General features: G+C 37.8%; 2 protein-coding genes, 1 long non-coding RNA gene and 2 pseudogenes across 6 annotated transcripts; 4 read left to right on the top strand and 1 right to left on the bottom strand.

Moving 5' to 3' along the window:
* Positions 1-110,956: 110,956 nt before the first annotated feature.
* Positions 110,957-218,093, top strand: Xirp2 (xin actin binding repeat containing 2). The gene is given in 12 exon segments (XM_037204845.1): positions 110,957-111,054; positions 169,978-170,135; positions 176,097-176,234; positions 199,529-199,615; positions 199,996-200,068; positions 201,307-201,440; positions 202,169-202,409; positions 202,412-205,446; positions 205,448-206,588; positions 206,591-211,429; positions 213,498-213,631; positions 218,007-218,093. Coding segments are annotated over 11 exon segments (9,978 nt in total). The 5' UTR covers positions 110,957-111,017; the 3' UTR covers positions 213,593-213,631; positions 218,007-218,093.
* Positions 218,094-255,163: 37,070 nt separating this feature from the next.
* On the top strand, positions 255,164-832,992 carry B3galt1 (beta-1,3-galactosyltransferase 1). Of its 4 annotated transcripts, none has more exons than XM_037204848.1 (6): positions 255,164-255,889; positions 451,854-451,957; positions 593,266-593,330; positions 694,841-694,888; positions 783,781-783,912; positions 828,033-832,992. In XM_037204848.1, the coding sequence occupies exon 6, from the start codon at positions 828,262-828,264 to the stop codon at positions 829,240-829,242; it is 981 nt and encodes a 326-aa protein (XP_037060743.1). In that variant the 5' UTR covers positions 255,164-255,889; positions 451,854-451,957; positions 593,266-593,330; positions 694,841-694,888; positions 783,781-783,912; positions 828,033-828,261; the 3' UTR covers positions 829,243-832,992. The 4 variants fall into 4 exon arrangements, with proteins under 4 accessions (XP_037060743.1, XP_037060742.1, XP_028737852.1 ...); XM_037204847.1 differs by having other exon boundaries at positions 255,164-255,884; XM_028882019.2 differs by lacking the exon at positions 694,841-694,888 and having other exon boundaries at positions 255,164-255,884.
* LOC114701816 lies at positions 466,925-470,039 on the top strand (annotated as a pseudogene).
* On the top strand, positions 489,782-495,148 carry LOC114701814 (annotated as a pseudogene).
* On the bottom strand, positions 750,242-751,535 carry LOC119087843. The gene is made up of 2 exons (XR_005091334.1): positions 751,372-751,535; positions 750,242-750,538 (listed from the first exon to the last, which is right to left on the bottom strand). It is a non-coding gene; the product is annotated as an uncharacterized LOC119087843 (long non-coding RNA).
* Positions 832,993-900,060: the final 67,068 nt, after the last annotated feature.

A 900,060-nucleotide genomic window follows, 5' to 3' on the forward strand; every position in this document is an offset into this window, starting at 1 on the left:
TTCCTTGTTTTCCATCTCTGTTCTTGATCCAGCTGGGATCTCACGCTCCCACAGGTTCTCTTTCCCTCGACCCTCACCCTTCATTGCTCCCACTCATGTCCAGGTTGTTCATGTAGATCTCAGCCATTTCTCCATCATTGGGTGATCCCCGTGTCTTTCTTGGGGTCCTGTTTTCCAGGTAGCCTCCTGGTGATGTGAGTAGCAGTCCAGTCATCCTTGTTCCACATCTAGTATCCTCCTATGAGTGAGTACATATCATATTTGTCTTTCTGAGTCTGGGTTACCTCACTGAGGATGATTTTTTCTAGATCCATCCATTTGCCTGCAAACCTCATGATGTCATTGTTTTTCTCTCCTGAGTAGTATTCCATTGTGTATATGTGCCACAATTTATTTATCCATTCTTCAGTTGAAGGGCATCTAGTTTGTTTCCAGGTTTTGGCTATTACAAACAATGCTGATATGAACATAGCTGAGCAAGTGCTCTTTTGGTATGATTGAGCAGGAGACCATGGTAAATGAAGACCACATGAGAAAAGGAAGAAACAAAGTGCTAGAGAGGCCCACAGAAATCCACAAGATACCCCACAATAGACTGCTGGCAATGGACGAGAGACAGCCGGAACTGATCTACTCTGGTGATGGGATGGCCAAACACCCTAATAGTCGTTCCAGAAACCCCATCCAAGGACTGAGGAATCTGAATGCAGAGATCCACGGCTAGGCCCTGGGTGGAGCTCTGGGAGTCTAATTAGCGAGAAAGAGGAGGGTTTATATGAGCAAGAATTGTTGAAACCAAGGTTGGATAAAGCACAGGGACAAATAGCCAAACAAATGGAAACACACGAACTATGAACCAAAGGCTGAGGGGCCCCCAGCTGGATCAGGCCCTCTGAATAGGTGAGACAGTTGATTGGCTTGATCAATTTGGGAGGCATCTAGGCAGTGAGTGGTACTGGGTCCTTTGCTCAGTGCATGAGTTGGCTATTTGAAACCTGGGGCTTGTGCAGGGATGCTTGGCTCAATCTAGGAGGAGGAGACTGGACCTACCTGGACTGAGTCTACCAGGTCGATCTCAGTCCTCGGGGGAGGCTTTGCCCTGGAGGAGGTGGGAATGGGGGGTGAGCTGGGGGAAAGTGGAGGGGGCAGGAGGGGGGAGAACAAGGGAATCCATGGCTGATATGTAGAATTAAATTATATTGTAAAATAAAATAAAAGAAAAAAAAAAGAAGAAAGACAAACCAGATCAGTCACAGCCAAATGCTCTCTCTACGTGTTCAATGCCACTCCCATTTTGCCATTCTCTTATCAGCTTAAGTATCTTCTATGTGTCTTGCGTCACCTGTGTCATAATTATTTGGCTGATGTTTTCCTGCCATTTTAGAGGAGTGAAATGGTGACGTTATTGTCTTTTGTGAGTTTTATTTTTTGTAGTTGTTATTTTTCTGAAGCAATTTCAAAATGCAACTTCAAATTATCAGTGTACACAGGATAAATATTGTACTACTTCCCACTTAACCTGTGGTATTCCAACTTCCTAGTTCATGGGCCTCATTTCACAAATGGCTTATGATGGTAAAATCCCATACATAGTCTCCTTTACTTGTGCCTTGTTATCTTACTTTTTCCTTCGACATAAACCAAGCTCCACTTTGCAAGGCTGTTGTTAGCCTTGCAAGACATTCAGGAAATGAATGATGCAGGATAATGACACCCTTAATTTCTTTCTCAAGATTTGAATTGCCATCTGAGCTCATCTTCATCACCTCAACTTTTTTTTTTTTTTTTTTTGCCTTTCTACTGGTGGAAAGGAATTCTCAGTGTTCACTAATACCAAACTAATTTTTCTTAACTTTTGAGAGTATTATAGAATGCTATAGTTTGTTTAGAAGAGTATATTTTTAGCATCTTAAACACATCTTTTTTTTTTTTTTTTTTTTTTTGGTTTTTCGAGACAGGGTTTCTCTGTGTAGCTTTGCACCTTTCCTGGAGCTCACTTGGTAGCCCAGGCTGGCCTCGAACTCACAGAGATCCACCTGGCTCTGCCTCCCGAGTGCTGGGATTAAAGGCGTGCGCCACCACCGCCCGGCTCTTAAACACATCTTAAATACTCAATAATTCCAATGAGAAATAAAACTGCTGTCCATGCTACTACTCCTGTGAGTGTTATGTGCATTTTATTAACTGACTTTTGTCTTCTTGCTAGTTCGATAGTTTTGAAACCATTTATTTTCAAAGAGTTGGCAACAATGTATTCAATCCTAAGTATATATACGTATTTTTCCTAATTGCCGTTTTCTGTGCTTAAAATAAAGATTTTTTGTGACAGTTTTGCAAATTTTGGAAATTTCCATAATCACCACTATAAAATTTTAGCTTTTTCCATTTTCAAAATTATCTCTTTGCAGAAAATTCCAGTTATAAATAATTTAGATTGATATTTTAGAGATAGTTTCTAGTGACTAATTTCCTTTAGCATAGTTTTAGAACATTTTATGATCAAACATTGAGAAGGGAGTTGGATAGTAGCTCATCAAGTGAAGAATTTTGTTCTGCAAGTGTCTGGACCACATAAATGATAGGGGGAATGGAGGCACATCTGTAATTCCAGAAGGGGAAAATGGGATCCAGGAGCAATCTGGCTAGCTAATCTTGACAAATTAGTGAGGTCTGGGTTCATGTGAGAGAAATAATTTCTTCACTATAAAAGATGTAGATCAAGAAAAGTGTTAATATTAATAATCTCTGGCTCCTGTGTATATGCACACATATGTACATTCATACCTGCATATACACACTCATGTGACCAAACAAATTTACACACATACCACATACACACACACACACACACACACACACACACACACACACACACACACACATACACCAAAAGAAATTTTAATCTGCAGTACATCATTATATATTCAACACATGAATTCTGCAATTAATATTTTACTGTATTTGTGTTATGTCTCTCCAACCTTTACTCATTTATCAGTTCATTAGCTCATTTTATAGTATATTTGACAAATTGTAACTCAAAATGAATAACAATAAGCAAATCTTAACCTCGTATTGCAAAAAACAAACATGTGAAAAATAAAGATGAAAACAGGATGGTGAGGGTATTAGATTTATATAGGGAGCAAGAGAGTGCTGACTGAAAGATGGATGCTGCAACAAAAGCAGGAAACCCTGGGATCTCTACACACCCATAGAGAGATTCTGGGCCACTTTACAGAGATAACCAGCCTCAGATCACATGCATGGAGTAATAAACAGAGAGTATCTTACCTTAAGATCAGGGCAAATTCATCGACAGAGAAGTATTTACCTGCAGTAGATGGGAACAAATAAAGAGACCCAAAAATGGACAATATACATAAAGTGAGGACCATGGAATTCAGTGCTAAATAGGATGTCTCCATCAAATTCCTCCCCTCAGGAGGTAGAAAGATTGTAAGAGCTAGGTGGGGGATGGAAGACACCAAGTAATAAACAAGACCTTCTGAACACAATAAGACTAATGTGCATATGAACTCACAGAGACTGTGGCAGCATGCACAGGGCCTGCACAGGTCTAAGCCAGATGGTGTCCCAGCCCTGAGAAGGAGAGTGGGCACAAGTCCTCCCTAAGCCAGAAGCTATCTCCAATCAATAATCACACCCACATGAAAAATTAGTTTGCTCTAAAGAAGTCTCACTGGGTATACAAACCACACTTAAGGTCAGGCCTCGTGCATATCAGTAGATGGCCAACACAAAAGGCACTCAATGGCATTTCTGGAGGACTTTTGTCTCATAATGCTTTGTCTGGGCATTTTTGTTTTGTTTTTAACTATATAGATCTTTTGCTTATATGTATTTCTTATTTTGTGTTTTCCTGAGATTTCTGTGTGTACAAGTGTGTGTCTCTGTGTCTGTATGTGTTTCTTGTGCTTTTCTTTTGGCTCTTTGTTTGGTTGTTTGTCTTTTCTACTTGTATGAAGTGAAGAGGTGACTGATGCAAGATATGGTTGAGGGGAAGTTTTTTAATTATTATTATTATAGATATGAGGCAGAGTATAGCTAGAGGCTATACTGGAAGAGTCCAGAGCAGGGAGAGAATGTAGTAGATGAAACATGGTCAATAGACTGAACCAAGCTATGAGTGGAGAGGGGTGGGGAGCAAGAGAGCAAGAGAAGAGAGTTTGGACAATGGAGACCAAGAGAGAGCCAAGAAGGTGAATGGCTGAAATGGCAGGTTTATATAGGAATGGGAAGCTAGAGGAAGGGGAGCCCATGAGCTGGAGAAGATGAGGGTGGGAGGAGGGTGAGAAGAGCAGAGGACCCAGAATGCCAGCACGGACTCTGTAACAAGCGCTTGCAATGCTGAGAGAGCTTGGACACCGGCATGTGCTTTAGTATGTACATGAAAAGGCACCACACTCAGTCCTTTGCCTTGAGTTTCTTTTGGACTTGACACTATTTATTTCCTGTTTATTTGCTTGATTGTTTGTTCTTTTTAGGTGTTTGTTTGTTTTCTAATGAGAGAAAGCAAGAAAGTGGATTTGGGTCAGTGGGGAGGTGAGAAGGATCTGCAAGGAGTTGGGGGAGGGTAACCATGATCAGAATATATTGTATGGAAGAAATCTATTTTCAGTTTTTAAAAAAGAAAGGAGCAAAGCAGCCTCAAAGATTTTATACTCTGTATCCTATTTAGCAAAGCTTACCAAAATCTAAGCTATAATATTTTTATTGTTAATATACTTTATAGATAAAGGGCTTATATTTATGATACAGCTCTAAGTAATGTTTTTAATGTGTGTAGCAAAATCATTTATTTTTTTCTTATATAGATTCTTTTTTGTTCCAGAATTGTTGAAAGTGTTCCTTAACCCATAGGGAATTTAAATGACCACATAGGTGTGAATTTGTTTCTTTGTGCTCAATTGTGTTTCCTCAATATGCTTCAAGGTTTACAATGAACTTTACCATGGTTTCTCTTTGTTTGTGGCACTATACACTGTAATCAGCAGATACCTTTTGTCCTCCAACTTGATTTCTTCTCTTCAAGATTGCTTTGGATATCATTGTTCCTTGCAATCTACAGTTCTTTCAGGACTATCTCACCAATTAGTACAGTAAAGACTAGTCAAATGAGAATAGGTTTGTGCTAAATGAACAGATTGAGTTTATTTATTTATATATTTATGTATGTATATTTATTTATTTATTTATTATTAAGAAATTTTTCTGTTCATTTTACATACCAACCACACGTGCCCCTCTTCTCCCCCGCCCCCCGTATTCCCTCCCCAATCCACACCCCATTCCCACCTCCTCCAAGGCAAGGACTCCCATGAGGAGTCAGTAGAGCCTGGTACATTCAGCTGAGGCAGGTCCAAGCCCCTCCCCGAACCAAGGCTGTGTAACATGTCCCATCATAGGTAGTGGGCTCCAAAAGCCCGCTAATGCAGCAGGGGCTCCTTATGCAGGTCAAGCTAAACAACTGTCTCACCTATGCAGAGGGCTAGTCCAGTCCCATGCAGACTCCACAGCTGTTGGTCTAAAGCTCATGAGTTCCCACTAGTTTGGTTTGGTTGTCTCTATATGTTTCCCTGTCATGCTCTTGATGACCCTTGCTCAGGGAATCTCTCTTCTCTTTCTTCAACTGGACTCCTAGAGCTCAGCCTAGAGCTTGGCTGTGGATCTCTGCATCTGCTTCCATCAGTTACTGGATGGAAGCTCTATGATGACAGTTAAGGTGTTCACCAATCTGATTATTAGAGTAGGCCAATTCAGGCACCTTCTTCATGACTGCTAGTAGTCTAAGCTGGGATCGTCCCTGTGGATTCCTAGGAACTTCCCTAGCACCCTATTTCTCAAGGGAATCCCTGTTCCCTTGATGTCTCCCTCTATCATGGTATCTCTTTCCTTACTCTCCCACTGAGTCCCTATTCCAGCTCGACCATCCTGTTCCCTTATGTTCTCATTCCCTATCCCATACCCTGTATTGCCTGCCTCACCCCCAGTTTGCTCATGGAGACCTAATCTATTTCCCCTTCCCAGGGCAATCAATGTATCCTTCTTAGCGTTATCCTTGTTAACTAGCTTCTCTGGAGCTGTGGGTTGTAGTCTGCTTATCCTTTGCTTTACAACTAGTATCCACTTATGAATAAGTATGGTGGTTTCTCAGAAAATTGGAAATCAATCTACCTCAAGACCCAGCTATTTCATTCTTGGGCATATACTCAAGGAATGCTCAATCATGCCACAAGGACGCATGATCACCTATGTTCATAGCAGCATTATTCTTAATAGCCAGAACCTGGAAATAACCTAGATGCCACTCAACCGAATAAAGAAAATGTAGTGCATATACACAAAGGAGTATTACTCAGCAGTAAAAAACAATGAAATCCTGAAATTTGCAGGCAAATTGATGGAACTAGAAAATATCATCCTGAGTGAGGTAACCCAGACTCAGAAGGACAAACAAGGTATGAATAGATTGTTTACCTGAGAAGCGACAATACTGATTCTTCCACACAAGATGGTGCTGTCAAAATTTATTTCAACTTTTCTTGTCTTCAGCAGAAAGAGCTGACTTATATTTGAGTCTTTCCAACACTTTTCAAAATATGAGGAATTCTGTGATTTACTAAATAAAATGATTCATTTAATGAAATATCATAGGCTTGACATAATCCCACTTAGCTTTGAAGGCTCAGAGAGCTCAAATGAAATCCTAACTTTAAAAATGAATAAATTTTCTAATTTTATATAGTAATACTTTCTAAAGGCTTGGTCTCAACTTTAGCCTTTATATAAAGAAAAATGAATATTTGCATGCACTCTAAGATAAAATAAAGAGTTCATAAACACATGTTCTGAAAACATATATTTTATTTTGGATATTATGCTAAAGTTTTTTTAATGCATTCTTCAGCATCAGTTATAAAAAGCTGCATTTGAAAAGTTCACATTATAGTAAGGAAGATATATTAGTGAAAATCTGTGTTAAATGAAGCAAAATGTGCTTCTAACGATGATAAAGCTGCTGGCACCAAAGATGCTTGTAAAATCTTTGAAAAAATGTTGTTGTATGAGTTGGGTTTTTGTCACACAAACAGGAATCCTGACATCTAGGTTAGTGAATTAGACAAAGGCCATGCCATCCATATGCTTACAAACTGGTAAGAGAATTCTGACTTTGTAAGAATGACTCAAAGTTCACTTTTTAAAATTACTTTCAACTACTGTGTTGCATGCCTTGGGCCATAAACCAAGTGCTCTCATGTAATCTTAGTTATTCGAATTTATTGACGGCTTCATGTGTGATAATTGCCTATGTATTCCATACTCTCCAGAGTTTCTACTGCCAGATGTGCTAAATAATTATTTCTTCTTTTTTTTCATCCACTAGAAAAATTGCTCACTAATCAATATCGATTGGGGTAATACTAAACACACGATACAACTCTTTTCTACTTTTGTCATAATAAAAATGGAAAGCAGTTAGCATAGTTAGGAATTAAAGCATTTACAACACAGCTAAGTAACATGTCCCTCCCTTGATAACAGACAGTTCAGAAAAAGAGATAAGAAGATGGTCTGGTTACAAGAACTTGTGAGCATGTGCATGACTCAAATGTGTCACTTATCTTACCACACTAGCTAGCATTGCCAACATGTGGCATTTACAGTGTTACTTTTTAAAAATTCCCATCAGTGTTACAATGTCTTCAGCTAAATGTCTTTTGTAGCATTTACTTGGTTGATCTAGGTGCATTGTGATGTTGAAATTGCTGATGACTTATCTCTAAAAGCAAAACATCTAATGCTTTTAAAATTCAGAGCCCAACAGAAGGAATGTTTATATTTCTAAATCAAGTATTCTAGTCATTTGTAAAGAGAAGACTGGCAGAGCAGGGGACAAACTTAAGAACAAGTTTAAAGAAGTAGAAAGCCGCCCTTCTTTCCATGTCAGTGAGAAGAAAGGGCTGGCAAAAGACTGCCTTGGGGGAAGGACTCACACTCTGCAAGAACCTCAGCTGTGGAGTAGTTAACCTCAATTGCCAACTTGATGGGAACCTGAATCACCTAGGAGACAAGCCACAGGGCAATTCTGTAAAATCTTATCTAGATTAGGTTAGCCTCTGGGTATCCTTCTGAGAAAATATCTAGATTAGGTTAATAAAAGTGGGAAGAACTGCACACTATGGGCAGCACCATTACATAGAATGGTGTCCTACACTGATAAAATGAAGAGAAAGCTAAGCAGCACCATTTCATTGCTTTCTGCTTCCTGACAGGAGATAGATACATTGTGACTAGCCAGCCTCCTGCTCCTGCGTCATGCCTTCTCTGCCATGATACAATGTCTTCTCTCAGATTGTAAACCAGAACCTTTTTTCCCTTTGTCACAGCAACAAGAAGAGTAACTTGTACAAGCTGTGGGGCCAATGTCAAAGTATTGTAGAATATTTCTAAGAATAAAGGTACATTTTCCTGTTTTTCAGTAGATTTTTATGATATGGTGTGGAATCCCCACCTTCTCACCCACCCAAATCCTCACCTTTTCTTTCCCTCTCTCATTAGAAGACAGACAACTAAAAACAAACCAGAACAGGACAAGACAAACAAACAGAAAAAAAAATTAAAAGAACCAAAGAAAAATCACAAAAAAACCCATGCAGATGAAGACACACACACACACACACACACACACACACACTGTTCAACATCAGGGAAATGCAAATCAAAACTACTTTGAGATTTCATCTTATACCAGTAAGAATGGCCAAGATCAACAAAATAAATGACAGCCTCTACTGCTGAGAAAATGGGGTAAGGGAAGCTTTCATCCAATGCTGGTGGAGTTAGCCTCTATGGAAAACAGTGTGGCAGTTCCTCAGGAAGCTTGGAATTGACCTACTTCAAGCAAGATCCTTCTGTGCCACTCTTGGATTATATATTCAAAGATCACTTCTTCCTATTGCAGAGATACTTGCTCAACCATGTTCATTGTTCAAATAGCCAGATATTACAAACAACCTATATGTATGTCAACAGATGAACTGATCAGAAAATTTGATACATTTGCAGATGTGAAAAAAAGTCATAAAATTCACAGTAAATAGATGGAACTAGAAAGAAAAATTATTCAGAGTGGGGTAACCTCACTCCTCAAAAAAGAAATAGGGTATGCATTCACTTACATATGGATGTTAGCTTTTAACTCTTCAATAAGCCAGCTACAATTAGTATAACCACAGAGGGTAGGCAGAGAGTAAGGGAAGGAGGAGGAAGGAAAGGATTTCTTTAGGAATATGGAAGAGAATATATAGTTAGGAATGGCTTGTGTATTTGGAGGGTGGCTGGAATAGAAGGCTTAAATGGAGAAGGGTAGTGAGGAAGAGGGAGGTAAAGAAAGAAATATGGGGAGAGATAGCTAAAACTAAGGGTTATTTAAGGGTTCATTTGGAAACCTACTACAACAGAAGCTTCTTAAAATACACACATATATGAAAGAAATCTAAATGGAATCATCAAATAATGGGGAGACAAAGCCCCACCTAGATATCTCTCTGCACCAAATGAAAACTCCAGTGCCAGGAATGGGTTATACCTAATTGAGTTGTTGGCAAAGGGGTCCCATGGAGACTCCATTGTATCTTATGGTTTCTACAGTTTCCTTAATCCTTCCTTGTCCTTTGACCCACAACATATTTTTAGAACCTACTCTAAGTTGCTGGAGGTCAACTAGAAAAATAGTGGCCAAGATTTGGCCAAAATGGTTTGATGATCAGTAGTAATACATATTTAAAGAAGTGTAGTGAGTAAAACCTTCTCTGTGAAATTTGTCATATCACCTATGGAATTCATGATGGCATTAGCTCTTCTATTGCTATTAACTTTAAAGAAACTGAGAAAAAGTCCTTCTGGGTCTTCTATAAAATTAAAAATAGATTTCAATTTCTTCATCTCTTATAATATGGAGATAAAAGGCTCCATAAAAACAATTACCATAGAGCAATTTTGTTATAAAACTGATTTTCAAATATAATTTTCATAGTAGGCACTGAATACTGCTGACCTTTTACGCTGTTAATGAAATTTGAAGGAGACTGGGAATGCAGGGAAATTTCCTGTACTCAGCTATCTCCTTAGGGAATCATGTGACCTCTCCTTCCAAATTGTCTGGTATCATTTTGGTCTCAAACCTGTGCTTACACAGTTCCCAGGTCCCTCTTCTTCTGTTTTCACCTCACTTGAACCACCTTTTACCTTTTTAGATTCATGCTTTCATTAACAATGTTTGATAGCTCTCTCCCTCTCTTTTCTCTCTCATCTGCCACTTGTATGCCTGTTGGATAATATGACTGAAGCCAATCACAGCACTTTGTAATTGCTCCTTGATGTATGAAGTTTCCAGCTAAATACTAAGCTCCTTGAAGTAAATGGTTTTATTCTTTCAATTTCCCTAGTCTTTTTGAGACTTCCTGATACACACAGAAACATAGTAATTATTTGTGAAAAAAAAAATTGAATGAATTGACCAGAAAAAAGAAAATAGCTGCAAATTCTAAAAATTACCAACCAGACTGGTTCATAACATTTGCAAATGTAAGGAAACTTGCACAATACCTAATTAAGTATATTTTACACTTCAGAAGTCCATATGTACAGTATCGTGCAAAACGTTATAATTATCCTACACTAAAATGGTAAATTAATGCTTTCAATTTGGCACTCTTCTTCATCATCACCCCAACTCATAGGAAGGCTTAGTTGTGTGTTTGTAAAACTGGTCACACATACATGCAGATTCACCTTTCAAACTTGGAAAATTATTGCATCTGATCTGCTGGATTCTATCTCCCTTTCAAAATTAATTTTTCTTCTTCCATTTCCAGAATGACTAAACTACTTTAAAATGTGAGCATTATTTGTCCACACTCCATTATGCTTGAACAAAAGGATTTGAATTTAAAAATGTAACTGAAATGGATATTGCAGAATTTGGCAAAGAATGAAGTTGTTTTGTTTTGTAAGACAGATACCTACTCTTGTCATAACTCATGGCCAGCTCTACATCCTTGATGATAATCTAAATGTAGTTATCATTAATGTTTTTCAAAATGTAAAAGGTAGGCTCATGAGGTTTCAGCAGATCACTGTTTCTCCAAAATATAATTTCCATCTTTAACACATTTCTGAAATTGTTTTAGCTAATTATTTGTCAGCTAAATTAAAATATAGACAAATAAAGCAATACTATTAGCAAATACACTGTAAATAAAGAAAATTAATGGAATAAAAGTAATTTTATCATTGAAATTTATCACCAGATGACAAATTACCACCAAAATTCACAACACACCTTAATTATGAGGAAAATGGCAAATGTATTTCATCAATGCAATCATTCTATGGGAAATCAAAGTGCTCAAACAAAACATAAAAGGTTAAAAATGCAAAAAGATTTATCAATCCCAGTGTTAGACTTGTGTAAACTATGCCCTAAAGCAGACACACCTTTTTTTTTTTTTTTTTTTTTTTAACAATTTAAGAAACTACTTTCCCTGATTGAATCTTGTATTCACTCTTAGATAATGGGCAAATAATCCTTCACAAACCATACAGGCAATAGCTGGACATAGTATGCTATGAGTGTTTGGAATCCCAGAACATGGAGCACAATGGTAGAGTGAACTTGAGCACAACCTGGTTCACAAAGCAAGTTCCAAGTTAGCATGTGTTCAATAGAGAGACCTATGTATTGCATAGAGAGACAGAGACAGAGAGACCAGGAGATAGAGGGATGGAGAAACACATGCCCAAACACACACAAAGAGAAACAGAACAAAAACATGTAAATAATGATATCTCAAGTAATAAAACTAAAATGTATTTTTTAAGGTTGACTAGTTTCTCTGTTTATAGATAATCATGGTTCAAAGCTAAGTAATTATATGTAATACATATTTTATTATAATGATGGCACTAATCTCAAACAGTAATAAGAAACTCACAGGACAATTATGTCAATAACTAGAGTTATTACTGAACTATTATGATTCTACACATGTAATCCTAAGAGAATCAAGTGAAAACATGAAAACATGAGACATCAGCGAAGGAACATGATCCCACATTATCTTTTATGCCTACAGCACTCCAAACCAATATAGACAGAGCTGTTTTATGCTCAGTTCCTAGCTCTAGCATTTGGATTTATTGTTGTTTTGATGGCTCCAACTTATAGTAGTCTGTTTCCTTGTGCAGTTAGTCATTTTTACAGAGAGCTCCTATTACTTGAGGCATTTTGATTAGAAATATTTTCCTTCAAAACTTGCCTTGTTTTCTTTTCATTTTTATATGCACACAAGAATGGAGTCTTTGTATTTATTACTGTTATTCCATGCTTAAATGACTGAAAAGCACTCAGTAGCATAAGTCTGTGCCTGTGACTATGAGGAAAGACTTTCATTAGAAATTCTCAGGTGTATAAATGGAATTCACTGTAAATACCATTTTTTCACACAATGGAATAGTAAATAAATGCATATATACGTATATACGTATATATGTATATATATATATATACATATATATGTCTGTGTATGTGTGTGTGTGTGTGATATATCTTAAAAACTGATATGGTAATTGACTATGTCCATATTCCAACAAAAGGCAATATAAGAAATTAGACTTCATTGTTGTCATTATTGATATTATTCACTGTATGAACATACATTGAGAAGAGAAAAATACATTCAAACTGGATCCCTGAGTGAAAACATAACTGACTCTCTCTTTTGGGGAGTTAGGAGCACTGCAGGAGGAAGGGTAAGATTTTAGCTCTGAGCTCTGACCTCTTGGCTTTCTCTTTTACATTGGTTCTGTGTTTCTTATTTAATAAGACAGTTGGTTACATCTACATCTGGCGCCCAACGTTCGTGTTACAAATTCATGAAAGAGCTGTTTGTCTGTGGCCTTGTGAGCCCCAGCTCAGGCCCAAGCTACACTCAGCTGGTTGTGGTGTCGCACACCGGTAGGATTTTCTGAAGAAGACAGAGGCAGGAAGATCCCGAGTTTGAGGCCAGTCTAGGAAGCTTGGGAAGAAGCTTTGGCCTGGACTGAGCCACAAACAGTGGTGGAACCATGGAAGCAGTGGCTACTGCTCCACGTTGCCAGCTCCTTCTCATCATGTTGGTGACTGTGGTGATGCTGCTACCTGGGATGAAGGGTTTACTGCTGCTGGTTCAGAGAATTGCCAGGACCATTGTGTTACAAGAAAGCATCGGCAAAGGTCAGTTTGGAAAAGTTTGGCAAGACAAATGGTGGGGAGAAATTGTTGTGAAGATTTTCTGTTCTAGGGAAGAATGTTCATGGTTCTGAGAGACAGACATTTATCAGACTAAGATTGCTCCAAACCACAGAGGAGGAAAAAAAAAAAAAAAAGTCTGCATGGAACCATGACCACACCTAACAGCAACTTTGAAATCTTCAAAAGGACTATGGTAAAGCCATTAAGTTGATTAACACCACGGAAAGATCTGCTTTGGACTACAAACTGCTTAGGACAACTTTGAGATGGCTAGGCTAGCTGAGATGATCCATCCTGACAGACTACTTGAACAAGGACTTGAAACAAGCACTGAACTTTCCTTTTCTGCAGAGACTAAACAAATGATACAGGACTTGACAATTTACCCAAAAATTTTCTTTTCAAGATTCCCTAAAGATATCTTCACCTCTAGAAAGCAAAAAGTAAAAGAGAATAAGATATGAGATAGATCATTGAATCTACTCTGAGAAAACAGATAAAGAAATAATAGGATAAATAGGTAGATCATTGAATCTACACTGAAGAAAAAGGGGAAGATATAAAAATGACAAAAGGTAAAGAGAGAATATGGATATAATAAGATAAAAAGGGAGATTATGAAATCTACTTTTAAAAAGGAACTACTTGTTTTAAATAAGATAAGTAATGATAATTTTTTGGTCTGAGTTTATCAGATGTTACTGGACTGGACATTGTTAATATATATAATGGAGTTTTTATCTGAATCTGTCAAATGTTAATGTACTAGACATCATTAATGTAATTTTTGGCTGTATATATTGTATATACTTATTGGATAGTTTTTCTTGTATTAGTTATAAGCTTTCTTTAATTTTAGACAAAAAGAGAGGAAATGTGGTAGTATTGTGTTTCCCAAAATATTGTGTACCTTAATAAACCTATCTGGGGTCAGAGAACAGAAAAGCCATTAGTTAGGCAGTGATAGCACATGCCTTTAATCCTAGCATTCCAGAGGCAGAAATCCATCTGGAATCTCTGTGAGTTCAAGGCCACATTGGAAACAGCCAGGCGTGGTGACTCACGCCTTGAATCCCAGGAAGCAAGCCTTTAATCCTAGGGAGTGATGATAGAAAGCAGAAAGGTATATAAGGCATGAGGACCAGAAACTAGAAGAATTTGGCTGCTTAAGCATTCAGCTGGTTAAGCTTTCAGGCTTTGAAGCAGTACAGTTCAGCTGGGATTCATTCTGGATGAGGACTCAGAGGCTTCCAGTCTGAGGAAACAGGACCAGCTGAGGAACTGGTGAGGTGAGATAGCTGTGGCTTGTTCTGTCTCTCTGACCTTCCAGTATTCACCCCAATAACTGGCCTTGGGTTTGATTTTATTAATAAGAACTTTTAAGAATCCTTCTACAGATCCCTGAGTGAAAACATAACTGACTCATTAAAATGGGTCATTTCTGTTCTCTTCTAATACTTTACCCCATTTCTTATTGTTTAATTTTAATATAATTAGTATTTTTAAATTTATAAGCAATGTAAATATTCCTGAAATGGAAGAATTGCTAGTCAAATTATGGCTGATTTTAATTCCTGAATTTTCTGTTTCTTTTTTAAAAACGTAATTGAAATACAATAACACTATTTCTCCTCCATCTCTTACCTCCTATTCTTTCTATATTAACCATTGTTATATATATATACAAATGTACCAACATATATATAATCCTGTGGAGTTCACTCTGTTGCATGTGTGTCTGTTCCTAATGCTGGCCACGTGGTGTTGTGTAACCAATCGGGGAAGACTAATTCTATCTTTCCCAACAGTGTCATTCATTTCCTGTAGCTCTTCATCTGATGGGAGAGGCTTTACAATGCCCCATCTACATGGTAAAGTTCAGTGCAATGGGAATTGTTCAGGATTCCTTTAGGCAGCAATGTCGTGAAGGTTTCATGGGAGTATCTGCCCTGTCACTGCCAGAAGGCACAGTCCCACACAGATTTCCTGGTCTGAGAGCTTTTACAACCTTTCCTTGTCCCCTTTTGTGACGTTTCCAAAGTCTTAGGTGCAGGAGTTGAGTTACAGATGTATCATTTGTGGTGTTGCACCCCAAGGTCAGTTGTGAGTAGTTCTCTGTCTTGTGACTAATTGGCCCTTTCTGATGGTCTCCTTCTACCACGAAGGATCTTCTTAGATAAGCGGTGAGATTTCCACTTACTCATGGGAATAAAAATAAGTATTTAAAATGCAGTTAAGAGTGATACTGGCTTAAGAAAGTGGTGATGCAATGATAGTAGGTTCTGCTATAAGATGCATGACCTTGCTAGCCATATAAGTTGGCTAGGTTTAGACTACCAGGCATGATTTCGATCATATTAGTTGAATTTTTAATACAATAATTAACAGCAAAGAAGCCATTTCCAAAGAATAAGTAGGCTCTACTCAAGTTCTTCTACAGAGTGTATATGTTAATTTAGTCTTGAATGATCTACTAAATATACAGTTTTAGAATTTATAATTCACTTAAGGAGCAGCTCTGCCTCTATCTAACATACTACTTTAAACTGCCAATCACTATAAAAGCTTTGGCTTAAAATAATTTTAATTCTAAAATCATCCATGAAATCACAGAGCAGCCAACAAACTACTGTAAGAGATAATTGTCCTGTCCCGCCCTGTAGCACTGATAACCAAAATTTGGAAGCATTTCAAATATTTCTCATGTGATTTCTGTATGGGAGGGTGACCATTTTCTGCAAATTTTATACAGTTCATATTTTCTTACTGGCCTCTGGAAGGAAGCTAGTTTAGGAAAAAATATTGTACAGGGATCTCAAAAGAAAGTTTATATTAACTTGAATCACTCTATAGTAGCATATATTCACTTTATATTAACTTAAAGTAGAATATTTAATAGTATAAAGAAGGCAAATGTAACAGATAATTAATTCCCATTTGAGTGTGTAATTACAAAAAAAAAAAAAAACAAAAAACCCAACACTGATATTAATGTAGAACTTAGTTTGTCCAAGGGTTTCCTTTCATAAAGATAAAAAAAAATCCAAATTATAGAAAAGTAAAGAATTTCCTAGGGACTATTAGCAAACATATTAGAGAAACACAACTGATGAAATTTGCATCTCTAAATTCCTTCATTTTCTAAGTATCCTTCAAGTAAGCAATTAGATAAGGGTTTATTTGTTGTCTTGATAATATGAATTATGGCCAATGATATTTCAGGGATACAGGTTCTACTGAGATAAAAATCTCATGTCACTTTTTGTATAGTCCTGTCTGTGGATGTTCAGATATATAGATAAATTCAGCAGTAATAAAAACCCTGGTTATGATAAGGACTTTTCCTCCATTTACCTCTTCTTCTTTCAGTGTTACTACTTGTCTAAGCAAGCGAATGACAGCTTGATCTTTCTCTTTACCACTTTTTCCCATGATAGATAGTCTCCCTGGCATTGTTAAATTTCCACTAAGAACTGATACAATTTGTGGCCTCATTTTTTCTGCCTTCTATTGTGACTTTAACAATTCTCTTATTAAAGCCACCATGTATACTCAGCTCTTGATTTTGAGTGTAACTGTGCATCACCCTTCAGTAGTCAGTCAAAGAGAAAGGAAGGAAGGAAGGGAGGGAGGGAGGAAGGGAGGGAAGAAGGGAGGGAGGGAGGAAGGGAGGGAGGAAGGAAGGAAGGAAGAGAGAAACTAAGAAAGAAAAAAAAAGAAAAGCAGAGGTATGAAGCATTGGCTTGTTTTGTTTCACTTTGGCTACCAATATGAGGAAAATCTGTCCTAACACAGTTACTAATCTAGCAAGTCCAAGAAATACGGAAGACCTTACCCAGCTTGCAATTTAGAACCTGCCCAACCAAGTGCAGCCAAGATCCACCATACATATAAACAAGGGAAACAAAATGTTTATTGTTTAATCCACCAATTTTCACTGTAAGTTTCATATAATGATTTTCTCACACTAACACATCCATAGTGTTGTTTTAGTATGTTTGAGGATTTGTAAGTTTAAATGTAATTTATATAGAATCACATTCCCATTTTTTCAAAGTTAAATATAAAAAATTTTTTTATGCAGAATTCTTTTATTTAGGGGTAATCCTCATAGTACTAGGTATTAGTGGCACCTCATTGTACCACTCCAAATATTAAAATTCTCAAGTCTTATTCAAAAGCATAAATAGTGAAAAATAAATAATCCATCAAGATGATTCCTTGAGAAAAGGAGGCTGCTGCCAAACCAGGACCTGAGTCAGTCCCTCAGACTCACATGGTGGAAGAAGGGAACCAACTCTGGAAAGTAACTTCTAGCACGTGTGTGCGCATACACACACACACACACACACACACACACACATACACACATACACACACACACACACACACACACACACACACACACACACTAAATAACAAGCAACAGATTTAAGGAATGACATGAATAAAATAGCTGTCAAAATTCCTCAGAAATTCTTATTATTTTTACTAATGTTTAGTTTGATATTTTATTTTCAATTGTACAATGAGTTCTTTAAAAGAAAAATCATTTAAAGAAGGTAGATGTCATGGTTTTGCAAGTTAAACAAGGCTCTTCTGTGAGGACTGACAGATAACTCCAACACAAATGCCAAAAACTCACCACCAGGAGCTTTTCCGTCACAAATAATAGCCCCCTTGTCTATAAACACATATCAGGGGAGTTTCTATAAGACCATATCACTGATTCTTAAAATATGCAACTAGTGCTAAAAGTAGTGATAACCATTAATAAGCTTCAATTTAATTATTTAGTAGCTTCAATTTAATTATGTTGCCAATATGCAGTATTTTAATGTTTTTTTACTATTTTACACATATAATTAATATAGAACTGTGAACCTAAAAGTATTGCTTACAAACATCAAATCAAAAAATTATCTATTAGCAATAACACCATTACCCAGTGATTGCTTATTAATTACATTATGAAATACAGAAATTTTCATCCCACAAATATCTTGTTTTGCCAATTTTAAAAATAAAAATAAACAGCCTCTAAAACTAAAAAATATTTAAGCTTACATAGCACAGATTTTTCAGATATCCCTGTGCGTCATGGCTTTATTATACTTACAGTATTATCTTTTCCCTAAGATGCTACAGTTTGCCAAAAATGACCATAGCTAAAATAATATTATAGGGATGAGAGACAGGCTATTCTTCTCAGTGCTCTTTAGTAATGTTACATCAGCTGATCTTATTTCTTTGCTACATTATGTCAATCAACCACATGCTAAAAATGTACTTTAATTCCAATGACATAACATGAAATATTTAGCATGTACCTTAAATAAATGTGATTTGGAAAATTGCCGCCATATTTATTCACTAAAGAAAATACTCTTTTTTGAAAAATTGCACGATTTTATGAGAGGAAAACAAATGATTCTAAAATAATTTTGTAAATTTTTATGGCTTGTACCAGAATGAATTTGGCAAAAACTGGGATTTGTGTGTGTGTGTGTGTGTGTGTGTGTGTGTGTGTGTGTGTTATCAGTTATGTCTTATTCTGACATATTCTTAGGATATGGCTGTTCAACAATTAGAATAACTAGGGCCCAGAAAACTTCAATCAACTATGAAGTCCCCCAAGAGTCTCTCTTTTGCTTATGCAAATAGGATGAGCAGGTTTCCTCTGGTAACGTTGGCTTCTACCTGTGTCAAGGTAGCCAAGAGGTCCTGTTGGGTTTGGGTACAAGCCCTGTCTCTCTCTCTAAGCCCCATAAATAAATAAACTTATTTTTTTCCTTTTATTTTATTTTACAATACCATTCAGTTCTACATATCAGCCATGGATTTCCTTTTTCTCCCACTCTTGCCTCCCTCCTCTTACCCCCAGCCCACACCCCATTCCCACCTCCTCCAGAGCAAAGCCTCCCCTGAGGACTGAGATCAACCTGGGATTTTTGTATGGCAATGTCATTAGGTTTTAGTTATATAAAACATCCAGATTGTCTTAGTTAAGGTTTCCATTGCTGTGAAGAGACACCATGACCTTGGCAATTCTTATAAGGAAAACATTTAATAGAGGGGGATCACTTACAGTTTCAGAGGTTTAGTTCATTATCGTCATGGCAAGGAGCATGGTGGTGTGCAGGCAGACATGGTGCTGGAGTAGCTGAGAGTTCTACATCTTGCAGGCAACAAGAAGTCAACTGTGTCACTTAGCAGTATTCTGAGCATAGGAACTCTCAAGTCAAAGCCTGCCCCAACAGTGACACACTTCCTCTAACAAGGTCACACCCACACCAACAAAGTCACACCTCCTAATAGTGCCACTTCCTATGAGATTATGGGGGCCAATTACATTCAAACTACCACACAGATGTAAAAGTAAGTGAAGAGTACCAATCAGACAACTGCTCAGTCCTAATCTAGATAAACTGGGTAATAATTTACTTTGAACAGTTCATCATTTGATCAAATCAGTTGAGTTGGGCATGATATCTGGTCCTGACTGTCAACAATCCAGCAGTTATCATAGAGTTTTCACTTTAATTAGAGTATGTTGTAAGTAATAGAGCCGGGTCACCAAGGATTAAAGATGACAATTATACAAATGTTTAATAATTAGTAATTTTACAACAGTACATATCTGTCTCATGGTGAAACTGAGTTTTTTCTCCATTTCCAAAAGGAAATTATCTTTCCTTAAACTAGATTTCTATTGTTTTTTGTTATTACACATGCTATTTGTCAATTCCTGGCTTTGTTATATATAGTCCTTATCTCACAGTTTAAAATTCTTGGGAATAAAGATAATTATCGGGATGTTAGGTCTAAATCTTGAACATAGTATTTTTAAATAAATGTTTATTAAACTGATAAAATATTAATTAATGGATAAAATATTAGTTAATTGATGTAACTATCAGTTAAAAGAAAGATTTTAATATTTTCTTTATCTAATAAATGGCCCTTTAAATATTCAAATATAGTTAGTGTGATATCCATGCATCTTGGGACATATCCCACATCCATTGATTCATTGATGGCCAGATGCTCACGTTTTATTAAATCTGTAGTTTATGGAATTTGAAAAGACAAGTTGCTAATGAATTTGAATATGTCTCCCATCATTGTTTCTCATATTCCTCCTACTGAATAATTCATAAAACAAACAAATAGCTTTGAAGCAGAAGTACCAAGAGAGAAGAAAGTATGTCTATATCATAAAGACAACAAAGCTGTAACTTGATTAAAATGTGATATTTATTCATTATAAATGCATATTATGTACAAATGAACCCCATGTATTTTTATCACAACCATTTGTGTATAATTGGCATAAAGAAAGAAGTGATGAAAAAAGAGAATGTGTCTCGTGTAGAATTTTCACAGTTAATGTAGAAGATAGGAATATTGGGACAGAACAGCAAGATGGAAGGCATGCAAAGGAACAGTGAGACAAAAGAAAAAGAATTAAAAACAAGGATGGCAATCAGGAAGATTCAATGAAGAAGTGACATGGGACCTTACTGTATATATTACAGTTTACCAGAAAATTCACTGTATGTGGAAGGAAGCAGTTAGTGGTGTCCCAGACACAGCAGAAATGAAAATTTCTAAGAAGATGGAGTTTTAAAGAAATAGAGATTAAGATCTCCTCAGCACAATTGAATACAGATTATCAATGTGTTTGAGAGCAATTGGACTGTCTGCACCTACACAAAATGACATAGAAATAACATTGGAGTTAATAGGCTTTAAAGGAGTCTCCAAACATTCCTTTTCACCCTCAAAGCAATGGAAAGCTGTTTAGAGGATTTTAGGTGGTAAAAAATGAAATGAAATTCATGATGTATACCAATGATTCCTCTTGAAGCTACAAATAATAGTAAATACAGAAACATATTTAAACATACATTTTGTCTTTATGCAAATGAAGTGTGTCTGAAAAGAACTTTCATCTGTAATAAAACAAATCAAATAATTCACAATAGAATTATAAAACACACGGTCTCTGGGTGAGCACAGCTAGGCTGAAAGCTGATTTTAAATTATGATGTTTAAAGATTTCTAATTAATGCCAGGAAAGGCATTACATATCATTTAAATCTCCCCATATGAAAAGTTATCCAATGACAAGAAAAAGTCTGTGAGACAGTTTAACAATGTACACGAACTGTGCAAAGTGTGTCTTTTGTTATGATGCTTAGAAACATGTATATAATGTAATCTGAGCATATTTACACCCACTTCTTTCTCTGAACCCTCTCCTCCTCCTAGTGACCTAGTTCACTCCCCAACAGTATCCCTTTCACATCTGTGCCTTCTAGACTGTAAAAATCTATAAATAAATATCTAGACTGTAAAAACAAAAGAAAATATGGTGCTTCTGACTCTGGCTTATGTCATTGAGCATGGTGATCTCTGTCCCACTGACTTTCCTACAGAAGATATAACAGTGCCCTTTAGGGGAAAAGATATGTCTTGGTGAATAAACCACGCTATATCCTTTCACCTGTTGATGGACACCTAGGCAAATTCTACAACCGAGCCACTGTGAGTAGTTCCACAACTAACAAGTTTGTCTTGGTTAGGGTTTCTGTTGCTATGAAGAGACACCATGACCACAGCAACTCTTCTAAAGGAAAACATTTAGTGGATATCTTATATTTTCAGAGATTCAATCAATTATCATCATGGTGGGACATGGCAGCATACAGGCAAATGTGGTGCTAGAGAGGTAGCTGAGGGTTCTACATCTTACGCAGGCAACAGGAAGTAAACTGAGACCCTGGGTGTGGCTCAGAGTCTTCTTCCACAGTGATACACTTCCTCCAACAAGATCATACCTACTCCAACGAAACCACATCTCCTAATAGTGTCACTCCCTATGAACTTTTGGGAGCCAATTACATTCAAACTGCCACAAAGGGGGTTCAATTATTTCCATAAATAGATAGCATGTTCTTATACAATAAAAGAATATGATTTTTGTCTAAAAGGCAATTTTTATTTAAGTGCTTGTAACATACCAGCTATATATTTTAGCTATACTTATTCTTATGATTCTGTTAATCATCTTTCACACTTGAGATGCATAGATGCATAATCTAAGGCCAGGAGGAATTTAACATTTTCCCAAAATTCATCACAATAGTAAGGGGCAAAACTACTTGGCTTCTAAAACAAATCATGGTAATCACACCCATATTTTAACTACATTGTGATATGGAATTTCCTGTGTGGGGGGAACAAGAAAATTTAGTATTGCAAAACACTTTAGGCCACAGACTTCATTTGAACACTTTGTTAAAAGAACATATCAGTGTCTGTGCTACTGGTATTATATTTAGGAAGTAGTCTCCTGAACCAATGCATTCAAGACTACTTTCTACTTTCTTTTCTATTGGGTTCACTGTATATTTTATATTGAGGTCTTTGATCCACTTGGACTTGAGTTTTGTGCATGGCAATAGATATGGGTCTATTTGTAATCTTCTACTTGTTGACATATAGTTATGCCAGCACCATTTGTTGAAGATGCTTTCTTTTTACCATTGTACAGTTTTGGCTTTTTGTCAAAAATCAGATGTTCATAGGTGTGCGGGTTAATGTCAGGGTCTTCAATTCGATTCCATTGGTCCTGATGTTGGTTTTTATGCCAATACCAAGCTGTTTTTATTACTATAACTCTATAGTAGAGCTTGAGGTCAGGGATGGTGATGCCTTCAGAAGTGGCTTTATTGTACAGGATTGTTTTAGCTATCCTGGGTTTTTTGTTTTTCCATATGAAGTTGAGTAATGGAGTACTACTCAACAGTGAAAAACAATGACATCATGAAATTTGCAGGCAAATGGATGAAACTAGAAAACATCATCCTGAGTGAGGTAACCCAGACTCAGAAGGACAAACATGGTATGTACTCACTCATAAGTGGATATTAGATGTAAAGGAAGGATAGCTCTAAAGAAGCTAGCTAACAAGGAGGACCCAAAGAGGGATGAATGGATTGCCCTAGGAAGGGGAAATAGATGAGATCTCCATGAATAAACTGGGGATGAGGGGCAGGCAATGGAGTGTAGGGGATGGAATATGAGAACATAAGAGAATGGGATGTTTGAGCAGGAACAGGGATGGAGTGGAAGAGCAATGAAAGAGATACCATGCTAGAGGGAGACATTATGAGGATAGGGAGAAACAGGGTGCTAGGGAAGTTCCCAGTAATCCACAAGGATGACCCCAGCTTAGACTACTAGCAATTGTGGAGAGGGTGCCTGAACTGGCTTACCCCAATAATCAAACCAGTGAATACCCTAACTGTCATCATAGAGCTTTTCTCCAGTAACTGATGGAAGCAGATGCAGAGAACCACAGCCAAACATCAGGCCAAGCTCTGGGAGTCCAGTGGAAGAGAGGGAAGAGAGATTCTATGAGCAAGGGGCATCAAGATCATGGTGGGGAAACATACAGAAACAACCAAACCGAACTAGGGAGAACTCATGAAATTTAGATCAACAGCTATGGAGCCTTTATGGGACTGGACTAGGCCCTCTGCATAGGGAGACAGTTGTGTAGCATGATCTGCTTAAGGTGCCTCCTGGCAGTAGGATCAGAATCCATCTCTGGTTTATGAGCAGGCCTTTTGGAGCCCACTTCTATAATGGGACACCTCACACAGCCTTGAGGCAGGAGGAGGGGCATGGACTTGCCTTTACTAAATGTACCTCCCCATGGAAGGCCTTACCTTCTTATAGAAGGGTATGGGAGGTGGATTGGGAGGAGGAGGCTGGAGGGGAAGGAGGAGGGAAGAGGGGGATCTTTGGTATGTAAAAAGAATAAACGATTTTTGTTAATGAAAGAATTTAAAAAGAACATATAATTTTCCACCTCTAAGAGCAGGTGAAGTTTCTAAACTGTGTGCTGTCAAAACCAGGTTTGGGGGGCGGCAGAATGTCACCAAAGGGCCAGAAGCAAGCAGAAATACCTATGAGTGTCAGCAACACTGTTCAGCTCATGGACATAGTGAAGTACTCTGTCCTTATTGGAGAGAGCTGTGCAAGACAAGGCAGACAACAAAAGGGGTGCATGTAGGATGTCAGGTAGGTCTGCTGCTCACCCAGAGCAAGGTGTGAAGTCTGTCCTCCTAGAAGTAGAGTCCTCTACTGGAAGCTTTGATGATGGACCCATGAAAAATCTCCATTTCTCTCTGTCCTCTATGCAACTGATCAACATACTTCCTAAGTGATAAGATAACATCTTTACCCAACATTGATGGGATTGATTGCAATAAACCAGACAGATTGTGTGTGTGTGTGTGTGTGTGTGTGTGTGTGTGTGTGTGTGTGTGTGTGTGTGTGTGTGTGTGTGTGTGTGTGTGTAAAGCCAATGAGTATTTCTAGTCTACAGTGTTGCAGAGAAAATCTTGTTTTCAAAACTGTTGTTATGGTACATTTGAAAATGTGAGTTTAAAACAAATTTCAGAGGTTTTGTAGTTTTTCTAATTATGTACACATAGTAAGGAAGAAACTATTTAAACAACTCTTTGCACTAACTCCTTGAAAAAAAAAAGATGCATTCTATAACTTTCTTCAGAAGCTACTTTAGCCAAGAGCACAGGTGCTGTCTTTGATTTGTTTGCAGTAATGATCGGTACAGATGGGAAGAGATATCATTATCTCTGGTTGAAGCTACTAGACAATGTCATAGCATACTCCCATCATGTGAAAATGAAGGACATGAGAAATAAGAGATTAAAGTCTTCAGGGGACCAATGGATTTGGAAATTTTGAGAATTATTTAGAGCCTCTAAAAATTATTTAGAATACGTCAAGAACTTTGAAATGATTAATAGTTTAAGCTTATCCAGCACACACTACCAAAGGCTGAAGAATGATTGACACTGTAAATAACTGAGGAGCCAATGCGACCATTATCAATTGCCAAGAGATTAGAATAGAGAAAAACAGTTTCTCTGATATAAAAGAAAAATGGTCAAATATCAGGAAAATACTAGGCAACTTTTCTTACCTAAGAAACATCCTTCCAGGTGTGGTCCATGCACCTGCAGTTGAGGAAAGAACACTGTAAGTTTAAAGTCAGCTTAATTTACCTAGTGAGGTCCAGTCTCACAGGACAACAGCGAAAAACGTATTTTGGTGAAACATCTAGCCATTTACTCAAACGTCTGTTTCCTGAGCCAAATCTGGAATTGGATTAGTTTTTAAATACACATCTGGTTCAGATTGGAGGAGTGTTGGATGCTGTTAATACTGCTTAGGCCTGCCTGATCTAATCTCACCGCCATTGACATTTTAGAAGTATTTATGTAATGTTATATAATGCCTCCTTCTTTAAGAATGTAAAATTCCGTGCAGGAAGTACTGTGTTGATTTTTTTTTTTTATCACTGTCTTCGAGAATTTACATTGTACATGTCATGTTTTACATTCTCAATATTATTCTTATGTCAATAAAGGAAAAAAAGAGATCTGTTGTTGAAACAGGAGTCATAAAATATTTTGGGTAGCTGTGTGTAAGGTAGAAAGCCGTAAAAATAATGTTGGAAACCTTTCCACTTCTGCTTTACATACATGGTAAGTCATGTTTGAAGATGTTAAGGAATTTTTCAGTTCTGTAAATTAATAAGTGGAGGACAAAGAAACCCATATGTTATGGAAGAAAGAATGCAGTTTGTAGAGGCGCTAGAGTTTTTAGAAAATGCAGAGAAAAGAGTCTAATATTAGCAAGACGAGAAAGAAACAATATATGAAGAAATGTGGTAAAACCATTACAAAAAGGGCAGACCGTTGCACCTGGTTGCTGATGAGAGCTGTCCTTTTGTGGAAATAGAATGTGCTTGTGTCATTTACGTTTTTAAGCTGCAAAACATATTGCCATGAGAACGCTCAGCTGGATGATGGGCAGGGTAGTCCCTACAGAGGCAGAAAGTGACTGCATGGTGTGCTATTCACAGCCAAAACAGACTACATAAAAGCCATTGGCTGCAAAGGAGACCAAACATTACAGCTAAAGGCCCCTGGATTTCCTGTCAGTGGCAGAAGAAAAACTCCTTAGGGTGAACTGAAAACACCATTAAAGTTCCAGCACAGCTGTATCTACCTTTTTACTTGTGCTATTTGTTTTCCTTCTTTGAAGAATAACATTTCATGAAATTTAAAGTGAAATGCAGTTGCTCCCCAACCATCCTCATAGTCGTATCCATCCACTCCTACTCACGCTTACAGCTCTAAAGTTGTTCACTTTTCACTTCTATAACTGAAAAAAGGGTAAGAAAGTCTATAAGAGAACTATGAAGAAGACTCACTGGACTGAGAATTAATTTATTTAAAAGACATGTGACAGAGGAAAAGGAGCCAAAATAATTATGTAATGAACAGCAATGGCTTCATATAAAAAAAAAACATCATCTTATTTATCTAATTCCTTAATCATTGCTTTTTGAAAAATACAGAGAATAGTTGCATGTAACATGCAACTAGTAAAATAAAATAAATAATATAAATAAATAATAAAATAAAGCTAGTAACTAATAACATATGAAAAGACTGATTTTAATGCAAATTAATCATATGCCTGAGAATCACAACATTATTGTGTGGAAAATATAACTATTTTCCCTAAAAAATTATATTGGTTTTAATTATTAGCTTTAAAAAATAAATTATAGAAATTAACCACAAAATATGTTGAGAGTTAAAGTATCATAGCAAAAATTTCAAATCATTGAAAATATAACCCACATGATGAACTTTAGAACTGGAGTGAGATTAGGCAGCATATATATAAACACAGACTTAGAATATTTCAAAAGACTAAATAACCACTGAGTTGTCATGCCGAAAACAGTGTTTCCAACTTAAAATTTTTAATATAGAATTAACTTTAGGTAACATTGTAACAATGTAGGATTATGAATCATAACATGTAAGATTTAGGTTGGTTTATTAACAGTGAAGGGGATATATATATTTGATGGGGACAAGCTTGTGAATATACAGTACACTTCTAAGATAAAATCTACTAAAATTTCTTAAAATGTAAATAGCACATATATTCATAACCTTTAGAAAAAGTGCAAGAGAAGCAATTAGATTATTTTTTCAAAACATATTTTCAATAAAATACTTTATATGAATTTTTCAAACAAAAATATCTAGTCCTCTCAAATATTCATAGTAGGTGTGTCCGAATGTCTTCTAGAAAATGATATTTTCAATTAGTTGCTAGCTATTTTTAATATTTAGTAAAAGACCAGGAGTAGTGGCAAACATCTTTAATCCCAGCATTTGGGAGGCAGTGTAGGTAGATCTTTGTGAGATCAAGGACAGCCTGGTATACACAGTGAGTTCCAAGACACCCAGGACTACATAGTGAGAAATTGTCTCGAAAAATACATACATACATACATAAATAAATACATATATATATATATATATCACATATATACACATACATAAAGTATATATACACATACATACATATATATACACATACAGACATATCACAGAAGAAAATATTATAAGATTCTTCTCTTAAAATTATGTAATAGCCGGGCGGTGGTGACACACGCCTTTAATCCCAGCACTCGGGAGGCGGAGCCAGGCGCATCTCTGTGAGTTCGAGGCCAGCCTGGGCTACCAAGTGAGTCCCAGGAAAGGCACAAAGCTACACAGAGAAACCCTGTCTCGAAAAAACCATAAAAAAAAAAATTATGTAATAATGTGAGCAAAGTGAATATAATGAAAACTATAAAGATACAAAGTATTGGAGAGCTTTATGATGTATTACACTAATTAAAATGTTTAGTTGCATGAGAATTTTATGGTATTAGATATCTTTCATTTGATTATTCTTGAGATACAACAGGCTCTGCCATATAAAGCTAGATATCTCTTTATTTTAATTTTATAGATGAGTACTGCATTTACATCATTTCCCTCTCTTTCTCACCCTTCTCCTCCTCCCATGTCTTCTCACTACCTTTCAAATTCATGACCTCTTCTTTAATTGTTATGGTTTTGTGTGTGTGTGTGTGTGTGTGTGTGTGTGTGTGTGTGTGTGTGTGTATGTGTGATACAGCCTGCTGATTGTATTCACTGTTGCAGACAGGTATAAGCATATGTATTTAGGACTGACCACTTAGGATTAGATTACCTATTAGGGGGCTTGTCCTTGGAGAAGACTGACCCCCTTTCTAAGCAGCCACTAATTGCCTATAGTTCTTTCTCTAGGTGTGGAGCTTGAGATTTCCCCATTCACAATAGCATGTCAACTGGTGTCATTGTGCTGATCCTATTCAGGCAACCACATTGCTGAGATTTCACAGTTCCCATGTCATATATATACTACATATACTACACTGATGAACAGCACACATCCTGGTCCTCTGCCTCTCACAATCTTTCTCCCCTGAGCCTTAGGTTTGGGGTGCTATTACAGAGGTATCACTTGTGGTTGGGCACCCCACTGTCATTTGTTGTCTGGTTTCGGGTATCTACAGTTATCTCCTGCCACTGCAAAAAGCAACTTCTTTGATGAGAGGTGAGAGCTACCCTTATCTGGGCATAATGATAAGAATGTGCAATGTAGTTAGCACTCTATCATTCTGTCTTATTTTTTGAGAAGGTAATACATGTATATAATGAAATATCATCTCATCCAACCCCCAGTTGCACATCCAACTCTTCACATACCTTTCTCACATGTCCCCACTTCTAACTTCAGGTCTTTTTTCTACAACATACTGAGTCTAATCATTGCTGCTTATTGCAGAGAATCATGGAATTGTCCTGGTTTAATTGCCTTGAGAGCCATGTGTCTTTTTGTTTGTTTGTTTTTTGTTTTGTTTTGTTTGTTAGAGTCCATGGCTCCTAGGGCACTATGTGCCTTTCAGTTCCTGATAACCTGAGGCACTCCCTCAGATAGTAAAGCATTCTGGCCGCCTGTGTTTCTCTTTGCTCCTTAGAAGTCAAGGAAGCATAGAGAAATTTGACAGGACAATTAGTCTTAGACATTCATCTTGTATACCCTATATAGCAAGCAAACATGATAGTATCCTGGCAACTGCCATCATATTCTGTTTCTGATTAGGGTATAAAGTGTCTAATTGCTGGCAGTAAGCTTGTCTCAGGCTCAGTCTTACTAGACCCTCCATCTTGGCCTAGTTAATACTCATTTTTCATCAGCCATATCAGGTAAACTTGGCCCAATAAGGAAGCACTGGAATTTACATCTTATATGGACACGGGTCCCTATAAGAACCCACAATGGAGTTAAAACCTTTCTTTTTCTTTTTATTAAAATGGAAATGGAGAAATACGGTGATATTTTATTTGTGCTGAAATGAAAATGAAATTTTATTTGTATGTTAATAAATAAAGTTGCTTGGGGGGTCAGAGCTAATAACAAGCCATAGCAGAAATCTGGCGGTGGTGGCACATGCCTTTAATCTGATCACATGGCAGGCAGAGTCTGTGTGTTCAAGGACATAGGCAGCATGACGACACATGCCTTTAATCTCAATACCAACCATAGAGACCTGGAGGTCTGTATAGACAGGCAGTGACGAGGAGGTCATGTGGTTGGTTTTACAACCAATGAGAAAGCAGAACAGAAAGTCAATAAAAAGACAGACACACAGGAAGTGGGTCTCTTTGTCAGGGAAAGGACAGCAGCAGCAGTGAGGGATAAGAAGGCAGTTTTAAAAAAAAAAAGAAGGCAGTTTTAGTCTCAGCTCTTAGCTGCTGCTGTGACCTCTTGGGCTTTTAACTCTGCATTTGGCTCTGTGTTTCTTATTTAATAAGACGGTTACATCTACAATGAGAAACATAGCAGTGGTGGTCACACCTTCAAAAAAGAAAAGCTCTACCTCACCGAAGAAGCTATCAACTGCTAGTAATCCCTTAGCAATGGACCTGGAGAACACACCCCCATCTATACTTGAATTTGTCTGGGTTGATCTCCTGATGGTCTTATGCTGGTAACCACAGCTTCTGTGAATTCATGAGTGGATAAAGTCAAATTATGCCCAGAAGATAGCAATACACAGCACTTATCCCCGTCTTCCAACTCTTACATTCTTTCTGTATCCTTAGCTGTAACATTTCCTGATCCATGGTGAGGCAGGAGAAGGTCAACAAAGTTATCTCATTTATGACTGAACACTTAAGTCTTTTATTCTCAGGACTAAATAGTTTTGAATCTCTCCATTGACTGATGCTGTAAAAGCAAGTTTCTCTAACCACCACTGGGAGTGCCCAGATCTATAAGGTATAAACATAAACATTTAGATGGCATTTTGACATGATTATTTAGCAAAATGACAATAGTGGCAGGTCATAAAGTCCTTCTTGTGAAACAGGTTTCAACCTAATCTGAAAGTAAGTTATCCCACAGCTGCCATGCTGCTGTCACGCCAGCTGACCTGTCAGGCCTGTCAGGTCAGTATTTCAGCATCATTGTGTAAGACTATTGGTATCTTTTCTCCCCCTGTGTCTTACGTTATCGTACCTTGCAGTGCTATGAAGTCGTGCCAGTAGGGAGGAAGTTTCCTGTTTGGTTTCAGATTGATTTCACTATTTTCTGCAACCTACCTGTGTGGTATCTTCAGAAATGGGGTCTTAGCATCTAGTTATCCTGGGTAACAGGAACAATACCCCTTTCTTATACTGCCCAGGCATAGCACCACCCACAACAGCCTAAATCTTCCTACATCTATCAGCAATCAATAAAATATCCTACAGATATGTCAACTGACCAATCTGATACAGGGGCTTTCTCATTGGCATGCCAGGTATTTCTAGGTTTATGTCAACTTGACAAAAAAATAACCATGACACATCCCAAAAGCCCCATTCTAGTTTCATAGCATACATTTGCATTCCATGCTAAATATAGAATACAAAATATCTGAAGTTAAGATCCCTATAAGAGAGAATATGTGGTGTTTGTCTTTTGGGTCTGTGTAATGCCATTTGGTATACTATCAATAGTTACATCTATTTACCTGAAATTTTCATGGTTTTTCATTTTTCTTTATGATTGAGTAATATTCTATTATGCCACAATTTTTATCCATCCATCTGCTGGTGGACATCTGGGTTGATTCCATTTCCTAGTTATTGTGAATAAAACAGCAATGAACCTATATGTGCAATGTCTCTGTATTAAGACATAAAGTACTTTGGGTATATGCACAGGAGTAGTATAGATAAGTCACATGATACTTCTACTCTTCAGTACCTAGGTTTTGTTTTATTTTGTTTGTGAAACCCCAGACTGATTTTCAAAGTGACTATACCAGTTTGCATAGAAGGAAAATTTTCTATTAAGAGAAAGAAGTTACATGGCGATTGATTGAATAAATCATATGATATTGTAGTATGCTGTTGTTTAAAAAAACAATAATGAGGATAAAAATAGAAAGAAAGGGAAAGAAAGATGTTTTGGCTAAGTCAATGATTGTCCCTGTTCAAAGGGTGATTCAAAGTGGCTAGTTACAGAAATTAATTTTGAGCAAAAACAAGAAGGGTGTTGAGCAGGTCTTCAGTTTTAAAGTGTTTGAAATTATATATATGAATATATGTATATAATGGTTATCATCATATAATAAAATGTGATATATATAAACACACACACACACACACACACACATCAGCAATATTTACCGAAACATTCACTGGTGAAATAAAGTGAATGATTCATTGTAAAACACTACAAAACGTAATAAAATTGGGGGCTAGCGAGAGTAACTGGACGTGGGTCATGGCTGGAGTTTTGACCTTGATCATACTCTTCCTTGTCCCTTCATTGTTTTGAAATTTTCATAACAAAGTGGAAAAAGAAACATGAATAATTTCATTATATGTACATGGTAAACTTACTAAGCCAGTGAGATGAGTATAAAATAATATGGACAATACAGTTTTATAAAACTTGAAAGGAAGAAAGCTATGTTCACAAAGAGATACGATTCAGGAGAACATTGTGGAGGCCTGAAGTTAGGACACAGATAAGAAACAAACTGCCCTTTACAGATATTTTTACATTTTGTTTTTTTCTGTTGTTGTCATTTCACCTTTCAGGATATATGGGTTTTGTTTTTTTATATTTAAGATTTTTCCAGGCAATATATTTTGATCATGTGACCTCCCTCCCTTGCCTCCTTATCCCAGATCCTCCCAACATCCCTACTGACCCACTTTCATATTCTCTCTCTCTCTCTCTCTCTCTCTTCTCTCTCTCTCTCTCTCTCTCTCTCTCTCTCTCTCTCTCTCTCTCAAAGCCAAATTAAAGCCTATAAGAAAAAAATAACAAAATCAAACAAAATGAAACACACACACACACACACACACACACACACACACACACAGCATGAAGTTTATTCTGTGTTGCCTACTAACTACTCCTTGGCATAGGACCTGCTCTGGAGTGTGGTTTCTCTGACTCTTAAAATTTTTCTTCCTCTTTTTCAGCCTTGGGGTGGGGATTGGGTTTGATGATGACATCCCATTTAGGAATGAGGGTTCAAAATTATCTCACTCTCTGTATGTTGTCCAGCCTCTATATTAATTCTCATCTTTTGCAAGAAGAAGCTTCTCTGATGAGTACTGAGCAATTCTCAGCTTTACAGTATAGCATTTAGGAGTCATGTTGTTGCTCTGTTGCTTTAAGAGAATAATGGTAGTAGGTTTTCCCCTGGGCCCATGACCTAGTCTCAGGTTATTGGCCACTTTGTCAGTGTCAGATATGGTGGTATAAAATGTCAAGGTGTGACCTTTTTCCTCCTACTGGGTGGGCTCATCCAGCCTTGGTATGAGGGCTTATGCCTGGTCTTATTACATCTTTTAATGCTGTGTCCAGTTGATATCACTGGGAGGCCCGCTCTTTTCTTAAAAGAAATGAGGAGGAATGGATCTCAGGAAGAAGGGATCTGGGGGAACTGGGAGGCGGGGAGGGAAGGCAAGCTGTAGTCAGGATTTACTATATGAGAGAAGAATTAACTAAAAAGAAAAAAAAACTGTCTAGGTGTAACATTCTCTCCCCCATTATATGGTGACTCCATTTAAATTCCTTTCATATGTGTATATATTTTATGAATCTTCTAAATGATACTTTTCCATATATTTTTCAAAAGGCCTTTAGTATTAATTGTTTCTCCTCATATTCCCTCCTTTATCCTGCTCTCCCATCCCCTTCCCCATTTAATCCTCCGACTCTAGCTTCCTATATACTCTCTGTCCTTGAAGCCTCTTGTCAGCACTGATGATTCTCACAGACACAGCATCTGTTTCTTCACTGCAATCATATGTGACTTCATTTTTCCCTGTTTGTCCTTTAACTGTTTTTCTTTTGAAAATTTAGGACAAGAAATCACATTCAACAACATCTTGTGTCTTAGAGTGCAATTACATGTAATCTAGCCTGTCAGTCTGGCCATGCCTAGGTTGTCCTCATTAGCAACCCCTCTAAAACAGGAAACTGCAAATCTCCAGTGTCCTATTATTTCCAATTCATCAATTGGTTCTTCAATGAAGATTAAAAATTAGAGCACTAATAGTTAAACTTCTTGTCAGTTGTTCTTCATTCTTGGTGGTGAAATTGACATGAAGACATCAATTAAAGTGTAACATTTGTTAGCCAACTTGCTTCTCAGCGAATTCTCTGGAAACCAACTCTCCAGTCAAAATATCCCATAGGACTGCATTTTATTTTTAATCCAGAATTTTTTCTTTGTCTCTGTTTTTGTGAGAGTTTATCAATATATTTCTATTCTTAAACACACACACACACACACACACACACACACACACACACGTTTATATTCATGCAAATACACGACATGAAAAATGTTAATGATCTTCATAAGCATTTTTATTTTCTTGGGTGTATTATACTAATGCATCTAAAATCTTGAAGTATAGTTTTTCAACATAAAACAAATAATGAAAGACAACAATTTTATTTTGAAAATGTCCTGTTTGTTGCAGTCTCATTTAGTTGTAATTCTTAGGTGGAGGAGGAGAAAATATTTAAATGTCATTCTTATTTTGCAGATCATATAAAGTGCTAAACAAGATACTCAATAAAAACATCTATGAGTCCAGTGTTTTAAACTGAATCCCTTTTTTTTTTTTTTTTTTTTTTTTTTTTTTTTTTTTTTTGGTTTTTCAAGACAGGGTTTCTCTGCGTAGTTTTGCGCCTTTCCTGGAGCTCACTTGGTAGCCCAGGCTGGCCTCGAACTCACAGAGATCCGCCTGCCTCTGCCTCCCGAGTGCTGGGATTAAAGGCGTGCGCCACCACCGCCCGGCTAAACTGAATCCCTTGTAGTTACATTTTGGACACCTTTGTGTGGTGGAAGCAAATGTTTGTATCACTTTGTGTGTAGTGATTTTAAGTTTAGTTTTTTTAAATTGCCAATTTCTTTTCTTTTCTTTTTTTTTTTTTTTTTTTTTTAAATTTTCCAGAGCTGAGGACCAAACCCAGGGCCTTTTCCTTGCTAGGCAAGCGCTTTACCACTGAGCTAAATCCTCAACCCCACCAATTTCTTAATTTCAAGTTAAATTTATTTTCTAAAATGTTATCTAATTTTTTTCACATGTTGGTGGGTTGCCATGATATCTCACTATAAATGTGCATTGTACAATGTGTAAACATATCTACTAGAACATTTAGATTTCTTTTACGATGGAAACACTACATATTCTCTTCCAGTGTTTTCAGATGAGCACTGTATTATTATTCTCTAATTTCACCTTACTGAAAAGGGAAATGGTGACTTTTGATTTGAACACCTTACGTGTGGATTGGTACAGACTTTAAGAAGTGTAAGAATTAGCTAATGATCTGCAATGAAGAAGGGACTGTCTTAATCTTAGCCTGGGACATAGTTCAGTTATAGTTCAACCAAGCTGAGAGGAAGCCTTCAGACAACATCTACCATTTAAAGAGTCCAATAACCCTTAAATGTGAAAATATTCTTTTACCCAAGTTAAGATCATTCATTGGCTGAAAGTAAGACAAAGAAAGTATGGCTTTGATCTGAATATGTGGTTGATTACATTAGGGTCCAGGGTGGGCTGTCAGTTAACTGCACTCTTGGCAGTGGGAGATCTAAAAGGACTCTAATGACTGCCACAGTACACGCCTTATAAGACACAACAGACTTCGCCATATGCTTCTGAATTAGCTCATAAATTCCTTCTCCATTGTTCCCATGGAACCTCATGAAGATGGGATACAAGCTGAACAAACTGTAGCCCCATTCCTGATGTGACTCTCATATCTACAACCAGTGCCACTCTGTCTTGCTTCAGAATCTGTTGAAAGACCTTCAACCTGCACAGCTGTTGCTGGATTCTATGGCTGTGTGTCCCAAAATTTGCTTCTGAGGGTGTGAACCAAGAGAGTCTAAGTAGGTCACATGAGCTCTCCCTCCATTCCTGCTTGTCTACGTCATGTTTAAGAGCTTTACTACCTCCTTTGTACTCATTAGTTAATCCTCTTGGCAGAGCAGCTATTCTTTATTACATCTAGATTTAAAAAGCTCACTGTTATCTAGGAGCATTGCTATTGTGCAATATAATGCATCACTTTCTGGAAACCAAGCTCTTAACCCTGAAGATCTGAAATGTATAAAGAAGAAAAGAAATAAGTGCTTTCATCATTAGGAACTACAGTGCTGTCCTTGCTTTAACTTCGATTCCTGCACCCAAGTAGACTCTTATGAGATATTTGCATGCAGAAGCTTTTGGCTAAAGTTATATGCCACATTGTGAATAATGGTATCCTTTTTTCCCAAGATATAACCACCCATTTAAAAGACCATTTTACTTACATCTTTAGTAGACATTTTTGTGCTCTAACATTTCAACTAATCATAAATAAAACACCATACATTAGTATATCACTATTTCACAACTGTATTAGTTGCGATTGTTTTAATAAGATGTCTGAAAGAAACAATTTAAGGAAAAAAGAAAAATTTTGGTATACTATTGTGACAGAAAAGGTATGGTGGTTGGTGGTTTATGTAACACACAGCAGTGATGGCAAGAACAGGAAGCTGTTTGCTCACACTTCAGTGGACTAGAAAGCATATCAAAAGATCAACCATTAATAATATCAAAGCATAGTCCCTAAGATCTACCTCCCAGTGACTGAATTCCACCATCATGGCTTGACCTTCTAAAGAATAACAAATTGCCAGCATCACCATCTGAAAACAAAATGTTCAAACACATCAGCTTGTGGGGTATACTTCAAATATGCTCAAATCACAGTGTTCTCTTTGTTCTCAAATGAATCCCTTGGTTGTATGGCATTTTATACCAACAAACCATTGGCCTTGAACTCACAGAGATTCGGATCAATCTTTGCCTCCTGAATGCTACGATTAAAGACATGTGTTACCACTGCCTGACCTCTATGTTTAATATAGTGGCTGGCTTTGTCCTCTGATCCCCAGGCAAGCTTTATTGGGGTACACAATACATTACTGCAAACCATTAGTCCCAGAAATTTGATACACTTGACAAAGAACCTACTGTGTGACTGATTTTAATTAGGTGCCATATAAATCTAAATTACAATATCCTGGTCACTAAAGGAAACACATAGAGGATCCACAGGAAGTAGGCTGTCTGAAGCTAACACCTTACGATCCACCCTTGTAATAGCACATTCTTTTTTTTATTTATTTATTTTATAATTTAATTTAATTTTACATATCAGCCACACATTCAACTGTTCTCCCTCCTCCAGTCCCCGCCCTGCCCTCCCCCCAGCCCATCCCCCATTCTCATCTCCTCCAGTGCAAGGACTCCCCTGGGGATTCAGCTCAGCCTGGTAGATTTAATCCAGGCAGGTCCACTCTCCTCCTCCATTCGCCCAGGCTGAGCAAAGTGTCCCTGCATAGGCCCCAGGTTCCAAACAGCCAGCTCATGTACTAAGGACAGGTCCCAGTCCCATTGCCTGCGGGCCTCCCAAACTGTTCAAGTTAATCAACTGTCTCACTTATCCAGAGGGCCTGATCCAGTTGGGCAGGGTAGCTATATTTGAGTCTCCAATCAATGTAAATCTATGGTTTCTATTTAGCAGTCCATGAAATGCCTAAAGTATTGTCCTGTCTCTAGTGTAAAAAGATCTTTCCCAATAATCATAGTTCCTTTTGGAGAAAGGATTGGTGGTATCAAATATATACTCAACACATTATAACAAAATAATTCCACCTGTGGATACAGCTATTCTTTTTTTTTTTAATTTTATTTATTTTTTTTTTTACAATACCATTCAGTTCTACATATCAGCCATGGGTTCCCCTATTCTTCCCCCTCCCACCCCCTCCCCTTACCCCCAGCCCACCCCCCATTCCCATCTCCTCCTCCAGGGCAAATCCTCCCCCCGAGGACTGCGATCAACCTGGTAGACTCAGTCCAGGCAGGTCCAGTCCCTTCCTCCCAGACTGAGCCAAGTGTCCCTGCATAAGCTCCAGGTTTCAAACAGCCAACTCATGCAATGAGCACAGGACTTGGTCCCACTGTCTAGTTGCCTCCCAAACTGATCAAGCCAATCAACTGTCACACCTATTCAGAGGGCCTGATCCAGCTGGGGGACCCTCAGCCTTTGTCTCATAGTTCATGTGTTTCCATTCATTTGGCTACCTTTTTTCAATAATTGAGTAAAACCGAAATTTATTATAAGCCACAGTCGTCCTAGGGACCTCCATGCTATATATATAGCCTCCATGGTTCTACGGGTTGTGGTCTGATTGTCCTTTATTTTATATACTTTATTTTATATCTAGAATCCACTTATGAGTGAGTACATACCATGACTGTCTTTCTGGGTTTGGGTTACCTCACTCAGGATGATTTTTTCTAGTTCCATCCATTTGCCTGCAAATTTCATGCTTTCATTGTTTTTTCTCTGCTGAGTAGTACTCCATTGTGTATATGTACCACATTTTTTCCATCCATTCTTCTGTTGACGGGCATCTAGGTTGTTTCCAGGTTCTGACTATTACAAATAGTGCTGCTATGAACATAGCTGAGCATGTATCTTTATGGTATGAATCAGCATTCCTTGGGTATATGCCCAAGAGTGGGATGGCTGGGTCTTGAGGTAGTTTGATTCCTAATTTTCTGAGAAACCGCCATACTGATTTCCACAGTGGTTGTACAAGTTTACATTCCCACCAACAGTGGAGGAGTGTTCCCTTTGCTCCACATCCTCTCCAACATTGGCTGTCATTGGTGTTTTTGATCGTAGCCATTCTGACAGGTGTAAGGTGGTATCTCAGAATCGTTTTGATTTGCATTTCTCTGATGACTAAAGATGTTGAGCATTTCTTTAAATGTCTTTCAGCCATTTGTAGTTCTTGTTTTGTGAATTCTCTGTTTAGCTCTTTAGCCCATTTTTTAATTGGACTGTTCAGTATTTTGATGTCTAGTTTCTTGAGTTCTTTATATACTGTGGAGATCAATCCTCTGTCAGATGTGGGGTTGGTGAAGATCTTTTCCCATTCAATACAGCTATTCTTTAATAAGTTGGTTTTCTATCTAAAAAAAAACTATTTGATCAAAAAATTGAGCAACGTCCAAATACATTTCTTGGAGCGATTAACCTCAACTGTTGTTCTCCATGCTTACCTTTTTTGTTATTGTTGTAGTCAGCAACTTCCATTTTAGCTGCCTTTCTGGTTTGTTATAAATATTCACTTCTCTCTTGAGCTTCTGCAACTCTATTGAACAACCTATGGACCAAAATATCCCCTTGCCTTCCTAATTCATCACAGTAATCCCAGTCTGGTACAGTAAGAATGCTACCGGTAGCACCTAGTTTCGGGTTCCGAGAAAGGGGGTTTATTGTCATAGCAAGTAAAAAGGATAAAAGATGGTTTGTTGTCCATCAGGTCACACCTCAGCTCTGTGATCACCTCTCCAGGAGTCATTCTGACCTTCAGAGTAAAGTCATTACTAAACTCCATGATGGTGCTAGCAGATCTCCAGAGGGCCTTCTGACGGCTGTCCTGAGTCCTGTGCTCTGTGCAAATTACTGTGGAATAAAAACCTCTGTTGGTGACTTCAGTCTAGCATTACATATCTAACCCAACTACCTTGAGCTGTTTATTAATTCCTGTAGTATATTGCAGGGAAACTGAGATGTTTCAACTATGCAGAGCATGAGACACTGACTCAATGAGAGCCATGGAAGGAACACACTTATCTAAGCCTCTAAAATTATACCAGAACCCATTAAAAAAACCCAGAGCCCTAAAAAAAAGTACCTTAATCTAAATGAATTCTTAATTACTAATCATACATTTTTCCCTATTTTCAAAGTTCAACTGTAGAATTACTTTATTTTCTCCTTTCAGTAATGAAATCACTCAAATCACTTGGGTATACAATATATTTCTTCCCTCAGTCATATCCTTGACTGGATGATGTTAAGTTTATTTCTGTCTATGGAAATGGAGATGGGAACAAGCTTTGAGAACTGCGCCTGCTCCTTTGTGTGAAAAGTCCCTATAGATCTTTTAGCACATCAAAGTTTCCAACTCTAACTACAAAGAGAAGAATCTGCTCAGCAAGCTCTGATGGTTCAGGATCTTGTCCCTAGTCAGCATCTTCCAAGACACCAAGGATGCATTCTTCCGTAACAGGAATTAACAAACAAACAAATTAGCTGTGAAAACTATCCCATGGGAAAATCATGGTTCTCACAACATAGCCTGTTGCTTTTTTATAAATTATTTTACTTTCTTGTCCATCTGTAAGCATCTTATTCAATTTCTTATATCCTTTTTACTTGCTAGACAATAAATCGACCAACACTTAAATACTCTTATTTCTTGTCTCACTCTCAGTTTCATTTGTATTAGTTCAGTGTCTTAGTTAGGGTTTTCTATTGCTGTGAAAAGACACCATGGCCACAGCAACTCTGATAAAGAAAACACTTAATTGGGGTGGCTCATTTACAGTGAGGTTCAGTCCATTATCATCATGACAGGAAACATGGTGGTGTGCAGGTAGAGAGAGTTGCATCTTGCAGGCAACAGAAAGTTGACTGGCTGTTACAATGAGTGAAGCTTGAGGGAAAGACCTCAAAGCCCGCCCCCACAGTGACACACTTCCTCCAACAAGACCACATCTACTCCAACAAGGCCACACTTCCTAATAGTGTCACTCCCTTTGGGGGCCATTTTCTTTCCAACTAATAACATTCCAGTCCCTGACCCACAAAGGCTTATAGCCATATCATAATACAAAAAATGCATTCAGTCTCACTTCAGAATTCCCCATAGTCTATAACAGTCCCAACTTGTTTCAAAGTACAAAGTCTCTTCTGAGACACATGACAATCTCTTAACTGTAATCACCCTGTAAAAATCAAAATTAAAAAAAGTAGATCATATAATGGCACAAAATAAACATTACCATCCCAAAACAAAGGGAAGGGAGCATACAAAGGAAATACTGGAACAAAGCAAAACCAAACACCAGGTGGGCAAACTTCAAACTCTGCATCTCCACATCTGACGTCAAAATACTCTTCAGATCTCCACCTCTATTCAGATTTGACTGCAACATACTTCTTTCTTTTTGGCTTATTCCACTCCCTGTTAACAGCTTTCCTCAGCAGGTATCCCACAACTCTGGCATTTCTAACATCTTGCATTGTCCAAGCCAATCCAGGCTTCAACTTCACAGCTTCATACAGTGGCCTATTAGACCTCTATTCAGAGACACCCCTGATACATGCCTGGCCTCAGCAGCTTTCTTTAGGTTCTGAGACAAATTCCATAACTGTCTTCTAGCCTTAACTCTGAAGACAGAACCATGTGGCCAAAGCTGCCAAGTTCCAATGCTTACTGGGGCTGGAAAATTATATCTTCACCAGCTCTCAGTCTTTTACTGCCTAAGCTTGGCTGTCCTGAAACTTATTCTATAGACCAGGTTTGTTTTTTTTTTTTTTCCATAAGTTGGAAACTTAGCTGGGTGGGATCTTGTCCTGTGGTCACCATTCCCTTTGTTCCATTTCTTAATCCACTTATCTCCTTGAACACAGGACTTAGTTCTATTCCACTTCCTGGTGCTCTTTTTCTCCTCAAAATGTACTTTTTGTAATTTATCATGCTGAGCTTGCTACTTTTCATTATAAATCTTCATCAGAGATACCACTAATATCCACATGACAGAGTCTATACTAGTCTATTTTAAGATTTCTTCTGCCAAGGAAATTAATGTAAAATTCTTCACATTAGCCTCAGGCAGACTCTTCAGACAAGGGCAAAAGGCAGCCACTTTCATCACCCAAATATACAAGAATGATCTCTAGGCAACATACTAAATTCTTCTCTGAAACCTCTTGAGTGAGTCTCCGACAGTTCAAATAACTCTTAACACCTGTCTTTCAGGCTCCTAGTAGCATGGCTCATTAACCAGTGCTTAAAGCTTTCCACAGCTTTCATAACCCAAAGTACTGAAGTCCAAATTCTTCCAAACAAACACATGGTCTGACCTATCACAGCAATACCCAGTCCCTCATACCAACTTCAAGTTGTCTGAGAAAAGCCAACAAACTAGTCATGAATGAGACATATGTATAAAATAATTCAAAGTACATAAGAAGAAAAAAAATAAAAGACACCATTTGCTTTATAATAAGAGGTTTGAACTATGAAAAGGAAAGGGGACGGGAAAGATCTGAAGAAAGATGCACAGACATCAGGACATCTGTACAGGGGTCTGGCAGGCCAACTATGTGTAAAGAAAATATGAACTAGGAGAGTCCTGCATCTTACAGTAACAAATTATTGTAAGTATTCCAAGAGTATCCAAGTGGGGCTTGGAACAAGTTGAGAAAAGTGTGGCCTTCTTGTGCGCACAGAGGTAAATCCTCAGGGGCAACTGTTGAGGATGTCAGTCAACATCTCATACAAGAATATCTGAGAAGTACATTTTTTTTTTTGCCAGCAGAGATTTGAAGAACCATTCCCATCATTTTCTGACATTTACCGATAATTTAAAATTTACCTTAGTGTTTATTTCCACTGAGAAACCATCTCTTCCTGCTTCCCTTTCTCTTTCCTGTATCCTTACCACACACAAAACTTTAATCCATCCCCCAGGACCACAATGTACACAATTGCCTGCTTGCTTTGATCTTTTCTGTGAGCATCTGGAGGACAGGATTTTTTTTATTCATTTTTTAAGTTCAAGTTCTTGCTGTATAGTTCTAAAGGCACAATGAATGATGAATAAGTGTTTGCTAAATGAATAAAAACATGTCCAGAGGATTAAAGGAGGTGTGCTTAGAATAAGCACTGAAAGAATTATGCCATAATGTTAAAAATAAAGAACCCAGAAAACTTTAAAATCTTTCTGTATGAACTAAATTCAATGTATTAAGAATGTCTAAGAGTCAACTTATTGAAAGAATCATATTTTAATAACAAAATGTACAGTCTAATTACATGGAAGTGACCCTGGTGATATCATGAATGAAAAAGGTCAACAGAGGAAAAACATGACAATAGGGAGTGCAAATTTTGATAATGTCATCCCAAAGGGAAAGAACTTAGAAGTATAAATACATCAGACCTCTTTGTTACAAATCTGATCTCTGGGACAGAGAGGTTGGTTGTAAGGAAGTTTTTAATCATTAAAGTAGAAAATGAAATGGGAAAAGAAAAAGGCGATGAAATAAGTGTCATGTGCACTCAATTGGCTAGGTAGGGTGATGACCTTCAGTCTGGAAATTTAACTTGGCTTTGTGGTGTTTGCATTCACTGTTAAGTGGTCAGAATTTTTTTCCTACTAATTAAAGCAATATTAATTTTAAGAAGAATTCCATATACTTGCATTTTTATTAACAAGATATTTGGTAAAAAAAAAAAATATCATGAAATGAGTTACGTATACCCAAGGCTATGAATTCCTAAAGTTATTACTTTGCACATTTGAAAAACATCACTTTTATGAATGCATTAAAATGTAGATACATTTACAGCAGTAATTTGTACTCCCACCCAAGTGCTTCATTTGAAGGAAGAGGATGCTTTAAAAGCTTATGTTTTTGTTTTCTAGCTCTCCATAAATTTGTTTTATGGCTCACAAATGTAATATTATCTTTAAGGAAATGAATGTTATTTTCCATCTTTCTTTCAGTCATAATCAAGACCATAATCAAAAACTGTGCACTGATCAGCTTCTTCCCATCTAAATTAGAGCATTCATCCCATCCAAAGAGCTCCATGAAGTTTTTGTGAAGGCAAAACTAAAAGTGTAAAGAGAAACCTGGAATGAAAAAAATTTATCCCAGCTATTTGCATTTTTTGGACCAGAGTTCACAAATGAATTTTGTAGTTACTTATATAATACAAAGTAATATGCTTACATAGTATTTGAATTTTCAAATAATAATTGAACAGAAGCCTTCAGATCATTATTTAAACATTTAAGATGAACTTGAGTAGGTATATGTATATGCTTTATGAAATATAAAACATCATATTATACATGAAAGAATGTTTTATTATAGTTTCATAAATACAAGAATCAGTTTGTTGAAAAAAGTACTTCTCCCCTATCTTAACAGTAGATGATCCAAGTTTTTAATCTCAGTTCAGGATTTACTTTAAACATCCTTCTAAATATCTTAATAAGGGAATTTTTCTGTGTTCCAGATGGATTCCTATCTTGTTTCTTAATTGTTTCATCCACATGTGATAGATTAAATTGTGGTAACAACCTTCTCTGCTCAAACAAATAGTATTTATTACAAATTCCTACACTCTAATTTTCTCAATAAAGTTTTATTTTAAAATGCCATTGTACTAATTGTTCATGAGAAGCAATCATTTCTTGTGATGGTCTTCAGAATATGACTTTTGAATCCATCTGGGTAATGTGGTCCACGAAGCTGGGTCTCCTTCCTTCTGACTTTTGTCCCAGGTTGCTTCTCTGTTACTGTGATAAACACTGGTCCAAAAAAAAAAAAAAAAAAATGGGAAGAAAGGATTTATTTCAGCTTACAGCTTACAGTCTATCATTAGGAAAAGCCAAGACAAGAATTCAAGTAGAGGCCGGGCGGTGGTGGCGCACGCCTTTAATCCCAGGACTCGGGAGGCAGAGCCAGGCGGATCTCTGTGAGTTCGAGGCCAGCCTGGGCTGCCAAGTGAGTTCCAGGAAAGGCGCAAAGATACACAAAGAAACCCTGTCTCGAAAAACCAAAAAAAAAAAAAAAAAAAAAAAAAAAAAGAATTCAAGTAGAAACCTGGTACAAGGAACTGAAGCATCGATTGTATAGATTGTGGAGGGCAGCTCCTTAAATGTTGCTTCCTCTGACTTACTCATCATTTTTCTTATACAGCCCAGGTCCACTTGCATAGGGATAGTTCTGCCTATAGTGGACTGGGTGCTCCCACTTTAGCGATTAAGAAAATGCCCCTGCAGATGTGTCCACAAGCCAATCTGATGGATGCAATTTCTCAGTTGAGGTTCTCTCTTCCCAGATGATTCCAGTTTCTGTGAAGTTGACAAGCACTAAACACATGACACTTTACTTAAATACTTTCCCATGGATTCTTTATTTCTTTTTTGATCCCTTCAATACCTACAAGGATTATAATTTCTTAGTAAATATTAATTATTTTATAATTTATTGATGCAAACATTACCCTACATAGGAGTATTGAGCTTTTTACTCTGAAGATATGTTCAGAGAGAATTAAGTTTGGGGATTTTTTTCCATTCTTGAATCAGAACATAATAATTAGTCAAAAAAATCCCTTATTGCTTTTCTGTATTTTACATTACATAAACAGTAGGTTTAGAATAGTAAATACTGTTTATTATCATTTAAAATATAAAGGCTTCATATTTGTTCTGATATTAAGAAGTGATATTAATATTTTCTTGGTGATTTTTAGGTCATTGTTAGTGGTACCATCCTCATTAATCTTACTGTATTAACCTTCACTACTCTGCTTGAGAAATCCCCGAGATTAAAGCAATAATGAAAATTTAAGAATTGCATATTCAGTTATAACTAGACATAAAACTAACGTGGGACCATTTCACAAATTCTAGACAAATTGCTAAAACTAAAACATACGGACCCTACAGATCTGAAAATCAAGTTTGTAACTAGACAATAAATTAATTTAAAACAAAATTGTTTTCCTAACAAAATTTGCTTTCTACATAAAAATATTAGTTCTTTCTACCAGTTTCTGTAATACTTTTCCAAAAACTACTTGATGTAATATTTGATTGATCATGACAAAAATTTAATTTAGAAGACATACACAAGTGTAAAGCTGCCAAAACTAGAGAAACTCTGTGCATCAAAGACAATTTTTTTAGATTATTTATAATTTAAGCATACATGTGAGCAAATGTATAAGCAATGTGTGAACAAACATGCTCCCCTTGAATGCAAGATCCTGCAGGGGTTAATTCACAACAGGTTAATTAAAACCACTAATTAGTTCAATCAAGTTCCTAACTATAATCAGTCTACAAGAACCAGTAATATTTTCCTACATCAGCAATAAATAATGTGAACACACATAGATATAAATATTCACACTATAAAAGAAATCCATCAATTATTCAGTGACTAGTTGTGTTGAGATTATATTAAATAAGGCTATTATGGAAAAAAAACTTTAAAATTCTAAATGTAAAGAATAAACAATGTGAACAAATGTACAGGTATGCTGAACTCTGAAATGTTGTAAATTCCTTACCAATGAAAGTATAAGTACATTATTATCTAAATAAAAATTTTATATATGGTTATGAGGGACAATAAAATTACTCATAAATATAGAAGATTAAAAGTCTACACATTTTCTAACTATTCTCTTTTAACGAATGAGCTTTTACTGCCAGACACTAACATTAGCATAAAATGCTAGCCAGAGCCATCACCGAATACATCACTCTTTTACTGCATGTGTTATTTACCATAGTCAAGTGTTTATCAAGATGCGACAAAAGAGTTCTGAACTATTCTGAATAGTCTCAGTACCTCAGAGCACAACAGGGCAGAGACCATAAATAAAAGTTTGAAATACATCACGATAGCAGTTGCGTTTGGCTTTTTGGTTTTTGTTTGTTTGGTTGGTTGGTTAGTTGTTTGTTTTTTGTTTTGTGTTGTTTTTTTTTAATTTAATAGTTTTTAAGTTTAGCCTTACTTTTCTAATCCTAGGTAATTAAACAAAACCATTTCCTACAATATATCACAAAAAGATGGCATACAGCCCCAATACGATATAATGACTTTAATTGCTAAAGTCAGTAAGCCATTAAATTATCTTTCATAAATTACAAACTTAGCAGTGATATGGTGATGATTAAATGTTAGTTCTAAAAATTAAATTGATTCCTTATAGTTATAAGTACAAAATATTTTTGAAATCTCTCTTTACAGACAAAACTCCATCTACTTACTGATGCTTTTATTTTTTCATGGCACAAATGCAACTTAAATTATGAGGCCATATGGAAAATAATAGTAAATATCAAAAAAATTGCTATTTTTAAAAGAAAATATAATTTAGCAACAATTGTTTTTATTAAGCAACTTTTACATCAGGAGCACTTTTGCAGGTATTAAATATATAAATTTCATGTTCTAATGTTGATCATTTATGATTACATAGCATATTGACATGTGTGTTTTATGTATCAAGAAAATGATACTTTCTAAACCTTCATTCATATTTATTTTACATTTTTAAAGTACAATTTGATTATTATGAAAAACTTATTCGCTTTATTTTCGGTATTCATCCATGTTTTCCAACCTTAGTGTGACGGCTAGAATCAACAGCAGAATAGATCACACATGTACTGATAAACACATCCTTAGCTCATTTCTAGTTTGTGAAAATGATTTCACAATTTTACCATTAACTATGATGTCTGCTGTAGACATTTTTAATGCACTTTTTTTAAACCGATATTTGTTTTCCACTGAGTTTTACTTGTTAAAATTCTTGTAATGTATGGATATTGAATTCTTAAGTTATACAATAGTGCTTTTTATTTTAAACTTATTATCAAAGGTAAATGGATTCTACCATAAAATTTTGGTAAATTTTAAGGACTTCAAGAACATCATATTTTAGTATGAATATATTCCTCCAGCCGCTACATGGATAAAATACTCAACATATTATTGTTTTCACAAAACAATTATCATTTTGCATTTCTACATTCATGAGTCCCCTGTCTCTGGCAGCATTTATTTCTCTGCTTTGATGTCAACTTACTTACAAACACAGAGAATCTGGAGGAGAACTGGAGCGATATGTTTCATTCACTTTCATCAGTATAGAATCCTCTCCCTTTCTATTGAGTTCTTGGTTGGTGAGTATGTTCTTTCTGTACATTAAAGAATCTACTCTTTTGATTCCTTTTATTGTGTTGTAGGTCAACTTAAAGCTTTCTGGCTATCTTTTACAAGTAATTTGCCTTCATATCTCTAAACTAGTTTAAAATTTACCGTAGTTTTTCAGTCTTGTTTCTGCGATGATTTTGTCCTCTTTCACACAGAAAGGGAGAGAGAACTACTAAACAGGACTCTCCATGTATGGTACTACTATCATTCATGAGAGCTCCACTCTGCTCCAGGTCTTAAATTCTAGAATTTCTGCTTAATTCATTTTTTTTAATCCCAGTTTCTCGAATGTTTAGTTAAAAGAGTTACTTTCAATTCTGATATCATGATTACATCATTCCAGTGACTAGGTCTCTTCTTTGTCTATTTTATTTATGCTTTCTTTTCCTGGTACTTTGTATTACTGTAACATTTTATACAATATTGTCCAGTGTATTGGAAAATGCACAGTTTTTTTTGGGGGGGACACTGTTTTCCTTCTAAGAAGACTCACTATTTTCTTCTATAGGCAAAGTTAAAAAGCAGCTTACCCTATGCAGCTCATGGGGGAGACTGTGCTAAGAACTTCAATATTCTCCTTGATGAGTCTTGAACTTTGATTACCCTTTTGCCCCGTGACACTACAGCACTTCAGCAAAAGATTTTTTTTTTTGTCATTTTCTGTTTGCCTTCTTAAAGTTCTCATTTACCAAAAAACTTGAAAAAAAAATCAATGCAAAAACTGGTATGCTTTTTTTGGTAGTGTTTACCACCCTCACCCCACCCCTGTAATCTTGGCTTGAAATTCTGGCCTGTGGTGCTTCTGGATCCCATCTTCTTTTCTCTAGAGCACTATAATATGGATGCAAGCCCCAGGGGTCTTCCAGCATGTTGGCTGCTGTCCAAATTCCTGGCTTATTATCAAAAACTAAGACTAAGCAAACACCAGTGAGAAGTAAGTATATGAAGTTTTAAACTTCAATGAGATTTCTCTCTCCTCCCCTCTGTCTACACACACACACACACACACACACACACACACACACACACACACACACACTGTGTTTGGAATATCTTTAAACACAATCTTTTACTATTATTATTATTATTATTATTTCATGTTAATTCTACAAATTAATGAGATTAACTATGATATTTCTACACCACAAGCTTAAATAATGCACTGATCATGTCCACCTATCTTATTTCCTGCCAGTAATTTTGACATATGAGGTAGAGTATGTAGAAGAACATTATTTTGAGGTGTATTATTTTTGTATATGTTGCATTTGTTTAGCTCTGTGAAGCTGTGTTACTGTGCCTGTGTAAAACATCTGATGGTCTAATAAAGAACTGGCCAATAGCAAGACAGGAGACAGGATAGGCGAGGCTGGCAGACAGAGAGAATATATAGAGGAAGAAATCTGGGGATAAAAAAAAGAGATGGAGGAATGAAAAGATCTAGTAGCCAGAGAAGGAGGAGGATTCCAGGGGCAGCTGCCCAGCTATACAACCAGCAAGCCACAGAGTAAGAATAAGATTTATAGAAGCAAGAGAATGGGAAAAGCCCAGAGGCAAAAGACAGACAGGATAATTTAAGGAAAGCTGGCTAGAAACTAAGCCAAGCTAAGGCCAAGCTTAAGTAATAATAAGCCTCCGTGTGTTATTTATTTGGGAGCTGGGTGGCCCCTCAAAAAAGAGTAAAAAGCAATGCTACAACAAGCGTATGTAATACTTGTCTTTGTGTCACACGTAGCTTTTAACCAAGATTCACTAACTGTTCTCTGTGTTAGCATTGGTCTGCTAATGGATTCCACCACCACGTTCACATAATGAAGTGTCAACAATATTTAAATGTATCTTTACTTTTAAATTTTGTCCATATCCAGTTTACTAGCAGATAAAAGCCAACACTATATTAAGCTGATAAAAATATTATGTCACTTCCATATTTAAAAAAATATGAAGGACAGGATCCAATAGCTTGTATATCTTCCTTGGGCATACCATATATGTTACACATACTTTAATTTTAAAAATGAAAATAATTTAACTTTTTTTCTTCATCTAAAATATGTTGAAACTCCCTTACACATCCTAGTTTACAACTTCTGTGTCCATTGTCAATGTTAGCACAAGTAATAACTTTCACACTCACAGTTTTTTAAAAAGTTAAAACGTTTGACTTCTTTTGCTTGCTTCTCTGGCATTTGTACTAGGGAATGTTTCTGCAAGTGCTATTTTTTTCAAAGTTGCAGTGATTTCAAAGGAAGAGAGACTTGCATCCAGTAGGCAAATGAAAACTGGTAGCACAAAATTCAGTAAAAGTGGTAATGGAAACTTTAGAGTGTACTGTGCCTCCCAGGATCTGAGGAGCATGGTGGTCAGCTTTGCTAAGACTATTTACGAAAAGATAGATTTAAGATTCCACATGCCCTCAGGCTTCAATTTGGGAGAAGCTATCTCAGAAATGAGTTTTAAATGCTGGCTGAATTGTCACAGATGAGGGCTATGTGTAATGACTTCAACCCTTGACATTTTAAGGCATCTGAAGTTATCTGTATTAAACAGTATAAAACTCGTTTTGGTGGCCAGCTGCCTGCTTACTTGAAGTTTTGCTTTCTTATAAGTCTTCCACATGATTACTGAAGTGTCACTACCACAGGCCCTTGACTATTACTATTTATCTTTTAAAAAAATTATCATTCAGTTGCCACAGACAGCAAGGATAACACAGCTTTCGATGAGATGTTAGCAGTTATTCCATCTAAACTCAGTGGTGTCTTCAGGCTGCTTGGTTATTGCAGGTTAAAACGATAGGCAGGTGAAATCTGTGAAAACAGAAGCTTTAATTAATATGCATTTAAGGATTTAAGACAATGTACGTATAATTTATCTCCATCATTCATCTATGTCATTATCCAAGCAAAACCAAAGGGGATGGTCATACTCAAAGTTGGAAACAAGAATTGTATTCCAAGGAATTTACCACAACTCAAAAATGCCAGATGCTACATGAGATTTCAAAACAGAATTACTGAAATGGTGAATATACAAGACCTGATCATGTAAACTAAGGAAGCACAGACTGAGGGAAGAGGAGACCCTGGAGACCATGCTGCTACAACTAAAAATGGAAGCTAGGAGATCTGAAATCTATGTGATTAATCCAGTTAGCTGTGGAAACAGAAAACTTAGTGGAACGGTGAGGCTGGAGTGGCATTCAGACTGTTCGTGCCCCTATGTGCTTACCTGCTCACACCTTAACTCTCCTTCACATTTCAACACAAACCACGTGACCAGCTGCTGTGAGACTTTTAGGAGCCCAGGCAGTGGAGCACACACCTTTAATCCCAGCACTTGGGAGGCAAAGGCAGGTGGATCTCTGTGAGTTCGAGGCTAGCCTGGCCTACAGTGTGAGTTCCAGGAAAGGTGCAAAGCTACACAGAGAAACCCTGTCTCAAAAAAAAAAAAAAAAAAAGAAAGAAAGAAAGAGAGAGAGAAAGAAAGAAAGAAAAGAAAAGAAATCCGTACCTACTCCTTTAAGAGGGCTTCCCAGCTCACACTAGCCAGGAACAATGCCATGTTTAAAATCTGCCGAACACATGTGGGATTTTATATTGCCAATGTTCTCAATTAGCATACCATTAACAGTTGGTGCCTACTATTTCAGCTCCTGTAAAATCTTCGTTTGTAAATACTATGGATTGTTAACTTGCATTGTGCATGAGGCTTTTAACAGTCACTTGTATAAAGTCCAATAAATAAGCAGACAGTGAAAAAATTAAACACATCATTTTATTTGCTTGTTTCATGTGCAAATGTGTGTTCTACTTTCTCCTTTCAACTTGATTGTTTTATACAACATTTAATTCATCCATCTTAAAGGAAAACCTTAAGACAATATAACAAAATGGTATCTTTTGATTAAATCAAGGTGATAAATGTGATTAGATTCTGATCTCTCTTTACCTGCCCTGTTAAAATAGTCTATTATATAAAAAACATAGATATAACCAAGATAGTCTATTTGAAGAAACTCGGTCAGGCATCTCTGAGAATTTTTTAAGTAATGACCCTCTGAATGATAGTAAGTTGAATGGTTCTTCTCTAACTGATATTCATTTAAGAAACAGATTATGATATAGGATGCAAAATAAGCTGTTGAGTTATAATCTGCCTTGAAAAGCTGCTGTAAAGGCAGGTTCTCCTTGATTTGATTGTCTTTTTTGAGTGTTTAGGTGATTTGAAGTTATCATTTTCTTACTAGGAAATGAAAAGTAGAGTGATGCCCATAAGTGAAGGATATAAGACACAATGCTATGCAAAACAGAAACCCTTCAAGGACATTATATTCTGGTAGGAAAGATAGTGTAAAATTAGAGCCAGTGTGGTATCATGGCCCATACACAAGATGGTCTTTGACAAAATACTCTTATTATTTTTAAATAAGAAGAATTGAAGCCTAAAGCAACTGCTTGCCTTTAACATACAAGAAAATCACAAACACTTAGAATATATTTTGCATTACATTGTACTTGCTGTGTAAAAAAACTACTGGAGTGACTTTTAAGTAGTGGGCAGTTAATATGCAAACCCTGGCTAACTCATTTAAATGTTATTAGTTTTTAATGATTTATTTGTTAAACTCTCTAAGAGCATAGTACAGATGTAGTGTGGTAAATAGAGGCCATTGCAGCATTAATTGATTGTATTTCACTCAATGCTTGATTCTACTCAAATGTTCAAAAGTATTAATATAGATTGGTTAGGCTTCAAGATTACTTTTTAAGTTGAAATACCATATTCCCCTTGGATACATTACAAATAGCAATTTAATCATCATTTAATATAACTAAATATATTAATTTGAATTCTCTTCTATAAAGACTATCCATTCATTGATGAATAGTAGGACCAGATAGGAAATTATATTAAATTGACATACAGAAAAATCATATGCACCACAGTAAAATAGAATAGTCTAACAAAAAGCCATTCTTAAATTACTTAGAGGTTTGTCACTCATTAAGCTAAAAAAGAAAGCCTTTGTTTCTAGTCTGGCATCCAAATAACTACTTACCATAGATAAAATTTTGTTAGATAGAACCAGCTATCTTAAAACATCTGACATAATTTCTCATTAATCCAATCTTTTTTTAAATTACATGTACATATAGGAATTTAAAAATAAAATGTAACTTTCTATTGACAGTGTATTTGTATTGGTCTGTATATTCACACAGTGGGATTATGTTTGAAATACCTGTTGTAAATATGAAGATATGCCGGTTCATAGAAAAGACAAATCACTCTTTAATGAGTCACTGGGAGAGTTACAGTGTCACATCCCTAGATGTGCTCCAGAAGTGAGAAAGACTTCAGGTCTGAAGAAGTGTTTCATTAGGACAGAAAGCTGCTACTCATGTCATGCTCATGAAGAGGGGCATCCTTCAGATTCCTTCAGCTCCAAAGAACAAAGGGAAGTTTCTTACTCACACAAATTTCCAGAGGACTCAGGAAAAGTTCCTCACCAAGGGACTTAGCTTATGTGCTGGGATCCAGGAAGGTACTAATAAGGACAGGCTATATAACTCAGGTCCATCTTGGATGAGTAGCAGGGAGCTGAAGCTGGAAGCGTGAAAGAGAATGAACTCTGAAAGAGCTGCAAGGTCACAGTGTGTGTTCCTTATCAACTCTCTGGAGAAAGCTACAGTGGGATGTGGCCTAATTTCCATGAGTAATCCATCAAGAGGGTCTGTAACCTAATAGTTCACAGTTCAAGGAGGGTGGTTCAAAGGGAGACACTTCCCTGGTGAAAGTATACACCTTCACTCACTCCACCCTCCACCTATTTGCATCAGTGGATATTTGTGACTTAACTCTCATGCTTTCCTGATATCACTAGGGGTGTCTCTGTTTCTCTCTCTCTCTCTCTCTCTCTCTCTCTCTCTCTCTCTCTCTCTCTCTCTCTCTCTCTCTCTCTCTCTCTCTCTCTCTCTCCTCTCTCTCTCTCTCTCTCTCTCTCTCTCTCTCTCTCTCTCTCTCTCTCTCTCTCTCTCTCTCATTGTTTTCCCTTAATATCTAATTATAAAACTGACAAGACTTCACATCTTGATGTGATATTGGCATGTTAGGACATTAGAAACCTTAGGACAGGTGTGGTGGTGTGTACTATGTAAGCACAGAACGCTGCAAGGTCACAGCAGCTCATCTTCAGCTACATAGTGATTTCAAGTCCAGTTTGTCTCCAAAACAAAATAAACAAACCTTCGTGATTATGTAATTGCATGTCCATGTTTTTAGGTGTACTATGAATTTGATGTATATCTTAATCTTTTTCACTTGACAGAATATGGCATTCATATATATGGTCAAATATCAATATCATGTTTCAGTACTTCATTTGACATTTGGGTCTTTTTATTGATATTTCTACTTTAAGTCTAATCTTTATGAGATCAATGACCAAATAAATTACTTTATTTATTTCAATGTTAGCATTTGGCACAGTTCCAACTATGACATACTGTCAAATAAAAAAATGAGATGGTGACCACTATAAGTCAGAAAACCAACCACAAAGCTCCACCTTTAGGTATGATTCCTCCCTCTATTGTATGCTATGTTGAAAATAACAAGTTTTGTGGCAAGTGGGTCATTCTTTTCAAACATTGGTCATTTGTCATGTTTTGTTCAAATCATTCTGTATAGTTCGAGGGTCATTAAGCATTTAATTTTCTGCTTTCAATTACTGCCCTTTGACATTTTACTTTCTTCCTGATTCTCAAAACATCAATCAGCAAGAGTGCATTACTTAAGGTGTGTTTGTGATAATGACAGTGTGGAAGAATAAAATGCTCTTGCAGGGAGACATTTGAGTTAAAAAAAAAGACACTAAAAATTGAGACATTTGAATACTTTCTTAAACTTGTACTTCACCTAAGTAATCTATGTTAGAACAAAAGAATTGTACTGATATTTTCTTTCTTAAGAATGTCTGCAAATATATTTGGATTACAATTGCAGCATTTTATACAAAGTTCTAAATCTAAAATTCAATAAGCATTATATCAAATAGTAAGCACGCTATTTTGAATTGACCACCTTCAAAACTACACAGGCCTACTTTTATAATAATTTTACTTTTAAGATACAAAATGTGTAGAAAACCAAGTTTTCTGTCAATTTAATACAGTTAGTTTTTTACACTGACTAGAACATATACTTAGAAAGCTTTGGACATTGAAGATCTAATCTTTGATAGATGGCAATTAGCATCTATGCTTAACATTTTATCAAGGTCCTTATTAGATAATTGAACTGGTGCCATAGTTATTAATGTGTGTTCTGAGGTCAAATGGGATCAAGGCCAGATTTTATTCAAACTTTGATTTACTTTGCCACACTTGAAATAATCTCTATTGGCAAGATGATGCCTATAATTTGCTAGAACACACAAGTTCTCTCTCTCTCTCTCTCTCTCTCTCTCTCTCTCTCTCTATATATATATATATATATATATATAATATATATATATATATATATGTCTCTCCCTGTCTGTCTCTCTCTCTCTCCTCTTTCTCTCTCTCTTCAAAATCAAAGCACTTCAAAGATGATAGGATTTTAACTTACTTTCTTCATTAGAATGAATTATTATGAAACATATTACAGTAATTACTTCGATTTTCATGTAAAACTATCTCAAATTTAGTTCTTTCAATATTTTGTTAAGTTCACACTTTTTTTTTTCAAGACAGGGTTTCTCTGTGTAGCTTTGCGCCTTTCCTGGGACTCACTTGGTAGGCCAGGCTGGCCTCGAACTCACAGAGATCCGCCTGGCTCTGCCTCCTGAGTGCTGGGATTAAAGGCATGCGCCACCACCGCCCAGCTAGTTCACACTTTCTTAGGATTAGAAGTTTTATTGTAGCTAGCTATGGGGTTCTTCTGATGTCTGGGTTCAACTGTATTCACTCAGGCATCTTCTTCAGTCCTTAAAGAAGACAAGTGATGGTAAAAATATAAAACTCTTTGACACCTCAGGTCATTTCTGTTTTCATGTTCTCTCTATAATGGATCAGGATTTTATTAAATTTAGAACAGCTATTCATATTTTAACTGTGCTACAGAAAATTCTATGTACATTGTGAGAGAGAATTATAAAAAAGAAATGATAAATAAAAACTAAAAAGGAAAAAAAAACAGACAGTACTGGGGAGTAAATGAAAACAGGGATTGCAGTTCAACAGCAATTGACAGAATGATCACATGACTTCTCTCAACTCTATGGTTGTCTTTCTATACATCAAACACTAACAACTTATATGCTAACTAAATTATATTAAAAACACCTTATAAGGAAGTATTTTCATCAAATACGTTGTATAAGTCATTTAATTATTAAGGTAATATAATGAATATTCTGTGCTAATCCTGAACAAAATGAGAAAATTAGGGTGGTATTGTATTGCCTGACTTCAAATTATATTACACAGCTGTAGTGACAAAGACACCCTGTCACCACACACACAGGCCCAGCCTTCTTCTGACAGTTTATTGGCCTGTGTGTCCACACATTATTCTATGTGGAAAAATCAGTCAGAAGAGAAGCAGGTGTATAAGCCAACAGAATACAGACATAAGCTAGGCATCTAAAGGCAGCTGATTTTTCATCACATGCTGAAAATGTGCATTGGAGAAAAATAATTCTTGTTTAATAAATTGTCCTGGAAAAAATCCTCACATAGAAGAGGAAATGAAATATAAAATAAATTCAAAATATATCAAAAGTCTCCATACAAGACTGACATCTAAAACTTCTATACCCATTTCCATAATATTAATTCAAACAGAGTATAGAAGGTTTTCAGCTCTTAGTGTCTTCCTTAATTTATTTCTTCAGAAATTTAAAATTTTCATTGTAGAAGTCTTTCACCTTCCTGGAGAGATTTATTTTGAGGCTGTTGTTGAAGTTGTTGTTTCCGAGGCTATTAGGAATGAGATTATTTCCCTGACTCTGTCTCAGCATATTTGTTCGTTACATTAAACAAATTAATAAATTTTGTAAGTCAATTTCGTATCCTGGCACATTATTAAAATATTACTCACTTCTAGAATGTTTTTGGTGGAGTTTTAGGAATCTCGTGTCTAATGGCATATCATCCACAAACAGAAAACAATGGATTTACCTACATAACCGCAGATTAGTGTAGCTTTCAACTCTCATCAGAGAGATTACTTATGGCAGTAGACAGTGATTTTCACAGCAACTCACAGCTATTCAAAGTGAAGAAAGTACGTGATTTGGGGAGTGCTCACCCCAAGCATGACATCCGTGTTACCCACTCCATCCAAGCCAAAAGAAGATAATTGAATGGGGAGCTGAAAGATTGTAAGAGCCGAAGATTGAGGGCTTTTTCAAAAGACTTTATTCTGGACTTGACAGAGCGATCACACTATCACACTCATGAGCTCACAGTAGCTGTGGATACCTAGGTAAGTCCTGAATATGACCAAACCACTCAGCATTCCAGAATGGGGGTGGTGGTCACAAGGTCCCAACACTATCTTAGCAGTTGATGGCTGCTAAGGGAATTGGAATCAGTTGGGTTTTTTTTTTGAGGGGGGGGGCGGGGGAATGTGGTCCCTAGTAGGTTAACTATGTTCCATTGGTTGGCCCTACCTGTGTGTGCACACAGAAGGCACTAACTGACCTTTGTAAACTATAAATATAAAAACAAGGATAGAAAGTTGATGGGGGAATTATGGCAGGGTCTGGTTAATTTGGTAAGGGAATGGGGTTAGAAATAATTGGAATACATTATGAGTTTGCATGAAATTCTTAGAGAATAGATAAACAATATAAAAATTACAAAAACACAGGCTGTGTTTTAAGCTCCCATAGGCCATGACTTTCTGAATGAAACTCAAAAGGCTCATAAAAATTACCAGTAATTAATAAGTTAAATCATATAAAGTTTAAAGGCTCTGCCAAGCATGGGGAAAAAATAAGCAGAGTAAAGAAAAAACATACACAAAGGAAAATGAGCTTTGTTAGGACAACTAGGTACATGTATTTAGATAGATGTATTTATCCATAATCAAGGAAAGGCAAATCAAAGCTACATATTGTCTCACATCCCAGGCAACAAATGCTGGAGAGGTTACCAGACAAAACAAAGCCTTGTACACTATGTGTGAGAAAATATGTCAGTCCATCTTCTATGAGAACCTTTATGGAGGCTCTTTAATATACATATTAAAGAATGCAATATATATTTATTATATATTAATATAAATTAAAGAATATAATGTGTAATATATCAATACAAGTTTATACATTTAATATATAATACGTATTAATATAAATTTAATAAATTAATATATTATATACTAAATAATTTAATATATAATATATATTAAAGAACCTCCATACTGATTTTCATAGAAGATGGACTGACACACATATATTAGCAATGCTTGTGATAGATAGATAGATAGATAGATAGATAGATAGATAGATAGATATCCATCTAACATTCATCATAGCTATACCACCTCTAGGTTAATATCTGAAGGAATGAAAAGCAACATGTTGCACGAATTCTAAATGGTCTTATAATAAAAATCCCAGAGGCAGATATTAGGGTGAAACCTGAAAGATCAGAGAAGTAGAGCAAGCAAGCCACAGTTACTACCTTCTTATCTTACCAACTTCTCAGCCTGACAGAGCCTCCTCAAGAGAGCGAATTTCTGTCTTCTCCTGCCTTATATTCCTTTCTCTGCCCAGCCATATCATTTCTTTTCTCAACCTTCCTAGTGCTGGGATTAAAGGTGTGTGATCCCAAGTGTGGGAATTAAAGGTGTGTGCCACCACTGCCTGGCTGTTTCTCTTTTAGACTGGATTAATTTCATGTAGCCCAGTGTGGCCCTGAATTCACAAAAAATCCAGACGGATCTCTGCCTCTGTCTCCCAAATGCTAGGATTAAAGGAATGTACTACCACTGCCTGACTTCTGTGGCTGCTTCTGTCCTCTGATCTTCAGGCAAGTTTTATTTCTTAGATTACAAGTATATAACCACATCAACATACTATAGAGTAGATGAAGACTTAACACTTTCCTCAGAACAGTTCACAACATCCAGCTCATAGAATCATCATTTGTGCTCTCTTTTTGTCTGCAAGTCCTGCCTAACCTCTACCTGCCTAGCTATTGGCCACTTAGCCCTTTGTTAAACCAATGAGAACAATTATTCACAGTGTGCAAAAAGATTGTTCCACAGCACAGATGTGATGTGAATAGCTTGTTATTGTCAATTATTGCAGAATATACTTTCCTTGACAAAGAGAAGAAATTAATAATATATTTTGTCTCCAAATTTGCATGTTTCACCTATGCTTGAAATAGAAGAACAAAGTCACACTATAGTTGCAGTACATTAAAGATGTATAAAAATTAAAAGGAATAATTGCACTAAACATGGACTTGAAAAGAATGCCTAGCTGATGATACTGAATGTGCAGCTGGCATCACATAAACTGTAGGCATGTTGTTCTCTCCACTAACACATTTGGTGAGGTAAAAGAGAAAGGACTCTCTAATATTCTGGACTAAGCACCATAGGATTCAATGTCATTCAAAATTCATTACCACATTTGCCAATTAAAATAAGACACAATTTTATAATCATGCTATGAACTGTAAGCTCTTTTTCTGCAAATATATTAGGCCTTTTCTTTTGACCTTTTTAGCTTACTGATCTTCACACTTAACAAGCAAAATGTATTTTTAACATATGTATGGTTAAAGCATTGGGCCAGTTCTCCTTACAGAGAGCACAACTCTGGCCTTCACTGGAAGTATTTCAATAGGAAAAGTAAGTTGCAGCTGGGGTGGCAGTGACTGAAGAAGTTGAGAACAGGGTTTATTGATGGGCTTGGACTTTTAAGTCACAGGGGAAAAATAAAAGAGGACAATCTTCTCATTTCCTGCTAGGAGCCTGGAGTTATAAAATCAATGTTCAAACATAAATGTGAAATTACTTTTTTATGGATATATTTCGGCTGGTTGATTTAAGTAGTTATTTGTTCATTTCTATGTGTTTCATTCAGTACACTAAAAGCCTCAATGTACATCTCAAGACACTGGAAGTCCCTCTGCTTCAATTGGTAACATAAAATTTAAAGCCCCCCCCTAAAAAAATACTGCACATTCCCAGTTAATGTAAACTCTATACACATGGCTTTCCTTCTGTGAGTCCTTCTCCAAGAGATATAACAGAACTGTCATCAATTCACTCTGCATTCCAAACCACTGTGCTAATGGTTAGCTGTTCCCTTTGCGAACCTGAGCCACTTACTGAAGCTTCTGAGTATTAGTTTCTTTAGTTGCAAAACAAGAATAATAACAAAAATGCTCTTGCTGATATTTCATTTGCTTGTTTAGGATAAATAGGAAATACAGGTCTGAAGAGTTCTTTGAAGCTGAGAGGGTTAGATACCCCCATACCTGTTTTGTTTTGTTTTTGTAATTTATAAGGAAAGATGGCTTTGGTTTCATAACTGAAAATAAGTTGAATATGCCTGGGGGTCATCAGCCCTGAGAAAGTCAGTGGAGGGAGACATAATCCCCATCAAGTCCAGAAACATTATCTGTGCTCTTATGATTAGAAGAATGGCACACAAAAATGGACATAATTTTCTTGGAATCTTGTTTAATCTTAAGCAGCTAAATTGTTCTGTCTTCCTATCTGTAAAGTGATACTAATAACACTGGCTCATAGAGTGTATTCAAATTCAAATGAAGAATCACTAATAAATATTAACAGGAGCATCATCATCACTATCATCGTCATTCCCCAGGGAACCTTTAGTCAAGCTAATATGTTTCAAGATCCACGATAATAAGGTGTTGGAAGGCATTGGGTAGGAGACTCCCTTTACTTTTGTGCTATTCCTGGGAAATCATGCAAGGATTTCACCAACTAGCTGGGTGAGATGTCACAGACTTATTATCTCAGATATTATCTCTGGGAGGCAGAGGTGGGAAGACTGCCACAAGTTTGAGAGACCAGTGTTATATATAATGAGTTCTAGAACAATAATAGCTACATAGCACAACACAAAGCAAAGAGAAATTAAAAAAATTTCACTGCTTGGATTTTATAAGCACAAGAATGAATGCATGGAACCAGTACAGAAGAATAAGACAGTCATTCTTTGGTCATCACAAAATAATAAGGTCAGAAATGTCTGGGCTGCTTATGAGCCTTAGAACAGTGTATCCAGTACTCAAAACACAGGGGCTGTAATTATTACCAGTGAGTCTATTATCTGCTCACTGCCTAGCTCCTAAAGCTAAAGAAGATGTGGACTCCACAAAGGGCGTCAATCATTTGCAACAGCAGTTTCCTTGACAGACTGACAGTCTACAATCACTTGGGCTTAAAATAATGATACAGTGTTGTTGTTGTGGCTGTTTAACGAAAATAAAGACAACCACAAATCCTGTAGGATTTTCTGCTCCATCAGCAGCGCAGAAGCAAGCGAGAGCACACTGGATACACAGGATTCCTTTATTTATCACTATGCTCAGAGCTTAATATCTCACCATCTTGACGGATGTGTGGGATTTAAGTGGGCAGAGGACTTCACGTTCTGGAAGAAAGTGAAAACAAAAGTCAATTGCAGAAGAGGTAATGTGAAAAAGAGTTCACAGAAACCCAGTAGTGCCATGTGTCTGTGTCTAACGCTGGGAAGAACATAAGGTGTGTGTGCAGATAGTTAAAGTACATGATGAACTTGAATGAAACTGTCTTTTGAAACCCATCACTGTGTGACATAAGCAGCACATTAATAATTAAAAGATGAAAGGTTATGTTACTACAAAATATCACGATGTACAGAGGATCACTAAGAATATTTTGAAAAAAGATATACTCCAGTGAGTTGGCAAACCTAGAAAAAAATGAATAATAGTCTAGATACATATAACCTACCAAACTTGAAATATCATCATGTTAAATGCAGTAAATAGGACTCAGGAAGCAGTTCATATTTTTTTTCTCATTTATTTTCTGAGCTTGAGTCCCAATGTGGCCTTGAACTCACAGAAATCTGGATGAATCTCTGCCTCCCGAATGCTAGGATTAAAGGTGTGTGCTACCACTTCCTGACCTCTATGTTTAATATAGTGGCTGGCTTTGTCCTCTGATCCCTGGGCAAGCTTTATACGTTAGAGCACAAATAAAATATCACGACAGAAAGAGAATGAGAGAAGAAGGACAGGAAACTGCAGTAAGGATGTAAAATATATTAATTAAAAGATAATTGCTTTGTCTTTTGATAAATTGGCTGTTTGATTATATAGTGTCTCTTTTTTATCACTAAAAATCTTCCTTATTTCACAACTATTCACAATTTATATTAATGCAGATGCTTCAACTACTTTTTAGTATATTCTTGAGGTTTATGATTTTCTGTTAATCTAGTCCTTAATCTCAGTTATTTGCATTTCAAGTGGTCTTTCAATAGAAGTTCTACAGCTTTCTGGCTTATTTTTAATAGAAAGATTAATTTTATTTGTAATTATGTCTAGATGTGTGTATGTCTGTGTGTGAGTATGTATACCTGACTGTGGAGTCTTGTAGAGGCCAGATGATGGCATCAGATCCCCTGTAGTTGTAGATAACCTGCCACAGTTTTTGTCATTAATCTATCTAATGCAGTATTTTTGTGTTTGTATGGGAGCAGGGAGCTCAAAAAGTCTTTACTCTTTTGAGTTTTTGAAAGATGTTTGCCAAAATAGGATTGGTATTTATTTTTCCTTTATATACATTATACACATAGCATCACTACCTATTGTAGGTACAGTTTCTATTAGTTTCTGATGTTTCATTTATTGACTGCACTTACATAGAAACTTAGTACGAATGTGAGGATGGGAAATAAAGAGGCTCTTGTGCCATTGTTCCTTTTGATGGGTTAGCATTCTACTTAGCATCTGATCGTACTTAAAAGGTCAAAAGTATTGTGAAACAGTGTAGGCTACAATATCACTTTGATACAAAAATACTCATTATTTTCTCCTTTACCTGATGTCTGTTGGGATGGCTATCACACAGAAACAAAAGTTAAACACTGGCTAGGAAGTAGAGAGATTGGCTTGCCTCACCACTATTGATGAGAAAACAAAATCGTGCATTTCCTGTGGAATGCTATCTCATTTCCTCAACCGGAAAAAAATCGAAATATATCGAACTAATGTAAAATTCAACTATCTCATACTTGGGTTTGAAATTAAGATATTAAAGAATTACTTATATTTGCATATTCATTGAGTTCACTGTAGCTAAGAATTTTTTTAATTGTCTATCAATGGTTTTTTGGTTTGATTATGGAATGTCCATCACAGGGTATCTTGGCCTGCTTTCTCAGCTGCTGGTACTGCTTGGAGAGGCAGGTGCAGGAAACTTTAGGAGGAGACTGTCTGGAGGAAGCACATCATGGGGCTGTATTCTGCCCTGATGCCTTCCGACATTCCCTTCAATATCCCTGGCCACCATGTAGCATCAGCATTATTCTTCTGCACCCTCAGTGATGAGATGAGATCCCTCATCTCAGAGCAAGCTGACCATGGACTGAAACCTCTGAACCCATAGTCCCTAATGAAAATGCCTGTCTTTAACACTATCTCAGATACTCGTCACAGGGATTAATTCTATTAACATAATGAATAGGCAAGTAGACAAAGCATACAGTATTACTTTGTGTTCGGTACTGATAATTTTTAAAGGAAATCATGATATACATGGCAATATAGATAAATCTGGAGAATATTACATTAAATATCAATTGTAGAAATACATCTTTTACCCATTTTCTTTCTGCTTCTATATTGCTGGTTCCCTGGAGTTAGATTAGGATACCCTTGGATGTGTTTTAAACGCTTATTCCACTTGGTGTTGTTGGTATCTCAGAGACTTTGAGACTATAGTTACCACAAGTTTAGGTGCTCCTCATCCATTACATGCTGAAAGTTTGCTGTACCTCTCTTCTTCACATTCTTTTCTGAAGACTTCAGTTCCATGTATTTTTTTTAAATTGATTGATGGTCCTGAGTTTCTGACAAACTATATATATTTATGTTCCCATCTCTTTTCTTCTGATTTGTTTTCAAGACTTTTTATTACTTTTTTCCAAGCTCACTGATTATTTATTGTTAAGCAATATTTAACCCCCCTCGGTTTAACCAAGCTAGTTTTCATTTTAAGTACTAACATTTCTATCTCTATATTTTTCCCTTTTTATCTGGCTATGTGTAGCATTTGAGAAGCTGAGGTAGGAGAATTTTGAGTCTACAGCTGGTCTGGATTATATTGCAAGACCACCTCAAAAAAAAAGAAGGAAAGAAAGGAAGGAAGGAAGGAAGGAAGGAAGGAAGGAAGGAAGGAAGGAAGGAAGGAAGGAAGGAAGAATTTTCCACTTGTGTTCCATAGCTCTATTGTGCTCATGCCTTCTTCTGCTATCTTAAGTGTGAATGTGCCTGTGCATGTGTGTATGTATGTGTGTGTGTATACATGTCTATGTTTTCAAAACCACTAACACATTCATGGTAGGTCATTCTTTAGAAATTGTTTTTCCCCATCCTATGCTTTAGTTTTATTTACTATAGATTATAACTTATTTAAAGTTTTGCAATAACTTTCTACAAAGCTTTGGAATTCTATAATGATGTGTGATGATACTTTATTTGTGCTGAAATGTGATTTTATTTGTATGTTAATAAATAAAGTTTGCCTGGAGATCAGAGGACATAGCAAGCCACAAAACAGAAGTCAGGCGGAGGTAGAACACGCCCTTAATCTGATCACATGACAGGCAGAGTCTCTGTGTGGTCAAGGACACAGCCAAGCGTGGTGACACATGCCTTTAATCCCAGTACCAATCATAGAGGCCTGGAGGACTGTATAGACAGGCAGTGGCAAGGAAGTGGTGTGACTGGGCTGAGAGCCAATGAGAAGGCAGGACAGGAAGGCAATAAAAGTGCAGGTTAGACAAGAAGAAGCTCTCTCTGGGGAAGCTATGGCATAGTGGTAGGCTAAGGCTAGCTGTGGCTATTTGCTATTTCTCTGATCTCTTCGGCTATTACCCCTGTATTTGGCTCTGTGTTTCTTATTTAATAAGACTGTTTAGAAACTCGTCTACAATAATGCACTTTGCCCTCCTAAAGTTCTTTAAAAAGTTCAGCTATTAGTTCATAAACCTTGCTCTGTTAATTTTTTGCATTCACTCTCTCTGCCATTTAACCTGTACTCTGTGGTAGTACTTTTGTGTTAGACATTTTGTACACTACTTTCTTGTATATATTGTTTACTTTATTGTATTGGGGATCAAACCCAGGACCTTTTGGGTATCTTGTAAGCCTCTACCACTAGGCTGTCTCAAATTGTAATATGTACTTTTAATTTCCCATAATGCAATTCATTACTCCTCTCTGTTTCTCAAAGTACTTAAACGATACCTTAATATATATCTGTATCTAGAATCTCTCTACTTTAACCATTGCCCTCTACCCAATATTTTAAATCAAAGGCACAATGCAAATCCCAGATCTTTCTAAATCCAGCACTCTAATCTTTGCTTTAGCAGAATTCCAGAAGTTCTGCTGTGCTCCAGGGACTTCGTGCATAGATCTTTAACCTCCTGCCCATCACCCATTGCATCTCTGGTATTTGGAGAAATTCCTGAGAAGACTATTGGCCCTCTACATGAAGTCTGTGACTGCACACACACACACACACACACACACACACACACACACACACACACACTCACACACACTGCTTTGATGCAGATTCCCAGAATAACCTCTAGAATAAACTTAGAAATACCAGTACTCGTGGTTAATTCCTCTTTGCCATTTAAATCCTCCATTTGTTATTACTTGTGAAATTCTCCACCTGCATCAAACAGCTGATCTCCATATTTTATTTCACTTTCTTGAGTTTCCTAGTGAGGAACTGCTGCTGCTCATGATCCACCATGTCCCACTGAAAGCAGAGTTTATTAAGATGGCTCAATATTTAAAGAAAATTTCATCAGCATAGACTCCCACAATCTGACCTCACCTTATATTCTATGCAGACCTTAAATATGAGCCAGAGTGTACCAAGATTCCATCTTAACCTGCTGAATGCTCCAAATATTCTCTCAGGGTTCCTCCCAAGGCTCGTCCGTCCTAGTTCTCTGCTTAAAGAATTGAGATCTGATAACACTTCTCTCCTATCATATGCTCCTTGATATTAGGGACTGAGTTTTGCTTGGTTTTAAATTCCCCATGTCTCATAGCTCAGGGCTCTACAAATAGCAAAACCTCAATAAATATTTGATGATCTCAGTTGAATAGCCTATACTTAGTGTTTTGGTACCCTTTGCTCTTTCTGACTGTGACCTCCTAATCCAGGAAAGTTCAATTCCAGATAAGTCTTTTATTAGTTAGATTTTTCCAGGCAAAAGCATCAAGTTCTGAGTTTTCCAACCTTTAGGTTTAGCCACACAGGACCAGATAAGCAGAAAATCCCACATCTAAATGAATGTTAGTCAGTGAGAAGCTACTGAAAGTGAAATCTTTATCTTTCACATATTTATGATGTATTTACCGAATTTAGTTAAGAATTTAGCACTTAGGTATATTGTTCTTTAAAAATGGCCATTAGACCCCAAGTAGCTGTTTCTTATCAATCAAGAGAAACAGACTTTCTAATCTTTTTTATTCGTTCTTTTGTTTTATAAGTTTTATTATAGAAGTAGATAATACTTCCACTGGTAGAAAGTCTGCTATTAATATTCACATTAGGTGCAGGCAAAGCTGTTTAACGTATACTATGATTGGTGGAATTTTCCTTTAAGTAACAAGTTCATCATGATGCAATTTACTAAATTGATTAAAAATACTAAAGAAATAACATATGATAGCAACCAATTTGCTTCTTGGAGATTTATGATGTTGGTATCATTGTACTAAGTACTTGTACAAATTGTATTTTATTGAATGTTCACAGTAAAATCATGAGATAGATAGGCACTCTCACCATGCTCAATTTATGTAGTAGTCTGTCCAACAAACATCCAGCAAGTTTCAGGATGAATGCAAGTTTCACTTGAACTTACAAGTCTATGTGCTTGAAACTAAGTCTTTAGTTGTCTGTTTAAAACATGGACTCAGCAACAGTGACTTCACAGGGAAGAAACCAAATTGAAACAAAATGTTATGCATATAGTGTCTTGAAGTTTGAACTATACTGAATTAATGAAACAAAAATTGACCTTGTGTGAAAACTCACATGGAAGCACATTACTAAGAAAGTGAATCATTGTATCATAATAAACCAGAATCCTATAGGCAAATAAGTGATTTTCTGCCTTATATTCCCCCCACCGTGTGTGTGTGTGTGTGTGTGTGTGTGTGTGTGTGTGTGTGTGTGTGTGTGTGTGTGAAGCCTGAAAGTAGATAGGGGACCATGAGAGAAATGACAGTGGAATACACGCAACATGAAAGCAGGTAGGGAACGATCCTGGAGAGAGAATGAAGAACCTGCAAGAGAGATGTTGGGGAGATGAGACGGCAGCGGGCAAATGGGATGAGTAAGAACACACGTATATGGCAGGACATGATGAAACTCATTATTTTGTATACTAACTTTTAAAATTTTTTTTTTAAGAGTTAAAACTTTTTTTATTTTACAATACAATTCAGTTCTACATATCAGCCACGGATTCCCTTGTTCTCCCCCTTCCCTTCCCCCCCAGCCCACCTCCCATTCCCACCTCCTCCAGGGCAAACCTCCCCTGAGGACTGAGATCAACCTGGCAGACTCAGTCCAGCCAGGTCCAGACCCTCCTCCCAGACCGACCCAAGCGACCCTGCATAAGCTCCAGGTTTCAAACAGCCAACTCATGCAATGAGCACAGGACCTGGTACCACTGCCTAGCCAACAGATCAAGCCAATCGACTGTCTCACCCATTCAGAGGGCCTGATCCAGTTGGGGGCCCCTCAGCCACTGGTTCATAGTTCATGTGTTTCCATTCATTTGGCTATTTGTCCCTGTGCTTTATCCAACCTTGGTTTCATAAAAGAATGAAGAGTGAGTTGATTAGCAAATGCAGACATTTTCTTGAAATGATCTCCAGCAAAAAAAAAAAAAAAAAAAAAAAAAGTTAAGCATTAGGAAGTAATGTAAAATAATGTAAGAATTTAAGAGAAATCTAATGTGCATCCCCTGCTGTGTTCCCATCATACCCAAGCCACTGTACCAGGCTAATGGGAGTGGAATGTTTCAAGATGTCCACTTGTCCAGGATGGACACTGTGTGAAGGGAGAGGAAATTTGGCTCCATATTAAGGCTTCATTTTCTGAAGTGAATGGGGATCCTGAATGACAGGGTTGGGGAGGTGGGGTTCATGTCTATAGGTTAAAATAACACTTGCCACTTTTCAGCATAACTAAAATGTTAGTAATATAGAAAGGTGTAGAGTGCTGTTTGCCTCACTTGTGCTAGGAGCTAGTAAGTCTGCTGTGCCAAGACAGCTCCTGAAAATGGCACATCTGGATTGGAAAGGGGTGTAAAGGAATGGGATCTCACCTAAGAAGATTTAAAAAAAAAATCAGTTATTCTCAATAGGCATGGAATACATGGTAGAAAAAAAAATTGAAAAAGAGGAAGGGAGAACACCCAGAGGTTAACACCACCATGAAACCGGCAAGAAGCTTAGCTTACATGTGTGTGACATTAATCTTAGACATGATTAGCATGGTCTGCCTCATGCTCCCATAGAAGACAATGTTTAAAATCAGTATCATTTTTTTATTGATGAAGACACCACGCACTTTGGACGTAAGAAAAATCAATGTCAAGAACAGGAAACTTTCTCTCGGCTGGCTACCTTTCACAGTGCTGGAAGGTGCCATGCAGCATTGCTGGGGGAGAAAACACATCAGTGATTTTACCTGGAGCTAGACCTTGCATGTGACAATACTGACACACTGGGCAAGATCTGTCCATTAGTGCAATAGGGTCATTAATGCTATGGAGACACTAACCGCTTTCTTATTAGATTTGGTGCCTGTTCCACACAAAGTATTCCTCCGTTTCTGGTATGATAAACTTTGTCAAAATCTCATCACTAGGAAAGTAAGCTCTATGGTAGGAACTTTACTAATACACGTCACTGATGTTATTTATCTAAATAGTTATGCTGTCAGCAGCTCAGCATAAATTGAATGTCTAAATATTTAAATACCATTTAAACACCACACACCACCACACACACACACACCCCACACACACATCATACACGAACATGAAGCAACACAAATAAACTGCATTTAGTGGGTTATATATATTTATATTGTGATTGTTTAGCACAGCATAGTTATGAGTTAGATATTCATAAATTATACAACACAGATTATATCATATGAATCTATTAAACAGGTGTGTATATCCTGTTTTCTGTGTGATTGTTCTGCATATATGTGTGAGTATATACATATGTATAAATTTTTCAATGCAGAGAGAATGAATTTTTTCCTCTTAGAAATGCTTTACTCCTGAATATTTTATAAGGAAATGTAAGTAGAAAATGGTGATTTTCACAGTGTGGTTTACATAATGTGATGAAATAAAAATGTGTAAGAAAACACAGAGAATTAAGTTGATAACTGGATAATCCTTTGTGGATTGTCTTTCCTTCACTTACTGCCTGGCTGAATGTACTTCTTGACATTACAGGATCGTCTTCTGCCAGGGACCTGATCGAATCTCTTAGTTGCAGGATTCTCCAGCACTCTCTTGTCTGTTGGTATAGCACTGACGACACCCCTTTATATGACATGACACATATATGGTGTCAAACAAATAATTACATGTCATTCTCTATTCTCAGTCTAAGAAGTGCACCACATACTCAATAAGTCCACTTGAGCTGTATCATCTCTCAAGACAAAGATTCCTTCCCCAAAGAGTACCTAATAATAGGCTCTTGGTTCAGTTTCCCAATCAGTGTCTACAGTGTGACTATTATTGTTTATATGAAAATGTTTAAGATCAGGTTAAAATTTCCCATCATAAAAATTCAGCGTTTATATTTCCATCTGCAAGCCATTTAACCTAAGCATACAAAGGACCACATGCTTTGCATATAGAATATGTGTAATACGTCATAGAAGTGTTCAAGCTTAAACTATCTGAACATTCTGCATGTTCCAATTTATTCTCTTGGATAATAAAAGCCAGAAGAGTAAGTGAAAAATCTCCTACAAACATGTTGCCCTTAGCAAGCTAAAACAATTATTTTGAAATGAATCTAAGATAATCATAGCCATTTAATGTAAACACCTTTCAAATAATCATGTATTTGAACATCCCAGATTGGAGTTATCATTTTTAATGCAGTCTCTCTTTTTCTTTGAGTTGTCCAATTAGCTCTTATATTTGACCTTCAATCTTTAATTTTATTTGTCTTATATTTCTCTAGCAAGGGATTTGTTAATATAAAATATAAAAATGTCCTAAAATAATCATTTTAACAGAATTTTAAAATATTTTTACTTTCAATTCTGTGTTTATGTCAGGGTATGATACACCTAAGTGCTTGCCTGTGGAGGACAGAAGAGGACATTGGATTCCATGGAGCTGGTATTATAAAAGGTTGTGAGCCACCAGATATTAGTGCTGGGAAATGACTTCAGTCCTCTGAAAGAGCAGTGTATATTCTTAATTGCTGAGCTATCTCCTCAGCCCTGATAATTAGTTTTTAATGTGAAAAAATTTAATATAAAATAATGATTTTCTGATTCTTAATTTACTAGTGAAAATACTATTAAACAAACAGCTATTCCCTTGTAAAATGTATGTTCCTGTTTCTTAGGAGACTCCTACATGCGCTGATTCACTTACTTGTGTCTGTCACTTGATTTCATTTCAGATTATGTCATGACCTTTGATGTATTGGTGACCACATTCCAGTGCTTTCCTGTTTATTATTTAGTGACTTATCAATATGCCATGTCCCTTTACAAGCAAGTGACTCTCTGATAAACCTACTAGAATTAGAGGCATCACTGAGGAACAATAAGTTCAATTTAGGAAAGAATGTATCAGTCAAAATCTCTGGAAGCTCATAAACATGAAAGACTTTGACATGTACAGCAACCTAACCAAAGAGGCTACCCTCTTCTTCTATATTCCTGAAAGTAAACAGTGTTCTCATTGTTAACCATGATAAAACATATAATCCTAAATGGAAAACATCTTTATTTTAGTACTTAATCACTGAATGTCAAAATAAGTCAAGTTTTTAAGTATGTACTTCAGCTCATAATTATTAAAAACACTTTCCTCATTGTGAGCTGACATTTAACTAGATAGTTAAAAGCTCTGTTTTTTTTTTTTTTTTTTCTTTTTTCAGGAATATACGTGTTGAACTCTACAGGATCTTGTCATACCATTGCACACACTTGAGACAGTCATTGGTAATAGGGGAGAAAACTCATTAGATATATTTAAATCTGAATTTGTACCTAGCTTCATAATTCTCTAGAAAGGTAAACATGGGTAGAAAATTAATTTCTCTGGGATGACTCCTTGTCTATTAGCCTGAATAAGCAATGTGTGCCTAATACAGTTTTAAGGGTTGCATGAGAAATCCATGGGACATTCAGCTAAAGATAGTCACCATTTTATCCATTCCTATATTCCAGGATTTGTTCAGTCTTTTTAGTTTTATATTTAGTCATTTTCTAAACATTATGAAAATTAGAAAAATCAGAATTCTTTCATTTATTATATTAAGTAATGAATAATATTTTTCTCATAAAATTTGTTGATTCAATATTTTAAGAGGTCATACAATTTTAAAATCAATGTTTTCATACTTTGTATTTTATTTTATTGCTTAAAAGAAAATGAATTGGATCAGTAACTATAAATTCTAGTTTTTAGAATTACATTTACATGGTTTACTTAAGAAATTACTTCAGATGTTTTCTTAGTGTGTATAGTGGTAATATTGAACCCAGGGCTTCACACATGATAAGCAAATATTCTATCACTAAACTGCACACTAGTCTGCAGCCATTAAATTTAAAGAATTTCAAAATCACCAGCTTTAAATGGGTCTTGGAAGAGTTATCAACAGCTTCTCTGCCACTCTTAATGTCTACCACAGATACATGCGAATGTGCCCGTGTGTGCACAGGGATATGTGCACCCAATATATATCATGCTAGTTGATTTTATAAAACTAGTAGATAAAGATAGTGGTTTAAATAAGAATGGTCCCCATAGGCTCATAGATTAGAATGCTTTGTTGGTAGGAAGTGTCAGAGATGCAGGCTTGTTGGAGTAGGTGTGGCCTTGTTGGAGGAAGTGTGTCACTGAGGATGGGCATTGGGTTTCATATACTCAAGCCAGGCCAGTAAACAACCCCTCCCCCCGTTCCTACTGCCTGTGTATCCAGGCATCCACATATTGGACTGACTCTTGGCTCCTTCTCCAGCCACATGTCTGCTAACATGCAGCCATGCTTCCCTATATGCTTCCTGCCATGCTCATAAGGGACTAAGCCTCTGAAACTAGAAAGAATCCCATTTAAATGTTTTTGTTTGTTTTTGTTTCTTTATAAGAGTTTTTGTGGCCATGGTGTCTCTTCACAGCAAGAGAATATTAACTAAGACAGAAGTTTGATACCAGGGACTGAGGTATTGCTGTGACAGACTGGACCATTCTTCTTGTTGGCAGAATGTGAACTTTGGAACTTTGGATTAGGAAAACAGTTGAACACTCTAAGTGCGGCTTAATGGGCCATGAAGGTAGGAAGCAGGAAAGATAGTGATGCTAAGGACAATGTAGATTATGATGGCCCAGTTCAAGAGATTTCAGAGAATAATAGTAAGTGTCCTAGAGTTAATTCTTGTGATATTTTGGTGAAGAATGTGGCTACTTTTTGCCCTTGTCCAGAAGGACAATTTGGCCTGTCTGAGGCCAAATTGAAGTGTTTTGTAGTAACAGTGTGGGCAGAGGAGATTTCAAAACAACCTAGTATTTACTGTGTCATGTGGGCCTTAGTGGCCAGTCTTATGCAGATCAATAATGAAAAGGAGCAAGCTAAGCAAAAAAAAATACAAAATGCACAGTTTGAAGAGAAAGGGGGCGCCAAGAAGTGCAATGGAGCCAAGTCCTGTCTGTGCTCAAGGAGATAAACAGATTAAAGAAAAGCCTGATGCCAGATGGAATAAAGTTAGTGGTGACTTCATATTTTCCAGTTGTAAAAAGGAATGAAAGAAAAGGATGCAGAACTCTCAAGTTCTCCACTAGCACCATGTCTGCCTACATGCTGCCATTCTACCCTCCATGATGAAAAGGCACTAAACCTGTGAAGCTATTAGCAAGCCTTAATGAAATGTTTTCTTTTATAAGAGCTGTCTTGGTCATGGTGTCTCTTCACAGCAATGGAACACTGACTAAGGCAATACGACACCATTTTGTTTGCTTGGTGATAAAGCATTTTTGGTTACTCTATCTAGAAGGAAGAAAAAGCAGCTGAAATGTTCCAATGAAGGAGACAGAAATACAGGAAACAAGAAAGAAAACAAGACAGGCAAGGAAGGAGAGAAAGAGTGAGAGAGAAACAGTGGGGGAAACAGATATTGAGTTCCGGAGGAGAAAGAAAGGCAGGAGAGGAAGCGGGGTGAAGGGCAGAAGGCAGAGAAATGTAAAACACCCATTGCCTACTTACCCAAGCCTTTCCTATAACACTACAAATTATCCAAAGAGGGATTGGCAGGCCATTTTGCTTATTGGTTACTGAGTCTTTACCCTGTCTGATCATTTTTATATGATAATTTAAATCCAGAAGAAATGATATATAAAAGGTTCTCACAAATTCTGTTTGCCTTTAACAAAGCCCTGCTTTTTTGTGGCTGCCTGGTGAGGGTTTGCTTTCCCACCGCAGAGCAGGCAGTGTTCACTGGAGTCTTCTCGGAAGGGAAGAGGTAGGCCGCCACCCTAGCATGCAGACTTACAGAGCATGGTGTCTTGAGAGTGGACACGCTCATGGTAACTCATTAACAGTCACAGAAAATAGTGGCTCCTTACTATAGCTCCTGTTTTTAAGAAGTGTAAATTGTCTTAAAACGTTAAATGCCCCAGTGACAGGCACAAGTTAAGGTGACATTTCCGAAGGAATTTTAGAAGGGATTTATACGGCATCAAAGCAATATCTTTGTTAGCATAACTTCAGTCCTTTATTTTAATCTGATGCTTAGAGTCCTTCATTCACAGCTGAAGTTAGAAAAACAGCAAAGGAGGTGAATAAATTAAAATACATGAGGAATTTCCAGAAAACATTGGTTGTCAATATATCAAGTGAAAACTCAGACGAGAAAAAAAAAAAACATAAACTTGCAAAATGAATTAAGAAATTAAACACAGGCAGCTAATTCACCAGAAAGTGAATGCAGACTGGAGAGGGATTTTTATCTAAGAAAGGCAAGGTCATTGTCCTCTTCCTTAATTACCATCAAAAGCTGTCAAGTGCTAGTTCTTTGCATCTTAGTGGTACTTCGTTAGACTTCAGGTTAAGAGGTCTGTGCACATTGGTAGCAAGTGTAAATGTGAAAATTATTTTTGAAAGGAAAGTTCTGCGGTGCTCATCATCACTGAATATACATCTATTTGTAAGGAGCACTAAGAAAATACTGTTCTGGGTCAGATAATAGTCACCATGCTTATTTGCTTATTTTTATGTCATTTTTACCACATTATTTGGGTGACCTTTGTCAGATTGCTTTTAAAGGCTGATATTTCAAATCATCTTAATAGAAGTGTGTACTTCCCTGATGTTATGGTAATTATCGCTCTTTCTTTTTTGTCTATATTAAATGATTGATCCAACAAGCAATTTTCCAGTGGCTATTACCTGACAGCTGTTAGTCCAGACACAGAAGACAGAACAGTTGAAAATAAAGGCTAAATTCACACTATTTTACAGCTGACATTCAAGTGGGGAGACATGAAATAAATAAAAACATAAACAGTGTTCTGTAAGTGTCACAAAGAAGAAAGCAGAATGCAGAGGGCACAGGAGCCGCATAGATTGGTGGATGGTAGTGACTGTAAAGGACATAGGAGCCGCATAGATTGGTGGATGGTAGTGACTGTAAAGGGCACAGGAGCCGCATAGATTGGTGGATGGTAGTGATGGTAAGGGGCATGGCCCGGAACTGATGGGCTTGTATCCAAGAGCATGTCCGAAAGCTGTCAAGAGGCAAGTCACATGGATTTCTGAGGAGAAAGTATTTCAGCCACAGAGAACAACAAGTACTGACATCTGGAGAGAGAAACATGCTCAGGGTAATAGAGAAATTGGGCTCTATGGAAGCTGTAGGCTTTGTCATTGGCTGCCAATGAAATGGGAAGCTGTAAATGGTTGTGAGCAGAAAAACAGCAGTGTCTTAGGCATCGGCTTTTATCCTAGTTACTTTTCTTCTCACTGTGGCAAAACACTTGACAAAAACAATTTAAGGGCAGAAAGGTTGACGTTAGCTCAGCATTCCAGAATATAGTATAGCAGGGTGGGAAGCATGGCAGCACAGGGCACCCTCCACCAGGGAGCAGATCGAGATTGCTGCTGCAGTTCTCCTTAATTTTTTCCTTATTCAGTCTGGGACCCAGCCAATGGAGTGATTCTGACTGCCTTACTGACTACCTTTCCACTTCTGTTAACCCTGTCTATAAACTCCCTCATAGACATGCCCAGAGGTTAGTTTCCATGGTAATTCTAAATCCATTCAAATGGACAATTAATTAGCTATCTTAGCCAGGCGGTGGTGGTGCATGCCTTTAATCCCAGCACTGGGGAGGCAGAGGCAGGCGGATCTCTGTGAGTTCAAGGCCAGCCTGGACTACAGAGTGAGTTCCAGGAAAGACTCAGAGCTACCCAGAGAAACCCTATCTCAAAAAACCAAAAAATTAGCTATTATAGCTGGCCAGTTCAAAATGAATTGTAGCTGTCCAGGGACAATTACAACAATACAATTCTAAGACTATTGTTATAATGTAGGTGAAATAAAATGGCTTAGGCCAACTTGGAAGCCAGAGAAAGGATAAGTAAGAAGTTACATTTTAGCTATTTATTTGTTGTAATAGTGGCCTTGTTTATTTAGACAACTCTCAAGTAAAAAATAAGGGTGATAAAGGAAATCCTAGCATGAAAACTTTAGACACTGAGGAAGCAGCTAGGAGTTTTAGAGCACAGCCTGAGAAAGAAAATCCCAGCCTTGAAACAGGACACCAGCACTGCTCTAGGCTAGAGGGAACTTGTGGATTCCACAAGATTAACAGATACCGGGATGGACTATCAGGAACAGGGATTAGAAATTAGGGCCAGAGTCTCAAAGGCAAGAACCCAATGGGTGGGGCACACAATGAAACAGAGTGCAGAGAGGTGGAGCCTCATAACTGTGAGCTCTGAAGGCGGGCATTGGAGGGGTTAACTTCCTCATCCCTTGAGGAACAGAGCAGAGATAGAAGGAAGTGGGGCAGGAACATACCAATTTCATCTAGTGTCTAGAAAAATAAGTACATGTTTTTCTATGTGTATTAATTAATGACTTGTTTACTTTGGGAACACTAATTTATCCTTTGTTTAGAATCCTGGAGTAAAATAATTTCTTTCTCTATATTAGAATTCCAAGAGAACCTCTTCATCCACTAAAGAACCACTTCAAAGAGAAATGTGGCATTTTAATATTCAGAAATTTTTATTTAACCTTAATTTACTTAAGGCTTTAACAAACACGGTGATTACATTAATGGTACACTTCAGAAAAAATAATAATTACTAAAATATTAGATATGACCATTTTGACAGTTTGTTGTAGTTTTTTTAATTGGCTGTGTGTGTGTGTGTGTGTGTGTGTGTGCCTTCACTGAGTGCTAATGCTCACAGAGAGTGAGAAGGAAGCATCGGATCCCAGGAGAAGAAGAGGGAGCCAGATCCCCAAGGGCTGCATCACCAGGCAGATGTGGCTAACCAATGCACACGATTGGCACTGGAGTTTAGTTCTGTGGCAGAGCAGCAAGTGCTCCTTTGAAGGTTTTGAGCAACTTCTGATTTAGTAATCATATTTATGAGTAACCGAGGTAATTTAAGAAAGGATATTAGATTTGCTTTTTACTCTGCTACTAGTTTTTTAGGGAGTTTTATGAAGCAAGTTGGGGTTTATTAGATAGAGGAGACTAGCACCTGTCCAAGAGTAGGTATAGGCTTCTCAAAAGAAGCAATGGACTCAATCTACACAATCCACTTTTTAAACTTATAGAGAAAGAAAACAATTAAATTTGTAAACTAATTAATCATTATCACTCAAGCTATTTAATGTGGTTGAAAATTCAGACAGAAAACCAGAAAGCTTCATCTTTTACAGCTAAGGAAACAGAGAAGCATGTTGTATGGTGCCATCAGTAAGATATCACCTTCAACTAGGGAAATGGTAATTCAAGATTTTTTAGTGAGAGACCATTTCTCAAACTAGATGGAGAACAATTGAAAGACACCTCATATCCACCTTTGGGTTACACACACACACACACACACACACACACACACACACACACACAAGAATACATATATATATATACTAAAACAATCAACGAAATAAAATAATTTACAATTTTGAAGCAGTAAATTATCTTCACACAGATTTAGGAACCATATATGCATATATTCACATACATGAAATAAAATAATTTAATAATACCAAAAGCACTGAACTAATGATGAATGATTTTCACACAGATTTAGGAACTAATGATATGCCCTTTTGCAGACAAAATTCAGTATTGCATAATCCGAAAATAAATTTTCAAAGACTGACATAGATACTCATAAATTATTCAGCTTATAGCTTTAATTAAAGTAATGGCCTTAATTGTTGCTTAAATATACACATATAGTCTACATTTAATATAAATTTGTTTCTTTTTTAATTTTTAAAAACGTTATGTATTTATTTTAAATGACAGTTTGTCCTTTCTCCTCTCCTCCCAGTTCCTTCCCCGCCCTCCCACAACCTATCTCTTCCTACCCCCAATCCACTCCTCCTGAATTTCCCTTCAGGAAAGGGCAGGTCTCCAATGACATCAACAAATCATGGCATATCAAGTTACAGTATGAGGAGTAGGGTTCCCAAAGCCTTAAAAGAGTCAGAAACGTCCCCTGCTCCCACTGTCACAAGTAGCACAAGAGAACCAAGCTACACAACTGTAACATAAATGCAGAGTGCCTATCAGTGCAGTCTCTCTGAGCCCGTATGAGCCCAGGTTAGTTGATTCTGTGTGTTTGCTTGTGGTGGTGCCCTTGACCCCTCTGGCTCCTACAATCCTTCCTCTCCTCTTCTGCAGGAATCCCCTAGCTCTGCCTAATGTTTGGCTGTGGATCAGCATCTGTTTCCATCAGTTGCTGGATAAAGCCTCTCTGATGATAACTGGGCTAGGCACCAATCTATAAGTATAGCAGAATATCATTAGGCAGCATTACATTACATTTTTTCCCTCCAGTCCTGTTCGGTTCTATCCTAGATCTGTGTGGGTTCTGATGCTCCTGACAGTGTCAGAGGTGGGCTTACTGTCCTGGCTTGGGTTTTAGGTTAGACCAGTCATTGGTTGGCCACTCCCTCAATCTCTAGGCCATCCTTACCCCAGGACATCCCATAGATAGAACAGACTGCAGGTCAAAGGTTGATTTCCCACTCTCACCCCTTTAAGTCTTGACTGGTCACAGGAAACAGTCAGTTCATGCTATGTATCCCCTAATGCTTGAAGTCTTATCTGGGATCACACCATTATAGATTCCTGGGAGATTCCCTTGAAACAGGTTTACCTTTTCTCTATTAAGAAATGTTTTATTCATTTTACATACCAACCACAGACCCCCGTCTCTTCTCCCCACCCCCACCCCTGCCCCCAGCATTCCCTGCTTAACACCTCCCTCCCCATTCCCTCCTCCAAAAAAGGTAAGGCCTCCTATGGGGAGTCAGAAAAACCTGGTAATTCAGTTAAGGCAGATCCATGGCCCTCCCCCTGCATCAAGGCTGCGCAAGGTCCCACCATAGGTAATGGGCTCCAAAAAGCCAAGTCATGTATCAGGGATAGATCCTGATCCTACTAAAGGGGACCCATTAAGCAGACCAAGATACACTACTGTCTCACTTATGCAGAGGGCCTAGTACAGTCCCATGGCGACTCCACAGCTATTGGTCTACAGTTCATGATTCCCACTAGCTTGGTTTGGTTGTCTCTGTAGGTTTCCCCATGATGATCTTGATACCCCTTACTCATAGAATCCATCTTCCTTCTCTTCCACTGGACTCCTAGAGCTCAGCCTGGTACTTGGCTGTGGATCTCCACATCAGCTTCCATCAGTTACTGGATGAAGGTTCTATGATGACAGTTAGGGTATTCACCAATCTGATTACTGGGGTAAGCCAGTTTAGGCACCCTCTCCACTATTGCTAGTAGTCTAAGCTGGGGTCATCCTTGTGGATTCCTAGGAACTTCCCTAACCCCATGTTTCTCCCTATCCCCATGATGTCTCCCTCTATCAAGGTATCTCTTACATTGCCTCCCACTCTGTTTCTGTTCCAATTTGACCATCCTGTTCCCTTATGTTCTCATCCCCCATCCCCTACCCTCTATTACACCTTCTTACCGCCAGTTTACTCATGGAGATATCATCTATTTCCCCTTTCCAGGATGATCCATGCATCCCTCTTAGGGTCCTCCTTGTTAGCTAGCTTCTCTGGAGCTGTGGATTGTAGTCTGATTATTCTTTGCTTTACATTTAGTATCCACTTATGAGTGAGTACATACCATGTTTGTATTTCTGAGTCTGGGTTACCTCACTCAGGATGATATCTTCTAGTTACATCCATTTGCCTGCAAATTTCATGATATCATTTTTTTTTTTTACTGTTGAGTAGTACTCCATTGTTTATATTACATTTTCTTTATCCATTCTTTCTTTGAGGGCCATCCAGGGAAGCAGGTTTTTATCTGACCTTGAAATGCCTCGCCTTTCTAGTAGTCTCTTTCAATACTGTCCCCCTCCACCCACTCCAGCATAATCTCTCATGCTCCCATTTTTACCAGCCCCAAGTCCACTCATGAAATCTCTTCTATTTCCCCTTACCAAGGAGATCCAGGCATCCCACCTTAAACCCTCCTTGCTACCTAGTCTCTCTGGGTCTGTGGAGTATAGTTATACTTTATTTTACAGCTAGTATCCACTGATGAGTTGGTACAAACCATGTTTGTCATTCTCAGTCTGGGTTACCTCACTCAGTATGATTTTTTTCTGGTTCTATCCATTTCTTTAAAATTTCATGATGTCATTGTTTTTAACAGGTGAGTAATACTCCATTGTGTAAATGTGTCATATTTTCTTTTTCCATTCCTCTATTGAAAAAATATAGTTTTTTTCTAGGTTCTGGCTATTACAAATAAAGCTGCTATAAACATAGTTGAGCAATTGTCCTTGTGGTATGATTGAGGATTCTTTGGGTATATACCCAATAGTGGTATAGCTGGATCTTGTGGTAGACTATTTCCCAGTTTTCTTAGAAACTGCCATATTGGTTTACAAAGTAGATGAACAAATTCTCACTCCCACCAGAAATGGAGGAATGTTCCCTTGCTCCACATCCTCTCCAGCATGAGCTGTCACTCGTGGTTTTGTTCTTAGCCATTCTGACTGGTGTAAGATGGAATCTCAGAGTTGTTTTGATTTGCATTTATTTTTCTGGTGGCTAAGAATGTTGATCATTTCTATAAATGTTTCTTGACTTTTTGAGATTCTTCTGTTGAAAATTCTCTGTTTAGATCTGTACCCTATTTTTAAATTAGATTATTTGGTTTGTTGATGGCTTGTTTCTATACTTTGAAAATCAACCTTAGATACGGGGTTGGTGAAGATCTTTTCCAATTCTGTAGGATGCTATTTTGTCTTACTAACAGTGTCCTTTGTCCTATAGAAGATTTTTAGTTTCATTAGGTCCCATTTATTACTTGTTGATCTTAGAGTCTGTGCTCTTGTCCTGTTCAGGAAGTGGTTTCCTGTGCCAATGTGTTCAAGGCTATTTCCCACTTTCTCTCTTATCAGGTACAATGTATCTGGATTTATGTTGAGGTCTTTGATCCACTTGGACTTGAGTTTTGGATAGGGAGATTGGTATGGATCTATTTACATTATTTTACATGCCAACATCCAGTTATGTTAGCACCATTTGATGAAGACACTTTCTTTTTTTCATTGTGTAATTTTGGCTTTTTTCTCAAAAAATTGGGTGTCCACAGATGTGTGGATTTATATATGGGTCTTCAATTTGATTCCACTGATCCACCTGTCTGATTTTATGCCAATAACATTAGGTTTTTATTACTATAGCTCTGCAGTACAGCTTGAGATCAGGGATGGTGATGTACCCCAGGAACTTCTTTTATTGTACAGGATTGTTTTAGCTATCCCGGCTTTTTTGTTTTTCCATATGAAGTTGGGTGTTGTTCTTTCAAGGTCTGTGAAAAATTATGTATTGGTTTCGATTGCCTTGAATCTGTAGATTGCTTTTGGAAAGATGGCCACTTTTACTAAGTTAATCTTACCAATCCTTTAGCATGGGAGATCTTTCCATCTTCTGATATCTTCTCCAATTTTTTCTTCAAAGACTTGAAGCTCTTGTCATATAGTTCTTTCACTCCCTTGGTTAGAGTTACACCAAGATATTTTATATTATTTGAGGCTATTGTAAAGGGTGTTGTATCTCTGATTTCTTTCTCAGTCTGTTCATTGTCTGCATATAGGAGAATCACTGACTTTTTATTAGTTAGTTTTGTATTCAGCCACTTCACTAAAGGTGTTTTTCAGCTGTAGGAGTTCCCTGGCAGTGTTTTTGCGCTCACTTATGTATACTATCATATCCTCTGTGAATAATGATACTTTGACTTCTTCCTTTCTGATTTGTATCCCTTAGATCTCCTTTAGTTGTCTTACTGCTCTAGCTAGAACTTTAACCACTATATTGAACAGGTATGAAGAGAATGGACAACCTTGTTGCTGTGGGATGTTCTGTATGTTAAATGTGTTGCTCTGATTGGTTAATAAATAAAACACTGGCCAATAGCCAGGCAGGAAGTATAGGTGGGACAAGGAGAGAGGAGAATTCTGGGAACAGGAAGGCTGAGTCAGAGAGACACTGCCAGCCGCGATGATGAGAAGCAGATGTTAAGATACTGGTAAGCCATGAGCCACGTGGCAACTTATAGACTAATAGAAATGGGTTAATTTAATATATAAGAACTAGATAACAAGGAGCCTGCTGTGGCCATATAGTTTGTAAGCAATATAAGTCTCTGTGTGTTTACTAAGTAGCTGCGGGACTGGTGGGTAAGAAAGATTTGTCCTGACCATGGGCCAGGAAGGACTGGAGAAAACTCCAGCTACACCTAGTTTTTCCTGATTTTAGTGAAATTGCTTTGAGTTTCTGTCCATTTAATTTGATGTTGGCAATCGGCTTGCTGTATATTGATTTTATTATGTTTAGGTATATCCCTTGTATTCCTGATCTCTCCAATACTTTTATCATAAAGCGGTGTTGGAGTTTTTTCAAAGGCTTTTCCAGCATCTAATAAGATGATCATGTTTTTTTTTTTCTTTCAGTTTGCTTATATGATGGATTACATTAACAGATTTCATATTTTTAACCATCACTGCATTTCTGGGATGAAGCCTACTTGAACATGGTGGATCATCTTTTTGATATGTTCTTGGATTCAGTTTGCCAGAATTTTATTGAATATTTTTTAAACAATGTTCATGAGGGAAATTGGTCTGTAATTCTCTTTCTTTGTTGAGTCTTTGTGTAGTTTGGGTATCGTGATGACTGTGGTCTCATAAAAAGAATTTGGCAATTTTCCTTCTGTTTCTATTTTGTGGAATGATTTGAGGAGTACTGATATTAGCTCTTCTTTGAAAGTCTGGTAGAACTCTGTACTGAAATCATTTGATCCTGGGCTTTTTTTTTTTTTTTTTTTTTTTTTTTTGGCTGGGAGACTTTTAATGACTGCTTCTATTTTCTTAGGGGCTATAGGTCTATTTAAATGTTTTATCTGATCTTGATTTTGTGGAGTACATGTTTTTGAAGTATGACCTAATGATTCTCTATATTTCTTTAGAGTCTGTTATGTCCCCCTTTTTGTTTCTGATTTTGTTAATTTTGGTATTCTCTTTCTGCCTTTTAGTTACTTTGGATAAGAGATTAATCTATTTTGTTCACTTTCTCAAAGAACCAACATTTTGTTTTTATTGATTCTTTCTATTGTTCTCTTTGTTTCTGTTTTATTGATTTCAGCACCTAGTTTGAGTATTTCCTGCTGTCTACTCCTCGTGGATGAGTTTGCTTCTTTTAGTTCTAGAGATTTGAAGTGTTCTGTTAAGTTGCTAGTATAAAATTTCTTCAAATTCTTTATGAAGGCACTTAATGTTATGAACTTTCCTCTTAGCACTGCTTTCATTATGTCTCATAAGGTTGAGTATGTTGTACATTCATTTTCATTGAATTCTAGGAAGACTTTAATTTCTTTATTTCTTCCTTGACCCAGTGTTAACTCAGTAAAAAGTTTCATTTCCACGAGTTTGTAGGTTTTCGTTTGTTTCTGTTGTTGAAATCCAGATTTAATCCATAGTGGTCTGATAAGATAGAGGGCATTCTTCCTTTTTCTTTCTTTTTCTTCTTTTTTTTTTTGTATCTGTTTAGACTTACTTTATGGCTTAGCATATGGTTGGTTTTAGAGACCTTTCCATGAGGGGCTGAAAGAAGGTATATTCTTTGGTGTTGGAGTGAAATGTTCTGTAGATGTCTCTTAGGTCCATTTGAATTATAGTGTCTGTTATTTCTCTATTTAGTTTCTTTCTGGATGACCTGTCCATTGGTGAAAGTGGGATATTGAAGTCTCCCACTATCATTGTATGGGGTTCCATGAGTGATTTCATCTTTAGTAATGTTTCTTTTTTAAATGTGGGTGCCCCTACATTTGGGGCATAGATGTTCAGAACTGAGACATCATCTTGGTGGATTTTTCCTTTGATCATTAGAAAATGCCCTTCTCTGTATCTTTTGTTTAATTTTGGTTGGAAGTCTATTTTGTTAGATATTATAGTAGCTACACCCACTTGCTTGTTAGGTTCATTTGATTGGAAAATCTTTTTCCAACACTTTATTCCTAGGTAATGTCTGTCTTTGATTTTGAGGTGTGTTTCTTGTATGCAGCAGAAGGATGCATCCTGTTTTTGTATTCATTTTGTTAGCCTGTGTCTTTTTATTGAAAAATTGAGTCCATTAATATTGAGAGATATTAATGATCAATGTTTGTAAATTCCTTTATTTTGTTGTTGGTGGTGGTGGTGATAGAGTGTGTGTGTGTGTGTGTGTGTGTGTGTGTGTGTGTGTGTGTGTGTGTGTATGTGTGTGTTTCCCTTCTTTGGATTTGCTGGTGTTAGACTAACTATTACCTGTGCTTTCATGTGTGTAATTAACTTCCTGGGGTTGTAGCTTTTCTTCTAGTACCTCTGTAGGGCTGGATTTGTGGATAGATATTATTTAAAATTGATTTTGTTATGAAGTATCATGTCTTCTGACAGTTTTGGTGGGCATGGTAGTCTGGGCTGTCATCATTGGTCTCTTAGAGTCTGTAAGATATCAGTCTAGGCCCTACTAGATTTTAGAGTCTCTGTTGAGAAGTTGAATGTGATTCTAATAGGTTTGCCTTTGTATGTTACTTGGCCTTTTTTCCCCAGCCTCTTTTAATATTCATTCTTTGTTCTGTATGTTTAGTGTTTTGATTATTACATGACATGGGGATTTTCCTTTCTGATCCAATCTATTTAGTGTTCTTCTTGTACCTTCTAAACATGTCCTTATTTAGGCTGGGAAATTTTGCTTCTATAATTCTGTTAAATATATTCTTTAGGTTTTTGAACTGCATTTCTTCTCCTTCTGTTCCTATTATTCTTTTTTTTTTTTTTTTTTTTTTTTTTTTTGGTTTTTCGAGACAGGGTTTCTCTGTGTAGCTTTGCGCCTTTCCTGGAACTCACTTGGTAGCCCAGGCTGGCCTCGAACTCACAGGGATCCGCCTGGCTCTGCCTCCCGAGTGCTGGTATTAAAGGCGTGTGCCACCACCGCCCAGCTTTGTTCCTATTATTCTTATGTTTGGCCTTTTCATAGTAACCCAGATTTTCTTGATGTTTTGTTTTAGGAATTTTTTTTTAGATCTAACATTTTCTTTGGCCCATGAATCTATTTCCTCTATTATATCTTCAATGCCTGAGATTCTCTTTTCCATCTCTTGTAATCTGTTAGTGAAGCTTGCATCTATAATTCCTTTTTGCTTACCCATATTTTCTATTTCCAGGATTCCCCATGTTTGTGTTTTCTTTATTTCTTCTATTTCCATTTTCAGGTCTTGAACAGTTTCCTTCCTCTGTTTGTTTGTTTGTTTGTTTGTTTGTTTTTCTTGTATTTCTTTGCATTCTTTTAGGGATTTCTAGATTTCATCTAACTTTTTTGTCTCTTTTCCTCAATTTCTTTAAGGGATTTTTTTTTCATTTCCTCTTTAAATACCTCTATCATCTTCATAAAATCATTTTTAATGTCATTTTTTCTTGTACAGGTTTGGGAGTCTGGGTTAGTTCCTAGATCCAGCCTGTCCTCCAGTAAAGTCAAAGTTTTCTTCTGAAATTGTAGACCAGGATATGGAACCCAGGGGATGTGGTACAGTGTGGGGATGTTGGGTGTTTTTAAAGGGATTTACTGAGCTGTGGAAGGTGTGTTACCTAGAGTTGATAGGACCATCTTGGGCTCTGGTAAAGCTGCCAGGGTTGTGCACTCCAGTATGGAGCCCAGGGGAGAGGATACAGTCTGAGGTTGTTGTGAGGATTTTAAGGAGTGTTAGTGGACAACTGACAATGTCTTACCTGGACCTAGATCCAGCCTGGCCTCTGGTAAAGCATAACTCTTCTTCCAATGTTGTAGGTCAGGATATGGAGCCCAGCGGAGCATAAATTTATGTTTTAAATGGGTTTTTGAATGTAGTATTCTACATACTAAATCCAAATTTGCAGTCATTAAATGAATATTTGACAAGCATATTTGAATTAATATTCTTTTCACCATTAAATGATCAGAACTGCACACTAAGTCAGAAGTCACCTCTATTTGTTAAGCTCCTAAATATGGAGAAGTATACTGTGCTCTTTCTTTATAATTTCCATAAAAATAATAAATGGACACAATTTAATAAGCAGTGAGAGAGAGAGAGAGAGAGAGAGAGAGAGAGAGAGAGAGAGAGAATATTCTTGTCTTTCATTGGTATCTCCAGTTCCTGATACTCTGAAATTTATCTTTTGTTACTTATCTAAGATGAAAAAAGTTAAGAGATCTGTAACTTTTGGGTCAAAGATCAGAAATCACCTAAATTCCAATCCTGTAGCTTGTGACAAAAGTGAAGTTGTCAGGACTGATAGAAATCAACGTGCTCAGGTGCTCAGGTACCTTCAGTGTTTGTGTTCACTTGAAGTTGTCAGACCTCTTCAAGGCCTGTGCTAACCTCTTGGAATTACTGTTTCAGTGATTTGTATTTTAACCAACTGGAGTACCTCAAAAGAGAAAACAGACTGAATAGAAATACTGCAATCATGCAGTTTTAAAAAAATAAATTGTATATTTTAACCAATTAAGTTGAGTAGATAAATTTGATAATCAATATATTTTAACTTTTAAAGGATTTGAAAATAAAATAGAGATTAAACTCTGAAAATGCTTAAAGGCAACTTATATCTGGCATTAACTGGTATTCAGTAAGGTTTAAATTTATGTGTAAAAATGAATAAGCACATATACCTCATTAGTATGCAAATTTGCTTTAATCTTTAATAAAAGGTGAAAATATATAAACCAAAGACCTGTTTTAAAATGTATTATTGATTTATTATCAGAAAAAAATCAGTGATCTGGGTATCATGAACTATTTCAGTGAAATCAACTACATTTCTGATAAGAGAGACTTTTAAATATTTCCTTTGGAAAAAATAGGGAAGACTAAAATATGTAATCTTATCAAATGAATTGTGAAATTTGATAAAACTACAGAACTTTTTATATGGTAACTAGTCTACATCATTTTACACATAAACCTTTCTGTGTCTCATCCCTACAGCAACAAGTCTGTCAATATGGTCCATTCTTTATCCTTGCAGACCTCAGCCAGGCTTGGTCTTCACTGTGGTCTTGGAGACTCACATTCACTGCGACTCTGGCTGAGGTAATTTTCCGATTTTCCTGTCACTGCCACTGTCTCATCTACAGCTGAGTCAGCATCATCTCTCTCCTGAACTGACTGCCTTGGGCCTCTGTACTGAGGTTCTGGCATCCAATTTGGTCTCGTTCTAATCAATTTTCAATGTTATGGCCAGGAAGGATTTTTAATGCTGATCTTCAAGTGCCAAAGCCCAGCATAGCAACATTAATTCACTTGCATATCTTTTAGGATAAACTTCAAGACTCATATTTTGTCCCAGAAAATTCCAGAGTCTTCTGATGACTAATCTCATCTCCTCTTTATATGAATCATCCCTGATCTCTGGCCTCTGTGCATTTTTGCTGTTCTTAAATTCTTAAATTGTATTATTTGTTCTTTCATATTTCAGGCACATTACTTGTCTCTATGAAAACATTTTAAATCCTTTTTTCTGAGCTAAGTCATCTTGTCTTTTCTTACAGGTTTAGTTTTTATTTGTTTATTTATTTAGTAAGTTATTTGCAGAATTAGAATTCATTCACCCCCTAGAATAGATCTCCTTGCCATAGGCTTCCGAGTTTTCCCCATGGTTTTACTATGTTCTCCATCTTCCCTACTGTACTTTAACCTGCAACAGGTAAGCTAATTAGTAATTTTCCCTTGTACATAGAATATTAATAATCCTCAGTATTTGGTAAATAAATGGATAAATTAATAACCTGATAAAAATGGAATTGTAGTCCTTGAACTATAATGCATGTCAACTCAGTATGTCAACATGTATCACTTAGAATTTGTCATATTCCCAGAAAGCAATCTTCTACCTTAGCAAACTCTTAACTCTGTTCTGGGAGTCTTACCCAAGAGAACAATGTCCTGTGGATACCAAATTCAACTACCTCATGGTTTCTTGTTAGAGTTCTTTCATCTCTCACTGAGATATCTGTCAGTTTAAAATTTGAATAATCACAGGGGATCCATTAATTATTATTTCATATAAAAATCTCTATGCCACATTGAAGCAATGAATTTAGCTCATAAGTGAGTCATGTTAGTGTATTTCCTAGACACAATTACCACACTTGAGTAGGTGAAAGTGGATTTTGCTTACATCTAGTTGTCTTAACGGTTACAAAAATGTGTATACATGAAGCTTGGGATTTAATTAAGTCAACAATTTCTACTACTTAGCTACAGCTACATTCTTGAGACAGAGTCTCATTATATGTCCCAAGGTCACTCAGAACATTTTAAGTAAGCTTTTATATGTGTTTGTAAAGTGTCTGCTACTGATGTGTTTATGTCATGTAATATAAAAGAGTCCACAAACAATAGCTCACACATCCAATCAAGACCATGGGGAGTTTTATTTTTAGAGGAAGTTTTATTTGGACCACATCTCAGCTATGCCAGCTTATTAATGTAGCATCTGAAGATGCTTTCACTACACAACTGAAGATGTTAGTAGTTAAGAAAAAGGCTCTATGGCCTGAAAAGCACAAGATCTCTCTTAATTTGACCTTCCTAAAAGAGAATTTTACTGGTTCCTACAATGCAAACCACAAAATCACAATGAAAGCTAGTGCAGTTTGGACATGCTGCTTTTGTACTGGCTAAGAAGTGCCTTATTCACACCATCTTCCTCACTGAGGTCAGACTCCATCCTAGTGGGTAGAGCAAGTATTCCCTCAATGCTATTGCAAAGCATATTGAATTTTTATCACATGTTCCTCCAGCTCCAAAGGTCCCCATGCCATCTTCTGGTCTTCTTAGGCAACTGTACTCTCTCTCTCACACACATATTCATGTACTAACACACATATACCTACACATGAACATAAAAAGTAATTTTTAAAAATACTGTTTTCTTGCCGGGCGGTGGTGGCGCACGCCTTTAATCCCAGCACTCGGGAGGCAGAGGCAGGCGGATCTCTGTGAGTTTGAGGCCAGCCTGGTTTCCAAAGCGAGTTCCAGGAAAGGCGCAAAGCTACACGGAGAAACCCTGTCTCGAAAAAAAAAATATATATATATACTGTTTTCTTAATTCACTGTAATGCCTTTGGAGGCTCCTTAGGCTTATGGACAACAATGTTAAGTCAAATAACTCTTATCCAACTCACCTCATTTGCTTCTGACACATGATGCGAAACAGAATTTAAGAATAATTTCTTGGAAATTAGTCATCTGGTGAATTTCATACCCTGACATACTCTTGACATTCTACCACAGCCAAACCTAAACACTACATTAAAAAAAAAAAAGCAGGCATGATGCTGGAATTTACAAGCATGTACAGTTAAGGAAATATTTTTTTATCGACTGGTTATGTTTATAATATATTATTATTATTAAAATGTTTATTTCTTTAGAAATTTTTAAGTCACTGATGTTGTCAAGCAAGCTGTACAACAATCCTGAAGGTTTTACTTGATTAATAAATTACATAACCATGGCTTATAGGCTGATAAGGCCCATGTCCTAGTTTCACCTTTGCAGGCTCCTTATGCAAGCACATACACTCTCCCATCCAGTACCCCCAAAGTCTCCAACATAGAAGCAGTGCATCAAACTATGTAGCACTTCCTCTAAGAGTAATGCTACCTGTACCATTAAGATTCCAGCACACTCTTTTGGCAATTACACGCTGTAATTACTCACCTGGGACTGAGCATACTTTGTCTTGAATTGTCATTGGTATTTCTACATTAAAAGCAAGTAAGTGTCTTGCCTGAAGTGATTGCTCAGAAAATGAGGACTGACATGAAAACAAAGCACTTTGTCCTGCGGGGTCTATGTATGCATGTTACTCTGATCTGGACTCTACTTCCCTCTCCTTCCATCCTGAGCAATTCCCAAATCACTGGACAAAGTCCTATTTTAGCATAGCTCTGCACTGATTGCCAGAGGAGTAAAAAACTTGAGGCAGAGCTTTATTTTCTAGAGCGAAACTTGAAAAGGAAAGTTTTGTCTTTTCTTTCTCAACTTTACTTTGGCTTTTTGAACGTAACCTTAAAATTGCTTAAGTAGTAAGAAACATAAAACCTCTTGAACACTTTGAAGTTTTAATTTTGCAAAATCCAGATTCATCATCATGTATAAGAGGAGGAAGAAAAGGCTTGTACAAAATGGAAAGATTGCCATATTTGCTATGCTAATCCTACCAATACATGACTATAGAAATCTTTCCATCTTCTGATATCTTCTCCAATTTCTTTCTTCAAAGACTTGAAGTTCTTGTCATACAGGTCTTTCATTTGCTTGGTTAGAGTTACCCCAAAGCATTTTATACTATTTGTGGCTATTATAAAGGGTGTTGTTTCCTTGATTTCTTTTCTCAACCCATTTATCATTTGTATATAGGAGGATTGTGTTGCTGGCTCCTAATGGCTCCCTCAGGGAGGGGGTGAGAAGGTATGGTGTCAATGGCATAGACAGGTAAAAGGCAAACAGCAGACTCCTTTATTCAGCAATGGGGAGAACCTTATATACCCTCCTCCCAGCACCCAGGCTACCTCCAGATCTGGTGACATTGCATGCTCTCCCTTCATTGGTTAGGCACAATCAGGACCTTTGACAGCCTCTTTAGCTAGGCCCTCAGGCAGACTCCAGGTTGGCTCATCTCTCTGCCTTGCAGTCCTTATCTTCCTATCGGGAAGGTTTTTTTTGTTAGTTAATCTTGTATCCAGCCACATCACTGAAGGTGTTTATAAGATAGAGCAGCTCCCTGGTAGAATTTGGGGGGTCACTTATTCTACTATCCCATAAAATAATTGACAAAACATTTAATTAATTTTTTAAAAAGCCAGAGGGGATGGAGGACACCAAGAAAACAAGGCCTTCTAAGCCAACATGAGCAAAGATCGTATAAACTCACAGAGACTGAATCAGCATATACAGGGCCTGTACTGGTCTGTTCCAGGTCCTATGCATACATATTATGGCTTTCAGTTCAGTGTCTTTATGGAATTCCTGAGTGTGTGAATGTGTGGCTCTCTAATTCTTGTGCTTTCTCTTATGCTCTTTTCCTTCTGTTTGTTTGTTTTATCCAACTTCAATGTAATAGATTTTATTTATCTTATATTTTATTTTATTTTTAAAAATTCAAATTCTTCTTACTCATCTCCTACCTGTCTTCTAATTCTAAAGCTATAGCTCAAAAATGTGTTGTTTATGTCATACACTGAGAGATTATTCGGTTCTGGAAAGAAAAAGTCTATCTGTGCTGATATAAATAATTTATAATATACATTGTTAAATAGAATTAAGATATAAGTTGATATATAAAAGTATAATGTCATGTAAATTGATTGAATGGCACACATAAATTTGTAAGTGAATTGAACCAATGTAAAGAAAATAAGAAACTGTTTGTGAATTCTGTTTTTGAAGGAAGACCGACTGTCAATCATAAATCCATAAGTGAATTGAGTCAATGTAAAGAAAATGAGAAATTGTTTGTGAATTCTGTTTTTGAGGGAAGACCTGTCAATCATATTTTTAATTCATGTTATGGTTAAAGCCATTTCAACAAAACATTCAAAATGTTTCAAGATTTTTCTAAAGAAAACTGTTATGAGCTACAGGTACTCACTAATTCATTTGAGAATAACTTACTAAAGTTCTATAATGTGTCAACAATTACATTTGAGTTTTGTGAGAAAGAAAGTGGAGGGTGGTGAGTTTCTGGGGACAAGAAAGAAAGAGGGTGCTTTGGACACTTCTGAAAAGGAAGTAGAAGGGAGTAAGCATCTGATTGAGATGATCCCCACTCCCCGGTGTATATGAGTGACCTTCGTTGGAGAGTTTAATTAGCTGGGCAGGCAAATAAGTAGTTGATCCATAAAATATCTGTCTGAACACCAGGGATGATTATTTGGAACACCAATTCATAGACCAACTGAAGATTATAGAGCCAGGTTTGTCCCACTAGAGACATGGTCAAGCTCTGAAAAATGTAGCTTTAGGCGTGTAGTATCTGAGTCATCCAAGCTCATTGCATTAAAAAAATCATTTGAGATTATTGTTTTAAAATTTTATCCTTTCTCTTCAGCCATCAAAATGCACCTTTATAGAGAGGCATTCCAGGCACTTTCTGTCAAGACATAACTGCAAAAATATGCAGATGGTCATTAATATAAGCAACAACATATACATGAACTTGTAGGTAATCACTTTTAAGAATATTAAAGACTGTATTTGAAAACATTTTATGTGAAAACTGAACTTCCTAAGCTGATAACATAGTTCTACAGAGTCCTGCTACAAATGTGGCACAGAAAGTGTTTACTACGTATTGTTTTCAAGTAAAATAAAATGCCAATGTACATTCTCCTTCAGTCTTTATAAAAGAACTATCATCAGAAGAATCAAAGAGCTGGTGTGATACCTAAGTTGACAAAATGCTTGCCTGGCAAGCAGGAGGGGCTGAGTTCAATTCCCAGGACACATATCAGAAATGCAGGATATATATATAGTGGTATTTGCTCACAATTCCAGAGCTAAGGAGTCAGAAAACATGTCCCTAAGGCCTGTTGGTCAATCCACTTGATGGACTCCAGGTCAATAAGATACTTTGTCTCAAAACACATAAATAGACAAATGACATGAATAGCACCAGAAGAACAATGGCTAGGGTTGTTCTCTTGCCTGGGCATGTGCATGCACAAATGTGCATGAATACTCACACTATACAGGTGCAACTTCACATAAACTTACCTACACACACACACATGAAATGTGTTGAATGAGCTTTGCGGACATCAGTTCATTGTTTACTGCACACATCACTATAGACGGTCATAACAGACCATGTCACAATTGCTCTGATTCCCTTTACCCTGTGTGATATAGCAAGTCCATTGCTAGCACTTTTTTTAGTCCTGTCACTACTTGGTATCAAATGAATAGTTTTTTCTTTTGAAACTCAGTCTTATCTTTATCTACTGAGTCACTTTGTCAAAATATATTTTCCTATATCTTTCCACTGAGATAGAACATTAATTCTGTAAAACAAAGAAAAGTAACTTTTGGAATTTGGCCGCTACTTTCTACAAGATTAGCGTTATTATATTATATTATTCTTTATAAGTAACACAATGTTCCTGTCTATTTCAACAGGTTTTGGAAATTTTGCCTTTTTCCAAACTAAACATCATTAGACATGAATTTTAAAGAGGAAATATTTCATCACAGATAGAATTTCTCTTTTGTGGTTTTGTTTAGGCTTGGTTTCATTTTTCTCTGTTGTTGGTTTTCAAATTGAGCTTACTAAATTCTCACAGTGACATCATTCTTTCTTGTTCAACCAACTTTTTCTCTAATTCTAGGGATTTAGAGAGTTACCACTGCTTCTAGGAAATGTGCCTTGCTCATGCTCTGTGAACAAACAGCCAGTACTGTGGCACTGCTAGAGGCTATGGGGAACCTATAATTGACCAGATGTCACTGCAGACAAGAAAAGCAGATTACACTTGCATTTCCATCCTTTGGAAACTTTTAAGTCCTGATACCTAAAGGAAATACAGAAATCTGATTGTCAGAAAACAGACGAGCAAAATGGAACCAAACACAGGCTGGCATCCCCTCAATCAGATTTGTAAATACAAATCTTTCTCTTTATAGTAGAAAGGGAAATTGCAAAGTCACACTGTCTTTAGTGTTAAATGAGATACTCTTGTCACTAGACTCCTTTAAGTCACTACATCATTATCAGGGCATGGATTTGTTTCTCTGTCCTAACCTATACTTCCTCTGTTGTAAAAAAGAGTGGCACCTCTCCATTGAGATCTCTGTACTCAACTACACTTTCTGCTGAGCAGACTCAGGGTCCTTTGCTGCAGTAGTTGAACTTTATCCAAGAAGATGTTTTGGAATGCAAACAATGGCAAAATCCTGTAGACATCACCATGAAATTCAACCAAGACTAGCATTTGTAGATCCTTTGCAAAGGGTGGCACTCAAATTTTCATGACTTTACTGTCTCCTAGGACCACTGCATGGGCCTAAAAGTGTTTCTTCTAGCTCCTAGGACTTGTGTTTTTAAAATAAAAGCTTGTGACTGTTCATCTCTGTCAGTTTTCAATATTTGATGATGTTTCTGTGTTTTGACTGGTGATCAAATATGTTTACTGACCAACCAGATCATGGTTGATGCCCCCAAATTGTTGCAAAAGCTATAGAGTAATTCAAAAGCACACTGTTCCAGAATTAAGAAGACTGGGCACTTCTTAATATGGCACATGCTATATAGTTCAGTGGATTATTTATAGAACAATTCTGTTACTGCTTCTCCCTCTTCTTGCTGCAGTTGCTGCACATTTGCAGTGCTGATCTAATTGGCCCGGAAGAGTACCCTTGTCCCTTTCACGTCATAAAGATGTTAGACAGCTAATCCATTTAGAGGCTCCCCTTCCGCGCTGCTATATTTAAAGGAGCTTGTTGTGTTATTCACGGAGATTCATAAAATGTCTTTCTAAGAGGAGAGAAATTACGGAGTGCTGCTGGAACTTGGGCTTTTCTCTGCGCCTTTGAAAGCCTTTCCCTCAGTCACAGTGGAGCTGGTTTCCATCAACGTTTTTGACCATCTACAAACTAACAGTGCAGAGCAGGGACTGTCTCAGAAAAAGCTTCAGAAAAAATGAGGTCTTTTTGCCCTTCTTTAGTGCCACCCCATGAACTTCCTCTCTCTGGGACTGTATCTCACTTCCTATGACCCCCACAGTATTATTTTTAGCAGCAAGTACAATCCTCAAGGAGAGGCGGGTTAGCATAAGCTTCCCGTGCCATCTGTTTCTCCATGCTAGTCAACATTATGTTCCGTGGTCAGATGATGATGGCATTAGAGGTGAATGCCTTCATGAGACTTTTATAAACAATTCTAGCTCTGAATGGTAGCACAATGGTAACACCACTGAGGACTTGAAGGCATTTCATGGTCATTGTTTGAGATAATGATTCTAGTTATCACTATAGTGGGCCTGAATTATCACCACTCAATTTATGATAAAGAAATAGAGTTCCCTGGGATGTATGATATATTCCAGTTCCTGTGGCTGCGGCTTTTGAGACATGAAAGAAGATAAAAGTGCATCTCGTTTTTGATAATTATAAAACTGTCTTCTATAAAACATGGACAGCCAGGAGCTTTATAAGACCGTGTTTCTCAAGTTCTTAACAAAGTCTCCACATGGAATAATTAGCTCATGAATATAGATATTCATATCTTAAGAGTTTCATATTTTGTCTGAATATTCAATTTAGTGTCAAGAAGAGAGTTCCCAGCCAGAAATCAAACACTCTGCCCAAGGAATCTGGGAAATATTCTCTGAACTAGGAAACAGTTTCCTTCTAAGCATTTCATGAATGGCCTTTGTAATTGTGTGCTGAAATATGCACTATGTGGCTTCACTGGATACATACTCTGCTAATGCCATATTGATTATTCTTGATTTGATATCACGATTTAACAGATGAAGACATACCAGCCAGTAGAGATGAAATAACTGTTACGTTCACTATACTGTAAGAGGCGAGGGTGGGATTTCATCACACAGGACTGGCTTCTAGCTATTTGCTACTTTGCTACGCCCACAGAACACACATTTGTGTATTCATTTCTTAGGAAATTCATGATTCAGAATGCCTAAGTGTTGTTTCACTATGCCCACAAATATACACATTTCTCACTTTTTTGCTTATTTTTCTGATACTCTGAATACAGAAATCTGTTTTTTAACTTTTTGGAAAACTCTTGGGAATATCACTTGGTTATCTCATTTTCAAAAGCTTAAGCAAGGTGTAATAAAAAGAAAGAATATAAGGAAAGAGAAAGAAAATACTTTGCATGCTAGAATGCAAATGGCACATCAGCTTTCAAATGTGTTAGAGCAGATTAGCTTTAAAAGGTTTAACCATTAGGGATTTTTCCCTTCCAGAAATATGGTCAAATGAAACTAGTAAAATATTTTAATAGAAGTTTTCTTTTCATTAGAATTCTTTTAAGACTGGATATAGGCTCTAACCACTAAAGATAATCATAAAGTACTTCAGGGTCCTTTTTAAGGAAACGAGAGTTGAGTAGGGCAAGTTGCAGAATTTCCTTCTTGCTGGAGAACTAAAAAGGCAAGATTTCCCTCCTCCAAAAAAATACAATTTAAAGGATTGTAATATATAAAGAACAGCAAATGCAATTAAATATATGTAAATGTAATAAACACAAGATGGGCAATAAAAATACTTGTAATTTGAAAAAAAAAGGGCAAGATTTCTACTTGATATAAAAAATAAACTCTCTAAGTGTGATGCCATCATGGAAATAAACGTTCAGAGCAGTGAAAGTCCATCCACATCTATCTCTATGCAGGTGATAAATAAAGGCCCATAAAGACAGGCTTATCCAATTAAAGCTTAAATAATACTGTGGACTTTTGCATATGGGGACCTCAATGAACTTAGAAACACATTTCCTTCAGTTTTATAGCCTTCCTTTAAAAAAAGTAAAATAGTCATGCATATGTCCCACTCGTAAATGAGATCAGTTAAATCCACAGAAATTAGTCAACATGACTCTAGACCCTTAATCAGCTTTTCTCTTTTTGGAAGAATATTAAATAATGATGAATTCACATATCCAGGATCTGTTACTCTTAAATAATGTGACATATGAATTTAAATATTGGAAACTATCTGAAATGAGCTCTGAACACAACAGTATTGTAATCACATCTTTGCCAGATGTCTTCCATCTTTAAAGTGGATATAGTAAACTATTAACCACGTAAGGCATAGAATAAGATTTGGCTTCTATAGTGTGAATGTATTTTGGAGTGTTTTTTAGAGAGACAGAGATGAAGTTCCTTATTCTGCAGAGAACTAACAGGCATGGGAAAAGTTGATGACCAACTATTAGTTAATAGTGGGATTGTTGCCATACAGGTGGAGTCATGTGATAGTGTTGACCTGGATATCTCAAAATCTGGCATCTCTGGAGAGCACAGATATTGATAATCCTTTTGTGATAATTGAGGTCCCTGTGGCTGAGCTCTCCCAACCATCAGCTGTGTTTGTGAGGTAGGGGTCTTCTTTTGAATAAAACATGCCTATCAAACGCTTTGTCAGTATAATGAGTACCAACAGGTATATCTCACTAGCCAAAGTATAGAATTTCAAAGTTCTGTCTTTAAGAACGTTTATCCAAGTATTCCTTCTCCATTGCTAGCTCTTTACAGAACTTTAAGGAGGAAAGGCAGAGACCAGGGGATGCCACAGAGGTCCAGAGGATATGAGCATGTTTCAAGAATACAAACAGGTTTTAGCACACATCTCAGGTTCAGCAATAATATATTAGACACATGAAATATTAAAAATGTCTTTATACCATCAGAAAGCTGATGTCAAGGTATAAAAAGGGTCTTAATTAGTAAATTTCAAATTAGATGAAAGAAGTGAAATGTTATATAAAATAAAACACGTGTAGAGAGAGGAGGGAGGGGTGAAGGAGGGAGGGAAGAGAGAGTAACCTTGTAGATTGGTGTTTTTTGTGTCTTTCTATATTTTGGAGTTTAGACTTTAAGTTATGAGGCAAAGCATTTTCATGTGATCCTGTGCATTCATCCATTCTGGTTTGTCAGTGCTCAGATTGTCCTCTTATTCCTTGTAGCCAAAAATCTGTTCTGATTTAATAAAATTGACTGTGATGTTACACAGTTCTGTTGGAAACATATTTTAAAATTTCACCATTTCAATAATGTATCCCACATCAACACAGACAATGTTATGTAGGTATGATGGGGTCAGAGAGATAGAGGCTTGGCTCTTTCATACAGGCCTGATGACCTCAATTCAACTTGTGGATCTCACAAAGTAGTAGTAGAGAACTGACTCCCAAGTGTTGATCTGCAAACACTACTGGTCATGTACACAGCAGTGCTCATGCATAAATATGCGTTCATGTACACACAAACACACATACACAAGTAAATACAATAAATAAATACAAAATAGCTGTGAAAACTTACCCCAGTAGTTTGTCTCTGAATACAGAACTGACATAAGATATACACAATTTATGTGCTGTGGGATGTTCTGTATGTCCTGTGGGAGCCCATTCTCGGGTTCCTCGTGGCTTTACCCAGCAGGTCCACATAGAGGATGATTAGGACCACAAGCCTGAGTGCAGGTGTCTGAGATGGTCTGCACTTGGCTGTGCTGGGGTATGGTCTGTATGTCAAGTTGCTCTGATTGGTGAATGAATAAAACCTGATTGGCCGTGGCTAAGCAGGAAGTATAGGCGGGACTAACAGAGAGGAGAAATAAAAGAACAGGAAGGCAGAAGGAGACGGCCTGCAGCAGCCGCCAGGACAAGGAAGATGTAAAGTTCCAGTAAGCCACAAGCCAAGTGGCAGGGTATAGATTTGTAGAAATGGATTAATTTAAGCTATAAGAACAGTTACTAAGAAGCCTGCCACGGCCATACAGTTTGAAGCAATATAAGTCTCTGTGTTTACTTGGTTGGGTATGAGTGGCTGTGGGACTGGTGGGAGACAAAGATTTGTCCTGACTGTGGACAAGGCAGGAAAACTCTAGCTACATTTATGTCTTCCATCCAGTGTAGCGTAAATATAGTGAAATAAATATATATACAAAAGATGAATACACAATTGTGATGGTGGCTGCATGTGTCTCATAGAGTTAGTACAAAACAGTAGTGTTTATTAAGGAGTGCTCTGTCTGGATATTAAGACACACTAGCTAAAAAGGCCGAATGATTTCAAGGTTACTAGACTTTCCTTCAATCGATATTTTTTAATAGGCAGTTATAGTCACAGTCCTCCAAGTGTAAGTGTAATATAGTAGTTTGTTGGGGCTGCCAAAAAAAAAAAAAATACAATAGACTGGAGTAGGTTCAACAACAGGAATTTGTTTTCTCACAGTTCTGAAGCAGAAAATCAAGATTAGGGATAAGCAGGGATGTTGTTTGTTTGTTCTTGTTCCATGTGCAGACAGTGAGGGCAGAGTCTTTCCACACCTCTCTCCTTGGCTTACAGATGGCTGTTTTTATCCTGCCTCCTCACATGGCCTTTGGGTGGGCATGCCCTTGATGTCTCTGTGTAAGTTGCTTTTTCCTATAATGATGCTTGAATCTTGTTCTAAGGAAACCAGCCAGCCTAGTCACTCTAATAACCTCATTATAACTGAATCACTGGTCTAAAGACTGTATTTCTATTATGAGCATGTGTGAAGTTCTGGGGCATGGGAACACAATTTAGTCAAACTCAGTCATGGTGCAGTGAATGATCTGGGATGCACATCATAGAGCAGGAGGCTGGGGAACCCAGGGAAAAACATACATAAGACTAATGTGGGCAACATTGACTTTATGACAATAAGATTGAGGATAATCATTTGGTGCAGTACACAAAATTAGCGTATGTTCTTCTTCACTAAGTTGGAAGCTTCAGGGGTGGGAGAGAAGGCCAGTAATTAAGAGTGCTTACTGCTCTATCAGGGGACCAGCATTCAGATCACAGCTACCACACCAGGCAACTCAGACTCCCTATATTCCAATGGATCTGACACCCTCTTCTGACCTCTATGAACAAACAGACAAACAAATATGCATACACACAGAAAGAAAAGAAAAAAAAGTAATGAAAATGGAAGCTGTTATTTTTTCTATTAATATTTAATCCTTTCAGAAAGAGCAGGAATAGTAAATTAACCAAGTGTCTTATAATACTTCAGAAAACTCATGTCCTTTTAGCTTATAATTAACTTTGGAACTCTTGTTTATCATATGTACCTTGAATGTTTAAGAAAATTACAGTGCTGAGCTCTGCCTAGAGGAATATTTGCACACCATTGGCAGTAAAATTTGGGTTTACCATGAATATGGGTTTTATTTTTCCATGTCCTTTCAACGGTGTTAGGTCCTTTTATTTCTACATGAGGTGTCTTCATTATTTTTTTTTTACATATCTAGATTCTATTTTCTTCTAAAGGTTTCCTTGAGAATAAAATTCACAAAATATTTAAGCACGTGTAACAGCAATTAGTGAGTGCTCAGCAGTTAGAAAACACAGTGTTAGATTTGATGTAGGCAATACAGATAGATATAGTATTCACTCCATAAGATGACTATACAGGAGGAAACAAGATGTGTAAAAACAACCATGGGTACAAAACAGAATGACAGAAGATATTAAGGAGGCTGCAAGTTCTAGAACTCAGACGTGGTTATGAACGTTTATGACTGAGCAGTCTAGGGAAAGCTTTCATAAATAAATGACAATGTGAAAGGATAGACAGTGGCAAGTGAAGGCATAATGAAGAACCTTCTTCAGAAACACCTGCGTGAACACAGGTGGAGAGGCAGAGAACTCACACATGACCCAAAGGGCAAATGTTATCCTTCTGAGCACAAGAAGCAAAATGGCCCGATATGGATAGGTTGGGTCCAATGGAGGCATGATCTAGACATAAAGTTTCTAAAAAGTTCTATGGCTTCATTCAGCTTTGTTAATCTGTCTACTAAGTCAAACTTCTAAATGCATTATTAATGTACAGAGAAATGAGCCATGAGCCAGATAGGTTTTGTGTCCTTAAAATGGTGTGTGTTGTAGACTACAAAATGTGACAATCACTATGATTTCTCTACCTGGTAATTACATTTGTCTGTTTTTCTTGATTCTGACTTTGGATGCCATGTGGATATAAGATGTCATCAGATTGACAATTCAGCTTGGTCTTTGTTAAGTGCTGCAGTGGGTGAGGCAGAAAGCCATGAGAAAAACAAAAGAAATGAGACAAGTAGATGTTAAGGAATCGATTTACCTGCCATTCCATCTCATTCTATTGTAAGCTGTATTATTTCAGTTTCAAAAATAATGAATAAGTCACGCTCCTTACATGGTGTATTCACTAAAAATACCAGTTTAGAACCACACTACAGCAGGTTCAATGCTTGCTTGCCTTGTAGCCTTGAACAAATTATTTAAATTACTTAAGCTCTCTGACCTTTTTCATTGTAAACTAGGGACAGCCTCATTATTAGCATTGTTAAAGGTATTACATAAAAAGTGCGCACACAGAGCAGAACATGGGGCACACAGTACTATTCCAGAGAAAGCAACCTTTAGGACTTCTTCATAGCACTATGTGCATAGGTTTCCACTCCACACACAGCTTCCTTAGGTCTGAATAGGAAAGGTGATGATCACAGAACCTGAGCAACAGGAGAAACAGAAAGAAAGTAATGTTTCTCATCATCACTTACCAAGCCAGCTGAACCTGGGGACCAATGTCATTTCTTTTTCATGCCTCTGTGAGCTGACCTCACTAAGCTATGGGTGCTTATGCCTTTCATGATATTTCAGTCTAACGTGAGCTGAGGTTATGTGAAGACTCTATAGGATTGAACTGCCAACACTGTAGGCAGTTAGTGACTGTGTTTCTGAGATGTCAGGTGGGTGTCTGCAAATGATCAGTCTGTGTGATGTGGGCTGTGCGGAGTCTGATACAGCTTCTCAGAGAGGTTGCAAACCACAAGTATCCAAAGAGATCTTGACAGAAATAGGAAGGTTTCTTCATTCACATGCATATAGAAGTAGCTTTGTTCCTGTTCTTTCTCTCTGTGTCTCTGTCTCTGTCTCTGTCTCTCTAAATTAGTGGGTCTCAACTTTCCTAAAGCTCTGACACTTTAAAGCAGTTTCTTTTGCTGTTGTCACCAACCATACAGTTCTTTTCATTGCTACTTCATAACTGTAATTTTGCTACTGTTTTGAATTGTAATGTAAATACCCGTGTTTTCCAATGATCTATGTAATTCCTATGAAAGGGTCATTGGACTCCCAGGGGGTCATGACCCACAGGCTGAAAACCACTGCAAATGACTCAACAGGCAGGAAATAAAACTTTATAGTCTGTTGGAGGGTTGGTCTAGATAGATAATGCTATATCTGTCTTGCTGCTCTTGTCCTTGGGAAGAGCCGTCCCTAAACCTATAAACCATTTAATTAATTTATTATTGAATGGATGAGATTGTCATTGAACATGCTCATCAACTGTTATTGAACACTAGTCTTCAAACCCAAATTTATTCCAAGACACATGCAAACTACCTTTTTGTGAAAACCAAACCTTGTCTTGCCTCATACAGCTCATAGTGAGCAATAAAGGAATGTCTCAACATTAATCTCCCAACCTTCTACTCCTGTCCTTGTGTTTACCTGCAACCTCATTTTCTATGCCTGTGTCCTTGACTGTCCTTCTATGACCCTACTTCATTGACCATAGAATGGAGAAATGAGCACTATGGAGAATGAGTCCTATTTAGGGTTTCTATTGCTGTGATAAAACACCATGACTTAAAGCAACTTGGGGAGGAAAGGGTTTGTTTCATCTTACAGTTGCGTAACATAGTCCGTCACTGAGAGAAGTTAGGGCAGGGATTCAAGGCAGGAACCTGGAGTCAAGAACTGAATTAGAAGCCATAGCAGGGTGCAGCTTACTGGCCTTTTCCTTCTGGCTTCCTCAGCCTGCCTTCTTATACTATCAAAGAACACCAGCCCAAAAATGGTACTGCCCACATCAATCATCAATCAATAAAATACCATACTCTACGGACTTGCCTACAAGCCAGTCTCATGGAGGCATTTTTTTCATTAAGATTCCTTCTTCCGAGATGACTCTAGTTTGTGTAAAGTTGACATAAAAATTATCAAGTTCAGTATTAAATAAATTGCATGGGTTATACTTGTGTAAAATGTTTGAACCTAAGCTTCATATATAATGAGCATTGGATACTTTCTAGTTGTTGTTATGAGTGGTGCCATTCAAATTCCTCTGTCTTTCAATGTCATTTCTTCTGCATGAACAAATTGACACTTCTCGATGGTGCAACCCAGGGGATATTTTTATTTTTTATTTATTTAATTTTTTTTTTCATCTTCCTCAGCTCCTTGTCGCATTTGGAATAGCTTCCTTGGAGCTCATGACTTTGCACCTCTCCCTGTCTGCCTCCGGCAGTCACATGCAGTCACACAAGCTTCAAGCCACTTGAAGGCACACATCTAGTGAAAAAGGTCATGCACCAAAACGAAGTTCAGAGGCATAGCATGATGGCTGTTGAGCAGACGGCAGTAACATGATCTGCCCTGATAAAAATTCTTAGAGTTAGATGACAGATGGTGATGAAGGCTTAAGGAGAAACAAACTCCAGGTTATGGAAAGACATCACGTGGCTACATGGTGTCCAAGCTTTTGGCCGTTGGTCCTCATCTTTTTTTTTACCAAATAACCTTCCCTGGTCCCCTAAATGTCTGTAAGATTCTTATCTCCATTTACTTGACATCTGCAGTTTTTAACCTGCGGTTTGTACCCCTCTGGGGAGGTCAAACAATTCTTTCATAGGGGTCCCTTAGACCAGCAGAAAACATGGGTTTTTACATTACGATTCATAACAGTAGCAAAATTACAGTTATGAAGTAGCAAAGAAAATAATTTTATGGGTGGGGGTCACCACAGCATGAGGAACTGGATTAAAACTGCAGCATAAGAAGATTAGGAACCACTGCTCTACATACTCTGATTGAGTGATTTAATAGATTCTCACTGTTGTAGCTGTTAACTTTCTACTAAGTCCTAACATTTTCCCTTCAGCACCAACTTCTCTGAGTGGCAACTGTCTAGTAACCTCCTAGACATCTTTAGAGGATCTTAGGGAAAACTCAAATTCAGTGATTTCACAGGTCAGTTCACCATCTCTACCTCAGAAATGGAACCCAGGTGTCATTTTTAAAGTCACCTAGCTCTTGTACTTACCAATACTTGCATAGTGAAGTTCAGTTTCGTTATAAAGAAGTGTACATTGGGAATGCCAGCAAAATACATGTTTGTGAGGTCCCCCGTGCCTTTCAGTCATGGGAGCATGGAGTGTTGTCCCAAAATTGAGAGCACTGCAAGTTCTCAATCCATGCTCTTCCATCTTCATCAACGTAATACTTTCAGATGTTCAAAAGACAACTCAAGATTGGCCTCTACCTCTTGGAGTCAGTGAATAGTTCGGAGAAATGACTCATCACAGTTTCCCATGTTTTGTAGACCATCTAATTAGTACATCTAAAAGCTAGACTGGAGTTACAGCCCTATACCTACCTCCATTGTGGCAGTTGGTGTTGTGATGCCTAGTTTATTGGTGTGTTATCTCTTCTTTGCACAACCCCAGTGTTTTTTTTTTTTTTTTATCTCTCAACTGCAGATTTTAATAAAGCTATTTCATAAGATTCTGCTATCGTATCCATTATTATGTATTTTTGACACAGCCGGCAGGTATGCCCATATAAAGTAGAAACCTCACTTGGCAGCCCTGTGTAATTTGCTTTCACACATTCTTATTACCTGTTGGATTGAATTCAGGTGTTTCTCATGATTCAGCTTTATTACCTCCTGTAGAAAGCTTACTCTGAACTTCTGAGTACCTCCCTCTGTGTGTTCTGAATGCCTTCGTTTCCTTATTGATGATTCTTTGGTGCTAAACCCTTGTTCCACGTCTTTTGCCGCCACACTAAGATCTATATGAGAAGCCAGCCTGCAACTCAGCCATCTTTGTCTCTGTGATGCTTAGAACGTTTTATTAGCTATACTAATTATGCAGCATGTTTGGAATAAATGAAAGATTAGAGTAGCATTATGTGGTTGAAGAGGTTACACTAAGCTAGGAAGGGCTACTCTAAATAAACTGAAAAAAAAAAAATACCTGAAACATTCCTTCCTAGAACAAATAAAGACTTGAAGAGGAATGAATGCCAATAATTCAATGGCAGGAAAGAACAATGGATTTGCTGAAGCCAGGTGAGACAGTAAAAGCAGAAGCCAAATGAGAAGCTTCTTCTCTTGTCTCTTATATTTGGGTAATTTTCCTTTGTTTCTATTTTCCTTTTCATGCCGGTATAAAAATTCTTTATGTATATTTCAATTTTTATTTCTCTAAGGGCAGAGCTCAATGAGTCTGGGAGTACACAAGCCTGCCTCTGTATTTTAAATTCAGACAGATCCATATTTTTTTAACAGCCCATGTTTATTTTTATTTTCTTTTGTACTCATAGATACATACTCATGGGGAAAAATATAAATCAGCAATGAAATCTGTTTTCCTTGGGGAGGTCTGTAGAATATTGTAACCATTCCCATTGATCCTATAGCTCCTAGATCTTTGGCAAACTAGGTGTATGGCATTTTCTGTTGTTGCATTAAAATATTTAATATTTTAAGATTATAGCAAATTAAAGATATGAATTACATAAACAATAAAGAAAATCATCCTATCAGCTTTTAAGTTCTGCTGTTTTCCTTTTCTGTTGGGGGTGGGGGTAACTGGTTTTGAGACAGTCTCAGACCAGCAGCTTTGATCCTCCAGTTTCTACTTCCTCTGTGATGTAAATACAGGCTTCCACTACAGGAGGCTTCACAGTATCTGTGAGAACAACCAATGAACAAAGAGACCATGAATTTGAAAGAGACCAAGTGGTGTGTGTGGAAGGGTTTTCAGGGAGGAAAGGCAAGGGAGAAATAATGTAATTATATTATAATCTCAGAAAGAAGAAGAGAGACTTTATTTATACAGATTATAAAAGCGAGACTGTCTACCAGTTTCTAAGGACCTGCTTCCCGTAGACCAAAGCCTTCTCCTGTGCCTTCTACTCATCTGCAAGTCCTCCTTCATCTTCTTCCCCTGAAACATGATGCACCCTTCAGCTGTTACTTTCTACAGTATCTGGAGGCCATTCTTCCTCTTGGCCATAGGTCAGCTACACTATGGTTTAAAATTCTTCACAGTTGAGGCTCATTCCAATCACATGTACCAGTTTTCACCAGCTAACCACCAACTCATCATACTGCTCTCTGTCTGTCTGTCTCTGTCTGTCTGTCTGTCTGTCTCTCTCTCTCTCTCTCTCTCTCTCTCTCTCTCTCTCTCTCTCTCTCTCTCTCGTGTGTGTGTGTGTGTGTGTGTGTCTGCATGAGGATGCAGTTCTTGTGGAAGCCAGAAGAGGAGGATATCAGATCCCCTGGATCCATCAATAAGCTGCCAATGTAGATGATGGGATCTAAACCCAGTTCTGCACAAATCAGTAAGGGCTCTAAATTGCTGAGTCATCCCTTCAAGCCCTGTTACCACATTTTAATTAAGTCCCCATCTTTAAACAGCTATGTTGACACAGTCCTTCTTTGCCATTCTGCCAAGGTTATCTCTTATGTTGAGACACTATCATAGTCTCTGATACCTTCCACATTGGAGACTTTCTCCTCCACTCTTAACTGACATTCTTACAGTGACAACTGTATCCCAACAGCGCAACTGATCTACCCCATGAACTCTAAAGTAAATATTCTCAGTCTTTATGGCCAAATTACTTTTCTAAGAGTCACAAAATAATGCTTGTTTAAGCTCATCAAGAATCCACTTGATTAATCCTTTTGTCTGTCTCCCAATCCACCTATTTTTCATTCCCTTTTTAGTTCAACTTCAATTCTATGGGGCATCATTTCAAATACTCTTCTTCATTTCAACCTAAGGTTCTTTCTCCATGATCTCTCCCTCAACTTACCATATACAGTACACATTTTCTTTCTTTTATTTCATTTCCCTTATAGAAGCCCTCCCCGGCTCAATTGAGCTATTCCTTCTCATGACTAGAGTTACAATTATGTATAATTTTACACCAAGTCATTCCACAGACTCTATAGATCATTTGACACTCCCAACTTCAAATAGACCTCCAAAGCTGTACAGTTACAGACATCCATGTGTGCTCAGCCCACACTAACCCATAGCAATAAACTTGCTTCATTCTCCTCAAGTCCTAATTTCACCAAATTTTGCATCTTAACCGAAAAAATAGTTGAATTAAGATTGCAAAAGCATTACCTTTAAACTACAACACACGCAATCAATTCGTGTTCCCATTGATTTTTTTCTTCCTCTCTTTCAATGACAACTTCCTGTTGCCCTCTCTTGGAGTTAAATATCTACTCACAGTTTGAGTTTCATCTCTTACTCCTTTCAGAGATTACAGGGTTGAATATTCTTTCTCATTTTCCTGTAGGCAACTCTCCATATCATTCAATTTCTCAGATTGACTCTAAACATATTTAGACTTCTCCTTCTAAAATGAAACTAAATAGAGCATCAAGATACTATGATACCTCATCCTTTCACAATACCAAGGTGCTTTCTCTGTTCTCTCCTCTCAGCCACTCCTTCAAACACCATGGTCAGTTCACTGCCCTTTTCTTTTCCCCAAAGCAATGTTGCTCAATGGTGAGCATCCATGTTGCTCACCTCAGAGTTTATAAAGTTTTCATCTAATTTATCTTCTCAATAAGAGCATCATAACAGATTCTTCTCTTCTGACTTTCCACTTTCTCTACTTCTCTCTCTCTCATAACCTTTGATGTGGGCATTTTTCAAGGCTTGATTTTATACTCACTCTTCACCAGACTCTATATGCCCTCTCTGGAGCAAACTCAATCTAATTCATTATGTCAGTAAAAACTATAAGTCAGACACTGTGTAAAGGATGTGTGCTGGTTGAAATACTCCTCAAAGTGCTGGGACTCCATCTCCAATTATCCTTCAGACATCTTGGTACCCAATTTTTGTTCTATCTTCTCTCACAAACCAGCCTTCCTATGGTATTTGACATCAATTAGTGTTATCACATCCCATTTCTTTCTTTATACAGGAAAGAATAAAATTCTTCTTCCTCAGGACCACCATGCAATGTGTTAGATTCACTAACCTAGCTTTGCTCGGGGTTCATCCATGGTAACTTTCAGATGAACCCATTTCCATCCAGCTCCATCTCCCACTCTACCCAAGACTGTCACCACTCTTCTAGAGTATAGCCATCCACCTATACCTTTGAGTTCTGCATCTGAGGATTCAACCAGTTGGACATTTAAAAATATTTAGAAAGAAATATAATAAGAAGTAATGTAAATAAACATAGTCTAAAAGTTTTGGTATAGCACTTATAGTAGGAATTATGTCATCTAGATGTGATTTAAAACATAGAGAAGAATGAACATAGATTTCATTCAAATGTTAAACCATTTCATATAAAGTATATGAGCATCTTAAGATTTGACTTTCTTCTGGAAGGTCCTGGAACCAATTTCAAATGAGTACCAAAGGGCAGCTTCCTTCTGTACCACAGTACATATTTTAACTCTTCTTCCACGTATATTTTGAATTTTCAATATAGCCTATTATGCAATGGTAGCCTTCTCTCAGTAGTGAACAGTTTCGCACAGGAGACTTGACAATCTTAACATGCCATGAATGAGTATGTTTGAGTGGGTGTTGCTAACATCAAAAGAATGAAAACAGAAAATGCTGCCTGCATCCTAAGCATGGAGAATATCCCTCCGATGTAATGAATTATCCAGCTCCAAATGTTAATAGTGCCAAGGTTGACAAAATTTTCACTTACTTCCCATTTGACTAAGACCAGAAAGTCAAAATGTCTTTGGTGATCTGAAGGTCATCCAGCCTCATGTTTTCTGTCAGACTCCTGCCAACCACATTTCTATGCACTATAATTTCTCCTAAAGTCTTCTTCATTTGGAAAAGCTTCATTCATTCTTAAAAGATTGACGATATAGTATTTTCCCTGGGGATCTATTTGCATCACTTTCTCACTAGAATAATTCTTTTGAATTGTATAATTCTATGTATCTGTAGAAAGTTTAATGTGATTTATTGTACTTTGACACTTATCAGGATGGAAACCACAAATGTGGGTAGTATTTCTTTCTATTTTTTTTTTTATCTCAAGTAAAATAAAATTAAGATGATAGAGTTGTTGAACTTGAAATTTACTACTTAGTCCCAGAACTGGCAAGGGGCTTGGTAAGGGACCAGTAGCTACTCAGCAGCCCATGGTTGGCTTGGCTCAAAACTCTTCATTGTCAAGTGTTTCATTTTTTTTTCAAATAGGCATTTATGCACTTATTTAAGCACATGGAGTTTTGCTCATAATAACTCAGGTAGATTTCAGTGCATAAAACAGATTAAAAGGGATTAATCCAGATCATTGCTTTGATTAGAGACAGCTCAGTACAATCTCGTCTAAGATAATTTTTTTACTATTTATCATGGCCCTGAAGAATATAGATCAGAATGACAGGGTATGGTGACTGAGACTCAGATGTAGGCCCGCTACATTAACATGTGAAATATCAATGGCATTCTTTAACCTCAGTGTATGACACAATCTAAATACCACAAATTCCAAATTGAAAATATCAGGAGTGTATAAATCACTTTCATCACTGACTTAAACAATGTCACCAAATCACATTTTTGGGTTTCTACATGAACTTAATATCATTCTTTCAAGTCATCAATCTCAGTCCATAGACCATGTTCATCTTTCAATCCTTTTTCAAATCATAACATTTTTTCTGATCAAGAATATCCTTTTGGGGTTATTCATTTTCATTTTGACATGGCTGGCATCTGCTTCAGCATTATGCATCAATACAAGCTCATAACATTTGGATATTTAATAATTCATGGAAGCACTATTATTAAGAGCAATGCTTTGAAAAATATAAACCTCTTTTCCTGGTTTCTTCTGTAAATGATTTAGTCCACTTAAAGGTCACATTAATAAAGCCTATATATTACATATTTTGGGAGTATTTAATAATGAAATAGCTGTTATATAGATATATGATTAGAAAACATACTAACACATTGTTTTTCCAGGTGTCTTGCTTTTCCTAACCATGGAATTAAAATTAAAAATTTATCTATCTGGGAAATGTTTTAAAAATTTCCAACTTGACTCTTCCAGGACAATGTTTTAAAAGTAAAGGGCAGTTAGAAAATTGTTTGAATGCCTATTGTTTAGAAATATAGCCACTATTTCAAACATTTAAAATTTATAAGTAGCTATTAAAATATTTTAAGTGTATTAATTGATTTAAATTATATAATTTTGTATTATTTTTAATAATCACATGGTTTCTAAATTACATAATTTAAAATTACATAATTTCTTGAACTGTCTTTATTCATTTCCCATCTTTTATAATATTAATTTAAGTTATTTAGTATTATGGGCTTGGTATGTTTGCTTATATTACTCAATATATAAAATGTGGAATGCTAGACTCTATGTTTAAATATTTTTGCCTTTTTCTTTGAGAATCTTTTATCACTGCTACTTGATTACTATCTGAAAGAAGCAATTTCATAATCTTTCTGAACTGACAAACTGTACTCACTATATGGTGGCTGAATGTGTTTGTAATTTGGGAGCTCTGTAATTGCTAAGATTATCATTATAGGGTGAGCATGACATTAAAAAAACTCATTTCCTTCTGTCTTTAGCATATAATTTTGATATATGGCTATTTTCTGAAAGTCTCTCATTGACATTTCTCAGACCCAGGAAGTTGCATCTATTAACATATATTACGCTGTATTGTGACCCTTATTTTCACTTTATGAGAAGGAGAGAACACATACATAAAAGAAAAGCTAATTCAGAAGTGGAACCCAGGGCAGAGAAGTAACTAAGCGTCAGATGTGTGTTTGCAGTTCTTGGCAAAGTTATCAAAATTTTCCCCAAAGCATATTGGAAAACATCACTCATGCTACAAATCCCTCTTTCCCTCATTCCTGCTTTCTAAACCTCTGAAAACCACAGCTGTTCCCCACTGATAGCTTTTAAAATGTATGCCTTTAATGTTTCCTAACAGGAAGTGGAAATTGGACGAAGTCTGTGTTCACCAACATTTAGGAGTCAACCTGAGAGCCAGGCAGATGATTCTGCGAAAGATTCAGACCTGACAAGTGAAGAAACATCTCTGCACAAGATGTCACCCAAGAGTGGCCATAGCCACAGTGTTGAAGGTTAGCACAAATATCTTGATATGTTTTCTGATATTCAACTCTGCAAAATGAGAGCTTGATAAAGGAGATATAAAAGTGTTTCAAATAAAATTTATCAAGAAAAATGATGAAAACATAGAATTAAAACATAACTTAGGGATAAGCCGCACTATATGCTTATGCTTCAATATCCATTGAAATGTATTTTTCAAGTCAACATTTTATTTTCAATATTAGGCTTTGAAACCATGAATTTTACCATTATCTGGCTTTTCCTTTTGTGAAAATATAAAAATCATATTTTTTTTTCCTCTGGGCTATAAAAAGGTAAAATATATGTAACTGTCAGTGCAAATAAAACAGTAAATAACAATGTCCTGAGTATCTTTTCCAGACAACTAGATTAAATATGCCTAATGAACTTGGAATAAAAAGAGAGATGACATTGTCACATTGTAGGAGAAAAACACATAAATTTGGTAAATGATTTACAAATGCTATTAAATATTAGTAGCTCATATGTTAGCAATTGAACTACTAATATATTTTTAACAATGATAATAATTTATTTAAAAGTACAGTTGTCATTTTCAGTTATGATGAGATTTGTTCGGGATTTTTTCAGCCTTAAATCTATAATCCGCAGTAATCCATACTGTGGGTTTTATGCTAGTTATTGAAAAATCCTAATTATATTTGCTTTGAGTCTGACAACTGGAATATGTATAGCAAACTGTCACATTTCCAGCTCCCATGAACAACAGAGACTAGTCTATGGAATGTTCCACTTTATAGTTTGGGGAAAGCTTGACAGTCTTTGCTTGAAAGCCTTTCTCTTTAAAAAATGTTTTTTGTTTTTGTGGGTCACTCTATAAGCATCATCTAGAATGCTATTAGAGATGCAGAATTCTTGGGTACACAATAGTCCTACACGATCTTGAGTGGTTCTCGTACACATTAAATCTTAAAAAGCTGTATTCTGTGACAGTACAGGCTGATCTTTAGGGTAATTTACATATGGCTCAGCCCATTATGTTTCCATTTAGTTTAAGTATGTAACTTAGAGTGGGCAGTGGGTGTGGGAAGAGTAAAGGGAGGTTTGTTAATGATGGATGGGTCTTTAAATGCATACAAATCGGTATCTCCATCTCTATTCATTTTAAGTTCATTTTGGTATACCCAAGTGATATCCTAATTCAATTAAATATCAACCTTTAAGACTTTCCTCCTAGTATATTTAGCCTGTGATTAAACTTAATCTGCACTAGGTTGAATGCAAGTGAAAGACAAGAAAAATAGATTAGCAAAGGTTCAAAAAGGAAGCTTTGGGTAGTGGGGCGGGTTCTGCTATTGCTAGCCTATGGAGATATTAGCATGGGAGGGAAAACTGAGGCTGACTGGTGATGGAAATTATGAGACGGTCAACTCTGTCAACTCTGCTCACTCCATCTGCTCACCATTGTGTTCTTCACTTCCCAAGCAAAGGCTTTCAGTAATTTCATGATTTTATAACCTTAGAGATGGCACTATGCAGGGTTTTATTTGTTGTCAAGCATGACAAATTTGCTTTTTAGTATATTTGATTAGTTCTTCAAGGATTTCATATAAGATGTTTGGTCCCTGTCCTGCAATTCCTGCCAGATCCACTCTCCTTCCTACCATACCCAGCTTGTGTCCTTTCTTTTCTATTCTTTTTTTCTTTTTTTGATCCCATGAAGTCAATTTGCGCTGCCTAAATATTCTTGGATGTGTGGCCTTCTGCTAGAGTGTAGTTAACTTTCTAGAGGCTACACTCTTAAAAGAATCTCCATGCCCCAGAAGCTGTCAGTTGCCAATAGCTATCTATCTAGGAGTGGTACTTCAGGCCCAGTTCCCTCGCCATGCTGGGGTTTGAGATCATAACAAGTTTTGTGTTAAAATTTCAAATATATTGAAATATCAAGAACTAAACATTAAAACCCAAAGAGTTTAAAATGTAATAAGAGTAAACACTGATAATTTTGATTTTATTTTATTGGTTTTACTATTTTTAGAATAAAGAACTTTCTTTCATTATGACTTCCTTTGAATACTTCCCTGGTGTCTATAAATCTGACTCTGATGTCATAGTTATAAATTGTTTTAATATTTAATTCATTTTACATTGATTAGCACTACTAAGATGCACAAAACCTACACGATTAGAGTCTATAGTCAATGCTTCCCTGATGTAAAGAGTTGTTTTATTCCAAGCACATAAACATATTTGCCTGAATAGTATGAAAATGGACACTTTCCAGAGTTTGACTGTGTGACTTACTCTAAAGCAGCTGTTTTCAACCTGGGGCTTGCAACCCTTTGTGGCTCAAACAACCCTCTTACAGGGGTCACATGTCAGATATCCTGCATATCAAATATTTACCTTATGAGTCATAACAGTAGAAAAATTAAAGTAGAAATTAAATAATTTTATGGTGGGGGTCACTACAACATGAGGAACTGTATTAAAGAGGCACAACATTAGGAAGGCTGAGAACCACTGCTCTAATGTGTTCAGAAACTATTTAAGCATGTAAGTAATTAGGCATAAAGATATCATGGTTAAATCAGTACTTATTATTCTTTCATAAACTTTTGTAATTTTAGTTGCATAATTATATGCATATATGCGTATACTTGCAACACAAGAATGATATTGAATACCTGTAACTTACAGTTTTAAATTTTAGTAAACAATTACATTAATAACTCCATCACAGAATGATCAGTGCTTGTTGGATTAATTCCAAACATCTGCAGGTCCTGAGAAGCACAGATATGTACTTACTTATTCATACCCTCAATTTCTATGCTTAATAATATCCTCCTGGATTTCTAGCATGTATTTCATTTCCTTCACTGTCTGTTCAGTTTGTTCCACTTTCCTCACTTATGAACTAAGGCGAAGCAAAGCGTTTGTGTTGGTACATTCTGTTAACACTTTCTCTGAGGCAGACTCTATCAGCTAGTTTTTGTAATGCCTCTCAGAAGATTTAACAATATATTTTAAACATATAACTTGAAAAATCTGTAGTTTGATGAGTTTGGGCAATGATATAGATATGGGAGAAAAACAATTAGAATGAATTCTTTCAATTGTATAGAAATAACATGTATTTTCTTTTTATTTGTGAGATTATAATATAAACATTTTTCTCTTCCTTTCCTCCCTTCAAACTCTCCCATATATGCATACTTTCTCTCTTTCAAATTCATGGCATCTTTGGTTTTTAATTGTTGTTACATGCAAATATATAATATACTAAGTGTGTGTGTGTGTGTGTATAAATCCATACATGTATACAAACTTTTGTAATTATAATTACATAATTATATATAAGTATACTTATAACACAAGTGTGATATTGGATACATGATATCTTATAGTTTTAAATTTTAGTAAGCAATGTAATTGATAACTCCAGCCCAGAGTGACATATATGTATATTATGGGTTGTTCTTCTTTTGTGTGTGTGTGTGTGTGTGTGTGTGTGTGTGTGTGTGTGTATAAAACCTGATCAGTATACATAATATTATTCCTATACATGTTTTTAGAGCTCATCATTTGGTACTTGATAACCAATTGTGTGCTTTTCCCTGGGGAAGGTTATTTCTCTGACTCCCAGCATCCCTTCGTTGCCCCTAGTTCTTTTTGCAGGGTTAAGTTCTTTTGAGCTTTTGCTCCTATACACTTCGGTGTGTCTATTGGTGTCATTCTTGTCCAGCTCACATTTGGGAAGCCATTTTGGTGAGGCATTATGAGAGTAGCTTCTGATATTAATAGAAGATACAATCTCACAGCAAAATTCCTGGTCCTCTGGTTCTTAAATTCTTTCTATCCCCTCTTCTGCATGTCCCTGAGCCTTCAGTACAGGAGTGTAGATGAATTTCTAAAATGGTCTTATAAAATTAAAAAAAAAAAAAAACATGGAACCAGAAATTTGGGTTGAAGCCTTAGAGAGATCATGGAAATATGGAAAGCCACCAGCTAACCTCACCTTACCAGCTCCACAGCTTCCAAGGAGAGAGTGACTTCCTGTCTGCCCAGGCTTATATGCCTTGCCTTTCTGCCCTCCCATTGGCTCTTAGCCCAGCTACAGCATTTCCTCTTCCTACACAGCTCTGTCTCTGTCTGTCTGTCTGTATAGACCTCCAGGTCTCTATGGTTGGTACTGGGATAAAGGCCTGTGTCACTACACTTGGCTGTGTTCCCTAGTATGGCCTTGAACACATAGAGATCCTGCCTGATAAGGGATTAAGGGCATGTGCTGCCTGACTTCTTTGTTTATTTCGAATGGCTGGCATTTTCCCCTGATCTCCAGGTAAGCTTTATTTATTAACGCACAAATAAAATATCACCACATAGGAATATTTTCTAAATGTGTCTATTCATTAGAACTCTGCTCCACAATACTACATCTTGATTGCATGTGGCTTTCTGTAGTAGTCTCTGTCTGTTGGAAAGAGAAGAAAATTAAACATCTTTTTTTTTTTTGTTTTGTTTTGTTTTGTTTTGTTTTGTTTTTTGAGACAGGGTTTCTCTGTGTAGCTTTGCACCTTTTCCTGGAATTCACTTGGTGGTCCAGGCTGGCCTCGAACTCACAGAGATCCGCCCGGCTCTGCCTCCTGAGTTCTGGGATTAAAGGTGTGTGCCACCACCGCCCGGCTAATTAAACATCTTTAATAAAACTTTCTAAAACCCAAAGTGCTTCACATTTCAAATTTTCAAGTGACCAAACACACATTTATTGTTTACTTTTCTGTCTCTAATTAATGAACATAGTCAACAAATATATAGTACTATATTGAGTACTATATGATAGATACTATGAGGTCTGGAGAGATGGCTCAGCCATTAAAGGCTAGGCTCACAACCAAAAATATGATAGATACTATGCTATCTTTTATTTTTGTTTGACAATGTTATTGATTTACATAATGAATTTTCGCCCTTTTTATCCTCTAGTCAATCCCTCATGTCCCTCTGTCTCCTGCTGAAACCCTTCTGAAGAAATTTACCTCCTCCTCTGTCTTCTTTTCATGTATGACCCATTAACTTTAATTAGCATTTCTTACCTGAGTGTGGATATAAAGTTATTTTCTGGAGTAGGGGGAAATTATCCATGTCTCCAGGGTTGAATAAAATGTCATTCCTCTATCAACCATTATTGACAGCCAATAGCCCAGGGATGGGTAAAACTTCATGGATCCTTCTCCCATCCATTGAGTGCCACAGTTGCTTGATGTTCCCTGGGCATGTGGGAAAAATATCCCAATTCAGTCACCAATGAGAGCAAAGCAACAATTCCAACCAAGTGTATCTTAATGAAATAGTGACATTACTGGGTTTACTTATAGGAAAACATGAATGACTCAAAAAGCAGCATCACTAAAACCCACACCAGTACACATGAAGACTCACAAAGCTGAATCCCTGGAGTCCCTGTTCCAGTTTTCAGGCCTTTCCACCAAAGAGGTTCCTTTCTCCCATCCATGGTTTACTGCTTATTTAAATATAAGTTGGGGCCTCATTAGTCTTGTAAGTTCAGTGAGCTTTCTGAAACTTGTGAGTTTCATTCCCTTAAAGAGTCTTTAAAGTTTCCTTCTTTGATCTAGGCAGCAATATTTTAATTTGAAGGAAATATCTCCACAGCAGATACTACAAGTGGAAGATTCCACAACTAACCTCATGAAATCGTTGAAAATGCTTTGTAAAACTATTTTCAAAAGTGTGTATAAAAATGTCTATGAAACATAAAGACTTTTCTGCCTAAATTTTGGTCCTATATCTAGGATGTCTCATTATGTACTTGCAAATGTTTTAAAATCTTGGAGAATATTCCCTAATCCATAACACTTGCAGTCTCTAGAATTTCAACAAGGGTACATAAACTTTATTGTGATAATATAAAAATCTGTGTAGACTATCCTTTAGATGCCTTCAACTTGCAAGTGGAACAGTACATAGTGCAAGTCTAAAAACTAAAATTTTATCTGTCTATATGTAGAACAAAAATGATTCTATAGTTTTACTGGTAGAAGTGGGTAATGGTGGCATGCTCCCTGGGAGACTGACAGAAATGTATCACATGGGCCCAGACATTTTAGCCTAGCTTAAAAAATGTCAGAAAATGACCATTTAAGAGACAAATATTTATCAAACAAAACTCTCTAAATCAAATGATACTCCAAATAACATGGGTAATTAAATAATCCTTATCAAGCTTATATTATCTGGCATTATTTATATGACAATTGCTTGCTTTTTACTTTTATTATTTAAATCATAGTTTTAACTTTAATCTTCTAAATCATTGGTATGAAATGCTGACAGTTAAAATATATATTCAAAGCCACTAACTCGGGACTGTTTTTTACAAGCCTTGGGAATTACCTGCTGCATTTCTTTTTATTCTGCTTCATTACAGCTAAACTCATCTTTATTCCTATAATTGTCATTCATCTCTGAATGATTTTGCAAAATGAATACTTTGTTCTTGTCAATTTTATTCTACTTTTTAAATAGTGGGATTCTTCTAGATATTAATATTTCTAAGACATTTAAACAAAGGTTTTTATTTTGTATCTTGTTTTTCTTTTAAAAACATACATTTTATAGTAATGCTGATTAATAAAAATTTACTAAGCAATTATAAGAATAATGTTTTATTTCTTTGTTGGTGGTAACTGCTTGTCAAGTAGCTATGATGCCTTTGAAAAGTAGATCATACCCAGATCCCTTTATGAAACCTATTGACCTTCCTACTGAGAGTGCATGATCAGCATTGTTAGAGGTCAATGTATTTCCAAGGAACTCACTGTCCATCATCCCAAATGAAGTCAGTAAGGTGATAGTTATTCATCTCATTTCCTTTACATGAAAATGTGTGTTTAAAATTTGTATGCAGGACTCCTGGAGCTCGGCCTGGTGCTTTTCTCATGATGGGGAAACCTCCAGAGACAACCAAACCAAACTATTGGGAGCTCATAAATTTTAGACCAACAGCTGTGGAGCCTCTATGGGACTAGACTAAGCCCTCTGCATAAGCAAGACAGTTGTGTATCTTGGTCTGCTTAAGGGACCCCCTAGCAATAGGATTAGGATCCATCCCTGGTACATGAGCTGGCTTTTTGGAGCCCACTACCTATAGTGGGATGCCTTGCACAGCCTTGATGTAGGTGGAGAGGCCTGGTCCTGCCTCTGCTGAATGTACCAGGCTCTGCTGATTCCCCATGGGAAGCCTTACTTATCAGATGAGGGAATAGGGAATGGGTTGTGGGGAGTGGGGAGGCTGGTGGGTGGGAGAAGGAAAGAAAGAGAGATCTGTGGTTGATATATAAAATGAAAAAATATTGTATGCAGGTAAGTAGACAGAGAACTCATCAGTAACATGGATAAGTAAGTAGCAGCAATCCATATATTAAAATGCTGCTTTAAGTACTGCTGATGATAGTCTCTTCCCTATAGTCAAGAAGTCTAATTCTAAAGTCAAGAAAAGAGAGCTTTCTCTGAGTTCCATTTGCAAAGCACCAAAACCCAATGGCTTTATCATAGGAAGAAATACCCATTGTCAGCCTTTGCCTTTCTCTGTAGCACCAATTCTACAGCTTATTGACTTGATTATGTGACTCTGTGTGGATCAGAAAGGAAACCACTTCCTAAATACTGAAAATCAAAACAAAGTTAAATGAAAGTGAGTAGTAGGATATGTGAAAATTAATAGCCACACCTTTATTAAAAAGACTTCATTGGAAACATAAATAAATCAGACATGATAGAGTCATAGAGCAGCTTCAGGGGAAGACCACTGGCAACATTTGTTCAGCGCTGACTGATTTCTCTCCTCTCAAAAACACCCAGAGAACAGGCTTTGAGACACCATTTCTGAATATAGTGTATTTGATCCAACACCCACCCCATACTTGTTTCAGGATATGTTCCTTAACCCCTCAGCTTTTATTGAAAATCTCAGGTAGTTTCCTGTCTTTTAAAATCCACATCATATATATTTCAGTAAGAAAAATATTGTACATGGGTCATGCAAAGTAAAGATTATTGTTTTCTTATTAGTAATCACATTCAGTTGCTTTGCTTGGCCAATTGTGTTTATTTCCCTCTTTCCTTTTTTCCTTTTTGGTGGTTCTGAAGATGGAACCCAGGGTCCCAGGCATGCCAGACAGCAGTCTATAACCCAAGCCCTCTTAGTGCTTTCTTAAAATGGACTCACCAGAAGTTTTCACTAATTTCCCTATGTACTTTTTAGTCACTATCAGACATAGTCAGTGAGTAAATGCAAAGTTCAGAGTAAAATCATGGACCCAGTCAGAAGGAATAGCTGAGAGTTGGCTATTCCTAGCAATAGGTAATGAAAGGACTATTCATGAAGTATTCACATGGTAACTACAAGTCAGTACTTTGGAATGCTGGAAAGTGTCCACTGGTTAATAATCAAAACCCAGGAACTCATTCTGAGCATGTGCATGGTCATACTTAATTTTAAAGTATGATGCCATCACAACAGGGAACACCCATAAATATCTCTTGAAACCATTCATGCTTAAATTTACAAAAAGCTAAATATATTTTCAATATTCTAGTGGAAGAATATAAAAATTAAACATTTATTTCACAAAATGATTTAAGCATGGCATCACTTGTCCACTCACTGACCGCTCACTAAATAAACATTTTCAGTATCTATATATGCCAGGTACTGTGCTAGGTATTTGGAATATGAATGACTAAAACAGAAAATGAATAAAAGTAAACCCCCTTTTATATAACTTATATTTTAACAGTAGAGCAGACACAATGGATAATAGCAATAAGAAAAAATGATATATCAGAATGATAGTAATAAAAAGAAAGGAAGCTAGGAGCAAGGGGAAGAGGCAGCATTAAAATTAGGATGTGGTAATCAGACACAGTGAAAAATGACATTTCAGCAATGGCTTAAATAAAATATTTTGGTTTGTTCACTTAAAAAACAGGTGACTTCATATGTTGTTGAAAACAAATATACCCAGTGAAATTGGAAGAAAAGCCTGAGCAATCACTTCTAAAATCGGATTGAGTTTATTCTTGGGTTCTTTGCAGTCACTTGAGATTAGAGCAAACATACAGCTATAGGATCCTTATAGCAACCCCTATCCCCAGCGCCAAGTGTGGGAAACTCTTCCTTCCTTGGTTTTCAACTCTGCATCATGAACTATGGGGTATTGTTTAGTCCTGCCGTAGAATGAAGCCACTGAGCTAGGGCAGCACAGAGCAAGGATTTCAGTCTGAATCATCAAGCTGGCTGAAGACTTGGAAGCCACACTTGGGAACCACAGCAGGGTTGGTTATTCTAGGCATGCTTACATGGGAATTTCATTGCATAATAGTTTTGAAATTAGAATGTCAGTACAAAGGTGAAACTCAAGATGTCTGCATCTTAAAGTGAATTCATGACTCCATGTGATTACCCAGACTGGCGTGGTTTACGTGACTATCAGTGTTCCAAAATAACACAACAGAAGAGGTAATTGATCTACACAGAGAAGTGCAAGGAGAGATATTAATGATTCAAACCTAGCAAGATTAAGTTTAAGAGAAGAAATCATAAATAAAAGAAAGGAAGTCCAGTAATGAAGATTAGGAAATGTTAAAAAAAAAAAAAAATGCTACTCTGATGTAATTAGTTTTGAAAGGATGCAAAGTATGACATTGAAGGAGGGAAGGATGAATAATGAAGTAAAAACATACAAAAACACAAATTAAAGAAGGAATGTAAAAGTAACTAAAAGATAAGGTCTTTCTGCAAAGCTTTAGAGAAGCAGTTAGAATCCAGTTACTAAAAAATTGTGGTCACATTCTAGTGGTACACACCTGCAACTCCAGGTCTCAGGAAGTGTAGGCAAGAGGATCAGGAGGTAAGGTCATCCTCCTGCACTTCACGTGAAGATTGAGGCTATGCTGGGATAGAAAAGAAGGGGGAAAACATAAATGAAATGGAAAGAAAAAATATTATTAAAGACAAATAACAAGCACCAGCCATAAACTTAGCAAACATTTGAGTGTGTACTCTGAACCTGCCTCTTAGTACTGGGATGGTAAATATTTGCAGGCTGTATCCATGAGCAGTATATCTCTTAAGCAAACTTTCAAATGCATAGAAAACAAGTAGCAGATAATATACACCATGGAGGGCAATAGGAAGCACACTACTATGCCTGGACCCAGAGACATTTCAGGAGAATATTAACTGAGGAAAGGTACACTTGTCCTTGAAATGTGAGTGAGAGCCAGTGAAAAAGAGGAAGAAAGGATTTGTGAGGAGAAGAAGAAATAGGAAAAGGAAAAGAATTCTAGATACAGAGTGATGGAGGGACATCAAATACACGGAATTGGGAGAAATAGGAACCCTTCCATATGTCTCAGACTTAATGGCTCATTTCAATAAATATTCATGTATCCTAATGAGCTACAGCCAGGGTGGGCACTGGATTCTAAGCTGAAGGTGAAATAATTAAGGCTGAGGTTAATTATCCTCCACTTCTAAGTGAAGAATACGGAACTGAGTGAAATGAGAATTACTCTATCTTGAGATTTTTCTAAGTTGATCATAATGTACATTGACATATTTTAGTAATTTTTAAGAATTGGAGAGGACTATGTTGGCTATTTTTCATCATGGCTAAAAATGCTACTGCTGTAGAAACAGCCTTCAATCTGAGGCATTTCATATATAAAGAGTGGGAAAAAATTGTTACATGTGTTTGCTAATTAAAAATGTTGGTTTATAAATTCAATTGCAAAACTTTGAGGTTTTAAAAAGTATTTTCCAAAGTTAAGTCAGGTAGTTTATTTTAAATACCTATTTTCTCAATCAGTATATTAACATCTAGTATTTGATTTAAAAAAATCATGAGCACACAAATGATAGGGCATGAACCTTCCTTTGTGTGAAGTTACATTTACAAAGTCATGCACTTGTACATCTATAAATATGGGACAGAACTAAAATAATGTCCTATGAATAAATTCTGCATGTCATAGCTATGATTCTTCATTTAGAGTTTCCAAGATGATGAAACAGTGTATGAGCACTCAGAAGGGTACAGGAAGTCCTAAGCAGAAGCACTTAGAACTTCATGAACAATAGCACAACATCTCAATATTGCTGTGACAGGAAGCCATGTCCACAAACTTAACATCACCCTAAAAAAATGAATATCTTGTCAAATGGAATTGGAAACTTGTTCAGTTAGTAGTTTATTTGGCCTAATATTTCACTTCTTATTACCCGAGATAGTTTCGGACTGATTACTGGCTACATGTTTAATTCACAGAAACATGACAGGACCACCGATTTTTGTAATTATCGAGGAAGAACTTGACAAATCACCTTCAAACTCACTCTGTGTCAATGCTTCACAACACTAAGAATCGTTATTTCAATGTCTTCACTGGCCAGCCCTAATAATGCTGTATTTCTCTTTCAGAAGATAATATCACACTCTATAGTCCATGGCTTTACATGGTATTCAATATCGAGAAATAATAAATTTTAGTATCTCCTCCCAATTCCACATGGAATAATTTAGATTAAACTTTAGGAAAGGAATTAAAGGTCATATAACTATACATTTTAGTTAATAAATTTGAGAGTTCTGGTGAGTGTAAATAGATACTATGTTTTAAATTGAAAGGCCTTAACTTGATTTTTTTTTTTTTGCTAAATTTTGGTAATCCTTATCCTCACATATAGCAGCAAGCTATCTTATATTTATTTATTTTTGATATTTTATGATGATGCTATTCCATAGAGTGATCTATCTGTCCTGGTAAACCACTTCCAAATAGCTGTTTTTCTAACAGGAAGATAGTTAAAACTGTGGGAAATTCTGTTTTGAGTATTTGCAGGAATAAATCTTACTTAAAACAGTAAGTTGACATTGTTACTGTATTTTCAGGAAACAAATAGACAAAATCAAACCAAAATTTATAGCAATTTTAAAAGTAATCAAGAAGCTATAGTTTTCAACAGGCCAAGCTTTCAATCTCAAAATACACAAAAAAAATTAAAAGATTCACAGAATTACAAAAATTGTGTAGCAGAACAATCAAAATGTTTTAGATATATGTTTAATAAATATCAGTTCAAGCAATGGAAGCAAGCATATAAATTCCTCAAGGAGCATAACAAATCATTCTAATGTTTTGATCCCATGGTGATGGAAGCTAACAACGTGTTAGGATACCAACTCCCAACTTAAGGTTGTGCCAGAACCATCTGGAAGCCTGTTGTGTTCACTTCAATTTCTGACGATATAGAGTACTAGGTATTAAATTACATCCAAAACTGTGCATTTCTCTCAAGTCTAAGATGACAGTTTGCTGGCCTTGGCTAGTTTAAGAACTATTATTCAGGGCTATAAGGAAACTCTCAAGTATTTCAATTAGATGATCTCATACAGAGCATATAGTAATTAAATAAGAGAAAATGCTTACTATAAAATATATTTTCGATGCTTTAAAAATGTCTCTTTCCTGAAAATAACATGGCTCATACTTTCTGAAATTGTTATTAAGTACCAAAATATTAATTAATGTTTGTACAGCTAATTCTTTGGAAAATAGAGGGCATTTTTTGAGAAATATTTGGAGATAGAATAAAAGTACAAACCTAGGGAGACAGGAAGTATAGAAGCTGTCTATTTCTCTGTTTATATTAATAGCTAGAATTTTGATTTCAAAGATGAATGCATGAAATTGATTTAGGATACTAGGCTCCGAGCTCATATAGAATGAGGAGCTGGATCAGTAGCAAGTTACAGCGCTGAAAGTTCAATAGGCTATGCATGAATCAGAAGGTGAACTAAACATATGGTTGCTTCAAGCATTCTGCTGGAATAAAGAAAATAATTTTATCTGTAAGTAATTCTTGAAGCAAGGAATCATGGCTCCCAACCAAACCCTATCCAAATTTGAGGTCTTGGAGATACATCAAAACCATACCTCCACTCCTGAATTTGCAGTTAATCCTGCACACTGATGAAAACAGCACAATAGTAAATTTCTCTGGAGGAATAAAACTAAAGTCCCATAATATCCTTGAGATTAGTAATTGGAACTTATAGAAAGCAAAATAACTTCTCTTTGATTATACACAAAATTTGTTTCATGTGGTTTTAAAGTTAAATCTAAAAACTCAAACCTCCACACTATAAGAAATAATTGGAAAAAAAAGGCAAAATAATGTTGCGCTTCATAGAGCATTTATAAGGAACACTAGAAAAAGAAACTCCAAAGTCTTGATATAAGAATAAATTATCATAAACACATTAAACTTCTGCTCCATAAACAATATATTAACTAATATTAAAAGACTAGAAAATAGAAAGAATAATTTCACAATACTCCTAACTATCAGAATATTAATATGTTCCTATCAGAAATAGAATCAAATATAAAATTGGGCAATGATGAAGAACCAAAGTAAATTAGAAACAGATAAAAATCATATGAAATGTGAATATCACTATTAATAATTAAGGCAATAAACATTATCATAAAACTCAGACACAAACTTTCTTATTTGAAGAGCAAAGACAATGGTGTGTCTAACAATGTGTGGCTGTGGAATGTATAAAGATAGGTGCTTGTACTAGAACAAAAATAGTATAATCTCTTGGGAGATATTAGTTTAATTAACATTCAAAATGTCATTCAGTTGCACATCAACTTTTATCTATTTAGCTAAAAGAAAGACTGCACTTAAGTATAATATTAAAAATGCAGAATATATATTATACCACTGATTTTTATGAAGAAAGGTTAATACAGCCTATATATCTATCATATCTTAGAGGGACTGGATAAATTGGCTTATCAATTATAATGAAATATTATACCTATTTAAAAACAATGACAATGTTCAGCTAGTATAACACAGAAATTTTCTAAGACATGTTAACTTAGTGTGTTCTTTTAATGTTGTGTAGAAAGAATTAATTGTATCTGTGTTACTTAGGTGATTATATGTGTACCTTCATCCCATATTATTCCTCCTGGATTTTCTCCACTTTATCAAGACAAACCATAAAATACATATCTTTTCCCCAGTTATTGAGGTTTTCATTTCCTTACAATATTTCTGTTTCCCAAAAAAGAAAAAAAGAAATGAAAGGGGAAAAGTTAAATTAATTTGTGTACTCTTCTCTTGTTAGTCTCTTTTATGTTTTTATTAAAAATAGATTTTTTTCTCATACAATATATCCTGATTGTAGTTTCCCTCCCCTCCACTCTTCCCAGTCCTTCCTCACCTCATCTCATCTAAAGATCCACTCCCTTTCTGTCTCTCATTAGAAAAGAATAGGCTTCTAAGAGATAACGACCAGACATGACAAAATAAAAAATAGTAAGATGAAACAAAAATGATTTTTATTTGTTCTTTGAAATTTTCATATTTAAACATTCTTCTAGACATCACAAATTATATAACATAAAAATATTGCTAGTAATGTCAAGAATTAGGCTGTAATTTCTTCTTAGAAGGTAGTAAGATTAATACTGTCTCTTAGATCTATTGTGAGGAGTGATTGAAATATTATATAAAAATGACTTGTCACACTGTGTAAATCCAAAACTATATTGATTTTAATAGAAATTCAGAATGTAGATTTTGCTTCCTTGAAAGTTTGTTTTTGGAAAATTTTTTCAAGACACGAATAACTATGGTGAATTATTTTGTGGTATATCTCTCAGATGTGCCCATGTATTCTGAGTTTGTGAACTGTAAGTTTTTGGATGCAAGGCTTTGTAATTCACACTCAGTGCACTAATAAACTATCAGTGCACACTCATTGCATAGCACACACCCATGTGTGTGACTAGATGGCTTCCCAGTTTCCAAAACAACTGACTGGCTATGGATTATGCTTTACAAAAAAAAAAAAATACATGGTGCCTCTGAAAAATATTATCTCAAATACATGCCATATTTTTACAAGCTCTTGAAAGAATAACTTGAAAATGAATGGGTCTTGGAATGGGAAATTAATTTATCAATGTAAAATGATAACTGTAACAGTGTGTAAATGTGGCTTTTTTTTGGTTAATAAAAATGGATGAGGAAATAGTTACCCCTTAGCTAAAGTCATAGTGGTCATGAACACGTTTTTTATCTCCCTCTTCCAAACACCCTGGCTTATTTTAGGCTCTTGTTGCCTTCTTTTTTTTTTCTTATTCTGTGTAAAAATACCCATATTTAGCATATGCATGGTTTCTTCTTCTTTTTTTTTTATTTTTTTTTTTTTTTTTTTTTTTCTTCTTCTTTTTTTTTTACTTTTAATGATTCTTTGTGGATTTGACATCATGCATTCCAACCCCACTTATCTCCTCATTCACTTGTCCCCTTGCATTCGTCCTCTGCCCTTGCCAACACCCCTGCCGCAAACAAAACCAAATTTAAAAGAAAACCAAAACCAAACCAAACACACACACACACACACACACACACATACACACACACACACACAGAGAGGGAGAGAGAGAGAGAGAGAGAGAGAGAGAGAGAGAGAGAGAGAGAGAGAGAGAGAGATCTTGCTGTGAACATTGTAGAGTGTCCCATTTAGTCCACTCATCTTCACTTGAGAAATGCTACCTAGAAACATTTGGTGTATTGTTTTATTGGCAACAAAAGGAATTGGGTTCACTAAGAGCACAGAATTTGATTTGGCATTGTCAATCGTTAACGATACAGCACACTATATACCATCCACATGGTGTTCTTGAAAAAATAGAACTCACAAGGACTGGGATACTTACTTAATGCAGTGTTGTTCTACTCCTTACATCTTTTCCACTTTCAAGAATTAAGTCATGTGATGCTTTGTTAGTTTGTTTTGTTTTTCTTTTTTTTGCTCTATTTATTCCATCATCTATAAATAAATGTTTTACCTGTATTTTTAGCAAAATTCATTATTCTTTATAGGATGTAATTTTAATGTTGCTATGTTCACTGGGATGTTCCTCCATCTCAAAGTCAAAATCAAATTTGTACTCATAGTCTTAATCTGCGTTGAGCAGAGTGAAGAAGTCTATGCAAACATTATAACATACATAAACATGTGTAGCCCTTTGGAAGTCAGTTTTTCTCTCAAAACATCAAATAGATAAACACTACAGAAAAAAGGGAGACACATAAATAAAAGCATTTGATATTTCAGACTCTTTGCCCTTCCTTCCTCCTGCAAACAGTATTTGCACAGCACCATTACTTTAATACACTTTGAAAGGAAACAATGAAGTTTGACAGGGTAACTGAGGATCATTATTAACATAATTGTAATAGACAAATACACATGAAATGTATACACATATGTGAGTGTGTAGTTCCAAGTACTTATGGAAAAAGAAAAACTGTAGTTTTGTCTTTGCCATAGTAACACAGTTCAGCTTGATATCTTCTTGGAAGTTTGGTAAAGATCATCGAGAATAAGTTTTTAATTGTGTACAAAACCCCATGATAGGTATTGCTCTTCCCTGAAAATAAAGTTATTACATGAATATGAAGCTATTCATCAACATGAAATGCTTTAACACACTGCTCTGCTTATGCTGTAACGTGAACAGTGTTTGTCTCTAGAATCTACTTTTGAAAATAACAAAAGAAGAATTGATAAATGTGTGACTTCCTTTGTTACAATGGGTAAATATCTTCCCAAACTGTAGCTGAAACAGCTAAGTGAAAATGCACTAACGTATTACTGTCTGAAACGACATAATTTTCTCAATATTTTCTTCTATTTCTCCCTTACAACTTTCACAGTATGAAGCATTTCCCAAAGTTGCTTTCCCACAAAAGCAACTTAAGAGAGAGGGGGTTTACTTTGTTCCAGGCTATAGCCCATTCTGCTGGGTAGTGGCAGCTACAGGCGCTCAAGGGAGCTGTTCCCATGGCACTCACAGACAAGAAGCAGGAAGGGATGAATGCATGCTTTCCAGTGTCCAGCTCACCTTCTCTGTTTTATACATGCAGGATCATATGACCAGGATGTGGTATCTTCCACAATTAAGATGGGACTTCTTACATCAATGAACATAATCAAGATTTCTTTCCACACTGGTGATTCTAGTTTCCATCAAGCTGACAATTAATGTTGACCATCACATGCAACATACAGTGTACAGGAAAAAAAGTCTATAGTAGGACTCTTTCATCCAATGTCAGAGTACCATGCTAGATTGGAAAGGGTTCAATGGGACACATTGTGTAAGGAAGTCCTCCTCTGAGAGTCTCTACTAGACAATTATCCTCCAGGATGCAAAGGAGGTACCATGGAGAGCTGCCAGATGCCAGTAGTCAACTCACACTGCAGGGGCCTTTAAGAGACATGTTACAGAAACCAAGAGCCATTTCTCTTCTGGTATACCTCTGGGGCCCTTTCCTAACTCCATGGAGAAGCTTATCATTTTGCCTTCTCTCAGAGGAGGAATGTTCTAATATCACAGGCTGAGCCACAGAGGGTGGCTTTGGAGCAGAGAGTGGTGGAAAGACAACCAGTACTTTATTACTTTATTGTATATATAATGTAATGTACTTTATATATTTATGTATACATATTAAAAAACTTAGAGGCATTGTGTCATTTGGTTGCCAAAATGTAGTATAAGAACACAGTTTATCATATGTCAAATGAAGTCACTTAAAACAATTTTATGTAATTATTTCTAAAAGATAATGTAAAGCTTAATGCTTTCTCCATTACTACAAAGAATAAAGCTGGTAGTCTGACAATTGAAAGAACTAAATTTGGTGTAAGCCTCTTTGGCTCAAGTTTTTGACTGTTAAACTTTGAGTAAATATGTTGGTCCATGTACTTAACATTCTTGTGTCTCTGTTAATTCATTAATCAAAAATAAAAGGCAATGGCAAACCATCTACTAATGCATATATTTCTTCTGCAATTTAGATTATATGATGATTTCAATAAACCTGGTATGAGACTGGCACAATACATAATACTCACTTCTGTATTATTTATTATCATATGTAATAGTGTTACTTTTCTCACTAAAATACCTTAAATATCTAGAATAAAGAATTAAAAAGCTACAAGAATTTTGGAAAGAAAAATCAGCTACCCACAAATCAACAAAGGTCAAGCAGTACTCAGAATATGTCTGTGTCTTATGAAATAGAGAGCAAGGTTGACAAATGAGAACCTGGAGAGGAGATGATTAATAAATCATTCCACAAACAAGCTAGGCCTTTCCTATTCATGTCAAAAATACAATAGAGAAATAAGACATAAAAAATAACAGTCCACAGTAAGTCCATCTATACTGTACAGTGCACACTGTCTTACCTAGTGACAAATAAGCATGCATTTCCTACTTGAAAAGAATGTATTTATTCTGCTTGTTCTGTTATTCTGATTGTTTTTAAACCATTAGAATCATTCATCAGTAAAAGCTGGGCTTTGGTAATAAGGCATTCTACAGATTCCAAAATCCACAGATGCTCACATCCTTTGTATAAAATAGAAAAGTGTTAACATGTAACCTATGGATATCATTCCATATATCTTAATTTTTTTCTTTAAGATTTATTTATTTTTATGTTACACATAGGGGTGTTTTGCCTGCACATAAGTATGTGCACTCAAACCAATGCCAGAAAAGGTCATTAAATCTCCTGAAATTGGAGTTACAGACAGTTGTGAACACCTTTGTGGGTGCTGAGAATCAAACTAGGTTCTCTCTCCACAGGAGCCGTCAGTGTTCTTAAGTGCTGAGGCATCTCTCAAGCCCTATGTCCCCATATGATTTAATACATTTCAAGATACTTGTAATAACTGCTAAAATGTTTTATCTAAATAGTTGCTATTTTGTATTTCTTAGGAAGACAGTCACCCAAATGCAGCTTCTCTCTAAATGTTTCTGATCTGCAGTTGACTGATGCAGAGATCCATTTCTTGAATACATGTCAACTGCATGTCACCTTCTATTGAAATACAGAGAAAAGTTTAAGCATGCATCATCACAGATACTTCTTGCAGAGAAAAACACCAATTTATTGCCTCCTAATTTTTTTCTTTATTTATGTGTACGTTACTAAATCCATAGAAATCTGCACTGTTTAAAAACTGGTGGGAAGCTGGAGAGATACTTGTTAGTGCTTGCAAGACAAACATGAGGACTCAGGGTCAAACCCCAGGACCCCTGGAATGTCAGTGGGAAAAATCCACAGTGGCCAGATTTGCAATCCCAGAACAGGAAATTTGGAAACACACTAGTAGTGGGTAATTAGACATCTAGTCTAATTAGTGAGCCTCAGGTCCTACTGAATGACTCTCTCTCAAAAATCAAGGGAAGTGGCATACAAGCTTGACCTCTGGGCTCCACAAACTAATGCACACACTTACATATACAGTTACACATACACACAAAAAATAGTAATTTTTCCTATGCTATCCAACCATTTTTGAATCATAACTTTTACTACATTGATGCTTCTATCCACTTTTTGTCAATGTGTAATTTTAATAAGGTGACATACAAAACTCTTTAAGCAAAAACACCTACTTTAGCCAACTTTACACCCTTGAGACAACATATGGGAAAAGGAAGTGAAAGAGGGAAATGTATTTTAACTGACAGCTCTGAGTGAATGCATAGTAAGGTAGTATGTCACCATGGGGTGATGCTGGAACAAAGACTCCTCTCAGGAGTTAGGAGATGGAGAAAGACAGGATAGGAAGGGCAAAGGGAAAAGACAGATGTTACAAAGTCACCACTCCAGTGACCTATTTCTTTCAGGCTAGCTGAGCCTCCTGAAAGTCCATTCAGCTATGAATTCATCAATAGATTAATCCACTGGCGTGGTTGATTCCCCCAGAATCCACTAGCTGCTAACCAAGCCTCTCACATACAATAAATTCCATCAACATTGACAGCCATTTCAACGAGGTTTGTTGCCTCAGAACGTTCTCTAATGCCCACTCCCAATTAATCAAATCCAAGACACAAGTAACTACAATTTGATTTTAATCATATCTATTGGTTTTCCTTATTCTAGAATTTTATAAAATTAAGTTGTCAAGTTCTCCTTTCCTTCTGTGTGATTTTACAGTTTATCTAATGTGAAGTGTGCTAACATCAGCCCTCCCTTTCTTTTCTAAATACTGTAATAGCACTTTTTTGTGAACACCCAAAATTGATATTTTATTCTCTTGTTTATTGATGATCAGGCTGTTTCTTGTTTGGGGTCATTCATAGCTAAACCATTATAAAATATGTTTTTTAGATTTGGGGGGGGATCTGGATTTTCATGTCTTGTATTGGACATATGCTAAGATAAGATACTGGTTAATAGTTGGGAAACCTTTTTCATCATGGCTTGGCCATTTGCTCTATTACCAGCAATGTGAGAGAACTTCATTTCTTTTACATCTTCCACATCATCTTTAATCACTGCTGCAGGCATTTAGCCATTCTAGTAGGAATGTCTCATAGTTTATTGTAGACTTAATTACCGTTCCCCTGCTGACTAATAATAGTTCCCATGTAGAGTAGTGTTTTTTGTTTGTTTGTTTGTCTGTTTTTAAAATATTTTTTGTATATTTCGTGAAGTATCTGTTTAAGTACTTTTCCATTTTTAATTGGCTACTTCCCTTTTAATGTCTTACAAGATTCTGTGATTTTTTTCTCCTTCTTTTCAAGAGACACTAAGTCTTTGTTATCTTGATGAATCATCAAATTTTTTATAAATCATCTCAAGTCTTTCTTCACCCCAAAATCTTTATCTTTTATTTGAAGTTTAATTATTTATTTCCTTGCTATTTTTCTCTTCCTCAGAAATAGTTACATTTCTTTGATCATGTCTCTGTCCTTTGTACACATCATTATCTAGATCATCTTTTTCATCTTTGATTTTGCTTCTATGATATGGGATTTAAGATTTTCCCACATTTCATTGAGTGAAATTAATTTTTAAACTCTTTTCTATCATCTCAAGTAACTTTTCAATTTTCTTACTGGATTTCACATTTTTCTCAATGTAGTTTACTTTTATTTTTTTCTTTATGTCTGTGTGTGTGTGTGTGTGCGTGTTTTCAATCTATTCTATAATTTTTTTGTAGTAACATCTAATATAGTTTCAAAGAAGCTATTTTTATGGATCTTTTTTAAAAATCAGGTTTATGAAAAATTAAAATATCAGATATTAAAAAAAAAAAAAAAAAAAAAAAAAAAAAAAAAAAATCAGGTTTATGAAAATTATCAGATATTAACAGTTTTTAAACTAAGTTTACCTCTCTCATAAAAACTAAACTTACTTTTATGAGGCATTCTGTAATGTTTTTGTCCCTGTTTAAATTGAACTATATAATTTTTAAATCACAAATAACATTATCTTTATTGAGCCATTATCTATTTATGATGAAACTTTCAATATAACTTTTCTACCTTTTTCAAAGCCTATTACAGTCATATATAACAGTACAGTCTCATAACACATCTTGCTATTGTTAGTAAACTCTGACAGCCGCTCATGTCATGAGTACGGTACATGTCCACCAGCTGCCTACCTTCTCCAGCCTTTCTACTCCCAGCCTTTCTATGAGATCAGCTTCTTTATATTTTCCAATTACTTCAGAATAAGCTAATTTTAAGAGCTATACTATCAACTTCCATCATCAAGCAGACCAGCAATGATATGTGAATTTATGAGCAATACATTAAGAATAGCCTTTAAGGAACAAACATGTGTCAGCATAACATTACAGAATAAAAACTCATCGCTTTTCCTTGAATCAACCTGACCAAGAGTGAGCCCAAGTGTTACTCCTCCACTTCTCTCCCAAAGTCTTCCTTCTCTCTGTGGTCTGTGGTGTCTGACTTGTCTATAATCTTTCTGTTATGTGAATATGATCTGTTCCTATTCCCTGTGTGTCTATGGTTGCCTCTACTGTATCAAACTGTACTTTACATTTTTTGGCTTTACATTTTTTTTAACTTTACATTTATTGGCTTAACATTGGTTTACATTTGGCCTTTCTTTCAGATGACTTGGATCAATTTATATCTGTTTCTAACTGTCCTTTGTAGTCAGAAGTTTCTTTTTGTCCTGCTTAGTCCCTCGGTGTGGCCGTGGCATTATCGGTCTGTGAGCATATTGTTGCTCCTTCTGTGGTGGGCTCATGTTTCCCCTGACTCTACTCTACTCTTCCTGCAGTCTTCAGTTTGAATATACTGCCTAACCTTATTCTGCCCTGCCATAGGCCAATGCAGCTTTATTTGTTATCCAGTTGGGGCCACACATATTCACAGCATACAGAAAGATATCCCCCAGCAGTTCCCCTTTTCTGTCTAACAAAAAAGGAAGGTCTTAATTTTAACATAGTGAAATTATATATAATCTCTCTACCTGGGGTTGCTATTGTTAATGCTGCTTCTAACAAAGAGCTTTGTTCTGTATTTATTGACCATAACAGAAAATACCTCATGGGAAGGGATGGGAAATAGTTTACAAAAATTTTCACATAGTTTTACAAAGGATTAAATTACTTACTCCAACTGATTCCAAAACACTCAGTAGTAAACATACCCTTTCATGCTATATCTATATGCTGCTTTTAACATATGTGGCAGATATTTGTTGTATAAGTTTGTTTTTCAACCCATTTGCTCTTTTCAGCAAATGTTTACCATAACACACACACACACACACACACACACACACACACACACACACACACACACTGCTCTCTGGATCAGGGTATGGAAGAGTACATAAAGACTTAAGCTATATGTTAACTTAGGTTATAAAGGATGATTATGTGAAATCCAAGGCAAGTAAGAAACAAGTTTGGCTTTTAATATTGTTCTCTTAAAGGCAGGTTAAACAAACAGGCTGAGTACACAGCAGGATATCAGTCAAACCTTAAGTGAGCTTAAGGTATGTTATAAACTAGACTGTGAGATCCAGCAAAACTCCAAGTCTCTTTGAATGTAAGAGATATTTTCATATAATTGAATTCCCATACCTCTTCATCTGTCCCCTCTCTGTCTCAAGCAATCCAACATCCTATATGAGTACTTTTTTCTATTTTAATTGGTTGTTAATAAAAACACATCCAGCATGTGTGTTCCTTGTCATCTTTAATTGAGAACCTTCCTCAACATATTATTTCTTTCTCATGAATCAAAATAAAATATTCTCTAGAGTTTTTTCATCCTTCATTAGAAGATTGATATATATATATATATATATATATATATATATATATATATATATATATATCCCTATTTAAAGGATAGAGATGATCTACAATGAAGTTCTCAGTACAAAAACTGCTTTTATTTTGTTGTTTTATATTGAGAGATACATCATTTGAAAATCCCTCAATGTGTACTCACAGATGAGACAAGAGGATCTACATTTGGCTTATTAGTCAAGTGTTTACAGATGTCTTTGCCTCAGACACCCCGAGCTTACTCTGTGTGTTGGCATAGTTATTAATAGTGTTGATTTCATTCTCTGAAGTTCCCTAGTCTGCATTGTCAAGTGCATCATCACCCTACATAAGATTATGAGATATGATTTAAATGAGTCATATACACATAATGACCTTATCATGCTTCCTTAATATTATGACATACTTTCAACGTGATTAAAATTTAATAAATACAGGTTATAATTAATTAATCAAATTCAGCCACAATTCATTTTACTAAGACTTTATTCTTGCTCAAGAAATACACAAATGGGTCACTCTGACACCTATAGTATTCAAAGCAGATTCCTAGTCCTAACTTGTAGGCAAGTATTTTAAATATGCTGAGTAATAAATTATTTATTCTAATTATAAAGCTACTAGATGGGCCTCTTTGGTTCAGAGATTATATATGTGGTAACTGAAATATAGTTGGCCCAACTTTAAGTCATTCCCCTCCTATCTCTAGAAGGCCCCAGTAGCTTACCTTGATGCCCTGCACAGAGAGCCTAGATATTGAAGGCAGGCACTGAGCCTTCATCTCAGCATCTATTAATATGGGGAGGATTTTGTCCTCAAAGCTTATTACCTTGGCACATAATAATGTTTGAAACTTTTAAATTACAGGCAGGATAAATAATGTCTCTAAAAAATGTGAACATAGAGAGTCAACAGAATTAAGTTCAATGCCCATTTTCTGCCTATTATTAATTTTTATCTTTGAGAAGGTTATTTAACTTTCCTAATTATCAGTTTTATAGGAAATAGTGTCAATGTGGTTTTTTTTTGAGAGCAAGAAAAAAATAAATGTATATAACACAATCAAATCTATGGCATAATCCTTTTATGTAGTCTAAGGTTATTTTTAAGGAAAAAATACAGAAATAAGAATATACATGACTTTTCTTGTGAAGCATTAATGGATTCTTTTCAGAATGGCTTTAGAGTCATAAAACTGAACAGAATATGTGCAATTTTCTGTCTATGATTTTGATGAATCCACACTGAAACACTTTGATCACATAAATTCTATACATTAATATTGATTCACTGGGATTAACAGGTATATAATAAATAGCACATAGCCACTAGTATGGTGTCATTGAGAAAGAGCCTCTATTTTAGTCTTCACCCTTACAAAATTTTATTTTTCCATAGTTTTCTCTTTCCCAGAATGTCATAAAATTGAAGACATATATTATGTAGATCTTCATAGTGGACTTAAAATTTATTTTTCCTCAATGTCTTTCTGTAGCACTGAGTAGTATTCTCATTTCTAATTGTAACAAATGTTATTGATCTAATGAAGAACAGATAAGTTGATTCCAAGTTTTGGAAAATATCTCTTAAAATTCTATCTATATCCATATGCAGGTTTTTTTAAGTGTATGTGAGGTTTTAACTTCATGCTGGGCTACATGTAATAATGCGTTAGTTTTTTCATAAGTAACCACCAAGCATTATAGATGAATTTCTAAACAGTCTTATTAAATAAGAAACACAGAGCCGAATACAGGGGTAATAGCCAAAGAGATCAGAGAAATAGCACATAGCCACGACTAGCCTAAGCTTACCACCACACCGTAGTTTCCCCAGAGAGAGCTTCTTCTTGTATAACCTGTGCTTTTATTGTCTTCCTGTTCTGCCTTCTCATTGTCTCTAAGCCCAGCCACATGACTTCCTCACCACTGCCTATCTATAAAGACCTCCAGGACTCTATTGTTGGTACTGGGATTAAAGGCGTGTGTCACCATGCTTGGCTATGTCCTTGAACACAGAGACTCTGCCTACCATGTGATCAGACTAAGGGTGTGTGCTACCACTGCCTGGCTTTCTGTTTATGGCTCGCTATGACCTCTGATCTCCAGGCAAACTTTATTTATTAACATACAAATAAAATCACATTTCAGCACAAACAAAATATCACCACAAAGCATCTTCCACAATGGCTCTTCTTTTTGAATTGTTACTGCCAGTGGATGATGGTTCCCAGGGCATCGGACCTTTCTAGACATTTGTTGTTTTCATGTACTGGATATACCAGTTTTTCCAACAGTTATGTATTCACACTTCACAGTTGTTACTTGCATTTTTCTAATGAAAAATGGTGTGAAGTGTCTTTCACAAGCTTATCTGCCATCTATAACCACCTCAAGTAATGAATGTGTTAACTAAGCTCATTTTAAAATTTTAATTAAATTATTTTAATCAGTATATATAAATATGAAAATTGTACTACAGTTACCATGTGATACTTCAATATATATAGTACATTATTCAAACCAAGCTAAATATATCTACTTTAATCATTATTTTTTCACATGTTGTATTTGTATTTAAATCAGAAAAGTTTTCCTTGAAAGCCAATAATAGAAATTTTGAGAGGAGAACATTGTGAATGAAACTTGAAAAATCAAATCAAGAAACTAGTCAGTAAAGTAAAAAAAGAGTGTATTTGAGTAAGAGAGATGATGAAGCCAGACATCAGATATTTGAGCAATTAACTATATTTCAAAAGAGTAACCAAATAAGAAACAAAACAGAATAAAGTCTACCTAATTTATATTTCAGGACTGATCTCATAACTATTATGATTTTAGATCTTCTATCATTTTCTTATGAACATAATGCATTAACATGAGTTACTGAGAAATAATACACTGGATTAGTAATGTTATAAATGTAATAATTTATTGTCTCATTTAATCTTAGCAACAGCCATACAATGTTTCTTGAACTTCTCTAGTTTAGTCAATGTTGAATATATTAGAATGCATAAGGATGTGGAACTTGTTCAGGTAACAGAATAGAAGACCTGTGGAAAACTGTGCTGAGACCCTGGGTGAACTGAACAATGTCCAATGGAACTTTCTGAGTGATAAAAGCATTCTCAATGCAGAACCACATGCCACAAGTGGGAACTGGATACTTGAAACATAGTTAGTACAATTGAGGAACTAAATTTTAAAATCTCATTAAATATTAATCATTTTAAATTCAAAGGATTTCATGCCTCACAGTAACCACACATACTCATAAGTAAAACTTGAAATAGATTACACTGGAAAATCTTGTGGATATTCAGGACCATTTCATAAACTTTATTTAGAGCTAATAAACCTCAATATCACTAATTTTACTACTTTTAAATGAAAACTAATATTATATATGAAAAAGCATGTACTTTTTCCTTGAACATAATATGTTTAGACATTTACTTGTAAATTAGATGTAATAAACAGTGTATCAGTAAGATGCTTTCTTCAAGTTGGGGGACAATTGCCTTTATTTGGGTGTGTTGTGAAACCAGCCAGGCACACAAAGCACACCACTGTGTGGAAGTTACAGAAGAGATGAACGTTGGTGAACTGGGTAATTTATATTTACTTAGAATTTGTTAGATCCTGGCAGTGTGGAGTTGAAGGGTAACACTAGTTGACTTCTATCCATCTCCAGCTGGGCTGGCAGGGTGTTCTGAGAAAGGATGGCAGCAATAGGTCTTTAAGAGAATTCTCTCAGGAGCATGTGAAATGACTCTGCCTTGCGCCAGATAATTTAAGGCAAATAATATGTTTGTTTGGTTTTTTATTCTCTCTGCAAAGACTCTCATCTCTTTCTTCCTTCCAATCTGCCACCAAAAAAAGAAAAAAAGAAAGAGATCTCCCTTTACTCTAAACACTGCAATATAATTTTGCTTTATGAGTGAACACTTGAAAAAGTTTTACCTATCAAGAGTATGTAAATTGTAAATTAAAAATAAAAATGCTATGTTAATCCCAGGGTTATCCCTCTATAATTCCAGTCTCCTGAGTCTGAGGAAGGAAGATCCCAAATTCTTTGCCAGCCTGTTTCACACAGGAAGAGCCAACCTTCCAGACAAAAGAAAATAAAACAAGAATCAAAGTTTAGCCTCCAAAGAACCCAAGTCAATTATTACTATCCCAAAAGAATAAATAGGCTATTTATTTCTGCTTGCTTTATTTTCATATCCCTAACTCTTAAAATAGTAAAATGATCTTTAAATGCAGGCAATTGAAGGCTCTAATAGCTGCACTTCTTTCGTAATTTATTTCTTACACTATGCTGAGTTCAGACTTCGCTGCGCTCATGGCTGCAGAAGGGAGTTTGATTGACTGAACATGTGTGAGAGCCATGCATACATTGCCCAGGACACCACTTAGCAGTGTGCCCTCAGAGATTCACTTCTGAAAAGAGTGGTTGACTCAAGCCCCACCTATACAGAGCTCAGTTCCTAAAAATAGGTGCTAAGTTGTATCCTTTGGACACAGGGCTAAAATAAATTCAGCAGCCCCATCTCCTTGCTTCATAGACTTCAGTGGAGCTGGACTCCACTCTGCTAGTAGCTGTCAGGGGACTGGGAAATGTGCTGTATTTGAAACAGGTAGGGGCCTACTAAGTGAAGAGTTGTGAGTCTATAGATCATTGCCACGGAGTTAGGGTGGATTCTGGTACAAAGGTATGTGTAATATAGTCGTGTGTATGTGTGTGTGTGTGTGTGTGTGTGTGTGTGTGTGTGTATGTGTGTGTGTGTGAAGGTTAAAAAATGTTCTGCTTTCACTGATGAGCAATGAAGACTAAAAGTCAATTGTCATCATTATAAAGGAACATGATCAGTCTGGATTGGTTCTTATAATTGTGCTTAGTCTTATTGGATATGAAATTTAGGATCTCATATGTTAATTTTTTTACAATAAATTATTTTCATGTTTAATATTAAAGAATAATAAGCTTAACAGCCAGTCCTGAGTTAAGTTATTCTAAAGTTTACAGCCAGAAGAGAAACTGAAAAAAATATGGTTTGTCTTTTAAATTAAAAAAAAAAATAAGAAATACAAATGATATCATGGAATCTGATGAGGAACAGAAAGAGTCTGAAATAGTTTCAATTATTCAAGAGAAATGCAGAAAAGTAATTCTTTTTCAGGTTTAGTTTGATTCTGTAGTTTTTGCTCTAGCTATGGGCTTATGTCCTCTGGGAGTCTTATTGGAGTAAGGATTAAAGAACCAGGTTCTTACATGTTTTTCAGAATTAAGGAAAGCATTGCCAGTTGGATCTGCCAGCCCTAATTATGGTAACTACAAACTCAAATAGAGGAGAGGGAGATTGTACTTTGAAGGTATCATGCCCTATATACACTTTCAAATGGATTTTTTTTTCTGTCTTCAATTGCCTGTGAACACCTTAATTTGGTCCTGTTGTGCTGTGTTCAGATGTTAAGAGACTGAAGTGGTTTGGGAGAACATTAGAAGAGAATCTCCCAAGACACGGTGGAAAAGCAAGGACACTTTAAGATTGCATAATGCAGGGTTTAAATTTAGCCAGCTGGTGCTGAACTGAAAGATATTTTATTTTTACCAGAGCTCTATTTGGTCACTGACAAGCTGTAAGTTATTTGAAACATTTTAAAGTTTTGTGTTAAAGTGCCTAAGGACAAGTAAAATATTTACCTCCACTGTACTCAGAGTTATGGATTTTTTAAATGAAAGGACACCTGTTGAGAGTTTTAGATGATATCATAAAGGAGTGGAAAAGGTTGGGCCAGAAATTAGAAACTCTGCATTGCATGTTTAAATATCTCTCTGCTTCTTTGCTTGATATTTGAATATTTTACCTTCCTGGTATCAACACACCAGCTAAGAACTAGATTCATTTTTAAATATCACTCAGTGTTTCAGGTGTCTGCAATTTGGCAAACTGCCAGCTGCTTGGGGGGTGGGAAACACAGTCTGGAGTATAGATGGAATGGGGGTTCTTTCATGCAGCATTGGGCATGTTTTAGGTGCAGCTTCCCTCAAGCTCCTGAAAAAATGAAAGTCGACATTCTGTAATGATCACGGGAGGCTTTGCTTCAGAATATATCCCCACAAAAATGCCAGCACAGGCCTGCTGTCACCTGTGATTATCGGGAGCAGGAGCATTAGCTTTATGCAGGTCTGCTTTTGGGGAGAAAGCCCACCAAGTTCATGGATAATTTACTGTTATTTACAGAAGTGCTGTCCCTGCTGTTTAATCAAGAATTCCAACTCTCACTCTGGATTTGCTACAATTGAAAAGCTTAAAAACTTCTATGCAGCAGCCTTGTTTTTACTTACTTGAAAACTGTTAAGCTTAATGGAATAATTTCAGGCCTGCAGTTGATGTTATCTCCCCGACCTGCGCTCTCTCTCTCTCTCTCTCTCTCTCTCTCTCTCTCTCTCTCTCTCTCTCTCTCTCTCTCTCTCTCTCTCACACACACACACACACACACACACACACAAAGACTCACTAGTACTAAAGAGACCATTAGTAAGATCCATTTGATGCCAAGCAGACATATAATTTATGAGGCAGGGTTAACAAAAAGTGCATGGCAAGATAGTTTCGAGATTTTTTTTTATTATTATTAACAATCTGTGTGAGACTGGACTTTCTTCTAATTACCATGCCCCTTTTTATTTGCACTCCACTCTGTCTTTTGAAAATATTCATCACCCTTTGAAATTCAATTAAGTTACAATTTACTTTTTCTCATCTCTGAAAGAAACATTGGTTCATTCAATTTATGCTTTTATCCCCTGTAGAGTGGTGGGAAACACCACCCTTTACAGATCCAGAAAGGCCTTTTCTAGAACACTGATCTATTCCATGTAGATACCTGGTCTCTCTATATTTTCATTAGGTGTTTTGTTGTTCAATTCCTGACACTGCCTCCAAGACATACATTGCATTTTCCCCCAAATAAGCAGTTCTCCTGTTCCCTGATTCCAACCGGACATTCTACAGACTCAACACAATTCTGATGCTAGTGCTTCACCTTAGCGAGGTCCCCAGAAGACATGGACTGATCTCACAAGATTACTGTGCCTCTGGAACTGAGAGTTCAAGCTTCTGGCATTTTCTCCTAGCAAAGTACTGGTTCATGGGTTGCGACTGACCCTCCTCAGGTCTGATAATTAGTGAAAATGACTCATGGCACTTAGGAGTGTGCTCTGCTGGCTACCATTATCATGCTGTGAAGGTTATAATTATACTAATATAACATGGAAGAGATGCTCATGACAAAGCATTGAGAAAGGTGAGAGTCCCTTACCCAGGCCACTCCCAAGACTAAGGGATCTCTGGAGCAAACAGGTTCATTGAGGTGGTAACAGTGTTAGTCAGAAAAGGACTAAGCCCTGGGACAAGTCTCACACCCACCACCAGCAAGCATAGTCAGGCATTGCAGAATATCTGTGGAAGCTAGAGCAAAGAAAGATTTTAAAGCAATATCTCAGGGGAAGGGAATTATGGCTTGTTTCTAAACTCAGCCTACACTGGGGACAGGTAGTAGGGCCAGCTTTGAGACAGGACAGACCACAAGAAGTATCTATTCCAGAAAGGTTGAAGCCTTAAGTAGCTCCGATGGATGACTCCTTAAGGGTTACCACCTGGAGTTTGGAGTCAGGCTTTTATTTATTGTCATTATTAATTATTAATATTATTAATATAAATATTAAATGCATCATATATTCAATATATTTATATGATAAATATATTAAATATATATGGGGATTTAAAATATATTTTATTGGTACATCTCAGAGCTGTTAACTGATTAACTGTCCCTATCTTTACTATTTTACATCCTCCATGTGTGTAATTAAACTTAGAACTTTCACAATTTTTCTCCTATTATCACTAACACAGAAACTTACCAAGTCCTTCACTTGAAGTTTCTGTGGTAGAATTCAGTTGGAATCCTTTGTCCCCTATGGAGAAATAGGAGGGGCTGCAGAACATACTAAACTTCTTTTCCCTTGGTCAGGTTTCTGGGCAAGCTGCTGCCATCTGAAGCTAGGTCCCATTCTCCACCCCAGATTCTCAGGCCAACCCATGAACACCACCACCATCAAGGGTACTCCAAAGGTTTCAATGACAAGAATCAGGAACAAAGAACAAGTATTTGTTTCAAAATACATAATAAATGTCAGCAGCAAGCCCTTCTCCTTTAAAAAAGCTTCCTGTAAAATGCAGATTTAAAAATTTGGAATCCTTCTCCTGCAAATTTTACTCCCTAGGGTGTTTTTCCATTTGTATAAGTAAAAACATAAAGGAGTAAGAACAATCAGGATGTGAAGGCAGCGGAGATTTTATTTCCTTAGAATCAGCAAATACAGAGGTTTGTGTTTCTTTGGATACATAAAATGACAGTGAGTTCCCACTTAATGCCATGTGAGATTTTGGGAATCTCAATGATAGTAAACAGTCTAGAGCAATAGTTCTCAATCTTTCTAATGCTGAGACCCTTTAATCCAGTTCCTCATGTTGTGGTGATCCCCAACCACAAAATTATTTCCGCTGTTACTTCATAACTGTTACTTTGCTACTGTCATTGATCGTAATGCAAATAGTTTTGGAGATAGGGTTTTACCAAGGGGTCATGACCCACTGGTTGAGAACCACTGGTAAGGGGACAAGGGAGAACAGTAAATAAACCAGTAAATAAATAGTGAAGTTTTACCTCTTAAAATGTGGCTAAAAATAATAGAAATTTATGCTGATAACACAAAGAACTTCGTGGGTGTTTCAACAACTTAAAATACTGATTTACAGAAAGAGAGACCCTGGAATGAGTTATCCATGCAAAGCGTCAAGACAAAACCCCTAGAAACCCACTCCCAGGAGCTCAGCTTAACCCCAGTGTTACTGCTCTTTCCTGGAGTCCTCGTGGAATAGCTGCCCTGTCTATGTACCCATGCGAAGTACATTTGGAAGCATGTGCATCTTGATAGATCCTGTGTTGTTGTTGTTGCTGTTTTCTTTTTAAAAACAGAAGCAGCCTTTTGATACTTTTCATATTGTGTTCCACGTTTCTCTTGGAAACAAACAGTCTAAAAGGCAACATTACCACGAAGTCTACAAACACTCAAATAGCAGCAGTGGAGGTCACCTTCTGCTCCAGTGCACACTCGGTTTTTCTTCCTTCTCCTCCAGATGGGAGTCACTCCCTCATTCGGCTGGTTCGTCTTTGTGAACCTGTCCTTTTCCACGGCTCTTTCGGGCAAGGTGTCAAGTCCATCTCTTTCTTTCACGTTTTCCTAATTGGACGCAGGATATTGCTGCATTGCCCAGATGTATCTGGTTGTTGAAAAGTAAATAATTGCCAAAGTGTTTCAGGTATACCTATAAGATTAAATAAATACAGTGCAAGAATTAATTTTGGGGACCTTTCACTGTTTTATTTTTTATTTATTTTTTTGGTGGGGATTCAATTGTCATTGAATGTTCCTATGTGGTCATTAATAGATCAAAAATAATCATGTCACAAGCCTAATGTGTTTGAAGGCACGGTTTAATATTATAGTTTCCACCCACATGTTTGATATGTGTCAGAAGTTCAATAAGGTTGTACTGAATATAAAAAAATGTTCAGGTAGCAATTGTTATTCTTGTTTTTAATCTATAAGAACTTAATTGTGTTGAAATGATACGAGGTGGACCTCAGATCATAAAGTACCTAGGATTTCGATAAGCAGAGTCACATTTAAAGGACTTAATGCATTAACTTCATCAGCATCACTATTTGGCTTTTGCTTGTTTTAAGTCAACACTGACACCATAATAAGAATTCAGATTTAAGTTAACTAACTTGTAAGCCACTTACACAAATAATTAGAAGTATATTAACAGCCACCTATATAATTAAGCGTGCCAGGAAATAATTCGAAATCATTTCTGTAAAGTTAAAGCTCCCCGAATGAAACTTTTGAATGTCTATTCAGTGGTCCCTGTGAAGTGGGGGTATTCCCGAAAGGGAGAGATTGATTATAGTGAGTTCGTTCATATTAGTCAAGGTTCTCTACTGCAGCTGCAGGCTTCTCCTAGCTGCATTGCCTCTGCTTCTGCTACACACAGAGGCATTCCCCTGCACACTGCCAAGGGCAGAAGGCAGAAGGCAGAAGGCAGAAGGCAGAAGGCAGGTGTTTCTCCACTAGGCAACTGTCCAGCAGGAGTCTCCACTGGAACACAGAAGGCAACACAGGAGGAATGCCAACAGCAACAGTCAGCACACAGACATTTCTTTGCGCCACACCTTCCCAAGGTGCTTAGGACAGAGGCAGGACCCTGTGGGAGCCATGACTTCTTTAATAGGCAACATCCACTGTGTCCTGCAGGAATGCAAAACATTTATTTTTAGGGGTGGAGTTGTGTGAGAGCATGTCCACTTTCAGCCACTGACTCATTCTGGGGCAGAAATAATTTTAAGAATCACCATCTCCCCACCATACAGAGCCAGACAACAGCTATGCTTTGGCTCTAAAATTTGAGAGAAGTGAAATTTGGAAGGCATGTGTCCACATCTAAGATACTCCCTTTATTTCTCAAAAAAAAAAAAAAAAATTCTAATGCATCTCTGGCAATTTTTAACTCAAAACTACTATTTGTAGCTCCCCAGCCTTCTAAATATAAGCAATAAATTATCTCTTAAAATTTCATCTTTACCCCTTTTATTACTTTGTCACCACAGTTTAACTGATCACAGTTTCTTGGCCCTGTCTTTTCTGTTATTTCCTTTTCTCTCAGTTAAGCTGAGTTATCCTTACATGTGCACACAGCATATGTGTTTTTATATTTTGTACACATTCTTTTCCATAAAGCATAGTAGTACCTATGCTTCTATATTTTTCTCTATTTTTCATATTCTTGATAAAAAAATCATTTGGATTTTCAAAGAGCTATGAGCAGTCCTCAAATAACAACTAGTATCTATGATATTGTAATAATACATCATGTTACTTTGTGTAAAAATGAGGGAGTCTGACATACATTTGTGTGAATATTTGCATTGATAAAGCTTAAAGTTAAATATTAATAATAGCAACACAATTCCTACAGGATTATTCTAAGGACATATATGGAAAAAGATTCCAGGGTTGGTATATAAAATAGCATTTATAAATACAGTCTTTGCATTTTAATCTCTTGAAGTTAGAAAATGTTTGCAAATGATATGCTTCTCTCTCTGTCTGTCTCTCTGTCTCTCTCTGTCTCTGTCTATGTCTCTGTCTCTGTCTCTCTCTCTCTCTCTCTCTCACACACACACACACACAACTGTCTCTTTCAACCTCCCACCATTCATTTCTAAAATGTTTATGAAAGACCTCTGAAATATGTTCCTTGATTCTAGAACTCTAACCACCCTTGAAGTGTGTGAAGTTCATTCAGTTGACCAGAGTCACACAAATGTGGTCGCCTAGAGCCATATGAAGTTCACATCACATTGCTATAGATACTAGAAATGCTAATGGGTTCACCACAACAGATCAAACATGAACTTTAGCACCAGCTCCTTGGATTTCCGTTCTGGTTCCTACACTGACCAAATGTTGATATTGAGTAAATGGACAACTCTACTCATTACCTAACTTAAAAATTAGATGCTCACCAAGTTTTTCTCATATTACTCTGAGGATAGATATACCCATATTTGTAAAGTGACCACATTCATTCCTAGAACAAAGTAAAAAGCTTTGAGCTTTCATTCCATGATTAGTATTTAATAGTAACATTATTGCAACATAGTAATCATTGCCAGTAGGTTCTCAGAGAGCAAGGTTAAGAATATCAATGTTGTCGGTTTCTCTGTATTCTTAACCTTCAAAATAGCAATGCTCCAAAAACCTGTTTAAGAAAGAATTGACTACCTGATTGAATAGATGGTTCTGTTGTTAAAGCAATCCTCTCTTTTCACAGACACACTCTTCAGGTCAAATTAAATTTCTGTGCTTGCTGGAGTTGCAGAAAGCTATTAAGTACCCTCTTTCCATTATAATTATCCCAGCACTTTAAACAAATTAACCTCTCTGTTATTCTTTGTGTCAGCATCACATTACTTCAAGAAACTAAACTGCACTAGGGGCTCCAATCTTTCATCTCAAAGAACAACTGTCTTAGTCACTGTTCTATTGCTGTGAAGAAACACCATGACCACAGCAACTCTTATAAAGGAAAGCATTTAATTGGGGCTGGCTTATAGTTTCAGCAGTTTAGTCCATTATTATGGTGGGGAGTATGGTCCCATGCAAGCAGACATGTTGGTGGAGAAGTTTCTGAGAATTCTATATCTGGATCCACAGGCATCAAGGAGAAACTCAGGGGTGGCTTAAGCTTTTGAAAATCTAAAATCCCACCCCCAGTGACACACCTCCACCAACAAGGCCACACCTCCTAATCCTTTCAAATAGTACAACTTCCTGGTGGCCAAGCATTCAAATCTATGAGCCTATGGGGGCAGTCTCATTCAAACTACCACAACCACCCATAGCCACATTGGATCTTGTCAATATTATGACCTAGTTGTTGCACTCAAAACATCCTCAGATCAAATTTGAGTAACATTACATCTTCTCCTCAATCTCAATAGGAACGGATCATGTTCCTCAGGCCACTCTACACATCCCCAGCCTGCACTACCATTAAACCTCCTGTCACCTTGTGCTCTTCTTTTTCTCTGTGCTAGATCCACTCACAGTAACTGAAAGATGGAAAAAGACTTCTCACTCAGGAATTAGGATCTAATACAGAGAGCTGGGGTCCAGAGTTTGGGTATCTTTGGGAATCTACAGTAGACTAAGCAAAGCAGAATCAAATCAACTATGTAAGAGAAAGCAAAAGATGATGAACTCATAAAAAGATGCAATGCATTGGACATGAGGCAAGAAAATCATGAAGAGTAAAGCAAATCATAAAAGCAGAAATGAGTGGGATATCAGGTATGGTTGCTCATAGCTGTACTGCTAACAGTTAGACGGCTGAGGCAAGAAGCTGGCCAAATGTTCAAGGCCTGTCTGGGTTACAAAGAGAATTCCAGGCAAGCCTGTGTACAGACTAAGGTGTGATAGAGGGTTTCTGGGGGAAATTAGATAGGGAGAGTTAGGCCTGGATAGGATCAAGATACAATGTACACACATAAGAAAATTTCCAAGAATAAAAGCAATGAAAATCAAAGAAACAACCATAACCAAGAAGTAGGAGGACAAGATGTGACAGGACACTCAGATCATGTCAAAATGGCACGTGCTTCTTAATGAAGGTCAAGATCAATTTAGAAGTCTTGGAAGTTCTCTACTTTTGATTTTGGGAGTCATTGTGAATGTTCAAAGTAGCCATGCTAGATCTAGTGGCCACCTATCCAGCCTGGGCCTACTGCCAGCTGTCACAACTGGCTTCTCATTCACAAGTCTCATCTGGTCTCATATTTTAAACTGTCTATCTCACTGAAACCAAATTCAACTACATCCCATCTACATTTCCTGTGTACATTTCCATTCCCAAGCTACAGCTTTGTGTTGTGGGGAGATTTAACATTAAATAAGAGCTCACAGGTTTATTAACAATAGGTAACAGGCAATTAACAATAAGTTTACTCATATTTGCCAAATTGTTACTACATTTATCATTATTTCTGGCAATTCCACAGTTGGAAAACTTGAGACATGAAACAAATTTGTGAGGAATAAGAAAATAAAAGCCATGTTGTGTTTTTAAAATGTTGGTAACCTAGGACTAAGGCATTCATTAATTTTTATTGCTAAGATAAAATACCATGATCAAGACAACTTACAGAATGGTGATGCAGATGTGACTGTGTTTGGAAGACTTAATTAGCGATATTTTTCTAATAGCATTCTGTGGCTATATAATAACAGAAAAAATTCTGGCAAAAAATTAAATTTGGCAGGAAGACCAACATTTCCTGGGTTTTCTTTTCCAGCAAATATTTTTTGCATAATTTTATTTTTCACATGCTCATGTGGTATGCTCATTTCCCCCATACTCATATATAGCAAATTTGGGGTGATAAGCTGGATTTTATTGGGGGAAACTCATGGTTTCCCAAGCTAAGCATTTGCTATTATTTTCATAGAATAGTCAATTTCAAGTTTCATATAACTTCCATTTTTCTTTAAAACTTCCATTGCAGAAATTGACTCACTTTCTGAAGAAAAAAAAAAAAAACAGAAAAGAGAAACAAGGCAAACCAATAAATAATGGGCAATTGATTTCTTAATGTTATGTCAAGGTAAATAGAGGGTACTCACTGTATGTGTTATGCAAAATGTTAAATACTTGTGAACCTGGGCTATTTTAATTGGAAACACCAATTTGCTTCTTGGCAATCAGGGAATTTTAGTCCCAGGTAACAGTAAAAATTTAATACCCCATTCTGCAAAACAGTTTGGATAACTTTGCCACTCACTGTTAGGAAAAACATCTGCTTTTGCCTCCTTGAAATAATTTTTACTTGTCCTATGCCCACAGAAAGACATATAATGAGCATTTCTGGTCACTGGCCAGCCATTAGAATTGAAAAATATATGTGCTGCCATTTGAAAAATAGATCAAATTGAGATTATTGATGTGAAACCATGGTGGACATGGTTAACCTACAGATCAGTAAGATCTGAAACAGAAAGCGATATTTTGTTGCATAGCAAGTAGTTAAAATCTACAGCATTTCAAATATTAAAAGTAATGGAAAAGAAAAGAAAGGATTCCTAAGTTTATAGAATAAGTTCCCCTTTAGGTTACTGATTATGAGCATGTCATCTGCAAATATGATACTTTGACTCCTTCTTTCTGATTTGTATCCCCTTGACCTTTAATTATCTTATTGCTTAAGTTAGATTTTCAAGTGCTGGATGAATAGATATGGAGAGAGTGGACAGTCTTATCTTGTTCCTAATTTTAGTGGAATTGATTTGAATTTTTCTCCATGTAATCTGATGCTAAGGATTAACTTGTTGAATATTGCTTTTATTATGTTTAGGTATGTCCCTTGTATCCCTGATCTCGCCAAAACTTTTATTATGAAAGGGTATTGGATTTTGTCAAAGGATTTTTCATCACCTAATAAGATGATCATGTGGGTTTTTTTTCTTTCCATTTGTTTATATTGTGAATTACATTGTCATTTTTTCATATATTGGACCCTCCCTGTGTCTCTGGAGTGAAGCTTACTTGATCATCTTTTTTGTGTGTTCTGGATTCAGTTTGCAAGTATTTTATTGAGTATTTTTTCATAGATGTTTGTAACATAAATTGCAAAATGGTCTTTTAAAAAAAAAACCCAGAGCCAGATATTGGGGTAAATGCTGAAAGATCAGAGAGACAAAGGAACAAGATACAGCTACTTCTTACCTTGCAAACTTCACAAATCTTCTGACTGAATGTCTCTGAGTCCTTAGCCAAAAAGGGTCCAGCCGAAAAGGGCTTTAGTTCCAGTCTCCTCCGGCCTTATATACCTTTCTCTGCCCAGCCATATCACTTCCTTCCTAGTGCTGGGATTAATAGTGTGTGTGCTTCCCAAATACTGGTAGCAAAGGCATGCGATCTCAAGTGCTGGGATTTAAGGTATGTGCCACCACTGCCTGCCTCTGCTTTTCTACTTGACTGACTCAATCTCATATAGTCCAGGGTAGCTATGAACTCACAGAGATCCAGACAGATCTTTTCCTCCCAAGTGCTAAGATTAAAAGTCTGTGCCACCACTGTCTGATATCTATGTTTAATCTAGTGGCTTGTTCTGTTCTCTGATCTTTAGGCAAATTTTATTAGAGTACACAATATATCACCACATTTCCCCTTTTGTCTAAAATAATAAAAGAAGGTTATAACTAATATAAGAAAACTATATACAAAGAGTATATACAATATATACACTCAAGAATTACATTAACAATGTCTAGTCTATAAACATTTGACAAATTCAGAGAGAATACTCTATCCTACTTTGGTGAGTCCAAAATGTTGTACTTAATTCACTTTCTATCCTAATTTACATTACCAACCCAAAACTGTCTTTTGATATCTTTCAAACTTATAAACTATACAGCCCTTTAGTGAGTTTCTTTTCTGAATTTGTTAACAGGGAAAACTATAACTGTAACTGTCTAATCTTCAACTCTCTCAGAGACCCGAGATGAAAATAATATTAACTGAGTTAGCAGAAAGTACAAACAAGCAATTTCAAAAAAAAAAAAATGTGAGAAATGACAGAAACAGCTAGCTGCCTAGACAGCCACCCAAGGTTCCTCTGCAAGGTTGAGGCATTCCTCTTTGGCCTACAGGCCTAGCATATCTGACAGACTTACCTGTGAAGCAGGATTTTCAAAAGGGACTTCCTACCTTGTCTTGGCAAGGATGGGCAGTCCTTTTTTGTGTGTCCTGCTTGTCCATTTGGATAGCATACCGTGAGCAGTTGAGGGAAGGGCCGAACTTTTGCCACAAAGAAAGTTAACTCCATATGGAGTTTCTTCTATGCTCATCATCTTCTCTGAAGTAGATTGGTGCTGCCAGGAGCAGACAGATCTCATTGTCATAAAGAAAAAAAAAATCGATGTTATTAAAATATTAAATGCCATATTCTGCAGATCTCTGAAGTATTTGAATATGACCTGTCTATCTAAAATATATCTCCATTTGACCTTGAAAACATACCTAACCTGACTACAAGTTCAACTGTAATAGGTGACTATTAGCCTGCATTTCTTTATTAGCCTAAATAGTTTGTAATAATAAGTTTCAAGGACTAGCAATTTGTATTACATTATTAAATGAACTATATAGGTAAGATACCTTGAACAAGATTAGAAATATATGTACAGTATATTCTATCAAAATTAATCTCATATTTGTATCATATACAAAATTTGTATTCAATATACAATCCAATATAAAATATTTAAAACTAGTAGTTGCCTTCTAAAAGTAGATTCAATAATCTACCTTTTTGTCTTATATCTATATTCCTATTATTTCTTTTCAGAGTAGTAGATTCAATAATCTACCTTTTATCCTATCATAATCTGTATCTTTTTTTCAGAGTAGATTCAATAATCTGCCTTTTTATCTTATCATAGCCATATCCTCCCTTTTTCTCTTTTCAGAGTAGATTCAATAATCTATCCTTTTATCCTACCATATCTATATCCTTTTTTCAGAGTAGAGTCAATAATCTACCTTTTTTCTATATTCTCTTTTTTTCCTTTTCTTTTCTTCTTTTTAATAAGAACCCTAAGTTCAATCTCCTTTGTTTAGCTTTTTTCCTTTGTTTAGCTTTTTTACCATTATCAATTAACAACTTTTAACCAACCATGCTAAACAATGACAATAATCCATAACCCATTGAAAAGCCAAAAACCACCCATCTCACCTCTTGGGAATGTGGGCATTGTGTTCTTAAAATTACATGCTGTCTTGGGGTGAAAGCATCTTTAGAGAATCCTGAAACGAAAAATTTTGGGTTAATTGTCAATTCCTGGGAGAAGTAATTGTATCATTTGTTGGTCAGTCTTAGGGTAATAAAGTTCAGGGCTTGTCTCAAGTCTTGGTTAGAGTAGTCTGTGAAGCTGAATCATCTCAGTGAGCCATCTCAAAATTGTCCTGAGCAGTTTGTAGTCCAAAGCTGATCTTCAGGTGGTGGTGTTTGTCAGCTTAGTGGTGTTATCATGTCCATGTGGAATCACATTTGTGGGATTGCATCATCTTTTCAAAGATTTCAAAACTCACTATTAGGTGTGGTCATGGTTTACTGCAGAAAATCTCTTTCTTGAGAAATTTTTTTCTGGATGATTTGTGCTTTTTCTTCAGATGTTTCATTTGTCCAGTGATCTTTAGATTCCTTAGCCTTCATTCTCCTGAAAGACATAAACAAAACCCTTCCCCAACCCTAACTTTGGGGAGACTCCTTTTTGGCAAGTTATATCTGATCAAGAGAGGTCTCTCTTATTCAAATCTAATCTTTATCAATTTTGGTGGTAACTTTAGATTTTCTTCTTTGGAAGCAAAAGCAAAAGTTCATGAAGTTCACATATGTTAATGAATGAAATTTGTTTATAATTCTCATAAAATGAATATGGCCATGTTCCTGCTGTTTTTATTGTGTGAAATAATTTGAGGAGTATTGGTATTAGCTCATCTTTGAAAAGTCTGGTAGAATGCTACACTAAAACAGTCTGGCCCGGAGCTTTTTTGATTGTGAGAATTTTAATGACTGCTTCCATTTCCTTAGGGGTTATAGGTTTATTTAAATTGCTTATCTATCTTAATTTAACTATGGTAAGTGATATCTATCAAGAAATTTGTCCATTTCTATTAGATTTTCCAGTTTTGTGAATTACAGATTTTTGATGTATGATCTAATTATTCTTTGATTTTCCTTCCCAAATTAGCCACATGACTTTTGACCTACATTTGTCTTGTCTACAAGATGTGCTGGAGTATAATTGGCACGAAAATTGTGAAAGTGGTTAACCAATGACTGGTTCAGTTTGAGACCAATGCCAGAGGAGGTAATCCATCTCTGATACTGCCTGAAGGTCCAGGACTCAGAGGCTGGATAGCCCAGAGACCTAGGATAGAATTAAACATGACTGGCAAAAGAAAATATTTCTAATGATATTCTGCTATACTCACAGATTGGTGCTTAATCCAACTGTCATCAAAGAAGCTTCATCTAGCAACTGATAGAAACAGAGCAGAGACCCACAGCCAAACATTAGGCAGAGTTTGAAGAATCCTGTTGAGGAAAGAAAGGAAAAATTGTAGGAGCCAGAGCAGTCAAGAACACCACAATAAAATCTACAAGGTCAACTAACCTGGGCTCATAGGGGTCCACAGAGATTGAATAGACAACCAGGGAGCAAGTATGGGACTAATATAGGTCCTCTACATGTATGTTATGTAGCTTGGTCTTCTTGTGGGAGTCCTAACAGTGGGAGCAGTGGCTATCTTTAAGTCTTTGTGCTGGCTTTTAGGACCCTTATCCTCATACTGATTTGCCTCATCTAGACCTCAACTTGATAAGCCATGTTTGCTTGATATCCATGGAAGGGCTGCCCTCCTCTGAATAGAAATTAGAGCTGGAGTTTTCTCTGGACCATCAACCAGCTCCCAAATAAAGATGGAGAGATTTATTATTAATTATGAATGCTGGACCTTAGCTTAAGCTTGTCCCACTAGTTATTTTTAATTTAATTTAATCTGTTTCTATTCATCTATATTTTGCCTCAGGGCTTTTTACCTTTCTTTCATTCTATGTGTCCTACTTTCCTGATTCCTCAGTGTCTAGCTGGCTGGCCTCTAGCATCTCTTTTTCTTTCTTACCCTGCTACTCTAAATTCATTCTCCTAATTACTCTCCCTGCCCAGAAGTTCCGCCTATATCCTCCCTTGCTATTGACCATTCAGTTTTTTATCAGACTAATCAGGTGCCTTAGGCAGGCAAGGTAAAACAGCAACACATCTTTATATAAGTATACAAATACAACACATCTTTATACAGATAAACAAATGAAACACATATATGCATATTTAAGCAAATATTTCACAGCAGAAATGAAGGGTGGCAGAGGGACGTTGGGAAAGACTGAGGGGAGAGGAAGGAGGGGAAACAACAGTCAAGTTATTAAATAAATAAATAAATATTTCAACAACAAACACACTTAGAAAGAGATCATAGGCATTCCTAGTTACAATAGCATGAAAACAAAGAAAATATCTTAGAATAACCTAAAAAATGTGTTAATTAAATACTTTATGCTCATGAATATAGCTATCTTAATAAACATGGGAAAGAGTAGATTTCAATCAGATAATATCTGAAGATGGACTTATACATCCTCCGTGTAAAGACAGGAGTGAAAGAAACCATGTGTTCAGAGTTCCTCCAGTTACTTCCACTTAAAGGATAAATCTTTGGAGCAGAGGGAGAAAAACAAAGGTGAATGCATAGCATTAAGAATAAATAACTGTAAATAAATTAAGGGCAGATGAAAATTACTAACAATGCATGCCATGTGAATCTTAAGCATGGAAGACTATCAAATTACTTATACTCTTTAGACTGTTTCTAATACTGTATCATTAGGAATCTGACATCATAGATTTCTGTTGAAATTATATACTGAAGTTGGATGCAAAGAGTATTTGGATCATGTTAAGAGTGACAGGGGAGACTTACCTAGTAACTGATTAATTCAAAGTTAATAACTTGGAGTTTTTGTAGCTTTATCTGCTACTGCAATGATACCTGCTGACAAAGGAAATATCAGTTTTCCTCCAGTGGTGTGTCACTGGGTCTATCAACCACACTCTAGGGTAGGCCCCTTGCCAAGGAGTAACTGGCTAACACAAAATTATCTCAATGATATGTTTGTTTGTGCACTTTTAGTTTTGTTTTGCTTTATTTGGGCGTGTGTGTGTGTGTGTGTGTGTGTGTGTGTGTGTGTGTGTTTATGTATGTGTATGTATGTGTGTGTTTGTGTATGTGTTTATGAGTGCACATGTGTGTGTGTTATTGGTCTCTTTTAACTATTTGTTTTGTTTTTCGTTTTTGTGGGGTTTTTGTTTCTTGTTCTTTTTTTTATTCTTTATTCTTTTTAAGAGAAAGAGAGAAAGAATATAAAGTTGGGTGGGTAGGGAGGTGATTAGGATCTGGAAAGAGTTGAGAGGGGAGATAATGTGATCAAAATGTACTGTATAAAATTTTTAATTAAAAATACAATAAATTATTATAGCTTTAATTTATAAACATCTTCACTTTAAAATTTTAAAATATATTGGCTTTAGTGTACACATGGTCTTCTCTTTCCCCAGATGGGAACAATAATCAGAACGCAATCTTGACAATACCTACAATGGAACAAGATGCCAATTATCTCTTATTTTATTATAACAACCTACAGCTTTTAAGAAAAGTAATATCCCACAAGGGATTCTTTATATTTCTGCTTGCCATTAGTAGTTCTAATATCCTATCCAAGAGGAGCTAATATAATAGGCATACTGTTTGGGATTTGTTCAAGGCTTTGTGCAGATTTTTCCTGAACACATTAGTGCTTTAAAAGAGTGAAATGCGGGGTTGTGCGCACGTTTTAATCAGCACTCGGAGCAGAGCAGCGGATCTCTTGAGTTCGAGCCAGCCTGGCTACCAAGTGAGCTCAGGAAAGGCAAAGCTACACAGAGAACCTGTCTCGAAAAAAAAAAAAAAAAAAAAAAGAGTGAAATGATTTTCAGAAGAATAAGTTGTTTAACAAGCAATGTTTCATTATTTAAGTGTGTGTGTGTGTGTGTGTGTGTGTGTGTTGCTTCTCTCCTTGACTGCCTACCTTTACCAAATAGTGTTTAACAGAGAAATTTTATGGAATCAGTATGTTTTTTTCTGCTATTATTAAGTGTATCAGTCATTAATTTCAAAAGGAAAAATTATGGAAGTTCACTGCAGTTTGTGGACTTGAAAGAGAAAACATTTTAAGTTAAAACTTCCCATCATTAAAAAGTTTGTGCAAATTAAGGAACTGGATTTCTCTAAGACAAAATTGGACTGATTGAAGTACATTTTACTTTTCAAAGGATATGTGTGATTAGTTGAAGAAAAGCCACCATAGCATGGCTAAGTTAATGAGATTTATAATTTGGTGAGCCGGATCTTCTTTTTTATGTTTCAACAGAATAAATTCCAGTTTTTTGTCTTAACAGATAGGTGAAAATTAAGGGAGAGGAAAGAATTGGAAAACTTCTGAAAAGGGAAGAGGTTCTTGGGGATCCAGTATGCACTTAGCATAAAAATTGTTCCACTAGGCAGTAAATAACTAGTTTGCTAATTTCTGCCTACATTCTGATGACTTTAACTTGTACTTGGCAAGAAGATGTCGTCAAAGCTGCAAATTATTAAAGTCTCATCTCTATTACACTACCACTGCCTGTTTTAGTCTTTGGACATATTCCTAGTTAATCGTGTCATTTGAATAGACATCCAGATTAGGAAAATATAACTCTGAATTCTGTCACAAAGCTTCCTGAGACAATTAGATCACAAAGGGTCTGAACTAGTGCATGGATCAATCCCCTGATAGATTTTTATTATCAGAGGGAATGAAAGGTGGGAAGTAGAGCCTCATTAGAGGAAATAGGTCACTGGAAATGTCACTGAGGATTGTGTCTCACCATTTTCTCCAGTTCCTAATGCCAATGTGAGCTAGTCAGTTCTACCATGTCTTTCCCACCATGATGGACTGACACTTTGAAACTAAAGCAAAGTAAGCAGTACCTCTTCATAAGTCATTCTCTAATTTGGCCACAGGAAAAAAAAAAAAAACTACAATCAGTCCTAATGCTGATAGCACGCTTGACACTGAACAAAACACTTCAGATGATCGGTGGAGTTATCCCAAGCCTGTGAGAAATAATGCTTAATTGTTTCAGGAAAAGACACATTCTAAATTGATATGTGTAGATCATCCCATCTACCAATGATCTGTGTATACCCAAAATGTCAATTTTATGTATTGTAGAAATAACAAAGACTCGAGGGGTGCTGGTATATATTTTAATCTATTTAAGAGGCATGACATTTTCTTTTAAGCATAAGTAGATCTTACACATGATCTCCTCATGGCCAAAGTGTGAATATTGGCTTCCTGATTTTGTTTTGTTTTGTTTCATTTTTTGTTTTTCAAGACGGGGTTTCCCCCATATAACCTTGTTGCCTGTCTTGGATCTTGCTCTGTAGACCATGATGGCCTCGAACTCACAGAGATTCGCCTGGCTCTGCCTCCCGAGTGCTGGGACCAAAGGCATGCGCCACCACTGTCCAGCTGGCTTCTTGATTTTTAAGACTCAATTTCTAGCCTTGAGAAATAGAAAAAAAAAAGAAAATTCTTCTCAGAAGACACAGGAACAAACACAACATGGGATTAGGAAAGATGAGACTCAGAAAAATTTAGGAGGATCATAATGAAGCAGCAGTATGGGTAATGTTTCAGAAACAAAGTAGAGAAGAAGTTACATCCAAAGGCAGAAACTCAGTAAGAGGTGGACAATATAGAATGATAGGAATACTAAGATTTTTCTAGAACAAAGATCTTAGGAAGAGCAAGATAAGAATCAATTTAAATAGAAGAAATCCATAAATAGAAAGAATATCTATAGCCAAAATAATAAATGCAGCAACATCTTTTTATTTAGGATACACTTCTTTTTTTACAATTAACATTTTGAAGCACATGATCACTTAGTAGACCACAACAAACAATATGATGGATCATATATAAAGGATGGCAGTGTCTTCTATTTCTTTTTATTAGGTAGCCACAGGGAACCAGAGACGTAAAGAGTTTATTTATTGTCATCTGGTCTACTCTAGGACAAGGTACACCAAATTCCCTGTCAGTGGGCCTTTGGAAATTAAAGCACATGAACAATCCTTTAGAGCTATTGAAGTGAGCAGGAGAGAACATGTAAAATCATTTGGGGGAAAGCATGGCTCATCCTTGAAGTGTGTCCTGGGATATCTCTGTGAGCCTTCTATTGTCATATGACTTGTGGTGCTTGTTTGTGCAAACTTGGTTCACTGTCTAGTACCCAAACACCAAAAAACCCCACAAACTTTTGAGTATTTTATACCTTTACAAAGTAACTTTTCTCTTTTATATTCTTTTCTTCAGCAGTATAGTCATGTGTGTAGGATGATTCCTTGCTATAATCCTAACTCTAAATTACCCAGTATTTCATGTCTTGTGTTCTCCTTGATTTGGGCATCATGATGTAAAGAAGAATATGATGTGTTCTTTAAGGTAAAAGAAACATGAAATTTAGATAAATGAGCACCAAGTCCTACCTTTACTACATACTAATTTTGCTATTTATAATGTTTCTTATTTCTCACCCTAGATCTCTGTACCTGTACACCTTTTATGAATCTATGAATCCATATGCCTTCCTCTAGGGTGTATAATAATACTTGGATGGTTGGAAGACATAAAAAGCATTTATTTTATCTATGTCGGGTACTATGTGGAACTCTTTCATTTTGTAAGATTCAATGTAGTCTCCATAGGCAACTGTCTAGATCCCGTTATATAGGTAAGAAACAGGAGGTTTCAAAACATTTAGTGATTGATTCAAATTCAAATATTATTTGCAAGAGGAAGACTAAAAATCACAAATTATGAGTCCAAAGCAGACTGGTAGTCTCCTTGTATTCTGCCTTTTCAAAGTAGGAGGTCCAACAAAGACTGATGGAGTCAGATTTATAAATTTTTTTCTAGAGTGAGTTACATGCTGGTGCAAGATGAGAGGAATGGGAATAAACAGGGCCTAACATAGATACCACAAGGAATAGAATATATATTTTAGAGATACAAAATCCTACCACATACCCAAGGTTTCAAAATCAGGATCTTTCTGACTCAGCCCCCTAACATTGGAAGAGTGTGCCATCATGTCTGAATTAGAAGTATAATTTATAAATATTAAGATTCATTGTCTAAGTTAAGTGGGGGAAATTGGAAGAGAAACTGAGTTGCTATTAGACTAGTTGTGATATTTTAATTTCTTTATCATATTAGGCTGTATTCATTTAATCTATTTTATATGAAAATCAATGTGGTTTGGGGTATTGGCAAAGTTTGAAGCGTATGCCACCAACTTCCTAATGATAAGGTATATAATGATGACGGCACTTGAATGTCTTCAGGAAAGCTGGCTTCCTCAGCAGGACTGGCCATCTGGGATTTTTTTTTTTTATTTAATTCAGAAGCCAGCAATAAAATGACATAATGTATTTTACTTCTTGTTTTAGAAACAAGGTCAGATGAACACTTCTTAGGATACCATATTTCTTGAAGATTTCCTTAGTATTTTGCTTTCCAAGAAAAACATGACCTAATATAATGATGATAATTTGTCCCTGCAGCACTGACTGGCTAGTGATTGACTGCCCTGCAAGGACAGAGTTCCAGTTCCCCTCAGTGGTAAAGGAAGGTAGATTTAAACCAAGGGAAAAGAGAAACATACTCCCTTCATCTGGGGAGTAGAATAAATTACTAGAAGATGACAGCCATGAACTCTGCTCTGCATTTCCTCCGTCTTGCAGTGAAGTCCATTCCTCTCCGTGTTCTCTTAGTTCTATACCTAACCTTCCATCAGTGTTATCTCTGTAACTACCAAAGCAATGTGAATGAGCAATCTACTGTGATGTTCACTTCTGAACGCAAGCTTATAAGAAGGAAAAAGGATCCAGTTAGAGCTGCAGAAACTCAATGTGCTGTTTTTTCTTTAATCTGCCTTAGATTAGACTGAAATCAATACCTAGAAAGAGATAAATATGTAGGTATTTGGGAAGGAGGAGGGATTCATATCCTTAATTAGAATTTACTTGAAAATGTAAAGATCTTATTTTAGTAAAAGCATCTTTACGTAAGAGAATGTGCAGAACAAAACAAGTGCAAAAGCCCGAAACTCAAGTAGGTTCAGCCATTGTGTATTTGGTTGCATTGTTGTATGTACATGTGTATGTGTGTGTACAGTGTATGTATTAGTGCATGTTTGTTGTGTGCACTTGTGTATGCTGGTCTACATGCATTTGAGTCCCAGAGGTCAACATCCGGTGGCTTATTGCTGTTTGTTTTATTTTGAGAATTGTCTTCCCAGGAACCCAGAGCTCACTGATTTGCTTTGTCAGTTAGCCAGTCGGCTGTAGGAATCGACCTGTCTATCCCTTTATTGTTAGGATTTCAGATGTGTGTGCCCAGGTTTTTAAAAATATTTTAACTTATTCTTGAGACTTTCATACATATACAGTTTTGATCAAATCTCATCCCCCCTCCCTTCCCTCAAACTCACACTAGAATAGCTCTATCCTTTCTCCCACTCAACTGTGTGTTCCATTTGCTAAACCTACTGAGTCTGTTAGCACCGCCAGTATATGCATGGGTATATATAGGACCATCCACAGGAACATGGGCAACCTACAATGGCCACACCCTAGCTTCCTTCTCAGCAGCCACTAATTACCAACACCTCCTCAGCTGTGGGTGGGGCTTTGGGAGTCCCTCTATTCTTCTAGAATTTTGGCTGATTGAGTCTTATACAGGTCTTATGCATGCAACCACGGATCACAATGAGTTCATGTGTGCAATGGTCTTGCCAATTCTGGAAATCACTGTTCCAAGCAGTCCTCCAAAACCTTTGACTCTTAAAATATTTTATGTGTGTTTGAGTGATTTAAATTTGGGTCTTCATGCTTACACAGCAGGCACTTTACCACGGCAATGTTTCCCCAGACCTTGACTTTTATCATGTGTTCATTTCCTCATCAGTAAATCAGGAATAAAATCTCTACGAAATATGGAAATCAATGTATAATGCAAGGAAAATGATGATCTCATAATAGGCACTCCTTAACTGGCAGGTTATTATGGTGTGAGAGGTTTGATTGTTATAGAAAAGAAAAATGGCCAACAGGAAGCTTACACCGAGAAATATAAACCATCTACAAGCATTTAATGGTTCAACTTATTTGACCATTTCAATGAAACTTAAATCACTTCATTCAATTATTGATTTTTTAAACAGGCCAATTCTCTAAGCTAAGCAATTAATTAAAAATGTTTAATAGCAATGTGATTAAATTCTCAAATATGCCCAAACTGGCAATATTTTCATTGTAATGATTATCAAATTTCCTTTTAAATTCTGTTCATTCGTAATTGCTTTTCTACCAGAAGTCATTCCCATAGTATGTTAGGATCTTGAAAAGGCATATGGAAAATCTATAGAGCAAGTTATTGTTAGATTATAAATGAAATGGACATTCCACCCAAATGTGCTCTCTTTCTGTCTGTCTGTCTGTAATGTGTGTGTGTGTGTGTGTGTGTGTGTGTGTGTGTGTGTGTTGTGTGTGTGTGTGTGTGTTCTTACTTGGACAGGTATCTGTATGTGTATAATGAATGATTATGTTGGTTTCTGTCATAGCTAAGGTTTAAATTGCTGTGATAATCACCTTGACTAAAAGCAACTTAGGGAAGAAAGAGTTTATTTTATCTCACAGCTTGTAGTTCACCATCCAGGAAAATTGGGCCAGGAATCTGGATGCAGGATCTGAGGAAGTGGCCATGGAGGAACACTGCTTATTGGGTTGCTTTCCAAGGCTTTTTCAGCCTGCTTTCTTATATACTCTAGGACCACATTTCCAGAGGTGACACTACATATAGTAGACTGAGTCCTCCCATATCAATTACTAATTAAAAAATGCACAATAGGATTGTCCACTGGCCAATCTCAAGAGGGTATTTTCTCAATAGAAGTTCCACCTCCTTAAATAAATCTAGGCTGTGTCAAGTTGACATAAAACAAGTCAGTACAATTTCCTATTGTTTTAGTCACAGATGACCACAAACATCAGAAAACTCTGTTATACTGCAGTTGTAGGAATTTGGTGTCTCAAAGGAGAGTCATTGTGCAGAAATCAAGGCATCTTTTAGGCCAAGCTCCTACAAGGAACTTCATGGGAGCATCTGTCTCCTGCTCTTTCTACCTTTCAGAAGCCACATCCTGCCTGTGTTACTTTCACCTTCAAAGCAGTGCAGAAAATCTCTCTCTCTCTCTCTCTCTCTCTCTCTCTCTCTCTCTCTCTCTCTCTCTCTCTCTCTCTCTCTCTCTCTCTCTCTCTCTCTCTCTCTCTCTCACACACACACACACACACACACACACACCTCTCCCTCACCTCTCCCTTCCTTCCTCCTTCCTCTCTTTCTTCCCTCTGTCCCTACTCTGCTAGTCTCTTGCATCTCTTGTTTCATATCTGAAGTTCTTTGGGATTGCAATTCACCCACATGGAGAATCCAGGAAAATCTTTCCATTTCAAGATCCTTAGTTCTACAGCATCTGTAAAGATTACTTTGTTTTTGTATAAGTTAATGTATCATATGTTCTAGGGTGTAGGATATAAGCATCTTTAGGTCAACTCATATTTTGGCCAAATTAGGCTGAATCTTCTCTTCTTATTCTCCTGGGAAACTTCATTTACAGGCTCCCTTCTGGTATCTGGTACACAAGACTAGATGGAGAAGACAGGATAAAGAGATAAGAGCCAGTCCTCTGCATTGCAGTGAAGAGACACACCTTTGTGAATGAGTAAAGTTCAGTACAGTTGGAGGCAGGGATGGAATTAGTGGAAGTTACAAGTACACATGGAACAGCATAATGTCTTAAGATAACAGGGTGATGAGTTGAAGAGACAGTCTGTCCCCATCCTAGAAGGATGCTACAAGGTAGTTTCTGTGCTACTGTGGCATCCATTGGTGCTCATTTTATTCTTCTTCCCTCCCTCATTGTGGTTAAAAATTGTGATTTATGCAAGTCTGGGTTTAACACTTGCTCTTTCATTTTATTATCTATTTCCTGGTTTTATAATATTCAAATAAGGATAAGAATATAAAATCTCAAATTGACTACATATTTGGCAGGGCAGGAGTACTTTGAATGCTTACAGAGATGGAGTTTCTTATTAGCTGAGAGATATGCAAATATTAAAATTATAGAAAAATGTATTTCTGCTAATGGAATGCTATGTGCTGTCTAATGGTATCATATTCTGCATGCAAATCCAAACTTGGTTATAGGTCATCTATTTAGATTTGACAGAGTTTAGCTCAGCACTTTCTCCATTTACTTCTAAATCAATTTCCCAAGTACTAAACAGTTGACTTCTTTATAATACATCCAGAATAAAATAGCAAGGCAACTGCTATATCACTGAAATGGGAGTTGCCTTCTTGATTGTGGTTTCTAAGACTTCCTTGGCCTCACAGACATCCATTGGACCCACCATCACATTCTTGCCTGCTTCTTGCAACAAAATTGAGGACCTTAATATTGATATCAGAGAAACTTCACAGAAAAATAGTTGATATCACTTTTTCCTTCTAGACAGCTTTACTTGCTTTTGAACCTTAGAGTCTCTTTTAAGTCATAATTATAACTATGTTAGCCATCTGGGAGTCTATTAGATGTTTTATTGTATCTGTGATGTGAATCAGTTCACAACAGAAGGACATTGTATTAGTCAGTGTTCTCTAGAGGAGCAGAAGTGATAGAAAGAAGTGCTATGTATTCAAAGGGGATTTATTAGATTGACTTACAGGCTGTGGTTTGGCTAGTCCAGTAGTGTCTCTCTTATGGGTGAAAGGCCAAGAATCGGGTAATTATTCAGTCCAAGAGGCTGGATGTCTTAGCTGGTCTTCAGTATACATCAGAATCCCAAAGATGCAGGCTCTAATACCAGGGAAGGAATGCCTCAGCAACAGAACAGATGAGTGTGGCGGGAAGACTGAAGGCAAGCTGACAAAAAACAAAGTTGTCCTTCTGTGTCTTTTTATTTACGCTGCCACCAGAAGGTACAACACAACTTTATGGTGGGTCTTCCTACCTCACATGATCCAGCCAAGAAAAACCCCTCAATACGTGCCCAACTGATTGGGTTTTAGTTGATTCCAGATGTGTTCAAATTGACAATGACTATCAGCCATCAAAGACATCTGTTTGAATTTTCCTTCAAGTGCTAACTAGAGAAGCTAATAGTTGGCTGGTTTCTGGACACGTGTCCTTCCTGACAGATTCCTGAGAATTGTGGCTAAGCCAGGGAACTAGACACAGAGGGCCCAGCTATTCCTCCAGCTCTAAAGCTCACCAGCCATGTGACAAGGAGAAAGCTTTATAAACCTTCTGCATCTCTGCTTACTTACCTGAAAAAAAAAGTGTAACAACAGTCCTTCCCTCAGCATGATCAAAAGTATTAAATAAAATTGTCTGACTTTACACAGGCCTGCTCTTGTTTATCACTTGTAAATCATTTCCAATTCTTCTCCCATATTTCAATGATGTTGGCATTTTGCTGGTTTATCAGTATTCTGTACTGAAGTTGAACACTTGAACCCATTGCTTAGTCTCCATCTTGAGTTTTCTTTCCTCCTGCATATTTAGTCTAAAATATTTGACCTTGAATTTTTTATGTTCCTCACATCCAATTCCAGTTTTCTTCCCACTATAAACTTTGTATAAATTGTTTTGAGGTATTTATACATCAGAACATTCGATTGAAATCATTTTATAAACTACCCATGGTCTTCTAAAGATTTTGATCACTTGAAAAAATATTTAACACTTCATCCCAACCTGTTCTTCATTTACCACATGTGGTGTCTGCAAAGCACACCAGTTTTTACACAATTTTTTTTTGTTTTTTCTTTTCTCTCTCTCTTCTTTTATATATATATATATATCATACATAGAACAGCAGGTGTTTCAGATGCTGTCCCCAACAACACTCCCCCAACATCCCATAGTGCTACCTGTAAGCTTCCAACTTACCTAAGCACACTACCATTTGGCACTATAAATATGTGTTTTCCTCCAAGAAGGTGAAAGATCTGGAGGATAATGAAGACATCCTATGTTCTTTGTACATGTACTAAAGTAAGTCTTATTAATTACATTGTTAAAACCATTTATTTTTAATTTACTCTGGTAAAATGAAAGGAGATAATTATGGGCATCCTTTCCTAAATGTCTTTTTTTTTTTTTTGCTGATGTTATCTTCTATTTCTGTACAATGATAATGAGCACATGGAGATCCACAGGTATTAGATAGTATTGTCTTTCATCAATAGAATAGTCCTCTATCTTAACCAGTATAATTTGTTTCCATGAGGATTTTGCCTGGCACGTATATATCTTAGAAAGCTTCTCCTTATTCATGTTTAATATATTTTGTCCAAAATTTTCTTTCTAGATGGCTTTAGGTTCATTTCCCATTTCTTCTGAGTTTATTCTTAATCTCTGTTCTTCATTATGAAGTTTAATTTGTTATTAATTCAATAACTAACACATTTGGTCTTATATATATCTTCATGTGGAAGAACTATCTAAGAACCTGTCCTTGTTTTTGACTGGTTGCTGTTGCTATATGGCTAAAATGGATGCTTTTATTCTTTTCCTCATGGTTATCAGTTTAGATTCACACAGACTGTTTGGGTCACACAGCTACCTTTTCATTAGCCAATATCTGATTATGTAGTTCCTCACAATGTTCAGTGTATAAAAGGAATAACGAGGAGAACTACGAGTGTCTGAATATTGTTATTTCATCACAGAAACTCTTCATTTGTCTGGATAATTATAAATTTCTGATTGCATCTTAAACTTGAAATGTTCACAAATCTTTACCAACAAATTGGTATGGTATTTGATTAAGGTAATTTCTGAATTATGGTAACTATTTCCATTTACATCAAAATATCATTTTCAACAATGTATTTTCTCTACTATATCTTACAATGTGATGTGTGTGGCTTAAATTTTTCTCTATTCTCTGTGTCTGTAATCTACTTCATGCTGTTGCTAATATGTTGCTCATTTTCAATCTATGACCTCCCCTATTACCTTAGTATTTCTCGTGTTTTTCTCAAATCTTGAAGCTCTCTTGTCTTTTGATTTCTCCTTGATCTTTGCTGAGAATTTGGCTTGCCTGGTATCGATTGCATGCAATAATAGGTTTCATTGTGACATTTCAATATGTTATAAAGTTTTGCATAGTCTGTGTTTAGTAGACAAAAGGCAAAAAAAAAGACATGATTCACATAAATTTAAATTATATGTAAATAAGTCAGTTTTAAAGTGTCTAATGTCTAATGTTTGTATTTTAACCCATGGAATCTATTCTTTTATTATGCAGTCATCCTTTGACTAAGACTTTTTCCAGAGCTACAGTCTGTAAATATTCCTCCCATATTTCAAAAGCAATGAGAAGTATTTGCGTTTAAAAAACATGCTGACAAGAAATCTGGCTTAATAAATGAGACAGTGACAAAGCTCTTGTCCCTGTGAACTCTGCCACACCAGGCATTTTATGTGCAGACAGTTTTATGATCCTGGCAGCATTTTGTAGTAACACACTGACCCTGGATTTATGTATCAGGATACTGGCCTTTATTTTACATTGCTGCTGTATAAAGACATTAAGACTGAATTTACAACATTTAATATTTTAGGATAATTGTTTGATGAGGCATGTCCATCACCTTTTTTTTTTTTTTTTTTTTTTTGCTAATATGTAACTTGTATAAACTGTTTAAGTCCAAATTGGAAATGTTCAAAATGGGTACTTCACACTAGGATAGTTCATACTAAATGTACAAATGACACTTTTGAGGTGTTTGTTGATGGGAATCACTGCATATCACTAAAAACTCTTCCTTTGACAGCAGACTTGTGGAAGCAGGAGAAGAACCCAGGTTGAAATAATCTCATTGACTGTCCCTTGTTATAGTTAGTGTCTGGCCACTGAGATTCATTATTGTCTCAGTTCTGAGAAACACAGACTGGTAAATCCAAAATCTTCTTTGATTGATTGTGCAGATGTGAATAATTGGACAAGAATTCTCAGAGCAAAAATATCACACCAGTGTACTTTAAAAACTGCTTTAAACATGAGCTCCCTAGACAGGAAAACAAGAAAAGGATAATGAATTTCTGTGGTGTGGGAAAAGATGTCAATTGACTGAGTTTGTTTGTTTCTAAAAGTTTTAGAAGAAAAGCATATATGTAACCTCTAGTTACATGATGTTTTGTGAGGTGATAAAATAAGAACAGACATAATAACTTGAGTTTTATGTTTTATAGATGAATTATATTACAAACATGATCATGTACATCTTTTTCCTAAGACAAATAGAACACTTAATGAAAGACATTCTTGTCTTTGGTATCTGAAACTTGTCTTTATGACAGATTGTGTTTTTTAATATTTAATTTTCTTTCAAAGTACTTCTCTGTATGTTATTTCTTTTTATGTTGTTTACTATGTTACATGAAGAATTAATGTTTTAATGAATTGGCAATTGCCTCAGTATAAGCAATAAAGGAAATTGTGTACTTAGAGTGTGGTGGATTCTAAGCATAGTGATGCCATGAGCTCAGGAAACAACAGGGGATCCATCCTTCTTCTGTGGATATAACTTTACTTATCCACACAATGAATTACCTGTAGAGGCACATAGACAGAAAACTTCTAATAAAGTCTTTCTGTGCAGTTAATACTTATGAGGTTTCCTAATGGTATGTCTAAATATTTGTAATTTTCTCTTCTTCATGGGACACTTAGTTTATTCTCCTGTCTTATTCACAGCAATCGTTTTCATTATTTTCTGCTTTTCCATGGGTACTACTTGACAACAAACATATTTATTTCTTCTTTTATTACCTTCTACTTTGAGTAACATTCTAAACTTGTTTGTGCTGTTCTCTAAGCTCAGTGACACTCATGTGTTTTAAAGCAGGAAATAGTGAGATGCACCAACTCACCCACACATCTTTTCTTCCACACATCCCTAAGGAAAGAGCTGAAGTCAAGGATGAAATACTATGTCAGATGTGATCAGCACCATGTTAAGAGGACCTGGTGCCTGGCTTAGAGAATAAGGAAAGGAGCATTATTTTATTTCCCCATAAAGAAATCAGCAAGTGTTGATTTAAAAGATTTGGAAGCACTGTAGTTTCCTGTTGGTTCATTATGATTTTTACACTCCATGTCTCTATGAGAGTATGCAGTTACTTATAAATGATAGAGAGAAAGGTTGGAGAACCCATCAAAAAGTGCAGTGGTTTCTTCCCCGCCCATTAGGCTATGAGGCAATGAGATCTAAAGCTCTGAACACTCTGACCAGTGATTATTTTAATAATAACATTGAACATTTTCCCAGAAGGTGAAATATGATAAGAAATGAATACTTCCTATATAAACAATATCTGTAAATTTTATAAAAAATAAACAGGTTAGGTTAGGTTAGGCTAAGTTTAATCACAAAGGGATGATATTTGTAACTAGTATGCAAAATCATACTTACATTACAAAAAAATGTTTAGTGAGTCATATTCCATAAAAATCTATATGGTTCTTATTCATAATGAAGTGAGACTAGTTCAATTGACCATAACAGAACATTTCTGTGAAGATGGATTTTACACATGGAAAAATTAGGATATCTATTCCTTAGCATGTGAAAGACTTATGGTGATTGTGGCAATGTTTTTATCAGAAATATCGCAGTCATATAATATAAGAATTTGGATGGAAGTTGAACTTCAAGATAGCTGATTTTGTGAATGTACCAGTGTGGTAGAGTCAATCACAGTGCTTATAGAACCCAACTTCTTGATATTCTACAGTTTGTATTTTAAAACATGTTAAATAAAATACTTTGATTAAAACCTACAAAATATATACTTGGACAAGTCACAGATACCTAGACAGGGGGTTAAGATACAAGTTGTTGTAATTATTGTTGAGCCGTAGAAGTTGTGTTTATCAACCATTGTGTACCTAAGTGAAATAAGGTGTTTTAATATGGAGTCGAAGGGTTGAGGAGAAAGAGGGGAAGAAGGAAGTGGCTTGACATATAATTGCTTGTAGTGTTTAAGGCCTTGGTCCAGTGTAGTTATATTAAACCACCTACATAATAAACTACACCAGAAGCTACAAGTCCTTAGAGTGCGAAGTATGGGGTGCATGCTTAAGGGGTGAATACACACTTGCACATTCACACACACACTCCACACACACACACACAAACTCATCTTAGAGTGAATAGTAAACCATCTATCAAAGTGGTAGCATAAAGGCACTAGATTAAATAAGAAAACCTAGCTTTGAGACCAGTTCTGGCACACGCTATCTACTAGTGGACAGTCACATAACGACAGGAGTCCTCATGCTCCTTTCACTGAAAGTTAATACTGAGGCATATGTTCTCTTATGTCTAAGTATGTGTTTAGACTGGCTTAGAGTTGCTAAGATCCTTCTGCTTCTAGCTACCATCACTCTGTAAACTTGCAATCAGTCTATTGCTCTGCTGAACTCTTCTGTGCCTGGTAGATGATTTAATAGGAAAAACAATAGACAGAGTTGTTTCTAATGATGCTATTGCTCTTTCTTATGGGGCATCTGCCTTGCAAATAAAAGGAAAGGATCTACAGTCTGTAATCTTCAGTTTTAGCTACATATACCTCCTTCTGAGTTGAGGTATAGGAAAAAATGCAAAGAACAATGTCTTACTTGCTCAGTATTCATTCCAGCTATACTAAAACTTGCCCCTTAGGAATTGTGTGATCCGGAGGAGCTTTTGTTGTTGTTGTTGTTGTTTTAACTACTATGTACTTCTTTTTTGCCCATGTAAACCTTAGGAAATAGCGTCTACCAATAATGTTAGAGAAGCCAATGGGATGTTTATGCAATATTTAGCATAAATGCAGCATATAGTGCTTGAAGAATGTTAATTATTTAGATTATGTCTCTATTAATAAATCATCATTTCTCATCATACTAGCTGCAGAAGGGAGAGATGGGCAATAGCGTTTCTATAAGTATATCCTCCTGTATGGGCAGTTTCTAGCTTTGCCCCGAAGTTTGGAGGAAAGAAATTGACAGAAAAGCCTTGAAAATGTTGTAGTACTTTACAGTGTGGGTTAGGAGACCAAGTACATTAGAATCCCTTGCTGGCCATAACTTAATGCTGTTTTCTTCTCAAGTTGACACCTATCTGAAAATCCTTCACTTGTTTTCAGTGACCTCCAACCTTACAAAGCCAGGAGAAGCCAGTACTGCTTGGAGTGAGGGCGGCGAGGGCGAATCTGAACTCCTGGAGGCACTCTCCCTGAAGGAGCGGATGGCAAGATACCAGGCAGCTGTTTCCAGGGGTGACACCCGCAGCTTCTCAGCTAATGTAAGCAACTCTGCAGAACTTTGCATAAGGTGATATGCATGCTGTCTGTACCTACTTCTCCCTTACTTTTGAAAAACAAGAATAGTACTAGGCATTAGGTTATTTCTTACAGAAGAGCAAAAGAATTTTAAAAAGTAAATAAATAAAATCATGAATCTAATTCAGACCTTCTGACTTGAAGCAGGGATGTGCTGTTTGATGGTTGAATGAACTTGAGCTATTCTCTTGACCCCACCCTGAGCTTCAGTTTCCTGCACTGAGGAATGGGAATAATCATCTACCACACAGGGTCTTGGGGAAGAACCAAGGAGGTAATTTTTGTGGAAGCCAGGAGGCACTGCATAAATGTGTTATTATTGTCATCATTGCCACTTAACCTATAGCTATTCTCCTCAGGATGGTTGAGAATTAATTTCAAATTTTAATAATGTGGGCTTATGTGTGCCCTCCTTTGCCTTGTGTATCATTCATTTAAATTCTCTTGCAGTACAATTCTTTTGCTTTTCTCTGTATGCACTGACTCCATTAGGAGAGGCTTAATCAACATAGAAATGAGAGAGATTATCAATGCAGGCACTTTACTAAACCAATTATGATTATGGGAAACTCTGAGATTCAGAAAGACCACCAATTTTATAGCCAACCCATAATAAAGTGATGTTCAAAAGAATTTGTTGGATTCTGTATTTTGTGCCCTTCAGCTTAATGAAATATGAGAACATTCTTTCATAATTATAATCCCCAAATTAGCCATGAAGTGTGTGTGTGAGAGAGAGAGAGACTGTGAGTGAGACAGAAAGAGAGAAAGGTTCCCAAAGGTAGTATTTAAAAATAGCTACTCAACATTTACAAATTATTTAGAGACAAGGCTGACTGTGCCAAACTCATTAACAGCCCCGCAATTGCAGATGACATTTAAGTTTCTACATAGTCATTAAAATACATTTTAGATACTGCATAGATTTGGAATGAGTGTAGAGAAGTGACATGAGTAACTAGATCACTTCCAAAACAAACAGTATCAGCTCAACATCACTTTCTGCTAGTCTTCACAGTGAGCACCCCCTGCTGGAGCATTAAAGAATGTCATGCCACAGTAGTTCTAAATAACTAGAAAAAGCAACATCAAAATGTATAGAATCCTAGAAAAAGAAATTATAAGCTATCTGATAGTTTCTAAGATGAGAAAATGCCTCATTAAGTATTTGCTATTTAGTAAACAATGGTTTTACTTAGAAAGACTTAGCTCTTTTCCCACAATTGGACAATGTGCCATAAAACAGATTAGTATCATGGTATGATTTATAAATATAAGGTGCTAAAAAAACAAATGCTAAAAATGGGCATACAGCCAATTATTTGCAATAAAAAAGAATTCTAATGATTGAAAGTAGTCCTAGAAAAGATGTCAACTCTATTTAGTCACTGAATGATATTTCTCTAGCCTTAACATTTCATGATCTATTGACTTCTGCTACCTTTATTTTATTCCCCTCCCCATTATCTAGCTGTTAGGAATACCAAAATCACTCTAGTGTACTCACACTCGGTGCTGTGTTTACTACTGCTCATTGTGGTGGGTTTTCGCCACAATGTTTGTTTGTATCTTCAAATTGGCAAAATATGAAATGTTATAAAGAAAAATAATCCCTCAACCTTAAGAAACAACAAGAAAAACTCTTTTTGCAATGGAAAACTGACTCGTTCTTCTTGAAAAACATTCCCATCAAGGATTTAGTGAAAGGAAGTGTATTGCAACCATTTTTGATGTTTTGTTACTGTTTTCGAACAATGTGCTTTGAACCAGAATCACTTCTTTTTTTTTGTTTTTGTTTTTTTTGTTTTTGTTTTTGTTTTTTTGAGACAGGGTTTCTCTGTGTAGCTTTGCGCCTTTCCTGGAACTCACTTGGTAGCCCGGCTGGCCTTGAACTCACAGAGATCTGCCTGCCTCTGCCTCACGAGTGCTGGGATTAAAGGCGTGCACCACCACTGCCCGGCAACCAGAATCACTTCTTATGGTTCATACACCCAATCCTCTTATCATAGTGATCAGAAATGAGGTGGAACTGCCCAGCTCTGCCTGCAAGATGTAAGTTAGATCTCACTGTATGCTGTAAGGAGTTCTTCCCCAATGCATGGGTTGTGAAGAATGAGCTGTTATTGGGTCTGATTAACTGTCCATGGACTATGCTGTATTGTATATGTAGGCTATTGAATGCTTAACTAAAATGGACACAGATAAATTAAATGATTCTGTTCAATAAATAACAGTAACCAAGACAGAAATTTTCTACATAAAGGAATATGATTGTTCTCATTTCTGCCCATGTTATAGGCCAAAAATTTGGTGAAAATTACTTATAAACGACTGGAAAATTACTAAGTTAAATTCCTAGATCTGTATGCCAATGTTCTTTTAACTATATTTAATGTTCCGTTTTCATACAAGAGAGTGTTTTGACCCTCAAACTTCAATGTGTCTCAAATATTATGATGGAGAAAATATTGCAATGAAGAAGAACATTTATAAACACACACAAAAAAATCCGATAAACAGAGAAAAACAAAGTAAAATGAAAGTCTTGTTTGTCAGTGGCATCAAATGCTTCAGCACTTAGCCCAATGAAGCTACTTGTGACTGACTCTCCACACAGCTGACACAAACATTGCAAGTGGAAAATCTAGAAGTCACAGATTCAACCCAAACCGAGTCCAATATGCTTGAACAGCTAACAGTGATCCACAATTTCCTGTTGTGTTGACTGCCAGCTGGCAATGGCAGCTCAGGATTCACATCATGCTCATGGAACAGCAGCAGTCTGCAGACGGCCCAAAAAAAGAGAATGAAGTAATGTGTACTGAGCAACAAATTACATGCCAGATTCTACAGGGTAACTTCATTCTCTTTATCTTTTTTAGCACACACCATAAATTTGTAAAAAGACATATTTCCCTGTCCAGTTCATAAAATAGAAGCTTCAGGAACTTTAGGTCAGGTTTTTATCAGAACTAAGAATGAAAAATCACTTTTTGTCCAACTTCTCAAATTATGTGATGTAACTGAAGTTTTCTCTGGTCCTTACCAGTCCCACGGACCCCACAGCTGCTTATAAAATAATCACTCAGAAGCTTATATTAATTACAACTGCTTGGTTATTTGCTCAGGCCTACCGCTGACTAGCTCTTACATTTAAACTCAGCCCATTTCTGTTAATCTCTATGTTGCCATGTGTTCTGTGGCTTTACCTGTGTGCCATTACATGTTGCTCCCTGGACAGCGAGCTGGCATCTTCTGCCTCAGCCTTCCAGCCTTCCCACAACTCTCCTTATTTGCTTATTTGCCTATTTGTCCTGCCTGGCTACTGGCCAATCAGCATTTTGTTTATCAACCAATCAGAGCAATACATTCACAGCATACAGAGCTATATCCACAGCACTGCTGTTTTTTTTTTGTTGTTGTTGTTTTTTTTTTTTTTTTTTTTGTTTTTTTTTTTTTTTTTTGTTTTCTTTTCTTTTTTTTTAGTCCTAGTAACCCAAAACCATTCTTGGTCATTGATTAGGACTTTCATCTTAAATTGGTGACTGGTAATATATTTACCTAGGTTTAAGTGTTGAGCATTTAAATTAACTAATTATTATTTACATATCCATTAGATTCTTATTTACAAACCCAAACCTCAGGTATGAGGTCATTAAAAGTAGTACACATTAGTTGGAACATTCAGAGCATGGTACTAAACAAAGCGAGACCACTAGAGTGATCCTGTGAGCAGGTGTCACTCCAGATACGACTACAAACTGCAATCCTGCCTCTCATTTGGGTAGCCTTTCCTCTACAAGACTAGTCCAAGGCAATCTTAGCACCATTATTATCCTCCTTTGGGGATATGTATCTGACCCAATTTGGCCAATAGCTATGATGTGTCATAGTGTCACCAACCATAGCTGGAGTACTAATGTTCACAAGGTTATGAAAAATCAAGTGCAGCTCTATGCACTTGAGTATGTGTAATGTGTCTGCTCCCAAAGTAGATGTCAAAAGAAAGGGATGACTATAGCTGTATTTTAATCCACATGGTAGGTAAGAGGCAATCAGTACAGGCAAGCTGAGAACAGATACTTCTTTGAAGAGTATCTAATTTTTGACATTATTACTGAGGCTTAAGAAATTAATTTGCATATGATTTTGCATTGCTTATAGTTTTTTAAATAGTAAGGTTCTTGACAATAATTACTTAATTCCTAAAATCTAAAACTTATATCTTATTTGCAATATTATCTATTCAAGGAGGCCCTTATTCAAAATATTGATAGATGGGGTTAGAAGAAATATTGCAGCTTTAATTCACATTTGTGTTTCTTTACTCTCTTTAATTTCAAAGTGGATCTCCAACTTTCTCATGACCTTCACATATATCAAATGTCTGTAATTAATTAGGAATTACATTTAAGGTTTTTAATAATTGGAGAGTATATATGGAATACATAAGACGTATGCCACCATTTATCTTACCATTGAGCAATTCTGAAATGATTGAGAAAGCATGAAGCCAGAGAAAAGTTATTATGGTAATACAAACAGTCCAGTGTTTGACTGGAATTCATATAACTCTGTATGAGTTCAGACTCTAGCACTCCCATATCAGGTCTGACATAGATGTACTTCTCACAGCCTTCCAAGAAGCCCCATATTTTGGGTAAAGATTCCAGGACCCTAGGTATCCAGAGTGAGTAGGATATGACCTATCTGTCACTATCCTGTGACTCCTGTGGCTTATACGGCCCTGGGCTCCCAGGGCTATTTATGTCATCCCTGGACCAGACATCAGAAGTCCTGCTGCAGCTTCAAATGTCACTGAACCTCCACCCACTCACATGTAGGACTAGAAGCTTCTAAGGCAAAGGGCTGACATGGGGTCGGGTTGCTTGTCACTTGGCATCCCATCCTGGCTTGAGTGTCTGCTTGGCTATGGAAGTTGTTGAATCATCAAAATGAAAGCCCTAGGCTCTTTTGCACTTCCCTGTGAGTCCTATAATCTGACAGGGCTCCTCAGTACCCAGCAAGTTGTTTCCCAAGCTATGTACAGAGATCAGTTTTCTCATCTAAAAATATGCCCTTCTAGTCAAACCTCCTATTCATGCTACTTGGTTCTGACATGCCGGTGCTCAAAGCCAAATTGAGATGTGCCAGTTCTAGTGAAGAGTAGCTGTTTCCCTGTCTATTCACTGAGGCTATGATTGAGACAGACAGCTGTGATTCGGATTTAATGCCTTCACTTAATGTCCTGCATTTAAGGATATAAGCTGTTTCACAACTCTAAATCTCAGGTTCTTTAGATTAAAATGTAGATAATTGATGTCCATAGCTCGCAGGATACCTAGAGTCAACCGATGGAAACATAATGTGTGTAAAACTCACCTAACACTGTACCTCCAGAAGCTGCTGGTTTTACTGACAGTTTTAAGTCATTTTGCATAAGGCACTTTATTTTGTTCATCCAAAATAATTGAAATAAAACTTGATGCTACTAAAAGAGATTTGAATTATTATTCTTGATAATGTGTCTGATGCCTGTACAGATGTTTGAGATTTGAATGACAGCTTTACTTTGAGTTGTAATTCATTTCATTATTCTCATACTCACAAGTCATCTAGTATATTATTACAGGAATATAGTATTCAATCTAATATAGACATCACGATTTATCTGAAACAGAGTAATAATACTCAGGGTTTTGAAGATGCAATTTATAAAAACTCTGGTAAATGGCAAAACAACTGGACAGTTTAGTTTTAGTGGAAGTCTACCACAATCATTTTATTTATTTATTTTTTATCATTTTATGTCAATATCTCCTTTTGTGTTCCATCCACCAATAACTGACAATTATAATGCAAAAATAGCCTGAGCACACTGACTGTATAGATGAAACACTGAATTGTCTTTTAAATCACTGTAGGTCATGGAAGAATCTGAAGTGTGCACAGTGCCTGGTGGTTTAGCCAAGATGAAGAAACAATTTGAAAAGGATGAAGTGACTTCAACCTGTAATGGTTTTTCTGAGTATCAATACCAACACCAGAGCAGATCTGAACAGGTAACACCACTGTGGGTGATGGGTAACTCATTTAGAGGTGAATTTGCTCTCACCAATGCAGAAACACTCCTTCTCTGGTGATAGAGTTAATTCATTGCCCATTTAAAAAATTGTCATTTAGAAAAATAATAAGAGCATATCGGTGTGTTGATTTATTCAGCTGAAAAATTTTGCCATGTGAGCCCTGTTGGAATGTTCTCCTTCAGTGTCTTATGTTTCAGACATAAATGAAAGTTAAATAGTATAACTTAGTCAACAAGTAAATAGACATGCTGAGAGCAATGTTTACATTGAGTGTCTGCATCTAAGTTGTGATTCATGATAAACTATCTGTTGGTTGTTTGCATAGTTGAGATATGAAGCATTATTCAGGATTTGTTGTGGGGAGTCTTATTTTTTTTTCTTTAAAATCATCAAACATCAAAGAGTAGGACCCAGATGTTACATAAAACCGCATAATATGACTTCTGGCATATAAACTTTTCCTATTTCGCTATTTCAGTAACATGTATCATCAAATATTTTCATGAGATATAATGGTTTTTAAATGTGAAAACCCATCCGACAGAGTTCGGCACTCATAAAATTCACAACTTCAGTGGAAACAGCTGTACTTTGAGCCTGTGTTTTCCTTAAGAAAGGAATAAACTAGGATATGAAATTTTGCAATAGAAAACAAAGTGGATGTGTTTTATTTAAAAAATACAAAAAATGTAAAGCGAAATAAATTTTGTAAATATGAATCAGGTGCTATGTGTGGCAAGTAAGTAAATAGTTAAGGCATCAGGAGCAATGATTAAAAGTCTAATACCTGAACAATAGTTATCTTGTTTTAGCTTTGTCTGGAGGGTGGAAAGGTGTAATATAATTAGCTAAATATACTTACTGCAGTAATTCTAATGATGCCTAAGCATGTATAATGTGAGCAAGAAAGTAAGACATGGTATATCTGTGATCTCACATGTAATTGTTTGGACACAGGAAACAAAGTAAGTCAAGTATAGATGGGGTGTTTAGCTTAAATTTGTCAAAAATATAAAACATAAGTATGTTAATAACTTAAGTAACCAATTCCTCACAGAAGTAAGTACATATTTGTAGATACATTACTATTAGAAAAACTGTGCTATAAACTTCAGACCACAAGTTTTGGGATTCACAAATCAGAGTTCAGTTCAATCTCTGATACTCACATGTTGAGTAGGCCTTGGATATACACATTTTTTGCAGTTGCATAAGGCCTTCCCACCATGCTTAGAAGGACCTGTGCTTAGTTTAACACTGTACTCTCCATTCTGAAATTTGCAATAGCTTTCAAGCAGTTGACTCCATGTTTTTATTTCATCTGATTATAAATATGACCTTCAGTATGTACGTTATTGTGAAGTTGTATTCACATCTGGAAGCATACAATAAATCCATGGTACACCCAAATCTCATTCACAAATGAGGAGTTGGTTTTGGCTCCTGTGGTGTATAAGAGCTGACTTGTACAATTCTCTATCATTAAATTTGGGGGAAAGTTTGCAAAAGAGATGGTATATTAGTAGCTGGAAGACTGGCAAAGCATGGTGTCTTTGCAGTAGTCGGGGCACAGATACTAGAGTAAGAGCAGGGCTCAAGTGTCTGCTCCCTTAGTGATCTGTGTGACACTTAGCAAGGTCCTTAAATTCTCTGTGCCTTGAGATTATAATGGAATCTAGCTTCTGGGTTTATTTACAAAAATAAGTTGATGTTCATAAGGATTAAAACAATGCCTAGGGCTTGAAGTGAGGTAGCTCAGTGATGAAGAGTATACACTGCTCTTACATTCACATCATGACTCACAGTCACCTACTTTCCAGCTCCTAGGGCTCCATCACCCTCTTTTGGCTTCCACAGACACTGTTCAAACAAGTGAACAAACTTACATACACACCACACACACAGAATTAAAATTAAAAAGAAAAATTAAAAGATAATCCAATGCCTATACCAACATATGAACTAAGTAACAGTTTGTTTGTTTGAAGTACCACTTTAATTATGTTTCTTCTTATCATTTGGTCTTGTTCCATCTTAGTTCACTCTATTATCACTCAGATTGACTGACAATCATTTTCCTGGGGTTCAGACATACACACACACACACACACACACACACACACACACATACATCACACACACACACACAGAGAGAGAGAGAGAGAGAGAGAGAGAGAGAGAGAGAGAGAGAGAGAGAGAGAGAATAAACAAACAGACAGACAAACAAACAAATAACTAAATAAATATCAGCCTTCAGCACCCTGAAAAATTTGTCGTGGCCAAAGTCTACTGACTGGCTTAAGTACCTGCACCTGATTTATCTACATAGAAGTTCTCAGCATATGTTTGTCAATGAAGATACATCCTGTGGAAACCAAGATAAAGGAAGCACAGGACCACTCTGTGCTTCTTGTGAGTTACTATTGGATGCAGACATGCTTTGTGACTGTGGGACACTGAAGTACATGAAAGCAACAAAAACAACACACTGAATAAATATCCAGATCGAGAACTGTAGTGGCCTGTCTAAGCTTCAGTTTCATTATCTATATTTAGATAGAGTAATGATATCTGACAATTACCTGAGGATAAATAAATCTAAGCTACTACAATGCACTTTATAATATAAAGCAATCACAGGCAAAATTAAACTAGTAAGCAGCATTTATCAGATGCCTCTTGCACATAGAATCCTGTGAGAAAATGAAATAAGCCACCTCTACATTTAAAAAAAAGGCTTTAATTTGAATCTTGATTAGAAATCTGAGATAAATGTCAAATTTGATTCTAAAGGGAGAAGAGACAACTGTCTTAGATATCCACTTAGACTTTTTAAACAATCCAAATGCATCCTAAAAATGTGTACTTTTATCAAGAGGGATGAAGGACAACATGCATGCCAATAGAAGGGTAGTTAATTCTGTTCTTACATAAGATATTGTCAGCTCAGATGACATTTGCAACCCTTTAGCTTATTGAGAGTACTTGAGATCTATCTTCCTGCTCAGTCCTCCTTTGGCCAAATATATTTAATTTGATGACATGCAGTAACTAACATTAATTTGGAAACCAGTTTAATTAAGGTGAAAAGAAAGAGCATTTGTGTTGGATTTCTTACAATATTTAATGTCACTGTTAGTAATGTTTTCATTAGTTGTAATAATTAAGTCTAATCTGCCCCTTTCCTTTCTAATGTATTGAAGTCAGAGTTTTCAAGGTAATTGGCTATTTGGTAACAGTTTGTCTTAGAGACCAGCAATTGGAGTAAACAGAGCTTGAAAACGGACCTATCTGTGAAATTAAAAGCCCCTTGTTCTTGCTTTATACCTGCAGGAAAGAAAACGCTTAGTTATTTTTCCTTTGACAAAACACCAAACAAAAGACCCTAAGGACGGTGGGGCTCGTTTTGCCTCAAAGTTTCAGGGGTTTTAGTCTCTTAAGGTGGAGAAAGCAAGTGAAGTGGCCTGGTCTATGCCAGCAGATTGCTGCTCCTAGCATTGTGGGAGAACAGGAAGCAGACCGTTCAGAACTGGAACCAGAATCTTAATATGAGTAATAAGCTGCCCTCTGCCCCCATCAGCAGCCTTCGTCTGCCAGCTAGGCAACATACCAAAGATTCTATACTCTCCCAAAACAGCACCACCTGCAAAGAATGAAGTGTCCAAACCCATGAGTCTCTTCTGTTGACACTCACCCAAAAGAGGGGAACCAAGACACAGGAACACCCACTGATGCCAGAGTTGTTAAACAAATGATATCTCATCTCCTATATGGGGCTAGTCATGCTATATGGTTCTGTTTAACAGTAGCATCACTGATGCCCTGTGAAGTAACCACAGGAAAATCATGAAAGAAAAGAGCCAACCTCAGTTACTGGGAGAAGAGGGATTAGTGGTGGGACAAACTTAGATCTTCAGAAGAATAGAGTTGGGGTTGGATGGTAGAGCATGCCTATAATCCCAGTACTCAGGAAATTGGAACAGAAAGATCACAAGTTTGAGGCCAGCCTAGTCTACTAGCCTGGGCTACATAAGGAGATGGTTACTTTAATGTGTGTGTGTGTGTGTGTGTGTGTGTATGTATGTGTGTATGTATGTATGTATGTAAACTTTGTAGGGAATCTTGATTGGGTTGCTCCACTGATTAGTACTAGTTTTTAACAGCATTCATGTAGATGTTGCCTTTCAAAAACCATTTTTGCTTCTAGCAGGCATGATTGGCATCTATCTCTCTCTGGGGATATTGAGCCACTCAGACTACCTCCTGTTTATTATTTATTTCAGATTTATCCTATCAACCTTTAAAATTTTAGGAGTGAGTCTTCAGCATTCTATACTAGAAAACCTAGTGGATCCTTCATGATAAAAGGCAAATATCACTTAAAGGAACACTTTAAATTTTAATTGTTATGCTTTAGATTTATTTATTTTATTTGTATCAGTATTTTGTCTGCATGTATGTATGTGTACTTCTTGTGTGCTAATGCCTACAGAGCTCAAAAAAGGGCCTCAGATCACCTGTAACTGGAGTTACAGATGATTGACTGCTATGTGAGTTCTGGGAACTGTTCAGGCCCTCTGTAGAAGCTGCCAGTGCTCTTAACTGCTGAGCCATCTCTCCAGTCCAAAAGGACATTTTTTTATTCATTCACTACAACAGCCCCTGGGAGGAACATCTTAAAAATTCAGTTCTCTCAACCTCAATGAGGACCTCAAAATAGAGTGTGAAGCACCTGCTGCAATGAACCTGTAATGGGAAAGAAACTCCCATTTGTCTCCACCATGTTCCTGCCTGTGTGCCACTCTACAGCTTCTGTCTGGTGTTCTTAGGGTTTTCATCCTCTTGTTCTATTTTTCCTCAGTTAGAAGATTCATTCACATATCATTTATATGCCATAATATCCACCCACTTGATGGGTACAGCTCAGTGACCGCTTTATACACTTGCGGAGTTATTTAATGTTACTGCAGCCTACTTCTAAAATGTGTTCAGCCCTCCAGAAGAACTCTCAGATCCCAAATCCATAGTCTACCATACTGTGCCTTCCTCTCAAGCTCAGCATTTGTCTTCCATCTTTTTAGGTGAATTGTCTCTTCATTCTTTTTCCTTCATCTTTGTGCATCCCTGAGGAGGTCTCTAGTTGTTGAGTCGCAGAAGCTTCTGCCTTTTGGGTGTTGCTTGGTTTCTTTCTGTTTCTTAATTCATTCTGTGGCTTCAGTGAAAAGGAATCGGTGCGGATACACACATTTTGGAAGTGCTCCTTGCAGTGTAGCACCCAGGAAAGGATTTTTCTATGGAACTGCTGCCCTGAACCTCAACAAGAGTTGAAAGTATCTCTGCCCGCCCCTCTCCTGCCCTCTCCAATGTGCTGGGTGATGGCATGTACTTTCCACATACATTTGCTGTTGCAAAAATGCAAATGTAGACATTCATACTCTGAAAGACTGCATGGCTTTGGAAGGATCCCTGGGCAATTTTAGGTCTACAGAAAACATTTATGACAGCTTGTGATGGATGAGATCTGACATCTGTGTGTTTTCAATTCTATAAAGGTGACCCGCAATCATTTTCAAGCAAACTAAATATATTTTTATCAGTGGGATGTGCACAATGCAGTTACTCATACTTTAAAACTGCCTGTAATTTATGCCACATATATCATATTTCAAGGTCATGAATTGATACTACCAGCTCTGCCCTGGCCCAGATCACCATCTAAACAAAAGGTTATGGCCAAGAGTGTCATGTAGTGTATTTTAATTATATGCACAATTTTAAACAACTATTATAACTGAAAATAATAGCACTCAAAATAAAGCAGTCTGGAGTAACTCTTAGGTCTCTGACTCCTGAGTCAATCAACTTGGATTATAATCCCTGAGTTAGCCACCTATCCTAATACCACAAACTGGTTCATTTATAACCACCCGAAAAGTGGAAGCTCACATTTCTGGAAGCTGGTATCTAACATCAAGGTTGTAGAACCCAGTAAGGGTTTTCTTACTGCATCTTAACAGCAAACAGTAAGAGGAGGGGAGAGAGGTATAGATACAGATAGGAAAAGGATGGAGAATGGGTGCAGGGAGACCCAGATTAACTGAGGAGTTAATACATGCTAGGCATTTTACTGAGGATAATCATTCTTTACTTAGAAATTGATTTTTAAATCTTTATGCATGTGTAAGGACATGAAGAAGTTTCCTTCACAACTTAACATTCTTGTCAGTTCTTTGCTTAGAGCTATGTAACAACAGTTTCTTAGGAGCCTCAGACATAATTAGAAATTAGCTTAAAATGAGCATACCTGTATGTGCTTTGGGCATATGTTGTTCTGGAATCATCAGAAACACTGCTGAGTGCACATTCTGAAAATTAGAATAGTAAGCAAGTCTTCCTCTGAGGAAAAGTGCTTAGCCTCATCTAAGAAATGAAAAAGATGATGTGTCAAATCTCTCAGAACACAGAGAAGAGGAGAAAGAATAAAGCCCCTTTTGTGCAGGCATTGCGTGTCTCCGGGATGTCTCTGGGAATGGAGTTTGGTTTTTAAGTGGAAGCAATTGAATAGGCTGGCATTGGCTTTTGGAGACCACTTTGTTCATGGTATTGTGGCAAAATGTATGAGAAAAAGATGATTTAGTTAGTGTATGAATCAAACCAGGCAGAAAAGGGAAAGCTAATACTACTTGAAGAAATGAAGAAAGGAGGATGGAGAGAAGGTGTTGGTTTGCCATTTCTAATACTGAAACTCCTATAGTGCGTGTTACGACTTCTCAGCACATTTTACTTGTTGGGAGGAAGGGAAAGAAAGTAATTTGTAACTGGAAGTAACCCGTTACATACTACGGTTTGTACAGTTGGAAAAACCAACAGAGATATTACCACATAAATAGGGTCCATATACCTTTAACTGTAACAGGCTTGCTTGGTTAAAAATGAAAACTAATGATAGATTGTCCTCTGTTGTGCCCCCACAAATCTAGCCATTTAACTTGTTTATTCACTACAGCTCTTCCTCAATGTCTCTGGCTGAAGTGATAAAAGATTAACTTAGTGCTGATTCAGAATTAGACAACCAATTGTTTCTAAATGGTGCTCTCTGGCCTCGTCAGTTCACATCTGTAATACTCATATGGCCTGATCTGCAGGAGTTGCTCTATGCAGATTTCAGTTGGCTGACTGATTACTATGTGAACATCCCAGTTGCTGACTATGCCTTAGCCAACCACTGTTGATCTTCACAGTTCTTCACTCTTCCCTTCAGTTTAGAAGAAAGTAAAAGTGCCAACTTCAATCCCATCTTGGGTTGATAGGTACATGTTTTATGGTTGATTGTTTTTTCTCTACTCTTGCACTAAGAACATTTTTACCAGGCTCATGAGTGTCTATATTCATGGTTCTCTTGCTGTACCATATTGCCACTGGTTGTCACCAGTCATCATTCTTTCTGACCTTTTCTGTCTCTTATATCTCTATTGGGCATGACAGGATCCAGCACTATTTTTAAAAGAAATTGAATCCCATGAAGTTATATTCTAAGAAAAACTCCTTTGTTCAATTTGTAAGGTATATTTAGTGAATTTTGTACTTCCTATACCAACTATGTGGAGAAAATCACTAATCAAACTGCAATAGGACTTGTATTTCTCGAGATGGAAGACAGAGTCATTTTTTCCATGACCCTCTACAAACCACTAGCTTTGCCCTTGCCTATCTTGGGGCATGCTTGAGAATGACCTGCCCCACTACTTCTTGGATTGAGTCCCGGAAGCAGTAGTTTCTAGGAGACTGCTGTCTGGGGTTTCTGTAATCCTCTAAGCCTGAAGCAAGCTAGCTGTCTAGCCATTCAGACTTCCTGAAAAAGTGCTTACTAGTCCTACACCTAAACCCACTATATAAGAAATTAGAATCAAGCCGGGCGGTGGTGGCGCACGCCTTTAATCCCAGCACTTGGGAGGCAGAGGCAGGCGGATCTCTGTGAGTTCGAGGCCAGCCTGGTCTCCAAAGCGAGTTCCAGGAAAAAAAAAGAAAAAAAGAAAGAAAAAGAAATTAGAATCAAGGCATTTTCCCTATTGGTCGGGGTCTGAGAGTCTCAGCAGTGATTTTGGCATCAAAGCCCATTTCTACTTGAACCTACACAGTGGAATTCCCTGGACACTCTGGGCTGGTTCTGATTTATTCCTTTGATAGATCAAGGGTTGGGAAGTACATATCTCTCTGAATCATTCTTTGCCTATCTGTGTATCTGTTTGCTTATTTGTTTGTGAACAGCAAAGTCTCATATAGTCCAGGCTGGCCTTGAACTCACTGTGTAGCTGAGACTGTTTTCAACTCTTGATCATTTTGCCCCCCACTTCCCAAATACTGGAGCTATAGGGCTGTGTAGCCTGCCTGGATTTCTCAGAATCATTCTAGTCCATAACAACAAATATGGTACATTTCTGAGTCAAAATTCATTATTTCAAAACTGACCCTTCTTTCTCTCTCCTCCCTCTCCATCTCTTTCTTTCCCTTCCTCTCTCTGCCCCTCCTTCCCTCTCTCTTTCTCTCCCTCTCCCTCTCTCTTTTTCTGCAACCTGAGGCTTACTTTCTACCTACCACTATGGCCTCTCCCCAGTAGTTGGGACTTCTTGCTCATGTGGACTTTCTCTTGAGATGCCAAGGAAAGTTCAAGAACAGGACATGAGGCCATGGAAAGGTGAAGAAGGTGGGGCTTTAAAGAAGCTATGGTTAAGTGTAAAAACATTAATTAGACAGTCAAACAGCCGATTTTTTTCTTTTTTTATTTTATAATTTAATTTTACATATCAGCCACGGATTCCCTTGTTCTCCCCCTCCCCCCCTTCCCCCAGCCCACCTCCCATTCCCATCTCCTCCAGGGCAAAGACTCCCTTGGGGATTGAGTTCAACCTGATAGATTCAGTCCAGGCAGGTACAGTCCCCTCCTCCCAGGCTGAGCTAAGTGTCCCTGCATAAGCCCCAGGGTCCAAACAGCCAGCTCATGCACTGAGGACAGGTCCCGGTCCCACTGGTCCCACTGCCTGGATGCCTCCCAAACAGATCAAGCTAATCAACTGTCTCACTTATCCAGAGGGCCTGATCCAGTTTTGGCTCCTCAGCTTTTGGTTCATAGTTCATGTGTTTCCATTATTTTGGTTATTTGTCCCTGTGCTTTTTCCAACCTTGGTCTCAACAATTCTCTCTCATACAAACCCTCCTCTTTCTCGCCAACTGGACTCCTGGAGCTCCACCTGGGGCCTGGCTGTGGATCTCTACATCTGGTTCCCTCAGTCATTGGATGAGATTTCTAGCACGACAATTAGGGTGTTTGGCCATCCTATCACCAGAGTAGGTCAGTTCAGGCTTTCTCTCACCTATTGCCAGTAGTCTATTGTGGAGGTATCTTTGTGGATTTCTGTGGACCTCTCTAGCACTTTGCTTCTTCCTATTCTCATGTGGTCTTCATTTATCATGTTCAATCATACCACAAGGGCACTTGCTCAGCTATGTTCATATCAGCATTGTTTGTAATAGTCAGAACCTGTAAACAACCTAGATGCCCTTCAACTGAAGAATGGATAAATAAAATGTGATATATATACACAATGGAATACTACTCAGAAGAGAAAAACAATAACATCATGAGGTTTGCAGGCAAATGGATGGATCTAGAAAAAAATCATCCTGAGTGAGGTAATCCAGACTCAGAAATACAAATATGGTATGTACTCACTCATAGGAGGATACTAGGTGTAAAACAAAGATGACTAGACTGCTACTCACAACTCCAGGGAGGCTACCTAGAAAACAGGACTCCAAGAAAGACACAGGGATCACCCAATGACAGAGAAATGGATGAGATCTACATGAACAACCTGGATGTGAGTGGGGGTAATGAAGGGCAAGGTTCGAGGGAAAGAGAGCTTAGGGGAGCGGGAGATCCCAGCTGGATCAAGAACAGAGAGGGAGAACAAGAAATAAGAGACCATTATAAATGAAGACCACATAAGAAAAGGAAGACGCAAAGTGCTAGAGAGGTCCACAGAAATTCACAAGGATACCAAACAGCCAATTTAATAGAAGCCCAAAACCCAGTTAATATTTTTCTTAGTAATAAACTGTATTGAAAATAGTATATTTGTGCATATAGATAATACATTAGAAATTTAAAATACATTCAATAATATGATATAATTTAAATGTATGTTAAAATATTAAAATAAACTAGTACAACAAAAATCCAAATGAATGAATAAATTCATTAGTTTATTAAATTTGGTATTCTACAAATTGATTAAAACTTAGATTTAATGAACTCATTATTTCCTTCTGTAGTGAAAAAAAGTATTTGCCATGTTATATAATCTGTACACTTAATGTCCCTTGAATGTGCACCTTTGATATTTTTATACCAGTAATAATATTTTGTGAATGACACAGAGCTTTATTTAATTATAAGTGTAAAGCTTTATTAGCTAAGTATGTAAAAGTGTCTGTAGACTTTTAGAGCTTCACATGACTAAACCAATATGTAACCTTTCCCTGGGATACAAGGTATGCTCATAAAGTAGGAGAAGATAGACTTCTGTGATCTACTCACATCAATCGCATTGCTCTGTAGTCATGCATGATAATTTGCAACCTCTGCCGTCCTCAAGTGAAGTTGATGGTAATTGCTAACTGCCTGCTGAGGCATGACTGTAAAGTCTTGGTCACAGTCCCTTCGTAATTTGCCTTTCAGTTTTGTGAGGTGGAACCTTTTGGTATATGAGTTATCCTGCTGGAGCATAGAGGGGCTGTCTCCTCCCTCCTCCTGGGAACACAGCAGCACATTCTGGTACCTCATTATAAAGGGAATCTCATCTCTCCCTGCACTATGCAGAACATTGGCCTGAGTCTTTTTTGGAAACTCAATCTTCCTGGCAAAATAGTGCCATCTGTATGAACATCCATTCAGTGTCAGTTTCTCTTCTGTTTAAAGGGGGCAGGAGTGGACTAAATGAACGGATCTTGGTGACCTCAAGGGGTTTAGAAATGTTAATGTGTATGGAGGATGCAGTGGATGAGACAAATAGACTTAAGAAAAACTCTGCTGCAAAAAGAAAAAAATATTGAAACAGTTGCTTTTCTTCCTGAAATTTATTTTATTTATTCTTTCAAGCGGAATGTGTAGGAACAAATGTTCACACTAATTATTGGAGTCTTACTGCTACAGCGCCTCTTCTTCTTAGTGGTATTGTGTGTCTGCTGTTTCTACAGACCTATTTGTGTTTATAGAAAATGGTTTCATTTTCATTTACAGAGGATAGGCACCCTTACATTTATATCTGTTGCTCTTTTAAAGTTAAATGAGTCAGAATTTCTTTATCAAGGAAGTATGGAGATATTCTCACAGTGCCAGGACCAGGCAAGCAACACTTGAGTCTCCTCCCTAAAGACACAAGATCGTAACAGAAATGCCTCTTCACACTTTACTAGGCACTTTCAAAAGTGTTTACAGTTGATAATTATGTGAAATACTTAAGGGAATTTTATGTCTCTCATGAGAGGTAATGGACATTTAGGAAAAGTTAAAATGGTATTTTACTGTTTCTTCTATCAGAAAACTCAGGCTAGCTTAGAAATATGGGTTATCTTTTTTTATAACTGTACTGATGATAGTTCTCAAGTAAATGGATGACATTTCCTAATATGCTAGTTGAATTTGCTGTGTTTTCCAGTTTTATATTTATTAACAGAATAGCAAGCAATACAATTTTCAGTTCTTGCATTTGTGTATGTTTTAGGAAGCAAGGAAAACATAACAACAAAAGAAAACATTCACATTACAAAATCATTATGTTTGAAGAACTTACTGAAATCTGCAAAATGTGCTTTTCTCACATGGTTACTTTTTTAAAAATAGGTGTTTGTTGTAAGTACTTGAATTCAGAGGATATTATTAGCTGTTTCTGGTATACTTCTCTGTCTATAGCTCTCAAAATAAACCCTCATGGATCTGTGAAAATGATTGGATTGAGTCAAGCTTGTCTATTATTTGGATGTTCATTTGGTTATTAATTTGCATAATTACAAAGAAATTATTATGCTAAAAAAGAGCTGGGAGAACACAAGCCTGAGAAAAGGAAGAGGCACTCAGTGGTTCTGTCCTTAAAACAATGCTGTTGCAGAAATATGTTTGGAAGATTTTTCGTTTCTCTAGTTTCTTCATAAATCTCAGCATTTCAGAACAGAAAATACAATTGCATCTTCTAATGGACTCTCCTTGGATTTTTCTTTTATCTTTCCTTCTTGAGTAATCCACCTACAGTAAAGACCAAGTTGTTCATCTTGTTTGTAAAAATGAGTAAATGGAGACCTTTCATGTCCCTCCTCATTGATAGAACAGGCTATAAAATATACCAGTCACTCAATCATTACCAACAAGAGAAGTTACATCCACTTGGCATGTCTTGTTCTGGGGTAAATAGCAATGTCCTGTAGAGATGTGAGTACATCCTGCTGTAGTGTACTGAAATATATTCCCCTTCCTTGGCATAAGAATTGCAAAACATATTTTAACATTTCAAAATGTTTGGAGGAAATATTGCAGGCTTCAATGAGGCCATGATTATAGTTTGTCATTCTGTTTATGAATCTTTTAACATAAGAATTGTGCATTATTATTTGAAAACTGTATGAACCATCTAAGTTTTAATTTTCTTCTTTAATTATCAACTAAGGTATTCTTTTCCTCTGTAGTCTCTTTTTCATTTTTACTCATTTCGTAATGAGAAGTTGTAACAACAACTCTGTAGTTTGAGAAGATTGCAAATTCATATTGGCTACTTCACTTATTGTGTTTAAGTGTTAAAATATTAGTGTAGTTGGCTGCTGCTTAATGTGTTATATTCATAGCGTGCCTTTGGATTTTTCTGTTTGATTTCTTCATAAGTTTTTTTTAGACAGTGTCATACTATATAGCTAAGACTGGCCTTGAACACATGATCATCAGGCCTTAGCCTTCAGGTATTTGTCGTCACCCAGCTACTTTGTCATTGTTTTTATTTGTGTATTTCATTTCTCCTTTTACTCTTTTTTTCTTGTTAAACTGATGTGTAATCAATGCATCTAAAATTAGAATTTTCATGAAAATGGTATTATACAGCATATTGGGCCTTCGGCATCAAATGATATGTTCAAGTATGCTTTCCATAGCTTGTGACTCCAAAGCTTAGTAACCAGGATTCTATGTGTGCTGTGGATATCACTCTGTATGCTTTGATTGGTTAGTAAATAAAGTATTGACTGGCCAGTGGCCAGGCAGGAAGTATAGGTGGGACAAAGAGAGAGAAGAATTCTGGAAACAGGAAGGCTGAGTCAGGAGTCGCCAGCCAGACACAGATGAAGCAATGTGTAAAAGTACTGGTAAGCTACAAGCCATGTGGCAACTTATAGATTAATAGAAATGGGTTAATTTAAGATATAAGAACTAGATAGCAAGAAGCCTGCCTCACCATACAGTTTATAAGTAATATAAGTCTCTGTGTGTTTACTTGGGTCTGAGTAGTAGCTGGGTGGACACAAGAAATCTCCAACTATATATGTGAGGTTGAAATTAGTTATGACTTTGTAACATCATTTCTCCCTTCAACTGATGGTAAACTCCAGGCACAATGCAGCAGTTCCATCTGTCACTCTAAGCTTTTTCTTTTCTCCTTGGGAGTCACCAGAAGGTACATTCACCCATGCAATTGAGGGCAATCACATTTGCAATGCCCTTTATTTGAAAGAAAACCCAAGTGAGCAACCTAATTCATCTTTAATTATAATTAGTATTTACAATGAAATGCTTTGTTTGCACAGACAACCTAGGGTACTTGTATGAAAGCCAAATCTATCTTCTCCTTCATCTTTCTTGTTTGGGTTTTATACAAAGATTAAAAATGTCATTTTACCCAGTGAAAAAGACTGATGTTCATACAGACTCAAAAGGGGAGTGCAGTCAGGCAGGTTTGTGTAGGAGGAACTCCTAATGACATGCTTAGAAGTCAAGGTGTACTGTCAAAGTCTGCATACAGTTCTTATAAAATTATATGAAATTCATTTAAAATAAATAAGCCTCCTTCAAATCAACTTCCTCAAAGACTGAGTAGTGCTCCCTACTATGTTATCTGATGTCAAAAGTGAATGTCATGGATTCTCTTTTGTTGTTTACCGGCTTCCATTTGATTAAGAGCATGACAGAATTCATGATTAATACTTTTTCGCAAGAGAAATGAATGATCACATATTTGGGCATCCAAACTTCCTTCGCTTTCTTTCAATGAAGCAGAACCTATCAGCAGTAGGAGGGACTGAAAATATCACATATTCATTAGCCTTCTTGGTTTCCTGGATCTGTATCTGTGAATTATACTGCACTTGTTAGACCTCAAGCTGAAGATTGGCATTAGAAGTAAATGACGTAAGATGCAGGATCCATCACTGTAAGGTATGACAACTGAATTCTACATTGTTAATGGATACGGATTTATTTCTGCTTTTCTAGAGACTTCTGAGATGCACACCACACCCCTATTAATAAACTCTTTAATAAATTCCTTTCTGTTTATACCATCAGTCAGTTTCACTGGAAAATGAGAGGTATGATTGATAAAGACAAAATATTTAAAAAATTTTAATACTGTTTAAATTCAAGCTAAGAGTCATACAACAATGAATTTTATTAAAGTAAAAAGCATGGAAATCAGTCTATAGATACCTACACTTTTTTTTTTACTATGACTTGACTGTTCACTATGTAGCAATTTATAAAAAAGAACAATAGACTCACTGACTAGGTGGTCACATGGCCAACCTCTGGCCACGTATTTAGAGATTGTTTCTACGTCTTGTTTCTATGTCTAAGGAATCATGATGGTTTGGAAGGCTCACAATATGTAGAATTTGCCCCTCTCTCTTAAAGAACCCTTAAACCCCTTAAACCCACTACTTCTCCACTAGGAAGGAAAGAAGTGTTCATGGTTCTTGATTTTTCTCTCTGGAATTGGGATAAACTTCAGCAATAGAAGATCAAGGACACCTGAGGGCAGAGGAGGTGTCAGTTAAACTCAGAGTAAGCTAAGGGAAAACTCCACATGCAACATGGAATTATATATTTGAGTGAGAATGTCATAGATTTGATGGAGGCATAAACAAAAATGAAACTATTAGGAAAACATGATATGTCATGTTGAAGAACTGTCACCTTGTTCTCAAGCCACCAAGGACCACTGAAATTTGAACAGGGGAATAAGATGAACAGATATGCTTCCCAGGAAGATTATTATGCCTGCAAATGATTGATATAAGTGATGTTAAGATTAGATGGGATAGGATAAGTTGAAGTATCAAAACAGTTCAAATTCTGCAGATTTTAAGAGTTAAAGAGGTCAGAAGAGAGAGCTCTAGGTGAAGGACCATTTACGTAGTGTTAGCTAGTTTGTGCTAAGTAAACTAAGGGCTATTGCTGAGCAAGGGGCAGATACTTCTATCTCAGCTTATATTAATTGATATAGTGAAAACTCTTGCCTCAGGTTACATTTTTCTTGGAATATTTCAACGTTTTTAAATTTTTAATGGATAATTTTACTGCTTTTACAGTTTTGGCCACTTTCCCTTTGCTGTATTATTATTTATAACCCTAGTTTCCCTTTGATTGTAAGGTGTTTTAGTTTATGTGGAACTGAAATATTACATATGTATATATCTTAACATATTTCTACATAAAACCTCTAGAGAGAATCTTTTATTTATTGTAAGTTGAATGTTTATAGTAAGCTGCTTTTTCCATTTGTCAAATAAATATTGTTATTTATGTAGCTAATATGTTTGATGACCCAGTTGAGAGTACATATTTCATATGCTGCTTTTATGAATCTTCAGCCATTTTAGACTCAGGCTTGATGGCTCTATAAATAAAATGCTTAAAGAAGAGGACAGTCGGTGTTTAAGCACTTAAACTTAGCAGTGAGTATTCAGAATCCACCATGAGGAGGACAAACATTCTTTTTCACTTTAAGCATCTTTTATTTAAAATTACTTTGATATCATATTTAAAGAGAATCAAAATTCAATTTGATTAAAGAGTTAAAATTAATTAGATAACAGACCTTTCCATGATCTTTGAAATAAACTTTCATAATTATACACACACACACACACACACACACACACACACACACACATTTGAATGTATTTAGTGTTTTTTCTAAAGTTGAAACATTTCATATCATAAATATGAATACATGTATTTGCATCTACATATATAAATCAAATATCTCTAGAAAAGCAAGAGAGATCAAGATATATAGATTATAGATAGTTATATATGGATAGATGATAGGTAGATAGAGAGATAGATAAATAGATAGATAATAAATAGATACATGGACAGATGATAGAAATATGACCACATAAGCTTACTGTAATATTGCTCTCAATGCTTAGCACAAAATATCTCTAGATATTTTTGCAATCCAGCTAGTTGAACAAATAAATGCACATGTCATCATGTGAGAAAGCAGTGTTTTTCAGAGGAATAAATCAGTATCTCAAATTTTTAAATATTTTAAATCATTAGCCCCTTAAGATATAATACGAGGGTGTTGCTGGCAAGTTCTTGCTTTGGGATGTCTTTCTGTATGCCATGAAGGTGTTGCTCTGATTGAATGATAAATAAAATGCTAATTGGCCAGTAGCCAGTGAGGAAGTATAGTGTAGGCAGGATAAGGAGAGGAGAATTCTGGGAAGTAGAAGGCTGAGGCAGGAGTTGCTGCCAGCTGCTGCCACCATAAGAAGTGAGATGTAAAGATACCACTAAGCCACAAGCCATGTGGCAAGTTATCGATTAATAGAAATGGATTAATTTAAGATATAAAAACTAGATAGCCAGAAGCCTGCCATGGCCACACAGTTTGTAAGTAACATAAGTTTGTGTGCTTACTTGGGTCTGAGTGGCTGTGGGCCTGGCGAGACCGGAGAATCTCCAGCTACAAATGGTGCCCAATGTGAAGCATGAACCCTCGACCCTGGGATTAACAGTCCCATGCTCTATCGACTGAGTTAGCTGGGCATGAAGTATAGTGTAGGCGGGATAAGGAGAGAGGAGAATTCTGGGAAGTGGAAGGCTGAATCAGGAGTTGCTGCCAGCCACCATGGTCATGAGAAGTGAGATGTAAAGATACAGGTAAGCCATGAGCCACATGGCAAGGTACAGATTAATAGAAATGGGTTAATTTAAGATATAAGAACTAGATAGCAAGAAGCCTGCCACGGCTATATGGTTTGTAAGTAATATAAGTCTGTTTACTTGGGTCTGAGTGTGTGCAGGCCCGGTGGGACTGGAGAAATCTCCAGCTACAAGTTCTTATAATTTTAGGTGTGATTATTACTAGAACAAGTAAAATTTTGATTCTGAGTATATTGAGTCACACAAAGAATCAGGACTTAAAATTGTCATAACATTTGGTTTTTTTCTTATTTTTATAAACTTAAAATCAAACAAAGCATTTTTCATTATTATAACTATCACAACCTAGTTTTCACATCACAATAATTCTAGTCAATGCATTCTAGTACTGCTTATAAGTGGTGCTTGTCAGCCTATAAGATTCATCAACTCTGTGAGTAAAAGCAGTTTACTAAGACAATGAACAAGAACTAGTTTTCTCAGCACCACTAATGTATTTTTAAAAGGTAGTTGAATGATTTTTTTTCTTGGTTTGAAGATTCTTTACCTTTGTTTATTTCTTGTTTGTGTATTTACTGTTTTTTTGGTACAGCTTCTTTTCCTTCTAGTGATGCTCTCAATGCCTTTCACCTTACTCCTGCACTGTCCAAATTATCCCATAGAAATTTTGATCATCGAATCAAGCATCCTTTCTCTGAGTAGGCTTTGTAAACTGATTCACATGTTGATATTATATACATTAACTTCAGTAGCTTCATTTACTAATTATACCTGTTAAATATAGCTGGGAAGTACAATCGCTTGATAACAAAGATGTGAGCAGACTGTTAGAGGAATAAAAATAGCAGAGAAGCAAGAATTTCTAACGATATGAAGAAAAGACATAAATACCATAAAATAGAAAAAAAATGAACCAAGCCTTCAAAGAATATATGAATATAAAAAATATTGAACCTTTAATCCAACAAGTATACGTCAGTTGCATATTATGACTTTTAGCAGACTTTTTTAAATATTTAAAAAAGAAGCAGTAAAGGAAGACATTTTATCTTGAATATAGGCAAATCAAGACAAATGCCTGATTCAACCATAGGTTTTTAAACTCAGGCCTGAAAAGAAAGAGCTGTTTGCCCTCTCAATCTTGAATCCACAGGATAACAGGCATGTTTTTGTATCGTTTATGTCTGTTTGACAGAAATGCAGCTAAGTTAACATACCATAACCCTTTCTACTTTCATTACAAAGGAGATTAGTTGTAGGTAAAATGTCTCAACTGATATCTAGCATGAATTATTTTTTCACTTTGAAAGACAGGTAGCCATGATTCTGCTAGTTTTTCTTTATTTGTTTTCCTTCTAGAGATTTCTAAGCTCATACTAATAGTAAGTTAGCATTTTTTAAAAGACTTGTTTTTTTTCTTCTCTGAGAGACTTAGAATGAATATAAATTGTTGACTGTGAAAACTAACAATGCCTTTTTCTATAATGACAGTGACAGATTGGACAGGCAGAATATGGACATTCTCCTTGATAGAAAAAATTTCAAAAAGGTTGTGCATAATACACATGGCAAATAGACGAGCTGACATCAAATATATGCAGGCCATGCTTACACCTTAGTAATGCTTAAATCTGTCCTTCAGATTTCAGAGTTCAAGTATCTATATTTTCTCCTATTCTTCCTTTTAATGGCAACATGAAATGGAAAAGCTGTGATTTAAAAAGTATGATTTAGTGATTTGTCAGAAGATTACAATGTATCCAGTCCAGGGGGAAGTTAATATTGACTCCTTATTCTTAGCTATTGGCTAATCTACCTGAGAACAAAACAACATGTTTTGTTTTGTTTTGTTTTTCATTCAGCCTAGTCTCTAGTTGGATTTAATTTCAGCAACCAATTTCATGAATCGTTTCATGTGAACTTGCGTGTAGTGTTCTGACTTGAATTCTTTATTATATTTTATTTGTGTAATTTGAGTTCTGCCTGTGCATTATAATGCTATCTCCTTTTACCTAATCCTAAACTCTAGACAACAAAAATTAGAAAGAGAGAGTCAAATTTAAAATTCAAATTATACTACTTGAAAAATGGAAACCAGAATAAATGATAGAAACACGATCTTGGAATATTTTAAGAAAGATTTTTGTGTGAGTTACAGCAACCAGGGGACAGTAAAATTGATGCACTGATGCTCACATATCAAACTGGTGTAGCAATTACAGTTCTACTTAGCAATGGCACATAAATGCTGAAGTTGAAACCTACAACTATAAATAAAATTGATGTGCACTTGTATTGCTGATGTTGTTCCATCTCCTATAAGAAAATGCACTTGGAGGTGATAAGAACTGGCTTACTGGCTAGTTTTTCTTGAATATGTACATGCTCACTATAAATTTTCTTCTCTGGAAAGTGATAAATTTTAAGTCATGTCGAAAATTAATTTATATCCAGTTTTTATCACAAATATTTTGCCTTTGTCTTTTATACAACAGAGAATTTTGTCACTTTACTCTCAGAATAACAATTGGTGACAAGTACCAACAGCTATAGTTTCTATGGGTACCAGAATAAAAGCATATTTTAAATGTCATTTTGACAAATACGGGAAAATCATAGGGATATTGGCTTAATAGTACATGCACCATCCAAGATTAGCCACTACTTTATGTTGGCCAGATACTGCTATGTCAGATATTCACCTTTCAAATGGAGAAAGGAGCATTAATTTTTGCAGTACAAACTAATCCAAAACATTAAAAAAATCACTATGTAAAAGAAATACAGTGTGCTAGGAAGCAAGCATTGGCAAACAGGCTTCTGTGGACGTGATCACTCTGCACCTCAGCTAAGACTTGTTGCAGGTCTGGTTCTCAGTCCTCTTTGCTGTTTCAGTGTCCAGTTGGCTTTGAGAACATTACAGGAAGCTCTCCCTATTTCTCAAAAGATGGAAAGCTCTGTCACTAATCGAAAGAGTTACCATTTTGTTTCCTGTGTTTTTCCCACCAGCTGTCTTTGGTGGCTTTTATCACTCTGTCCTGCACAATGCTTCCAACGCCATTAGGTAAACCCTAACTATGCAAGGCATCTCATCACATGGAATTCTGACTCTTTGAATTACAAGAAGCAATATGGATCGCCTATTTTCTATAATCCTCCTTGAAGGAATAAACTTTTTTTTCTTCCTTCTCATTGTTCTGTCTTTCAGTTTGTACAACACACCTGGGAAGCGAGTTTAAATAAAATAATCTATTAATAGGATTTTGCTATTTTATTCTTTCTTTCTGTTCTGATTCATTCATTATATGAACTTGTCTTTAATGGAAATTATGTGACAAGCATATAGCTAATATCATTTGAAGTACATATGCCCTTAACTAGGGATGTGAAACTATTCTCTTTAGAAAAACATATTCACTGATCTGCTTTATTTTAATAAAAAAACAAGTCACATGTTTTAAAGTAGAAAACCCAGATTTTCCATTATATTTTGTGGATTTCTGGGGCAACTTTTTCTTAATTCTCCTACCTGGAAAACTATGATGTAAACAGATTATCCCACATACCTCTAAATTAGCAATACCTGTTGCTTAGCTTATCAGATATCTAACCTTGCCTGCCAAGTACCCTTATGGGAATGGGAAGCTACATGTTACACCCTATGTGTATGACATAATTTACAAAAGGTATAATCAAGAACAAGATGCCATAAAGTAATTTTATACTTTAAGAGATTAGAAATTGATACTTTACAATTATTTAACTCATTGTAAAAATATACCGTAATTCTTGTATTCACTTAAGAAAAGCAATATACCTGTACTCTCTAGATTACTCTTTTTTTTAAAGTACATTAGTGTTTTGCTATGGGATTCATGTCGCCTGGAACTGAAGTTACATACAGAGTCGTGAGCTGCCATATTGGTATTGGGAATTGAACCAGGACTGGAAAAGCAGTCAGAGTTCCTAACATCTGAGCCATCTCTCCAGCCCTAGATTATTCTTATTATTAGCAAATAATTTTAAAAATATTAAATATCAAAAATAATATTAATCACTTAGACATAAATATAAATGTGAGATTTCAACTTTGCATAATTCCCAACACATGCATTCTTACAAGGCTAGCTGTTCATATTCCCATTTTCTATTTTGTCCTATGTTCATATTATTTTATTTATGGTATGTCTAAATCTTCTAAATCAGTTTCATAAGCTTTTACTTTATTGTTTAAATTATTTTCCCTTTTTATGAAAACAGATTTTTTTTCTACAATATATCCTGGTTATAGTTTCCCCCACCTCTTCTCCTCCCAATTTTACCCTACTTCCCTTTCATCTGGATCCATGCCCTTATGTCTCTCATTAGAAAAGAACAGGCTTCTAAGAGATAACAAACATAACAAATAAAATAAAATAAGATCAAGCAAAAACCATCAAATAGAAGTTGCATAAGACAAACCAACAAAAGGAAAAGAACCAAGAGAAAGGACAAGAATCAGAGACCCACTCATGCACACATTCAGGAGTGCCATATAATACTAAACAAACTGAAAACTCTAATGTAATGTAAGACTTCAGCAGTGTGTAATCACTTTGACAATCAGTCACCTGTGTCAGAACCATGCTCCATGGTAAGGGAGGGTTAGAATTGCCAAGATTATCTGGAGCTTCAATTCAGTTGGGTTTTCTATGCTAACTTAAATAAAAAAAATATTCTCATGCAAATACAGACCCTGTATGGGTCTGAGCTAGGTCCTCCACATACACCTAATGGTTGTATAGCTTGTGTTCTTGTGGGAGCCCCCAACAATGGGTGTGGGGAGTGTTTCTGACTCTTTTGACTGTGCTTGGGACCCTTTTCCTCCTACTGGGTCACCTTGTCCAGCTGTAATATGAGGATTTGTGCCCCGTTTTATTGTATCTTGTTAGGCCATGCTCTGTGGATATCCATGGGAGGGAGGCCTGCTATTTTATTTTTTTGATGGGAAAGAGAAGGAGATGATCTGGGGAGAAGGGAGGTGGGGAGAGGGACTGGGAGGAGTGGAGCGAGGGGAAACTGAGGTCATGATGTAATATATGAAGGAAGAACAAAAATTTTAAAAATATATACACATGTATATACTATCACAATGTGGCTCTTTTATGCTGGTTATAATTAAAGGCTCCATTTTAATTAAACTCAGTGGGTCTCATCATAATTGATAATCAATGCAAAAACTATAGTAGGTTGTCGACCTATGAAAACATATATGATAACCAAAATATCTATTATTTTTCATTAAGAATTTGCATTTTTGTTTCATCCTCATTAACACACCAGAATAAATTACTTAGAAGAAGAAGTAGATAGTACAATGGCTTCTAAAGATATCTACATCTTCACTTCCAGAGTATATAAATATGTTAAATTATTTTGCAAATTAGAATTAAGATAGAAGATTAAATAAAGCTACCAGTCACATGGTTTTATGGTGAGAAAATAAATCTATGTCCACTTGGGTCAGTCCATCATAGTCACAAAGGTCCTTAGACGTTGAAGATGACATCAGAGAGGTGGTGATGAGAAAGAACCTCAGCTAGATGAGCAAAGGAGAGTGACAGCTTCTAGAAGCTTCCAAAGACAAAGGAATGAGATCTCTCATAGGACCTGAAGAAAGGAGTTGATACCTTGTAGCACCTGTGAGGCCCAGTGAGACATGTTCAGAATTTCTGAACCTCTTAAGTATAAAAGCATATTTACAGCATCTTGTTTTGACACCCAAGCATGAGGAGGAGGACTGTGCTGCCACTGTTCCTCCTTTTCCTCCTGCTCCTCCTTTTCCCCCTGCTCTCCTTCTTCCTCCTGCCCCCCACTCCCCCTGTTCCTCCTCCTGTTCCTCCTTCTCTTCCTCCTCCCCTGTTCCTCCTGATCATCTTCTTTTCTCTCTCTCTTCTTCTTCCTCCCCATCTTCCCTTCTCTCTTCAGAAATATCTGTCACAGAAATTAATCAAAGTTCATTTTTTCAGACATTGTAAAATAAATTGTCTGACTGTTTATATGTCTAATTGCTCATTTTCAGGAAGCAATCCACAGCAGTCAAGAAATGAGAAGGAATGAACAAGAAGTTTCTGAAGCATATGGAACTGATGTCTTCAAAACAGAAATGGTAATTGCTTAGGAACACAATAATTTTCAAATGATCTCCAGGACACTGTAGAATTTTTTGACTTTGCTGTAAACATATGCTTTTACTATATGTGCTTAGTATAAATATACAGCAGTGAGTCTAACTCTACTTTCCAGTTAGAACTATTTTTAAAAATGAGACAAGCAGCCTAAAAAAATGCCTGCAGTTAGGTGCTGTTCACATATGTTCTGTTATAATTTGAGTACACATTAAAACAAACAATAGAAATAGTAGCTAGCATCCCTCAACGCGTACCAAATTCTCAGAAGAAAAACACTGTAAAACGAAGATTATTTTCAGTACTCAAATCACTGACTTCTTAAAAACAATTACTCTTTTTAAATTTCCTTTAAAAACAGATATCACATCTTGAAAAGCATACTGAGGAAATAAACCAAGCTTCACAGTTTCATCAATATGTTCAAGAAACAGGTAATGGTCTGAGACTATTGGTCCCACTCCACTTCTGTCCTTTGTGTGTATGTGGGTTTGGAGAACTTTCAAAAGCCAGTCCTCCCCACAAGTAACTTTAGTAGCTGTGACTCATGCTCCCAAAGGGGGCAAGATTGCATTTCTACATATAATTAGATTTTGCCTGTGGTAGTACATGTAATATTTTTTAAAATAGCTCATTGCCCATCACACCTATGATAAATTCAGCCTAAACTCTGAAAGGGTGATAAACTAACCTATACTGAATTTTTTTATCCTTGTAATCTAGAAAAAAATTCATTGCTTATAAAACACCCTTATTATACTAATATTAGTATTAATAACAAATTTAGGAACTAATATGTTCAATTATCAACCAATAGATAGGAGGTTAGATTATATGGAAGTTTCTAGATGCTTGCAGAAGACAAAGTGCAGCTGTCTACTTGTACAAGGGGGAAAGGCTTACTTCTCTGATGAGATGAAAGGAAAGATTTCACCCCTGCTGTGGCCTAAACAGTATTTGAATCTTGCTGTTTAAGAAATGCAGCATTCTTCTTGCTGGGCTCAGTGACTCCTGTTTGTAATCCTGGCATTTAGGAGGCTCCAACTGGAAGACTGCTGCAGGTTCAACTATAGAGCAAGAACTTTTCTCCAAATATCCAAACCAAATAACAAGAAAAGTGGCCTCCATAACACTCTTTTGTTCTTTGGGATGCATTATCTTTCCTGAGTGTAGAATTAGAACACAGTTGCAGAAATTCTGAAAATATTTCTATCCAGAGATAACCACTCCAAATTCTTTTAAGATTTATTTGTATTTATGTATACTGTGTGTTGGGGGGGTCAGAGAAAGAGAGAAACAGAGACAGAGACAGAGACAGAGAGAGAACACCCAGAGGCAATAAGAGGGCATCAGATCCACTACAGCTGGATTTCCAAGCTGTTGTGATTTGCCCAACATGATCCTGGGAACTTAATTTTGTTCCCCTGCAAGAGGTCTCCCAACTATACCATCTCTCCTGCTCCACCACCAAAAATTTCTTTTCTGCTTCTTCCTTAATATTTCTTGCTTCAGTTCTAAATCACTAGATGAAATAATGGTGTGTGCATAAATTTGTCCGTTGAGTCTTATTCACTAATTTACATTATAAGTAGTTTAATGCTGCATAACATTTTCTTCTCAAATATCATTTTATTCATTGTAAAGTACCCCTGGTATCTATTTGTCTTTGTAGTCATTGATACACCTGAGGATGAAGAGATTCCTAAGGTTTCTACTAAGATTTTAAAAGAGCAATTTGAAAAGTCTGCCCAGGAAAAGTTTCTCTACTCTGACAAAGAAACAACAACTCCATCCAGGTGTATAAAGGTATGATAATTTCTCTATACAGGATTGTATTAAATGTTAAAATCATACTTAAATTTTCTAAACAAAAAAATTTGAACTAGCATTTATTCTGTTTTCACAAGGAGGGTATTGATCTATGCGGTAGAGTAAGTTCTTCCACCCACTGGAGAATACGAATGAAGAAAGTTATATATACTTTAAAGTCTATAACTAATATTGAATAAAGTAACTAAGTCAATTTGAAATGACAGATGGTTACCCATTTTATTTTAAATGACAAAGAAAACAAAAAACCCACAAAAGTACTTCAAGACCTCTTTCCCCCATAGATTACTCTACACATCAAATAAAAAGGGGCAAATTAAGAGTATATATAAGTATTAAACCAGACATAGTGGTATATGCTCTTAATCTCAGAATTCAAGAGGCAGAGACAGGTAGATCTCTGTGAATTCCAGGCTCACCAGGACTATGAAAGAGACACTATCTCAAAAAAAAGGGGGGGTATGTGTAAATATGTGTAAATGCTCAAATACTGAGTCATTGATGGAAGAACATTATTATTAAAATAGATTAATATTTATTAACACATATTGAGTATTCTCCCAAGTAGGTTTAAGCACATTGCATACCTTTTTTCCAAGGAAGGCATCACAGCAGAATCCTGGTTGTGGACAGAGGAAAGGTAGGGCCCAGGAAATCTCCGCACTACAATCATCGTTATAAGCTTTGGTTTTCTCTCCCTTAAGATGAAAAATGACAGTGAAGAACCCTTAAAGCCATCATCAGCTGTGGCTACCTCTTCTTCTTACACTTCAACCAGTCAGAGGAAGGAAACGTCAGCCTCAAGTTACAGTAATCACAGTGTCACTTCAGCATCCCTGGCACAAGTTAATGGCACCCCTTCAGGGAAGATGGAAGAATTTCCTCCTCCCCCACCTGATGCACTTCAAACACTAGTGGATGTGACAGCATTTTCCCAGTCCCCTGATTTCCCAGTCCCCCTAGGGGACTACCAATCCCCAAAGATTTATATTCCAAACGAAGAAATTTGTATGAGTTAAACCGTTTATATAGACATATCCATCCCGAGTTACGAAAAAACTTAGAGAAAGACTACATCAATGAGGTTTCTGAAATTGTTTCTAGCCAGATAAACTCAGGAAACTCAGGTTCAGCAGATGTACAACAAGCTCGGTGTATTTTTGAAAACACAAATGACAGTTCTCAAAAGGATCTGAACTCAGAAAGAGAAAACCTGGAATGGGATGAAATTCTGAAAGGAGAGGTGCAGTCAATGAGATGGATTTTCGAGAATCAACCATTAGATTCTATCAACAATGGTTCTGCAGACGAAGGGTACACTTCCAAGACTGTTGCTGACCAAGAACTCATTGCTGGTGGTGATGTGAAGTATACTACTTGGATGTTTGAAACTCAGCCAATAGATGCCCTGGGGGTCCCTTCTGCTGGCACTGAAGGAAACACGGAGAAGATTCCTGAGCTAGCTAGAGGAGATGTTTGCACAGCAAGGTGGATGTTCGAAACAAGGCCTTTAGACTCAATGAACAAAATGCACCAAAGCCAAGAAGAAGCAGCATCTACTGCTATAAATGGCATAACTGGGGGAGACGTCAAGACCGTAAGATACATGTTTGAGACTCAACACCTAGATCAACTTGGACAGCTTCACTCCGTGGATGAAGTTCACTTATTACAACTCAGATCTGAACTCAAAGAAATTAAAGGAAACGTCAAGAGAAGCATAAAGTGCTTTGAAACGCAACCATTGTATGTCATCAGAGATGGTTCAGGCCAAATGCTAGAAATCAAAACGGTACAGAAAGAAGACATCGAAAGGGGGGATGTGAGAACAGCACGTTGGATGTTTGAAACACAGCCTTTGGACACAATTAACAAAGATATCACAGAAATTAAGGTTGTTCGAGGAATATCCATGGAAGAAAATGTCAAAGGTGGGGTGAGTAGAGCAAAGTGGTTATTCGAGACACAACCCCTGGAGAAAATCAAAGAAGAGTCAGAAGAGGCTGTCCTTCAAAAAGAAGCAATCATAGGTACAGATGTTTCTAAAAAGTGTTGGATGTTTGAAACACAGCCATTAGACAGTCTAAAAGAAGTTCCTGATGCAGATACTGTATCAGCTGAAGAAAGAATAGGAGGTGACGTAAAAACCACCAAACATCTATTTGAAACACTTCCAATAGAGGCTCTAAAAGACAGTCCTGATGTTGGAAAACTTCAAAAAATCACTGCCTCTGAAGAAGAAAAGGGAGATGTGAAGCACCAGAAGTGGGTCTTTGAAACTCAACCTTTAGAAGACATTAGAGAAGATAAGAAAGAGTATATAAAAACAGTGAGGCTGGAAGCAGTTGATAGAGGCAATGTAAAGAACTATACACATATCTTTGAAGCCAACAATTTAATTAAGGTTGATGCATCACATCAAATTGAGGTGGAAGGAGTCACCAGAGGCACCGTGGAGTTGAATAAATCTCTCTTTGAGACAATCCCACTGTATGCTATTCAAGACCACCTTGGAAAATACCACCAAGTGAAGACAGTCCAGCAAGAAGAAATCCTAGCAGGAGATGTGAGAAGCTACAGGTGGCTTTTTGAAACAAGGCCCATTGACCAATTTGATGAAAGCCTTCATAAATTTCAGATAATTAGAGGAATATCTGCTGAAGAAATACAAGCAGGGAGTGTGAAATCTGCTAGATGGTTGTTTGAAACTCAGCCCCTTGATTCAATTAAATATCTTAGCAGCGAGGAAGAAACAGAAAGCAAAACTGAACAAACTACAGATATTGTTAAAGGGGATGTCAAAACCTGTAAATGGCTATTTGAGACCCAGCCAATGGAGTCTCTTTATGAAAAGGTTTCCTTGATGACAAACACTGAAGATATTCACAAAGGTGATGTCCAAAGCTGTACCTGGCTTTTTGAAACTCAGCCACTTGATACTATAAAAGATGACTCTGAAGCAACAGTCAAACTTCAAACTGTAAAGCAGGAGGAGATCCAAGGTGGGGATGTTCGGACAGCATGTTTTCTCTTTGAGACAGAAAATCTGGACAACATACAAGGGAATGAAGGGAAAGAAACCAAGCCTGTGGAGATGGATATACAAGCTGGGGATGTCTCTGGCATGAAGTATAAGTTCGAAAATCAGCCCTTAGATTCAATCAGTTGCAGTTCAGAGGATGTTTTGAATAAGATCAAAACCCTAAAAACCGAAGACATTCAGAAAGGCAATGTGTTACATTGTAGGTGGCTATTTGAAAACAAACCCATTGATATGATAAAAGAAAATCAAGAAGGTGATGGATTGGTTAAAACAGTGACAGACATACAAGGTGGAAATGTGAGAAAGGGCTGCTTCGTTTTTGAGACATTCTCTTTGGATGAGATTAAAGAAGAATCTGATGGCACCAGTACCAGGGAAACAAACACTGAAGAAGTAATAAAAGGTGACGTAAAAAGCTACAAAATGCTCTTTGAAACACAGCCACTCTATGCAATTCGAGATCAAGAAGGGTTTTATCATGAAGTAAAAACAGTTAAAAAAGAAGAAGTAATTCATGGAGATGTACGGGGAACAAGGTGGCTCTTTGAAACAAAACCATTAGACTCCATTAATGAATCAGAAGATGTGTATGTCATTAAATCTGTCACTCAGGAAGACATTCAGAAGGGGGATGTGACTTCTGTCAGGTACAGATTTGAAACTCAGCCACTGGATCAGATTTCAGATGAATCCCATAATATTGTGCACACTGTTGACTATATTCAAGGAGGCAATGTGAAGATGGGTAAACAATTCTTTGAGTCTGAAAATAGTGACAAGAAGAATTATATCAGAACAGTAAGTGTCAATGAAATACAAAAGGGCAATGTTAAGACTTCTACTTGGCTCTTTGAAACTCATAGCATAGATGAGCTGGGAGAAGGATCTGGATATGAAAATATCAAGACTGTCACCCAGGAAGAGGTGCAGAAAGGTGAACGTTAAGAATGCAGTGTGGCTTTTTGAAAATCAAACATTGGATTCCATTAAGAAAGTAGATGAAAGTGCTGCAAAAATGACCAAAGAAGAAATTCCTCCATCCGATGTCAAAACAACGACGTGGCTGTTTGAAACAACACCTATTCATGAATTTAATGAAACTAGAGTAGAGAAGGTAGAAATTATTGGCAAAAGTATCAAGGAAACACTGGAAAGCCTCCACTCTCAAAGAGTTATTGAAGCTCCTGGAATTATCATTGAAGCTGATGAAGTTGGGGATGTCCGAATGGCAAAATACAAGCTCATGAACCAAACAACTCCAGAGATACAAAAGGAAGATGTTATCAGAGCTGATCTCAAAAGCATAATGATGAATTTACTTTCCCAAAGAGACTGTACAAAGAAAGAGATATTTGTCAGTGAAGAGGAGAAGGGAAATGTCAATTTGACTAAAACTCAATTATTAAACAGATCAACTGAATTTTATGCTGAAAAAGAAGAGATAGTGAAAGGGGATGTAAAACAAGCAATAACAAATCTGTTCTCAGAGGAAAGATGTGCAAAGAAAGGAATCTTAATTCAGGAAGATGAAAAAGGAGATATTAACATGACTATTTATTGTCTTCTGCATGAAAATGCTGGTGACAAGATTGAGCGTGAAGACATAATAGGAGGTGATGTAAGACGCACAATTCACAACCTGTTATCTTCTATATCAAATGCTAAAATACCTGAAAGGACAAAAATCGATGCCTTAGAGAGGGGAAACGTTCAGTTCTTCACAACATGCATAGAAACTGGAGCTTTGGATTACCTCAAACAACTCCAAACAGGGACAAATGAAACTCTCACAGCTAGGAAACAAGAGGGAGGGGAAGAAATAATTGGCGGTGATGTTGAGGGCACAAAACTGTTACTAAAGAAAAGGCAGTCTCTGTTTGAACGTTCTGTTAATGAAACTGACATCATCTCAGGAGATGTGCATAATACAATTAAAGTCTTAATGACAGGGCCTCAGTGTTCATCTAATAAGACACAGAAAGAAGAGATTATGAAAGGTGATTTGAAATCAACCCTAAATTCTCTCAACCAGGCCATGAATCAGAAAATAATGGCTAAAACAGAAGAAATCAGAAAAGGTGACAGTTGGACACACTGGAGTCAAGTGACAGACAGAAGGAATCTAAACAATCTGGTAGCATCCCTAGTGATATTGAGCAAGCTATTGAGTGCCTGGAGAAGGCTACAAATACAAGGACTGAAATACTGAAAAAAGAGTTGATACTAGATGATCTTGAAACATCATTAAGGTCTTTGAAAGAAGCACAATGGGGTTTCAAAGAAGTTGATAAGGCAGGCATAACCAAAGAAGATGCACTGCCTGGGATAGCAGGATTCTCAGAAAGACAAAAAACAGGAATTAATCCAGCAGCTGTCCAGAGAGACAAAAAAAGTCTTCTTCAACCAATGCCAGGACCATTTGAGCCAATAACCAGGCAGCAAGCAGGACCAGGCACTCTCAATGAAACTACCCAGAAATCCTACCACCGGTCTTTAATAGAAGAAATATCTGAGGCTAATCTTCCCAGAGCCCCTAAGGGCACTGTAAAAATTGTCATTGATCGTGAACAAAACAATGATGCTCTTGAGAAAAGCCTTAGGAGGATGTCTAACTCAGAACACAGAGCTATGAAAAGTGTCTTAGACATGAGTGACAGAATGGGCATCTCGACTGAGAGCAAAGAATATCTGTGTGGTGGCAAGGATATGGGCAAACAGGTAACTGCAACCACCTCAATGAAGGAAAATCTGAAAACCAAGGAATCAGAGAATGTGATAGATTCAAAGGATGATATCTTTAACTTCACCCAGTCTGTGGATAAAATGTTTAGAAAGCAGCAGACTCAAACTTGTGAACTAAGGAATGACCACCAAAAGTCTCAGTTCCAGGATTCCTATAGGAAGAGTCAAAATAATACCAAAAACATGAATATATCATCAGTGGTACAAAGTTATACACCAAATCCCACTCAACATCTTATCAATAAGACAGCTGGAGAAATGCATAAGACGACAAGGGACTTTCAGAAGCAAACCTTCCTAAGCCAGGAAACACGGTATTCTCATAAAGATACAAAGAAAAATGACAGGGACCTTCAACCTTTGCCTGCAGATAAGGATGTACACAATGTAACAGGAGTAGGAGTCTCTGGGAAAAGCCACAAAAAATTTCAGGCAACTGACAAAGAACAGAAAATTGATGTTTGTCTAGAAAGCCAGGACTTTCTAATGAAGACAAATACTTCCAAAGAGTTGAAAATGGCAATGGAGAGGTCCTTTAATCCAATCAACCTTCACCCCGAGTATAATATAAAAGAAAACGAGGACTCCCTTCCACCTCCATCTCCCCCTCCTCCTCCACCTTCCAATGCATCATCTGAAATTGAATTTCCTCTCCCCCCTCCACCACCTTTAATGCTGTTGCCTGAAAAAGATGAGTTTCTTCCCTCATCATCCACAGAGAAGACAAAGACTGAATTTGAAAGCTTCCCAAGTCTCCCTCTTCCTCCACCACCAGTAGATGAGAAATCTGAAAGAGAATGTCTGTCAGCATCCCTACCACCTCCTCCAAAGCCATCACAAGCCTCCTCTGTCCCAGAAAATCAAAGTGAAGCATTCACACAGCAATATTCCCAAAGAGAAGCCTCAGGCTCTCAGCAAATTCACTCTCAGGCTAACACCCTAACAGGGAAGTCACCACCTCCTACACTTCCCAAACCCAAATTTCCCAAGAGAATTAAAGATAAAATGAGCCAGCAGTCCCCAAATGGTGAATTGGGAAGATCTCTGTCAGATATGGAAATTAAAACTACTCTTTCAAAGGATCAGAAAAGATCAATGGTGGCAACGAGCAGTAAGCACACAGAGACACAGCAGGAAGCATCCAGAAAATGTCTTGATGAAAGAAAACAGCTGTCCATCCACTCAGCACACTCTCTCTCTCAGACAGCTCCAGAAATCCCAGCACTCAAAGGAAAACAGACAGCACCCCTTGTTAAATCCCACTCATTTCCATCAGGTTCAGAACAACAAAGTCCAAAGCCTTATGTGAGAAAATTTAAGACGCCTTTAATGATAGCTGAAGAAAAATACAGACGGCAAAAGGAAGAGACTGAGAAACAGAGACAGGAGAATTCTTGCCACAGCATTGTTCAAACAGAAACCTACCACCAAAACATATCAGAGAGAGAGAAAGAATTAGCATCACACAAAGCAGGTGAGGCAGTCCCCATACCCAGAAAGGATTTGGATTTGACTAGGGCACAATCCAACCTGGACTCTAAGAACAGGGCTGTGTTTGCAGGCATGAGTTCTGACAGCCAGCTCTCCACAGCTTCTGCCTTGGCGGTTGCTACTGAGAGGCTCCAGCATGTTCTAGCAGCTTCAGAAGATAAGTGTACCATTAGAAAGGAAGGCATACAAAGCTCAAAGGACATGCTGCAATTGAAATCAGCTTGTGAAATTAGCCAGAGTCACAATGACAGTAAGACACAACAAACACTTGAGCAACATATGGAGAACTTGCCCTTTCCCCAAAGCAAACCAATTTTCCCAAGTTTCAAAGTGAAAACTATCAAGCTACCAACTCTAGATCATACATCGACTGAAACAGATCTCACTTCTGAAAGTCACATAAAGCAATCTGAAATTGACATCCAAACCATTGCTAAACCAATGAATCAGGAAATCAAGAAGACCCAAGCAAGGGCACAATGTGATAATAAGCAATCTGTGCCTGAAAAATCTTCTCAATTACCTAAAACAGAGAAAAGAGTGACAGTGCAAATGCCTGAAGACTACTCAGAGAAAAATCAAGAGAATAAGCTCAAAACAGTTCCCAAGAGACAGAGGGGGTTTGGGGAGTTTGACAGAGAGAGTGAAGAAAGGAATCAGGACTTATCAATGAGCAGGTCAAAAGAAGACAGATTAATAGTTGAAAGAAAACAAGAAGATCTGCAGGACCAGCGAGTACCAAGGTTAGTCCAGCAAAAGATTATCGATGCATGTCTGGACTCACAGACTCAGAATTTTCAGCAAACACAAATACAAGCTTCTGGAAGTACAGTTGAGAAAAAATGTCTTAGAGACAACGACATGCAACAGAGACATGTCTCTCCTAACACTGAAGATTCGAAACAAGAGATTACACAGAATAAATCTCCATTTTCCTCTGTGAAAGGATCCCAGCACGATGATGGAAAATGTGGCATAAATATATTGGAATTCTTGAGAAAACGTGAAGAACTACAGCAGATTTTGTCTAGAGTAAAACAGTTTGAAGCAGAGTCAAATAAAAGTGGCCTTAAAACATTTCAGACACTGTTAAATATTGTTCCAGTATGGCTGATAAGTGAAGAAAAAAGAGAATATGGAGTTCGTGTTGCCATGGAGAATAATTTAGAAAAAGTCAAAGAAGAAATAGCACATATTAAAACTCAAGCAGAGGATATGCTTATGCACTGTGAACATATAATTCAAACAGCCATGATGGCCTCACAAACAGGAAAGCAGAAAGATAAGCGTACCCATCTTAATGAAATGTCATTGAAAGTGTCTAATGTTAATGCCAACTCTAATAAATGCACTGAACAGAAAGAAAATAAAATTGTAGAAGAAAAATTATCATCACACCACCAAGTAGCAACTACTCATAATCCTGCTAGCACACATCAGGAGACTAAGGGAGGAGATAATAAGATTGCTCCTCCCTCTTTGAAAACTCGCCCACCATCACCAACGTTCATTACAATAGAGTCCACTGCCCGACGAGCAGAAGCCTCCACTAAGAGTGAGCTTTCGCAGTCCCCTAAAAAGAACAGTTGTACTGAACCTCCACCCCGAAGACCCACAGAGCAAACATCTAGACTTCACAGAACATGCACCTCCCCATCCCCACCAAGGAGTCGCTCAGAACAACTGGTTAGACTCAAAGACACCACGGCCAGGCTAGCCAAAGGTACCATCCCATGTTCGTCAGGGACCCCAGTTCCAATTGTAGAGAAGAGATCTGAAGTTGTCATGTCTCCAGCCACACTCCGCAGGCAAATTAAGATAGAAAGTCATGCCAGGGACTCTCCTCCCACCATCACAATACCTGTAAGTGTAAACCATGTCGTTAGTGGTTCCTTCAGAGACTCTGTGGAAGCTCAAGAGGCAATGAGGAAGATAGAGCAAAAGGAGACTTACATTCATAAAGATGAAATGAATTCGATCAACAACACAATGCCAGCGACAGAAAGCTATGATGCAGTTGAGATCATCCGCCAGGTGGAAGGGCCTCGCCTATCAGAACACACAGAGAGATTTGAAGCCGCCAATCAAACAGTTCAAATGGCTGAACGTTTTCTGAATGGCCATGAAAACGAAATAAACAGATGGTTTAGGGAATTTGAGAATGTCCCAGTTTTCGGAGCAAAGACAGAGAGAAGAGCTTATGCAAATGGTGAAATAAACCACAACATGAAACAAGAGAGTCACACATTTTGTAAGGAGGAATTTGGATTAGCATCTTCTGGAAATGCTAATTTTACAGGCTTTTCATACAGACATCCTAGAGAGCGCCAAGAAGTTCCAGCTATGCAGCCCAGGGTTCACTCTGAAGCAAGGTCTCTGAGTGAGCATTTCTTAGGTTTGGATGCATTTGACCATCAGATTGTTGAGTCAAAGGTGGCAACCTCATCCTCACGTAGCTCAGAAGCTGGCAGGTCTGGCTTTGACTTCAAGCATGCCCCACCAACCTATGAAGATGTGATCGCTGGCCATATCCTAGATCTTTCAGATTCACCTACAAATCTCAGAAGAGATTTTCAGAAGACATGGCAGGAGAGTGAGAGGGTTTTTCAGCACCTGGGATATGAAACCGCAGCTGCACAAGCACCTGAAATGAATAGGGCCTTCCAGGAGGAATCTGCCTTTATAAGTGGTAAATGAGATTGGAGAGTGTGAAAGAAGATTAACCCATCTGAAAGCACGTGTGGCAAAGCCAAACGATTTGCAATTAAAACCGTGTGTGGCAATAACCCGCTAACAAGCTAGGACTAACAGCTATCCCTGGAGGCTTGTGATTCTTCGCTGTCCCTGCTTTCATTACTTTCTTCATTCACAATAACATTTAATATGATTGATCTGCAGTATGCATTACCAAAACCTGTTCTTCAAACTCAAGGTAAATAGGAGTTTGAAGAAAGCATCAGACATAACAACTGCTGTAGTGGTTTTAGTAGTGGTGGAACTCTTTGTTTGCTCTAGAATAAACTCATTATTAAAATTTTATAATAAAATTTACTTCATTCAATAGATTATGGTGGTATCAGATCAAAATCTTTGGCCTGGTATTGACTAATTTTAACTGCATACTTAAGTAGCCTCTACTGTAAATTCAATACACCTTAGTGATAACCTCCGACAGAAGTCTCGGCATGTGTTCATGCTTTATTTTCATCAGTGTATTAAAGGTGTAGATATAACATTACACATTTTATATATTTAGCTATTATAATTGAATTGAGGTGATAACATCCCCTGATATCGATGTTCTCTATATCTGATATTCTCATATTTTTGAACACTAACCCCCAAATGACAATTCAGTTGACCTCATTCATAGATGAGGATAAACAATACGTATTAAAACTTGATTATGTTTGTACGATGAGAGGTTTAGATCATGAGAACATAGTACATGATATTTTAAATATCAGAATATAGCTTACTCCATTTTATTTTCCACACTTTTTACAATTAATGAGGCTTTATGATAAAAGGATTGGACATAATTAATAGGCATCATTAGTATAGTCCATTCTTTTAGACAGATTGAAAGAAATAGCAAACGTAAAAATAAAAGCCACTGAAATTAATAATTATGCCTTTCATATTTATAACATATGTGTCTAGTTTATCAAGTTAATATGGTTTCTTAATGTGCTTGCTTCTGGCATAATTAAGCAAAGCTGTCTAATTAATTTCAAATGCTCAGTTTTTGTTAAGACAGTTCAAAACCATAGAAAACATAAAGAAGTTTGTATTAAATATAGAAATATGTCCCTACTGGAATCAAAAAAGCAAAGGAGTCCTCTCAGTCATGGAGAGGTAGAGCGTAAGCACTAAAGTGGTTTTCACAAGAAGGACCTTGACATACCTGCTTTCATAGGTGACAAATTCAAAAGTTTAGTTATTCTCAAAAGAATAACTAAAATCAAAACCAATATTTAATTGATGTTTCTGTGTTCATTGTAAGCCATTAGGAACCCTGATTAGTGAAGTAACTACTGTTATTTATAAAGACTACTCTCCATAGGAGAGCAATGGGAAGCAACTGTAGGTACTAAGTAAGGGAAGCAGTAAAAAACAGAAAGAATAGATGTAAGGATCCAAAAGGCTGTAAAATCTGAAGTTGGTTGGGTACAGAGTAGAGGTCCCTCTCTGCACATTTCATGGATGAGAGAACATTATTACAAGGAAGTTAGCAGTATCATGTTACAAGTAAACCTGATATAGATCATGAAATAAACTTGATATTATTAAGATAATATTTAATCAAATAGTATACAATGTCTTGGCTCATAAAAATCTGTGTGTACTTTAGAATGATTTATCCATATGGTTTTAGAAATTAAAATTTTATATAAAGCTTTATATGTATGGAAAGCTTAGTTGCTTCAAATGACACATTTTCAGAAGGTTCCCCATGACTGAGTTTACTGTATATATTTAATGGATTAATGTAAGTGAGCATAATACATATTTATGTGTTTATTGTATAATAATTCAACTTCCATCAAGTATCATGGTAGAGGCATTAAATCTTTGTACCAGATCCTCAAATTCCATGCTAGTATACACTGTCTAGAGAAAAAGACATAAAGACAATTTCGGGGGCTTTTTTGCTTTTTCTGCATGTCCAGTTACCGTATTATTTGTTTTCTGATGCTATTGCAATTGTAATGGAAAATAGAAACATATAAGCCTTTATAAATTTTTATTTTTAGAAACTGCTGGTCCAAGACAAGGAAACCTGCATAATTTGTCAAAAGACAGTTTATCCAATGGAGCGCCTCATAGCAGATCAGCAGAATTTTCATAAATCTTGTTTCAGATGCCATCACTGCAGCAGTAAACTGAGGTAAAATATCATGCTGACTGTGCCACATAGATTGAAGAACCTTGGAGCATATGTATAATATCTAGTCTAGAGAGAACGAGAGTTCTCCAGATCTCACAGCTGCCCTCACTGGCCACAGTCACACAGTGGGATGTTACCCTGGTCTATTGTGCATTGTTTGGGTTGACCCTCAACACTTCCCTTTCCCAAGCTGCCTTTCTAGTTGTGAAAATCATGTGGGTAAGAAAGCCTCCTGAGTTACTGTGCAAGTTGGGATCTTAAAGTTAGTGCTCTTGGGTGAATATATTAGCTCTAGACTAGAAGCTGGTAAACTCTTTCCATAAAGGGCAGATAGTGAATATTGTTATTTGGCAGTCCATTCTGTTCCTATCAGGACTCAGGTGTCCTTGGAGTCCAAGAAAGGCTGGCTGGAGAGAGCAGGTGGGTGTGGCTGCAAACGAATAAGCTTGGTTATGTTCCAGGGAAACGTGGTATCCCACAGCAGCAGGTGATGGTACAGAGCTTGTCTGTTTGAGCTACAGTATAGAAGTTAAGAAATGGAATTGGGAATACTATTAGTGACAGGTCAGGGAAAAGCTGTTTATTTCTGAAGCAAAGGCAGCATGCTAATCAACACAGTGGCATGAGCTTTCCTTTTTCACACCTCTCAAAATAGATGCATTTAAATGAACGTGACATTTGGTAGGGCTATAGTTTGAAATGCTGAAATAGAATTTATTTTGCCGAATCTAACGTGCACCTCTCAGACTATCACTTTCCTGATTTTAATGGGCAGTGTCAAATATGCCTCATTGCCACATTATTTTCCCTTGGTTTCCATGACAATATAACATAATGATCCCCCTCTATTTTGGAGGTGCTCCTTCTCAGGCACCTGTGCAAGTAACTTTTCTTCTGACCAACAATGAGATAGATGCTAGAAGCTCTTCAGAAGCTGGCCATTTGGATCTAGTCTTCTCATTGTATCTTTTTTTTTTCTTCTGGTGAATCACACACCATCCTGTAACTTCCATGTGAAGGATGATTCTGAAATGTGCATGGCTGGGCCAGATTGCACCTTTGCCCATTAAATGCTTATTACCAATGACAGAAAGTTCTGTAAGACAAACAATAATAGTTCTTCTCACTGTTGCCTTCATTCTCTGAGTGTAGTTTCCATCCCTCTGTAACAGACAGTGACATTAACTCTGGCCTTTTCATGAAGTTATCTTTCACATATCCTTTCGATTCATTCCAGCCATCACCCATTTCTTCAAATACAGAATTCATAATTCCCTCTTAAGTTCTGCTCACTTCACCATCCCCATAGCCCAGCTATCCTTCAAGCAAGTATTGCTTCTCACGTGGGCAAATGCCACACCCATTATAGCTAGCGGTATAGTCTCCCTGTGTGCGTATCTCTTACCAGCACCACTATCAATAATCCATACTAAGACTATATTCTATAATGTAGTAAAATGATCCTTCCGAAACACAAACTTGGAGTAACTTCTCTGTATAAAATTCAGACAAGCTTCCCTGTCCATTAAAAAATATTTAACATTAAAACATTAATTAACCTACAGTTCAATCTAGCCCTTGTTTCTCTGCAATTCTTCAAGCATCCCTAATCCTTCCCAGCTACATGTTACTCTCCATGCAGAATTACCCCCTTCTAGTTCCAATAAACAATACTTTTCTTTCATACTTCTAGCTAGTGCCAGATGCCACCTCTACTCTTCTAGGAGTTTTTATTGTCCATCTTCCAGATCTCTATTAGTTTAATGTCCATTCGTTCTTCAGAACACAGCTAAGGCTATCCCATCCAGGAAGCCTTTTTTTTTTTTTTTTTTTTTTTTTTACTTCCCTGGACAGGACAGGCATCCTTCCCAATTATTCCTCAAAGCTTCCCCTGCACTTTCCCCCACTGTCAATTTGACCTAATATAATTATCATTGACACTAATTGTGGTAATGTTTGCATTCACAGCAACATGCCAGTAAAGGCTGGCATATAATGAAGAGTCAAAATTACAAAACCAAAGACTGATACTTTTAAGTGATGAACCAAACATACAAAGAAAGTCAAATGCATGACACAATAAACCATTTCAGCATGAACACTTGGTAACCAATAACCAAGGTAAAGAAATAGAACTTTTCTAGCCATGTTGGAAGACCCTTTTTACGTATTTTGTTTTTACAAACAACCTCCACTCATTCCCATAACTGAAACTATCCATATTAATGAGCATGTTCTTTCATTTAATTGTTGCTGCCCTTGTATACTTTTATAGTGCTATATCTTACTTTTATGTTTTGTTGTGTCTTGTAAATTATTTTTTAATCTGTAAACTTCCCCTGCATTCTCTTCCTGTTTCACCACTTATTTGTTAAGAGCACAGCATATTTGGCCTGCCGAATGTTTCAGTCTCAAGTTGCTGATTGCACACACACCAAGTAGTTCAGCCTTCTCTTTGTCCTGGATACTTCCAAACTGTCAGATAGGACTAGATTTTGGATTAGGCCTGCAGGTGTACACAATTCTTGGCCATGTGATCACTTTTTAGAGGAAAGAGTGTGGTCCTCATAAACTTACTAATCAGGAATGGTTGATAGGCTTCAATAAATTGCATTGACTGGTGCTCACCTCTCCTTCCCTTGGTGACAGGAATCTCCTCTCTTTCCATTGTCTGCTGGGTACTTTTTCCATGACCTAAGTAAACATTAGGGACTTTCTCGTTGTGTGATAGATGCAGGCTGTCTTTACTTTCCCTGTGCAAGTCCTTATTCCATCATTTCTGTAAGTCTTTTTTATTCTAACAACATGTACTACTTCATGTCAATACTCTCAGTGCCCATTCTACTTTTTCAGGTTTTTTTCCCAAGCCATTTTGATGGGGAGGACTAATAAATATTTACATATATACTATGTACACTATAAATTCAATGATATTTCTAATCAAATTCAAAACTTATCTGTGTTGCTGCTTCCCTTCTGTGTCTGTAGGTCTTTTCCTCCATCCTTCAAACATAAAGAAGATGGAGCCAGGTTTGGTGGTACAGACCTGTGTTCCAAGCTACTTTGAGGCTGAGACATTACAATAACCTCAAGATGTCTTCCAGGAACCTAATGACACCCTATCTGAAAATAAAATGTGAAAAGTGTGGTTGTGATACCGCTTACTGTCAGAGCATTTGTCTAGCATGTGTATGGGTCTAGATACAATACCAAGTACTATGAAAAATTCTAACAGATTTAGAATATCTTATATTCATCTTAGTAATAGTCTTGGATTTGAGCTGGGGTATAGCTGAGGTGATAGAGTATTTGTGAAACACACACAAGCCCCTGAGTTTGAAACGGAGGACTTCATCTAACACGGACAGTAGTGCAAGCCTGTGTGATCCCAACACTAGGTTCAAAGTCTTCCACAGCTACATAGTAAGTTCATAGCCAGCCTGGGACACATGAGACCAGCAAACACATGACTGCTCACAACTGCCCTTAAGGCCAATGTCAGTAGAAAGGACACCTTCTTCTGGCCTCCTCTTGTACCAGGCACTCAAGGAGTGAACATACATACAACAGGCAAAATACACAGTTTTTAAAAGTCTAAAATCAATTAATAATAAATCCTACTGATAGTACCAATATATGAACCAAAATTTTATAAAATTTACATTTGACTTCACTTACCCACTCTCCATTTTGTAAAACAGTTACTGCGTCATCCATGCCAGATCCTTTAGACATCGCATTGCACACTGTTCTCTCTCTGCCCCCTTAACCTTTCATTTCATCCTCCAAGTATTATGGCATTAGTGCCTAGTGCTGAGCCTAACATCAGTTCTTCTTTTGATATTCTTGTTTTTCAAGCTTACTATCTATGAGACTCATTAGAACATGATTTCATGGAAGCAGTATTCCCTAAATTCTAATATGTTGGTAATATTCAACATGTGTTCTTCATGCATACCATCATGTCTGGCCACCCAAAGAGTTCTTTTTCTTTGTATTTTTTTTTTATTATTAAAAGTTTGGTGGTTTTGGCAGAACAGTTCTTAGAACTGGTCATTCTGGATCTGGACTATAGTATCAGAAGTCATTGAGTTGGCACAGGTTTGGGCCCCTCAGTCTAATGGCCTGGACTGCATCTGAGAACACCAATTACATCCCTGGTGATAGGCAGGAGTGAAATTCTAAATACTGAAAAGCACAATCGCAGTGGGTATTGGCGATAATTCGCCTAACAGGAATTTCAATTAACAACCACTGCTGTTGGTCGTCAGTGGGTTACTGAATTTCTGATTCATTAATAAACTATTTCTGCAATTCCCTATGGATTTGTAATAAGTACACAGAACACTAAATATTATTTCTTTTCTTCTGGCAGTTTGGGAAATTATGCATCACTCCATGGACAAATATACTGCAAGCCTCACTTTAAACAACTTTTCAAGTCTAAAGGAAATTATGATGAAGGTTTTGGACATAAACAGCATAAGGATCGATGGAATTGCAAAACTCAAAGCAGCTTAGTTGATTTAATTCCCACTGAGGAACCCACTGTGTGTGAAAACACTGCACCAGATACCCTCTTGTTTGGGGGCCTTACAACACAGGCAGATGTTCGTAACAGCAAGTGGCCAAACAATGATTTGAGAAAGTGGGGGGAGAGGGGAAAATTAAAAATCGTTTGGCCTCCTTGCCAGGAGATGTCTAAGAAAAGCTTTCCCCCTGAGGAAGAACTCAAAGTGAGTAAACCTAAATGGCCACCTCAAGTGACCACCCCTGTTCCCTTGGAATTTAAAAGGGAGTCGCTGACGGAACACGTGAAAAGTTTGGAAAATCAAGGGCAAGAGCAAGAAAGCTTCCCTGCTCTGCAGCCGTGTCAACATGTGTGTCAGAAAAAGGACAGCACGGGAGTCGGAGAAATAAAGGTGTATGAGACAAGAAGAGAAGGGGGAGAAGGAAAGAGAAATGGGCAAGACAAGCCAAATGAAGCTGACAGTGTAAGGAATAAGAGAAAGAGTGGGCTGGAGCTTCCTGACAGTAATGTGTGTGTGCAGGGGGATGAAAAGGAAAAGAACGGACGTGCTAATGAACCTGATGGCGCAGACATTTTCCAAGTTACAAACACCGATGCTGAGGTGGGGCCAGAGACCCTCAGAGAGAACTTCAATAACAATAACAACAACAATTCTGTAGCTGTCTCCTTTCTGAGAAGCGGCAGGCAGGAGACATCTGTTTTAGAATGTCCTCATCTCTTAGATTCAGCCAGTGATGCAAACTACTACACAAGTGAATACCAAATCAAAAAGTTAAAACATGCGTCTAGGATCTCAGAGTTACTTGGTATATTTGAATCTGAAAAGTCTTCCTCCAAGAACGTCCTAGCCATGGCTCTGGAGAATAAGGCTGACCCAGTGATTGCAGGCAGTCCTGTGCAGTTCCCTCTGGAGCCAGGCTTCCAGCAGGGCTCATCAGTTAAAGGGGAAAGCCTTGCTGCCTCTCCTGATGTGAACCTCTTACACATTAAAGAAAACCATGAAAACAACAAAAACATACACCTTTTCTTTTCTAACACTGTGAAAATCTCTCCTTTTTCCAAGAAACGTAACATCCTTGGGTGTGATCTAATAGAGTCTGTTGATCAGCTTCAAAATATGTCATGCTTGTGTTTAAGGGAACTTGGAAAAAATGTCAAATCCTGGCATGCTGAAACCTTGGGAGCAGCTTGGAGTGATGGGAAAATGGGTTTTGATGCTCCAAGCCCAGGGTGTGCAGCTAAGCCTGTGTGTCCCAGAGTGCTGTGCCAGACTGGACATCTGACCGTGGAAGAGCAGATCAAGAGGGACAGGTGCTACAGCGACAGTGATGCCGACTGAGACGTCTCTGGCCACTTGAAGTTCGCGCTCGAGCACTGAGAAAAGATGTTCTCAGATAAGACCTTGGGAGCACTGTTCACCTTTTGATTATTGTAGAGATAATCCTTCATAATCTCATCTTCCACAGCACATTATTTCTTGTATCGCACTCCCTAATTCTATTTCACAATGCATTTTGAGTCTAGCTTTGATCTGAATGGGATGCTGAGATGAAACAGGGTGGCCATGTGTCCTTCTCAAACGGCACATGAGCCACTTTTTTTCCTGTATTGTATAGTGGGTGAGAGTCTGTACTGATGGTGTTGATGGCCATTCTTACGCCTTCTCTGTAATTTCAGATGAAATAAAACTGAATCACCTGAGATACAAACTCGTGTAAGTCTGTGTTTCTGTACTCTATGCTGCCATACCTACTATTATGTTTTCCAGCATTTGAGAAATAGTTAGGAGGAGGGGTATGGTTGCTCATGCCTTTAATCCCAGCACTCAGGAAACAGAGGCAGATGCAGCTCTGTAGATAAAGTACTTAACATGCAGACATGAGGCCTGGAATTCAGATTTCCCAGCACCTAAAGAATGTCAGAAGCTACACCCATAAATTCTTATCAAGAAGGCTGCCTAAACATAAGGTGACTGAGGATAATACTAATAGACATGCCAATGTGGAAATGGAAATGCTTGAAGCCTCCACTGCACACAAGAACTACAGATAAGAGTCTTCCTCAGAGAAGAGCACACCAACTGGTTACCCATACAAAATAGCCAGCCCTGGAAACTGTCATATTAACAAACTATGTTTGTATTAATGTATTTAGGAAACACACACACACACACACACACACACACACGCAAATTTTGGAGGGGAAAATATATTACCCTTGTCTTCCTACCTCACAATATAATATTAAAAGGCTGTCAAACCTATATTAACAGAAAATAAAAATTGTTCCATTGGTCTATAATTTAAAGATATAATTATTGAGGTTGTTTTTAATAATTACCTAAATTATCATATTGTACACCTATAAAGATTCATTGAAATTTTTGAATTTTCCTCCAAAATAATGTGGACCGCATACCCAGAAATCAAGTCAACTGAAAAATTTTAAGAAAATTACTTAAAGAAATTCTACACATTTGTATTTTCTTGCTTACTCTAAGAAATACGTTAGTGTAACGATGTATGACTACAGCTTGTCAGGCTTTAAAAATCATATTTGATGAGGTTTTTTTTTTTTCCTGTTATACAAACACTCTTTTGAAAATTTGGCTTCTAAATTATCTGCTGATTTTGTCTTTCCTCAAATACATCTGATGATTCTGAGAAAAAATAGCACGAATATAAATGAGTGGCTTTGCATAAATTTGGAATGTACATGTATGAAACAGACCTTATCCCATATTCTCCTACATAAACACAAACCGTTGATTTTCTATAAATATGAAACCAAAAGGCAGTCTTGGAAATAACGTCTCTTTAGAAAATGTAACAAATTCCCTCTTGCAAGTAATTTCTCAGCCGTTATCTGAGACAGACACAGTACTAGTTCCATGAGGCCTCCACAGAAAAGTACCATAGACTAGGGATTACATTCTTTTAAAGAACAATTCATGTTTATTTTAAAAAATATTAAGCTTAGGAATGGACCAAAAGAAATACTCTCTAAAAGAAAGACATACTTGACTACATAGGCTTTAAAACTTTCCAAGACTCAGGATTTTAAATAACAAAATTTTTCTTTCTCATGGTTTGATAAGTGATAAGGTCGAGGTCCAGGCAGAGGCAGGCAGAGATGGCTGACCTTTAGGGCTTTCTTCTTAGTGTTTTGGTACCTGTCTCCTCATCGTGGTTCCTACATTATCTTCCCTCTGTGTGTTCACGCCCGGGAAGACTGTCATTCTCATGAAGTATCAAGTCTCCTTGGGTCAGGGACCAAGCCTCTGACTAGTGTAGCCTTTATTAAATCTTTAAAGTCTTATTTCCAAATATAGTTACTGTGGATGTCAGGTTAGGGCTTCAACAGATCAATTTTATGAGGCTATAATTCAGTTCATAACACACATTTCCATCCAACTTAATAAAATACTGTGAAATTCTGCCAAGTAAATGGTTAAACTATGGGGCAATTGCAGCAAATTTTATTTAAATTGAATTATCATACTTTTCATTGTTCTTCATTAATTCTTAATAGCATAGCATTATTTCTAAAATCATTTATGCTAAGATAACACAAAAGTTTCTGTAGAAGAAGAAATAATTTATAAAAACATGACTCACAATTTACAAGTCCTCTTATGGGACTTCGCCCATTTAATCTTGGTAGTAGAGGAGTTTTTGTGCACTTATATTAAAGTTTAACATTAACATAGGCTAGCATCTACATCACTGAAAGTGTTAATTCTTCTCTTTATTTTTCACATAAATATTGTGATGGCTAAAATTGTATTTTAAGATTAAATTACTGTGATTTAGAGATCTATGAAACAAATTGCCTCAGACCTGTAAGCCTCATTTGCCCAAGGACAGATAACTTCCTGGAATGCTGGGGAGTGTTGTTCATGTAAGATAACAAGCCATATGTTTTCACTTCTGTAAACAAGCATGGTTCTACCAATTTCACAGGGTGTACTTGATCACATTCAGGGGGAGTTGTATGCAGGCAGGAATTACATCAGGATGTATGCTTGCCCCTGATTGGATGAGGCGGGAGGTATAGTAGAGCCTTGAGGGTTCTGGCTTTCTAAGCCCCTGTCTAAAGTGATTTAGGGCCATGCTCTGGGAATCCCAGGTATGAACCTGGCCAATATCCATGGTCCTGGCCAATATTTAATAAATTTTCCTTCAAATTTGGCTAAAAAATTGTGGTAGTGGTCTTATTCTTGCCCAGTGGGATTAACAATACCGAAGCTTTGCTGTTATTGTTGTTGTTGTTGAAAAACACTCCTAAATTAGAAATGGCATGCTATTATTATTGTTTGCTATGCTGCCTTTCCTGGATGATACATAGAAATTTTCAATATTTCAAATATGCTTTAACAACCCAAATACAGTTTTATTACTAATGAGATCATCTGTATTATGACAAAACCTTTCAGCTAAATATCAAGCTTAGTAACTAAATAAGAAGATTCAGAGACTCTTTCCATTGTTACAGGGAGTATATTATTTTGTTTTGGCTGTCAAAACAAAGTACCACAAACTGAATGACTGAAACAAAATAGATATATTTAGTTCTGAAGGCTTGAAATGTGCAAGATCAAGTTGTCTACAAAAGTGGTCTCTATTAAGGCCACATTCTTCAAGTCTTTGCTTCGTTTCACTTTGTATGTATCTGTGTCTAACTCTGTTACCCATGGTCAGGGTTGAGTCAGGTATTTCCAGGCTCTTGCCTTTTGTCCAAAGAACTGAAAATATGAGCACATGAAGACTTACAAAAGTACAGAGTTGACTTTATTTGAAGCAGAGAAAAGGCACAAGCCTAAAGAGTAACAACTGTCTAGAGTGGCCTGAGTAGGGATACTCAAGGGCCCTAAGCTACAGCCTCTGGTCTTATTTTTATGGGATATAAAAGGAGTTGAGGCAATAGTGTGGAATAATATGCTCTTTGGAGCAGATCAGAATGCTATGCTTCTAATTCTTTTTAATAGAAAACTTAAAGAGTAGCAAAAGTGATGTTTTCCTTTCTAGTGTTTCCAGGAAAATGAGAGCTGGCAAACCATAGCAGGCCACTAAGGCTACTCATGCCTGTTTACCTACCTACAACTATGGGTTACAATTTAACTATATGACTTCTCATTTTTTTATTTTTACGTGTGTGTGTATGTGTGTGTGTGTGAGAGAGAGAGAGAGAGAGAGAGAGAGAGAGAGACAGAGACAGAGACAGAGAAAGAGACAGACACAGAGAGACAGAGACAGAGACAGAGAGTGACAGAGAAAGACACACAGAGAGAAAGTATCCATTTAGTATTGCTCATAGTTACATGTGTTTAGAGCTGACCACTTGGGACAGAATAACCTACAGGGGGCTTATGTGCCTGGATGAAACTGAATCTCCCTCTGTGAGTAGCTGTTGATCTGATCACCTGAAGCTCTTCATCTAGACATGGGGCTTTGTAAAAGTTCCTTTATCATTTTAACTTATGTTGCCATGAATTGGTGGAGAAGGAGCCAAAAGAGGAGTAGAAAGGGGAGAGAGAGCTGGAAACATTAAAAAAAAAAACATATAGTACTTATGTGTGAAATACTTTTTAAAAATAAGTCACCAAAAAAATCTTAAATGTGAATCTCAGAGTGGCACAATTCTTCCCTGTAACTGTTAGTTTTTAAATACATAACCATTAGCATTATGAAACAGTTTTCTAATAATTTTTGCTTTAGGATTTAAATCACAGAACAATGTAAAACAGAGATATATTAAGAAATTAATATTTTTGGCAACCTAATTCTCTTATCAGTGTAGATGCCTAATGGACCAAGGGCTACGTAGAGGAGACTGTACCCAGGCTGATTTGGCGGATGGGGAGCTTCACGTTATTTATTCATGATGTGGCCTCCCAATGAATCTTGTAAAAAAATGTTCCATCTCCCAGAAAATTGTGCTGAATTGTCTTCTGCAGCTTTCACACAATCAATCCTTGTGACAGATTTGGGGCTCCAGGCAGCACATTCTCTGGATTGGGACAATGGTTTTCTCACAATGCAGTGAAACCAAAGAATGCAAACACACCACCCATTCCCAAATGCTCAGTCACTGTGTGCATCTGGATCTTCTCCTCCAGACAAGGAATTTTCTACAGACATCTCTAGAGTAATTTCTAAGAGCATATTAATTTCTCAAAGAACCTGAAGTAAAAGAATATGTCTTGGTTGTTTTGCTAGCTACTCATGACTAGTCCGTGGCCAGTTGTAGAATAGGAAAATTTCCCTTCTCCAAAACAAAGCTTCAAAAAGATAATCACAGACATTAAAGTAAAAGAGACTTCTCCTTCCTTTCTCTCTCTTTCTCTCTTTCTCCCTCTTTCCCTCCCTCTCTCTCAGATCCAAGGATGATTTCCAAACATAATGTAGTTTTTTTTTTTAATTACAAACACTGAAATTAGTATGACATCTGTTTTTCAAAATATTGCCGTGAGTACAAGCTGACTTTTCTTTGGGCTGCCTGCTCCCCAAGTAACAACCCAGAGACATATTATTAATTATGAAAGCTCTACCTTAGCTTAGGCTTGTCCCACTATCTCTTATAACTTAAATTAACCCATATTTTTATTAATCTAAATCCTACCACATGGCTTTTACCTTTCTACCATTCTTTGTGTCCAAATCATTCAGTGTCTACACAGCATCTCTCTCGGAAGTCCCGCCAGTACCTCTTGCCTCGCTATTGGCCATTCAGCTCTTTATTAAACCAATCATAGCAGTATATGTTCACACAGTGTATAAATATCTTACAACACATGAAGACGAAGACCGTAAACTATCTACAGATAGTCATATTCAAATAAGTGAAGCCAAGAAAACTTTGGAGATTGCTAATAAATGCTGAGTCTCAATCCCCAGGAAGTTAATAGAAGATATTTTAGGATAAATATACTCTAAAAGTAATTTATCTTCATTGTACCAGTGTATATTGGAGTCTGCTGAATACCATCAAGATTTCCAGGTTTTTGTATCCTGGAAAAGGTACTGGATAGGGGCTTATGAATAGTAGCAGAAGAAGTTATGGTTTATTTAAAAATATTGTACTTCCAAAGATAGGAAGTGGATCAGAGCTAGGATGAAAGCTCCAAGCTCAATTGGATCATTTGCATACTGTGAGTTTTCTCGCTCATTTGCATAGTGCCTACTACCTGCACCTCTCTAGGCTCTAGCTGGTACAAGTAGATCTTAGTGGTTAGGCTCTCAGTATTCCAAATGGTTTCTTTCATATGCTAATCTCATAGGCCTCTTGAACATGTGACTCGCCTGCATCATCAGCACTGATTTAGTCCTGTGGCTAATTTAAGCTGCCTACCTTCATTCATTACCTATGAATATTTTCTCCTAGTTAGTTTGGGAAAATTTTAAACTCACAAATGTTTGTATATAAATGAAGTTGTAGGGGGGAAACAATGTTAGAATATCTATAGGTTGACATCATCGTTCAATGTAGCATTTTTATAGACAATAAAAACAAAGGGATATGGATAGAAAGCTTGATGAGTATTTCATTGTGGCATCACCCAGCCATTTCACAAACATTTATAGATCCACTGATATGTGTAGGGAGAGTGAATAAGAAAAGAAAATAGTTAAATCATTCTCTCTCCCACATGACGCTCTCAGACAAGAAAGAGGCATTCAAGTAATGAAAAAAAAAATGCTGTGTTTCATATGAATCTCAGAAAGTCAGGAAAATATATAACTACAGAGGTGTTTGTTTTGTTTTGTTTTTTACTGAAATATGGATGGGGGAAAAGGAAATGGATAGGGGAAGTGTTTGGGGTTAACAACCTCAATTTGCCTTTCTTTACACAATGTTTTTATTTAGTCTTTGAAAATTTCAAGCAATATATTTTGATCATTTTCCTCCCCCAGCTCCTCTCAGATCCTTCCCCCACCTCACTATCCTCCGAACTTCACCTTCACACACATTCTTTAAAAATTGTCTTTTTTGGGGGTGGGGAGGGCCAGATCTCACTCTGTAGCTCTGGCTGCCAAATCACTATGTAAAGTAGGCTAGTCTTAAACTCATAGAGATCTGCCTTCCTCTGGCTCCTGAGTGTTGAGATCAAAAGCACAGCCATCATACCTGGAGGTCTGGGCATCACTTAATCATAGTTTTGTGACTGTGCCATCCATAGTGCACAGGGAAAATTTCTCTTCAAAACTAAAGTCTCTCCTTACACAAAGGCTGAGGTTATGGCTCACACACACTCTTACCTCTTAACCCCTCACAGTATTGCTTCTGCTAACAAGAACTGTCTATCAGGTATGGGCTGTATGGGAATTAGGATCATTGTAAGGACAATTCAAGCGAACTCAGCTCAGATGCCCCTGTGGGGTTGGCCAAGGCCTGACTTGAGACTCTCTTCAGCTCAACTTCAGTTCAATCTCTTCCTCTCCCTTTATATCAAGAACACAAGTCCAAGAAACTTTCTTTACATCCATCTCTGGCTTAAAGCTTGTCTTTGGAGAGCCCAGCATGGGCCTACTGCTGTCAGATGTGGTCTCAGAAAGCCAATATGGGAATAGTATTCTAGAAAGCAAGCTTTGTCTGCCTGGCTGACAATGGGCACAAGGTGGCAGTGTTAAAACTCTTAGTCATGCACTCAGCACTTAGACTGGTTGAATAAATGCTACTTGGCGCCATGTATCAAACGTGTGAGATAATGAAGAAAGTAGCAGTTCCAAAAAATAAAATAAAATGGGGTTGAGTTATTGACCACTGTTGAACCTGACTAAAGAGAGAAATTAAAAACCCATTGTGATCATCCGATAACTGAAAGGTGAACAAATGCAATTTGATAGTAAGAGCAGTTGAACACTGTGACGTGTAAAACCATTTGCTAATGTTAGGGAATATTTTTTAATGAGATATGCAATATGGATAGAAATAAACGACAGACAACCAAAAATCCTGAAATCGGAGTCTTCAGAGCTCTTGTGTTACCAGAACTTTCCTCCAAAACATCAAATCCTCACAGGCCTAACCTCCCAGGATCTACAACCCAACCAATCAGCCAATTAAAGAGTTAAGTAATAGTGAAAAGTAGAGAGGAAAAATTTAGTCAAATTGATCATCTTGCAAAGAAAAGGTAACAAAGGGGCCAATAACCCAAATCTAGTTCCAGTGTATTGACTTGAGCTCTAGGTATAAACAGAGGAAGGGATACGCATACTTTAGCAGTCCTGACAAGGTGTGGCCCCACCTCTCATTATCCTGTCCTTATTTCTGCTCCAGCCCTAAAACATGGCTAGGTAATTGTTAAGGGATGCTCTCAAGAATAATTGCACTTACCTGGGGTTGAGGTGCCTGGATGGGTGGGTGTGTCTGTTCCTGAAGTTTTGCCCTTCAAGAAACTCAAGATGACTCAGGGTAAGGAGTTAAGACAATACATCATCCCTGCCTCCAGCTCTAGTCCAGACACAAGATGAAGACAGAGATGCCAGGTATTTATTCTGCCTTTTGTTACCTTATAGACTCAGCCTGTTTCAGAAAAAGCCCCTGTATAGTGCCCAGTTCCTTACATATAGGTGGCTCTCTGACTATATTTATATTGTCAAGCCTTAGCATAAACTAATACATAACGCTGTCACTGCCAAGTCAGGTCTCAGAGCATAAAGAAGAGGTGATATGTGTCTCTAGAGCACTCAGACAGAAACAACACTAGGCTGAGTACTAGAAGGACCCAGCCTATGGTGGATGGTTCTATCCCTGGGCTAATATAAGAAAGCAGGCCGAGCAAAGCCATGAGAGCAAAGCCATGGGAGCAAGGCAATAAGCAGCACCCTCTCCCAATAAACTCTGCATCAGCTCCTGCCTCCAGGTTCCTGCCCTGTTTGAGTTCCTGTCCTAACTTCATTTAATGGTGAGCAGTGATATGGAAGTGTAAGCCAAATAAACCCTTCTCTCCCTAACTTGCTTCTATCTGTGGTGTTTCATCATAGCCATAGAAACCCTAACTAAGACCATACAAGACCAGGGACATACAATTTGTGTGACTACAGTGCCTTGTGGACCCTCTCTGAAATTCAAATTAGTGACATAACTGCAGGCCTCCACACATCTCCCTCCTTGCTGCAGTAGCTAATATCAAACCTTGACCATTGGAATCTGAAATTTAAGACACTCATGGGAGCAAAAAGTGAAAGACACACATAATACACACCCAGAGCTAAGTGGCTCCATGAAAGTTTTATCCTGTGCCAAATACAGAGAGTGCCCTGGTGTACTGGCAGGCTCTTTTCTAAGCAATGCGCTCTGTGAACTGCCTGCACCTTCTGTACCTAGCAGAGTTTGTCATGACAACACAGAGGAACCATAAAGCTACATTGACCCTTCCCTCAAACCAACATTTTACTTAATATATTTCTCAATGAAGACTTAAAGAGATTGAAAGGGGTAAAAACTGGATGGTGGTGGTGCACACCTTTCATCCTAACACTCTGGGGGCAGAGGCAGGAGGATCTTTGTGAGTTCAAGGTCAGCCTGGGCCACAGAGAGAGTTCCATGACTACACACAGAGAAACCCTGTATTGATAACCCAGGGGAGTGGGGGAGGGTTAAAAATTGGTAACCACCGATGGCGATAAATGACAAATTTGTATGGTGTCTATAGTCTCCATTAAGTTATTTTTCTTTGAGACCCAGGCAGGCTAGCCAAATAAAAACATCTTTCTCATTGCCTTTATTTGCTTCCATAGATGTTTGGGTTTTTTTTTCTCCAAAAAATTAGTTAAAAATTGAATTCCAAAATAATGCATTATTTCTTAAACTCTATCTAACCTAGAATATTTATTGCTCAATAAAAGCTTCAATGATTTTATAATTGAGATGATATATAAAACACAATTAACACTAGCAATCTCTAAGAACAAATAATGGAAAAATTATTAAATGTCATGCCCTAGCTCATTAACTGATTAAAAAAAATTAATTCCTGAGTTTAATGCTGTGTATATGTTTAGATATATGAATGTGACTTACATATGTATTTAATAGTTCGTGTCAAAAATATGAAAACATCAATATCAGCAATTTCCAATGCTGTTCCACTTGTTTCCAGCAAACCAACACATTTGTTGTGGACGTCATCAAGTTACTAACTCCGAGTACACATTTCTTATAAATGAATAAGAGCATTCATTCTATGTAATTTCATCAAGAAGATAAAATTTTATCTTCTCAGCTGCAGTATTCAGTTTGTACACTTTATTCCTCTCAATCCAGGAGATTCCTGCATTGATCTGCTGTGCTTGGTTTAGTAATTGTGCTTATGTACCCAGATAAGCATACTGCACTTGTTCAGCATGCCCAACTAATCTCTAATAATTCCACCCGTGCCCAAGGTGTCAAGTATCTCCTTAATATCAATGGCTCCTGCATATCCATCGCCTCCTTCATTCCCTACTCTAAACTCTGGAATCATGTAAATAATTGCTACTTGATCGTCTCTCTTAAATATTTCAATGACATCTTAAATACAGTGTGTCCATATGAAAGCATCACCCACATCTGACCTCAAAATGGTCCCTCTTCCAATATATTCCAGTGCCTATTAATTGCTAAAAACACACAGAAACCATACTTTACATCCTTATGTCTTTTATATACTTCCAACTGAAACCCTCCAAGCACAGTGTATTTTCATCCCTTAAACATTTCTCACTTTCACCTTTTCTGCCTAGTACCTATCTCATTTATACTTTTTTGTGGTTTTATAAATTACTTTACATGTAAGAGACTCCTCCCACTTTTATACTAGCTGAAACTTTGCTAAGGACTGGGACCAGAGTTTGTAATTCAGGTTTTCTCAATTCCTAATAGAATCTTTTAACATATGCTTTTGATGCCTTCTGCATCTACAGCTTGAGTCTCATTAAGACTCTTTAGAGCAACACAAGGACATCATAAGGATATGACTGGAATATTCTGTGTAACAGTAACCACAGGCTGTGCTGATACTACATTCAATCAACAGTTCCAAAAGAACTGCAGTTCTAGACTGGATGGCAAATACAGGTAGGTATCTCACCTGGGCCTTGGGTTAGCCCACCCTAACATCTACCCCATCTAGGACCAGCTAGAGAGACTGAAGAGACTGGTCCTGCAGGACAATACCGGCAGGATCTCCATGACTCAGGGCAACAGCAGGATGTCCAAAACCAGTTTCAGTGACGGTCCAGTGATGATGGAGTGCCAGAGGCCTTGAACCAGACCAATGACTCCCTGCAATGAACATTTGCGGGTGGGGCTGATTGGACAAAAGGGTGGACTGTGTGACACATCACAGCTCCCAGTGCCACCAGGATGAATGAAGAGGTGTTGGAGAGGCAGGAAAGATGAAGGAGCAAGGTGGGTTTTTGGTTTGCTTTGTTTTTAATTAATTTTGGGGGAAGTTTGAGGGGGAACACCACAGGGTAAGGGGTAGATATGGAGGGACCGTGAGGTGAGTAGGATTGGGGTGCGTCATGTTAAATTCCCAAAGGATCATTAAAGATTAGGAAATATAAAAATAGTTAAAATAAAAAAAATCAAGAACCTGAATATTCAGATTGTATAACCAAATGCTAGGTGGATGGTTAAGTTTTTTACTTGAAAATTTCAAAAATACACATATTAACAACCTGGTGGTATATGGAGAATTTTAAATGAACCAATCATTCACACATTTAAGTTACAATAATTTATATGATAATACTTCTATTATTTTATTAGCTATAACTACTTATTATAGATGACATATTTATGACTATCTAAATAAAAGCTTAAAATCTTTGAGCTCAAGAGGTCTGGGAAGATTTCTAAAAAGTAATGAAAAGGAAAATAAAAAGTTGAGATTAACTTATTTAATTAGAAATTTCAGACATACATGGAATCAGCTGTAGTTAGGTATTAACTATCCATGTCCATATACAAATAATATAAATTGGGATGAAAGCATAGCAGACAATAAAGTGCTATCCTAGCATGAACAACACCCTGGGTTTGATCCCTAGCACAGATACATTGATAAGCACATATATATTATATATGTAGAAACAGCAGTGTGTATTTGTCCTGTGCTGTGTTCCAAGCTCACAGCAAGGACAAGCATCATGATCCTTGCTTTCCTTTTCTTCAGGAATGTCCCATGGGTATGATATAAGGGTTTACTCTTCTTACTAGGGATCAGGTCCAATTACTTGATCAAGTTTGATTGCTTGACAGATTAACATTAGTTCTCATAGACATTAGTCCACCAAATATGACTTCTCTATGAAAATGGCTTAACAGTTTATTATATCCACAAAAATATGCAGATACTCGCACATAGAAATATATATAAATATCTCCCCGTATTATCATTATATATATTCACACACATAAATATCTTCTTGGGTTGTCATTATAAATATGAAGATAGATACCTAAGTGCACACACACTGCATTTTTTAAGATTGTACTTGTGCTTGTGCATGCATATGAAAGTGTCTCTGTGTGTCTCTGTGTGTCTGTACTCACACACATTATGCTACGAACATTGTCAAGTGCCCATGCCAGAGTACTCCAAAGGCACATGTGTGATGCAAAATAAGAACAACCAAAAGAAAAAAGGTTCTTTATTGAAAATGTCATCAGCTGCTGGGAATGGATGTGAAGGAAATACATCAATTCCTCTGCCTCCCTTAAAGGCAGGCAGAAAGCAGAACTGCTCTTTTTAAATCGATGAAATTAACAAAAGCAATTGAATGTGGCAGAGAGGAGATGTCAGGTAGGAACCAGCACATGTGGGACCTGAAGGCTGTGAATAACTTAGAGAAAGACATCAATGCCTCTGCTGTTAGTGATTACCTCACTCTCCGTGTGGCTGTAAAACACGGCAGCAGTTTGTCCCTGTGCCAGGAAACGTTAGAACTTTAAACATTCAGTCCTAGTTATGTGGAATAGAACAGGAACTATTTGCCCTAAATACTAAGCCTTTTAATTTTAAGAGTTATGAAATATTTAAGCCAGAAATATTCCCAGGAAGATATTTAAATGGCTGCTTTAGAAAGAAGAAAGGGAGAGCACATGCCTATTTTTTAATTCATAAGAAAATTATTAAATCACTGGCTTTTCAAAGAGCCCACTTTCAATTACCCACAGAGAGATCGCCTACAGAAAATGTTAAAACTCCAGGCTGGCATCTCCATCCGGCCCAGACCACATCGTCCCTTCAGCTTTCACTCCTGTCCTCGGGGAATAAGAACAAACTTCAATATCAGCAAAAGTAAAACATAATGACCACATTTAGAGAATAATTCCCACTGATATTTTCATTCCGGCACAGAAGGGAGTCACGAGCCTGCCTGGCTCACCTGGATGTCTGCGGCTGCCGTCAGCAGCAGCCTTTTGCAAGACCCATGATCGTGCATAGCAGGGTCTTCCCTGACCAGGGCTCACCTCCCACACCAGCCTCCCTAGCTTCTGTCATTACTTCCGGACTGTGTCTACTTTAACACTAGAATATAATGAAGACTCAGTGGATGTTTTTGGGGAAGGAAAAGACAATGAAGAAAGGGGTGCGGGGGAGGGGAGGAGGACATGCCAGATTCTTAAATGAAGCAAGTGACAACACTTCACAGACAATCAGTTCCTTGTCCCCAGTGCAACCCACAGGAGAGACTCAGGGACTAACGAGGGGAAGGCAGAACCATTTGATGGGATGCTTACATTTTGTGCAAGTTCATACTGAAAACATAATAGTTTGATATTATCTATTCAATACTTGGGGTACACACTAGCATCTTCTGTGGCTTACATGATCAAGTTTTGAAATATTTTTGAGAAAACACTCCAAGCTAAAATATTTTCCCCAGTTCATCCTTTCAGAAATAGGAAGACAACAGGGATATGTGGTTTATCATGGGGACACTGGCCAAAATTAGAGTCCTTGAGCCCAATAGGGGATATCTAAAAAGTAGACATACACAGGTAATAGAGAAGCTATCCAGTGAAACAGCATGTGTGTGTGTGTTTGTGAGTATGTGTTCATGTGTATACATATGTGTCTATTTGTGTGTATATGTATATATATATATATATATAAACACACATGTAAATGTGTTTCTGTGTGTGCCATGTTTTTTGTATGTATTTATGTATGTGTGTGCATGTGGGTGTATTTGTGTATGTATTTGTGTGTGTGTTATGTGTTTATGGACATTGGCCTGAATGCATATATAGATGTGCTTATGCATATATGTGTTTGTATATGTGTATTTGTGTGCATTTTGTTTCCACTTAAATAGCACTGGTCAGAAGCAGGTTGAAAACATTTATTTATTGGCAGTATCTCACTGGCTGGCCTAGAACTCTCTCTGTAGACCAGGTTGACCTCAGACTCACAAAGATCCCCTGCCACCACCTCCTGAGTGCTAGGATTAAATGTGAGCACCACCTCAAACAGCTCTTCTTTGCTGCCTTTAAATTAATATTATTACTATTTGTAAGTAAAGCAGCAATAATCATGGATTTGAAAACATGACTGTATTGGATATTGAATTCTATGTCCAAGAGTGTAACAGTGTCTGAATATGTCCCTTAAACTAGCTGTGTCATAATTTTGCTTGTGAGTTAGTTCAAATAGAGTGTGTCAAACACATAAATATTGTTTTAAGTTTGTGACTTTATGTAGCAGAAATCTTAAAAGTTCTTATTAATAAAATCAAACCCGAGCCAGGTATTGGGGTGAACTGGAAGATCAGAGAACTAGAACAAGCCACAGCTACCTCACCTCACCGGATCCTCAGCTGGTTTGGTTTCCTCAGACTGGAAGCCTCTGAGTCCTCATCCAGAATGGGTCTCAGCTGAACTGCTGCTCAAAAGCCTGAATGCTTAACTATCCAAATGCTTAACCAGCCAAATGCTTCTAGTTTCTGGTCTACATGCCTTATATATCTTTCCTTTCTACTATCACTCCCTGGGATTAAAGGCGTGTGTCACCATGCCTGGCTGTTTCCAGTGTGGCCTTGAACTCACAGAGATCCAGAGGGATTTCTACCTCTGAAATGCTAGGATTAAAGGTGTGAGTGCCACCATTTTCTAGCCTTTGTATCTAGTGGCTGTTCTGTCTCTGACCCCAGATAAGTTTATTAGGGTGCACAATATTTTGGCGAACACAATACCACCACAACTTTAGGATGGACAGTCTCCCTTTAATAAGGATCCATAGACACAGTTGAGCATCACTGATCTAGAGGAGCATACAACTTCAGGAATTGCAATGGAGGGGGTAGAGTCTGTCAGGCAGAACAGAAGGTAGGAGGGAGGGAGAAGGATTAGCAGAGTCCTCAGGGGAACTGGGAGTTGAAAGTAGCTATAGAAGGCTTAGCAAAGTGTCAGGGCCTGCCTACAAGTCGACTGGGTATCTGGGTGAAGGCGAGTGGATTCTAGAGACAATGAAGAAGACAGAAAAGAGTCAAGAGGACTGCCTGTCAATGCCGAACAGCCCTGAGTTTATTTCACAGCCAGCTTATATACAGTCTTGAAGGACAGACGTAGAAAAATGCACAGCCCAGTCATTCAACCACTGTCTATCCTGTCTTGAGTCAAGAAGCAGGCAGTTAAATGTTCTATCTCAATGTACCTCCAGCTGGCATCGGCAACCTGCATCTAGCTAGGTAGTATGTTCCTCCCCATGGGCTAATCAGGACTTTCCCATGGCCCTGGAACAAGCAAGCCTGAACTCTATTGATGAGAATAGACTTCGGATTCAAACTGGGAGTCAGTTGTGGGCTCCCACAGGAAAGAAAGAAGCTTCAGTGTCTCAGCACAACAGGAAGGATACAGAACAACTCTGGGCCCTAGCATGAGTGCTCAGGATAGACTAACCTGTTACTGTTCCCAAGACTGACACATAGGCGACTTTCAGAATCCTTTTCAGACTTGGACATTGTTGCAAGTGTGTGGAAAGCTGGGTAATAATGAGGACAGAGCTTAAAGTGTTAGCACAGCTATGGCTCCAGCCTCATATTCTGAAGGGATCACCAGTACTGAGATGACATACCGGGGGAAAGGCATTCTAAATCCAAACACGAATGGCTGTAACACTGGCACTGTCTCCTGCTTTGCATTATCTGTGACCTCTCTCCCTTTGCCGGAGCAGATGATGGGAAATTGCCCATTTTTGGAGCCAGGCAAAAAGTGCCTGACAAATCCATGTGTCACATAACACTGCTGCTGCTGTGGCCACTGCACTGGTGCTGCTCTGTCCCTCTGCCCTCTGCAGAGACACGCCTGAGTGTTTTGTCATCTAAGACATTTCAATTTAGTCTTATGATTTCTGTCCATATTTTTGAGTGTCCCCTTGTAATATTCCATGCAGTTATTCAAATTGGGTCCCTAGTGAAGCTTTATAAATATAAAAATCTGGCGATATTTTTGCAGGTGTGAACTTTACTTTCAATTCATGTTTCATGTGTGTTGAAAGATGTACACTTTATTCTTATTAAAAGAACAGAAACATAGTCTTTCCTAACCTGGATGTGTGGAGCAGAATATATTGCTAATACACCGATGACTAGTTTTCTTGTTCAAGAAATAAAATGTAGTAGTATTTATAGAGATGCCTGGCTTTGATGCCTAATAAGGCACAGATGTTTTTGAAAGCCTCTTTGAATTCTAATTGTTGAATTACACTTCAAACATATTAACTAACAAGTTAATTCAGCTCTTATTAGATATAAAATTGCTAGCACCTATTATTCATAGTAAGTTTGAAGAATTCAGGGAGACAGGAAAACGCCAGTGGAAGAGGAGGTACGAGTTTATTTATCCCTATGAAATAAATAACTTAGGAGACACTTAACAGGAACTCAGTTGATACATTTATCCTATGATGGAGCTGACTTCTTCGCTGCTGATTTTCGAAAGGCTCCATTGACCTGGCATAGAAATGAGTCTGTATTTTGAGCACTCTATTACACTCTGTTTAGAACGATATGTGTTTTGCATAAGCTTGTCAAAGTGGTAAAACAGCTCTCACAGTCTTCATTTAGATTTTACTTTGTTGCATTTTTATTATGGACCAGATGGAGGAAGTGGAAGTTTCTGTTTCCCATATCAAAAGTTCCAGAAACTGAGTTGCTGTTCAGCCATCTATTTCTCTGCTGCCCCCTCTGGGTGCCGTTCCTTCAGTTCTGCTTCATTTTCCACGTAGACCTGTTCTTTTCTCGCCCTTTCCCATCATATCGTTCTTAAAGGAAAACAATGATCTCTAGACCTGGCATTTTCTTTTACCTACTGTACAGATCCCCTCTTTCAAAGTAAAGCTGCCTGAAAACATTTTTTTAGTTGCAGCGATTCTTCCTCATTTTTCCTACACTGTTCCACCCATGATATGTATGTTGGAATCAGCCCACCCTGGCGTGTGGCAACCTTGTTCTTGAATCCACAATCACTTTCAACCTAATTCTTTCTCTTTCTCTCTTTCTCTCCTTCTCTCCCTCCCATACTCTCTCCCCCTACCCCCCCTACCCTGTTTCTTCCTTTTTTTCCCAGTAATCCCAGTACTCACAGTACTGGGCCTCATGAGTACTAGGAAAGTACTCAGCTACTGCCAACGTTCTAAACACCTGACTCTGGCCTATAATCTTTAATTACCCTGCTTACCTTATTCGTAAATGGTTCTCTTTGGCCTCCTGACTCTGTAGCTGTGTATTCATACCCTCTATTGATCCCCCTAAATCTGATGACCTTATTTGTCTTTCACTTGGAATCTTGAACTATTTTGATCTTTGACTCTTCCTCTCCTATTGTCTTGGGGTTCTTTGTTCATGCTGTTCTCACTGGCCTAGTTCCTGAGTATAGACCTTTCCCCAAAGCTGGTCATGAGAAAGTAACCCCTCAAGTAAGGGGACCATGTGATCATGCCTGTTTTCTACTCTATTAACACTGTGGATTATTCTCACCTTGTAACCACCTTCTGTCTTCACATTTCTGGCTTCTGTTCTAGTTGCCCAGGCCCCTTCTCCTCTGTCCCTGCCTGGAAGATCAAATTCATGGACTTTTCTCTTTAGAACTTTCACCTCCAATCGTGCACTGCTCCAGTGATTCATCCACATCCATGTTCAACTTCTGTGGATAAACCTCACTGGTGTTTCCTATCCCTCGAGGCAGAACCAACGCCTAAAAGAGCTCTGGCTCTTTTTTTTCTATGTTCATGCTTGACAAAGACCTCCAACACAAGATGTTAACATCTTATCTATAAACATTCCTTTCTTATGCATGTGTTTATGACTCTGCATATCATAAAGTTGGCATATTAACTAAATGAGTCCTCTCTGTGTCTTTCTCTTCTGACTCCTTCTCTTCTCCCTCCCCTCAACTCTTGTCTGTTATTCTGTCCTTTTTTCCTGGGTGACCCTTTTCTTGTTTTGACTATGTTGATATGTATCACATCTCTGTCCTGTAAACATCAATAGAAACATCATTTCATTTTGAAAGCACTCTTCCTCCACCCTATACTACCTTGGATGCTTACATTCTTTATAATGAATTTTCAAGGATATTTAGTTCATAAATGTGTTTTAGCATGTTTATATATTTTGCTACTAGTATAAAGGTGATTAAGGCTAGAAAGTCTAAGGCATGGACTAAGTGCTTCGGCATGAGAAATGTGTGTGGATGTAGATGAGATGCCTAGGCAGAATGTATAAGTGCTGATGGATTCAAAGTATCAGGATAGTGGACAAGCATACTAAATGTTGAGTTAGCAAAGGGAAAAAATTAAGGCAGGTAGCAGCTGATGTAGATAAACTAATAAACAACAAAACAAATAAAGCAGAAGCATGAAAATGCATTCTCACCAAGTACCATAACTCATAAAGAATAAGTACGGTCTCAAAGCTCTTAAACAGAAGTTTGTTTTCACCCCGCCAAAGTAAGAGTGGGAATTTAGATTTTTTTAAAAGAGCTAATATGAAAATAAGTAGAATAATCAGATAAATAATAAATTTGCTAAAATAAGGACACCAGAGGCATATTGTAGCTGAGGATAAGAAAATATTAATCTGATTTGCTTATTAAAAAGAAAGAAGATAACGTTGGTGGTGCTATTTTCCTTTCATGACTAATGTTGATATTTGGAATACTATGAGGCTGTTTTTGTTTTCTACTGCTGCTATAGCAAGTTACCAGATACTTGGTGACAAAGGCAGCATAAACCCATAATGTTACATTTCTGGAAATTGGAAACTCTTAAATTAAAACAAAGCAAAGCCAAAATTATCTTTCTCAGTGGATATAAGAAAGCATTAGTCTCCTTGCTTTTAGCTCCTGGAAGCGCCCAGAACTCTTGACACCTGTGGGTCAACAATACAGCACTTTAAGAACATGAGTCTAGCTCATACTTTTCATACAATTGCATGCATCTCACTTGAACATAGTAATTAATATATCAACAGATCCTAGAGGTGAGACTTGTCTATGTATATGTTTGGAGAGATACCAGCGAAAATTCTCATGTTTTGTAAGGCATTTTCACTCATAATGACACTCAGGCTTTGATCTGCTCTTTGAGGGACACAGGTAAAACAGGGCATCCATCCTGTTGGACACACATGTGCTCCTGGGAGCACTGTGAATTACTCACAAGAGCATTAATATTAACGAACATATTTATAATATAAAACTATGTTTTGGGTTTTTAAGTTATTTTTTTCTTTTTTAAATTGTTACACACAATCATTAAAATTTACTCTAGTGACCAGCCTAGCAAATAACCTAGCTGTCATCATAGAGCCTTTGTCCAGTAACTGATGGAGGCAGATACAGAGATCCACGGCCAGGCACCAGGCTGAGCTCCAGAAATCCAATTGATGAGAGAGAGGAGAGATACTGCAGGCAAGGTACATCGAGATCATGATGGGAGGACGTGCAGAGATGACAGACCACACTAGTGGAAGCCCATGATCTGTGGACTGGTGGCTGTGGAGCTCCCATGGGACTGGACTGTGCCCTCTGGATATGGAAGACGGTTGTTTGGCTCAATCTGTTTGGGGGGTACCCAGGCAGGGGTATCGGGATCTGTCCCTGGTCTATGGGCAGGATTCTAGAACCCAGTGCGTGTGGTGTGACACCTTGCACAGCCTTGGTGCAGTGGGAAGGGGCTTGGACCTGCCTAGGCTCAGTGTGCTGGGCTTTGCTGACTCCCCATGGGAGACCTCAATTTGGGGGATGTGGGGATGTGGGGTGGCTTGGGAAAGAGGGCTGGGGAGTGGGAGGAAGGAGGAGGGGAATCTGTGGATAGTATATGGAGTGAGTAGAAAATTTCTTAATAAAGAAAAATGAAAGAAAAAAATTATACATATTACAGGGTAATATTTGATGTTTCAGTTTACATGTATATTGCGTGATGATTGAGTCTGGTTAAATACATCTGCCTCCTCATTCATCACTTCTTTATAATAAGGGCTATATGAATGTATTCCTGAATTTTGGAAGTGTATTGTTACTCTCTTTAGTCATCCACTGTCCTGCAACACACCCCCACTCCATACTCAGATCAGCATGAGAGAGGGCCCACTGACTGATCCTTCTATCCACACAACCTTTCTCTCCTCAACCTTTGGTAGCCATCTTTCTGTTTTCAACTTCCATGTGATTCAGATTCCACATAAGAACAAAATCATGCAATATTTGTCTTTCTGTGTCTGGTTTATTTTGCTTAATATAATGGTCTCCAGTTCCACTTAAATTGTTGCAAATGACTATTTCCTTTTTGGGGCAGAATAGAATTGCCTTGCATATACATATCATGGGTTCTTTTCTCACTTGTAATTTGATGGGCACATAGATTATTTCTGCTTCTTGGCTAATGTGGATAATGCGACAGTAACTATGGAAGAGTAGATATTTCTTTGACATATTGGTTTCATTTCCTTTGGATACATACCTCGATTGAGATTTCTGGATCACATGATAGTTCTACTTTAAAACAAAATGACAAACTTCCATACTGTTTTTCATAATGTCTGCATAAATTTACCTTTGCACCCAAAGTGTGTGAAGGACTCCATTTTCTCAACATTCTCCTCAGATTATCTTCTGTCTTTCTGATGATACCCATGCTCACTATGGTGAGGGGATATCTCATTATGACTTTTTGTGTGTTTAATTGGTTTTCTTAGTGCAGGGGTCATGCTATGTAACCCACGCTGGCCTAGAAAACATGACTTTGTATCTTTCCAGTGCTAGGATTACAAGCAAGCATTAATTTGCCCAGGTTTGCCATAATTTTATTAACATTTAATTGATTATTAATGAGGCAATTATTGGCATTTACATATTTATGTTTTTAAAGAAAGGTCTCATTGCATTGTTCGGGTTAATCTCAAATCCTAGGATCAAAGGAAAACTTTTCCTAGTCCCCCAAATAACTGGAACTTAAACACCTGCCACTACACTAAGATATGTATCTTCTTTTGAGAAATGTGCACTACACCACTTTTAAATCTCCCATTTTAAAAATCATATTATTTGGGGGGTTTGCTATTGAGATTTCAGAAAATCTCCATATATGGTCAAAAAAGTAAGACCTTGTTTGATGTGTAATTTGAAATTTTTTTCTTTTTTCTTGTTCCTTTTTTTTTTTTTTTTTTTCATTTGATGGCTTATTTCCTCACCTGGTTGATGGTTTCATCTGCTATGATGGATGGATTTCCACTTGTGCATGTTTTTTCCATGATTGGGGATTTGTGTCCAAAGGTTCTTTGACCATTCCCATAAACCAAAGGTTTCCCTATTATCCATTTATAACTTCACAATTCCAGACATCATATTATTTGTAATTCATTTAGCACTGATCCTTATAAATAGTGAGGGGGGCTTCGAGCTTCACTCATCTACATAAGGGTATCCAGATTTTCCAACATCTCTCTCCAGTGCTCAGTCATTGGCACACTTCTTGAGAATAGCTGGCTAGGAGGGTATGGCTTTACTTCTAGGATCACCTCTGTTGATTGATCAACATGTCTGCTTTTTGCCAAGATCAAGCTGGCTTGACTACCTTAGCTGTGTGTTGTATTTGGAAAGCAGTGTTCCTGGAGTATAATGCCTCCTCAAAAGTGGCATTGCATTAGCCCCAGGTTTTGTGCTTTCTTATGAATGCTAACGTTTGTTTTCTAGTTCTGTGAAGGTCCGTATTATTGGATAAGACAGGCATTGACTCTGTAGACTTGGCATAGTAAGGGCTTTTTAATAATATTTATTCTTTCAATAATTGGATGTATAGCATTCATTTTTTCCTCTTGCGTGTCTTCATTTCCTCTCATTAGTGCTTCATGGATTTTTTTCTAGAGATCGTTATATCTGTTGTTAAATTTGCTCATATATGTGTGTGTGTGTTTATTATAAATGGAATTACTTTCTTCATTTCTATTTCAGATAATTTTCTACTGACATGTAACAACACTACTGATTTTTTTTAATGTTGATTTTATATCCTGCAACTTTACTAAACTCATTTATTAATGCAAATAGGCTTTGGCAGAGGTTGAAGTTTTTCTGCATATAAGATAGTGTCATTTGAGAACAGTGACAATTTGGCTTCCTCGTTTTTAATCTGAGTATTCTTTATTTTTTTCCCTTGACTAATAGCCCAGACTTGACTCCCAGCACTTTGCTGAACTAAAGTGGTGAAAATAGGCATTCTTGCCTCCACTTCCTAAAGACAATTTTTTAGCTTTCCTCCATCAGCAAAATATAAGTCATTGGCTTATTATTAATAGTCTCTGATGTTGAGGTTTATTTCTTTGATACTCAGTGCTTCAGTTTCCATCAGTAAGTGATGTAGAATGTTATCCACTATATTTCTATATTAACTGGGGTCACCATGTGTGTTTTGAACTCAATCTATTGATACTTTATTATGCCTATTAATTTGCACATGTTTAGACTTATTTGAACTCTAGATGAACTTAACTTGATCTTGGTAAAAAGAAAAATTGTAATGTGCTCTTAGATTTAGTTTGCTAGTATTTGCGGAAAAGAATTTTTCTTTTCGGTTTTTCGAGATTGTGTTGTTTTAGTGCCTGTCCTGGATCTCGCTCTGTAGACCAGGCTGGCCTCAAACTCACAAGATCTGTCTGGCTCTCCCCACACCCCCCTGCCCCGAGTACAGGGATTAAAGCGTGTGCCACCAATACACAGCCTGCTAAAAATTTTTAACATGTATTTTCATCCAGTATATTGATCTTCAGCTTTCTTTTTTATTGCTTTTTTTAAAACTTGTTTTGTATCAATATATTGCCACAATTACAGAACATCTTTGGAAGCATTATTTCTTCTTTGTGGTGATTTGATTAACAATGACCCACATAGCCTCATATATTTAATTACTATATCTGCAATTGGTGGAACTGTTTCAGAAAGATTAGGAGGTATGACCTTGTTGGAGGATATCACTGAGGGCTGGCTTTATGACTTCAAAAGCCCATACTTTTCCCAGTTAGCTCTCTCTGCCTTGTGCTTATAGACCATGGTAGGAGCTCTCACCTACTGTTCCAGTGCCATCTCTGCCTACCTTCTGCCATGTTCCTTACCACAGTGTGTTACCCTCTAAAACTTAAGTCCAAAATAAACTCTTCAATAGAAAGATTTCCTTGGTCATGGTGTCTTATCACAGCAATAGAAAAGTAATCAAGACATTCTCCTATTTTTGGAAGAATTTAGCCAGAATTGGCATTAGCTACTTTTTAGATGTTTGGTAGGACAGAGCTACAAAGACATAGAGGTTCAGTGTTTTTTTTTTTTTTTTTTTCTGTTTAATAGGAGATTTTTCTTTCTTGCCTACCACCACTCCCAACTCAATCTCATTACTTATCATTAGTTTGTTGTGTTTACAACTCAATTATCCTTCCTACCACTTATAACAGCAAAAACAAGGAAAAGGAGGCATATTAATATTAATCTAACATGATACCTTTAAGGAATACATTCTTCACTTTGAATGAAAATGAGCAAGTTGAACACATTTACACACATTTTCAACTTTGTATTAAAGTCAGAAGCATAACCTGAAATCAGAGGCAGAGGACATAAAAACTGCTATAGACCTCAGCATTGCTTTCCACTCCCCTCAGTGGTTACTTGGGAGCTCAACCAAAGGCTGGCCAGTTCAAATGGGAGTTGGGTAGAAGAGTTGAACCTTGTATATAAGAAGTAGCTAATCCTAAACTTCCAGAACGGGGCCAGAAGGGATTGGCAGAGCCTCTGCTTTCCATCCTTGGAAAGAAAAGACATTTTTACTAAGCTGTGGTTGCTTTCTAGTGTTTACAGATTACATCTATTCACATAAGGATATTCCATAAATTTAGAATTTGAACTCTCCCTATATAGGGAGAGTTATAATTTAAATTTAAGACTTTAATTGGTTAGAGAAAACTGGTATGGGGGTCAGAAATAGCCTTTGTATGACTTCAACCATCAGAACATTTATTGTATGGAGGTTACCAATGGAAAAGAATACAACACAATAGTGTCTACACTGTCAATTTTTTCATATTCAAAAGGTATGTCATCCACTTTAATATCCACTTCTGATCTTATTTAAGGAAATCCTTCATGGTAGCATTAACAATTATCTAAAAACAAATCCAATAAATAGAAGGACAAAAGGTAGACGATGTGGTTCCAACCATAAAACAAACATTTCCCACAATTTTATTTCAGATTTATTTTGCTTTCATTTATGTGTCTGTATGTGTGTGTATGCGTGCGTGCATGCGTGCGTGCGTGCGTGCGTGCGTGTGTGTGTGTGTGTGTGCAGGTGGGCAGGAACAAAGAGAGGTTTTCAATATTCTTGAGCTAGAGTTACTGAAGGTTATAAGCTTCCCAGTGTAGGTAGGTTCTGTGGGTCCTTTAAAAAAGCAGCAAGTATCCATTTCTCCAGCCACACACAAGTTTATAAAAATATACTGGAAAAAAGAAGTTCACATCACCAAAATATTTGGCTTTAGAGATGTGGTGAGAGATCTAGAGCAATAGATTGCTCAGTACACTGTGAAGGTGTTCTAATATTCTAACACAAACAAAGCCACACCATTTTTAAACACTGAGAGTTAAACAGAAGCAACACTAAGAATTGTGTGCACTGTAAGCCCAGTTAAGAGAACACGGAGGGGAAAAAAAAGAGAGAACACTGAGGATTAAGTGAAGTTCTTCTGTGCCAACAGCTACAGAGCAGGCAAATCGCAGCAGAATGGTAGCAGCTCTGATGCCAACACAAACTTGGATGGCCTTGGCAACAACTGTTTGCTGTTGTGCCATCATAGGAAGCTGGGGGCTAATCGGAATCTACCTTCTAGGATGTAGGGAAGGGCAATGACGTCAGACAGAGGGAGTTGGTAACATACAATAGGAAGAATTTCCTTCTTGATGTGTAAAAATCTGAGGATATGGGCATAAGTGAGGGAGGTAAGCATGCCTCTAAGTGTGGGAACTCACTGGGAGTGTGTTGGTCTTGGTAAGGAGTGGCCTTAAAAGGTCTGTTTTTGAATGTCATGGGATTGGAAGTCTTTCTAATTTTTGAGAAGAAGGGACTCTGGCAGCCAAGAAAAGTTTCAAGACTTGAAATTTTGATGTGAATACCTACATCTACTATTTTTATAATCACTATAACTTTCATAAAAATAATTTAATCTCATCATCAAGAGTTAATAACTGCCACCTACAGAATACATAGTGGATTGTCTTAGTCATTGTTTCTATTGCTGGGATGAAACACCATGACCAAAGCAGCTTGGGGAGGAAAGGGTTTATTTTGCTTACACTTCCACATCACTGTTCACCATTGAAGAAAGTCAGGACAGCAAACCAAACAGGGCAGGAACCTGGAGGCAGGGGCTGAGACAGAGGCCATAGAGGAGTGCTGATTACTGGCGTGCCCTACTTGGCTTGCTCAGCCTGCTTTCATATAGAACCCAGGAACAACATCCCAGGAATGACCCCATTCAAAATGGGCTGGGCCATCCCACATCAATCGGTAATTAAGAAAATGGCCTACAGGCTTCACCGTAGCCCGATCTTAAGGAGGCATTTCTTAATTAAGGTTCCCTCCTCTCAGATGACTTTAGCATGTGTCAAACTGACATAAAACATGTCAGCACATGGATATATAATATATGAACACATATTATCAATATATTGTATACATCATATAGAACCCAAGTTTTTTATTTGAGAAGTATATGATTTTAATTTATTTATAGAACGAAAACCTCCATATATTTTCCTAAACACACATTCATTCCTGGCACCCTCACAAAAGATTTTCTTCCAGTTTTGTACATAGTTAGCTTCACTATTTTTGCTATAAATTTCTTTGAATCCTGAGAAATAGGTCTTGTCATGTAACCACCCTTGCTTCATGTGGAAGAGTTCACTGCTCTAAGAAATCCACAGCGACCCACCCATTTAGCAACCCCCAATCCAATCTTGGCATCCACTGCTTGCTCACTATCTCTGTCCTCCTGCTTTTGCTGCAATAATATAAATACAGAAAAACACTGCATCCAACCTTTGCAAGGGAGCTTTTTTTAAAATCAATTAGCTTGCATGGCTTGAATTTAGCCATACGTTTGTTCAGTCTACCAGCTTATTCTGTTCATTTTTCTGCTCAGTATAATGTCCCATTCCATACAATAAGGTAGCCTGTTACCCAGTATCTCACTGAAGGGCATCTTGGCTCATGGGAGGGTTTTGTGACTAAAAAAATAAATTACTATAAACTTGTATGAGGATAAACATTTTGAAGCCTAACTTTTCAATTAATTGGATAGATACAGAGGAACATAACTTCTATATCATTTAATCACTGAAAATTTTAAAGATGGTGGTGGTGTTGGTGTGTGTGTGTGTGTGTGTGTGTGTGCGCGCGCATGTGTATGTTTACTTTTGGGATGTGTAGTGTATGCATTTATGGTACATGCACAAAAATATGTGGCATACACAATGCACACTCAGATGTCAGAGAAGAACATTAGACCTCTTCATCTATCTCCCTCCACTTTATCACCTTCATACAGGGTCTCTTTCTGAATTGGAAGCTTGCCATTTCACCTCGGTTGACAGGCCAGCCGCTGAGCTCTCTATCTGCCAGTTTCATGTGGAATTCTATCTGTATTCCTTGAAGGGGAGGGGGTTCATTTCTGCTTCATGTAGGCCATCTGTGTTACAGGAATGGTGCCCTAATCTGGGTTACAGGCATGTGCACATTCAGATTTTTACATGGGCTGAGATTTGAACTCAGGTCCTCTTGCTTGCAGAACAAGTACTTTATCTCTGCAGACCCCAGTTCTGTTTTTGTTTTTGATACAGGATTTCAAAGAGCTTAGGCTGGCCTCAAATTCCATATGTGGCTGAGGGTGACCTTGAACTACTGATGCCTCTGCCTGCATCTTCTGAGTGCTGGGATTACAGGTGACCACACATTTCTGCAGACAAGGATGATGATGCTGTTGGCTTCAGGCAGCACTTTGAGGATTTCTGGTGTAGAGTGACCTCACAAGAAATCAAGCCTGCTTCTTTCCTCTGCCCCAGACCTGCAGCTGCAGGGAAGTGCTGGCTCAGATAGACTGCAGGACTTGCATGCAGACTGCAATTAAATGGGGGCCCTTAGGAGCTGTCATTCACAGCTGTGCTAAGCAGAGGGAGGGGTGTGGTAAAATATGGTTCCTCCCTCACAGTCATCTGGATGTTTAACTAGCTCCCCAGGTGGTTGTCTTGCATTGCACTGTTTGGGAATCTGGTTCTAAATGGCTCTAGTGTGAAAGCTCCGTTTCTGGACTGGGGATGTAGTTCAGACAGTAGAATGCTTGCCTGGTGTATTAGCTACTTTTCTACTGTTTTGATAAAATGTCATGACCAAAAGCATCCTGGAGAGAAAAGGGTTTATTTCACCTTGCAGTTTGTAGTCCATCATGAATGGAAATTCGGGCAGAAATTCAAGGCTGAAACTGGAGGCAATTGCTGACTCAGAGGCCACGGAGGAGTGCTGCTTATTGGTTTGTTCCGCATTGCTTGCTCAGTCTGCTGTCTCATACAAGGAAGAACAGTGGGCTGGACCCTCTTACATCAATCATAACCAGAAAGTACCTCACAGACTTTCTTTCCTTCAGGTCAATTTACAGGGGCATCTTCTCAGTTTAGCTTCCTTTTCTCAGGTGTCCCTAGCTTGTGCAAACTGAGAAACAAACAAACAAACAGACCAGCCAAAATACATGTTAATTCATTATTTTTCCCAGAAACTATTCAAAACAGATATTATTAGACGTGCTTTGCTAGCAAGGAGACTTGGACACAGAGGTCAAAAACAAATCAAAAGAACTTGCAGGATCTCAGGTCCTATGTAAACTATACTTAGAGTTTAAACTGATACTGGCCTTTTCCCAGAAACCACATTTTAAATCTTATTTAGTATTACTAAATACTGTTGTTTAGAAAGAAAAACAGCCTAAAATTCCTCTGACACTCAGTGGGTTGATTAATTAAGTCAATAGGTAAATAAATAAGGAAATAATATGGAAGCTATGACTTTGGGATGGAGATGTGATGGGAGATCTTGGACTGAGTTGGAGTAGGGAGTGAGGGGATGATTCATACATAATACACACATGCATGAAATTTTCAAATAATAAATTAAATTGTAAAAATCTCTTGATATAACCCATTTGATAGAAATGAAGATATGCATACACTGATGAACATTCCAAGGTTGAGTTCCTAAAGCAATCCAAAATACGATTTTTAGCAAAATGTGCTCAGTTGCTCATTGAAGGTAGTATTCATTTCACTGTTTCGTTTTTTTAGTCACCTCATACCCAGAGAACCTGCAAGATTACCTGTGATCATGTCAAGCACTCCACTGCAGCTAATATAGATCTAATCCAGTGGCTAATACTCATTAGATTTTATGAAGTTAAACACAAATTTGGCTTAGCACATGTTAGTTCTTTGTTTTCTCTTTTCACCCATCTGAGTTTGTGCTTCATGTAATTATTCTGTTACTCTCTAGAAATTTATGATCCTCTTGTCTCCAGAAGCTGGAGCCCAACAAAGAGGATCTGTATTCCAGTGCCAATACCAGCTGTTACAAATTATCTTCCAGCTCAAATTTCATCCATGGCTTTCAGATTTCAGGGGTTCCTCTTGAATTCCCAGAAATAACATTTTTCCCAAGGCTGAAAGACACTAATTAGTTACCTTAAAGAACCTGACTTAGTGTACTATTAAGGGACTCACAAGTTGCTACAAGCACTTGAGGACTTACACAGCATCTAATAGGTAGCCTTGTTATACCATTTCTGGTGCACTTGGGCAGGGGATGTAACTCCGGGGTCCTATTAGTGAGGCCTGAAATGGCATGTGGCTTAGCAGTGGATTTATTCTGAGAGATTTACACTAAAGACTTAAAAACCAAAGGAAGTAGCTGTTTGGGAGCTGAGCAAGCAGAGGCTGTGTGCATAGACCAGACAATATAGTCTAGCACAAGTAAAAATATACTCATATCTATTTTTCTTCTACAAAATAATATTAATTCTAAAATAATATATTTTTAGAGTAGTTAGACTCTAATAGATATCTTAAAATTCACCATGTTGAGAAGGCAACTCATGCCCCTATATGCATCCATGGTTTTCCACTTTCTTATTGTAAATACTTATAATTAGTGCCTCAGTAGATAGGTATTTGATGATAATGTGAACTGCCTTTCCAAGAATGGAACACTTGAGTCAAGACAAGCACTATATAGGTCTAACTCCTGAGTATAATTATGAAAAAAAAAAGAATGCACTGTGCACACATAGAAAACCACAGCCAAAAAAATATGCAAAAGCCAAAGCCATTATTAATATGATTAAAAAGGCATTCTCTGTGTATGTGTGCAAGCACATGTCCCATGGTGCATATGTGGAGGTCATGGAGAGTTTGCTGGAGTTGGTTCTCTCCTTCCATAATGAGAACATGGAGATCAAATTCATGTTATCAGGCTTCTTAGCAGGAGCCTTTGATCACTGAGCTATCTTACCAGCACTGTTATAATTTCTAAAGGTTAAGTGAAATAATGGGTTTTGATTTTTGAAACCCTGCATCACACTGACACGAATTCACATCTCTTGGGGAAAAAAAAAGAAGTCATCCATATATTTTCAGAAAGCGTTATGAGCTTGGAATAAGACAATCTAGAAGATAAACTTAAATTATTCTAATTGTCCTATGCCAGAATCTAAATAAACTGACATGTGAAAGTGGATTCTTCACTTTGTGATTACACGAATATTAATAAATAAGTAGGGTTTTCTACCACTTTAAAAACTATTACTTCCACTTTTTCTTTCTGGTCACAACTGAATGTCTTTTTCTGCTGCCAGCTAAAGGAAAGGGGACATGGCTTTGCCCACCAGAAAGTACCTAGTGCTTTACATGTTATTAAGCTAATGAACATGCTTTCAACTTCTTGATTTTGTTTAAGAGCCTCAAAAGTTCTTGACTAGCAAAGGCATAAAATATTTGCTGGGTGTTTTTACTTTAGGGTTTCAATAAGGTGATGTTAAAGGCTCTATTTTTTTTTTCCTTAGTGGATATAAAATGCATCCCACAAAAGCAGCAATGGCCTTGCATGCTTCACTTACTAACTAAGCAACCTACCTACCTCCAGCTGGCATCACCAGGTCAACACCCACTGTGCTGGAAAGCTTTACAAAGGGTACTGGAGCATTCTTTCTAACATGGCACTATAGACACTTAGAAAAGTGGTTTAGAAGAGGATTATTGGGAGGGGGCAAGAAATGATAATTGGAAACTGATATGATCAAAATTCATCATGTACATAGATGAAAATATCATAACAGAACTCACCAGGATATACAATTAATGTATGCCAATAAGACGGTAAAACATTTTTTTTTTAATTAAAACTCAATCCTGATATAAAATATGCGTGTTCTGAAAATATACAATATATTGTTTCTGGAAAGTAAATTGTGCTTGTGGACAATAAACAATAGAAAAGGGAATGACTGAACGAGAGCACTATACTCTTTTCTTCTCTTACAGGTACTAAGTCTCTCAGAATGGAGGCTTTCAGAGCAGAGAATAATTTCTTAAGAAAAAAAGCTTTTCAGACTTGATTTCTAGAAAGTAATTATCAAACTGCATGGTAGCATAAAGTCCTATTGATCTAAATTTCTCTCTCTGTATGAACTTCACAGACTTGCATGACTTGGCATCAGTAAAAGCTAATGATGATTCATGCTATTAGCTTCAGGAGCCCAGGTCCCTAGGAACTCAGTTTTGACCTTTTATTATCACTTTTCTCCTGAGGCAAGTCAGATCATCCTCCAGACACTCTCTAATCACCCTCCAATACCTGGAGAATTCGTTAAAAGCCAGAAAGGGTGATGGGCTTGCATGAGGCAGAAAAGTAAAAATTAGGTCTAAGAAGAGAATGCGTCTGATAGTATCTCTACCCAGCCACCCAAGGAAGCCCTAGAAAATAAAATTGTGTGTTAAAACTTAAATTATATAAAACCCAATGGGCAAAATTGTAGGAATGCATGCTAAATGATACAGTGGGTTAAATCTCTAAGAGCGTTTACCTTCCTCTTCTCACAACCCCACAGAAATGTTTACAGGTTTGTTTACCCTAGATAAAACATGAATTGGTCTCCCAGCACGGTGCTAGGCACTTACATTACATTCTGTTATGGCAATATAGAAGTAATTAGCCTTTTAAAATTAGCATTTTGGTGTCCTATGCTTTAACTACTTCCTGATGCAAGTGTTGATTATTGAGGTCACAAGGAACAGGTGCATAAATACCTTGAAAACTCCTCTTATCTCACTCCAACTTCCTCCTCCTCTCCAACAGCCCCCCACCCCCCACCCCCCACAGACACCCAATTTTCTTTCCATTTTTCCATTCAAGTTGGACCAATGTGATGTGCAGCTTCTCTTCAGTGATCAAGGCAAATAAATAAATTAATTAATTCATTTAAAAAATTTACTAGAAGAGACTGAATTCTCTTATCTGAACACATGAAATTTTAAATACATTTTGTTAAGTGTTTGTGTGTGTGTGTGTGTGTGTGTGTGTGTGTGTGTGTGTGTGTGTATGATTTGCCACAGGAATAGAGGTCAGAGGACAACTTGAAAAGGTCAGCTCTCTCTTCCCACCATATGGATTCATGGGGCTGATGTCAGCTTGTCAGGTTTGGTGGCAGGTGTCAGCCTGCTGAGCCATCCCAGTCCCAAATAACCTATTTTTAAATTACAAAAATTGAAGGCAGAGTCTAATAAGGTAAAGGGGTACCTTTGTTATAATTTTAGTAATAGTTTTATTTCCATAAAATTATAAACAAATATTCATTGAAAGACTAATGCCACTAATAACATCACCATTAAAGAGATTTCATATTAATTCAAATCCATTAAACAGTGTAGAGTCTTGTAAACCTAAAATAATGTAACTCATCCCTAATATAAAAGAAATATCTTGCTTGGCTTATTTTTTATTCACTCTTTGTGGGATCATATGGCTTTCATGCCAACAACCCTACTATATTCTTCTTTTATCCTTTCCCAATACTATGTTCTTATGTCATTATTTACGGCCAAGATTTATAATTGTCAATTTTCCACAATTTTTAATGATTATATCCAAAAATTGTTCAGTAATATTTTATAATATAAATAGTATCAATTGTTCCAAATATGTTAACTTTAATTATGAAGCTATTTATGCTTGGAGTTATAAAATTAGTTATATTATTTGGGTGAAATAACATCATTAAAAGTTAAATTTTCAAAAAAAAAAAACCAAGTGTCATCCTTTATAATGTTCAAGCCTTTGAAGTCTCGTATTTTAATTGTACTGGATGTGTCACAGGGAAGAAAGTCCGTGAAAAATTCTTGCCAGGAAACATCAGCACAAAAAGGATAGTGTTTCTTGATAACCAACCCATCTTAGCTTTGGCAAAAGAGCCTCTTCAGAACTCAATACAATCACGTGTGGAAATAGGTATTTCCCACCCATGAAGAGCAGCTACTGTGAGAATTAAATTATTTCACATCTGACAGAGGGTAATGTTCTTATTAAATTCATGTTCTCCACATTTTTACAACTGCCTTTTAGCAGAAACCTACCGTGGCTTGTAGCACTAATTACAAGTTAAGCCTCACACCTGAGAAAGGCAGCTATAGGTCTGATTTTGTTTTCAATCTCTATTTTAAGATAAGGAGTCCGGCGGAAGTTTAATGACTGACCTGAGATCACTCAGACAGATGGAGCACGAGGTAGAAGTATCCAGATTTCTCTTGCTTGCTTTTCTGCTTTCATCATAACTGACCCCAAAAGATTGTTTGCATTAATTAATATGAAATTTCTTGACCAACTCTTTGACTAGGTGAATCCTAATTGCTTTAAATAAAGAGTAAAGCAACTCCTTCTTTAATAACACTGAGAAAAATCAGACATGTGTAATTAGGAATGAAAAACAAACAAAAACTCCTAAAACAGTTTTCAATGAAATATAATCAGTTCATTAAATAATCACATACCATTGGTCTTTCTTCCCAACCTATGCTGATACCCTTAGAAATGCAGGGGAACCTAGCACCCTTTTCAGCTACTTTTAGAATTCTTTCTTTCTTTTTTCCTTAAAACAAACAAACAAAACCAAAAAACTCTTCATTGATCCTAAATATTTCACAGTTCTCCCCATCCGATGTTAATTCTGAAGATTTGTTCTCCTCAGAGCTGAATATACAAAGCACTAATTATATGAGATATTAGTATTTTATATGTATATGTATATATATATGTATATGTATATATATATGTGAAGACGTTGGTTATTTTCAAGCCTTTTATTTTTCATAATTGCTCTATTATCTTAATCACCAAGACTAAGCCATGTAGAATTTATCATCTTTCAGAAGTAGCAGCTGTAAAATACTAGGTAGCACAGAAAAATAATACAAAATCACATGCATGGTAAGATATACAAAGGAGCTATAAAAATTACATAGCTATTTGTGGACTTTAGCTTTCAAGACACTAAAGACCCTACCTCTTTCTTTAGCAGAAAAGAGCTTTTTATTAAAGTTCTTCTTAAACTTACCTTTTGGTTAGACATTCTAAATTGTACCTGCTTTTGTAAAAGATGAATCCTTTAACAAAACAGCACTTATTTCTATTTTTAATTTCATGTGTGTCCATGTGGGGTTGTGCATGTGGGAGCACGTATACTTGAGAAGATCAATTCTTTCCTCCTCCTAACATGAGCATCTCAAGGGTTGAACTTGCATGGTCAGGATTGGCCACTGCTTTGACCCTGAGCCGTCTCACCAGCTTGGCACTGTGTTTTATGAATTTTTTTAAAATTCATTTTACATACCAACCACAGATGCCCTTCTCACCCCCCCTCAGCCCCCCACCCCCCACCCCATCCCCTACTCTAAAAGGGTATGCTCCCATGGAGAGTCAGCAAAGCCTGGTACATTCAGTTGAGGCAGGTCCAAGCCCTTCCCCACTGCATCAAGGCTGAGCATGGCTTCCAGCCATACGGCTTTTTGACTTTCTAACTTTAGGATTTGTATGTTTTACAAATATCAACTACTCCTGCCAAAAAAAATTTTCGAATAAATCACACATTTTTTCCTTCCTTTCCTATACTTCATTCCTATATGGATTTTCTTGAACAGTCCATGAGGATACTGTTTCTTTCTCATTATCCAATAATAATGCATACATGTATAATTAAAAAATTAACAGGTATCATCAAGACCTCCATGTTAAAAAATAAATAAAAGAAATACAGTCTACATCTCATTTTTTTAACTGTTTAAAAAAGGGGGTGGTTTACTGTCTGTTAGCACAACCAGTTCTTTAGAAAGAGATAGCCTGGCTAGATGGATCAAATGGCTGAGGGCAAGGAAGCCACAGAAAACACTGAAGGTCTGAGAATATTCTCTATAGTGAAAACCTGGTGATATAATGCAAGGGTACATTTCCTTATAAAGCCCAAAAAGTTTGTGCAGGGTTTGTTTTGGAAATCAAAGAATATACTTTTTTAAAAAAAAAGAAAGGTAAATGAAGAAATGGATGTTGAGTACAATAAAAACCACCGAGCCACTTAACAACTAGTAAATTGAAGAGCGACAGAGAAATAAAAATAAAAGACATACTGAATTCAAGTCATTTATCAGAAAATGATGTAGCTAAAATTTAAACACTTGATTTTTTTTTTTAAAACACTCACAAAAAGCCTTGTGGAGTGGCTCTTACTATCTCCATGGAGATCAAGGGTCATTTGGGGGTGTCTCTCTCCTGTTCAAACCGTTGTGTAGATGTTTTGTTTTTGCTTTTCCCTTTCTTTGTTTCTAGAAATTAAGTGTGGAAGCTTTTAAGTAGTCCTCTGGGTCCTTTTGATGACCATTTTTACATATTTGCACTAGAAAATTAAAACACCCTACAAGGAAGAATTATTAGCGTTTGCAGGAAAGAGTAGAACAGCTAGGTTTCTTTTTTCGTGTTCTGCCAAACAGTATCACTTAGTGTTTAGACACATTTGCATACGCACTCTGAAAACCTCTTGGATCAGGTTGACTTGATGGTCCCCAAATGAGTGAATAAAACCACCGTGCAAGTGCTAGGTAATTAAGTCGTCTGCTTAAACCGGACCGGCTGCCTCTGTGTGGTTTTTGTTGTTTTCCTTAGGTGGTTGTTTTACCGGGTTGAAGTTTATATGGAGAGCAGAGAAGGAAGGTCCACTCTGCCAGGAACTTTGAAAACGTTTCTCAGTGTGTCCCTTTTCTAGGTTGGGCTTGTCTAGGCTGATTACTACTAGAGGTACCACTTTCCAGCTGCTAAATCAAGAAGGAGGGGGGCGCTGTCTAGTGACTTTGCTTGCTTCCTTCAAGGCAGTGACCACCTCCAGGGATTCAGTCTCCAGAAGCGCTGCTTCTACTTGGGTCCCCAGACCGCTGCACAGTGATGCCAGGACGCTGAACCTCCGTGTCAAGGCTCTGGGGACTGTCGCCGGGAGTGTCCGGTCATGCCAAGACGCTCTCCGATGACAGTCAGAAAGCGCCCCTGGCCCAGATTTGTGGGCCGGGCTTCTTCCCTGTATCTTGGTCTCCGGGCCCTGAGCCCCCACCCTGCGCACCAACCCAGCCTTCCCCCATCCCACACCCCAGCAGCATCCTCTCCCGGAAACAAGCCTGCTGAGCAAAGGCGGAGGCAAACCTTGGGCCTTCCGCTCTGATTGGTCTCCCCCCGCCGCGCGGGGCGAGGCGGCGATTGGCTGCCGGGCGTTGTCAGTCGCCGAGGCCAGAGCCGTCGCCGGGGAAGCGCAGCCCGGCTCCGGTGCTCCGGCTGCCGCCGCGGCTGCTCGGCTGGTGCAGCTGAGCGAGCCCGCGCGGGCGCCACCGCCGCCTCCGCCGCTGTCCACCGCGCGCAGCCAGCGCCGCGGGGCTTGCAGGAGGCCGCCGGGAGGGGCGGGCGCGCGAGCGGAGCACGAGGAGGCGGAGGCGGGGGAGAAGTGATGCTGGCGCCGGGGATCCGGGCAGCGGCAGCGGAGAATAAGCATCTTTGGGACCCCGGCTGCAGCGTCCCTGTGGCCCGCGGGCCAGCTGAACGGCCAGAGACCGTGCGTCCCGCGGGTAAGGTGCGGCTCCCTAGACCGCTTTGTGATCTTAGGGTGCTTACGAGGCGCTTAGCGTCCAGTGCATCCGGACAAGGATGTTTGGGACCTGGACGGCGAGTCATTTTGCCTGGCCAGGCTGATGCTCATGCCGGTGCAGCTTCAGCTCCTGCCTTCTGGCTTAAGCAGTGACAGACTTTGACAGCGCGTGGATGGCATTGTGTGTGTGAGAGAGTGTGGGTATGTGTGTGTATGTGCGCGCGCGCACACACGAACGAGGTTTGGGGCACTTTGCAAGGAGAGGAGTAGGTCCCCTTTATGTGGACCGGTGTCCTTCAAGGATCCCGGCTGGGATGGAGTGAACAGGATGTTTTTAGTTTGGCTGGAAGGAGAACACGGTGCACTGGAAAGTCTCCCCTGGCTCAGAAGGAGCTGGGCAAATTGAACTTTATTGCCTTAATGAAAAGGAGCCCTTGGGTCTGGCGCGCTAGGGGAGAAGCGCATTCACTGAGGCTCCCCAGAGTCTCACTTTACGCCAGGGACTTTGGAGCAGAGAGTAATGGTTGGTCCACCTTGCTGAAGAGGAGCAAAGCGAAGTTGATGTGGGGCAAGGGCCAGAGGCTAGGCTTGGGGACTGACTGCCTTTAGGTGGCAAAAGCCGCGCATGGGAGGCTCAGTACACTTTCCAGGAGCGCACATTTGGGGTGGAGAGAATTCCTCCGATCCAAAGGTTTGGCGCCTTTTGGGCTCAGGTGGACGCGACGGAACCACAGGGCAGAGGTGGAGTGGAGCTAGTGTGCATGGCGGAGGAACGTCCTGGAGGAGTCACTTGCTCCCCGGCCGCTTGACAGGTGTGCGGTCCCAGCTTGGTACTGGTGTGTCCTGGGACAGATGCTGTGAGAGCTGCAATGCAATGGAAAACTTCAAGCCTGCTGGGATCTGTGCCACCAGACTTGGGAGCACATCAACTAGCAAAGCTAACCAGGTTTTTGTATCTAGCTTCTTTTAGGGCGTATGCTGATTTTTGTTTTTCCCACATGTTCCATATTGTAAAGCCATTGAGAGTTCCATGTACACTGCAACCCTTTTCCGCAGAAGATGAATTTTATGCGCCGCTGCAACTGGGTATTGCTCTCCGGCTGAGTCCCGATCTCTAAAGCTCACTGCAGTGGTTACCCCATCCCTGTTTAGGACGCACAAACTTAAAGTGTTAGCGACTGTTTTCTCCGAGATCCGATGTCTCCATAGGAATCTCTCCTTTTGAAACTTCATTAAATATTTCAGCACTAAGGCACTTTGCAGGGACAGGCTCTGTCTGTGACAGGAGATGGGATTGCAGGGAGCTGTTGGGGCAGGGAGGGCAGCTCCTCTGGCTGGTAGTGTTGGGAAGAACAAAATTGGCTTAACATAGGGAACAGGATCTTGAACTGGCGAAAGCACTTTCCCTGTTTGAAACTGTGTTATCTTTTAAATCGGAGGAATCTGTTGTTCAAGCACAGAACAAACCCAATCCAGCAGCAACAACAAATACTCAGACTTAAGACCCCAAAACCGCTTTGTTTGGCTTCATTTCTGGTTTGGTAGAACAGTGAAAATGAAAGTAAAGTACCTCACAGGAATATTGCAGGCAATATTGCAGAAAGGAGAGAGCTGTTTAAAACCCCAGGCCTTTGCCTCTAGGTGTCTTTGTAGTTTGCAAAGTAAAGATTCTATTTTCCCTCAGTAACTAAGTTATTCTAAAAGAAATGAGCAATTTACAATGAGGTAGCAGTGATACTTTTTTTTTCCCCTGGTGTGGTGGTAGTTGGTATTTAGTAGAAATTGCTAGTGAATATTTGTTTTTAATACGTATGACTTCTGGCTCCAAAGTCTGTTTCTCTGATATATTTAAAAATATACATTGTTAGATTTCTCATCAAGATTCACCTATCTTCAGGTGATTTTTTTTTTTATTATACCAACTTCTAAGTTACTGTAATGTTTGGTACTTTGTGACTATTATTAACATACTAAGTGGCTGATTTTAGTTTTGTGGGTCTTTTTATGCAAACCTGTAGACTGGCAAAAAATATGTTTGTATTCACTATGGCTTGGTATGAAGGCATAAGATTAAAATTTGTTACACACTATAAATAAATAACCCCAAATAAACTTAAATTTAAAGGAAATGAGTAATAGCAACCAATATTAAAAAATGGAACTTCTTAGGAGAATTTTAACAATTTGGCTAAGAAAGTGCTTCTTGAGTTGCTATCAAGTAACATCTAAGTAGACTGCATTATATAGTAGGGTAAATTACAAGTCTTAAAATAGAATAATTTTCTCATTTTATGGTGGCCTTTTTAAAGGGAAGCTTATACTTTGAAAAAGAATCTTTTTCAGGTCAATACACCTTTTGAACAATTAGAATAAATATATTAAAATTTAGAGGAAGGTATGCGTGTCCATAAACTAAGATAAAAGCAGAAGTATGTTTATGTGTAAGCCCAGTGAAGCTAGCCTGTAGGAGTCAGGAGGAAAGGGCAAACTGGTTGTGGGAAGTAATGGATAGAGTAGCCACTTAGTTTCTACAAGCAATTCAAGCCTTCAAATTTCTTTCAAGTATGGCTTATTTTTCTGCAGGGTAGCCCATGAGCTTAGGCTGCCTTATATTCTACACAGATTTTACTAATTCAAATAAATGGTAAGTTGTCAAATCTCCAGGTCACTAAATGTACTTTTCGACCTCTACTAAATTTTAATTTCGATTTTTGCTGATTAATTCTTCCAAAAAGGTAATGACTTATATGACAAACAGTGCAATAGGTCCAATTACATTATGAAACAGATCATACATGTCAAATAATAAAAAATAAGAATGTATTCATAAAATGTGATAAAGATAATTTATTTTATATAAATTTATTTTTATCTGTGATGAGATCATTCTTTTTATAAAACTAAGAAGTTTAGGGTAGTTGCAAATCTCAACCAGTAGTAAATCAGAAAGTTATTTTTATCCTGTCTTTGTCACTCTATCCTTTTCTCTCCCCATGCATACACATATATGCCATACACACACCAGAGGGGGGGGAGAGTGCTAGGAGGACTATGATTGCTATGCATTTGAAACAAGTTAACAAGTCTATTCTGTATAAGAAATATTATTCATTTGGCAATATTTTCAACCCTTTTAGTAATCTGTTATTGATTATGATGCTGGCTTAATAAAGCAAATCTTAGCAAATTGCACTTTGTTCCCAATGCGTGGGTGGATGTTGTTGGGGGTGTTAGAACTTTATCATAGAATAAAGACACAGACAACTGCCATTATGTGCTATTCAGATAAATAGATCATAACAAATAAAACAATAAAAACTAGTATACTGTTCTTCTACCGACGTGTATTTTCTATGCCCTTCTTCCATGGCTCCGTTTTTCCATTTAATTATCTGTTCAGCAAATGCACATTAATTTATATATCCCTCTCAAGTACTTGAGTGAATGTTGAAACTGTCAAGCTGTCACAAAGATAACTCCATGTTTGCTGGTCTTGCAGTTGTGTATGAGGCCCACAAGAACACCCACTGGACGTGAGTGTTAAGATAAAGTTTGGTGCCCCCAAGACAATCAAACAATGAAAGTACAAGATATCTATTCTTTAAAATGTTTAACATTCTGTAAGGTGTGGTGGCATGCACTTGTTTTCATTTGTTTATTTATCAAGAAATTTTTTGGGCATTTTACATACCAACCACAGATCCAGCTTTCATCCCTCCTCCCACTCCCCTCTCAGCCTTCCCACCCCAGTCCTCCCAATTCCCTCCTAAAAAAGGTGAGGCCTCCCATGGGAAGTAAGCAAGGTCAGGTACATTCAGTTGAGGCAGGTCCAAACCTCTCCTCCCTGCATCAAGGCGATGCAAAGTGTCCCACCATAGGTTATGGGCTCCAAAAAGCCAGCTCATGCACCAGGGATAGATTCTGATTCCACTGCCACGGGCCTTTTAAACAGACCAAGCTACACAACTGTTTTGCTTATGCAGAGGGCCTAGTCCAGTTCCATGCAGGCTCCACAGTCTAAATTTCATGAGTTCCCACTAGTTTAGTTTGGTTGTCTCTGTAGATTTCCGCATCGTGATCTTGATACTCCTTGCACATAGAATCCCTCTTCCCTTTCCAACTGGATTCCTGGAGCTCAACCTGGTCCTTGGCTGTGGATCTCTACATCATGGAACACACTTGTAATTCTAGCCTTATTTTAGTTAGCTGAGCCATGGGGATTGTAAATTTGAAATCATCCTTAGCTACCTATTGAGACCTTGTCTCAAAAATTCTAAATCAACCCAGAATATTTTTCAGAGGAACTAAGGAATAAAGCATTTGACCTTTAGCAAAATTAATTTAAATAGTTTTTAAAAGGCATTTATGACTATCCAAATTCAACTTATATATAAAATGTTGTCCAAAGGAATTGAGTTTGTTGATGGTGGCTAAGGATGGATTCAAAGGCATAATTTTAATGAAAGAAATTCTACTTCTGTGTTGAAAGTGTCAAATCCATGGCATTTGTAAAGGCCAATCACAAGCCCTGAATTTTGGAGTCAGTATTGCCATTAAGATTGTCATCAATAAAAGACTTATGATCCAATTCTCTGGTAAGAAATGCCAAAACAATTGGAAAGCTGCCAAGAAAATCCGTCTTTAGTTAAAAATCAAGTTGGTTATCCAGACAGTTCCATTACAAATAAAACTTTTCAAAATTGTGCCCAGACTTTGTTCCGTGTCAACAAGAGTGTGTGTGTGTGTGTGTGTGTGTGTGTGTGTGTGTGTGTGTGATTATGATTTCGATTTAATTTTCTGTGCTTCCTTCATTTCATTATTTTCCTTAAAGTTTAGCCTATATCTAAAAGGGTCATTATCACTTACCCCTTGTGAGCAGTGGATCGAGCTTAATTTTTCAGAAACTAGTTTGTAAATAATATATTCATATTAAGGAAAGTGAAGTTTATGCACTCAAGAAGCTGAACTGCAGAATAAGTGATTGCCAGCTTGCTCTGCAGCCCTAGTGTGGCTGAGAATTAGTATGACATGTGTTGTGCTAACAGTTAGTTCTCAATGGTTTTCCATTATCAAAGAAAACATTCAAAATTTTAGCGATCCAGTCTAGGTTTTGAGATGTAGAGAGCCTTCTGATATTACCATCTGAGTATTTTATTCTCCAGAGCCAAAAATATGTAAGTATCACTCACTTAGTATTTCCTCCCTTTTATGCTATTTTTTCCTCCTTTCTTTCCTAACTACAAACTTTAGAAAACCGGTGTTTTAAAAAGAAGGTTAGCAGATAATTATATCTAGTGCACCCAAGCTGACAGCGAAGTTGTTTGATAGGAGCTATGCAGGAATCAAATGTTTTAACCCGGGAAGAACACAGATCCTTAGCCCGAGTGTCCTCTCTGAGTAAGGGTGAATTTACTTCAGGAAGGTATCTAAATTCAGTGAAAGTGGAGCTAGGTTTCGAAGCAGTGTTTGAAACACAGTCTATCACCATATACATTTACCCTGAGAGTTAACGTTTTGTAAAATATCCAGGAAAGAAGAAATGAAAGCATCTAATCATTTATACATATAGTATCTTAATATATGACTTAATATTACATTGTATTAATACTATAGTAGAACCAAAAAAGTGATCAATTGTGGTGCATTTAGAGATGTCATGTAAGATTTATTGGGTTGTACATAAGTTTGCAGTGAAATGTTTGTATTTACGTCAGTTTTTGTACCTATAGAATATAGATGTATATGATCTCTAATGCTGTATTTATAGACTCACATAATCTGCTCTACATGCTAGAATCTCTAAACTGAAATGTCTCCCTTTCTGGGGTCTCTGAAATTCAGTGATTAATAGATGAATTCAGAGACTCTGAGAAATCCCCAAATTGTTGGCAAACTCTTATTGTTTTTCTTCTTAAATGTTTTAGAATAAGGAAACCATGGCAGATAAAACTTTAACAACTACTTTTCTGTTAGCTTCATAAAATGAGAACAGTGGCAGCAGTTCACCACACATGCCACAAAAGGAAAATTCAGAGTACAGGGGGATAACGTGAATGAGTGATGAAGGAATTTGAAAGTATTAGTGTCTGCCTTTTAGTTCTCATAAAGAAGAAATAAGAAACTGGAATTCCATCATAAAACAGCCTGTGCATAGTAAAATCATTGTCATAAAAGTTTCTAGCTGAAGAGATGGTTTATACTATATATAGTAATGCTACATACTGATTGTTGTCATTGACTTATTTTTGACTCTTTCATGACCAGTGGGTCCCTGACATATATAAGTGACATAATGGTTGAGTCAGTTCCCTGTGGAGATAGACTTTCAGGCAAGTTTCTTTCTGTCCTAGCACTCAGTAAGGTCAAATCCCAGAGACAGTTTCTTTCTTTCTTTTTTTCCCACATCTTCATCAATATTTATTTTCTGAGTTTTATTTTATTTTTTTATTTTATAATTTGATTTAATTTTACATATCAGCGATGGATTTCCCTGTCCTCCATCCACCTGTCCCCCTGCCCTCCTCCCAGCCCACTCCCTATTCCCATCTTCTCCAGGGCAAGGACTCCTCTTGGGATTCAGCTCAACCTGGTAGATTCAGTCCAGGCAGGTCCAGTCCCCTCCTCCAAGGCTGAACAAAGTGTACCTGCATAAGCCCCAGGCTCCAAACAGCCAGCACATGCACTGAGGACAGGTCCCAGTCCCACTGCCTGGGTGACTCCCAAACAGTTCAAGCTAATCAACTGTCTCAATTATCCAGAGGTCCTGATCCAGTTGGGGGCTCCTCAGCTATTGGTTCATAGTTCATGTGTTTCCACTCGTTTGGCTATTTGTCCCTGTGCTTCTTGGTCTCAATAATTCTCGCTCATACAATCCCTCCTCTTTCTCGCTGATTGGATTCCTGGAGCTCCACCTGGGGCCTGGCCGTGGATCTCTGCATCCACTTCCATCAGTTTCTTAATATGCAATCAATTGTAAGTTTAGATGCTGTTAGACAAGAAGGAACGTGCTAAATATACACAGATGTGCCACGGACTCATGCATACTATGTAAAGACTACACCGAGGCTGTCTTTATATCAGTAGTAAGCTAGTAAATATACATTCTGGACCATCTCTACTCTAGCTCATGTCTATACAATGATGCATTAATAATTCTTCTATTTTGATATTTGAGAGCATACACAGATCAAATATGAGTAATACTTGTTCACTTCTCTGAGTGAACACAGCTATCTAATTACAAAGGAGACAGGTGCTACATTTTAAAACAAACAGCAGCTAACAATGGACTGCATCTCTGAAACTATTTTAGAAACTATTTTGGCCTAATTTCCTGATGATAATCTTTAGTTTCTAAACTTGCTGACTAAACTACAAAATAGGCCAATCCTGAAATCACTTGGTGAGCTAAAAATAGTCATTCCCCCCCCCCAATATGATGTTGATTTTTCTCTTTGATACACTTCTTCCCTCAGATGACCTCTCCCATCTGATCCCCTCCCCTGTCCTCTCCTTCTTCTCCTCTCCTCTCCCTTCCCCTCCTCCTCTCTTTCCCACATACACAATACATACATATAGATTTATATTCCAACTCTTTATATGTTAAATGTTATAGTTATTCAATACTGTGAAATTTTCTCCTTTATATGTCACATGAAGCTAATATCAGAGGATATTAAAACTGAAAACTTCATTAAATGATATTTGCAATAAATGTAAGTAAATGTGTGGGTGCCTATGTGCACATAGGCTCAAGTGGAATTATGCAGAGACATCACATTAATTGCAGAGAGGCCATTGAGAAATTTACAGAGATTCTGGCACTTACCTGAGACTGAAGATGAAGGTAAGTCGCAGAAAACTACTTCTTAGCATGTTGGTTGCTTCAGTTCCAGGCACAACAAAACTGTTTTTTAAAAAAGAAGTAAATTTATCTGGAATATCAAGTGGATTTTATTAGCAAAACTGTTTAAATATAAATCTCTCTGAGAAGTTAACCTGTCAAATCGTTAAGAATACCAAAATTATAATAATTTCTGTACCCTTTATCAGTATATTATTAACAAGCAAACACTGAGAAGAGAATAAAGACTACAGATAAAAACTTGAAAATAAATTTCAGATCTCTGTGAAATTAAAAGAAATGTAATTAACATATGATTACAGGAAATAGAGTAATTTTTGAGACAATAGGTGACCATATTGTATTCTAAATTAAAGAGCACATGAAGTTAATAGCATAGAATGGTCTGAAACTAAGCGAAGCTAGAGACTTATTATGCATAAATATATGGAGAAAATATAAGGTTTTAATTTTGTACAAGTTAACATTTCACCTGTAAAAATGCCTTAAGTATAATTATAAATGAATTAAACAAGAAATTTTCTTAGCATAAATTACTAATAGTGATTTAATATCCACCCTTACAGGAGCTTATCTGTGTTTTCTGCAAATAGAGGGCTTTTCACTGTTATAATTCTCAATTCCTATTTATCCCCCTACAGTGGACTGAAAATTAATTGAAGAATGGGATTCATGTTCATTATTTATGCAGGAACATTGAATGTAATTAGGCACAATGAGTATCATTATTATACAAAAACTTTAAAATATCACAAAAGCAAGAGTGGACAGAAAATGTTTTCATAATTTGTAAACATGCAAACCCTGTAAGCATTTAAGTATTAATTTAGTGATAAAAAAAACAAAGGTAAATTTTTGATGAGACATTTCTAAAGCTCTTGCTGGAATACCAAAGTTTTTAATGAATGTTGGTTCGTTTATAAAGATTGATCAAAACAATGAGGACGAGGTAGAATACAGACTCCTGGACTTCTGATAATGCTGTTCATTGGCGTTTATACATTTCTTTAGCTCTGTCCAACAGAAGTCATTCATGACTACCTTAAGGAATAGGAAGCATGAGAAAGGGATGAAATTTGTAGCTTACAGAATGAGAAGCAGTGGAGAGAAGCAGAGTGGTTACAGAGATCCTTTGAGAAACTGATGAGTTCTTTTCCAGGTCCAGTCACCAACAGGAGGAATCATCAATTCTTCTCTGTTTTCCTTTGCTTCAAGCCAACATTCCTAGAATGGGGAATGAACCTGGATCATTTCAGGTTGTATTCTCATGCTTTGCCCAGAGTGCATCTTGAGTTTTAGCACTTCAAAAGCACATTTTAAGGAAAACCAGAGAACTGTTAATCACCAGAAGGGAAAGTAGAAGATACCAGACAGGTCAAAACTTCAGATATTCACTGTGTATGTGAAGAGCCTTAAAAACTCCCTTTGTTTCAGTACCAAAACTTTATTAATATATATTACATTTTAATTAACCAGCGATAAACACAATTTTTTTTTTTTTTTTTTTTTTTTTTTTTGGTTTTTCGAGACAGGGTTTCTCTGTATAGCTTTGCGCCTTTCCTGGGACTCACTTGGTAGCCCAGGCTGGCCTCGAACTCACAGAGATCAACCTGCCTCTGCCTCCCGAGTGCTGGGATTAAAGGCGTGCGCCACCACCGCCCGGCAACACAATTTTATTGAAGTACTCCTTGAAAAATGTGGACATAGAAATAATTTGTTATCCAGTAAAGAAGGAATGGGTAAATTGTGCTTCATACACTTAAGACTTAGTTTTAACTTGGATCTATTGCATTATTTTGAAAGTTTAGCAATTACATTAGGCCTTGCTTATGAAATAAAAAGATACAAAATGTATTATGAAGGACAATCTTAATTAAATCCATTATGTATTTATGTAAGCTTAGATAAAATCATAGAATTTATTATTTTGGATAGTGTAATTGTGAATATTGTAGTTTTAAGTATAAGAAATTATTTTGATAGGATTGGCAGGGCATTATAATCGACTGTTTCATACCTATTGATGATAAATCATAACTTCTAAAGAAAATTAAATGGTGGCTGGTGTGGAGATACATTGTGTTCCCCAATATATTGTGAATCCTAATAAACTTATCTGGGGTCAAAGAACAGAACAGCAACTAGATATAGAGGCCCGAAAATGGTGGCACATACACCTTTAATCCTAGCTTTTTTTTTTTTTTTTTTTTTAAGAGAGAATTGTTTTATTAGTGGCTATTGTTTGGGTAGTTTTTTTTATGTTTTTTTTTTTAATTTTATTTTACAATACCATTCAGTTCTACATATCATCCACGGGTTCCCCTATTCTCCCCCCTCCCACACCCTCCCCTTACTCCCAGCCTACCCCCCATTCCCACCTCCTCCAGGGCAAATCCTCCCCCGAGGAATGTGATCAACCTGGTAGACTCAGTCCAGGCAGGTCCAGTCCCTTCCTCCCAGACTGAGCCAAGTGTCCCTGCATAAGCTCCAGGTTTCAAACAGCTAACTCATGCAATGAGCACAGGACTTGGTCTCACTGCCTAGATGCCTCCCAAACTGATCAAGCCAATCAACTGTCTCACCTATTCAGAGGGCCTGATCCAGCTGGGGCCCTCAGCCTTTGGTTCATAGTTCATGTGTTTCCATTCATTTGGCTATTTTTTTTCAATAATTGAGTAGAACCGAAATTTATTATAAGCCACAGTTGTCCTAGGGGCCCCCATACTATATATATAGCCTCTATGGTTCTATGGGCTGTGGTCTGATTGTTCTTTATTTTATATCTAGAATCCACTTATAAGTGAGTACATACCATGACTGTCTTTCTGGGTTTGGGTTACCTCACTCAGGATGATTTTTTCTAGTTCCATCCATTTGACTGCAAATTTCATGCTTTCATTGTTTTTCTCTGCTGAGTAGTACTCCACTGTGTATATGTACCACATTTTTTCCATCCATTCTTCCGTTGATGGGCATCTAGGTTGTTTCCAGGTTCTGGCTATTACAAATAGTGCTATGAACATAGCTGAGCATGTATCTTTATGGTATGAATCAGCATTCCTTGGGTATATGCCTAAGAGTGGGATGGCTGGGTCTTGAGGTAGTTCGATTCCTAATTTTCTGAGAAACCGCCATACTGATCTCCACAGTGGTTGTACAAGTTTACATTCCCACCAACAGTGGAGGAGTGTTCCCTTTGCTCCACATCCTCTCCAACATTGGCTGTCATTGGTGTTTTTGATCGTAGCCATTCTGACAGGTGTAAGGTGGTATCTCAGAGTCGTTTTGATTTGCATTTCTCTGATGATTAAGGATGTTGAGCATTTCTTTAAATGTCTTTCAGCCATTTGTAGTTCTTGTTTTGTGAATTCTCTGTTTAGCTCTTTAGCCCATTTTTTAATTGGACTGTTCAGTATTTTGATGTCTAGTTTCTTGAGTTCTTTATATACTGTGGAGATCAATCCTCTGTCAGATGTGAGGTTGGTGAAGATCTTTTCCCATTCTGTTGGCTGTCTTTTTGTCTTATTGATTGTGTCTTTTGCCCAGCAAAAGCTTCTCAGTTTCGAGAGGTCCTATTTATTAATTGTTGTGCTCAGGGTCTGTGCTGTTGGTGTTTTATTTAGGAAATGGTCTCCGGTGCCAATGCATTCAAGAGTGCTTCCTACTTACTTTTCTATTAAGTTTAGTGTAACTGGATTTATGTTCAGGTCTTTGATCCACTTGGACTTGAGTTTTGTGCATGGTGACAGATATGGATCTATTTGTAATCTTTTACATATTGACATCCAGTTATGCCAGCACCATTTGTTGAAGATACTTTTTTTCCATTGTATAGTTTTGGCTCCTTTGTCAAAAACCAGGTGTTCATATGTGCATGGATTAATGTCAGGGTCTTCAATTCGATTGTATTGGTCCGTATGTCGGTTTTTATACCAATACCCAGCTGTTTTTATTACTATAGTTCTATAGTAGAGTTTGAGGTCAGGGATGGTGATGCCTCCAAAGGTTGCTTTATCATATAGGATTCTTTTAGCTATCCTGGGTCTTTTGTTTTTCCATATGAAGTTGAGTATTTTTCTTTCCAAGTCTGTGAAGAATTGTGTTGGGATTTTGATGGGGATTGCATTGAATCTGTAGATTGCTTTTGGTAAGATTGCCATTTTTACTATGTTAATCCTACCTGTCCATGAGCATGGGAGATCCTTCCATTTTCTGATATCTTCTTCAATTTCTTTCTTTAGAGATTTAAAGTCTTATCAAAAAGGTCCTTCACTTGTTTAGTTAGTGTTATCCCAAGGTATTTTATATTATTTGTGGCTATTGTAAAGGCTGATGTTTCTCTGACTTCTTTCTCAGCCCTTTTATCATTTGTGTATAGGAGGGCTACTGATTTTTTTGAGTTGTTCTTGTATCCTGCTACTTTACTGAAGGAGTTTATCAGCTGTAGGAGTTCCCTGGTAGAGTTTTTGGGGTCGCTTATGTATACTATCATATCATCTGCAAATAGTGAAAATTTGATTTCTTCCTTGCCAATTTGTATCCCGTTGATCTCCTTTTGTTGTCTTATTGCATTAGCTAGAACTTCTAGTACTATTTTGAATAAATATGGGGAGAGTTGACAGCCTTGTCTTGTTCCTGAATTTAGTGGTATCGCTTTGAGTTTCTCTCCATTTAATTTGATGTTTGCTGTTGACTTGCTATAAATTGCTTTTATTATGTTTAGAAATGTTCCTTGTATTCCTGATCTTTCTAAGACCTTTATCATGAAGGGGTGTTGGATTTTGTCAAAGGCTTTTTCAGCATCTAAGGAGATGATCATGTGGTTTTTTTCTTTCAGTTTGTTTATATGGTGTATTACATTGACTGATTTTCATATGTTGAACCATCCTTGCATCCCTGGGATGAATCCTACTTGGTTGTGATGGATGATTGTTTTGATGTATTCTTGGATTCGGTTTGCCAATATTTTGTTGAGTATTTTTGCATCAATGTTCATGAGGGAGATTGGTCTGTAGTTCTCTTTCTTTGTTGCATCTTTGTGTGGTTTGGGTATCAGGGTAATTGTAGCCTCATAAAAAGAGTTTGGTAGTGTTCCTTCTGTTTCTATTGTGCGGAACACTTTGAAGAGGATTGGTATTAGTTCTTCTTTGAAAGTCTGGTAGAATTCTGCACTGAAACCATCTGGTCCTGGGCTTTTTTTGGTTGGGAGACTTTTGATGACTGTTTCTATTTCTTTAGGGGTTATTGGTCTTGATTTAATTTTGGTATGTTAATTTATCCAGAAAATTGTCCATTTCTTCCTGGTTTTCCATTTTTGTGGAGTACAGGTTTTTGAAGTATGATCTGATGATTTTCTGGATTTCCTCATTGTCTGTTGTTATGTCTCCCTTTTCATTTCTGATTTTGTGAATTTGGGTGTTCTCTCTTTGCCTTTTGGTTAATTTGGCTAGGGGTTTGTCTATTTGTTGATTTTTTCAAAGAACCAACTTTTTGTTTCATTGATTTTTTGTATTGTTCTCTTGTTTTCTATTTCGTTGATTTCAGCCCTCAATTTGATTATTTCCTGGCGTCTATTTCTCCTGGATGAGTTTGTTTCTTTTTGTTCTAGAGCTTTCAGTTGTGCTGTTAATTCATTGGTATGGGATTGCTCCATCTTCTTTATGTGTGCATTTAGAGCTATGAATTTTCCTCTTAGCACTGCTTTCATAGTGTCCCCATAAGTTTGGGTATGTTGTACTTTCATTTTCATTGAATTCTAGGAACTCTTTAATTTCTTTCTTTATTTCTTCCTTGACCCATTGATGTTTCAGGTGGGCATTATTCAGTTTCCATGAGTTTGTGGGTTTTCTATAATTTTTGTTGTTGTTGAGATCTAACTTTAAGGCATGGTGGTCTGATAAGACACAGGAGGTTATTCCAATTTTTTTTTGTATCCTAGCATTCTTGAGGCAGAGATCGATCTGGATCTCTGTGAGTTCAAAGCCATATTGCAAACATCCAGGCATGGTGACACAAACCTTTAATCCCAGGAAGTGATGGCAGGAAGCAGAAAGGTATATAAGGTGTGAAAACCAGGAACTAGGGTCAGTTAAACTTTTAAGCTTTTAGCAGCAGTTCAGCTGAGATTCATTCTGGATGAGGACTCAGAGTCTTCCAGTCTGAGCAAACAGGATCAGCTGAGGAATTGACAAGGTGAGTTGGCTGTGGCTGGTTCTGCTTCTTGATCTTCCAGCATTCACCCCAATACTTGGCACCAGGTGTGTTTTTATTAATAATGCCTTCTAACAATTCGTGCTACAGGCTGGGGATATATGTTAGTAGTAAAGCCCTTGCTTAGAATGTTCAATGTCCTATAGAAAGATGAGAATCCTCCTGACCTAAGCAGAGAGTAACTTCACTTTTCTTCAGCCCTTTGTGTTCTCTGCAGGTCCGCAGAGGATTAGATGATGCCTACTCTTAGTGGTGAAGAGGTCTTTACTCTGGCTTCCTAATCAAGTTCCTATCCCTTCCACCCTCCAAAATGCCAAGAAATAATACTTGCCTCAGCCACCTTAGCATCTATTATCCAAGCCAAATGTTGGTGTGTAAATTAAACGTGGCATTTTTTCAAAGATTGCCAATGCTTATACAAAAACTATTTTTTAAACTTTTTTTCTAGTTTTTATACTGATGTTCACCTATTACATAAATGCTTTGTTGTTTACTTTTGAAACCCAACATTTGAGAGGACTGACAAAGTTTGTACACAGAGAGCCTCCTTAAAACTCTGTGCTACTACATTTGTGGAAAGCACTATAATGTGTTTATTATGAGATAGTCCCTTCCTGAAGAAGAGTTATCTGAATATGTATTTGATCCTTTGGTCAGCATAACCCAGGCCTAGTCTCAGACAAGAGGTCATAGGAGCTAGAAAAGGAGTAGCTGGTTTGAAATGTGGTTTTGTCTTGATTATGAAATGTGGGTGCCTGTGTTCATTTTCATACTTGCTTGTGTGCCCTCGATTTCAGTTGATGCTGCTGAATAGGACTGGATCAGAGACTTGGTTTGTGATATTTCCCCTACACATTTCTCTGCCAACATTTGCACTTATCTATCAGCATGCTTTATGTGCATTCAAATTATTGTTAACTGATCTTACTTGGTGATCCTCTGGGATCTGTGAAGTCATCTTGACCACAGGATAGCAATAGAATATTGAGGTTTTATCAATTTTCCTAATTTTTGGATGCCTCCATTCCCATCTTGTAATTAACTGGACTAAATAAATTATATGAACAATGTGATGACTATTCACCTGCTAAATGACAATATTAAAAATAATCATGTCTCATGTTGGCAGGCATAAGTGGATCTGGTGCTTTCAGACAGTTCATTGCAATTAAAACTGGCACAGCCCTTTTGGAAAGCAATTTGGCATTGTATGGGGGAAAACCTATAAAATATTCATATTATCTAATCTATTAATATTCCTTCTGGGATTCTGCCCTAAGGAAATGGCCCCAAGTAGGGAAATGGTCATATATTTGGAGACATTAGTAGATTCAACATGCATAACAAAAAGAAATAGGTAATCAAATGGCCAGCAATACATTTTTATATAGAAATCAGAGGCAGATGCACAGCCATGACAAGCAAACATGAGGATTATACTAAGGTGAAATGTATGTAGTAGGGTGTTTCTTGAGGAAGGAATGCAGCACACAATTACATGCAAATACTGTAAAGCTGGTGAAGTGAGTTTTAAATGTGTTATAAAATACCCCCTCTTTCCCCCTGTTCTTCTCTGATTTTAGAATGTATTATGGCCTTTTGAATTTAAGGGAAATTTCTTAAAATCTCAGATATATACTTTGTTTCTTTAATATTCTTTCACTTAATGTTGGTTATCGCTTTGGACAGTTGTTGTCTCTTTTTCTTTGCCGCTTGTCAATGATCTGGATGATTTCTCTCTCTTCTTTCTGTAAAGGAGAGACCATCTCGGTGTTTGTCATGCAACACAGACTGGCCTCAGAAGAAAATTCTTCCTCGTGTCAGCACACATCTAACCACCACACTCCCTTTCGCCCCTTTCTACACACTGTTCTTCTAAGAGAACAAGTTCAAATGCTGAATGGTCCTGCACTGGCTTCCAGCCCACTTTTCAAATCGACCTTCCAACCTCCTCCCCTCCATATGCACGCTAAGCTCTCCCTAGGAGGCGCTTTTGATTCCTCAAGACCAATAGGCATGATGTTCTAGTTTTAATTTTTAAAAAGGATATTGTGTCTCTTTAAATTAGTGTTCTTAAAAAAACAACTAATTAAAATAAGGACAATTATGGACACTTTTGCAGAAGAGTTCACTCACTTTGGACTAACTCTTAATCCTTTATTGTATAAGTTTCAGTAATTAAATAGGATAATTTAATAAGATGCTAAAATAGCATATACATTAGGTGATATTGCCTAAGGCAGTGAAAATAATTAAAATGTAGTGGCAAAATACCCATTTTTCATGAGATAATTTATTATCTTGACAAAAACAGGAAGGAAGTGTATGAAGTTTGTATCTTCCCCACTAAATGTATGAATAAAACCCAGTCATGTTTTTTTTAATTGAAGATTATTTTATGTCACAGTCTATCTTGTTATTTCTGCTTGCCAATTATCGTATTTTCTTCAAAGTATTCAGTTCACAGTTAATTTCCATGCGGCTACCATGAGTGCAAGAGTGCCATGTTGTAAGTGAAGCATTATGTTTCACACTTGTAAGTACTTACCTTTCTTTTCAAATAAGCTAATTCTTAATTTCTCCATCATAAAGATTTTTCTTCTAAGACAGATATGAGGAGGAGGAGGAGGAGGAGGAGGAGGAGGAGGAGGAGAGATCCTTGTGAAGTCATGGTGGAGGATGGTGTGGGGCTGTCCACAGGTCTAGCTGAGCTACCACTTCATTCCATTGTTTTCCAAGACTGCAATAGAGAACACAGATGAGTGAAGGTAAAGCTTCCTTTCCCCTCTACTACAGCTTCCAGGGTACCACTGACAGGCCTTTCTCTTCTCTTTTCTGCCTAAACTCACACATTTCACCCTATAATTCCAGCTTCCCCAGCAACCAGTTGACGGTGAAATAGTTATGGACTTTTAATGGCTTCCAAAACTATAGAAACATTTTCACTTGTGTTTTAGGGTTCAGTCCGTTATTATGACTAGGAATAACAACAAAATTTGAAAATTGAGTAAAATATCACTTTAGTAAATGGAAAAATTATTCTTGTCACATTAAGCTTTTTATTGAGAATAATAAAAGCTGGTAATTTTGGGATTGCATTATGTTTTAGATACAGAATTGCTAATCAGTTTATAGCCATTATATTATTTAATACTTAGCAAAACATAAGGAAATAGATGGTAACATTATCTCCATTTTTATGGATATTGAAACTGAGGACAAGAGATAAATTTTATAACATTTTTAGGATTGAATCAAGAATGTAACACCAGAATTTAAACAAAGAATATCTACTCCTTTGTCTTATGTGCTTTCAGATATAGTAATTGGTTTTCATTCCCCCCCCCCAACTTTTCTGAAAACTTAGCAAAGGAAACAAAATATTAAATACTCACAACTGCATATTTACATACATAGACACTAGAAAGATTTCACACTGACAGACTCGGAGAAATTTAATCAGTAATGAGAAAACCCCATAGTCCTCAGATGTTGGAAGAAATTTCTGTCTGCATTACTTATATATTCTATCATGTGCCTTCTGTCATATACAGTACAATTTTGCTACTTCACACTGCAGATTAAATTGTGATATGCAAAGTAAATTATTTTTTTGAGAGAGGGTCTTATGTCCTTAGTATCCAAAATGCTTATTTATTTTTGCACATCTTAAAATAATTAAACCGTATTTTGCATTAATTTTAATTCTGTAAATGATTATAATTTGTTTAGTGCCTTCTATATACCAAGCATAGATTTGGAATACAGCAATGAGTAAAACAAAGCCTCCACATTCTTGGAACCCACATTCTGAAAGAGGTAATGGAGAGAGGAAGAGAAAACAAAATTAAACAATATCACACTTCAGGAAGTGTGTGTCCTGTGTATGAAAGGAAGACAGTGGATAGGTAAAAGCATTACAGACTGTAGAAAGTGCCTTAAACAGGGAAGCTGAGAAAAGATATTAGAAGACATGGTATTTGATCAGAGACCTGGGTTAAATGAGGGTCAGGTCATGTGACTAGGGGAAGAATTTGAAGAGCTTTAGAAAATCAACGTGGCATGCTACAAGCACCTTAATTAAGCACACCCAGTATCACTGGAGTGTATAAGTGAGGAAAGTAGGGGATGGGAGCCCCAGTGTGCCCAATGGATGATGGAGAAGGAATTTAAGTCTTCATTTGACTGGGTTTTGAATTGCAAGGTGACTGACCTGGTATAATAGGATATATTATATTCATGATAGGATAATCCAAAATCCCCCTGGGAGACCACTCAGGAGCCAGTTCAGAGTCTTGCTGGAAAACAAGATAGTTGAGTCCTGGCCGAGCAGCTTTTGAGTTGTGTCCAACATGGCTAGCTATAACTCCCTTTTACTCAACATCATATAGAATGGAAATGGCGGACACAAAGGTTTTTCCTGAAAAAAATTTATGTGTTTATTATGTATGTGCATTTTATTTTTCCTGATGCTACTTATCAGTAATTAAGACATTGAGTGACATTACTATTTAAAAATGAAATATACTAATTGGCATTTTTATTTTTTCTATTCCATAGATTTAACTCCTATCATACTATTGTTCATTTTATATGCCTTCTCTTACATATTACGTTATTGTTCGCTGACCTGAAAGTATTCTATAGTTATGTGCAGAATTTTATTGTGAGCATAGACTTTTAATCTTTTGTAATCACTACAGAATACATAGTATAGAAAACTAATATAATTCAGAATTACTTAGAAAATGTAACTACCTTGCTAAGGTAGTCAGTCTCTAACATTACTTGAGGCAAGTCAGGATCAAAGGTTCAGGTAATAAACCTGTCTCTGTCTGTCTGTCTGTCTAGATCTATCTCTAATGATAAGGGATACTTCTTCACCCTCAATCATTGTATTCTGTTTATTGTACTTGACTTAAGTCTCAGATATTTTGATCCATATTTCTCTATTATATAGAAAATGCTCATAAATAGAAGTGTAAAGCAAAAGTTGGAAATGTTAACAGTATTTGACCCAAGTAAGGTTATGTATAGTCTACACATTGTTCTCTTGCAGCTTTACTGGAATTTCAAAATATTTTTAAAATGGAAAGTAAAAATAGACCAGTAAGACTTAAATTATTGAAATTAACACATATAAAGTATAATAATACCACTGTAAAACCATTGATTTATTATTATTGAAATAAAAATATGAAAATTTACATGAAGACCACATAGCATATTTGAAAAACAATCACATTGAAATTATGAATGGCCGGGCGGTGGTGGCGCACGCCTTTAATCCCAGCACTCGGGAGGCAGAGGCAGGCGGATCTCTGTGAGTTCAAGGCCAGTCTGGGCTACCAAGTGAGTTCCAGGAAAGGCGCAAAGCTACACAGAGAAACCCTGTCTCGAAAAATCAAAAAAAAAAAAAAAAAAAAAAAAAGAAATTATGAATGAAAAATGCAACCATTTAGACTAAGACACATCATGAGTTTAATATCAGATGACACAACAGAAGAGAAACTTGGTGAGCTGTAAATGGGGGCAGATGAAATGGTGATCATAGCATAAACACAGGAAGAGGAGAAAGGAGGGATTCATGCATTTGGTCAGAGTGTAGGGCAGAAAAAAGAGCATACGTGGAATTTGATGGGCGAATGCCAAGCAATATTTGTTGGGCGAATGTCTAAAAACTTTCTAGAACCATTGAAAAAGTTCAATGTAATGATCCAAGGAATCATAGAAAGGTTTAATAAAGGAAGAAAACAATGGAGAAAGTGGACCACACTTAGGCTCAGAAATAAGAGTACACATTACCTTCAGTAGATATTTTTTCATATTTTTCATTTATTTTTGAGATTATAATCCCATAGTTTTCCCTTCTCTTCCTAGCATCCAATCACTCTCATATACTTCTCCTTGCTCTTTTGCAAATTCATGCCTCTTTTTCATTAAATGTTGTTATATGCATGTATGAGAAAATATTTATTTACACAACCAGCTCACTGTATAATGTTGCTTGTATGTAAGTTTTCAGGCAGACCGTCTAGTATTGGCTAACCAATTGGTTTGCTCTCCCTTGGGAAGACTGTTTCTCCTGCTTGCAATGCTTCTTTGTTGCCTGTAGTTCTTTGTATAAGGTTGAGGCCTGGTGGTCTTTTCCCCTCCCACATTGGCACGTCAGCTGCTGTTGTCCTCGCTCAGCTCATGTTTAGGCAGTCATGTTGGGGATACTTTATCAGTATCAATAATGCCAATGAAAGCCAGGATACAAGGAAATGTACTCAGTACAGGAAATGAAAATGACAGCTAAATCATACATTTCTAGTCAGCGAAAATGTCCTTAAAGCCAACCACAGAATGTAATCAGTTTTAGAAAAAAGAAATACAAAATCCTCTAGAGTTTGTCACTAGCAAAACTTAATTAATGGAATCTTTTATGTAAGGAGAATATTAACCCAGAGAATCAGGAAGCAGTAAAGAGCAATGAAGGTGTTAAATGTGTAAATAAATCTAAATGAAATTTGGCCTCATAAAATAATACTGAAGTTGAGTGAATTGAATGGAGGGATGTAATGTACAGACAAAAAAAAAAAAAAAAACTGGTACAATGGAATATTAAATGGAGTGAGATTGACTCTTTTATTCCTACAATTATCAGAAGAAGGTCATCAGACTTTGACAAGTTAGGAATGCATGGTGTAAGAGAAGAAAACTATAATCATAGTGATATAATTGAAATGCTGATTAAAAGTAACACTTAGATGTAAGATTGTGCAGTCACAGCCAAATATCCTGTTAGTGATATAAAACAGAAACTGATAAACCTCCTTGTTTAGTGACAAAGACTGTCAGACTGTATTTTAAAAATTCAACCGTGTCCTAGTTTTAAAGGATTATGTAAACATTGGGATGTACAGAGTTTCAAAGAAAGAACATAGGAGATGATATCACTACTCCTGTTTCTTCCCAGCAGGTAGTGACAGATCTCAAGACAGCATGACATTATTATTTTTTTTTTTTTTTTTTGGTAACAAGTAGTAACTGTGAATGGGTTTCACCATGACACATCCACACACATATGTATTACACATTTATTGTGTCTAACTTTATATCTCTCTTTTCCTCACTTCCTTCTGTCTTTCTGCCCATTTTCCAGTCCCCTGTTGTCTCTTCTCTACATTCAGGTCATCTTAAAAAAAGAAAATCAGAATTCTGCACACTGAGAGAAAACATATGATAGTTTTTCTGTGTCTTATTTTTCCCAACATCACCCTCCAGTTTAATGGTTTTCCTAAAATGGCAGGATTCCATTTGTTATGGTGGAACAGTAGTCTGTTGCATAGACTTTGCTTTTCAATCCATTCCTCTGTTGATACCTAGGCGGATTCTATATCTTGGCCACTGTGAACAGTGCTGCAGAGAGGTGAGTATATAGGTGTCTCTCTTGCATTCTGATGACACGTCCTTCAGATTTTCACCTAGTAGCAGAACAGCTGGATCAGATGGTCCTCTCTCTTCAGCTTCAGGTTGCTGATTTTATGCAACATGCATGCTGTTTTCCTTAGGCACTATAGTTATTTGCATTACCACCAACACTGTGAATACCCTTTGCTTCAGAATTTATTATTTACTGAGAGTTCTTTAGATAATAGTCATTCAGTGATGAGATGTAATTTCAGTGTGGTTTTGGTTAGTATTTCCCTGATGTATAAATTTGATTCATACATTTGTTGGCCATTTGTATTACTCCACTTGAGAAGTGTATATTCATTTTTTGGTGGCTTTAAAACTGAATTACTTGTTCTTTGTTGTTTGTTGTATTTTTCAATATGCTTGTAACTGAAATAGAATTGCATTACTTTCCTCTTTCCCTTTATTCCCTTCAGCTCCTACCAGGGGCCCTCCTTAAAATTTCTCCCATGTGCCCTCCCACTCTCAAGTTGATAACCCTTTTTCTTTGATTATATATATATATATAATCTTTGATATATATATATATAATCTTTGATTATATAATAAATATATTCATAAACACATATAAATGTGTGTATATGTATGTATGTTTTTGTGTGTGAGTGCAAATATATAAATCTATAAGCTACTGAGTCCATTTTGAGCATAGATAGATAGATAGATAGATAGATAGATAGATAGATAGATAGTTTCAGGGCTGACTACATTGGACAACAATCAATAAGGGGTTTCATCTCTGGGAGAGGCTAATTCTACTTCTTCCACTTGTTTTTAGTTGCTTTTAATTTTTTTGTCTAGGGGTGGAATTCCTCAAAATTGTGCCTTTTGACATCAGTATCTACATGAACAGTTTCATTATTCCAGCATTGTTTATCCAGCTCTTTCTAGGAGAGACTGTTTCATGGCAGACTTGCTGGCATTCTTGCTTTTACAGTCTTTCATCCCTTTCTTCTGTGATGGTCCCTTAGCCATAGATGCAGGGACAGTGATACTGATGAATCATTAGAGCTTTGTTATTTTTAAAAAGCAGGTTGTACTTATGTATTTAGTAATGTGTGTGTGTGTGTGTGTGTGTGTGTGTGTGTGTTGTACTTATGTTTTTTGTGTGTTGTCGTGTACTGATGCTCATTAGTTTTTATTTTTCGTTGTACTTATGTATTTAGTAATGTGTGTGTGTGTGTGTGTGTGTGTGTGTGTGTGTGTGTTTGTACTTATGTATGTGTGATAGATGCAGGGCGTGTATGATGCATCCATTAGAGCTTTGTTATTTTTTAAAAGCAGGTTGTACTTATGTATTTAGTAATGTGTGTGTGTGTGTTTTGTACTTATGTATTTAGTAATGTGTGTGTGTGTGTATGTGTGAACAACTAATGAAAAAAAGAGACTAAGAATTTGTAAAAGAGTTAGGAGGTGTATATCGGAGAGCTTGGAGGTAGGAAATGAAAGGGAGAAATGGAGTTACCATAACAAAACAAAACACTAGTGTGTCAACTCTCCTTTAATCATTTGCTGTTTCATGAATGCTCAAATAAAAAATTATGAGTATCAGATCTATATAGAAATATCCAGCCCTCAATATATAAGTAACATGGATCACCAAAAAGTGCTACTATGTTTGCCAAGAATGATATTAGTAAATAATTTTATACAACCTGACTTTATACAACTGTATCGTAATATGATGCAATATCTATTTCTATAATAAATGTTATGAAAGAAGAAAAAAAATGGACTGGGGATATTGCTCAATAATAGAGTAATTGCTTAGCATACACAAAGCCTTCAGTTTAATTCCTAGTTCCACATACATTCTTTTTCAAATACCTCATGTATTGACTTCAGTCATTACTGCTATACACATGGGAACTTTTTCTGCATCGATGTAATATATTTTGAGATTGTCATTGCAGTGATCATATTTATTTATTGGATTATGTTTTACAATGTGTTTGAGAATTCATGTTTAAACATATTGTTATTAAAAATAGAAATGTGAATATAAACATATATTTATTATTTTACATATTTATTTTATATGTTACTATAAATTCTGGATCTTAATCTTCTGTTAGAGTCACAGGTTTTCAGTTATTCATTGCACTGTCTCTTCATTCTGTTGCTTGCTTATTTACATATTCCGGGTATTAATCCCCTGTTAAGTTATTATCTAAACAGAATTTCTCCTATTCACTGGGCTATCTCTTCACTCTGTCATCTGCTTTCCTGTGCAGAAGCTTTAATTTTTTTTAAGATTTATTCTTTGTGTCTTTCACATCATGCCTTCAGACCCACCCATCTCCCACCGTACCCCCAAATAAATCAAAATAAAATTTAAGAGAAAAAAGAAAGAAAAAAAACAGAAGAGGAAATTTTCATCATGGAAGCTTCAGTGTGACACAGTTCAGTCATGCAGGAAACTTCTTTATCCATATATTTTTACATGCAGGCATTTATCAAAAAGAGCCATTGGTTTAATTTGAGACCCCTGGTCTCTGCTGTACCATTGAAGCGGGGTCCTCACAGGAACTCTTCCTGGACATCCCATTGCTGCCCTGTGTGGTGAAGGTACTGCAGCCCTGGGTCTGAAGGACTGTCCGCCCACCCCCATCCCTCCACCCCCACCCCTGTACACCATCAGACCACAGATAGAGTGGATGTTAGGCCAACACATAACCCTGTTTCTGGGACTAGGTAGTTACAGGGTTTGTAGATGTAACCCCATTGGTCAATTTTAATTTTTATTACCTAAGGTTTTGGAGTCATTTACAGAAGTCATTGCCTATGCCAGTATCTTGGTGTGTCTTCCCTAGTAGCTTCAAAGTTTCTGGTTTTATATTACAGTCTTTGATTTAAATAGTCATATCCAAAAACGTAACTGACAATTAGTAACTATGGTCAAGATGTTAAATTACTAACTAAATCAAGATGTTAGTAGAACTCAAGTTAATTTAAATTCCAACAGATAGTTAATACAGAAAAATGAAGTTAGCTTTGTCATCTGTATCCGTCCAGCTATTCAAGTGCAAGGGAGATTTGTGAACTGCGGTCTTTTAACATTCCTAGTCTGAGAGGTCACATAATGACCACCCAGTTTGGGCTCTGGTTTGTTAAGGCAGTGAGAGAGAACAATTCTCACCTGGCTGCTTGAACACTCTCCTATAACCTCGATTTATTGGGTAGTGCCCATCAATGGGAGGAGGCGTCTGCTCTAATTTCTGTCAATCAGCTGTCTTTTCCACTCTTGCGTTTCTGACAGATACCCAGCAAGTGATTCTTTCTAACAGGAAATAGTCTTCCTTTCTCAGATGTGTCAAAGCCCAGGTCACTTGTATTCATTTAGATTTTCCTTCTTTATAAAAAAAAGTCATTATTGTGTTTGTGCGTGTATGATGTGTGTCTCTGGGAGAGAGAACTGGTGTGTGCAGGAAATGGCACACCTGTGAAAGTAGGACCAAATGTAGTGGAGTAGTTTCTTCCGCTCTACCTTTGTGTTGTGTTTCAGGGATCAAACTCCAGTTGGCAGGGTTACACAGCAAGTGCCTTTACTCTCTCAGCAATCTTGCTGGCCCTTTCAGGATTTTTCTTGCTGGCTTTCCTTTTTGACCAAACAAAAGTGCACTTGTCTGTTTCGATTACTCTTCTTAAGTCCTGCAATATGTTGAGCATCTCTTCTTGTTCTGCTTTTGCTAACAGTAAAGTGGCTTTGTGGCTGATCATATTCCATTATGAACTTTACTGTTGGGTGATTTGAGGATCTTAATCCTTAAGAATAAAAAGAAATGGAGAGGGAGGTGTCACCAGTGTTAGTGTGTGGCATTTTTAACTGAGCTTGTCAGCTGGACATTTAAAATGTGTTATATGTGTATGTGTTGTATAATATATAATTGTTACATATATGTTATACAATACATGATTATTTGTATGTTATATATGATTGTTTTATACATATGTGTTATATATATATTACACACACATATATATACATATATACATATATATATATATGCTGCTTGCTTGACATTGGGCATTAATACTAAAATGATGAAAGTATTGAATATAAGTTTGGGCAACTTTGCTTATACATTGAGTCTCTTGGGATGGGAAAGAAAACCATTTAAAGGATGCATGGCCTGCTAAGATATTAATCTGGCTTCCTACCCACAGCAGACACAGTGTCACTGTGACTGGCACATGCGGTTTTACCTTGACTTATATGGACATCATAAGCTAGGTGGTATGTGCCAATGTGTTCTTTAGCAAATACCCCTTTGGTTGCATGTGTTTACCAGTCCCTCTAGGAACATGATTTGTTCCTAGAGTGCCAGTGCTGTGCCATAATATGCCAATCATGGTTATGCCAAATTAACTGCTAGTGAGGGATCACACTATGGATTCATTTGGTTGTTATCAAAAGCCAAAATATTATAGAATGTGAAAGGCCATTTAACATTCTAAATGATCACTCTTACTGTCATATTTTATCCTAGCTTATATGTAGGATGTATTTTTATCCTAGCTTATATTAGGATGTATTTTTCAATGGAAGCATATTTTTTCCTTGATTATTATCAGGCTGTTCAGTTGGACTGCTGAAATGTTTCAGTACATTTTTATTGTATAAAATAATCATTCCACTTTGTATTTTAAAATATTTCAAGATTTTGGACCTTTTTCCTTTTCAAAATGACAACCATATAAAAGATACTTTGCATAAATTTTGTGCCTGTATATGCTCATATACTAATAAAATTATCTTAAATCTTCATAAATAGGTCATTAAATGTTGACTGTTTCTAATTAGAGAGCTGTTACACAACTCAGTTTTCTCTGTGATGATTGCCAAATAGCTGTAGAACAGGAATACTTAATATACTTGCTAAGTTATATTTCCTAAGCATTGTTAGAGTAAATCATACAAATTTGACTAGAATCTTTTCATGATAGTGTGATATGCATCCTTTGATTCTTTAAACTTAACTGAAACATTTACTACTTATCCCTTCCCAGATAAAGTGTTTGTTCTTTTAATAACATATAGAAGAAAGTGTGTGGTGAACTTCTCTTCCCTCTATATCAACTCATATTTTAAAAACATCTTCAATATCACAATGATTGCTTAAATACTACTTGTTATGAATAAATTTCTGAAAGAGTTGTGAATTATTACCCAAAAGAAAGTAAAATTTTATTTTATACATATCTTATATGTATGATGTTCTTTATCAACAGAAAACTTTGCACTTTCTCAATTGTAGGTTGAACTCTTCTCGTCAACCAGTGGCCTGTGGTGTAAGATTTGGTTTTCTTTACACAGTTAGAATGAGCAATAGTGGCTGTCATCAATTCCATCATCCTCTGCTTTTAATTTCTGTTTTCAATGCCTGGCAGAGAGCTTCACAACTCATAAAGCTTTCTTTCTCGAATGTGAAGAGAAGTAGCTCCTTACCTTGTCCAGAACAGTTTCAAGAAAAAGAAACAAATTATTAACATCTTGAAAGTTGGACTGAAAGAATACCTTATAATTTTTATGTAATTGAAAATATATCCTCAACCCACCCCCTGTGCCATTTAACTGGGTAAGTGAAGCAGATTTAACTCCACCTTTCAAGCTTTATTTCAGAGTGGTTCAAGTTACCTTAAGGCAGCATGTTTATGTTGGAAGGATATCTTTTCAAAATATAGTGATAGATTTTATTTCCACACAAGTTGAAAAAATGTTCTGCTTAGCTTGATGCAATAAGGTGTATTTTTGAAGCATTTCTAGCCATTGTTTCACACTTCAGAGTATATTTCATATCGACTACCTACTAATAAATCGCAAAGGCTTTTCAACAGATAGCCATATATAGACAGATTTTTCTTTGGGTCGCCAGCTCACAAAAAACTGTCGTGGACACTTATTATATTATGAAAGCTTGAGCCTATGACTAAGACTTGTACCATTAGCTCTTATAACTTAAATTAATGCATTTCTATTGATTTACTTTCTGCCTTATGACTTTATTACCTAATCTCTGCTTGCTCTGCATCCCCTGACATCTCTGCCCTTCCTCTTCCCAGAGTCCCCTTTGCCTAGAAATACTGCCTAGCTATTGGCTGTCCAGCTTTTTATTAAGCTAGAGTAACACATCTTCACAGTGTACAAAAAGATTATTCCACAACAGTCATATATATGTTTATATATAATTTCTCATAAATGCCACTTTAGGAATTTGGAGGTTCCAAAAGCTCATTGTTCACCTTTAACCAAACTTGGAAATAAACACTTAAATTCCTGCTAAAATTCTAGTAGTTTCTTGCTTTCTGTTAATTCTGTGAATTTAGAGAAGAAGTTGATACAACAACTAGAATTTTGGCTTAAAAAGATGCCACAACAAAACCATTTCAACATTTTCCCCTTTGACTGGAAATATCAAGGAATTAACCTGCTTAAAATAGGAAGCTGCACGTCCAACAAGCAAAGCACAAACTGCACAGGAGGCTGGGGAGTTGATTCTTTAGAAAACTTTCATAGGGATTTTACATAGCAAGTGATTTCTGTTAATGATAGGCAATCGAAAAATAATTACTACATAAATATCGGTCCTGTTAATTTCATTTACAGAATGACGTAAAATATCTGGGCAGCACACAGGAAGTGTAATGAAATATGGTGTCTCCTCCTCATTTTATTTTTGTTCTTGCCGCTCAGCATTGTCCAGGCTGTCATGCATGTGTCATTGTAAGCCTTGTGATTGCATCCCATATTCCCCTCAGCACCTTGCAAAGCAGGTGAGATGCCTCAGAGGTTGCTGCCTTAGCCAATGAAATGCTCAAGTTCTAAGCATTTCACTTCTTTACTTCCAGAGTGGATTCACCGAAGCATATTCTAATTTTTTACTCTTTTTAGTCCAGGTAAGAGATAGCCAGTGTTAGTAACCTGTCTCACCCCACCCAGCCACATGCTGGCTTTCATGGTGTCTTCATCTCCTCTCAGTTCTCTTCATCAGTGTTTCACAAAAGCAGCTTTCACGTGAAGCTATGTGTACTTTCACCACAGGATCTGATTCTTTGAGACTCCAAAGTGAACTGTTCACATTCTTCACAATTCTAAGAATAGTAAGATGGACGGGACAAAGTATGAGTCTTTGTTTTGTGTGTATTTTAAAAATTATTTTCAATTTTGTCACACTTTGAATTTGATCAACAGAGGCTTCATTTATTTATTTGTTCATTCATTCATTTGTTTATTCATTATTTATTTATTTTGGCCACCAAGAACTGATTGTGGCTTGAAAAGAGCAAATGAAGAAGAAAACAGCTCTAATAATCTCATTGAGAAGCATTATGCTAGGAGGGAAATATAGATTTGGTTTACTCCTGGAGTTCTTAGTCTAGTTAATAAAATGATTTAAGAATGGACTCAAAGGGAAGCTAATGGGCAGTTTTATTAGAGTTTAAAAGAAAATAAGTGAAACAAAACCCTAAAGCAGGCAAGCTGCCAATCTCCTCAGCTGCCTAGATGAGGGAGATAGAAGGCGGGGGTGGGGGGGTGAGAACTGTACCATTTAAGTTAGGTAATGAGGTCAGAAGTCTTTTGGATATGCAGCCAAATGGCATCAGAGGGGCATCAGAGAAAGAATAAGGGAGCTCAGAGTACCTGAAAGAGCATTGGAAGGCTTTGGTCAGCACCTGAAAAGAAATACAGAAGAGAAGAAAAATGAATACTTACATCTTTCTGAGTCTTTAAAGGGATAAATCTCTCCATCTCTTTAGCATGCTAAGGTGGCTCTGCCTCCTGGAGGCTAGTACCTGGTGATTGACCTGCAAAACTGGAATGTTAAAGCTTCACCAAGGCCAGAGATTCCAGTCTCTTTAGCAGAAGGAATTTATTTTCCTTTAATGGGTCTTTACTGCCTACTGTAGCATTGATAGGACACAATAAATATGTTGATGTCAGGAGATGAACTGAAGTATGCAGGCTGCTCAAGCTTTGATAGAATGGCATATGGTGTTATAGAATCCAAACAATAAGGTCAGTAACCTGAAATAGAGGTTAAAAGACAAATGACAAAAGACATATCAAACATTAAAAAGGGATATGTATAATGGGACTTGGGTATCCTCAAATGGCCTCGCTTGGTCTCCAGATGTGAAGAAAGAAAACCAGTTTGCTCTGTAACACCGCCCACATAGCAAAGTCACATTGTTCCTAGAAGTACTTTGAAGAAGCATGTAAAAGTATATGAACATCCACAGTTCCCCTACAAGATGGCCTGTGAGCTGCTTGCAAGCATAATAAAGAAGCTTAATTACAGGTTCTCAAAGGAAACTTGTATGCTCTCCTTCAGTAGCTCCATTACAAACTTTGATGCATATATATTTTCTATTTAAAATCAAGCATGTATATATTCTTTTAAAAATTTTACTGGTATATTTTCATTGTGCATAATGATGTGTTTCATGAAGACATCTTAATACAAGTATATAATGTACTCTAACCATATTAATCCATCTCCCACCTTTCTTTGTTCTCTCCCCTCCCCTTTCCATTATTCTCACTCATCCTCTCATGCAACCTCCATTCTACTTTCATGTCCTACATATTGGATTTTTAACTAAAAGTCTATGAGCCATGCCGGGCGGTGGTGGTGCACGCCTTTAATCCCAGCACTCGGGAGGCAGAGCCAGGCAGATCTCTGTGAGTTCAAGGCCAGCCTGGGCTACCAAGTGAGTTCCAGGAAAGGCGCAAAGCTACACAGAGAAACCCTGTCTCGAAAAAAAAAAAAAAAAAGTCTATGATCCACAAATATGAAAAAGTATGCAGTATTTCAGATTCTGACTCACGTTGCTTTATATGGTTATCTCCAGTTGCATACATTTTCCTGCTGTACATTTGATAGAGGACAATATCTAGAATACATAAAGAACTGAACAGACTAAGTACCAAGACAACCAACAGTGCAGTCAGTAAGTAGGCTGATGAAATGAACAGACAGTTCTCAAAAGATAAAGTACAAATGTCCAGTGAACGTGAAAAAAAAAAGATTAACATCTTGTTATTAGGGAATTATAAATTAAGACATTTAAAGTGTTAATCTAATTAATCTCATCAGTTAAAAAGCCAGGAGTTAGATATTGGGGTAAAAACCTGAAAGATCAGAGAAGCAGGGGAGTAGCCACAGTTGCTTGCTACCTCTTGGCTCCTTCATCCGAAAAGGCCCTGATCCTCTCTCTGCCCTGCCTTACTGTTTCCTGTCTCCTTTGTGTCTACAGTCCTCCAAACTTCTGTGGTGAGTGTTGGTCAGCTAGTGGCCGGCCCTGCCCTCTGACTCCAAACAAGCTTTATTTGTCGGAACAGGATCAAAATATCACACAACAAACATTCAGAGTTGGTTTCACCCTAGTCACAATGGTTCATGAAGGAAATAAATCTGGATTTTTGAGATGCCTTAGTAGATAAAGATGGTACCTACTTAGCCTAAAGACCTGAAGGTTTGATCCCCAGAATCCACATGATGAAAGGTAAGAACCAATTCCCCTATGTGGTCCTCTGGCCTTACATATGTGCCCTGGTTTAGTACCTCTTCCCCAAATAAGTAAGTTTTTTAAAAATTTGAAAAAACAAATAACAAATATCGTCAATGATGATGGGAAAAGTTAACACTTAACAACTATTGGTAGAAATTAAATTAGTCCAACTATAATGGAAAACAGTATGTTTTCTCAACAAACAAAAAATGGGCTACAATATGACAGTAATACCACCTATGAGTATGTACTCAAAGGATTCTAAATCAATATCCTACACTGCTATTCACAGTAGCCATGTTACAGATTAGCCTAGAGGTCTAAAGCAAGATAAACGGAAAAAGAAAATGTTTCATTATACAGACAACTTAGTTTTATTTTGCTTTAAGAAAGAATGAAATCATGTTATTTGTTTGAAAATGCTAGGAAAGTATAGGGAAAACCACTTCAGGGTGTAAACATGGTGAAGACATTCTGAATAGGACTCTAATAGCTTAGGAAATAAAACCAAGATGTGACCAGTGGGACTGGAAGAATTTGAAGAGCTTCTGCATAACAAAGAAAACAATCAAGTGAATGAAGGGTCAGCCTACAGAATAGGAGAAAATCTCCCTCACAAGTATACGGTGTAAAATATCAGAAGTCAGATAATTAAAGAAAACTTTCATCAGAGAAGTTACAAAAAGGGTTTCTTATGGTTTTTAGTGCAAAGATTGCTTTTGATTGTGCATAAAGGGAATGGCAGATTTTTTTCCCCTAAATAATTTACAGAATTTAAGTCCTGAGATTTTTTTTTCAGAATTTCTATATGATAAGCTTACACATAGCATGTATAATCAATTTTGACATAAAATACCTCTAACATTCATTAATAAGAGACTGTGGTTAATTACTTTTTACACAATAAAATTCCTGATCAAAGCAACTTGGTCTTTACATTTTTTGGAGATCTAGTCTGTCCTGACTGGGAAGGCATGACAGAGCTCATGGATGCAAGAGTGTGTCCAGGGCATGTCACATTTGGGAGATCAGGAAGCAGAGGGCAGGGAATGCTGGGGCTCATCTGTTCCCCTCTGGCCTGGGACTCAAGCCATCCTGGGTAGATCTTTCATCTTTACTAACTTTGAGAAGCTACCACAAAGACACACCAGAGGTGGTTCGCCTAGGTGATTCTAACTACCATCAAGTTGCCAATGAAGACCAAGCACCACAGATTGCGCACAACCGAGTTGTATAAGTGTGAAGATGAATAGAGTATTTAAGGCCAGCTTCTGAATCAGCTCAGATGCCTGATTCATTTGTGCCCTTAGTGTTCTCATGCTTGCATTAACAGTACCATTCCCTAACAAGTCTGGCTGCCTAATTGGATTTCTCGTTAGTTACTTTTATCAGATAGATGACTGAGTGTGTTCTTACCTCTGGATTGTCCTTTAGTCTCCTACCAGAACACTAGTGTTTGGGAAAGGAAACTAAAAATTAGCTTATGTTTCAGTACTGATTTTTATACATATACACACACACACACACACATATACATATATATGTACATATATATATATATATATAAATTTATATGTTTCCTTTAGTTTATGTTTTATTAGTTTTAATTTTATGTTTACGGGTCTTTTGTCTGCATGTTTGTATGCATACCACATGTATGTCTGGTGCTCTCAGATCCTAGAAGAGCGAGTTGGACTCCCTGAAAGAAGAGCTAGGGATGGTTGTGAGTCATCCTATGGGTGCTGAAAATTGAACCAGAGTCTTCTGGAAGAGCAAGAAACATTCTTTCCAATTTTAGCATATGTGCTGCTGGAGCAACAAGCATACTTAACTACTAAGCCACCTTGCCAGCTCCTATATGTTCTGTAAAAAGAGAAGGACCCTCGAGGTTTCATAAGTATTTAAAGTAACCTTTGCATCTGAATTATCCTCTTTGGTTCAAGAATGTAAGCCACTCCAATGTCACTCTTTTACTCTGGAGAAGAAACACACTCTGGCTCCAGCATTCTGGAGTCCCTTTGTTTCCTGGGCTCTAGGCCAGGATCCCTAAGAGTTATGCTTGGTGAACATGACCTATAGACTCCCTGAGTACAGAGGCAGTGAAAAAAAAAAAAAACTCTCTGAAAATAAGCCACAGAAGGAAATCCAGTTAGAAACAGGACAGTGGGGTCTGAGCAACTCAGAGGATCTATCCTTCAGTCTGCAGGGTGCCAGTTGCTGTCCAGAATACTTTTTTTGTTACCTTTGCTCCCCATAGAGCCCAGACCAGTTCTATTTATAGCTTAGAAGGAGGAGGCTGACTTGAAGACAGGTCAAATGGGCACTGGAAAACCTCAGCATTAGAAGCCATTGGCTTGTTCTGTGATGGTTCTGGGACTCTCTGCAAAGAATAATAATGGCCAGGGCAGGCTGAAGGTTGACCTCCTTTTGCTCCTGATGCCAGTGTGGAGTGCATTAGGAACAAAGCCAACACTAAGCTCCATGACCTTGATTTCGTTTCTACAGTAGAAAAATCTGCATGTAACCATTTCTAAACTTTGAAGGGAATTCTTCTAAACCTTTCCTTTTTTCTGCACGCTAGTTGGGCAGAAAACAAATGATTGCTATAGTTTCTTTTCAGAAAGCCTGGATTGAATTTTCCCATTGGCTGGTAAGGATAGAATATCCATATACAGATTCAGCAAAATCTGAGAATGGATTTCTATCAAATGCCTCTGCAGAGAAGCAAATTATGATTATAAGCATTTCCGAAAACAATCGTCATTGTAATCAGAAAACAGGGATACAAAGAAGTCACATATTGAATTGAGTTTTAAATTATTCTAATACAGGCCGTACAGGAATAACAGCCTCATTTGTTTTTGTCAAGAAAGACAAAAAGAGGTGCCAGGAGAAATAACACAGTGGTAAAAAGTGCATACAGTTCTTGCAGAGAACCAAAGTTTGGTTCCCAGCATGCATGTTGGGAGTCCTGCAAATTCTGTAGCTTTAGCTCCAGGAGATCCAATACCTCTGAGTGTATAGCATTCAAACACACACACACACACACACACACACACACACACACACACACACACACACACACACATCTTTAACAGAAAAAAAGACAAAAAGAACACAATGTTAATATATTCAGAGTTACATCTCAAAGAAGTGTCTAATGTTGCATTTTCATTAAAGAAGCACCCATGTGATATTGGTCATTACTCAGATATGCACAGATACTGCAATGATTAATGAGCATTAATTAACCAAATATCATGACATACCAAGCCCTGTGCTGATCGCCTTGTTAGGATTAGTGCATTGGATCCTCCAGACAATGCAGTGCCTCAACCCTAGTTGGCCAGGTAACTCGAGTCTTTACTTGCCTTGGGTTACATGTCTTACAGTTGAAGGAATCAGGCTTGTAGACAGTACAAGTAGACTACTATGATTAACCACGAGTCTAACCTACTCATTTTGTGATGAGAACACAATAGTACCTGTCCTTCCCAGTTGGCTTTGAGATTGCCCTAATATTGTGAATTCACTCAGTACCTCTCTATTTATACAGTTCCACAGTCTGAGCAATCTTTTGAGAGTCCATCTCTGCTGGTCTAGATCAAGGCTTTCATACGCAGCCCAGAACTGGGCATGGTTAGATCTGTTATGTTCCTTATCATTTCATTCTTTCTTTCTTCATAAATCTCTCACCCAACACATACATGCATAAAACCATTTTTGTGGCACATTAATATTGCCTGTGAAAACTTTAGCCTGATGTCATTTGACTATAGTTTTAGAAAACAGCACTTAAAAAAAATCAATTGAAAACATTAAAGTAAATAAGTGAGAGTCATGGAGTCACACATTGTAGCTATCTAAGAATACTTTAAGAAGTTTTCCACATCATTGGTGTTCGAATCTTAGATGGTCTTTTAATAAAAAAAACTTGGGGCCAGATATTGGGGTGAAAGCTGAAAGATCAGAGCCACAGCCACTGCCTATTACCTCAACAACCCCACAAATCCTCTGACTGAAATCCTTGGAGTCTTCACCCAAATGGGTCTCAGCTGAACTGCTTTAGTTCCTGTTTCCTCATTCCTTATATACCTTTCTTCACCCTGCTGTCACTTCCTGGGATTAAAGGCATGTGCACTCTAAGCACTAGGATTAAAGGTGTGCACACTATCTTTTTGTGCTTGATCTAATCAGTGATGGATTAAAGGTGTGTGCCACCACTACCTGGCTCTGTTTCCAGTGTGGCCTTGAACTCATAGAGATCCCAAGTGATAGGATTAAAGGTATGTGCCACCACTGTTTGGCCTCTAATGTCTAATCTAGTGGCTGGACTCTGTCCTCTGATCCTCTGGAAAGCTTTATTCGGGTACACAATATGTTACCACACATCATATTTAAATACACAGGTCCCCAGAAGTTCACTCCTCCTCCTAAAGATCCTACACATTGAACAAAAGCAAGTCATCTTCTTAGGGATTATTAAGTAAGGCATAAAGAGAAGAAAACCAAGACAAAAGCACTTAGGTTGTGTAACTCCTCATTACCTGCTCTTGCCACCATCTTTGCACTTCTGCTTTCCCCTTTCTCTTTTCTAATAATCCCCATTCTCCTGTTACACACACACACACACACACACACACACACACACACACACACACACATATACACACACACACACTTCAGAGAGGACATAGTATATTTTTCTGAATTTAGCTTTCCTTCTATAAACAATGATGGTCTCTAGTTTCATGTATTTTCTTGCAAATAATATTCTTTATGGATGAATAAAATTCCACTGTATGTACTGACACACAGTTTTCTTTTCCTGGTTATCTATTTTGGGGCATCTAGATTGATTTTATAACTTGATTACTGTGAGCAGTGCAGCAACAAGCAGATGTGGAGTTGTCTCTGAGAGAGACCAGGATCCCAGTGTAATATATATATATATATATATATATATATATATATATATATATATATATAAGTGGTAATTGTTGGACCATGATGTAGTTCTACTTTTAGTTTCTCAGAAGACTCAATACTGATTTCCACAGTGACTTCATTGATTTATATTTCCACCTGCAGTGTAAAGGGTCCTTTATGAGGGTAATAAGCTCTAGCCACCCATAAATAGCTAGGTATATATATACTTTATCTGACATAGTATATATAACAAGTCTATGTTAAATCCTATTAGATTGAGCTATGTGGAAAAAAACTACATTTTACAAGTTTAAAAATATGAGTCACTTAATATTTACAAACAGTTAAATAAGAGAGAATACTAGTATTAATGATACTCACAGATTGTATAATATGATTTTTAGAATATAAAAGTTTGAATGGATCCAAGAACCCAAGCAATGACATAATTTCCCCCCAGTGAGATGGCAACATCTCTTCTGTTTACTATCTTTTGGAAACAGAAACATAGTTTCAGGCAAGTCAGAAACAGGTTTTTTTGAGCATTGAAGCACACCAATGCTTGTGAAATTGCCTCACTTATATGAATAGAAATACTTAGTGTAGAATACAGTCTCCTCTAGTATATTCTGAAGAGTTAACATGCTAAATGCTTGATTAGTAGTTGTCTTTCCAAACCTAACTCCAGAAGATGAGCATCATAAATGAGATTCATCTCCCAGAAAGTAGAAGATACAATCCCTAATTATTGCCAGGTAATAAAATTCAATGTTATATGTTTTGTAAATTCATAACATTTATGAAAAGTTTATAGCAAATGTTACTAGTATATAAATAAATTCATACCTAAAATAATGGTGTTTAAAATGTACTTCACCAAACAGAAGATGTCATGTCTTCTATAATGAGTGACAGAATTCCAGAGCTTACTCTAGTAGTATTTAGGAAAATTACAGTAAGTGACTTGAGTGTTGAAAAATATTTTGTAGTTATTTTGCCAGGGGAAACAGTGAGGGAGCCTGGTGGTCAGAATGATGGAAGCATGTCTGCTTCCCTGAAGCGTTTGTCAAGAGAGAGTTGCAAGTTTTCTTCTTTCATAAAAGGCCTGTGACAATTGTGTAGCTGTCACACTGGGAGACTGATGTCCACTCTGAGACCAAATTAATGACATTCTTTTTAACCTGGATTCTTAAACTGATAATTTAAAAATACTAGTTCATTTGTTCATCAGTAAAATGGGGCGTTCCAGATGAAACCTTCAGTAGTAGAAACCGGGCAGCTCCTTAGGCTGAGGTAAGATTGTGTTGTATTTCCTTGCAATTGGAAACACAGTCAATCAGTGAAGAAATCATCATTTTGGCAAAACTACTCATTTCCATTTTGTGCCACTTGTCTTATCTTCAAAACAATGCTTTTATTTTCCATTTTCTGGTCATTTTTTCTTATTGTAAAATGAAGGCAAGGAAAATGAAACATTATTATGGTTCCTGAAACAATCATTGCTGCACAGGAAAAAAATTTACGTGAGGCATTGATTGGCATTCATCGTGAGAAGGCAGGAAGGTATTCCCTCTGTTCAATCGTTTGAAATATTGCTCCATCAGTGGAGGTTATAGAGGTCAGCATCTAGTGAAGGAAAGAAAATGTAAGTATTTAAGGTATAAAAATGAACATGAAATGTATATTGGATATGAGAAAATGGATTTTTAGTGATTAAAGTGTTTCCAAAATGAAGACGAGAATGTGTCCTATAGTTCATTGAATTGTTTTGAGTAGGTTTGTGTTTGTAGCACGTTTATTTAGTGTATATTTGATTAAATGGAAGAATGGAGGGCTCAGGGTTGGGATCTTGTTGATTGTTTTGAGACAGGGTCTCACTATATTCCCTTGGGTGGCTTCGAACTTGCTGTGTAAACTAGATTTGCCCTGAACTTACAAAGATCCCCTTGCCTCGGCCTTCTGAGTGCTGGAAATGCACCAGTCCCTTAGAAACTTAACCACTGAGCAAGATATTCATATGCTTCAAGGACTGAGGTTTCTTTTCTTTGACTATTTCATTATTTTGTTATTTGATTATACTCACTTTTTTTCTCAGTCTTAATACTGAGCCTTGGACCCTCCTTCCGTCCTTCTCTTCCTTCCTTCATAAAATAGCAGCAGTTTTGTGTTTTCCAATCAGCTTCTGTGTAAACTGTTTCTTCCTCCACGCTTTCCTATGGCTAGTCACTCTGGAATCTGAACATTTCTTTCCTGACTTGTGTATTCATGCCTTTCCTTTGCATATGACATCTGTGACCTACTTCTCCAGAGTTCCACATTGAGTCTGGACCTTGACATTGATTGGCTCAGTCGCCGATTTCTTTTGTTAACATGTGGTCAGTGATATTTTCTTGCTGGTGAGAGGTGGAAGAAGCAATGCGGGTCACCTACACATTCTTCAGGGCTTATTGCACAGGCACACATGTAACTAGGCCTGAGGAGTGGTCTTTGAGTATAAATTTTTTCTACAATATTCTGGCTGGAAATGTCCTAGTATTCTGCTTCAACATGAACATTAATATTGATTCCAAATATAATTAGCCACCAACCCATACACTTACTCTTCTTGCAGCTCCTCTAGACTAAAGCGAGAATTGACATGCTCATAGGTCTTTTACGTTTTATAAGCTTAATATTTGGACTAGTCCATGGAATTTGTGTAAAATAAATTCTCGATAGGTAGATGGAAAAATCTTTATCTCTGGGTTTCCTTTCTTGTCCTGACTACGTCAGTTCATGACATTTAGTTCACAGTGCAAGGTATACTACATTATAACAGATAATGGACTGTCAGGTTGATAATGGAGAGTAATTATTTATTCATGGATTTCCTACATGGCATCAGGAATGTGCCTAGTATTTTCTCTGGCTGCTACCTTGTCTTCATTATCATTGTTAAACTTTCTGTGTGTGTCAAGATTAACTAACAGCATTTTTTATGACTCACACCCAAGGCCTTTATCATTCTATCACCTCAAACTAAGGTAATTAATTTTATGAGGTAAATGTAACATACCAACATGCTATATAGAAATTGCTGAAATGATATCATGAAAAGGTGTAATTATGTCATCATTTGATGCACTTCCAGGTGTAGTTTAGTGTTAATGAAGGAAGACTAACAGGATCGAAAATGACAAGTCCTAGGTTTATAATTTATTGCAGGAGAAATGATAGGACATAACAGCAGCATTCCGTTGATGATATACCTGACCTCCATGTTGGCTACTTACCAGGAAGAGGCAGGAAAGGTCTGGTTCAAAATGCCGTTGCCCTCTACAGGCCATTATGAGATACAACTTTTCTTTAGGATCCAGAATTGAAAATAAGCACAAATCATCTTGAATATGTGGTCCTATAATGGTGTTCTGGCCAGGTAACACTGCTGGTTCGGCAGCCTTGTTTTCTACAGGACCAACAGCAAACCCTCTTAGGTCTCATGAAGAGCAAATGAAAAGCATTGTTGAAAACCATTTCAGTGCCGGGAAGCTAATGCAAGGCTCCCGGAAATTCCAAGGATCCCTAGCTATGATGCAGTGTTAGTCAGCAAATTGCATGATTTAATGAGGTGTCAGTACTGTTCAGGTACATTCAAATTTTAGTATCACAGCTCAGGCCTGTTGCAGATCCACTGGAAATAACCAGATGTTATGTGTTTCCTGAAATGCGTTTAAGAAAATGTCACTCTAGGTAAGATAGAAAAGTGGATGTGTTTGTTTTCATTTCCCCCCCTAAATTCCGTTGCAGTGATAATATGGACAAGTTTTTCAACTCACTAGGGAAAAAAACAGAAGAAGGAACAACAATCTAATTTTAGAAAACAAAAGTCAATGAACAAGTGAGTGGTAGCCAACATTTCAGTCCTAAGAAAGTAATATCTCAGTGATTATTCAGAATGGCACAAGCTATATAGCTTAAATTATAGACCAAAGGATTTATTAGGATAACTAGAAGTAAATATAAAAATGGGCTAAAATCAAGAGAATTCATCAATAACCTGATATAAGAATTATTGAAATTCTGGTGTCTCATACTGCCTCTGGTTGGTAAAAACTATATACATGGATCTAGGGCCTGCGGTTGTGAAGGCCAACATCACATGAGTATTTGAATCATGCTGAGAGATGCCTCTCTTAACTCGCATGGCACTTAGTGATGAAGGTATCACTAGAACTATGTTCAAGTTTCTTGTGACCTTTATAGAAACTGCCTCATAACCTGGATTGGGCCTATGAGGGACCCATAGAAGTAACAGCTCAAGATTTGAATCTAGATAAACTCATGAGACTTGATTCATTGGTAGTTTGTAGAAGAAACTGAGGAAAACTCAGATCACTATATTTTTCAAGATTTCATGGATGATGTCAACTTCATTATCACAAAGCATAGTAAAATTGGTAAGGACAGAGGTAAAAGGACAGAGAATAAAGAATTAATAGAAAATTATGTGCCTTCTGGAGTTGTATTTGCTATCCTGGAGAAAACTTTAGATGTAAAGGGTCTTTTCAAAACTTTGCAGCATGACAGCATTGTAGATTTTGCTCACTATATCCATACTTTCTAGATCAGGCTTGCTATTGATTTTTATTTTGGTGCTTTTTTATTACTTGTGTTAGTTAACATTAAATAATATATTATAATTACTAGAAGTTAACACATAACAAAAGCACATGACACTTCAAATAGTTTGGATTATATAATTATTATGTGTAATATATAATAATTATAGTACTAATAATTAGTCTACTAGTGACCCTCAAAAATGACTTACACAGTATCCAAAAAGTTGCTTAATGGTTGCATGGACCATTTGACATTTGACTGCCTTTAAGATTAGTATGGATGGAAACCTAACCATCTGTTATCTCCTCCTAATCTTCTAAGAGGAATAATAAGTAGGAAAGTAAAGGGACTTTATTCACTTTTAAGGAGTCCCTGCAAGGTGATTTAACCATGCTTTATAATTCATTGTGTTAAAGACAGTTGACGAAGCATGAAGCAGTCATTTCTGAAGTTAGTTTTCAAGGAGGTTGTGGGCAATTTTCAAGTTTTCAAATTCTCTGTGAAATCAGCTCTGAACTAAAAGTGTGTGTGTGTGTGTGTGTGTGTGTGTGTGTGTGTGTGTGTGTGTGTGTATGACTTCATACTAAGGAATATTTTCTTATTACTTAAATGTTTATTGAAAGAAGAATAAGTTGAAATGGGCAATACAAATAATAAAGAGAAGTCTATGATCCTTGAGTGAAATGCAATTTTATCTCCTCTTTAAAAAATAAAATTTTAGCATAATTTCTATGAAAAATTTATAATTTTGTTTATTAAAATCAGTTAAATTATGCTAATAAGGTGAATACTGGGTTGATTTTACAACTTAAAGTATTTCAATATAATCAAAAGGTTATTTGTGCAAACTAACACTTGAAGCATCTCTTGCAAATTATATTACAGATAGGAGATTGGATTTCTTTGATTGTGGCTAAATAATTTTCTTAAAACTATTTTCTCTTCGGTTCCAAATGATTGGATTCTGTAATTTCATTTTTTTAAGCATTTACCCTTAGCTCATGTTCTTGCTTTATTGGATTCACTGATGCACCTCCACTACATGGTTGTCTTGCCTGGGTACTCACTTTTTATTTCTGGCTTTATATTTCAGCTTTAGGTCTAATCTGTATCTTTCCTTACATAATTAGTTCTCTAGGCCAAGCTCCATTCTCTTTAAGTAGCTCCAAATACATCTCATTACTTCTTAATTCTTGGTTTGTTTTCCCTAAACCTTCCCAAAAGAAAAAAAAAATGAAATAGCTGATTCTCTTCTAAATAATGAACTGGATATCTATATTTCTAACAACAAATATATATATATATATATACCATCTCTTATTTTAATATAGAAGTTTTATTCATATCAAAAACTACTCCTCAACACATTGCCACTTTCTTTAGCTTGGCGTGCTAGAAATAAGTACTGATAAATATTTCCTATGTATCCTGTAATCACCATTTTAATAGATAGCATACTAAAATGTGTGTAATTCCTCTTTATCTTCAAAAACCATAGTGTTTAAGTGCTGTAATAATTTTTAAATATCTACTAACTTAGCTCCTTCATTTTAGATATGAGAAAATGAGGACTGAGGAAGTTAAGAATTTTAATAAGAGTTCTCCAGCTGAATAGTAACAGGCCCTGCCTAGATACTAGTTCATTAATTTATTGGTGATAAAAATTAGGAAGTAAAAATTTTGACTTAAAGGGAAGCAAGGTGTTTTATATTCATTCCTTCAGGGTTCCCACTTAACCGGGTTCTATTGTCAGGCAATCCACTCTGCTAGTATCTTGGCAGGAGTTCCAGCAAGAAACCCAGTGGGAATTTAGCTCTACAGATTTATGGCCATGGAGTCCCACATATTAAAGTAGTTAAAGTAGTTTCCTCCATGCCAAACATCTTTTTTTGGAGGTCCTTCCTGGTGGATAAGTGTGATGAGCCTTTCAGGGTTTATCCTGTAAGACAAGTTTCAATTTCAGGAGATACTTCTTCTCATGGTCCTCAACAATGATGCTGATCCAATTAAATGATGAGCTGGTATTCAACCTCACATCTACATGACCTTGCTGGTGAAGCTCTGTGAGCTCAGGGTTAGGTCAAGGATACTGTCATGGGAACAGTGCATCTCCATTAGGAAGAGCAGGCTCTTTGCTCACAATTGACTGATGGTTATTTTTTTTCTATTCTTTTAACTGGGTATGCAAATTATGGAGGATAGTCTCATCTGTTGTAGCCTTTTCTTATCACCCTTTAGAGTATAGACACTTATTAGCCATTACCCTGTGTTGTGGTAGTATTCTAATTGTACTGAAATGTGATTTTGATTGTATGTTAATAAATAAAGTTGCCCGGGGGTCAGAGCTATTAGAGCCATAGAAAGAGCATGGCGGTGGTGGCACACGCCTTTAATCTCATATATCTCTGTGTGTTCAGGGATACAGCCAGCATTGGAGACATATGCCTTTAAGACCTAGAGGGCTGTACATACAGACAGTGACGACAGTGACGAGGCAGTCACGTGTTTGGGTTTACAACCAATGAGTAGGCAGAATGACTTTGAACCGACGGACACACAAGGAAATAGCTCTCTCTTTCGAGAAGCTGGGACACAGAGGAGGAAGGGTGAGATTTTAGCTCTGAGCTCTGACCGGCTTTCTCTTTTACATTGTTTCTGTGTTTCTTATTTAATAAGACGGTTGGTTACATCAACACTGTGTCTTTTTACCTCTAGTTCTTCTTTACTACAAAACCTATAATGTTAAATTCAGTGAGAATAGTAACTTGAATGTTCCTTAAATCAGCAGATAATCTACAGAAGTCTTTACACTTTAAGCCTTTCCCTTAAGGACTTATATGGAGGAATTTGCCCAGAACTTGGCCCAAGAGGTCCAGCCAAGGTTAACTTCTGACTGTAGCCAAACTGCTGGAGTCCCACCTGGAAATCATTCCTTTTTCAGACATCAGGGCATTAATGTGAAGAGTAGGACTCCCACAACTCTTCTCAGGCTGTCTCAGTTTTACTCTTCTCTCTAAACCTCCCCTTTCCATGGATAATAGCAGAGTGAGAAGTCAGCACTGGTTAGAGTTCAGAAGGCTTAATGACTGACTCACTTGAAGTCTGACTTAAAACTACAGTTGAGTGTGAATTTTCCATTTAACTTTAGCTGAAAAACATGCTACAATACTTTGGAGTTGAGATACATTGTGTGTGTGTGTGTGTGTGTGTGTGTGCGTGTGTGTGTGTGTGTGTGTGTCTTCTTATTAGGCAGTTACTTACTGGCGGAGGGTGGGGGAGGGATCTAGATGATACACTATAAGTATTTCAGTATATTTAAGAGTTCTGAAGATAGACTGTCCTTCTACCACTCTTTAGTATTCAAACACCACGTGTGTGCACGCGCGCACGCGCGCGCACACACACACACACACACACACACACACACACACACTGTCTCCCCCCCCACATTTTCTCAACACACTTGAATTGTGAAGAAATACCTGACCATCTGAATTTCCTGTGTAGTTTGACTTACTTTCTAGCAATAGAAATTAGCACTTGGTGTGTATAAATTTTTTCAGACTGTTGAAATAGATTTGTGTATTCACATGATATTATGCTGACAGTGGGAGAAATGACAAAGTGCACTTCCGTTAGTTCTAGATGTGCTTTCCTTGAGTAATTTATGCCCCTAGATAATGTGGTGAGTTTCGTAGTTGCTGCATTGGATATCTGTGTTTAAGTTCGCAATTGCAGGTACTTATTTATAGCTATGTAAAACTGATTTCCCTTTGTATTCAGTGGTTTTAGAGTAGTGTACTGAAAGTTGTTGCCCATACACATTGGTTTTATTAAGTTATTAATGTTAAGGGACAGTCAGTTTTATTAGTCTCATTGGAGATGATTTTCTGGTTCCTTTGGAACCAATTAGAGGGACCTTCACAAACCCATTCTCTCCCATTTAATTTCGTCCTATGCCATGCAGCAATGTGGGAAAAATCTGAAAACTAGAAGAGAACGCCAGCAGAGAAGATGAGAGTGTGCCACCAGTCAACTATGTTTATAAAATGGTTATTTAAGATAAAAAACATTAGCAAGAAGCTGCACGCATAAGTTTTTATATGTTTGTTTTTTTATGTTGTGACTGCGGGCTTGGGAACGGAGAGAAGCAACTATTGCGTTCAGCTGACTGCTATGGGGTGGGCAGTGCCTGGCTTGGATATTTCCAAGATTTGTTTTAAAATATTCCACACCCATCTGACTTTGTGCCCTCATTTAGTATTTTTTTTAAACCCATAGAGTGCTGCCTATATACTCTTAGGTGTATGGACATCCATGGGAGCATGTTAGACCTATCAGGGGCCACATCCTTGAAGAAAACACCTGGCAATTACCAATAGCTCCTCAGCTGGACGCCTCCTGCCCCCCTACTCCTTCCATGAGGTTTTATCTGGTTTAAACTTTGCATGTCTTGTGCCAGATGTCAAAACCACTGTGAGTTCATAGGTGCAACATTGTGTCAAAAAAACAGAGCAGAACAAAACAGAACAAAACAAAAAGCCACGGTTTTTGTGTAATCATCCACCCTCTCTGGCTCTTCCTTTCTTCCCTTCCTCTCTTGTAAAGTTATCCCTGAACTTTTGGAGGAGGGGGCACCAGAGGACATATCTTGTCAGACAAGTCATTATTGTAGCTTAGAGGGCTCACAGCTGGATCAGGATTGCTTTTCTTCTCCAGGAATGTGCACAGCACTATGAAAGCTAGCCCATATGAAGCTTCCAGATATCACCAGCTTGCTTTCTGTGTGCTCCAAGACTCCAGTGTGTGATGTTGTCAGAAGTAGGATCTTCCAGTCAAGTTCTGGGGGATAACCAAGGGCAGTGGAGTTCAGAGGTAAGCCTATGAACACCTGAATGCTTGGAAGATATAGATGGCTCGGCAGAGCAGTGAAGGACTGTCAAGGACATTGGCATAAAGTAAAATAAAACATAAAGTTAGATGCATATTCACACATTTTTAGATAATCGTTGTGGTTAGGTAGAAATAAAATGCACAAGGTAAGAATTTTTAACTTTTAGAAGAAAACAATAGAGAGGAATTGTTACATTAATTTTTGTGGTGTGTGTGTGTGTGTGTGTGTGTGTGTGAGAGAGAGAGAGAGAGAGAGAGAGAGAGAGAGAGAGAGAGAGAGAGAGAGAGAGAGCAGATGTCATTGTGCATGTATGAAGGTCAGAATATAACTTGCTGGAATCTGTTCTCTCCTTCAACTATGTGGGTCCTAGAGATTGAACTTAGCTCATCTGGTTTCAGGGCAATCACCTTTGTCTGATGAGCCATCTTGCCAGTCCAGGAATTATTCCTTAACCAAGACAAAACTATGTAATCTCTGTAACTGCAATTATAAAATGAATACATTGAAAGTTTATGTGCCCACGTTTAAAGGTCTAGTAAATGTGAAACACAGAATGAAAACTGATAATTGTAGTACGTACAATCCAAAAAAGCATCAATATTTAGCACATGTAAAAAATAATCTTGATTAAGTAAAATACTGCCAATATAACAAAATAATACATAGGTCAATGTCATCAAATTGGACAAAATATAACGGCTGATTAATATATTAGTAAGGGACTAGAGTAAAAGAAACCCCTTAAAATGTCAATTTTGAGAGAAATTTGCTCAAATTGTAGATGTGGATAATTTTCCCATTTCAATTCTACTCCCAGTGTACTCTCTAAAAATCCTTACATGTGTGAAAAAAAGAAATTCCTATGAGAATACTCCAGTGAGGATATTTATAGTATGATTGGTACAATCAGCAAAATAATAGAAAAACAGATAATCCATGAAAGTATATAACAAAAAACTACATGTATCACTACCATTACGTTTCAAAACAAGCATTCTGAATTTTAAAAATCATTTTACTCAAAGTATTTCAACATATAATATCATCTGTAAAATGTGTATATACAAACAAAATTACTGTGCAGTCAATTATAAATTCAAATCAGTTTTTAGATGAAAGGAACAAATGGTTGTGGCTAAAGATCATTAAGATGGTATAAGAAGCAGGCTGTGCCACCAGGCATTCCCACTGGCCTTGGGCTTTGGCTTCTCTTGTCAGCCTCCACCCAGTCAATCCATATACAGAATAATTCCTGCTCCCCATTGTAGCTGCTTCCACTGGGAATAGGCACTTTCTTCTTTAAGATCCTGCTGCATTCCAGACCACGAACACTAACTCAGGATGGGAAAAAAAGGCATGTGTTCCTCCATTGGAGCCCCGGAATGACAAGTACTAAGTGCAAGCTAATAAATATTCTTACAGCAAGGGATTTGTGTCCAGGAGCCTTCACTTTTACTCGTACAGCCCTATTTATTGACTTGAGTGAACTTCCAAACTTTTTAAAATAGGGGGAAGGTATAGTGGTGTTTGATAAGTACTTTATGTCTTTGGTTATTCTAAAATAGTTAGTAAACAAATGAGTTTCTGTAAGAAACTGAAAATTCAGAACAATGAAAATGTTCCAGAAAGATGAAATAGTTCATGGTAGGTCAAGACTTTTACTAAAATCCAATAGAAAACCAACTTGTAAAGAGTAGGAGGGAACTTTGAGAGATGAGATGAGAATCTGCAATGGTCTCTGGATGGAGTTACCATATCTGCATGCATAATATAAGAAGAAAATATGATAGGCTCAGAAAAGTGACCACTACTAGCAATTTAGAAGCAGCTAACTTACTGTGGTCCATTGAGCTTAGAAATGGAGATAGAATTTGAGGACTCAAATACATGTCAAATTTCCAGCTCTGGCTTGATTTCTGAAGCCATATGAGACTTAGGCAAAAGCTTTGGGAAAGCAGAACAAATTTCCTCCCCATGCTGTTCAGTGTCAGTAGTGGGTTTGAGAAGCAGAGCTTGAGGATGACTGGTAGAATTGATGACAGTTGACCTGATGATTGTGTCTTCTTTATCCAAGGGGCCATAAAAAATTCTGGACATAGTGAAAACACCACTCCTTTCCCCTTGAAATACTGCTGAGAACACACAGTCTGTTTCTGAAAACATTTTTCAAAATATGAAACTACCCAGATGCAGAAACTGGAAAAAAAAAAAAAAAAACTAGGTCAAAAGAAGGCTAAAAGAACATTAAATATTTGAAGAACATCAGCACCGAGTAAACAAAAATCCACAAGTGTTTCCACAGAGATTCATAAACATTAACTTTCTAAATAAAAGGCAATAGAAAAGGATACTGTACCTACTAAAAAGGCCATCCAACTGCATTGAGATTATCCATGTTGTCTCATACTCATAGTACCAGCTCTAACAGAAGAAAGAGAAAAAATATGTCAAAGGGAACAACTTTTGGAGACTCTACCATTTCATAGTTGAAGTATATAATACCTACTACTTAAAAAATTGGTAAATATAAAAAGAAAAGCTTGGAATTGATACTGAAAAAGGACAGCAGACAAAGCAGTTATTGGGCAGCCAGTTTCCAACTGCTGAAAGCTCTAATGTGATTAAGCTGTTCAAGATAGAGGAGGAAACAGAAGGGAAATGAGACGATAGATTCCTGTCTGATACTTACCTATCAAAACAGTCCAATCACCAGAATATGAAATAGGGCATTTAAATGTATCCAAATGGAACTGTTTTGGGAAATGACATGGGTAGATGAGAAAGACATCTAGAGTGAGGAGAAAATGTATAACATTCAAGCAGGTCAATAATACTGACTTACTCAGCTTAGCCCTGGAGCTTCTGTGGGATGTGAGGGTGCTTTGAACAAACATATGATCCAGAGTCTGATACAGTTAAAATATTTGTTCACCATTTTCATTTAGAAGAGAGGGTGAGAATAGGAAATGTTAAAAATGGATCTTTCAGCCCTTTCTGTCAGAGAACAATTGAGTTTTATCACCAAAGATGCACTCTTTCCTCAGTTCTGTGCTGGTCTCAATTCCACACATTTTGCATGGCCAAGACTCTGTTGATACTTTAGTATAACTCCAAGAAAACGGTAAGGTCTTAAAATCTAAGGCTCTGAGGGCGAAATGAAGTGAATAACATGAAACAAATATTAAGTAACAACAGCAGAACATACTTTGATTGACAAAGTCTGCGTATCGTAAAAAGATTTTGGAATCAGTACTTCCTGCCATGAAATGTTTTTATTAGGAGGGAATCACTCTTGTAGAATAGTGTTGCCCATGCCCATGTCACATTCCTTCTTCCTGACCTTTTTGACAGCTCCAGCCAGCAGGACTTCAACAGGTTCTCGACCACCCTAAGGATGGAATGATAGGGACAGGAGACACAAAGGAATACACCAAGTCAAGATTGTGATCAAGGTGCAACTGTATTTTTCTCCAGGAGGCTTTATATAGTTCCCACAGGGTGTGGGGAGCAAGAAGCTGCTCTCTGTATAGGGTGGGGCAAGCTAACAAGATATTTATGTAGGATGTTTACAGGGTGAAAGGGTCAAGGGCTCTGACTCGTCCTTTTGCTAGGCAACCTGACTGTAAGATGATCAAGTTCCCTGTCTTATTGGGGGTCGTATTTTTCCACTAACTAGAGATTCTGTCCTTGTCCCTGACATTGACAACTGTGCACAGTTCCAAGTCCACTGTGAACAGCCTGGTTATGTAGTGATGCTGAGGCTACGAATGGCCTTAGGTACACCTTTTGTGGACATCATCACAATATGTGAAGCCTGAATTTTATAATTATATTCATTATCTCAAAACTATGTCTGGACTCATGAGAACTTACTCAAAAGAGGAGACAAAAGCTAACAAATGAGGTCTTGTAGTGGTCCAAACCCAGGCTACCTCTAGGAAACATTCTGATTTATTCATAGTTATTTGCCAGAACCAGTTTCTTGTCCTCACTGGATTGAAGCACCATGAGTATTATACAGTTTGAAAATTCTCTTGTGTGTCAGTTTTATATATGAAGGCTACTGATTTTTTTAAAGTTAATTTTGTATCCAGCTACTTTGCTGAATGTGTTTATCAGCTGTATGATTTCACCAGTGGAATTTTTAGGGTCACTTATATAGACTATCTCATATAATCAGTAAATAAAGATACTTGGACTTTTTCCTTTTTAATTTGTATTCCCTCATCTCCCTCAGCTGCCTTATTGCTCTAGCTAAGACTTCAAGTACTAATTTGAATAGGTGTGGAAAGAGTAGATAAACTTGTCTTGTTCCAGATTTTAGTGGAATTTCTTTGTGTTTCTCTTGATTTAAGTTGATGTTGGCTATTGGTGTACTATAAACTGTCTTTATTATGTTTTGGTTTATCCCTTTTATTCCTAATCTCTACAGGACTTTTTTTTTTTCTTTTTTCGAGACAGGGTTTCTCTATGTAGCTTTGCGCCTTTCCTGGAACTCACTCGGTAGCCCATGCTGGCCTCGAACTTACAGAGATCCGCCTGGCTCTGCCTCCCGAGTGCTGGGATTAAAGGCCTGTGCCACCACCGCCCAGCTTTCTACAGGACTTTTATTATAAAAGGGTGTTGGGTTTTTGTCAAAGGCCTTTTCTGCATATAGTGAGATGATTATGAGTTTTTTGTTCTTTCAGTTTGTTTATATAGTGGATTACATTTATTGCTTTTGTACATGGAACCATCCCTGCATCTCTAAGATGAAGACTACTTAATCATGGAGAATGATCTTTTTGATGTGTTCTTGCATTTGGTTTGCAAGTGTTTCAAACCATGTGGGAGTAACCAACCAATATTTGATATGACTTAATGTCCACTCCAGGAGATATAACCCATACCTGACACTGTTTGCTTGAACAAGAACCAGAGACTTGATATCCCAGAGAACTATGGTCAAAGTAAATACTACTGGTCAAAAAAAAAAAAAAAAGTAACAATAAAATGACTCATGATGATATTCTGCTAAAACCATAGATCAGTGCCTTATTCAACCATCATCAGAGAGGCTTCCTCTTACAGCAGATGGGAACAAATACAAGACCTACAGCCAGACATTTTGCAGAGAGAAAGAGACATTGGAACACACAATTCTAAATGACATATCTCCATCAAATCCCACCCTTTAGAGCTCAGGGAACCCCGTGGAAGAGGAGGCAGAAGGAGTGGGGGAAACAGGACAGTGGAAACCAGGAGAGGAAGGCAACTGAACAAAGCTCATATGAACTCACAGAGACCGAAGCAGCATGCACAGGGCCTACATTGGTCTTCACTAGGTCCTCTGCACAGATGCTGTTGTTTTCAGTTTAGTACTTATGGGAAACCTTAATGTGTGAATGAGTGAGTGGGTCTTCTTTGATTCTCTTGGGGCTCTTCTACTTTTTGCTTGACTTGGCTTGTCCAACTTCAATATGATGGGTTTTTTCTTATTATATTTTATTCTTATGTTATGTTATTATCACTTGGAAGCCTGTTCTTTTCTAGTGAGAGACAGAAAGGGAGAGGATCACAATGGGAGGGGAGGAGGGAGGAACTGGGAGGATAGAAGGAGAGAAACTGTATTCAGATTATATTCTATGGAAAAAGAATTTATGCTTAATATATATATATATATATATATATATATAAATAAAGAAAATCCTCCTGTGACCAGAAGTATCATCATATTTTTGTTCTGTCTTTTTTATATTATTACATGAATCATCACACAAGTGTGAAACAAGGTAACTGAAAAACCAAATTAGTATCTAAGGAACAAAAGAGGAGAATTAGGACTTTAGACACTGCCATAGATTTAGAAAAGTGTTTACTCTTATACACCTTAAAAATTTAGAAAGATCTTGCTATAAAACGATGACAAGGTGATATATAATGAATGCTAAATAAAGATAGTATAACTGAGTGAATGTGTTTCCCTGTATTTGTCATTCCAAATGCTAAAGAATTAGGAAAACTAAAAGAGAGGCTCAACCCCATGGAGTCATTTTAACATTCTAGGTGAACATGATGGTTTGGAGATGTAGGAAGAAATCCACCTCTTTTGCTTCTTGAGCAGCTCGTATCATGATTATAAGGATGGAAGATTTTTCTTCCTGTTAGAATGGTATTTGGCTCTCTTTAAGTTTATATTGTCTTTTCCACCCTTAGCTGCCCATTGAAAACCTTCACATTAATTTAGTTTTAACATTTTATTAGTAATTAAAACAGGAAAAATAATAAGATATTTGAATATATGAGACTATTGCAGTTTTTATCATTATGGCTGCAAGAGGAATTCTGAGTCTTCTGCTGTCTGTTCTCTCTCTTTCTCCTCTTTTTTTTATTTTGGCTAGATTAGGAGGGAAGCAGATGTAGCTAAAAGGCAATGCATAAAAGAAGATATGTTTTGAGAGATGCTTGCCAAAGTTACATTTCCAAAATTGATTTCTGTTTATGTTGTACTGGCAAATGCCAAATTACATGTACAGTTCTTTCATGTACAGGAGAGGACAGAGAGAAAAGGGCATTGGGTGGCCAGTTGGTGTCTGCATTTATCATTTATTGACTTTTTTTCTTGGTTTTAACGGATGACTAAAAAGGAACACATGGCAGTTGTAACTAAAGAACATGTAGCTGGATTTAGTGGGGGATGTGGCTGTGATTGTAACTGGCATAAGTACCTTCACTCTGAAAGTGGGAAAGAAAAGATGAGCAAGTCTGTGTCACTGTGGATATTGGGAATTATTTAAATTCACTTAGCATGCGACCACACTGATATTTTATTTTGATCATGTGCTCATAATCAACATCCTTTTTCTCCTTCCTGGTGCTAATCAAACACTCTGAAATCAAATTATGCTCAGGGCCTGGGTAGATGAATACAGTGACAATTGAGTAACTCTCCTTGGGGATGTTAATCTAGGGGCAGGGTGTGTGCTAAGTGTGTGAGAGAGAAGAAGAGTGAGAGGGGGTGGGGGAGAGAGATTTTCACTGAAACTGTGATAACCGTCAAGATGGGAATAGGATACAAGTTTAAGTAAACTTCTAGCCAGCAGCAGTGGCATATATGCCTAGGATCCTAGCCAGTGAGGCAGGAGGATTGCAAGTTCGAGGCCATCCTGACCTACATAGCCAAACTCTGTCCTAAAAAGGACTTCTGTATCCAAATGCATCCTGCACTCCACCATCTAAGTGTAATTATTGTCTCTTTTCATGTGGAATTATCAATTTCAAGTTGAGGCCTCGTAAGAAATATCACATCAAAGTTAACAGAAAGGGCATTTAAGTTTATGATTTATTAAAATACCGAAGAAAATTACACAAAATTTGTATTTAGGTGTTAAATGTGGAGAAATTATCTAAAACATCAATATTTTATCTAGGGGACTCTGAAAGTATTAAAGTCTAATTCAAAATTTAACTTCAGTGAAATATTTGTGTCAACTTTAGGAATAAAGAAAGCTTTTATTTTAAAAAGAGTGTAATACTTTGTTCCCATCAAATGTTAGAATATCACTGGAGACCATTCCTTAAATGCCAAGACCATTTAAACCCTCTAAGCTACTTACTAAATTTCTAGATATGCTTTCTTCTTTCATAAGAAAATATATTAGAGGAAGAATAATTTTAATTATAGACTATTTGAAGCAAAACAGTTGGTTAGGGGAAAGATTTTAGCATTTACTCACAGCTAGGTGTAAGATACTGTGTCAAACAGTCAAACATTAGGCCCAGCTTGGGGAGTCCTGCTGAAGAGAGGGAGGAAGGACTGTAGGAACCAGAGGCATCAAGAACATCACAAGGAAACCCACAGAATCAGCTAACCTGGGCTCATAGGATCTCCCAGAACCTGAACTGACGACCAGAGATGCTGCATGAGCCTGACCTAGCCCTCTACATATATGTAACAGTTGTGTGGCTTAGTCTGCTTGCAGGACTCCTAACAGTGTGATCAGCGGAGCTTTCCCTAAGGCTTTGGCTGGCTTTTGGGAACCTATTTTTCAAACTGAGTTGCATTGCCTGCCTTTAAAACAAGGGGAGGTGCTTAGTCTTACTGCAACTTGATATGCCATGCTTTGTTGATGTCTATGGGAGGACTGCTCCTTTTTAAACAGAAAAAGAGGAGGAGTGGATTGAGGGAGGGGGCAGAGAGGAGGTGGGGGGAGGTAACAAGAGGAGTGGAGGGAGGGGAGACTGTGGTCTGCATGTAAAATAAATATATAAATTTAATTAGTAATAAAAAAGATACTGTGTCAAAGTTCATTGGGATCTTCCTGTAGTAATTTAAATAACATATATTCCTGATAGTGCCTTGTCTTATATGAAAGCAGGGCTAGCTTTAGTGATTTTTGAAGAATGCTAGATATCTGAGAATAACAAATTCGATGCAATGGCAATACTATATGTTTCTCCCACAGTGAATGCCCAACTCTTTCATTGGCATTCATTCTTTCACTAGGTATTATATTATGAAGTTGTCAAAGTTAACGAATACTACCTACTTCCTCATAGGATATTTTGTAAGAACTTACCATATGCCAATTATTAATGTAAATACTAAGGATGAGCTACCCAGATTACTAACATAATGTTGGAGTTAGTTATTAGAGTATCATACAGAAAAAAAAAAAGCATATCCTGAAAATGTACTGAGCTTCTTCAAAGAATTTCTGAAAGGCAATTATTTAAGTTCTCCATGTTGTTCTGGAGTCTTATGGAGGGGAAGGGTTTTTAATGACAAAATTGGAAGCTTTACAGCAAGAGGATAGCCCATGGGTATTAGGCCAAGTGAAAAATATTGAACAATGACATTAAGGAGACTGAGAAGAATCCATTGTAACTATCAATACATCACAAGTAATATACAGAGGGAGAAGGAAAACAATTCTTGTATCTCATAATGATTTTATTATGAACTCATCCAAATGGAGGAATTAACAAATCAATAAATTTGGAATGGAAAGATCCTCAGTAGATTTTTCATCTATTAGGATACAATTGGCTTCAGGTAGATTAACTTAAAGAGAAGGGTTATTTTGTATATGTGAAAGACTTAAGCGTGATTAAATCCGGAGATGAGTCTTTTGTGGTACATGGGAGGAGATGAAAAGATGTGACTGCAGTAGAAGAGACTGATAGATCAACCTTCAGAGCTGTAGCTACTTTGAGCAACTGAAGGACAATAGTCACAGAAATAACTTATTAGTATGTGGTACTTGATATTGGACTTGCAGTTGAGCTTGGACAGGCTGGATATGTGCTCTGGCTTAGCTTCATTCCCTCAGGAGAGGCCTAAGCTCCTAGTATCATGTAGGATCACACTGTCTGTCTAAATACATATAGAAAGAGGAGCAACCTGAAGTCCAATGGGACAGCAAAATTGACTATTGTTCAGGTAGCAAAGGGTCAGCTCCAGCTCATTCACACAAACTAATGCATGCCTTTTGGCTTTGTATCCATATACATAGATGTATCAAGTGTGAGGAGTACCAAATTGTGGACGGGCATAGAAAGAGACAGAGAAAGAAGCCAGGATGTGGGAATATAAAAAGGTTTGAGTTATTGCTGTATATATTTTCTATCTAAGTATTCATTATTCCCTATAAATCTTTCCCTATTTTATGTGTGTACCTTAAACTAAAAGACAACAAAACAGTAAAGCTGATAAAATAGACAGTAAAAAACTATATAGAAGACTGTGAAAGCAAATACAGTTCTACACCAGTGACTTTTTTTTTTTTTTTTTTTTTTTTTTTAGTTTTCTAAGAGGTAAGATTATTTTTTTTAAAGAAACTGTATTCAAATTTGATGGTAAAAATATGTCTATTGGTTCTAGAATTGAGAAGATATTCCTGTTTTTAAAGTCGTCCCAAAGATAAGCGCTAGTCATGGACATGTTGCCTGTGATGGGACAAGCATGGGGAAGCTCTACCACATTCTTCCTCAAACTTTCAAATAAGCATGAAAGTTGTGTTTCATCCCATGTAGTGGAATATGAAAGTGAGACTCAGAGAATATCACACAGTGATCCAAAGCCACTCGAATACTTAGTGAGAGAACCAAATTAATTATCAAAATCTAATTTACCATCATATGATAATTCAGTTTAATAATATTAAGCAAGATAAATGATGGGTTTGAGTACTGGATTTATATAAATAAAAATAATTGTCATTTAGAGACATCTAGAATTTTGCTAAAATAAAAAGAAATAATAGTTTAATATTTATTAACAAGTATTTGTTACTTGCCTACTATGTGCCAATTACTATAGAATGTGAATTTAATGATCTTTAATCAAAGATCTTGAACTTGAATCAAAGATAAACATCTCGGAGGAATAAGAGGAACACTGATCATAGGGGCATCTCTCATCAGATTTTTTTCTGTAATTTGGGGTCAATTGATAAGAATTCAAAGGTGCCATTCTTCCAAAAACAAGAGTAACCTATATTCCAGGTATACAATTAATTTTTACACCAAGAAAATAATGAAGCATAAGTCACCTGCATAGTTTAAGCTTAAAATGTCCTAAAAAATCTAAGGACAACCATATCTGTATTGATGACCACAGCATTTTGCCAATGGAGATTGGTTCTTGCCATCATAAAAAGGAGGACCAAGGTGAGGAAAAAAGAAAAACTGATCTATTCATGGTTGTAACAAGTGCTTGGTTTAAACTTCAGAGATGTGCCTGCAGAGCTGAAGAACTTAATCACATCACTTCTTCTTTGTGTTTTTCTGGCATTGAGCAACTCTGTCTCACATTGGATCAGTCCAGAGGAGTCAGCTGCAAAATATATTTCCAACAATATTGTCAATTGAACTGAATGCTAAATAGTTAAACTACTAGTTTGAACTTGAATTTTGAAGTGAAATTTTAATGCAGAATAGATGAGAGTTACAAAATGGTGCTTTGAAATGCTTCCATTGAGCACAGTGTTAGGTTTATAATTTTGCTTCCCTTACTTTCTTCAAGAACAATTATTGTTCAGCACTTCACCTTTTCCATTCTTTTGGAGGAAATGATAGATAAAGTTGGCATAGTAACTTTGCTTGAAAAATAGAGAACTAAAGCAGTTGCTTCTTTTGGCCACTCCACTAGAGGTGATGCTTGTATTCTTATTTTATAACGGAGAAGAAATGCATCCACATCGTCTAAAACTGTAAGAAGGTATTCAGATGGGAATACACACACACACACACACACACACACACACACACACACACACACACACACGCATGTCTGATAAAGTCTTTGTACTGTAAGAGTTATCTTATCTTCCCATGTTATCTTATGTAAACAAAATTAAGTGAATACTGTGCATATTTTTGATTTTTCAATTCTGGACAGTTTAGTTTAGCACCCAGATAGAATCCCAACCCCAAACTTTTCACATATAGAGACTTGTTTGTTGTTTTCCTCATTTAAAAAAAGAATGATAATTCAAAATGATATATATATTAATTCCTGTAGACATTTTAGTGAAACACATTATATAGTATGTTGATTTTCCCCCTATCAGTTTCAGTAGAGAATAGCTCTTCTGCTATTTATGGCTAAGGGAATATACATAGTATGTTGGCATATTCCTCAGAAATGAACCATCACTCTAAATTACTTCTCCTATTCAGAGCATAACACCCTTGAACTCAGTAAATTCTGGCTCTGGATAGGTGCCTCATTTACACATGTATTTGTATTTGTATAGTGTATATTTTCCTACACACATATTTCTACTCTGACCTAAGGCAAGGGCACTTACTGCTCTGTCAGAGGACCAGAGTTTGGATGCCAGCACCCACATGGGAAAGCTCACAACCATCTACAATTCCAGCACCAAAAAATCACACACCCCCTTTTGGCTTCCTCAGACATTTTTATCTACAAGTGTGCATGTACATGGCTGCACACACATACACAAATAACCTCATTGAAAATTAAGATGACCCATAATCAAAACAAGTTTTCCTTACAGTTTTATAGAAGATCTCCTGGATCTAACTAGCAAGAATGTCTAGACTGTTCTACTGTTCTCTTGTGTCCATATAGTACAAAATGTTAAGATGTTTGAGTAATAAGAATTTGCATAATTGAGGTTTTTGCAATTAAACAACTTGTTTGTGTAATGCCAAAGCATGTTGAAGTGTTGCTTCATTATCTACAGTTAGAAATTTTAAGATTATCATAGCTTGATAAACAACCTCAAGAGTCTATATGTATATAAATACAATAATACATGTAATATCAACTGCTTAAGGAATTTCTGAGTGTTTCCAGAGAAAGCCAACTTATGGATCATTCTAACCAGACTACTTTTTATGAAAGGGATATAAACATTTTATATGTAGCTAACAGTTAAGATATTTATTGGGCATCATCACTAATGCTCTGATCTACTTTTCATTATGCTAGACAGAGAATTGTAAGACCACAAATAAATATACCTATTCAGTTTTTCCTTTGAAATTTAATTGCATAATGATGTTATTGACCCGTATTATCTGAATGCAGTCATTAAACTTCAGTGCAATTATTACCAATTAACCTATTAGGTAACATTGACCAAAATGTTAGTTAACTTATAATCATTCCAAGCATATGTATTCTATAAAAATTATAGGAACTTTAGGCACTGAGAAACAAAGAAATTTGTGGCAAAGTCTCATGGATCCAGTGTACAGCCACTTCATATGGGCTGTTACATCTTTCTGAATCACTTCAGTTTCTGTTTATTTGAACATTGAGGATATCTTGAATAGAGTAGAACTGTCTAGTCCTGGCTGTCCCTGCTACCTGATGAGGAAGAAGTGCACATAGTCACATGAAAGCCCTGGGAGCCTTTTTCTCTTCTGTCATGGCCTCGGAGATTTTCACAAGCTCACACTGCTAGACCTGTCCTTTCTGAAGGTGGATGTGATCAGCGTGTCTCTCTAATTATCTCATCATTATCTTTCCTGGTTTCTGGGAAATGTGTTTGAAGTTCTATGCCAAAAGGTTTCTTTTTATTTTTCATAAAATGGGAAAATTAATTTATGTGTACACTCTGTTCCCCACCAAAGCTCTCTGTGATTCAGGATTTACAAGAACTGCTTGACTTCAGAGTAGCTTGACTGTCTTCCATATCTGAGTCAATGTTAGTGGTCCATTTAAACAGTAAAGTGGAATGAAATCCTACAAAGTCTATAATTCTGTCTTGTTTTTGTTTTGGTAGCCATGAGCTTTGCACTTTTCTTTATAGATGCTCTTTACTTCTGTGACCCAATAGAAGGATACAGAATAGTCCATGTACTTTTTTCAACCTGGTAGAGTTGATATCTAGAAAACCCTAACGTGTTCATATTTTTAGAAACCAGCACTGTGTTTATTTTACAGACATTTGATGTTTAGGTTAATAGACATTACACTAGCTTTAGAGCTGAGCAATCATGTTATGTCTAGAATTTATTTACAGTGTAGCCATGGACATTTCTTTTCTAATCTTTAATCTCCTATGAACTAGTTATTCTCAAGTTTTAGAACCGATCATATAATATATATTCAGGAAATGTTAACACCATGCAGTTCTTTCATTAGAAATAATCATTTACTCTGTAAAGACCTATGATTTATAACTCACAAGGGCATGCTTAATGTACATTTATGCAGTTTCTGTGGTTTTCTCTAAAGTTTTACATTGTCTTGTCTATATTATATAAGGTTTGGTGTTCATTAAGTAAATGTTTTTATATTATTATTTAATTTGCTTTATTTTCATACAGAACTTTAGGGAATAGACAGACATTCATCTGGTCAGTGTGATTGTTAAGAGTCTTAGGGCATAAAGTCTGCTCGAAACAGTTGGCATTTGATAGAATACAGCATGCAAGCCTATATTAAGATATCTAAACCAAATATTGATTTTTGTTCCTCATTTTATAAGGATTCATCCCATTCTGCTGCTTCAAATTTGATTTCTAATCAAGTTTTCCAATGTAGGATAAACTTTTTGACATTATAGAATATTTTCATTTATTCAGGATGTGAAGTATTGCTATTTATTTCAATATGTTAACGTCTTCATTCTAAAGCTATCAAATAATGAAAGCCTTCCTTGGTTGCTCCATCTGAAAGTACTGTGCCCCCACCCCCAGAACTGCCTTGTTATATTTCTGTAGAGGTTTAAAAATAACTACCTTTTTACTTTGAAATATAATGGTGGGACCCAAGTCCTATCTTTCCTAATATATTGAAAGCTCTTTTAAAGTGTGGCACATACTTGATTATTGATGTGTCTCTTCAAGTAATTGGCTGTACAGTTTTGTACCTAATAGTAAGACCTTCTATAGTGTTTTTCTTGAGAAACTGCTGGTAATTCATATTTTCAGTCCAGAATATGGGTATTGAAATGAAGATCCCATTCTTTCAATGCATATAATTCAGTCAGTGATGGTAAGTTTTAGAGATACACTCCTCTCTGTGTAACATGCTACACATTCATAAGCAGCTATTGACAGTTGATGTCTTCTGTAGGTTTTCCTTCACAGTGTGGCCCTTGGTAGGACAATCATGCTTTAGAGGATCACTCCATATTTGTACCTATATGGGCAATACAAATTAAACTTGGTGGATTATTAAATAGGGGTAGAACATGAAAATGGATAGAGGAGAGAGATAAGAAGTGAATACAGGTGGGGTTAGGGTAGTAGTGGGAGTAAATATATTCAAAATGCATCGCATGAATCTCTGAAGTTCTCAAAGAATTAATAAAGATATTACGTTAAAAATCTTAGTGTATTAATAGTGACTAAAGGATGAGCAAAAGAAAGTGAAACACATGTCCAAAACCAAAAATGATATGATCTATGTTTTGGAACATCATGAGTGTATCCCTGTTTACTAAATTCTCTATAAATAAAGAAACACTCTGACTGCTAGTCAAAAAAATCTTAAATGGTAAGTGATGAGATGGGTAAGTTCATAATTAATATTTTAATTCTGCAAAAGCATTTCTGTACCCCCTTCATATAGTAATTTTTGTTGGAGCACACACATAATTACTGCAGTTTATATTTCAAACGTGATTTTCCTGTATAGATTATGTTGAAGAAATGAAGTTTGAAATCATGCCATAATTCTAATCAATATATATTATAAATGGGATACAAAAATAGAAGTACCTTTACAAAATAATTTTTATTAAAGGTCATATAAATGCAATGAATAGTAAAAACATTTCTATATTAGTGACTACAAGTTGAATACTAGTTAGCCTTTTCATAGGAATATCAAAAACATTTTGATTTCCCATATTTAAACCTTAAGCAAAAATGAAATCTAGAAAAGCATTTAAATGTTTTTAAAGCTGACTAGAATCATAATATTCAGGAATACAATGACTCGTTTATGATGGATTTTTTGATATATCCCCGATGGTTTGAATCATCATTTATTCCTCATTTGAAAATGAAGATAATAGCACATGGCCTGCCCACTCTGTGAGTTTCAGGATTAGCTAGCTGTGAATACGTAAGCAAAGTGACTTTCAGGCTCTGAGTGCTTATGTAATACAAATATCATAACTGGCAATGATGCCAGTTTCTAGTCTAAGAAAACTAGATCATGTGTCCGAGGGAAGTGTCCTCACAGCCCCATGCGTCTCCTCTGTTCCAGAGAAGAACTTTGTCCTTGAGACAAGTTTGCTGAAAGCTTCATAAAGCTCATAGCATTCAAAGACCTGAGCACAGGAGGCATATCCCTGTCCCTTTAGTGCCTGGTACATAAAAGCTTTTCTTGCAAATGCTTACTATGTGTGCAGCAAGAGTTGGGTGTACCACCCCCTCTGATGTTTTGGATCATGTGGCATATAAGTTAGGGTTAATAAATTACAACACAAAATGGTTATATGTACCCATGTTTCTAGCATGGATCCACTAACCATGGTGGATCTCTACTTTGTTGAGGATGCATCTTATATTTTTCGACTTGTCTCAAATAGACATTCTACCTTTTAAGTAGACAAGGCATGTTTTCTGTTATTTGTTATGTTGATTTATGGACCAGCCGCTTACATGATGACTCTCATGTGCCTTTTAATATTGACTCCTCTTATATAACATTCCTGCTGGTTATTCAGAGAACAATGCCATCTTACATTGATAACATTCTGTTATATCACCTTCAATGTTGTGCATGGTTTAGTACAGTCTGTGTTACAACTTGCTCATGATATGGCAGGTTTAGACAATGTTCGTGTATTTTCTTCTACAATAAAGATAAAGCATACCTTATGACAACAAAAATAAAACTTTACCATTGTACCTTAACTTTTATTTAGGGCAAAAGTAAAAAAAAAAAAAATAAAAAGCAATTCTGGCTGAAAAAGCAGGCTTGGATTTGTAAAAATCTTTTAGTGTGGTAAATTAAATAAGGATACAGTATGGTGAAGGAATGATTAAGAAAAATGTGTTTAGTGTTCATTGACATTTTTACTTTCCTGAATTTTGAGCATGTAATGAGTACCATGCTGATAAAAAAAAGGTGAAAGGTGAAGGGGATGAAATCTTGAGGAACAGGAAATGTTTGACTTTTTTATTATTATTATTGCTTGCTTTTCAATATTACAAAATGAGGATTTTTGAATTTTTAAAAAATCTATTGTTTTTTCTTTACTACTTTATTAGTTTGTTAAGATATGTAATTGGCTTGTTTCTCTACTTGGTATAGACTGTCTGTGGAGTTTGTCATTGTGTTAATATATTGCATGTGTGTAGATTAGTTCAGGATATCTGGAAACTGCCAAGAACAAGAGAGACTAATTGGATGATAACACCACAGGTGAATACTACAAAAGTGAATGAGAAAGTATGATGAAAGTGATGAGTTGCTCAGTACTTCCCAGAGGAGAACAGGTCAAAGGAGATGGATAACTGCCTGCCATGTACTAGGGTCAGAACAGAACTATCATTTTCTGAAATGAGTCACAACACTTTCAACATTGAAGATGTTATGTCCCAAGAATGATCCCTTGATGATACTGGAGAATTTTAAAAAGTTCTGTGGGGTCAGATGGTCCAGTGAATAAAGGGACCTGATACCATGTCTGACAACCTCAATCCAATTCTCTAGGACCTACCTTGTGCAATCAGAGAACTGCCTCCAACAAATTAATATCTGAACTTCATATGAGGTCAGTAGCATGACCATGACTATACACTTACATGCAAAGTAAATAAATAATAATAATAAAACAAAGTTCTATGGAGAAAGTGTAAGGAAGCAGAAAAGATAAGGATGCGTAGTTGCCCTTTATTGCAAGTACGTCTGACTTTCACTGATGCATTCAATCTTGGCCAAACTCAGGTGTTAAGTTTCCTTTGGAGTTTTACTCCAATGATAATATGATAACAATAATGCCCACTCTTCATTTTCTCTCCCAACTGGGGAAGGAAACTAATTATATAAAAGACGACTAAGAAACATTTTATTTCTAGATTTTTTTTTTTAATTTGAGGCTGGTGATTTGAAGTCCTAATGTGGCTGGTATATTTGAGGGTTCAAATATATGGACTCAAGAATTTTTAGTCGCTTCCACTAAAATTTGAGCCACCTTTGTGTGAAGTGATCTGAGACTTACTGTTTCACAGCTCTTTCAAAAATAATTTTATTTCAAAGGTCCAACTGCTGTCTTGTGATATCTAGCTCTTTGTACATAAGCTTTCTCAATACTGCAATGTAGGGCATTTTCTAAGGTTATGAAGTGTCTTACCACAGTCCACAAAACTCAGCTAATAGAGAAGATGCAAGAATCGTAAGAGATAGTATTTTTATTATTGTTTCTTATGTCTTTGCCTAGCCCTAATACATCCAGCAAATAATACATAATATATAAAATGCATGTTGAATTTTAAAATCAGATTGAAATAGTTCAGTTTATGGAATTCCTATATGTTTTTCCAATTCCTTTCTTCTTTCCGTATTCTACCAGAGTGGATATTCTGTTTAGTCATTTGGTAATAACTAATACCTGCCTTGTAGATGGTTTGCCTGTTGATTAGCCAACACTACCTGCAGGTTTGAGGAAGGAATTTAATGTTGCCATTTTGAGTGATGGAATGTTAAGCTTTTGTTTATTTCTTGTAATAAAGGAGAGGATATATATGATTCATCTGTTAATGGTAGTGAAGTCTTAAGTGTATTGTTTGTAAGATCATATATTTGATATATAAATGTTATATATATATAACATTTCTAAAGTTTTTTTTTCTAAAGAGATGATATGATTTTGGCATTCATCACACCTGCAGTAAAAGCATTTATGGTTTTCTACTACCTTACCATCAGTTCCTTTGTCTGATATGCCCAGACTTCCAGTCCTATGATAAAATTCCATCCCATACAATTATTTATCCTGTCTTATTATTAAGCCAATGTTTTGATATCTGTAAAATGGCTAAAACATTGAATTACTACTCTATGTTACTTCCTCCTGTATCAGGGTGGTATATCCAACAGGCCATTGTTTCTTCTTTGATAATACTATCCCTTTTGTTTTCTACTTCCATTTCCAAAGTATATGCCAGGACCCTGATAACCTACTACCCAGTTTACTGAGAGCCACTTGCTGGACTCTGCCATTATGTCCCCGGTAGTAATTGAAGTTGTTCTGCACTCCTTCAGAATCTTTGATTTGTTTCCCAGTGATTGTGCTTCAATTACTATCTGCTTGCCCAGGTTTATTTTAACTTGCTTCCCCCTTTAAAAAAACAAAAACAAACAAAAAAATTTGCTGCCATTTTATTAACATTGCTTTATAGCACACTTCCATTTTGCTAACATACTTCTGTGACTAGGTACCTCCTTTTTTTCTCTTTTTTTTCTTTTTTGGTCTTCCTAAAACAGATTGGTTAATTCTTACAGTCCTTCATGGCCAACTTCAGGTTTTATCTCCTCCATTACTGCTGTCTTTAAAATAAGCAGTATGTATAATAGACCCTGAATAAAAGAACAAGAGGAAGAAACTATTTGTTATCTAGAAAGTGCTAAGCATAAGTACCATTTCTTCTTCCTCCTTCAAACACAGTTCAAGATGATAATTTATATGCAGTTTAACTGTGTGGGTAATTCTTTCAAGGACTTCTCAAGGTTCAAAAAGCCCAACAAGTAAGTCAAAAATTATAGTTTGTCTAGAGATGAAGAATAGTTCAGCTGACCTTTCTGGATCATTACTGTGGAAACTGGAGTGATGCAAACTGTATTACTTAGGACAGGACTTTGGAGCAGATTGAGTTCCAAGATTTCATAGGGGTTATCCTAACTTTATCGTATAAATCTTTCGCCTTTTACTAACTTTTTAAATAGCAGGATATGACTAATAACTGTTTAACACGTATCTATGTCTCATATTTAACAACTTGAAGGGTCATAAGTATGGCACATTTTCTATAAATAATATTTTGTTTTCAGGGATCTAAGAAACCAATGAAATAAAGCACCATTATATCTGTACCCCTATAATTCTTGTTCATATCAGTCTTCCATTGTTTGTTCCATGAAAAGCATTTAATAAAATTCATCCCTGTCTTTATATTTTGTATTTCTGTAGTTGAGACCATCTTTCAAATCAAATGACTGATTTTTCTCAACCCTTAAGTTTGAAATGTGTGCAATTATTTTGAACATTTATAGTGAATACCAATCATGGACATTTTAACTAAAAGTAGAAAAATCAATAGTGAGGTTTTGCTTTTCTTCAAAAATTAAATAGATTGAGATTTGCAATTAGAGTAATCAGGTTCTGAGAGTACCTTTGTTTTCCAAGTGGAGGAAAGAGATGAATCCTTGTTCTAAATTTGCTTCACACAGAACCATTTAAGAGTGCTCTGCAGCAATGCTTATAGCACTGAGTATATCAAGCCCTTTTAGAAAAATGAGGAAATCGCACAGCTAGTAGACTGTGAAGGCCAGGATTGGCTAAATCTCCCATCAAGAGAATTACTGCCCTTAACCCTGCTCCTACAGTGATTATCCTCTGTTGTTTTGAGAATCAAAGTCTCACTTATAATACATCTTGAACAGTGATGTCTGAAATGGAGATATTTTGCACATACCTTGGAACCTACGGTCTCTTTGCTTTTAAATTGACTGAACAGTGACAATTAGAGGTTCTTTAATATATGTCTTTGTTCAAAATTTTTATGATAAAGCTTTAGAAGAGATTAACATTTTATGTTTTTTTTTGTTTTTTTGGTTTTGAGTTTTGTTTGTTTGATTTTGTTGTTGTTATTTTTGTTTTTCTTTTCCAGACAGGGTTTCACTGTATAGCCCTGGCTGTCCAGGAACTCACTCTATAGACCAGACTGGCCTTGAACTCAGAGATCCACCTTTCTCTGCCTCCTGAGCACTGGGATTAAAGGCATGCACCAACACTACCTGACAACTCTTGATGTCTTAAGGCATCATTATTTTGAAATTGTAGAATAAGGTATGCTATTTTTTCATGGTGGGTAAACATGTTTCAGTATAATTGAGCTAATTTACAACTCTTGCTTTTATGATTCCAAGTTAACATTTTGGCTCTGAAGCATGATGAATAAATTGTGGTCCATGGCAGACACTATGTCTTGATATCTAATGAAGAGTTGAAAATGTCCTTATGAAATGAAAATTTTTCATGATTTTCAGTTATATTTTCTTTGATAATAAGTAAAATTTCAGACTTCTCTAAAAGCTTTCCTCAAAACTTCTATGGTAATTGATAAAAGTTTGCTTTTAATAAAATTTAGGTTGGCATATATAGTCACTAAATATGCTTGTGTTTTTATATTTATCATATATGTGTCATTAATTTTTAATTTTTTTTGTCTTTTTGAGACAGGGTTTCTCTGTGTAGCTTTGGAGCCTATCCTGGATCTCATTTTGTAGACCAGACTGGACTCGAACTCATAAAGATTCGCCTGGCTCTGCCTCCCGAGTGCTGGGATTAAAGGCGTGCACCACCACTGCCCGGCCAATTTTTAATTTTTATGTCTATTCATTTTATGGTTATTAAAGATACGAATTTGAAGAGCAAGATGTCACTACTTTCCAAATAACAACTGAGTTAGTACTACTAGGGTGAAATTTGGTTTCCTAGATGGAGACAAAACAATCATAAAGTATATGATTAGTTTAGATGTAAGTAAAGAAATTATTAAAAAAATACTAAAAGCAGAAACATTACTAACCTATATTTTAACAAGAATGCTCTTTGTAATTTGCACAATTTAGTTTGTTTGCATATGTGTGTATGCCAGTGTGGATATACATTTTTTAGTGCTTCCTAGACTCTTGATAAGGTATATAAACTAGAACTTCTGATAAGGCACATAAAAATTTATGCTAAATGTCAATCAATATGTGTTTAATACTATTTAGATAAACTTATTAATTTTTGTCCTGAGATTTTTTTTCTCAAGTTAACTTTAACTTAATTTATAGACATAGCTATTAAAGTATTAGGCTTAATTAATTTATGGAGACACACACACAAAAAAACTAAGGTTAAATTTGCCAAGCATAGTGGCACACATGCCTTTAATCCCAGCAATGAAGGCGGAGGCAGACAGGCCTCTGTGATTTTGCAGCCAGTCTGGTCAACAAAGTGAGGTTCAGGCTGGCCAGGGCTACATAGTAAGACCTTGTTCAAAATCATGAAACAAAACAAACAGGGAAAAACCAAGAACACTGAAAAACAAAACAAAACAAAACAAAAATTTAATTTATTTAAAACCTTTTTAATGTTTTGGAAAATCATTATTTTTGTTACCATTGTTTTGGAAGAAAAAAAAAAATCTCTAAGTTAATCTTACTGATACTTGAGCTTTAGTTTTTCCTAAAATAGAACATTTGATTTATTGAATTGTTTGGACATTGTTTGTTACTAGGTATTTTGGGTATTTTTTTTTTATGGAGGAATTTTCTTCCTCTTAAGTCTCTGCCACTACAACTTTGTGTCAAAAAGCCAATCAATTCTCTCAGGGTCTGGGACAGTGCTTAAGAAATTGAAAACATTTCTGCTGGCGGGTTCACTATTCATTTCTGACACTGGCTGGTACAATATCGAGCACTTTAATTTATCGCAGTTGCTATTCAGAAAATAAAAGCCATACATTCTCCTACATGAAACCTATTTCAACATTTCTTTTTATCTGTTTGGACACAGTTCATAGCTTTTTAATAAAACATTGAACATTAATCTTTTTAAATCTCAATATAAATGATAGGTAAAACTGTAAACTAATCTGAATTCAAGGCTCATTTTTAACATTTACAGAAATCATGGACTATCAAACTAATAACATTTAGAAAGTGAGATTAAGTGAATTCCTGCTTTATTCATTCTGGCCATATTTTTACAATTTGAATGTTTTGAAATACAGTAGCTGGTATCTAAAAGACCACTTTGAAGGCAGAGTTATCCCTTGCCAGCTTTTACATTGGATAAAATTTACAGATGTAGAGATCACTTGTGTTAATGTTGGGGACCAGAGTAGGAATGGCCAGAGACTAATCCCGTTGCATTAGCTAAGAGTCTTCAATGCAACCAAAATAAACTCAGAATCTTGGCAGCAGAAGTGTGTGCTGGAAGCACAGACATTTATCTGGAGAGGAATGGGAGAAATCTGGGTGATTCTGATGTATGGTGAAATTCGTGGTTGACCTCAGGAACCATTGATTAGAGACATATAGGCAGATTGGGCTAAAATGATTGTAAAACATCAGCCACCATCTTGTTGAATTTGTTTAATCTTGTTGGAGATGGTTATCCACATTTTTCCCACAGGTATTTTTTTTTCTTTAATGAATGAAGCTAATATCTAATTAATGTTGTAAAGAATGTTTGTGAACACAGTCACAATTTAAATGTTTTACAAATGTTCAATTTGAGATTGTCAAATTGTGTATTCATTAAGTCAAGACTTTAGTAAACCATTGCAATGTGATGTTTGGACTAACATGGTACACTATATACTATACATGTTATTTAAATTATTAATACAGTTTGCTACAACACAATTTAGTAAACTGCACCTATGAAGATTGCTTGTTTCAGATGATGAATTATACACACACATTCTTGTTCATGCAAGGCATTTTTTTCTTTCATTTTTCCTTATTAAGAAATTTTCTACTCACTCCACATACTATCCCTAGATCCCCCCTTCCTCCTCGCACCCCACATCCCTTCCCAAGCCACCCCACATCCCCCAAATCAAGGTCTCCCATGGAGAGTCAGCAGAGCCCAGCACACTGAGCCTAGGCAGGTCCAAGCCCCTTCCCACTGCACCAAGGCTGTGCAAGGTGTCACACCACAGGCACTGGGTTCCAGAAGCCTGCCCATAGACCAGGGACAGATCCAGATCCCCCTGGTAAGGCAATTTTTTTTTAAAACTATATGCAATTACAACATTTTCCCCTTCCCTTTCTTCTTTCCAAACCCTTTCATATAGTGCTCCCTGGTCTCCTTCAAATTCATGGCCTCTTTTATCACTAATTATTTTTGCATGCATATATGTATATATATTTGTGTAAATGTACATGTATGTATAAGTATACTCATATATATTCCTAGATATAACATGTCCACTCTATATAATGTTACTTGTATATATGTTTTCAAGGCTGACCATTTAAATATTTTTAAAGCAATGGCAGTATTTTTATGAACCATATTTCATACTCAGACATCTATTAAAATAACTTCCTTGATAATGAAACAAAAAGGCTCAGAACATAACATTACTACTGTTATTTGTAACAGTATTTTACATGTTTACATTACATTTACATGTTAATGTTATTTTAGAATATGTGAAGCAAAACCTAAATCTATTGTAATAGCTTAATGATAGATAAACATCCTAGCATGTGCTAGGCCCTGGATTCTCTATTACTGCAAACAAAATAAAGCACAAAAAAATCTGTTAAATTAATATTTAATACATGCCCCAATATAATATACCAGATATATACTTTGCCTTGCTCAATGCACAGTAAATGTCTTTGTCGCCTGTAACTATAATATGTCTAGGTTAGAATGCAGACTTTCAGGTATGGTTTTAAAATACCTATTGCGGATGTTGTAGGATTATGAATACACATGTTTTACACAAATCCTGGGTAATTCTGTGCAGGAGATCCATGGACCACACTTTGATACTATCACACTCTCACCTACAATTACCAACTAGCCTGACCTGTGCCATCAGCGTCTCCTTTTGGCTGACAAAGGAAAATTTCAAGCCAAGTATGAGCACTTAGTACTTCTTCCATTACTTGTCCAAGAAAACTGCCTACACACACTTCCCAAAGCATTTGGTCAAGTGAATATTAACAAAAACATTGTTGGGTTTTCATCATCTGTTCTATAATATTCTGCTAATCGCATGAAGAAATCATTACCTTCTAGGATTAAAAACCAACAACAAGACAAGAATTGCCACACCTAGAAAGCATGAGAAGCAGAATTAATATTAAATTAGGAAAAAATAAAGCTGTGTTTCTTAAATGAATTAAAAATTAATACTAAAATATTTTCATGAAGAAGCACTTAAAATTCTCTTTCAAAGTTCAAGGAACTTCTATCTATCCTCTCTACATACCTCAGCCTTCCTTGTAAAGATAATAGAAAATAAAGGTTAAAATCCTTCAGACAATAATTCATATTCACTTTATAGAAAGTTCTCTTTTGTCAAGATGGACTGGAACAGAGATATATGGGAGGCAATGTATTATAAAATGTAAACTTACGATATTTACATAATTTGTATTTTTACATATTTTGATACATGGTTTCATATACTCTGCTGCATATAGATAAGTAGATAGCAGACAATTAGTTTTCTTGTTGATAATGGTGAAGAGTATTTTCAATGCATTTTCCAGTCAAAGGTCTGAACATACATCATTGTTGTAATAAAGGGATTTTATGCCCATTTGCTGTTCGCTTACTCGCAAGCCCCAAGTCCTGGAGAAAGTCCATTTGGTGTGAGTGATTACAGCAGCAGTGCAACCTGTGGTCCCCAGACCCGAAGCATCAGTGTTGTCTTTAAACTTAAAAACACAGTTCCTGAGCCTCACTCCAATCGACCGAGCCAGAAACTAGATGAAAGCGGGAATCAGCCTCCATCGTGATTTTCAGATGATTCTGATGTGCAGAACTGCCACTCTGAATAATTGGAGACATCACTGATGACAGGAGAATGTGACCAGTGTACAGCCAGAAAGCAGGAAGATTATCTAATCATTAGAGTCTAATGAGTCACCTTTCCTTAATGATACAGAGAAAAGTTTTTATTAAGGGACCAGCGGAAGCTAACAATGCACAACTGTGTGAGAACAAGAGACAGACAGAAAAGGGCTTGGAGTCAGGTGTTAGTGTCCGGGTGTAGCTAGAGTTTTCCTGCCTTGCCCACAGTCAGGACAAATCTCTGTCACCCGTCAGTCCCACAGCCGCTCAGACCCAACCAAGTAAACACAGAGACTTATATTGCTTACAAACTGTATGGCCGTGGCAGGCTTCTTGTTAACTGTTCTTATATCTTAAAGTAACGCATTTCTACAAATCTATACCTCGCCACGTGGCTGGTGGCTTATCGGCGTCTTCACATGCTGCTGGTCATGGCGGCGGCTGCAGCCAGTCCTTCTGCCTTCCTGTCCTTTTATTTCTCCTCTCTGTTAGTCCCGCCTATCCTTCCTGCCTAGCCACAGCCGATCAGGTTTTATTTATTGATCAATCAGAACAACTTGACATACAGACCATCCCCCAGCACAGCCAAGTGCAGACCATCTCAAACACCTGCACTCAGGCCCATGGTCCTAATCATCCTCTATACGGACCTGCTGGGTAACGCCACAAAGAACCCAAGAAGGGCTCCCACAGGACATACAGATCATCCCACAGCATCCGGGCACTTCCATGAGCTGTGCAGAGCTGCACAGGGGAGGAAAGAGGAAACCGAAGCAGAATCTCACTGCTTAGCATGCATGGTGACTGTTCACCTGTCTCCTTCTTGTCAACGAGCTGACAACCAGCACCAATGGACAGTTAGTCCTGCTTCCTTGTTTCTTTCCCTGTGCTTTTCATTTGAAAGCCTTCTTTGTCCCAAATCAAAGTTTCAGATCCTAAGAAAATTACCTGTCACTGTAGCAGATATTTAAAAAAATACATATTCCACAGTTCAAGGAAGTATAATATTTTGCAAATACTCTGGTGCGCGTGTGGGGGGGTATTGTTTTTCTATTTTTTACTTTAAAAAAAATCCTTGGAAGCGTCATGTCTGACAAAGATAAGGTGATGCCTAAGAAACTGAAGAGGGTTTGAGTGCGTTAAACCAGGTTGCACTTCTCCCTTGCTCCGTGCTTTCTGCATTCACGTTCTCACCTTCTTTGTAATTTCCTCGCATTGACTCCTTGGCCTCCTCAATGTTATCTTTCATTTTCACTTCATCATATCCATTGATTCTGCCCCTTTCAAACCTTCCATTTTTTAACAAGAGAATTCCTCTGAGACTCAAGCATGGGCTTCTTTTTCATTCATTATTTCATTGACTTACACGTTCAATTTTTATGTCTTTGGGTTCATTTATTCACTTGTCTGTTCTTTTATGTGCATTGCTTTGTCTCTTCCTACTGTGATCCACCTTCCTTCTGATTAGTTTTTCTTGGCTGTCTTTGATCTCACTTTTCTGAGAACTTTTTACTTCTTTTCATTTTACTTTTTAGATTCTCTACCAGTCTTTTTCAATAAAGTAGCTAATGCTGTAAGTGAAATGCCTGTTGTGTGTGGGGTCTCAATGGATAGTTCTCATAGCAAGATGATAAAGCCCTAAAGAAGGCAGCATTCTCCATAACTTATGCCTCTGAACCATTATCACTTTCATTACCAGCTCCTCCTATTCAGCTCACTTTCATACTTACATCCTTTTCTTCCATCCAAGACTTATTTCAGTCTGGACTTTCCTTGAGTATAATTGTTGATATGAGCTCATCTATGTATATTTGTTACCTTACCCTCTGGTTTGCAAACCATGAATACTGTTAGGTTAGGTGGAAGTGAATATATAATGGAAGCTTCTTATAACCCACTGTAATTCTGTAGATATTAAATACATGATCCAGAAGTTGTATACTTAATTTATTTATAATATAACAGTAATATATTTAATATGACCTAGAAGCCATATACTTCTAGTCAAATACATGACCTAGAAGCTCCTCAGCTTAGTAATAATAATTAGTAACCAATTTCCCATGGACTTTAAAAGTCTAAAATGTAGCAGAAACAAAACTATATGCCTAAAAATCTGCTATTCTGATGGGCAAGATCCCATACCTGATTTATGATATTAGCTGATGATACATACAGTCTCCGATACATTTAGGCTTTCTTGATATTAGAGACATGTCCACGTTTTACAGTCTAAGAAGGAACCAGAGACTTGAATTTAGCATCTTTGTCCACTGTTTTTCATAAATCAAGAAGTGAAGTCTCAAAACATTCTTAGGATGAGAGAAGTTCAGAAATAATTTTGTTCTTTCTTTCCTTTCAGAATAATTATCTGGCAAAGTTGCTTGGAAACTTTCTCCAAAGGTTAGTCACAACACTGTCAGGTAGTTTCATTTGTTCTCACTGTGTGAAGAACTTACTCTACTGTGAAGACATGAGAGTTAATGGTTCTCAAATGTATGTTCTGGTTGTTGTTGCCACTGCATATATTTTCCTTTCCTTTTGTGGGGTGTGTGTGTATTTTTTGGACAGGGTTTCTTTGTGTAACAGCCTTGGCTATCCTGGAAAACTTCCTTTGTAGACCAGGCTGATCTCAAACTCACCGAGATCCACCTTCCTCTGCCTCCCAAATACTGGGATTAAAGGGGTGAGCCACCATGCCCAGCATTATATTTTTCATAACCATTTCTAGTTCGCAAGGTTTAAGCAGGAGATAGAAAACAGGTCATTTTCTCAGGGGGATTCTTATTTATATTAGAAATATGAACATATGCTAAATGAATGTACACAAACAAAATACACAGGGAGATAGCCAGAGAGGGAGAGGGAAGAATTTCCTTTGCTGAATTTTCAAGGAGAAATGATTTGTGCCTTGTGATGCTATTTTTGAAAACTGTTTTTTCTTCTTTATTATCTCTGACTAAGGATATAAAAGTAGATGGGCTTAAAAATCTTTTAAATGTAAATGTGAAGGCACACATGCTAACACATCAATGAAAAGAAATCCAGGTGATTATGATTGTCAGCTGTCATTCACTAATTGCCTCAGTAGAGACTCCGATGGTAAGTACTTAGAGAAGACACTAAGACTGTGAATGCTCAACCATAGAGGGGACATCTGTCTCAACATAGCCCTCCAAGGCTTAGGGACTATCATGCAAGAAAAGGTGGAAAGGATGTAAGAACTCATGGATGAGGAGCAGTGTTGTCTTCTGGACTTTGACCAGTAAGGCAATTCTGAAATAAGTTTCTCTGTTCTTTGTCCATTGCAAAGAGAGTTTTCCTTGGTGAAGGGTGATAACTACACTTATCTGTGAATCTAAGGATAAGTATTTAAAATGCAGTTTGGAATTATACGGGTTTAGGAAATTGGTGGTTGTAGGTTCTCCTCTAGGATCCATGACTTCACGAGCCCTGGGTAGTTGACTAGGGTTCTAGTACCAGGCACAATTTCTCTTTTGATAAGCAAGTCTTAAGTCCAGTTAGTGAGCTGCTGGTTACTGCAGAGCCAAGGTATGCATACAACCACTGCATCCTTAAGATTACCTTAACATGCTTGTTTGTTGTGGTTCCTAGGCATCATAGCTGTGTAAGACTGTCGGTTGCTTTCCTCCTTTGAAACCTTCTATGGTGCCTACGGAAAACCACAACCCATCAAAATGCAGAGCTGTGGCCTAGTCCCAATGGATCTATCTGCAAAACAACTCCTGTACCTAAAGCTTGAGGAACATTTCAGAAGGGGGTGGTGGTGGAGTGAATGTAAGAACCAGGCCAATCAGGGAGTTTGCTATGAGACTCTGTTTCCTGTGTTTCCTAGTAATGTCAGAAGTTTCACCAATACTACTGAATAGACATGAGCTGAACAAGGACAACAATAGATGTGCCAAAGTCAATGGGGGGAACCCACAAGGCCTCGGCCCCACTCAAGGAACTACAGGCAACTAAGGAATGTGGAGAGTAGGAGAGTCTTCCTCAGGGAAAAAACAGACCCATTGGTCAGCCCCAAAAACATAAATACATGAGACATTATACAGACTGAGCAGGTCATATTTAGGAATATATAGGCATGTACACAAATATATGCATGCAACAATAATTAATGAAAAAAGAGGTCATGAATTTGAAAGAAAGCAAGGACATGTATATGGGAGGGTTTGGAAAGAGGAAAGAGAAGAGGAAATGATATAATGATAATCTCAAAAAATAAATAATTTTAAAACATTAGAGGAATGATTAAAAAATCATCTGACCAAGGTTTAGATCAGAACAAACTCAGGAATATAAACTTAGGTATATAGAAGGCAACTTGGCAACATGATCATCTTGAAAACCATTAGATTCTTCCCTATAATATATATATTCCTGGCCATAGATTTTGATCATGTTTACAATACTGAGCAGAAATGTCGCTCTGTGCATCAGGCCTCAAGTTCAATGAAGATAGTGATTAGTTACACCCCGAAACAGTTTTGCCACTACTGTACTAATGGGCATATCTTGAATAGAAAGTTGGAGCTGTATCATTTAAGGTCCAGCGCTGGATTAATTCATTGTTGTCTATTCTTCCCCAGCAGACTGTCTTGGTCATTCCAGTACTATATGTAAGCTAGCCAGTAATAGAGTTTCTTGGTCAATTCAAGATTGACTTATCTGTGTCCTACAACCAAATGGTGTAATGTCTCTAGCAATAGGGTCTTACCATCTATAAAGGGACTGGGCCCCCATAGTCCTCGATAACAAATATCTTGTCTTGTTTGGGTGCTCTGCGGCCTTTCTGACAAATTACTCACAGTGAGGCAACCTGTGTCTGGCACCAAGATTTTCACTTAGTAATCCATTTGTTTGTTTTGTTTCTTGGGTTTGGGTTTTGGGTGTTTTTGATTTTTGTTTTGTTTTTGTTTTTGTTTTATTTATTTATTTTTTTCTTTTTTCAGAGCAGCATTGTTTACTATTGCGGGCTACTTTTGTTCAAACATGTTTTTCTTTCAAACATGTGGGGTTTAATAAGGCTACTTGGTACTTCGGTAGTTTTGGTTAATCCACTGTTACCACTCTTTCCTGCATACCACCCTGGGTTAAATCGTTAGCTCCCTTTACTCTCTGTCTGTTCTTTCATTTTTCATAAGCTTTAATATCCCTTCTTATCTTACTTTATCTTTTACTTGGATGGCAAGATCATAGGTTTCCATGTATGTTCTTCTTGCACACTGCATTTTAGTTACCTTCCTCTCGCCCCTTCTTTCCAATCCTTATCCATCCACTGCCTTTTTAACCCTTCTGCCCGCAGTGCTTACCTCTCCACGTTCTTGGAGAAGTTGGGTGAGAGGGTGTGAATATCATCAAAATATAGTATGAAACTCTCAAAGAATTAATGCAATTAAATATGATGACTATTATTCACAAGGGAAAAATCAATGGTTCAGTTGTTTGCTACATCAAAACAGACTTAGAACAACAGAAATTATTTATTTTCTCATTCATCTGAAAATTGCAAAGGACTCCAGGGGTAGCTCATTTTTTTTCTGTGTAAGATGACAGCTGGTTCTGCTCAGCTGGATTTAAGAAGCCAGTTCTAAAGTGCTTTTTGCATGTGTTTGGCAATTTGGTTCTAACTTGTGCTGAAAAGTCCTCTGGAACTGTCAAAAGAAATGTCCTGCGCCCTTATCCTGGGATCCTCCATAAGGTTCAGAACACAAGATTTTTTTGCCTGGTAGAGCAGAAAGGCAGAGCTGCCAGGCTTGAAGACTTGGCACTAATGTCACCACTACATTTTCTTGCTTCAAAGTGGTCATGGCATAATCCAGACACAAGGAAAGGAAAGAAAGCACACATGTGAGTAAGTAATGGGAATTGTAGGCCATTGGAAACTAGTGATGTTACAGACACCATGATAACTTTAGACTGCTGAAGGTGAGCAGGAAAGACATTTTATACAAAGTTGAAAGATGTTTAACGAGTCATGTATATAAACATAAATATCAGCTAGTGATAAATATTATTAAAAACAGAAAGAGGAATCTATTATATGAAAAAGCCTATAAAATAGGATTTCAACTTTTTTTTCCTATTTAGCAATATAATTATAATCTGATTTCAATGGATATATATCCATTGCATATATATATATATTTGTTTAACAATGGGTTTTCTTTGGGCATTCATTCTACCTCCTATATATTCCATACTAGACAGAGATCCACAAGAGTTTACTCATTCATAATATTATAATACTTTAGATCAACGCATCATATTTCACAGAGGCCACATTTTTAGGACAATTAGCTTATTAAGCGAATAAGATGTCTTAGAGATAAGATTTATGGGCTCTGTATAAAGCCAGAGGTATTTACAATTTTACCAAGAATTGGAAAACCAGCCACTGTCACCAATTCTGTGTCTGCGAAAGATGTAAAATTCCTTGGATAGGAATTCTTTTTCATTAAATTCACAGACTGAGTCTGAAAAGACTTGATCAAGAATTTGAATAGTTACCTCCAAATGAAATTAAAAAAAAAAAAAAAACCATGCTTCTCTTCTCTGAACAAAACTAGACTCCCTCATAGTGTATTTATCAAAATTTACCTCTCTCTGTCTCATGTCTCATTACACTTTTCTGTCCTTCTTAAATGTAAATAAGTATCTCTGGAGTATTTCAAAGCACAGAAAATCAAAATATAACAAGACTTCGAAAAGCATGCTTTTTCCCATTTAATCTTCTACTGGTGTTGTACCCAGGAAAGGGAATTTTCTTTCTGTTAACACCAAACTCTGCCAGTCTGATACAGATGCTCCCTCATGTACCCACTGGACTGAAAACAAGAGGACCAAATATCTGTAAAGATGCTTCACCCCTAAGATAAAAGACTGTCTGACCACTTCCTCTCACATCATCGAGGGGCCAGAAGAAGTGAAGATCCTGGGAACAGTTAAAAGGGAGCTGAGAAATAAGTAATTTAAGAGAAAATTTGTTTCTGGAGTTATGAGAGCAGAGTACTCACGTTCATGTAAATTTTACCCTTGGGTGGCCTAAAATTTTATATCACGTGTTTTTCTTTTTTCACTCAACAATATGAGAGATGTGTACTCTTAAGTCCAGAAGACTTTCTGTTGAGTCATTACTTGTGATGCAGTGTACATCCTGAGTGTTATATTAAAATTTGGGAACGCCAATCCACCTACCTCCAGCCTGCTTCAGGGGCAGTGGCAAAGATTAATCTGATCACATCATGGTTATACAGAAATTATGAAAATAAAGCAAATTTTCCCTCTAGCTCATGATGCCAGCAACCTCTCTAGTGTTTGTGCATAGATTCCATGCTTTTATTGAATCTGTCTAGATAGTTTACAGAGAGGAATCACGTCCCTCGAAACATGAAACATCTGATTAGGAACTGTTAATTAAGACTTCTTATGAGTTACGATTAAGTCTCTAAATTTAGCCGTGTGTGTGTGTGTGTGTGTGTGTGTGTGTGTGTGTGTGCATGTGTGCCATATCTTTGAAGAGTACAGGGTTTGGTCTCTTTTATATATGCCTGATTTTGGACACACTGTGGTCTCTCTGTATTGACAGGAATAAGGCAGAAAGAATATCATGAAGTTAGTTTGGAGGTTTTACCTTCTACTGTCTCCGTATTAAGATAGTGGGAAAGAGTGAGGGGTAGAATATACTATCATTTTGAGACACAGTGAGGGGAAGTCAAAGCAAACGTTGTTAAAAATGACATTGTTTGCAATATTTAGTTTTAACTTGCCATGCGATAGATAAAGTGATGAGTTTTTTTCATGGAAAGGGTATAACACAGAGATGCTTTATTTCAAATGATAACAGGCAAGATTAAAGTTTGAAATATTACATTAAATAAATGTAGAGATATTTTACATTAACTCTACCAAATCAACTGATCTGTGAAATAGTTGAGTAAAAATATATACTTTCCCAAAAGAAGTGATCACCATGCTCAATTTTGTTTGAACCATTCAGGCATAGATTGGAGTATATTAAGTGGAGGAGCTGAAGCTGGGGTGATTTTGTCATTCTGGAACAAGATTGCTTTTAGTTTCAATACAAAATGTGCTGCAGCCAACATGAAAAGAGATATGCAATATTAAATATAATAGTGGTTATGATCAAATAAAAGCCAAGTCTTAGAGTATCTTAGCAGGATCCCATCAGACTAAAAGGCAAGGGGAACTCCAGCATGGTGCAGAGAGATACAATTAACCTTCCTGGCAGTTCTTTTTATTTGTTTTGTCTTGGGAAGGTGCTACAATTCTTTTATTTTCTCAGTTCATTAAAAATAATCATTCAGATTTCGGCATCAAAATAAATAAACAAACTAGAAGAGAGACAGTCCAATTAGTGAGTCTCAGTTATCCTTTATTTACGTCTTTGCTTTTATTATTTTAGTAATGGAAGCAGTGACGGTTGAAATTAACTGTACTTTAAAGTAACCGCAAAACAACTCACTGCTAGTTTTTTTGTTTTTTTGAAGCCAGAGCTTCTATTGCTATATAAATGTTAGCATAGTCTCCTTGCTTGTATTATGAGATTTCAATATACTTTACAGCGGATATGCAAGTATTCCCTTACTGCATGCACATAGAGCATAGGAGTTTGAGTTTGGGGTGCAGTCTCCTAAAAGTCCAAGGATAGACCATTTAGCTCCTGGGCCTGTGCTCACAAGGTTTACTATGCTGAGTTCAAATCTTGCAGGGACACTATTATACCTCAAGCAACATCTGTAAGATCTGACTGATATGTCAAAACTTCCTTTATTTCTTTCTTTAAACAGATATTTGTTAAATACCAACACTGTGGTATAACTAACAGTTCTAGGAGTGGATGCAGATCCGAGCTCCATCTTATTGACTCTGCAGTAGAAGCATTGGTCTACGGGAAGGAGGAGAGAAGTAAGGGTTGGCCCCTTCTGGTGGAAGGCTGGGAAAATAGGCAAGGAGATTAGAAAGCACCAATTAGGAAGTGATATATTGATTATTTATTTGGGCTTCATCTCTATAATGTACCTGGTTTTTAAAATAAAGTACTTATTGGTCAATTGGAAGAAGCAATGATAAAGCTGTATCATGAACTATGAATTACAAAATTTCCATAGATGTAAAATTATCATGAGGAATTGAGGAAATGGTAAAATGTGGAAATTTTTGGGCACTAACGGAAGAGAAGAGGCAGCAGAAGCAGATATTACATATTTCTTCTGTGAGTCAGCATCAGTGTTCACTGGTATCCACAAGAAGATGTGTGCTAGGAGGACAAGGTGTGGGTGTGTGAGTGTGTGGTGTATGTGTGAGTGTGTGTGTCCACTGCTCATCTCCAATGTCTCAGACACAGAAGTTTAAGAATTATTTACTGAAAATTTACAGAGTATGATATAAAATTCTTCATAAGTCACACATCCATTATTATTTTGAAATTTTAATAAACATGTGATTACACCAAAGAGCAGATATTACTGTATGGATAATATTTACAAAGAACTTAAAGATATATTTTGGCTGGTATTAGGTATAAGACTAAATAACTAATACTAAGTCTCCACTCCATAGATAATGAAAAAGTCCCAAATGCCTAAAACTTTCTTGTGGAAGCAATTCAGAAACTCTCAAAAGTAGATCATATTATTTATGGTCATAAGTAAGGAAATTTTATTTGAAAATCTACATAAAATAGTTAACTTGTTAGCTGACAAAGAAATAACAGAATTTGTGCCTCATAAGCTGTTGGGTTTGAATAAACTTCTTTTTTCAATAAGGCATTTATTTATTTATTCCATTTTTATTAAGAATTTTTAAAATTTAATTTAATTTTACAATACCATTCAGTTCTACATAACAGCCACAGATTCCCTTGTTCTCCCCCTTCCTGCCCCTCTCCCCTTCCCCCAGCACACCCCCCATTTTCACCTCCTCCAGGGCAAAGCCTCCCCCAGGACTGAGATCAACCTGGTAGACTCAGTCCAGGCAGGTCCAGTCCCCTCCTCCCAGATTGAGCCAAGCATCCCTGCATAAGTCCCAGGTTTCAAACAGCTAACTCATGCAATGAGCCCAGGATCTGGTATCACTGCCTGGATGCCTCCCAAACAGATCAAGCCAATCAACTGTCTCACCTATTCAGAGGGCGTGATCCAGTTGGGGGCCCCTTAGCCTTTGGTTCATAGTTCATGTGTCTCCATTCATTTGGCTAATTGTCCCTGTGCTTTATCCAAACTTGGTTTCAACAATTCTCGCTCATATAAACCCTCCTCTTTCTCGCTAATTAGACTCCCGGTGCTCCACTCGGGGCCGAGACATGGATGTCTGCATCCAGATTCCTCAGTCCTTGGATGGGTTTTTAATTCATTTTACATACCAACCACAGATCCCCCTCTCTTCCCTCATCCTACTCCTCCAGCCTTCCCCTGACAACACCCCCCCCCTTTCCTCCTCTGAAAAGGTAAGGCCTCCCATAGTTAATCAGCAGAGCCTGTTACATTCAGTAGAGACAGGTTTAAGCTCCTCCCCTTGCACCAAAGCTGTGCAAGTTGTCCAACCATAGGTAGTGGGCTCCAAAAAGCTCGCTCATTCACCAGGGATGGATCCTGATCCTACTGCCAGGGGGACCATTATGCTGATCAAGCTACACAACTATAGGCTTATGCAGAGGGCCTAGTCCAGTCCCATGGAGACTCCACAGCTGTTGGTCTGAAGTTCATGAGTTCCTACTAGCTGGGTTCAGTTGTCTCTGTAGGTTTCTACATCATGATCTTGATGCCCCTTGCTCATAGAATTCCTTCCTCTTCTCTCTTCAACTGGACTTCTGGAGCTCGGCCTGGTGTTTGGCGGTGGATCTCTGCATATGCTTCTATCAGTTACTGGATGAAGGCTTCATGATGGCAGGGTATTCACCGATCTGATTACTGGGGTAAGCCAGTTCAGGCACCCTCTCTACTATTGCTAGAAGTCTAAGCTGGGGCCATCCTTGTGGATTCCTGAGAACTTCCCTAGCACCCCGTTTCTCCCTATCCCCATAATGTCTCCCTCTATCATGGTATCTCTTTCATTGCTCTCCCACTCCATCCCTGTTTCAACTTGACTATCCCATTCCCTTATGTTCTCATCCCCCATCCCGTACTATCCATTGCCCGCCACCCCCAGTTTACTCAAGGAGATCTCACCTATTTCCCCTTCCCAGAACAATCCATTAGTCCCTGTTAGGGTTCTCCTTGTTAGCTATTTAACTCTTAAAGGGCCCTCTGTTTTAGGTTAAAAATTTCAAGAACATTAAATTGTGAATTGCCAAATTTCATGCATTCATAGACAAACAGGCAAACTGATTTTCATAAGTTATATAGTTCATTTCCAAATATCTAATAAGAGAACTATTTTAGCTATGTCAACTATAAACTTTTAACCAAGAATAAAAATTTTGGAAATTAGAAACTTTACAAAACCTGGTTGACATAAAATGAGTTCAGCTATCTTACTTTTAAGGTTATAAATATATTTGCAGTGAGATTTTAAAAATCAGCAATAATATACTTTAAAATGTAGTTAAAGAGATTATTGAATTTCTAAAAGAGGGTAAATCTAAAATCTAGAATAAGTTATATTTCCATTATAGAGAAAAAGTTAATAATACAATTTCCAATGAAGCTGAGATTGTTTTGTTTTTATAATTAAAAAAATAACATGGACTGTGTATAAAGTCATTCTTATGAGGATAGGTGACACTCCATAGCAGTTACCATGAAGGCATTATTAGAAAATGGCAAGCATTTACTCCTCACTGACATAGAGGGATGGTCCTTATTACAATATTAACAAAGGGCACAGCAGCACACTAATGTTAAATAATTTTAATCCCAGAAATAAGATGTTTTAATACTGCAAAATCACCTGCTATAGTCACTGCATTTACAGAGTAAAAAACAAAAGCTATCAGATTATTTTAATACGTGTAGAAAAGAATTTGAATAAATTTGACATTTTTTGATGATTGAAAACTATCAGAAAGTTTTAATTGATGGAAATATCCTTAATTTAATTAAGAGAATCTATAAAAATCTATTAATAATACCATATGAAATGATGGGATAAAGTGTTCTCCTAGTACACAACTATAGCAATATGGTACATTTTGATCATGTCCATTCTCTCTTTCGTTGAGAAAGCTAGCTAAAAAATAAAGGGAGAAATAAATACACAAATAACAGGCCTTCATACTGTAAGTGAATAAATGATAAATATATGGCTCTTTGCTTAGAAAATCCTGAGGAACATAAAGGACTCATAATTTTTTTGCATGTATTTGAAAATATTACAGTTGAGTAAGTACAAAATAATTATGTTAATTGTATATGATAAGATCAAACACAGTGAAATTGTAAGAAATCATTTATAACAACATTGAAGCAAAAACAATGAATAAATTTAACAAATTTATGAAAAACTGAGAAACAAAAACTATGATTTATAAAATATTTCCAAATGGGACTAAGGAAGGCTTATCTTCTGTACACAATGAGACATATTGGACCCATGGATCATAAGATTCTCCCCAACTTATCTTCCAGTTAAATGCAATTTCTGGTGAAATTGCAGCAGACTTATGGGGATTTATGAGCCTAAAAGTATGTGAAAATAAAAATGACCTCATCTAGAAAATCCAAAACAGTATTAAAAGGGAAAAAAGTTATTATAATACTCAAACTACCTAATTTCAAGACATAGTTGAATCTGTAATAATAAGAGAGAATGACATTTGCATAAAGATTAGCACACATATAAATGAAATATAATGATAGATGGTTCAGAAATAGACCTACACACATCAAAGAAATTAGTTTCTTAATAATGTTCTAAGGCAATTCCATTGTAAAAGGACCATATTTGGAACAATTGGATATGTTTTATGTGGGAAATTGAGCCGTAGCCCTAGTATACATCATACACAGAAACTAATTACAGATAACCCAAGAGTCTATATTTAAAATCTAACACTATGGAGTTTCTAGAAGTCTACACAGGAAATTATATTTCAAACTTCTGGGACAGCTAAGAAATAAAACACACACACACAAAAAAGCAGAATTCATGAGTGGAACTTTACCTAAACTTAAAATGCCTTTTCTCTGAAAAACCAAACAAAAACAAACAAACAAAAACACAACAGTGTTATGAATGAACATAAAAATGATTTTCAGACTATGAACAAATATTCCGATTCCATATGGTGGAAAAATAAACCTGAATATACATCAAGCAAGGGATTGACATCTAGACTATGCTGAGAAAGCAAACAAGCAACAAGACCAACCGTCAGTCACTGGCTTTTAAAAGTTAGAAGCTTAAAAGTCATTTTAGCTCATTATGCTCCAATTTTTCCAAAAATATCTATCCTAGTAATTTTCTAAAGATATTTTAATAGTGTATATTAACTATAAATATTAAGTTTACTTATGACCTGTAGATGTGTGCCGCATAATTGGGTCACATTCATTCCTTCATTATCTTCTTTGGCTCGGTTTTCCTCTCTCCCACTATTCACATTCTCATTTTCCAAAATTCCCCTTTCTACTGTCCCGTGTATTAAAAAAAAAAAAAAAAAAAAAAAAAGAAAGAGAGAAAGAAAAAAGCCTAATTCAACCAGACATTGGTTGGCCACTTCCACAAGTTCTGTGCCACCATTGTACCAGCACATCTGACAGGCAGGACAGATTGTAGGTCGAAAGTTCTGTAGCTAGGTTAGGACATTGCCTGGATGGCCAGGAACTGGAGACTAGATAGCCCAGAGACCTTGGATAGAACCAAACATGACTGCCTCACCCTCCCCGCCCCCCAAATCAACAAAATGACTCCTAATGATACTCTGCTGTACTCATAGATCAGTGCCTTGTTCAGTCATCATCAGAGAGGCTTCCTCTGGTAGCAGATGGGAGCAGATGCAGAGACCCACAGCCAGACATTACGCGAAATCTAAATTGAAGGTCTCCATAGACTCCCTCCTCTCAGAGCTCCTAGAATCCCACAGAAGAGGGTCAGAAAAATTGTGGGAGTCAGAGGGCACTAGGAGAACATGGTCCACTGAATCAACTAAGCAGGGCTTTCACTGACTCACAGAGACAGACATGGTAAGCACCCTTGAAGTGGTAAGACCCTTCAAGGGTCTGCACCAGGTTCTCTGTGTATATGCTTGGTGTTTTTGTGGAACTCCTAACAGTAGGAGAAAGTATGTCTCTGATTCTTTTACCTGCTCTTCAGACTCTTACCCTCCTATTGGGTTGTCTTGTTGATATGAGGGCTTTCACCTTGTCTTATTGTATCTTGTTGTATGATGTTTGGTTGGTTGTTGTCTCCTGGAGGCCTCCTCTTTTCTGAAGGGAAATAGAGGAGTGGATCTGAGGGAGAGGGGAGGTGGGGGTGGGCTAGGAAGAGTGGAGGCAAAGGAAACTGTTTGGGGTGTATTGCATGAGAGACAATTCTATTTTCAATAAAAAATAAATAAAAATAAACTTCTTTGAAACTTCCTTTTAAAAGAAATCTAGACCTGAATTTGAGAAAAAACCGTGATATTTATCTTTGAGTCTGATCTATTTGGCTTAACATAATGATTACCAATTCCATTCATTTCTCTTTCTTTCTCTCTCTCTCTCTCTCTCTCTCTCTCTCTCTCTCTCTCTCTGTGTGTGTGTGTGTGTGTGTGTGTGTGCGTGCGCGTGTGCGTGTGTGTGTGTGTGTGTGTGTGTGTGTGTGTGTGTGTACACCTGTTGGGGTGGGTGTTTATGCAGGTGCACATAAGTTTGTGGAGGCCAGAAGTCAATGTTAAGTCTCTCCAATCTCTCTTAGATTTAGTGTTTGAGACAAGGTCTTTCATTGATCCCAAAGCTCATTTAATTGGTTAGTCTGAGTAGCCAGTGAGCTTTAGGGATCTGGCTGCTTTGTTCCTCCACACCAAAAATGGTTACATGTACTTGTCACTGTGCTTGGCTTTTTACAATGTTACTGGGGATCCCAGTTCATGTCTTCATGCTTATGTAGCAGGTACTTTACCAGGGAGTCATGTTCCGGCCCCTCATCCATTTACTTCTGTAACTGGCATAATTCTAGCCTTCTTTATGGCTTAAAAAATTCACCATGTGAATATATCACCCTCCCCCAATTTTCTTTATCCATTCCTCTGTTGATGAGAATATGGACTGATTCTATAACTTGTCTGTAATAAATACTGGCACAGTTAAGATGGTGTGAAGGTATCATTGTGTGCTGACATATTCCTTCACATATATTCCCAGCACTGGTATGGCTTGATTATATGGCAGCTATAGTTTTTAAGGACTCTATACTTCTTCCCATGGTGGCCGTATAAATTTACACACTCCCACAAACAATGTACAGAGGTTCCTTTAACTCATATCCTACCCAACTTTTGTCACTTTTGTTTTCTTAATGATAGCCATTCTTACTGGGGTGACAGAATCACAGGTAGGTTTTGATTTTCACTTCCCAGATAGAATCCTGGCAGCATGAGCTCCAATCCTTAGCCATGTGCCAAGATGCAGTCTCTGGCCTTCACCAGCTTCTTTGAACTGAGGATCCTAGAGAAATCAGTCCTGTCTGAAGCTTGGTGGTTCTTAACAAATGTAGCTGATACTTACCTGTTATTTAAAGAGAAGTTGTGTCAACTCCAACAAACATGTATGTGATTCATCATTGTCAGCTTCATGGAGACCTTCTGGATTGTGTCATAAGAATTTACAGGGATAGAGAAAGCAGTATCAACTGTTAACTGGACAGAGACCATTGTTTAAGGATTATGCGAAGCCTTAGTAATGTTAAGTGTCAATGCTAGCAGTATTGATCTCATTCAGTGGCTTATTTACCCACAATTTTGATTAATTATCTTCTTACTATGATGATATCGATAGCAAAATGCTTTTAAGTTTGTATCCATTATATTGAGCAGAGTCTGTTTTCTCAGTAGCCACTGCAGCTCACTGTAGCCAGAGGTTGATGCTATTGGCCTGGTTGAACCTGGAGTGTCACAGATAAATTACTGATCTTAAATTGAGCTCTTCGTGTCATAGACGGAGGGTGTCCTGTATCATCTCCCTTTATAAATTTTTCAAGTCTTTAGTTTTGTTGTATAATGTCAAGTTATTCCATCACTAAACAACTTACTTTCACATGGAAATACATCTTGGGCTCAAAATTGGTGATCCAATCAGTTTTAGGTTTGTGACTCTTCCCTTTTCCCAACCTACTCATTTTAGTTTTGTTTCGTTTTCATCCTTATTTCTATTTCATGAATTTTAAGACTTACTCTGGGCCAGAAAGGAGGCACAGCAGGTAAAAAGACTTTCTTCCGTTCTGTTCTGAAGGCCTTGTTTAGTGCTGGTGGCCAAACACCCCACAGTTGTTTCCAGGATAAATTTTCAGTCAAAGTGTGTTTTGACATTTTCTTAAATGAGCTTCTCTCAGATTTCAAGTTTTGTCATTTTTTAATTTTGTCAAGTTTTATATTTTTTCCTGGCTAAAAGTTTACTGTGCATTTTAAAGCATAGTACAATACTAACTACTAGACTTTCTCCAGTAGATTTCATATTCTCAATGTATAAGAAACCTGCATATATGCATTTGCTCGTACATACATAAAAACATTAAGATACAGCCAGGGCTAGAAGCAGAATGTGTTTGTGTTGAGAGCTCCTTCAGTAACCAGCTATTTGGAGTAGAGCAAACGTTTCCGTTTTACTTTTGAAATGATGACAATAAAAGCTGATCCCTTTATGGATGTGACGTGTAGTTCAAGAGCTATAAAGATGACACTGTTAGCTATTAGTGAAATGGTGCTCTCTGTCTATTCTGGTTCCTTGAAGATCAGAACCATTCTAGTAAGCATCCTTCCTCCCTTCATGGGGCAGGTAAATGCTAGATAAGCCTTGTTGATTGACACTGCACTTTTCCTTGGAGAGGCTAGCACAGCAGGTGATGAACACTGGGTGCTCTCAGAATGCTCAGGTGAGCCACAGGACTCCTGGGTAGCTTAAGATTTAAACCCCTAAATTTGGAAACCCTTTCCTCATATGCTCATTACCTTGTACACTTTTGGTATTTAGTATTGCATTAAGCAAAAATTATTATCATGGAAGCTGTCCATTATACAAACCTCTGCATTTCCTTTGCTCTCCCCACATATCACCAGATTCCTCCAAAATGTTTGTCATGTTCCTTTTATCTTCTGCTATGAGTACTGAAGTCATCAGAGAAAAATCTACACTTTTATTTAAAAATTTAGAAGGCTGATTGACTGATAGGAACTCTGTGAAGAATTTGAATGCTGTAGATCCAGAACCAAGTTATCTTGGCCTATGTTTAATCTTATTAATAGCCATTCATTGCCCAACTCTGTGTCTGCTCTGGCATCATTATGAGAATTAGTAAGATTTGGGGATGTATTGACTTAATAGACCACTAGCTTCCACCAATACAAAAGCTAAGATTGTGTTATCAGATAATATCTGAAACCTCTATCAGAGATTTCTGTTTCCCTGCAACCAACTTACATGATGTTTCTTCCAATGTATTTGAGTAAAAACCTATGTGGCCTTTATTTATTATTCTGTAACAATGAAAGCTTAAAGAGATCATGTCCACATTGTAATATGCTTTTCAAAGTAACCCCATGCCAGTTCGAAGGGTTGTCTTCAAACATTGTTCGATTAATTAGAACTGCAGAAATGGGGAGGTTGGAATGTTGAAGGTTGAGGGTTATCATCTTATCTCAGGCTAGCTTTAGCCCCTACCCCACCACCAAATAGTCATTCCTTGCCTTCCCCCATGTTAGGTCTAACATCCTGTGACAGACAGATAAAAACCCCTTTGGAATCTATTAATATAACAGACCACCAACTTTCACCAACCCCCAAGCTAAGAATGAGATCCAGTAACATCATAGTCCTATAGAAGAGTGTCCCCATCTTACTATAAACACCTCTCTGATGTTTCCACCAATGTATTTGAAATGTAACTTAATTTATGACTTTCTTTGTTTTTGTTACTATAAAAAACTTCATGAAACTGCTTTCATGTTATTTAGGGTAACACAAATCTGTGTACTTGGGTTATAGTCACTCAAATTAGCTCGAGAGCAAGTTAGCATTTATTTGTTTTGAGGCAGTAGCTGTATATTTTTCGACTGTTTGTTTGTTTTATGAAACCTGAATCTTTTTTTCCAGAGCTTCTATTGCTTAGCTAAGATCAACTGCTTGCTCTTGATCTATGTGTGTATTATCAGTTCCTCTGCAAGGCTCTTTGCACTGTTGTTACCTTAACCTCTGCTCAGGCTCCCCATAAGCACCTGGCCTTTCTCTTTCAGGATTCATACTCTCATCCCTGCTCAGGCTTGTTTGATATTTTGTTGTTATGGTAACTATTGTTCACATTTAAAATCTTTATTGCTGCATCCAGAACTGCTCCAAAGATTGACCTAACTGGCATGGCAAGGGAATGATAATGGACAGACACAGGGACGTAGAAAAGCTGGGATAATGTGGGCTGGGCTGTCTGACAAAAAGCCTCAGGATCCTAGAAGCTCAGGGTGTTTATTATATAGAGTTGAATAGAGAGGCAAGAAGCAGGGCTATTGCATAAGGCTGAACTGAGGAGGCTGTTTTAGCTAATCTCAGTAGGAGCAGTCTCTGTTAGGGAGCAGTATTCAGGCCTACACTTTGGTGGTAGGTAAAGGAAGCTACAGTGGGCATTTTCTATATAGACTATCGACATCCAACACCAAGACCAGGAAAGAAGTCTTTGTTATTTCTCTGATCCTAGCCGAGGGAAAGTTTGGCCAGATTCCCATGGTTCTGAGGCTTTGGGATTTTTGATATTCACTTAGGATATCACCTGCTCTCTACACTTCATCTCACCAACTTTTGTAGATGAAAATCTCAGACGTCTCTAACATTTTTCAAAATCTTCTGGAGATCAATGACTCCTCTTTTTGTGTTGTGTTTTGAGCGCTTCTCCTTCCAGATCATCAACAGTGTCCTTGGTATCATATCAGACACCATAATGGTAGCAACTCCCTGAATGCTGAGAAGCAGTCATCTCACTTAGTGTTTGCCACACTGAAGCCCAATGGCACTACAGAGGAGGAAGTGGAGAATATTGGGAGCCATTCCACACTGCCTCAGTGCTGGTCTCCATAAGGAACCAGCGCTCTCCCAGCCTGTTTGCCCATGTTTGTCTTCCTGCCTTGCTTCCCCTCTACCAGTTTTCTTCCAATTCTGCCATTTAAGATAAAAACCCACTTCTACCCTCCTCATGAATTTTTTCCTTTAGTAATTGCATCCAACACCTCAATAAAATTATTTATTTACTAACAGCGCTTAGTCTATCATGTATAATTACTTACCTTTCTTCCTTTCTTGAACTGAATGGTCTCTTAGGCATTGTCACCACCCTCCCTTTTGCTTGTCACCAGCGATGTGATCTTACCTATTATGTATTGGTAACATGCATTGAGTTTGTTGCATCATCTTGACGGTATAACCCAGGTATATGGTGGAATGATGGTTGTATCAATGGGAGGAACAGTAACTAGCATCTACTCACAGCTTTGGAACCAGGACACTAAGAGCTAGAAGGGTTGTAGAGCTTCCAAAAGCCACGTTACTAGGAAATAACAAAATTGAGCTGGGAAATAAAAATACCACAATTTCAGAGATACTGCTGTGTCACACAGCTTCCCAGTGACCAAAATAGTGATACCAAGAAAAGCTTGGACATCTATTTGAGACAAGGCCTTGATGGGCATAGACTTCCACACTGCAGCTCAAACTCAGTTAGGATGTCTGCCCAAGAGCAGAGTGATGCATGTCTCAATTTTCGACCTACAAACTCAGTAAGAAATAGAACTATTTATAAACTTAGTTTACGTTTATGGAAAAACACTCCAAGTAAAGCAAATGGTACTGGGATCCTTTCATCTTTCATTCCCACCCCCTTTCTTTGTCACTTTGTTCGCAGTGGTACAGTGAAAACAAGTTGACTCCCTGCACTGAGCCTTGAGTGGCTTTGCTAATTGATGTAGACTGCAGTTGAAGGAGATGCACGGTGGGGATTCTGCTTATCATTTCTCCAGCAGGAGTCTAGCACAGCCATTCCTCTGTAGAGGCTAATGAAGTTCATTCAGATGCCTGAGCTCTCCTGGTACCTGAGCAGTCCATTTTGTGCTCCACCATACTGTTCATTCCTTCTGAAGAAAGGAAGGGTAAAAATGAAATTCTTTTCCCAAACCTACCATATTAAATCACTGCAGAGTCCAACCCTGGATTGACTATCTCATAACTGAAATGCTTTGGACAACAAGAGATTTACATTGCAGATATTTTGGGGTCTTGGAATGTCTGAATAATAATGAAGTAACTTTGGGATGGAAGCCAAGTCTAAACGTGAAATTCATTTGCATTTCACGTACACCATATGTACATAAACTTAAGTTATTTTGTACAATATGTTTACTTTTCCTGCTTTTTGACTACAGCCTGCCCTATGAGACTAAGTATGAAATTTTCTATTTGTGTCCTGTGAATTTTTAAATTTCAGATTTGGACCACTTCGGATTTTCATACAAGACAGGCAGTATTAATTTTATATTGGAAAATTAAATTCAAGACTGAGGAATGAAAACATTAAAAAATAATGCAAATGATGGTTCTTAATTGAGAATGAACAGCAGAATAGCTTGAGAACATGTTCGCAAAATGTACACCAACACATCCTTCTCCCTTTCCCCCAGATTCTGGCTCTAGATACATGGGTTATTGCCAGGTATTAAAAGCTTTCCAAGTAATTCTGATGTACCAAACCAGATTAAAAATGGGACTGATGGTCTCAAACTATGTAACTCTCCATATACAGTTATCATCTAATATTAAAGTTTGAGACAATATCTTCTGTTGACATGTAAATTTTACTTCCACGAGGCTAGGACGTATCATACAGGAGTTGAACTCCAATTGTAAAAGTGTCTACTACTCGAAATCAAACAAGTTGCTGGTCTATTCTTACAGTGATTTTTTTTTTCAAAAAAGATCATATTTTTACCTTTTGAAATTATAATGTAATAACATCATTTCCCCCTTCCCTTTCCTCCCTTCAAACTCTCCTATGTATCTACCTCCTGCCCCGGTAGACACTCTTTTTCTAAATTCATGGACTCTTCAGTTGTAAAACCAGATTTTAAAAATAAACCTTCCATTTCCACCCAACTAAAATTAGCTCAATTATAAAATAGATGAATGAAGAGTCAGATTTGATGAAGTGGGCCTGCATAAGTGCTGTCTAGATCCTATAGCCCTCTAGTTACACTTTTATTATCTGAAGGCTCCAAAGGGTGCAGTTTTAAGCACAGGCTGACTGTCTAACACTCATTTCCCAGGGTGTGAACCTGAGGTTAAATGGAATGAAATTCCTGGCCTCGGAAACCACGGTTAGAACAGGAGTTCTCTCTGCTAGAAAGATGCACGTACTGTATTGTATTTATTTGCTTTTGCCAAGAGAGGGCATTAAAAGATCCAGTGGGAAGCCACTGTCTCCATTAACATCTGAACAACAATATGCCATTCCTAAACTTGGATCTATAATTACTCACATAAATGGAATAATACATGTAAAATTAAATTAGCTTTATTATCCCATTAAAGGAACCATTTGATTTTGTCAGTTGGGAAAAATCTTATAAAATCAGATGTTGACTTAATTAAGTAGAGTAATATAATGAAGCTTCAATGTGTAAAATCAGATCCGGATAAGATCCTATAGAGGAGGCAATGTGTTAGCTCACTTGAAAATCTCATAGAGCTTCTCTAATAAACATCGAACTGCAAAACACAGGCTATTAGGCATTTCATTCCTTATATTTTTGTACGAATAATCCCCATGACAAAAGGAATGATAATAGCGTCAAGGGGATGGAGAGATGCCTCATTTGGCAAAGTGCTTGCTGAGCAAGCAGAAGGAACTAGAGGGTCCCCACAACCCTTTAAACTAGGTATGGTGGCACTTGTCCCTAATTCGAGGATGGGAGCCAGTCTGTCTAGCCAAATGGATGAACTCCAGGTTTGGTGACAAATTCTGTTTCAAAAAATAAAGTGATTAAGAATACTCACTGCTCTTTCAGAGGATCTGAGTTCAGTTCCCAGCACCCACATTTTAGCTCTCAAACATGTGTAGCACATACAGATCCAGGGAATCTGAAGCCACTTTCCCCATATTAACATTCCTGTATGCATGTGATGCACATACATGTAGTCCTGTGTGTGTTTGTGTGTGTGTGTGTGTGTGTGTGTGTGTGTGTGATACATTAAATGACTCCTTAAAAAAAGGAGAACAATAAACAGTATCCAGTGTTGACCTCTGGCGTGCACACACACACAAATGCAAACCTATAAATAAACTATCTAACTTAATGTTGTCTCCTTTAATAATTACTAGACTTATCTTTAATATTTCCAAAGAAACTTATTATAAAACCTTGCACTTAATTTGTCGGTAAACTTTCATATTTCATTTTAAATATACCCATTCACTGGCTGAACAAAAGATTATGTTAATTCACCTGTGTTTATCCCTTATAATATGTGGACTTATTTTCTTTGGGAAAGGAGAAAATTGGTTAATGTGAATTACTACCAACTTTCCCCAGAAAGTAATAAAATGCTTTATTTTTTGCAGTTGACAGAATCCAGATAACGCACTTGAAATTTGATTTTATTTCATGACAGCATTGAAGGATATTTGAAAGGAAAATATGTCACTTAATGGGATAGCATTTATTATATCACCAGTGACATTTCCTAAAGAGCAAAACTTGAATAAAAACATAAAATAAATATTGAATATTTTTAAATAGCAGGTGGCATTGGGCAGAGAAACAGTTTTCCTGTCAGTAGCATTCATTTTTAAAAGGCACATTCTATTTGGAGGAGACCTTTGGAAGGATTATAAAATGAAATCCTGCATTTATTGAAGGCTGTAAAATAATGAGATAGATAGCTCTCGCAAAATGAAGCAAGGATAAATAGTGACACGTAACACACTGACAAGGGCCGTGTCTGAGGGCGGTGTCTGCTTTACCTGGCAGGAATTAGTTTGCCTTGAAAGCTCCTGAACGATTCTGTGCAATCTGGGAGAAGACTCTAGTCTCAAATCATGAAGTGAGTTAAAAATAGCAAAATGTTTTGTTAAGACAAGCCATCTGTTCCAAAGCATCAGCAGTCAGGAGACTGAGGCTATCTCCAGGAAGGCTCCTTGGACTCACAAGTAGAAAGATGGCTACTCTACAATTGATGGTCTTCTGGGTCTCTTCACGTTTATCATTTCTTCCAGCCTGTTCAAGAATTGGAAGGAATAGTGATAAATACTCCATTCCAAACAAGGTTATGTGCCCAATCTAGAGGGAAGACAAAGACAAACTGATCCTGTAGCTATAATTTTCATTGTGGACTGGGAAACTGAAAAAAAAAAAAATAACCTTTCCAGCTCAGGCCTCTGTTTGTGTCAATTAAGTGGAAGGAAGCTGGAGGGATAACACTCACTTTGGGAGGATGTGTTAAATGTTCAGCAGGTGATTCGATTCAGTGTGCAGCCAGATTTGAGAACTGCTGTTCTATGTTAGGAGTGGTTCTCTAGATCCAAGGAAAGGCTTCCCCTAGTAAAAACCCATGGTAATATTCGGCAAATTGGACTCCAGCTAATTTAACTGGAGGCCATGTAGGTCTTGTCCCTTGAGGGAAAATCCATCCATTTCTGTTGTGCACAGAATAATTTCCTAGAGTGTAAATGATCTTTTTATCTTCTTTTTAAAATTTGGAAGACACATTTCCAAGAACATGTCAGGTTTTTGGCTGGCAGGAAGAAGCCACAATATGGTGAGAGAGATGGGGGAGAGAGATAGATGGGGAGAGAGAGACAGAGACAGAGACAGAAACAGAGAGAGACAGAGAGACAGAGACAGAAGGAGAGAGAGAGCATGAGACACAGAGAGAGAGCACCAGTATGTTATATAAGAAGAACATCTTGTAGACTGATTTCGGCGTGCCACGAATATTTTTCATGATGGAGCCAAGCCTTAGCATATTTTCTCCCATAGCTTTAATTGCTGGATGAAAATTTTTGTGTGTTCATTATTATAGTTCTTCTACTTGCAAGTCAAATAGAAAGTTCAGATGTATAGACGTTAGTGCTATTATAAAACAGTAAGCAGGAAATAAAAAGAAAAGAAATGTAATTGCAGCATCCACAGGTTTGGCCCAGGTTGTTGTTAGTCATGTTGTCTCACTGTGTTCCTTCAGGGTCAGTCTGAGAAGCTGAGAGTTTCTGGAGGAACAACCACAGTGCGATGAAATGTTCCGTAGGAACAACCACAGTGCTAGGAAAGAGCTGAGCTCTCCGGCTTGCTGATGCAGCTCACCTCTAATGAGGCTGACCAGATGCTTGGAAACTTAATAAAGATCAATCCTGTATATTCAGACCTTGAGAATGACCTGGAAATGGGAGGAGCTAGGAAGGGCCGGGGCTGGAAAGGAGAAATTTGAGGTGACAGTACAGGGAAGTAAAATTACATGGTGGTTTTAGGAAATAAGCTTATTCCCAAAAAAATTCTGGTCAGAAACCAGTGTTATAATGAGCAAACACCACTCACCTTCAGGAAAGGCCAGCAGTCATGTGAGTTATCAAGAGAGATTGAACCGACAATCAGGGAGCCTGACCTAGGCACTCTGCATATATGTTACTATTGTGTGGCTTGGTCCTCTTCTGGGACTTCTAACAGTGGGAACAGGGGCTGCCTTTAACCCTTTTACTGGCTTTTGGGACCCTACTCCTCATACTGGGTTGCATTGCCCACCCTTAATAAATGGGGAGGTGCTTAGTCTTACTGCAACTTGATATGCCATGTTTTGTTGATAATCATGGGGGGCCTGTCCTTTCCTAACAGAAACCTAGGAGGAGTGGATTCACAGGTGGGAACAGAGTGGGGTGGCGAGAGACTGGGAGGAAAGGAAGTTGGAGAAAACTTTGGCTGGAATGTAAAATAAATAAATAAATAAATTATTGTTGTTGTTGTTGTTAAAAAGAGTACAATTCAGTGAGGAGGGCTTCTGGAAACAGTCCCATTCTGAGAGGTGTGTAAGCTGTTTCAAGGAGAAATCATTGGCAGAAGCCGGAGGTATGTCCCAGACAATGATGAAAAGGAGGAGATATCAGCTAAACATTTCCCACACGCCATTGATAACCTCCAAGGTCCAGTAGAACTGGTAGAAAATGGTACTGATGCCTAACTGCATGATTCAGCTGGGTTTGTCCCAGTGCTGGTGCTAAACTGGTGTGTTGGTTGGGCAGAATTGGTGATTCAATTGTAAGGATCCAGAAAGATACAGAAGAAATGAGCTGGGGAGGCAGTTGCTCTTGGTACAGGTGATCCTGATCCTGCCATTTCCGGAAATTACCATCTGTGCTCCATCACTTTTCTAAAAAAAGGAAAAAAAGAAAAGATCACCCCCATGTGCCAGAAGAATTCTTTTTCTTTCCTCTACTCTCCCCACTGTTAATGGAGATGAAACATCCACGCTTTTTTGGTAAAGCAGGTTCTGCCTGACCTGGGCCATAAGCAGAGCTCTCGGCTCAACTGTACTTATTTGTACCATTTGGAGCAGTCCCAAGATAAACAACCTACTTTGCTTCTTCCCATAGCTCCCGAGAAATGTTGCTATGTCCTTGTCTCCCCTCTCTCAGCTTATTCCTTTCCAGGTCCAGAATAAAATGCACAAGTCAGATCTTCCACATCCTCCGTGACCTTCATAGAAAGTGAGATGTGCCGCGGACTTCTGTGAGACAAAGTGCTCTATCTGAAGCAAAATGGAGACATTTAGAAAATTCATAAATGGAGGTGCGCGCTGGGCTTGCTGGGCTCCTAGTCGGTGCACCCCGCCTGGCCTTGAGGATGTCTGCTTGTGGCTTGGGGAGGGGGTAGAGGGAACAGGGAGGGGAGGGGAGGCAAAACTTAATGGGTTTCGCTGAGTAGGGGCGGAACTGGGGAGGAGGAATACCTGGGCCTGATCTAGCTAGGGTCCATTTGCTGAGAGACAGGAGGCTTTGCCTTGCTGGGGTTTGCTACTGTGTCCCCCAAGGGCCTGTGGAGTGTAGCTCCAGTCAACAACCCTACCTACCCTTTGTCAGCCGCCTAAGGTATCAGAGTAAAGAACACTCGGTGGGCATTTCAAGTGGACATTTGAAAGACATTGAGGGCGGGGAAGGATACTTTGTGACAAGAAAGGGAAAAGATATAAGCAATGCGCATTTCACAATTCAGTTGATAAAGTTTTCCTGGAGGGCCTCTATTACAGATAGTCCTTTTTATTAATTGATGGGGGTGGGGGACGGGGACACGCGCACCGCAGTGTGCTTAGGAGGTCAGAGCACGGCTTGTGAAGTCCAGTCTCTCCTTCCACCATGGGTTCCAGGAACTGAACTTCGGTGTCTGTACACGCTGAGCACTCGGCATCAGTCTGTCATAAATTAATAAAAGATAGAGCCTTTCTTTTCAGCCGCATGTGGTGATGCTCACCTTTAATATCCCAGCACTAGAGAGGCACAGGCAGGTGGATCTCTGGGAGTTCAACTCCAATAGGTTAGTCTATATAGTGAGTCGCAGGCCAGCCAGGGCTACCTAGTGAAACCTTGTCTCAAAAACAAACAAACAAAAAATCCATAAATGGATTCGTTTCTATGTTTTTTATTATATTTATTGTATTTTTGTTACTTAAAGCAAATTTTAATTTTACATGTATTTTGATCATATTTTCCCCCTCTCCCAAGTCCTTTCAAATCCTCCCCCTCCCTATTCACCCTACTTTAAGTTCTTTCTCAAAAGAGAAATCCAGACGGTGTTAGCACACGCCTTTAATTCCAGCACTTGGGAGGCAGAGCCAGATGGATCTCTGTTAGTTCGAGGCCGGCCTGGTCTACAGACTGAGATCCAGGACAGTCAAACAGGCACCAAAACAACACAGAGAAACCTTGTTTCAAAAGAGAGAGAGAGAGAGAGAGAGAGAGAGAGAGAGAGAGAGAGAGAGAGAGAGAGAGAGAGAAACAAAAACCCAGTACAACAACAAAGGCTCCCCAAACCAAGAAAACAAAATAAATCACCCCCCCAAAAAAAAACTGAAAGCAAACAAAGAACAAATATAACTAAATAAAAACACACAAAATAACTGCAGTCCATTATATGTTGGTCAGCTACTCCTGAACACAGACTTGGCCTGGAGTGGTTGGTATACCCAAGGTCATGACCCTTGGAGAAAGGTAATTTTCTCTCTCCCAGCAGATATAACAGTCTAGTTGTTAGCCTTTACTGTAGTGGCTACTGCCTGCCTGTCAGCCTTCCTTCCTTCCTTCCTTGCTTGCTTCCTTCCTTCCTTGCTTGCTTGCTTCCTTCCTTCCTTCCTTCTGCCTGGCCTTCCATCTTTCCTTCCTTTAAAAAATATAACAAAATAAAATATAATTAAAAAACCCAAAAACTATCACATTGAATTTGAACAAGACAAACCAACAGATGGTAAAGAGCACAATAGAAGACACAAGAATCAGAGACCTACTTGTTTGCACACTCAGGAATCCTTTAAAACCACTAGACTGGAAGCCATAATATAAGTGCCGAAGACCTGGTACAGATCTGTGCAAGTCCTGAGCATGCTACTTCAGTCTCTGTGACATTGTGGGTTCACATGAGCTTTGCTCATGTTGGTTAAAGAGACTTTTTTTTTTTCTTTTGGTGTCCTCCATCCTCTCTGGCTCTTACACTCTTTTAACCTCCTTTCTCTTTGTTTGTTTGTTGGTTGGTTGGTTGGTTGGTTGTGGTGACAGAGTCTCACATATCCCCAGCTGGCACACAACTGTTTTTGTAGCTGGTATGACTTTGAAACCTCCATCTAACTCTAAAGTACTGAGATTCTGTGTGTCACTATGCACAGTTTCTGCCGTACTACTGATGGAGCCCAGGGCTTTGTACATCTTAGGCAAGGACTGTACCAACCAAGAGCTACATCTTCAACCCACCTACTTATTTTTAATTCAACACATTCTCATGTTTTTCTCTTTTTCTTTTCTTTATTTCTCTCTCTCTCTCTCTCTCTCTCTCTCTCTCTCTCTCTCTCTCTCTTTCTCCCTCTCTCTCTTAAGACAGTCTCACTCTGTAACCCAGGTTGGTCTTAAATACTTGGCTCCTTTCTCTCATGCTGGGATTATAGGAATACACTATTATACCAGGTGTATGAAATATTCTAGATCATCCTCCATGCTTTGCCATTTATACCATACATACATTCCTATTCTATGTATTATATATTATATAAGATATAATATATATAACATACAATATAATATACAGTGTATACTATATTATAATTATTGTGTATATTATATACTATACACTATATAATTATAGACTATATATGTTAACTATACATAGTAGATATAATATAAATATGTATATTAAACCTTAATTATCATTCTCAATTTAAATGACTTGAGATAAAGGACCAAGTAACAGTTTTATATATATATATGTAGATATATATTCCTATCTATATTAAGAAATTTATGGTAATACAAAATTTCTCACATCTGTCAACTAAAATTGAAGGGAGACAAATGGATTCCTGTTCAATGGACTCTCAAAGATAGCACCCTAAGTACTGTAATCTAGTCTTGAGGGCATAGTTACGTGTGTTTCTTGTGTTACAGAAATTCTTTTTGCTCAGAACACAGTGATGTGCAGACGAATGTGAGAGGTAGATAACGGTGCCCATGTGACAGCTTTGACTGTCCCTGCAGAATTCCTGAATCATGATTGGTTTTGAGCTATGTGAACTCCCTGGGGCTTCTTTGTTGTTATTCCTCATTTGTTAGTTAGACACTTTTACATAACAGCTTCCTTGCTTTGATAGACTTAGAATTCCCTGATAATATTATGATTAGGGTCTAGTAAATCTATGAAGTATACTTAACAAAGATCATGGGAATAACTGATGAAAGAGTATTGAATCCTCTTGCACCCACTGAAGACTACCTTAGTGGTAGTTCTCATTAAAAGAGATGTGATTTTGCTATAGCTCAATCGAAATTGATGTAATGTAAAAAGACTTTTATGGCAAATTTTAGCTTTAAAGTTTTCTAAATTTTGGGGATCAACAATATAGAAACATTCTCTTCCCAACTCTTAGTACACCATTTTTACTGTTGTTATTTGCCAATGAAATTTTATCAGTATTTCCTACTTCAATGCATTTGTTTGCCTTCCCACCAGAAATAGACTGTACCGTCTATAATGAGAGCAGGTGGCTGTCCTGTCTCAACTTTGTGCCTCCAGGGACAACAATGGATACATTAATTAAATACCCACTGGACCCTAAATTTGTGTGATCTTAATTACAATCCACACTGAACAAGGTGAAGGTGATTGTGATTGGTGATTGTATGCATTTGAAATGTGACTGTGTGGTTGATCTGTTCTACAGCTTTCCTGGGCTTGGCTATGTGGTCTCTGTAGAGCCCTATGTTTTCCACTAGCTCTGCAAGGTGTTCTTTGCAGTGTTTGCATTATCTAGGTGAGATAGAACAACTGTGATTATCTTCTGTGATTCTTCTGCCCCTTGGGCCCTTTGATTTAACCAGATCAGAAAAACAAACAAACAAACAAAAAAAAACTGTTCTTTCAAAGGACTCCAATAAAAAAAAAAATGGAAAGTCCCTCTGCTCCAAGGACACTGTCTTGGGAATATTAAAGGACCCAAGAGAAGAGAAGATAAAAGAATACACTAACAACCCATCAAATATGGCAGTCTTCTGGTTTGTGGGACTGTGCTTCTTGAACTGATCACTTGGTTCTTTTCTAAATCTTCCACTGGGGAATATTGTAATAGATTATGTCTAAAACTTCTGCAGAGGATTTTTAATAATTAATTAATGTTATCAATAACACAACTTGAATTACTCTAATATTACCCATGATCAACAGACTCATTAGGGGTTTAGCTTCTTAAATGTCTTAGAATATACTAAATTATGTACTGTATTAATATTTTATTTGTTTTTATTTTTCAAATGTTTGTTTATTTTATGTGTATGTGCTAGTATCTATATATATGCGCGTGCACCGTATATGTGCCTGTTGCCCTTGGAGGCCAGAAGAGGGCATCCAATCCTGTACAACTGGAGTTACAGGTAGTTATGAACTGCCTAATATGGATGCTGGCTGGAATCTGAACCCAGAGTTCTGCAAGAGCAGTGAGTGCTTTTAACCACTCTAGGCCTATTTCAGTTTATATTTAAGAATATATAAGATAGAATTAAATCTCAGTAATAAATATTAACTAGTTACTCTATGTAAGAAAAAAGTGAAATAACACAAAATAATAAGACAGTATCTCAATGAAATTGAACAAAATACATTGTATCTGCTGAACACATTATTATTATTATTAAAAGATTGATTTATTGATTATGTATACAGTGTTCTGCCTGCATGTATGCATGCATACCAGAAGGGGGCATGAGATCTCATTATGGATGGTTGTGAACCACCACGTGGGTGCTGGAAATTGAACTCAGGACCTCTGAAAGCACAGCCAGTGCCCTTAACCTCTGAGCCCTCTCTCCACTCCACAGATTATTATTTTAACTCAGTATATTCAATGGTACCAATAAATACCCTATATTGGTACACACATTGTAACACACCTTACTTGTGAATAAGCATTTCTGACAAACCACATTTTAATTTGCTTCTATCATTAAAACTATTTCTTAGAGTGGTCAGTGGTTAAGAAAGGTACTCTGAGGCTCTTCTCCTGAGAGGCACAGCAGTGTAAACAGCTTTTCGCACAGCAAACTATTTTTACGAGAGGACGCAATACAGGTGAGAGACCATAACACTGCATTTTCATATAATAAAGAGAAAACACTCGAGGAAAGTAGGCAGGAAGGAAATGGTTGCTGGTGTTTCCTCCTGAGCTCCAAGCAGCTTTGAGGGTGATGCTGCTGCCTCTTCTGTAGTAAAACCCAAGGCTGAGCAGAGCCCTCCCTGTATTACCTACCTCTGATTCAGTGCATGTACCTGAGCTACTGGACTGCAACATCCAGCTGGCAAAGGGACAGCTGCCGCCTACATCCCGTGTGTATGATGATAGGAAAGCAAAACGCTTCAGCCTAGAACACAGGGTTTGAATTCAAACACAGGAATTTGTTTGGGTTTTCAATGTCATATCTTCATTGGTAATATGCAATACGAGGCATAAAAAACAAAATCCAAATATGGCAGACAGGGCCTTGAACCTACCCAGTACCAAACTGAGATCTGTGTGTCAGTGGGACAGATGAGTGTCAGTCTGAATCTTTGCCAATCTTGGGTGGTATGCCTGGCATATACTTTTCTCTATACTGTAAAGATAGATACCTGTGGCCATGAGTCTCATGTGGCAGGGTATAGCATTAATCTTTTTATAGAGATAGTTTTTAACATCCAACTTCAGCTGTAGTGGTACATTGTCCTCAAGCTACGATCTTCAAATAGAGCTTTCAGACCTACCTCAGCACCAAAAAGAGATTTATAGTCTAGTGGGATGGACTTGTGTTTTGACCTGTATCACTTTGATTGGGACATGGGCTGTGAAACTAGAGCATGATCCAGATTAGTGACAATGGTAGTGTTCAAGAGGTTACCTTAACAGATATGATTCCTCTTGTCACATAGTGTAAACCAAGACTACATCCACTGGGTTAGAACAGAGGCTTGAGCATAGAACTTTGTCTTAGAACTTAGTGTCGGACTGGTATTTTTGGCACTGGGATGATCCCACAGCCTGGAAATCCAGATTTGTTGGATAACTGGGGCTTCTGGAATAGCCATAGTTTCAGTGGTGGACATGTAGTGCCCTTCTATCACTCATTACCCAGCCAGGACCATGTATTGCTGATTGCTGGACTTGGGTTTTAAATCCACTTTAGCACCTGGGCCACCCACTGTGCTATGGGGAGGAACTGTGAGCCATTCTCTTAACTACCTTTGGTTGCCTGTAAGCCCAAGATGTGACATAGTTCTAGGACATTAGTGACCTCAAATGTGGCATAGTGGTCTATGACTGGTCATTCCATGGTTATTCTGTGAAGAGCCTGGTAGTGACTGAACAGAAGAAGTCTGTGTGAACTTGGGACCAATGAAAACCTTGTAGAGACTGACTGGCCATTTAAGGTATTCTTCCAGTTTATACTGAACAACACACCAACAGCAGAGCTGAACAAACTGGGATTAAATTGTCCTCTAAAGGGAAACAATAAGAATACCCCCACAGTACACTTTCATACTATTTAGGATATAGGAGGTGCCATCTGGTGCTAAAATGATGAATTGGTTATAGGCTCAAAAGTTTTAGTCAGCCCAATTAGAACTGTAAAAAAGCAGTAAACCAACAAAGTAAGGTAATGGAGAAAAATTAAAATCCTACTCCTATAATATACTGTATTATCCTGCATACCAACAAGAATCAGGACCTTCGAGAACACCATGACATCACCTAATTACATCATCAAAGTAAGGTGCCAGGAAACAACCAGGTACAAAGCAGTAGGGAAAGATCTCAACAGGATAATTTAAAATGATTGTTTTAAGGAATCGAAATAAGCTTCTTGGAAGAACTGAGAAATGACTCAGTATTCTGAGAGGAAAACTTTGAAGTTGGAAGCTGTATTAAAATTTTAATCAGAAATCCTTGCACTGAAGAACATACTAACTAAAACTAAAAATGTGGTGAGGTCCAATAGCAGGGTGGATAAGATAGGACAGTGAACTTCTGTGCTTGGAGACAGACGGAATATGTACAGACAAAGGATGAAAAAGAAAAAATAAGAACAGTGATTGTGGGAACAGTTAGGTTTTGGGCATTCAAGAAAGACTTAAGAATGAAGTGGGGTAGAGAGATCATTCTAAGAGAAAAATCATAGAAACCTTTGTAAACCTACATAATGATAGAAATATCCAGGTACGGAAGATCAAAAGTTACCAGACTGAACTCACGTAAATCTAACCCAAGAGATTAAAACCCAAGCATTATACAGTGAGAAATAAAGAGAACAGTAACAAGAGAAAAAAAGCTCATAAGGGTGCCATGGTTCATTTGACAGCTAACTTCTCTCCTACACCCTCTTCCCAGATTCGTCGTAATTCTTATAAAGTAAACTCAGTTATACATGTTCATTTTGAGAGGGTAAATAGTTATGATAAAATTATCTTACATCCCTCCCTTTTGAAGTTGGCTGTTTTGCTCTTGATGGCACATTTCTATTTCTAACCTCTGAAGGTTGTCTAAACACCGACTTTCAACATAATGTACCAAGTTTTTCAGCTGAAAAAAACTTGTCAAGTCTGGATGCTTATCACATGGTGCAAGATTTAAAGAGAGTAAGTAAGCCAAGCCAGGCTTCCTGTTTGGTAATTGTCTCAGTTGCTTTTCTGTTGCTGTGACAAAACACCACGACCAAGGTAACTTACAAGAAACACATTAAATTTGGGGCTCACATCCCAGAGGGTTAGAGTCCATGACCATTGTGGTAGGAGGTGGGGCAGCAGCAGGCAGGGATGGCACTGGAGCAGTAGCTGAGAGCTTCCATTATGATCCACAGGTAGAGAGAGGCACAGGTACAATCCAGGCAGAGAGAGCTAACTGGGAATGTCATGGGCTTTTGAAACCTCAAAGCTTGCCCCGAGTGACACAGATCTTCCCACTGTCCCTCACCTCCTAATGTTTCCCAAACAGTTTTACCAGCTGAGGACCAAATATTGAAAACTCAGAGTCTATGGAGGTCATTCTCATTTAAACCACAGTAGTCCTCATACATTTGTCTGACTTTGTAATAATTTATCAAAATTGGCAAGAGGTGAGTCTGCCCTGCATCATTGTGTTTAAGTGTGAAAATTAGATTTTTAAATTTTCTTGACTCTGCAGATCTCACCTAGCCAAGTTTCCTCCTCTGCTGTGGGACCTGAATTTGAGAATTTGATGGTTCACATTCCAAAGATCTCACAATTATTTTTCCAGTGAGAATCTTTATTTAAAGCAAATAATCCATTCTTCATATTCACTTAGGTTTTTGCTATGAGATTAGTATTGAGTAAAGATCAAAACAAATTATTGCTTTTTGCATTCTTTTAACAGTATGATCTTGATGGACCTCTGAATCTTACAGATTTTCAGTGGTGGCGTTGTATAAAACACAAATTTGGGTCTAAGCAACACCCTTAGAGCTAAGCCATGCTTCTATTAATTTAAACATTTTGAATTTGGGTTACATATGTTTATTTTTCTTTATGAAGTTTTTTAAATTTTCTAAATTACATCTGTCATTACACAAGTCAGATTACCTTGAGGTAATCATTGTATCTAGCTCAGAAATAAAACTACTTTATCCAAGTTTTCCATTTTTGTGAAATGTGCTTAGCTATATTTAAGAATAATACATATATCTAAAATAATTTTTATAATATTACTCCAATATTTGTATGGTAGTTTGATGCTGTAGCTTTGATATTACACTAGTAATACTGGAGTTGTATGCTATAATCCCTTGAATTAGTTCTTTCAATGGGAGTGATGGAATGTGAAGATATTTTTAAAAGAATTATTTATTATTATTAAGGAAGAGGCAGTGCATCTATCTTCCTTCAATTCTGAGGCACACCATACCCAGTATTCTTTTTTTTTTGGTTTTTCGAGACAGGGTTTCTCTGTGTAGCTTTGCGCCTTTCCTGGGACTCACGTTGGTGCTACAGAGATCGCAGGCTTGCCTCGATGCTGATTAGCGTGAGAGATCTCTCTGCTATCCTGAGTGCATGAGATCTAATATTCCTCTATATTGCAAGATCACTGAAAGCTTGGCAGGCTCTCTCATTTTTCTCCTTCAGTATTCTTTTTATCATGATTGGAAGTTGTTAATGAAGTAAGGATTTCTACAATTTTACAAGTCCATATAGACGACGATATGTATCCTCTATTATTGAAGCTATTGCACGTCTGAAATCTGAAATGCCTTGCAACCTTGATTTAGATGACTGTTTAGGGGAATTTAGTTTCCTATAAGACTTTGTCTTAGTTTAGGTTTCCACTGCTGTGGTGAAATTCCACTGACTAATGGCAACTTGGGGATTATAAAGGGTTTATTCCATCTTACAGCTAATAGTTCGCCATCCGGGGAAGTCAGAGGAACGGACTCAAGAGAACAAAAATTGAAAAAAACCAATAAGCAAAAAAAAGTCAGAGAAGGACTCAGAGGTGGAGGCAGGAACTGACAGAGGCCAAGCAGGGCTGCTGATTGTGGCTTGCTTCTCATGGCTTGTTCAGCATGGTTTCTTTTAACACTCAGGACCACTAGCCCAGTGATGACACCGCCCACAGTGAGCTGGATCTGCCCAAATCAATTATCAATCATGAAAATGTATCACACACTTGGCACAGGCCAACTTATTGGAGGCATTTTCTTAACTGAGGTTCTCTCTTTCAATATACCTCTAACTTGTGTCAAGCAGTTGGCATAAAACTAGCTAGAACAGAAACTATTTTAAGAAAACAAAAATCAGTTTTTAGTTTGAATTGATTTTATTATGGACTGAGACTATAGATGATGTGTGAATACAGTGAATGATTTTCGCATATGTGATGGGTATGAATCTTTGGAAACCAGAATGTAACTGAATAATCCCTCTCAAGAAATGGCCATACCCTCACCACTAAACTTAAGGTTTCTACAAAAGAAACTTCAAGTGATTAGCTTAAGGGTCTTTTGATGGATAGAGTATTGTGGGTTATGTTAATGGGCTTGATGATATCACAGTGGACCACAGGAGGAGTCTCGGGAGGAATCTGGCTGAGAAGAGATGGAGCTGTGGTGACCAAAGTCCAGTTTTAGAGATAGAGTAAGGAGGCATGGTCATAAATATAGTAAGAGTAAGGAAGGAATATGGAAAAAGGTCACCCCATTTGAACTTCAGGAAAGAGCCCATGCTTGCTGACACCTTAATTTAGCTCTCTAAAATTAATTGCAGGATTCTGACCTCCAGAACTGCAAGATTATAAATGTGTTGTTTAAACCAATAAAAACATGATAATTTGCACAACACCTAGAAAATAATTCAGTTTGTTGTCATGAATGACTTTATAATGATGAAATTTTAATAGAAGACTGATGGTCCCTTCTTGAGTAATTAAAACAAATAAAAAATATACTGTGTAATAGAGTTGAGAGGCAGAGCTCAAAGGCCAGGATTATCTACCATACACATTTCTGGTTACAACTGGACAAGGTTATTTTAACAATAGTGCAAAACAAAGAAACAAACAAAAAACACTGCATCAAAAATCCATATGTTAGTTTTCCTAGGTGTTTGATCTTTTATGCCCTCACCCTAATCTTGCCAGAAGATTTCAAGTTGGTTTTACAGAGACCCTCTAGAACAGTGGTTGTCAAGTTGTGAGTCACAACCCCTTTGGGGTCAAACAACCCTTTGGCAGGGGTCACCTAAGACTTTTGGTAAACACAGATACTTACATTACAATTCACAACAGTAGCAAAATTACAGTTATGAAGTAGCAATGAAATAATTTTATGGTTGCGGTTGGGTTACTAGATTACAGCGTCACAGCATAGGAAGGTTGAGATCCACTGCTCTAGAAGGTTAAATGAAGTGCAAGGGCTCCAGTTCCTGGTTTCCCTACTGAGACAAAAGATACACTAATTAATGGCTTTTATGAAAACTTGGATTTACTGCAAATAAAATCAAATAATTCCTCTGAAGTGTTCATTACTAATTTCTATTTAGCATAATTTGATTTGAATTTCTTATGGAAAACAGCTGAATAGAAACAGAGTTTATTATTATAATTTCAAAAGTTTCTTCATCTTAGTCACACTATAAAAGCAGCATAGCCTTTGTAAATTGTGTCCTGAGTACATTCCCTGTTGTATAGCACTCTGCTCAGGGGAAAGCCTACTAACAAGCATGAGGCTTACAAGAAATGTAGGGTTTAATTCATCGAGGAGACATTTCTGAAAAGTAAAATTGTCAAGACTGAAACTTTTTTCCTATAGGATTTCTCATATTAAATATCTCTATGTGCACACTTGCATGTACATTTTCTTTTTATTTAAACATTTTGGATGGAAAACCGATATATAATTATCAATTCACATGTTTTAAACACAAACTTAATCTTTGCTAAGTAATGACATTGATAGTAACAAATCACAGGACAAGGACCTCAGAGCCTATGTGACAGGGAAGTGCTCATGGGGTCCAGGGTGTAGTCAGAAAGCATCATTAGGATGCAACAGAGCTTTCTAAAAACCTACATATAGAAATCATTTTGGTGAGTGTGTGAGTGTAGCTCTGTCTACTTAGACATGAGGGAAACAAGGACAACAACAATTGATATGATATGCCAATGTGGATGAGGGAAAACCATGACACCTCAGTCCTATGCAAAGAACTATAGGCAGCTAAGGAAAACCAAGAGTGGGAGAAGTAGTTTTCTCTCAGGAAGTGTGTATCAACTGGGTAACCAATCCCAAGTGGTCACCCCTAAACACGTATATCCGAATAACTTTATACAGAGCAGGCTGTATTTGGGAATGTATATGTGTACATATACATACACAAATACATATACACATGTGATAACAGTTAATAAAGAAAGAGAGCATGCAATTTAAAGATAACAAGGAGGGATTCTTAGGAGACACTGGAGGAGGAAAGGGAAAGGGAAAATGTTACAATTATATTGTAATCTTAAAACTAAAAAAGGAGGGAAATACTATTCACTAAGCTATATGTTATTATGTTTAATTTTTTATTACATAATAAACAAGTTTTGTTTTCAGCCTTTAGTAATATAATGAGGTCAGTTTACATGACCACTTAGTAGTTGTGCAATTGAATGGCCACACTGTTGGTTTAGTTTTCCTAAGAACAAATTCTAGTAATGAGAGACAATATTTCATTTAATTTTGCCTCTCATTTCTTTACTTTCTCTTCTTTATTACTTGCTTTATGTTAGTACCTCTGGGTTCTTTTTTTTATCAATATCACTACTGTATTAATCTGTAATTTTAATATGATGCTCAGTTATAAATCTGTGTACTGAACAGGCATGCATGTGATCCCAGCTACTCAGGAGACTGAAGCAGAAGGACCCTAAGGAAACTGAAGAACAGTCTGGAATATCAGTCAGATCCTTTGATAAATAAGATGGAGACATATACCTTATAGCACAAGGGTAGAGGACATGTCTACCATGAGCAGCACCCTAGTTTTCAACTCCAGTACCACAAAAATACAGAAAACCTTTATGGAGAGTTGACTGTGTGTCATGTGTAAATTTCGCAGTCCTCAACTGTTACTTGGATTCAGGTTCATGGTAACAATAAAGAAGTAAACAATTGCAGCACTTTATGTCATTAGAAAAGATATATTTTATATATGGAATATTTAAAAAAATGTAAACCACTCATGAGAGTAATATCCACCAAGGGTATTCATGACAGGAATATCCATTGAGGTCATTGGTCAGTCAGAAAAGCTGATAAAAATATGTTTATTCACTTAATCTCTTAAATTTGTCCTTTCCTCACTTTATTCAGCAAATGTATACTGGGGGCTTACTCCGTGTCAGAAGTAGTACAAGTAGCTATAGGTACAAAGCAAAAACTTCAGTTTAATGCACCACAGTCTGCCTGGTCCTTTGGAAGATTCCATGTTCCTGTCCATGTTTCTTCTCAGCCAACCCTGTTTCCTAAGACTGGAAGCCTCTGAGTTCCCATCCGAATAGATCTCAGCTGAACTGCTGCTAAAGCCCAAAAGCCCAAGGGGATCCAGTTCCTGGTTTTCATACCATATACACTTCTTTGCTTCCAGCCATCACCTCCTGGGATCAAATGTGTGTGCCACCATACCTGGCTCAGTGTTCAGTGTGGCCCTGAAATCACAGAGGTCCAGATGATCTCTGCCTCCTGAATGCCCAGACTAAAGGCGTGTGCCACCACTGCCCAACCTCCATGCTCAATACAGTGGCTATTGTGTTCTCTGACCCCCAGACAAGCCCACTGGGGTGCACAATATATCAACCACACCTCCCCACATTTTGTTCAAAATAACAAAAGTTATAACTAATATAAGAAAAAGCACACACACGTATATATAGTTTATACAGTCAAGAACCACATCAATAATGTCCAGTCCATTTGCACTTGACAAATTCAGAGATGGATAATGGAATATTTTCTCTGGAGTACATTCTTAAGGGGTCTCTGTTCTGACACCAATGTGTCTGATGCCAAGGAGACATCTGTCAACACAGACCTTTATGTGCTAAGCCCTTGTAGACTGCGACCAGCAACTTTCACAAGTCCCAGAGGACTTCATGGCCTGTGGCCATAACTAAATCTTGCACATGCATGTTTAGAGCCATTACACGTTGGCTTCTCATTTAATTGAGATGCCTTGAATAGGAACAGTGCAGGTGGCTTCATTAGGTGTGTAACACAATGTTGTCAGCAACCCTGCTCTGAAATCCTAGAACTGCAGGCCTGGAAGTATAAATACCCCGCAGGAATTGAGTTAGAAGCTCCACACCACCTAGGAAATGTTATCAAAGTATGTGTTCTTTCTTCAGATTCAAAATAATTGTTGATTTATAGGATGGTTAGAGAAGAAATGATATAAGAACATGCGAAGGTATTTACCTTGTGATATTAATGTATGCCTAATGTATTGAGAACATTTGCCATTGACAAAGGCGGCATCATCACAAATAGTTTCAAATTTTCACATTATTTTCCTCTAGATATTCTATTACTTTGTTTTTGCTGGTTCCTTGAAACATATTGAACTTCAGGTTATCCACTTTTCCATTGTGGTATAATGGACATCACTCATGTTACCCATTATCCCGTTCCTCTTAGAAAAATCCTTCTTTGCGTCCTTGAGCTGTGACACTACACTGCGAGTTAGTTATTTTCTGGCACTCTGCCAGCCTTGTGTACCTGGGTCTTGCCCCTGCCCCCCCCCACATCCTCAAGATTCTTTCTCAGAATTAGGAAATAATGAGTCAAGAGGTAAACTTTGCAGTTGAATGTTAGAAAGTATAGACTCAAACAACTCTCTTTAGTATTTGAATGTGTCATCCCAGTGTTATCTAGCATCTATTTCTGGTCATCATCAGTCTTACAAAAGGCATTTCTCTTCAGCTGATCTGAATTTTAGTCTCTATGAGATTTTCCATTTTTCATTGAAGTTATGGTATTGTGTATGTATTGCGTGTAAATACTTGATCTCATCTGTTCTTAAAGTCAATAATGTCCATCTTAGGACTTGACCTCATGAGTGCTGTCTGATATTTTGGCCACATTTTTTGATGTTTCCTGTCCCTTTTTCTTGAAATACTTTTGGTGATATCTGTGACTTTCGGGGAGCTCTATTCTTTCTTATATTTCGTTCATATTTTCTGTCCTAATTTAAATTTCATTATAAAGTGTTCAGTTCCCTTTGTTAATCACTACATCTCTATCTACTTACCTACTCTCGCAATGCTTTGTATTAGGCTTTTCTTTTGGGAGAACAGCTGGGAGATTCTCATACTTTACTATATCTTCTTAAAAATTGGGTGACACTCCCTCTCTGAAGATTAGGTATGGTATGTGGCCAGAAGCATGTCTGGCAGATATATTTTATAATCATTACAGCCTAGCTTCTTATTAAAAATATGATTACATCTTTACTTTCTGTGTCTGGGGGGTGCATTATGCTATATTTTATGTGTAGACATCAGAGTAAAACTTAGGGGGCACATTTCTTCATTTATATTAATCATGTAGGTTTTGGAGATGGAAATCAAGTCATCCAGTTTGATGGCACATGTCTTTACCAGCTGAGCTACCTCTCCCACCTCTCACTTCTGTTTTCTTCTGTGTTATAGATGGGTTTTGTTGTTGTTTTATTTTTTTTCCGGTAAGGCTTCAGTCAGTTCTGTTTGTTTTGGAAAGGACTGGAAGAAAAACCCATATGACAATCTGGCCACACTGAGCTGACTAGGATGTACATTTCTAATAACTTAATTAAGTGAATAACTAACTTAAAATCTGGCTTCTCATAGAAAAATCTATCCCAAAATACAATTACAGACAGGAAATAGGAACTGCAACATGAACTCACATAGAGATGAATCATACGAGAAAGTGTCTGTCTTAGTCCTACAACTAGAATTTCTGGCCAAATTCATTTTCCTTCAGTTGTCTGTTTTTCTTGTTTTTTTTTTTTTTTTTTTAACTCCCTCCTGCAAAGACATAATTAGCATAAACAATTATGTAGATTTCATATAAATAATCATTATCTTTTACTCTTATTGCCACCCTAGTCTACTCATTGAAGGATTGTATTTTACTGGTACTGGAAAACCTAGACCAAACTACCAATCACTTAAAATTACCCAATAACTATATAACTAAAATGGCTCAGATCGTAGTAAATTTTCTAATTTTTATTTAAAAAAAATTCATTCTTTGCCCCTCTTTCCTCAGCAAAATAATCTCACTTTCTGGTCAAGTGGGGCTCATAGAGAACAAGGAAAATATGGTTAACTTCTCTGAAATTAGCAGATTTTTTTAACCAGTTCTTTCAATGGGAAGGTTAGTGGGTTTGAGGAAGAACCTCCTTTTGAATTTTCTGACCTCCTTTGCCTTCAGATGGGCATTGACGTAATTAAACAGATTTCTCCTTGATACACCTACTGTAATACATCTCAGCACACTTAAATCTCTCTCTGAGCAAGACCACACATCTTAGAGGGATAATTTCTACAAGGTTGTACTGCATTTTTAACTGGAAGGTGCACATACATGTCCAGGTTTCCAGATGACTCCTTAGGAATCTTTGCCACTTTGATTGTTTCAAAAAGCAGCACCCTTTTGATACCACCCACTTAGAGGATAGATTCCCAGCCCTGCCCCTTCAAAAGAAAAAAATAATCTCCCTCTCAAACTGTAATCATCATCATGCTGTCTTTCAAAACTGTTCAGAATCAACTCTGTACCTTTATAATGAGCCCAAACTAGAAAGAATCACATTTGAACAACACAGACTAACAGGATTGATGAAGAACTGAATTACTTTTATGAGGCTCTCTTCAATAAAGAAAATTATTCAGACTTGTATTCTGTGACTTAAAATTTCATTAAAAACAATGGACTAAATGAAGGTGTTCTTGCTGATAAATATATTGAGGAAGTCATCAATTTGAGCACAAAATCTCAATGAAAGCTAAGTTTGGACTACTTTTTAAGTCTTGGAACCCTTTTCATCCTACTAGGTTGCCTCATTCAGCATTGATATGAGGATTTGTGCCTACTCTTAGGAAATCTTGTTTGCCATGTTTGGTTGATATCCCTGAGACGCCTGTTCTTTTCTGAAGGGAAATGGAGGATCAGTGGATCTGGGAGAGAGGGGAGATGGGGAGGAACAGGGAGAAATAGAGGGAGAAGAGAGTGTGGTAGGGATGTATTGGATGACAGAGTAATAAAGAAAAAATAAATTTAGGTAGCACAGTTTTGAGAAAAAAATAAGTATTAAGTTTAATGATGAAAATATTATAAACAATTCCATTAACAGACCTAATGGCCAGTGATGTTAAAATATCTACTGACCAATTTTATCATTAATATGTTTTGATTGCTAGATCAAATTCATAGGAAACTATGCTTTGGGGGTTTGTATGAATTGCAGAAGCCACCAACTTAAACACCTCAGAAGTTTACCAAAAACGTTGCCTTTTCTGCCTAATGAAATTGATTTTTAAAAGAAGTAAAAAATATCTGTCAATCTGGGGAGTGGTGGCAAACACCTTTAATCCCATCACTTGGGAGTGAGAGGCAGATGGATCTCTAGATTTCTGTGAGGTTGAGGCCAGCCTGTTTTACAGAGCTAGTTCCTGTAGCATGAATCTTATAAGGTCTTAATAAAATCAAACCCGGAGCCAGGTATTGGTTTAAAGCTGGAAGATCAGAGAAACAGAACAAGCCACAGCCACCTCACCTTGCCAGTTCCTCACCTGATCCTGTTTCCTCAGACTGGAAGCCTCTGAGTCCTCATTCAAATGAATCTCAGCCTAACTGCTGCTCAAAAGCCTAAAAGCTTAACCAGGACAAAAGCTTCTAGTTTCTGGTCTTCACGCCTTGTATACCTTTCTGCCATCACTTCCTGGGATTAAAGGCATGAGTCATCATGCCAGGCTCTTTCCAGTGTGGCTTTGAACTCACAGAAATCCAGATGGATCTCTGCCTTAGGAATGCTAGGATTAAAGGTGTGTGTGCCACCATTTTCTGGCCTGTGTATCTAGTCGCTGCTCTGTTCTCTGACCCCAGATAAGTTTATTAGGGTGCACATTATTTTGGGAAACACAATTATCACCACAAGTTCTAGGGCAGCTAGGGCTGTTACACAGAGAAACTCTTCAAAAACAAAAACAAAAATCTGTCAAACAAAGATGAATCTGGAAATGTATATGTGATCCAAAATAAATAAATTCTGGAAAATACTTACATAGACCCATCAATGACCACCGATGTCAATATTAAGAATTGATTACAGTTTCATATATTAGATCCTTCTAAGTAATTAATGGATCTTAATAAACTCTAGTAAGAAGTATATGAGGTAGGTAGTATAATTTCTATTGTACAGATAAAGAAACATGGTTTAAAGAGTCTGAAGGACTCCAGAAAATCTCTCTATTAGTAAGCAACAGGACTTGAATTAACCATCAGTCGGAGTGTTGGAGTTATGCTCTGAATCTTTTCTTTTCTTTTTTTCTTTCTTTCTTTCTTTCTTTCTTTCTTTCTTTCTTTTTTTTTTTTTTTGAGACAGGGTTTCTCTGTGTAGTTTTGGTGCCTGTCCTGGATCTTGCTCTGTAGACCAGGCTGGCCTCGAATTCAGAGAGATCTGCCTGGCTCTGCCTCTGAAGTGCTGACATTAAAGGCGTGGGTCACCGCCACCTGGTATTATGCTCTGAATCTTTATGCTGTTGGAAATGATCCTTTGAGAAAGTGGAAGCCAGCACATTGTTTGATTTGGTTGGTCCTCAGATGGAGATCAAACTCAAGATTCCTGAAGTTCCATAACTTGTCATATTCCTAGTCCGGAGGTTTTAGATTATTTCAAGGCATTAGGAATGTTTTCAATATTATTCAGAAACAGCAATAAACCTTGAGAAAAAATACAGTAAGAGTAAGAGAAAGACATTCCTAAACATGCAACCATTACATTTGCCAGTAAATAACAAGCAAGACTTAGGTGAGTAGGATATTTGAAGAGAAATAATGTAATTGAGACAGATATTTGAATGTAAAAATGTTGCTGGGTGTGAGACCAGAGAGATATGTGAAGAGGATCATGATGTGGCCACATTATTGGTTTGGGAAAGGGAGTAGCAGTTTATAGAGAATGGAAGTCCTTTGTAGTCTGCACTGATAGAGCTGCACTTGAGTACTGCACTCAGTTGTACCATGCTTGCCTATTCACAAGAGAGGACAGGTTGAATGGAAAGGACCTGAGAACTGGTAAATAAGAATGATCTGACTACAATCTTGGAAAAGTCCAGGAAGGGAAAATGATTGCATTGTTTTGTTTGTTTGTTTGTTTGTTTTCTTAATGCTCAAAAGTAGAAGTCTATTTATGAAAATGCATTATCATATTTGTCTGTTTTTATGTTTGTTTGTATTTTGATTTATATAAGAACAAGGGCAGTTGGATATAAATCAAAAGCTTCAGGGAAATATAAGAAAGTAACTACTGACAGTTGACAAAACAAAAAAGAATTCACTGAAGATTAGAGACTAAGTATTCATCTAGAAAAGATTCAGTTAATCAACAAATTGATCTATTTTGTTGGCTTTTTTCTTTATTTTTAATAGTATTTGTTTTCCTGGTATTTTTGGCTGATATTCTCACCTTGACTAATTATTTTGAAATTGTGAGGAGTAACACAGTCGGTATAAATATGTTCACAATAATCTTCATCCTCTTTTTATTGTAGAAATTTATGTTAAATGGCACAGTCGTTCTTCACTCTGTATAGTTTGCTCAAAGACATCTCAATTAACAAGAGTGTCCTACCTTCATGTAGATTTCAAAGGACTGGGTGATTTGTACTATGATGAAATAATGTGCATCTTGGCATAAAAATGAATGGATGCCTCCTGGCCCTGCGTACACATAGTCCTCAGAGTTCATGATAATTAGCATGCTTGTTTAATTGCTGTGCAATTTATTTCTGTTAGATTGTGGTGGCTAAAGGGCAGCTAGCAAGCCATGTGTGTTACTTACATAGGTAAACAATGAAATTATTTTGATTTTGTAAGCTTTTCTTATGTTTTTCTCCATTTCCAAAGGGGAAACCTTCTGAATGTAAGTCAACGTATTAACTGATGAGGGTACATTTTTTTCAGTGTCTTTGACAGGATAATTCTACTTCAGGACTGTCTGGGTCATCTGAAACAATATATCTGCGTTTGAGATTTATTGTAGGTTCATAAAGTTTACAAATAACTATTTAATATGATATTATAGCTGCCAATCAAATCAGGAAGACATTTTGTGTCTATATCTATTGAGTAATTATTGCACTATAAAGGACTGTTTTAACAATGCTTTAATAATCTTAAATAAATGTATGTTAAGAATGTTAAAGGGTGTTTGGCCATCTGATCACCAGAGTAGGTCAGCTCAGTCTTTCTCTAGACCATTGCCAGTAGTCTATTGTGGAGGTATCTTTGTGGATTTCTGTGGACCTCTCTAGCACTTTGCTTCCTCTTATTCCCATGGGGTCATCATTTATCATGGTCTCTTTTTCCTTGTTTTCCCTCTCTGTTCTTGATCCAGCTGGTATCTCCCACTCCCCTAAGCTCTCTTTCCCTCAACCCTTGCCCTTCATTACCCACCCCCCTTCCAGTTTGCTCATATAGATCTCATCCATTTCTCTGTCATTAGGCGATTCCTGTGTCTTTCTTAGGGTCCTCTTTTCTAGTTAGCCTCCCTGGAGTTGTGAGTAGCAGTCTAGTCATCCTTTGTTTTACATCTAGTATCCTCCTATAAGTGAGTACATGCCATGTTTGTCTTTCTGAGTCTGGGTTACCTCACTCAGGATGATATTTTTTTCTAGATCCATCCATTTGCCTGAAAACCTCATGGCCCAGGTGGAGCTCCAGGAGTCCAATCGGTGAGGAAGAGGAGGGATAGTATGAGCAAGAATTGTTGAGACCATGATTGGAAAAAGCACAGGGACAAATAGCCAAACTAGTGGAAACACATGAACTATGAACCAATAGCTGAGGAGCCCCCAGCTGGATCAGGCCCTCTGGATAAGTGAGACAGTTGATTGGCTTGAACTGTTTGGGAGGCTCCCAGGCAGTGGGACCAGGACCTGTCCTTAGTGCATCAGCTGGCTGTTTGGAACCTGGGACCTATGCAGGAACACTTTGCTCACCTTGGGTGAAGAGAGGAGGGGACTGGACCTGCCTAGACTGAATCTACCAGGCTGATCAGAATCCCCAGGGGAGTTCTTGCCCTGGAGGAGATAGGAATGGGGGGGGGCTTAGGGAGGGCAGGGTGCGGGGCTCTGGAACAAGGAGGACAGGGGAATCTGTGGCTGATATGTAAAATTAAATTAAATTATAAAATAAAAAAGAATGTTAAAGGATATCACATTTCTGAGAGTTGCTAATATTAACTATTACAATACAACAATTACATCCCCAAAGCAAATTTTATTATATCATGTTTTGCATTTTGATGAGCCCAGCTTCCTGGAAGTCTTATGGTTCATAGTGTGTCAGAAGCTGAGATACTATCATTCTTATAAGCAAATGCACATTAAAGGCTGGATGTGATCAAGGTGACAAATCTACCATTGTTCCGTTAGCCGGTGAAAGGATTTCTTTTTGTATATCATTGGAGTTGTAGACTTATTTATTTTAGAATATGCATGTTTATCTTTTTTGTCTGAAGTAAAATATAAAGCAGAATGTATAGGTTTATTTAATTCCATTTTTCTTAAAAACTTATTTTGTTTTTGGCTATGATTTAAATTGAACTTCTCCATAGAGAGTCATTAAATAGACAAATCTGACTATTATCTGAAGATGTACAAAAGAGCCATAGAGTATATTATACATTCTAAGGACTCAAAGAGTGGGATTATATTCAACAAATAGGACTAAATAAATGAAGCGTGATGACATGAATGATAGCTAGGCTGAATGAAAGACTAGTTTGGAAACAAATACTGGGAAATGAAGCAGCTGTTTTATAAAGATGAATATTTGGGAAAAATGTTATTTTGCTAATTTTTGAGATAATTGAAATATGTTAAGTAATCACTCAAAGTGGGCACCCAATACAATTCCTTGACATTAAGTAGAATACCATCACCGCATTCAAGGAGAAAAATAAGGATGGGAGCTAGAAGGAAAGGTCTTGGCAGAGACCTGGATTAGGAGATTCATACTTTTCCTGCTAAGTCAACTGGTGCCCAGAATCCTTGTTGCTTCAGCTTAATAATGGAACCACCTAAAGGAGCGAGTACCTCACTCTGTTCAATACTCTGCAGCACATCACTGCTCAAGGAGCAGCACTGAGGGACTGGTGAGGTGGCATTGCGGCAGTGTACTTGTTCAGCATGCATGAGGATTTATCATTCATCACCACAAAAACAATACAAAATAACAAACAAACGAACAGGAAAAAGAAAACACCAAAAAACATTAATTGAAACTGAAAACCATCCAAACTAGAATTTCTGAGATTGTCCCTAGATTTAAGATAGAATGTAAAGCAGTTATACATTGGCCACACAGTCCATCGCTGCTTAATGTGAAACTTAAGGTGATAGCTAAAGCTGTGATACAAACTTCAACAAGATAAACCTATGGAGGTGTGATCATTGATTAGTCTTCTTGCTGTCGCTGAAGTGCATTTCTATTGGTTTGGGAGAGTGCCTCATAATTGAGGGTTTTAGAATCTGCTTCAAGTGATAAGGGAAAGGGAACAGGAAGGGTGATTTCCCTGCTTTGGCTGTTTTCTCAAACTCACTGTGCATATTTCAGGCACCCGTGTTAGTAATCCTCTAATCACTGTGACAAAATACCTGAGAAGTCAACTCTAGGATGAAGGATGTGTTTAGCTCACAGCTCTCACATTTGAGTCCATCATAGTAATTATCGTGGTGGACCAGAGCAGTTCATATCAGCAAAGGACAGTGTTTACCCTCACTGGTGGCTTCCTACCCTGACCTTTTATTCTATCTGACCCCAGCAATTGAGATGACTCTATAGCACAGGACTTTCCTGCTTACATACTGTCCTCTAAATGGGCTTCCAGATGCACCCAGAGATAGTTATATGTTATTGTCTCCTTGTTGCTCTCTAATACAACTGTGTTGATCATGAAGATAAACTACCCCCCAGCTTATGCAGAACCAAATTGATTTTTTTCCCTTCTACTACAAAACAGTTCAGTAACTGATGGACAATACCATTTGTCAATTTAATATTGATACATGTGCTTCTGGACTAAGATGAGAAATGTGTATCTCATTCTGGCTGATCAGAGATATTGAAGGCCATGAATCTAATCTATAGAACCTTTTGGGAAAATCTGTTGTGATTTTTAAAATAGCAGGTTATTTCTCTGTCCTAGGACATCCCTATGATTTTCTTTGTCTAGTTCTTTCTGTGGCACACATTCAGTAAACAATGCTTCTTAGGAGGTTGAAAGGAAACTTAGACATAAAATTTGGAATGTGATATCTGCACAACCAATAGTCTCTATTTCTTTAAACAAGTTCCTAACAACCTACGTGTCATAGGAAGTCATGCTAGTGGATAAAAATTATTTTAAAGTACAAAGAAATGGATCAATTATTATTTCATTATGTGTTTCTGTCAGGTAAATTGTCTATTCTTGTTATCAGATAAATTTTAAAACATATAGCTACCTTTCTCTGCCTAATGTTATGGCTAATTGCAACAGGAGGTAAAAATTAGGAGGTAAGATTGTCCTTAAAAAAATTTGAAAGATTCCTGGTGCTTACACTGATTTTTAAATCAATGTAACTATTGTGCTTACACTGATGTTTCAGTCTAAAATATAATTTCAAACTCTTTTGTTGCAGCTGGAATGTCTTACTTTTATCTATATTAGCTATTAATGCACTGCATACACAGAATTCCTTGAGTTAGAAATTAGAAAAATAAATTTAGAAGTGGAAAACAACATTTTTATTGATGAGTGGAAATTCTAGTCATGCAAAGCTGATAGGTATTTGTGTTTATTTTAATTGGTCAGTATTACATATGCTTAATTCCCTTCATTAGGTCTTAGGGTATAAACCAGTGGTAGATTGATTGTCTGGCATATATTTAAAGAATTAGGTCTAATCCTCAACAGTAAAATGAAAAGAAGAGGAGGGAACAAAGGAGAAGGAGGTAGCATAGGGATGAGAGATAAAAATATTTTCATTAACATTTATTATTATTAAAATTTGGCTCAAAAAATTTAATTTTTATAATATCTTGTGGCTTAAGTGAAATTCACATCAATGAAAACCAAGGAAAAGGGAAATGTCAAGCTTAAAAAGCAAAACAACACTTTGCTTTCCTTTAAACAATACAACAAAATGAAGAGACTTCATTCTTACTCTATCTTGGAGCAGTGAACATTCACAATTTCTGAGAAACACCTGAGTACCTGTAGCTTCCTCTAAAATTTACGATGTCACAGCAGCAGGAGATAATGTAACATACCATCACAGAGATGTGAACAGGCATCCTCACCTGACAGTTGACTGACCACTTAACTGACTAAAGGACACTTGGTGACAAATATTGTCATTTTGGGTAATTAGTTAAAATTTATAGGGCACCAGTTTCCATTTAGGGTATAACGCTCACTTTGTGGTAGTCACTTTTGTTAAGTATGTGTTATGTTACTTCTAAAGTGTCACATATTTAGCCATTTGCCCCCTTCATTGCTAATAGCTTCTTAAAACATCAACAAAAATTTGAAGGTTTCCTTGACTTCAATGCAAAAGAGTGAAGTGAACTTTGTTTATAAAAAGCTGTTTATATGAAATATGGAATCATTTGTTTCTGTGTAGCCAAGACAGAACTCAAGCCTTCACATGTACTATGTAAGTTCCATTAAAGTTTCTTCCTAGTACTTATGGATATGAACTCAGCGTATGCCCCTTGGAAATACTCTTGGACAGTATCAAGCAACAACTCTTTTTAATGTTACCCATGATTTGGCAGTGGTCTTGTTCATTCAAATGTGCTTTTATCTTTCATAAATATTTTAAAATGAGTACACTCATCTGATAGTCATAGGAGTGATTGTGAAATATAGGCTTTTCCTGTACATATGTAGCTGAAACTTCTATTTTGATGTAACATGCATTTTCAAAGTTAATATATATTAGTGCTTTCCAAGTAGGAAGGAAATCACATTTAGTGCTGATTAGATGTCTTACCTGCTTCTTTAATTGTGAATTAATTTATTGAGATACACATATTTTATCCTTCCTTGTGAACATTAAAAACTATGTGTCAGAGTAGTTTTATGGTTTTACTTACTTTGTTACATCCCATGAATTGCAAACCATCAGATTCATGGTCATTGGAGATAATGACTTCTCTAGCAAATATTAAATTCTCCGAAAACACATTTTCTTAATGTGGCAGTGTTTCTGTTGCTATAATGAGCCCTGTGCACATTTCATCCAGTAATTGCACAGTATGAATTTTGAAGCACTATCACCTCGATGTATTGTAATAGTGGCTCTTGAGGTTAAGCACTATTTACTGTGCTTCAAAGTTCCATTTTTTCCCCTGTAGTCTGTAAGTTTTGTAGCTTTTTAAAGTAGCAAACATTGGTCATGGTTTAACAGTCACTTACAGTTGGCCTATTATTTATTTCCATCTTGGTTCTCTAACTTATAACCACTTTAGCCTCTTCTGATTGAAACCAATTTTAGAATCACTTATATTTATTGTTTTCATCAAACCATTGATTCCCAAATTGACACACAGACCACAGTTCTTGTACTTTCCTAGCATTTCTGAAATGCTCAGATCTCCATAAATCAATGAATTAACCTTCTGTCTTCTATTTTATCTCACATTCTCTTCTTCAGTGAACACATGAAAACAGTAAGTTAAATAGGAAAAACAGCACTATGCAATGACTAATAGTGTCCCCAACCCTGCAGAAATAAGGCAAGAATTTGGAGAAAGGGTTGTGAAAACAGTAAGCTTAATCTTTCCTTACCTGGATTAATGCACATTATTAGAAGAGTATCCAGTTCTCTTGCTATCATAGAAAAACCAAGTCTGCCTGTCTTAGGTGTTATTGAAGAGCAAACCTGTATTCCAGTGATCACAAAGTCAACTATAGAATCCATGTGTAATCTGTAATGGCTGTTCAACATTCTTTCACAAAAAGTACTTGGGTTGTATGGAAGGCCATAGATAAAGCTGTTTTCTGAATCCCTTCCTCTTCTTCTCTCTTTTTCATCTATTTGAATAAAGAGCTATTGGAGGCCAGCTAGGGTGCTGTTTATTTTATTTGCAAGTACAGCATATTGTGTTTACCTTTGCTAAGTAGCTATATTATCCCAGACACCACTGTCTTGCCTTGTGATGTTGAGGTTGTCTCCATTAGTGTCACATTGTAGGGTTGATTACATATTGATCTTACCCTACTAGGAAACAGGAAAGCTTTAGAAGAGTGGCACTGCCTTCTGGTTGAGTTAGAAGTTCACACGGAAATGATGATGGCTAATATTTATTATCACAATAACAAAAATGTAACTAACACATAAGTGAAAATTTTTATTTTCCTGAACTGGGGTGTCTGCAGTGTTATTTAAAATGTTGATAGCATTATATCATTAAGGGAAGTATGAATATTGAATACTATCCATAAACATAATATACGCCCTTTAAATTTCATTGACAAGAATGGTTGGCTTTACACATATTACTAAAAAACTGATAAACATCATTTCCTAGATACTGTCTATCTGTCTAGCATATTAGTGGATGCTAGTAAACACAGATGGCATATGGGAGACAGCTCCTCTGCCTGTAAGTAGAGTAGATATGTAAGGCAAATATAGATGACATTGCTAATTTGCCAAACGCAGTGACAGCAACAAATGCCTGAGAATTCAGAAAATGTAAAAGGCTGACCTGAGGTTAAGAACTGGAATGGTCTTCAGGGAAGGATCAGCATGGAATTACTTTATTCATATTACCATGCATATTTGGATTGAAGCGTTTTAATGCACTAAGATGTATCTGATAGCCTCTTCAACTATGAAATGCAGCAAGATAATTGCATTTTCTGTGGTTGTTGTCTTTATTCACCACCTTTATTCAAAAATGTTCCCCTGGGCTTGATTGTGTAACCATCAATGTGTCTGATAATGCCATTTCCCAGCGGGTTCTAAAAGTACTCTATTATATAAAGTTATCAGACTGGACTAAAGCCACTGTTAAAATGAGCATGGCTGATTTCAAGCAAAACATATTTTTTTCCCCATTTGAATTGGTTCTGAAAATTTAAAAGGCAATTAAATATCAACTTGATGGGCTACCTCTTCTGAGATCAGGTCTAGCAAACTGTTATCTGGCTTCTTCCCATCACTTAGAGCATCACTCAAATGAAGCTCTAAAAGGAACTGAATGTTATTGCAACAGTCTCAAGTGCTGGATATATTGCTAATTTAGAAACGATTCAAAACTCACAGGTGACATTGTCCATTCACATGAACAGTCCCTCTGTGCTGCTCATGGATTCAAATTGCACGGTGGAGAAGAGCAAATCCTGAGTTTGCCCATAATGGACCTAAATCATTAGCTTTTCACTTAAATTGGTGAATAATGGATAGCAGCCTAGCAGCTACAAGTTTTGGCAAACTACCGAATGGTAGTTTAAAAGAAGAAAAAAACATGCAGAAATAATCTAAATTTACTAAATCAACTAAAAGGAATCTAGTGTGTTCTCCATAAGCCCTAAAAATATCTAGTTCAACACGAGGCTTTTAGAAATGTTACTCCTTTGTGTTCTTTCCCATGCCTTTTGAAGCTCTGGGATGTTTCAAAATTAATCAACAAAGAACAAGAAAGACATCTCAGCAACCCCACATCAAGCATGCAAATGAAAAAAAAACATATTATTCATGATGGTTGGCTTCAAAACCCCTATGAACCAATGCACTTGCAATGACCTTGTCAGATGTACATAGACTCAGTCTCAGATCATGAGAAGTCACTAATGTAAAATTTCTTCTATCAAGAACAAATGATACATACATACATATATATATATATATACATATGTATGTATGTATGTATGTATGTGTGTGTGTGTTTATAAATGTAGGCGGCTTCTAATATCATTACTAGACATGATTAAGTGATGCTATTTCCTAATGTGAAATAATAAAATTTTAGATCTTCATTATTTACTGAGTTATACACCAAAAAATGTATTATAGGTAGGATATTATTCTGAATTTTGTGCAATGAAAAATAGAGGTGAGGATACTAATTTTCCCTTGCTGAACTATCTGAAATTGTAGAGCCCAAATGATTGTAGTTATTTTAACTGAACTCTAAATTTATAAGTAAAATTAAAATGTTTGATCTTTAGTTGCACTACTCATACTGTAAGGAAGAGGTGTGTATTGATTCCCACTGCACAGGGAAAATGTTCATCATCTACAAAAGTTCTTGAATAAGTGGTTGAGTCTAGGGCTCAGTGGTTTCAGTATACATGAGGAAAATAGAAAACACAAGACAAATACAAATAGTTAGCATCATATCACAAATACTTCATAAAATATTAGGTTCAGTTGAACTTTAGTTACTGCTCATATGTAAGATTTGTCTTTAAAGACTGCATGAAGGCAAATAGAAATATTACAACTACAAAAAATGAGAATCATCTTTACAAATGGAAGAGGCCAATTGTTAAAGTATTCATATGTTTAAAAGTATCTTTTCTTTTTTATAATTTTTTATTTTATAATTTAATTTCATTTTACATATTAGCCACGGATTCCCTTGTCCTCCCCTCTTCCACCCCCCTCCCCCAGCCTACCCCCCTCATTCTCTGAGGCCAGGTCCTGGTCCTACTGCCTGGATGCCTCCCAAACAGATCAAGCCAATCAACTGTCTCACTTATCCAGAGGGCCTGATCCAATTGGGGGTCCCTCAGCCTTTGGTTCATAGTTCATGTGTTTCCATTTGTTTGGCTATTTGTCCTGTGCTTATTCCAACCTTGGTTTCAACAATTCTCGCTCATATAAACCCTCCTCTTTTTCGCCAATTGGACTCCTGGAGCTTCACCTGTGGCCTGGCTGTGGCGCTCTGCATCTGCTTCCCTCAGTCATTGAATGAGATTTCTAGCATGACAATTAGGGTGTTTGGCCATCCTATCACCATAGTAGATCAGTTCGGGCTTTCTTGAGACCATTGCCAGTAGTCTATTGTGGAGGTAACTTTGTGGATTCCTGGGGACCTCTCTAGCACTCTGGTTCTTCCTATTTTCATGTGGTCTTCATTTATCATGGTCTCTTATTTCTTGTTCTCCCTCTCTGTTCTTGATCCAGCTGGGATCTCCCACTCCCCTAAGCTCTCTTTCCCTCCACCCTTGCCCTTCATTACCCCCACTCATGTCCAGGTTGTTCATGTAGATCACATTCATTTCTCTGTCATTGGGAGATCCCTGTGTCTTTCTTAGGGTCCTCTTTTCTAGGTAGCCTCCCTGGAGTTGTGGGTAGCAGTCTAGTCATCATGTTTTGCATCTAGTATCCTCCTGTGAGTGAGCACATACCATGCTTCTTTTCAATACTTTTTCAGCATTTCAGTTAATTCACAAAGCTGAACCTAAGTATCTCTCCATAGAAGAGTGTTCCTAAATTGCAAATATAATTCTTCAAAACAAGTAACAAAATAGAGTTTATCCACTTCTACCTATCACAGAATTTTTTTATTCCTCAAATTCAGGTGCAAATTATATAATGCTTTGTGTCAAAAATTTGCAGATGGGTTTTGAGGAGGTAAGTTCAGTTGATGAGATTGGAGACTCCAAAGTGCCTCTCTCCTCATGCTGAGAGAGAAGTCTACTAGCTAGTAAGAAAGCCTTTCTTGGGGAATTGGATCTTGGCCTTTTCAGCCTCTAAAAGTGTGAGAAATCAACAGTTGTTGTACAAGCCAACCCTAATCATCTATGGCTCTTTGATGAGGTGAGTGGAGTGAGACATTGCCCTGATTTACAGGCTCTAAAAACAGGGACATATAGACAGTATTCTGTCAGAAATATGTTTGTGGTGCTAACACATGTTTTGTCTTTGAATACAGTTTGCCTCTTCACTGTATTTCCTGAGTGAAGTAATTCCATGAATATCTTCAATATTTTGAGTCTCCTGAGGCCTGGGAAGATAATTATGAATACCTGACACATGCCTGTAAAACAGAGTTCAATGGCTATCAATTGGGCAGGATTATGTGTTACCCTAGGAGTTAAGACTTGCTCTGGTAAGATCTCCTGTCCAGGTATAAGGTGGGCAATCATACATTTCCCCATGAGTCTAGTATGGGTTCCACAAAAGAGAGACGGGCTTGGGTCATCCTGATGTGGATTCCAATTATAAGTCATAATGTGAATCATCTTTGTGGATGAAATAATCTTACTGAGGAAATCATACAGGATGGACTACTGCAAAACAGGACCAAGGAGAGATAGACCTGCCAGCTAGAAAAGACATCACTCTGTTAGAAATTTGCATCTTAGCACCAGGTGTCTGAAAGTTCCTCAGAAACAAGTCAGAGGGTGAAAGCCAGCATTTGGGCATCAAAATCTGTAGGACACAAATATTAGGTTATTAGTCAGGTCAAGTTTGACTGTTTTCTTCACAATGATTTTTTTCCTCATCCCAGTCTGAAGCATTGAATGTCAACATCCTGAGTGAGCAAAAGGAGTAGAGGAAGACAGGACTAAAAATAAAGGAGACGTTGACAAAGCCTACTGTGTATATGGTGTACTGACCCTAGGTTGAGCTTCAGCTGGTAGAAAAGAGAAAATAACAACAGGATTTCTTGTTATATTAAATTTATCTAATCTGTGAAATGCCAGGAAGTGAGCTTAAAAAATCAAAGGAGAAGAGGAAAAATATTGTAGACATTCCTTACAGAGGCCTTGGTGAGGGAAAAAAAAAACCAAAAACTTTCTGCCCTCAATCTAATATGAACGATCTATCCAATCAGACACATACATTAAATTCCCACTTCCCCTGATAATTAGTGTTTTAAAATCCTTTATAAATAAAGGGTTCACCAAATGCATATGGAATATTGTGACACACAGGTAATGTTTCTAGTTCAAGTTAGCTGATAGTTTATCTGTTCAAGGTTTGTTACAATTGTTCGTTGCAGGAATTGGTATTCAACATAAGAGGGTGATTAAGGGGTCAAGAAACCAGAAGCAGGGCCTGGAAGACTTGATTAATGAACACATCTCTTTGAGTGCTCATGAGAGGCCAATCTCCCATTTTGCATTTTTACATCAGCCATGGAAACCTTTATGTAGAGTAATAGCACCCCCCAACACAACATGGGGAAGTCTCTCTAGGTTCTTTTCTCCCTGTGCCAAGAGTGTGCCTGGCATATATAATATACTCAGTACATACCAAATAAATTCCTTAAATGCCTGGCCCCAGGAATTCTATTCAGATAAGATGAGATGGTAACCATTACAACAGGTGTTAAGCCTCACATCAGAGCCAGAAGTGTCCATGTAGTATAATTACGTAGGATGCAATTGCCCTGAAATATCCAGATGTCATCTTCCTGAAGTAGATTTGGCCTCTTTAATCATTCAACTATAATACATTAAACACCTAGTATGTTAAGCTGTTGGCTTGGTCAGCTGGATCCTGTCTGCCTGAGGACCACAGGTGTTATAAGTGAAAGAGTCCTTAAAGGAACCAAAGAGGTGATGAGAAAGAAATTTCAGGGAAGAAAGAGTTTTCCTAAGAGTACAATAGACGAGATTAAAGGATAACGTTTTGTTACAAATGAGGGAAGATGCTAGAAGACCTAGTTTTTATAGCACCTATAAATGACAGTGACAATAATGTAATTCTAGATCAGTGGATTGGCAACCACATAACACACTGGCATGCACAGATGCTGGGGCTTCACTGATCACTGAGATGCCACCTGCTGATGCCAGAAGGAAGACATAATTAAAATTACATAATCCAAGGAAGAGCTTGTCTCCAACTTGAATCTCTCAGCAGTGTTCTCTGTAGTAATATGCATGTATGTGTGTGTATGTGTGTATGCTTGCCTCTGTGTGTGTGTGTGTGTGTGTGTGTGTGTGCTTGCCTGTGTGTGTGTGTGTGTGTGTGTGTGTGTGTGTGTGTGTGTGTGCGTAGCGGTTTCAAAAATGGTGAAGCAAAAGTAGTAGGTGTACCATATTTAGATAGAGACAAGTCTGTATGACCTAGGGCACTATTATTCCCACTCACTTTTCTTTAGCTGACATTGTAACAGCCATCCATTTGTAGCCAAGGGGTTGTTGTGAGGGACTGTAAAGTTACAGCGATAATAGAAGCCTTTCATATACTATATCTGATTTCTAGCAGCAGACAGACAATGAAATTGGAAAGTATCGAGTTTAAATTCTCTGCCCAGAGGTGAACACAGGAGGAAAAAGAGAACGCTCTTCCCATCATTTTGAAGTCAACATTGCATTTTAACCAAATGTACATACATATGCCTGCACTTCTCTCCCAGCTGCTCCTTCTGGTTAATTTGTTTACTTCTACAAGCTACATCTTGTCAGTAGTTTTATCAGCTTCCCCTGCTACTATAAATCTACCCCATTACCTAATATCTAGCTGAAAATAATTTGTTTTGTGACTGGAAACCATGCCGGCACTCTCTCTGGTTGATGGGTGCTTGGCAAAGCCTGCAACCTTTTTTTACCCACTGCAGACAGAACCCTGCCATTTGTGTCTTGTGCTCAACACAATCCACCCAGTGTGATCTTTGAGCATTCCTCTGGCAGTTGCTGCTTAACACTTTCATTTTGAGTACAACTTTTTGGGGGTTGTTATTTTGCGGGTGACTCATGTTTTCCTCATGGTTTCTGAAGAAGTAATGCAGGGACAAGGTGCAAAAAAACAAGCAAGAGATTCTGCATTGTGGAATATTTAAAAAAAATGCCACCAAAGGGAGAAAACATCTATTTAAAAGAAGCATTCATCTCAAATAATATGAGGTTTAATGGATTAAGAACACCATGGTGCTATGCTTGAAAAAAAAATCACTTTTTCATACCTCTCCAGATGATATATAATTCTCCCGTTACCTGCTGTGCAGACCACTGCTAGACTTGGGTTATCTGAATTAACTCCTCTGGCAAATTAGTATGGGAATAAGAGAATTGCTATGCTGCATAGCCTTTTACTTGGTATTCAGTGCCAGATTTTCTCAGGTTCTTTCTTATTTTCTTTTTATTCTGCCTTATGCACACAAATGTATATTTGTGAGTGAGTACTGTATCTGTAATTATTCAGGGCCTTTGAACTGATTTACATGCACTAATTTTGTAATTATGAGCACAGTAGATGTGTGTGCAAAAGCACAGGCATTCAGAAAGGAGTCATCATTGAATTTAAATGAAATCAGAATTCCTATTTAAATACTAAACTGATTAAACATTATTCTGACATCAAGCATAATGCACCACTCCTTCCTGCTTTGAGACACCTTTGCTTAATTCAATCATCACTTTATCAGCTTAAATACCTATAACTTACAACCTACAAAACAACAACCTAATTAATTTTTCCTCTTACTTTAGAAAATATTATGTATAGGTATTACACATTTAAAAGCCAATAGAAGGAACGAGTTATGTGACCTGCTTTTGAACATGATCTCTCATCATCACCAGAAAGATGCATTCAGTTCTATGCTGCTACATTGACACTCTTCTGTAAGAAAGACTCTTCATAGTTTATGACTATCTAAACCCTAGGGGACACATGTTTCTCATTCTTCAGTCTCTGTTGTGTTCAACTTATATCCTGGTGACTAGTACAATACCACTGACAGACAGTTTAACATATTAGTGATGGATACATGAAGTAGTAAATGAAAATAGTAGCCTAATTAACCTGCCAAATGTACATACAGTTGGTGGAAAGGCCATGTTCAAAGTGTATAAGGATGTAAGCATATAAATTTGTAAGACTGAAAATGATGTAGTTTCAATCTAATTATATCCACAGTATGCAAGCCCTAAGTCCTTGCATTCCCACATTTTTCCTCATTCATTACACATTATTTCAGATATCTCTAAGCTAAATTCACCCGAAATGCTCAGAATAGTGGAATATATAAACAGTTGTGATGTCATGGTGCAATAATATTAAGGGATAATTACGGGTCATCTTTTCAATACTTTTTAGCAAAACTGAAAAATTCAGAATTCAAAAGAAAAAAAGCATAGTACTTTGATAAATTACAAAGAAGTACACTATTTCTTTTTTTGGGAAATTAGAGAAGTCTACATAGTTACATAAGAGAGGAAAAAGAACATTGTGATTGGAGATGGACATCTATGATGTAAAGAAGACCTGTGCATTACTGATGTCCTATGTTTGATTGCTGGTAGCCACTCCATAACTTTTATTAAACTTTCAGTGAAGGTTTTCTGTAAATATTTTTCACACAGTAAGAAGGTAAAACAAATACAATTGCTCAATGCAACTAATGGCAAGACGTTCTTGCCTCCAGAGTAGCAGCAGATCTTTAATAACTTTGTTAAAAAATAACTGTTTATAAATATTAAGGATCATTTGTGATGTTAAAATCAGAAAATACTACTGTCAGCAATAAATACAGTCCAACTCTTTATGTCATTTTCTAAAATTCATTAAAAAAATTGGCTAGAATTAGGTAAACCTGTGTAATAAAAGCCAAAAATGACCACAGTTTGTCAGACAGGACTTCGGTGGCATTTTGTCCTAAATTTTTCTATTGGCAATATGGTTATTAGAGAAATGCCACCATTCTTTCTCATATGACTCCAGATGACTACTCTTTTTGGCCAGATGGCTGTCTATTAACCTTATAATATGTATTGTTTTTCCAAGGCTTTTCCCTCCAAAGTCTGTTTCAGGGGCTACCTTGGACAAGGTTGTGGCTTCACAACTTTACTAATTACTAGGTGAACTATGTTAGGCACAAACTATATCTGAATTTTATTTTACTGAAAGGGCTTAGATGAAGATTTGGTGAAAATTGAAAGGTGTTAATGTTAACAGTCTCAAGCCACTACCATCGCGTTGAGATGATTGAGCTGTAATTAGATCCTTCCATTTCTCTTTAATATGGTTAGTATTTCACTTATATGTTTGTCAACTTGACATAAAACTAAACATATCTGGAAAGAAGGAACCATCAATAGAGCAATTGCCATCATCAGATTGGCCTGCGAGATTGTCTATGAGTCACCTTCGTGATTAATGATTGATGTGGGAAGACTCAACACACTGTGAGCAGTGTTGTCTCTATACAGGCAGTCCTAGGTTTTATAAGAAAATAGGCCTAGCAAGTCATTGAGAACAAACCATGAGAATCAACTAAGCAGAACTCCGTATTCTTTGCTTTAGTTCCTACCTTCTGGTTCTTGCTTGAGTTTCTGTCTTGACTTCCTTAAATGATGGATCATGTCCTGGATGTGTAAGCCAGATGAAACCTTTTCCTTTCCAAGTTGTTTTAGGTCATGTTTTTTAACCACACCAATAAAAAGCAAAGAAGGACACTCCTTTCTTAAAGAGTCATAGGTTTCTGAAACTGGTGTCAAGTGAAACACATATTAGGTTTAGTTAACATGAAAACATAATGGATTGAGAAACTTCATAAATTGAAGTTTCTTAGAAACTGAGCTACTCAGAATTTTAACCAGACATTTTATGGAGGCATTTTAACTTGAACAATTTAGCTTCTTCTTTATTAGTGTGAATTTTAACTTACCTTGTGTTGATAGTAATTGTTAGTATTTATAAAAGGCACACATAATTGAAGCTACAAAAACATCATCTGCTACTGTAATAGTTTCTTAAGCATTTATAAATAATTGTGAGAGTTTAAGCCTACACTACACTTTTTGGTTGTTTAGATGTAATCATGTAGCCATTATGTAAAAAGAATTTTTGTTAGCCACTTAGTAAATGAATATTTAATGTTAAAATGATTAAATTAACTCTGAAATGTTACTATTTTTAGCAGTTTCCGGAAACTGCTTATCAATGCAGCATACTTTGGAAATACTACATAGGCAACAGATCTCAAGTTTCACAGGAAACTAGCTGTTCACATGAACAAGAGGATGCTGCCACACCACTGATATCTTCCTGTCCTAAAACTCTAAGGAGAGCCATGGTAGCAAAGATATATTGTCCCTCAGAATCAGTTAGGAAATAACTGTATGAAAAGCCAATTTTATTTTATCTCTTTCCTGGGAATTTAAACTTCTGCTTAACCAAAGTGGTCCAGATATTCGTTATAACATGCTGGCCCCCAGCATTACAAGAAGATTGGGGAAAGCATTAGAGAAAGCTACAATCCTTTGCCAGAATAATTTATCTACCCATACATGGGACTAACATTTATATAAGCATGGGAAGTTAATATAAGATGGAAATTAGCTATGAACCTGATCGTGATAATTGTCATTCTTTTCCCATATGTTATGCCTGTTGGCAAAACAAACAAACAAATAAAAAAACAACAGAAACAAATAGAGGGAAATGATGCCTGAGAATCCTGTTTCAAAATTCATCGTATGGAACTAAAATTATATTATCATAATAGTGACAACTGTTTAGGATTAAGAGGTATTTTACATCAAGTTATTAATTGTTCCTCACAACTGTGTTAATATGTATGAATCTTGTAGAACCAGAAATTTGATAGGGCTGCTTTTACTTCTGCCCCCAGGATATTCAAATAACAAGATAATATGAAAAGTGTTTAGAAATTATACCTTCAAAGTAGGTATCTAGCTCTAAATCTCAATCTCCCACTCATAGTATATTTGTAGGCTTTCCTCTTAGTTTAGTGTTTATTGATTGATTAATTTGTTTTGTATCTAGAGACAGAAATAATCTGGAGTTGTTTTTATTGGTAGGGAACATGAGTATTAGTCTACAAATTCAGGCTTGTCAAAAATTATGCTTTAAAAGAAATTATTTTCCATGATTCAGTTCTGTTTCTGACCCTGGAAATTTGGGGGCTGCCAAAAGTCCATCCCAGTCATTCCTGGAATAGTATCCCTGAATTGTTGTCCACCTCTGAGTAGCCATTATTTTAAGCCACCACAAAGTAAAGGCTGAAGAAAGCATCACTGTCTCTGGCTTCATTACCAGATTGACAGCTGCCTGTTGCTCTTGAGTTGATTTGGGATGTCTGGGGTTTTCTGAATGGCCAGAGTGATCTAGCTTGCCTAGGCATGACACAGAGCCTCTCCAAGATTCTGCTGCCCCTCAGACCCTCCAGAGGCAGAGTTCATTCCTACTATCAGGTTCTTCTTGGCCCTTCTCTTCTTTCTCTCATCCCATTATGACCTTTGCCCACAAATATATTCCTTCCTTCTTTTTCCTCCTTCCACAAAAAAATATTTCCATTCACTTAAACTCACGGGTCACTAAAGTATGAAAGAAATATGTGCAAGCTGTTTCTCTTCTCTGTCTTGCTCCATGCTTTCTCAGAAGCTACCGGAAACAGTCTGCTCTCTGCTAGAATGGAGGAGAGAGGAACCTAAAGGTTGAGAGAGAAAAAAGAATGCCATTAAATGTTCACAATCCACACAAAGGTGTGGATAGCAAGTAAAGAAATATGAAAAACTGACCCAAGGTGTGGAAGAATGTGGCACTAGAAGCAAAGTCAGCATGTTTTATGAGATATTACATGGCTGTTAGAGGAGGTCAGAAAAAAAAAAAAACGTTTTGAAAAAAAAATCAAGACGTACTTCTGTGAGTGTTCATGAAAGAAATGCTTCCTTTGTTTTCTTCCCTGGATAGACTGCAGGATGTGAGAGATTTGCTGTCACTCATCATCATCCCACATGTATTTATGTGGAGTAGAAAAGATCCCAGACAGCATTCGTCCTCTGTGTTGATTACCCACAAGGTGTGACTTGCCTATTTGGTACTGTTGGTTTGTGTCAGCTGTTCCTTAAGTCTCATTCACAGGACAATGAGAGTTTGATCCTGAAGAAGAAATTTGAAAAGATGATTTCTTAACAGTACAAAATATTTAGCTACCAGAATACAGTTATTTGTATTTAATTAATATGTCTGTTGACCTACATTGCTATCCTACTCTAGAGGCAATTTTGAGGACATTATATAAACTCTATACAACCTAAATAGAAAAGGAAAGGAAATCACAAAGTTGAATAAACCCAACCTTGAGGTGGCACTCAACAGTGTATGGTACAGCTTAACTGGGGGCAGGGGAGAACAAGTTTTGTGAACTTGCTAGTGAAGAACCCAGAAGGAAATACAACTATTTTGATACTTAACAATATAGAAATTACATAATGAATGGGAGAAATGTAGATTGAAGTGAGAAAACTTTGCTCCATGAGTCTACATAGAAGGTAAATGATTTCAAATAGTGAAAAAAAAATAAAAATTTGCTTAATAAAACTAAACACAGCAGCTGTCTTATGATTGGCCAATGAAGGCACAGTGAGTAGTTGAGGGATAAAGGTGTATCCAGCTCAGCATTTTTCTCTGTGTCATATCTGATGAAATTTTCCTTGTGAGGAGCCTCAGTTTCTTCTTACAGAGAGTAAAATCACAATCTCCACAATCTCATAGGGATATGAGATAGAATTATTTATAGAAAGAGCAATGTCCACCCAAAATGAAGTGCCAATTTATGTTAGTTTCCAATGCTACCCTTCTTCTCCTTCAAGGAATTTGTTGAATGTTTCTTTATGTAGTACACTCTTCCAGACACTGACTTAGTGCAGTCCACAAACCAAATTGAAATCATTGCCAAAAGAGAGCTTGAATAAATCCAGAGGGCTGTTCAGGCTGTTCACCTGTAGCAGAGAGGAGCAAATACAGAGACCCGCAGCCAGACATTAGAGGGGGGTGGGGGGCTTTGGAACATACAGCTCTAAAAGTTATTTCTCTACCAAATCCCTTCCCTCAGAGTCAGAGGTCAGGGAACCCTGTGGAAAAAGGGATGGAAAGAGGGTAAGAGCCAGTGGGGATGAAGAACACCAGGAGAACAAGGTCCTCAAACACAACTGAGCAAAACTTGTTGAACTCACAGAGTATAAACTCACAGAGACTGAAGCATCGAGCACAGAGCCTACACCTGTCTGCACCAGGTCCTCTGCATTACACACACACACACACACACACACACACACACACACACACACACACACACAAACACACACACGTACGGTGTGGGAGAAAATTCAAGGAATAGAATAAGGAGTGCCAAGGATGGATGGTATTAATTTAAATAAGACGTTGAGGAATTCCTCTTTTGAACGGTTATAAGCATGAAAATATCTGGAGGAGAGCACTTCAGACAAGAAGCAGAATGTGGTGCTCAGGAGAATTTGGGAAACAACAAACATCAGATTGTCTGAAGCAAGATGATAAGAAGGGTGACAGGTGGTGAAGTCAAAGAGGAGAAGATTTGCCAGGCTTTGATGGACCTTGCCTTCCACTTGTAGCTTCTTGAGTGAGATAGGAGCCACTGAAGAATCTGTAAAGTGTAACTTAATCTGACTTATGTTTTAATGGGATCATCTGATCTCTCTATTTAGTATTGTCTCTCTATAAAGGACAACAGGGGAATGAAGAGGAGTCAAGAGGCTTTTACACTTATCTGATTGAGTCTAACAGTAGTTTTCGTCCTGATGGTAGCAAGGGAAACAGTGAGAAATATTCAACAGCTACATGTTTTTTATTTAGTTTTTAAATTAATTAATTTTCTTTTATGTCTGTGTGTATGTGCTTGAGTGTTTGTGTGTGCACCATGTGCGCACAGGAGCCCACAGAGTTTAGAAGGGATGTTGGGTTCCCTGGATGTGGTGCAACAGAAAGACTTGAGCCACAATGTGGGTGCTGGGAATTGAACCTATGTCCTCTGGAAGATGAGCAAGTGTTCTTTACAGTGGAGACATTTCTCCAGCCCTTACTTATATTTTTAATGTTAAGAATACAAATGGGTATCAGTGTTAAAGATGAAACAGTGATGACACAAAACTATGGACATAAGCAACTAGAAGTTTCTACTGGCATGGATACTAGAGGGATGACGTTACGGAAAAGCTAGAAGTAGATTCTGAGTCTAGCCAGTTTGAGAGAGAATATGTGACTCATCATGCTCACTGTTGTTGTTTTCTAAAAGCACAGTGAGGGTATACCCCAGTCCACAATGCAGAGAACAAAATACAAATGTGCACCTTATTAACAGTCAATGGCAGTGATGAAACTAGGGATAGTAGGAGAAATAGAGGAACTACTTTTCCTTTAGCAGTCTTCTGTATCCTTTCTTGCTATTCCAATTTTGATGATATCTGGACAACAGAGATTTCTTTGGCACAAAGCTATACACATACGTCAGTAGTCAGTTGAGTGGACAGCACAATTAATTATCTGCAGTGAAATGAAAAAAGAGTCTGGATTGAATAATGACATTACCTTTACAGAGAGAGAGGTGAGAGACTAAATGATCAGGAGTAAATATTTTTCTCAGAAAATAATATTGAGGTAAACAAAGACTCTGAAATTCTTTTCCATGGAACATGGTTCTAATAATTTTAACCTGGTCAAATTTCAAACCAATTTACCAGTCACCATCAAAGGATTTTTTCAATAAAAAACATATGGAATTTTTATTTAAATTTTAATGTAATATCACTTCTTTATTAATTCTTCAGGACTAAATTGCAAAAGGTACATCAGTGAATAATTAGGTAAGTTTACCAACTAGATTATTCCATGCCTTTGAGTAGTTGAAGAAAACCTCCCACAATTTAAAGACATTTGCTTTTCACATATTAGTTCTTAAGTTATATTCCTACAATAATTGGATATCTCATTCACTTGTCTTTCAGGACTGCTCTTGCTTTGACAAAATAAATATGTATCATTTATATAATTTTGTTTACTATGTTAGAAATGTGCACAGGAAAAATTGGTTCAAAGCATTGTCAGGTCATTAGATACATATTGAGAAAGGATTGTCAAAGCATGCTACCCTTCTGGTCAATAAAAAATATCACCTGAAATATCAGTCTTTCAGAAAAAGAAGATATCTTGAGATGTTATTTGCAGATGGGGACTGTGCTCCTTTATGGTAAGAAAAATATCTAGAAGTTAAAAAAAAAATAAGGGGAACTCTACAATACAATGCTAGCTCAAGCCAAAATGCCATAAATCACTTAAAATGCTTTCTACATGAATCAATGTCAATGACTACACAACTAATCTTTTACTCTTAAAAACATGGCCAGGAGAAGAATTGTCTTATAGGAAGCATACAAAATAATGGAGAAAAAAAATTCCAAGACAGGTGACACAAACACTAGAAAAGGTCACATGGGCTAGCAGGTCCTGCACATTGTGGGTGCTCTGGAGCTGCAAATTCGTGGTAGCAAAAATGGAATAGGTATAGCAATGAAGACTGCAGTGAGTTGGCTACATTTAGGGGCTTTCATTATAAATTAATCTAAGACACCAGTTAATGTTGATCTATCTAGGAAGCTTATTCTGATATTGACCAAGAGATTTGATTGATGGGCATAAGCCATCATATTAAGAAAATAGCATATTGTAGGAATTTATTTGATTTGTTTGGCAAGGAATTTCAATCTATATTTCCTTTGTTCTTCTTATAAAGGAAGAAAACCAGAATATAAAGGAAAGATGGAGATATTATTAAAATGGAGGTGACTGAAAGACAAACAAAAGATTGAAGATATTAATAACATGGGCAAGTAAAGCTTAGAAGCTGGGAAAAAATGTTTAATTGTTTCAGAAGTAATTAAAAACAGAAGCTATAGAACAAAAAATACAAGCATTTTTGATCTTAGGATGCAGACAATAATAAATGTTAACTGAGGAACAAAAATACGTTTTGTGGAGAACAACACAGAATGCCTGAATAAATCAGAACAAATTAAACCAAATGATTCTTAAGCATGCAATAGGAGAACATATTTCAAAGCTAAAGATGTAATTTGTCACATAGCAAGATTTATAACATTAATTTCCAAAGACCAAGACATGGCCACATTGAAGATATTGAAATTTAAGCAAAAGGAATCCAACAAGCATTCTGGCAGAAAATAGTGAATAAATAATGTGTTTTCTTGCCAAGGAAACAGTATTTTTAGTTGTCCCTTACACATTTGCTGAAAAAATAAATAGCTAGCCTTTTTTCCCCCATTTTGTTCCATTATGAAAAATTTCCTCCCCAATCTCAAGATTTTTCAGCTATTGCAACCTATTTTCTCTTGTATCTCCATAGACTCCTCCACCTTTAATTCTATAAGTCCACGACACTACTGCCAATGATTTTAAACACCTCAATATATTTCTTTATATTTATTCTTTGGGTTTTTCACATCATGAATCTCTATCCCATTCATTTCCTGTCCTTATGTACCACCCTCTGCTCTTGCAGCCACCCCCCAAAAAAAATAAAATTTAAGAGGAAAAAGGAAAAGAAAAGGAAATATATCTCATCATGGAAGCCGTAGTGTGACATAGTGAGTTATGCAGTAAACCCCTTTATCCATGTATCTTTATTTGCAAGTTTTCATTGCAAAGAGTCAGTGGTGTAGTTCGAGACCTCTGATTTCTGCTGCACTATCAATGCTGAGCTCTCAATGGGACTCCTCTTGGTTATCCTGCTGTTGCCTTGTGTTGTGGAAACCCTACAGCTTTGGGTCTACAGGACCAAGCCTTTCACTCACATGTTTCAGCAGATCACAGATGGGGTGGATGTTGGGGTGGGCCAACACATAACCCTCATTCTGGCCCTGAGTAGTTGCGGGAGTGGGTCAGACTGCCAGCTCTCCCTTGTCCTTGCCACCAGGGTGAGCTCTCTTGCATTGCCTTTTCAAATTCACCTTCAATGCCAATTCTCATGCTTTCATGTCCTCAAGGTCATATCTCCCAAACCTACACCTTCAGGGTCTGCTCTACTGTGTTGCCCAGATACATGGTAGGGGCCACACTCCTGAGTGCTGGGTGCGGGAGTGAGAGAATGTCTCCCATGCTGCCACATGACAGATGACTAATGCAGATAGCTCTCCCATGCTAACAATGTCAGGGTTGACTCACCCACACCTCCACCAACAGGATTGGCTTTATTGTGCTGCCCAATAAATATATGTCTTTTAAACCCAGTAACTGTCAGAAAATTTAAGTACGCATCATTACCATACCTATCACCACACACTTCCATAAAATATTTCAAAAGCCAATGAGAGTTCTTATTTCTATATTAATTTTAGTTTATTCTAAATACAATCCTAAAAACATGGATTTTACATGCTTTGTTTCTAAAGCATATGTTAGTCGATAGATGTCCTCTCTCATAATATTTTTCTACAATTTAATTGTTGACACAAAGGGTTATTCCTACGAATTTTCATGGAAATACTGTAATTTAAAATGTCTACATCGGCTCCACTTATCAGTTATTTGTGCAATTAGAAAATATGTTGCCTTAGAATGCTAGCAAACAACAGAATACATAGAGCCCATGTCTTTAATCCAGCACTCAGGAGGTAGAGGCAGGTGGATCTCTGAGTTCAAGGTTAGCTTCATCTAAAGAGAAAGTTCTAGGACGGCTAGAGCTACACAAAGAAATCCTATCTCAAAATGAAGGGAGAGGAAGAGGAGGGAAGAAAGCAATATGATCATATTTTCTTCTATAACTCCCCATATTCTCCTCACCACACCCCCTTTCAAAGTACACATTTTTTTTTAAATTTATATTCAATTATATTAAATTTACATTTAATTAGTGTTGTCTAATTGTGCATGGATTTGTGGCCATCCCCTGGAGTGTGTGGATTCTCCTGGTGGCTATATCCTCAAAAAGGAGTGGATTTTCCCTCTGTCAATAACTGTTAACAGCCAATAGCTCATCAGCAGGTGATGGAGCCTGGGGATCATCTGCCCAATCAGTGGTGGAACTTTGGCTGGCTCAGTTTTGTGCATGTCTTGTGTCAGGAATTCAGTAATTTTGATAAAATGAAGCTACACTTTAAAAAAAATTAATGTGGGTAGAAATATTTCTTTACTGTCCTCAACGTGGATAATATAAAAAGAAACTAAAAGCAGATTTTCAAGAAAAAGAGACTCTTGCTTTTTGTGTGTTACCTAGTGACAGGGACAAAATTATTGAAAATTGCTTACCTAAGTTTTGAGTACCTGTCACAAAATTCTTTGTTCAATACCTTACATTTTCAATAGAAGATAATGCAAGAAGCCTGAAATTCTTTTTGATCAGTTCACTATGAAAAAAAAATTATACAAAGCATATTCCTAAAAGAATATGCTTATGTGAGCTCCTACTGAAGATTATCCCATGTTGACTTTTGGATTTGTTTGCATGGTGTGACAGTGCACAGTAAGTGGGTCATTAAATGGGCACCCACAAATGCTACTCACGGATAATGGACTTCCATATTGGTGCCTCTGAATTTCCTCTCCAGAAAAAAATCTTACAATTTTCTGCAAGAAGCACCCTTCTGCGGGCAAAGAGAACTCACGTGGGAGAAAAGGCCTATGGCTATGGAGGAAGATCCTTTAGTAATTCTTCAGCCTTCTAGCAATGTAAATGAATTCATACCGGAAAGAATGAATGAATAGACTCAGATGTGTAAGAAAGCTTATATTAAACATGAGAAAAAAAATTATATGAAAGAACCTTGGATCACAGTGATGACCTTTATGTAGTTTAGTGAAGTCATGTGAAGAATCGCTGAAGCTTTCATTTACCATTGGTTCTTTAAGGTAGCTAAGATAAAAATACTGGGTTGAAACTGTATGAATATATGGAAAATCCTGTAATGAATATCATCATTAGACAATATCAGAGATAGAGAGAGAGCCCGCACAATTGCCACAAATGGGGAAGAGTCTTCATCTAGATTGGGCACCTATATTGACAGCAGAAACTATAAATGGGGACTATGCAAATGTTACCAATGTGGGAAGAATATAATCCAGGAAAATAATGTTTATTCTCAAAAAAGACCACATGGTAAAGAAACTGTTTATTTGTGACCATCTTAAGAAGATGTTCCTCAATAATTTATTCTGTAAAAATTATGGACAAACTGACTTTGGTCCAGTCTGGATTTACAGTAGGAGGCTTTTAGTCATAAACTGTGGACCTGACACACAAGAACATTGCAGACTGAAAGGTCAGGCACAGCAGGAAAGAGATACTTTCTTTAAAGATGTATTGGCATAATGAAGACAAGGTATTCTCGAGGCCAGGTGTAAGGAGAGATTATAATAATACCTAGAATCAGAAGGGAAAGTGTTCTTAGATCTGTATCTTTCATCTATTAATCTATTTTTTAGAGCACAGTTTCCCCTCCCTCCACTCCTCCCAGTTCCTCCCTACCTCTTTCCGTCTGGAACCACTCCCTTTCTGTTTCTCATTAGACAAGAACAGGTTTTTAAGCAATAAAAGCAAACAAACAAACAAAACATAAAAAGACATGATGAAAACTGTCATATCAAAGTTGGACAAGCTAAGCCAACAATAAATAAGTAAATAAATAAATAAAATAAATAAATAAATAAATAAATAAATAAATAGAGCCCAATAGTAGGTGCAACAACCAGAGACCCACTTGTTCACACATTCAGGAGTCTTATGAAAGTACTAACTGAAAGCTATAATACATACACATAGGCCTTGGTGTACACCCTAGATCTGTGTAGGCCCTGTGCATGCTGCTTCAGTCTGTGTGAGTTCACAAGAGCTGCGCTCAGTTGTTTTAGAAGGCCTTGTTCTCCTGGTCTCTTCCTCACCCTCTGTCTCTTCAGCTCTTTCTGCCTCCTCTTCTGCAGAGTTCCCTGAGCTCTGAGGGGAGAGAGACATCTCACTTAGGGCTGTGTGTTCCAAAGTGTAGACCTGTATCTTAGAAAGTCCAGCTTCCCAGTTCTGTAGTCTGAGTTTATCTAGACAAATAAGAAGACTGGCTATATTGACATTAATTTGGTGAGAACTATTAGGGTTTAATCTCAGTTTATAAAGAGACTTGAAATATTGGTTTCAGTGGGTTAAATTTGTGGTTCATAGATTATCATTAATTTTGAGTTTAGTTTCACTGTAATTCAAGATTTATACCTGTATCCATTATATTTTTTACAATTATTTGACTTTTAATTAATTTCTAAGTATTTCATTTTTATAAATGTCTCATAAGTACTCAAAAATCAAACTATGAACTCTTCAATATCTGGGTTGCTTTTTCTGTCTTGTTCTCTTTCTTCACCATTATCTTACATTCATGTGCATACACACACATGTGCATGGATCCACATATAAACCAAGTCAACACAGTCCATTTTCTCCCATCTAATTCCTGCAGTTAACCTTTAGTCATTTCTGTGACTGGCATAATATACCTTGTAGTCTGCATGGTCAGAATCAGATATCATGTGCCTTCTCTATGCAAAATGCTGGTCTCAAAATATAATTCAGATGTTTGCAAAGATCCACAATAGCTTAAACAGTCTGGCCTTGGATTGCTCTTCTCCAACTGCTCCAGTCTCACCATGTCTTTGGTCCATCCTCCAAGAGTAGACACACAACAGGACTTTTCCATGTGTTTTTCCTGCACCCTTGTACAGACATGTGTATAATGGTCCCCCCCCCCCCGCTTTGGAATTCTCAGGATTCTACTCCTATTTGTGATTACCAAAAGGAGTAAATTGCTATTAAATATATGCAAATACCAATTCTTGTCCTGTCACAGACCCGCCACTAGACAGACATAGAGTCCATGAATTCCCTTTTCTTTTAAAGGTGTGTGTGTGTGTGTGTGTGTGTGTGTGTGTGTGTGTGTGTGTGTATTTATGTGTTTGTATGCGGGCCCTCTGGGAATGGAATTAGCAGGAGGTTGTATGCATCTTGATATGAAAGCTAAGAACTGATCTTGGATCCCCTGTAAGAGCACTTACCCTCTTAACCTCTGAGCCATCTCTCCAGCTTCCAATTTATTCCTCATTACATCTAGTCACTATCTGGATCATTGATGATTTATATTTATCATCTTCCATTGGCCACTGAATGTCATCTGTGTCATATTATCAGTTTCCAGAACAGTGCATGTGCAAAGAGAGTATCTGGTTAGCAGCTAGGACTTGTACTCACTCCCTGCTTTCTGTGAAGTTCTGCCACTCTAAAATGAGATGTAGTGTAGCTTTTAGCAGCCTTCCATTTCACCCTTACCAGTAGTTTCTCAGTTCAGGAGTAGAACTAGTGCTCACTCTGACTGGGTACCATTGTTTGTGTAGCCAAAATACCACTGAAAGATAGAAACTTTCTTCCTGAAATTTGTCTGAAGCTTTAGCTTCATACTGGTTTCTGGAAATGACATCTCCATCATTTATACTATAAAGAGGAGCATGTACAACAGAGGTAGGGTTTGTCTAGTTTAAGAAATGGATGAGACTTTGAACACGTCTCGTGACACTTTGGAAAAAGCTTTTTTTCTGTCGGGAAAATAGTTTTTCACTAAATTTTCTTTATTAAAGGTCTCTTTGTAGATAGCAAGTGATTGTTCTGAATTTCTGAACTTCTGTGAATTGGGTCTCTTTCTGTACCAAGGGCTTCCAGAAATTCCTCATACAAACTGTTCGTTTACACTTTCTCATTGTAGGAGAGCAAGCTTTGCCATAAAAAGTGATGTGTTTGTCCACAGCAAGTATTTTATCTGACTTCTGACCACTCTTTTTAAAGGGCAATGACATTTGTATGGTAACACATCCTTTTGAAAGGATATGCCAACTTATCCAATGTTTCCTTTTGAATTGTCTTCAACCTACCCTTGTGGAAGAACATGATCCTAGAGGCAGCAGGCCTGTGTTGTCTATATAGATTTGATAACTTCTGCAATCTGAGGATGAGGAACACTAGCTGACTTACTTTTAAAATTTATCTTTTCAATATTCATATATCCAAACTTCTCACTTAATAGTCTCAAAACCATGGTAGTGTTCATGGAGCACCAGTAAAAGCTGACACTAAGGACAGAAGTGAGCTGGTCATTTGTGGGAATATTGTGTTCCCAAACATATTGTGTATGACCCCTAATAAACTTATCTGAGGTCATAGAACAGCCACTAGACAGACATAGAGGCCAGAAAAATGATGTCACACACACCTTTAATCCTAGCATTCTGAAGGCAGAGATCAGTCTGGATCTCTGTGAGTTCAAAGCTACACTGGAAACAGCCAGGCACGGTGACACACAACTTTAATCCTAGGGAGTGATGGAGGGAAGCAGAAAGGTATATAAGTTGTCAGGACCAGAAACTAGAGCCTGGTTATGCTTTTAGGCTTTTAACAGCAGTTCAGCTGAGATTCAGAGGCTTACAGTTTGAGGAAACAGGATCGGCTGAGAAGTTGGCAAGGTGAGGTTAGCTGTGGCCTGTTCTGTCCCTCTGATCTTTCAGTGTTCACCCCAATACCTGGCTCCAGGTTTGTCTTTATTAATAAGACCTTTTAGAAATTCATCTACACTCATTGAGTGATCTTTTCCTGTGATACTCACTTATTAATCAAGAAGCAAACGTTTTCTTCAAGACTACTAGTTTCTAGATCAGGATTTAAATGCTGGCAAATGCAAAGAGAGTGGACCTACATATGACATACACGTGAGATACTTTCAATAAAATATGGACGATGAATATTTTAAAAAAAAAAAAGAAGAAATTTGCCTACAGTCATTCAAGAGAGAACGTCTTTGTAAGAAGTTATATTTCTGTGACACATCCCCATATAAAGGAGTGGGCTCTACTCCTTAACCTTAGAAATTTTGAAGGAGGTTTGTTATATATAGTTTGGAAAATGTGACAATTCCATGAGGAGTGGCAGCCTTGACTCACGTCCAGCGAGCCTGCTATAAGCATTCCTTGGTAACACAGTCGAAGCTACAGTTCGAATACCTGTTGTTTTCCCAGTATTTCGTCAAATACACTTGTTTTTTGAGCTTAAGCAGAAAGCAATTTCTGTTGTCTTATTGACATCTTAGTTTTTCCTGCCTGCAACTTGAAGCTTTCTTGGAATTCTGAAAGAGAATCTCAATAAACCTGGTGAGAGCTTCAAACCTGAAGTTGAAGTTGTAGGGTCACCACAAACAACTTGGAAACACCTGAAAGTTTCAGTGACAGACCCCAAGCAAGGAATGTTCTTCAGAAAATTCCCTAGTCAACTTATGAATAGAAGTCAGCATTACACTTAGCTGGACTCACTACTTCCTGTTTAGGCAGCTCTCTGTTTCTCCTGGCTTCCCTGCCCGTTTTACAAACTTCAGAAAACTCCTGTATCTAGAGCTCATACTTGTTCAACCTCTTCCACGAGTGAGAAATGATAATGGTTTTTCTTTCTTATCCATTTGTTCTCTTTATTTCCCTTTCAGATTTTTGTAGTGTTTCTTTACAATTTTTGTTACTAACATACAAGAATATAGAATAATTATCATTATTCCTTTTATGGGGCTTTATGTAATAAAAGCAGGGTACTTCAGAGCTACTTTGAAAACAATTTTATCCAGGCAAATATGCGTCTTCCTAAATTCTTGAAGTGTCTCTCCTTTTTCTGTGTTTTGGCAGTTATCAGTTCAAGTCCTTATAAAGGCTGATAATGGTAACATTTTGAAACTTCATAGTACACAAATATGAATATTGATTCATTCAGTGTACTTATTTAACTAGGTGTAGGTGTTGGGGTTTGAATTTTCTTTAGCCATTCAGTTTTTAATTAGGCTAGCTGTACCTGTATTTGCTTCCTTTCTTTTTTCTCACCATTGTTCTTTGCTTATTTCTTTTCCCTTATTAGCTGGGATTTGCTCTCAGCATGGTCTTAGCTTGCTCTTAGAACTATTAAATTGATACTTCACATCTCAGCTTCTTTCTTATAAGTTTCTTTTTCATTGTGCTCTGAAAGTTTCTGGTGTAGAGGGTTTTTTTTTTTCTCCCCTTGCTGTCTTTGATCTATATTTTTCTCTGGATGCATGGCTTTTATTCTACTTAATCCTCTGTGAGCTTTTGAAAATAATTACTATGTTTAATTTTTGAAAATTCTAATTAAGCATGATTGCTGATTGCCATTTTAAAAGATAGAGTCTAGGTTGAGCTTACTAGATGCTAGACTTGATTTATTTATGTCTAAGGACATTCAGGGTCAGTTAATCCAGATACTGATGACAAGGTCCTTGGCTCTCACACATTGTACTGAGCATGTTTGGCCAAGATGATTATTTTTAATGTCATTAAACTAGAGGACTATTTAAATGTCAAAGTTCACAAAGAGATCCAGTTACCTAGGGCTTGATTTTATTTCTGTTCAAACTCAGAGCCCATAGGAGAAATGTGGAAAAAGATTGCTTTCTTTAGAGATCAATTTTTTTCATCATTATCAGAGGAAATCACTACAGCCAGTAATTTGGGGAGCCAAGCAATTACTTTTGTATCCATTTTATTAACAGGCCCACCAGTTGTTCAATGTTTGGTTCTTCTCTGAGGTCATGCTCTCTGTGGCCTCGGTATCAAAAGATCTTCTAAGAAAGTTCAATCATGGCAGTCCTTTTTTTTTTCCTACTATAATTTCTTCTTAAATTTTACATAATATTCTCCCTACCATTCTTCTATCATACTAATTTTTTCTGTGATATATTCTACAAAATTTTATTTTATTAGACCTATTTGCTAAGCATTACCAGTCTGGCTTACCTTTAAAATTCATCTATATATTAAAATTTCAATGGAGCCTGGCAGAGGTGGTGCACGCCTGTAATCCCAGCACTCGTAGGAGGCAGAGGCAGGTGGATCCCTGTGAGTTCGAGGCCAGCCTGGTCTACAGAGCTAGTCAAGGTCAGGCTCCAAAGCTACAGAGAAACCCTGTCTCGAAAACTAGCCCCCCCCAAAAAAAAATTTCAATGGGTATTGAGAAAAATGCATGTTTACATTCCTTCTGTTTTTTAATGACCTTCATTATCATTTTATACATTGGATTATTAAAGAAAGAAATGCATCCTTTAAAGAAAATGTAATGTGCCCTGTAATATCTACAAAGTAAGCACTTGGAGTCCTCGCGATTCTTACATCTACTTGTCTGAACAGCCTGACTTCGAATAGTCAATGTAGGCTAGTTTGCTAATGATGACTTCTTTTAATCACATTTCTTAATTTAACTAAATGTATAAGTAGAATATCTGCCAAAATAGCTCATTCAGGGGTAGAGATACTCAAAAAAGATTAGTTGCCTTTGTCTTGACTTCTTGAACATAGATCAAGGTGTTTAGTCAGATGCTTTCAGCCTTCTGAATAATCAAGGGCACTAGGAGGGTGGAGAAGTGTCTTCTTCGACACCATTAGTGACTGACAACAGTAGCCTTACCTATATCTTCATTTTGTGGTTCATTAAAGCAAGCAGATTTGAAAGTTGTGATTTAAGATGGGAATTCCAATGGCAAACTGCCTGGCAAAGCATCCTAAGAACAACTCTTCTGTTCTTAAGTGATTATTTCTTCAAAATCATATCTGCAAAGCTTTATTTCAAATCATTCTCCAATGGTAGTTCTTTCTTCCTCAGGTACATGATGAATCAGGAGCCTGAATATTAGTGACTGGATGTTTTCTATCCCTTACCAAAATTGATGGAATTTTTATGGCCTTGCTATACACAGAAAATGAATGTATAGGCACCTGTTATTATTAAAGGAGAAGGAAAGAATATATATGCATATATAGAATTTACATGAATATATATTGAATATATATGTTGAAGGAAAGAATACACACACATATATACATATATGTACATGGTGATTTTAAAATCCTTTGTCCTGGGAGATTTTTTGTCCAGCTTTGCAGTCTACAGAATGTAAACAAACAAACAAAAAATGAATGGATGATTTATCAGTAGTATTATTTTCAATTTTGATGTGATTTATATAAAGTGAAAGGTATTCAGAGTATCTTTTCATTCAAATTAATCTTCCCTGGATCCCTCATACATTACTCAGGACTCTGTAGTGGACTGAACAATTTTGAATGAACAGAGTATTTTTTTTTTATTTCTTTTTAAATAGGGCCTTTGCAAGGTGCATAAATAGCCATACAATTTAAAACATCTATAATATTTTAAAAATCTGAAAAATATATTTTTCTAGGCCTTTTAAGCAGCTACATTTATCACCACCCTTGTACCTTAGTCACTAAATTACATCACACTCATTGAGGAGAGAATTAAATTTAAAATGTCTTGTTTTGTGATCAATCCAACACCATGGTTGTCAGCTTCTCTTGGGAGCAGTCACAAGGCCTGGTGACAAAAGAGATGTGGCAAGATAGTCACAGTGTAAAGTTAAAGTTGGCTGGCTGCATACCCAAGGGATCATGATTTTCAGCCTGGTTTAGACCAAGAAACATACATTGTAGCATTATTCAAATATGTAGAAATAATTGTACACCTTGAGACACATAAAGCAGAGTGTTTTAGTGGGAAAAGTAATGAAATAATATAAGTAGCTTGTTAATGTATACATTTTGATGCAGCCAAATGTAGATTCTTGGATATATCCTGAGAACCTACATGTCTAAAACTCCCTAGACAGAGCTGGCACTTCTAATTCAAAGAAGCACCCTTCAAGAGAAAAAAAAAAAAGTGCTAGAAGTTTCTGTCTGTCCTTGCAAACCCAACTACCTCAACTTGACCAACTCTCACATAAATAATACAACATAATCATCGAGATAAGAGGGCAGGGTGTGTAAGGCAACTTGTTGATTTACTATGGAGTCAGCTCTTAGCTCCATGTATCATTAGAGTCACATTTAGACAATTCCTGCTTAGACCTTTCCTCGGGGAATTCTGAAGCAGTTGGTCTGGAGCCATACTAATTGACATCAGTGCTTGTTAAAATCCTTTGGTTCTTGTGTTGTCATACTGGGGCACACTGAACTGTACTGAGAATTTATAATGCTGAACATATAGATGCTGTCATTACCTGCTGTCATTACTTAATCACCCCATTCTTTTTTCTGAAGACATTGTCTATGCAGGGAGCCTGCATAAAGTTATTTGTTTGCCTTAGGAATATAGAATCGAAAGCATGATGCATAAAATCCCAGTAAAATACAGTTTCAGCAGCCATTTGAGATTCTTCTGTTGAGAATTCTCTGTTAAGCTCTGTAGCCCATTTTTTAAACTGGATTGTTCAGTATTTTGAAGTCTAGCTTTTTGAGTTCTTTATATATTTTGGAGTTCAGCCCTCTGTCAGATGTGGGGTTGGTGAAGCTCTTTTCCCATTCTGTAGGCTGTCATTTTGTCTTAATGACCGTGTCCTTTGCTCTATGAAAGCTTCTCAGTTTCAGGTGGTCCCATTTATTAATTGTCACTCTCAGTGTCTGTGCTACTGGTGTTATATTTAGGAAGTGATCTCCTGTGCCAGTGCATTCCCGACTACTTTCTACTTTCTCTTCTATCAAGTTCAGTGTAACTGGATTTATGTTGAGGTCTTTGATCCACTTGGACTTGAGTTTTGTGCATGGCAAAAGATATGGATCTATTTGCAGTCTCCTGCATGTTGACATTCAGTTATGCCAGTACCATTTGTTGAAGATGCTTTCTTTTTTCCATGGTACAGTTTTGGCTTCTTTGTCAAAAATCATATGTGCCTAGGTGTGTGGATTAATGTCAGGGTATTCAATTCAATTCCATTGTTCAACATGTCGGTTTTTATGCCAGTTCCAAAGTCTACTATAGCTCTACAGTAGAGCTTGAGGTCAGAGATCATGATGCCTCCAGAGGTTGGTATATTATAAAGGATTCTTTTAGCTATCCTAGGACTGGACTATGCCCTCTGGATACAGAAGATGGTCGTTTGGCTTGAACTGTTTGGGGGCCACCCAGGCAGGGGGATCAGGATCTGTCCCTGGTGCATAGGCAGGTTTCTGGGAATCCGATGACTGTGGTGTGACACGTTGCACAGCCTTGGTGCAGTGGGAAGGAACTTGGATCTGCCTAGGCTCATTGTGCTGGGTTCTGCTGGCTCCCCATGGGAGACCTTGATTTGGGGGATGTGGGGATGCAGGGTGGCTTGGGAGAGAGGGCTGGGGGTGGGAGGAGGGAGGAAGGGGGACCTGTTGGTGGCATGTGGAGTGAGTAGAAAATTTCTTAATAAAGAAAAATTTAAAAAAAAGTTTCTTTTATGGCCTCCTCCAACTGCTCTATCCCTGTATTTCAAGCTCCTATTGTGTATGTGGGCAATGCCACCCTTACTACATTCTCTCTTGAAACTGTACTTTCAACATCATTTCACATGAAGACTATAATCCACTTCCTTCCTGTTTAATACTTCTTCCAAGCTTCCTTAAATTCTTTGTCTCCTAGATGCAAAGTTGATGTTCCAATACTCCCCTACTTTCACTTCTTAGTTCAGATTTTAGGGTGTATTTTCTTTATATAAATCAAACATTTCTGGTTATGGTTTCTGCTGTTAAATGCTCCCACCCATCCCAGGTTTACTTCTAGGTTTGGGAACATCTTATTGACTTTATATTTCCAAAGCCTCATATTTAATATCAATTAAATGAGTATGTGAATTTAATGTATATATTTTACTGTCACATAGTTAATAAAATACTTGGGTGCAAAATTGAGACATCTTTGTAGAAGATACCTTGGTTTAAGATGAGAAAATGATATGATGTGTCCCTGTTATTAAAGTTTAGTGTTTAGTATAACATTGTAAATACACATTCAAATGCACTTTATTGCAAAGTTGCTTCAACCTGAAAATAAACAAGTGCTAAGTAAATGTTTACATTTCTGTTTTCAGTGAGAAGATGATGGTTCAAGGCTTTTTTTCTTCCAGGCAAACTTTTACAATCATAAGCTCAGTGGCAATTTTACCAACAGATCATTTTGAAAACATGTAAAAAGTAGGAGGCAGGATTCAGGATTTCTTTGTCAGGTCTGTCAGACTAATTGAATTTTCCTCTGTCAGAATGATAGGCCTGATACATCACTTAAAGTAGCAGCCGTAATTTACCTTGACTTTAAATGAGTTCTGGCTTCACCTTGTTTGGCATACAAATTACAGACGCTTTACAATCTGTCAGGGTTAGAATTTTATTCTTCCCCATCTGAGATTTTCTCCAAGCTAAGATTTGTGTCTCTGTGCACTAAGGAATTTTAATTATAACAGTGTCCATTTCATAGCTGCATATTCTCTACACACAACTGCAGGTGAGCCAGGTCTTAGACATACAACGATTAGGAAGGTGTGTGTGTGTGTGTGTGTGTGTGTGTGTGTGTGTGTGTGTGTTGATATAATCTTTAAAAGAACACCAGTGGACTGGGGACTGATCTGGAAAACCCAAAATACAAACAGAGAATGGATAACGACCATTGTTTCCTCCCTTTTTAAATATCCTTCCTCTCCACTAGGAAAAGTAAAATAAACTTCATTCTGTTGGCCCTGGAAAAGTAAAATAAATTCCATCATTGCACAAAGGTGAAAATAAACAGAAGAGGAATCTGGGGGAACTCTATCATAGGATAAATATTTTTAAAGTCCAGGGACAAATATCTCAGACATCATTTATACAGCAGGAAAGGTGTGCTTCCGATTATCCTTAATGCTAATTTCATCTGCCTATTTAAGTGTCATCCTTGTTCTGGAAAACAGACTACAATCAGAGGGGTGAGTAATGATAGATGTAATAACATTTATAGTAGGATTCTGTCTAAGCAAACCCAGAAGCCCATCTGTTCTCATTTCCTACATGGAGCACCTCTGAGCTGGGATGACCATCATCACGCAAGACTGGCTTTGTATGAGAAAATGGAGCCTCTAAAAGCGAGTCTACCATGCCACAGACAATGATTTCACATGCAGGCATTGGATGCCTGCCATTTTAGAGGCTGTGTTCATTCCTTTCTCACTCTGAGCATCCAGATAGATGGAAGGCATACCCTGGGCCTGCAAATAGTTCATTCTTGAGCCTGATACCAAGCAAAGAGTAACCTGATAGGCTCCCAGACTCTTCCCTGGAGAACACGCTTCAGTGTACTCGGGTTATATTTCTGCTTACTAACCAGGTGTGGGAATTTCACAGACCCAAGATTGACTTTTCCAGATTAAACTCATGGATGAGATTCCACACATGGGTATGCTACCCTTCCTCTATGCCACAGGAGATTCCTAGATGGAGAACTTTTTGGTAGGCCTCACCATGTTGCTTGCAGGCTAATATTTGCTCTTATGGAAAATAAACAGATGAAAATTACTTCTTAATGATTTTCATAGATTTTAATACAAGTTTTACTGTATTTGGAAAATGAACCTAATTTTGTCACAAATATGTGACAGAATTTAATTTTGTCTTCAAGGACAAGAATAAAGCAAAAATGTCATTGCTCTATCACCATGAGGCAGAAATCTCCATTCTAAATGCAAAACTATTTGTAAATGTTTATTCATCTGTATACACATAGACAAATATTAAAGGACACATAGCTAAAGGTATAATACACAACTATATACAGATTAAATATAATTATGTATAGGTTTTTCTGTATAAGTTTTACATAGGTATAGAATTGGAAAGAACAGAATGCCACATTTCTTTAGAATTAGGTCTAATGAACACTTAGGGCCATACAATTTTTTTCAAAAGATCTATAATACAGGAAAAGTGTTCTTTAAATCAAGAGTAAAATGGACATAAGAAAAATTAACATGACATATGTAATGTGATCTGTATGTAATTCTTTAAACAATAAAATTGCATGAACAAAAATGAAAACAAATGAATAATGGAAAAGCAGGTTACTTAAGGAACAATCATTCTTTATGATAAAGGAATAAAAAGATAATATGACCACATAAAGTTGAAAATGTTCTTCTATAACACAATACAATGGCCAATAAATATATCAGTGGAAAATATAAAAATATGAATATTTTAAAGGTAAATTTGATTCTTCAAAACACACAAGATACTAAAAAGATAATGCACAACCTTGGACAATAAGATAGAGAGATAGACAGACAGACACATAGATGAAAGAGTAAGTGTGTAAGCCTGGAAACAAATGGAGGGAAATTTTATGTAGCACAAAAGCGTTTTCTCAAAGATGTAAGAAGAAAGAACAAGGGAATCCGTGGCTGATATGTAAAATTAAATTAAATTATAAAATAAAAAAAAGAAGAAAGACAAACTCTAGAACTGGTTTTTTATGGGTAATCCCATCAGGCATTGCAATGGGAAAGATATCTGTGATGTTCCCAGGCTTGCCATACTTAGAGTTAATGTGTCCATGTTAAGAAATCACATTTTCTGAAATGAACATCATGTCTATTAGGGTCGTGTAGCTTCAGGACCCTGTGTTACAAAAGTTAGAGGGTAAGTTATTTGAGAGAGAACTGGCAATACTTAAGTTTTCATTCATTATGAAGACTTCCCCAAGTTGTAATAATATTTCATTGTATGTATATAGTACAGATCACAAGTCCATATATTCATCTGTGAACATGCCTGTGAATTCAATGTTTTAACTACTCTGAATAATGCTGCTATGAACATAGGCATAACAGTATTTCCTTGAGATATTTTATTTTTAATTCTTGAATATATATCCATGAATGAAATTATAGTTTCTATGATAACTCTATTTTTAATTATTTGAGAAACTTCCATATTATTTAACACAATAGTTATCATTTAACATTGCCACTAGAAATTTGCAAGGAATCCAATGTCTCTACTCTTTCACTAACATGTGTGAATTTGTGTTTTTAAAATGGTTGTCTTCCTAATGATTCTTATTGGTATCTTACAAACTGCTGATTCATGTTTTCTCAGTAACTAGAAATTTTGTGTAATTTTCACAGTGTGTTTACTCAACAGCTTTTTATGTTTGTAGAAATGTCAAAACGCTTGCCTGTTACTTAACTAACCAACTAAGTGACTAGTCTGATTAAGTTATTAATTTTTTGTACTTGAGTTTTAAGAATTATTTTATGTAGTTCGCATATCAATCTGTTATTGAAGGTATGACTCACAAATATTGCCTGTAATACTGAAATTTTATTTCTTGCACTTTATCGCTCGGTCTGTTTTTGTTTTCTTAGACTCAGTGTTTAATTAGATTATCATTACTATCCTTAGGTGTTCTGAACTCCTTTTTCTCTTATTCTTCTCTCATTCAATACACCCCCACCACAGTTTCCTCTCCCTCCACTCCTCTCAGTTCCCTCACACACACCAAGCCTCTCCCCCAAGTCTACTCCCTTTTGAAAAGTGCAGACCTCCCAGGGGTGTATTTCATGGATATAATCCTTGGGAGACTGAAGCAGGATTACAATAACTTCAAAAACAGCCTTGTGTACTTGGGGAGTTCCAGGAGAGCGTGTATGGAAGACCCTCTGCCAATAAACTGTGTGTTAGAGGTGTGTGTGTGTGTGTGTGTGTGTGTGTGTGTGTGTGTGTGTGTGTGTGTGTTTGGGGAATGGTAGAGATAAACTTAGGACTTAGGTAGGAAGGGAGAAAAGGGGGGGGCTAATTTCATTGGGTGCAGTTTGTTGATTTTTCTAAATTTGTATGCTATGCCTTTGAGATCATTTAAAAGATATCTCAGTTCTAGTGACTAGAGCTATAGTTAAGGTGGGTACTTATTTAGTCTATAGAAAACCCTGCATGTGGTCCTGTATTGTTCCAGCACTTGGAGCAGAAAGACAAGAAGGTCAGAAGGTGAAGGTTGTCTTTGGCTGTTTAGCAGCTTTCAATAGCATCCTGAGATACATAAGACACTGTCTCAAAAACAGACAAGCAAGAAAATAAATTCCAAAACTTCACATAAAATAATTATAATCTTTCTCCCAAGGAACTTAGTAGCTTTAGGTCTGTGATCTATGTCTTAGTCAGTTCTCTATTGCTCTGATGAGACACCATGGCCATGGCAACTCTTATTGAGAAAAAGCTTTTAATTTGTGTTTGCTAGCAGTTCCAGAGGTTTAGTCCATTAGCCTCATGGCAGCATGTAGGCAGACATGGTAGCTGAGAGTTCTGCATTTGGATCTGAAGGCAGCAGGAAGAGAGAGCCACCAGGCCTGGCCTGGGCTTTTGAAATCCCAAAGCCCACCTCCAATGACGCACTTCCTTCAATAATGCCGCACCTACTGCAAGAAAGAGCGCTGCTCCCTAAGCATTCAAATAGATGAGCCTATGGGTACCCTTCTTATTCAAACCACCACAATTCATTTTAAATTAATTACTGTATATGCTATTAGAAACCTGTTCAATGCCATTCTTTTTCAGGTGACATGCTGTTTTCTCTGCATGTTTGTGTTGAGAAGTCTTTCCTATCCCATTGAATGGCCATGATACCTTTTTAAAAAATTACTTGTTCAGTTACACAAGGATTTGTGCTCTCTGTTTGCTTTTATTGGTCATTGCCTGTATGTTGGTCAGTTTTTCTAAACTTTTTCACAAACAAGACTTACTTGGGAAGAGGGAAGCTCAACTGAAGAATTGTCTCTCTTGACCTATGGGGCATTTTCTTAATTAATAATTGGTGTTGGGAGATCCACCACCCCTGTGGGTGGTGGTGCTCCTGGCCAGGTAGGTTGCCCTGGGTTGTAAAGGAAAGCAAGCTGAGCAAATCATAGAGAGCAAGCCAGTGTTCCTCAGGGATCTTTCCTGCCTCCAGGTTCCTACTATATTCCTTCCAAGATGGAGCCTAAGCTGTGACATGATATAAACCTTCTCCTTACCCTGTTGTTCTTACTCATCATATCTATCATAGCATCAGGCAGCAATCCAGGCTTGCCTGTCCTTGAGCCTGTACTGAACCCTGCAGAAGTTCATGAATCTTAAACCATCAGCTCTAAGACCGTTCTTTTTTGTTCTTTTTCAAGGTGGTTTTGATGTATTTTAAGTCCTCTGAGATCAACATGAAGTTATTTCTCAAAATAAGAAAAAAAAAAATCAGGACTGTGATTTTGATAGGGATGGATTCTAGTGAATATTGTTCACTTTGAATACTTCTAACATCTTAACCAAATTAAGAAAACAAGATCCATGAACATGGGATTTTGTTTCTGTTCATTCTCTAACTGGCAATTTTCATTTCATAACTCTTATCACTTCTATTAATTTATAAGCACTATATTCCTTTGGTGCTGTTTTGAATGGTATTGTTTTCTTCGTGGATTTTTCCTTTCAGTGTGTAGGAGGGATGCAACTGCATTTCTCGTTCACCTTCTATTGTGCGTCTTTTCTCATGTCATTTGGCTTAGTCTGGTGCTAGTGTGCTTACTGCTGCGGTTTTTTTGTTTGTTTGTTTGTTTTTTTGTTAGTGTTTACAAGGATCCTTTGCATCCTTTTTTGCTCTTTGTGGTTTTCATTCACTTCAATTTTGTGTTCCTTTGTTTTTATATAGTTAAATGTTGAAGTTATTTTTCTTGTTTCTTCAACTGTCTTATGTGAAATTGTGGTAGAAATTGCTCATGGCCCAAATTTTAAAACTAACTTAAATTTATGACCACTTAAAATCACTAACATGTTTCTTGGGCTTTTACAGTGTTGCATTCACCCCTTTTAATGTTATTGATGACATAAATCCATATGTTTTATTTTATATATGCCCAAACATAAACTAAGAATGTCCAATGTATCAGCCTGTCTATTTCAAATGTGGGTAAAACAAACGCAGAATTACACATCAAAGTTACAACAATACTTGGTTTTTAGGTTAATAATTGAAGTGCATTAATCTCTTAAATATGAGAGAAAACAAAAAGTAGATTTAAAAACACTTCACAAATAATCATAGCTTCTGTAATACTCTATGCATATGCTTTTAGTCTCTCTTTGGGTGGTGTAGTGTATGTTTGTGTTCATGTTCTTGTGTGCATGAATGAGGTGAATACCCATGTATATGGAAACCAGAGTTCAGTATTGAATATCTTCCTTGATATATATCCACCTTGTTTTTTAAATGGTTTTAATTTAAATAGAATTACATTACATCCCTCCTCCCAGTCCTCCATCTAGCCTCTGCCAACTACCATTTCTTAAACCTCTGCCAAGCCCCACACACACTCAAGTTGATTGCTTATTTTTCTTTATTATCATCACATTCGTATGTATATTTATTTGTATGCATATTTGCAAATTCACCTTGCTGAATCTATGTTTATCGGAAGTGTAAAGTATGTGGTATAAGTGAGCCAATTGAAGTTGGACTTCTGTGATCTGTTGATCTCTATGTTGTGTCCAGTAGTGATTTTTTGGAATGGCCTCTGCTGAAAAGAGAGGCTTCTTTGATGATGGGTGGGAGTTATACTTATCTGTTTGTATAACAAGATGATTTAGGTCTAGTAAAGTGGTGGTAGTTGATTCTTTTCTAAGCTTTTCTACTTTACTACCATGGAGAACATGACTAGGATTCCAAGACCAGAAATAATTTCCCTACAGTTGAATGGACCTTAAGCCCAATTAGTAATCTGTTGATTGCCAGGGCCCAGTTCCACCTTATCCTTTGAGATAGTATCTGTCTCCAAACCTGGTGCTCAAGGATTTTGCTGGTCTAGCTAGCCAATGAATTCGAGGAATGGGTCTCTGTCCACTTCCCCAACACTGGGGTCACAGATACACATTTCTGCATCCATTTTTTTTTCCTGTGGGCACCAATGTTCTCAAGTTTGTTCACCAAATAATCTTTCAACTGATCAATGACCCCTTCCCCATGCATATTCTTTTACTAACAGTTTAATTTCTTCATATAGTTTCAAATTGCTGTCTAGTCTCCTTTCATTTTCTACTTCAGAATTCCCTTCAATATTTGTGTGTGTGTGTGTGTGTGTGTGTGTGTGTGTGTGTGTGTGTGTGTGTGTGTGTTTTAGATCTTATGGAAATGAATTCTCACAGCTCTTGTTTATCTGAGACTGTTATAATTTCTCATTTATGAAGGAGGGTTTGGCTAGACATAAGATCCTTGTTTGGCATATGTTTTGTGTGTTTGTTTTATTTAGCTCTTTGATGTATCTACTGACTGCATTCTAGTTTCCAAAATTCTGATGAAAAAACCGACACAGACTCTATTAAGGATCTTTTGTGATGAGCTGTTACTCCACGGCCTCTTTCATTACTCTATTTTATGCTTTGTATTGAAGATTTGGTTAAAAATAGCAGTCTGTGTCCATTTCTCTGAGTTCATCTGACATCATAGATGCCTGTAGTCTTATCTTTTTTTCTTTAACCATTGCTACTAAAGTATTTTACTAGGTGCCTTTCTCTTCTCCTTTTCTGTGAGCCCCACAATACACATGGTTTTCATATGATGGCCTCCCACAGGGATCTTAGGTTCTCGTCACTTCTTTTGTTCTGTGTGCTTCTCTTTGCACTTACCAAACTTGACAGATTCCACTGTCCAATGTTCACATGTACTGATTCTTTGGATTGTACACTCCTTTAAAATTCCTTCAATAATGTAAGTTATAATTCCCAGTTACTTTGTTTATTTTTTAAAATGTTTTCTAGTTAGTAATTCTATTTTGTTTAGTCATAATTTTCTTGAAATTTTCTGTATCTTCTTTTAAACATATGAGCTTTAATACATTAAAAACTTCATGTAACAAATGTGCTATCTGGTGGCCTTCAAGAAGAGTTTCTATTTGTTTATTTAATCTTATTGTTTACATTGTACTTAATCTTATTGTTTCCATTGAATGAGCCCTGCTATCAGCTCTCTTTGTATCCCTACAATTGTTTAATTGTTCTGGCTGAAAACTGGGCATTTGAACTCATTAGTATAATTGGAAATCAGTTTTCTCTCTACCATAGGAGTTATTTTTTCCTGAAATTGCTTTTGTTTATTATTTTTGGTTTATTTATTTATTTCCGTTTAAAGAACCAGACTGAGTTGTAAACTAAAGTTTTCTGAGTCCTTCTGCAATCTATCATCTGCACTTAACCTCTGCAGTTGCTGTTAATTTTTTCCTGAATATCCAATGGCTTTTTCATATCCAAGTTATTAAGGATATGTTATTATTTTGATTTGTTTATAGCCTTTGGTTTAAATTGGGAGAAATGATCCTTGTGATTATACTATTACTTTTCAAAAATGCAACTATATATTTAATATATTGAAATGAATGTAGAGAGTAGAACTGAATAGAAAAAAATGGAGTATAGCATTATGACATTTCATCTCTCATGTATATATTTATATATATGAAGGTATATATTTTACCAGGCTGCAATATGTAATGTTACCACCTCTCTCTGGGAGCAAAGAATCCTATATTACAGAGTTTTCCAGTTTCCATTGAGTGAATTACCTGCCTCTGAATAAATAACGTCAAGATATCAGTGTTCCCTATATAAAAAGATACTGTACAATATGTACAATACACACATCATCATGTCTAATTTCAACTACAAATGGAAGAACTTGACAATAAAAATAACTTTAAAGGCATTTATAAAATTCTAAATAATTAAAATATGATATTTTGATTCTTTAGAACTTTTAAACATAATTGATTAAATTTAAAATTGCATGGCTTAGTGTTTAAAATCGGCTATCACTAATGAGTCATATTGTTGCTGGGGATTTAACATCCTCTGTTAGGAATTGGTGTGGCCTGCACCATAAATTTGAAAGTCACCAGCGTAAGATATTCACCATGCTCCTTACTGCTGACTTGAAGATCATGAGGAAAAGTGGCAAATGTAATAAAGCAATTCATGACCCTTGTCATTTCTCTGAACTGCACAAGATTGTCTATAAAAGAGGAAAATCTGATTTTCAGCCACTCAGTTTTTGCATAATTAAATCATTTTCTCCCTTAAAACCACCAACTATATCTATCTTTGTCTAGTACACAAGATGCTAGTATCTCAAATCACAATGAATTAGGTCCCTGGATGGAACAGAAGCGTTGAAACCTTCCTGATTTTCAAATGTCACATAACATAGTGTCATTGGCTTCAGCTAGGAAGTAGGAAGTAGGAATACTTGTAATTTTAAGGATGTCGGCCTCTGGTTTTGAATTCACTTCCAGCATAATGAGAATTCAGTCAAATGAATTCTTCTCATACAAATCTATGGTTCACTATAGTAGATTCTGTAATTTAAAAAGTGGCAGTAACATCACCCTTTCAATCTCCGTATGATCTTAACGCCTGCATGTAAATGCTGTTGATGAAAGCACTTGAATTGGTGAGTTAAATTCTAAATGGTAAGTGGGTAAGCGACATATGGATTTATTCTATGGTTCTTTTCTTCAGAGAATTTTTTTTACATCTTAATTATAAATCAAAGGAGAGTTTATTCTGAATGAAATCCAATTTCCCCTCAGTTTCCTGGAATGTAACAGAAGCCTTCCCCTAGAGCACAACTTTGGTCCTACTCGTCCTTGAAAAATCTTTCCTAAAGACTTGCCTGGATTTACTTACTTTTCTTATTTTTCTTACAGTTGTTTTCCCTGTGACAAAATTAAAGTTGAGTTGTCCTCGCACTGTCATGTTTTCTGAGTTCAATTTTGAGATAATTTAGAACAGAACTCTTATGTTTTTTCTGTAAATCCCATTACTCCTGCCATTATTCCTAATGTACAGTGTGCAGTGCCTTTTAAAGTTTTTTCAACGTGCCAAATTATGTGCATATCTGCACAATTATTTCACTCTAATAACATTAATAGTATATGAATAGCTTATTTTAATATTTACTAAGCACTATTCCATGTATTTATATGGATTCCCCATACACTTCTCCTCACAAACTTTAAGGAGTAGATGAAAGCAGTCCCAGGAATCCATGGGCTAATGGCTGGCATATAGAAAGTTTGACTCTAGAGTCTGGACCTATCATCACTTACTCTAGCATTTGATCTCCAGATATGATTAAGCAGCAGAAGAATGCTTCAACTGTCTACCAACAGAAATCCTGACTGATGGATTTCAATGCTCTAAAAAGACTCTGTGAAAAAGGAATTTTAAGTTTTGAAAATACTCTTAAAGTAGCCAAAGAAATCCCAGGTATAAGATCAAATGTAAGAGAAGATATGAAAGGAAAGTCGGCATAATGCAGACATTAGATGTGAGCATTTTAGAAAGTGACATGCAAGAGATGGTTTACTAAAACGACAGGCAGCATTTGTAAAACCAGCCTTGCCCTTACGGACTCTAGTTCATGATTCCTCTAGATGACCTTAGCAAATGCTCAGAAAAAAAACGAGCTATCAGCAGGATCTCCCTTTTCAGTTCTACCCCATGCAAGTTGAGAAACTAGTATGTAAAATTTTTAAACGGTCTTATTAAATAAAAAATATGGAGCCAGGTGTATGGGTGAAAGCCAGGGAGAAATCAGGGAAATAGGAAAAGCCACAGCTAACCTTACCTCACTAACTCTGCAGCTTCCAAATGCAAGTTACTTCCTGTCTACCCAAGCTTATGTGCCTTGCTCTTCTGCCATCTGATTTGCTCTCTCTGCCCAGCTGCATCACTTCCTTTTCCTGCCCAGCTCTGTCACTTCCTGTCTGTCTGTACAGACCTCCATGGTTAACTAGTATTGGATTTTAAAGCATGTGCCACCACACGTGGCTATGTTTCCAGTGTGGCCTTAAACACACAGAGATGCTGCCTGCCAAGTGATAGGATTAAAGGCATGTGCTAACATTGCATGACTTCTGTGTTGTGGCTAGTTTTTTTCTCTGATCTCCAGCCAAACTTTATTAAAGCACAAATAAAATATCACCACATTTCCCCTTTTTTGTCTAATAAAAATAAAAAATTAAAAAGTTATAACTAATATAAGAAAAACTTTATACAATAAGTATAATAACTATATACAATATATACAAGCAATAAATATATTACATTAACAATGTCTATTCCATTTGCGTTTGACAAATTCAATGAAAATATTCCATTATCTATCCTATTTTTGTGAGTCCAAAATGTGCTTAATTCACTTTCTATCCTATCTTGTATTACCAATCCTATCTTGTATTACCAACAGAAAACTATCTTATGATGTTTTTCAAACTTACACATTTTACACCTCTTAATGAGATCCTTTTCTGAATTTCTTAATAGGGAAAACTATAACTACAATTATCTAATCTTCAACTCCCTCAGAGACACTAGAAGGAAATAATATTACCTAGTAAAACAGGAATTGCAAACCAGCAACTTCCAAAAACCGTGAGTTATGACAGCTTCCTAAACAGTCACCCAAGGTTTCTCTGTATGTTGGGGCATCATCTTCAGCCTACAGGCTTAGCATATCTGGCAGACTCATTAGTGAAGTAGGATCTATGCAAGGCCTACAGTTCAACCTCACACTACTATTTCATCTTTAATCTTTAATTTACTTTCCAATGGAAAGTCTTTGTTAAAGTGAAAGTTTCAGAAACATGGTTAGCTTAAATAATTTATATGAATAATTTCTAACAAGAACAACAACAACAAAAAAAGACAGTTGTACATTTTTCAATAGAACACTTGGCTATCAAGTGCCCTGGGTTTGATCCCTAGTGAAGCAAAGCCAAAAGCATCAAAACTCAACATATCAGAGGTATGATCATGTATGCAATTTTTATGCTTGCTGTGGGTTGATTTTTTGTCTTGTTTTGTTATGTCTTCTGAATTTGCTGAGAATTGAGTGTGCTGAGCAAACACCCTACCACTAAACCACATGCCCACATGCCCCATCCTCATAGAATATTATTGTTTCATTGGATCAGGTATGTATTAAAGAATGTGACTTGAAAATAAAGCAATAGAAACAAGAGTTCTATGTTCAAATTTGCTTAGTAATTTTGGTCTATGATAGTTTCATCATACCTGTAGAAAATGTGTTATGATTACTTCCCTGGTCCTCTTCTTAATCTCTCTCCAACTCCTATCCAAAGCCTTTATCCCTATATACATGACTGTTTTCATGGTCCAATTAGTTGAACCAGGGCCATTTGTGTTACCTTTAGATGGGGGATATCCTATTGAGCATGATGTCACCAGTGGCTCCATGCTGAAGGCATTCCCCTGTCCCTGAATCTATTGTGAGGGGAGTTCAGGAGTGCTGGATCCAGCCTCTGATCCCCTCCTAGATCCAGCTCTGACTGTTGATGGACCCATTCTAATGCAGACCCAGTGGCAGAGTCTGTAGCTGCAGGGAGTTAGTGATTACAGTGGTTGCCTTATATCCAGAAGATGACATTTCCCAGTCCTTTTCTGTATCTCCTGATTCTCAACTTTCTTCAACTTCGTTGGCATTTCTCCCTGAGTCTTAAAGGGCATTTCAGGAATGCAAAATTATAGAAGTCTGGGATTTTTTTCCAGTGCTGAACAGTTGACCAACAAACAAGAGTTTAGATCTCTATGAAATAATTATTTTACTTTTCAGAAGAAAATAGAACTAACTAATAGCACTTTAAATTAAGGACTCCTTTTGTAAAACATGAAAACTGCTGTTTCTTGCATCTGTTTTTATTTGACTGACTGAAATATCCATCAATTAAGAAAAAAAAGCAGAAGAATATTGCTAGGAAAAAATATATATATTGAATGCTGTCAGTCAGCGCCCTTTGCCTGGTTAGTAGAGTCAGAATAGCTCAGATGTAAAGTGGAGCAAAGCAATATGATGCAAGGGACTAAGGTCAAATGTTTTCAGACTTAAAAATCTGGTTTCTGATTTTTAGCCCATTGACCTTCATTTATCAACAATTTGTGAACCCCCCACTTTCAAATGAGGCAAGGATGTGAATGCAGGATTTTATGGAAACAAACTAATAGGGATTGGAGGTGGAGGGTAATGAGTAGAAGTGATGGAGTTAGATGTAAATGCAAGACTCCACTTTTCACTCATGGATTATTCACAGCACAGTTGATCACACGGATATTTTTCAGATTGATGTTGGCACTGTGGTCCATTCTACTCAATTCTTCATGAGTTGACATAAATAACTCACAAATTTGTGAGTAGTATCCACCTGGCTCTGGAAAGGCCTCTTCTCCTGCTAAATAAATAAATATGCAAATGCATTGCTCTTCTAGATAATGAGTCCTACAGAATGTTCCAGAGGTAGCTGCTAACTGCTCTATTTCAATCCTTTCTATAAAATATTTTCCCCTTTTTTTCCCTCTGTAACACATAGAGTAAAGCATAAGAGAGTCCTGGTGTTACAGACCAGTAATAGCAGCTTCCAGGAAGGCTGTGCAGGAAAATAGCAAGCTCCAAGACTACCTAAGCTACAGAAGGACTAGAAGGACAGCCTAGACAACTTAAGGTGCACTAGGCAATATGTCAAAACAAAACCCAAAGTGAACAAAAGGGAAGGTGTTAGGGGGTGATGAGAATGTAGCTCAATGATGCAGTGCCTGCACAAAAGGCAAGAAGCTACAGGTTCAATCCCCAGAAACAAAGAGGCAGATGGGAACAAAGAAAAGGAATTAATGACTAATAAAGGGAATGTTTTAAGAAAGACATAAACCAGACATTTGAATTTACATGGGTACATTTTAAATCTTGCTTTACAATGCTCATAAAATGTCCAAGGGTATTGCCTTACTCTGCTCCTGCAGGAAGAACAAAAGCATCCTAGACTTGGTAGTTCCATAGTTTATAATGAAAAGAAATTGATGTCTCTTATTTCAGGAGCTGGATAAGTTGATCAGGTTCAGCGCCTACTTCATAAATACTCCATAGGTGATGCCTTCTTGCTTTATCCACATATGGCAGGATAGTAGAGAAGTAAACGAGTCCCACATAGCTTTTGTTACTAACCCATTACTCCCATTTAGAATGGTATTTCCTTCCTAAGTTAATCACCTTCTAAAGACTCTATCTTATAACATTACTTGAAAAAAAGAAAAGAAAAGAAAAATGACCAGACCTTCTAATCCTGTCCCACGGGTCATGAAATTCCAGCCTGTGAATTTATGGCCACATCCAAACTATAGTAAAGAGGTATGTTCTTGTGTTTTTTATAAAGAACCCTGATTCTCAGATAGGAATTATTTATATTTATTTCAAACATTACCCAGTAATTGAGAGAAAACTATAAAATGCAATGGTACCAAGTAATAAACTGTAACTCCATATCTCTAAAGGGAAACTGGCCAATTTAATAAAGATGTGACTGGATTTTTTCCCTTCCCTTCAATGGGGTTATTTCTTTCCATCTCCAAGGGCATCTTTCATAGTGACCTTTGTGAAAGAAAAGTGCGATGACATTGCCTGCAGAAATCTTCTGCTGCTTTTCATTCAGCCATGAGTCTTGCTTCAGGACAAGAAAATGCATTGCTCCCATTAGACTGGCGTGTGGCATCTTTAGAAGACACACCTTACTATAGACGCCAGTTCTGTTTCTTTCTGTGTATGGATTTTTAAATAGAAATATGATGGCAAGATTTCAAAAAGAAACTGATCAATTTTGTTTTTAAATATGAATATGAAACCTGTATGTATGCTATTTATGAATATTATAAGCTGGTTGGTCAGAAAGGAGAAAAGAAAAACCATAATGACTTAGTCTTGTAAGATGTGTATACCCTGATTGTATAGTTAACTGTTTTTGTAGTCTTTGTATGTAAAGAATGATGCTACCATTCTGTAGCACTTGGATGCATACAGACTCATCCACAGTTTTCCTCAGCCCATCTACTGCCGAGCAGGGATAGCGAGCTTTCACATTCTGGAGATGAAAGTTGTTAAAGGGGAAGTTCATTTCGCATGCTCAGTAAGGAAAGAGCAAGGTGCCTGTCCCAGCCAGGGTGTCATTAATACTGGGGTATTTAACTGACTCAATCTGTAACTACCTTGGTTCTCCTGAGAAAATATGAAACAATATTTACAGAACCCCAAGTGATTTCTGGGATAATAGTTAATGTAAGGTCTTGCCTAGTGGATACTTCAACTAGGAGAACAGAAACTAAAGAACATTGATTGTACTTTGAAATTCTTAAAAAAAAACATGCTGTCACATTTTAGTTATTATTACCTCTTTCAAAATCCCTACCCATAAACTGTTGACTTGTATTATTTTTGTTTTGTCCTGTCTGCCACAGTACTGACATGATGACAGATGATTGGCGGGGGGTTATGTATTCTGTAGAGGATCAGGGCAGCAGGCTGCTGTAAAGATGATGAGGGGATAATCTAGTTGGCTTTTAAAATAAAATGCCATTTTGATATTTGGTTTGTCAAAAATGACTGTTTTACATCTGAAAAAAACCCAAGTTATCAAGTCAACTCAATATACACTGTATGAAATTAGTACCTTATGTGGGTATAGATAAAACCTTGAGTACATAAATGAGATTAATGTATGTACTAATTCATTAAAAAGTATTAATACCCATGCACACATAGGCATACTCATAGAATGTCTTAAGATATGTTTGAGGCATTGAAGTAAACCACAGACCTGCTTCATGGAACTTATAGTCCCCTAGGTGGAAGTAGACAATAAGCCAAGCAAATTACATACATTATATGTTCACTGATGCCAAGCACTTGGGGAAATTATAAGGTGATGTACAGGGTGGAATGGGGCAGGTAGTGCTGTATTTGGGGCTCTGAGATAGACTCAAGGTCTGTGGACTGTGAGATGGATATTTTTCTGAGGTGATACCAATTTCCTGAGGATTCTGTAGCCTACTGATTTATACTGTTGAAGGACTGTGACTACATTGCACAGAAATCTATGGCTTCAGGCTTGTGACAAACAGTTTTTCAAGGTAAATTAGTTTTGAGAAAGGGCTGTAAAATGTCTTTTAAATCAAATCTAATCAGCATTTGGCAGACACATTATATAAGAAGATAGTTGCTGAGTCTTATTCCCAGAATGTAAATGGAAAATATGAAAAAAAATTACCTAAAATATTCCAAACCAAATTCAATGCTACAATAAATAATAATAGCCACAATGATCCAGTTGGGTTTATCCTAGTGTTTTAGGGCCCCAAAATTACTATTACCTGACAAAATTTAACAAATAAGTGTTCCTTAAATAAATACAAAAAGTGAGTTTGTTCAAATTTACCATTTTTATCATTTAAAAACAACTCTGGCTAGAAAAAATGGATTTTTCTAATCTGAGAAAATTTCTGATACTGGGCTTAATTTTGAATGACTTAAAACTAGTCTCAGGTTTCTGGCCTTATTAACAGTGTCAGGTATGGGTTGTATCTGATGGAGTCGGCCTTAAACCCAATCCAAAGGTGGCTGGTTACTCCACAACATTCGTGCTGCTACTGTACCAATGGGTATATCTTGAGGGCAGGTCACTATTATAGGTGGCTGGGTTTGTATCTGGGTGAGACCAAGATTTAGTTTTCTACTTTCTGGCAGAACTTTCTGTACTATGTCTGCTAGTCAGTAGTAGTAAAGCTTCTAGTTGAGTACCAGCTTGATTTCTCTTTCAATGGTTTAAGTATGTGGGGTTTTCTGCAATAAGCTTTACTATCAAATTGTGAAGGTTAACCAATAGCATTGACAATAGTCTGCAATGTCAGGGTAAGGGTTCAATGGGACCCCTTTGGCCAACTACTCAAAAGATGTAACAGTTTTATGTGATAGTATATGCTGTCTAGTCGGGACATTGTATACCCAATTGTATGCTAATTACATTTAAATTCTATCCATATATGTATATATTTTATGGAGCCTCGACAATAGTAGGTATCCATATGACTTTTCAAAAGGCTTTTAGTGTTTGTTATCCCTCCCATATTCTCTTCTTTACCCTGCTCTTCTATCTACCCACCCACTTATTCTTCCTATTCTAGTGGCACTTTTATTTCTCTATAATACTATATTTTATTCCTCCTTCCTTTGGGGGTTTTTCCCCTACTCCCTGGTCCCTTAAAACATAAAACTAAAACAATAACACACCCACAAAAAATAAAAACACAAAACAAGCACAGAAATAAAGAAAAAGAGAAGTAGCAAACAAAAAATAGGGAGCCTTTTTGCTGGGGGATAAGAAAAATAAAAAAAAAATTATGTTGCATGGGTAGGAAAGGAGTAGACCTGGGAGGGGTTGAGGGAAGGGAAGAAATAATAAGAAAAAAATGTAAGAAAAAATAAAATATTTAAAGAATTACTTAAAACTAACTCCATATGTGATCAAGGAGTAGCAGTATACGCCCTTTTATCAAACACTGTGCTAGAGGACCTAGCCAGCTATAAAAAGGGACAAATGTCAAAGGGTTGGAAAAAAAGACAATTTGTTTGTGTAGAAGTAACTGTCTTATTAAATAAGAAACACAGAGCCAATACAAAGATGAAAGCCCAAGAGGTCAGAGCTAAGAGCCTTACCCTTCACTGCTGCAGCTATCCTCTTCAGCCAAGAGACCTACTTCCTGTGTGTTTGTCTTTATATAGACTTTCTGTTCTGCCTTATTATTGGTTGTAAACCCAACCACATGACTGCCTTGTCACTGCCTGTCTGTACAGACCTCCAGGTCTTCTATGGTTGGTATTGAGAGTAAAGGCGTGTGTCTCCAGAGGATATCTGCAGCAGTAAAGGGGAGGCTCTTAGCTCTGACCTCTTGGGCTTTCAACTTTGTGTGGGCTCTGTGTTTCTTATTTAATAAGACGGTTACTTCTACATGTTTGTGCATAAGAACTAATTAAAATCTTCAACAGAAAAGCCACTATATTAACAACTGTCCTTAATAAAGTTACTGAAGTCAACATGAACAGATTAATAAATATGATGCCATGGTAGATTATTTGAAAAGATAGCCACCAGGCATACAAAACACATGCATAAGAATTTTATTGTTGTATTGGTTGGTTAAAAAATTATGACCTCTTAGACTAGAATTCAGAATGTAAAATTATTCAAATGTAGAATCTCACACACAATAAAATTAATATTTCGTCATAAATGTGATCCAATAAGATGCTTGTCAAAAGGAAGGTTTGAAATGATACATACACAAGCTCATACACACATAAGCACACAATCATGCACGTGCATGCATACCCACATACACCCACAAAACAGATGCACACAATCATACACATAGGCATATATAGACACTGCACATGCACACACATACACAGACACACAGGCACACACACACACATACACACACACTCTTGCACAGATGTGCACATATGCCTGCATGCATACACACAGGTGAGTACACAGAGCAGATAATAAGAATATATCAGAGAGAAGACAATCATGAGAAGCACAGGCAACCAGCGAAGGATCAGAGTCCAGGAAGGTCCAGAAAGACTCAAGGACAGTTCTCACTGGACCTACTGCTCTGGTTAAATCTCTATAGCTTGGGGTGACTTGTCTTTAAGCCACATAGTGTGTGGGTCAGAAAAGCAATGCAGTTTCTGTCAACATTACTTATCATAATTACAATGTCTGGAAACAATCCAGTTGTCCATCAGTGATCACTTAAGATTTTTTTAAACTACTATATGTGCACACAAAGGGCATATGTGCATTCTTAATTGCAATAGAAACAAAAATGAAGAAAAAGCTTCTGTGGCAGATATGTAACAAAAATAGACAGACCTTGTATAACATTTAGAAATAAGCTCGTCTTAGCAGTTAGGATTCAGAACAATGGCTGGGATGAAGAGAACAGTTCGGAGGTCTGTGTGACTCCACGTTTCTTGTAAGAGCTTGAAATATTCATTTGAGTCTGAGAGAACAGTGGAAGCCAGAGATGTACCACAGCTGACTACTTATGTCTGAAATTGCATATTGTAGTGCATGACGTTTTGGAATCTGGAGCCAATCTATAGAAATGTAAAATCTTCAATGTATTCCTTTTACTTGCAATGTATTCCTTTTACTTGCTACAAGTATTGTGTTGTCACATACTTCTGTCTGCATCAACCTCTTGTTTGTGATGTGGGAATAATATCCATTTAGGGAGGTTTTTAAAAATAGAGGTATATAAAGCATTCAGAATGTTTCTGATATAGATTTAGTGTCCATTTATCTAACACACAGTATAGAGTAAAACAGACAATTTGGTTTATGATTGTTTTATATTAGGATTATGTTAAAATGATTCTTCCGATTGTATTATTCATACATACTAGTCAGCAGACTAGTAAATACTCAAGCACTACTTGTGTGCCAATGCCATCATATGGTTTTATAAAATGCTTGCTAAGTCATTAGGATGGTATTGACAATGTTATCTAACAAATATCTCTTATTGTAAACTAAAGGTAAAAGTAGCACCTGTAAGAAGTTGAGGGACTTTGAAGGCATTGGACCATCCTAAGAAACAATCATGATCACTAACCCAGGAAAATAAAACTACATTGAAGTCCCATTTTATCCATACTTTAATATCATCAAAAAATTCATGCACATGTGGGGAGTGGTCATTAAAAATTCACAGAAGGTAAGAAAAGTCTATTATTATCTTTCAAGTGACCCTTTCATTTTTCAAGAGCCTATGCAAATTTGTCAAGTATTCTTTCCCTATTAATAGTAAATCCTATCAGATTATTTGATAGAGTTTGCAATGAAAGACTCTCACACATTCTTTGTGTTCTAGAACTCATGTATTCCCAGCTGTCAGTCCAGAGTCAGTGAGCTCCATCTAGCTCTGGTCAGCTGTCTCTGTGGGTTTTCCTGTCATGATCTTGACCCCTTTGCTCATACAAGCTCTCCTCCCTCTCTTTGACTGGACTCAGAGAGCTCTGCTTAGCTGTGAATCTCTGAATCTGTTTTCATCAGTTGCTGGATGAAGTTTCTATGATGACAATTAGGGTATTCATCAATCTGATTACAAGGGATGGCCAGTTCAGGTGCTCTTACCACTATTGCCTGGAGTCTTACCTGGGCCCGTCCTTGCATGGGACCAAACTAGATCCTCTGAATGTGGGTGACAGTTGTGTGCCTTGGGCAGTTTGTGGGGCCAGCAGCAGTGGGACCAGGATTTATCCCTAGTTCATGAACTGGCTTTTTGGAGCCTATTCCCTAATGGAGGGATACCTTGCTCAGGCTCAATACAGGGTGGAGGGACTTGGTCCTGCCCCAACTTGATATGCTAGACTTTCTTGACCCCCTAATAGAAAGCCTTACCCTCTCTGAAGAGTGGATGGGGGGTAGGGTGTAGGAAGTTGGGGGTGAGCCAAAGGAGGGGAAGGACGGGGAACTGCGGTTGGTATGTAAATGAAAAAAAAAAATAAAAGAGGAACACATGTATTCATTTTTGAATACTCATTTTCTCTGATATATATATATATATCATATATATATATATGACTGTTTTGTCTGCATGTATGTTTGTACAACACATGCATGACTAGTGCCTGTAAAGGCCAGAACAGAACATCGAATCCCCTGGATTTAGAGTTATAGACAATTGTGAGTCACCACGTGGGTGTTGGGAGTTGAACTTGGTTCCTTAGAAGAACAGCCATTGCTCTTAACTGCTGAGCAATCTTATCCCCATTAATGATTATTTTTTAATTTCCTCTTTTTATTTAAAAAAGCTTTTTCCATATAGTATATTTTGATCGTATTTTCTCAACCCCCTCTAGTCCCATTTTCACTCTCCTCCTCTTTCTTTCTCTCCCAAAAGGAAACCAAACAAACAAACAAACAAACAAAAAAAGCACCAAAACAAACATCAATAAAACAGTAGCAAAAAAATAAAAATCCTAAGAGAAAGCAGAAGTCTTCAAAAACAAGCCATGTGATTCGTTTTGTGTTGGCTAACTACCCCCGGTTTTGATAATGGATCCTACACTGGTAATTGGTTGATATATCCAGTGAAACTGCATTGGGAAAACTGATTTTTCATTTTATTTATTGTAATAAGCTAAATTAGTTTTGTTATTTGAGCATTTCAGTCATTCCTTTTCTCTTATCTCCCAGAGTTTACCAAGGAGAATAACAAGAGTTTGTCTTTTTTTGGAGCCTGAGGCATTCCTAACTAATTCATAATTAATGGGATCATAACTGGAGATGACTATATCAGTGAGCAGAGTGACTTTTTCTGGATTATTAAATGTAGCAGACTCTAGGAGGGAGGCTTGGAGCTCAGCATGCATCTACCCAATTGTAACCCCATGTCTCTGTGTAAGATTCTTGCTATAATTCAAAAGAAACAAATTCAATTGTATTTAAAAATCCAGGAAATCTATGATCCTATTAATTATATTTTGTTGTAAAATCATTTTGGAAAACCCTAAAAATCTGTTAACTCATTTTCTAAGTTTTAGCAATTAAAATTTGGATGGGAATAGTCATTTTTGTATGTTCCATTTTCTGTGTCTTTAATTATGTAATAGATTTTAGCCTCAGCGTCCTAACGTGTGTGTGTGTGTGTGCGCAAGCGCGTGTGCACACAGATGCACGTGCTTGCACACATGTGTAATTGATATAATTCACTGGACTTGAGTAAAGACTCACAGTTTAAGTAGTATTTTAAAAGGGACTATGGGATTGTTTTAATAAGAATAGTAAACTTTAAGTTGTTTTGAATATTGATGTCTAAATTGCAGTTGAAACAGACTGGAGTAACCAAAACCAATTTTTGCAGGTTGAGATTGGGTCCACTCCATAGGCTCTTGATCTCACCCTTGACCTACTACACAAAAACATCAGCCATCCAATCTCGCTCGAAGACTTCAACATTGCTATTTCCACCACTCTCGACTTTTTGTGATATGTAGTACTTTCTGAAGGCTTATTGCTTTTCAAAAGAACTTTGAAAAACATGGAGAAAGTGAAAAATTAAAAATAAGACAGGTACCTACTTTTCCATGGAGATGGGTCAGTTTCATGCAGTTATTGTGGTGGGGGCATTCAGAGGCGTTGTCCTGAGGAGTCTATGAAGAAAGGGGGCTTTGTGGCATCTGGCAGCTTAGTGTTTTGTTCTGCTCCTGCAGTTGGGAAGACAAGTGGGCTGATGGAAGACATTCATTACAGTATACTTCTAGCTCCTTGATCCTGTCCAATGAGAAAAAGTGAAAAAGAATCTGCTAAAAATAGATAAGCAGCATCCTGGGTAAACAAAACGAGGCAACCCTGTCTTCTTCAGACTTGTTTCCTGAAAAGGCCGTTGGGAACTGTTATTTCTAAATGAGACTGGCAAGCTAATTAACACATATTAAATATCTGTGTGATTTGAAAATAAAAACTGGCATTTGGCTCATTTTTACCACATAAATAGAGAGGAAACTCAGTGAAGATCCAGTCTTACACACCAGTCACCCTTTTATGGATGGCATATTTTATCCTTCAAAGTTAACGGAAAGGAAGAAAAATCTATACAACAAACCCAATCCTCTAAATTACTCCCGTTGAAAATGAAAAATAGGTTTTGGAGTTGAAGATTTAAAAGAGCAGATGTAGAAACTGAGATTTTTGGCAGCCTGTATAAGAATTAATGAGCTTTGGGGAAACCCAGCTGATGGAGAATCGGGGTAGATTACTGTCAAAGCTTTGGGGTCTAATGCCTGCAGTGAACTAGCTTCAAAGTAGTCCATGGAGAAGGACCAGGGCAGGCTTTCAAATTCCTTACAGGATTACCCCATATTATCAAAAGCTTCTACTGCATGTGTCAGCCTACCTCACATTAGCATTGTTTTTATCAACATATACGTCACACATGCATTCCTTCAATGAAAACTTGACAGTACCTTAAAGTTACAAAACCAACCATCCCATAAAACTATGCATGACCTTTCTTTTGTGCTCATCAACTGTGTGGATAGTACCCAGTTTGAGGACTCAGAATTTTGGAGCCTTTGGGCAGATTGTAGAATAATCTGGGGAATATTATGAACTACTGTATGAAAAGAATGTACTAGCAGGCCATGGAAATTCAGGCTTCTTAACTGTGCAGTAAAGAATTCCCTTCTCTGCTACTGGCTCCCCTAATGCTTTTGTAGATCCCTTCATTTTCATGAATAAACTATATGCTAACTAGGTAATTTCAGAGTGTTGATCCTAAATATAATTAGTACTTATATGGCTCATCTATTCCCGCACATCTGGATGTAGGTTTTCCAGGGATATACAAATTAAGCAGTCCCTATCTATATGTTGTTGCTGATAAGATGCTGTTATGGGACTTCGAGTCAGAATTCATACATAAACATATTTTTTTGGTTACTCAGTTATGCCACATTGATCTGTATGCTTGCAAAGATTTGAAATAAAAGTATACGTGGAGGATTTTAACAAGTGTTTGTAACAATCCTTGTGCCGAAGACTGTCACTTCATAACTGGGTGGTGGTGGCACACACCTTTAATCCCAGCACTCGTGAGGCAGAGGCAGGCAGATCTCTGTGTGTTCAAGGCCAGCCTGGGCTACAGAGAGTTGCAAGATAGACTCCAAAGCCGCATAGAGAAACCCTGTCTTGAAAAAAAAAAAAAAGAGAGAGAGAGAAAGACTGTCACTTCAGGTTTACTGTGCTTTGTAAGCCATCTCAGGTTCTACCAGTACCCTCCCAGCCAATGAGCCTGACCTAGTGTTTACCAGAAGTCTGACCTTACCTCCGACTCTATTCCTTGAGTATAGAATGTCTACAGATTCGATTTCTACCCTGCTGAACCTTGAGTGACTCCATTAAATGACAAGAAGAAGCTTAAATCTCTGATCATAGTCTTAAAGACTCTACAAACCCCTGTCCTTTCAATGCACAGTGTTGTGCCCAGGTCTCCTTTCTCTTCTCCAAAGGTTCACTCTTCTCCCCACAGAGCCTTTGCCTCTTTCTTGCATCTGCTTGCTGGACTCTTCCTCCCTCTTCATTTTCGAAGGGGAGTAATCTGTATTTGGCAGCATCAAAGGAGCAAAGATAACAAATGTGAAGTGAAACATGGTAAAAAATGGCAAGCACACATGTGATACCGGTATTTTCATTTGTTCGAAACTATCAAGGGCAAATTGTCAGGTACTTGTGGGTTCACCCTAAATGACCTTCCATTTTTCAGGAAAAAGTTAAGGAATATTATATCATTTTTCCACTTGGAACATTAAAGCTCTGTAAAGGCAAGTTAACTTGGATTTGGTACCCGAATTATATAACAAATCATCAAGTGTGTAGTGAACACATTTTTATTGAGAAATATGCAGTGGTTTCTGCATGTGCTTTCATATCTATTTGAAGAGGCTTATTATCTACAAGTACAAATTTGTGAGTTGATTATTTCAATCAGTAATATTTATTGAACAATGGTTGTATATGATGTGTCTTTCTGTAAGCTAGTGTGCTAAATTCCCAATATTCGTGTTAATTTTTACTTTAAAAAACTCAAAAAAGATAGTCACCTTGGAAATATTCAGTGAATGCCCTTCATGTCCTTGCATATTACCTTACTTGGTGTCATGTGCTTGTCACTTCACCGAACTTTGAGGCTGAAGAGTCCCTGATTTCACCATGCTCATACACTAAGGGATACAGATTAGAAAAGAATACATTTGTATATTACTATGAGAAGAATATTTACAGCTTGTTATAGTATGGAGTAATCAATTAATGGTGAGAGAGGCATCAGTGACACCTTATTAGGTAGACTTTCTGATAGTATGTGTGTTTTCAAAAACTTGGATGATGCTTATCACCATAGAGTATCTCCACATAGCTGGAGGTGGTCACCTTAGTACCTTTCCTGCCACTTCCTTCTTAGACACAGTGTGCCTTTAGCTGATCAGTTTATTCTTAGGAATATCAGTGGCACTAAGAAATGGACTGCTACCCGCAGCTGAGAGCTTACTAGGGATAATTTAGGATGGAAATTTGAGCGAATAAAATTAAGAAGTTAGATCCTTTAAAAATATGGCTCTTCAAATGTATGTGTCACATTTATGACTTTAGAAGCTTAACTATCCTGAAGTAATGTTGAGTAATATAAATAAATATCCTCAAACCCTTAGTTTATGTCCTGACATTGAACTATACCGGGCACAGAAAGTCAACTGCACCTTTTCTTAGAAGAGAAAATGGGAAATCAGAGTAGCAGAGGTATAAAGTCAGGACATAGATTTAACTAGATTTGTTTCTTAGAAGTTTGATACTGACCATTGCCAAAGGGGATAAGTTCTGTCTATGAAATGCAGATATCAGTACAAGAGACCATGCATTAGTCCACTGGAAGGTGGAAATCTTCTAGTCAACCAATGACATTTAGACCTGTTCATATCAAATTGACAGGTTGGCCTCTAAGTGACTTCTTATTAACAATGTTTATTTATGGATGAAAAAAATTGCTGACATGAGAAAAGCTGGATTGAGCCATCTAGAACATTCCTAATACAGTTTGGCAATTCCACATGTCTTTTCCTTTAGTTTAATTTATTTCACAATTATGGTCTAGCAAAATGGCATTATTATAAACATCTCTAACTCTGTGAGACTAGCTGTATTATATCTCAACTTTGTTATCACTATATTCCATACCAGGGCTAGAGTTAGAGGGTATCTTGGAGAAGCTTAGCTTCTGGACCTATCACTTACAGTGACTCATTCTATATTAATCTGACATTTGACATGCAGCACCATCTTTGTGCTTTTGAAAAACAAAAATCCCAATATTCTATAAGATACAGACCCAATAAATCATGTTTTTACTCCTTCACTTTCCTCTGATATAAAATCTATGGTACAAGCTAAGAAAGTTGTCAACAGTACTTAGCTCTTGAAGTTGCATTGTAGATTCTCACTGTCACCATTTGATAGACTACTAAAATTTGATGTGACTTTCACCCAGGGTTTAAAAATGAAAATTATTAGAAGTGTAGTTTGCTCTTGGAGCTAGTACATCAAGGTGATTCTAAAATGATTCTAAAGAACAATTTAGTTCACATTTCAGGTATAATGACCAGATGATTAAATGTTTTATCACATCATAATAACCACTTAATATACCTGCTGTGCACTGTAAATATTAAATCAGATTTTGTATACTCCTATAAAGCAATGAGATTACTGTGTGCTAGAGATCAGATAATAAAGTTCCAAAATCTTAGGGTGTCTAATGATGGAAATGTACTGTCTCACCATTCTGGGGTGAGACATATGCAAGGCCAGAAGTGATTCCTTCTAAGGGATGTGAAAGAGCATCTGTGGGAACCCCTCCCCTGCCCTAGTGTGTTCCTTGCAGCTCTTTGGTGCTCCTTGGCACCTGTTGTATATCTTAATTGTTCTCTGCGTGGACTCTTGTGTGGTGTTCTTCCTAACTATATGTATGAGTCCACATTGTCTTTTCTCACAAGAATACCAGTAATAGTGGGTTGGGGGCCTAACCCTCTTTAGTATGATTACATCATAACTAATAATATCAATACTAACCTTCTTGAGTCACATTCTATAGTCTGGGGCAATAAGATTTAAACATGTCGGAGAAAGTAAACTTAAAACCAGAATAGCTAGTGATGGTAAGAGGACGTAGAACAACATCCAACATTTATGCAATTGCCCTGTCTCCTTTTGACAATGTGTAACATCCAGGGACACAGCTCTACACATTGATTTCCATCAGCCTAAACTAAAATGAGGTAACTAAAAATACTGAATATTATTGTCATGATTTAGAGTTCAGAAAAATCTCATATTGTGTCCACTAGTTTGTGGCTTTAAATGATATCTCAGTTTGGTAACTTGTAACAAAAAATATTTATGAAATTTTTGCTACTGAAAAATCCAAAATGTACCTTAAAAGCTTCTGTAGTTGCTCTGTTTTTTTTTTTCCTTTTAGGGGAATTCCTTAATAAAGTACACTAAGTGGCTATGTACTTCCTCTTTGAAAAATATAATATTCCTTTATAAATAAAATTTAAAACCTCTGTCCTATATATCCCTTATTGAGATTATGGATGCCTTAAATTTTTGAAAAAAAAATTAAGCAATTCATTTCTTCATATACAAGCCATCATTAAAAACAAAGATATTAAGGAGAGTAAAGAAAAAAGGAAGACAGGTATGTTTACTACAAGTAAAAGAAAGGCAAAACCACTTTTGTTTGAATTCCAAATGCTCCTTTTAAAGAAAAAGTATAGTTCTGCAAAATAATTCTCTCTGTAGAGGATGAGAAGAACAGACTGGCCAATTGCTTTCAGACTGCTTGATCATATCAGTGTTTTCATTAATTATTCAAGCTTTAATAGTTATCAAAGATTCCAATTGCCGCACTCAAAGTAAGGGGTAAAAGCTAAGGTTTGGCAGGTCTCTTTATGTTTGAGATCCCTCCCACTTAGAAGTACTTGTGCTTTTGAATGTTGGAATGACTTAAATCCTTCTATGTAGGAAAGAGCTTGACAGTTTAACCTTTGGACAAAGGATAAGGAAGATATAAATTGAAAGTGACTTAAAGGACATAGTGGTCATGTGGTGGCACAGCCGCAAGAACATGCTGTCTGTAAATCAGAAACCCTCACCAAACACTAAATCTGCCATGAATTCATCTTGGATTTCCAGACTGTTGAAATGGGAGAAGTAAATTTTGCTGTTTGCTAAAAGTCAAAACTAAACAAACCCAATCAAAGTCAGAATGACAAGTCCAACTAGAAATGCATGAGGAAGTGGCATTTTTGGGATAATGTGGCACATACTCAGAATCCGCCCTGTATGTCCATCCTGAGCCTGGATGTGCATATGTTGCTCCATCTGAGCAGTGACTGATACACAGAACAGTTGCTCCTGGGTCTTTAACAATGCCTGAATTGTAACTTTAAGAAACCTAAGAGTGAAATGGTGGGATTAGGTGAAAGATGAGGAAGGGTGATACAGTAAGAAGCCATAATAATGTGAAAGTGAGTTGGAAAGAAACATTTTCCCTAAGTTTGGGATATATTGCTTTAGTTTTATATCAGTCGTAAGTTACCAGACCATTTTATGTGCACATAATGTCACCAGAAGTGCCTGTCTAACAGAATAAGAATGCATTACCAATTCTGCTGTGATGACTGCAGCACAGAAACTATTAGACCCATTTGTCAATGTGGCATGGTGTCTAATAGTTTTAAAGAATGGGCAGTTGTAGCAACTATTTGACATTTTAAAGATACTATTTCTCCTCAAACACATTCCATTGACTCATCAGGCTTGAGTCCATCAGTCTGTCCAACCATGTCATTCCAGGGGACTAATAGAACACAACAAAACACACTTCCAACAACTAACAATGTGTTAACTTTAATAAGTCTCTCTCTTGTTTTAAACAGTGTTGATGTTTTATTATGACTCGGGTGCTGTGCAGGTTAGCACAGAACAAGAAAATAGAATATATATATAATGTATATATAATGTAATATACAAAACAGATCAGCAAAACTGTGAAAACCTGCTTTTCCGTGAGATACCCAGAGGATAGGCATCTTAATTTGCTCTCTGTTGCTGTGATAAAACACCATGAACAAAAGCAACGTAGATAGGAAAGTGTTTATTTGGCAAGGCTTGTTTACAGGTTACAGTCCATTATCAGGGGAAGCCAAGGCAAGAAATCAAGAAAGAAATCTGGAGGCAGTGACGAAGAAGAGTTCCTGGAGGAATGCTGCTGACTTGCTTACTCTCCACGCCTAGCTCAGCCCGCCTGCTTATACTAGTCATGATAATCTGCCCAGAGGTGGCACTGCACCCAGGCCTAGGCCTACCTGCAATAATCATTAGTCAAGAAAATACCCCATAGATTACCTACAGGCAATTTGATAGAGGCATTTTCTCAGCTGATGTTCCTCTTCTGAGATAACCCTAGTGTATATCAAGCTGACAGAAAAATAATTCTAGCCAGCACTATAGGTAAAGTAATAGTGCTCTCCTAAACATTTTCTTCAAGCCTGACACATTCAGCAAGTTTTGTTTTTATTCTTGTTTTGTTTTAAATGTGCAGTGTAAGAAGTTTATGATAGTATGTTCACACAAAGGGGTTTGCTTTAATAATTATAAAGTTAAGCTGACTTCTGATCTTGTTTTTTCAATCAACCGTATTCCTGAAACACAAGGGTTCTTCACATTTTAGTTAATTATTACTAAGTAAGGGGATCAAGAAAAAATACTGAATATAAAAAAGGAGAACATGAAGGGATTTTCTTTTCTCTTCCCACCTAAGCAATGAAATATTGCTTAGCCTTAACTCAGTGACTGAGTCTGTCCCACCAGTTGTTGAAGAGGAAATGAGACATGTAATCTTATAACTTCCTTCCAGATCTACTTTGCTTTTCTTGTAACCAACGCTTTAGTTTTAGGAAGATAGAACACACTTGGGTGTGACTTTGTTCAGCTTTGGAATCAACTCATTTCAAACTGGAGTTTGCTGATCCTCTACTCATAGCTCACCTTTGTTCCCCAGCAGTGGTTGTGGGAAACTCTGCTCCCTCTAGCCTGTGGGAGACACAGAAGCCTTGGAGAGCATCTCTGTCCTTCTCTAGAGTCCTTTGATGATTATTCTACCTATTGTCTTGTTTGGCAAAGGTGAGCCACAATGTTTTTTGTTTGCTTGTTTGTTTTTCCTCTCAAGTTTCCGAGTAGGTGGAAGCTGTGTCCTCAGTGAAAGTTGTTAAGTGTTTGCAGAACTTTCTGTTCTCCAAGTCCACAGTCAGTTTTAATTCCAAAGAAGATTCTGAGCACAAGGCCACTCTTATCTACTTTCTCTTTGGCTTCTAGTCACCTTTTTCTATTTCTCTTCCTTTTGTTCTTCATGGAACCTGCTACGCACACTTACTTTTTCCACTTTCTTTGTTGACTAAACCCTTCTTCCAGGTGCTCTGAGATTTGGCTCCTTGGGAATGTTTTTATCTGGAGCTGGAGGTCCTTTCAGTTCAAGCCATGGTGGTAAGACTGTTGATTTGCAAAGGTCAAATTAATTACTCAAAGCCAAAAATCTGGTTCTTTAGTTTTTTCTGAATCAACCTTACCCTGAGGCACAGTAGAATTATTCTTTGCTACTTAAGTATGGTAGAAAACATGAAGTAAAAGAAATTGAAAACAAAAGCCTTGTTTTCACATAGAAATATTCCACTGCATAACAAATGTCTACAGTGGAATAAAAGATTAGTGTGTATTTATCAGTTTGTCTGTTTCCATACACTAAAATAAAAACAAAATATTAAATGTGATGCTAATATGTATCTGTGCTCTAGCTTAAATAATGTTCCCTGGTTAAAACTAAATGAAGGTAGGAATATTTTTCCTTTCATAAAGCTGCACACAGTATCAATGAGCTTAATTTTTCAAAATCTTTCAACATAAGCCTTCTGTCTGAATCCAGTCAGGTTAGTCATAGTATCTCCAAGACTTGCTTATGTGCCCACTACTGTGAGCAAGCACTAGTAATGAATGAAAAGGAATGATGGATACTTTGCTACTCCACTAACTGCTGAGAATAAATTCTTTTCTGACCTGAGGAATATCATCTCTCAGAAGAGAACCTCCTAAGCAGTTGTTGATCAAACCTGGAACCATCTTCAGTTGTTTTCTTGTAAAGGTTAGCCATGTGTTTGATATTTCTTTCTCTGCCACTAAAGCAAGTACTCTGTGGCACACATACCCTACAGACTCTTCTCGACACACACAGCTTTATGATGCAGATCCACAACCAACTCTTTTAAGTGGATAGTAGGCAGAAAACAGATGTTTTTTAACTAACATTTCCAACCTAAGTAGCTATTGTATCAAGAGATAAGTGTCTGCTGTTGTTTGTTTTAGAAAGTAGGATGCAGCATAAATCCATCTGCCCTTGTAGTCCTTTTTAAATAAAAATGTCTTAGCCTGACTCTTTTACCAAATTCAAATTAATAATATATGGAAGCCTGACTAGATGAATGGCATTTCACAGCTTACAAAGCTCCATTAGGGCTGGGTATTCAGAATAGTGACATCTATTCGGAGCCTCCTTCAGTCTTGTATCATGTGATATATGGGAAGGCAGTATGAATTAAAGATGATAGGAATGAGCAGAGAGTGGAGGTCAAAGCTTTAATACCAGCATTGTGGAGGCTGAAGTAGGAGAGCCATAGCCAATATGCATAGGATAAGTGTTGAACCCAAGGCAGGTCTGGGCTATTTATAAGGACTCTATCTTAATAATAATAATAATAATAATAATAATAATATCAATAATAATTAACAATGATAGTGAAGATTGAGTAGCTTAATTGTTTTAGGACATTATAGTTTTATATTCTAGAGAATTAATTTTCATAAATGCAGACTGTTAATATTCTTCACCAGTGTTTCTCAAACTTGTCCAATGAAGGCAGTCTTTTGTTGCTGCAGTGTTTTGTGGGAGAGGATCTGAAGGCATGGCATCAACGACACAGACATCAGGAGTCAGTTGAAGGCAAACAGCAAACTCATTTACTCAGTAATGGGGAAGACCTTATATACACTCCTCCCAGCACCCAAGCTTTGTCCCAATCTGGTGGCATTGTGTGATCATCCTTCATTAGCCGGGCACCATCAGGAACTCTGACAGTGCCTGTTGCTAGACCCTTAGACAGACTCCAGGTTGACTCATAAAGAAGTAGGTTATGTACATGCCTTGGAAACTGATTTGAGCCAATTTCCTTAAACCTAGGGGCCTGTCCTACTACAGTCTTTAAGGATTAAAAATTTTTATCCATTGAATACCAGTGTTAAATCATTTTTCTTACAACATTTTTTGAATATATAAACATAAAGTCAAGTATAAATGCCTTGTGTTCATACCTTTTATTAAATAAAATTATAACTCAATGTGCTGTATTATTGCAACTCTGCTGTTTAGCAGAGCCTCTCATAATCTCATCCTTGGCATTTCTATCTCTATTCATATTCTTTAGGGACAAAATGATTATAAATAGAAATGCTAAGTACATGCAATAGTATGCAGTTAAATGACTATGGCAAATTTAAACATAAAAAGGTAAAAGGTAAATTTCAAAGGGGGCAAATTTAAGATTGTAGAATATGTATTAAAAGATTAAAAATTTACTAAGTTATTAGGAGGTAAATTAAAAAATAATATGAAACTCAAAAGTAATATGCATATCATGAAGTTAGATTAGAAAAGTTTAAGTGAAACTTTGTATGTAGCCGGGAAGGATGCTGCACACCTGTAGTATCAGGACTGTGGAAGTGAAGGGGGTGGGTTCAAGGTCTTGTCTCATGCCAGGGTAGGTTGCATGAAAAAAAAAAAGGAGTGGGGAAGGGACAAGTCTACACACAAATAATGAAAAGTAACTGAACAGATTGTATTTATGTGTATTTGTGTAAATACATTCATATATATATATATATATATAATATATATACTAATAATATATATATTTAATATATATATGCTGCCAAATTGATAATGGGGGACATGGGACAGGCTCAAGGGAGGTCACCTAGGAGAGACTAGAATAAGAAAGAGATATAATTATATTTCAATTAAAGCCATGTCAAAAAATGATCGATGGCCTAAAATCATCAAAGAATAAGGAAGGAAAAGGTCTTAGAATGAGTTTAAAAGTAGATATAATGCCTGAAGTTAGAGATGGCAGAAAAAAACAACTGCCCTTCCAGAGGAAGGATCTTATGTGTCTTTGGGTAAGTTTGACTTCATTTTTTATTGTGAGCCTAGTCTTTAATGGCTGAGCCATCTCTCCAGCCCAAGTTTTACTTTAATTGCTACATGTTATGTATCAATTTACAGAATAGTAAAGGAGTTCCCAATCAGTCCTTCATGGGATGTGATAATAAGGTGGATTAGATTCTGCCTCATTTTTCAATGTAGAAGCCCAGTGTTCTCTTTGGTACATTCCAAAGTCTTTCATAAAGATTCAATATAGTTAAAAAGAATCTTCAGCCCTCTTAAAAGCTATGACCTCTGTATCCCTGTGAAATTGTTTCTGCTGAAAAAAAAAAAAAAAAAAAAAAAAAAAAAAAAAAAAAAAACCCTTCACTCCAGCTCTCCCTCCAGAACTGATCTGGAAGTTTATAGAAATACACCCAAGGACCATCGAGTTGAGTCTTAAAGAAAGATGTCACCCTCTTAGATATAAATACCATTCACATTAACTGGATGGCTGAGACAAGTGTCATGAGATCCTTATTCAGGAAAACGTTTGTGTAATGGCATACACCTAAGTAAGGAATCGAGGCTTCAATAGATATATAACCTACCTTCCTTCCTTATATCCATCCTTTCTTCCTTCCTTTCTTTGTAACTACCGTCCTCCCTCCCCCTCTCTCTCTGCCTTTCATCTTTTAGGAAGTAGAGAGCAATTATAGCATACCCACTGTGTGTTCTATTTATGGATGAAAAATTTCCACAGCTACACAGGCAACATTAACGGAAATATTAGTAAACACAAATCATAACAAAAGCAAGCATGTACTTAATGAAATCTGTAACTAAAATCCAAGCAGTGTAAATACTACTTTAACATATGATCTTATCTCAAGTCCAGTGCTCAGCTAATGTTAATGAAACATGTCCTACTTACTCTGACTTCTTTGGAAAATTGAGTACTCAACCAACATACCACATCAGCTAATGTATACAGTTGTCATAGCCCATGAAGATGTTTTGGGATTTGCTTTTCTCTCTGTCTGCATTAATTTTAGAGATATCAGTTATTTTAGAGAAAAGGATGTGCCCCCTAGTACCTTGCAGAAAGAAAATAAATGTCACTAAGAGCTAAATCTAAGATTTGGGAAGTCTCTTACTATCCATATGCCATGAATATCATCTCTAAATCCTAAAGATATGGAAAAATTAAGGCAAATCCTCGATCTCTAGTTGGAATGAATTTTATTTCTGTTTCTAAATGTTTGAGTTCTTTTATGCAGATTTTTAAAAAATCTTTAATGGGTTCATCACATTTGACCTGCCTAAAATTTGCTCAAAGAACATATAGGAAAGGCATGTGGTATTGGAGATTATTCCTGAAGACAAAAGGTCATGATGAGAAATTTTTGGAACCTAAGGAAAGAAAGCTGTTGCCATGTGAGAACCATAAGAAATCTTATTAAATTTTCTATCATAATTATGAATTTGGTGGATTGAGTTTGAGAAGTCTTAAGTGTCTGTGTTTGTGAAATTGCTCACATTTTATAACCTCAACACAATAATTACTTTATAGTATTTTCAAAAGGCTAAATACATGAAAATATCAATATCAAAGAACAACCAGGAAACACAGGTAGCTTGTTGTTAGAAATAATAGAAATTTAGAATAGTAAAGTGTTTGGGCTGGAGAGATGGCTCAGCGGTAAAGAGCACTGGCTGTTCTTCCAGAGGTCCTGAGTTCAATTCCCAGCAACCACAGGGTGGTTCACAACCATCTGTAATGAGATCTGGTGCCCTCTCCTGACCTTCAGGGATATGTGCATACAGAATACTGTATACATAATAAATAAATAAATCTTTAAAAAAATAGTAAAGTGTTTAAATAGTACAAAAATAGAAATTGAGAGAATAAAACAAACATGAAAATGCTCAAAAACATTTTGTTAATTATTTAATCATTAAGTATTTCTTCTCTTCTAATCATTAAATATTTCATTGTAGCCGGGCGATGGTGGCGCACGCCTTTAATCCCAGCACTCGGAAGGCAGAGCCAGGTGGATCTCTGTGAGTTCAAGGCCAGCCTGGACTACCAAGTGAGTCCCAGGAAAGGCGCAAAGCTACACAGAGAAACCCTGTCTCGAAAAACCAAAAAAAAAAAAAAATATTTCATTGTACACAAGGTTTTGTTTTGTTCTAAGGTAACATCTCCTCCATTCTTCTTTGACCTTGAATGGACTTTTGATGCCAAGGCTTACCTTGAATTCTCGATTCTCCTGCCTCCAGTTCCTCTAAGTTCCAGAACTACAATCATGCACTACAATATCTGATTCTTTAAAAATGGTTTCCAAATGATGTATCTTTATTAAATATTAAATATGTGAAACCTATACAAAAGATTTCTGTTGGCTTGTCACTGACCAGTTTGAGAAAGTCAAATGTCTTTCTACACTTTTAAGCCAGTTTTCCCAGGCTGTGCAATGACTGTTACATTGAAGAGTTGTCTAGAATACCAGGAATTTTTAATTCAAGTGGCCATTTTAATATTTTTAAAGGTTTATTTATCTTTATCTGTGCGTTTGTGTGTGCACATATTGGAACACAGAACTCGCATGTGTACTTGCACTGGGGTGCTCTTGTTTATAAAAACCAGAAGAGGGCAACGTATTTCCTGGAGATGTAGTTACAGGCTTTCCCAGCCACTATGTAGGTGCTGGAAACTGAACTGCAGTCATCTGCAAAAGCAACAAATGTTCTTAAACCTCTGAGCCATCTCACCAGCTCTTTCAAGTGGTCATTTCTATCTTGCCAAAATAATGGTGGACAAAACCTGTGTTTTCTGACCAGAGCTTGGGAAAATAGAGATCAGAAAGAAGGCAATGTTAAGGGTGTTAGTTGACTTAGTATAGAATGCTTATTATTCATGGCAGAATTCTTACAAAATACAATTTTTAAACTAGACTTATTATTTTGCTATTTCTTCACTCATTCTTTCAAACATTATGTTGTTTTTTTTCCTTTAGATATTAAAGTGTAAGACTACTTCCCCCAGGATTAGAGATTTAGTAACTTAATTACATGGTTCATACTTAATTTTGGCGTACTTAATTCCATCTCTTTAATCTTATAATGACACCTCCCTCTTAGCAACAATTTTAAATAAATTAGTTAAAAACCCAAAAGGGACTGAGAGGATTTGCAATCCTAGGCAGGCTATGGAAATTTTTCACTTGCTTTAAAAGGGGTATTGTCACAAAGGGGTTTCATTTAGAAGTGCTGGGGTGGACGGTGGTGAGAGAGACATGTTTACCTGAGAGGGTCTGATGTCAGATTAGTTTGTCTGTCAATGTATTTTATATGTCTGTCGCTATCTGTCACAGCTTGGATTTGTCAGGAGTATGCATGCTTCTGTTTGTTAAGAGTGCCTGTCTGTCCCTCACTGGCAGCGACTTTACAAGAAGTGATGCACCTGTCTTCACAGCTGGCCTTTGCTCATGGGAGAGAAGGTCACTTAACACCATTTTATCCTCCCGGACAGCTGTATGTAAACTGCCTGAAGGTATAAAAGACCTAAATTATATTTAAGAAAACAACAACAACAACAAAAATGCTCTCCAATGGCTGATCCAGTTTTGTCTATAAAATAGTTGCTGTCTGGATTTTTTAAATTTGGGAATGTGCTGGCTTAGTTCAATAGAAAAATGCTGTGGTTTTCACTGGTCTAAGTATTCCATCAGCTTTTACTGGCTTGCTGAACATCAGTGTCTTCACATGTTATCTTGTGATTTTTTTTTAATCTTCCTTTTTTTTAATTTATTTTACAATACTATTCAGTTCTACATAATAGCCACAGATTCCCTTGTTCTCTCCCTTCCTGCCCCCCTCCCCTTCCCCCCAGCAAACCCCCCATTCCCACCTCTTCCAGATCAAGGTCTCCCCGAGGACTGGGATCGACCTGATAGACTCAGTCCAGGCAGGTCCAGTCTCCTCCTCCCAGATTGAGCCAAGCGTCCCTGCATAAGTCCCAGGTTTCAAACAGCTAACTCATGCAACGAGCCCAGGACCTGGTACCACTGCCTAGATGCCTCCCAAACAGATCAAGCCAATCAACTGTCTCACCTACTCAGAGGGCCTGATCCAGTTGGGGCCCCTCAGCCTTTGGTTCATAGTTCATGTGTTTCCATTCATTTGGTTATTTGTCCCTGTGCCTTATCCAACCTTGGTTTCAACAATTCTCGCTCATATAAACCCTCCTCTTTCTCACTAATTAGACACCCAGCACTCCACCAGGGGCCTAGCCATGGATGTCTGCATCCAGATTCCTCAGTCCTTGGATGGGGTTTATGGCACAACTATTAGGGTGTTTGGCCATCCCATCACCAGAGTAGGTCAGTCCCGGCTGTCTCTCGACCATTGCCAGCAGTCTTTTGTGGGAGTATCTTTGTGAATTTCTGTGGGCCTCTTTGGCTCTTTGTTTCTTCCTTTTCTCATGTGGTCTTCATTTACCATGGTCTCCTATTCCTTTTTCTCCCTCTCTTTTTTTGATCCAGCTAGGATCTCCCGCTCTCTTTCCCTTGACCCTCGCCCTTCATTGCTCCCACTCATGTCCAGGCTGTTCATGTAGATCTCATCCATTTCTCTGTGTCTTTCTTGGGGTCCCATTTTCCAGGTAGCCTCACTGGTGATGTGAGTAGCAGTCCAGTCATCCTTGTTCCACATCTAGCATCTTCCTATGAGTGAGTACATACCATATTTGTCTTTCTGAGTCTGGGTTACCTCACTCAGGATGATTTTTTCTAGATCCATCCATTTGCCTGCAAACCTCATGATGTCATTGTTTTTCTCTGCTGAGTAGTATTCCATTGTGTATATGTGCCACAATTTATTTATCCATTCTTCAGTTGAAGGGCATGTAGGTTGTTTCCAGGTTTTGGCTATTACAAACAATGCTGATATGAACATAGCTGAGCAAGTGCTCTTGTGGTATGATTGAGCATTTCTTGGATATATGCCCAGGAGTGGTATGGCTGGATCTTGGGGGAGATTGATTCCCAATTTTCTAAGAAAGCTCCATATTGATTTCCAAAGTGGTTGTACAAGCTTGCATTCCCACCAGCAGTGGAGGAGAGTTCCCCTAGTTCCACATCCTCTCCAGCATAAAGTGTCTTCAGTGTTTTTGATCTTAGCCATTCTGACAGGCATAAGGTGGTATCTCAGAGTTGTTTTGATTTGCATTTCCCTGATGATTAGGGATATTGAGCAATTCCTTAAATGTCTTTCAGCCGTTTGAGTTTCCTCTGATGAGAATTCTCTGTTTAGTTCTAAGGCCCATTTCTCAATTGGACTGTTGGTCGTTTTGATGTCTAATTTCTTGAGTTCCTTGTATATTCTGCATATCAGTCCTCTGTCACATGTGGGGTTGGTGAAGATCTTTTCCCATTCTGTAGGCTGTGGCTTTGCCTTGTTGACCGTATCCTTTGCTCTACAAAAGTTTCTCAGTTTCAAGAGGTCCCATTGATTGATTGTTTGTCTCAGTGTCTGTGCTACTGGTGTTATATTTAGGAAGTGATCTCCTATGCCAATGTGTTCAAGACTACTTCCTACTTTCTCTTCTAGCAGGTTCAGAGTAGCTGGATTTATGTTGAGGTCCTTGATCCACTTGGACTTAAGTTTTGTGCACGGTGACAGATATGGATCTATTTGCAGCCTTCTACACGTTGATATCCAGTTATGCCAGCACCATTTGTTGAAGATGCTTTCTTTTTTCATTGTACACTTTTGGCTTCTTTGTCAAAAATTATATGTTCATAGGTGTGTGGGTTAATGTCAGGGTCTTCAATTCGATTCCATTGGTCCATATGTCGGTTTTTATGCCAATACCAAGCTGTTTTTATTACTGTAGCTCTATAGTAGAGCTTGAAGTCAGGGATTGTGATGCCTCCAGAGGTTGTTTTATTGTACAGGATTCTTTTGGCTATCCTGCGTTTTTTGTTTTTCCATATGAAGTTGAGTATTATTCTTTCCAGGTCTGTGAAAATTGTGTTGGTATTTTGATGGGGATTGCATTGAATCTGTAGATTGCTTTTGGTAAGATTGCCATTTTTACTATGTTAACCCTGCCTATCCATGAGCATGGGAGATCTTTCCATTTTCTGACATCTTCTTCAATTTCTTTTTTCAGGGACTTAAAGTTCTTGTCATATAGGTCCTTCACTTGCTTGGTTAGTGTTACCCCAAGGTATTTTATGTCATTTGTGGCTATTGTAATGGGTGATGTATCTCTGGTTTCCTTCTTAGCTTCTTTGTCCATTGTTTATAGGAGGACTACTGATTTTTTTGAGTTGATCTTGTATCCTGCTATGTTGCTGAAGGTGTTTATAAGCTTTATCAGTTCCTGGGTGGAATCTTTGGGGTCATTCAAGTATACAATCATGTCATCTGAAAATAGGGAAAGCTTGACTTCTTCTTTTCAATTTGTATCCCTTAATCTCCTTATGTTGTCTTATTGCTCTGGCTAGAACTTCAAGTACTATATTGAATAAGTATGGGAAGTGGACAGCCTTGCCTCGTTCCTGATTTTAGTGAATTGCTTTGAGTTTCTATACATTTAATTTGATGTTGGCAGTTGACTTGTTGGAAATTGCCTTTATTATGTTTAGGTATGTTCCCTGTATTCCTGATCGCTCCAAGACTTTTATCATGAAGGGGTGTTGGATTTTGTCAAATGCCTTTTCTGCATCTAGTGAGATGATCATGTGGTTTTTTTCTTTGAGTTTATTTATATGGTGTATTACATTGATGGACTTTCGTATGTTGAACCACCCTTGCATCCCTGGGATGAAGCCTACTTGAACATGGTGGATAATTGTTCTGATGTGTTCTTGGAGTCTGTTTGCCAGTATTTTATTGAGTATTTTTGCATCAATGTTCATGAGGGAGATCGGTCTGTAGTTCTCTTTCTTTGTTGCATCCTTGTTTGGTTTAGGAATCAGGATAATTGTAGCCTCATAGAAGGAGTTTGGTAATGTTCCTTCTGTTTCTATTATGTGGAACAATTTAGAGAGTATTGGTATTAACTCTTTTTGAAGATCTGGTAGAATTCTGCGCTGAAACCATCTGGTCCTGGGCTTTTTTTGGTTGGGAGACTTTTAATGACTGTTTCTATTTCCTTAGGGGTTATTGGACTGTTTAAATAGTTCATCTGGTCTTGATTTATCTTAGGTATGTGGTACCTATCCAGAAAAATGTCCATTTCTTTTAGGTTTTCAGTTTTGTGGAGTAGAGGTTTTTGAAATATGACCTTATAATTCTTTGGATTTCCTCAATGTCTGTTGTTATGTCCCCCTTTTCATTTCTGATTTTGTTGATTTGGATTCTCTCTCTCTGTCTTTTGGTTAGTTTGGATAAGGGCTTGTCTATCTTGTTGATTTTCTCAAAGAACCAACTCTTTGTTTCATTAATTTTTTGTATTATTCTCTTAGTTTCTAATTTATTAATTTCACCTCTCACTTTGATAATTTCCTGGCATCTAATCTTCCTGGGAGACTTTGCTTCTTCTTGTTCTAGAGCTTTCAGGTGCGCTGTTAAGTCACTAGTGTGGGATTTCTCTAACTTCTTTATGTGGGCATTTAGTGCTATGAATTTCCCTCTTAGCACTGCTTTCATAGTGTCCCATAAGTTTGGGTATGTGGTGTCTTCATTTTCATTGATCTCTAGGAAGTCTTTAATTTCTTTCTTTATTTCTTCCTTAACCCATTGGTGATTCAGTTGAGCATTATTCAGTTTCCATGAGATTGTAGGTTTTCTGTAGTTTTTGTTGTTGTTGAAATCTAACTTTAAACCATGGTGGTCTGATAGAACACAGGAGGTTATTCTGATTGTTTTGTATCTGTTGAGATTTGCTTTGTGGCCAAGTATGTGGTCGATTTTAGAGAAAGTTCCATGGGGTGCTGAGAAGAAGGTATATTCTTTCTTGTTAGGATGGAATGTTCTGTAGATATCTATTAGGTCCAATTGGGTCATGACATCAGTTAAGTCCTTTATTTCTCTGTTAAGTTTCGATTTGGGAGATCTGTCCAGTGGTGAAAGTGGGGTGTTGAGATCTCCCACTATTAATGTGTGGGGTTTTATATGTGGTTTAAGCTTTAGTAATGTTTCTTTTACATATGTGGGTGCCCTTGTGTTTGGGGCATAAATGTTCAGAATTGAAACTTCATCTTGGTGGATCATTCCTGTGATGAGGAAGTAATGCCCTTCTTGATCTCTTTTGATTGATTTTAGTTTGAAGTCCATTTTGTTGGATATCAGGATGGCTACACCTGCTTGTTTCTTAAGACCATTTGATTGGAAAGTCTTTTCCCAGCCTTTTATTCTTAGGTAGTGTCTGTCTTTGAATTTGAGATGTGTTTCTTGTATGCAGCAGAAAGATGGGTCCTGCTTTCGTATCCATTCTGTAAGCCTATGTCTTTTTATAGGTGAATTAAGTCTATTGATATTAAGGGATATTAACGACTAGTGATTGTTCATCCCTGTTATTTTTGGTGGTAGTGTGTGTGTACTTCTCATCTTTGGGGTTTACTGTTGTGGCTTTATCTATTGCCTGTGTTTTCGAGTGTGTATCTGACTTCCTTCCGTTGGAATGTTCCTTCTAGTGCTTTCTGTAGGGCTGGGTTTGTGGATACATATTGTTTAAATCTGGCTATGTCTTCGAATGTCTTGTTCCTTCCGTCTATGATGATTGAAAGTTTTGCTGGGTATATTAGTCTGGGCTGACATCCATGGTCTCTTAGTGTCTGCATTACATCTGTCCAGGTCCTTCTGGCTTTCAAAGTCTCCATTGAGAAATCGGGAGTTATTCTGATGGGTTTACCTTTATAGGTCACTTGGCCTTTTTCCTTTGCTGCTCTTAATATTCTTTCTTTATTCTGTACTTTTAGTTGTTTAATTATTATGTGTCGAGGGGACTTTTGGGGGGGGGTCTAGTCTGTTTGGTGTTCTATAGGCTTCTTGTATCTTCATAGGCATTTCCTTCTTTAAGTTGGGAAAGTTTTCTTCTATAATTTTGTTGAATATATTTTCTGTGCCTTTGAGTTGGTATTCTTCACCTTCTTCTATCCCTATAATTCGTAGGTTTGGTCTTTTCATGGTGTCCCAAATTTCTTGGACATTTTGGTTCATGACTTTTTGGCTTTAGTGTTTCCTTCGACTGATGAAACTATTTCTTCTACTGTATCTTCAATGCCAGAGATCCTCTCTTCCATCTCTTGCATTCTGTTGGTTATACTTGCATCTGAAGTTCCCAATCTTTTACTCAGGTTTTCTATTTCCAGCATTCCCTCTGTTTGTGTCTTCTTTATTTTTTCAATTTCCATTTTCAGGTCTTGGACTGTTTCTTTTATTTGTTTCATTGCTTTTTCATGATTTTCTTCCAGTACTTTATTGTTTTCTTCCAGGACTTTATTGTTTTCTTCCAGGACTTTATTGTTTTCTTCTAATTTGTTTGCCCTTTCCTCTAGTTGTTTACAGCGTTCTCCCAATTTTCTTGTCTTTTCCTCTACACAAGCCTCTACCTTCTTCATGATGTTACTCATAAGGCTACTTTCTTCTGCTTCTTCCAATTTTTGATGTTCAGGTCTAGATGTTGGAGGCGGGCTAGGTTCTGGTGATGCTGTATTGCTCTTCATTTTGCTGTATGTACTTCTGCCTTGACGTCTGCCATCTCCTTGTGGTTCCTTCTTGGTCTTATCAGTGTACTTGGTTCAGAAAGAGCTGACAGATTCAGGAAGTCTCTCTCTCTTGTCCAAAAAGGAGTTCTCTTGTCCAAATGGGAACTCCGGGCAGGATGGAAGCTCTTATCTGGACTGGAAGTCTCTGGCCCAGAAGGGAAGTCTGGAGCAGGATGGGAGCTGGGGGCTGGTCTCTAAGTCTCAGGAGTGGCTGGGGTCTCGGGCAGATGGGCGTGGGGGCAGGGCGTGGAGATTGCAGGGGTTGCTGGGGGGCTTGGAGAAGGGGATCCCTCCCGGTGGGGCTAGAAGGGGACCTGCCCAGTTGCCAGAACCTGGGGCCAAGTTGGGCAGGTCTTCCCAGAGTGGCTGGTGCCCAGGGATGGGGTCCGGTTGGGCCCAGATACTCACCTCTGGTCCAGAAGGGAAGTCGGGGGCAGGATGGGAGCTGGGGACCGGTCTCTAAGTCTCAGGAAGTGGCTGGGGTCTCGGGCAGATGGGGGTGGGGGCAGGGCATGGAGATTGCAGGGGCTGCCAGGGGGGGCTTGGAAAAGGGGATCCCTCCCAGTGGGGCTAGAAGGGGACCTGCCTGGTGCCCAGAACCTGGGCCAAGTTCTATCTTGTGATTTTTAAAGAAAGTGGATTTCTCTGGTTTAGTGTGGACCTTAGCTAAACATAGATCTTATCTCAGTAATGAACATGTTCCTTTTTTTCCTGGTTTTCATATTTCAATTGTCTATTTACCACAATAAGCTAAGCTTTGTAGGTAGGTTGCTTCTCCTCTGTTACCCACTACTTTTCTTAGAGCACACTATCAAGGTCATTGTGGATTATGTATTTCTTTCATACATAACTCTTATGTGGAAAATAATGAAGCAATGAAAAATTCAATCCACTGGCCAAGAAAAGAGTAAATGTTCCTTCTTACAGGAGCCCTGACTCAATCTTTCTAAAAATTAAGAAATACCTATGAGACTTATTGGATTTTAATCAAGATATACACTACTTACGATAAGATGTACAGCTTTAAAGGCATAGTTCAATGAGTTTTGCCTAGTAGATGAGTCTGTGTGATCAGTATCCTGATCAAGATGCAGTTACCAAAAGTCCCCTTATGATACACCTCTGTTAACCATGTGTAGCCATGCTTCTGTATATTATCAGAGCCTATTTTTACCTTTCCTACAAGTTCATAAATATAACCAAAGAGTATATGGTCTTCAAAAAAATGTGCCTGGTTTATTTCATTCAACTTATGGGTTTTTAGGTTTATCTAAATTATAGATGACTAGTTTGATTATTGTAGAACAAGAAATTCATTACCCATGTTAAAAATAATGGTACCAGTGATGAAAATCTATAGTATTACAGACACCTGATGCTGTAAACTCACATTGGGTTTTTTGGGTTTGCCTTTTTGAGTCTCCACTGATTTTCTGCCAGAGTCCCAAGTATATGTATAAATGATTCTTAGCAGAGCCACAAAACTCATATCTCACAAACAGATCACTTGATAAGTCAAGGAGATTAGCTGGCATGCTTTTAGATTAGGAAACAGCCTGGGCATGCTAACATCTCCAGGTTTCTGCATATCTATGTCTTTGGTGTCCCTTTAAATTCATACAACACTGTGGGTGGTGATGTAAACACAACAGTTTGTAAGATTTTGGAGCTACACAACTGGATGTTCCACTGCAAGTCTTTCTAAGACACATTTTCCATGGCATAAATATTTAAGGCTGTAAAGGGAGGTTTGGCTAGAATGCTTGAAGAATGTCACAAAGCAATGTTGTCTATTTGCAGGCAGTGTAAGAGGCTTTCCAAGAATAGCTTGTGGAAAATGGATTCATCAAATTGAATTTGAGCAGATGGTGATTGACAGCCATAGCTAGCTTAGTTTTTGCTAGTTCCAAAAAGGGACACATGGAACTTGTGTTGATGTGAAGGGCTATCTTATAGAGCATGTTGCTGGAGGAACAATGTTTCACTTCCTCAGGTCAACAATATTGTGGGCTTGATGGAGTGCTTAGGATTCCACTAGAGATTTTTAGGTCAGAAAAAAAATAGATTTTTGGCACCAAAATGTGTTAGTCCATCTCATAGATGAGTGAAGTGACAAAGCAGTTTTAGGAAAGCCACAGATAAGTACTGTGTATGCCTGACAATCTTCTACCTCTGTAAAAGCCCTTGGTATTATTAGTGAGATCCCCTAATAGGAAAATCATTGTTGAAAATAGTTTAAATGAGTATATACCAAGTAAAGACAACATCCCCTAAAGATGGACTGTTCAGTCATAAATTATGTAAAGAAAGAAAAGACCTTTATAAATGTTTTCCAAATGCAAATTTTTATACAGCAGCTGGATATAAGATATGTGGGAAACTCATTCAATGGCAAAAAGAAAATCTGAACTACATACAGCCGAGTGTTAACATTCCTTATGTGTTTTTCTTCCTCTTAGATCTACTAGAACAACTTCAAGGATTGCTGGGTCCGGGAGTGGAGGAAGGGCTGTGTGAAAAAAGTGACTCTACTCTCACAAGAATTGGGAAATCTTCGTCATAGGTAAGAGCTGATTCCTATCTTTGGTTTTGTGTTCTTCAGAAATGAGTTAAGCTGTGGTATAAAAATGGACGACATCATGGGGAATACTAAGATGTTTAGAATTTGCTTTTACTGAGTTTACTTCTCCTGGTTCGTATTGTTCATGTGCAGTGGGTTCCAAAGTCATTACTTAGCAGATACTACCTTCACATTTGAATTAGGTGGCAAGGTGACAAAAGCATCATTGCAAAGCACTAATCTGGCCACTTTGAACTTGAGCCACCAGTAGGAGGGACTGTGATGATATTTCCATGTGACACCCAGGAGGCTGCTCACAAGAACAGTAAACCAGCGCCACTGAGATGCTCCAGGGCTGGCAGACACCATTAACCTTAGTGCACCTATAAACAATAAGTGGCTGAGTCCTGTTGAGCAGTTGACATTTTGCTGTTTGAACACTTCACAGGTTTTTCTGCTTTTAATGTACTCTTACGATAGGAGTCTTGACTTAAAGGATTTGATTAAACAAAAATACTTTGAGTCTTACTTTTGGGCTAGGTTAGTTTTACCTAAATATTGCACGTATTCCTATTCCTGTCACAAAAAAATCGAGCGTAGTACTTCCTCTATTATCCATCCTCATCACAGTGCTAAAGCATTCCTCCTCTAGAGGGAACAGGGGCACAGCTTAGTGCGACAAAAATCTCCCATCCCTGAGCTCCAAGAAAGTTTACAGCAGATCAATCTCCTCTAAAGGCGACAAAGATACTCCACAGTCTGTCATACTTGTGTTCTTTCCAGATTCACTTCAACATGTAAGTTATTGTAGGTGAATCTGCAGTCTGTTATCTTTGTAGTCATTAAAAAAAAAAAAAAAAAAGATACAGGTTTCAGTGCCATGGGACCTAATGCAAACCCTGATTGAATTCTTTAGTATGAAAGGCTCCAGACTCACGGGACCTAAACACACTGTTAGTAATACCAACAGTCCACTGGGATGCCCAGTGGTATTATCATGCAAGATGGCAGAAAAATGTCCATCACAGGTTAGACATTGTTGTTGGTTTATCTTAGCAATACTTTTATATTATCTTGGTCCTATTTGCTTTTCCAGAGTCTGCATTTTTTCTTTCCTTTTTTTTTTGTATCCTTCTTTACACAGGGTATCTTTCATTTAAGACAGTTTCATATTTGCAGAAAAAATTCATTTGAAAATACAGAGAATCTCTGTGTACAATCTCTCCCAACACATACAGCTTCCACTGTTATGAACATCCTGTATTTGTGTAATAATTTGTTATAATTAATGACTCAATATAGACACATTAAGTCCATCATTAAACAATGGTTCCCTGCTAGTATGTCTATTCTGCAGGTGTTGAGAACTGTATAATGACAATTTTTCATCACTATTGTGTGTATGCACCACTCTAAATCTCCTATTTTCCTTATGTCTCTCTCTTTCTTTGCTGATATTCTGGCAAATTATGAATTTTTTTTGACTCCATAATTTTGCCTCTTACAAATTGTAATGTAATTTGGGTCATACTATATGTCGATGTTTTATATTAACTTCTTTTTGCATGAGAGAGAGAGAGAGAGAGAGAGAGAGAGAGAGAGAGAGAGAGAGAGAGAGAGAGATATGTAGATGATTTAGATGATTTCTTTACATACTATAGTATATTCATGCATCTGTTCAAATTGCTTCTAAGTTTGGGAGCTGTTTAAGAAAACGCTGAAAACATTTGTTTTCCAACTTGCATAGCAACCTGTTTTCAACTCATTCAGATGTGTACCCAAGGATTATGATGACTAAATCAAATATTAATAGAATATGATTTTGTAAGAAATTGCCAAACTTCATTACAATGCAGCTGTCACGTTTTACATTTTTCCCAGTATGTGAGCAAGTTCCTGTTGTTCCTAGTCCTCACAGAGGTTCCCAGTTGTCAATGCCTTGTGTCTCACCATTGTAGTGGGCACTCTGTGCTTTTCCACTGTCTATGTATGAATAGACTTAGTTACACATTAATTTTATTAAAATTTATTAAAACTGGACACTTAGTTGCTGGCATCCTCTTGAGTACTTATTACAGAATACCATTAAGAATCTGAACTTTTTTCTAGGCCTTACTAACTATTGTAATGCTATTTTGTGTGACACATGTGCTTGGCATCACAGAGTGACTTATTAATCATTGATGCAGTTGGCAAAGACACTTTCAAATAATAAATTATTGTAACTAAAATATATACAGTACATCAAAACTTTTATGTTGATAAACAAAATATGCATGTTCTGTGGATCTTCATTCAAACAAATCATGTTTGATGCTGCACAAGCTAGGTTTCTGCCATGAGCAGCATTATACACAAGGCCATACCACTCAGAGTCTACCCAGTCCTATGACCTGGAAGGTAAGTAGGATTAAACAGAGTTAGTACTGGAATGGGAGGCATCAAATTAGACACATCTGTGCTTGCTATAGATAGCCCCAAACTTTCAGTGATTCAATTTATGATTTTTACACTTTTATGATGGTATGAAACTAATTCACATCAGTTTCTACATACTCAGTTATTACAATTTTGATCTGAACAACCTTCACATGAGAGTGTTGAGAAAACAGGACTTTGAAACACAAACCTTTGAAGTGGTTGCTTCCCACCCACTCACACACATTATTTTTTTAAATTTTCTAGTCAGCAATATAAACTCTCTATCACCTCTGTAAATGTTCAGGTCCCTTTTGGAGTATTCCCTTCAAGTACAATCCTGGTTCTAATGCAAAGATGCCTCTGCAGTTTTGTTTTTGTTTTTTTAACTTTTGGGTGTCTACCACCCAGCTCTCAAATAAATACCAGGAAACTTATTCTTATTTATGAATGCCTGGCTTTAACTTGGTTTGTTTTTAGATAGCTTTTCTAGCAAATTATCCTATTTCTTTTTAACCACATTTTGCCTCTGGGCTTTTTACCATTCTTTATTCTATATATCTTTTTTTCCTTCTTACTCCATGACTGGCTGTGTGGCTAGGTGGCTGGCCCCTGGCATCCTCCTCTCCTCCTTTTCTCGCTCCTCACTTTCTTCCTTACATTTCTCCTCTTATTTATTCTCTTTGCATGCCATCCCCTCCTATCCTTTCTCCTGCCTAGCTATTGGCCATTCAGCGCTTTATTAGACCAATCAGGTGTTTTAGGCAGGCAAAGTAACACAGCTTTACAGAGCTAAACAAATGCAACATCAAAGAATGCAACACATCTTTGCATCATTAAACAAATATTCCACAGCATAAATGAATGTAGCACAACCTAAACTGAAACTACACAAGATGCCCCTGCTCAGAGACGCTGCTAAGAATTAGGGGATGGGAAGAAACATGAGACCTCCAAATCACTGTTTCCCATAGTAAGGTAGTAAAAAGATAAATGAAGGAAAAGCAGAATACTGGTGGAAAGATAAAACACCACTATTTATAATTCAGAGAAATCATAGTTTTAAACCTGCATACAGTCAATCCCAGAGTGGGAGGAGTTTGAACCTTTGCATACAGATAAGTTCCTTCCCCAAAAACTTGAAGATAAACGTAAAAGGCATTTTGGTAATGAGCGTATTTCCTGAGTCAATCAGGCATGTGTCATTCTTTTGTGGCTTCAGTTCCATTTTTGTTCAAGTATTGTTTGTGCTTTCATTTTTATAGTTCATCTTGTCCAGTGACAATAAATCATTTTTACCACACATAGAACCTCCAACTGTGATGTCAACAAACATTCCCTTAGTGTTAGAAATTTATAGCATCCTGTCAAAGTCCATCAAGATGTGAGTAGATGACTCCTGATTTGATTGGTACCTATGTTGAAAAGAGCCTTGCATAGCTTCTTACATTGGAAATTTCTAAGAAGATAATTTCCAGCTTTAAGATAGCAAATCAGCCAACAATAAAGGGAAAGGATTAAAGAGAATGAACAGGAAATGTAATTAGCGGGCTAATTAGCTAATGAAATGAGAAACCAGAATTGCACTATTGGCTGTGGAAAGCGAGAGGAGGTGGTAGGTTATATAGAGAGTTTTGACTTAACCACAGTCCATTTATTGGTCACCTACGAGATGCTGAACTCTGTTCTAGGCTTTTGTAAGTTAGTAATGACAATATGCTCTATATTCCAACAGGCCTCTGTGGACAGAGATGTTTGTGTCTTCTTTACTGCTCACACTTTGAAATCCTGATTTAGAGTCTATATGGTTGGGAGTTAGAAACTTCAGGAGGTAACAAGTGTTCTAAAAGTTTAGCCATTCTTTCTGCCACAGGATCGTAACTTACCACCCAGAAGAGAGTTCTTGCAGCACCAGAAAAGCTGTCCCTCTGATTTGAGCTTTTCATCTCCCAGAGCCTTCAGAAACCAATCTATGCTGTTGGTGAGCCAGCCATTTTAGTCAACAAACAAATTAAATAGTGAGTAGGAAATATTTAAAATGAAAGTAAAACGTTGAAATTTGAGTATTTAATACAAAAAATACAAATTTGAACAGTTAGGGCAACACAGGGGAAGTGAGCAGTAGGTTAAAATGTTAAATATGGCAGTGTTTGAGTTCTCACCAAGAAGCCTGGGCAGATATTTAAAGAAAGTGGCATTTGAGCTAGTATTCACAGGGAGAGGGAATGGACAAATAAGAACATAGTAGCTCCCACTATTTGGAAGTCTGAGGCAGCAGGATTTCTGTAAGTTCAAAGCCATCTGGAACTATATGACAGCTAGATAGTGAGTTCCAGGCCAGTGTGGGCTAAAGAGTGGGACCAATCTCAGAAAAAAAAATAAGCAAAGAAGAAAAGATCCTCACATGGGATCCGGCAGAGACTATTCTAAGAATATCCCTGTTCTAAAGTAAAATTCTAACTCAAGGCAATTTTGGTAAGCCCCACATGCTAAAATGGGGACCCTTTTTGCCTCAATCAAATTTCTCTTTTGAAATCTTGCTTTGGGTCAGAGTAATTCTGTCTCTAAAAGACAAAAGAGATAGAATAAGAGAGTTAAGCTGTAGCCCTTGGGCCCTGCCTAGGCTTGAAGTCAGTCAGAGGGGGCCAGGGATATTGGGGAGTGAAGGAAAAAACAGAATCCAGGCTTCCCCTTGAATCTGTGGTAAAGGACTTGGCTAAGAAAAGGAAGCACCACAGTGCCCAATGCAACCTCAAGATAGGAGGAGAATGTTGGAAATTAAAAACTACAACAATGACTTCAGCAAATCTGTAGGCAGGGCTGGGAGCAGAAGTCCTGGGGCCACAACATATCAAATATTTTAAAGGAAACTATTTAAAAGAGAAATTTTTTCCACATTAAAAAAAAATGGGTTTTATGTGTACATTGGAAGAAAATTGGGTTTTGTTTGAAATTTTAGGCACTCTGATAATGGAACAACTGTATGAGAAGATTAATATTGATCGAATTATGCAGTTTATCACTATGCTTATCCTCATTTTACTATTTAAAAAGATAGTTGATTTAAGTGCCAGGATGACAGCTTTAGAAAAACTTGTTAAACCTGTAAAAATTCAGACAGAAGAAATTAACAGTGAAGTTGTTTCAAGTTTGGATCATAAGGTTACAGAAAGAAAGCCTGTTTTCACACAGTCACCCTTAATTTATCCTGTAACCATACAGAAGTTGTCTGATCAAATGATTACACAAAATATTTGGCCTCCAATTGAAATGTTGGATTTAAAAAAGGTTTAAGGAGGTAATAGTATCTTATGGCATGCATTCCCCATATGTAAAGCAAATGTTAAACTCTTGGTCAACATATAATAGGATTGTACCACAGGACTGGCGGGAGCTGGCACAAGCTGTTCTTGAACCCAGCCAGAGGCTTCAATTGCTAACTTGGTTTAAGGATGAAGCTAAAAACACAAAAACAATGGAGGGATAAAGGAATACAAGTTTGCCAGGATCAGCTTATTGGAGAAGGCCAATATGCTTCAGTACAAACACAATGTTTATATGATGTCCAAACCCTAATTTTATGTCGAACGGCAGCCTTGAATGCATGGGTCAGAGTTGAGGAACCAGGAAAAAAACCTGAGTCATTTACAAAGTTTATGCAAGGCCCAAAAGAATCTTTCACAGTCTTTTTACAAAGACTGACTTCAGCAGCAATGAGAATGGTCTTGGATTCAGAAGCTAGTAAGATAATAATTGAATCTTTGGCCTTTGAGAATGTGAATGCAGCGTGCAAAAGAATAATCAGGCCGTTAAAGGCAAAATCTGCACCTTTGGAAGATTGGATTAGAGACACAGTTAATGTTGAGGCTCATGAGCATGATGATATGTGGGTAGGAGAAGCAATTTCAAAAGGTTTGAGGAGTGTTAGATGTTTTGGATGTGGAAAGCAAGGACATTTGAAAAGGGACTGTAAACAGTTCATTCCTAGAAACAATGTTTCTTCAAGGAACAATGGCAACAGAATGCCCCTTCCTTCTGGAGTATGCAGAAGGTGTGGTAAGGGAAAACACTGGACCAATGAATGTAGATCAACAAAGGACAGACAGGGTAATCCTTGGCCTCAGTTTTTGGGAAACTCCAAGAGGGGCCTGATGCAGGCCCCCATAGCAAATCTAGTTCAAACCTTTCCTGCAGCCGTAGAGAAAACCCCTGCTCAGAGCGATTAAATAACCAAATGCCTATTGGAATAAATCATGCTGGTCAGGATGATGAAACAGAGAGAATAGAAAATTCAGGAGAAAACATAAAGAAAAATTTTTGGCAAACTTCTATTAATGAACAGAGACTAAAATTAACGATAAAAATAAACAGTGTTTTGTTGTCTGGTCTGGTAGACACAGGTGTGGATGTTACCATAATTGCACCAGAATTTTGGCATCCAACTTGGCCTCTTCAGGAGGTAAAAGTTCAACTGTTAGGAATTGGGACATTATCTCAGGTGAAACAGAGTGCAAGATGGCTCGAATGTATAGGTCCAGAAGGACAGAGAGGAAAATTAAAACCATATGTGGCTAACATAGCTATGAACCTGTGCCCTCTTGAGCCAAGTCAAGGCTTGGCTCTGGCTTCCTTAAGCTCCCACCACATGCATTGGCTTTACAGGCAGGGTCCCTGTTCGGCAGGGCAGGCCTGAGTTGTTTGTAGCACCGGCTTTAAGCAAGCAGCTCACTGTTAGTCCAGCCTGAGGCCAAGCAGACCTGGGCCGGGGCTAGGGAGCCAACCACTCCGACTAGGGAGCCGCCCCAAGTGGTTTTTAATGGATTCTTGTCACATTGGGCACCAGATGTAGATGTAACCAAATGTCTTATTAAAATAAGAAACACAGAACCAATGTAAAAGAGAAAGCCAAGAGCTCAGAGCTCAGAGCTAAAACCTTACCTCCTGCAGTGCTGCTACCTCCCCAAAAGAGTGCTACTTCCTGTGTGTCTGTCTTTAAATAGTCTTTCTGTTCTGCCTTCTCATTGGTTGTAAACCCAAACACATGACTTCCTCGTCACTGCCTGTAAGTGCCGCCCTCCAGGTCTTAAAGGCATATGTCTCCAATGCTGGCTGTATCCCTGAACACACAGAGATCTACCTAGCTCTTCTACCAAATGCTGGGATTAAAGGCGTGTGCCACCATACCACCACCACCACCACACTTTTGCTATGGCTCTAATAGCTCTGACCCCTGGGCAACTTTATTTATTAACATACAATGAAAATCACATTTCAGTACAAATAAAATACCACCATAGCACTGACCCTGGGGAGCAAATTTATTTGGCCGAGAGAATGAGATTTTGAAACCAACTTTGGTTCCAGTGGAAACACAGTGAAAAGTTCGAACTGTAAAGTATTAGTTATGTCTTAAACAATGAGTGTGCCTGTTTTCACTGTACATTACAGACATTTTAATAACATGCATAAATCTGTCTTTGCTAAAACTGTGCCTGCCAGTTTGACAAACTAACATGATAGATGTTATGCTGTAACTAAAGGTGCCTATACCTAGACAGTCTGTTGTCCCTACTCTTCCTTGTCTGCTGTGATTTCAAAGCAAGGCACACAATACTTGTTCCTCAGTACTTCTGCATTTGCAGAAACTCCACAAACCAGAACTCAGCTTTCTTCAGGTCCTCACTAGAGTCTGTGTTTTGTTAATGCATAAAGCTTACTTGCAGGGCTGGTGAATGTCTTTCTCTTCTAGAGCCTGAGGAAACTCATGATTATAATAAGATTGAGTGTGCTGTTGGGTCAGGCTGGGAAGATAATTCAGTAGATAAAGTGTTTGCTGTAAAATCATTACAGCTTGAATGTGGTTGATATGTTGTGCACCCCAATAAACTTATCTGGGGGTCATAGAACAGAACAGCCATAATATTAAACATAGAGGTTAGGCAGTGGTAGCACATGCCTTTAATCCTAGCATTCCAGAGGCAGAGATCTGTCTGGATTTCTGTGAGTTCAAGGCCACACTGGAAACAACCAGGCATGGTGACTCACGCCTTTAATCTCAGGAAGTGATGGCAGGAAGCAGAAAGTATACGAGGCATGAGCACCAGGAACTAGAGCCTGGTTAAGCTTTTAGGCTTTTGAGCAGCAGTTCAGCTGAGATTCATGTGGATGAGGACTCAGAAGCTTCCAGTCTGAGGAAACAGGATCAGCTGAAGAATTGGCAAAGTGAGGTGGCTGTGACTTGTTCTGCTTCTCTGATCTTCCAGCATTCACCCCAATACCTGGCTCTGGGTTTGTTTTTATTAATAAGATTTAAGATTCATGGTACATCTGAGTTCAGATCCTCACAACCAACATAAAAAGTTGGGTATAGCATCATTGTATCTCAAAAAAGAAAAAAAAAAATGTGAAAATATATCAAATGTCAAACTCTGGCTTTGACACGTGCTCTCATAGACAAACAGTCATAGATCTTACACATACAAACACACATACGCACACACACCTATGCACACATACACATCAGGCTAACAATAATTGATAGTTTCCTCAGTATCATCTTGTGGTATATTTTTTAAGTGTGTAAGAATTAATATATAGCAGTAAGTAGTGAATGATTCAATACATTTTTATTGGAATGTTAATTAAAAGGTGTATTGAAGTTGGGGATTTATGGTGTCAGTACAAACTGGCTTTTGTTCCTGCTCTCTCTAGATTTTATTTTATTCTATTTTTTCTAAATCTTTCTATGCTGTGTAGCAGGCCTTTCAGGAAACAGCTGCTTTGAGAGAAGTGAAAGATTAGATATATTAAAAATGAGAACATGTCTTAATATAAAAAAGAATGGGCTTATTTTTCTTGGAAACAAATTGAGAAAGTGTGTCAAAGTTAATGTGGCAGATGGCAGGAGGCATTTGGGATTTCAGGATTAGTTGTAAGGGACATTCTGAAGAAAATCAAATTCGCCTTCAAGGTGAATGCAATGCCCCTCTCTTTCCTCTTCTTTATCATCCTGCCTCTACTATAATCCACTCTCAAAAAAGGACCTATAATCAGGCTTTTATAACTTCATAACTCCTTAGGATTTCAAAATAGGATGCCATTTCTCTGAAGAATAATTACAATTTAAATAGGAGGGGGGTGATACCTTCATTTAAAAATAATTATAAAACAATCCACTGAGTTTATATGTAAGACTTGGGATTTTTATTGTTTTTTTTTCCTTGTGGTTGCACTTTGATCTTTATTTTTTGCATCTATTTTACATTAAAAGAACTGTATAGTCCTCATTATTGCAACATGATGAGATTCTTATTGGCTTTAATTAACCTGCTTTATTCCTTCTCAACTCCACAATTAATTTGCCTCAATTGGTTAGCAAATGAAAAGTTGTAAGTGCAAAAGTTGCATGTTGCTCTGATTATTGACCATTTGATTCTTGTGCTTCAAATAGAAACAGCAACAGACATAGATGATAATTTCATATTGCGCAGCAAACATCACCAATTTTTCCTTGAAGACATTGTTCCAGGAATGTTTTTTTTTAAGGTATTACTATTGGTTTTGTGGAAAATGTCAGATAGAATAGGAAGATAGTAATCTAGCATATTTGAATTCGGGGACTCGGGGATTTAGCAACAAAAATAAATCTTTACTTAAGAAAATGACAAATTGCTGTGAGAGGGATAGAGTTGAATTGCTGAACTTGGCAACATTGGCAGTGGTTGCTTAGAATAAATGCTTTTAAAAAGCTTTTTATTTTGATTAGTCACTGTAGCCACATCAAAATCAGAATTCTTAATTTTTATAAGCCTGGAAATATGCATGGAACTTTTCTCCTACCTTCAACCTCCCAACATACTGGAGACATGCTTTGTAGAAGCAGCATGACAGAAAATTACACTTATCAAACATCTGAAAGCCTTGCATCAAAGTCTGAAATAAATTACGTTTTCCTTTTCCCAACAAAGAACAACAAAAGGACAATGTGGGGGGAGCTAAGTGAAGCAAATGAGTGTGTGGTTGGACTGTGGTCCTCAGATACCATATTGAAGTTAACCTGATTGTCTCTTTCCCGCTAGTGTCCTGTGAGCAACTCCTGGGGCTGGTCGTGCATGCAGATGCTTCTGTGAGGTTTTGCATATGAGAGTCCATGAGAGAGAAAATGTCTTTTGTTGCTTTGGAAACATCATTTTAACCTCTTTGCATCTGAAATTTTCTGAGAAAAACATCCACTTAATCTCACAATGGCCTCATAGGAACAATTTAATAGTTCCACTAAAAGCCTATAAGGGCTCTCAAGGTAGAAGATGCAGTTTGTAAAGGCGTCCCCAGACTCTGTCAATCTTAATTTAAGGAATTGCAAGCCTCAGGGGTTCATTTACCAAGCCATCAGTTGCAGAGAACAGGAGGCAGGAATACTTCTGAAGAAGTTGTTAAAATGTTAGTCAAATCATGACCAGGAAAATCATGTTGACTCTGTTTGATGAAAGTAAGGTGTAGGCTCAGTATAGACTATTTAACTTCCATACCTTAAATGACAACCATTTAGGGGAGTATCCCTGAGGTGCCATTGAAATGACCTTTGGAGCAGCTTCTCTTCTTCTGTATGTTACTTTGAGTTATGGAACTTGTAGGACCAGTGTTGGCAGACTTCTGGAAGATTCAATGTGGGCATCTGGTTATTCTCATATGTCCCTCATAGAGAACCTGCATCTCAGAGGCTCTGTGCCATATGAAGCTCTTGGGTAGAGCATCACTTGGGGGTCAGTTACTCCAGTGGTCCTTGTTATTAAGGCAGGTATGTTTTGCCATTGATATGTGTCTTAGTCAATATTCTGTAACTGTGAGGAGACACCATGACCAAGACAACTCTTATAAATGGAAGCATTCAACTGGTGCTTGCTCACAGTTTCAAAGGTTTAATCCATATCACCATGCCAACAAGCATGGTGTCAGGCAAGAATGGTGCTGGGAAAGTAGCTGAATGCTGCATCCTGATCCATAAACCAAGAGGGGGGGGGGATGATGGGGAACTGGGCCTGATATGAGCTTCTGGCACATCAAAGCCCCATCCCCGGTGACACACTTCCTACAATAAGGCCACAGACTACACACCTCATAATCCTTCTAGCTCTTTTAAGAGTTGCACTCTCTGGTGACTAAGCATTCAGATATATGACCCTGTGAGGGCCATTCTTACTCACACAACCACAGTGTTTATTTTAATGAGCTTTAATAATTCTTTAATGCATTGTTAACACATAAGTAAGATGAATATGACTGATGATCTTTTTAATGAATGATGTAAGATTCTTGTTCACTTGCTGATCCCAAACAACTCTATAAAAAATGGCAAAACCCTTTAGAATAATGATGGATGGGAGGAAGTTGATCCACATGTGGTAATGGGATCATGGGTTATGGGATGTTTACTAACAATCAGCTGTTAGAGTTATAGTTCTTTACTGATAGCAATTCAGTTATACTATGTGAGAAGCACTACCATTAATTTGAATGTTTTGTATTATATCATTGCATTGCTGTGAAATTCTTTTTTAATTTTTTTTTCATTTTTAAATACCAACTACAGTTCCTCTTCCCTCCCCTCCTCCCTCCCTTCATCTCACCTGCCCCACCTCCACACCCTTTCCACTCATCAGAGAATGTAAGGCCTCCCATGGGGAATCAACTAAGTCTGACACATCAAGTTGAGGCTGGACCAAATTCCTGCCCCCTGCATCAAGGCTGAATAAGGGAATGGACTCCAAAAAGCCACTTCATGCACCTGGGATAATCCTGTTCCCACTGCCAGGGGCCCCTCAAAGAGACCAAGGCACTCATCTGTCACTCACATTCAGAAGGCCTAGATCAGTCCACTGCAGGTTTACCAGCCATCAATCTAGGGTCCATGATCTGTCTCTGTGGGTTTCCCCATCATGACCTTGTGCCCTTTGCTCGTATAATCCCTCCTCTCTCTCTTAACTGGACTTTGGGTGCTTGGCTCAGGGTCTAGCTGTGGACCTCTGCATCTGCTTCCATTAGTTACTGGATGAAGTCTCTGTGATGACAACTAGGGTAGTCACCACTCTGATTACAGGAGAAGGCCAGTTCAGGCACTAGGAGTCTTATCTTGGGTCATCTTTTTGGATTCCTGGGAATTTTCCTAGTACCAGGTTTCTCCCTAACCCTATAATGGTTCATTCTATCAAGATAGCTCTTTCATTGTTCTCCCTCTCTGTCCCTGCCTCTACTCTACCATCCCATTTCCTCATGTTCTCATCCCCCATCCCATCCCCTCCCCACCACCCTCTCCCAGTTTTCCCAGGAGATCTTATCTATTTCCCTCTCCCAGGGTGATTTATGCTTGTCCTTCTTAGGGGCCTTCCTTGTTACTTAGTTTCTCTGGGGTTGTGGATTGTAGTCTGTGGTTGTGGATTGTAGTCTGGTTATCCTTGGTTTTACATCTAATATCCACTTATGAGTGAATACATACCATATTTGTCCTTCTGGGGATGGGTTACTTCACTCAGGATGATTTTTTTTTCTAGTTTCATCCATTTGCCTGCAAATTTTATGATGTCATTGTTTTTTAACAACTGAGTAATACTCCATTGTGTAAATGTACCACATTGTTTTAAGCCAATCTTTCGTTTCAGGGCATCCAAATAATTGGTTTCAGGTTGTTTCCAGGTTCTGGCTATTGCAAATAATGCTGCCATGAACATATGAACATAATTGAGTAAGTGTCCTTGTGGTATGATTGAACATCCCTTGGGTATATGCCCAAGAGTGGTATAGCTGGGTCTTGAGGTAGATTGACTCCTGATTTTCTGAGGAACCACAGATTTCCACAGTGTCTTGTATGTTTGCACTCCCACCAGCAGTGGAGGAGGAGTGTTCCCCATAATGAAACAACAGAGTACTTTTAAAGTTGACATGTAAATGTACAAGGGTACAACCAACTCTGGGGACATTTTATTAAAGTGCAAGTATCATATAAATAACTATCTTTTTTTAGCTATATAAGATGCTCTGGGGTAGAAATAAGTACAAATGTTTTTGAGTTCCCAAACACTACTCAAAGTGTTTTATTTTTAAAATTCACAATAGATTTTTATTACCTTGTTGGCTGCAAATTTGTCTTTTTTTCTCTCTATTGTTAATTTTCAATGCTCAAGTTTCCAAGTTTTTCCACTTATGCTTTTTAAAAAGTATTTTCTGGGCTGGAGAGTTGTCACAGCCATTAGCACACTGGTAGCTCTGGCAAAGAAAGCAATTTCAGTTCCCAGCACCTACTTGGTGGGTAAGGAATGTCTGTCCTTCCAGTCTCAGGGGATCCGATGCCCTCTTCTGGCCTTTATAGGAACCCATGTGGTACACAGACATACATGCAGTCAAAACGTGTGCACACACAGAAATAAAAAATTTATCAAAGTATGTCCTGGATTTGGTATTAGAGTTCAAACTGAAAAGACAGCAACAGTAATTTAAAAAAAAAAAAAAACTAAAATATTACATTTACAAAAAGCAAAGAAAAATTTGATATAAAAATTTAAATCTGCCTTTTACTTATAATGTCCATATAAAACCAAGTTGATCAAATCTATATTTGAAGGTCTTTTTTGTTTATAAAGACAAATACCAGAAATGTTAAATTCCTGTGTCTGTAACAGAAAAAAAAAAATGCAGTGAGGCTGGGCTACTACTGTAGCTCAAATGTTAAAAAGTCTTATTAATAAAAAGCCCGGAGCCTGATATTGGAGTAAATGCTGAAAGATCAGAGAGACAAACAAACAAGCCATTGCCACATCTTCTTACTTCTAGGACTCCTCAGCCTGAAAATCCTTTAGTTCCTGTCTCTTCACACCGTATATACCTTTCTCCACCCTGCTGTATCACTTCCTGTTTCAACCTCTCTAGTGCTGGGATTAAAGGGATGTGCCACCATTGCTTGGCTGTGTTTCTCTCCAAACTGAGTCAATCTCATGTAGTCCAGGGTGGCTTTGAACTCAAAGATCCAGATGGATCTCTGCCTCCTGAGTGCTAGGGTTAAAGATGTGTGTGTGCCTCTACTGCTTGGCATCTATGTTTAATCTAGTGGATTGTTCTGTTCTCTTCAGGCAAACTCTATTAGGGTACACAATATATCATCACAGACCACTATTATAGTAATTAAAATCCTTGGACTTTACCATAAAGTGTCCACTTACTCCTTGGCATTAAGCACTCAGTGTAGTGTTGGATTTGAGGCAAGTACATGCGTGAATAACATATGGCATTTAGGGCAAAGCTCTAGAGTGCCATTTCAAATTCAAACCCTTAAAGGAGTGAAGCCTTCTAGATTTTAGACATACTAGTGAAGTAAGCATAAATGGAGTTTGCTATAACTTCTATATCCTAATATTTTCTCTTTATAATAGAAGCAAGAGATAGAAGAAAACCCAAATGGCTTGTTTATTCATTCAACAAATATTGACTGAAAGTGGTGCTGAAGACTAATGACTTTCCTTCTTTCTTTCTTTCTTTCTTTCTTTCTTTCTTTCTTTCTTTTCTTTCTGTTTTCTTTTTTTTTTTTTTTTTTTTTGAGGGGATATACATTGTTATGGTTTGGGCATAAAATGGCCTCACAGATTTGTGTGTTGAAAACTGTGTCCCAGTCTGTGGCACTGTTGAGATGCCACCTCACCTGTGGTTTGAAACAAGCTATTAGAAGTGCTCTGGTAAGAGGAAGCATGTTGCTGCACTTGCTTTTAAAGGATATAACTTGTTGCTGGGCCCTCCCTGTCTGTCTTCACATCTGGCTGCCCTAGAGTGAGTGGTTTGGCTTTACCATGTCATTCCACCCTGATATTTTGACCTTGCCCTAGGCCTCAAGCAATCAAGCCAGATAATCATGGGCAGAATCTCTGAAAATGTGGCAAAAATGTCTTTCTCCCCTTACTTTGTTTTCTCACAGAACTGAAAGCTCACTCAGACCCTCTCATTAAAGAAATGAAATTGGTCAATTTTCCCCCCTGGGTACCATTATGAGAAACACTATGAAGAAAAGAAAAAGAAGAGATGAGCCAGTGGAATAGGGTGCCTCAACATTAAGGGTGTGGATTTTCAGGAGAAAGATGGGCAGAGCAAATGAAAGAGCCTGAGGAAAACACAGTGTGTTCTAGGGATATGTTCATTATGCTGCTCCTCAAAAAGAAGTGTAGGGCCTTAGATACAGTTCTACAGGACTTTACTTCTCTGTAACATACAAAAAGATTCTATTAACTGTTAATGTTAAGGTTGTAGGCTGAGTGTTGTGATGTGTTCTGGTAATCCCAGCACCCAGAGGCTAATGTAGAAAGGCAGAGAATTAGAGGACAAGTTGGGCTATACAGAAACCCCGGCCAAGTAGAATTAAGATTATTAATTACTGACATCTGTAGTGTGGCAAATATCCTCTTCACAATCCTCCTTCCTATGCAAGCATGGGCTTATTTAATGTTTATAAAAAGAGTGACTACGCCTATTGAGTGTTTATGGTAAGTAGTTAGGAAAAGTTCAAGTGTGTATGGTTTAAATTGACACCTGCAGAGGAGCTGCCTTGTTTATCCCTTTCACTTGATTAATCTTGCGAGGCTTCACTGATTCTTGGTCACTTGAAAAAGGTAACAAAAATAAGTTGAGTGTTAAATTGGTATTGTGTTAGGCATTTTAAAGTCTCAAATAGCTGAGAATTCATGGAATTATGTTAACAATAATAGCTCAGGACTAAACATGCTTTACAGTGATACCTGTCCATCATTTCAGCAGAGCAGCCACAATTCCCAACACGAATCGCATGCTTCAACTAAACTAGCCCATTACCCTTCCCCTACTGTACATTAAGTTACCTCACATCTAAACAAAGTACCCTCATGAAAATGATCAGTCGTTTTCTCTTCTGTAAGAGCTTGTTCAGTCTTCATGAGATCATCACTCTCTAACTCATACCAGAGTTTTATTTCTTCCTGATTTCCAATTTCAAAGACTAGAGAAAATGCTCTTTGCTCCATCTACTGTGAGAATGAAGATCATTCTGAGCAAACAGACTGCTGGCATTCTAGAAAATGTTGCCATCACTCTAGAGGGCCACACAGATTTCATGAAGGGCCCCAGAGGAACCAGGCCAAGTATCTTCAGTCAAATCAAATGTAAAGGTGAGTCTTCTTGGAAGTAAAAGAAGAGGCTGCAGGTTGACAAACCGGGAGGAAACAGAAAGAAAATGGCTACTATATGAAATATCAGTAGTTGCGTTCCGAACACACCCTGTGGTGCCACACTGGGCTTTCATTAGGTCTGTGTGTGCTCCCTTACCTACCTATGTAGTTATTCAAGAGAATGGGTCTTTGTTTGAAATCTGAAATTTCTTTGGTGAAAAATACATCCTTAGGTTGGATGTGAGGATAGGTGTTACTTGTCCTTTTTCTCAAGCCCAAAAGATGAGTTAATTCTTGAAGAAAATCATATTGAACTTGGCTCAAATTTAGCAACTTCAATTCAGCAAGCCACAAGAGTTCATAACAAGGCAATCAGAAAGTTTTTGGATGGATCTATGTGTCTGAAAAAGAAACAGTACTCAACAGGCTGATGAGTAAGACCTCAGTTACTCAGCTCCAGAAGTAAGATCCTGTATTATAAGTACACTTCATGACACTTTGGGAACAAATGAAATGATTCTATTGTAAAATAATTATGCAGATTCTACAATGTCATTCCATATTCTTGGATGCCTCTCACATGAATAAGACTTACTTTGTTCACCCTCATTGCATTGTACCTAGATTTAAAATATACTATATATTTTTGTTATGTAGGTAAGTTTCATTTATATGGTACACCCCTACATATCCTATGTATTCTTACCCACTTTACACTTTAATTTTCTGCTTAGTCTTTAAATTCTTAAATACTTTTGTTTCATAGTCATTGCTGAAAGAATGCATGTTGCTGGGTTGTGAAAGATAACAGACAGAGACTTCAGGATAATATCCAAGCAACAGAAGTGCTGCATCATCACCAAAAACTTTCAGGATGCCTGTGTTAGTATGGAGTGGCTATAATTCCATAGCAGATTAATTGCGTCCAATCATGAAGAAGTTAAAATACTCTCGGAATGTGGAGCTATACTTGAATAACAATGAAGTTTTTCTTTTAATTCAGTGCCAAGTTCAAAGATTGAGTGTCTTCTATTGCTCAGTTGCCCTTATTTATTTGGTGGTTATCATTTCTTAAGACTGTGAAGAACATTGAATTGGAGTGGATACAATTCCAGCCTACAGTAGACATTGTGGAATTAGTTATAAGTAGCCAAAGATTACATATTATATATGATAATATATCAACCATGAAAGTAAGCACCAGCCTGTTTTCAGGATCTCTGAATAAACTGTCTCAAAGGCACCAGCCTTGTCTGTTCTCTTTGATTACTTTTCATGGGACAACAAAGCTTCAGACTGTTTGGCACCTAAGATAAGCTTTTTTTTCTCATTAACCAGATGTAAGGATAAAGAAAAAATAGAAGGAAAATGGCCTATCAGAAAGGAATAGAATCTTTCAATTTTTGTAATGGAGGGTTTAATTAAATTAAGCTGCATATATGAAGTGTAATTCATACAGCTGAAAGAGAATACATATATATATATATATATATATATATATATGTCAATATAGAGGTATATTAATGTCACTAATATGTATTGTACGAACAAAGCAAGTTCAGATAAGTGTATGATATGCTACCATCTATAAGTTAAAAAGGAATGTCAAGGCTCCAGTATATGTGCAAAGGATATGTTGGGAAGTCTATGGTTAGGCTGGCTGTGTTTGGTAGGGAAGAGAGGATGAAAGCAAATATGTAAGAGGGAAAGTTTTCACAAAATTCACTTTCTAGGCAATCTATCTCCTAAACTTTGAACCATGGGACTATAGTAACTTAATAGCTATTTTTAAAAATAAAAGTAGAGGAACTAAGAAAACTAAGTTTATCTAGGTGTGATGAAGCCAATGGAAGTTTTTTTTTTTTCTTCTTCTTTGTGTATTTGTTTTGAAAGCAATAATGGACATAGCAAGGCTTTAGAAGCCTATCTGAGAAAACATCGTGAAAGTTCCTCCAGTTGATTTTCTGGCCACAAATTTGTCAATACTGGGTTATAGAAGTGTGACTAGAGGATCCCATGGAAATGGAATAACATACAATTCTCTATGGAAACGCAGGAGAGTAAAATGTATAATGCTGATAGAACTGATTATGAGATATTTGGTCTATGCAAAGTTTGAACATTGTTGGCAAAGAAAATTGAGCATTGGAAAATTACCTAGAAGTCATCAATAACTCTTTATGGGCCTGCACTGATGTACCCACCTCACAGAAGAACTGTTTTTCCATATGATCATCATACTTAAAGAACTTTGCTTCTTTTTACTGTTTATGCCAGTGGTATATAATAGTGTAAAGTATATAGAAATTTAATATTTTCAAATGATATAAAAGAAGGGATAAACTACACAAAATTAAAAATTGCCTAGGTTTAGGTTTAGATGCAGTCTGGTGCTCTGTAAAGTGTATACCTATCACTCTGAAGCCACTAGAAAAATCATAAAGTGAATTTCTGAATTTATTAGGGAAAAGAGTTAGCATTTCAGAAAGGAAACTTGTGTTGATGAAAACAAATTGAAATAAACACACTTTATGAGACCAGAAAATATGTAAACATATGCAATGACATTCACAAAATACATATTCTTATTCATTAAACATACAAATATTATCATTTCTAGGGGTATACTCCAGTAGGAACTTATCAGGTCTTTATTTCCTCATGCCAGAAATAAACAATACCAACAAATAGTGCACAATTCTAGTAGCACATGTTGTAACAGAATATAGATAAAATAATGATGTTTCTTGAGTTTTATATAGCAGATGTGCTGGACAGTAGAGATCATTATCCCACATCATCAAATTGTAACAATATGGATTTTTGTTGCATGGCATATATTGTGAACATCTAATTTCATCTCCTAAACAATACTATGTTTGAAGCAAATGACTGGATTAGACTCCAAAGATTAGATAGTATAAGACTATGGAAGCTTTATTTGTGCCCACTACTGTACTGACTGTATTTAAAAGTAAATATGGAATCATTAAACATTGAGAGACAAAATCATAATAAGCTGCCATTAAAGGAAATTGGTAAGGAAGCTGATATTACTAGGCTATAGTTTTATCACAAAAGCAGAAATGTCAATGAACTAGAAGAGATAAAAATTCCAATAACAAATCTTGGTAAATCCAACATGGTAGATTAAGCAAAAAATGAATTTTAATATAGCATGATTGGAGAGAGAAAATTATTCAGAAAAACTTTTCAAATTTAATCCATATTAAATTGTATTACTATTAAATCATGTCTTAGTAAGTATCTAACAGCAGCAAGTAGGTTAACACATTGTAATATTCATAATCTATGTACCCCTGGTTGTAGTATTTACTAATTTTAAATAGTATGTGAATAATAATTATTTAGTTTATTTTAAAAATCAGGCAACCATAATTGTCTACCAATGACAAGTCTTTAGTAAAAGTCTTTATATGGGTTTTTCTAACAATTTACTTTAGATTGGATGCAATATCAGTAACAGAAATCAATTTTTTATCATTCTGATGACTTGAAGTCTGGAGTCAGGGAGCCAGAAAAATCAGGCCAATTTATAGGCTCCAGATTGCTGACTTATCCTTATATTCTTACCTGATAAAAAGCACAAGAAAGCTCTCCATGATTCCTATCATCAGTCACACTTATGAAAGCACCACATTCATGGACTGATAGCATCCAAAAGCCACCCGACCATAAATGTGTGTGGTTACATTGAAGTCAGGATGGAAATGCTTCAGTTAGGTGTGTGGGGCACAACCCCATAGTCCACAATTATAGAATTAAATTTTATTCAAAATGTTTCCTTTTTCAAACATGGTTTTCTTTATTGTTTTATCATCCTTGGATAATAAATTTGTTTACTACAGAAGAACTACCTTTTTAAGGATCATCATATTCCAGGTTTGGAAATGAATGTCATGCACCAAAATGCATTCTAAAACAGCATTAAATGGTTTATTATGAATACAGTTTACAAATGTTTTGAGAGATAGCATATGGTGCTATGTATTTTCCAAATTTTATATAAAGAAATCACAAAGAAAATGTTTAGTAGAATTTAGTCATTATATTTTTCATGAACTAAGTACATCAAGATAAATTCATATTTTTCAAGTACATCAAAATAAATTCAAAGACAAATTAGTATAAAATGCATCTGTGAAGCCGGGCGGTGGTGGCGCATGCCTTTAATCCCAGCACTGGGGAGGCAGAGCCAGGCAGATCTCTGTGAGTTTAAGGCCAGCCTGGACTACCAAGTGAGTTCCAGGAAAGGCGCAAAGCTACACAGAGTAACCCTGTCTCGAAAAACAAACAAACAAACAAACAAACAAACAAACAAAAAAGCATCTGTGAAGATTGTCAATGATTTATTTGCATAGGAAATTAATTAGTCTGTCTCATTCTCTCCTAGATACTTTAAACAAAGAATGTATTACAGCCTTACTGGTAACCTTTTATTCTCAGAAAAAAGAGGACATTTTGGGACTTTTACTATAATAAGTGAAAGAATGGATATCCACTAACTGACTTGGGGATGATGGTGGGAGAACAGCATCTTGGGAGGAAAACTTCAACTTAAGATACATTTAATAACACTCAGATGCAGAGAGTTCTTATAAATCAATACAAAAAAATATCAACACTTGGAAAAATAGGAACTCTATCATGTAATTAATTTTAAACTATCCATCTAAAACCAGCTCCCACCTGAGTGGGAATAAAAGAGAGTCTGCTCTGGATCCAAATATGAATGACTATGCCTCAGGAACATGGATTCAGGCTACACAAAACACAATGTTCTACTGTAGCAACCAATTTATAATTTTTTTAAAATTACAGACCACAAGGAAGTCATGAACAAAGGCATTTTCAGATACAGTGGTGGAAATATCAGGTAGGCGGGTTAGGGGAGAGCAGAGACGTCTCTGCTAGAGCTTCAGATACTGTCTGACGACATTCTGAGTTTTTGGATTGCTGGAGTCTGTTGGTCTGTTAGGTTTATAAAACCCATAATGTTTCAGATGCTAGTCACAAGGATGTCAATTCAGATGCAGAAGTGGACAATGAATGGCTGCTAAGATGGCTAAAGGTATCTCAAGGTAATTTGGCTTTAAATCTGTAACTTTGAAACTCTCAGTAATAATGACTTTCTAATCAGTAACTTAGCCTTGCACTTTCTTTAATGCAGTTTCCTTATTTCTGGGGACTTCAATGTCAAATGGCTACAATGCACATAATAAAATCTAATCTTACCTGGAATAAAATTGAAATTAAATGACATATATGAAGCAGTTATTTTATACACACACACACACACACACACACACACACACACACACACATATAAAATCAAGCACTTTTCTAAAATAAAAACTGGCATATTAATACATAACAAATAACTAAAAATTCTTCCCTGTAGGAAATTGCATTTTAGTGGAGGGTGAAAAATAATAATTATAAGTAAGGAAAATATACGTTGTATATTTTTAATCATTTCATCGTTTCTCATTTCCCTTTCCTCCCTCCAAACCCTCCCATATATTTGCCTCCTTGTTCTCTTTCAAACTCATGGCCTCTTTCATTATTTGTTGTTTTGTATATGCAGGTATATGTATAAATATACATATTCCTGTCTAATCTGCTCAGTCTGTATCATGATACTTGTGTGCATGTTTCAGGTCTGATCATTTCATATTGGGTACATGGTTTGTATTCTCTTCCCTGGGGAAGACTATTTTTCCCACCATCAGAATACTTTATTTGCCTGTAGTTATTTGTGTAGGGTTGAAGTCTCCTGTGTTATTCTTGTCTGCTTTGGCATGTCTACTGCTACTGCCCTTGTTCAGCTCATGTTTAGGCATACATGTTAGTGAGACTTGGTGTATGTCGCTTCTGACATTTCTGGAAAACATAATCTTTCTGCCTACTCTTCTGCAATGATCCCTCAACTCAGGTGAAGAAGTTCTTGTGTATCTGTATCTATTGGGATTGGCTCAACAACTTGGTATTTTGATTTGTTGTGGTTATATAAAATGGTCTCTATTGCAAAGAGAAGTTCTCTTCGTGAGGGGTAAGGACTACACTTGTCAGTGGATACAATGACACATATGTATAATGTAGTTAGGGATTATGCTGGTTTAATAAAAGGTTGTTGTAGGTTCTCCTCCAGGATCCATGACTTCGTTATCACTGAGTAGTTGGGTAGGTTTCCAGTACATGCATGATTTTCCTCTTATTGAGCAGGTACAGTTACTATTGTAAACAAAAGCAGGGGAGATAGATGGGAAATATTGATGTTATAATTGTACCAACAGTATAGAATCTTCTATTAATATCCCCAATGGAGACCTTTCTAAGAGGAAAATAATAAAACAACAACATTGAATTTAAGCTTTAGAAATGAGACAGCAGACATGTCATACGGAAAGCCAGCTTGAAGCATCAGCAAGTGCAGATATTTTGATATGAAAATCTGTCTGGCCAGTGAATAAGACATCCACTGTGGCTATAGTAGTATAATTTGATGTGGAAAAATAAAGGATGACATTGAAAAAGCTAAGGGGTGAATCAATTACAAGTCACATGATCTTTACAGTTAAGAAAAAAGAACATGAACTCAGAAACGTGAGTAAGATTTGGATGGCTTAGACTAAGGAAGGGTTCCTCTATATAAAAACTTCTTCTACATAAAGTATAAAATGAATGAGGTCAAGTACAAAATCCACCTGTCACTTAGGAGATTAAGATAGAAAGATCAATGTCGGTAGTAGCTTTTCAAGAGCATGTGAGGATATATTGGAAGGTAGATCTAGTAGGATGTCCTGACTCTCAGATGTGGAAAATGAGAAAAAATATCAGAATATCTCTCAAAGCCTACTCAAGACAAATTATTGTTCCTGCCCTTTGTAATGTTTTCCAGTAAAACATACATCCAAGCACCAGCCAGACATAAGTGAAACAGTATTTCCTTCAAAGCTGTGTGCTGTTTGCACAGCTCTTTGTACCATGCTCTTTTCATGTTTAAACACAAGCTCTAGTTTTAATTTACACAAACCCATATGAAATATTGCTTACATAGAAGTCATTTCAGTTACGAAGCATTTTCTCTATCTGATTAAATATATAACCTAAGATGTCTTTTCCGTGGATCCTTTTTTGTTTTGTTTTGTTGTTTTTTTCGAGACAGGGTTTCTCTGTGTAGCTTTGGTGCCTTTCCTGGAACTCACTCTGTAGACCAGGCTGGCCTCGAACTCACAGAGATCCACCTGCCTCTGCCTCCCGTGTGCTGGGATTAACAGCGTGCACCACCACTGCCTGGCATAAATCGCATATTTTTTTAACCTAGATATTCTAGATAAACTAGGCACATCCCACTGAAATCATTCTGAAGAAGGACCACCTTCCACTAGTAAATACCAATTGTTGTACTAGGAATTTCAATGAGGCATTTACACAGAGATCTAACTGTGCTATCTCTTCCCAGAATAATTAAAGGAGTAGATTTTATACCTTTTGCGAATCCTTACTTTCCAAAAGAATCAAATGTGACTTTCAAAAGTTTCTCCTAAAGACATAGAATGATAGAGTATCCATCAACTGCAATAGGGACACCAGTCAGGTGGGCAGACCCTGCTCAGTGAAAAAGGATAGAAATCCAGTTTTCATGGTCATATTTGAAGCACAGATTATGTATTCAGGTAGAGACATCAGTTCAGTAATTGCTGTGGGACACTAGAATTCAGGAAGTTATCTGGAACCTTGGTATAAATTTGGGAATCATTAGCATATAAATAGTATTTAAAATCGTGAGATAGGAAGTGATCACCAGAAGATTGAGAACAGATTGAAAAAAGAAACTTAAAATAGGAATCCTAGAATAAATAAATAGAAAAGGTAAAGTATTAATCATCTGAGTATTAAATATATTTAGGATTTAATTAGAAATTGTATACACCATCCATGAAATAATCACAGAACTGAGTAAGGATGTTTTTACTTGTATTTCCTATTCATAATAAGATACTTAAAAAAATCAAATGATAGAAAATAATTGATCTTGTGAACAAAAACATAGAAACAAAGTAAAATAGACCCAAAATCATTTAATTTTAAAAACACCTCAAACACATTTTTTACATAGATACTTTGTTTTAATTGGGAGAGTTTTCCAAATGTTAGAAAGGGATTATTCATATGTGCCAAGCTTTCAGGAATTAAATATATTGTACATATAAAATAAGTGAAACAGATAAAAGTATTAGAATAGATCAAGTTTTCATAGAAAGTTTTAAAATAGCTCAACATTTCAAAAGCATAAAAGAAGTTTGATCATTAAATATAATGTAATCTTTACTTAAAATTATTTCTATTATTGTAGACATTTATATCTTCATCATTCCTGTTTCATGGGTTCTTTTAAACTGAAAACATCTTCAAAACTAACAAGTATTTTATGAGCAACTTTTTAGACATTTAAACCACATTACAAAGTAGAGATAAAATTTGTAAACAATCTAAACAGCATCATTGTTTATAAAAAATTTTTCATAATATGTTTTCTGATTATCTTTTTGTCTTTTCTTTAATTATGAGATTATAATCTAATTGCATCATTTCTCCTTTTCCTTTCCTCCCTCCAAACCATCCTATGTACATTTTCTTGCTATTCTATTTTGACCATATTCTCTCCTCCCCAACATTCTCCAAGATTTTCCTCCTGTACCCAGCTTCCAGTTCTTGTTCTCTCTCTCTCTCTGTCTCTCTCTCCACTCCTCTCCCTTACCCTTCCCTCCCCTCCCCCCATCTCCTTTCCTGACCAGGAAAAAACAATAAAAAATCAAAAAAGTCAAACAAAGCTAAACAAAATGGAAAAAATCAATAAAGCAAAATATACCCAAAGAAAACAAAGAGCAAGCATGTACATGGGTGCATGAGTACACACACACAGACACACAGACACACACACACACACACACACACACAAACACACACACACACACAAACACACACACACACAACACACACACACACACACACACACACACACACACACACACACACCCAAACAAACATGGAGTTCATTTTCTGTTGCAGCTACTCCCAATAACATGCTATTTTAATTTTGCCTTTTTTCTTTACAAATAGAGTCTCACTAGATACCCCAACTTTTCTCAGACTCATAGTGATCCCACTGCATATGGGGATTGTAGGTGTGAATTACTTTGTCCAGCTATGTGATACTTACTTTGGGTCATTTTTTGTAAAGAAACAGGATGCCCCAACACACATATCTTAAAATTTTTCTTTAACTGTTCCCTTGTCCCCAATCAAAATAATTTCACTATAATCCAAATAGTAACACAGAAATAAAAGCCACTACCACTTGCCATAGTTAGCAGAACTAGCTGCAAACAAGTACATTTGGAATTGATATTTAATAACAGCATGCATTTAATAACAACATACCTGTTAATCTGGCATTGTAATTCAACAATGTAAAACACATAAAAGGGTAACAATATTGATTTTAGAATCAAGTAACTGATGTTGGCTCCTAGTATGGAAATATGGCTAAATCACCAAAATGCTCTAATCCACATTTTTTTTTTTAAATTTATAGCATGGGACTAATAAGTAGATCTACTTAAGGTGTAGAAGAAAAGAGAAGCAGCAACTTTTCATAACTCTAACATACTGTGGTGTTTCTTATGTTAATTATCTTACTATCAGAATCATCATGATGATTTGTTTTTTTTATTATAAACCAGAACAAAAGTATAAAATATGAATATCAATGTTTTGATAATAAGAAACTGATTTGACTGTTTTACTAGCATCATTTATTTATTCATTTTTATGAGTTGTCAGCTTTATGTGATGCTGCATGCATTCATCAAAATAACTCTTGACAACAAAAATAAATAATGTCTTCCTCAAGAACTAACACATAATAGAGACTGGAATGCTCTAGGAAACTAACACTTTTTTTTTTAGATCATGGAAGAAAATAGATTTCAGCTAAATACTTCTAGCAACGGAGTATCCTCTGACTTCAAATGTTATTATTGCATTCAGCAGCTTGAGGCCAATCAAGCATCCTTGAAAAACCAAATACTTGAAGTGGGAGGTGTTTGCTTCAAATTGTCATCATATTTATGTTGGAGTTTACAAAGGAATTCTAATGATAAACCATTGCATAGTGTTAGTTAACAGCTCTACTGATTAAACATCGACTCATAAGCCATAAAATTACAGTGAAACATAAATCAGAATGCAGGAAGTGCCTCTGTGAACTGATTGCACCTCAAGACTGATGAGATTCCACTTATTGTTTGGATTTTTCACTGAGAACAAAGCCACCTCCAATGCCGTTTATCAGTGTGGAGTATTTATGTTAGATCTGCTTTGGCCTCATATTTACCCCAATTACATTCGTTTCCTAAGGAAATTAAATGCATCATAAAGCATTTCTAACATGCATGCTAAAATATCTGAGCTTTTGGAGCCTCCTTCAGGGTCACGCTTTACTGGACGATCAAAATTCTTTATTATAAAATAACCTTGGTGGTATGTGGTTAAATATTATTCCCATCAAACAATAGCTTCTAAAAAAAACCCACACATTTATACTAAGTCCTAAGAAAAGCCTACCTAGATTTTCAAGATCTGCTATCTAAGTATTCTGATCACACTATCCTAATGCAAAGGTGGAAAAAAATGGATTCTTATTTTGTTCTTACCATCCTTTTAGATCATGTGTGTCCATTTACAAAATTTTTAGTTTCATGTGTAGTTTTCCTCCCACTTTCTTACCAGTGATATACTGTTTATAGATAGGGAGTCTAGTACATATGCTGAAGCATCATAGAACTTATTTGTGTTATATTCATGGGGACTTTTTCTTTCATCGGGCCTTTGTTCCCTCTTGTCTGATGGAAGAACTTCCATTGGATTGCTCTGCCCAACATCTTGTTTCTTTCCATGCCATCCTTGACTTCTGCCAGAGAGAGGACTCTAAAGCATATATTGGAATTCTGATCTTGCTTTTGCCAAAAACATTTTAGTGATTTCAAATCACATTGTGATACATGTGATCCTACCTACCCTCCTAACTATCAACTCTGCCCCAAAGTGCCCATCACATTTGGCACATAGAATGCCTAAAGCAGTACCTGACACGGAGCAGAAATTATATAAGGTTATCACTATTATTTTGTTATTGCTGCTTCAGTCAATCTTTGTGATATCTCCATCCCTGACATCTGCAGCCTTACAAACAAACGTGAGAAGGCAGACATGGTGATATGATCATAACCATTGAGTAATCCTCGAGCATCTCATCACTGAGATTCATGATTATTCTCCATTCAGTTTTGTGCCTGGTCATCCTAGATGAAATATAAATACTTCTTTATATATGAAATTCACTATTCTTAAATATGTACACTATATTAATGCACATAAAGGCAGATATTTGATTTGCTTACTTAAATTCTGCAATTGTAACAAAAGGACCTGCCATTCATTTGGTGCTTGCTACATACTTGAATAATGATTTTTGTGATGTGGAGGTAAGGATGCAAACTCTGGTCTATTAAAACAGCAAGGCACTTATAACTTCCTTCTTTCGAATGACATTATTGATGTGATTTCTCAGGCAGCTAGAAGGAAACCCAACGCCCAAGTCTCCCTTTTTTTAGGGCTAACAGAATAGTAGCAGCAAGCCCCAGTTAGCCATCAACGGGGCAAGATTTTCTATTTTCTAGTAGAGATTGTGTTGGCTTATAGAAATTACAAGAAAACCTTCTCAACACAAACTAGCTTTCCATCATGAAAGAGCTAAATCATATAGCAAGCAACTACAGTGAATAGATTTGTCCTACCTGCTAGTCCCCACCAGCTGGTAAACTACCCATGCAATTAAGAGCTGGTTTTCTGAAATTTTATATTCACTTTTTATTTCCTCTTTTATAAGTAAGCCTCTTAATTTTTCATTGATTTCCATTTCACTGAGAAGAGCAGTTGTCCAGAAATAACCCATGAGTTGCATTATCTCATTTAATGACGGTAAACTTGAAGTTCAACAACCAGCAGACAACTAAAAGTGAAACTTCAAATTACCTTTGTAGTGGGCATAAGCTTTTGCCACCTCCTGTGAATCCACCTGCTTATGTTCCTGGACAGAGGTTAGGAATAATTCCAGACACCATTCTGGATTTCATGAACAAAGCTGATGTTTCTGTAGATCAATCTATTGCTCAGCCCCTCACAATTCTAGGCTAAAAATCCTGTCTCAGATCTTCAGAGTTCGACCTCTGATTATATAGCCCCCAAGTCAAGAAAAACAACCTTTTTATTATATCAGTAAAAGCATATTTGATTTCAATGTCTGAATTCTCCTCTCCATAGCTAACAGAGGATACAGTGAGCTTGCATCAGTAGACCTTTGATCATAAGTGCCTTTCAGGGAAGAGATAAGATCCAAATGTAAAGAAAAGGGTTAAGATTAAGAAGATTAAAAAAATCAGATATTAACAAGTTTTCTTCAGGTGCATCAGGGCACACCTTGGATATCCTCACAGATGGGGAATTAGAAGCTGATGAACAAACTACAGAACAATAGACTGTGTTCAGATTTTCATCGGAACAAAGCAGACACCATCTTTCAAAGAGAAAACAAATAATCACAAAAAAAGAGTTCCCAAGATGATGTGCTCAGTGGCAGCATGCTGAAATTTACTAATTTGCAAGCCTTTTTCTGTTTTTTTTCTTTCTCTCTGTCTCTATCTCGCTGTCTCTGTCTCTCTCTGTCTCTCTGTCTCACTCTCTCTCTGTCTTTCTCTCACCTGCTTGTCTGTTTCCTTTCTAGTCTTTTCTTTCTTAAAAAAAATTCCCTTTTATTGAAAATAGATGCTTTTCTCATGCAATATATCCTGATTAGTTTCCCTCCCTATTCCTCCCCAACCCCACCTCCTCTCCCATTGGATCCACTCCCTTTTGGACTCATTAGAAAAGAGCAGGCTTCTAAGAGATAACAACCAAATCTAACAAAATAAAATATAATAAGATAAAACAAAAGCCATTACATAGAAGCTGAACAAAGTAAACCAACAGAAGGAAAAGAGCCCAAGAGAAGGCACAAGACACACTCAGGATTCCCATAAAAACACTAAACTGAAAACTAAATATATATGCAGAGGGCCTGACGCACACCCATTCGGGCCCTGAGCTTACTGCTTCACTCTCTTGGAGTTCATATGAGCTTTGCTCAGTTTATTTAGAGGGACTTGTTCTCCTGCTGCCCTCCATCACATCTGGCTCTTACACTCTTTCTGCCTTTTCTTCTGTGGGTGAACTCTGAATTATGGACTTTGTTTGACTGAGAAGTCCCACGGTAGAGCTGTGTGTTCAAAGTCTCTCTCTCTCCCTCCCTCCCTTCCTTCCTTCCCTCCCTCCCTCTCTCCCTCCCTCCCTACCTCTCTGTCTCTGTCCCTTTCTGTCTCTCTCTGTGTCTCTCTCTCTGTCTCTGTCTCTCTTTCTCTTCATATTGTATAGCTATGGGTCTCTGTATTTATTCTCAAGAGGAAGCTTCTCTGATTATGGCTGAATAAGGCACTGATCTATGAGTTGATTGACTTGCTCACAATTTAGTTTCATGTCTCAAAGAGTTACTCTTTAAATCTATTTTACATTGGTTTCTTGTAAGACTCCAAAATAGTCCTGTAAAGGTCTAATAACTTCTATTTCTTTCACTACTGTAAGCTATTTGCTGTAAAGAATAAAATGAATAAAATTTACATTAAGCTTAAAGAAATAATTTTCCATTTGTTGATTTTTGAATAAGTAAATAGGAGTCAACTAAATTGGCTAGAATAGGATGGTAATGATATTAAAATTGTGAGCTTTATTCCCATATGAAGAAATCGTATTTGAAAGAAAACTATTCAAAGACCATAATTTGGATTCCCAATGAAATTCTTAGGAAATACAACGCATATCAGATTTGAGAAATGTGAAGAAAACCAAGCTTCAATTTGTAACCGAGAGAAAACAAGTATAATTAAAAAAAATTAAAACATGTAGCTCATCAACAGGCTGATAACTGCATCATCTTCTATGAAGACGCTCATCATCATGTAAATAGGCACTTATGAGAGCATGGACCTGGCTCATTCTTTAACTCCACACCACTGGAAGTCTCTTAGAATCCATGGGAACAGGAGCTGGCAAATATAAAGAGTAATTTAGTAATGGCCTCCTGCTAGAACAATTACTAAGAATTATTCTCTAAGTACCGTAAATGTTCTCTCAAACTGAATAATACCAACTTGAAAAGTATTTATATCTATATAAGCTATGTATAAACAGATAAACAATGAAACTTAATGTAGTTTAGCCTTTTCCCTTTCCAATCTGAACAAATCTATATGGATAACATTATACTTATATTTCATATCTTCTACATATTAACTAGTCATTAATATATTAAAAGTAAAACTTAAAAAGTACAACTTCATTTTAGAATTATTGAAAATATGATTTGACTATTTGTGTTTTCAAACTTTAAACAAATAATATAGTTTTTTAAACAAATTGCAGGGTTATTGTGAACAATTTGGAAAATATATAATAGAACACATTAAATGAAGATATGAAATATTCATTATCCCTACCATTAAACATAACCAGATATTTTTACTTTCTTTCTGTTTTTTAATAGAAGCCAATTTATTAAAATGAAAACTAGAATGAACATAGCATAGAAAAAATTATAGTCTACATGCTTCCTTTCCATAATTGTTTTCTAATAGTTGTTATGCAGAGTGCCACTTTAATAACTGCAGAATGTTTTGACTTGTTTCCACTATTAGAAGTAATGCTACTGTGGATGTTTGGCTACAAATCTGCTCAAATTTTTATCATTTCTTTAGTTAGGACTGAGCATGTTAGTTTAAAAGTTTTAAATAAAGCCTGTATCACAAATTGCCGAATTTCTTCTCTTTTTAGTGAAACCACCTCAAATTATCCCACCACTATCATCATACAAGAGTTCTTAATTCTCATTTTAAAACTTAAGCACTTCAAGTTTATTCAGTTCCTAGAACTTGTTTGCCACAGTTTACACCTTTCTATGCAGATTTATATAAAATGCCTAAGTTTTTCTATAAATACTATATACAAAATATAAAATTTTCTATATTTTATCTCCATAAGACAAAAGTCAGGCAGCATTATTTTCAGAGATCTATTTCAGTCATTAAAGAGTAATACAATCTAGTAAATTAATGAATAAAGACATATAGCAAATTAAAGTATTTATTTTTGTGTCATTCAAACTATAAAATTATTCAAATATTGTCTAAAATATATTAAAAATTATTATATTAACTATTATACCAATGAAGTCCCTATTATGATGTCCTTTATGATATTTTTAGAAAGGAAATAAAAACCTAACTTCATGATATAGACTTGAGGTGTTCTTCATAAAACATTAATTAACTATTGAGTCACTAAATACTCAGATAATGGAAGACTGGGTCTGAGAAACCTGTTGGGATTTTTTTGAGATGACAAAATGAATATAGACATTTATGTCCAGAGTTGCTCGTTATATGATCCACATGTTTCTCTCAGCTTTCTTCTTTACTTTTTGTTTTTTACATTTATTACTCTTTTTCCAGTCAAGTATATCATATTTGACTCAAATACTTAAATAGAAAGGTTGTTAGATTTTCCAGAAAGTTCTTGAATTTTCCATTCCCAAATCGTAAGCTAACTATAAAGATTTTTGTTCTATTGGATCAAGATTTTGCTTCCTAAAAGATGTATTTAACTAGACAGAAGATATCCCCAGAAAGATGTTATATTGAAGCTTTTCTTTTTATTACATTGCTAAAATCATTTCTAATCAGTACTTTCTGTTTCTTTAATATGGAAATAAACTGAAATTTGCTTGATTATTGGAATACTTTATTATTTTGAAGTGTGTGTGTGTGTGTGTGTGTGTGTGTGTGTGTGTGTGTGTGCGTGCGTGGTGGGGTATATGCATGTGAGTACATGTACCTGGGTTGACCAGCTTCCACATATCACATTTGGGATTTATTCTTACTTTGGTTTGAATCACTAAATTATATTTTATTTACTTATTTATTGTGTTGTGTGTGTGTGTGTGAGAGAGAGAGAGAGACAGAGAGACAGAGACAGACAGAGACACACAAACACACAGACACACAGACAGACACACAGACTGCCTGACTAGGGGCACTCATGCATGTGCATAGCAGAAAACAGCTTGTAGGAATTGCTTTCCTCTTCTGTCTGTGGGTCTCAGGGATCACACTCCATTTTCTGTGACCCCATACCTGGTAGGGGGCACCTCACTGAGCCCCTTGCCAAACACTTAAACCACTACTTAGCAGCTAGTTCAACTGTCCTAAGACGAACCAAACAATACTGTAATGTTATCTCTATGAGGAAAACTTCTAATACTTTCCATTTGTAAAACTGTGTTTCCTTCCATTTATATCCTATAGGAATTACTTCTAGGACATAAAGGATATTAAAACTTAAAGAGGTATGACAACAAACAAATCACTTAGCGTCTCTGTGTCTCACTTTCTCATGTATGACATGTCCTCATTGAAAGATGCTGACGTGAATGGAACAACCTGGCTTATACACATGTTTTGTTAATTCTTGTCTTCAAGTCCATGGAATAGTGGTAGTATGTGTTTTTTTTTTTTTTTAAAGGCAACTGTATTCTATTTTGCTGGAAATAAGAGACTATATATTAGAACACTTTTTGTTGTTGTGTGGTTTTGTTGGTTTTCTAAGCAGGAATCTTACATTTCTCAGAATTCCTAGTGGTTCTTCTTTGTTTTCAGTGCTGTGTTTGACTGTGATCTGCTTTACACCTCTTGTCCTCTTAGGAGCAAAACTGTTCTAAGGGTTGTCTAACATTGTCTAAAATCCCTGCCGGCCAACACCTTCTCTATACTCCCTGCCACCATTCTTTATATCTTTTATTTTTATTGCTTTTTTCCTACTATTACAGTGAAACTTCTGTACTCAGTGTTTCTGGTAGCTTCTGACCTTTGGGAGCATGTGTCTTTTATTACTTTTCATCTTACTTGACCTGACTACCATCTTCCCCACATTGGTCACATGATCATCACTGAAGGCACTCTTCATTTGCCCAGCCCACCACCCCCGCTCCTGCTCTTCCTTCTGTGTCTCTAACAGAATCCTCTCAGGTGTTTTATCACTAACACCACCACCACCATGACTAAAGCTTAAAGCCTACAACCAATATTCTCTTTTGAGCTGATTTCCTTTTTAAAAATCTTGAAATACTAACTATGCAGGGACAACCTCCAAGTTATTATTTCCACCTCACATCTGATAATCCAGCTGTGTTCTTCACAATTACTCCCTTGTTATCTCCAATAGGACATCTGATGGGATTCTCAAATCCAACATCCAAAACTTGATATCTCCCCAGAAAAGCACCACCAGAAGCTTTATCACATTGATGGCAAATTTATCTTTCCAATCATTCAGACCAAAGTGCTTAGAATCTTCCCTGTCTCTTTGCTTTTTTATAATGGATCAAGTCTTATTGGTTAAGTCTTGAAATATACTGCAGAACTCAGCCACTTCTCAGTGCTTTTTGTTGTATCTATTCCCAGCACATCTTAATATCACTCCTGTTCAAGCTTCTACCATCTCTTACCTGAGTTCTTTCTGTAGCTTACAGTGTGTCTTCCTCGCCTCTCCCCTACATCCAGTCTTCCTTTCAAGCAACAACTGAAGCAAAGTGGTTGCAGCATAGTTCTCTGCTATCAGCTTCCTAGCTGAAAACCTCACTATGTTTTTGAAAACTATCTAATATCATTATTCTAGCCCATGGTACTTTCTTGATCAAGCCTCTGTTTACTTCTCTGTATGAATCTCCATGTGATGATGACACTTTGCTATCACAAGAAAATTCATATGATCTCTGGGACACTGACCTTAGCTTGAACTGTCTTCCTTTAGATATTTGTAGAATTGCTCCCTCATTCTGTGGCAGATTTTGCTCAAATGTTTCCTAACTTGCTACTATCAACTGGCACTAACTAAAACGAATCTCACAGGTCCTGCTGTTTTTTACCCAAGTTACTTTCGTTTACTACACTTGTATTCCTTTTCATTGTGATGATAAAAATTTCCAAAGACAGGAAGTGAAGGGAGGGGATTTATTTTAGTTCACAGGTTGTAATGTGAATGAGATGTTCCCCCACCTCCAACAACCCGGTTCAGGTATTTGAATACTTGGTCCCCAGTTTGTAGCTGTTTGAGAATACTTAGGAGGTGTAACCTTGGTGAAGGAAGTATATGGAGAGGGGGCAGGTATAGGCTTTGAGACTCACGTTGATTTGAGCTCCCTTTCTCTGTTCCCTGCTTTGGTTTGAGATGTGAACTTTTAACTGCTGCTTCAGCCACCCTGTCTTATCTGCCTCTTGCCTCGATTACCCACTGTGATGATGATGGACTCATATCCCGTCAGAACCACAAACTCCAAATAAACCCTTTATTCTATGAGTTGCCTTGGCCATGCATTTTATTTCAGTAATAGAAAAGTTAGTAAGACATGGTTCAAAATACAGTTTGTCTTAGCGGAGAAGTAATGGCACCAGGATCTTGAAGCAGCCAGTCACATTACTCCTGCAAACACAAGAGAGCAATGAATGCATGCTGCAGCTCAGGTCCCTTTCTGGGCTTATGTAGTAGACAGGATACTAGCCATGGAATAACCTCATCCACAATGGGTGTGTCTTCCCATCTCAAATAATGCTATCAAGATAACCCTCCAGAGCCATGTCCACAGACCCATCTGCCAGGAAGTTCTAGATTTTGTCAAATTGGCAATAGTAACAATCACACTTTTTTCCTACACTCCACCAACAATAGAATGTAATTTCATGAAAGTATATTCTTTCCATAACAGTTCCCAGCTCTAGATCTTTAACACCTCATGGAGAGTATGTGGTCCTTTTAAAAATGTATATACAATGTACCATATATAATTGTTACTTGAATAAAGCCTTAAGCTTCTTGTGTACTAAATGGGACAGAATGACTCATGTTCCATGAATTTGGTATTTGTTTTAGCAAGGCCATGAAATGGCTATTAAAAATGCAAGAATTAAGCACAGAAGAGAATCCAATACCATGTTCGAGCCAGCTACCACTCTAGACTGCCTTAGACTCCAGCAGCAGTCTGTCTTCATTAAATGTTTGTCTGTCCTTTATTACGCTTTCAGCCTTTCACACCCTTTATGGAAACGTTGCTCCAATGTTTAATTTTTCTTGCAATTGAACACATTAAAAAAAATGGTTAAATCAGATTTGGCCGCAAGATTTTAAACTCTTTTCTTTTGTCGAATTGAGAAAATAAAGAATTCTGCATCCAGACTGTTATCTGCATGCCCACTGTCAGCATGAGCAGTAATCCTAATTAACTATTATAGAATGAATTGCACGTGGACAGGAAAGGAAATTCTTCCAGCCATCTCAAGCATCAGATGGCTTTAACCAGGAGAAGTTTTGAAAATCAATTTAATTAATCCCGTTTAGTTGTAAGTGCTCTTTCATTTTCCACCAAAACACAGACACCACAGCTCACAGAGCAAGTGAGAGGCACCAGCTCTGAAACTTGATCTCAAGATCCTTGTGTCAGTGCAGTGACAAGCCCATCTCAATGAGAAGTTCTTAACTATTCTTCTTCACTGGGTTACTGGAGATACTTGACATAAACGTGGAATAGGTTGGGAAGGTGTGGCAGAGGAAACAGAAAGGACCCCAAAGAGAAGTGAAGATGGTGTCTGAAATCGTCAGTGTTGGATCCATTGAAGAAGATCACACTTGTAGCAGTCTTTTTTCTAAGTTACTCCAGAGTAACTCAGGTGCTCAAGGTAGGAAAATGGACCTGCAGGGGTCATGGTGTGACTCTGTGGTGACAACATTATTAAAGCTGGTCAAAAAGGCTTACCTCAGTAATTTTTGTTTTAAATGGTACAAAGCTTAATTCTTATCGCAAAAATAATATATAAATGTCAATATAAAAAGTAAAAGCATGAGTTTTAAAAAGTGAGCAAGTTAACATTGTTATGACTATCTAGACTGAATATTTACATTTTGCACTTCATCCTTTTCTTTCTTCTATGCATATTTAACATATTCATGAAAGTATAGTGTTAGCTATACTTTATAATTAATTAATATGACTGTGTATGCCCATTCTTTAGAGAAAGCTTTTGAACTCAGATAACTAATTTTCTGTTAAGAGTCATTGAGTCTGTGTTAATAAAGAATACTGGCATATAGCCTGTTTTGTAATGTCTCTCTTGTCAGACACACAGTATCATGGTGCTGGGTCTATTTACAAATGCTAAAACTAGACCTCAGGATTACCACATTAAGTGGTCATTGTTTAGACTCCTTTACAGCTTCAACAGTTCCTTGAGTACTTTTTCTTACTATATAAACTTTTTCTGTGTATATCCATTTTCCTCCTCCTGGAGCACAGCCTTGAAAAGTTCTCAAAGTGTGGTCTTTTCCTGATAGTCCTCTTCATTTTCCTTTCTCTTAGAAATCTCTCTCCTTTTCTGGTCGTGCAGCTAGGTGTATGATGTAAAATTATTCAAAATTAATGTTTTCTTCTTGGTATTTTGAAGATGATACACTACTGTCTTCCTTTTTTTATTAAGAGATTTTCTATTCCTTTTTCATATCAACCACAGATTCCCCAGTCCTTCCTCCTCCCACCCCCAGCCTTCCCACCCAACCCACCCCCCATTCCCACCTCATCCAAGGCAAGGTCTCCCATGGGGAGTCAGCAGAGCCCAGTATACTAGGTTGAGGTAGGTCCAGGCCCCTCCTCCCTGCACTAAGGCTGCACAAAGTATCTCACCATAGGCACCAGGCTCCAAAAAGCCAGCTCATGCACTAGGGATGGGTCCTGATCCCACTGCCTGGAGGCCCCCTTAACAGTTCAAGCCAAACAACTGTCTCCCTTGTCCAGATGGCCTACTCCAGTACCATAGGGGCTCCTCAGTTATTGGTCTACAGTTCATGTGTCTCCACTAGTTTGGCTAGTTGTCTCTGTTAAGTTCTACTTTTCTTTCATTTCTTGGTCATTCTCCTTTTTTATGACTGATACCGATTATCTTCTTTGTCTGAGGTTTTTTTTTTTTCTCACTGCTTTAAGTTATGTGTATTCTTTTTATATACATTATGTTCAAGGTCTCTAGCTCTGTAAGAGCATGGTGTTCATCATTCTTTTTAGCCTCATCTCTGAGGAATCTTTCTTCTTTTGTCCTTTCTCTTACCTTCTGATATTCTGGTTAGAAGTAGGTTGGAATTCTACATTCTACTCTCCACATCTCTTAATTCCTCTTCATATTTTGGCTTTTATTTACTCTTTCTTGAATATCAATAATTTCTATAGATCTTTAGTTCAATTACTGCTTTACAAAATGGGTTGTGTTGATGGGAAAGACATGAAGGAAAATCAGTGAAACTTTGTGTAATTTGTCATTCTATGTCCCAACATGAGGATAATGGACTAAACCTCTGAAACTGTAAATCACCTCCATTAGATGTTTTCCTTTATAAGAGTTGTCGTGGTCATGGTGCCTCTTCACAGGAATAGAAACCATAACTAAGACAGAAATATATGTGTGGGCAAGCATTTTAATGGACAAAAAAAAAATACATAGACTATTAGAACATCAAAAAACATCATATGCTACAAATTTAGAAGTAACAAGTGGCATCCAGAAGTTATGAGTACATTTCATGTTATGGGGATTAAAAGGAATGACTCAAAAAATCCTGATAGGAATGGACAAAACTACAAACCACCAGGAGGATCTTTAATCTTTCTTTCAGGTAACCAAAGAACACAACCATGCAAAGAAAATAGTATGTGTGCAGCTTTTCATACTGGAGGATGTTAGGTTGCCACTAAATTGGGTAATTATAGGTAAGTTTGTGAAGAATTTATCAGGGTTACCATTCCTACAATTTCAGTAATCAAATGTGGACTGGTAAATAGAAAGGAGGAGGAAATGACTACTTATTAAGCATTTGTGATGTTATGCCTAATGATAGCCTTTAGATGTCGGGATGTTGAACATCAGGGAAAATCAAGTTCTGCCACCTGACAGAGATAATGTGATGCTTGGATTAGGTACTGTCAAGATAGCACATTTTACATGGGAAGAGACAGCATAGTCCCCTGAATTTGTTCAGTCTGAAAAGAAGGCAAAACACCAACAAAAGGTTGATAGAAAACGCAGTGATATTAACAGGCATTTGAGGTCATGCCTGGAGTTTGCTATGGCACTGCCTAATAGGAATAAAAGACTTGCATTAATTGTGTCTGCAAAGTAATTAGGCTCCAGTGTTTTTCTTTCATATAAAAAGCAAGCTCCAGATTCTGACTGTATTATTTCTGTTGAACAACTCTTGCTATTTAGGACACGATAATAAGAACATTTAATAGTCAAACTGTATGTTACACATAATTAGTGGTATACAAGGTCAAAAGGTTCACCTTCAAAATTGTCTTACTCAACAAAATATGTTCAGTACAATAAGATACTAAATTCATATTAGAAATCCAATCTCCTACATGTTAGTTGAACCAAAGAAAAGAACAAAGGAAATTGAAAGAAGGGATGATTAGGAAAGTGTGGGACAGAAGAAGGAAGTAAAGAGTTTTATAGTAATAATTTAAAAATCTTTTATATTTACTTTGATTTTCATTGGATATATTCATTGTGCAGACTGCATGTTACATCAGGACCATCTCACAAAGTATTTACTTTCCCAACATCCTTCTACCTTTTTTCTCCTCCCGCCTTTCATGTTAATACCCTTTGTTTCCCTAGAGAATTTCACTTGTGCTTACATCTCATATGTACGTAGGTGATTTCATGTATTTATATTGACAGGTGTCATTAAAAAGGCCTGGTAAGTTTTTATAATGTAGAGAGTTAAAAATTTTGTTTCTCCTTAAATAAAAATAAAAACAATAAATACACAGAGTCCCACCATCCCACTCATCACATCTTCATCCTGAATGTTTCTTGGTGTATCCCACGGCTACCCCCTTGTCTTACTCATTATACCATGGAATCGTAATTAAAGCAACTCTTGTGTTAGAGATTCAAATGTAGTTTTCTGTTGAAAGGAGAGAGAAGAGAAAGGAACGTGTACAAAGGAAACAAAAAGATGGGCTTCCTGTTTGGTGGGAGCACGGTGTCAGCCATTGTCTGGCAGCCTGGGGCAGCCCCAGGGCGCTGACTATCTGTCTGCAGGGACGGAGGAAAGCACCATGGCAGTGTTGAAGAGTCAGCTGAAGAAGATGATGTCTAAGTACAAATACGGAGGTCTAACTATCCATCAAACTCTCAGTGTCATGGCTATGTACAAAGATCTCAAACCTGTATTGAATTTGTATATCATTAATGATGGCAGTTCCAGGGAGCTGGTGAATCTCACTGGAACAATTCCTGTGTGTTACAGAGGTAATACATATAATATTGCAATATGCCTGTGGCTGCAAGACACATACCCATATAATCCCCCTATCTGTTTTGTTAAGCCTACTAGTTCAATGACTATTAAAACAGGAAAGTGTGTGGATGCAAATGGGAAAATCTACCTACCTTATCTACATGACTGGAAACATCCATGGTCAGAGTTGCTGGAGCTTATTCAGATCATGACTGTGATATTTGGAGAGGAGCCCCCAGTGTTCTTCCCTCCCACTGTTTCTGCATCCTACTGACCATACACAGCAACTGGGCCACCAAATACCTCTTACATGCCAGGCATGCTGAGTGGAATTTCCGCATATCCATCTAGATACCCTCCCAATCCCAGAGCTTATTCTGACTGTCCTTACCCACCTGCTGGCCCATACCCTGCAACAACATGCTCCCAGTGCCCTTCCTAGCCTCCTGTGACCATTGTTGGTCCCAGCAGAGACAGCACAATCAGTGAGGACACCATTTGAGCATCTCTCATCTCAGCAGTCAGTGGCAAACTGTGATGGCTCATGAAGGAAGAAATGCTCAGGCAGCACTCAATGCCTTGAAACGAACAGAGGAAGATCTGAAAAAGGGCCACCAGAAACTGGAAGAGATGGTTACCCGCTTAGATCAAGAAGTAGCTGAAGTTGATAAAAAAAAAACAAACAAACATAGAACTTTTGAAAAAAACGGGTGAAGAACTGAGTTCTGCTCTTGAGAAAATGGAAAATCAATCAGAAAAACAATGCCATTGATGAAGTTATCATTCCCAAAGCCCCACTATATAAACAGATTCTAAATCTGTATGCAGAGGAAAATACAATAGAAGACACTATCTTTCACCTGGGAGAAGCCTTGAGGCGGGGACTAATAGATATGGATGTGTTCCTAAAGCATGTCTGCCTCCTGTCCTGTAAACAGTGCCAGCCAAGGGCACTTGTGCAAAAGCATGAAAGACCACGGGTCTTAGTGACCTCTACTGACTTCTGGTCTCAGCTGGTGACTGACCTCTTCGTAAAGCCTTCTTTTCATCTTTTCCTTTCTCTCATCAGTAGAACTCAGAATAAGTTATTGCAATTTCTCATTCGAGTGTTAAATATTTTGAATCAGTAATATATTTTCTGTTTCCTTTGGGTAAAGACTGGCTTTTATTAATGCACTTTCTATCCTCTGTAAGCTTTCTGTGCAGTGTTGGGACTGACTGAACTAAATAAAATTTGTTGCAAAAAAAGAGAAAGAAACAGAGAAGATATCTGGTCCATTTTATACAGGATTTATGCTTCAAACAATTACAGGTGAGATAGTCATTCCATAGAAGGGGAAAACCTGGACCTCTCTAATCTGTGGCTACAGTTGTAGGGACAGGAAGAACCTCCTGCCAGGTGTGGAGGAACAACTGGGAACTGGCCCAGGAAAAATGAGGAGGAAATAGAAATTTTATCTGCTTTTCACTTCAAAATCCTGAAAAATATATTTCGAGCAGTAAGCAATAGATCTGTTTACTTCTTGGCTGACTTGAGTTTCTGACAGTGTCCTTGATTGTCAGTGTCCTCGTTGTCCCAGATTCCTGACTCAAGTAACTCTGCTATCTGGGATGCTGATTAAGAAGACAGCCAAGAATGTTGCACATGCAGTATACGGCTGAAAGGGTAAGAGGAAGGTCATTCTGTGAATGGTCAATATAGAAAGATTTAAAACCTAGCCAGACAACAGTTAAGTACTCTTCCTTCAGTTCCTCCTTTCAGAATTCTGTAATGGAAAAATGATCTACCCAATGGCTGAAGCTAACTCCTGTTCTCTCTTACCAAGCTTCTCTCTCCCCCAATCAACAAATTTTCTCAACTCAGCCTCAAAACTTTTCTGACTTTTCTCTCTGGTCATCTGAACTGTTTCTTACTTTATTATTGTGATCTGAAGTAATAAAAAAAATCTTTGCCCTCCAAAGTAATTTTCAGCCATCCTGCCCTAAATTCTTGGGTGCTGCACTGAAGTCAACTATAGACCTCTTCAGGTTATCACTATGAATGTTTCCCTGACCACGTTTTATTTATTTCGATATACTAAGATGTATACTGTATTTTATACTAAAAAAATCCAAAGGAAAGATTTTAAAATTATTTTTTAAGATATTTCAATTCACTGGATATAACCTGAAAAATCCCCTTCTTGAAGACTATCTTTTATAAAACCAGAAAGTATATGTAAGCTTGCAAGGGAGGTGAGTAATCAATAATCCTATCCAGCTGTGATACCTATGAACTATTGCAATGACCAGAATGGCAAGATAGCCCTTAAACAACAGCTGTCTATTAGAAATTAAGGAGCTTTCACTGACTAGGAGCTAAATTATACCTCTTAATATAAATGTACTCAACTACTGGGACTAGTGAGATCACGTTATCTTATAACAAAACATACTACTATCACTTTACTATACCAACATAATTTCTAACTGCATTCTAGAATGTATCTTTATGCCCACAAACAAGTATAGCTTTCACTCCTCAAAAAACTTCTGTACAGCAAACAGACCATTACAGAAAACCACAACTGGTCCTGATGCAGAGAGCAATAGATCACGTGGAGCTCAGCCCCAATGGATACATCTACAAAACAGCTGCTGCATCTAAGGTTCAAGGAACATGGGAGTAGAGTGAGGCAAAAAATATTTTAAGTGCCAAAAGACTAGAGAGTCTGCTGTGAGATGACAGAGTAGCTACGTCCATGATACCTCAACAACATAGCTGCCTAAACAACACCTAAACAATGATAATATCATTATACACACTTATGTGGAAAGGAGGAAGTCTCACAAGGTTTCCACTCTAGACAAAGAGCTACAAGCAACTCATGACTTCTAAGAGATGGAGCCTCCCCAGAGATGAGCCCCTTAACTGGTCATTCCATACAAAGTGGTCAACTCTGAAATAATATACAGAAAGCTGTAGTGGGTAGCCATTCCAGCTTTGACCTGGAAGTTCCAACCCCCATTGAGGCTTCAGTAAAAGTCATGCCTACAAGGCGGGGCTGAGAGAGGATGCTGAAGACCTGAGATCCGGATGTGTGGGCTCTTTTGGTTCCTGGACTCTGGATGCTGGAGGTAGACCGAGCAGAGTTCTCCAGAGAACACCACCAGACTGTGCCACACTTTTCCCAGACCCTGTTACCTATCCCTTCACTTGTAAGTTACCCCACAAAATAAACCTCCCTTTTAACTAAGTGGAGTGGCCTTAATAATTTCACCAATAGAGAGCAACATTTAATAGACTCATCAGGTTTATTTATATATTTATACACACATACACACATATCAAAAAGAGGCCATCCTTTTGAAAGAGAGGAAGGAGAGCATGGGAGGGGTTGGAGAAAAGGGGCCCTTGAGTGGTTACAGGGAGGGGGACCATGAAACGGGAGAGTGACATATTTTAATGAAAATTTTGATAAGAATTCTAAATTAAGTTATATTTTCCTCAGTAAATAGCACCTGTAAAAACACACAAATATATGTACATAAACAAACAAATATATATGTACATACTTAAAATTTGTGTCAGTATAAGTACATGTGTACATGTGTCAGCATACACATGTATATTATACATAAATTCTTTGAGTCATCTTCATTGAGACATTGGACAACTAAGATTATTCCCTAAGCTCATCAAAATGAAAAAAACATTCAGCGTCTCCATCTCTCCCCCAACTCAGCCATCCCAATCCCTCATGTTTGAGTCCCTCATTCCCTCCTCTCTACCCCTTCTCCTCACCCCCAGTTTACCCAGGAGATCTTAACTATTTCCTCTTCTCAGGGCAATCCATGTGTACCTCTTAGGGTCCTTTTTGTTACGTGGTTGCTCTAGGGCTGTGAATTACAGCCTGATTATACTTTGCTTTACATCTACTATCAACTTATGAGTGAGTACATACCATATTTGTCTTTCTGGGTCTGGGTTACCTCATTCAGGATGAATTTTTGCTAGTTCTATCCATTTACCTATTCCCTATGGTGGGATGCCTTTCTCAGTCTTGATGCAGGTGGGAGGAGCTTGGTCCTGCCTCAACTTGATATGCCATACTTTGTTGACTCCCATGGGAGGCCTTACCCTTTCAGAAGAGTAGATTGGGGTGGGGGTAGAAAGGAGATGGGGGGAGGGAATGGGAGGAGAGGAGGGAGAGGAAACTGTGGTTAGTAGGTAAAATAAATTTTAAAAAATTAATAATAATTAAAAATGAAAAACATTCTGAATGTTGACAGTGGGTTAAAATAAAGAAGAGCACATGAAGGGAGTTAGTGGAGGAACTGGACAGGAAAGATTGCTCAGCATTAAGAGCACTGACTACTCTTCCAGAGGCGTCTGAATTCCCAGTATCCACATAAAATCTTGTAACAGTCTGAAACGCCAGTCCCAGTAGATCTGAAGCCCTCCCCTTGCCTCTGTGGGCACTGAATGCATGTGGTGCACAGATATGGGCAGGATGCGCAAAAGAAACACCCATGCTTATAAAATTTAAAAATAATATTTAAATAAATAAGTGAAAATTTTAAAAACATGACTGTACCAGGCTTTTTCTTTTGAGCCACCGACCAGCTCACCAGTGATGATGTAGAGACTTCTTATTAGTTATGAATGTTCGGCCTTATGTTAGTTTTTATTTTAATCTATTTATCTATGTTTTCCCTCAGGGCTTTTTTTCTTTCTTTCTATTTATCTTACTTTCCTGCTGTCTCTATGCCTGTCTGTCTGGCCGCTGCCTGGTTTCTGGCTCTGTGTGTCTTCCTCTCTTTCTCCTAGCTCTCTTCATTCCCCTCTTCTCTCTGGAGCCTAGATTTCTCCTCCTACTTATTCTCTCTACCTGCCAGCCCCACCCATCCCTCTCCTGCCTGAATATTGGCCATTCAGCTTTTTATTAGACCAATCAGGTGCCTTAGGCAGGCAAGGTAAATGAGCAATACATCTTTTCATAACTAAACCAATGCAGTATAAACTAATGTAGCACACCTTTACACAGTTAAAGTAATATTCTGCACCATAAAATAATGTAACACATTTTTGCCCAGTTAAAATAATATTCCACAGCAGACAGTTTCAGTTAATCTTTGAGTAAACCTAAATAGTACAGAGGACTTTAAGTGAATCAGAGGAAATGGTGGATATGATATAACTTGAAAACAAAATTTAGTAGGAAATTTGAGATATTTAAAGTTTATGTGTATTTTGAGTACACACACACACACACACACACACACACACACACACACACACACCAAAGCCCTGCTTCCAGAGTGCTGACAAGCCAGGCAGTTGGACTGAAATATGTGAAGGAAAGGATAAAACCACTAAAAAAATTGAAACTAGAGAGATGGATGGTTAGCATTATTTCTTCTGTCCTTCCTCCCCTGGTTCTAGAAATTGAATAGTAATATACTCCTTCACTGAAGCCAAGGCATAACTGCTCTTAATGTACTTTATAAAATGTCGTTAATATATAGAGTCCATTTGTACCTCAATGTCTATGTGAAAGATGCTTCTTGAGTCAAAAATGATTGTCCTGTTACTACTTTAAAAATGCAAAGAAAACAGATCTAATTATGCTTTGTTTGTAATAGTCAATATATCAATGTTAAAAATAAAAATAATCAATACACTGTTTAATTGTTAAGAACACTTTGTGAAAGATTACTGATGAATGAATGCATGTGAAGGAAAGCAAGAAAAGCAGGCTAACCTTTCTGAGCTCGTGTGTGAGCTATGGCAGCAACGACTTTGTTTCCCCAATAGTATGAGAATGATTAGAAGCCTCAAAATGTGCTCTGGTGATCATAATCATTTACTTTTCCGTAAAAACGTTTGAACTAGAGCAGAGTTAGCTCAATCAAAGAAACTAACTCTACAATTCCATAGAAAATAGACAAATAAGGTCTTCAATGTCAAAGACATCTAAAACCACAAATATTTATCACTTCCCAGAGGGTTAAATATGCATATATGTGTACCTTTAATGTACATATACATATGTGTACAAAAGTTAGACAGAAATAATTTAATCATGAATCTGCCCAGAACAATGCATCACTTCACATGGCAAGGTTGCTTCCTGTTAATATAGTGGTACATACTTTGAACCTCATACTGATATGATGTTTGGTCCTAATAAATTTTGGAGAAGACAAAATACTGCCGATTATTCTTTGACATTACAGTCTAAACCGTAGGTCGCACTTGGAATAGAATTACTGTAAAATCACTTGCACAGCTATACCCGTTGCCCTTCCAATGTCACTCTGTTTATAGCTAACATAAACTATAGCTTTCATTCAAACTTTACAGCCTTATTTTGAGATTACTAGAAGATAAGATGAAGTAAATATAATTTGGTTTATACAAAATATTAATGAGAACAAGACATAAACAGGTATGATTTTAATTTGAATTAAATTTAATTGAAACAGCTTCCTTGAATGCCAGTAATTATTTTCAGTTTTCTAAGCCTCAGGTAATAAATCCATAATGAATTTCTTTTTCTTCAACAATTAAAATGCATCACTGTTCTCTACAGGAGAAAGAGCATGTTGTATATGATTCTGATTATATTTATTAAGAACACATCCATTAATCAAATTAGCCTGGAGTAATTCATAAAATGGTCATTTCTCAGTCTTGTGCTTGAGAAGTGATCTTTTCTTCTCACAAAGTAACTGCTGTTCCATGACTCCATCTCTGAGTGACCCAGTCCCCAGAACTGTGTCAGTAAGAGAATTCTGCCTGGGATTGACGGTACCCATGTTTTCTCAATTCATACAACTCATGAGCCCCCAGAAAAATACATCATCTGTTTGTACTTGAAACGTGGTTCCCAGCAGCAACCCTGTGCATTGGGAGCTTGGTGGAGACCTGAAGATCTCAGGCCCCAAATCCGGAGCTACTGAGTCAACACTTTCATTCTCCTGAGGTTGGAAGATGACCCACAGGGCAGTTAATATGTCAGAAATTGTCCTCTGCATGGCAACCAGATACTTGTAAACTCTGTCTGGTAATACTCATGCTTGTTGGTTTTCCTTGTAAGTATTAAAAACTGTATCATGCTTCTTCAGTCCAATATGCCCTAAAACAAGCTGGTTACTTTCTGTTAATTCTCAGCTATGCCAAGCAGTGTGACTGGACTTATTTGTTTTTTATTGATGTTTTTGTTTATCTTATGCCATTGGCTATATCAGAGAGGTAAAAATGTTTTGCCTTTCATGGGCTTTTTAAAAAGTACCATTAAGTCTAATTTTATATTTTTATCTCACTCCCTGAAATTTAATTCTAGAGAATGAAATTATTTTCTCTATTAAGTCTTGATAAAGAGGAGCTCAGGATACTGGGAATTTTAAGGTGACCTCATTCAAACAAGACTGCCAACCAAATTGCAATATTGATGTCAATATTAACTAACCCAAATGATCACTTTGGCTTACAGAATCATCAAAACAATCCAAAATAAAATCAGAATTTGTTTTATGAAATTTAGAAATCACTTTGAAGCAACTATTTTTTTTTTTCTAGCCAGCTGCTGGTGATGTTTTAGCGGGAGGTCCTACCTTACCAATACTTGATACACTCTCTGTGTGCGTGGCCCTTTTCCTGGAGGAAGCTCTGGGCTTCGGGTGTCACGAGACTCTGTGCCTTGCTCTCTTGCTGTTGCATGCTTCCCCTTAAGGCAGAAAACAATTTATTCCCTTTCTGATTTCACTCCGATTATATGATCAATAAGATAAAATGACAAGTTTAGCTTTTCTGACTCCCTGTGATTAAAGATGCTGCTTCTTGCCCAGCACATGTTTCTTTCATTTCTCTTCCCCACAACACCAAGAACTAATTCATTTTGGAGCAGCTCACATATAAATGAAATCAGCTGAAAATTTAAAATCCTTTTAGATAAGACTGAAGCTGAAACATTTTGGCAAGAGGCTTTTCCCTGTCCGATGTTATTCATACTGATATTTAAAGATGTCTTGCCGAAGTATTTGCTACCCACACAACCAGGAAGTAGAAGAAGTCTTGAAGCTGTTGAAGTCTTTCTAGAGTAGCCTTGCTAGCTAGCTCTTTTCTCACTTTGAAAAACCTGAAACTTTAGAAATTCACTCCAATTCTCTGCTTCATTCTTCTCTATCCAGACAGACATTCCTGGCATTGTCACACTAATTCCTGTAGACTAGTGACTAAAGATCAAATCAGATTTTTAAAAAAAAAAATATTTTATGTTCATTGGTGTGAAGGCAGCAGATCCCTGTCCCTGGAGCTGCAGATAGTTGTTAGCTGCCATGTGGGTGATGGGAATTGAACCTAGGTCCTCTGGAACAACATCCAGTGATCTTAACTACTGAGCTGTATTTCCAACCCCCCAAATTAGATTTTTATATTCAGTGATTGTCAGCCTCCGTGTAGGACGCCCTGCTCAGCCCAGATTCCCAAGTGTTGCCACAAAGGCTGCGATTCTATTACTTGTTGTTTCTCATTAATAATTTTGAATTTTCAATTTCATTAACCTCTTTAATAAGACTCATTCCTGTAAAAGATAAATCCTGTAGAAGAATCGGAGACCCACTTGCTCACACACTCAGGAGTCCCATAAAAATATTAACCTAATAGCTATAATTCATAAGCAGAGGACCTGGTAGGACCTGTACTTGCTGCCTCAGTCTCCTTTTGCTTTGCTTACTTGATTCAGAGGGCCATGATCTCCTGGTGGTCCTCCATCCTCTCTGAGTCCCACAATCTCTTTCCACCTCCTTTTCCATGGGATTCCCTGAACTCTGAGAGGAGGGGTTTGATGGAGACCTTCCATTTAGACTCTGTCCACATAAAGTCTGGCTGTTGATCTCTGCATCTGTTCACATCTGCTTCTGGAGGAAGCCTATCTGATGGTGACTAGAGAAGGCATTGAGTACAACAGTCGGTATTAGTATAGCAAAAGATCATTAATAATCATTTTATTGATTTTTTTTTTTAAACCACTCATGTTTGTTTTTACCCTAGGTCTCTGGGCTATCTAGTCAATGTTTCTTTGTTGCCCAAGCAGTGTCAGTTACGGGTTCCTTCTCATGGAGTGGGCCTTAAGTCAAATCAGACATTGGTTGACTACTCCAATTTCTGTGCCCTACTATATTTTTCAAGATTTTAGGTCAAAGGTTTTGTAGCTGGGTTGGTGTGTATGTTTCGCTTTTGGTAGCCTGCAGAGTGCCTTCCTGCAACATAGAGACTAGGACATAAGGGTGAAGGCTCCAGGTAGGCACCAGATTGACTTCTCCATGTTCAAGGAGTTGTGTGGATGTTGTCCTCAGCAGTGGGGACCCACTGTAAGTCTGCAGAGAGCAACCCTTTTTACACCAGCCTGGATTGTTTGGGGATTTCCATGTGACCCACTCGACCAGCAACTCAATTCAACCCAGTCTCTCTCCACTGGAAGCATTCCATGGCAAATAGAGATGAGACCCCATTACTAGGAGTCCTCATTAAGATCAACTTCATAGATTCCAGAAAGTTCCCACTAAACTAGGTTTTCATACCTCCCCTCCCCCAATACCTCCTAATTCCAGCTGTCTCTCCAGTACTGCCTTCCTCCATCCCACCCCCAGCCCACCACAAAACCTATTCTATTTCCCCATCTCAGGGAGATCCACATGTCCCCTTGAGTCCCCTCCTCTTTACCTAACTTCTCTGGGTCTAAAGATTGTAGTGTGGTTGCCGTTTCTTAACAGCTAATATTTAGTTATAAGGGAAACATACTATATTTGTCTTTCTGGATCTGAGTTACCTCACTAAAGACGACTTTTTCTAGTTTCATCCATTTGCTCACAGATTTCATGATGTCATATTTTTTAACAGACGGATAATACTCTATTGGGTAAATGAACCACATTTTGTTTATCCACATTTTCTTTTGAAGTGCATCTACATCATTTCCAGTTTCTGGCTATTATGAATGAAACCACAATGAATATGGTTGAGCAAGTTTCCTTGTGGTAGAATGAAGCATCTTTTGGGTATATGCCTAAGAGTAGTATAACTGGGTCTTGAAGTAAATCAAATCCCAATTTTCTGAGGAACCACCATATCCATTTCCATATTGGCTACAGAAGTTTTCAATTCCACCAACAATGGAGACTTTTTCCCTTGCACACCATCCTTGCCAGCATGAGCTGTCACATGCGTTACTGATGTTAGACATTCTAACAGGTGTAAGATGAAATCTAAAAGTAATTTGATTTGCATTTCCCTGATGGCAAAGGGTGTTGAACAATTCTTTAAGTTTTCCAAGCCATTTCAGATTCTTTTATTGAGAATTCTCTATTTAGATCTGTATCCCATTTTAAATTTAAATTATTTAGCTTTTTTATATTTAGTTTCTTGAATTCTTTATATGTTTTAGATATTAGTCCCCTATTGGATATGGAGTTGGTAAAAATCTTTGTCCATTCTGTAGGCTGCCACTTTGTCCAATTTATTGTGTCTTTTGCCTTACAGAAGCTTTTCAATTTCATGAGGTCCCATTTATTAATTGTTGGTCTTAGTACCTGTGTTATTCCTGCACTGTTCAGGAAGTTATCTCCTGTGCCAATGCATTCAAGGCTATTTTCTACTTTCTCTTCTATCAGGTTCAGTGTATCTGGTTTATGTTGAGGTCTTTGATCCACTGGTAGTTGAGTTTTGTGCAGGATGATAAATAAGAATCTATTTACATTCTAAATGCAGACATCCAGTTTGACCAGCACCATGTGTTGAAGAAGCTGTCTTTCTTTCTACTGTATATTTATGGCTTCTTATTAAAAATCCTATGTCCATGCATGTTTACATTTATGTCTGGGTTTTCAATTCAATTCCATTTATTACTGTGTCTGATTTTTATTACTCTAGCTTACCAATTCTTTTATTAATCAGGATCGCTTTAGCTATGCTGTTTTGTTGTTGTTGTTGTTGTTTTGTGGGGTTTTTTTGCTTTTTTTTCTTTCTTTTTTTTTGCTTGTTTGTTTTTTTCATATAAACTTGAGAATTGTTCTTTCCAGGTCGGTAAAGAATTGTGTTGGAATTTTTTGATGGGGATTTCACTGAATTTACTATGTTAATCCTACTGATCCATGAGCTTAGAAGATCTTTCCATCTTCTGATACATTCTTTAATTTCTTCCTTCAAAGGCTTGAAGTTTTTATCAGACAAGTCTTTCATTTGCTTGGTTAGAGTTACTCCAATGTATTTTATATTTTTTGAGATTATTGTGAAGGGTGTTGTTTCTCTGATTTCTTTTTTCAGTTTAATTATCATTTGTATAAGGGAAGGATACTGATTTTTTTTTTTTAGTTAATCTTGTATCCAACCACTTCACTGAAAGTGTTTTACAGCTCTTGGAGTTCCCTTGTGGAATTTTAAAGGGCCTCTTATGTGTACTATCATATCAACTGTAAATAATGATACTTTGACTTCTTTCTTTACAATTTGTATCCTCTTGATCTCCTTTAGTTGTCTTATTGTTCTAGCTACAACTTTAAGTACCATATTTAATAGATATACAAAGAATGGACAATCTTGTTTTGTTCCTGATTTTAGTGGAATTGCTTTGAGTTTCTTTCCATTTAATTTGATATTGGCTTTCTATAAATTGTCTTTATTCTATTTAGGTATGTCTATTACATCTGTAATTGCTACAGGAATTTTATCATGAAGGGGTGTTAGATTTTGTCAAATGACTTTTCTGCACCTAATGAGATCATCTCATTTTTTTCTTTTAATTTGTTTATATGCTGGATTACATTTATCGATTTTTATAAATTGAATCATCCCCACAGCAGGGATCTCAACCTTCCTATGCTGTGACCCTTTAATACAGTTCTTCAAGTTATGGTGACCCTCAATCATAAGTTTTTGTTGCTACTTCATACCTGTAATTTAGCTGCTGTTATAAATTGTAATGTAAACATTTTTGGAGATAGAGGGTTGTTAAAGGGGTCACAAACCTCAAGTTGAGAATCACTGTCTGGGATGAAGCCTACTTGATCACAGTGGATGATATTTTAGATGTGTTCTGGTATTTAATTTTCAAGTATCTTCATGAGTATTTTTGTATCTGTGTTCATATAGGAAATAGCCTATGAGTCTTTCTTCCTTGTTTGTGTTGTTATGTAGTTTGGGCAGTAGAGCAATTCTGACCTTGTAAAATGAATTGGGCAATGTTCCTTCTGTTTCTATTTTTGAGGAATAATTTGAGGAGTATTGGTGTTAAATCTTCTTTCAAAGTCTGGCGGAATTCTGTTTTAAAGCCATGTAGCTTTGAGCTATTTTTGTTCTTGTTAAAAGTCTTTTAACAACAGCTTCTATTTCACTAGAGGTTATAGTCTCTTTAAATTGTCTATTTGATATTGATTTAACTTTGGTAAGTGGTACCTACAGAGAAAATTACCCATTTCTTTTAGATTTTCCAATTCAGTGGAGTACAGATTTTTAAAGCATATCCTATGATTCTCTGGATTTCCTTGGTGTCTATTGTCATGCCCCCTTTTCATTTCTGATTTTGTTAATTCAGATACTCTCTCTGTCTTTTAGTTAGTTTGGATAAGGTTTTGTCTATCTTGTTGATTTTCTCAAAGAAGCCTCCCTGGTTTTCTGGCATCTCTATTTGCCCTTTTAAATATTTCACTTGTTATTTTCAGTGAATTATGTAGAACAACAGTTCTTTCTGCCCCAGGAGAGAAGAAAGCACCTGTCCTTTTGTAACTTATATTCATTTTGTGTTTACATAAATTTTGCTGGGTCGTGTTTACTCTTACAAGATGTTTCAAGTCCTAAAATAAGGCTTAGGCAGTGATTGTGCAATGAAGTATCTCACAAACTGTGTAACTGTTCAGTTGAGTACTAAGTGGAGGTAGAGCTATGATGGGTTTAAGTGTGTGTTCAAGGCAGGCTTGCAATCATTCTCTACAGAAAGGCTCCTCTCTGGAAGAGAAACTCGGGTAGAATTTCAGCCTGTTTACACACTATGGATTTTTATGTAGAAGCCTTTACTTGTTTTATGTGCAAAATAAAATAAGATATAAACTGAGGAGAATGCTTTTACAAAAAAAAAAAAATAAGGGAAGAGTGTTTCAAATGGCACTCATTGATCTACTTGAATAAAACTTCCCTTATTCCAGTAGAATGGAACAAAGTCTACAGAGTAGAACTCTGTTTTCCCCCATATGGTTTCTGAAATGCACAAGTGACACAAGAAAAGCAGAATCTTATCAGTATTGTAATATTTTACATATATGCTTGATATATACTATTACAACTTCTATACATATATTGTCTCATAATGTTATGCTTAGAACAGTGTTCCAGAGTAGAATGTCTATGTATAAGCTTAGTGATCTTCATATGAAAAATAGCTATAGATACTCTCATAAATTGTTTTCTAATTAGCAGAGAGAGAGAGAAGAGAGAGAGAGATTGATTTTCCTTTGAGACAGGATCTCTTGCCTAGGCTGACCTTGAACTAGCAAGATGAACCTTACACTTTTGATCCTCCTGTCTCCACTTCTGGAGTCCTAGGATTACAGTTGTGTATACTGTGCCGCACTGCTGACTGTGAACCCAGATCTCACACAAGGTAGCAAAGAAATGACCATTGAGATGTGTTTCCAGTCTCCAGACAATACAGGACAAAGGAATAACTTCTATCCAGTGGATTTTTCATGAGAAGTGATGCCTGGTTTTTAAAATAGATCATGAGCTGTATGCAATAATCACTCAAAAGTGCAGTTAACTACTTCTTGAAAATAAAGTGAGAGCTCTATGTGGTAGTGCATGTTTGTAATCCCAGCAATCAGTAGACTGAAGTAGAAGGATCAAAAGTTCAAAGTGGGGTTAATGGAGGGCAAGGGATGGGGGTTGAGACCTTAGGGGATCAGGAGGTTCGAGCTGAAATGAGAACAGAGTGGGAGAGCACGGAAAAGAGATACCATGATGTAACAGGAAGTCTTAAAAGTTCTTATTAATAAAATCAAACCTGAAGCAGGTATTGGGGTGAGCTGGAAGATCAGAGAATCAGAACAAGCCACAGCTAACCTCACCTGGCCAACTTCTCAGCTGGTCTTGTTTCCTCAGACTGGAAGGTTCTGTGTCCTCATCCCAATGGCTCTCAGCTGAACTGCTGCTCAAAAGCCTGAATGCTTAACAAGGCCAAATGCTTAACCAGGCCAAATGCTCTTAGTTCCTGGTCCTCACGCCTTATATATCTTTCTGACTTCTACCATCACTCCCTGGGATTAAAGGCGTGTGTCACCATGCCTGGCTCTTTCCAATGTGTCCTTGAACTCACAGAGATCCAAGATGGATTTCTCCCTCTGGAATGCTAGGGTTAAACCATGATAAATGAAGACACCATGGGAATAGGAGAGAAACAGAGTGCTAGGGAGATTCCCAGGAATCCACAAGTATGACTCCATCATAGACTTCTGGCAATAGTCGAGAGGGTGCCTGAGCTGGCATACTCTGGTGATCAGATGGCTGAATACCCTAACTGTCATCATAGAACCCTCATCCAGTGACTGATGGAAGCAGATGCAGAGATCCGAGGCGGACCTCTAGGAGTCCAATCAATGAGAGAGAGGAGGGATTCTGTGAGCAAGGGATATCGAGACCATGATTGGAAAAAGTACAGAGACAACTAGCCAAACTAGTGGAAAGGCATGAACTGTGGACCAATAGCTGAGAAGCCCCCATAGTACTGGACTAGGCCCTCTGGATAAGCAAGACAGGTGTTTAACTTGAACTGTATAGGGGGCCCCAGGCAGTGGGATCAGGACCTGTCCCTAGTACATGAGTCAGCTTTTTGGAACCTAGTGCCTATAGTGAGACACTTTGAGCAGCCTTGGTGCAGGAAGGAGGGGCTTGGACCTGCCTCAGCTGAATGTACCAGGCTCTGATGACTCCCCATGGGAGACCTTGTTTTGGAGGAGGTGGGAATAAGTGGTGGGTTGGGGGAGAAGGCTGGAGGGCGGGAGGAGGGAAGACAGGGGGTTCTGTGGTTGGTATGTAAAATGAATAGAAAATCTCTTAATAAAAAATTTATTTAAAAAAAGTTCAAAGATGACATGTTCTATGTCATAGGACATGCCTCTAAAATAAATGAATATATAAAAATCAAAGAAGAAGTAAATTCATTTTGAGCAAAGCTTACATAGATGCTTCCAGGCAACAGCAATCAGATTATCAATTTTGTGAATTTCCTTGAAGGAATTAATCCCATGGCTTATGGAATAACATCTTTTTTTTTTTAATTCTGTGTATGACATGTTATACACCATGTTTGAATATGTTCAGTATGATGGAATGGAGTTGATGTATGGTAACAGAAAAAATATCATATAACTATAAGGGAAACACTTACAAGGTCATATTGGCCAAGTTATGTTACTTCTAGGTTTTCCTGCTAGAACCTTGATCTTCATATAAACTTTAATATGAAGTTTCTATAACAGAACAATTGCTTTGTTAACTTTAAACAACAGTATATAGACCATTGTGCCTATTATTCTCCATAAGATCAAAGATACAATTGAACAAACAAAATGGATTGGGGAATGGGAGTCAGGAGACTTTGGTGCTTTCTTTATTCATTAGTGAGGACATATGCCTGATATATTTAGCTACAAACAATGGGAAACAGGTGTTGGCTGTAAAGAAATATGGGTTTGTTTTCCCCATACAGTGAGAAGTCTGGAAATATGCAGCCCAAGGCTAGTGCAGTGGCTCAACACTGTCATTGGAAACCTAGCTCTATCTAGCACTCCCTAGCATTCTGCTTATAGTTTGACAGTTTGTCCACCAACCATCATTGCCTCTTCAAGACGAAGAAAAGCTCTGTACATCTTCTCAGGAAGGTAAATGCTTCCCCTCTAGAGACTCCTCTGTCAAATCTGCTCACTGTTTGGTGGCCAGAATTAGATCAAATGACTCAACAAATAAAAGGAGAGCAAAAAGCAGAAAGGCTGCGATTGTCTTGACCAAACTTGTACTGGCCCAATGTCAAAAAGAAAGTAAAATATGCTTTTGAAATATCTACCTGAGAATATCTATCATAAGGGGAACTGAGATTTTTGGGGTGAGGAGGGTTCTCAGAGTTAAGATAAAGGACAAAGTCTGCCAAGGGTTTCTGACATCAGTTGTAATTAGTTGCTGAGGAGCAAATGTGAGGGCACAAGATAACCAGACTGTGGCTTTTCGGACAAAAGGGCAACTATCATTCCAGACTAGTTGTTACAACATCACTTCCCCGGTAAAATCCACTTGCTTCAGCAACTTGCTTAATACAGTAAATGGAAATAATTTAGGACCAGACAAAGAAAAACACACATCTAGAATAAGGTCAAGGAAGGGCACCGATACCCTTTAAAATTATGGTCTCCCCCTGGAGTTCTAGATGGCATTGCTCCTTTATGATACAATGTAGAGCATCCCTAACCAGGGATAGTAGGCTTAGCTCTAGTGCTCAGACCTTTTAGGGACTCAGTCACATTCTGCTCATTTTCTTCTTCTTCTTCTTCTTCTTCTTCTTCTTCTTCTTCTTCTTCTTCTTCTTCTTCTTCTTCTTCTTCTTCTTCTTCTTTTCTTCTTCTTCTTCTTCATCTATCTTCTTGCTGAGGTCCTGGATTGACTTTACAGTACCTCCCAAAGTCAAAGCTGATGAGGTCTGTTCCTAAGCCTTATTCCTATATCATATAGGCTGTAGTAACTGAAGCTCTATGGCATTGCAGGGGTTCAAACATCACATCCACCCCCAGTCTTTGCATTTACCTATGTTTCCTGTAAAGCCAGTTCTTTACTGCACAACACAAATCACAAAGGTTTGATGCAGCTCTCCCATAATACATCCAGGTATCCCTCCCCCCTACTTCCCAATTCACATTGTGCAGTGCCTGCTTAATGTTGAAGAATGCCTCTCTCCGCATCCTTCTTGTACTTTTATTATGATGATTTGAACTTTGTGTCCCACTAACTTACCTATGTAATCCAATCAAGCCACAAGCTTGGAAGAGTAGGTAACCATCTTAATCTTGAAAAAAAATATCATCTCACCAGCATTTCAGCACTGAGCACTTGACCTCATGAAGGTCAAGATGTAACTTCATCCTTCACTGTCTTTTCTCCACTATGTCATCAGCAATTCAACAACGCACCCATGAGCTGGGCACACAGGCTGCTGGGACTAATCCGGCTCAAGCGACGGAGCTGTCTGTCACCTGTGCTGGGTCAGTTCCACCCAGCAATGCATATCTCTTCTTAGTACCACACAGTTGCTTGGTGGCAATGCAGAAGTGCAACCAAGGCTCTTGAACCTTCCACCTTAGGAACAATTAAGGCAGTTTTTTGTGCTTCACCAGATAGGTGAATGTTTTATTTTATTTTTATTTTGGTCAGTCTTTGTGAAAATCCCTTTGTGTTATTATAGAGACATTTTACATTATTTTATTTGTATGCATACAGAAATTTTGCAGATACTGAGACTGAGACTAAACTGGTATTGTTTGGTAAAGTCACAGAGGCACTAGTCAGGCCAAAACATCTGACTTCTTTCCAGGTCTCCCTGCCAAAAGAATTGGATCCCGTAACTCTTGTTGTTGAAATTTGTTCTTTGCAGAAACTCATAAGCAATGTCAAAGTAGCAATTCTGGCTGACGAGGAATAAATCAGCCATCCCCTAGCATGACTTTACAGAGGAGGGCGATTTAGCTAGCTAACTACAGAACTAGAATGAGAAATGAGAGCTGGTAATCTCATGGGCAGGATTTTAGTTTTCTCTCTTCAGAAAGAAATAAAAAATCAAAAAACCCAGAAACCAAACTCCTCAGTTTATTTAGTACTCCTTCATTATGCCCAGTTCCACCTCCAACCAGGATCCATTTTCTATCAGGTATAATAGGGTTTAAAAACTACTTTTCAGAGGGGTTGACTTAAGTACAATGCAATGACTATGATCTGATAATGGGATGCAAGCAGAAATATTGCCTACTTATGGGATGTGCTAAAAGTGGTAGCTAAGTTCTGCCCATTGGGCAAGATGCAGATACGTTGCTGCATAAAGCTACCAGTGGAAACAGTAGCATCTAGATAGGAAGAAGCTGAGCTCTAGGATCTAAATTTGAGATGTCAATCTAGTCCTGGATTGCCTATCCAGGCATGTGTGAGGAACGTGTTCCTGTGTATGTATGAAAAATGTTCGTAGTAATCTAAATGGAGATTATACTTACTTGGGTTCCCATGAAGTCATTCACACTATCCCTGTAAATACCTAAAAGTAAAGTCAACATAAAAAAATGGAATTTTTACAAAGGTTTTGATCATTATATTTAGTATTTCCTGTTCATGAATATATTCAGTTTGCTTCAATTCCTGCCTTCTTTTCTATACTATTCATCATTTACAGTCCATTCCCATTCCTACTGACATTTAATTTTATGTTAATATCTATTATTTCTGAGTATGCCTTACTTCTCCAAATACTGACATGTGTGGCTTACCAGTGGGGACATTCTGAGAAATGGGTTTCATCTGGTGATTTAATCATTGTGGGACTATATAGAATGTATTTATGTAGACTAAGATCACAATAAAGTGGCTGTAATGTCACTGACTGATAAGGAAACACTGTCATATGTTCATAGTTGGTCAAAGCATTGATTTTGGACAAAGGTCCAACCACTTCTCAGAAACTTTTATAATGTCTAAGTCATTACTGAGAGCATCCAAACCACTCAGCAAGTCCTCAGAGAATTGTATTAAGAGAATTATTGATGCTTTACCTTAATATAAGTTATTTTTAATAGCTTAAAATAGTACAGAGAGTAAAAGAGAGAGATCAAGGGATAGAGAGACAGACAGACAAAGAATGTCTGTGACTCACAAAAATGTAATATAAATATTTCCATGTTTTTCTAAAGAAAAAAAGTTAAGATGTTCATCACCTGTGTTTAAACTATCCAATGATACTTACCTTGGAAAAGAGAGATCTATAAATAAATTCAACCTTCAGAACATATACAGACTTGCTATATTTCTTACTTTTTAATCTTTAAAGATTGTATGTATTAGTATTTTTCATACAGTGTATTTTGATCATATTTTTCCTTATTTCCATTTTTCTCCCACATCCTCACCACACCCCTACTTTGTGACATTTCTCACTCAGAAAAGAATATAAAACAAAACAAAAAATAAAATGAAAATCAAAGCAGACAAACTAAAACAAAAGAAAACCAAGTAAGACCCAAAGTACCAAAACAAAACAAAATCCCATAAAATACACAAAGTCCCTTTTCTGTTGGCCAACTATGCCTGGTCATGGGGCCTGCCTTGGGGAAAAACCTATTTATATTATTCTGCTAAAGGAACATAAAAATAAGATGACTTCTAATGCCCCTGAGATCAGTGCCTTGATAAACAGCATTGTAGAGCTTCTTACAGTAGATAGTAATTAACAAAGAGATCTACAACTGGATAATGTGTAGAGAATGAGAGACTTCAGAGCACTCAGGCCTAAATGAGATGTCTTTACTTAACCCCGTCCCTCAAGACTCAGGGATCTATGCAGAAGAGGAGGCAGAGAGATCCTAAGAGCCAAAAGTAGTAGTGAATGACTCTGAGGAAACAATGTCTTCTAGACACAACAAGGTTGATGCACATGAATTCACAAAGACTAGGACAGCACACAAAAGCTACACAGGATCAAACCAGATAAAATCTCAGAACTGAAAAGGGAAAATGGGCACAAAGTCTCATCCCTAGCCAAGAAGCTATTTATAATTGATACCCTACTTGGGAAATGGGAAATTGGCTTTCTTCAATGGAGTATCACTGCTATAATTTTGAAACATGCTCTTCGTTTTTTTGTGAATTTTATACATGCATTCAATGAAATACAATCATGTCTGTCCTCCATTCTCCCCCACTCCCACCCCCACCAACTTCCAATCTCATGTCTTTTTAAAAATTCTTAGATTTTGTTTTGTATTTCACATTTTTAAATGATTTATTTGTTTATTTTATGTATATAAATGTTCCATCAACTTTATGCTGGAAGAGAGGATCAGATCCCACTATTGATGGTTGTGAGCCACCATGTGGTTGCTTTGAACTCAGGATCACTGGAAGAGTAGACAGTGCTTTTAACTGCTGAGCCATCTCTCCAGCCCATATTTCACATTTAAAAAAATGTATCTATTAGTTCTTTGAAAATGTTATTCAGTGAGTTTTGACTACACCCTGCTCTCTTAATGTCATAGACACCACTCTACTCTTTTCTTCTTTGGGTAAGGTGTCTCAGCTGGGTCCCTGACACTTAGTAATTGATCACTGAAAAGCATTAATGTGATGATAGCCCTATTGTATTAGCAAATGACCATCACATTCCCCTGAGATGTTCCACTCTTGGCCACTTCCCTGGAAACAGAGGCAGGAGTGGCGTAGCTACTCACAGTCAGCCTGCTTTCCTTCCTAGAGTGACACTGCAAGGTGTCAATTCGCTTTGCTACCGACTGAGGTGTTCTCTACTCATCAAGTGTTGTCCATTTGCTTCCATGAGGGTCACAGCAACAGGGCTGGGTGTCAGGTAGTATCACTTTATATAGTCAAAGAATCTGAGTTCCTATGATGTAAAAACTATAGAAATTTGCCCACATTTTCCAATATCATTTTAGCATTGATATTATTACCATTGGAAGTTCATGATTTCATTTTCTCTTTTAATGTTTGTTTTAGCATACCCTCAAAGAGAAGTGCTTGCAAGGAAACAGAAAACCTTGAAAATGTTCTTTATTCTTGATATACCAAATCTGTCCCACAACTTGATTTTCTTCACAGTGTCTTATTTTTTTTAAGTTGTTGGTTTTCAGTTCCCAGTTTCTAATACTCATCTTTGATGATCTCTAATCATATCTCCTTCCATTTTTTACTGTTGTGGAACTACTTATTTTCTCACCAGCTCGAAAGAAATCATAACAGATTGTTTTAATCTCAGAAGTAAATACCTTTTCTATGTCTTTACATAATTATCCACTGAGTGAGTGGGAGGAAACAGATGGAATATGCAAGTTCATCTCAGACAGTGAAGTAAATTTCATGTACTGTGCACGTCCTAAAAATTAACTATATTTATTGTCCTTCATAGGAAAATCCAAAAATTTGTGAAGAAAACAGTGACATTTAATCCATACTTATTCGATATTGTGATATAAGATGCAGCAACTTCTTTCAAACCAATTTTCTCTTAGGAGGATCCTATGACAGTATAAGTAAGAAGGCACGAACTCCATGTGACATTTTCCACTATTAAGGACTATCCCAAGCCAGGAAATGTAGCTGGAGTTTTCTCCTGTCCTGCCTGAGCCCACAGCTGCTCAGACCCAAGTAAACACATACAGGCTTATATTAATTATAACTGCATGGCCATGGCTCAAGCTTTTTGCTAGCTAGCTCTTATATCTTAAATTAGCTCATAACTATTAACCTATGTATCGCCACATGTTCTGTGGCTTTACTTGCATCCCAATACATGTTACTTCTTGGGCAGCCTACTGGCATCTCCCCCTGCCTTCTCCCTGTCTCTCTCTTTGAATTTCCTGCCTTCCTCTAAGCTGCCTTGCCATAGGTCAAACAGCTTTATTTATCAACCAATCAGAGCAACACATATTCACAGCATACAGAAAGACATTCCCCCATCAAGCAAACCCAAGTGAAGGAGGTAGACATCATATGACAGTCTCCACATTTTCATAAACTGTTGCTACTTTTCACTTCCCTGCATACCCTGGTTCTCTGGGCATTTGGTGTCCTGTCAGGAATCTTAGGTCCTAGTGACTGATAAATCCTCATGAGAGTAGACCAAATGTCCCTCCTTCTAATGGACTCTTGTCTCAAAGAGCCCACAAATGGCTACTGGATCTTTTGTCCAGAAAAAAAGAAACAAGTAGGAGGTTGGGCAGGAAGTTATGTAGGTGGCCACATTGACATGTCTGTTGCCCTGTCTTCCATATCTTAGTAGCTCCCTAATTATAAGGGAGCCTGGGAAACATGCACTGCCGGTATGCCAAAAGGATAAGCCATGTGCATGTGACATGCCTTGGCCACATTAAGAGGATAGGGTAGAACAGAGTCTGTAGAAAGAAAACAATGAAGATAAATAAGGAAAGACAGAAGGCACTGGTGGACATGTTATCATTGGGAAAGTGGAAGCAAAGTTGCTTCTCTGACACTTAGACAGTGGTGTACGTGCCTATAGGCATTTGAGGACCCACGAGTCAGACAGCGGGTTCTAAAGTAAGATTGTCATCTGGAGTAAAGGGCCTTGTATAGTAAAACCACTGCCCTGCCTGGAAATCAAGAAGGAATGGAAAGCAGCTACTAGTATCTCCAAGTGGCATCCTCTAAGATGTTCCTGTACCCTGGATAAGGGAAACACTTCTCACTACACAAAGTCATCTCCTGTCTTAGGAACTGAGATTCATCCAACTGAACATCTTTTATTTTATTTTATTTTTTTTTTTTAACTTCAGTCACCCAGAGTAACATCACATCAGCAGTTACCACAGAGGACCATATGGCACCGCAGGAGTATGCTAGTTTAGGGGTGACCTGCAAGAGCCTAAAACAGATACCTGGGAAGTGGTGCTGTGCATGCTTGGGTAGGAAAGACTACTTGAAGGACTATCAGAGAAAGGTTCTCAACCCTATGGTGTGGCTTTACATTTTAACTTTACTATTTTATTTAAAACACTCTTTCTTTCCAACATATTACACAGACCATGGAACATTCTGTCTTGTTCTATATCTTAAAGACATACTGTTAGAGTGATCACTCTTCTTTGAGCCTTGACTTCATTGCTAGTTACAGTGAAGAATTTGCAGCTGTGTAGAGATTTACTTGCAATGGGAAATACCTAGGACTGGGAAAAAGGGAAGTGATTTACCTTCACCCCTAACTAGCTGTATCAGCCCAGAGAGGCTTTCTCATCTTCGGCTCTGCTTTGTGTCAGCCATGCAATGCCCTCACCTTGTTCATGCTAATGATTATCTGAGTGCATGGGTATGGTTTCCTGTTCAGTTTGGACATTTCTAGATTCTGGAATATGTAACAATTTCAGTGTTTAGAATAGCATACTTTCATGTAAAAATCTGAAGATGTTACAGCTAGCAATGTACATCCTTCTGTGATTAAGTACATTGTTTGTGTGTTTGTTTGTTAGTTGGTTAGTTTTGCTCTGTTTTAAGACAAGGTCTCACTATATTTAAGCCTGATTGACCTGAAACTTGCTATATACACCAGGCTGACCTTGATCCACTTACTCCTACCTCGTGAATCTTGGGTTTATAACATTAGATTTATGGAAATACACAAAATACTTTAGAGTAGGAAAATATCTTTTAAACTTGTCAAACTACTTCATAGTACTAACATAAAACTGGTAAATAAAAACCTAAATTTAAAGCACAAATGTTAATATGTATTCCTTTATTTTTAAAATAATGCTTGTTCTATAACAAATACAACTTGTGTGTGTTATAGTTAACATTAATGTATAGAACAATCTTTCCTCTCTAGGACCAATACTAAAGTTAACATGCTAATAGAATAGAAACACCTCAGAGATTTAAGTTGCATTTTAGCAGAGACTGTAATGTGGTTCAAGGTTCCTTTATTCTGATGTAGTTCTGACCTTCTCCAAGGATAAAATGACTCTTTACTGAAACATTTCCCGCTTTGGGCAGACCAATGGGAATGACTAAGAATACTAAAATCGTGTTATATTTTTCCAAGCAATGCATCATTGTTATTTTAGTTCTATAGTATATCACATTTCGTTGGTTTTTGAAATGTGTTTTCAGTTCCTGAATGTAGCGCGAATCTTAAAAGGTCTTATTAATAAAATCAAACCTGGATCCAGGTACTGTGGTCAATGGTGGAAGATCAGAGAAGCAGAACAAGCTATAACCACCTCACCTTGCCAGTTCCTCAGCTGATCCTGTTTCCTCAGACTGGAAGCCTCTGAGTCCTTATCCAGTGTGAATCTCAGCTGAACTGCTGCTCAAAAGCCTAAAAGCTTAACCATTTCTAGTTCCTGGTCCTCATTCCTTATATACTTTCTGTTTTCTGCCATCACGTCCTGGGATTAAAGGTGTGAGTCACCATGCCTGGCTATTTCCAGTGTGGCTTTGAACTCACAGAGATCCAGATGGATCTTTGCCTCTGGAATGCTAGGATTAAAGGTGTGTGCTACCACTGCCTAACTTCTATGTTTAATACTATGACTGTTCTGTTCTCTGACCCCCAGATAAGTTTATTGGGGTGCACAATATATCAACCACATTTCTTAAAAGGTCTTATTAATAAAAACAAACCTGGAAACAGTTACTGGGGTCAACGCTGGAAGATCAGAGAAGCAGAACAAGCCACAGCCACCGAACTTTATCATTGCTCATGTTTATTTTCTAACTTCTTACTCCTTAATCAAGGCCTTTCTCAAGGATTCTGTATTCCAATATGTTGTTGAACACCCTCAGGAAGTTATTATTTTATCCTTGATTGTGTGATGGCATCAAATATTAATTATGTCATCATTATTATGATATTTAATTCTTATGCAGAAAAGAGTGATTAGTGACCTTAGTTTCATATAATAATGTCAGATTATTCAAAAGCCTTCAAGGATAACCAAATCCCAAACAACCCTTAAGTTTTCGCATAAAAGCTGTTCATATCAGAAAACCAAATGAAAGCACTATCTTGAGTGAGATATCTTGAATGGGGTAGTTTTAAACATTAATGAGTAATAACAAAGTCTATCTGACATTACTAGACTGTCCATGACATAATGAAAATTAGGTTAATAAAATGTCAGGATTAGCACTAAATTAAGGGATCAAACAGTAGGGGAGCTCTTTGTTTCAGGGATTTTGTTGTTTGTTTGCTTGCTTGTTTGTTTTCACTAAATGAAGTCTAAACCTGGAAGGCTTGGCACCTGCTCAAACACAGCATTTCAGTGGTATGCCCAAGTGTGTAGGACCCCTGACTGTTTTTGCTCAGTTTCCTTCTATTGTATACATCTCTAAGCCACCATATAGAATCTCATGGCTGAATTCATGTCCCAACTCCCCCTAATGGTGTACCCTAAACAAAACCAGGGGAATCCTCTAGGCTTTCCAGACCATTTGTAAGTGATAAACCTAGAGTCCCCAAGGGGTTATGACTTTTGTAGGCATTAATTGTTCTGATTCCCTACAATGATGATTCATTTTTTTTTTTTTTAGTAATAAAGACCAGATCTTTTTTCTCAGGCAAATTTTATGCATGTGATTGTAGAACTATATGAATATGAGGCTCTTAATCATCAAAGCATTTTTTTTTTCCGAGACACTTAGGCTGATGTAATTTTCTGAAATTTAGAAAACAAATTTTTGCAATCACTTTTCTTCATGATTGAAAAGAAGGTAAAAGGACAGATCAAAAAGGCATAATTGCGTAGTACATTAAGTCAACAAGTGTACAGGCATAATGTCAAAAAACATGCATCTCAATGGCTACGAGACTGGTTCAGATGTGGATTTGCCTCGAGAGGATCCATAAGCATCTGAAGAGTGACAGCATGCCTAGTTCACAGCTGAACCTCTGGTCCTGGTCTGTAGCCTAGATTCTGACCCTTGCTTGTCCACCTGAAAAGTGTATGACTTTCAGCAAATGGTTTCTCTGGTCTTCATAAGAACGGCACTTATGCGAGGTTAGAAGATACACCTTTATGATGTATTTAGGTTTATCTATTATACTTAACATGTACAACTTTAGAAATGCACTTTCTGCATAGTTCATTCCTCACTGTACTCTCTTACGTAAAATGAAGGATGATTGGTAAGGAACATGACATCCCCAAGTAGAGAATCATCACACTTAGTGCCAGGTCACACAGGGAGCACTCACGAAGCACTCTTGATGGACCACTGTTAACATGGCCAGTTTATAAGTCAGTGTCACTGAGGATTATTTCAAAACCAGCATACTTTTCAGCCTATTGCATCCCAATTTTCTCCTTTTCTTATTCCCTCTATTACAGGGCTAGTAAGAAGAAAATATGTATGCATAATGAAAATAAATAATAGCATAACAGTTTTGAACACACACAATATTCTTATTGTTAATCCACGAAACTCAGCAAACATTCCAAAAAATTATGCTTATTTGTCTGAAGATTACATTAATCTTCTACTTTCTTTTTTTCTTTTTTCTTTCTTCCTTTCTTTCTTTCCCTCTTTCTTTCCTATTTATTTATTGCTGTGTTGTTAGTCAAGTTAGGGAAACTCATCTTTTGGGCGAGTTCCAAGTCGCTTCTTCCACTGTAATTCTAGGTAGTCCTGTATGTTCTTTCATAATATTTGCTCATATATCTTTACATCTAGTCACCATAGGAAGATTGCATGTCTATTATATAACATTCATTTAATCATGGGTGTGATCTGGGCAATGAATATAGGGTGAGGAGCATGATGCTATACTATGTGAGTTTTCCAGCATCAAAGAGATGGCATAGGACTAAGATGATGTGGTCAGCAATATAGAAATCCCAATCTCATTGATAGACTTGTGATAGTCTAGACAGCTTAGTGATATGGACCATGCCAATGCATCAAAGACTTGAGCATCTGAGCCAATCCCTGTCTACTTATTTAGATAAATCTAGGGGAAGTGTAGAGGATGGAGACATATGGTGACAGACAATTATTAAGCATAAAGCATGCTAATTCTATGAGTGGCAACAGGCTTTAGGAACACAGTGCATATTAGCATTTTAAAAAAAGTTTGCCGCATTCTTGCAAAATGTTCTTATCTCTCTGTGTTCAGAAAGCTACTTTCCCACCACACACGTTATGAGTCACAATCTGAGCTAGATCTACAATGACATGGCTGGTGAGGTGGCTCAGTAGAGAAAGGGACTTGCTGCCACACTTACAGAGTGAGTCTGCCTCTTGGGGGACACTTGAGTATAGAGAGGGGGGAGGGAGAGAAGAGAGGGAAAGAGAGAGAGGAGAGGAGAGGAAAAGAGAGATAAAGAAATAAAATGTCATATTATTTAAACATCAAAAAAGAACTATCAAGTCCCAGGTCATTCTACTATGCCATGCTTTTAGAATGAAGTGAGTTTCCATCTTTTATGGGCATTTTCTCTTTCTCAGCATGTAGCTCTACTTCTTGTGGATGAATTACCACATCTGGAACTATTTCAGCTTTTTGCTTACATTTTGCTTTTATACACTGTTATAAAAGCTGCATTCCAGGAAGAAACATAGGCTTTTATTCAGACATAAAAATAGGCTAATGGCAATGACAGGGATGGGTTTGAAGGGGGAAGAATAGCAAGTGTATTTGCCAAGTATATATTAGGAGTTACAGTCTTCATTAGAAAAGAACTCAAGCATGTCATATTGTGAAATAGCACATGATAGAAGATACAATGCACTGCTCTGATGGAGTCCATTTACCATATGGTGCGTTAATACAGCCTGTTTCCTTGGGGAATGCAGGAATGCACCAAGGATGATAGAGGAATCCTTCAGGAAATATTGAACAATCATCTCAGTCTGAATAGATTTTGATTATAGCAACATGACAATGACTCAACAAGGATAATGAAATAGCAGACTCTGAATGTTGCACTACCCACTGGTCACTCTACCAGCCAAATAGGAATCATTTCAACAGCATAGAATCCCAATGGATTATTTTATGAACTGAGGAACGATATGGAATGAACAAAAGCCAAATGCTTGTAAATTACTGTTTTTTTAAACAATTGTAAGTAAAGCTTTCTATTTAAATTTGAAATCAAGGAAACAAATATTAGAAAGAAAAATCTTTATGGAAAGAGTCAACAACACCATCTAGAATACATTTAATATAATAATTTGGACATAATAGAGCATCCACCCACTCAGAGCTTAGATAAAAAGAATAGCAATTTAATCATGCCGCTCAAACAGTACAAATGAGGAGAAAGTGGAAGAAGATAACCAGTCTTGTAAGAACTGAACAGAACACTTTAAATGCTTTACTATATTTACTATAAAGAAGATCTACTTATCTGTCTGTCTATGGTATATGGTAATGAGGAAGCAATGATTATCAAGTACAGAATCTGAAGTATTTAAAACGTAATTTAAGGACACCATGAAGAAATTAGAGTAATTTAAGCATGTCTCTAATTCCTATTTTTAAAATGTCACATTAATTTCAATATTCAAACGATTTATTTCTATCAAGTTATTTAAATTCAGGTTGTCCTGCTTCCTCAAACACTACAACTAAGGCAATGGAGGGATATTTACCAAATATTGCAACACCAATACAGTGAGTAAATTGTTTCTCTTTCATCTTCCCTTGCTGTGGGATGGTCTGTATGTCAAAATTGCTCTGATTGGTCAATAAATAAAACACTGATTGGCCAGTGGCCAGGCAGGAAGTAGGTGGGACAAGGAGAGAGGAGAATGCTGGGAAGCAGAAGGCTGAAGCGGAGAGACACTGCCAGCTGCCACCATGACAAGCAGCATGTGAAGACACCAGCAAGCCACCAGCCACGTGGCAAGGTATAGATTTATGGAAATGGATTAATTTAAGCTATAAGAACAGTTAGCAAGAAGCCTGCCACGGCCATACAGTTTGTAAGCAATATAAGTCTCTGTGTTTACTTGGTTGGGTCTGAGCGACTGTGGGACTGGTGGGTGACAGAGATTTGTCCTGACTGTGGGCAAGGCAGGAAAACTCTATCTCATTCCCTAGCGAATGGAACTCTGAGTTGAGAAATTTATTTACCAACAACTTTGTGTGCTGTGGATATGGCTCTGTATGCTGTGAATGTGTTGCTTTGATTTGGTTGATAAATAAAATGCTGATTGGTCAGTATCCAGGCAGGAAGTATAGGTGGGACAAGCAGAGAAGAGAATGCTGGGAACAGGAAGGCTGAGTCAGGAGTCACCAGCCAGACACAGGGGAAGCGAGATGTAAAAGTACCAGTAAGCCACAAGCCACATGACAACTTATAGATTAGCAGAAATGGGTTAATTCAAGATATAAAACTAGATAACAAGAAGCCTGAGCCATGACCACAGAGTTTATAAGTAATATAAATCTCTGTCCGTTTACTTGGGTCCTAGCAGTTGTAGGAGCCAGGGACACAGGAAAACTCCAACTACACTTGTGGAGCAGCAAACATTATGGCCATTCTTCTTAGTGCAGGATACCTCTTAGGAATGCCTGTCCTCTTGTGCAGAGCCTGATGTACCCTCAGCAAGGGTCAGTTTCCTACAGTGTACTATTGATTCCATTGACACTCATAATAACACTAGAAGGTAGGTGATGTGATGTCTGTCTTGCAGATAGAACTGGAGGGGTGAAAATGATCAGAGAGAGAAAAAAATGGTGCCCCTGAACCCAGTGAGGGATAAGTTCATGAGCTCTATAATTCTAGAAAATGTGAATAAATATTGCAGTTCACTCTACATTGTACAATAAAAACATTTAGCTAGTACCAGAATAACTTTTCTAGCCAACTCTTCTGCATTAATCAATAGCCCATTTTTTTTAAAGGAAATTCAGTTTATATCTTCACAGCATATTGTAAAGTCTATTTAGGCTTAGACTACATAATCATAGTCACCTTCACTTAAGCATCTTATTTTATACGTGTTTGTGAATTGCAAACACGAGTGCCAATGCCGTTTGTTGCCAGGAATGTCACCTTTTCTGTTAAAAAACTTATGGATTGCTTTACCTTCCTAGCTAAAGCCATATCATTGTGATTCAATATAATAAAATATTTGGCCACAGTATATATGCTACTCTTCCTCACTATGAGTTTTTGTTTGTTAAATACTATTTAGTATCTAGAGTGTTTGGCTCCAAACTGTTTAGTAGAGAAGAGAATTCTTGTATCTTAAATTTCAAAATAAACTAGTACTAGGCAGGATACAGAGAAGCCCTTGTTCCTTCTTATCTTAAAAGTGAAGAATATAAAAAACTTTGTACTGACCTCCAGTTCTACCTCTTATCAAGGTGACCGTGGGCTACAGATCATACATACCCTCCAGTGTCTGTTTTTACTTAGTACCTGAACAGAAGACATGCACTGGCTTCTTTAACTCACTGAGAATAAATAAACACTATGTATTTTCTGTTTCACATACATAAATTGAATTGGCTTAACACTGTCTGAGAAGATTGTTCATTGAAATTTTATCCTGGAAAGGAAGAGTCTTATCTCTTTGATGGCCTAATGTTTCCAGTAGGTTATCATTGATTGGAATCCATTGCCAGCGATGAAATTGCACCTACTTTCCAACTGCTTTCCCTGTTCAAGAAACATGAGAGAAAAACTCCACCATACATTTTATTACATTTTTTCTGTGCAGGTTTTTCCTTCTGTTTTTATAGGACTTTCCAAGTCATTCACAAATATAAGTGCAGTTAAAGGTCATGATTGCTAGCTCTGGTTAAAGTGATAGGCTCTGATTTTTTACAATATGTTATATCTGAAATTGCATGGATCTGACCTGAAGTAGTGTGAAAAAGACAAGCTTTGGGTTGTCTGAAAAATGTCCTTTAAAATTCATTTTGAAAGTACATGGCTAGTGTAATATAACATGGAAGGAGGAAATGAGAAGGAAAATAAAATTTGTACCAAATTCACAGAATTTTGGAAGCAATTTTAAAAGTAAGATTCTACATCAGATATAATTGCCTCAACTGGATAACATGGCATATTATGAATATCCTTTCCAAAACCATGCCAGTGGATCTACCCTCCTGGGGGGGGGGTGGAGGCCCATAAAAGTTTCCTAGTCAGATCTGAACTTACTTTACCCAGCAGGGCTGCATTTAGAGGATTGCTTGAACATGTACATGATTACTAGGTGATTGGAAGGGTCTACACTTGACTACTAGGGGGAGATCTTTTGCTCCATACTTTGGCATTCCTATAAGAGACCCTGTAGAGGAAACAGAAGGGGCCAGTGAATAATGATCCAGGTCCTCCTGAGGTTATCCTGTGATTCTGTCTGTTTCACTTCCCTCTAGCCTTCTAATACCTCTTACCCTCCTCCTCAAGAGTACCCTGTCATAAAATGTGGGAGCCAGTCTCCCAGCTGGAGCTCCCACAAATGGCACCAGGAACAGCGACTGGAGCCTTGATGAAAGGAGAGGGGGGGATTGAGAGTATAAGGGGGCATGCATAATAAGGAAGTAAAAATAAAATTGACAACATTTTATTCTCAGGAGTGAAAGTAGGATGGCTTAATGCCGAAATTGAAAAGTAGGACTGCAGCGACTATCTCTCCATATATAGGTTTCTTTATTTTTCTCTCTCTCTTAATTTCTATCTATAAAAGTTAAGGGAAAAATATAAAGTAGAATATAGGAATATAGTGTGGGTAAAAACTTAGGTTAAGAAGAAAAATGTAAGGTAGAATATAGGAATATAGTGTAAGAAAAAACTTAGGATAAGAAAAGCAATAAGACAGAGGAACTGTGTTCTTGGAATTTGAACACAAACACCTAGGGAAGAATCAGAGAAAAATTTATTAAAGATGAGGAAAATGGCCAGAAAAAGATTTCTGTCAAAGCCTTTGGCCTGTGAACAGCTTAAATATAAATCCTGAGTGGCAAAGGAAAGAATTTTCCCTCAGGCATATATGGGTAAAATAAAACTCTTCATGACATCGTTCCTGTATGAAAACATCCTACCATCATAATTAGTTTCCTTGGCCATAAAGCCTAGTTTAGGGAACAAAAGTCTTGGAAAAAATTTAGTAATCTTTCTCTCAAAAACTGAATGCTTTCTTGAGAAAACCTAGTAATCTGTCTCTAAAAAAAAACTAGAAGCTCTTCAGGTCTTTCCTTCTCAGATTTTTTTCTCTTTCTGTAAGGGCAAAAAAATTATCTATGGGGGAAAAAATCTTTCTAAAAAAGCTCTTTTTTGAGTACTTTCTTTACTTTTTCACAGACCCGGAAAGACAGGGGAACAAAAGGTTACCAAAACACCTGTTTGAGTGTGTGCAGATGAACAGATGCAGCCCACTCTGGGAACAGTGTCAGGTGAAGGAAATACATCTTTCAATGGCAGCTCAGGGAGAACAGAAACCTCCCATGGCAAGAAAAAAAAAAAAACTCACTTGATCATGATTTTCAGTAGGAACACAAACCATGCAAGCAAAAATGGGAGTGCAGTGGACCAGAAAGGCAGCATGGGAAATGTTCATTCATAACAGCATGATGATATAGAGGAAGCCTGGAAAATGTAGTTTGTAAAATACTATATTTCCCAAGTGCTGCTAGAAAGCTTAGCTTTACTTCCTGAAAACTATAAACAGGTGATGCTTGTCAGGAGGCAATTAAGAGGCCAATGATGCTTTCTATAGGGCTGGGTTTGTAGATAAGTATTGTTTAAATCTGGCTTTGTCTTGGAATGTCTTGTTCACTCTGTCTATGATGATTGAAAGTTTTGCTGGGTATATTAGTCTAGGCTGAGGTAACCCAGACTCAGAAAGACAAACATGGTATGTACTCATTCATAGGAGGATACTAGATGTAAAACAAAGATGACTAGACTGATACTCACAACTCCAGGGAGGCTACATAGAAAACAGGACCCCAAGAAAGACACAGGGATGACCCAATGACAGAGAAATGGATGAGATCTACATGAACAACATGGACGTGAGTGGGGTTAATGAAGGGCAAGGGTCAAGGGAAAGAGAGCTTAGGGGAGCAGGAGATCTCAGCTGGATCAATAACAGAGAGGAAGAACAAGGAATAAGAGACCATGATAAATGAAGACCATATGAGAATAGGAAAGTGCTAGAGAGGTCCACAGAAATCCACAAAAATATCTCCACAATAGACTACTGGGAATGATTGAGAGACAGCCCAAACTGACCTACTCTGGTGATAGGATGGCCAAACACCCTAATTGTCATGCTAGAAACCTCATCCAATGACTAGGGGAACTGGATGCAGAGATCCACAGCCAGGTCCCAGGTGGAGCTCCAGGAGTCCAATTGGCAAGAAAGAAGAGGGTTTGTATGAGCAAGAATTGTTGAGATCAAGATTGGAAAAAGCACAGGGACAGAGAGCCAAAGGAATGGAAACACATGAACTATGAACCAATAGCTGAGGAACCCCCAACTGGATCAGACCCTCTGGATAAGTGAGAGAGTTGATTGGCTTGATCTGTTTGGGAGGCATCCAGGCAGTGGGACCGGGACCTGTCCTCAGTGCATGAGATGGCTATTTGGAACCTGGGGCTTATACAGGGACACTTTGCTCAGCCTGGGAGGAGGGGACTGGAACCTGCCTGGACTGAATCTACCAGGTTGAACTCAATCCCCAGGGGAGTCTTTGCCCTGGAGGAGATGGGAATGGGGGGTGGGCTGGGGGGAAGGCGGGGGGGGGAGGGGGCAGGGGGAGGCAAGGGGAAGAACAAAGGAATCCATGGCTGATATGTAAAATTAAATTATAAAATAAAATTTAAAAAAATAATAAAAAAGAGGCTAATAATGCTTCTCAAGTAATTTTGAAACCCTTAAGAAAGCAAGGGAAAGCAGTCCATACTCTTAAAAATTGCTTTAAGTATGAAAAAAACTTACAGGCAAATAAGAAAAAATAAGAAATTTATGTTATGCTTGAAATGCAATAGAGATGCATTGGAATCATTAAAACGCTCATGCTATTCTTAAAAAGCAGATTTAGAAAATTAAGAAGAGGGAATTTTACCCTAAGTCAAGCTTAAAGCCACTGATGAATTAGGCTCTGACCTCAACTGTCAGGAAAGCTTTCAGAATGATATCAAAGGTGACTATAAACTCTAAACTTTAGAAATGATTTGCATACTTACTGTTTTGTTAATAGTTCCCTTAAGAAATCTTTGCTAGATATTTGCTAAAGTTTGTAAAGTAGTACTATAGAGTTTGCTTTTGAATGTAAATTAGTTCTATTAATAGATTTTTCTAGGTAAGTTTGTAAAATAGTTCTATAGAGTTTCCCTTTGAATATAAGTTTGTAAAAAAGTATAAGTAAGTATAGTAATATTCATGTTAGTGTAACTACATATAGTGATAGTCATGCTAATTATAAGTATGGAAAAAGTATAACTATTGAATGTAAACAGTGTAAATATTGAATATAAAAATTGTAAATATTAAATGTAAAAGGTGTAAATGTTGAATGTAAGTTTGTAAAAAGTGTATAGTGATGTTCATACTAGAATTGTTTTTATTATTCTTTTAACTTCAGATATATTTGAACACTTTTTTTGTTTGTTTGTTTGTTTTGGTTTTTCGAGACAGGATTTCTCTGTGTAGCTTTGTGCCTTTCCTGGAACTCACTTGATAGCCCAGGATGGCCTCAAGCTCACAGAAATTCACCTGGCTCTGTCTCCCGAGTGCTGGGATTAAAGGTGTGCGCCACCACTGCCCGGCTATTTGAACACTTTTTATGGTAGCCCAACATACAATTTTATGGTCTCAGCAACCCATGGAAAACTTAAGCAACAGTGTCATTATTAGGGGAGCTTTACTATCTTCTTCCTAGACGTTTCCACTCTTTCTCTGTTTTTCTTTAGAAAGGGGTAGGCCTCCTACAAAAAGATAAGACTCCTGTAAACGAGTTAGTTTGTAAAATTGTCTTTATAATTAGCATGGATTTTTGTTTACTTGAGTGGATACTTTGAAGTGTTTTGACATGACTATTTTCTCCTGGGAATCAAAATAGTCTCTGGAAAATTTTATTGAACATTTGTTAGGAGAGAGTCTTGAAAAGGGATTGGTGCAGCTAAGATTGCTGTAGTCACTTCAGACTCATTCCAAAATAGATATTCCATCTTTCTTATCCTCTACTCCTTTACTGGGAGGTGTGGCAGCTATGGAGATCATTGTGGATTTTTGCAAGCTCTTAGTAGGTACCTGGGCCAAAGTTGAATTGGGCTCTGTACACCCTCTTGCCAGAGGCTGGTAGCCAAAGACGGGCAACTTTCTTCTTGATTGCTTCCTGAATGTATGTATGTTAAATTAATCAAGAAGAATGACCTATAACAGGCACAGTCTTTTATCTGAGGGTCTTTGTGGGGGCCCTTTATTATATCAAGAAGGGGGAGTTGTGGAGGCCCATAAAAGTTTCCTAGTTAGATCTGAGCTTGCTTTACCCAGCAGGGCTGCATTTAGAGCATTGCTGGACCATGTGCATAGTTACTAGGTTATTGGAAGGGTCTACACTTGACTGAACTAGGAGGAGGTCTTTTGCTCCATTCCTTTGCATTTATAAGAAGCAGAAGGGACTGGTGGATAATGATCTAGGCCCTCTCAAAGCTATCCTGTGTTTCTATCTGTTTCTATCCCCTCTATCCTTCTATCTACTATGTATTATCCCTCTCTCCTCAAGAGTTCCCTGTCATAAAATGGGGGAGCCTGTCTCCCAGCTGAGCTCCCACAAGGTGGGAGGAAAATTCCATTTACATAAAACAAAACCTTGTTTCTCCTTTTCACAAACTCTTCAGCAATTTTTGGATATTGGAATCACTAGTCACTTAGTCACTTCCACTAAGTGAACATTCTTGTAGCTCATGTACTTTCTGAATAAAATAATCTCTGGGAAATATCTCTGTTTTTAGCATGTCTTCTGTGATTTACAGGTTTACATGCTTCAGAATGCACATCTGAAGAAGCTGTCTTTTAAAAGGGGTGTTGACCTTTCCCCTGCAAAGGTTATAAATGTATCTTTATTTTTTCAGGCAGAAGAAACTGTGCCTTCATTAAGTTGATATTAGGACAGTGTCTTTGGTTAGAAAAAAAACAGTCATGTTTTTATAGTCATATCCTACTATCTTAGTTTGGATTTCTATTTGTATGAAGAAACAAAATGGCCATGGCAACTCTTATAAAGAAAAAAAAAAAACATTTAATTGGGTGGCTTAAATTTTCAGAGGTTTAGTCCATTAGAAAACTGGATTTTAAAACTTAAAAATAATAAGCAACATAATTATTTTGCAAAACTATGGATTATAACCCTTGATTATTTTTTAAAATGTGCTCAGCTAAATGTAATCCTTTGTTATAAATATAGGAATGGTCTTCTATTATTCACACAATTGTTATTTTTTTTACATAATCCAAGGCCATATCAAGGATGTGTTAAGCTCGCTGAACCAATTTGAACAAAAGCATAATTCTTGAAGTGTTGAATTTTAAGTACTCTGAAATGATAGTGACAGTGATGATTAAATTGAGTTTTTAAAATATCTGTTAATATTGTGATGTTTTGCTTAAGACTTTATTATGCTTTTATCTTCTCTTTAAATTGATCAGTTCACTGTTTTGGCACAGCTGAAAGTTCAGTGACTTCTCCTGCATCTTCCACTCCTGCAGGCATGTCCTCTCTCATTATCAATAACCTCACCAGAGTGGTCACTGGGTTAACCCACCTCAATACATCATATTCTCCTATAGTCCTAAGTTTGCACTGGAATTCTATACCAGAATTTTGCAATATATAGTTGTAGAGAAATATAAAATGATATAATCCACCATTAAAGTCTCATACAGCACAATGTTACTACCCCAAAATATTCTGAGTTACACTTCTTTGTGTCAACCAAATGCTTAAAAACCCCTGGCCCTTTAAAGGCAATCATATATTATCATATAGTCTAAAAAAAAACTCATATTGGTCTCTCTTAATGGATATACATTTTAATTTCTTATAAATCTTTTCATGACTTGGATGTCATTTCACCTTAGCATTTAATAATAATTTACTAACTATATTTTCAACTCCTGAGATATTCTTGGTTGCCTTTAAGATATGATAATTGGGAGTAATTCTGTTATGTTATGAACATCCATGTGCAAGTTGCGTGGACATAAGATTTCAATTTCATATATGAACATGACAGTGATAGAAGGTAAAAAAGGTAGATCTATCCCTCATTCCTGATCAGATGGGAAAACATTGAATCTCCCACCATTCAATATCAGAATAACAGTCATGTTTTTATAGTCATATCCTACTATCTTAGTTTGGATTTCTATTTGTATGAAGAAACAACATGGCCATAGCAACTCTTATAAAGAAAAAAACCATTTAATTGGGTGGCTTAAATTTTCAGAGGTTTAGTCCATTATCATCATGGCAGGACATGGCAGCATGCAGAAGACATGTTGGAGAAGGAGCTGAGAGCAGAAAAGGAGCAACATCTTGATCCTGCAGGAAACAGAAAGTCATCTGAAACTCTGGGTGTGGCTTGAGCATATATGAGACCTCAAAGCCTGTCTCTACAGTGACACACTTCCTCCAACAAAGCCACAACTCCTAATAATGCCAATCCTTATAGGTTTATGGGGGCAAATTACATTCAGACTACTACACCTACTTTATTGGAAGTTTTGTTTGTGTGTTTGCATGCTTGTTTTGTTGTTTTTATGGGTATTTATTGAATCTTACCATGTATTATTATTGGTGGTGGTGGTTTTTCTCCCTGTGTGTATTTTAGGAGTGTGTGGTTGTTGGTCCTATGTTTGTTTGTCTTTAATAGCCTGACAATATCCTGCATTAAACTAATTGATTTGAGGGTTTTAAATAAGTTTACATTCCTAGGATAAATCCCATTTGGTTTCATTGCTATTCATTTACCATATCTTTGGCTAGTATGAGAAATAATAGAGTGATACCTACCCTCAATATAAATTAGGAGTTGTATCTGATTCCTTATCCAGAAAGAGATTGTAAAGTTGAAAGTATTTTTTTCTTAAATATTTGATAGAAATGCTCAATGAACTCAGCTAGCCATGGTGCTAATTCTCAAAGGTATTAATTATTTATCTCAATTTTTAAAATAGGTACATGTCTGTTTCTTCTTATTTGAGTTTTGCCCAATTGTGTCTTTTAAGGAGTTGGTCCTTTGTATAAAGGTTAGGATGTTTATAGACATAGATCCCCATGGTATTAGAATGTTTCAATAAATCTGTTACCCATTTTTCTGGTACAAGTGTTTATATGTCATTTGTTTCCAAGATATTGTAGTGGATAAATAAAAAGCATCATAGTTTCAATACAATAGAGGTACTTTGAATACATATGTAATTACATCCCTCACAGTAACCTTCTTTTAAAACTATTTTGAAAACTGTGAAGTTGCATAATTCTCATCCTAGTAAAGGGAAACATTGTATCTTCTATGCATTTGTCCCAATCATCACACCTGAAAGAAATCTACTGTGTGGCTGAAGGGGACTTCTACATGGACATGGAACAACCTAACAAGATGTCAGCAGCAAACACAAAGTTCCTTGTATCAACTTGTCTTGCATCTGCCCTCACTGACTGTCTCTACATTCACATTAAAAGGTCATTCCGTGTAGGTTATTAGGTAGTGGAGGACTCTCCTGTAAGTCAGACACGAGCTTCTTCAGTCATGTAACCTGACACATGACAGGACACAAACTGTCTAAAAAGGGCATCTTCTTTCTATTAAATATCACTATGACAGCCAGATGTTTGCTAGGTCTGGAGAGAGCACTGGGAAGACTGTGTGTAATCTGTGTTTCTAATTCAAAGGCAATGTGAGAAGTCAGTGCTGGCATTTAATTATAGAGAAGAGAAATCTCTCCTAGAACTTGCCCAGAGCCCCTCAGAGCCATACTGCAGAGCTCAATCCAGAAGCATCTGCCTCTTGTCAGATGTCTGCATTATATGTCAAGGCATGAACAACATTTCAACATACACAAGATTTTTTTTTTAACCTAGAATCTTCAGAGACCAAAAGTAACTAACCATTCAGAATCAACCAGAATAATTGTTCCTGTTCTTGTCCTCAAATTTAAAAAGTTTACATATTAACTATTCTTGCTAGCATGGTTCAGCCAAAACACACAATTCTAAAAAATTAATAGCTATTAACCCACTACCTTTAGTGATTTGGACACTTGAAATTATGTGATATTATAAAATAGGGAGGAAATTTGAGAAAGAAGAATCCAGAGTCAGAGTAGAAGGCACAAAACTTATGAGGGAAGCAACAAAAATATTCCACAATTCCATTGTAGTAAAACCATCAATGACAAGGAAAAAGTGTCCTTTGTATTAAGGCAATTTTAAAGCAGAATGTACTAGCAGTCATGACCATTACCTGATTCAGCTTTGAAAAGTCAATAATGAGCATTAGCATAGTTGCTACATATAGAAGTAAAGGAAAAAACAATAATTAAATTGAAGGTCATTCCACTTACATTACTAATAACTCTAGGAAGTTATGTAATATGTAAATACTTTACATTAAAAAATTCTAATCTTTATCTCACATAAGCCCTTGTTCTTTAAAGTGATTGACATTTTCAGCTGTATGAAAAGAATCCTTCAGATTTTTCTTTTTCAGATTTGGGAAGTAGAGGAAGCAGATGCTGTCCTTTTCTTAATTTATTAAAAATCCACTGTTCAGTTTTTAACCTTGCCACAATCTATCTCTAATCACATAAAATGCAATGACTTTCTTTTCATCCATATTTCCCTCACCAGACAAGACCTGAACCTCATGAATATTCAGACAAAGCATATGAATCTGCTCAAATATCTAGTGCAAATCTGGCTAGTAAGGTCTTTACAGTGTTTATTCCTCCAGGTTTAGACCTGGTGTTATTGGGTTAAGCAGGCCTGGTTTTTGACAAATACATTCAATTATTTTTGTTCTAAGGTCACTTTGTAGTTGTCAAAAGGACCTCATAATGACTTCTGATGGGACCCTGTGGCTCAGGCAAAGATGCTGTTACTTAAGTAACGAGAAAAGAAAAATGCCAGTTGCTCGGTTAATTAGAAATAATAAGAGAAGCTAAATTAAATCCTGCTGTTTCCTCACTCCAATTCAAAGAGACATTGATGAATTGAGGCATCTCAGAGTTTCTTCTCATATTATCCCAAGCCCCTGTCCCCAGGGTGTCTTCCTCCTGTGCTTTACATGCTGTGTAGGAAGGTGATCTATGAGTCAGACAGGTACTCACTAAGGGAAAGCAGGTGTGAAATACGATGGGGAGAGTTTTCTCATGTGCACAGAGAAAAGTTCATCCCAGATGTGATTTCAGCAGAGAATCAAAAGCCTTTTTAACTAAGAAAATGCAATACACATATTTACGGAAATATTATTTGAAATTTACTTGATTGTGCCAGGAAACTACTTTCTGTTTCTACTAAGTGAATTGAAACATGAAAATGTATAAACTTTTTAAAATTCTTTAAAAGATTATTAAATTTTGTTTGACACTAGAGATGACAGGCAGCATGATTAATTGCCACTCATAATTGCAGTTTCATTCCAATGGTTATTGCTTGTCAGTATCAATTAATAGCTCAACAAAAACCTCATTCATTCCAGAATATTAAGGAATGATGGCTCATGGGAATTCTTCTAAACTAGCACTTTCAATTAGATTTTGAGTTTTATAGATTACTGAATAATAGTTTATGAGTTTATAATAGTAAGTACCAGTGAGTTATTGTTAAATTGTAATTACTATAATTATGCATGTTTATCTAGAGAATTGTAATTGGTATTGTCTTTATGTTTAAAAGTAGTCTATTGTATTTAATTGTTCACATAATGTATAGGTTTTGAAGTTTATTATAAGAGGGAATCAGGTACAAAATAATATATTAGAGTAATCTAGCTGAAGGGTACAGTACACAGCGATTGGCTTATGGTGCTGGGGGCTATGGGAATATTCTAAGTAGACAACCTGGAAAGGTTCAGTTTCAAACACAATTGCCTTTGCATAGTCTGAACTCCATGTTCCAGTGTTCTTTTCCTATGGTATAAATAATTTATTATATGAATTCGTAAAAACACCAATATATAAAACAAAATGAAATGTGTATGACTTCTAGGTGAGGAGATTGAAACTCAAACTTTAGTAGGATTCCAGAATCATTGCATTTGTTTCCAGAACTACTTTTTGTTTATATAATATACTTTCTGTCAACCCTAAAAAGATGAAAAGATGTATATATTTCAAAATAAATGCCATAAAATCTAAGTTTTGCAATTGATAACAGTCCATAAGGAGAGCAATGTGCAAGGTCATTTTAGCCTTTAAATACTACCTTCAGAAAACCAGTCAAGAATCCATTAATCCAATCCAAAATTTAAAAATCAGAGTGGTATCTGATTAAAATTTTTAATCCTAAATGATCAGAATAAATTGAAGCTTACTGATTCACAGTCCAATTCTTACTTAATAGTGTTGTGGCAACAGCATTCAACTTACAAGAACAAAGTATGAACATTCTAATCAAGGGAAATGAATGTTGAAAGGTCTGATTATTTGGGAAACTTGAAGATCATTCTGTAGACCCAAGAGATTATGAAGTAGTTGTAAAACTGATTTGGAAAAAAGATAAATGCAGTAAATCACAAGCTACAACCTTCCTTTATCTGGTTTGTTGCTTTCATCCACTGCCAAAATTTTCTCTTAATTTGGCACACTGGGCTCAAATTTTACCATGTCTTACTTTATATCATTGCTTCTTCATAAATGAGTTAAAAACATTTATCAATGTAAATGAAAGAAGTGTAAGATGATAATGTAGAAACAGAAGGATGTTAGCTTTCTTTTTTATTAATTAATTAGTTAATTAAATTTTCCCAGCCCAATCAGTTTCCCTCCCCCTCCCTCCTCCCCTCTTTCCAGTCCCCCCCCCCCCCCCCGCAGCTTCCCCTATCCTACCTCATCAACTTCTTCTCCATTCTCTTCAGAAAAGGGCAGGCCTCCCATGTAGATCAGCCAGCCATGGCATGGCATGTTGCAGTAAGACTAGGTAACTCCTTTCCTATTAAAGTTGGAAGAGTCAACCCAGCAGGAGGAAAGAGTCTTAAAAGTAGGCAACAGAGTCAGAGACAGCCCCACTTCACCCCACCCTATCCCTCCCTCATCTACACAACTATAACATATGTGCAGAGGGCCTACATCAGTCCCATGTAAATTCTCTGGTTGGTGGTTCAGTCTCCTTGAACCCCCATTAGCCCAGGTCAGTTGACTCTGTGTTTTACTATGGTGTCCTTGGCCCCTCTGGCTCCTATAGTCCTGCCTCCCCCTCTTCCACAGGATTTCCCAAGTTTTGACTAATTTTTGGCTGTGGGTCCCTGCATCTGTTTCCATCAGTTGCTGGATGAAGCCTCTCTGATGACAATTGGGCCAGGCAACTATCTGTGAGTATAGCAGAATATCGTTAGGAGTCATTTCATTGGCTTTTTTTCCTGTCATGTTTGGTCCTATCCCAGGTCTCTGGGCTGTCCAGCCTCTTATCCTAGTTAAATTTCTTCCATAAGTTTTTGAAATTCCATTAACTATTCTGACTTAAATGATGCTTCATGTATAAATAAGAACTGTTAAAAACATGTTTCTATTAACCTCCACTTTTGTATTTTATTTTATAGTTTATGATAAAATGCCTTATCAGATGGTCTGTTCTCTGGTCACAACTCTTCTTTAGCAAAATGCAAAAAGGCTATCGTATTGCCATGATTGAAGGGTTAAGTAATACATGAAAATATGCAAACAAGAATGTGAACCCTATGACAGCTAAATAAAAACTTATTACTGATTTTATTGTTTTTGTTTATATAAGAGATTAGATTGTTAAATTCACTGTCTTGGTGGAAGCACGGACAAAGACTTTCACTGACCACGGGTGTTGATTTCCGCCCATCATTCCAGCCTATCAGTTGACTCCCCAACTGTCATGGATGGCATTTTTGCATAGCTCTGTGAGACCTAGAATTATGACAGAAATGTCTTCTATATTTTCATAAAAGTCAATTGTAATAATGTTTATCAGTACATGGCTTAGTACAGAGCTGCTAGGCACGCCAGCAGGCTCTCCTTGGCAGAGTGAAGCTGATCCGCTAATCTCACACTCTCTATAAAGTGGTTCAACCAGCTTTGCATCTGTTTAACCAGATTATCACACGGCTTGCATGTCTCTGTCTTGTCTGTGAACATATCATGGCTGATATTGTGAAATGGCTTTCTGAAATGCATCCTTGCAAACTAACAGGTTCTGGCTCCAAACAGCCTCCTACTTAGGTTTACAATATGCAATATGTAAGCTTACTCAATTATCTCATCCACGGGAAAACACCTATTTCTAGAGGGCGAACTAGTGGGAAACACAATCTTACTATCATTCTTACATCCAGAATCTTGAAGGTTTTCTATTTTTTTAAATTTTATAAACTGTCTTTTTTAAAAAAGACATGTGTAAATAAATCAAAACATTACACACCAAAACTATTTACACATCAAATTCTATACAACTTAATGAAATTAGAAACATAAATACAAATACAATTGGAATTCGAAATGGAATCTGTGAAGCTTCACCTTAAATTTTACACTTTAAGTATTAAATATATTTTAGTAAAATGTTACAATTTCATTAAATTAAAAATAGTATAATATCCAAGTATTTATAAAACACAATTTACATTTAAAATATGATATATTCCAAATTCTAGCTATCTCTTGGCTTTGTTTTTCCTACCATGCATTATTATCTCTAAATAATCCTGTGTCTTTAATACACTCTATAAATAAATATCTGTACAGCACACAAAAGAAGTTCAGATCCTCATTCTCAAACATCTCATTTAGCAGATTCTGTTAGGACCTAGAAATCTAGTTTTTATTCCAGATGACTTTGTACATTGTCAATAAGGCATTTTATTGAAATGCTGTCAGTAAAATGATTGCCTTTCCCAAAACCATTTATTATAGGTTTTGTAATAAACATGCCTTTTCCTTCTTACTTTAAGAATAAATATGTCTAAAATTTTACCCCGTAAACAATTTCTTGATCATATAAATATTATATATGGAAAATAAGCCTCTACAATTAAAACAGTACATTTTGAGACTTTAATTAGACTGCTCTGATTGACTAAACTAGATAATTGCTGATCTCAATTATAAACTGAAAAGACACAAGCTAAGGAGAATTTTAGGGAAGGCAGGTTTAGTAGGCTTATACAATATCATCTTTTTATTTCCTGGTTCTTTGAGTTTTTTTTTTTTTTTTAAATAAAATTCAGTGCAGAGACACTAGCAAAAAGTTTCACATCCAATCAATGACTTGAATAAGACTAGCTATCAGCAGTATGAGTGATTGGAGGCAGCATTGCTATTGAGGAGCAGAGCCTATTTGCACCTGATCGTTGGTCCTGGCTCAATTTCCCTTCTCCCTCTTCAAGGCTGTGTGATCACCTTTGCCGCAATGCCACTTGCTCTAAGATTGTCCATATGCTATGCTTTAGGAGCGAAGGGTAAAGGACATGATGCCACCATCGCTACAGTCACACCTCTTGATGCTCTGTCACCTTGCAAGATGTATCTGCCTTTACACCAATCACAGGGTTAAAGGAGGACGTGTTTAGAGAGAAGAAATGAGTCTTGCTGTCGAATTCTCCCACCTCTCATTCTCCCAGGTCTTCAGTATCCAGCTTAACACATTCTAGATCTATCACATGCCAATATCTCCTGTTGTTCTCTTGTCCCCATACGCTGCTCATTATCTTTTAAAACATGGAGCCACGTGGTTATATAAACAGCTCGTGAAAATTATTTCATGGTGTAACTTAAGATGAAATTGTAATAGCCTTAAGAAGTAACAATGAAACCTCTTTATTTGCCTTAGGTTATGTGATATTTCTGTCATGTTCTGTACCCTACCCACAGCACCAAAATATTTAAGAAATGCTTGGTACATATAATGACTTGTAGGAAGGGAAAACTAGTAAATTAAAAGCACCTAGTTTGATCTCCAATGTTAATAATTATATTGAAGGTTGTCTTCTTTGTACCTAAAGCAATCTATTTGTAGAACAGAGATGACTAGAATGATAATGACAACAATCAGAACTAAACACCCTTATTTTTATATTGGCAATGAGCAGCTAGATACAGTGGTCAAAAAATATACCTAATTATGGAGAAGTTGATGCCCAGAGGCCTCTAGGCCCTGAGTCTGAAGTACATGGTGTCTTCAGCAATAGAGACTTAACTTCAACACCTGGGTTGAAGCTAAGGACAATAGCAATTGCTTAAATTATTTTAGGAGTCTCTTGTACAATCCTGACCAACAATTTAAAACATGCCTTCTCATACTTGGTGTTAGGATATGTTTTAGATGGTCTTTGGCCTTTGGAAAGTGCACTGTCAGCACAGATGGGAAATTTTTATTTAAGCTATATATGTGTATTTGTATACTAACCAACCTATGTTATAGATATTTTTAGGTAGATAGTTAATAGTTTGATTCCTTACGATATTTTCAAATGTCCTTACTCTGTGTGTGTGTTTACCCTCTTTCTATATTTATCTCCCTTATGCTCCCTGATTAGACTTCCCTCTTTTTCTCCTTGGGCATTACTTTTCATGACCAAAAGGTGCCACGCAAACTTCCAGAGAAAGACAACCAACATTCCTACACAACTATAACACCTATGAACAACAAAAACCAGCATGGCATGATAACCCTAAAGAGTACAATAGTAGACACATGCTTTGGTGGTAACCCACAGCTTTGTAATTGGAATTAAGACCACTCCACAACAAAGCATCCATACCTGGTACTGGAAACCTAGTCTGATACCCAAAGCTAGTGAAGCCATGAATATTGGGGGATAACTTTCAAATATCATTTTACTAAACCAGTATAATATTTAACTGCATTCTAAATATTTGTCCTTATACCCACAAAGAAGTGCCATCCTTGTTCATCATCAAAGAAACTTTTTCTTTGCCACAAATGAAGACCATCACAGGAAATGACAATCAATCAAAATGCAGAGTTATTGTAGATCCTAGTCCCAACTGATTCATCTACACTATTACTCCTGCACCTGAAGCTAAAGGATCTTGCAGAAGAGAGGACAGAAAGATGGTAAAAGCCAGAGGTACAGGGAGTTAGCTGTGAGATGCTATCTCCTAGAATTGACCAAAGCTATACTTATAATGTCTCATCAACATGATTCTCTACACATAAGCTAAACAAGGAGAACATCAATAGACATGCTAGTGTTCATGGGAAAAAGACCAGGAGACCTCGACCCTACATAAAGAATTTTAGGCAACTAAGGAATGTTGCGAGTAGGATAGTCTTCCATAGGAAAAAGCACACCGATTAGTTATTCAGTACCAAATAGTCAGCCCTGAAAACCTACAAGTAAGTAACATTACACAGACTGAGCAAGTTGTACCTTTCTTTAGAAGTGTGTGTGTGTGTGTGTGTGTGTAAAACAACAATTGATGAAAACATAAGTTATGTCTCTGAAAGAGAACAAGGAGTGGTATATGGGAATTTGTATGGAAGAAAGGGAAGAAGAAGAAAATGCTATAATTAATTTCTTTTTTTTTTTTTTTTTTTTTTTTTTTTTTTTTTTTTTTTTTTGGTTTTTCGAGACAGGGTTTCTCTGTGTAGCTTTGCGCCTTTCCTGGAACTCACTTGGTAGCCCAGGCTGGCCTCGAACTCACAGAGATCCGCCTGGCTCTGCTCCCTCCGAGTGCTGGGATTAAAGGCGTGCGCCACCACCGCCCGGCGCTATAATTAATTTCAACAAGTAAAGTAATTTTAAAAAGTGAAGGAGCTTTCAGGCTGGAAAGATAGTTCAGTCTGTAAGTACCCAAGAAATGCAGACCTGAGTTCAAGCCCCAAAACTCACACAAAAAGCAGGGCATACTGTTTTTTTCTTATAATCCCAATCACAAGGAGAGGAATAAACAGGTAGAACCCCGAGGCTTGTTGGCTTCTTAGCTTCACTTAATCAGGGAATGGCAGATCCAGTAAAAGACCCCTCTCAGAACACAATGTAGACAACTCCTAAGGAATCACATCTGTGGTTAATCCCTGGCCACTAAACACATGTGCATAGTTGTGGACACATGCCTTACACACACACACACACACACACACACACACACACACACCACAAACAAAATGCTTTCAATAGATTTTAATTAAGCAATATATATTCATTGTCTGATCATTTTAACCATCCTGCATGTTAACTTTGATTATATATGTGCTTCTCTTCCTGACTCCCATCTCTCCTTAAAGCTCTATCATGGTTCTGATTTGTCTCTAATATATTGGTTTTGGGTTTTTTGTTTTGTTTTTGGTTTGGTTGGTGTTTTTTTTTTTATGTGTGTGTGTGTGTGTGTGTGTGTGTGTGTGTGTGTGTGTGTGTGTGTGTGTATGTGACTTTGGGGATTATAATCATTCAAATTAATTTCCCGCAGGTCGCACAATGTTTTGGAAGAGATATCAAATACCATGCTAAGGTTACTTCATTTAAGAACATTCTTAATTAGTGAAATTAACTGAGTTTCCCCATAGTAATTTACTGAAAAATCTTAAGAGAAGTCAAGCAAGATATTTCCTGGTAAACACACAGAAACTCTGCCCCTCTAACTTTATTATACACTTAACTAGTCAAATTGTCTTTCAAAAATTATTATATTAGAACCTTGAATCAATGAAGCAATAAAAATTGCTCTTCCCTAGATGATTCTATTCAGATATTTATTACTATCTATCATAAATGATGAACAACAAGCATGACTATTTTTTCCATTATTAGTGTTTAACATTACATAAACAAGATGAGCATCACTCCGGTCTGCTTCTAAAAAATCACACATCGAGTCCTGTAAGAGACCACTCAGCTGTCAACTTTCCTAGATCCTCTGTAACTAGAACAAACCCAAGACATTTCAATGAAGTAGAAAAATTATTTCAAAGTCACAGCTGTTAAACTGTGAATCAAAATTTCTAACACTCTCCAAAAATAATCCAAAATGCAATGGTGCCAGTAGGCTATCTTAAGGTTGTAGGTCACTCAGATCCACATTACAGGCGTTAGCGTTGCACATCTAGTAGGAAAGTAAATCTGAAATTGCTCTGAGAAGCATGACTTTAAAAAAATAGGTCAGGATTTTCCCTATTTGAATCATTACATTCTAACTAAATTTCTGGGTGATTGTTCTCCTTGTGGATGTATGTATGTATATATGTATGTATGTATGTGTTTGCACAGGTATTTTCTTTTATTGCTCTTCAGCAAATGTTTTGAGTCAGGGTCTCTCTTGGAACTCCTTGAATCAGCTAGACTGGCTTGTAAGCAAGTACCAGTGATCTTCAGGTTCTGTGGTCCCAGCTCTGGTATTAAAGGTGCACACTCACCGTGTACAGTAATGCTGTTTACCTGGACTCTGCGTATTGAACTGAGGTCCTTTACCTATTGAGCATCCATGTGGTCCCTTGAGGCTTTCTAGTGGAAAAAAAATCTACCTTTGGAACTCAAGTACAGATATTACCAGCCTCTGATATATGTATTTTCTCCAGAGAACAGAGCCACTGAAAATAGATACTGTAATAGTGGTTCTCTTAAAAATCCTCACAGTTGCCTTAATGGATGTGAAGAAACAAGAATAGCCCGGGTGGGAATGCAAGTGTACTCATGGGCTTTGGCATCATCATTTCTCTTATTTAGACCTATTCCTGGGGAAACTCAGATGTTGAAAGTCAGCCGTGCCCCGTATGGGATGTTAACAAGTACTGAGTGTGGTAAGGACAATTAGAGGCCAAATATTCTGCTTTTTCCTTGCAAAATTCTGACATTCAATTCAGAGATGGATGTGTATAATAGAAAACCTAATAATATAGTGGGAAGCATTTCCTTTCAGCCTCGAAAGAGAATGTTACAAAGAGAACAGATGGTGATGTGCTTGCAGTAATAGGCCGATACACTGAAGAGTCTTTGACAGAGCTTGTCCACAGATAGAATACTAGTGGTGGGGCTGAAATATGTTTTTATATTGCTCAGTTGCTCATTGACTTACTCTGCCTACTAACAGATGTTCAGAGACTAAATTTGGTTTGCCCTTCTCTGCTAATGTTACATGTCTATACTGAATTTGTTTAACCATATCACCTCAAATTTGGCTTCTGCACACCTTTACGATCCTTTTTAAAGTGAAATTTGATAGATAAAATATTACTCCTAACAATTATTACTTTCTTGTTCTTTTTTTTTTCTAATAACCAGAGAAGCAGGAGAAGGAAATGCTTCTCAGTCCAAACTGTGCATCAGAAGCCATTGTTGAATGTGTAGGGCTTGTGATTTTTGTTGTTTGTTTTGTTTTGGTTGGTTGGCTGGTTTTGTTTTAGACATGGTTTTATTCTGTACTATAGACTGACCTTGAAATTGCTACGTAGCATAGGTTGTCCTCAAACTCACAGCAACCCTCTGTCTCAGCTTCTGGAATGCTGAAATGACCTCCTTTTATTACTGATGCCCTACTTTGTTACCACAAAATCCCTTATCTTAGATATCTAGACAAATGTATCTTTTCAAAATGTTTTTGGTGGACCCAATACTCAGTTAGGCTTGCTTGCTACTGGGTTAAAGATCTCAAAATATGAACAGGAGCATGTGTGTTGGCATAAACCTTTAATCCAAGCACTGGGGAGTCAAAGGTAAGGGAATCTCTATGAGTTCAAGTTTAGCCTCATCTTCAGAGTGAGTTCCAGGACAATCAGAGCTACATGGTGAGAAACTGTCTCAAAAAACAAAACAAGAAGGAAAGAAAGAAAAAGAAAAGGATGGGAAAAAAGAAAAAAGAAGAAAGAAAGGAAGGAATGAAGGAAGGAAGAGAAAAAAGAAAGAAAGAAAGAAAGAAAGAAAGAAAGAAAGAAAGAAAGAAAGAAAGAAAGAAAGAAAGAAAGAAAGAAAGAAAGAAAGAAAGAAAGAAAGAATTATGCACACTCCCTTAGCTGGCTAGAACATCAGTGCAGCAGAAACAAGTAGTTTAACTGAGTTATCCTAATTCTTTTTTTTAATCATGATTTTTTCTTCCTTCATCTTTCTCTTACACTCTTGATGTGCAAGCATCTTATTTTATTTTTTATTTGTTTATCTACTTCATAACCTTCATAAACCAGAAGGTTGAAAATCAATTCCTGTATGGAAGGTAGAGACCAGTTTTGTTATGTTGTCTTTGTAGTCCACAGCCTTTACATATATGTTCGGTGTTAAATGATTGATAAATGATGGGTTTCAATATTTTAATTGAAATTAACCTATTGGAATTTACTAATTAGATTAATGATCTCAAATACCAGTCATTTTAAAAGCATCTTTATAAAACATGAGACACAGTGTTGAATAAAATAAAGATACTGATGAAGTTCCTCAACACTTTATTGCATTTTTTGACAGTCAGATTAATAGTATGAGCAACCCAAAATAGAACCATGCAAAGGCATTTTTAAAAACATGGCTATATGCTGGGCGGTGATGGCATATGCCTTTAATCCCAGCACTCAGGAGGCAGAGGCAGGTAGAGCTCTGTGAGTTCAAGACCAGCCTGGGCTGCAGAGTGAGTTCCAGGAAAGGCACCAAAGCTACACAGAGAAACCATGTCTCAACAAAACAAAACAAAAAACAACAACAACAAAAAAAAAAAAAAAAACAGAAGAAGAAAAGAAAAACCATGGCTATGTTTATGCTTAAATTAAGTACAGTTTTAAGGAAAACAGCATTAGAAACATGTTTTACAGGCTGTGGCCATTGCTCTTGATTGTGTAGACCAGAACTTGATGGTTAGATAGACCCTATTACTGAATATGCCAAATACATTGGTCATAGGACATGGGAAAATCAAGTTGGTGATGGTGGAGAAGCTATATCTCCTCCTTAGAATTCCTTTCTATAACTGGGCATTTATCGGTGGTATCATTGTCCTTTATTTACTTGGTCTCAGGAACCAAGCCAATCTCTACTTTTCCCTTATATTATATGATTTTCAACCTTGGGACTGTGAAAAATGAGTCATACTAGACCCAGAAATAAACTGTATCTAACTTCACAATTAGATTAAAGACCCTGTATCCTCCCTACTTAAACATTGTGTGGGCATGCAGACTATAACTTACTGGGTTGGTGTCTGTGTTCATTTATTGATATTTTTGTTTTGTAATTTTTATTGCTTATCAGTTCCTTCAGTTTCATTTAAACAGATTAACTTTATCTCCATTCCTGGGATGTGAGTCATGAGAAATTGAGTGTTTTCACCCAATGTATATGTTTAGAGGATCTGCATATTGTCCCCAGTGAAGAAAGAATGGGGGGTCATGGGAGCGTCTTACTCATGTTGATGCTGTGGTGGGATACAAAAGGAAGACTCTTCAACGTCAGAGAATGAGTCTGAGAAGATAGTGATAGAAGTTTACTATATTCTCTATTAATCATTTGATGAGAACCACAATATGGGGAATTATAATGAGCTCAAGTCTCTATTATAAGGTGTATACGCCTCTTCCATTCACCCTATCCACAGCTCAATGAGAAAGCATTAGATTCTGTTTACTGACCAGTATTTCTTATGATAAAATATTTTTAAATGGCATTCCAATTTGATAGATGCTAAAGGTTTCCATTTGTTGGCACTCAGCAGCATTGACTGAGCATTAACATTGCAATAAAACTTGAAAACCTGTCCTGGTTCAAAACATGCTCAAATTTTCCTCAGAAGAGTACTGTGTAAGTGATTAATTTCAATATGATATTTTGTGTGCTGCAGTGGGGCACATACTCTGTTAAAAAAAGGATGATGGGACCCCACAATGATGATTCCACGTGGACTATGGTAAAGCCATTAAGCTGATTAATACCACGGAAAGATCAGCTTTGGGCTACAAACTGCTCAGGACAGTTTTGAGATGGCTAGCTGAGATGATTCAGATTCACAGACAACTTGAGCAAGGACTTGAGACAAGCCCTACATTTTCCCATTAGGCAGAGACTGGACAACAAATGATACAGCTATCTCTCCCAGGACTTGACAATTAACTCAAAATTTTTCTTTTCAGGATCCCCTAAAGATGTCTTTGCCTCCAGAAAGCAGGAAGTAATTTTAAGAAAACTATGCCCATATTCCCAAGAGGTGGGGTGGGTGTTTTTTTGGTCGTTCAATGGCTTATGGATAATTGTCATTGTTTATGATGGTTGGTTACAAGTTGTTAATTGTTAATGGTCAGGGAAATAAGCTGAACAAGGAGATTAGATTCAGAGTTTTTGTCTGAAAAAAAAGAAAAAGGCAAAAGAATATAAATATGAGGTAAATCATTGATATAGATAAAGAAATAATAAGATAAATGGGTAGATCATTGAATCTACTCTAAAAAGAAAAAGGGGAAGATATAAAAATGACAAAAGGTAGATTATTGAATCTATTATGAAAAGAAAAAAGAGAGAATATGGATATGATAATATAAAAAGCTCAATTATTGAATCTACTTTTAAAAAGGAACTACTTGTTTTAAATAGGATACGTAATGGAAATTTTTTGTCTGAGTTTATCAAATGTTACTGGACTGGATATTGTTAATGTATATAATGGAGTTTTTGTCTGAATCTGTCAAATGTTAATGGACTAGATATTGTTAATGTAATTTTTGACTGTATATATTGTATATACTTATTGGATATAGTTTTTCTTGTATTAGTTATAAACTTTTTTAAAATTTTTAGACAAAAAGTGGAAATGTGGTGATACTGTGTTCCCCAAAATATTGTGCACCCTAATAAACTTATCTGGAGTCAGAAAAGAGAACAGCCACTAGATACAGAGGCCAGAAAATGGTGGCACACACGCCTTTAATCCTAGCATTCCAGAGGCAGAGATCTGTCTGAATCTCTGTGAATTCAAAACCACACTGGAAACAGCTAGGCATGGTAACAAGAGCCTTTAATCCCAGGAAGTGGTGGAAAAAAACAGAAAGATATATAAGGCATGAAAACCAGTAACTAGAGCCTGGTTAAGCTTTTAGGCTTTGAGCAGCACAGTTCAGCTGAGATCCACTTGGATGAGAACTCAGAAGCTTCCAATTTGAGGAAACATGATCAGCTGAGGAATTGGTGAGGTGAGGAAGCTGTGGATTGTTCTGCTTTTCTGATCATTCAGCATTCACCCCAATATCTGGCTCTGGGTTTGTTTTTATTAATAAGAACTTTTAAGATTCGTGCTATAGAGAGATAATGGCAACTAGATATCATGTCCATTTGATAAAACAATAGTAATAGGTTCATTTCTGGGGCATGTGAGCTCCCTGACAATGGGTTTCTGACCAGATTTTCAGTACCAGATATGTGTTTCCTCCTGTGGAGCAGGCCTTAAGTACAATCAAAAAGTAGTTGGTTACCCCATAGAATTCATATTACTGTTGCACCTATGGGTATATCTTTCAAGGTTGGTCAATATTTTAGTATGCAACGTTCACAGCTGGTTTAGACTATTGGTGATATCTTTTCCCCAAACAGCCTACATTAATACCCCATAATACTATAAAAACTAGACAACAAAAATGTGAAAAAATCAATTTGGTGATGTCAAGGAAGCTATACCCTTCTGACTACCTTTCATGTGGTGATCTGTGGCTTCTGGGATGAATAGAATCACCTGTTTCAATTTCATATTGAAATAAGTCCAATTAAACTCTTTCTCATTAAGTTCTGTTGATCTTCAGGAAATATATGGTTATAAAATAGTATGTTTCCATAAGGCTTTTCAAAAACATCTTTCAGGTAAGTTATACCTCTCTTCGTCCTCTACTCTTCCCTACCTTCCTACTCCTTTCCCCATTTAAAACTCCCTCTCCATTATTCACTATTTCCCAGTCACTGGAAAGCACCCCTGCCTTTGGTGCAATTGCAATAAACTAAACTTCTCTCTTGAACTGTCTATAGCTTTAAAGCATTTCTTCAAAAAATTTATCTGTACTCATAGAGTTCTTATGAACGGTGCATTTTCAGATTCTAGTCATGGCAAACCTCCTGTGCTTTTCATGACATTTTATTAAGTAAACATCTTGACTAGCAAATAATGACAGTGAACTGTATTGCACACCCATTAATCCAGAACGTTAATTTCAGGAACAGAGAGACTTAACAAAAATATGGCAATGTGGCTTGAAAATTCTTTAAAGAACTACATTCCAAATATTTCCATAAAGTAACTACTCTTTTAGTTTTTTAAAGATTTATTTATTATGCATAGTGTTCTGCCTGCGTATATCCCTGCAGGTCATAAGAGGGCACCAGATTTCATTACAGATGGTTTTGGACCACCATGTGGTTGCTGGGGATTGAACTCCGGACCTCTGGAAGAACAGCCAGTGCTCTTAACCTCTGAGCCATCTCCCCAGCCCCCCATAGCTACTCTTCTTATTTATGTATTTGTCAGTTGGAATTTACTTGGGCCTGAATATTAGAGTGTTCAAAAAGCCTTTAATAGGTCTGCATTCTGTTTGTGTTTTGCTAACAGCATTCAGACTAGATGGGCCCTTTCCTCTATACATATGTGTCTCACTGAGAACACAGTGCTGTTTACCTGTCACCAGTTATCGGCAGCCTGTAGAGTGACAGTACTGATATAGAAGGATTGCTCTCCGATGAAACAATTTACAATGAAAGGAATAATGAGTCCATGTTTTTTGGTCTATCTCCCAGATTATAGAAACTGACTATTTTGATTATCTCAGCGGTGATTAAAATGCCAGCTATTAATGTCTTAGAGTCAGTTGACCAGTTTAATTATCATGGAATCTGGCCAGAATCTTTGTCTTTTGTCCAGCATAGGGATTTCATTCCCTCCAAACTTACCCTCAAGTAAAAATAAAAAAATCAAATGATGCTGAAAAGAGAGTATTGTTGCCTGCCATGGATTTTCAGATGTGGCAAAGTATTCTTTTAGCTCTAGTATTAAGATTCAAGCAACAGGCTTTGGGGTTAGTGCCATAGTGGCATCAGAAATGCATTTACATTATACTTAGACAAGCCAAGAAAACAATGTCTGTACTTTAAAACCATGCTGAAAGCTTTCATTTGCTTCTACGCAATAAGTAGAACAGAACGCAGATGGAGGCCAATAATTTTGTCTGTCTAGATTTAAGAGTTTATTTGGATAAATTGTTTGGCTTTGTGATTTTTTTTTCAAGACAGGGTTTCTCTGTGTAGCTTTTCAACTTTCCTGGAACTCACTTGGTGGCCCAGGCTGGCCTCAAACTCACAGAGATCCACCTGTCTCTGCCTCAAGTGCTGGGATTAAAGGCGTGTGCCACCACCACCCAGCTTGTGAATTTTTTTTTTTTTACTTATTTTTTATATTTCCTAAGGCATTCTTTGGGTTCTGGCTCAGAACTCATGGTTCACTGTAGAATACAAAAGATTTTTAAGAGATATATGTCAAGAAATGGAGATACAAAACCAAACAAGCATTTTTCAATATCAAATTAAGCTAATTGTAGATGTCTTAGCACAGGCAGGGTTCCATGCAAACTGAAGTAGAGTTCAAGGCCATATTCAGAACTGACAAAAAAAATCACTTTATTAGCTGGAGAAGTAATTTGACCAGGCGTTTCACCAAGGAGGCTCTGCAAATGCCCCTGAGGGACAATGCTCAGTGTATTAGCTTCCACTAGTGCTCAGAGATTTTCTAATTAAATACAAATATAATAGTTATATACCCAGAATGATGGCTAGCATTTTTGTGTACACTTTGGAAAACTGTTTGACCAAGTCTACCAACTATAAATAAATACATGTGCTGCAAAAGAGATTTCTCAGAAGTTTACAATCATATGTATTTAAAAATTCAAAAACTTCAAATATACAAATTTATTGTAGTAATTAAATTTTAATTAAAATTTAATACAAAATCAAACTCAGAAGATTTTTAAATAAATATTATAGAACAATATATAATAATAAAAAACAAATTATGATTTTCCTAGTATAGTGTCATACAAGCTAAGGAGTTAAAGTGAGTAACAAAAAATGCCTATATTGTTTGTCTATTTTTGTGGATCTCAGGGAACTCGATTTTATAGTGGTCATGCTTGGGGAAGGTCATATCTACACCAGGAGGATGTAAGTTCCTGGCCAGTGTACTATTCTTTGGAATGGCTTGTGTTCAGACATAGACATATTCACTTGTTAAACACCAATGAAGCTATGTACTTTTCTTCTGTATTTTTATTATATTTCAACTTTTTAAAGATTACTTTGCAAGAGTTTTCCAGTTTCTAGGAGATATTTTGTTTTGAATCAAATCCTTTAATCCTTTCATATTCCAGTAGGCAGTGAAGAACAAAACTTAGGTCTATCGGGAGCATCAGTACAAAACAAAAAAAGTCATGTATTCATGGATGTCCTCAACTACACATTCAAACTTGATCAAAGAAAAGAACTAGGCAACAGCAGTAACATATTAATCAAGACATCACATAATAATCACACCAGGATATTAATAAGTGTTTTCAAGATGTGTAAGGAGCAGAGAGTCCTTTGTGTATTATCCTACTTGCATATTTTGAATTTAACACATTATACAAATGAAACTAAAATTTAAAACAGTGCCAACAGTAAAACTGTCACAAATAGACTCATCTTCCCATAAGGACTCATAGAAAGACTACTGCACCAACTTTTGATGAGAAAACTTGGTTTTGCATTGACTAAATTGTAGTTAAGCATCTCATACTCTTAACTTCTTTTTTTTTTTTAAATGTACATTTGGAGAAGTCTCTTTGTGTGAATGTGTGTATGTGCATATACATGTGTTTGTGTGTGTGCATGCAGTATATGTGTATTTGAGTGTATGAGAAGGCAAGTAAAAAATTGAGGTATCATTTTTCAGATGTTGTCCATCCTGTCTGTGTTTTGTGAAGGTCTCTGATAGCTGAAGCTCGCGGATTCATTCAGGCTGCCTAGGCAGTAAACCCCAGGGATCCCCCTGCCTTCATCTCCCCAGAGGTCAGATTATGAACCATGGCCAGCTTTTTAACCTGAGTTCTTGGATGAAAGTGTTCAGGCTTGCTGTGCAAGCACTTTCCCATCTCCATGGGCCTCCTACCTTCTTTCAGGTAAATTGAATGGGTTGTTGTATCCTCCAGGACTTATTTTCAACCCTCCTCTCGAAGATACCTTAATTGCTACTATTGTCTCCGAACTTCAGTTGTTCTATTGTTTGTCACTTAATTGATCTTCATTATCTTATGTGTGTGTACTGTTACACTAGTTATGTTGCTATAAATCAGGTTATTATTCTCTAAAGTGGCTTACTGCATGAATGGAAGCTTGCTGTGTCTAAGAAATATTCAACACATTTTAATTTTCAATATTTTGGGAGGATTCTCTCTTCCTTTATTGAAAAATAGCTTCTTTTCTTGTACAATATATCCTGATTATAGTTTGCGCTCCCTATACTCCTTGAGTTCTCCCCCCCACCTCCTCTCCATAAAGATCCACTCCCTTTCTGTCTCTCATTAGTAGAGAATAGGTTTCTAAAACATAAAAAACATAACATAGCATAATAAAATGCAATAAAGAGAAAGCAAAAGCAGTCACTTCTAAGATGGACAAGGCAAACCAAAGGAAAAGAACCCCAAAAGGAGGCACAAGAACCAAAGACCCAGTAGTTCACATACTTGGGAGTCCCACAAAAGCACCTAATTGGAAGCCATACCATTTACACAAAGAGTCTGGTGCGGACCCGCGCAGGCCCTGTGAGCGCTGCCTCATTCTCTGTGAGTTCATATGAACTTTTCTCCGTTGGTTTGCTGGGCCCTGTGTCCCTCGTCTCCTCTGGCTCTTTCTTCCTCCTCTTCCCCTAGGCTCCCTGAGTTCTGAAGGAAGGGATTTGGGGGTTTGATGGAAACATCACCTTTAGGGCTGAGTGTTCCCGGGTCTGTCTCTCTGTGTGTCATGTCTGGCTAGGGGTCTCTGTATTTGTTCCCTTCTGCTAGAGCAGGAAGCTTCTCTGATGATGACTGAATAGCGCACCAATCTATCAGTATAGCAGAATATCATTAGAAATCATTGTATCACTACTTTGTGGTTTTGATTCTTTGTTTGTTTCCAGTAGTATTTGGTTTTTAATCCTAGGTCAATGGGCTATCTAGTCTCTGGTTCTTGGTCACCCAGGCAGTGTTGGGTAATGGGTCCGTCTCCTGGAGTGGGCCGTAAGTCAAAGCAGACATTGCTTGGTGACCTGACACGTTACTTTGTGTCACTATTGCACTACCATCTTGCAATCGGGACAGCACTGTACAACAAAGGGATCGTGTCTGGGTTTATGTTTACATTTCTCTTTCGGTAGCCTGTAGAGTATCTTTCATGACCAAAGACACAGTTGTGAAGGCTCTATGTAGGCACCAGCTCACCCTCTCCTTGTTCAGTGTGTCGTGTGGTAGTTATCATTAGCAATGGGGCCTTGCTGTAAGTTTTTGGAGAGCAATCTATTATCTTAGCAACAGCCTGGGTTGTTTCCGGCTAACTCCTTTGGCCCTCAACTCTATTGGACATAAACCAGTCCCCAAACTGGAAACTTTGTTTTGTGGCACGAGATGTCCAGGTAGGATTTTGTCTTCTCCATTATTTGGAGACTTCATTAGGATCACCTTCATATTATTTTAAGGAAGTTTCCACTGCACTAGGTTGCCATACCACCCCTCAAATGCCCCTTAATCTAGCCGGCTCTCCCCTCATTACCTCTCTCAACCCATAGTTCCGGTTCCATCCACCTGATCCTCCAATTTCTACCCTCCCCACCCCTAGTCCACCCATGGATTCTATTCTATTTATTTAACAACCTCATTTAATTGTTTATCAAATCATTATTTATCAGCACCTTTTAAAGCATGGTATTTTCAGATGTCACATATTATCTTATTTTGTATTATACAACACATACAAACTTACTATTATCCTCATTTTAGGGACAACTGATGCACAAAAAAATGAGATCACATGATTAAGTGTGTGCAGCTCCAGACATGAACTGAGTTTTTGTTTGTTTATTTGTTTGTTTGTTTTGCTTTATTTTATTTTTTAATGCTCTCTCTCTCTCTCTCTCTCTCTCTCTCTCTCTCTCTCTCTCTGTGTGTGTGTGTGTGTGTGTGTGTGTGTGTGTGTGTGTGTGTGAAGGTTTCTGTAGAGGCCATAAGTGATTATTGGATGGCTTGAAGCTAGAGTTACAGACTGTTGTGAATTGTGTAGTATAGGTTCTAGGAACCAAATTTCGCAGTCTCTCTAGCCCTTGGACCAAAATTCTTGAACCTACCATATATTGGCCCTGCTCTTTTTTTTTAAAAATCCTAGCACAGAAAATCAGGAAATGTGTAATCATTCAAGATGCTTCAAGAATTCCAAGCCTTTTCTTTCAGAGTAATATGCTTTATTTGATCATGTCCAGTTTTGGGGTTTTTTTCTACTTCAGAAATCACAGGTTATAAAGTCTTTTCTGAATGAATACTGAGTTTGAAATTCTTCACAAAGCCATTTGTATGGTTTTATCAAAATTTCTGTTTTTACATCCAATGTTCAGCTGTTTACCATGAATTATTTTATTTTGAATGTCTCTGAGTATTCCTTTACACTAACAAAAAATAAATATCTACAAATTGTGTGGGTATAACTGAAGAGAGAGTTTTAGTGCATCGCATTGCTATCTTAGATGGAAACAGAATTCAAGCTTTTCGAGTCCAGAGAAATTGTTGCTATACTGTATCATAGAGGCTCTGTAGACTAAAGTTAGGGGCACTGTGAACTATTAGAAAGCCCAGCACTGATAGCAAGGGATAAGAATTTATCCACTGATCCTGCTTAAGTCATTGTACTTACTAAAATCTGCTTTATTCTTCTTAGGTGCCACATTTTTAATGCATTCATGAAGCACACTGTGATTCGAAAACAGCCATCAGTGTGCAATGTCCAGCCAGGGCTGCTGGTCAAAACATAAGCACACAAGTAGAAAATTATTTAAATCACTTGTGATATCAAGCACCCATAATTACTGATGACAATCATGTCCTCATCTCTATTCCCTAAACAAACAAAATATTTTATTAGTTGAAGCAGGAGAAAAAATGAATGACATAGATTGCACCTGGTTTACATAATTGATAAATTGTGTCTGTGAAATAAAAGCTTGCTCAAATTGGTTCAGTTTTCAGACCTTTTGTACAAATGTTAAATCAATTTCTTGGAATTTTGAATTAATAGTGAATACCGTAACAGTATATGACAAGAATTTCTTAATTTTCATAAGTAAAGTAAATATTATTTTTCTACATCAATTGCATCTCAATATTTAATTCTGATTTTATTTAATTAGTGAGATAGCAGAATCTTACCATTTTTGTCAACATTTGAGTTTCTTTCTAAAACAACTTTATGCCTTTTTGCTTTATTTTATCTATCATGCCATTCATATTTTCATGATTTGTAATGTTTCTTTAGAAATATATTAGTCTTTCTCTTTATACATACATATACAACATTTAATAGAACTTTTAAACTGTTTTCTATTTGTTGTCTTATTGTTAGTGTTTTTGACATATAGACACTTTGAGTAATTGAGGGATCAAGGCTGCTTGTATTCCCTTGAATAGGCTTATTCAAGTGCTGAATGGTATTCTTCAGTACTATGCCTAGGAGAGCCTTCCATGTTGCAAGTTTTAATAAATATGTTTACTACTTCTGTTTTATGATTTTGCTTTTACTTTAAAATTTTAACTTGGTGAGATTAACTTTGTTACTCGTAAGGTAAGAAACAAAAATATTTAGTTTGGTAATAATTTTCTGTTTATTCTAGAAATATCTGTTAATTTAGCTGCACTCTGCCCAGATAAAGTTAATTACCTAATTTTAGCATATTTTTGACATAACCAGGTCTGTTTTTGAAATCTTATTTTTTACATCCATCTGTCTTCCTATACTGACAATAGTACTACTTTGATTTTTGTTCTGCATCACTAATATTACATTTTATTTTTTAAAAATGCTACAATAACATGCATTTATAAATTTATAATTTTATTATAACTACAATAAAATGGCAGCAGGATTTTTACAAAAGCACATAAAGAATTTTCATTATTCTTATTTCATTAATATTGAATGCTATAATGCTCTGGGTAATGAGATGCCTAGCAATTGAACTAGGGCCCATTCCAAATGATTCTACAATGCTTTCAGATTCATGTTTTTATATTAACCCTATCGTTTATGGCATCACCTTTCTCCATCTTTTCTCAGGCTCTGCTGTCTGATTTTTTTACTTAAAAACTCTTTTGTATTATATTTACATCTACAAAGCACTTCCCATCCTGTTCTGAAGGGACATGAAAGTACACATAAAAGCTTTCAACATATTCTCAGTGGATTCATGACCATAAAGATTAAGAGCCACAGTTCTAGACAACTTGAATGACTTCATTAGTGGCCAAAGCTTACTAATCCTACATTTCAAATGGCTTTGGCATTGTGTGAATAAATTTATGCAAATATAAATGTTAATGTCTGTAAATTTGGCACCAAAATCAAAACCACAATGTCTACACAATATTTCCTATTTTCAAAATATTAATAAAAAGAAATTCCATTTGAGGGGCTAAAGAGATGACACAGAAGTTAAGAGCACTAACTGCTCTTCCAGGGAAGTCAGGACCATTCCCACCACCCACATGGAAGGAAGCTCATAACTGTCTACAACTCCAGTCCCAGGGAGTACCAAGCATGTACATTGTAAACAGACATGCATGTAAACAAAATACCAATACACGTAAATCTAAAAAAATAGTTACTATAACCCGCTTTATAATTTTATTATGACTACAGTAAAAATATGAGACAGAAAGGGAGTGAATATGGAGATGAGGAGATGTGGGGAGAAACTGGGAGGGGTAGACAGAGGAGAAACCATAATCATGGTATATTTGATGAGAAAAAAAATCGATTTTCAATAAATGGAAGAAAGAAAAAGGAAAAAAATTATTTTTAAAAAGTTCCATTTGGAAACAATGAAAATATTTAAAAAAAAAAAAAAACAGATAATGATGTAAGGCCCATAACTCATGCCATAACGGGATTGACAAAAATTCATTCATTCAGGCCAGGCGGTGGTGGTGCATGCCTTTAATCCTAGCACTCAGGAGGCAGAGGCAGGCGTATCTGTGAGTTCAAGGCCAGCCTGGACTACCAAGTGAGTTCCAGGGAAGGCGCAAAGCTACACAGAGAAACCCTGTCTCGAAAAACCAAAAAAAAAAAAAAAAAATTTATTCATTCATTCATTCATTCATTCATTCATTCTTAGTTTTCATAAATTTTATTGAACTCCCTAATTGTCAGACAGTATAATTAGCCCTAGATGTGTCTGTGAGAAAAACAAACAAAAATCATTTGTTTTTGTAGCTTGAATCTTAATTGGTCTTAATAAAAAAGACCTAGAGCCAGATATTGTGGTAAATGCTGAAAGATCAGAGAAGCAGAGCAGCCAGCCACTAGAAAGATTTCTTACCTCTACTGAATTCTCAGCCTTAAAGGGAGAGGAGTTCCTGTCTCTTCCTGCCTTATATTCCTTTTCTCTGCCCAGCCACATCACTTCCTGTCTCAACCTCTCTAGTGCTGGGATTAAAGTTGTGTGCCACCACTGCCTGGCCTCTATGGCTAACTAGTGGCTGGGCATTGCCCTATGATCTTCAAGCAAACTTTATTTGTTAGAGCATACACAAAATATCACCACACCCCTTTTAGTCCACATTCTCACAGGAGGACATAAACGATTAAAAAGCTTAAAATGAGAATGAGTTAAATATTACAAAGTGTGATGGTGTATCAGGATGGTGATAAGGTACATATGTAAGAAGGTGGATATTTGAGACGGGTTGGCTGGAAGTTTCACTGTGACCATAGTATGCAGTAAAGAGTTGCTATCCTAAAGCCCTGTGTAGGGATCATGCCACCAAGGAGGTAGTATAGCTGAAGATCAGTGAGGTAAGGAAAGGAAATGGTGAGCAGTGAAGTCAGACAGACAGACAATGAGAGAATCTGATGTTTCCTTGTCTACCTTTTCTCTCTTATAGAAGCATTGCAAAGTATATATAGAGAGGGCTACCTTAATCTAGGCCCTGCTCTTTCTGGCTCATTGTAGATACTGCATTGGGACTGAGGAGCAGAGACAAGAGTGCATCAGCCAGGATGGAGCCTGCTTCAGTGAGCTAAAGGAGAGAACACAATATTCTTACTGGAGTGATAGTAAAGGGCACAGCAAGAGGTGATCAGATTAATTTGTTGTGGATAGGTCTAACAATGGGTAATCTACAGTTTTTCAGCAAAAGAAATGAACTACCAGTAGAAAAACTAGTGACAAGATTCTGGCCCGAGCTAGAAATGTCCTGATGGGGGAAGTCTAAGAAAGGTACAGGTTGGAAGGTAAGAATATTAACACTGACGGTAGATGACAAAGCAGTTGAGCATGTGTGACTAGTATTCAGTTTGAGATGAAGATACCAATCCAGAGTCTTTCTGTATCTTTGGAACCATTATATTTATGAGGCCAATGCCATTACTGACTCCCTGCCCTTGCAATTAGTGAGTTTCAAATTCATTCAACCACATGGCACTTGAGGTAAGAGAAAACTTTCTTATCCATTGCTTTTCATTAGAAACGCATTACCGAAGATGCTTCTGGGAATAGCAGAGAATGGCGGCATACACCTCTCTGCCTCCTTTCTATTGCAGTGTGGGAGTGAGAAAATGCCACTATGTATGTAATGGAAGACCCAAGGAGTTTAACAGACCTGGTCATTTTCTGCAATCACTGCTCTCAATTGCTTTATCTTTCAATCTCTTTCCATTCAGTGAGTTCTATGGGCTAGTTATCAAAGCCAGAGATGTTGCACAGTGATGGCTTGAGAGTGTTGGATCCTTTCTATGAATTTCTGCCTCAAACAAAAAGGCCCTTTGTTCTAAGACCTCTAGTCCTCTCTTTAACCATCTCCATCTTGGCCTTCACATCTACCCTGGTTTCTAAGTCCATGTAAGTTACAGCTACAGCATTGACCTTGAGGGAAGAGGTTTAGTTAGTGTCCACCTAGAGAAGACATTTGCAGCACATAGTACAGAAAAAGAGCTAGTAATTTCCTTAACTAACATAACAGGTATGGCAGAGTAGGAGAGATACAAAGCAACAGAAGTAGAAAAAGAAAAAGATGGTCATTGCTGAACTTAGTAAGAAAAATGAAAGTTATCACAATGGCATACCATTCACCAGTCAGGCTGAGAAAAGTGTGAGTAGGGGTAGGAATAGCGAGTGATATTGACATTGAGGGAACATGTGAAGTCATATTAAAACACTCAAAACTACAAGTAATAGAGTATTAGCATAAGTTTTATATAAGAAATGTGAAAACTGAAACTATACATATCATGCAATCTATAATTAAGTCTTAGATAACAAAATACTAACTACAAGAGTATTTATACAAGAGTATTCATGTTACTGTAATAGAAAAAAAGAGCAAACCTAAATAACACATGCATAAAGAAAGGTAAGGAGCTTGTATAATGTACATGATGTTCATTTGATATATGCAAGTATGGACTGAAGTATTTATATGCATAATAACAATATGTATGAGAAAAGTAAGTTGCAGAAATATACATACTAAAAACATAATTTATATTAAACACATTCACAGTCATACATAATAATTCTATTTTGTTTGGTACAAAATATAAGGTACAAGTAATTTTTTTAAAAAATTGAAACATCTATCATAAAACTTGGAGCAACAGTTGTAAGTCAGAAAACTAGAATTTGGATAATAGTAAAATAATTACAGTTTTGTTGATAATTTTTTACAAAGAAAATGAATTCATACAGGTTTATGAGATCAAAAATCAGAACTAAAATTGTTGAGATAAATTAATGTAGTAGAAATGAAGGATCATTTGAAATGAACATCTGATACCATGAGGTGATTGATAGGTTAGATGTCTAGGAAGAGGGAACCTGAGGGGCAGCACCAAGGTCCCAAACCTGAATGAGAAGCAGCATGGTCCTAGGATAGTGAGCTCAGAGCAAGAAACAATTCAGTAATGAAGCATATCAGAATGATTATTTAAAATAATAGAAAAAATGTAGGATAGAGCTAATGTAGAAAATACCAGAGATGTAAATTGAATATGTACCAGGCATAGACAAACTGAAATCACAAAAATATATGAACCATCTAGGACTAGAATTAAAAATAAACAATAGAGAATAAGCTTCAATATTTACAAAGTCTCCATTTAATTCACTTTGAGCAGCCTACACGGTTATAAAATGAAACACACTGCTATTGTATACATGGTTCAGAATAATATTCATTTAATCACAGCTGAACAATATAAGAAAACTGAAAGAGTAGAATATAGATCTCTAGTGCTTATTGCAGGTGGAGTTAGTTCTTGCTGTGGGAGGCTACCATGTGCCCATGTCAAGATCAGTCTTCAGGTCTAGAGAGGTAGCTCATGCTGGGATTGCAGAGGACCTGAGTTCCCAGAACTCACACAGTGGTTCAAAAACATCTGCAACTTCAGTTCCAGGGAATCCAGCATCCACTTCTGTCCTCTACCCTCACCGTGCACTTGTGGTGCACATACATGCATGCAGGCAAAATACTCCAACACTATGATAAAATAAGTAAATCTAAAATAAATTTAAAAGATCACAGATTTCACTACTTCCTTCTTGTGTGGCATTAGACAAACTGAGGTACAAGATACTCAGTAAACCTCAGATCATTTTCTTTCCTTGGTTTACATGTCAACTATGGATTCCCCTGTCCTCCCTCCTCCCACCCCCAGCCTTCCCCCTAACCCACCCCCCCATTCCCATCTTCTCCAAGGCAAGGTCTCCCATCCCCCAGCCTTCCCCCCACCCACCCCCCATTCCCATTTTCTCCGAGGCAAGGTCTCCAAGGCAGAGTCTGGTGAGGCCCCCAGGCAGTGGACCTGGACCTGTCCCTAGTGCATGAGCCAGCTTTTTGGAACCTAGTGCCTATGGTGAGACAGTTTGCACAGCCTTTGTGCAGGGAGCAGGGGCTTGGACCTCCTCAACTGAATGACATAAGCAACTCGAAAGAAAGCATGGACATTGAATATACAAAAGACAGAGTAGTGGGTTGGGAGTAAGATCCATTCAGGGAAGTGGAATGGGCGTAAAGTTGGGAAAGCCTGAAAAGCCATGACAGTGGTGATATTGAATGCAATCATTACTAGGGATAAAATGACTCTGTGGGTTATAGGGCAAAAATGTACACTAATAAGTTATTTCAGCTGACTTCTGTAGTCACACCCCATATTATATATTAATGCATTTGTGTTTAGCAATTAAAATTTTCAGAATGAAACCAATCATGGCAGGGCTGGTTCTGTTAGATCATAAGCATGTAAAAGCCCATAGATTGTACAAAAATATTTAAAACACTGCTTGTTGTTTTCATTGTACACAATTATGTACAGTGGGAACTTGTAGCAGGATTCTTAAAAGTTCTTATTAATAAAATCAAACCCGAGGCAAGTTATTGGGGTCCATGCTGGTAGATCAGAGAGACAGAACAAGCTACAGCTATCTCACCTTGCCGGATCCTCAGCTGGTCTTGTTTCCTCAGACTGGAGGCTTCTGAGTCCTCATCCCAATGGCTCTCAGCTGAATTGCTGCTCAAAAGCCTGAAGCTTAACCAGCCACATGCTTAACCAGCCAAATGCTTAACCAGCCAAAAGCTTCTATTTTCTGGTCCTCACGCCTTATATATCTTTTTACTTTCTACCACCACTCCCTGGGATTAAAGGCTGGCTTTCTGGGATTAAAGGCGTGTCACATGCTTGGCTATTTCCAATGTGGCCTTGAACTCACAGAGATCCAGAGGGATTTCTATCTCTGGAATGCTAGGATTAAAGGTGTGAGTGCCACCATTTTCTAGCCTTTGTATCTAGTGGCTGTCTGTTCTCTGACCCCAGATAAATTTATTAGAGTACACAATATTTTGGAGAACACAATACCACCACAGGAACTCATACAAAATATCATCCTTTGGTCTGTTTTACAAGAAAAGCATAAACTGGAGAATCTCTGAGTTCCCAACTGTAACTACCACGGAAACCCAAGCAATGCCAGTTTCTTCATTGAGGGTTCTATGGCAGGGACCAGTGAAAAGATTAATTTATTCAGTTTAGAAAAATAATTTCCAACATCAAGTTAACTAGGACACAATTTAATACTTGTGTGATTTTAAAGCATAAGCTTTTGTACTCTGATATATGTACTCTGATAATTACAAATTAAAGTTGTTTTTCTGTTTATACTTCAAAGCCCCGAGAGAGAGAGAGAGAGAGAGAGAGAGAGAGAGAGAGAGAGAGAGAGAGAGAGAGAGATATTTAAATGTCTGTTTTGTCTCTTTTTGTGCCAGTATATACATGTAAGGATTATTCTCATTAATTCCAGTGAGATTCGGGCTTTTCAATTCTTCTGACTTTCCTCTTACCTTTAATTCTGCTGTTTTGTAAGAGGAAGGAAGCAGCCCTCTGAGTCTTCTTGGAAGATATAATTGTGCATGTCTCCCTCATCTCCTCCTTCAGCAGCTAATGGTTAATTAGTTTGTGCATTTGCAGTTTGGTCTCCTGAGGAGAGAAATTAAATGTCTTCCTTCTAGCCTAGAAGAGCATGGATGTATTTGTAATGTTTTCATTTTACTTAGACCGCAGGACAATGCCTTGAGCATCAGCTGAGGGGCGTGCTGTGAGAACAACTTAAGCTCAGAGACGGATTTGACAATTTTTGAGCATGCCAATTATAAGAGGAAGTACCTGAGGTGTCAGGTGTCTTATTGAACATACCTGCTGACTCTACCACTGAATTGAGTTATAGATGCCTTTTCACACGCTTGTCTGTTTGATGAAAAGGGAATGACAGTAAGTTACACTTTAGAGAATGTTAGCTTTGCTGTCATTTTTAAATTCTAAACATGGTTCTGCCACTTACTAATCATGCAGTATTTATAAGTATTCTTATTTCTCACATTAAAATTAAGGGTAACATTAGTACCACTGAAGGACAGTTGAATTAAAGTATGTTACACTTAAGATGGTATATGCCCTTGCAAATATTCTATCAGCTATAGATTTTTTTGTTATTAAGATCTACATAGTTTCTTGGCCCTAAGATATAAAATGAACAAAGAATATTGTGGAATACTTTAATTTGCTTAAATACTAAAATTAATGTTAGTATGGCCATAGCAGAGCACAGAAGCAATTGAATAATTGGGAAGGAACATAAATCACATGTTTTTTTACATGTTTTTTTGTCATGAAGAAGGCTTCAGTGTAATTGTTTGTAAAATAAGAACTGCATAAGTTGAAAAGAATTATGTGAACTAATAGCATGATTAACAATATCTTTCAAGCTATAAAAATTATGCAAATATAAAATTGACCTTGTAACATAGTTTCAAGTTCACTCAATTCCATCTGTTAAAAATGAAGAAAGCAACATAGGATTCACAACATATCCATTGGCTACACTTAGTGTTCAGTTGAGTAAACCCCCACATTTGAGTACCAGTGTTCCATACCGGCATCTACCATGGCTGCCAATATATTAATAGATCATTTCATAGTATTCTAGCTCTCTAACACACCATTGCCATATCTGTCTTTCATAGCTGTCTTTCAGGGGCACAATGGCTGAGATCAGGATAAAGCGATGTGGCTAGCAGATGTTTTAGATGGTCTGGGTCTGTCTTAGAGAAATAAGGGAGTTGTAGGACTTCCACCTTCTGCCTATCACTTGTCTCCCTTCAGCGAGCTCCAGTTTGCTTAGTCATCACTAAGGCTGCCTAGATCATGCATGGAATCAGGAAAATTGAAGCAAGAGTTTTTTTATGTTTTCATTAAGAAGAAATGTAATTCAAATCTAGGTAGCAATTTTGTAGGTATCTATTTAAGGTCACTCTTTTAGCTCCCGGGTCAATCATGTAAGATGAAATCTCTGTGATGCCGTCTTTGAATACAACAAATAACTTGGCCTCTCCCCCATTAGCAAGACATTCTAAAGCTATTATAAGAAACTGAAATATCATTGGAATTCATGATATATAAAGAGTAAATACCACTGAGAGATAAAAGTCATCGGTTGGCCTACTGAGAACTTTTTTAAAAAATTAAAAGAGTGGAAATTCATTCCTGTATTTAACAGCAGTCTAAGGACAGTGCAGGCATTGGTATTTAAATAGAACCTAGCTCAGAGTATAGAAGTCCCATGTATTTGTTAAATTCTTTGGATATAAGCTCACAGATGAAACTATGTATACTCCATTATTGAAGCAAAACTAAAATCCACAACCTGAGTGGCTAATTAGACAAGGCAAGCCACCCATATATTCATGTTTTTGAATATGATTTTCTCCGTGACATGTATCACATTATATATGGAATATATATTTTAATGTCTCAAGGAATTGTTTAAACTTATCAGCTCATAAAAATCAAGGAACTACAACTTGAGCAGCACAAACACTCAATGTAAGTCAGCTCAGATATCATGTGTTATTGTTAATGTAGGTTTTTGTCTCTAAAAAAAAATACTCACAGATTGGAAATGGGGAAAAATCCTTCCCTAATCCTGAAAAGAGATATTTAGAAAATATTCACATCACAGACTTCAACATATGGTTGAAACAGAGGAGTAAACTAGTTTTCCCTAGTACATTTACAGGTGATGTATCAGTACTAACGTCTTTGGCTTAAGGCTTTTTTACTAGATATGGATATGTATTACATTTATATTAGATCTCTTAGAAATGATACCTGAAATAACTTCAATTATTATTTCATTTTTTTGGATTAAAACATTATACTTAACACTCTCATTAGGTAAACTTGATTATAAAAGGGACTTAATTAACATGTGATAGAAAGCAATGTGCACTTTCTTGTCTTGACTAGTTTTCAAGAAATACAGTGTGATATCACAGAAGTATAGACTTCTAGATCTTAAAAAAGTGTTACAGGAGATGAGACTATCTAGCCAACAGAGGCTCCCCAACGTTCATGAAACATCTTGGGTAGTGGCTTGCTCACCATGAGATAATAACAGATTAGGGTCTCTCTGTTCAGACCTCACAGCTTCTCTCTGTACTTACTTTAGTATTATAGTTAACTACAGAATAAGCAGTTCTCTGTGATTCAGAAATGACCATAACTAATATTTTATGAAGGAACAGTATTTCATTTATTTTCCTTGTGGGTTGCCTGACTTTTAGAATGTAGAGCATAATTCATCGTAATTGAAGATAAAACAACTTAAGAAGTGACATATAATGAGATTCCTCTTTATGAAGATAACAAATCCCAAACCAGATACATCCTATTTCTTGTTTTGGTTCCCGTTATCAGCTTCCTTACAGATTAGAATCCACACGGCATAGGTGTCAAAAAGAGGCAAGTTTTCATTATTCATGCATTGCAGAAAGCAGTGATTTCTGTGGTCTGTTCTACCCACATGTCATAAGAATATCTCCAACTGAAATATTTGTATTGTATGTCACCAAACTCTGTGTCAGCTTGTGGTAAAACACTTCATTTTGTATCTTATACATAATCAACATTAGATAAACATAAATTAAACTCAAATTCCTTTCGCAGTATATTCTCCTGGCTGCCAAAATTGTTTTTGTTAAAACATTGAATAATTTGGATACATTACCAACTGTGCCTGTGTGTTCTTTTCCCATTTCTAACTGGTTATTTTTGTAGGAAAGTTAGTTATCTCCTGTGTATTAAGTATTGCACTATTATTCATTAATTATAGTGATGGGGGAAGATTGGAAGCAAAAATGAGACATTTATTTTCATTTTTCTGTTCTTTAGTACAAATGTATCTTTCATATACAGCATGTCTTTGTAAGTATTTGCTATTACTCATTACCAAACTAGTTTGTGTTACTTGAACTAATTGCTTCTCTCATAAATAGAGAAAGCCAATTCAGAATAACAAAAATTCCTAAGATGGGAAATACTCATCAAATACAATCAAGGGAGAAATAATAGGGAAAATATTCAGCAGAAGCTTAAGAAAAAATCATGGTGACATCTGCCCAGCACCAGCCTGCACCCTCTATTACCAAGGCCATCCCACTGTCCAGAGAGGCCAACAACCTAGGATTATGTGAAAGTTCCAAGGCTTTTGTTGGCTTTCCCCATATTAAACTCCTAGTGCTTTTGATTTTAGAAGGTAAATTTGTGTACGATAGGATTAACTAATTCAAAGCACAGCCCAGTGATGTATAATCTACTCACAGGGTTGTGTCACTACCACTACAACTAATTTTATACAACTCTTACTATCTCACAAAAGAGCCTATTCCATTTTGTTATCCTTCTTCAATATTGCCCCTCCTTTTCTAGGCAAGTGCTAATCTGTAGACACACATGTGCTGGTCATTTCATAAAACAAAATCAGAGAATATGTGTGCTCTTTCATGCTGGCTCTTTAACTTGGTATAGTATTTATAAAGTTCAGCAAATAAAATAAAGCTCGCTTTTATACCCAAATGATATCCCTTGTTGTCAGATTTGGTTGTTTTGACCTCTGCAGGGGTCAATTACTTCTTCCTTCATGCCTGATTTTTTGGGTCATAGAGATCACAATATCTCCTTGTTTCAGTTCCAGACTATGCATTTCCAATTCCCTAAATATCTCATGTTTTTAAAAAATATTTTTATTTATTTATTTCAAACAATATTTTATCATATTATTTTCCCTATCCTAACACCTCTCAGACACTTTCTCTCTCTTAACACAAAACAAAACCAAAAGTCACCCAAAATGGAGTCTGATTTTGTTACAAAAAAAAAAGTTAACATCAATGTCCCCCAGCTATGGACCTTGTGAGCCACAGTAGCTACCTGTCTGTAAGATATGTCCACTGGCTCAAAAGTGGCTTATATATTATGGGAGTAACCTACCACTGTATAATTGGATTTAAAGGACACTCCATATTTCAATTTTTAAAATCAATTACTCTGTTCATATTTGCTTCAGCAAACCCTTGCTTTAATATCTCAATTGATTGCTTCTATGTTACTGGTAAACCAGCTTTCTCCTATGGACATTATAATTGATCACTTTCTAAATTCAGGAACCACCATATTAAGTGTTTTACACGCACTTTCCCAATCCTAAAACAACCATATAGAATAAATAGCAGTATCACAGGTGAAGGAGCTGAGGTTCAAAGACTTGGGTAATTACTCAGGTAACTTACCCAAAGCGAGTTAAAGACAAAATAGAAACAGAATGAAAAATTCATTAGTTTGCTGCTATTGCTGTGATTAAACACCATGACCAAAAACCAGCTTGAGAAGCAAAGAGTTTATTTCCATTTACAGGTTACAGTTCATCTTCAAGCAAAGTCAAAGCAAGAAAGGAAAAAGAGACATAGAGGAACACTGCTTCTTGGCTAACGTCCTGAACTCACAGTCAGCTACCTCTATTATACAGTCCAGGCTTGCCTGCCCAGGAATGGAACCATACACGAGTTAGCAATCAAGAAAATACCTCACAGACATCCCCACGTGCCAATTAGGAGAAGGCAGCTCTTTCAATCTAAGTTCCCTCTTCCTTGGTATGTCAAGTTGAAGAACAAAATTAGCTTCTGCAAGTCCACCCCCTTGTCAACTTGATGCACAGTATAACACTTAAACCATAACCTTTCCTGGTCCCCAAGATCTCTTTTGAACAACACATATGAAATATAATCCAACTTTAAAGGTTCCAGTCTTTTAAAGAATTCAGTACTTTATTTTTTTCCATTTTTTTAAATTTAATTTTATTTTACAATACTATTCAGTTCTACATAACAGCCACAGATTCCCTTGTTCTCCCCCTTCCTGCCCCCCTCCCCTTCCCCCCAGCCCACCCCCTATTCCCACCTCCTCCAGAGCAAGGCCTCACCCGAGGACTGAGATCGACCTGATAAACTCAGTCCAGGCAGGTCCAGTCCCCTCCTCCCAGATTGAGCCAAGCATCCCTACATAAGTCCCAGGTTTCAAACAGCTAACTCATGCAATGAGCCCAGGACCTGGTACCACTGCCTAGATGCCTCCCAAACAGATCAAGCCAATCAACTGTCTCACCTATTCAAAGGGCCTGATCCAGTTGGGGGCCCCTCAGCCTTTGGTTCATAGTTCATGTGTTTCCATTCGTTTGGCTATTTGTCCTGTGCTTTATCCAACCTTGGTTTCAACAATTCTCGCTCATATAAACCCTCCTCTTTCTCGCTAATTAGACTCCCGGCGCTCCACCCGGGGGCCTAGCCATGGATGTCTGCATCCAGATTCCTCAGTGTTTGGATGGGGTTTCTGGCACAACTATTAGGGTGTTTGGCCATCCCATCACCAGAGTAGGTCAGTCCTGGCTGTCTCTCGGCTATTGCCAGCAGTCTTTTGTGGGAGTATCTTTGTGGATTTCTGTGGGCCTCTTTAGCACTTTGTTTCTTCCTTTTCTCATGTGGTCTTCATTTACCATGGTCTCCTAGTCCTTGTTCTCCCTCTCTGTTCTTGATCCAGCTGGGATCTCCTGCTCTCTTCCCCTCGCCCTTCATTGCTCCCACTCATGTCCAGGTTGTTCATGTAGATCTCATCCATTTCTCCATCATTGGGCGATCCTCATGTCTTTCTTGGGGTCCTGTTTTCCAGGTAGCCTCACTGGTGATGTAAGTAGCAGTCCAATCATCTTTGTTCCACATCTAGTCCGTTCAGTACTTTAAAAGCCCAAGGTCTTTTTTAAAATTCAGTGTCTCTTAATTGTGGTCACTTGTAAGATCAAAGGTAAGTTACTCTTTGCTTAATTGAAAATGGAATAATCAGGGCACAATTACAATCAAGTCAAAGCAAATCCCAAAGTTAAACAATCCCTCAAATATTCTACATGGGATATTCATGTGATGAGATGTAGAAACTCTACTGGACTACCTGTGTGATATTTTCAGTTAAGTATCCATGGAAGTGAAAGATTCTATGGTTTTCTGGGACAATGAATGCTAGTTAGCAGGAACCAAAAAATCAGTTATGATTAATAAAAGACTAGCATTTTTTAGGCAAAATCTTTTGCGAAGTATTTCCCCGTGGTTGGAATACAGATACTGTGGTGCAGGGGGCCAAGGCTGAATCTCAAGTTAGCAGCCAGACTTGGTCATGTGTAAGATTCTTCCATATGGTTCTGTTTCTGAGGGTATGAAAGAGTCATGAGGATCAGTTGATAGGGTTGAAGTTCATGACTAGGCCAGGAAAGTTCATTAGTGGAAGCAAAGCCTCAGTTGCAGTGGAGACCTCACCATACTTAGAAATGCCATGACCATGGGATGAATTCATGGACAGTGGCAGGTGTGTTAGTGGAGTTGGCTTGAGCCTATGAGATAAGCTATGTATGCTATGGCTCATAGAGCTGGAGAAGTAGAGTAACCCAACACCTTTGGAAGGGCTGCAAGATTGTGAGTGAGTCCCACATGCTGGCCAGAAAGCCACACAATTTGCTTTATATTGCTAGTTATTATGTTTGGTCTCTATTTCATAATAGCAACAGAAAGCAAACTAGAATAGAAACCAAATGTATCTAGTTCAGTAGAGTAAGCTCTGCTCATGTGCCAAGCTGTTCCTCAGAAGTAGGTTAACCATTAATAACACATGCTTATTCCCTTCCAAACCATTATGTTTGCTCAGCTCTTAATTCCAACACAGACATAGGTGAAAGTGAGCATGAAAATATTAATGGTTAACCCTCCAGCACACTTCAGAAAACACCTAGCATTGGATAATAAAGTGGTAACTTTCAAATTATTTTTAACATGAATCAAAATGAGAAATGTCTTTTATATCAGAAATCCAAAACACCAATTATAAGTTTCAGTCATGACTAAAAGTTCTGTGCACATTCAGGAATCACATTCTTGAACTACAGTCTTAAAAACATTGGTGAAGAGTGTCTGCCATCAGAACAGACTGTTACTTTTCTTTATAGTTAGTTTCCTACTGATCTGAAAGTTACTTTTTATGAAAACTGCCAGGGACTGTGAAAACCATTCCCATTTCCAGAAGGGTGTGAAGGAGCTAAGTAAAAGATGGAAGGCAGATTGGAGCAACAGCAGTGTACTGAAGACTTTAGCTAGCACTTTCCAGAACTAATTGAGCTCCCAGTAAAGGGGGTATGTTGAGACAGAAAGCTACAGTGATACACAGATGGAGAGTTCCAGAAGATTCAACTGATTGTGGGCAATGTATAGAGGGAATAAGGCTGGTATATACATAGGCCTACAGTTCTATTTTTAATCAACTGCAGACTTGGAAATAAAACATAAAAATATTTTAAAGGCTTTCAGGAAAGGAAAGACTCCTATTATAAGGCCACAGTGAGGAAAAGTAGGCCAGTGAATCATATTGAAGTCCTGATTTTCATACTAGCTTACGTAAGAAAACATGTCTACCAGCATGCATGGTTAGAGATGTTTATTAACAATTGTTTATTCATCCTAATCTTTCAATTGCCTTTACAAAATTCTGAGCTTCAAGACAAAAATTCCAGTATGTATCAAGGAGACTGAGGAAGAAAGATCAGGAATTGTAGACTTCCTTGATACATCTTGATGCTCTATCAAAACAACAACAAAAAATAACCACTATTAATGTTACTAAGGAAGGCTATTTTGATGATATTGTTATAAACCACAGCTTGTGTAAAATATTACCAATAGGATAGACAGCACCCCTTGAATATCTCTTCAGCAAGATTTATTCTATTTATGGTGTACTATATCATAAGAGAGGGTCCACAGTATTACTCACTAACTGGCATAATAAATAAACTAACATTAATTTACATATTCTATTTAGAGACCTTCCTTGGTCTTCATGACAAGAAACAGGAGTTACACACAAGTAGGGTTTTCAGTACATATGGCATCCAGATTTTAATGAAAAGTGTTTGATGAAGCATACCTCCTATTAGGGTAATAAATTTCAGTTATTCATTAGCGTTGAGCAGATAAGCAATTCCCTGTCTTTACTTTGGGGTGGTATTTCCTCACCTTTGCTCATCTATTTATACTTTATGTATTTTCAATTTAGATATACCTTAAGGATAATACCTCCTCCTCTCAAGAAGGTCAGAAACCCAGTTGTCAGAAGATACACAATGCTAGCTCTTTCTTATTAACCATGTCTTAGATTGTCTCCTAATGGAAGGAGTAATACTAGGAAAGTCAGGGAATTTCTTGAGTCTGGTTTCCTTGGAGATAAGAGAAACCCTTACAATCCTGGCCTCCATGAAGAGGTTCTTAAGAGAACTATATACAGTAAAGGACATAGAAGACCCTTCTAAGTTTAACATTACTGCAGTAATGTGAAGATGAGGAAATCTTTTTTAGGCAGCCCCTCTTCTTTACACTTGCAATCTTTACAATCTGTCCATCTAAATATCAATATTAGGATATTGACAAGCAATTAGAATTGTGGGCATGGCATCCTTATCCAAGTCTACACAGTAAAGTCATTTCTTTGTATATGTTTGGTGTTCTGGCTTTCAGACCCAAGTTTCCTTTCCCTAGAAATTTACAAAGTCTTCACAGAAAGATTTGATTTTTTATAATTAAAATTAAGACTGATTTTTATCATGAAGGCATGTGTAGCAAATACACCTATAACTAAGTAATAAAGATGTAACATATTTATTCCACTGTCATCAACAGAATGCAAGTCAGCCAAGCATGGTGGCTGAAGCAGGAAGACTGTCTCAAGTTCAAACCCTTTCTGGGCTTCATAAAAAGTTCCAGACCAGGCTAGGCTATAGTATAAGACTCTGCCCTCCCAAAATTCAAATTTCCACAAAACAAAATTACTACAGTGTTGACTAACTCAAAATTTCTATTCTTAGTTGAATTATCCCAATCCCACAAAATCAGAAATTTTTCTAAAACAAAACCATCCAAAAAAGAAGTAATTACTATGTCTATGAGAAAAATTATTGAACCAAAACTTTTAATGCTGCATCTTAAATAATTTTAAGTCACAGTAATCATTTTCTCCTTGTTGAAAATGTGTAGTTAGTACACTATTCTTAAGCTAATTGTAACTTCCTTAGAGAAAAGGAAGCTTCCAAAGGCAGAGAAAATTTAAAGGTGTTGGCTCCAAGTATGCCGTGATAATTGCTTGGCTCCTCCTTTGTTAAATAATCTATTGTACACACTGAACATAACAAAGAATTGCTCCCCCCATCAAAGGGGAAATTTCAAGTACTCAAAAGCTGAGCTAAATATCGTGAGCAAAGAGGATGGATGATTAGTTATTGAGTATGTGATTTTATATTGTGTTACTATCATCTCTGGGAGGAAATTTGCATAGAATCACCTAACCATTTTGTTTTTGTAGATTATTGTAATCTTCATTCATCTGCCCTGTGGAAAAATTATATATGCTAAGATCAAAATAATACTATTTCTAGTGCACTCTCACATAGCAACAGGGATTCAGATTAGAGATAGAAAGGCCCTCAAAGGCTGTCTAAAAGGTGTCTATGAAATGTCATGGATTTCAGGAGATAGCCAGTCAAGGCCAAGGATTGAGGAGGAAAATTGTAGCAGAAGGTTAGAATAATATGCCATCTGAAAGATACAGAAAACCTATGACAGTTAAGAAATTGTGGCAAATGATTGTGTTTGGTGCATAGCATATGATGACCACAATGATAGGTAGAAAAATTGGCAGGTAGAAAGAATGAAATCTGGTGAATTCAGAGGCAGAAAGAGTGAGAAGGCCTTTGAGAGCTACATCCTCCACACAGGCTGTATGTTAGTTTAGAGAGAGCAGACCTAGTCTCTATGATGGTGTTTGTGTTTGTGCAATGACTCGCCAGCATGAGAGGGCAGCTCAGTACAGTGAAGATGACAAAGGACAGATAGCACCTGCCATTCTACGTGTCTCCATCTTCCTTCCTCCTTACTTTTCTCCCCAATACTTTGGCACCTGGTGAGGTACAGGACGTAAGGACTGTAAAGCTTAAAAGGAGAAAAGGGAGCAACAATGTGCTTCCCTTCCCCCATCCCTAAGGGGAAGAGCAGTTGCTCTACTTATTCCACATGGCTTTTGCTACCTACTGCTTTGTAGTGAATACCGCAAACTCGATAGCTTCAGAAAATGGAACCACTGACATGCCTTATGTGTCTATGAATTGGCTGCATATGTGTTATTTAATGGCTCTGCCTTTACATGCCATGCTGTTGGGGACTTCGGTTCTCAGGAGCTTTGGTTGACCATGTGTGTCTAATATGTTTCCCTCACATGACTAAGTGGTATTGGCTGTCTCCTGGCCACTAGGATAATGCTGTCAGCCCCAGAGCCTTCTGAATGTTCTGTAAGTTTTGAATGTGGTGTTTCTTGTGGGGTCATAGCTGGAGTCAAAATTGGAGCATTGCCAGCATGACTGCTGTTGCTGAGAGAAATAGGAAAAACCATGTTATTTGTCCCACCACAACTGCCCACCACACTGTCCATTGTGCCTTATGTGAACTTCAAACCCAAAGAGTTGTATTTCATGTCCTCATTTTTTTATACTTTAAAGCTTAAAATACAGAGATATTACATTATAGAGATAAAACCAAATTAGATAGAGCTGTGAGCCTCTCCATATGACTGATAAGCCATAAGAAAAGCATGGGGATGACTATGGTGATATTGTGTTCCCCAATATATTGTGCATCTTAATAAACTTACCTGGGGTCAGAGAACCGAACAGCCACTAGATACAGAGGCCAGAAAATGGTGGCACAGACGCCTTTAATCCTATCACTTGGGAGGCAGAGATCCATCCGGATCTCTGTGAGTTCAAAGCCACACTGGAAACAGCCAGGCATGGTGACTCATGCCTTTAATCCCAGGAAGTGATGGCAGAAAGCAGAAAGGTATATAAGGCATGAAAACTAGGAACTAGACCTGGTTATGCTTTTAGGCTTTTGAGTAGCAGTTCAGCTGAGATCCATTCACATGAGGATACAGAGGCTTACAGTGTGAGAAACAGGATCAGCTGAGGAATTGGCAAGGTGAGGTGGCTGTGGCTTGTTCTGCTTCTCTGATCTCCCAGCGTTCACCCCACTACCTGGCTCCAAGTTTGATTTTATTAATAAGACCCATTAAGATTTGTGCTACAGATGGCAGTCACATATGCATCGATTAGGCATAGTCCATGGCCATGAGTGGCTCCCAGCTACCAAATGTAAGGAAGAGAGGACTTTCCCCAAATGTAACCAGGAGACTTTTTCCCCAATCCTAGGATGTTCAGAGGATTAAATGGCACAAATTTTCTGCCCTATGGCTTTGCCTCTTTCAGTATTTCTTTACAGTTGGGTATGTCGAGTTGTCATTGGTGAAGTTACAGAGAGCTTAGGGCAGATTATTTTGCTCCAAGTTTTTCAATCATGTCAACTTCTGGCCTGATCAAATATTCTTAATTGAAAGAAATCTATAGGGAAGGTGCCTAGCTGAATTGAAAATTACTATTATTATAACTAAATTAAATCCAAACAAATTATACTAAAAATTTGCATAGACATCTAACACCTTAAAGCCTGTAAAATATTATTTCCATTAAATCCTTCACTGGAATTTCCTCAAGTACTCTATTCCAAATTTTGTTTTCAAAAAGCTATAAAAGCTGTCTAAGAAAGTAGCATCCCATAAAGATAGTTGTTTTTTCTACATAAACAGCTGGTTGAATGGATATCTATTTTACTTTAGTTTACTTTTACACCACATAGATCAAGTATATCACTGTATCTTAGGAGAGATATAACAAAATCAGAACTGTTAGAAGTTTTCTAATTCATTCATTAAGAAAGATTAAAAACACTCTTGTGATTTGGTTTATCCTACAAAGATGGATTGGGAGAAACTTCAAGCGTTTGAAGAACTGAATTCTGTTGTAAGGAGAACAAAGGGAACATTGGAAGTGGTAGTTACACAGTTGGTAGAATTTGTTGCAGGCAAATATTTCTAAAAATAATTGTAAACTGTGCATTTGAGTTTTAAAGGTATAGAATCTTGTTCCACCATCTCCGGTAAAGTGAATAATACTCTCACGTAGTTGAAGGTGTGTAGAGTGGTGTATTGCTCATGAAGGCATATACACGGAGAAGCTGCCCTATAGTGGGTCCAGGAGTTTGAGATTTCATAGAATATGTGGGTACAAATTCTTAGATGATTGGGCACATTGATGGAGTTAGTTATTAGATAATTAATTATTGTTGAGTTTTAAACTGATAGCGTTAAACCAGATTCTCTACAACACTGCAAGATTACCTTCATATCCCTCTGTTGTTTGTTTCCTTGACTGCTAGTAAACATAGCATGCATGCCCAGGAAGTGTAGTCTATCTCCGTGTGTATGTTTCTGCCTGCCTGTCTGTCTGTCTGTCTCTCCGTGTGTATGTGTGTGTATGTGTCTCCGTCTCTCTCTCTTTTTTTCTCTCTTTTTTTTTTTTTTTTTTTTGTGTGTGTGTGTGTGTGTGCGTGTGTGTGTGTGTGTGTGTGTCTGTAGAGGAGAAAGTAACAAAAAGACAAAATCAGAATTGGCATTACTCACATGCACTGTGACATTACTGGTACAATACTAGAATGTATTAGTGCCTCAGGCATAAGAACATTTTCAGTCCTTTAAAAACAGATTTTGAGAACAAATGTGGAATTTTTTTCAGTATGGACTTCTACTGTAATTTCATTTGAAAATCACACTTGCTGTGAAATTCTCAAGGCTGAGCAATGAAATAGTGTAATTTTTAGCAAGTGCCAACAATTTCCATGTGAATGGTGCCTTTATTGAACATATTTTAACACTCCTGTGGATTAATAATGTGTTAGCAGAAAAAGGCATGTTGAGCCTGGTGCAATTATCCTTCCATCCCAATTATACTGTGACATTAAATCTTGTGACATTTAATAAGAAAGGCCATTTCACCCATGGCTACCTCTAGTGCAGAGGATTTATGCAGCAGTGTTCCCATAGACAAAATTATGAAAAGAAGGTCTTCCAACATGCTGATATGTCTAACTGCCCATGTAAATTAAATAAGGTGTACCAAAATATATAAATTGTTAATATTATGATTACCTGGTACCTGAGACAAAAGAAAGATGAATTAACCACCCTGGCTTTTATCTGTTGTAAAATAAAACAAATGGAAATGGGTGACTAATGGGATGGAGACTTGTTATGAGAATCAGGACTTTAGCTTTCTGACTATAGGAGGTCTTTACAACTTGGTTCATAATGTATATTTAGCCTATAACATAATACATGGTAACACAAATAAATTTGACATGAACAATAAAATTCCATGGTAGTTTGAAATTGGAATTCTAGCATTTGAGATTAAACTCCTAATCAATTAAGATAATTTTAAGTATGTGTTCGTATACTTAATATCTCAGCAGGTATAGTGCATAGTTTTAGCCAGAGTGACCGTCGAATGCTGATTCTGAATTAATTGGCCGTTTAATTTGAAGCTGTTTGTTTGGCTTCAAGCAATGGGAAGCAGAGTATACCATACTAATGGAAATATTTATGATGGTAAATATTTAGTCTAGTTTTCAGTTTTTCTACACTTGAGATGATAGGAAAAAATAAAATGTGACAGAAAACAAACTATCAAACCATACATCTGAAGGCTGTACTAGTCCCTGAAAGGAAAAGTATTGATTTAGGACACCCAAAACCATGTTTTCAGCCCAAAGGAGTTTTATTTGCCCAAGAGGGACAAATAGGGAATAATAGACAAAGAAAGGAGCTAAAGGATGAGAGAGAATGTAGGGGGTGGAGGGATATTTGTTCCGGATGGACAAGGGAAGGCCTCGGGATAGAGAGGAGGCACACCAATGGGAAAATGGCAGTTTATGAAGGTAAAAGGAGAGACCACACATTAGGATGAGGTGTTTAATTCTAATTGGGTATGTCACTCAGGTGAGCCAAAGGGGGCTATTTATTGCTGGACTTCAATCTTTTGATTACTGGACCTTAGTAGTAAGTCTCAGGAGGAAGAATTGGCCAAATAAGGGAAAAGACCTGGGTGGCTAGCTTAAGAAATATAATAGAATGGGTATTAGCAAGGCAGAGGGAATCAGGGAGAAAGGAAAGGCTGCCAGAGCCATTTTTGCCAGGCCTGGGCAGTCTAGAGTCCCTTCAGTTCTCAAATGGCCAAGGGGAATCTTTTACTTAAACAATTTGTCTTGGTTGCTCTTGGCTTAAAATTTAGAAGAAGAAGAAGGAGGAGGAGGAGGAGGAGGAGGTGGAGGAGGAGGAGGAGGAGGAGGAGGAGGAGAAGGAGAAGGAAGGAGAAGGAGAAGGAAGAGGAGAAGAAGGAGAGGCAGAAGAGAGGGGAGTATTCAAGAGAAATAGGTATATTTAACAAAAATCCAGACTTTTAGTGTACTAAAAGATTCATGTCATAACAGTGTGTCCTATAAGTTGCTTTGATACCATGTTGCAGGTGGAAGTCCCTCTCTGACTTGGAGGTGCTAGTAGCTGTTTGGGATCCTAGACCTGTTCATCATTTGAAAAGCATCTGTCATACTGATGGATGTATTTGTTGCTCATTACCATCCTACATTTTTCCTTCCTGACAATAGAGCCTAGGACTTACTTGTCTCTATCAAACCATGGCTACTGTTTGATATAATTCCATAAATATGGTCATAGACTAACCATTGCCCCAACCTGTATATAATTTTCAATATTTGTGGTGTTTAGAGACAGAGACAAGTAACAATCTGCCTCCTTCTGTGTTTCCATGACTTGCATTTAAAGACTGACCATAGAGGAGTAAAATCCTACCTACTACTATAGACCATTTTCAACAATATGAGCACTTTTACTGTTCTGGCCAAGAACAATGTGAAGGAAATCACATCTTTTGGGTTCTCTTGGCTACAAATCAAAATAGAAGATCTACTTTAAACTGAGTTAAGCAATAAGGAAGCATAAGACAAGTGGCCCACTGCTTCCATGAGTCAAGATCCTACAGTCCTGTCTCTCTGTCTGCTCTACTATAGTGATCATTGTCTTTATCCTGACGTTGCTTCCTTTGTGATTTAGGACAATGTCCAAATCATGCTCCCTTGTTTGTGTCTAGAGGGAAGCTCAGACCTCAATTTTAATTGTTGTCTTCCAGCAGAGGGAAAAGTTTCCTGGATGTCAACAAAACACCACCACCTCCCTTGCTCTTTGTTATCGTGTTGCATACTAATCTTACACTCATCAAAGGGAAAGAAGATGGACTCCACAAAGGTCCATTGGTATAAATTTAGTTCCACCAATTTAACTTTTGCTTTCTTACGGAAAGGCATTAAGATTTATGTAATTGAGGCTAATATTAAGATAGAAACTCCAAAGTTTAACAGGATGGGATAAATATAAGAAAACTGAACAGGAAGAGAATGGAAAGATAGGTATGAAATTAAGGCACTAGAAGGCTAACAGACCACTCGTCTGCCAGAGAGAAACACAAACCAAGCAAAAGAGTTAAGAATACAAATGCTAAATCATGGGCAAGTCAGGAGTACTTCTTTAAAAAATGAGGTCAGTGACCTCATCAGATCCCGATGGTTGGCTATGTTTCCAGTACCAGACAGGATTTTGCCCTTGCTGAGTGGGGCATAAATCCAATTAGATAACTGTTGGTTATCACCTAGAAATGAGAGGGAGGCTTCACCCATGATACCTCAACAATATGACTACTAAACATGAACTAAGCAAGGACAGTATCAATACACACTATGGTAGAAAGGAGAAAACTCATGAGGCCTCACTCCTAGACAAAGAACTACAGGTAAACAAGGGATGCTGATAGTGGAAGAAGCAGTTTCCCCATCGAGGAGCTCCTTAGTTGGTTATCCAGTACCAAGTAGTTAGCCCTGAAATCATGTACACACAACATTGAAATGACTCAGCAGGTTCTATCTATATGTTTACGCATAAATGTGTATGTATAAATTAAGGAGGAAGGTCAGAAAGCTTGGAAACAGAGGATAGGGGAATGGGAGGAGTTGGAAAAAGGAAAGTGAATGGAGGGAAATTATGTAACTATATTTGTAATTCAAAATATTAATTAAAAACTCACTGTACAAAATTCTAAATAATCAAATGTCAATGAATAATAATAAATCAAACATTTACAGAATATTTTTTAATAAAGACACCAATGAGTAGAAGATGGGAATATAGCGAAAAGAACAAAGAAATAGACTGTGCCCTCTTCTCATTAATTTTACTGGAGCAAAAGTCAGACTCAAGAAAGTATCTGACTGTTCCTGTATATGGGTGTATTTCTTCTGTAGGAAAGTGTTAAATAGTGGATGGTTTGTTACAGGTTAAGCAGGGAACAGATGACAACATATTCAAGTTCTTTTCAATCAGTTTTGTTTTCCTGAAATGAGCCTCTTACTGTACATATTGGAAAACATAGTTTGGGATTTTGTTTTTGTAGAAAAAATCTATCACGACATCTCTTTCTGGATTTTTGCTTCTTATTTTGTAATCAAAAGCATGTGCACTTACCAATTTCACAGGGGCATTATTGCAGTCCAAATGAACTCAGGACAGACACTGATGTCTCCTTTCTTAGGCAAGGCACTAGAGCTAAGGAGGCCATATGTCAGTGATCACATCTGTAAGATTTTTTCCATCGACCTCAGATGTAGGAAATTAGAACCACACCCCAAAATGAGTATCATTCCAAAATGCCTGTCTCTTTAACAAATTCAATCCTGAACTGATCCCAGATCTCAAATATTGCAATAAAGAGAAAATATCTACGTTAGAAACAGCTGTCCATGTCTAGCAATGGGACTAAGGAGGAAATCACACAGAGTCTATAGGTCATACTCTGTCTCACAAGCTAACCTATGAGATACTCACTGTCACTGACAACCTTAGGGCAAAGATTTTCAAGAATTTTTTTCCTGGTTTATTTACAAGGAAAGGAAAGGAAGGCCTGCTAGTGAGGACCCAGTGGTATGGTTAATTTTTGTACTAGGTGAATTTGCTATTTGTTTCCCACTATATTTCCTTTGTATCATAATTATAAGCATAGGCACACTTTCTCAAAGCAGGTCTGATTTTAATTAACTCAGCCCTTTATAATAGAAGATTTTATGCCTATTAAGTATAGTTCTTACTGGCTTTCTGGAGATTACCTGGGGCTGTTCATCATTTTCTTAGAATTCACTTTCTGGCCACATTGAAGTTTTATGATTGAGTTTCACTTACAAAAGTGTTGAAAAGGCAAAAAAAAAATCATTCTTTTCAAGTACCAGGTAAGATAGCTGGTTTCTAGAAATGCACACGTATGGATTATGGATGGTGTGCATAGACATTGCCTGGGAGATGGAGTTAAGAAATGGCCTGCCTGCAGGGCCCAAGCAGAGAAGTGATGGGCATATTACTGAGTGCCAATCACAAGCTGAGTTAAGGTGCACCACCAGGCCACACGGATCCCTGCTGTTTGAATAAGTAGAAGCTTTGTAGTACTGAATGGACAACAGTGTTATAGAACTGCAGTGCACTACAAGACAAGTTCCACTGTCAAGTCAATGACAGTACCCCCAGGTTTAAAACACATCGCTTCTAAATTGAGCATCTAACTGAGCATCTAATTCCCACTCCTTAGACCCTCCCTGCTGCATTGCTGCAGTGGTGAACTGAGTTAGTGCACCTTAAACATCCCTTTAACTTTAAGGATGACCTTGTCTTATGAAAGATTTTTCCCCCATCTTATTAAGTAGATGCAGAAATATCAAACATAGATACTCAAAAATCACTTTGGGGCTAAGAAATACATGCATCATATTTTTTTCTTTGATGAAAAAGAACATGTAACAGATTGTATAATGTGATAAAGAGAACAAGTGGTCTGTTGAGAAATCTCTTTAGCTCATAGCATTACTGGGAGACAGCTGATAAAAATGCCTTCATATGTAATCATTAACAGTGGGTCTTTTTAGGATGCTGGCCATCGTTTGTGGGTAAACAAGAATGAACTTACTTCATTGCACAGTAGCATGCAGATCCATCTTCCACTGTTAAAGGGCAGTTAAGAAAATTGCCAATTTCTTTGAATGATCTAGTTTGTAGCTTTTATCACTAGATGGTTAATGTATGAATAGTGGACCTAAAAAAATTCAATATTTTCTCCCCTGCAGTAATATGTTTGTAGTAAATGTGACATTAACCTTTTAAAAGCTTTTGCCTGAGACCAAGAGTCAAATGGTTTTAGCAGATGTTATTAGGCCTTTTTTATTATTTTCATTTTTTTGTAGTGGTGAAACGTGCTTCTGAACACAGCTCAACTGCTGCGCTTTTGCATGATAAATCAGCATAAAATTCTATAATGCAAACTAATCAGGTTTCTGAAAATCCTATTATAATTCATACAAAAATAGTGGAATCTGTGTTCTATATTTGCTTTACATAGATTAGGTAGTCAAGATTTCTTTGTGTCCTAAAGTCCTACATTTGGATTTGGGTACCTTTCATTATTTTGAAAAGTATGTGTTACATTTTACATTTTATAATTTCTCAGATATTTCATAAAACTAATGCTTATGTTTTGCAATAGAAAGGTTTTCACGTTAAAAAATAACACATTAGTTTTAGTAGCAATGCCCACTCATAACTGTAAAACATGGTGAAAGTATAAACATTTAATAATTAACAATTCCTTACTTCTACTTTCAGTTTCTGTAATAACTTCTGTTTTTATCTTATATTGACTAGCTTTATTTACATATTTTGTCCCACCTGAGATGTCAAAATAAATTTATTTCACTAAGTTGTGTCATTAGCTCATAATATCTTTATTATTATAGAGAAAATAAATGTGGTTTTTACATATGTATCCTATTCTATGTCTACTTCATAAAAGGATAACCATTTCGAGAATCTTGGAAAACAAGATTCTTTAAAAAAGTCCTATGCTAAAATGTTTCAACTTCCATTACAACTCTTGGAAGGGAACATGTGAGACCATTGACAAGCATCAGGAGATTCAGATAAAAAATACAATCTAAGCCGGGCGGTGGTGGCGCACGCCTTTAATCCCAGCACTTGGGAGGCAGAGGCAGGCGGATCTCTGTGAGTTTGAGGCCAGCCTGGGCTACCAAGTGAGTTCCAGGAAAGGCGCAAAGCTACACAGAGAAACCCTGTCTCAAAAAACCAAAAAAAAAAAAAAAAAAAATACAATCTACATGTAAAAAAAAATGGAGAATTGGTCATCTGGAATTTTCTGAAAAGGTAATAGAGATAGTAGAAAGAGATAAGAAATCAGGAGATATATTTCCCAAGAGAAGAAAAGGGGAGGTTTTGTTAGCATTCTGTACAAAGTTTAAAAATATGCACACTTTAGAACTACACTTCATCCAGAATTTTATGCTGAATAGGTATTTTAAAAAATTGATACTAACAAAGTGTTTATAACAGGTTTTGCGATATCGGAATTTTCAAAAACAAGAATATGCCATTATACATAGAGATGACCATATGAAGTGTAGTATATTCATTGAGTATAATATTAAAGAGATATAACTGTGAATTTATAAGGAAATATATTATGACATACAAGGCTGTTTATGGCACATATTGAACAAAGAAGACATTTATAAACATTTCTGTCTATAAAAATTACACATATGTATTAGAAAGAGGAAAAATATGAAACAAATGCCCAGTGTGCCTGTTACCTCAGAGTTTTTAGGTTTCTTTTATCACATTTCCATATATATAATATGAAATGTGCCCTTATCTTTGGACAGATTCAGGCAGATACCTTCATACATAAAGAACTCAAGAACATTTTAAAGCATTTTTTTCTTTAGTAAATTTTTGTATGTATTTATAATCATATATGATATATATATTGTATATATTGTATTATGTATTATACACATATATTGTATTACATATGATATATTGTCTACATAATAATATATAAATGTATATATAATAACATTTGGCATATATATTATGTGTGATATATAATACATATATATAATTTTCTATCATATTATATACTCTGTTATTTTATGTTGTAAATGTGTCTTAGTTAGGGTTTCTATTGCTGTGATGAAAACACCATGATCAAAAGACAAGTTGGAGAGGAAAGAGTTTATTTATCTTACACTTCAACATTGCTGTTCATCACTGAAGGAAGTCAGGACAGGAACTCACAGGGCAGGATCTAGGAGATAGGAGCTGATGCAGAGGCCATGAAGGAGTGCTGTTTACTGGTTTGCCTCCCATGGCTTGTTCAGCCCACCTTCTTTTAAAACTCAGGGCCTCCAGCCCTGGGATGGCACCACCCACCATGGTCTGGGTCCTCCCCCATTGATCACTAAATGAAAAAGTGCCTTACAGTTAGATCTCAAAGATGCATTTCCTCAACTGAGGCCTCTTCCTCTCTGATGACTCTAGCTTGTGTCAAGTTGACACACACAACCACTCAGTACAAAATGTAATATGTAATGCACAGTAATATATAATTATATATGATGCATTATATAATTATATACAATCACATATAATATATGTTATTACATAAAATATATTATATATAATACAATATACACAATATATAATGTCATCTATATATAGAAAGATATAAAATCGTCCATATAAAGGTATTTATCTGAATCTGTCAAATGATAAGGCCATATTTCACAATTGGTATTTACTGATTTCTTTCAGTTTTTCATCTTTTATACGCCAAAGTAAAAGAATGATAAGATGTTACAAAAAGTCTAATGATTATATTCTGGGTATTTTACTTTTAGAAACATTTATGCTGTCTAAAATTTCTTGGGTATGTGAATTAAGAGTGCATAAAGGGAGATGGATAACCAGGCTACAGTGCCCTAGAAAAACTAGATACCAATGAGGCCCCTAAGATGGATGCATGGATTGCCTTAGGAAGGGGAAATAGATAAGATCTCTTGGGTAAACTGTGGGAAAGGGTAAAGGGGAGGGGAGTGGAGTAAGAATATGAGGAAACTGAAAGGTTGAGTGGGAGTGGGGGTACGGAGAGGGAGAGCAAAGAAAGAGATATCTTAACCAATGGAGCCATTATGGGGTTAGGAAGAAACCTGGTACCAGGAAAAATTCCAGGAATCCACAAGGATGACCCCAGCTAAGTCTCATAGCATGAGATGGTGCCTGAACTGGCCTTCTGTGTAATCAGATTGGTGACTACCCTAACTGTCATCATAGAACCTTCATCCAGTAAATGATGGAAGCAGATGCAGAGATCCACACCCAAGCATTGGACTGAGCTCCAGAAGGTCTGTTGAAGAGAGGGAAGAGGAATTGTACAAGCCAGGGGGTTCAAGATCATGATGGGGAACCCAGAGACAGCTGACCTGAACTTATGGGAGCTCAGGGACTCTAGACCAACAGACGTGGTCTGTGTGAAACGGACCTAGACCCTCTACATGTGGGTGACAATTATGAAGCTTGGTCTATTTATAAGGCCCTTAGCAGTGAAACCAGGATCTGTCTCTGGTACATGAGCTGGATTTTTGCAAACTTTTCTGTATGATGCAATGCCTTGCTCAGTCTTGATGTAGCAGAAGGAACTTGGTCCTACCTCAGCTTGATATGCTGTGCTTTGTTGACGCCCATGGGCGGCCTTACCCTTTCTGAGAAGTGGATGGGGGGGGTAAGAAGAAGATGGGGGAGGGAATTAGAGGAGAGGAAACTGTGGTTGGTATGTAGAATAAATTTTTTTAAATATTAATTAAAAATAAAGAGTGTGTCCTGCTCTTACAGAGAACCAGAAATTCGGTTCCCTTACCCACTTTAGGTGGCTTGGAACCACCTGTGTGTCCAGCTCCAGGGCAATCTGACACCTTTGGCCTCTGTAGTAGCCTACAGTCATATCTATATACTCACAAAGAGAAATAATTAAAAGTAAAAATAATAAAATATCTTTAAATTTATTCAAAAAGTATGGTTTGCAATCTTTTATATACAAAGGAATTTTTAGTGAATTAGTTAAAACTCAACAATTTTCTAGCAAACAAGAACAAAAACTATTTTTTTTTCTTGACATTACAATCTATCAGAACCTAAGAACCAAAGAAATATGAATGCCATTTTTTAAGGTATAGGATATAACCAAGCTAACTAGCACTATTCTCATTCAATCTGCTTGTGAAGTTCCACAATATAAAATGAAACAAATGTGTAAGTATTGCTATTAAGAAGTAAAGTTATAAAATTATTAATCTTGTGCATTACATATATGTCTATTAAGAAAAAACAAATTAGTAAATACTATTTTACTTTTAAATTAATTTGTCTATAATTGATTATTTAAATATTGAGTAGCTATGAAACTTGTTCTTCATAATCAATAGCAAAGAGTTCAGCAGGGGGAAATCCCTATTATTTAAAGTACTCCTTGGATAGATGATAAAAGTAAGAAGATACTTGAAAGAAAAGAAGTAAATATCTCTGTGAAATGATGAAATCTTAAGGTCAAATGCTGAAAAATAAAGGTAGGTAGAAAGTCTATTTAACATTGTTAATTCTCTACAAATCCATTTGTAGATGTAAAGAGATCTTCATGGAGTTCTGGGGAAGGAAGAATCCTTAGAAAATAAAGGAACCGCCGGGCGGTGGTGGCGCATGCCTTTAATCCCAGCACTTGGGAGGCAGAGGCAGGTGGATCTCTGTGAGTTCGAGGCCAGCCTGGACTACCAAGTGAGTTCCAGGAAAGGTGCAAAGCTACACAGAGAAACCCTGTCTTGAAAAACCAAAAAAAGAAAAAGAAAATAAAGGAACCAGCAAAGCTGGAAACCTGTAGCTTACTACACAACATGTCAGGTTGGAAAATAATCTCTTTCAGGCTTTTTTGCTGGTCTTTGCAATTTGGCTTGTTTCTACCTCTTCCAGGCAGCTCATTTAGTCTCATCCTCTTCCAGGATGCTTAGATTATCTAAGAAATATCTAGCAGTCATTACTGCTTATGCATTCTTGAACAGTGAGTAGCCTACTGAATCAAGTCAGTTTTAGGAAGTTCCTGAAACTTCCGGGTTCCTTACTTCCTAAAATTAATGATCTTTGTTAAGGGATATAATGTTTAACCTCCTTAAAATATACCTTGTCTTAAAGAGCTTTCTTGAAGTAGGACAGTGAGCCAGAATTTTGATCCCATACACTGGTTCTCTTTCCATTCTGACATGTACTGGATGTATTACATTTTTGTTGTTGTGACCAGACCAGACTCTACCATGTCCAAAAGCTAAAGCAACTTTAGTAAGAAAGATTTTACTTTGGCTTATGATTCCAGAGGGATATCATCTATCATGGCAAGGAAGATATGACACAGCAGCATCAGCAAGAAGCAGAGAGATCACATTGTGTCCACATAGAGGAGGCAGAGAGAGAGAATAGGGAGTAGAGGAAAGTCATAAAGCCTTAAAGCCAACCCCTGAGACATAGTTTCTCATGCAACAGTCCACTTCTTAAAGGTTCCATACCAGACCCACCCAAAAAAGCACCACCAATGGGGGAAGAAATGTTCAAATAATGGAAAATAGGGAGGAAACATCATCCAAATCATGACACTGCTCAATATTGGAGTTATAATCAGTAAAATGTAGGTAAGTGGCCAAACATAAAAGGGGCAAATAAATAAGTTGACAACAAAGGTGATATTAAAGCTCTTAAAAACGGTTAAACAATGATTGTCATCAAAAAGCAGAAGAAAAGGAATTAAAATCTAATTGTTCAAATCAGTACAGATTAAAATGTTGAGCAAATCTCCCCAGATCTTCATTGCAAAGAAACAAGGACTGTTAAGCTGTGCTGACATTGTGTGAAATTTGTGCAGAGTGCCTTTGTAAACTACATAAAAATATTTTCTTAAACAAATACTTTGATCTAGTAATTATTGCCTTGAGCAAACTATCAACCAAGTGTACGTGTGTGTGTGTATGTGTGTGTGTGTGTGTGTGTGTGTGTGTGTGTGTGTGTGTGTAGTAAAAGTTAAATACACTTAAAATGGTAATCATTATAATTTATGGGATTTTTTTTCTTGTATATTTTCTTCGTTTTTCACAATTAGCATATGTTTTTTATACAATCATGTAGCTGGAGTTTTCTCCAGTACTGCCCAGGCCCACAGCCACTCAGACCCAAAGAAATACACAGAGGCTTATATTAATTAAAACTCTATGGCCTAATGGCTCAGACTTCTTGCTATCTAGATCTTTAATCTTAAATGAATCCATTTCTATAAATCTATACCTTGCCATGTGGCTTGTGGCTTAACCAGTACTTTTACATCTTGCTTTCTCTGTGTCTGGCTGGTGACTCTTGACTCAGCCTTCCTGATTCCAGAATTCTCTTCTTGCTTTGTCTGCCTATACTTCCAGCCTGGCCACTGGCCAATCAGCCCTTTATTTATTAACCTGTCAGAGCAACACTTTCAGAGCATACACAACAACATCCATAGCACAATCAGAAAAATTGGAGACCTGTTTTCTTGACAGTGTATGCACTAGTTCAAATTTCCTCTATTAAAGATTATTCTTGTAATTCTTTAAAGCAATTAATAAGTTAGTAATGCTAACAAAATTATAATAATCATTGTTGTCTACAAAATAAAAGTATTTGATTATATCATGTAATTTGACTGTTGGAAGTGGAGATTCCAGATTAGATCTAGAAGTTAAGCATTATAAAATAATGAAGATTTTTTAATTTAATTTTTAAACTTTATATGAATATTTTGCCTGCATGTATGTAAGTGCACCATGTGCATGCCTGGTTCATGCAGAGGATGGAAGATGATATTAGATTCCCCTGAAACAGGAGTCACTGATAGTTATATCCACTATGTGAGTGCAAGGAACTGAACCCAGATTCTCTGCAAGAACAGTATAGGATCTTAATCCATGAGCCATCTGCTCCCCCATGACTTTTCTACTTAACACTAAAAGCTCATGATCAATGGTAACTGCCCTCAGCTCTAACATTCACCGAACAACCAAATTATGTGTGTGGAAGGCCATAGAAAAGGTGAGAATGCATCATCTCATGAATTTCCAACTTCTCATCCAAAGCAAAATCTTTCTCAAAACCATTCTCTCTTAGCAACTTGTCATTGTCATAGGCTAAATTTAAGCTCATGCTTAAACGGATCATTGACAAAGAGGCAAGAGATTTCCATTGTTACTTAGAATGATTTTTGAGTCACCGTGGAGCTGGGATGAGTTCTTCCCTGCACAACCACTACAGTCAAGGAAGCTCTAACCTGTACACAGCCAAGGTTCCCTTAGCTAGAGCATGGAAGAAGTTTATTAGGTTGGCCACAAGAGATATCTGACACAAAAATCAAATGTTCTTGTTAACACAAGGAAACAAAACACAATAAAACCACACAACCTTTAATAAAAATCTGTTACCACACCTTTCAAGTTAGCTACATTACTTTATCATTTGTTATTTGGTTGGTACAGTATCAGAAATTGAAAATCACCTTGCCATCTACTCCAGACCACAGGGATATAACTAAAGAGTCAAATATACCTCCCAGGTTTCAAATTCTAATCAAGGCTTCCCAGGTTTTTGTATCTAGCATAAGTGAATTTAGAATATTGAAAGTGATGCTATGATAGGATTCTACTATCTTATAACACAGTTTGGATGCCGGATTAAGAATTTTTTAGTCTTTCTATCACTTTAGTCCTTATTAGACCTAAAAGTTGCTCACATTTACCTTGGTATGTTTCTTCAAAGTTGATGGATCCTGTTTGCTAATTCAGTTAGTCTCTGTCTTTTCCTGGTGAATTGAGACCATTTATATTCAGAGGTATCACTGAAAGATATATACTTATTCTTATGATTTTTTTCTTTTTGGTTATAGTGATTTCATACACATCTTTTGATTATTCTGGTATTGCTTTTCCCTGTGGCCTCTGGGGTTTGTTTATCCTTCTCTTCTGTCTCAAATATTTCTTCTAATATTAACTGTAGAATTAACTTAATGGTCATACATTGTTTTAATATTTTTTATATTGGAAATTTTTTGCTTCTCCTTCAATTTTATAGGTAGTTTTGTTCATTCTGGGTTGTTATAGACCCTTGGAAATTAGAAAAATATTTCTCATTGCCATTTAATAATCAGCTCTTATTCTAATAGATCTGCCTTTATATGAGATTTGGCAGATTTCTGTATTCTTCTTTAGACTTTATTTTTACTGTTTTAATTTTTTATTTTATATTTTTATTTTATGTGCATTGGTGTTTGGCCTGTGTATATGTCTGTGTGAGGGCATTGGGTCTCCTGGAACTGGTGTCACAGACAGTTGTGAGCTGCCATGTGGGTGCTAGGAATTGAACCTAGATCCTTTGGAAGAGCAGCCAGTGTTCTTAATGGTTGAACCGACTCTCCAGCCCTATTTTTACTATTTTAATTTTGGTAGGTTATGAGAAATTTCTCTTCTGTGCCTATTTGGTGTACTGTGGCTTCGTGTTCCTGGATAAGTATTTCTTTTTCTACATTTTGGGGAGTTTTCTTCTTTATTTAGGGTATTAATTGTGTCTTTTCCTGGAATTCTCCTTACCCTATGTCCAACATTCACAGTTTTCGTACTTCATGTTGGCCAAAGTTCTCACATATTCTGTTATTGTGTGTATCATTTTCTTTTATTGGGTTATATCTAGTTTCTCCATGTCTCTAAGCTCCTGATATTTTGCCTTCTCTGCAATTCATTATGAGGCCAAAGAATTCACTTTTAGAATTAGTGAGCTTATAATGTCTTGATTCATCTTTGTTTGGGTTTTGTTAGTATTTATATCTTTATATTGAATTTTATTTTCATATTCTGAATTGTTCTCATTGTTTCAATCAACCATTTGCTTGTGGTTTTGAACTTCATTTTTATCCCTGTCCACTTTTGTATACGTTTATTTCACCTTCGAATGCCAGGAACTCTCTGAGCATGTTTACAATTTTTTTTAAAGACATGGTAGGGACAAGGTCACTTAGCCACTGCTTCAGTCTCACATGGAGCAGTGACAGCAAGTAGGAGCTGAGGTGGGACAGGCAAGGGTCCCAGTCTGGCAACAGCTTTCTTAAACATCACAAAACAATGAACATAGTAGAGAAAGTCACTGGTTTGAGAATGCATAGCTCAGTAGCAGAATCCAGGTTTGAAGATCTAATCCCAATGTCACCCAAAGCAAAGCAAGAGTAGTTCACTTTGTTATCTAATCTTCAGATCTTTTCCAAATCTCAATAGTGTCCATTAAACATTAATAATTTTCTGGTCTAGATCAATCCAATATTGTATATTGTATTTGGTTTCGGGAGTCTTTCATTGTGATTGGTTGATTTTGTTGCTGCTTTCTCCTGTTACCCAGAACATTTTTAGTTGGATTCCAGTTTAGTTTTCCAGATATAAAGCATAATTGTCTTTTTCTCAGTGCATGAGAAAGCAAAGGATACCAGTCTGGGGTTTAAATAATAATGTTAATGTTGATGATTTGATTCAGAATGTGTGTTGTAGCTAGAGTTTTCCTGCCTTGCCCACAGTCAGGACAAATCTTTGTCACCCGCCAGTCCCACAGCCGCTCAGACCCAACCAAGTAAACACAGAGACTTATATTGCATACAAACTGTATGGCCGTGGCAGGCTTCTTGCTAACTGTTCTTATAGCTTAAATTAATACATTTCCATAAGTCTATACCTTGCCACGTGGCTGGTGGCTTACTGGCGTCTTCACATGCTGCTGGTCATGGCGGCGGCTGCAGTGTCTCTCTGCCTCAGCCTTCTGCTTCCCAGAATTCTCCTCTCTCCTTGTCCCACCTACTTCCTGCCTGGCCACTGGCCAACCAGTGTTTTATTTATTGACCAATCAGAGCAATTTGACATATAGACCGTCCCACAGCAGTGTGTTACTAAATTTCTACTGCTATTTACTTTCTATGAATCTTAGTAGGAAATACTTTGGCACAATATAATACTCTGCTTCTCATGGACTGTACCTACTACTTTTGTCTAAATTATTAGTATGATGGTGACAAGTGTTTTCCTACCTGCAACCTACCCATGTATTAAATTTTTTTGTTTTGTTTTGGTTTTTTTTTTGTTGTTTTAATTTTTGGTTTTTTCAAGGCAGGTTTTTTCTGTGTAATTTTAGTGCCTGTCCTGGATCTTGCTCTGTGGACCAGGCTGGCCTGGAACTCAGAGATCTGCCTGGCTCTGCCACCTGAGTGCTGGGATTAAAGGCGTGCGCCACCACTGCCCACCAACCTACCCATGTATTAATTGGCATCCTACTGTAACAGAGATTTCCTTGTATCTTATTGATTTATTTATTTGTATAGTGATGCATTCCTAGATATTTGTTTACTCTCTAAAATGCACTTTAATTATTATTTAGACATTCAAATTATCCTGGATTTTACTAATAGAAACTCCTTCAAGCTTTAAGAAGCCATGTGTGTCACCTTTCCAGCTATGGTCTTTGTATCCAAAATAAATGACATAGGCACTCTGAACTACAGACACGTTGATCAAATGGAAAATATTTCAACGTGTACAGCACTTAACACTATCTCAAAATCTCAAATCCTAGCAGCGTGACCACATGCTAACAATCCTGGCTCCCTAAAGATATTCAAAAATACACACTATTTATTGCTTTTTTGACAAAGATATTTCCGTAGAAATCAGAATGTGATGCATGGCAGTTTTATTCTTTCTTCTTTTTGTGTTGTATGCATTCATGGAGTTCTAGAACAAGACAATGTTGAATACTATAACAACTTGTAGATGCCTAGCAACAATTCTCTGGAGTATATGTGAGAAGTTTTTGTTTTGCTTCTATTCTCTTCTAAGTGTACTTATTCAGAATGAACATTCTCCTGTGGCCTTAAATTAAACCTGGTTCTGGCAATACTTGCAAACACAGCTCTAAACAGAAATGCATTTGGTTTTCCCTGCCCTTCCCTCACTGAATACCCTCTTAGCACTTTTACCTTACTTTCTAGTGCATATCACAATTTGCAATTAGATAATTATATGTAATTATGTGTAATCATGTATAATCACCTCACACTACAGGACACTAGATACTAAGTGTATGAGGCCAGGGGCCAGGTCTCCCAATTCATTCAACACTCAGTGGAGTGCCTGTTCATAACAGCTGCTTTCGAAAGAAAACTAGTGTGTCCAAAAGGTATTTATAAGGACATAAACCCGCATGGGCATTGTACTGTATTCTCCAGCCCCTAGAATTGTCACAGAAAGGGGAAAATTATGCTGATTGATGAAGAGAACAAATTAAGAAATAATTTGCAGTTTGAACAGTTTCTGTGATTACAAAAAAGAGATATCTTCCCATATTTTCTGGCACACTTTGGTGTGCTGCCTCCAACATATAGGAACATCATTGCTTCCCAGAGAGTTACAAGGTGACATTATTGTATTGTGTGTCATTGTCATTGTCTACGTTAGCATCTAGGACTGTATTCCATCACTGAGTTGGCTTGCAATGTTATAAACCTTTTGGATGTGAAATCAAGCAAATTCCTACACATTCTCTCAGAAAACCGTAACCTCTGCTACCAGCGACAGTGGGGAAGGAAATTTACTAGGTATGATATATGGCCTGTCCGCCCTGATACCTATGTGATCCACCCCACCTCTGACACAGTATTTGTGTCACACTAACATTTTGCAAATTGTCACCAGTTCATCCACCTAGGCTGTGCAAAGGATTGATAAGTGGTTTGTCTCAAGTGAGCTTTTCCAGGCAATTTTAATTATCTATTCTGAGAAACACGTGTGTATCACAAATACTTATAAATAAAATGTGCTATTTTATGTTGTAAAGAGTAATTAATCCTTTAAATCACTCATTCATTCACACCATCGGGTAGTTAATATGACTTCAGAGACTGCAGCTGCCAGGCACGAAGCAAAGGGTAAATCCACACTGGTGACCAAAAAGGAATGGTTCTTCACTGCACAGAACTTGAAATCCACTGACAATGATAGAGACTTTCAGAAAAAGAAAATAAAGTATTCCTGGCTATTAATCAGTTTTAGTGATAGAAAAAAAGAGTGTTCTGAGGGATGATACCAGGAGGGCCCTGTTTTCACTTGGGTGCGCAGGAAATCATCTCTGAAATAAAGAGGTATGGTACGTTGAGGGGAAGCTGGTTGATTTGTCTTTGGTTGTTTGTCTTTCTGATTAGGTTTACACAGCAGATATTTTTCTCTTAAAGTTTTAAAGGCTGGGATGTCCAAACTCTAGGAGCTGACAGATTCAGTTATTGATGAGGATTGGAGGAAAACCAGTGTTCTCACTGCATAAAGGGGAGGAACAAAGTGTGGGGCAGGGAAGAGAAAGACAAATAATGAGTTCATTTGCTATTTTTCTTGTCACTGTAATAAAATACTTAAAGAAGGAGAATTAGTCTCTTACAGGGATGAGCCTTTTATTAGTAGTCCAATGCACAGTGCTCACCCTTGAAACCGCCAATAAAAATGGACTCAGTATATTGTATTTACATATATTTGCAATATACATGTGTTTATAACAATGATCAGATAAAAGTAGTCTATAAAATTGAAGGGGGGCACATGGGATTAGGAGCTCATGGAGTGTATCAGAAAAGGCTTAGAGGGGAGAAAGGGATATAATTCTATTTCAATTAAAAATGTATTAAAATAATATAGAAATAATAATACTAAAAAGAAACAACTTATGGGAGAAAGACTTATTTGGAATCATGGTTTGAGAGCATATAGCATATCATGGCAAGGAGGGCATCATAGTTTGTGGGTTTGTCGGCAGGAGCAAAGGAATGCATGCATACATCTCTGTGGATCATGAAACAGAGAAAGACTGAAGCAGAATAGAGGACATGTTAGAGCTCTTAAGTACACCCCAAGTCCAATTATCCACTTCTTCATACAAAACCCCACTTCCTGAAGTCTTCAAAACCTCTCAAAACAATGCCACTGACTTCAGATTAAATGTTCACACCAAGAACCTGTGGAACACATTTCAAATGCAAACCATAGCAATAGAGAAGGAGACTACTCCTGTGTCTCCTCCTAAAATTAGATTTTGAGTTGATTCACAGAAGACAGAGACTAAAATATTCATTGTGGAGGTAGGGACAGCCTGGCATATCCACAAAGCAGATGAAAAGTCCATGTGCTTAATGCAAGAGGCAATGTCTAGAGCTAGACAGACATCTAGACTGGAGAGGTATTATGCAGAGTCTTGGTGATATGGGAAGAAGTTATAGTTCTACACTTTACTGAGGAAATTTAGAAATCATTACTGATTTTAACCAAGACCACCATATTCTTCTGTATTTGAAGGTTCTATACTTACTTGCAAAGAATTTATTCATAACACCCTAATCAACTCTTGTGGCACTTTTGTGGTCACATTGATGCATATTTACCCAGCTGATATGGAGCAAGGTGACATTTGTGTTCCTTCTTCAGTGCTCAGGTTTCAGTGTTTCCTGATCAATTCAGTGTCATATTTTCAAACATTTGTGCTTTTTAATTTTAATTTTGTTTAATGTTCTATTTCATACAGTCCTCCATTATAGCATCGGAAGGCTGTCTGATGTTCATGAGTGCAATGAAGAATGATATGCCTAAGAAAATATTTGGCATCAAGCTTTGCCCAGATGTGCATTACAGTCTGTTAGCCATGACCTTGCCAGTAGCAAACTAAATATATATTAAATAAGGTACCTCTAAGCAAAGTTATTAGTTGTTTAATCTACTGCACTAATTAGTGGATGAAAACATTGTGGCCAGAGGATCTCAGGTACATATCTGTATTTCCCCTCTCAGTATTGGATAAGTACTTGCTAATTCTTCATATCTTATGGTAGTTTTTCTAAGACATAACTACAGAGAATATTGAGAACTACATACATATATTAAAATCGTCATCTGGGCTGCAATATGGAGTATGGACAAGAGAAAAAGCTAGACAGCCCCCTAAGTCTAAGTAGATAATATGAAGAAGATGAAGGCAACCTGTATGGGACTTATAGTGGAGATAGATACAGAGAGACAAATTTAAGGGTCTAGAATCAACCAGATATAAAGACTTTGGATAGTTTCTTTGGGTCCTTTTCTGACCTTGTCATTTGCCATTTCACATTCCCAGAATATCCACAAAGGTTCACTGAATATAACTTTACATTATGAGAGAATGAGATATGCTTATAACTTAACTATCACATATACATATGACCATTTAAATCCTTAGAGCATGAGGTTGATACTATTTCATTTAGATTATAGCTGGCTTTACTTTGTTAGTGAAGTTTTAATTCATTTATTCTTCTGACATATGTTTAATGTCAAGATTAATGGCTCTTAATGGCTACTAAAACAGTCTCTGTTAGGCACATCTTCTTCCATAACTTATAATCCTATTATTAACCATCCTGTGCTAGCACAGATTTGTCCTGTAATCTAGCAACCATGTACAGAAAATTTCCTCCCCATCATCAAGTTAAAAGATTCTTTCCTCTCCAGAGTGGAAGGTTTAGTACATTAATAAAAATAGTTAACATTAGCTACAAATGTGACAGCTATGAAGTACCCATCTTTTCTATTTTTAATCAATTCAATTAATGCTCCATCCCTTGATCTGAGAGGTTTCCAAAAAGAAAGTAGCAACTGATGAATGTTTTGGTCACTAATCATCAAGATAAAAAAATAAAGAACTTCAAATTAAATTTAAGAACATTATAGTTACAAAGATTGAATATTAAAGGCACAAATATGAAACATTTTACATTAGCACAGAACTGACTAGAAAAATATAGCCATAAGGAGAAATATAAGTGAACTTACAGCATAGATGGTGTTTACCTCCTGAAATTGATGTTCCTTTCTGGTTCAATTCAATGTTGTGGAGATGTTTCCTTCAAATGCCTATATTCTGGAAAATACACCCTCTCCCCCCCCTAGTGGTTTGGAATTTGAACCACCATATCCGACAAGATGTTTCATCTCTTCTACCCAGGATTAACCTGGAAAAGTTATGTGGACCAACGCTGGCCGAAGAAGCATGAAGACTAGACTTGTGGGGTAAGTTTTAAGAAAGATTGTCCACTGATAAATATAAATGAAAAATCCACATCTCTCAGTGTGGGATAATATGAGCCAGTGTGACTGAGATGTGGACACTACTTAGAGCTACTTCTATGGAAGTATGGGACAAAATCTAATGCCCCAAAAGGTGTGTTAAATGACCAAGATACTAATGATTCTGAATCATTGAGTTAACTAAACCCACAGATGAAAATTGTTATCTGCATATTTTAGTTATTAGTTTTTAAGTTATTTTGGTTTGAGCTTGCTATGACTTGCTGGCTAAAGCATCCTGCTATGAGTCACCATTTATGATATGTCTTTTTCGTATTTTATTAATGCAAAAATGCACATTTGTACACTTGATTGACACATCAGAAAAGATGTTGCATCTTACAACTAAGAACATCTTTGACTCAGAAAATTTTAGCAAAAGTAAGACTAATTAATTGGCTACAAATCATTGAATTCCATCCATGAATACCTTCTAGCAAGAAAGGTTCATTGGACATGAAGGATGTGCTGTGAACTCATAACGTTTTAGGAAAGACAAAGCATGAAGATAAGTGTCATACACAGCAGTATTTAAATAATGATAGTTACTGTTAACTGCTCTCAGACCACCAATGAAGCAAAGTAAACACCCTTTCGGGAAGTATGCAAGGTGAAGTCATTTGAAATAAGTTTATAAGGACCTATTAGACAAGTTGAATTCATTAGTCTAAGCAAAGAAAGAACTTCTCCAACAAAATCACAGGACCAACAGTGACCTCAGTGTCTTTCAGGGACAAGGAGGACCCAAAAATGGTAAAATAGAAGGAGATGGGTTGGAATGTACCCTTACCACAGGTTTCTTCTCCCAGGTTTTCCAAAGTGTGTGTGTGTGTGTGTGTGTGTGTGTGTGTGTGTGTGTGTGTGTATTTACAGTTAGGGTTTAGGCATACACATGTTACACAATGTATGACCAGAAGGCAGACAGCAACCTCACATGTCTCTTTTTGCTTTCAACTTTATTTAAATCAAGCTCTTTTTTGTTGTCCCACACTGCATACACCAGACTGGCTGTCCCCCAAGCTTCCAGGGATCCTCCTGCCTCAACACCTTCCATACAATAGTAGGAACGGTGGGCTTACAGGCATACTGCTGCATTCTGCTTTATTTGAGTTCTGAGGTTTGAACTTGGGTCTTCATGCTTGCACAGGAAGGGCTTTACACAGGAAACCATTTCCTCAGTTCTTCAGTTCTAATTTTTGAATCTTGAAAGTTATCACCTTTCTCTTCACATTTCCATTAAAATATAACAAAAGCAGGTCCTGATCAATCAACTGTCTTTAATTTGCCCCATAACAGTTCTTCCAAGGAACTTAAGACAACATAGTACATCATTGAAAACTGCAGCCAAACACTCATAGTCATAATAACTATCAGGAAAGTCAAAATAATTCAATTCTTTTACATGCCACCTCAGGACAGTTATATGACTTCACCTGGCATTCAGCAACCGCTTGGAATAGTCAGGATTGTTTTAATTATGTGGTAAATGATTGCATGTATCCCTTGCCCAAGGTAAACTAGAAATCAGAAACTAGAATTTGCCTCTAGGTCTGTTTTACTCTCATACCCAAGTTTATATCCTGCATAAAATATTGCCTCCCAATTTCATTGAGGCTGATTCCATGTTTGGCCATGCTGAAATAGGTTTAGAGGTATTTTCCTCTTTCTTTAGATTTGTTCTTTAAGCAGCACTTTACTTGCTCTGGTGTGCTATTTCCATCATACTATATGGAGACTATTCATGAGAAATATCTAATATTTATTATTAGAAAATAACCTATAATCTGTAGATGTAACCAACTGTCTTATTAAATAAGAAACACAGAACCAATGTAAAAGAGAAAGCCAAGAGGTCAGAGCTCAGAACTAAAATCTCACCTTTCCTCCTGCGGTGGTCCTAGCTCTCCGAAAGAGAGCTACTTCCTGTGTGTTTGTCTTTAATATAGTCTTTCTGTTCTGCCTTCTCATTGGTTATAAACCAAAACACATGACTGCCTTGTCACTGCCTGTATGTACAGCCCCCCAGATCTTAAAGGCATATGTCTCCAATGCTGGCTGTATCCCTGAACACACAGAGATCTACCTAGCTCTTCTACCAAGTGCTGGGATTAAAGGCGTGTGCCGCCACCGCCACACTCTTGCTATGGCTCTAATAGCTCTGACCCCCGAACAACTTTATTTATTAACATACAATGAAAATCACATTTCAGTACAATTAGAATACCGCCACAATAATCCTGTTTTATTTTTTTTTAATTACTGAATAGCTACATAAAGTTTCTTAAACCCCAATTGATCACAAAGCCAGTTACTTTATATCAACTTAAAGTATTTACTGTTCTCTGGGCCAAATTTCAACCCACAAAGAACAGAGTGCTGAGTCTAATTGGGAATAATTTCACAGATGCATCATGAAGGGTATAGATTTTATTTTATTCTCTACGAGTCACTTGTCACAGAGGTACCCTGGATTTCAGAAAGGTTTTTGTAGCTATACAGATTAAAAGTACAAGTAAAATAGAAATGCATGAACCCATCTATCTTCTCCTTTCAAATAATTTAAAACCCAAGTCATGCACTTCAAAGCTTTTTTGAGTGTAGATCAGTCTGAAACACCAAAGGCCACAAAATGCCATAGAAGTGAGAGTGGATGGCTGACCTTTGAGTCAGTCTAGTCTGGCCACACTTACTCTGACCTATATGGTTCAGTCCTTTTTACAACAGCTTTAGAATTCCTTTGCATGGAATGCTTTTAAGTAACTACCCAATGGCCGAAACAGTTCCCCTAACCAATCAGCGCTTACCGCATTGAAAAACATAATGGTACTCACACAGCATGACTATTTAAAAGGTAAAATGAAAACATAAAACAGATAAACACCTGAGGAAGAATTTGGTATTAAACACTAAATCAAAGCCAACTGCATACTGGTTCGTATTTTACATTTAGAAGAAATTCACTAACAACCATTTTCCTTGTCAAGAAGGATCTTTAGATCAGTGTTGTAATTAAACACATGACATACGTATTCCAAAGTATAGCTCATCAGTTTGTAATTAATTTTCTTCTTTGTAATCTTCAGACACTGACTCTTCTTTCTGACTCCCATTTAAATTCAATAATGCTTGCCCATTGACTCAAAATTATCTTGGTCATATGACAAATATACACTGAAGAAATTAATGAGTATAAATATAGCCATGGTACCGTTTACTTTTTGCTCGAAAGGAGGTCATGTAAATAAGACACCACACTGGATAACAGAAAACATCGGGCATCTGTGCCTGAATATGTTTGTGGATATATGTATGTATAGGTGTGTGCCTCTGTGTGTGTGTGTGTGTGTGTGTGTGTGTGTGTGTGTGTGTGTGCTGTCTGTCTGTGTCTGTGCTTGTTTATATGTTTTCACTACAGGGATTTAAAAATTGAAACTGTGGCAATATTTGTGGAAAAATCCAAAGCAATTTCATTTTGAAGGGAACAATTTTCAGCTCAAGTGAAACTAAAATAAAGGGGTTAGGAAAAAGAAAAAGATAGAATTGGAAAGGAAACAGAAACTTGGTCATGACGAGAATAAAAATATTTTATCAAGTACTGTAACATTTTCCTTCTTTTGTTGCTATAATGGCAGTGGATCCTAGTCATATCAAGATATTTTTGAATTAAATAATAAATATATAAATAATAGATTCAAAACGATTGGTCTTGTTCTAAACTAAGCCCTCCATGGATCACTCCTGCTGCTCCCCCATGGACTCTGCTCCTCCTCCTTCATCCCACAACAAGAACCTTTGCATTCAGCAGTACAAGTGTGTTTATCTGACTGTTCCTTTCTGCTGATATTACAACATGCTTGCTAAGTAGGAGTCAAGGTTTCGCTATCATTCCACAACAAGAACGTTAAGGTAGGATAACATGTTTTGAGCAGTATATTTAGATTGGGATAAAAGCGTTGCCAAATAAGAAATGTTTATTAGAAAGTGTTTGAAGAGAACACACCGTTCTTTGCAGTTCCTAATCCTTTCTCTTATTCAGGGACCAAAAAGCAGGGATATATTAAGAAAAACACAATTGTCCCTGTCTTCCATCTATGACTGCTAATAACAGGTCAGTGAGGGATGTTAAAACAGCTGAATATACATGGTAAGAATTAACCCTGTGTCTCTTTACAAAATGTATTCTGTGAGATGATAACAGTAAAATTATTTCACAACCAAATATGTTCACTTTTAATCACTGTGGAGACTCTTGGAGCCCTTATTTTGTAACATATTGGCACATATCTGCATGCTAATGAGGTGGGGTCAGGACGCAGGAGACACTATGTTCAAGGTCTTCAGGACCTTAGTGGATCATGGAACACCACCTGTACACTTTTTTCTTCAAGACAAATAAAAAGACAATTATCATAATACATTGTTGTGGACCCATAATTCAGTCACCATGGTAGCGGTGACAGGATTCTCGGGTTGTGGATCAATTCACTTTGTGGACCATATGAGAAAGATTATTTCCTGGGTATACTGCAGAAAGGCAATGAGATGGGCAGTACCTAGAACTTAACTTATAGTTGAAGACAGTGGGCCTTCTCCCACGTGATGAGGTGTCTTCATTTAGGAGAAGTATTTCTTTAGTTAGGGTGAGTTTCTTTGCATGCAGTTCCCTGGGATTCTGTTCCCATCACGCAAAGGATGTCATTCAAGGTTGACCCATGGACTCTTCTGGGAAGTTTGTGAGTCACTGTGTAATTTCTAGTTGATGAGCAAATGAGGACATCAAAGTTCAGCCCTGGTCAAAAGCTCAGGACATGGGGTTCTTGCGCCCAACTTCATGCTGTCTGATTATAGTGTTTCATACCTGGCAGTTTGATATTCCTTTAACAAATTATAAAAAAAAAAAAAAAATCCCTTAACTGGTGGCTGACTCTCTTTTCTAGTCTCTCATTTATGGCCTTCCCTACACATATAAAGTTTTACACATATACTGTGATTTAATAGCCCCACTAGGTGAAACCTCCAGGAAGATGATGTGTTTATCTACTATTTCTATGCATTTTATTTCCAGTGCAGTTGAGTGTAGGGCACATTGATGCTGGTGACTTAACTGCTGTGTACTCAGTGAAACACATGAATCAATAGTGCAAGTCTATTTAACTATGTTAGTATAAGTTGGCTTATTGTTTTGGCATTTATATTCTGTAGATTGCCATTTTTAATGTATATCACTTAGAAACTTTAGGAAACCTGTCTAGATAGTTGCATAGTTTCGCTACAGTCAGATATTTTTCTTGCTCCCATGTAGGAAATCCTTTTCACCATCTCTTGTCTCCTACACACAGTGATAATAATTAACATCTGTCATGACATCCTAATATTTTCAAAACAATATATAGATGGAATCATGTAGGCGTGTGGTCTTTTGAGTCAGGCTTCTTTGTTCTAGCATGGTGTACCTGAGACAGATCTTTGTTGCTACACACACTTGGAGTTTACTGTTTTCCTCTTGTTCAGTAATACACCACTAGATGAATGGACCATCATTTCTCTGAATTCAAAATGTTAGTTTTTTTCATTGTTTTTAGTTGTGTGTATGTGTTTGGATGTAAGTACAGTGTCCACAGAGGCCAGATTCTCTGGAGCTGGATTTACATGTGGAGTCCATGATGTGGGTGCTGAGACTCAACTCAGGTCATCTGAAAGATCAGTATGTCCTCTTAACCACTTGAGACATCTCTCCAGTCCATGCTGGTTGTCTTTTGAATGAGATTCTAGCCTACCAAGCTAAAACAGAAGACTGAGGACAGCGCTTGGGAAATTCTTCAGTAGCCACAGCCAATACTAGGCCACCGGGAGCTGAAAGAGACTCTCCTACAGAATCTAGGTCCTGTTCTAATGCCTAAGCAACTGCTTGGCCAAGAGGGGCTGGAGACTACATGAAGTGACTGGGGAGTGTAGATCTGAAGGTGAAACAGGAAAGGTTACCATCATTTACTGGGGTAATTATTAAAGGAATAACATGGTAATCTTATAGATGGGCATCGCATAGATTCCACATCACTATAAGTGCAAAATTGTATCTGTTCTGAGAGAGAGCAAACTGCTAAGTGGTATGGAAGGAATTGTGTATAGTGAACAAAGGACAGAAATTTAGGGGAAGTCCCTAGCAGTCAATACTGCCATTATTCGGAGACTACCATGAATTAGACATAGGAGAAGTGAAAGTAACATCACTGAGTTACATTCCATGTCCATGAAATAAGGACTTGGAGCAAGCATAGCTAATAATTATTTAAAGGCCAGGATATCTAGCCAGACGTGACTTTACAGTATTGAATGTGAGCAGAACTAATCAACCAGAAGAGTGAATTGGTCCTCTTGTAAAGTTTAAGTAATATGAGAGTTTGGATGACAGTACTTCATTGTAAAGGTCCCAGTGAGTGTCAGGCCAGCACTGTTCTGAAGATGGATGAACTTCATGTACTTGGCCTGAAGTTATTAAACCTTGGAATCATTTAAATAATTTTCCTTGTTTTAATTTCAAGGTCTGCCTTCAGGCAGATAACTTGCTCATCACACTGATGAGAGGACCATGGCTCTTATTTCACACCCAGAATTAATGAATTTATACTTATCTTATACCCATATTATAATTATGAATCTATACAGTTTGTTTCATGCATGAGTTACGTTAACATAAGTTACCCTAAGACAGTTTGTATAGAGAATCCTTCCCTTCCATCCTCCTGATTTTTTCCTTCTTTCCCTATTTATTTCATACAACATTATTTTGTAGTGTTTTTCTCTAAGTTGTTTTTAAATGAACTCATGTATGTTTTAATTAAAAATTAAAATAAAGAATAATATCAAAGGTTATGTTGCATTATTCACATCACCTAAGTAAGATACATAAAAATGAGTAACTATGAAAATGAAAATTGTAGACCATCCTTTATAAATGCTCTTAAAGATGTGATGCCTACCTGTGACCTCTTGGTGACATTAGATCATTAAGTGCTTTTAACATGTAGATATCATGAGCTAAATAATTACATAAGTAGGCATATCACATACTTGGTATCTCTGGGACTTTATTTCTCACATTTAAAATCAGATACTTTCCAACATTAACTCTATAGTACTCAACAAGAAATGGTTTAGATGCAAATAAAGGAGGAAAATACAGACAGCCTATGACCTCAGAGAGTAAACTTATCTCATCTGTGTGCCTCACTAAAATGGTATTGTTAATATCTCTGTATTGTCTTAATAATTGAATGATAACCATTTCATCATGTCTGCTTTTCATAGTTCACACAATGCGGGCAATACTGTTGAGTCCTTTATAACATGTGGCAGAAGATAAAGCTAAAGGTAAATGATAACATGAGGAATCTATCAAGCTATGTTTCTTCATAAAAGCAATATAATTTTTTAAGTATGGAAGGAAACATCGTTCTAGGTTATGAGAGATTTAAAAACCTTGTGACCCAAATTCAATATGCTGTATTTAATTAACTAGAAGTTCCAGAACAATCAGTTAATAGCAACTGGGAAATATTGAAGCTGTTTCAGTAGTCAGTGTACATTAGTCTGTGTTTGAAAATTATTGCTAATCTCATCAGGCATGGCAAGGCCTATAGAGGATCACATTGGATAGATATATAGGTACTGATGATATATAGCTATTCCGGAACACGTGCAGTTTACTTTGAAGTGACTCAGCAAGAGAGAGGGCAAGAAGGGGAGAGGATCTGAGAAGAGAATAAGCAATTAAGGGAAAAATTCAGTCATTTTCATTCAGATTATTGTATTGTGAGTGTTTATTATACAAAGCTTTATATTTCTTGTGCATTTGAAAATTCTTACATAAATAGTTTTTAAATGGTGTATCCGCATTGATAAGCAGATATGTCTAAGAAACATAGAGAAAAATAAAACAAATAGTGCAGGGGGTGTACAGGATAATCCCATTGTGTGTATTTCCCTCCCTTACATTCTAATTGCCTCTATAAAGTTGGAATAATAGACAGAAAAATCTGAGTCCTGGCTTATTTCTTTTTCCAGAGAGTTTAGTAGGAATAGGGGATCAAACAAAGGAAATCTTACTTTTCATGATTTTTTTAACATTAATTTGTGGAGATTCATATGGAGCTGCAGTTTTATCTCTAATGTCTATATTAAAGCATTATCCAAAATTCTTTGAGTTAATCATAATTAGCCTTTTACCCCCCAAATTATTGGCATTTCTCTGAAGTAGAAGCTACCCTAAAATAGGATAGGACACATACTCTGAAAGAAATAGCTTCATACAAAATGCCATCTGGCCATGATGAATTGCCATAAAGAAAATACAAGTCAATCAGGAAACAAAGCTGAAGAGGACAGTGTACTGCACATTCCCCATGTATCAGAGTAGTAAAGGTATCTAGGTAACTCCATTCTAACACTCACACTCAGACACACACACACATACAACACATCCACTTTCACACACACATATACTTGATTCAATTGTCTCCTTCACTGTTAAAGCTTTACATTTTTCTGTTGAGGTATATGTTTCTCTAACTAGGTTGCAGTGTTTTTTTGTAGAGAGGATGACTGGACCTATTTTCCAGCCTTTTTCTCCTTCTCACTCTTACCTAGCTCTCTTTTCCTGAAGAGATTAAAGAATAAATTGACTGAAACTAGGAAGTAATGGGCAAGCTAAAGGCAACTTGGTCAGTAACTGAAGAGATTACGACCCTCTGGATGGTGTTAACTCCCCAACCTTTCCCAGGCCTGCTCTGGTGGGGGCAGGCCAAGGCAGAGAATGTTTGGAGTCAGGGAGGTAGATGCCAAGGTCAGTTCTGAAAGGTGTTCTACGGCAATTCTCCCACAGTGTGCTGCGGTGGTTGATGTCACCTGTCTAATTGTTATTGTTCATGCAATCCCAGTTTGTTGCTGTTTATTCAGGCATGGATGGTGGTGTCGGCAGGCTGCACACTAACATATTAAGTTGTAGTTTTCTTGCTTCCAATTTTTGTGTGTAGCAACTGTATTGGTCTCTAAGACACTAAAGCATTATGAGGTCTCTGCTGTCACTAATGTCCCACTGCCCAGCACCACTGCCAGACTGATTGATGACCAGAGTAGCCTGATGTGTCAGTTTTGGTCCCTTAGGGCTTTGTGTGCCCATGTACTGTACTCATATACTCTACAATACTCTATCAAATCCCTTCCCACAGTCACTTCCAAACCAATAACAAAAGTAAATTAGGTGATGACTAGGTAACACTAGCAATAGTGAACAGGCCAGAAGTCAGAATCAAGCAAGCTGCTTCCTTTTTTGGACTTGCAACAAGTATTTCTCAAGCATAGGGCACACTATAGTGCTTCCTAGAATTAATAAAAATTAAGGCAAGTAAAGCATCTATAAATTCCAGACCTTCAGATGTGCTGAGGAGATGGTTTTATGTCTCTACTGATGCATTGGGTTTTGTCTAACCAACTTCAAAATTAAGCCTGGAGAGTCATTACTTCATGTTTCTTGACAATATATCTGTGATAATGCATTATGCATATTTCACATTGTTTTGCTAAAATATAACACCATTGGGACAGCAGTAATAAATGAAACACAGTTGAACTAAATGACATTTTGACATTTTATGAATTTAAACTGAGCCACCCTGCTTACACTAAGTTGCCAGGGTCCTTGTCTCCTTGTAGTCAGCCAGCAATTTTCTTGGTGTCTTGCTGCATCTGCAGTGAGGTTTGTATTCACAACCTTCCAAATCAGAAGGAAGGAAAGAAAAGAAGACAAATACCCATGGGGTTTACTGCCATCATGATTATTGTGGCTCAGGGTGGAAAAATGGACCCAACATCCAATGACAGCAATGTCAGAATCTAAACAGCCTTTTAGATTAAAAAATAATAAATATATAATAAATAAATAAATTTATTATATATTTATAAAATATAAATATAATAAATAAATGAAGCACATAGTTTGCAAGTAACATTGGCTTTATGACATTCTTTGATTTTGTTGTCTATTTTCTTTCCTTCATTAAGGAAAAAGTTAGAGTAGTATTTTAAGTTGATGAAGAAAAAAATCAATCTTACTTGTAGTTCTTGAGTATTTCTTGGATATCATTTTAAGAATCTATTTATAGATTTGAAAGTCTATTAATACAGTGAAAAGCAAGTAGCACCAATGGAGGATTCTAATAGCAGCCTTGCCATCGATTAACTGTGTAAACTTAGACAAATTACTTTTCTGGCCTCTGATTTCTGAGTCAAATAATTCAGTTCCAACATGTTTTGTTTGGTCATACACTTTTTTGTCGCCGTTGACCTGTCTATATGAAAAAGAAAGGTGCTACGCTAATTGTTCCACCAATCTAGACTTTTCATTGAGACATAAATGATGAGGGCTGAGCACAAGGCTAAGTGGTTAAAACACTGACTGCCCTTCCAGAGGACAGAGGTCTGATTCCCAGCAACCACATGGCTGTAGCTACAGGAGCAGGAGAATCTGATGCCCTCTTTGGGCTTCTGCAGATACTGTACACATGAAATGTATAGAAATACACACAAAGTACACATATACATAAAAATAAATACAGTTTTAAAAGACATAAACAATTAGAGGTATGAAATATCCAGAGGAGTTCCAATTACTCTCTCTATAATATATATATTATATATATATATATGTACATATATATATATAACTTTTATACATAGTATATATAGTGTATATGTGTGAAGAGAGAAAAAAAAAGAGATGAGAGAGAGAAAGAAAGAGAGAGAGAGAGAGAAAGAGAGACAAGGATATAATGTTACTCATTGTAAACCTTGTTGGATCTTTGAGATACAGAAATGGATGCTCTAAATTATATGTGTCAGTGTGTATAGTGTCAGGACTAAGAACTGTTATTTTGCAAACTGAATATTTCCATAGCTCAATTAGCACAATACTAGATGTCAGATACCTGATTTGTCTATGATTACAGAATTAATCTACATTTTATTAATGAGCTAATGTTCTTATTAAAATTATTTACATGTGAATATCATCTATTCAAAGCAGACACACGTCAAGAAATGATTCATTTGGGTAACCTTAAAATTATTCATTCATAGTAAATTTCTAATTAATTGAAATTCTATCACTTTTTCCTGTATTGTTATAATTTAATTTAATCCACAAACTATGTATTAAGTAGTCATTATGGACTTACACTGATAGAAAAACAAGGGGCTAATGGACTATAATATCTTATATCAGTTTCCCTCCTACTTACAAGCATGCTGATAAAGTAACCGGGCAATACAGTACACCAAAATCTCTCTGCTGTCTGCTTTGCAAGTTTTTGAAGGACACACAAGCTTTCTATGGCCCATCTGTGTATAAATGATGTCTCATTCCCCAGATCCAGACACAAAAGGAGCCTGCTGCCACTGTTGATCAAAAGAAATAATTTAACTGACATTCAAATCATTGAAGAATTAGCTGGTCCCTGTATGTGGCTAATACCTCTATTCCACACTCTCTTGATGTCAAACGCCAAAGACCCTACCAGTACAAGTGTGCACTATATGAATTTGGATGAAAGGGAACTTTATTTGAGCTTGTCTGTCACACCAAAGAGGGAAGCTATTCATTTTAAGATTAAATGATAGATTAGAATATTATTTTTCAGAACTGTGACTGCCAAGAGTCTATATAACATGATGTTCCAAATAACATCTCTTAGGATAGGTTCTTTTGAACCAGGCAGTATGCCGTGAGATGAGCCAAGTAGTGATAAAATATTTATCTGACTCTGGAAGATTCTCTTTCCCTCAGAATAAGCTGACCTCACTTCCTCCCACTTCAGTGGGTGCTGCTCAAGACTGTCACCTCAGCTGCTGCCTCGGAATGGGGGCAGGTGTCTTAACTTCACAGCTGTGCTTTATCCTCAAAGTACCCATGCTCCAGGGTCTTTCTTGCAATACACAGTTTTTCACACTGCTCTGTATCCACAACTAGCAATAGCAGATCACCTGTGTTTTTCATTTCCGTTCTCACTAAAGGTCTTGAAATACAAGCTTTTTATTTTCTAATGGCTTTTATTCTTAGGCTATCAATTTCTGTCTAAAGTTCTGATAAACTATGTCAAAGCTTTTTGTTTGTTTTACTCCTGGTTTTGTTTCCCTCCCCCCCAAGAACCCACTGTTTTCCTAGTTATGATGCCATTATGCACAGTAGAAGTCACAAATTAGTGGCTTTGGACCTGACATATGCCACAATTTTTTTTTTACGTTGAACAATATCATCAAAATAATTGGATAGATTTCAATTAATTAACTTAAATGCTAGCATTTAAAGTAGCAGGGATGGCCCATAAAATATCTCAAATTTCTGCTTTTCTCCAAGATGCTCCAATCTTCTCATAAAAAAATATTTTAACAACAACCTCATTTCCTCATGTCTATTGCATACAGCTAGTCTGTAGGGTGTGGGGCTTTGAACTTCATTTTAAACAGATAGACCCAACATACCACAAATGAAAAAATTTAAATATCTTATGTGTGTATTGTATGTGTGTGCAGGCTTGTGTACAGATGTGCATGGAAGCCATAGGTTTACTTGGAATGTATTCACTAATTCTACCTAACCTTTAAAGATGGGGTCTCACCCATACCCATAGCTCACCACTTGATTAGACTGGCTGGCCAATAAGTATTGGGCATACCACCGTGTCTCTGCCTTCCATGCACCAGGGTTATAAATGTGTGTGATCATACTCAGCTTTTGCAAGGGTGCCAGGAATCTAATCTTGGATCCTCATGTTTGTGCTGAAACCAATTAACTGACTGAGCCATATCTCCAACCCCCATATATGAGTATTTTTAACAAATTTCAGAGCTAGCATTTCATATAATTCTATATCATGGGCAATGTCTGAGAATGGTTGAAACTTGACATAAATATCCAAACCTTATTTGAAAAGCCGTCTCCAAATGAGCCTTTTTCATTGATTTCTGAATCTGGTCCTATTAAACATTAACTTTGAACTCAGAGTGAGAACTAAAATGTAAACTGAAAATACAAATGTGTCCTTAGAGTGTTTATAATTCAATGGGAAAGACAGTCACTTGAAAGACTGTTGACAATGACCAGTGCTATTTTAATAACACAAATCATCTAGCGAATCTCTACATTTAGACAGAGGAGCTTTATGTGAGTACACCCCACACAGCTTTTGGTTCTTGCTTTCTCCTTTCCATTCATGATAATGCCATTCTACAGTAGACTACTGAACTAGTTCTGATTAAGCCTTCAGTTTTCTCCACTTTCAATGGACTGAATATGGAGGATATATTATGAATATTCTCTTCTACAGTTCCTTCTTGTGTAATATTTTGACAACAGTAATACCTATCAAAGTATGAGTCCTGTCAGGATTAAACAGGATAATTCACATACACCTTCAAAATAATGCTTGCCAGATGATGGTGCAAAACATGTTAGCTTTTATTACTACTGCATTCCTATTATCTCTCACTGACAGCATGGTTGGTATGATTAGGCTTTTCCTATTTGGAACCTTGTCCTTTGGTTAGCCTTTCCTGGCACCACACTATTGATTGGCAAAGCTTTTCTTTGCTGGCTCCTTCTCTTGTTAGATTTGCAAATGCTAGGTGTTGCAAGGTTCAGAACTTGGCCTTCTATTTTCTATCTACTTCCTCACTGTGGTAATTGTATTTTGTCCATGACTTTAAAAGCTTCCTCTGCTTTCATGACTGTTACATCCCCTTCCTTGACCCCAAACTTGTATACCCAGGCATCTCCAGTTCAAATAAATTCCTGATTTCCTCTATACATTTCCTCTATACATTCCTTCCTTCCTCCCACTTTCTTTTGAGGATGCTTTTTCCACAAAACAGCAGTGTGGCTTTCTCTCAGGTGTCACATCATCCATTGCTTCTCTGCTGTTTGACTGACTCTGCTGTTGGTCATGGTCATCACACAGTGCTAGTGTATGACAAATACTCTCACTGCGAAGTTGGGGAGGCAAAGTTCAACAGTCACCACTTTCCACCAACTCCCTGGTGTCCTAACTTGCTACTGAAATAGTAGAAAAGGAATGGCAGTGGTGGCTAAAGACTTTTCCCCATCAGAAGCTTCATGCAGGGATTTTACATCACTCTAAAGCTCTAGTGACTCTAAAACTATATCTTAATTTGTATTCATGAACCATGAAAAAAATGTGAAAAGAGTGCAAGAGATGCTGGTTTAATCCCGATTGCCAACACCCAGCAAAACAGACGGTGAAAGAAGCCCTGGATCAAATCCCATTACTGCTAATAAGCAAACCACCAATGAGCGCATATCAAAAGAGGTATACAAGCCCACTTGCTTTGTCCACTATCTTTTGAGAGATTCATATTATGTTTCTGATTGCACTTTTGGACTAGTGACAGTCCAATGGAAGATTGATCTTCTTTCAGTGAGCCTCAGATTTTTCTGTCTGGCAACCAGCATTTATTGTCTGGTCGAATGTCAGGCTATCACAGAAACCAAGGAACTGATCTCAGCTGGTGTTCCATTGCTTGGAGATCACCCAAGACAAGAGGGGGAGGAAAGCACAATCCCAAGCCTAGCTTAGTCTTCTAAGATACTGCTTTTTTGGGTTGCTATTGTCCCCAATCTTTCTTCTCAAGAAGGCAAGTTCTGCAGGAAAACTGGATTCTTAGGTTTTGCTTCCATTGTGTTCCCACCACCTACAAAGTTTGCTAAAATTAGACATCTGGTGAGAAGGTAGGAAATGCATGAGTGAATTAGTGCTTTCAACATGTAAAATGCTTCACATCATTTCAGCACACAAGTCTAAAACCATGGTTATGTATAAGATGAAAATGCTCTGAACAAATTAGGCATAGAAGGATTCATGAATTTAATTCTTCATATAAGCAAGCCGTGAAAGAAAAATAAAACTAACTACATCAGATATTTCTTGGAGTTTTAAAGGGATATTTATTTAGCTACATTAGCAGTGAGGAATTCAAATGTCTTTTAATCTTAGTTGATTATTCAAATATTTTGGATATTTCATGTTCTAATTTTAACAAGCATTAATTGTACATATTAATTGGGTACACTGTGATATTTTAGCACATTCATGCAGTATGCACCAAATTAAACAAGGTGATTAACATTTTCCATTCCCCCTCCTTATCTTTGTCATTTCTTTCCATTGTGATAAGGTCTGTCTGTGTGTGCCAGGCATATGAATACTGATCTTTCTGTAACAGCTTTCCAATTGCTGGGATTACAGATGTAGGTCACCCAGCCTAACTTCCTGCTCATTCCTTGATGGTTGGAACCTTTGTACTCCTCTCTTCTAGGTCTTCATAAAATATACACTTCTACATAACTGGATTTAGGTATGAAATATCCAACGTCCCTTAATCAATATCCCCTAAGCTCACTTCTAATAATTACCATTCAATATTCAGGATGACCTGTTTGTAGCTTCCACATATGTAGAGGAGATGACAGCAGTTTGTATTCTGTGTTAGGCTTATTTCTTTGCATGTTCCCTACAGTTATATGTAGATGAAATTCTAAACAGTCTTAGTAAATAAGAAATACAGAGCCAAATACAGAGGTAATAGCCAAAGAGACCAGAGAGCCACGACTACCTTCTCTTACCACCTCGCCGCCATTGCTTCCCCAGAGCAAGCTTCTTCCTGTCTGATTTGTGTTTCTATTGCCCTTCTGTTCTGCTTTCTCATTGGCTCTAATCTCAGCCACATGACTTCCTCGTCACTGCTTGTGTGTACAGGCCTCCAGGTCTCTATGGTCGGTCCTGGGATTAAAGGCTCGTGTCACCATACTTGGCTGTGTCCTTGACCACACAGAGACTCTGCCTATCATGTGATTGGATTAAGGGCATGTGCTACCACCCCAGACTACTGTTTATGGCTCGCTATGTGACCTCTGATCTCCAGGCAAACTTTATTTATTAGCATACAAATAAAATCACAATTTAAATGTCACCACAGTTATATTCATGTTGCCACAATTGATAAAATTTCATTTTTCTTTGAGCTAAATAATATTCTTTGAAAATATACATTTTTTTCTTTCTTCATTAGCTGGTGGACAACTTACTTTGACCTCATTACCTACATTTTTACTAAGTATGAGAATTCTTTCTTCTCTTATTTTTATTAATATTTAATATTACTTTTATCACAATAATAGCCATTCTCACTATGGTGAGATATCTCATTGTAATTTTGGCTTACAATTCCCTGATGGCTAAATACATTAAGAGTATTTTACATGTATTTATTATCGCTTTATGTTCCTTCTATTCAGACATGTCTATTTAAATCATTTACTTATCCATTTAAATTCGATTACTGTTTTTTGTTTTACTGATTTCTTTAGGTATTAAAAATACTAGTAACTATAGATGAATGATTGGCAGATATATGCATATATTAACAAAATAAACTACCAAGTATCATTAATTAATATATTCATTAATAATTCAATAAAATATTTAAATTTTGTTTATTGAATTATTAATATTGTTTACTATAGTATTTTATCAGTTTTACATTAATTGATTATTACTTATTGATTAACTAGTTGATATTATCTATTATTATTATTTGTTAATTTATTGATGTTTATTAATGAATGTTATTTTTAAATGAATGAATAAGATTAATAGATATAAAAAATCACATCAAAATAATAAGGCATAAAATCATCTGATCTTCTAAATAGCAACAGAAACATATATAATAGACTCCAACATGTCTTCATTATAAAATCCTTGAACAAAATGAGTATAGAATGATATGTCTTATCCTGACATAAAAGGCAACATTTAACAATCTTACAGGCACCACTGTACTGAATAGAGGGAACTTGAATGCATTTCTCTAAGATAAGAGTGCACAAGTACACTAATCAATATAATACAGGAACCTTTATCAAAGCCAATTAAGAAAGAGATGGAAATAAAAGGCTTATAAAAAGAAAAGCCTGAATTATCCCTGTTCTCAGATGATGTTATTTATATGTAGAGAGAAATCTAAAGGCTACAAAAGACTATTAGAACTAATTAAGGAATTGCATAAAATTGCGGGCCCTGAACACAACACACAAACGTCGGTGGCATTTTAACCTATGAGCAGTTGTGTTGGGAAAGAATTATGAAAACAATCCCATTCTCTAGCTATAAAAAATAAAACAACTAAAATACCTAGCAATAATTGTAACCAATGATGTTACCATGAAAATGTCAAAACACTGATGAAGTTGAAAAATGCACACACATGAAAGAAATGACACACATACAAGCACATTCATGGACCGGGAGAACAACTGTTGTTCAAATGTCCCTGTAGTGGTTGGTTTGTGTCAACTTAACACAAACCTAGACAGGTCTGGGAAGAGGAAACCTTAGCGCAGAAAAATGCCTCCATAAGACTGGTCTGTAGGTAAGTCTATGAGGCATTTTCTTGATTTATGATCGACCTGGGAGGGTCCAGCTCATTGTCAGGTGGTCCTGTGTTTAATAAGAGTGTAGGCTGAGCAAGCTATGAAGAGTAAACCAGTAAGTAACATTTCCCCCATGGCCTCTGCCTCAGTTTCTGGCTCCAGCTTCTTGCCGTGCATTCCTGCCTTGGTTTCCCTCAATTAAATGTCACCCAGAATATCTAAGTCAAATAAACCCTTTCCTCCCCAAGTTGCTTTTGCTCATAGTGCTTTTTTACAGCAATAGAAACCCTACATAAAACCGTACCCAAAGTAAATTATTGATTCCATGTAATTCCCATAAAAATACCATGGACATTTTTCACACAACTAGCAATAAAAGAACAATCCTAACATCTTTATGGAAGCACGATGACTTCTAAGACACAAAGCAATCTGAACTAAACAAAAATAACTAAGCTGCAGAAACCACAATACCTGACTCCAAAACAGACTCCAGAAACATGGTAAAAACAAACAAACAAATTATTATATTGGCTTAACCCTGCACCATTAGAGAATAAAAATAAAACTACATCTAGAGCTAGCTGTTTCTCACCAGAAATATCAGAAATATACACTGGTGAAAGTGTATCCTTTTCAATAATTGGTGTTGGGAAAACTAAAATCTATATTCAGAACAATGGCCCCATGCCTGTATCCCTCACCTTGTATTAAAATTAACTCATCATGGATCAATAGTCTAATACATAACCTAGAACTATTTACTAAAAGCAAAGAGTGAAAACACTTTAAGAAACTATAATAAGTGGTGGTTTCTAGACAACTATGCCCTATTTGCAGGAAAATATGGACAAATGGAATTTTATCTCTGTCTGACTTGCCAGCAATCATGATCATCACCAACATGACATTCATTTTGAGATTGGCTCCAAATCCATGACTGTAGCATGAATTTTTAGAGGTCTTATTAATAAAAACAAGCCTGGAGGCAGGTATTGGGGTGAATGCTGAATGATCAGAGAAACAGAACAAGCCACAGACCTCACCTCACAAATTCCTCAGTTGATCTTTTTTCCTCAGACTGAAAGCCTCTGAATCCTCATCTGAATGGATCTCAGCTGAACTGCTGCCTAAAAGCTAAAGCTTAAAAAGGCCCCTAGTTCCTGGTCCTTACACCTTATGCACCTTTCTGCTTCTTGCCATCACTTCCAGGGATTAAAGGTGTGTGTCACCACGCCTGGCTGTTTCGAGTGTGGCTTTGAACTCACAGAGATCCGGATAGAGCTCTGCCTCTGGAATGCTACGATTAAAGGTGTGTGTGCCACCATTTTCTGGCCTCTATGTCTATCTAGTGGCTGTTCTGTTCTCTGACCCCAGATAAGTTTATTAGGATGCATAATATATTGGGGAACACAATATTACCACACATGACGCACATGCTTCATCATGCTCCATCCATAGGCATTGCCGGTATTGTAGGTAAAAGGGCATCCCATGGGCTCTTAGACTAGCTGCTGGGGTTAAGTAGTAGAGTCAAGAAAGGAAACCTGAAAGCCAAGCATTCTGTGGAGACTCTTGATGATCATACTGAAACCTGAATTTCATTTGCTGCTCAATGCTACCCAAGACAGAAAAGGAGAAGGGGAAGAAAAGTCAAGGATGCTTCATTTCTCCAGACTAAAGCATCCCACAGCCTCTTCCTCATACCTGTCATGCTGACTGGGAAAGGCAGACACACATACCTACTATTCTCGACAGAATATGCTCTTCCAAAAAATTTCACTTTTATGAGGTTTATTAAAATGTAGCATTCCCTATTTACAAATGTTGGAGGCACAGATGCACTGGCATGATGATTTAGAAAGGTCTGTGAAAATCAGAGCAGGCCTAGTCTGTAGGGTGGTTATACTCCTAGCTGTGACCACACTGGCAATCTGTGTGTGGTTCTATCTGTCATGATGAACCAGACACCCAAGCAATTGTCTTAAATCACCTAAATCTCTCTTTTTTTGTATAGACATGGTCGATGTTTGTAATTGAATGTAAGTAGCAAGATAACTTAAAATCAGGAAGTAAATATAAAATAGCACAAAATGATTGGGAGTCTGGTGTTCATGGTTCTTTCTGACAATAGTGTGTAGAATCATTAACAGTAATTATTGTTATTGCAATTATCATACTAAAGCAGTGTTGCTATTTTTGGTGCTGGAAATCATTGCAATCTGCAGGTTTTAAAGTCATACAGCAGAGTGTTGTGCCTAAGGCAATGTTTCATATGCTCAATTGCATTGTTCCAGATGAAAGAGAAGTTCCAAGTGGCAGAACACCAGCAAAAGGCATTATGATGTGGCTAGAAACAGGTGGGAGGTGCCACTCTCTAGAAAATTGAAAATAAGTATGCTCATTGATTTGACTTACGTTTTCTTCCCTTAGCTAGCCCAGAAAACCTTGAGTCTGGAGACAGGGAAAAAGATATCTTTCAAGCTCATCTACTAAATTGATCTTCAAAATATTTTACCAGCTTTTATTCTGACTGGTAGATCCCTAGTAAATTTTCTTTTGTACTACCAAACTACACCCTTCTTTGCCAGAATTTTCTAGGTTGTTTATTATCCAAGTTCAGTACCTGTTGACCTGAGAGCACTGTTATACTACGCAATAAATTGCAACTAAACATGTATTTATTAGAGAAACTCCAGAAGTTTGTTTTGAAATATTTTCCTATGTTCTCATTCCTTCAGAATACACCACTGTGAGCATTCTTGCACAAGGGCTGTCTTTGATTCATATATGTATACATATATGAATGGTTCATATATATATATATGTATATGTATATATATATATATGTATATATATACACACATATGAATTCTGCTGGATTCTTATACTCCTGTTCCTGTAAGCAAAACTCCAAGGTTTACAGAGGACTACTTGCAAAACAAATCCAACCAGCCACTGGGGCTCAGAAAAAGAATACTTGATAGGCTGGCCCACTGTGTTCTCCGTACCCTGATTCATTTCTCAGAACTCTTTCAAGACTTTCATAGCAATATCAAAAAAAAGTGAATTACAATAAAAGAATAAAATGCTTACCATTCTTAACAATATTTGATTCTTGTCTGAAAGCTTATTTTCAGCAAAACAAGATTATGCAGACCAGATGTCATATCTAACTATCAAATTATGAGCTCAGGGATAGAAAGCCATGGACATTGTGGTGTGTTAAGCACTGCTTATTAATGAATGGTTCATCAACATGGCTGACCATCTTCAGTGGCTGCGATGTGTTGAAAGTCTTCTATCCTTAGTCACTTCCAATAAAAGTTTATAATTAGTGTGTGGGCTGTGGAGAGATGTCTACTTACCACCAGGAGAATGATTGAAAACTAACGAAAGGAAAGTGACATGTGGGTAAACTGTTTCCTAAATGGCATTTACTAGTGACAAGTTTTCAGTTCCTTTCCTGAAATCTCATAATGATAAGCGGGAGGAAAGCTCAGAGTTTTTTTTTTTTTTCTTTTAACTTTTCCCTTCACAGAACAGCTTCTGAGGCATGGCTAGAAGGAGCCTCTTTGTATAAATGGTGAATCAAATTTCTTGACTATAAGCTTGAGAGGCTACCGTGAGCATTCCAGCCATCCTTGTTACAATCTGAGAGCCTTTCCAAGAGAGCCAGGCTCCCTGAGTGCAGAAACAGTGGGCCTGCTTGTTTTAGACCTCTCATTGCTCCGGGGTAGGACTTGTAATGTCATTCAAACTTGGAATTTGTTCAGTTATCTTGATGAGATATCTCTTCTTTCCTGGGAGGGGTCAGTTATTTTATTCCTACCCTGTGCCCCCTTACCCCCTGTCCCCTAGACCTCTTACAATCTCTTTGCTTAATGCAACAGTATAGTTGCTGATGCAGCCAAAGCTAACTTTTCTGGGAGCTGTTGGTTGTGTTCCGTTGTTTCCTGGCCTGCCCTCAGCTACCATCACATGATCCAATTAGACTCGAAGCCACAGTGGCGGAAAATCAGATGCTTGTAGAAACGCACCCAGCAAACTGAAATGAATTGACCTAGTTCTGAAGGCATTCATTCACTGGCATGTGTGGGGACCTCCTCGGTCCTGTGAGAATAAAAGGGGGGTAAAATGTCAGCAAAAGAAAATAATGCCATCAGGCTAGTTAGCGATCATTGGCTCACCAAATGTAATGTTTCTCTGACAATCTGTTTTGAAAGAGAAGGTCATTAACACATTTGTATGCTTAGTTTGTAGCAGTTGGGAGATCTGAAAGTGAAAGAATAGTTTCCTTTTCTGCTCTTAAACGAACACATTACCTCATGCACTGCAAGGTCTGTTCTAACCATTTTACATGAGAGAGCTATTACCAGCCATTAAAACTGAACAGAGTGTGAACAGGCAAGAAAGGAAACCGTGGGGTGGCCAATTTCTCTAGAGGAAGCAGTTTTGTCCAATCAGGATCCCTGGCCAGCTTCCCTCCCTGCCTCCTAACAAATATATATTTCTTCATCACTCTTGTCAGAATAGACATGCAAAATGCACTGATGATCCAGGTGCTATTTAAATCATTCACTAGAGTGTCTGGAAGATGCTGAAGCCCCTGAAGAGAATACTGGAGTGGCCAAGCAATGGCTCTCGAATCTATATTTCCCAGTCTGAATTTGCGCTTATTTCCTGTCCTGGATGTCTGACCCAGAGGAACTCTCACTGTGATATATCCTCCTGGCATCTCGTACTTAGAAAACCCAACTGGTCCCCTTGCTCATGCTCCAAGTCAGTTCTCCACCCTGTTGTTGTGAGTAGTGCTCACCTTATAAACTGTGGAATCATTGTGAATTTCCAGTTCTGACTCACCTTTTACAGTTGATCTGACATTACATTTCACATCAACATAGTCTAATACTTTCTTCTTTAAATTAAAAATACAAATTTATTTATTCGTGTGTGTGTGTGTGTGTGTGTGTGTGTGTGTGTGTGTGTGTGTAAGCACTGGTGATGTGGCCCATGTGTGGCTATTAGAGAACAACATATGAGAGTCAGTTCTCCTCTTCCAGTATGTGGGTCCCAAAACCAAACTCAGATTGTTAGGTTTAATGGCAATCACCTTCACCCTCAGCCACATCACTGATGCTGTTTTGTTTTCCTCCCATGAGGAAAATCCTAATTCATATCCATCCTATTCACATTTATATTCATCCTAATTTATATTCATTTTATACCTACTATTCGTGATAATTTTGGTTGAAGTATATCAAAACACCCTTTCCTCCCCATTATAAACTTGCACGCTTCAGTCGTTCTTGGAAATTTCTGCTCAGATCACTCACTGATGTAGTTGTGTCTGCTCTCTAATCTCCGGCATTAGGCACTCCGTTCTTCAGGTCTTAGATTGCATATCCAAACTCAGTGGCATTTCCCATGCTACAGGAAACTGTTACACCAAAACAACTTCTGATTGTCTCCTAAGCCTGCTCATCAGTGTCCCTGTTCCTTCTGCCCTTTCGCAATAGTGTACCCATCCCATCTAGAACTAATCCATGAGCCCTCCCATCCATCTGTGACTTGTACTAATCTACACATTTCTCCTGCATTTAGATAAAATTATACACGGTGACAACACTGAGTTGTCTACTCCATGTACTCTTGTTAAAGATCAATGGTTTCGTGGTTTCCCTTAATGCATCCTACTTTAGCCATCAAAGACTACACAAGTGCTCTTAACTGTCTTTAAATACCATTTCTACTTACTTCAGTGTGTTACCAACTCATCCTACATTTTGGAAATTTTGCATTTCCTTAGATTGCCCCAAGATAACGGCTTTACACAATACTTCTGCTGGGTCTTCTTTAGATGATGGGGTGTTGACACTAAATTTTGATCCCTTTAGTTGTCTTTTCAGCTCCCCTGAGCACAGACCCCTGGCTGGGGCACACTCAGAATATTCCTGCTTGGTTAATCACAGAATTGTCTGTCTGTCTAGAAGAGACTTCAGGCACACAGTTGGCTAGAACCAAACTGAAAATTGCAGAAAAAGTGACAGGAGGTTTTATAGTCTTTCAGTTGAGCAAACAGTGTGGTCCCATGCTATGGATAGTGTAGGAACAAGTATGTCTGCTAGTTCACTCCAGGGGCCAGTAGTCTGTGAGCTATTCCTGTGAACAAAGCTGCAGCGCCATAGTCTGCACATTGAGGGTGACAATCACTTCCTCTACTTTTTCACTGTAATTGACTGATTTTTTTTTTTTTAATGTTGGTCAAAATAACAAAGATAAAGAGCATCTAGTTTTGGAATGTTATAACCTACAAGTAACCAATGCATTACAAAATTTATTGAGGGAAAAGTCAATACAACATAAAATTAAGCATAGTAAACTGTATAATTTAGTTGTATCTTAACACATTTAAAACATGCAATCTTCATTGTTTTCAAGTTCCAAATTTTTATCACTCTCCAGAGAATCTATGTATCAGTTCCACTTTTTTCTTTATAGATAAATAATATTTCATTGGATATCAAATCAAATAATATTTGGATATGAAACATTGGAATAATTTTCTCAACTTAATTTCTGTATCTGCTATTGATCGTGTATAGGAGTACAGTTGGTTATGTGTGTTCCACTTATATCCCAAAGCATTGTCCAATTTATTTATTAGCTCCTGTAGTTTTTAATAAGTCATATTGCTTGTTTTATAGATTAGATTATTTAATTAACAAATAATTTTTTTCTGCCTTTGAAATCTGGAATCTTTTCTTTTTTTTTCCTTATTCTTTTCTTTTATTTTCTTTTCCTTGGCTTATCAGTCTTGCTAAAACTTATACTACAATGTTTAACAGGCATGATGAACATTTGTGTCTCTGTCTTATTCCCACTCTTCATTTTAGTCCTTTATCTGAGTATGACATTACTTTCAGAGTTTTCAAAAATGGCTTTAGTCAAGTTGCTAATTACTTCTCTGGTAATTAGGCTTTGTTGAGTTTTTTTTTTTTTTTTTTATCGTCAATCAGTGTTGGATTTTCTCTTTTTTTTAACATCAGCATCTTTATTCAAAATAATGCTGGCCAGTAGTTTTCCTTTCCTGTGGTGACTTTATCTAGATTTAGCCTTGGGCAATGCTAACTCTTAGGATAAGTAAGAAAGTTTTCCCTCTTTTTCAGAAGAGCTTGAAGAGTATATTACTCTTGACTATTCAGTAAAACTCACCCGTGAAAATAACTGATCCAAGCTTTGCATTGCTGGAGGGTTTTGTTCATTCATTCAATCTCTTGTTATAAGTCTGTTCAGATTTTCTATTTCCTCTTAAACAAATGTGCTAGCATCTGCATTTCTAAGATTTCTCTCCTTTCTAATCACGTTGTCTTCCCTTCCATTGGTATTTACAAAAATAAAATTTTGCTATGGAATTCATAATATAATTTATCATTTTCTTCCCATGTACCTAGAAGTTGTTTAGCATCTTTGTATGCATATCCAAATGGGGAAGAGCAAAAGAGGCAGAGGGAACACAGACTAGATACTTTGTAATTACTAGCCTCTGTGAAAAAGTTTAAACAGGAAATATTACTCACACCTGAAAAATATATGATCTTTCCTGCATCTTCATTATTTTGCCTAAACATTCACTGCTTCTTAAATTCAGATTCAACTAAATTATCTTTTACCTTTTAATAGTCAGCACAGATAATTAAACTGCTCCAATGAGAGGGGAAAGGAGATTATACCTCTCCCTATCTCCCTGTCTCCCTCTCTACCTCCTGCTTCTCCCACCCGTGTGTGTGTGTGTGTGTGTGTGTGTGTGTGTGTGTGTGTGTGTGAAGTTGCTTCTCAAGTCCATTCACTCACTGAACTCTAATGGAACACTTACTCTATGCCATGCAGGCCTTTTGTTAAGGATTGTGCACATGGTACTGACTGAAACACATAGCTGAACTCTTTTGTCGGGATCATTGGCTCCCCAATAATGACATAGAGACTTATTATTAATTATGAAAGCTTAGCCCATAGCTTAGGCTTGTTTCTAACTAGCTCTTATGACTTAATCTATTTCTGTTTATATACATGTTGTCACATGACTCATGACTTTTACATCTCCTCCTGCATGTCCTGCTTCCTCTGCATCTGACTGGCAACTACACCTTCTTCCCAGCATTCTCTTTGCCCTGAAAATCCTGCCTAGCTATTGGCCATTTATCTTTTTATTAAACCAATCACAGTGATGTGTCTTCACACAGTATAAAGGAATATTCCACAACATTTCCCCCTTTTGGTCTAAATAAGAAGGAAAAATTTTAACTCTAACATAAAACTATAAATAAAAATAATTATCAGGTAAGAATTACATTTACAATGTCCAATCCATTTGTATTTGTCATATGTGGGGAAAATACTCCACTAATTATTCTATCTTTATGAGTCCAAAGTGCTGTACCTGATTTACCTTCTATCATAATTAGGGAAAATTGCAACTATAACTTTCTAGTCTTCAACTCCATCAAAGAGAGCCTTTTATTTTCTGTAGAAACAAAAGCATAACCTCTTCTCCAAAGCAACAGATTTTTTTTACTTCTATTTTGAAGTTAACTCATTTTAAAATATATAGATTGGTTTAATTTAGCAGTTTCCATAATCAATTGTCTCTCAGCAGCTATTGTTTGTCTATCAGCAATCAAAAAATTTAAAGGCAACACAATAACATACAGGACCCCAACTCCCTGTCTATTTACCACCTCTAAGTGGCTTATTTTATTACTCTTTCTTTAAAGACTTTATTATTTTTAAACTATGTATTTATTTTTAAGACTGTCTATACACTTCTTTTTTTCTTAAACCTACATACATTGTTAAATACACTGTAACTTGTTTAGAGTTTTTTTTTTTTTTTTCAATCTGGATCTGCTTTACTGTGTATCTGTAACCTTTTCTGTCTGGATGAGCAAAACTTAAATTGCCATACAGCTTAGTTCATGGCATACTGGTGGCTGACTTGGTATCCTCAGTTCCCTGAGAGCCTAGCCTTATGGCGGAGGTACCTGTGGGAGCCACATGTACCACCCCAGCTCTGGGAAATTCCTGGGTCCCTGCTGCTGTAGGCATTTCTACTTACTCTCATGCCACCTAGTAGCTTGCTGCCTGTTGCTCGTAAACCCCATTCAAGTACTTGGTAGCAGGACCTCTTAAAAGAGCCAGGCCTCTGTATACTGCTAGCACTGAGCCTACCCAAAAGACTGCACTCACCAGGAAGCCACATTTTGTTCCTTTGTTTGTTGGTTTGTTTGTTTAGAACATTTTTTAAAAGCATTCTCAGATCTTATATGGAAATATGTACCCCTACTTGGATGCCATTTATTTGCAGACAATTTTGTTGGGACTGTCGACTCCTCAATAATGACACAAAGACTTATTATAAATTATGAAAGCTCGGCTAATAGCTCAGGCTTGCTTCTATCTAGCTTTTACAACTTAAATTAACCCATTTCTATTAGTCTATGTGTTGCCATGAGACCACGACTCTTGGCTTTTAGCTCTCCTGCATATCCTGCTTCCTCTGTGTCTGGATGGCAACTCTGCCTTTTTCTTCCAAGCTTTCTGTCTGCACTGAAGATTCTGCCTAGCTGTTGGCTATTTAGCATTTTATTAAGCCAATTATAGTGGTATATCTTCACACAGTGTAAAGGAATATTCAACAACAGAAACAGGCTTGTTTTGTCACAGATTCAGCTCATGATTGCTCTTATCAAAGATTGTTTCATGGGAATCTGTTGTTCATCATTTCCAAGGTTCAGCAATCGAGTTTGATAAAAACAGTGAGAGGATCCCATAGATTGGAAGTTGAAGTGTAATGTAGCCATGACCCTGTGCTTCCCCTGCCTGGGAAACAGTTAATGGTGTTATCCAGGAAGTATCATGAACTGCACAAAAGGGCATGTGTTTGCAACTTGAACACTGACAAAAAGCAATTCTTCCTGCTAAAGAGGGTAGAACAAATCTTCCCTTTGCCCTAGCACACCAAGAGCGGCTGGTCCAGCAGAGAATGCCGAATGCTCACATCTACAGAAGGCTGCAGGGTCAAACAGAGCAACAAGAGCCATACCAGAGGTTAACCAGGAAGGCACAAAACCAACATTTTTCTGAACATATTGGAGAAAGCAAACTCTTGAAGCCATTGAGAAAAGCTATGCCCAGAAGAATCTCACAGCCAATAGCTGCCAAGTCCAACAGGAACGAAAAAGGGAGTAAGGAGCAGCCAACCTCAGAAGGGACAGTCTGGGACAAGAGTGGCTACCGAGAAGAGGCTGCACTGAGCCCAGGGTAGATGCTCTTGTCCCTGTGACATAGAACTGTGGATAGTCTGGGACTGAATGCCAGCTCCACCATTATCCCTCTGTGATGTTGTCTGGGTCATTGACCTTCTCAGGAGCTTAGATGTCTTATCTATAAAACAAGCTTATAAGACTGTGAGTAGAGGAAAAAGTGGATGCAAAGTAAGCATTGGTTAAAGAGCAGTTGCTTTTTATCCTGAAGAGGCAGACATTCATCCACCACAAAGGAATTCAGTAGTTTTCTCAAAGTTTCAGCCTGTGTTCTTCTGTTTTGTATCAGGAGTCAAAGCCAGATGACTGCCTTGCAGCTAGATTTTAAATGTGTTTATTCTTTTTTCAGCAGGGCACACCTTTTGATGAGTTTCTTACATGTTTCTCCTATTGTGTGCCTGCTCCCTTCCTATCCCTCAATGCTGGGTGTTCTTTGTGGACAGTCACACTCATTTATCTTTGTTCCCACTGATTGTCATACTTTTACACGTGGTGGTCACTTAATAAATACTCCATATGCCTTTCTTTACTTACTTCATGTCAAGTGTTTACATTTTTTATTTTAAAAGGTCATGCATCTCAGAAGAAACCTTGAAGGATTTTATAGACGTACATGTATGTAAATGTATGTCTATAGAAGCAGGGAAGGACCAGGCTGGCAGATGATACCTTCCCTGTTCACAGAAAGGAATACCAACAAATGGGATGTTTGAAGTATTCATGCAAGTTAAATTCTAGAAATCTAACAGGGATATGAGAAGAGTCCTATGCTCTGCTTCAGATGAAAAGCAGCCATTCAATTTCCAAAGCAAATTGTCTATTTGTTACATAAAAAGTACCTAATGTAAAAATATCTGAGGCAATTAAGACTTAAAGCAGTAGGCAGTAGTTATAGTCAATGTGGACCCTCACCACTCACTGTTCCTCATTTCCTGTTCTTTGTTGGTAATTTTAGCCTTCAGGCTCACAAATAATAGATTTTTTGTTTTTTGTTTGTTTCTTTTGGTTTTTTCGAGACAGGGTTTCTCAGTGTAGCTTTATGCCTTTCCTGGATCTCGCTCTGTAAACCAGGCTGACCTCAAACTCACAGAGATCTGCCTGCTTCTGACTCCCAAGTGCTGGGATTAAAGGTGTACGCCACCACTGCCCGGCCCAAATAGATTTTAAGACCCAGAAAAAATTCCATGAACTCATTTATTGAAAGCCAGCCTTGACCATGATGATGTTACTGCTAATGATTTTTTAGTATGTAGCCTCTCTCCAAGCATTGCACAATGTGTTTGAGTTGCTGTCGTTAAAGACGGGAAAAGCGGAAAGAACAGTAAGCATTTCCCTGGATCACAGAATTACCACAGCTACAGAGCAAAGGCCTTTCAGCAGTCAAAAGGCTCACACCCCCATGTTCCATTCTTCATTTTGCTCCCCACAACCACCTTCACAGGAGCCTTCGCAGGCCTGTCTTGAGGATGACCCCATTTGGTGAGCAATACCTACATCCAGGGTGAGAGACAGCACCCGAGTCTCCTTGAAGCCACAAGGATTAAAAATCTCCAGACTACTTTACTAGCTAAATGTTATGTATACCACCACTGCCATCCTCATAGTGAGAGACCACCAGATGACTTTATCTAGATTCTGTTTGCTCAGTTCATGAGCACAAACTGTCCAATGTCTCACTGTTCAGTTTTTGGGCACGTGATCACACTGAGTCATAGGTTTGAGGGGTTGGTAAACAAAGTCCTGGGCATTAGTCTTATTAAACAAGAAACGGATGAGACAGTTGGCTGCTAAAATTCTGAAATAGGACTGGAGTGTCTGTTAACAGTGTTGCCTCTGTGGTCGGGATGGCTAGTTAGTGCCATTCAAGCTTAGAAACTTACTGGTTGTAGTGTGATCTTGGGCATCTTAATTTCTGTGTCTCTATTTACCTTCTGTGAAGATACAAATAATCACATGAGTGATAAGACTGTGGTCAGGATGAAGTAATACTTATAATGCCCATAGACTGTTATGTTCAGTAACAATAGTAACAACTTCAAGCCTTGTTGAAGGGAAAAAAAAACCCGCAGGGTTTCTACCCATTCTGCTCTGTTGGCAGGCTTTGCAGCTGACTGTTAAGGCTGAATTCTGAGACTCTGCCCTGTGAATCCCTGCCTGTACCTCCTTCCAGCCCCAGATTGAATGAGAAGGGGGGATAAAGTTCCACAAATGTCCATCCGAAGTCCTTTTCTTCTCCCCAAATGAACACTTTCTGTTTTTTTTTCAGCTTTACTTTACACTCTCCTCTTTCAACTGTTGAGTTCTATAACAATACCCTCTTCTATATTCCATCTAGTGTGAGAAACTAACCACTAGATCAGTAATGTCTAATGAGTGCTTCTAATTGCCCAGAGAGCAGAGGGAAGGCCCCAGTGGTAAAATTAATCAACAAATTCTATCAGTAAAGAGAAGCAAGGGAATTGATTACTATTCTTCAAAACAGTATTTTGTCATATAAATTTGGAACTACACTTAAAAAAGGATTTATACTAATATCTTTTCCAAATCTAGTTAATCCTAAGGGGAGGGAGTACTATATTCAGGAAGATATACAAATCCCATTTGGTGAAAATTATTAACTGTACATGTTTTTACGTGGGATCTTAACACAAGTTAGAAGATTAAGAGTGATACTCTTTAGCTTTGTAATCTAGAATATTAACCAAATTCAAGCCAAGCATAGACCAGTGCTTATTGGAATTCCACAATACATCCCAGAAATTCAGCAGTTACCTCAAGGGAAAATACGCACTGAAGATCTTAGAAGAAAATATCTTAAGAAATAACCCAAGCACTTGGCAAAATATGGCTCACTGTTCTCCACTCATTAGCCACAGAATCACTGACTGTATTTAATTACAACAATTTAAATCCTAAAAGTTAATGTAACATACATATATAGAAACTCGTGGAAATGAAGCACCATTCCTACCAAGAAAGCTCATAAAATATAATTTGGGCATTGAAAGATTATTTTGAGATAAAAAATGAAAATCTGTTTAGAATTGCTTATTGATGGTTGATAAATGGTTTTCCCCATTTTTCTCTGTGTGGTACAGATGGAAGTAACATCTTCCAAATCCACTTATCAGCTGTACATATGTGTAAATTAGCCTGTGCAAATTACAGGTTTTCTTGTGTGCCTTATTAACTTCTGCCAAAGCTGTTATTAGAACTAATTTTATACTGTTGGATATTTGTGATAGTTGACAATACACGCCAGTGAGATAATCCCTCCAAAAGACTTTTAAAAAATGTTTGATCAAATGTCAACAAACTAATAAGTTACCCAGATATATAAATATCTAATCTCACTCACCACAAATATTTTCACATTCATGACTACTAGACTCAATTTAGAAACTGAGTTATGATCCCCCAAAGGATCACATAACAGATATTCATTATAATCCATAACAGTAGCAAAAATTACAGTTATGAAGTAGCAATGAAATAATTTTATGACTGGGCATCACTACAACATGAAAAACTATTAAAGGATCACAGCATTAGGAAGGTTGAAAATCACTGTACTACAGTATCCAGGTACTGGGCCAACTATTATAACTGCTTCTCTTCTTGGTGACCCAGAGTGTCTCATTGTCAGCTTGGTTATTTGGAGGTCTAGTGGATGAAGATAGTACTACTGTCCCTCTGTCCCCTACAAAGGACATGAACGTGCCTGTAGAATCTTAGGATTTCTACACTGGTAGAATTCAGACAGAAAACTACTTAATATTTGTCTCCTGACCAAATGTTCCCACAATTATATCATCCAGTCACACCTGACCCAAGTTCTGGTACAGCCTAGTTTTGCTTTGAAGAAATTAGTCACTTTTAGGTCTGGCCCATAGTTCTCAATATTTTGATCTCATCACATGGATCCATGAAGATATTAGGAAAAAATTAGAAATAAGCAAAGTAACTACAAAAATGTAAGTATAAAATTGATTGTTGAAAATTTTCAGCCTGACTTTTTTTCAGTATAGAATTATACTTGAAAGACTTGATTTTTTCTAGCAAACTATCAACTTTTTCAATCCCTTTCTATATGAATTTCAGTTAAAACTCTAAGGAACCTAATTTGAAGCCACTATGCTATTAAGGAAGAAGAATTGCACTTCAGTGTCTTGTGCTTCAAGCATGTAATTGGAAAGAAAAAGGCATCAAAAATGAGAATAATGGCAAAGCAGTCAGGCATTGAGCTGGCACATTTGAAAGTTGTGACTTATCCTGGATTAGCCATCCAAAGCTTATTGTTGGTGCAGCAAAGGGAAAACTGATTACAGTGTATAATCTGTACCAAATTTGATCCGTGTTCACTTAATAAATACTCAGTCTTGGCACACCCCTAATAGATGTACTGTCAAAATTTTGCAAAGAAACAATGTGGTGGTTTAAATGAGAAATGTGCCCCATCGACTCATGTATTTGAACATTTGATCCCTAGTTAGTGGTGCTGTTGTCGAAGGTGATGGAACTTTTGGGAACAAGATGCCTTACTGAAGCAAGTACATTACTTAGAAGTGGAGTTTGAAAGTTCATACTTCTAGCTCATTCTCTCTACTTCACTGGTTGGGTAGAGGCAAAATCTCTCAGCCTCCTGCTCCTATGCTTCTCCCATCATTATCGCCTCTCCCTTTGGATCTGTAAGCTCAGATAAAGCCTTCTCTTTGTATGCTGCCTTCAGTTATGCTAGAAACTAAAAAGGACACAACAACCACTTCTGCAGTACATTAAAGGCCAGTGCTTGGAAAATCGTGAGAACATCGGTCTGTTATGAACAGTGCTACATGTGAAAAGTGTCACTGAGGGAGAAAAAACAGGGAGAGGTCACTCAGGAAGAACATGACAAAGGAGAGAAATGATATCCCAACTGGATGAAGGATAGTACCATTCCTTGAGATAGGCAAAATTGAGAAATAGTAATGTAACCAATGTGGAACCACAAAAGGCATATTGAGTTTGTGCCTGCCCTTTGAAATATCTGTAGGATATTCAAATGGAGACATGTGGTGAGTAGTTTAGTTTCGATTTTTTTTTTTTGCATTTCAAAAGAGATATTTGAGCTGGAGAATAAGATCTGAAGAACTGTCAGCTATTGGTCACTGCATCCTCAAGGCAGGCCTAGATCAAGAGAGGAGGTTATGCAGTGTGATGAAAGTAAAGTTATAAAGAAATCTTATCCTTCATTAGTGTCTAAGGGTGGACCCAGTAAGGAACACTGTATAACAACCTGAAAGTAGGTAACACCAGTGCTGAAAATATATGCTAGCATCTCTATGCAGCATGAAGAAAAAAGGGTCACCTGAGTAAGTTATTCAAACATTTATTTATATCATTTTAAAGCCATGCACTTTCATATATAGGTTAAATTTAGAGTCATGTGCAACGGATGATTTAGTAAATTTAGATAAATACCTGATTTACCAGAAGTTACAAAGAAGGAACAGGAACCTGTTAAAGGATCATGTTAACCCTTATGAATCACTAATAGAGCATTCATCTACCAATAACCACAGATTTAACTCAATGTTAAATTATAACATTAAACCATATACTATATTAGTTACTTCTCTCATTACTTCAACAGACATCCCTAAAACAGAGCTGGGGAAATGGCACAGAAGTTAAGAAGTCCTATTTCCTCTGAATGTTGACTCACAACCATCTGTAACTCCAGTGCCAGGGGATCTGATGTCCTCTTCTGACCTCCATAGTCACAAGACACATCCATAGCATGCATATATACATGCAAGCAAAATATCCATACATGCAAAAGAAAATGAAACAACTGCCAGAGACAGCATAAGGGAGAGGTGGTACATTTTGGCTCATATCATGGAGGGTTCAGCTCATGCTGGTTCAGCAGCACAGCAGCAGGGAAGAGTTGCTAAGTCTGTGGCAGCTGGAGCCTCCAGATGCTGGTATTTCCGTCTTAGTCCATGTTAAATAGGTGTCGTGGACAGAACCAGAAACACATTACCAGCTTCAGAGCCTGTACCCAGGAACCAACTTTTTATATCATCACTTACAAGACCTATACCCTGTGATCTATTTCTTTTCACTTAAAAAAAAAATAACAGTATCATACTTGTATGTACTGCACTGTGATCATATTTACCTCCACTTAAACTCTCTTGCTAGGTCATATTGTACTCAAAGTCTGATCATTTCTTTGTTGCTCTTCTACATTTTTTTCAAAGATTTGTTTTATTTTATGTATGTGAGTGTCTAGCACTCATGTATGAATGTGCACAACATATGTGCTAGTGCCTATGGAGGTCAGAAGAGGGTGTTGGGTACTCTGAAACTGGAGTATTTTGTGCTGGGAATTGAAGCCAAAGCCTCTGCAAGAACAAATGCTGTTAATCAGTGAGCCATCTCTCCAGCCCCTATCTGTCACTCTTATCCTTTTTAGTTTAATTTTTTTTTTTTTTTTTACTAGACCCAGACCTTCAGACTTACAAGTAGAAGCTCTTCAAGAGTTCAACCTACATTTCTTGGCAATCTGTTCCTGACAGTTTTCTTTGGCTTCATTTATCCTCTTGAACAAAAGATTAACATATTCTGAAACCTCCTTTTTTCTTTTTCCTTGATGCACTGTTTTCTTCAGAGAAATGTGTTGACATTTGTGTTGCAGGACATGTGAAGTAACAAGACACTGCATCTTCGGTGCTTTGGTCCTGGGCTTTTTACCTTTTTAGATTAAGGGTTTTTCTGTCAACATATTGGCAGATAACATCCTCTTTAGAAAAGCATGCAGTTTCAGCGAGCTCTTTGGGATCCCAACCACTGAGGCACAGTAATATCTGTCAGCCTTCTCTCCTTATTTGCAACTAAGTTATAAACACCGATAGGCATCCATACACTGTATCCCCAAACAGACTTGCTCTTTCTCTCTCCAGCTCACCTTGGTCTATAACAAGAATGTCCCTAACTCAGCAGCAAGTACACTCTGACATGGGTCAAGACATCTTGTTTCATGGGAAGACCTTGTTTGTTGTTCTCACCTCAGATTCATATGGCCTAGCCCCCTCCCCCCCACTCTTCACCCAGAGCATCAGCAGCAACTTCTGTGACCATGTGCTCCTTATAGAGGCACAAAGTTTGCTTTCATTGCCCTCTGTAATGAATTTATGACAGCTGTTGGCTGAGAAGGATATGCTCAGCTTCATCTTGATGCAGAGAAGCACCCTCAAGGTTCCATGGGGGGGGGGGCGATAAAAAAGGCTGTCGTGAGTCTTAAAAGCTCTACATAGAGTGCTACCAGCAGCAGTACTCTCATACTGAAGAAACTGATGATTTAGGATGGGAATGTTTAATTGTAGCAGTGAAGATTTTAGATCTAGAGATTGTCCATGACTGAATAGCCTCATTACAGTAACAAAAGCAAAGGACTGTTTGAGAAATGGGAACAGATTAGGTATAGCTTTAACCAACATTACTTCCCGAGACCTCACTGTGTTAGCTGAAGTCAGTAGTTATGCCATGGGAATTGGGAAATGGCATAAACCAGAGGTTTATTTATTTTTTTTTTTTTAGTAAAAAGCCACATATCACTGACCAAGTGTAGGAATAAGTTGACATACTTGAATCTGGGGAGACAAAACATTTTTTGGGGCCTGGTATTAACTATTCATTTCTATGAGCAATGAAGTAAAATTGGTGACAGGGTAGTTTAGGTGACTGGAGCAGGTAACACCTCCTAGTGGCTGCAACAATTGATGTTGTGTGGTGCCAAAAAATCCAGCAGAAGTTTGAAATAGATGGCCCCAGTCATTTTATCTTGCTTTGAAAATATATTATTTTATTGTAAAAGGGAATGGTAAGAAACAACAAACTCAGAGCTGAAGAGATGGTCCAGTATTTGAAAACACTGCTTGCTCTTCCATAAGGACCCAGGCTAGGGTCCTAGCACCCACATGGTGGCTCACAACCATCTGCATCTTCAGGTTCATAGGCTCCAACACCCTCTTCTGGACTCCACAGGCATTGCAAGAGTGTGATACATAGACATACATGCAGGCAAAATACCTGTACATTCAAAGTAAAATAAATAAATCTAAATAAACAACCAACAAATTCTATTTCACTTTTTAAACTGTATTTATAAAATTTCAGTATAAAAATAAAAAATCATTTATAATTTCCTTTTGTGCTTATTACTACTGTCCAATTATTCATTAGGTTGTGTCCAAAAGCCTATAATTCTATGATTTAAAACTGTACCTCAATTTAAAAAAAAAGAAAAGAAAAACACAGAGTAAAAACAGGTAAGTATTTCAAAAGTTAACATCAGGAAATTTGTATAAAAGCTTTAGCTAGAAAAAACTTGGTCAATTTTATGGACTTTTTTAGTTTGAAATTTCTCATTTTATTTAGAAAATTAATTGCTGGTTTTTTTTTCCAGCAGCTATTCTGTTCTGTCTCTTTGACTCCTGGAGTCAGTGTGAGTATGACAGGGTAGTTCAGTATGTATTCTTAGACAGAAGGCCTGGGCAAGAAAGCAGTCACAGGACACCTCAGTGCTGAGTTCTTACTAGATGAAAGTATTGAAATTTTTATCAAAATCAAACATCAGAGAAACTTTACCACTTGACAGTATACAAATTAGAAGTTTTCTACTTTTTGTGAAATATTAATTTTGCTCATTAGTTCTTCAACAGCATATAAAACGATGTCGATTGCTCATGTGCCTGTCTACACAAATTGCACAAAGCAGGTGAAAATGATGTGAGGCAACACCCCATTCAAGGTGCTATCTCTTGCTCCATGGTAAAGGCAAAAAAATTTCTGAAGAGACCATTTCAACCACTCCATGTGTGCAGTAGGTCTGTAGTCCAATGCTTGTGGGTGTAGGGTTCTTTGGAGTGTCACTGATGCTGTTCTGATCCCTGCCATATCAGATATTACTGAGTTTCAGGGCATTTCAGATGGAGATAAATGCCCCCTTTTCCTAGCATGAGAAAAACCTATCTGCTTCTGCTAGTGAACAAGATTCAGCAGTGATAGTTACACCAATATTAGCCATGACTACTCCCTAAACATAATACTTACCCCAGTCTCAGGAGCTTTTAACCTAAATCTCTGTAGCAGACTTTCTTTTAGGCTTCCAACCAGCTCCCAAATCATGACACAGACTGATTATTAATTATGAATGTTCAATGCTCAGCCTTAGCGTAGGCTCATTTCTTGCTAGCTCTTATAACTTGATCTGTTTTCTTTTATCTACATTTTGCCTTGGGGCTTTTTAATCCTTTTTTTTTCTTGTGTGTATCTTACTTCCATTGCTTCTCATGTCTGGCTGGCCGGTGTCTGCCTGGTTTCTGGCCCTGGACATGTCCTTCTTTTCCTCCTTTGTTCTTTTCTCCTTGTTCTCTCTTGAGCCTAGATTTCTCCTCCTATTTATTCTCTCTCCCTGTTAGCCCCACCTATCCTTCTCCTGCCTAGCTATTGGCCATGAAGCTTTTTATTAAACCAATCAATTCCTTAGGCAGGCAAGGTGAAACAAATGCAACACATCTTTACATACTTACACAAATGAAGCACAAATAAATGTAACATACCTTCACATAGTTAAAGTAATATTCTGAAGCATAAACGAATGTAACATATCGTTTTCCTGTTAAAATAAGATTCCACAACAGATCCCCACCAAAGTTATCTCCAGCAAAGATCTCATGCCATGCAGTTGTCCTCCATCACTGGTACAACTTCAAGATGTGCCTACTTGTAACCAAGCAGCATTTCATAAGTATATTGGAAGTCCTGGGTATGTAAATATGATGTTTCTGCATGTTCTGGACCTAGAGTTTACCTTTGAGTATTTAGAGTGCTCCCTTATTACAGGTTTTCCTAGACAAAGACACAAACCTTGGAAGTTAATACAGGGAGCTGTCTTTATTTGTACATTTACCCTTCCTTGCCTATGTGTTTTTCCTGCTTATGGAAATGGGAGGGATGATGGATACTGAAGTGTATATCTGGCCCATGTTTGAAGAGCCCAGAAATAGTACAATACACCAGAGAAGAACTTTAGTGAAGTTAAGCTCAAGGGAGATCTAGTAGAAGGAACAAACTTGCAGTTCTCTAATGCTGAGGTATCTAGAGAGAAAATTCTACTGTTGTGATTTGCCTTTTCAGGTTTCAGGGGCCTGAGCACTTTCCATATCCTAGTTGCTTGCACACTGTTTCTAGAATAATTCATGAGGGCATGGTGTGAACTTATATCTGTGAAGAATCTATCAAAATATAAACCGAGAGTTGAGGGCACTGGCCTTTCTTTCATTGTGTATGTGAGTGTCACTGTGTCCAGAAAATGTCAGTTATACCCCTCTGAGCTAGTCTGATAAGTAACCAGCCTGCTTAATGTAAGATCCAATGATACCAACTTTTTTTTTTAATTTACAGTTCACATAGGTTTCACATAACTACACCATGTCTCCTACCGGGCTTATTTATCTTATGAGTGCACTGCCTTGTAAGATAAGCATTTTAGAAAGGCTAAAAATATGAAAATATGTGTGGCTGAAAAACCTAAATTAAAAAGGAAACCAGGAAGAATTTTCTAGACTTCTCCATCACATTTGCAAATCTGATAAATAGCCTCTGAAGAATTACTCCTGATAGCTTGTCATTGCTAATACAATTTATAGCCTTTAGATGTGTGTTTGATCAAGTGGAATGACAAAGAAAAAAAGATATACTATAATTTCTGTGTTTTCTTCATTGTTCAATGAAACTTAAATTCGCACTGCAGGATGGACAGTCACCATCACCACTGGCCCTACAAACAAAGTTAATTTAATAGGTGGGAATATTCTTTTACATCTGGAAAGCAATATTGTCACCCTCTTATCCTTCAATTACAATGTGTGAAATCTTGTTAGAATTTTATTGAAGATGCTTTTATAGCTCTTTGTGTGTCATTACCTCCCAAAGCAATTTCCAAAATATACTATGGCTAGGGGTGAACTCTATAGAGAGGTCTATTCTCCAACAACATTAGCACATGCCCCAGGAAGACCAATCTGTATAGACTAATTGCTTCATATTGGTGAACGCTCTGTCTGTTGTGATTCTAAACTGTGTCTCTATAGTAAGGCTTCCTAGTCTCACTCCTGCTGACACTTGGGACAAGGTAAGTCTATATTTATGAAACCTGCCTAGTGTAGTAATTTAGCACGATGCTTAGTTCTGAGTACCAGAAACAACTCACTTAAAAAAAATGTGGCCATCAAAAACGTTTTCAAGCTAGGCCTGAGCACATCCCTCAATCCAGCTGCTCATGAGGCAGAATAAAATAAAAAGTTAAGACCTATGTAAACTACAAAACAAGTCCTGCTCATCCAGGACAACGTAGTGAGCCGATGTCTCAAAATAAAAGACAAAATCAGGGTTAGTTATGCACCTAGCATATGATGAGACAGTGCTTGCCTATCATTCATGCACAAAGCTCTAAAGTCAATCCCTAGTTATCCCAAATCAACCCTGATTAAGAAAAATTGGGAAAAGGCCCTAGGAGAATCCGTCTCACCCATGTGATAATGATTATCAGATAAGATGCCAGAGAATAAGACAGATAAAATCCCTAGAGTCAGAATGATAGGAGCTTTCAGGTTTTATGCTCCATTGTTACAGCATGAAACTATACTCTGAGTTAAGGTAGTATTGGGTCTGGGTTTAAAGACAGGAAATATGAACCAGGCGGTGGTGGCACACACCTTTAATCCCAGCACTTGGGAGGCAGAGGCAGGCAGATCTCTGTGAGTTTGAGGTCAGCCTGGCCTACAGAGCAAGTTCCAGGACAAGCTCCAAAGTTACACAGAGAAACCCTGTCTCAAAAAAGCAAACAAAAAATTCCCCTGTCTGTAAGGGAAAATGTTAAGACTTCACAATGCTGAGCCAGATACAGAAAGGTAAATAAAACATTTTTTCTCCCACAGAAGCAAGCAAGAGTCTGGACACACAAAAGCACAAAATGAAAGCAGCAGAGTGACAGTGGGTGACTTTTCTTGAGTAGATGTTAGCAAACCTTTATCTACTCCAAACAAGGTACTGATAACAAACCCAAGGATTCTGCTCAAGTCTAGCTTGAAGAATCAGTGGGTTTACTGGGGGACAAGTACAGATATATAAGCAAGGGATTACTTCCAGGAACATGATGGCCTCAAGGACAGCTTCCTCTCACACACAAAACAAACCCCTGCATGGGAGCTGATTGGGAAGCTGTAGCCCTAGTGCTGTGTGCAATCAGAAAGTCTCTTCTCCCCCATCAATTAGTACTACTCATAACAGCTAAATGAAGGGCGTTGGGAATCTTCTAACATTCAGGAGCTTCCTGAGATTCGCATATCTTACTTCCTTTGCCTTATGTCTCATTGGCTCTGTGAGACTTGAAGTCACCTTTCTTCCTCCAGAAGAGAATGTTTCAATTCAGAGGAAATAGCTATACAACACTCCTCCTCTTCCTTGAGATTATATATAAACACATGTGTGTATACATACATATTTGTCACTATATATATATATACATGCTATATATATATATACATATATATAAAGTCATATATATACATGTGTGTGTAAAATTGTAACCCTCATCTCTGTTCCACTGAAACCTGTTTCTTCCCAACAGGTGTTTCCTTCCCTACAGGCCACCCACCACCCACCCTACCACCACGTTGATGTATTTTGTATATGTGATCCAATGATTGATTTTAATTAGAGCTAATTGCATGAGAATGAGTGGAAACTTATTTACTGGAACATGGGCAACTTATCAGTGCTACCCCAATGAAGAAAGCTATTTCTTTTAAAAGAGTGGCAGCAATATATGTGGAATAATACAATTCCTAAAACATGTGCACTCTCAGAACTTTGACTTTTGAGAACCACAGAAAGTTCCACTTCTTGCAAGCATATTACCTCAATGCTCTGAGCTGTCAGTTGATAAGATTTTCCCGTTACCTTTCTTAGTCTAAGTTTCACTGTAGGCTCCTTTGATATAGACCAGCGGTTCTCAACCTTCCTAATGCTGTGACCCTTTAATATAGTTCCTCATGTTGTGGTGACCCCACAACTGTAAAATTATTTCATTGCTATTTTAGAATTGTAATCTTGCTACTGTTATGAATTGTAATGTAGATATCTGATATGTGGGGTATCTAATATGTGATCTACAGGTTGAGAACCACTGATACAGAGACTCCTAAAAAGAAGTAACTTCCCAACATTATTCTGAAATATTACAGTGATAATGAGAGAACTTCTCACTAGAGCAAGTGCTGTTATGTATTGGATAACAGTCAATGTATTTAACAACTGCTGAGTCTCAGGACAGAAGTGGTGAGTTTGAGTAAATGATTGTTCCTTAAGATCACAAGTGGAATTTTCGCAGCTTGAGTAATGAATTGAGACTATTTATTAATTGAACTCTGTCCATTAACATGTAACATTTTCTTTGGTATATCATGCCATTTGTGTTCTAAGGTGATATTTTATTAAAATATTTTAGAAATATTGTTATTCCCCTTTGTACAAATTGCCATTCCCCCTTTGAGGGGCATTTTCCTAAGGACATTCAGCCATGCTTTGAAAGCTGAGTCATGTTCACCCTATGAACCATAAAACCAACTGCCCATAGACAAAATTGAATGTCCCAATTTACAAAAATAATTCTAATAATCATAAGTTTTTAAATAAAAAAGAACAGGGAAAAGTAATACACCAATAATAACAAATTCAACAGTGAAATAAAACATGTATTGCAAAATACTTTTTAGTTTGCACACTCAAGTCTAGCCCTGGGAATTCACAGCCTCTCAGGAAAATATTCACCTTATTTCTACTTGACTTCAAAACACACTCTGGAGATCTATAACAAGAACAAGCCTCCTGGATTTAAGAATGACAACAATACTATAAGTAAATGCTAGACTCCCGGTGTGAAATCTATTCCATTGTACACTTGTGCAAAAGGTCAAGTCCTTGGTGCCTAGCTCTCTACATCTAAGAAATAGGAGAATGATAACCCCTTAGCCTATGTACATAGTAACCAATCTATTAATAATTATAACTAAAAAGTTAATGTAGTGTGTGGAGAAATTGATCTTACAAACTCGGAAATGATTACAAGATGTAAAACGTCCCTAGTTTATGGAGAATAGAATCAAGTTATCTAAATTGAATAATTGTTCAACCATTTCATTTACAAATCTATTATTTTCATTGCACTAATTCTTCAGATTTTGTGGAAGGGCTATAAACCCTGATATATTCTACTGAGAATGTAGCAAGCAAATTGTTTATATGTGTGTTAAGAAGTATATGGTGAAAGTATTTAATAAAACAGCACACTCTCCAGAAAGAAAGAGCAATAGAGAGTAGAAGACCTGTGTAGATAAGGAGTTTGAATGCTAGGTAGAATGAGGTGCTATAAGAAGGCACTGGAGAACATCATGGAGCTTTGGGCAAAGAGTTCTTTCATACTGGCAGACCCTAGAGAAGGTACTTTGGCAGAGGGTATGAGGCTTGTCAGGGAAAAAATTGGCTAAACAAGTTTCCAATTGTTTTTTATAAGTCATAAATGGTAAAGTAAGTCACTGACCTTGTTCAATGGGAATATAAAAGCAATTGAGAGGCAGAAGATGTTCTCTCCTTTCAGAAAAGGTCAAGGCAGCCCTCACCACTAGACTCTGTGACCTTGGAAAGAGGACTCCTGGCTAATCAGTTTAAATCCCCCTCATTCTATCCCCTAATGCCCAATAAGCCAGGCACTGAGAGAACATACAAGAGCAAGCTAGCACAAGTGCAGTAGGCATTGCCCTTAGTGAATAGTTACTAAGTAGATACTTGGAAAATTAACACCAACATTTTTACATTGCCCCCAAATAGTCTAATGAATATTTTTAAACATGGCATCAACACACAAAACACCCAATGAGTAGTCATAATAGTTTCAAAAATTATCCACTTCAAAATTATCTAGTTAGGTATGTAGACTTCATATATAAATATTGTTGTCTAAAAAACTTTTTGAGTGAATTATTTCTAATTATTTCTTAAAATCATAAAATGCCCCCAGTACACTGATAAACAAAGATAAAACGTAATGATTAATCTTTACAACATCAGCTATGCAGGATTTATCCTAATAGGTAAATTATAAGTTAGATCTTAACTAGTTCTGAGTTAAGCTTCTCTATTTTTTCCCATTAAAGTTATTGTTTTAATTAAACAGCTGTACTAATTAGCAGTAAGTGGTCTAAGGATTCTATGAGCCACCAATTACCAGGATCTAAAAATTGGATAACTCTAATAATGGGATTAGGGAATAGGGAAATTTACATTCATATTTGAGACTCCAAGACTGAAAATCAAGTAGTTTTGCTTGTTATTCAGATAGTACCTGCCAACAATCTCGACAGAAATACCCAGTAGATTTATAAAGCAAGAATTTATCTGGGTTTATTAGTGGGAAGCTAATGAGATGAAAGCATGGTCTCTGACTGTCTCTGTGTTTCCTAGCTCATCACAGATACACATGTCTTTCATTTTCCTGAGAAAATCATTTTTAGTAAGTGTTCCAATGTATTTCCTTCAATCCAAAGAATAACACTTATAAATGTATTAGTAACACAAAATGGCCAGTTAGTGGGCATGGGGCCATGTCTGAGCTGAAAAAAAAATGTTTTGATACAGTCTGCTGAAAATGTTTTAATAAATAACAAATTTGAATCAGCCAAATAGTCCATCAGGAGTGTATCTCTTCAGTGCTAAATAGAGCCAGGCTGACTAAAAGGAGTCTACAATAGCCTACTGTGAACATATGTAAATGACATCCTGGAAATGTATTATGGATATGCTCAACATAACAATCAAAATATTAGGCCAATGAAATGAAGAACTAAAGAGGAGAACTAAGATTTCTCTTTTATAAATACGTATTTTTACAAAGAATTAGGATATTTAGCTATTTTGAAATCCTGGGGAATGTGACATTAAACTTGATGAATTTATGTTACAAATAAAATACTTACCAAGTTATTTTATAAAACCTTGCCTCTGATATAGAAGGCAAGGCTGTTATACATCACTCCCTGAGATTACCTTTGACTGGGTTTCAAGATAAGCAGCTGCCATGGGACCTGATGCTGAAAGTGCATTTTCAGAAATTACAGACACAAAACTGCCTCAAGCATCTTGTCCAGGACTCTGATCTGGACCTGCCAGAGGAAACTTGGTACAACTTGATGGCCTGGCTCCTGTGTAATGCAGGCACAAGGGTCTTCTTGCTTTTGGCATGCTTTGTTGTCTTCTGTTTTCTACAGTAAGTGAACTAAAATGGTTTCTGCTTGAAAACATTCAAGTCAAATCAAGAAAGAAGCCGCTTCTCAGTTCACCCCAGTGTAAGGAACTGAATGGTTTGAGAAGAGGGTCATGTTACTTTGACTCACTGTCATCCTCTAAGCCCTATTTTTATGGCAGAGAGTTTACAAAACCTCTTTATTCTCCTCAAAGAAACTCAGTGATAAACCAGCTGCACTGACCATTTCAATGAAGTGAATATAATGCCCTACATGTTATATAAAGAAGTGTATAAACTGTCAGAGATGGACTACACTAAAGGCATGATGAAGTCATCAAATACAGCACTATGCTGGAGAAGGCCCAGGTATGGTCTTGTCAGTTGAGCAGGCTCAAATATATAGACTTATTCCAGACACAAATTCCATCAATGGTATCATTATCTGTGATGTTATTTTCAAAAACAGTGAACAACTCCTTTTTTAATGTGTGTGTATGTGTAATGCATTACATTTTGTATTATGTAATGTATTATATGTATTACACTTTCCATTTACAAATATATGTATTACATGTGTCCCTTTATATATAGATATATGTATAGATATAGGTGTATCCCTGAACAAAATTTCTCCCCTTTTACACAACAGCCCCATTCTTGAGGAATAGAGGATTTGTTGAAGCCATGCCACGTATTTCTGTTAAAACATGTTTTTAATTTCTATAACTATAACTAGGCTAGTCACCTTCAGGAATCAGCATGGAATCATTGTATTTGTATTGCAGTCTCTCTAGGATCCCATCAGTAACCTCTCTATTTTTGTGGCAATTAAAACATCTCCACAGATTCTCACAGCACTCTCCAAGTCATGAAAACTGAAGACATTGTTGAGAACCATACCTGAAACTCAGCATGTCACTTTATCACCCCCCGATACAGACCTGCTCTGTTCCTAGCATGTCAAAGCACACTCACACCACTCACTACCTATAAGAGTGTGAAGCAAATCTTTGAGCTGCCTGGTCCCTCTCAAAGATCCTGGAGAACTACATGGGCTAAGAGCATTGTCTGCTCTGCATGCAAATCCAAAATTCAAGATAGTGTAAAATAATTTTTAGGGGAATGGGGGCTAGTTTGCTGGGGAGGGAGGCTTGAGGGACATGGGGGGAAAAAGAGGGGATATGTGGTTGGTGTGCAAAATGAATAAAAAATTTCTTAATAAAAAATTTTATCACAAAGATCTTTTAAAAAAAAACTGTTCTCAAAAATATATGATGGGAAATGGAAAGTCTCAAAGAAGCAGAAAGTCCTCAGAGTGAAGGGCTTATTTTTCTTAAGAGAGTAAAGGCTTTCAGAACCACAGATGCATCCGCTGAGTGGGAAATCTCTATTTTATTTATCATCCCCTCTCATCCAACTTCTATTTATTAATATTCATGAGATGTTTAGAACTCTTTCTGGCATGCTGTATGTTTCCTAAATAATTAAATAAGCACTCAAAGTTATTCTGAAATCGAACCCTAACAATATTCCTTCTTTGATTAAAAGCTTTTGTGGGTTTTTATTTTGAATTTAAGTCTTTTCAAGGAAGGCAGATATAAAGAATAAACTGTGGTTACCAGAGTAAGAATGTGGAGGGGAAAGAAGTTGTAGTGAAGGGACACAAACTAGCAGTCGTGTAAACGAACAAGCAGAAAGGTCGCCTGTAAACCCAAGGACTACATGGGCAATAACAGTGTATTTGTACCCAAGATTTTTGTTTAATGGACAGATTATGCTGTTGTTCCCGTGAGTATGTGAGGTAAATCTCAGGTGAATGGAGGTTATGTATGCCAAGTTGACAATTAAGGTCAACTCGGACACACCCATGTAATGGTAATCCTTTAAACTTATAATGGAGATGAAATTTTATTTTCCCTTCTCCGTGTTTATATATGTCTAAACACATATACTGCTGTGTTGTAATTATGCTCCAGTATTCAGTATAGTATTATAAGTTCAGATTTGTAGCTTTTGAGCAATAGGCTATGCCACAGCCTAGGCTAATGACTACTTTTCCAGGAGGGATCTCCGATCATCATACAGGAAACAAAACAGGCCAATAAGACATCTCTTAGTATGTACCCTCATAATTAGCTAATGTTTGGTTGAGTATGAAAGAATCAAAAACATCTCTGCCTTGGGTGACTCCTGTGCTGTCCTTGCCCAAATCTCTGCTGCTCTGCCTGCAGCAATTCTTCAGAACTTTCTACCACAGGGAAGCATTGCTGCTACCTTTCATGACGTGCTTTGGGCATAATTTATAGCAGCCAGACTCTGATTCTAGAGTCTCTCCATCAAGAGGAGTCACACTGCAACCTCCAACCATTCCATGCTGGCAACATTCACTGAGTGTCTCAAGTGTCTATGGTCTCTGTTCCTGTGTTTCCATGTCTACCCTCCCATGACCCTCTTATCACTGCTGTCCAAGTCAATGATAAGTGGGTAATATCCTACTCTCTAGAACATTCTCTTTAACTCTACATCGTCAGTCTCTTCATGTTTCACCACACTCTACTCTGACAGAATCTGTCATAGGTTTCACCATGGCAGCCTGCTTAGACTAAAAGTCTGCAAGTTACCAGGGACAGTTCCAAACACAGTTGTGTTTTAACATGTCTTCTTCATAGTAATTATGTGAGACAGGCATTAACAATGCCTTAATTTTATAGGCTCTACTGACCCAGAGGTTGGAGCACCTGAATTTAGATGCTCAAACATATCATTTCTTCAATTTGAAAATTAAATTTCAACACTAGCAAGCTTCATCTATAGTGCAGCCTACTTGAAACATGTTTCTTTCTTACTCACCTGCCCCTATCCCAGTACCCAACAAACTCAAGAAATGCTCTTGAAATAATCAAAATTAGTTCTTCTTCATGAGGTGAACACAGTGAGGGACTTAAACTCAAAAATTCAAAACATGGTTAATGGCTTTCCTATAATAATTTTTTTTATTTCCAGTTCTCACTACCTTCTTATTAATTGATAAAACTAAGAATGCTAGATCACAATACAGCAGCTTGCAGCTCTGGTGATAACAGAAATTGAAAATATTTAAAAGTAAACTCAAGTAATGTGCTTATAATTATTTTGTGAATAAACTTTGCAAAACTTATTTGATAGAGATCTGTTCATTCATATGCATTTATATTTGAGTTATTATGTTGAGTAGGCCTTTCCCCTATAAAATAACATTTTAAAAAATGAGACAGATTCTCAAGTATGTAACCCAGGCTCAACTCAAAATTGATATCCTCCTGTCTGAGTGTTGGAACTGCAAGTACATAGTACCACACCAGACTTGTATACAACATCTTAAATATGAGACAGATATATTTCTACTTTTATTTTCCAAAAACATAGTTAAACATTACATCTGAATTACATATATTTTTCTAGTCTCTTAAGCTTATTCTTCTCATACACTAGTTCATGGCCTTTATGATCTCTTCTCCTCAGGCAATCTTCCTGATATATGGATAGCTAAGAATGTGGGCATTGGAATCCGTCAACCTCCGAGTCTGCCTTGTATTAGGCGAACGGCTCTGAATGAAGTCACTCTCATTTCTAAGGACCAGTCATCTCACCTTTAGAAGTTGACTCTTGTTATTTCACTATCTGTAAAATACATACTGTCCAGCTTTTGTGCATTTTAGGGTCAAAGACTGCTTTCAGAATAAGTATCTCAACTTTCTGATAGACATGAAAGGGATTGTTCATCCCTTGTCACTTGCCCTGTAGCCAGTGGCCTATATTTCTTTTTAAGTTTCACCTTTTAAATAGAATGTAATATCTGATGATGCACTTTCTAATTCATAAACATGAGTTCTTTCTGTTTAATAAGCCATGTAGATGTCTAAATTACTTCTGTTTTTCACTGTTCTTTGGTGAAACCTGGGAACATGGCATTTTTAAAAGCTAGTTGCTTTCCTTTCTCACTCTGGTAATTCATTCCAAGCACATACTTTTGATATAGAATTAATTCTACATAATTGTTTTTGTGAAAAGAAATTATCAAACTAAAAGGTAAGTCACTGTTTTAGATGTAGAGAACAGCTTAACTGATATGTACTGTAGCTTCTGATGTTGTCAAAAGCTCAGTACATGCCTGTTTCAGTTCCAACAGATCAGGAAGCTGGTGACAAGTAAATAGACCAGAAGCAACATGAGAAGGAATGAATTTGTTTCATCTTACAGCATATAGTCCATCATCCAGGGAAGTCAGGACACGGATCTGAAGGCAGGTCTTTATGCAGAGGTCATGGAGGAATGCTGTTCACTGGCTTCTTCCTCATGCCTTGCTCAGTCTGCATTCTTTTAATCTTTTTATTAAAACCAATTCTTTTATATACAGTATAATTGATCATAGTATTTTCCTTCTCCCCCATCTCCTCCCAGATCCTACCCATATCCCTACCCACCCTACTTCATTTTCTCCCTCTCCTCCCTTTCTTTTCCCCTCTTCCTCTCCCTCCTTCTTTCCTTGGCACGGAGCCAACCCTAGAATGCAGTTGATATACTCAGTGACACTCATTTGGGAAAGGGCTGACTTTTCCCTCTACCAGCAGTTATCAACTACAATAGCTTCTTGGTCATGGGTGGGACTTTGTTCCCACTTCCCCTTCTCTGTACTGGGAATTTTGTCTGGTTTGCAGTTATGCAGGTCTTCTCCATGATGCCACACTCCCTTAGCTCATATGTGTGTCAGTCCTGTTGTGTCTGGTAGATGCTGTTTCATCAGAGTCATCCATCACCTCTAACTCTTAAAATCTTTCTACCTTCTCTCCCACATAGATCCCTGGGCCTTGAGGGGAGAGTTTGATAAAGACAAATAGCATATGGCTGAGTACTCGGGGCAAAAGTCAAAACAAACAAACAAACAAAACAAAAAAAAAGGCCAATAACACAAAAACATTGTCCAGTTGTGAGTCTTTCTTAATTACCATCTAATGAAAGATGTCTCTCTGATGAGAGTTCAGTGACCCTGCGGTGACTTTCTTTGTGTCTGTGGTTCATCTTAGAGGAGTTTGTGTCCTTTCTTTCTCTTGTTTTGTTGAGCCATGGAGCTGTCCGTGTTTATCTTGTCCATCTATCCTATTTGTCTTCTCAAAGAACTGGCTCTTAGACACATTGAGTCTTTGTATTGCTTCTATTTTATTAATTTCTGCTTTTGTTTTTATTATTTCCTTGCCATCTACTGGGTGGTGCTTTATTCCTGCTCACCAAAGTATTTGAGTTGCATCATTAAGTCATGTATTGTACTCTTTCTGATTTTTTTCATATAGGCACTGAGAGATGTACATTTTCCTCTTGAAACTAATTTTAATGTGTTCCAGACGTTTTCATTTTCATTTAGTTCTATGATTTTCATTGCTTTCTTGACGTCTACCATCAACTTCTTATTCAATAATGAGCTGTCCAGTCTCCACGAATTCATGAACTTACTACAAATTTATTCACAACTTTAAGATTTATTGCATAAATGTTGAATAGGGTACATGAAATTATTTCAGTTTTTCCTCACTTGTTAAGATTTAATTGTGTCCCAGGATATGATCTTGTGTTTTTGTAGACACTTCCTAGAATGTGGGGTTTTTGTTTGTTTCTGTGTTTTTGTTTTGTTTTTGGCTTTTTTTGTTTTTGTGTGGTGTGTGTTTGTGATTGGGTGGAATATTCTATAGATATTAGGTCCATTTGAGGTAAGGGACATTTAATTATGAAATTTTCTCTGATTTCTTTTTGTACAGATGACTTATCAAAGGAAGGGGATGTTAAAATCACCTATTTTTGGATTGGTGTTAATCTATATGCTTAATTATAGAGGTATACTTTATTTTTATTTTTATTTTTTTGGGGGGGGACGTTGAATGCACCAGAGTTTAGAGCATATATGTTTAGTATTGTAATGTTTTCTTCATTAGCTGGTCTCAAGGTTAAATGTCATAACATTCTTTGTCTCTTCTGATTTGGTTTTGTGTGATGTCTACTTGTCAAATATTTGGATAGCGATACCTTCCTACCTCCTGATCCCATTTGTATGAAGTATTTCTTCTACTCGTTCACTTTAAGGTGGTGCTTGTGTTTAAAGTTAGAATGAGTTTCTTGTAGACAACAGAAAGATAGGTGTTAGTTCTTACTAGCCAGCCTGCCTTGTGATTGGAGAATTGAGGCCATTAATATGTAATTTCTATTTCATCGAGTATAGCTTCACTTTTTCCCCTACAGCTTCTTGACTATGTTTAATACTCTCAAGTTTGAAGTATTTCTTCCAATATTCTCTTTAGACTTGTTTTGGTGGACAAGGCTTTTTATGCTGTTTGTATCATGTAACATTTTTTTTTTTCTGTGTCCAAAATGGATGGTAGTTTTGCTAGGTTCAGTAATCTAGTTTGGCTGTCATGGTAGAACTTAGAATGCATTGCTCCAGGATCTTCTAGCTTTCAAAGTTTCCATTAAGAAAGTAGCTGTCATTCTCATTTTATATATATCACATATACATCACACATATGTAGATCCTCTGTTTTTGTTTTTCCTTTTTCTATTGCAGATTTCAGTATTTGTTCTTTGTGTTTTGTATTTGTGCTTTATCTCTGGTATTCTGTGGGGAATTTCTTTTCTAGTGTTGTCTAATTGGGTTTGTATGTGCTTCTTGTATCTGCATGGGTGCCTTTCATTGAGGGAAGTTTTCTTCTATGATCTTATTGAAGAACCGGTTTTTTCCATTGACCTGGGATTCCTTTCCCTCACCCATGCATATACTTGGAGAGTTGGTCTTTTCATAATGTCCCACATTTCCTGCACATTTTCTTCCTTGCTTTAAATGTTTTCACGTTCTTTGCTTTTGTTGTCTACTTTCTCTACTTTGTCTTCAGGCCCTCATAACTATCTTCCACTTAATCCATTCAAAGTGTAAGGTATTTTCTACTTGTAAAGCTTTTTCTTCCTTGTGAGGAATTTTCTGGTTGGGTTGTTGAACTTTTCAATTCCATCTTTATTTTAGCTTGAGTTCTCTTTAGTATTTCTAACTCTTTTCTGAATTCTGTTTTCAAATCCTGAAATGTCTCCATCATTTCATTCATCATTATATTTCTTGACATCACTCAGGTATTTATTGCTAACCTGTTGAAGTTTAATGAAGCATTTGTTCATGTCTTCATTAAACTCCTTAAATTCTTTGATAAAGTTTGTAATTACTCTTTTGAATTCTGTCCTGATACTCATCTAGGTAATTCTCATTAGAAAACCTCTTTATAGGGTGACCCATCCAGCAGGCCAGGTTATTCGAGGGTCTTGAGGGCGAGAGGGAAAGGAGACCAAGCGTGTGAAGAAAGACAGAGTCAGTCTGAGTTGCATCAAGGTCTCGTTTATTGACTGGGTGTTAGAGCTTATAAACAGGGCTTCAGGTAGGGAGGGGGAGCAGGAGGAGTGAGGAGAGGACAAAGAAAATTCCTAAGGGAGGGTCAGCAGGAGGTGGCTTTGGTCCCAGGCCCCTGCAGCTAGCTGATTTAGTACAGGCTCCAAGAAGTTTATTTAGTCCTACATTCCTAGGTTAGACTAAAAGCCTCCTATTTACACGAGGCTTGATAAATCATGGAAGGTTACACAGGTTCAAGACACAGCTGTCCGGAGTCGTTCCCCAACAATAGGGCTAATGGGTCTGATGGGAAACATACTTGGCCATTCATGTTTTGTTTTGTCTTCTTGTGTGTTTGTGAGTGTGTGTGTGTGTGTGTGTGTGTGTGTGTGTGTGATGTGTTTTTTTACAATCATTTAAAAATTTATAAGGCTAATCACCTTATCTTGTACTAATAACTGCAAAATTGTTATAGTCACTGACAGAGTTTAACGATAAAGCATAGCACATACATAGGACAAATCCTGTAACAGGGTCCCAGTTTTAACCACAGGGAAGGCTGAAAGGAAGATTGAAGGATGAGGGAGAGAGGACATGCCTCCTACAGTGTGGAAAGCTCACATTTGAGAGAGGGCCATGAAGTAAATATGAACCTATATAAATCATGTTTTGTTAAAGAAGCAAAGTTTTAGCCATTAACTACAGTTTTCCATCAGTCCCTCAAAGCAGGATTTTGCACTAGATAAAAGCAAGAAACTTGAATCACATTAGTTTGTCCCTATCTCTTTTTTAATGAGCCTCTGAAGTCTGGGGAACCATCTGCATTGTAAATGTATCAGTTACTTTTATGTTACTGTGATAAAAAATACCATCACAAGATAACTCAAAGAAGAAAGGATTTATTTTGGCTTATAGTTCCAGAGGGATGAGCATCCACTGTGACAGAGAAGCATGGCAGGAAGCAGCAGGAACATGATGCTGAGAGCTCACATCCTTTACTGCAAGCATAAAGCAGACAGAGGGAGCTGAAAGTGCTTTAAGCCTTTAAACTTCCAAAGCCTGATTCCAGCAATGTACTTTCTCCAATAAGATCACACCACTTAAACCTTCGCAAACAGCACAATCAACTAGGGACCAATTGTCCAAATGCCTGAGGTGATGGGAATGTTTTTTTCATTCAAACTACCACAGTGAGTTATCTCTTACTCTCTCTACCCCAGTGAATCCTCAAAAAGATGAGTCCTTGGCAGCCTTTGAGACTTTTAAAGGGGTCTCATGGTGTTCCTCTTTGAGATGAATATTGACAGAGTAGGCGAAGATGAGCTGTGGGTCACACGGATCCAGATTTCAGGGCAAATTCTAAGCTCTAACGTTTTTTTGTCATTTGACTCTCAGCAAGTAACATGATATTTCTGAACCTCTATTTATTAAATTTTAAATATGGAAAAATTATACCTCATATATTAACCATAAGTGTTTTTTAAGGCTTGGCATACAGGCTGGTTATGTAGCTCAGCTGTAGAATGCTTCCCTAAAATGTTCAAGGCCCTGGGTTCCATCCCAGAACTACTTAGCAGAGAGAACTGGCAGGCTTGGCTTCAGTGCTACTGCTTAAACAAACACTATGTACAAATGTTTTTTTTTTTTTTTTTTTTCACTAACCCAAGTTCATTTGCAGTTACTTTCATTTGACAATAGAAGTTTCTTTCTCAATTGCATCTTGTAATAATTGGTTTGTATAATAAATAATTGGTTTTCATAGAAATGGACTTATTCACTAAATAACCAATAATGGTATTTGGTGGTTTATATTAAAGTAACCCACCTGGAGAAAACTTTAGTAATCTCAAATGATCAATAAAATAAGCAGTAAATGAACATCAAAGAAATTGAAGAAAATTAATTTTTTAATGAAATGAGCAGTTGGTGTGAGAGTGTAAGTAGCATGAGCAGTTAAACAAAACAAAACTGACAGAATCTTCACACACTTTCCACACTGCCCTGGAACCTGAACTGTAGACCTGGTCCTTGCCCAGGACCCAGGGACCTCAAAAATCACATATCTTTCATGAGTCTAACTCTCCTCAGTTATAAGACAAAGACGAGATAAAAATCATCGACTTGGACTCACTCAGTTTTGATGTCTTACAACTGACTTTAAATTGAATTTAGTCTTGGCCATTAATACCTTAATAGTAATTCCCAAACCAAACCTTAAACCTTCCAATCTTTATTTAAAATTCTACTTAGCAAGTATACCAACTGTCCTTATATACATATATATGTATACATATATGTATGTCTATATCAGTTCTTCCCCTCTGTGGAAAAGTTTTACAGAATTGAGTCTGCGAGACCACAGGCAAATCCCAGGTCATTTCTCCAAAGTCAAATTGACGACTGCTGTTAACCACTAAAAACATCTGGAAAGCCATCTGTCACCATTCATGCTAGAGCTCTCAGATTCAGTCTGTTCCCTGCATGACATACAGTGTCCTAGATAATGGTGTGACCGACAGGAGCACCTTGCCTTTGTGTCTCTCAGTGAAAGGACTCTGCCAGAGGACAACTGATCTCACAGTAGGGGCTTTAGGTATGACCTTGCTTCAAACCAGAAGCATCTGTTAACCAGAGAGTGACATTTCCAATCAGAATAAACGTTAACGAATCTATTTGTGTATTAAAAGATCACTCCTGAAGGACCTACCATGTGCACATTACTGTGGCTCTAGTAGATGAAGGCAGAGCCTACAGCTGGGCTGCTGGAAGATTAGGCAAGGAAGCATAAAATTTCAGCACAGTGTGGTGAGAGCCAGTGCACAGGAATGGCGCCGCACCCAAATGTGATGTGCAGGATGTCAGAACCACCGCTTCTTTTTAGAACACTGAAAATGTATCCTTAGCTCTACCTTTTCAATTTTTTTTATACTTGGCTTGCTATGAACCACTCCCATGAAGTGATCTCATTAAGGTAAAACCACATTAAGCCAGATCCATATTCCAAACTAATGACTTTCTTTTTCCCTAAAATGTTGCGACAGCTGTTTCGAATGCTCACCTTTCATTTAATTGGAGGCCATGCCCTCTGAGTGTCCCTTGGTGTTGATGAACCCCTTCTCCTCATTCTTCTGCTTTCACTTTTTATTCTTTCCTCTTTGTGGCTCATTTAGGCAACTACAGAGCAGAGCTTTTGCCACTATTCTTGTCTAGTTGTGAGCGATTGATTGTTCTTTTATTACCTGATATTTTAAGTATAAATTATGATCCCACAGTAAACTTTAAAAAATAAACAAAATATTGACCCTCTAACTAAAATTGAAAATTGTCAAATAAGCTGTCAACTTCATTCCTAAATATTATTTTAATCCTTTGCATCTTGCTATATTCTATTCCACAACTAAGACTATTGTATCAAAAAGCTTCAGTTTGCATTAGGGAATGAAAATGTCCCGACTCCCTCTATAGTTAGTAAAGCACTCCTAAAGCACTTACCTGCTCACCCTATGTTCTTGCCTCAAACTCTATAATAGCCTTGGTTATCAAAGCAAAGGTTCTCTAACTCAGGTACAAGAATAACTCTAGGAGCTTTGTAAAGTGTAATTCTCAAGGCTAGGTCTCTATTCAGTAGTAAGTATGCATCCAGAAGGCTTGAAGCCCTGGGTTTGGTTCCTACACACTAGTACAGTGCGTGCATGTACACCACACGTGCTCACACACATGAAGTTCTCACACCAAATCATGCTGATCAGAAGTTCTAGGAAGCATAGCCCAGCAAGGCTGAGGCTCTTTTATCCTTGGAAACTTCCAGTTCTACCTTTTGACTGTGTCCCTCCCACTCCTCTGGCCAGCAATTCCTTTCATGTTGCATCTATGTCCCTGGCGTTGGCATCTAGCAATCCAGTTAAGAAATGAATTGCTCCCTGTAATTATTTTTAAATGAAGAAAGGAAGCACTGCTTGACATCATTGTGTCTGATTTAATAAAACTAGAAACTTGTGACATTTTAACAACTATCCTGAATGAAGGCACCAGTTGTACTAAGACTTAAAAAAAAAAACGCAACAGGAAGAGCATTCAGCTTTCATTCTGATTAACATTTATTTCCATTTCTCCTGTTGGGAGAAAATTCTAATTTATGACTATTATGATTATTGTGAAGATGACTCATAATCATGAGAAATCCAGAAAAACAATTTGCTTTTCAGAACTGTTAATTCGCAGAGGTGCCGATTCCCTGGGTGCTTTCTGTAGTCAGAGAATGAGAGTGCTTTGCCCTGTTCTTAACAGTATATTGGTATTGTCAGGCATGGTGCTTCCTTACTGGCTTTTCTTAAAATGACATGAAAGCCATAGGCACCAAAGACCCCCCAAGAAGGTGTGGGATGATCGCATTGATCATCCTGACCTTTTGATTTCCATGAAACAGTTTCTCTCCTGTTCCACCCATTGGGACCTCACAATCCCCTGTTCCAGGATGGAGGATTTGTTATTGAATGAGAGTCCAGCAGATCTCTTATCTCTGTGTTGGCTCTAGTGGCTGGAAACACTAATGCATCCATATTGACTCCGTGCTTTGAGCTCTACCCAGTAGATGGATACAGTAACACATTCGTATTGACAGTGCTGTTAACTCTACCCAGCACATTCTCCTCCCTTACCCAACTCCCTCACGTTTCCCCTGTAGCTCTCAGCTTTGCAGCTGCATTTCAGAGCAAGCTTAATTCTCTCCGGCCTAACTGCCACCTCTCTGTACTCCCCATTGTTATCATTATAGCATAACACAATGTAATAAATGTATGCAGTTCACAAAGCATGGGGATGCATGCATGTAGCTCCAGAATCTTAGATGCTAAAGCAGCAAGATCATAAGTTTGAGGCCAACATGGGCTTCATAAGCAAGTTCTAGGGTTGCCTTTATTACATAGCAAGACTTTGTCTCACAAAAAAATTAAAATAAAGCAAAACTATACTTGTACATTTACTGTTTCATCTCTCTATTCGACTGTGAGTTCTTGGAAGGAGAGATGCCGTAATCTTTCATATTTACTTCTAAGGTCTAGAGTACAGCCTGCAACAAAATACGCATGCGACTAGCATTTGCCAAGTGAGTCTATAGCTTATGTGTATGTATTTAATACAGAACACTGACTATAACTAAGAGTACTTGTTAACAAAATGCTACCTGCCAGTTTTGATGCCTTCAATCCCTGACACTCTACCCAGTGTTTGGTTCAATTCAACACAGAAATAAACTGTACAGAGTGGAAGACGAGGATGGATGGAAATCTGTGTGATCAGTCCTGGCGCTCCCCTAAATGAGTAAGTCATCGTGTTAGATATGATGACTTTGTGAAGCCATTTTCCTAACCCCAAAGAGATGATTTCTACTCCAACGATTTTACAAATTCAAAAACAAGGTCTTCATATTCAAGCAAAATACCAGCTTTGATGATAAGTAGAAGTATGTATTTTTATCTCAGAGGCTATAACAGAAATATTATGATAATAACTGTATAAAATAAAAATAAAGTGCTTGAACCACAAGGCATCATCACTGTATTCAAAGTGAAGCTAAGATAGAAGAAGAAAATAGATGACCTGTGCTCAGTGGTCATGGCAGTGGCTTGGTGGTCAGCTCAGCTAGCATTCATTTCAAGTGCTGAAAGATAAGATCAGAGTGCACACAGTCATCTGCAGTCCATATGTGACTGTCCATCCATTAATCACAGCCATGTGGATCTCAGAACAAATGGACAAATTACATTGAAGACCATCAAAATCAAAATATCATTAACTGCAGTCCCTCAGATTTGGGTATGCATGGCCACTTCTGACTCTAAGCTGTGAAAACAAGCATCATATTCCCCAGTTTTGTTACCTCTTGGTCTAGGCTTACAAGATCTTAGACATGAAGACTATTCAGTGTTAGTTCTTAATCAAATTCAGACTGACATGGAATTCCCCCTGTCAAAAAACTTGGCAATTGGTCCATCTATATTTCTGAAGCACATGCCATAGTTCTAAAAGTAGCCCAGCCATCCTCCTAGAGGGCTGCTTAGTAGAAGTTCAGAAAAGATCCACAATTTTACTTCAGGGCTTTCAAGATCTCATGAACAGATGTGATGACCATGTGTGCTGGATAGTTTTATATCATCTTAAAACAAGCTAAAATCATCTGGGAGGGAGGAGGCACCCAATTAAGACAATTCCTCCATAAAATCAGGCTGTAGGCAAACCTGTAGGGCATTTTCTTAATTACCGATTGATTGATAATGGGTGGTGCCATTCCTGGGCTGATGGTTCTGAGTTCTATAAGAAAGCAGTCTGAGTAAGCTATGGGAAGCAAGTCAGTGAGCATCATTCCTCCTTGGACTCTGCATCAGCTCCTGCCTCCAGGTTCCTGCCCTGCTTGAGTTCTTGCCCTTACTACATTTGATAATGAACTATTGTATAGAACTGTGAGTACAATAAACCGTTTTTTCTCCCAAATTGCTCTGGCCATTGTGTTTCATCACAGCAATAGTAGCCCTAAGACACCCTGGGACAAGAACATGCTTGATGCATTTAAAACTGGAAATAGGATGGGAAAGGTAGAGAGGAGAGAGTGATGCACAAAGGTGAAATAGGAGCCATGGACAGAGGCCTTATGGACCAAAGTAAATGGTTTAGATTTTGAGACAGGCATGGCAACACACTTTGTATTTCCAGCTCCCTGGGAGGCTGAGGTCAGATTACAAACCCGGTTGAAGGCCAGCCTACACAACATAACAAGACCTAAAATAATAATAATAATAATAATAATAATAATAATAATAATAATAATAATAATGTAGTAGTAATAGTAGTAGTGATAAAATATTCCTATTCCCTAGTACTTGTTGCTAGGATACTACTGAGGAGTTCTAAAGATGGGTTCTCACTGTGTAGCTCAGGCTAGCCTTGAACTGGTAATCTCCCTGGTTTAGCTTCTCTAATGCCAGGATTACAGGATTACAGGTGTGTGCAGCTGACCTGGCACCAACCGATTGCTCCTTAAGCTTCTTTTTCCTGAAGGGCTAAGTGGGTAAGCCAGAAAGACACCTCTCAGGAAATTTTAAATAAACGAGGGACACTTGCGCTGTCTTGTTTGCTTTCTTTCTTATACTTGTTAAATATTTTATTCCCAGCTTTGCTTAGATGCAAAGGTCAATTTTAATTTATTTATTATTGCTTTGCTTTTTTGAACATGGAAGTAAGATCAGGAGTCATTTGCAATAAGCAGTGACTGTCACTCTGTGATCCTGGAACTCAAAGTAAAAGATGATTTGAAATTTTTCTGCCTCGACTTGTTAATTATGATTAGCATTCTGGTTTGGGAAAGGCTGGAGGTAGAGGGATTAGACGGTGCATTATGATTTTGGGACAGCTGATTTCTTAATAAAGATTTTTTTTGAATTTTGTGGGAAATTAAGTTTACTGATAAAACATGTCTTACATGTCATTGCAATATGCCCACACAAATGAGCATGCCTGAGTATTTACAGGATATTGAAAATTTATATGTATATAAGATTTGATCTCATAATTTGACTCAGGTAAAACCTCAGCCATTTAAACCATGATTTTGTTAATAAGGATTGAAACATGGTTTTAGAGATTTCAGTAGTACTTATACATTTATATATGTTTGCACATGCATAGATATTAGAAGAATATGGATAAACTTACTATGCTTTCAAATTCCATAATATTGAAGATATTATCTTTAAAGTCAAGACAAGTTATCAAAAAGTTAAGAGTTATCAAAAACAGTGACATTGCTACTTACTTCAAGGCTTTTGTTTGTATTTTCAGTCGGCAATATCTGAGGATGATCCCCTCTTCTACTGCGAAGCCAGTCAAGGTTTTGTAGACAGTATTTAAGTAACATGGTATGAAAAATCTCCATGGTGATTCTATTCCATGCAGATTCCAACATACCTACATATACACATACACATACTCATAGGGACCTCCTAACCAAAGCCCCGAGGGTGGAAGGCTCCCAGACAGAGGTGTGGACTTCAGGATCACCATCATAATCCTGTAGATCCACTGCCCCACAGCCTCCTCATAGTGAACACTGCAGAGTTAGTCAGCTAGCTGCCTGCTACCTCTCAGAAAGGTGATACAGAGTTGGGGATGGAGGAAAAGAGGAGAGAGAGGGAGAGAGACAGAGACAGAGAGACAGAGAGAGAGGGGGAGAGGGTGTTTCAGTATTCTAGTGTGTTTGTTGGGTGTTTTTAAAAGGACTCCATACTAGAGTTTAAGTAGAAAAATAGTGCCCTGTGAGTCAGTGGGACAAATATCTACAGAGATGTAAGAAACTCTCTTCGACAAGTGTTACCTTAAAAAAAAAAACAAAAAAAAAAACAACTTTATTTGTAGGGATTATGGGTGTTGGGGTGCTTCACTGCTAGTGAGTCTCTTGCAATTTATTCTCCTTGAAAGAATGAACTTGAGACTTATCATATAAATACTATTTTAAACAAAAATTACAGAGTATTTCAAATTGCTTAAGTCACATTTCTATTTAATACTGAGCATATTTAAATGAAGATGAGCTAAAAGGTTTGGTAGCTATGGCAACAGGATGTGAAAATATACCATGTCATTCAAGTCTATTAGGAAAAAGAAATTATCATTCCAAAGGTTTTTGTTGTACTTTGAATACTGACTGCAGAAGAGGAAAAATAGAATGGGAGAGAGACTTGATGGGTATGGAATACATTTAATATTTATTAGGAAAATACTGACTTGAAAATAATGTGATCTAAATTCTAAATCAATTTAACTAAAACCAAAATTGATGTTATGATAAAGAATATAAGAAAGAAACAGAAAATAAATTGCTTCCTTACAAAAATGTGTTAAATTTAATTCTTATAAGAGTCTAGAAATAGAGAGAAATGTCAGAACATCTTTATCATTTAAATTGGTTACTTTTAAAGCACATAATTTGTGATATTGGTCAAGAAACAAAATCCCTAAATTGTAACTTTACACAACCAAATTAGATGTTTGGGGCTATAGTCTATTACTTATGGCACATGGAATCAAAATGGAAACCATCCAAATTATATTCATTAAAATCCAGGCTAATACTACGAGATCTATTCTTAACTTTTTTCCATGGCAGCAACCCATATCTAGCTGTATATTTTTTGTTATAAAAATAGAATAACACTATACATATTTGACTGTGGATTGAGAGTTTAAGAGCCTTGCTTTGATCAGAGATAATCATAGTTTCAGTTCTCAGCCCCATTTCCAAAGATAAGTTTTGTGATTCATCAAAGTCTAAGTCTCCTATATGAAGCAATCAAACAAACACCAGACATAAAAGCCCCGTTAGCAAAATGTCTATTTAGACGATGAAGATACCACACTGGGTCCTCAGTATACATTGTGGACCTGACAAAATGTTAGAGTTCTCAAGCAAAGGCGGTAAGAGAATGAGGTAAACATGCTTCCACAGCAGTTATGTGCAACTTAAGACAAATGAAAGCAACAAAATTAACAAAGAAATAAAGAAACAGAAAATACAAAGAAGAACAGAACAAAAATTTGGAGCTGAAGATCTACAGTAAGGTTGTAAACCAACAATAGCCAAAAGAATGGAGAGGACAGAGAGGGAAATTTGATCAGGTTAAAAGTGGAACAATTGAAATTGCTCAATATGAACATAAAAGAAACTAGATGAAAGAAAGACAGAGAAAGGAGAGAGAGAGAGAGAGGAGAGAGAGAGAGAGGGAGGGAGGGAGGGAGGGAGGGAGGGAGGGAGGGAGGGAGAGAGAGAGAGAGAGAGAGAGAGAGAGAGAGAGAGAGAGAGAGAGAGAAAAGCAGACAGACAGACACCAAGGACTTAGCTCAAGGATCTGTGAGATGAACAGAAATCAGAAATCAGGTAGCACCCTTATCATCAGATTCATGGAAGGAGAGAATAAGGAAAATGAACTTTAAAAAGTCTTAGAAAAAAATGCTGGCTGAAATTTCCCCAAGTTGAAGAAAAAGCCACAAAGACATAAATTCAAAAATGAAGGACAAAATATTAAATAAGGTAAGCCCAAGGAAAGAACCACAAAAGACTCCCTAGTCACACTTCCCCTCTAGAAACACAAAAGGGTTATTGGAAGCAACAAGAGAAAAATACAGTATTTGGAAAAATAGTATGAATGGCGTGCAGATTTTCATTTAAAACCACAGAGGACCAAACACTTTCTACTTCTTCACTGAAAGATCCCTCCTCCCCAGCTGGTTTCTTACTAGTTACCTAACCTCCATGGGTATTCTAAATGAAACACACATATCTGAAGACTAAAAACTAGAATTCAAACAAGAGAAAACATTTACTGTTTATCTTTCTGGGTCTGGGTTACCTCTCTGAGGAGGACCAAGCACATGTTTAAATAATAATCTAAAGCCCTATATTTGAAGATATGCATACATACATACATATGCATATATATATGCACACACAAACACATGTTCACACACACACACACATTGAATGAAAATAATATTAAAACATCCTATGAAGAAAAATTAAAATTTCCTTTCATCAGCAGATTTACCCTAAAAGAATTGCTATGGTAGTTTTTCTCAGGAGAAAGATAACAACAGTAGAATGTTGGAGCATCCGCAAGGAAGAAAGTACATGGCAAGAAGTAAGTCTAAAATGCAATAAGCTTCCCTTGCCTTCTTGAATCCCCAGCAAGGTATACGGCTACTCACTTTCTACTTTTAGACTCTGAAAGATTTGGGGAGGCATTGGAAGAGCTGGAGCGAGAAGAAAGGTGATTTGGTCTGAAATTTGTGAGGGTCATCCCAGGTCCTCGGGGGACTCAGAAGCAGAGAGGCTGGAGTATATAACTCAAGAGTGAGAACACAGCACATAGACCAGGGCATCTGCAGAGAAAATGTGAGAAATGTTTATTTTCTGGATATCCTTTGATGAGACTGTCAAGAGGATCCACTATGGAACTGAGAAGAATTTGGTAAAAAAGGTTTCATGCAGGACAGGAGTTTCAGTTTCAATAACTAGAAACCAAAGTTTTGAATCCAGTAAGACGGAAAAGGATTCTGGTGGAGGGGCAGCAATGGAGAAAAAAGCATGAGTTTAGTAATAAGTCAATAAGAAATAATAGTCACAAAATGTACATCATCTCATTATCTTCATCTTATGCAGACATTCACAAACATGTATGTGTTTGCATAGTAATGCCACCCTCAAAAATGGGAGGACTTACCTTCTTGTAGGAGGGCGGGCTAGGGGGGAGGAGGGAAGAGGGAGATCTGTGATTGGTATGTAAAGTGAATAAAAAATTTCTTAGCTGGGCGGTGGTGGCACACGCCTTTAATCCCAGCACTCGGAAGGCAGAGCCAGGCGGATCTCTGTGAGTTCGAGGCCAGCCTGGGCTACCAAGTAAGCTCCAGGAAAGGCGCAAAGCTACGCAGAGAAACCCTGTCTCGAAAAAAACAACAAAAAAAAAATTCTTAATTAAAAAAATAAATAAAGGGAAAAAAGAAAATTATCCCAGATATATTGTTGGATAAAAAAGAATTTGGTGCCAATCATTACCAACAGTCATATTTATACTAGAATGACAAATATTTAATGTTTAATAATAAATATCTAATAGTTACAATCATGGACATAAAAAGAGTTTGTGGTAGAAGAAATAAACCATGAAGGAAAACTGAAAAAAAAATGGGATGTTTTGAAAACTACAAAACCATTATGTATGTTTTGAGATACATGTATACCATCTTTCAATACCAGAGAAAACAGCAATTTAAAAAAAGAAGTCTAGAAATCATATTTAAAATTTGACAAATAATTATTTTAAAATATAGGCATTAAATCCAATTAGAGAGATGTTAGGTACCACCAAGGTATATGTGCCACTGCTACAACCTTAGGGTTATCATACCATACTGTTTTTGTTGTGGTCCTTAGGCATCACAGCTGGATAGGACTGCTGGTTGCTTTTCTCCTTTGGAAGCTTTAATGCCACCTTCTGGTGCCAGGGAAGCTAGTCCTCGAGACTTTCAGGTCAGTTCCAGCTTAAGGACCTCTATGCCTTGTTTCTAAAGTGCATGATATTTTAATGATATAAAACTGGTACTGGAAACCTGACCAGATACCCAGGGCTAGTGTGGTCATGGATCTTGAAGGAGAATATAGAATGGCCACTAGCTAAACCAGCACAAACCCTAACTATATTTTGACTATTTGAGAGTATAAGACCCTTAGAAAAATGTAGTCCCTACCCCTCATCAAGGAAACTTCTCTTTGCAACAGATGGATACCATTACAGAAAATGACAACCAATCAAAATGCATAGCTGTGGAGTCCAGTCACAATGGACACAGCTGCGAAACAACTCTTCTCCTAAGGCTTGGGTCATATTGCAGGGCAAGAGGCAGAAAGATTGTATGATCCAGAGGATCAGGGAGTTTTCTGTGAGATTGTGAAGTTTAAAAAAAAATGTAGACATTAAAAGTTTAAGCAAAAACAACTATAAAATATGAATAAAAAGCATAACCAAATTTTCAAGGGAAATAGTCAAAAATAATTATAATAAAGCATTCAACATTTGAAATTGCCTACAGAATAAAACATTTTTAAAATAATCACTGAATAGTATTGGAAGCTGGCCAGTAATATGCATGTTTCATGAAAGTGAAATCTTACAATCAGTCATTGATGAATTTTGAGTCCATCGTGGGGAAATTTTTCTAGTTCTTATGAAAAAAGTCTTTTTCAATCTAAAATGGTTAGGTGATGAGTGAGGACACCCTGTAAACCTACTCCCAATTTGTCCCTGTCCCTCCTTATTATTCAGTAATTCTGACTTATTGGCATCTTTGGAAGTCATTGGTTAACAAGGCTTTGCCATTTGTAGGAGCTGCAGTGTTGTTTGAGTGAAAGCTAAATTTGTGTTTCAACAAATATCCTCCCAATTTATCTTATTTTGCTCTATCACTAACAGATGGCAAGCTTACTTTTCAGAGTCATTGAACTAAAACAGGAATTAATTGCACAGTGGAGAAGCTCTGAACCAATGATCTTCATTGTTCTTTTCCTCCTATAGATTATTTACATACAGAAGAATGCAGTCCAAGCAGACACACCTTCTCCATATGGAATTTTAATGACTTTCAAACTATGGCTGAATCACAAGATATAAACGACTAAAATTTGTATTTTAATCTAAAATAAGAGTAAGGATATAAATAAAGGGCCAAAGATATATAATTCAGTAATAGAAGACTTGCCTGATAACTCCTGCCTGTAATCCCAGCACTTCAGGGGCTGGTGCAGGAAGATTGCATGAGTTTTAGACTATCCAAGACTAAATAGTGAGTTCTGGGCCAGCCTAGGCTACATGCTGATTCTTAGTCTCAAAGAAAATAAAGAGAGAGGAGATATACAGCTGAAAGTATCAGCATTCTAGTCTTTAGGAGAGTGTAAAATATCATAATGTTACATACAGAAATGAAATTTTTATATTCACTGACAATTATCATTTAATTCTAATGTTTTAGGTAGTTATAACTTTTTAAGAACTGAAAGTCTTCCAAGTAGTTAAAAATTGCTTCACTGTTTCCTCTTCTCATCCTCTCCTCTCCTTGTTCCCATTCTCTTCCCCCTCATCACCTTTTCCCGCTTCTGCTTCCTCTGAGATAGCCAGGGCTCACCTTTATATGTACTTAGTGTGACCTTTAACTTCAATATATGTCGAGGCTAAACACGGAACAGCGTTCATCTTTGCTACATGGAAAGGGACCTCTTTCTGCACGCTGAACATTTCCAAGACAGTGACTGGATTTTCTATACTGCCTTCCACTGATAGTAAGAGGGACACCTTATTTTCATTGTGTGATCACTTTGCTGTTATTATGACAGTGAGCTAAAACTTGACTGTCTCCTAAGTCTTTTCTCTCTAATATCAAAGATTAATACCAAAAGCCTAAAAATGAATCAATTATAAAAACATTTTTAAAATGATATGATCACAGCACCATGAATTTTGCCACTCAGAATCTTTGAGGTCCGATGGGTCAGATGTTTATCCTGCTGCCTGCCACGTACTCAGCATTTGAATTTTGTCCACTTGGTAGTAGAAGTTAAATTTATATTTAATAAAAAATGTAATATATATTTTGCTATACTTCAGAATCTTTAATTCTGCTCTGGAATACGAGAAATGGGATGAACATGTCAGGCATTGATACTGAATAATTTACCACTTTATGATGCATGGGGAAAATTCATGGGCTGTGTTAGGTAAAGATAATGAATAAATAAGGAGCTTTTGAAACAGTCAGAACATATGTGTCCTTTTTAGATGTATCAGTCAGGGTTCTCCAGAAATGGGCCAATATGACAGATGTGGATATAGATATATGTGTGAAAAGAAATTTGTTAAGGAAGTGGGTTCACAGGATGCTCCAAGCTGAACAGTTTCATGAAGGTCATTTGTAAGCTAGATAGCCTTGGATGCCAGGATATGGGACGGTACAAATTCAGAAGCCTTAGACTCAGAGCAATAAGCAATATAATTTCCAGCCTAAGACCCAAAGCTTAAGAATCTGGAGGCTAGAAGAGAAAAGTCCCAGATTTAGGAAAGAACAATAAAATACTCTTCAGTGGTTCATTTGTCTCTCTGACAACACCCATCCACACTGAGAGTAGATCTTCTCTGTAATACATTAACTCACACACCACGAATCTCTGGATGCCCACACAGACACACCCCAAAATAATACTTTACCCTCTCTCTAGACATCCCTCAACCCTGTCAAGTTGACACCAATATTAACTACCTTATCAAGTCATTTACAACCTGCACAGAGGAAACCGTGTAAACTCTAAGTATCTAGTACGCACCATAAACTACATACACGGAAGCTGCTGGGGTACTCGGCGTGTTTGGGGTTGTCCACCCCTTAATGACACATGTTCTAGCAAATGAAGCTCTTTGTGTCTCATTGGACATGTGCCTCTTTTTAAAGGTGTGCGTTCATCTACATACCATCCACCTGCCAAGTTGCTTTCTTGATTCCTTAGCTTTAGTTCCCATGACCACACCCCCATACGGAGAGAGAAATAGAATATGGAACACTACATAAACCAGAATTCCAATAGTAGATACCTGCTCTGCTGGCACTTTCCCTACCCTGGTTTCCCCCTTTCTTATCATTATGTGCTTAAATTGATTTAATGAACCAAGTGATTTAAAGTATCTTAATTTAGTCTGTGTGCCTTTCCATTCCCTGGCCTTAGGGTTAATTTGCTTGATCACGTACATAGGCATACCTAGCTTCATATCCCAGGAGTCATAATTCTCATCGTATCGTTGTGTATGCAAACACGTATTACTTTATAATAAAAGAATGTGCTTGCACATTTTCTGAAATTCTAGGGCAGAATTTCCTTTTCTTATATCCCAGTGAGTTGGTTTGAGAACTAAAGCACCCTCCATATTAACTTGCTACAAGCTTTGTAAGTGCCTGATAGTTGAAATTTTATGTCCTTTTTTGTACTTAAACAGATATTTTAACTTCAATGGGTTCAGAATTTTTTTCTGATTAAAAATAACTTAGGAATAATAGAACTGTTCAAGAGTTTTCTTTTAAATTATCCCAAATCATAAAAATCAAATGCCAAGTGTCATCTACTTGATAACATAATGATACATGACTCCAAAGGAAAATAATAATATCTTAATATTTTAATCATCTGGGGGCTCTGCTTTTCTTTTTAACTCAGTGAATTCATCATGGCCTGTGGGTAATCCAGGAGAAAACTAATGAGATGGGCTCTTCTTTCAAGTTCCCTAGCTTTGCAGTTCAGGCCAATTTCCAACCATTTTGATGAGCCAGGAAAAGGAAGGAGGACAGCCAGAACTGAGACTGGCAGCTTGATAAGTCAAATTATAGCCCTTAAGGAAACCGACGACACAAGGGGCCACTGAACTTGTGATTGAATCTGCTACCACTCTCAGTGGGAGCATTGAGATGTTGGTCCCAAGTGACATTTCACAACACTAGCATGCCCAGGGTCCTGGGGCAATGCCCTGCAGAGAGTGTGGGTAAGTGCTTACTTAATTTCGGTCATTCTGAGGGGCCTCTTAAAAAGAGAACCAAACTTACAATCGAATAGCAACTTTAAAATCAGTGGGAGATTAAAACTAAAGGAGATAGTAGATGCTGCAACAGATGTTAATGAGCACAGCAGACACTTAGAGAGGGAAAAAAACCAGGAAGTAAGAACCTGACATAAAAGGCACAGGCACTTTATGTTGCATTGATTTTAACCCCCTTAGTGGAAGACTGAAGGGGTGTTCGTCCACTTTAGCTATTATAGCTGACGACCTGGGGCTGAGAGCTTTAATCTAGAAAAGGGAGTTGTTTAGCTTGAATTGTGAAGGCTAATAGTCTAAACAGTGCGGCACTGGCTGGTGAAATGCCTCCCTAGCTGTACTGCAACGTGGTGGATGGCATTATGGCAGGAAAGTAGGCACCAAGGGCAGATCACATGGAGAGACAGGAAGCCAGAGAGAAAATGAGGTTCCTCGAGAACCTATCTTATTCTCTTCTGAGGGCATGCCTTCAGTGACCTAAAGACATCCCACTACCCACACTCTTAGTACTACCGCCCCTACCATCACCATGCTCGAGACCAAGCTCCCAACATTTGACACGTTGAGACACAGTTAATTCATATCCACATCACACAGAGACCTTGAGCAAGGTTCAATGGACAGAGACTCAAGGGAACCTCAGCTTATTCCACCCTCGTGATGAGTCATGAATAACGACGAATACTGTGTGCTACAGGGTGCACAATGTACAGTTTCTTTTGTGAGTATAATCACAGTTCAAAGGAGAAAATTCTGTATAGCAGCACTTCACTGAATAGGAAGAAAACAAAAGGAAAATGTCCTTTTTACAAACTAAAGACACTTAACAAGCTGACAGATTTACTTTGCTGACTGACAATATAAACAATGCTCATATTAAGTCTGACATGCTATCATATCTCTTTATAACACTTGCTGTTGTAGATCGCTCTCTACTTAAAATGTTCTTCTTCCATCACACTGCATGACTCCAGTTCCTCTCCAAACCACTCAGATTTGTGCTTCTTCCGTCCTATCAATTAGCTGCCATCGCATGAGCAACCACCTCGAAGCATGGAACCTTGAAACAACAATCCTTTACTTTTCACATCTGTTGGGCGGCTACTCGAAGCTACATGATTCTTCTCCATTATATATTGGCTGGGCCTCCCATGCAGCTGAGAGCTCAGTTGAAAGTGACTGTGCTGGACAGCCACATTCATTTGTCCCAGCTTCGCAGAACCTGCAATGCCCCATGTTCTCCCACAGTCTTCGCTGGGCCTGCAGGATGCTCAGGCATGGTCTTCCTGCAGTCCCCTCAGTGAATGTATAGTCCACAGAATAAACAGAGCCCCCCTCATTCTACTCCAAATATAGGTTGACAAGTTCAGGGGTTCATACATGGTTTTAACACAAGCACTAGCAACTCAGAGGACAGTGCTCAGCCACACAACCCTGAAGGTTCTCACATCTGGAACACTGTTTCTATGAAGAGGGGTCCTTTATCGTCTTCATATTCAGTATCCCCTTATGAGTTAGCCCAGTACCAATCAAGAAGGGGGGAAATCTTTTGATGAAAGCATGTCTGGGAATTCAAGGGACACCTAAGAGTCATGCTGATGGGACACACCCTCTTTCTCAATGTTTTGCAGCCTTCTTTATGTAATAGGTCTATCTATTACTATTTTATTACTATTATTATCTTCAGTTTCCCAGGCAGCAACCATTTCTATTGCTGAAGATGTGGAATTTAACTTTCTCTTCTCCTTCTTAATTATTGTACTTAGAAAACTTCATCCTGCCACTCCTTAATTATCCACCCACGTTTCAAAATCTAACCATTCTGCATTGCTTATTTACTTAGACTGAGCCATGCTTTCTTATTTGGGCTCTGCCCACTATATTCCCTATCATGGACTACTTTCTCTTTATCTTGTCTGCTTCTAATTAATCTCTTGAGCAACACTTCTAGAATGATCATCTAAGTCAGTTAAAATTTATCCTGTGGGTTCTACCAGCATTTTGACTTGTTTCTTTGGCTCCTAAGTCTTTCCTGTCTGCTTATTTGTGTACTAGAGATTCACCTCAGAACCCGGAATATGCTAAGAGTGTATTCTACTACTTCACTCTCAAAGTGTTTATTCTAGAGCATTGCTCTCAGCCTTTAATGTCTTATTCTTTAATTCAATTCACCTTGATGTTAAATTTTCTAATTTGCATGTTAACAATTGCACATATAAATGTCTGAATAATCTAACTTTCATTTCCATGTCCTGGCTCTCTCTTACAGATATGCTCCCAAATGATTAGTTACCTATTTTAAATCGGAGCTTAATACTGAAGAACAGAATTTTTAATCACACAACTCAGGCTACATAATCAATATACATTGGATGCTTGAGCAACCTAATAAACTAGTATACAAATTGTGCTCACCACCCCCACTGCTTTTATTTACTAAACCTCAAATCCATAGTATTAAATGTTATGAGAATCTATGCTTTGTTCATTCTCACTGATTTACAGAAAAACTGGGATGAACTGATCAAAGAAAATGGATTATTTTTTAAAGATTTGGGAAAGGGGAATTGCCATCTACTCTGAATTTTCTCAGAGCAGTGTCACAGTTTATAGAAAAGATAAAAACAAAAGCCAGGAGACACACATGTGGAGATTTTGCTGTTGGTCCATGTTATCATACCTAGGATATAGATTTTTTTCTGGGGAGATAAGGTCATCATCTGGCACCAGGGTCTCCTGGGTTCCCATCTTCACCTCTGCAAATGACATATCTGGAAAATTATAATCCTAAGAGCTTCATTATATAAACCCAAACAAAGAAATTTTTTCACAGTTGGATACCTGTTCATTTGAGGGACAATATTCCCTGCTTTCCTTTATTCTCCAGCACAATTGTTCTATGACTGCTTCTGCCTCTTTGGCTCTGCTGTTTCACTTCATGAGTTTGTTGAGATACAGGGTAGGCTCTAATATGAAATCTGAAATGGCAACAGTGTAAGCAAGAGCGAGCTATATTTTTTCTTAAAAAGTGAGCAAAACATAGTAACTCCAGAGTCAATATCACTACCCCATGGTGGACACCTCTTGCCCTCCTATAGGTCTCAACAGAGCTTTCCTATCAAGACCTAAGCTGGTTATGTCCTAATGCACAGCAGCATGCTCACATTCCAACCATAGCAAGAGCTGGCCAACCAAGTGAAGGTGGTGAGCTGTCTACTGTTAAGAAGAGCTCAGATCCCTCAGGTCTCATTCATGTGCTAGAAGGCAGATAGTGGACAGCATCTTGCCATAAGGAATAATAAGGAAAATTGGTCTTGAACTGTCATTCTTGAGACCAACGACAATTTGAGGAAGAAAATAGGCATTGGGAATGAAAGTTATTGCCACATATTTCTTTATGTATATGTCATATTTATATTTAAAGATCTATTTTGTATTCACAAGTTAGGTAGAGTAACATTCAAATCCTAGTTCTGACTCTTTAACATCTCAATCTCATTAGCAAAGTGTGAATAATACACATAGAATACCAGTACTATACATGACAAGTAGTAAATGCCAATAAATGATAGTTGCCATGGTGATTATGTTTCATTGCTTCTTTCATTAAAAACTTGCTGGCTACTTTATTATTCAAGGGATTCTTATCTTTATGTGCAGTATCAAATATTTAAAAATAAGCAATTCAGTGTCATCAAATGTCTTCCCTTGTTTCCTATGTAATGTTTTTGCATCTCTAGCTAAAAAGAGAAATGTCAATTATTTGTTCTATAAAATTTCTACACTCAGCAGTTCCACAAATGTGATGGCATACTTGAGGCTGAAGCTAGTACCTAAAGAAAAGAGTATCACACACAGTAAATGTTGGCCAGGTCATCTGTGAAACATCATGCTACACCTGAAAATATAAATAACAGGAATGTTGTGTTTTATGGATATTAACAGTTGCAAAACAGTGCCCATCTCTTTGATCAAAAAGCAAATTGTGCCGGGCGGTGGTGGCGCACGCCTTTCATCCCAGTACTCGGAGGCAGAGCCAGGCGGATCTCTGTGAGTTCGAGGCCAGCCTGGGCTACCAAGTGAGTTCCAGGAAAGGCGCAAAGCTACACAAGAGAAACCCTGTCTCGAAAAACCAAAAAAAAAAAAAAAAAAAAAAAGCAAATTGTATCTATAAGAATTTTTATATTCCTAATCTGAGTTTAATATAGCTACTGTGTGGAACCTTAGAGACTTATTTAATTCATAGGCTTTTGATTTTCTATTTTTAAAAAATTAGCTTTTTGATAATGTCATATAAGAGCACACTGTACTTACATCATTTTATACCCTCCCTTTTTCATCTCCAACTCACAAGTTCCCTCAAGGATTTCTGACCTGTTCTAGACCTATTACTGTTATGCATACGTGTCTTCCCCACCACCACCACCACCACACACACGTTTATATAGACAAGCTGCAGAGTTCATTTACAGGTAATTGTGCATACATGTGTTTAAGGCTGAAGCTGAATACTTGGGATTGGATAATTTATCACGATGCTCTGGCCGGGAGAAGATTGGTCTTCCTCTCCCAGCAGACAATGACTGTCCTTAGTTCTTCATCTAGGGGTAGAGCCTTGTGAACTTTCCCCATTCCCATTTATATGTTGACTAATGTGGTCATCATTTGGGTCTTGTTTAGACAACCATATTGTTGAGGCTTCATGGGTTAACATCTCTGTGATGTCTACAGGACACCATCTTACAATAGGTATCTTGTCCTCTGCTCCTTACAATTGTTCTGGCTACTATTTCACAGTGTTCCCCGAGCTGTAGGTATAGGGATGGTTTTGTAGATGTGGCAGCTAGGCCTTTCACCTCAGTCACTCATTGTCTGTAGTGACAGAAGGAAGCTTCTTTTGATGAGGGGTCAGAGCTAGACTAATCTTTGGGTATCATGATTGATTTTTTTTAAGAGTACAGTTAAAAGCTGTTTATTTAAGAAAATGACAGGAGCATGTTCTCCTATAAGGCCTATGTATTCTCCAGCCTTGAGCAATTGGCTAGTTTTACAGTGCCACACATGGATTCCCTCTATTGTATGGGCCTTAAGCCCAATTAGACTAAGATATCATTACCACTATTGCACCATTGGGGATATCTTGCCAATATGATCATTTTGTGGTCCACTGGTTTTACATCTAGGGGGGACTATTGATTCTTTTCTTCTGTGACAACTTGCATAGCACCTTCCAATATTATGAGAGGTATTCCTCAGGAAGGAAGCTTCCAGAATCAGTTTGATTCCATCAGGTCCTGGATCCAAAAATTGGTGTGTCTTTAGCAGTGGATCTTATCTTTAAGTTCATGGAAGCAAGCAAGTAGAATGTCTATATTGCATTGAAGTTCTCTTGGAACCTTCTGACCAGGAACTTGAAGGGAAATTTCACTTGTCTGCCAGTGGGGTATTTGTTAGATGGTCTCTTGGTCTCTTGCTCATGGGAGAGGAATATCACAAGGGGGCATTATCACATGATGTGGCATAATTCCATTTTAATGTTTATTTTATACTCCATTTTATATATAGTATATTTTATGTAAACTTATAACATATGTTTTGCTTTGTCTTTTCCAAAATTATTGCTGTTATTTATCCCTCCTTCCTCCCTTATTTGTGATACTTTCTCCTTGGCTCCAGTTAAACTTCTCTCATTTTTCCTTTCCTACATCTGTAGCATCTGTATCCTCCTACCCTCCTCTCTATGTCTCCTGCTTTTCAGTCTACAAAAACTGTGATTCCCAGTACATCATTTTATTGTGCAGATTAAATGAGAAAGAGAACATACATAGCTTTATACAATTGCTTAAATATAACAAGGACTTAATGATGCTGAGCAGCTCTTGTTGATGCTGTTTTTTTCTTCTTCTACTGCTCTCAAGGCAAATATTACCTTGATTGAGTGTTTCAGTGTCTGTGGTACATTGCAGAATTTTGAAGAATTGCCTTGAGTTAAATAAAATTGAATATATTACAAGAAATGACTATGTTATGGAATTTAATGGTTTTTCTAATTATATGCCCATTTTCAAAGTTTAAATATGATCACCGAAGTTGCTTTGATCAGAGGATAGATGGAGATGAATGAACACGAAGTGAGAATGCAAAGGAAAGTAGATTGTACCACATATGCTGTGCAATTTACAAGATCTACCCTCTTCTGTCTGAATCCCAAACTCTACCTTCTAGCTCAGTTTCATTTGTTTGTTTGTTCATCTCTGTGTTACATTGCAACATGATAATTGGGCCGGGAAATTCCTGGTCCTTTCTTGTAGGTGAACTCTTATTTCCTGCCAGCCAGTTCCCAAATAACTGCACAGATTTATTATTAATTATAAATGCTCAGCTGATAGCTTAGGCTTGTTAGTAGCTTACTTTTACATTTTAAATTAACCTATATTTCTTATCAACACTGCTCTTCCACATGGCTCAGTCTCCTGCTTCCTCTACATCTCCTTGCTACCCTGAGACTCCTTCTCTTCTTCTTCACACTCTCTTTTGTCTGCTAGTCCTGCCTAACCTCCATTTGTCCAGCTATTGGCCAGTCAGCTTCTTTATTAAACCAATCACAGTGACATGTATTCACACAACGTAAGGAATATTACACACTTTCCCATGACATAGCCTACTACTTTTTCATTTGATAAATGTGCTGTCTTCTCTACCAGTGGACTCTTCTGAACAACTTGCTGTCATTATATAAGATTCTTCAGTATTTTTCAGTGGATCCTGACTGATCCACATGTCTTGGTAACACAGTTTATTTTTGCTACTAATATCCAGAAGACACTAATAGACAGGGAAAGAGCTAACCAGAAAATCAGTTAATATGAGATTGTGACCTAAGTGTTAATTAATACAAGATTGTGACCTAAGTGACCTGTGAAGTAGGTTCTGGTCCATTGAAGAGAGAAAAGATTATCTGAGGCAAGCCACAAATTTTCCTCAGGACAGTAGGGCTAAATGCCTGAAGACACTGATCATGGTGATCCTTGAAAACAAAGAGAGTACACATTTGAACTGGTCTTTCAGCCAGCAGTGCATCCAAACATAAGCAGTTTTGATTTCCTTGATCTCTTAACATTTTAATTATGTACCATCAAAAACGCTTTTATTTGCTAGGTATTGTTATATTTGTAACTTGTAACAGTGAGTTTGTTCAAGGCCATGTTTATGCCTTTGTCCTGTTGCTGGCCTAATCTTAGAAAGCTTGACTGTTTTACTGTACAGAGTGTTATATTCAAATGAGTAGTCCTGTGCAAAGAAGGAAAATGCTTTGGATGACGCCACTCATTATAATATTGGGTTTATCAGTAATTAAAAGTTTTGTGGTTTGAATTTTACTTATGGTTCTGTAAGCCATTCATTCAGGTTCAAACGCAGTCTAAGAAATAATGAGGAAAAATAGAAAATGAGTTTTAAAGCACTTATTTTAAGGTCATCTGCTTCCCATTCTGCCATCCATTAGTGCTTAAATGGATTAAGATATAAAAGAAAGATATTTAAAATGGGGTATTAGAGATTATCTCTGTGAGGTCCCTTATATTATACATTGTCACAGCAATTCAAGGTCAAGAAACCTACCCCATTCATGCAGAGGCTGAAATAGAAACAATGGAGGCCACTTGAATTCCAGTTCTCTGGGCTTTTCTCTATACCAAATCAGTGTTCCTTAAAAAGTAAAATTGACTAACTGACTTACTGGCTTTTTAATTTTGAACTGCAAAAAATGTTACATAAACCACAGTCCTTTGACAAGTTCATTCAAGGGTAAATGCTGCCAAGAAAAACTTACTGAAACAAAAATATTAGAGTATGAATTTTGATAAACTAATAAACACTCATTGCTGGCCAATGACTCTGTGGCTTTTGGATGACCAGCATTTGCAGTTTTGACCCTGAAGGCCCAGGCTTGGCTCTAAGGCTGGAATTTGGAGCTTTGCTGAACAGCTGTATCTTAATCCTCTTACTTTGAATACATAGTATTCAGAGGACATTTTGTGGACTTCCCATTCCCAAAGGGAATTCATCTTCCTTGTTCAGAAGATAAATGGAAAGATGTAGAGACATCTCAAGAGTGGTTTCTCTTGAAAAATAACTTCCAGAGTAGTGATTCTGTATTTAAAGAATAACTAGGCACCAAAAGCAAACCTGTCCCTTTTTCCATTATGGGTTTATTATGACTTCGCAAGGATCTGGGTTTGTTTGTTTTTTTTGTTTTGTTTTGTTTTTTTCTTTGAGACAGAACATTCACTGTCTTTTTATGGTGTTATGATAATAAAAGTCTTGTTTTAACACAATTAAAAATTGATGGGATGGCCAAACACCCTAATAGTTGTGCCATAAACCCCATCCAAGGACTGAAGAATCTGGATGCAGACATCCACGGCTAGGCCCCTGGTGGAGCGCTGGGAGTCTAATTAGTGAGAAAGAGGAGGGTTTATATGAGCGAGAATTGTTGAAACCAAGGTTGGATAAAGCACAGGGACAAATAACCAAATGAATGGAAACACATGAACTATGAACCAAAGGCTGAGGGGCCCCCAACTGGATCAGGCCCTCTGAATAGGTGAGACAGTTGATTGGCTTGATCTGTTTGGGAGGCATCTAGGCAGTGGTAGCAGGTCCTGGGCTCGTTGCATGAGTTAGCTGTTTGAAACCTGGGACTTATGCAGGGATGCTTGGCTCAATCTGGGAGGAGGGGACTGGACCTGCCTGGACTGAGTCTACCAGGTCGATCCCAGTCCTCGGGGGAGACCTTGATCTGGAGGAGGTAGGAATGGGGGGTGGACTGGGGGGAAGGTGAGGGGGGCAGGAAGGGAGAGAACAAGGGAATCTGTGGCTATTATGTAGAACTGAATAGTATTGTAAAATAAATTAAAAAAAGAAAAAAATTACTAACAGTCACAGTTGTATATGAAGTGATATGTAAACATCATTAATGAAACATCAGCTCACTGATGTTGTAAGGATATACATGATACATAATTTGGAGTTGGTTGGCCATTACACTCAATTGATCCAATAAATGTCAATAAATCAGAATATCATAAATAATATCCACTTAGGCTTTAACTGAAAGAGCAAAGAATCAAAAATAATGAATACAATTTCCTATAACTACTTCCTCAGATACAGCGATGCAAATTCCTATTCAATCTACTTTTTGAACTTTTATGTATATGGGTGTTTTGCCTGCATGTATGTATGTATACCACATGTGTGCTTGGCACGTCTGCAGGCCAGAAGAAGGTGTTGAATCCCCTGGGACTGGAGTTATGGATGCTTGTGAACCAAAGTATAGGTGCTAGGAATCAAACCCTGGCCCTCTGTGACAGCATTCAGTACTCCTAAATGCTGAGCCATTTCTCCATATCCCTGTTCAGTGTTCTAAAATATCTATGGCTAAACACTTAAATATGATTTAAATTTCATGAAAAAAAAGCTTCTAACCACCATAACAGCTTAATCATAACTAAAATATTAGGTACCTTAGAATATATTTAAATTATAAATACAAGAGTGTAGAACTGTATATTTTACACAAATTTTAAGTCAGAGTTTAATGGAGTCATTACTATATAATTCATCAAGTACAACAGTCTATATAGCAACCAACTTAGGAAAGGTTAGCTGCCCTGGATCATTTGGGGATATTTGTTTCCCTAGATTTTTATCTCCATAGAAATAATCTAGAAAATAATTCAAAAGTAAAACTGATTTTCACCAATGATAAGATACTGTCTTTTTAGATAATGCTTTTTATTTTGTAGTTCTAGGATAGACCCTCAGATCCTCCCATGTGCTAGGCAAGTATGGCACATCTTCCTAAAGCTGAATTTTTGAAATATCACTCTGAGAGCTGGTCTGTATAGAAAGAAAAGTGTATTTTCCCCCTGAGATTTAAAGCCTAATTCCCAATGGATGAGTTTCTAAAGTTTACTGGTATCATAAACATTTATCTATTCAAAGAAAAGCTAAGGGCATAAATTAACAGGACCCTTCTCTATTATCCTAACTCACATCTTCCAAAGAGTGCCCTTGCTTCTCACTTTTGAGAGGAAAGGAGAAGGAAAGCTAGTAGGGCATGTGGAGTTGAGCTGAGGAGAGGGGGTTTGAGGGGCCAAACAGAAGGCAACAGTACCTTGGTGGCTCACAGGCGAAACAACAATCCAACCCTGGGATCAAGCTGGCCTGACTCTGAGTCTCAGAGGTTTGCCTGGAAGCACAAAAGGGGAGCAAGGTAGTCTAGAGGGACATAAATCTCCAAGGAAGTGAAATTTATAGTCACACACGTCGTGAGGCCATGATTCAGGAGACTGTCCTTTCCCAGAACTGAGGTCCCAGCACCTACTTTCATTATAATACATTTTTATGTTTACCAAGAGCACTTTTTTGTCTAGCACTACACATCAGAATTCACAACAAAATGATGAGATAAGCACTATTATTTTCTTCATTTTACAAAGAACAACGACAACAGAAAGCCATGATGAGGAATTGTCTCATAAAAGTCATTATTTCAATGGGCTCTGCCAGGTCTAAGGCTCCAGAATGTCTGGGCTTGAAGAAGGTGCGGGCGGATGATGCTACTTCCCTGGTTCCTTGCCTTGCTGCCAAAGGATAAAGGGTTGGCCATCAGCTGTACTCCTAAGACAGGGAGAGTTGCCCAGAAACAGCCTTGCCACTGAGTGTGGCGAGACAACTAGGTGAAGGTTTCCAGTGCAGCAACCTATGGCAAAGAGACCAAGGGCCCTAATGGTTATAGTAGCCATCAACATTTACTTTTAAAAAAAAAATCCACTTCCTATAAAGATACCTATACATGAAATTTCCTTTCTAAGTGCATTGAATGAATAATGAGTCCTGGGTTTGATAACAATGAAAAAAGTTAAGTATTGACCCTGATTTCCTCCCATAACAGTTGTCCAATGAGAGAAAAGTGCTAAGAGAGGATGAGTTCTTCATGTCCCTCTGTTTTTACTGAAACAGATGGCCTTGATCAAAAATTAATTAGTTATGATATAAAACCATGGAGCTTTTTGATAATAGCAAATAGCATTCATTCAGTCTGCCAGGCTATATTTTTCTTTGACTAAAATTCAGATAAGGATTCAAATTTGGCATGAAGCTTCCCAGACAGGCATTTTGAAGACAGATTCTGTTTGGCAGGCACCAACACACTACATCAAATCTCTTGTTAGTCCCTTGTGAGACCTTTAGTTCTTTACTGCTACCTACCCTGCATTTGGACCTCTTAACACATGTGATAATTTTCAACAAACTCTGGTATGTCAATTAGCAGCCTGAGTCTTGAAGTTTTTAGGAAGGTGGGACTTATTTGAAATAATTTGAAAAACAAACCATATGCATTCACAACATTGGGGCCTACAGTTCTTTGGCTAGTTTGCAAAGTCATAGCTTATAAATTATGTCCATTTGATCCAGTCCTGTACTTACTCCCTAGCAACCCAAGAAACTCTCACCTCATTAGAACTCCAGCATGACAGCATAGAATTCTCACTGGGTTGCCCCTGAGCAACATTTATCAACCAGAAGAGAACAGAACGAACCTCATACTGTACAGTCAAGATTGAGTTAGAGTCATCCATGTACCTGACAAGTGTTATATATTGTCCCTGAATTATATGATTTTTCTGAGAATTTTCAGGGAAGCAATATTCTTCCATCTTTAATTTCCAGGAGAGTGGGATTAAAATAATATGCATCAGTGTTGAAGAGCAAAGGGTGGCATTGCACATTATAGATGAAATAGTCATTGGTTTGTTTTATATCCTATGCATTTTAATAAGCAAATTCCCATTTACAGGAATTAAATGTTCCAGTTATTGATTTCGGAGGGGTAATATATAATATGAAAATAAAATTTGGTAACATTGTGTGGCAATATGTAATACAATATAGATAGAACCCTGGAAAGTGAATAATAAGGCCATTCCTGTTGAAATACTTCAGAAAATCAAATTCATTCCCTGAAGTGCAATGCAATAAAATTGAAACAATTTTACATGATTTACAGTACTCTAATTCAGACTTTTAAAGTGATTTGATGTCAGAAACAGGGATTCTTTTTCCCATGCTGTCAAATACTATAATATTCTGTAATGGCATAAGAAAAGCTGCAAAAGAGATATCACAAAGCAGATGTGTTCCTATGCTTGTTGTAGTGCAAGCCTGCCATTTAAACATCCTTTGGATGAAAAACATAGTCATATGTAATGTAAGTGAATCTAGCTTAAAGCTTAGTCACTTGGGGGTTTTCTCAGAAAGTAAAGCAGTGTCTTTTATTCTATTTCTGGAAACTATAGAATTTCCTACTATATGCGCATTAAATCCCCAGAACATTAAAGGGGAAATTCCTCAGATGTATTGAGTTCCCTGCATATCAAATACTCTCCTAGATGCTCTGATGTCCCCCTCTTTATACCTCAGGACTCAAGGAAATAAACATCTTTTCATTATTCCTAATTGGAAAGAAGCAAAGAATGAGACTCAATAAGACTTTATTAAGTTGGTAAATACCATGTAATGCAGTAATGAAGACATCAAAATGTGTTTTTTTATAAATATCGTGTGTGTGTGTGTGTGTGTGTGTGTGTGTGTGTGTGTGTATACAAGTATGTCAGGGCAAATGTGTAAATGTTAGAGAACAACTTGTAGGAATTGGTTCTTTCCTTCCATTCTGTGGGTACCAGGGATGTAACTCACATCCAGACTGGTAGCTCAGTGGTGTTCTTAATCCACTGAGCCATATTACTGACCTAATATCCACCTTTAAATCTCAGTAATCAAAGTCATTGTCCTGACTATTTTGTTAGACACCCAGAATGTAGACAAGTGGCTCAAGTCGGAAGACTGACTGCCATGACTGGCCATAAATATTGTTTATGACAATAAACATGTGTGCTAAATGACAAAGGAGGAAGTCTATCCTTGGAAACAGGTTCTTTTTTTATTTTTCTTTATTATGGAATTTTCTACTCACTCTACATACCACCCACAGATACCCCCTCCTCCCTCCTCCCACCCTCCAACCCTCCCTCCCTAGCCACCCCACATCTCCACATCCCCCATATGAAGGTCTCCCATGGGGAGTCAGCAGAGCCCAGCATACTGAGCCTAGACAGGTCCAAGCCCTTCCCCACTGCACCAAGACTGCTCAAGGCATCACACCACAGTCACCAGGCAGTGGTCTAGAGGATGCCTGAACTGGTCTACTCTGGTGACTAGTTAGTCTAGTGAATGCCCAAACCATCATCACAGAGCCTTTGTCCAGTGACTAGTAGAGTCATATGCAGAGATTCATGGCTAGGCGCCAGGCTGAGCTCCGGAAACTTAGTTTTAATTTTTCTCGTTGACAGTTGATACTGGTAGATTAGGTTATCTTGAGGTAAAAGCAGGAAGATTTGAGCATTACTAAAAGAACTTTGCTATTAGAATAGATGACATCTGCTGCCCAGCTATAGGTCAGTTTTAGGATGACATGAAATGGTGCTATAAAGACCATGAAGCTTTATTAAGAAGGCATAGTCATTTTTGCCTCTAAGAGACAATCTATATTCTAAACTGAGCTAATGCTGGAATGACTTATATCAGGTTACAGGGATAGGTCATCTTAGAGTATGAATGCATAGAATAAAGGACCAAGAAAACTGAGACTTGAGAAATAGAAAAACATACAAAACTACTCAGCCCTAAAATATTCCTACTGACCTCACAAGGGTACCCTTGTGTCTTTCTTTTCTACTCTGCAATGGGAATTCACAACTAGAAACCATTAAGTCATGGAGATACAATGTTTCTTTCTATCCTGTCAACTGTTACAGCCTGTCAAAATATTTGAAGCATAGTTATTAGTGGGATTTATTTTAATAATTTTAGTTATAAAAATAATTCTGCTTTCTGAATAACACTCCACAATAGGATGATGCTCAAAAATGGATGAAACGAAGAGAATGCAAATCTACTGCTTCCTAGAGATGAAGCATCCTTCCTCTGCCCCTGAACAGATACAACTACAAGCATTTATTTATGTAAATAGAGTCATGGCTCATGCACACACATAATTCTCTAACCTACTTTTCAATAAAAAGAAAGTGTGCACCATTCATTTAAAGAATTGGCGTCTAAGAATCTTGAATGATGAGACTAAGCTGGAATGACTTTAGACAGCCACTGCTGAGCTCCAAATAGGATAAGTCCAGAGAAACTGATGTGAAATTAGTGTGTTTTTAAGTAAATGAACATGAAATGCTTTAAGGGAAAGAGAAAAGATAACAAAATTGATGCATTTAGACTAATTCTTCCATTACAGCCTTGGAATATCAAGTAAGCTATTAAAGATCAGAATTAGTAATATCATTTCTAGTTAACCACAGCAGCTGATTCATTTGCCATTAAAAAGTATGATTAAGAAACTGTTTCTCAAAGATGGAAGTAAAAAGAGAAAGATGTCAAGCCATTAAGTACCATCTTTCCAGGGATAGAAAATGTTGGTTTGTTGTTATTGTTTTAAAAGATTGGTTTCATTATCATTACCAAAAAAGAAAATGAGACACATACAGATATGGGTGGAAAAGAATGAGGAGCAAGATAGGTACACACACACACACACACACACACACACACACACACACACACACACACACACTGGCAGGGGAACGGAGACAGACACAGAAGAGGATGGACTCTCCTACCAGTCATAGCTCTTCAAAGATAGATGATGTTCTACTTTTTATATCCCTGACAGTATTCTAACTTTTCTCTCTAGACTTAACTATGTGAGTTACTTGGGTATCTGACATCTCTTTTAGAACACACCCCAAGGCATAAGAAACACAGGCAGATCCAAGTCTGGAACCTAGAGACAAATGCATCTGTAGTCAGTCAAGATGAGCTGAACCCAGACAACTCATGCTTGTTTGACTTGTGAGCCACTGAGTGTTATGGCAATTTGTCACACAAAATTAGTCTTGAAATAGCTGGTTTACAGGAACGATACAGGCTTTTCTAGCCTTATGGCAAGACCTGAGCCTTGTGAAAATAGAGATTCTAAAGTATTCTAATGGTTTGTACCTTTGATCCTTGGTATTGAGGCACTTTTCAGAACAGAATGATGGACAAGGAAGTCAGACACAGATTCCAAACCACTGTCACAATGTAACAGGGTAGCCACTAAATGTTGAGCTATTTAACTCTCACTTTGAGGAAATGAATTAAACATTACTCTCATAGTCGCAGCAGTCATATTCCAGAGACTTGGTAACCACATGGACAGGTAGATGACTCATTGGACTTCATAGACACAGAACTCTTCCACCATCGAAAGAGCCTCCATTGATGGCACTGACTGATGAGAGAACAGAGGTCCGTTCCATTAGTCATCACCTCCTAAACTCAAGAGAGCAAAGGTCTTCTGAAGTTAAAGACTGTAGTGGGTAGCCATTCCAGCTTTGATCTGGAAGTTCTAACCCCCATTGAGGCTTTGGTAACTGTCCAAAAGTTGCTTGCATCCATCTTCTATTTCTCAGGTACCATTATATTCCTTCTCAGGTCTTTGATGGGATTTAAGACTTGCAGTTTCTAGTTACAACTTAGATAGAACATATTAGGTATTAGATTCAGATTCTTTAGGATAGGACACCTTTTGGAATGATCTTTGTAACATGCCACTTACCTATGCTCTAGACTTCTCTGGATTTTAGTATGTGTTTCTTGCTTGATATTGTTCACATTGGTTGTAGTTCCATCTTATCTAGGTCATTATCCCTCATTATTCCTGGACAATATTTGATAACCATTCTTTTGTATATAGTCTTGTATTAGCTTAGAACCTTCTTACTTAGACAAAAGGGGGAGATGCAGTGGGTAGCCATTCCAGCTTTGATCTGGAAGTTCCAACCCCCATTGAGGCTTCGGTAACTGTCACGCCTACAAGGCGGGGCCAAGGGAGGACCCTGAAGATCCGAGATCCAGATGTGCCTGCTCTCTTGGTTTCTGGACCCTGGATGCTGGAGGTAGACAGAGCAGAGTTCTCCAGAGAATACCACCAGACTGCGCCACACCTTTCCCAGACCCTGTGAACTATCCCTTCACTTGTAAGTTACCTCACAAAATAAACCTCCCATTTAACTACATGGAGTAGCCTTAATAATTTCACCAATAAAAGACCTTTCTTTGAGATGGGGGAAAAAAAGACCTCAAAAGAGACAATTATCAACTATGAGATCAACATTCTGAACCTACTTTAATTGATATAAATGGTATCAGAAATAGAGAGTTGAACCCTTGTTATTTTATCAATCATTCTGCTTTATCCTTTCACCCAGAAGAGAAAACAATATAGTAGATAAAAAAGGCCAACAGGCAAATGAACTTTAATCTTTCTAACTGATAGTCAGGTATAACTATACTAGCTCATGTAACTGAACAACTAAAAATTTCCAAAATTCATAGGAATCTGAATTCTGTTATCCTGAGTCTGAGCAGAACATATAATAAGACTTGTCTTGCAGGGTGCTATTTGCAAAAGAGACCCAGGAACTTTCTTAAATAAATGACATTCTACTTGCTATTTCTCTACAATAAAATAACAAAAGAAGACAGATAAAAGAATGGGCATTCTTCCCTTGTTTCAACCTAACGGAGATTTGATTGTCCCTTGATGAAGAAGGCACAGTGGGAATATCAACAAATTTAGGGAATGGAAGTCTCTAAGACACAGCTGTGCAGAGACAAGATAGAGAAACAGGATGAGGATAAAAACTGCAACTACCATGTGGCAAGCACAAAGATGATGTTTAAGTGCAATTAAAGAATCCTTATCACCTCTGGATTGGTTAATATTGACTGTCATCTGGATAGGACTTAAAGTCACCTTGACAGTAAACCTCTGGGAAGGATTATCTGTATTAGGTTAATTGAGGTGGGGAGGCCCACCCTGTATTTTGGGTGGTATCATTCCGTAGGTTAGGGTTCTGGAGTGAACTGAAAGTCGAAAGCTAGTGAAGCGCGGGCTTCCTTCTTTGCTTCCTGACTGTGGGCACAATGCAACGAGGTGCCTCTTTTTCTTGTCACCATGATGGACTGTGTCCCCTTGAACCACAAGCAAAACAAACTCATTTTTTCTTAAGTTGCTTTGTCATGTCAAAGCAATGAGACAAGTAGCTAATGTAGTCTCCAATGAATAATATTGAAAGACAACATGCAAAGAGGGATAATTTTTACATAAATGAGTGTTGCAGAATGTACCTGCTGAAGATGATCTCACTCATCTACCTATGCATTACCAAAGTCCGCCAGGTTCTATCACAAAGAGGAATCCATGTTTGCTTCCCTGGAACCTGAGAAGATTAGCAGAGTATGGCAGAAATGAAATCACATCACATTCATGCATGATTTGACAACAGAGATGCATTTAGAAATGTATTGCTAGGCAAAATTGTGTGGTTGAACAACACACAGCATACTTATACAAAATTAGATGCCATAGCCTATTGTTCTTAGGCTGCAAAACTATGCAGCGCATTACTATTCTGAATACTGTTGGCATCTGTAGCATCGTGGTACTTGTGTATGTCAACATAGAAAAGGTACAGGAAAAATACATTTTAAAAGATACAAAACTGGCATACATTTTCAGGGGTTTACCATGTGTAGAGGTAGCAGGACTAGATGTTGCTCTAGCTGCATCAATGAGTGATTGGTAATAGGCTATAAGGATCCAAGTCATTACTACCCACTGCTGTGGATTTGACAAACTCTAGGTAGTTGCGTTAATTATGTATATAAAACTTGTGATAAATTCACCTAAGCTTACTCTAACTTTACTTTATAAATGCTTTAGAGCAGTTTTTGTTCCACCTTTTTTATCTTTTGTAGTAGCGTTCAGTTTAAAAAATCCTATATGTCTTTCTACTTTAATATTTTTATTATTTTTTAGGTATTTTGGTAGAAACTTAGATACAAATACCCACATTAGCAGAGGTCTACACAAGGTCAGGATCATTAGCATCACTGTCTCCCACCTTGTGTCTTATCTCACTGGAAGGTCTTCAGGTTCAATAGCATGATGGAGCTGGTGCCCTCCGTGCTTTCTTCTTTCATCCCCACCTCAAGACCTTTGAAGAGGTGTCTCTGGAAAGAACTGTTCTCCCAAAATTAGTGCATCCTCCTATAGAGCTCTCACTTTTACATAAGGTAATGAAGGAAGACTCTGAGTCATTCAGACCACCCAGAGGCAACGGTACACTGTGTATCATGGTGGAGTCATACTAGCTTTGTCACGCTGCACACCAATGGTTTTCTTTGGCAGTGACGTTTCTCTGTGTGCCATATACATCTTCCCCAGTTCGCTTTAGTATCATTGTCTTCAATAATGTAGATTAACAGACTCTGTCAACCATTCTCATATGTCAGGACTACAGCTGTGGTGGGAAAGAACCTTCTTGACTTGAGAGAAATGTCCCACACTGATTTCCCATCTCCATCATGTTTAATTGCTCTTGATTTCTTGTGCAGGTCAATCACTTGACATGGTCTCTTACTGGAAAGATTAGCAGTGGGTATTTTATATTTAAGGTCCGTGATGAAGAAAACAACATGAGATCAAATAAAGTTCAAGAGAAAATGATGCAATCAGGAGACAGAATGATGAGGAAATGTATGAGGCTATAGTCAGAATGACTCAGCATAGTATTTAATGTACACCTTCTAAGTAGAGGAATCTTATTCTAAAATGATTAAATATCATATATTCATATATAAACCAATGAATCATTTCTGTAGATGATACCCTATGCCATAGGTACCTTTATGCTGTTAGATCACTGACCAATATGAATTTCTTAGTTCTATTTTAATTTTATGCAATCACCATTGGATATGTGATTTGTTATGGGCCACTATACAAATTCTGTGGCAGAATGTGACTGCAATTCCCAAACTACATCATAACAAGGTCATGCACTTCTGCCTTGCTATTTGCCTTGGCATCCTGGATCTTTCTATTAACCTGTACTACTGTGAGGAAGTACAAATAGACCATGGGAAAATGTGTGGAAAGGGAGTGTTTCTGAGCCTACAAACCAGCTGGGCTCCTCGCTGACCTCTCACCAAGCACATAGTGCACACTTCTCAGCCATGGGAAGAACCTCTCTTGAAAGTAAGCCCCCATACCCCCAAAGAAACACCTAGGCTGATAGTACACTCAACCCTGTCAGATTCCAGATCAACAAACTGGACAAAGAGTGTTGACATTTAGATCACTAAATTTTGAGGTTGTTAAATATGTAGCAGTAGGTAACAGTTCCAAAGATATTTTGCTTCCATTAGTGGTCAGTTGCTTATAATATTTTACAATTTTATTGTACAAAAGTTTACAAGTCCAGGCTGAGTCTCACTGGGCTAAAATCACGATGACTGCTACTAATTATAGAACCAATTATATCTGCATTATTGTTGTGAAATAAAATTAAAATTGGTTGATCATCTGTAGCTATTCACCAGAACATCTGAGCCCCTGAATTATCAGTGAAAATGGTATAAATGTCAGGTACAGGGTGGGTTTCTTATTCTCTGGAGTTGTTTCAGGGATTGCTTTGGGGGACAGGCTAGCTCACATTGTACCCAGTCTCTATTTTTGCACTTCCCCATCTTCACATTTATGAATTTTCTCACCATCCCACACACTGTCCCTGCTCTACACTATACCTCACTAAGATGTAACCTCCTCCTTTTCCTCAATTGCCACATAACAGCTAATCCAATCAAACCAAATACAATGAAAGAATAGCCCACAGCCATATTTTATGAAATCTGTGAGGAGTCAAAAGGAATAGAGCTAACAAGAGCAACACGAAGCTGCCCTTAACCACTCTGGGTGATTGACGGTGCTGCTAACTCAGGTAAGCCTCCCTCCATGGCTCTGGAGAAAACCTAGAGCAAGTGAAGCAGCCTCTGCTTCCTGTAGGAGGAGGCAGTGCTGACCCCAGGTTAGCTGCAGCCCTAGCCTTGCAGACAGGACATTCATTGCTGTCGCCTGCTTCTCATCCCTCCTCCCCTGACCAGTGTCTGCAAGAGGGAGAGGGAAAGAGAGATTTATCCTCAGACCAGTATGAAAAAAGCCACCATCTTCTGCAAGTCTCCCAAGAAGACAGAAAGTGTTACTGTCTTTTATGGGCTAAAATAGAGTTTCCCCTTCAGGTATATGAACATAGAGAAAATTATTTATATAACTTTGGTATTTGGAGAATCTTGAAAATTCAGGGGCCTGGGGCCTTGGGACAAACTTTTTTCTGAATATTTTTGCTACATATTACCTATTTTTCTCCTGCACCCTTCCCCTAACTCCCCCCCCCCTTATTTGGGGAACCATAGTCCAAATGGTAGAGGTCACTGCTATTAACAGGGCAAAGTACCTGGTAATGTGTGCTTAAGAAATGAAAGGAGGGGCATCCATGCCAGGAGCTGGCCTCAGCCCGGAATAGTGTGTTGTCAGGGACAGGGAGAGTAACAAACCAGGTGTCTTCCAGAGTCTACGGAGCGTCAGCATTTCCAAGGAAAATTAAAAACGAATAACCAGATTACACATTCTGAGCTCTGCGCCCTGTGGACTTCTGCTGAATTCTGGATGAGGTGAGAAAGAGGGAGGAGGAGGAGGGGTGGCCCACACAATTGAGGAACAGCCACAGGTGTGGTATTAGCCCTGTTTCTAACAGAGCCTGAGGGCTCTGGGAGCCGTGTTGATTTTGAGTATGCTGAAACTGTGTTAATATTTGTATAGCTCGATATATTCAGTTGTGATAGAAAATCTGAGTTGAGCAGAGGTATGAATAATTTTCAAATTTTAGGAAAAGCCACGGCCTTAAATAGCAGCAAAGGCACAGGGATCTCTGACTTGCTTCACAGAACAGCTGGGGGGCCACGCACTATGTGGTGATAAGTGATTTCCACATATCATATCAACTTGGTTATCCCTCGCAGCAAGAAACAAGTATGTTTTCTTCATTTTCTAGGATACAAGCCCAGTTGAGGAATCCAGCCGAACTCAGCTGCAGTCCTTGCTCTATAATATGCTAAGATCCAGTTAGCTTACTTGGGAAAGGAGATAAATATATCTGTTGTTTCTCAGATTAAATAAGGTGATATGCAAAACTTATCACAGTATAAGCTGTTACCAAAGAACATGTTCAGTAGCGAGAAATAAATGCTCGCATGTATATCTAGATAGATTAGATGAATGGATGGGTGGGTGGATGGATGGATGGATGGATGGATGGATGGATGGATGGATAGATAGATAGATAGATAGATAGATAGATAGATAGATAGATAGATAGATAGATAGATAGAATATTTTCTAATGAAGAGAGTTGACTCTGCAGGCCAGCTATGGTGGCAAAATAAATAAATAAATTCTTTATTATAATACAGGATAACATGTTAATTGGGGTTTATATACTTCTAAAGAAAATAGTTTACCCCCCAGGTAAAAAGGGTAAACTTGGTGTTCAAACAAGACCAACGTTACTTGCTAGCACTCCAGAAGGACTGTAAATTCTGAACCAGTTTCAGGAATGAAACAGAAAAACAACTCACCTGCACTGAGTTCTTTAATGAGTAGAACTTGCTTACAGTTTATGGTATAGGTACTCAGAGCCCTGGAATAGACCCACTTGTGTATTAAGACACTGAACTTTCGATTAGAAAGAGCTCAACAGAGAGTTGAATTCAAAATTCTTTTTTTTTTTTTTTTTAGATGATAAATGTGAGGCATTTTAGGAGTGAAGTTTCTGGCAATGTTCTGTGGCTACCAGTGAGATAGTAAAGGGGTGGGGAGCTTTCTGTGAAGTGATGTCCTGTGCTTCTTGCCACAGATTGTGCTTCTCAGAATCTTACCTGGGGTCCTTCCTCATGGATAACGAGTCCAACCACCTGGCTGCAGACATACAAATGAAGAAATAACATATGTTCAAAATAATGCAGTGATTACTGTACTGGAGTTGCAAGTGCATCTCTGTCTTCCACTTGTTTGAGAAAGCTGAAATGTATTTTTGTTGAGATTTTAAGTCTATTTAACCTGATCATCCTTGCTTCTTCTCTTTTTCTGTTCTTCAGTACCCTATCAAATCAGCCAGCTAGCCCCTGATAAATGTGCTTTTTGAATCTGCCACTCTGGCCCATGATTCGATCATCTTTTGACTTGGATTATGTAAATATCCTCACATCTGGTCTCCTCACTTTCATATTGTCTCTATGGACAATGATCTCTTTTAATGGACCGTACAAAGCATCCCAGTGTTTCCTGTTGTATTTGGGAGAGTACCCAGTAATTTGCCCTGAGTACAGTGTCCTGTGTTATATGGTCCCTGTGTCCCTCAGTAAACCTACCTTTTGCTTATCTTCACTTTGATCCTGTCCTCTGCCATACTTGCCTTTATTCTGTTCCTTGAATGCTTCCAGTTCATTCCCATCCCAGGGCCTTATGTGGTAATTCTATTTGTAATATTTTCCTACCAATGCCTCTGAAATCTAATGACATCTTCTCAATCATCACTTCATTTACATGTTACTTCCTAAAAGAGACTTTCCCAAACCACCCAGTTTATGCAAGGCCCACAGTCAAATACCATTATATTCCTGTCTGAGATTCATTGTAGCATCTCATATCTCCATGACTTATTTCCTTCGACATATTATAAAAATTCCAGCCCTGATATCAACACATGATACACTAGCAAATGCTGAATAAATATATGTATAAAGAATAAAAGAGTTAATGGCAGTGTAGGTGGCAAAAGTGTTACATAAAGATCCCCTGAGTTGCTGAAAAGATGCAGAGACTGACAAAAGTATGTGAGAAATACACCTGCTACACCAAATATGATTCTGATTTAAGGGCTAAATTTATGTCACTCAGTATTTTTCCCAAAGCAAAAGTTACTATTGTAATTTCTAAATAGTAGGCTATTCCTAAGTCTCATAAGGACAAACAGTGAGGAATAACTTTCACCATTTCCTTGGGTGTAAAATGTAAAACATGTAAGTCTTACTGTGTTCAGTGTGTTTCTGTGTTTATAATTTTCATCCCTCATTCTTTAAGACTACCGGAAGCATTTTTTCTGAGTACCTGAGCTTTCTCAAATCCTTGTGGGTTTCCCAAGTTCATTGTGGATGCATTTCCAAATCTCAACCCAGACTTTTTAAAAGGTCACATTAGAAAAATAGACAGCAATAAATAAGTATGGTTTCCAACTTGAATTTGCCTCCTCCACATAATCCTGATTTTTATTTACACAAAAGCCTCTAAGGCTGCAGGGGAGAATAGCCACAGTGGCTGCCCCATAGCTTCCAAAGTGCAAGCGCATATGTGATAAGTACTGGAAGAAGAGATGAGACCAGAAATAGCATGGGTTCCAGTGAGTGCACCTGCCTGCAAGGAGCATCATACACCCAGAGTTTCCCAGTTGACAGACATACCTCTGACACAGCCAGCTAAAAGCCTTGGGTAAGCGAAGTCAGCATCACCTCTGAGAAACCCAATCCCCAGATGCCCCATGCTTGAAGTGCACATTGCTCCTTCAGTCTTACATCCTTTGCCTCCCTCCTCCCCTCATTAGCTCACTGTATTGAACTAAATCTCTAGCAGATTGGATCACCCTGTGCTTACTTGGGAGCCTTTGGACACAGGACAAGGCTCTTTTCCTCATCTTCTAAACAACAACATTAGTTCTATCACCGGTGAATTTCTTTGAGCCATGAAGAAGGCTGACTCAGGTGAGGGAAGGGGCTATCTCCATCCAACCCAGGAAAAAGTGTTGTCTCCTCTCTAACAGCAGAGATTAGGAATAGTGTGTTCAAAGTTAATTTTGCTTTAATAGGTATATTTACCATCTCTGCATACATGCAAAAACACATAATTCCACCATCCTAACAAACTATTATTTGTTTACATTTTAAGCATGTCTCCACATGTGTATACTTTATGTAGTTGGACTTATATTGATATGTAGAAATTCTTTTTTGACCTTTCTAACAAGATTATTGAAAGTATTCTCATCAACCTAGCTGCAAAAGCTTTGACTGACAATCTGTCCTGCCTGCAAGATGTGCTGGGGTAATGTGGCACGGAACTTGTGGGAGTGGCCAACCAATTGGGGCCCACTTCACTAGAAGGAGCCCATGCTTGGCACTGCCTTGATAGCCAGGAACAAGAGCAATGCCTAACCCAACTGTCATCAGAAGGGCATCATCCTTCAAGGGAAGCAGATGCAGAGACCCACCGCCAAACACAGGGCAGAACAAGGGGAGCCCTGCAGAGGTGGGGAGGAAGGATTGTAGGAGCCAGAGGGGTCAAGGACATCATGATAACGTACCTCACAGAATCAACAGTGCAGGCCTCATAGGGGCTGACAGAAGCTGAAGCAACAATCAAGGAGCCTGTATGGGTCTGAGCTAGGTCCCCCCTTCTCTCTCTCAAAAATATATAATTATTTTGTAGCTTGATGATTTTGTGGGAGTAGTGGGAGAAGGGCATGTCTCTGACTCTTTTGCTGTGCTTAGGACCCTTTTCCTCCTACTAGGCTGCCTTGGCCAACCTTGATATGAGGGTTTGTGCCTAATCTTATTGTAACTTGTTAAGCTGTGTTTGGTGGATAGCCCTGGGTTCTTGGTTCTTGTTCTCTCTCTCTCTTTCTTCTCTCTCTCTCTCTCTCTCTCTCTCTCTCTCTCTCTCTCTCTCTCTCTGGAAAATGGAGAGGAGTGGATCTGGGGAATGGGGGAAGTTGGGGAGAGATTGGGAGGAGTAAAGGGAGGGAAAACTGTGGTTAGGGCACAATGTATGAGAGAAACTAATAAAAGGAGAAAAAGAAAGTATTCTACTGTGCAATCAGGTGCTCATGATTTACGCATCTTACATTGCAACAAAATCTTGTGCCGGGTTCCTGTATGACAGATTTTATGAAGAAAATCTTGCTGTATTGTCCAGGATACTGTAAAACTACTGGGCTCTATGGCATTTTTGGAGCCCACTACCTATGGTGGGACACCTCACACAGCATTGGGGCAGGGGGAGGGGCTTGGACCTGACTCTACTGAATGTACCAGGCTCTGCTGACTCCCCATGGGAAGCCTTACCTTCTTGTAGGAGGGCATGGTGGGGGGAAGGCTGGAGAGGGGTAGGAGGAGGGGAGAGTGGGATATGTGATTGGTATGTAAAATGAATTAAAAAATTCTTAATTGAAAAAATACCTCTGGGCTCTAGTAATCTTGCCTCAGTTTGCCTAGATGCTGGGACTACAGGTGCATGCCAACACTCCAGTTCTGCTAGAATAATTTAGATACTACCTCCACTAGTGAGTGATATTTAAGTTTCTTTCAATATTAAAATTAATATCTGAAATGGACATTTCTGTATTAAGATTCTCTGTCCCTATTCTGGTTTCTATATTTAAGGTAACTATACAAAAATAGGATTCTATGCCGCATATTTTTATAATTCTTGGAATTCTTTAACTAATTTATTATTCAAAGACCATAATTAATTCTTTTTCCAGTCACATATGAGGATATCACCTCAATTTCACCAGCAAAGTATATCTATCTCCTCTGCAACAGGAAGATAAAAAAGATGCTTTTTTCCTCCTGTATTCATGTTCATGTCTGTGATTATTGGTGAGAGCATCCTAACATGTTAGGGAATGGTCATGTGTGTCCTTTTCTATGCTCTTATACAGTCTTTCCAGTGAGTTTTCCGTCTTAGGAAGGCCTTTTCAATATAAACTTGGGCAGGTGTAGGTGCATGTGAGGAAATACAGAGGATATAAATTAGTTTTGGATTGTGGGCAAAGCAAAATATCAAAACAGATCACAAAAGGAACAGGAGCTTCCACAACCACATGTAAGGAAGGACCTTTCTTTGTGAGTGCTGGCTCAGGTGTAGATTAATAGTTCTTAGATGGAATTTATCCCAGTTGGTTTATAAAGCAAGCAGCAGTAAATTCCATTTCTTCTTTCCTCATGACTCATGCAACAATTCAATCTATACTTATTTTCCAGGACATAAAAATAAGTTAGTCTTTCTACATATGTTGAATGAGTTCTTAATAAACACTATCTTACAACCTCAATGCTAATTCTTGCAGTCAACTGGATTTTAGTGTGAGAGAGAAAAGTAATACCTTTCATGGCCCATTGTTAGGTTCAGGGCTGAGATCTTTATTACCAGAGAGATTAGCCAAAGACTGGCCGGTAGATTCCTTTCCTGTAAACTCTGGGTGACATGGGAGCCTTCAGAAAGGAGAGATTAAGGATATGGCGCCATAGTGCTGTTTTGTGGATAGTGGATAGTTAGAGAACAAAGGGTATAATCTGTCTGTTGGTGATGTAGCTTGTCAACCTATTTGCTTGGATGTCCTTGACTTTCCATTTAGACACCAGATCAGATACCATCACTCAAGGATTTCTAGCAAAGAAGAGAAGGGCAATCAGAGAGGCCCTCCAAGATTCTGTGGCTAGTTTCAAGAGAGAGCAAGTGGGAGAAACAGAGACTCCCACTCATGGCCAATGTGTCATTTGAGGGTAGCATGTTCTGAACTCCATCAATAGTACACCAAGAACTCTAATTTACATTTGAAGAATGTCACACTAGCAGGTAAATATTTGATTAACATTTTCTCTTCAGAAGTAGCTAAACTGCAAAATTGGTTTTTATTTGTTTTCTTGTTTTTTAAAGTTTTCTGTTAGCTGCTATTATCCCTTTAGTATTTTCCGGTAAAGGGTATGCTATGGAAACACCAGGTGACACATTAGTCATCTGGGTGCCTCACCTATATCACAGCAAAAATCTGGACAGAGGGGACTGTCCACTATTTGTAGTGGATGATTGGGCATGATACCAAACTCAGTAACTGCCAGTAAACAACACTTACTTTAGAATAACAGAAGGCCAGGTGTGGTGGTCATGCCATCAATCCCCATAATCAGGCAGTAGAGACTGATAGAGCTCTGTGAGTTCAAAGCCAGCAGATTCCAGGACAACTGGGGCTGCATATGGAGAGTCTGCTAAAGAAAGAAAGAAAGAAAGAAAGAAAGAAAGAAAGAAAGAAAAGAAAGAAAGAGAGAAGAGAGAGAGAGAGAGAGAGAGAGAGAGAGAGGGAGGGAGGGAGGGAGGGAGGGAGGGAGGGAGGGAGGGAGAGAGAGAGAGAGAGAAGAGAGAGAGAGAGAGAGAAAGGAAAGGAAGGAAGGAAGGAAGAAAGAAAGAAAGAAAGAAAGAAAGAAAGAAAGAAAGAAAGAAAGAAAGAAAGAAAGAAAGAAAGGAGGAAGGAGAGAGAGAGAAAGAGAAAAAAGAATAGTAGAGACATGAAGCTTGCACAACATCCATGAAAATGAATTTCAGTCCAAGAGTTTGCCAGAAAGAAGATGGCTAAATAGTTGCAGGGCCACCAAAGATGAATTGTGGGGAAAAACTTAACATCCCTGTTAATTCACTGCTTTTCTCTCCCCCAGTAAGTTACCAGTTCCACAGGCAATGCTGCTGATGCAGGATTTTGGATTTTAAAGACAATGCATTGGACTATGGCATTATTCAAATTTCTTCAAAGAGAAATTTACCATCCTTGTAAAAATTATTGAATATTTGTCATAAAATTTTGAGTGAAAATATTGTGTAGAGTTTTACTGAAGAACAGATTCCTTCCCTTTTTGCATGAAAATATCTATACCATATGGTTTATTTGTTTCGTACTGTTAGAGAAGAAACCCAGAACTCCAGCAGGTCAGGCAGGTACTCTAGCACTAAGGTGCATTTTCAGCTCTAGGATACTGTCATAGAAGTTGCCTTAAGAAAGAATCACCCACTTAGAAGATGTACTGAAATCCTCAACATGAGGCATCCTATAGAATTAATGTTACATAATATATGCATATCTCCTTCCTCTCTGTCTTTCCTTCTCTCTGTCTCTCTCTGTGTCTGGCTCTCTCTCTGCCAGAAAATGTCATGGGGTTGTTATTCATCATTAAAAGTAAGCTCTGCTACAGACAATTTAGTTTATGGGCCACAGCAAATACATAGTTACAGACAATTTATTTAATGCATCCAGGAAGTTCTGGAATCTAACTGCAGCTTGTACTTGTAGTAAGAGGAGCTGAGGGCAGTAGAGGAGAACTTAGCAGGCTTTATCCAGAGATGGGAGAACTTGTGAATCATGTTCCCTTTGCTTTTGATCACGTCCTGTTCTGGAAAGCTCTCTGAATGCATAAACAAGGGCAGGAACAGACAATCCTGGTATCACTCAGTATTCTTTCTCTGTCAGAGAAAATCATGTATACTTTAAGAGAAGCAGAGAGTAGATTCTGGATGCTCAACATGTGGAACAAAAATCCAACCCCAAAGTGAAAAAAAGGAAATGGGTGAAAAGTCTCTCAGCTGAAGCCAAGGTTTTAAAAGAGGAATAACCCAACTCTGGCGAGAAGAAAGCCCGCCTCACTATGGCGGACATGTCTGAGACACAGACTGCGTTATCAGGCTCCCGGCACATGCTGGCCATTAAACAGTGATGGCTCTCTACCTGGGCAAGACTGCTCCTACAGTAGATAAAACCCAGTCCAGCAGGAAGGTAAAGGTGATAAGAGGCAGGGACAGGCATTTCCCTGTTGGAGAAATCATTGGCTGGTCCACTTCGGATATCTTCAGGGGAAGGCTCATTTGCCAGCAATCTTCTCCTAATGACCAATTATGTTTGTGTTCCTTTCTATTGTTTTATTTCCAAAAATCTTCCTGTTGGCTGTAGTGCTGTTTCTATTGCTTTTGTTCTCAGAGAAATCCGTTTTGTGTAAAGAGGATAAAGAAGTCAACTAATTAGTTTTCTAAAGTGATAATTGCAGACGCTGTTCCTGTTGACTTAGAGTCTGTGTATAATGATCAGTGCCCTTCCATCCGGGGTGTCTCAATGCACTGCAATGTAAACATAAATTCCATCTGTAGTTGAGCATTTCCTGCACAGATCCTGTAGAATTAACAAATCTACGAATATATTACAGACTGACTGATCCTTTCTTCTCTTGATACGATGTCAGAAGACTGTAAGTTATATAAACAACTGACTCCTCTTCTCAAACAAAGCCAAAAGGCTAAAACTTCCCCAGGAGAAACTCTTAATATCTTTGACCTGCATTGACGATAGTTTTCAGCATTCCAGATGTACTTAATAAGTAGAGAATATCAGAGAGTCAAAAATCCTCATCCTTCTAATTATCTTTTAATTAACTTTCCGTGTCCTTTAAATGAGGATTCCAGTTTTTATAATCATACAGAGTTCATGACTCCTGAAAGTCCTTGGTGCCATGGAGCTAGAATCTCACATAATAATTGGCTACTTAAAATACAGTAGTGTGGTAGACAAGCTATAAGCTGATGAGTCTGATTTAGCATGGTCTTTGAAAGGTTTTTGTTCTGCTGCCCTGGACTGAGATCCTTTAGGGAAGAGTCATTTAGAGTTTCACCAAACCAAGTGATAAACGCTGGAATTCATTAATCAAATGGTACATATTTTACTGAAACAGAGGAAGTGTAAAGTTGGATTTATGTCAGAAGCATAACTGTCTCCAGTCTACATCAACTCTTTTCTAAGGTAGTCTGAGAAAGGGTGATGAATTTTTTTTATTTAAGGAGATGGAAATATTAAATATCTTAACTTGATAATTGCATACTAAATACACGGATCAAATCATCATACCCCACAAATACATACAATTAAATAATAATTAATTTTTAAGAGTAAAGGAAAAACAACACAGTGATAAATGAGTCAAAATTATTTTATGGAAAAATCTAAATTCTTTAATGGAAAAAATTCTCCACTTGTTTGAAATACAGCAATTCTCTCTTATTTTATTAAGAAATTTTTTATTCCTTTTACATACCAACCACAAATCCCCCTCTCATCCCTCATCCTGCTCCTTCCAAGCCTTCCCCCCTAGCCTACTCCCATCTCCTCTTCTGAAAAGGTAAGGCCTCCCATGCATAGTCAGCAAAGCCTGGTACATTCAGTTGAGGCAGGGCCAAACTCCTCTCCCTACATAAGGGCTATACAAGGTGTTCCACCACAGGTAATGGGCTCCAAAAAGCTACCTCATGCACCAGGGATAGATCCTATTCCCACTGCCAGGGGACCCTTAAACAGACAAGGTACACAACTGTCTCACTTATGCAGAGGGCCTATTCCAGTCCCATGGAGGATCCACAGGTGTTGGGCTAAATTTTATGAGTTCCCACTAGTTTGGTTCGGTTGTATCTTAACTTTCTCCATCATGATCTTGATGCCATTACTCATAGAATCCCTTTTCCCTTTCTTCGACTGGACTTCTGGAGCTTGGCCTGGTGCTCGGCTATGGATCTCTGCATCTGTTTCCATCAGTTACTGAATGAAGGCTCTATGATGACAGTTAGGGTATTCACCAATCTGATTACCAGGGTTCTTAATGGAGGGGGTCCTAAAGTTCTTTGCAGAGTGTCACTTACCTAATATCAGCATTATTGTCCTTTAATGATCTGCTCTACCATAGTGAATTATTTTTCAACTTCTTAGCAAATGCAATTTACAGTGCACCTCCAATTAGCTGTAACACAGAAAGAAACAGACAAAAAAAGAAAAAGAAAAAGACAAGACATTTCCAAACTCCATCAGGAAATCCTGCTCATTCTATGTCTTACTGAGTACAGAAGGTTAGAGCTACCGGTTATGGTGACAACCATATCATCTACTCTAATGTGAAAACTAAACTGGAAACCGATTAATTGCTCAGAATTTCAAATAATGTCTCCTTTATTTTCATTTAAATAAATCCAATAATATTGGTGATCTTAAAACCTGTTATTTAAAACTTTAAATAAAACATTAACTACAAATCAACAATATTTTATTTATTTTAATATTTCATTTGACAGTATTACCACTATAGATTGATTTTTATAGATTTATCTTGGAGTTTGTCTCAATTAGCCTAGTTTGCTGAGACTGGCCTACACTCATAAATATATTTGTTCTGAATGAAGCTTAGCTGTGCTGTTTACTGTTTCCAGTAAATCGCACTGCAATGAAATACTGGGAGATATTTTCACACTTTATACATCTAACTGATGAGATTTCAACCAGCAACCTAGAGATAATATTTCACAATGTAATATTTCACACCAGTATCAATAGAGGATCTTCTTTGTATTAGTCTCAATTTTTGTTCACTCAATTCAATAATGTGTGTGTGCAGTACACTTTCTGTGGTCCTTAGGTTACTGTAAAGGCTCAATGAAGGTGAATGGTGTAGTGTCCATTGGTATTGATTGCCTGTCAGGACTTACTCAAAGCTCAAATTCAATGTAAGGTGGTGGGATTCAGAACTCTGAAAAGTAGATATTGCTTTCCTGTTTGGTCAGCCCATTCTATACTAAGTAAATAACCTAAAAACCTGGTAAGTAGCCCCTATATCTCCAAGACAATATAATGCCTGTGGAATCAGAAACCTATCTATTGTTAGATTTTACTGTTATTAACTATCTGATTACTTCTTCAGAGAGATTTGAATTAATAGTCCTCTGTAATAGTACTTTTTTGAGTCTGGACACTTTACACTCAATTTGAAAACCTCAGGGAATATTTTTAATATGCAAGCTATGTTTTTATTAATACTTAGCACATTAGAAAATAAATCTGAGAGAGTTAATACCATTAGTTTTAAATAATTTTAAGAATCAATTAACTGATTTATTTTGAAATAAATAGCATCTCTTTAAAGGAAAAGTAACTTACTTCATTGTCCAATACAAAGTAGTGGGAAGATAACTCATATTTTTGCAAATATCTTCACTAGATAGAAAATAACTGGACTCTCATATATGCTTTCGAAGTCAATTGTGATCTAGTTTGGTTGAAGTACAAAGAGAAATGCAAACTTTGTGTAGATATATAGCCGGAGAAGTTAGGACACCATGGATTCCTAAATGGTGTCAGAGACCTACAGGGGTGCAGCACCACACTTTGGAAATCAGTGTTTCTTCAAAGACGAAGCTGCATTCCACACACTAATGTAGTTGGGAGAGTTCTTCAATTCCGCCCAGACCCATGGTCCCACAGCTGCTTATAAAATATTCACTCAGAAGCTTATATTAATTATAACTAATCAGCCATTAGCTCAGGCTTATTACTGACTAGCTCTAACCCTTAAATTAACCCATAATTCTTATCTATGTTTAGCCACATGGCTTGGTACCTTTTCTCATTTCTGCCTTGTCATCTTGCTTCCTCTGTGTCTGGCTGGAGACTCCCTGACTCCTCCTTTCCTCTTCCCAGAATTCTCCTTGTCTGCTCGCCCTGCCTATACTTCCTGCCTGGCTACTGGCCAATCAGTGTTTTATTCAGCCAGTGTACAAGAGCATTATCCCACAGCACACTTACTGAAGAACATGACAACTGTAGAGTTCCATTTTAATTATTCAGAAGTAACAATGAGAATCTTTTGGCCAGAAGAATGTAAAATCTACTCAGGGGAACACTAACTATTTTAGAATGATTTCTCTCGTTCAATGCCTGTTTGTCTAAGAAAAGGTATTTTGACCCATAACACTGTGGTATGGTATTATGTACTGCCCCTTAGACATTCTGGATTTCATGAAACACTGCATTATGTCCTATAGAAGTCTGGACACTTGGAGAATAACTGCCAATTATAGTCATTTGCAAGTTTATTCTTCTATCAGTTCCTAGGCTATGTAACAAGGCAGGTTGTTTATTCCTTCACTGGTTCACAGTTAACATAGCACATTGTCATTAGGCCCATTTTGTGGTTATCTTTTCTCCTTGACAATGATACAGTGATGTGTGTGTGTGTGTGTGTGTGTGTGTGTGTGTGTGTGTGTGTGTGTGTTGTGTGGTGTCTGTGTACATCTGTGTGTGTCTGTGTGTCTGTGTTTGGGTGTGCCCGCAAGCACACACATGGTGGTGGTGGAGGTGGTGGTATTTGGATGAATTCTGATTATATACTTCTGCAATTCTTTTTCTTCAAAGATAAATTTTCCCTTTTGACAGTTCATGAACTAGTAATTTTATACCAAATACACTCCATGTTATTTTCTCCATTATAGTGAGATATCTCCTCAGATTTTTAGCTCAGTCCTTTTAATTTCCAGACAGACAGAAGCAAAGAGGGAAAGAATGACTTTCTCAACACTATGCAAAAAAAAAAAAAAAATAGAAAAATTTGTAACCATCTCTTACGGACTTAACACCACTGTGGTTAAGACAGTATAATAAACTCCATCAATGGGTATTTAGGAAAATGTAGCTAAGGCACTCTTCAAAGTCACGACTTTTCCTACTAAGCATCATACTTTACCCAGGCAGATGGAGACCTTGCTGAAAAAAAACATGAATAAGTCCTGGATCTCATACCCAAGTCAAACCAAGATGCTGATAGGTTTTGTTCTTGCTCAAGGAGAACCAGTTCAGAGCAGTTCTGTCCAAATATGTCATTCCTGGTCCATAACTGAAAACATTAAATAGATAAAAACCTTACCCTGATATTGAAGATCAAATATGTATTTATAGATTTTAGTCCTGTAGGGCACCATAAAAATCAGCTGGATAATCTTCCATTGCCTTCTTTTCAGGAAGAAAGAAATGGGTTTCCATGGAGCTGTGGATGGTGTTCATCTCAGGTAATAACTTTTCAACCTTCCAGGCCAGCTTAGTCTGTCCTGCTTTCAAGTACTTAGACAATGCCAAGCATCTTGCCACAGTTATTTCTCAAATTTTTGCCTATCCTTTGTGCCCAAAGATGTTACATTATGGTTTAATATCACCACCTTTGCCTCCAACCTGGTCCTTTGCCTCTCTGAAGTAGCTTTGTCTTTGCCAAGAATCTACTCCTCTACTTCAATTCTGGATTGACTTCCACTGATCCCAGCTTGAGACGGCAATGACCATGATTTATCTGGAGTTAATAATAAACATGACTTAAAGATAACTTGAAAAACATGCCCTATCCCAATATACATCTTCTTTTTTCTCTTGGATGTACTATGAGACCACCTCACTCCAATTTGAGAATGTATCATGAAAGAACAGCTATGGCTAAATTTATATAGGGTGCTGGATTATATATATATATATATATATATATATATATATATATATATACACATATATATATATATGTCTTTTTCTAATTAACAATTGCAATACCTCCATAAGATATATATTATTATCAATGATTTATAGTTGACAGGACAAAAGCTCAAAGACTTCAGTAGCATGTCCAATTTAACACAAATAAGACACAGTAGAAGCAGTCTCATACTTCACTCTGTCTGAATCTGCTATACCCAGGGCACTCTATCTGGCAGAATGGAGTCTAGAAGAACTTTGGGCATCTTTAAGTTCATTGTAGCTTGTATGGAAGCAATGTTTGGCATTTTTTCCCTTAATGTCTTTTATTTAAGCACCTTTTCACTTCTAGGTTGTGTTCATTCATGCTTAGCCAAGGGTAGAGCAGATACAAGAACTTTATAGGCTGATTGATTGAGTGCAACCTCCAACCCTTTTGTCCCTGCCAGGTAACAGGAAATTAAATCACTGTGATTTGTTCCAGGCCAGAAGCTCATTGACTAGGACAAGGTCCCTTTACTTATTGTTTTTTTAGCTTAAAGATACCATTAACACGGCAATGCCCTATAGCCAGAACAAAGGAATGTTTTCAAGTGATGGATATAAGGTTTGTCCTTAAAGGGTGAGATATATGTGTATCCATCAGCTTTTGACTATACTTCTAGATTTCATTTTCTAGTTTGACTTAATCTTCAGTGTTTTCTAATTTCACATCTCTAATACCTCGGGAACTGATACTGAGATGAATACTTCAGTGGCCAGTCAGCTGGTTAATAACATAGGATAATCACTTCTTGTCAAGGTCTTCAGTTAAATAGTATTGTTTGTCTTACTAGGTAGTGGGGCATAATTACAGGAATTAGAAAGAAAATAGATCTTAGAGTGGAGCATATTTTCAACCTATCATACCCTCTGCTCACCACTGTTTTGTGTCGAACTATGCAGAAAACTCATTCACCCCCATTCTGGCATCTCCTGAATCTCAACCTGCTTCAACATTGATTCAAAGCCCATCTAGGTCTCACCTGGTCCCATCTGTCATTGTCTCCATCCTGAGGCAAGATTCCTCTCTTGTCACTTTTCAAGACATAGAGTCCTTTTCTAGGTATCTCTAGATATTTCTGCACCTTCAGGGAAATCAGAGAGCCTCAAAAGCCTGACTGGCTTTAAAATTTTTTTACTTAGGTTCAGGGTTTTTTTTTTATTAATTTTACTACAAACTAATGAAAAATTAAGCAAACTAATGAAAGTTAAGCATCTCTAGAGAGTCAGCCTGAAAGGTTCAGTATGTTGGTGGTCAGAAGGGAAGTCATTCACAGCCTGACTCAGGCATACTAGCCTCTAGCTTTGACAATTCGATATACACCATTCCTGAAGAATTTCCAAATTCTTGGGCCTTTATTACATTTTTTTTTGACTAGTGAGAGACAAACTATTCTTGATACTCTCGTTTTTTTCTGGTTCAAAGTTGCCTCAAAGAATATTTTAAAACAATTACATTGAGCAACAAAATGACAGCATGAATGTATAATCTTAAATGAAAAGTCAATATATCGTTGTGACATTTCAAACAACTAGGGGACAAAGAAATAAGCATAAACCTTTTTTCTATACACAACTACATTTTCTCACTCGGGTAAAATCTTATGTCCCAAATAATTCATCTGCTTAGTGGCTGATGAGTCGTTTAGTGTTTGATCGGATGATGGTTCCTTATTCCAGGGTCCCTAAAAAATTGGGGTCTAGCTAAATGGCCCAATGGGTAAAAGTGCTTGCTTCAAGTCTGGAAACTGGAGTTCGATTCATAGAATCCTTTTGGTAGAAGAAGGGAATTTACTTCTTCAGGTGGTTATACTCTGGCTTCCCCACACGTACCATGGCATACAGACACACAGACACACACACACACACACACACACACACACACAATTAATTAAGTATATTTTATTTAATTAGAACAAAACAAATCATTTGTATATTTGGCTTAAGAGAATACTGTACTTCCTTATGTATACCTCTTCTTTAATAATGCCATTTTAATGTCTGCACACTATTTTCTTGTGTATGCATCACTAATGCCTTTTCAGTTGCTGGTAAAATTCCATGACCAAGACAGCTTACTAAAGGTAGGATTTATTTGGGTTTATAATCCAGAGGGTTAAGAGTCCAATACCACCATGGCAAGTAAGTATGGCAGCGGGCAGATATGGTGACTGTAATAGCAAGCTGCATGCTCACACCTCAAATCCCAAGCAAAAAGCGTAGAAGGAACAGTGAATGGCACATGACTTTGAAACTTCAAGGCCTTCCCCAACTGACAAATTTCTCCAGCAAGGCCACACTTCCTAAGTCTCCCCAAACAGCCACCAACTGAGGACCAGATATTCAAATGCCAGAGCCTATGGGGAGGAGACTCTCATTCATACCACCACACTACCAAACATTGAAGTGATTTCTAGTTATTGTCTTACTGGAGTTTGCCATCTAAACAATTCTGTTGAAATAGAGTCCGATATTTTAACATTTGTTCTATACAGTCTCTTCATGGTCCTTAAAACATTATCTTGTGTGTAGTATCTCAACCCAACACCAAGAGGTCAGCTCAGAAATTGTACACATACAAGAAATACTATACATACAGAACAGGTTTTATTTTTACATATTTAGTAATATACATATTACATATATAAACAATAAAAAGAGGACATGAACTTGAGAAAGATCAAGAAAGCTACATGAGAGGGGCAGGAGGGAGCAAAGGGGAAAATTAAGGAATTATGTCAAAAATAAAAATAATATTATAAAAACATTTTTTGAATTAATAGGTAAACATCAATGGCATTTTTAAATTCCTGGTTTATGATTTGCTGCCTTCTTGGCACTCATTATAAGTTTTACATTCACAGGCATTGGCTGAGCAGCTCATCAATTCATTATCAGTCATGAGTGCTTTATTTATGTAGCTGATTATTGGATGCATTTCAGTGTGCCAGAATGACCTAAGGAGGAATATTCTACTCAACTGTTTGTGGGGCAAGAGAAATTAGGAAGAAAGCCCCAACCATGAGAGAGGATGAAAACCTGTCCATGCTAAGGGGCATTTGCACATCATGAGAGGACCAGCCTGTTGAATAGGCACTTGGGCCCAGGTTCTAGAAAGATTGATGGGGGCTGATGGAAGATAGGCATTGTCTGATTCTTTTCTTTTTAAATGTTTTTTTTTTTTTCATTTTACATACCAACCACAGTTACCATTCCCTCCCATCCTCCTGTTCTTCCCCACCTTCCCCCTCACCCCACACCCTATCCACTCCTTAGAGACAGTAAAACACCCCATAGTAAGTCAGCAAGATCTTGCACATCAAGTTGAAGCAATCCCAAGCCCCTTCCCACTGCATCAAGGCTGAGCAAGGTATCCCACTATAGGGAGTGGGATCCATAAAGCCAATTCATGCACCAGGGATTAAATCCAAGTCCCACTGCCAGGAGCACCCCAGACAGACTAAGCCACACAACTGTCACCCACATTCAGAGGGCCTGGTTCGGTGCCCTGCAGGTTCCCCAGCTGTCCATCCAGAGTCTGCAAGCTCCCACTAGCTCAGATTGGCTGTCTCTGTGGGTTTCCCCATCATGATCTTGATACCCCATGGTCATACAATCCCTCCTCCCTCTCTTTGACTGAACTCCAGGTGATTGGCCCTATGTCTAGCTGTGGATCTCTGCATCTTCTCCCATCTGTCACTGGATGAAGACTCTATGATGACAGTTGGGGTAGACACCAGTCTGATTGTAGGAGAAGGCCAGCTCAGGCACCCTCTCCACCATTGCTGGGAATTTAAGCTAGGGTCATCTTGTGGATTTCTGGGAGTTTCCCTAGCACCAGGTTTCTCCCTCACCCCATAATGACTCCTTCTATCAAGATATCTCTTTCATTGCTATCCCTCTCTGTCTCTCCCCTACTCGAACTTCCAGTTCTCTCATGTTCTCATCCTCCATCCCCTCCCCTCTCCACCACCCCCTCACAGTTTACCCAGGAGATCGTATCTATTTTCCCCTCCCAGGATGTTTCATACATGTCCCTCTTAGTATCCTCCTAGCTATCTAGCCTCTCTGGAGCAGTGAATTGTAGTCTGGTTATCCTTTTCTTTACATGTAATATCCACTTATGAGTGAGTACATGGCATGTTTGTCTTTCTGGGGCTGGGTTACCTCACTTAGGATGATTTTTTCTAATTCCATCCATTTGCCTGCAAATTTCATGATGTTATTTTTATTTATGGCTGAATAATACTCTATTGTATAAAGGTACCACATTTTCTTTATCCATTCTTTGAGGAAAATCTAGGTTGTTTCTAGGTTCTGGCTATTATAAATAATGTTGCTATGAATGTAGTTGAGAAAGTGTCCTTGTGGTATGATTGATCATCCTTTGGGTATATGCCCGAGAGTGGTATTGCTGATCTTGAGGTAAATTGATTCCCAACTTTCTAAGAAAAGAAACCACCATATTGCTTTCCAAACTAACTGTATAAGTTTGCACTCCAACCAGCATGGAGGAGTGTTCCCCTTACTCCACATTTGAGATCACTTCCTAAATATAACATAGTACATAGACATTGAGAGCAATAATTAATAAATGGGACTTCCTGAAACTGAGAAGCTTCTGTAAGGCAAAAGACACAGTCAATAAGACAAAACAACAGCCTACAGAATAGGAAAAGATCTCTACCAACCCCACATCTTACAGAGGGCTGATCTTCAAAATATATAAAGAACTTAAGAAACTAGAAGACACCAAAATACCAAACAATCCAATTGAAAAAAATGGAGTACTGATCTAAACAGGGAATTCATAACAGAAGAATCTCAAATGGCTAAAAAACATTTAAGGAATTGCTCAACATCCTTAGCCATCAAATCACAATGACTCTGAGATACCATCTTACACCTGTCAGAATGGCTAGGATCAAAAACACTGGTGACAGCTTATGTTGGAGTACATTGTCTGATTCTTAATTCACTCTCTGATACAGCTAACCAACATACAGAAAGAATCTGGTGCTTTTCCCCCCTTCCATCCCTCTGCTGTGCAAGGGCAGGTGCAAATTTACTAGGAGATATCAGGGAAGGAAAGTAGGGAGCAGGAAATGGAGGCAGCATGTCCTCCCTTACACGAAGTGTTCCTTGACTTGGGAGGAAAGGCACAGTCTGGAAGTGTATCCAGGATTACACCATAATAGAATCTGGGGTAGGGACTACTGCTGAGAAAACCATGTCTATCCAATGCATGTCTTCCTTGTTCTACTATATAAGGCTCCTAGATGAAATCTTACTTTATTCTTTAGCAAATTGCCCTGTCAAATTTTGTCATTTGCTATATGTGGTGATCCATGCCTAAAATTTAGGCACTGGGGAGGCTGAGGCAAATTTGAGGCCAGCCTAGACTACATATGGTGATTCAACCTCAAGATATAGATAGGTAGGTAGGTAGGTAGATAGATAGATAGATAGATAGATAGATAGATAGATAGATAGATAGATAGATAGAGATAGCAAGTGTTTTGTAGAGTTACTTTTCTTCACCACTACATTCTTCCAACCTTTCTTCTCTATTTGTTGTTATGACATCTTCTCTGCTTCCTTTCTATGCATGTGGACACAGAAGTAAATGAGGTACAGAGGTGGCATATCCCAAACCTCAGGACACAAGGACAAAAATAGCTAAGGAATATTTTGTTGACCCACAAAGCTGCAAATGTGGCACGTTGCAGATATTAAACATCAAATTATACTCATTTCTGCTTTATAGATAGAATCTATATTGTGGGGTGTGTGTGTGTGTGTGTGTGTGTGTGTGTGTGTGTGTGTGTGTGCGCTGGATAAAGTATCATGGCCCCCTTGCTGACCTGCAATGCCCAGAAGGGTGTTCCACTGGCATTGTCCCAGAAGAAACAAAGGAGAAATTGTCTCTTTATACAAGCTCAAAATAGAAGTGACCTTTTCAATACTGCGTGACATTGTAAAGCTCCTATCTTTTTTTCTGACTGACTCTAACCACTGGGTCACTCATCCACAACATCACTCTGTAGGTGAGTCCTTTGCTCACACACAGCCAGCTATGTTTTTTAAGGCTGAGTCACATTTCATTTTCTTGTTTGCTTTAAGCTAAATTTAGTACTGTGTGTCTCAATTCTTAATGGTATCTGTAACAACTCCCAAATTAGAAAGCTCTTCAAACTTCTCCAGCAATGTGTTGTTCCTTTGCTTTTTCAAATCATCTCACGGTGTTAACATAATAACTAATATTTGTACAGTGCCTTACAGTTTGCAAAATACTTTCCAACTTATCATCTCTAAAAAGGAAATACTGGGAACTCTCTTCCAATGCAGATATAGCCTTGAAGCCTTGAAGACAACAACTGGCTTAGGATGCAGATATATGTTAGTGGTCTAGCACTTGCCTGGCACCTACTCTGTCCCTGGGTTCAAATATTAGTATCACTTTCCTCCACAAATATATTATGTAGATTGTGTTTGTCAAAGACTGTACTGATACAGACTTTAGATTAAATCTGATCACCTGTCTCCAGACACCTCAAAGTTTATCACACAATACTGCTTCTTTTCTTGACCTTCCTGTCCATTGATGGTAAACATAGTGGTTATTATTTAACAAGACATAAAACAAACTTCAAGACATTTGGAAAGCAAAATGTATGTTTTTGCATGAAATCAAGACATAATATCAGAGCCATGAACTTCTACAGATACTAATGTCTAACATTTATTTTTTATAATGCACCACACTCCATACTGATTACTTTCCAAACTTTCTGATACAGTTAGTGTAATGATGAATCTATGAAAGTAATATCAACATTATCCTCTTTTCTAAGTGAGAAACTTAGTTGTAAGAGGCCATGCAACTCACTTGAGCTAGAAAGTGGTGTGATGGGGACTAGAACCCAGTACACATGAGTCAATTGAGCATGCCCTTAACTCTTAAGCCATTGAGATAAGAAGGCTAGGTCCATAATCAAATTTCAGTTATAATTCTAGTTGTTCATTTACTGACAACATTAATGGGAAATATTTTCACTATCTCTAATTTAGGGGATTTTCTGTAAAATGATAAAACATGTTCAAAATTCAGTGCCCAGTCACTAGTTAATAGATGTCTGCTAGTGTTCTGCTGACATTGTCTGCCCTTCATTTCTTCATTTTTGGGATATGTGATGAGCATATGTTATATGTGCCATCTCTATTTTCTGCTCACTTGGTTTATAGAAGCTCCCAAGGCTACCCCGCCGTACTTCCTTCTTCCTTGGACTTAAAAAATTGTTTCTGTATATAGAGTCAGAATTGTTTTTATCTTGACCTTTTTGCTGTTGTTTCAAATGAAGTTGTAACTACAGCATCATTTTTGGGGGGAGCATAGGCACTCTATCTTGTCTGGATATTTTTTTTTCATTCAAAATGCCTAAAGTTGTGTGATTATTTTCTGAGACTCTTTCAGTGTGCTACTATTACATGCATAAAAGAAATTAATTTTCACTACAATCACCTCCTGCCTATACTACATTATTTTAAATCAGAGGCTTCCTGCAAAGGACACCTCCTTTTCCTGATCCATATTTTTTCCTACCAATAGACTATCATGGACAAATCCCTTCAGCTCAGGGCAGTGGTACTTGATGGTTCTCTACATGTAATTAGATTTGTTTTCAAACACCTGCCAACCCCAAGGATCCATTGTCTTTCTCCAAGATTTTTAACTTTCTCTTTTTCTCAGCCTTCAAATTTAATTGGACTAACTTTCCCTTTGCTTTTGATCTACAGTGACTTGGTAAAACACTTCTGTGAAACCTCACTTAGAAAAGGCAACATTTTATATACAGTATCATGACTTACATTGTATTTCTTTGTGAATATGGCCAAGAACCAAAACTCTGAGCTCAATGTCAAGCCTGATGCCATTGTTATAAAACAAATTTGAAATTCCTTTAATTGGAACAGACGTGTTATGATCTGAATATTTCTGTAAACTCAATCCATACAACCAATGTAGCCAAAATTAGAAAACATTAACAGGCATAAAATTATAAGTTGGACATGTGGATGAGCTTTATTGGTATTGTAAAATATTATGTCAAGACTTTCCATCAAAATTTCCTCATTTTGAGGCACTACATTAAAAATACGGTAAGAATTGTGAGTGGTGCCCACAAATTAGGAGTGGAACCTATTTGGATTCATGGTGCTCACTCCAGACAATCACATCTTTAAGCATTTAGCAGATGGCCAGAACTAAGTCTGGTGAGCTTTTTCAATAGAGACAGAGCCAACACACGGTATGACAGACCATTGACAAAGATTTAACTTCACCTGGAAATAAGCTTGTGGATGAAACTGTGTGTCTGAGAGTGATATTTCTATAACAATGGCAGTCTTCATAGCTGAATCCTAAGTGTCTCTGCATAGAACTAAGTCTTGGTTAATTTGGTGGTAAGCCTATTACTGAGTAAGGGAGGGATATAGTTATAGAGGTATGGGAAACTGTTGAATGGATTACTTTGTATAGGGAAAACAAAATCTTCATGGGAGGAACAACCTATATGTGTGGCACTGGTAATTTGTTGGCAAGTTAGAATAATCTATTATAAACCTAATTGTGTTATATTGTTCATCATTTCCATTAAATAACTGAGTAAGGAATTATTTCATTAAATAACTGAGTAAGGAAGGATCCTGGGTTTCAGGGATTTCAGTGCAGGGTCAACTGACTCTGCTGTTTGTGGGTTATGGTGATGTAGAACATCACACCAGGAGAGCATGTCAGAGCAAATATGTTCATCTCGTGGTATCCAGGAAGCAGAGGGAAGGATAGAAGAAGGGGCCAAGATATTCCCTTCAAAATCACACACACACACACACACACACACACACACACACACACACACACACACACGGAGGGCGGGGGAGGTGAAAAAAAGAGTTACCTCCACTATACACCTTCTACAGTTTCTACTCCTCTCAGTAGTCTAGCCCAAGTCTGATGGCATCCATGGATTACACGATTGATTGAGCAAGGCTCTCTTGATCTGATAATCTCTAGAACAGGCTCACAGACATGCTCAGAGGTGTGCTCCATTAATCTCCTAGGCATTCCTGTATCCCATCCAATTTATCATCAAGATTAACTATCAAAATAATGAAATGGAAGGGAAAGAACAAAGAACATTCTTTTTGAGGCTTATGAAATCATACTGCAACAGTGAACACCTTTCAGGCTGGTGCAAAGCTCTTTAATTGTGACTGTTTTAATCCTCACATTTTGTGTGATAGACACTGTTTGTATTTGAATTTCACACCTGAGGAAAGTGAGGTAAAGAAATTTTTCACAGCTAGTCTGAAAAGAATATGCTGCATCTAACATAGAGGATGTACCTGTGACCCTAAGAGGAAAGCTTGAGGAGAGATGATAGATAGGGAATGGTCGTGGAGAACTACACTTCAGCATCCCCATCAAACTTTTTTTAAGAGTTCACTTCGATGACTTCCAATCTAGGCTGTTACTTTTTTGTGGGGGAGGAGGGAGCCAGGATAGGAGTTGTCACAGAAGGCTTCCATGTCCCTCCCTCTCGCTGTGCATCTGGAGTCACAGATATCACAGTAAAATTAGGTTCTTTGCTCTTCACAGTCAGCAGGAGCACTGCAGCTGGAGTCTATGTTGATGTCAATATCCCATATTACCACATATAGTCATGTGGAAGCCCATGGTCCATGCTGCCACATGAAGCCATGTTGATGTCTGGACCATGCTACCTCCAAGGGCCATGTCTGAATCCTTAGTCCTACTATAACTGTGTTTGTGCTGATATCCATGGCTGGGTCTATGGTCCTACTGCAGCTGGGGTCCATGTCCCTGATATATGCTGTTGCCAGAAACCTTATAGACACCCAGTGTACTCTTAAAGTCACCTCTTCTATAGTCCTTATTCAAGTGGTTTCTGATTTTTTAAAGCAACAAAATGAATACAATTTGATTACTCAACAAATATGTCAGACACATCATCTTCATTTCACAGACTAGCTGTGGAGGAACAGATAGGTCTCAGATGGGTTACTGAATGTACAGGGGTGCTAGTAATACTCCTAGGAGAACTCCTTCCATCATTATACTGTTGAATTTACTTGCCATGAGACTCATTCCCTGAAGACATCAATATTTGGCTCAGGTTTCCACATAAAATGAGCTTGTGGGATGCTTCATCACACTCTTAATGGTCTAAAAACTCTTCTGTGGTGAAGACATGATGAGTACTATCTGTATAGATGGTGGCCCAGAACATGGTGGTGTTACTGAACTAAATTTCAGTTGTGTGGAACAGGCATTCTGCCATGCTTTGATTCTGACTAATATTATTTAGCTTCTAAGTTCAAAAAAGTAAAAATTGGTCAGTGTAAATGGAAGGACACAGAGTGAATCACAGAGGAGTTCCAAGGCTGTTCAATTCTCTAAGTAGCATGTCACCCTCCCCCACTACAAAGGCAGGCCATTGAACTGAAGGATTTCTTGACATCTGAGAGTCACATTTATAGTTCCATGAGCTGTTGCTATAAAGGTTCAGAAAAGCCAGTCTATGGAAAGTTCTAGAAGATACACCAAAGTCAGATTTTTAAAGCAAATTAACAAGGAAGTAAACATATGTTGGTCCAGTGACTGTTCATCCTAACCATAATGTAAAGTTCCTTCAAAAACAATGGTCATCTTTGATCTCATTTCCTTCCAGTTTATAAGTTTGTTCCTTGTGGCTGCTACTGTAACATGAGGCTAAAGTGATTTCTTTCCACTTTCCAGCCCATTATTGCTGTAAGGCAAGAACGAATTTTCAGTTGCTGTGAACATGGCCTGAATGTCTGGGAACATTTTCTAGACAACTCAGACAGCAAAATATGAATGAGGAAGACATCTAAACACCACATGACCCTTTGGCTAAGAAATCAGGAGCATAATCCATTTTACTGGGGCACACAAAGGTAGAAAGAACAGTAGCTAGGTGGTCATAATTTTAAAGTTCTCAGATGTGGATCAGAAAGAGCAGAGAATAAACTATGAGCAGTTCTCTTTTAAAATAACTTTGTAACAATCCAACAATCTATTTCCCCAAGATCATTCCTGGAATGCATGTCTGTTAAATCAAATGGATGATGTAAAGTAGAAGATAAAAGACATGCTCAAAGTCAGCTGGCTTTTTAAAAATCACATCTTCTCTGAATCTCTCTTTCCTCTAGTTTAGCTATATATATATGAAAAACTACCCATCTTTGTTTGATTTCCAGTATTCTTCAAATACCCCATTCATGACTGTCATTTTCCTGCCTCTCTCTCATTTTTAACACATACAGTATTTTATTTCCCTTTCCACTTTGCTTGGGCTGCCAGCATCTCACTCCATTCAAGTAACTGGATTTGCGCATGGTTTTATATTTTTAAACAATCACTCTAACAATATCCCAACTGTCTCTGGAGGAAGGAATACAATCTTAAATATAAATCAGCCTGAGCCAAGTAAAAGCATGCTCAAGTAAAGCATCCAATCCCCCTTCCGATTTCCAAAACCATGCTGAGAAATAGCTGAGACCAGCTACAGAAAATATGGCAAAGGTGAAAAACGACAGTGTGAAATGCCCCTGGTTATATCAAATTTTGCTTTTTTATTACTTTGGTCTTGCCAATAAATCTGAGAGTCATGCCTTTTTAATATGTTTCCTGGGTCTCTGCTCACACTTGCATTTGGCAAGATGAAATTCCAGTAGACTGTTTAGAGTCCCCTTGTTCCTTCAGCACCTGAACATCTCAATGGGCCAGCCATAGCTCAAGAACAATGAGAGTGGCCAACTCCAATCTGTTTCTTTCCTTCCTTCCTAGCTGTCTTAGCAGGGACTGCTGATGTTTGATGTGTAGTAGATATTTGAGAAACATTTCCAAAAGGCTCAAAGCACATTTGTGCAAAATAGGCAAGCACATCTTCCATACATATTGTGTATGTGCGTATGTATGTATATATTTACACACATATAGAGAGGTATTGATATATACATACAGAAAGGTGTGTGTGTGTGTATGTGTGTGTGTGTGTGTGTGTGTGTGTGTGTAATGAAAAAGTGGTTAAAGATATGAAAATAAATAATACACAATGGTCCACTGAAACCCCAGTCTGTTCAAAGTGTCTTAGACATGTCATATTTACTCTTGTAACTATCCTTTTTGAAAGATAAAAGAGAGAGTTAGTAAGGTGATAATTCAGTGGGTAAGTGGATAAGAACACTTACTGCACAACTGTGAGAACCTGAGTTCAGTTTGCAACATGCACATCAAAATCCAGATAAGGCTGCATGTGGTTGTACCATCCACACTATGAAGGCAGAGACAAGAGTATTATTGCTGATGTTTACTGGCAACCATCCTCGCTCCAATTTAAGTGTGAGGCCCTGTTTCAAGGGAATAAGGTGGAGGGTTACAGAGGACACCCAGTGTCCTCTTCTAGCCTTCATATGTGCACACACACATACAGAGAGAGGGAGAGAGAGAGACAGACAGAGAGACATAGAGACAGATAGACAGAGAGAGGAAGGACAAGGTGATTAAATGGTTTGCTAATGGTCCCCTAGAAAATGCATACAAAGACAAAGAATAGAAGAAAGAAGATAGAGAACTAAAAGGTGTTGATTCAAAGCCTGTACTCAGCATCTCTTATGTGTTATCACATCTGTACATGTTATTTCCTTTAATTTATTAATTAAATATCAAAGATTGGCAAAATTAAAATGTGTCTCAGTCAAAAAGCTACTGGGCTGAAAACTCAAGAATTTGAACTATAGCCAGCTGACTGAGTACCCTACAGTGCCAACCATAAATTCATATTTGTGCCTGTGTAGATATGTCTCTTGATGCATTCAGAAAGGAAACTCAGCACACACCCACAAAAAAGAATGTTAACACTTCATTTCAGAAACTGACATTTGTGTTTACATATAACAAAATGTCTGGGCCATTCAATACACAAATAACACGCCAATGGGATCCGAGGCATATGGCTGTGTTAAAATACAACTTACGATGCCCATCTAATTCCACAACATCCTGTCTTCACTGCAACACACATAGGACCCCCTTCTGAATGAATTAGGGCATATAATAGCAATAGGTTGGAGAAGAAGAGTGTGGCCTGAAAATTGCAAGGCCAGCAATGTAATAAGCTCCATCACTCATGCAGAATTAGACTGCTGTTGAGCTAGATTCATAAATTCAAAAGATTGCAGAAAGTCAGCGCGAGTAAACTTGAGATGTTAGGACTCCACAGAATTCAACCAGTGAACTCACTGTAATGAATTCCTTTCCAGCAGCAATTAATGACAGCTATGTTTTTCCCTTTATTGAAACTGCTCTTAGAGAATACAGATAAAACATTTTTTTCTAAAAGTTATTTTCCTCTTTAACTCTCTAGATTTTATTGTCTTCACAAAGTCAGTTTTGAAAATGTAAAAGAGAGTATGGGGTCAAAGGTTCTTACCTTCACTGTGCATGTACCCTGTGCCAGGCATTCTGATAGGTTCTCTACCTGAAGAACGAGCTGGTACCATTTAATATCTATTGAATAAGTGAGGAAACCATGGCAAAATAACATCAATTATATTTACTGAGTCATATCAGTAAACACGAACTGGCCTGCAAACTCAGATGGTTTGACTATAAAGCTTGAGCTCTGAAATGGTGTCCAGTCAATTCATAGCTGTTCAAATGAGAACATTCAGAGGGAGTAGAATAGAGGGTCTGTGCCAGCAAGGAAGGGATCTGCACTGTTCCAGCTCTGGGTCTTATTGTTGAAAAAAGATGCAGATACACTGGAATATGCGTAGAAAAAGAACAACCTAAATGGTGGAGGGCTCACAACCTCTTCAGTTAAAGAAGGATCCTGGTGGCTAGCACTACTCACCCTGGAGAAGAAAAGGCTCACTGCTAGGCTGTCTTAATATATTTGAAGAGCTGTGCTTGAGGAAGTGAAAGGAACAGAGAAAGGAGCGTCCTGTAAGAGATTGTCTCGAAGGTTCTCTGACAGGCTATTTCTATGATACATTCCTCAGGACTCCAAGGAAGTGGAGCCGTTAGAGACTTGGGAGATGAGCATGAGACTGAATTTTCTGTTAGTGCAATCTCATGGTGGCTGTAGTAACTTAGATTTAAGTCATCTGTGGGGTTTCTGGTGTAAGCCATAAAACAATAACAACAACAAAACAAAAACCAAAAAACCCAACACTGGACAAGTGTTTTAGGAAGGAAATTTAAATATGGAAATATTCATGTTAAACTAAAGGCCTTTCCCAGATCCAAGAGTCAACACATAAATGCTTCATGATTACAACACTCTAAAATAATATATTAAGATTTTTTAGGCAGTGAGAGCCCATATTTCCTCTTCTCTTCCTGGGAAGCTCTGTGGTAATTTCAATGAGAATGACCCCTGGGAGCTTATGTGTTTGGATGCCTGGTTCCCAGTTGGTGGAACTGCTTGGGAATGATTAGGTCCTTCCTAGTGGTTTTCAACCTTCCTAATGCTGTGAACCTTTAATATAGTTCCTCATGTTGTGGGGGCCCCAAACATAGAATTATTTTGTTGCTACTTCATAACTGTAATTTTGCTACTGTTATGAAACATAATATATTTAAGTTTTCTGATGGTCTTAGGCGACCCCTGTGAAAGGGTTATTCAGTTCGCAAAGGGGTCACAATCCATAGGTTGAAAACCACTTAATTAGGAAGTGTGGTCATGTTAGAAGAGGTGTGTTACTGGAGATGGACTCTGAGGCTTCAAAAATCTGTTCTCTCTCTCTCTCTCTCTCTCTCTCTCTCTCTCTCTCTCTCTCTCTCTCTCTCTCTCTCTCTCTCTCTCTCTCCCTTCTGCCTTTGGATCCAGACATAAGCTCTCCATTTCTGCTCCAGTGTCATGCCTGCCTACCTACTACCATGTTCCCCACCATGATGATCATGAACTTTAACCCTCTGGAACTGGAAGCCCCAGTGAATTGTTATCTTTCCTAAGTTGCGTTGCTCATGGGGTCTTATCATAGCAATAGAAAAGTAACTGAGACAAACTTCTAAGGGGAAGAAAGTCTGTGAGAGATGACAGTGTGAGTCCAACATCCGCCTTTCAGTTCTGTGGCTGGGTTCAAAAAATGGTAGACACGGGACTGTGTTACATGCAGGAATTAATGAGATAGCTCATAAGAAAACATTTTTAACAGAAAAATCCGTTGACGTTCTAGGGAGTATCACAAGTTTGAAAGGCAACAGTTCCAGTTAATAGAGAATCTTTCTTGGCTAAATGTCATTGTGCAGCTATCTATGGAGTAGGTCGATGAGTAAAGTATTTGAGTTAATTAATTGAAAGATCAAGTTCATTTGTAAAATGCAGTGACATTGGTCTTAATGACAAACACAAAGAGAAGTTATAACCTGTTTAGCAAAGACCCAGGAGGCAGAATCAGTTACAACTTCAGCTTTTATTGTAGTGATCTTCTCCCAGTGAACAGCACACATAATTTTCAGAGTTCACCACGGTTACATTCTTGTTATATTTGTTCCTCTTTAGATCTCAAATACTGCTAACATCTTCTGTATGAACCACGTGCACATGGAGGCACAGGAGTTGTTGAGTATGCTACTCAGACCACAGAACACCTCCATCTGAGATGTCAAATAGCTCCCCAGATTTCCTAACCTTTCAAAAGAACTGTGCAGTTTTTACTGATCCGGTTATGTAATTTCCATTGTGGGATTAACTGTTATCTATATTTGAAAGCAAGAAACAACTGAATATTAAACTTCATGTATCCTTGAAATCTTCTGTTTGCTGACACGAAGTATCTTTCCAAGTTCCCCCTGATAGTTCTGGATTGAAATGTACAGCTACAAAGACAGCAGCATAAACAGTTATTCCCTTATGAACAGACTTGAAATGTTCTGTCTCCCTACGCTTTTGTACTGTACTTTCCAATTTCACAGAGATTAACTTCAGTCTAGATTCCAACCCCATACCCTTCCTGCTCAAGATGAGATTTATCCTTTTAACTTCCTAAGCCAATAACAACACAGAGTGCATAGAAAAGGATAAATTATCCATGTTTCTAACCCATACTCTGTGAAATAGGAAGATGTTTTTAATAGAATTGTTGATCTTAGCTTCCTCCAAGTAACAGTTATTTCTAAATTATAATTCCCAAATGGCTCCCAAACTTTTAAAATTAATCCCTAGCATGAAAGATCTCAAACATACCTATTAAATGTAGTAGCTTACTTGGGCCATAGGAGAGGATTAGGGGAGGTGAGTAAAGATAGGAATCAAGAGACATTTGTGCACAGTTCTAAGGTCAAAGACTCTTCTTGGAGGCTGCTATGTGAAGAACTATGGTCTAATGCCACTGTTTCCTGCATTTAAAAAAGTATAGGAAATTACTTTAAAAGTATAGGAAGTCATACTCATCAACTACCTAATTTCTATGTATTTAGAATTTAGCTTTCTCTTTTGAAGGTTAGACTAATTTATCTTCTCATAGTCCTGTCTCTTCTCTAACATATACTTGTTTTCATTTATCAGCATCCATATCACTAGACTACAGACTTCCCATAATTCTGAAGATTAGCCCATAGTAGATGGATAAGTACAGATATTTTCCACTTGCAATTAGATTCCAACTAATAACTCCACCATAAGTTGAACCCATCATTACACAAAGCTAAAAAGTATTCAGTACACATGTAACCATGCAACCTCACACTTACAATGGAGTTCAGCATAGAGAATCAGTTGTTCACCAACTTGACCTCATGGCTAACTGAAAGCCTCAGCTCTCTTTCTCTGCATTATGAGAGACTCTTAAATCAAGGTTCAAAAGTATTGTTTCTGTTAAATGGATATAAATTGTGTGCCATTATACAGTTGAGGAATTCTAAGTTAAACCTTCATCAATTGGACAATATCTGTATTCGTAGAATGAAGGGATTAATGAATAGTGAGGCAGCCTATTTTACTGAAGTCCACTTCACTCTAAAGCAGTTTTATGGGTGGAACTTATAAAGCTGCACATTGGGTCCTACTCAGATTGGGACAAATGGAAAACACTTAATATCTCTTGAAAGGGGTCCACTTTTGCCGGAGTGAGGCTAGACAGTGCCTACAGCTTCATCAACCTCAAGCAGAAAGTGAAGCATAGGCTATGGAATGTAAGTACGGATTCTCAGAGTTCATTGACCTAATTCTCTGCAGGAATATTAGTACCTACTACCCCCGGTCACCAGTGAAACCACCATTTTATATGCTGTGCTTGGACAGATTGTTATTTTTGACTTGGATCCAAAATGATACTGAAAAAGAAAAACGCCACTTTTTCAACTTTCTTGTAATCAAATCAAATGTGACAAGTAAAATGCTATGATTACAGGATGATAAAGAATAGCTTTGTAAATAGATTACAGGAATGGGTCCATGGATACATTCCAATAAAAGTCAAGAGTACAAATATCTTTCTCAAATAGTCCTTTGGATATTAGCAAAGGAAAAAATAAAAGTCATCTTTATATAAATGCTTAAACATTAAATATCATTAGCAAGTAATACAATTTCCACAAATAGCTCACAGACATTGGAGCATGGTTTAGTTTTCGCACATGAGATCATCCTAGTCTGGCTTCCAAGTGGGAACCCTTGCTACACAGCTAGTACACCTTATTCCCATGATGTGCAATGTCATGGAATCTCAACTTCCATTACCATCTCATCTGGTTAACACGATGATTCCTTCAGTCTCTGGAAGGGGCTCCCTCTTGCCTTTGTTCCAGATGCTTTTGATTCAGAGATCAACCCATGGCAAGGCCCAGGTGAGGCATTGAGAACAGAGTACAAGTTTTGAAAAGAAGATTCTCTGCTTTTTTGAGGATGTATCTGGGATGGTGCTTGCTTATCTCTCACTGTCACAGATAAGGACCTCTGTATCCATTAGTTGTTAGCAGCCAGATTCTTTACCTGGGTGAGATGACACTGAAAGGTGGAGTACAGAGGCAAAAAGGAAAAAGAAAAAGAGAATGTGGCTGTTTAAATATCCAGTAAGTAGCAGAACCACCCCTTCCTCCTGAATCAATACATCTATTTCATTAGTAATATCAATGTAAGTCAGGTGTTGGATAACTTGCAGTCATGCACATTCAAATAAATTGGATTCATTTTTTCAACAAGCATGTACTACAAATCTGTTAAGTGCTAGGCTTGGGATCCAAACATGGTTAAGACAATCATTTACACCCTCAAACAAATACGGTAGGAAAAGCAAAATACCAAGTAAATACCAATAGTAAATACCAAGGTGGGTGGTGATGTAGTGAGAATGATCTGGGGGAACAGTGCTTACAGAGCTTTGTAAAAAGAATGCAAACTGACTAACATGTTGTGAGGCCCTGCCACTCTCAGTGATAGTGGTAAAGACTTCTCCCACCCCAAATACTCCATTCTACCGTGTCTAGACCCCAACATTGGCAAATCAATATTAAATACCTTTTTATGAACCAAACTAAAACTCTGTTAGTCAGTTTTCGTCTACTGCAAAACATCTGAAATAATTAACTAAGAAAAGGATCTTTTGGGAGGAGTGTTTGGGCAGTTCTAATCCATGACTGACTGGCAAATTTGAGTTGGGGCTATATAGAGACAACATGTAATAGTGGATGAATGGCAGGGGTAAAGCACTCACTTCACTCAAGTGGCAAAGATAAAGGATGAAAACTCCAGTCTCCATTGAGGTCATGTCCTTAATGATCTGAAGACCATCTCTGGGCTATACTTCCCAAAGGCTCCATCACCTTTTATTAACACAACCTGGAGACCAAGAATTTGATGCTTAAGGGAGACTCATCCAAAACCATGGCGATATCTTTGTGCCTGGAAGCTCATCTGTTGCAGAAATAACCCTTCAAAAGAATGTTTCTTTTTGATCAAATGAGAAGCCAAAAATTTGATTGCAATGATGGAGTAGTGCTATCTAGCTATTATAATGTTGGCAACAGACATATCAAACTGATTACTGTATTAAAGCTACTTATGAACTTACTGGAACTAGATGAAGGCACATAATAGGATCAGGGAAATGATATGCCACAGAAAAATTAATGGTGTAAAGCAGAGCATTCATTTGTCTTTACTGAGGTGAGGATGATATCTCTCTACCAAGTACATCTAAAAAAGAAGACTAATGAATCTGAATGATTCTAAAATATTTTTGTTACTACAGCAGCTTAATTTACCGGTACTCTTCTGCACATCTGCCTTTCCGCCTTCAATCTAGGACTTAGTGGAAGCTTGTTTTATTATAGCAATAGAGAAGGGTTTTTTTTTTCAGCTTTTACATTTATTCGATTTTTATTCTTTGATAGTTTCATACCCATTTATAATAAAGTTTCATCCTTACCAGTCCTTGTTCCTCTATCTCAGCTCATTTTGTCTTCTTTTGAAACTTTTCTTCCCAACCAGTCATCTTCCTACTTCATTTGTGACTCGCTGAGTTACGTAGGGATGTCTGCATGAGCATGCATGGAGGCTCATTCCTCACTGCAGCTGAAGTTACCTGCACATGTCCCACACAAGATTCATCCCAGCAGTACTAAATCATAGAAGGGGAAAGGGCTCATGAGGTCCCTTGCCTTCTTGAGGGACCACTGACAGTTAACGGTGGCTAGACAATGGGAGCCATTTCGTACTGTATAACCATGATAAACTACCCACACTATATTAATGGATTATTTTAAACTCTTGTTTTCCAATGAAGTAGTTGTACCTGACAATATTTGTTTTAAGGGTATTCTTTACCTATTGTGAGGGCAAAATGTGTTGCTTCACCATTACGGATTAGCTATTTCCAACCAATGAGTGTGGAGTGAATTGTAATATAGTTAGTTACAAGTTGTATAACATGAGGAACAAAGCTAGAGAAGTTTGTCCCCATCTGGGAAAAAAACAATCTGAAGCTTGCCAGATGTGAGGTGTTTTCATGGGACACATTAGGAAAATGAAAGGCGTGAACGCTGGAGAAACGAGTTAAGGAAAACCACAATGAAACACGTACATTCATTCAAAGAAGCAAGGCAACAGGGTCAACAGTGGATGTGAGGCGCACGGTGAGGTAAGGCAACCTGTTGTGACTTTGCAGAATGATGACCTGCCATAGCATAAAGAACTTGCCCCTGAGCTCCAGGCTACGTATGGAGGTTATCTGATAATTTTGAAAATTGTCATCACATCAATTACATAATTCTGTTTTTCAGTTGTCTAAGTTGGGGTTGCTGATGTTGGGATGAAACACTTTAGCCAAAAGCTTCTTGGGGAGAAAAGGATTATTTTGCTTACTCTTCCTTATTGCAGATCTTCTTCAAAGGCAGTCAGGGCAGAAGCACAAACAGGGCGTGTAGCTGGAGGCGGGAGCTGATGCAGAAGCCATGGAGGAGTGATGCTTATGGACTTGCTCCTCATGGCTTCCTTACAGCACCCAGGACCACCAGCCCAGGAACAGCCCTACCCACAGTGAGACACTTCACATAAAGCACCATTTATATAGAGGCTTTCCTACAGCCCCATCTTCTGAAGGCATTTTCTTAGTTGAGGTTCCTTCCTCTGTCTCTAGTTTGTGCCAAACTGACATGAAACTAGCCAGCACATCAATAGTGTATTCTAGAATACATAACTGTACAAAAGTATATTTCAAGCATCTGTATAAGCTATGAATAACATTACCATCCTAGAAATGACTGCCCAACTTAAAGAACCATATCAATTCTTACACAATTATATATGTATTTTGCTTCTTCTCCTCAATTCTGCTTCTTCTTGCTCAGATTGGTCACAGGAAGTGTTATTTTAGCATTTCTTTGCTATTTATAAAAATATATCATAGCTATACCCCTGAACAGTGTGTTGCAGGGTTGTTGTTTTGATTTGGGTTTTGGTTTAGTACTTCATACTAACCATGCCATTCTATGTGGTAATCATGACTTGATTTTTTTTTTTGCGTAATTTTAAAAGACTTATTCATGTACATTATAGCTATGGTTCACTCATTTCTACTTCCTAAGATTCTAGTGTGAACATGCTATGTTCATCTAAATTCCTGCTGATGAACATTATATTATGTCACATGTTCTGGGGAAATGAAGAATTTCCCAGGCATACCTAGGAAAGGAACTGAGGAGTTTTGGTTTAAAAGGTTAAAATTTATAAAGTAGTATCATATATTTCTCATATCATCAGGTTTCTTCTATTTTTACCAAACAGGAAAACATTAAGATGTGTATAACTGTAGCATCAATTGAATGTCTCTGGACACCAATGAAACTTTCTACCTACATATTATTTCTTCCCTTTTAAAATATGACAGTTTTTATTGCCTTCATATTCTTCAGCTGAAATGCCTTCACGGTTATAGAACTATTTTTCTTTTCTATGTTTTTAATATATTTTAATAACAGTATGTTGTTTATCCAATTTTTCAAATTTTTAGATTATTGCCAATTATTCTTTCATTGAATACCTTTTCATGATTATTTGAGTTTGATACATGACACTTCTGTTCTTTGTTATAGTTCAAGAATTTCTTATCTAATATTCTGATTTTTTCTGTTGGTCCAGTCACAGTTTTGTACATCTTAATAGGAAAACCTTCAATTTGTTGGCATCCTTTAAATCTATTTATTTCACTTAGAATTATCTTTCTTGTACTATATTTTTGGGGGAATAATTCTGTTTTGTTTAGCATTTCAATTTACCTTACACATTTTAGCATGTATGTGCCCATGAAGTCTAATGTTAGTCACTACGTTAATCTTACCTTAGAAGAACACTAGTACCTTGTCATGGCCCTAAACTATCATTCATATGATGTGTTTGTCTTTAATTCCCTCACCTATATTTATCTTGACATGGCCCTTTACTAACATTCCCATGATGTTGTTTGTCTTTTATTCCCTGAGTTAGACATGATGACATGAGTTTATATGAACAGTGTTCATTTTTATTTTTTTTTCTGGATAACTATTCTATCCCCCACTGGTTCTTCTTCCATTTGAGACTCTCTGTTAAGACCATTTCTGTCTGAAGGCAGAACTTCTGTAGTCTCTAACGATGATGCAGGAGTACCCCGTTTTATTGTGCTGTTTTGTAAAACCCCACAACTTAAGATGATGAGATGAACCTGGTTTTCCTCAGCACTTTGACATCATCATTAACTGACCAGAAGGAGCCATTGGTGTTTTGAAAAGTTTATTGTCAATTTTCCATCCCCTAGTTCTCTACATTTTCTATCCAGGTATTTTCAGGATTGTTAAATATTATGATATCCTGTAATGTTGATGGCTATGTCTGGGTTTGGGTTTCTGCACATTTATTATGTTGCCTTGTATTATGCCTCCCTATCTGTGGACCCACATTTTTCATCAATTCGATAATATATTGAACTTTCACATTGTACCTCTTATATTATCTCTAGTCCATCTTTATGTTACTGCAACTGTACAAGTATGATCAACACTTTTTTTTTATTCTTCCCTTGTATATTATATCCTGACCATGGTCAATACTGTAATACTTTTCTCTATACCTTCTATCTCTTCTAATTATTTCTACTTCCATTTATCTATGTCATTTTATTAAGTCCTAGTGTTTTTTGTGTCTAATTTGCTGAGTTTGATGTGTTAATTGGGGGTAGAAATAGATAATTAGAGTAACTGTGAAACATGTCAAAGCTAGAGAAGACACCAACTCCTTTCTGGATAACTTACATTCTTAAACATTCCATACAGTTTCTTAGAGGATAGTTATAAAACTCATTCCGTACAATAATTTTTCACTTTGACAAAATAACAGCTCTTATATTTTCCAAGTATTATACAAAACCATTTTTATTCTGAAAACTGTGAGGTCTTTACTAAATTTCAAAAATCAGTTTAGAAACTGATGAGGTTGTCGATGAAGTTGATGCATTTGCAGCACACTGCATGGATTTACGTGACATGTAATCATCTCACAAGCCCTTTCCAGCCTTGCCTCACCTCTGCAATGTAGCCCGCATGACTGAGTCAAAGGCCAGCACCATGTTCTGTGAGGTGGGGGGTTATTGTTCTCAAAAAACAAAAGACTAAAGAAAGTCCTAAGTTCATCATATGTACAGGAATTGCCCTGCTGTGGGAAAAATTAACTTATTAACTTCCTACAAAAACAACGTGACCACAGAGTCCCTATTCTACTATTCTTAGCAAGGAAAAATAGCCACCCACTTCAATTAGTAATAATTTGGTTAAATTCCAGAGGTGGTTGGACAGCAGTGGCACATGCCTTTAATCCCAGCACTCGGGAGGCAGAGCCAGGCAGATCTCTGTGAGTTCAAGGCCAGCCTGGGCTACAGAGCAAAATCCAGGATAGGAGTCAAAACTATACAGAAACCCAGTCTTGGAAAAAAAAAAATCCCAGAGGTATGTTTGTACAACTTAATATTCTTAGTGTGTACAAACTTAAGCTACGATTTTACCATTATAGTATTCATTTTTAAATTTCAGTTCATCTGCAATACAGCTGTTTGTTGTGTATTTGTAGACCAAGTAAATGAGTATGTATAATATGATCTCAGAAGAGGTTACTAAACGCATGTACTCTCTATATAGCTAGTAATATATTATAGTACCGTTAAGATTAAACAGACACTTTGTTTGTTCTCTATGCTTCTGATGTTCTCCCTGTCATCTTGCTCCTTTCCCCTTGTCCCACTTTCACCATGCGTATACAGGAATAACTTGCAACTCTGCGTTGCCTTCTTTCCCTTTTTAAATGAGTCCAGCATTTGTTAATGTCAGCATGTGGGGCTTATGTCTAACTAATGTCTTGTTTGTTCACGCTGATAAGAGGGTAGCATTGTAACAGTGACAGTTTTTAGCGCTCTTAGGAGTCAATACAATGGTGTTAGAAGGCTTTTTGACCCTTGATACCATTCCTGAAGACGTGAGGCCTACCAACAGCACCTTCTTCCTTTGGATCAGGGTATTGCCTCATACTAAAATGCAAATCCCTCTTGGCTAGAAGACACCTGAGCCTGTGACCCTTCTTAATATCCCGCAAGCCAGCCACATTGAGATATCTTTCAAAAGAACAAGCTTAGAGTGAATTGAGGGATCCAGAGAGATCCAGTGTGAAAGAGATTCAGCACTGAATGAGGCCACTAACCATTTGGAGAACAGTAGGAAGCCATTGACTGCAGTGAAGCAAGAACAGTTAAGGCCAGGAGGCTGACAAGAAACTCATCTAGTTTCTGTTTTCCCTTGCCTTTACTCCTGAGTGATTTTTTTAAATGAACAAAGCAAATCCCCATAAATACTCTACAAGTCTAACCCAGAGGACATAGTGTTCTGCACAATTTCATCCTAGATCTCATTATACAAGAGTTTCAGAGAGTAGAGAGAACCCATAGAAATTAACTTACAGAGAATTAAAAACATGGAGGTGTCAGGAGTAGACTACACGTTGCTCATTGTATTTTAGGATTTTAGAATGCATATGTAATTCTGATCCTGACTATTAAATGTAAGCACAAAACTAGTCAGAAATCATTCTTGAAGCTGCCAGTTCGATGTTCATTTTACCAAACTAGAATTGGATATATCCACATACACTCACATTTTCTCTGCTTACATTTTTCCAAGTTCACTGTCAGTGTTCTGGGAATACAATGAATAAAAAACACAAAAGAGCTGTTTCTGTGTAAATCCTTTAGAAATGTAAGAGGAAGAGAAAACAACAAGTGCAATGCCTGTCAAGAGTTTGATGATGTGGGCTCTCTGGAAAGTACAAATGAAACACCATGTATATTATATTGAGTGCTAAATAATGTTCAACCCTTTAGTTGTGAATAACCTTTCAGCCATCATCATAAAGGCTGGCAGTTGGGGAAGTCAGGTATATTCATGCTAATGACCTATGATAAGATGTTAATATCCACTCAGATGAGATACACTCACACACACACACACACACACACACACACACACACACACACACACCATATATATTGCTATTGGTGAAGAGTCTGTCCCCACATCTACTGGAAATTATCAAGGTTAACAAAGTCTCAAAGCCAATATTTGAGTATCCTTTAAAGCATTTTCTGAGATCAGGATCCCTCCTTGTTGTAGTAGACTTGACCATGAGTATTAGAGAACTGATCTGAGCTGATGTAGCAGAAGACATGATCACCTAAGAATCCAGGCTTCATGATTCCTCCTCCTCCTCTTCTTGTAACTTGTGTTCTATTAAATTTCTTCTGATATTCTGAATCACACATTACCATGTAGTGACATCTTTAGATCTTTTAACTTACATGCTTTCATCTCAAATCTTGAGATTTACTTTTTTTTTGCCGCGGGGGTGGGGTGGGGGGGGGGATGGAGGATCAAGACAGGGTTTTTTTGTGTAGGTTTTGGTGCTGTCCTGGATCTCACTCTGTAGATCAGGCTGGCTCTGCCTCCCAAATGCTGGGATTAAAGGTGTGTGCCACCACCACCTGGTGAGATTTACTTTTATGGAGTATTTTGTGAAAAGAAATGAGGTCAGATTTCCTGGGCAAAAGACTAAGACAGTGGTTCTCAATCTATGAGTCACAACATCTTTTGGAGTTGAATATCAGATATCTTACATATCTACTTATACTACAATTCATAATAGTTGCAAAATGACAGTTATGAAAGAGCAACAAAATAACTTTATGGTTGGGAATTACTACAGCATGAGGAACTGTATTAAAGGGTCACAGCATTAGGAAGGTTGAAAACCACTGGACTAAGAGAATACTGACTGGCAAACTAACCTTCCCCAGAAAGAACATCATCTCTATCCTTATGCTGCTACCTGCTCAGCAATAACTGATAAGAATCATTCTTTTAGTCCTTCATGCACATATTAAGCAATTACAGTATTCCAGGCTCCATGCCCAGTGGATAAAGAAACTCAGGCAGAAGCAGTTGACACCAGAACCTGAGATCTAAAGTAAATGTTTAAAACACAATACAGATAGAGCTAAATTGTACCCATTTTCATTTGGCAGGCCAAGTGCAGCATTAGATGACAAGTTCACCTTTCAAATCATCATGACTAAGATTTTCATAGAATTCATATGTTTAATCACAAAAGTCCTTTGGTTCACAACCTTTTTGGAGACAGATGTTTTATAATGATTTAGCATTGAGCACACATTTCTTGAAGGACGGTTGAGCAAAACATCACTAAGTTCTTTCAGGTAACATTTAGGGAACTCTGGGATTGCCACATCTGTTCTATTGCATGTACACACCCAGCCATCTGTTCCTTTCACTCAAGATGGCAGAATCCTATTCCATGAGCTGGATTTTCACTTCTCAATATAGAACCATCTATCTTACGTCATGGTCCAACTGACTTCCTGATAATAAATCACTGACTTTGGATTTGTAAGAGACAACAAACATTGACTTTGTTGTTGACATATGTAAAGCTTTGTCCATTCATTGGACTACATATTTTAATCACCAATAAGTGTCCTAAGACTTCAGACAATAATGTCCTGAAGGATCATCTTTTAATCCATTATTGCCACAGTTTGAGAAGCCTGGTGTCCAGATTAAATGCAATGTGATTTATGTCATGGTAAGTAAATCTTCTTTTGAAGTCTGGAAGGTGTTTTAAATGAGTAAATGAAGCTTTTCTAACAGCATTTGGAAGCTTGTGTCATTTTGTCCTAGTTTTGCGCTGGAAAGGATTCCTTTGCAATGTGTTGAGAGGCAGTGAGAGTTCACTCTGAGTCTTTGATTATGTTTAATAGCTTCACTGTCAGACGATGAGTCATGATCTTTCACTTCTGTTTAACGGTTTGTATTTACACCTCCTTGCATTTGATAAAAGCAGGGATGGGCTCTGCTCATCGACAATGATGACTCCTGTATTTTAATCAGTACAGAGAAAAAAATAAACTAGCTTGATAGGGTGTAAAATCCCTTCCTCCAACTGCTTGAAATTGCAGGAGTTATAGACGCACCCGTGTAGAAAGACTGTGGCATTAACTGTCAGCCAATCCATCATTTGATTTTCATGAGAAATTTTCTTTTCATTCTATGAGCCTCGATTTAACAAATGAGGCTGAGAAAAAAAAATTAAATTTTCTATTGCACACCTCGCTGATGTAAACATTCATGAGCATGTCTTTGTAATAGTTTATCTAAGGGGGTGAAATCAAATCAATCTGACTCTTTCCCCATTCCAGTCAAGCTGGATTTGCATAGCAGTGGGATGTGGACAGAGCACAAGGACTCTAAGGAAAGCATCCACTAAGAAGTGGACCTGATATTTCTAAATAGATATCATACTACAATAACTATTAAAAATTTATCTCAAGTTTATCCCTCACTAGGCTGCTTATTTTTTTAAAAAAAAAATCCTCTGGAAATTATAAAGCTTAGTTTCATGCTTGCTTACTTTGTGAATACTAATATCCTCATCCAAGCAACACTGGTCTGAAAAAGATGCTTCCTCTTTTGGGGGTGAAAGTAATTTGGAGTTGGTACCTGACTACCTGGTCCTAACCCGTTAGGCAAGAGTCTGTTGAGGATCAAGTAGAGAGATGAAGAAGTGTGTCAGTAGAAGGAGGCAGTCAGGCTTTTTGTGTAAAGGGCCAGATGTAGAGATTGTTAGCTTTTGGAGCACTGCTGTTAGAACGTGAATGTGCAACATCCCCTGTAGGCTTGTGTTTGGTCACTTGGTCCCCAGAGAGTGGTGCTGTTGTTGTAGTTGTTGTTGTTTGGGGGAGATTTGTACAGCCTTCAGGAGGAAGGTTTCAACTAAAGGAAGTGGGTACATGAGGGCAGTCTTATGACTGCTTGTCTTGATAAATGTGGCCTCGAACTGACAATCAAAATAAATCCCACCTCTCTTGTCTGGTATTTGGTTTCACAAAGGAGGAAAACAACTAATAGAACCCTGCCACATCTACTCAACTCTGCTGTTGTAGCATGAAAACAGGCATAGGCAACATAAATGAACAATCATGGCTATGCTCAAATAAAACTTTATTTATAAAAACAGTGGTAGGATATATCTGGTTTGTGAGCCATATTTTGGTGATTCCTAGTTAAAGATAACATCTCCCTTGGGATATATTTTGGCATACTACTAAAGAAATAGTGACTTATTTACTGTCTTGGCCTTTTCGTACAGAGGAAATGGTAGAGTTTCCTTAGATTTTGAGTGTACATAAATTTACCATAACACCAATAAGCCCTTGTTCGAGGTTGGCAGTACCCTAAGAACTAAGTTCTGGGTAAAAGACAGAAGGGTATCAAACAGGTTAATGTTAGAGATGTCAAACCACTGTATTCCACTATGTTTTACAAAGAGTTACTTGTATAGAGTGAAGCATATTGAAGCAGAAGAGAAGGCTGTCTGGCTATGGGAAAGGCAAGGATTAAAACAGGGGATATTGTTTGCAATAATTCCATTTGAAAGAAGAGTTCATTCAAAAAGAAGAGTTCATTCAAGCACTAACTGACGCAGGACTTGTGACGATTGGGCTCTAGCCTCCGAGACAGTTCAGGGAGGAGACTCAAGGAGTAGGAATAGTTACTGCTCAGGTGACTCCAGGAAAACTGACAGCAAACATATGTATGGGAGTGGCGGGGGTGGGGGGACACTTGAGGAACCACAGAAGTGAAAACAGGAGGACAAGCAGGCGAGGTCCAGGAGCCCTACAGGAATGCAGAAACGTATGCTGCGAGCAGCTTGCTTAGTCACTCGAGTTCTTCCCAGAACAGCTAATCACTGGGCTATTGCAACATTTAATGAAGGTACCTCTGGAGTGTGTGAGCAAGTGTCTGAGAAGCAGGTCAGGTAGAAGTCAGCAGATACAGCTGCAGAGACGGGAAAGGGAGATAATGACAACCCAAGAGTCAGGAAGGGGCTGACTGACTTAGAGCTGAAGGCATTGTGCTCATATGACAAAGCAGTGACAACCTAAAATGAACTCTTTCTTTATTAAGTCTCATTTCTATCTCTGTATGAAAATCAGAAACCATCCTAATGCTGCATTGTTCTATGAATCTTACCTTCTGGAAGTCTTATTGCCAGCCCCCTTTGATGCATAGGAACTTTTTCCTGTTTAGAGCGGGAGGTGCACTGAGAACTTAACTTGGAAGCCAAAGTGTTTTCAAGAGGAAAAGAGGAAGCAAAGGAGAGCACAATAGATATGGTGCATGGTAGACATTTCAAGCTGACATGAGCTGTTTTAAAACAGAATGACTTTAAGTGAGGCGCACAACACTTTTAAACACATGTGTGCATATATACATATATCTGTATATATACATATATCTGGGTTTATATATTCCATATGGTCATACACATATGCACATGCCAAAGGCATGTCTACATTTTATGATAAACAAAAGTAAAAGGGGATGCTTGAGAATGAGTCTACAAAGGCCTACAAATGTAAAGCATATTGCCTTTATAGTCATGAGGAGACTCTGGGTGTGACTTTTGTACCCACTTATGTATATCCAATGTAGACTTTCCAAAAGAGATACTTCTGCTATTTTCAATGAAGTGCAGGCTCTGCCATAAGTGGAGAATAATAGTTCCCTTTGCATATCACAAGTAGTTGTTTCTCTGGGTAAGATTTGCCTGAGAGGAAAAGTGCACCACGGTTCTAAGAAATGAGCCTATGCCACGTGAAAGGATGCTCAGAAGACAGAGAAAAGAAAGCCTTTGTCTTAGAATTTCACAATACTTAGACACAACAGGACAGAACATCCTGTGCGTCTTTGGCAACTGCATTTGGGGAGCTGTAAGTGCGGAGAAACTGAATTTGAACAAATTAAACTGGGGGGAGCCAGAGTGACAATGAATGCACACAGTGCTGAGTTTACCCGACAGCCCGAACAATGGCAAATCCAAATGGGTGTGTCTGAGACCCATGTTAGGCCATCTGCCTACAGTTCTAAGCAGATTCTGAAAGAAAAAAAAAAATAGCCACACAAATACCTGTATAAACTTGCTTCTGCATGTACATCACTTGTTATAGAGCCTGGAAAAACAAATGCAACAACAGAGCTGAATTTGAATCGTAACAGATGTACTCAGCATTTGCTTTGCATAAAGAAAAAATAAAATACAGGAAAACTAGGATCACAGCACAGTCCTCCACCCTTGTCCAGATTAAAGACTCAGAATTATGCCCCTAGTAGGCATTTAAATCTGGGCTGGCTATTGGAGATTAACGATGCTAGGCCAGGAAGGCCTCTGAGGAACCTTACTGAACCTCTCACAGTCCATGCCGAGAGGGGAAGTCAAACACAAAACACGCACGTCTCTGCTGAGGCAGGATCCCATCCCCACCGTCTTCATAGTCCTCTTCTCTGTTTGTGGAACTGGGAATTCACTTCCCAAACGCTTTGTCTTGATCTCAGAGAAACCACTGTTTGCGTGGTAATGAAGTAGTTCACCAACGATTCTGAAAGCTGTATTCTCTATCGCACTGTTTCGCCAAAGGGCGTCATCACAGACCAATGTAAGGCCTCTTCTAGAAGAGTTCCTAGCCACTGATCTGAGGCAGATGCCTCCAGATCACATTCGCTTATCTTCTCCACTCAATTGGCTCCGTGATAAACTAGACTTTGCAAGCTTTGTGCCTGCTTTATACAATAGGAGATTGGAAATGAAATGAATAGGTGAGAACAAAGGCAATAAAGTATTATTATAGCTGATGAGGGAATGATTTGCTTCAAATGCCAATTGCTTAGAGCAAGGATTTAGTAAAAATCAAATAATAATGGCTACCATATTGGCAATGTATTCTCTTATTGATCTTCTATGGAAATCAGATTTCAGACAGGAGAAAAGCCTGCCATGCTTAAGACCAGATCATCCGAGAGCAAGGGTCTGTGATGAATTGTTATCAAGTTTCCAACTGCTTACAGTACATTTTCAGAAGCACCCTGATACTTAGGCTCATAACTTTTTTATGTTACTTGATTTCTAGATTCTATAGGTCAATAAAATTGAAAAGTGAAGGTTTTATGAGCCAGAATAAGGTTATACTGCGGTGAAACTCTCTTACGTCTGCGTTAGTCTTACCTGGGGAGTTTATTTAAAAGAGAGTCCCAGAACTTCATCCTCCAACAGTTGCCACGCAGAGGTTAAGGAGTCTGTGATTCTGTATTTACACTGCATAGCCCATGTATCAGGAGGCTTATTGATGGGGACTTGAGAAAATGACAATGGACACATCCTGCTTTTGAGTCTAAGAAAGAGGATAGGAAAGTTAAGAGGCTTAAAATAGCTGAAATCAGAGCTGATATCAAGCCTCTGGTTCAGAGTGCCAAAATCCTTTCAAAGGAGAGGTAAGGGATAAAAAGAAATACATGTATAGCTGGGACACTAACCTTGCTCGCCACTTCACCTGATTCATGCCAAGTCCACAGCGTAGACATGAAGCCTAATCCCCTTCAGTCTCTGATGTACCCACTGAATTCAGCACCCTGCTTTTTCAGAATCAAGGGAGATTTTAGCAAGAAGTATTAAGCTCACAAAGACAAGAGCTTCTCAACACCTGAAAACAACAACAAAACTGCCAATCACATAAATATGTCGCCTATACACAACTCCCTTTCAAACATCTGGATGGTGTACTTAGTCAGCATTCATCCAGATGTTGCAGCTTTTCTGCGCAAAGCCTTCCACACATTCAAGCCTTCTGTTTCAACAACGTGCATTTCCATGCTTGAACAGTAGTCGGGTGTAGGGTGATAATCATGCACTTAGAACCATGTAGTCCTCGTTCAAAACAAAGTCAGTTCCAATACTTGATTTGTAACTCCAATATTCAAACTCAGAGCAAAGTTTCCTCTGGAATCATGTTACATATGGTATTCACCTGCTCAGGCCAGCCCACAGAAGGTCCCTTAATCATAACGTAGCTGACATGGGGGTAAAGACTAAAATGGCCAGCTTAGATCTGAAAGCCCATTGCTTCTCTGAAACTTGGAGAAAGATGTGGGGATGATTTTTTTTCTTTTTTCTTTACTGTGTCCAGCATGACAAAGGCAGCATCTTGAGAAGATGATTTGCACTGTCCATTCTATTGTTTATTCTATTGTTAACTCCCTGACCCTTGTCTTCTGTCCCTCCCTCTGGAGAATTCTGTGTCCCCATGCTGTCCACTCCCATGCTTAAAACTCACATTCCTAAATGTAGTGGTCTGAACTAAATATTAAAAAGAGAAATCTGGAGAGATTCGACCCTAACATTTTAAGAAATATTTGTCTTTTGGAAGAGACAGATAATCTTTCAAAAGTGAATCTCAACTGTTGCAGTGACAGTTGATGTGACATAACACTACTACATGAACCTAAATATTCATGTTCTTTCAGGGAAAAGGAGATTGCCCATAGGATAGGCTGAGCTTCGGAATCTTCGCTGAGGCTCTCCGCATGCACCCTGCTCACTTTTATACCAAACCACTTCTATGAGCTCACCTCTAAATTTTTAGGTTTTTGCACAGCTCCTAGGTTTCTTTTGTTCTGTTTTGTTTTTGAGGCAGCCAATAGAAAGTCAGTGAGATCACAGATATCATTGCCACAGTCAGGATTTCTGCACATGAAGCATTTCCAAGGTGAGTTCTGCTACCACTAACAAATGTATTGGCCCATATAGACAAATACTCATGTTGAGTGTGCATGTGTGTACCAAGTGCTGGTGGTGAGCCATTCTAGTTAAAACAGAAGAGTGTTTCTCAGTGATAGGCTGTGATCAGTACTGTTCCATGTGGTATTCATCTCCAATTCATTTTGGTGCAGCTCACTAAAGTGGCAGTCTTCAGCTGCACAGAGAAAGCATTTGAAATATGCATTGTTTTGCTGAAGACTGAACTAGTGAGTGACTCACCTATCTTTGGGGGGTAGAAGAAATCATTTCACATCACTGCTCTTTGTTGATGTATTCAACCAGAGAACCTCTGCAGAGAGGAAAAGGCATAATCACTGTAGAATTTAGGAGGCAGTAAAGAAATAAACTGTGTGGATGCCCAAGAAAATCTTGAGCAGAATTCATCCAGAAGGAAGAGCCAATTCACTTTTTTTTTTTAACTGCAGAAGCTCAAACTCACAGGCTCCATTCTGTTCTCTTTGTCAGGGTGGAAAATGTCTTTTTCTAATGTCAGAGCAAAGTGGATGAGAGCAATAAATAAAGGGGCTTCTCAGACCCAAATAAGTAGGTTCAAATCCCCTCTTTTCACCACCCCTCAGCCATCTTGCTTAGGACAAAGTCCTTGTTCTCTCAAGCATCCTTCACATCTGTAACATGGACTAACAATAGTTATTATCATCTACTACCTCAGAGGAAGTGGTGAGGAAGAAGACGTGCTAAAGGAGCCTACCACACTATAAGCATTCACCAAGTGCACCAATTAATAGGTTGAAGGAAATAGGTCAGTGGCCTGCTCAGTTGAGTGTAATAACTGGCTGAGTGAATAGCATTTCAGTCTGCCCACACAGAGAGAATCATTGCATTCTAAAGCAGCTCTTCTGCCACTGCCAGCATAGGTCCAGAGTAGCAAGATACATTGCCTCTCAAAGACTCTAGTCAGTGGTGTCATGTTTCTTACAGTTTCAGTAGATTAGTCACATGCTGGGGGAAGATGGGTGATTAGTCATCTGGAAGGTTATGACCATCTCCATCATCATCTTAGCACAAGACTGATTGCAATCGGAAAAAAAGAAGGGCCCCTTTCTGAGCTATGCCTTGTATATCCAGAGGTCAGCCTGGGGTTGATTGACTTGATTTCCTATTTACCTTTTCACCATAGGCTGTAGGTGGCCGTGGACACCCATCATATGCCTTATAAAGCCAACCTTAAGTCAGACCATAATTCCAGCTCTTCCAGGGAGGAAGACATTCCCCGACTCCAGCTCTACATGTAGAAGCTGTCACAGCCTCCCTCCTCATGCTCTGCTACAACTCACTTGCTGTTTGTCCCTCACTCTACCGAGCTCTGACTTCACTCAGAATATGCAGAGATAGTTTTTTTTTATTAAATATGATATTAAGAAAAAAGGTTAGCTTCTCTTTTAGGACTTCAGGCAATTGCTGAAATACGTGAATTCAAATAGGAGTGGAAATACAATAGATTCTCTATCTGTCTACCTATCTCTCTCTTTTTCCTTTTTGTCTTCCCAGATTATACTCATTCACTCCTCCCTTTTCTCTTTCCAGCTCTGTCAGATAAAACCATAAGGAGAACACGAAACTTTATCCCATGAGTCCCTGTGACCCTGCACTGTGATAGAGTGCAGCTTGTATCAGCATACATAATTCTACCTCATAATCGCCCATGTGTACCTCAACCTACCGTACTAAATCATGTATCAAAAGAATCATAGGTTTTTACCAAACGTTTAGTCCAAGCCTCCATCCTTCTGTGACCCAGCTTCTCATATAGAGATATTCTGAGGCGATTTCAGTGATAGGACATAAGTGGGGACATAAAGAAGTGAGGACATTCAATGTGTATGCCCAGGTTCTTGCAACCTGGTCTTAAAGGACAGTCACACCGAGGACCCTCCAACACTTTTGCAGGTCCAACTATAACTCAGCATCCTCTGAGATGTTGCTGTCTCTGCTCTAACCACCCACTGCTTACTTTCTGCTCTCAAATCCGATCACATCATCGTGTCTTCCATCATCTCATCCTGTGTGATGCTTAGTGTTTTAGTAATGTTTTTCTTGGTATCCGTGTTTCTCTATATTTCTCTATGTAGTTCAGTGGACCGGGACCAACAGGTCTACTTACTTGGGCATAGTGTACTTCCAGAGGTACTTTGTCAAAGAAGCAGGTTTGGGTGTGTCAGATACTCAGCCTTTTAGCACCTTTCCTCAAAGGAAGGACAGAGATCTCTAAAAATGTTTTCTGGGTGGCTACCTAGCTGTGGGGGCTGGGCCTCTGCCTCAGTATTGGCCAGTATACGCCAAACACTTTTCAGGTCATGAGTTTTCTACTCAGTGCTGAGTGGTCTTATTTACTCAGGTTTCCCATCTGTAAAGTAGTATTTGGTACAGGGCAGAAAGAGGGAAGGACTACATGAAGCCTAGTAATTTAAAAAGGGAAGAAACTTATTTAGGCACGTAGTTCTGGCAACTTGTAAAAACAAAATCGGGCTACTACATCTTGTAAAAGTCTTGTGCTTTAGACTGTGGCAGCAATCTGTAGAGAAAGAACAAGCATATGGGTGAGAATGGAGACCAACCTGAGTCCTTCAAGGAAAACATCAATTCATTTATAAGGGCTCTTCACCCACAAGAGGAAAAGTTTCCATCAGGCTCCCTCTCCCAACAATGCCTAATAATTGAAAGGTTCAAATACATAAGTTTGGGGACAGCCTACTTCACCTTCACACCTAAGAAATGGATTCCACTATCCCACACCCTGGTGTCTCACAATGAACTGGAACAGAGAGACAACAGCCCCTTCCTTAGAAAGTACTGTCATGTCGGGCGGTGGTGGCGCACGCCTTTAATCCCAGCACGCAGGAGGCAGAGCCAGGCGGATCTCTGTGAGTTCGAGGCCAGCCTGGGCTACCAAGTGAGCTCCAGGAAAGGCGCAAAGCTACACAGAGAAACCCTGTCTCGAAAAACCAAAAAAAAAAAAAAAAAAAAAAAAGAAAGTACTGTCATACACAGATTTTTACATAAAGCTTTCAGCACCATACCAGGAACATGGAGAACGGCCATGTATTTTCCTAGGCAACCTAAGCCCTACCTGTTAAAATGGAAGAGTTCATCAAGTCATGAAGGAACCAAGGAGAAACTGGGTCAGAGAAGCCTCTACTCAGAGCACATTCTTAGGGAGACGGCAGCACTTGACAGGGTAGAGACTGAAACGTATGGACTCAGTATTTTTGCACAGTGCCATCCTGAGCTAATGCAGCTCCTCTCTCCATTCTCACAGTAATCTCGAAGCAATCAACTGCGGGGGGGGGGGGACATGACACTGAGCATGTGAGTATGCTAAAGGGCAGTGCAGTTCTGTCTGCAGTAAGTGGCTGTTTTCCTGCAAAATGCATATCCTGCTGTAATGGGAGAACTCGCAGCATCTATAGATTTGCATTGATTTTGTGCTCATCTAGGCTTTTTCAGGGTGTTGTTATAGTTGAGCAAGTATTTGGAGGGTTTGTTTACTTAAGTTTAACTGCTCTTAGGGAAAGCGCAGCATAAAAAATACATGACTAGGCTCAGACTTATTTAACTCAGTTTTTCTCTTGTCACTGGGGACTAGAACCAAGGTATTTGTGTAGAAGTCTAAGTAACAACCAAGAAGGTCATTAGACAAGGAGGTTTATGTAAGGAGACCGCTACACTTAGTATATCACAAAAAATTAAACAAAAAACTCACAGTCATAAAGATTGGGTTTTCCTATGTGATTTTCTTTTAGAACAATTAGGGGAAACTCATAGTTGTTTAAGCTTCCAATTAAAGTAAAAAGACCTCTTTCATGATAAACCAACAGAAAGGAACTGACTTTGGACTAGAGGGCACAATTCATAATATTAACAGAATTGTAATGGCTGTGGTGCTTATGTGAATTGTGGACAGTGTAAGAACCGTGGGTGTCGGGAAATGAATTGTTTTGATGAATGAGGGAGCTAGATGTCACAGCAGCAATTGTCCTCTATAATAATCAGGCCAACCTGCTACCTGCAACATGCTGAGCAAGGAGGTGATCAGGGACAGAGCGATGCATTAAAGTGACAAGGAGGATCTGCTATAAGCCAGACTCAGAGCATCACATCACCATTTTTTGTAACCTGAAGTAAAATGCTGAGTTGGGTGAAGTCCCGTTTCTTTTCCTTTATGTATAAACAATTATCTTCTATTGGATCAGTTCAGTGTTGCCCTATAGATTTCTTAAGACGTGCTAGCACAGAGAATTGACTATTACAGGAGTGTGAGTTCTCTTTCCTTTCTTAAGCTGCCTAATAAGTATAAATATCATTTTATAATATGTACACCACCGGAGTGCTTAATAAGTGTAATGGCACAATATTATAAAGTTCTACAAAATGAAAGACTAAGGGGACAGATATGTTAGTCATATTACTGGCATTCATGTTGTAAAGGGTCTATAATATTTTTACTATCGACACCATTGTATACACCAGAGATGGGATTTTAGATACAACACATTTCAACTGGGAGTATAGAAGGCACCTTATAATTCAATACTGTGTATTCTTGCTTGACCTTAGATTCCTGAGAACCTAAGACACCTGCGTCAGCTGCAGGTTCCAAAGCTCTACAAAGCTTTGCCCAAGGTGAAGAGAATATAAAATAATGTGGAATAGTGATCTCATAATGATAGTTTACCTATTATAGAATATTTTTCAATAATAAAAAGAAATGAATTCAGTAGCAGGATTTTTTTTCCTTCTAAAGCAAAGGAGAGATATGCAAAGTATGACACGGGCTGATACAAAGATTGAATTCCCTCAGGACATTGCTGTTGCCATTGTCTGTGCCTCCCTTTCTGGAGAGATGACATACATGGCATTCCTAAATGGAAGGAATGAAACTGCAGGCTGAGAAAGAATGCATTTCAGGTCAGCAGATTCACCATGTTGTCCCTATCTCTCATGCATTGATGTCATTTCATCTATTCTTAGTGATGCTTAGCAATAAGGTAAAATAAGGTATTGTTTTTCATTTTTCCACTGGACATATAAAGGAAAGAAGAGAAATTGTGTGAAAGAGCTGATATCTGGTAACCCAGGACACTGCACCAGGACTTCATAGATTTGTAAATAAGCAGGGCACCATAAGCCCCTGATATTTCATAGACATCCTCCTGGTATTTTGTTCCAACCCATTCCAGAAGAGTGCAATTCACCATATGGGACTGAAGATAAGAAATCAATGCTTCCACCTGAAATATCTCCACAGGATAACAAGTTTCTGAATCCTATAGATAGATTCAACCATGGTATTTAATCGACACATATTTAAGGCAGGGTCCAATATCATAGGCTCTCGTATATATTACACATGAGGAAATCTGCCTCTTGTTCATTGTTGATTTCCTCCACCACAGGGCCCAGAATGTATCACAGGAAGTAAATGCTAGTTGATTGGACTCAGAAGTTTGAGTAATCCTTCATTTGAAAAAGGAGAGTACCCAGGTGTAATGTCTTCCTTTTCCTCTACTAATTAAAAAAAAAAAAGGACCTATTAAGTATCATATTACATATGGAATGATATGTGTGTGCTGAACTTTTTAAATATATTAATGGAACAGACAATTTAAAAGTGAATGTCCGTCAACTACCACCCATTGATTTTCATCTTGTTCAGTTTACTTGTATGTCATAATGATGAGATTTTAAGAATATCTTCATGTAAATCCATTGAAACCATGTCAGTACATGAATTTCGGGTTTCTTTATCAAGAATACAGCATTTTCAGTGAGCACTGTTCTTTTCTCTACCCTGGTTCCTTTGCAGTTGAAAGTATCTTTTCTGGGAAAATTGACCATCCTCTTAGCAATGCTGAGAATATAAATCTTGCTTTTCCTAGAAAATAAAAATGAGTCTTGTCCGAGCAAGCCTGTCACTTAGGTCAGTCAGATGTCCTGGAAGTTCTAGGAGCCCTTTAAGGGAAGAAATTTCTCTGTGAGTGGGAGGAAAAGCACTCTCCAACAAACTGAAAAGGTAGAACTTAGGAAAGCACCTACTGATCCCCTACTTAGCCATTGTCTTAGACACTGGTGTGACTAGAACATCAGTCTTTGGGTTCTGTTTCCTTTTCTTCTTTGGGGAATCATCTCGCTGTGTTGCTCAGGCTGGTCTACCTCCTGAGCTCTGGTGGTCCCCCAGCTGTAGACTCCTGAATAGCTGGGGTGACAGGAAAGGTCACCATGCCTGGCCCTAGATTTCCTTCTGCAGAAAAAAGGAGAAATTCAACTTTTTTCCCCTCTTGAGGGACTGGACAGGAACTTTGGTTAAATATCTCATATAAAGGTTTTCAGAAATTACCCCACTTGGCTAGCTTACGCTTGAAAAAGTGTTGCGGGGGGGGGGGGAGAAGCTGGGAACAAGAGAATCCCAAAGGCAAAATTCTTCTATAGAAGTAACCTTTTGTTAAAATGAAAAACTCACTTTAAAAGCACAAAAAGAACTCAGAGCTCAGAATGTAATTTTTAAAATTTGTCATAGTTTTTTCCCAGAGGTTGATTAGACCTGAAGCCCATCAGCCATGCATGAAATTTGCATGTGTTTGATAGTAAAAATTGTTTTCAATCCTTTCATAAGAGAAGCTGCTATGTATTCCATAGTGATCATGTTTGCTTCCTTATCAAGTTGTACTTATGGCTGACAAAGCTTAAAAAAATAAAATTTAATCAAGTGGCTGTATATAGAACAACACTGAGTATTCTGAAGATTTACAAATGAATAACTAAGAAGACTTTATCTTTAATTAAAAGTTAAATGTTGAACATTTTTCTGAAAATAAAGCCTTGGGGAATTAATATTTTATTATAATCTTCAGTTGGCTTATGAGTGATTAGAAGGGCATGGAGGAACAAATTTGGTTTGGTAAGTTTAATGAGTTTATATCTTGTAAATAAACATTTTAGAATAGACATAATAGATGTATGTGTTAATCCAAATGTAAACTAGATAATATCTGTGGAAACAACCAAGGAGACCAATTATGTTATGGTTTTCCTTCTCTGTAACCTACTCTATGCCCAACATAGTCATGTTAAGATCTCTGATAAACTACTCAAGTATGAAAGTCCAGACTGATCACTGGATGCATGACTAGCTCATAAAGTACTAACTAGCCTCGAAAAGAAAAACTAAAACACGTGCTATAAGCATGTCCTGAAGACAAAGGACCATTGTGTTGATGAGGGCCTGCCTGTGCAGGGCCAGTGGTATGAGCTAAATTATAGTCAAGAGGCCTTTTCACGAAACCGTACAAGAGGTTTTGAGAAATGAAATCATTCAATACATAAAAGATAGGCAACATATGGATTGGGTCTCAGTTTTTGAGTGGGAAAAGGTAGTCTGCAATCACATATACACTTACCTCCACTTTCAACAAACAGTAAGGTTTACTGTAAAAGAACAATTTAGTCTTTTTTTTTTTCATGTTTAATGGCTCCAAACACCATGGAAGAATGCATTAAACATCAAGTGTCTTTTCAAAAATATTTTCCCATCTGTTCACTGACTCCAAGTAGTTCCCGCTAGAGGAACCAACATCAGTCCCCATCATCAATTGCTGAAATTGTTCTAGCATGTTTGCGATCCTTTCACTTGTAGGGGGTATGTATGCATTCACTAGCATTGTTAATAACACAGGGCTGTAAGGTAGCAGTTGTCTACCTAATGGAGGAAGAGTTGTGTACCCCCACATAGGTATACTTAAGTGCAAATCTAGGACTGAAAAAAATGAATGAATTGCTCCCAGAAATAGTCTTACATTCTTTGATTGTTCTATAAAGCCTTAAATTAGGATGACATAAACACAAAGAGCCTTCCTATTTTTTTGTTTATGCATCTTGGATGTACTTTTATTAATATGTAAAATTAATACTTTTTGAGAGCTTAATAATTCTATTCCTAGATAAACACATTTTTTGATAAGAAAAAAAATAATTATTTCCTGATTTATTCCAAATGAGTTGCAGGGTCTAAAACATTACACAGACAATAATGAACATAAATTTAAAAAAAGGTTTCCCTTTAGCCCCTGATTTATTAGAACATGATGGTATGAAAATAACTAAAGGCAGTCTACACTGGCATTCTTGAGCTATGCTATAGTGCCATTGACTGGCCCTGAACCCAGGATTCCTGAATGGTCCTTGCCTTACAATGGCTAGGAAAAGCCATTTTAGAGACAGTAGTATGCACCCTTTCTTTCAGAATTGCTGCCATACTCTGTTTTGAAAAACGCATCACCAGATCATGTCAAGATGAAGCCACGTGAATCAAACATCTCATTGATATAAGAGAAAAAAAAAGAAGAAAACTCTGTGTAAGGATTTACATTATTTGCTTATCTATCCAGTATGCATGTGATGTGGTATACATGTGGAGGTCAGAGGACATCTGTAAAGATCAGTCCTCTCCTCACTGTGTGAGTACTGGATATTGAACTTACATCATTGACTTGAATTTGCTGCTTCTGGAGATATAATAAGGAAGGATGTCATAGCAGCAGAAACATGGGGCACTCATGTGGCAGATAGGAAGCAGAGAGCAAGGATAGGACCTGGAAACAAACATAAGAGCTACACCTCATGATTCACTTCCTCAAGCAGGCTCCATCTTCTCAAAAATGCATCACCTCCTAAAATAGCTCCAACGCCTGGGCGCCAAGTGTCACATAATTTCCATGGAGGACACTTCACATTTGTGCCATAACCGAAACCTTTCTCTACCTCAGAAAACACTTCATGGTGTTGTTTGGGGATGAGCAGAGAGTCTGGACTGTTCTGAGGTCACTGGATCGATGTGCAAAGGGGCTTAACTGAACACATAGCCTGGGGTGTCAGCAGGGTATGTGTTTATGAGGGGCTGATGCCAGGCCTTGCCATGCATCATGGTTTCTGATCACCAGGGAATGATTAGCTGGCTAATTGCATGCACTGTCATTTGTGTCTGCCTGTGTGAAGGATGTGCAGTCACACTGGAGGGAAACAGAGGCCACATGGAAAGTGCAGCAAGAACCCTCCCATGGCACTTGGAGCTACAGCTAGTGTGAGTCCAAAAGGAAGTGAGAGTCCTTCGGGCAAAACTCTGTCAAAGCTGGCTGAAATAAGTGGTATACTGCTTATGAGAAAACAGAAATAGACAACAGATCTCTAACTTTTGAGCTGGGGTAATTTATAAAAGGCATGTTTCTAAATAATCAGATTTATAATTAATTTATTGGTTATAACTATTGGTAAGTGAACATGATTTTTTTTTATTTTGTTTACTCATTTGATCAAATAAAAAATCATAAACATAAGGAGAAAATACATTTCACTGCAAAGTAGCATCATTGCTTGGCCAAATACTTGATGGGAAATCCTACACAGAGAAATGATTTGTTTTCGCCTGTGGTTCCAATGGATTTGGAGCATGATGGTTGGCCATATGCATAATGGTTTGGGAAGTAGAATTCAGAGGGCAGTGATGAGTTTTATGGATGAGGGGAAGCAGGCATTGAGAACAAAAAATGCTAGGCAAGAGGCAGGGCAGGAAGAAACCTGGAACAAGATACAGCCTCCAAAGATATACTCCCAATGACCTACTTCCCTCAACTATGTCCCGCCTAATGTTCCCAGAACCTCAAAAATAGCATCACCAGTGGAGACCAAGCCTCTAAGAAATAGTTGTTGGAGGTGACACTTCATATCCAAGCTGTAACAAACCCTGGTACTACATCTTAGAAGACGGCTTTCTTCATCAGGTAAGGTAGAACTAACCAACGTGGGCCTTGACTGTATGGTCTGAGACAGACTGTTTATTGACACACCCTCACATGATCTCTCTCATAATCTGGCAAAGGATCAATCACAAACACTTGAACTTGCTGCTGTTTCTCAGTATAGTATTTAAGAAGTCAATGACACACTTAACCTGTGAAAACATACAGCCTTGACCAGGCAGCGAGCAAGCTTGCAAGATTCTTCTATCCAATGAGGACAGGAATAGGTTACTGGACATGTTTTTGTTTGTTTGTTTGTTTTGTGGTTGTTATTGTTTTGTTTTGTTTTTTATTCCAGAGTTTTGAAGGGAACTCTTCCTGTTACCTCTGGAAGACAGGGCGCAAGGCCACTGGGCTCTCTTCAATTACCCATAGCTGTAGGGATCCTTCTAGCTGTGTGGTTTTATATTCAAAGAGGGAACATATATAGGACCTGTGGTGACAGCTCTAGCAACAGGAAATCAGAGTGGAAACCTGTGTCAAAGAAGAGATTTATGAATGGCAGGATAATCATGTAAAATTCAGTGATCTGAACTCACCAATGACCCCTGAGTCTCCTAGCATCATTTGTATTCATTACTCCTAGGAAATGACACATAACTCAAGGAAAGAAACCTTTCTGGGGAAACTTCAGCCATGTAGAAAAATTCACATACATTTGCTAACTTGCCAGGTTGAGATGAAACCTAGCAATTTATTTGAATTAAGCCTCTACTAGAAACACCTCCAAAATAAACATGGCCTGCTATCTGTATCCTCTAGCTCAGATTGACAGAAAATTAACCACGTGGATGGTACCTGTCAAATATTTGAATAAACTTAACACTGTGGCAATGTATTCACTCCATGTTCCTAACTAGCCAATATTTTTCTTTGCTCTGAGCAGTAGAACTGAGTTTATTAGCAACTGGTTGGAGACTTTTATTTCTGTTTTTGCTTTTGTTTTTGGTTGGGGGGTATTCTTAAAAAAATAAAATCATCACCTTTCTGAAACACGCTAGATAAAAATCTTCCCACTTATTATTTATGTTGTTACCTCCTGATGAAAGCCTGCTAACTTCTGTGACATATTGCCTCCTGGTTCAGAGGCCATGGAATGATGATGCAATTACCAATTCCCCTGATAATCAAGGCAATTATTTTGATAGCAGGAGAATTTATTCTTGAAGATATCAGAACAGAAATTAAAATGTTAGACACTCCAACTGACATCCCAAAAAACAAAGGTTAATCCCAATGTGCCTGGTGGATATTTTGCCTCTGACAAATTCATAAGGTTCACCTTTCCCTATGCTTTGGCACCAGTAACTCACCCAGACCTGAATTTCCCTATTTTTAATAATGCACTTTAAAAAAAAAAAAAAGTATATGACAGACGTTTGGAAATGTTAAGGTTTGACTGAGCATAATAGCAAATGTGAAGAGTTTGACAATAGCCAAGGTGCCTTTGGACCCTGTTTGCTTCCACTAAAGCCTTTGTCATAACGAAGAGTCTTGTTACTGTGGCTGTATCATCTAGGAAAGCATTGCTTAACAAGACCTTAGTCCTTTCAGAAAGGCAATAAGCATTCAAAATGACCTCATTTTCTCACCTAATTCTCTTGTAATTGAATCAGCTTTTAAAATTTTTCTATTTAATCTGTCTTTAAGGGTATAGATGGAGTAGGAACAAAATATATTTGGGGCTGTATTCCATAGTTGGATTCTCTTGGCAGTGTGTGGTGTTCTGGGTCAGGCGCCCCTGTGGCTCTGGGATCCCAAGCCAGCCTGAGCAGAAATACTTCCAGAAGTCTCTAAGAGCTGAGTCCTTGCTGGCACAACTTCCAGCTGCACAAATACCACCCCATACAGGTGTGGGGTGCTGTGGGAAGTCTCAGCCTTCCCTCTAGAGTGTTTTCCATTCTTCACCAAGGCTAAGCAAGAAAGAGGAAGAGTCAAATCGAATCCCATAAATCTCGGGGTCTTCTTTGTGATGGCGTTGAGCTTTCATTCCCATCATCATAAAGTTTATGTACAGTAAAAATTACTTTGTGGTATGGGCTTTTATGGTGAGTGACAAATGCATAGACCTATATAACGACAGCCACTATTAATACACAGAGCAGTTCTATCATCCTAGCCCTCCATACCATCATGCAGCCCCTTTTAGTCAAAGCCTGAATCCTTGATGAGTAGACAAGCTATTCTCTTCCTCTGTACTTCTGTCATTTCCAGAATATCATTGCTACAGTGTGAATCCTAGTTGTACTCCTAAGGCTGACTTATTGAAGGCTGTTTCCAGCCTGTGATGCTATCCGGTGGTGGCAGAACTTCCCCAAGATAGGGCTCAGTGGAAAGAAAGTAGGTCATTAGGGCCATGCCCTTGGAGGAGATATTGAGACTTCAGTCCTTCCTCTTCATATGTCTGTCTTCATGGGTCACTTATGAGGTGACTAAGCCTCCACCTCATCCCACTGACAGGATCAATAGGGCCTCCACAGTCTGAAAGCAGCAGGGCAGCATAGCTATAGACTGAAACCTCTGAAAACACAAACCAAAGTCACTTCCCTCTCTGAAGTAAATTAGCTCAGACATTTTTCTAGAGGAACAGAGTCAACTGGAAGGTCTCTGAGCTGAATTTCTTAACTCAAAACTAAGGACTGGTGAAAATATGTAAATGAAATCATATAATATATGCTCTGGCTTCCTTTTTCTCAGCATAATACACATGACATTCATGTGACATTTATACACGTGCACAGATTAACGATTAGCTCCTCGCACTTTTACACAGAATTCCATTAGGTGATGTGCCATTGTTTGCTTCAGTGAGGGGTACTGAATTCCAGAATTGGATACATTTGAAAAATACTCAGTGTTTTGTGTAAACATGGATTTCCATTTCATTTTAATTATTTGTGAGTAAAATTTCTGTATCTCATGGTAAGCTTTTGTTAAACTTCATAAGAAAATGTCAAGCTGCTTTCACAGACAGAAGATTACACATTTAGCATTTGTACCAGAGATATATGAAAATTTTTGTTCAATGACTCCCTTTGTACTAGACTTGTGGTCATTTTGTTTGTTTGGTTTGGGTTTGAGTTAGCCATTGTACTTAATAGATATTGGCGTTTTGTTGTGGTTTGCATTTGCATTTCCCCAGGGACCAATGGGATTGCAAATTGTTTCATGGACCTACTTGCCATTTGCCATTTCTTACCCTTTTCCCTAACGCATCTGCTCAAATCTCTTGAATGTTTTTAAGTGAAGATTTTAAGAATTCTTTAGATATTGAGGAAGTAAATAATCTCACTTAAAAGATTTGGACATAGTTTCCAAGTACATGACAGGATTTTTCATTCTATTAACAGTGTCTTGGTGTAAAAAGAAAAAAAAAATCTTAATGAGATCGAAGTTAATCAACTTTTTTCTTATTGAAAATCTAAAAAGTCTTTACTGAGTCCAAAACCACAGAGATTTTTCTCTTATGTTTTCCTCTAAATGGCCTAGAGTTTTTCATGCTATCATATCCTCTTAATGGGGGTCATTAAGTGTCTTGCATATTCTGAGTGTTAGAAAGAAAAAAAGAAAAAATTACAGTACCAGAGAAGACCTTTTGATTCTCAGCTTGATTTTTAGTTCCTTGGAGAAAATAGCTTCATCTCACAGTGACATCATTGTGTCCTGTCTTGGCCCCCTCTTTGTCAATGCTGTTAGTCTTTTTTTATGTACTAGCTTCATATTTCAACACTGTACAGTAAATCAAGGATTAATTTACAGCCATCTCCTTGACTTGTTTGGGCATTCATAGTCTTCAAGTTCTCTGGAGGTTCTAGATTAAGAACTATGGATAATTATACATTCTAAGATAGCTGCATGATGATCATGTGGCTGCATATGGAGACATCTTCATACTGTTTCATATATGCTGGAATTCCATAAAGAGTTATTTTCTCCTCGTCCCTTTTTCCATCTTAATCTTGTGTGTATTGTTTTAATGGACAAGTAGCTACAGTTATAAACAACTAACATCCCCATCATGCTGTGAGCTGTGTCCTCTGTATTTGCTCTTTCAAGATCTTCTTTGGTTTATCTGTGAACTTTTAGCAAAGAGGACTAACATGGCTCATGGAAGCATTTTTAGTGAGTTTCATCTTAGAATCACCCTCCTCCAATATGTAAATGTAGAGGAGATGAAGAGGTCCTGTTTAAGACATGGAAGAGGCCAGAAAAGCCAGGAGGGTAGCAGGTAGCAAGTGTGAGAGGTTTCCTCCTAAGTATTGGAATTTGGCAAGGAAGTCTTCCTCAGAATTGGGCAAAAAAAAAAAAAAATACCTAACCAATAATTAAATACAAACCGAAGGAGAATAATCCCACCCATGGTTTCTATACCAAATCATCACCATCATGTTTTGTTATAATTGCTTTTTGTAAGTCCTAGAATATTTTCTCCTGAAATAAGAAGGTCTCACCAGTTCAGAGATCTTACTAATGAACAATGAAAGGCATCAGGAAGAGTGGAAGAGCTTCAAATTGCAGAGAAAAAAAAATCAGGAAATCAAACCACCATGTTACTTCATTGGCAAGCTGCAAAATAATCTCCAGAATAAAGTAGCTAGAAGAGGAGCCAATTCGATATCTTGTGGTCCTCTTAAAATTGACTCTTTTGAGAAATGACCTGAAAGGAAACCCATGGTGGTATCTTTTCTGATAACACTGCTGTTCTCTTAAACAGTTGATAGATATTATGCTGTGTTGCTGAGGCTATATGCACATTTTCTAATTTAGTTCTCATAACATCCCTGTAAAATGAGTGTTACTTTCTCTGCCTAGGGGGCCAGCCTCCAGCAGCACAGGACTCAGAAGGGTGCCTACTATGACTTTTTATCGGAGGGCATTAAGGGAAAAGGCATATATACTTTCTCTTGATTTCCTTCTTTATTCTTCTTCTGTATTCTCCATTCTATGTTCTTTTTTCTATATTCTCTTTTCTTATCTCTATTCAAAAATGCTCCTTCTGTCTTTCTTGATGTTTTCCTTCTCTTTCTAACTCTCTTGATGTTCTCCTCCTAATTCTCTCATCCTTGGTGTGTTCCTTCTAACCCACTTTAACTCTATCTTTATTCTTTCCCTTACAGCTCATAAAACCCAGCAAAATCTTGCAGGCAATATAAAATTTACAGCATGGTTACATTCTGTTTTCAAGTGAATGATTACAATTAATACAAGTAAAAAAGCAGCATGTTTTCCATATCCCTTACATGACTAAACATTTTACATCTTACAGGTGAAAAACCAATTATCCCAAGAACCTACTTACATTCATACCCAAGCAACTTGTTATAGATTAACAGTATGTAAGCAAGCAAGAGATTCTTTTACTGTCAGGCTGTGTTTTGTGGTTACAAAGAAAAGGAAAGGATCAATCATTTTATTACTTACCTTGAAAGGTAATCTTATAAGTAATCTTAAAGGAATCACAAATCTAAACTTTTATATATGAAAAAGAATCAGTCAGCTCCACTTTAAATCTTTAGGGTACAGAGACCCACTCATCAATAGTTTTTTTTGTTTTTTTGTTTTTTTTTTAATCTCAGGAGATTGAGAGCAAAAATGGGTATAAGGAATTAATCATTATCTTTGATCACCAACCAATCCTAGCAAGGAAAGTACATGAGCTAGTAATAATTGGGCTGATTTGTTCCTGTTCCCTGACCTTAAAGAGCTCCTCACTCAACTATGTGCCCTTCTAAAACTTTAGATTGTCTTCTTGGGTTTTTCCTCTCAAAGCTATTTTACAAAAACATCTAGTCTAATCTTAAGTTATTTTCAAAGCTTTGTTTCAGCTATGATATACTCCAAAAACTGTGAACACATCTCCCAATATTAAGATTAGAATTTAAACTACCTTGGCTACTGAGACGCAACTGTTTTTTCTTAATCATTAACCTAAGCCACAGTCTATATGGCTCCTCAATAGAAACTCACATGTTCTAGCTGTATGACATTTCCTTGTTTTATTTTTTATCATCAAAACTATTTAAAATAACATTATTATTATTATCAATTAGACAGTACAGCTTGGAAAGAAATCATCTTCATAATAATCCACAGGTAAAAATACCCAGTAGAACAGGATGTATCCATGAGATTAAACACACTGCATTAAGGCAGTGGGGATCTCCCCACATCCATTCAAACCATGCCAGATACCAGAGGAAGATGGCAGGGGCAAACATGTAAAGGCACAGCAGGAGCAAAAGACACTCTGGAATCTGTGGTCTTGGGCTGTTGTCTATCTGAGGGTCACCCACCAGGGATTTTTCTCCTGGTGGGCTGACACCTCAAGCTTCAGTTGCCACCTGCTGCTCCTCTGACATGGCCACCGGCATGTTACTATCCTTACCTTATGAACATAAGAAGTTCAAGCTTAACTTAAATATATGTATCAAGGTCACACTACCAAAATTTTTCTTTTCTTTTCTTTTCTTTTTCCTTTTATTTTTATTTTACAATACCATTCAGTTCTAAATATCAGCCACGGATTCCCATGTTCTCCCACCTCTTTCCCCTCCCCTTCCCCCCTGCCCCCCCTCATTCCCACCTCCTCCAGGGCAAAGCCTCCCCTGAAGACTGAGATCAACCTGGTAGACTCAGTCCAGGCAGGTCCAGTCCCCTCCTCCCAGACTGAGCCAAGCATCCCTGCATAAGCCGCAGGTTTCAAACAGCCCATGCTCATGGATAGGCAGGACCAACATAGGAAAAATGGCAATTTTGCCTAAAGCAATCTACAGATTCAATGCAATCCCTATAAAAATGCCAACACAATTCTTCACAGACCTGGAAAGAATAATACTCAACTTCATATGGAAAATCAAAAAACCCAGGATAGCCAAAAGTATCCTGTACAATAAAACAACTTCTGGAGGCATCACGATCCCTGACTTCAAGCTCTACTATAGAGCTACAGTAATAAAAACAGCTTGGTATTGGCATAAAAACCAACATGTGGACCAATGGAATCAAATTGAAGACCCTGACATTAATCTGCACACCTAGGAACATACAATTTTTGACAAAGAAGCCAAAAGTGTACAATGGAAAAAAGAAAGCATTTTCAACAAATGGTGCTGGCATAACTGGATATCAATGTATAGAAGGCTGCAAATAGATCCATATCTGTCACTGTGCACAAAACTTAAGTCTAAGTGGACCAAGGACCTCAACATAAATCCAGCTACTCTGAACCTGCTAGAAGAGAAAGTAGGAAGTAGTCTTGAACGCATTGGCATAGGAGATCACTTCCTAAATATAACACCAGTACCAAAATTTTTCCAATGTAGAATTTGAACTCAAGTTTTAGAGTGGAAAGTCCCTGTTTTGAAGAACTGTCATTTATCATCTTACCCTGAATGCTTAGTAGTTTGTGGAAATGCTCTCTGAACCATGTAACATACACTTAAAAAATGCAGTCAGCTGGTGATGTTTCCAACTTTTAGATATGCAACACAAGGCCTTTGATTAGGTGCATATGTATTTCATTTGCAATTACAAGATTAAAGGTCACTCCAGTTTTATGTTTCCTTATTAACCTCCAAAACATTCTAGCAGTCTCAAATACATGACTTACAAAGTATGTTACTCTTCTTGAATCTTTCTAAATATATACGGTGATACTGATTATACATTATTGATATCTGTCAAAAGGTAATTATCACTTAATGGAGCTGTCCAAAGATTCTTAATTTCCTCAATGTGGAATTTCCCCAGGCAGAAGAAAATCCTGGTTTAACCCATCATGCAGAGGATCTGGAGTCTGCTATATCACTGTTATGTGAGCTTCTTCAAGAAGGAACAGAATTCTGTTTGTTGTAGCCTAGCACATGACTCTGGGGAGATAACCAGTAAATATCTGTGATGTAGATAGATGAACTAATGAATAAATGAATGAATTCAGTGGTCTGTCAGAAAATTATAATACAATACATGATTATGAGGTGGATGAGCTAAATAATTCTTTATTCTTAATTCTTAGAACTTAGTTGTTTTTCTTTAGTTCATAGAGCAATAGTTTACCTACTAGAAATGAAGTATCATTGGTACTGTATTTTATATTTAAATCTAAGGGGTTAGAGATCTGTCCTAGTAGTCAAGAGCATGGGTTGCTCTTCCAGAGGGCACAGGTTCAGTTTTAAGTATCCCCCTTGTGGCCCATAACCCCACATCTGGCTTCTGTGGGCATCACTCATGCATGTGATACAGAGATAGACATCCCTGCAAACAAAACACTAAAACACATAAAACAAAATAAAAATGATTTTTAAAAAATCATATTTGAAGGTAAAATTACAAAGATATACATATATTGAGGAAAACATGGATATCAAGCATAATTTACATTAATAAACTGTGTCACACTCATAGCTCATGACTACATCATCATGATTGACACTTTCAGATGCTTTCCTATAACCTAGATCACCTACACAACAGACTGCTATAAAAGACTCATGAAACTGTCTAAGTCAGAAGCAAAAGATATGCATTAGTTTTAAGACTTCACATAAATACTAATAATTAAAAGTAAGTTAGCTTTAGAAGAGTCAGGCCTACATATACGATAGTGTAAAGACCCTTCAATTTTACAAGACCTCCAGCTGACATTGTGGAAGTCAGTGACCACAGGATTCTGGCCTCCTACAATCTAGCAGATATCTCACTCCATAGAAGCTACTCATACTCGTTGGCAACCCAGTGTTTCTCCTAAAGGCAATGGGAGCCACACACAGCATGGTGTGACCATTTCTCTTTATTTACTTGTCATATGGCTCCAGAGTAAGACTGTCGGGGAGCTCTCATAACCAAGTCATACTTGCCAAGCTGCTAATCCATACGAGACCAGAGATGGTCCATCCCTAAGTCCAGGCATATGGTTAATGTGCTGATGGACAAGTTAAACTGATAGCTGATGATTCTGAGTGCTCACTTCAAAGACCAATAGCTCATACTTCTCCATCCTTATGTATTTGAAAGTGTTGTTCATGCCTAAATGAACAGCTCCTTTTTCATCATCCAATGTGCACTTGTTTGCTTATTGAGCCGTCATGTGGGTGTTAAGCAGGTGATAATGAAATCACTGAGAAAAAAAATTCTGTCTGATTCAAGAATCCCACAGAACAATAAACCAACCATGTGAAAAGCATACTCAGTTCTATAATGATTCTCATTTGAATATTTTCTCAGCATTAGAATCAATATGTATTTCAGAGCAAAAGGCCCTTACATTTCCCATAGTCTACCCTGATATGCATCTATAAGTCATATTAAAATAAGAATATTACTGGAAATATGCAAGATTCAAAACACATTTTGATTGCCATTATCATTCCAGGAGTTTTCTCTTTCTGTGTGCTCTTGAGAAACCACTAACCTTTGGATACTTGCCTTTTAACTCCCTGATTTTATTCTTAAACTTGAACTTAAGCTAATGAACTGGGTTTTCTTAATTGCCTTAATAAACTTTTTAAAAATCAAGCCCACTAACAATCAAAGGAATGCAAATTAGAGGAGCAATGAGATATTATTATTTGCCTACTAGAGCAGAAGTTCTGTTATTTAAATGATAATGTTTAATGGTGATGAGGTTACCTTTTTAGATAATCACTCCCATGTGCAGCTTGAAATAATTTAAGCCTCTTGGAAAGCCTCAAAGTATTTCTAGCTTTTGATCCATTAATCTAATTTTTAGAACTCTGTGAAAAGGAAGACAAATATAGATAGAGACAGAGATTTTCAAATAATGAAATGCACTATTATTTGAGAGAAAAATGTTTAGCTACCTAAATGCTCACAATATAAAAATAGTTGAATTGGAGTACATATACATGGTAGCGCATACTTTTGCAGAGAAAGTTGTGCTAAAAACTAAGGATTTGGGGGCTGGAAAGATGGCTCAGGAGAAAAGATCTTACTGAACTTGCAAAGGACCTACCTGGCTTTGCCTCCCAGCATCCATACCAGGTGGCTCACAACCACCTGTAGCTCCAGTTACCCTAGATCTGAAGCCCTCTTCTGGCCTCTGTTGCCACCTGTATATGCATGGTGCACATAAATACATGCAGATGCACAAAAATAAAGAAAAAGTAGATCTTTAAAAAATAAGAATTCATGATGGTGTTATCTAAAAGTATAAGCTCTAGAAAATATGATCTTAATTTACTTGGGTTACTTTTATTTTTGTTTCTGGTTTTTGTTTTTTTGTTTTTCTTTCCTTGTATACCTGTCTGTATGAATTTTTGTATGTGTGTGGACATGTAGCAAGTACATAGGTACATGTGCATGTGAAGGCCTGAGGTTGATGCTGGTAACGATCTTTCATCAATGATCGCTCTTCTAACTTATTCATAAGGAAAGACCTCTCCATCAAACCCATAGCTTGCTTAGCCTGCTTGCTCTAGGGATCCTCTGTCCTTGCCCTTCATGGCTGGATTTACAGGCATGCCGTTATGCTCAAAAGCTTTTATCACTGAGAAATCTCCCCAAGCCCTGTGTTAATTATTTTGAAACAGAGTGTCATGTAGCACAGGATGGCATTAATTTTGCTATGTAATCTAGGATGACCTTGAACTCCTGATATTCATGCCTCCATTTTCCAAGTGCCAGCATTACAAGCCTGGGCCACATACCATGTTCTAGTGTATATTTGAGAGTACATGCACATACAGAGAAACTTAGATAGGAATCTCCATACCCAAATAAATGAAGAAGTAAGATTACATATATTAACTATCTCTACACTACTGACATGACCAGATTTTTTTTATTTAAATGAAAGGATAATGGGAAACACACTTTCCTTAGATTCATAATTCCACTCTAGTCATTGTCAAAAGAACCAAAAGAGATAGTCAATGGTCTTTATGCTCCTTGGGTCTGTCACTCAGTGTAGAGAACAGAATACAAAAAGACAATTATTAGTTAACTATGAAAATGGGTTGTCATGAACACATACTGGCATCTAGAATGATTCATCTTCTCTGAATCTGAGACATTCACTGAGAACTCTCTGACAACCATGTTCACCAGCAGTTCCTCCAGGTTTCCACGCAGTCTTTCTGTCTTTGAGCACGTATGTAATCCACACGCCTTGACATGCATAAGTGAATGGGGAATAGAAAGCATGTGTGGCAGTGTTCTGTGGTGGAAATTACACACCATGTTACCCCAAACATCTCTCTGCAATGATTAATAAGGTACAGAGGTTTACAAGGCCCTTTTCCACATCCCAATTCTACCACGTACCACGATTCTTAAATTGTGGTACTGAGCCTGTTACCTCTTCTCTCAAGTATGAATGGCAGAACTGATGCTCTGGGGCTTTCCTGACAGCAAATCAGAGAAGATGAATGAATGCGACTGAGTGTAGTGTTGGCCCAGAACTGACACTTGAAAAGTTTACTTGAAATTGGATTCAGAGCCTAGACGTGGATGGACCAGAAGTGGACAGGATGAAGACTCCACTTTGACATGTTCTCTGACATAAGTGTCACAAGAAGTTATTTTCATCTGTACTCTGTCTTAGGTTCCTGGTCTATGAAATGGGATACTGTGTAATGGTAATTTCTTCTTCTAAATGTCTGAGGGACTATGGTGGCAGAGATCACTTAAGTAATAGGAGAAATGGGACTGACATTTAGAAAGCATTCTAAGTACCTTTTAGAGCTGTTCACTCTGAGTTTGGGGTTTCTTTTTGTTTTTTTCTGGATTTGAGGGGGAGGGTTGGAAGAAAAGCATTCATGAATAATATAAACCCCATGCAAGTGTTGCTCTCCACTTCCATGAGTCATTCCTCATGCTTGTGTGGATACTAACTGGGGCTTGGTTTTATAATATCAGAATAAACAAGGAACATCCAAATCCCAGGCTAGTCATAAACCATACCAAATATATCACTAGGGACTATTAGGAAAATAGAATCAAAAGTTACCATAACTAGGTATGAGGCTCAGCAGTAGAGCACTTGCCTAGCAGGCATCGGGCCCTGGGTTCAATCCCCAGGACTATGAGAGAAAAATAAGACGTTAGAATCAACTCAAAAAATAAAAATATACAGTCCCATTATTTAATAGAGTTTCAGAAGAGCAGAATTCCTTGTGGAACTTTTATAATAACGAAATCATAAAATGAGCATATGACTGTATATGTAATCTGGAAATGGAAGTGTATGGAACTTATCAATATACAGATTATGAGTGGTCAGTATAAATAATCACAGTAAACAAAAAAAATATTTGATTGCAAAACCTTTTATTATGATAGCATTCTTATGAAATAGGACATTGACAGAAAAACAATCATTTCTCAACTATAAACAATGCACCATGTCTTTATCCTTATGTCTAAACAGCTTAATGTCACTAATTGCTAAGTATAGTTCTTGGCATCAAGTAACTAGTTCCAGTGCTGATCCAAGGCAGCGGTTCTCAGACAGATCATCCAGGGATTGGTGCCATATCCTTGCATGTAGTGACTATCCAGGGAGTTGCCACTGAAGTCACATTGACTTTTGGTGGATGGAAATTTTCATCTGGAAGGTAATAAAAGCTTCTAAGGTTTTCATCCTTGAATCTGGCTTGGTTGACTACATTCCCTACTTTGATCTTATGTTCTACCCTGTAGGGTTTAACCTGTATGTTATTTTCTCTTCCTCTGCTTCTTTCCATCAACGTCCCCAAGATGATTCTCTTTAGTTTCCCTGCAGCTTGCCTCCTCCCAGCCCTCATATACTTTCCACTTTTCTGACTTGGGATTTTCTGTCATTGGATTAGTTTTAGTCATGCAAATTCAAAGTATTTAAAATTTAAAATTTTTCCCTGCAAGCCAGGCAGTGGTAGTGCACACCTTTAATTCCAGCACCTGGGAGGCAGAGGCAGGCAGATTTCTGTGAGTCTGAGGTCAGCTTGGTCTACAGAGCAAGTTCCAGGACAGCCAGAGCTACACACAGGGAAACCTCATCTCAAAATAAATAAATAAATAAACAAAAATAAATAAATAAAATTCTTCCCTGTCTATAAATAGATTGTGTGAAGCATAGAGCTTGGTATTATGTGTCCTGGATTCCGGGAGGAGGAAGAGTAGAACCTTCCACAAGTACTTATTAGAAGAGATGTAATATGCATTTGCAGCTATTTTATCCTGGTGTTAGCATTTTGAGAAAACAGGATACATGAGCAACTTATGTCCTTTGAACGAGCTGAGTCTTATGGTGTTTTTTTAGGCCACATTTTCACATGGGGGGTGGGAAGAAAACTGATTTATGCATAGCAGCCTGAGCAAGTGGTTGTAGGTGGCAAATGCTTCAGCAAGAGATTCTGCAAAGAGTCATAAAAGTATTAAAGCAATGCATTTTTCTTAACTCACCAAGTGCTGTGTGATTGATGAAAAGGGTCTGAAGAGAGAAAGCTAGGGTCTATCAGGTTGAAGTCCTCACTCCCATCTTCTCTTTATGTCCTGATGAAGATGTGACGGGTTTTCCTATGTCATCCAGCAGTTCCTACAACTTACAATAGTATCACATGCAAGAACATTGGCCACAGACTTGAAAGAGGGCTAGGTCTGCATAGAAGGAACATAGTATAGAGCTCAAGAAAGACTTACCAAACAGCAAGACATCTTTGCATCCTTAGCTCCTGTTTTTTCACCCACACACTGAATGAATGAAATGTCAGACAGGAGTAGAGTATTTAGACTGTGTGCCCAAGGCTTTCAGAGGCTTTTAAAATAGAACACATAGCAGAAGAGAGACTTTTCGTGCCACTTAGAATTACTTGCATCTAGATATAATCTGAATGTAATGAACTGCATGATTGGAAAGAATGACAGGCTCATCAAGACATGGGTGAAAATTGTTCAGCGTGGTAAATATTTGTAAGGCCAATGGATTTCTTAAGTTGCCTGCTACAATAGATGATATTTATTCCCATTTTGGAATGGCTCTATGTTGCATGAAATATATCCACAAGTAATTTCCTGGTTTTCTGATGCAGTTAGCCATGATCAATAGCCTTTCTTTCATTGTTTAGTTTTTATTGATCACAAACACTTAACTGAGAATGATTGTTGAAATACAAACCGAGACGTGCTTTCTGATGGAGCATTAATTAGAGTGTCTAGTAATTTGTAGACCCTGGTCGTTACATGTGCCAGAGGTTTCTGCAGCTCAGTGATTTAGCAGACACGGCCAGCTCTGAATGTCTGCTTGTGAAAGCAGCCATCCAAAAGTGCAGTAAGAACTTACGTGCCACACACTGTATTGTTCTCTGTGTGTTGCTCAAACTATAACTGTTATTAATTTCAGCATAACCGTTGGACGATAGTGTAGTGACCGTCTGTTCAGAGAAGTGTGGAGAACCAGTAAAAGATTGGTCACACGTGTAGTCCCGTTGACTTACCATCACATATCCTAAGGCATTCAACATACTTTAAAGTATATTTCAAAATAGCAATTGAGCATTAGGAAAATTATTTGATTGCTAACTGTCAAGATCTTATTGTACATGTCAAAAACTGCAGATTTAAGAAAACATAATACAAGAGTTTTGGTTTTCTTTTTCTTTGCTGTGTGACTTCCATAATATTCTAGAAAGTTCCCCCAAGAAGTTAATTAAGAGTTCAAAGAAGTTTGTGCAGATATATGTTTATGTTTGAAGGATGCTTGAATGGCATATACTTATAGAGAACAATGTATAGCACATGATGTTTAAAACAGAGCTTCCAAGATGGTGAGATACTGAACTCTGAGCCTGAGAGTGGTCAGATTCTAGGGTCTATTCATTGCTAGGCATGGCCAGCTTAACCACTGAGCACAAACACACTCTCCTATCATTTCCTCTGTGCAAAAGTGCTGCTTTCAGCTGTTCACTTGATGATCATGTTGTTTGTGCTAAGTTAGGACCACTAAAGTTGTATGAAGGTTTTAATGGAGAGGAGGCAGCCACTATGTTATCATCTAAGCACAGCTGTCCACTGCACAGCACTCACTTAAGAAGTCAATTACAACAACCATATTCTGATTTCTTTCTTTCTTTTCATCCTTCTGCCCTTCCTTCCTTCCTTCATTCTCTTTTCATCTGGTTTGGGGACTGGACCACCAAGCAGGTGGTATGACATTGAACTGTGTTATTGTCTCCAGATCCCCTTATACATTTTTTTTATCACAAGACAGATTCTTACTAATTTGCCCAGACTAGCCTTGAACTCATTTTGTAGCTCAGATGGGCCTTTTGAACTTGTGATTCTCCTGCCTGAGTTTCCCATGTAGCTGTGATTATAGGAGAGAGCCATCAACTCAGCCCTGTTGGTGTGTCCCTGTGTTCTGATAAATGATATATGCCCTGTTGATAAAGTTGGGAGCATGGGAGCTCTCTGGATTGTTTCTTGACAGAAACTGCCACCTTTCTGAAGCCCAAGACATCCTTCTTTCTAAGTTTTCTGGTATGGATCTAAGTTGATTTCAGCTCCGTGTATATTATTATTTCTGACAGGTAGGCTTAGTCAGTATGTGAAGTGTCACTCAACAGTCATTGACAGAATACATCAGAGTAACTCACAGAAATTATTATATCCACACATGTGACTCATAGAGTTGAAGAATAATAGAAAACAAGATTTTTCAAACAACAACAACAAAAACGAGTCTCAAAGTTGAAGATCTCCTACAGGATACAGCTCTTTTTTCCTGTTAATAGCATGAGGATTGACTCAACATTATGAAACTGTCACATGATGGAAGCAGGTATCCTGTGGCTTTTAGCAAATACGTATAAGTTCTATGATAGCGTGGGTTTTGTAGAAGTATGAATTATGACTCTGTGGTTTTGTTAGTTTTGCATTTATTTTTAAATTATGTCTTGGAAGAATTAAAGAGTCGTGTACTATTGAAAACATGAGCAGCCTAGAGATGTGGCTCAACAGCCCAGAATGTGGGAAGCCCTGAGAATGTGGGAGTTGTCTTAGCACAGCAAGAAAATAAAAAAAAAAAATGTGAAGGCCTAATGTTGATGGATGCTATAAGATAGCTTTGTGATAAACTATGCTGAGTGAAAGAAGCCAAGAACATACTCAGGTAGGTACCACAGAAACAGAAATGCTTCCAGTGAAAGCATTTTTGAAAGAAGAGCAGAATTGAGAACAACAGCTTCATGTATATAATGTTTCCTTCAAGGCTGATGGAGATATTCTGGAAGTCAATGATAGTCATGGTTGTATAGAATTGACAGTATATTGACACACTGAATTGTCCAGTTTAAAGCACTTAAGTTTATATCATGTGACTTTTTTTTCAAGTTAAGTATTAACAGCTTTTAAAATACATTGGAAATCAGGGAAATATGATATTAGATAGAGCTTAGAGCTCAACTAATCCAATGCATGCTTGACTAAAAAAAATCCCTTAAGGATGCACAAAAAATTACATAAATAAAAAAGCATAAGGCTTATTGCTGATCTGTGATAAATTAATGACTGAAACATATCCCTCCTAAGGATTTTTAGTATTTTTAGAATTCAGGGCTCTGAAATAGTGTGAAATAGAGTATTTTCTGACCAAGCTTTAGAAGAAGCAAAGAAAAATACTTTAGTTAATGACTCCTAAGAGATGCAGTGCCCCCTCTTCCCTACAATCTAATGGATGTTTTTATAAGATCTTTCCCAGAGCTGAAAATTTGTCTCCAGTCTCTACTTTAATTTGAAGATTACCCATATGGATTCAGCACTCAATTTAACTGAAAGTTGTGTCTGTATACAAAGCTTCATGAAACAAACAAGAAAATAATGATGCCAAGAACCTGGCTATTCTAAAAGATTTAGCCTTAAACTCCAGTAATCCTTTCTTCCTTTCTGGAAGGGAACAGAGCATGATTGGTTTAGTTCTGTCTCTACTCTTTGGGCTGTATGAAGTGTAGGCTGCCTCTTCTCCACGGCTGTAATAAAAGAAGCCAGATGTGAAAGACCAGGAACAACCATTCCAAGTCAGACCTGAAGGCTAAGACTAGGTGGATGTGCATGGATCTCAAGTGGAATAGACATGCAAATTGTGGACATGTCCTAAGTACACATCAAGAACTATCAAACCAGAAACGGAGGCACATCTCTGTAGTTCTGACACCTTATAGGCAGAGTCAGGAGGGTCAGGAATTCAAAGTCAAGCTAGGATATATAGCAAATTGAGGTCCTAAACAAAAAAAAATGAGAGAAAGGAAGGAATAGAGGAAGGGAGGGAGGGATAGAGAGAAAGAAAGAAAGAAAGAGAGAGAGAAACAAGGAAGGAAGGAAGGTAAGAAAGAAAGAAAGAAAGAAAGAAAGAAAGAAAGAAAGAAAGAAAGAAAGAAAGAAAGAAAGAAAGAAAGAAAGGGAGAGAAAGAAAGAAAGGGAGAGAAAGAAAGAAAGGGAGAGAAAGAAAGAAAGAAAGAAAGAAAGAAAGAAAGAAGGAAGGAAGGAAGGAAGGAAGGAAGGAAGGAAGGAAGGAAGGAAGGAAGGAAGGAAAGAGAGAGTAAGTGGAAGAAGAAAGGAGAGAAAGGAGGAAGCGGGCTGGAGAAAGTGAAATACCAGTATTCATCAGATAGATGAGCCCCAACTCATAATTCCTTGGGCCCAGACTTTACATGTTCTATATGAATCCTACTGTAGCTTTTCAAGCAAAATCATCTCCAGAGTTTTCAGTTCAACAGTAGCACAAAGGTATTTTCTCCTTCACATGGATGTAGTATACTTAACTTGATCATTCTATAAGTAAAGAAGGTAATGACATGCCCTTCCTTCTGGAAGGAGTTAAAGCACGCATGTTAAGATTTTCACCAATTCTTTTTCTAACTATAATTTCTAAAGAACAATAGAATTGTTTGCGAACTCCTCTGAACATTCACAACTGTATTTCCTGTCAATGTTCCTTTGAAAGCTGTTTTTAAAGTCATAAAACCATTTTGTCATTAAAATAGAGATAGTGATAAGACTATATTAAAGAAATACACATTTTAAATTAAATATAAGACATGGCTTCTGACCCTGTGCTTTATTTGGTTACCAGGAAGCTATCATTCCCAAATATGCGGCCACAGAGGGGTGGGATGGTTAATTCATGGTAGTTTGGCAGAGAAGAAGAAAGCAAGCTGTCTGCTGCAAATTCTCTACTCATGGGGGAATAAGGCAGACAATTTTAAATTGAATGCTTCTGCCTTCCACAATGCTCCTGATTTCATACCGGCCAAGTAAAGTTTGAAACCAAAGCAGAAGTGATTAGGAAGAATGAAGAGCCCATAAAAAAAGAATGCCTTTTTCAATGAGATTTAATCATGGAACTCAACAGGAGTACACGGAGAGAAAAAACGCCAAATGTTTGTGGCGCACCAGGGGATATTTTTCTACTTATCTTCGTGTCAGCTAAAACTGATGATGGTGAGAGGAGATGGTAGAAGCTGAGGGGCCCTGTAATTATTATTTCCTGGAGCCAAGTGAGGTGCAAGATCCATTATAGTCCCTTCCCACCTCTACCTGACGCCTGACTCTGAGTCACTGTGTAATGTTCCCCCCCCCTCCCCGCAGAGTGGGAGTTATTTTTCTGGAATCTGAAGTGGGAAAAAGTACAGTCATTTCCCACACATTATTCTACCCTGAAGCTAGCTAGTTGGGAATTTATTTTCTTGTCCCCGACAGAACTGATATCTTTAAGAGTAAATAATAAGAAGGGGCCAGGTGACTACTTACCACAGAGTAGGAAGGGGAAGGAAATGCTGATCCTGACCATGTCTATTCCCTGGAGACAGACAGACAGAAACAGAGACAGAGAGACAGAGAGAAGAGCCAGAATAGAGGTCAGAGACCATGTGACCTTTTATCTCATCTTGATTTCAAATGCCAGGTCTTGTGAAATATAACTCAGTGAAGGTGCTAAGGTCATTAAATTTTCTCTTTCTTGAGGAAACCACCCACCTTATTTGATTTCAAAGCAGTTTTTCCAGGCCAGTAACCTCTGGCAGAAGCCAGGGCTAATAGCTACACACAGTAGAAATAAACATGGTCATTTGCAGGGGCAACACTGGCAAGATGTAGGGAGGACCCAACAGAGCTGACAGTAAATGAGCAGGAAGCAGATGGTGCTGAGGAATTTGGAGCTTAGGATACCTGGAGAATTCCAATCCCTCTTACTTCCAAACCATTTCCTCTTGACTCTGTGTACTTAATGATCCCACTGTACCAAATCCCGGAATATCAGCCCAAATCCACATAGGATCAGAGACTCTGTGACCAGTATACTCTGCTGCCTAGGCTGTCTCCTGCCAGGAGACAAATTCTTCTGCATTGCAGTCTTCATGAAATGGTTGGTTGTCTGTAGACAAGATCTAATAAAAGAGGTGGCCCATTACTATTGGAACCATCCCAAGCCATATCATTTTTCTCTGGATAGTATAAACATTCTTAGAGGTTAAAAGAGAGACAACGAGAGGCAGAGAGGGAGGGAGGGAGGGGAGGAAGAGTGGGAGAGAGAGAGAGAGAGAGAGAGAGAGAGAGAGAGAGAGAGAGAGAGAGAGGCCCAGGTGCCCTCTTCATTAACAGTGACACTGCTAATTAGGATGTTATTTTTAGAGAGCATTCTGGCACCACAAGAGCTCAATAAAGTGATCATGCCCCTTGAGCTAATCATTCCCACCTTGGGGAATTATGGAAAGCAGCAACATTTAAGCCTACTTGAACAAAGATGTTTATAGCCACCCTATTTGTAATCACACACAACTGGAAACAACCCACATGCTCAAACAATTAGAGAGTGATTAAGCAAACTTTAAAACTTCAATATGGGGGGGAAAAGTCTGTGGCAATAAAAATGATGAACATTTAGACTATGTAAGTACTCTAAAACCCCAGGTAAACAATGCAACATTACAAAGGAGGTCACATAATGTCTAAGTACAGTATAAAACTATGTCTTTGACTACAGCAATGCCGGTCCCATTCTTAACAATATGGGGCTGTAATCTGGAGGAGGTTATATATCCCTAATCTGAAGTGTTTAGAACTATAAGTGTTTTGGATTTCAGTGATTTGGGAATGTTTGCTTACATATAATGATCTTACACAACGAGCTGCATTTGAAAGAGGACCCTAGTCTAAACGTAGAATTCATCTGTTACATGGATAGTTTACCCACACAGACTGAAAATGATTTTATTTCCTGCTTTGACTAGGGCCAGCCATAAGAGGTCAAGCATTTATAGAATCCCATTGGCAATCCAAAGGTTTTTGATTTTAGCATATTTCAAATTTTGGATATTTGAATTAGAACCATTCTATCAGTATATATAAATATAAAGACTCCATATTCTTACAATAGCTTGTGTTTTTCCATATAAACTCTAAGCCTGTTTTAAAATACACACTTAAGGGTATTACAGTGGTATAAAATGTGCTGAAACTATGTGCCTTTCATACTCTGCATGCTCCTTTACGGTATGCTTCTGACATATACTACAGGGTCAATAAGTATCAGTGGCCATGGAGAGGCCAGTGCTCTAGAAGTAAGTACCAATTTTGCCTTCAGTAACATTTACCACGTGCATCAAGATAAACCAGGGTCAAAAATTCTGCAGCCAAGCAGGCAAAAGTGGTATCAGAGCCTGAGAAATGGATGTGAGGAAGAAGCACAAGGCAGAGGCAGAGGGCTAATGGAAAGGGAGCGGTAATTAGAGATACAAAGCAGGGAGAGGATGCCAGTCTCAGAGACTGCAATGGAGAATTGACTCAGAAGCAGGTCCCTTAGAGGGCTCTGTGTGCATCCCCTCCAAAGGGCAGCTTTTATTCATCCTTAGTCCTTGTTGTTAGATTTCACAAATACCTTGTGGAAATAATCCACCTTAGGTTTTTTAGAAAGTTTTATATACCATTCTAATCAGGCCTCAGGGGAGCAAAACCATGTCAATTCTGAGACTCAAAAGAACAGTATCATGTTCAATGGTGGGCAACATGTCACATGGGTCTATGTCCTTATTAATGACATTTTACTTAGCGATTTATCATTCGAATGAATCACATAGCTGATTGCAGCAAAATACATAAAATCCCTGAATGTCATGCTTCACTGGGCGTTTAACAATAGTGTACATCTAGAATTATTCATGTAGAGATATTAAGAGTACAGTAGTCAGTCAACTCTAGCCTCCCTGCTGCTGTGAGGCTTCCCCTTTGAGAAGCAGCATTCATTTGTAGTCTGATTGTTGTTCAAGAAGTCAAGTGAGAGGGGGTCTGCAGCCCTCTATGAACGCCGACAATGTTGTGTTCACCATTAGGGCTTTTCCACAACTACATTCCCAGTTTTGTATCAGTAAACTTTTAACTGTTCAAATCAGCAAGAGCCATTGATTCGTGGGTGCTGTGTTGAAATCAATCGCCACTGGTCATTTCCGATCACTCCCAACAGTCAGCCTTTCTGAATGACTGCAGCAGGGGAATCAACACAGACATAAATGATGGGCCTGCTTTCTACCCAGATGTGGAGGAGCTGAAATCACAAACGATCTCTTGAACCCAGATATTTCCTGTAAGTACAGAGTGGTAGAATGAGGGCAATTTTAAGAACTGGGCTTGAGGTCCAATCCTGGGTAGGCTTTTCACTACAAAGAATATCTGGGTCCTCACCTGTCACATAAGAATAATATCACCTATCATAGAACTGCCACAGGGGTCAGACAAAAATGCACAGGAGAAGCTGCAGGTCAGCTTTTATATGACATCATTTGATTCTTTTTAAGAGAATGGGGCTATGTTAGCATGGGTTCATTGTCTATGCTAGCTGCATGCTATTATCCTTGTTCAGGGTAGACTTAATGATATGACTTCAGGTCACTGACAGAAAACCTTCCTTCTATTTTTTTCTTCCTTCTATGTTATAATAAGTACTTTAGTAAGTTAAATGTTAATTTGAAGTAAGGTAAGTGACAGGCACTAATAAATATAACTAAATGCATCCTCATTCCTTTGTCAAGTATATTAACACATAGGGGTACACAGACTACAATGGTTGTTAGGTAAATATCAGAGTTTTGATATTGGGTTACTTCTTTCTTGATGGTATGAATGTATTTCTTGGCATTTCTTCTTCAAAACCTTTTGCCTATTTTCTCAGCAATCACAGTTCTTGTAGATAACCCAGACAAGTATTTAAAGAAAGCAAGGAATGTATTATAGCCATGAGTACAGTTAGAAACATCAAGGAGTTTGGGACACTGTGGGCAAAGCCAATTCTCAGGCCCAGAGATTCTAAGCTAAGTAGTTCAGCATGGGCCTTCAAGCATGGTATATGTGATTCTCTCTCTCTCTCTCTCTCTCTCTCTCTCTCTCTCTCTCTCTCTCTCTCTCTCTCTCTCTCTCTGTGTGTGTGTGTGTGTGTGTTGTCTCTCTCTCTCTGTCTCTCTCTCTGTGTGTCTCTGTGTGTGTGTGTTGTGTGTGTGTGTGTGTGTGTGTGTGTGTGTGTGCGCGCTTAATAACTGACATACAGTACTCACTGAGGATCATCACTTTAGATTTTGCCTAGAAATAGGGTAACTTTGGTTGGTGAGTGAACTGGACCACACTGCCCTTGTGGGTCACCTGAAGCACTTGGAGAAAGCCTGTATTGTGTACCAGTACCAGGAAGCAAGTGTACTAACAAGTTCTAAAAACAAACAAGCAATAATAAAGCAGCATCTCTGTTGATAACTAGAGTAACAAACCAGGACACCCAAAATCTTCCTCATCAGTGGGCAGGTTGAATAGAGAAGATCAGAAAAATGGCCCCAAATACTCCTGTTAGAGACTGAGCTCTATCAGGTAGATCAAACTGAAAAAGAAACAACCATGTCATTGAATTATATTTCTCTTGAAATATTAAGAGATTCAAAGGACTTTTCCTTACTGTCTTGATTCTCCACTATAGCTTCAAAGCTGGCATATGAGGAACTCAGGTCCCATCACGAACAAGGAGGTGTTCATCTTTGCATGAGAGCATGCAGTGTGAGGCAGAGTTAGTTAAGTGACCCATCACCCAGAATGACACAGGGCGCATTGCTAAAAGATGCCAAGCTGGAGCCATCTCCAGTGGCTCCATTCATTCTCTTAGGGGCCTCCCTTGAGGGCAGCCCAGGAGCTGAGAAGGTCCACTGGAGAAAACACCATGTGTGTCAACAATGAGGACTGGGCAGGCGGATCCTGCAGATGTAGGTGGAATAGTGGCAGAGAGCCACTAAAACTGTCAACCTGCCCTTGGGCCAAAGGTCCAAGAACTAATAATATTGGTGCTAGATATTGGTGGTAGATCACTCTTCATCATCCACTCATTTGAGATCATGCTCTCTTCCTTGCATCTGTCTGTTACTTCTCATGAGGCAGAGACAGCACAGAGTGGATGCATAGAAAGGGGAGTATGGGAGGAGTAAGTGGGGGGAGGGGGTGATGTCAAAGACACAGCCACCCCTCACCACTGTGTCTGTAGCCTTAGCTGGGATAGAGTGTCTTGAAACTTAGTGAGAAGGTGCAATTTTTATCTAGATGGCGCTTGAATTTTCAATAACATCAAATGAGACTTTCTAATGCTGCAGAGCAGGCAGGAAAATCTATAGAATGTACACAAGATAATGTCCAAGGGAGAAGGCTGAACCTGCAGAACAGATCTGGTGCAAAATGTGAGAAAAGTGAGCTCTACTTGGTGACTGAGCTCCAGTGAGTCCAGCCCATTCCATATGCCTGTGTCTATTTCCTGGGCAGAGAGACAAAGGCTCCCTTGCTACCTCCAGATTCAAAGGACTCAGACAATTTGAAATGGCATTTGGCCTCTTCAGAAACAAATCTCTCCAGTTCTGTAAGGACTCCTTCAATTTCTTCCAGGCTGAAGGCTTCTCTGACATTTTAAAGATTGGTGCCAGCCATTGTCTCACATGTCCCATAAGTTATTTAACTCTTAGTCAATCTGGTACACCAGGTGACAGGTCACTGAAGCAATTCCCCCTGCATGTGTGTGGCTCTCTCTGTGTGTCTCTGTATGTTTTGTGTCTGCATGTCTCTGTGTTTATCACTCTGTCTCTCTCTGTCTCTTGTCTGTCTCTGTGTGTGTCTCTGTCTCTCTCTGTCTCTCTAACCCTCTTCCTCACCCTCACCCTCCGGCTCTCTCCTGTCTTTGTACAGCCTTGGCAGAATTATATGGCTTCATGGTGTAATCTACTCCTGGTGGTGGTCCTGAGCCCATGATAAAAACAAGAATGTAGATAGGTAGGAACACGGGCCCAGGAGGCAGACTACAGAACTTTAATCTGCCTATGCCACTATCTGATATCATATTATATTTATTGTATTTTCCTAACTTCCCTGGCCTTGGTTTTCAGATAAAAAAAAAAAGTCATAATATCGGCTTAATGGATTTGTTTTAAGGACTAGATTCAGTAGTGCCTTTGACATGTGTCTGGGACCCACATGCTAAATGATGGTAGATGGATAGAGTCCTACCAAATAATGATAGTGAAGTTTACAATAACAGCAATCCGTATTAAAAGGAGACTGCCAAAGCAAACTGATACATTCACTGTTGGGTTGTAAAGGTTATTACACCAACACAAAAGGGCACTTTGTTTCCTTTGCACACACTGGGGAAGAGGACTTTGCCAGTAAGTCCCTCCAGTTTTCCCTTCCTCTCTGCTTCTCTGTCTGTCTCCACCCCCATAGCTCTCAGCTCCATCGTGATCAACAACCTCTTTGCACCCTGTGGTCATTAGCTTTAAAGTATAGACCCAGACCCCTTAAGACCATGTATTGGTGAAATTATTAAGGCCATTCCACGTAGTTAAAAGGATATTTATTTAATGCCGTAACTTACAAATTAAGGGATAGGTAGGTCTCAGGGTCTGGGGAAGGTGTATCGCAGTCCAGCGGTGTTCCCTGGAGCTCTGTTTGGCCCACCTCCACCGTTCAGGGTCCCAGAACAGAGAGAGCGCTGGCCCATCCCGATCTTGGGTCTCCAGGCACCTCCCCTGGCCCCACCTCGTAGGTGTGACAGTTGCCAGAGTCTCAATGGGGGTTGGAACTTTCAGATCAAAGCTGGAATGGCTACCCACTACAACCATGTCATCTGGCTTGAATAAATCAGAACGGGGTTGAAGGAGGCAGATGCATTACACGTCCACAGGATCCCTTTGTTTTATGTACAACGCACAAGGACAGGCAGGGGGGCTCAAAGACAGACAAATGCTTTGAACTTCTCTAGGGAAAAGCAGAAACTAAAGAAACTGGTGAAGCCGAGAGACTCTTTCAACTCTGTGTTTTATTTGGTAACCCCTAATCTGAGAAAATTCTACGGGTTATTCATCATCTCACTGGCAGGTCCCAGTCACACTCTGTGGCTGGTCTTGATGAGCTTAGATCAGGTGTGGCTCCCCCTCTTCTTGCAAAGAACATGTCCCGCCCCCTTGAGAACTCCATTCCCCCCAGAGAGGGTCTCAATAGCCTTGCTACCTTTCTTTCAGTATGGAGTCCTCTCCAATGCTGCCAACTAGGAAAATCAAGCTGAATTTTCAATTCTGTGTCCGTACAGTGTGCCCAGAGTCTCTCACTGTGAATTTGGTTCCATGAAGAAAAAGGGTGAGCTCTCCAAACAGACTTGTCTGAATCTAACAGATGTCTAGTGGGCTAGTCATCAAATCCCACCCCATCCATCTTTGAATCACAGCCACACCCTACACAAGAGCAAACTGCCTCTTGAACATCAGGTTATGTACTTGATAGAACAGGCATTTCTCCCACTTAGAAAAAAAGCAAAACCAAAACAAACAAACAAACTAAAACACAAATGAATGACACCATTCCTCATCCCTCCACAGAAAAGTATCCAATCTGCACTGGAGGACAGAGCCTGGCCAGCTTCTCCCATCAGCCTCTCCCTCCCTTTCTTGTCTATTGCCATTCCTTGTTGATTAAAATAATGAATTTCCCTCCTTCTAATTGATGGTCCCTTGGCAACAAAAGAAAAAAAAAAAAAAAAAGCTCAGCTGAAGCTTTGAGATAATGGTCTGTGTTGACCTAATTAAGTTCTTAAGCAAGGTACTTGCACTTTTTCCTAGTTGTATTATTTATTTCCTCCTAGTTGCCCTTTTTTGGAGATGTGGCATAAATTCAAGGAGATCCACTTCAGATCCGTTTGCTGGCACTGCTTCAAGAGATGAATACAAATTACTGTTTATCCACCAAACACTTACATTGCATTCCTGCATGCTGGGCAGCATTCTAAGTGTTTTATAAACATCGGTGCTTTTCATGCTCATGACAGCTCTGTGGATGGGCATTCTCATCAACTCCACACACACTTACACGTGGGAAAATAAAGCACGGGTTGTGGTGGGGTGGTGGTGGTGGTAAGAAACCCAAGCGGTGCCACACAGCTGGTTGCAACAGGATTCACAACCAGGTAGCCCTGCTCTAGAACCTATGATACTCACCAATGAATGATCCTGTTTGGTTTTGTTAGAGGCTAGTTTCTCTTTACTGCAATCAAAATAAATCCCTGATCTAGGCAATTTGTCATCATTTTTACATATGGGAAGAAACTGGTATCTAAATGGCTCTGTGGCTTTTCCAGGTAGTAAATAAGCAGATCTGAAATTCAGTACATTGCTTATAAATCCAAACCCAGCCATAGATACCGTCTGCTCGTCTAGGTCCAAGCAGGGTCTCCAAAGGATATGCACAAAGGAATTTCTTCCATAGAATCTCATTTCCTTACTTGACTTTGCTATCAATACAGTCATTGGATCGGGCCTTTAACTAATTCAGAGCACATATGCCCAGAGGGTCCTGTAATGAATCCATTTGTAAATTACAGAGAAAGCCATAAATTATTTCCACATAAAGAGAGCATAGATCAAGGCTGCCATATCCCTATGAGCACTGTGGTACACCCTTAACCTAAATCATATTTTCTCCTTGTAAATGGGAAGGAAAATTACATTGTCTTGACCTTTGGATCATTGGATCTTGTATTTATTTTTATATATTTCTCAAAAGAATTCACAAGGAAATACAGTCACTTAACCTTCTCCTAGAAAAGGGTACAAAGCAAAAATACTAGGCATGAAATAGACACAGTCACTGCTTCTTTATAGATTGAACTATCGAACAACTCATACTTTGACCATTATTTAGCACAATTTATGACTTCTAAGAGACCATTTATCAATAACTCCTGAATGATTTTTTTTCAAAACAAGTACAAATAAAAAAAAGAACAATTTACTCTAATCTCTTTGATAGGATGCTGATTATTGTCTTATTGATCTCAGCCTGCCATGACAGCATTGTTAGCTCTAGGTGGAGGCCACAGAGACACAGGGTGCCTTTCTCACTGTACTGTTTACAGAGATGGGGGCAGAGGGAGTGTGCCCATGTTTGGTACACACTTTACCTAATGCTAGTAAATTAATAGAGTGCCATGACTTGAAAATAAATAAAGCGTGACTCCTGTATTCAAGGAGTTTGTGGGTTGGTGAAGAAATGGAGAGACTATCCTGAGTACTGGTATAGTTACTGAAGTGACATGAAGAGGGTGACGAGCCAGCTACATGAGCCAACCAGCATTCTTTCTCTTTGTTAGATCCTGAAAGGTGAGTAGGAGCCAGTTAAAGAGTGTCTAAAAGGAAATTTTATGATAGGGAACTTGACAAGATGCAGATCATACAGCACCTTTTATACCAGGAAGATGTTTGAACTTTGTTCACATTTCCCGACAGTACACATATGTTAAGGAATTTGAGAGAAAGAATGACAGGACATTGGTCCTTTACTGGGGGAAAAAAATGAGTCTGCTAGATGGATAGAGATGCGGGGTTGGGAGGACAGTAAGAAATCATCCTAGGAACCCATCCGAAAGGCCTTTAAGAACAAAACCAAGGTGAGGGGGCAGCAATTAGGAGATAAATTGCTGGAATTGAGAGAAGGACACCATGGAAAGCCTAGTAGATGACCTTTATTATGGGACTTGCTGTGAGAAAGGTAGTGCCATGCTCTAGACTAGGTAAAATATTAATCACCTTAGTTATTTACAGCATCAAATAACAAGAAATTCAATTAAGACATCGTAAACCAGTAGAGACCTTATCACTTCTGGAAGGCATAGCACTTGTAAGTTCAGGACTGGTCCATTCAGCCACACCTGCCAGAGTCCCTGCCAGAGTTTTTCCACTCATGCCTTTTATCTTTCCACCATCTACACTGCTCACAGACATGGTACACTGTACATAGCCCCAAGGATTCCACCCCAACCTACGGCAGTTTTAAAAAAAATGAAAAGGAGCTGCACCCAAATGCCTTTAGCATCTGTTCATGCATACAAGTCTGAGTGCTAGGACAGAATCCAATGTCCTGCTCAGCCCTGCCATCTACAGAGAAAAAGAGGGCCTGCAGGTCAGAGCCAGGGTCTACCTTTCCTAGCTCCTGGTAAGGATAGAGATGGGAAAAGTCTTCCACTAAAGAAGGGCCCAGATGAATGAGGCTGCATAGGAAATAGCCTGAGTTGCTGCAGGGAAAAGAAGAACTGAACAATTCTTGGTAAGGCAAGTGGGCCCAAAGAAAAACTGTAAAACCAAGATGGAAAATACACAGAGAGTGAGAGACTACAGAACACTTAGCCAAAAAAGAGATGTCTCCATCAACTCCCGACCCCTGGCCTAGGGAACTGTGGAAGCGGAGGTGGAAAGAGTGTAAGACCCAGAAAGGTTAGGGGATGCCCGTGGATCTAGGCCTTCTAGACACAACAGGGCTGATGCACATAGGAAGTCACAGAGGCTGAAGCAGCAGCGTGCACAGGGGCCTGTGTAGGTCTGGGCCAGATGGAGTCTTGGAGATGAAGGTATTGGGACACATACCCCATTCCCTAACACAGAAGCTATTTCTAATTGATAAGCACTTGAAATGAAAAAAAAAATAAAGATTTTCTTCAAGAGAGTCTCAGTGGGGACACAACCCACTCTCAAGGATAGGGCCCCGTGTCCAGCAGTAGATGGCCAACACAAAATGAACTCAGTGGCATCCTTAGAGGTTCTTTGTCTCATAATGTTGTCAGGGTATTTTTTTTAACCTTACATGTCCCCTATGTATATATTATGGCTTCTGGTTTTGACTTTTTATGGGATTCCTGTGTGTGCAAATGTGTGTGTCTCTGAGTCTGTATGTGTGTCTTGTGTTTTTCTTTGGCTCTTTTTCTTGTTGGGTTGCTTTGTCCTATTCTGGTTTGCTTGGTTTTGTCTTGTTTTATTTTACCATTTTTTTTTTTGTCAGTAGCCTGTTTGTTTTCTAAGGAGAGATGGAAAGGGTGTGGGTCCGGATGGGAGGAGAGATGGAAAGGAATTGGGAGGAGCAGGGGGGAGGAAAACCGAAGTCAGAATATAGTGTATGAAACAAGAAACTATTTTCAATTAAAAGAAATTTCAACATTCAAAAAAAGTTTCTGAAATATAAACAACCAAATAACCCATGTTTTAGAAACTGTGCGGATCAAGCTGGTAGCTTACATAATTTTTATTTATAGCAGTAAGAATTTAGGCTTCAAACTGATGTTGGACTGACACATCTAACCCCACACACTTAGTAGATACCTGGATCATAGACACTCATTTCTGTGATTTCAAGCATCAAGATTTCTGTAGCTATAGACTCCATTTCTCTGCAATGTACTCACAAGGGAAACGTGAAGATATCAGACCCTAACCTTTGCTTTTACTTCAAAACTAGCCCATGTCCTTAAATGGGACTTTTGAAAAAGGAGTTTGGAAGTTTCTCCCCTGCCTTTTTTAGTAAAGAGGAATCTCAGCTGGTGTTTTGTGCCCTCACTGACACCGAAAGCCCTGTGCCCAACAAGGAGACCTTAGTGCTCTAAGCCCTTGTCATATCCTAGAGAACTACCTCTACTCCAAACATTCTTGGTGTTCCTTGAAACACAAACATGTTCTCCTGTGTTTAACATTAGTCTGATTCAATTACTTTTTCAGTTTTATTATTACTAGATAAACTAAATCCTCACGGTGAGCCTGACAAATGTCATGTTTTTAATAAAGAAACACACCACCTAGAACATGTTGCTTTAGTTGTGAAGTAGATTAGAGTTACTTCTGGTGATTTATAGCTGTATAAAAAAATTACAATAGAAATATCTGCTGTGTTGCTTAACTTCACATTATTTTAAGCAGATCATTTAATAAACAAATTATGTGTAGAAAACTTCCCTTATTTAGTGGCCACACAGTGTAGCAGGAATCTTAAAAGGTCTTATTAATTAAATCCAACCTGAGGCCATTTATTGGGGTCAATGCTGGTAGATCAGAGAGACAGGACAAACCACAGCTAACCTCACCTGGCCAACGTCAAAAGCCTAAAGCTTAACCAGCTAAAAGGTTCTAGTTTCTGGTCCTCACACCTTATATACCTTTCTGCCTTCTACCACCACTCCCTGGGATTAAAGGCTCGCTTTCTGGGATTAAAGGTGTATGTCACCGTGCCTGGCTATTTCCAATGTGCCCTTGAACTCACGGAGATCCAGAGGGATTTCTACCTCTGGAATGCTAGGATTAAAGGCGTGTACTACCACTGCCTATCCTTTATGTTTAATATTGTGGCTGCTCTGTCTCTGACCCCAGATAAGTTTATTAGCATGCACAATATTTGGGGGAATACAATACCACAACACAGTTTAACTGATATCTTAAACTGTTGACCCTTCTCTGGATGACCCAACAGACAAGAAGGTCAAGAAGCTTTGTTGTGCCCCTTATTTTCTTTGTCTTTGAAACATACCCACAAAGTAAAGCCCCTTTGATGTTTCAAAAGGTCAAGTTCATTGTCACTGATTTTCTAACATGTTATTTGTTGAACAAATTCTTTTTATTTCCCTCTGTAAAAGTTTAAGTTGGAATGCACCAATGTGATAAACTATTGACCTTCATCCTGGTCACCCCATTCCACAAAATCAAACTCATCAAAGACTCACCGACTTCCTACCTTGCTTTAAACTCCCTGCCTCCAAGGAAGTTAGAAGATAAATAATCATACAAGCTCCAAAAACCAATATCAAGATAAAAGCAAATGGTTCTCTTTTTTTTCACCTTTAAAATTATAAATGGATTGATGCAAAATAAATTTCAGAGCCTTGAGTACTTGCTTGCTTGCTGGTTGCAAACAATGGAATCCTAACAAGAATAAATAAAATGGGTGACTCAGTGTTTTGATGAAATTATTAAGGCCACTCCACATAGTTAAAAGGGAGGTTTATTTTGTGAGGTAACTCACGAGTGAAGGGATAGGTAACAGGGTCTGGGAAAGGTGTAGCACAGTCCAGCAGTGTTCTCTGGAGAACTCTGCTTGGTCTACCTCCAGCATCCAGGGTCCAGGAACCAAGAGAGCCATCGCATCCGGATCTCAGGTCTTCAGGGTCCTCTCTTGGTCCCGCCTTATAGGTGTGACAGTTACTGAAGCCTCATTGGAGGTTGGAACTTCCACATCGAAGCTGGAATGGCTACCCACTACATCAGTGGCACCCCCCCAGAGCATAGTAAGCTATGGCAGGCAGGTCTCCATTGTCAAACTCAGCTTTGCCTGGCGTTGTGAGTATTTACAATAAAATTGTATTAGCAAATAACTATACAGATAGTTCCAAGAAGACAGAAGATTTAAAAAGCTGAATTAAAAGAGAGATGAAATTATAAGGAAAATAAGAAACAACCTGATTTTTCTTCACCCTATAACAGAAACCTAAGGGAAGCTATTTTAGGACCAGTTGTTCCCTTTTGAAAATTCTAGTTAGGAAAATAGTGGTTCTGAAAGTCTGTCTTTTACACCTGCTTGCACCTTTCCCCCAGTTTTCCACACCTTTACCAGAATTGCACTTTTATTTGCTTGAATTCACTACAATAATTGGTCAGTTTCTATCTAAGTTTAAAGAAAATCCCCCCCACCCAGCCATGTTCTTCTGTTCTGTGGTGCTCTTCAGTCCCCTTGCTCAGTCCTACTCGACCCCATGCTTGTCTCTAAGGAAAGCCTTGAAAGCTGGGCTGAGCCCTATTCTCAGAACAGTGGCTCTTACCTGTCACCAGGAGGGCCCATGTTGGTCTGCAGTCTACCTTTCCAGTGAGCAGCTAGCCCTCTAGGTTGCTTTAAATCCCAACACACAGAAAGCCAATCAGGAGAACTGAAAAAAAAAAAAAAAGAAAGAAAAGAAAAAAATTTCTCTGAGATTTTCTCCTGACAAACTAAAATTGTCAGGTATACAGAAACTTCTAATGCTTACACGAGAGTAGTTTGAGAGAATACAGAAGGTAATCATGTTTGGTTAATTACATTTTGTGCCATGAATTCATATTATAAGGATCTGATTCCCGTTAAACTGCCTACATTAAATTGTGTTTTAATATCAGTCATTGGCTTTTATGGAGTTGATTCATTAACTGATTGGAATATGCTTCAGCATGTTGGATGTACTCATGATATAATTTATCTCACCCTCTGTGAAAAATAGTTCTGGAATTTAAGTGAGAAGAAGTTATCTATAGAAAACAGCATGCTTTCTTTTTTTTCTTTCAGATTTTAAAAATTGGTATATAAGTAACTTATATTTGTTTTCTTTGCACTGCCTGCCAGGGAGCTCACCTCAAATCTTGGAAAGGCTATCAGAAACCAGTGAAAATAATAATTCTTACAGATGATATATCTGATTCTTTCATATCTTGTGTCTGCTTTCCCTTCTATTATTTGCCTTGTGATTATGTTTTATGCTCCTAAAGTCTTGGTGGAAAGAGATGGGGTATGTGTGTGTGAAGTTAACAACCAAAAATGGTCTTATTGTGGCATAAGGATTTTCTGAATTTAAAGCTTATGAAGGATTTTATAGAGAATTACGATTGAATATTTTATTATTGTTTCCCTGAAAACAGAGAAAACCAAGAATGAACATAATAGATCATACTAGACATTAAAAAGCAATTAGTAAAAATGAAAGGTTTTTTTCCCCCAATGAGGTAGGCTGATGAGGGAAATTGTAGAAACGTTTTGCAGAGGCCATGAAACAAATGGAGAGTAGTTTTACAATTTTGGATGTCATCTTGAATATATGATCCTTATAGCCTGGGTTCTGCTGAGACCATTGATACAGCTGATTCACCACTTGTGAGTATGTGCCATGATTGGGTCACTCCTGGTATATAGAACAGTATTCTTCCTGTGTTTGTTAGTTTTCTGCTTGCTGTGACAGAATAACGGAAGAAGGTCACTGAAGAAAGAAAAGTCCATTCTGGCTCACAGTTTGAGAGCACAGCCCATCAGGGCAGGAAGGTATGGCAACAGGAGGTTAAGGTGGATGGTACAAACATCCCTAATTAGAATCAGAGAATGCTGATACCTCACTTCCTCCTTTGTATTCTGTCTGGAACACCAGCCCATGGGAGAGTGCTCCCCAAATGCAGGGTGAGTCTTCCCAAATTTGTCTTAACCCACTTTGAAAGCCCACACAGACTCACCTAGAGGCTCATCCAAATCCCATCAAGTTAACAATGAAAATTGGTCACGACATAAACCATATAGGAAGGAGGTCAATACATCTATGGAAATGCCAAAAAAATCTTTCACTTACTCAGAGGCTTCTCTTTGTTAAAATATTTCAGGGAGCTTGGAGATTTCAAGAAATGCACTTTCGTCTTATGTTGCTATAGATACCATTTCCTTAATATGGCACTTGTTACAACCTTTTTATTTAATTCATTTCATCTATGAGCAATACATTATCAAATTAAAGGATGCCTACATCCAAGCATTTGTCTGCCTGTTGATGAAACGTCAACTCCAAAACACAAGCAATCATTTTTGAGGCCAAGATTAACAGCAAAATTAACATTGAGATTTTTTTCTTCATTAACTTTTACTAAGAATGATTTTTTTTACAAATGTAAACAGGGTTTAGAAATGGTTTCAAGTCTTATTATTAGATTTGATTTTGAGTTTTGAAGTCACCCTTTCTGGAACGCCCTAACTGGCAGGTCATGATTTCATTTCTTTCTGGTGCCTGTACTTATCAAGCTGTGAAGAGACTGTAATCTCATTAAAAATTGAGGTAGAAAGTTTAAAGCAAATGTTAAAGGGCAACCTAATTACTTTATGAAATCTGAAATATATGTTCAAGACCAACACAGAGAGAAGTTCTTAGTTTTAGCCAAAATTCTGACTTTGCCAAAAGTTCTATTCATGCAATATTTATACACACACAGACACACACACACACACACACACACACACACACTCTCTCTCTCTCTCTCTCTCTCTCTCTCACTCTCTCTCTCTCTCTCTCAAAAAAGCAAGAATTTTACTTGCTTTGACCACTGTGTGTTGCAACTCCTAAAATAGTGCCTAACTCAAACCTCCTCCCAGTACACATTTTTGAACAAATATTAGAGGTTCAGGATGAGAGAAAGTGAGCATTTTCTTATCAACACCATGGATGCTGGTTTCACGATTACCCATCCTTTGGTGTTAAAGATACAAAGTTGTCATGACAGGAAGTCCCAGAAGAAACTCATGGTCACTGAAGCATTTCCCAGGAGATCAGCACTCAGCACCATTATGTGATGCTTCCTAAAGTCTGGAACCTCGAGATTGTTTATCCCCATGATAAAATAGCCTATGGAGTGTTTTCTTACCATTAAAGCAGATGTTTTAGGGAAATGCCATCAAAACCCCCTCCCTCACAATGCATTATTATCCCATTCTGTTCACAATCTTCACAAGTCCTCCTCCACAAGTAAGCAAAATCAAAACAAAATATGAAGAAGTGCAAATATAGTCTTAGCCTGAAAGGAAAATACTAGCTACACACAAAGAAAGTCATTAGCTGCCCTACCAAACCACAGACTTTGAAAATGTAGAATTATTCCTTGGTGTTAAAAATTCCCTTGGCAGGGGCTTGATGGGACACTCCTGAACCCTGTCTTTTCATCTTCAGGAGAGGGACTCCCATTGAGGATCCATAGACAGACTTTGTAGGATTCGTAGTTGTCTGCATGAACTGTGACATTGCTTTGTCTCTAGACCTCATGAAGAGCTCAAATGTTCATATTGCATGTTGCAGCCTAGAGATCCAAACAGCATGAAGTATTGAAAGGCAGAGTCAAGAGAAAGCATCTATAGAATAGAGACACTTTCTGGACCTGTACTTAGATACCAAATACAAAAGGACTCCTGAAAGGAGTCACTGGCTAAATACTCCTACTGAGAGTTATTTACGTGAGACAAATTCATGAGGAAACAGTGAACAACCAATCACACATATAAATTGAGAGCTAATGCATTGGCTCCTCAACAAAACCTGCCTTAGGCTCAATTTCAAGAAGTCTGTTGGCTAGTCATACACAGAGATTTGACACTCCATTTCAAAGACCAGATCCTGAGGCTCTGAAAATATAGGTCCTTCAGGACAGTGGATAAAAACAAAGTAAGCTGACTCTATTGGCCCTAAATCAAATAATCTGTCAAATAGAAAATCCACTCCATTGTTTTTGTCTTGCCTTACAATGAATAAGAAAAATCACTGTAGACACAGGAGATAGAAGAGAAAACATGAGCCTTAATTTTATTTAATCAAAATAATTGAATTTCCACTGACTACACTTAAAATTAAAAAGTCTAGAAAATGAGAAACATGTGTCTTATATTTGTGATGTTTTTATTCACTACTTCACATACACATTATTAAAACTTGGCTAAGTTCCTTAGGAAACACCTAATAGAAATCCACTTTCTATTACACTTCCTCAAAGGATATAAATGTTCTTATTTGCTACAGTGAGCAGCTTCAATGTCATGCCACAAGACAGCACAGAATCCAGGATGACTTAGCATGGGGACATTCCAGGGGGCAAAAAAAGTATTTTGTTTAGGTTCACTTACCACATCAGCAAGGGTTGCATGTAAATTGCAAGAGTTTCTTGGGTCAAAATGTATTTAAAATCATGTGATTCCTGTGTATTCCTAGCATCAATCACCACTTCCACAGGGGTGGGGTGGGAGGAATAAGCTCCCTTGAAAAACCAACTATAATCTCTTGGTACCAGGCAGGGGAGGGTACCATAGCTATTTCTTTAGTGTCCCAGCACAAGTTGAATAGCAAGATGAAAGAATGATTCATTCTCTTTGTCCATAGATAGATATATCACAGATACAGTAGGGTAAGACCATGGTCTTGTGGTCCTCATGCACGTGGGGATAGTAGTATGATATCTTGTACTACAATCCTCCTGTGAGCCAGGCTTCATGAAAAGTGTATAGGCCAGCCAATGCCCAGCACATGGATTTAGAACCTAGTGAATCCGACTGCAGGCAGTTTCTGAGATGATAAGGTACAAAGGTAGTTCTCAGCTTTGGACTCTAAGTCTAATGTAAAATAAAGCAAAAGAGAGAGAGGCACTGGAGGTAGGTCCTCACATATCCCAGTGAGGTGGTGGATCTCACTTTATTTGATCATTTCCTTTTCATTATTTTTAATTATAAAATTAATATTTGAATACACATTGTTTTAAACAGTACAAACAGCACAGAGCATAGGGGAATAAAAAGTAAGCACTTTGCACTGGCTATCATACCATCCCTTCCCCTCTCCAGAGGTCAAGTCTGTTAATTACTTCCTAAGTGTTTTAGTTTGGGATCACATCTAAATATTTAATGTAATATAACCAAGTGTTTTAACTATTTATATAATGGATGCAATCATAATTGAAAATCTCATCATATTTATTATATCTACATTCTATTATATATCCCTGTGACATTATAACTGCTTCATCAGGAAATCTAGAAAGGTCTGGGGACCACATCTAATTCTGGAAAGATGACTCCTTAATATTTAAAATGCTGTTGTCAATATGTTATTGAAATGTTTTTATGCTCTTCAGATTGAAAAATAATCATAACAAAACCCTCCAACGAAGCTGACAGTAGTTTAAATGAGTTTTTTTTTTTAACCATACGGGTATATATACATATTTTAAAAGTTAATAGTGCCTACATGTATGAGATATAATTGAAGCTACAAATAATGATTGGTGTGAAGATGGATTGTGGGAAAATCACACCATGCATTCCTGTGCACCCTCCCCCCAACCTCTGCCACAGCCATTACCACTCACATACACCATGCCTGGGACATACCAGTAAACAACTTTAGAAACTTTCCATTGAGCACAGAAATCCACTTAAAGTAACTCTATAAAACCATCAGCAATATAATTCTAAATGGGTCATTGTTTGATTTTCAGATATTTATGTATTTTGGAGAGCAGATAGATTTCCTATTCCAAAATAGCTCGATTATGTTTTGATTGCAGCATCAGATTTTCCAAGGATCTAACGCCTCAAATGGTGTAATCACTTATACATAAGTTGATAATTGCTTTACAAAAATAAAAACCATTGCTGTGGTAGTGGCATAAAGTGGGCCTATGTGGTATTTTCTCTCATCCTTCAGCTTTCACAATATGCTTAGCTGTATTGTTTGGGATTCTGGATGTTAAGGTATCTGTAGCTTTCCTGTATGGAAGAGAGGAAGTGGCATTTGTGCCCATGTTTTCTGGTAGATCCTCTTCCAAGCCAGGGCTATACAGCCGCTTAGACATCTCTCTGCCCTTCAGCAGATGGTTTTGCTCTGCATGCTTGGTTTCATTAACTTCCTGAGCAAAAGCCTGAGAAATGAAAGAACACTCGTTCCATTTACCCAAACCTCTCCCAAGGAACACGTTTCTGTTTATAGGGTACACTTTACTGTCCCATTCATGCTCTTGCCTTACAATGTGTGTCACAGCTCAACTGAATGGTGAGCAGGATGGAAAAGGGCCCAAGGCCCCATGAAAGGGTTGTTTCTCAAGTGGAGGTAGAATTCACAGGCCTCTTATGTTCCATTAATATGTTTTTCCATGAATTATTACATGAAATATGTACGCATATGCCCTGATATATAACTCCTCAAATTTTCTTCATTTATTCCCCCAAGGAAAGAGAAGAGTCAGTCAGCTTCCTGGTCTTTGGAAGTCAGACCAAGAAAATTTTAATCACTTCCTCGGGGTTACTATTGTGCTTAGTTGAATGTATACAGGTAGAAGTGAGTAACTCAGTATAACCATTGAATCTAGCACTGATCACTCTAGTCATCTGTGTACTACAAAGCCCATTGTTGTTTATTGCCTGGAGTTTAAGATCTAGCTGCATCGACAAAGCCTCCTAGCTCACACTTAATGCCTCCACACAACAAAACACATGGACTCAAAGACAGTTTATCAGATAATTTTTAATAGAGTCCCAGAAAACTCTTCACATATTCCCCAAGGTCGTTGATAGTTATCTTGGCAGAAAAATAGTTTATTTACCTCATATCTGTTCAGTTAAAATGTATGGCTTCCTCGTGATAAGAAATCAGGCAAAAATAAGAACACAAGAACAAAGTGAGCAAGGTGTGAGGACTTGGCACACATACCCTGATCCAAACCAGAATCGTTGCGCAGACATCAGAGACTTTCAAGGCAAAAAAGCATAATAAGGTGATATATATCTGTTGATAGGGAAAGGTATGAGTGGCTGATAAGATCCTTAGCAAATAGGATTCTAGAATGCACAACATGGAAAATAAAAAAATAATAAATGCATGAAACATGAAGTAGGTATGAAACTGCATTCAAGTAGCATAATTGTAAGGGACATGATAAGCTTGTAAATGTTCTCTTTTGAAAGTGTTTCTTTTCTGATGTGTATTGCATTTGTTCAATTGTATGTGTGCAATAAGAATGCCTTGCAAAACCCCTAGAATGTCTGCAATTTTAAGAACTAGCTTCTACCATCAAGACAGGAAGGTCCCATAAATTAAAAGTCTGACAATCAAGCATATATCAGGATTTATCTCATTCTTTAGTGTTTGCTCAAGTTTACAGAATTATTTGTAAATGACTCATTTATCAAGGCTTATATTTTCTAAGTCATTAAAACTTTTGTATTTCCCAAAAGTGCCAAGAATTTTTGATAAAAATTCATGTCATAATATATACTTGAATAGTAAGACCTTAAAAACAGGTTGGATTTTCTTCTTCCTTTTAAATCTCCAGGATCTAGCATGTAAATTACCCATAAAATGAAATGGGAAAACAGTTGTTGAATTACTGGAAGAGTAGCTCCATTTAAAACCTAAAGACAAGACCAGATACCAGATCATTCTTAGAAGCCCGTGCTACATCACTCAAGAGTCCCTCTTAGATGAGCAGAAGCTTCAGCTGTTTTTATATTTAACAGTCAGTGAAGTTTTGCTCTTAATCACCAATATCCTCACTACATTATTCGTCATTATTCATCATACAAATGTATTTAATTATACACTTACACACACACACACACACACACACACACACACACACACAATTAGGGGTTATATACATGCTTTGATGGTTCCATGAGTCCCTGTCACCTCAATTACACCTGTCTTGAAGGGATACAAGGAATGTGAAGATGGCTTAGTAGGTAAAATGCTTACTGTGCAACCATGAGGACCAGAGTTGAGAATACATGTAAAACATATGTGGGCGTGGTGACCTGCCTTTCATCTCAGTCTATAGGAGGCAGAAATGAGAATCCCCAGAGTAATCTGGCTATCAAGACTAGCCAAAATGGCAAGCTCCGGATTTGGTGAGAGATTCTACCTCATTACATAAAGTAGAAAATGATCTGTGAGCATGCTCAGCATCCATCTCCTGCCACCACATGAATGCACACACAAGAACTAGTATACCGATACACATGTGTGCCTACAAACATACAAACAGACATACCCTTTCATGCATTCCACATATGCAAAAATGGGTACAAGTTCTTCTATATTCACAGCTTTGAGAATAATACAACAATATATAAAACACAGCACAATATTGTTCTACGAAATAATGAGTAATACAGAAAGGAATTGTGCTGGTTAATATTGATTGTCAAGGGAATAGGATCTGAGAGAGACAAACTTCTGGGCATGTATCTAAGTTAGGTTAATTGAGGTAGGGAATCTCGCTATGAATGGTGGTAGCACCACTGTTCCTTGCACTTGGGTCCTTGACTTAATAAAAAGGAGAAAGCTCGCTAAGTTCCAACATTCATCGTCTCTGCTTCCTGACCACGCCTTCAATGTGACCAGCCATCTCCTATCTCTGTCATCATGCCTGCTCTGCCATGATGGACTGTATACTCTGAAACTGAAGTCAAAATAAACCTGTCTTTCTTTAAGATGTTTCTGTCAGCTATTTGCTGCAGTCACAAAACATGTAACTAATACAGGAATCGAGCTGATTCTAGGGTCAAAATGTGGCCAAATCATATGTCATCAGTTCAAGTGAGATGACAACATTGGACTAGACTGAGCCTGAACCCTAGGTTTGAGACATGGGTTAAGTTGTGATTTGCAAGATGGAGTAATATTATGCAGTGAAAGAGCATTTGTTGGAAGTATGTGTTCCTCTTCTCATTGATGCTTGCTACGGAAATGTAGTGGGTAATAGAATAGACGTACCCAATTCTAAATTGGTTCTTTCTAATTCTAGTCTTGTGTGCTAAAATTACCACTGCTTGGGCTGAGGAGGATGTGGTTCCGTCGGTGAAGTGCTCACCACACAAACACAAGGACCTTATTTGGATCTCTAGATCCTGTATAAAAAGCCAGGTGGGACAGCATATGCTTGGGTTCCTCATGCTGGGGAGACTGAGGCAGGAAGATCCATGGGGCTTGCTAGCCAGCGAGTCCAGGAAAATTAATGACCTCCAGGCTCGGTAAGAGACCCCCCACTCAGATAATAAGATGGAGAAATGACTGAGGAAGAGATCCAAAAATCAACCTCTGGCCTCTACATGCACACAAGCACACATGTGCATTTATACTTGGACATACATGAGGAGCAAAGCTGAGAGGAATTTCTGTATGGTCTGTCTATCTGTCTATTAAATCTTGTGTCTCCCTTTGCATTGCACATGCCCTCTCCTATGAGATAGAAGGATGCACACCTTTGAAAGGTGGTTTTGAGTAAAGAACATTGTAGATGTGCAGATTTATTTAGAACTGTGCCCTCAAAAGTTACTGCTGTCTGAGTTATAAGTGAATTCTCTCTCACCAGCTTTCTGAGCTTCTTAAATGTGTTGGTACCTGTGGATAGCAACGAATTTAGTTTGTCTTCTTAAACATTAACTTTGAAAATACCTGGAATCATTTCACCCCAGATCTTCTGTGTCTTGGACAGTAACTGTAACATCTTCTCCCACTTTATGATATGTGGCCTAACCCTGCTCCAAAAATATTTGTGATGTTATTAAACAAAGAATGTTATAATTAGTGTCCTTCTACTTCACTGGGATAAGTAGACAGAGTTATTAGTAGAGAGTGGTACTATCGTATAACTAAATTGTAGCTCAAGTTCTAATTGGTCTAATTAGACAAGCCTTGTACTTTCCCATTACACAAAGACTAGACAACAAATGATATAGCCACTTCTCTCCACCCAGCCACATCACTTCCTGTTTCCTCCTCTCAAGTGCTGGGATTAAAGGTGTGTGCCACCACTGCCTGGCCTATAGTGGTTAGCTCCAAACTCTGATCTTCAGGCAAGATTTATTTGTTAAAGCACAAACAAAATATCACCACACTAAATCATTTCAGATTTCTTTATAATTACATTTTTTTTCAGGATATGCCATAGTCATCACCAGTACTTAAACTTTGATACATCACAGAGACTTTGGAGGTCATTCTAACATGTGGTGCCCATATAAGTTCCAAGTAAGCTTGCCTCTTTCAGAAAAGCAGACATAAATATCTCTGGTAGCACAGTAAGGCTAAAAATACTAATATTAGACTAGTAACTTGTACATAACTGAAGACTTCTTAATATAATATACAATTCCTTCTCTGTCACCCATATAAAACTAAGAACTGATCACAGGGATCTAGGCATGAAGAGCTGAAGAAACATTCTCTCTAATTTAGTATTTACTGGTCAACCAGCTTTCCAGGGATTGAGGGCTAGAGAGAGAACCTGATTCCTAGTGTTTACCTATGACCGTGTTACAAATGACCCATCCCCACTAGCACAGAAGCATCTAAACCTGATGCTGTGAAGAGATGGGCATCGTGCTGCCCTGTGAAGCCTATGCAAGCAGGCTGGAGCACACACTAGTCTCTGCAGGTACAGCCCAGACCTGCTGGGGTGGCGACTCTAGACTCACCTCCGCAGCAGGGGCTGTTCCCACAAACAGGCTCTAATGCACTTCCTGCTCAGAAATCTTGGCATCTCGGGTCTGTTTCTCAGAGATACCCACTATGTCAAAGAGAAAGTGAAGTTCATTATTGATGATTTAGAGCTGGGAAGCCCTCTGTTCCCTCACCTAAATCCACTAACTAATGTGATCAGCTGTTTTCTCCACCTCGTTTCCCACTGAGTCATAGAAACAACCTTGATCAGCTAGTAAATAAGCAACTGAGCAGTACATTCTGTTTTCTCCATGCACTTCCTTTATCCCACAAACATTGGTTCGGTGTAACCAGAAGCTGAAATTAGAGATCCACAGGCAACGTCCTTGTTATCACCAAGGGAGGGAGAAAGACTGGGGAGGCTAACCCTGATGTCCAAATTATTACTATCTTCTTTACCCTGATATGTCACTAAGATTCTCACTTAGCTCACACTTGTAAATATTCTCACAGAACAAGTAAATTTCTCACCCATAATTGGCACCGGCAAAATTTCTTCTTGCCAAAGGGAACCAAAAAAAAAAAAAAAGGGACAATGCTCATGAAATGTAATAGAGTAATGCACTAGAAGAACTATCACTCTTAAGTCTGGGAGAAGTGCAAACTGAATTAAAATCCGGGTGACAAATGTTGAGTCTAAACCATTTCCCTATAAAAAACACAGTGCTTGATGTAGTCAGTTTTCAGTGATTTGCCCAGAGAGAAATAGCAATAATGGCAATTACCCAAAAGAATAGACAATGAACAAATTAATTTCTACTTGACTTTGAAATACTGTTTTGTATTCTAGAACTAACATCTGAATGGAGTTGTGCTTTACATTCTAGAAAGCTGCAGTGCCTCCAGCTTAGTTACTGAAATTGCATGGGAAAAGTCAAACTGAAGAGTGGTTTGTACTTTTCATCTTGTCTTGTAAAGCATGTCTCTGTGTTCTAATTTAGTTCTATGAATTAGATGTCATTACCTTTTAGGATAATACTAAGTTTAACCAAAAGCAAAAAAAAAAAAAAAAAAAAAAAATTCACCTATGTATTTTCAGGTTTCTAATTTCCTGATATTGGTGGAAATTAATTATTCTGATTAAAAGGAAACACACACACACACACACACACACACACTTTCTTTCCCCTTGTTTAGTGAACTTTAATTTTTTTAATATGTCAAAAAAACCCACATAACTACTTCAGAATGAGTATCCAAAATATAAATTATACCTAAATAAGGCTTGAAATTTTTAAACTTGCCCATTTTCCACATTCTTTTTTTGGTTGTAAGGTGATTTTTCCTTAGTAAATATTATGTTAAAAATAATTGGAGAGTAGCTGGCACAGCCACTTAGGGTTTCGATCTTTGACATCATTTCCTCCAACCTTTGCTGCCTTCCTTTTCATCACTCAATGTTTTATATAAAGTGTTCAATGTTAGCACTGCACAGAATTCAGTTTTATGTTATATTTAGCTCTTTCTTTTACACAAATTTTCTCTTATAAAAGCAAGGAATAACATTTAATCTTCCAGGTGTAATTTTCCTGAATTGAACCTTCAATACTCATTTTATTAAAAGTTATTAAAAGTCTATAGAAATTATTTTACCAACATCATGCAAATAATCTATTAAAAACTATGGAACTTTCCATTTAAATTTAAAATTTATATAGCTTAAAAATCATCTACACACTTTCATTTGTTCTTCTTTACATGGTATAATCCCATTACAGAGTAATACAGTTTTTCATAAGATAAGACATTACCAGTATTACAGTGACTTAAAATGCTTCCTGTGGGACTTCTCTGCCTTGCCATTTAACTTAGTAAGTATTTGATGTTTGACCAAATTCAATCTGCTACTCTTGACGACATGAAGTGTACCTTGAGATGGACACTGACAAAGCTCTAAAGAGGTTGGGTAAGCAATGGCAGGCTGAACAGACCCATGTTCAATCACTGTCTCCTCTAAATACCATGCATAAGGCACTTAGTTCTCAAAGGACAAATAGTGTAAAAACCTAAGAGGACTTTGGTGACAGTGATAGATAGCAGTTATGACAATAATGACATTCAAGTATAAGTAAATGTTAGCACTTGCTACAAATGCTACTTAGCATTTGTTATTACCAATATAGTGAGCATGTATGCCTACCTTGTGCAAACAATATTCTATCTTCTGTTCAACTCACTGTTGTTTCCCTTGGTTTGCATGTAGGTCCTCGAGAGGTTAAATTATCTTCAAACCCAACCTAAACAGATCCATCACACACACACACACACACACACACACACACACACACACACACACACACACAGAGTCATGTAAAGAAAATCACCCTGGCCGGGCGGTGGTGGCGAACGCCTTTAATCCCAGCACTCGGGAGGCAGAGGCAGGCGGATCTCTGTGAGTTCGAGGCCAGCCTGGGCTACCAAGTGAAAGGCACAAAGCTACACAGAGAAACCCTGTCTCGAAAAACCAAAAAAAAAAAAAAAAAGAAAGAAAATCACCCTGTATTTGACTGACTTGAACCAACATATGACTTCAGGAGACCCACTAGACATTGCTTCTACTCCTCAGAGCTGGCTGCTCTGGTTCAAATCCATCCAAACAGATGCCTATGGTTGGAGCTATACTTCAGATGTAGGACAATATGCACTGTAGCCACTAACTTTCCCTGCACCCTTGCAACTATGAATGGTGAGACTGGAATACCACCAGTCCTCCGTCAAGAAACTTTGTACACTGCTAGTTTAAAAACCCAGAATCAGAGCAGTGAAGGGCAGCTCTTTATTGGCTTTCAGCCAATTATTTGAACAGGTCTGGTCTATTTTGGCCGGTCTTAGAGTGGGCCCAAGTAAAAGTGGAGATCCTAAGTGAAAAGGGTGATAGTCCTACCTAACACCTTAGCTCCACCCTTCTCAAGAAGCTTCCCGTCTCTGGATGTGGTTGTCATCACTTGGAAAGAGCAGAGACAGTTTTATTGAAGCATGGGTGACTCTGACCCATCATTAAACCTTTGGCTTTACTGTTGGCTGTATGTAGTTTCATCTAATGAATTAAATCCTAACTTGTACAACTCAAGAAATTCCACATAAAGTCCATTATTATTTATTTCTGATTTCCTTAAAAACCTGAAGTTGTGAAATCGTACATTTTTCCTTTATGGCATCAATGACAACCATCAGTTTGGCCTGAGTCACAGCTGACTCTCCAGCAGGTCACATGGTCACTAGACAGACACAGTCCTTGTCACCTCACACCCAGACTGCTTCTCCTTTGTCCGACTCACCTGACCTTACATGCCTGCCGCCCTAGAACTGGCTCAAACTCTCTTTTATTCTTCTTAAACTTTTAAATCTTGTATTCAAAGTGTACCCATATCCCATTCTGCTAAATAGAAATCTTTTTAAATTAGGGAATTCTTTGTTCTCTCAAATCCAATTAACTTCTATTATATATAAAGTTTTCCCTCTTTCTGATGTCTCCTTAGGATTCTGCAAGTTGATGGACAGCAGCTTCTGGAATAAGTTTCTCAAATCTCTGCCCACCAATGGAGACTGTGACAGATGCTCTCTGCAGCTGGGGTGAAAAGAAAGCAGAGGTGGCAGGCTTGGTCCAGCAGGTAGGAGAAGAGCTTCCTGCTCAGTTGTGTGGAGCTGGCCACAGAGGAAAGTCACCACAATGCTATAAGATCCAAAGCCATCCTCTAATAGCTAGTGAGTGAAAAGAAGTGTTGACCTTCATTTTATTACCCGCTCTGGATGTGTTTGGTCATCACTCAGAAAGTGAGGCTGTTGCACTAGAGAATGGTATTTCTGGCCCTCCTTAAGCCTTTGGCTTTACTGTGGCCGATATGAAACTGTGGCCGATATGAAGTTTTATTTATTTAATTGAATCCTAACGTGTATGTAAAATACCCTTGCCGTGAAAGACAAGAGAAAAATCATAGCTTAAGTAATTCAGCCTTAAAAGCCATATTTATATAGATGTCTTTGACACTTTGGACTGGTTGTAGTAAATGGCCCCTTAAAAATGAACTCTTTCAGACCACCGATTTCCTTCAGGTGACCTGAGACAATTTCTATTTAAAATCCATCCCTCCAAGGCCATTGCTAATTGGTTCTTGAATCTTTGCTGAAATAACCTTGCCTCACAAGGCAATTGTATTTCAGTCACTTTTTATTTCAGTTGAACATAAGAAATTTGTATATAAAAATGAATGATGGTGGGGTTATTAAAAATATATAAAATGTAAACAATTGTTAAAATATTTTTCTGAAAGGAATAAGAAGGAAAACACCCTTGTATGTGATTTGCCCTAAATAGCATAAGATAATAAAATTGCTTATAAACATTCTGCAATGTGGTTTGGGAAAAGAGCACAGTCCTCTCAAAAGAACACTAGATTCTGCTTGCTTCTTACCCGTCACCTTCCTGTGACCTGTAGTGACTGATCTTGTGTCCTGTCTAAACTACAATTTCCTTATCCATGAACTGATCAGCTTTCTCCAAGTGCCTTCTAAGTGGCAGCTGGACCATGTGGACAGCTGCCAGTGCAAGGTGGGAGACAGCACTGACTTCCTTCCCAGCAAGCTGATGCTCCAAAATCAAACTCAACAACATGCCAGTACACTTCGGTCCTTTCTCTTTGTGTTCGAACAGCAATTATACACATCCAGCTATATCCTTTAGTCTAAGAGCCATAACTAAAAACAAAACTAAACAAACCAATAAGACAACTACTAACTGTGACAAACACCAGAAAGAAACACACGTGCTCAGGCTGTCAGTGACTACACCCTGTTGTAGAACAGGAAGCCAGCAGAGGTATGAGAGCCCAGAGAACTGTTGCCATACACCTCACTTTCAGTAGGCATCATAGATGCCATTCTCTGGGGCAGTCTGTCTGCTGATCTGACTCAAGATATGATTCCTCTGTCAATTGCCGCCTCTGTGGCTCAAAGGGCCCCAGCAATCCACAGTGAACAGCATGATCAACTGTATCAAACTAGCCCGGTGAGGGAGCTTTTGTTAATGCTGTATAGAACTGATTCTGCCCTGCCCATTCCAAGAGGTATCTGCAAAGAGGACCAAGGATAAATCATAGGGTTGTTAAAACCAGAAGTCTTAGTCCTGGCTGCCTCCCAGCACTGAATGAAGGCCAATGTGACTAGATTATAGTAAATTAGGAAAAAGGAGCAATCTTCAGAGATTTTTTTCCTACCCCAAGCTGCCTCAATGCTTGGCTCCTCTGATGTTTATATTTCTGGCAGTGCCTTAAACAGATTAAGTAGCTTGACTGAAAATGCCTTTGATTTGTTTACCCAAATCAAACTCTCACATTTTATCGCATGCCTCTAGATGGTGAGGGTTTTATCAAGAACTTTGCATGTGGGCTATTGATGTGATAATGCCATCCTCATGCCTGTTTGGGAGGGAAGGGTTTTCTTCTTTTCAACTCAGACTGAGCTGTACTGAAGACCAGGAAGGGCAGCCCACAATATTTTCCAATGAATAATGAGTAATATTGGGCAGCTTTTGAACTCTTAACTTTTCATATCAACTGCTCATTTCTGCCAGCAAAATCCAGGAAAAAGTACGAACTTTTAAAGGACTCTTCACGGAAGCTTTAGTGTTTACATAGCAGGGGATTGTCTTTTGCATTTAAGATCTTGTTTGCAAGCAGAATACTGCCCCATCCACACTCACTCAGACGCAAGCATTGCTGTGTGCATGCATTCATTTCTTAAGATGATACCTCCAGACCACTGGATAGACAGAGTACTTCTATCCTGAACTCACTAGACACATGTTGCCTTACTGGCTCGGAGGGAGAGGAGCACATCACTGATTCAGCGTTCTTGTAGCATCAAATCAACTTTTATGAAAAAAATAAAAAAAAAAGTAAAAAAAAATCAAAAAAAATCAAAAAGATTTGCAAATTGATTAAAAGAAGAAAATCACTGAATACATCACCAAGCCACGGAGTGGGAGAGCACCCAAACACCAGGCTTCTCCATATGAGCCTTCTATTTGCCCTCTCCCATTGGAATAGATTTTAAAGTCCTACAATCCATCACCACAGTGAGGTACAAGATGGCCAAATCTGGAGTTTCTAAAGTCTTCAAAGGATTCTTCTAAAAGATGAACCCCAAATGACTGTTGGTCTAATACAGACACAGTTCAGCAAAGCTCCTGGACCAAGCTGCCTTGCAGGAAGCACTACGCTGCTAATTGCATGCCTTCCCTTTGTTCAGCCTCATCCTCTATAATTAGCTCAGTCTTGAAAACAGAAGTTGTCTATGGCATTAAACCCCTTACACAGCAAATCCTCTAATTATTTCATATCTTCACATTAGGGGCTAAGATACTTGTGGTGAAGGGTTGGATCTGTTGGTTATTTAATTACTTAGAAAAGGAAGGAAGGAAAAAGCAAGACAAAAGGAGTATTAAAATAATTTCTGTTTGACTCTGACACATACAAAGGCTGACTTCCCTTTTCCCTCCTTCCGCCCTTCCTGTCTTCAGTCCCTCCCCATCCTCCCTCCCTCCCTGGACTCACCTCTTCCTGCCCTCACTCCTTCCTGCCCTCATCTCTCTTGGCATCAACCTCAGTTCCTTTTGGTTATGACTGTTGCATGTTACTTTTTCCTATCAAGAACTTCCCTATTTTTTCCTTAACCACAGTCCTTTTAGATGTTGCAAGTTACTCAAGAGCTTCCCAGTCCACCTTCCAATGTTCTGTGTGCTGATTTCAGGCATTCTTTTGCCTTGCTTGATTGGGTGGAGCAGACACCCAGAAATTCACTCATCTAGTTTCCCTTTTTATTTTCTTTCTGGACTGACAAATAGCATTTTCTAGCCTTCCCTAGTAGTCTTTAGAGCTGGTCTTTCTAACAAAGAGAAGTAAGTAGAGATCATGTACTTAATTTGGGGCCAGAATTTTGAGGAAGCAAACACACTTTCCCAGGCCCTTTTGTTACACACAGTGGGAGAATTGGGGCAGCAGTACTTGGGAGCCCCAGCAAGAGGAAGCTGGACTCCTGAATCACCAAAGGAAAAAGGATCTGGGCTAGCATTACAACCACACTAGGCTGTTACACAAGTAAGAAATAGCCCTCTCATGTTTAGACTCAGGAAATTGAGGCTTCTTGAAAAACTGCAGTTTTACACTTATCTAATACAAGATGCACATATCCGTGTGTCATTGTGAGTGTGAGTTCCTCTATTCTTCCCTTCTAAGAGCCCCAGAAGACTAGAAGGGTGGGGGGGCCCCTCTCATCTTTAACTGTGAGTTAAACTGAATTGGTGCCTCATTTGGAAGTGGAACAGATGGTCATCAAAATGAAGACTGGAGGATGCTCTACACCATCTCCAGGACTATGAATGCCATTTTTCTCATTTGCAAGCATCTGTCCAGAATTTTGTAAACAATCTCATAGGTGACTGATTTGGACTGTAGAACAAAAGGAAAACCCAGTTAGTTTCCATATGAAAATGTGTCCTACTTCATTACTCATTCAAATACTCATTATCCCAATCAGCAGGTACATAGTGGGCACATTTTACATGCCAAGCTGGCTTCTAACAGGACTGATCAGTAACAGATCTGGCCTTAGCTCACTCCAAACCCAAAGTCCTGTGGGAAAATCCAAGTGTTCAGAATTAAATGATCACAGAACTGAAAGTACACTCAGCATATCACTTGGCCTATTCTGTTCTTCCTACAAAATAGCAAGGATGCTATTGCCTGTCTCTCAGATGTTGTTGTAAATTTAGTTAGATGATATTTAAATATCGTGATTGTGCAATCATTAGCACTGTGGTTGATGCTTGAACTTTAACACTCAATACATTGTATCTGTCAGTGTTCATATTAATTTAGATAAATATTATGATCTTGTAAGATAAAGGAACCTGATTAGCCTCTTAGAAGGACATCTAAAACCTCCCTTGAAAGTGCCCCTTGGTGTGGTAACTACGACTTTGGAAGAATGTTCTAGATTTTAAAAAACTAAAATAATAAATTTTAAATAGTATTTGGAAAGGACTTATATGGTAGGAGGGAAGCACTCTGAGAAACTGAAGACGTCAGAGTCACTGTAGCGTAGACAGCAAGAGTTCTGGTGCGGGAGGAGGCCATATGGAGTCCTGGGAGCCACCCTGTGGTTTTGATAAGATCAGAATGTTTTCAGGGGAACCTGGCCCTGAGTGACTTGATGGGCTTGGCAGGTTTGGAAGATCACTGTGACTGCAGGTCACCCCAGAGGAGTCGAGAAGGAGCTCCTCATAGCAGAGTACAGGAGGGGGTGATTCCAGAGAGAAGTAAACATAGGAGACCTTTCTGTAGTGACTGGAGGGGCATGCTGGTGGATTAGGAACAGAGATAAGGGCAGTTACGAGTATTTCGGTCTTCCAGACACAGAGGGATATTTCATAGACACAGGGAACCCTGAAGAGAACCGGGGTCATGAATCTGCTTTTGTGCATGTTGCATCCAGTTATCCCTGAGATATGCAAGTGTACATTCAAGCATTCAACTAGCTATATGAGCCCAGGGCACTGTAGAAACTTTTGAGCTAGACTGTGAATCCAAGAGACATTATTGGCATGCAGATGGTTATTAGGTACAGATGGTTATTAGAAAAATTTTCCTTAGAAAACAAACAAAATTCAGACTGGGAAAGAAGAGGTCCTAGAACTTAACCTTCAGGAACTTATAAGCCAAAAAGGTTCACTGAGTCAGTTTTCCAGAGCAACAGAACCAATTGGCAGTATATTGGTGTATATACTTCATGAGTACAGAATCGGATGGAGAAGTCCATACAATCTGGAGACTCAGGAGAGAAATACCATCCAACTCCAAACACACAGCTGGAAGGCCTGGAGGAGCTGTTGTTGCCACTGAAGCGAGAAGACAGTGACTGGAAATACTTGCTTTTTGTTTTGTGTGGACCTGCAAATAAATGATTAGCTGAGTCACACCCTTCTGATAGGACAATGCACATCTATGTAAATTTCTTCCAAATGCTCCCTTACAGACAAATTTCAGAATAATCGTTTGACCAAATATCTGAGTATTATGACCCAGCTGAGTGGACTTGGAAAATTCACCACCAAAGACTTTATGATCCAGTGGCGGGAGGCCCTGGCTGGCCTTGCCAAGGTGCCCCATAGCCCGTGAGAGACAGAGACGTCATGTAGATTCGGTGGTGGGCTACTGCACATGGGAAGTCACTCACACCCCAGGCACTGCATCCATGTGAAGTGGATTCTATTATTATAATAGAAAGAGAGAAAGATAGGCAAAGAGGGAGAGAGGAAGAGAGAGACAAGGGGGGAGCAGAGGTGTGCACACCTCATGGCGGGGGAGGGTTTTTTTCTTAGAGGCTTTTACGTAAAATGACATCAGGACACTGGGCAGCTGCAGGGGTGGGTTCAGAATGCTAATAAAAGAGAAGAAAGGAAAACCAGAAACAGTGACTGCCTCCTAGGTGATAGAGTAGGTACCGGTGATATAGCCTATGTCATGGTCACAATGCAGTTGCTGGGGGATAGTCAGCCTGGGTTTCTATTCTAGCTTGGCTGTTCACTTACCTGTAACCTTAGACATAGTTTTATAACTTAGTATCTTATCTTTAAAGTGGATATAGAATTTCCTACCTCTGAGAGTTCTAGAAGCTAAATTAGTTAAAAAACCTAAAGGGCTCAGAAAAAAAAAAAAAAATGCCTGAACATAGTCAGTGTTCAAAGACTCCTAAAAATACATTGAAATGTTATTTTTTTTTTTGAAAGATAGATGTGGACATCACGGTTAAGCTCTGTCTAGAGTGGTAAGGAGAAATAGCAAGTACACAGCATAAGCAAAGAAGGAAATGTAGAAGCATTAGGCTTCACTTCAGGTGAGGAGCCTGTCAATAAAAGGAGGAGGTTGCTACCTCAGTGCTTTAGGGAATTCCAGGCCGTTCTACCCTCTTCCTCCGTTCAGAGACAACTGTACCATGAATGAGCTATGACACTTGTAAGATAAATCCATCCTTGTGCTTTCCAAATAAACTTCCAAAGAACTCCTGTTGAGATACAAGGTTGGCCAGGCCTGCTAACGTAGTTCTGCAATCCTGGCTACTCAGGAGGCTGCAGCAGGAGGATCATAGGTTCAAGACCAGCCTGGGTAACTTATGAGATCCTATCTCAAAATGAAGAAGATGATTGAAGTTGTAGCTCGGTGGTAGAGCACGTGCTTATCAAGGGGTAGCTTCAGTCCCCAGAAATAGAAAAGAGAAGAATGAAAGAAAAAGGAAAGAGGGAAAAAGTTTGAGAGGGAGAAGGGAAAAAAGACATAGATGCCTTCCCAGAGAGGCACCAGTAGCAGCCTCTGGTAGAATTGTGTTAATTTCTTTTCTGATAAACCATTAGGTTCCCAATGGAGCAAGGCCCCCTGCACAAGAGACTTCAACAGAGGCCCAAAGAGGCTTCTAGTGGGTAGAAAATGACTTGGGAGGCAGAGGAGGATAGATGAGAAGGTCAGATGAAGGATGGGACAGGAGGACTAGAAGACTGTAGGCATGCTAAAGGCACATTACATAGGGTGTCCATGAAGGACATGAGATACCCTGCACTCTGACACCATAGGAATCACTTAAAACAGCTTCCAAATCCTTCATTTGCTTATTCCAAATAAGCTTTAATTTTCCCTACAGTAAACCAAAGGCATTTGCCCAGAGTCAGTTTTCTTGACAACCCCACACTGTCCTATAGCCCACAGCTAAATGATTTTCTCCCATCATCCTTTTATTCTCAGTCCTGCAATGAGGATTTAACATTGGGTCTGCTTTGCTCAAGAAAGTTCAGAATGCACCCCACTCTTCCCTCTGGAGGACCCTCTCCTCTGAGTCTTTCCAGGACTTGGAGAAGGGCTCTGAGTCACTTTCCTTAAATCCGCTTTTAATTTCTCCAGGTACTGAAAAGATCTCTGTCAAATTACAGGGTCAAGAATTCAACAGCCACTGTGAAGTTGGAAGGCTGTTTCGTTTTTCTTTTAAACTAAATACTTATAAAGACTTTGGGCCATGACAAATCAGAGCAAACTATTCACAGTTATCCTCTGTGCCTTCCTTTTGGTGCTGTACACCAAGACCTTAATGTCCACACCATTTCTCCTGCCTCAGATTGTGGACTAGAGTCACCGATTTCCCTCAAGTTGGATTTTTCTGACAGGGCAGAAGACTGGTTCTTTCTATACTTGGCTTCCATAATTCCCAGCCTCGTGTTCTCTAGTGACTTTAGGCCTGAATTACACAGTAGGACTCTGCTGGGTCACCTGAACCCCATCTTGTTCTATGTGCTCAATGAGCTCAGTTATGGGAGCTTGTGGCATGTGCATCCCCTGTCTTGGTACCAACACCTGGCACAGCTTCCTCCATAACTTCAGAGCCCAAGGAGGAGACCAAAGCATGGGCACATGGACCTCTGATGTTGATGAATAGCTTCCTCTCAGACAGTTCTCCAAGCATCTAAGCCAGCACCCAAAGAAGATAAATAATAAGAGACAATGAGATAGACTCCGTCCCTGGACTCGGCAAACAGTTGGGGGAGACAAGCCGTATCATCTTCATTAAACCCTGAAAGATCTCTGAGGGCCAAGCATTTCTGAGGAAAGTCCCCATCAGGGGCGGGCTGAGGACGTTGAGGAGATGATAGGTGGTACTAAATAAAGTCAAGGGGAGGCTGGAGGCCAGGGAAGGGATGAGAGGCATGGACTTATATACAATATAGGAATATTTGAAAATTGAACAGTTTTCCAGTGTAACCTACAAAATGTCCTTTGTAATAAGACAGTCAAGCTTCATGTTCTGGGCAGAGCAGTTCAGGCTCACAAACACCACTGTGGCAGAGTTTACAGAGGACACATACACTCTGAGATGCTGTCCCACACTTGGCTTTTCTGATGGTGTGTTTGTTTAGGGCCTTGAATGGGCTCTAATCAAATTCCTCCCCACTCTGCCTCAACCACTGAGCACACTGGATTGGAAAGTATCCCATTTCACATTTCCTGGGTTTCAGATGTTTGAAAAAGCACCAAGGGCAGCTGTTGAGTCAGGTTCGCCCACATCACGGTGTGCTTTCCTGGGAATCAGTGACAGTTATTCTCAGCAGATGTCACTAGTCTCTAGGGAATCTGCACAGAGGATTCTGGAAGCACAGGAGAGATTTCTGCAGACCATAAACCTGTCACTGCCAAAGTTATCATTTCCTCCCTGCTCTCTTAGGGCAAGGTGTTCTAAGGTCTCTAACAACACTTAGAATAAGTATAGGCTTATTTCCCGGGCGGCTCTACAAATATTTATTCAGCTACCAAGAGAGCCTCATGTTCAGCTGTGAACACCATGGTTCAGCTTTGACTTCCTGCACCCAGAGCTCAAAGCCTGAAGAGAGACCATGGCTCTGCAGATACTGGCTGAATGAGTCAGCATAGACCTGAAGTCCCTGATCATGGTAATAGAAAACTGTCCTTCCTGAATTAGTCTACCCACCACTCCAGAAACGACTTCTATAATCTTCCTTAATGGCAAAAAATATTCCTCATACTCTAATGAAATGTATCTAGTGTTTGATGAATTGCCTTATGAATTAATGAGCAACCACAGCATGGAACATTGTCTGTGGGCTTTTGAAAGAGTCAGAAATCTGATCAGGAGAGGTCACTTGGTTGATGAGACCAACTGTAGTGATGGGTGACCTTTCCCTGTGCTCTCTACATAAGAGCTGAGTTAGTCACAGTTGCACAGTCCCAGCTGAGCAGTTCAACTGTGTCCTTTTCTTTGTCAATTAGGAAAGTAAATCATAAGGCAAGTAGACAAAATGATACTTTTATACGGCTGAACTTGAATCCACTCTCGTTTTCACAATTCTAACTAGGGAGATCATTATGCAGTGGTTACTGTGTGCTGTGTGCTGTGTGGTGAGGGAGCTTTGCATGCAATGTCATATCTCACTTGAACTAGAAACAACTCTGGATGCTTGGCTTCTTTGAACCTTCACTTTGCAGATTAGAAAACTGGACTACCAAGGTTTCCAAGAGTAGTGTGTGGCTCACTTGGAATTCAGGTCTTTACACTAATATGCTCAAGTTTCAAAACTGGTGACCATAATAAGTTGTGACATCCCTCACAACTGACGGGAATAATTTGTAAATCATAAATAACACAGAATTTTATCAAAAACCATTTCTGCTTCTCTAAAAGGGATCTCACTCCCTTGTTCCAAACCAATTCCCTTATTATTGCTTGAAGTCACTTTAGCTCTTGAAGAGCAACAATATAATATTAATAACTTACTGAATGTCAGTTATGTTTTACTCACTATATCAGACATTTTACAGGCTTTCTTTTGAAACAGGATCTCACTATGTAGCCCTGGCTAGCCTAAAACTTGCTATGTAGACCAGGCTAGGCTCAAACTCACAGATATCATCCTGCCCGGCTAGAGACATGATTTGTAACATACATAGCTATATAAATACTCTATCTGAAGTTGGAGCAGGACAGAAACTAGAAGGTGAAGCCTCACTGTAAGCATTAGTTTCATTTTGCTGCATCTGGCCTGAGCCCTTGGGTCCCTCCTTTCCTTACCCTTGCAAGTCTCTTTCAGTGCTGTTCATGCCCGGTGGCCTCATCTCTACCCTTGCCATCACCTGAGACTCAGGCTACAGTTTACAAATAGGCCTAGACAAGATGGTCTAGCGTAGAACAGTCCTCTGAGACAAGTAGGAGAAAGAGAGACAGAGTGTAGGAGGATGAGATAGAAAACACGATCAGAAGGAGAAGCCCGAAGAGGGCCAGTGCTCTGAAGGATGAGTGAGCGACTTGGGCTGTGAGCAAGTAGAGCACACTGTGAGGGGCAGCTCTTTCCGGCAGGAAAAGGCCAGGAGAGCAGGTGTTGGGTCTATGATATAAAAACTTCAGTGAGGAGAAGAAAGAATTCTCTAGACTCTAAAGAAGTGGTTCTTAATCTGTGAGTCGTGACCCCTTTGGGGTCACCTATCAGATATCCTGTATATTAGATGTTTAAGTTACAGTAAATGACAGTAGCAGAATTACAGTTATGAAGTAGCAACAAAGCAGTTTTATGGTTGGGGGTCACCACCTGAGGAACTGTATTAAAGGGTCAAAACATTAGGAAGGTTGAGAAACCACTGCCCTAGACTCTAGAGGGCATTGAGAGACTTTTAGGCAGGAGGCCCCCACAGAAAGGATAAGCAGCCTTTCCTAGCTAAGCTCTGACATTTGTGTGGAAGTTCAGTGGATAGATGACTAGATCATGTCTCCCTGTCTTTCTCACCTCTCATCATTCCACCTGAAGGTCATGGCCTGGGGACATGCGTGCAAATGACTAAGAAAAAGTGAATTCTCCCTAGCCTTAACACTAGAGCAGGTTCCTGAGTGACAAGCTGCACAGGGATCAGGCCTTTTCACAAACCGATGAGCAGGGCTGGGAGTAGGGAAGCGATGGGGCAAGAAGACCATTGTCAAGGTCTGGAGGAAGAAGGACAGTGAATGGGAATGAGGTAGGATAAGGATTCATGTTTAAAAAGAGCAATGTTGGTCAGAGAGGAAAGCCAAGGACCAAGTTTCTTAAGCATTCAGGAAAATACTTCCAAGTTTCCAGCTGAGGAAAAAGATGTTCATGTACTGTGGGTTTGCCTGCAAGTTGGAACTACCCCATCAATCTGGGCACATTGTCCTACACCTCTGAAAATGATGCTGCCAGCCCTGATCACTCTGGAAAGGTTTGCATAGATCCAGTGGTGCCTTGTGCTACACCAAGGATTGACTCCCATATGGCCAAAATTGAGAGTCTGGGGCAAAAATAAATAAGTTCTTCTTCACCTATGTTTTCATGAAGAGCTGGTTTAATCTCTTTGATTTTTAAATTAACAAGTCAAAAGATCAGTCTGTTTGATTAAAAACACATGTGCACAGTTAATTGATTTGCTGACTAGACTTGATTCCCAGGAAGAAGCAGTGTGGCCTGAAGCTAAGACAAGTGGCGTGTAAGTCAATCAACCTAGCCTTGGCCCTGGCTTCTGCTACGAGCCGGTTGTAATAACATGGTGAACCCTGAGCAGCCAGTATCTATATTCTGAATCTGCTGGTAATCAAATAAAAGACAAAGACTAGTTTGAACAGGAGAAATTTCTCTTCAAAAGTAAATTCATCACTGAGGCTGGAGACATGGCTCTTTAGAATGCTCAGGTTGGGTTCCAAGCACCTGCATCAGGAAACTCACAATCGCCCATAACTCCAGCTCCAAGAGATAAGACATCATCATCTGGTTTCTGCCACACCCACATGCATGCAATACACATGAATTAACACAGACACAAACATACATAAACAAAAATTAAATACATCTTTTAAAATAATGTCATCCCTATTGAGAACTGCACATAACCCAAGACCAGTTATTCGCCAGTGCTTTGCAATCCCAACACTATCTTGGATGCACTAACTCATGGGAACCTTCCCATGATTGACCCTTGTTTTCATCATTCTTCCTAACAGTTTTCAGCAGCACCTTTATTAACAATTTAATCCAGCATGGCTGAAGACTGTACACCCAGCATCCCAGCAACTAGTGCAAACTCCTATTGTTATGGGTTGCATCTGTGGTGACATCTGTCTGAAGCTCAAAGAGAGGGTTCAGTATTCATAAGCAAATCGAGTAATTATAATGTAATTACAATTTACATTGTGTAGTCCTTCATCTGCTCTCAACGTCCCTATCTTTTGGATATACTCAATTTTAAAACCACCTGACTTTTTCCAGAATAAGCAACCATGTTCTTAAAATGTCCCATAAAGGACTTGAGGTAATATCTGTGGCCCAGACATTAAGACTATTACTTCAATTCGTTTGGCTATTTGTCCCTGTGCTTTATCCAACCTCGGTTTCAACAATTCTCGCTCATATAAACTCTCCTCTTTCTCACTAATTAGACTCCCGGAAATAAATACACAGAGACTTACTCTTACTTAGAAATGCCCAGCCTTAGCTTGGCTTGTTTATAGCCAGTTTTTCTTAACTTAAAGTATCCCATCTCTCTTTAATTACATTTTGCCTCTGAGCTTTTTGCCTTTCTTTTTTTTTAACTTATTTATTTATTATATATACAGTATTCTATCTACATGTATGCCTGCATACAAGAAGAGGGCAGCAGATCTCATTAGGCGGTTGTGAGCCACCATGTGGTTGCTAGGAATTGAACTCAGGACCTCTAGAAGAGCAGTCAGTGCTCTTAACCTCTGAGCCATCTCAAAGCACAGGGACAAATAGCCAAACAAATGGAAACACATGAACTATGAACCAAAGGCTGAGGGGCCCCCAACTGGATCAGGCCCTCTGAATAGGTGAGACAATTGATTGGTTTGATCTGTTTGGGAGGCATCTAGGCAGTGGTACCAGGTCTTGTGCTCAGTGCATGAGTTGGCTGTTTGAAACCTGGGGCTTATGCAGGGACGCTTGGCTCAATCTGGGAGGAGGGGACTGGACCTGCCTGGACTGAGTCTACCAGGTTGATCTCAGTCCTCGGGGGAGGCTCTGCCCTGGAGGAGCTGGGAATGGAGGGTGGGCTGGGGGGAAGGGGAGGGGGCAGGAAGGGGGAGAACAAGGGAATCTGTGGCTGTTATGTAGAACTGAATGGTACTGTAAAATAAAATAAAAGAAAAAAAGAAAAGAAAAGCTTGCACGGAGCAAAAAAAAAAAGATTATTACTTCAAGAAGGTGGAAGAGTGAGAATAAATAAGATTGTGGGAGGAAGTATGAATAGAGGGGGAAAGACCTGAGAGAGAGATTTAGAAATGGATTGTTGTTTTCTTAGTCATCTCATAAAATCTGGGAAATCATTAAATATCTCTGTTTGGAGAAAACACAGAAGAATAAAAATTAAAAAAAAAAAAAACAAATAAACATGTGATTTGTTACAGGTACAGCCCATGTTTGTGACAACTACTGGGGTCTCCTATTATACTGGATATGTAGTACATACAACCGGACTATGAAAATAGGACACTATGTAAACAGTGAAGTCAGTAGTGTGGGTGGAAGGCTGGCATTGTATCCTGGCTAATCCAAATTGAATCCTGAGTTCCTCACGTAGCCAGTAGGGAACGGATAAAGCTGTTGATGTTCAACCACTTTGATGTTTATGGTAATCTCATGAACCTCCACCGTGTGGGATTAGAAGTCACTAAATATGGCAGCCTTCAGTTTTATCATTTCTTAAAGTGAGATTAGGGGGACGTGTCACTAGATGGTTAAGGAGTAGAAAGAGGAGCGGTTACAATTACTATTATGTAAGGAAATGGCGGAAGAGGTGTAGAAACCCTTAGCTTCAGTCCCCTGGAGAACAGACTAGGTGACACTATTATTAACAGTATAAATGGGGACAAAGTAGAGAAAATGCAGCAGAAGTTTGCTTTTGACCACCACCTGTTTAAAAATACGAACAGCACCAAGTTTCACAAAAAAAATGAGAGGATTCATTTAATAAAGCACACACATTTGCATAACCATCCAAACAGCTATGTGTCCAGTTTCTAAACTCAGGTTCTATAAGGAAGATTCATCCACAATCAACAGCATGTGGAAAACCAGTGGTCTTGCAACTGTGTTGATAAGAAATAATTAACTTTAACAGCTAAGTACTTTCTTAACAAACACGTTCTCTGTTGCCTTCACGGGGCCTGTTTAGGAGTGGAGTGTCAGTGAGACAGGATAGCAGTTCAATTCAAAGGAACAGAGCCTAAACCAGTGGATCACAAGAATAAAAGTTATTTCCTTTAGTGAAGTTGTGGCTACAGACAGCAACAACATAGATGGAAATGGGAAGAGCCAAAGGCATTAGTCAGCTTCCTAAGTAGAGACAAGAAGCAAGGCCAGTGGAGCAAAAGGGCCCTGCCTGCAGAAGTGATACGGAGAAGTCCCATTGGTTCCTGAGTGACTATGCATAACTTCACCTTCTTTTGCTAAACTTGCCTCTTCATCAGAAATGAGTCAACACCTTAGATTATACATTATGAAAATGATGGTAGTGGTAGCTTGTCATTGAAGGCACGCTCCCTGGCAGAGTTTTAATCTACTCCCACCATTCCCTGTGGAAAGTTAAAATAGGTATGGCCCTTTCCCTCACTGATTTCTTTGCCCTTGAAATATAGCTTCCTGTAAGCTCACAGCTCAGAGTCAAGCTATAAGGCAGACAGCAAGACCCCCTGAAGATTTGAAACTGGAATTCACAGGCTAGGCAATGAATTGAAAAGGAAAACATAGAGGCATCAGTGACTCTTGTAAACCAGACTATGAGTACCCCCAGGAAACCTACTTTCTGGAAGGAGACCCAGGAAGATTCCCAAGATGCTTCAGTGACCACCAGTTGGGTAAAAGTCACTATCCAGGCGTAGTCTTGTCCCGATTGGTCCAGTGCAAAGTGAATGTGTATGGAGTAGATTCTTTCTTCTCCCATCATAAAAATATGTCTTAATCTGCAGACAAAAGCTGAAAGCTGCTTGTCTTTGCTCACCTAGGTGCTATAAAACATCATGGACCCATCCAAGTCCATTGAAAACCTGCAAGATACACACTGAAATTATGCAAAGAGCAAGTCCACAGAAGAAAAGAGACATCTATTAGAAACTTGATTGGGTCCTGGCACTAATTCTCAGAGGCATAATAAAGATTCTCTCTCTGTGAATCCAAGGATCCATTTGCATCTAAACTATTGTTTATCCCTTAGGTAAATGATTGTCTCAATCATCTGTTAACACTGCTTCCAACACTAAATTTTTGGCCTTAAGGGTAGACTCTGTTTTTAGCAAATCAAGCTTAATGCTGGGTCTATTCATCACCAAACATAAAACAGAATTGTCATAGAGTAGATTGTTACTGAAAAGACACTTTCTGGGCAAAATAAAGCACATTAGTTTTCATTTCAAAACCTTCTCTAACTTCAGTCAAGTCCAGGCAATGATGTCACCGTGAGTCACATAGGATCTTCATATGTGCTCTGAAAGTGGTGTGTGCGTGTGTGTGTGTGTGTGTGTGTGTGTGTGTGTGTGTGTGTGTACACGCGTGTGTGTAGAAACTTCAATATCTGCACCAAATAAGGCATCTAAAATAGAGGCTAGATTTTTTTTTCCTAAAAGGAACCCATGACTGAGTAAGGGCCTTCTTCAAGCATCACCTTTATAGACAGTAGAGGCACAGATGAAGAAAGATCAGTGTGCGCTGGTGTGTTGTTCTCAACACACTTAAGGGGATTTCTTTTCCAGAAGGTATCAAGTCTAGGAATAGAACCAGAGACCCAATTCTAACTCGGACACTCCAGATTCTTCACTGGGATCACACATGGTTTCTCCCCATAATGTGGAGCCATGGAGTCCTAAACTAACTATGCTCATAAACACATCTACATCCTCTCATGCAAACATGTTGTTCTAAGGACAGGGCTGACCTTTTCAGACAAGCTAAGAAACCTGCCTCTGTATAACATCTTGTCACCACTTTCACTAAGAATAACAACTTGGGGAAACATGGCCTCCATGATGCTCTGAACCTGCTAAGATTTTTTGAAATGCACCTTTTCAGGAACAGTCCTCCATACCCAGCTTTGGGACACAATGTGGGTGGGCAGGACTTCGCCACCTTTACAACAGGAAATGCAGCAAACAGCAAAATGTCATGAGCTCATCAGCATCTGACATTTCATCTGTGTGAACCACATTTGTGTCTGGAGTCCAAGATTTTAGATAATGTCTTTCAGGACAAGAAAGATGGTGGGATTAAGCCTCCAGTTTGGCAAGTTCCACAAAGACCTTGAGATCTGCTGGAATGTTCTCACATTCTCCAACTAGCAAACCTGACCACAGTGGTATTGCCACATTTGCCTGAGCAGCTTTGGCAAGGCGTACAAGTGGGAAAAATAAGTCTAACCATAAGAAATAAGGACAGGAAGACTAATATATTTAAGTAATATTCAGTATCCTATTATATTTTCTTTAAAATGATAATTGCCTTTACTTTGGGCTTGTTTTTGATTAATTGAACACCAGGAGCTATTAACTCGACTTTATCTCGGTTCTGTAAGCACTTGAATGGAATGCAGTTTGCCATAAATGTTAGCATATCTAAAAAAGAATCAAATGGATTAAAATTTATTCATTTAACTACATTATATAAAGACATGTTATTACTCTGTTACTTTATATGGAGGATGGTAGGGACCTACTTTATGGCATGTTTTGCAAAAAAAAAAAAAAAAAAAAGTAAAGTCAATGGTCAAAATAAAAATTTTAAAAACCATGTGAGTTCTTGCTAGTTCTTTAGTCTTGATCATGGTTTTGTGAAAGCCTGGAGGGAGGCAGCAGCCAGAGTCTATCGTGACTCTTGCTGGTGTTGCCTGACAAGCACAGTTCCATTGTGCATGTCATATGAGCCCAATAAACTTTCCCTGCATTTGTCTACACCATACAATGCAGCTTCATAACCTTGCATTTCTACACTATATTGGAATGAATCAGAAATGATTAACCCCTATTTATCTCTATTGTCTTTCAAGAATGGTACCACCTCCATATATTCAGGACAATATGAGTAACAGCATCCATAATGGTTAACAAATTATATTAAAATATTTAGATGTATTTTTATCTAAATGCTAAAATTAATATTCTGACTTACTAAGTCATATTGTGTATTGCACACCTGCTTGGTATTTATTTCATTTTCATGAATCTGAAGTAGGTAGCCATGTCCCAATTTAAAGCTGAATAAATTATTGCAGAGTAGTGATACTGATAATAACCAGTAGAATTTGGATGCAGGTCATCTGACCACATGATCTGCAGCTTTAGCATTACACAGTGATGCCTCCTGGTGAAAGTGCCTTAACAGATGTTTTTCAAAGTTATTGGCATGATCTAAAAATCACAAAAAGAAAAGTACATTTATAGATGCAGATTTTCATAAATATTTGATCCTGACAGTAGCCTACATATTTCTAGTACAGTCTATCTTCACTTGAAATTTTATTTCAAGATGCTTCACAATTAGGGAAACTAAAGGAAATTCAGATCTTGTCCCCACAATTTAATGTACCTGGAGTAGTATTCCATTCAAAAAAAGCAAATTCAACCTTTCAGGGTCCATAAGGCCCTGATTCCCTGAGGATTCCTGTGATGAATCTAGAGGTAAGAATCCTCACACTTGGCAGTCAGATCAACTCATTGTTGAGCTGGCTCATCACAGAGCCCCGTGATCACTGATTTCAGTCTCTAAAGAACTTCCCCGTGGTGCTACAGACATGATAGGTGATATGAGCACTCACTCTAGAATAAGCTCTAAAATAATAACATGGAAGACTTGAAACAAAAGTAGGAAGACTTCAAACAATAAATAAAATAATTATTTTATGCTACCACCAAAAAGACCATGAATGCTATGCTGTTCTCATACCAGCACTCTAGGGGTTAATATAGTGCTGCTCTGTGGACTTGGCCCCTATCTTATAGATTTCAATGGTTTTCAACATTTTTATGACATATGCGTGGCCCTGGACTAAGTCATAGTCACTGATTGATGATTCAGGTGGGGAATTCATGTCTGTCACTAGTTCTATGAGTATGATTTGAGGGACTCTAGGCTGCAGATCATTGTTAGTGCCTTTGTTCTTTGACACCACAATTGAGACATGTGAAATTTCTAGGACCCCAGGAACACTGTCATCTGTTCTGAAAAGTCACTTCACTGTAGTCTCTGAGAATACTAATAGGGTAAAGTGGGAAAGGGTGGGGAGCCTATTAGAGTACAGATCCAGGCATGGAGGAATGACTGCACAAATGGAATGCAACAGTCACCGAAAATAAATGGCACGAGATTAGGAAATAGCGTGCAAGTGTTGATGATGCTTGTTAAATGGAGGGGGAAGAAAACACATGAAAGGGTACAGACGTGATTCCACACTTATAAACGAAACAACATAAAACAAATAGAAAAATGTCTCCATCTACTTGTCAACACTGCTTATATCTTCACAATAGGATTGCAGTTGATTTTTTTTCCTTTTTTTTTTTTGTTTTACTGTTTATTTTCTGTATTGTGCTGGTAGCACTTTTGTAACACTAAAAGCCTTCTTAAGAGCAACAAAGCTTCAAAATGTACTGTCAGAAAGAGAAGACGAAGAAAATCAAGAGTAATGATAGTATAGTGAATAGGATTATGGTTTCTGCATTCAAAAGACTGCCTCCAGTCCCCATTGAATTAGACCTCATTTGTAAAGTGAAAAAAAAAGTCAGTGTGACAGTCATTTATCATTGCAAGAAGGAAGTCATGGGGTATCCTAACTGCCCACCTGCAGACAGAACCCCAAACTATGTCCCCAGAATGTTTCCAGTGACAACAAAATTCTGTAGCTATGTTATAGCTCTATCTGAAATCTTCAAAGGAACAGATCATGTCAAAGGATCTGAGCAGTACTGCAGTGAAAAAAATCTGATGAACTTTTGTCTAATTAGTAGTGTTTCTGCCCATTAACATCCCACAACCCAAAGCAATACGTCAGGATCTTGAAATTTTTCTTTTAGACCCCCAGGAATATGTTAATCCTACTAGGCACTTCTGTGCTGAGCTCTCCTTACCAAGTAGCAATAAATAGTGATTCTGAGGTCTTATGTTAGTTCCAGGAACCGTGTGCTAGGGCTCCCCAAAGAAGCAGAGGCAAGGACACTTCTCCATTCATCTTCAGGGACCGACATGGGCTATGAAGTCCATCTCTACAGTTGTGTCAGCCCTGAAAGTTTTCCAGCTATTCAAGGACTATTTTCACCTTATTCCTATTATCTCAAAATGCAATTTATCCTCTTGAATCTGGCAATAAATGGCCCTGTAAAAAAAAAAAAAAATTCAAGCATATTCTAACCAACTTAACAATAGCTCTGAAGAGTCCTTCCAGGAAGGCAGTCTTGGCCATGAAGTTACCTCATCTCCAAACTTTTCAGTGTAGACATTCTTCTCAGCTGGTTGGATGTGACATGAGGGAAAGCACCTTGTGAGGGGACTTCATAGAAAACCCAGCACGGCAGCAACTGCAATTCATGGCTGTGGTGTGGGAACCCAAGGTGAAAAGCGCCATTTGCATCACTTTATCACTCCTTAGAGATGCAATTTACACATGTTACTGCTGGAGCTGGACAAGATGGATGGAATCTCAAATGACTCACCACAATAGCAAGCCAGATCATTCATAAAAATCAGTTCACAAAGACATTCAGAATAGAATAATTGAAGAACTTGACAGTTGACAACCTGTGAAAAACTGAAAAATATTCAAGAAAAGTTCAGGTTCTATATTATATGTCCTGAATTTCTCTCATATGTATGGTGCATGCAGGCGCACACGTGTGTGCTCACACGTGCGGTCATATGCACGTGTGCGTGCGCGCGCGTGTGCACACTCACACACACACACACACACACACACACACACACACACACACACACACATTTGCTGCTTCCTACTAGAAATGTTCTCCTTAAGAAACTCAATGTTTTATCCAGAACCTGTATTTTGAATCTGGAAGCATAATAATGAAGTTATAATAGGTTCAGGAATTAATTCAGAGACATAAATTTCCCTGTAAATGGAGAAGATATCAAGATATCAGATACACACACACACACACACACACACAAAAAAAAAAAAATGCCTCAGGTATTTTCCAATATCACAGAAATATTTTAAGACATAGTTTCTCTGCCTTTAATATATCAGCAAAGGATTCTTTGTTGATGCAATTATTGGATGATAGCTTACTGTTTGTGGCTACCTGGAAACCATTTGCTCAATTACGTATTCATCAATTACAATATGTCTTGCACTACACTATTATGCTAAAGTACAGTGATAAACATCATTATGAGAGTGATAAAAATGGGAGAAAGTCAGATAAAATCTTTGGCATTATAGAGGTTAGCCGCTTATCAAAGAAGCATAGTTAAGAGCAATTGAGAAAATTAGCCTATTGATTGAGACATCTTCCCAAATGACAAAGTAAACAATCAGCCTGAAGTACAATCAATTGTTAAGTTATGAGGGCATATTGAAGATGAAAAAGTGATAGAGGAGAAGTAAATAAACAAATACACTCATGAGTAATAAACTTCATATTCTTAGCATAAATCACATTCTGCTATGATCCTAATAACTCACCACATTTGAAAAAAATCAAGTAACTTAACCCTTTTGGGTTTTTTTTTTTGTGAACGCTCTCATCTTGCCAGTGAATGTCTCATGTAGACAGCCAGTTTTCCCTTTTGGCTATCATTTTTATATTTGAGATCCAAGCCATGAATCATCAAGTCATTCTCCATCAAGAGTTAATGCTTGACTTCTAGTACCATACAATTTGTACCTCTAATTATCCCTTACTTCATCCCACATAGGTGATCATCCATATATCTTTTGACTTCTTAAATGCAAAGAATTTGTATTTCAGTTGTTATAGTATGTCAACAAATTTTAAAGGCAGAATCCTTGAAGTAGGGGAGATAATGGCTTGGTCAGTAAGTGTTTGTTTGCTGGACCAGTAAGCATGAGGACCTATGCTTAATGCCTAGACACCACATAAAAACATAGGCACTCTGGGTAATTGGAGACAGGTGAATCACTAGGGCTCACTGGCCAGCTACCTTAGCCTAGTCTGTGAGCCCCAAGGCAGTGAGGAGCACATACACACACACACACACACACACACACACACACACACACACATCTCAAGGTGGACAACACCTGAGGAATACCCAGTTTTCCTCTGATCTGCATGTACATATACAAACAAACATATACAAAATATAAGACTGTCAAATGTGCTAAATGAATAAAGAAAAGCATAATGGTCCATTTTAAGTCCAAAAGATGTAGAGAGAGTAGTAAGTTGTCAGTACATTTCCACATTCACCAATAGAAGCGTGTATGCTGGCGTATATGATTAGATACTAAAATTAGACATCACAAAAAAGAACCAAATGAATTCCCAGCAATTTAAATAGCATACTTATGGTGGCCTATTTTTAAATGAAGACTGTATAGCTTCCAACAAATTTGCATTGAGGAGAGAGTTCCCTAAGAGAGACAGTTGTCATCCAGGGCATGATCACCTGAGGGCTGTGGGATATCTAGTCAAAAGTTAACATGAGGCATATTTTGAAAATTAGACTTTTCAAGTAAAATCCTCATTTCAAAGGGCTCTTCCTTACATGACAGGGGTATGCACCATTGTCCAATATGAAAACAGCAAGGAGTTATCTGTTTTGTGCTGGCTTTTCTCTTTTGAGAAAAAATATAAACTTAGGTAACAAGAAACTAGTAATAAGAATTAAACTGTGTGTCATTTTAAAGTAGACCATGTACCTCACAATTAACCTGAAATTTATTTTCTCTTAATCTCATTTTATGTCAAGAAGCAGAGATAATTCGATGTGGTATGAGAGTCTTAGTTGCAAACAACAAAGCCCACTTTATAAGGCTAAGAAGGAAGGGATATCTTAAAAGATGTTGGCACCCATGAACTTTTGCACGGGTTGATGTGGTTTTGGCAAATAAGCAACCAGCACAACATAGCTCTGAGCAGTGCAGCCCTCAGTACTGTGGGATTCTTTTGGAGCTAGTTCAGAAGACATCTAATGGCTGCCGCCACCAGCAAACTATCACCACTGCTTCTAGAGAGTCGGCTCTCTTTGACACTCTTTCTGCTTTCTAGGAGACCCAACAGCCATAAAGTAGCTGCCCCTGGTGTTGTCCACTCCTGCTTGAGTCTTACCCAGAGCCATCTGTCGGGTGGAAACCAGGCTATGTCTCTATCCTAGTTGTAATGGAGCCTAGGAAGTTAAGTTGTAAGCTTTAGCTTCTTTTAAGTGGGCCCATTTCTGGGGGGGGGGTTAGGGGGGGATTAGAATGGGAGCCTAATTATCCATGCTACCAAATCTTCTGCATTTGAAAAGTTTCTTAGCCACAGCCACATGGCTAGCAAATGGTAGCACCTTAGATGCCAAGTTACATGGCATTCCTGAGATGAAGGAGTGCCCTTCATGATGGATAGGTAGATCACTTGACCTTTAGAGCTCAGTTGAAACCTTAGGAGAAGCTACTTTCTCCTCCTATAGAATAACATGCACAACTAACATCATTACCAATCTGGCTGCAAAAATACATTAATACTGTGATAGGAGCAGCCCAGTGAGTAGAGAGTTCATAAAAGATGTAGTCTTCATCCCTCACCTGATGCTCATTAAAGATGCCAACTGTCAGAGCTGTGTGTGTTGGTGCATGCTTGTGATCCCAACACTGGGGATGTCGAAGCAAGAGGACCCAGAGTTCAAGGTCATCTTCATCTGGGCTACATGAGACCCTGTCTTAAAAAATAAATAAATCTGACTGACCTAAGGCAGGCTAACCTCTGAAAGCAGGAACTCAGAGGTAAGATGCTCTTCCAGAGAATCCAGGTTCAAGTCTCAGCACCTACCCAGTGACTACAACCATCTGTAAATCCGGTTCTAAGAATCCAGTGTCCTCTTCTGGCCTCCACAAGCACTGCACAATTATGATGCACAGACATACATACAGGCAAAACACTCACACACACAAAATAAAATGTTTTTAAAAGATAAAATAAATGCTATGTTGTGATGATCCACATATTACAGTTTAATAGCCTGTTCTCAAATCGAGGTTTAATTATCCTGTAATCATGTGAAGCTAGGACCATACTGTCTACTTCTTAGAAGGAAGTGTGTCTAATAGTTTTATTTGTTTCTGTCTTTGTTTGTTTCAAGTGAGGTAGCCCAAGCTACCCCAAAACTCATGACACTCCTGCAATCTCAAGTGCTTCTCAAGTGCTTTGATTATAGGTGTGTTAGCCAGGGTTCTCTATAGAAAAAGAAATGATAGACTAAACATATGTGTGTGTATGTGTATACACACTTGTATACATATATTTACATGTATATATACACATATATGTATATATAGGTATATGGATATATAGTTCTTATTGTTGTTAGATTGTCTTATGAGATGTGGTCAGGATAGTCAAACAATGGCTGTCTCACACTGGAGACACAGAGAAGCTGATAATTCTGGATGTCTAAGCAGTTCTCGTCTGGTGCTAAAGGCCTGCATGACTCCTGGAGAGCTGCCAGTCTTCAGCCTATGTTGGAGAGGTATGGAAGTTGGTTGTCACATCAGTGTAGGAATGCCACAGAAACAGAATTACAGGTGTGAGACACCACACTCTCACAAGATTATAGATGCTATCTGGAAAGTATTTTGTATAGTGCTAGGAGACTGGTAGGTACTAATTAAACAGAAGCCATCATTTAACTTAAATCGAAATGTCATAAGGTTGATTTACTAAATCATAGAGATTATTTGATATATAATTCTACTCAGCCATGAAAATGGCAATCTTCCTGCCTGAGAGCACAGAGGGAAGAACAGGAAGTGAGATGTTTTTCTCTTTAGTTTTTGAGGAATTTACAGTTGTATGGTCCTCTAATGTTTAAAATGAAAGAAATGACTATTCCCTCTACAACTGACCTGATTCAAATTGTACTTGAGACCTTTCCTAATTTCTCCTTTTCCAAGATCTTCAAACTATCTGATGGACTTTCAAGTCGTGTGCTAAGAAATGGAGAGCAAATAACTTAAAATTCTTAGAAAAATCACTTGTACCATCTGTCCAGTACATGTTGAAAAAATGACTATTAAAATGAAGTCTTTAAATAAAAAATAGCCTCAGAATTTCACAGAAAGTCATCTCTAATGGGCCAAGAAAAACGTGCTTTAAATGAGACTTTTTACAACATTCAGAGTTTCAGAAACAGCCTGCCGTCACAAATGTAAAGAAAAGTGAAACTTTTATCTGTGTAAGTGCAGGAGCTGCACGGAATAATTTTTTACCCTTATGCTGTCAGGAGCAAAACTTGCACCATCTACTTGTTTAATTTGTCTATGATATACTCTCACCAAGCCGAGAAATCGGATTTAAACCCTTGTGCTGCGGAATATATTTCTAGCAATAACAAGGCGAAAACAAAATGGAAGAAAGTCTTCTCCTTCAACACAAACCTATCTTTGTGTCCTGTGGAAGAGAGCGCTGCTAAGAGAAAGGACATGCCGTGCACCTGTCTCGGTGTCGCTTTTCCGTGCACACACAACAGAGCCCGTTTTTAAGGAAGTGGGTGGCCTATGCTGATGACACAGGAGCAGGGCAGAGTCCAGGCTTGGGGAATTGGGAGAGAAGGAAAGGAAGAGAGTTGGGGCTATTTGTGAACAGCCCGGAGCAGCAGGGAGACCAGTCCTGGGAATGTCACACACACCCAGCCAACTGACTGCAAGAGACAGAGGTTAGGGATAGGGATAAAGCAGGAGAGGCCACTCATTTGGGGGCCTGGTTAGAAACCAGGGAAGGGAGGGTGGCCAGCATGCGAGGTGATGCCAGTCCACAAGCAGATAGGGGCCATTCAGTCACTCTTCTAAGTAAAGGAGCCCATGGAAATAGAGACAACAAAAACTCCAAACGTGAGGACATTGCTTTTTTAAGGCTTTTCAAAGCAAATACACATGGCAGAATTTCTGACCAGGGAGAAATCATGATACTTTTAGAACAGACATATTTTGAGGGGAAGAAATTCTAAGGGGATTTGATGCAAACCTCCATCTACAACCTTAATTTCTGTGAACTGTGGGTTCTGTGCTTGAACCAGGAGACTGGATATCTACAAGTCTCTCTGACTATGAAACTTCAGCCTGGGAACATTCTAAAGCCTGGGTATAAAGAAAAAGATAATTAACAATCATAGAATACAGAAGAAAGAACTGAGATGAGATAAATAAATGTGAGTGAAAAGAAAAGCACCAAGAGAGTTTAAAACTGAGATCTCTGATTATGGAATCCCAGTTAGAGGAGAAAAAGATAGCCTAAAATACATACATGCCAGAGTGACTTAAACATAACAGTGATAAGTTCCCACATCAAAAAGAAAAAAAACAAAACAGTTTTTTCTGGGTGTCTAAGGACAGGTGGAATACAAATACTTTGTAGAAAGAAAGTCATAAACAAAAAAATTAAGGGAGAGGAGTATAGAGATATGGAAATTTATGTAGAAGGTAGTATTTGCTGCAGAGGAAGATGAGCAAATGTTTGATGATCTGCTTGCATGGCAGGAAGCTGAGGTCAGGCAAAGGTGAGGACAGTGAAGAAGTGGCCTCCGTGACAGGGATAATCACTAAACAAAAGAAGCAAGTTACATCTTGCACAAATACCTGCTAAGAAAATCAGGCACATAGATCAGAGTTTAGAAGAAAAACAGTACCGCCGAGGAGCTACTCTGTTAAACTCTCCTGTCTGCCACATCACTCTGGTTTTCATTTACAAGCATTTCTCTACTGATTCATACTGTTTTCTGTACCGAAAGTTGATAGGTCTTTTGGGTAGTTGATTGGGTGATGATATACCTCGAAGTATTACATTCCAGATAGGCTCCTTCACATCCTTAACAAGCTATGAAGATAAAATTCAAAGTTACATTTTAAATCAACGTGAAATCTGAAAACAATCATGGTATAGCTACTTCAGGATATTTTAGTATATTTATAATATAATTACAACTACACATACGCTATTTAGAAGGCTGAGTTTGTGGACTTTTAGTATTCTAAAATTATATATGAAAAATTCTAAAACTTTGACACACAGTATACTAATAATGAATAGTCACGATGACATTTCTTCCAGCTAATATCCCCCCTTATTACATAATTGTACGATCTTTTTATAGAAATATTATAAAATGAAATTGAAAGCTTCATATACAAAGAGTCAACTAGTGGAGCCAAGTTTTACTTTTTCACTTTTGAGCAGCAGCCAAGTAAGAAAACTGTTTTTATTCAAGGTACTTTGGCTGATAATTCCTCATGAAACACTAGTATGCATTTGTGCATTGTGTGTGTGTGTGTGTGTGTGTGTGTGTGTGTGTGTGTGTGTGTGTGTGTGTACATGTGTGGGGGTACAGGCAAAAACCAAAGGGTGACATTGGGTATTCTTCCCCATCACATCTACCTTATTTTTTGAAACAGGGTCTCTCACTGAACCTGGAGCTCCAGGTTAGCCAAACTGCCTGGCTGTCAGGCTCCCAGGATCTGCCTGTCTTTTCGGGCCTTCTGCCCCCTCCAATGCTGGCATGACTGACACAAGTTTCAGTGTTCATCATTTTCATGGGTGCTGGAAATCTGAACTCAGGTCCTCATGCTGGTACAGCCAGCACATTATTCACTGAGGCATCTCCACAACCACAAACATTGTAGAAGCAAAGTGTCTCCATCCTTTGCCGTGTTTGCATTCATAATGATAATGCTTGGTGTTCCTGTAGCAAAAACCAGCTTATATAAGATTTTCCCATAAGTTATCACATTAAACCTTACAGGGGCCTCACAAAGCATGGCTGTATAGTATTATTCTTCTGTGATAGATAAAGAAATAGAGACATAGACTCGCAGACTTAAAACTGATGACCAAAATTCTAGAAGCTAAATCTAGGCCTTTTCCTGCTGTAAGATTAAATTCCTACAGAATTATTTCCACTGACAGCAGCTGTATAAAATTATTTTAAGCAATTATGGCTTCTAATAAATTATTTCATAAAGAAATATTTCAATTAGGAAACAAATGGGGAGAAAATTAAAACTCACAAATTCTCTTCTGGATGTTATCAGTTGCCATATAGTACTGATCTCATTTGTTTTGAAATAGGACAGGAAGTAATACCATCCTTCTGTGGCAAGCTAAGAAATATCTCCCTAGACAATTATGCATTTTACATATAGTAAGCACACTGACATTTTTCTGGTTTATAAACACATCCATTTATATCAGGTGCAGCCCCTCCCCCAGTAATGAACAAATGAGCACTATTTTGGTATTGCAGAGTTCAATTGTTAAGTTCTCGCAAGTGCTGTTTCTATATATTTAAATGTCTTTCCTCTCATCTTCCACAGCGCTAATAAAAACTACTGGGGGGTCTGTTTTCCAGTAGAGAAACCACACACACACAGGCCCATCAAGTGGCCAAGCTTCCAGGTACCCTTGACTCAATAGGTACTCGCCCGGCCTGCTTCTAAAAGTATGTCTTCTGTAAGGCCAGCAGCGACACAGTATCCATGACTGCAAAGGAAGCCGAGCATTTGTTTAACATAATGAGAAGTTCTCATTTTCATTTTTCCCTGAGAGCATTATGATGGGGGGGGGGGGGGGGGACACTTCTTCAAATTCCAGAACTAGGGCAATACATTGATTTTAGGAAAGCTATAATCTTTCTTTCAAATTTGAAGTGCACGTTCTCTGCTACCAGGAAATAGAAAGTGGCTTTCATATTGCAAGAGCCCTGAGCTCACGCAAAGACGTCCAGGCCACTCCTCCCCCAGGTTGGCCCCATTCTTCTATAGGCAGAGATTTATAAAGACCTTCGCCATAAATGTCAAAGCATATTAAACTGAAAAGGAGAAAGGTCCAAATCTTTTTTTTTTTTTTTTTTTTTTTTTCCAATTCGGGGGAGGAAAATCATTTCAATTGCCAATCCCTAACGAATAATACTTTTTGCTTTAGGCTGTTGCCTTATTTTACACGATCGACTAAGTAAATTCAATCCTGGGGCCTCTCTGAAAAGATTCATAATTAAACATTTAAAGGGAACAAATTAGCTCTTTGCCTGTCAGCAGCAGAGGAGTCAGAACTTTTACTTCTGCCTGTCTCCAGGGATTCTCTCCTGTGAGAGCCTTGTTTCTTTCATAGCACGGAAACGGGCAGAAAGAACGAGTTAGAGATAATCAGTCATCAGGTTGGATAGCAAAATGGTTTATGAAATTCTTCCTTCAAGGACTATTATCTAGTGTTAGGAGTGTTTTATTTCTTCCTCTCCTGTGCTTATTTACAGCATAATTACAAAAAGGAGAGACAAGGAAGAAGCCAGGCATGAATATAACCATATGGCGGATTAACGCAGCCTGCTAGAAGCTCCACCCTGTGGGGCTCGTCTGCCCATTAGTTATGTTACAGACTGAGGTGTATTTCTCCACAGAATGAAGAGGCTCTGATTTCACTCATGCACCTTTTCTTTCTCAGAAATGATCTTTTGCCCTAGTCAGTATCATGATACAGGACACACACCAGCACCTCATCCATTTCAAGAGCGCTCCCCAACCAGCCAGTCCCCGACCCCACTCTTCCTTAAGGTTTTGTTTGTTTGTTTGTTTGTTTTCCTGTCTTGCCTAGCTTTTAGTGAGCTTTCTTTCTTTCGAATGCTTCCATTTTTCTCCTACTTTGTAAGGCTCCTTGCGTGGGTCTCTATGTTAAAGTACTTTTCCAATAGCATGCACTCATGGGCATATTCAAAAGTGACTCTGACTAACAGAGAAGCTGATGATTTGGGATGAGATTGAAGAATTGTTGTAACTATCCAGAAACCAAGCCAGTGTCTTTGGAAGTGTGGCTTTGGGAAATGAGCCCACAATCCTGACTTATCTTGGTCAGCAAATCTGAAATCTTTCAAGACTCAGAAGAAAAGACAAAGGGGGGGTAGCGGGAGTAAAGGGGGGCTTCAGCCTATGACACCATTGCCATGTGGCCCTACACTGCACTGACCTTTCTTATTTTAATCTAAATATAAACCACATTTTCAGTTCCCTTTCACACCTGAGTGCCATTCTTCCTGAATGCTAATTATGAATTTTTCACCCTTTGAAATCTTGAAAATTAAATGTGCAGGGGGGAAGCTGTGTGGCAAAACATCTCGTCTTGCTGCTCCCCGGGAAAGTAGAAAATACACTAAACTGTGCCCTCCAGGAAGACACATTGACTCTTCAGTCCCCACACCTCGGGATGTAATTTTATTTGGGGCAGTCTTTATGGTCTTGGTTCAGAGGAGCCTAAGGTCATTATGGTGGCCCTAATCCGACAGACTATGTCCTTGTAGAGGGGAATACAAGGCACAAAGATACATGTACAGAACAACACCATATCCAGATGGAAGCAGAAATCAGGCTCATGTCTGCATGACAAAGAGTGGTGGTTTTGGGGGGTATGGCAGCCAACTATGGGAATCCAGAGGACAGCCCCAGAAGAGATTCTCCCCTGTGATTCTCTGAATTTCCTCAGAGTCTGTTGTAATGCCCCACTCTTCATCTCTAATTTTATTAATTTGGACCATCTCTCTCTATCTTTTCAATTAATTTAGCTAAGGGTTTTCTTGTTCAATTTCTCAAAAAAGAATTCTTCATTTCATTGACTCCTTTTTCATTTTGAATTAATTCTTGTCTGTCTGGTTTTGGGTTTTTTTTGTTGTTGTTGTTGTTTGTTTATTTGTTTCCATTTCATTTGGCCCTGGGTTTATTTCTTGCTGTTTACTCCTTTGGGCCATTATTTCTTCTTGTTCTAGAACTTTCAGGTGTGTCAATTAAGTTATTAATATAAGATCTCCAGTGTTTTTTTTGTTTGTTTGTTTGTTTTTTTTTTAATGTAGGCACTTAGTGCTATGAACATGGTTCTTAGACCTGCCTTCACTGTGGGCCCCTAGGTTTGTGTTTTAAATTTCATTCAGGTCTAAAATGTTTTTAATTTCCTTCTTTATTTCTGTCTTGACCCGTTTTTCATTTGGCAGTAAGTGTCTCAATTTCTATTAACTTGTATATTTTCTGCTATTTCTGTTGTTGTTGATACCCAGCTTTACCCCGTGGTTTTCAGACAAGATGCAGGGTATTATTTCAATTCTCTTATATCTGTTGAGTTTTGCTTTTTGTTCCAGTTAGTGGTCAATTTCCAAGAAAGCTTCCTGAGCTGCTGAGAAAAAAAAAAAAAAAAAAAAAAAAAAAAAAGGTATATTCCTTTGTGTTTGGGAAGAATATTCAGTTAGATGTCTGCTATGTCCATTGACTTATGGTGTTACTTAACTCCAGCATTGTTTAATCTTGGTTCAGACGATCTGGCTAAAGTGGAGTCACTTACTATCACTGTTTGAGAGCCAATATTTGTTTTTAGCTGTATTAGTGTTTCTTTTATGAACTTGGGTCCCTCATGTTTGGTTCATAATTATTTAGAATTATAATATTCTCTTGCTTGGTTTTTCCTTTAATGAGTATTTAGTGTCTGCCCTTATCTCTTTTGATTAATTTTGGTTTGAAATGTATTTTGTCTGATATTAAAATAGTTACAGCAGATTGCTTCTTGGATCCATTTACTTGGAACACCATTTCCCATCCTCTTACCCTGAAGTAGTGACTGTTCTTGATGATGAGGGGCGTGTTTCTTGGATGCAGCAGAAAGATAAATACTGTTTTCAAATCCAACCTGTTAGTCTATGTCTTTGTATTAGAGAATTGATACTGTTAATATTGAGAGATACCAGTGAGCAGTGTTTATTGATTCCCATTATGTTGCTGTTATGGTGTGGATTCTCCCCCATTTTGAGTTACTGTTCTGTGCTTGTTTAATACCTGTGTCTTCTGGGCTGTGGTTAATCTCTTCAGACTGGTTTTCCTTCTAGTGCATTTTGTAGAGCTGGATTGCTAGATAGTTGCTTAAATTTGGCTTTATTGTGGAATGTTTTTATTTCCCTGTAGGTTGTGATTGACAGTTTTGCTGAGTAAAGCAGTCTGTGGTCTCCTACAGTTTGTAGGACATCAGGGTCTCCCAGGGTTTGAGGAACATTTATCCAGGCCCTTCTGGCTTCCATAGTTTCCATTGAAAAGTTAGTAGTTTTTAATGAGCTTGCCTTTATAGGAAACTGAGTCTTTTTCCCTTGCAGCCTTGAATATCCTGGTTTTGTACTTTCAGTGTTTTGATTATTACGTGTCTTGGGGAAATTCTTTTCTGGTTCTGTCGATTTGCTCTTCTGTATGCTTCTTGTACCTTGATAGACACCTTCTACTTTAGGCTGCAGAATTTTTCTTCTATGATTTTGTTAAAAATATTTTCTATTCCTGTGACCCAGGTTTCTTCTCATTCCTCTATCCCTGCCATCCACAGGTTTGATCCTTTCATAGTGTCCCAGATTTTCTGGATGTTTTATGCCTGAATTTATTTTTTTTTTTAGATTTAATATTTCCTTTGACTGGAGTATTCATTTCTTCTACTATGTCTTCAGAATCTAAAATTCTTTTTCCCACATCTTACAATCTGTTAGTTAAGCTTACCTCTTAGTTAAGGTTTCTGTTTAATATCCTATGGTTTTTTTTTTCCAGTTTTTTTTTCAATTTGACTTATCTTTAGTGATTCTATTTCTATTTTCATATCTTGAAATGTTTTCATTGTTTCATTCAAATATTTGTGTTTTCATGTTCTTCATTAAGGCATTTGTTCATATGTTAATGTCCTTACATTTTGATGGGGATTATATTCAATCTGTAGATTGCTTGTGGATGCTCTATCATAACACAAGGACACTTGCTCAACTATGTTCATAACAGCTTTATTTGTAATAGCCAGAACCTAGAAATAACCTAGATGACTCTCAACCAAAGACTGGATAAAGAAAATGTGGTACTTTTATACAAGGGGCTATTACTCAGCTGTAAAAACAATGACATCAGGAAATTTGAAGGCAAATGGATGGAACCACAAAAAAATCATCCTGATTGAGGTAACTGAAACCTAGAAAGATAAACATGGCATGTACTCATTCATAAGTGTATATTAACTATAAAGTAAAGGATAACCATTCTACAATCCACAGACCCAGAGAGACTAGGTAACAAGGAGGGCCCAAGGAGGGGACTAATGGATCTCCCTGGGAAGGGGAAATAGAAGAGATCTCCTGGGTAGACTGGAGGCAGGTGGGCATGGGAACTTAAGAGATCAGGTCAGAGGCTGTGTAGCGGGGAGAGTACTGAGATGTCAGGAAGGGGGGGCTTTTAGGGATCAGGTAGAAACTGAATACAAAAGAAACTCCCACGAACCTACAAAGATGACCCAGCTAAGACTCCTAGCAATAGTGGATAAGTAGACTGAACTGGCCATCTCCTGTAATCAGATTGGTAACTACCCCAATTTTTACCAGAGAGCCTTTATCCGGTAACTGATGAAAACAGATACAGAGACCCACAGCCAAACATTAGGCCAAGCTCGGGGAATCCTGCTGAAGAAAGGAAGGATTATAGAAGCCAGAGGGTTACGGACATCACAAGAAAACCCACAGAAACAACTAATCTGGCTCATAGAAACTCACAGAGTCTGAACCAATAACCTGAGAGTCTGAATGGAACCCACCGAATCCCTCTACATATGTGCGACAGTTATGTAGTATGGTCTATTGGTAGGACTCCTAACAATGGGATCAGGGGCTGTCCCTAACGCTTTGGCTGGTTCTTGGGAACCTATTCCTCCCACTGGATTGCCTTGCCCAGCCCAAATGCAAGGGGAGGTGCTTAGTCTTATGGCAATTTAATATGCCTTGCTTTGCTGATACCCATGGGGGAGGCCTTTCTGAACAGCAACAGAGGAGTGGATGGGAGAAGGGGGTCAAAAGTGGGGTAGGGGAAGAATGGAAGGAGAAGAGGGAAAGGAAACTGCTGTGGTCAGGATTAAAATAAATAAATAATAGAAAGGAAGGAAGGAAAGGATGGATGGAGGCAAGGAGGGAGAGAGAGAGAAAGAGAGAGAAAGAAAGGAAAGAAGAAAAAGAAAAAAGAAAGGAAGGAAGAAAAAGAAAGAAAGAAAGAAAGAAAGAAAGAAAGAAAGAAAGAAAGAAAGAAAGAAAGAAAGAAAGAAAGAAGAAAGAAAGAAAGAAAAAAAAAAAAAAAAAAAAAAAAAAAAAAAAAAAAAAAAAAAAAAGAAAAGAAAGAAAGAAAGAAAGAAAGAAAGAAAGAAAAGAGGCCAAAAAAAGGAACAGAAGAGTCTTGACAGGGAAGGGAAAGGTCACCTGCCTGCATCCCAGCACAGTATGCTGGCCAGAGGTCCCTGGTAGAAGGTGTTTCTGCAGATTGGCAGCTGTCACAAAGGAATAGTGATGGGCTAGCAGGAGGACTGAGAGGATTGATTGAAAGAGTCAAGAGGGTCCTGCTACTGAGGCTCTTAACAGATTCCTTGGCACCCACCTTCCTTGGTGAGAGACTGTTTTCATTGTCCAATATGTCTAATGCTTTCAACACCCGAAAAGATAAACAGAGCTCTCTGGGCATCCTTTAGCTCAGCTAAGGTATCACCCTGACTGCCCCATGATGGACATGGACACACAAGTATTCGGAGTTCAATAGTGACACTGACCACTTCCTTTTAGGCTTTGCCTTTTGGTCAAAGAAAAAAATTTTAAAGTTTTAAAAACTAAATTATCCAAAATAACAGACACCATGCCATTTCTAAAAGAAACATGTGCTTCTTAAATTGAAAGTTTTGCCCCATTAACTCCCTGAAAGGTGAAGGTGGTGTTTACTGGAGAGCTCTGCGAATGAGCTAATCTGCAATACAGTGAGGCCCCTGGAGGGAACATCTTTCAAATGTTCTAGCTGAATGTTCCTATTGGAGGGATTTGTGTTTAATCGATGACAAGTTAATGTGTCTTTAGTGTCTTGAAGTTGTGGTAAAACTGCTAAAAGGCATGATGAATGTTATATGTGCAACTTTCTATGTTAGTGATATATTAACTTGCCCATTAAACAGGATTCTGAAAAACCTTACCCACCTCGCCAGGAGGCTGTGCTGTGTGGAAGTCGGCACCTTCCCTGACTTCCCAGCTGGCTTTGTTTCTCCATTTGAGTTTTTAATGGGTCTCTGGCTCTGAGTTTTTGAGGAAGAAGAGAGGTTCATGAACACCTCTATTGTCTTCTCACAAACCCAGAAGGACAAACCAAAACACTGAGACAAACTCTTATCTACTTAAAAGAACCAATCTATCTTCATGCTCAGGGTCCCAAACCATGAATTTCGAAGCTATCAAAATCTTCCTGTCTGCTGAAATTTAGCAAAACCCTTCCCTCAGAAACAAGCGATCGAGCAATGCTTGTGAAGACCTCTGACACATACGGAAGTAAACAGGGTGTTATTTTTGCTCTTATTTTATATTGAAGGCCACATGAGACAAAGAGAATCTGAATTACAGCATAGCATTACGCAAAGAGTCAATGAGAACATGCCTGGCCCATTACCAACCACTTCATCTGGCATCCATGAGGTTAATCTTTGGAGCTCTGAATATCATATGACTCAGGTTTCATCTTTAGCCACGGTATTTCCTCACCACTTCCTGACCCAGAGGCATATCTTTGTGTGGCCACCCAGGAAATCTGTTTTGTTTATCCCCTAGCTATAAGTACACATTACCGTTAGCCACTCTTCAGATTCGATACTGGCTCCCTTTCATATTTCACACTCTTTGGTTTATGTTCCTAATTGAGTAAATGCTAACTTGCATTTAGTATTGATTGAGGTGTGATACTGTGCCTATATTTGTTCTCATGTCGGATGAAAAAAAAAAGATTAATAGAAATGGTGATTTATTCAATATGTACGTGGGCTTCAGGACTTCAATAAAATGCACTGCAAAATGTTTCCAACTCCTTCAAATATTGTTTTTTTTTCCTTGCCCCACCACCACCATTAAGTTCTAATGTGTTTTTTGCAGTGAGCCTGTTCCACTAATCAAAACTCGCCACAGCATTGACTCAGTGCAGTGCATCATACATCTTGATGAACCATGTAGTGTCTTGGAGTTTACATGTTTTCTCTCATTTTATGCCTTTTGCATATACTGTTTGCTTTGCCTTGGATGCCCAAACTCCCTCCAGATAATTCCTGGTTGTGCTTCACATTCCAGTTTAGCTCACTTGAAATGAAAACCCAATGGACTCCAAAGAGTATAGTAACCTGAGATGTACCAGCATAGACTAGGATGGCTTTTCCATCCACCACAATGCCTAGAATCCCAACAGGCCTTAGGAAGTTGGAGAATGGACACTTATCTGGTCTCTTAGCAGCTATGATCTTGAACAAGCTCTTTAACATATCTGAGTTTCTCTTCTCTTCACCTGTAAAGTGGAGCAAGACATGCCTTTCTTGAAATACGATAAGGAGCAGTGCTCTATACTGCAAAATGGAATGGCATAGAATAGAGCACATTACAGGGCACCTGATATATGCAGTTCATTTTATTTTATATGTATGTTTGTCTTGCTTAAATGTATATCTACACATTCATTGCATGTCCAGTGACTGCAGAAGCCAGAAGAAAGATTCAGATCCTAAAGACCTAGTGTTACAGAGAGTTATGAGCTGCCCTGTGGATCCTGGGAATTGAACTGGATCTTCTGGAAGAGCAGCCAGTGCTCTTAATTGCCAAATCATCTCTCTAGCCCCTTGTTATATGCATTTTAAAATGAGAGATAATGTGCCAGGTGTGGTAGTGCACTTCTGTGGTTTCAGCACTCAGAAGGCAGAGGAAGAGGGTCAGTAGGGTAAGGCCAGCCTAGGCTATTTAACAAGACCTTGTCTCAAAATTCAAAATAATAATAAATTTAGAACCACTGAAAGGAAAACTAACAGTAATAATGTTGAGATTCATCATGTGCATTAGCTGTCTAGGGAAGAGTGTTTATTCTTCTGTGGAGAATATAAGTATACAAGCTTTCTTTATACCCTTCTTTATCTCTCTTATATTTCTAAACTCTCTATCTACCTGTATTTACACAATCCTTCTGTCTGGGCAAAAATTTGACTAAAAGATGTCATAAAAGTAATTCTCACTCCTTTAGGTGCTAGAACTGTGAAATAAAGAAATCCTTAATATAAAAGAATGAATTGCTATTGAAATCAATGGACAGGATTTGGAGAAGGTAAAGTCCTCCCTTGCATTATTAGAATGCACAGATAAGTAAATGGCTTCTCAGCTCAGAATGGTTTATGGATGCCGCTTACTATAGGACCACTTCAACTCTTGATAGCCCCACCTCCCACTACACTCATCACTAACTTGCCCTCTATCTTTACTCAACCATTTACAGGCTCTTGTGCACATCATGTTCTTTTCATGTGCTCTTTCTTTTGTCTGTGCAGCCACTATCTAGGTAACTCCTCTTTGTGTTTGAAGCTTCCACTTAGCTTGCTTTTTCTGATTCACAGCCTACATTCATTGTTCTATCACTGCTTGACTCCAGGATGGATAGAGAATGGGGCCCACTCTGTGCCGTGTGTGAACAGTGGCCTCTGGAGTTTTTCTATGCCTAATCTACTATACAGTGCCTGTTCCGCAAATACTCTTTTCTCCAGTCCACTCCTGTATATTTCAAAAGCCCCATGTTGATAATTATTTTAATTGTTTGCTTGAAATCTAGCCTCTTAGCCCAGAACCTCCCAAGGCAGCGCTTTGGTTCGAGTTCTCTTTTCTCAACACTCTGTAGCTAAAAGATGTTAGAAGTATTTGATTAATTGGTAGATTCATGGTTAGTGAATTCACAAATGAATGAACAAATGTTGATTGAAGACAGCTGTGAAGTGGGGGGTAGTAATTGGACTCTGTAGGGACAGGAAAGAGACCATAGGAAAAGGAGATCAAATAACTAAAGAAATCCTCCATTAATTGTTTGATTAATTTACCCTTAAGATGACTGAGCTCCACCTCAGGCTGCTTCAGAGTCCCTTGGCATCTTAGCAATAGTTGGCTCACAATTTTGTAGGGAATTGTACAAGGAATAGATACAGAAGAATGATACAGGTATGCTTGTAAGAATGGGGTACACAAGATGAGGTCATGGTAAAGAAAAGTTTGGTTTCCAATAACATCTTGAGACTCATTCACCAGCCGTTGTGATTAAAATGAAATCAGTATTCATATATCCCAAATTTGAAAAGTCCCTTTCTACATTCTCTACTACTAGTTTCTCTCAGTTCCTTTTCTTATCTCTACAGCAGTGGTTCTCAACCTTCCTAATACTTTAATACAGTTGCTCATGTTGTGGTGACCCCAACTATAAAATTATTTTTGTTGCCACTTTATAAGTGTTATTTTGCTACTGTTATGAATTGTAATGTAAATATCTGATATACAGGATATCTGATATGCAACCTCAAATGGGTTGAGACCCACCAGTTGAGAACCAGTTGCTCTAAAGTATCAAAACTTCTTTATGCGCTTGAAGCCATTCATCATGACCTTCTTGTTATCACTTTAGGCCTCCTTAAAGCAGAAATGTTCTCCAGAAAGCCATGATTATATATTACAGGGCACTTGCTACCAGCTGCAAGGAGGCATGACTATGCCTAAAGTCATGTGGCTTGAACCCACTGTACCATTCAGTTAGAACAATAATCAAATGAATTATTGCTGATCTCACAGTTAGCTCTAAGCTTAGGCAAGAGTATGGATTTTTTTCCCTGATGTTGCATATCTCTTGTCTTTTTGTTTCTATATGATTATTGAATTTAGAATTACAATTTTTCCACCCATGATTCCAATTAAATTCTTTTAACATGTATAGTGAAGCACAAATAATCTAGTTTGCATTCTGTTGTTCTGATAAACACTCTAACCAAAAGCAACTTGGAGAGGAAAGGGTTTATTTTGACTTACGAATTAAAGTCCATTACTGAGAGAAACCAAGGCGGGAGCCTGGAGACAGGAACTGAAGCAGACACTACAGAGGAGCACTATTTACAAGCTTGCTCCACTTCTTTGATTATACAACCCAGAGTCACCTCCTCTGGAGGAACCACCCACGGTACACTGAATCCTCCCACATCAATTATTAATCAAAACAAAGTCTCACAGGCAACCAACAGGCCGATCTGATGGAAACAATTCTTCCATTGCATTTTTGGCTTCCCAGGTAACTTTAATTAATGTCAAGTTAGTAAAAAACTAACTAACCCAAGCATGTCGTTGTCTCTGAAGGAGACTTTACTAAAATTAGTATTCTGCCTTCCAGGGCTATTGAATTCTGCTCTAACTAGGAAGGAAGAAATATTTTATTTTATTTTATTTTGTTTTATTTTATTTTTGTTTTCAGTACACCCCAACCACAGTTCCTTTCCCTCCACTCTTCCCAGCCTGTCCCCCTCCTTCCAATTGCCCCTTCTCCCCCAGATCTACTCCTCCATTTCCCTTCAGAAAAGAGCAGGCTTCCAAGGGATATCCACTGAATACAGCATAACAAGATACAATAAATCTAGGCACAAACCCTCATATCAAAATTTGGTGAGGCAACCCAGTAGGAGGACAGGGGACCCAAGAGCAGGTGAAAAATTCAGAGACACCGCCCCCACTCCCACTATTAGGAGTCCTACAAAAATACCAACCTAATAACAATAGCATATATGCAGAGGACCTAGCATAGACCCATGCAGGCTTCTTGAATGCTGCTTCAGTCTCTGCAAACCACTAATTAATTGATGTCTCTGGGCCATGTTTTCCTGGTGTTCTCAACCTCTCTGGCCCCTACATTTCTTCTCCCTCCTCTTCCACGGGGTTCCTTGAGCCCCAAGGGGAGGGACCCAATGGAGATCTGCAACTTGGGCTCTCTCTTCACCTAATGCCTGGCTGTGGGTCTCTGTATCTGTTCTCATCAGGTGCCAAGGGAAGCCTGTCTGATGACAGATGGGCTAGGCAACAATGTACGAATATAGAGAAATATCATTAGGAATTGTTTCAGTAATGTTTTTCTATCACAGGTCTTTGGGCTATCCAGTCTCTGGTTCTGGTCATCAAGGCAGTGTTACACACGGGCTCCCTCTCATGCTTGAGCCTCAAATTAGACAGGTCATTGGTCAGCCACTCCCACATGTTCTGTGCCTCCATTGCCCCAGCACATCTTGCAAGTGGGACAGATTACAGATTAAGGGTTTTGTGGCTGGGTTGGTGTCCCAGTCCCACCATTGGTTCAGAGGATGGCTGGTTCAAGCTCTGAATCCTCCATTACTAGGAGTCCTTGTTAGGGTCACCCTGATAAAATCCTGGGATTTTTTTTACTGCACTAGGTTTCCACATTGACTTCCCAAAATGTCCTCCAATTCCAGTCGTCTCTTCATATACTCTCTCCGTCTATTTCTTCACACATACCTGATCCTCCTGTTCCCATTTCCACCCATCACCAGTCCACTGGGAAAATCTATTGTAGTTCCCATTCCCAAGGAGATATATGTATCTCCCTTGAGCCCTCCTTGTTACTTAGCCTTTCTGGGTCTGTGGGTTGTAGCATGATCATCATTTACTTAACAGCTAATGTCCACTTAGAATTGAGTACATACCATGTTTGTCTTTCTGGGTCAGGGTTACCTCACTCACAATGATTGTTTTCTAGTCCCATCCCTTTGTCTGCAAATTTCATGATGTCATTTTTTAAAAACTGAATAATACTCCATTGTGTAAATGTACCACATCTTCTTTATTCATTCTTCTGCTGAGGGACATCTAGGGTGTTTCCAGTTTCTGTCTATTATGAATAAAGCTGTTATGAGATAGTTGAGCAAGTGTCCTTGCGGTATGATAGAGCATCCTTTGGCTATATGCCCAAGAGTGGTATAGCTGGGTCTTGAGGTAGATCAGTTTCAAGTTTTCTGAGGAAACACCATATTGATTTCCATAGTGGTTGGACAAGATTGCACTCTCACCAGCAATGGAGGAGTGTTCCTCTTGCTCCACATCCTCCACATGAGCTGTCACTTGTGTTTTTGATCTCAGCTATTCTGACAGATGTAAGATGGATTCTCAGAGTTGATTTGATTTGCATTTCCCTGATGACTAAGGATGTTGAGCATTTCTTTAAGTGTTTCTCAGCCATTTGAGATTCTTCTGTTGAGAATTCTGTTTAGATCTGTACCTCATTTTTTAATTGGATTATTTGGTTTTTGATAGCTAGTTTCTTAAGTTCTTTATGTATTTTGGATATTAGCCCACTATTGTATATAGAGTTGTTAAAAATCTCTTCAAATACCAGCACTGGGGAGGCAGATCTCTGTGAGTTCAAGGCCAGCCTGGTCTACAAAGCGAGTTTCAGGACAGTCAGGGCTGTTATATAGAGAAAACTTGTCTCAAAAAAAATTTTCTCATTCTATAGGCTGCCACTTCATTTTATTGATCATGTCCTTTGCCTTACAGAAGCTTTTTAGTTTCATGATGTTCCACATATAAGTTGTTGATCACTGTGCTATCAGTGTTTTGTTCAGGAAGCTGTCTCCTCTGCCAATGTGTTCAAGCTATTCCCCATTTTCTCTTCCATCAGCTTCAATGTATCTGGTTTTATGCTGAGGTCTTTGATCCACACGGACTTGAGTTTTGTGCAGGGTGATAGATATGAATCTATTTTCACTTTTCTACATGCAGACATCTAATAATACCAGTAACATTTGTTGATAATGCTTTCTTTTTTCCATTGTATATTTCTGACTTCTTATCAAAAATCAGATGTGTGTGTGGGTTTATGTCTATGTCTTCAGTTTGGTTCCATTGACCAAAGTGTCTATTTTTATTCCATTAATATGTAGTTTTTGTTACAATAGCTCTGCAGTACAGCTTGAAATCAGGGATGATGATACCTCCATCAGTTATTTTATTGTTCAGGATTGTTTTAGCTATCTTGGGCTTTTTGTTTTTACATATGAAGTTGAGTATTTCCCTTTCAAGGTCTGTAGAGAACTGTGCTGGAATTTTGATGGAGATTGTTTTGAATTTGTAGATTGCTTTTGGTAGGATGACCATTTATATTATTACGCATGGGTGATCTTTCTATCTTCTGATTTCTTTAGTTTATTCTTCAAAGACTTGAAATTTTTATCATGAAAGTCTTTTGTTTGCTTGGTTAAATTTGCCCCAGAGTATTTTATATTACTTGTGGCTATTGTGAAGGGTGTTGTTTCCCTGATTTCTTTCTCAGTCTGATTGTCATTTGTCTACAAGAGGCCTACTAATTTTTCTTTTGAGTTAATCTTGTTTCCAGCCACTTCACTGAAGGTGTGTATCAGCTGTAGGGGTTCCCTGGAAGAAATTTTTGGGTCACCTATATATACTCTCATATCATTTGGGAATAGCAATAAATTGACTTCTTCCTTTCCAATTTGTTTCCCCTTGATCTCATTCAGTTGTCTTATTGCTCTAGCTAGAACTTCAAGTACTATATTGAATAGATATGGATAGAGTTGACAGCCTTGTCTTGTTCCTAGTTTTAGTGGGAATGCTTTGAGTTTCTCTCCACTTAAGTTGATGTTAGTTATAGGCTTGCTGTAAATTACCTTTATTATTGAGGTATGTTCCTTGTATCTCTGCTGTCTCCAAGACTTTTGTAATAAAGGGGTGTTGTATTTTAACACAGGCTTTTCTTTTCTTTTCTTTTCTTTTCTTTTTTTTTCTTTTCTTTTCTGGTGTCTAATGAGATGACCAGACAGTTTCATCACAGAATTCTGCTAGACTTTCAAAGAAAAGCTAATGCCAATACTCCTCAAATTATTCCATAAAAATGAAATAGAAGGAATATCACCCAGTTCACTTTATGAGGCCACAGTAATCCTGATACCCAAACCACAGGAAGATTAAACCAACAAAGAATTACAGATCAATTTTCTTATGAACATAGATGTAAAAATACTCAATAAAATACTTGCAAACAGAATTGAAGAACATATCAAAAAGATTATCCACATGACCAAGTAGACTTCATCCCAGAGATGTAGGGATTGATCAACATACAAAAATCAGTCACTGTAATCCACCATATAAACAAACTTAAAAAAAGAAATAAATAATTTTCATGAATGGCATTTGTAATCTGACACATATTTTTGACTGGGAAAAAAGTTTATAAGCTCTAGAAAACCGTGACAGTTTTATAAAGGATCAATGTTTCAAAAAACAACTTCATTTGAATACCAGTCACATCTTCATTAAATTTGTGGACTTTCAACTCAATTGTCCCTTGCATTGTAGTCATCCAATGTTTGTAGCTACATGTCAGTAACTAAAATGAGTGAATGAATGAATAAGTGAATGAATAAATGGAAATAAATGAAAAAATCCAGTGTAATTTTCTCAAGGAAATACATAGAGACATTGAAAACTGAAAATCCCTTATGGTTTAGAACAACTCTGAAATCAACACAACCAGGACAGTTAGTTGGTAGTTTCCATGTGATGGTTATTTTCATGTAACTATAACCACAGTACTTCAGAGAACAACATATAAAGAAAAAAGGGTCGCTGTGGCTCATAATTTCAGAGGTTTGGCTTTTCATTTTTCCTCATTCTGGACTCCCTTTTGTTCATGAGACCACAGCTGAAAGAATTCAGACAAGACATGTGGAGCATACTGAGCATAGTATCGAGGATAGGTAGAACTTATTGCAGAGCAGAGTAGAACACAGTCCGAAGAGAGATAGTGGATAATGTTCAGAAGGACCATTGTATCAGTCTATATTTTAGGAAGGGTTTAAACTAGTTCTAAAGTCTTCAGAATAAGCATCTCTACCTAAGGGACTTTGTGATAAGCATTCAAGTAGTTGGCAGAACATTTGGATTGACTCTTACAGGAGGGAGCAATGATATGTCTTTTTTTTTTTTATCAGAAAGCCTCTTGCAATGCAGTATGCACAGTGTTTAAGATTCCTGGAGACAGACATAATAGTTATCTGTTAATGATATCCCAGTTTAGCTAGGCAAATCTCTTCCCGTAGTGAATCATAAGAATCAGGTATCATTCTTCTGACCAATTATTAGAGTCATGAAATTCCAGGATTTTTTTCTTGGCTGTTGATTATAAGGGAGGGAGTCTCACTCAGTGTCCTCCAAGCCTACTAATGTTTAACTAGATACCTAACAGTAAGAAAGAAGAGCATGGTAAAGGGAGAATGTGGAAGTGGAAGCTGTTCACTTCATGAAAGAAAGGAAGCAGGCAGTGAGGAAGGGATCAGAGATAAGGTGTGTGCTCAAAGGTATGGCTCTTGGGATTTCCTTTCTCCATCTTTCAAATTTTCTACCATCTCCCAAGAGAATGCCACCAGCCAAGAACCAAACTTTTAGTAAATGAGTGTCTTGGGGAGATTTGTTATATCCAGCCATAACAAGGATTAAGAATATTTCCAAAGCCTTGGAGAAAGCAGAACTATGTGGTAAGAGCTGTGTCCAGTGTCAGATCAGGAACAGGCAGCAATTCTTCCTAAGTCTAAGCCAAGGAAGCATGGTACTAGCATAGGTTTGTGGGGAGTGGTCAAGACATTTCCAAATGCAGAATTGGAGAAAGCAGCAATGTTAAGAGTTGATTTATTTCTCAAAATCAAAACAATTAAAAGCTCAAAGTTGGACAAATAGAAGAGATATGAACTATATGCAAGCTTCTCTGAAAGATTTGAGAGCCAAAAAGTGACTAAGTGCAATGATAGCCTCTTCTGAAGAAGGAATTCATTTTAGAAAATTACTGACCTTAGGTTTACTCCCTAACCCACTTCATGTTCATGGTCAGTGTATTCATGTATTGAATATAAATATGCATAAACAATTTCTGTTCATGGGAGAGAAGAAGCTAGGAAGTTATGTCAGGGATTTCTCAAGGCTTTTGAAAATGAATGACATGTTTAATTTAGTCATCACTGATAATTCTTATACCTTTATTGTATTTATTCAAAAACATGAACCTGGCTAAGCAAACTTGAACACAACTGTACTTTATTGATTTTGCAGAGTTCCGAGGAAGATTTCTGAGGCATGGAGCTTCCACCAGGTTTGAAAGGAACTAAAGTGAATGTGACGATGCCATGACACAACTGAGGTCCCCGGGCACCCGCCAACTATCTCCTCTCTTGCAGAGTTTCCAGATTGCTGAGTAATATGCTGCCTTTGCAAGAGGACAAGAAGCTAGTGCCCAAAAGACGTGTTCTTCAGCATTTGGACTAGACGTGTTCTCAAGACAATGGCTTCAAAGGTCTCCTGTCTATATGTTTTGACCGTTGTGTGCTGGGCCAGCGCTCTCTGGTACTTGAGCATAACAAGACCTACTTCTTCCTATACTGGCTCAAAGCCATTCAGTCACCTAACAGTTGCCAGGAAAAACTTCACCTTTGGCAACATAAGAACTCGACCTATCAACCCACATTCTTTTGAATTTCTTATAAATGAGCCCAATAAATGTGAGAAAAACATCCCTTTCCTTGTGATCCTCATCAGCACCACACACAAGGAATTTGATGCACGCCAGGCAATCCGGGAGACATGGGGGGATGAGAACAACTTCAAAGGGATCAAGATAGCCACACTTTTCCTCCTGGGCAAAAATGCTGATCCTGTTCTGAACCAGATGGTGGAGCAAGAGAGCCAGATCTTCCATGACATCATAGTGGAGGACTTCATTGACTCCTATCACAACCTGACCCTCAAAACCTTAATGGGGATGAGATGGGTTGCCACTTTCTGTTCAAAAGCCAAGTATGTCATGAAAACAGACAGTGACATTTTTGTGAACATGGACAACCTTATTTATAAACTCCTGAAACCTTCTACCAAGCCAAGAAGAAGATATTTTACTGGTTATGTCATCAATGGCGGACCGATCCGGGATGTCCGCAGTAAGTGGTATATGCCTAGGGATTTGTACCCTGACAGCAACTACCCACCATTCTGTTCAGGAACTGGCTATATCTTTTCTGCTGATGTGGCAGAACTCATTTACAAGACCTCACTCCATACCAGGCTGCTTCATCTTGAAGATGTATATGTGGGACTGTGTCTTCGAAAGCTCGGCATACATCCTTTCCAGAATAGTGGCTTCAATCACTGGAAGATGGCCTACAGTTTGTGTAGGTACCGTCGGGTCATCACGGTCCATCAGATCTCTCCAGAAGAAATGCACAGAATCTGGAATGATATGTCAAGCAAGAAGCATCTCAGATGTTAGGGTTTTTATCACTGTAAATAAGTTTCTTTTCTAAGAAATGGGGACTAAGGTGTTGGTATTTTACAGGTGTCACCAAGGAAAAATGACCTGGTAAGGGGTTTTGTAAAGTTGTTGCTTCCTATTCCCAGTTCCTTTCTTGGATCACTAATTTACAAGTCTTGGGCTCAGTCATAGAAACAGCGAGGGAGTTAGAAGGGCCAGAATACATTCTCAGGTCCTAAGACATTGCCATTTGTTTCAAGAAGTGACTCTCAATAACTGCTAGAATTTATGGACTGTGCATCTGAGATAAAAATCTGGGTCAGGAAATGGAAACTCACACTAAGGTCTTCATATCATCTCTGCAAAAAATAAATAGTAACTCAGAAAAAAACAAGTCAGAAAAGATACATAGTCAGGAAGACACACTGGATGTGATTTTTTTTAATGCTGTGTGTTATTGTCACATTGGATTTTTACATATATTGCCATGAAATGTGTACAGAATTTGTGATTCTACCAATGATTGATTTTATCCCTGGTAGGGAGACTGTGATGAAATAGATGATAATTGAAACTTGAGAATCAGTTATTCCGTATGTATAGAAAACACCTAGACTTGTACTTCCAAGGATTAAATCTGGTCAGCAGATGGGATGTACATAAAACGCTACTTTATGGAAACAAATAAACAATTTTTTTCTCTTTCAGAACAAATATTACATGGTGCCACCAAGGAGACTTCCCGATGTGGTACTGTCACCTGCTCCCTTCCATATAATGCCTTTAAGTGCATTTTGCAGTTTTTGGACCAGGCAGGTGTGTGTCTCCATGTGTAGAAAACAAGTTGGTAGGAGGCCCAGAAACAATACATAGCAGTTGGTAAAATGCAAGTTTATGTATCCATTCTAACTAGCATATGCTTAGCAACAGTGTACAATGCCCCTCACACTTATTTGCAAAGCACGTGAGAAAACCTTTAACAATTACCAGTGTTACTGAAAGATGTGGCCCTGCTATCAACAAATATGTAATACGCTTATGACACCTAAAACATTTAAGTACTTTTAGAAGCAAAGCTGTTTTGAGATGTTCTGGAGGTTCTGTGGCTGAGATCCAAGGGAAGGAAGAATGGGGAAGCCTGAGTTCAGATCCTGTTGATGCCACAAATTTACATGGACCATATGAACAGGCATCTCATTTTTGATGTACTTCTGTATGCTCACTTGTAAAATGGCTAAAAAGAAAAATCTACCTCACAGGTACTGTGAGAGCAAATCACATTTGCTAATAAGTATTTTGAGATCTTTAGTTTAAAAGGTGCTACGTAATGCCATGTATCATGCATTATGCTAAATGCTAAAATTATTACAGTAATTATAAAGATGGTCATCAGTTGTGGTAACATCCTCTTAATATAACAATTTACCAAAATAAAAATTGACTGCAAACTCTCGGTGTACCTAATTCTTCCAAGACTTTGATGTTTCCTTGGCTGTAAGTTAGTTGATTGTGGAAGTTTCAATTTCTCTGCCATGTCTCTCTGGTTTTGGTGATGAATTTGTCATTCCAGTGTGTTGCCTTGGTATCCCAGGATGTTGAAAAGCATTTGCTTTGCTTTGGGGAGGAGCTTTGCATATGCTTTGCAAAATACATCTTGACAACTTAAATCATAGGAAACATTTGCCCTGAATTCTTAAAAATCTTTAGGACAAGTAGAGCTAATCTACTCCATAGAAGAAGAATAAGCACTCAGCACATCTACTATTCACTAGGGAACTCATTGTTGTTATGCAAAGAAAGCCCCACAGCTAAAAGTGTTCCTTTATCTATTTTATTTGCACCTTGACATCTGGAATACCCCATAGAAGCTGATAGTGATAGGGCTTGGGAGGCAAAAGGAAGAAATGGAGTCCCATAATCACATAATCCCTTGCTAGGAAACACTAGATCTCTCATTAGCTCCAAGTACTAAATGACACAGGACTTCTGATTCTTGAATTTGATTTTAATTACTGAGCAGTGTCAAGTGTTCTGGGAAGAGATGAAGCAGGACCAGGTGAGCCACCCTCCCATCATCCAGCCTCAACCTTTGTGAGCTCCAATCATTGGGAAAGCCTCATTGCCTCCCAGTTGCACAGCTGAATGCAGTCTCTGTCTCCTACTATGGCCTTGCATCTACCCCATGCTCAGCTAAGCCACTTCTCATGTCAAAGAATCGCACATTATAATAACCATGTATGTACATCTATGAATTGTTTTATATGTATGCGTGGAATATGCATAGAGCCCTAATCTTGAAATGGAGCAAAAATCAGAAAATCATGTCTTAAAGGACTATTTCTTAACTTTTTTATGCTACATAATACCCATATGACAAACATGTAAATAGACATCAATGATTACATGTACATATTTTAAAGGAGCTTTTTTCCTCACTTCAATTGTTCGTACAGCTAGAATCTGCTTGATGTGTAACATTTTCCTCTGCATGGAGCTTGATGCGGCAAGGTCATTTGTCCAGTATTTCAATAGCCTTAAGCATGGTTGCTCTTTGTTTTTTGGATGTTAAAAAAAAAAAAAAAAAAACTGTTTAACTTGTCAAGGAAGAGCTCTAATTTTCTACTTTTGTTAGTTCTATGACAGGAAACTGATCAAATTATTGTCGTGCTTATTTATTAAGGCATTCTCACCATGTCTTTAAGGAAAAAATTCATAATAATGGCAGTATTCTGGGGCTGGGGGTATAACCCAGTGGTAGAGCATTTGCCTAGCATCCAAAGGGCTCTGGGTTCGGTCCTCAGCACTGCAATAATACAGTTAAAATAAGGACGGCACTGTCGTACCAGAAGTCACTCCTATCATTCTTTTTAAAACACTGTCTGACTCCCTGTTATTTCTTCATTATGTACTGGATAACATCAGCATCTACAATCTTAACATTTCTTCATTTATTTCTTATAGGGAAAAATGCTTTCTCTTTGGTGCCTCATTTATGTGGCTTTGTGTCTTCTTATCTTGGAGCAGTTTCAATATACAACAATGTAACAATGTACTTTTAAATAACCAGATTCAAAACATGAAGATCATTTTTGATTTGAATTAAATATGGAAGAACAAAACCCCTTATGTGACAAGATATGGAGGGGAAACAAACTCTTTACAGAGAAGTCAAGGAAGGAGTTTTTCAATCAAATTTCTTCTAACAAAAGACAATGGAATATTTATGTACAGTGTCTGGAATCATTTTCTATCTTTCCTAAAATGTGGGTTCAGTGTGGGGAATTAATTGTATCATTTCTGTAAAGGTGAAGATACTTTTTATAAGCAACAGGCAACTTGTGAATGGAAGAAATGATTTACTAGAAGAGCTTGATGACAATTGACATTTAGGTATATTGTTATATATGAATGATTGTATTTATGTATTTATTTGTTCAAAATTGTACATATGGTTTTGCCAAAAGTAACTGTGTGTCAAAGTGCACTCTCTGGTTTTGTAGTACTATTTAGGGTTACGTGGGTTGCCAATCAAGCTGCTAATCAGAATACTATTTTTTTGTATCAGTGTTACAACTCGTGACAAATAGATGAAGCTGTCTTTTCATCACTTTCTTTACCTTCCTCTTGAAATGTAAACTGTTGGTTGAAAGCACGATGCTAATGTACAGGCCCATCTGTCAAGGGGAAGATCATGGTTTCATAAAGCTGTTTTGTTTTTTGTTGTTTTTTTTTTTTTTAATTCCTGGGGCAAATAAACAAAAGAACTCATCCCATTTTTTCTGCTTCTTTTGAATGGCTCTTTGGGGAGTTGTGATTGTTGAGATCCCCACCCGCTATAATCTTCCTAACAATTTCAGTGTAGGCAATGGTTTGAACAACTCAGAGCTCATCCATAACAGCATGAAGCATATCAGTGATCAATTTGAAGGCTTTTGGTCCAATAAATAAGTCAAGGACTTCCCCTGGGTGCAGGAGACATGTTTCTCACTTGCTTCTCATTGACTTCTGAGAAGTAGTTTTTGTTTGTTTGTTTGTTTGTTTGTTTGTTTGTTATGTGTTGTTAAATGTCCTAAGTATTAACTGCTAGTGATTATGGTAAATTAAACTTCTCATTACCTGTAATTCCATTCATTGTAGAAATACATTTTATAAGCATCTACTTTTGAAACACTTGATATTTACATGTCAAAGACATTTTATATTTGTAGTTTATAGTCACTAAGGTATTATCAAGAAAATCTCACATTTTAATATGTTACTATCCTGCATAACTACTGTGCTTAATTATGAAAGTAATTCTATTATACTTTCTCATGTTTTTTTGTCTCAAAACTATATTATTTATAGTTTGTCACAGAAAAAGTACCTACAGTTGACTGAGCAAAATTTACTCTAAGTATAAGAATACATATTTTACAATAATTCCATCAAGTAGTGTAATTGGTATTTAAAGCCTAGGTTTATGCTTTCTAATTCATTTGGCCTATTAAGTGTGTGTATTGAAAATTCCACCTGCAGAGGAACATTCTCTTGAGAACATGCTTAGCAAACCACGGCAGGTTAAATCTAAGGCAAAGATATCATTTAATGTTCCACCCCTATATCTGCTTTGGAATATCATGTACAACTTTTTAAATTTATAAATGGAAAAGTTACTCCAACATGCTGTAGCACAGATGAGTAGATGCTGACACCTGATTGCTAACTGTAAGCAAGAGAGTAGGAGCCAGTTAAGGGTTTTAAAAATATTGTTAATTTTGATCCAGCTAAATGGGTCTTCACTTTCTAAAGGAGATGTAAATCTGGGTTTAGCTCCTCCTCCCCTTATACCTCCAATTTCACAAAGGCAAAAATATGTGAGTAGACAATAAAAACATAAAAAATGCAGTTTTGTATTCCATATGACTTTTTTAAAGAGCCCTCATCAAAAGCAATATTTTCAGAAACTTGTACCCTTATCAGAAAAATACTATTCATTTGCAGACATATTAGAAAAGCAAATTCATTAGCTGTAGTATGAATTTGAAGATGTAGCTCAGCAATCTACACGTTAGGTGCCCCAGACACAAGCTAAAGTTGAAGCCACAGGTCTAAAGTGGAGACAGTCATGCCACAGTCTGTGAACTACATCCAGCCCACTTCTCATGAGCTAAGAAGGATTTCATAATGAATATGTGGGCCCTTTGACTGAACTCAATCTGTGAAAAATGTATTACACCAACAGTAGGAAGTCTCTTCTTTCCAGTAGTAGAAATATTTTGAAAAATGAAAGTCACTGCTGCATTATATTTTAATTTCCATCAATCCAAAAAACATGCAACTTTAATTTTTGTTTTAAGTACTTTCATATATATACCTACAGTGTTGGTGTCTTAACCTGCAAAATTTAAAATATTAATTACCTGGCCATTTATCAGAAAGTCTTGCCAACTTTGATGTAGGGAGGTAGAGAAACACTGCAAAAGGTGTTAGACACAAAAATCTTTCCGTGTATATATAAGGAATCACATGGTCCACGCATGCTAGTATTGTCTCCCCTTGGAGCCAGAGAAATGACAATGTGGTCATGATTACGAATTATGTTGAAAATCAACAGCTGCATGTATTTTTAAAATAGTTCCTTTCTCTCTCCAGATGACTTTTAAAAATTATAAAGCTTGATTTTAATTATAACAATTACCCACAGTTTAATTAATATATTGCTTAAAGATGTGTGGGTATCAAACCAAAGAGGGTGGGTTTCAAATAGCTTGATTGTCATAATTACAAGCAGTCTGTTTTCTCATTTACTTAATTGATTGTCATAGATTTCCAGATGAATTCACACCACTGGAAGGGAATTGAATGCGTTTCTAAAAGAGGAAGAAAGAGAAATAATGAGAAGGGGTCTATTTCACTTGGCTCGGTCTGGGAGGGGGGGACTGGTCCTGGCTGGACTGAGTCTACCAGGTCGATCCCGGTCCTCGGGGGAGACCTTGATCTGGAGGAGGTGGGAATGGGGGTGGGATGGGGGGAGGGGGAGGGGGCGAGAGTGGGAGAACAGGGGAATCTGTGGCTATTATGTTGAACTAAATGATGTTGTAAAATAAATTTACTTAAAAAAAAAAAAGAAAAACAACATGCAACCCATGTAGGCATGAAAATTTCTCTTGACCACATTTTCTTACCTCTTTGCTGGTTAAAATGAGCATTTTTAAATGAAAATGAAATGAATTTTCAGAGTATTATTGATTCAACACATCTGTAATAACAGTGGCTCTACTGTGTCAGCTAGTATTGCCTAAAACTCAAGGTAATTTCAAATTTCACTCTTCTTATGAAATCTATTAGTTGAATATATTATGTCAATGATTTTTTAGGCCTCACCCTAAGAGACCTGCAAATGACCTCAGTCCCCACCTGTCCTAACTGGTGGTTTATTCTCTCTGAGATGCACTTCACAGGGTTTACTAAGTAGAGACCACTGGATATGGCAGGCCTGGAGGAGTTATATGGAGTTGGGGGAGGGGCAATAGGAGCTGGTGACGAGACTTTTTCAAGGCTGACTTCAGCAAGTGTAAGGTGATGGGGAGAAACACACTAGAGAATTTCTGCCATTACACTTTCTTAAAATGGGTTTAATCTTAACTGCAGCCCTGTGCAGTGGATGCCGCTATCTGCTCTTGACAGATGAGGAAGCAGGCAGCAGAGAATTTTATAATTTAAATGGTGAATTCAGGCCTCTGGCTTGAAAGTCCATGTTCATTGCAAAAAAAAAAAATAAAATAAAAAAATAAAATAAAACAGAAAACAACAAAATAAAAATCTGAAGGTAACATTTAAGTAACATGTAAGTGGAAGATTTGGGGATCTTAAGTCATTGATTTGATTTCTTCCAAGTTTAATGAGTATGAATAGGATCAAAAATCCATGACCCCACTCACTTAGGTAAGCCCATTTCACTAGGAGTTTTAATAGCGCTTCTGGCCCTCAGAGCTCACACATTTCAGTAGAGGGAATGGACGATCTATAAGTTCAATTATATATTTTCCCTTGTGGAAGCAAAGGGTCCCCTGGAGAGACATCCATCATGAGCTAGCTCGTTAAGAAGACAAGCACTCTGCACTCTGGGTCTGTCTTCACATCAGCCTCCTGCCCAGAGCACACTCAGATGGGCTCTCCTGTGTCTATTTTTGTATCCCTTCTACTGACTTCTGCAGTGTATGTTAGTTCGCATTTCCTTTAAGAAAAAACAACTTTACAGCTACAGCCCTCAACCAAAGAAGCACCTGGGCTATCCTGGAAAGCATGCCACCTGTGACAAGACTTCTCTCCAAGGAGGGTACAGACCATGGGCAGCGTGGGTGTGAAAATAACTGGAGAAGGGAGTGTGAGTTTCTCAGATTGCCCCATGACTAGCCGCTGCCTGGGAATCTTCCTAAAATCTGAGTGGTGGTTCTGAGGTGCAACCCAACATTACATTCTGACTTTCTTTTATGCTCAGACAATTCTGATATCATCGGTAGATGATTCTGCAAAGCTACATTCTACAAAGGAATACTACCACTCATTAAGCAGTCATTTGGGCCCTTATCAAAGAATATATATATACATATATATGTGTGTGTATGTATATATGTATGTATATGTATATATATTCCCTTTGTAAACAAAGAAACAAAAAACTTGGAAAATTGAATATTAAGATCTTGAATCTCTAATCTACATGATCACAGCACTTGGGAGTTAAAAGCAAGAGTTCAAAACCAGCCTCAGCTACATGGTCAGTTTGATATCAGCCTGAGCTGTATGAGATCCTGATTTAAAGCAAAACAAAACAAATACTGATAGTTTTAAGTCAGAAACTGATTCTCTCTGTGTGTGTCTGCCTCTCTCTCTCTCTCTCTCTCTCTCTCTCTCTCTCTCTCTCTCTCTCTCTCTCTGTGTGTGTGTGTGTGTGTGTGTGTGTGTGTGTGTGTGTGTGTTGGTTGTAGAGCTTTTTCTAAGACCTGTTGAAGTAAGTTGAGGTTCTACAAGGAAGCAATACACTCAAAAACCAAAAATAGTTCAAAGGAAAACTTCACACTATGATTTTGGTGTTTGTTGTGGTTTAAACAGGAAAAGCAAAAGTCTTATGTATTGAGGTCTTCGTCCCATGTTAATGGATCTAATCACTCACAGGTAAGTTAACTGATAAATTCATTAATTCACTGATGGATTCATAACTCTATATCCTTTATAGCCTGATAATAGAAACCAGGCTGAAGGAACTGGATACCTGGATGGTATTCTGTATCCATGACCCCTTCCTGTCTACCTTTTTGGTTTGTGGCCTCCACGAAGTAAGCAGCTTCGCTCTGCCACACCTTTCCACTGTGGAATTCTGCTTCTTTAAGACTCAAAAACAAGAGTTGACTGCTCATCCTCTTAAACCTCTGAAACTGTTAGCCCAAATAAGTCCTCTTTCCCTTTGAGTTGTTTTTCTTAGGTATTGATCACACCAACAGATTAGCTGATTAAAGTTATCTAGTGTCCAGTAACCAAATACAAGATCCGATATTAAAACTAGTTTGAAAACAAAATAGAGACACACGACCTACCAACCAGGTAAAAGTCAGGGCGAAGAGCTTTGCCTTCCCAACAACTACCACTTACCAAGACAAAGAGGAGGCACACTACATAGCACAGAGAATAGATGGAAGATGAGAAACACATCTAACTGGGCTACAGGGTTCCTGACCCCAGAGCATAGAGTGACAGGAAGCAGGAAGAAAGACAGTGGAGAAGGTCACAAAGTCCATTGTACATCAACAAATGTTAAGCAACTCCACACATACCACATAAAATGCCAGTTGTTCCCCAGGAATATGACCATTCTAATTAATATACCTCTTGGTGGGACTAATGTTTGGGGTAGAGGACAGACACCTGTTTGGGCATGAAAAAAAAAATGAAACAAAATCTAAGTTAGTCCCTCCCCTCAAATAAATTCAATGTTTATCAATGCCTCCATTTGGCAGCTGAGAACTCAAGTAGCCTTGCAAGGCTTTTTTTTTTTTTAATGATGACTAAAGAGCAATCATTCAAATTCCATATTCTTTGATTTAAGAACAATGCTCACCCTCCACTGTATTATACTGTTGTCAATGCCATTTATAATTTTGAAAATAAAATAGGGGAAAACCCTGGATTTAAAATTCTAGTACACCCAAGGTCATACAGACAGAACAGTGCTTGGAGTTTACAAACAAGCCTTTAGTGTAAGAAAAAGAAGATTTGGAATCAAGACATGGAGACCAGAGAACATGCAGATAGCTGAGAAACAGGGCCAGCATCTACAGCAGAGCCAGAGGAACAGGCTCAGGCCACCCAGTGGCATTGCTATGATTAAATGGCCAAACACTGAGGATCTGACTTTCAAGCAAAGCTCACATCTAGGAAACCTCTGTAACTATGAATTGGGATCCTAGTACAGAGCACTGAACCATGGCTTTAGAATGTAGAAATAACCTAGGTCAGATACAGTTATAAATAATTGTTTTTCAACGAAAGCAAAACATATGGATTGCAATTATTTAATGGGTGTTTTCCATTGTAAGCCATTTAATTTAAAAAAAAGGAAGAGAAGATGCTGCACTAAAGTGTTGGTGGTTAAGACCGTGAGAATTTTCAAAAGCAATGAGTATGGAGAAGGCAGCAGAAGAGTAAGAGGAGAAAGCAATGATTCAGGGTGAGATGGAAGAGTTACACCATGTGTCGGGTAGCCCTGAGCAATAGCCCTCCAACTGACCCTTGTGGAAAGTAGCTGCCATGGAATCCAACCCGTCAGAGTCTATTCCAGATAAGAATAGAGATGAGCGAAGTGTCTCCAAAATATGGGGGACCAGCCCTCACCTTTTCCAGGGAGGAGAGAGGCATAAGGAATTAGTAGATAGAAAGATGGTGGAGATGAGACTGACAGAAACACAGGATAGCTCTGGGAGGACCTGGATCAAAACCCACTGGCCCCTTCTGTCTCTTCAAAAGACTTTTTTTATGGGAATGCCAAGGGGCAGGGCAAAAGTCCTCCCCTGGGTAGATCAAAGCACACTGCACAGCCAAGTGCAGACCCTTCCAAACACCTGGTAACCATGAATGTGGTCAATCCATCCCCTTATGCAGCCCTGCTGGGTGAAGCAAGCTCAGATCTCACTAGGAAACTACTGTGGGCTCCCACACCAAAACTAGATACCAATCTGTGCCTTTTCTGGATAGGTATTTATATCAAATCATATTTTCCTACATGTAAGTTTGACTTTTTGCCTGTGTCTCCTTTGCTTTGCTTCTGAGGTCCATACCAAAACAATACACCCTTTTGCATTCAGCTTTTCTCATGCACTGAAAATTGTATCTCAGAAATTACAAACATAACATGCTTAATATTATAAATGGAGGAGGTTGTTGGGTACTTTTCATGTTAGAAGGCTGTTACAACCCAAATAAACCCATTAAAAAAAAAAAAAAAAAAAAAAAAAAAAAAAAAAAAAACCTTATGGTTTTGAAACAGTTTCACCTGAGAAACTTGTCATCTTGTGTTTGACACTTGGCTAAAAATACCCTTGGGCAGAATGTTAATAAAAGCCTCTGGAGGCATCTCCATTCATTCAACTGTTCATTCAAAAATATTTCTTGGAGGCTATTGAGGGACCAGACACAATGTTAACAACAAGCAATACACAATTTAAAAACTTACTGGGCAACATTCTTTTGAAAGCTCAAGTTTATTTGGAATAATATTCAAAATCAGAATATTTCTTCAAATTTCTAATCCATGGATACCTTCATGCTAACAGGACTTGTGATCTATATTCACCAAACCAGCTTTCATATCATTATCCTTGAGATCAGCATTTGCTCTCTTAAGAATAGACTTCAGTATATTAATCTCTATTGATTGGAGAAGAGATACAGTGATGTACTTACCAGTATTATATACATGAATTGCTGAGATGCAAACCACATTCTGATTGCCCAAACCCACCCAAGAATGTGTTTTAAGCCAGGTGGTGGTGGTGCATGCCTTTAATTGCAGCCTCATCTGTGGAGTGAGCTCCAGGCAGCCAGGGCAACACAGAGAAACACTGTCTCAAAAAAAAAAAATGTGTTGTAATCAACACATTGTGAGGATTGTGTGTGTGTTTTCAAACAAATGAAAGATTGTATGGAACACTAAATTCTTGGCAGACCTATCCCAATCCTTTACCCTGAGTCAGCGACTGTTGCCAGTCTGCACTCACCACCATAAACGTGCAAACAGATGTAGCTGGAAATCTTACAACACTCTGAAGTTGCCCTACTATGGCTAAAGCATCTCTCACTCAGTTTGATTGACATGGATGTTAATAAAAGCTCTTTGGAAGTCGTTTCTTCTACACAAAGTAGCTCCATAATCTAGAATGAACTTCCATATCCACTTTGATTACCCCAAACTTTCAGACCTAACTCAAATGCTACTTAACTCATGCAGTTATTTATTACACTTTATCATGGTAAAAATGAATAAATAAGTAAAATGCACTCAAGAACGGTAATCAGTCATGTATTATGAGGGTTGTGAGATTTCAGTACATTCAGTGATGACCCTTAATCTCCCCAGTAAGGTTTACTAGATACAATGGATCTTACTTTTCCTATTTAAAGAGCTGGTCAGTTTCTTCAGAATAGAACAAACCACTGTTTATCAAGCATGATTTATCTTCTTCACAAACCTTTTTTTTCCATCTCAGTATATGGGTGCTTAAGTCCCAATTATGTTGGAAGTCCAAGAATCAGCCTTGACATCTTCTTCTGTTTCATGGAAAAAAAAAAAACCTGCATCCTAAGGTCCTCTCATTTTTTTAAATAAAATTTGTAGTTTTTACTATTATAATATCATTATAATTCCCCTTCCTCTCTCCAAACCCTTTCATGTATCCCCTTTTCTCTTTCAAATTTTTGGCCTCCTTTTTTTAAATTGCTGTGTGCGTGTGCATATATATTTATGTATATACTTCTCTATATATAAATGTAAGCTACTCACACTGTGTAATCTTACTCGTATTTATATTTCCAGGGATGACCATTTGTTACTGGATAACCTTTTGGTGTGCTTTTCTCTGGGGAAGACGTATTTCTCCTTTCTCACTTTCCTCACTTGTCTGTAGTCATGTGGACTTTCCTCTGACTATGTTATCGTGTCTGTTATTATTCTCCTTGATCAGCTTGTATTTAGGCAGTCATGTCGGTGAGAATAAGTGGGTGTGGTTTCTGATAATCCTGAGAGACACAATCTCACAGCACACTATCCAATCCTCTGGCTCTGATAGTCTTTCCACCCATCTTCTCCAATGATTCTGAGCCTTAGGTATGGGAGTTGTATTTTAGATGTGTCTGTTGGGTCTGGGCTCCACAACTATGGCCTTTGATTGCTGTGGCTTTCTATAATGTTCTCTGTCAGTTGCAAAGAAAACTTTCTTTGATGAGTGGTGAGGACTATGCTTATATCTGAAGATTTGAAGCTAGGAGCCTCAGAGAAGAGAGGATGTGATACATTTGCCTTTCTGAGTCTGGGTTACCTCACTCAATGTGATCTTTACTAGTCCATTCTATTTATTGGACTAGACTCTGGAGAAGAATAACAATACAAAATTCTTAATGTGACCTTCGAGATCATACATGTTTGGATCTCTGTTTGGAGACTTATCCCATGTCCCCAGGCCCTCCTCACACTGCAGCCACACTGACCTCTCAGTGCCTGGCTGTCTCCTTCCTGAAGACCTCTAATCTCTGCTCTACTCAGGTAGTCTTATCTCTCACAGATCCTCTTTCCATGGACTTTGAGAATTTTCTCCCCATGGAGGACTTATTGGAAGTAAGATCTGTCTTCAGAGGAACTGCTCCATCTGAAATCCGTCCCTGTCACTCATTTGTAAAGCACCTTATTAGATTCCTTTGTCAGAATTATTAGTGTTTACAGTTGTCAGTTTCCTTGAGCGCTCATTTGCTCCCTCTCCTCTTTTCAGATGCAATCTCCATGAAGGCCCGTGCATGCCTGTTCTGTCCACCAGAAGTCCAGCACCTAACATGGGCTTAGACAATGACAGTGTCCAAGAAGCAATTGTGGAGTACCCAAATCAAATAAGTTCATGGGCACCTCACGGAAAAGGCCAAAATTTCAAATAGTTCTCAAAGAAGGAGATTTTTGCCCCTCATTCTAAGTTTCGTAAAACTTAGTTTGTCCTTTAAAAGTCACAAAAGTCTTAAACCTAATTCAAGAAGTTTCAACATCTAAATGTATGCTTGATCACTAGTGATCCAATTCTGAAGGCAGAGAGCTCACACCCAGGCCCTTTCTGGCAAGACCACTGACTTTCTTTAGCTACTAGAAAATAACTATCACGTTGGACCTTGGTCTTCTATTTTTTTTCCCATAAGCCTCCTACTAGTGAACATAATCCTTCTAACACTCAGAGGTCTGCTTCTACTATCTCTTAGCAGTTACTCTTTAAGTGGGAAGATGAAGGATGAGGCAATGTGATTACCTGACCCTTGAGCAGCCAACCCCTGCTTCCTCAATCCTCCCGTACCATCTTGTACTCCAACCTTTTCTCCTTGCACATTGTTCCTATGCTGTCTTTTCTGCTTGAAACCTTCCTTCCCTCTCCCTTTTATGCCCCAACCTGTTCAGTGGGTAGTTGATTCTCACACTGTCATTCCAAGCTCTGAAACCTGCCTTTTGGAATTCCTCCTCAGTGCTTTTCTTTACCTTTCTGGACAAGCGGGACACAAGGAAGTGACCACTGTACTCTGCCAAGACAGGGTAAGATGGTCTTTCAGAATTCCTGCTTCTGAAAATGGTCTGTCATATACTCTAGGCCTGTAGCCAATTTAAATGCACCAACTATGCTGAGAAACATGAGGTGACTGTCCAGGCTGCCAGCTGTCTTGGTCTACTCTTGCAAGATTCCCGAAAGTTGCTTGCATCCATCTACCATTTCTCAGGTACCATTAAGTTCCTTCTCAGGTCTTTGATGTGGTTAAAGACTAGATAGTTGTAATTTCCTCAGTTATGATAAAAGGTAAGTTAGATATAAAACCCTAAACTCACAAATATAAGATAGATAGGACTTCTTTAATATTGTAACTGTAATTCTTGCTCGATAATTGTTTTGTATATGTAATTTTACCATGTTAAAGCCTTCCTTTTAAAAGAAAAAAGAAGAAAAGGGGAAGTGCTATGGATATCACTCTATATAAATAAAACACTGATGGCCAGTGACCAGGCAGGAAGTATAGGCGGGACAAAGAGAGGAGAATTGGGGAAATAGGAAGAAGGGGGGAGACACTGCAGCCACCACCAGGACAAGCAGCATGTAAAGACACCAGTAAGCCACCAGCCTTGTGGCAAGGTATAGATTTATATAAATGGGTTAATTTAAGATATAAGAACAGTTAGCAAGAAGCCTGCCACGGCCATACAGTTTATAAGTAATATAAGCATCTGAGTGATTATTTTATACGTGGATTGTGGGACTGCGGGACTTGGTGGAACCTGGAGAGAAGCCCTCCAGCAACACCTGTGTATTTGTAAATAATGCTCGTTGGAACATAGTGACCACAGGCCTCCATTTACAAGTTGTCTGTGGATACTTTTTGACTCTTCAAGTCAGAACTGAGCTTTTGTAGCAAAGATCATTTGTCTACTATTAGTTTGTAGTAATTTACCATCAACTTCCACATCAGAGGGTAATGAAATCTATTTATTGGGTTGGTTGGCACTTTTTTAAATGAAATAAGGTGAAACAGAATGATGAAATTGATGAAAAGGGGGGGAGGGGAGGGGGGGAGGGGAGGGAGAGGGAGGGAAAGGGGAGGGGAGGGGGAAGGGAGCAGAGCTCTAGCTATGGAAACCCACCAGAGTAGGCAGAAGCTGCTCACACTGCATTTGCAGGCAGGAAGCAGAGAGATGAGTGCTACTCCTGAGCTCGCTGCCTCCTTATTCAATCCAGAACTTCAGCCCAGAGAATAGTGTTGTCCACACTCAGAGTCTGTCATCCTTCCTCAGTTAACACTTTCTCCAAATGCCTTCCTAGACAGACCTAGCTGTGTACTCCCATGGGTGACTCTAAACCTGTGGGGTTAGTAATGAAAATCAACCATCAGTCAGGACTAGGAGTGGGGCTCAGGGAAGAGTACTTTCCTAGCATGAGTGTGTGCAGCATCCTAAATGCTAATTTTGATAGTAAATAGTTTTCATGTAAAGATGAGAAAGCTAGTTATGCTATGTGCTTTGTGTAACCATAGTAACATAATCTAAACAAAGTAAGATGAGTGAAAGCTTATCAAGAAGAATACACATACACCAAGGAAGGAGAATAGTAGTGTGGGAGAAAGTAGAAGAAAAAAACATGCTGCTAGCATTTTATTTGGCTGAAACTTAAGGGCTTCTCTAAAAAATGGGAAGCATAATTACTGAAAAGCTTTGAAGCAGAGTAGTGGTAGTACTGGGGTATTCAAGTTGGTTTTGGATTCTATTGAAGATTCATTTGGACATAAGTAACAAAGGCAGAGACTAGAACATTGGACGGCAGGACTGATAGGTGCAGCAGTCACATGCCAGAGTTCTCCCTCGCTGAGATATTTTGTCAATATTGTCTGCATGGCAGATTACCTCACACTCAGAACACTCTAGGTGTGCTGAGTGGTGCATCACTCGTAAAATCAATAAGTCACCTTGGAACAGCAAGACTAACATTAAACCTACTTTCAACTCAAACCTCTAGATCTTTCCTGTATAACCACATCTCCCCTTCCTTTGTTAGTAATGAAGGGATGTTCAGGGAAAGGATGGGGGAGCAGGATAGATGTGGGGGGGAGGATGGGTGGGTAAAGTGGGGAGAAAGGATGGGGTGGAGGTAGAAGTGGCCGCTCAGGTCAGGTGATCTGCGCTCACCTAGCATTCATTCGTAACTAACCTTCATTTAAACTTTTTAAACTATTTACAGGAAGTATACATACACACACACACACACACACACACACACACACACACACACACGTGCATCCCACCATTGTAGGGCACTTATTATTTAATATGCTTATTCTTTTTAATTGACATACACTCACTGTACATATGTATGGACTATAGTGTGAAATTTCAACACATGTATGTACTGTATAATGATCAGATCCTGGTAATTAGCTATCTGTTACTTCAAATACATATCATTTCTTTGGTTTGGAAACACTCAAAATTTCTATTAGCTGTTTTGAAATATTCAGCTAGATGTTGTGAACCATAGTTATTTTGCTGCTGCTGCATTTGTTATTTAGTATGTTCCCTTATAATAATTTTCCTAAGCCTATTGTTATGTATCAATGATAACATTGGTGATATTTTCCACATTATCTTGAATCCTATTTTATTAAAGGCATACATATTTATATGTTTTTCACTTATCGCATACATCACATTAATGGACACTATATCTCTGCTGTGGTACATATAATTTAATCAAAATGTCTCCCACTATCTGGTATTTCTGACAAACAATGTGAATAATCATTCCAAGAAGACAAGTAAGAATTCCTGGGTTAAGAAATTGTACATTGAAATTACGTTTTCTTACTTTGAAGATACGCATACTACCTGCCATGTGACAGCAGCAAGTTCACAGAGGAGACGATGGGAATAGGGAAGCATGGCTTGCGGTTGTACTTGGAGACTAGAGCCTTCCTCCGGTGCCTCAGGGGAAGTCACACTGAGGCTACTCACTAACTTGTCCAGAAGAAGCCTGCCTAAGCAAAGCTTGGCCTTTGACATCCAGAGGAAGCAATTTCTTCCAGCAGCACAGAAGTCACTAACATCCAGCCCATCACATTGATCTCAGCTTCCCCCTGAGAGACCTGGGTGAGTCCTTATTTCTCACAAAGGGAAATCAAATGCCTGCATTTGAACAGGAATGTGTATGTGGTCTGGGCAGCTCCCTGCCATGGTTATCTCAGAGTTTATTTTATTCTATTCCCAGGAAAAGAGTCTGTGGAAATCATTAGGCAGAATCTGCTTTGCAGAACCCAGTGTACCCTCTGTACATGAAGGTCTCCTTCAGTTCCTTTTAAAGTAAGCTCATGCTGGGAAGGGCTGCTTTTCTAAGGCTTGGGGAAAGACAGAGACAATAGCAGACATTTACTTACAGGTCCAGAAATAATACAAGGATCAAAATACATGGCCATGCCATGTCTTAGATAATTAATAGTACTATACCTGTATCAATTACCAGTGAGCCAAGACAAAGATGTATGTTTCTTTGCAGCTTCCCATCTCTCATTCTGTACTTCACCCTGAGGAGTAGGTGTAAGCTAAGCTTTTCTGTGACTCCACAAACAGAGGCCAGAAATAATCTTTTCTTTTGCCTGAATAAGCTGCATCTTCAAAGACTCAGGCTCCACATGAGTTTGGGGTGACGTTTGGGTACATAACCATAAAAGCATTTCTCTGTTGGAAGAAGAATGGAAGGGAATAATCTCAGTGCTGAAAGAGCTTTTGAGATGATCTAGCCTTGTGACTCTCCAATGCCTCTCACTCGCTGGGCCCCCTGACTACAAAAACCTCACTACTCAAGCTTTCAGAAATGTGGACAGCCACATCCTGGCCCCAGGGGTTCTGAAACCACAGGACAAGATCATAGGTTACTCTCCTGCTAAGCCAGGTCTGAAAAACCAATAAAAGAATCCAACTATTATATTGCCATAGAAGAATGGACCCCAGAGAGGAGGGTATTCAACCAGCTGCTTACAGGGGCAAGAACAAATTGTAGACCTATTACCTTAAAACTATAATACCTGAAACTGTAACTACATGATAAAGCTTTCAAACACAACTTTAGAGTTCTCTAAAATAAATAAGTACTAATACTAGTGAGTAAGCATTCACTTTTGGCGAATACAGCTGTGCTTTCTTCACTGAAAAGGGCCCTGGTGACCAATCACAGAGATGCAGAGTGCTAGTCACTGTGTCCCCTCTGTTTCCTATGCCCATTCTTATTCTCTCAACACAGACTCATGTGGACCAAGCAACAGAATGGCAAAAATGTGTTTAGAAAATATTTGTAATGGAGTCTAGGCACCTCCAAATACAGCAGAATTTTGCTAGGCCCCAGTGATAGAATTAATGATCAACAAAAGAAACATTCCCTGCCATAATAAAGTTAATACTGTAATGGGGTTTAAGGAAAATGAAATAGGCAATTCATAATTTAGGGTAGTGAATATTATGATAAGTGAATGGGTTACAAGGAGTAACCAAACTTTTAACGCCTTCAAATAATTACAAAGAAATGGTTTTCACTAGCAGCCATTCCTACTGACTCAGAACACTCAGAAAAAAAATCCTAAAAATGCATAGAAGTCCATCTATAATTTCAGCAACTCAAAATTCCATCCAGGGCTGTGATGGAACAAAGAGCTCCTCCCCCACCCCAAAAAACAAAACAACAAGTCTGGATAAAGTGATCACAGACAACTCTTCTGGAACTCTGGGAACGAGCTAAAAGCAAACAACAAATTGAGAAGTGTTTATTCATAAAAAAAAAAAAAAAAAAAAAAAAAAAAAAACTGCTGGAACTGTATTTAGCAACAGAGACAGTCACAGGCCTTATTGCCTATGGTGGCTCATGTTCCTCCTCCCTTCCCCCATCTAGGCTCCGGTAGTTCTTTTGCCAAGGTGAGGCTAGTTATGAGGGATGAGCATCATCAATGAAGCATGCTGACTTGTTCTGGAATAGAAAGTGGAAACCTGCGCCCCTCTGCTGTCAGTAACTAAGGAGATTCTGGGAATCAGTAGCTCCAAGATGGTCAACATCTCTGCTCTCTGGAAGGGACGGCACTAGCTGGGAAGAGAGTATGACCTGGACAGCAGAAAACATCAACCAATATTGCACTTAATAGTAAAATATCTTCGAAGATTGAAAACAGGCAACTACTTCTGTTCAATATTTTACTGGGTGTTTTAGCAAGTAGGAGATTTAAAAAAAAAAAAAAAAACTAGGACTTTACAGAATGAAGAGGAAGAAATAAAAGTGTTTATGACTAGATAATGTGAGCTTGTGGATAGAAAATCCCAAGGAATGTCAATAAGCAAACAATCCTCCAAACTACCAGACATTATCAGTGAATTTAGTGAGCTTTTGCTTTGTATGATCTCGACACAAAATCATTTGTAATTCTTTACAAAGGTAGTAAAAATTCAACATGAAAACTTAAAATGATTTACTGTTTAATGTGTCAAAAGCAATGAAATATTTACATTGTTAACAAAAGTAGTTTAAGAGCTGTATATCGAATACTATAATAAGTTACTGAGTTAATAAAAAAGTTTAAATACATGGAGACATCTCGTGTGTGTAGCTAAAATTCAATAGCCAAATCCTCACTATGTTTTGTTTTTCTTATATTTTTGGTTGTGAGCCTAGCCTTTAACGGCTGAGCCATCTCTCCAGCCCTGTTTTTCTTAATTGAAAGCTTGACTCTAAAGTTTACGTAGAAGTATAAGGAACCTTGAACTGAATATTCAAGACAATTTTAAAACAATTAGTAAACTTGGAGAACTTGTGTCAACTAAATTTAAAACTAATGCAAAATAAATCAAAATAATGTGATAATAGTGTAAGGACGGAAACTGAGCTTAGGAAATAGAACTGAGAATTCTGGAAGAAACCCTTTAATGTATGGTCCAAGCGATTCTTAACAAATAATTATCAACTGTCAGATAGCATCATAAAAAAGAAATGACTTTAGACTTTTACCTCATGCCATACATACACACACACACACACACACACACACACACACACACACACACTACATCAAAGAACTAAATATAAGAGCTGTAAGTGTAAGGGGTAACATCCAACCTAAGATCAGAGAGTTGGCAGATAGGGCAGACACTGTTCCATATTCAGTAAATGTCCCTTGACTGGAGGCACTTGGGAGGGGCATCCCTGAGAACTACGATCCTCTGGGGAGGATTTGGAGGAAGAAAGACAAGGATGCCCAGCTATGAAGAAAGGGATGCATTCCACATCTGGCAGCCCAGTATCAGAACTGTGTCTTCCTCCCAAGCTCCATTTTGTCCTCACTGAGCACACTTGAAGAAAATAAATCCCCTCAGTAGAAAAAGGATACACTGTAATGAAAAACAACTTTAAAGACACTTTAGCACATAAAGTCTTTGAGCTACATCACTGACAATGCTTTACAAATTTATTTCCAATTTGCACTTATGCTGAGCAGACATTTGGGGCTGTGCAGCAGCAATTCGGGCTGGGAGCTTTAGTCTCTCTGGCTATGTCTGCAAATGTGCAAGAGTGAATTGTCACAGGCCATCAGGTGAAGTTTTATCCAGAGGCATCACCTACAAGACGGCCAGCCAAGAGAACCCCAAAGTTATTTTCCTCAACATTTTTGCTAAGTATACAACACCATGAAAGTAGAAGTCTGAGCAAAGAATTCTCTGCACAGAAAAAAAGACTTTGAAGAGAGGCAAAGAAAGCATGAGTTTTACTCCATTCTTGGATCCCAGCCTTGGCACCTGCTAATTGGCAACCCTTGGGCAAGTCGGGTGAATGCTGTGAAGAGTACACCCTCTTTTCAACACTGTGGGAAGGGTACCTGGTTTATAAAACAGTGCTGCTGAGAAAATCAAAGGAGATAATAGCTTTTATTTTCTTATGTTCTATAAAAAGGAGGGATATTTTTGGTCCACTATTTTATCTCCTGCAATTATCATTGCAGGGGCACAATAGAGGCCCTTAATAACTAGGGGCTGGAGAGAAGAAGGTATGCATAGACACACCATAGACACTGACGTTTGGGGACATAGCCAGACTTGTTTCTTCCTAATTATTTCTTCCAAGGGAAAAGCGAGTTGTCTCTCCGTCTCAGCTTCAGTTCCACTTTGGGGTAACTGTTCTTTAAGATTGTTCCATGACTTCCATTCCTGAAGTTGCTTCAGATACTGTTTGCTTTGTGTTTTTCTGCCTTCTGCATCCAGTGCCTTCTCCTTGATTAGCATATTCACTTCACTGAGCTTTCTGAAAGAAACAAATTGAAGGGAAACTCGAGTAGCTTCAGATCTGAAGGCGTTTCATTCTGTGTTCTCACTGAGAAGTGAGGATGCCACTACAGAAGTCCCAACTGAAGATTCTTCCCTTTGAAAATGAAAAAGCAATTTCTCATTATTTTCCATAAGTTGGCATTAGAATTTGTAGAGGGTTTTTTTTTTTAATGTAAAAAGGAAGACCCCAAAACAGCAAGAGATTCCCACTCAAAACAACCCTATTAATGTTCCTATATGTGCCCCTGGAGGACACAACACACACAGCCATATTTTAAAAATCACACACACACACACACACACACACACACACACACACACACACACACACACACACACACACAAGTATGTATAGTTTTATATCCTGGTTCATATAAGGCTGTACCATGAAATTCTCAAGTCAGTGTATATCATGAAGTTACTTTCAGGCCCTTTTCAACACTAAGATCAGTGATTCTATGATTTGTTAAGGCTAGGTTGTCACATATGGATGGTTTCAGTACAAGTAGCAGACAGTTTACGAGTTGGATTCACTGATACTAGCATGAAATAGAACTGTGGCAGAGGAAGATAAGGTTAACTACCTGCCAAGTGCTTTTCATTTAAGGATACAGAAGGTTCTCAGAGAGCATAAAAGAATCAAAGACATATTACAGATGTGGTTCAATAAATCACCTGTGTCTAGCCTCCAGACAGGAAAAGCATGTTAGGTTTGGAGAAAAGGGCACAATTGGGTCTCCAGAGGAGAAAACACATTGTGTCTAGCCTTTAGGATGAAAGTGGACCATGTGTACGCAGAGTGCTTGAGGTTGTGAATCGGGGGCTAGCAACTAAAGCCAGTTTCAAAGGCTTACAATTACAGATGACAAGTGACACATAAGCAGCTGCCCAATGGAACACAGAAAGACTGGAAGTTTTTCTGTGTCCCACCCCGTCCACAGCTGCTCAGACCCAAGTAAACACACAGAGGCTTACATTAATTAAAACTGCTTGGCCGTTAGCTCAGGCTTACTACTGACTAGCTCTCACACACATTTTCCATGGCTTTACCTGTGTGCCATTACATGCTGCTCCCTGGATGGCGGACTCGTGTCTCCTGACTCAGCCTTCCTCTTCCCAGAATTCTCCTTGTCTGCTTATCCTGCCTATACTTCCTGCCTGCCTACTGGCCAATCAGTGTTTTATTCAAGCAGTGTACAAAATCATTATCCCACAGCACTTTGGTGCAGTAAGAGTTCATAGCCGAAATGAGCTTCTGATAGAAAAGGAGAAGAAACAAAGAAGAGAAAGGTAAGGACAAACAAAGCAAGAGCCTCAGTGGGAAGTGGTGTGCAGAGAGGGCAGCCCCAGCTAAGGACACAGTCAGGGCCCACTTCTCCAGGACAACCACCTTTGCGGGGCTGGCTCTCAGATTGGGGCAGTGGTACCCATTCACCCTTCCCAGCGTTCTGACTGTAAGAACAATAGAAGATCACAGTGAGTCGTGGAGGTGGGACAGCATTGGAAATATTTATCAGCAAGCTGACAGTCTGAAAGAAAAACTACGGACAAATCCTGCTGGGGAAAATATCAGCCGAAAGCAACTGTTTCTACACAGGACAGGGGGTCCATTCAGAAAGGAAAGGGAAAGGAAGGAGGGAAGGGGCAGGGACAGATGGGGAATCTGCCTCCTCCCCATCCAAATTTAACTTTTGAGCTGAATAAGCACAGGTTTCTAGAGGACCCGAGAGAGTTCATGTTGGTCCCAATCACCTCTACTTGCTTCACTATGATGACATTGTATTTGTTTGTCATCCCCAGAACCTACTTGTGCTGTAACAAATAACCTAAATTGTAGCAGACTAGACTGCAAGTTGGTTGCTTTATGGTTCTGTAGATCACAAATATTACTGGGATCTTACGGGCTGAAAAGAAGATGCCGATAGCTCTGTGTTGGGTCCACCCCAGAGCATAAGTGGCCACCTCACCTTTTCTGGAATCTAGAGCCCACACTCCCAGGACATGGCAGCCTTCCTACATCTTCAAAGCCAGCAAGGCTGGTCCAGCCTTTGCTCATCACCTCTCTCTCACCTCTTCTTCTGCCATCCTCACAAGAGCCTCTGTGCTTTCCTTTGACCCAGCAGCTAATCCAGAAAGATCCGCTGACATTAGAGTCAACTGGCTAGCTATCTTGAGTCTGTCCGCTACCTTCCTTACCCTTTTCTGCCTAGAAGAATATATTTGCAAGTTCCAAATGTTAGGATGAAAACATCTGTGGGAGGGGACATTATTATGCCCACCACAACCATTAAACAGGGATTCTTAGTAAAAAGAAACTTTTGAATGCAGGTATGAAACTTCCTTCTCCCAGCCCCCATCAGATACACAGCCTAAAAGTATATGATTGATTACTAGGGGCATGAGCTTTAGCATGACCTACTTGAAGGGACTCTAGACAGCTTAAGCATGCAAACATGTCTCTGGCAGGCTTTGCCCTTCTCCCCCGTTCCCTCTACCTTGTTAAAAACTATTAGGTTACTTTCCTAAGGTTAGCCACCAAGGTCTACTCCCTTACTTGGCCACTTCCTCCTCCTGAGGCTGACTACCAAGGTCCAGCTATCAAAATATTGAAATCCAGCAATCAAAAGCCCAATCAAAAGCTCACCTAATTAACATGCCGAATTAAAATTAGGCACCTCATCCTAACACAGGGTTCCCTCTTTACCTTTATAAAACGCCATTTCCTACGTGCCATGTCTGTCTTCCCTCTATCCAGAGGAAGTCTTTATCCCTCTCAATCAGATATCCCTGTCCCCTCTCCCTTCTTCCATTCCCCTTCTCCTCATTCTCTATCTTCTGACTTTGTCTTTTATTCCCTGCTCTTTGTCCTTTTGGGGCAAATAAATCTCCTTTGTGCTGAGAACTTGGTCTTGTGGTGTCTTGAGCCAAATCTGAAATTCTCTACACTAATTGTTTTTATTTGTTTTCAATTAACTACCAATACATCATCATAGTGGAAAAATAGAAAAGTATTGATATATTCTTGTGTATCCTATATTGCATATTCAAATAATTAAAAATACATTTGTACATTTATTATCCTTTTATGTTTTAGAGAAGTCTTAGTTTCACAGAAAACTTGAGCAAAGGAACACAAATTTATTATTAATATCTAGCTAACCTCTTCATCAGCATCTGCCATCAGAGAGGTATGTTTGTGACAATCGTCCAGAGTTTGTGGGTTACATTAGGGTTTACTGTTTATTCTATACATCCTGTGGCGCTTACTAAACTTATATGTTCATGTCTCCACCACTAAATGAGAATGTGTATTCACTGTTCCACAACCGTCTGCCATCTGCCTTATTTATCTTTCCCTCCCTAAAACCCACTAGCAACCACTGACCTCCATATTTTACCTTTTCCAGAGTAATCCAGCTGGAATCATATGACATAGTCTCTTTCAGACTGGCCTCTCTTACTTAGTAATGTGCATTTATGTTTTTGTGCATTTATTCTGTGACCTGAAAGGTAATTTTGTTGATTACTGAAAAATAGAGGATTGATTGAATATACCACAGTTTATTACAGACTTTATCATCCCTCTAGGTTGATAATTTTCTTATTTGAAAATAATATTTTTATTGGAGATTAATAATTTCTGACTTTAGGAAATTATTAATAAAATCGCTGAAAACACTGACAAGCAAGTTTTTGCATAAACAGAAGCTCTCAGTTCCTTGAAGTAGATAACGCTGATGCTCCGAGTTTGGGCCACGCTCATGGATGCTGGAACCTAATTGTCATTTCATGTAGAATTGCTCTAATGGCAATTGCACCTTTGTAGCTACTAATTTGCCGCATGTAGATCTTTCTTTCCAGGTGTCATTTTAGGTCTGTGGTCTATTTCTTTAACTTTGTTTGAGCATTTATGTATGTATCTATGTATGTATGTATGTATGTATGTATGTATGTATCTATCTATCTATCTATCTATCTATCTATCTATCTATCTATCTATTGAGTGTTAAGAGTCCTTTCTAGAGTCTGGGTACTGGTTCTTTTCTCTTTCTGGGTTGTGGGCCTTCTAAACTCTTTCCGTCTGTGGCATGTCTGGGTAGTCTTTTGATAATGTCTTCCACGGAGCAGAAGATTTAGTTCTAAGAAGTGCACTTTGCCAGTTCTCTTGTGGACCATGCCTTTGGAGTTACCACTGAAAAGTCCCTGTTAGAACCAAGTCCCTGGACACTTTCCCTTCCGTTATCCTCCTGGAGTTGTATAGCTTTCTTTTATGCATAAAGTCTGTGATCCATTTCATTTCAACTTGATATTTGTGAAGGGTGTAAAGTTTGTGTTTAGATTCATAATTTTTGCATGTGGATGCCTATTCAGTGCTATTGTTGTAAAAAAAAAATTACAACATTTGAACCCATATAATGTCCCCTTTTTTATGCTACGTGCAATTTATTTTTTTATTGCAGCAAAAATAGATAACACAATTTATCATCTTTTCTAAGCGTACAGTTTGGTAGTGTTAAGCAACCAGTTCTCTGAATTTTTCACCATACAGATCTGAAACTACATCATACAGCCCCCAGCTTTGGGGAAGCATCATTCTGCTCTTTATTTCTGTTGATTGAAATATTTCATAAAGGTACAATAATACAGTGTTCATCTCTTTATGACAATGTGTTTCATCTAGCAAAATGTTCCCAAGGTTCATCTACATTGTAGTGTATGTCAGGATTTCATTCCTTTTTAATCTATAGTATGTTATATCACATTTTATTTATCTAACCACTCTCTGATGGACACTGGAGTTGCTGTTACTCGTCCGGTATAAATAGTATGAATAGGATATGAATGTACATGCATAATACAAGAACGTCTTTGTTGCATCGATGATATAATTTGGAGCTCTTTCAAGATTATGTAGAGATTTTTGTTTTTTATATACTTTCCAATCCCCTAACTCCTCTCAGATCCTCCTTCTTCCATACCTACTCAGCCTCATATTCTCTCTCTTTTAAAATAAATAAATGTATTTATTTATTTATTTATTTTACATCACTGCCACAGTTCTCCTCCCTCTTTTCCTTCCAGTCCCTCCCTCAATGTCACTGTTCTCACCCTCAATCTACTCCTCCCCCATTTCTGTTTAAGAAAGGACAGGTCTCCCATGAGTATCAACAAAACATGGCATATCAAGGTGCAATAAGACTAAGCACCTTCTCTTGTATTAAGGCTGAACAAGGCAACCTAAGAGGACAACGCTACACAACTGTAACATATATGCAGAGTGCTTAGGTCAGTACCGTGGAGGCTTCCTGATTATTTTAAAAAAAAAGGAAGCATCTTCAACATATGGGGCTGATCTAACTGGATGTTGGCATGTAGAAGAAAGCAAATAGATCCAATATCTATCAACTTGCACAAAACTCAAGTCCAAGTGAATCAAAGACCTCAACATAAATATAGATACATTGAACCTGATAGAAGAGAAAGTGGGAAATAGCCTTGAACTGGCACAGATGACAACTTCTAGGACAGAGCACTGATAGTGTAGACACTAAGATTAAAAAAAAAATTAATAAATGGGACTTCATGAAACTGAAAAGCTTCTAAAAGGCAAAGGACGCTGTCAATGGGACAAAACGGCAGCCTACAGAATGGGAAAAGATCTTCACCAATCCCAAATCTAACAAGTGGCTGATTTCCAAAATATATAAAGAACTCAAGAAACTAGATATCAAAAAACCAAATTATCCAATGTCAGGGACCAAACATGGACCATGGAAAAGTACTAGCTAGGCCAGAGAACAAGCCCCTGCCCTAAACCAGATGCCCCAAAGATAAAGAACAGGTCAGGCAGGTCAGGTAGCATAGCAACAGAACAATGGGCCCAGACCGGTGACCTTACCACGCTAGTCCTTCACCTGCACGTACAGCACATCCTACAGCACGTCCTGCACCCCTTCCCTCCTTCCTGCCCCCTCTCATGCTATATAAGCCTTGCTGAGTAGAATAAAATTTGCAGCTTGATCAGAACACTGTCTTGCTGTCTTCTCTCATGTGTCCCCCCCTGTCCCTTTCATTCTCTCCCGCAGGTGGGTCACACCCCACCACCAGTTGACACCCCGCTGGCCAGGGCAATCCAGTTAAAATATGGGGTGCAGATCTAAACAGATTTCTCAACAGAAGAATCTCAAACGATCGAGAAACCCTTTAAGAGATGTCCAACACCCTTAGTCATCAGGGAAATGCAAATCAAAACAAGTCTGAGATTTCATTTTACATCTGTCAGAAAGGCTAAGATCAATCACACAAGTGACAGTTCATGCTGGAGAGGATGTGGAACAAGGGAAACACTCCATTGCTGGTGGGAGTGCAAACTTGTACAGCCACTTTGAAAGTCAGTGTGGTGGTTTCTCAGAAAATTTGGAATCAGTCTATCTCAAGACCCAGCTATACTGCTCTTGGTCATATACCCAAAGGATGTTCAATCATACCACAAAGACATTTGCTCTTTCTCTGTCCTAAACAACAACAATAACAAAAGAAAAAGAAAAAAGCCACTACAAAACATGGAGTCCAATTTGTGTTAGCCAACTGCTCTTGAACTTGAAGCTTATTGTAAACTATGGTTAAACTCTATGTATATTTATTTCCTTGAAGAAAACTGGTTTGCCCCTCTCCCAGAAGCTGTCCTTTATGAATAGCTCTTTGGAAAGGCATGGGACTTTGTGCTTACTTTTCCTTCTTCACATTGCAATTTTGTCTGGCTTGAGCTTGTGCGGTCTTATGCATGCTGTCACATTCTCTTTGAGTTCATATGCGCCAATGCCTAGTTGTGTCTGGAAAATGCTGTTTCCTTAACATTGTCTACCACCTCTGGTTCTTACAATCATGCTGCCCTCCCCCTTTTACGCAGCTCCTTAAGTCTTGAGAGAGATGTATGATAAAGACTTCTCATTCAAGGCTGAGAACTGCAAATCTCTCACTCTCTACACATTGTCCATTTGTGGGTCTGTATGTTAATTACCATCTACCACAAGAAGAAACTGCTCTGATGAGGCTTTTATTCTATTTTAGCATAATTACCATAGTACTTTCCTTTAAGTTTTTCTTACTTTTTTTTTAAATTGATGGAGCACTATGCAGTTATAGTCAGCTGTTGACAAATATCTGTGATACTTCCACTTGGTTCAATTTTAAAGATGAAAAGTATGTATCTACCTAGTCTATTCATAAGTTGTCTTTTATAGGAGAAATCAGCAGTCAGGGTATTTTTAACTGGACCTCTCTGAGGAAGTTAAATTCATAGTCCAGTTGACCTAACAAATATAAACCTCAGAATTGACTCTGGCTCAGCAGTTCCTTCAACCATGCAAAAATTACAAATATTAAATTCAATATTGGGTAAATCCTGATGACTAGCATTGAAAGAATTTACCAGATGGGTAAAATAATCATTTTTATAACATGGCTATACGACTAAATGTATCCTAAAATAAAAATTAAATAAGATCCAATAGCAAGAATAATTTCAAAATCGTCTGAATGAAAGTTCAAATTTATAACAAATACTAGAAGGCACTATAAAAATTAGACAAAATTAAGATTTTTATAACATCATCTATGTTGAAAAGTGTCAATATTCTTTGTTTTTTGACTATTCAAAAAATGTAAATCAAATTTAAATTATATGTATATGTTACAAGTTAGTAGAAAATAATGATATATCTGTTCCCAAAATTCTAAGAAGGAAATAATCAAGAAAATTGAGAAATATCAAAAAAGAATGAAAATATTAAGGAAGTGTATAAAAATTCAAATACAAGAGAACACATAAAAACACTGCATAAAAAAAAAAAACAATGCAAAGGAGACTCATGGAGCCAGAGAGAACAGAGTGAGATTAAAGAAACTATCATCTAGACAAATAAAGTCACCCAAACTGAATAATATGCACACAGAGAGGTCAGCATCACCCACACTATCGTATGGAAAGAAAATCACAAGGGTCATATTTGAGAAGACTATTAAGACAAATGTACTTCATTTAAGATGACTCAGAATTGGGATAGTATCTCCAAGTACCTATTAGGAATAGAGGAGCTGAGGGGGTAATTTCTGGGTACAGTTTTGGCTACTCAGATACTGAATGGCCCACAAGGAATTACTTGAAATGAGAGTACACATGTGTGGGCAGGGCTGGCATAAGCTAAGGCTGGTAAAATACATTAGCTCTCAAAAGAAATGTGCAAAGAATGTGAGTTAAGGCTCCACTCGACTTCCTCAGATGAGATGTCTTAACCAATCCACTGCCCCAGACAAGCCTGACAAGAAAAACGTAACCTCCAAAGCAAAATATCTGAAATCATGATAGGATTAAGGTCCACTCCAGGAGATGGAACCCAAACCTGACACTGCTAAAGTGTCCAAGAATATGAGACTAGATAGGTCACAGTCCCTAGGGGAAGACCTGCTGCTACCATTCTGCTAGAGGAATACAGCAATAAAAGACCTTTTAATGATATATTGCTGGGCCCAAAGAATCAACGCCACTTCATCCTCATCAAAGAAACTTTATTTTGTAGTAGATGGGGATAAACACAGAGACTCACAACTGAAAAATTTGCAGAGAGTGAGAAACTTTGGAAAAGTACTCTATGTTAAACCCATGAAACCCCTCCCTTCAAGGCTCAGGGATCTATGTGGAAGAGGAGTCAAGAAGTATGATTGTAAGATCTAGAGGTAGCAAATAACTCCAAGGAAACAGACGTCATCCAGACACAGCAGGGGTGATGCACATATGAACTCATAGAGACTTTGACAGCATGCACAAGACATGTACAGGTTCAAACCAGACAAGATACCAACACTGAGAATGGAAAGTGGTTACAAGCCGCACCTCTAATCAAGAAGCTGTTTGCAACTAATATCTGCTGGGAAAGGGAAAAAAAAAATCAGTTTTCCCCAGTGTAGCATCACTGGGTATATCCACCACACTTCAGGGCAGGGCCTATGCTCAGAAGTAGTTGGCCAACAGAAATAAGATTCTGTGTCTTTTGGTGGGCTTTTTCATTATTCATTTTGATTTACTTTGTGTTTTTGTTGTTGTTGTTTGTTATCTAATTGACTTGTTTTTATTTTATTTCTTTTTTAAGAGAGAGAGGTTAGGGAATGGGAAAGAATATGATCAAAATATATTGTGTGAAAAAACTTAAATAATATTTTTTAAAAGGTCACAAGAGACCTAGCCAAACCTTAATGAAAAACTGAAATCACTGTAAGTGACATGTTTAGGAAAGGACATGACTTCACCTCTTTTAAGAGGCCAGAACATAATCATATGCAAGGAACTTGGCTAGCAGCATTAGCACAACTAATTTGGAGTCAAGAGAAAGGTTGTAAAACATAAAATAAAAAGTACAATCTTTTTTTGATGATACTATGAAATTGAAAAAAATTCATTTATTAAAACTAGAGATTCAGGGATCATACGGGAGAGGGGACAAGTCCTTGCCATTATAATAGCCTGGGCAAGAAGCCTTAGAGAGCATCCATACAAACCATTAGGAAATGGAAGGAGACATGATCCACAAGAAGGAATAGAGTAGATAGCAAACCAGCTTTTACCGTCACTAGCAGTAGCTGGCAGTGTCTGAGGCATCCCAATTCTCAATTAAGAGTGAAAACAAGGAGTTATAGGTGAGAATTATTTCTTTTTTTTTTTATGTTGTTTATTATGTTTATAGTATTCTGCCTGCATATTCGCCTGCAAGCCAGAAGAGGGCACCAGATCTCATTACAGATGGTTGTGAGCCACCATGTGGTTGCTGGGAATTGAACTCAGGACCTCTGGAAAAACAGTCAGTGCTTTTAACCTCTGAGCCATCTCTCCAGCCCCCGAGAATTATTTCTTATTTGCAAATGGTACAATGACATGCATACATGGAAAGTAGAAAAATAAGAGGGTTTTTTAAAGATAGAATCTATATATCCATGTCCCGTGCATAAGAAGGAGGAGTTGTTGAGGAGGATGGCATAAACCTATAATCCCAGCACTAAGAGGTAGAGGCGGGAGGATACCCGCAAGTTCAAGACCTTGTTTTACCTAGTAAACTCCAGACTATCCATGTCTACACAGAAAGGCCTTCTCTCAAAGAGAGGTAGGGAGGAAAAGAAGGGTGGGACACAAGGACTAGGCAGAGAGCTCAATGAGCAAAGTGCTTAGCTCCCAAGCATTAAGACTACCATTTGGTTCCCAGCACACACATGAACAATGGGAGGGCAAGGTGGCCTGGCTTCATCCCAGGGACAAGCTAGCTTTCTAGAACTAACAGAATATGGGAAGCTCTGGGTTCCAGGAACCCTGCCTCAATACACAAGGTGATAACTGATCAAGGAAGGTACCTAGGGTAAACCTCTTGCATCCACACACTTGTGTGCGTGCAACATGTACACACAAAGACATGGACACGAACACACACATGTGCACTGACACCCATTAGAACATACATACATACATACATACATACATACATACATGCATACACCACACACACACATGCAAATCTCCCAAAACAAAAGCAGGTTTGTGAGCCAAGTATGTATCAATGAAGAATTTCTGATGCTGTGGAAGGTGAATTCACAGGTGATGGATGATGTGGACATCTCTAGCCTCAAGTAAAGGCATAATGAGCCTGAATGTGGGAAGGACTCAGGAAACTCTTGCTAGGATGAGTAATACGATGAAGAATGAATGACCAGGAGCAAACAGCAGGCACAGCTGATCTGATCTGACATGTTAGTGATCTCCTCTGGCATTATAGTATCCTTTTTCTCCGTAGAAATATTCTGAAGCCCAGAAACTGGAGTAGTGAGAAATTGGGCAGATTTGCCAACATGCCAGTGGGATTTCCCCAAAGAGGAAGCTTTCAGAATAACTCTGCCAGGGCTCCTCTGTGCAGCCCACTTCATTAGGACTGTTGGATCACAGCACAGGTATCCATAGTCCCTTCCCTCCTGGTGCAGTACCCTGCAGTTGGGAAGCTATTATCCTCTCCTCGGAAGTCATCAGAACAGGCACCTGGCTCCTTGGAATGGAGGCCAGGAGCACCCCTGCTAGCCTGAACTGCCTCTGTTGATCAGCAATCCTATTAGAAGCTCTACCATGCTTGCTCTAGTGTGGCTTAGGCTCTCCTCTGACCTAGGAAACTCCTCTCTCCTCTAGGGTCTGTCTGACCAAGTTTCATTAGCCTTCACAGCTTAGCTCACCCTCATTCCCCAAGGCAGCCAGGCCTGACTTCTCTTCACAGTCCTAGCATATCAGTGTGCAAGGTGAACAGAATCTGGTCAACAAGAAGTATGTTTGATCTCTATTGGATCTTAAATACAGAGGAAAGCATCTTATAATAAATATTGGATATGTGAATGAACGAATGAATGAGTGAATGAATGACTGAGTGGCAATCTCAGAGGAATGATACCTTACATCAGTAATTCTCAGCATGGTCCCTCACCCTCCAATAGCAGCATCATATAAGAACTTGTCAGAAATGCAAATTCTGGCTCCCTACCTGCATCAACTCTAGTATGTGTTCCCAGTGATTTTAATATTTGCCAAGGTTTAAAAGTCACAGTGCTATAGATAAGTATTGAGTTGATTTCTGATTTGGGCTAGGAGCAAATGAGGGAACATTAAGGAAACAGGTGCAAATCGACAGGGACATCTGGGGACTGTGGTGAAATAGAGCACACACGCAAATACCCCCATCAAAGGTGACCTGCTGCTCCACACTCTCAAGTTCTACATGCAGGGTCTTTCTGTGTTTTATGAGACTCTGGGCATCTTATTTCAAAGTGACACTTATGAATGGTTAACTTTTAGAGGCTCTGTGCAACACATTGGCTGGCTTGATGCAACCTGTGTGCTGTGCTACCTTAGAGGGTTTATACAAGGAATCCAATGGTTTGCATTGATTGCTGGGGGTCCTAGTCAAGGTCTAAGCAATAGGAGAAATATGCCTATGGGGTATTTTTTTCCTGGCCCCATTTCTGGTTGTGAGACAAAAAAGAAGGAAATATTTGGCTTTAACCAACTAAGACAGCTTTAGCCCAGCTTAGCAGCAGACTTATATAAAAGCCCAATCAATACCGCCCTAGCTTGTAGAATTCTCTAGAGAATTGCATCTAGAAATTTCACAGGAGAAAAGACTGTAATATACTTACAACAAAATGATAGGTTTTTACTCTGAATATCACTCCAACCCCAAATTATGCAGAGAGAGGCTGTGATGAATAACAAGAAAGATTTAATTGTTTAGTTTCATTTTCGGACAGTTTTTTGATTTACTGTATGGAACTGTTCAAACTTTTATGGCTATAGCTAGATCATTAAAAAAAAAAAATCAAAATAAGCATTGCAGCAACAATGACAACCCAAAGCACCCTAAAATAAAATAAAAAAAAATCATACTGCAAGTGCTTTCCCCACCTAGGCTCTGACACTAACATACACAAAATCACCCACACATTTCATACAGAGCTGGGAACCTGACAAGGGAAGAATTCAAAGAAGAGGCGCCCTGCCTGTGCCACAAAGCACAAAGCTTCAGAGTCCTTTATGGAGATTGTTTCAAAGAAAGGGTTTTAATTTCTTGAGAGGTTTTGTAATGATAGCTGTGTCTCCCCATCAACTGGTAAAAGGACAGCAAAAACTCAGAGGAGTTCTAGAAAAAATTCACACATAAAAACACTAATGAGACAGCTAAATTATCCATTGAAGGAACAGAAAAAGCAAAATCGACAGGTTTTTATTCAAAGGAATGTCCTTGTCTTTCAAATAAAAAAAAAAAAAGACTAGTGAGCAAATAAAATGGAAAAAAAGAATGCCTGCTTGCCTGGGAGGTTCTGGTGAAGAATTCTTACAAATGAGCAGCTACAGAAACCTGCAGGCTCAATAATGCTGTGTGCCATGCGGAGGCTGTGTACGTTGAGAGTCTGTAAGCCATGGTAAAGCTGTTTTTCATGATAAGACCATATACCACAGGAGACTGTATACTGTGTGAGATTGTATACCATTATAAGTCTGTGCACCACAGTGAGACTGTGAGGCCGTGTACCATGGGAGGCTGTAAACTATAATAAGGTTGTATTCCATAGTGAGGCTGTGTCCCATGGTGAGGCTGTGTACCATGATGATGCTGTGTGCATTGAGAGGCCGTAAACCATGGTAAAGCTGTATTTTATGGTGAGACCAAATGTCACAGGGGACTGTCTATTGTAGAAGGCTGTGTACCATGGTAAGTCTGCATACCACAGTGAGACTATAGGGCTGTGTACCATTGGAGGCTGTAAACCACAGTAAGTAAGGCTGTATTGCATGATGAGACTATACACCATGGGAGGCTGTGTAAAATGGTAAGGCTGTGTACTATCACAGAACTACGCACCACACTGAGGGTGTGCATCATGGTGAGGCTATGTAGCATGATGAGGATTTGTACCACAGTAAAACTGTAGTCCAAGGTAAGACTGTGTACCATGGTCAAACTATATACCATAGGATGCTACATACCACAGTGAGGTTTTGTACTATGATGAGACTGTACATTGGAAAGGTTATCTGTGTACCATGGAGAAATTGTATATCATGGGAGGCTGTATTCCATGGTAATGGCTATATACCCTGGTGAGACAATGTTCCATGGTGAGGCTGTGTTCCATTGTGAGGCTGTATGCCATAGTAAGGCTGTATACCATGGTGAGATTGTGTACTATGCTGAAGATACATATAAGGCTGAGACTGCATGCCACGATGAGGCTGAATACCTTGGACTTGAAAAGAAGCAGGAAGGAGAGCCTGAGAGAAAGCGCACCATCAATAAATAGTGTGAGTACAATCACTAAGTTCCCCTCAGGTGACACCCTATTAAAGGAAGAACACGTAATTCCTAGGTCTCTGCCAGAACACAGAGACATGTGACAAGTATTGCCACATTCTATTTTTTTAACTTTTATATTGAAAAAAATTAATATTATATATTCTGATCATATTTTGTTCTGTTCTTAATAAATGCCAGAATCATCTTACAAATAATAACACCTCCTATACAATTTTCATTTTTAGGAAAAAACTATGTTTGACATTATAAAAAGGATATATGTAATTATGAAAGCTTCAGAAAACAAAGGAAATCACAGAAAAGAAAATCAAATGCATCCATAATACTTCCATTTGGAAGCAGCTATTGATATTTTATATGTATCATCTTCATGTAGCTATATTACACAACCAGAGAGATGTATGGACTTCGGTTTTGATTTTTGAAAGCAAACTAAGCCAATTCTTTTTAAAACTGCTCAAATCACTTAATATGCTTTCATCCTTTCAAACATCATACTATCTATCTCTTTAAACTTCTGTTGTCATGTGGCATTCTGACTTTAATGTTTCTTTTTACGTGTTTTGAGTGTAGCATGCTTTGATCAATTCCCTTTATTATTATTTTTGCATGTGAGTGTTTGTCAATACCCCTGGCTTTTTTCTCAAGTAAACAATTTGGATTGGAATTGTTAAATCAAACTCCGCTGAAGATCCCAGAGGCATTTCTTTAAGGAAAATAAGTGATTCAAATACATAAGGAATAAAGAAAAGTTTGGCCATCAGCCCATGCAAACAAAGAGAAGGCAAAAGCGAGCATGTGGTCCTCAGACAGGTCCCAGGGATGGGTGGAGTTGCCGGCTCCCCTGCTTTTCTTCTGTTTGCACAGGTTGGGTGGCCTGACTCTTCACTCTTCAATTGCTTCTTTCCTCTCTTTTTTAAAATTTTGATTAATTAATTAATATTACATGTGGACCACAGTTTCCACTCTCTCCTCTCCTCCCATTTCCTCCCCCCAGCCCATTCTTCTCTGTTTTTGCTGAGAAAGGGCAGACCTCCCATGGGTATCTACAAAGCATGGCATATCAAATTGCTGTAAGACTAAGCACCCCCCCCCCCTTGTATTAAGGCTAGGCAAGGCAATCCAGTATGAGGAATAGGTTTCCAAGAGCCAGCCAAAGCAAATCTTCAGTGGTGTGTGTGTGTGTGTGTGTGTGTGTGTGTGTGTGTGTGTGTGTGTGTGTATTTACACATAAAGAGTTAAGAGTTGCACTTTAAACAGGTAATAATGCCCTGATGAGAATGAATGCTAATGAATGAAAAAGCTCGGTGCCAGGAACTGGTTACTTATTTTGGAGTTTATGGCCAGTGAAGTCCCATATACCCCCAAACATTACAGGTTATTGCCAATGTACTTGGCTACTCTCTAGACTAGTGGTTCTCAACCTTCTTAATGCTGTGAACCTTTAATACAGTTCCTCATGTTGTGGTGACCCAACCATAAAATTTTTTGTTGCTACTTCATAACTGTCATTTTGTCACTGTTATTAATTGTAATATAAAAATCTGATATCCAGAATATCTGCTATGTGGCCCCCCAAAAGGGTTTTGACCCACAGGTTGAAAACTACTGCTCTAGAACTTGGAGGTGAGATCCTTTCCTGGATGATTTTGATGTCAAACTGATACAAGCTAGAGTCATCTGAGGGGAGGGAACCTCAATTGAGAAAATGCTTCCATAAGATCTGGCTGTTGGCAAGAGTGTAGGACATTTTCTCCACTAGTGGTTGATGTGAGAGGCCCAGTTCATTGTGGGTGGGGCCATCCCTGGGCTGGTAATCCTCGGTTCTATACAAAAGCAGGTTTGATGTCGGAACATCCAAGAATGAATTCCTGTGAGGAGAATTCTGAGGGCTTGTGAGAAAACTTCAAGAAAACAAGAATCTTGTGACCTTTGATTTTTTTTAAATATGTAATTGTTCTTGGAATGTGTTTTCATGCTCCTCTTAGGAGCAGCAGATAGGAGTGAGTTTACTTCTGATTATTCATTACAACTGGCTATTGTTATTTGTTTATATGCCTCCATAGAAAAAACACATGTTTTTGTTACTTCTGGCTTGCCCTTGTGAGTGCCCACTTTACTCATGTGACTCCTCTTAGCCCTCAGAGTATAAATTGTCTGATACTCTGTATAAAGTTGGCTATTCCATGAGACTTTAGTTTGTCTCATTTATTGGTTCCATTCTCTCAGGTCCCACCACCTCTAGAGTGGTGACAGCTAAGCAAGCCATGTGGAGCAAGCCAGCAAGCAGCACTCCTTCATGGCTTCTGTATTAGTTCTTGCCTCCTGGTCACTGCCCTGCTTGAGTTTCTGCCTTGATTTTCCTCAGGAACAGACTATGACCTGAAGAGTTAAAAGTTGAAATAAATCTTTCCCTCCCTAAGTTAATTTTGGTCTTGGTGTTTTATCACAGTAACAAAAACCCTAAGGCAGCTAAGAAGACAACCCCTGTTGCTGAAGACACCACATACTTGCGTCATAAAACATGAAAAAAATCAAGTTGGTACTGAGCTCACAGCTTCATCCCTACTGGCTAGCTTTCATAGTGCCAGGGGAGAAAAGCTGTGAAGTCTGAAAGCTACAACAATGACTGGCCTAGGAAGGCATGTCCACTGGTGCAGGAGTGGCATGAACATCACAAGAGTACCCAATCACTTCCTGGTTGTATTTAAGACTCACTCTACAAGCTGAAACCCATACCTGGCACCATTTTCAGGCCTAGAACCTATGGCTAGACAGATAATGGACACTAGAGGAGAACCTGCTACTATTATTTGGTGTAATGGACAACAGAAACAACTCCTAATGACTTATTATTCATTATGCTGGTAGATCAGTGCATCTCTCAGCTCTCATCAGAGAAGTTCCTCATCAGAGAAGTAGATGATGATTAACACTGAGACTCACAATTGGTCAATGTGAAGAGGATAAGAGACTGCAGAATGCTCAACCTTAGGTGGAACATATGTACCACCTCCCTCCTCCCAAGGTTCGGAGAACACTGCAGAACAGGGGTGGGAAGCCTATAAGAGCCAGAAGTGAATGACCACAAGGAAACAGTGTCTTCTGGCTACAGCAGGGCAGCTGCACGTAAGAATTTACAATGGTTATGACAGCATGCACAAGACCTGTGCAAGCTCAAGCCAGGCCAAATTCCATCACGGGGAGGGAAATTGCTCCTAAAGTCTACCCCGAGATGAGGAGCTGTCGGCAAGTGTTAGCAGCTGAGAGAGGGAGAGTGGGCTTTCTCTGGGAACATAGCCCCTGGCAAGTCAACCATTCTCCAATGGAAGGCCATACATCAAGGAACATTTGGGCAGCACAAATTGGCTTTGATCATTTAAAAACACAAAAAATAACACCACGTTGAGAGAGAAAGGTAGGGGTACTGGGTCTGGGAAGAGTTGTGTGAGGGGAGAATATAATCAAAACACATTGTACAAAATTCTCAAAGAACTAATACATTTATTTATTTTAAGAAAGAAAGTAGGAAGCAGGATTTTAATTTTCAAAAGGGTATAGTTCTATACAAAAGCAATAAACAAGACCCAGAGTTTATCTAAGGAGTTAAGGCAGCAGTGCATTAATAATCCCAGGCCGTCTCGGCAGCTATAAAATCACTAAAAGAAGCAAGATGTTTGGGGAAAAATAATTTCAAGTAGGAAGGATTTCTAATTAAAAATTCAAAAATTATGTGCTGTGCCTGAAGGTTGGCAGTCAGAGGCCCCTATTCCCAGCACTGTAAAAGAAAACCTCCCAAATTAGAAAAGACTGATAAAATGGACTTTGTGGCAAATGAATTTACTAAAAGTAAGCACGGAAGTTCAAAGAAAAACTTTGAAAAGCAGGTGGTAAATTAATTACTTTAGCCAGTAAGAAGCAGAGAAGCCTAGTTGAAAAGATACAGCACATATGAGAAACTAGCAGCTGTAAAGACAAACATCCACATGACTCTTGGAACACATGGAAAGATTTTCGAGTCGACTCATGATAAGAGTGGGTAATATGGAGGCAAGTGTTTTAATCTTCATTCTAGTCCTGGATTTTCCTCTTACTGTTTGTTTGACCATGTACACATGACCCCTCTGTTTTCATATCAATAAATTAAGGTAGTAATGGAAAAATCATCTCTTTAGGATACTAGTCAAAACTGAATGAGCTGTTATTTGTAAGGTGTTCCTGAAAGCTTGCAACTAAGAAGAGGAGTCACACACTGTTATGGAAGTGGAATAAATAAATGCAAATTAAAGTTAGACTAATGTGCAATTGCTTAATTTATGAGATGTACAAAATCTGAATCTTTTGGCAATCAGGAGCCTGGCATTTTCCACATTAGGAAGCATAGAAAACATTTGGTCTATGTGTAAAATAGCCATACATTTCTTTAAAACTATCAATTTCAACACTAGGTGTGGGATTGTAGTTCAATGGTAAAGCACTTGCCTAGCATGCACAAGGCCCTAGGTTCAGTTCTCAATCACACACACCCACACAATCAATTTCTTAGGAATTTACAGTACATATATGACTGTATCTAGATGAGATGAAGAAAGAAGTGTTTTCAATAGCACATGATTGAAAACACATAAAGATCTACAAACAGGCAATGAGTTAAAATGTTATGTATCCATATATAGTGCAGCCCTTAAAATGTTTATTTTTAATTTAAATTAAAAGGTTCCTATGCAAAAGCAAAAATTATACATATTGTGAGGTTTTAAGTGATATTTTGATAAATGTATGCTATTTAAAGCAAGTTCAATATGTCTCAAATACGTTTCTAGATGGTGAAACACTCAAATCTTTTTTTCTCATTTTTACAAGCACACTGTGCATTGTTGTCATCCACAGTCACCCCGCTGTGCAAGAGCACACCAGAATTTCCAGCACCAATCTAACTATAGATCAATCCCGGTGACTCACCGCTCCTCACTCTTCCCAGCCTCTGGTAACCACTAGTCTACTCCGAATTTCCTATGAAATCAACCATCCTCTCTAACATCCTACAGACATATATTTCTGTCCTTGATTCATTTCACTTAACATAAAGATCACTAGTTCCACCCATATTATTACAAATGCCAGGAATTCTTTCTTTTGGTGGCTACCACTGTTTGTTCATCTGTTTTAATTTTCTTTTTTCTCTGAGAAAGTGTATTTTTTTGTTTTCTTATTTTTTTATTGAAAATAGATTCTTCTCTCACACAATACATCCCAGTCACAGTTTCCCCACTCCACTGTTCCCAGCCCACCCCCATCTTCCCCTCACCAGATCCATTCCCCCTTCGTTGTTCTTCAGAAAGGAACAGGCCTCCAAGAGATGACAGAAAGAATGGAACAAGATACAATAAGACAAGGTAAAAGTCCTCACACCGAAGCTGGGCAACATAACCCAATAGGAGGAAAAGAGTCTCAAGAGCAAGCAAAAGAGTCAGAGAAACATCCATTCCCACTGTTAGGAGTCCCTGAAAAACACCAAGCTAACAGCCATAACATATACAGAGAGGGCCTGGTGCAGACCCATGCAGGCTCCATGCTTGCAGCTTCAGCCTCTGTGAGTCCATGTGAGTTCTGTTTGGTTGACTAGTAGCCCATGTTCTCCTGGTATCCCCCATCCCCTCTGACTCATACAATCTTTCTTCCCACTCTTCTTTGGGGTTCCCTGAGCTCTGAAGAGAGGGATGCTATTGAGACCTCCAATTTGGACTCTCTGCATAATGTTTGGCAGTGAGTCTCTAAACTCTCTCCCATTTGCTGCTAGAGGAAGGCTCTCTGATAGTGACTGAACAAGGCATCAATCTATAAGTATAGCAGAACATCATTAGGAATTATTTCATTGATTTTTTTTTTTTGGCCAGTTGTATTTGGCTCTATCCCAGGTCTCTGGGCTATCCAGTCTCCAGTTCCTGGCCATCCAAGTACTGTAGGATATGGGCCCCTCTTCTGGTGTGGGCCTCAAGTTAAACCAGATATTGGTTGACCACTCATACAAGTTCTGCACCATCATTGCCCCAGTACATCTTGCAGGCAGGAAAGAGTGTAGGTCAAGGATTTTGTGGCTGGGATAGTGGTTAGGTTTCTCTTTCTGTAGTCTCAGAGTACTTTTCACACCCTAAAGGTTAGGATATAGGGGTGAAGGCTCCATGAAGTCACCAGCTTGACCTCTCTGTAATCAGTGAGCGCTGGGGGAAGTTGTCCTCAGAAAGGGGACCATGGCTGTTAGTTTTCAGGAACTAACCTCTGTCCCAGCATCAATCAGCCTGGATGTTCAGGGATCTCCATGGGACCCCCCTGGGCCAACAATTCAACCCAGCTCCACCACTGGAAGCCTTGCCTAGCTATAAAAGTTGGCCAGTTCAGACTTGGTATCCTCCATCACTAGGAGTCTTCACTAGGATCACCTTATAGATTTCAGGAAATTTCCACTTCACTATGTTTCCACACTGTCCCCTAAAGCCTCTCAATTCCAGTTGTCTCTCTCTGTACTCTTTCTCTTCCTCCATTCCTTCACTCCACTCCTGATTCCTCACACTCCCATCCCAACCCTCTAGTACACCCACAAAATCTATTATATTTCCTCCTCCCAGGGAGATCTATGGGTTTCCCCCTAGAGCCCTCCTCTTTACCTAACCTCTCTGGGTATGTTGACTGTAGCTTGATTATCATTTACTTAACAACCAGTGTCCACTTATAAGTGAATACATACCATGTTTGTCTTTCTGGGTCTGGGTTACCTCACTCAGTATGAGGGTTTTTTTTTTTCTAGTTCCATTCATTTTATTAAAAATTTCATGATGTCATTTTTTAACAGCTGAGTAATACTTCATTGTGTAAATGTACCATATTTTCTTTATCCATTCTTCAGTTGAGGGATATCTAGATTTTTTTCCAGTTTCTGGCTATTATGAATAAAACTGATATGAACATAGTTGAGCAAGTGTCCTTGTGGTATGATTGAGCATTGTGTATATGATTTGCCCAAGACTGATATATCTGGGTCTTGATATAGATCAATCTCCAATATTCTGAGAAGCTACCATCAATATTGATTTTCAAAGTGGCCATAGAAGTTTGCACTCCCACCAGCAATGGAGGAGTGTTCCCCTTGCTCCACATCCTCTCTAACATGAGCTGTCATTTGTACTTTTGATCTTAGCCATTCTGACAGATGGAATCTCAGAGTCATTTTGATTTGCATTTCCCTGATGGCTAAGGATGCTGAACATTTCTAGTATTTTTAGGCCATTTCAGATTTTTCTGTTGAGAATTCTCTGTTTAGGTCTGGTACTTCATTTTCTAAATTGGATTATTTGACTTGTTGATGTCTAGTTTCTTGAGTTCTTTATATATTTTGGAAATCAACCCTCTGTCAGATGTGGGGTTGATCTTTTCCCATTCTGTAGGCTGCTATGTTGTCCTATTGACAGTGTCCTTTGCCTTACAGAAACTTATCAGTTTCATGAAGTCCCATTGATTAATTTTTGATCTTAGTATCTATACTATCAGTGTTATGTTCAGGAAGTTGTCTCCTGTGCCAGTGTATTGAAGGCTATTTCTTACTTTCTTTTCTATCAGTTTCAGTGTGTCTGGATTTACATAGAGGTCTTTAATTCACTTGGCCTTGAGTTCTGTGCAGGGTGATAGTTATGGCTCTATTTGAACTCTTCTATATGCTGACATCCAGTTATACCAGTACCACATCCTAATTCTTCTTCAATAGGACAATATTTTCCTCTCATAATTCATCTTCTAAGTTGATTAATGTCTTTACATGTTTTCAAAAATTTAATGTTTTGGTAACACATCTTTCAATGAATATTTTTGAGCATTAAGTATGTTGACAATCTGCGCTGGGTACCATAAGATGTACAAGGAAGAATGAAGTCAGATTATTGGCCTCAAGATCAAAAAATAAAGATAAAATACAAACTTATGAGATTATTTTTAATAAGGTAACTTTAAAATGTGTAGCTGTGTACAAACTATAACAGCTATCCATGTTTTGTTTCTTTTTTTAAGTTGTGAAAGAAATATTTTTCATACTAAAATAGAGTCAGGAAATATGAGGCATTATACTGACAGTCTTTGCAATAGAAAGGAGGAGGAGGAGGAGGAGGAGGAGACCATTCTAGAGGTACATGGTCATGCTCTATTGATTAAATACATAAGAATGGAAGCTACTATCTGCCAGTGAGTGGGCTGTGGAGAAGTACTGGAATGGAGTTTGAGAGATAGAGAACAGTGACACAGACATAGAACATGTTTGGCCATGAGCAAGAGCCCACCTGCCATAGAGCACATGGAGCTGGAAAGATAAATTGTGGTCAGATTAGAAAGGCCACTAAATGCCAGGCTAATGAGTTTGGGTTTTGCTCATCAGAAGCTGCCTTGGATTTGTGGGCAAGATAATAGCATGATGGAAGTAGCAGTGTAGATTGATGACATTTTGGCAGCCAGCCATATAGATCGGGGTCAGGAAGAGAGGCCGGAAGGTCAGAATCTGGCTTCAGCTATGGGCTGAACACCAGCTAATAAGGGCACTGAAAGGGTGCTGGGGAATGAAATAGGGGTGTCAGAAATAGGAAATACATGAAAAAGACATAAATTAAATAAGAATGTGATGTATGGTGGTGATGAAGAAGTTTTTCAAAGATGGAATACACATTTGAAGCCTGGGTAGTCAGACAAGGAATAGCATTGTTGAACAAAACTGGAACAATGCCAAAGCTCACTTGTTTATAGCAAAAATCCACCATCCATTTGAAGCATCCCACCCAGCATCAAAAAGGACAATGAATCTGCAGAGTTTAAACCTAAGGCTCCTCTGCAGAGGACACATTGGGAGGATGAAGTAAGGGATGAGACTTTGCATTCAGAGTAGTATTGCTCCTGTTGCGTCATGCTCACATTTATTGAGAGGAGGACAGTTCTAACAAATATATATTCACAGATGGAGGGGAATGGATAGGCATTACATTAGTGCATGTTTTGAGAGCAAAGGAGAGGAGAGGGTGACAATAAAAGGTAGAGATGGGAGGTTAACTGTGTGAGATACTGCAAAAAGGATGTCGAGAATGAAAATTTAATAATGTCAATAGATTCAGCTCTTGAGAAGTCAGCACATGTTCTGCATAAAAGTTCAGGATGCTGCAGGGATGGTCCAGGGTGCTACCAGAGAAAAGGCAATACAAAAGTCCAGCAAGAGCTAGACTATGAGATCAGATTGTCCAGGTTTCAATCTTACGTTTCCTGGCTGTGTGATCTTTCTGCTTCTCTGTTCCCTATCTTAAAAATCATAGAAACAATGGCTATTAAAATACTTCCTTTACAGTGTGGGTGAAGCTAAGGTGATGAACATAAATTATTTAATCCAATATAGATAGGATCCACAGCAGCATTGAAATGTACTCATTTCTTGTTACTAGTATTACTGTTATTGGAATGGCACTGGGTGGCACTGGGCCCAGGATCTTAGTAGGGAAAAAACAGGAGTAAACCAGCAGGATGGCTGGGGAAATCATCCAGACACAGGTGTGCACCTATCTGGAGGCAACTGGGATAGAGCCAAGGCAGGAGTAGAGGCTGCAGGTGCCAGAAGGAGGGAGAAGTAGAGCAGTGCAGAGCCTCTGAAGAGAAGTGGAGCAGACTGGGGTCTGACAGGATCAGGCAACTAATCAGTCCAGGAAAGAAGAGCCAGACACCTCCTGAGATGAAAGAAAGGAGACGAGTCATATAAAGATGGCATTCTGAGGAGCCCACGGGGAGCACAAACAAACATATGCTTTTGTCCTTTAGGTAAAGGGAGCATTGGGGACATTGGTCCTAAGTGAGAAATGCTAAACAGGAAAGAGTCTCAGAACACTTCTGCGAAGATGTATAAAATCTAGTTTTGAGCTGCCCTCAACCTTTTTTTTTTTCTTTGTAAAAGCCTACCATTGGTCCAAATAGAAAGTAGAGAACAAAGAAGAGTTCAAAGCAATCAGGCACTGTGGTAGGATTAACCTGGTTCGACCCTGAAGTAATGATAAGGGAGCTGACAGTGGAAAGCAGCTGTCCACCTGTCAGGAGGCTGACCAAAGAGCCAGCCCAAGAGGAGGCCGTACTCCATCAAAGGTCTAAGCAAACCACACAAATACCTTTTCATCTGGTGGTGTGAACAACGATCCCACAGCCTGTGGAAGCTGGATCATCAATGTCCTTTTAGATCCATAGTTTTAGAGAGTGTTCCGCATTTGCTTATAAGAGCAGTAGATACTGGGTGGTCTCCCAGCTTTTAACTCTTTTTATGGGACCACAAATTGGAAAGAAAAACTGTTCTCTAAACAATAGTAATAAAAAAAATCATTTTAACAAAAGCTATATCTACTGTGAGCAAGCCAACAAAATCTGGCAGGTTGGTCTTTTGTTTCCAAAAATGGTGTTGGCTAGTTGGTGGGGAACATGTGATCATTCTCAGCAATGGGCCTCATAGTCAAATGTCACCCATATGTGCTTTCATGTGCTTTGTGGGCTTTCTCTGTGCAACAATCACTCATGGTGCAATCGCATCAAATATTAACACAGAAAGTGAATAGGAGAGAGCTTATCCTGCAGAGGACTACAAGCCTATTTGATCCTGAAAGAATATGAGGGCTCCCGATGCTATAAACAAGCAAAGGGAAGGACGTGATGAAGATAAAGTGCTGTGTGCCATAGCTCGTTATTCCAAGCAGCACTGAGGCTGCCTGCCCATTAGACTTTTGTTTTTGCCATCAATACTGCCCTGGAGATGGCTTATTTGTAAAAGGAACGGGGTGTAGGATATGCATTCATTTGTAAAAGATGCCACCACACACATTCTGGAGCTAATACTGTGCTCCTGAACTTTACCTGTGACTAAATACATTTTATTTTCTTACAGCTGAGCTTCAGTAATTGGTTTTTGCAGCCTCAGACACATCCAGCAAGGAAAATATGAGAAGCCTAGCTTTCCTCTCTGCTTTCTGAAATGGCTTTTACTGCAGATGGGAAAAGCCATCTCAGCTCTAAGCTGGCAGTTCCCAAGGTCAAATCTCAGAGAGCTGGCATCTGGGAGTTCAAAAGCGAGGAGCAGGTGGCTTTGGAAAAACAAATGACCCCAAGAGTGGGCAGCCAAGGAGGAAAGAAGCAAAGAGGAGTCGAGGGAGGCTGTGGTCAGAGAGGAGGAATGGCCAGAGTCTCCACAGACATTAGCCTCACGTCGACAGTTCATGGCAGCTCAGCATGGTTTGTTTTCCCGGTTCTAATGCAATCAAAGATGTCTGGAACTGCTTAGTAAGCCATCAAATCATACAGCACAGTCAATTCCAAACCCAGCTACCACTGGAGGCTGGGGAATCATTCTATTTTGTGAGATTCAGCTGTGAAAAGAAAATGTGGACTAACCCAGTAGACTGGCTTTTTAAATTCATTCAGGAAAAAAAAAACAGCTAAATATGCATCCATTTACTTTGGCCTGGAAAAACTGAATCACATGCTTTGACAGTATGGCTCATAGGTCCCCTATCACCAGGAGTGTCACTGGCTGTGCAATTCCTCTGCTATCTGTGTATAAACTTGAGACTGAAGCAAACACTAGGATGCATCAGTGGATATTCAGGACCAGCAGGTTTCCCCTTTCTGGGCTAGATTCATCGGACAATTAAGGACTTGTGTAGTTTCAAACTCTCTCTTCTTTGCCTTTTCAAAGACTCAACATCTATGGCTTTTCCCCTTCTTTGAGGGACTCCTTGTTGTGGACACCTTTAAGACCTGATCCTTTGCAAACCCCTTCTTCCCAGAATCTCACTTTATAAACCATTACCAATAAAGAAGGGTCAATGAAGAATGGTTTTCTTGCTGCTTTTTGTATTTTTCACAACATTCTGGTCCTATCCAAAAGCAAGGTCAGGAAGGAGAGGTTGGGAAGAGTGGAGTTATTTGCAGGATCCCTTATATAAGATCATAAAGATGGTTAGCAGCACTACTGACTTTGAATTGCTCCATTTGGTTAGGTGTCCTTCAGAAACCATAGGGTTTTCTGCATGGCAAGCTATTATGCATGGTACACGAGGGAAAACAATTTTCCCCCCATAGGCTCCTGATCTTGAGAAAGAGCAATTACATCTTTTTGTGGACTTTTTCAGATGTTAAAACTGTAGGTGAAGTGTCATCAAAGTCCAAAGAGGGGGATTCTTCAGGAAAGAGAAAGGAGTCAGTGAGTTGATGAGATTTAAACAGGTATTTTTCAAATGCCCTGGTAACAAAGGTGTGAAAATGAATGCAGTAAATGAAACTTGCAATCAGTCTGGAAGAAAAACATATCAATGGCCTTGACCAACTGTGTCAAAGTCTCCTTCATTTTTCAAGAGAACCTCAGACTCTAGGAACTTAGCTCCCAGGTAGCTCCCACTGGAGGAGGAAGACTTTGTTGGCTTCGGGAAGTAGCAGATGAGATTGTGAGTGCACTGGTGGTTGGGCTTGTGAGAGAGTCTTTTCTCTGTATGATATGTATTCAGAAGCCCTGTACCAACCTAAGACAGGGCATGCGCCTCCCTCTTGTTCAGAAGCTTACAAATGAAAGCTGATGATTGGATTCCACACCAACAGAGAAATACACCCAGCACACCATGATACTCATTACTGTTCCAACTCTCATACAGGAGAGCTTCGTGGATCAAAAGACAGTATAAAGGTTCAGGAGAATGGAATTGATTTTTATTCCCATTATATTTGCTTGGGCATCAGCTGCTGTGAAGAGATTTTAAAAAAATCAGTTCCTCCCTCTCTTGTCCTTTACTTACATTATTGGAGACTGTATTCCAGAACCCAAGCTTAATTATACTTAAAATGGTAAAGTGATTGGTTAAGACCATAGGCTTTCAAAGACAGATGACTGGATTCAAATCCCAGCTCCTTTGGTTATTGGTACATAGGATGTCAGCAAGTAATTAACACTTCTGTGCATAATTTCCTTCATCTGTTACATGGGGATTGTATCAGTGCTTTTTTAAAATGGATTCTATAAGTGTTAGATGGTGTAATGTGTGTGATGCCTGGCACGTTGTAAATTGCATGTCTATATTAGCTAATGTCATCCTTCCTTTTCTTTTCTAGGCACACTTATCTCTTTCTAACTCCTCACTCAAACATTCAGGAAGAAAGAGCTACAGCATGCTTCAAGAACTTTGAGGGATATCCTGGTCACACACAGCATACAGGGCCATTGGAGTAATGAAACTGTTTCTTTCCTAAGACTGGGAGGCAGACTTCCTGCAGGTACCAGTCTTCATTCCTTGTCTGCCTGCTGAGTGGTAAGATGTGCTAACATGAGACACGTTCTCTGTTCCACATGCCATTCACCAAGGTGGAAAGGAATATGGATCTGCAATGCACTTTAGGAAAGTCTTACAAAGGATCCTTTATGCTCTCCATGGGCTTGGTCAACAGGTAGGATTCTGAAAGCAAATGGCAAGGCAGCACATGGGCAAAGCTGTGGTCATGATAATTGGCAGCTATTACCATGTAGGTAGCCGAAATTGACAGCAACAGCATCATCATCATCTGTCGTCGAACTTCTAAACAGTCTTATTAAATGAGAAACACAGAGCCAAATACAGAGGTAATAGCCAAAGAGATCAGAAAAATAGCCACAACCAGCTTTAGCTTACCATCAGCAGTAGCTTCCCCACAGAGAGCTTCTTCCTGACTTGTGTTTTTATTGCCTTTCTGTTCTGCCTTCTTCTTGGCTCTGAGCTCAGCCATATCTCTTCCTCATCACTGCCTGCCTAAACAGACCTCCAGGTCTCTATGGTTGGTACTAGGATTAAAGGCTCATGTCATCATGCTTGGCTGTGTCCTTGATCACACAGAGACTCTGCCTGCCATGTGATCGGATTAAGGGCATGTGCTACCACTGCTTGACTTCTGCTTTTGGCTCACTATGTGACCTCTGATCTCCAGGCAAACTTTATTTATTAACATACAAATGTAATCACATTTTGGTACAAATAAAATATCACCACAATCATCATCATTATCGTCGTCGTCGTCGTCATCATCATCTTTATTTGTATGTGTTGATATGTGTGCCATCACATTCTGTTGCAGGTTAGAAGGCAACTTTGTAGACTCAGTTCTCTTCTTCCACAGCTAAGTTGGTTCTGGAGATCAAATTCAAGTTGTCAAACTTGGATGACAAATGTCTTACTCACAAAGCTGTCTCATGGACCCAGAAATACTAGCATTTTAAATTTACTCCACATCTCCTCCCCAAGATCCATCTAGATCTGAACTAATTCTCAGAGGATCTAATGGTGGTAGCCTTCTACTGTTTGGCTCTCCAGCTGATGCCCTCTCTTCTCTTTAGTTAACAGTAACTGTCAAGCTGATTTTCCTGGGTATTGTTCTGGTCACTTCACCTTACTGACCGAAAACCTCCACCGGCTTCCTGGGGGACCAGATGCTAGTATAAATGAATGAATGTGTTGGACTGTGATAAAGGTGCACCTTGGATCTGAAAGCCATCACTTCTGTAGGGACATATGCCACTTCCATTAATCTGGCAAACAAAGATCTTCTGGTTCTACTGTAGATGTAACCAACTGTCTTATTAAATAAGAAACACAGAACCAATGTAAAAGAGAAAGCCAAGAGGTCAGAGCTCAGAGCTAAAATCTCACCCTTCCTCCTGCGGTGGTCTTAGTTTCCCGAAAGAGAGCTATTTCCTTGTGTGTCAGTCATTTCATAGTCATTCTGCCTTCTCATTGGTTGTAAACCCAAACACGTGACTGCCTCATCACTGTCTGAATGTACAGCCCCCCAGATCTTAAAGGCATATGTCTCCAATGCTGGCTGTATCCCTGAACACACAGAGATCTATGGGATTAAAGGTGTGCGCCACCACCGCCACACTCTGTCTATGGCTCTAATAGCTCTGACCCCCGAGCAACTTTATTTATTAACATACAATCAAAATCACATTTCAGTACAATTAGAATACCACCACATTCTACAGCTGCCTTCCCATCTTTAGTTAATACCACACACTGATAAAAGAAATAACTCAGTTTCCCCTTTGCCATAGGAAAAGCAGGCCACTCATCCAAAAGACTAAGCTTGGTTTAGTCAGAGACCAAATTATCATTATCGCAGTTTTTGTAAGATAGTCTTATTTATTATTCACATGAAGGTCAATGCTGGTAGGTCAGAGTGTGGGGGCTCTGCTTATTTGACTAAATGGAAATCCTAAGTCTTCATTAGAAAACGAGACCCAGTCTTCTCCTTATTATCCTCAGTTGTGGCTCTCAGAGCATGATCTAGGACCCTCAGAGGTATTTGAGACTAAACATCTACCAAGTCAAATATCCTTTATTAAAAGTACTAAGATATTTTTGGCCATTCTCAGCCTCCTTTTCCAATAAGTGCACAATGGTTTATTCCTGTATCCCTAAGATTATTAAAATAATAATGAACAAGCTTGAACTTAGAAAGTTCACTTTAATGTACCTTAGTAGTTTTACATTTATTTGCTTTATAGTTATTTATTAAGCACTTGAAAAAGAATAGTTTATATTCACTTGACATATATTGTGGGCTAGTTCTAGTAGGAGCAGCTGGGGGCACAGAGCAAGAGATGTGTCCCTATTTTCAAGGTGATGAAATGATCCTCAGGCTAAGGTACAAGATCAAGACAGTGTGTCCAATTTTTTGCAGCCAATGTTACAATTCTTTGGGCATTCCAAGATCTGCATTATTCTACTCTCCTTTTGAATTGTTGATCAAGGAAGTCAAAGAGACTTCCAAAATAATACAGGCTATTGCCACCATTGCTCTTGGTTGCCTCTCAGAAACTGAAGGTAAGACCGTATTGTTGAAGACACTATACAATTCAGATAAAAGATTTGGAGGAATTGAGCTGGAAATGGCCTGAAGTCTCCTCCCTGAGGACTAGCTCTCATAGTACAGAGAAGTGCTATACAAGCTGTCAAAGGGAAGAGAAATCCACACTATCTAAGTGTAACGCTTACAAACAGCAGCAACTACAAAGGCAAGATATCCTGAAAAAGGCAATAGTGGCGTTTATATCCTGGAAGCAACCAGGACTTAAGGCCTTCTAGATCGGAAGGAATTCATGTCTAGGACTATTACCTATCCCATAACCCATGGCTGATAAGGCTATGGACCCCCTAGTAGAGAACCTACTACTGCCATTTCATTAAACCTAATTTCTAACTGAATTCTAAATACGTATCTTGTCTACAGCCATAACACCCTGAACATGCGCGATCTCGTCTACATACTTATCCTTATTCATACAGGTAGTTATAGCTCTCACTCCTCATCAAATGAGCTTCTTTTGGTGTAGATGGAGACCATTACAGAAAGACCAAACTGGTCAAAATTCAGAGAATTGACTCAGAGTGCCCAGTCTCAGGTGACATATTTATCTACTTGAGTGTCAGGGAGCATCATAGAAGACAGGCTGGAAAGACATTAAGAGCCAGAAGACCAGGATGAGAAGCCTGCTTCAAGATGGTGTCTTCTATGTATGACAGGGAAGCTCTACCCAGGAAATTGCAACAGTATGATTGCCTAAACAAGACACTGAAGATTTGACAATTAACATGCCGATGTGTATGCTGGAACTCTCATAAGGCTTCACCCCTAAAAGAGCTGCAGGCCATTTCCTGGTGACTAAGGGAGAACATGTCTTCTCCTGAGGCAAGCCCCCTTAATAGGCTATGCAGCCCCAAGAGGTCAGGTCAATACATATGAGAAACATTAATCGATCCCAGCCCGTTGCATTTGTAAATTTATGTAAATACATATGCAGTTGTCATTAATTCAACTGTAATTAAAAATAAGAGTCCATGAATTGAGGAGTGGAAAGGACATAAGAGGAATTGGATGGGAGAGAAAGGAGGGGCAGAATTATGTAAATACAGTGCTTATGTACAACATGCTCACAAATGACAACAAAAACTGAAAACAAGGAAGCTTCTGTACATGTTTTAGACAGTACTATGAACCAAGTTATGACTTCTTTCCAACTAGTAAAAGATAAGTTGGGTTGTAAGTTTTAGTATGATCAGATTGTGATCTAATTAGATATGATTTATACAGATGTACTCGGCTAAAACTGAGATCATTTGGGCTTTAGTTAGTAATATTGGATGTTCTTATTAAAAGAGTGAATTTGGATATAGACACATATCCAAGAGGAATTCGAAATGAAAATTAAAGCAGAGATGCCACGTCTACAAGCCAAGGAGTGCCAGATATTTCCAACAAGTCACGGGATGCTTATAAAAAGGTCATAGACTAGACTGTCTCTCACAGGCCTCAGAAGGAACCAACCCTGCTGAGTTTTGATCTTGGAGTTGTAGCTTTCAGGACTATGAGAAAATGTATTTCTGCTCTTTAAGGACTTCCAGCTCATGGCGCTTATGATAGGCCTAGAAAAGCACTACCGGAAGCAAAGAAGGGCAAGAGAGTAGCTGACTCGATGATGAAAATGAGTGTTTGGCATAGATGTGCTGGTGATTTAGAAGACACCTTCTGAAATGTGTGCCAGCTTGCCTGGAGTGTTAGGTGCCTAGGAATTGGACTAAGCATTATTAGGGACAGTAACTGAAGAAGTCTTTCCAGAAGACCTTAAGGTTTTAATTAGTAGACTGAATAAAACATTGTCCTCCCCAATGTGAGCACCATTGCTCCCCTCCCCCAGTGTGAGTGGTCCCATCCAATCAGGCTGAAGAGAAACAGATGAATAACAGAGCACTGAACTGCCCAGTGGTCTTCATGCCGGAACATCTGGCTTCTGATACTTGCTTATTATTATTCGACAGAGTGTCTTTTATATGCTGAGTTCTCAGAATCACATGTTTAGAAAATATCAGCTTCATTTTAGAATTGTGGGACTTTATGACTTTAATTTTGTAGCATCATTTTCATGAACAACATCACGACTCGTCTTTTGCATCTTTTGTTACTGCAGGAAAACAGTCCTTGCAAGTTAAACAGTTTCAGGAAAAACATAGGGAAGAAAGTGCTTCTTGAGATATCCCTTACAAGTTGGTGTGTTTTATCACATTACAATATTCCCATACATGCTGTACTATATACTTTGACTATATCACCCATCCTCCTATCATTTCTTATCCTCTCATTTCTCCTTCTCCTTCCGCTTTTCTCTTATAGTCCATCTTTAATATTTAGCTCGTCTTATTTCATTTTTGTTTTTTCACATATGGGAGAAAACATTTTTTTTTTTTGTTTTTCGAGACAGGGTTTCTCTGTGTAGCTTTGCGCTTTCTGGAGCTCACTTGTAGCCAGGCTGGCTCTCACAGAGATCCCTGCTCTGCTCCGATGCTGGATTAAAGGTGCGCGCCACCACCGCCCGCCGGGAGAAAACATTTTATAATTATCTTTCTGGGCCTGGTTAGCTTTCTTTAAACTGTTTCATCCATTTTTTTCTGTAAATTGTATTATTTCACTTTTCTTTATGGCTAAGTAAAAAAAAAAAAAAATCAATCTCTCTGTCTCTCTGTCTCTCTCTCTGTCTCTCTCTCTCTCTCTCTCTCTCTCTCTCTCTCTCTCTGTGTGTGTGTGTGTGTGTGTGTGTGTGTGTGTGCTATATTTTGAAGAAGTGTTTTGCCTGACTCTTGAGACAATTGTCATTGTGACTTCAAATATTCTGTCAGCTCCTGACTTGCAGAGGTTCAAATACAAACAGGGACTATACCATTGCTTGCCTGGGTCTCTAGCTTGCCAATATAGGGTCTTTACTGCTGTTAGCATCTGTCATTCTATAAGCCAATATGATGTTGTCCCCAAATCACAATGACTCTGTTTCTGTGGAGAATGCTGATTAATATTCTTCCATGTGTTTTCTTTAAAGCTCTTTTGTAGCATCTACCTGTCTTAAGATCAGCAGGATTTGTTGGTGTCAAAACCATCTGAGAATGTCCTCACTATCAACTGTACGTATTTACCCGTCAGTGTGATGCTTAGCTTTTTCGTATGTCTGCTAGATTGAGTATAAACGAAGGAATTAGAATTCTATTTTAAGGTTCCATTTACTTGTAATTAATTACCTGACAGCAATATAATGGCCGACTTGTGCAAATGTAACTGTACTTTATTGTAAACATGGCACTAAACAAATATAATTTAGCTTCAAAAGAAAAATAAAGCATTCTTCCTACACATCAAAATATACCTGGATAAATCTCTCCTTCTTCTCCCTCCTCCTCTCTCCCTACCTCTCATTTCATTCTGAAATCCATAACACTAAACAAAATATGTTCATTTGGATTAAACCTTAAACATTCAGACTACCCTGCAGATGTTTACCCTGAGTCAGTGACTAAACTTAGACAAAGTATAAGTGGACCAGTCCTCAGTCCTAAATTTAATAAGTCCAGCCATGGTCTGTCCAACATTCAGGACTCTGGATAACTCACAGGTAAGGTGATGCCTTGATGATTGCATCCCCAAAGCCCTTGCCAATTCCTCAGGTGACTTAGCATTTATAGAAGGCCAGAAGGTCATCAGAATAGTGTTCCAGGGTTAAGTATAGTAAGGGTGATTCTCTGTTTTCCTGAAAAGTGGAAGAGTGTTAGTTTCCAGATGAACTTATTTGAGTTCTAGCTCAGGCTCTATCACTAACAACTTGTGATGCATCAATAGTGAACCTGGAACAGACATGACTGGGACAGAGTGTGTCAGAGTGATGGTTTCTGTAGAGATGTTCTCCTGTTTGTATTGAAGCTTCCAAGGGTTTGGATATCATTGTCCTTGTCATCCAAGAAGTGGGAGGAAATTAAAAGTTTAGCTTCCCTTGGTATTTCTGTTGATCTGTCTTTTTTATCTTTTTATTCAATACATATTTATAGAATATCTGTTTAGACACTAGCCATTTTAGCCTTTTGGGGGAATTTGATAATTGACTGGAAAGACTCTGTGTTTTCTCCTTGTTGAAGTTCTGTGTGGGTAATTGAGATTGTAGAAAAGCAATGTGTCCTGGCTACATTCATGTGGGATTTCAGAGACGCCTTGGACAGGTTTATAGAAGAGCAAGTTCTCTATCTGTCTTTTCACCACATCTGAAAATGTTCATATTTTATGTCCTTTGGAATCAAGTTGGGAGATTTTTCCCCACTAGGTACTTTGTATTTCCTAAAATTTTATGTACTGGTTTCATTTTAGGCATCATGGTTCCTGTTACTAGTCCATTTATTTTGAGTACTGTGTTAGTTCTGTGTCACTGTGACCAAAATTCCTGGCAGAAACAGCTTAAAGGAAGAAGCTGTTGGCTCTTTCAAGGGAATTCGGTCTATCTTGATAAGGAATGCAGGTGGAGTTAATGGCATTGCCATAGTGCACGAATAAGGAGAGAGAGAGAGAGAGAGAGAGAGAGAGAGAGAGAGAGAGAGAGAGAGAGAGAGAGACCAGAATCAGGGGCCAACTATGGCTTTCAAAAATTTACACTTAGAGAAGTCTTCAGCATGTTAAACCCCTCTCCTAAAGATTTTGTAATTTCCTCCAAACAGTGCTACCAGCTGGGGAACAGATATTCAAATTGTGAGCCTGGGGGGGGGGCATTATAGATTTAAACCACACAGATTTTATAACAAAAAATACTGTTAGTACACTTCATAAGCACACACACACACACACACACACACAGAGAGAGAGAGAGAGAGAGAGAGAGAGAGAGAGAGAGAGAGAGAAATACCAAGATCTATTTGTGCTATGATTCTATGGTAGGGTCACAATAAGAAGGCAGGAGTGCCGGGCGGTGGTGGCGCACGCCTTTAATCCCAGCACTCGGGAGGCAGAGCCAGGTGGATCTCTGTGAGTTCGAGGCCAGCCTGGACTACCAAGTGAGTCCCAGGAAAGGCGCAAAGCTACACAGAGAAACCCTGTCTCGAAAAACCAAAAAAAAAAAAAAGAAGGCAGGAGTAAAGACATGACCCACTCCAGACTGCAGCAAAGACAGTGGGCTGAATGCTTTTACCAGCACCTCATTACTTTGCCCATTCGATAGAGTGTCTTTTATATGCTGAGTTCTCAGAATAGTATGTTTAGAAAATATCAGCTTCATTTCAGAGTTGTGGGACTTTATGACTTTAATTTTGTGGCATCATTTCCATGAACAACATCACGACTCATCTTTTGCATCTCTTGTTACTGCAGGAAAACAGTCCCTGGCAAGTTAAACAGTTTCAGGAGAAACACAGGGAAGAAAGGGCTTCTCAAGAAGTCATCACGGGCATCTAGAGTTTGTATTGGGGCAAGGAAAAAACAAAAACAAAACAGAGACCATGCTCGCCCTGCTTTCTCCTACATGCTTGTTGCTTATAGGCTTCTTAATTCAATCCCCGCTTTGTGACACCCAGTGGTAAAGTTACTTACAAGATCTACCTGCTGAGCTGAGCAGATCCTGAAGTTTTAAATTTGTGGCTCTTTTCTAGAAGCTCTTCCAAATTACAGAGCATTAGGGCTCTTATGTCCTGTCCCTATTCAGGCAAAGAGAGACATTTATTGTCAATGTTTTCCCAATTTCCACGCAAATTATTCATTTTCACACCCCCAAAAGGCATTTGGCAACATAGAGATGCAATGTTTGTTCACATTAACCCATTTTAAAAACACTTAAGGAAACAACTTGAAGTTGCCCAATCCCCGTAACAGTGCTACCAACTAATGACAACTCTCCAGGCTCTGGGTTTAGAGGGGAAAACACTGGTTTATTTAGTGACAGAAACCAACAGAGCATTGTCTCTTATTTCTTAAAAAAAAAAAAAAAAAAATCCAAGGTCCAATGATAAGGCTGTTTTGCTAAAGAAAAAGAAAATGCAGCTCTGAGTATGCTCAAAAACTGTATTTCTTGACAGGAAACTTTGGCACACTTTCCCGATCATGAACAGTGTACCTTCGGCTAAAATAAATAATTTTATTAATTTTTTAATTAAAAAGATCTCATCCAACTCTTCCTATATTAGTGGAATATTTACCCCCTAAACATAATACAGGCTTTCATGGGGTGGTGATGGGGCGTGGGGGCAGCATTTCTTCTTTTTTTTTTTTTTAATTTTTTTGTTTTATTTTACAATACTATTCAGTTCCACATAACAGCCACAGATTCCCTTGTTCTCTCCCTTCCTGCCCCCCTCCCTTCCCCCCAGCCCCCCCGCCATTTCTACCTCCTCCAGATCAAGGTCTCCCATGAGGACTGAGATCCACCTGATAGACTCAGTCCAGGCAGGTCCAGTCCCCTCCTCCCAGATTGAGCCAAGCATCCTTGCATAAGTCCCAGGTTTCAAAGAGCCAACTCATGCAACAAGCCCAGGACCTGGTACCACTGCCTAGATGCCTCCCAAACAGATCAAGCCAATCGACTGTCTCACCTATTCAGAGGGCCTGATCCAGTTGGGGGCCCCTCAGTCTTTGGTTCATAGTTCATGTGTTTCCATTGCGTTTGCTATTTGTCCCTGTGTTTTATCCAACCTTGGTTTCAACAATTCTCGATCATATAAACCCTCCTCTTTCTCACTAATTAGACTCCCAGCGCTCCACCAGGGGCCTAGCAGTGGATGTCTGCATCCAGATCCCTCAGTGGTTGGATGGAGTTTCTGGCACAACTATTAGGGTGTTTGGCCATCCCATCAACAGAGTAGGTCAGTCCTGGCTGTCTCTCGACCATTGCCAGCAGTCTTTTGTGGGGGTATCTTTGTGGATTTCTGTGGGCCTCTTTAGCACTTTGTTTCTTCCTTTTCTCATGTGGTCTTCATTTACCATGGTCTCCTATTCCTTGTTCTCCCTCTCTTTTCTTGGTCCAGCTGGGATCTCCCACTCTGTTTCCCTTGACCCTCGCCCTTCATTGCTCCCACTCATGTCCAGGCTGTTCATGTAGATCTCGTCCATTTCTCCATCATTGGGTGATCTCCGTGTCTTTCTTGGGGTCCCATTTTCCAGGTAGCCTCACTGGTGATGTGAGTAGCAGTCCAGTCATCCTTGTTACACATCTGGTATCCTCCTATGAGTGAGTACATACCATATTTGTCTTTCTGAGTTGGGTTACCTCATTCAGGATGATTTTTTTCTAGATCCATTCATTTGCCTGCAAACCTCATGATGTCATTGTTTTTCTCTGCTGAGTAGTATTCCATTATGTATATGTGCCACAATTTATTTATCCATTCTTCAGTTGAAGGGCATCTAGGTTGTTTCCAGGTTTTGGCTATTACAAACAATGCTGATATAAACATAGCTGAGCAAGTGCCTTTGTGGTATTATTGAGCATTCCTTGGGTATATGCCCAAGAGTGGTATAGCTGGATCTTGGGGGAGATTGATTCCCAATTTTCTAAGAAAGCGCCATATTGATTTCCAAAGTGGTTGTACAAGCTTGCATTCCCACCAGCAGTGGAGGAGAGTTCCCCTAGCTCCACATCCTCTCCAGCATAAGGTGTCTTCAGTGATTTTGATCTTAGTCATTCTGACAGGCGAAAGGTGGTATCTCAGAGTCGTTTTGATTTGCATTTCCCTGATGATTAGGGATGTTGAGCAATTCCTTAAATGTCTTTCAGCCATTTGAGTTTCCTCTGTTGGGAATTCTCTGTTTAGTTCTAAAGCCCATTTCTCAATTGAACTGTTGGTCGTTTTGATGTCTAATTTCTTGAGTTCCTTATATATTCTGGATATCAGTCCTCTGTCAGCTGTGGGGTGGTGAAGATCTTTTCCCATTCTGTAGGCTGTCGCTTTGCCTTGTTGACTGTATCCTTTGCTCTACAAAAGCCTCTCAGTTTCAAGAGGTCCCATTGATTGATTGTTTGTCTCAGTGTCTGTGCTACTGGTGTTATATTTAGGAAGTGATCTCCTCTGCCAATGCATTCAAGACTACTTCCTACTTTCTCTTCTAGCAGGTTCAGAGTAGCTGGATTTATGTTGAGGTCCTTGATCCACTTGACTTAAGTTTTGTGCATGGTGACAGATGTGGATCTATTTTCAGCCTTCTACACGTTGATATCCAGTTATGGGGGCAGCATTTCTGATGTAAAATATTGTTTTGCAACACCCCACAAACAGATTACTTGGAGGCACTCTCAGGACTTGTGACATCCTGTTCCTGTGTGAAGGTAGGAGAGGAGCTTCAGCTCAGCCACTTGCTGGGATCCTTTCCACCCTTTCTCACTTTGAGAACCAGAGCAGTTGCCCAAATAGCAAAACTGAAGCGTCCTCATCTCCATATCAAGGTTACCCGACTGCTGCAGGAGCTATTATGAGGACTTGGTGTAATTTTGCTTGTGTAATGTTTGGTAAGGAGCACACAGTAACTAAATGAGAGCCAATATTATTTATTGCAGAAGATTGAAACCCAGAGTGCTCTGTAGGGGGTGTTTTGGCATTTCTAGCCCAGCATTCCCTCCATCTGGCTCACATAATGCCCAGAGAGTCCATGGATTTCTCATCAATGCTGACTCAAAAATCTCAAATCATCCTACAAATAACCATTTGGTTTCCGGGCAAATGAGAGGAAAATGACTTTACTTAGCGGCCCTGTGAATGAGAATTGCGATAATCATCATGAACTTTTCAACATGAGCCCCTCAACACACCACTATTTTGCCAAACCTGCAGCCCTTCATCATTATCACAAAGTTCTTTGTTTGGTTCAGTTTTTTTTTTTGGGGGGGGTGTGAGCGGTGTGTGTGTGTGTGTGTGTGTGTGTGTGTGTAAATCTCTGGACAATGAGGCATGATATATTGCATTTAAAAACATCTCAACCATCCACAATCTAACAGTCATAAAATAGCCATGAAGTGATGTTTGTGTGGGTTGGAACATTGGTATTATTCACGGTGGCCAAATAAATTATGAAAGTGCCACAATGTTGGGCAGCAAAATCTGGAGAGCTAACCAGCTGGGCCAGCCTGGATGGAGCTGTATGGGAAACATAGACTCATTCTTCCTAGATGAAGCAAATCTGATGAACATTTTCAGTCTCCTGGCAAGAGATCCAGCAAGCGCTCCAGGAAATCAGAAGCCCATCGCCACTCCTCTTTAGTCCTTTAAATAAGTTCCTGCTGCGCACATTTGGGGACACAGGCTACACCTGGCCAGTGGATGTTAGTGGATGAAGGGAGGAAGTCAATCACCTAAACAAGTTTTTCTTGGAGGGATTTTGAGAAGATCACAGAAGCGAAACATGAATATGTAAATGTGATGGTTCCATCCCATCTCTCCAGCCTGAGCCCTGTCATGCTGCTTTCTGACTCCTAACTTGCTCTGAGCAAGATTTCTATGGTCCCTAGGGTAGTCTATGTTCCAAAGTGCCCTAGCATTCTCTCGACATTCCTGTTCTCATCAGAAAGCTGTTGTCTCCTAGAGCCTGGCAGAACAATGAGCTCAAATGATTGCACAGTAATGTTTAGAAAGCTGCCAGTCCTTGCCAACTTTGCTATGCTATTTGTATTTTAAAAGATAACTCCCTTAAATGAAATAAATCCATATTTGGTTAAAAAAATTTTTTTTGGTCTACATGAAAATGGGAAATAAGCTCCAAGAAGAAGCTACACTGCATAGTTTCTCTTGCTGTTGGTATTGCTTCCCAGCTCCCCCCGTGGTTTTACCTAAGAAATCCTTCATTTATCCATCTTCCCATATTTACTGAGGGTCCATAATTCCTCTTTACTATTCCCAGAGCTCAAATACATGATTAAATAAAACAGAGGTCTCTAAACTCAGAGAGCAGCTGACACAGTGCATACCAATGTAAGTAAGGTTTGTAGGATGTTAGAAGACAATGAGTGCAGCTAAAAGATACAGAAGACATGAGGGACCAGGAATGATAGGGCAGGCAGAAGGGCACCACCTAACCACAGAAATCAGTGAGGCCTTGGGCAGGAAGGGATACCTGTGCAATGATTTGAAGAAGGAAATGGAATTGGCCCTGGAGATCTAAAGACGCCTGCTTATAAAGAAAGGTTTATAGCAGTACTAGTGTGTTCGGGGACCCGCAAGGCCAGCAGATGGAGTAGAGAGAACAGAGAACACAAAAGGTGGTGGAGCCACTTGTGCGGGTTGGTTTTTTGTCAACTTGGCACAAGCTAGGGTCATCTGGGAAGAGCAAACCTCAACTGAGAAGATGCCTCCATCAGTTTGCCCTGTAGGCAAGCTGTGGGGCATTTTCTCCCTTAATGATCTATGTGGGAGGGCCTAGCCCACTCTGAGTGGTGAAATTCCTGGGAAGGTGGAGAGGTATAAGAAAGATGGCTGAATGTGAGTTGGAAAGCAAGAAAGTAAGCAGCATTCCTCCAGAGGCCTCTGCTTCAGTTCCTGCCTTCAGGTTCCTGCCTTGACTTCCCTCAGTAAGGAACTGTAATCGGGATGTGTAAACCAAATAAACCCTGTTGCTTTTGATCATGGTATTTATCACAGAAATTGAAAGCAAATTAAGACATTATTTAAAGTGTGTCTCAGCTACTGACTCAGACTTCTAGCACAATGGAAGTGGGGGGAGGCTCTTCAGCAGAATATAGAAGTAAAGCAAGGGAGGCAGGTGATACAATTTGTACATAAGTTTTAGCCAGGTATCGTGATATACACCTTTAATTCCAGCACTCAGGAGGCTGAGGCAAAATGATCATGAGTTTCAGCCAGACTATATAGCAGTTTAAAAAAAAGTATAGGCTAGGGACTGATTATATTTCCCAAGGTCAGCATCAAACCACAGCTCCATATTGACAAAAGATAGGAAGGTTGCAAAAATTACTGAACCTACACTGCCATCTTCATGTGTTCTGAGAAAGGTGGATAATGCATTTAAAGACGGTGTTCAAAAAAGTTATTGTCGTTGAGTGCTTGGGTTTCATTCCTTGTCTAGATGGACTATGATCAGGCAGGTCCTTTGACCACTCACTGTACATCCATCGACATCTTAGAGCCATGAGTTGCAAACCCAAGGGCAGGGAATGAACACAGACCCTTAGCCTCTACTGTCTTCAACACAGAATGCAGGTGTATAGAAAGCTCGCTGGCTCAGACACTGCTGAAAAATTAATGACTGCTCTGCAGCTGAGGGCTGCAAGGTGATTTTTGTAAAGCTTCAGGTTTAAAAATCAAATATCTGCTTGTGTACTCATGTGTTCATTCCAGACCAGATGTCTCTTGGATGACATTTTGGGATCATCCTACCTTTAATATATTCTCTCTTTGATTAAAAGCTTCAGTGACCTCTGGACCCACTCAGAAAATAGATCTGAAAGATCTTTCTCCTTTAATATCAGGAAAGTTATTTTCTGTGCACAGTAGAAGAAACATGAGATAGATAAAGGCTGACTTCCAAGGAAGACTTCTGGGAGGATTAATCACATGATCACTGAAATCCCATGACTCATTGAAAATATACACTAGATTTGAGGAAATTAGCATAAACCAGCTATGGTATTCATTCATTCAATAGCATTACATTATTATCACAAACCAAGTCTATTTATATGCTTGTGAACACAAGGTTTTTACGTGTACTTCACAAGTGTCAGTATCAAGTAGTCAGGATTGTCTTAGTTGCTGTGGCCAATGAAGACTGTGAAGGATCAGCCATGAGGAAAGTTCCTCACACAAATGCAGCAGGAACAGAGACATCGATGATGACACCCCTTCTATTTTAGGGTTTCTATTGCTGTGAAAGAGACACCATGACCATGCTAATTCTTATAAAGTAAAACATTAGTTTCAGAGGTTCAGTCCATTATTCATCATGGCGAATGTGGCAGCCTGCAAGCAGACATGGTGCTGGAGAAGGAGCTGAGAGTTCTACATCATGATCTACAAACAGCAGAAGGAAACTGTTTCACACTGGCTGAACTTGAGCTTGTAAGACCTCAAAGTCCACCTCCACAATAACACACTTCCTCCAACAAGGCCACACCTCCTAACAGTGCCACTCACTATGGGCCAAACATTCACACACGTGAGTCTATGGGCTATTCCTATTCAAACCACTGCACTTTAAAAGATAATAATGAACTGCTTCCTGAAACCAGAAGGGCATTACAAGATAGAGTCCAATATCATACCATTGTTTCAAACAAGAAGGCAAAGGAAATGGGGGACAGAAAGGCTTGATGTTCAAAGATCCTATCTTATCCGGGTGAGCATTATCCAAGTGCTACTTATAAAAGAACTTTAACTTTTTTTTTAAAGCATGCTAATACTGAAAATTTCAGGTTAAAAAAATGATGACCCTTAAGGTCCATCTGGTGATAGGCATGGCACCTTTCTTTCCACATAGTATCATTCTGTTTTGCAGCTCCTGGCTGATCTTTTCAGCAATTTGCTACTTAAAGTCTACTTACCTGTCAATCACTCCTAAATTCCTTTCACACAGTTGATGCTGGTGCTATGCAGTTCTCTCTTAACGCATTTAATAGTTGTTGTGACTTTGAAAGGCTGCCAACCCAGAGGAACAGCTGAGCCTGTGACTCCCCAGCCAGACTGTAATGTCCTTCTCCTGACACGACCATTCGCAATTTGTGGAGTCTAGATCCATTGCTGGTCTGACTGCAATCATTAGTTTTCCACAATATACTCCTCCTGATGGATTGTTTTGTTGTCTTGTGCTTTGGTTTGCCTTTTATATTATCGGATTTTCCAACACATTGACTGATGGATTGTGTAACATCTCCAAGCTTCATTTGAAACAATTCCTATAAGCTCACACCCTCTTGTCGGGCTGAAAGGCAGCCAAATGACATAATGAATATTGGGACACGCAGATTTAACTGGCTCGCAACGTGCGTGGCACTGCAGGAAGATACAAATAACATTGTGATCCCAGTCCTGCCATGTACAAGTTCTACATCCATGGATACGCTAACTTCTGTGAACTTCCTTCCCACGGTCTGAAAACTGGACACCAGCATCACATAAATATTTTAAGCTGAAGTGACAATACATAGTGAGCACCTGAAATGTTAAAGTATTGTTGTGACTACTACTTCTAGTAATTAATATTGACCACCTTTAATAATTCTGACTTTTTTCAATTTTATAAACTTTATTGTAAAAAAAATCTTGCAAATAAGCTATTTTTATTTTGTTATAACTACTCATAAGATGAAATTGCCAGAGAGGCTAGGACTATGCAGTTTTCAAGACATGGGATTTTTCACATGTATCCAAGAAGACATCAAGGGCACTGTGGCTGCTTTTATAAACGTATTCCCACCAAAACTCACATCTATTCCTAAAAGAAAAAAGCCCTGGCAAAAAGATGTCTCAGATAATGTCCTTGGTCCCAAGAGAAACCCTGCACCTGTTCAGCAGTCTGGTGGCTTTTGTCTTCTCAAAGGAAAGAATCCTGTCCAGAGACATGGATATTTAATTAGCAGAGTTTCCAGAGAGACTGGAGTATGAGGGGTAGCAGCAAGGTAGACTCTGAATTGTGGACCTTGACATTTTATTAGTATTTATGAGGTGGGTGGTATATTCCTGGGGTAAAGTGACCTTTTTCTCACCTAAATAGTGGTAAACCAGATCTCTCTTTTGGGCTAGTTGTTATCATTATCTTCTAGGAAAGGCCAAAGAAATAGGAAGGGTATTAATAATTACATGGGATATGATGGAAGTGTTGGTCTTTTGAAGATGTAGAGACTTCATTAGTGCACGTGTGCAAAAATGCCCAGGCACCTTAGCATTGATACAATGGGAACTGTGTGTCTGCAACTTCAAGGATATTTAACTATGATGGGTATCTTGATCACCTAGAGATACAGCTACCAAAACAACGATGTAATTTTCTTGGTTACCTCATGTCTAACTCCTTTTGAGACTCCTGAAGATCCCATGATTGATCTTATGGCTGTCAGTTGGTATATTTTGTCATCTTTTAAGACTGAGATTACAATAACTTGTCAGGTAGTACAAACAGAAACAGGGCTCGGGCTGGCTCCTAGGAGCCCTCCCAGCTTAATTGCATGTCTTTTACCTAACACATGTGTGCACTTCTCTGGAAGCCAGAGCTGTGTAATGGATTCAGCTTCTCTCCTCCCTGCTTACCAGCTCTCTGCAAGTGGCTCCAGGGGAACAAGCAAGCACTGAAGCTGTGGAAAAGGGCTACGACATCCTACCTTCTTCTAAGTTCTGATAGACTAGCCCTGACTCCTCCTGCATGCACAATACTTTGCTATAATGAAGGGTTATAATGAGATGGAGGGAATTTCTCTAACCTAATTTATCATCAGCTCAACTGTTACTACTGAACAGATAAGCAGGCTCAGCCAAGCAGCAACTGGTTCATTCCTCCCTCTGCTCAATTAGGCCCCTAGAATGTTCCTGTTGGAGAGAATGTTGATTGACTAATTAAACCTCCTCTGTCTAAGCATGAGTTTACTGAGCTTAAATGATGTGAAGTGAAACTGTCGTACGCACAGACATCAAGGAAGCAGAAACAGAAGGCTTTATGCTTTACACATTAATACTATAGAATGTAATTTTTTTTAAATTAGAATTATCTTAGGTTCTAAAGTCCATTTAAGATGAAAAAAAAAACAGTCATTTTTCATATGACTGTCTAGTTCTTTGACGTCAGGGAAATTACTTACCTTCGTATATTTATAGGGCAGATTGTGGTGGTATTGTGTTCCCCAAAATATTGTGTACCTTAATAAACTTATCTGGGGTCAGAGAACAGAAAAGCCACTAGTTAGGCAGTGATAGCACACGCCTTTAATCCTAGCATTCCAGAGGCAGAAATCCATCTGGGATCTCTGTGAGTTCAAGGCCACATTGGAAACAGCCAGGCATGGTGACTCATGCCTTTAATCCCAGGAAGCAAGCCTTTAATCCTAGGGAGTGATGGTAGAAAGCAGAAAGGTATATAAGGCGTGAGGACCAGAAACTAGAAGCATTTGGCTGGCTAAGCATTTGGCTGGTTAAGTGAGCATTTGGCTGGTTAAGCATTCAGGCTTTTACAGTAATTCAGCTGAGACCCATTCCGAATGAGGACTCAGAGGCCTCCAGTCTAAGGAGACAAGACCAGCTGAGGATCCGATGAGGTGAGATAGCTGTGGCTTGTTCTATCTCTCTGATCTTCCAGTGTTCACCCCAATAACTGGCCTCGGGTTTGATTTTATTAATAAGAACTTTTAAGATTCATGCTACAGCAGATCACAAGATTCTGATGAGCAGAGAAAGCTGTAATACATATATTTCAATAAAAAGCAAAGGAAACAGGACACATCCCACATACTTGACCACAAGAATAGTGCAGTCCACATTCACAGTCCTAAAGAGCAGGTTCAAATCCTGTCACACCAACTGGTTGACTTCAGAAACATGACCTAAGGAAAAAAATCTCTACACTCATCAATTGTATACAATAACATCAAGCTCCTAGAGTTGTAAGGTTTAAGCAAAGTCATGTGGGAGTAAGTCTTTGCTCTAATGCTGCTCCACAGCAAATCTTCAATGAAGTGTGTCTTGTATTGAATCAGAAGTTTGTCTAATATGATAATGTGATAATTAAGAGTTGGGTGTGAAATCAGACATACCTATACCAACTTTCTGCTACACAGTGTAGTATTTACTATATTTTCTTCACAGCTTAGGCTTCCCAAGCCTTGGTTTTCTCGTCATAACCTCTGATAGTTGTTTAAGATTAAATTGAATGATACAAAGTGCTTACTAGAGAGTCTGACTGCTTCAACTATAGAAAACAAAAAACAACAAAACAAAAACAAAACCCTCACAAAGAGTCTGCGTTAAAGCAGTAGCTCTCAAACTGTAAGGCACAATCGACAGAAGCATACAGTGCTAACATTGTTAATGTACTGACTTATGCATGCTTTCAAGTGAGCATTGGGTAAAGTCAACTAAGTAATGAATAGAACTATGCTACATATGATGTTGAATGGGAAAATGGAGAAGGGGGTTCTGAATTCGAGCTTTCCCAATAAGATGGACAGGACTGGCATCTTAGAACCACATTTTGATATTTCTCTACAGTCTTCTATTTGTCATTCAGTTGCTTCCAGTTTTAAAAATCCAGTATTTTAGAGAACAGAAGACAAGCACATGAAAACATCTACTTGAATGTACTCTACCTAATTATGATTGGCTGTCAATTTTGGACTATATATCACTTAACCCATCTGTTTGGACCCAGAACATTTTTTTTTTGTTTGTTTCAAGACAGGTTTTCTCTGTGTAACAGTCCTGGCTGTCCTGGAACTCACTCTGTAGACCAGGCTGGCCTCAACCTCACTGAGATCCACCTGTCTCTGTCTCCTGAGTGCTGAGATTACAGGTGTGCAGCATCACTGCATGGCTGGATCCAGAGCCTTTTAAAAGGCTCTATCCTACTTCTCCTAGATTAGGGCTTCATTAGTTTACTCAACACTCTGCTTGAAGAGAAAGTCCACTTCTAAAATAATTTTCCTCTGTAATACACATCTTTGTTCCTCAAGTCAGTATTCTATATGAGGGAAAAAAAGTACCATCCCAATAACTGTCGCTGGCCTTTCATTATTCAGTAATAAATCCACTAACTGCACAAGACTGTAACTTTAAATAACATTCTTTGCCCTTCAATGAATTATGAGTTATGAGCTCAATAAGTTTCTTCAGCTAATGATGTTTTTTAGAGGCTATAATTCATTCAGGGAGACATTTTGGGGGAGTATGGATTACTTTCATGTTGCTATGAGTCCATTTGCAAAAAGAATTCAAGGGAAGGATTTTGGAACATGGTTTCAATCCATCATGAGGGGGAGGTCACTGAAGCAGTCTTGTGCGGCTGTTCACATCATGGTGGATCAGAAAGCAGAGGCCATGCTGCAACCCAAGGCTGGACAGCATATCCTTTAAAGTCCCATCCTTAGGATGTATTTTTGCTAGCTAGGCCAGATCTGATCTTCTAAAGGTTTCACAACATCCTAAAATAACACCAACAAAGGGGAGCATATTTTCATTACATAAGTATGGGGTGGGGGAGAACATTTCAGATTCAGGTTGTAACCTTTGGTGTACCTTTTTTGTTTGTGTGGACCTTGTTCTCATGAGTATTCCTAACTAAAGCAGCACTCATTGGTTTGGGCATAACATTCAGAGGTGTATAACCTAGTTGTCTGGATTGTAGTTGCACTACTCTTAGTTTCTCAGACTAGCTGTAGGTAGGTTTGGTGGACAAGGCAGAAAAAAATAGATAAAAGGACATCATTACTGCTTGTTAATACAATTTCATTGCAACAGAATTGCATCTAGGCAATTAATGGGGTATTTTGGAGACAGACACTTTTACCTAACTTTTTTTTTGGCTTGCCCATTCTTATGGGCTGGGTAAGCACTTTTCTGAATGATGTTGAATACAAGCTTGATTTGGATACAAGCCAATACTGTGTCTAGAGGGTTGAGCAAGCCAGTCATTTAATCATGATATAAACATATACACCTATAATCCACTTGCACTACACAACTTAAACATTAACATAAATTGAACATTATAATTATTATAACCATACTTGATAAGGTACATCTCAACCTGAAAAACCCCAGGAAAGACTGCAACAACTTTGAGGAAATCCTCTTCAAATAAAAATCATTACCCTGAATTTTTAGGTCCTACCAATAGACAATAGAAAATCCTACTTACATACAATTTTCATGTAACCAGCATTTCTTTTATTTCTTTTTAGTTGGAAAGTGAAATTATATTTAAGTTGTACAGATTTTGATATACATGGTATACTGATCTCTACAATCATGAAAACCTATACATCTATCTCTTCAAATACTTCACATATTTTTATGCATGGTGAAAACAGTTAGGATATACAACAGTGAATTCCAAGTATATGTATTCAATCTCAGGAAGATCTGGAATTCATGACCCTCTTGTCTTTGCCTTTTAATAGCTCTGGGATTACAGACACGTACTACCCCAACTGTACTGAGTTCTCCATATACATTTATTTTCTTTTTAGATTTATTTCATGAGTGTTTAGCCTGAAAGTATGTACATGTACCATGCGGGTGCTTGGTGCATGCAGAGGTTCAAAAAGGTTGTCGGATCCCCTGGAACCCAAATTATGGATGTTTGTGAGCCATCATGTGTGTGCTAGGAACTGAACCCAGGTCCTCCACAAGAAAAATTGTTTTTAACCAATGAGCTATTTTCCTAACTACTTCCTATAAATTTTGGATATTAATTTTTCAGATACATGATTTGCAAATGCTGTCATCGAATCTATCAGTCCCCCTTTTTATTTGTTGATTATTTCTCTTGCTGTGTAGAAACCTTTTAGTTTGATGTAGGTCAATTTGCTTATTTCTGCTTGTGTGTGTGTGTATCACATCCAAACAACTAATTGTCAAGATCAATGCAATTCCAGAGATGTCCCATTTTACTCTAGGTATTTTACAATTTCAGACTTAGATTTTAAATCTTAGCCCACAATAGGTGATATTGTAAATGATGTAGGAAAAGTATCCAGTTGCATCCTTCTGCATATGGAAGTTTGATCTTTCCAGTATCCTTCACCACAGACACAGTCCTTTCTTGTGTATCCTTTGGCATTCTTTTTAGTAAGTTGATCACACATATGCTTATTTCTGGGATGTCTACCCTGCTTGGGGGAGGGAGCTGCAGGTCTATTTTATGACAGCACAATAATACTTGGATTATCAAAGCTTTGTCTCCTATCCAAGTACTAAAAGACCCTTGCCTGTTTAGCTTCTTGAGATCAGAGATCAGCTGTGTTCATAGTGGTTTGGTCTTAGGTTGTAGATGACCAAAGCTTCATATATATTGAAAACAGGAAATATGACAGTTTTTTTTAAAAGAAATTTTGTTATTCATTTTACATACTAACCACAGATCCCCCTCTCATCCCTCCTCCTGCTCCCCACAACCCCCTCCTCCAAAGGGTAAGTGCTCCCATAGGGAGTCAGTAAAGCCTGGCACATTCAGTTGAGTCAGGACCAAGCCCCTCCCCCAACCCCTGCATCAAGTCTGAGCAAGGTGTCCCACCATAGGTAATGGGCTCTAAAAAGCCAGCACATGCACCAGGGACAGTTCCATATCCCACTGCCAGGGGACCCTCAAACAGACCAAGCTACACAACTGTCTTTCATATGCAGAGGGCTTAGTCCAGTCCCATGCAGGTTCCACAGCTGTTGGTTTAAAGTTTGTTGAGTTCCAACAAGCTTGGTTCAGTTATCTCTGTAGATTTCCCCACCATGATCTTGACCATCGCTTGCTCATAGAATCCTTCTTCCCTCTTTGATTGGACTCCCAGAACTTGGCCTGGTGCTTGGCTGTGAATCTCTGCACCTGCTTCTATCAGTTACTGGATGAGTAGCCTGTTTCTTCTTAAGACTGGGATTTTGTTGTTTTATACCCATTTTATTTTTTCAATTGATATGAAAAATAGAACTTTGGAATTTTTATAGGCACCACATTGATTCCCTTTGCATTGTTGGTAGTGAGGCAGTAAATTGGTTAGAAAGAGTCAGTCCAACTCTGTGTATTTTTCCAATTAAGTAAACTCTTGTGATGAATTTTGTGTTCCAACTTTATCTTTGCTTGTTAAGCAAACTTTATTGTCCATTTATCCTGAATTCTCATGCGCTTTAAAATCTTTACCCTATTACATGAATGCATGCACCTGCTACTAGGAAAAACATGAGAGTATGGGTATGGATACAGAAATTAAATGATACTTATTATCATGGTGCAAAGCTCCTTAGCTCCTTAGTCATTCTAAGAGATTGTGAAAGTCATATGTTGTTC

This window comes from Peromyscus leucopus, chromosome 4 (genome assembly GCF_004664715.2).
Source record: "Peromyscus leucopus breed LL Stock chromosome 4, UCI_PerLeu_2.1, whole genome shotgun sequence".
NCBI lineage: Eukaryota > Metazoa > Chordata > Mammalia > Rodentia > Cricetidae > Peromyscus > Peromyscus leucopus.

Bases quoted from the DNA above. Each gene is read 5' to 3' on its own strand.
- B3galt1 (XM_037204848.1), top strand. From the start codon at position 828,262: ATGGCTTCAAAGGTCTCCTGTCTATATGTTTTGACCGTTGTGTGCTGG.